This window comes from Panthera leo, chromosome A2 (assembly GCF_018350215.1).
Source record: "Panthera leo isolate Ple1 chromosome A2, P.leo_Ple1_pat1.1, whole genome shotgun sequence".
Taxonomy (NCBI): Eukaryota; Metazoa; Chordata; class Mammalia; order Carnivora; family Felidae; genus Panthera; species Panthera leo.
In genome coordinates this window covers 77684325-78638986 of record NC_056680.1, presented here as the reverse complement: position 1 = coordinate 78638986, position 954662 = coordinate 77684325, and the positions used below count along the sequence as shown (strand labels likewise).

General features: G+C 43.4%; 7 protein-coding genes, 2 non-coding genes and 4 pseudogenes across 51 annotated transcripts; 8 read left to right on the top strand and 5 right to left on the bottom strand.

Annotated features, from left to right (window-relative positions):
• Window positions 1–2296: 2296 nt before the first annotated feature.
• KMT2E (lysine methyltransferase 2E (inactive)) lies at window positions 2297–101613 on the top strand. Of its 7 annotated transcripts, XM_042915635.1 has the most exons (28): window positions 11073–11145; window positions 12677–12745; window positions 26506–26578; window positions 30183–30367; window positions 55950–56064; window positions 57340–57569; window positions 60427–60507; window positions 67059–67117; window positions 68125–68297; window positions 71271–71309; window positions 74137–74367; window positions 74485–74615; window positions 75605–75722; window positions 76670–76779; window positions 79833–80097; window positions 81016–81114; window positions 89292–89456; window positions 89766–90074; window positions 93218–93472; window positions 93632–93776; window positions 94465–94715; window positions 95084–95140; window positions 95280–95843; window positions 96827–97113; window positions 97979–98067; window positions 98171–98296; window positions 98479–98576; window positions 99342–101613. In XM_042915635.1, the coding sequence occupies exons 4-28, from the start codon at window positions 30297–30299 to the stop codon at window positions 100848–100850; spliced, it is 5577 nt and encodes a 1858-aa protein (XP_042771569.1). In that variant the 5' UTR covers window positions 11073–11145; window positions 12677–12745; window positions 26506–26578; window positions 30183–30296; the 3' UTR covers window positions 100851–101613. The 7 variants fall into 7 exon arrangements, with proteins under 7 accessions (XP_042771560.1, XP_042771595.1, XP_042771578.1 ...); XM_042915626.1 differs by lacking the exons at window positions 11073–11145; window positions 12677–12745 and adding an exon at window positions 2297–2665; XM_042915644.1 differs by lacking the exon at window positions 12677–12745 and having other exon boundaries at window positions 11055–11145.
• LOC122214736 lies at window positions 8040–8165 on the top strand (annotated as a pseudogene).
• On the bottom strand, window positions 45932–358263 carry SRPK2 (SRSF protein kinase 2). Of its 20 annotated transcripts, XR_006196478.1 has the most exons (20): window positions 358032–358262; window positions 179037–179188; window positions 148030–148138; window positions 147282–147369; window positions 146963–147050; window positions 144569–144675; window positions 132827–132992; window positions 131642–131667; window positions 129920–130166; window positions 128534–129016; window positions 122185–122285; window positions 121958–122065; window positions 116950–117019; window positions 116239–116331; window positions 115818–115910; window positions 105423–105738; window positions 82212–84242; window positions 79427–79461; window positions 49320–49414; window positions 45932–46171 (listed from the first exon to the last, which is right to left on the bottom strand). XR_006196478.1 is itself a non-coding variant. In XM_042915724.1 (18 exons), exons 3-18 carry the CDS (start codon window positions 258579–258581, stop codon window positions 105554–105556), a joined length of 2154 nt encoding a protein of 717 aa, XP_042771658.1. In that variant the 5' UTR covers window positions 258582–258607; window positions 349786–349840; window positions 358032–358262; the 3' UTR covers window positions 105299–105553. The 20 variants fall into 20 exon arrangements, 12 of the variants coding, with proteins under 12 accessions (XP_042771658.1, XP_042771623.1, XP_042771665.1 ...); XR_006196482.1 differs by lacking the exon at window positions 49320–49414; XR_006196484.1 differs by lacking the exons at window positions 49320–49414; window positions 79427–79461 and adding an exon at window positions 51034–51171.
• Window positions 246631–246737, top strand: LOC122214742. Its single transcript, XR_006200098.1, has one exon. It is a non-coding gene; the product is annotated as a U6 spliceosomal RNA (small nuclear RNA).
• On the top strand, window positions 317554–317708 carry LOC122213621 (annotated as a pseudogene).
• A 3654-nt stretch (window positions 358264–361917) lies between the features above and the next one.
• Window positions 361918–378794, top strand: LOC122213152 (annotated as a pseudogene).
• A 23048-nt stretch (window positions 378795–401842) lies between these two features.
• Window positions 401843–478573, bottom strand: PUS7 (pseudouridine synthase 7). Of its 8 annotated transcripts, none has more exons than XM_042915546.1 (20): window positions 478489–478573; window positions 465284–465372; window positions 462847–462920; window positions 461172–461359; window positions 459454–459821; window positions 445078–445510; window positions 443036–443120; window positions 442758–442859; window positions 440441–440585; window positions 433053–433164; window positions 431436–431513; window positions 420253–420381; window positions 419250–419375; window positions 410634–410695; window positions 409373–409533; window positions 408262–408388; window positions 406911–407012; window positions 404313–404442; window positions 402946–403037; window positions 401843–402401 (listed from the first exon to the last, which is right to left on the bottom strand). In XM_042915546.1, exons 6-20 carry the CDS (start codon window positions 445476–445478, stop codon window positions 402265–402267), a joined length of 1989 nt encoding a protein of 662 aa, XP_042771480.1. In that variant the 5' UTR covers window positions 445479–445510; window positions 459454–459821; window positions 461172–461359; window positions 462847–462920; window positions 465284–465372; window positions 478489–478573; the 3' UTR covers window positions 401843–402264. The 8 variants fall into 8 exon arrangements, with proteins under 8 accessions (XP_042771480.1, XP_042771472.1, XP_042771501.1 ...); XM_042915538.1 differs by having other exon boundaries at window positions 461172–461312; XM_042915567.1 differs by having other exon boundaries at window positions 462847–462875.
• RINT1 (RAD50 interactor 1) lies at window positions 461725–490983 on the top strand. The gene is made up of 15 exons (XM_042915517.1): window positions 461725–461909; window positions 462359–462404; window positions 466630–466814; window positions 470921–471162; window positions 474363–474536; window positions 474636–474785; window positions 475370–475526; window positions 478303–478413; window positions 478513–478738; window positions 479259–479396; window positions 481058–481257; window positions 485518–485732; window positions 489469–489649; window positions 489724–489842; window positions 490775–490983. The coding sequence occupies exons 1-15, from the start codon at window positions 461868–461870 to the stop codon at window positions 490965–490967; spliced, it is 2379 nt and encodes a 792-aa protein (XP_042771451.1). The 5' UTR covers window positions 461725–461867; the 3' UTR covers window positions 490968–490983.
• Window positions 490984–491069: 86 nt separating this feature from the next.
• Window positions 491070–501693, bottom strand: EFCAB10 (EF-hand calcium binding domain 10). 2 transcript variants are annotated; one of them, XM_042915602.1, is made up of 4 exons: window positions 501531–501684; window positions 492946–493110; window positions 492746–492833; window positions 491070–491149 (listed from the first exon to the last, which is right to left on the bottom strand). In XM_042915602.1, the coding sequence occupies exons 1-4, from the start codon at window positions 501637–501639 to the stop codon at window positions 491113–491115; spliced, it is 399 nt and encodes a 132-aa protein (XP_042771536.1). In that variant the 5' UTR covers window positions 501640–501684; the 3' UTR covers window positions 491070–491112. The 2 variants fall into 2 exon arrangements, with proteins under 2 accessions (XP_042771536.1, XP_042771546.1); XM_042915612.1 differs by lacking the exon at window positions 492946–493110 and having other exon boundaries at window positions 501531–501693.
• Window positions 501694–506206: 4513 nt separating this feature from the next.
• On the bottom strand, window positions 506207–506312 carry LOC122214642. The gene has a single exon (XR_006200022.1). It is a non-coding gene; the product is annotated as a U6 spliceosomal RNA (small nuclear RNA).
• A 13450-nt stretch (window positions 506313–519762) lies between these two features.
• On the bottom strand, window positions 519763–763975 carry ATXN7L1 (ataxin 7 like 1). Of its 10 annotated transcripts, none has more exons than XM_042915430.1 (13): window positions 763775–763975; window positions 763181–763249; window positions 677760–677864; window positions 573661–573883; window positions 550967–551250; window positions 547709–547791; window positions 546592–546848; window positions 534365–534557; window positions 530092–530213; window positions 528348–528653; window positions 524875–525814; window positions 521588–521662; window positions 519763–520019 (listed from the first exon to the last, which is right to left on the bottom strand). In XM_042915430.1, exons 1-13 carry the CDS (start codon window positions 763953–763955, stop codon window positions 519978–519980), a joined length of 2880 nt encoding a protein of 959 aa, XP_042771364.1. In that variant the 5' UTR covers window positions 763956–763975; the 3' UTR covers window positions 519763–519977. The 10 variants fall into 10 exon arrangements, with proteins under 10 accessions (XP_042771364.1, XP_042771370.1, XP_042771378.1 ...); XM_042915436.1 differs by having other exon boundaries at window positions 519763–520016; XM_042915444.1 differs by lacking the exon at window positions 528348–528653.
• Window positions 763976–842446: 78471 nt separating this feature from the next.
• On the top strand, window positions 842447–907551 carry CDHR3 (cadherin related family member 3). The gene is made up of 19 exons (XM_042915418.1): window positions 842447–842536; window positions 851463–851665; window positions 857400–857565; window positions 860614–860711; window positions 872879–872973; window positions 873770–873874; window positions 878967–879115; window positions 881346–881535; window positions 887639–887810; window positions 889337–889439; window positions 890336–890434; window positions 892331–892557; window positions 894498–894669; window positions 896207–896457; window positions 898553–898734; window positions 901460–901473; window positions 903118–903149; window positions 905531–905579; window positions 907025–907551. The coding sequence occupies exons 1-19, from the start codon at window positions 842491–842493 to the stop codon at window positions 907324–907326; spliced, it is 2655 nt and encodes an 884-aa protein (XP_042771352.1). The 5' UTR covers window positions 842447–842490; the 3' UTR covers window positions 907327–907551.
• On the top strand, window positions 864290–865358 carry LOC122213620 (annotated as a pseudogene).
• Window positions 907552–954662: the final 47111 nt, after the last annotated feature.

The window sequence follows — 954662 nt, the reverse complement described above, 5'->3', positions numbered from 1 at the left end:
ACTAAAGTTCATACTTCCAGAAAAGTGATTAAAGATGTAGGCTTCATAACGGTGCAGGCTTCTTAATGAGTAACATTTACCGAAAGTGAATTCATGTTTTATTTTTAAAAACCATAGTTAAGAGGGCGTCAGAAAGACGAAAGTACTGAAAACATCCTTACAACTTCATACAGATCACAACACTATCGCTTTTATTGTTATTACTGATCATGCCTAAATTTAGAAAGAAAAGCAAATCCGCTAAAATTACACATTCTTGTAGAATACACAGATAAGGAGGATACGAGAACAGAGTACACAGGAAAGGAACAGAAAGCCTGAAAAAGGTCCTCAAAATTCAGATGGCAAATTCCCTGTAACTTCGGAGATTTTAAGTGTTCCTGGGTGTTTACACCTTTTACCTTCGCTTCCAAATTTAGGAAACATTTTTCTACTAGGATCTGAGAAATTTTACGTCTTCTCAAAAAATAACTGATACCGCTTGTCGTCGTGGGCCAGGAGCTAGTCTGTCCCCTCTTTACTCAGTCCAGAGGCCCTCAGGGACTCATAGTAGATTCCCACATTAGGAACCTGCCACCTTACGTAAGTACTTTGCAAGGAGAGAGGTAGATAAGAAAATAGGGCACCAAACCTTCTCCTCCACCAACAGCCGTCACACCCAAAAGGAGTGTCCCTCCAGGGGCTTTCCCCTGGGAGCCGCAACTGTAAGCTGTATGGGGGAGGGGAAGCGCTCTCAAACAGTCATCTCTTCCTCTTCAGGCCGCCAACGCCGACCGCACCACAGTCTCCTCCGCCCAAGCCCTTTCCCCTCCCCCGCCCCAGCCTGGGTCGGAGCCAAACCCCACAGGAATGCAGCCCGGTCACATGCGCTGCGGCGGCGGTGGACGTGCCTCTCCCCCCGCGCCCCAAGGAGACCCAGCGCCATCTTGCCCTGACGCAGTTACAAAAGTCATGAGAGAAATGGTGTCTCCTCGTCCGCGCCAGCGCCCCAAGGTTTCGCAGGGGCCGAGCCGGGGCCCTCACCTCGCGCAGGGACAGGAGAAAATACTCAGGGAAGAGCCTTGAGATTCTCTTCGCCACTGCTTGGGTTCCATACCGGCCGCGGCAGCAACGATCACCATCGTCACTTCTCCCTCTCTGCCTTTGCAACAGCCTCCCCCGACGGCTCTGGCCCCACCCGCTGCTGCAGCATGAGGTCATCGCTAGCCAATCACTACTAGCCCGACAGGACACATCAGGCACTGATTGGCCGCATGGACCGCCTCTGCCTCTCCCCACTCCGCTTACCAAGCGCTCCGGGTCTCTGCGGAGCAAGAAGACGGAAACCGCCATTTCAGGGAAAGACCCCGAAAACAAGAACCGGAATCACAATGTTATTTTAGTGGGGAAACCCTTGTTTTATTCTTTGGCCTCCCCCTTTTTTCTTCGAGATAACCGTCTCTCTGTCCCTCCCTCGTTTAATCACCGCCACATAAAGGTTAACTCCTCCCCACCCCGCACATTGTCCCGCCGGCGGGGAAATCCTTCCCCGGGGCCAAGAGAAGTAGGAGGCAGCGACGGCAACTGCACCGACGGCAACGGCAGCTTTTTACCCCGATACACGGTGGCAGGGAAGCGGCGCTGACGGTGGCTGTATTTTTCCTGCTGCTTCTCCCCCCGACCTCTTCCGTTTCTCGCTCCTCCATCGAGACGGCGCTGGACGCTCCAGCTCCGCTTTTATCCGGTGCCCGGAGTCTGCGCACTGGAGCCTCCTCAGCCCCTAGTGGGCGTCGAGTGACACCCAAAACGAGTTCACCCAGCGCTGGAGGCCAGACTGGGGAGGGGGAGGGGAAGGGGAAGACGGAGACTGAGGTTGTTTGGGGAGTGGGAGAAAGTGCATCGCTTTCGGAGGGTGATGGGCGGGGGGGGGGGGGGGGGGGAAGGGGTGGGGAGTCGTTCCCAGGGCCTACAGTCTTGATCCTTCCACCCAGTAGTGGCGTGCCCATGCTCGCCGATATCCAGACTTGAGGGCTACTCAGGGAAAAGGGATAAAGAACCAATCCCATCAAATATCGAAACTATCCCAAACCTTCTGTGAATTGTTGAATGCATCTGTTCTGAAAAAAGACGGAGACTCTGCCCACCTCTCTGCCTCCAGTTGCCTGTCTTCAAGCCTCTGTGCCAAGAGGCAACAGCGGGCGGCAGCCCACAAGCAAAATGGCGGCAGGCAGCTTCGTCCCCTCCCCCTCTGCCCCTGCGGAGCGGGGCGGGCGGGCCCCGTGCACTTGCCGCCGCCGCCGCCGCCGCCGCCGTCGCCGCCGCCGCGGCCGCCGCCGCCGTCGCCGCCATTTTCCCAGAGCGAGAGGCAGTGACACTGAGCGGGCGCAGGGGGCCGAGTCGGAGACCGTGCCTGAGTTCGGGAGCGGCAACAGAGGGGGCATAGACACTCTGAGCAGCCTTGCCGTCGCCTCTGCGTTCCTGTTGACTATCTGGGTGCCCCCTCCCCTACTCCTTGATTGCTGGTGAAGAGGCTGCGCGCTGCTGTTTGGGGAGGGGGTGTGTGGAGCCGGGTCCTGTGTCCGCAGTGGCTGCTGTCGGGGGGTCGTCTGTTCGCGGAGGTGTGGAGAGACTCCTTGGGGGTCGAGCAGATAACGGGGTTCGGGTGTCTGTTGTGTGAACATCGCAGGTCAGTGCTTGTCGTCTCCTTGGGAGTTCTTGGGGTTTGCGGGGTGGAGGGACGCGTGTTTCAAGAGGGAGGGGGCTTTCTCATTTTTATCCTTCCGGGGGGTGTTGGGGGGAGTCGACGCTGACTCTCAGGTGTCTGGGCTGGGGCAAGACGTTGCTTGGTTGAATCGAATTTATCCTTTCTCTTCCCTGTCCCTGGAAAGGGAGCATTATGGCGGGTTTTAGGGTTGGGGAAAGGGGAAACTGGCAGTTAAACCCCCTTGAGAGTGGGAGTTAGGGAGGGGGCGCACTCCTCATTGGCAGCGGGTTAAGGCCGCTTGGGTGAGGAGGGAGGCTTGTGACTGTTAGCAGGGTTTGTGTCGAAGTGGTCCCAGGAGCTGCCAGCTCTCCGTTTCCTCGACCGCATCTTGTTCAGGTGCTCAGAAGCCGTATAGGCCCCATTTTCTTCTCCCATTTCTTGGCTGGCAGTCTCTGGCATAATTTTCAGGTAAATACGAAGGGGGTTAAAAGGACGCTCTGGGTCTCTATCTCCCTTTGTGGGAGAACGAGACAGCTCCTCATCCTCTCCGGGAGAGGGTAAACCCGCCCCTGAGGTGGTCACCCCAGTACCCAGCCTTCTCAGTCTCCTCCCCCACTCCTCTTGCATTATCGCCGTCCTTTACTGTACCGGAGGCTTAGAATCCACAATATGGCACATTTCAGAAAAGCTTATTTTGACCAAGGGATTGGCACAAACACTGTGGCAGCAGATACAGAAGAGAAACAAACGGCTCACTGTGCTAAACGGGGGAGGGGGAGAGAAAAAACAATCCGGAGTGCTCTCTTCCACTGGCCTCAGTTCCGTAGAGATCCGTTCTTGCTAAAGTCTGTCTTAAGAATGATAATTTAAAGTCGAAGAGAAATCGCTAGAGTTCGCTTTGGAGTAAATCCCGGGTTGGTTTTTTTTGTTTTTTGTTTTTTGGGTTTTTTTTGCCTATTTCCCCCCCTTTTAGAGATGTGAATAACGTAAGGTGTTGGAGTTCTGGAGACCTTGGAGAGAATTAAGTGAGGTGCATTCAACTCTAGGCTGGAGACATCAATACCTAATTGGAAAATAGTCCCGTTTTTTCCCTTATTTTCCGAGATGGGAAGTAAAAAGTGAAATTTCCCTCTTTTGTCCTTTACAGATTCTAAAAATGGCGGCCCCAGGCTGATGTTGTGGTAATCTAATCAGCTCGGGTCCTCCACACCCCATGCAGTGCGTTTGTCTGCAGCATATTACAGGCTTATTATGTTTACATGAAAAGACTGTGCTGCTTTTCTTTCCCGAATAGTTTACAAAAATGTGTTGATTTTACTGCAAATTACAACGCTGTGTTTTAGTTGATTAATTTTGTTGGTTTTTCCTGAGAGGCAAATGAAATGACACCACTTTCAAAAAAAATAATAAAAAACACTCAGGTAGCCTTAGAAATTTGAGTAGTGAGGATAGGTGCACTTAAATACTCAAAAAAAAATTACTTGGGACAAATATTAGTTTCTGCTCGTTTAATCCGAGTGTCTTTTATTCGCTGTGCTAAAGTAAGTTAAATGTTGAATAAGTGTGTAAGTGCAACATTTTGTGTGAGTAGATGTTTTAATTTAGAGTGTAATGTTTCCCATCCAACACTTGACCAATTTTATGAATTTTGGTTTTTGTACTCTTTCAGATTAATTTTTAGGGAGCTGTACAAACAAGCCTAAACCTGTTACTTCACTGGGTGTGGAGATGCTTGTTCTTCTCACTATTATATTTTGCATCCATGTTTCTCATATATTTAAGCATTCCTTATGCATTTTCTAAGTTTGTATATTTCACGAAGCTCCATGCTTTGCTGCCTTTTAAAATTGTTTTATAGCATGCAATCATAATTATGTAAGTAAAAAAGTAAGGCTTTAGTTCTTGATACCCCGCCCTGTACCCATTTACCTATTATGGGATGTGGAACTTAGTCTGTTTTAATAGACTAAATAAAAGCCATACCATAATATAGAGTCTTGAATCCATTTTATGCTAATTTCAGTATCTTATAGATGGAGGCAGAAAATTAAATGGTGTTACTTAACAATATTTTTAAAAGTGGGAATGATTAGAATTTATTTTTGGAGTGGAAGGGTGATCTTTTTGGCCTGGACTCAGCAGCGAGATATCAGTGGGCCATTAATGGCATTTAATGACCATTCTGATGTGGAATAACTGAAAGATGAGTAGTTATTGAAATCTAGTAGTTCTTGAAAAGGTTGGAGGGTACACACCCTTTCATGATTCTTTTATTCCACAGTAAATTCTGCTCCAATATTTACAACGGAATAAGGGAATCATGAAGTTCGTATATGAACTAGTTGTCTGTTGTACAAAATAATTGTAGCAATCACTGCCTTAGTTTCTTCATGGAAGACAGTGTACAACTGTACTTAGAATCTTTGGAATATTTTAGTATGAAATGAAATGTTGGTGGGTAGTGGGAGAGTTTATGTAGGGATTTGGGGTCAATACTCATTTGTATGTGCTCTGATCGTATAAGTCTAGATCCATAACTGCTGGGTAAGGATTGTGCATTTATTTTATGGACTACGTAGTTACAATCTGTGGTTCAGAAGGTTGGTACTTTAAACTTGCTATCTATGGTAGGAAATCAGTATACTCTTAAGGAAATTTAGTTTATGTAGCCATGGAAAGGAACACTGTATACACCCATTGTTTTTTCTTGATAGTGACCTTGATCAGCTCTAGACACACAAAGCATTTGGACTTATTTGGCTTCAAATAAACAATACCAAGTTAGAAATTATAAGAAAAGCTGCCTTGACTCTATTAGCTTTCTTCATACTAGCCTGCTTCATTGCTTTGTATTTTGTTTCTTTTGATATATTTTTTGAATGTATTGTACTCTTTTAAATGGTTACTTTATAAATAACATGGCTATAAGTGTTTGGTTTTTGTTAATGTGTATGTACCCCATTGACCATCTGTGTTTTAAATTAGAAATTGTAGGCGCAATTTTTTTTTTAAAAAGGTTAAGTGTCATTTTTTCTGAGTGAGTTTTGAAACATTCGGTCTCTTGAGGGAAAACTAGTCAAATAGTCTTTGTTCTTAGAGTAGCTAAGGTTGAGGGATTAGGTGTTTGTCTGTTTAAGTGGATTTGTAGAAAATCATAATGTAATTGGTGAGCAAATTTTATTTTTAGAGACTGTAGTTTGATCATACTTCCCTTTTGTTGTCAGTGTAAGTTATAGGATCCCTTTGATCTCAGTTTAAGTTAGAACCTTTACAGGGCTCCTGTATTTCCCTTCAACTCTTAAGATTTCTGATAACTCCCTCACAATTTTGCCTTGTTTGTCTTAGAGCTTCCAGCTGGAGAATTTTTCCATGTATATACTAAAGCAAGCTCTAGGACTTCTTGGATCTAAAATGAGGAAGTGAGGGGAAGAGCCAATTAATAAGTTAGGAGAAATTCTTCCTTTAACACATAACCTTAGTGGTCTTAGTGAAAGTCTAACTTCTTAAATTGGCTTTTTATTTCTAAGAATAATGTACCCATTTCATGCATCAAACTCTTAAACGTATGGTTTTATTTTTAAAAGTGTGTTATGTAAATCCTAACAGCTCTGCTTTTCTGGAAGTTACTGCTAGGACTTTAATGTGTACTGTCATTGTGTGTTTAAAATGGAGAAAACCAAAAGGACTTTGAAGAGCTATCACAAACTGCTAAAGAAATGTTAGTATGTAATTTTTACAAAAGATGCTGTTTATTTTTTTTTTTAAATATTTTAGTAATGTGTAATTAGCTTTTATCTCCAAAGGATTTATTCACAATAGAGAGTAGGTGCTCAATTATTTTTTGAGTTTAAAGCTTTCATTTGAGCAAACACATCTCAAATATTCAGGGTGATCAGGGACTTTTCTTTGTTACATCTTAGGAAAAGCGTTTAATACTTGTATTCAGGGAGACTTGTTAATATTGACTATAGAATTATTTTTATTTTGTGGTAAAATTTTTTTTTATATTGGTTGGCAAAATAACAAGGATACTATTTTAGGTGCTGCTGTATAAATGTTAGCTTTTAGGCTGGTTTGAAATTGGAGTGGCTCACAACTTTTTACTGTCTCTTGTACAAATGTTGGGAAGAGACTTATTTTTTTTTAATATTAAAAGGATAGTATATATTACCTAAAAACTTACTTAATGTGGAAGAGCAATATTTATGGTTGAAAATAGTTTTTTAGTGCACCAAATTTGAAGTAACCATATTTAACTAAAAATCTTGCTATTGCCATTAAACAGTATTTTACAGACAGGTAGGAATTAACCAAAAGAATTTTTTTGTTGTTATTGTGAGCATTTGTGATCAGTTCTACATAAAAAGTCAAAATGATGATGACTCAGGTTAACTTAATTAGATGTTGTTTGTATCTTTAAGAATATGAGAAGTATTTATTAACCGTTAGTAAATAGGATGCTTTTTACTTAAGTGAGAGTCAAGAAAATAGGTGGGTCTTATATTTCACTTGATAAATATTTTCACTTAATATGAAATCAGTTTTTTTTTCCTCAGAGGGGTCATAAATCAAATTTTATTTTTAAGACAGTTTGGGAAAGCTATTTTTATATTGTTAGGTGAATTTTACAACTTTATTGCAAAATCTGATTTGATTATTTACAAAAACTAGTTGAGCTGTTTGGGATCTTGAACTTTTCAATGCAACAGGTCAGTCAGAATTCTTTTTTGATGTGTTCAATTAAGATGCCATTGAAAACAGACATTATGACTTTTAATGCATAAATAGTATGTAATAATTCAATGAGTAATCAAGTCCATGTCTATTATTTTTAGTTAAAATATTTATTTTTGCATTTTAAAATTGTTTCACATGTGAAATTTGGATTTAAGACAGGACCTGAGAAACAAAATGATTTATGCAGCTTTCTTTGTTCTAGTTTTACAGTTGGAGAAGACAGAGAATTTTCTAGCAACTCTTAGATGTTTGCTTAGAGTTAATCCAAAGGAATAAACATCTTGGTCCTGAAGTTTATTATTGAGAAAGAACATTAAGTAATCACACCTGTGTTATAGCTAACTTGGTTGCATTTAAGGTCTGAGCCTGTGGCATAAAATTAAGTAATAGAACAGTGGGATTGAGGTAGTTTTGGTTTGTGGTACTCATAACATAAAGTTCAAGTTCACATAATTATATTATGTAACATTTTATCTGAGACGAGAAAAATTTTTATTAATTTTTAAATCTATTTTGGCTTTTGTTTTCAAAAGGTATTTAAAACATAATTTTTATTTAAAGACTTTTAACTGAATTTACCATAAATTATTTTAAACTTATTTAAGTTAAGTAAGTTTTTAGCTTTGCACAGTGGCAGTATTGTAGCCAGTGAAGTTTATCTGAGGCAGGATTATTGCTAATTGAGTTAAGTAAATTTAAAGATTAAATCTTTTCCCATTTGTCTTACTGGTCTAACAATCATGTAAAGCCTAGTATCAGTGGTTTTTAGCAAAAAGTGAGGAATGTGGTGAAAAGAATTAACTATTATCACTTAGGATGTTGTCGGAAAATAGATTTGTTTTTTCAAAATTTTACGTATTGGGACACTGTATATGAGAAAGATACACTTTCCTAATGTTTTTTCTTATTTCACCGACTAATAATGAAATATAATAGTTTCTAATTTTGATTTCACAGAGAGACCTCTTAAATTCCTCTTGTCCTGCTTTATATGTCATTCAAAGAAAGACAAGTTTCAGGAATTTGAAAACCCATTTTCTCTTTAAAGATGTTGCAAAGGATGGGAAGATTCTTGATGTGATTGATTTGAATGGTTGGGACTCTGCTTCATTAGCTGTAAATTGATGGGGGGTCTGAGGTTGGTCTGATACATAGTAGCTCTTCTTGAGAAAATAAGATTGTTCCTTTTGAATTATTTGCTTTTCTGCTGCTTCTCTTTAAATGAATCTGTGTAATTGGCTGAATTGACAGCCTTATTACATCTTTACCATTAAGCCCCCAGCAAAACCATATTTTTCAAGCACAGACAAAAGATGAATTTAAGTAGCTGCTATTTCCCTTGTACTGTTTATTTCTACTCCTTAAAAGCCTGCTGTTTCAGGGTTTGTTTGGATGCAGGGTACAGAAATCACCTCCAACCAGCTTAAGTAAAAGATTTGTTATAAGACTATAGGGAAATCTTAGAGAACTTTTTTGAAGAAAAGTACCGTTGGACCTCACAGGAATTGGCAAGGTGTCAGTGAGCCACTGTGCTCCATCTTGAGCCCTTTAATTAGCTGTGACTGGTTAAGGAGATGGTGGTAGGGTGGGTATTTGTGGTGTGGGGGAATTTGCTTGGATGGAGAGTAAGAGACGGACATCTAATTCATCGTGGAACAATTGCCTTTTTTCAGAGATGTTCAAATGTACTCGAGAGGGCCTCTATAACTAAATAATTAGTATCAAATTGATGATTCCACTTTTTAATTTAATTTATTTTAAATGTATTTTTTTTAATGTTTATTTTTGAGAGAGAGAGAGAAGGGGGAGGGCCAGAGAGAGGGAGACAGAGGATCCCAAGTGGCTCCGTGCTGACAGCAGAGAGCCCAGTGCGAGGCTTGAACTCACTAGCTGTGAGAGCACGGCCTGAGCCGAAGTTGGACGCTCACCTGTCTGAGCCACTCAGGCACCCCCTCCACTTTTTAATTTTAAAAATACAAGTATTACATATAAATATATGCATGTGTTTTGAGGAATACTCCCAATACCAGTTTAATTTTTTATTTTATTAAAACAATTCTTTAATATTTAATTTAATTGAGAGCAAGAGAGCAGGGGAGAGCAGAGAGAGAGGGAGACACAGAATCTAAAGCAGGCTCCAGGCTCTGATCTGTCAGCACAGAGCCCGATGTGCGGCTTGAACTCAGAACCATGAGATCGTGACCTGAGCTGAAGTCGGACGCCTAACCGACTGAGCCACCCAGGCGCCCCTTAATTTTTTATTTTAAAGTAATTTCAGGCTTACAGAAGTTACATGAATACTACAAAACTTCTTATACCCTTTATTCATATCCCCTGATTTTTAACATTTTGTCACCTTTGCTTTATTATTCTCTCTATGCATGTAAAAAAAAATTCTTAACTAGAGTAGATTGCATATAAGATGCTGTCTTATACTTAAATATGCATTTTTAAAGATCAAGCATCTTTTCTTAGGTAACCAGAGTGGTTAAACTTAGGAAGTTTGGCATTGATATAATTCTTTTTATCTAGTCTGTTGTCCATATTCCGTTTTCATCAGTTGTCCCAATTATGTCCTTGATTAGCACTTTTTTTTCTGGTGCAGTCGCCAATTCAGGATCACGGATTGCATTTAGTTCTCCGATCTCTTTGTCTTTCATGACATTGGCAAGCTAGCTATTTATACAGTGCCCCTCAATTGGGTTTATCTAAGGTTTCTTCATGATTAGATTCAGGTTTTGCATTTTTGGCTGGAATACTAGATAAGCAGTATGTGTTAAGGTGTTTAGTAGTTTTTCCATTGTATAGTTACTGTTTCTCATTTTGCCTTTATTAAGTAATTTGTGGGAAGATATTTTGAGATTGTGTAAATATTCTGGTCCCTGTCATACTTTCTTAGATTTAGTGTCTATAGGTGATTCTTGCTTAAATAAGTTTTTACTTTGCGTCTGTATATACACCGAAGTTCTTAGCAGTGATTTGTGACTGAGTAATTGGAATTGTGGGAGTTTTCTTTTCTCTTCTGATTTTTCTGAGACATATGGATAGCTTTTGTAATCAAAAACAGATGAAAAAAATTGAAGGAAAGTATAGATAATTTGGATAGTATCAGATATTATTCTTGCACAGTTTTCTACATAAATGTGGGTTTAAAATAACTTTCTGAATGCTGATCTAATTTGAAATTCAGAATATAGAAAATAAGTGCTTAGGTTGTTAAATTATTTTTAAAAAATTATGACGTTCCAATTCCTTATTTAGCTTTTAGAATTATTGCTAAATGAGCTTTGAATTACAGTTATGTTTAGGTTTATGATTTGCTACTAATGCTAGCACTTTGATTTCTAAGACTGAAAATACATATTTTAATTATGGTGTTACTCCCCTTCCTCCATTAAAAAAAAAATCCTTGAAGTAATTCTTTTGAAGAAAAGTATTTTTTTTCTGAAATTGAGATAAGTTCTTTTTGTTTTAACATACATGCAAGTTTGATGTTTTATTTATTTATTTTTTAAATATTTATTTTTGAAAGAGAGAATGCACACCTGCGTGAGCCGGGGAGGGCCAGAGAGAGAGGGACAGAGGATCCCAAGCGGCTCTGTGCTGACAGTGCAGAGCCTGATTCACGGCTCTAACTCAGGAACCTTGAGATCATGACTTGAGCCAAAGTTGGACACTCAACCGGCTGAGCCACCCAGGCGTCCCCAAGTTTGCTCTTTAAAAAGGTTAGTGAGATGGTACACTTTAACAAAGCAGAGCCTCAAACATCTATAACTCTTAGGACAAAGTGGTACGTGATTTTGGAATAAATACAATACTCATTCTGGAAAAGTTCAGAAGGACAAGAAAGGGACAAGAAACAGGAAAAACACTGATTCAAACTTTAATTACATTATAGTGATACTTTTATCAGTTTTGTATAGTGATAGCAAGATATTCATAGTGAACTTGGATGAATTTGAATATTTTACTGATGTGAATGAAAATTACTAATTTGATTGGAAATTTTCAGAGAGAATGGGAGAAGAAAATTTGAGACTTGTGAATACTTGTAGAGTGGAGGTTATATCTTTTAAAACTTAAAATTTCAGGGCACATGGGTGACTTTGTCAGTTAAGTGTCCAACTTTGGCTCAGGTCATGATCTCACAGTCTGTGAGTTTGAGCCCCACGTCAGGCTCTGTGCCAACAGCTCAGAGCCTGGAGCCTGCTTCAGATTCTGTGTCTCCCTCTCTCTCTGTCCCTACCCCACTCCCACTCTGTCTCTCTGAAGAATAAAATAAAAACATAAAAAAAAATTTCCTTGGGAGAAAATTAAGGTAATCATATTTCAAATAAGGAGGATTAATAAGATGATATAGTTGATTCTTAGTATTTTGCAGGTGCTTAATTAATTTAAAACTCATTTGAATCAACTGTATCTATCTGTGTCTTAAGAGAATGAAAGTTCAGTTTGTAAAACTACCAAATCTTACCCATTATCTTAACAAAGTACAGGGTGAAAGGTGCAAAAGCAAATCCTATGATAAACAGGATTTTCTTTTAGGCCACAACCCCCATCCTGGACATGTAAAATAGCACCCTATTAAAGTTAAAATGTTTTTTTTTCTTAGAGTTTATTCACTTATTTTTGACAGAGGGAGAGAGAATCCCAAGCAGGCTTAAATGCCAGGCTTGAACCCACAAATCATGAAATAATGACCTGAGCTAAAATCAAGAGTCAGACACTTAACTGACTGAGCTACCCAGACGTACCCTATTGACTGAAGTTAAGAAACCAGAGTTAGAATTGATTGGTGAGATCTTTTAGTGAGCTATTTTTCATTGTGGCCCAGGGACCCCATGTGTTATTTATGTAGAGTGCTTATTAAACATTCTTGGGCCCAATTCCAGACCTACTTAATTACATCTAGTGGAACCATGAATTTGCATTTTAGTTACTAGTCTCAGAAATTTTTATACTGTTCTAGTTCTTTCCTTTTATTTTACAACTAGACCAAATCCCAGGGAGGTTAAATAATTTTCTCTAGGTCATATAGTTAGATAGTGGTTGATCAAGGATTGAAATTTAGGTCATGATTCTTGATGCTTTAAACTTTTCCAAGAAACCATGCTGACTGCCCTCTTGAGAAGCCAGGCCACTATTTTTAGGTTCTCTGAATGAGGGAATACTTGTCTTTGTGCAATGTCATGTGACAGACTCTATATGTTTAGTGTTTCTGTACATCCTAATTCAAGATGATCTGTTGGTTTCCAGAACCCACGAGTTATTTGGATAAGAGTCTTGGATTGGAATTGTAGCAGTACAAATTGTGATCAAGTTACGGTGAGCCTTGAATGCCATGATAAAAGATTATGGCCTTTATGGGGAAGTTGCTGAAAAATTTGCTTTGGGGAGTGACATACTGGGACATGCTTATTTATCCCCTCCAATTCTTAAGATCATGCAAGTGTTATATGCTTATTAAAAGAGCTCAAACAATACTTCTTTAGAGGCAATATTGCACAGGGCTTAAGAGTAGATACTAGAACTACAACCAAACCAGGTTGTATTGCCTAGTGACCTGGGCAAGTTAGTTATCTTTTAGTGCATTAGTTGATCTGCAAAATTGAGGTAACAGTAGAGCTTATCTTATACAGTCGTTTTGAGAATTCAGTGTTAATATGTGTACAATTCTTAGTAGGCTCTCCAGCTGTTTGTGTTGTAGTTGTTTCTTGAAAAAACAGAACCATCCCTAGTGTCTCTTATATGCTGAGGTGATCACTATTTATAGCTTATATATTTTTCCTAAAGTGTTTTACATAGATACAGTAGAAAATTCTTACCTTCATTTAAAATATATTTTTTAAAAAATTAATGTTTTATTTATGTATTTATTTATTTTTGAGAGAAAAAGAGGCAGAGAGAGAGATACAGAATCCAAAGCAGGCTTCAGGCTCTGAGCTGTCAGTACAGAGCCCGATGCGGGGCACGAACTCACAAACTGTGAAATCGTGACCTGAGTCAAAGTTGGATGTGTAACCCACTGAGCCACCCAAGTGCCCTTCATTTAAAAAATATTAATGCTGGGGGTGCCTGGGTGGCTCAGTCAGTTACACGTCCGACTTCAGCTCAGGTCTTGTGGTTCATGAGTTCCAGCCCTGCATTGGGCTCTGTGCTGATAGCTCAGAGCATGGAGCCTGCTTCCAATTCTGTGTGTGTCTCTCTCTCTGGCCCTCTCCCTTGCTTGCACTCTGTCTCTCCCAAAGATAAGTAAACATTAAAAAAATACTTAAAAAATATTAATGCCAATTGAATGTTGAATGATGTAAACTTTGTGCTGCCTCCACTTGTTGAGTTCAGTGCTCATAAAAGTCATATGTTTGTTTCCAAATTGGCTAATCCTATTGTACTTGTATTGTGTTTATATTATTAGGTATAATTAAACCATTGATAAATGAATGTGAAAAGAGAGTTGTATTTTTTTTTAAGTTTATTTATTTTGAGAGAGTGAGAGCGCGCCCGCATGCGTAATCAGAGAGGGGCAAAGAGAAAGGAGAGAGAATCCCAGGCAGGCTCCCTTTATCACGAAGCCTGACAGAGGCTCACTTCCACAAACCGTGAGATCTTGACCTCAGCTGATATCAAGAGTCTGAACCTTAACTGACTGAGCCACCCAGGCATCCCTGAGAATTGACGCAAACTAAGTTAATTACTTTGGAAAACTTGTTAAAGATACATTAATTGTCAAAGAAAGTTGTTAGGTGTGGGTAAGATAACTAAAATAATACAAATCCAAATCTAGAAGGAGATCTGCATTCTCATTGCTCCACAGGTGTCTAAGTAATTTGTTACTTTGAAATAATCTAAAACCAAAAATTATAGACAATGCATTATAGATAGGGTTTATACAATAATGAGAACCCAAAATTCCAATTAGCAGAGCCATGTTCGGAGAGAACATTTGGGCTTGACATTAAAATATTGATGAATTATATTTTAAATTAAAAAGTTCAGTGTTTATAAGGTATATGTAACTTTTAAATGGTTCTCCAGGTTAATTGGCTTTGATGAACTAACCAATTTTGAGTTACGGTTTTATATATATATAAATCCAGATTTTTTTTTTCAGTCCAAAAGGAGATGAATCTTACTGTATTCTCGAGCATTTTTTTTTTTTTTCCATTTAGTATCTTAGAAATCTAAAAATGCTCTTTCATGCTGACATCTTGATTTCAGACTCTGGCCTCTAGAATTGTTTGTGGTCATGTGTTGCGGCATCCTTAGGAAACTAATACTCCCCTCAATTCCAGTTACTCTCAGTGAAGCCCACTGCTAGACAACACACACACACACACACACACATACACACCACGCACACACATACATACAAAAGAAAAAGAATTAAAATGCTGTTTCAGAGTCTGATTGTGCTTTGTCTACTTGGGTTTGTAGGATTCTGCCTAGATGAAATGACAGATTTCGCATGTCCATGGAATTGAACAGATTCATTGATGTATCAAGATCCAATAACCTTTATTATCTTGTGAGATTTAAATTCTACTCTTCTTTAGGACTCTTCTAACTGTTAATATTGTAAACTAGATTCATTCAGTAGTAAATAGTTGAATGCCCTCTATGTGAAAGCATTAGGGTGCTACTGATTTTGGCTTGCTGATCTTGCACATATTTCCTGAGGGAAGTAACTGATTGTGTTGGCTAATAACTCTGGGATCAGTTTGTGTGGTTTTCAAATTTTAGCTTGCAATAGTTTGGTATATTGTTAATGTGGTTGCTGTATGTTAGTAATTAACTTATTAATTATACACTAATGTAATAACTTTTTGATTTTTGAATTCCAAGTAAAAACTGGCAGATCTTATGGACACAGTATTGTGCCAAAAGACACAAGTTCTTTTATTGTGTAATTACTTTGAGAATATCTGAGAAACTAATATTTATCATTTAAATTTAATCTAGAGTGATGGTGGAGATTTAAAAAGAGATTCTGCTGGTATAGCCTGTAAGTTCACTTATAGGAAGTTTAAAGTTTATGCTTCTTGCCTCCTAAATTTAATGGCTCATTAAGGATTTGGAGAAAAGTATTTCTAGTTCAGTCCCCAACTTCACACAGCAATTTCTTTGTATACAAATGACTTTTATAAGGGTGGCCAATCAGCTCAGTACACGTTAATTATTATTTTTTTTTACCTATGTGTATACATGATGTTTTCTATCTGTAAAGACGGAAAGGTCTTTAAAAGTAATTTGGAAAGGGAACGTGGATGTAGCCTGTCTCATAGCAAATGTACTGGTTAGTAGTAGTACCTGCATCTACCAACTTCATTCTTGACATTTTATTTTTCCCTTTATTGTACAATTTTTCAGTGATTATATGCCTGTTCAAGACAAGCTACTTTAAAAGATCGTCTTGAACAAGACGTATAATAAGTTAATGAAGTTTGTATATCTGAGTAATTTTCCTAATGGAGGCTTAGATCTACTAATTCTGTATTTTATTCTTGAGAGTAAGATGCTTTTTCCCTAAGCTTCAACTCTCTACTTGTTATGCACTTGTCCTTTCATTTCTAGTTTTTTGTTTTTATTTTTCTATTTACATTAATGTATGAAGAGGAAGAACTTGATCGTTGAATTCTGTAAGTCTTGGGATTAAAAGGACTCTGGCAAATGCTGCAGAAACAAGTGGTTTAAACATGGAAAGTATTTTTTCTTATTCATTTTGCTAGTCTTTTGCAGATTTATAGGCTAATACTTAGAAATTAAAGTGCTCTTGTTTTAGACTTAAGGTTTTTATAGTAAATATTTTAAACATGTGGAATAGAAGATATCTTTTCAGGTATTTACAATAGTAGAGCTGTTTTTTCACTATTTTAGTGGCCTTAGTGGTCAACAGTTTTATGACTGTGGTTGATTAAATTATCATTGGATTGAGTAGTATGAACTTCATGCTTTTAATTCTAAAGAGGGAAGGCACGAACATACCAACTCTGCAAGGTAGAATTTTACCCATTTTTCATGAGAGGCCTAGAGAGACTGACGGTCACATAAGCTAAAGAGGGACTGATCAAGAATTTGAATTCAGATCATTTGAAAAAAATCATCATAGCGTTCTATTGATCCTTATAAAGGAATAATTTTTGGCTCAGTAATGAGGATACACAAATCGTTATCAAAGGCAGTTATTTAAAACTACTCTAAGATACCTTTGATTACATTAATTGCCCTAGCTCGATAAAAGGACTTTAAGGGCAGGGATGCCTGGGTGGCTCAGTGGGTTAAGTGTCTGACTTTGGCTCAGGTCATGATCTCATAGTTCATGAGTTTGAGCCCCACATTGTGCTCTATGCTGAAAGCTTGGAGCCTGGAGCCTGCCTCCCTCTCTCTGTGTCCCTCCCCTGCTCACACTCTGTCTCTCTCTCTCTCCCTCAAAATAAATAAACATTAAAAAAAGGGGGGGGTGCTTAAGGCCAACTTAATTTTGTTCACTGCTCATTCCCTAGCACATAGAGCAGTATCCAGAACATAGTATATGCTCAATAAATATGTTGAGTGGATGAATTTGAGTTTATTACATTTAAAATGACAGAATAGTCCTAATCTGGAGGATAAGTGCTTAAAAATACACAAGATTTCTTCCATTGTTTGGAGACAAGAAATTCAGAACTTGATGGTGATACGCTGGAAGGGTTGTTGATTATTGGAAATTATTCAGATGATGGAGATGATGGTGGGGGCCTTGGAAACTGAGGAAGAATGAATCTGAAACACTGAGGAGACACAAAAGGCAAGGTGAGCAGATATAATAGGAGACTAGAAAAAAGAAGGATTAAATAGGGAGCTGGGAGAATGGGGTACTGACAAGAAATGGAATGGAAAGCGTGTGGAAAAGATTCAGTTTGAAAGTTTTAATTTTTGCAATGATGGCAGATATTTAAATGGATACACATCCTATAGGTGGCTGGGAATAGGAAATCAAACAGGAATGAATGGTAAAATCTGAGATTGATGGAGATGATTAATGGGGAGGGTTGAGCCTTGAGGGACAGCCACATTTTAAAAATAATAACAGAAAGAAGCAATTATTAAAAATAAAGTTTCAGAAGAAAATCAATAATGTTCTTCTGTGGCACATTTTTTGTTTTGTTTTAAGATGTGTTCCTGTTCATCTAAAATGGGAGAAGGGGATTAAATGTGTTAGGGTGAGGAAAATTTGATATAATCAGGAATAATTTAGGTGGTGTTGTCACCACATTCTAGGCTTTGAGAGCTAAAATATAAATATCTCATTTCTTGGTAGGGTGAAGTAGATGATCCAGTTTTGGAAACTAAATGTCTAATAGCTATTTCAAAATAATAGGTCGAAATGTAAACCAGTACTTTAAAAAAGTTAAGTAATACAGGGGCACCTGGGTGGTTCAGTCGGTTGGGCATCCAACTTCGGACCAGGTCATGATCTCACGGTTTGTGGGTTCGAGCCCTGCGTCGGGCTCTATGCTGACAGCTCAGAGCCTGGAGCCTGCTTTGAATTCTGTGTCTCCCTCTCTCTCTGCCCCTTCCCTACTCACGCTCTGTCTCTCTCTGTCTCTCACAAATAAACATTGAAAAAAATTTTTTTTAAAAAGCAAGTAATGCGTTCTTTGGGAGGTTAACAAGGGAAGAGATTAGCATGGGACAAATTTTATGGCTCAAATAGTTTTTTGAGTTCAGCTAGTTAAATTTTTGTTTATTGAGAAAACAGTCCTCAGGAGGTTGATCTGCTAGAGACCTCAAAGCTAGTTTTGTATCACAGAAGTCTAAGTTGTGAAGTTGAGAATGCTTCAAGGAAGCATTAATACTTAAATGATCCCTGAAGGTTTAATCAGATTTTTGTTGGGTGGAATGGTTATATGTAAAGGAAAATTACTTTAGAAATTTTGAAGGGGAATGAGCAAAGATAACGCCAGCAATAGAAAAATACTGGCATAATCAGAGGATTTATATATTGGAATATTAGTGTGGAGCAAGGTAACCTGATAATGTCAAGATTAGGAATTTAATTGGAGTTACTGTGAGCTACTATGCTTTTTTTGAAGAGGGCAAGACTAGGAGACTTGTGGGCTTTGAAGTATAATCTGTTCAGAGTTTAAGCAGTTCTAGAATAAAGGGCTGGAGCAAATGCCTTTTTAAAAAATAAGACATCTAGGCCACATCTTAGACCTATTAAATCAGAATCTCTGGGGGTAAGGCCTAGGAATCCATAATTTTCAACTACTAACCCCCAGGTATATGAAAAGTAGCAGTTGGTGAGTTTATGTTTGAGAACGATTGGTTTAAAGGTCAAGTTAGAATAGGGAGAGAGACCACTTAGAAAATTATTCTGACAGCCCAAGTCTGAGATAATAAAATGTAGACAGTAGAGACAGAAAGATTTGTTTGAATCCTATTAATTAGCTTTGCTGCACATTGTTTTTAGATAGGGGAAGAAGAGAGGACTCACGTTCTCTAGTCTGAAATAAATGATTCAAAATAGTGATAGAAAGAATAATTAATTCTGGAGGGGACGTTGTTTTACTTGAGACTGGAATGAAGAATGAGAGAATAAAATTATTGCCAACTTTGATTGTTTCAGTCAAAAATTATGCCCTTACCTAATGGCATACTTATTTCAAGGCTGAAAAAGCAAGAATGAACCAGCCCAATAGTCTGTACGGGTTGACTAAAAGATAAATGCAGGGTTTTTTGTTGTTTTTGTTTGATTTTTTAATTATAACAGACTCTAACACTACTTTTTGGGAGCATATTTTTCCTTTTCTGCTTTAGGCAGATAGAGTATACCAATCAAGTAAGTTTTTCATGTCACATGATGAGTCTGTAAGTATTTTCTTTTAGCCAGTGATTTTTGAACTATTCTCCAGGAAGCCTTAGGCTTGTCATGTGGTAGGTGGGAGGATGTTCAGGCAGGGCCATTTCCGTGCCACCCTCTTTAACTATAGACATAGCAAATATGAGGTACAAATGCCTACTATATCTTTTAGCAGACGTTACTGATTACTTGAGGCCTTCTCCTGTTGTATTTGGCTGTGGCCTCCTTAACACAGTACTTCAAGTTGATATCAGCAATCGGAGAAAGCATAGTAGATTAAAGCTAATTTTCACTTTGGAATCAAAATACATGCTTAGATTATGGTTTAAGAGTTCATTTGTGGGGCGCCAGGGTGACTCAGTGGGTTGAGTGTCAGACTCTTGATTTCAGCTCAGGTCATGATCCCGGGGTCGTGGGATCAAGCCCTGCTTCAGGTTCCGTGCTGAGGATGGAGCCTGCTTAGGATTCTCTGTCTGTCTGTCTGTCTCTCTCTCCCCACCACACCTCTTTCTCTTCCTCCCTTTGCCCCCCCTCCCATGCGTGTGCTCACCCTTTCACTCGCTCTAAAAAAAATAAATAAAAGATTTCATTCATAAGAAAATTTCTGTCAATACTCAAAAAAACAGGTTTGAAGGCCACAATTTTAATGTAATTTTTTCAAATTAAATTTTAAGTTTTGAAGTAAGATTTACATGCATTTCTAAGAAATAATACAGAGAAATTCTTTTTCCTTTATCCAGTTTCCCTTAATTGTAACGTCTTGTAAAACTGTAGTACAGTGTCAAAACCAGAATATTGACATTGATACAATCTATCCATTTTGTCCAGCTTTCCCTAATTCTACTCCTGTGTGTGTGTGTGTGTGTTTAGTTTTCTGTATTTTTATTACATTTGTAAGGTTCCTGTATCTACTACCAGAGTTAAGATATAGAGCATTTCCATCTCCACAAGGTTCCCTGGACCTTACAAACACACTGATCTGTTCTCTATTTCTATAATATGTCATTCAAGACTCTTACATAAATGTAATTATACAGTATGTGATCTTTTTGGAATTGGATTTTTTATTTCACTCAACATAATGTCCTTAATATTCATTGGAGTTGTTGCATCTATCAGTAGTTCTTTAGGGGTGCCTGGGTGGTTCAGTCAGTTAAGCATCTGACTCTTGCTTTCGGCTCACATCATGATCTCAGTGTCATGAGATTGAGCCCTACGTTGGGCTCCATGATAAGTATGGAGCTTGCTTGGGATTCTCTTTCTCCTTCTCTCTCTGACCCTCCCCTGCTTGCGCTCTCTCTCTCTCTATCTCTCAAAATAAGTAAACATTTTAATAAAAAAAATAGTTCCTTTCAAAATATGTAAACATTTGAATAAAATAATTCCTTTATATTGCTAAGTAGTGTTCCATTTAATGTCATTTTCCCATTTGGTAGCTACCACATAGAACATGCCACTTCAGGGACACCTGGGTGACTCAGTCAGTTAAGTGTCCGACTTTGGCTCAGGTCATGATCTCATGCTTTGTGGGTTTGAGGCCTGCATCAGGCTGTCTGCTGTCAGCCCGGAGCCTGCTTTGGATCCTCTCTCTTTCTTTCTCTGTGTCCCTACCCTGGTTGCTCTTGCTCTCTCAAAAGTAAAACTTAAAAACAAACAAACAAACAAAACAGGCAGCTTCTGAGTTTAACTTTTAAATTTGTAGAACATGTTGTCTTTCATTGTCTTTTGTGAACTTCCCTGATTCTGTTTTCTCCTAATATCTCACTCCTCAACTACATTGAGGACTACTGGGAGCACAGTTTAAAAATTACTAATGTAGATAGCAATTTTTTTTTTTTTAACAGAAGGAAGTTTTAGAATCCATGAAGTATGTGGTATTACGCTTTACAGGTATTATGCTTCACACATGTGATATTTTACATTCACACGTGATATTACTGCTTTTGTACTTAAAAGTAAGCTTTTGAGGAATTTAGGAAGATGTGATTATTAGGTTTGAAGATTCTTTGTCTTCTGTGCTTGTATATTGAGCAGTATATTCTAAGGTACGTAGTTGTGGGCCATATGGCAAATAGAAAGTGGAAATAGGTAACTATTTTAGAAGGAAGTTGCTTTTATTCTATTCTCAGATGTGAATAAAGACTAACCTCATTCTAAGAATAGGTTTGTATGTATAGGAAACAGAAATTGTGTGTTTATGCCCAGAGACTCTAGTCTACCCTGTCAACTCTATTATCAGTCACTGAATTGCTATTTTATTTATTTTTTTAATTTGCAAACCACATACCTTTTTTTTTTTTTAACTTTTTATTTATTTTGAGAGAGAGAGAGAGCCAGGGGAGGGGCAGAGAGAGAGAATCTCAAGCAGGCTCAATCCCACAAACCATTGAAATCATGACCTGAGCTGAAATCAAGAGTTGGACGCTTCACCAATTGAGCCATCGAGGCACCCCCTGAATTGCTATTTTAAAACACCACACTTGGAGCACCCGTGGCTTGGTTAGTTAAATGTTTGACTTCAGCTGACGTTATGATCTTGGGGTTCATGGGTTCGAGCCCCACATTGGGCTCTGCGCTGACAGTGTAGAGCCTGCTTGGGATTCTCTCTCTCTCTGTCTCTGTCTCTGTCTCTGTCTCTGTCTCTGTCTCTCTGCCCCTACTCCACTCACACTTTTTCTCTCTCTCTCAAAATAAGGAAAGTTTAAAAAAGCCACATTTTACTAGATTTTATACTGTAGTTTGGTGATCTCTAACACTTCAGGGAATTACAAATAACTATTCAAAAATGCGTGGGGCATTAAAAAACTGATAGTATTGAACTTAATTCTTTTAACTTGTGGATGCTTTGGCATGGTAAAGGAGATTGAATGTACCAATACTTCTGTTGGTTGCAGAATTGATGTTTAAAAGTTTTCCCAAAACCCTGGTAGAAGGAAAGTTATCCCATTATATAATGCCAGACAATTCACTATATTCATACATGTATTTTTAAATTTAATGGACTTCATCTTTTAGAGAAATTTCAGGTTCACTCAAAGATGAAAGGAATGTATAGATTTCCCACATGCCTCCTCCCCACACAAGCACAACCTTCATCATCATCAGTGTTTCTCATTATTATGGTACATTTATAACATTCAATGAACCAGCATTGAAACATCATTATCCGGGCACCTGAGTGACTCTGTTAGTTAAACATCTGACTCTTCCGCTCAGGTCATGATCTTATGATTCAACGGTTCGAGCCCCTGCATTGGGCTCTGCACTGGCAGTGCGGAGCCTGCTTGGGATTTTCTCTCTACCTCTCCCTGATTCATGCTCTCTCTCTCTCTCTCTCAAAATAAATAAATGAACTTATTAAAAAAACAGAAAAGAAATACCATTATCATCCAAAGTGTATAGTTTACATTGGGGTTCACTCTGTCTTCGTGTATTTTTTTAAAAAGGTTATTCTTGACACTTTAATACTTGGATTCCAATGTCACATTACTAGTGAGCTAAAAGATAATGTAAACTGAGTTGTAAGCCAGTATGAAGTTCCAAAAAATACTGGCAGATTTGGGAAGGTACCTTAATCTTGACCCTGAAGGGATGAGGTGGTGCTCATTGGATAATATCACAAGGATTGCCATTGATTTGTTAAAGTCTTTTATTCAGAGCCAATTTCTGTTGTGACAAAAATTCTGTAAAAAGAATTTCAGGTCCAGCTTACCTATTGATTTTCACCATTACTGTGCACACAGATTTTTAGTTTAAGAAAATAATTGAAACTGTGTTTGGAGTTTATAATAAAGAGGTTTGTTGTTTTTTTGTTTTTTTTTTAAGTGAAACTACTTCTATCAGATTCTCTGAAATTGAAGTCCAATACAGAAGTATCCTCTCACCTTTCTTGGCAAGAATGGATTTTGGAAAAGATCATAGATTCTATTTTTTTTTTTTTCATTCAGATCGTATTTATTGAGCACCTACAGTGCATGACAAAAGTGCTTTTTATTTTTTATTTTTTTTCTAGTAAACTCTTCCTCCAATCTGGAGCTCAAAGTGTGAGATTAAGAGTCTCATGTTTCACTGACTGAGCCAGGCAGGCACCCAGATCAGAAATTCTTTTAAAAAAAATTTTTTTTAACATTTATTTATTTTTGAGACACAGAGAGAGCATGAACAGGGGAGGGTCAGAGAAAGGGAGACACAGAATCTGAAACAGGCTCCAGGCTCTGAGCTGTCAGCACAGAGCCCAACGCGGGGCTTGAACCCATGGACCGCGAAATCGTGACCTGAGCTGAAGTCGGACGCTTAACCGACTGAGCCACCCAGGCGCCCCAGAAATTCTTTTTTTTTTTTTTTTAATTATTAAAGTTTATTTATTTTTGAGAGAGAGAAAAAGAGGGAGAGCATGAGCAGGGGAGGGGTAGAGAGAGAGGGAGAGAATCCCAAGCAGGCTCTGTACTGTCAGCACAGAACCCAATGGGGGGGTTCAGTCTCACCAACCTGTGAGATCATGACCTGAGCCAAGATCAAGCGTTGGACATGTTTAACCAACTGAGCCACCCAAGCTCCCCCCCATCAAAAATTCTTAAATTACTTGAATTGTACAAGTATATAGTTGAGAGCTGTTCTCCAGTACTGATCTTTTAGGGACTTTTTATCTGGTCACCATAGCTAACACTAACTGAGTGCCACACACAATTCCTTGAAACAATTCAGGAAAACATGTTCTGTGATTATTCTTTTTTACAGATGAGGAGCTAAGGCTTCAAGAGAATAAGTAACCATTATTAGTTAAGTGGCAGAATGTGAAATCTGAAGCACTGTTACTTTGATACTGAATTTAGTTGTAACAGTTGGTTGGAATTGTTGTACTCAACAGGATCCAGTGAAACTCCATGAAACTCTTACAGAACCAGAAAATACACTTCTCGAAATATAGGTTTCCATTTTTCAAGCATTTCCATGAACTGACTCTGACTACAAGAATACAGATTTTTCTAAATAGAGATTTTATTTGCTATAAAAGTATTATAATGTAGGTTGGTGTAATTCTTTGTTTTTAGGAACCAAATGGTCATTAAAGAGAGACTCAAGTTAAAATTTAACTGATTAAATACGTGGTCTGTGCTTAACAAATCGTTTTGTATATGGAATTGAATATCCTTATACAAATTAGTAATCTCAGATTTGGAGCATGGTTCCTTTAACTTCAGTGTATTAGTGAAGTGTACTGGTGAATCATGTACTGAAAATAATAGAGTTTGAATATTCTTTGATTATGTGCTTTGCATCATCCCTGAAGTATTTTAAACCCAAATTTTAGACTTTGAGCCCATTCTTCTCTACTTCTGTAGTGTTCTAATGCATTTTTGTGGAATGGATGTGAATTAAGTAGATCAGGTTTGGGGGAGGAGCAAAGTGGGTTTCATTATTCTTTAAGTGTGCTAGAATAAATGGCGTCCAGATAAATGAGACATTTATGTATTTATCTAATTTCTTCTCTTTTTGAGCAAGGCAGTTGTCAGTATTTTCCTCTTAACTGTAAATTGTAGATTACTTTACCAATTATCTAGCAAATTTTAATTTCACACAAACTAATGGGTAGGTGCTGGAATCAGACTGTTAGGATTCAAATTGTTTTTTTTCCCCCAAAATGTTTGTTTATTTTGAGAGAGAGTGCGAGCACTTGAGCAGAGGAAGGGCAGAGAGGAGGAGAGAGAATCCCAGGCAGTCTCCACAGTGTCAGCACAGAGCCAGATACAGAGCTCAATTCCATGACCCTGAATTGTGACCTGAACTGAGATGTAGAGTCGGACGCTTAATTGACTGAGCCACCTAGGTGCCCCTAGGGTTCAATTATTGAGTCTGTGATTTATTAGCTATGGAACTTTGGACAAGTTTAATCTATCTTCTCTGTAAAATGGGGATAATAAGGCTACCTACACCATAGGTTCATTGTGAGGATTAAGCATTGTAAGCACTCAGTATTTGTTATCACTGTTATAACTTCTGTTTGGGGAGGCTTGAGTATCAGGTAAGCGCTTGTAGAGCACTGTCTGATACTAATATTAACCCAATTGGAAAAAAATCATTCTGTTGTCAGAGTTATTTTTTGTTGTTTTTTGGAATCTGATATTTATTCTGTTCTTTCGATTATTAGGAGTACTTGGTTAATATACTCGTGATTATAAGGTGTAAACTGTAATATCAAAAACCTAACCTTCCTGTTTATAGTTGAAGTCCACAGAGCAGTGAAATGACTTGTCCTAAGTTTCATAGGTAATAAGTTGGTAGTAGATCTTGATCAACCAGTATTTTTTAAATTATACCTTAGTCAACTGCTGTAGAGAAAGGAAATCTTAAGTGCATAATGAAGGCAGTTTAATTTCTAACTTATAAAGAAATGTTAGGTATGTAGTCCCTCACAGTTTCTTTGAAGTTGCTTTATTTCCGCTAGTAATATAGCTCAAAATTCACCTGCTTGTTAGTGATACGTATCTAAAACATAAACGTGTTGATTTAATTTTAATATTCATTGAACTCTGTGTAAGGTAGTTACGAAAGACAGAAAGATAATAAATGACCCTTTCTTCAGAGAGATTATGTCAGGAGTACCTGGGTGGCACTGAGAGTGCAGAACCTGCTTGGGATTCTCTCCCTCTTTCTCTGCCCCTCCCGTATTCACATGGGCTTGCTCCCTCACTCTCTCAAAAAACAAAAACACACATACGTTTTTAAAAAATATTATTTTAGAATACACTTTTATTTGTAATATTAGAAACAAATTTTCCTCCTGTTTCCATCCTTCTGCTTTTTTGGGTATGGTATTCATCTTCTCAATGGTATTTTTTGCTTTCTGAACTTTTTAACATGGTCTTAAAAGCAGCCTCAGTCTTAAACTGATAGACTATTTTGTAATTGCTTTTCCTAGCCTTTTATCTTGTTTTTCCTTCTTTAGGGTTTTATGTGTTTTCGTTTTGGGATTGTTGCCTTTGCTTTGCCAAGTCTGTTTTTAATACTGTATTTTCTCAGTTTCTCCTCAGTTTGATTTGATACTTAGCTTTAACCGTTGCCTTTACTGTGTTTACATTTATTTGCATACAGAAGCGAAGAATAAATTTATTTTTTTTAAGAATTAGCTGCTGTCATTGTGTGAGCCCCTTTGGTTTTTTAGGTGCCATGTTAGGTGCCAAGCATCGATAATTTTATGCCATTTAAAAACAGCTCAATACTCCTATGTTCACTTGGTTTCTAGGTCTATTCTGGATAGCAGGTTTTGTGAAGACATTTGTTCTTTCTTGGACCTCAGATTTACCAGACATCTCATGGTATTTCCTTTTATATTATTTCTTTAATGGCTGCCATTTGTTCTCAATGTACTTTGTATATATTTTACTTGCCAGTTGGATAACCAGTTTCTTGATTCACATATAAGATGTGAAGCTTTGTGTAATTGTTTGGATTGTGTTGAATTGTTTTTTCTCCAGTTATGCCTGTGTTATAAGCTCACACCTTTTCTGCCTACTGCATTGGCTTTCCCTTTCTTTTCTTCTTAATTTTCAAGACACAGCAATTTGACCCCAACGAATTTATGATGTTATTAAGTATCAACTGAATTTTTAAACAGTGTGAGTTTTCTGGTGATAGAGTTTTTGATATTAATGAATATAGCAAAATATTTGCCATTTTATGGTCTCAATAGATAGGACCTCTTGCCTTCTGGCCTCCTGTGAATAAATTCCTGAGATCCTCTTCCCTGTTGAATCAAATACAGAGTTTGTGGTTCTGTTTCAGATGTGATGATGTGTCTATCTTGGGGAATGAAGTTCTGTGTTCTTAGAGCGATGCATTTGTGCAGAGGGTGTCATGAAGTTGCTGTTATAGCACTTGATTGTATAGGTTGACCACTCATTTGGCTAATGAGGCCGGGGCTGCAGTTTCATTCTAGGTGCTCTGATTCATTCACCAGTCCCTTATAGAGTGCTCCAGGCACTGTGCAGGGTTTGAGAGACAGGCAGTAATCATACAAACACAGGCCATTGTCTGAAGTAGGTTAATGGCAAGCTCTTCACTGCTGCTTAAAAATAGCTCAAATGTAGTGTTTATTGAAGATTGTATATTTATATAAAAATGGAGCACACTATTAGATACGTACTCAAATAGATTCTTTTAGGTTGGAACTATTAATCAGTTAACTAAAAGAACACATAATGATTTGATTTCTGCTTTCTAGTTACCGGTCTGGTTAAAACAAAAAAATGCACTACTAAATATTTAACAACATATGTCTAAAATTTAAGACTTCTGTGAATCAAATGTAAAGATATGCTGAGCTAAAGAAAACATCTCCCAAGTAGATGCTACCAACAAGGAGGACGGTTTTTCTTCTTAAGTTTTAATTGTTATCTGTTGTTATATCTGTATCTTCAGCATTTTAAAGAAATATAGAATATTGTCACATTTGAATGGAACAAACTTATAGTTTTGTATATTGGTTGTGTTTTGTCAATTGTAAATTTTATAATTTTGTAGCTTTGTGTGGGTTAATGCAGCTTTTATGAAGCAACTCTAATAAGGTCACAGGGGCAGCAAAGAAGGTAGGGCAGTTTTTCCTTTTTCTCAGTCTGCTTTAATTTTTAGAGGATGATTTTAATTTGATGAGCACGTTATAAAAACATGGCAAGTTGAAAACCATAATTATTTTCAAAAACTATTAGAAGAATCACTTTAAATGAGGTCTAGACAGCTTTTCCATGAAGAGCAACTCTTCTTATGTGACTGCCACTTACTGATTGCTAAAAATGTGCAGTGCTGTGTATGAAAATGCTTTACATTCATTCATTTTCTTCATGGAAACCCTATGAGGATAAAATCTCATTTTATTATTATTTTTTTTAATTTTTTTTTTTTCAACGTTTTTTATTTATTTTTGGGACAGAGAGAGACAGAGCATGAACGGGGGAGGGGCAGAGAGAGAGGGAGACACAGAATCGGAAACAGGCTCCAGGCTCCGAGCCATCAGCCCAGAGCCTGACGCGGGGCTCGAACTCACGGACCGCGAGATCGTGACCTGGCTGAAGTCGGACGCTTAACCGACTGCGCCACCCAGGCGCCCCAAAAATCTCATTTTATAAGCAAGGAACCTGAAGCTTAGGTTAAATAACTTGCCTAGCTCATATATCTGGTGAGCATTAGAGATAGGCTCCGGAGCCTATGTTTTGAACTTTTAGGCACAAATGCCTATTATTGTATATTTTTATTATAATATCTTATAATCTAGTAGCTCCCTAAGTTATACATGGTTTAAAAGTAGAGGCTAGTTTTCTTGGAGAATTTAAACAACTGTTACCACTTTACTTCCCTATTTTGGTATTTGCTCCCATAAGGTATGAGGTCACAATCTTTATTACCTGTGAAATAGAAATTAACCTGAATAGTTATTCTCAAGGTTACTTGTAAAGATTAAAGATAAATATAAGAATTGCCATTTGAAGAAACCTTGCTCTTCAGTATTTCAGGTATAACACGGGAAAAACAATTTTGACTGTTGCCCTTTTCTGTTTATAGTATTATCTGTTTTGTTCCTAAGTTGTACTGTATTATTACTGAAAAGATTTTTTTTTTAATTTTTATTTTGAGAGAGCGAGTACCCAAGTGGGGATGGGGGAGAGGGAGTGAGGGAGGCAGAGAGAGAGAGAGAGAGAGAGAGAGAGAGAGAGTCCTGAGCATGCTCCACACTGCTAGCACAGAGGCTGATGTGGGGCTCAGACTCATGCACTGCACAATCATGACCTGAGCTGAAGTCAGACATTTAACTGACTCAGCCACCCAGGCACCCCTTACTACTGAAAAGATTTTGAGTAGATATTTCACAAAGAGTATCATATGCAAGTGTCATACAGTGAATTAGATTAGAAACATTGATGTTGAAGCTGAATACATTTTGTTATTTGGTAAATTTGTTTAAAAAACACTTCAAGTGTATTAGTTTTCTCTACTAATTACCTGTATTAGGAAATATTAGTTCTGGGGAGTTAATACTAACTGAAGAAATAAGAGAACTCCCTCAATATACATGTACTTATGTGGTATGGAAAATGACAGCCACTTTAAAACATTGGATTTTATCACAAATAAAATAGCTTTCCTTTAATAATACATAAATAACAGAGTAGAATTGGTTCAAATCCTGGTTTTAGTTTTTAAAAATGTTTGATTTTTGAGAGAGAGAAAGAGCAGGAGTGGGGGAGAGGCTGAGAGCAAGGGGGACAGAGGATCCAGAGTAGGCTCCACCCTGAAGTAGAGAGCCCCATGCTGGGCTTTAGCCATGAGATCATGACCTGAGCCAAAGTTGGATGTTCAACCCACTGAGCCACCCAGGTGCCTCTGCTGGTTTTATCTCTTAAACTGAGCAACCTTGGTTAAGTTATTTAACCTTTCTTGCTTTTGTTATCCTCAGTGGTAAAAGGGAGAGCCCTGTTTCAGAGTTGTAAGGATTAAATAGATCATCCATGTAAAAGCATAGTAAGTATTTGATATATGTTAGATCGCTTACTGAATCAAGAAGGCTTATTTTGGATACCAGTGCTGTAAGAAATTCCATTTTATCTTTGAAAATGAGTAATATTTGTTGGTTCTTCACTAAGCAAGACAGCTTAGTTCATCTTTCTTTTTGGCATTTTATATTCTTTCTCTAAGTGAGGTTATGATTCAGAAACGTCTTTTAATCACAGTCCCATAACTTAATTCCAAAATAAAATAAAATAAAATAAATAAACGAAGTAGAGACTCTCTTGAGCAAATTCCAGTTTATATGGATATTTTAATGAAGAATGCTTTTTCTTCATGTATTTTACTTACTGTCTTTATAGTATGAATGTGTTAGGAATATGAAATTATTTTTAATTTTTTGTTCCCTTTTCTTTTAAACAGGGTTTGTGGATGCACTTAGATGTTTGCAATGAGCACTGTGGCTGGCATGCCCCAGTGTTTTGGATACCAATGCATAGGACTCCATAGTAATCGAATTTACCAGAGGCGAACGTCATGAGCATAGTGATCCCTTTGGGGGTTGATACAGCAGAAACATCATACTTGGAAATGGCTGCAGGCTCAGAGTAAGTATTTAAATTAAAAGTGTTTGGGATAGGAAAGGCAAAATATTTTATATAGTTATTTTAGCATAACCAAGCAGTGCTTGGTTTGGATTTATATTTTTTCTCATTTAGGATTCTTGTTGAAAATAAAACATGAGAAGATTAAAGTCAAAAATTCCTTTAAAATTACTTTTTCAAACAACTTTTGAGCCAAAATGCTGTATCTTTTCCCACTTCTTTTTGTCTTTTCCATCTGCTAATTGTTGACCTCAAGATAGTAATTTTTTTTGATTGTAAGATTTGTCACGTCTTATTGAAAAAGTAATTTGATTTTAAATTTGATCTTAATTTTAAAAATATTCTAATAAGATCCATTTAAATGTGGGATTTGCTTTTTTTTTTAATTTTTTAATTTGTATTTTTTAAACATTTACTTATTTATTTTGAGAGAGGGAGAGAGTATGTGAGCAGAGGAGGGGCAGAGAGAGAGGATCCCAAGCAGGCCCCGCTCTGTCAATGCAGAGCCTCACACAAGGCTCCATCTCACAGATCCTGAGATCATGACCTGAGTTGAAACCAAGAGTTGGTTGCTCAACTGGCTGAGCTACCCAGGTGCTCTTGGTTTATTTTTTTTTAAGTTGAGTTGAAATAATTCAAGCCACTTTTAAATAAGAGAAAGGGATTATCTTCTGCTGGATGATTATTTTGATAACTTTTGCTTTTATGAGTGCCGTTTCTGACGGATTCAGTAAAACGTTCTTACCTTGCCTCTGGACTATTTGGTCTAGGCAATTGTGTGGATATATTTCATTATATTTTGTTTTTGAATGACCAGTCACTTTAACACTAGGTTATTGCTGTGACAATTGATTGATTATTTGTTTTTGGACATTTGCAAGGGATTCAAGTGGCAGTGTTGGAAGCTGAACGATGGAAAGATGCAACTGTTTATTCTTCGATTCGGTATATAGATATATTGGGCCTAGTGGGATTCTAATTGACCAGAAAGCTGAACTTACTAGAATAGAAATTTGAAAAAAGGAAATTTATTTTAGGCCTCTGAAACTGATACATGGAGAGGACAAAAATGCTGTTTATTATTCTGTTTTTGCTGGCATTTCAGGTGGTCTGAAATGTTTTCACCACTTCTGTTTGTGCCATTGGGAAAAACCCAGAGATGCTTTCTAATGTTTCAGATTAATATACGGTCTGTTTAACTGTATGATTATTGTGATGCAGTTTTTAAAAGCCATTATGTTTTTTTCACTATGTATAAGTTATTTTTGTTGTAAAGTAACAGATTCCTAACAAGGTACTCTTGAGACAGTTAATCAACTGTCTGCCCACTCATTCTGCCCAAATAGGGACACTACTGTGGAAGGAAAGAACCTGGAAGCAGTGCTTGGGAGACAAAGGGTTCCTAGGCTAAAGTACTAGTTTTTCTTAATGTTAGTCATCTGGTAGGTGCAAATCCATATCTGATAATAGTTGTAGGCATTTGTTGGTAAAGATTCTTTGCTTCCTAAAAATAATCACCTCCTTGGTTCTTTTTAAAAAAAATCAGTCTTTTAAGCAGTTAATACAAGATGTAATTTCTGAAATTTATATATTAGATAGGAATTTGTCTACCAAATGGCATGAGATACATCTGTGCTTTGTCATATCTAGTGTTTGTGCTATGAAGTAATTCACAGAATGGAAGATAGAGGGGCACCTGGGTGGCTCAGTCGGTTGAGCGACTGACTTGGGCTCAGGTCATGATCTCACGGTTTGTGAGTTTGAGCCCCGTGTCGGGCTCTGTGCTAACAGCTCAGAGCCTGGAGCCTGCTTCTGATTTGGTGTCTCCCTCTCCCTCTGCCCCTCCCCCACTCATGCTCTGTCTCTATCTCAGAAATAAATAGAAACATTAAAACAAAACAAAAAAAGAATGGAAGATACATTATTCTACAGTCAAAAGGGAATGAATAATATTGAAAGAGGGCAGTATGGGGATAACTTCCTATTTTCTTTATTAAATGCATGTATTAGAGTACTTATAGAATAAGTATGATTTATATTATGGAGCCAAATCTTTTTGGGTACACGTATGGCATTTTTATTATGCAAAAATGATCAATTTGTAGGTAATTACAAAATGACTATCTTTCTTTTTAGGAAATTATTTTTTTCTATTCCATGTACAGGTATGTGTCACTTGGGCATATCTTCCCCTATGCAGTGGACATAGAAAGTATAGCTGGTGCCAATTTTTATTATGGGACAGCCGTCAGAATTTTTGTGGCTTAATTTTCAAACTTTTAAATTCTCTTTTAAAATATAAAACCTGGAAGCTTAAAAAGACCATTAAATAACATTTTCCCCCCTTCCCTCAGAAACAAAACTTTTAGAGTTGTTTTATAAGAAACTTTAATGTAATTAATATGATGCTTCCTTTTTATTACAAATACATAATCAAAAGTTGTGTAAGACACAGGATGCTGGGAGAAGGGTGCATGGGGCTTCACTACTTCTTTGTTTACCTCCTGTGAAGCTACATAATTACTTCAAACTAAATTATTTTTAATGGAATTACATTCTGTTGTATTCATGTGGCTATATAATTCTAATTATACATGAGTTTTTTTTTTTTTAAAAAGATTGTACTGTTACAGTACAGTCTATCATTAATGAACTATTTTAAAATTTAGGAGATACTCAGTGATTGTTTATTCAGTGTGTTAGTGTACTGGACCAAATTTATGTTGACTTCTGAGGCTATAAAAGAGAATGTATTGGACTACTTGTTCTTCTAGACTATCTGTAGCATTTTATGGATAGGAAATTGCAGTTGAATATCCAGCTCAGGATCTGTGAAGAATGGGTTTGCAAAGCTCTACTCTAGTCCGTTATTTTCATACTTGGTAGCATTTGCTTCTGGATTATTGGGTCTCTAAAATAACTCCTTTTTCTCACCAGCTCCAGCTTCTTTATTGTATATTTGTGCTCTTCTCATCACTAAGTTTTAAAAAACCTTGGGTTTGTTTTGCCTTTCCTTCAGAGTTAAGGATCTTGTATTTTACTTCTTTCTGTTACCTATTGCCTTGGCAAGAGTTGACCCTCTACCTAAATGTTTGAACTAAAAAGAATAATTGTAAAATATTTTAGACGTAACCGAGTAGTGAAGATTGATAGACTATGGTTTAGGGATAATAAGAACAAACTTTTGTTTCATTAGCCTATGTATTTTTTAAAGAAGTTGTAAACATTCCACAGTCAAATTTAACTGAAGATGTTTTATTTAAAAATAATTTTTTACTATACATAGTATTAATAAAACAAATACATAGATTTTGGTGAATAGAAGTGGAATTGAAGCCAGCTGCTACAGGGGAGACTCAAGATACCTTAAAAAATTGCCTGTTAACTACTTAGATCTTAGCAGTAAATTTTTACCTGCATTGTGTTTGTCCTTTTATTTTAAAAAATACCCATTACAACACACAGGTTAACATAATGACTGATTTTCTCACTAGTGCCTGGAAGGATCTGGGTACAATAAAAAATGTGGAAATGTAATAATATATTTAAAGGGAATATTGAGCTGAGTGCAAAAACAATTTTTAAAAACTTGATTAGCAAAATGACCATAACTGGAGGAGACTGCTTTTCTTACCAGGAAGTTCTGTCTGTAAAATTTTTTTGATTAGCTGTGTGTCTGTAAATGTAGGCTGATAATAGAAGTAGATTTCTGGCTTTTAGCATAACTTCATAGGGTAAGACTGGTAGTCCAAGAGAAAGCACATTTTGGATCATCACTTGTAAGCATCAACTGTTTGGGGAGTGTTTTACTAGAGGCTCAGGTTATAAACGTAAGGTATAACCTTTTACCCCTACTCTTAAGGAAAGTATAATCAGTGGGGAAATCAGAACTCTAAATCAGAGCTGTCCAATTAAAAAAGTACACAAAAGCATGTCATGTGTACTTTAAAATTTTCTAGTGTCCATATTAAAAAAGTTTTTAAAAAAGGTTAATTTTGTTATGTATTTTTTAACTGAGTATGTCCAGAGTATTACCATTTTAATATATAATCACTATAAAAATATGAATGAGATATTTCATGTCTTTTTTTTCCCCATACTAAAAATATTTAAAATCTGGTATGTATTTTATACTTTCAGTACCTCTTAATTGAAACTAGCCACATTTCAAGTGCTCAGTGTATGTCCAGTGGCTACTGTATTGGATAAAGAAGCTCTGGACTAACAAAGTGGTAGGACCTCAGAGAAGAAGAAAATGGGGAAACTTAGGCTATAGGCTAGTTATGAAAGTTGTAAAAGTGAGATCTGAGAATCTCTTTCTGAATAAGGAAGATAAAGATATAAGGCACATACTGTTACTCTAAATTTATAGGTGAGGAAACTGAAGTCACAGAGCAGAAAAGTGGCAGAGGCAGAACTTAATAATGTGTTCATTTTAGGCCTTTTTGGTATTATAGCTCTTTTACTAATGTTACAGAGAATGATTTATGTAACATAACTGTGTTGACACATGGTTCATGTAAGTAATAGCTTTAGTTCTAGCAGTAGTAAATTCAGTATAATAAATGACTACATATAACAAAGATATTCACAGGTCTTTGCTCAAGGATAAGGAATGTTGAAGAAAACCTAGACTCCTTTATCGTTAGACAGGAAAGTTGACCCAGAAGTCAGCTGTATTAGAATTGTATGTTTTTTATTCTAATAGGTAGAATGTATCTCCTCACTTTCTTTTTACCTCTTCTACCTCTGGCATTCCAGCGATCTGAATTCCTAAATTGGTTAAATAAAAAAAAGACAGGAAACCCTTCTGGAGCTAGAAAGTGGGAAGACATATAAATGGGGAATGTTAAATTAAAAAAAAAACACATTTTTTTTAACATTTATTTTTGAGAGAGAGACAGAGCACAAGCGGGGGAGGGGCAGAGAGAGGGAGACAGAATCCAAAGCAGGCTCCAGGCTCTGAGCTGTCAGCACAGAGCCTGACGTGGGCTTGAACTCACGAGCTGTGAGATCATGACCTGAGCTGAAGTCGGACACAACCGACTGAGCCATCCAGGTGCCCCTAAATGGGGAATGTTAAATTTCGTCTTTCATAGCCTTTTTAAAAAAGAAATGCCAAGCTACTTTTCTCTCTCAGAGACTGGGAACAAGATTGCAAACGTTGTATTCCTTTTAATGTTACTATTAGTACCTTGGTACCATTAGAAATCATTAATGTGAGCTTTTATATAATTATGTGTTACTTTTGAATGAGGTGGACAAATGAGTAAATGTGACATGTGTAAATTAGAGGTGAATTATTTTGGAGGAGGGCTCCCAGTACTATGCCTGGCAACATAGTAAATGCTCATTTGTTGACTGAGAGTAGTAAAAAAGAGATATATAGGTTTTCAGTTTTGTTCTACCACTAACATACTAGTGAGCCCTTCAATATAACAATCATTGTAGACTTTGGTTATCTTAATTTGAAAAAGAGGGCTTGGATTGAGGTATTAACGTGACTCTTTTGACTTCAAATTGCTGAGAGTCAGTACATTTTTACCTCTTGTATTTTGCCAGTGTCTGATATTAAGTTATTTCAGTGTCACTAGAGCCACCTGCTGACAGAGTTCATTACTTGTTAAGTGTTTGGGTGCTTTTAGTCTGAATTTGTATGATTGAAGATGCTAAAATGTTTTGTGTATGATGAAATGTTTTCAGTAGCATATTACTTGTTCATTTTCTCTGATGCTTAACATTTTCACTTATGATTTCTTTACACATAATCCACTATCAAGAAACTAATACTTTCTATTGCTCTCAAAGTGTTGATTTGCTTATCCTAATTTGGAAGTGCTTTCATTTAAAAGTGGTTTTGTTTTAGTATTTAAAAGCCTATTTTACAGTACTGTGCTAGCAGTATTTAGAAGTGTTTTTCACATGATGCTGAATTTCTCATTTGTTTCATACTTAATCATAAACAATTTTTTTTCTAATTTTATTTCCACTTGTAATACTGAATACAAAGCTCAGTACATCCATACAGCTGTCTATAATGTAGTGTTTAATATCTCTTAATCATCCCAGCAGAAAGGCCAGTATTATTCCCATTTTGCAAAAAGTGGAGTTATGTTTGAACCCAGGGTTGCTTAGCTCCCGATCCATACTGCCACATAGGTCAGAAGAGCCAGATTTTGTTAATGGATGTGGATGAGTTAAATGAAGTAAAATGCCACATGAAATAAACTGAGGATAGTTGTCATACCAAACCTTTCCATTTTCAAAAGTTTCTTGTATATTATTATAATGTGTGTAATTTTCATATGTTATCTTTGGAAAATAATAGGTTATAACAAGGATGAAAGAAATTTACAAGTTTTGATCACAAATCTGAAGGAATATATTGAGAACTCATGGAGATCTTTTACACCCATTACTGTAATAATTAGGGAGTCAGTCTGTCCATGTGTCATTACTGATACCTAAGTGTGTATTACTGAATATCTTAACATTAAAAGGAAAACTAGAGGTTTTACCTAAAGCACTGATATAAACTTCTCATTAAAATCAAATGGAATTTTGAAGGTATAAACAGGGAAGAAATTAAATTTTTGTTGAAGAACAAGAAGGAAATCATAAAAGTCCTATTTCTGAGGAATCAGAGTTTGTTTTTTTTTAAAGGTTTATTTATTTTTGAGAGAGAGAGAGAGAGAGCGCACACAAGCGGGGAAGGGGCAGTGAGAGAGGGCGACAGAGGATCCTAACTAGGCTCTGTGTTGACAGCAGGGAGCCCGATAGCAGGGCTGGAACTCATGAACTGCGAGATCATAACCTGAGCCAAGGTCAGACACTGAACTGATTGAACTACTCAGGCGCCCCAGAATTAGAGCTTATTTATTCACTTATTCTAAGCTGTTCTTTTTCTCCCTTATTCATAAATAATTTCATGATTGGTACTTTCACTTTTTAGATCTTCAGTTCACCTAACTCAAATGTCTGCAGTAAGAGTGCATAATGTGCCGTGGATGGTAATTTATGATGCCTTTTTAAAGAGTAAGGATATTTTGGTATAAATAAGATTTTTAATTTGTAAAGTGGTTCCACAAACCACTTTTCATTTTTACAAATGGAAATACTACATAAAGGAATAATTTTACTTTTAATAAACAAAGATATCCTGCATATTTATGAAGTCTGAAGTAATGAAAATTAAACTGGCATAGATTCTGGATTTCTAGAACTCAGGCTTTGTGTAACTCTATGAAATGACACATACTGCCATTGTCTAATATAAAAACGAGGTAAAGCTGTTTATCCCATTAAGTCACTAATCCACAGGCATAACTAGCACGCTAGTAAATTTCATAGGCAGAGTGAGTACAGTGCTGTTTGGTGGGAAAAGTGTTAGACCAACTTAAGAGATCTGGACTTTAGTATTTTCTTTCTATTATAACACCACATGACTTGGAGTTAAGAGTTCATTTTACATATGTAGAAACTAAGACCCAAAGTGGTTATGTGACGTGTCCCAAGGATACACAGTGACTTTGTGGTAGAGTTGGTGCTTCAATCTAGAGTTTTTGAAACTAGGATCAGTCATCAGGTCTGTAAAGCTGGAGGTTGGACCATGTGATCTTCAGAATACCTTCTGGGACAGTGTCTGAATATCACTTTGGAGCAGCAGAGAGTTTTTCTCTGAACAGTTGCTGTCCTGTTGTACCCTGTCCCTAAGTAGGAACTCACAAGTAGGACTCAGCAACTGATCCTCCACCCCTGGCTTCATTGTAGCATTGTCTGAGGGTCCAGAAACTGCCCTTTACACTAAACCTGTCTAGACTGACCAGGAGGTCTACCTGCAGGTCTAGGCCAGAACAAATCTGCTTGTAGTCTGAGGGAAAGGAAACCAGACCTGAACACTCCTTTGGGGCCAGATGCCAACCAGGTCTACCACATCTTTGTTCTGTCTGCTCTACTTACCAGGTCTTAGCAACAGTATTTCATTTTTCTCCAGGCCACCAACATCACCTCAAGGAGTCAGAAGGAGGTCCTGAGAGTAGCTAATTCGGATTAAATTTTGACCCTTTCTAAAGTGTTATCTGTGGCTCTCACTTTGGTAATTCCTTGGGCATTTCTAAATTGTAGGTCCATTCATATGTTTGGATCCTTGCACTGTTCTCCCTTTTATTAATTCTTCCACCTGCTGTATACAATTTGGCTTTTGCTTTGACCATGCTATTGTGACATTGAGGCTAATGGGTTGTTTTCAGGCCTTATATTGCTTGCTCTCTCAGGATTTGATAATATGATTCTCAGTACCTTTGTTTTTAGTTTTTAGTGAACCAACTTTTTTGTAGTTTGGATTTTTTTTGTGACAAAGTATAAATAACATAAAATTTATAACTTTAGCCATTTTTAAGTGTGCAATTCAGTGACATTAAGTACATTCACAGTGCTGTGCAGTCATCTCACATCTGTTTCCAAACTTTTTCATCATCCCCAAAAGAAACTTTGTACTTATCTAATAATCCCCTCCAGGCCCCAGCGCCTGGTGACCTCTATTTTACTGTCTCTCTCTACCTGCTTCTTCTAGATACCTTATATAAATAGAATCATAAAATGTTTATCCGTCTTTGTCTGCCTTCTTTTACTTAGTGTAATGTTTTCAAAGTTCATACACGTTGTAGCAGGTATCAGAATTCCATTCTTCTTTATGGTTGAATAATATTCCGTTGTATGGATGTACTACATTTTGTTTATCCTTTCATCTGTTGACGGACACTTGGGATGTTTCCACCTTTTGGCTATTGTGAATAATGCTGCTGTGAACATTGGTGTAAAGTATCTATTTGAGTCTTTGATTTCAGTTTTTTGGGGGGATATATACTTAGGAGTGGAATTACTAGGTCTTAAGTTAATTCTATGTTTAACATTATAAGAAACCACCAAACTATTCTCCATCTGGTTTTCTTTTTATACCTTAATCTTTTTTTTTTTTTTTTTTAATGTTTCTTCTCCTAAGTGTTAAGTATTTATGCTTTCTAGTAAAGTGTCCTGGAGGTTTTACCCACTTCTATAGCTTTTCACCATTTCCTACATGCTCATGACTTCCAAATCTTGCTCAACCTAATTCTATCTCATGAGCTCTACCCATAACTATATGGGACTACCCCTGCATTACTAGACCTCTTAGGTATTTCGTGACTGTAAAATAGAGATGTGTGTCTCTACAATGTGTGTTGTAGAGAATCCTTCTTCACTTTACAGATTATTTTGGAATTTAAAATTAAATTAAATTTAGAACTATAGTCAACAGACTTTTTCTCGAAAGGGCCAAAGAGTAAATATTTAAGATTTGGAACAGTATGGTTTCTGTTGAAACTACTCAGCTCTGTTATAGCTGGAAAGCCAGATAGTATATATTAATGAATGGGCATGACTGAGTTCTAATAAAACTTTATTTCCAAAATCAGGCATTGTGCTGGCTTTGGTTCAGGGATCATAGTTTGCTGACTTCTTGTTTACAGAAAGTGAATCTTTCAGGTAAAGAGTTCCATTCTTCTCTGATTTCTTTGGCTTAAGCAAGCACTGTTCAGTGGTATGACTTTATTTTAAAATGTAAAAACAACTTGATAGGAATTTCTTATTAATATATACTTATTTAAGGGCTTATATTCTGCCATCCACTGTTTTAGATGCTGGGGACACAGCTCCACATCTAAAATCTTACATTCAAATTTTGTTTTTCTTCTTATAAAATGGAAAAATGTCACTTTTAATAGAGCATTGTTCTTTCACTTGCTCTCTGGATCTCATCCCCCCTCATCTTTCAGGATCTTTACATTTTACTCTCACCTGCCAGGTACCCTGTACTTCCTGCATCTTCAAATTTCTTTCTAATTAGATCATTCCCATCTCAGACAAATATCTTAAAACTGCTGCCCCTTTTTATTTCTTAATCCATTTTTCTGTTCCTCTTCATAGCAAACTCCTTGGGAGAGTTTGCACTCAGCGTTAAGCCACACAACACCACTATAAATATCTATATTGTCAAACTAATTAGTAGTTTCCTATAATTTATATAGATTTATCAACATTTGATATAAGTAACCATTTCCTCCTACTAGAAAGATTTAGTTCTGTTGGCTTCGTGGTTACCACACTTAACTGGCTACTCTTTTTCATTTTTCGCTTGATTTTCTTCCTCCAAATCTGTTTCCCTCTGTTCCAGTCTCATCTTTTTCTTCAAATAACTCCATCTCTATCCACTTGCTTAAGCCAAAGCCCGAAGGTGTCATTCTTGGTCACCCACCACATCTGATTCATTGGTTAATCCTTTGTCTCCCTCCAAAATACATTGAGAATCAGTACACTTCTCTCCATTTCTACGTTGTCCTAGTCTAAGCCCTGTTCATCTTGCACCTGGATACTACAGTAATCTCCGTATTTGTCTTTTGCTGTCTACAATTCATTCTCTTTATGGAACGTAATATGATTCTTCTGAAGCATAAACCAAATCGTAAATCTCTCCCACTTGAAAACCTTCCAGTGATTCTTTTGTTTTGTTTTGATTTGCTTAAAATCCTAACTTCTTTTGGCACCATAGACCCCACTTTATTAGTCTCTACTCAATATTCTCTCCTTAGCCTACTGTTGTTCCCATATGGATATTATTTTCCTTGTTATTTTAAACAGTCTAAACTTGTTACTGTCCCAGGGCCTTTGTACTTGTTCCAACTACCTGCAGCGTTCTTTTTTTGCTCTTAGCATAGTCTTAGCTGAGCTCAAATATAACTTTTCAGTGAGGCCTTTCCTCTGCACACTGTCTAAAATAGTATCTGAGAATCCCTCTGAAACAGTCTTGTTTTCTTTCATTATTTTGTCCTTTTTACTGAAATACAAGCTTCATGAGTTACAAACATCTGCTTTATTGTACATCACTCGATGTGCAGCACCTCCCACAGGGCCTGGCATATAAGGATTGGGTCATGAATGCTGTTGTTTGAAGGTAGGTCTCTTGGTTAACCCTGAAGCTTATTACGTAGAAATGATTGTTGAATATTCATATCTTAGCCGATTTTATTTCAGTTGTTTAGGAGAGACCGAACTAAAGCTGGAAATATTTTATAGCCTCTCCTTTGTAGAAAGATGTAAGGGGTTATAGAATTGAACAAAGTGTCTCTTGTATGTAAAAAAAATCTTATGCAATTGGTGTGCTTTCAGTGAGGTGAATGCTATAGTTCTTTAAAGTAGCTGTTCTGGATAGTACCTGTTTCAGGAAGCTGGGAAATAAAGGCATTAGGAAGCTAGCAGAAATAAAACAACAACTATGATATACTATGTATATCACCCAAGTGACTGTATATGACTGTAATAGAGTATGTTAGGACAGAATGTAGAAGCAGGAGGGATATAAAATTCTCCAGTATTAGAATTTTAACAAGTGATGGGATTTAAGTGATAGTATTTTGACTGGGAAATTTTAAGTCACATTTTCTTTAACTGATGACAGATTAAATGATGAAATTTCCCAGAGTGTGAAGTTAAAAGTAGGAGTTTAAAATATAATTTTGTGGTACCTGGGTGGCTCTATTGGTTGAGCATTAGACTTCTACCCAGGTCATGATCTTATGGGTTCCTGAGTTCGAACCCTGCATCAGGCTCACTGCTGTCAGTGCAGAGCCCACTTTGGATCCCCTGTCCCCCTCTTTCTCTGCCCCTTCCCTGCTTGCACTCTCTCTCTCAAAAATAAATAAACATTAAAATATATATATAATTTCATTTTCCTAACTCTAGAGTCTGTGTAAAGATCCCTTTTTGGAAGCTTGGTAGTAATATGCTGTACATCAAAGATGGGCACTTGAATCTGATTTAAGCTTTGTGTGGCTAATTAGCCAAACAAAAGATGCTCTTGTAAATAAAACAAACAAACAAAAAGCTTCTTTCAGAATTCAGAACAATCTGTTAAAGGGAAGGGAAGACGAAAAGAAGTTTGGCATGTCATGTAATAATTAGAAGTTAAGTGAATGAGGGGCACCTGGGTGGCTCAGTCGGTTAAGCATCCAACTCTTGGTTTTGGCTCAGGTCATGATCTCATGGTTCATGGGTTCGACCCCCATGTCACTCTGTGTGGTGGCAGCGTGGAGCCTGTTTGGGATTTTCTCTGTCTCTGTTTTGCCCCTTCCCTGCTTGTGTTCTCTCTCTCAAAATAAATAAATAAACGTTTAAAAAGCAAAGAAATTAAGTGGATGAAAAGATATTCTAAAACGTATTTGGCAAATGAGTGCCAACTTTGGTAAGATTTCAGAAGTAAGGAAGGCTGCTAGAGAATTAATAGGAACTTCTTGTTGATAGTGTAATTGAAGTGTAATTGACAAATTAAGAGATTACTAAGAGATAAGTCGTCTTTATGTAATGGAATATTTGTGAAAGTTTTATTCAACATGTCGTTGAAAGTAACTAAATACCACATGAATCTAATAGTGGTTAATGTGCTGTGTTCTGTACATAATAAAAATTAATGTAGGGGCACCTGGGTGGCTCAGTTGGTTGTCTGACTTAATCTCCCCTCAGGTCTTGATCTCAGGGTTGTGAGTTCAAGCCCCACATTGGGCTCTGAGCTGGACCTGAAGCCTACTTAAAAAAAAAAAATAATGTAGGGTAAATCACCGTGGTGAGTTGGTCCTGTACTTGAGAATTGAAGGAACTCAATTGCAGAAATTATTAGTTGAAATAGCAAGTTGCACATTTTAATATCTCTTTCTTAAATAAAAAAGTTACTAATTTGGACCCTGGGTACCATTTGCTCATGTGAATTACTTTGAAACTAGACAGAGTACTAAGTATTTTTCAGTGAAGAAAACTGAGTAAAGGTAACTTATTTGTAAGTAGGGATGGGGAAGGAGTCTTGGAGAGGAAGCACTCTTTACATCCTCTGATCAGGCTCAGATCTTTTCCTGAACCTACTGAATCTGGAAGAAGTATATACAGATTATTCAACCTCACCTCACATTTGAAGCCCTCAGCTTTATCTTGAAATGCTGCTTCTGTGATCACATTGTAACCTTGCTTGGTGGAGAAACAGCTATTAGTGGCTTAGCTAGATACCTAGGGTACTTTTTGAACTGGTCCTTGGCTGACTTACCTGCCTTCATCTCTGGCCCCTTCTCCATACCTTTAACTCTGTCTGCTCTGAATTTTACAAATTCTTTTCTCTCTGTCTTTTTATTGAAGTATAATTAACATACAGTGTTCTATTAATTTCAGGTGTACAGTATAGTGATTCAGCAGTTTTATACATTGCTCAGTGCTCATCATGATAAGTGTACACTTAATCTCTTTTATCTATTTCACCCATCCCTCCTGTCTGGCAATCACCAGTTCTCTGTATGTAAGAGTTTATTTTTGTCTCTTCTTTTTCTTTGTTCATTTGTTTTGTTTCTTAAATTCCACGAGTGAAATTGTTTTTGTCTTTTTCTCTTACTTAGCATTATACCTTCTGTGTCCATTCATGTTGTTACAAATAGCAAGATCTCATTCATTTTTATGGCTAAGTAATATTCCTGTGTGTGTGTGTGTGTGTGTGTGTGTGTGTACATATGTGTATGTATATGTACACACATACCACGTCTTCATCCATTCATTTGCTGATGGACACCTGGGTTGGTTCCATAACTTGGCTATTGTAAATAATGCTGCAGTAAACATAGGCATGCATATATCTTTTCAAATCAGTATTTTCATTTTCTTTGGGCATCTAGTAGTAGAATCACTGGATCATATGGTAATTCTATTTTTAATTTTTTGAGGATCCACCATACTATTTTCCAGAGTGCCTGCCCAAGTTTACATTCCCACCAACAGTGCATGAGCATTCCTTTTTCTCCACATCCATACCAATACTTATTTGTTGTCTTTTTGATTCTGGCCATTCTGACAGGTGTAAGGTGATACCCTCATTGTGGTTTTTATTTGCATTTCCCTCATGATTAGTGATGGTGAACATCTTTCCATGTGTCTGTTGGCCATCTGTATCTTCTTTGGAAAAATGTCTATTCAGGTCCTCTGCCCATTTTTAAACTGGATTACTTGGAATTTTGTGGTGTTGAGGTATATAACCAATTCTTAATCTGTGCTTCCTAAACTCCAGTGAACATAAGGTTGAAAGTGCTTATTAAAATGCAGATTTCTGAGCCTGATCTTTAGAATGTTTTATTCATTCGGTTAAGGAGAGTGTAAAACAATTATAACATGCATTACAGGTGATTATGATGCTGGTGTTCTGTCAGTCTTGTGTAGAGAAACATGCTTAAACATATCTTGATGTTTATACCTCTGACTGCATGTGTACTTTCTTTCTGGAATACCCTCTCCATTTCTTCCACCTCTCTTAGTTCTCAGGCTTGTTAACTTTTCATTCTTTAAAATTTGGTGAATGTGATTACTATTACGAAGAACCCCTATGCATACACCTCTGATGACACTACTGTAATCACTGATATACTTGTCTTCCCCATACATCACTTTCTTGAGAAGGACCACTTTTCCTTCTTTATTTTTTAATTTCCAGCATCTCAGTGTCTTCTACTTAATGTGTACCAAAATGTTTATTGAATGACTAAAACTATATTATTCTAAGTTCCTTGAAGATAGGGACAGTGTCTTGTCATTTTGTCTTTCATAGTCCCTGGTAAACACGAGGCCCTCAGTGTTTAATCTGTGTTAGTTATATTGAGATCTATGGATGTAATCCCCATGGTGCTCAATGAGCCTTATGAAGCTTTAATTTTTTGTTATTTTAATTTCGAGCTAGGTAGAGAATTTAAGTATGTTTAGAGTGATCCTGGATGACCACCACTTTATACTGAATACTACCATGAGATTTCAGTGCAAGTGTTTGTGTTGATGCCGTTGGTACACAGATGACCTAAAGACCTAGTTTAATGTAGTGTTTCTCTAAATCTAAATCTTACAAAGAAAAATGCCCCTCCATTGCAGGGTTTTGTGTGTTACGTAATTTTGACAAACAGCTAACTAAACAAACACTATTCTGAAGTCTAACTGACCTCTCTGTACTCCTTGAAGACTCCCCGTGCCATTTTTTTCCTCTTTTTGCGTATGCATGGGATATTGTCTTTCTCTACCATTACTGCTTTTTATTATTTTTTAAAAGATTTTATTTTTAAGTAATCTCTACACCAGCATGGGGCTTGAACTCATGACTCCAAGATAAGAATCATATGCCCTACCAACTGAGCCAGCCAGGTGCCCCCATTATTGCTTTTAAAAAATATATATTTTTTTCAATAGAAGAAATACTTGGTATTTCTTCATTTCTTCAACATTTCTTCAAATGTTCAAAGTCCTCTATATCTTTCAGAAGTAGTCTCACCTTTAGTGAAACCTCATGATGTTATTCCTTATCCTCCCTGTTACTCAAGTAGATACGTTTTTCTCTTGAATCCCCTTAAATCTGGAGACTTGTACTTTGAACTTCTGCAGCTTCTACAAGGAGGTCATGTTAGATTCAGCTAAACATACAGACTCACAAGACTGTCACAGGCCATACTTGACACTAGTCTCATGGTATACAGGACAGGAGCCACACTTTATCATAAAGTTAGCATCAGGTGTTCGTGTCTGAGACCATATAGGAAGGAGTACAGTCAGCCATCCAGGAGTTATTTTCTTTGGCTTCTTAGGTGGTGGTCATGTACAAAGAGTTGAGGTCCACCTTGGATGGTGTGAGAGTCTCCTGATTTAGAAGCCTTATATCCCTCAGAAGGCGGTATTTGTTGTTAACAAGCACAGGCAGAGTTTCCAGGTTCCCTGTGAGGGACATGTCAGTTAGAAGAGTCACTGCATCTTTAGGAAGTTCAAATCTATGGCATCCTCATCAAGTATTTATAGTTTTCTCAATCCAGACACAATTTACTTACCAATCAAGGGTCATTTTAATTTGCTTAGCAATATAGCAAATTAGCTTATCAGGCTTTAGGGTAACAGGTAGAAAGTTAGCTAAAGAGCAGAGCCTCACACAGGAGGAAAGAGTTTGGTTAAGCATTTGCCCATACTTCTCTTATGGCATTATCCTGTTTTGCCTTTATAGTGGTTTTTGTGTACCTGTCTCTTTTTTGTTAACCCTGCTTTTCCAAAACTCTTTGAGTGATAGGAGTATGTTTTATATATTTTTATCCTATCTCGAATCTAGCAAGGTACCTTAAATACACATAATGAACACCATCATAGAACTACTTGTTGAATTATAGTTTGTATGCTCCTTTGACTGGAAGGTTAATCCACCAAAAAAACTGAGAAAAATTTTTATGACTGGGTTTCATCATAGATGGAAACAGTGTAGGAATAAATTTTCTGGATGAAGTGGTATGAACAGCAGGGTCCTCCTGCATTACTAGGGTTGCTCTTATTTTAATGTATAAGACTGCTTTGGAGTAGGGGCTGCATAATGGTGTCTTCAGATTCATTCTTTTATATACTGAAAGCATATATAAGTGGTGATAAGATACAAATTTGAGAATACTGTGAGTCGGAAAATGGCAAATGTTTCACTATGGGCAAGGACAGAAATACTAAGATAAGATGATTTTTTTAACTTGGTATAGTAAACCATGTCAAAAGAATCCAGAAAATGATTGTCATGAGATCATCATCACTCTCTACAGAGTATATTATGCTCATGTCTGGAGTACCCTGCTTTTCTGTCTGCCACATCTTATTGAAGAAATAAATGGATCTGAAGAAAGAAGATCACTAGGGCTTAAGGGGCTGTGTTAAAAAGATGATTAATAAGGAGTGCCTGGCTGGCTCAGTTGGTGGATCATGTGACTCGATCTCAGGGACACAAGTTTGAGCCTCACGTTGAGTGTAGAGAAAAAAAAAGATAGTTAATAAGATTGAGATCTATGTATCAAGAAACAGGATAGTTCAGTGGACCCATCTATATGGACAGGTACTTAGATAATCACTTAACATTAAAATGTAAAAACTGGAGAGCACCTTGAGACTTTCAAAGAGAGACAATAAATTATTCCTTTGCAAAGGTTTTGAATAAAAGTTCTCTCCAAGGAGCTCACATATAGCTTCTTGGTTTAACATGTTGGATATTAGGTTGGTTGAACAATGAATCTAATGTATTGTGTCAGATTTTGTTAATCTACATTAACCTTACACGTGTATATTAAGTATTCCACAAAATCATGTTGGTTTTTTCATTGACATGCTTAAGCCGAACATACCTATGTATAGCCTCTTAAGAAACTTTCCCAACCAGAAACTTTTTAAAGTTATTAATTTAAAAACAAACATTTCAAAAATCCCTGTTGAAATAGAGATTTCCTTGCTTACTTAGCTCTTGTGTCAAAATTATGAATGACTAGAACTAAAATTAAAACATTAATCCCATTCTGTTGTTATATCATTTCCTATTTCTTATTTTGTTGATAGTAAATAACCTTTGTTACAGTAATAGGTCCTGGCCTCCTGGAGCTTAGCATGTTTAAAAAAGACAAGGAAGGTAAGTATAGAAAAGGGATATATGTATATTGGTGTGTTAGATTAGTGATATGTGTATATATATATATATATATATATATATATATATATATATATATATATAGTAGCAGTAAAATGTATTTTGTTTCACTGAATAATGCTCTGAATCCCTGACCTAGAATTTTAAAACCTTGTATTTTTTAAAAACCTTATTTTTTAAAAGGCTTATTTATTTTTTGAGAGAGCAAGTGAGCATGAGCAGAGGATGGGGGGCGGAGGGGGGGGGGGCGGAGAGAGAGAGCGCGCGCGAGAGAGAATATGAATGAGAATATCCCAAGCAGGCTCTGTGCTCACAGTGTAGAACCTGATGCAGGGCTCCATCCCATGAACCTGAGTTTAACTAAGCTACCCAGAAGCCCCTTCGAACCTTATTATATCAATGTTACAGACTCATGATTATACAGATTGCATTTTTTGATACAAAGTTTAGTCTTTTACTCTGTGAAGACTTTAAGAAAATATATTTTAAAAATCTGCTTTATAGAAAGATTACCAAGGAACCATTGTATTTTAAGGCACTTATTTCATTTCTTCTGACTCTGTGTCTCCCTCTGTCTCTGCCCCTCCCCTGCTCATGCTCTGTCTCCCTAACATTAAAAAAAAAAAAAAACATGAAAAGGGGTGCCTGGTTGGCTCAGTCGGTTGAGCATCTGACTTTGGCTCAGGCCATGATCTCACAGTTTGTGGGTCTGAGCCCTGCGTCAGGCTCTGTGCTGACAGCTTGGAGCCTGGAGCCTGCTTCTGATTCTCTGTCTCCCTCTCTTTCTGCCCCTCCCCAGCACATGCTCTGCCTCCCTCACTCTCTCAAAAATAAATAAGGATTAAAAAAAAAATTTAGAACGCACATATTTCAATATAATTTTAAGACTTAGGGGAGTATACTTTTAGAAGAATAAACTTTGTAGGGACTTTAACATATATTTAGTGCTCAATATTTACTAAATGATTTAAATATCAACAATGTTTTGATACCTTGCAAATTTAGTGATATATTTAAAACAGGTGTAGCTACTAGACCTTGTACTTAAAATCACTGTTGGAAGTTTGAATTATTGTGGAGTTAAGGTTTGAAAATAAAGTTGAAAAGCAACTTAAGACTGAATAGTTACACTTGAGAGACATTTCTGAAGAAATAAGTATTGTTACACATGTGTATAATGCATTATAGTTGAAAAAATGCATTTTAATATCCTATCATTTGAGTTTTATCCATATTGCTAGGAAGAAGGTGAAACAGGCATATTTACCCCACATTACAAATAAAAAGCACAATTTTAAAAAGGTGACTACTGAACTGTACCCATTGAATGGCCAGCCTTAGACATGTAAGTCCCAACTCCATTTTTTAAAATTTTTTTTAGTTTATTTAAGTAATCTCTGCACCCCATGTGGAGCTCAAACTCACAACTCCAAGATTAAGAGTCTCGTGCTCGTTCTGACTAAGCTAGCCAGGCATCCTCCATGTTCTTTTTTAATAGAGAAGTCTCCTTGTTAATTTTGCTGAAATTTGGGAGAAAAAAAAAATAAATGCATGTAAATAATATGGTTGATAGCATACAAAAATATTACATGAAAAGTAATAAATTAATGGTATGATAATAGTAATAGAGATCCATAGGATTTATAAAAATTGTGATGAGTTGAAGCAGTTAGGAAAGTGCTCCTTGAGCATTTGAAGTAATAAGCCTTGAGAAATGTGTTGAAATCAAGAAGTAAGGGTTGAGATTCCACAGAAGAGGCTTAGAAATAGAATTGCCTAGGTCTATGCCCATTCCACCTTGAACGTGCCCGATCTCGTCTGATCTTGGAAGCTAAGCAGGGTTGGGTCTGGTTAGTACTTGGATGGGAGAAATCAAAATGTCCAGGATATCTTCCTGAGTTGGGAGGAAAGGAGATAGTGTATCATTCTTACAGGTATCTATTGTGTAAAGGATATTCAATGTAAAATAAGAAGCTTGGGAGCTTAAAAAATTTTTTTAAATAAGGAAATAGAAAAATATATACAACAGTAGGGAGAACAGTATAATAATCCCAAGTGGCCGTTAGGCCATTACTCAGCTTCATCAGTATTTAGCGTTTTGCCAGTCTTATTTCATCTGTCTTATAGTTTTACTTAAGTATTTTAAAGCAAATTCTCCCATCATTTTACCTATATATTCTTCAGTATAATCACTTTACAGATAAGGATTTTTTTAACCACAATACTGTTATCGCATATGACAAAATTAATACCTTTTTTTTTTTTTTTTTTTTTTGAGAGAGAGAGTGTGAGTTGGGGAGGGGCAGAGAGAGACTCTTAAGCGGGCTCCACACTCAGTGTGGGATCTGACACAGAGCTCAATCTCACAACCCTGAGATCATACTTGAGCTGAAATCAAGAGTCAGATGCCCCAACACTTTTTTAATATAAAATACCCAATTTATCTTCAAATTTCCCTTACTTGTCTCAAAAATGTCTTTTTGTGATTGGTGTGTTCAAATTGGCATCCAGACAAGATCCACACATTGTTTTTGATTGAAGTATCTTTGAATCTCTTTTTCAAGGTTCTGAGGCAACCTTTAAAATTTTGTTGCCCTCATACCATATACTATTGAAGAAACTGAGTCATTCAGTATATAGAAGTTTGAACATTATGAATTTGGCCTATTGTTTCTTTTTTTGCTGTCATGTATTATTCTACTTAACCCCATATTTCTTTTTTTCTATTTTTTTTTATTTTTGAGGAGACAGTGTGAGCAGGGGAGGGGTAGAGAGAGAGGGAGACACAGAATCTGCAGCAGACTCCAGGCTCTGAGCTGTCAACACAGAGCCCAATGCAGGGCTTGAACTCACGAACGGTGAGATTATGACCTGAGCTGAAGTCGGACACTTAACTGACTGAGCCATCCAAGTGTCCCTAACCCCATATTTCTATAAACAGTATTTAGATCTAGAGATGTGATTAGCTTCAGATTTTTTTTTCCCCATTCTCATTTTCCTTCTGTTTTCTTTTCAGCATGATCCTTCATATGTGAGACTTTGTACTTTCTGTTGCATTTTATTAGGCACATAAAACTTGGTTGTCTAACTTTCAGTAATGATAAAAAGGATCAACAGGTTCAGGTATTGTTAGCCTTACCTGTTCATCAGGTTCCAACATTTCAAGGTTTTAGCATCCATGGGTATCTGTTGCCTAAATTCATTATCTCTAGAGGGTTGAAAATTCATGATTTTTCTAATTCGATCATTCCTTCTGCATTCATTAGCTATTAGGGAACTTTCAAAAGAAGCAGTTAGTATCTGAGTATTGGCTTAGTTAACAAGAGAGCATATTTCTTAATTCAGTGTTAGAGCCAAGTTGTATATTAGAAACTATTTATGCATTTCACATCCTCAATTTGTGGGAAACAGAATTCACAGTTTTGAAAAAGTGAGTTCATCTGCAAATTCTGTTTTGATCATTTGACCATACCTTACTGCTCATATATTATGAATACTTTAATTACATGTTGTTTTTTAACATTTTGAATTATCAGGCTGGACGATGATTATCTTTTGGGAAGTTTCCCATGGATAGAGATTATCTTTTTGACAATGGTCATTGTTTCAGTGATTTAAGAACATACACAAAAACCACGTCTGAATGAGTACAAATAATTTTCATACTATTTAAAAATTGACATCAAAATTATGTAAGTGAAATCTCATCTGTTTGTGGGATAAACACAGCACCATGGTTTATGTTTGGATATGTAATTATTTATAGAAAATACTATGCTAATGTAGTTTCTTTATGATAAATGTTATACCTTTACTTTGGTATTTGTGTGTGTGTGTGTGTGTGTGTTTGTGTGTGTGTGTGTGTGTGTGACACACACACACAAATTCGTTATTGTGTTTATTATCCCTTTAGCCCTGCCATTAAAAGTTTATTAAGGCTTTATGATAATGTTCCAGAAGATTTTGAGGAAAACTCCTATGACTTCAGTGTAGTGATTTTTGTTACTATGAGTTCCTGCCAAGGTGCTGTCCATATGTAAATACAGTAGATTTGTATAGATTTAATCTTTTTTTTTTTTTTTTTTTTTTTTTTTTTTTTTTTTTTTTAAGTAGGCTGCATGCCCAGCGTGGGGCTTGAACTCATGACCCTGAGATCAAGAGTCAGATGCTCTTCTGACTGAGTCAGCCAGGCGCCTCTAATTAATCATTTTGTGATTGGATATTTAAATGACTTCTCCTCTTATATATAGCTTTATGAATAGTATTACAGTAAATATCTCAAATCTACAAGTCTTAGTGGGAATTTCTTTCTTAGGATAAATTCCCCAAAATGGGTTTACTGGATCAAAGGATGCTTGACTTTTGGTATTTGTCACAAAGTTGTTTTCATGTTTACTATGTTGTGGAAGTGCAGAGCTCTGAGGATATTTAGCACCATGGTACTTTTAAAGAATATTTCTAAGTATATATGTTGTGTTATTTTTTTTTTTTTAATGCTCTCTTATAGTTCAGGAAAATCCTTAAAACAGGTCAACCAAATTTTTTATTTATTTTTATTTTTTTATTTTATTTTTTTTAACGTTTATTTATTTTTGAGACAGAGAGAGACAAAGCATGAATGGGGGAGGGTCAGAGAGAGGGAGACACAGAATCTGAAACAGGCTCCAGGCTCTGAGCTGTCAGCACAGAGCCCAATGCAGGGCTTGAACTCACGGACCACGAGATCATGACCTGAGCCGAAGTCGGCCGCTTAACCAACTGAGCCACGCAGGCGCCCCCAAATTTTTTTTAAAAAGTAACTGTTACCTTCTTTTTAAAATTACTTTTAGTATAAGCAGCATTAGAAATGAGGATCTTGATGAAGAATTTCTGCTTTCTATCAAAAAGAATGAAATCTTGCCATTTGCAACCACTTGGGTGGAACTAGAGGGTATTATGCTAAGCAAAAGTAGTCAGAGAAAGATAAATATTATATGAATTCACCCATATGAGGATTTTAAGATACAAAACAGATGAACATAAGGGAAGGGAAGCAAAAGTAATATAAAAACAGGGAGGGGGACAAAACAGAAGAGACTCTTAAATATGGAGAACCAACTCCAGAGGGTTGCTGGAGGGGTGGTGGGCTACAAGGGTAAGGGGCATTAAGGAATCCACGCCTGAAATCATTGTTGCACCATATGCTAACTAATTTGGATGTAAATTAAAAAATAATTATTAATACAAAAATTGCCAAATGATCATTGCCAGTAATCACTGCTGCAGCTTCAATTTGAATCATGAAGTTATGCATTTGTGACTTGCTTACATGCTTGAACTTACCTGCTTTTGTGCTGAAAGTTTTTTTTTTTTTTTTTATGCTTAACCATTAACTGCTCCAAAATAGCAAAGTTTTTACTATGCTCTTTAGCAGTATAGTCAGAGTTTACTCTAAATCTTTAAGTGGGAGTCTTTCTATTTTGGCCACAATATGTGCATATTACCTTAATAACAGTATTATAGATCAGGAGTTGCCAAAACTCCACTTCTTCCTTTCATGTAAGTTTTAAAGATTTTTTAAAGCAATTGATTTTGTAGAGCAGTCAAAGGCAGTTTGCTAATATCTATCCATTTTACATGCATTTACCCTTTTGTTGAGCATTTCTGTCTCCAGGGATGCATGCTGTAGAAATACTACCATGTATTTAGAGAGGATATATTGAAGGGTGTACAAGTGCAGTGATACCTTTAACAGTGAAAAATAGAAATAAATGTCCCCTGGGGCGCCTGGGTAGCTCAGTCAGTTGAGCATCTTGATTTTGGCTCAGGTTATGATCCCAGGGTCTTGGATTGAACCTCATGTCAGGCTCCCCACTGAGCGTGGAGCCTGCTTAAGGTATATATTCATTCTCTCTCTCTCTCTCTCTCTCTCTCTCTCTCTCTCTCTTTCTTTCTCTTCCTCTTTGCCCTTCTCTCTCTCTCTCTCTTTCTCTCTCTTCCTCTTTGCCCTTCTCTCTCTCTCTCTCTCTAAAATAAAAAATAAGTTAAAAAAAACCCCAAATATCCACAAATAGGGAAATTGTTAAATAAACCATATACATTTATATAATGAAGTAAGCAGTTATTATCAAAAATAGGGTAGATACACATTGTCACTGAAAGATGGACAAAGCAAATTGTGAAAAAACAAATGGTATATTAGAAACAATTTAGAGGGAGATACATGGCATCCTAAGGTTTGTGTTTGAGGTTTTAAGTTTGAAGGTTTGAGGTTCGAAGACATGGTCTTTCACTTTCTTACGTACTTACATATTTAAGTTTTATGCAGTGAGAATGTGTTGATTTTAAATTTAAAAGACGTTTCTTTTTTAAAAGAAGGAGGAAATTTTTAAAATAACACCATAGACATTAGGTGAGTATTGATTTTCAAAGTATTTGGAACATTTTGGAGGCTCTTCTTCTGTAATTTCCTCTAGAACCGTGGAACAACCTCAGTTTGTGCCTCCTTCTCTACTGGTTCTAGAATCCTGGATCTCACGGCAGCAGCCACTTAGAGCTAAATTGAGACTTTGTGCAGGGGAGTGAGTTGGGGGTGGGTGGGAAGAGTATGTCAAGAAGCTGTCAACTATAGAAATAAGACAACTAGAGTGTAACTGCATTAAGAAGTCTTTAAACCATGAAGAGTGCAAACAGTACTAACTTCTAAGGGCAAGTTTTGGATAAGAGGTAGGATAAGGGGTATCATGAAAAAATCATCTCAAATGGTGGCCACGGTAAGAATAAAGGCACAGAAACAAATCATGTTTTGTGTGTGCCAGGGAGAAATTAATTTCATTGTGAATTAGCCTCAGGAAGTAGTTTCACTGCTACATTGATCAATAAATAGGTATTACCAGGAATAAGGTTCAGGAGGATTGATATGAGTAAAGAAGTTGGCAAAGTGATATATGTAAAATGCTAGGCCAGAGAGCTCACAGGTCAATCACAGTGCATGAGTTGTTAGTCTCAGTTGTATCAGTTGTTGGTCAGGTTATCGTCACTTAACCATTATGGACCAGAACTGCTGATCTTACTCTACCACAGGTTGCTGCTTCTATTTTTTCATAAGTAAATCTTGGTTCATTGTGAGGTTTCTTATTTCTTAACTTTACTGATACTTTCCAAGGCTTCATTACATCTTGGCACACTAACACATACATACAGTTTTGAACATCGAAATGTATATTTCACATTCACATTCGGGGCCACATGGATTCATTGTGTTCTTGGTTCTGTTTAAATTATTTCTACTACTTTTCTCCACCCCTGTGCCCAGTGTTCCTGGTGCCATTGAGTATTCAAATAATGTTTACTCTCTGATAACCTTTTTAATGTTTGTTTATTTTTGAGAGAGAGAGAGACAGAGAGACAGAGTGAGAACGGGGGAGGGGCAGAGAGAGAGGGAGACACAGAATTTGAAGCAGGCTCCAGGCTATGAGCTGTCAGCACAGAGTCCAATGTGGGGCTCAAACCCACGAACTGTGAGATCATGACCCAAGTCAAAGTGGGATCCTTAACCACCTGAGCCACCCAGGTGCCCCTCTGATAATTTTTTTTTTTTTAATGATAGGGAAACTATTTGAATTTGGGAGGTGAGACATTTATGTATTTATGTATTTATTTAAGGATTATTTTAAATTTTTTTTTAATGTTTATTTATTTTTGGAGAAAGAGAGACAGAGCATGAGCAGGGGAGGGACAGAGAGAGAGGGAGACACAGAATCTGAAGCAGGCTCCAGGCTCTGAGCTGTCAGCACAGAGCCAGACGCGGGGCTCATCCTCACAGACATAGAGATCATGACCTGAGCTGAAGTCAGACGCTCAACCAACTGAGCCACTCAGGCGCCCGGAGACATTGATTTTTTAAAAAAGTCTGGTTAAGATACAGAACCTAGATAGGATAGATCTTATCCACAGGTGTCCACCTACTATAAAAAGACATTTGTATAGCAATAAAATAAATGCTTATAATTTTAAATTGATTGAACAGAACAAAAATTAATGGAATTCTCTTTGATGCAACTTTTCCCCCTCCAGACCAGAATCCGTAGAAGCTAGCCCTGTGGTAGTTGAGAAATCCAACAGTTATCCCCACCAGTTGTATACCAGCAGCTCGCATCATTCACACAGTTACATCGGTTTGCCCTATGCGGTAAGTGTCAAACGTTTCTCTGGAAGGGTATTTTTTATACCTAGAGACTGAAAGTAGATGTTTGTAGTAATTGTGCCTAAAAAGAAAACATTTAAAAATCCACACTTATATTATCTAAACAATTAGGTATATAATGTATAGTTTAATTTTTTATTGCTCTAACTATATTTATTCAAAGGATTAAAATTCTATTAGAGGTATTCCCTAGAAGTCTTGCTATTACTATTATTATTATTATTTTGCATTTTATGCTATTAATAGTGTGGTATTCTAATTCTTTACCTCCTCTATAAAAAAGCCAGAGATAGAACTGTATTGTACTACCTACTGTTGGTTCTAAATTATATAATAATTTTATTGTAAATTATATAATTACCATTTTTTGAGCACTTATGTGCCAGGCTTTGTGCTAAACTTTTTTTTTTTTTTTTTTTTTTTTTTTTTGCATGCTCATAGTGAGGGAGGGACAGAGAGAGAAAGGGAGGGAGAGAATCCCAAGCAGGCTCTGCACTGTCAGCACAGAACCATGAGATTATGACCTGAATCGAGATCAAGAGTCAGATGCTTGAACGACTGAGCTACCCAGGTCCCCCCTGCTAAACATTTTTACATATATTATCTCATTTGATCTTCAAAACCAACCTCATGAGATGGGCATAATTTTCATCCCCATTTCATAGCTGAGAAAATGAGGCTTACCTAAATTAACTTGTTCAGTGTTGCATAGCTAATAAGAGGCAGAGGTTACATTGAAACAGTTGAAGAACTGGACATATTGGTGATATTATCCAGATACAATTGTGAGGGATTTTTGCCACTGGGACCAGCATAAAAACCAATTCCTAAAAAATCTTCTGTTATATACTTAATAATGATAATATGTCTTTTGTGGTTGTTTTTGTTATTCTTTAGCCTCCACATTCCACATTCCTGAGGTTATTTTTTTTTTACCCTTCACATTGTGTGCCTGCCTCTATCTTGAAGGTGGAGCTCTATGTCCATAGGACTGTGAGGATGTCTTTTGATTAGGGAGGTGAGGGCATGGAGTTTAAGGGAAGTCATTGTGCAGGTGACTGAGGTAGACTGACATTTTCACTTACTAGTATGGTTTAATTTATAGCTTTACCAAGTTGTTATTTTAAAGGTATTAAGGAAGAAATAGGCCAACTTCATTATTTCTTGAATATTCAAATTAAGGACTGAATTTTATTTTACTTAGTTTATATTGTTGCTGAAATTATATATATTGTGCTGTATTTGTGTTCATTTATCCAGGACCATAATTATGGTGCTCGTCCTCCTCCAACACCTCCGGCTTCCCCTCCTCCATCAGTTCTTATTAGCAAAAATGAAGTAGGCATATTTACCACTCCTAACTTTGATGAAACTTCCAGTGCTACTACAATCAGCACATCTGAGGATGGAAGTTATGGTACTGATGTAACCAGGTGCATATGTGGTTTTACACATGATGATGGATACATGATCTGTTGTGACAAATGCAGGTAAAATATTTTACACCATTAGTTTACTTTTCTTGAATGCTGCTAACCTTTGATTGTTAACCTTGGAAAAGATAAAGTCACTTTTGAAGGAATTGATGAATGTGGTTTTTAAGTGAGACTTCTGCTGTTATCAGTGCAGTTTATTTTGTTCCTAGAAAAAGCCCCTATGGGAAAGAAGCTCTCTTAGAGTTTATCAGAAATCATTGTTAATTGCATAATAGGCATTCAGTTCTGAACTTTATTCATGTAGGATCACATCTCTGTTTTTGCTCATTCAGTAATAATACAACTACATACAGTGGTAGACAAGATAGAAAAATGAGCCCTGTGAATTTCCTTTGGAGTTATTTGTGCTGTGTAGTCACTGTGATTTTCCAGTTTGGGGGAATTATACATTTTGATTGATGTTTGTTTGACCTGACTCTCTCACCTCCTTTTGACTTGAACCTTGCAGCACTCTGGAGTCTCCTTGAACCAGAACCACAGTCTCCCCTCCCCCAACCCTGGTTCAACCACCAAGAAAGGCCTCCTCCCCTAGAGAAGGTGTGATTGGGACAGAAAGTGGGGTTTTATTTTTTTGTTTTTTTGGGGGGTGAGGGAGTTGGGGAGGATGGAGAGGGAATAGGATTTCAGCCTGAAAGTTACTGAGTCCGTCCCCTGCACAGAGTGGGAAGCAGAGTATTTAAGCAGTGCACTGTAGTGGGTAAGAAAGTTTGGTAGCTTTACACAATTTCCTGGGTCATATCTTTATGGCATAGCTTCATTATTTGATTTGAAATAGTATAGCATATACCCATATTTGAACGTGAGTGTAAAAATACATCTTAGAGCCAAATATAAATTACTTTGCATTATTTGTAATATTGTTCTCATTTATTAGGTGGTTAGGAGTTGGATGTTATTGATATAAACATGCATGTAGGGTTATATTTTAAAAAGATGATTTACCTTTGCCAAAAAGGGGGAAAATTAGTCTTAATTTGGAAGGTGAAATTTGATATTTTTATGTCAAAATGTGAAGTTTTGAGTAAATTTTTATAAAAATATATTGTGATACCTTTCACATTTAAAAATAAATACTCATTATCTGTGACATATCATTACTATGAACAATCACTTCAGTAAATTTACTCAGGAGGTAAATTAAAAAACTAAAAAAAAATCTTCATTGATAAATTCTTTTCTTTATTATTTTTTTAAATAACTACCTGATAGAAAATCTCAGTTCATATTTTAACTGATCACATAATATAGCTTTCTCTTAGCTGATCTTGTCTAATGTGATAAATTATATACATTTGGCAGCGTTTTCATTTTAATGCATAATATGAATATTGTTTTCTTTCTATTTAATTACAGTGATCTAGATATAATACAGAATTATCTCTGTTAGAAAATAGTGAAATAGTCCTTAGGATTTATACTATCTACAAATTCTTAAAGGACCAGTTCACAGTTTTTGGATTGTTCAAAGTGTTTGCTTCTCAGCAACTGCTGTTTATGAATCTATTTTTTGTGGTTTTATTTTTCTACTGCTTAATCTGTAAAATATTGTACAACGTAATGTTTTTTCCTTTCTTCTTGTTCTGTATTGCCTCTATGTATTTCCATGTACCTACTGCCTATAATCTCCTCTTTCAAGTTTGGCATCTAGATCCCTGATCATTTATTCATTTTCTAGTTTGGTCTCTTCTGTTGTCTGCATGACATTACTACTTACCACCCAAATTTAATTTAGTTTGTTATTCTAGCCCTCCTGTCTGGTGTTCTGCTTTTCTTACTTTTCTCCCCACATCTTTGATATATATTCCATTACCTTCCACTTTCTACCAGTTCTTTTCCCAACATCCTCAGTTAAGTGAAGAGCAATACAATAGCAGGTAAATCAGTAGGGATATATTAGAAGTTGCTGACTATTATGTAAAAAGTAATTAAGACTATTTTTAGGAACAGGTGTGTGTGTGTAGTGTGTGTGTGTGTGTGTGTGTGTGTACATGCACACATATATATATATCTGGACCAATTAAAATCTTGGCAACAAAATACAATAATAGTAATAAATTGAAAAGTTGCCTCATGCTGGTCCATGTATTCCATAAGAATAATTTGAGGACAGAATAGGTTTAATCCCTACCTTCATAGAATATATCTTGGATTCTTTATATCTTCCCTTCCACATTCTAGTTCTGTCCTTTAATGCAAGTTTGGAATGTTGGAAAATCCTCTTAATTGTTTTTTCTACTTTCATTTTCTTCTTTGAATTCAAACACTTTATATCATCAAAACACATCTAGTTTTACATGTTGCTAGTTGGGGGAAATCTACACACATCCTGATGTTCCAACTCCTATATAATCTGACTGTACCATACTAACCCAATTCTACCTCCTCTGTATTTCTCAAAGTGAAAATTCCCCTTCATATAGTTTAACTGTCTTCTGTCCATTGCTCGTCATATCTGTCTACTTGAGAAAAAACTGCTATGATGATATCTTTTCTTCCTAACTCTCAAATGAGGTTTTATTCAAGTCCATCATTCTCCAGGGTGCTTTTCCCCATTAACTTCAAGGAGTGTGGACATCTTCACTTTGTGACTTTTGATAATATTTGTAATGTATACCTTTCACATTTTAAAGTTACATTTGCTTCAGAAATATCTATATATCTATATTTTGTCCTCTTTGCATCTCAAAGTTTTATCTCCCCAAGGACATATTTCTGTGAATTCCTCACAGCACCTTTTACAGTGTTAAACACAAAGTGGGCACTTACTAAGTGATAGTCAAATAGAATATCAGGTCTTAATTTATGGATGATTCTATGAACATTTTATATTTTGCTTTTTTTTTTTTTTAAGCGTTTGGCAACATATTGACTGCATGGGGATTGACAGGCAGCATATTCCTGATACATACTTATGTGAACGTTGTCAGCCTAGGTAAGTTGTGCATACTTATAAGATTGCCAGTAAATACACTGAAATAATCTTTAGTTATTAGAAGTTTATGTATGAATTCTGGATTAAACAATTAATGGATTACTATGTTTCATCAATTCTAAGATATACTTTTAATTTTCATATTTATTTTATTTTATTTTTTTGTATTTTGACATCTCTAAAATCAGGAAGAATGTTTTCATTGATAATATGTCATGGTTTACTTTGTAGCATTTTTCTTTTACTTTATCAATAATGCATAAAATAATAGCGCATCTTTTAAGTGACGGCATTTTTTTTTTCACTGAAATGCACTATGTTCAACAGTTACTAGAAGAACATTTCCTTAGCTAATAAAGAATTTTGTAGGTCTATACAATCATTCCATCACCCTGCTTCAACAATTTTCAACAATCTTTTTCATTTATACTGTCATGTGTTTCTTTTCTCCTTCACATATTTTAATGCAAATTCCAGATATATTTCATTCATATATATCTCTGTGTATTTCAGTATACAGTACACTAAAACCTTGGATTGCAAGTAACTTGTTATGTGAGTGTTGTGCAAGACAAGTGAACATTTATTTCTAATAAATTTTAACTGGATAAACTAGTGATGTCTTGCAATGTGAGTAGTACATGATGTTGTATGTCACATGATCACAATTGAGCCAGTGGTTCTTGAAATTCCTTTTGATATACAAGTTCTCTGGATTACAAGCATGTTTCCAGAATGAATTATGCTCACAAACCAAGGTTTTACTATATATGTATATGTATTTAAACATGCATATACATGTATAAATATATACACATTTAAATACATATATAATTATGTATATTTATTAAATATATGTATAATTTGTAAAAGAATTAAAAAAAAAACCAAAACCATTATTGTATATGCAACAAAATGTATTATCCAGTCGCTGTTAGAATATTGATTGGTTAATATACATCTATTCAGTCTCTAGTCATCTAAACCTCCTTTCATTACTCCACTAACTTTGGCCTCTCCTTTGCAGTGTGTTTCTTTAAGGAACTGAATTGTTTATCCCGATTTGTTTGCTAATTGCATTATCATGATATAACAAGTTACTCTGTCCTTTGTATTTCTGTAAATATGTGTGTGTGATCAGATTACAGGTTCAGTTTTTGTTGAAGTTTATTTATTTTGAGAGAGATAGCAAGCGCCCAGAAAGAGCATGAGCAGGGGTAGGGGATTGGGGGTAGGGGGCAGAGAGAGAAGAAGAGAGAATCCCAAACAGGCTCCATGCTGACAGTGTGGGGCTTTGAACCTATCATGTGGAGCTTGAACCCATGAATCATGAGATCATGACCTAAGCTGAAATCAAGAATTGGATGCTTAACTGACTTAGCCACCTAGGCACTGGTCAAATTTTTTTTTTTTTTTTTTTTTTTTTTTTTTGGTAAGAATATTGTAAGAATATTTCATAGACTGCTTCATCAGGTGACACATCATATCTGGTTGTCTCTACGATAGGACCTATTGGTAGTCATTATTTAGACCCATTAATTTATTAGGGGTTGCAAGTTAGGGCCATGTTAATATATATTTTTTTAGTGCTTTTTTAATTTTTGGAAGAGTGTGAGTAGGGGAGCGACAGAGAGTGAGAAAAAGACTCCAAAGCAGGCTCTAGGCTCTGAGCTGTCAGCACAGAGCCCGATGCAGGGCTCGAACTCATGAACTCAATGCGAGATCATGATCTGAGCCGAAGTCAGACGCTTAACTGACTGAGCCACCTAAGTGCCCCAATGCTATGTTAATCTTATTGCTTATGAATTATTAGCTCAACTATGTCTATAGAAACAAACTTTCCCATATTAACTGTTTAGTTCTTTTAAGGTATATAGTTGACCCTTGAACAGCGTAGTTATGATCTGTGCAAGCCCACTTATATTTGGGTTTTTTTGATATAGTACTGTAAGTTAATTTTTTATGACTTTGTTTTTTTATTTTTTCAAAATGTTTACTTTTGAGAGAGAAAGAGAAAGAGAGAGACCACAAGTGGGGAAGGGGCAGAGAGAGAGGGAGACATGAAATCCGAAGTAGGCTCCAGGCTCTGCACTGTCAGCACAGAGCCTGACGTGGGGCTCAGAGTCATGAACCATGAGATCATAACCTGAGCCAAAGTTAGATGCTTAACTGACTAAGTTACCCAGATGCCCCTTTTTATGACTTTCTTAATTATGTTTTTCTGTGGCTCACTAATACATAATACATATGCACACATGTATCCACTAATACGTATGCATACCAAATATGTGTTAATCAACTGTTTATGTTATCCGTAGGCTTATAGTTTTAATTTTTTGGAAAGTCAAAAGTTATATGTGAATTTTTGGCTGCAAGTGTCATTATGAACTCAGCTATTTAAACATAATGGATGTCAGTCTGCTGCAGTTATTATTCGTATTGATATTTAAATTTTGTCTAGTTTTCGTCGGTGGAAACTTGACAACTTGACTCTTGAGCCCTTTTGACAGTATCCTAGTGGTACTTGATAAGTGTTCGTGCTGTCTGGTATAAGATGTCTCAAGCTTGTATTATACTTCTGTGCCCCTGAGGATTGGTTTTCAGGACTAGAATCTGAGCTAGCATGCTCTTTCTACTGGAATGGTTACTGTTCCTAGGTCTTTTTGGTAGACAAAGCTAGGAAATATGTTTTGTGTGTTTATTTTTAAGATAAAATACATGAGTTTATGCAGATAATTGCAGTTTAAATTTAGGAATACAAGGTTTTCATCTAGTCTTTTCTATATACTGTTTATATCTCCTTTGATCTTCGTTCTCAACAACAGACAGTAACATAATTAGAATTTTACCAGTTTACTCAGTTGCTTTATTTCATAGAAAAATGCAAGAATCTCAGAGTAACAATACCAACGACTAGTACCAACAATATGATTATGTAAAGGTTTATTTTTATTTATTTATTAAAAAAATTTTTTTAATGTTTTTATTTATTTTTGAGACAGAAAGGGACAGAACATGAGCAGGAGGTGGGCAGAGAGAGAGGGAGACACAGAATCTGAAGCAGGCTCCAGGCTCTGAGCGGTCAGCTCAGAGCCTGACACGGGGCTCAGACTCACAGACTGTGAGATCATGACCTGAGCCGAAGTCGGACGCCCAACTGACTGAGCCGCCCAGGCGCCCCTATTTATTTATTTTTAAAGTAATTTCTACACCCAACTTAGGGCTTGGACTCATGACCCTGAGATGAAGAGTCGCATGCTCTACTGACCGAGCCAAGCAGGTACCCCTATGTAAAACAGGTTAGAACTTTTTTTCCCCTTAAGATATGTTCCACAAGGAACGTATGGTTGTGTTTAAAGTCCCTTAAAAGAATTTCACTGTGTGGTTAAAACACCAGCTGGATGCACACTTACACACTTACGTTGATGAGATTCTTTTATTTTTGATTTTTTTTTAATATTTATTTTTGAGAGAGAGAGAGAGAGAGAGCAAGCTTGCAGGGGAAGGGCAGAGAGAGAGGGAGAGGGAGACAGAGAATCTCAAGGCTCTGTGCTGACAGAGTCGTGGGATTCAAACTTAGGAATTGCAAGATCATGACCTAAGCCAAAATCAAGAGTCAGACATTTCACTGACTGAGCCATCCAGGTACCCCTTATTTTTTAAAATTAAACTTTTAATTTTGAGTTAGAGTGTCACATAAATAGTTAGGAAATAATAAAGATTCTGTGTGTCTTTTACCCAGTTCCCCCCAGTGGTAACATGTTGCAAAACTATTAATGCAGTATTATAGCTAGAATATTTAGTTGGTCTAGTCTAGATACAAAACATTTCCATGGCCAGTATCCATCACATTGCTTTTTCAGCTGCATCCACCTCCCACCTTTTCCACCTCTCCCATCTCCCCCATTCCTGGCCTTTGGCAACTCTGTTGCTATAATCTGTACTCCATGACTATAATTTTCTCGTTTCAAGAATGTTATATAAATGGAATCATACAGTATGTGACCTTGGGGTGGGCTTTTTTTTACTCAGCATGATTCTCTGGAGAGCCAGCCAGTTTTTGCATATATCAGTCTTCCTTCCTTCCTTCCTCCCTTCCTCCCTTCCTCCCTTCCCTCCCTTCCCTCCCTTCCCTCCCTTCCCTCCCTTCCCTCCCTTCTTTCTTTCTATGCTTGTTTATTTTGAGAGAGAGAGAGAGTGGGGGAGGGGCAGAGAGAGGGGGACAGAGGATCCCAAGTGGGCTCTGTTCTGACAGCAGACAGTCCAATATGGGTCTTGAACTCACAAACTGTGAGATCATGACCTGAACAGAAGTTAGACGCCTAACCGACTGAGCTACCCAGGTGCCCCGATATTTCATTCTTTCTTATTGCTATGTAGTGTTCTATGACATATATGTATCACAGTTTATTTAACCATTCACTTGTTGGAGGACATTTTTTGGCTATTACAGAAAAGTTGCTATGAACATCTGTGTACAGGTTTTGGTATGAATGTAAGTTTATTTTCTTTGGGATAAATTCCCAAGAGTGCAATTGCTCAGTCACATGGTAGTTGTGTTTAGTTTTTTAAAAAAATTATCCAGCTATATTGCAGAGCAGTTGTACCATTTTATATTCCTACCAGAAATGTAGGAGGAATCTAGTTATTTTTAGGATTGCTTTTTATACTTTGTTTTTATAATTATATACTTACATGATTATGTAAGAAGTAGTCCCATTATTTTGAGGTTAAATTTTAAAACAAAGTATATTCAGATAAGTTGAACTTTCTATCCCTGGAGTAACATAAAAAATAGATTATTCTTTCCATTGTTTCCTTATTAGAAACAGGTGTGTATATACATCTTTGTATTCCTTTCTTATTTAGGTAAGCGATAGTATATTACAGAGTTTTGCCACATTTTCTTTTTTCTCTTAAAAATATCTGCTAAAGATCACTTCATAGAAGTATATAGAAATTGGCTCATTTTTTTCTGTTGCTTCAAGGTGCTTCATCTTTTTCATGGAATAGTTTATTCAACCAGTCCCATTAGAGTGGACATTGTTTCCAGTCTTTTGTAATTGCAAATAGAAGTAGGCGTGTTCAGTAAAAGGGTAAATGTATAATATATGCATAAAATTTTTGTCAGATATTGCTGAATTCTCCAATACGAGCTGTACAGTTTTGAATTCCTACCAGTGATGGATAAGCATGCCTGTTTCCCCAGGGCTTACAATAGTGTCTGACAGACTTGGATTTTTCCCAGTTTAACTAGATTCAAAATGGTAATCTGAATGTTACACTTTGCATTGCTTTTTTATGAGTGAGGTTTTACTATGTGATTTTGTTTTACTTTATGATAGTTACTAGCCTTTTGCCAGATAGTTTTTGCTGGGGTAAATATCTTTTGATAAATTCAGTTAAGAACTGGTTTAAAACTGGTCATTAGGGAGGGTAGTTTATTGAGTGATACCTACTTATTATTCTGTGATAATCAGTAATGTTAGTTATAGTTATATGTCCTAGTAGACATTAAGACAAGTCTGTTACTGAATTGTAGATATTTTAGTCTAGAGCCCTTATTCTCTCATCTAAGAAAAATAATCTAGTCTTATTTGACCTATAGGCTAATAGGTTTCAACAGTGAAAATGTTGGTGGGAAATATAAAACAGTTACTATGGATGATGTAGTTCATGTGTGGGCAGTTAATGAAATATTTTACTTTTTTCTTTAAGTTTTTATTTAAATTCCAGTTAAGATCCAGTGTTCTGTTCATTTCAGATATATTATGTATTTAACATGTCCATACAACACCCAGTGCTCATCACAAGTGCACTTTTTAGTCCCCATCCCCTATTTAATCCATCCCCCCACACCCACCTCCCCTCTAGTGTATTTTTAATTGTTAAAAGTTCAGTGTTTATTATTATTTCAAAAGTGGAAATAATTTTAGTCTGGTAATAATGCAAATAGATCCTAAATCAGTGGTGTGCTTTTAAGAAATTTATTTTGGTTACTGTAAACATTCTTTTTTTTTTTTTTTTTTTTTTCAGACTTTTTGCTCTAAAATTTTTAAATTTTTGATGTTTATTTTTGAGAGAGAGAGAGATACTGAGCATGAGTGGGGGAGGGGCAGAGAGTGAGGGAGACACAGAATCCGAAGCAGGCTCTGGGCTCTGAGCTGTCAGTATAGAGCCCAATGCGAGGCTTGAACTCACAAACTGTGAGATCATAATTTGAGCCCAAGTCCACTTATCCGACTGAGCCATCCAGGTGCCCCCAGACATTTTGCTTTAAACATTCAATTTGGAAAAAAAAAAAAAAGGTACTAGCTTCCTAAGTAAAAAGTTATTTTCTTAAAAGCACAACAGTGTCACTTACCTGGCATCTACTGCTAATTATGCTAGATCAAATCTAAAGCAAGGGAAAAAATACACATATTTTATACTGTTTGTTTTTCAGTAAGAACATTAGAGAAATTGTAAAGTTTATCACATTTAAAATCAGTCTGCTTTATATCTAAATTTATGAAAGTTTGATGAATAATCATGTTAATATTTTAATGCAGGAGTTTGGATAAAGAGAGGGCAGTGCTACTACAGCGCCGGAAAAGGGAAAATATGTCAGGTGGGTGAAGAGGATCTATGCTAAATTAAAATTAGTGTGATTGAGAAAATGAGTGGTCTGCATGTTTCAGTTGGATATAAACACCTTACCAGTCAATGTTGGTTGTACATACAACTTACAATCTCAGGTATAGATTTTAAGTAGTCTTTTTATAGAATGTACTTATTTTAGAAAATGTGGAAATTAAAAAAAAGAAAAAAGAAAAAAAAAGAAAATGTGGAAATTAGAGGAAAATAAAAATTTTAAATCCTCATTTTTGTACAAAGGTAACAGCTTTAAAGAAGTATTAAAATATGTTGGTTTTTCAGAGAGATGGTGATCCATTAATCATATGGAATAGCGTTTCATTTTGAGGAATAGATTTTAGCAGTATAACTGTGCTACAACTTTTATTTTGGCTTACGTTATGACAACACCAGTACAACTGGTTTTGAATAATCATAGTTTACTGAACTGTTTGATGAACATTTAGGTTGTTTCCAGTGTTTTTTGTTTTGTTTCGTTTCATTTTTGTTACTACAAATAGTACTGTTAATGAAACCCTCCCGGACAAGTTTTTTCGTGGTTTTTTTTTTTTGTATTTTTGTATTTTTGTTCATTTTATCTTTGGACACACACCTAGAAAAAAGTTTATTAGGTGAAAGAGTAAGTATATGTAGAATTTTGTTAGATATGGTTAAATTTCCCTTCATAGGGAATTCATAGGGAATTTTGAATTTTGAATTTTGAATTTTGAATTACCACTGGCTATTTATGCCCTTTTCCCATAGTCACACTACCTCAGTGTGTTGTCAGACTTTTGTATCCTTTCTAATTTAATGTATGAGAAAAGGTATTTGTAGTATGCATTTAAATGTATCTTATATGAGTGAACTGAGGAAGTAGAAAAAAGTTCATTCTTCAGAATGATGGGAGATACAGCAGCTTGTCTTGTAGAATGCTGTTTGATTTTTCATTTTGTTCAAGATAGTATTACAAGTATAGTAATTTTTATTTTGCCTTGGAAGATGGTGATACCAGTGCAACTGAGAGTGGTGATGAGGTTCCTGTGGAATTATATACTGCATTTCAGCATACCCCAACATCGATTACTTTAACTGCTTCAAGAGTTTCCAAGGTTAATGATAAAAGAAGGAAAAAAAGTGGGGAGAAAGAACAAAACATTTCAAAGTGTAAAAAAGTAAGTTTTTCCTTTTTTTAGATATGTAGATAGGAAGTTATGGGAACTGAGTTTTACAGGAAAGGCAGGTGAGTAATGGATGGTAGCTAGAAAAGGTTGCAGAATCTAAGTTTTTTAAAATTCATTTTACAATTTTAATATGTTTTAAAGATTGAAGCGTAATAGATAAATGTTGGCATACTGATTTGAAATCACTAATGAGACTAGTCATAGAAAGGCAAAAGCTAAAATAAAATAGAAAAAAATTGCTGTTTTAGACAAAAAATAACAATCCTAAATTTTTAATAGCTTATGAACAAGGTAAAAGAGCATATGATAATTGTGAATAATTGTTTATAGTTGTTCTTCTCTGAATCGTATGTAATCATTTTAATAAACCTCCATATTTAATGAATTTCTTATCACGTAGACTTCTTTTACTTAAGTCTTATGTGATGAATTATCCCAAGGATTTAATGGCACAAAACCATTTCTAAGCCACTTTTTCACTAAATTTATTATTATTGGTCCTGAAGATTTTTCTCTTATAAGGAAAAAAAAATACTTTTCACGAGAACTATATTGCTATTATAGAGTGAAATTATTCCTAGATATAAAATCAGGTTTTTCCAAAGAAAGCATTTTTTTTCCTTGAGTAATTCTTCAAGATATTATTTGGTTATTTAATAGGCAGCAGGGACTTTTCAGTTTCTCATTTCACCACCATTTAAGCTTGACTGTAGCAGTCTTCACAGATGAGGTCCCTCTCCAGTTCTGCTACACTTTTTCCTGTGTATTATCCATTCTTATAATCAAATTCTATCTGCACTTTCTGGGTGGTTTTTGTTTATTTATTTTTTTTAAAGTAAGCTCTGTATCCAACATGGGGTTTGAACTCATGACCCTGAGATCAAAAGTCATATGCCCTACCCACTGAGCCTGCCAAGTGTCCCACCAGGTGTCATCTTTGGTTATGCTGTTCTCTTCACCATTTAGGATATTCTCATCTCTGTCTTTTAAACCCTTATTATACTCTCAAGTACTGCTTCCTCCATGAAACTTGCTTTTCTCCTATCAAAATATGATCATCTTTCTTTGCATCTCATTATGGCACTTGAACCTTTTATTATAGCACTTGTAACAACATTTTGTCTTCTTTCATTGTTATGTCCCTTATTTCAGATTGTAATTTACACAAAGAGAGAGAGAGAGATTGTCTATTAAATGCCTTTTATAATTTAGGAATTCACATATTATAGGTATTGACATACCTTTTTCATATCATGCTTTCAAATTAGGCTTTCCTGTTTATTGTTACTTGGAAATTGTATCCTTGCATATTTGTTTTAGGTCATTTGGTTTAACAAATCTATTTTTTGAATAAAGCATAGATTTTGCACTTTTTCTGGGGGGAATTACTTGTCCCTATTTAAAATGAATCAGTTCTGGGTCTTGGAGTGTGACATAGTTTTTTCAGAATATTGCTGTGTGTTTAAAAAGAGATTTTTCTCTTATGTTGTTAGTAAAAATTGACAAGGATTAGAAAAAAAAATCAAGGAACTGGGTATAAAAGATATGGTTTTCCCACTTAGATCTTGCCCACTGTTAAGGTTTTACTATTATTTGAGGGGTGACATGTAGTATATATATAAAACAAAAGAATATATACAGTTCTGCCTTTTTTTTTTTTTTCAGCCTATTGTTATGGCTAATTGTTAAAAAGTTTGAAAGGAGGTTACAATAGATGTTCTGGGTAGAGGACAGTTTTTATTTTATTTTTATTTTTATTTTATTTGTTTATTTTTGAGACAGAAAGCGTGAGCAGGGGAGGGGCAGAGAGAGAGGGAGACACAGAATCCGAAACAGATTCCAGGCTCTGAGCTGTCAGCACAGAGCCTGACGTTGGGCTCAAACCCACGAACCGTGAGATCTTGACCTGAGCTGGAGTTAGATGCTTGCTTAACTGACTGAGCCACCCAGGCACTCCAGATTTTTTTTTTTTTTTTTTTTTTTTTTTTTTTTTTAAGTAATCTCTATACTCAGTGTGGGGCTCAAACCCACAACCCCGAGATCAAGAGTTGCATGCTCCACCGACTGAGCCAGCCAGGTGTCTCTTTCATGTTTCTTTAGTACCAGGATTGTATTCCTTTCAGTTGTTCATCTGTCTGGGTACATTCCTTCTCCAAAGTCCACCTAGCTCTTTGCCCATGTTTTATGTGACGTTTCACTGCCTTGTTTTTGCTGTTAGTAAATCTTGCTGACTTCCAACATATAGTCTACACAACAAACTTAACACATATATTTGGGTCTATGTTGCTTACTCTAGGTTTATGTTTGTTAGTCTCCCTGGAGACTTTTTGGGTGAAGTGGTGAGGAAGATAGGAATTAAATGTTAGATACCACTTTGGGACCTGGCAGAGTAGTGGGCTGTCACTAAATTATTTATTAAATAAATACAACTCTATTTGCCACAGTGCTTATTACTCAAATGCTCCTCTGTGCTCAAATATCACTTACTAGTTGACTACGAGAATTAAAGTAAATAACTTTATCACTCCCCAGACTTGTATCATGACTTAAATAAAATTACTGTAATATTGTTAATACCCTTCCAATTTTAATCAGATATTTTCCCATGGTTGTAATAATTGAGCACACAAAAAATTTGAGATTTTTTCTAGCAGTATCATATACATATTCTCTTGTTCTTACATAGCCTGCATTATGGTTTTTGTTGTTATTGTTGTTGTTAATTTGACTATCGTTGACATACATTGTTACTTTGGTTTTAGATATACAAAGTCTGCATTCTATTTTTAATAGTAAAATAGTATGCTAGTAGGTGACTTTCCTTACTTAAACATTCACCCGGTTCTGGCTATATTTGCCAAGTTTTTTATTATTATGAGACTTCAATAAAATGCTTTACTGAACTGATTGATTATATCCAGTTTAAAAGAAAAGAAAACTAACTCAAATTTCATGTTATTTTAGGCCTTTCGTGAAGGATCTCGGAAGTCATCAAGAGTTAAGGTAAACAGGGGCACCTGGGTGGCTCAGTTAAGCATCTGACTCTTGATTTTGGCTCGGGTCATGATCTCACAGTCATGAGATTGAGCCCTGTGTGGAGCTCTGTGCTAAGCATGGAGCCTACTTGGGATTCTTTCTCCCTCCTTCTCTCTCTCTCTCTCTGTACCTCCCTGCTTTCTCTCTCTCTCTCTCTCTCAAAATAAATAAACATTAAAAAAAAAATTTTTAAGAGTTAAGGTAAATACATTAATTTTTTTTTTTAAATACATTAAATTTAAGTCCTTGTTCCAACTATCAGTTTTTCAGGAGCTTACTAAGTGGTTGCTTGTCCAAAACCTTTACTTTATGTTCTCTTCATTGCGTATCATCTCATTGCTTATTATCTTTACCAAAAGTGACACCGTAGAGAATCCTAATTAGATTGCTATGCCTCTCTTGGAGTTTATTAACAATGTTAAATCATTAAGTAAAAGGAGGTATATAAGTAATTCCTATTATCAAAATTTTGGATAATCTGAATTTCAGTAGATTATTGCATTCCATATCTCCATACCACTTTGTATAGTGGATATATGAATGCAAAATCACATTTAGAATTTGAAATTTTTCTTTTTCTCTTTTTTTTTTTTTGCATAGTTGGGGTTCTAGTGATTTAGTCAAGTCAGTTGTTATAAAATACTATAAAATCACCATGGAGGTATACAAAGTAGTCACTTGTACCTTGAATTAGCCTATATCCTCAATTTTGTAGATGCCCTGATTTCTGAGAGAGGCAAGGCTCCTCAGCTCTGCCTCCTGCTAAAAGATAGGTATTGGATCACAGAGGTCAGCTGTATAGACTTACTACAGCTTTCTAGGCTGTGTGGTTAAAGGCTAATGGGTTTCTTAAGTTGTCAGATATTAAAATAGTACGTGGGAAGCATGTTACAGTGTATCTTTTGTGCATAACAATTATTCATTATTTCACATTCTTGGAAAACAAATAATTAAACAGCTGTCCAGTGATGATTACTGCATACGTTTGTAGTTCTTTCTCAAGAAAATATGTGGTGTCACTCAACACACAGCAAGCCCAGTTTCATAAAATGTTCTTTATATGTTAAAGTTGGGGATTATATACTTACTATATATTAAACTTGGATTTATGGGACATTATCTGACACAATACAATCTGAAAAAGGTTTTGGATTAAGCTGGTGGAAACTGTTGATACTCTAAAGTTTTCCTTTCTTCCTTATTTATCCAATCATTCCAATAGTAAGTTTAATGAAGAAGGAATAGTTTACTTAGGTGAAATATTTTCATTTATTTTGTAAAGAGATGAGGAAGTAAAATTTTAAAAATGCTTTGTGCATCTTTAAAGATATCTTTCCCTTAACTAAAAGATACCTCTTTAAGATTGTAACAGTTTCAGTTAGTAATTCAATAGTATTTATAGGTTAAAGAGATATGGAAGAACTATCAAATATATACCAGATCAGTAGAGGGCTTGGGTAGAGGAGGACAGAAAAGAAAGACAAATTTTTGAAAATGGATTTCTTTAATAAAGCTGAGGAAAGCCTTAATATGTAGTATTTCATATTTGTATAAAAATTTATTATCTCATGGTCATTATAATGTGGAATATGTAAGTACAGAAAATACCAGTTAATACAAATAAACCTACTCCTATCAAGTAGTTGAACAACTTACTACAGTTTGTTTCATTGTAGAAAAGAATGATACTTTTTGTAATAAAAATTATATGGCAGGTGGACAGATGGTAAATTTTAGTGTTACTGTACATGTATACATGTCTAACAGGATATATAAGGATCTTTATGAATTCTATATGTGATTTTCAAATTTTAGTTAGGTTATACATATAGAAATAATCTGTTTTCTCACCAGGGTATTCAGTGTTGTAGAAATTGGTAAATAGCATTTACAACAAATTGAAATGTCATGTGTTAAAACGAATTATAAACCTGAATTATGCTAATGAAACATGTTTTTGTTATCTGCATTACTTGATTTTCATCCTAAGATTGCAAATAAGAATTGTTGTGGGTGTCCACATTTTAATACATTTTTAAAATGTGTGGTCATTGTGCCTATCTGTAAATTGCATTCCAGCGAGAAAAGTGTTCCTTGTTTGTTCTGTAACAGATTGAGAGAGGCTGTAACTTTTTGTACTTGGCACTTAGCGTTCTTATCTTACAGGTTTTTAATAGGAGGTATGGATGAAGAGCAAGCATTTAAGTTTATAAGTCCTTGCTGTCATTATGATCCTTGAATTTAGGCTATGGACCATTTTGGGTCATTTCACATCCTATTAGACATTTTGTTCTCATGTCATATTTATCATGTGGACAATTATAGATCTTGGAATTATACTAAATTAAGATGTCAAAGTGTGTTTTTTAATAAAACATGTTAAAATTGCATTCTATCAGAACTGAGTATAAAGTAGATACTGGCAGTCTGTAAAATAAAAACATTTTCATATGCTATCTTTTTTTGAATCATTAGTTGACAATAACTCCGAAGTTTTGGGTGTTTGCAGTTTTGTCAGTGGCCTTAATTTGGCTACAGTGGTGTCAGTGAAGCTTGAATTTATGCTGTTCAACATAACTTGGCCTCTTTAGTTTTCTAACTCTTTATCTGGCGTGCAGTATAAAAATGTAGTATGCTGATCATTTATGGTCTGTTTTTTCCTAGGACCAACTTAGAAAGCCTAACATTATTGCTACTTTGTGTTATGTTCTTTTATATAGATTACTGTGTGTGTGTGTGTGTGTGTAAATACTTAGAAGTCCAGATATTAATGCTTAGTTTGCTATGATTTTAGGGTTCAGCTCCAGAGATTGATCCTTCATCTGATGGTTCAAATTTTGGATGGGAGACAAAAATCAAAGCGTGGATGGATCGATACGAAGAGGCAAATAGTAACCAATATAGTGAGGGTGTTCAGAGGGAGGCACAAAGAATAGCTCTGAGATTAGGCAATGGAAATGACAAAAAAGAGATAAATAAATCAGATTTGAATACCAACAATTTGCTCTTCAAACCTCCTGTAGAGGTAAATATATCATTTGCCTAAAAATTATGAAACAAAGACCTTTTTCTAATGTATATCTTAACTGGTTAGACTGAAAGCAGTTAGGTTTAACTAATCTGAACATTTCTCTTATTTTAGAGCCATATACAAAAAAATAAGAAAATTCTGAAATCCGCAAAAGATTTGCCTCCTGATGCACTTATCATTGAGTACAGAGGGAAGTTTATGCTAAGAGAACAGTTTGAAGCAAATGGATATTTCTTTAAGAGGTATATTCATTTATTTTACTAGTTACCTGTTGTTAAGTATTGATTTTTTGGCTGTTTGCCAAGATGCTGTGTGTTCATAAGCCTTTTGTTTTTCTAAGTTATCATTTTAATACTTTTAAAACTGTGGTACAGTTGAACAGTGACTAATGATAACTTTTGAACTATAGTAAAATATGACAAAAAGCAGATGTATTTCTGTCTCTTACCCATCTCTCTTACTGACATTTTTACAACAGTTTACTTCAAAGATAAACAGCAGTATATAGGTGGACGTTAATTTAAAACTATGATTACATAAGATTATAAGGAGTGAAGCCCTTTTGCATCCAGGACCTTACCTAGTTCCTTATAACATAATTGCTAGAACCTGAAAACACCATTGGTGATCACAGGCAAAACCCCTTCCTCTTTATAACAGATGTTGGATTTGGTCTTACATTATTGCTACCACTTTCACCTCCTCCTTTCTTGGTTCTAGAATGGCACTGGAGCCCTCTTCTATATATTTTTTGGGGGCATTTGATATGACCCCTTGCTTCCCGGAGGTCAGGAAATATGTTTGTATCTTTAGGGAGATAAGTCTATATGGTTATTAAAAGTATTTGTTGTTTATAACTTGAATTTTTAAGATTTGAAAGATATACAAATCTTGTACATAGCAAATTTGATCTGAAACAGTGCTAGAAATCAAAACTTAAATGTACTAGGCGATTAGGATTTTAAAGGTATCCAATTATGAATTCTCCTGTAAAGGCAGTAGTCACTCCCTTTTTATCTCATAAATTTGAATTTCTACCTTCAATTAATTACCTTTAACTTAGGTAAGGTTACTGGAGCAGGTAAAAATCTCATTAGCATGAACTAGCCCTTAACGAATGGGTTCTGGTATTAGACTGCCTATGTTCAAGTCTTGGCTTCACTATTTACTTTGAATCTTTTAGAAGTTTCTTAACATGTTAATGGTTTATAATGCATTTCTTTCTTTGTAGACCATATCCTTTTGTTTTATTTTATTCTAAATTTCACGGGCTAGAAATGTGTGTTGATGCAAGGACTTTTGGGAATGAGGCTCGGTTCATTAGGCGTTCTTGTACACCCAATGCAGAGGTAAGCTTCTAAAAATCTTTTCAGGAGGCAAGGGTTTCAGGGGATGCATGGAATTGAGTATTAAACACAAGTCTGGTAGCCTAAACTTTTTAACCATTGATGCGTTTTATATTCCTCAGCGTGTTTTCATTGCAAAAAATTAGGTGGTAATGGGCTGTGAGGTCTTAAAAATTGCTTTGCACACTGAAGAAATTGTGATGTTCTTTGTAAGAAGAAATATTAGATTTTTGTTTATTTCTGAAGCTCTACTTATGGGTCAAATATAAGATCTGATTGGATCAAGGTAGATGACAAAACTGAAAGCTAAAGTAGATTTTATATGTGCTACTACAAAATTTTTAATAAAACTGTGTTTTAATTTGGAGCATAAATTTTGGAGCATGTTTCCGGGTTTTTTTTACATGCCAAAATAAACATTTTTAATTTATAGCTATTATAGTTGAGTTTAGGTTTTGAAGCCAGACTTAATAGATTCATGTCTTCTTTTTGACTTACTAGCTTTGTAACCTGGTCTGTGTTCTATAAAAAGTGGTTATGAGGACTCAATGGAGTAAATACATATGAAGTACCTAGAACAGTGTGGTGTTAACTGTTCCATTACTGATTATTGTATTTCATCAAATCGAGGGTGTCATCATTTACAAAACTCCCAATTTCAGAGATACTCAGGGGTAAAAAAAAATAGGCATTGTAGAATTGATGAAGTGTCATGTTTTTTCTTCTTTTTTTAGTATTTGCTTTTTAATGCTACATGGTGGGCCGTAGAGTTTGCATCACTATGCTTCCGTCCAGTTGAAAACCACCGATTTATAGTTACAAGTCTTGAACTGCATATTTTCCATGTTGTACTTAGGAATTACTTTGAAAATTTTTCAAAATTGCAGGATGGGATACTTCTAAAGGTAGAAAAAGTTCATAAAAATATAAAATTATTTTTTAACTAACAGGTGAGGCATGAAATTGAAGATGGAACCATACATCTTTACATTTATTCTATACAGACTATTCCAAAAGGAACTGAAATTACTATTGCCTTTGATTTTGACTATGGGAATTGGTAAGTTCAAGTCTATGTATATGTTAATCTGTTTTGCAGTAGTTCCTTAATGTCCTCCTAAAAATTTATGTATTTGCATTACTTTCATAGCTTTTCATTTGTATTTATCATGAGGCAATTAAAAAATCATAGCCCTAATTCAGCCATACAACACTGACCTTGTTTATGTGAGAATTTTCTCTTTCTGGTATTTTAGGGGGTACAATGTTAGTGATATAATTAATTTGGCTGATCAGTGTGAATGGGTAATTGAACGTTTTGCCCCTCAAAACAAAGAAATTCAGGGTACATGGGTGGCTCTAACAGTTAAGCATCCAACTCTTGATTTGGGCTCAGGTCATGATCTCACGGTTCTGTTCTTGAGAGTGAGCCCCGTGTTGGGCTCTGCGCTGACAGTGCTGAGCGTGCTTGGGACTTCCTCTTTCTCTCTCAAAACAAATAAACTTAAAAAACAAAAAACAAAAGCAACAGAAATTGTGCCAAGTTTTCTTGCAGTAAAAGTGTTTGTTGGAGTACTGTAAGGAAGTTCTGAGAACTGCTGTTCTGAAACACTAGGGAAGAAAGTTAAAGTTAATTCTGACTATAAAAGCGTCCATTTAAATTTTATATATTTATACATAATACAAAATTATACAAATATAATACAAATATAATACAAAATTATAATCTGTATCATTTTGCATTCATCTTCTCTCATTCGTTACTTTGATATTTAGTTCTGTTGTTAGGTGTGGCTCTAGTTCATTTATTTTCACTGTTGATGGCATTTATCCATTCCACTATTGGTGGACCTTTAGATTTACCAAAAGTGCTCCTGTGGCTTTTTGAACATGTCTTTGTGGGTACATGTTCTCTCTGTGGTACGGAATTAGGGGTGTACTTGCTGGGTTGTAGAGTGTGCACAGCCTCAGTTTTCACCAGACATAGGTTAATTTTTAATTTGAGTATAATTGACATATAATGTTATATTAGAAAACACTAATTCTAAAAGATATGTGCACCCCTATGTTTATTGCAGTTTTACAATAACCAAGATATGGATAATGACCAGTTTCTATTCTTGCAGCTTTACTTCCTTGCTCCATCTCGTTATGACTTTAAAAATTGATGCTAATCCATGTGAAATGGTATCTTTTTATATTTTTAATTACCATTTTCTTTGGTTATTTTTTGACCCAAGGATCTTTTTATATATTAATTTATCATTTGGGTTTCCTCTCTGATGAATTGGTTAATCATCTTCCATTTTGCTCCTGGGCAGTCTTTTTCATACTGATTTTTGGGGGAATGGGGGATGGTTCCTTTTGTATCTTGTAGTGTATTCGGTTATAAGCATTTCAGTTCATTTCCTCCTATTCTGTATTTTATCTTTAAATTTTTCTATGGTAACCTATTTAAATGCCTAAGTTTTAAATATCCATTATGTTTTCTGTCAGTGAAATTCCTCTTCCTGCCCTGTGCATCTCTACTTAATTGTTGGGAGTCAGATTTATTATAACTTCAGCATTTCCTTGTTAGCCCTTTCTCCCCCCAGAAGGTGGAAAATTTAGCATAATGGCTCTTTGCTCATTGCTTTGAAAGACTGTATCCCATAAGTGGTTAAGAATATAAGCTTTTTATAATCTGGTTTCAAATCCTAGCTTGGTTGCTTATTATTAGCTATATAACCTTCTTATCCCTTTGTGCTTTGTTACAGCACAAGTAATATGAGAATAATAATACTCACCAAACAGGAATGTTTTGAAAATTCAGTGAGTTTAAGATATGTAAAGTGTTCAGGGATGCCTGGGTGGCTCAAATGGTTGAGCATCTGATTCTTGATTTCAGCTCAGGTCTTGATCTCAGGGTCATGAGATTGAGCCCCAGGTCTGGCTCTGCACTGGGTGTGAAGCCTGCTTAAGATTCTCTCTCTCCCTGTCTCTCATTCTTTCCCTCCCCCCCACCTCTGCCCCTTCCCCACTCGAGCTCCTGTGTATGCACACATTCTCAAAAAAAAAAAAAAAAAAGATATGTAAAGTGTTTAAAACAATTCCTGGCACAAAATAAGTGCTTGGTAAACATGAGCTATTGGCCATCATTATTTGGAGTTCTATTATCCTGAAATCAAAACATCTAGAAAGTTTCAACCTAGTTTCTAGCAATACCTGATTTGGGGAGATGGGGGAGTAGATCATAAATTTTTGAGTTCTATCCCTGATTCACAGATTTAGCAAGTTTGACTTATACTAGTCTTGAAAGTGAGCAAGTAGGAGTATTAGAAACTTTTTTATTGTGAACAAACACTGAACTAATTAAAACATGTAAAGTGGGAGGCTTCTACTGTTTAACTCCGATTTTGGCATGCTGCCTGTATCCTAGAGAGAAATTGAACGTTGGTGGTAGAGATATGGAGGGCAGAGTTAAGAAATATTGAAGAGATGAAAAGTGTGAGCTTTGGACTCCCCTAAACCTGTATCTGAATACTGTCCCAACCATTTAGATAGCATGTGACGTTGGACAAAATGCTGCCCCTCTCTGCCCATTAATCTTGTCTGTATGGTGGGAGTAATATATATCACTGCAGTGAAGATGAGAGTGTAATTATTTTTCAAGCTTCCATTTGAAAGAGAGAACATGTAAGGAGGGGCAAAAAGAAGCATAACTTTACCTTTTTTCAAAGACACTTGGTTATTGAAGTCATTCCTTAAAGTAAAATACAAACTAGTTAGGGTTTGGGACCACTGAAGTAAATACCGTTTTTGCCTTAATGTAAGCCACAGTATCATTTTACTTAAAAAGGCTCAGTTTTAATTTGAGTTGCTTCTCTAAACCATAACTGGTTATCCTTTTGATTGAAGGCCCAATCTCTGGTCAGAAATCAACTTCAAATGATTATGTTTTTTAAGTGAGGAAATAAAATCTCTTTTGTGATAGTTACCATAGGAATGCAAATTAGTGAAAAGGATTGCTCATAAATAGTAGTAGCATAGAATTTACAGAGTTGCAGCTTAAAATGGATAAGAAGATTTTAAAGTTTGCATCCTGAATAAATATTTAACCGGTTATCTTTCCAGTAAGTACAAGGTGGACTGCGCATGCCTCAAAGAAAATCCAGAGTGCCCTGTTCTAAAACGTAGTTCTGAATCCACGGAAAACATCAATAGCGGTTATGAGACCAGAAGGAAAAAAGGAAAAAAAGAAAAGGATATTTCAAAAGAAAAAGATACACAAAATCAGAATATTACTCTGGATTGTGAAGGAACAACCAACAAAATGAAGAGCCCAGAAACTAAACAAAGAAAGCTTTCTCCCCTGAGACTATCAGTATCAAATAATCAGGTACTGAACTATGCTCTTCTGATTGTCAGCCGAAGTCAACAAAAGAAAATAACTTGTCATATTTTAACCTCTTTTTTGCTTTATGTAAAATGGTTTAAATTTTTTAAGTTAAACCTACTGTTATTTAATGAAGTACTTAGAAACATAAAACACAGGTTCTACTAGAATTTGTGCATTGTTAGTAAATAACTCAGCCAGCATATCCTTGCAGAATTGAATGCAAGATATTTCTATAACTGGGTAATTAAAAACTTCTTCCAGATGGTATTGTCCTTATGTTAATAAAATTCTTATTTAAAGTCTTAATTTCCTTTTTTAAATATTTGAGGCATAATTAATTCTATAAGGATGAGAGATAAGATTGTTCAGAGAAAATTCTCTTAACATGTATGGTAATTTGGAGGAATGAGTTTGCCCTCTGTGTCTGCTTTGCCCTCTACACAAATGAAAGTTAGGAGGGACCATTTAAATGTGAAAATTAAGTACAGTTTTACTCATCTCCAGTACCCCATCTTCCTTAATTTAACAATAGTTTAATCAATTTAATAATTTCCCTTAAGTTTCAAATTGAACAAACATTTATTGGGCACTTGGTGTTTGTAGGCACTGGGTCTCATGAAGTAATTTTGTATGTTCATGTTTTGGGAAGACTATAAACAGAAGGCTGTGCTACCATATTTGACCTTGTGGGCTCTATTGATAACACTGACTCAAACTTTAAAAAGCAAAACTATTTGCATAATTTTGAAAGTGTTGAATTAAAACCAGTTTTAAAATTCTGAAATGTATTTAAGTAGGCTTATAATTTTCCTACGTTGAATTTGTTAGTTGTGGTTGAAAGGCATTTATAATAGTGCAGTGTCCCTAGTTTGTAGATGGAATAGTAGTATCTATAAAGCAGTCATTTCCATCTTTCAGGAACCAGATTTTATTGATGATATAGAAGAAAAAACTCCCATTAGCAATGAAGTAGAAATGGAATCAGAGGAGCAGATTGCAGAAAGGAAAAGGAAGATGGTAAGTTGGGAAGCCAGTAGCTGCTTCATGCTGTCACTTGCGCTTATGACAGCTGCTCTTCCCATAGTCATTGTCGCTGCCTTTAGGAGGCCTTTTACACTGTTGTTTGTTTCAAGTTAGCAAACAGGATGTGCCGCTGAGCATTTCTGTTTGGCTTTGTTGTTACCATTCAAGTAACTTGCACTAATCTTTTATATATTTACTGTGTGCTCATTAGACATTTTAGAATGTGACATTTAAGAAATTTTGAACATTTTTGAAGCTGAGAACTATCAATAAATTTTAATGCCAGAATCACTGTTCAAAATGTCTTTCATTAGCTAAATGTACCTTTCACTTCATAATTTAATGTAAAGCAAAAATGGAATTTTAAAGCTTATAATAGCACCAAATAAATGGCTTATGCAAAAAAAAAAAAAAACAAAAAAACCCCACTGTTTGGTAGCTACTATTTCTGTATCTCATACTGGTATCACAAGATTTTCATTAAAATACGTTTAGAATTTATATTCCTTGTTCCGCTTTTTATACATATATTTGCAAATAAATAATACAAGATATTTTCATAGAAGTCCATGGTAATTTGGCAGTGGATATAATATTTAGGCGAGTTAAGAAAGTTTTGTGATATAGTTTGCCCAAAGATTTGAAGATGATTTTACACACCAACTAATGATCTTACTATGGGTTTTCCCCACTCCCTTTTATTTTGTTTCATGTCTGTGATTTTCATGCTGAATTCCATGGAATTGCAGGTGTCATGTACTTAGGGAAGGGTAGGATCTTTGGAATTTGGTCATTGTAGGCCTACTTAATTTGTCTTTTTTATTGCCTGGATAGTCATTCCTCCAACATGGTTTTGTTGTTGATGTTCAGAATTGTGAAAGCAAAGCCCAACTTTTGCAGCCTGCAGGTTTCACAAACACTGCTGTGAGGGGACAGGGTAATGTTAGAGATCAGAGAGAAGAAAAACAACTAGGAGAAAATACTGGACGTGGTTGGTTATAAAGAAAGGAGGAGGGTTTTTTTCCTATACCTAAAGGAACTATCTTGAACCCTTTTCAAGATGTGGTTACATCTGAATTATCTGTACCTACCCAAATCACCTGTGGCCCTTTCTTGAGGAGATTTTCAGTATTGGCCTGTTCATTCCACGGTTGCCACAGCAGCATATTTGCGCTAATCTGCAAAACCAATTTGGAGTATCACTGGTTTTGGATGATGCATGTGTATGATAAGAAGGAACCTCTTTCATAAGTTAAGGGCTACAACAATCACTTTGAAAAATCATGAAATTTTTAAAAAACAGGTTATATGCCCTTAAAATAATTTTACTCAGGTTGCATTTTGTTTAAAAGTTTTTATGACTATGGGGCTACTTTTAAAATTTATCTATTAATGCTGAGAAAATCCATGAACTTTAGAACATCCTCATTTTCAGATCCCAGAAAATAGAAATACCCTTTTGCTGATCGAACTTTGGACAAACAAAAAGGCTTACTTGGGAATCCATTTTTGGTCAGGATTTTACTTGTTAGTATGCTATATTAATGTAGGCAAATGCTTTAAATTTTATATCCATTTTAGCATATTCATTTTAATATCTGCCTCTAAGGTAGCTGCTGTGCAGCTGGGTATTTTTCATACAAATAAAATGTGGAAAACTTGCAAAGTATTAGTGTTTAGAATTTGGTATTTTAAAGGGATATGAAATAAATATTTAAAAATCTTTGGCTCCTTGACCCTCAAAATCATTGCAATGTTATTTCTAATTGGTACATTTGCTTTGATATTTTAATTACAGAATTTTTGGGTATGGTCAAATAAGCAGAATGTAAAAGCACTGTTGGGATTCTTAAGCCAGTTGGCATGGTCTCTCCCCACCCCTTGCCACATACTGGTATTTTTGAGGACCAAAATATTTGGCTTTGAAAAGTTTAAATATTAATCAGCCTTTAGTGTCTGCCTTTTGTATTGGGTAGGTTAACAGTAGTAGTTAGAAACATTAAGGTCAGCTCCTGAGAAACTGACTGAAATTTCCTCCTGTGAGAGGAAAGACTTTAAATCATTATTGGGTACTAGTTCTCTTGTAGATTTACAAGATTGGGATACAAAAGGAGTTAGTCCTACTCTCCTCCCAGATAAATACCATGTAATGTCCAAATTCAAATATACTTTAGCCTATCCTTTTGTAGTATAGCTTGAGCCATATGAAATTGTTGATTTGACAGTGTTTACCTACACAAATGGAAGTTTCATACATGACCTAATATTTAGCATTTTGCTCAGTCTCCAAAAATTGCACTGGTGGAAGTATGTATTTTGGTTGCTTGTCTTTTTTTTTTTTTTTTTTTTGGTAAGAATGGAAGACCAATGTCTCTGCCTTTCAGGGCATTTATAGAAACTATTATGGTGCAGCAAGAAATGTGGTAAAGGAGCTATAAATATGGTAGGTAACTTACAGCTGTGGTTGGAGGTAGGGTCAAAGACCATTTCATGAAGTAGGTACTATTTAGGATGGACCTTAGGGGTGGGGTTTAAACAAGTACAGATTACCTTGTAACTAAATTGTATGGAGTACAATGTATGGAGTTACATGGAGTACAGAAATAGCCCTCCAGGGGAAAGAGCCTGGAGGTAATTATAAAAGTGATAAATCATATTTGGCTGGGATTATATAGGTGGTTTTTTGGGGTGGGGGAACAGGGAGATAAGTTTGGTTGATAGCAGATCACATTAAGTGTTGAATGATAAAGATTTCATGGAAGAATGTTTATTCAAATTACTATGTGGCCAGATAGAAAGCTATTCTTTTATTAAAAAATTTCTTTTTCCCTCTATTATTTTTCCCCCTTAGAAAGTTGTTACCTACTTACGAAAGCACACCTGTGTCTAAATGGTATAGAACTGAATAAATAGATGGTTTCCTTTTAGCTAGTAAGAGATACCTCTTTGGCGGTGGTTGGAACTGACTTTAGAGAATCTTAAAATCAACCCCATTAAGCTATGGCAGTTGAAATGCAAGTAGGCTGTTTATACTCACCTGATTCCAAAACCAGGGCACTACTGAGTGGATTCCCCCAGATGCACGGGAGGTGAAGTAAGGGGAGGTGAGGTGGCCATATAACCTTGTCAGAGGTAAAGAAAGTATGCAGAAAGGGGTTAGATTTTGGGAAGCTCATCGTATTTTGTTGAACTAACATGTGATCAATTAAAGTATAAAGCTTTTGAAAATTTTAAATAAACATGAGGCTTGCCCCACCCAGTGTATAATGACATGAAAAGACCCTCCTGAAGTATCTGCTGATACTAAGAATTGAAGATCACTAGAATATAAACTACATAAGGGTGAGAATTTATAATTTTATAAATTGTTACAGCCCCCAGTTCCTGTGGAAAAAAATTCCAGGTGTTTATAAAGTACATAAATGAGCCTACTAAATATTTGTGGCAGCCATTTAAGTAGAGATATAGGTAGGCCCATGAATGTGAATTAAGTGAAGCTTCCTTATAGCCCAGGTAGTGCCCTGGAGGCCCTGCCAGGATGCAGGATTCGCCATAATTTTCTTATCCCTCATCCTTCACATCAGAAATTATTCCACAGAACACTAAATGTTTTGTGGGGTAGGGGGCGGGGGAAGCTCTGGGGCCAGTTGAGTTTAGTAAACAGTGCTTTAGATCCCCAACTTTGAGTTCTTCAGTATATACGTGGTGGTGTGTTTAAAAATTTGAAAAATTCTGTTTATGAAGGCATTTTGTAAACTTTGACACCCTTCCAACTTGTTTGTGGTGATACCTTTGACATCCCACAGATTTTTATCTGATGGAACAAGCATCCTGTGGGAAAACACTACTGTTAATTCCTCTAGGAAGTAACTTGACTTAGAAGATAGCTTTAGAAAATGGCGAGGAAATTTTAATAGTAAGATATCAGGATAAATGCCTTACCAGGAAAGCCATCTGATGACATGTGAAATACATCCCCCATCTCACTTTTCTCTCCTTATAACATGATTAAGTTGATGTCGGTTACCAATTCTGATTTTCTTAGGTCCCATGTTCTCATCACAGAGTTTAGGAATTGTGTTTCTAAAGACGAGTAACTAATGACATTATGGTATTGAACAGCAAATGGGAACCCATTTATTTTTATTGGGGTTCTATTCAAACAAAATGAGGATATTCAGCTTTAGCTGCTTTGTAATAAATTCAAGATTTCCCAAATCTCATTTAAATACTTCACTCATGCTTTCATATAACAGTGACATATGCTTTATATAATGTATATACAGTTCTTATTCATTTAACAAAAATGAGTGTTTGCTATACACTGAGCACCATTGAAAGTACTGGGTGAAAAAGAAGGCAAGGTTCTGGAGAAGCTTTCATGGAACACAGGTGCATAGAATAAGAAACAAATATCAAAGAGGAAACAGTACTGTGCAGAGAAACTGAATCATTGTGTGGTAGAGAAGAAATGGGGGTACTCCACAAGCCATACTGACTATTTGCAATTATTTTATTGGTAATCAATAATCTTAACCATTTTTTAAAAGATTAATAAATTAATCTCTAAGTCTTGTTCGAGAGGATAAGCAAAGTCATTTGAGTAAGGAATCCCTTTTACTTTCTGTTTCAAGGCTATGGGTGGGGTAATTTAGCAGACTGGCCCTCCTGGTTCCCTTTCCTTTAAAAGGCAAGTTTTTTAAGAAGAACCACTTCTTATCTGTTAGCAAGGGAAAAAAGGAAACCTTGAGTCTCTAGATGTCTTCATTTTGTTTCCTTCTCAATTCTTTAACTCTACTACTAAGCACATTTCCCTTTAAAGCTAGTGTGGGGCACAGTTCATCAGCTTATTTTCACTCAGTTAAAAAGTACCAGTTATTGCTAATTGGGATGAATTATAACAATTTACTCAGTGGGGTTTATTTTTTCAGTTGCAATATTGTATCAAACTTTAAGCCATGTTCTTTAGTATGTACCCCTACAACTATATTGGACTTTACCTTTTCCGCATTTGTTGAATAGGAGTCTTAAACAAGTTCTCTATAGTCTCTTCCAAGCATATCAAGTTAGAGGATTTCAAGTCAGGTTTGTGCTCCAGTGTTTACATACGGAAGCACAAAATTAGAATAAAAATTTTCAAAATACCCACTCCTCAAGTGATAAAATGCTTTTAAGGGATAGTAAGCAGACTTTATTCTGCTTACAGGAATTACAGCACTCTATATTTGCTGCTGTAAAACCATAAACTAAGATACAGGTCATAAAAGCAATCTGTTGATCTCATCAGAGAGCCTTCATAGTTTCAGCTTAGCTCCCAATACTCCAGCGTTAACAGTGTGTCAGTTTCATTCCTGAAAGGCAAACCTGTTTAACTGTAATTCTGGATCAGGGTCAATAATTGCCCAGCTCACAGATAATACAGTGATCCTGAGGTCTGCTCATGGGCTTGGAATGAGTCCTGGTTATAGAACATGTCTTATGTGACAAGTATAATCTCAACTACATCAAGCACAGATGTTAGGGTCTGCTGAGGTTAATTAGGACTCCTAATTTCACTGATCCCCTACACAGGCTGTCACTACCCTAAGCCATATATAAAACTGGTTATTTTTCAGGTAGGTCTGTAAAATTGATGCTAAGTTTTCAGTCATTAACTAGATACTATACGTATGGTTATGTGTCAAAGAATGTATTGGATGCATTGGTGAAAATGCTGAATGACCTGGGAACCTTCAGGAATTTAAAATAAAATTAGATCAGTGTGCTAATGATTTTTTTCATGTAGAAAATCAAAGGCATGCTTACATTTCCAACATTTGTGTGTTTTTAAGATGAAGTTGGGTTAAAGGTATTAGGATATCTCTTTAGTGCTTTGGCTGACAGTTGTAGTAAATGTGAGAGGAGTTATGCTTTATTTTGCTTATGTAGTGTCACTGGTGGTTAAATGGAGAGAGTAAATTAGGAACCAGGAACCTTGGATAAGAATTATGGCTCTGCCTTTGAGTGAGTCACTTAATACACATGGGCTTTGGTTTCTTCAGCACAGGACTAGACTTTTTTTTTCCCCTAAGATCTTGACTAGCTCAAAACGATGGAGTCATCTCTAAAGGATTTTCCTTTAGAAAAATTTTTAAATGAATGAGTTTGGTCCTTGTATCAATCTCTGACTCTCATTCTGACCATCTAAAACCAGTGAATACTGGACTATGTCAAACTTATTTTGTCATAAATTCATATTACCTTAAATACTGGTAAGTTTTTTACACATAAAATCATTCTTGCCAAGTTTGTTTCTTCTGGAAAAATGTACTTTTCTCAGATCTATTTTAAAATTTTTTGAAGAGACAAAATAACCACAGTAATTAGCTCCTTCTCCTCTCTCCACACCCGGTCCCCTGTTCAACAGGTGAAGCAGTTATGAAAATTATCATTTTTTATTTATTTTTGAGAGAAAGAGAACATGAGCGGTGGAGGGGCAGAGAGAGAGGAGGACAGAGGAGGATCAGAAGAAGGCTCTGTGCTGACAGCAGCAAGCCTGATGTGGGGCATGAACCCATGAACCATGAGATAATGACCTGAACTGAAGCTGGACTGAGCCACCCAGGTGCCAGCCAAATTATTTTCTAATCACTCCAGATTTCTAAATTTAGGATTTTAGAAAAGCCCTAATATAGAGACAGGGTTTTAATTGAGAGCCATAAGATGCAAGGAGGTTGAGTAAAGTGATTAAAAGACCAGAGATAGAAATTAACTAAGGAAAGAATTCAGCTTTAAAACTTCCAGTTCCAGTGAAAAGACTACTTTCACCTCTGCCGTTTATTTTAGTGCCAGAGCAAGAGAAGGAAGATGCAGACATGTAACAAGCAATCTTACCTCCGTGGACCTCAGTTTTCTTACCTGTAATATAAAGAGACTGAGGATAACTTGTTTTGAAGACTGATTAATTAGAAAGTCACTATTGTCAGAGTAGTTCTGTTGACAGATGATTTTTGTCCCCTTATTGAGTGTAAAAAATGAAAAAAAAAAAATACAGGCAAGAGTAGTAAGCCAAAGTTTCCAGAGTATAGGTGTCTTAATGCTTGAAACTGCTAGTAATTACTGGAACTAAAACTCCCAAGTTGGAGAAGACTATGCATGCATCCCGACCTTGAGTTTCGAACCCTTCTCCCCCATGTCACTGACACAAGAGGAAAGCCAAACGGATCTGAGACTCAGGACTTGGTTCTTTTCATTTGGAGAACTGGACAGGTGATGAAAGTGCTTCTTCCTGTTTCTGGTTGAAAACTGAAGCATTTGCCAGGCCCACAGGCCAAGGCTCTGGGTCTTGCTTTTAATATTTTCTCTCCAAAGAGAACTGAAGATCAGAGGAACTCTTGTTGTTCCAGTCCCTGCCTTGAACTGTCAGCGGAAGACAGGTCAGAGGAAGAAGGATGCCTTAGAAGAATTGTAATTGAGGGCAAGAAAGCTAAAATACAAATAATAATCGACACCTAGGGGATGCCCACCATTTTCCAAGTGCTGTTGGCAAGCTGCACAGATACCTTCTATTTGAACTCAGTAACGTTTCAGTGAAGTGTAATTATTATTACATTTTGTAAAAAGCTCAAAAAGGTTAACTAGGTTGTGAAGTTGCCTAGGGTCACAAAGATAGCAAATGACTGGTAGAATCATAATTTGAACCCAGCACTTCAGCCTGTAATATCCTGGTACCACAATGTCAATAATATATTCGCTCCCTAAGTTTCTATGAATGTAATCTTTTCAACATTTGTTAACGTAGGAACTTTTCGAATCTTATTTGAAAAAATGACTAACTTCCTATAAAGAAAGAGATTTTCAGTTTGGTAGAGCAAGGTAGTTTTTGATGCTTTTGTTGTTGTTGTTGTTGTTGTTGTTGTTGTTTTGCTTTATCTGTATCGTGAACAGTGATCCAACAAGTATTCATTCCTTTCATGAGATATATTTGTAATGACAGGGTTTCTGGAGAGGTTTTGGACTCTGAGGTTCTCCAGTGTATATGGTCCCTCTCACTCCCCAAGTATCATCAATAGGAGGTTTTGCTAACAACATCCCAGAATTTATTTTTTACATTTGCCATGAACATTTGCAATTCTGAATTGTACTTCAGAGCAATGACATTTATTATGCCACTTGAAATTTAAATTTTGTAGACAAGAGAAGAAAGGAAAATGGAAGCAATTCTGCAAGCTTTTGCCAGACTTGAAAAAAGAGAGAAAAGAAGAGAACAAGCTTTGGAAAGAATCAGCACAGCCAAAACCGAAGTTAAAACAGAGTGTAAAGACGCGCAGGCTGTCAGTGACGCTGAAGCTACTCAGGTTTAGTTTTGTTTTCACCCCTTAAGCACTTTCCAGTGAGACTGTCACACCTGGTTTAGTTGCATCTGTAAGGAATTCTGTCTAATGCTGCTCAGTGGCATTTTTCAAATGCTAGGAGATTTTAGACTTGAGATACAAGATCCTATTTGCTTTGTTTTTCAATAAGAAAATGTAAATGTAGTATATATCAGAATTCAGAAAAACATTTAAGGAAATTAGCTCCTGAAATGAATTAATGCTTTTAGATTTCAGCTTCTCACTTACATAAACACAGTATCAAAAGTTCCACTCTGTTGTATTTTGAATTAGGAACAAGCAAAAGAAGAAACTGCTAGCAAGCCTGCCCCTGCCAAAGTGAATAGGACGAAACAGAGAAAAAGCTTTTCTCGGAGCAGGACTCACATTGGGCAGCAGCGGCGCAGACACAGAACTGTCAGCATGTGCTCAGATATCCAGCCGTCTTCTCCTGATCTAGAAGTTACTTCACAACAAAATGATATTGAAAATACTGTACTTGCAATAGAACCAGAAACTGAAACTGCACTAGCAGAAATAATTACTGAAACTGAAGTTCCAGCACTTAATAAATGTCCTACAAAGTACCCTAAAACAAAGAAGGTATGATTCTTAATGAATGTAGGAACTGTTTTTAAAAACAGTGTCTTATGATGTGAAATAGATTTGTGTTTTTAAGATACACTCTGTAAAACCTCATTAGGAAACAGAGTAACAGGCGTAGTTTTTACACCTAGCAAAGTTTTATTGTGTTTTTTTAATTTTTTTTTTTTTAATGTTTATTTATTTTTGAGACAGAGACAGAGCATGAACAGGGGAGGGGCAGAGAGAAAGGGAGACACAGAATCGGAAGCAGGCTCCAGGCTCTGAGCTGTTGGCACAGAGCCCGACGCGGGGCTCGAACTCACGGACCGTGAGATCATGACCTGAGCCGAAGTCGGACGCTTAACTGATTGAGCCACCCAGGCGCCCCTATTTTTTTTTTTTTTTTAATTTATTTATTATGAGAGAGACAGCGCAAGTGGGGGAGGGGCAAAGAGAGCTGGAGAGAGAGAATCCTAAGCAGGCTCTGCACTCTTAGTGCAGAGCCTGATGCAGGGCTCAGACTCACAAAACCATGAGATCATGACCTGAGCCAAAACCAAGAGTGGGACACATAACTGAGTAAGCCACCTGGGCAGCCCCACCTGACAAATTTTTTTAAACCAAGAATGAGAATCACAGAACTATAAAAATCAGTTAATAAAAATGCTTGCGTTATTGTTAATAAAGACAGTTATAATATTCAGTATATCAAGAAGACCTTTTCGTATTGTAAATCATAATGCAGTGATTTTAAGAATTTATCAAAATTGCTATTTTTGCATGCCCTATGTACTAAGTTTACACTTCTCAGAAACAACTGGTTTTACATGTTATCCTTTATTTTTTTGTATTTCTTACAAATTTCACAGTATAGGTAAATAATAAAAATTAAATGTGAAGGAATTACTGATTGCCGTAAGGGAAGGGCAGGTTTAGATCAATTTGTTCATCTTTGAAAAACTGTCAGATTGAATGAGGCAATTATGAAACTATTCATCAAGGTAAATCAACCTGAACTTTACAGCTCAGAAATAACATCCATATGAAGCCCCCATCCCCAGTGTAGAGTATGGTAGATTGGAGCAGAGATACCAAAGTGGTAATCCTTAGACTCTTTGGGGAGGGGTTAGATCATAAATAGTAATTCTTGCACACTTTTGTAACAAAATATTTTGAGACTTAATTTATCTTGTCTTTGTTTTTACCAAGTTCAGCACAGTTTGTAGGTAGTGTGAGGCCAGGAGAAATATATCAGTAAACAACCAGGATGAGCCCAGGAATGTACTTTCACAGTGAATCAGAGGGTTAGTTAGAGATAAGATCTAAATACAGTTCTAATTGGAAGTCTGTACTCTTCCTTACAGCCCCTCAGATCTTGAACAAGCCAACACTTGCCTTATTAATGAGCAGTTAAATGTATGCTAATTATACTGGAATTAAAAAAACAAAACCAAACAATTAAGTTATTCTTGCCCACTTTGGAAGGACAAAAAATAACTGCACCTTTTCTTTGTAATTTGGATTAGTGAAAAGAAAAACTCATGGTTAAAAGAGAAGATACAAATAGGACATAATTCCTGCCTTTTAATTTTAAAGTGACTAAATTATTGTGGTGTTATCAATTTACTTAAATTCCTGACCTGAGATGTAGACTCTTATATCGTATTTGATTCTCTAAAAAAGCCTCTCTTGCCACAGGTTTTGTTGATGGTATTCCCTTATTTAAAAAAATTTTTTTAGCATTTATTATTTTGGAGAGAGAGTGGGAGTGGGAGAGGGGCAGAGAGAGGGAAACACAGAATCTGAAGCAGGCTCTAGGCTCTGAGCTGTCAGCACAGAGCCCAGTGTGGTGCCCAAACTTGCAAACCACGTAATCATGAGCCTAAGTCTGATGCTTAACCGATTGAGCCACCCACCAGGTGCCCCTTCCCTTCTTTTAAACAGTATACTGTTTGAGTACCGAATTATCATGATTTCTCCTAATGTAAAGGCCTCATTCAATTTAATAATACATAGTACTTATTCTGTGCCAGATACTGTTTGAAGAACTTTATGTTACTTAGCTCTTTTAATCCTTGCAATAACCCTGTTTGTAGAGCTAGTTTCTATTTTGACCCTTCTTTGACAGATAAGGATTGAGATGTGGAAAGATTGCATAACTTGACCTATGGAAAGGTCACAGTGTAAGTGGCAAAGCCAGGATGCATAATCCAGGCATCTGGGTGCAGATTCCATGTGCTTTTCTGGTTTTTGTTCTGGACATAACCAATTGTATAGACACTGAGAAAAAAAAAGATACTAGAATGCTTATAATGATTATCTCTGGAAGACAGGATGTGGGTAGATCATTCTTTTAATGTGTGTTTATCTGCATGTGTAAGAATGTATTAACTACTTTTAGTACTTTTTTTTTTAACAAATTACACTTCCAGTAAAAATAAAAAGGATACATTTGATACCCACATAGAAAAGATCAGTGCCCACACAGCAGACAAAATGTGCTTGTGCTGATAAATGTAATCCTTATTTCCATGCCCATTACAATCAAACTTTATTAAATAACTAAAACTAGCCTACAAGAAAAGTGAGTAATCGTTATACTTTAGGGATCAGGCATATTCATGTTACCAGTAAAGTCTGAACTGCATGCACTGTCAATTAAAAAAATCAACAGAATTTTAAAAAGGATTGTGTAAAATTTTAAATATTGATTGTCAATGCCAACACCCCCCTCCCTTTTTTTTTTAATGTATATACACTGGTCTCATCATCTCCTAGGGATTCTGATAGTCAATCAGGGTAGAAAAGCACTGCATAAAATCAGATTTTTCTAACAAACAGGTCATAGAAGCAGTAGCAAATCTAAATTTAGTGTTTTTGTGTGTTTATAAGATGGTACTGAATCTCTTAGACTTGACTCTTTTACAGAAGGTACCATTATGTGATTTCTTCCTGCAAAGTACTATTGTATAAAAAATTTTAGGAGTAAGAGGAGGTACCCAAGGAAATGTAGAATGATGGATTGATTTTTTAGACATATGAATGATTTAAATATTTCATTTTGGGTAATATGTTTTCAGATTTGGGGTCAGAGTGTTCTATAGGAGCATCTGTATAACTGTAATTACATGTAGAATGATCCGGATTTCTCTTTTCTCTAGCACTTGGTCAGTGAATGGTTAAGTGAGAAGAATGAGAAGACTGGAAAACCTTCTGACAGCCTTTCAGAAAGGCCTCTGCGCATAACTACAGATCCTGAAGTGTTAGCCACACAGCTCAATTCTTTACCCGGCCTCACTTACAGCCCCCACGTATACTCTACTCCTAAGCACTATATCAGATTTACTTCACCATTCCTTTCAGAAAAAAGGAGAAGAAAAGAACCTAGTGAAAACATTTCTGGCTCATGCAAGAAGGTAAACTGTTCTTTGGCTATATAAATCTAGGATGAGCCAAGGCCAGTCTCCTTCCTTGCTATCATTCCTGGCAGTGAAATGCTTTTAGCATCAGCTTTACATTTACAGGCTGTATAAACAGCTACAAACTGACTTCTGTTCATTTATTATGTATTTCAGCGATGGTTGAAACAAGCTTTAGAAGAGGAAAACTCAGCAATTTTACATAGATTTAATTCACCCTGTCAAGAAAGATCCAGAAGTCCTACAGTCAATGGTGAAAGTAAAAGTCCACTGCTATTAAATGATAGCTGTTCTCTTCCAGGTAGAATTTCTTTTCAGTACTGTTTTAGTGTGAAGAATGTGGCAGGATGTAAATGGTTTTTACAGCAAACATATTCTAGTTATTATGTACTTTATAAAAGCAGCATTTTTTTTGAGAGAGAGCGAGTAAGCATGTGCAGGCAGGGGGGGACAGAGGGAGGGGGGGAAATCCCAAGCAGGCTCCATGTTACAACCCTGAGACCATGACCTGAGCCAAAAGCAAGAGTCAGACGCTTAACTGACTGAGCCACCCAGGGGCCCCAAGAAGCATATTGTTAACTTTTTTCTGTCCTCTAACCTTTTAGATGAAGATAAACATGAAAACCTTCATTTGTAGTACTATGTATGTTGGGGTTTAGGGGTGAAGTTACGGGCTGCTTCTCAGATTCAATAGAACTCTTAGAATAAATCGATTAAATTAACATCTGTACTTGTAAGACTTCTTAGAAACTCCTAGGCCTGTAAGTCATTTGGCAAGATAATGCATGTTGTAATAGTAAAATTAACGCAGGGAGGGGTGGGGAGAGATTGCTTCATGTTAGTAGTATCTTTAAAAACCCTGAAATTTAGTTTGGGGGTGAAAGTCATCATAATTACTATTGTTGATGTTTTGATCTTTCCCAGAATATATTACAGATTGTAGCACATACCAGCAATATAATGTCTGTGAATTATTATTGCATCAACAGATTTAACTACACCACTAAAAAAACGAAGACTTTATCAGTTGCTAGATTCTGCTTACTCAGAAACCTCCACACCTACTCCCTCACCATATGCTACACCAACCCACACAGATATTACTCCCACGGACCCATCATTTGCCACTCCTCCACGGATAAAATCAGATGATGAAGCTTGTAGAAATGGTTATAAGCCCATATATTCGCCAGTTACCCCAGTAACTCCTGGCACACCAGGAAATACCATGCACTTTGAGGTGAGAAATTTAAATGGGGGGGGGGGGGGGAACCCCTGTGGGATTGGTATTTAATAGCAACCCCCAGTGTATTGAGAGTAGAAAAAAAGATTTTAACAAACCAAATATGCAGATTTGGAACATTCACTTATGTGAATTTAAACTTTTACATTTTTATTAAAATGAGCATAATGTTCATCTTATTTTGATACTCAGCATCAGACTGAATGGCTGTGTATATCAAATTGAGGCAGGTATCTTATGTGGGGAATAGAAATAAAACAAAAGAAAGTTTAAAACCAAAGTCTGTGTAATAGTTTGTTCTCATTTCTATAAATATCATGGATTTAATTTTTATATTTTAACTTTCAATTCTTTCTTTTATATAGAATATTTCTTCCCCAGAAAGTTCTCCAGAAATTAAGAGACGCACTTATAATCAAGAGGTAAGGAGTTATTCAATAAGGTTATTGACATTAGTGACCTTTGCCTATTATTATTTTGTTTAAATTATGAGATTTTAAAATAAGTAGTCTCAAGGTGTGCTTATTTGTGTAATTTTTTTTGTTTTAATTCTGTAAACAGGGATATGACAGATCTTCGACCATGTTAACACTGGGGCCTTTTAGAAATTCTAATTTAACTGACCTGGGTCTGCAAGAAATAAAGACTATCGGTTATACCAGCCCCAGGAGTAGGACTGAGGTCAATAGGCAGTGCCCTGGAGAAAAGGATTCTGTGTCAGACCTTCAACTGGGACTCGATTCAATCGAGCAGACTGCCTTACTTAAAACCATGGAACCACCTACACATGACAGGACTGATCCTACCAGCCAACTGGAATCTACTCACTCTGGACGGGGCACAATGTATTCTTCCTGGGTAAAGAGTCCTGACAGAACAGGAGTTAACTTCTCTGTAAACTCTAACTTGAGGGACCTGACACCCTCACATCAGTTGGAGGTTGGAGGAGGCTTCCGAATAAGTGAGTCAAAGTGCCTGATGCAGGATGATACTAGAGGCATATTTATGGAAACACCTGTGTTTTGTACTTCAGAAGATGGGCTTGTTTCTGGTTTCGGACGGACTGTTAATGACAATTTGATCGACGGAAGTTGCACACCCCAGAATCCACCACAAAAGAAAAAGGTTACAAATTTAACGATTTTAGTCCTTTTAATAGTGTCTTTTTCATACTACTTCTGAGGGTTATTATAGTTATGGGAGGCATTCATACTTAGTTATTCAAGTTAAAGTTTTGATGTGTACATTTTAAACCTTTTCTAAATGCTCAATTAGAATATGTTTACAGACAAGTAAAACATTCTAGTGAACTGTGGGACATTCTTTAAGCATGGTTTCAGAGATTGAAACCTCTAGATGATTTATTTCACTGAAAGAATAACCACTTCCCAGCCAGAGAAGCAGAGTTGAATAATATTTGTGCTATTATCCTTATTTTACATGTTAGCAGGCAGCCCTGCTTCTTTCCTAATCCATAATATCGACAGTATTTAGACCACGGATATGAATATTTGGAAAGTATTCTATAGATACTACTTGAAGTTCCCTGATTTACCACCATTTGGTTGGCAGACATACTGAGACTGTTAGAATGCCTTATCTCAGAGGAATGGGATGGACTACAACACGTATTTTCTTTGTTAATAGGCTTATTGCTTTGCAAGTCAAAAGAATTTTAGTGATGTGTGCTTTTAATTTTTATAACAGAGTCCAGTTGGCAACTTTGTGGGAAGCAATGTAGTATAGTGGAAAGAGCACGGGCTTTCAAGTAAGACCTAGGTTCGAATCCCGGCTCCAACACTCACCAGCTGTGTGACCTTGAGTGAGTGAGTTACTCAATTTCCTCATCTGTAAAATGGGGATGATAATATACCTATTTCATAGGGTTGTTGTGAGGATTAAATGAGATAATGTATGTAAATCATCTAAATACAATGCCTGGCAATATAATAGCCATTGGTAATTGTTAATTATTATTATTTGTTCAAAAATTATTTTACATAATTTTCCTAATGTAAATACAGTAATTCTCTTTAGAAAAAAAGAATAGATTGATTCTGACATATAAAACAAGAAAAAAAGATTTGCTTTTCCTTTTCTTGCTTCAGGTCTCCCTGCTAGAATACCGTAAAAGACAGCGTGAAGCTAGGAAAAGCGGCTCCAAGGCAGACCACTTTCCCCTGGTTAGTGTGTCCCCTCATGCAAGTGGCAACTCGAGCAGCAGCGGTGACAGCTGTGGCGGCAGGACCGAGAGCGGGGAGCAGGCAGAGAGCACCACGGGCCTGCCGTTACCGGCGCCGCCTACGGTTTACAGCGCTGCTTCAGAAGACACCAGCAATAACTGTCCCGTTAAGGAAGCTTCCGCCAGCGAGAAGAATGAACCAGAAGTTCAGTGGTAAGCCTGTTTCAAAAAACCTAACTGGGAACTTTAGAACTCTGGGTAGTATGCATGCATATGTAATTAAAGCAGTCGGTGTTCTTTATCCTCCAGTCAGGACCCCTTACATAGCTGGTTTTGAACGCAGCCGTGTTTGTAAAGACCTGAAGTCTGCTGTTCTGAAAAGCACACGCTTTTGTTAAGGAACTCTCTTCCTGTCTGTCGTCGTTCCCCCAGTGCTGAGGAGATAGACGTCTGTGGTCCTACTTCAGAGAGATCCTTTTTGCTGATAGGCTTTTAAACCAGCTATGCATCTGCCTGTTAAGGGTCCACTGTGCTTCCTCTTTGATAATTTTCACGTTTTTCATACAAATACTCGTCTCCAAAGAACTTGTATCATAGTCAACATCCTGCAGTTTCCTTATACGCCCTTGTTACCAGTTACAGAGAAGAAGAACCAACTTTAGTACTTCTTCAGTAGGAATAGAGGCCAGATATAGGTGGGTCTTGGCAAAGGGCAGAAGGGCTCATTCACGTTGTTCCTCGGTCCCCTTACCCCCAAGAGCTTCCTGCTGTCAGACACAGGGTAATTTATAAAGGGTATGGGTCCCTGCAGTGACATTCTGGATGCTGATATGTCACCCTTCAACCCCCTGCTCCCTTCCACCAAGGAGTTGCCTTAAGACAAAGGAATGGAGTCTGACTGAGCTCTTTAAATATATGAGGATAAAGAAAAGACAGGCTGTTTTCAAAGCTTTACACCTAAGTATTCTCCCAGCAGAGCAAAAGCCTTGGTCTGAGAGGACATGTTGACCATCCAGGACAAAGAATAATCTAGCTGGCAGTACCTTCCTTGAATTGACGGTATGATTTTATGTTCAAGGACCGCTTCAACCTCAGTGGAGCAGGTGAGAGAAAGGAGTTACCAGCGAGCGCTACTCCTCAGCGATCACCGAAAAGACAGAGATAGTGGTAAGTGAGCCTGTGCCTCTGCCCAAAAGTGGAGCCAGCTGACCACAATGTACCCGCGTTCTTTGCGGTTCTAATGTTGTCTTTGGGTCTGCTTCACCTCCAGGGGCAGAGTCGCCATGTGTCCCATGCTCACCGGGTCATGTTCCGTCTTCACCTCCATCTCATTCAAATCACATTCCCCAGTTGCAGCCCCAGGGCCCAGTCCCTCCTTTCAGTGAACTTATGGAAGGTCAGTAAGCAGAGGACCCATCATGATTATTGTTTTAAGAACCTTTTTAAATCAGAAGGGAGAGTGCCTTTATAAAAAGTTGGTTTGAATAGAATTGACATTGCTTTGTACAAAGTGTTAGTTGCAAGACAATACTGTCACGCAATCTTACGTTTACTATATAGGTTTCTTCTGCTTTACAGATCCTGACCCTGAAAATCCAGAATCCGTGACTACAAATGAATGTCCATCCCCAGACACTTCTCAAAATACTTGTAAAAGCCCTTCAAAAATGAGCAAGGTAATAAAATTGACCTTTGAACAAGGCTGTTCAGAAAAGTGGATGGTAATATGCATACGGAGATTTTTCTGCTGTATCAAGTATCCGGTTGTCATTTTTGGATACTTTTTGACCAAATGGTCTAGTGTGCTCACTGTGCTTCAGTAATTTACATTTTCTCCTAGAATTCCACCTCCATACCCCAGGAAATTCAGTCTTTTCGTAGAATATCTGACCACTCAGTGAATGCTCAAAAAACAAAAGGTCAGGTGACACTCATTGAAAAGAAATGCTGTTACCACCCTGAATCATGACATGGGGGGGTGGTCTGACGTGGCAGTATCTTTGGAAACTAAAGATGAGGGATAGGAGATTGATTTTCTTTTTCCTCATACGTGACATCATACATATTTAAAACAGTTTGGGTTTATCATTAGGGTGTAGGAATTTCAGTTTATGGAATTGAAGGTTATCAGAAATCTTTCAAAATAAGCCTCAAAAGCAGGTTTCATCGCTTAAGAAAAAAAGGCAAATTAAATGTAAGGACCATTATTTCCTTAACCTGGTCTTAATAAAAATTAATCCAGGGAATTCAGTTTAACCTTAGTTATCAGAACTTGTTGTAGCCTCTGAAAAAGCTGGCTTTTCAATATCCCAAGCCTCTGTGATGGACTTCTCGACTCTATCTTCATTTATAAATGAACATGTAAATAACATTAAATACCACCGATAACAAACCTCAATGTACATAAAACGTTTCTTACATGATTTGTTTCCTTTTCATAGCCTGGTTCACCGGGACCTGTACTTCCTGTCCAAGCACATGGGAAAATACTCACAAAAGCAGAGTCCCATTGGGAGGCCACAGTTACTGTGTCAGAAGCTGAGAACGGTGTTCACCTGAAAACAGAGCTCCAACAGAAACAGCTATTAAATAACACCCAAGCGCTTTCGAAGAATCCTCCTCAGCCACTCGTTCGAAGCTCATCCGAGCAACTTCCACAAAAGCTGCCTTCTGCGCCAGTGAAGTTGCACTGTCCTCCGTCCCCTCACGTAGAAAATCCTCCCAAATCATCGACACCTCACCCGCCGGTACAGCACGGTTATCTCTCACCAAAGCCCCCCGCCCAGCAGTTAGGGTCTCCCTATAGGCCTCATCACGCACAGTCACCTCAGGTGGGAACCCCTCAGCGAGAGCCTCAGAGAAATTTCTACCCCGCGGCACAGACCCTGCAAGCCAGCACTCAGCAGGCGACCTCCGGAGCGTTATATACGCAGACCCCCTCGGGACAATCTTCAGCCACCTACACCCAGTTCAACCAACAGAGTCTGAACAGCGCAGCTCCACCCCCTCCACCCCCTCCGCCCCCTTCTTCCTCGTCTTATTATCAAAACCAGCAGCCCTCTGCAAACTTTCAGAATTATAATCAGCTTAAAGGTGGGCTTTCCCAACAGACTGTGTTTGCGTCGGGACCAAATCAAGCACTTCCTGGCTCCGCGAGCCAGCAAACCGTCCCAGGACACCATGTTACTCCAGGGCATTTCTTGCCTTCTCAGAACCCCCCGATCCACCATCAGACTGCTGCCGCCGTGGTCCCCCCACCGCCCCCCCCACCCCCTGCCCCAGGACCGCACCTCGTCCAGCAGCCGAGCTCCCATCAGCAACACTCAGTGGCTCACGTGGTGGGGCCCGTTCACGCCGTCACCCCCGGGTCGCACATTCATTCGCAAACTGCGGGCCACCATTTGCCACCCCCCCCTCCGCCTCCTGGTCCCGCCCCTCATCACCACCCACCGCCCCATCCTTCCACGGGACTCCAAGGTCTGCCAGCACAACACCAGCATGTTGTCAACTCGGCGCCGCCTCCGCCACCGCCACCGCCACCTTCCAGTGTTTTGGCTTCTGGGCACCACACCTCGTCCGCTCAGGCCTTACACCACCCGCCTCATCAAGGACCTCCACTGTTTCCTTCAAGTGCTCATCCAGCCGTACCACCGTATCCCTCCCAAGCCACACACCACACCACTCTGGGGCCGGGACCCCAACACCAGCCTTCTGGAACAGGGCCGCATTGTCCGTTACCAGTCGCAGGTCCTCATCTCCAGCCCCAAGGACCAAACAGTATTCCAACACCTACTGCTTCAGGGTTCTGTCCTCATCCTGGCTCTGTGGCCCTGCCACACGGGGTTCAAGGACCCCAGCAGGCATCTCCAGTGCCTGGACAAATCCCGATTCACAGAGCGCAGGTGCCACCGACATTTCAGAACAATTACCACGGTTCAGGGTGGCATTAAAATGGACCCCAAAAACATTTTTTAAAATGTTCTGTAAGATAAACTGTATATTTCATATGTACCTGTTAAGGTACTTTTTAAAGCTTGTACATGAAACTTTGTATAAAAAAAAAAAAAACACCAGTGCTCTTTCATTGTATTTTTCCCATTTTTGCTTTTTAAAATTCCTTAAAAGATGTGCTGTTAAGCCAGTATTAGGTATCTTTATTTTGTAAGTGAACATTCCAGCTGTTTTTCTGGCAGTAGATTTGATGCTACATGATCTTTCAATTTTATTGTTGCAGTTAAATTCATTTAGTGAATGTTTTCTATATTATTTCATACATACGCATTTAAGTACACAGCTAAGAAATGGCACTATGAGGATTTTCATTTTTCTTCCTGTCAGCAGTTCTGTGAGTGCATCTTAGATATAAAAAAAAAAAAAATGCAATACAGATTTTTATAGTTTGGTGTGGACATGGCTCATTTTGTTTTATCGGTTATTTGCGAGCAAAATGTAATTTAATGTATAGATGATTTTTAACGTCTCCCGACACACTGTAAATACTGCATTTCCTTTGCGTATATAACTGCTTACAGCTTTTCTCATTGGATATATAGCGTTGTACATATGACAGGTCTTTGCAAAACTGTGTGATCTTTGTGAGAGTAGTACAGTATATGGCCTTTAATTTCTTTTTTATTTTAAATATACTGTCACATTGAAGCACTGGTTGGGCATTTTAATTCATGTTAATAAATCACAATTATGTCAGTTTTACCAGATTGTCCTGTACAACTTCTGAGATTGGAGTCTGTTCAAACAAGGGTCTTTTACAAAAAGTTACAGTTTTTCAGATGTAGTTTGTAAGGAGCCTTCCATTTTCTTTAGCGACCACCACCTCAGCAGTCATCAGGAAGCAGTAAGGGGTTGTTCCTATGATGTCCCTACTTGTCACTGTCGCAGGAGCCAACTCACAGGAATCTACTCTGCTGTGGAGATGCTGTGCACATTTACTTCTATCTGACATCGTACAACGTGAGCCCGTATCATTAAAGCATCACACGTGATACAGTTAGAGCCCGTAAAATATGGAGTAGTTGACCTAAAAAACACACAAATATCTAACTTGTACACTTTAGAACATGCGTGACTGCAATGTCCTGATTAATCAAAATTATCTCTAAACCTTAAATTAACATTTATTATCTAGCTCTATAGTATTCAGGGAAAAAAAATACTTCGTTTTGGGTGTACAAAAGGAAAAGGAAGAAGGCGTTAGTTACCCTTAGAGTTCTCAAGTGAAATGAAAACAGCCTAGTGAACATTTTGCTGAAATAGGAAATGCTAGTTATTTTGGAAAAATAAATTCTGTCTTCTGCCTCTGAGGAGTATTAGTAATGACACGAACGCATTTTTCCAGTTTTCCCTAGTTGGCATAATTTGGCACAGCACAAAAATTCTGTGTGCTGGAGAAACAAGTGAACAGACTAAAAATGACTGGATAATATCTGGCAGTAATGAAAGTCACATTGCACACTTTTAACTCCCATTTCTTTTTGAAAATCAGCTAATAAGGGCACACTAAGAGAGCCACGTTTAGGGCTCAATTCTAATCAGCTTCAAGTTTTAAAAGAATTTAGGTCAACTTTGCCCTCCTTGACTTTAGCAAACAAAATTGTACTTCCCGTATTCACTAAAAAAACACTTGTCCAAGAAAAACATGGCTCTACATCACCCAGCCCAACGGTTTCCAAGAACAAAGGTTAACTATTAGCACAGCGAACAGCATTATTCAAACTCTTTAAAGGACTGTCCTCCTAAGGATTTAGGATTCCTCAGTTACAAATTGGCCTACTACACAAATCATGTATAGAGAAACTTTTCTATGAACTGTAGGATCTTACATAATTCCTCGACTTCTCGATGAAGAACACACATACTCCCAAATACTGTCCTCTACCAAAATTTCATTGAAGTCATAAAAAAAAAAAAAAATGGACAATTTAAAAGCAGAATTTAAGGAATAATCCCAGCTGTGGATACAAACTGAAGTTATCTGCCCAAGGACAGTGGTTTGTCCTGTTAACTGTTAAGTATAATCCAGGCACAGGAAGAAGTCAGTAAATCACTTTTCAGCTAAAAAGTCTAGGCTTTTCTGAAGCCCCTGTATCTGTTGTTTTTTTTTAAGCCTTTGGGCAGTTCTAATTTCCAGCCAGCCAGCCTCTCATCTGCTATCATCATGTATGTGGTCCACTGCTTGTCCTTCTCCATGAAGGCCTGATGTGGACCAGAGGGGAAAAGCAGGACGTTCACTGGAACGTCCGAGCCGGCTGCAGTGTTCTGTATAACCAGCGCTTCTCGCTCGGCTTGTATGTATTCTTTATCCTCAAGCCACCAGGTTCCCGCCAAAAAAAACATACTATACCTAATACAAACATCTATTCCTTCTAGAACATTTTTTTTTTTTTAACATTGTACACCAGTTAGGCTCTTATTAGGGACAGGTCTTTACAAAATTCGTAACAATCTAGTTTATTTTCTAACATGAGCTGCAATTGCATTAGACACATTTCATTCAAGTGTGCTATAACCCTGATACAAATTCTTCAGTTAGGGGAAGATGAAGACATACTTTGTGGTTCTTGTAAGAACGGATCCTACGGAAACTGTGTCTGCAGCAACCATCCGTCGTAGAACCTACGTGGTAACCTACAGCCTCCTCGGAAAACCTCAGCATGCACGTTTCATAAGTGGTTCTGTTGCACCTCACAGCGGTATGTGATTACCATGCTAACTCCTAAAGGACTGTGTCTTGTTCCCTCACAGTGAAAACTGGTAAAAAGAGAGAAGAAAATCTGCAATGCTCAAACACTATGTCATTAGTATGGATTTCATGGAACACGAAGAGGAATCACTGAAATTCTAGGCAGTGAATCTGTACTACAGCAGCTCTTCGAAAGCCATATTCTACTCTTACAACACAATGAATGATTTCCATGTACTAAATAAGCCTTAATGCATGTTGTGCGACTACATTTCCTGCAATAGGGATGTTGATACTTCCTTTAGTTTGGGTCACACTGCACTAAAAGGAGAGCACATGTTTGTTGATTCTATCACTTCAAATATAGGCCAATGACCAAGGCAATGTCTGGAAAAAAAAAAACCAAAACACTTTAATTTTTAAGACAACCGCAAGCACCTCAAACAATGGATTATTATTACAACACTTGTTATCTTTTCACAATCTAGTTATTGCAAAGGCATATGGATAAATGTTAATGGACAAAGTCAAGAAAAACGAGGCACCTTAATGAATGTAAAATTTTTTAAAAACCTGACATTCAACCCACTGACTTCTAAAAGAGGCTAAATACACCTCTGTAGATTACATTCTAAAATCGTATTGCCTACTATGGTTTGTGTCCTGGATTCTAAAACTTTAAGGAAATGCATAAACAAAATTGTGTGCAGCCTGCAAAGGGAAAATCATTTTCTCAACTTCAATACATGGGAAGACAATGAGAAAGCTCAGAAAATTGTTATAGCCACGCATATAACTGCCTATGGAATGAACGTGGTCCCTGTTACCTCTGAGACGTTAGGGTCGTGCCCACTGCACCGCTAACTGTACATACCACACCTTGGTTTTGGAGAAACACAAGTAAGCTTTTCCAAAAAAGAAAAACTATATATATATACATACGTATATATATATGTGTGTGTGTGTGTGTGTGTGTGTGTGTGTATACGTATGTATATACATACGTGTGTATGTGTGTGTATATATATATTTCTAATTCCACACACTGCACATGGTTTTTGTTGTCCGATTTAATCTATGTAGAGTTTAACTTACAGTGTTTGGAGGACGCAACACCACATGGTACCGGGCCATCACATTTTTAAAGGGAAATTGCTCTTTTTCCTTAAAAGTACTTTTAAAAATATGCAAAAATATGAATGAGAGTGCTAAAACTATAGTACGTATTTTCGAATGAAAGCATGTCTTTTCTTGCTTTAAAGTGCCATATAGGGAATGACATAACTCAGAGCCACTTTGTTTAAAATCCAATGTAAAAGGGCTGTTATGGAATGAAAAGTCTGCACAGCTCCTGGGAGCAGTTCAAGTCCGCTACATGCAACTCAGGCTACAAAGCACTCAAGACTTGGTAGCTTTTCTGAAATTTGAGTCCCCATCCCATATTTAATGGAAATTAACATTTACAGGGTGCATTTACATACACTATAATACAGGAATGATGTCCCTTTGCCAGAAGATAAAATTGTACATTTCCTTGCTATTTCTTGGTTCCAACTTGATAATTTCTTAAGATTGTAAATTATATAGTACTCAGCTAAAATATTTCTTCATAAATAGTTACAAAACCTGCCAAAACACAAGGGGGAAAGTATTTTTTGCTCAAAAAAAAAGACTGACATTTGAATGTCACACAAGAAACAATGCTTAGAGACATGTTATTGTTTCCAGAAGAAAGTGGGTCAGTAAACTACTAAGCTGAAGACAAAGACTACCTTTCCCCAGGATCACAGTGCACAAAAAGCAGAATGTCAAACAACAGTACCTCAAAGCAAAATAAAGGTCTGAGGATGAAGCCAGCTCGCTTGTAATCCCGTTAGAGAATGAGAGTCACCGTTTAGGTCCAATGTACTGGAAAACATTTGCTAGCTCAGAATGCTCTACTGGTAGGATCTGCTAAGAATTCAACCAAGGATGCCGAAGGCATTCGCCAGCCGAGGCTCGTTTTTCTGGAACCATTTCTAACATTGGGATCAGGAAATCTGTAAACTGTGCAGCATCTTCGTGGGGCCAGCCATACTTTTCCACAAGGACATCAAAGAGGCTCCAGGGCTTCAGCTTGGTGATATGCCGCAGTTCTCCTACGGGGAAGAAACAGGCAGTGTCAAGGAAGCTCCACACGCGAATTTCCCATTGGTGGTCCGGCCAGGTTTTCAGTGAAGCGGACACCTACCTGCCCAACACTAGGCAACACCAAAGGCCGGCTTCCCCCCAAGCAGTGACCATGAAAGGTCTTTGTGGCCGTGTTATTTTGCGTAAGCTTGACAAATGCAAACAAGGGGTTCACTGAAAGGGGAACAGTTCGTTCGAATCAGTTCCAGGTTTTTTTAAGTAAGTAGAGGTGCTGAGTCCCCCAGGGTGGTTTTTTTTTTTTTTTTTAAGTTTATTATTATTGAGTAAGCTCTATAACCCAACGTGGGGATTGAACTCAGGACCCTGATATCAAGAGTCACAGACTCCACCGGCTGAGCCAGCAGGGCACCACACCCGGAATGTTTTCATTTGCAAAGACTGACAAAGGCACTCTCCCTCCAATGTGGGATCTTCTGCAATTTGTAAATTTGCTTAGAAAAAGCTTTAAGAAACACACTACATAAACTCCTTGGATCATTATTTCTGCATGTGACCATGCAAAGAAAAAGGGAGTCCTTCCGTCTAGAAATGTGCTGTTGAAGAGAAGTTTCTTGGATGGCGCAGGTGTACTTTAGCTCACTAATCCAATATGGCAGCTGCTAGCTAGATGTGACTACCGAGCCCTGGAAATGTTACCAGTGCGACTGAGGAACTGAAGTTTTAATTTGTTTAAACAGCCACAATTAGCCACTGGCTCCTGTACCAGACAACACAGCTCTAGAGGCCAAGGTGAACCAAACACCACTCAATTCCACACACTGGCTGTAAAATCTAAGAGATCAGAACATCAAATCTTGAACATGTGCTAGTTGCACCACAGAAACCATAGGTTACGAGGAGCCCCGACCAACACAACAGAACAACCAACGATCTAGTAAATGGTCTGAAAACTAGGACAGCCTTTTTCATAATAGGAAAAAAAAGCTGATTTAAATCAAACTGCCAAAAGGTCAGGATACCTTTCATTAGGATTAATTCCTTTTCTCTTCCCGTTAGAAATGTTCACAGGATGCCCCTCCCCTGTAGGCAGAGAGGCCTCCCCTGCGGGTGGCAGAGACAAGGAAGGGCTGCCCGGGGCCCGCTCCCCGCTCCCCCCGCACAGGCACAGCTCTGGGCTCAGAGTGCTGGCCGGTCCTGCTGAGGCAGGCACCCCACATGTAGCCCCACACGAGGGCCAGCTGTCCTCTCCTCTTCCACTTGCTCTGTCCACCCACCAAGCCAGGTGTCTCACGGTGTGTATTAAGAGATGCTTCCTTACTAGGTCTTCTCAGGAGGCCTGGTCTGTTTCACCCGTTTACGCATCTCAATTTAGACCACTCTCCTCTTTCTTTAATCACAAAGAAAATAAAAGAACCTTACAGAAAAGTACAAAAACAGAAGGAGAAATGACCTGTAATCCCACCCACTAGGATTTTTTTCTCTCAGCCTCCACTCTCTCTTAATTATATTCCTGTGAACCGGTATGTCTACAGAGTTGCAATCGTCACACGCACCAGATCTGGGATAAACAGAACTTTACGGAATGTTTCTTGTTGGAGGGATGTTGTGCAAAGTAAACGGAGGACGGAGTTCAGCATGGCTTACAGACTGTAGGTCAGCTCTGTTTTGGGGAGGGGAGTAGAGAAAGGGCCATCTGAGAGGAGAAAGTGTTTCCTCCTGTAGAAGGAAGACTGTGTCCATGAGAACAGAGTCTGAGCAATGGCTCAAAGCTCATCCCCTTTAATCTGGAAATTCCAGCTCTGGAAATCCAGCCTAAGAAAATAAACCCTGGCACCACCCTCCCAATCCCCCCAGCCCCCACCCACCCACCACGCATACTTGCAAAATCACAGGTGCTCAGTGACAGGAGAACCGTAGTTACAGAAACAAACCATGATACGTCAACCTGATGAATACTATTTCATATTACTTGGGAACATGGAGGGAAATTATATGGCCCAGCGTCTGGTACTAAAAGAAGAATAGAAGAGAATGATCACAAGAGTAACCTTCAAAGCGCCCTTCAAGATGGAAAACAGGTACCCCCCCAAACAGCAGCTTTGTTAGAAGGTGGCTTCTCTCTCTGCATCTTCCGTAATACAGCTCTCCTTGGCTTACAGAGACCGTGGAGCTCACCAGAGCAAGGTTTGCAGGAAACTAAGAAAGTTCACATGGAACATTCCAAAACGTGTCCTCTGGAAGGGGGAGAGAACTTCACGGACCTTCATCTCTTCTGACCTGGAACGAACACTCCCCGAGGTTGCAAATGAACATAATAGCTGAGAAGCACAGTCCGATCAGAACATTGAGGGATCTATTTCGGAGGGGGCCAGTTTAAAATCCATCAACAGGCATGAAATTAGGTTCAATCTTCCATGAAAAGAGAGAAGCGTTACCACAACAGCTGCCTTAAAATCTGCATAGTAACAGTGATGAGAACAACACAAGCTGAAAGGCCCCGAAAATCTATTTATTCAGACCTAACTAGCTATAAACTGATAAAAACATTTGCAAAGAACCGACTGGAACACCTAACACACTTTGACCAGGTAATCAATCCCACACACAAAAAAACCTGTGGGCGAAGACGCTGTCTGTAACGCGAGCATATGCAGCAGGCACAGTAACCCTCAGCTCCGATCGGTACACGTGCCCGACACCGCTACCGTGACAACCCCGAAGTGCCACCTCGAAGAACAAGCATATGCCTTATGGAGACAGGTGGAAAAACTGATGCCAAGAAAAAACACAGGAAATAAACTTGCCTAGGCCCTATGATTCCATGTACAAACTCTTAGGCTCAATTCAATAAGAAACAAGTCTCACAAATGGTTGCTAAAGGCTCTTTAATAACAAGCCCTCAACTCCCAAACGTGCACATCCACCGCTAGGACAGGCTCGTCCCATGAGCAGGGACCCTGTCCCCTCCCCAGCTCCAGCCTCGTGAATGGCCACCTCTGCTACCACAACTCAGAATACAAAATGAAATAAGAAAACGCTTGAGAGACTGTTTTTCGCTATCTGCTCCTATTGTACAAGTGGCTCCTGGACAAGTTAACAAATTTTTACCTTGACAACTTCTTCTCTCTCAGGCAAGTATACCAAGATATGTTCCACTGCAACACATTCTGCAAATAACCAGACACTTAATAGTGAAAGACTTTACCGTTTAAACCGTCTCCTTCCTTTCCTTCCTAAAGAACGCTGAGTACCACTTTGTCTTTCCTCGGGAGCCCAGCAAGGCCAGATGGACGACCCTGCCCTCAGCAGCCCCTCATGCTCCTAATCCGCCCTGGAGGCAGAGTCACCTTGACAGAGCCCAGGAAAACAGACAGAAACAGGCCCCAAGGGAGGGCTCCTTCACCTGCCAAGTCAAGGCTTTGGGACCTGCTACTGTACTCGCCAGGCCCAGATTATCAGAGTGCTTTTTAAGGAAAAAAGTTAAGTACTTCCATCAGACTTCTCCTGAATATCATTTTAAGAGATCTGTGAGAAGGGAAATACTTTATTTTGTTCATTGAAATTGTAATATTCCAGAATTAAGCATATAAGCATATAGGAGTCTATGAGGGAAATCCTTGTACTGTATTTCAGGGAATACTGGTAACTAGAAAAGAAACCATGATATAAAATAGATTCAGATAAATTTCACGGCATATATAGATAGGAAACCTGTCCACAAATACTGGTACAAGCAAGACACAAAACTAGAAATTTGAAGAAATTCCTACAAATTTGTAGGTCAATATCTGAGTTCAGTATCTGTATAAGCCTTACCCCCAACAAATACAAAAATTAACTCAAAATGGATCACAGCCCAAAGCCTAAGAACTAAAACTAAATTCTTAGTAGAAAACAGAATAATCTCTGGGACTTAGAAGCAGGAAATGGTTTCTTAGATGTGACATCAAAAGCACAAATAACAAAAACAAGTAACAAAGGAAAAAGTAGAAGACTGGACTTCATCAAAATTTAAGTTTTATACTTCAACTATCACACGTGATTTAAGAGAAGTTAAAACAGGGGCACCTGGATGGCTCAGTCAGTTAAGCGTCCAGCTCTTATTTTCGGCTCAGGTCATGATCTCACAGGTTGGTGAGACTGAACCCCCCCACTGGGCTCTGTGCTGACAGTGCAGAGCCTGCCTGGGACTCTCTCTCCCTCTCTCTGCCCCTCCCCCACGCGGGCTCCCCCCGCCCCTCTCTTTTTTCCTCTCAAAATAAATAAATCAATAAATAAAGTTTAAAAAAAGAGAGAGAAGTAAAAACAGGTCCATCCACAAGTTTGTACAATAGTCACAGTAGCGTTCTTCATGAGCCAAAAAGCAGACACCCACATATCCATCAACTGGTGAGTGAAGCAACCAAACATGGTCTCTCCACACGTCAAAAGCAGAGTACAGACACATGCACCCAAGTGCATGAGCCCTGAAACACCGGAACACATGGAAGAAACCATCACAAAGTCCATACACTGTAGGATTCCATCCACATGGAATGTCCAGAACAGAGAAACCCAGAGAGAGAGAAGACCAGCAGCTGCCAGGGGTCAGGGGGAAAGAAACCAGAATGAGTGCTAATGGGCAAAGGATTGGTTTCTTGTCGAGAATAAAAATATTCTGAAATTAGACAGTGGTGACGGCTACATAATTCAGGAACATTCTAAAAACTACTCGATTGTACGCTTTAAAAGGGTGAATTGTACGGTATGTAGATTACATCTGAATAAAGCTGGAACAAAAGCTTAAAAAACTGGAACAAAGCTTAAAACAAAGTAATAGCTTTAAAAGAATCCCAACACTGCGTTAATGCACGCAGTAAAAACACACACTAATCATGATAAACGACAGGAATATGTGGGATGAACTAACTAGAACTGAACACCTGAGAGCAATAATTTCATTACTTTTTCTGCATCATATGCTCAAATTCAAAATGAAATGATTAAAATGCTAGTTTCAGACTTACGATCAGCTGTGGCCTGTGGTCTGTTATTTTCCAAAATGTCTCTGTGGTGTGCCCAGTGTCCCTCCGGTCTGCCTCCAGGGCACCGCACCATCCCTACCGTACCCTCCCACCTTGCACCCCGACCCTAGCAGGGGAGGGCCTTAGACCACGCAAGCCTTCAAACAGGGCCCTGTGTGCGGGCGTGCGGGTGCCACGAGGGCCGTCCTGGGCCAAGGGGGACACAGTGTCACCTGCTTCTGGCTCTCCAGAAAGGAGGACTCAACACAGCTTCATGTTTCTAGTCTGAAGTTATTTTCTGTGACTACAGGGCACTGGGCTGTGGGGAATCCCGCACCAAAAAGACAGACCGGGGTCCTGATCTCACAGAGGGTACTCACAACTCACAAGTGATGCTTAAAGTGAAACTGTATTAAAAAGTGTATTAAAGTACACGTTTTAAAAGTTTTAGACTCACTAGTGCGAAGAACCTTTTCTAGTCATTTGCACAGGGCCCGGCTCATGGGGAGGTCAGCCCCACGCATCCCCAAGGTGGCATCGTGCCAAGGCCTGGCACCTGCCACCTGCCTGTGCAGTCAGCAAACCGCGGCGACCGACGGGCTTCACCACCTGAGGCCTAGATGATGAACGGGACAGCGCCAGCCTACACGGGCCCAAAGCCCACAGCGGGCTTCGCTCTTCACACAAGTAAGAGAATCTGTTGATGTGGGGGATTCTGGAGGGGAGTTGAAATCGTTCTAACAAGTTTCATCTCAAACACTAAAAACGAAGACTGCAGAACAAAGCCCTATCACAGGGGGCGTGTCGGCATTGCACCGCAAATGCTCTGCATGGGTTTTCTTGTTTTTTTTTGTTTTTTTTGTTTTTTTTTAAGTTTATTTATTTTGAGAGAGAGAGAGAGCATGAGCAGGGGAAGGGCAGAGAGAAGGAGAGAAACCCAAGTAGGCTCATCAGTGTGGAGCCTTATGTGGGGCTCGATCCCACAAACTGTGAGACCGTGACCTGAGCTGAAACCTGGTGTTGGATGCTTCACTGACTGAGCCACCCAGGTGCCCTGTCTGCACAGGCTTCTTGCATGCTTTGAACTGCACTTAAGGTCTCTGGTCCAACACACAACAGATCACTCTCACACGTTCCAGCCCACGTGACGCCCTTCCCTAGAATCAAACCGTTTTTTTTAAAAAAATTACTCTGATATTTCCAACAGTAAGTTTTACTAAAACGATGGCCACTCATGTGTCAACAGAACGTCTGTTCAGCAATGTGGGACGGTGCACTCCTGCCTGCACTGTTTTTGCTACATCACCTGACAAGCACTGGGACACTTCCTGGGGACAAGTCGCACTCCATCCCGGTTGCTATCACAAAATACAACCAAAATGAGTGGCTTATAAATAAGAATGAATTTATTCCCCACAGTCGTGGAGGCTGGCAGTCTGAGATCCGGCTGCCAGCAGGGCTGGGTCCCAACACGAGGGCCCCCTTCCGGGTCACAGACCCTCTCGTGTCCTCTGTATGGGGTAAGGGAGTGGTCTGGGATCTGTTCTGTAAGGGCACTAATCCCAACCAGGAGGGCCCTACCCTCATGGCCTTATGTTCTCTCCAAAGGCCCCCACCTCCTAATACTAACACTTTTGGGGGTTAGGATTCCCACACATGAATTTGGGGGGGGCGGGGGACACACACACCTCAGACCCTAACAGGATAGAAGCAGGGGCAGAATGCACAGAGGTGCTTACTTCTAGTGGGGCACATCTTCATACACTGGTGAAGAGGATTTTTGTGAAAGACACTTGGTGGCTAATGTCCACACCCAGAGGAGTTAACCTGCTGGTTATCAAACTGTAGCAGGATGAGAACAGTAACTACCTTCCTTTGCCAAAACATCCAGCTCGCGTGGAAAATTCCCAGCTAAGGAATGACTGTTCAGACTAGTAACAATCATTTTACCCAGAGTTGTACGTTAAGAAGAGGTCACTTAGCTGTGCTTGGTTTTTAGCTTTAACACACAGACCCCATGCTCTTCCTCACAGGCATCAGGGTGAGGATGTGGCCTGGGTCTCCCGCAGGAGGACAAAGAGCAGGGTAGGGTGCTGCTCACTCCCTCTCAATCGTTGGCTATTTTCCAAGGGGATGCAAGCAAATTAATAACAGCTTCTGATTTTGCTTTTCTGTCAGTTCTGGCATGCAGGCACTTAAAAAATGTTAACGGATACATTTAAGATCTCCTTACTTCCAAATTGTATATCTGCACACATTCCTTAGGTGGGGCATGCCAAAACCCATCTTTTATGTAACAAATCATTCCTCTCATCCTGGGGGACATGGTAAAATCTATTTTCATGACACGCCCTCATTCATCAAAATATTATTTCTGTGACTTTTGTAAAAGCCCTAAATCCCTTCTGATCTCCACTTATTATAAATAAACAATGATCAGGAAAGGACTTGGGTCCCAATTCCCAATCACTTGCCTAGTCAGAAATTCTCCCTCATATCCAAATGAAGGGGAAAGGACTCTAGTTACCACAGTAACACTGAATCACAATGCGTCTGGTCTGTCTTTACCAAGGAGGCCAAATGTATTTCGACCCTGGTCACCTTCCAACAAGCTCCCTGGCGGAGCCCGTGCATGCAGGCCCTAAAGCGCATGTGCAGTAATAACGGGACGCTGCAGCAGCACGGTCCCAGGCAAGCACTCTGTACCCCCGTCGGGGAGCAGGCAGTGGTCACGCACAGACTCCGAGCGGCCCCAGGAGCAGGGCTGCTGACAGGAAGGCTGACAGGAACGCCGCCTTCCGGCCTGAAGGGCTACACGCAGGGAGCTCTGAGCAGAGCCACCTGCTATGCGGCATCAGTTCATCAGCATCGCTGGTCAGCCCCCCCCCCCACCCCGCTCAAAGACAGCACCTGCTGACGGGGTGAGGAGGGGCTTCGGGGCTGGTACCCAGCAGGTGCCATCCCTGGGAGCCACGCCCAACTGGCACCAAGAGCCTCAGAGCACTGCCTCTGGGAACGAACCTGATCCCAGGCCAGTGGACAAGCAGGACTTCACCTCCTCAGCATTCGGGTCCCCTCCTGCAGTGCGTGTCCCTCTTCCTCCCCGCTGTGCATAGATAGTAAGCGGTGCCCAACCCACAGACGCTGCGCCGGGAAAACTGCAGAGCCCAGGCCTTCTGAGAAGCTCCTCGCTGCAGAGGAAAAACTCCGTGTGGCTTTACTGGCTGTTGGTCCTCTGTGCCTGATGCCGGAACCTGTCCGTCGGCCTGTGGCGGATTCTCTGTTCGGCTGACAGAGCAGGTGCTGAGTAAGGTCCAGCGCCCTCCAGTGCCCATCCCCTCCCTAGAGCATCAGCAGGTCAGCCATGTCCCCTACTTCATGACAGACTAGGCTGCTAGCTCTTGGCCACCCTCCCCTCCAAGCCTCCACCTGACAGTGGTGATGGCTGCGGCTGGGGGTTCACTGCAAGTCCAGCCAAGTCCTCCCAGGGGCCAGGCCATCTCTCACAGGCCGTGAAAACACTCTGAAATGTGGAAGAAGGGCCCTGCCTTGATTAAAACAAGTCACGCTGAATCCCAAGCCACAGTAATCCAGAGCCTTCCCTTGCTTCAGCCCTTCAACCATTTTTAAGAAGTTTCCTACGGAAACTTAGCCCACTCTCTCAGCAATACTGCCGTCTAGAAGTCCGTCGTGTTTAGAGCAGTTCCTTTCCTGTTTACAACTCTGCCTCAGCAAATGTGACATGAGCTACTAGGGTGCCACGTGCTGCGTAGGAAATGGAAGGTGCAGAGATGACATGACAGGACGTGCCCAGCCTCACACCATGCTGTCACAGAACAGAGCTCAGTGGCAAAGCCATTCTATTAGCCTCAAGCCTACTTGGGCCCACGTGTGAGGGGAACCATAACCTTGCTCATGAGACCCAGACTCAAAGTCCAGGTGGGTCTTCAGAACCAAAATCGACACAGGTTGTCTGAACAGCAGTTTTTCCTGACCATCTTTTTTCCCTGTGATAAGCCTCTAAAGGTAGTAAGAAAATAACTGCATCTAGTTACACATTTCAGAGGCTGCCCATGGGGTGGTCCTAGGAAAGCCAGGAGCAGTGGTCGCTGTGCTCAGAGTAAGTGGAACAGGAAACTGCCGGCTTCGGCACAGCATGTTCTCGAGTCTTGCGCATTTAACGGGGATGTGTAATTTAAAGGAGGGAACAAGGACTGGGTGGCTGGACATCACCAAAGGGTATAATAAGGATTTATGACTCTAGAAGAATACCTTATCTCATAGGAAAATAAAAAGTCAAAGCCAGTTCTCCAAATCTGACTAAAGCAGAAAGCGATAGAGCATGTTGGACTTTCAGAAATTTCTAGAAACTCCACATCCTACTCAAACCAACTTTAAAAGTTCTTTATTAAAGGGGGTACAACTGCTCCCTCTCACTGCCAAAAAAAAACTCAAGCTGGAAAAACATAATTAAGAGGTCCAACATGCTCACACAAAACAATATGGTGCCGGGAAGGGGTTCTTTAAAAATAAATTCCTGGCGCCTTTTTACTAAAGTAAATCAACTATTAATGCAATGTGAATAGTGCAGGGGAGAAGAGAACGTCATTTCTCAGAGAAGGGGGCACAGGGTCTCAGCAGCCTGCGCCCACATCATAAGGAGCTCAGACACGCCCAGCAGGACACAGAGGGACGCTCACAAAGTCCTGTCCCCAGGCTGTCTCTACTCCATGGCAAAAACACTCAGGCTCCACGAACAACATGAGAAATGGAAAGAGAAGTCTAGCTGGTTTCTAAAAACCACTTAAACTCCTTTTCACAAATCCGTGAATACACAGACTGGGCTTAGATTAGGAGAGGAGAGGGCAGGGAGGAGACTGAGGGTTCCGGGAAGTGGTAGTCTTACAAAATCCGTACTCCACAGATGGGAGATGGTTCAAGCTTATTTCTCGAGAGCTTTCTTCGGCAGAATTCCCCAGCTGTAACAAGGTCCAGGTCTTTCTCCACTGCCCAAACGTGAATGCACAATTTCTCCCTTTGGGAGAGGATTATGCTGAAAATTAGTGTTGCATAAATACCGTTACCTTTTCTGGTGAAAAACTCCTTGGAATATTTTCCCAACATAGCGTATTTTCGAGGGACTTTCCCCAGCAGTTCAATGATCAATGCTATGTGATCTGCATTGGGAAACATTGCCAGCAAAACAGAAACACACGACAGTTTAATCAGTACACTGCATGCAGACACTGCTACCGCCCGCGCAGACAGAAACAGAGCGCGACCTGTATGATCCAAGCACAGGCTCTGCCAGTGCCGCCGGATGCACAGGGAGACCGTGGCAAGGTCAAGTGCAGTCTTCCCTGTCAACTTTTAAATCAGCACAGGAATTTTGCTAGGTTGCCTTTCCAATTTAGGAGAAATGTCTGCCATCATTCGCGCTACAATCAGTAGTGCTATCCCGTTTCTGTCTGCATCGTGGCGCTTTTCAAAAAGAAGAGGTACTACCTCTGCGATTGAAGAATTCCCGAGAATATTTTCCAGATAGAGCAAAGTGCCTTGGGATACTGCCTAGCAGCTCTATGATGTGGGCTATGTGGTCTATGGAGGAGAGAAAAACAGGACATGGGAATGGGAGGGGCAAAGGGAAGGATGGGATAAAAGAAGAGGGAAAAAAATTGAAATTAGTAAAAAATCAGAAATAGATTCAAATCAACAATGTCTGCAGCACATCCATGCAGAGGCTTCTGGGGCTGGCAGGCCTCAGGCACTATCTGGAACATCGGACGGTGACTGATGCCAGCTCACCCCTGGCCACCCCAGCACTGTAAGCAAATAAGCATGGAGATGGTCAGCTTTACAGATGGAATTCAGGCCAGAATTCCCAGGTTTTCAACTCAGCTCCCCGACAGGACAGTGAAATGGGCAGATCGGTGGACAAAAGGACCACAGAGAAGCCTCGGGGGTCGCAGAGCCTGTCCTTCCCTGGCTGCTGAGCACCAGGCCGAGGCCAGCAGGAAGGAGAGGCGGCCCCGGGCCAAGGGCAGAGCTGCCCGTCCACTGTGCCTGAGGGGGCTTCAAGCTCAGGGGAAAGCATCTCGACTAGGCGTTTGAAAACCAAAACACAGCTCTATTTCGGTAGGGAAACACAATACTCTCCAGAAGCTCAGGCCTCGCAGGAGGCCCCGCCTGAGGTATTTGGCAGGCGGCAATACTCACCTTCATCCCTGGAATAGTCTTCCCCAGAATGCGGTTCAAACAAATAATCTCCCGTTGCCAGCTCAAATGCCTAGGACACAACAGATGACATGCTAAGCACTTCAAAGACACTGGTCCCCGAGGCAGCAACTTTCTCTCCTTATACAAGAGACCCACGTTTTCCGAGGACCTGATCAAACCCAAGAGCCTTCTAAAAGAGCTCAACACCAACTTTTTTCTTTCAACTCTGAACTTCCTAAAAGTTCAAAGAAGCTTCAGAAATTTTCCTACATTCCCTTTACTGGAGGATGTAAAGGCTATGTCCTCTTCTCATTTTGTGAGAAGCACAGCGACAAGCAGCTGTGTGCAGGCCCGGGGGGAGGGGAACGTGTTCCAGCTCTGGATGGTGGGACCAGGACTCAGGCCTGCCCTCCCCCACGCAGGCTCATCGGGTCCCTGGAAAGCGGGCACTGCCGCTCTCTTGAAGCAAAGACCCTCGTGCCTTGGTAACCAGGAGCTATTTTCAGCATCTCATCAATTCTGCCACTTCTGACTCAAGCAAAGGAAAACCTCGAGCCAAACAGAAGGCTCTGAGCCCTGGGCCCGGAGGAGCCAGGTGAGGAGGGCAAGGAGGGCTGGCCTGCCTCTAGGGCTACCACTACCCCCAGCATGCCCTTTGTTTCCATTTCTGCCACACACTCTTCTCCCCTTGTTCTAAAAAAAAAGAACAAAAAAAAGCTCAGGACCATGGGTTTAATTTGCTAATGTTATAGAAAGATGGCAACTGCTATTGCTCTGCCGATGGAATACCACGTTTAAAAAAAATTTTTTTTTGTTTTTTAAAGGAAAAGGCTAAATCCTATTTTTGGTTTTTCTATACTTACTTCTATTTTGTATTGGATCTTGTGGTTCTGAAAGGTGCTCAGGGGCCTGGACCTCTGTCACAGATGCCTGCGGATCAGGGCCCTCCTCTGATGAACCCCACCCGATGAACCATCACCGCACCCACCCATTTCCTCCTTCTGTTCATGACCAGAGTGGGTCAGGAGGGGGTCTCCTAGCACTGTCTTTAACAAACCGAAGGTGGACGCACTCAGGCCAGGACCACATCTCTTCACCATTTTGTTTGTTTGTTTGTTTGTTTGTTTATTTAAAGAAAGGAGGGCAGTGGGGTGACAAGGTGGCTGTCAGCTGCCCCATGAGAGCATTGGTGCATGAACTCAGGATCCCGCAGGACACGGACATGCCCATCCCAGCCCATCCCAGCACCGAGTAAGCTGGTCAGGCAGGCGCAGCAGGGCCAGGGAAAGTCCTTACGGGGGGCCTCTCCTCTCTATCCAACCTCACATCTGGCCACAAATCCAAGGGGAAAATTGAACAGTCAGAAGGGTCTTCCCCGCCCAGGACACAACTAACATATATACATATATATATACATACATATATGTGTATGTATGTATATATACATACATACAACTAAGCAGCCTACAAGCCATGAGGAAAGGGTGAAACCCTAATGGAGAAGAAGCCACTGCGGATGCTCCATGGAGAGGGCCATGGCTACTCCTTAACCCTCCCCTGAGAACTCTCTCTCCTCACACATTCTCAAACACATTTCAATCAGGTTGAATTTATTTCTTACAGCCTAACACTAAGGTAGGTCAACTGAGTGTTCTTTGAAAGACGACTGTTTCGATTAGCACCCACGTGTTTCCAATGAAACACTCAAGTCAAAGAAGCCTACACAGAAATGGTTTAAAACAGAAAAGGAAGGGGCGCCTGGGTGGCTCAGTCGGTTAAGCGTCCGACTTCAGCTCAGGTCACGATCTCGCAGTCCGTGAGTTCAAGCCCCGCATCGGGCTCTGGGCTGATGGCTCAGAGCCTGGAGCCTGCTTCCGATTCTGTGTCTCCCTCTCTCTGCCCCTCCCCCGTTCATGCTCTGTCTCTCTCTGTCTCAAAAATGAATAAACGTTAAAAAAAAAAAAATTAAAAAATTAAAAATTAAAAAAAAAAAAAAAACAGAAAAGGAAGATGTGAGGGAAGATGGGGGCTCACATGTATGTCATCTGGTCCCAGTTCTCTGGGGAGTGACAAGACTTCCTTAACAGGAAGGCCACATGTGACAGAGAAATTCCGATGGAATTCCGATGGAAATGTGGGCCCTCATGCTTCATGACCTGCCTTCACGCCGGTTAAAGATTACCGCCTTCAACTCCGTAGGTTACTCCTGATATAATCTCTATTGTTACTGTTTTAATACTTGGGATTTTTCATGCTTGGGAATCTTGGATTCCTTCGTCTGTACTTGACCAGACCCCCTTGGGAGACGTTCCCCTGGAGCAAACTCTGTTCTCAGGTCCTGGGGAGACCAGACACCTCTTTCTTGAAATGCCCTCCCCCCCCACACCAAGTACCCGATTCTGAATAAATAAGGTCACCTATTCTTTCTGTGATGGGACAAGTGCTGAACAAGTGAACTTTGCCAGTCTGCCTTTTCTTATTTCTAGGGCACTGACTATGGCTTATCGCGGAGCCTGTAGACGTTACCTGCTCTGGGCCTGTGACACACAAGTGCACAGCAATCGATGCCTCGGCCCACGCAGAATTTTTAGATTACATACACTTACGTTGGGAGGGGCCCCAAGACTCAAGAAAAGGAAAAGAGGTTCAATGGGACACATATCTCAGTTTCTCTGCCTCATTCTGGTGCTTTCCTCCGGCTCTAAGAGCCCTCCTCCACGATGAGAGCAAAGACACCAGCTGACACGCAGGAGCTCGCGACCCCAGTAGGGCCTCTGCAAGTCTTCATGCCATTTATGCCATCAAAGGACTCCAGGCCTCACCACCAAGAACAACTAGAGCTTTAGTATAGACTGGAATTATGAATTTAATATAATATTATGTTTCTAAACTTCGACAAAAGGACAGGAGTGGAGAAACACCGCCTCGTGTTTACCAGGTTGTCTGAGAAGAACAGAAGGGGACCTCTCAGCCTTGGCCTTCAGGGATGGGAGGTGGGGGTGGGGAACGACGGCTTGCCCCCCATCCAGAACAATCACGCTTCCAACATCTGACTCATTAAAACAACAACAACCTGTAAGTGGCCTTTGAGGCAACGAGGGAGCTTATGCTTCCTCTGAGGGGAGCAGGAGGCAGGAGAAAGGAGATGGTCTCTAGCACTGTGCACAGCAGCAGGAGTGGCCAGGGTGTGAAGACTGTGTGGAGGGGCGAGTCCTAATCTAATGGAAGGCAAGACAGACAACCTGGTATAAAATCGCACTGAGCTCCACCATTATTCTCCTGTCTCTGTGATCTTGTCCTATTTTTCCGGTTATATCACCAAAATTTAACACCCCAAATTAGAAGCACAGGATTTCAGAGTTGAAAGAGCTCTTGGAGTCTAATTCAGGGCCCCTCCTGTGTTGCTGGGGACAAGTAAGGCCTGACCTCACCACATCCTGGAATGGAACATTTCTCCCCCGAAGCTCCAATTTTTGAAAGTGCTCCCTTCCTACTGACCTAACCTCTGCTTCCCACCGTGTCCGGGCCCTCCGCCCCCTCCTGCCCTCTGGACCTCACTCCTCTCTGCACAGCAGCCTCCAAATTCAAAGCAGCCATCACATGCCCACCAATCTTTTCAACTGTTCTTTTCCATGTCTCACACAGCAAAGACTGAAGTTTTTGATACTCACTGAAAAACTTAATTTTAAAAATTATCTGGTATTATTTGTCAGAGCAACGTGGGACCAGAAAGGCACGATGTTTCCAATCTGTTTGGCCACATCTGTTGCCTCAGATCTTGATAATTTTACACAAACAACTACTATTTTTCCATATTGTCCAGCACCATGCTTCTTGCTGTAGCACCAGGGGACATATGATACAGCAAACTCAGAAGAATTGTTAATCTTTGAATAACAGACAATTACATATATTGCCTGTTGCTCTTTTTAGTGAGAAGAAAAGTGCCAAGCTTTACACACACAGTCTTTCATTTTAAATATATCAGAGAATTTGGGGGGTGGGGGGGTGGAATAAGAAAAACATGAAATAGCACCCCCTTTTCCATACACACACACACACACACACACACACACACACACACACACACACACACACACATACACACACACCCTTCCAGCACGTGACCACAAAGCACAACCCACTTAGAGGAAAGTGCTGAACTGGCTAGGAAACAGGGCCAAGAAAGAGAAACTGAAATCGGCTTATGGAAGAGGGCCAGAGGGCCCACCGGTGCTCATCAATTCACAGGTCAGCAGCAAGTGAGAAAATGATGCGCTGGTGAGGGCCAGGGGAGGGTCCAGACACAAGTAAACCCGCGATGCAGCCCAAACCAGTATGACGCACAGTGGGGAGAGGCGTCCTGAGACCCCGAGAAAAAACATCTCCGTCTTCTCTATGGGAACAGACTCCATCAAAGGGACTATGGGCGGCGGCTGGTGTCTCAGAAATCAGTGGACAGCCCACAACAACAAGCCAGAATATTCTCGAGATTTGGCCTTATATATAAAGGAGGAGAGATTAAACACTGGTGTGTGGGGAAACCCTTTCCTTGTCAGTAAGGATAGAAGGTCTGTCAGAGGTCACTGAGAAGGGCTCCCGCCTTTCGACCTCAGACAATCTTTCCTGAAGACGCCGCTGTCTCATCCTCCTCCACGGCACGAGGGAAGGGTACAGCCCGCAATCTTTCAGAAACCAGACAGAATTACTTGAAGCCATTTTGCCACCGCAGAGGAGGCTGTGATTCCTAGGGGTGGTGGGCCGAAGAGGGCCTTGAGTAGAGGTCGTCTGTCCCAAGACCAAAGCAGGCTAAACCCTAGAACACGTCTGAGAAGAATTCTTCCAACTCTCAAGGCGCTCAAGACAGCAACCTTGCCCTCACTCATCCCACAGCAGACGTACTCCGCAGTCGGGAAAACTCAGACCACACGTACTGGTGAGACTGTCCCATGATAAGCGCTGCAGGATGGGCCTTTACGTGGAAGGAAATGGCCAAGGCCGTTCTTACCATGCATGCTGTGCTCCAAATGTCAGCAGGTGTGCTGTAACCTGCCCCTATTAAAACCTCTATGGATCTATACTGACGCGTCTGGATGTCTTCTGTGAAGTGTTTATGCTGGAAGGGAACACACTGTATTAGTACGGAGGAAAAAAGACATGCAAAAAGGAAAAAAAAAAAGCGTCTTCTAATCCATGATCATGACCAAAACGCTCTAGAAAGAAAACTTTACTTACCACCCAACAAGCATTTCCCAGGTCGGCAATTTTAACTCTAATTTTATCTGCGTTCCGTGGATCCAGGGGGTTCACCAACAAGTCGGCCGCCCGGGTTTTTGCTGGCATGAGCAAACAGCGAGACAGTTAGTACTTGGGAGGGGTGGCTTGCGTCTGTGCACACAGTGTCTGCCGGGCACAGTCTCCTTTTCTAGGAAAGTGATGGGAGGATCATTTAGGCCTGGAGCCCTGCAAGTTGAACTCAACAGAATTTGAAATTCTTGGTCTCCATCCCCGGAAGATATTTCACAAGAGAGAGCACACTGGGCTGCCCAGAGACCTCACCGGCTCCGCCTTGCCCTTTCTCCTTATATTGCTGATTCTGCCACCTCTAGGATGACCCTACTCTGCTCCCTTCTGCATCTTTCCAGCTGCTCCTCATCGCATCAGAGCCCATAGAGAACCACATCTATCTTGGTGTGTTACTACATGAAGTAGAGACAACATGTTCCCAGATGGCCAATCCCTTTCTAGGTGACACACACTTCACCTGGTAGCCACATCTCCTACCTCTCCTGCTTGGGCTGAGCACAGAGACCTCAAAGGTTAGATGATGGCTGGTTAACAAAGACAGATTACAGGCCAGGACTAATCAGTTTGGGTTTAGCTTTGGACAAGTAACGCTCCACAACAGAGGTCTCCTGAGGCCACCTGGGCCACAGGGCAAACCACTGAGGTCCCTCCCAAACTTATCAAATACTCAGGCCACTCTTAAGCCCAGTGACCCCGAGAGAATCTCAACAGTGGACACAGGGCTAGACTTCTCAGGGTTCCTGGGGCCAGAAGAGCTTTATGGACAAGCCTACATCATGCCCATATTGGGCAGGGTTAACCAGGGGGCAAGTGACAAAGAAAACTAACTTGGAGAGACCCAGACAGGAAATCCTGAAGTGACTGAGCATCTTCCTCAAACCTTAAAATGACTTATAAGCTCCAATTTCTGGAAGGGATGAGATGTAACCATGGTTCTTACTAATGGAGAAGTAATTCTGAGATGGTATTTACAGACTAAACAGAAAAGTCCACTCAATGCAGAACATCAAATACCCTTTCATCCGCTCAGAGCTGGGCACTGCTAAAACAAACCAAACCTCCTTTTGGGTACACCCACACCGTGGAGCCACAGTGCTCAGGGGGCTCTGATTTCTGGGCATCCCTCCCAGGAGCGGGGGCACCTACAGAACTCCCCAGGAGGGGCCAGAGGATGCAGAGAGAGCTCTGGCCAACATCTTAGCCCCCAAGCCCCACTCCTCCGGCTTGTGGGTTAATGTAGGTGGGCCAGCCTCACATGTCCCCTTTTTGCCATCTGCCCTATGACCACATTCCTCTTTTTAAGGATGCCGATCCACTGTGGACTTTGCCAAAGGCAGTCTGAGCTGGCAGAACAAAGACAGGAACTCGGAAACGACGAGACGGAAAGAAGCACAGAGACCCACACGAGGAGGCAAACTGGATACAGTGATTGAAGGATGGGAAGAAACAGAGCTTCAGGAGAAACAAAAACACTGACCCAGTGGACAGACAGCACCAGAAACGGCCAGATGAATCCCTCACGTCACTCAATCAAGGAGACTCAGCAGGCAAGAAAATGGAATTCGAGGTTTACAGAACCGGATTCAAGTGGACGTTTCAATACCAACAAAGTTGTGAGACTCTGGAAAGTGACCTAACTCCATGAGGCTCAGTGCTCAAGAAAGAAGCGGAAGGGGCCACGCCACACACCCCCTCCAAACTGACCAGCCAACCCAGTGGCCTGGGAGAGCGGGGGGCTCCACCAGTGCTGGGACCAGCCAGACTACACTCCCCGCCCCAGGCTGGGGCTGCCTCTGGCCAGAATCAAAGCTCCACCAGCAGAGAGCAGGCAGAGGGGGAGGGGAGGCCAAACACTTGAGATCAAAGGTCTAAGGAAGAAGAGGGTAAGCCTCCAGTTCTGACTGAGAGTAAGTGGTGCCCAGTGCCTGAGGGTGCGAGTGTAGGGAGGCATCTGGAAGTGCCACCAGTGTCCTAAAGACATTCCCCGGGAGCTGCACGAATCAATGAAGCCAGAGGAGATCTGGCCTCAAAAGACGCATCATCACACATGTTCAATACGGTTTCTTTGTATTTAACACCCCTCATTCTTGATCACTAAACAAGGTCTCTTTGGTGACAGGCTGTTACCCTCCTGGTTCAGGTCTGTAAACGGTGACCCCGCTCACAGCGCATCCCAAATGATACCAGGGAGTTCATCTCAGAACTTGAACTGTACAGGAACACAAACGAGGTAAAAGACAATCTACTTGGTATATCCGACTTCCTTTACTCAGTGTGATAATTACCTGACCGCAACCCTCAAAACAGCCCATTTAAACAACAGGCACTTGCCAGGGACTAACACCAACTCTGCTTTGCCTGGGACTCAAATCATCTCGGCTCGCTGAGTCATTATTGTGGTCACCTCTCACGGCTCTTCCTAATGCTCTGCCTCTTCCAACGAGGGAATGAAAAGTGGGGATACGTCACTTCACGAAGGATGGGGCTCTTAACTCGTCTCCGGTGGCCCGGGGTCTGAGCGACACTACTCATTCCATGTGAAGCTATCCTAGAAACTAGTAAGATAGCTGTGGGTGGTGCCTCCAAGGGACGAGACCGCCATCATCACTTAGGTGCAAGGCACTGTGCTAGGCTAGTGCAGACTCTCTATGGTTTGAGGCGTCCCTCCAATAAACACACGAATACCTTCTCTGCACCCAGAGATTCAACACCAGGCCCCGGGAGATCTAATACCTGAGCCTGGCCCGTTCATTCACCGAGTATTTACAGAGTCCCTTCTGTGTGCTGTCTCGGCACTGGGACCAGCATGAACAAGGCATGCAGGGTCCCCCCTCCACACCCCAAGTTAGGAAACTCATGCACTGGGGGGTGGGGTGGGGAGATGGGGAATATGGATAATAAAGTAAAAATGAAGGAGTCACACACCATGTCAGGTGGCTCTAAATGCAAAGAAGAAAAACAAAGCAAAGAAAGGAGGCGGACAATGATGAGGGTGTTGAGGGGAGGTCTTTTCTCAGAAGGTGACTCTGAGGAGAGGCCTGAACTAAGGGAGGCGTGGAGAGAGAGGGGCCCTCAGCAGAGGAGACAGCAAGTGCAAATGCAAAGTGCAAAGAGAGAGAAACAAACTTGCACTTTTGAGAAACTTAAGGAAGAAGCCAGCACGGAGGTACAGAATCAGCAAGGGGCGGGGGGGGGGGGGTGTGGGGGGAGAGACAAGGCCAGAGAGAGAGCTGCCAGGAAATGGCCTGCAGAGAGCTTGCAGGCTTTAGAGTGACGCCCCGCACTGTTATTCTGAGGGGAAATGCACTGCAGGTCCTTCTGGAGGGAAAGGGAGGGAAGAGGACAGGGTGTGCCCTAAGGAGGACAGGGTAGGCAGAAAGAGTCACAGCGAGGGCAGCGCGGGGCCCATATTACAGCAGCTGGTGCAAGGTCTGGCAGTGATCTGGGTCCCCACCAAGTGGCAGTGAGTACCTTGCAGGTAAAGCCAGCAAGACCAGATGGGACGGGCCAAGATACATGCTATGGCTCCAAAGCTAATAATCCCAGAGGAATCCTGCCTCCTCAGCCTTTAGTGGCTCCCCAGTCACTCCAGGGAATAGTCTGCATCCTTCAGCCTGGAGGGTGAGTTCTTCTGGCCTGACTTTTCCTTCTCCTAACGTGTGTGCCCTGGTCTAATGACAAGGATCTACACCAGCTCCAAACATGGCTTGTTTCTCTTGCCTCGTGTTCATGCAGTGGTAGATGGCCAACTACGAGCCTCTGGGCCCCACTCCTTCCACGCAGGAAATGAAGCCCTCCCGTCCAGGAGGCAGCCCACCGTTACCAAACGACCAAGCTGGAAACCAAAACTGAGTGCCTCCAAACAAATGAGTGGGTAAGGAGATCCTGACCCTGCTGCGTACCTAGAATTTCACAATACTGAAAAGGTCTGCTTGGTGAGAGACTTGGGTCAAAGTGAAAAATAGACCTGCTATTTCTCCCCAATGTGAGATGTTCGTACAAGAGAACTGGTGCTGGGAATGAATACAGTTTTGATGGTGAATGGAGACAGGTGGCACAAAGGTAAGTGGAGAAGGAAAAATACCCAGATTATCACTGATTTGATCGCTTGTTACTCAATAAATGTTTATCACAGCACTGAGTTGGATGCAAAGGATACAAGGATAAAAGCACACAGCGCTCCCAGTGATTTTACATCATGGCGAGGAAAAGATGATGGAAACAGTGAGCATGCAGTTAAGTAAAGCATGACCGGTAGGTAAAGGGGGGAAGGGAACAGGACCGCGTGGGAAGCGATGCAGGGTTAGCGTTTGTACCAGCCGGCAAAAGAATAAAAGTTGACCGAGAGAATGGGCAGTGGAGAAAGGGGAAGAGACACTCCCAGCAGGAAGAAAGGCAGACGCAAATGTACAGAAGAGCGAACATGCCATTTACACACAGACGCTCTTCGTCAGGTCTTGAAAATAAACCGGGAAATAGCTACGCTATACTTAACGACTGCAAAACCTTTTCATGGTTTACTCCTTCAATAAAAAGCGTCTGAACGTTCATCTCAGTAGACACCTATTCATCAATGTCACATATCTCTGTTCCTACATTACATACATGATAAAAGGTAAACAAACACTAATAACAGAAACTACCAGAAGACATGGTTGACTCCAGCCTGGGGCAGGGAAGGTATGAACTCGGGACATGGTTCCAGAAAGAGAGGAAGCAGCAAAGAGCAATGGGATTGTGATAAAAGGACAGAAGAGACCATTCGAAGAGGCTCATGTGGACCAAACTGAGGACAATTCCAGCATCAGGAAACAAGAAGCTGTGAATGATTACAAGACATAACCCAAAGCGGTAATTAAGAGCAAAGGAACCCATGAGCGCGCGATGTGAAGGCACGTGCGAGAGACTGTGGGGCAGGCGGCATGCCAGGGAGGAGTACCAAAGCCCGCCTTCTGGAAGCATCTTCTCTATCTGGCCGCTCCGGAGTTCTCTATCCATTTATAATAAACCAGTGATCCAGACAGAAAACGAGTTTCCTATGTTCTGTGAGCTGCTGGAACAAATTAAATGAACCTGAGGGGGGGGTCGTGGGAACCCCCGATTCATGGCTGATGGGTCAGAAGCACAGGTGACAATGTGGACTTGCCACTGGTGTATGAAGGGGGGCGGGGGTGTCTGGTGGGATTGAGCCCTTAACCTGTAGGATCTGGTTCTGTCTCCAGAGAGTGTCAGAAATGAGTTAAATCGCAGGACACGCAGCTGGTGTCAGAGAAGCTTTTGGGGCAGGGAAAACCCCCTACACACACATTTGGTCACCAAAGGTGACAGAAGTAGCGTGAAGGAGACAGACACAGGTGAGTTTTCCCTATGCGAACCTACCTTCCATGTGAAGGCATCTTATAAGCACCTTCAAAGAGTCCTTGATCGGGGTAAAAGTAAAAAGGAACAGAGTATGTTTACCCAAGTAAGATAAAGAAAGCACGAAATAGAACCCACATCCTTCAGGTGATTAGTTAGAGCTACTTGAGGGGACTCCGAGGGCTACTTGCAGGGCTGGGTCATCAACGGACTCATCGTGTGTTAAACACTCTTGCCAGCAGAGGGAGCAGAGGAGGATTCTGAGCTGCTCCTCCGCGGGCTAGAATGGAAACCATGAGTGATGCCCCGGGTTTGCTTACTGGAGTCCCTGAGCAGGTCACAGGCAGAGACAGGCTGTGGAGCACTCACTCTCAAAATACTTGATATAAGTCATCACATAAAATTCCATGCCACTTGCTTTAAATTGGCTTTGACATTTCAAGAGCTGAGTCCTACAACCAGAAACAACTATCAGAATAAAATCAGAGACTTCTTCCTTAACACAGACTAAGAGGAGGTATGTGTTTCCCTTGAATAGAAACAAGACAAAACAAAAACCAAAAGCAAGACTGTCAGATGGAAGTAAAAATATTAAACTATATATTCTGTAAAAGCCACAGGTGTAAGCTGCTGGATATGGAAGGTTTCTACAAATGCAGATGTCACTAACTAAACACAGAAAGAACAAGAAAAGCTCAGAAATGGAACCTGATAGTCAGAGAGCCAGAGAAAGCCCTGCTGGGACAGAAGACGATTTAAATCACATTACTTATTCAGGAGGACAAAAGGAATAAAGCGACAATGGGGAATTCATACATACATGACATGCCCACCTCTGGCCCATTCCCTTCACAGCATTTGTCAAGGCTCGGATACTCGGGCCACTGAAAGGACACACTTGGTGCGGAGGGACACTTACTTTTTGGCAAATCTCCAGTGCTGGAGGCTGAAACCGTCCGGCTTCTGTCATGGGATGGACTGCTTTCCTCAGGCTCGGTAAGCGGGGATCCCTCGGAAAGTGCAGAACCACAAGCCACAGGTTCTAGGGGCCCAGAGAACAAGGATGTGGAAAACTCTGGAAACTGTGACTCGGGAATTTTATGTCGTCCATTTGGCAATTCACCATTGAATTGTTCATAGGAGCTGCTATATGTGTAATCACTTTCTGCATTTGGCTCATCAAGGTTATATTCCTCAGGATTGGGACAATCTTCTTCATCATCATCTTCATCATCCAGCTGCTGCTCCAGTAAGAACGGGCCATTCTCAATATGGCCGTTGGTTCTGGGGGACTCTATCCACGCAGGGTCTGTGCTCGTCAGTTCTGGTTCCACATCATCTCCATCTTTCTCAGTGTTTTCTTTCTCAGTGTCTTCTTTCTCTTCCTGGTCCTCAGCCTCACCTTAAAAAGTTGATGGGTTGAGAATCAGAACATGTTACTCTTCTCAACACAGTGGCACTAGGTACATACTTCCTCCAACAAGAGATAATTTTGAACGTGTTTAGGTTTTTGTTCCCCCGTTGAGTAAGCTCTATACCCACCGTGGGGCTCAAACTTGTGACCCTGAGGATCAAGAGTCGCATGCTCTGGGCACCTGGGTGGCTCAGTTGGTTGAGCGTCTGACTTCGGCTCAGGTCATGATCTCACAGTTCATGAGTTCAAGCCCCACGTCAGGCTCTGTGCTAATAGCACAGAGCCTGGAGCCTGCTTTGGATTCTGTGTCTCCCTCTCTCTGCCCCTTCCCCACTCACACTCCGTCTTTCCCCGAAAAATAGATAAAACATTAAAAAAAAAAAAAAAAAAAAAGAGTCACATGCCCTGCCGACCGAGCCAGCCAGGCACCCCTGAATGTGCTTAATTTACATACTACACAGCAAAACACCTCTTGGCTCTCAAGGTAAAATCTTAGGTTTTCTCAATCTTATTTTTCATTTAGTAAATAACTGGCTTACTCTTATTAGAAGAAGTTAGATTTTGGGGCTGGAAAAGGGACTATTTCCACTTCTACCCTCTCTTCTACAATCTTTAGAAAATGTGGGTCCATTACTGTTAGGGTAAAAGTTAATTACAAAATAAAGAACATTCATTAGCATGCTCGAGATGTGGTGTCAGGTAGACATTTTCCATTTTTAAAAAAGTGTTTTGAAATACTAACGTATTCCTAGCATTCATTTTACAAATGAAGTGGCAGACAGATTCCCATGTTCCCCAATCCTCACATATGAAGCAGTGACACCAAGCCCACCAGGGTGGGGACCTGGTGGGTGCCCACTAATGAAGCACCAGGACCCCATGCAGACGGACCCTTGTCATTCGCAGGCTCGCCCTCGGCTGCATCCTCTAAGCCAGCAGTTTTGAGCTTCTCCTCTGGACGGTACTCCTCGTCTTGTTCATTGGAAGGTACAGCAGATGAGATGTTTTCTTCTATGATTTTCCTTTCTGCTTCTCGCTCCAATTCTTCTATTTCCTGCAGGCGCTTTTCCAGCAACTCAGCCTGCCTTTTCTGCTTCTTTTTCAGTTTTTTCTTTTTGTTCTTAGATATTTTTCCTATCTACAACATGTTAAGAAAACACCACAGGTCAGTTTGCTCCTTTTTAAAGCACTACACAAGAGTGCGAGTGTGAGTGGCATGGCAAGCCCCAACCAATCCTGTTTTCCAGGCCTGAGTTATATATTACAACCAAATATGCCCACAGAGGAGATCGATCTCGTGTGTAGGGTCGCAGTAAAACCAGAAAAAAGAAACCAGCGCCGCCTACCATCATGGAAGGGGACTGCCAGCAGGCCCTGCCCTCAGAGGACAGGGCTCCAATCCAGGAAGGCTATTTCATTTAAACGCTGAGCACAGCAGAATACGCTGAGGTACTCTGGCCTTTCGACAAGTAGCACCCCTTCCAAGTTTTACTGGCTGCTGCCCGTATACAAGCTAACAACATCCCCTGTCCTTCCGGTCTCGCCCAACTCTCAGCCATGAAAGAAAACCTTGCCAAAACAAGTGGGTTTCAGTCACTGTTGGTCAACAGCTGTTTGTGTTCGGGTCTCACACACGGAGCTGTTGTTATCAACAGCCGAGACAGCAGAAACTGTCAAAAACGAGTGTACGAAGTAAAGGGAAAAAAAGAAAAAGCCACAGTTTCAGTCTGCCTGCCATCAGGGCCACATGACTTGGAAAGTGCTGGCAACGACAGCCTCCAGTCTCTCCACGGAGTCAATAATCGAAACAAGCTGCTCGAGCCACAGGAGGGCTGCAGGCAGGGACCGGGCCGTGCAGCGAGCCAGGTGGCATCATCACTATAGTTCCCGCCTGCACTGGGACTTCCACTCCCAAGTGAGGGCTCCTGGCAGCGCATTTCCTTTCAAGTGCTTCTGGCTCGTAAAGTGCTTTCAAGACTTGCACATGACTCATCAACTCAAGACATACACACTCTATCCTCTACTGGAACTAAGAGGGTTTAGGGACAATGGGGTAAGACTGAATTCCAAGCACCTCGTTTCATTTGAATGGACCACAAAATACACAGTACTCTTTTATACATAACTACCAGCTGGAAAACACATTAGAGTACAAGCTTCAGAAAAACAGGGATCTTGGAGGCAAATCAGAAGTAATGTTAAGTGTTTTTGTAATAATCACACTTCAAGCCCGATCTCGACCACGTCACCCCTTTCACCAGACTCTGCCAACGGCACCCCAGAAAGTGCTCAGGGAAAATAAAGATCAAACGTGGAAGGGCTCTAACTATCCCAACTCTAAAAAATCCCTTCGACTTGTCAAAGCGGTACGTCTCATCTATTCAAGGATACACAGCATTTGTAAACATGCCCGCCCTTTACACTAACACGTATTAAACACCTACAGTTGAGAAGGGAACAAAGAAAGGTACGATCTGATTCCCAAACAACCTTAAATGAAAAAATCGTTGCAAAAAGCAGCAGAAACTAATGTTACAACTTGAAAAGCTCAATAAGGAACAGCTGCTTTTAACAAGAAGGTGAGTAGAAGTGTGTGTGGAATAAAGTACTTACAGGTTTTTGCTGTGGAGCCGTACTCACTAAAACAAAATGAAACAAAATGAATGTTTAGAGGAAAACAGACATTTATCTTTAGGTAGGTTATCTGAATTGTAAAACGAAAAGTAATTATTGTCTTTTAATTGCTATCCAGCTGGAAAACTGTTTAACCTCAGTGCTTCTTAATCATACAGATCTAAAGGAAGATTTTCCAACTCCAACGAATGACTGGCTCTTAAAAGGCACAGCAGTCGTTGTTCATATGGAGCCATTTTTCTTATTTGTCTAAAATTAAATACCCATTTATTTCAAATCCAAAGCACTGATACGAAAATGGAGAAGAGTTCACAAATGTCACACTGTCATCTAAATTTGTTCTACAGACAATGAACAATTTAGATTAGAGGATGTACATCTGTGTTTGACAACTATTTGGCAAGTGTATATAGCTGAAATAAATCAAATACTGCAGCAAGTATTCCAGAAATCGCATGACCAGCCTCTGTGAGCAGCCACAGCTTGACAGACTATGATTCCATGATCTCAAAAAACAGTAAAAAACAAGAGTAGGAGGTGGTGCATCTCCCAGAGCCCCGGGAGAGGCAGGACTTTAGCCCCTCAGCCAGCACGCTTGCCTGACAACACACTAGGGCGCAGACAATGTGCAGACATGGTCAAAGTGGTCAACACTTTGCTGCAGCCACTATACCCTGTAAAAACCCGATGTGAAACGCTACAGGCCAATAAAGACATTTGGTCTTCTCCCACCCTAGGGTCTTTTGTAACGCACTCCAAAGCTACCAGCTGGACTCAGGTTGATGTAGACTAACTGGAGACTGGGAAACGTTCTAACAAACCTGAAACTAGAAAAAAAATCTGATGACTACAGGCCGGCTACAAGTAACCCGTTACTATATATGCCTCTGCAGAGAAGCCTGCAGCGTAAGAAAACGTTCACGCATAGGTGAAGCAGCACGTAAGATTTCATATGATCTTTTAAGGGAAGACGAAGTTAGGTGTATGACAGCATAATAATTGGGGCACCTTCCTTTTCAAGAAAAAGGTCTCATCATTTCTAGCAATCAGGCTCTTATGAAAGTCCCTAATGTACGTGCTTGACTCAACTACCTTCAGTGTGCAATTCTGCAGGCTCTCAGTGCCTCCAAACAAAATGAAACAAAGCTGCTTCAGCTCCCTCACCTGCAGACCCCGAAGGAGGAGGAGCACCTGCTTTCTGCCACTCGGTGGCCTCAGCTGCCATTCTTCGCACATATGCATCATCCACACACATCAGGATGTTCTCCGGCTTTATGTCCGTATGAATGATCTTGCACTTACTGTGTAGATAATCTAACCCCTGAAGGACCTGGTCAGAGTAAAATCAAGAGAAGAGATGGGTTATTAATACCTTTCAACATTACTATTGAACAGTAATGTTCAACATTTCCTTGTAAATTATGTAACATAATCACAAGGCACAAAGGGTATCTAGTAAAAATCTCCCTCCTGCTCCGGGCCCCCAAAGGAGCCCAGAGCCCTCCCATAAGCAACCAATGTGTATCATTCTGGAGGTAAATTTATGCTCATGGAAGCAAATGCATCTATAAATATACTTTTGTATAACAACTTTACTGAGATGTAATTTACATACATACACCCTTTTAGGTGGACAATTCAATGGTTTGTAGATGTGCAACCATCACCACATGTTAATTAGAACATTTTTATCACGGAAAAAAGAAACACCATACCCACTGGCACTCATTCTCCATCTCTTCCAGCTCCTCCAGCCTTAGGCAACCACTAGTCTACTTTCTTTCGCCATACATTTGCTGGTTCTGGACATTTTATATAAATGGAATCATACAAAATGGTCTTGTGTAACTGGCATAATGTTTTGAGAGTCCATCCATGTGTATGTAGCATGTATTAAGTACTTCCTTTAATTGCCAAATAATGTTCTGCTGGTTATGCTATCCTTTGTTTAGCCATTCACCTGATGGATATTTGGGTTGTTTCCACTTTTTGGCTATTATAAATAATATTGCTATGAACATTCAGGCATGAGTTTCTGTGTGGACACGTTTTCATTTTTCTTGGATATATACCTGGGAGTGCAATTGTTAGGTTATATGGTGACTCTTCTGACAAACTGCTATGCTGTTTTATTCAGTGGTCACACCATTTCACATTCCCACTAGCAGTGTATAAGGGTTCCAACTCCCTCGTCATGGCCTACACTTTGCTGTATTTTTAATTTTAGTCACCCTACTGGGTATAAAGTGTGTATCTCACTGATAGGCACTTCCATGATGTCTAATGATGTGTATACATTTTTAATATTGCAGAAAAAGAGGATTAAATAGCCTTAGTATTCACTAAAACTGCTGAAACAAAGTATCAACAAAAACAAGACTCACAAAACTTAAAGAGCAGTGACCTAAATACAAAGCCAGTTTTTCTCAAATTATTTCAAGAGAGGAATTCTTTCAATTATTTCCATAAGCAAAAATATTTTTTAAAATATCCCCATTGTGTTCCTATACATTAGAAATTCTACCACTCAATAAACATTAGCATTTAATAAATACCATACACTTAAAAAATTTTTTTTCAACATTTATTTATTGAGAGACAGAGAGACAGAGCACGAGCAGGGGATGGGCAGAGAGAGAGGGAGACAAAGAATCCAAAGCAGGCTCCAGGTTCTGAGCTGTCAGCATAGAGCCCAACACAGGGCTTGAACCCACAAACCGTGAGATCATGACCTGAGCTGAAATCAGACACTTAACCAGAGCCACCCAGGAGCCCCAGTGTCATCATACACTTTAAATCATTTAGGGTATTTGTTCACAACAGAAGTGGGGAAAAAGACGAGAAGATACAAGGCTTTATCCAATTCTAGTAAGTTCTCAGCAAGAGCCCAATGCTTCTACTGTATCTGGCTAAACAACCTTAACAGATGACAGTATTAGGATATGAGGGGACAGAGGTTTCAAAAGGAAAATGAAAAAAGGAAGACCCATCTCTTAAACAGGATGAAAATCCCTATACTCATCAAAAGTAACTTTCCCTAGGAAGGATTCTTACATGACTTCGCTGACCAAGCATCAGTCAAATTCCTGGAACAGGTCATGTACCTGGTTTGAAGTGTCTGACAACAGCAATAAAGAAAGCCCCCTGTCTCCAAGGGGCTTACAGTCAGAGGGCTTACTGTCTTATGCCTGAAGGGAGAGGGACCAGCCAAAAAGAAACCAAGATGAACCATGGCTACAGCAAACAAAATTTAATGAGCTCTTGACAAGTGCCTAGTAAGTACCCAAACAGTAAACCAGATAGAACTAGAGTAAGAGAAGGAAAGACACTTGTCTTACCTTAAAAAGAATATTTAATGTTTCCAATTATACTGTAATTAGAACATTTAAATTATGTTTGAAATATCAAAGGACCAGTAAGAAAGACTCTTTAAAAAGAGTCTTTCCATAAAGAATAAAGTTATAATGCAGACAGGAGCACAATCCAATGGGCCTATATGCTCTTCACCGACATCCGTGCATCTTCTTTGTTCAAACTGAAATAATACAGGGAATTTTAATATCTGAATAATGAGAGATTCTGAGAAGTATAAGAAATTAATGGACAGGAACAGTGATGATTTCTAACCTATGGAGGGCAAACGAACAAGATTTTTTGAGAAAATTTAAACAGTTTAAAATTATCCCAACTGAAACTGCATTTCCATTATCAAATATAAACTCCAAGTAAAAATGTCCCCATCTCTCCACCTCCATTCCATGCTCAAGGCTCTCCTATTTCTCCACCTGAGCTCCTTCACGGAGATCAGGCTGTTTCACTGTGTGGGAGGCCACACAAGTAAGAGTTAACACGAGCCAGTATTCAAATGTGTTCCTAGGGGTTGCCAGTGACCAGGAGGCACTTGAGATGAACAAAGTGTTCCCAGCAAGAACTTAAGGTACCAGATTTTTTAAATATCTGCAGTTACACTCCTTTGGGTTATCCTTCCTTAAGAAGCAGAGCTTATAACGTCTGACAATGAACCCAGTGAAAGACTTGACCCCTAGGACAAATTAATTAACTAAGATAATGCAAATCTTCAAGGAAATAATTAAGGGACACAGTAAGTATGGTGTTAAAACACGACCTTGGGATTCACACCAGTCCTACACTGCTGCCAGATCATTCTCTCACTGGACAAAGTACTTAACCAGAACATTCTCTCACTGGGCAAAGTACTGTCTGAGCTTCCACTTCCATATTCATAAAAGGGGGAGAGGTGTGTGTATATATCTACTAAATAGAAATATGGTAGGAATTAGAAATAACCTATGGAAAACCTACAAAAAAACAAAGTTTAGCTCATAGGAAGCTCCAAATAAAGGACAGAACTGAACTAAGTCACAACACTTGTACTGGTATTGACTAAGTAACTATAACTTCGTTAAGTCACTTAATAAACTTCTCTGGGTCTCACTTCTCCCACTTGGAATGTGAATGGGCTATACCTGATACGTTCTGTGCTACATCCCAGCAGTGAAATTGTGGTTTAGTAATTTCCTTTAGTTCTGGACTACATATTTTTAAAAAGCCTTTAGCTATAGACTAAAAAGAATGGTGTTATTTTTAAAGATAGCATTTCTTTTCTTAATGAAGTTTTAAGCAATAAAGAGCCCCAGAATCACTGAAGTAATGATGGGCAATCTCCTAACCATTTAAGCAGAGCATCTATGATGATGCACAAAAAAGAGAAAAGCAGTGAATAAGCTACATGCCCATGGGTAGATCTTCTCTTGCAAAACCTGAAAAAAAAAAAAGAGTTCAGAAAAGGCTTTAGCAATTTCCCAAGTTTTCCTTCACTTGCCAGGCACAGTTTATTTGCCTTTCTTGCCTAAAAAGAAAAACACATACTTCGCCTCATCAGCAGGAGGCAGCAGAGGCTGCAGAGACACCCTCCGACTGCCATCTGCGAAAATCTACAGCCGCCATGAGAGCAGAGATAATCCAAACACAGACGGGCCAGGGACTGGGCAGGACCTCACACTCAGAGGAGCCAGATCACACCGCCCAGGAGCAGGGCCAGTTCTCTCCTTGTGAAGCCAGACCCGCAGGTGAGCGGCAGCACAGCCGTGAAGCAGAGACCAGGGCTGGGAGCCAGGAGCCCCCGGTTCCGGTTCAGAAACAGATTAGCTATGGCTCAGAGCGAGTCCCCTTCCCTGACCTCAGATTCATCCGTAAAATAAGACGCTTGTCAAGACCGTCTCCAGGGCTTCTTTCTCTACACCTGTGAGGATGGTGAGATCATCTATTACTGGCGTGAATGACATAAACCTACTTCTCCCTACCACGGCTTGCTACAATGGGTCCCGTAATCGTGCAGGGTACAAGAGGAGGAGTAGGTCAAGAGTAATGTGGGAACTTCTCTCAGGGCTGTGTCCCTCGCTCTGCTCATCACCCAGAAAGCACAGCTTCCCCCCAAATCCTAAATTGTGAAGACAAACAGAATGAGAGCAACTTCCCAAATTATTTTCTGACTCTGGTTACCACATGGGGACTTCCTTCCTCCCCCACCTGAACAAAGGACATGGGGCCAGGAGACTCGGCCTGCCCCTAATTCTGTGAGTAAGGCCTTGCTAATGCAGCACAGAGGGAAGCCCAAATGGTAGCCAGAGGGGCTGGCCCACGCAGGAGCCTTTCACCAAGACAGTAACCCCTCGTGATGTGCACAGAAACACCAGAAGGGCTCTCCTCAAGCCTAGAAACTTCCCCACTAGAAAAGCTAAGGTTCCCACTGGATTTCTCTTCCTCATTCAACAGATACGAGGTAAACTCTACAACCCGCTTCTGGCAATTGTGGTGTTCAACTGAATGGAGGACTGTGGGAATCCCAGCTCAACAGAGGGGGCAAGAACTGGATGCACATGCAGACAAAAGTCTCAGTGGGCACTGTCCTTGTTTGCTTTGTCCCGAACCAGCATTCTGCTCCGTGTTCTAACTCGCACTACTGAGAATTCATGAGAAAACCCTGCCGTGATGCCTCCGAACGTAGTTGGGACTAAAGAGCAAGCCAACGTGCCCAGCACGGAGACCACATGGAACAGAGCGAGCTGGGCACGAGGCTCACCGCTCTTCAAAGGGAGCGACTGCACCGCCTTCCTGAGTTGACGACCCAACATTCTGAGGAGAAGAGTCCCAAGTTAGGTCAGAATATGTATCACCATGAAGAATAAACCCAAGAACATGGAAGTGTTTACCAACTTAAAATTAGTCTTCTGTTCTATAATTGAAAACTGGCACAGTGATAATGAATTCGCTGATCACTAGGAGCAGCAGAATAAATGAAATGGCAAATAGATACTAAGTGTAGACCAAAGCAGTGATAAGAGGTGAGTCAGCTGGCCCAGGTAGGGCCAGGCTCTTCCTATGCCCCCAGGGCTCCTGCCCCACGGCAAGGGGGGCGGGGGGCGGCGGCTTTGGAAAAGCCCTGCATTTTATAAATCCCCTCAGCTTACACATGCCATGCCGATTACCAATTACTTTGTAAATAAAATCCAATGGTTCTACTTTTTAACAATCTGGCAGCTCTCCTATTAAGGCAAAGAGAACCATTTGCCATACAGAGACGTGAATGCACACTTTTCACAAAGACATGCTACAATTTAAATGCTCCCAGACCTTTCTACGTAGACACTTCAGAGCACCCTGCAGTTGAGAGAATGGGTTCTGGAATTACACTACCTGAATTCAAATCTTGCCCCCCGCCGCACGCCAGTAACTGTGGGGCTTAGGGAAGATTTTTACCCTCTCTGTGAAGTGCCCTCTATAGAGTGGAGGTGGGGACCTCTCTGGCCTCATCAGGGTGTGGTGGAGACTGGGCAGCATAATACAAACACAGCGCTTCAAACAGTGGGCGTCTAAAGAGCACAGGAACTGCCTGTGACAATCATGGCTACAGAAAAGAGTAAAATAATAGTTTTAAAACCCAGAGCTACAACCTGTAACTGCTAATTTTTCCAGTACTGTAGCAAAGTCACCAAAAACCAGGGCCTTGACCTTACCAAGAAGCCACTTCTTAACAGGGCTCCTGTAAAGGACAATGAATTAAACCATAAAGTTTACAAAAGTAGAACATCAGCTACCTTTTCAATATAGAAGAGAATCAAAGCCACATTCAAAGAGGAGCAACAGTTGGGCATCTGGGTGGCTCAGTGAGTTAAGCATCTGACTTCAGCTCAGGTCACGATCTTGAGGTTTGTGAGTTCAAGCCCCACGTCGGGCTCTGTACTCACAGCTGGAGCCTGGAGCCTGCTTTGGGTTCTGTGTCTCCCTCTCTCTCTGCCCCTCCCCTGCTTGTGCCCTGTTTCTCTCAAAAATAAAATAAAAAATAAACATTTAAAGAAGAGCAACAGCATTTGAAGAAGCCACATCACCTGCAGTAGACCTTTAATGCACCACAAATAAACACGGCCAACACTAGCATCCTTTTTCTTCTTCTGGATTCAGAAATAAAAGCGACACATGAAATAGACCTCAATAAAGCTGATTTAAAAAGAAGAAAGAAATGAAAGCTGGGGGGTGAACAGACACCCACAAGAGTCCACAACTGAGCCGGTGCAGCAGCCTGGGGGAAGGCAGGGGCTGCCCACGGCATCCCAGAAGCCACCAGCACGGCCCTTCTCCGACCCAGAACCAGGTCACCAGGGCTACCTGAGGACGGCTAAGAACTGACCAAAGGACTGGTAATAGTGTATCAGAAGCCCTGAAAAAGCAGATGATTCAACTATGTCATTAGTTTTAAAATGATCAACAGGTGGTAGTGTTGTCTACAAGCCCATCAAATCACAGCAAGTGAGCCATTTTGTAGAGTAAAAAGAGAAACGTACACTTCTCCCTTCATTTAAGGAAAGACAACCAGTCACAAACATCCTTTGACCACCTACTGCATGAAGAAGCAGCAAAGAGAACTCACACACGATGCGTCACTCTGAGAGCTCACAAGGCAGGTGGGAAGACACAGTGGCTACTTTGCGCCGGTCGCCGCGCTGGATGCTTTATCAGCAGTCCCTCCATAATAATCTCCACAATAAAGCCACAAGTTACGTACTATCATCCCAATTTTACAAATGCGAAAACAGGCTCACAGAGGCTACGTGGTCCGATCAGGGTCACAAAACAGTAAGTGCCCAAGTTATTATTTGAAGTGAAGTCTATTGGCAAGGCGTGTATCCACTGCACTTTCCCCTGTTCCAGGTTCTCAACAGGAGGGAATTCTGCCTCCTCGGGGACATGTGACAAAGCTTAGAGACGCTTTCAATGGTCACAGGTGCGGCGATGGCAGCTGATACAGGCATCTAGTCGGCTGGCAACACCCTACAATGCACAAGGCAGGTCCCCATGACAAAGAATTACCCAGTGCAAATGTCTTGTGCCAGGCCTGTCGAACTGTGGCTCGTGCTGTAAGACTCCACAATCATTAGGGAAGGACCCAATGCAGGCCGCAGGCATACTGAGGAGGGCAGAAATAGCATTTTGAACTGGGGAAGACTTTGTCACAGAAGCAAAATTTTGGTTGAGTCTTTAAAAACATGGGCAGAAAAGAAAAGATGGTATTTTCAGGAACCTAAGACAAAGGAAGTGATCAAAGATGTGCAGCTAAAAAGAAAACTGGCAAGGTGAATAACTTTCTCTAAAATACCTACAAAATGAAACTGGTAACCATTTATGAATAAAAATTCTGGTAAATCAACATGTATTTACAAACACCTGGACATTTTTGAATATTCATAAGAGATTGGTAACTTGGTTGGCTCTAGGAGAGAAACTGGGTATCTGAAGGACATACATTTTAGAACACTCACATGTATTACTTATTTTCTTTAAAAGATTACTTAATGGGGGCGCCTGGGTGGCTCAGTCGGTTGAGCGTCCGACTTCAGCTCAGGTCACGATCTCACGGTTCGTGAGTTCGAGCCCCGCGTCCGGCTCTGTGCTGACAGCTCAGAACCTGGAGCCTGCTTCCGATTCTGTCTCTCTCTCTCTCTCTCTCTCTCTCTCTCTGCCCCTCCCCCATTCATGCTCTGTCTCTCTCTGTCTCAAAAATAAATAAACATTAAAAAAAATTTTTTTTAAAGATTACTTAATGGGAAAAAAAAATCACCTGCTAGGAGACAAAAGCTGAATCAGGGTTTGCAAGGGGAAATACGGGGCGATACCAGATGGCAGAAACCCATAAATAGGTTCATTGGAAGAACAGTGATTTAAATGTTATCGGACATTACGCCAAATACAATTCCAATGGTGTATATGCTGCTGGGCAAAATGCTAAACACAAGACCTCCAGAGCCAGACCACCTGGGTATGAATTCCGGTTCCACAGCTTACTACTTTTTAAGTTAATTCCTAACTAGGAGTGAGTTACTTAACCTCTCAATGCCTCAGTTCCTCTCCCATAAAATCAGAAGGGTAAAAATACCTATTTTGCAGAGTTACTATGAATACTCAATGAATGAAAAATTGCAAAGTACTTACAACTATGCCTGGCACATACTAAGCCCTGAATAAAAATTTGTAATAATCAGGCCTTCTGGGTGGCTCAGCTGGGTAAGCGTCTGACTCTTGGTTTTGGTTCAGGTCATAATCTCACCATCTGTGGGTTCGAGCCCCACATCAGGCTTGCGCAGACAGCTTGGAGCCTGCTTGGGATAATCTCTCTCCCTCACTTCCTGCCCCTCTCCACTCATGCTCTCTCTCACTCTCTCCAGCACGCTCTTGGCATAAGTAAATAAACTTCAAAAAAATTTGTAATAATCAATAGTAGTATCCCTTTACGTTGTAACAATAATCTAGCAAGGAAGGTACCATTATTATTCTCACTTCATTCATGATGCAATTGTGGCGTAAGGAGGCTAAGGAACTAAGCTGAGGTCCCTTAGCATTGAGAAGGACACATCTGACACCAAAACCCAAGCTCTTTAATCACCCCACATGTTGCTTCCTGAGAGTGAACAACGAGCAGTTAGGCTTTAGTCAACAGGCAATGGAGAGGTACTAGAGGTTTCTAAATGCAAAGTGCGAATTACTGAAGCAAAGTTTCATTTTGGAAGGTAACTGCCAATGGAACGGAGAAAAACCTGGGACAGGGAAGCAGAACAGCCTCTGGGAGAGGAGAGAGAAGGAGAAGACTGGCTGGAGGTGATAAGGGCCTGAACTAAGGATGGTGGTGCTGGAAGCAGAAAGATTGGGAGTCAAAGACCCGATGCCTAGGTGACAACTGAAGCACGGCAAATGACAGTTGACAGGGGTGAGTCACACAGGGTTAGCCTGACTGAAGGCAGAGGAGGCCACACAGTGGAAGGGTATTAGAAAGCTGGTGTACCTAGTCTGGTTCTGGGAAGCAATGTAACTGTGAGGTCTATTAATAAAGGATTAAAATACTGAATCCACAGACTGAATCAAAGGGAATGAAGGGAAACTCAGATATATAGATTATTAACTGGGATATATATCAATTTACTGCTTTGAAAGTTACAAATTTAGGGGGGAAAATCCAGACTCCGTATTCTTCTTAAAAAAAAAAAAAAAAAAAAAAAAAAATATATATATATATATATATATATATATATATATATATATATATACACACACACACACACACATATATACACAAAACTTCTAATACTGCCTACAATAACTAAGTACAGAAAATGAAAACTGCATCTTGAAATTTTAGACCAGTGGAACACTCAAGTTCTCAGCCTGCAAAGCACAGTGTATGTGAATTACACTGAGGATAACACAGTCATTAAAATCATTTGTTTATTCAGCAAGTACCCACTAAAATTCCATTAAACCCCAAGGATTTCATCTTTAGATTTACAGACTCTTTCATTTGCTATGAAAGGCTACATTTTGTTTCCCTTTTCTGGAACACAAAATAAATACGAATGGTTCCTCTGGGAAGTCACCTTCCTTCACTGCCCAGCCTGAGTTGTGACATGGTCAGTCGCTGTGGCAACTGCACATGTCTTTCAAAGTACGGGGTTCAAGGGAAAGACAGACCCTACGTGAAATATATGCAAGGCGGTATTTCTCAAATTATTTACTTTTTGTTAGAATAAGTAAATCTTAGTATTTTCAGGGTTTATCAGAGATAATTAAGAAATTTTTTCAGAGTTTTAACAAGATGATTTTTTTCAGAGTTTAGAGTTGCCACTGATAGTTATAAATACTGAAGTGTTATTTAGGGATTGAAAAACTCCAACTGACGTTAATCACAACCCCCCTCCCACACCATGTTAAAGGGAAATTGTTTTTTCATTTGAGCTATTAACCATGTTAAAATACTAAAGTGCTACTATCTAAAGTCTAAAGGGGAACAGATATTATTAAACAAAATCTGGCCACAAGTCTGTATACCTAACATAATACTATGTACAAGTACAGCATTCCACTGTATAAGCCAAGGCAAAGAGCCCCTCTCCCTCCAGCCTCTCTTCCTGTGTAACATATATAATGTTAGAAGACAAGCTGCCAATTTGCACTGCAAAGAGACAAACGTAAATGGTGAACACTCAGGCTGACTCAACAATGCTACCTATACACAATTTCAAAAGTTAAAAACCTACTTATATGCATATGTGCAAATACTATCTATACTACAATTGTAAGGAAGGTTCTTTTGTAGGCTTCTCTTGAATTCACAATTCTTAATTGTAAACCATTCCCTGATTCTTTACCTATGTAAGAATTCTGAACTGAGGCCTGTATTTCAGGTCTGGAAACCCCTGAGCAGGTCTTGCTCAAGCTCTGGGCCCTGGGGACAAGAGAAGGGCACCAAATCACCTAATCCTCTTCTCAAGCAAACCAGGCAACAACCCCCGCCCCCTCCACCCACCCCCCCCATATTACTTCCTTTGCAGCATTATCCTGGGCAATTATCCATGATGTCAGAACAGATAATTCGGAGTAAGTCATATCTCCAACTTTCCTAATTTAGGCTAGCAAGGCAATGAGGAGCACAGACTGATATATCCCATACAGAAAACTGAATCTGGTAAACATTTCTCATTACCAGATCTCTGATATGTGTATATTTTCATTCTAGAAATATTTGCAGGAACATCATAACCGAACCAGACCCCAGCTAGAGGTTTTCTTTTGTCAAGGCAATTGAACAAAATACAAATCTAATACAATACTCCCTATACAACTTTTATTTTTAAAAATTTTTTAATGTTTTTATTTATTTTGACAGAGAGAGAGACAGAGCATAAGCGGGGGAGGGACAGAGAGAGAGGGAGACACAGAATCCGAAGCAGGCTCCAGGCTCTGAGCTGTCAGCACAGAGCCTGACGTCGGGCTCGAACTCACAGACCAAAAGATCATGCCCTGAGCCCAAGTCAGACGCTCAATCGACTAAGCCACCCAAGAGCCCCCTCCCTATACAACTTAAACATGCCTTGTATTATCTTTCATCTAGACTCTATCCAAAGATATGCAGAAATAGTAAACAAACACAAATTATCTATTTCTTCTGAACTATTTTCTAAGGAACTAAGTGGGACATTTTGTAGTAATGACATTAGATAAAACAATCTCTCAGTATATCATACCATTTACTTTAAATAAAAGATCAATACACCAAAAGAAATGCATGCCTGACATTTACAAATGTCTCTCTTTACAAGACAGGATGGCATATCATTAAATAAATATAAAATTGACATAACAAGTTCAAAATGTTATGCACTGTAATATACATGTATATATGTAAAATAAAAATTATATATATTTATACGTGTGTGTGTATAAATGTGTGTGTGTGTGTGTGCACATGTGTATGCTAAGCATATTTTTAAGAACAGGAATCCGTGTTGAAAGGCTAGCCAGTTAGGTAATGGAGGGCGGGGGCTGTTTTCATGTCCTCACCTGTCGAATGATACTCTTCACACAACGTACTGGGAGGCCTTGGTAGTTGGACTTGATGATCCACTTGAGGAGATGGTGGCCAAGCACTTCGAAGACCATGCAGACATCTGGGACACGGTTAAGGACCATCTGCAGATACATTTCCTGGAGTGATGCAATTACTCAAAGCAGCCATCGCTGTAGCACTTGGCATTTCTTTCTTTATGAAATGCAACATCACTAGTATCAATAATACCACAAGTGGTCACCTGCTGTTTCTCACCTGAATGAAGAAATCTAACACTAAGTACTCATATCCTATATGTTACTCAGTGCGTGCTCGTCACGTTCAAACAATGTGCTCACCACCATACACAGAAGTGACCACAGCGAACCCAGGAGCTGGAAGTGCTCTTTGGCATCACACGGTCCGGATGGACCACGACCCAACCCCACACCTCCCTGTGCTCTGGATCATTTCAACACCCTCCTTCCTGATAATCAGCCTTAATGAAAAGTGAACCAGGCTGAAACCTCATAAAAACTGATGAGAGGAAAACAACAACAACAACAAAAATGTCTTAGGTATCCTCCCTGACTGTCTAAATTTCCATCCCACAGGCCCTGGGTGGCTCAGTCAGTTAAGCGTCCGACTTCGGCTCAGGTCATGATCTCACAGTCCGTGAGTTCGAGCCCCGCGTCGGGCTCCGTGCTGACAGCTGAGAGCCTGGAGCCTGTTTCGGATTCTGTGTCTCCCTCTCTCTCTGACCCTCCCCCATTCATGCTCTGTCTCTCTCTGTCTGAAAAATAAACGTTAAAAAAATAAAAAAATAAATTTCCATTCCATAGAACACTTTATAAAATAGAAATTTAAAAAACATAATGAAGACATTTAATCTTTTCCTTCAGTACTATCTTTCACTGCGGAACTAGATCAACTTTAACACTATAGGCAGCTTTCAATAACACAAGATGACAATATAAGACATGGCACTAAGACCCACCTAAAATAATGAAATCTCAGGAATCTGGGTGTTTTTTTTCCCCCAATAGAAATTCTAGTCAATCACGGACTCTCCAGAACTATGATCCACCAGAGTCCATCATACAAATATATTCATATCATTCATACAGGAAAACTTCAACTGGCTCTGAAAGCCTTTGAGAATATACTGTTCATCCCTGCAAGCCGACAGATAGGTTATTAAAACAGGTTGGTTGATTTAATACTTTCTACAATACCTGGATCTACCACTCACATTACCACAATATTTGTCACTTTAAGTATTTTTTTTAAACAAAATATTTCTACAGTGTTCAAGAACATTACAGATTCATGCACAGATAATCTAAAGCCAGAAGTTTTATTTCCCAACTCATTATAAAAAATGGCAAACTAAGGACTAAAGTTAGTAAAAGACACAGAGCCAAAGGCCAATAGTTCTAAGCACTGACCAAATGGGACCATAATGGTTTCTGAGCAATTTATTTAAAGGTAAGAATAGCCACTGGAATGTATACTTGCCCATAAATCAGGTGGTTTCTCCAAAGAGACCCTGTCAGCTATCCCAGCAAACTGCCTTGCAGAACTGATACAGGAGGAGGGGCTGCCATGCCTGCTCACAGACAGGCTCACCTGGGGACAGAGCAGAGGACCAGCTCTATCTTCCTATCTACCAAGGGTGGAAATGCACTCAGCAGCTAGCAGAAATGATCTTGAGGCAAAGGGCAAGGTGACAGCAGCAGGCAATGGCACTTACTAGTACCCTCGAGTCCAATCTCTAGAAGAAATACAGAATCTCCTTCAAACATATGCAGGGAGTGCTTCCCTAGAAGATTAAGGCTTAGGAGATGCAGAAACAGGATGTCGATCTGGGCTGGGGGATGGCTTTGTCCTCAGGTTTCTGGAGCCTGAGCAGGTCAAATATCAAGATCTGTTCCAAACATGATATAAAGGAGGGAGCAAAAGATCAGTCAAGGGAAGACCCTGGCTCTTGACACAGCCGATCTTTTGCTCCTTGTAATGTGTAAAGATGACTGCGGCTAATCTTTCTCTGCTCTCTACTCTATACATATGTAAGGCACTCCCCAGCTTGATACTGAAGGTAGAACCCAGTGCTTGGACAAGAAGAATGTCAAAGAGCTAGCAGCATGTACCAGAAGGATGCTGAGTAATTGTACGGCCCCAGAGAGATTACCCAAGACACCAAAACAGATTGGCAGGAATTGGGGAATATTTTGGCATACCATTTTACAACACTCGATGATCATACTAGAGGCATTATATGGACAGTGATGGAGCACAGGAAACAGAAGTTTAAATGAGTTTGAAATACTGCCATGTTTTAAAAGTAAAAAGAAAAGCTACATTATAATTTAGCCATTAGGAAGCAGAAGAACTGTCAATAAGGATACGTATTCCATTCATGCCTGAAATCTTGAAGTCATCAATTAACTGTACTACCATGTCTTTATTTGGGTCAGTGGGATCACTTTCTCGAACCTATGGAAAGAAAAATGAATTCAAGAACAGGAAGCATTTAAGACTGAAAGTCATTTCCATTATACCAATCAAAAATGTCTTAGTAAAAGTAATGTTTTTAAAAATAAATGGTTCAGTATTTGAATTTATAAAAAATAAATTCAATTTTAATTAGTAAAACCTAAAAAAATTCCTCTATAAAATTTAAGTCATTAATTTTTCTTACATTATTCACATTTTTGCAGTACTTACACATTTGAGCAATTTTATTTCATCCAAGGCTGTCTCTGTATAATGCTGGGCACTTTTTACAACTTTCATTGCAACAAATCTTTTCCCCCTTTAAAAAAAAATGCATATTTTTTATATTATCAGAAGTGATCATTATAATAAGATCTATTCAATAAACAGAAACATTTAATAACCTTTCCTTTAAAATAGTACTTTTCAAACTGTGTGGCCATAATTAAGCAACAGTTTCATGGATCAAAATAATCTCTTTTTTGTTGTGTGTTTGTTTTTTCCTAATAAGAATAAGGTAGACTGGGAAAATGTCAGAGTTCATCATGTAGAGTCAGTATTACTCTGTTAACATTTCTGTTTTAGTACGTATGTATATGTACACTGGGCAGCGGTGCAGTTTTATACTATGGGCTCATGACTTTTTTAAAAAAGTCAGAACACTGATTTAAAGGCCTATACGTTATTATTTTACGTTTGAATATTTTTCTGCTACGCATGAATTACTAGAAGAACAGTATGTCCAATGTCATGCAGTATCACTGAATAAGCTGCAGATATATAAGCAGAAGGAAGTTAATACGTTAAGATAACCGACAAGAGAACTTCGGACTGGGGGGGGAATGTCTAGCTGGGTGGAGCAGGCCTGTGCTACGTCCTCTCAGGCCACCAAACAAACACCTCTGCTCCTCAGCCAGCCTGTCTTATAAAGGTTGAACTAGACCAGAAATGAAATGCACGAATGACAAAGAACACTTACTGCATATCCCAGCACAGCCAGACAGTTGAGAAGTGTCCCCATCCTAGCTTCCTAATGACATGGTAGCGGCCATTGAAGAGGTCTCCAATTTTCACCGGATGGTAGCCACCTTTGATTAAAAAAATTGTTTTTTAATTTCAGAGAAATAGTAATAAATTCTCTTCCTTTGTCAGTTTTTCTTCTTTTTTTTTTTTTTAAAGATTTTATTATTATTTTTTAAATGTTTATTTATATTTGAAAGAGAGAGACAGAGACAGAGCATGAGTAGGGCAGGGGCAGAGAGACAGAATCAGAAGCAGGTGCCAGGTTCCTGCCGCAAGCTGTCAGCACAGAGGCCACCGTGGGGCTCGAACTCACAAACCAGAGATCATGACCTGAGCAGAAGTCAGACACTCAACCGACTGTGCCACCCAGGCACCCCAAGACTTCATTTCTTTTTAAGTAATCTCTACACTTTGTGGGGCTTGAACTTAAAACCCTGAGATCAAGAGTCACATGTTCTACCAACTGAGCTTAATCCAAGCTCCCTCTTTTGTCAGTTCTTGATACCATGTAATCAAGCTCTAACTAATAAAATCAGATCAAAATATGTTTAACAATCTAACAGTTTTCTCAAAAATATCTTTCATCAAGAGAAAAATGTCCTTTGCCATTCTACTTGGCTTTTTGTTTGTTTGGATTTAACTTAGAAAGTAAACAAACCATCCAGTACTCCATTACAAGAATTTCAGATTTTTTATTTAAAAATTTTTTAAAGTTTATTTTTGAGAGGGAGAGGGAAACAGGGAGAGAGGAAGAGAGGAAGAGGGGGAGACAAGTGGAGAGGGGGGGAGGGGGAGGGAAGGCGGGAGGAGGAAAGAAGGGGGAAGGGGGGGAGGGGGGAGCGGGAGGGGAGGGAGAGGGAGACAGAATCCAAAGCAGGCTCCAGACTCTGAGTTGTCAGCAGAGCCCAACGCGGGGCTCAAACTCACGAACTCTGAGATCACGATCTGAGCTGAAATCGGATGCTCAAATGACTGAGCCACCAGGTGCCCGAAGAATTTCAGATTTATTATTAATTCTAGGTGTACATAATACGTACATGCCAGCTTTTGATCTTTCCAAACAACTTTTCTTCTTCTTCTAAGCAATAAATTCAATGCAAATCCTTTTGGATCAGTATAACATAACTCAGTGAAATAAAGGATGCGTACTCTGCCTAATTCTGCACACACCAATAGTTTACACACAGCCAATAAGGAATCATATAAGGTACAACAGTTTACCCTCCAAGACAGCTTGCTCCTCTCCTCACTCTTCTTCCAACCTCCAACTTCTGCTGAGAAACAGGCTGGAGAGTGAGAGAGGGCACGCTGTTAAGGCAGATACTCGGGAAAGATAAGGGTGCTTTCACAGATATCTGGCATAAAAAGCCCTTTACTTCACATGTGCAAGTAAAATAAGCCGGCTACAAAGCAGCGTGTATAAACATGGTACTATTTTTGTGGGCTACACAAGAAAAAATCTAGGAGGGTAAGATGTTAGCAACAAATATCTCTGGGCATAAAATTACTTTTATTCTTTTTATCTATCTTCATTTCTTACTAAAACAACAAAATACTCTCCTACTGTTTATTCTTTTAACATCCGCTTTTTTACTGCAAAGTTGTTATTTCTCACTTCTTAAATCTACAGAATTCTTACAAGTCACTCAAGAAAGACATGCATGGTTTCCACCTAGTGTTCAGAGGCTCAAAGTAGGTGCAGGAAGTATCTACGCCACATCTTTTACTACACCTAAGTATCTTTCAGAGTGCTAGGAGCAAACTTCCAAGAAATACTATGAATGTTTATGAATATTTAAAATGTTACTTAAATGAACTAGTGAAGCAGGAATTTAACCAGACACTGCGCTGCAAGATTCTTACTCTCCTACCAGTACACTGCATTTCTCGTATTTTAACATCAAAGTCTTTAACAACATTTTGGGTAAAAGATATGAACTAAAAGATAATAAATGAGGAATAAAATATAGCAAATTATTAAATGGATGGATGGGTGCTGACTAAACTCGCTGTGGTAATCATTTCACAATAGACACATATATCAAGTCATTATGCTGTACACCTTAAGTTTATACAGTGCTTATACAGTATTTATATATTATTAAATACATCTCAAAAAAAAACTGGAAGAAAAAAATGGCTGATTACTTACTGAGAAGGTTAGACTACAATTGAAGTAGGCTCTGAGTCTACAATTCAGTTTTGAACCATTAACATTAACACTGAAAAGAAGGAGGAAAAAACCTATAATTTACCCAGTACAAATTAGGGGCATTGTACTAGGCACTTTATTTTCAAAACCACGTTCCATGAAAAGAAACATAAACTACAATATGTTCCATAACGTTCCATGGCAAGGGTGGGGAGAAGAAGAGAGGAGAAGTCTGTTTGGGAAATGCAAAGTTCAACGAAGCAGAGAGGATTCTTGACCAAAAGGGTTCTAAAAGCCCAAAGTTTTCATGCATGAAGGGACCTCAAAGAGAAGGGAGCCTGCTGCAAATTCCAGACATATTTGCACAGGAAATGATTCCTTCAAAAAAACAAGTCACATTTCACAACACGAAGTATTTTTTTTTTTAATTGTGTTTTTAATGTTTATTTATTTTTGAGAAAGAGAGCAACAGAGACAAAGCGTGAGCAGGGGAAGGGCAGAGAGAGGGGGACACAGAATCCAAAGCAGGCTCCAGGTTCTGAACTGTCAGGACGGAGCCCAATGTGGGGCTCGAACCCACGAACTGTGAGATCACAACCTGAGCCAAAGTCGGACGCTTAACCGACTGAGCCACCCAGGCACCCCTCACAACACAAAGTATTTAGGAAACGCCGGTGTCTCTGAAATTTCTTACAACCACCCCACCAAGCAGATGGTACGGTTTCTCCACTGCTGAAACGGACACAAGTCTCAGACATAGTGCTTAGTAGGTTCAGGGCTGGAAACTGGGTCTGACTCCAAAGTCCACACTGTGTCCACCAGGAAGAAATGAGCTTCATTTTCAACAACTGTAGGACTATTTCCTGGACTTAGTATACAGGGAACACTTGATAGCTTAATTAAAAGCTCCTGACTACTTAATTGCATATTAGTGCCAACATTAAAGTCGCTAAGTTTAAAAATAATTTAATTATGCATAAAGAGAAGAAACTGGTATCACTATGCTATGTTTCAGATTTGAATTCTCAAACAGCCCAGAGTGCGTCCACATGGGCAAGAACAGAAGAGCGCGGTTTCCAATGTAATCACAGCAGAAGCCAGCTGCTCCTTTTCTCAATGGGACTTTGAAAGTTGAAGAAAGGAAATTACTAGTTTAGTCCATTTATCTCAGGAGCCCAGAGATGAGCTAAGAATAATGTAACCTAGCAGAGGATAAAAAAAAAAAAAAAAAAAAGAAGAAGAAGAAAAAGAAAGAATAACATACCTAAAAACAGGCCAACTAAACAAGAGAGGCAGAGAAGCAATTTTTGAATAAAAGTGCTAAAACATCTATCCTTTTATTTTGAACATTTGACATAAATTTGACAATTTCAAGTCTATATTCTACATATTCTCCTACCCTAACTCCCAGATTGCTACAGAAAATAAGTCTCTTCTGACCATTTCTCAATCTCTTTGTCACAGAAGGGTAACTAATACTCATGCTGCCAGAAAGGTTGAGCATGACTCCCCAGAGCAGAGCAACCACATCAACCTAACGAACACCCGCGGAATTAGAGAAAATGGACCCTTCAGGAACTCTGCCAAAAAAAATTCTCCAGTTCCCTGAGATCAGCTAACAGCATGCACCCATAATGACCATTAGCGATGGCCACTCCATGGCTCAGAACACCACCTAGCACACAAGGAATCTCACGACCAGTCACAGACTACACAAGAGCCTCTCCTATTGCTGCTGTACCACAGGCAGTACTGGAGTAGACCCTGCTCGTGGCATTGGGCAGAGTACCAGAAAGACTCAAGCACTTGACAACTACCATGGCTTTGGGGTTTGGCTGACATATTTGTATTTCACTACGTGTATTATTTAGTGTAAAGGTCATGCACTTAGCACTGAGAAGTTTTCCTCTGATTTTTAAAGAACGTTAGAACAAAAATATTAGATTTGATTACAAATACAAGAGAATAAAAATGGATTAAGTAATTACATTCATTCACTGATTTCTTCTCTGACTCCTGGTCCTCCAGCACATTCACAAAAAGTGTAACTCAGGTTCTATTTGTAGTATTAGGGATCCAAAGAAGACAATTCTAAAATGATGTTTCTTAGCTGTTCTGGAATTACTGGTCAAAGATAAAGAGGACTCCCTTTTCCTTGCTGAGCCCAAATTAATCAATTTGACTGAATCAAAAGTTCAGAATTCTGTCAGATACAATAGTCTGGAAGGATTTGCAGCAAAGTCTTTATTTTCCACTGAAGGTATATTATTACTTTTTTTTTTTTTTTATAGACACTAGTTTCTCAGTACTGTGATGGGGAGGTTTCTCTCACTAACCAATGAAGGCTTTCAAAAGTCATAGAAAATACTTGAGAATCACTTCCAACACAGTCTTAAAAAAGGAAGGGACGCTAAAAAGAAATCTGTTCACAGAACGATAATACAGACATATCTGGGGAATCACTGAAGATTTCTATGTTCCTTTCCTCAAAAGGTAATAGAACAAGTAGACAGAAAAGCACTAAGAATATGGAAGATTTGAATATACCATCAACCAACTTGATGTAATTGACATTTAGAGAACACTCAACAGCAAATATATATTTTTTAATACATGGAACACGTATCAACATTAACCAAATACTGGGCATAAAACAAGTTTCAACATCAATTAAAAGATGCATAAAGCATGCTCTCAGACCACAACAGAATTAAATTAGAAATGAGTAACAGAAAATACCACAAAATTGAGAAACTAACCCATTTCAAAATAACCGATGGGTTAAAGAAGAAATCAAAAGGAAATTATAAAGTATTCTACACTAAATGAAAGTGAAAACTTAAGATCAGAATTTGTGATGGGGCGTCTGGGTGGCTTAGTCGGTTAAGTGTTCAACTTCGGCTCAGATCATGATCTCATAGTTCATGAGTTCGAGTCCCGCGTCAGGCTCTGTGCTGACAGCTCAGAGCCTGGAGCCTGTATCAGGTTCTGTGTCTCCCTCTCTCTCTGCCCTTCCCCCACGCACGCTGTCTCTCAAAAATAAATGCTAAAAAAAAAAAAAAAAAAAAAGAAGATCAGAATCTGTGAAATGTTGCTAGAAACATTAACACTTAAGAGGAATATTTAGAGCTCTAAATGTCTACATCAGAAAAGAAAAAAAGATCTCAAATCAATAAGCTGTTTCCAGACTAAGAAAACAGAAACAGAACAAATGTAACCCAACGTAAGCAGAAGGAAAAAAGAATAAAAATAATAGCAAAATCTGTGAAATAAGCATAAAAAATAGAAAAACAAATCAGTGAAACCAAAAGCTGGCTCTATGAGAAAATTAAAATCATAAACTGGCTAAGTTGACCATGGACAAAAGTAAGAAAACACGAATTAGCAATATGAGTGAGGTGACACCACTACATACTTTTACAGCTATTAGAAGAATAATAAGAGAGTATTACAAACAATTTTATGCCTATAAATATGAAAACATAGATGAAATGGACACATACCGTGAAAGACACAAAATACCCAACCTCTAATCAAGAAATATATACCTAAATAACTTTATATTGGTTTTCTAAAAATCAGTTTGTAGTTTATTTTCCCATAAAAAAATGAATTGGTGAATAATCTCACACATTTACAGGAAAAATACTAACAATTCTACACACTTCAAAACTGAAAAGGAGGAAACACTCCCAATCCCATTCTATGAAGCCAGCATTACTTTCATTCCAAACGCTGGCAAAGGGTAAGAAACCTACAGACCAATTTTCCCCATGATGGCAATATAAAAACCGAAATGAAATTTTATCAAATCTAATTAAACAATATATAAAACAGTTAATACTCCATGACCAACTGGGGTTTATTCCAGGAATAAAAACTTAGAAAACATATGATCAGCTAGATAAACACAGAAAAAAAACATTTCCTGATGTCCAACATGAATTCCTGATCAAAATTCTTGACAAAGCAAGAACAGAAACGCCTCTGTGAAAAACCTACAGGCAGCACCAGACTTAAAGTTGCCAGGGAACTATAAGAAGAGGGGGCTCATTCCTAGATTAAAAGATTGAAAAGGGGGTGCCTGGGTGCCTTGGTTAAGCATCTGACTTCTGCTCAGGTCATGATCTCACGGTTTTTGAGTTCGAGCCCACATCGGGCTCCTTGCTGACAGGACAGAGCCTGCTTGGGATTCTCTTTCTGCCCCTTCCCCTCTCTCAAAATAAATAAATAAACTGAAAAAAAAAAAAAAACCCTCATGAATATAATCTCTGTCATTATACCAAATAGTCTCTGTAACACTAATGAATGGGAGAGAACGCTACAGGGAAACTCAGAGCAAAGGAAAATCCTTCAAAAGAGGGTTCCTATTTATTTATGACCAAAAGAAGTAACAACAAAACTCACTTGAGTATAAAATAAATGCAGAAACAATTTTTGCAGTAGAGCCAGAGATATAAGTATAACACATAGATTGAGAGACACTGAATATATGAAATGTTAATATAAAGTCCAACAAATAATTTTAAGCTCTTGCCTACTAGCAATTACTCATTCAGGTATGTGTTTCAAAAAGGATTATGATTTGAATCACACCAGCATTTACTAGCTAGTTAACACTGAGCAAATTGCTCTTTTTCTCTGGGTTACTCTTGCCCCTGTGGTCACTCGCTCAGAACCACACATGGGGACATATTAAGTGCCAGCTAAGTGTTTACTGTTGTTCTGCCATTATCCAAACCCACTACGACTAATGACACAGATTAATGAGTCAGCAGGCCAGGATTCAGGGTAGTGTCTAGAGCTACTTAAGATGGTAAAACGAACTGACCCAAAGTGTAATTGAATTCATTAACGTAGCCCAATCAGCAAAAGTTTTGTGACACTCCAGATATGATGATTTATAGCTGTCAAACGTCATAAAGAAAGAAAGTTACTTTTTTTAAGGTTTTTATTTTAATTCCAGTAGAGTTAACATACAGTGCTATATTAGTTTCAGGTATAAAATACAGGGATTCAGGGGCGCCTGAGTGGCTCAGTCCATTAAGCGTCCGACTTTGGCTCAGGTCATGATCTCACGGTTCGTGGGTTCGAGCCTCGCATCAGGCTCTGTGCTGACAGCTCAGAGCCTGGAGCCTGTTTCAGATTCTGTCTCCCTCTCTCTCTGCCCCTCCCCCGCTCACGCTCTGTCTCTGTTTCAAAAATAAACATCAAAAAAAAATTTAAATATAGTGATTCAACAATTCTATACATTACCCAATGCTCATCATAATAAGTGTATTCCTTAATCCCCATCACCTATTTCACTCCCCACCCCACACATACCCTACCTTCATTCTGAAAACCAGAACAGAAACAGTTAAGAGTCTGTTTCTAGTTTGGCCTTCTCTTTTTCCTTTGCTCACCTGTATCTTAAATTCCACAAATGAATGACATCATATGGTATTTGTTTTTCTCTGATTTATTCTTCTTTGCATTATACTCTCTATCCACATAGCTGCAAATGGCAAGATTTCATTCTTTTTACGGCTAGGTAATATTCCATTGTACATATACACATCTTGTTTATCTATTCAGCTACTGATGGACACTTGGGCTGCTTCCAGTTTGTCTATGGTAAATAACCTTGCAAAAAACATAAGGGTGTGTGTATCCATTTCAATTAGCGTTTTCATTTGGGGTAAATACCTAATAGTGCAATTACTGGATTGGAGGGTAGTTCTGTTTTTTGAGGAACCTCCATACTGTTTTCCACAGTGGCTGTACTAGCCTGCATTCCCGCCAAGCGTGCAAGAAGGTTTCTTTTTCTCTACATCCTACCCAACACATGTTGTTTCTTGTGTTTTTGATTTTAGCCATTCTGACAAGTGTGATGTGATATCTCATTATGGTTTTGATTTGCATTGCCCTGAGGATGAGTGATGCTGAGCACCTTTTCATGTGTCTGTTGGCCAGGTAGATGCCTTCTTTGGAGAAATGTCTGTTCATGTCTTCTGCCCATTTTTTAATTGGATTATTTGTTTTTTGGGTGTTGTATCAGTTCTTCATATATTTTGGATACCAACACTTCATCAGTTATGTCATTTGCAAATATCTTCAGGAGATTGTCTTTTGGTTTTGATTGTTTCCTTTGCTCTGTAGAAGCTCTTTATTTTGATGTAGTCCCTACCGTTTATTTTTGCTTTTATGTCCCTTGCCTCAGGAGGCATATCTAGAAAAATACTGCTATAGCCAATGTTAGAGAAATTACTGCCTGTGCTCTCTTCAAGGACTTTTATGGGTTCAGGTCTCAATTTAGGTCTCTATTCCATTTTGAGTTTATTTTTGTGTATGGTATAAGAAAGTGGTCCAGTTTCATTTTTCTGCATGTGGCTGTCCAGCCTTCCCAACACTATTTGTTGAAGAGACTTTTTCCTATTACATATTCTTTCCTGCTTTATCGGAAATTGACCATATAATTATGGGTTTATTCCTGGGTTTTCTACTCTGTTCCAGTGATCTATGTGTCTATTTTTGTGCCAGTACCATACTGTTTTGATTACTACAGCTTTGTAACATGACTTGAAGTCTGGAATTGTGTACCTCCAGCTTTGCTTTGCTTTGCTTTTTAAAGACTGCTTTGGCCATTTGGGGTTTTTTGCGGTTCCATACAAATTTTAGGATTGTTTGTTCTAGTTCTATGAAAAATGCTGTTGGTATTTTGATAGGGACTGCTTTAAACCTATGCTTTGGTTATTATAGACATGTTAACAGTGTTTTTCTTCTAACCCATAGCATGGAATATCGTTCCATTTCTTTCATCAATGTTTGTAGTTTTCAGAGTACAGGTCTTTCACCAGTTTGGTTAAATTCATTCCTAGGTATTTTATTATTTTTGGGTGCAACTGTAAATGGGACTGTTTTCTCAATTTCTCTTTCTGCTGCTTCATCATCGATGTACAGAAATGCAACAGATTTGTGTATATGACTTTGTATCCCGCAACTTTAGTGAAATCAGTTATCAGTTCTAGCAGGTTTTTTTGGTGGAATCTTTTGGGTCTTCTACATGTGGTATCAGGTCATCTTCAAACAGTCAAAGCTTTACTTCTTCCTTACTGATCTGGATGCCTATTATTTCTTCTTGTTGTCGACTGTTGTTGCTAGGACTTCCAGGATGAGAAAAAGTGGTGTGACTGGATATCCCTGTCTTGTTCCTGACCTTAGAGGAAAAGCTCTCAATTTTTCCCTGTTGAATATGATGTTCGCTGGGTTGTTTTTTTTTTTTCATATATGGCCTTTATTATGCTAAGGTACGTTCCCTCTAACTTACTTTGTTGAGGGTTTTTACCATGAATTAATGTTGTACTTTATCAAATGCTCTTTCTGCATCTATTGAAATGATCACATGCTTTTTATCCTTTCTTTTATTGACGTGATATATCAAGTTGATTGTAGAAACTTATCTTTTTATTAATGGTTTATCCAAACATTAAAATATAAAAGTACCAAGATTTCCAAAATTCAAGTTAAATGTAATTTCCCAAGAGATACGAGTATCAAAAAAAAAAAAAAAAAAAAAAGTGGGGCTTATCATTGTCTTATTAAAACGCTGGCTTCTATCATGGTTGCTCTCTCTCCCCTCTCTCTGCTAAGCTAGCTGCTTGTTGAGAGCAGCCCTGTAGAGAGGCTCGTGTGGCAAGTAACTGAAGCCTCTAGTCAAACAGCATGAGGAATTCAGACCTTCCAACAGCCAGTGAAATGATGAGAGAAGGAGATCCTTTGGGTCAGTCAAGCCTTCAGATTACTGCAGCCTCAGCATGACTGTAACACCTCATGAGAAAATCCTGTCCAGAACCAACCAGATTATCTGAACATCTTTTGAACAGAGACCTTGGTAGCCTTTGTTCCAGACTACCTTTCAAGGTTTTCCAAAGTGAGTAACTTTGGAAAACAGACATACCATCTCCTTCTGGAGAAGAGGGCGCAGTGGTTTCTGTCCAGTATGATAAGTATGTCCCCTCAGGAACAAAGGCGGGGAGGTGTGGCTGCATGCCCATAAAAGATTAGAGCTTCCTAAGCTTGGCGCTCCATGGTGTGCAAAGCATCCACCTGGGCCTGCCTCCACATGGCCCTGTGGGATTTGGAGGGTAAGGGGAACCAGTATGAACATGAGTACATGCTGCTTGTGGTGCTGTAAGTAATAAAATCCTTTATTTCTGACTCGGGAGTCTCATGTCTTCTGTAAGCACTATGAAAATGGCTGGCTAACTTGTTAGCTTGCAAGAAGAGTAAAATCTCAGAAATGTCTTGGTTCTTGTTAGATTTATCTTCAGCACCAAGAAGTTTAGAGTGACTAGTTTACTTTCCTCTTATGAAAACTGTCAGTCTCATAACCACTGCATTTCCTTCCTTGATGACCAAGAAACAGAGGAAAATGTGCAACATTTTTTAATTGTACATATATCTATTAATAAACCTTTATGTATCAACCTTAATGTAACTAATTATTTTTATTCTAGAATTTCCTCATCTATTTGTCTATTGTATTCTATGTATTTTATGTGTAAAATGTCTCCACTATGTGAAAGTGTTCGGATACAATCAACAGCTACTTATCTTTCAGGATAAGCTCAAACAAGGTCCTCTCCTAGAAAGTATTTCCTGATTTTCCTGGCTGAGGAGAAGTTTCTGTCCTGTGCTTGTCTTATGTACCTCCATAATGCCTCATCATGTTCTGTTACGGAGCAAAATATTTTAATTATTCTTTTTTTCATGTCTTCCTGGAAGATTTTAAACACTACCAGGGCAAGAGATAGTATCCTCACCACAGAGTACCTGGATCACAACAGGCAAATTAATAAACACATGAGAGAGAGAGAGAGAGCACAAAACACAAGAGACATGGATGGTTCTCTGTTCCTTGGTATGATGTGAGGGGGAAATGCGCAAGGCTTTGCCAGTTTAAGATGTGGGTTAAATTTAAATTCTGGGTTAATATTACACAGAAAAACAGAGGAAGGCCCAGAAGGAATAAGAGATAGCATGAGGAAAATTACAACAGCAGGAAGGCATGCTCATGATAAAATAAATACTTGTGTTTGATGCTAAGAAAGCAAGCAAGAAAAGCACACTGGCATCAGACTGTGAAGAGCCTTGAGAGTTGCTCAAGGGTAGACTTTCATTATTAATTGTGAACAAAATTTAGTAACACAGTATATCCTTAGAAGATTTCCCTTTATTTGTCTTCTGATCAGATAGGGAAAACAGGAAACTAACAATTTAAATATATCCCAAGTAATATCATATAAAAACACCACTAAGAGAATTGTATAGTGGAAAACTTGTATTTTTTTATACTGCAAAATTAAAATGTATAGTACTCAAAACAAACTGCTAAGATGGAAATCGAGTTGTGATAAGATTTATAAGATCCTGAACACAGCCATAATGGGATCTACAAACATTTAAGGGTTAAAGTCCGCTAACAGCTCCCAATGTTTACAAAATTAGAATGTGATTCTAAACAAAAACCAAATACAGTAAGGATTTTATCTGCTTTTATGATCAATAACTAGGTTTCCTGTCATTTTAGTGCTATAATTTTGTAGCTACAGCAAAATTTTTCTAAACTATAGTGATGTTGACACTTTCACTTTGCTAGAAAAGACCCTCAAGAATGACAGAGCCCACAGTGGACATGCAAATTGCATATTGGGGCAAGCCAGACTCTAAAAGCCTAATCTCTACATTCTGTAGTCTAGAACATTCTGAATCATCCAGCAAGAATGGTTTAGAACTCAGCATTCTAGGGATGCCTGGGTGGCTCAGTTGGTTGAGCATCTGACTTCGACTTTGGCTCAGGTCATGATCTCACGGTTGTTGAGTTCGAGCCCTGCACTGGGCTCGCTGCTGTCAGCGCAGAGCCAGCTTGGGATCCTCTATCCTCCTCTCTCTCTCTGTCCATCCCCGGCTTGCGCACTCACTCTCTCTCAAAAATGAACAACCATTAAAAAAAAAAAAAACAGTGCTTTTTTTAATTTTTTAAAATGTTTTATTTATTTTTGAGACAGAGACAGAGTACGAGAGGGGAAGAGGCAGAGAGAGCAGGAGACATAATCCACAAAGCAGGCTCCAGGCTCTGAGCTGTCAGCACAGAGCCCTACATGGGGCTCGAACCCATGAACCACGAGATCATGACCTGAGCCCAAGTTGGACGCTCAACTGACTGAGCCACCCAGGCTCCCCAAAACACACAGTATTCTATAAATGCACCTTGGAGGTTGTTGGTAGTCCTTAAAAATGCATAGGAGTAAACATCAGATCATAAATGGTTAATGGCTGTTTTTAAGAGACCAAGGGCAAAGATTCACTTGACTCTGTAATTTGGGTCACAAGCTTTTTTTCTCATACATACACATAGAACTAAGTGTGTAATTTCACTGAAAATATATTGTGCATACTAATAGCCTACCAATCTCAGAATTCACAGTTAAAGAGAGTTAAAAGACACATTTTATATTCATTATCAACAAGTTCTATTGTTTCTTAAATACACTATGCCAGGCATAGCCATTGGTCTTTTCATGTATCTTTGATAGGAGAATCTAAACCATTCCTCTACGAAATACATTGTTATAAAATTTGCCCTTATATTGAAAAACACAGTCAACAGAAACTAAACACAGATTCTTTAAAGTCCATTTGAGAATCTAGTTAATACATCTACTTAATAGGGGCATCTGGGTGGCTCAGTCGGTTGAGCATCCTACTTAGGCTCAGGTCATGATCTCACAGTTCGTGGGTTCAAGCCCTGCGTCAGGCTCTGTGCTGACAGCATAGAGCCTAGAGCCTGCTTCGAATTCTGTGTCTCCCTCTCTCTCTGCTCCTCCCCCGTTCATGCTCTGTCTCTCTCTCTCTCTCTCCTTCAAAAAAAAAAAAAAAAAAAAAAAAAAAAAACAACACAAAAAACATCTACTTAATAGTATGCTGTAAGATAAATACTCTGGAGGACTGATAGAGGTGTTAATTTTTCAGGTGTTAGTTTTGTCATTTCATGAAATCAGTCTTTATGTCCATGCTTCTGCATTAATTTTGATTATCTGCAGTTTTGAGGGGTTTTTTTGTAAACCAATTTCTCAGAGAAAAATATGTCCCCAGAATTTGCATGTAACCTAACAATTTACGTGGGTCCTCTATGAATGAAGGTCTATCTGACTGGATACAAAATCTTTGGCTCACCATTTCTTTTCTTGAGTATGTCAAATGCATTACTCTATTTTCTTTTGGCCTAAAGCGTTGATGTACAGAAGTGTGATAACAATCTGACATCCCCCCCACCATGACATGTGGTCTTTCTGCCTAAAAATTTTATCACTACATCAAGCAGGCAAAAGCTGTAATATTGATTGGGGTTTTATGATTTTTATAGATTTTACATCTTATTTCTTCTTCTTGGCCTTTTCCTTAGTTGTGTTGTGGGCAAAAGAAGAGTAAATAGATACTGACTCAAATTCTAAAAGGATACACTTTCTCCTTTTAGTAAACACGGGCTTTAGTACAGGAGCCTGGACATTGTTCATATATACTCAAAGATTCTGGGCTCACTTCTTGGTTATTAATTATGTTCTGGATAAGTTAAAATACAATATATTAAAATATGAATGGGGGGGAGGTGTTGCCTGGGTGGCTCAGCTGGTTAAGCATCCAAGTCCTGATTTCAGCTCAGGTCATAATCTCACAGTCGTGATATAGAGTCCCGCATCAGGCTCCACACTGATCATGGAGCCTGCTTAAGACTGTCCCTCTCTCTCTGCCCCTCCACCGCTCATGCACCCCACCCCACCCCAAAAGAACAAAAAATACGAACTAGGGAAACAACTGATTTTAGAATGAGAAAGTCTTAGGTAAAAGCAGAGTTTAGAAATCAGAAGACAGGTGAAAAGTACTGAGACTTCTTTCAGTAACTAAGACACTTTTAAAGTAAAAGAACCCTGAGAGCAGTTGCCTGGCTATTTAAAACCAAAGGTCATAATTATATGCACTCAGATATCAATATATAACTGAAAGATTAAGTTCCTTCAAGACGTCAAGGCCTATTGTTATTTTTGGCTCCTACTGACCATAAGAGCGCAAGGATGTACGAAAACACACGGCAATATCTGACTCAACCACACACCCGCAGGCATTTTCCCATCTATCTCTTGTAAAAAATGAAGAATAACATGTTGTGAATAATCCCAATTCTCAACTAAAGAAAATATAAAAACGGGAAAAAGAACATAGGTTTTAGATTCAAAGGACTACAAATGTGTAAGTCAAAGGTCTTTAACAAATATATGGAAAACAGAACTTATTTTTGAGGGGCACTTGGGTGGCTCAGTTGGTAAAGTGTCCAGCTCTTGATTTTGGCTCAGGTCACAATCTCGTAATTTGTGAGATCGAACTCTGCATTGGGCTCTGTGCTGACAGCATGGAGCCTGCTTGGGATTCTTTCTCCCTCTCTCTCTGCCCCTCTCCTGCTCACTCATGCTCTCTCTCTCTCTCCCTCTCAAAATAAATAAACATTTAAAAAAAATAACTTATTTTTGAGTCTCAATCTAAAGTCCCATCTAGTTTTATAATCCAAGAGTAATTCATGCTTTTTAGTTTAATCATTATGAGAAAGCCTAACTCATGTACCAACTTGTAAATTACTCCTATGTTAGGTACCCAACACAGCATTTACATATAGTTAGGACTTTAGGCTTGTGGCTTCAGACTTATGGCTTATAATCTATGCCAGACAAAAAGAGTATTAAATGAATTTATGCTCCAGGAAAAGCAGTTAAATGATTACACCCAAAACAGATACAGCTAAACATACTTGGGGAGTCAGCAACGTCCTTTAATTTCTTGTGACATTCTTCTGACAAACTGTATTCTCTAAAAAAGGATGCCAACAGTATCTTCCACACCACTTGCTCTTCTAGAACCCTGATGTTCTATTATCAAGAAAAGGAACTCTCTACTTCTCTTCTTTACAGGTCTGACTGGCTTCTGAGATACTTCCAAACAAAAGAATGTAGTACAAGTGACTGGGTGATTTCTGAGGCTAGGCTGTACAAGGCGATGAAACTGTCACTTTGTAAGGTAGGTATCTGCTTTTGGAACTCCGGCACCAAGTAAGAAGTCTGACTACTCTGAAGCCGTCATGCTATGAGGAAGCCAAGCCACATGGAGGTGTTCCAGCTGGCAGTTCTAATGGTCCAATCCTTCTGGTCCAGGGGCCAGATATGAGAGTAAGCTTTCAGATAATTCTAGGGCCCAACTATCAAGTCACTTCAAGCCTTTGAGATGTCTCAGCTGAAGCCACAGATATCATGAGGCAGAGACAAACCATCCTAGCTTTGCCCTTTCTAAATTCCTGATCCATAAAATCATGAGCAAAATTAAAAGTTGGCATAAGGCTGCAAGTTCTGGGATAATTCGTTATACAACAATAATAACCAGAAGAGTCATTACTCTGCTCACCACAACAGCTATGTTAAAAGCTCCTCTGTTCTGCAAGAAAGAGGTAACCTCAATCTTTCCAAGACTACTATCCTCCCAAATCACTCATTTAATTCTTTCCTTGCTGGTCCTTCAACCTCTCTTCAGACTGCTTCTCTTCTGCCTAGAAATATGCTCAAGGTATCCTGTCCCAAAATCAACTTTCCCTGGTTCATATCCGACCTCACCCCCCAACAAGCTATAAAATGTTCTCTTCATTTGATGGCTAAGTTTCATGCAAGAACCTGCTATGGTCTCTCCAGTATGCCTGGACATCTCCATGACCCATCACTGGCCCCAGTCATTGGTGTCACTGGGAACTCTCCCTGCAGGTAATTCTCACTGGCCTTGTCTTAGCTTTTACCCTCCTCAAAATGTGGCTCAACTGAATGCTGCTATTTATTATATCCTTCTGTCTTGAAAACTCATACTTTTATGCCTCAGACCTAATAGTCTTAGAACACTACCATCTCAGTTGTATTACTAACATAGGAAAAATTAGTATTCTCCTGGGAAGAGTTTGGGTCTGGAAGTCTGATGAGAGATTCAAGTTTGAACGTTCATGCTGAATAGGAGTGACATAGTGAAAAGAGCTGAGTAGGCTGAAAGGATCAATAAAAGTTGTAGAAAGAGGTAACATGATTTTAATTAGCATATAAAAGGACAAAAGAGTAAAGCATAATCAAGATATGATGAAGAAATTATAGTCTAAGAGTTAAATCTTCTTTAAAAAAATAAACACAGGGGCACCTGGGTGCCTCAGTCCAACTTCACCTCATAGTTCATGAGTTCAAGCCCCACGTCGAGTCCTGCACTGACAGTGTGGAGCCTGCTTCAGAGTCTGTGTCTCCCTCTTTCTCTGCCCCTCCAGGGCTCATGCTCTCTCTCTCTTTCTCTCAAAAATAAATAAAGTTTTAAAATAAAGTAAAATAAACACAACATCACATGACACAAAAAGAATAAAATAAAAATATGAAGGACATTATTAACATTAGAAATGTTAAATACAAATAGCCAGTCTTCCTAAAAATCAAATGAGTAAAATAAAAACAAAGAGATTATTGGTAATACCATGTAGTTAGTGGTGCCATGTGGAACCATACTCATGTACTTCCAACATATGTATAAATCAGTATAATCTTTTTGGAGGGCAACTGGTGACATTTTTTTTTAAGATTTTATTTTTACGTAATCTCTACACCTAATGTGGGGTTCGAACTCACGACCAGGAGATCAAGAGTCACATGCTCCAGTGCCTGAGCCATCCAAGCTCCACAACTGTTGACATTTTAAAATCAAAATATGCTGTGCTTAAAACTAGCTAATCCTCTCTACATATTTATGCTCAAAACAAATGCATAAGATGAATATACAAGCAGCTCCCAGTAGCATTATTTACAATAGTGAAAACTGAAAACCTTTAAATATCTGATCAATACACAGTTAAAGTAAGTAAATAAGAACACAACATTATACAGAAAACAATGATGCAGAACTATATTTAGATTCATGAAACTGATTCCATACATGTTGCTGGGGAAAAAATAGCATCATATGGATTATGCACAGATCAATTTCATTTATGGAAGTTATACACATATGGATGGATGTGCATATATACGTATTAATTTCTGGATAAACCCTTTCAATTCACCTTGGAGAAATGGGACTGTGAAAAAGCGTTGGAAGTAAAAGTGAGAATTTTAAGTTTTTGCTTACTTCCTACTTTGTTTGAATTTTTAACATTAAGCATATAAAACTTTCACAATAATTTTTTGAACTAGCAAATAAGAAGTAAACATATATTCCACAATATAAAGAGCTATACTGGGGTGCTTGGGTGGCTCAGTTGGTTAAACATCCAACTTCAGCTCAGGTCATGATCTCACAGTCTGTGAGTCAGAGCCCTGTGTTGGGTTCTGTGATGACAGCGCAGAGCCTGGAGCCTGCTTCGGATTCTGGGTCTCCCTCTCTCTCTGCCCCTCCACTGCTCATGCTCTATCTCTCTCTCTCAAAAATAAATAAACATTAAAAAAAAATTTAATAGTAAATAAAGAGCTATAGGAATATGCATATTTGGTCACTTTCCACCATGGGTGTGAACCTCAAGTTCTAACATCAAAAGCCGATAAGGAAATGGGGGCATCACAACAGTGTTAAAACCGTTAATAATAAATCAGGACATCTGGGGTAGCAGTATACTTTCCCATGTACTGGGAGTGGAGGAAAATTCTCATGGACTCTCTAGTGAAAACAACGTGTGTTACTATGAACCATGGCCTCAGCACATTCATGTGAGTACATATGCATGCACACACAAATAGAAACTCCAAAGAAGATATGTAAATGGCCAATAAGCATATGAAAGGATGGTCAATATCAATAGTCTTTTAAAAATGAAAATCAAAATCACAATGAGATACCACTTCCATAAGAACAGAATGGCCAAAACAAAAGTAAGTATTGGCAAGGATACAGAGAAATGATAATCCTCATATACTGCTGGTGGGGATGGGTATACAGTGACATGTGGCTGCTTTACAAATCCAGTCTGACAATTCCTCAAGATACTTAAACATGGAATTACAATATGACCCAACAATTCCACGCCTAGGGTTACCCAAGAAAAAGAAAACATGCCCACTTAAAAACTCATATACAAAGTGTATGTATATGTATGTGTATATATAGTAGCATATTTTTGATAGCCAAAGAGGAGAAACAACCAAATGTATACCAAATGATAAATGGATAAACAAAATATAATATATCTCGACCACAGAATATTATTCAGTATAAAAAGGGAGAAGGTACTAATACACGCGACATCAGGGACCAAAGTTAAAAAGATGCTGAGCCAGCCACAACAGGCTACACACTATAGTGCTCTCTTTACACCAAATGTCCAGAATAAACAAACTCATACACAAAGCAGATCAGTGGTTGCCAAGGACTGGGAAGAACAGGGAAGAGGACTGACAGCTAATGAACGTGATTCTTGTTTAGGGTGATGAAATGTTCTGGAATTAGACAGTGCTAACAGCTGCCCAGTCTGTAAATACACTGAAAACCAATAAATCGCAGCCTTTAAAGTGGGAAATTTTGTGTACAGTACTCCTCTCTTCCTAGCAGTTTCAATTAGCCATGGTCAACTGCAGTCTGGAAGCAGGTGACCCTCCTTCTGGCGTATCACCAGGGATCAACAGTAGCCTAATGCTAGGTCACAGTACCTACGTCATTCCCCTCCTATCACCAGGAGATCAACAGTAGCCGAACACTAGGTCCGTCATTCCCTCACTTCATGTCATCTAGCAGGCATTTTATCATCTCACATCACCACTACCACAAGGGTGAGTACAGAACAGTAAGACATTTTGAGAGAGAGAGAGAGAGAGAGAGACCGACCACATTTACACAATAACTTTTATTATAGTATACTGTAATAACTGTTCTATTTTATTATTGTTGTTGTTATCTCTTATTGTGCCTGATTTGTTTATAATTTAAACTTCATCACAAGCATGTACGTAAAGGAAAAAAACATAGTATGTATAGGGTTTGCTACTACCTGAAGCTTCAGGCATTCACTGGAAGGTCCTGGAAAATAAGCCCCATGGATTAGGGTTTGGGGGAAGTATTGTAATCAATACAGAAAACTGCAGGAAGAAAAAAATAGCAAGTTTTCAAGTACTGCTAGTCAATATAAAATAGGAAAAAGAAAAAAACAACAACAAAATCTAAAACTCTTTTACTTCATTTCAATATTCTGAATTCTAAGCCGACTCAGGATCCAATACAGACAGATAGGAAAATCATCATGATTCTGCCTAATCCAGAACATCAATGCTAAGGAGGAGAGAGACCTGGATATGGAACTCTTAAGAATACAGTTCTTTTTATCTACTAGCCTCAAGTGAGAAATAAAAACTACAGGCAACTCTATTATAAACTTCAAAGTTGCTAAGAGACTAGACTGTAATAATTCCCACCAAAAAAGGGAAATGATAATTACGTGACACGATGGAAATGTTATCTAGCACTAAGGAGGATAACCACGGTACAATATATAAATGTACCAAATCAACACCTTAACTCAGAAGACGTACACCCTACACTTACATAATGTTGTGTGCCTATTGTACCTCAGTAAAAACAAATTAAAAAAAAAGGGAGAAGATAAATTATTCCAAAACCTGTCCCATTACTAGGTTCTGTTTATAAAAAAGTGTTTTCACAATCCTTAGACCCCACATAAGAATCAAACATGCTTGGGCCCACCGAGATAATCGGTGGATGGTCCTGAGGAGCCACAGTGAAAGAAATGACGTGCAAGAGTGCTTCGGGTTTTGGCCAAAGAAGGAAGGTAAAGGAATTTATGTTCCAGTGAGTCCGTAAGGGGACTGGGAGAGGATGGGGCAGGAAAGCGAGCCATCACTGAGTGCACTCTTTCTGAAGCAGACTCCGGAGCCCAGCAGCGCAGGCCAGCAGAGAGAGGGCTGCGGGGTGGCTGCAGGAACCATATCCGCAAAGGGCACGTGGAGGTACACAGGTGCAGTGGCACAGGTGGTGCTGTGCACACCCCTGCTGGACTAAGTGGAGACAGAGGCAGCATCTGGACTGGGCTCTGTCACTGCTGCTGCACCACCCAGTCCCGCTCTGGCACTGAGCACGGCAGGGAAAGCCCCGGCAGCATGGCCAAAAGCATTCTCACAGTGGGTGTTGGCAGCGCCCGAAGCAGCAAGGAAGTCCATGACAGATGTCACAGTGGCTCCGGCCCAGGTCCCATGCCACCCACCTCTGGGGACATGCAGATCCCAAAGTGCCAACCGTGCAGGCAGCTAACAGGTAGGGACAAGAACCACTGACATTTAGAATGCAAGTAAGACCCCTCTATACCCAAAAACTGGAAAATTCCACTCACACAACTGAATATGTATAGGGATTTTTCACGGAGACTAACAGAGCTGCTGTGTGCTCAGTTCCCCAATCTGTTCCATGTCAAGCGGAACCCTCAGTCTCTGGCTGCTCTCCTACCTCCCTGGCTGCTCTGTTTCTTTCAACTCGTTCTTTCTCCTCCTAGATTCCACCGAATCTCTCAAAGGCCTGTCCCTGAACAGCCTTTCTGCATCTTTTTTATTCACTTAACACCTCCTGCATGATTTATTTTCCTACCAAATCTGCAGTACTTGTGTAAGGCTGGGGAGGAGGCCACAAGACCACGTCGACTTCGCACGGAACTGCGGGCTCTCTTGGCTGACACCAGCTGCGAGTCTGCAGCTCGGCTGTAATAGTTAATCATCTGTAAGAAGGGCTCGCAAAACTCCCTGAAGGGTGCTATGCTCGTGGTCACCTCTTAATACAACATAAGGGCCACAGATTAAAATCAATCAAGGGAAGAGATGTAGGGGGCAGAATCTAGGAGGGTCCCAAACACACAGCACGCAGGTGTCCCCCGCCAGTGGAGTTCTAGACAGAGCCGATTCCTCTGGGTAATGACAGGTGACCACACACAGAGTACTGCCAACCACAGAAGCTCATCTAGCCCTGGAGCCCAGAGTCTTTATTGGGGCTCTGCCAGTGCATGGCCTGAGGCCCCCAGGTAAACAGACACTTACGAGGCTGGACACTCCAAGAGCTTAGACATTATCACACAGAACTTAGGGAAAAGGCCAGACCTCTCTTTGGGCAATGTCAAATTCTTTACTACACCATTTGCTAGCTGCTCTTCCAAGCCCCAGACTCCTACTGCTAATTGTCTTTTTGATATCTACACCAGCTTCTTTAAACTAAAATGAATAAAGTCAAACTCAACAAAATTTCCCCAGACCAACTATGATTTCACTGTTCGTGTTAACAGTGCCAAATCTACTTTCCAAGAAGGAACTGAGGCAGTTTGTAAAACCACAATACAAGATACAAAATTAGAAGGAAATTGGGGCAAAGAAAAAAACAGCCCAGAAAAAAATCAAATAGAATAATGCTGCGGTGGAGTCAGGACACAGAACGCAGTGCTGGAAATTCCTGCTCACTTGGTAGAGCAAGGCTGCATGTTTATTTGGCTGGAAGTTTTTTTTTAATAGCCAAATAATATCCAATACCAAGAAGAAATAACAAGCAGATTGAAAATTCACAGGGTCCTTAAAAAAAAAAAAAAAATGATGCCCAGAAGGCACTGCTCTCCTTCCAGGCACATCAAGGTTCAAGACTTGGAATGTTTTCGTTGCTGTCCTCCATATTCAGTTGTTTGTCAAATGATCAAGATGCTTCCTCTGTGGTGCTGTTTGCTTTTTGACCTCGCCTTTCTATGTATCTTCTCTCTCTAGTCATTCAAGATTCACAGATTAATCTTCTTTAAATATAGCAATTCCCTGTGCAAAATCTACAATGGTTTCTACTCACTGCTGTGTTTTTCTTTTTAAAAACATTTTTTTCCTACTTACAAGGAAATACATGCTCAATACAGAAAACCAAGAAAAACAAACAAAGAGGTAACACACACACACACACACACACACACACACAAATCCTATAATCCACATGTAAGTAGGTATGGCAACCTTTACTTAGCAATTCTTTTTTTTAATGTTTATTTATTTTTGAGAAAGAGAGAGACAGAGCACGAGTGGAGGAAGGCTAAGAGAGAGGGAGACACAGAATCCGAACCAGGCCCCAGGCTCTAAGCTGTCAACACAGAGCCCGACACAGGGCTCGAACTCACAAACTACAAGATCATAACCTGAGCTGAAGTCATACGTTCAACAGACTGAGCTCAAAGGACTGAGCCACCCAGCCGTCCCTACCTTCTTTTAAATAGAGATAAAATTTACATGCAATGGAAATCAACTGTCTTATGCACACAATTCCCTGATTATTTGACAAATGTTTACACCCTAATCAACATGAAGAATATTTCTCCAAACCACAAGACTTCCTATGTTCTCTCTCCCAGTCATGTTCTTTGTCAGCTATCTATGTAGCCAATATTTCTCCTAGTCTGAGGCTGGTCTTTTTCATTTTTAAAAATGCCTTTTAATCTGCAAGTATTTTTTATTTTGATGAAATCCAATTTATTAATTCTTATTCTGTAGTTAATATGTCTTGCATATTCTCTAAGAAATCTTCCCTTACTCCAAGGCTGTGAAGATATCCTCCTACTTTTTTCTTTTTATAAGCTTTATACTTTTAGCTTTACATTTCAATCTATGATCCATCACAACCTGTAAAGAGACCTAAAAAATACCTACACATTTAACTGTAAAATCAGACACAATTAACAATGTCCACTCGTACCACTTCTATTCAACCTTATGCAGGAAGAAAGAGAAATAAAATGCATAAAGAATGTTAACAGGGGGCGGGGGGCGGGGAGTATCTGCAGTGAAAGGATAAATGACTGTATGTGCAGAAAATCCCAAGAAATTGACATAAACACACATGAATTGTTCTGTGTTCAACTTTGTATTTTTCACTATATATTCCTAACTGATGTTTTAATTTACTTCATGTACAAATTTCTTACCTTCATCTTCGTCCTCTACATCATGCTTCCAAACACCTCTTCAACCTAACCTACACATCAGCTTTTAGCTTGCTATTTGCTGGAAAAAAAGGTCACTTAGAGCTTTCCAGAGAACCTTCCCAGCCTGCAGGTGGGGTCAGAGAAGTGCCCTATGCTATCAACAAAGTCTAATAAATCCCAAGTGGCAAGGCCCCCTTTACATTTTCTATGAAGTCTTTTACCTCTAACCAAACAAACTTATTCCTCTAAAGGCAATCACAAATCTTTCATTTTTTTTTTCATCTTACACTTAACTACACAATAAAGATGAAAAGGGGTATTTAAAAAGTTTCTTGATCTGCTCTCTTCGGTCACTATTTAGCAAGCCACAGATTATTTTACTAGGTCCAGGGACAGACTGCGAACGCAAGACCAGCAGAGGTTCTGTCACTGACTAGTTTATATTCTAGCCCATGAAGTCTTAGAGAGTGGGGGCTGGTTTCTCACTCACCTTTATATTCCCTGTAGTAAAACACAACACTGTACACACAGTAAGCCTCAAAGAATTCAACTGTCATGCTAACTAAGGCTTAGGGATCAATACCCTGGTCAGCAGCAATTCACAGCACCAGGGTCTATCAGGCATCAGAATCTCCTCAGGCCCCATGAAAGAAATGTTAAGAAGGCCTATGTAATCAGTTCAAGAGCATCTATTATTCTGTTCATAGAGATAAAGAGAATTTCTTTTTAAGGCCTCAAGTGAGCCAAATTAAGCCAACTAATTTTAAAAACATAGACAACCATGGTGGGATTAAATATGTGCACAGCTTTAGTGATTTTAAGGAAAATAACTGTGAATGAATAAAGGTTATCATATATATTTATATGATATATATTTCTATATTTCTATATATATATATAGAGAGAGAGAGAGAGAGAGACTAAAGACTACACTTCTATAAAACACCAGCTGTATGATACTGGTTTCTAAGGCAACCCTATGTAAGGTATATTCCTTGCTTTCTTTAAAAGAAGCTAAAGCTATAAGTCATAAGTCACATACTCTGAGAAAGACAAGGCTGATGAGAACGTATAACTGCCATTAAACTTTGAGAGTTATTAAAATTCAGCCAGTCTAAACTTTTTACAAGTCATCTGACATTTTTCTAGTGTGTGAATATTTACATTTTTATGCTATGTTTTGAAGAAGATATTCCTAAGCCGCAAAAGAAACAAACTGAATGTCACTCAAATATGTATAATAAAGACCTCTGGAGCATTACGGATAATTTTAAGATCCAGGGAGGAAATGCAAGATGTGCATTCCGACTTGTGCGTCCTTCACGGTGCATCGACCTCCTCACTCCTGACATGCCTTCTGAGACACAGGTAACATCAGTACTGTCTGTCCCTTAGCTGGAGCCTAACACTAGAGACAATTCCTTCATCCAACCAAAAATATTTATTGCACTGTGGACAGTATACACGCAGTGGGGTTGACAAAATACACAGCCCTTGCCCACAGGCAATCTTCCAGACTGAGGAGAAGGAGATCACAGATGCATGCAAAAATACATGTGCAATTCTACACCATGACGACTACTGGGGGGTGGCAGGTTGTGACAGACACCATTGTGAGGGACACGGGGAGGGGCCTAATTAAGATGTGATTCGGGGTTCGATGAAGGCCTAAGGAAATGACACATGCTTACCAAGTCAGCCCATGAAAGTGCTGAAATCAGTATCTGCAGAAACAATACAGGTGATGAAACTGTACAAGGTGCCAACTTCCTGAAGGATGATTTAAGAGAGCCCAAACACAGGAGCTCCAAGGAGTCCATCAGTGCAGGCAGCAGGATGTTAACACAGCAAGGTGCCTAGGTCACCACGGACCAGTCCTTGTAGCAAATACATGCTGAGGGCCAGAAACATTTTGAAACATAAGGTAGGTCAAAGCAGTTAATTCCCCTTACACAGCAGGAAGTGAACGGAAGCCACTTCTTCGTGGTAGCCGTGGTGCTCTGGAGGCATAGCACATACCTTGGAGGAGCCTGCTGAGCCCGTGAAACATGTGCAGTGCGGGGCGTACTCCCAGGGGTCCCGACTCTGGATGTACAGTCCAGCCCGGGACCACGTACCAGGTGCCCCTAGCGGTTCCGATGCAGGTGGTACAAAGGTCACACTCTGAAAAGCCACTTTACACGGCAATCCCCCCTGAGCAGGGGGCTCTACCCCGTCCGTCGGAGAGACACTCACCAAATGAGCAGGATTGCACAAGGGCCTCCCGGAAGTGTCTGTTTATTGGCTCGCCCCGTGCCTGATCCGTGTTATCTCCTGGGCTTGGAAGTAAGAATCCAAACAAACTGCCCAGAAGCAACATCAAAACAAGATAGGAAGAGAGAAACCATGCTGACACAGCTCTCTCTCCAGAGGCCAGGGAAACAGGCCTAGCAGAGGGAGGCAGTGAGGCCACAAGGAGACCAGCACAAACACACACGCGGGAACAGTCCTGAGGGGAGAATGAATAAATGAAGACAGAGCAGAGGAAACTAAAATTCACATTTCCTAAGCACCTTCCCTGTACCAGGCAGTAAGGCACATACTTCATGTATTTGTCTCATTTTTATCCTCATAAAATCTTGAGTGGTACGATGTGGTTATATGTTATATTACGCGGAGAGAGGATATTATATCACAGATGAAAAAGCTGAAGCCTGGATGGAAAGGAGCTTGTCTGAGGACACAGGACTGGGAAGCCAGATTTTGACCCCAGGACTCTCAGACACCGAGGCCATAATCCTCCTGAGTTTGGCGGGAGAGCAAAAACTGAGATGAGTGGGCACAGGCTGGCTATGCAGAAAGAGAACGCACAGGCAAGCAGAAAGGAGCAAAGAAGAATGCTTTATCAATATGAGAACTTTACACAGTGGCCTTTGTGCTCAAGTGGCTGAGGTTTCCTGTGTGTTGAGTGGGGAAAGACCCGTAAAGAGGTAAAAAGAAGGTAGAATGTTGAGATGCAATTTGGTTGGTGATGAATGATCCAGAAGGGCAGACACCCAGTTGCTTACTGCAGCTACCGCAGGGTGCAGAGATGGTGGGGGACTTTCCACACTCCACCCCCAACATAACCTATTTCCTAAGGTGAACAAATAGTTCTTTTGTGAAGAGATAAAACAGGGTAGTGTGGTTTGTTGTTGATGATGTTCTTTCTAAAAAGTGGCTGGCAGATTCATTCTCCAGGAATGAAGTCAAAGAAAACAGAAGTGACCAGAAGACAGAAAAGACACCTCACCAGACTAAGGGAATCATATTCCTGAACTGCCAAAGCCACCCCTGCCCTTCCCCTTCCTCAACAATTCAGTCCACAGTCATCATTAGATAGGGTAGAGCAGCGAAGATATCTGAGCACAGGCTAAGTAAGGCCGGAAGGGGACAGATGCCCAAAACAGCAGTGAGGATGACTGGTGATTCATCACATACAAGGAAATTAATCAAGCAATTAAACATAACAAGGATAATGAGAACCCAGCCTCTTATTTATCGAAGAAAGAAACTCGGAAGTACAGAAAGGGAGAAAATTGGGCTGAATTCCCTGGTATTAGAGTGGAATTAGAGATATCTGATTAATTTATGTGTTTTAATATATACATAAGCAAAAATAGAAACAGATATAAATATAGAAATAGATATAAACATAAAGGAAGAGCGTACGGGTGTCCCTAGCTCTAGGCTAAGGTATCTGGAAGCACTGTTGCCTCAACAGCAATAACCACATCTGATGCCTAGATCTTGTTTCCTAAGCACTATTCTCCACTAAAAGGAACGAGGGCTCCTTGTAGAAAGAGTGGATTCCAGGGCTGGAGTAGGGAAAATACGAGACAAGCCTGGAACAGTGTACTATACTTGAAAGTTGGAAAGAATGGCAGGGACATCTCAAAAGGATACAGAATCAACCTGAAGGAGCTCCTTATGGACAAATTTGGGCCATCAAAATAAATAAGGAGAATAACTAATTAGAACTCACTGAACAAAAGGGAACTCCATGAATGAGCCCATCTGAGGTAACTAGAAAGAATGACCAGACACAGAGATGGATGGAAGGGACAGGTGGAGACAGGAAGAGGAAGGAAGAAGAGGGAGAAGGAAGCAAGTTAGTTGGCAGGGGGATATTTATAGTCTCAAAGTAACTCACAACAACATACAGTACTAACTAATTACCAGGAGGAAAGAGTAACTTCACAGGACAGATATCTGGCACACGCCATCTTAAACAAAATAACCAACACCAACTGTAATGGTGCAAACCAAACTCGCATACTACCTGACAAAACGCAGTAAGAACACTTCTCATAGAACAACGCTGTTTTGATATTCCAAATTAAGAAACCTGGGAGTGCCTGGCTGGCTGGGAGAGCATGCTACTCTTATTCTTGGGGTTGTGAGTTCGGGCCCCATCTTGGGCACAGAGATAACTTAAAAAAAAAAAAAAAACACCAAAAACAGCTACAAAATAAAGAAACAGTTTACCAAATTAAGAAGCCTTATACAAAATAATTGGCCTACAATCTTCAAAAATGTCAAAGTCAAGAAAAGACTAAGGAATTGTTCCAGATTAAAGAAACAAGTGTTAATAAAGAGAAAAACAAAACAAAACAAAACAAAAGTCCAAACTGGAATCATCCCCACCCCCCAACACAACAGCAAACCAAGACTTAATTCTAGTTTAAACCTAGCCCAGGAATGTGACCTTTTAAAAGTCAACCAGAAGTTTCCTGATAAGCACAAATGAGGTAATCTGCATGATAAAAATCCTGCTGCTCTCTACCCTCACCCCGCCCCAAAGGAAGATATTCTGTCAAGAAACAGTCCTTTCTTTTCTTCAGCTAGTAACTCCATGCCTCACCCTCAAAGTTCTCATTCTGTACAACTCCGGGAGCATCTCCACTTGCTAGATACAGGCGGGTGCTGCCCGGTTCATGAACTGCTTAATAAGGCCAGTTAGATCAGCTGCATTTTGTTTTTTAACCCAAGAAAACAAAATGTAGTATGAGTCTGGGAAGGACTGGTTTCATATAAAGGACGATATTGGCAACTGGCAAAACCTGAATGTTGTTTGAGGAATGAATAGTAGAGCTATAAACAATGTTAATGTCTTTTTTTTTTTCATTTATTTATTTATTTTGAGAGAGATAGAGCATGAGCAGGGGAGGGGCACAGAGAGAGAGGGAGACACAGAATCCGAAGCAGGCTCCAGGCTCTGAACTGTCAGCACAGAGCCCGATGTGGGGCTCAAACCCACAAACTGTGAGATCATGACCTGAGCCAAAACCAAGAGTCAGATGCCCAACGGACTGAGCCACCCAGGGGGCCCCACAAAGGTCACTTCTTGATTTTGATGGTTGTATTATAGTTACAAAGAATAATGTACCTGACTGTAGGCAAAATTTACTAAATAACTCAGATGTGAATAATTAGCAAGTTGGAAACTTAAACTCTATTTGTGGCTGGGGGCGGGGGGCAGGGGATGGGGCACAGTTCTTGCCCCAGACATTCCCAATCAGTTCCACTGACCCCTTGAATGCATTTATGTCCATTACCTTAGACAAAATGTTCTGATCTAGATCACAAAATTCACAGAGCAAGGCGTCTACTACATGTAATGCTGACTGGAAGCAGAAGTTACTTGCCAGAGTCAGGAATGAGACAGAGAGACAGAGAAGCTTACATCTCTCACATGTTTCAGTGAGGTTGACTTTAGTACTGGTTCGAGTTCAGCAAATGTTACCTAAAATCAGCCCTGACCGTGCAATCCTTCATTCACAGCCCTGTATTTCGGTCTGAGGTGTCTGTCCCCTCTGCTGCTCTACAGAGATGGTACAGGGATAAATGAGAGTACTGGTTACACCTCCTGACCCACACACTCAAGTGCCAGATGTGAGAACAAGAGCTCCCATTCCCGCACGGTAGAGCCCATGTGCTAAAAGAACTGTTCCTGCAGACCAAGCTAACAACACGCCTAAGCAGTGAGATCAAAGACAACTGTCCAAATCTCCTCTTCAAACAACTTCATTTGTGAACCAAGAAATGCAGATTTAGAGGGAGGATGTAAAACCTCTATCTTTTCACCTTTCCACAGGCTCTGTTATGTTCCATACCGGATGGCTTAGACCTTTGAGGTCATAATCACTACTCCTCCAAATGCTAAAGATCTACGTTCTTTTTTCTAAGGAAAACATTGATTCCATGTGTAGAAACCCACACCTATGGTGTGGAAACCCACTCTATGGTTAGAGTAGAAGATGAGTTCTTAAACTTTTACAACAGAACATAATTTTCTCTTCCTCTTAATGGAGACTTAAAAAGTTTCTAATGGTACTCCATAACCAACACCCAGATGGCCTGCAATCACTAGATAAATTCATACAAGACACTATGGAGTCAGGGATTCATTAATGCTCTATGGCCTGACCAGGTATCCATCTCCTGCCATCTATTATTTTTCTGTATAGAATCTGATCTACTTTGGGTGCCTCAGTGGCACAATCAGTTGAGTGTCCGACTCTTGGTCTCAGCTCAGGTCATTGTCTCACGGTTTGTGGGTTTAAACCCTGCATCAATCCCAAGCCCTGCTGGGGATTCTGTCTCCCTGTCTGTCTCTCAAAATAACTAATAAAAATAAAATTCTTTAAAAAAAAAAAAAGGGGGGGGGGGGAATCTGATTACATTGAACTTAATCAGTAGCAAGTCAGTGTCTCATCAATTGTTCAGAAGCTCAGAATTCCAGACTGTGATAATCTACTAAAGAGAATGAAAGTCCAAAAAAGAGAGAGAGAGAATATGAAAGTCCAAATGAGTAAATTAAGTAACAAAGAGGTGGTCAAATGGACACATCAACCTCCCTTTCTCCTACATTCTCAGAGTCCAGTCTACACAAAGTATACAGTCTGGATCACACTGTCCTCAATATTCATCACACAACATGCTTGCCTTTTAGGAGTTTAACTATATGCTCTTGATCTTTACAAAGCAATACAAGAACACTTCACCTGAGTAATTTCTATGTCTTCTGTGAAATCACAGCTAAAAACACAATCCACTGTGTCACACAATGGCAAAGCCCACAGAATGTCTTTTTCACTGAGTACAATGCCAGGAAAAAGTCTGTCTCTGTAAACAAATGAGCAGGCTTTCTTTCCACTGACAATGAATACTATGTAATTCAATGTTATACAGAGAAAAGGACTGGTTCCTTGTTACTCTTAGTCTGAAAACTTAAAGTCAATTGCCTTGCACAACCGTTACACTGGCTCCCCTCAGGAGCCTGGTACCTTCTAGTCTCTATGCTCTTCTTAGATAGCTGCTGCTGTTTTTATCCTTAACTGTCCTACTTACAGTATCTTTAATTCTATTAGCAGATTAAAATCCTCTTGAAAGTATGTATGTACATATGTATATACTGTCTATCTCTTACAGTTTTCCTTCTGCTGTCTCTTACCTTTTCTGGTACCACTCTATACTTAATGATCTAGAAATTAAAAATGAGGGGCACCTGGGTTGGTTACACATCTGACTCTTGGCTTTGGACCAGGTCACGATCTCACAGTTCGTGTGACGGAGCCCCAGGTCAGGCTCCACACTGACAGCACAGAGCCTGCTTGGAATTCTCTCTCTGCCCCTCCCCCGCTCACGCTCTCCCTCTCTCAAATAAATAAACATTTAAAAAAAAAAAAAAAAAGGGTGTTGACACCAAGAGGTGAATTTAACAAAGACCACACAGTCTGCGTCAGTGACAAGCAGGCACGATCACCTTTGCAGTAGTCGGCGGGGTCCTCCTGCTCTTCATCATCTGATCCCAGGATCTCCTCCTCTGGCTCCGGGGGCGTGGGGTCTGGCAGAGGCGGTGGCGGTGGTGGAGGCGGCGGTGGCGGAACTAAGGGAGCTTTCTGCTGAGGCTCCGGCCTGAAACGGGAGAAGGAGAATTCCTATTTACTCAGAAGCCAATCTTGCATTATCAACACACATGAGAGTTTCTTAACACAAGAAAAAAATAAACCTGTCACACACTAACTAGAAATGCTGGTTAATGCACCGCGTCCATTTTAGCTAAATTCAAGTAAGGTTTCAATATACAGGTCCAGAAGGAAAAAAAAAAAAATCACACTCTGCAGGCACATTTTCACTCAGAGCTTCAAAATTTCGTAAGTCCTGACAATATTATGAAATAAAGGGGAAACAGAAAGAGAACCCCCCCCACCCATGCTATATAGCCTTATTAAGTTAGAACACATCCCACAGAGATTATAAAAAGACAGATGAAAGCAGCTCTGAGCTTATAAAAGGACTTATTTTCCATTATTTTAAAATCAGAATTCCTTTTCCCATAGAAACAGTACAATGTGGTTAGGTTTCCAGGATAACTCGTAAAAGCTAATACATGCTATTAACTGATGTACAGTTATTTTCATTAAGGAATTCAGCCATCTATCTCCCTTGCTTATCAAGAATACTACCCCAAACTGGAAATTAAACAATGAAAACACCCACTGTCAGTCAAATACAAAAGCAGCACATACATTAATGCAAGGTTTCCAAGGTTTGCAAAATGCTAATTTCCAAATGTCACAAAAAGGCTAAATAATGGTTAGTCTGCTCTTTTATAAAAGATAATTAAACCCACAATACAAAAAAAATGTTTCTAAGCTTGAGAGATTACAGATGAGAGCCTTCTTTCAGGTATCTAGAGAAACTCGAGGAGAAACTCTTCCTGAGCCAGCACACAGAGTGCACGAACAGGCAAGGGAAATCGGGCTGACAGAGGTGTTCTCCAGAGAGGTTCACAGGGTAAGGAGGGGGTCTCTAGTCTGGGGAGCAAGGGGAACCCCATAAGCACTGATGTGTGCACAGCTGCTCTTCTTTTTGGACTGCCAGTAGTTGTGCCCCCCTTCGAAAAGCACCTTTTGAGACTGCTCCTCCCTACACAAGGGAAGGCTGGTTCTGATCCACTTTCTTCACTGTCGTACCGCTCAGAGCACAGACGGCTGAAGCTGACTCTACAGGCCTGGAACCTTCAGGCCGGCTGTCACAGGCAGCAAGCTCATCTGCAGTTGCCAGTAGAGGCAGGGCCAGCAGAGCCACCTGACCCCGGCCCCTCTCTAAGCCGGACCTCTAAATTCTTCCCAATCTGATAGCCCCCAAATAGCATTTACTGTATTGCTTTTAGCCTAAATTGGCTAAAGGTCACTTATGTGGTTTGCCACCAAAACTCAAAGTGCCACAGGCAACAAAGGGGGGTAGGGTGGAAGGCAGCAGAAACCCAGCAGTCACGAGGAAGGGGTGGGGACTGTGCCGCACAGGTAACCTGAAAGGCAAGCACTGGCAAGTTGAGTATCTTTGGCAGAGTGACTAAGGAACGCTTATGAGCTGAAAACGACCTGTATTGATTGCTATTTGCTACAATTTATGAAGACTCAAAGTTACAGCTCCCAGGGTGACAAACGTTAGGAACAGGGTGGTGATCACATCCTGAGTTAACCACTGCTCAAGATGGAGCCCTGGAAGGGGATAATCACAACCAAACACCCACATCACTGCCAGAATACATCCAAAAATACATCTAACAGACCTTATGGAAGTGTACTAATCTTTCTGGCAGCCTTGCAAATGCTCCTTTCCTTTTTAACATACATGTTCTTACTGAAAGTAGAATGGCAATGCACAAAAGAGAGGCTGGAAGAAGGGGAGGCAGGAGAGGGCTGCACCAGAGGGAAGGGGAGGGGAGCAAGATGAATGGTCTCACAAGAGCCATTCATTCATTCTTCGGGGCTGTGAGCAGAAACTACTGAGCTGACCAATGTGCTCAATCAGAAACGCTTAGAAATTTTACACGAAAAAATGAGGAGATTCTCCAAATTTAGAAGAAAACATGTTATATTCCCTATAGAAACTATGTAACAATTAATGAAAAGAACAGAACTGGAGAATCTTCTACCTGTGCTCCGCACTACAGACCCTTCGGCCAGGTAATTAATTCACTGTAGTGGGGACTGTTTTGTACACTGTAGAATGTTATAAGCATCCCTGGCCTCAAGACATTAATGTCAGTAACATCCACACCCCACCGCCAGTTGTGACCATCAAAAACTATGTCCAGAAATTAACAAATTCCCTGGGGACAAAATCATACCCATTTGAGAACCACTGCTCTAACAAGTGTTTTCTGTACTTAGCTTTATTCCTACAGAGTAGACTGTATCTGTAATAAGGGAAAACAAATTCTCATTTTCATGGGCCTATTTTCTCTCATTTGAGAGGCTCATCATAATGTGTTTCTCTTAATTATTGTCCCCCCCATTTGCTGAGCTGTCCACATCACTTAACAAAATTGTCAGACCCTCTGGTCTCAACGAGCAGGCAGGCACCTCGTCTCCCTCCAGTGAGGGCCACACTGAACAGGCAGGCAGAAAGCTCCCCCAAGGCCACTTATTTCTCTCAAGTTAAAGGAAGGAGTCAGGGTACCTTGAAGTAGAAAGGAAGTTGAGTAATGTTGAAGTAATATTTCAACTATCACATCCTAACACCTAGGGCTATGCTGTCTAATCAGTGGGCACTGGCCACATGCCTGTACTGAGCACTGGAAATGGGACGAGAGTACAAATCAAGACATGCTACATGCATAAAATACATACCGGATTTCTGAGATTTCATACAAAAAATGTAAAATATTTTATTAATAAGTTTACATTTATTATATGGTAAAATGTAGAACTACATTATAGTTCTACTGGACAGCACCACCCTAGGCTCTTCAGATAAAAACCAGAGGAGTACTTGGCCTAAAAAATCAGAGATTCCTGGTCATACCAATGATGGTGAATTTTTCTAAGGCTTCTCCTAGTAACATGCCTCACATCAATGATCACCAACTATTAAATCACTTAAATCGTCATAGTAAGGTTCAGAACAACGTAACTGCCAAATGTTATGGTGCTGATCATGATTCTTTTTCATATCATTCATCCTTGTTACTGCCTACCACATAGGAGAAACACAAGTAAATATGTCTTAGGGCAGGTATAGGCACAAGAGGAGGAGGCCACACCATCTTGAAGGCTGGATTCTTCAAAGTGGATTCTTGTGGCTTCCACGGTATTACTTTAATTAAGCCTGGTTAAATCTCAACTATTTAAAAGATCCAGAGGTAGCAGGCAGTTTATATCACCAAGTACATACTTAAAAAATATACCCACAGATTTTAAAAGTACCTTTTCATCAATCCTAATGAGAACCATCAAAAAGTTATTTCACAGAATAATTACTAGAAGCACTGGGGAGGAGTCAAGATGGCGGAGCGGCATGGAAACCTGAGCTTGTCTCCTCCCTGAAATGCAGCTACATCAGCACCAAATCACTTTGAACACCTAGGAAATTGATCTGAGGATTAACGCAACAATCTTCGTAACTTGAGCCGTAGAACTTGGCACATACGCAGTGCAGGCAGGTGAACCGGGGGAGACAAAGAAGCCGTGGAGGGTGGTGAGCTATTTTGGCAGAGAGAGAAAGAGAAAGGCAGAGAGAGCAGTGCATCGGGATCGTACAAGAAAAGCACTCCCCACCAAAGTAGCTGCAGAGAAAGAGAGAAAGAGAGAAAGAGTAAAAACCCTCGCAGGGGACTGAACAAGAAACCTGTTCCCCAAAACCACTGCCAGGGAGAAAGAAGAGGATTCAATACCACCAGGATTCTATAAACAGTGGAGCATAGACTCTGAAGTTCCTGAGCTCAGTGCCTGGCAGTGCTCTGGTGAGGAAGTAGGGCGAATCCCCAGGAGCAGGCTGCAGGGTCTGAGGGGTCTGTGTGCCACACAGGGAGAAGTGGTTGCCCTGCTTGGAGTGTATTTGGTAGAGGCCATATGGCCTCCCCTGGGGCAAAGGTCCCAGTGGACCCTGGAGAGCAGCACATATGCTGGTATAGGGACTCAAACGCCAGAGTGCCATGAAACCCGGCACTGGCTGGGTGTTGTGATTTGCCATAATCTCTGAATCACTGCCACTGCGATTGCATGAACATTTTTCTGGAGTAGGGTGGCACTCGGCCATCACTCAGTAAGACCCTCCCCAGAGAGTCAGCATAGGTCCAAGCCACCGGGGACTCTGAAGCGTGGAATTCTGAAACAAAACCCCATCTAAGATAAAACTCTAGAGGGAGGTGCCACCTGGCAGCAGACAGCTTGAACACGGACAGGGTAGAGACAGGGAGTAGACAGAGGGCTGACAAAGGAGGGGCTTGATCGCGGGTCAGTGAGAACTCAAAGTTCCTGTGCTAGATACTAGGGAGCTGGGTGAAGCCATTTCCACCTCCCCTGTGCACACACAGCACACAGGCACATGGATCCACCCCAGTAAGCTAAGCAGAGCCACCTAGTGGAGAATGGAGCAATTACATCAAGCTCCACCCATCTGCACCCTCCAAGCACAGGCACCAGAAGACCAACATAGATCACTCCACCAGCTTAGTGTATGGACTATAGAATCCTTCGTAGTTTCAGTTCTAAGGGACACTGGATGTAACTTCATTCAGGTTTCATTCTGTTTGCTGGTTCCTTTATGTGTTCGTTTTCTTTGCTTCAGTTTTTGCTTAAAATGTTCTTTTTTTCTTTGTTTTCTTTCTTTCTTAGATACAGAAAGAAAAACTTGTTTTTTACTTCATTTTTTATTTTTAAAAATTTTTTATTCTATTTCATTTTATTTTCTTTAATTCTATTTTATTATATATGAGTTTTTTACTTTTCAAAGTTCTTCTTACCTTTTTTTCCCCTTTCCTTTCCCTTTTTCCTGTATTCCATAAAACTTCTTTCAACAAGTAGAACAAAACTCACCTAGGATCTAGCTTCCTTTTTTTTGATATTTTGTTTTGTTTTTAATTTTTATTTTATTAATTTTTTTTCTTCCAAAATGACAAAACGAATGAATTCACCCCAAAAGAAAGAACAGGAAGAAATGAAAGCCAGGAACTAAATCAACATAGGTATAAGATGTGTGAACTAGAATTAGAACCATGATAATAAGAATACTAGTTGGGGTGAAAAAATCATAGAAGACATAAAAGAATCCCTTTCTGCAGAGACAAAAGAAATAAAATCTGGGGTGCCTAGGTGGCTCAGTCAGTTAAGCATCCAACTTTGACTCAGGTCATGATCTCGTAGTCTGTGAGATCGAATCCCACATTGGGCTCTGTGCTGACAGCTCAGAGCTTGGAGCACGCTTTGGATTCTGTCTCTCTATCTCCCCCTCTCCTGCGCATATTTTGTCTCTCTCAAAAATACATAAACATTAAAAAAAATTTTTTTTAAAGAAAGCTATAAAATACAGTAAGGCTGAAATTTAAAATGCTACAACTAAGATACAATCTCAAATAGATGGATGCCACAACACCAAGAATGGATCAAGCATTGAATTAGCATTATAGAGAATAATGAAGCAGGAAAAAAAAAGAGGGATACAAAGGCAAAAGATCATGATACAAGACTTAAAGAACTCAAGTGACTCATTAAAAGGTAGTAACACCCAAATCATAGGAGTCTCAGAAGATGAAGAGAGAGAAAAAGGGACAAAAGGTTTATGTGAGCAAATTATAGCAGAAAACTTTCCTTATCTGGGGAAGGACACAGACATCAAAAAACAAGAAGCACAGGGAACCATCATTAGATTCAACAAAAACCAACCATCACCAAGGCATATCATAGTCAAATTAGCAACATATACAGGCAGGAAAGAATTATGAAAGCAGCAAGAGGGAAAAAAAAAAGTCCTTAACCTGTAAGGGAAGACAGATAAGTTCACAGCAGACCTATCCACAGTAACTTGGCAGACTAGAAAGGAATGGCAGGATATATTCTGAATCAGAAAAATATGCAGTCAAGAATTCTTTATCCAGCAAGGCTGTCATTCAAAACAGAAGGCGAGATTAAAAGTTTCCCAAACAAAATCTAAAGGAGTTCACGATCACTAAACCAGCCGTGCAAGAAATTTTAAGGGGGTACTCTGGAGAAACAACAAAACAAAACAAAACCTCAAAAGGAACAAAAACTAGAAAGGATCAGAACATCACCAGAAACACCAACTCTACAGGCAACCCAATGACACTAAATTCCTATCTTTCAGTACTCACTCTAAATGTAAATAAACTAAATGCTTCAATCAAAAGACACAGGGTATCAGAATGGATAGGAAAACAAGACCCATCTGTATGCTGCTTACAAGAGACTCATTTTAGACCTAAAGACACCTGCAAATTGAAAGTAAGGGGATGGAGAATCATCTATCATACCAATGGTCATCAAAAGAAAGCTGGAATAGCCATACTTACATCAGACAAACTAGATTCTAGAATAAAGACTGTAACAAGAGATGAAGAAGGGCACTATATCATAATTAAAGGGTCTATCCACCAAGAAGATCTAACAATTGTGAATATTTATGCACGCAATGTGAATGCACCCGAATATATAAATCAAGAAACTCATTTATTATAATACCATAATAGTAGAGGACTTCAACACCCCACTTACAACAATGGACAGATCTTCTAAGCAGAAAATCAACAAGGAAACAATGGCTCTGAATAACACACTGGACTGGATGAACTTAACAGATATATTCAGAACGCTTCATCCTAAAAAGGAATACACATTCTTCTTGAGTGCACTGGAATATTCTCCAGAATAGATCCTGTACTGGGTCACAAATCAGCTCTCAACAAGTACAAGATCACACCTTGTATATTTTCAGATCACAATGCTATAAAACTTGAAATCAACCACAAGAAAAAATTTAGAAAGACCATGAATACTTGGACATTAAAGAACATCCTACTAAAGAATGAATGGGTTCACCAAGAAATTAAACAGGAAATTAACAAGTACATGGAAGCCAATGAAAATAACAACACGACAGTCTAAAACTTCTGGGATGCAGCAAACGCAGTCAGAAGAGGGCAGTATATAGCAATCCAGGCCTTCATAAAGAAGGAAGAAGGGTCTCAAATACCCAACCTAACCTTACACCTAAAAGAGCTCGAAAAAGAACAGCAAATAAAGCCCAAAACCAGCAGAAGAAGGGAAATAAAGATAAGAGCAGAAATCAATGATATCAAAGAAGAAAAAAAAAAAAAAAACAACCAAAAAAACAGAACAGATCAATGAAACCAGGAGCTGGTTCTTTGAAAGAATTAACAAAACTGATCACCCCCTAGCCAGATTGATCAAAAAGAAAAAGGAAAGGACCCAAATAAGTAAAATCACGAATGAAAGAGGAGGGATCACAACTAACACTGCAGAAATATGAACAATAATAACAGAATATTATGACCAATTATATGTCAACAAATTGGGCAATCTGGAAGAGACAGACAAATTCCTAGAGACATATAAACTACCAAAACTGAAACAGGAAGAAATAGAAAATTTGAACAGACCCATAACCAGTAAAGAAATTGAATCACTAATCAAAAATCTCCCAACAAGTAAGAATCCAGGGCCAGAAGGCTTTCCAGGGGAATTCTACCAAACATTTAAAGAACAGTTAACATGTATTCTTTTGAAGCTGTTCCAAGAAAAAGAAATGGAAGGAAAACTTCCAACCTCATTCCACAAGGCCAACATTACCTTGATTCAAACACCAAAGATCCCACTAAAAAGGAGAACTACAGACCAATTTCCCTAATGAACAGGGATGCAAAAATCATCAACAAGATACTAGCAAAATGGATCCAACAATACATTAAAAGAATTATTCACCACAATAAAGCGGGATTTATTTCTGGGATGCAGGGCTGGTTCAATATCCACAAATCAATCAATGTGATACATCACATTAATAGAAGAGAAGATAAGAACCACATGAGCCTCTCAATATATGCAGAAAAAGCATCTGACAAAATACAGCATCCTTTCTTGATAAAAACCCTCAAGAAAGTAGGGATAAAAGGATCATACCTCAAGATCATAAAGGCCACATATGAAAGACCCACCGCTAATATCATCCTCAATGGGGAAAAACTGAGCTTTCCCCATAGGGTCAGGAACATGACAGGGATGTCCACTCTCACCACTGTTGCTCAACATAGTGTTGGAAGTCCTAGCCTCAGCAATCAGACAGCAGAAAGAAACAAAAGGCACCCAAATCAGCAAGGAGGAAGTAAAACTTTCATTCTCTGCAGACGACATGATACTCTATGTGGAAAATCCAAAAGATTCCACCAAAAACTGCTAGAACTGATACATGAATTCAACAAAGTTGCAGTACATAAAATCAATGTACAGGAATAAGTTGCATTTCTATACACCAATAATGAAGCAGCAGAAAGAAATATCAAGGAATCAATCCTGTTTTCAATTGCACAAAAACCCATAAAACACCTAGGAATAAACCTAACAAAAACAGTGAAAAACATATATGCTGAGAACTATAGAAGGCTTATGAAAGGAATTGAAGACACAAAGAAATGGAAAAACATTCCAGGCTCATGGATTAGAAGAACAAACAGTGTCAAAATGTCGATACTACCCAAAGTAATCAACATACTCAATACAATCCCTATCAAAAAAACACCAGCATTCTTCACAGACCTAGAACAATTGTAAAATTTGTATGGAACCAGAAAAGACTCCAAATAGCCAAAGTAATGTTGAAAAAGAAATTCAAAGCTGGAGGCATCACAATTCTGGGCTTCAAGCTGTATTACAAAGCTGTACTCATCAAGACAGTATGGTGGCAGCACAGAAACAAGACACATAGATCAATGGAACAGAACACAGAACCCAGAAATGGACCCACAAATGTATGGCCAACTAATCTTTGCCAAAACAAGAAAGAATACCCAATGGAAAAAAGATGGTCTCCTCAGCAAATGGTGTTGGGAAAACTAGACAGCCACATGCAGAAGAATGAACCTGGACCACTTTCTTACACCATACACAAAAATAAACTCAAAATCAGTGAAAGTGTACTAAATGTACGACAGGAAGCATCAAAATCCTAGAAGAGAGAACAGGCCCTTCACCACAGCAACTTCTTACTTGACATGTCTCTGGAGGCAAGGAAAACAAAAGCAAAAACCAACTATTGGGACCTCATCAAGATAAAACAATCAGCAAAACTAAAAGGCAACCGATGGAATGGGAGAAAGTATTTGCAAATGACATTATCAGACAAAGGGCTAGTATCCAAAATACAAAGAACTTACAAACTCAACACCCAAAAAACAAATAATCCTGTGAAGAAATGGGCAAATGACATGAATAGACACTTTTCCAAAGACATCCAGGTGGCTAAGAGACACATGAACAAATGCTCATCACCCATCATCAAGGAAATACAAACCATAACCACAATGAGATTGATACCACCTCACCCCTGTCAGAATGGCTAAAATCAACAACTCAAGCAACAACAAGATGTTGGTAAGGATGCAGAAAAAGAGGAACCCTTTTGTACTGTTGGTGGGAATGCAAACTGGTGCAACCACTCTGGAAAACAGTATGGAGGTTCCTCAAAAAATTAAAAATAGAACTACCCAAACCCAGCAGTTGCACTACTAGGTATTTAACTAAAGGATACAAAAATTCTTATTCGAAGGGGCACATGCACCCCAATGTTTACAGCCGCACTATCAACAATAGCCAAAGTATGAAAAGAGCAAAATGTCCATCAACTGACAAATGGATAAAGAAGATGTGGTTTATATATACAATGGAATATTTATTACTCAGTGACCAAAAAGAATGAATTCTTGCCATTTCCAATAACATGGATGGAACTGGAGTGTATTAGGCTAAGCGAAGTCAGTCAGAGAAAAAGAAGTATCATATAATTTCACTCATATGTGGAATTTAAGAAACAAAACAGATGAATATAGGGGAAGGGAAGCAAAAGTAAGATAAAAACAGAGAGGGATTTAAAAAAAAATTTTACACAGGCAGGGGGGCGTGCCTGGGTGGCTCAGTTCATTAAACATCCAACTTGGGCTCAGTTCATGATCTTGAGGTTCATGAGTTCAAGCACTGCATCACGCTCTGAATGGAGCCTGCTTCGGCTTCTGTGTCTCCCTCTCTCTGTCCCTCCCCCGCTCATGCCACCCCCCTCAAAAATAAAAATAAACATTAAAAGAAAATTTAAAAACAGAGAGGAAGACAAACCATAAGAGACTCTTAAATACAGAGAACAAACAGAGGGTTGCTGGTGGGTATTGGATGGGGGGGATGGGCTAAATGGGTGATGGGCTTTAAGGAGGGCATTTGTCGGGATAAGCACTTGGTGTTACATGTAAGTGATGAATCACTAAACTCTACTGCTGAAATTGTTATGTTAACCAACTGGGATTTAAATTAAAAAATAATAATTAAAAAAGGGTTGTTAGAAGCCCTTAGCAAGCCATGCAGGGAACCCATAAATATTTTCAACAAGGGTGCCAACACAATTAAATGGTGAACGAATGGTCTTTCCAACAAATGGTACTGGGACAAATGGTTATCTGCATGCAATAAAATGAAGTCATAACCCTACCTCACACACACATAAAGATTAACTCAAAATGGATCAAAGACTTAAATAAAGGAGCTAAAACTCCAAAACTCACAGGAAAAAAATACAAGTAAATCTTCATGATCTTGGGCTCAACAATGTTTCTTAGATTTGACACTAAAAGCATATGCAAGTGGACTTGATCAAAATTAAGAGCTTTTGTGTTTCAAAGGGCACCACCAGAAAGTAAAGTCATCATGTAATGATGGAAGAAAGTATCTGGAAACCATACAAGATAAGGGTCTTGTATCTAGAATGTAAAAAGAACTCTTGCATAACTTGACAAAAAAAAATTTAATAGGAAAAAGATTAAAATAGACATTTCTCCAAAGATGACCTATAAATGACCAATAAATATATGAAAAAATGTTCAGCATCATTAGTTCTTTGGGAAATGGAAATCAAAACCACAATGACAAGTACTGTCGAGAATGAAGAAAGTAGAACCCTGAATTGTAACAGTAGTGTTCTATGGCCCAGCTGCTTTGCAAGCTGGCAGTTCCTAAAAACGTTGAATTCAGAGTTATCACATAACCCAGCAATTCCACTTCCGGGTATAATACCCAAAAGGAATGAAAACATATGTCCCCACAAAATCTTGTGCGAAAATATTCATAGGACATTATTCGTAGCAGACCAAAAATGTGCATCGAGTGATAAATGAATAAATAAATAAAATGTGGTTAAATAAAATGGTAACATTATTCAGCAATAAAAAGGAATGAAAGTACTGTCACACGCTACAACATGGGTGACCCTTGAAAACATTACGCTAAATGAAAAATGCTAGGCAGAAGAGACCACATGTTATAGGATTCCATTTTATATAAAAATGTCCACACTAGGCAAATGTATAGAGAACAGAGTAAATTAGTAGTTGCTGAGGGCTGAGGGTAGGGGAAAGAAAGAAGAAGGGGAATGGGGATTGATTGTTAACAGGTACAGAGCACCTGCAAAAAGCTGTTTTTTAAAAAACAAAAGGTTGCACAACTATATAATATCTTTTTCTTTTTAAGAGAGAGAGAGAGAGCATGTCTTGCAAGTGAGAGAGGGGCAGAAGGCAAGGGAGAGAGAGAATCTTAGGCAAGCTCCACACCCAGCGTGGAGTCCAATACGGGGCTCAATCTCACAATCTCATGAACTGTGAGATCATGACCTGAGCAGAAATCAAGAGTTGGGTGCTTAACCGACTGAGCCACCCAGGCACCCCATATACTATCTTTTAATGTCCACTCTCCAAGAAAAATTAGAAATAACTATCTTTAGATTTAGAAAACCTGCTACATATGGTCTCCTTCACAACTGCCCAGCCACATTTACAGTGAAAGGTAATAATACATAGTTCCGTAAAAACCAGACTGAGAGTCTACCTAAATGTCCAAGTTTACACGAGGCACGAATTTAAAGAACATGCTCTCATATGACATCAACAATGTACCACCCTTAGCAACTAGAGTAAAAAATTTAGAAACTAGTCATTTAGGTTTTTCACAAAGAATTACATTTATTTTGCCCTACATTAAACACAAGTAAATATTCCCGTTACTCCAAACATAAAAAATGCAGTTTAAGAAAAAACACAAAATATTTTCTTCAAATATTACAATACTAAGATGATTTTATCATGTTTATCTACTGCATACTGTATTTCTCAAGTACATTTGCTCTACCACAAAGGGGAGGAAAACCGAACCCTAGCAAAATGCATGCACGATCAGCTCTAAATTGCCATGGCAACCAGATGGGAGTTCCCACTTCCTTCCAGCTGCTATTTCTTTCGAGCAGAGAAAAGGACAAGTAAACTTCACATTTGGCAGAAAAAGAAGTCCTTTCCTTTATTATCAACCTAAATGGCAACTGACACAATTTAAGAAATTCATTTATTCAGTTTTAACCAAAATATAAAGAAAAAGAAGTTCCAAATGAATTTCTCCTAGGAACATTCACACAAAGGCAATTTTTTTCTTTCCTATGTCCACCACCTAATCTACAACTCACTCTCTTCCTCCCTCCCTCCTTCTTACTTTCCCATTCTTGATGGTAAATTGTTAGTCAGAGAAATATGCAATCTGCCATTTCTGCTTAAGGGTAGAATCAATCAATACATATTTTCTCTCAAAACAGCTTATCCAAAAAGGCTTGCTGTAACACTGGGTAAAGCTGCACAGCTAAGGAGAAAAACCCAGACTAGTTTTATGTGTTCCTCTATAATGAAAACGCTTCTAAACTTTATGTAACTTGAACCTGAATGTTAAGTGTCGGCTGTGGTAGGCCAACTTCTGAAAATGAGTCCCAATGACCCTCATCCTTGCAGAATTCCCAACTCCTCTGAATGCAGGTAGATCCTGTGAATAAGACATCACTCTCATCTTTATATTATGTTACATGGCAACTGGGCAGTGATGTTGGGTGGGTTTGACCTAATTACATGAGCCTTCTACAAGTAGAGAGTTTTTTCTCGCTGGTCTTAGAAGTTAAAGAGACGTGCTCTGGCTGGCTGAGAAGAAAGCAAATATCCACGGTGTGAACTGCCCATTAGGGCCACAGAGCAAGGAATTTCGAGTGACCTCTCAGAGTGAGCACGGTCCCCAGCCAACAGCTAGAAGGACTAACAAGGACTTCAATGCAAGGAAGTAAGTTCTGCCAATGACCAGTGATCTTGGAAGAGTGCTCTGAGTCCCAACAGAGAACTTTAGTCTTGGCCAACAGCTTGATTTCAGTCCAGTGAGAATCCAGCCATGCTGCGCGGCCCTAATTTCTGACCTACAGGACTGTGAGCTAATACACGCATATTGTTTTAAGCTGTTAAGTGTGTGGTAATTTGTTACACAGCAATAGAAAATGAGTACAGCTGCCAAGTTAGTTCTCAGTAAGTAACAGAGCAGTTCATATTAATTTATCAGATTTTGGCCTCAACAGTGAGGCCTGGGCATTTTTTTTTTTTTTTTTTTAATTAAAATGGCCAAAGGAATTAAGAAGCTGGGTATTCAAGAATGGGAGCCAATTCTTTTATGGGAAAAGACAGGTTAAAAAAAAAAAAAGTATGTCCCCCCAATGTTTTTAATGTTTATGTATTTATTTGCAGAGGGAGAGGGAGAGAGAATCTTAAGCAGCCTCAGCGTGGAGTGCGACCCAGAGATCTACCCCACCACTGTGGGATCGTGACCTGAGGCGAAATCAAGAGTCGGAAACTTAACCAACTGAGCCACCCAGGTGCCCCAGTATGCCCCAGATACTAATGGAAACAATCATAATTCCAAGCCAGAAAGTTTAGACCTTCTTATTTTCTAAGACTACGTTGTTTTTTAGAATATGGAACACAGCCAACTAATAGTTGATGAAGATGTAAGTAAACAAACCTGCTTCCCAACTAACCAACATTTTAGACCACAAAGAAGTTGACTGATCACCTAACAATATATATATGACAGGGCTACATAATTCATAGGCCACTGAAACTGTTAATATCTTACAGAACATTTGTGGGACCTGGGAAAAACAGTGCTACTGAAGTGGAATAAAGACTGTCAGAAAAGTTTAAATCAGAGTTCAAAGGCATGTAAAAAAGACATCCTTTGATTCTACAAATAGAATAGTGTGTGCCACATTCCAGGAAGTTTCCTGGGAGCCCAGCACTGAGGGATACACAGTCTACAGGGTGGGAGAAATGCCTTGTCACATGAACACGTGAACATAAATCGAATGCTCCCAGGTACTGTTATGGAAAAGGAGATGACAGAAGGCTGAGCCAGAAACATCTCATCCTGAGATCTTAAGATACTGACCAGAATGAGGTGTGGAGGGTAGGGGTGGGAGGTAGGGTGGAGGCCCAAGGCCCAAGTAACAGGGTGACCAGAAGCACAAAGGCCTAAAACAGCCTCTGGAGTGGTGTGGCTGGAGATAAGCAAGAGTTTCTGCAGCAATCAGCTCACAGAGGAATGACTCAGAGTTCTAAGGAGTTTGGACTCTATCCTTTTATTATTATTGTTTTTTTAATGTTTTTATTTATTTTTAAAATATTTTTTAAATGTTTATTTTTGAGAAAGAGAGAGAGTGAGAGTGGGGGAGGGGCAAAGAGACAGGGAGACACAGAATCCGAAGCACGCTCCAGGCTCCAAGAGCTGTCAGCACAGAGCCCGATGCAGGGCTAGAACTCACGAGCTGTGAAATCATGACCTGAGTTGAAGCCGGATGCTTAACCAACTGAGCCATCCAGGCACCCCTGGGCTCTATCCTTAAAGCAAGTAGGAGACACTGAAATGTAATTTTAGGTCAAGATTTGCTTTCTGCAAAGAACATAAGGAACTGGTACGTAGAATGGGTAGAAAGGATAAAAGCCAGAAGCAAGGAAACTAGTGAGGAGTCCAGAGAGGAGATGGTAAAAAACATAGCTCAGAACTTGGTCATTCCATTGCTGGAGGTGGGTCTTTGCTTCCTCAATTTCTGGTAGTAAGACAGCATTGAGAACAGAGACAGGAGAAGGAGGAAGGGTTTTCAGAGAAAACCTACTTCTGTTTTAAGTTCATTTCAGTTTGAGAGGCATATGGGATGCCCAGCAGTGTAGGAATACAGTGGATTGCTTGGTATATAGAATCCACAGTAAGAAATGAAGGTCTGGGCTGTAAACAGAAGTAGATGTCTGAGCAAACAGCTGGCAGCTGAAGCCTTTCCAAGCAGGTCAGAGTGCCAAGGATAAATGATGAATGAGAGGGTGAAGGGCAGAGCCTAGTTCACGAAGTACAAAGTTATAAAGGCACCAACAGATTCTTGACTTCCCAGCTCATCATCCACAGCAATGACCCATACTATAATCACCAATATAAATTCATAGATTTCAATACAGATTTTGAAGAATACACATGCATAAAAACCTCATGGAAGCCTACCTTTTACATTAGGATGAGATATACGCTAAAAAAAGAAAAAGAAAAAAAGAACTAGCAAACCTAGGACCTGCATGGGCTTCTATCTAAGAGCTCTGTTTGTAGGCAGTATGAAGTCAAATGGGTGTAGGGAGAACTGCTACAAATAAAGAACTGTTTACTGAGACCTGTATGTTGATGAAACTTACCATAACCACTCACAATTGCCTCACGCGGCTCCGGAAATAATGCAACATGTACCACTCTGGATGAGGCTTCTGCAAACTTCCCCAAGTTTTAAATCTAAAAGCAACTGTAATTATACAATTCAATAGCCACTAGCCAAATTAATTACAACTTAATAAAATGTAAAATTCATGTCTTTAGTGACTCTAGCCTCATTTCAAGTGCTCGACAGCCATGTACTCCTGGTGGCTATGGTATTAGGCAGTACGGATCCAGAACACTTCCATCAGCACAGAAGGCTCTATGAGACAACACTGCTATAGGCAATATTCTAGCAGCATGAACTTCTTCTAGCATATTATTTTAATAAGTAAATAAGATCAACTACAAGAGTTTGGAACATTTTCCTATACAGCCCACTACTGGAAGTTTGAAAAATAAGCTGTAAAATTATAAACAGAAAGGGTATATTCATTTTGAATTTGACACGTGAGTCCAAAATCTGAATACCCTTTGGCTCAGCACACCTTACCAGAATTCATCTTACTGATACACTCACGGTTACAATGTCTGCAAACAGCAATGTACTGGAACCTAAATGTGCATCAAGAGAGGCCTTATTAATAACATCTGATCGATCATGGTATGTGTATACAACACAACTCTGCTAAAAAGCACGAGGCAAATGAGACTAAGAAAATTCCATTCACAACAGCATCAAACAGAATAAAGTGCTTAGGAATAAATTTAACAAAATAGTGTCTAAACTTATACTATGAAAACCAAACAACATTATTGGAAGAATTTAAAGAAGGCCTAAATAAGCAGAAACACATCCCATGCTCATGGACAGTAGACTTAATACTGTTAAGATGACAATATGTCCCCAAATGATCTATACATGCAATTCAATCCCTACTGAAATAACAGCTGCCTTAGTGGCAGAAATTGACAAGCCATTCCTAAAATTCATATGGAAATGCAAGGGCCCGGAATAGCCAAAACAAACTTGAAAAAGAACAAAATTGGAAGACTCACACTTCTTGACTTCGAAACTCCCTACAAAGGTACAGTAATCAACACAGTGTGGTACAACACACATAGATAAACAGGAATTAAAGTTCTAGAAATAAACGCTCATATCACAGTCAACAGATTTTTCAACAAATGGTGATGGGACAATTGAATATCCACATGGAAAGGAAAAGTGGATTCCTAACTCACATCATACACACAAAAAAAACTCCTAATATCTCAAAGACCTAAATGTTAAGAGCTAAAACTATATAAATCTCCTAAAAAAGATGTTCATCATCAGCCATCAAAAAAATGAAAATCAAAACCACAATAATGCCACTTCATGACTATTAGGATAATAATCAAAAATCAGTAATAATCAACAGGACAGGTAATACCAAGTGATGACAAGGATGTGCTAAAAGTAGAACTCTCACACACTGCTTATGAGAAAGGAAAATGGTGCAGTCATCTGAAAAACGGGAGGCAACTTCTCAAAAAGTTCAAGAGTTACCATATGACACAGCAATTCCACCAGCAGGTATGTAACAAAGAGAAACTAAAACACGCATCGAAACAAAAACTTGCACGTAAATGTTCACAGCATCATTACTAATAATGGCCAAAAGGCGAAACGAGCCAAATGTCCATTAACAATAAAACAGTAATTAGGAATGAAGTACTGATAGATGGTACCATGTGGGTTATTGTAAGTCAAAGAAGCCAGAGTCACTACAGATCATACTGAATGATTCCATTTATATGCAATTCCCAGAACCGAGGGACAGAAGATCGGTAGCTGCTTATGGCGGAAGGGGGGATGGGGATGACTACTCAAGCCTAAGAACTTCTTTTTAGGGTGATGAAAATGTTCTAAAACTAGGTGGTTGGTTGGTGGTGGCTGCACAACTCTTTATACTGGAAACCCTTTGAACGTATAGTTTTCGCTTGCTACATAAATGACTTTTACTGGCTTAAATTTTACATATTTTGAGTATTGTTTATTAAAAACCAAGGAGGGGCGCCTGGGTGGCTCAGTCGGTTAAGCGGCCGACTTCGGCTCAGGTCATGATCTCACAGTCCATGAGTTCAAGCCCCGCGTCGGGCTCTGTGCTGACAGCTCAGAGCCTGGAGCCTGTTTTGGATTCTGTGTCTCCCTCTCTCTCTCTCTCTGACCCTCCCCCGTTCATCCTCTGTCTCTCTCTGTCTCAAAAATAAATAAACGTTAAAAAAAAAATTAAAAAACAAACAAACAAGGATTTATTTCAAGTTTTAAAATGTGCTAAGTAGTATGAGGCTGTACTAGTATATGAGAACCTGTTGATATACAATTATATTTTCTTGGAATGTTCTCTATACATACTTGATAGCAATCCAGCCCACCACCAGATGTGCATGGCCACCTAGACCTGTTCTCACAGAGCCTTTCCTGGCAAGGCGCAAAAGACCTTTTATTTTTCTTTTCTTTTTTAAAAAAAAAATGTTTTTTAACGTTTATTTATTTTTGAGAGAGAGACGGAGTGTGGGTGGGGGAGGGGCAGAGAGAGAGAGAGGGAGACACAGAATCCGAAACAGGCTCCAGGCTCCGAGCTGTCAGCACAGAGCCCGACACAGGGCTCAAACCCACAAACCACGCAGATCATGACCTGAGCCAAAGTCGGACGCTTAACCAGGCGCCCCAGACCTTTTATTTTTCAAAATGAAACTCCCACCAATGAAAACGCTGGGGCTCATGGCCAATCCCAGACCAATGTCAAAGTCGTATTTTCGATGCCCCTGGATCATTTTGTTTGTTACTGAAGTTCTTGTGAATCACGCTGATCACAAAACAGAGAAACTGCTGGTGCTGGAGGCAGGATTCTGCAGTCTTCAAATACGTAAGTTTAATACAGTCTCTCTTATGAAAAAAGGCTGGAAGAGGTTAGAGATGACTTATTCCCCCCTCTCATTTCCTTGTAAATAATACTCCTTATTCTCATTTTAAAGTTTCAAAGCCTAGCAGAGTAGCTCCGGCCCCAAGTGGAGGCCAGCCAGGCAGCCTCCTGTCCACCCTCTGGCCCGGTCACCTCCACTCACACAGCCACACAGGCCGCACACAGGCGCCTTGGTCACCACACAGTAGGAGGAGAGAGCGTCTGGGGCTGCAGCCCCACTTGCTGCCTGCTCCACCTGCTCCGTGGGGGAGCGCCAAGGGGAACCTGCCCGGGAAGACCTGCAACCTCCCCTGCCGCCTGGACCTAGGCCTGTGCTGAATCGTTCATCTTAAACGGATGAATTCTATTGTACGTCAATTCTCTCCCAATAATGTTGCTACACAAAAATACTGCGGCAGTTCAATATTTACCAACAGGGAGGATATGCCAGTGATGAACACAAAGGTGCAGGGCGTCTGTATAGGGCATGCATCATGTTTCAGAGACGGGAAGCATGTGCCTTGGCTTAATCTCTCTCTGGATGCAGCAATAAGACACTGGCAGTAACAGCTTTCTGCAGGGAAAGGAACTCAATGGCTGGTGATCAGAGAGAGCAATTAACTTTTTCAAAATTCCCCACACTCCTTTCCTACTTTTTCAATTTGGTACCATGTGCATGCCTACTGAAGTAATTTTTTTTCTTTTCTTTTCTTCTTTTAAGCAGACTCCACGCCCAGCACAGAGCCCAACCCAGGGCTTGAAGTCACCACCCTGAGATCAAGACCTGAGTGCAGATCAAGAGTCAGACACTCAACGGACGAAGCCACCCCCAGGGGCCCCTAAATTATTAACTTAAAGAGACAGGAAAGAGAAAACAGATGCTGGGAAAGGGGTTTCTATCTGTGATACCCCTGTCCCTCCAGCACCTAGGGAGAATTTACTAAAGAACAACAAAGTAAATGTGTCTAAGGCACAGGCAAGTCACACCTTACTCTACTTTAGAACTAGAGAGTTAGGATAAAGGTCAAAGTTCAAATGCCATGCAGCTTTCTGGTAGAAAGGCTGTGGGTTAGGTTTGAATACCAGTTCTATCATTTAAAAATCCAGACAACTCAAGCCAGTGACAAGTTCTCTGGGCCCCTAAGGAAAGTCAGAGGGTCATGATAATTAAAAGAGATGATACCTAAGTCACCTGGTATGTTAACTGTGCATGTGGTGGTAGGAAATCCTCTCCTCCCCACCCTCCTAGGCTGTGGGGGCTGTGATCATAGGTACACAAGGACACATCTCACCTAATATTGTCAGCTGACCTCTGGCCTTCTCTGTTCACCTGTGACTGTCCTAATGCACAGGCCAGCATCAGTCCCACCTCTTAACCCTTCTGTTTCTAAACGCATCTATTTTGTAGTCAAGATTAGCTAAAAGATTTAAGAAAGTTTCAACAAGGATCTCTCCTGTTAATTATTACATATTTCCACAAGGCAATAAGACAAATGACTACTGCTATTGTAATCATCTTAGAAGAGAGAGATGTCTAACATGAATTTTTAAAATTTAACGAGTAAGCAAATTGCTTCATAAAGCTTCTCCATTAACACATGACTTGTTCTAACTAGGTCTTTTTTGACAAGTACAAAGTTAAGCCCAGTCCTCAAAGACCTTGTGAACTAGGGTTCCACACAATGGCCTTTACGTATCAAACTGTTCCCATATTAAACTGTTTCCATGTTAAACTGTTCCCTAAAGGGGAAGAAATTCAGAACTGCTGGCACAGAAATTAAATCATCTGAAGATTTATTAGTGCTCTGCAATACATTCTACCTCTGAAACTTTAAAATTTCATTCATCCATGTTCTTAAATATATGTTTTCAGATAAATAGCTTTATTTCTGAAGGCAGTTGTTTCAGTTAGCACTAATGCCAACCTACTGTAGGAACTGTGTATATAGTTTTTCAAAGATGTTAAAGCACATAAATGTTATTCTTTAGGAGTGGCCATTCTCAGAGATTGATGGATATCTGATGAAGCCATCAGAAAAACATTTTCCAAGAAAACAAGACATACTGCAAGCACCAAATCCATTCCCAGAGGCTCCAGAATAAAGGGAGAGTAGGTTAGGATTCCAACAAAGTGACCTGGATCCAAGGACAGGCTCTAGGAGGAAATAAGACCAGAGAAGCGAAACAAGGCACCTAGGGTCAGCCAGTGAGATGGATGTGGGAGGCCATATAGCGCACTTCTCCAGATTCCAGTGGAAGGGGAAATCCTCCCTAAGAATCTGTGATCTCAAGCTTCCCCGCATGCATGGTGAGCATATGAATTTATTATAATACCTACCCAGTCCTGGAAACCTCCCAAGCCAAGAAATTTAGAGTGCTTCTGGGTCACTGCCCTCCTGGGCTCCTGGAAGAAGTAGAAACAAATCCTCTTGCGAGAAATGAACCCTCAATCGGGCCTCCTTGGGATTCCAAGTAACTAAGATTGTGGAAATGTAATTTAATATTTTTTTTTCAAATCATCAAATAAACAAGGAAACAATATTCTATGAGCAAGACAAAGAAATAATCAACAAAAATAGATTTCAGATACTAGTATTGTGGAATACAGAATATGAAATAAGTATGTCCATAGTGTTGACAGAAATAAAGGAAGGAAATTAAAGCATAAGCAGGAAAAAAAAAAAAGACTTAAAATTTGTTAAATTGATTAGACCACAAACAAACTGGAAGGCAGATCTGAAATCACCTAGAATGTATCACAGAAAGACAAAGACACTGAAAATACAAAAGAAAGGTTAAGACCTCGAGTAGAGACTGAGAAGGTCTAATTTATCTAATATTTGGAGTTCTTAAAAAGGAAGAAAATGGAGGAAAGGCACTATTAGAACAAATAACAGCTGAGAATTGTCCATCCAGAATTGATTTAAAAAACCATAAATTCTTGGATTCAGAAAGCACAAAGTGTGCTGAATAAAAATAAATCACAACAGAGTAAAACCAAAGAACACCAAAGCAAAGAGAAAAATGTAGGGGGACAAACAGCCAGATTTCCTACAGAGAATGACAATTACATGGTCACCAAGCATCTCAAAAGAAAAACTTCAAGTCAAACAAGTAGTGTGAGATCATTAAAGTGTTAAAGAGCCAATAACTGCATTCTTTTGTATTATATATATATATAGATATAGATATAGATATAGATATAGATATATATATGGAGCAAAGATATTTTCAAGTCAACAAAAACTGAGTATACCATTCACAGACCCTATTGTAAAGAAACTGCTAAAGAATGTATTTCAGAAAGGCAGAACATAACTAGGAAAGAAGGTCTAAATTACAAGAAAAAAATGGTGATTCTTAGCAAACTGGTACATATGTGAGTAAACCAAAATAAACACTTGAATGAGTATCTCCAGGTTGGTAACAAATTCATGGCTTAAAATATTTTTAAGAGGCCCCTGGGTGGCTCAGTCGACTAAGTGTCCGACTCTCGGTTTCAGCTCAGGTCATGATCTCTCGATTCATGGGTTGAAGCCCCTCATCAGGCTCTGCGCCTAACAGCAGGGAGCCTGCTTGGGATTCTGTGTCTCCCTCTCTCCCTGCCCCTCTCCTGCTCACTCTCTCACTCAAAATAAACAGACTTAAAGAAAATAAATAAATAAAATAAAGTATTTTTAAAAGCAAACTCTTAAACAACAGCACTATTCTGGAGCACTTCACTCAAATTAACTCACTTAATCCTTGAGCAACTCTGTAAGTACTACTTAGCCACCCCATTTTCACAAATGAGGATAATTAGGGACAGAGAGTAAATAAGGTATTCAAAGTCACAAAGCTTGGTGAGTGGAGAGCCAGAAATGGAGCTTGCCCCACTAGATCGCAACTGGAAGCAGTGACAGGTTTCTAGACCCAACTTTCTAGTGGGACTAAAGATCTCCTACAGCACCAGGAGACTCCATGGAGGGAAGGGTGGGTGGGTAGCGGCTGCCACTGGAGAGGAGTCTAAACAGGAAACATCCGAGCAGACACCTACTGGGATGAGTCCTCTCTAGTGCCGATGCCCACTTACCACATTCGAACTTCTCCAACCACAGAGCGTGACTCATAAGACGGAGATGAGGCCCAGGAATGTGCATGTTTGGTAAGAACCCCAGAAGACTGATGCAGTAGTTCAAGGGCCATACTTTAAGAAACACCACTCCAAGCACATGTAACCACTATAAACATTACATACAAGTCTGTTGGTCTCACTTTCTGTTTTACTTTAATGACCTTTTTAACAAGAAAAACCATGTTCATGTGCACTTTAGATACAGGCGTCAAGTAAATCCTTAGACAAATACTGTGCCAGTTTCACGCTCTCCTAAAAGATGATGGCAGAAAAGATAAACTGCGGCTGAACAATGGAACAACTACTCAGTAATAAGAAAATAATAATAAGGTCAAAAACATGAAGTCAAAAGCATGTGCTAGGTGAAAAAAGTGCTAAGTGACAAAGCCAAACACATGACTACATAGCATCTGACTCCGTTTTATTTGTTTTTAGTTCATTTGTTCATTTTTGAGAGAGAAAGAGAAAGCACAGGAGCTAGGGAGAGGCAGTGGAGGGGAGGGAGAGACAGAGAGAGAGAGACAGAGAGAGACAGAGAGGGAGAGAGGGAGGTAGAGAGAGGGAGGGAGGGAGGGAGAAAGAGACAGAAAGAGGGAGAAAGAGAGGGAGACTCCCAAGCAGGCTCTGTGGGCAAGGTAGAGCCCAATGTGGAGTTGGATCTCATGAACCGTGAGATCAGGACCTGACCCGAAGTTGGAGGATTAACCCACTGAGCCACCCAGGCACCCCATGACTCCATTTTAAAAAGGCAAAGCCAGAGGCACCTGGGTAGCTCAGTCAGTTAAGCGTCCAACTTCAATTCAGGTCATGATCTCACTATCAGTAGGTTCGAGCCCGGCATCGGGCTCTGTGCTGACAACTCAGAGCCCAGAGCCTGCTTCAGAGTCTGTGTCTCCCTCTTTCTGCCCTCCCTCACTCATGCTCTCTCTGTCTCTCAAAAATGAATAAACGTTAAAAAAAAAATTTTTTTAAGGCAAAGCTACAGTGATGGAAAGCAGATCAATGACTGTGAGGGGCTGGGGATAGGGGAAGGGCTGCCTCCAACAGGGTGCAAGGGAAACTTTTGATGCCAATGAATATTACATCATGATTGTGATCCTAATGACACCATGTATGTGTGCACTGGTCACAACTCACTGAATTGTACACCTCAAACTGGTCAATTCTGACTTCATGTAAATTACACATTAATAAAGTTGACTGAAAAAAAGACCATCATTGCTGCCAGTGAATTCTCCCTGGTGAAACGTTCTTACCAGAAGCCCCCATCATACTCCAGCTGGTTAAGGTCCAGGGCTTTTCACAACCAAATGTAAAATACTGCAAACGCTTCAGTCATTGACATGAACACACGGGGCACTCAGTCCCGACCTTCGCCACCTAGTTGGAGACTACTCTCTTCCTTGCAAGGGCAGTTACTTAACAGGGAAGAAAACAAAAGTTTCAGAGCCGAGCACAAGAAAAGCCCTACCTAAGGTGGAACAGATTCAAAACATAAAGCCATCATAGCAAATACTGCCGATGACTCTCCTGCAGTCACAGACGCCACAGTGTGAACCTACCTGACAGCTGAAGACGGTCCCGAAAAACATCAAACCCACAGCTCAGACAGGGCAGGGACTAAAGTACTCTACCAGCACAAGCATCTTACGAAGTCAGATCAAAGAGAACACAGGGCCTGGGATACTCTCTCCCCTTCCCTGGGTCATAAACTGCGCAACTGCACCCGCAGTGCCACGTTCGGCTGGATCCCCGCGTACTGCGAACATCCCTCATTTATGTGTTCAAGAAATTTTTACTCAACTCTCTTCAGTAACTCTCTTCCATGAATCTTCATTCATGGAACGAGGAGTCTAACACTGTAGCAGACAGGTACATAAATAATATAAAACAAGGCAATCACTGGTGTGAAAAGGTTATTTCCTTTATTAACTCAAAACATATTCAAGTTATACAGTTTCCAATACTGTTATAAGGTCCAGTGGATACAATGACAAGAACAAAGTACATAGAAAGACAACAATGTTCTCTCTGGCCAGGTGAGTCCCACAGAATGCTTAGAGAAAGGAGTGACAACTGAGGCTGACCTGTGAGGAAGAAAAAGTGGTAGCTAGGAAAGGACTTTCAGGGCAAGAGGACATGAATGGGCATTATATGGCAGCAGGAAAGGGCTCATCCAGTCATGCTGATGTACAAGCTATGGGAGAATACTGGCAGATATCCTGTTTTATTTATAATTTTTTTTGAAAGAGAGAGAGGGTGCAAGTGAGTGAGGGGCAGAGAGAGAGAGAGAGAGAGAGAATCCTAAGAGGGGCAAAGGGAGAGAGAGACAGAGGAAGAGAGAGAGAAAGGGAGAAAGGAAGAGAGACAGAAAGGAAGAGAGAGAGAAAGGGAGAAAGGAAGAGAGACAGAAAGGAGGAGAGAGAGAAAGGAAGAGGGGGAAAGAGAGAGAGAGAGGGAAAAAGAGGGAAAGAGAGAGATAGAGAGAGAGAGAGAGAGAGAGAGGGAAAGAAGGAAAGAAGGAAAGAGGGAAAGAGAGAGAAAGAGAGGAAGAGAGAGAGAGAGAGAAGCAGGGATCACCCAAAGCAAGGCTCATGCTTACCTGATGAGGGGTCCACTTGATGCGGGACACGAGCTCACCCGAAGCGGGGCTTGAGCTCACCTGTTATGGGACTGGAACTCACAAACCCCGAGACCTGACCTGAGCCAAAGTCAGATGCTTAACAACTGAGCCACCCAGGCGTCCCAGAAATTCTATAAAGAAAGTTTGGGACCAGATTTTGACACCCTTGAATGAAGAATTTGGAGTTTATTTCTGGTAGGATATAAATGCCATGCAAAATTTAATCTACTTTTATTTTAGAAGCTGTAATAGTTCTTAAAAAGGACTATACATCAAAATCATGGGAAGCTTTTTCAAAAAACAAAAGCCTAGAACCAGGAGACTGTGACGCAGTAGGTCTGGAATGTATCCTGGACACAAGTCACTAGGAGACTGGTACACACCCATGGTTAGGAATCACTGCTGTGAGGAGTCATTACCACCTCTAACAGATGTCTACCAGTAATGCACTCAAGGGTGTTTGTGATTCAAACACAGCTGAGCCCTGAACAATGTGGGGGTTAGGGGCACCAACCTCCATGCAGTCAAAAATCTGCATGTAATTTCTGACTCCCCAAAAACTTAATTACTGATAGCCTACTAATGACCGGAATGTCTTACTTACAACATAAACAGTCAATGAGCACAGATTTTCTATGTTATATGTATTATAGACCATATTCTTACAATACAGAAAGCTCGGACAAAAATATTTTTAAAATCATAAGGAAAATACATTTACAGTACTTTACTGTATCTATTTAACAAATCTGTGTAAGCGGATCTGTGCAATTCAAACCTGTGCTGTTCAAGGGTCAACTCTACAAGCAAACACACAAACAGACATAGATACAAATAAGAATTTCTAATGCTCCTGAAGACTTCAGGAAATGGACCTCCACTTTAATAGACACATATTTCTTAAAAGATACTCCCCTATTCCCACAGTCTGTTTTCAATCACCTACTTCAAGTAAAATCAACTTTTAGTTAATTCCATTAAAATATAAATAATTATATCCTTATGTATTAGAGTTCCATCAGAAAAGCACAGCTAAAGAACATCTAATTTATAGGGTTTTTTTTTAATGTTTATTTTTGAGAGAGAGAGAGAGAGAGAGAGAGAGAGCGAGCGCGAGCAAGCACACACATGAGCGGGGAAGGGGCAGAGGGAGACACAGAATCAGAACCAGGCTCCGAGCTGTTGACTCGGAGCTCAAACCCATGAACCCTGAGATCATGACCTGAGCCAAAGTCGGACGCTTAACCGACTGAGCCACCCAGGTGCCCCAAGAATGTCTAATTTAAACATGACTGATTAACAGCACACGTTTTTCTTCTGTTTTTCAAATAATAATAATAATAATAATAATAATAATAATAATAGTAAAGAAAACCCACGAGAACAAAGACAATAGGAAAGTAAAAACTGAGGAACAAGAAATTCAATGTTTTTAGAAAACAAAGTGAATGGAGGACATAACCACCAGGAAGAACATAAGCATATACAACCAACAGTCACTGCAGAAACAGACGCTGACCAGGAACTCGTCCACCCTGGAACCCCGAGAGCCTCAGCACTATGACCAGGGTGTGGGAAGAGGTTGGGGCAGGGGGAGAGTGTGCCGAACACACAGAGCTCAGCTGGATGAAGCCATGGCTCCCTCTCCACACACCCACTCACCCTCAGAGTAGGCAGATTACAACAGATCCTGGTAAAGACCAGACATTTTGGAAACATCAGGCACAGAGGATGTGGTAAGGTATTGGGATAAGAAACAGTTCTGATAGTGAACAGTGAGACTCTCAGACTCCTTACTCCACCCTGCTCCCAAAACACAAGCCCAGCTCCTCCCTCTTTCCCTGGGCAGGGGTTCTGAGAATTCTTTATTGAAGAAACTGCATAGTCCCACCCAGGCCAGAGCCATATATAATTCCAATAAAATTCTTTTCTTCTGGTCATCCTTCTCTTAATACTTTCCCTGTGATGTGTAAGAGCATTTAGGTGTCACCACTGGATTCTCCCCAGATGAAGATCAATCAGCTCCTCTACCCAGGTTCCTGTGAGGCTTTCCAGTGCTGGGTGTCAGTCACTCTTCACTAGGTATCATGTTGGATTGATGACCAAGGACAAGAGCTATGCCTTGGTGCCTACGTACCTCACACAGGTGCTTTACTAGGACAGACATTAAATAATACGTGCTGAATGAAAAATCGAAATGGAAAGGTGTATGAGGGGTGCCTGGGTGGCTCAGTCAGTTAAGCGTCTGACTTCAGCTCAGGTTGTGATATCCTGGTTTGTGAGCTCAAGCCCCAAGTTGGGCTCTCTCTTCTGTCAGCATGGAGCCCACTTCAGACCTTCTGTCCTCTCTCTCTACCCCTCCCTTGCTGGTTTTCTCTCTTTCTCTCAAAATAAATAAACTTAAAAAAAAAAAAAAAAAGTATATGTATACCCACTATTTTCTAAATCATTAAGCTTATAATACTCTGATGTCCTTATGTTACACTGGTTCTCAACTTCAACAGAGTAACAGAAATTTTCCGAATTAAAAAATGTATTTCCTAGTCCTTTCTTTCCCCCAAAGCAGTAAATAATGAGGTTTCATCTGAAAGTATAAGAAATTCTGTTGAGAGGCTCCTGGGTGGGTCAGTCAGTTGAGCATCCGACTCTTGATTTCAGCTCAGGTCATGATGATCCCAGGGTCGTGGAATGGAGTTCCAGACTGGACTCTGCGCTGAGTATGGAGCCCGCTTAAGATTCTCTCTCTCTTTGCAAACGACATATCAGATAAAGGGTTAGTACCCAAAATCTATAAAGAACTTATCAAACTCAACATCCAAAAAAAAAATAATCCAGTGAAGAAATGGGCAAAAGACATGAATAGACACTTCTCCAAGGAAGACATCCAGATGGCCAACCGACACATGAAAAAATGCTCAACTTCACTCATCATCAGGGAAATACAAATCAAAACCACAATGAGATACCACCTCACACCTGTCAGAATGGCTAACATCAACAACTCAGGCAACAACAGATGTTGGCGAGGATGTGGAGAAAGGATCTCTTTTGCACTGCTGGTGGGAATGCAAGCTGGTGCAGCTATTCTGGAAAACAGTATGGAGGTTCCTCAAAAAATTAAAAATAGAGCTACCCTACTATCCAGCAATTGCACTACTAGGTATTTGTCCAAGGGATATAGGTGTGCTGTTTCGAAGGGACACATGCACCCCCATGTTTATAGCAGCACTATCAACAATAGCCAAAGTATGGAAAGAGCCCAAATGTCCATCAATGGATGAATGGATACAGAAGATGTGGTTTATACATATACAATGGAGTATTCCTCAGCAATCAAAAAGAATAAAATCTTGCCATTTGCAACTATGTGGATGGAACTAGAGGGTATTATGCTAAGCGAAATTAGTCAGAGAAAGACAAATATCCTATGACTTCACTCATATGAGGACTTTAAGACACAGAACAGATGAACACAAGGGAAAGGAAGCAAAAATAATGTAAAAACAGGGAGGGGAACAAAACAGAAGAGACTCTTAAATATGGAGAACAAACAGAGGGTTACTGGAGGGGTTGTGGGAGGGAGGGATGGGCTAAATGGGAAAGGGGCATTAAAGAATCTACTCCTGAAATCACTGTTGCACTATATGCTAACTAATTTGGATGTAAATTTTAAAAATTAAATTAAAAAAAAAAAAAGATTCTCTCCCTCTGCCCCTCTCCCTGACTCACAACCATTCTCTCCAAAATAAAAACATTTAAAAAAAAAGAAATTCTATTGAATAGATAATATTTCAATATATTAGGAATTCATGAGTAAACAATCTTCCTAATAACTCAGTCACAAACCAGTGGCAAGAACAGGCCAAACTTTCCAACTAGTGTGCACTTGACCTAGAAGCATACATGCTAAATAGTCTATTCATTACTACTTATTAGGGAGAATTTTAGGAACTCAACATATGATTTAAATCGTGAAAAATGAAGCAAGATTTCATTTAAATGATTAATGTTGTCAAATCAGCAGACAAAAAACTAAATACACCCCTCCCCAAAAGATGGAGTCTAAATGTGACAATAAAATTAATATTTTAGGGGCACGTGGGTGACTCAGTTGGCTGAGTGTCTGAATCTTGATTTTGGCTCAGTTCATAAGACTGAGCTTGGTGTCCTTCACACTGAACATGGAGCCTGCTTAAGATTCTCTCTCTCTCCCTGCCCCTCCTCCCCTGCATGTGCACATGTTCTCTAAAAAAAAAAAAAATAAAAAAAAAAATAAAAATAATAATAATAATAATAATGTTTTGTATTCTAAATGCTTTAAGTGATCCTGTTTCTGCTAATTCTTGGATCAATTTATATTGTTGACAGTCTGGCTTGTGATACCTAGCTAAAATAATAGCACTGTCAATAGTTTGTTAGTGTATAAAACACATCACTAAAAGAATCCAAAACTAGCATATCTATATTCTAGTAGAATTTTAATACACTGTTTTCACTACAATTCACCTTAACCACTTGTGCCTATCAAGACACCCAGATTCCTAGCCCTAATTTTGTCATCCCAGGTTGTGGGTAATTCATTTCAGAGGGTATCCTGAATTGTTTAAAAGGTCTTAAAAGAGCACTGAAGAAGAAACAACAGCCACCACAAGTGCCAAATAATAACCTTTTGAAATATAAAGAGGAAAAAATAAAGAGTAGAAATTGATGCCATTTTAAATCATTAATTTAAAAATATTTGCAATATTGAGTTGAAAGAGTCAGAAATTGAATTTTACATGAGTGAATTAGTCTAAGAAGTTTACTAATCCCACTCACCACTTTTTGACCCCCCCAAGACACACGCAAATCTCTAAACCAGATTATATTGTTGCCTTTATAATATATGTCTTTACAAACTAAATTGGTATTTTACTCCTTTCAATAAAAGTTTAAAAGTACAAAGTGGTGGTTAAAAGCACAGTCTGGAAAGTTCACAGACCTCATTTAAGATGAGCTCTGTGGCCTTGAACAGGCAACGTCACCTTCTCTGGTCCGTACCTTTCTCACCACCATATTCATTCCCCCAGCTGCATCAGCTGTCATGTCCCACCCTGGATCCAGACAAGCATCTCCACTGGCCTGCTGAACCAGTGTGCAAAACCCCGTACGTCTCCTCTAGGATCTCAAACCACTATCATATCATTGCCCACTTTCACCGCAACCACAGCTGTTTGCCAGGCTCAACACCTCAAAGCATTCTTTGAGTGCTCTCTTGAATCTCGATGCTGCTGCTCCTGTGGCGTATCCCTTATTCATCCGTCTGCCTTAAACAACAGTCTTCACCACCTTCTCTGATGCCCGGGCTCCTCCCCCACTCAACCCACCTTCCTTCACCAGAGCTACCTGGCCAAGTCAGGCACACGACCTGTGTCTCCTTCTCAAAAAGTACTATTTATTTGTCTTCAGATTAACAACAACAAAAAATTCTTTTTCATTATGAGAAATGTGTAAAATCACAGAATTCTAAAGAAACTATTTATAGTCCTAGTGTACAGAAATAAACCAGAATATCTCCATATATGTCCTCCCAATTTTTACCCATATATATCTTACATAATATGAGGTCATTCTTTTCATGAGCATTTTCTCCTGTTATTAAAAACTCTCGAAATGTCATTTTAATAGGCATAGACTACTTCATGACACCTATCTACCAAAATTAGTTAACCATTCCTTTGTTTCCAGTCTAGGGAGACTGCATGTATACAATAATGTTAACATCTTTGGTCAAACACCTTTGCCTATATCTTATATATTCTTTTCTTGAGACACAGTCTCAGGAGTACACAGACTGATCAAAAATTATAGACATCTAAAAACCAAACATACTGCCAAACTGCTATACACATTTCACTCTCATCATCAGGAAACATCTTTCTTGGTAGCTTAGCTGCATAGGATGGGCCCCTGCACCCTCTCTAGTACAGACATCCCAGCAACAAGGCGGTTTCCTTACAGTGGTTTCTGATTCCAATAGTAACATTCCAGACTATATAAAAACAATAAAGGTACTATAATCAACAAAGTTTGAAACTCAATATTTGAAGTAATATCTAATCTAACAATAACTGAAGATAACAGTCTAACAATCTAATAAGCAGAAAACAGTTTTTCTTAACTACAAAATCACTGTTAAGTTTTAAAACCATCTTTTTTTTTTTTTTTTTTAAGCCTACTTCAGTATCTATTCGGAGTATTGCTAACTCTTTAAATACTATTCCCCCACATTCCCTATACGTTTTTCTTCATTAATTACATTTTTGAGAAAGAGCATTCTGGTGTAAATACAGAAGCTGAATCTATAATAGCATGAGTTTTAAAACACATTTCTGGAAGACTTTCACTTACATGAACTATAACCACACTAGCAATTTATTACATAGATCTGTGTTTGTTTCATCATGAGCAAGATTGATATGGCCCCTGGCCTCCTGGAGTATTTTGCTGGGATTACACTGGAATCAGAACAAGAAAGTTTGTATTTCTAATTTTAATGGTGGAAAAAGCCAGCTAAATTCTAGTTACTACTGTGAGACAGGCATTACCTAAATGCTTTCACATTTATTCAAATACATTTTTTTAAAGACTAATTTCGTAAAAAGCACAAACAGCACAGAAGAAACTTACTGCCCTTCGTGCAAAATGACCCAGGTGTAAGACCAAGTGGTTCAGTCTGCCACTAAATGCACACAGACACCCCGGAAGACCTGTCGCCTCAGCCCATGGCCTCTCAGCCCAGAAAAGGCATGAGACCGTGACACCTCACAACCTTAACTCCACTTGCCCAGAATGGGCTCAATCAAGGGCAGTAATTCCAAAAAGAGCTCTGTTCCTCTTCAGCTTAGAAACAAACAAATTGCAACAACTATTCTTTTTTTTTTTTTTTTTTTTTTTAATTTTTTTTTTCAACGTTTTTTATTTATTTTTGGGACAGAGAGAGACAGAGCATGAACGGGGGAGGGGCAGAGAGAGAGGGAGACACAGAATCAGAAACAGGCTCCAGGCTCCGAGCCATCAGCCCAGAGCCTGACGCGGGGCTCGAACTCACGGACCGCGAGATCGTGACCTGGCTGAAGTCGGACGCTTAACCGACTGCGCCACCCAGGCGCCCCGCAACAACTATTCTTTACCACTGCTTTCCAGATTCTTCCCCCAACATCACAAAAGTAAAAAAGTGTCTTCAGAAGAGGTTCCTTCTGTGCTGACCACTCACAGACTCTCCACGTTTCAGGAATCCAGGCACAAGATGGAACTAAAGGCCCTTCCTCTGCAATTCATCCTGCTACACGTCTGCACCAGAATACCAAAAGCGTAAGTATCTCCCACCTCTGTGCAACCTTCTGCCATTTTTCCTCACTCTTCTGTTGACAAATTATACTCTTCCTCCAACCATCAAGTCCGATTTGATCAACTCCCTGTGAAACTTGTATCCCCTGGAGATGTGAGGACAGTGCTTCCTGCCTCCCGCTGGCGTGTTAATTAAGTGCACACACATTCTGCTCTCCCACTTGCCACCTGCAGGTTTAAGTACCACCTCCGACCACTCTGTTCCTGGTTCCGTGCCCTGCACACTGCACATTTTCAAAACTCTGCATTCTTACTCTCACCTGTGTTTTAGATGGTTGAGATGGAGAACACAAGAACCCTGGATAACGAGTCCTTGCTTCATGGGAGTTCAGTAGACAGTAAGTGTTCAAAAATTTAACATTCTCTTCAATTTACAAACATGAAATTATTTCCTTGTTTTTTAAAGTATTTACTAAACCCTCTTCTAACCTTAATTTTCAAAAATATATCGAGGGGCACCTTGATCGCTCAGTTAGTTATGCATCCGACTCTTGAATTTGGCTCAGGTCATGATCTTACAGTTGGTAACTTCAAGCTGCATGGCGTGTCAGCAGAGTCTGCTTGAGATTCTCTGTCTCCCGCTCTCTGCCCCCACCCCCCCCCAAGCACTCATGCTTGCTCTCTTAAATAAATTTAAAAATAAACCTTATAAAAAATCAAATGTCCAAGCATGATAAGATTATTACCTTATAATTCTGGGTAATCTATATGGGAATTTAAACAAACAAAAAGTGTTACCTGGAAATCACATCAATGCTTTATTAAACCACCTGACCAGTGAATGGTTCAACACCAACAGGGCATACCACCACAAATTATTTTAAGGGAGCATTCCAAACCACTTAACTTAATCCTGCTTACTGAGAACCATTATTTGTTGTTGTTGTTTTTTCAAATTTTTTAAAGTTTATTTATTTTGATACAGAGACAGCATGGGGGAGGGGCAGAGACAGCATCCCAAGCAGGTTCCGCGATTTCATTGCAGAGCTTGACGCAGGGCTCGAACTCACAAACCATGAGGTCATGACCTAAGCAGAGATCAAGAGTCTGACGCTTAACGGACTGAGCCACCCAGGCGCCCCCATTATCTGTGTTCTTATTTGAAATTACGCTTTCAGAAGTGATATTTTATCTTCACAAAGTAGTAAGTCAACTTCAAAAGACATTAAAAACTGTAAAAGATTCAAATCCTCATTATACCATGTTGGCCATGGTATACTTTCATTCAACAAGTATTCATTAAAGACCAACAATGGGCCACACACCGCAGTAGGCACAATACTGATTTACAAACAACAGGAGAGAACCATGGCTGATGACAAGCACAAGCTCCACATCTGTCTGCACCGTCAGTGACTACTAACATGTCAGCTTTGAAGACTCTTAAGTAACAGCTCCAACTTATAAAGACAGATGCAGAGAAGCAAAGTGGGTTTCCATTCCACTAGCAGGTGCACCTCTAGCATGTTCCTACAGAAAAACGGTTTATAAGCAAGGTGTCGGTTGCAACTGTCAACTTTGGATTTTATCAAACTTCTTTCATGTGTAAAGGAGGACAATAAAGTAATAAAAGAATAAATGCAAAGCCGGCTTCTAGAAGCCAACTGCGACCAAAACAGAAGCTAAAATTATAGATGAAAGAAGGGCACCTTGGTGGCTCAATCAGTTAAGCGTCCAACTCCTGGTTTCGGCTCAGGTCATGATCTCAAGGTATCCTGAGTTCAAGCCCCGCATCAGGCTCTGTGCTGATGGCACAGAGCCTGGTTGAGATTCTCTCTCCCCACCCTCCTCTCTCTCTCTCTGCCCCTCCCCTGTTCACGCTGTCTCTGTCAAAAGTAAACTTGAATAAAAAAAATTATAGACCGAAGTCAGTGAATAACTAAAAATTCTTAAAATGTTTGAGAAAGCTAATTAATAAAACCAAAACAACCCAACAAATTAGCCCGATACCTAGTGGTCCATCTAAAAGTTCTGCAAAGATGTGTAAACTGTATCATGAGGCAAAACCAATTCTCTATTAGCATCATTTAAAGTATCTCTATTACTATTCAAACAGGTACTTTGTTAGATAACAGTACCTTTCGTTTTTCCATCTTTCATGTGAAAATCACCTTTTTAGTCAAAACCAAACTAAAAAGAAATACTCTGTAAACATAAAAACACTAATTATAAAATTTTAGTTTTAGTTTTTTGGAAATGAGATCAAGCAGAAATGATGAACACAATCATCTCCCCATAGGAAGCCTGACTTCTCATTTAGTTCTCTGCATTTGCCACTTACAACCTAATCCGTCCCTTGTGTTTCCCCTTGCGCAAAGAGCACCACCACTCATGCACCTCGGTGGTCAACAGGGAAGCCTGGAGTTACCCTCAGCGTCAGCCCTGCCGCCGTATCTCATCAGACACCAACACGCTGCCTGCCTCTTCCAGGTCTCCAGGCGCTCCCCTTCCCACTCCCTCACTGCCCTACTCTGTCCAAGCCACACACATCCCTCAACTGAATCATTACCACACTTCCCTCAACCTCTGTTCGTCCCACACGGTAATGAACGTGATCCTTCAAAAACACAAATCTGATCTCATCATTCTTTTCTTAAATCCTTCTGCCCTTGAGATAGAGCAAAATATGCTTAACATGATGAATACAGTTCTGACGGTCTGCATCCTGCTTACTAATCTAGCCTCACTTCCACACCTTCGCTCCTTTTTTCTCTGCCTCTTGTTTATTATATTCCATTATTTCAAAGGTACAGAACACGTGACCCGCCTACAAAGTTAACAAATTATAACATTTAGTCACATTTGCTTCATATGTTTTTAGATTAAGGACTAACTTACTATACACAGAACTTGACGACCCTCAGTTCCTTTCCCCTCCTTCCACAGGTTGGCAGTCATCCCCAAATGAAGAGTCATCATTCCTATCCACGTTTTCACTTTGTGCTCATGGGCATATCATTTTACATTGTTACAAACATGCTAAAATGTCCATGCACAAGAGTTTCTCAAAGGCAGCCCCTGTCAAGCTACACTGGGTGACTCATGAAATCAGTGTATTGGGTCATGGTAGTATTTTATTAAAAATGGAATAATGTAATAAAAAAAAGTGTGTTTCATTTAGTAGGAGTATTGCTTCTTTAAATAAATTTCAGTTATACATGGAAAGATCTGTGTACACAGTGGGTCACAGAAGAATAAAATGTGGAAGCCACTCCTTGAGAGTACATACCTAGAAGTAAAAACTCCAATCAACAGACGAGACACATCTTCAACTCTGACACACTGGTGATTTAGATAATCATCTACCTGGAAATTAAAGTGTGAGGTAGAGCTCTGGTTTTAGTTTCTCACATATGGATAACTAATTGTACCAGCAGAATTTACAGACTAATAACTTCCACACAATATTAAATCATCCTGCCCTCTCTCTTCATTTTACATTCCAGTGCCTTTTTTTTTTTTTTTTTTAAGTTTATTTTTCAAAGAGAGGAAACACAAGCAGGCTTGGAGGTGAAGAGAGAGGGAGGGGTGGAATCCGAAGCAGATTCCAGGCTCTGAGCTGTCAGTGCAGAGGCCGACATGGGGCTCAAACCCATGAACCATGAGATCATGACTTGAGCCGAAGGCAGATGCTTAACTGACTGAGCCACCCAGGCGCCACATTAGAGTGCTTTTATGTCCTCCATAATGTTCTGACATATTCTCCAAAAAGGCCACGCATAGCTTTTTTTTTTTTAGAGTTATTTCTAGTAATTCACAATCACTATCCTTTCCTAAAAAAAAAAAAAAAAAAAAAAGACCTTAACACGTTCTAACTACTCCATGAATACACCCCTCACTTGTCGGTCATTCAGTCAAGGCTGGCTCAAGTTTCAGCTTGCCACCATCTTCCATTTTGGAACATTCAGAATTCTAGAATTCTAAATCAAACTGCAAACTGCCAGTTAAAATGTATCTTGCCATTATCCCTGCCGTATTTCACGAATTTGGTATGTTAAGCTACTATTTAAAGTGAACTGGAGCGCTTGGGTGCCTCAGTTAAGCATCTGGTTCAGTGATTTCACGGTTCTTGAGACTGAGCCCCAAGTTGGGCTCTGCGCTGGCAGCATGGAGCCTTCTTGGGATTCTCTCTTTCTCTCTCTCTCTCTCTCTCTCTCTCTGCCCCTCCCCCATGCTCTCCCTCTTTCTCTCTCTCTCAAAATAAATAAACTTATAAACAAAGTGAAATAAATGTCCTCCGTGGCCTGAAAATTTTTCAAATGTTTTTCTTTTTTTTTTAATGTATTTTTGAGACAGAGAACTGCTGAGCTACCCAGGCACCCCTTAAATGTTTACTTGCTAACTCAAAGTTAAATGTTTCATGAGGGAACAAAAACTAATCTCAAGACACACATCAGCTTAAATGTAAGAAGGGGGTTAAGGTATCAAATCAAGTGATTCCCTTTCCTTTCTGAAGCTTTCACAATCATGTTAATGAGGTTGAATTTACCTAGAACGCTGCCACCATCCAAAAAGTGCCAATGCAATTTGGCTTGCTTTTCTACCTGCAACGACACTGGATAATTAATTTAAGACCAGCAGCTGGCACTTCTCCATTAGCAATGGGGACTCAGTGCCACTGTCACTGGAGCAGGCCACAGACATGCCAACCAGCAGTGCAGGTCATCTGCCCCGGAAGCTTTCTGTGTAAGATTCATACTTAGAGCACGAGCTGTTCCCATCTATCCCACGTTCTGGGTGAAAGGTGGCAAGGAGGGCCTCCCAGGGTCCGTCAGTCTCTCATAGGTAACGGCCACCATACTGCCCAAAGCCACTCTCTAGCATGACACACAGCCTATATTTTCACTCAGAACATCTCAAACCTTCCAAATTTGGTGAAAATTTACCCATCCATTTATCACATTTTAATTACAGATACAGACACAGAAATTTAATTTTGTTTATAAAGTTCAAAAGGCCCCACGTAGAAAACTAGGACTGGAGAAAATAGGGGCACCTGGGTGGCTCAGTCCGTTAAGTGTCTGACTTTGTCAGGTCATGATCTCAGTTCATGGGTTCTAGCCCCACATCAGGCTCTGTGCTGACAGCTCAGAGCCTGGAGCCTGCTTCGGATTCTGTGCTCCCTCTCTCTCTGCCCCTCCCCTGCTTTTTGCTCTGTGACTCTCCCAAAAACAAACAAACATTAAAAAAAAAACTATAAATAAAAAACACTGGAGAAAATAGAAAATAAATTCAGTAAAAATATTTGCCAAAAATATATTGTACTTATTTCTTACAATTCAACTCCTCCTTCTAAACCATGTGATAGATTAGTAAGGTTCTACAGTTGTGCTGTCTAGAACTTATGCAAGGTAGCCACTAGCCACATGTGGCTATTGACATTTTAGTTTTGGGGCGCCTGTTTGGCTCAGTCGGTTAAGCATCCGACTTCGGCCCAGGTCATGGTCTCACGGCTCATGAGTTCGAGCCCTGCGTCAGGCTCTGTACTACAGTTCAGAGCCTGGAGCCTGCTTCAGATTCTGTCTCCATCTCTCTGTACCCCTTCCCTGCTTGCACAGTCTCTCTCTCTCTCTCTTTCAAATATAAACACTGAAAGAAATTTTATATAAATAATTTAAAAATTAATTAAATTTTAGTTTTAATACTTTAAAATAAATGAACCTAAAGACTCAGCAGTCTTTTACCAGCCTATTTCAAGTGCGGTCACATGTAGGGCTGCTTTACCACACTGGGCAGTGTTTCCACTACAGACTCCTACCAGGCAGGCAATGTTGCCACAATGTTGCCACAATGTTGCCTACCAGGCAGGCAATGTTGTTCACAATGTTAAAATTTGTGAACTGTGCTAATCAAGTTAACTTTAAAATACAGTTTTACTACCACATACAAATTTCTGTTGAGTCTCAGAATCTAAAGATCTCTAAAATATGTTAATAACTATGTCAAAATATTATATCTGTCTATTTATTTATTTATTTTAGTAATCTTTACATCTAACATAGGACTCAAACTTACCACCCCGAAATCAAGAGTCACATGTTTTTTTTATCGAGCCAGCTTGGTGACCCTAAATCTACTTTAAAGAAATACAAAATCATATTTGCCTGAAAGTACTTAATGATTCTATTTATATATTTCCCAGGATACAAAGTAAGAGAAATATTTTTTGCTTGTTTTAAAAAAAAAAAAGAAAACACATTGTGTATGTGTTCAAGGAAGAAGCAAAATTCATGCTCTAAAAAGAATTCCACGTCACAAGTGGCAAAGACAGATCGCCTCCTCAAGTTTTGGGTTAAATCAAGTTTGATTTCCTTCCAAGTTTGGGTTAAATCAAAAGAATATACTGATTGGGATATAAGGATAAGAGAGCAGGGACTGCTTTCACCTGCACCAGGAGCAAATCCCCTATCCTCTCTCTCTTCCTCTCCGTTTCTGTGGAGACACCTTGGTGGTGAGAGGGGAGAGCTGGGACTATTAACTGCCTAGAATCAAAGGCACCGTAACAACTCCCAAACTCAATAACTGAAAGCAAATAAAGAAGTCTCACAACTCAGTAATAAAAAAGATAGATGACTCAATTTTAAATTGAGTAAAGGATCTTAACAGACATTTCTCCAAAGACGATAAACAAATGGCCAATAAGCACATGATGATAAGTAATGATGCTCAACATCATTAGCCATCAGGGACGTAAATATAAAAACCACAGTGAGATGCCATTTCACACCCAATAGGATGGCTATAATAACAATTAAATAAAAGCTAATAACAAGTGTTGGCAAAGATGTGGAAAAACTGGAAATCTCTTCCATTACAGGTAGAATCTAAATAAGTACAGCAGTGGGGCGACTGGGTGGCTCAGTTGGTCGAGCGTCTGACTGACTTCGGCTCAGGTCATGATCTCGCGGTCTGTGGGTTCGAGCCCCACATCAGGCTCTGTGCTGATAGCTCGGAGCCTAGAGCCTGCTTCAGATTCTGTGTCTCCCTCTCTCTCTGCCCCTCCCCCGTTCATGCTCTGTCTCTCTCTCTCTCTCTCTGTCAAAAATAAATAAACATTAAATAAGTCCAGCAGCTTTGGTAAACAGTCTGGCAGTTACTACAAAAACTTAAACATAAGCATTACCATTATGACCTAGCAATTTCACTTCTAAGTATACCCAATAGAAGAAAAACAAATACATGTCCACTCAAAAATTTGCAGAGGAATGTTCACAACAGCATTAGTCAAGAGTCAAAAAGTAGAAACCCAAATGTCCATCAACCGATGAAGGGATAAGCAAAATGTAGTATATATGTATACAACGGAGTATTATTTAGCAATAAAAAGGAATGAAGAACAAATATATGTTACAATATGGATGCACCTTGAAGCATTATGGTAAGAATGCTTCAAGAAGTCATTGACTAAAGACAACATATAGTATGGTTCTATTTGTACAAAATGCCAAAAATATGCAAGTTCATTGAGAAAAAAAAGCAGATCGATGATTGACTAGGGCTGGGGGGATGATGGGAAATGGGGCATGACTGCTAAAGGGTACAGGATTCTTTTGGGGGGTGATGAAAGTGTTCTAAAACTTATTGTGATGGTTACACAACTCTGTGAATATACCCAAACTACTGGCTTTATTTACTCTTTAAATGGGTGAACTATATGCTGTGTGAATTATAGCCTGATGTTTGTATATGTGTTTTTACGTAAAATTAAATACATAGCTTATAGGGCACTTGGGTGGCTCAGCTGGTTAAGTGTCTGACTCTGGATCTCAGCTCAAGTCTTAATCTCAAGGTCATGAGTTCAAGTCCCATGTTGGGCTCCACGCTGGGCATGAAGTCTGCTGAATGAATGAATGAATGAATGAATGAAAAATAAATGCATAGCTTATCACTTCCCTATTAAGCTTGAGTTGAGTAGGCTTTATAAGGGGAGAGATGAGGCTACCAGCCCAATGAAATCAGTCACACAGTGAGCCAGGGAGCCTGACAAAAATCAGAGGACAAATGTGAGCCCAGAATTTGAATGGGCATTATCCTAAGGCTTTACCAGGGGATGAGGTTTATGACTCCCAAAATCCATGTCCCTGAGTTTGAAGGCAATCCCCCAGCAATTCTCCCCTATACAGCCCCCATAGGAAAGCACCTGTTACTTTAAAACCTCATCCAGGGAAATTTCAAGGTACAAGGCATCAAGTCTACAAAGACTAAAGCACTGATACACGATCAGTAATCAGAATATAAGTCTGAGAGTTTCACTGGTTGAATGGACATTAGAAACATACAGTCCTTTGATCTTTTCTATGTTTCCTCCCTTGGGTTCCAAGTTCATACTCTGGCTTCAAAGACAAAAAAGGTTTTCAGAAATACCTCATTACAGATTTGGAAGAATTCAACTCACTCTCAGATTCCTCAATACCCCCCAAAGATCCTAAGGTCCCCTTTCAATGTTTAAAAATTCTCTTTCAACAATGCAACTACTCCTAGCCTTAGAACTTCAGAAGCCACATTATGCCTCAAACCCAGAATTTTTCACAACTCAGAACCTATTACACATCACAGATATTCTCCACTTCCCATCCAGATTCACCTCACTGCAGTGTTGAAATTCTCAAGACATTTATGTTTTTATCTACTAGTCAATTCCTAGGCATCTGCCAGAAAACCAAATAAAACACATTCCCCAATGTCTCCACTTCCTGTCCTAGGCAGGTCTCAGAAAGAACATGAACTCCTGTGGCCAAGCCAGCAGTATAAAAAAATCTAACAAAAGTATCATATGGAATAACTACTGAGATCAAATGACTGTTAAGTATCATCCTAAGCTCTTAACATATGTTTACTCACTCAACCCCCTTACAACACTCTTCGTGGATATGATTATTATTCTCCACTTTACAGAACAAAGAGCAATTTGATCTAAGCCTGGTAACTGGGGGACCCAGAATCATATGAAGGTTAATAATGAAGGAAAAGTCCAACAAGAGCATTTAACAAGCCTTAAACTATAATTAATTCTACCTACCCCACCCTCCTATAGCCACCTCTCCTTTGAATTCATTATCATACCCGTCTTTACCTCATCTGCTGCCAAACACATATGCCACAGACCACAAGAAATCCCTTGAAGGGAAAACTTCTTCCTAGATCCTTTATTGGCATTAACTGAACCAGTAATTCTCAACAGTGTTTCTTAAGTACAGAATATATTATTAAGGAAAACCATTTTAGATCTTAATGTATTTACTTTGCCACAGGTAAATGACTAAAGGCACCAAAAATATAGTAATGCATAACCCTCTTCCAGATTGTGCACTGAGTTGGGGGACAGGAGGTAAAAATTGAGTAGCTATAGCATACTTCATTTTACTTCATTATATAGAAAATGCAATGTCCTGTACTAATACAAAGCAGTTGAAGACAAAGAAGTACATTTTCTTTTCTCTTTCATTTTAAAAAATATTATTTAAAAACGCACAGTAAACATCTCACAACCTACCCTGATCCTCAGAGAAGTGAGGAAGGGGGAAATAATTGATACAGGCAAATCTCCATCCCTACAAGCTATTTTTACTATTTTTCATCTACCATTTTTAAAAAGGAAATATTTTGTATTTCATCTACTATTTTTAAAAAGGAAGTATTTTGGGGGCACCTGGGCTCAGTCTGGTGAGCGTCCAACTCTTGATTTTGGCTCAGGTTATGATCTCCTGGTTTGTGAGTTTGCACTCCGCACTGGGCTCTGCGCTGTCCGTGCAGAGCCTGCTTGGGATTCTCTCTCTGCCCTTTCCCCACTTGCATGTGTGTACACTCATTCTTTCTCTCTCTCTCAGAATAAACTTCATAAAAATAACAATGAAATTAAAAATTAAGAAAGGATGGGAACGCAAGCTGGCGCAGCCACTCTGGAAAACAGTATGGAAGTTCCTCAAAAAAACAAAAATAGAACTACCTCACGACCCAGCAATTGCACTACTAGGCATTTATGCAAGGGATACAGGTGTGCTGTTTCGAAGGGGCACATGCACCCCAATGTTTATAGCAGTGCTATTAACAATAGCCAAAGTATGGAAAGAGCCCAAGTGTCCATCAATGGATGAATGGATACAGAAGATGTGGTATATATATATTATGGAGTATTACTCGGCAATCCAAAAGAATGAAATCTTGCCATTTGCAACTATGTGGATGGAACTGGAGGGTATTATGCTAAATGAAATGAGTCAGTCAGAGAAAGACAAAAATCATATATGACTTCACTCATATGAGGACTTTAAGAAAACAGATGAACATAAGGGAAGGGAAGCAAAAATAATATAAAAACAGGGAGAGGGACAAAACAGAAGAGACTCATAAATACGGAGAACAAACTGAGGGTTGCTGGAGGGGTTGTGGGAGGGGGGATGGGCTAAATGGGTAAGGGGCACTCTGAGGAATCTACTCCTGAAATCGTTGTTGCACCATATGCTAACTAATGTGGATGTAAATTTTAAAAAATAAAATTTAAGAAAAAATTAAAAAAGGAAGTTTTTAACAACAAAAATGTAAATGATGGCCAAAACCACCATCCTAAGCTGGTATGGGAGAAGTGATACAAGGAATGGATAAAGCTCACTGTATGTGGAAAATTAACTTGCTAGGAGAACAGTACGGTGCCTGGATTTAGATCTTTTGATTAACACTTAGAAAATTTACATTTGAAGCTGCAAAGCGCGTCAACTCTCTGAAAATATCTCTCTTCAGAAATGTTTAAAACAGAAATTTGTGACACTCCAGTATCTGGGTACGAAAGGGAATAAGAAAGATGCAATACGAGTTCTTTAGAAAGGATAAGCAGCCCATAGAAAAGATACTCAAAGAGGATACCAAAACATCTTTTAATTTGCTTCCTTTCGAGTAAATTAATATACACAGTCATTTATCACTTTTATATAGAAACGTTTTGAGTATTAGGTAGAACTACTGCTAACAGAACCAACAGTGTCCTTGCTGCCTTTTTACTGTGGCCTCGAAGCTGAATGACACTGGCCAACCAACAGTTATTTAAAGATGTGGATGCCCACGAGAGCAAGAAAACTGCAGCAAAGCAAGAAAACTCAACCAAGCAAGCATGTAAAACCACATTTGATTCTCTCTCTTCCAGAGACTCTGCCCTCTCATGCTCTCTTGCTCTCAAAACAAACAAAAAACAAAAACAAAAACAAAAAACTAAATAAATGCACATTTAAAGATAACAGTAATAAAAAGTAAAGCCACCCTAAAATGCTGCTGCTTTAAAGGGCCTTCCTTTCTGCTCTAACCTATAAGAAAATCCAGGCATCTAGCAATCTCATCTTCTTAACATCAAACACACAGCCTTGAGCTTTGCAAAGACAGAGATGATTCTCTCTTCCCCACTGATCCCACACTCTGCCCTGCAGATGGAGAGGGAGTGCAGGAATAAAATTCTAGAGTCAAGATCCAGGATCACAGAATAGGAACAGATCTTGGTTAAATGAACATATGGCACTGAGGCCATGAGGTGATAAACAGAAACAACAACACAGAAACCAAAAGGTTCAGGTTTACTATCAAGAGTCGAAACAGAAGCAGCCAAGCAGAGTCATTGTCACAGGAATCTAGCCCAGGAGCCGAGGCGAAAACAGTTTTTAATTTAAGAACTAAACAGTACTGATGAACATCATAAGGACTTAGCGATCCAGGAAGGTTTCAAGGGGATGTGGAAGTGAACTAGGTCCTGACATACAGGTAGAATCCAGGCAGGAGCTGGGAGGGCATTTTCTAACAGGAGACAGCCCCTCTTCCAGAGCACGAGCAGAGTCTGGCTGCAGGACCATGCAGTGCTCAGTCTGAGCAAAGAGTACCTGAGGATGAAAGAGACCAAAACCACAGAACCCTTTAGTGGAAGAGAAAGGTACTCCTTCCACAAAGGATGAAGATACTTAAGATGGGACTTGAAGGATGTGTAAGACGGACAGAGATGGGAACTGGAGAGTGACTAGAGTCAAGCAAACGCGGCACTCCAACTGAGCGTCAGCACCGAGTCCATGGGACAGAACTCAGCGATAAGGTTGGTGGAGACACAGGCGAGAGACCACCACTGCTGGGCTCTAAAGTCGGTGGAAAAGCAAGTAAGCAGAAAATGGAGAAGAGGAAAATGACAAAAGCATGTGTGCCTTAGAACGGTTAACGTGACATACTTCAGCAGGATGAATCGGGGGGGACACGGGATGCTAACAAGATTCACCCAGAGACGGGTCTCCCTTGCCTATAGAAGGTCATATACCAATGAGATGCCCTTGATTTACCTTTCACATCTGTTCCAAGTTTTTAAAAACAACCGTACACACAGATAAATGTATACTGACATCAGCACTCACAAGCTGATCAACATAAACTGCTAAAATAACTAGCAGTATGTATCGGAAAACTTTAAATGGTCCTATCTTGTGATTTTTCCTTAGGAATTTGTCCACGGAAAACAATCCAGACGCTTTTCGGTTAAAAAACGTAAGGGCGCCTGGGTGGCGGAGTTGCTTAACCATCCTACTCTTGATTTCGGCTCAGGTCCTGACCCCACGGTTGTGGGATGGGGCCCCGCGTCAGGGTCTGTGCTGGCAGCAGAGCCTGCCTCCCCCTCTGCCCAATTACCCCACTCATGCACTTTCCCTCTAAAGTAAAAAAATAAAAGAAAAATTCAAAAGAAGCTTAAATGTATACAATGACTGTTTATAGTAGCAAACATATTATTGATCCCTATATATCCAATATTCTTGAATTTATTAAAAATAAAATTTATTTTTATTTTTTAAATCTTTTTGTTGTTATTGTTTATTTATTTTGAGGGGGTGCGGGAGAGAAAGAGAGAGCATGAGCAGGGAAGGGGCACAGAGAGTAAGACAGAGAGAGAATCCCAAGCAGATTCCGCACCATCAGCACAGAGTCCAATGAGGGGCTCAAAGTCACAAACCCTTGAGATCATGACCTGAGCCAACATCCAGAGTTGGACACTTTTATGACTGAGCCACCCAAGTGTCCCAAAAATAAAATTTATGTTTAAAATGAAGTTTAAAAAGAGTCTGTAGTACATTAAAGCAAAAACAGCAATATAAAAAATTGTTTTTATAAAACTATGCAAGCACTTGTAATCTGTCTCAGAAGTAATGAGGTTGCAAAAGAAAAAAAACAAAATATTCATGAGTAAACTGAGAATTCATAAAATTATGATCAAATCAAGTATCTCTCCATACTTTAAATAATGAAAAAAAAAAGACCTAAATCTGTTTAATGGAGGTCCAGATAAATTAGTCATTTGACAACAGACTGTGGATACAATTCAATAACAGCAGAAATCTCAAAAATATGGAAGATTTCATGGTGACAATAATAGATGTTGATATTAATAAGAGGCCAAGTTCCTGACAAAAGAAACCGGCAGACCAAGTAACAACTGGGGGACAAGACCAACAAAGAGAATGAATTCATTCATAGTCTCTTCAAAACAAATGTGAGCATAAAAGTATTAGGAGAGAGACCACCAGAAAAAGATCAAGTTCTCAACTACTCCCACCAAACAAGGTCCCTTCAATAATTCCTGCAAAGTTCAATTATGAAGTGAAAAATAAAGTGAGGGGTGGGGGTGGGGGGATATTATACCAGAAACAACACCTAAGTCATCCTTTGTTCATTCAGTGAACTAGCTTACAGATGAAACAAAGCGAAATTTTTATTATGTATAAGATAAAATTGATTTAATTTTAAGAAACTGTAATTATATCAAAATAAGGCCCAGTTAAACCTCTTTCACAATTTACATGAAATTTAGGTCCCTATTAAAATTAGGTGCACATTAAGCAGACTTCTCCTATTCCAGTTTTAATCAAATACGTGAGATTATATTTTAGTAAACTCAGTTATGTAAAAAGAAAAAACAGAAAAAGACCATAGATGTGTAAGACTAGTTGCCACTGGAATGTGAGATTATGGGTGATTTTTTTTTTTTAAGGAATAGAATTAAATACCATTTGAAGCAATGCAAACATGTTAGTCAGTAAATAAGATTTTGAAATATATGCTCATATTTCACGTATGGCTTTTTGATCTCTCCAGAGATAACTGGGGATAAATTAGATAGAACTCCTCTAACTCACTTAAGAAAAGATACCTTGGGTCCCTATGACACACTGAAGACAAAACTGAATAATAAGCATTACTGATGCTTAACTATGTGCTACTTCATTTAATCCTCAGTGTAACTCAACAAACTAATTATTACCTTCAATTTCTGGAGACTGAGAAAGACTAAGTAACTTGTGCCAGGTAATAAGCCTAAACAGTAGCTGAGCCATCGTTCAAACCAAGCATGTCTACAAAACCCATGCTCATTACACTTAGTTATGAATTACCCCAAAAAGAAAGCCTTCAAATTAATAGAAAAAATGAAGAAGCAACCAGAGAGCATTAGGGCAATGAAGACAGGTACACGGACATGCGGTATGCACCGGCTGCTACAGGAGGCAGAGAAAAGGTACGTACTCTTAGCCTCGACGGTGAGCAAGAAAAAATGTACAGTAAACATGGGGAGAAAATGGGAACAGACTTTCAAAGAGTGCAAGAAGCCCATGAAGAGAAAGGGGTGGTAGAGAGGGCAATGGAGGGTTTTTTCAAATTATAAATATTATTTGGCAATTACTCCCCCAAAATTTTTGGTAAATTCGTAGGTATAGAGGTGAAGCAAATGTGCACTTATAACATTTAATTTTTAATTTAAGCACATATAGTTAAATGTACACGTTACAGAATATTGTTTAGAACATTTTTCTTACTTTCATGAAGCAAGTTTATTCAGATGTTTCATATGCATTTTTGTCATCACTATTTTCAGCAGTAAAGCCAATTCCTTTTTTTTTTTTCAGTTCATTTATTTATTTTGAAAGAGAGAGACAGAGTGGGGAGGGGAAGAGAGAGGGAGAGAAAACCCCAAGCAGGCTCCACGCTAACTGGAGCTCATCGCGAGGCTCGAACCCACCAACCATGAGATCATGATCTAAGCCGAAACCAAGAGTTGAACGCTTCTCCAACTGAGCCACCCAGGTGCCCTTAAAGCCAATTCTTTAGTCTAAAGCTGGTTTTCAAGATAAAACCAGCTTTATTTGGAAATCTTTATTTCCAAGCCTTGTGAGATAGACTTTGGTTCTTTTTTTTATTTTAATGGATATGATACTGCCTCTAGAACTGTTATCCCAAGTCAGAAATAACCATTCATTTTTCCATTTTACACACACACACACACACACACACACACGATCTCCACATCACAACCACTTATTGTTTTGCTTTTTGTGTCATCTTTAAAAGGAGTCAGAAAGACAGTCAACACTTGCAACTGTGAGGAATTTTACAAAATCCGTGTTAAGAAAGCCTCTGCCTTTTTTACTACTTCCACTAGCAAATCTAAAAATATCTGAAACTAAGCATTGATTGAAATCATTTTGATTTATAATATGTCATCACAAAGAATTCTTTGCTATTCAAAATTAACTCCTTGAGACAGCCTGCCCTAACATGAGAGCTGTCTGCAGTGCTCTTCTCTGGGTGATAATTTCTTGGGAAGGGGAGTACTCACCTTACCTCCAAGCAGTCCCAGTACTTCTACATTAAATTCAATGCACATAAAAAGGAGGGGGAGGGGGGGAGAAACTTATTAAAGTAGGTTTGACCTAGATCGAAGTTCTGACACTTTCGCATATACCAGAATCCCCCAAAGAACTTGTTAAAAAGCTCTTGGATTTATCCCCAAGTTTCTTACTCCACAGGAACGGGAAAGGGTCTGAGAAGTCCCAATTCTAAAAAGTTCCCAGGTGCTGCTGATGCTGTAGGGCACCACACTCGAATCCAGATTACACTGGCCCTTTTCCATGACATTAAGGGTTTGGACTGTGTCTTTAGGTTATGGAGAATCATTGAGAAATTTCAAGCAGGGAAATGACATTGTAAGACTTGTGGTTTTTAAAATATCACTCTGACAGCAATATGAAGAATGGAGCTGTCTCATATAATACATTTCACTTATTTTAACATGTACATTTTTCACACTTATAATTTCCGATAGCAGGATGCATTTTGCAATCAACGCGGTGATTTTTCTTTCTTGGTGGCATGTAAAATAATGATGTGTATTATAATTTACAGGTGGATGGTTCACTGCAAAATAACATCTCTTCAGATACAGTGATGCTGTAAGAGGGAAAAACAGGTTTTGTTCCCATTTTACAGATCAGGAAACAGACTTTAGGGCAATCTAAGAGACACATTTCAGATCACAGAGCTAGTAAACGATAGGGCCGAGATTAGAAAACCCCAAAATCTTGACAACATCTTGCCTCTAATATGGTACTGGGGACAACAGTGACCTATACTTGCCAGAGAGGTGGAAAGGCGATGAAGTCAAGCCAACACAGCACAACATATCCACAAGGGGCACCAAGTGGGAAATACCAAATTAAAGCAATTAGGACGAACTGCCTCAAGATTTTTATTAAGAAACTATTTTTAAAAAATGAAAACAGCCAAATCAACCACCCCCACGAATGTAGAGATCGAATCAGAACGCCAGTTTGGGAACCGCTCCCCAAAGGGCTGCGTGATGCAGCACATGACATCATGTCCTGAGGAGACAGACAATGGTCTGAGGATTCACTTTAAATTACAGCAGGTGAGACCATCAAGTCAGGTGTGTGCTAAGACAGGCCTGAGGGCTAGAAGCCCGCCAGGACACGGTCCACCATCAGCTTCCTGAGCCTACCAGACAGAAACCCTAGACATTTCACAGCAACACACAGAACCAACTCTCAAACACAAAACAAAACAAAACAAAACAGAACACCACAAGTTGTATGCTTTTGATCAAACTTGGTTTGAAAAGGTGACTTTCTGAAATACCGTTCTGTCGGCTGCCAAAATGATTAATTCTAAAACTTAAAGGAAAAAATAAGACTAGAAAAGCTAACAAATACTATTTGTCATAACATTCTGCATACTCCCAACTCCCTACCGCAAGTCTACTAATAGAAGATCCACTAAGCTATGCAAACTACTCAGCACATTCTCAAAACACACTTACACCTTTACCTGGATCGATTAAATGTTGTAACTCCTAGGAGAAGAATGTGCAAATATTCGGGTTCATCAAACAAATCTTCCTTACTAAGACAACTACAAGTTCAGAGGGGCAAACCGTCTAAGCGAGTAATTCCTCTGGGGCCCAAATATTTTTCACTCCTGGAAGGAACTCTAAACACTACTTAAATCTCACATTCAATTTCTGATTAGAAAAATGTAAATCAGGCTTAACTCTGAGGCCATGAAGTTTTTGCTCTAATTACCATGTATGGTTAAATACCGTGACTCAGGGGGCACCTGGGTGGCTCAGTCGATTAAGCGTCCAACTTCGGCTCAGGTCATGATCTCACGGTCTTTGTGAGTTCGAGCCCCGCGTCGGGCTCTGTGCTGACAGCTCAGAGCCTGGTGCCCATTTCAGATTCTGTGTCTCCCTCTCTCTCTGCCCCTCCCCTGTTCATGCTCTGTCTCTCTCTGTCTCAAAAATAAATAAACGTTAAAAAAAAAATTTTTTTTTAATTAATAAATAAATACCGTGACTCAGGTAAGTCAAGTTCTTTCTCACACATGTGGCTCCTGCCACCAGACATGAAGCACGTGGCTGCTCTACTGAGGCCATAAACCAAACCTTAAGAACCGAAGAAAGCATATCCAGAGCAATTAACACAACAGAACTCTTATTTTTTCCTGCTTGGTTTTAAGTTCATTTTACACACACACACACACACACACACACACACACACACACACACGTCTTGGACTGATTTCGGGGAAAGCATTTAAATGTTTATAAACAGCCAATAACACCAGCAGTATACTCTGACAATTAAGGCACTAAAAAAGCTACAGTATTATTACGATTGAAACAACTCATGAGCAAAATAACCCAGAACTAAAGGCAAAGCATAGATCTAAATCAACCCCTCTGTCAAAATAACTATTCCATACTCCCCCAACCAGGCAAATGACAAGAGGTTCTAAGTAAGGGCTGAGTCATGCGGAGAAAACAACAGCCAAGGAACATGAGTCGGGACTTTCAACAAGTGGTAATTAATGATCATTTTCAAACCAAAGCAGATTTCTTTTAAAGACGCTGCATGCCTCCTTCAAATTCCTAATAGATGGGATATCAAGAAAACTAAACCATTATTACTACTATTATTCTTAGTCTCAACTCTTGGGTGTGAATAGATGATAAGAAAAGCTCATGCAGAGGTCACCATGAAACTCTGCCTCCCACTCCTGGAGTAGAAGAGGAGAAGTGTCCCTGCTCCTTGAAGGCCAAAGCACAGGCCCGTGGCCCAGGAAGCAAAATGACAGCACAAGGCGTCCAGCTACAGTGGTGGCCAGCAGCCATCATGACCCAAGACTGCCACAGCGCTGTGGCAGTGGCTGCTGTCTCTCCACCAGTCCCTCAGCTTTTCTGTTGTTCCATCACCTACACCTGACCCTTCAACAACACAGGTTTGAACTGTGCAAGTCCACTTATACAGGGATTTTTTTTCAATAAACACAATGGAAAGTTTTTTGGAGATTTTTGACAATTTGAATAAACTCACAAACTACATGGCCTAGAAATGTAAAAAAAAATTTTAAGAAAAAATTAGGTATGTCACGGATGCATAAAATATATGTAGGTACTACACTATTTTATCACTTACTACCATAAAATATACACGAATCTATTATAAAAAGTTAAAATTTATCAAAACTTATACACTTACAAACTGTACATGGTGCCATGTGTAGTCAAGAGAAAGATTCATTAAACATAACTGCATAAAATGAACTGTAATACACACTGCACTCCTGTAAACATTTCATAGCCACCTCCTGTTGCTACTGTGGAGAGCTCAGGTGGTGAGAGTGTGCACTTCAAGTGCAAGGTGACCCTAATCACTGAACGCGCAGTTTGTGTCTCCAGTAAACTCCGTATCTCAGTAAAGGCGACCTCTCACAACTCTTGTGTATTTCTCAGTGTGTTTCGTGCAATACTGGTAACCCTGAATCACACCAGGGGACCCATAAGAAGTGCCACTAGTGAGGCTGGAAGTGCTCCCAAGAAGCGTGACCTTACAAGAAAAAGTTAAATGGCGTGGCATGTACATGGATTGAGGTCTGCAGCTGCAGTTGTCCGCCATTTCAAGATAAATGAATCCAGCACAAGGACCACTGTAGAAATAAGAAAAGGAAGTTAATGAATCTGTCACTGCTGCTATGCCAGCAGGCACAAAAACCTTGGACTTTTTGCAAAATACATTTTTACCCCGTATTGAAAATGCAGCTTTAATGTGGGTGCGGATTGCTAAAAGAAAGGCGTATCTCTAAAGACTGGTACGATTCGAGAAACAGCGAAGTCATTATATGACAACTTCAAGTAAAAGGAAAGTGAACGATCTAAAGCTGGAAAATGTAATGCCAGCAAAGGATGGTTCGGTAATTTTAGAAAGAGATTTCGCTTAAAAAAAAAAGTTAAGATAACAGGAGAAGCCGCTTCTGCCAACCAGGAGATAGCAGATGACTTCCCAGACGCCATTAAGAACATTACTGAAGAGAAAGGATATTTGCTTGAACAGGTTTTTAATGCAGACGAACGTGCCCTGTTCGGGGAAAAAAGTGCCACAAAGGACATTGATAAAAAAGGAAGAGAAGCGAGCACCAGGACTTAGGGCAGGAAGGAATAGTCTATCTCTACTGTTTCGTGCAAATGCAGTCCGGTTTATGATGAGGACTGCCCTTGTCTGTAAAGCTGCTAACCTCCTAGCCTGAAAGGGCAAAGATAAACATCAGCTGCCAGTGCCTGGTTGTACAGCAAATAGGCCTGGACAGTGAGAACCCTTTTTCTGGATGGGTTCCCTCAAGCTTTGTCCCCGATCAGCAAGTGCCTTGGGGGCTGCCTTTTCAAGTTCTTTTAAGGGGTGCCAGTGTGGCTGAGTCGGTTGAGCATCCAACTTCAGTTCAGGTCGTGATCTCACAGTTCGAAGGTTCGAGACCCGCACTGGGCTCTATGAGCCTGGAGTCTGCTTTGGATTCTGTATCTCCATCTCTCTCTCTGTCTCCACCCCCGCACCCCCGCCCCCACTTCTCTCTCTCTCAAAAAATAATAAACATTAAAAAGAATTTTTTTAATAAAGTTCTTTTAATACTGGACAATGCCCTTGGCCAACCAGAATCCCATGAGTTCAACACCAAAGGTATCAAAATAGTCTACTTGCCCCCAAACACAATGACTCTGACTCAGCCTCTAGATCAGGGGGTCATAAGGAACTTTATGGCTCGTTACACACAGTGATGTCTGGAAAGCATTGTGAACACTACGGAAGAGAACCCTGATAGTACATGATGAGAGTATGGAAGGCTTACACCATTGAAGATGCCACTGTTCTAGAAAAAGCCATGAAAGCCATCAAGACTGAAAGAATATTCCTACTGGAGAAAACTGTGTCCAGATGTTATGCATGACTTCACAGGATTTACGAAAGAGTCAATCAAGGAAATCATGAAAGAGACTGTTGATGTGGCAGAAATGGTGGGTGGGTGAAGGGTTTCAAGGCATGGATCTTAGAAACATTTTTAGAGAAGTGAAAAAGCAAAAAAAAAAAAAGTCCGAAATTATGAGGTATCCCCGTAAGGTTACATGTACCAGAGTGCCTGCTGCGCCCCCAGCCTCCCCTTCTGCCTCTGCCACTCCTAAGACAGTAAGACCAACCCCTCCTCTTCTGTTTCTTCCCCCTCAGACTACACAACCCAAAGATGACAAGACTTTGTGATGATCGATGTCCACTCACTGAAGAGTAAACACTCATCGTGCCATACAGTTAATAAACTTAACTGTTGTGAGGGGCACCTGGGTGGCTCAGTTGGTTAAGCAACTGACTTTGGCTCAGGTCATGATCTCGTGGTTTGTGAGTTTGAGCCCCACGTTAGGCTCTGTGCTGACAGCTCGGAGCCTGGAGCCCGCTTCAGATTGATTGATTGATTGATTGATTCATTCATTCATTCATTCATATTCTATCTCTCTCTCTGCCCCTCCCCCACTCACACTCTGTGTCTATCAAAAATAAACATTAAAAAAATTCTTTTAAATAAACTTAACTGTTGTGTATGTGTGTGTCTTTGTGTGAGTATCTAATAACTGCATGACAAGCAATGTATGGGACATTTCTGTGTCATCACCATCATCGCCTACATATTCACCACAAGGAACACTGTGTCTAAGACTTGCATGGAAAGGGACAGCCCACCCTTATGTAGGCATAAGGCGAGTGAGAGTTAATATAAAATACTGTTAATTTTCTGTTTTATAACTGTGCTTTCAAAGAATTAAATTACTGTACACTATGCCTCCCTCTCTCATAACTGGAGGCACTGCCTATCACCCTATCATCACAGATAAGTAATTTTTTTAATGCAACAATGTTTCCAATACTTTATTATGAATAGGACTGTAATACTGTAAAGCACAAAAGTTTTATAACGATTCATTCACTGGTATAGAAGCTAGGCTCCCGTGAAACAATCATATCGATTATAGTAGGCTACCATAAAACAACCATATTGTTGCTACTTCATTATCACTGTATGACTCATACCCTATAAATAAACATACATTTCTTTTCCACATTTTCTTTTGGTTACTCTTTTGTTTTTTGTTTGCTTTCATTCAAAAAATTTTTTTAACATTTATTTATTTTTGAGGGGTGGAGAGAACAAGTCGGGAAGAGGCAGAGAGAGAGGGAAATATAGAACCCAAAGCTCCAGGCTCCAGGGCTCCAGACTGTCAGCACAGAGCCTGAAGTAGGGCTCGAACTCATGACCCATGAGATCATGACCTGAGCCTAAGTCAGACACTTAACCGACTGAGCCACCCAGGCACCCCAAGTTTGTTTTCATTTCTGATATCTAGTGTTAGAAATATGTGTAACAGCTATAGTGTTTTGTATCAGGTAAGACATTAATGCAGGTACTGATAGACAATTCATCTTGTAAACAGACGACATAAACTGATGGTACTGACAAATACAGTACAATACTACAAATGTATTTTCTCTGCCTTATGATTTTTATAACATTTTCCTTTGTCTAGCTTACTTCATTGTAACAATATAGTACATGTAACATACAAAATACGTGCTGATCAATATCAATATCAGTAAGGGTTCCAGTCAACAGTAGGCTATTAGTAGTTATGTTTTCAGGAGTCAAAAGTTACATACAGGATTGTTTTAGTAATCTCCTCATTGTTTGAGAGTCACCTATACTTCAGTCATTCCAATAAACTGTATTACTAGTTAAAATACACAAAATCAGCTTGTACTGCTTGGAATGCAAAAGCCTGATTGACAGGCTTCACCATTACACAGTCTCCATTTTATATTTGTTAAACATAAACAATTTCTGAAATATAGTTCTTTTGGTTTTAATAACAAAATTATTTTGTTTAGTAGAAAGTTGGAAACTAGAGCAAGCTCACTGAAGAATGTAACATCATTTATAATCCCACTAACTAGACAGACACAACCACAATCATTTTGAAACACACCTTTCCAAGTTTTCTGCCCAAATGGACATTTTGACCCCCGAGAAGAAAGTGTGGACACATTAACCACACTAGAAACCTATGGAGACATGAAGCAAGGCTGACCACATAATTCATCGTTCCATAAGGGCTTCTTTCTTTCCTTCCCTTATTAATAATCCAAGAAAACATCCTTAAATTGGGGCTATCCTTGGCAAACCCAGCTGTAGGGTTGCCCTACATACCTGAATAGCTCAGCCTACTGATTAGAAACCTCCACTTTAGAAATAGTACCATTCATCAGAAGAGGCTACGAATTATAAATTATCCTTCCCTAGCACAATTTATTTTTACCAACTGGCAAACAGGGGAACAAGAAGATAAATCTAAGTCCTAACAAATCCAAAATTTTAATGAAATAAGTTTTTTAAAAACTGCAATAGAATTAGCATCAGAAGATGCAAAATATAGATACCACCCCTTCCTTCTTAGGTCAGAAAAAATGTTGACCCAATTTGTCCTTGCACAGGAAGTCATTCAATAAAAAACAGAGAGAACAAAGGACTTTTTCCTGAATTATCAAGGCATCAATGAAACAGTACGCCCAGTTCTCCACACCCAAAATAGTGTATCATTTGGGGTTTTCTTCCCCCCTTTAAGTAGGTCAGAGCCCTAAAAAGGCTGGAGGGGAAAATCAAAATACATGGTTTCAAATATACTCCTAGAAGCTGACATGATGAGGTGGGATGAGAGCAAAATAAATAAATAAATATAACTTAATTAACAGATTCTAATTCGACAGACCCAGATATAGGAACAGTGCTCTACAATACAAAGCAACAACAGAAAAACCAACTGGGGGAAATCAGAGCATAGATTCAAAAAGAGCGATACGTAATTGATAACAGTAAGAAAGCCAGAATCCCTTGAGCTTATTTCTTTCCTCCTCTTTTTAAACAAGATCTTGCTTTGTAGCAGCTTTCGCTTTTGGTTTTCTGCCTTGTCAGCAACCGTTCCTTACCTACAGTCTATTTCCTTTCCTCCCTCCGAGTACTCTTTTCTGAAGATGAATTCTGCTCACATTCCCCACCTCTACTGATGATATTTTACCTACAGGAGAGGGAAGTCAGTTTCCAAATCACATACGCTGGGCTCAGCCTAAAAGGTCATAGGTAATTTTTTTTATAAACGTACTTTTATCCTTTCACGGAGTGATAGTGAAACAATTTTATCTGGAAGCAGGGGAGAACAAACACATTTTAAAACATTTCTTTAAACGGAGTCCCAAGAATACAGAAAGGGTATAAAAAATCACATGAGGCATTACATATTATGTCTGGTTTGTAAAGTTCTCTACATATAAATCCCAGACAGAAATTACAAACAGGCCAGGATGAAGGGAGAGGGAGAGAGGGAGGGGAAAAAGGAACAAAAACCTTCTTAACGTTAACAGCCTCAACACAGATTGTAGTTTCAGAAAAGCACAGGGTGAACTAACAGCTGACCTTTGAACCTCATTTGTCTCTAAAAATGGCAAGATGGCTGAAGAAAGAGGAAGCATACTGCCTTGAAACATTTTGTAAAGTGTTTTTTCTCATATGTTGTATTTTCAACATGCTCTTGATTTATTGGAGGGCTTTATTTGCCACAAATGAAAATATTTACCGGATATTTTATTTTGTTTATCCAAAAAAAAAAAAAAAAAAAAAAAAAAAAAAAAAAATATATATATATATATATATATATATATATATATATATATATATATAAATTTTTAATGAATATTTGCCAGTTTAAGATGCTTAATTTAAGTAATCTTTGGCAGCACAATTCCAGTGCACAATCTGCAATGCTTTATTATTTTGTTTAATAGTTTGGCAGATAATCTTTTGCCTTTTTTTTTTTTTTTTTTTTTTAAAGAGAGTGAGAGAGCATCTTAAGCTGACTCCACGCTGGCACAGAGCCTGGAACAGGGCTTGATTCCACGACCTGAGCTGAAACCAAGAGTCAGACATGTAACCAGCTGAGTCACCCAGGAACCCCTGCAATGCTTTGTTTTTATTGTTTTGTTTGTTTGCCTTTTAAAGAATGATCAAGAACCATTTTACCAAACTGATGGAAAGAATATAGAGGCAAAAAGATACAAGGACTCCAAGTGAAAACACTGAAATGGTGTCAGAATACAAAATAACTTTTTAAAAAGAGACTATATGGTAGGGAAAGAATGTAAACTTCTTTTTGAAATTCTGCTTCTAAAGAACTTTAACTCTAGGGGCACCTGGGTGGCTCAGTAGTTTAAGTGTCCAACTCCTTGATTTCGGCTCAGGGCATGATCTCACAGTTTGTGAGTTCAAGCCCCACGTCAGGCTCTGCGCTGACAATGCGGAACTTGCTTGGATTCTCTCTCCCTCTCTCTCTGCCCCTCCTCCACTTGCACATCCTCTCTCTCAAAATAAATAAACTTTTAAAAACTCTAATTCTGACACCAAAATTAGATGGTAACAACCTAAGGTACAGAACAGGACCATCAAGCTAAATTTAAACATTCCCTCTCTGTGGCATCTAAGCCATTTATTGAATGGTTAAATTCATAATTTCCCAACTGGTATGCATTATTTTATTTGCTTTATACACATACAGAAACTGAGGCCCAGAGAAGGTTATCTACTTGCCCAAGGTAAACAAAGCAATCTGGTGTCTGAGCACATTAGAAAATCTGGCCTGATTCCAGAGCATGTGATCAGAAAACAATACCACCCACTACCTCTTAAACATCCGTTTTATAAACATTATCTCTTTAAATCCTCACAATTCCATGTGAGGTGGGCATTATCATCTTTATTTTGAAGATCAAGAAAACCTAAGACTTAAGTTAGGTAGCTTGCCAAGATTTAGTTTCTGGTCCATGGCTCCAAAGCCCATACTCTCTCTTCCAATATATCATGCTGCTTTCGGTACTAATATTCTATAAATCTATCACCACAAAGTGTTCCCTTCCCTTACAGGAAACGATTCCATGCAGGATGGAGATGAAGTAGGACTTGGTCTTTTGTTGCCACAGCCTCTCCTGTTCCCCCCTTCTCACACCCCTATTGCCTCTCCCAGTGAAGTACTGAGACAATTCTCAAGGACTTACATTACGATCAGTAACTCCCTCTACGACCACCCACCACCCTTCTCAAACAGACAACTGGAAAAGCTTAAAGCTATTAGAAGGAAATCTTCCCCGAGAAAAGGTCACCAGGGCAGGGCCACTGTCAAGAGTCTGCCATTCTCTGCATGATAACCTTACTCCAAGTCCAAAGACCAAATCATAAACTGATACGTATTTTTCAATAAAAAAATCAAATATTTCCCCCTGCTGCCATTTCTATCTTGTGCGATTATCATCTGATTCATGATGGGCAACATTTCTAGGTCTGCTACCTCATCTATAACGCAAGCAACACCATCTCAAATGCCCCTGTCGCTTCAGAGCTCTAAGTTATCTGATAGGATCCCTCTTCCTCTGCCTGTTCGTGAGGAAGAGGCTGATAGTTTATGGGGGGTGGCGGGGGGGGATGGGCTGTAGACAAAGCCCCACAGTAAGTACAGCAGAGTATTATCAGGTTCTACTGTATACACAAAGATCCACTCACAAGCACACACACAAAGTCCAGTCTGAAACAAGCAACGAAAACCACCCAGAGCCTGGGCTTTGCCAACCCAAAATGAATCCTCTATTTTTAGCTCACATCCACACAAGACAGGGCCTAGCCTGGCCTGCGGCAGCCAAATGCGCGGCCAGCTGGGCTCACCAATGAATCTTAAGGCAAGCCGGATCTCTAATCCTTAGGAGTAACCTTTGGCTTGACTACAGCCAAAACCTGAATATAAGAACAGAAAGCTACAAAGGCTCAAAGCCTACCAAGGAAGCAGTATCTCAAATATGTAAGGCTACTTCCTGTATTTTATTTATTCTGGTAGATGGCGTGGACAAAGTTCAAAAAGCCTGGACATCTTTACATTGTAATCTCAATTTTCCAAGTCTGTATGTCATTTTACAGTTGAAGAACATGAGAAGGAGCAGAGGTGACCAAGATTAAATTCAAAATCCCAAAGTCACTTGCCAAACAACCTTAAATAGTAACTAGTGAGTTTAGTAAGGGCTGTGAACCAAGTTGAGAATTTTAATAAACTCTGAATTTGAGAAGAAGTACAGAATTTTAAATTTCAGTTGTCCAGATTATAATATCCATAAATCAGAGTAGACTGATACACAGCGGCAGTTCAGCCGAACACCTAAGATTGAAATGTGAAAAAGGGCATCAACAAAACTTCCCCAGTCCAATCTAGGGAGTTGCACCTAGTGTCCTCGCTGCTGGCATCAGACAGAGGCAAGGGAAAGAGCACTAGACAGACAGGAAGCAGTTAAGCTCAGGTCCCAATTCTGCCATTAATTAACTGGTATGCCTCCAAGGCTCCTGGCGCGCGGGCAATTCAAACATCAGGTAGGTGTTTCCGGGAGAAAAGAGTTCTAGCAGAAAGATGCCACTGGAGTCCCCACGGAAGATAGTGGGAGTCCTTTAAGGTTTCCGAGCACAGGGAGGTTGGGTGAAACAGCTACAGAAACAAACATCTAACAGAGCTTTTCAGGAGAGAGCAAATTAAGAGAATATTGCCCAACAATACTGTCTGATTAAAAAGAAAAAAAAATTTTTTTCTCAGTGTAAACCTCCTTACTAATTGGGAAAGAAATTAAAAATATTTTATGCAAATAAAATTTGTGTCTACTATATGGGCTACAAGATGTGCCAGGAACGCCACCAAGATGGACGAAACTCTCTCACCATCTAATGGGGTGACGGGTAGCTTCTCAGATGTATCAACGGCTTTCTGGGAGACACAAACAGAGAAGGACCCTCTGCAGGGGCACAGGAGGGGCCATTCAAAGTGGGGACAGCGTCTGAATGGTGAGGTCTATGCAGAGGGAAGAGCACTTATGAAGAAGGCGAGGAGTGAAGAGCCAAGGGCAGCAGGAACTGCAGGTGGGGGGCACCCAACAGTGAAAAGACCTTCTCAAGCCTGACCAGGAAGTCTCTCGTAGGAATGAGATCCTGGAGGTGACACAATGGGCAAAGGGGAGGGGCTGGTGACAGGCAGCAAAGAGACTGAGCAGCACTGGAGGCCAGAAGCAGGAAGGCTGAATAAAAGCAGTGCACTAAAGTCACAGAGAAGCACAGGGTTTGGGAAGGATGCTTGCAAGGGAATTAACAGGACCCGGTGACCAACCAGATGTAGACTCTGAGGAAAAATGAGGAGGTCACATAATGCTGAGGATTTTGAGTCTATACAAAGCTATAAATATTCACTCTTTAAATTCAAATGAGCAGTGTGACAAAATTTTAGAGATAGAAGGACCATTCCTGGTCACAGAGGCCCCACACTGTGCTTGACAGTTAAGAAGTAACATAAGCGGGGCACCTGGGTGGCTCCACGGGTTAAGCATCCGACTCTTGATTTCAGCTCAGATCAAGATCCCAGGGTTGTGGGATCGAGCCCCGAGTTGGGCTCCACACTGAACGTGGGGCTTGCTTGAGATTCTTTCCCTCTCTCCCCTCTACTCATACTCTCTTTCTCTGAAGGAGAAGGAGGAGGAGGAGAAGTCGTCACATGAGCAAGAAGTCTGGCAGAGAGATGACAGCGGCTCCAGTAGCTGCTACAAAGAAAACCTTGAAAGTTACATACACAGTTGACCTCTGAACAATCTGAGGGTTAGGGGCACTGACCACTATACAGTGGAAAAGCCACATACATATAACTTCAGACTCCCCAAAAGCTTAACTACTAATAGCCTACTGTTGACAGGAACCCTTACTGATACCATAATGAACACATATTTTGTATATTATATACTGTATTCGCACAATAAGGTAAAAGGAGAGAAAAGAAAATGTTAAGAAAATTATAAGGAAAAAAATACACTTATAGAAGTGTAAAAAAAAAAAAAAAAAGGTGGGTGGGGGACACCTGGATGGCTCAGCTGGTTGAACCTCTGACTTCGGCTCAGGTCACGATCTCACGGCTCATGAGTTTGAGCTTCCTATTGGGCTCTGTGCTGACAGTTCAGAGCCTGAAGCCTGCTTCTGAATCTGTATCTCCCTCTCTCTCTGCCTTCCCCCTCTCACATTGTCTCTCTCTCTCTCTCTCTCTCTCTCTCTCTCTCAAAAATAAATAAACATTAAAAAATTAATTAAAAAAAAGAAATGTAAAAAAAAAAATAGCTGTGTATAAGTGGGACCCACACAGTTCAAACTCATGTTCTTCAAAGGTCAACCGTCCACATCAGCAAAAATCCTCACTATTTGCTGGGCCAAGATTAGGGAACTTCTTTCTATCCTTTTATAGACCTTATAAAATTTCCTGTTGCCTTCTGCTTTCTTTCAAAGATATTTATAATGTTCATTTAAACCCACAGAGGCAGGGTAAAACTTTAACATTTAAACATACAGGGTAATTTTTGTCCTTGATCCTAGAGCCCCTGAGGGCAGCCATATAGCAAAAGAATTATTTAGTCCCTCTCCTTCCCCTACAAGTACATTTTATGAGACAGAAAAGTGAAGCACAGAGTGGCCATGTAACCTGTCTGTCAGCACAGTCAAGAAGGATTAAACAAGATAAAGAGTTTGATTCATGGCCAGTTACATTTTAGGTTTCAAAAGGCATTTAGGTAGTGATGTAAAGTAGGCAGGTGGATATATATGTCTGCAGCTCAGAATGGAGAGCTGAGATATAAATTTGGGAGTCATCAGCACACAGATGGTACTCAACACCATGGAAACAGATGAGATCATCTTCAGAGGGAATGTAGGCAAGAGCAACAGGCCTAGGACAGAGACCCTGTGGAAGGGCCAACGTTTGGATAAGGGAAACCAAAGAAACTGAGGAGGATGGCTTGTAGTTTATCTTCTACCCCAACTTCTTTACAAACCAACAACAGAAACCTTTTGTGTTCAGCGTATCTATGTACTTCAGTGCCAGATATTTTAAATACCGAAGACTACCACAAATTTTACCAATTTCAGTTAGTAACAGTAATCTAGAACTGTCGGGAGAAGAGGGACTGTACGAGTTAAATCTGCTGATGAGTGGTATTTCCAGATAAAGGAAGATTTCTCTTTATGTGACTAGTTCATGGCTTAAATGTCTGCAAGAATCAGGTAGGTGAAGGGGCCTGGCTGGCTCAGTCAATAGAGCATGCAACTCTTGATCTCCGGGTTCTAAGTTCGAGCCCCACGTGGGGTGTAGGGATTAATTAAAAAATAAAACCGTAAAAAAAAAAAAATTCAGGTAGGTGAGTGTGAAGCACTAAGAAACACAACAGTAAATGGTGGGTCCTGTGCTACTGGCAGGGGCTGGGCCTCTCCTACTGGCATTCAAATTTGGTGGATTACGGAGAAAAATGGAGGGTCCTGGTCCTTACAGTACCATGCGAACTGGGAATCAAAACCACGTCTCTACGGGTTCACAATTACAGCACAAGGCTGCATGTTAACAGAAGTCTTTCCTCCTGCCATTAACCGTTTTTCTCTAGAGGTGAAGTGTGAATACATTCAGTGTTGTAAAATGGAAGCACTTCTTAAAACTCATCAGCTCTGTGGCTCTGGGTGTTATCTACAATCCATCTGTGAAACAGAGATAATAATGCTATGAGGACTAACTGAAAGCATGTCTGGAGGAAGTCCCTAACTCGATGACCATTAGGCATTAATAAATGAGGAAGAGCAGGAGGAGAATGGGATGGACAAATGATGATGAGCTTTCCAAACTATTATCACTCATCATCAAAGTGCAATAATACCTGTGCAGCTATTAAAAATCACTCGAGTACTTGGGGCGCCTGGGTGGTTCAGGCAGTTGTTAAGCATGTGACTTTGGCTCAGGTCATGATCTCCCGGTTCACGGGTTTGAGCCCTGCATCGGGCTCTGTGCAGACAGCTCAGAGCCTGGAGCCTGCATCAGATTCTGTGTCTCCCTCTCTCTCTGCCCCTCTGCTGCTCACGCTGTCTCTCAACAATAAATAAATGTAAAAAAATAATTTTTTTTTTAAATCACTTAAGTACCATATATATCCCCCTCCCCCCCCAAAAGGAGCTACACCTTTTACAGGGTTCTCATTTTATTGTTTGAAGTTTTTAACCATTTTTTAATGTTTATTTTTGAGAGGGGGGAGGGGGGTAGGGAGAGAGAGAGGGAGGGAGGGAGGGAGAGAGCATGAACAGGGGAGGAGCAGAGAGTGAAGGAGACACAGAATCTGAAGCAGGCTCCAGGCTCTGAGCTGTCAGTACAGAGCTTGATGCAGGGCTCGGACTCACAAACCACGAGACCATGACCTGAGCAGAAGACAGACGCTTAACCGACTGAGCCACCCAAGTGCCCCAAAATATGACAATTAAATGGTGCCTAACAAAATGTATTAGACAGTAGCTAAAATGAAGGGTTATTTTTTTAATTTTAAAAAAATGTTTTGATGTTTTATTTTTGAGAGAGAGATAGAGCGCGAGCAGGGGAGGGGCAGAGAGAGAGGGAGACACAGAATCCGAAGCAGGTTCCAGGCTCTGAGCTATGAGCACAGAGCCTAACAGCAGGCCTCCAACTCAAGAACCGTGAAATCCTGACCTGAGCCAAAATTGGACACTCAACCAACTGAGCCACTCAGGTACCCCCTAAAATGAAGTTTAATTCTTGGTATGAAAATTGATTGTATTGATGATCTTTTTTACCTTCCCCTTAAAAGGCTGTCACTACTTAAAGGAGGCAGATCCTATGATTCCAGGTCGGAGTCACTGCTCCTCTTGCCTAAGAAATTGCATAATTCTCTTCACATAGAACAGATTTGGGGTTAAAGACTTCTATGTAAAGCCAGGATGGGAAATAAAGAGAAAAGGATAGCAAAAACGTGAATTCTGTCCAGGTGTGCCGGTCATCTTTGCTTTGTTTCACGGACAAGATTGGCACCCCTAGTCTCTCTGCCTTCTTGGTGCTTAGACACTCAAGTTGCTGGAGAAGGACCTGAGGGGTGCATATTCTTACTAAACGCATGCAACCTGACTCAGGACACCTCGTACATAGAAACACTGGAAATCTTTGTCAGTCGGTTGTACCCCTGAGGTGCAGAGGTTGGAACCGCAAGGTTGGCTGTGCAGTACCTCGACCACCAACTGGAGCGTGACACTGTGAAATCATAAACACACTGGTTTTCTTACCTAGAAAGTGAAGAGAGAGCCATCCACACTATACATCTACAAGAACTGTTGAAAGAATTAAATTAACAGTGAACAGGAGAATGCACCGTAAGGCACTGAGGTTATTACTCTCTTCTCTGGCTAGAGCAGAGAATTAAAGAATTCTAATTCTACCAACACTAGTATAATTTAGCATAACCAATCTCGGTTTTCTTAAAGAAAAAGTAAACTGGTCAATTTCTTTGTACAATGTTCCAAGACTCTACATTCCTTCACTTTAAGTACTGAAAGTAACTGGTTACAAGAGTACGATGTGGAACCTGAGATGAATCACTTCACCATTTTGGGCATCAGTTTTCCTCATGCAGAAAACAAGCGTGGAGGACGAGCGGGATCTCCAAGCTCTTTTCTGGCTAGGACTTTTTTGTTCCCCCATTATATTCATCTGTACATGTCTGGTCACAAGAACTAGTGAAATGCTTTTGATTAGTTAATAAAAACGAGTCATTCTAACTGAGTTACATCATTCGTAAGTGAACTTTTACATTCCACCATCCCGACTGTATTAAAGTTAGAGGGAAAATGACAATTTTCATAGTGTGGTGATCACTCCCAACACGAAGGACAGGAAACATGAAGTGTAAGTCTGGTATTTCTTCGCATGAGCCCTTGTTGCCCACATGCCTCTCAAAGCACAACTGTTGCTCTCAAAGCAACAAACAGTGCAAAGGGACACTGATGTGTTGCCCCAGTGGAGAAAAGGCTGGCTGTGCCTTTTCTGGTGTGAGGCGGGACACACCATCATTTCACATTCAGAAACACACAGGATTCACTTTATGCACATGCAGGGTGTGACACCACTGAACTCTTAGTGGGAATTCTCAAGTTCAAAACTACAAAAAGTATCAAATCATATGAGGTAACTAGACAGAGCCTCAACTTTAGAAAAAGTTAACTTTAGGGTGCCTGGGTGGCTCAGTGAGTTGAGCATCTGACTTTGGTTCGGGTCATGATCTCATGGTTCATGAGTTCAAGCCCAACATCGAGCTTTGCACCTGCTTGGTTCCACACTGTCGGTGCAAAGTCTGATTGGGATTCTCTCTCTCTCTCTCTCTCTCTCTCTCTCAGAATGAGTAAATAAACTTAAAAAAAAATTTTTAAGTAAACTTCAGTAGATGTACTTTAAAACATTAGATTGAAAGAACTTTCTTGGGAAATGCCTCACTTGAGTTTATTTAAATTATCACTACAGGGGCACCCGGGTGGCTCAGTCAGTTAAGCGTCTGACTTCAGCTCAGGTCATGATCTTACTGTCTGTGAGTTCAAGCTGCATCGGGCTCTGTGCTGACAGCTCAGAGCCTGGAGCCTGCTTTGGATTCTGCGTCTCCCTCTCTTTCTGCCCCTCCCCTGTCCTCCCTCCCTCTCACACACACACACACACATACAAATAAACATTAACATTTTTTTGAGCTATCACTACAAACAAATCCATCATAATATCTAGTCCTAAGAATCAGAAGGCCTGTCATATTCTCCATAAAATGTGTGATTCCATCCAACTACCAGAAGGGTGAACCACAGATAAGCAGTTCATTTTTGTCGCTGGCTGTTAAATATTTTACAGCACCTCTGAGAGAAGCAGGGGTAATAACTGTCTTCTTTTTCTCCAGGAGCCAGGTGGACTGCCATGCCAAGCCCAAGCTACCGCTGAGAACATGACTGGCCTTAGGGCAGCGAGAGCAGCAGGAGCTACTCAGGAGTGATGGCCGTGGAGGGACAACATGACGATGGGCCGGACACTGCACAGCTCATTACACCCAAACACGATTTCTGGATTTGCTCACTTTGCAATGAATACTTGCATCGACGCTGAAACAGAAAGCACTACAGCAATAAATCCATCATCGATACAATCTCAATGCAATCTTGCTTCAACTACAAAAGCTCAGGAAAAAAAGGTGTCAATTTATTAACCACAAAAATCCTGTAATCATGACTAACCATACATAACACAGGAAAAAAATACTTAAGGTTTGACAGGCCGACCGACCACCTGTCTTTAGGACATCTCCATCCATCCAAAAAAATAAGGAACCGTCCTCTTTATAAAATCTTGGAGAGGAATACACTTCATAGCCTCTCTTGGTAATCCATTTCAGTGCTTAACACTCAAGGCATCAAGGCATTCATCCACCCTCTGTCTTTCAAATGGTAAATTCTGCCATAATGTTTCCACCCTTTTCCAGAGCAAATGAATAACATTTTGCCATCAACTCTGCAACGTATCTTGCAACCTTTGATTCTTACAGGGGAAAACGCGTTTCTTAAGACTTTCCTAACTTTATGCTCGCAGGAGTGTGTGCATGTTCTAAACATGGGCGGAACGTCTCCCTTGCTAAATCCTGTCAATCAATGACTCTTGGTAAACTTCAGCATTAAAATTCAAAAGGCTTACCACTGCACAGAAGAATCCTCTCCCCTCTTTTCCCACCCTTTCCTTCACCTCTTTCCCAGCCTTACATTATCATCTCAAGTTCCCATGTGGCACCACCATGTTTCACTTCACTCTGATTTCTCACATGCTATTTCCCCAGCGTGCAACGCTAACCTGAGGACTGGGACTTCACATTCCGTCCTCCCGCTCTACAAAGTACACACACCCCTACCCCTCCCCCACCCTCCACCCCCCAAAAACACAAATTCTAGCGAGAAAAATGCAGTTGGCCAAAAAGAAGATCTTGCCTAAAAAGGTGATTCAGTTTTACAACAGAGTCAGTGAATGCTTACCGAACATCCACAAGGCCCTAGTTTGACAAGGAGGGTTAGAGAATCTTAATTCCTGTACATCTTTTTAAAAATAAAAAAGGGTGCTTGCTTCGGCAGCACATATACTAAAATTGGAACGATACGGAGAAGATTAGCATGGCCCCTGCACAAGGATGACACGTAAATTCGTGAAGTGTTCCATATTTTTTGGGTGATGGGTATTGAGGAGGGCACCTTTTGGGATGAGCACTGGGTGTTGTATGGAAACCAATTTGACAATAAATTTCATATATTGAAAAAAATAAAAATAAAAAAGGAAAGTCTGCCATGTTTTGTCATCTGTCTGGGGTGAGAAGCTTCTACGATACAACTTCTTGAAATCCCTTACAAAATTAAAAGTCATTAACAAAGGCACTAAGTATACCTTAAGCATTTCATGAATGCTTGACTGAATAAAGAATCTACTGCCTCAGAGTTTGTTAAAGTTGACTGTATGGACTTGGCTTTCATTTATGCACACCCAGCGGAACGCTGAAGGTGTCACGGTAACAGGTGGCTTTACGAGAGAGAAGAGCTAAGAAGCAGAGGGGACTGCTGTCAACAGTGTCTAGTATACTGTCAACCATCATCTATAGAACACTCGAAAAGAAACAACTGAGACTCCAAAATGAGAGTGTAAGCAAAAAGGTCCTTTACACGCTGCCAGTAAGAGTGTAAAGCTCCAGCTTTGCAGAGGCAATTTAACACTCCCGACCGAGAGCCTTACAAGCTGGCTTTTCTAAGTGATTCCATTTCTAAGACCAAGACTCAATAAAAAGAATTATGGTATAGCTATCCATATCATGGACTCAGTCCTATGCAGTCTTTAAAAATGATACCATAAAAAAATGCCCACAGAAGATTACTTAATAACCTAAGAAAGACCGCATATGATAACGTAAAAAGCCAATTCCAGAGTAATGTGCCAGTGTGATGTTGGGTTTTCTTGTTGATGATGGTAATGCTGTGAAAGTATGTCTGCTTGATTTTTATAGATCTACTTACACTAAAACATAATATTAAACTTAAAAAATTAATACTAGAGACTGACCTTTTATGATGAAAGTATGGTGCTTTTTGTGTTCTCCTTTTTATCTGAATTTTCAAAAACAAATAAACATATCTTCTGAAAAGGATTATGTTAAATAATACGTAACATAATTAAGTTAGAGAAAAGGTTTACTTCTTCTGTAGGAACTAGTAGATTTTCTCCTTATAGAGAGTAAGCAACACTATTTTTTTCCTTAGTTGGGCTGCCAGGAGACTCAAAGCCAAATTTGCCGGTCACCATCAGCAGGTGCACAGCAAATGCCACATAACTGGCGGCGTGTGCTTCTGACTATCCGCCATCGTAACCTTCCAGTCTGACCTGCATTTTCTCTGGCCCTTTTTCTACTGCATTGTAGATCTTCTTCTAACTAGCCTCCAAATCTTTTTGTGGGGGGAGTGTGGGTGGAGGGGGGAAAAGAAAGACGGAAAAAGAAGGAAAAGGGGAAAGGAGAAAAAGGATGAGGTGGCATTTGCAGCAGCAGGATATTGTTCTAGCTCTGTAATTTTCAGGTTAATTTATTGAAGGTTAGATCCCAACACAGTGGGTACTGTACTACGTGTAGAATGAATGAATGGACAGAACACCTTCCCAGCTTGAGAAATGCATGTCTCTCAGGGGCCCTTCCTACTCCAAACAGTTGAAATCTTCTTGAATTCTGGTACCTTAGCATATGGTTATTAGAACAGTGCTCACCAGTATTTATGCAGATTTGAAACATCAGAAAAACCCAGAGATACAGTTCTTAGTACAACAACAGTTTGATGTGCATGCCTTCAATCTACAGATAATGAATGCTTATAGTACTCACAGGACTTGAAAATCCTTTCCTATAAATCTGCACAGGTCTGTGGCTCACAGATTGTAAATCAATGTGCTATACAGCACAGAAGAAAACTGTTTACCATGAGCTGAATTTAGATGGCAGACATTCTTTTCTTTTGAGGCTGGCACGAGTTTTTGTTTTGTTTTTTAATTTGTGCCATCATTTAAAAGGAGAGATCTGGGGCTCCCGGCTGGCTCGGTCAGTGGGGGAAACAACTCTTGATCTCAGGGTTGTGAGTTCAAGCCCCACGGGTAGAGATTACTTCTAAGTAAAAATATTTAACTAACTAAATAAATAAATAAATAAGACTAAAATGAGAGCTCTGACAGAAAAAAATAGTCAACTTCTCACAAAAATCACAAAGGCTGGCAAAATTTGGCCTGGATTTCCACATGGCAGTAGCCAGCAAGAGCTGATCCACAACCACCTCTTTATTTACTTATTTATTTTGGAGGAACATGGGTTCTTTACAAACATGTGATCTCAAAAACACAGCATGTCATTATAAAAACTGCACCACATACCTACAAGCAAAAGGACAGATGTGTAACCGTACCAGGCATCATAGCTTCATGTGGTGTGTCTTTGCAAACCATGTTATTTGTGTGCACAGGCTCTTTTTATACGTACACACATACACACACAGCCTCACACACTCTGGGCTTACAGAAGTGGGAATACCTTTAGTAGTTTTTTATCGCCTGTTTTTCACCTTTCTTGCTTTTTTTTCTACAATGCCTTTTAATAACACTGTTATTAAATCTTCTACATCATGTTTTAATCTCTGTATCATATTCCTTACACTGGATAAACTATAACAAATTTAATACTCTCATACTGCAAACCATTTATTTCCAATAGCTTTGCTACCATAAATGTGCAGAGTAATTTAGAAAGACAATTTTGTTTTATTTTTAATGTCTGTATTTGAGAGAGATGGCGGGGGGGGGGGGGAGGGGTGCTGCAGAGAGAGAGAGGGAGGCACAGAATCTGAAGCTGGCTCCAGGCTCTGAGCTGTCAGCACAGAGCCCAACGCAGGCCTTGAACCCATGAACCTTGAGATCATGACCTGAGCTGAAGTCTGACGCTTAACCGACTGAGCTACCCAGGTGCCCTGTGTTTTATTTTAGACTTTGAAGAAGAATATGAAAGGATGGGAGTTCTCTGGCCTCCTTCTCCCCAGTTTTCAGTCTCTTTTCCCCTCGTTTTAATTCAGTATAGCAGCAGCTAGCTCTTTACATGGGTTTGTGGTCTCTAGTGTTCTAGAGTCTGCATCTGGCCCTTGGTCCTCACTCATCTCAAAGGCATCACTATTTGCCTTTGGCAAATGTCTGTAACCCTTACACTGTATACAGCTCTAGCCTCAATGTAAGTTCACCCAAAATGCAATTATTGGTTATTTGTAATTCTTTCAACAAATGCCAAGAGCTTCCCGCTGGTGTGGTCCATGACTAGATGCCCACGAAACTGCCCAAGTTAGGTGAGGGGGAGGCCACCCACCAAAGCCTCTTCTACACAGAGCCTAGGCTTCTGTGCTGCCTTTGCTGGCCCCTGATTTCCCAATCACTGAGTGGGCAGTGCACAGCCGCTGCTGATAAATGCTGGATGGACGCACAGAAGATGGATGGATGACAAATGTAAGCTACACTAAAATCAGTCTTTAATTTCTTCCAGCTATTGGCACATAAGGAATTCTGCTCCAAAGGGAATCTGCAATATGACTGTTAGAAGGAGAGTTATTATTGTTGTCATTGTTATTCTTACAAGAGCAGTGCACATTTGTTCAAAACTTCCCTGATCTACCATCTGGGGGGGAGGGCAGATCCCACAGGGAAAAGGAAGTGCTGCTCCTGGGGTACAAACCCACGTTAGGTAATACGGTACCTGGGACTTGGGACTGAATTACAACGAACCGCACACTGAGAAAGTGACGCTTTTCCCAACTTCTTTCAGTCTGTCTGAGTATATCCAACAGCATGTCTCACTTTGGTGCTAACACATACACTTAAGCTCCTTTATGACACTTGCCAATTTAATTTCCCTTGTAAACAGAGGGAGCATATGGCACAGGCCTAAGCCTTTATCAGACAACAGAATCTGGACAGGATTTAACAGTAATTGTTTTTAAAGGTTCTGGTAGGGACACAGAGATTTCCTTTTAAAGAAAATTAACTTTTAAAAAACATTATACGAATTTTATGTTCTGTGCATCTTACCACGACTAAACACAAACAAAGAACATGATATTAAGTAACAGTAAAGGATGGAGTACAACCACGACAAAGAGCACTGAGGTGATATACACAATACTGACATTTGGGAGATGAAGGGCTCTGGTTTGATGTTACCAGTTTGGCAAAGAGATGGGAAGCGTTCGGATTTACTTTAATGTCCATTTTACATTGTAACAAACGTAAAAAATATATATGTAATAACAAACTGTGCATTTTTATGGTGATAGAAAAACCTAAGATTTGTAACCTTGACACTTCAAGTTAAATTAGCTCATGACTACAATTGACAACATAGGATTATATATAACTATTTGTGACCACGTACAGCTATACTTTATTAATCTAAAACAATACCATAAAAATAAATGACTCTCTCTATACCAAAAAAGGTCTTCCCATAAGGTTCCTAATTTGCAAGCTGCAAATGATGATATAAAAATATTCTCTAATGAAAACACTTCTACATTTAAGATCGTAAGTCAGGGCTAATACTACACCAGTAAGTAGACCAAATGTCATTGATACTCCCCTCTGTCAAACAGCAGCTGTGACAAATGCTACAAAGGAGAGGTACATGGTTCTGGAAGGGCTTATAACAAGTGTAATTTGACCTAGGCAGGGCTTCCTTGAGATGGGAAGGATAGGAGCAGCGAAAGAGCAAAGCAAGAGAGACAGGACTGGAGTCAGAGGAGTCTGCGGTTGGGATGGAGAATGTGGGTGCTCGCTGACCCAGATACAGAGTTTTCCTTTATGCCAAGAACAGTGGGAAGAGGGCTGAAGGGTATGTAAAGTGGAGAGTGACCTGGCCTGAGCAGACTGGTGTTCTGAAAGGTCTGTGCGGGCTGTGATGTGGCAACCCTCCAAAGAAGTGTCAGAATCAAAGTTTAAATTGGTAACAAACAAAATAACCTAGAAATTACTGCATCTAGACCACATAAGTAATGACCAACAGGAAGGAAGCTCAGCTAATTGTCCAGGTTTGTTTTGTTTTCCTAACAGAAATTAAAAGACACTAGTACAATTTTATTCAGACATAGGATACTGAAATTTTAGAGACTATGAACAATATGAAATGTAACACTCTACAAATTTAACACTATAAAAAGTTGATATAAGATTGGAACATATAGGGGTGCCTGGGTGGCTCAGTTAAGCATTCGACCTCGGTTCAGGTCATGATCTCACTGTTTGAGAGTTCAAGCGCCACATCGGGCTCTGTGCTGACAGCTCAGAGCCTGGAGCCTGCTTCAGATTCTGGGTCTCCCTCTCTCTAGGCCCCTCCCCTGCTCACACTCTGTCTCCTCTCTCTCTCTCAAAAATAAATAAACATTAAAAAAAATTTATTTTTGATTGGGACATATCAAAAATGTCATAATTTCCTGGTCAGACCCAAGGTGGCCCACCTGAAGGGTTTAAGAAGACTGGAGGTCGACGGAAGGGCTCTCAAGGATGGGATGGCTGAGCACCAAAACTGAGGCCCAGATTACTTCCCTGGTTCTCACCCCAAGCTTTTCTTTTCTGTTTTGCATGACAGGCTTCTAATAAGGCTTAAATAAAGAAATAATTTTGGTATTCAAACCAAGTCTGAAAACTAATGGTAACAGCTGTGGCCTCTCGGATCCAGTTCCAAATCAGTCAGTGGGAGGGCAGTACCTCAGATGACTGACTACACTTCGTGGCTGGTTCCCATTTGGTCTCAACTTTTAACTCTGATTTCCTTCATGAAAGCTGGTACTCAGAAACAGTCCCTTATCTGCATCTACTTCTCCTCAAAAATTCTGCCCTTATCTGCATCTAATTCTGCCCGTTCACACTGGCACACTTATCAGAATTCTTCTTTTTTAAGTTTATTGTATTTATTTTCAGAGACAGAGAGGGGAGGGGAGGGGCAGAGAGAGAAGGAGAGAATCCCAAGCAGGCTCTGTGGAGCTGCATTTGATGCGGGGCTTGAACTCACGAACTGTGAGATCATGACCTGTGCCGAAATCCAGAGTCAAATGCTGAACTGACTGAGCCACCCAGGCCCCTGACCCATCAGTATTCTAACAGAGAGAAAGAAAAGGGGAAGGGAAAAGACATGGGAAGGCAGAGGTAAAGGATATGCGCCGTACCAAGCGAACAAGGACCTGGGGCAGGCTGGTGTGAGTGCAGACTAGCACATTCACTTTGGAAAACTGGCAGTGTCCGCTAACACTTAGCAACTGTGCTCCCAGGTACACACACGGCAGAAGTGCAGGCATAGATCCACTCCCCAGAAGACAGGTGTACAAATGCTCACAGGAGCAGCAATCCTAACAAACTGCAGACGTCCCGGACGCATGCCCATCAGTAGTAGAATAGATACATAAAGCGAGGCACATTCAAGTGAATACCGCACAGCAAGGAGACGGAACTAACTGCCGCTGCTGCACACAAACACGAACGTAGCGCAACGTAACGCATGTACGGAGGGTTTCTATTTGCATGTAACGCTCAAGGGCAGATATAATTGAACAGTCAGATGTGGAAATAACCTCATCTTTATCTTAATACTAAGTAAGACCCAAGATAGGGGCGCCTGGGTGGCTCAGTCGGTTAAGCACCCGATTTGGGCTCAGGTCATGAACTCACGGTTCACGAGTTCAAGCCCCGCATCGGACTGTGCTGACAGTGCAGATCCTGTTTGGGATCCTCTCTCTCTCTCTCTCTCTCTCTCTCTCTCTCTCTGCCCCTCTCCCGTTCAAGTGTGCACACACTCTCTCTCTAAATAAACAAATAAAATTTAAAAAGACCCAAAATGAATCAAAGTCTTAAAATATTAAAAGTCAAAAACTTTTTTTAGGTAAGCCTAGCAGAAAATCATAGTGACCTTGGGCTTAGCAAGGGTTTCTTAGATACAACACATAAAACATAAACAACAAAAGAGAAAAAAATAATTGGATTTCATAATGATCTATGATCTGTGCACTTTCCCATATATATCTTCCATAAACATATTACTAAAAATTAAATGAAAACAGCAGAAAGCGTAAGGACTGAGCGGAGGGAGAAAACACAACCAGCCACGGTCATCTCTTCTAACCCCTCAGAGAAAGTAGTTCTCAAGTACACCCGCAAACACAGACGGAGGCAGAGGTGAGCATGAGCACGGGAGAAGCCGTCACCACTAACTACCTCTGCCTCTTCACTACAATAAAGAGGAATTTTTTTTTAAAGATTTGTTTATTTTTAAGTAATCGCTACACCCAACAATGGAGTTCAAACTTACAACCCTGAGATCAAAGTCGCATCTTGACCTACTGAGTGAGCCAGCCAGGCGCCCCAGAAGAGGGAATTTTAGTAAAATGTGGCTATCCTCCATGACTGTTCTTAGTTCACACCATAGAGACATGGAGGAAAATACGTTCAACATAAGAGCAAATAAAAGACGCCTTGGTCCTGGATCCTTTTCCACCAAATATCCTACACTTACTTCTTTCTCCAGGTGGTCCCATCCTGATGTTTTTGTTTTCCCTCCCATTCCCCTTATTCTTCCAGGCTTCTCTTTTTGCTTTCTGCAACCACGCACCATTATCATATGCCCTTTTTTCTTTCACTTAAGAGGCTCCAAAATAAGAAAATGAATTAAAATACACACACAAAAATAGCACAGGTTCTTTATGTGTTTCAAATGCCCCTCTTCTACTAGGGTAGGGGCAACAATCTCTAACCTTTCTTACCAATCCTGTTTATACAGCATTGGCAGGATATAGGCCATAGCATAAATATTTTTATGATACTTTCTCCCTCTTCCTTTCTCTCTCCTCCTGAAAAAAAGGCAGCTAGCAATTTCTAAATTCAAGTGGGATGCTAATGATCCAGGCTTGCACTTCCTATCTCTTCCAGGATAAAGACCCCTTTAATCACCAAAATATCTCTTTCTCTCTCAACCTCTCTCTCTCTCTCTCATGCACGTGTGAAATTATCCTTTTATTATCTGTTACCTGAGAAAGTACAATAGTAGGCACTGCTACTTAGTTAACTTTTGACTGACTGTGAACTTTATTAATTACAACAACTTTTGACTGACTGTGAACTTTATTAATTACAACAACATTTACATTTCACAAGAGCAAATGTGGCCAAAGCTTTGTGTGAACATAGGTTCCCCAGCTTCTCAAGACCTTCCTTCCCCTCACAAACTCCACAGGCCTCCCTGGAGTCAGCCTGGAAACACTGGGAATCCTCTCTCTGAGCACTCTGGGCTCAACTCTTCTCACTGATAAAGAATTGTCCAATTTTGTTCATGAGTTCACTGAAGAAGTAGCAATACAGTTTGTCCAAAATTTTAATAGAGCAAAGTGCCTTCTGCTCACTCAGGATCTTTTGAGGTTGATTTGCCAGAGTCTTCCCCACAGCAGACACACACACACACACACACACACACACACACACACACACACACACACACACTCTCTCTCTCTCTCTCTCTCTCCTCACTTAAAACTTGTATGTGGAAATGTTTAAGAAATGATTATCTTTTTTCTAGATATTATCATGATTACTACTCCTTTTCCTCCTCTTTCCCACCTACTCCACTCCATAAATTTCCAAATCCCAGAAGTGTTATGGCTAAGTCAAGAAGAAACAAAAACTTGAAAACCTAGTTTTTATATCAAATAAATGTTCACAGCTTTCTTTTTTTCATTAAATGGGGGTAGGTGAGGAAGTAAAACTGTGCCTGGCCCTGTCACTACCATGTTTAAGATGAATACATTCATTCATTCAACAGGCAGCAATTAAAAAGCAAATACTCATAGTAGGATGTGCTCCTAAAATCTGCAGAAGGGGGCTCTCTTGCAACGGATACGTGTTCCTCTTAGCTGGTAATAACATACAAATCAGGCATCATTTGTTTTTGTCTTTTTAATTCATTCAGTAATATTCTCTGTCCTTAATTTAATAATTAAGTTGACATTTTTCCCTTTCTCTGAAATATAAAACCAAAAAATAGAATTATAACTTTCTGTCACCCCACTGGATTTTGTCCCCTGAGTCAGCCATTCTGAACAGTACTCCCCACCTCCCCTACAAAAGAACATTTAGATGGACCCCCACTCTTCTTTTAAAGGTAAAAATACAATCTTAAATCTCAAGGTGGTATTGAGATCCATTAAGAAAACATGTTTTCTAATTTAGGTTCCAAAACAATTTTCAAAATTCCATATACTGCTTCAAATCATATTCGTATTTTTCAATGAAGAACCCTAAGTCTACAGAAATAAATTTATTTTTTGTTTTGTTTCTCCCATTTTACAAAACTGTCTGAGCAAGAATTAATTCAACCAATACTAGCTGTCACACAGGACTAGCAATTCTCACTAAGCGGGTTAAAAATAGGAGATGGAAGAATTATTAGGAACATCACATTGCTGTTTACAGTTATTATATTTTTACTTATAAAAATGTTGCATTTCCACTCCACTCAGTGGTCTGAAATATCAAAAGATCATTCTATCCTGCAGACAGTGAACGAAATCATTTGTGCCAAATGGTAAGTTTTGGTTTCTTGCAAAGCAGCTTCTCCCCTCTTTTAAAGAAGCAGGGTTTCTTCATCATTTCTACCCAAAAAACCATGTGGAATACTGACCATATGTAAATTCCAAATAGCTGAATTCAGGCCTTGACTCAAACAGCTAAATTAAAAAAAAAAAAAAAAAAAAAAAAAAAGGTCAAAGACTTTTAAAATTAAGTAACCGGTGAACAAGGAATTGAATGAAGAATGTGATGGTAATGTTACATGATATGATAAACTATGAAATGCGTGAGCAGGATATAGCACTACTAGGCTATGAATTTTTTTTAACTTTACATTCTTGCTTTTCAAATTCTTTGAAACACATTGAAAAGACAAATCATTTGACTACTCGTCACTGTATGCCTTTTACAAAGAGGAGAAAAAAGAAGTAACTTCTATTTTTAATGTATTTCCATTAATGAAACAACTTCTATGTTTGCAAAGTGTTGGCTGACCCATAAAATAGATTTATCACCCATTAAGTCAGCATATCACAACTGCCATATACATGTCTAAGCACCCCCAAAAGAATAACAAACAAAGCAAGCAAGCTCTGGTAAAACTGTGTATAAAGCTGTCACAAGCATAGTGGCTGGTTTCTGAACTTTAAAACCATGACCACATGCATCCTCTGTTTCCATCAAATTTAACTACAGGAGCTTAGGTATAAGGATTTAAAAAATAATAAATTATTATTGTTATAATAGTAAGTAAATGTAATCACCAAAATATTTTAGAATCTTTCCTTTAACTAGAGAAACCTCATCCATTCCTAACTTGTTTCTCACTAATATTCTTCCATTCTGTTCAACATCCAGTTTATCAATAGAGAATTCATGCTACTCAAAAAAGCTAACATAATTATTGCTGCCATCCCATTGAGAATGCTCTTCCCTGGTAACAGAACTCCAACATCACAGTTGGCGCCCGGACCGCTCACTATTTACACCACCACCCTCTCCCCTTCCCAACACCACCATTTTACTGGCTGAACCACAAGGCTGAAGATTGTTTTTCATCTCAGCAAACAGAATGTTTAAAAACTCGGATGGCTAGCCACAAACCAGGAGTTAGAAGCTACGTGAAAATAAACAGAAATGTGAAGAAATTTTTCTATTTTCAATTTCTGAAGAAAGCAGTTAACATCTTATTTGTAATGCCCTAAATTATAGCCAGAAGTCTTTCCCCTAATTACACTAATAAATCGATTTAATGTCATCATTTTGCCATCAGATCATGTCCTCCATACACTAGTGTACTTTAATTAAATCCATTTTACCATGGTAGGCTGTTCACCTCATTTTTTTCCCCAGTGCTTTTCCTCTATCTTCCTCAAGTACTAAATCATGTCTCCATAATATTTTCCTAAATATTAAATCTATGAAAAAGATAACCTCAAAACTAATCACGGATGAGACAAATCAACACACCTTCAATATAAAATATCAACATAAAATATAAACTATTAGGTAACCAAGAGAAGGGTAAGCATCAACTGTATGCCCAAGAACCTCCATTTAAAACATTATGTAGTATACACAATTTTGGCAAAGAGAAGTGAACACAGTATTTACATACCAATATAGGCAACTATATTATTAGCCTCATTTCTGGCTTGAGATAAAAATACCTTTATTCCACTTATTAAGTAAAATAGCCATTTTAAGGAAATATCTCCTTACAGGTATAATCATTTGATTGACAGACAAAATAATTGCTTTAAAAATACTTCTGAGTCATTTTGTCCTTACCTGCAGGCATGAACCATTACTGCATGCAGTGACTGTTCCATTTCCTAGCACAGACTTGAAGAAGCATCATATCTCTCTTTCAGAATGTGACTAATCTGTGGGTTTGCAATTCCTAAGCTATTTACAAATGGCACTCCCTTTCCATATAAGAAAATATTTATTACACCAAAAGCCAAGTATTTTTAACCTAGATCTTACAAATAATGTGATTTTGTGTAGCAACCATCTCCAAACATAGGAAGAAAATCTAATACTAATATTTCCTTAAGAAAGCAAGATTTTTGTTTTGTAGCAAAGTAAATTATTTTTTAAAGCCTTCAACAGCTGTCACACATGAACTAGCGCTCTGCTGTGCGATGGTGTGCATGCTGCAGCTGATTAAGCTTCACTATTTTTTAAAAAATCAATTACCCTTTGTAAAAGCAGAACAGCCTGCCCAAATACACATCTTCGACACAGCACAATGACCGGCATGCAGTACGATACGTTATACAGCAAACTTGACAAGAAAAAAATACGTCCTGCTTGTTTCTTAGCAATGCTACACCATTAATTGTTCATGCAAGAGATGTAGCTGTACCTTTCTGAAGAGGACGACTTCTCAGAGTTAACTGACATCAGCAGCTCAATCTTCTGCTTGATTTCTGGAAAAATCAGAAAATATTCACAACCAAGATTGCCTGCTCTTGCTTTCAAGCTTTATATCAACAGATTTTTCGTCTCTGATCCCTTTTGTTCAAAAAGAGGCCACAAGATTCGCAGTACTTCTGTTAGGACTGGGATTCGATGGTGCTATAAAGGGAAAAGCTCCAGAGGCACCAGGCCTTGCTAAACTATGCACATGACTGTTTATGAAAGCAGGAAGTACCATTTCTTTTAAGCGGAGGGGTGTTTTCTTTTTTAAGGTAGAACCAGCATGGCTCTGCAAGAAGATTTCAAATGCAGCAAATTAAAATACAAACAAGAAATGCTCACAACTGGACTGGATACACTGGATAATCTGAGAAGCCTGGATAATAAAGTTACAGGCTGTAAAGAACAGATGTGCAACCCTGGGCTACTTCTATTTCACCAGCCCTGAAAAATATGGCTCAGTGAATCATTTTTGTCACTTAAGAATGAAATATTAAACCAGAACCCCAATTTATAGATCAAAATTTTTTTAACCTTTCTTAGAATTTCTTGACCGTCTTTAGTTAAAGAATGTGTTTAACATCTTGTCCTTAACTCCTTCAGAAAAAGACTTGTATTTTACACCTTAATTCTCCCCTCCTCCTTCGCAGTACAGCACAAGTGAACAGCAACACCCAGTTACCGAGCAGATAATATACTTGTCCTTTTAGGAAAGGACTGACAATGCCATCTGCAACAGAAATGTAAGCGCCAATTCAATTTAATTAAAAGATAATTGCTGATACTGATTTGGAGGAAAAGAAAAAAAAAAGAGAGACAGAGATAACAGACCAAAAGGAAAGAAGAGGTAAAAATAAAAGGGAGAAGGAAAAGAGAAGGAAAATAAAACCTAACACATTTCCTTTAAAAATACTAATGACTGACCGAAAAGCACGTAATTTTACGTGAATAAAACTGACATGGTCCCATTACCCAAACTATTTCACACGCAAAGCCGTTTTCCCACTCCTATTCCCATGCATAATAAAAAGTTCACATACCAAAAATAAAACACCTGGCCACTGACATATTGCTATAGGCAGTCTCAGGATATCAAAGTAGAGCTAACAGTTTCAGGGTATTTTTTTTCTTAGGGGTAAAACACATTTTAATTTGTAAGACTCTTGACTACAGAAATCAAAGGAATAGGAAAAGGGAATAAAAATTAGTTGCATAAGATACAATAGACCTGTTCAGAAATATCTTTTTCAATGTTGTTAAAATAAGGGATTTCCGAATTGTTTAAGCTTACAACTTCATCCAACGGGCACTATAAAGCTGGCATGAATGTCCGTTTAGAGAACAGAATCTACCACAGCTCTGGCCAAACTACCTAACCACTGGGGAGAGCACACAGCACAGTGGTTAAGACGAGATGATGATACTGAAACTTACCTCGAGGATTCTTACGTGGATTACAGAGTCTGGCACCGGGTGCCACAGAGAATGCTCAGCAATGCCCCTCCCGCCGGTTTAAAAAGAGCAGTGTTTAAGAAGAGCTCAGCCTTGGCCACCAGCAGCCCTGGATCTGAAGGCAGGCTCCTCCAGCATTTTTAACAGCCCTATGACCTTGGGGAAATTAACGAGACTCTCTAAAAGCCTCTATCTCCTCTCCTATAAAATGGGGATAGCAACTGCTCGTAAAGGGCTGTTGTGAGCCGTGTGAAATACGGTAATCCATGAAAGTCATGTAGATGTAGTGTTGTGCCTGCCATATAGTAAGCCCTGTGTCTGCTGCTAAGTAGTGCCTAGCAAAGGACAGTAATCCTAAACAAATATTTGTTGAAAGAGTTAATGAGGTATACTAGGTCTGTCCTATTTTAAAGAGCTTGTCCACAGTTTTGATCTACTTTCTCCTTACTATCAACATCAACATGCAGCTTTTTATCACTATAGTTTGATTTTATGTGGAAATTTAACTTTAATCTGTATCTCAGTCTCCCTGTGTAATTCTCAGTTTATCAACTAGCCATGTCAGAAATGAGGTTACATTTGAATCCTTCTTCATCATGGTAATTGTTCATTCCAAAAAGACAAAAGATTCACCCTTCAGTATGCAGATCATCTGTGCACATAAGCTGAAAGACACCCAATTTAAACCACACAGTTCTCAGGAAGTGTATGCCCATCTTACAAACATTAGAAAGAAAAGTTAAAGCTTTGAGAGCTCCAAGCCAAAAGGGTTTCCAGTAATACATGGACAGGTTTCTAACATGTTTTTCACATTTTCTTCAAACCTTCAGATATGTTTCTAGTTCCTGAAGGACTAAAACATTCAGGAATGTTTACAAATACAATATGAATATTGTATCCTCTGAGGCCCATAAGGTCCATTTCTTTTTTTTTTTTTTTTTTTAATGTTTGTTTATTTTTGAGAGAGAGAGAGACAGACAGACAGACAGACAGAGTGCAAGTGGGGGAGGAGCAGAGAGAGGGAGACACAGAATCTGAAGCAGGCTCCAGGCTCTGGGCTGTCAGCTCAGAGCCTGATGCGGAGCTCAAACTCACAAACCGTGAGATCATGACCTGAGCTGAAGTCAGAAGCTCAACCAACTGAGCCACCCAGGCGCCCCCCAAAAGGTCCATTTCTAGTCTACTACCTACTCCTCCTTACCAATACCATCCGTGGTCTAATTACTCCCCGCATCCATTGAGAACCCCAGAAGCCATGTCATTATACCTGCCATAATACCGGGGGGCTTCGATGTTCACGTTTGTAGGACTTCCACAAACCCTTGGCTAAGGACCTCAGCCTTCTGAACCTCTGATCACTTGCGTCATCTACCGTGACCACACTCTCTTACACACACACTACAAACATTCCCCCAAAATTAGTTTCTGTGTTTTATTCACAGTATCTATGACTCTATCCTTCATTTTTTTGCAGTTAAGTCCACTGGTCTTTCTCTTTATGAATGATGGTCTTTCTTCACATTTAGACTATCCCCACACCGATTTTTTAAAATCGTCCCATTTTCCACAAATTACGCTTTATAATTCACTTTGCATGTAAATCTTGGACCCTTCTAGAACATATTTCAGTCTATGAACGGATGTAGAGATCCAGTCTGCTTTTATAGTTACACTTTAAAATGCTACACCCCCATCAACCCCTACCAATTCTGAATTACTCTCTTCACTACCACTCCTCAGATTCTTCCGAAGCGGCCATCGTAACAACCCCATAAATACATATTTATTCAACCATCTAGGGTCTCCCCTTTATTCATTCAGGCCAGTGAGTATTAAGGCCACACTTCTTTATTTCACCAAGAAAATAAACGAGTGGTACTTGTGTAGTTTAAATAAGCATATTTAAAATTATGGTTGATTTTTTTTTTGTCATCATGTTCTTTTAATTTCTAAATAACATTATGGGACAATGTTAAGTTTTTCTTTGTTTTTCTAATGTTTTTGTGTTCTGATTCTCCTCCTAACTCTAGGTTCTTTGCTGGATCATCTTTTTTCACCCAGACCTTAAATGTAGGAGATACTTATCTCACGTGACCCTCTTTTCACTCACCGACTCTTCCAATCTGCTCCCCTGACATCCACAACCAAAGGACACTGATGGTGACCAAACCTGAACTTCGAGCCCAATACTCTCTCCTGCAACTCAGCACTGTGCATCCTTCCACCCTTTCTAGATATCTTCACCTACATGGTCCCTAGATGCCTTGAACCCACCATCTAAACCTAAACTCCTCAACTTCCCGGTCTAAGATCTCCTATGTAGAACCTTCACATCTCCCCAAACAGCAGCAGCATTGCCCTTCTGAGTCTGGAATGTTTGAAGGATTCCAGACTAGCACCCCTGTCTCATTTGGGGTATCATTACCACCACTCTCCCCTTCCAACCTATTTTATGTTCCAGGACTGCTGAGCGCTACTCTGTGATTCCCTAAACACACCATGCTTTCTCACACCACCAAGTGTTTTCTTAGAATGCAGTTTCCCTCCCTGGGATGCCACTGCCCAGTGTGCTTCCCTTGCACACCCAACTCACTTTTCTAATCTCAGCCCACGCGCCACCTCCCCTCTGACTGCACCCCAGACAGAACACAGCTCACCTCCGCTGTCCTTCTATATATCACATACACCGGCAGGACAAAATTACTGAAATATATACACTACTTGTCTGACTCCCCGAGACCAGGGCTTCTTTAGGAATGGAGACCTGAAGTTTCATTTCAATTTACACTTACTTGTTGATTCTTTCATGGTCCTCTTAGCCTATCCTAGTCAACGTTACAATCTAGCTAACTTCATGTCCTTATTCTTAAATATACATTTCCAGACACAATTACTCAATCAGAGATTCAAACAACTACAGAGATAGAAGAGTCCTCAGAGGTCATCACTTAGCTGAACCACATTAATTTATGAAGAAGAAATTTGAGGGCTAAAAAGATAAACAACTGGTGGCAATAACACTTTTCACCTTCGCCAAGACTACCATTTCTGAGACCTACAGCTAAATTTCCAAGGACCTAGCAACCCAAGCAGAACATTCAGCATCCTTTAAAACCTGCTTTTAGGGGCACCTGGGTGGCTCAGACGGTTAAGCATCAAACTCTCAGTTGCAGCTCAGGTCATGATCTCGCATTCATGAGTTCAAGCCCCGCACTGGGCTCTGTGTTCACACTTTGGGGCCTGCTTGAGATTCTCACTCCCTCTCTGCCCCTCCCCTGCTCGTGCTATCTCTCAAAATAAATAAATAAACTTAAAAAAAATTTTTTAAACCAGCTTCTAAATCTATTTACTCATATTTCCAATCAATTAAAATCATCACTATTAGTCAGCTTTCTTGATTAAAACAACTGGTCAGTCTTGGGGCACCTGGGTGGCCCTGTCAGTTAAGCGTCCAACTTCTGCTCAGGTCATGATCTCACGGTTCATGAGTTCAAGCCCCACATCAGGTTCTGTGCTGACAGCTCACAGCCTGGGAGCCTCCTTCGGATTCTATGTCTCCCTCTCTCTCTGCTCCTCCCCTGTTCACGCTCTGTCTCTGTCTCTGTCTCTCTCTCAAAAATAAATAAACATTAAAATTTAAAAACCAACTGGTCAGTCTGTGACATCATACTCTTCCTATTCATCACATTATACACCAAAAAGGAAAAACCAATTCACCAGGATCTCCCACTCATTCTCTTTCATCCAACCTACAGATCCAGAATAAAATGAAAACCTTTTACTCTGATTGTACCCACACTTTAAAAGATACTCAAATCCCTCGCAAAGATGAACACTTTTAGCTCTTCGGTTAATGGCCTACTATGTCTAATATTTAGTTTTCTACTCAATAACGTGAGTTTGAAGACTCATGGAACACTTAGGGCTATGAGTCCAGAGCTGAGACCATCCCTGAGAACCCAGACCAGGAAGAGTGGTTACTCTCCCTTTCTCTCTGCCCCTCCCCTGTTCACATGTGCATTCTCATTCTCTCTCTCAAAATAAACAAACAATTTAAAAAACAACCAAGTCCAATAAAGGATATGCTTCAAAGATCAGACAGTGTGGGAGAAAAGGTGCACAGCCCTGAATCCACCTGGATCCTAAGAGCAACAGTAGTGTGAGACTCACACAGGATGCTGTGGAGAGGACATGTTCCCATGTCCTTTACATCACTACCTGCCCAACACAAGCTCACATGGGACCCTTCCTTTTAAGACATGGAAATTAAGATATAATAACTGGGCAGACAGTTCTACCTAAATTCTTAAACCTACATCCTTTCTCCATGGATGCTATTCCAACAGATTTACTAAACTTAATTTCTCTTGCCAAATTGCTTTTTTTTTTTTAATGTTTATTTTTATTTCTGAGAGAGAGATAGAGTGCTAGCGAGGGAGGGGCAGAGAGACAGACAGACAGACACGGAATCCAAAGCAGGCTCCAGGCTCTGAGCTGCCAGCACAGAGTCCGACGCAATGCCCAAACCCACGGACCACAAGAGCCAAAGTCAGACACTCAACCAACTGAGCCACCCCAAGCACTCCTCTCTTGTCAAATTCTTTACATGACCATTCACAAAGCTGATTTTATTTCAGGTATAAAGAGGATTATTTTTTTTTTAATGTTTATTTTTGAGAGACAAAGAAAAACAGAGTGCGAGTAGGGGAGGGGCAGAGAGAGAGGGAGACAAAGAATCTGAAGCAGGCTCCCAGGCTGCAAGCCCTCAGCACAGAGCCGGATGTGGGGCTTGAACTCACGAACCGTGAGATCATGACCTAAGCCAGAGTCAGACCTTAACCGACTGAGCCACCCAGGCGCCCTGAAAGAGGATATTTTAAATTAATGCTTTATCTGTATATTTGGAGCCATTTCAGGCTGCAAGAAACAGGTATGTGCTCAGTTTACCTCAGGGGATAAGACAGTACTGTCAGAAAACATCTAAAAGTTAAGAACAGAACAAGATTCTGGCTGTGAGGCCTGTGGAGGCATTTATCTGTTCTTAACAGCTCTTGATACTCAGTTCATGTTACCAAGTGTTCAGAGGGATTGCTCTCCACCTTAATGCTTCACCATTCTGGGGACTCAACACCTCTCTGACCCTAATTCCATTTCTCCTGTCACTACCAATTAACTGCTTCTCTCTGTTTCTCATGTTCACAGATCCTACTGCCTCAACCATGCATGCTTACGGCCTTCTCTCTTGGTGTCTCCAACTTAAGCCTGCAAGTATCTCTACGGGGCTCCCATGTAAATGCAAACCAGGGGCTGCAGCAGCTTTTCTGGCCCAAGTGTCAATCCCTGATAATACCCTCTGGGACCAAGTATTGAGTTCCTGACGCAAAATTCAAGAGACGGGCACATAAGAGACCCTTCATAAAGGAGCAGGAGTAAAGCAAGCGCTCTGAGACGTCTAGGAAGGTCAGTGATGAACTGACCAACACCATGAAGACAGTCGGGTGTAAAAATGAGTCCTTGCCATCCCAGCATTCATTATTCAAGCCTTCTGTTAAAGGAACACAGAGAAAAGCAAAAACTGTGCAAACAAAAGCAATCATTAACGAAATGGCCATTCAAAAAACTGTCCCTGGTTATTCCCAGTCTCCATCTCCATCCATCAAACCCCTTCTTTCTCTCTCTCACACTGATGGTCATACAGTCCAACAACAATTCAAATAAGATGTAAACCCAAAACAAAGTGAAAACTGAAAATACGTTCCAAAACATGCAACATTTGACAAGGCTGGCTGAAGACACTCACGAAATGTTAGAATCCCAAATGAGGCTACAAAAGGAGTCAGGAAGGTCAGTAATTGATGAGAAAAATCAACAAGGACAATAATATGCTAAGTGTCTCAAGAATGACAATTATTTGATTATCAGTGACTAACAGGGAAGATAATAAAACTCTTTGAAGAGTCTGCAAAAATGTCCTTCGTTATAACTGCATTATAAATTATAAGATATCCAATCATGTTATTACACAAAATGTAGTACAAAAATATATGCCAAAACAATCAACACTTGATGCATTCTTTGTTCATTCTAATACTCAGTACTTATTTTTCATTAGAATTCAAATTTTGATAAATAAAATAAGCTTACTTTCAGAATCATTTTATTTTTCAAGATAAAAGTCCCAATTTCACCCCTTCCTTAAAAGGAGACTTTTTCCAGTATCCTGCCTTCTGAACAGGGTGATGGGCCAGCGGACTACACTGTGTTCACTCCAAACTCCACAAAGGGATGGGGGTGGGAGGGGGCGGGGACAAGGAGGGGAAGGAGGTGGTCTCCAGCTGGCTAGGTTTCGATTTGAACTTTCAAGGTAGCTGCTGCTGCCACTAATCAGAAATTTCATTTACTAGAGGCAATACTTTTCCTTCTGTTACTTCTTAAACTAATTACCCTGAGTGCAACTGATAACGCAAAAGGAACATTAGTTTAAAAGGAAAAGTTTGTTCCCGATTTTCAAGTTCTAGAAAGAAAAGCAGGTCAATCCCCTCAAACTGGGATTCCCATCCTCACTTACCCCCATAAGCCTGCAACTGCAAGCAAGAGGCAAGGAGAAGAGGAACCAGGTGCCCTGGCTGTGTCTGCAGCACCAGCCTAGACCCCAGACCACCCAACTGGACACGGCAGGGGTGCGCTCAGACCTCAGAGGCCTCCAGACAGTATCTGTTACCAGTGCTTTTGTTATTTTGATATTGAGGAATTCCAGGACAACTTAATACAAAAATGTATTAAAAAAGAAAAGATGAATGTTTAAATAAATTCTTAATTTTATTACCATCACCATCATTGTCTTCTATCAGCAAGGAAATGTAATGAAACTAATTCCTGAAAACTGTCTACAGGTTTCTCACCACAGCACAGTATCATTAATAGTTAATCCAGGCTGCTAAACAGAACAAAGACACTCTTACCCTGACTCTGTTGGGGAGACCTAAGAAGTAACACAAGTTCTTAGATAACTGAGCTGTTACACTCAGGGTGAGATCCAACCTCCCCCTTCACCATGAGATCAAGTTTAAAGCTTTCTCTGTTTTACGCTTATAAAATAAATACCATTTGTACAATTTTCTGATACATGAATTTTAGAATTTACAACACAGGATACTACTCGGAAAAAGAAGTATTTTTATAATCCTAACTAAAAGACAGTTTTTCATACTAGATATTAATATACAAGTGAAACTACTCGGTTCTCTAATACTGTGGCTTACAATGTCATAAATTAAGACATTTTAATTTCATTTACAATTTTGGCACATAAAGGACTGTGAGTTCACCAAGGCAATAAATGCTTGCTTTTATTGACTCCTGTAGTAAACCAAGGCCGTTCAACCATCTTCAAAAGTAATTTCACTTTGTTAAGAGGAGGTAAAATTATTGTACAAGGCTTATTTACATGTATAAGAAAACAAGCCATATCAAAATATGAGGTATAAGGAGGAATTAGAGTCCCTAACTCCCAATCCACATTAACTTTCAAACTTTAGAACTGCAATTCTGAAATTGATGTGATGCAGTCCAATCTGTCCACCCTTCCACATTCCCTCATCACCAACAGGTGCTGCACTAGATGCCACATGAGCAGAGGGAGGAAGAATGTCTCAAAAATATGCAGGGCAGGGACACCAGAGTGGCTCAGTTGGTTAAGCATCAGAATTTGGCTCAGGTCATAATCTCACAGTTTGTGAGTTCAAGCCCTGCATCGAGCTGCCTGCTGTCAGTGCAAAGCCTGCTTCAGATCCTTTATCCTCCTACCTCTCTGCCCCTCCACTCCCAAAAATAAACACCTAAACTTAAATATATATATATATTGTTGGTTAATTGTCCAACTTCAGCTCAGGTCATGATCTCATGGTTTGTAAGTCTGAAGCCTGCATTGGGATCTGTGCTGACAGCGCCTCTCTGTCTCCCTCCCTCCCTCTCTCTCTCTCTCTCTCAAAAATAAACAAACATTTAAAAATTATTTTAAAAATAAGAAAAATTATAAGAAATAAAAATAAAAAAATATGTAGGGCAAAACTCCTCCCTTCAGGGAGTTCACAGCCTAATATTTAGCATTTAGCTTGAACCATCTGGCCTACCTGAGCCCTTTACATGAATGAACTCACAAAAACTGGAGAGGTAGGTACTTAACATATTTTCCATTTTACATGCATGGAAACTGAAGCTTTGGACGTTTATAAATTTCCAAAACAGAGTGCCTGGGTGGCTCGGTCAGTTGATCATCCAACCCTTGATTTTGGCTCATGATCTCACAGTTCATGGGATAGAGTCCCGTGTCAGGCTCTGCACTGACAGCACAGAGCCTATTTGGGATTCTCTCTTTCTCTGCCCCTCCCCTGCGGGTGCGTGTGTGTGTGTATGCATGCTCTCTCTCTCTCTCCTCTCTCAAAATAAACAAACATTAAAAAAATAGTAATATAAAAAATTTTTCTAAAACCTCCAGACCTAAACAATTCCATTTACAATAGCATCAAAAAGTATGCAATACTTAGGAATAAATTTAACAAAGGAAACCAGAGACTTGTGCACTGAAAAACACAAAACATTGTTGATAGAAATTAAAGACTTAAATGAGAAGACATCCTGTGTTCGTGAGTTGGAAGACTTATTATTATTAAAATGACAGTATTCCCCCAAATTGATCTACAGATTCACACAATTCCTATAAAAATTCTCAATACCTTTTTTTTCCAGAAATGGGCAAACTGACCCTTAAATTCATTTAGACATTCAAGGGACCCTGAATAGCCAAAACAATCTTGAAAAAAGAAGAACAAAGTTGGAGGACTCACACATCTTGATTTCAAAACTTATTATGAAGCTACAGTAATCAAAACAGTGTGATTAAGGAGAACCCAGGTGTCTCAGTCAATTAAGTGTCCAACTTGGGCTCAAGGTCATGATCTCATGGCATGTGGGTTTGAGCCCCAAGTCAGGCTCTGTGCTGACAGCTAGGAGCTGGAAGCCTGCTTGAGATTCAGACTCCCTCTCTTTCTGCCCCTCCCCCCACGCATGCTCGCTTGTGCACTCTCTGAAAAACACATTAACATTTAAAAAATTAAATTTAGGGGCGCCTGGGTGGCTCAGTCGGTTAAGCGTCCGACTTCGGCTCAGGTCATGATCTTGCGGTCCGTGAGTTCGAGCCACGCGTTGGGCTCTGTGCTGACAGCTCAGAGCCTGGAGCCTGTTTCGGATTCTGTGTCTCCCTCTCTCTCTGACCACCCCCCCCCCCCATTCATGCTCTGTCTCTCTCTGTCTCAAAAATAAATAAATGTTAAAAAAAATTTTTTTAATTAAATTAAAAAAAAACACTGTGAAACTGGCATAAAGATAAGACATATAGATCAATGGAATAGAATCAGAGTCCAGAAATAAACCCTCACATGACAGCCAACTGATTTCCAACAGTGTCAAGGCCACTAGGGGAGAAAAGAATGGCCTCCAAAAACATGGTCCAGACAACTGGACGTCCACATGCGAAAGAATAATATTGGACTCCTAACTCACAGTACATACAAAAGTTAGCCCTAAATGGATCAAAAATCTAAATATAAAGGCTAAAACTTGACTCTTAAAAGGAAATACAGATGTATATCTTCATTATTTTGGATTAGGCTCGTTTCTTAAATATGACACAGAAAGTACAAAAAACAGAAGAACATCATAAGAATTAAAAACTTTGGTGAATCAAAAAACACTTATTGAGAAAAAAAGACAATCCACAGAATGGGAGTAAATATTTGCACATCACATATCCAATAAAGAACCAGAAACCAGAATATATAAAAAACTCTTAAAACTCAGCAATTTAAAAAAAAAACAACACCCAATTTAAAAAATGGGCAAAGGATCTAATAGACATTTCTCCAAAGAAAACACACAAATGGCCAAGAAGCACATGAGAAACTGCTCAACATCATCTGTCATCAGAGAAACACAAATTACAACAAAAATGAAATATCATTTTATACCCACACCAGGATGGCTGTAATCAGAAAGACGGCAACAAGGATTGACAAGGATGTGGAGAATTTGGGAACTTCACATACAGTTGGTGGGAATGTTAAATGGCAGAGCTACTTTGGAAAACAATCTGGCAATTCTTCAAAAAGTTCAACAAAGGGTTACCATATGACCCAACAATTCCACTCCTCAGTATATACCCAAGAGAACTGAAAACGTATGTTCATACTGTTCACAAAAAAACCTGCACACAAGTGGTATTTGTAATATCCCCAAAGTAACAACCCAAATATCTATCAGCTGATGAATAAACAAAATGTGGTATATCCATATATAAGAAAAATGGAGTAATGATACATGCTAACACATGGATAAATCCTGAAAACATTATGGACAGTGAAACAAGCCAGAGACAAAACACATATTGTATCATTTCATTTACATGAAATGTCCAGAACAGGGACATGTAGAGAGACAGAAAGTAGATCTAGGGGCTAGGGAAGGAGGGAAAATGGGGAGTGTCTGCTAATGCACAAAGAGTTTCTTTTTAGAATGATAAAAATGGTCTGGAATTGGGAAATGGCGAGGTCTTTACAATAGTATAAATATGCTAAAAGCCACTGACTTGTAAACTTTAAACTGGTGAAAAGGGGAACGTGAATTTTATTTTAATTAAAAAAAAAAAAAAAAAAAAAGATTCCAGAGCTGGTAGGTCACTGAGCCAGGATGAGAACCTGGCGGCCTAGCTCTGTAGTCTAGATCCCCAGGTGCGTGCGTGCTGTGCTGCACAGCCTCCAGGGAGGAAATGATCAGTGTGGGGAAAGGGAATGGCCAAAGAAGGCATCTGTCACTAGCGTCAGGAGGACTTTGCCAGGTGAAGAGAAGCCCACTCCCAACAGGAAAATGGCACAAACAAAGCTATGGAGACTCCTGTCGTGTGGGCCATCCAAGTTGTTTTGGTGGCTGGCAGGAGCCAAGTAGAGACTGGTAGGAAAATAGAGATACTGGCGGGGTCTGTCCCTAGAGCATCTTACACGCCATACAAAGAAGTCCGTCTTACATAGGGTAGAATATAACCAACTATACAGTGAAAACTAAAATAAGAGATTCAACAGGTGGGTTAGAATTAAGAGCAAATTTTTCAAATCTTATGTCATGCCAGGGAGAAAGTATTTGACTTCATGGAACTATTTATGAGACTTGTCGACTCTCCACAATTCATCCCGTGTCTGCACACCCACACAGTGCCCCCCAGGAACTCTGCCAATTATCACCTCTCTCATTTGTAAATCCTCAAATTCTCACCTCAAGCCTCAACAGTGCCTTATTTCTATAAAAATCTTTAACAACAGCAAGCAATAGTAAAGTCTACTTCCAAGGCTTTGTTGCTTTACACAATGTTCTAAAGTACCATAAACACTGTAGCAAATCAAACACAGGCTACTTTATTCTTGTCTTGCTGTCTGTGGGATTTCCCACCAATTGCATAAACAGAAAACCTCAATTAGTTCTCCATTTTAATACGCAAAAATCAATAAACAGGGCCTTAAACGTATCAAGGACACAGAACACTTCAACTCTGTTTTATCAAAATGACGCTGAATCAGTATTCCAGAGTACAAGTTCTTCATCCTTATCATCTCTGGCCACGTATTGCGTTGCTGGTTTCTAGCCACGTGGAAAAATATTTTAAGCATGCAATAATGCCTAAATATAAAGACACCAGGATTCATAATTATATGTGTAACAAAGAGCAGCAACAATACCAACAGTAACATCTAACATTTCATACCAATTACAATGCCAGGAACTCTTCTTTCTGCTTTATATAGTGACTCTGAAAACTCTCATATCCCTGTAAGATAAACATGATCATTATCCTCATTTTACAGACAGGGAAATGGAGGTACAGAAAGGCTCAGTAACTTGCTGCCATTTACAGGGCTAGTGCAGTAGAGGGGACTCAGAGCCCCAGCAGCCCCTGTACAGGCTCTGGGCCCTCAACCACCATACATTACGTGTGGCCGATTTAGAATGCACTCACATTTTTCCATAGTAAAACACCTAAACATTCACTTATGTTCACAATACTTATGAAAGTTACAACACAATCCTATAAATTCAGTCCTATTCAGACTTCATGTTTATAATCTTGCCGTCCCCTCCCCCTTAAAAAAATCTGTCAGCCTTAAAACAATCATTTATTACACCTACAACTATGGTAAGTGTGGGGGTAACGTTACTAACTCGCATTAAGAGTTTAAAGAAAATCAAATTTTAGGGCCATATTTTGACTGCATTTTATGGGGTGAGCTAGGTACTGAACTAGTACTGGGCAATTTAGGCACTCTGTATCTTGCATTTAAGTTTCCTCTTCATGCCAAGGGCCATTCGTACTGATCTGCAGACCTACTAAATCACTCTCTTGGGGTGATGATGCCGAAAAAGTCTTAAGAGGTAATTCTGACGCGCAGCCAGTGTTGAGAATCACTGGCTTTACACTTGGCGCCTGTCCTCCTTATCTAACTGACACGACAGTGTTACAAACACACAATTCATTTCACAAACACAATTAGCCAATCATGCCAAACAATATTCTATTTATTGGGACTTCGACATAGGGAATGCTAGATAGTGACAATCCAGCAATTCCACTTCTTCCAAATCCAAGCTACGAGAACACTCACGCGTGTCCTCGGAGGGTCACATAAACATGCTCCTCATAATGCTGTGTGCCACAGCAAGTAATGGAGAACAACCCGACTGTTAACTGAACTCTGCTACATTCATCATACACAGCCTTTGAAAAGAGTGAGGTAGCCCTGCAGGTACTGAATGACCTACAAAACTGACACTAAGCGTGTGCAGAATACGCAGTATACTACTTTTGTTACAAACGCGTGTTTTCACAGGTGTGTATGTGCGTGCGTATATGTACATGTAAATGAAAAGTAAAGTTGAGGAAGAGTATACTCCAAACTGATTAGGAGGAGATCTTCCTTGCTTTTGCAGACAAAATGAGGAGGGGTGCCTGCGTGCGTGGCTCAGTCAGCTGGGTGTCTGACTTCAGCTCAGGTCATGATCTCCCGGTCTGTGAGTTCAAGCCCTGTGTCGGGCTCTCGTGCTGACAGCTCGGAGCCTGGAGCTTGCTTTGGATTCTGTGTCTCCCTCCCTCTTTCTGTCTCCCCCCCACTCGCATTCTCTCTCTCTCTCTCTCTCTCTCTCTCAAAAGTAAATAAAACATTAAAAAAAAAAAAAGGAATGAGGGAATGGTCAGAGAATTTCACCTTTACGGCACTTAAATTTTTTATAGATGTTATTTGTGTAATTAAAAATAATTTTCTCAAATAATGTTGAGTGTTGCCAAAGGATACCCCATTTAAAATAAACCCCTTTTGTGGTTACCCAGCTTTCAAACGGACAGTCTGCAAAAAGATTGCCATCACACCATTATAAATAGCCTCCAAATGCCAATTTTCACTTTCAAATAAAATTCACAGTTTAATCAAGATCAAAGCAATGTTCCATTGGAATCCTGAGAGTGTTATACTGAATGGGGGGGAAAAACCAGCTCAATTCTTCAGACACTGTTCTATCATAAGAAAGGGAGTCTTGTGGAGGTTGTAAAAATGGCATTTAAAACTAGCTTTAAAAACTAAATTCGGTCTGTTCCAATTCTATCATGAGCAGGCTCTTATAATGAAATAAAATTGCTGAAACAAATTGGTCAACTAAAAAAAAGTATTTAAAAATACAGGTATTAATTTCGCAGTCCAAAAGTGACCAAGTCTCAGCGAATGGAGTGTGCCTATGAAAGGTATACTACTGCATAGAAGAAACACAGAGAATCCCACAGACGAAAGTTAAGATAAAAACTAAATTTTGTACCTAGAGCCATGAATATTTGGGTTCTTTGTTAGATGGTGCAGAGGAGAAAGAAAGGCATGTGCTTGAGAAACTAGAGTCAATTGCCAGGGCAGTTAACGTAGCAAGAAACACTTCCCACAAAAGAAGCAATGCAATAAAGAGTAAGTATAAAATGGCTCAAGACCAGAACCTTAAGAAATTCCAATGTTGCTTTTTAAAAAAAATGTAACTTTCTTCCAGTCATATCATCTACTTTAATAACAAAATGGTTCCTCAATTTATACTGAAATATACTGGCCAATGTATTATAAGACATCTGAGGTACCCAGCTTTTTCCTTTTTCTAAAGCCTAATAACTCTCTGAAATCTGGACCAACTACAAAGATAGGAGGAAGGGGGAAAATATTTCTATTTCTTGAGTTGGGCGAGGTGGGTATTCAGGTGCCTATCTCATTTTTCAAATTTACATTCACATTTCAGGTTTTATATGCATGAAACATTGCATAATTTTAAAATATGTTTTTTGGAGTACCTGAGTGGCTCAGTCGGTTAACCGTCCAACTCTTGATTTCGGCTGAGGTCGTGATCTCATGTTCGAGGAGTTTGAACCCCACAGTGGGCTCTGTGCTGACAGCACAGAGCCTGCTTAAGATGCTCTCTCTCTGCCCCTCCTCCCACCTACTTGCAACGGGTGTGCACGCATGTGTGCACGGCTCGCTCTCTCTCTCTCTCAGAATAAACATTTAAAAAATTTCTTATTAAAATATGATTTTAACTTTTCACCAGTGTTTAACCAGTTTCCACTGCTTTCTCAGCATGGTCTCTTCCTTATCTCCTCCTCTGAACATAGGTATACCCCCAGCTACCATGCCTCCAAGGAATGCGTGAATTCTGGACAGCCACGTGTTCTTGACAGCTGAAAGATTATCTATCTTATTTAAGCCGCTCTGGACTGAAACATTCACATATGCCTAATATAAAGTTTCTTGGCTGCCTCAGAGTGTCTGTCATGAGCAGGACTCCCACACCCTCGGGGCCTCTGGAAGGAGGCTGAAGGTCTGCTTCCGCACCAAGAGCTCCAGGTTAGGGCAGTGGATTTGGCTTGTTACTGTTTTCTTTTTGTCCCTTCCAGTGACCACATGTGTGCCCTTCCAACTGGCCCATTCCAACCTGCTGAGTAAAGTATAAATAGATAGTTTCCCACACCATACATGAAGTTTTCTTCAAAACGTCGGTAACACTCCTAGGTTGAGGAGGGCTACAAATCCAAGGCTCATATAAAAACAGCTATGGCCCCTCTCTCTTTTGGGATCCCACTGCCACAGTACATCTGCTTCTCTTTAAGCATCCCTTTCATTCTCTCCCAAGTGGTCAGCTCTATAAATGCAGCTTGCACACGGCATATAAAAGTATGCCAGGCTCCTCTATATTACGATGGCAACAATAACTCTTGTTTTGTATGACGGTGACAAGGATAACTCTTGAGTTTGTCAAGGATTACAGATACTTATCTTCATAAAAATACTAGGAGGCAGACACAATCACCATCTCTATTGTGTAGATGAGGGAGGGAAGGAGGGAGGGGAGGAGGGAAGGTAACATGTCTAAAGTCACTCAGTCACTGGGGCAGCTAGGTGGCTCAGTCAGTTGAGCACCTGACTCTTGATTTCAGTTCAGGTCATGATCCCAGGGTCGTTGGATCAAGCCCTGCTTCAGGCTCCATGCTGAATGTGGAGCCTGCTTAAGATTCTCATATTCATTCTCTCTCTCTCTCTCTCTCTCTCTCTCTCTCTCTCTCCCTCTCCCTCTCCCTCTCCCTCTTTGAAATAAACAAGCAAATAATAATAATGAAGTCATCCAGCCATTAAGTGACAGACACAGAAATTGGCCCCAGATCAATCAAACTCTGAAGTCAATGCTACTACCATCTACAATGATGCACTGGCCGGATCAAGGTGGCCTAAGCTCTCCACTTCAGAAATCCAAATTCCTGAGGCAGAGACTGCATTATTCCAATTCACTTTTTCCAGCCAGGCTACCATGCGCACAAGACGCCAGCTGCCATGTGGCCTGTCCGCGCTGGAGCCGTGGTGCACACCCAACCCAGTCCCTCTGGAGGAGCTGGCACACAGCGGAGCCACACGGGAGGGGTCGCCACGGGACACCTCTGGTCTACACCCCTACCTAGGTACTCCTAGTGCTGAAACCCACACTTAAGTGTGCCTGACGTAAATCAGGTATAATCCCCACAGTTCGAGGTATGGGAATGGAAAGGAAAAATTCCAGAGTTTGGACAAGAGCTTTTCATCAAGCCTCACAGCAGCCACTGCAAATTTCTGTTCCACTTTTACTCCATATTCACATTTTTCTACTTAAAATATGAATTGCCTATGGTTTACCAGCACTGTAGTTAGGACAGTGTGAATCAAAAACCCTGTCAGGGGTTCCTTATGCCTTCTCATCAGAGGTTCTGGCAAAAAGAAATTCAGTAAATACTTCTTCCCCTAAGGGTTCCTATCCCTTGTGAAGTCTGGAGCAAAGGAAAAACTATGCCTGGGTCTTTGTCATTTTTTAAGTTTATTTATCTATTTTGAGAGGGAGGGGGAGAAAGAGAGAGACAGAGACAGAGAGAATATCCCAAGCAGACTCCACACTGTCAGCACAGAGCCTGATGCAGGGCTCGAACTCATGAACCATGAGATCACGCCCTGAACCAAAATCAAGAGTCAGATGTTTAACCGACTGAGCCACCCAGGTGCCCCTTTTTGTCATTTTATAAGTCCTTTTTTCTATAGTTGAAGACTACAATCTTCTCTAATGTCTTTCAGCAAATATTTTTCTTTTTTAAAAAGTTTGTGCTGCTTAATAATTTTAAGTAATCATTCCCTTATTCTAGGTCTACACTGTCCAATACAGAAATCACTTGCCACATAGGCCTACTGCACACCCGAAAGATGGCTACTCTGAACAGAGACATGCTTAGCACACAAACAGAATGAAAAATATCCCGTTACTATTTTTATACAGATTACACCTTGATATGTTACACTGTTTTGGAGACACTGGGTTAAATGTATTATTTAATTAATTATTGGTTTTGTAGAATAATATTCAGCTGTAAAAAAAAGAATGAAATTCTGACACGTGCTACGACACAGATGAATCGTGAAAACATGCTAAGTGAAATAAGCCAGATACAAAAGGACAGATATAATCTTAGTTTTACACAGAAAAACACTGCATGAGAAAAAGTACAAAAGGTATACCTCTATAGATGCACACAGTGCCTTGAAGAAGCCTTTAATAAGTAGAAGTATGATAGAATATAGAATCGAAAGGAATTTATAATCAGGATATATATTTTTTTACAGTCAAGTAGTAATTTTGTATCTGGCTTATTTCACTTAGCATGTTTTCACGATTCATCTGTGTTGTAGCACGTGTCAGAATTTCATTCTTTTTTTTACAGCTGAATATTATTCTACAAAACCAATAATTAATTAAATAATACATTTAACCCACTTACATGAAGCATCCAGAATAAGCAAATTAATAGAGAAAATAAAACAGGCTCAGGGGCTGAGAAGGGGATAATGGCGCATCGTGGTTCAGGCCGCGAAAGTCGAAAGTCGCGTCAGACCCTCAGTACAGAGGATGGACTCACTGTCAGCAACCCAGCGGGTGGCTTGAGTACCTCTAAGGAATACTGTCCAATTTAACCCCACAAGAAGAAAAGTCCTGTAAATTGGTTTGCTACCATCACGCTTAAAAGACAAATTTTATTTTTTTCCTACAAAGAATGGACCTGAGGAGGGCAAGAACACTCTCAAACCAGAGCCATTTCCACAAACCATTCCACCAGTGCCCTTTAACGAGCGCCTTCAAAACACTCTGACAAACACAATCCACTTTGTGCTGAGAGCACCTCTCCATATAAAAGACACAATTTTACAAAATTAACATACTACACAAGGAAGCAAACAAGTTGTTCTTTTGATTTATAGCATTCAGTCCTCTAAATTTACCAGGTTTCCAAATCTCAATTTATAACTGCATTCCCTAGCTCCCCATTTAAGAGATACATTTAGTTCTGTCTCTTATTTCTTAAGGCAATGAATCTTTAGAAGACAGATTTGAAATGTAACATACGTACTAAAAATCAAATATGCAATGTTCAGAGAAAGGAGAGGGAAAAAAAGAGGGCCTAAGTCCACTGGCTTTATAAGAACTAAAGAAATCCAGTGTCAGGAAGCCAAAGGGGAAATGGCATCATTGCCATTCTTGTATTTAAACATTTAAGGAAGGCTTATGACCAACAGTAACCAACAGCAGCGGCTAAAAGTGATACTGAGCTCTAGGTTACCTGTCTGGGGGGCTTCCCATTTATTACTTCAGTTAATCTACACAACCCCTCCACAGAGCTGGTCTTGTAATTTTCACCCTCTTCTCACTTACTGATGAGGAAACAGAGGCATAGAGAAATTATAAATAATTGTGCCCAAGGTCACATAGCTAATAAATGGGAGAGCTGGAGACAGACCCAGGTAACCTGGCTCCAGAAGCCACTACTACAAAGCGCCTCTCACAATCTTTATGGCAGGTTCGTGATAACATTTACGGTGGGGTTCAAGAGTCATAAACTAAAAGAACGTACAGAGTAAGAACACTTACTGAACCCCGTCACACACTCACCCGACAACACTCTGGGGAATCTTCAGTAACAGTAACTCACAGGTGTGATAAAATTGTCAAGATGAAATAAATGTTATTTTAGAAATAAAAATGAAAACCAATAGACTGTTCAAAATAGCAAACCAATTGCCAATCACAGATCTTTAGTTTTACGTGGAGTTCAATGATGTACTGACAGAATGAAGCGACAAAGACCTGTGCTCCTTAAACCACAAGAGTCACAACTGTTGAATGCAAGGCAGGACGCAGCACATCCATTGTGTCTTGCCACATTGTCCTTTACCAACTACACTTAACATTGTCTTGTTCAACATTTGCAAATGTTTCAAACCACACTGGCTTTCCCTGATAAAAGGGCCGTCTCATCCGTAACATGTGGCCTCCTTGGTTGTGCACTTGGACAAAAGATCAGGCATACAGAGGTCCTCACTACCATCACCTGAAAGGCCTTCGGAGATGATCACATTTGGGCAAATTGTCTCCCCCAAACCTGCCAAGTTTTATCAAGCTTTAACAGAGTTAACAAAACCTTTGGTAATCACCGTATCAATCACTTTTGTTTTGTTTTCATTTTTTATTACAGTATAATTCACACTCTGCAAAATCCACCCTCGAGTGTTCAGTTTTGTAAGTGTTCTGTATGTAACAAACACAGACCGTTGTTACTCGCAGCCCTTAGCACCACCGATCTGTTCTCTGTCCCTATCCTCTTACCTTTTCCCATACAAATGGAATTGTGCAGTCTACGTGCTTTGTAGTCTGACTTCTTTCAGGAAGCGTAACATCGTCAGATTCGTTCATTTGCTGCAATGGTATCAATAGTTCACTTCTTTCTATTGCTGAACAGTATTCCATTGTACTGATATATCACCATTTGGTGCCTGGGTGGCTCAGTGGGTTAAGCGTCCAACTCCTGATTTTGGCTCAGGTCATGATCTCGTGATTTGTGAGTTCAAGCCCCACCTCGGGCTCTGTGCTGACAGTTCTCAGAGCCTGCTTGGGATTCTCTCTCTCCTTCTCTCTACCCCTCCCCACCCCCCACTCATGAGTGTGCACGTGCTTGTTCGCTCTCTCTCTCTCAGATCTCCCTCTCAAAAATAAATAAATAAACTTAAAAAAAAGAATGTCTTTCAAGAAGGGTAAGACTTTGATATAAGTCCAATTTATTTTTTTAATGGATCAGGTTTTTGGTTTATTTAAGAAATCTTTGCCTAACTCAAGTCACAAAGATTTTTCTCGAATGTTTTCTTCTAGTTTGTAGCTTTAGATTTAAGCCAATAATCCATTCTGAGTTAATTTTTGTATGTTATGCAAGGTATCAATTACTTTTTTTAATTTTTACTGCTTGATCCAAAGTTCTGGTCCTTATCACAGTATTTATTTGACAAATGTTTTCTGGGCACCTATATTTGGCCTAGGGATGTAAGAGTAGTAAATAAGAGGGCACAGACTAACACAGGCAACAACATGATCAACTCACTAAATCCAAGGTGAGCAGTGTGGACACAGACCAAGTCCAAATATGATAGTAGCAGGCACTCAGGAGCTTCCAGGAGGGCTGGTGTGATGCTAAGCAAACAGGGCAGGCAGAGAGTAACATTCCAGGAAGGGGAAATATCGCAAGCAATATACAAAGATTGAAAGAGCAAGGCTTGTTTAGGAAATGGCTGGGGGGGATTCTTCTCAACCACTTTGTATTCATGGCAGGCACTTACTTCTGCATGCTAGCATTTCTGGCAAGCCATTTTAGGGGACTCAAAAACTAAAAAACCCCACTAAACAAGCAAGCAACAAAATTCAATCACAACTATAGTATAATAGTATTTCTGTGTCTATAAAAGCAAACAAAATTATCAAATAAAGAGGCCTTCAGGATAGTGTGGCTCAGTATAAGCTGCCAACGCCCAGCCTAGAACAGCTTGCCCTTGGCCTTCCCCCAGGCGTGACCGTGACTGCACAGCGAACCCAGCAGGGGGCACAGGACGAGTCCCACCCCCAACAGAGCTTGCCCCCCAGGAGGCTTTCACTTGGCCTTCAATCCCATCCCTCTTATCACCACCCAGAGAACCAGCAACAGCACCCATTCAGCTTGACCAGCTGACCCACCTTCCCAGATGCCGCTTGGTTCCGTCAGCCCAAGTGACCCACATCACCAGCATCACTGATGTGCTCTGATTTCCCCCCACTCCCCCCACTGCCCAATGGAAGCATCAGCAAGTCTCCACAACCTCTACCCCAGATGTAAGAGGACTGCTTGCCCTAACCCAACTGAGGACCGGACTTGTTCAGCAGGCCCGGGAACAGAGGCCCTTGTTTCTCCCAAGTCCCCATCTGCAGGGCCTGGTGGGGGCAGGGCTGCCATTGTCACCACAGTCTCTTTCCCACTCTTCAGGTGGAGAGCCTCCAACTCCCTACAATCCTTTCAACTAAGGCCTTTTCCCATCTCAACATTGTCAACAGCCTTTCTTCCATCTACGTAATTTTTTTAATGAAATATTTTTCAGATAGCCCATAGACAGGATGAACAATAGAACTTCTGTTCTGAAATTTTCACATTTTATTAACCTTTCTGAAAAAGATATTGGTGAACTAACTTTTCAAAAATTAAGACTAAAGAATAACAATGAACCTTGTAAAGATAAGGCCAAATGCTGTCTGGATAAAACCGTATCTATACTCAGAACAGTAAAGCCTTACATTTGTTAATCTGCAGAACAAGTTAACACTTTCTTTTGTTTTTAAATTAATTTTATTTATTTATTTTTGAGAGAGAGAGAGAATGAATATGAATGAATGAATCCCAAGCAGGCTCCATGGGGTTTCATCTCAGGACCCTGAGATGGTGACCTGAGCCAAAATCAAGAGTCTGATGTTTAACCAACTCAGTCTACCCAGGCACCCCAACACTTTCTTTAACTGGAACACTAACACCTCCTTCCATCCTATCCCTAACTTTGAGTAAAACCTCACCATCCTACATGGCTCACACTGCAAAACCCACCAGCAGAGTTTCTACCAGTGGGCAGGAGGGGGCGGGGGGTGGGGGCGGTGGTTCACCCAGTGACTGGCTTCCTAAAGGATCAGAAATTCCTGGAGTTGAAAGAGACCTCCTCAGAGGCCACCTGATCAAGTCTATCACTTCTCACGTTTGCAAAAGGCTCATTTTCCCTTACCCTTCATCATGGCCATAAGCCCTTGATGGCAACGGTCTCCCTGTCTCAACTCCTAAGTCAAACACAACACCTTTGATACCCTTGACAGAGCAAGCATTCAACAAAAGTTGCTAATACAAAATTCACAGGTAATTCTCAGTTGTCGTTCTTCCCAGTGTGTGCTGCCTGACAAGGAGCACACCCTCCCACAACCAGCACGGCCCTTGGGAGTAAGACCTGGGTCAGTCCCAGCCCTAATTCACTCTGTAAACTGTGGAAAGACTTAGCTGAAAACATGTTGATCCTCAACATTCACATCTTTAAAATTCGCATCTACATACAAAATGTCTAAAAACACACACAACCTCCTGGAGGCTGAGAGGTAGAAGGCCTCCTCACTTCCTAGTTCACATCAAGTATGTGGAGAAGTTCAGGGCTACCGTCTTCTCTCAAGGTCTCTTCTGGACCCTAAATTTCATGAGTTTTCTTTGTTTGAATTAGATAACCCCTATCTTCCCCTCAATCTCAGCTTTTCTTCTTCTGTCTTGATACTCTAAACATTGTTATTTGCCTATAGTTAGGTACTGTATGAGATTTGGTACTATCATATTCCGTAATCTTTTCAATTTAATTAAATCACTATCAATGCTTCTTTTGATAATTATCTTCTTTTTTTTTTTTTAACAATTAGGGTTTTTTTTAACTATTTATTTTGAGAGATAGAGCACTTATGCAGGGGAGGAGGAGGAGGAAGAGGAGGGGGAGGAGGAGAGAGAGAAAAGGAGGGAGGGAGGGAAGGAGGGAGGGAGGGAAGAAGGGAGGGAGGGAATCCCAAGCGGGCTCCACGCTGTCAGCACAGAGCCCGATGTGGGGCCAGAATTCACAAACTATGAGATCATGACCTGAGCCGAAAACAAGAGTTGGATGCTGAACCGACTGAGCCACCCAGGCGCCCCTAAGTGTGACTTTTATAAATCATAACTAAGACAAACTAATGTTTCGATACAACACTAAAATGTAATGATTTTCTGGCATGATTTATGGAAATAAAGAAACAGGCACAGGAGGGATGTACTGTAATTTTTTCATATGCAACAACTATTTCCAAGGCCAAAATACAATCTGTTGAGGTAAATGCATGTGCAGGCTTCATGTTGATATACAATGAAAAATGACCTCATGGAGAAAAAAATTAACATTTAATTTTGTATGACATTAAATCCACAAGTGAAATATAGGGGAATAAAAGGAGAAACCTCTTAATTTTCATACTATTAAAAATTAAAGAAAATATGACCTGATTCCATCATGACAGCATTAAGTACTGAAACAATCCTCAATTAGAGTCAGAAAACTGGGATTTAAATTTTTTCTCTTCAAGTATCTCTGATTCCTAATTTAAAAGTAAGTTTCATCTTCCCGAAGTCTTTTTCTTCATCTACAAGATGCTATCCAAGTAGTAACTTAATTCATCCAATTAAACGATTACACAGAAAAATCAGAACACAAGAAAATTTGTTGGTTCGGGGAGAGGGGTGAGTCAGGGTGGCCAATAAATAATGAGAAGTTGGGTGGAAAATGTTCCAAACATTTTCACTAAGTGATAAAAAGCAGCTAGAAACCTATTCTTTGTTTTGGATCTTTCATCAACAGCTAAAGAAAGCAACATTTTGAGAAAACTAGTAGAGCTAATGATAAAAGGGTTTCATAGTAACCTGAAAACATAAAATTTACAATGGAAAACTCTGTTGCAGTCCAACCAAACTCCAAAATACTCCGCATCAAAATCACAAGTGAGAACAATGCTAACTCGTCTGTTTGATCCCCAGTGCGGCTGCTGCAGGAACAGCCCACAGAGACCAAGAGTCAATCGGACCCATTGTTCAAGTCTGCTGAAGTAACAAGGAGTTAACTGTGGCTCCGAAACTGGTTTCATCATCCTGAAAACGTTCTGGCTCATAGTCTGTGAGTCAAAAACAATAAGCCAAAAACTCTAACAACCCAGCACTGCCTATCCAAGTTATTGACCAGACTTGGCACTCGGTGATTTTTTGGCCAATGCCAAAAATGGATTCTTACATCAAAGGACAAAGACTTGGGACCAGTGAACACAATCAAATCCTAAAGGTGAAACAAGACCTTGAGATACAATGGCAGCATTGTTGGAGTGAGTACACGGCATTTGGAAGCCAGATTCATTTCAGCTTGGGCCTGGTAAGTGCGTTTATAAATAAGTCTTACTCAGACCATAAAAACTGCCGAGAAGTGCCACCTTACATCCGTTTTGGAACAAGGCAGAACAGGCACATATGCATACTAAGGTCAACAGAAATGTCCTGCCCAAAGACTAGACACGGAGTTTTGCCTTAACCCTTTGTTTCCCATCAGGTAACATCCTACGCCTTAATTAGATGACTAATGGTAAGAAAAACTGAGAGAAAAACCAAACTATTTGATCCATCTTTTCATTTCAGTATTCATTTATTATTGTCTCCAGAGACTAATGATACACAGACAGCAACCCACTCTGGGTGCCTCAGCACTGCCCTGGCCCCAGCCTGCTATTAGTAACTGCTATACAATGCCTACAGACCCCTTCAGACAAGGGACATCTCCTTGCAAAAAAAAAAAAAACTAAAAGCCTCCCTAGACTAGAGATAAATCAAAAAGTATATGGTTTTAAAATCAAACTACCATATAGTTAAAGAAGATTCCTGATCTAATTGAAAAATATACACCATCACTCTAGAAACATCCAGACCATGCCAATAAATATTGTTCAAAATGCTTTATATCAAGTACCTATTTTTAAAACTTTTATTAATGTTTATTTATCTTTGAGAGAGAGAGAACGCAAGCAGGGGAGGGGCAAAGAGAGAGAGACAAAGAATCCAAAGCAGGCTCCAGGCTCTGAGCTGTCAGCACAGAGCCCAACGCGGGGCTCGAACCCACGGATGGTGAGATCATAACCTGAGCCAAAATCAGACGCTTAACTGAATGAGCCACCCAGCTCCCCTCAAGTACCTATTTTAATGGGTTTCTGTGTTCTCTGGATTCTAAAGCTCCGGATGGAGAGAATAAAGGATGTTTACTTAAAAATCCTGCTTTATCACAGCAGTATACAAAAAAGGAACGAATACTTATTCTAGAGTAATAACTTTAAAAAAACAAAAAGCTTCCACCAGATAAACTATGCTCTCTTCCTCTCTTCCAGTATTATTCTGATTGCCTTTGGTACAATTTGGGGGAGAGTCAGAGCTGCATTGCCCAAAAGGAAGCCATGTAGAGGGGGTGAAAAAACTCCGCTACCCTCCGAGGATCACCAACAAATCAAAGTGATTAAAGACAAATTAACAGGAGGAAAGAAACTCACTTATTTACACATTTAAAGCTCATGCACACAGGAAAACTCTGTGATGAGCAACTCAAAGGATGGATGGAATGCAGGACTTAACAAACGGTGCTGGAAGGAAAAGGTTGGGAGCAGCTGTGAGAAGGGGACGAAGGTAAGTGCTGTAAGACAGGGCTGTCTATTAGTAAGATTGGTACACAGAGAAGATTCTTCCACTCCTGGTGTGGGAAAGGGGAACACTTTTACAAATGGAAACTTATATCCTGCTTTTAGATAGAAAGTAAGAGGGCAGAGAGCTGCCTGCGGTTCAAAACAATCTTTTTGCCAAAGTGGCATGTTTTGAGGTGGCAAACTTTGTTCCCCCTTCAGCATGTTTGGGGAATACCACCAAAAAAATAAATGAATAAAAGAATTTTTTTAATATTGATATTTTACGTACTTCTTCAACTACAGGTAACAATAGGAATTCTTTAGTTTACATTTTGGTATTGCCTTTCATTTTAGAGGGAGAGAAAGTGGCACAGTGCTTTAGGCTTTTAAAGGACTCAATCGGGCCCTGGAGGGTCCATCGATCATTGTACTCACTTCATGCCTTTCAATATATTTACCAAAAAAACCCCAAACAAACCATAGTTTCATAACATTAATGAAAGTCACAATAACTATGAATTGTTATTGCAAAGGACAGATCCCAAGAACCAAACCATAAAGTAGAAATATTTCAACTTAAGAGACCACACCACAGTCAACTTCTAGTCAACCCTTTTAAACCAGGCAAACAACATTCTTTTCAAATCCCATAAAGAGGAGAGGAGTCTTCAGCCATTAAAGTAGCAGGATGTTACTCTGCCTGAACAAAGAAAAAAAAGTCATGTAGAAAGATGTGTTGGCTAACTACCGCCCTCTCACTGGCAAGAGGCCACCTTCGGTTGGAAAAGCGTTTAACCAAAACATTCATTTACAAATGTATTTATTGGCAACCACTTTAATGTTGTATACACCTCTAACTTAAGTAGAGAATAAATTCTAATGGAAAACAAAAGGCATAAATTTCTCAGAATTAGAATTAAAACACTACCACGGGAACATTTACATAAAAGAAAGTGATCCCAGGAAAGAGAGGAAAAGGACTCTAACACCGAAAAAAGACATGTTCGTACACAAACTTACAACCTCATTATGGAAATACAAATTCACATTTAGGGCCGGGCGTCAAATCATCATGCTGCCCAGTCCTGAAAAGGGCAAACAGTCCTTGCCTCTTATTTCACAGTTCTGCCTAGTGGAGGAAGGCACTGAGTATCAGGCAGGTGCAAGTGAACATGGCCTGAAACACAAAGGCCTCAGCTCGTAAAGAGCTTTTAGTTGAAGGGTCAGAGTTTATCATGCAAAACCAAGGCTTCCCCAACAGGGATGGGGGAGAGGGCGAGTGTCAATCAAAGTAATTCACTTTTAGTGCTATTTTAGGCGGTCTTACTACTAAAAAATTTAGAAGTACAAATGCTGTTCCATCTGCTGTGGTAAATACAAAGGGGCTTTTCTTCACGTAAGAAAGGCTTACTGTTAAAATAAGAATTCCTCCATCTTTTAAAAAGGATAAACAAATGATAAAACCAAAAGAGGACATACAGGATCAAATAATTTCCAACATGTACTAAGTAGGTGTTTTAGTCCAGAACGGAGTCTGTGAAGTTGGTGACCTAGAATTCTGTTGAAGAGCAAAGAAGACAGGCAGGTGAGAGAAGCTTCCTACCCTCTTCACCGCACCCTGGCAGGTCGTCCATTTGGTCACTGACATATGCTGATTTCTTATTCTGTTACTTGCCAGTATTATCTAAATCTTACTTTTACAGGGGCACCTAGGTGGCTCAGTCAGTTGAGTGTCCGACTTTGGCTCAGGTCAGGATCTCGCAGTTTGTGAGTTCGAGCCCCGCGTCGGGCTCTGTGCGGACAGCTCAGAGCCTGCAGCCTGTTTCAGATTCTGTTTCTCCCTCTCTCTGCCCCTTCCCCTCTCATGCTCTGTCTCTCAAAAATGAATAAACGTTAAAAAAAATTTTTTTTAGGGGCGCCTGGGTGGCACAGTCGGTTAAGCGTCCGACTTCAGCCAGGTCACGATCTCGTGGTCCATGAGTTCAAGCCCCGCGTCAGGCTCTGGGCTGATGGCTCGGAGCCTGGAGCCTGTTTCCGACTCTGTGTCTTCCTCTCTCTCTGCCCCTCCCCCGTTCATGCTCTGTCTCTCTCTGTCCCAAAAATAAATAAAAAACGTTGGAAAAAAAAATTTTTTTTTTAAATTAAAAAAAAAATTTTTTAATCTTAGTTTTACACAGAAAAACACTGCATGAGAAAAAGTACAAAAGGTATACCTCTATAGATGCACACAGTGCCTTGAAGAAGCCTTTAATAAGTAGAAGTATGATAGAATATAGAATCGAAAGGAATTTATAATCAGGATATATATTTTTTTACAGTCAAGTAGTATTTTTACAATTAGGTGGGACATACCATGATGTCTTTGAGTATGGGCTCTGGCTGACTCCCTAGTCATGCAAGACAGCTCCTAAAATTCCAATGATTTACGTCCCTGACCATCAACCACGAAAATAAGAATTTTATAAAAATATCTGTGTCATGGGACTGCAGTGAGGATGACACGGGATGCGCAGACGTACTTAGCAAAATGGGAGGCCTTCATAAATATTACGGCTTCACTACTACAGTTGTGGGCTCGTTACCCAAGTATGTCCAAAGTAAGAAGTTTGGGGTGACAGCTTTTGTGGCTCCACCCGGAGGCCTAACAGTTCATGATACTGCTTCCATAGAAAATCAGGTCTGCACCATGGAGAATAAAAAAAAAAAAAAAACAAACCCACAGGAAACAAACCCTGTCCCCCTTTTGCCAACAACCTATCTTGCAGCAGACTGAGATAGCACCTGAGCATTTCTTTTGCTTCCCCCCTTCTCCCATCTCACCTCCCAAGCACTGGCAGGATTATGCTTTCGGGGAGCTCTAGAAAATGCCAGGTGCATGCTGTTTTTAACGTGTAAAAATGTTCATACAGCTTACACGGAAAGTACTGCATACTAGGATTTCTCTTTAGGACAAGAAGCAGAGCAGGAGGTCACCTTAAGGAATGGTGGACACGTATGGACTTTCACTCACTTCTACGTACTTTATAATTTAGTCTTCGTTCTGATGATCACCTAGAAGGCTATAAGGCAAAGTTCTTATTGTGGTTTGGAGCCAAACAGTATTGTTTTTGATATTTTCTACTACAATCTCTCTACTTTGAATAATTATACAAAATGTAATAGAAATTTCACTCCAAAGAGTTATTTGTGGATCTATCCATTAATAAAAATAGTAACAGCAACGGTAGGAGCAATATGTTCTAAGTGCTTATTAATACGTGACACTATTGTAAACATCTGACATATAATAATTTATTTACTCTTTGCAACACCACTGGGAGGTAAGTAAACACCTGCAGGGCCCCAGGGGACAGCTGAGGACACCTAAGCACACAAAGGGGAAGTGGTATATCTCATGACTGAAAGGCAGACAACAGCTCTTGCTTTTAACCAGCAGGCAGTACGTCCAGTGGCTGGTGTGGCTTCTTCTATGGGCAGGCCCGCTGCTTCATAGTGCCTGAAGCACCTGACCCCTCTATGTGGAACGTACTGGAGGACAGAAAGGAGTAATTGTGAGTTTCTGGTTACCCACCTAAAAGATTCTTTTCCCCCAGAGAGCCATGAGACTCTTTCTCCTTTCCCAATCAGCGTAATAGCCTGAAAAGAGGATACTGTGGACTACAGTATTCTCAGGATTCATTCACTCTTACCTGAAAGGAGTTTCATAATTAACCTAAGTACTTAGATGATATAACTTCCCCCCAAATAATCAGAATTTCTCCCTCCCTCATCATTTATTCTAATCGGAGCCCTCACCATCTCTGCTCCAGGTATCTCCACACTTCTCTAGCCCATGGCCCACAGTGCAGTGGAGTCAAGTTTCAAAAACAGAAAACTGATCGCGTTACTGCCCTGTCTCCAGCCCTTCCAGGCTGCCCCATTTCCTAAGACTGCAGCACTTTGCTTGGGCTTGGGATCAGCCCCCTGTGAATTTATGCACCATGGCCCAAAAAAAAAAAAAAAAAAGTGAACATGAAGTTTGCATACAGCCACACCAAGAACACAATTTACGTAATGCCTTCAAATTCCAAACATAAGTAACAAAACTCAACCTTTAATTTCATAAAGGAATTAAAGATTTCTCTAGGCAAGTCCATACATATTTGCTAAAGGTAAGAGATGTTTATTTTAACCAAAAACCATACATCGACATACAAATTACACGTCAAAAACTCCAAAAAGGAATTTAGGAACTTCAGAATGATAAACTTTCAGGGTGCCTGGGTGGCTCAGTCGGTTGAGCGTCCGACTTCTGCTCAGGTCATGATCTCACGGTTCATGGATTCGAGCCCCGCATAGGGCTCACTGCTGTCAGTGAGGAGCTCACTTTGGGTCTTCTGTCTCCCTTTCTCTCTGTCCTTTCCCTGCTTGCGCTCTCTCTCAAAAATAAATAAATCTTTAAGGAAAAAAATAAAAAAGAATGATAGACTTTCCCATAACTAAACATGTCATTTGATTTGAACTTGTGTTATTAGGATAGTCACTCTGCTAATGTCTTTGGAAAGTCAACTCACTAGCACTTTGTGTATGTATACACGAAAGTTTAAAGCTCTGTCCGTAACCACCCTCACATAAAGACAGAACTGCAGAAATACACCAGAAACCAAAACCTCTGCCTGCTGCCCACCTTCTCCCAAAAGACCGACAGGAGACAGACAGATCTGGTTATAAGGCATGCAATCCATCCTTCCTCTGGATTCCACCTAATCCCAAGTGTCTCAAAGGGACAGCAGGTGACATGAGTAGAGCAGGTCTCCTGTGAGATGAAGGGGATGGAAGGGGCCACAACCACAACCGGGGTTAGTGAACAGCCAAGGCAGAGGGATGCTGATGCAGGGGGCCAGATACTCTCGTATTTTCAGAACACGGAGGTAGGGATTTTTATGTGAAATATCCTAAGTTTCCAAGCACGGGGAGGTACACAAACACAGCCACAGGTATGATCCAGGCCACATCCACCAGTTTGCACTCATGATAGAAAAACCTGATTTATTAATTTAATAGCCAGGTGTTGGGCCACCTCTGCATCATACACTCTGCTAGGCATGGGGACAAACACTGAAGAAGTCTATGACCTCATCCAGGGGAGGATAAAAGTGCACAGACACAGTGCCATAAACACAGTGGTGAGCATGACAGAGCCAGGTAGAGGCCACCCAAGAGTGAGAGAAGGATCCCAAGTCAGCACAGAAAGAGTGCAAGAATTCAAGGGAATCCCTGGCCCTGCACCCACCCCCATCCCAGCGCGGGGGGCGGGGGCGGGGGGGGGGGTGCTCATCTGGGATGACTGCCGGTAGCAATGAGCCCTGAGCCGAACAGAAAGGAAAAGGCAGAGAGAGAAATCATGCAAAGTGTGTGGCTGGGGAGCCCAGGCTGGAAGGTGCCCTTCTGGGTCCCAGACCCAGACAGGATGGGGGGCGGTGCACACTGGGCAGCAGGAGCACCTGAAATTCAGGGAAGAAGGACAGGTTGAACACAAGTGCCATAGCAGATAAAACCGTGAGAATGGATGATGTATCAGTGTGGATAAAGCAGCAACTCTGACAGATACGTTCAGAATTTTAATACTCTAGTAAAATTTTCTCCTTACTAAAGCAATATATGTTAGATGTTGAAAAAAATGAAGTCATATACAAAGAAGAAAATATTGTATCACCCATAATCCTACACCAACTGCTATACATTTCCTCTCCATCTAGCAATGTTCAATGATGTTCTTCTCCCCGGTCTAGTTAATTTTCCTTTGATCCTAATTTTTCTCTTTTACTTAGACTTCTTCATTTTAGCACATCTACCATGAAACCTCCTCAAACCTTAGTGAAATGAAATGGAGCATAAAAAACTAAGTTAAGTCTCTGTTTAAAAAGCCAAATCTAGGGGCGCCTGGGTGGCTCAGTCGGTTAAGCGGCCGACTTCGGCTCAGGTCACGATCTCGCGGTCCGTGAGTTCGAGCCCCGTGTCGGGCTCTGTGCTGACAGCTCAGGGCCTGAAGCCTGTTTCGGATTCTGTGTCTCCCTCTCTCTGACCCTCCCCCGTTCATGCTCTGTCTCTCTCTGTCTCAAAAATAAATAAAAAACGTAAAAAAAAAAAAAAAAAAGCCAAATCTACCTTTCCACAATACACATTATTTATGCCAACCACTTCAGCCTTTTCACACAGCACAGGTCAGAGAGACAGAGAGATTCTTTACTCTTTTTCATCATAGAACCCACACTCTAGGAGGGGCTTGGCTCTGCACATGGTTATGACCCTGCTTAACTGCTGTAGTGAACTAAAAGCTTAAACATTTTTCCAAAGATATAAAAATGACCACCAGGCACATGAAAATCTGTTTAACATCATTAGTTACTGGAGAATGCAAATAAAGGTCACAAGACATTCCTTCACATCCATTAGGCTGGGTCATCCAAAATATGAAAAGTGTTATAAAGAATATAGAGAAACTGGAACGCTGTGTATTGCTGGTGGGAATGTAAAATGGTTTAGTCACTGTGAAAAACAGCTTGGCAGTTCCCCAAAAAGTTACAAAGGGAACTGCCCCATGACCCAGAAACTCCACTCCTAGGTATACAGCCCAAAGAACTGAAAACAGGTACTTAAATCTGAGTGCATGAATGTTCAGAGTAGCACTATTCACAGTAGCCAAAAAGGAGAACCAAGCTTAATGTGCATCAGTGGGTGAATAAACTGTGGTATGTATGTGCAATGGAATGTTATTCAGCCATAAAAAGGAATGAAGTCTGACACACACTTCAACACGGAACCTGGAAGACATTATGCTAAGTGAAATAAGCCAGTCACAAAAAGACAAACACTGTCGGGCTCCACCTCTATCTGGTATCTGGAGTAGTCAAATTCATAAAGACCGAAGGCAGAGTGGTGGTTGCCAGGGTCTGCAGAGAGAAGGGAATGAGTGAACTTTATGGTGTGTGAATGACAGCTCAATAAAATTATTCTGAGTAAGAAGCTGCTGGTTTAGAGCTATAGCGCCATATAAAACAATGAAACCAAAGCTGTACTGGGTCAAATGATACTTTCCCATATTTCCACCTTTGTAAGTTACCTAGAGATACCAGTTTACTTCTCTCCACCCTTTTCCAAAGGAAAAACAGCAAGGGGCAAATCGGTGTGGGAGTCGCTGGCTTGCGTGTGCACCCTGGTGCTCCCTCAACTACTGAGAGGCACACACACGTTCGCTCGCTCATCTCTCCTGGGCCCTGCACCCCCCACCCCACCCATAGTGGGCACACAGCTGCCCCACCATCTCTTCAATGGCCACAGACTTACCTCACTGCTTCTACTTATCAACTTTCTGTTTTTCTCCTCCGCTGTCAAGTTTCCTCTTCATTCTGCTGGTAACTACTACGCTGCAGCTGGGGCGAACCTGAAATTGTGCCCTAACTACAATATGTCCCAAGTACAACCTCTGCCTTTTTGATTTCCCTTGGTTATTGACAAGTTTTATGAGCTCTGGTATTAGAAGAGGGGGTTAAAAAAAAACAAAAGGGAAAAAATGCTCTGAAGGCAAGGGAGGGAGAGGAAGAAGAAACTGTTTGAAGTCACCACAAAAAAAGAATCAAAAGCCCAAAGATTAGGGGACACTCTGTTCAGCCAGCCAAGTCAGAGGAAGAGTATTCTAACTGACTAAGGAATATAAAAGGCCGGGCTATAGGGTATGAGAGTCAAGAAGCTCAAAGAGGAGCATCAAGTAACAGAAAAAGGGGGAGAAGTGAAAAAACGCCCAGGAAAAGGCAAACGCTAAGGAAGCAAGTCCTCAGGGTCACAACAATTCCTCCCAGCGCCCACATCCCACATCTAGTTACAGAGACAGAGCAGCAGAGGTGGAATATCACCAAGGCCCAGCAGGAGTCATGAAGAAAATTCTCAAGCGAGAGAGAGACACACAAGGTATTTGAGAGGGTTTCCAATCACTAAAAATGTCATAGTCCGATGTTCCAGTTAGGACTACTTATGTTACTGTGGGTAAGTCAAAGTCTTTATATTATCACTATGATAACGCCTTACATTTATACAGTTCTTTACATTCTACAAAGTACATCTAATTTCAGCCTCACAGTTATCCCAGGCAAATGAGCGTATCCACCTTCAATGTGCAAATGGCATATCTTCTGACTTTACTAATCTCTCCGCAACATAATACTGCGTGACTCCTCCTCTGACTGATGTCAAGAGAAACATACACAGAAAGTCCATATATTATGAAGAAATAGAGGAAAAACTGGAGTTAAAAGCAGGCGAAGCAAGTGAGAAATGAACATGGAGAATATAAACAAAGAGATTATTCTCTAGAAAAGACATAGTATCTGCTATATACACAAAAGAATATGTGTAGCATATATATACAAGTTAAACCAGCACAATTAGAAAGCAAATAGTAGACCCATCACCCAATATAAGAACAATGAAGAAAAACAATGAAAGGAAGCAGAATAAGGCCAGAAGGAAAGTAAGAGTCGTGGGTTTTGTGTTCCATTTATTTATTTATTTATTTATTTATTTATTTATTTATTTATAAGAAATCTTTTTTTAAAAATAATCTCTACACCTAATGTGGGGCTTCAACTTAAACCCTGAGATCAAGAGTCGCATGCTCTATGGGGCACCTGGGTGGCGCAGTCGGTTAAGCGTCCGACTTCAGCCGGGTCACGATCTCGCGGTCCGTGAGTTCGAGCCCCGCGTCAGGCTCTGGGCTGATGGCTCGGAGCCTGGAGCCTGTTTCCGATTCTGTGTCTCCCTCTCTCTCTGCCCCTCCCCCGTTCATGCTCTGTCTCTCTCTGTCCCAAAAATATACAAAAAACGTTGAAAAAAAAAAAAAAAGAGTCGCATGCTCTGAGCCAGCCAGGCACCGCTGTTTTCCTTTTAAATGGGGCAAAACAGGAAAAATGCCAGTGAAAAGAGAAAGGCTGTGGTGAACTTCAACTGTGAACTTCACTGTGAAATGTGAACTTCAACATCCACTTCGGCAAAGTTAAAGTAATTGCATAAGAACCATTACTGAGCCCTGGCCCATTCAGCCAGGTACTGTCCAATGTACTGATAATGATCTTGCGACAACTCTCTAATCTTGAAGAGTTGAAATCCTTATAGAAGTGGCATGGACCCAAGTTCCATGCCGTGAATTTCAGCGTGGATTTTAAAAGCTGAGTGACACTTCCATTAAAACGGTGACATGCCCAAATTTGTAAAAGACATATTTTTCTTTTCCAAAGGAGGTGCCACTGAGTTCCTCTCCCTGCTGCCTGTAAATTCTAACAGCCATCACCCCCAGAAAGAAAGCCAGAGGGGTTACTTCTTCAAAGACCACAAACCCCTGAGACTGAAAATGCCTTGAGATTTCTTTCTGGCAGGCTGCACTGTTGCACAGGTGGCCATTTTAGAATTATCAGAATTATTTTCAGCTGTCTGTCTCTCTCTCTCTCCCTCTGCTCCTCCCCTACTCATACTGCCCCCCCCCAATCAAAAATAAATAAACTTAAAAGAAAAAAAAAAGAGTCTCAGGGCCCCTGGGTGTCTCAGTCAGTTGAGCATCCAACTTTGGGTCAGGTCATGATCTCACAGCTCGTGAGTTCAAGCCCCGCGTTGGGCTCTGTGCTGACAGCTCAGAGCCTGGAGCCTGCTTCGGATTCTGTGTCTCCCTCTCTCTAAGACCCTTCCCCACTTGCACTTCGTCCCTCTCTCTCTCTCAAATAAACATAATAATAAAAAAAAAAATTTAAATAAGAGTCTCTCATGATTTTTGTTTCCTTCTCTCTCCCCCCCCCCCATATGTTCCTGTTTTGTTTCTTAAATTCTACATATGAATGGATATGGTATTTGTCTTTCTCTGCATGACTTATCTCACTTAGCATAATACACTCTAGCTTCATTCACATCCTTGCAAATGGCAAGATTTCATTCTTTTTGATGGCTGAGTAATATTCCAGTGTGTGGGGGGTGTGTGTGTGTCCACAAGCACATGTGCACATCTTCTTTATCCATTTATCAGTCGATGGACATTTTCCATAGCTTGGCTATTGTTGATAATGCTGCTATAAACATTGGAGTGCACGTACCCCCTTAAATCTGTATTTTTGTAGCTTCTGGGTAAATACCTAATAGCACAATTGCTGGATTGGAGGGTAGTTCTATTTTTAACTTTCTGAGGAATCTCCATTCTGCTTTCCAAACTGGTTGTATCAGTTTGCATTCCCACCAACAGTGCAAGAAGGTTCTCCTTTCTCTGCATCCTCACCAAAACTTGTTGTTTCTTGTATTTGGTAACTTTAGCCATTCTGACAGGAGTGAGGTGGTACCTCGCTGTGGTTTTAATTTGTATTTCCCTGATGATGAGTGATATTGAGCATCTTTTCATGTCTGTTAGCCATCTGAATGTCTTCTTTGGAAAACCGTCTATGCATGTGTTCTGCCCATTCCTTAACTGGATTATTTGTTTTTTGGGTACCGAATTTGATGATACTAACTAACCCTTTATCAGATGTGTCATTTGCAAATATCTTCTCCCATTCCATAGGCTGCCTTTTAGTTTTGTTGACTGTTCCCTTAGTTGTGCAGAAGCTTTGTATCTTGATGAAATCCCAATAATTCCTTTTTGCTTTTGTTTCCCTTGCTTCTGACAACGTATCTAGTAAGAAGCTGCTACTGTCAAGGTCAAAGAGGTTGTTGCCTGTATTCTCCTCGAGGATTTTGATGTTTATCCATCTCACATTTAAGTCTTCCATCAGTTTTGGATTTATTTTTGTGAATGGTGTAAGAAAGTGGTCCAGTTTCATTCTTCTGCATGTTGCTGTCCGATCTTCCCAACATCATCTGTGAAGAGACTGTCCTTTTTCCACTGGATATTCTTTCCTGTTTTGTCACAAATGAGTTGACCATATAGTTGTGGGTCCATTTCTGCGTTTTCTATTCTGTTCTGTTGATCTATGTGGCTGTTTCTGTGCCACTACCATACTGTTTTGATGACTACAGCTTTGTGGTATAGCTTGAAGTCCAGAATTGTGATGCCTCCAGCTTTGCTTTGCTTTTCCAGGATTGCTCTGGCTACTCAGGGTCTTTTGTGATTTATACAAATTGTAAGATTGTTTGTTCTAGCTCTGTGAAAAATGCTGGCAGTATTTTGATAGGGATTGTATTAAATGTGTAGACACTTTGAGTATTAGATATTTTAACAATGTTTGTTCTTCCAAAGCCATTAGTGTGGAATGTTTTTCCATTTCTTTGTGCCTTCCTCAATTTTTTTCATAAGCTTTCTATAGGTTTTAGTGTACAGATTTTTTACCTTTTCAGTTAGGTTTATTCCCAGGTGTCTTATGGTTTTTGGTGCAACTGTAAATGGGATCCTTTTCTGGTGCTTTATTATTTCCTTTTCTGGTGCTTTATTATTGGTGTATAGAAATGCAACAAATTTCTGTACACTGATTTTACATACTGCAATTTTGCTGAATTCAGGTATTCTAGCAATTTTTTGGTGGAGCCTTTTGGATTTTCTACATAGGGTATATCATGTTGTCTGCAAATAGTGAAGATCTGACTTCTTCCTTGCCAATATGGATGCCTTTTTTTTTTTTTTTTAAATGTCTATTCATTTATTATGAGAGAGAGGGAGACAGAATTCCAAGACAGAGAATTCCTGTGCTGTCTGCACAGAGCCCAACTCAGGGCTTGATCCCACAAACCAAGAGTTTACATCCTGAGCTAAAACCAAGAGTCAGATGCTTAACCAACTGAGCCACCCAGGCATGTCCTGATAGATGCATTTTCTTTCTTTTTGTTGTATGATTGCTGAGGCTCAGACTTCCAGTACTACGTTAAATAGTAATAGTGAGAGCAGACATCCTTGTTTTGTTCCTGACCATAGAGGAAAAGCTCTCAAATTTTCCCCACTGGGGATAATATTAGCTGTGGGTCTTTCGTATATGGCCTTTATGATGTGGAGGTATGTTCCATCCATCCCTACTTTCTTGAGGATTTTTATCCAGAATGAATGCTGCATTTTTTTTTTAAGTTTATTTCTTTTGTGAGAGAAAGTGAGGCAGAGAGAGACTCCCAAGCAGGCTCCAGGCCCCAAGCTGTCAGCACAGAACCCGACACGGGGTTCAAACCCATGAACTATAAGATCATGACCTGAGCCGAAGTCAGACACTTAACCAACTGAGTCAACCCAGGTGCCCATTTTTTATTATTTTAGAGAGAGAAAGAGCACAAGCAGGGGAGAGGGGGAGAGGGGGAGAGGGAAGGGGAGGGAGGGAGGGAGGGAGGGAGGGAGGGGGAGGGGGAGAGAGGGAGAGGGAGAGGGAGAGGGAGAGAGAGAGAGAGGGAGAGAGAGAGAGAGGGAGAGAGAGAGGGAGGGAGTCAGTCTTATGCAGGCTTCACATATGGCTCACAGCTAGACACAGGGCTCAATCCCACAACTCTGGGATCATGACCTGAGTCAATATCAAGAGTTTGAGTCTCAGCCAACTGAGCCACCCAGGCTCCCCTCTTTTCTTTTACTAATGTGGTGTATTATGTTAATTGATTTGCAAATACTCAACCACCCTTGCAGCCCAGGAATAAATTCCATGATCATGGTGAATAATTATTTTAATGTACTGTTGGATGTTATTTGCTAATATCTTGTTGAGAATTTTTGCCTCCATTTAACTCTTATTTTTTACTTTTTAAATTTTTTTAAATTGAGAGCAAATCAAGTTTCCCTTTATTTTTTTGAAGTTTGAGAGAGAGCGTGCGCACAAGCAAGTGGGGCAGGGGCAGAGAAAGAGAGAAGCCCAGGCAGGCAGAGATCAATGTGGGGCTCGAACTCAGGAACCTCGAGATCATGACCTAAGTTGAAGTCAGATGCTTATTAACCAACTGAGCCACCCAAGCGCCCCAAACTCTTATTTTTTAAAAAGAGAAAAAACATCCAAATAGAAAAGCTGGCAAAGTAAAAAAAAAAAAAAAAAAAAAAAAAAAACTAGAAATTTACAAATGAAACACTAGAAACACCTAATAAATATAAAGGGTTGAAAGCTTAACCTCATTTATACTCAACTGCAAATTAAAATAATGACTTATCCATTTGTTTTAGCTGCACTGTTGAGAACTCACAAGAGTTTAATTACATGACTGTAAAAGCATAAATTGGCAAAAACCTTCCAAACATCAGTTAGGAAATATGCATCAAAACATATATATGTTTTTTTAAGTTTATTTATTGGGCGGGGGCAAGAAAGAAAGAGAGCGAGGGATGGAGGGACAGAAAGGGGGAGAGGGAATCCCAAGCAGGCTCCACACTGTCAGCACAGAGCAGATGCAGGGCTCAATCTCACAAATGTGAGATAGTGACCTTAGCCAAAATAAACAGTTTCCTACTTAACTGACTGAACCACCCAAGTGCCCCCAAAATATATTTTTAAGATCTACTAATTTGAAATCTATAAGCTCATGTTCCAGAAATTTTATGCTCATTAAATGTTCCTTACAGCATTAAATACAACAGAAAAAAGAAAAACCCTGCAAACATCATAAATGTCCAACAATGGGAAACATTAAATAAACTGTTCAATTTAATAAAATTTCATTAAATAATCATTCTCATAAAGAACTTTCAGGGAAAAAGGAACATGCTTTAGAATGTATTATTAACCTTAAGATTCCTAATGAAATGGTATGGTACATATATCAATTTTCCAATAAATATTTAAGAAGGCTACAAAGATCGGCACCAAAATCTGATCAATCCATAATTAGTGAAGCTAAGTGTTCTTTCCCTTTTGCTCTTTTCTGAAGGCAAAAATTTTGGCAATGAACACATATGACTTTTCGTATCTGGAAAAATAACACACCACATACACACACCATTTGCTAAACTGACTGAAGAATTTCAGTAACACTAACTCTACAAAAAACCCTGGGCAACTCATGTGAGCTAGTAAGCTCTCTGTGCCTGCTTCTTCAGAGATAAACTCACAAGCTGAACTAGATGAGTGGCTTTCAAACCGTGAAATCATGCATGTAAAGTGCTTTAGTATCTGGCCCAGAATGAACACTTGATACATGTTAATGTTGTTTATTACTATTAACCAAAGGCTCCCAGCAGTGGCAAACAGAACCTGCCAAGAAGCATAAGGATTCCAGACCCACGACTCTCCTTTCAACCATTTGGCTTTTATGCTTTAAATACTGGACTCCTGGGAGCGCCTGAGTGGCTGAGTCAGTTGGGCATTCGACTTAGGCTCAGGTCATGATCTCATGGTCTGTGGGTTCGGGCCCCGCATAGGGCTCTGTGCTGACAGCTCGGAACCTGGAGCCTGCTTCTCTCTCTGCCTCTCTCTCTGTCCCTTCCCTGCTCGTGCTCTGTCTCTTGCTCAAAAATAAACAAACATTAAAAAGAACTTTAAAAAATAAATAAATACTGGACTCCTGGACACGATTTGAAATAAAGAAAAAGTTCCACCATTTTAAAGTTCTAAAACCACTTAAGTAGATAATCTGTAAAGTCCCTTGGAGTATTATTATTCATTCTAAATCTTACATACACATCTGTATTCTCATCCCTTTGGCAAATCTGGAAATATTCTTGGTGAAGAAAATTCCAGCTTAAATATATTTGGCATGATTCTAATATACTGCAAAATAACTTTTTGCTAATTCTGAGGGTCTATGATAGTATTCCTCCTAATGCATATTCATATTAAAGATATCAGTTACTAAAAATTTTCTGAAATTGCTTCTTAGTTGATACCATGAAACTCCCAGCATTCTTACACAACACAAAATGGTGTATTAACGAAAAAGGTATCTTTCAGGTAATCTTAAAAGTGCGCCTCTTGACTTGAAGAGAAGAATCCTTTAAGCAGTGGAAACTACCTCTCAAATGACTGGAAAGGACTGGAAAGCAGCATTAACTTCTGTAGTCTGCCCGCTACTCCATGAAGACATACTCAAAGACTAGCTAAAGCACGGTACTCTATGCACTTGGACGACACTCCCTCCGTGTTAAGTCAGTGCTTCACAGCAAACTGGTACAAATAATTCTAAAAATCAGAGAAAGAAAAACCACCAGATTAACTACATTCCCTTCTAGCTTGACAATATTTTATTCCTTGACCTTATTCCAATTTTACAAATGAGATCAAAGATCAAGTAAATATCAGTGGTTTCCATAAGCATCTTTCTAATCAGGATTCCTAGGATTCTAAATGAAAAAGGTTAATGACAAGATAAGGAGAAAATGGCTGTAACGACACAGGCGGTTCAAGGATAGGGCACCAGTCTTTCGAATGAGACTCTCCTAAATCCAGGATCCGTTACATCTACCTACAGGCACGTGTGGACGTGTCGTCTTTGATTTCACCCCATTTTAGCTCCAGCCCACGAGCCCCCATTTACTACTTCTGTGACCTTAGTTAAGTTAGGCAAGGTATGCTGCCTCTCAGGGTGTTTACCTCATCTGCAAGTTCAATACCTAGTCTACTGGGCAGTTCAGAGGCTTACATAAGAATGACAAACAGGAAAATGAGAAATATTATTGACATCACCTGCCCTCCATTATACCTGAAAATTAGACTCTGGTTTGATTCTGTATTTTTCTTGACGGGAGGAAGAGCTGCCACAGTAATTCATAGTACAGGTGCAAATCCCCCAACAACCCTCAAAAGTAGTTCACAAATCCCAAGAAGTCCACACGATCCAAGCTATTTCCATAATGGTAACAAGATGCCATCTGCCCTTTTCCCTGTGCTGACATGTACTGACACATGAATCAACGGTAACAGGGCAAGCACCTCACATTCACCGGCTCCAAGCTGCACCCGTCAGCAATCACTGCACTCTTCACTTAACTTGCACTTAAGATCATGTCCATCTCATTTAAGAGTGTTTTTCACCAAGGAGTAAAACATATTATTACATCTCAACCCTGAGCACACGTTCAGTCCAATGAAGCAGGAAACAATTCTGCTGCATACATATGTCTCAGGGAAAACACCTGTGGGAGTATGCTGGTTGCAAAGAAAAGTGGTCTCTTTTCCCAGGGGACACCTTTCTCACCTGGCTAACAGAGGAGCCATGGTTATTCAAACTGGGGAACCCGGCAGACACAGTCTTAAAAATTGATGAAATTGGGGCGCCTGGGTGGCCCAGTCGGTTGGGCGTCCGACTTCAGCTCAGGTCATGATCTCACGGCTCGTGACTTCGAGCCCCGCGTCGGGCTCTGTGCTGACAGCTCAGAGCCTGGAGCCTGTTTCAGATTCTGTGTCTCCCTCTCTCTCTCTGACCCTCTCCCGTTCACCCTCTGTCTCTCTCTGTCTCAAAAGTAAATAAACGTTAAAAAAAAAAAAAATTTTTTTTTTAAATTGATGAAATGAAGTTCCTGCTTTAATACAAACAGCTGATGCCAAGGACAGAGGATGAATTTAAGGATTTTTTTTTTCATATATTTCAGTCAAAATAACATTCTGTGACAGACTGAAGGCAGAAGCATATACACACACACACACACACACACACACACACACACACACATATATGTATATATATATATATATGAATCTAGCTTCAGGGAGCCTGGGTGGCCCAGTCAGTTGAGCGTCTGACTTGATTTCGGCTCAGGTCATGATCTCACAATTCATGGGATGTAGTCCCGCATCGGGCCCTGTGCTGACAGTGCAGAGCCTGCTTGTAATTTTCTCTCTCCCTCTCTCTCTACCCCTTCCCTGCTTGCACATGTGCACACATCTGCACTCTATCAAAATAAATAAACTCTATAAAACAACAGAGTCTAGATTTTATTAAGCCAGACATTAATGAGATTGACAAAAATGTAGAACAATGTAATTCTTCAAATGTTTTATTTTTTTTAATTTTCATTTTAAATTTTTTTCATTTAAAAATATGCTATTTTATGTTAATACTCAATGGTTTACTACTGTTCTTTTAACTTTCAAAATTTCTCAATTTTAATTTCTAACAGTATTAATCAATATAAACCACATTTTAAAAAGCTCTTTAGTTTCCTCAATAATTTTTAAGAGTCTAAAAGAGTCCTGAGAGTAAAACATTTAAGAATCACTGTCTATACAAGTATCAAGTTCCTTCATTCATGCTATTTGAATAATCAGAAATGTCACTCAGCACCTGAGCCTTTTATGTTCTTTCTGTCACATCCTCAATATCAAAGAACTTTACTAATCTTATTTTTAGTTTACCCTTCAGCTACCAATATGCTACCTTAATTAACCTTTTAACTTCTTTTTTAACTTTTTTTTTAAGACATGCTTCTCCCACCTCCTTTGAGAATGTGAGTAAAAGCTCTTAACTCTCTAGAAAACAGAATTCAAGCACTACAGAATGCATGCAACTTCTAGGTCCAAGCACAGGGTCCTGCAGTCTGAGCCACTAAACACCAGTACAGAACCCTGGCACTGGAGGGCAGTGAGGAGTCGGTATTTCACACCCCCAGCGTTCCATTACTGTACTCCCAAGACAGTCACAAATCAAATGATCACAAGCCAACTTATAAAACAGGAATTTACATGCATGAGTAAAATTCATGTTTTAAAACAAAACCTAGGCAATATTTTCAAGTAAACCAGTCACATCTTTTTTTCCTTTTTTTTTTTTTTTTAATACAGAGAGTGCACGCATGCATGAGCTAGGGAGGGGGGCAGAGGGAGAGAGAGAATCTTAAGCAGGCTCCACATTGAGCCCCGAGCCCAATGCAGTGCTTGATCCCACAACCCTGGTATCATGACCTGAGCCAAAATCAAGACACTCAACAGAGCCACCCAGGCACCCCCAAGGAGTCACATCTTAAAACTAAAATAAACACAAATCCAAGGGAGTAAAGATGAAATCTATCATATATTTAAAAACAACTTCATTTACTCAATATTTCAAAACTGACTGGAAGTCACAGTTAAGAAAACGTTATGTTCACAAAGCACCCTTTTACCCTTTAGAAATCTCTAAGTTCTGTGAAAATGTAACTCAATACTATTTTAAAATTCTATACATATTAATTGAAGATTCAAAATTGTTCACACTGCAAATGTCTTTTTCAACATAGCTAAGAGTTACAATCAAAATAGGATTATCTACTATTGAACATTATCACTCAGAATATAGAATATAGGGGTTTAAGTACAACAGCCTCCAGGTATTTATGGTTTCATGAACTTTTTTAAACATTCATTTGTAGTATTATTAAGGCTTAAAATTATCTTCTTCTCTCTTCTACATTCTTGAAATTTTTTTAACTTTTTTTTTTTTTTTTTGAGCGAGACAGAGAACAAGCAGGGGAGAGGCAGAGAGAAGGGGGAGACACAGAATCCGAAGCAGGGTCCAGGCTCTGAGCCGTCACCACAGAGCCTGATGCAGGGGCTCAAACTTGCAAACCATGAGATCATGACCTGAGCCGAAGTCAGACACTTAACCAACTGAGCCACCCAGAGGCACCTCTTCCACATTCTTAAATGCTTATTCAAGAAACACATTAATGATTAACTTTAACAAGCTTTAGTTTTTACTGTCAACATCCGAAGCAGACTCCAGGCTCCAAACTGTCAGCACAGAGCCTGACATGGGGGTTCAAACTCGTGAACTGCGAGATCATGACCTGAGCCGAAGTCGGATGCTGAACGGACTGAGCCACCCAGGTGCCCCTCTTCCACATTCTTAAACACTTTTTCAAGAAACACATTAATGATTAACTTTAACAAACTTTAGTTTTTATTGTCAACATCCACCATTAAATTTAACCCAGGAAGAGGAAAAAATTACATAATCAGCTTTTTAAATTTTTTGCAAATACTCAAGTGGTTTTTTCCTAGTAATCCAGGTCATCAAATCTTTAAATAGTTACCATTTTTTAGTTACAGTGTTGTCCTTATGTTGGTTTTTGCTATATATTTAAGACAAGATTCAAAGAAGCAAAGCAACATCTATGCTTTAAAACACACACAAGGGACACCTGGGTGGCTCAGTTGGTTGAGCATTCGACTCTCCATTTCAGCTCAGGTCTTGATCTCACTCATGGTCTTTGAGATCGAGCCCCCTCTCGGGCTGCACTGACAGTGGGAAGCCTGCTTGGGATTCTCTCTCCCTTTCCCTCTGCCCCTCCCCAACTTGCACTCTCTCCCCCTCTCTAAAATAATTTTTTTTTTTAATCTAAAACACCCACACGTATGAACACATAGTCCCTACACACTGCCACATCCACTCCCTCAAAAGACAGAGGGATGAAACGGAAGCTAACGTTCCTCACTGGCTCAGCACCTCTCATCTTCAGTCCCTTAATGTGTCTACTGCAAAACTGCTACCAATTTAATCATGTGGAAGAGGGGAAAAGAGGAGCTGCATATGCAAAATGTTTACATTAAACAAACTTAAAGTTTATCAGTATAATTTCTTTAGGGAATTATTTTTTCGTCTTTTTTTTAATGTTTGTTTTTGAGACAGAGCACCAGCAGGGGAGAGGCAGAGAGGCTCTGTCAGCACAGAGCCTGATGCAGGGCTTGGAACCCACGAACCATGAGATCATGACCTGAGCCAAAGCCGAATGCTTAACCAACTGAGCCACCCAGGCACCCCATCATTTTCTTTTTAATGTTTATTCATTTTCAGAGAGAGAGAGAGAGAGAGAGAGAGAGAGAGAGAACGAACACGAGTGGGGATGGACAGAAAGACAGGGAAAGAGAGAATCCCAACTAGGCTCCTTGCTGCCAGCACAGAGCCCATGTGGGGCTCAATCTCACAAACCTCAAGATCATGACCTGAGCCAAAATGAAGAGTCAGATACCCAAATGAGCCACCCTCGTGCCCCTAGAGATTCTCATTTTATTTTTTTATTATTATTTTTTTTTTGAGATTCTCATTTTAAAATGGGGACACCTAGGGGTGCCTGGGTGGCTCAGTCGGTTGGGCGTCCGACTTCGGCTCAGGTCATGATCTCACGGTCCGTGAGTTCAAGCCCCGCGTCGGGCTCTGTGCTGACAGCTCAGAGCCTGGAGCCTGCTTCGGATTCTGTGTCTCCCTCTCTCTCTGACCCTCCCCCGTTCATGCTCTGTCTCTCTCTGTCTCAAAAATAAATAAACATTAAAAAAATTTTTTTTAAATAAAATGGGGACACCTAGCTGGCTCAGTCAGTATAGTATGCAACTCCTGATCTTGAGGTCATGAATTTGAGCCCCATGATGGGCACAGAGATTACTTTTAAAAAATTTAATTGAGGGGCGCCTGGGTGGCTCAGTCGGTTGAGCGTCCGACTTCGGCTCAGGTCACGATCTCACGGTTCGTGAGTTCGAGCCCCGTGTCAGGCTCTGGGCTGATGGCTCAGAGCCTGGAGCCTGCTTCCGATTCTGTGTCTCCCTCTCTCTCTGCCCCTCCCCCATTCATGCTCTGTCTCTCTGTCTCAAAAATAAAAAAACATTTAAAAATAATAAAAAAATAAAAAAATTTAATTGAAAAAATAAAAAATACATTAATAATTACCTTGAGAATAAATTGCAAAACAAACTATAAGTTTTCAGAAAAGGAAACCAGTAAGCCCACTTCACAGTACTGAACTACAATAGGCAAACTAAATAGATCCTATAAGGGGACTCAAAAGCCAAAATAAAATCAGCCCTAATTTAATCGTTTGGTCATCAGGTCATGATATCGCTGTTTGTGAGTTCGAGTCCCACATCAGGCTCACTGTTGTAAGCACGAAGGCTGCTTCAGATCCTCTGTGCCCCTCTCCCTCTCTCTGCCCCTTCCCCTCTGGCACTCTCTCTCAAAATTAATTAAAATTCTTTTTAAATAATAAAATAAAGTTATACTTATAAAGCTAATTTTGCATTCAAGTGACAAATCCCTATTTACCACCACAGCCAGACTGTGGCCCCCAAAGACCCTCCCATACAAAGCTCCTCCTCACGGCACAAAAACAGACACTCAGATCAATAGAACAGAGAACCCAGAAATGGACCCACAAATGTATGGCCAACTAATCTTTAACAAAGCAGGAAAGAATATCCAATGGAATAAAGACAGTCTCTTCAGCAAGTGGTGCGGGGAAAACTGGACGGCGACATGCAGAAGAATGAACGTGGACCACTTTCTTACACCATACACAACATAAATGCAAAATGGATGAAAGACCTCAATGTAAGACAGGAAGCTATCAAAATCCTTAAGGAGAAGGCAGGCGAAAACCTCTTTGATCTTGGCCGCAGCAACTTCTTACTCAACACATCTCCGGAGGCAAGGGAAACAAACACAAAAATGAACTACTGGGACCTCGTCAAAATAAAAGCTTCTGCACAGCGAAGGAAACAATCAGCAAAACTAAAAGACAACCGACAGAACGGAAGAAGATATTTGCAAATGACATATCAGGTAAAGGGTTAGTATCCAAAATCTATAAAGAACTTATCAAACTCAACACCTAAAAAACAAATAATCCAGTGAAAAAATGGGCGAAAGACATGAATAGACACTTCCCCAAGGAAGACATCCAGATGGCCAACACATGAAAAAATGCTCATCACCACTCGTCATCAGGGAAATATAAATCAAAACCACAATGGGATATCACCTCACACGTGTCAGAATGGCTAACATTAACAACTCAGGCAATAACAGGTGTGGGCGAGGATGCAGAGAAAGGCAATATCTTTTGCACCGTTGGTAGGAATGCAAACTGGTGCAGCCATTCTAGAAAACAGTATGGAGATTCCTCAAAAACTTAAAAATACAACTACCCTTCGCCCAGGAATTGCACTACTAGGTATTTATCCAAAGGATACAGATGTGTTGTTTCGAAGGGGCACATGCGCCCCAATGTTTATAGCAGCTCTATCAACAATAACCAAAGTATGAAAAGAGCCCAAATGTCCATCGATGGATGAATGGATAAAGAAGATGTGGTGTGTGTGTATATATATATGTATGTATGTATGTATGTATACATATACATATACACACACATATATATACATACATATATATATACACACACACATATATATGTATATGTGTATATATATATACACATACATACAATGGAGTAGTACTCAGCAATCAAAAAGAATGCAATCTTGCCATTTGCAACTACATGGATGGAATTAGAGGATATTATGCTAAGCAAAATTAGAGAAAGACAAATATCATATGACTTCACTCATATGAGGACTTTAAGATACAAAACAGATGAACATAAGGGAAGGGAAGCAAAAATAATATAAAAACAGGGAGGAGGACAAAACATAAGAGACTCTTAAATATGGAGAACAAACAGCGTTAATGGAGGGGTAGTGGGAGAGAGGATTGGCTAAATGGGTAAGGGGCATTAAGGAATCTACTCCTGAAATCACTGTTGCACTATATAACTAACTTGAATGTAAATTTAAAAAAATAAATAACAAACTAATAATAATAAAAAAAAAAAACTCTTCCTCAGAAATAAATTCTAGATAGACCCATATACTTATAAACAGAAGGAAAAGTTTGTACAGCAAGACCCATTCAGTGGAGAAAGAATGGTCTCATTGGTAAATGGTGCTGGCACAAATGGAGATCTACAATCCAAAGAACTTAAGTTGGACTCCTACTTCCCACTACATACAAAAGTTAACTCCAAATGGATCAAGAGCCTAAATATAAAAGCTAAAACCATAAAACTCTTAGAAGAAAACATAGGAATAAAGATTCAGGACCTTGAATCTGGCAATAGATTCCTAGATTATACAAACAGAAGCGTGTGCAACAAAAGAAAAAAATAGATCCATTGGACTATCAAAATTAAAAACCCTTTTGCATCAAAAGGCATTATCAACGGGCGCCTGGGTGGCTCAGTCAGTTAAGCGTCCGACTTCGGCTCAGGTCATGATCTCATGGTCCGTGAGTTCGAGCCCCGCGTCGGGCTCTGTGCTGACAGCTCAGAGCCTGGAGCCTGCTTCAGATTCTGTGTCTCCCTCTCTCTCTGCCCCTCTCCCATTTATGCTCTGTCTCTCTCTGTCTCAAAAATAAATAAACATTAAAAAAAATAAATAAATAAAATAATTTTAAAAAGGCATTATCAAGAAAGCAAAAAATTGGGGCACTTGACTGGCTCAGTCAGTAGATCATACAACTCTTAATCTCAGAGTCATCAGTTCAAGTCCCACGTGGGGCATAGAGCCTAAATAAAATTTAAAAAAGAAGAAGAAAGCAAAAGACAACCTACAGAAGAGAGAATATTAACAAATCATACATCCAATAAAGGTCTAGTATCTAAAATAAATAACAAGCACAACTCAATAACAACAACAAAAATGTCAATAGACATTTCTCCAAAGATCTACAAGTCACCAACAAGTACATGATAAGATACTCAATGTCATTAATCATTTAGAGAATGCAAAAACCACAATGAGAGACCACTTCGAACCAAAAAGGATGGCTATAATTTAAAAAGGATGGCTCGGGACACCTAGGTGGTACTCAGTTGGTTAAGTGTCCCAACACTTGCTTTTGGCTCAGGTCATGATTGTGAGATCAAGCCCTTCACTGGGCTCCGTGCTGGGCATGAAGCCTACTTAAGATTCTCTCTTTTCCTCTTCTTCCCCCACTTTCACATGCACACACACTCTCTCCCCCAATAAAAAAATAAGAAAAATAAGAAAAATAAGAAAAAGGATGGCTATAATTTAGAAAGGAAGGTAGGAAAGAAGGAAGGAGGAAGGAAGCAAGAAAGGAGAAACTAACAAATGTTAGCAAAGATGTGGAGAAACCCTTATACATTGCTGGAGGGAATATCAAGAAGTGGAACCTCTAGAGGAAAGAGTGGTGATAAACATAGAATTATAATACAACCACCTAGCAGTCCCCTCCCTAAGTATATAACCAAAAGAAGTGAAAACTGGTACTCAAATACACACATACACACATTCATCCATCAGTGATGAATGGATAAACTGTGGCATATACATGTAATGGAATATTATTTGGCCATAAAATGGAATGAAATACTGATTCACGCTACAACTGGACGAACCTCAGACGCATTATATGAAATGAAAGCAGCCAGATACAAAAAGGTACATACTGCATGATTCCACTATATAAAATACTCAGAATAGGTCAATCCAAAGGGACAAAGTGCAGACTGGTAGTGGCTAGGAGCTGGCAGAAGGAGCAGTGGGGTATAAGTGTTTAAAGGGCACAGGTTTCTTTTTTCAGGAGATGAAACATTTTGGAACTGGTGGCTGCAACACTGTGAATATCCTAAGTGACACTGAACCGTTCACTTTAGAATGGTTAATTTTATGTTGTGTGAATTTCACCTCAGTTTTTTAAGTTTGTGTGGATATCTCATTTGCTAGTCTATACATCTCCACCTCAGCCAGGAATGCTCTCCCCAGCTCAGTGTTCCCCTCTCAATACCTTAGGTCTCCCTGGTACACGGCCCAGATGCAGCTGGAGAGAAAACACTGGGTCAAAAATGATCTGTGAAAACAAACTTTAAGAACGTATATTTACATAAAGACTGAAACTGTATGCTGGGGGGAAAAAAGCATTAGAGAAATGTATACACTAAAACTTCCTTAATAAAATCCAAACACAAATGGAAGGTGAGGCCTTCCATGAACACAGACAGTGACCAACGCTCAAGTCTGCATTACCACCACCAATGTTTGAAAATGTCAGGCAGCAACTTCCTCCTAAGTTTCAAACTTCAAACCACAAGGCAGAACAGCACAGAAATTTCTCTGCAACACCTACCCGTATTTCATGTTTGAGACACTGCAGGCAGTCTAGCACTTTCTCAAGAGCTGATTCTTAAAGCAAATAAGATTATAATACTGGCACTGTTCAGAAATGTTAGGAACAATAAAGTCTTTCTTCTCAATTACTTACTATGTAACTTACTCAGCACCAAAGTGTACAAGATACTACATACTAACAAAGAACACAGGGGAACAGTGTTTGGTGCTTTAGAGTTATTTTAAGGATAAAGTGGGAACAGTACATTAATTTCTAAGAAGTGAAAAAGTATCTGTATTGTGTACTATATTATATAAATATATAAATATATATAAATATATATAAATATAAATATATATTTTAATATATATTAATATAAAATATTTTATATTATATTATATATACAATATTATATATTATATTATATTTTATATTAATATAATTTATATAATTAATTTTATATTAATATAAAATATATATTATATATTATATTATATATATTATATTATCTATATTATATTAATATAAATTTTAATATATATTATTATAAATAAATATATTTATTTATATACATTTATATTTATATATATATCTTTAACACTATAGCAATGATCTGGGGACATATCACTCACACTTTTCCCTTAGCGGAGCCAAGCAAACTGGCTGAAAACTTCACCTACGGAAGCTTTTTTCAAGGTAAGAAATACCACCTCAAGTATACACAGTACAAACAAATTTTTGGAAGGATTCAAACGGTCTTTCCTTAACAGTACTCTGACCAAATGATTCATAACCAAAAAGTTAACAAACATGAAGCATGGATAAGTAAGGCTTGTATACCCTTTGACTAAGAAGGAATGCTACTGACATCTACAGGGTACGTCCAGCATGCCTGGGGTTTTCCATCTATTATCATTTAATGCCCAATAACCCTGTCATTCCTATTCAAAATCCACGTATGCACACTGAAGTAGGTACATGATGAAGTTAACCGAAGCTGTTCATCAGTAATTATCATGGTGGTTTCACTGAACCAAGATTTTTATGATTCCCAGCTGTAACCCCCCAAAAAGGTGCTCTCAACATCCCTACCTATATACTAATTTGATAAACATGTAATTCAAGCCATCCAAGGCACTGATAAAAACATTTAGCAAAACAGGATCAAAGACAAAGTATTTCATCTCACCATTTAATGAACTCTTTGAAAGTAAAGTTAGTGATTAAATCATTAACACTTTTGGAGAGCAGGTGTTAAACTATCAAGGTGTGCAATTATATAAACTGCATTTCTCCAGCCCTTCAACAAAGTATCACGAGAGATTACCACATGCCTTGCTGAAATGAAGACCGGGTTTAGCTTAGGCGTGGCTTGTTTGGTCCTACTACAGTAGATTCTACACCATTCTGTCCACATGAATAAACCAAGAGCCAAAAATGTCAAGGCAAGTTCACACACCATCTCCGTGGGTGAGCTAAGACTGGAAACCAGGTCTTTTGACAAACAACTATTTTTTCTTTAAACTCAATTTTCAAAAAATGAATTCATGGCATTATTTAATGACATCATCTTTCCCCAGTTCCCAAAGCCTTAAAAAACCAAGAGGCTATCCTTGACTCTTGTCTTCTCTCACACCCACCAGTAAATCCAATCAGCTCTCACTTCAAATTAAGTCCCCAATCTGACCATTCTCACCTCCTCCACTAAGACCACCTACTCACACCACCAGCACAACCCACCCAGACTAGAGGCCGCTGCAGCCTCCTGCCTGAGACCCTGCCACTCTACAATCCATTATCATACAGTGGCCACAGTGACACTGTTGGTTTTTCTTTTCCAGTTTTGAAACAACAAACTTGTAGAAAAGCACAATACAAAGACTTTCTTCCCCAAACCACCTGAGAGTCAGCTGCCAACCTGAGGCTCCAACATCCTCAAAAGCTAAAAACAAGGATGGTCTACAAACTACAACAAAATCATCAAGATCAGAAAACGAAGACTGCTACATTACTATGCTTTAATCCTCAAAGCCTGCTCCAGGCCACCCCTTACACATGGTGGGGACAGCATGGGCCCTGACTCTCCGTGCAGTCTACTCTCCCCTCTGGACACTCTCCCCACCCTGATCAAGCCCTAGCATCCCACACTAGGTGACGCCATCAGAAAGACCCTGTCTTCACCCTGCTTAGGCTCTGACTCTGGTGACATCTGCCATGCCCTCCCAACATGGATCCTCTGTCCCAGGCCACCATCCCCATCCCACGAGGGCCAACATGCTGCTTTGTGCCACAACAGCTCCACACACTCCTCCTCAAATGGTATGTGCCTACCTTGCTCTGTCCCACCTAATGGTTTCAGGACAGAACTGTTCAGAATAAAGAAAGGGAGAGTGATCACTTCTCACTCTTTGGCTTAAAACCCTCCAATCGCTTTTTCATCTTTCCCAGAATAAAATCCAAACTCTTTCCCATAGTCCCAACAGGTCCTATAAATCTTTCCCCTACCTCTCTACATCTATGCAGTAAAAAAAGCACTCTATATTTGCTGGCCTTTATTCAAACATACTAAAAACTCTTTTTTGGGCATCTGAATGGCTCAGTCAGTTAAGCATCTGACTTCAGCTCAGGTCATTCCTGGGTTCAAGCCCCACATCAGGCTCTGTGCTGACAGCTCAGAGCCTGGAGCCTGCTTCAGATTCTGTCTCTCTCTCTCTCTCTCTCTCTCTCTGCCCCTCCCCTCATGCTCTCTCTCAAAAATGAATAAATGTTAAAAAAAAAAATTTTTTTAAATCTTTCTTACCTCAGGGCCTTTACATTGTGTTCTCTGTCTCTCCAAAAGCTCTCCCGCCTCTCCAAACCTTAGTAAGTTCAAACCTGATGTCCTAAGAGGCTTTCCCCAGTTTGCTCCCCATCCACCATTCCCAGACCTCCATGTACCCCCCCTTACCTTTATTTTCTTTATAGTATGTATGACCACCTCACAGTATAATACATACTTATTTATATCCCACAAGAACAGAACAATTTCTTCTTTACTGTTGTATCCCCATATTTAGAATGTCCTTAAGATACAGTAGACACATGAATGTCTGCATGATGGCTGAATTCCCCAAGAATCCATCTTGGTGACAAAAACTAAGCAAACATGATGCCATTTTACATCTATAGGATATATGTAAAGATGCTAGAAACGGCGGTGTAACTTAAAATATTAGTACTGACACTTACGTGGTGCTTTAAAGTATACGATTACCTGCGATAATTCCGAGCAGTATCTGTACTGAGTTCACCTTCTCTTCTTCACAGATAGACAAAGCTCAGAAAAGTGCCATGATGTGCATAGGCAGTAACTGACAAGTTCATGACTGGAACTTGGGCCTTCTAAGTACTATTAATGACACCATGCAAGTCCCTCTGTATGTGCACCACTAGTCAATCACTCTCTTAATTCCCAACAGCCTTCCCTTTAACTTCCAGAATTACTGGAATGTTTCAAAAGAACAGCTAGAGGTGCGGAAATACTGTAATTTTCAACCCTACCTATATATTTATGTCTTACTGAAAGCACAATGCACGCTCTGACTACAGGTCTATTGTACGATAGCTCTGTTTTTATAAAGAGTTCAGGCAAAAGACCCTTGATAATGGGCATTTTATTTTAGCGCCATGTTCCAGGAGTCAGCAAACTATAGCTCACCACCTGTTTCTGTAACAACGTATAAGAAAAAAAACGGTTTTTACATTTTTAAATGATTGGGGGGGAAATAATCAAAATAATATTTCATGACAGCTGAAAATTTTAAAGTAATTCTGAGTTCACTGTCCATAAGTAAAGTCTGACTGAGACACCCTCACATTCATGTGTTTATTGATTTCCCACGGCTGCTTCTGCACTACGGTGGCAAGTTAGGGAGCTACGACAGATATCATGTGGCCTGAAAAGCAATCCTTTCCAGATCCTTTGTCAACCACTCCCACAGTCTCCTGGTTTTGCACCCCTCCCCAACATAGTGACCCCCAAAAAACATCCCCTGGCCTCCTCCCTGCCAAGATTGGCTAAGGTTTTTCTGTGGCACCGGATTTTTCTCCCATCACTTCACATCCATGTGACATGTGTACTGTCTGTATACAGCTGCCTCCCCAACTAGATTACAACATGGGAGACCCACATCAGCTTGTTCATTATTAGATCCCACTGCCCAGCAATACTGTCCACAGTAGGCACCCAATACCTGCTGAATGAATGAAAGGGCAGAAGATACTATATTCAGATGAGCTGATCTAAAACACCTTCAAATTTACAAGAAATTTCTGCCAGAAGATACCAGAAATACATTTTATCAGGGTTACAAAGGACTCATATGAATGACTCTAACCCCTGGTTCATTCTAGTCATAAACCCCAACAACGCACAAAATGGATCAGGGCAGGACAGGGAACTGGGGGGGGGGGGGGGGGGGGGGGGGGGTAGCGGGGAGAGGTTAAACTAAAATGCAGCCCAGTAGTAAAAGGTATTAACAACAACAACAACAACAACAACAACAACAACAAAAACAGGAACAACCCAAGTTTGCAGGCTCAGATCTGAGTCCGCAGAACTCATATATAGCAGAGGCTGCTTGCTCCTCAGTTTCAACCACAACCTCCAAAAAAATCTTCCTCCCACATTGCCTTTACATATTTCACCATGTCACACTGCCTATTAGTCATCTAATTTATTCACTCACCTTACAAGAAATCTCTTTTTTAAGAGATTTTTTTAAAACACAAACAGATCTAAAAAGCTAAAGAAACAAATAGCTAAAGAAAGCTAAATAACAAAAATTTTCATGCGTTAACATGGACCACACAAAGCAGTTTTGATCATGAGACAGGAGGGGGAAACAAAAAAAAAGTAGGTAGTTTAAGGAAATGAAGCCCTCATGGGCTGCGGCATGAGGTTCCAAGCCCGGAAGCTTCGGGAAAACTGAAACCAGGAGAAAACAGACCCAAAGGGCAAAACTGATGGAAAAGGTACAGAAAGGGAAATGGGAGGTGTCTAATATAAAGACACTTCAATTTTCCCTAGGTCAGACAAGCATCTATCGGAAAAAGGGAAAAGAGGGCTCATCTCTACAATGTGGTTTAAGAACTCTGTTGGAGTAGGAAAATATCTTCTCTTCAAAGGAATGACAACTAATCAACGAAAAAGATACTAAGAGAATTAGACAATTCTCATTTGCAACCCACGGTTGCAAAATACTGATTCAGGCAAGAAACACCAAGGGATGTTAAAACCACTGCATAATTATAAGAACAGATACTCACACAGTCTGAAAATATCTTATTTAAAAAGGGAAAAGAAATCTCCACAATCAAAAAACCTGGAAGACACATTTTAACCAAATGATACTTAACATTAGCAATAATGATGTGTCTCATGTGGACGCACTGAGAAGGGGACACCATGACCTATGATGTATTCCTGTCAAAAGTATTTAATCTGATTCTTAATCATGACAAATCAGACAAATCCAAATTAAGAGACGCATCTATAAAACAACTGGTCTGGGCTCTTTAAAACTCTCATGGCCATTAAAAAAATAAATTAGCCTGGGGGAACCATTCCAGATCAGCGTTACTTAATTCTCAGATCACTAAAAGCCCTCAAAATGTTTGCTATTGATCCATGATAAGAGAAGTACACAAGTTAGAGTTCAGAAATTTTTATAGCAACTTGATCATAGAATCTAATTTTTAAATGAGCCTTAATTTTATGTCTTCATTTCTACCATTTTACTTTTCTAGTAATTTATTATTATTGTATTTTAAAAAATTATTGGTCCACAGCAGAATGGAAATGAAAGAAAAAAAAAAATGATCCTTCTCCAATAGAGTTTCAGAAGGAGAACTAAGAGACATGACATCTAAATGTAATGTGTGCTCCTGGATTTAAATTATATATGTGTAGTGTGTGTGTGTGTGTGTGTGTGTGTGTGTGTGTCTGTATACATATATATAATTTAACATATATTCACACAATATTCTACCAATGTTAAATTTATGCACACACACACACACACACACACAATATTCTATCAATGTTAAATTCCCTACGAGTGATAATAACACTGTGGTTGTATTGTAGGAAAACAACCCTTTTCTTAAGAGACATGCTTAATTATTCAGGGGTGAAGTTAATATGTCAGCAGCTCTCAATGTCTACTCCCAAATCACTTAGCAAAGAATAAGTTGTAGGACTGATGGGATGGGGTAGTGTGGATGGTAGGATAAAATATAAATCATTTAGTTTAAAAATTACGAAACTTATCCAAGTATAAATATGACAATAATATAAATTTAGAGATTAAGTGAAATACCAAGTAGAAACCACACAAAATATTTTCTATAACCTGGTCCTTTGATAGTAAAATTCACATGGGTTTGACAAAAATTAAATAATTTAAGTGATAATTATATATTCATGGGTACCATAAATAATTTAAATTATAATTATATTTTCATGGGGACCAGGTTTTCAAAATATAATAGTTTAAAACTAAGAGAAGGCATTAATCAATGGACTAAAACATAAAACAGTATTTCTACAGACATTTTTAAATTTTTAACTATAAATACAACAAATGACTCAATACATGAGAATGCAGTTTAAAACAAAAGGAATTACTTTGAATATACCACACACTACTATATTCTACAATAAATTTCAGATGTGTCAAAGAGTTAAATATAAAGAATAACCCATAAAAACAAATACTGATCCTAAAAGCATATCCTACCTTTGGAGAAGAGAAAATTCATTACTAAAGAATGAACAGAGAGACGAGAGATGAAGAGAGAAAAGTTAAATGAGTTCTGACACGTAAACCGTAAATCCTTAAAGTTCATTCGTTCAGCAATTCATTTGACTTACTACAAGTTCATAGAACATTCCAAGCGTGGATGTAAGCCCTGAATTTTCAGAGTTTGAGTAAAATACACATGGCCCCTGACCTCACAGAGCTTAAGTCTAGTAGGAACTGAGCAAACAGCACAAAAAGCAATGGGATGTTCTGGAAAGCACCACAGAGGAAAAGAGACTGCTCCAAGTAAAGACCTACTGAGGAGGCACTGTATACAGGATGGTCACGAAACAATTCTCTAAGAAACAACATCAAAGCTGATACCAGAAGAAAGAACAAGAAACCAGCAAAGCGAAGAGGGAAAACAGCAGCTCAAAAAGGCCAGAGGCAGGAAAGGGCCCAAGAGATCATGAACAATACCAGTGGACAAGGGCAAGTGATAAAGATGACATTCTAAAGTACCAAGAAAAACACAAGTTCCTACACAACACATCACTGCAAGGGAAGTGTGTACATTCCTGACAGCCACCTGCATTTATCCACCTAACAAAGCTGAATGAAATACAACGACAAAAGTTGGAGAGGATGAGGAAAGAGACAGAACTGTATGCTGGAGTGTTATTTAACCTAAAGACAATCTAGGAGCCAACACTGACACACCTACTCTCATGACATCTTGGTGGCGAGAGGCTGGACCCAGCTACATCCCATACTCCCAGATCTGTGCAAAAGCAGTGAGAGATGTGCTAAGACAGAATTCAAAGCAAATGCTGAGAAGATTTCTGGCAGCACGGTAAAAAGTGTGAAAGTGAAAAAGGGGTAATCTACCCTGACTAAAGCTTGAAATGCTACATTTTCAAGGTGAAGAAGATGTGTGGGTACATGTTACAGCAGAGTGAAAACTATCTCACTTCATGGGGGGAAATGCCTGGCTTGTTCTAGACTGACATTGTCAATAAAGTATGGCTCAAAAAATTAAGAAAAATATAGAAAATCTAAAAATAAATGACAGAAACTATAACACTGCTCGTATCTTTGGATTTCACATAAGCTTCTATTTCCCAAAAATATTACTCTTCCTCCCCCTAAAACCAAGTGCACAAAATCTAGTCACAAGAAATGATCCTTCCAAAATAAAAAAGAAACCACCAAAAAGCCTAAATGTGTGAAAGTACGTAAATTGTAATGGGTTAATTTAAATTAGAAATGTACATGAGCGTAGATTAAAAAGTACCCAAAATACATCAAGTAGTAAATAATGACATTTAGTTTGTATATATGGACAAAACATAAAATGTTTATACACTTTTTAAATGTTTGTATTTGAAGAGACAAATAACATTTTGTAACCATGGACTGCTCTGCTCAAGACTATGTTCAGTTGTATCTTTTTTAAATCAACAGATTAAAGAATTAAAGTATTACAATGACACTCCTATTCCCACTCTTTAGAATTAACAACTGCTAACATTATTTTAAAATAGCTTTTTTTTTTTTTTTAAAGCTAAGCTAACCCTTTAAAATAAACCCTGAGTCCTAACCTCTTCTCCTGGCTCCTAGCGGCAGTTACGTTCTGATGGAAGTCCAAGTGTCCACCTCTGGATACTTTTATGAGAGACAGAGAATCCAAGGGACAGCGCACGGAGAAGAGAATACAGACACACATCCATCAACAATACACGGTACTGGAAATCTTTTATAAATGGCATTATACTTTTCTATCATTTGTCAAACTTGATGCAAGTTTTTCTACAAATAAATATTTTGTACTTATGTCCTTTATACATGCTTTTTAATTCGAAAAATAGGTGTATTTTTCTAGCTGATATAAGTAACGATAAATCTAATGCATTTACAACATTACAACATATGAATACACTCCCCACTGATTTTTCCCAAGTGTTTTATCACACAGCGTTATAAAATTTCCGGGGTTTTTGTGGGTTTTTAATTTTAATAGAAGCTTATTTTTAGCAAATTAAACAATACTACTTATTAACCAGATTAAGTTTCTAATTAAGCAAAGCAAAAACAAAAATATAACTCAAATTATGATTATTTGTATCCACCAGGTAATAAATCAAATACCTTCATTATCAGTTGTTAAGTACAACTATAAATTAATCATCCAACTATTAAAAACCAATCACAGGGGCGCCTGGGTGGCTCAGTCGGTTAAGCATCCGACTTCAGCTCAGGTCACGATCTCACGGTCCGTGAGTTCGAGCCCCGCGTCGGGCTCTGGGCTGATGGCTCAGAGCCTGGAGCCTGCTTCTGATTCTGTGTCTCCCTCTCTCTCTGCCCCTCCCCTGTTCATGCTGTCTCTCTCTGTCTCAAAAATAAAATAAACGTTAAAAAAAAAAAATTAAAAAAAAAAAAAACAATCACAGGTTTAAAAAGAACTATGCGTATCATACAAAAATAAAATCTGTACATTTTTTTTTCAAATTAAAAAGCATGTATAAAGGACATAAGTACAAAATATTTATTTGTAGAAAAATATCAAATGTGCCTTATTTATGACTTATACTGTTTTTTCTGAAATTTTCTTAAAAATAAATTCAGATATTGATTTGTTGCCACCTACTGGTTAAATTCATACTTGAATATCATTGCACATTAAAAATTCACTATAGTTAGTATAAAACACTATGTCAAAAATATCATAGTAATGATCTTTATAAAATTTTACTAAGCTGATCTGATAAATTTAGCTTTGGAGAAGTTGGTTTTTTTGGAGGGGAGAAGTTTTTAAAGCTACACCATGAGTTAATAATACCTTGACTTTTAAAAATATTCTAACAAAATTTTCATTAGTGTGTTGGGAATGTTTAAAAGTTAAAATACTATTATAATTTGTGAAAAATATAAAATCCTTATTTAATTAAAATACTTTCAGAATGTTATTCTTATTTTATTTACAACGCAAATGTTTATATGTGTCAGTTTTCCAGAATATTGGAGTTATAGAACCTAAGACACTGTCATCTTTTTTACAGTTAATATGTCAGAATCAGGACCCCCTTCCAAAAAAAAAAAAGCCCACATGTTACATTTGTTCATTTTGCATTTTAAATATCTTTTCCTCTACAGTAGTCCTTCACCCTCCTTTTTTTTTTTTTTTTTTTTTTTTTTAAATACAACCACTGGATGAAAAATCAGTGGTCCCACTGCACTGTTTTTTAAAACCACTCTTTCACTTAACCATAAAACAGAACACATGGAGTTATTTTTGGATCCCAATTCTAAAAAATCAACTATAAGAAGTAATTGTGGAAATGTGAATACAAGACTGGGTTTAGATGACCACAATCTAAAGGGGCAGACAGAGAGGGAGACAATCCTGAGCAGGTTCCATGTTGTCAACACCAGTAAGACACTCACCCACCTGAGCCACCCAGGTACCCCAATGTCTCTTCTTATAAGGGCACTAATCCGATCCTAAGGGCTTCACCCTTATGACCTTATCTAAATCTAACTACTTGCCAAAGGCCCCATCTCCAAACACCATCACTTTGGGGGTTAGGGCTTCAATATCGGAACTTGGGGGGACACAAATCAGTCCACAGCAGTCACTAAAAGACTTGTACGTTTTCTTACATAGTCACAAATCATTAGCATATCTAACAAAGTAACAAAACTGAATTTAAGTGACAAGTACTTGCATTTAATATGCTATTAACTCAACTTCTAAGTTTGAAATTTCTCATAATTAAAAAAAAGCTTTAAAAAAGAATGTATGAAACTACTTTTCAATGTAATTCCTATAACCAAAACCGGAATTAAAATGTCTTAAGATAAACAAAATACTAATCTTAAATTATTACAAGGCAAAAAAAGAAGCTGACTTGAAAATTTATCTTTGAATAAATTTGGTAAGAACTGTTACAGGATTTTTAAAATAATTTGTCTCACCTAAGAGTGTCAAGCTAAAAATGCTGACCTTACATACTCAATGTTCTAGTTAATTTGTCAAAATTATTTATCTACTTAAATGTCCTCAATTATGAAAAAGATGTTATTTTTGGATCCTACTGTAAAGAGAGTATCTTTCCATTATATATCCAATAGGTTATTACTGAAATATTTTTAAATTATTTTTTGTTTGGAATACTTCACTTGCCTTAACTCTTCTTAATTATAATTTTCACAATGGTCTCTGATCTTTCAAATAGACTTTGTCATCTGAAAATAATAAGCTTCACTTCTAGTTTGTGTATGTATGTTTTTCTTGTATGACTGCACTGACATTTCTTTTATTTTTTTTTAAATTTTTTTTTTTAAACATTTATTTATTTTTGAGACAGAGAGAGACAGAGCATGAACAGGGGAGGGGCAGAGAGAGAGGGAGACACAGAATCTGAAACAGGCTCCAGGCTCTGAGCTGTCAGCACAGAGCCCGATGCGGGGCTCGAACTCACAGACCGTGAGATCATGACCTGAGCTGAAGTCGGACGCTTAACCAACCAAGCCACCCAGGTGCCCCTACACTGACATTTCTAAAATAACACTAAGCAGGATGCCTGGGTGGCTCAGTTGGCTAAGCATCCAACTCCTGATCTCTGCTCAGGTCATGATCTCACAGTTCATGAGTTCAAGCCCCGCCTCAGGCTCTGTGACAGCACAGAGCCTGCTTGAGATTCTATCTGCCCCTCCCCCACTCACATACTTGCATGTGCACACACGCACACTCTCTCTTTCAAATAAACTTTAAATGTTTATTCATTTATTTATTTTTAAGAGAGAGAGAGAGTCTATAAACAGAGAGGTGCCGAGGGACAAAGGATCCGAAGCAAGCTCTATGCTGACAGCAGAGAGCCCGATGTGGGGCTCACACTCACAAACCATGAGATCATGACCTGAGCCAAAGTCAGATGTTCAACTGACTGAGCCACCCAGGAGCTCCGAAAATAAGCTTCAAAAAAAAAAAAAAAAAAAGTATCTACTTAAAATTCTGTGTGACAAAGTGGGAAATGTGCATAAAGAACTGGTACGCACCAAAATACGATGGCTATCTCAAGAAAAAGCACTTGGGTAACTGAATTATAGGCGGAATTAGCCACTTTCTTTCACAGAACATCATCTTTACTTGAAAAAACAACACAAACTATGCTTATTCAGACTTGGCTACATGAAAGACCTTTCTATAAAAAAAATAAATAAATAAGCAAGCCTAGCATTTAAAGAAAAACAAATGAAAGACTATTTGTTGCCAGTGATAAAATTCAAGCTTTCAAGACAATAGTCTGTAAAACTTCCGTGTGCCACCAGAAGCAGGACAGGTCTCAACGCTTAAAACTCTTCTGATCAGATATTAATGAGCATTACTTTGGGATACAGTTTAATGACATGTGTCAACATCTGAAGTACTGCATGACTCATTTTCCAGAAGACTGACGCATGATGTTACAAAACCATGTATGGGGCAAAGAGTCATGTAAAGTACGAGAAAATCAACGGATTTTAATGTGACAGTACGAAAAGCTCATCAATATGGGTTTAGATTCCACAACACCACCTTTCTTCCAACACCTGCCCACTTGCCAAGTGTCAGTGTAGTCACAATGAATACCTATGATTATCTAAAAAGTCTATTAAAACTAACTCTTCCAACTACCTATCTGTCCACGGCCACATCTTCTTCATATGCTTACTTCAAATATATCACAACAGACTGAATGAAGAAGTATACGTGAGAATCCGTCTTCTACTAAGTCAGACGTTAAAGGCCACTTCTCTCAATGTTTTGAAAGTTAGTTTTCATTTTTAAAAAAAATGTTATTGGGGCGCCTGGATGGCTCAGTCGGTTAAGCGTCCGACTTCGGCTCAGGTCACGATCTCGCGGTATGTGAGTTCGAGCCCTGCGTCGGGCTCTGTGCTGACTGCTCAGAGCCTGGAGCCTGTTTCAGATTCTGTGTCTCCCTCTCTCTCTGACCCTCCCCCGTTCATGCTCTGTCTCTCTCTGTCTCAAAAATAAATAAACGTTAAAAAAAAAAAATTCTTTTTTTAAATGTTATTTATGTGACCTTTTTTTATTTTTGTTTTTTTAATGCTTATTTATTTACTTTGAGAGAGTGAGACAGAGGGAAGGGCAGAAAGAGAGGGGGAGAGAGAACCAAAGCAGGCTCCACACTGTCCGCAGAGCCTGACGCAAGTGTCCATCTCCAGGAACCACAAGAGTTCGCGATCTGAGCCGAAATTAAAAGTCAAAAGCTCAACCGAGACACCCAGGCATCCCTGTTTGTTTGTTTGTTTAATGGCAAATGTTTCACTTCCTACTCTGTGGCCTATCAGTGTTAAAATTACTTTACTCCGTCAATCACAGACGTGTACAACAACAAATACAAAATGAGAGAACTTCCACAAAAAGGATGGCCATTCTCAAACGAGATTTTTTACAGATTTCTACTAACAAAACAGTCCTCCACTGGAAAGAAAATCGTATCATCAGAAGAAATACATTAAAACCAGACAAAATAATATGTAAGAAAAGTACATATGTTTACATATCGATTTTCAAAGCAATTCTGGACCCTTCACACATTTTACCTCAGCTGTATGGGAGAAAGGTTAAGCATCAATTTGTCACAGACAACTCCATTCAGAAACAGAGGGGGAGGGTTGTGAGACAGTCACAGGGGTGCACACAGGGCCAAAGGGAAGGCCAACGGTGCAGAGAAGGGTCAGGATGGAGACAGCCCCGGATGCTCTTGACCACATCGTCTGGGTCCTACTCCAAAAGGGCAGGATCTCCAGTCACTGGGCACAGGGTTCAAATTCTAGGGAGGAAGCTCCAGGTCTGGATCAAGTCAGGTGCCTGCGGGAGGACAGAGGTTACCCTCCACCCCTCTACCCGCACTTCTCCCAGCACTCTCAATACTGAATGATCCAGCAAAATGAAAAAAGGGTGTCCTTTTCACAAGGTGATGAAATGACCAACAGCAAAGAAACAACATATGCCCGCCAGGCAAGGTGAAGTTACTGTGGTTTTGAAACACACTTGAGTTTTGTCACTGACATTCTAGAAATCCATTACATTTGACATAAACATAAAACCACACGAGAAGATGAGACACAAGAAAATAGATAGCAGTCCAGTTTCTTATTAATCCTCCACATCCTCATTTCTTCCTGGTCACCACATAGATATGTAATTACATACACCTCCTCAAACTAGTCTAATAAAGCACCCATACTCAATTACTTACCAAATGTTCCCTGGACTCTAAGACATAATTAAATGATTTCTTCCAAAGACTACCCTCCCTGAGCTTATACTTAAGAGTAAACAAAGTAACTTAAAGTGCCAAAACAACTGAAGAACATACGATACAGTATCAACCAATTTGTCTTCCATAGACAAGTACTGCAAGTAAGTTCTTCCCATGCAATCAAATTAACCCTCACAGCAATCTCACAAAGCAAAAACAATGGCTCTCGCTCAGGAGTGATTTTGATATGCCCCCCACGCAATGCTCAGAGACCTCCGGCAACGACTGGAGACGTTTTCCATCATCAGGCTGATTAGCTGCGACGGGCATCTGCAGTGCCAAGGCTGAAAAATGCTGTCGGTAATCATTCTCCATTTCACTGACAAAACAAGTTCAGAAAAAGTGATTTTTTTGCCCAATCCATGACACCTAAGAAGTAGTAAAGCTGCAGTTTAAACCTAGGTCTAATTCCAGAATCCACAATCATAACCATGATTTATGTAGGCTCAAATTATAATAAAATAAAAAGCTGAAATTAAGAAATATATACTAATAACAGCATCAAAAAATATTAAATACTTAGGAATAAATCTGACCAAAGATGTGTAACACCTGTACACTGAAAACTACAAAATATTACTGAAAAGAATTAAAGACAACCTAAATAAAGGTAGAAACATATGCTTATGGACCACAGATTCAGTACTGCTAAGATGTTACTTCTCCCCCAAATTTATCTATAGATTCAATGCAACCGCAATCTAAATAAGCACTTTTTGGTAGAAACTGACAAGCTGATCCTACAACTCATGGAGAAATACAAAGGATCCAGAATAACCGAAAAAAAAAAAAAAAAACACTTTGAAAAACAACAAATATGGAGGACTTAAACCACCAGACTTCAAGAATTATTATTAAAGCTACAGTAATCAAGACAGTAAAATATCAACATAGATGAAAAGGTCTATAATCAATAGGACAGATTCAAGTCCGGAAAGAGAACACACATGTGTGGTCAATTAATGTTCAACAAAAAAACAAAGGCAATTCAGGGAAGAAAGAATAGTCTTTTCTACAAAAAGTGCTGGAGGGGCGCCTAGCTGGCTAGGTCAGTACAGCACGGAACCCTTGATCTCAAGGTTGTGGGTTCAAGCCCCACACTGGGTATAGAGATTAATTAAAAATAAAATCTTCACCCACATTTGTACTTAAAAAAAAAAAATTTGCTTATCTAGTTTCTGATTTAAAATACTGAAAGTAAGGGTGCCTGGGTGGTTCAGTCAGTTAAACATCCAACTCTTGGTGTCAGCTCAGGTAACAATCTCACCATCCGTAAGTCTGAGCCCCGCGTCAGGCTCCACACTGACAGTGCAGAGCTTGCTTGGGATTCTCTCCATCTCCCTCTCTCTCTCTGTCCCTCCCCCGCTAGCTTTCTCTTTCTCTCTCTCTCTCTCAAAATAAACATTTTTTTAAATCATAAAAATGAATAAAATACTGAAAGGAAGAGGAGGGGATTTTAACTGTACAAAGGGAACAAAGAACAATGACAGCTCTTACATTGATGTGCAGTGTTCAGAGTCCGTTAGGATGTATCTCAATTCAGTCAAGTTTCTCTCCTACAGAATCAAAAACTAAAAACTAAACAGTAGCTTTCAGGTTGGTGAGATAATCCAAATTCATTTGCACATTTTAAAGAAATGCACAAGACCAGACTAGAGAAATGAATAATATGACCAAATACACCGCAGGAAATCAAAAAATACTATATTAAAAAGAAGGAAAAGACGTTATGTAACAATTAGAAGTTACAAAAGAGAATAAGGTTAAAAAAAAACACAACTGAAACACCATATCATCTGAAGAACAAAAACTTTTCATTTATTCATTCATAAATATTTATTTTATACACGAAGAAATGTGTTTGGAATGTATAGCTGGGCAAGAAACAAGTGTCCAAAATGAACATGGCCAATGACCACAAAGGCGTATGTTCTATATCTGTTCTATATCTGCTCTGACCAATATCATAGCCACTAGCCACATGTGACTAGTTACATTTAAACTAACTTACGTTAGGTGCGCCTGGGTGGCTCAGTCGGTTAAGTATCCAACTTCGGCTCCAGTCATGATCTCACAGTTCATGAGCTTGAGCCCATCAGGCTCTGTGCTGACAGCTTAGAGCCTGGAGCCTGCTTCAGGTTCTGTGTCTCCCTCTCTCTCTGCCCCTCCCCCACTAGCACTCTGTCTCTGTGTGTGTCTCCCTCTCTCAAAAATAAACCTTAAAAAAATGTAAACTAACTTACGTTAAATAAAATTAGAACTTCAGTCCCTCAGTCACAACAGCCGTACTTCAAGTGATCTAGAACACGCTCCAGGCTGCCATATTGGGCAGCACAGATACAGAACATCTCCATCATCACACAAAGAGCTGTTGGACAGCACTGGTTTAAAATATTGTCATACACTTCCCTGTCTCTGTTGACTCAACAAAAAAATGGAATCTTAACTTCTTCCCTTCTTCAAAAGGAAAGTGTAAAATGTTAACCACTTGTCTCCTGGAAAGTACCATGTAACAGTTTTCCTACAGGAGTATTTACTGTATTAAAAGCTGAAAAAAGTCTTCCTAGGTTAACTCATACAGGAAAATAATCATTTTGAATGCTTTCACCATGGCTTTAAAATCTTTACAACATTTATCATTTGAGTATTTCAGGGGCACCTGGGTGGCTCAGTCAGTTAAGCATCTGACTCTTGGTTTCAGCTCAGATCTCACGGTTCTTGAGTTCAAGCCCTGCATCAGGCTCTGTGCTGACAGCTCAGAGTCTGGAGCCTGCTTTGGATTCTGTGTCTCCCTCTCTCTCTGTCCCTTCCCGGCTCGTGCTCTGTCTCTCTCTCAAAAAATAAATAACATTAAAAATTTTTTTAAATAAAAATAAAATATTTTAAAAAGAGACAAACAAAGGAAATGGTGGTCGCCAGGGGTCAGGTAAGGGGGAAGAAGGAAGGTGTTGTTTGATGGGTCCAAGAATTGTGGTTCTTTAAGACAGTCCTAGCGTTGTGTTACACAACAGTGGGTACATATGCCGCTGTACTGGACACAAAATTGTTAAGATGGTAAATTTTATGTTATGGGTTTTTTACAATAAGAGAAATGAATATGCATATATTATTTCTTATAAATGACAAAAAAAAAACTGGCTCTAATGCAAACCTGATATGAACTTTTCTAAAGAAAACTTAAGCTGTTACATAATAAATTATTTATATTGATCTCCAAAGGCGTATCCATAATAAGTGGCTGCCTTTAAAATGTTCTTTTCAATATTTTAGTAAATAGGCTATCTGGGAAGCTTCACAAAGATATTTACCATAAATGTATTTTAATGATACTGTATGTAGGAAGTGCCCATTTGTATTTCTCTACTGTAGCAAACAGCAGTGCAATAAATCTCCTGTCAGTCTTTTAAAAATAAAAGTAAATAAAAATAAGGGCACCTGGGTGCTTAGTTGATTAAGCACCTGGCTCTCAATTTCAGCTCAGGTCGTGATCTTGTGGTTTGTGAGTTCAAGCCCCAGGTCAAGCTCTGAACTCACAATGTGGAGCCTGCTTGGGATTCTCTCTGTCCTTCCCTCCCTCCCTCTCTGCTCCTCTCCCACTGGTGCTTTCACTCTCCTAAAATGAATAAATAAACTTAAAAAGGAAAAGAAAAAAAATCAAATGTTTTTCATAAATAGTACCCAGTGAAAACAAGTTTAATGAAACCCTGATTTCTTTTTAAGTAGGCTTCACACATAGCACAAGCCCAATGTGGGGCTTGAACTCACAACCTTGAGATCAAGACCTGAGCTAAGATAAAGAGTCAGATGCTTAACCGACTGAGCCACCCATGCGCCCCTAAAGATTTTAAGTTATTTCTACACCCAATGCAGGGCTCAAACCCACAACCTTGAGATCGGGAGTCACGTGCTCCACCAACTAAGCCAGTCAGGTGCCCTTGAAACTCTGGTCTCTAATACATACAGAGAGTCTGAATATGGGATGATGAAAAAAGTCCAGAGATGGACATGTGGTGATGGCTGCAAGACCATGTAAACATACTTAACGCCACTGAACTGTATGTATACTTACAAAACATTAAAATGATGAATTTTATGTTATGTATATTTTACCATAATAAAAACAAACTGAGCTTCAATAAGAATTAGAAACTTTTATGTGAGTCATTTGCAATAATTTATGAACCATTAAGTCATATGTGGTCTTTTGCACAATTCTCAACTACCACTAAGATATCTCAAGGGCCTTAGTTATTCATAAAATGATATCACAATTGGAAACTTTCCTTGAAAACAGAAGTTTAGAAAAACAAAACATTTTCAAACTGATCCACAAATGACTTATATTAATATTAATGACACTGTAACTGCTTGGCAAACTTAATAAGTCACTATTTGGTACAGAAAAGTGAAATATTTTCTAACCAAACTAGTTCAGTACAATCAGGTAGTATGTTTTTAAAAATAAAACGTTTTATTTAAACATTTGACCTTGGATCAAGGATCCTTCATAAATACCCATGTGAAAGTCCTGGGGCCAAGTACTGGCTGAAGCCCAAGAAAGAGATACTAGAATGGAAACCAGCAGAAAGAAGAGAGTCTTCGAGTTACTGCTTATTCAGTAACACCTGGCCCTAACATGTGCAGGCATTATGCTAAATATGTCCTATGAACTCTTATTTAATCTTCACAGTAACCCCATGAGATGGACACCTGAATTAATCCTGACTCACACACGAGGAAACTGAGGCACAAGAGAGGTCACACGACATGCTCCAGATTACACAGCACACAGGACTGGAACAAGCAGTCACGTCCGTCAGCAAAGCCCGTTCCGCTGTAAGGGGGGGTGGGGGTGGGGGTGGGGGGGGGGGTCCCAGAGCCCATCACAGGTGTTATCTCTTTGCTGTCACCTTTATGACTCACTGTGAAGTGGCCCACACTTTTATGACCCCTATTTTCAAAGAGGAAACGAGGTTCGGGGAGGATAAACCACATCCTCCAGAGCCTCAGGGAGCAGGCTGCAGAGCTGGGTCTGAAACCCCAGTCTTCTGACTCCTCCCCCGGGAGCCCTTCCTCCTCGCTGTGCCTGACCCGGGTGCTGGCTTTAAAAATATGTTCACCAAGTGGGGCGCCTGGGTGGCTTGGTCGGTTGAGTGTCCGACTTCGGCTCAGGTCATGATCTCACGGTCCGTGAGTTTGAGCCCCGCGTCGGGCTCTGTGCTGACAGCTCAGAGCCTGGAGCCTGTTTCAGATTCTGTGTCTCCCTCTCTCTCTGCCCCTCCCCTGTTCATGCTCTGTCTCTCTCTGTCTCAAAAATAAATAAACGTTAAAAAAAAAAAATTAAAAAAAAAATATGTTCACCAAGTATTTAGTATGCCTCTCTTCAAAGGGGGGAGACAGCCTCCACTGTCCTCCCAGTAGCTCACTTCTAACCAGTAAAATGTGGCAGAGGTGACAGGTGTGAGACTTCCCAGAGCAGGTCATGAAAAGCACTGTGGCTTCCTCCTTGCTCTCTCGGATCATCACTCTGGGCAAAGCCAGCTGACGTGTCGTGAGGACGCTCAAGGAGAGGTCCACATGGCAAGGAACTGAAGTCTCCTGCCAAGAGCCATGTCAGTAAGCCAGCTTGGAAGGAGCTCCTCCAGCCCCAGCCAAGCCTTCCAATGTCTGCAACCCAGCGCCAGAACCGCCCAGCTGCACGGCTCCCGAATTCCTAACCTCGGGAACTATGCAGTGATAAATGCCTGTTGTATGAAGCCACTGTGGTTTTTGTCCGAGTTTACTGATGCATAACTGACGTTTTGTAAGTTTAGATTAAGTCACTATGTTTTAAGATAATCTGTTACAAAGTGATAAGCAAGTAATACAACTGGGAAAGAAAACACACACATCTCACATGTGACCAACACCCTACAATCCAGAGCACAGGCTCTGCAGGTCATGTCTTAAAAGCAGCTGTACGTATGACCTGGACTAAGGGGCCGTTCCTCAGAATCAGTTTTGCCATGTGTACTAGGACAGATACAAACCTCATTTTAAATACCCTCTTCATTTTACAATCATCTTTCCATTTTCTGTACCTCTCAGTCACCACGAGGACTACACAGAAGAACATGGCCAGCACTCGGCATGGTGCATACACTGAAGGTTTACAAATGTTCACTGTTACTAATCTTACTTCCTTACTCTCCCTTCACTAGCAGCCACCCCAGTCTTATAACCATGCTTTAAATATTCCCAATTCTCGGGGCGCCTGGGTGGCTCAGTCGGTTGAGCATCCGACTTCGGCTCAGGTCATGATCTCACGGTTCGTGAGTTCAAGCCTCACACTGGGCTCTGCTGACAGCTCAGAGCCTGGAGCCTGCTTCAGATTCTGTCTCCCTCTCTCTGCCCCCCCCCCTCAAAAAATGAATAACCATTTTTTTAAAAACATTTAAAAAAATTCCCAATTCTCAACAGGGAGCACCTCCTTTGGCCACCAAAACAGCCCATTAGCCATTTTTACTGGTCTTCATTTACTAACTCTGATGCACAGGACGCTCATTCAAATGGTGCCCATCCCTTGGTCTCCAGAGAATAAACTACTACCACTAACACAGTCCTCTTCAGGTCTCTGCTACTGCTGTTACTCCCCATCCTGCCCCTTCAAAATGTAGGTTATCTTCAACATTCTCTTAATTCTTACACAGCCTCAATTATGACCTTTTTGGGGATGACCCTCTGACTCCTAGATATATTACAGCCTCTCTCTCTTATCTGAGTAGATGAGATCCCAATTCATCCAGCTCAACAGCCACATATGAATGTCTCGTATCTCAAACTCCAACAAAATCTCAATCTTTTGCCTCCACCTCAATCCTCATATTTTTCCCCTTCATCCCCAGGCCCAACCCTGCTCTTCCCCCTGTGTTCACTAACGGACCAAAATCTTCCAAGTCAGAAGATGACATATCCAAAGTCACATCAAAATCCTCTCCCTTCTGAAAAAGGTGCCAGGCACTGCGCTGGGCACCAGGGAAACACGGCAGGCGGGACCCAGCTGCCCCGAGAAGCTCACCATCTAGCGGCTTCCAGTCTGCTGCCAAGTCCTAATGATTCCACCTGTGCAGACATACATTCCATCCCTCCGTCCCACTCCTCCCACCACCACCCAGCCTCACACCTGGATCACTGCGAGAACATGCAAGTGTCTCTCCAGATCTTCAATCTCTGCCACGGGCCTCAGCCCTCCTCCACGTAGCTGCCCATCCGTTATCTTAAGCAGGTGAGCATGCTATTCCTCAAAAATCCGCCACTGCTTCCAGACAAACTCAGAATTTCCTACTCCCACCTTCTGCATCCTGCTGTGACCCCCTGTATGCGCTGAGATGCTCAGGACCTCTCACTCTCTCCTTCACACTCACCCTGTTTGTCACCTATTCCCTCAGAATGTCACAGCCTGAGTGAAAATTCATTTGGGCAGTCAGTCATCAGAACTCTCGGAGCCCTCCCTTAATTCTACAAAGCACAATGTACCTCTATTTGCTCTCCACCCTTTCCACTTTTGATCAGTGCTTACTTGTTTACTTGCCTGCCTCTCTGAGTAGGTCACAAATCCCTGGCTGCCACTAATTAACTTGGCAATCTCGAGTAAGTCACTGCATTATGTGAGGTTCAATTTTCTCATCAGTAAAATGAAGGAGTTAGATTAAGTAATTGCTAAGGAACTCCCGACTCCACAAAGTTCCATAAGGATCAGTCTTATGAAAAAAGGCAGCACAGTACAACAGTAAGCTTGGACACGGTGTCAGATAAGTGGTCTGAACCCCAGCTCTCCAAGCCCCCAGCACTCAACAATGATGGGCCAGATGCTCAGCATCTCTGTGCCCCAGCTCCTCATCTATAAAATGAGAATAACAACAGTGTAATCCAGGAGCACCTGGGTGGCTCAGTAGGTTAAGTGTCCGACTCTTGATTTTGGCTTAGGGCATGATCTCACGGTTTGTGAGTTCAAGTCCCACATCAGGACACTCTCTCTCTCTCCTTCTCTCTCTCTCTCATTCTGCCCACTCACACATGCACACTCTCTCTCAAAAAATAAATAAATTTTTTAAAAAATAGTAATTTAGAATTCTTTCAGTGTTTTTTTTTTTTTTGGTAACATCTTTCAGTTTTTGGTTGTTTTTCTTTTAATAATAGCTTTAGTCAGATACAATTCACATATCATACAATTCATGCATTTAAAGTATAGAATTCCATGACTTTTAGTATATTCAAAGTTGTATAAGCATCACCATAATTAATTTTAGTATATCTTCATCACCCCCAAAAGAAACTCATACTATCAACAATAGCTCCCCATTCCCCGCCACCACCCACCACCCCCCCCCCCCAGCCCCGAGCCTTAAGCAACCACTTCTTTATTTTCCATCTCCAGGGATCTGCATGTTCTAAAATCTCATGTCAATATAATATCTGGTCACTCATGACTGGCTTCCTTCATTTAACATACTGATTTCAAGGTACACCTACGATGTAGTAATTGACAGTAATCCATTGTCTTATTGCCAAATGAAATTCCACTGTGGATATACTACAATTTCTTTATCCATTCATCAGTTGATGCACATTTGGGTTATTCCCACCTGCCATTATGAATAACACTGCTCTTTGAGTGTAAGTAATGGAAACCCCAACTCAACCTGGCTTACGGAACTGGAAATCCATCAGGTAGCCCCTGTTTCAGACAGAGTTTCAATATCATTTTCAGGACTGAGTCTCTCCCCACCTCTCGGCTAGGCTCAGTTCTCTGTTTGCAGGGTCTGCCTGGTGACAAAATGGCACCATAACTTCATTTCACAACCTCTCACAGTCAAGCCAAACAAAGCAAAAGCCCCTTCCAGATCCTCCAACAAAAGCCCTGTGATGAGCTCTAGGTGGACTCTAACTGTGGCCAGTGAGCAGAAAACACTGACTGAAACAGGACACACACTATCCCTGGAGTGTGAGGAGAAACAGGAAGAGACTGAATTACCTGAACCAAAAATAGATAAGGCCTAATCCCCACACAAAAACTGAGGCCTCTTTTCAGTAGGATAAATGGATTCTGGACAGCTGAAAATTTAAAGAGCCCAATTTCAGGTTGTTAGAATTAAACATGAGAAGTACACACTAAGCATTTAGTAGGATGCCCAAGACACAAGAGCTTAATAAATAGAAGCTGCCGTATTAGCTATTTATGTATATGAGATGAACCATAAGGGAGCTGATAGAATCTGACATTTAGGGAAAACAAGCCAATTTCATATAGCTCAATGTCATATATACCCAGCTTAAAATTAAGGCATGTTCAACCACATGTGCTTTTTCACAGTGACATGCAAGACTACATCTTTATCAAAAAAAAAAAAGAAGAAGAAGAAGAAGAAGAACAAGACCTATTTTCAAAATCTTTAAAACCTTCAGGTTACAGAGTTAAGAATCTCTACTTTAGGAGGGATTTCTCTGGTCTTGTGGAAAAAACGAGTCAAAGCTCGGGAAAGCAAAGTCTCCGAGATGGGCGGTGCCACAAAGTAGTTCCTACCCGAATAGTAACACCCAGTTCAGGCCTGATGTCCACCTGAACCCCTGTCAGTCAGAGTTCTCAACTCTATTAAGAATTCTTTTCAGGGGCGCCTGGGTGGCTCAGTGGGTTAAACGTCCAACTTCGGCTCAGGTCATGATCTCACGGTCTGTGAGTTCGAGCCCCGCGTCGGGCTCTGTGCTGACAGCTCAGAGCCTGGAGCGTGCTTCAGATTCTGTGTCTCCCTCTCTCTCTGACCCTCCCCCATTCATGCTCTGTCTCTCTCTGTCTCAAAAATAAATAAACATTAAAAAAAAAAAAAAAAAAGAATTCTTTTCATGGGAAAACATCACTTGATGCCTCAATACTAGCTAACAAGAAACTAGAATTCCCTTTACAAAAAAACCGGTTTTTTCAATCTTACCCAAAGTACATTTACCACACGAAACAAGGGATGGGATAACAAATGTTTATTTCCCTCTTAGATTCTGCCTGAACGTAATTTAAAAATAAAAAATAGATCTAAAAATGACTACAAGGACCACCCATTCCTTTTATCACATGCCTTTGTCTCCTCCTCCCCATCCCCATATTCTAGTTTCAAATTACAGACCTAGACTATCTCTTTCATGATTTCTAGACGTAACTTCATGAGGACCTGTGCTTCAACATTATGTCTCCTATAAATAAGTTATAGGGGCTGGTATAGAAAGATTTAAGCTGGCGAACAGGTACATGAAAAGATGCTCAACATCACCAGCCATCAGAGGAAACGTAAATCAAAACCACAATGAGGTATCACCTTACACCTGTCAGAATGGCTAACCTCAAAAAGACAAAGGGGCCCCTGGCTGGCCTAGTCTATAAAGTATTTGACTCTTAATCTCAGGGTCCCAGATTCTCGTGAGTTCGAGCCCCACGTTGGGGGTGGGGTTTACTTAAAAAACAAAACAAAACAAACACCTGGTTTTGGGTCAATTCAAGAGCATGAGACTTTTGATCTCAAGGTTGTGAGTTTGAGCCCCATGTCAAGTGTAGAGATTACTAACAAAAATATATTAAAAACTTTTAAAAAAAATGAAAAAAGCAGTAACAAGTGTTGGTGGGGATATGGAGAAAAATAAACCCTCATGCACTATTGGTAAGGATGTAAATTGGTGCAGACACTATGGAAAACAATATGAAGGTTCCTCAAAAAATTAAAAATATAAATACTATATGATTCACTAATTCCACTAATGGGTATTTACCCAAAGAAAACACACCATTTCAAAGAGATATATGCACTCCTACGCTGTCAGCAGCATTATTTTTTTTAATGTTTATTTATTTATTTTGAGACAGAGAGAGTGTGATGGGGGAGGGGCAGGGAGGGAGGAAGAGAGAGAATCTGAAGCAGGCTCCACACTGGCAGTGCAGAGCCCAATGTGGGGCTCAATCTCACAAACCATGAGATCATGACCTTAGCCAAGTTCAAGAGTCAGACGCTTAATCAATGAGCCACCCAGGCACCCTGTAGCATTATTCACAATAGCCAAGATATGGAAGCAACCCAAGTCAAGGGTCCATCAGTGGATGAAGAAAGCAAAAAGATATGGTGTACACACACACACACACACACACACACACAATGGAGTATCACTCAGCCATAAAAAAAGAATGAGATCTTGCCATTTGTGACAACATGGATGGACCTACAGGGTGTTATGCTAAGGGAAGACAGAGAAAGACATATACCACATGACTTCACTTATACATGGAATCTAAAAAACAAAACATATGAACAAACAAAAAGCAGAAACAGACTCATAAATACAGAAAATAAGGCTGCCAGTGGAGAGGGAGAATAGGGACAAGGGACAAACTGAGTGAAGGGGAGAGGGAGGCACAGGCTTCAGGTTATGGAATGAGTAAGTCATGGGGATGAGAGAACAGCATACAGAATATAACCAATGGTATTGTAATAGAGCTGTTGAATCACTATACTGTACACCTGAAACTAATGTAACATTGTGTGTCAACTACACTGCAATTTTAAAAAATGTGAGATAGCTAAAATAAAGGCATCTGCATGTTTAGATACTTAAGAAAATTTTATCACAATTCCATAGCTTGTCTTTTCCCCGTTATAAAAACCTCTAAAACACAACTGAAACATAAAACTAATACCCTCCACTTACTGAACATTTAGTATGCGCCACACAGAATAAGAGCGTGTGTGTGTAAATCCCATTTAATCCTCACATTTACTCTCTGAGAGGTAAGTATTCTTAGCTCTACTTTAGGATGAAGAAGTTGAGCTTCAGAAAATCACTGAATAACTTATCTACCACTGAGAAAAGGGATGCCTTCAAAACTCGAACCCTGGTCAGCTACCTCTGATAGCAAGATCAACCTCAGTCAAGAATATTCAAAGAAAAATCCGACTTTGGGGAAGTGGGAAACCATCACATCTTCTAGGTAATTGGGGAAGTGAGACAGCCTTTGCCTTACACCAGGTAAGGGGACTCCAACTTTAAGAGCATAAAGTTACAAAGCCCAGGATCCCCCAAAAGTACACTTTTATCTCCAAGTGTCTCTTGATCGCAATGACGACACTGCAGGTAGGAGGCAGGAGTGGAGCCAAGGGACACAGAACAGCTCTGCTACTGTTATGCCTACAGGACATTGGTTGCTATAGAAATACTGAAAACCTCAGCCTTGTAGCTACTAAAAAACAAAACAAAAAACAAGTTTTCAAAGCTAAGACAGCAAACAAAGTGACATCTTTAAAAAAAAAAAAATCTTACTGTACACTAAAGTTTTCTACCTAAAGTAACTTCCATCCCACTCCTGTATGCATGTGACAGAACAGCCCAGCGCCATGTGGCATGTTAATAGTCCTTTCCATTCAGGGAAAGAGAATATACGTTTTTTGTTGGGTTTTTTTTTGTTTTTTTTTTTTTTTTGACAGTAAAAGGAAGAATTAAAAAATACGGTTCATGCAGTGCACCTGGCTGGCTCAGTAGGTACAGTGTGCAACTCTTGATGTTGGGGTTGTGGGTTCTAGCCCCACATTGTGTAGAGATTACCTTAAAAAAAGAAATAAAAGCTATATAAAAAAAAAAAAAAGGTCTTTACAATAATCTCTCTTTAGGGGGTTAGAAACTTTATCTTCTGTATCAGGCCCAGAACTGCTTTGTCTTTCTGCAGATCAAATGGTGGTTTCAAAGACCCACTGTATAGAGTCCAGGGCTCTAGGTCTACACTCAAACTGGCTCAGCCACTAAACAGGGTAAGTGACTTTAATCAAGTAACTTCTGTTCTTTAGGCCCTCGTGTCTCCTTCACTGAAGAAAAGAAGGAGACATGCAGGCCTAGAAAATATGAAACTCTGTCCACAAAACTGGCTTGGGGAGCATCGCAGGGGATGAGGGAGAAGGCCAGGTAAGCAGGACCCCTCACATGTCAACCTGCCTAGAACTTCTTCCACTTTACATAATAGAATTTTCCATAAAATTTTACTTATTTTTTTCTAATGTTTATCTATTCTTGAGAGACAGAGACAGAGCATGAGTAGGAGAGGGGCAGAGAGACAGGGAAACCCAGAATCCAAAGCAGGCTCCAGGATCTGAGCTGTCAGCACAGAGCCCAACAAGGGCTCGAACCCACAGATCGTGAGATTATGACCTGAGCCGAAGTCGGCACCTCGCCGTAAAACTTTATTTAAAAAGCATTCTGCTACTACAAAGTAAGGGTGAAAAACACTTGTCCAGGTTCTTTCTCTAAAGTCCTGCCCCTCGCTGCATCCACTGCCTTATACAACGGGTTTCATCTGTGACAGAGTCAATGCCACATGAATGCTGCAATTAACATTCAGTTACATCCAATTTGAGATAAAACACATCGTGCCTCCCCCTCAAAAAAAATCTTTCAGTGAGATACTCTAGAAATAAATAATCTAGGGCGCCTGGGTGGCTCAGTTGGTTAAGCATCTGACTTCGGCTCAGGTCATGATCTCGCAGTTGACCAGTTCAAGCCCCACTCATGGTCTCTCTCTCTCTCTCTCTCTCTCTCTCTCTCTCTCTCTCTCAAGAATAAACATTAAAATTTTTTTTAATTTTAAAAAATAAACAAACAGTAGGATAAGATTCCCTGTAGAAGCAGCAGCAGTAGCCAGCTGGCAGCCGAAGCAGCAGAGGTGACCTCTGTTCCCCAGATGCCAGAAAAACGGCACACCTGGGGACCGATGCAAGCACCCAACACTGAACTCCCCTGAGCCAGGATTCCCACATCTAAGTGGATCATCCATCTTAACTCTTCTACAACTTCAGCTTCGGTCATAAGGTACCCCTGGGTTGAATTATTTCTTTACTCCTTCCGCACCCTACTAGTTAACCTGCACCTTTCACACAGTCCAGCCAAGGGCACATTTACAAAATGTCAGTGCTACAGGGGATATAGGCACCCACACTCAGTGCCCAACTAGAGTAACAGTCATGTGTCACAACATTTCAAAGTTTAAAGCATCCAACAACCTCACCCAGATGATTCCTCTCATCCCTATCTTTTTAGGCACCACATTTTAAGACCCTGACTTTGCAATTATAATGTCTAAAAATATTTACATTAATAATTGTCCAAGAGCTGAAATAAATACACCATGGAATTGATATATCAATCATTAATTTGATTGTTAGCAAAGCAGTCTGACTACAAAGACATTCAATGTGGAACTGAATTCAAATATCAGGGGCAAAACATTACCTAATACGTTTTGCAGGACTTATCTACTAAGGCTCAGAACTTGGCATCAAGTATCATATGTGTCCATATATATAAAACATGGTCTTTTCCCAAAAATTATCCCTCAAAAAAGGAGACAGTTTCCTTACACTCCAGTCCTTACAAAACCTTTATTTCGACAGACGGCTCTCTCACTTATCCTATCTTTAACATAATAAGAGGAAAAATCTTCAAGACAAGAGGAAATGAACAATCAGGATTACAGTAATGCTAAACTTGATGGCAGGGGATAGAAGATCATTCCCAGAGGAGCTGGTCAGACAGGATGGGGGAGGAGGGGTAAAAGCTGCTCTTCACTGACCTAGAACCTTCTGGGGGAAATGGCTGAAATCACTGTAATCAATACTAATTTGGGAGGCTTAGAGACTTCAGCCCAAAAAAATCAATTTAAAAGGGGGCAAGTAAATTCAACACATTTTTAGAATTATTCCTTAAGCTATATAACCTTATTAATGCTGTACACGAGCCTATTTTTAAAAATTGTTTTAAAAAGCAAGTAAATCATTACATTGTGATAACAAATGTAATTCCATAAAACAAATGAGGAAAAACTAAACAAATGTCTCACTGTTCAGCAAACAGTTACAACCTGGATTAAGTATCTGCTGTGAATGAACTGATAAATAGGAACTGACAGTTCAGGTACAGATTCAAGAATGACGCAGCTCAGTCTAGACAGAGATAAATATCACGGGCTCTCCCTGTCCTATCTTCACAGCTTGTCCATAAACTTAAGAGTTGCTCTAAAAAATAAAGTTTTGGGGGCGCCTGGGTGGCTCAGTCGGTTAAGTATCCAACTCTTGACTTTGGCTCAGGTCATGATCTCACAGTTCTTGAGACAGAGCCCTGTGCTGGGCTCTGAGCTGACAGCATGGAGCCTGCTTGGGATTCATTCTCGTTCTCTCTGTCCCCGCCCCTGCCCCCCCCCCCCCCCCCCGCCAACATAAATAAACTTAAAAAAATGATTAAAAGAAGATTTTTAAAGAGATAGGACTTGTGGTTACTAGACGCAGGGGGTGGAGGAAGGGAGAAGTAGAGGGAGGTGGTCAAATGCACAAACTTCCAGTTATAAAATGAGTAAGTCCCGGGGATGTAACATGGTGTAGCAGGATGACTGTAGTTAACACTGCTGTTCAGTACACAGGAACATTAATTAGTTTTCAGCGAAGGAGAAATTACGGATTTTCTTTTCTTTCTCATGGTATCTACACAAGAAGATGGATGTTAGCTGAGCCTCTTTTGGTCATATTTCACAACATATGTAAATCACACCATCATGCTGTATGCCTTAAAGTTACACAGTGATGTGTGTCGATTATTTCTCAGTAAGACCAGGGAAGAAATTCAGTTTTTAAAAATACAGATCATGTGCTCTGGAAAACTACTATCAGATTCAAAAAGCATTTTTTAACATGTTTTAAAACCTTTTTTTGTAAACAGGCAAAATGAAGGAGATACTAATAAATCCCCAAAACCAAGTTCTCGAATACGGCAATTTCAAGATTCTTATAACTTTTTTTTAACAGCTTTATCGTGGTGTAACTGACAAATAAAATTGTATATATTCTTTGAAGCATATATCATGATGATTTGACGTACATATTTTTGTAAAATAATTACCACAATCAGGTTAATTAACACATCCTTCACCTTACATATTTACCATTTTTGTGTGTGTGGTCAATCAAAAAGTATTTTTTTTTTTTTAAAGCTTATTTATTTTGAGAAAGAGAAAGTGTGAGCAGGGGAGGGGCAAAGAGAGAGAGGGAGACAAGGAAGCAGGCTCTGTGCTAACAGCTCAGACAAGGGGCTCAACTCACAGACCGTGAGATCATGACCTGAGCTGAAGTCAGATGCTTAACCGACTGAGCCACCCCAAAAAAAGGTGTTTCTAATCCAAAACTTGTCAGGTCTCTCTAAATGAATCTACAGAGTCAATTACCTTAAACAAAACAGCAAACACAAACTGAAGGAGGGACTTGGAAATATGATCTTAATGAATAAATACGCAAGAATTGCCAAAATAATTCTGAAAATGTGAGTAATGAGGTGTTTATGGGAGAAGTAGGAGGGCTTCTGGCCTAGCAAAAAACTGTAAAATGTATTCAAAACTACAGCAATTAAAACAACATGGAACTACATCAGAAACAGAGAAGTCAACACACTCGTGTGGAAATGCAAGAGAACAAGTGCATTCGTCATGGAGGAAAAATTAAACCAGCAACACCAGAAGTCTCATGGCAGCCAACCTTTACTGCACTTAACCAAAGGTCCACAACCCTTGGGGCCACATACTACTGTGTTCCAGTTTTTTTAATTTTCCAAAGATAATATGGCACTTATATCATGTATTACATAACATTCCAGCAAGGTCTGGGAACATGTTTTTTTAAAACATGCAGTCTAGGGGTGCCTGGGTGGCTGTCAGTTGGGTGTTTGGTTCAAGTCATGATCTCATGGTTCCTGAGTTCAAGGCCCTCGTCAGGCTCTGTACTGACAGCTCGAGCCTGCTTGGGATCCTTTCTCTCCCTCACTCTTTCTTTCTCTGTCCCTCCCCTGCTCATTCTCCCTCCCTCTCTCTAAATAAACTTTAAAAAAACAAAACATAATATCAACCTACAGCCTTCCTCATATCAGAGAAAGCCACCGACTTCTGTCCAAAGCAAACCTGCGCTCTGATCCCACCCCCTTCTGTCAACTCAGGGCTTTTGCACCCAAATCCCCCTTGCCAGTAGTTTCAACCTCTACACTTCTACTATCTCCTTGCTATACCCTTCCATGGGGGAAGGGGAAGATGACCCACTTCTCAAGAACCTCCCTCTCCACCTTCTCTCTTTTACACAAAGAAAGCTTACTCAGAGAGTAATCTTTTAAAAAGAAAAAAAGGACTCTGCTGTCACGTCATCTCATTCACTCATGCAAATTTGCTCCTCTGAAAGCACTGGTCTCTAAGGACTCCCTATGTGCCAAAATCAAAGGCCAAGGACTGGGGCTCATCTGACTTGAACTTTTTTGCGAACTGTGATTCTGTTGATGATTCCCTCAGGCTCTGGGAATCACTGTCCGCAGGTTCTCCCCTCTGGCTCCTCCTTTACCACCTGTGGCTTTCCTCTGTTCACACGCAGCACCTTCAACCAATAGCCACCAACAGCTATTCCCAACAACTTCCAGTTCACATCCCCTAACCAGAGCTCTTCCCAGTGCTCTAGCTGCAAACACTGACCAGTATCTCTAACTGGACTCACCCAGACACCCCTAACGGCCTCACCAGAGCCATCATCAGCTTTTCCCAAACCCGCTCTGCATTCTCTATCTTGAGGAATGACAACACCATCCACAAATTTTGCTAATTCAGAAATCTGGGATTCATCCTAAACCCCTCCCAGCCTGCTCCCACATTAAATTGGACACTAAGTCCAATGAATTCTAATTCCTTAATACTCATCAGTCTCCTCCAATAGCCTCCTAATGGATCTCCTAGTCCACACAGCAGTTAGGGTAATCTTTCTAAAAATCTCAACCTGTGCCTTTTAACAGCTCCCCAGTCCCTTGTTAACTTCCTCAAGACACGTGAGCCCCATTCCTAGCTCACAACAGCCTGCACCCTAGCCTTTTCTACCTGCTTCGCATTCCCGAAATACAAGCATACCATTTACACCTCCACAGGTTTCTACCAACTGCAATGCTGCTTCTACCAGGAAGGTCCTCGCCCCGCCCCCTCTTAGCTTCTGCCTGGAAGGTCCTCACCCCGCCCCCTCTTACCAACTTGGCAAATTACTACTGGCTCTTCAAGATCCAGTTTAACATAACTCTGTGAATCTACTAAAAACTACTGAATTGTACACTTTACGTAGACAAATTGTAAGGAATGTAAATTACATCTCAATAAAAGTGTCTTGATTTTCTGTAAGAAAAAGAACTCAATTTTTTTTTAAAGGGCAAAAAACAACAAAGGCACTTCACAAAATAGGAAATTCAAATGACCAATAAGCATGTGAAGAGATGTTCAACACCATCACTCGGAAAAACACAAAAGAGAACCACAGTGAGATATCAATATATACCCATAATAGCCAAAATTAAAAAGAATGACTCTATCAAGTGTACCAAAGATGTAGAGCAACCTAAACTGTCACACAGTGGGAGAGGAAAGCAGTTCAATCCAACCTATTTCATAAAACGGGAACCTGGGTGGCTCAGTCAGTTGAGCATCCGACTTCAGCTCAGGTCATGATCTCACAGTGAGTTTGAGCCCTGGCTCAGGCTCACTGCTGTCAGCAGAGCCTGCTTCAGGTTCTCTGTCCCTCTCTCTCTGCCCCTCCCCCACTCATGCTCCCTCTCGCTCGTGCTCTACCTCTCAAAAATGAATAAACATTAAAAAAAAAAAAAACCGATCTCATAATAAAGCTGGGGGAAAATATTTTTGCCATTACTACTAACACTAAGCATATAGCTATTGTGTAACCTAGCAATCCCACTGCTAGGGTCTATCTCCAGGAGGAATGAATGCAAATGTCCACAAAAGGACATGTGCAAGAATGTTTATAGCTGCTTTATTCATAATGACTAAAAACTGAACAAACAACACTCATCAACAGAATAGACAAGTAACTCGTGGAATATTCATCCAAAGGAACACTTCAGAGCAGTAACAGTGAACCACTGGTACCTGCAACAACATGGACAAATCTCACAGATGTGTTAAGTGAAAATAAGCCAGACATAAGAGAATATTCTATATGATTTCATTTCAAGAATATATTCTATATGAAGTTCAAGAACAGGCAACTAATCAATAACGATAGAGATCAGCAAAGCGGTTACCTGTGGGTGGCAGGGTATAGACTGGGGAGAGGCTTGAGAAACGTTATGAGGTAAGTATTGGAAGGGTCTGTATCTTGATCTGGGTGGTGGTTATTAGGTATAAAAATACATGTAAAACACACATAAAAATACATGTAAAAATCATCAAGCTGTACACGTGGGACTAGTGCACTTTACTACACACACACATACATGTTATAATTCAATTTTTTTAACTAACAAAAAATGCACAAGTAGACTATAATTAATAGTACTGTATTACATACTTGGAAGAGACTAGAGCATGAATGTTATTGCAACAAAAAAAAAATTTCACAATTTTCCATGTACCAAATATTCATGCACTTCAATTTACAGGCTATATGGCAAGAATATCTCAATAATATTGGTGAAAAAGTATGCATAAGTAAAAGGATAATACAGCAACATAATTGCTGGATATACAACTGATGTTTATTTCTTTAAATTTTTCTATACTGTCTTAATTTTCCACCAAGACCATATTACTACTTACTTTTAATCATTTAAAAAAAAAAAAGCTATTTCAGGGCACCTGGGTGGCTCAGTTAGTTAAGCATCCGACTCAATTTTGGCTCAGGTCATGATCTCATGGTTCACGATGTGAGATCAAACAGAGCCTGCTTGAGATTCTCTCTCTCCCTCTCTCTGCCCCTTCCCTGCTCACGTACTTTCTCTCAAAAATAAATATTTTTTTAAGAAAGCTCTTTCATTAGAATAACAGTAATGCTAAAAGTAAACAAGATTTCTTCTTAATACCTTCCTTTACCAATCAATCAAAGCACCAGCACCTACTGGTTATCTGTCCCACAACAGCCTACTGACCATGAGACACAGACATCTCTCCTACTTGCCAGTAAGAATGGGGCTTTATTTATCTTACTCTTCCTAGCATACAACACACTGCCCAGCTCTAGGAATCTGGTCTTATATGTTTGTTACATTGAAGTGTATTGTGGTAAGCAGAAATATTTGATGAATAAACAATAGGTAACAAAACAAGAACTCAAAAATAAGTGATCACCTTCCCTAGAAGGTATTCCAAGGTCATGGGCTTGTGAGCTCGCATTTATAACACAGGGAAGAGTTGAGGCTTACCTAAGAAAGATATCAACTTGCATGACAGCATTCCTGAATTGTCTCACCTGTGATTTGCTGACCCAGGGCCACCAATCCCATGCTTATCATTTTCGGTGGCAGCCAGAACCCTTACTACGGAGAACAGACAAGCAATAACCGACAGGATTCACCCACCAACAGAAAGTCAAAAGCCTAAAAGATACAGGGCAGAATCCCACCACCAACAGCACACACACAGATCACAGACATGGTGCAGAGGAAAAAAAGACAGAGGGAAAGATATACACAGAGAAAGGGAGAGACCAAGCTGCTAACCTGCTACAAAGTCCAAGTACAACAATAAGTTCTCCAGCAATCATTCTCTTAGGTATTTATCCTACAGTAATGGACACACGCTCACATAAAAACCTATGCATGAATGTTCGGCAGCTTTACTTTTAAGAATCAAAAACTAAAACTATCCAAACATCCTTAACAGAAGAATGGATAAACTGGTACATTCATGCCATGAAATACTACTAAGCATTAAAAAAGAATGAGCTACTGATACACCCAACAACATGGATGAGTATCAAGGGCACCATGCCAAGTGAATAAAGTGAATCTCAAACAGTTACGTACTATATAATCCCACGTATACAACAATCTCAAACTGGCAAAAACTCTTGCCAGGGGTTAGGGCTAAGGGCAGGGAACAGGAGGGAGTTTCCTTGTGGTAATAAAACACTTCTGCATCCTAATCCTGATGATGACTACACTAATCCACCCAAGTGATCCATCTGAGAGAACAACACACAGAGAATACAAGTAAAAACCGGTGAAATCTTACTTCAGTTAATAGCACTGTGGCAATGTCAAGTCCCTGGGTTTGACAATGTTCTATGATCATGTAAGATATCACCACCAGGGGGAAGCCGGATGAAGGGTACACAGGGAACTCTGCACTATTTCTGCAGCTTCCTGGGAGTCTTAGGATTTCAAAATGAAAAATTTTAATTTAAAAATAAAGGAGTCAAGGGGTGCCTGGCTGGCTTAGTTGGTAGAGCATGTGACTCATGATCTCAGGGATGTAAGTTCAAGCTCCATCCACATTGGGTATAGAGATTAAAAAAACAAAATAAATGAAATGAAGTGAAATGAAATGAAAAATAAATAAAATAAAAATAAAATAAAAATGTTTAAGGGAATTAAAAGATAATTTATAGCCAAAACGTGGAAAGAATCTGAATGTCCATCAACAGATGAAGGGATAAATAAAATGTGGTTTATCAATAAAATTAAACAGTATTTAGCAGTATAAAAATATGAAGTACCAATACATGCCTCAACATGGATGAACCTTGAAAACATTATAGTAAGTTAAAAAAAAAAAAAAATCAGACACAAGACTCATATATTGTATGACTCCATTTATATGAAATATCTAGAATAGGTAAGTTCAGAGAGACAGAAAACAAAGTAGGAGCAGGGGAGAATGAATTGTGACTGCTAAATAAAGTAAGGGGTTTATTTGGGGGGTGGGGCAGTGCAAATGTTCTGGAATTAATCATTGTGACCACTGCACAACTTTGTGAATATACTAAAAAGCACCAAATTATATATTTTGAAAGATAAACCTTATAGTATGTGAATTATGTATCAATGAAAAAGTTACATGCTTGGGGCACCTGGGTGGCTCAGTAGGTTAAGCTTCTGACTCTTGATTTCAGCTCAGGTCATGATCTTGGGGTTGGTAAGTTCAAGACCCACGTTGGGCTCTGTGCTGACAGTGCGAAGCCTGCCTGGGATTCTCTCTCTCTCCCCCTCTCTCTGCACCCCCTACCCCTCAAAAATAAGCATTAAAAAAAAAAAAAAAAAAAAAAAAGTTACATGCAGGAAAAAAAAATACATCCTTAAAAATTTTAGACATACATTCATGCCCCAAAGCAACACTATCCCAAGCCACGTGATTTAGCTAATTCTTGAGATTCATGACTGAATGACACTATGATCCTTCCCTGCTGCCTGTTACTCACAAAGCAGCACAATTAATATTCCACAAACTAAACTCACTGGAACAATCTGACGAGATTAAAATTCTGACTCAGCTAAGTAGAGAAATCTTAATGGTATTCCTGACAACCACAAACTCCAGTTTACTAAAAAGTAGCCTATAGGAACTGGCTCAATTCATAAATGCTCACAGAATTAAACTGAATGAAAATGAATGAAAAGCCAGCTTGCATATACAGGGAGATAATAACAAAAGTAGATCATATTACATCAAGCCAGGCCCATACTGTCACATAATTTAGGTCTGCCAATCATTATATTTATACAGTTTGAAATTAGACCTATTACTCCTTCTCCTCTGGAGAAGCAATCAAAAAGCAAAAACAGTGGGCATCAGGAGACCTGGACTGTGGTCCAAACTATGCTAATTGCAGGACTTTAACCTGTCAGGGCTGAATGTAACATGAGGACTTCTTCTCAGACCAGCAGCCTCCTACAGTTCCTTCCATCACTTCTCTCCAGCACCACTGCTGCCACCCTGAACCAAGTCACCCGGGTTTCCCAGCTGGACAGGTCAGCTTCCAGTTTCTGCTTCTCCCTGACCCCTAACAATCCGTCCTCCAAACCGACAGCCAGTGCTTTATTTTAAAACAGGAACCAGATCTTGTCACTCCCATCTGTAAGCCTCTCAATGGCCTACAGGACAAGGCCCTACCCACTCTCATCCCCCGCCATCAGCTACCATCTTCTTCCGTGGCACTCCGGTCACCCTGACCCTCAGGTTCCTCCAACATTCCTAGCCCATATATAGAACGGGCTCCCCCCACTCCCCTCCACTCCTCCTCATTCCACTTTCTGTTCAAATGTCGCCTCCTCAGAGACTGAAGAGTGGATTCTAGTCCCCGGCTGCCTGTATTCAACTTACCAACGGGGCATGATACTTGTTCATCTGTAAAATGGCAATTAATAACAAGCACCCACCGTATAGTGGCGTCACAAGGAAGAAAAGGCCATAAAGCTATCAGCACAGTGACTGGCGGTGTTCAAATGTCATATATCACTATTACTTGAGGCACCCTATCTTATTTTTGTCCCTATCTCTTAGCACTATCTGCAACTGTAATCTTGATTTGTTATCCTCTTTGGGGTTCTCCCCCAACGCCCACTGGTTGTGACCTTCAAGAGCAGCTTTGTCTTATTCAAAGTTCTACCACCATCTCCAAGGAAAGGCATGCAAATACTTGCTGAATATATGAGTGAATAAATCATATCAAGCATTCCTTTAAAATAATGTCTTAATTCAAAGAATTAGGCCAAAAATATGGCATTTCATTAATCAGTTATGTAATTGGGCTGGTCTCCTCTTGTTAATTACCTTGCAGACCAACCAATTCACTTAGCGATGCCTGGGGGCTTCTCCCTCAAATCTTATCACATGGACACAATGGACAATGGAAAGCGCTGGAAGATTAATTCGTGAGAGTGACAACTGAATACTGTGGCTATACACTAACTCTTTATAAAGGTATCACATAAATCCAAACTGCAGCACACCAAAAAAGGCTCTTGGCCATTAGGAAAGTCATACCCTGAAATATGAAAATATGAAACACATGTTGACTTACCTAAAACTGCTTTTCTACATGTATGCCCACACATAACATACACATGTATGTTACATACATATGTACACACACACAGCCATTCCCAAAACTGGGGACATGATTTTTTCAATTCCTTTTTACCTTTCTAGACATAATGCACTCTGCGATAAATGCTTTAAATTTAAAGTTGGTTTTAAAACCCAATACTCAAGTTCCTAAAATTAGTTCTCCTTACTCATAGGCTAATCTTCTGTCATTCCAAGGAAATCCCAAATTTAAGGCTGACTTGAAAGCGAGCATTAATCTTTTTAAAGCATCTCGAAACTACCGTATCCACCCCGATTTAATATCTTAAGAATCTACTATCCGATTTAACCCACCAGTTTCTCAAGTCCTTAAGAAGTACTTTTCCTGTCACTCTAGTTTTTTTTATTTTTGTGATTTTTTTTTTTTTAATGAAAGGCACTATTATATCAAGATCCACATTTTGAGAAACCCTGAAAATACTTTTCAAGTTATATTCCATCTGGAGTGAACGAAAATCGTGTCCTGATATACCAACCACCGCGTTCAGAGCGCCTCAGGCAGTTTTTATAGATGCCACCAAAGGGTATGAAATTCACTAGGCTGAGACCCAGGCGGGGCGGGAAGGGGGGAGGCCCAAGAATGCTGCAAGGTAGTCCCCCAAAGGAAACAAAAACAAGAAATGTCTCGTGATGTTCAAGAAGGATCACGGTCTACCATTCCCTACAGTAGGGCAAAAATACCAGAGAGCCTTGCTTGCTCAAAAGGAAGAGTGAAGCCACAAATCTAGAAGGAGTAAAGCTGTGGAACGCTGCTAGGTTCTGAGGATTAAGAAACGGGAAGGAGCGACGCCGCGGCGCTCTGCGGTCTCGGAGCAGCTCTCCAGGAAAGGCTCATCTCGGGGCGCCGGCCGCTCCCACTCCGGTCCGCGGCCAGGCTGGAGGTGGCCGCCGGCTGGCACGTTTTAAATACCACCACCCCATTCATCAACGCCCCGGCACAATGAGGGCCGGGGAGCCGCGCCCGGGACCGCCCGCGCACACGCCCACCGGCCCCCGCGCAGCCCGCGACCCGGGCGCAGCCGCCGCGAAGCAAAGTGACGCTCGGCCCAAGCAGAAAGTTTCGAATAAAAAACCCGAGCGCCGAAACGCACAGGTCTCGGGGCTGAACTCGCGCCAGGAACACGCCCCAGGCAAACCACTTGACAACCAGCTCGGGTTTTCGGCAGAAAAGGCCGAGAGGCGGGGGCCGGGGAGGAAGAGAAGGCCGGCCACACACACAAACACACACACGCACACTCACTTTCTCGCACACTCGGCTCCTCTTCCTCGTGGGCCGCCGCGTCCAGGTGCGAGCCACGCAGCAGCCTCACGCCCGCACACGGCGCGGCGGGGCCAGGGAGGCGGACGCCAGCGCCCCTCCCGGGAAGCGCCCGCGACCCCCGGGCCAGCGCGGCGCGCAGGGAGGGTGCGCACGCTCACCGCCCCCCCCACCCCACCCCACCCCGCCCACGGCCACCCCGGGCCCGGGGGTCCGGGGATGCTCGGCGGGCCGGCCGCGGGCTCGCACGCGCCCCTCCCCCGCCCGCCCGCCCGCCCCTCCCCCCGGGCCGCCCGCAGGGCGCGCAGGAGGCGAGCGCCGGCGTCCCGGGGGATCAGCCCTCGGCCCGGGGGGGATCGGGGCAACTTTCCCCTCCGTGGTCGCGGGCTGCCCTGGACCGTACGGGGGCAGGGGCCCCGGGTCTAGCGCGACGTGGACTCACTTTTTCGGATGTTTCTCTCTTTTCGGCCTCCGCTTTCGGGCCTGAATGGCCAGCACTGGGGAAAGAGAAGACACACATTAACGGTCGGGCCGGTCGGCCTGCGGGGTCGCGTGGCGGGGAGGAGGGGACGCCGCGGGCCACTCACCTTTCCGGGAGCTCATCCCGACGCGGCGGAAGGGGGGCGGGGGGCTTCGCGGCGGCGGCGGCGGCGACGCGGGAGCAGAGCAGAGCCGAGCCGAGCCGAGCCGGGCTGCAGCCTCCACTCGCTCCGCCAGCCGGGAGGAGGCGGGAACCGCGCCTGCGCCGCCGCCGCAGCCGCCGCTCCCGCGGGGGGCCCAGCGAGACCCGCCCCCGGCCGGCCCCGCCCCCGCCCCGCCCCCACCCGCCCGGTGGGGTCCGGACCCCCACGCCGAGCCCTCCTGCGCACCCCGCACCCACCCGCCTGCCCCACCTGTGCAGCAGTGACCCCCCCCGCGACCACCGCCACTCCCGCCCACGGCGTCCCCCGCCCCAGCCTGCGGCCGGGGCCTCCGCCTCTTGAGCCCCCGCAGCCGGCCCAGGCCTCCCGCCTCTCTCGGGTACCCGGCCCGCGCGACCCTCCCTCTCCAGCCACAGCCTCTCTCCTACGCACCCCGGCCGGTCGCGCCACCCGCCTCTCCATGCGCCCTTCCTTGGCCGGCGCCTCCGCGGGTCTCACACCACCTCTCTTCGCGCGGCCTCTTCTCCCCCTTTGCACCTCTACATCCTTGCATCCCCATGAGCGCCGCTTCCTCGTCTCTGGCGGGTGTGGAAAGGGCACAGGACCAAGAACGGAGAGACCTGGGTCCTTCACCAGCTGTGTGACCTTGGAGAAGTCATCTTATCTCTCACCTTTACTTACCCCCCAGGATTGTTTGAGTTTAATGAGGGAAAAGATGCAAATTGCATGGAAAGTAGGACGAAGTTTTTGCACCTGAATTAAAGCCCAGCTCAGAAAACACCAAGTGTCTAACAATTTAACACAACAATCCCACCAGTTATTGTCTACATCTTACAACGAGGAAATTGACCCCTAAAGAAGTTGAAGAGTTTGCCCAGCGATGATGATTCAAATGTAGGCCTAGCTGACTGCAAAGACTTTCCAAAGTCTTATTAGGGAGCTATCATGCTCCCTAATAAAGATAGGAATCAAGGTGATAGCAGGACAGAATGATAACTGCAGTGTTCCTTTGTTTGTTTATATAATTATAATGTTTTGGAAAGGTATCCATCCCGACCATTTACTCTCTTTGGTTGTCCAACCGTACTCGTAACTCATAAAAGGATCTAGTCTTATTCTGAAGATGGTAAACTCAACAGAACCCGGACAGCGCTGCTTAGACACCACGAACCTTCCACTTTCTCAACTTTTTTTTGTTTTTATTTTAATCACGTGGTGCTCATCGCCACAAGTGCACCTGTTAATCCTAACCCCCATCACCTACTTCAGCCATCCTCCCACCCACCTCCTTCTGCTGACCATCAGTTTGTCCTCTATAGATAAGTACTTTCTCAACTTTTATTTCTGAAACTATCAACCCTACACAAAAGTTAAGAGAAAAATATAACGAACACCCATATTAACCCACATTCGCCAATTTTTAACACTTCATCACATTTGCGTTCCCTGTATGTATGCATGTGTAGTTTTCTTTGTTTTGTTTTTGCGGAATCACTCAAGTTTTCGCAAAGAATGTTACCCTCTACCCTTGGAATTTCAATAAGTATTTACTAAGAACAAAGATATTTTACATCAACGAAATTCCATGATCTTAACAAGAAAATTTAATATTAATATAATCCTAGTATCTGCAATATACAGAGGCCATATTCAAATTTTCAAAATGTCCCTTTTAGCAGGCTTTCTTCCAATGCAAGATACAATCAAAAATCATGCATTACATTTAATTGTCATGTCTTTTTAAACTCCTTTAGTCTAGAATAATCCCTGGTTGTTGGGTTGTTGTTGTTTTTTTTCTTTTATAGCATTGACTTTTTTTTTTTTAAGAATCCAATTCTACTTTTCTACAGGACATTTCTCTGTTTCCACTCTGTTCCCTATTAGATTCAAATGAAATAATTTTGTCAGGTACACTATATGGATGATATTGTGTCCATCCTCAGTATGTTGGAGCAGAAGGGAAATGATGTCCGTTTGTTCCATTATTAGTGATGCTACATGTAATCATTTTTCTATGGTAAAGGTAGCTTTTTTTCTTTTCTACCTAGAAAAGTAGTCTATGGGGGCGCCTGGGCACCCAGTCAGTTGAGCATCAGTCTCAATTTGGGCTCAGGTCATGATCCTAGGGTCTTGGGATCAAGCCCTGTGTCAGGCTTTGCACTGAGCAGGAAGCCTGCTTGGAATTCTCCTCTCTCTCTCTCTCTCTCTCTACCTCTACCTCTACCTCTACCTCTATCTCTATCTCTATCTCTTCCCCCCTCTGCTGTCCCTCCCCCCTCTCAAAAATAAAAAAAAGAAAGAAAAGCAGTCTATGTAAAAAATGGGTAAAGGACTTAAATATACGTTTCTCCAAAGATACACAAAATGGCCAACAAGTACATGAAAAGAAGCTCAACAACATTAGAGAAATGCAAAGCAAAGTCACAATAAGATACCACTTCGCACGTACTAGAATGACCATATTCCTTTTTTAAATGGCACATAAATGTTGGCAAAGATATAGAGATACTGGAACGCTTGTACATTGCTGGTGGGAATGTAAAATGGTGCAATCATTGTGGAAAACAGCCCCACAGTTCCTCAAAAAGCTAAACATAGAATTATCACCCCTAGGTAGACATCCAAAATAAATACAAACAGGTACTCCAATTCTTGTACACAAATGTACGTGGCAGTACTAATCACAGTAGCCAAAAGGTTAGAAACAACCCAAATACCCATCAGCATATGAATGGATAAACCAATTGTGTTTCAGACATACAATGAAATATTTTTCAGCCCATTAAAAGAACGAGGAAGAAAAAGAAGGAAAGAATGAAAACGAATGATACATGCTACAATGTAGATGAACCTCAAAACATTATGCCAAGTGAAAGAAGCCAGACACAAATGGTCTGTTTCATATTGTATAATGCCATTTATATGAAAACATCCAGCATAAGCAAATCCAAAGAAAGCAGATTGGTGGTGGCTAGTGGCAGGGTGGAGGAGGGGAAATGAGGAACAACCAGCTACATGGGTACAGGTTTTCTTTTGTAGTGATGAAAACGTTTTGGAGCTGGAAAGAGGTGTATTGCACAATTACAATATTGTAAACATGCTAAATGAATTGTGCACTCTAAAATTGTTAAGATCGTGGGGCACCTGGATGGCTCAGTCAGTTAAGCGTCCGGCTTTGGCTCAGGTCACGATCTCACTGTTCACGGGTTCGAGTCCTGCATCAGGGTCTGCTGACGGCTCAGAGCCTGGAGCCTGCTTTGGATTCTGTGTCTCCCTCTCTCTTTGCCTCTCCCCCACTCGTGCTCTCTCTCTCTCTCTCTCTCTCTCTCTCAAAAATAAACATTAACAAGATTTAAAAAACTTAAAAAATAAAATTGTTAACTTCATGCTATGTGAATTTCATCTCAATTAAAAAAAAAAAAAATTCTGTAGCACCTGGGTGGCTCAGTTGGTTAAGCATCCGACTTCAGCTCAGGTCACAGATTCATGGGTTTGAGCCTCACTTTGGGCTCTGTGCTGACAGCTTGGGACCTGCTTCAGATTCTGTGTCTCCCTCTCTCTTTCTACCCCTCCCTCACTCATGTATGCACACGCTCTCTCTCTCTCTCTCTCTCAAAAATAAATAAAAATAAACATTAAAAACAAAATTCTGTGAGGGTAATACTTTGAGACTGAGTGTTCTTCCTCAAGAATCTTTCACACTGTGGGTTAGCATCCAGTGATGATGCTTGCCTGGATCAATTATTATTATAGTGGTGGTAGAATATTGATATTATAATCCTAACATTCCATCTGTTCCATCTATATTAATTAGGTGACAGTCTTCTCTAAGGAAGACCTTTCATTTCTCCTGCCACTCCTTTGTTCTCTGTTTTCAGCTTGTTTTCTTTGTTTTGTCAACTGACAGTTGACAGTAATTACTGTCACTTTGATTTTTGATCTTGAATTGTTCCATATTTGACCACAAAAGACACTTCCAACTTGCAGTGTCCTTTGGACATGTCCCCATGGGTTTTTGAGCACCTCTTTACTTTCTGGCATGTTCCAGGAAACCTTGTCCTTTCCCTCACCTAATCTCAGAAACATCATGAGTCCAGTCTTAGCTCCTTCTAGAAGGTGATTAAAAGCTTTGAAGCCAAAGAAATGTGAGTTTGAAACCAGTTTCTTCTATTATTTTCCACAGCTTTATTGAGATATAATTCACATACCATACAATTCACCCACTTAAAGTGAAAAATTTAATAGTTTTTAATACATTCACATGCACAACTAATTTTAAACATTTAAAATTAACAATCTAATTTTAAAATATTTTTGTCACCCCTAAAAGAAACGCCATACCCATTAGCAGTCACTCCCCGTTTCCCCCAACCTTCCCTGCCCAAGCCTTGGACAAAGCACTAATCTCCTTTCTCTCTCTATAGACTTGCCTGTTCCAAGCAGATCATATAAATGAAATCATATAATATGTGTCCTTTTGTGACTGGCTTTTTTCACTTACCTCAATGTTGAAACCAATTTCTGCTACTTAATTTCTGCATAACCTGGGACAAGTTACCTAATTACAACATCTGGAAAATGGTAATCATATTAATACCAATCCTCCTGGGTCAATATGATAATCAACTAACATAAGTAACTATTCAGTACACGGTAATTATCATTAACATTACATGGGAGGCACATACCCAATCTCTTTGCTAGATCTTTTGCATTCATTTGTTCAACAAATAATTACCAAATACCTATTATGTAGCATTGTTCTAGGTACTGAATCTACAGCAGTGAACAAAGCACACAAAGATCTCCCTGCCCACATGGAGCTCACATTCTATTGCCAGAAGCAGAAAATAAACAAAATAAACATGGGAATTGTAGATTATGATTACTAGATGGCCATACCATCTATGAAAAGAAAAAAAAAAAACTGAAAAACAAACACCAACCTTTTGAGACTTAAGAAAAGTCTCACTGAAAAGCTAAGAATGAAAGGCCTCAAGGTGATCTGGTCAATCTTTTTACTTCTATAAATTAGGAGAGAAGTATATTTGCCACCTAGAATATTTGTGAATTGCTTTGAATTTATTGAATTAAAATACACCAACCAAATTATCAATAAACAATTTACACATCCTATATTAGGTGCTTACAGAAAGAATGATAGATTATAAACCTAGTCTCTGCAAATTTAAAAATGAAACATTTCAGGGCGCATGGCTGGTGCAGTGCGTACAGAGCATGTGAGAATCTCAGGGTCAGTGGCAAGTTCAAGCCCCACAGTGGGTACAGAGCCTACTGAAAAAAAAATTAAAACAACTAAAATTTTATTTGATATGCATCATAGTTTCAAATAACATTTTAAAGGAAATCAGGGGCACCTGGGTGGCTCAGTCGGTTGAGCGTCCGACTCTTGATTTTGGCTCAGGTCGTGATCCAAGGGTCATGGAATGGAGCCCCACATCAGGCTCCATGCCGAAGATTCTCTCTCACTCCCTCTGCCCCTCTCCCCTGCTCACTCTCTCCCCCAAAAATACAAAAAAAAATTTTTTTTTAATTTAAAAATAAATAATTTTAAAGGAAAAAAAGAAACAGAATAAAAGTTTTTTGTATATGTTTTATTCTGAGTTTTCTTTTTTTAAAATTTTTTAAGTGTTTATTATTTTTGAGAGAGAGAGACAGAGACAGAGCACAAGGAGGAGATGGGCAGAAAGTGAGGGAGATACAGAATCCGAAGCAGGCTCCAGGTTCTGAGCTGTCAGCACAGAGCCGGACGCAGGGCTCGAACCCACGAACCGTGAGATCTTGACTTGAGCTGAAGTTGGACGCTTAACTGACTGAGCCACACAGGCGCCCCAGTTTTTTTTTTTTTTTTTTTTTTCAAGTAAGCTCTACACCTAACATGGGTCTCAAACTCACAATCCTGGGAGTATAAATTTAATTATTTTATTCTACCAATATTTATTGCTAATAAAAATAATCATAAGGATATTATAATTAAGAAGGGGAAGTATTAGAACTGGATATATCTTAGGGGCATCTGGGTGGCTCAGTCAGTTTAACAACCTTTTTTTTTTTTTAACTTTTTTTAACATTTTATTTATTTTTGAGACAAAGAGAGACAGAGCATGAAGGGGGAGGGGCAGAGAGGGAGACACAGAATCAGAATCAGGCTCCAGGCTCTGAGCCATCAGCCCAGAGCCCAACGCGGGGCTCAAACTCACGGACCGCGAGATCGTTACCTGAGCTGAAGTCAGACGCTTAACCGACTGAGCCACCCAGGTGCCTCAAGAAACCAACTCTTAATTTCCACTAAGTTCATGATCCCAGGGTCATTGGATGAGACCCCCATGTCCGGCTCTGCACTGGAAGTGGACCGTACTTAAGATTCTCCCTCTCCTGGGTGCCTGGGTGGCTCAGTCGGTTGGGCGGCGGACTTCAGCTCAGGTCATGATGTCACTGCTCGTGAATTCGAGCTCCGCTTCGGGCTCTGTGCTGACAGCTCGGAGCCTGGAAGCTGCTTCGGATTCTGTGTCTCCGATCTCTCTCTGCCCCTCCCCTGCTCGAAGCTCTGTCTCTCTCTGTCTCCCAAATATAAAAAATGAAAAACATTAAAAAATAAAATAAAATAGATTCTCCCTCCCCCTATGGGGTGCCTGGGTGGCTCAGTCAGTTAAGCGTCTGACTTCAGCTCAGGTCAAGATCTCAGCTTACGGGTTTGAGCCCTGCATCAGGCCCTGTGCTGACAGCTCGGAGCATGGAGCCTGCTTCAGATTCTGTGTCTCCTTCTCTCTCTACCCCTCCCCTTCTCGTGCTGTGTCTCTCTTAAAAATAAAGAAACATTTTTTTTTTTTTTAATTTTAAAAAAGATTCTCCCTCTCCCTCTCTCTGCCTCTGCCCTGCTAGCGTGCACACACACACATACACACACACACACACACACACACACACACACACTCTCTCTCTCTCTCTCTCTCAAAGAGAAAAAGGAAAAAAAAAAAAAAAAACAACTGGATATATTTTTTTCTCTGTGCTGTCCAAAAGTAGTGAAAAGGAAAATACATATGCATTTTTCCCCAGCCAAGTACAACAGAATTCAAGATGAACATATCATATTAATTTTTACTAAATATAAGAGAAAATTACAGAACGCTGTAAACCCAATTACACACTAATGTTTCCAAGTAGAGCTACCAAATCCTACTGTATCTTAGAAGGTATATTTAGTATGTCATAGAATTGGAAACAGACTTGAGAGCTCATATAATCCACCTTCCTTCAGGCCTTTAGTAGATGAGAACCTAGCCTTTTTCCAAAGGCTTTCTAACGCTTTTACATTTCTAGGAAAGTTTCCTTGTATCTAATTTATACTTTCTAGTATGAAGCTTAAGCATGTCTCTTTTTTTTATGTGTCCTTTCTTTTTTTTTTTTATGTTTTTTTTTTTTTTTTATTTTTGAGACAGAAACAGAGCACGAGTGGGGGAGGGGCAGAGAGAGAGAGGGGGAGACACAGAATCAGAAGCAGGCTCCAGGCTCTGAGCTGTCAGCACAAAGCCCGACATGGGGCTTGAACCCACGAACCGTGAGATCATGACCTGAGCTGAAGTTGGACACTTAACCAACTGAGCCACCCAGGCGCCCCAAGCCTGTCTCTTATTATTTCATTACAGCATATTTCTCAGTGACATTAGTACCACTAAAGCAGCGATTTCACCCAGAAGTTAGTGCAGAGTAATAGAGCCAGACTGGCACGGTTGAAACCCTAGTTTTATCATTCACTATCTTGGTAACATTGGGCAAGTTACTCACATTCTCTGTGCCTCAGCTTCCTGATCCGAAAAATGGGGATAGTGTTAACTACCTTATATATTTGTTGTGAGGATTCAATGAGTTATTTCACATAAAATGTTTAGAGAAGGATCTAATTGTTCAATAAATATTAGCTGTAATTATATATATGCACATTAAGACATGCATTGCTAATCTATTGCTGCATGACAAATTTCTCCCAAATTTAGCAACTGAAAACAACAAACGTTTATTATCTCACGATTTCTGTGGTCCAGGACTTTGGGAGCAGTTCAGCTGGAAAGTGAAGTTGTCACTGGAGGCCGCTGTCATCTGGAGGCTGGAGGAAGGCTGAGAGATCTGTTACCAAGATGGCTCACTCACATGGCTGTTAGCAGGGGGCCTCAGATCCTCACTGGCTGTTTCAGGGAGACCTCACTTCCTCCCCCTGATCTTTCCATAGGGCTGGCTTGAGTGTCTGGCTTCCCCTGGAGAGCAAGGAAGAAACTTGACTGCCTTTTGTGACCTACCCTCAGAAGTCACAATTCATCATTTTCACTACATTCTATTCCTGAAATGCAAGTACAGCACATGCTTAGAGGAGGGGCCCGGAGAGCATTTCTTGAAGGGAAGCCGAACGGACTATGTGGACATATTCTTTAAACCACCACCAGGGGTCATTCCGTCTTTCTTTTACTGCCTCTGATTTGCAAGTGAGCATCCTTATAGACCCCTCATTTGGCCATTGTCTGAAGAGTAGAAATGAAAGAGAATTCTCAGTCCAACACTCAGACTAAAGAAAAGGGAAGGTTGACTAGATTATCTACAGAACGTCATCAATAGTAATAAATTTGTCATAAATGAAATGCCTACTGTATATAAGACTCTTACATAAGCCAGTGAAAAATGACGCCTGGGGGCGCCTGGGTGGCTCAGTCGGTTAAGCAACTGACTTCGGCTCAGGTCATGATCTCGCAGTCCGTGGGTTCGAGCCCAGTGTCGGGTTCTGTGCTGACAGCTCGGAGCCTGAAGCCTGCTTCAGATTCTGCATCTTCCTCTCTCTGTTCCTCCCCTGCTCATTCTCTGTCTCTCTCTGTCTCTCAAAAATAAACATTAAAAAAAAAATTTAAAAAAAAAAAAAAAAGAAAAATGACTCCTGAAGATCTGCCAGGGCTGTGTTAGTAGAGATTTAGAATATTGACCAAAATGGGGGCGCCTGGGTGGCTCAGTCGGTTAAGCATCTGACTCTTGATTTCGGCTCAGGTCATGATCTCAAGGTTCATGAGACTGAGCCCTGTGTCTGACTCCAAAATGACAACACAGAGCCTACTTGGGATTCTCCCTCCCTCTCTCTCTGACCCTCCCCTGTTCACACTCTGTCTCTCAAAAATAAATAAACATCAAAAAGAAAAAGAAAAAGAATATTGACCAATATGCCAGCACATATATAAACAGATTCAATGGTCTGGCCATAATAAACTATGCTGAACTCTCCCACCACGGACTCCACTCCTTTCAAGCATTTGTACATGAATACAGCCATGATCGAATACTTGTTTGTCAAATACATGAACTCTCTGACTGTAAGAATTTTGTTTTCCATTTTATTGTAACTGATTTAAAAATCCAATATAAAATCTAATGTAAAAACAAATAATTTTTCTCACAGTTCAACATGAATTCTGTTCTAGCATAATTCACATTCAGTTCTTCAAGAATGTGTGACTCTGAGTATGAGTACAGAGATAAAATACACTTTATCAATAAAAAACGGCTTTATAGTCAGTGCGCCTGGCTGACTCAGTCAGTGGAACATGTGACTCTTGATCTCTGGGTCAAGAGTTCAAGTCCCATGTTGGGAGTAGAGACTACTTAAAAATAAAATCTTTTTAAAAATCCCTTTTTAAAAAAAAATTATTTTGAGAGAGAGAAAGAGAATGCAAGCAGGGGAGGGCCAGAGAGAGGGTTAGAGAGAGAAATCCAAGCAAGCTCTGCACTGTCAGGGCAGAGCCCAACATGGGGCTTGAACTCCCAAACTGTGAGATCATGACTGAGCGGAAATCAAGAGTCCAATGCTTAACTGACTGAGCCACCCAGGTGCCCCAAAAATAAAATCTTAAAAAAAAAACACAAACAAACACAGCTTGATAGGTCTTCATGATTATAGTATTCAGTTGTATTGGTTTTTCAAACTTTTTATTGTTACATTATATACATGTAGAAATATGCATAAATCACAAGGGTACAATAAAAACACCTGTGTTTTAGGGGCGCCTGGGTGGCTCAGCTGGCTAAGCATCTGACTTTGGTTTAGGTCATGACCTTTTGGTTGGGGTTCAAGCCCTGCATTGGGCTCTCTGCTGTCGGCGTGGGGCCTGGCTCCCTCTCTCTCTCTGCCCCTCCCCCCACTCATGTTTTCTATCTGCCTCAAAAATACATAAAAACATCAAAAAAATTTTTTTAATGTTGAACATTCCCATTACCTCATGAAAGCTCCCCTCATTCCTCTTCAGTCACCACTCCCATCCAGGTAACCTCTATTCTAACTTCTAACATTGCCAATTAATGCTGCCTGGTTTTTAGGTTTATGGCAATAAAATCAGACACTAGGCCTTTGCATCTGGTTTCTTTTGCTTAGCATGATGTTTGTGAGACCGAGCTGTGTGTTGTATGTAATACTTTCATTGCTGTATAGTGTGCCATTGTGTGAATATACCACTTGTTTTTTTATATCCACTGGCACCATTATTTTTTTATTTTGATTTTTTTAATGTTTTATTTATTTTTAAGACAGAGACAGAGCATGAGAGAGGGCGGGGCAGAGAGACAGGGAGACACAGAATCCGAAACAGGATCCAGGTTCTGAGCCGTCAGGCAGCACAGACCCGCCCGATGCGGGGCTGGAACCCACAAACTGTGAGACCATGACCTGTGCGGAAGTCGGACTCTTAACCAACTGAGCCACCCAGGCGCCCCGTTTTTTAAAGATTTTATTTTTAAGTAATCTCTGCAGCCAACATGGGGCTTGAACTCACAACGTCAAGATCACAAGTCGCATGCTCTACGGACTGAGCCAGCCAGGCGCCCCCACTGGTGACATTTATTAAACTATGTGTCTTGGGGCGCCTTGGTGGTTCAGTTGGTTAAGCATCCAACTGTTGATTTCCGCTCAGGTCATGATCTCACTGTTTGTGGGTTGGAGCCCCATGTGGGGCTATTGAGCTGACAGCCCAGAGCCTCCTTGCGATTCTCTCTCCCTCTCTCTCTCTCTGCTCCTCCTCTTCGCATGTGCCCTCTTTCTCAAAATAAATAAACATTAAACAACAACAACAACAACAAAACTACTGTGTCTTAACCCCAAACCTGCCCTTCTACCCTCAGGCGTGTAATGAGGCAGTTCTGACTCAGCCAAGGGGCTACAATTAGTTCTGCCTGTTGGGGGCGCTAGAGGGAGGCTGGAGGCTGGAGGCCTTGCTCCTTCCTGTTGGCTGGCGGTCCCGTCAGCATCACCTCTTCACAGCAGGAGTTGTTTCCAGTGTCAGGTTTTATGTTACTCCTCAGACCAGCCTGTCCTGGTAGAATGAACAACACCAGACAGTTCCCTCTCCTCAGACCTCTGGGTCCCAGCTCCCTCCTCTGAGCTTCTGAGGCACCCCAGCTCTGCACTGTGTTCCCTAACCGCCCCCCCACCCCCACCCGGGGAGATGGGGAACATGCATTATTACTGTTACCACCATGTCCCCTTTGTCCTTTGTTATTCTCCAGCACCTGTTCAACCTAACAATGCCTTACATGTTTTTGTGAAAGTAACTCATCTAACTGCAATAAAAAAGTAATTTTCAGGGTGTCTGGGTCTGTTAAGCATCTGACTTTGGCTCAATTAGTGATCTCATGGTTTGTGAGTTCGCGCCCCACATCAGGCTCTGTGCTGACAGCAAGGAGCCTACTTGGGATTCTCTCTCTCTCTCCCTCTGTCTCTGCCCCTCCCCTGCCCATTCTTTCTCTCAAAATAAATAAGCTTTAAAAAAAAAAAAAAAAAAAAGGTAATTTTCTGTTTTTCCTCTATACTCTAATGGACACATGATTCTACCAGTAACAGGTGTTTGGACTGTCTCCTGTTTGGGCTATTATGAGTAACACTACTATGAATGTCCTTGTCTCTGTCTGTTGGTAAATATGTCAAGATCTACGGAACTGCTAAGTCACAGGGAATGTGTGCGCTCACTTTTAGCAGGTACTGCCCAAACATTTCCCAAAGTGCTTGTAGAAATGACTGCATTGATTCTAAGGCATTCCCTGGATCTCACAGCTGATTCTCAGAACTTTTAAAAGTCAATAAGCCCCACACCGTTGTAATTTAATCTCTACCTCAGGATTTTTATGTTGCAATGCTAAAGCAAACTAGACTTCATGTTGCATAAAGATAGACTGTATGTCCTTAATTCCTCTGTGAGTGTCTGGCACATAGTACGTGATGTTGAATAAATAATACGAATAATAAAAGGAAGTTTAAATCTGTCCTTTCGTACAGTTGAACTAATGTGCAACAGTAACGTAAATTGAGGTCAGTTCTACCCTATCCTAAGACACACTCAGTAACCGGAGAGCACGTTGCACTGGGTAGTTGTAGATAAAAAGGCCTCAATTTCCACGGGCTGGTTCTATTGCCCCGCGAGACCCATTTTGCTTCTCACGGTCTGCTTAAATGTTTGATACAGGAGCAGACACAACACAACAGTGGCAGGGGGAGCTGCTTTTGGGTTGGGGCAGCCTTGTCTGGAACATCAACCTCGTCGTTTAAACCCTCTCACTGAACGCCTTGGTGGCTCGGTCGGTTGAATGTCGGACTCTTGATTTCGGCTCAGGTCACGATCCCAGGGTCATGGGATCGAGTCCCGCGTTGAGCACTGCAGTGAGCTTGGAACCTGCACTCAGCGAGATTCTCTCACTCACTTCCCCTGTCCCGCATAAAATAAGATATAAAATAAAATAAAAAATAAAATAAAATAAAATAAAGTAAAAAATTTAAAAAAGGGCGTACCTGGGTGGCTCAGTCGGTTAAACGTCTGACTCTTGACTTCGGCTCAGGTCATGATCTCACGGTTCTTGAGTTCAAGCCCCACATTGGGTTATCTGCTGTCAGCACAGAGCCCACTTCAGATCCTCTGTGCCCTCTTCTCTCTGCCCTACTCACACTCTCTCAAAAATAAAAACATTAAAAAAAATAAAATAAGCTCTCTCTCAAGAACCTTTTTTTTAAGTAAGCTCTACACCCAAAATGGGGGCTTGAACTCACAACCCCAAGATCAAGAGTCACATATTCTACCAACTGAGCCACCTAGGCACCCCCTTTTTCAAAAATCTTTAATGGAAATCCCCAAATGAAAGGAATCCCCTAGGATTTATTCTCAGAGTGACTCAGACTTCAGGGTGCTCCTCTCAAACCTCTGTGAGGTCTTTTTTTTTTCTTTTAAATATGTATATTTTGAAAAAGAGAGAGAGGGTAAGCAGAGGTGGAGCAGAGAGAAAGGGAGAGAGAATCCCAGGGAGCCTCCATGCTGCCACCACAGAGCTTAGGGCTCAAGCCCAAAAACTGTGAGATCGTGACCTGAACCAAAATCAAGAGTCAGGCATTTAACCGACTGAGCCACCCCCGCGCCTCTGCAAGGTCTTAAGAATCATGGGGCGCCTGGGTGGCGCAGTCGGTTGAGCGGCCGACTTCAGCCAGGTCACGATCTCACGGTCCGTGAGTTCGAGCCCCGCGTCGGGCTCTGGGCTGATGGCTCAGAGCCTGGAGCCTGTTTCCGATTCTGTGTCTCCCTCTTTCTCTGTCCCTCCCCCGTTCATGCTCTGTCTCTCTCTGTCCCAAAAATAAATAAATTAAAAAAAAAAATTTAAAAAAAAGAATCAACCTACACAAGCCCCAGGGCAAACAACCCACATCTGCTGACCCCACCTGGAACCCTTCACAAACCAAACTTTGAGGAACCAATGGGTTTCTAACACCTGCTGGGAACTCAGGGCTCCTGACTTCAGCTGACCATGGAGAAGTAGCAGCTTGCTAGAAGCTCCTAACGTAGGAGGCTGACCACCACCTAGCACGTCAAACTGCTCAACAAAAATTAGGGCAGGGAAAGGAGGAGGAGGAGTGACGGCGACATATACATGTGTTTATAAAATAAATCTTTTTAAGTTTTATTTATTTAACTGATCACTACACCCCATGTAGGGGTCGAACTCACAACTCCAAGATCAAGACTCAGATGTTCCAACAACTGAGCCAGGCAGGCGCCCCTATAGAATAATCTTTATTTGTTGTAGAACAACACAATTTCCAATTGCATATACCTGTTTTTATATAATGTAGGCTTACCAGGGCAATATTTTCTGACTTTACAAGTAATGCAACCTCACTGAGGTTCCATTAATAATAGAGTCAAAACAATCCAGAAAGTGGGGACTTTTTTTGTTTGATGAAATGGTGAGGAAGCAGATATACCTAACTCTGAATTAAAGACAACGGTATTTTTTAATCGCTGGGTACGGAAGGCATGTTTTTGTGGCCTGTCACAGCCGGTGATGTACAGCAAACGGATGTCTCTTCTCATGCACTATTTGTCACCAGACAGGAAGTCAGCGTGTTCTGTTGTCGTAGTGCAAGGTGATATAAGAGCCTCCTGTTTTTGAGTCCTCAGACACTTCTTCAGTTCTCTCCCCTCCCCTTCTCGTCTAATGCTAGATTCACAGCCATGTAACACCTAAAGAACCTAGTCATCACAAGTTGGGTATTGCCTCATTTGTCTATTGCTGCATAGAAAGACAACCTAAAATTCGTAGCTTAAAACAACAATGATCTATTATTTCTCCCAATGCTGTGGGTTCACTAGGCAGTTCTTCTGATCTCATCTGGGCTCACTCAGGCTATTGCATCCATCTGGTGGGTGAGCTAGACCCAGAGGGCCCAAGATGACCCCATCCCTATATCTGAGACAGTGAAGGGACTGGAAGGCTGGGACCTCTCTCTCTCTCCATGCAGTCTTTTGTCATTAGCTAGTCTATCTGAGCTTTTTACATGGCAAGTCTCAAGAGAGCGAAGACACAAGCTGTGGAGGCTCCAGAAAACTCAGACGATGACACTTCCACAATATTCTATTGCTTTAAGCAAATCCTAAGGCCAGATTTATTGCAAGACTCAATGATACCAAGCGCGTGATTTTAGGGAGATGTGATTCATCAGGGCCACTTTATAGCAATCTACCATAGGGTGTGTGTGTGTGTGTGTGTGTGTGTGTGTGTAAAATCCAGTTGGACTTCATTAGTAGCATGCTTGCCAATGTACCTAAACCTCTGTAAGTTCAATCTGTCAACAGTTTTGTTTTGTTTTGTTTAGCAACCACAGGAACAAAATAATAAGCTAGGAATATACATTATATTTATGTTGCAATTTCTGGCTAAAAGAATGCTTTCAGATCAATTAAAAAAATTTTTTTTTTCAAATCTACCCTGTGAAATAGGTAATGTGCATGGGGTATAATAAGACATACACTTGGTATTTGATCTCAGTTCCTGGCACAGAGCTTTTAACACCTTTGAGACTTTCTCGGTATTAGAAAGGTCTTTATTTTTCCATGATGAGCCCCTTTTGGTCACACCTGGCCAACTTAGGGTAATGCTTCTGGTAAGCCTCAAGATGAGGCTGGTCACCAGAAAGACCAAGTGAAGAGAGGATTGAAAGTTTCAGCCCTACCCCTGACCTCCTTTGAAGGAAGGATTGCTAAAGGATTTCGCAGTTAAAGATAAAAACTTTTTTAAAGTTTATTTAATTATTTTGAGAGGGAGAGAGAGAGAGTGTGGGCACACACATGCACATGAGCGGGGCAGGGGCAGAGAGGGAGGGAGAGAGAGAATCCCAAGCAGGCTCCGCACTGTCAGCGCCGAGCCCAACTTGGGGCTCAAACCCACAAACCATGAGATCAGATCATGACCTGAGCCAAAACCAAGAGTCGAATACTCAGCTGACTGAGCCACCCAGGTGCCCCGAAGATAAAAACTCTTGGATGACATTTGAACTTCCCAGCTGTTGAAGCATCAAAGTGCTGCAAGGGTGATGTGCCCCAAGAGGGTGTGGAAGCCCTGTGCACCCCGCCACCCAAACCTTGCCCTACACATCACCTCTGTTTGGCTGCTCCTCTGTAGCTTTTATAATAAACCAATAAAATGCCCTCCTGAGTTCTACGAGCCTTTCTAGCAAATTATCGATAACCTGAGTTATCGAACCTGATAATTTGTTGTGGCAACCCCTGCTTTTTTATCGCCAGTCAGAATAAGTCTGGGTGGTCTCTCCGAGACTTGAAACTGGTCCTGAAGCAGGAAGGGAGGCAGCTTTGTAGGGTCCGTGCTAACTCCAGACAGTTATTGTCAAAACTGAAGTGAATTGTGTGTTTTTTGTTTGTTTTTAAATTAAAAAAAATTTTTTTAATGTTTATTTATTTTTGAGAGAGAGAGAGAGAGAGAGAGAGAGAGAAACAGAGCACAAGCAGGGGAGGAGCAGAGAGAGAGGGAGACACAGGATCTGAAGCAGGCTCTAGGCTCTGACCTGTCAGCGTAGAGCCCCACACAGGGCTCAAACTCACAAGCTGTGAGATCATGACCTGAGCAGACGTCAGATGCTTAACGGACTGAGCCACCCAAGCGCCCCTAGAAATGAATTGTTGAATACCCAGTTGGTGTCCTGAGCATTAGAGAATTGGTTGTGGGCTTTGGAAAACATTCCAGAGGTCCCATTTTTGCAGTAGGTAGGAGAGCTAGGACACACACAACATTTTCACTCAACATACACTTTTTCCCCACATTGGTTCCTCCTCTTTAGGAGTCAAAGATTAGTTCACGGGCACCTGGGTGGCTCAGTCAGTTGACCTCCAACTTCAGCTCAGGTCATGATCTCCTGGTTCATGAGTTCAAGCCCCACATCAGGGTTGCTGCTGTCAGTGCAGAGCCCACTGTGGATCCTCTGTCCCCTCTCTTTGCTCCTCCCCCACTTGCACTCCCTCAAAAATAAATTTTTGACATTTTGACATTAAAAAGAAATAAAAATAAGACATTATTTCATAAGTCATAAGACATTACCCAATACTCCCTCTGTATGTGTGAAAGACTAGAGACCATTACACCTAAAACCAAAAGAGAAAAAAAATGAAGAGGAAAAGTTCTCTTAACTGAAAGTTCTGCCACACAATAGGCAGACTCTCCTGCTGCAGCCAAAATTTCCAGAAGGAATCAAAGCTCTTATAACCCAATCCAAAGTTCCAAGGAGAAAATTGAGTTGACAGTCATATATTGATATGCATGTACATATAGCACCACTAGAAATGAGGTATCTAAGTTCTCTGAAAACAAATAAACTGAATACCATGAGAGCAAACTTATCTGCTAATAGTTCCTGGCAAGCATTAAAATAAATTTAGAGGAGCTAGTGATGCTGGACGTGTCCAGAAAATGAATTACACTGAGATTTATAAAACAAAACAAAAGCTTACTAGACGTTTTCAGTGGGATAAAGTCTGAAAAATCGGCCAGTATCTTCTGAAAAATAGAAATAGGTAGTTCTGTAATGACAAGCTACAGTTAGAATATCGTCCTGCATGTTAACCTCTAAAGGCAGTTTGAGAGCCCCTGTCACTTGCAGCACCTTGGACAGAGGATTCGGTGGTTTCATTAGCCTCAGTAGCCTTCTGGGGGCTCTTGTTTAGGAAGGATTCTATCTCCTGATCTATGAACATGCTCCACCTCTTCCTCTTGGAGTAAAACCATCTTCTAAATAGTTTTTCCCCTACATTGTTTTGTTCAATTACAATGAATGACAATGAATTGTTTTGTTCAATTACAATGAATTGCAATTTTGTTCAATTACATAAAATTGTGGTATTTCAAATGTAAATGTGTAAACCAGGGAAAAAAGGTAAAAATATTTCCATACTTAAGGCACACGATTACTACAGTATCTTTCACTAACTGGTCTGCTAGCATAGCCTTTCATGCTACAAATATCTTATGTTACTAGCACTATAGCATCCCCTGCTTTCCCTCATCCCTTACTTCAGATTTGTCACTGCTAATCAGTCTTCTAGAAACTTCCTTCCCATAACCCAAAGGGAAGAAAAAGCTTACTTGTTCTTATTTCCCTTGAGCACACTTACACTTTCTCTCTTCTTTAGTCACATACCAGATCCAAACCATCTTCCTCAGGTAACAGTCATCATTGGACACCTACCAACTGGCAGAGCTCTATTTTTGTTTGTTTCTGTGTCCACCATCCTTCTGTTATTTGACTATATTTTGATTGATCTAAGCCAGTGGTTCTCAAACTTTTCAGTCTCAGAATCTCTTGACACTCTCAGAAATGATTGAGAACCTCAGAGAACTTTTGTGTTATATATCACTACTTAACATAATAGAAATTAAAACCATAGGGTGCCTGGGTGGCTCAGTCGATTAAGTGTCAGACTTCAACTTAGGTCATGATCTCATGGTTCGTGAGTTTAAATCCTGCGTCAGGCTCTGTGCTGACAGCTTAGAACCTGGAGACTCCTTCGGGTTCTGTGTCTCCCTCTTTTTCTGCCCTTCTCCTGCTCATACTCTCTCTCTCTCTCTCTCAAAAATAAATAAACATTAAAAAGTTAAAAAAAACAGAAATTGAAACCAGGATTAAGAATTTATATTAAAGTAATAATATGCCTACAATGTTAATTTAAAGAACATATTTTAATGAAAAGTAACTATATTTTCCAAAATAAAATATTTAGTTAGAAGAGTGGCACTGTTTTACATTTTTGCAAATGTCTCTAATGTCTGGCTTAAGAGAAGACAGAATCTCATATCTGCATGTGCATTTAACTCACGGCCATCCCATGCCACGCAGCCTCTAGGGGACTCCACTGTCCACTCCTGAGACAATATAAAGGAAAAGGGAAAAAATTTGAAACTATCAAAAAGGATCTCCCATGCTTCCCAGACCAATGTTAGGAGTCACTGGTTTAAACAAATCATGGAGGTACCTCAGGGATGAGCATGTGACTCAGTTCTCCTCAATGAGGCATAGGACCCAGTTCTCAATGAGACAAGAAGGGGTGTCTTCTAGATGTTTTGGGGAAAGGTTTCTTTCCCCTTTAAAAAGAAAAAGAGGGGCGCCTGGCTGGCTCAGTTGGTGGAGCGCATGACTCTTGATCCCTGGGTTCAAGTCCCACAGTTGGGTGTAGAGATTACTTAAAAAAATAAAATCTTTAGGGGCGCCTGGGTGGCTCAGTCAGTTAAGCGTCCAACTCTTGGTTTTGGCACAGGTCATGGTCTCGTGGTTTGTGGCTTTGTCAGCTCCATGCTGACAGTGCAGACCCTGCTTGGGATTCTCTCTCTCTCCTTCTCACTCTGCCCCTCCCCCGCTTATGCTCTCTCTTTCTCAAAATACATAAAAACTTAAAAAAATAATAAACATAAAAGAAAATATTTTAAGAAAAAAAAGAAAAAGGTGTTTATCAGCCAGTGATTGGTTTAAGAATAGAAAGGACTCTAAATACATCAAATAAAAAGGGATTTGATACAGGGAATAAGGTGATTAGAAAGTCATTGAAAGCCTGGAAAAGCAGACATCTGGAGGCTGCCCACGGGACTCTGGTTCAAGGTCACGTCAATGTAGCTGCAATTCAAAGATTAAGAAACTGCTATAACTGGGGTGCCTGGGTGGCTCCATCCATTGAGCGTCAGATTCGTTTTGAGAAAGAGAGAGCACTCTGTGCACGAGTGGGAGAGGGGCAGAGAGAGAGGGAGACAGAATCCCAACAGGTCCCTGCACTGTGAGCACAGAGCCCGACTCGGGGCTTAAACTCCTGAAACCGGTGAGATCATAACCTGAGCTGCTATCAAGAGTCAGATGCTTAACTGACTGAGCCCCCCAGGCACCCAAGCATCAGACTCTTGATTTCAGGTCATAATCCCAGGATTGTGAGATGGAGCCATGCTGGGTGTAAAGCATGCTTGAGCCAGTCTCTCTCTCTCTCTCTCTCTCTCTCTCCCTCCCTCCCACCCCCCCCCCCCCATCTGCTGGCACTCTCCTGCTCTCTCTCTCTCTCTCTCTAAAATAAAATAAAATAAAGTAAAATAAAATAAAATAAAAAGAAGCTGCTACAACTTCCTTCCACTCACGACAGTGGCGACTGGACTCAGGAGTCCCCTGGAAGCAGTTGCCACCTCAGCCACAACAAAACCCATCTCATTTCCACCTTGTACCTCTCTCTCCTACATCCAGTTGGCAGGACCTGATTCATAGTCTGAATTCTAGCTGCCAAGGAACCTGGAAAATACCGTGTTTAGCTTTCTAGATTCTCAAAATAGATGACAAATAAAATGGATATTGAGAGAATCAATCCAAGACTCCACCACAAGAGGGGAAAAAGGATCCCTTTCTTTCTGCAGGATTCCATGCTACCTGGTCACCAGGAGGGGAATTAAGAGGCAGTTCATGAAAAGAGGACGTGCTGAGGATGGCAGAGAGGAAATGGGAAAGGATAACATGGTTGAACTATTGAATTAATCAACTTGAAACTGCTTACTTCTAGATTTCTTATATATAATATAATAAATCTCATTATTTAAACCATTTAAGTTACATTTTAACCCAATCTCTTCTTTTTCCTCCTCCAGTCTTCTGCCTTCAAGTCCTTGCCTTCAGGTTCTCATAATGTATGAAATTAACAACCTCTCTTCTCCCCTTTCAGTCTCAGCTACAATCCATCTACAATATACTTTCTCTGAAGTACCCAACTTACTATCATATCTGTAGAGAGCTGAGTCAGTTACTTAAATGGTAAAAATGTAGAGGTCCATTAAAGGCTCCTAGTTCAAATATCTTCCCTTCAATTGCACGCAGAGACTTCACCATTAGAGAGTCATTTCCTTGAGGGGTTCTTGGCATGTAATTCTTGATTTCAGGGTCATGAATTTGAGCCCCACATTGAGCATAGAGTTTACTTAAAAAAAAAAAAGTCATTTCTTTGAGTTTGAGCTTGGACTTTTTAATCTCAAAAAGTAATTTTTAGGGGCGCCTGGGTGGCTCAGTCGGTTGAGCGTCCGACTTCAGCTCAGGTCATGATCTCGCAATCTGTGAGTTCAAGCCCCGCGTTGGGCCCTGTGCTGACAGATCAGAGCCTAGAGCCTGTTTCAGATTCTGTGTCTCCCTCTCTCTCTGCCCCCTTCCCGCTCATGCTCTGTCTCTCTCACTCTCAAAAATGAATAAATGTTAAAAAAATTTTTTTAAAGTAATTTTTAATTTCTGGATGAAATTATGTAATGTATAGAATTTGCTTAAAACTTATGTAGTGATGGGCATGAGGAAAAGCAGACATATGGATAAAATCAACTTGACCAAGAGTGGTTAAGACTGTTGAAGCATGAACCTACCTAGGAGTAACAACAACCACAACAATAACCACCACAACTTCTTCTGTACATGTCTAAAATTTGAAACTTTTCATCTTCTTAGCCCACTTAAAGAAGTCATCTTGAAAATTATAAATACTCGGGGTGCCTGGGTGGCTCAGTCTGTTGAGCGTCTGACTTCGGCTCAGGTCATGATCTCATGGTTCATGAGTTCGAGCCCCGCGTTGGGCTCTGTACTGATAGCTCAGAGCCTGGAGCCTTCTTCTGCTTCTGTGTCTCCTTCTCTCTCTGCCCCTAACCCACTCACGTTCTGTCTCTGTCTCTCTCAAAAATAAATAAAAGTTAAAAAAAAATTTTTTTTAAAGAAAATTTTAAATACTCCACCTGAGGGTTATACAGTAAGAGATGATCAGATATTAAGACTTAAAGAGGCATTACATGCTCAAATTAAGCTGCATTGCTACAACTAGGCTGGAGCCTATGGATGTGAGCTTCGTTGGAAGGAAAAAATGGATGAGGCAGATGTTGTACGTGGCAGCCCAATGACCATATCCAGCTATCGTATGTTTTGTTGGTTCACAAAAAGCATAGTGAAGCATGGTTAAAATAATTTCACTACCTGCATTACCTATATTAAAAGATTTTATGTAAATGAATGCAGATTTTCCTATATTTTATTTTAGAGAGAGGGCACAAGTGAGCAAGTGGCAGAGAGAGAGAGAGAGAGAGAGAGAGAGAGAGAGAGAAATGGGGCTCACCTGAAGCTGGGCTCAAACTCCCTGATGCGGGGCTCCAACTCATGAACCTTTTGACCATGACCTGAGCCCAAGTCAGATGCTTAACCAACTGAGCCACCCAGGCGCCCTAGATTTTCATATTCTATTAAATGCATGAGATCTGTCCAAACTGGATCTTCATTCCCACAAGCAACATACATTCTCTGCTTTGCCAGAATCCTCACCAAGCCTGCTTCCCACGACATTCGTTATAGATAGCAGAGCCAGACTGCTCTGGGTTTGAATACTGGCTCCACTACTTTGTGCTCTTGGACAATAATTTATTCTCTCTGTGCCACTATTTCCTCAAGTTAAATGGGGATTATAATAGTATCTTTATCAGTGGGTTATTGAGAGGAATAAATGAGTCAAAATATATCAAGTGCTTAGAATAGTGCTGGGCACATAGTAAGAGCAAATAAGCATTTGTCATCAACATTGTCATCATTATCATTTTCTTAGCTCTATAAGCATTTGAGTTTACCATCCCCGGCTCCAATACTCAAACTTTAACATATATTAGAAACACATGGGGTTTGGCTTTAAATGCAACTTATCAGGGGGTGCCTGTCTGGCTCCATCAGTAGAGCATGTGATTCTTGATCTCAAGGTCATAAGTTCAAAACCCACATTAGGCGTGGAGCCTCATTAACTAAAAAATGATAATAATAAATACCACTTATCAGATTCCAACCCAATCTTGTTTACTAGGTTCAATTTGGAGACCAAGGGATGTGCATTTTAACAAGCAGCCAGATGATCAAATGTTTTTTTGATATTGTACCCCATCAGTAAACATTTCAAGAAAGCACCCTCAATATGATATTTACTTATTTTTATGAATTACTACATCAGTCACAAAACCAACATATTACCTGCATTATAAAATTGTACAAAAACATTTTAGAAAGACAAAATAAAGATAACTAAAAATAATTCTATAATTTACAAAATCAAGACTTTTTGTTCTTACTAAAAATGTTGCCAGTACTAACTTTGTAGTGAGAGAAAAATGACTAATTATGGTCCTTTCAAATTTTTAAATCTTGGTTTGACACTTTATGACATAGCAATTCATAAAAACACTTCTAAGTTCAGTTTATTTTTGTACTTGATCTTAATGGCTATCAAAGCAAAGAAGATATTTCATAAAGGTTTGATATATAATAAACACTTAGGGCAAAGTTTATCAGTAATGATAAGTGCCTGAGTGGCTTAGTCAGTTCAGCATCTGACTTGGGCTCAGGTCATGATCTTGTGGTTTGTGGGTTAGAGACCCACGCTGGGCTCGCTGCTGTCAGCATGGAGCCCGCTTGGGATCCTCTGTCCCCCTCTTTCTCTGCCCCTCCCCCACTTGCACACACACTCTCTCTCTCTCTCAAAAATAAATACTAAAAAAATGTTAAGGGATAGAAAATAATGATAAGAATAAAAATTTTTATTTCAAGTAGTCCTCATAATTTTTTTTTCTTTTCTTTCTTTCTTTCTTTCTTTCTCTTTCTTTTTTTTTAATTGGCTTTATGCCCAATGCAGATCCCAAGGCAGGGCTTGAATTCATGACCCTTAGATCAAGACCTGAGCTGAGATCAAGAGTTTGGGGGTGCCTGGGTGGCTCAGTTAGTTAAGTGTCTGACTTCAGTCTGGTGATGATCTCACAGTTCATGGGTTCGAACCCCACATCGGGCTCTGTGCTGACAGCTTGGAGCCTGGAGCCTGCATTGGATTCTGTGTCTCCCTCTCTTTCTGACCTTCCCCTGCTCACGCTCTGTCTCTCTCTCTCTCAAAAAATAAATAAACATTAAAAAAGTGAAAAAAATTATAGACCTCAGAGACATGTTTTTCTTTTTTTAATTTTTTAAAGTTTATTTTGAGAGACAGAGCGAACAGGGGAAGGGAAGAGAGAAGAGAGAGAGAATTCCAAGCAGCCTCTGCGCCGTCAGTGCTCAGCCCGACATGGGGCCGAACTCACCAACCATGAGATCATGACCTGAGCCGAAATCAAGAGTCAGACGCTTAACTGACAGAGTCACTGAGGTGCCCCTCAAAGAGATGTTTTTCGATGTGGTCATGTATCTGTTGATATTTATCATATTGGAAATTAAAACAGAAAAAATTTAAAAAACAAGAATCCTTAAGTGCACATTCCATTTGCAGCAGAATGATGATGGCATCCATGTCACGGAGCCTATAGAAAACCCCACTGCATACTTAGGAGAGTTTGAGAGTGGAAAAAGGCACAAACGTCTTAGTGCTATGAATTTGGGGCTCACAGAACTCCTGTGGGTTCCCAGACCTCACTTTGAGAATCAATGCTCTAGGGAACTTTTTTTTTAAATTTTTTTTTAACGTTTATTTATTTTTGAGACAGAGAGAGACAGAGCATGAACGGGGGAGGGTCAGAGAGAGGGAGACACAGAATCTGAAACAGGCTCCAGGCTCCGAGCTGTCAGCACAGAGCCCGACGCGGGGCTCGAACTCACGGACCGAGAGATCATGACCTGAACCGAAGTCGGCCACTCAACCGACTGAGCCACCCAGGTGCCCCGGGAACTTTTTTTTTTTTTTTAAGTAGGCTCCACGCCCAATGTGGGGCTTGATCTTACCACTCAGAGATCAAGTGTTGCATATTCCACGGACTGAGCCATCCAGGCACCCCTCCAGGGGAATCTTTTTAAAGCCATAGGTTAATTTTGTGAGGGTTGGTTTCATTAAACTAGATAATACAACCTACAAATCTAGTAACTAGGCTTGGGTAATCTGCAAATGGCCCCGTATTCTGGAGTGTGATGATGCCTCCATGTCAGGAACCCCCAGTCTTTCCTCAGAATAACATATTTGATATTGAGTGACTGATATATGAATGACAGGGTACCAGAGTGAAAAATCCACATACTAAATACTGATTGAGCTTAATTTCACATTTGCACAAAAATAAACACAAATGCAAGGTATAATACTTATTCCAACATTCCAAGTAGTCTACACCCCACTTTAGACCAGTCGGTTTAGTTATGCGGGGTATTGCCTAAAGAGAAGAGCTGAGGAGAGGACCCTAGTATAGGTTGAACTGTGTCCGCTAAAAAGAGATTTTGAAGTTTTAACACACCCACTCTTCACCACCATCCCTGTGAATGTAACCTTATTTAGAAATAGTCTTTGGAGATGTCATCAAGTTAAAAAGAGGTCACACTGGATTAGGGTGGGTCCTAATCCAATGACTGGTGACCTTGTAAGAAGAGGGAAATTTGGATACAAAGATACAGAAGATACAGAGACAGAGGGAAGAAGGCCACGTGACCTCAGAGGCAGAGACTGAAGTAGTACATCTACAAGGCAAGGAATGCTGAGAGCGTGGGCAGCTACCAAAAGCTAGGAAGAAACCAGGAAGCGTTCTTCCCTAGACCTGCACAGGGAGTATGGCCCTACTGAGGCCTGGATTTCAGACTCCCAGCTTCCAGCCATGAGGAGAGAAGACATTTCTGGATTTTTGTTTTGTTTTAAGTAATCTCTACACCCAATGAGGGGCTTGAACTCATGACCCAGAGGTCAAAAGTCACATGCTCTTCTGACTGAGCCAACCAGTTGCCCCAACATTTCTGTTACTTTAAGCCAGTTTGTTATAGCAACCCTAGGGAACTAATGAAGGGGCCCATGTTTGGAGAGGCTTTTTGGGTCTTTGAGAAAAAGGTCTGAGGGCAGGGCTGGGAAAGACAAACTCTAGCTGCTGTTCTGCAGTTCTATCTTTCGATAATGTACTAGCATTTCTCCTAACTCTATCACATTCTGAGCTATTAATGATCTATTCTCTTTATCCTATTTATTATCTATTTACTGAGTAGATATTTCCTTTCTTTATCCTACTTCTATTTGTCAGCGCTTTGACAATCAAAGCAAAAATCTATTTAAAAAAAATTTTTTTTTAACGTTCATTCATTCTTTAAAAATTTTTATTTTTTATTTATTTTTTTTTAATTTTGAGACAGGGAGAGACAGAGCATGAACGGGGGAGGGTCAGAGAGAGGGAGACACAGAATCTGAAACAGGCTCCAGGCTCTGAGCTGTCAGCACAGAGCCTGACGCGGGGCTCGAACCCACAGACCGCGAGATCACGACCCGAGCCGAAGTCGGCCACTTAACCGACTGAGCCACCCAGGTGCCCCATGTTCATTCATTCTTGAGACAGAGAGAGACAGAGCATGAGCAGGGGAGGGGCAGAGAGAGAGGGAGACATGGAATTAGAAGCAGGCTCCAGGCTCCAAGCTGTCAGCACAGAGCCCGATTCGGCGCTCGAACCCACGCACCACGAGACCATGACCTGAGCCGAAGTCGGATGCTCAACCAACTGAGCCACCCAGGTGCACCCCCCTTTTTTTTTTAATAGGCTCCACACCCAATGTGGGGCTTGAGCTCATGACCCTGAGATCAAGAGTCATGTGTTCTACCAACTGAGCCAGCCAGATGCCCCAAAAGTCTATTTTTTGTTGTGTATTTCAATATGTTGGTTTGACTCTACAACTGGGAGGCCTCAGTAAATATTTGTTTACTAATGTAAGAGATAGGAAAGGTCTTCTAAAGGTTATGTGTTGTAGAGAGATTGAAATTTCTGCAACTTAGAATTCACTTATAAGAAGTTCTCTTTTACACTGAATATGTGTTATTTAATGTTTTTTACCTATAAATTTGAGTAGAAGCACTCTGTAGCTGATAATAACTTGTACCTATTCCTTTTTTTTTTTTTTTTGCTTAGGGTATTTCAGAATCGCTGATGTGTTTAGATGACTTTGTTGTTTATATCTATCTGTCATTTTTTTAATGGCATAAAACATTTAAACACATTTCGTCAATATGACGCCAAAAATACAGACTTGTCCTTTTCCCTTACTTTCATGTGTGACATTTGAAGACATTGTTTAACATGTCCACCAAAGTATTATTTAATTATCTAGGACCTAGGGGTCAGCAAACTGTTTCTGGAAAAAAAAAAAAAAGAATCAGTCAATTATTCAGGTTTTTGGATTTTACAATCCTTGAAAAACGTAAAGGCCATTCTTAACTCATGGGCTGTGCCAAAACATCCACTGGCTACATTTGGCCTGCTGAGGACAGTTTGCTGATTCTAGAAGTCCCTTTGTTTCACTTGTTTGTTTCCCTATTCGCCATTGATTAAAAGTCTAGATCTTATGAATTCACATGTTAAGATGTATTTTTCTCCAGTAAGGGTAATATTAATCTGTCTGACAGAAATATAACATCAAAGGTTATGGGAAAAGAATTTTATGGTTTATTATCAAAAGATATTAACTAACCAGTTTTGTATCTAACAGAGCAATTCTTTTTTTTTTTTAAAGTTAAACTTTAGGGGCACCTGGGTGGCTCAGTTGGTTAAGTGTCCGACTCTTGATTTCGGCTCAAGTCATGAACTCCCAGTTTGTGAGTTTGAGTCCCAAGTTGAGCTCTGCACTGGTGGTGTGTGGCCTGCTTGGGATTCTTTCTCTCTCCCTCTCTCTCTGCCCTTCCCCTTCTAGTGGATGCGTGTGCTCTCTCTCAAAACAAGTGAATAAACCTAAAAATAAATAAATATATAAAAATTTAAAATTCAAGATTTTTGTAGATTTACTTTCAGTTGTAAGAGATAATACAGAGAGATGCTGTGTACTCTCTACCCAGTTTCCACAACAGGAACATCTTGCAGGACTATAGTACAGTATACAGTCAGGATACTGATGAATAGAGTCAAGACAGAGCATTTCCATCACCTCAAGGATCCCTCATGTAGCCATTTTTTTTTAAGTTTATTTATTTTGAGAGAGAGAGAGAGAGGAGAGGGAGAGAGGAGAGAGGGAATCCCAAACAGGCTCCGCACTGTCAGTGAGGAGCCCAATGTAGGGCTCGATACCAGGAACCTTGAGATCATGATCTGAGCCAGAATCAAGACTTGGATGCTTGCTTTTCCATGCTACCCAGGGAGGGGTCCATACGGCATTGTCCTGTGTTCCTGTCATAACTTAAAGGGAAATTTTCACGATATCCTGAGCCCTTGATGTCCTACAAATGCAAGGAGGAGGATGTCCTTAAATTCCCCGCAGCAGGAACCCACCTAGGTGGCATCAACCTTGACTTCCAAATGGAACAGTTCATATACAAGAGGAAAAGTGGTGGCAGCTACATGATAAATCTGAAGAGAACCTGGGAGAAGCTTCTGCTGGCAGCTCGTGCCATTGCTGCCATTGAAACCCCAGCTGATGTCAGTGTCACATCATCTAGGAGTACTGGCCAGTGAGCTGTGCTGAGGTTTGCTGCTGCGGCTGCTGCTGGAGCCACTCCTATTGTTGGCCACTTCACTTCTGGAACCTTCTTCACTAACCCAGATCGAGGCAGCCTTCCGGGAGCCGAGACTTCTGATGGTAACTGATCCCAGAGCTGACCGCCAGCCTCTCACGGAGGCGTCTTCCTTTCACCTGCGTCCATCGCTCTGTGTCACAGACTCGCCTCTGCCCTCTGTGGGCGCTGCCAGCCGTTGCAACAACGGGGGAGCTCGCTCGGTGGGTCCCACGTGGCTGCTGGCCCGGGAAGTTCTGCGCACTCGCGCGCGCGTCTCCCTTTCCGTGAACACCCACGGGAGGTCCTGCCCGATCTCTGCTTCTACAGAGATCCTGAAGCATCGAAAAGGAAGAGCAGGCCGCTGCTGAAAAGGCCGTGCGTGACCAAAGAGGAATTTCAGGGTGAATGGACTGCTCCCGCTCCTGAGTTCAAGTACTGTCGCGGGCCGGTCTGCAGGCGTGCGGGGCCCTCGGGGCCCAATTCAGCAGTCCCCCCACTGAAGACAGGATGTACACAACTCACTGATGAGTTGAAAAAAACCTTCTCCGTGTGTTCCTTCTCTATTTGTATGAGTCATCTACATGCCATCAGTAAGTATATGTGTTGTCAAAGTACATTGTTATGTACAATGTTACATTAGTTTCAGGTGTACAACATGGTGATTCAGCAAGGACATTCTGCTGTGCTCACCACAAGTGTGGCTGCCGTCTGCCACCACACAACACTACGACAGCACCACTGACTATTTCCCTAGGCTGTATCTTTCATCCCCATGACTTAGTCCATAACTGAGCCTGTACCTCCCACTCCCTTGCACCCATTTTGCCCTCCTCCTCCCCCTAGTACCCTCCAGAGAACCACCAGTTTGTCTCTGTATTTATGGGTCTGTTTCTGCATGAGTCACATTTTAAACTTTTTGCAAATAATACTTTGATATAATTACTTATCCCATGCTTGCCCCCTAAAGAGAGTTTCCAGTTGGCTCAGTTTTTTTTTGTTTTTTTGTTTTTTTTTAATTTAGAAAACTTGTATCTAGTCAGAAAAGCTCAGGTCACCTTTTCTCTCCTCCAGCCAGAATAAAAATATAATTTACTTTGAGTTTCAAAGTAATGAAACCTTCAGTGACAGGTTATTTCTGTGACATTTGGGGGTGAGTTAAGAAGAAAGAAATTTTAAAATAGCATTCTTATCCTATGCCACTGGCTCACTTTTCATTTTTTAAGCAATGATTCCAACAGCATATCAGTATAGGGATTTATGATTAATTGGTCAAAAAACCCCATGTGTCTTTCAGACTTCAATTTTTTGCTTCTAGTGAGAAGCAGATAGTTCATGATAGAGATTATTACTTAATAGAAAAGGTATGTTTTCTCAGATGAGAAGATTAGAGGCCACTTAGTCTACTCCACTGTTTCAGAGCATGACTAAAATAATAATTTTTTTTTCAATTTTAAGTAGGCTTCACACCCTGCATGGAACCCAACGTGGGGCTCGAACTCATGACCCTGAGATCATGACCTGAGCTGAGATCAAGAGTCAGACCTGGGTGGTTCAGCTAGTTGAGTGTCTGATTCTCAACCTCAGCTCAGGTCGTGATCCCTGGGTCATAGGATCGAGCCCCACATTGGGCTCCATGCTGAGCATGGAGCCTGCTTAAGATTCTCTCTCTCCCTCAGCCCCTGCTGCACTTGTGCCCACGCTCTCTCTCTTCCTGCCCCGCTGAAAAGTCAGACACTTAACTGAGCCACCTAGGCTACCCTAAAATGATCATTTTATAAAAAACCCAACAACAACAAAAACTTATCTTGGGAAATCTCAAAAAGCACATAAGTAGAAAGAATAGTATAACAAACCTCTATGTGACCATTTTAAATTCAATATTAGTAATATTTGGCCAAATTTATTTCATCCATACCCATCATTTCCTCCAATTCAGTAAATCCCAGACATATAATCTCATCTATAAATACTACAGTATGTATCTGTAGGAGATAAGACACATTGCATTTATTCATTTATTTATTTTAAAATTTTATTTATTTATTTTGAGAAAGAGAGAGATAGAAATGAGAGGGGCAGAGAGAGAGAGCAGAGAGAGAAAATCCCAAGCAGGCTCCCCACAGTCAGCACAGAGCCCTATGTGGTGCTTGAACTCATGAACCGTGAGATCATGACCTGAGCCAAGGTCAAGAGTCAGATGGTTAACCCACTGAGCCACCCAGGTGCCCCAATTTGATAACTTTTGACATATTATTCGCCTGAGAAATTATCACCACAATCAAGATGAATATAGCCATCATCCCAGGTTTCCTCATGCTCCTTGGTAATCTCTCCATCCCAATGTACCCGCGTACTCCCATCCCTAAGTAACCACTGATCTACTTAGCATAGTTTGCATTTTCTAACATTTCTTAAAAATGGAACCACACAGGGGTGCCTGGGTGACTCAGCCGCTTAAATGTCCCACTTTGATTCAAGTAATGATCTCGAAGTTCATGAGTTCGAACCCACGTTGGGCTCTGTGCTGACAGCTCAGAACCTGAAGCCTGTTTCAGATTCTGTGTCTCCCTCTCTCTGCCCCTCTCCCACTGGTTCTCTCTCTCAAAAATAAATAAACATTAAAAAAACCCTGTTTTTAAATGCTAAGGGGCCAGTACTGTCCCTTTCAGAATCCAAGTATAGAGGAAAGAACACTGCATTAGGAGTCAGAGATGAGGAGGTGCTCACTCTGGCCCAAGTAGGTTTGCTGCTCTGGGTCCCATTTTCCTCATCTGAAAAATGGCCTGCATGATCTCAAAGACCTGTTTGATGATTCCTTGTAGGCTGACAGCATCCTTCTTACTGCTAGTTGAAAAAGGCTATTTGCTAACAGCTGTACAGCCATGTCCCCCTCTGCTGGCTGATTAACATGTCATAAATGTCAATAAAAGATTTGCATCTTTCCAGTGTGTAAGTTCTTTAAAAAAATTTGTTTTTTAAATGTTTATTTATTTTGAGAGAGAGAGCATGGGGGAAGGGCAGAGAAGGAGACAGAAGATCTGATAACAGCAAGCCCAATGTGGGGCTTGAACTCATGAACCGTGAGATCATGACCTGGGCCAAAGTCAGATGCTTAACTGACTGAGCGACCTAGATGCCTCTCTCTCTCTCTCTCTCTCTCTCTCTCTTTTTAAAAAATGTTCTAAAGTTTTTTTTTTTTTTTTTTATGTAAGTAATCTTTACACCCAATGTGGGGCTCGAACTCACAACCCTGAGATCAAGAGTCACATGCTCCTCTGACTGAGCCAGCCAGGATGCCTTTTAGAATTTATAAACCACACACAAAATGTTGACCAATTACAAAACTCTGTGTTTCAAGTCTTGGTTACCATGTTCATTTCTCCAGGTCCCTTATTGGTATATCACAAGGAACTATCTGTGTTATCATCATCTAAATTAAATTTAGAAAAGCAGGTCAGATTTCAAATGAAACTGACATAGTGTGTTGGTCAAGGACTTCTGGCTGGAATGATGTAGCTCATTCCCTTAGATCACTCCAGTGGATCATTATCTCCAAAAAGAGAATTTACTGTTGGAGTTAGTATTGTGAGAAATTTCAAGAAACATTCAATACAGCAAAGCCGTGAGAAATCTGTCACGTATACCTTAAATAGTTAAAAAAAAATTTTTTTTTTACATGTACTTATTGTTGAGAGACAGAGAGAGACAGAGCACAAGCAGGGAGGGGCAGAGAGAGAGGGAGACACAGAATCTGAAGCAGGCTCCAGGCTCCGAGCTATCAGCACAGACATTGAAGCAGGGCTCAAACCCACGAACCATGAGATCATGACCTGAGCCGAAGTCAGATGCTAACCGCCTGAGCCACCTGAGTATTTAATAATTTTTAATAACCGCCTGAGTATTTAATAATTTTTAAATACTAAATATCACCTTAGCTTAAAACTTCCTATAATGATTTTCCTTCCTTCTTGAATGCATCTCATTATTACAATTATTATTGTTTGCATGTTTGTAAGTTACTTTAAGTGCTTTTGGTACCAAAAACAGTTTCTATATTATTTTAAAGCTATTTTTATTTTTTTAATGTCTATTTACTTTTGAGGGAGGGGGAGGGGCAGAGAGAGAGAGAGAGAGAGAGGGAGACACAGAATCTGAAGCCAGATCCAGGCTCTCAGCTGTCAGCACAGAGCCTGACGAGGGGCTCAGACTCATGAACCTCAAGATTCTGACCTGAGCGGAAATCAGGTGTGTAACTTATTGAGCCCCCCATGTGCCCCTGAAGCTACTTTTAGAATATAGCTATGCAGGCAAAGTCAAAAGAACAGGCAGAAAGAACTAAAGTAGAACAGAAGGGGAGGAAATGAAAAAATGAAAGTGGCTCCTTCCTCATTCCCAGGTCCACATACGCAGACAATTTCTGTTTACAGTTTCTCGTTTTCATTCGTTAGTTCATTATCCTTCTGATATGAAATAAAATCCTTTCATGTTTTTTCCTGACTTATCAACTTTAGGCTATATTTTCCACTTTCTGGTATATAAGTGATTTATATAACACTCTCATTTACTCCCAGTGGTTCCAGTTGGCTTTTATTCCTACTTCTCCTACTGGCTTGCTGTCTTTAAAAATATCATATAAAATCATCAGCTTCTTAAATTAGAAATGTCACATTATATCTACTGATTTCTCTCTATGAATATGAGCAAATTAATGCATTTATTCTTTTAATCTCTTCTCAATTTTTGCTAGTTACACTATCGTACTTTGTCAAGATGAATATTTATATACTGTTTACCTACTTAAATATGAACTTGAATTTCCTCTTTGCTGTAGCAAACCATGTGTTTCTGCCTCAGGGCCTTTGTATTTGCTCTTCATGGCTCACTCCCTCACTTGGTTCAGATTTCAGCTCAGATCTCAGCCACCTCCCCAAAGATGTGTCTCCCCAGTTCTGAGAAAATAAGTCTATGCAAAGAGTTGTGTCGTGTTCGCTGAATGTTCCCAGTGCCAGGAACAGTTCCTGGCTAATAGGTGCTCAATAAACATCTACTGAATGAATACATCCTAAAAGAGTAAGACCAAAGAAGTAGTGTCATAAAAGCTGTGAATGTGCAAATACTATTAAAGAATGAAATAGTGTATTGGAACCCCCCCACCCCCCACCCCCCAAAAAAAAGGAAGGGGAGCCTGAGTGGCTCAATTGGTTAGGCATCGGACTCTTGACTTTGGCTCAGGTCACAATCTCTCAGTTGGTGAGTCGAGCTCTGAGCTCTGATAGCTCAGAGCCTGCTTGTGATTCTCTTTCTCTCCCTCTCTGCCCCTCCCCAGCTCATACTTTCTCTCTTTCAAAATAAACAAACAAACAAACAAAAAAGGAAAATGCAACCATATGTCTTTGGCAATCAAAGGAGAATCTTGTGAATATTTGCCTTTCTATTTCTAATATTAACTGTGTTGTACTTTGGTCAATTTATGTTTATTTATTTAAGCACTCTCTACACCCAACATGGGGCTTGAACTCACAACTTCAAGATCAAGAGCCACATGCTCCTTAGAGTGAGCCAGCCTGGTGCCCCTCTGTTTCAGTTTCTAACTGCTAGGACCACATCATTTTCCTATTTTTGGATTGATTGGTTGATTATTACTAGTTTTCAGTAATCTCTATACCCAATGTGGGTCTCAAACTCACATTCCTGAGATCAAGAGTCGCATGCTCTATGGACTAAGCCAGACAGGCACTCCTTTTTTTTTTTTTTTTTTAATGTTTGTTTATTTTTGAAAGAGACAGAGTGAGCAGGAGAGGGACAGATTGAGAGGAGAGAGAATCTTAAGCTGTCAGCGCAAAGCCTGATGGGGGGCTTGAATCCACAAACTGTGAGATCATGAGCTGCGCTGAATTCAAGAGTCAGACACTGAACTGACTGAGCCACCCAGGTGCACTTTTTTTTTTTTTTGCTGGAGAATATCTTCAAAAAATTCCTCACGCAGGGTCTATCTTTACATGTGAAAGTATCTTTATTTTGCCTTCACTTTTGATTGATGCCTCAGCTAGGTATAAAATTTTAGGTTCTAAGACTTTTATCCTCCATCTTTGAAGACATCACTCCAACATCCTCCAGCATTTGGTGAAGAGAAATCTGAAGTCAGTCTCATTTGGATATTCTGCAAGTGCCATGGCTTTTTACCCTGCTCTTGGGAAGATTTTTGGATTTCTGAAATCTCATCTAAATGTGTGGGCCTTTCCAATTAGTCCTGACACTTGGCGAGTGGCATTTTTCTATGATTTATTTCCCCACTCTGGTCTTTGTTCTCCATCTTTACCTTGACATAGCCTCCAAGTGCTATCTTTTTGATTTCTATTCTGAGAGGCTTCCTCTACTTTGTCCTCCCAATTACGCAGCTTTCCATGAGTCCCCTTTATCATTCTTCCAATCCATTACGTTACTTCGGCAATCACTCTTCCAGTTGTCCAGTCAATCTCCCTTCCCTGCAGACTGTTTGTTTGATTGATGCACTACCCTCTGAGTATACTAAATAGGACAATTTTAAATCTCTTCTGTTTCTGGAGTTATTTGTGTCTCCTGTGGGGTCTGTTATTCAGTTTGTTTCTCTTGGTCCTTCTCTTCCATGCTGCTGCCGCCTCTCTTCCTGTCTGGTGAGCTCTGACATTCTCGGACCCACAGGTAGGAGCAAAGGCCTCCACTGGGTAGCCGAGGGTGTGGTGGGTGGGGTTCTTCAGTACTGATGTTCTCTGTTCTCCAGCCGGCCCCTCCTGAAGGGGAGACTGAGCTGCTTCTGAGTAAGTGGCACAGCTGGCCTTCCAGCATGCCTCACTGCAAGATGTGTGGGTGAGGAGCCAGCAGGCAGGCTGGGGAACCCCACAATCCCCAAATTAAAAAGGGCTGTACTTTAGATGGAACAGGTTGAGTGTGTTTTTCTCCTAGGCAGCACTGCCTTTCCCTGCTCCCCACCCACATCTGCTATGGGGCTCTGAAGTCAGTTCAGGCACTGTTCTCCTTCGCCCAGGCTTGGAACACTACACTGGGTGCCCTCCTTGGGCTACCTGCCCACTTGCTTTAGAGAACGGTACACTGGCTTTATCCCAAGGGCAAAGGCACTGGGAGCAGAGCCTAGTGCTTTACAAAGTGCCCAACAAATATTTGTGTAACAAATAAGTGAAAGAAGCCGAGAGGGGAGGGAACCGACCGTCCCCGTAATTCCAAGCATGCTTCTTTAATGAATTACTCTAAATATGGCTTCCGGGCCCAGCCCTGCTCTTTGTATTCGTTGACCTCAAGCTTTCCAATTGCCAGGATTCCTTCATTACATGCGGTGTATTGGGCTAAGGGCAATTTCCTCTTCTTTTTCTCTACCCATGTGATCCCACCTGTTCACTCTCCTATAATTTCTTAATTAAGCAAGAAAGAGTAAGATGGGTATGTTCAATCTGCCATATTAAACCAGAAATATATCTGAAAGTATAGCTACTAAAAAAGTTGTACTTTTCCACATCCATTGAACCCTCACAGGATGGAAAGTGGAAAAAACTAGGAGAGCTTTTTCAATTTATTATATATTGATATTTTATTTGGAGATTAGGGAAATAATACAAGTTAAGGGAACACCTGCACAAAAATTAGTGGGAAATGAGTTAAAAAGTTTTTGCCTAAAGGCACACCTGGGTGGCTCAGCTGGTTAACTATCTGACTTTGGCTCAGGTCATGATCTCACAGTCCGTGAGTTCGAGCCCCACGTTGGGCTCTGTGCTGACAGCTCAGAGCCTGGAGCCTGCTTTGGATTCTGTGTCTCCCTCTCTCTCTCTGCCCTTCCCCCACTCACACTCTGTCCCTTTTTCTCTCTCTCAAAAATAAACATTAAAAAAAAAGTTTTTGCCTTTGTTTTTAATAGAATTACAAAATATTTGCTTAAGTTTATTTTGAGAGAGAGACAGAAAGAGTGAGCCAGAGAGGGGCAGAGAGAAGGAGAGAGAATCCCAAACAGTCTCTGTGCTGTCAACATGGAGACTGATATGGGGCTTGAGCTCATGAACCGTGAGACCATGAGCCGAGACCAAGTTGGACTCTCAACCAACTGAGCCACCCAGGTGCCCCTAGAATTATAAAATTTTAACATAGCACCTACTTAATACATGTTTATACATAAAATGAGTGATAATAAATAATAGGAAATTTCAGGAATAAGTGAAATTTCAGGAAAAATACAGTTTTGTCAGTTGAGTATACACTTCATTTGAAATAAATTTAGCTTTTAAAGAAAAAGGAAGTAAAGTAAAGAATATTACATGGAGAAAGAAAGTTGCAGCATAGAGTATACACACATTCATGCACATTAGAAATGTGTATATATGGGGCACCTGGGTGACTCAGTTGGTTAAGTATCCAACTTGGGCTCAGGTCATGATCTCACGGTTCATGAATTTTTTTTTTTAATATTTATTTATTTATTTATTTATTTATTTATTTTTGTAGTTCTATTTTTTAAAAAAAAATTTTAATGTTTTATTTTTGAGACAGAAAGAGACAGAACATGAACGGGGGAGGGTCAGAGAGAGAGGGAGACACACAATCCAAAGCAGGCTCCAGGCTCTGAGCTGTCAGCACAGAGCCCGATGCAGGGCTTGAACTCACAGACCGTGAGATCATGACCTGAGCCGAAGTCGGGGGCTCAGCCGACTGAGCCACCCAGGCGCCCCTGTAGTTCTATTTTTTTTAATATAATTTAATGTCAAATTGGTTTCCATACAACACCCAGTGCTCATCCCTACAAGTGCCCTCCTCAATGCCCATCACCCACTTTCCTCTCTCCCCCACCCCCATCAGCCCTCAGTTTATTCTCAGTATTTAAGAGTCTATTATGGTTTGCCTCCCTCCCTCTCTGTAATCCCCCCCTTATTTATTTATTTATTTATTTAAATGTTTATTTTTGGAAGAGAGATACAGACAGAGCATGAGCAGGGGAGGGGCAGAGAGAGAGGAAGACACAGAATCTGAAGCAGGCTCCTCTCTGCACAGAGCCTGACGCGGGGCTCGAACTTACGAACCAGGAGATCATGACCTGAACCAAAGTCGGATGCTTGACTGACTGAGTCAGCCAGGCGCCCCATCTTGGTTCATGAATTTGAGCACCCATTCTGGTGAGTTGGAGCCCTGCTACTAGTGCTCTCTCACTTGGGGGATTCTCTCTCTGCCCCTCACTCACTTGTGCTCTCTTTCTCTCTCTCTCATAAAATAAAATATGTATATACGTGTGTATGTGTGTGTCTATCTCTGTGCACACACCATACATTTAGATCTGGATATACCCACCTGTATAAACACAGAGGAAATAATTAGAAATAACAGCAAACTGTTAACAACAGTCATTGTAGGAGGTTTAGGATTAATACAGTGGTGACTGAGAAGCACTAGAATCATGACATTTATTCCAAGTAAGAGGGACTCTTTATATACAGTAATAATGTAATATGTTTGACTTGAAAAAATACATACAGGGGGGCCTCCAGTTTGTTCTGATATATAAAGAGTTTGGAAGTTGTCACTCATGTTCTTGTAAGAAAAAACCTGAACAAAGTGAAAGTCAATGATTTGAATGAGTTTTCTTGGAGCCATCAGAGAATGAAGGCTGCAGGGCAAGTTGTCACCTCAGAATCTGGAGACAGGTAGGAAGTGTTAGGGGCTGGGTGTGGATTAGCAGGAAGCTCCTAGGGGCTGTGGTCTTAGAGAGGCCTCCACATTTCAGTAGATTTTACTTCCAGAAACCCCACTAGGTTTTCATTATGAAGAGCCACGCAGAAACACTTGGGTTTCTGGCAGGGGGAGGGGGGGAAAGAAACCATTTTGAAATCTGCCCAGAATGTTCCCCATGACAAAGTCCTCTTCAGCAGGTGATGTAGACTTTATCAGAGCCTTATCTGACTTTGGGGGAGGCAAATTACCCAAATCCAGCCCCCTCTAGCCTTCCTGTCTCACCTAAGGGGGAAGACTGCTGAGAGACACTAGTGAACATTATAGCCTCAGCACACTCCTACTGAAAGACTGAGGTTTAGTACAGCCTTCCAGAACACTTTCTCTCTCCCTTCCCAACAGGGCTACAGAATATTAACAGTGGATCACAGTTGAAAGAGCGGCAAAGTTGCAGATCCTGTTTAAGGGGGAGTTTCAGGGAATCACAGACACAACAGGAGAGACAAAAACAAGGACGTGAGAGGAAATGAAATCCCTTGACACCTACAGCTACAGCGAACGTGAACCACAGTCCAATTCCTAGCCAGATTAACATTAAACCGTATGCTGAACGCCTACTTATCTCAGTCCCTATTTCCCAATACATGATGTCTGGCTTTCAACAGAAATTTGTAAGGCACACTAAGTTTCAAAGCAAGAAAAAACATAGTCTGAAGAGGCAAAGCAAACATCAGAACCAGATTCAGCTAAGATTCAGACTTTTGAGTTTATTTTTGTATTTTTAAAAATTTTTTTAAATTTTTATTTATTTTTGAGAGAGACAGAGACAGAATGTGAGTGGGTTGGGGGCAGAGAGAGAGGGAGACACAGAAGCAGAAGCAGGCTCCAGGCTCTGAGCTGTCAGCACAGAGCCCGACGCAGGGCTTGAACTCACGAGCTGTGAGATCATGACCTGAGCCGAAGTCGGACGCTCAACCGACTGAGCCACTCAGGCGCCCCCAGACTTTTGAGTTTAAAGTAACTAGGACTGGGGCACCTGGGTGGCTCCATTGGTTAAACGTCTGAATCTTGATTTTGGCTCATGGGTCATGAGATCGAGCTCTCCACACTGGGCTCTCTGTGTTGACAGCACGGAGCTTGCTTGGGATTCTCTGTCCTTCTCTCTGCCCCTCTCCAGCTCGTGCCCTCTCTCTCAAAAATAAGTAAAACATTAAAACAAAACAAAAAACAAAACAAAACAAAAAAACCCCCACCACCACAGAACTGAATGAATGCCGTGAAGGGCTCATTAACAGACTGGCCACAATCAAGGAAAGACTCAGTGAGCCAAAAGATGTGTTAATAGAAACTCCCCAAACTGAAATGCAGAGAAAAAATAATGAAAGGACAACAAAACAAAACAAAACAAAACAAAACCCCAGAACAGAATATCCAAGAAGTGCAGAACAATTTCAAAAAGTGCAACATATATGTAATTGGAATACCAGAAGAAAGCGAGAACAGAGCAAAAGAAATAATTTGAAGTAATAACGGCCAAGAATTTTCCAAAATTAATGATACCAAATCACACATCTAGGGAATTCAGAGAAGGACACCAAGCTGGATAAATACCATAAAAACTACAACTAAGCATACAGTATTCAAATTGCAGGAAACTAAAGACAAAGAGAAAATCATCAAAGAAGTCAGAGGGGAAAATGTCTTACCTAGAAAGGAGTAAGGACAGGAATTATCTGGCCTTTTCATCAGAACCCGTGAAAGCAAGAAGAAAGTGGAGTGAAATGTTTTAAATGTTGAGAGAAAAATCCACCAACTTAGAATTCTACATCCAGTGAAAACATCCCACAAAAGTGAAGGAGGAATAAAGACTTTCTCAGACAAACAAAAACTGAGAGAATTCTTACCAGAAGACTTGTCTTTCAAGATGTATTAAAAGAAGTTACACAGGAAGAGGACAAATTATACAGGCGGAGAACTTTGGAGTACATAAAGAGAGCAATGCAGATGGAATAAATTAAAATAAAATTAAGAAATTACATTTCTTCTTTAAAAAAAATTTTTTTTTTAATGTTTTATTTATTTTTGAGACAGACACAGACAAGAGCATGAGCAGGGGAGGCGCAGAGAGAGAACGAGACACAGAATCCAAAGCAGGCTCCAGGCTCTGAGCTGTCAGCATAGAGCCCGACGCGGGGCTTGCACTCACAGACCGTGAGATCATGACCCAAGCCGAAGTCAGACGCTCATCTGACTGAGCCACCCAGGTGCCCCCATTTCTTCTTTTTTTTAAGTATATATATTTTGAGAGACAGAGAAAGAGAGAGAGAGAGAGAGAGAGGAGAAAACGAGTGAGGGAGGGGCAGAAAGTGAGGGACAGAGAGAGAATCCCAAGCAGGCTCCATGATGTTAACACAGAGACCAATATGGGGCTCAAACTTACGAACTGCTACGTCATGACATCAGCAGACAGCAATGCTTAACTGGAGTCAGATGCTTAACTGACTGAGCCACTCAGATGTCCCACTATTTTTTTTTTTTAAGATTTTTTATTTGTAAGTAATCTCTACACCCAATGTGGGGCTCAAACTCACAATCTCAAGATCGAGAGTTGCATGCTCCACTGATGAAGCTAGCCAGGCACCCCTACATTTTTTATTCTTAATCAAGCGAATAGATAACTCTGTCCAAAATAATAATAGTAACAGCGAATTGGGTGATTATAGCATATGGAAAAGTGAAATGAATAAAAGCAATGTTATAAGGCACAGTACAAAGGAATTGGAGAAACTATTATATGGCACCTGTACTATCCACAAAGTACCTGTACTTTAAATCAGTATATTGAATCAATATAGTAGTGTTGAGAGTGGATCATATTACTTATAAATGTATATTGTAAATTTTAGGATAGTCACTAAAATTTTTTGAAAAGTAATAAATTGATACACTGAGAAGTGAGAAAATGGAATCATAATACAATGCTCATTTAAAATCAGAGGAAGCAAAGAGGGGAGGAAAAAAAAGTACAAAGAATTAGTACAACAAACAGAAAACAGATATTAATCCTATTATATTAGCTATCAATTTAAGTGTGAGTGATCCAAATATACCAATTAAATACCAGATATTGTCAGAGTGGATCAAAAAAAACCAAGACCCAAGTATACGTTGTCTACAAGAAGTGCACTTTAGGGACGCCTGGGTGGCTCAGTCCATTAAGCATCCGACTCTTGATTTTGGCTCAGGTCACGCTCTCATGGTTCGAGAGATCAAGTCCCTTGAGCTCTGTGCTGACAGCACAGAGCCTGCTTGGGATCTTTTCTCTCTCACTCTCTTTCTGTTCCTCCCCTGCTCACATTTTCTCCCTCTCAAAATAAATAAATAAATTAAAAAAAAAAAAAAGAAATGCAAGGAGAAATAGACAAACTCACTATTGCTACTAGAGACTCTAACACTCCTCTTTCAGTGATGAATAGATCCAGAAGGCAGAACATCAGTAAGGACATAGTTGACCTGAACAGTACCATCAAGCAACTTGGTCTGATGGACATTTATAGAGTATTTAATCCAACAACTGCAGAATATACATTCTTCTCAAGCTCATGTGGACCACTCACCAAGATAAACCATATACTGGGCCATAAAACATACTTGAAGGAAGTTAGAAAAGAAATATATACAAAGTAATATTCTCATATCAGAGGAATTTAAACTAGAAATCAATGTAGATATCTTAAAACTCCAAATATTCGGAAATTACACAAGACTCTCTAAATCACATATTAGTCAAAAAAAGAGGTTGCAAGAAAAACAAACATATTTTGAGCTAAATGAAAGTATAGCTTATTAAAATTTGTGGAATGCAGTAAAATCAGTGCTTAGCAGGACATTTATAACATTAAATGTATACACCTAAAGTCAACAATCTAAGCTTCCGTTTTAGGAAACTAGAGAAAGAAGAACAATTTATGCTGAAAGCAAGCGAAGAAAAAATAATAATTAGAGCAGAAATCAGTGAAATCAAAAACAGGAAAACAACCAAGAAAAAGCAATGAAATCAAAAGCTGGGTCTTTGAAAAGATAAAATATATTTTGAATTCTTAAAAAAAATTTTTTTTTAAACGTTTATTTATTTTTGAGACAGAGAGAGACAGAGCATGAACGGGGTAGGGTCAGAGAGAGGGAGACACAGAATCTGAAGCAGGCTCCAGGCCCAACATGGGGCTCGAACTCACGGACTGTGAGATCATGACCTGGGCTGAAGTCGGATGCTTAACCGACTGAGCCACCCAGGCGTCCCCATTTTGAATTCTTAAACATTAGCTTTGGTGAAGCTATTTCTAGCTGTTTTGGCTAGAAATACATATGAGAAACCCCTTTAGAAAGTGGGGCACCTGGGTGGCTCAGTGGTTAAGTGTCAGAATCTTGGTTTGGGCTCAAGTCATTAATTATTTCGAGGTTTCATCAGCTCTAGCCCAGTTTCCAGCTCTGTGCTAGCAGCCTGAAGCCTGCTTGAGATTCTCTCTCTCCCTCTCTCTGCCCTTCCTTCCCTTGCTCCCAATGTCTCTGTCTCTCTCAAAATAAATAAACTTAAAAAAAAAAAAAAAGTATTATGAGCTAGGGGCGCCTGGTGGCTCAGTCGTTTAGGCATCGGACTTTGGCTCAGGTCATGATCTTGTGGTTCATGAGTTTGAGCCCCACTGGACTCTCTGCTGTCAGCACAGAACTTGCTTCATATCCTTTGCCCCTCCCTTGCTCGCTCTTTCAAAAATGAACATTAAAGAAAAAAGTAATATGAGCTGTAAGAGAAAATCATTTAGTTTCTTGCTTTAACATTTTATTTTGCCGTTAATATTTTATTGGACCGTAAATGGATATTCTCTGGTTATTAATTTTTTTTTTTTCATTTTTTAAACTAAGCTGTATGCCCACTGTGGGGCTTGAACTCATGACCCCAAGATCAAGAACTGCATGCTCTAGCCACTAAGCCAGCCAGGAGCCCCTCTCTGGTTTTAGAAGTATAGCTGGTCAGCGTAATTATGTCTATTTAATTTTTAAACTTGAGTGTTATTGTCAATGTTACGTTCGTTTCAGGTATACAACACAGTGGTTCCACTTCTCTGTATGTTATGCTACGCCCACAAGTGTTAGCTACCCTCTGTCACTGTACAACACTATTGCAACATCAGTTATGTCTTTATCTGTCTTTGCTGAGCCTAAAATTAGGAAATTACAGGTCTCAGAACAAATATATCACTCATGTCTTAAGTGTTATGAACTCCTCAAAGTTTTGTGAAAAACAACTCTCTCCACTATCTTGACTATCCACTTAACAAAGCTCCCACTTTGTGATTTATTTTCCACAGTTTCATTATACTGCTGGGTTTTTCCCTTTCCCACCATACTTTTGGACTGTTTTTCTCTTAAAAAAATTCTTTTTAATATTTATTTATTTTTGACAGAGAGACAGAGCACGAGCAGGGGAGGGGCAGAGAGAGAGGGAGACACAGAGTCCAAAGCAGACTCCAGGCCCTGAGCTGTCACCATAGAGCCCGACGTGGGGCTCGAACCCACGAGCCATGAGATCACGACCTGAGCTGAAGTTGGAGGCTTAACCAACTGAGCCAGCCCAGGCACCCCGGGAATGTTCTTCTCTTGACACTAGTTGGTATATGCACACGAACTCCTGGACACACGGACTCAGGAGCTCCTTCAAGGCAAGGTCTACTTAAAGATAGCAACACAGTGCTCTTTTTTTTTTTTTTTTTTTTTTTTAAGTTTAGTTATTTTGAGAGACAGAGAGAGGGTGAGCAGGACAGAGAGGGAGGGGGAGTCACAGAATCCCAAGCAGACTCCACACTCAGAGTGGAGCCCGATGCGGGACTTGATCTTACCAGCAGGAGATCATGACCTCAGCTGAAATCGAGAGTTGGCCACTTAACCAATGGAGCCACCCAGGCACCGCAACGCAGTGCTTTTCATATACTAGGGATGCAATAAACATTTGTGGAATGGATGCAGCATGTTTTTCCTACATAATAGCTAATTAGAGACATCAATAAGCTGGGCATAAGCAATAAGCGTGGGGGTGGGCAAAAGGGAAGAGGATTAAAAGGTACAAAATTCTAGTTATAAAATAAGACATGGGGATACAATGAACACCATAGGGAAGCTATGTAACAACTTTGTATGGTGACAGATGGGAGCTAGACTTATCAATGTGACCACTTTGTAATATATATAAAAATACATAAATGAATCACTGGTTTACACTTGAAACTAGTAATGCAGGTCAACTACACTTTGGTTAAAAAAAATTAAACTGTATCTAATTTTGGATTTTCACCTTTTGGAGTTATCCACATTATGACTTCCTCCTAATTAGTGCACAGAGGCCCTGCCCTAAGTAGCCAGGATGGCCCAGTAAGGAAACAGACTTTTAACTCCACAAAGCTATTAATACAAACAAAAACAAGGGGGAGTCAAAAGAACGTGCAACTTGTGATCTCAGGGTCATGACTTTGAGCCCCATGTTGAGTGTAGAGATTACTTAAAAAAACAAAACAAAAAAAACAAAACAAAACAAAAAACCAAGTTAGACAAAAATCTCAGCTCTGCCTGAACTGCCTTACTATTCCCACACATCCTGAGTTCTCAGTTAATGTTATCCAGTCACATAATCCTCATTCTCATCCCCAAAATCTCAATTTATATTCGACAGATTTGAAATTTAGAATGTAAATCAAGGCTGCACTAAGGATTAGCTTCCGCATGATTTAGAGAAAACTCCGGAGTGTCACTGGAACTGCTTAAGGAAAATTTCAAGCATTATGAAATATTTCAGAATCCATTAAGGAGCATAGATTTGTTATGTGCTCCCAAAGCAAAAATATTTATTCCAATCCTTATAAAACTTAATAATCAATTAAGCATTTTAAAATCATATTTAACTGGCTTTCCCATAAAACTTAATAATCTATTAAGCGTTTCAAAATCACACTTAACTAGCCTTACTCCCAACCTACATACTCCAACTTTAACACTCAAGACAAATGTACCATTATACCGGTGACATGCAATAAAGGGGTCTTTCTAGAACTTCACTATCCAATAGGGTAGTCACTGTTCACACTGGAGCTAGTCCACATTGAGGCCTGTTGTAAGTGTCAAAGACACAAGTCTTCTGTACTAAAGACTTAGTACAAAAAGGAGAATATATGTAGCTCTAAGATTTTTAAGTAATCTCTATACCCAATGTGGTCTAGAACTCTCAACCCTGAGATCAAGAGTCGCATACTCTACTGAGCCAGCCAGGTCCCATGTATTTAGCTTTTATTTATTTATATTTTAAAGTTTATTTTTAAATTTTTTATATTGAGAGAGCAAGAGAGCGTACAAGTGGGGGAGGAAGAGAGGGAGGGAAAGAGAATCTGAAGCAGATTCTGCACTGTCAGCACAGAGCCTTATGCAGGGCTCAAACCCTGCTCAGATGACCTGAGCCAAAGTCGGACACTTAGCCAACTGAGCCACCCAGGCGATCCTAAAAAAATACATAATTAAAGTTAACCTCCTTGTCTCTCTTAAAGTTAAAAAAATTTTTTGGGGGGAGGGAAACAAAAATAATATAAGATCAGGGAGGGGGACAAAACAGAAGAGACTCAAATATGGAGACCAAAAAGGGTTGCTGAAGAGGTTGTAGGAGGGAGGATGGGTTAAATGCGTAGGAGGCATTAAGGAATCTACTCCCGAAATCATTGTTTCACTATATGCAAACTAATTTGGATGTAAATTTTAAAAAATAAAAAATAAATTAAAAAAAAAATTGATACCACTTAAAAAAACATTTTTTTTTAAAGTAATCTCCATACCTAATGTAGGGCATGAACCCATGACCCTGAGATCAAGAGTTACATGCTCTACTGACTGAGCCAGCCAGGTGTCCCTCTTTTTACTTTTTAAAAATTATAGTACAGTTGACACACAATGTTACTTTAGTGTCGGGCGTACAACATAGTGAGTGAGTCAATACATTATGCTTTGCTCACAAGTGTAGCTACCGTGTTATCATACAATGCTATTATAGTATCACTGACTATATTTCCTAAATTGTGCCTTTTATTCCCATGACTTATTCCTTCCCTAACACTGGAAACTTGTACCTCCCACACTCCTTCATTCCTTCTGCCCATCCCTCCTCCACTGGTAGCTGTCAGTTTATTCTCTGAATTTATGGATCTGCTTCTGCTTTTCAGATTCCACATGTAAGTGAAATCATATAGTATTTGTCTTCGTCTGACACATTTCACTTTAGCATAATACCCTCTAGGTCCATCCATGTTGTTGTAAATGGCAAGATCTCATTCTAAAGCTGAGCAATACTCCATTGTATGTGTCTTTTTTTTTTTTTTAATGTTTATTAATTTATATTGAGAGAGAGAGAGAGAACGTAGGGGAGGGGCAGAGAGGGGGAGAGAATCCCAAGCAGGCTCCGCACTGTCTGTGCAGAGCCTGACACAGGGCTCAATCTTACAAACCGTGAGATTGTGACCTGAGCTGAAACCAAAAGTTGGATGCTTAACCGACTGAGCCACCCAGGTGCCCCTGTAGGTGTGTCTTTACCCCTTCATCTATCAATGGATCTTTTTACTATCTTAATGTGGCTACTAGAAAATTTTAAATAACATATTAGCACACATTATATTTCTATTGGGCAGCATGGCTCTGGAGAAACATTTGGAGCTTCTGACCAGATAGATAGTATGCATTAGAAGACGAAGGCCTTGAATAACTTCTCCCACCACCGTTCCCTGGTGCCACCTCTTTTACCTGCTGGCCACTTGCCAGTCTTCAGCACAGGTGGAAACGCCGTGTTACTGTACTCCTGTTACACATCAAAACCACATGGATTCTAGCCATCCTTGCTTTTTAGTGTTCTGCTTCCGTTAGAAGCTACAGTGTGTGCCAGTCAAGAAGGAACATTTTGAAAAAAATTTTAAAGTTATTTATTTTGAAAGAGACAGCATGAAGGAGGGGCAGAGAGACGGAGAGAGGGAGGGAGGGAGGGAGGGAGGGAGGGAGAGGGAGGGAGAGAGAGAGAGAGAGAGAGAGAGAGAGAGAGAGAGAGAGAGAATTCTAAGCAGGCTCTGTGCTGTCAGCATAGAGCCCAACGTGGGGCTTGAACCCATGAAACCATGAGATCATGACCTGAGCTGGTATCGAGTCAGACGCTTAACCGACTGAGGAACCCAGGCGCCCCAGGAACATTTTTAATTACAGCAGTTAAGACTCTTTTGGGGATAATTTTCCCGTATAGAGCAACAAGGCCATAGAGCCTTAGGACAGGTTGAAGGAAACCTTTGGACAAGGTGTTTGGATGCAATCAAGGGCAGAAAAGGAGAAAACAGGATCACAGGTGGTCCTGGAGAAAGCCAGGAAATGGAAGCAAATTTCAGGAACACTCCTGGGGTGATCTATGTCAAGTGGGAACTCTTCAGTCATCAACAGGGGCCCCGGATCTAACTGCAAGGTCATCCCACTTGCACATGCTCATCATGGTGCCCTTGGTCATTAGGGTCGCTGGTGTCACACCTGACCAACATGGATTCCTGTGTCTGGATGACAGACTGGTTACCTAAGTGCCATCCAGCACAGCAGCTGCCACCCACACACACAGCAATGGAGCAGCTGGACTACGGCTAGTGCGACCGGAAAGCTGAATTTTACATGTTAGTTAGCTCACATTTAAATTAAGCATGTGTGGCTGGTGGCTGCCGCACCGGCCACTGCAGGTGTGAGCCTTGCTTCCCCAAGGGTGGTGTGCAGACGAGCAGCATAGGACCCTTTGCGAGCTTGTTAGAAATGCAAAGTATTTCTGACTTCACCTGGAGTTCCTGAAGTACGTTCCACAGCATAACAAGACCGCCAGGGGATTCCCATGCACATTAAAGTTTGGACAGCACTAACTTAGAGTAGGGGGGGGGTCTCATTTGAAAACACTAGAGCCCATAAAATTGTATAAAAAGTTAGCATACCTAGGAGTGCCTGGGTGGCTCAGGCAAGTCTCCAACTTCATTCGGGTCATGACCTCACAGTTTGTGAGTTCGAGCCCTGCGTTGGGCTCTGTGCTGACAGCTTCAGATCCTTTGTCCCCCTCCCCTGCTTGCACACGGCACTCTCTCAAAAATGAACAAGACATTGGGGCGCCTGGGTGGCGCAGTCGGTTAAGCGTCCGACTTCAGCCAGGTCACGATCTCGCGGTCCGTGAGTTCGAGCCCCGCGTCAGGCTCTGGGCTGATGGCTCGGAGCCTGGAGCCTGTTTCCGATTCTGTGTCTCCCTCTCTCTCTGCCCCTCCCCCGTTCATGCTCTGTCTCTCTCTGTCCCAAAAATAAGTAAAAAACGTTGAAAAAAAAAAAAATTTAAAAAAAAAAAAAAAAAAAAAAAAATGAACAAGACATTAAAAAGAAAAGTTATCGGGGCACCTGGGTGGCTCAGTTGGTTAAGTGTCTCTTGATTTTGGCTCAGGTCATGGTCTCACGGTTCCTGAGATCGAGCCCCGTGTCGGGCTCTGCGCTGACAGTGCAGAGCCTTCTTGGGATTCTCTTTCTCCATCTCTGGCCCTCCCCTGCTTACACACGCTCTCTCTCTCAAAAAAAGAAAACAAAACAAAACACAAATATTAAAATAAAAAAGTTATTTACGTATTTTATGTATGTGTAGGGGTGTGTGTATGTGTATACACTTGTCTTCTTCCCTTCCCCTGGAAACAACATCCATACTTTTTCCTCAGATTTTGCAAGTTCCCAAACTGAGAAGTTTTAGCCTACAGGAATATGACCCCATTAAGTAGGAGAGCAGATTTCACCAAACAAAGAAAACTATGAAGTTATCCTCTGCTATGTACTCTTCAGTTAATGAAAGGCAAAACCCGGCCATTCCTAGCTCTGAGTTCTTCCATTGAGCTCTCGTCATGTGTGGTAATGACACGGATACACTGTTTTTATTTCAAAATACGACATATACACACATCAGTAGAGGCTGCGCACACACACGTGCGCATACACACACACATATAAATATTCTATTGTGTACCACAAAGATCCTTATTTTTTTAGTGCAAAATTGGCCACAAAGAGCATTCCAGGACAAAGACCAGTTTGTGCTAATATGTGTTGCTGGCACAACTGGTAAAGGTTTAAAAATTTTTTTCTTTTAATGTTTATTTATTTTTTTTTTTTTTAAATTTTTTTTCAACGTTTTTTATTTATTTTTGGGACAGAGAGAGACAGAGCATGAACAGGGGAGGGGCAGAGAGAGAGGGAGACAGAATCGGAAACAGGCTCCAGGCTCCGAGCCATCAGCCCAGAGCCTGACGCGGGGCTCGAACTCACGGACCGCGAGATCGTGACCTGGCTGAAGTCGGACGCTTAACCGACTGCGCCACCCAGGTGCCCCTGTGTTTATTTATTTTTGAGAGAGAGAGAGAGAAAGAAAGAGAGAGAGAGAGACAGCATGAATGGGGGAGGGTCAGAGAGAGAGGGAGACACAGAATCCGAAGCAGGCTCCGGGCTCTGAGCTGTCAGCACAGAGCCCGACACGGGGCTCGAACTCACAGACTGTGAGATCGTGACCTGAGCCGAAGTCAGAGGCTCAACTGACTCAGCCACCCAGGAGCCCCACAACTGGCAAAGGTTGAAGTACCAATGTGCTACTGTAGGTGCTGCTCATTTTTTGGTTGGACTCAACCAGGAAATATTTTTTTCAATTTGTGTAATGACTGTCTAGTTATCCTCTACAACATAAAACCATGAATAAAATCAGTTGATAGTATGACTATTTAGCTTACTTTTCCATTACTAAATAGTGCTGAGTTTATATCATAATAAAAAAAATAACGGTCTTTTGTTACTTCTTTTAGCCAAAAACTTACAAACGAAGGTGTAGTTAGGGATGAGGCTGTTTTCAGGCTTGTAAACTTGCCTCAGAGAAATATCCCCCCCTTTGTTAACAATAAAATGTCCTGACATCTCTGCTAAGGCAATGATTGATTCCTGGAGTTAGATAGTATCCTAGAGTCTCAAAACAGCTCTAAGAGGGGCACCTGGGTGGCTCAGTCGGTTGAGTGTCTGACCGGCTCAGGTCATGTTCTCACAGTTTGTGAGTTCGAGCCCCACATCAGGCTCGCTGCTGTCAGCACAGAGCCCACTTGAGATCCTCTGTACCCTCCTCCCTGCTTGCATGCTCCCAAAACTAAAACATTAAAAAAAAAAAAAAAAAAAGGCTCTAAGACTCTGCCTGATTCACTATCTTCCAGCTGGTATTTAAGAGGAAACATGCACAAACTGTTAGTTGGCTAATGCCAGGGGAAAATGAACTCAACCTATACAGCTCTAAGTATTCTCAGGTGAAGAGAACATTTCTGAGTTTGGACTTTTTTTTTTTCCTGGTAACGTAAATTTATAATGGCAGAACTACTGATTGTACTTGCATTAGGCAGAGTTAGGTCTCCTTAATAAGCATGTTCACTAATCAGTCTGATGAAGGAAAATAACTCGGGAGCACTGGAAACTACAAACAGTCCAATACACATTTAATATATTTGGCTTTTGTAGGTAAGAGATTCTTTAGAAACCAGCCAGCTAAAAGGGCTATTTACCATGACATTTCTAATATTTTTCCACCTCTGTAGTGTGATGGATGCCATTAAAACACAAGGGCTGAAAAACAGTCCTCAACTGTCCAGTACCAGATACGGGACAAATGTCACCCACACAGCTATGGCGTGATGCTCCCTGGTACAGAAGATCTTCTCCATTCTTCTCTCCAGAAAGCACACTGGAAAGCAAGTGAGGGGTGTTATTGTAAGAATAACCTTGAATCCAGTCCATCATTGTCCAAGAGTCGTACAGTCGGACACTCAACTGTATGATTTTCATGACATCTCACACCTGATCATGACACACACCTTTGTGTCGACACCATCTCTGAGGATCCCTCAATCACTTATTGCCTTGCCCTCAGTCTGGGCCAAGGTTCTCATCTGCACTCAGTTTTAGATAACTTATTTAACTTATTAACATAACTAATACAGGGAGCGCCTCGGTGGCTCAGTCGGTTAAGCATCCGACTTTGGCTCAGGTCATGATCTCACAGTTCATGAGTTTGAGCCCTGCGTTGGGCTCTGTGCTGACAGTGTGGAGCCTGCTCAGAATTCTTTCTCTCTCTCTGCCCCTCACCTGCTTGTGCTTTCTCTCTCTCAAAATAAATAAATAAACTTAAAAAAAAAACCACCCATAACTAGAAAGGAGTTTTAAAAAATATTTATTATATTTTGTTCTAGAAATGGTAGAAAATAAAAACTGGTGCAATTATGTCACACATCCTTGGCAAGGCATAGTCAGCCTTTCACACCAGAGAAAAGTTTTGCACAATGCCAGAAACGGAAATACCCAAGCCGAAGGTGACAAAGGGTGAGGCTGCTGATCGGAGGAGCCCTTTTGTAAAGGTTTAAAGTTTTCTTCTCTGCTGTCATTTACTTGTGGACAAATACCAGTCCAGTGGAAAGCATTCTGAACATAAAAGGCACCTAGAGTAAAAATCACACCTTGACTAATAAAAATAGCGACACATGTTTACACTGAGAAAAAAGATCCTATCACGCAACTGTCCTACAAGGCAACGATAATATAAATGCAAAAGCTACTGCAACTAAAAGATCTATCCACACTTACCTAAACCTGGCATGGGAGTTAGATGATGACAGCCACTTTTGCATCTATAACCTGGACATGTTTTATCATCATTTAAATAAGCATGAGTACTGTACTTATAGGCGGGGTGGGGCAGTCTATTTATCCATAGTCAAGATTTGCTTTGCTGCATTCTCTCTTAAAATGCATTGCTGCATACTCCATTCATGGCTACATGAAAAATTCATGTCGTCCTTTAAGAATGAAGCGAAACTTAAAATTGCAAGTTTAAACCGAAAGTCCTTTTAAATTATCATAAAGCCAAATAAAGCTGATGTTTTACTATGATTTAAGCACCTGAAATATATTCTGATCAATTTATATTCTCTGAGCTAGAATTAGGATCCTCAGGATTTGTATTATGTGTACAAATATTGCAAATTAAGCTAATAAAAACTTGAAAAAATACAAATAATCTTTAGCTACAAAGATCTAAAATACACCTATGGTCTGTACTAAGACAAAAATGAACAAGAAGCCAGCAAACACCCGTCTGCATGTTCTCGTCTGGGGAAAAAGGACTCAGCGGAGCCAGGTGGTGTTCAGCTGGGTCTGGTTCTTGATGCTGGTATCCATTTTTAGCACTTCGCGAATGGCCATGGTAGCGTAGGTAGAAGGAGGAAGAGAAAAATCCATCTTCAGAGCTCTGTATTTGCCTTCTGCCAGGCAAGAAAGAAGAGAACGGTCAGAAAAGGAAGGCAGCTGCAGAGAGACTGGGGCGAGTCATATAATCGCTACAGAGAGGAAAGAACTGGGCTCTTCTGCAGGCACCACCTCCCGTGGGGCCTCAGAGAATAAAATGTAGAAGTGAGATCAGAAGTATATGATCCAGCTGAATCCCGACAGTAATTCTACTTGGAACCTTCAAGAAGGGCACAGGGTGGAAACAGACGAGGGAATGGCAGCCAGAAGTTGACAATGACAATGCAGATTTCATGTTTTAGACTCTGTTCCTGGATATTCCCTCACCTTTGTTCACTCAGTGGGGGAGGAAATATTCAACCACCTAATACCATAATGTTCATTCATTTTCAGTGAAATCTGTTGTTCTAATCACCTGACATCAAGCTATAACCACGAAACCAAGATGACAAAACACAAAATAGCAATCACTGGGCAGGTGGAAGGTGGCGGTTTAATTTATGTTTTCGTCTGAGAAAACATTTCAAAGTTGACACAGGGCTGACGGCTGAGTAAACTTACCAGAAGCAAACACCGGTGGTGGTTTCCCTTCTAGGTTGTCCACATCTGTGTTGAAGAGTGGAATTTTGGGATCATCATATGCAACGACTTCCCTTCAAAACACACAAATAAAGTGTGAATGCAAACTTCTATGAAAGGAACTAAAACTGCTCATCACCATTTTCTTAGAAAGGAAAAAACACACAGGCCTGTGTAAGGAATTCTAAGGGGAAGTTGTTCAATAACAGAACAGGGCCAGATTTTACATGTAAGTATTGCTTTTGTATGATCATACAACAAGATGAGAAATGATGCCAGACTACGTTAAAAAAAATATAAAATGCTTCCTTAGGATGGAAATTCTTTTTCTATGTAGGTGGAAACTTCACTTGGTGAAGATGTGAATTAGTAATGGCATTTGTATCTTCTCCACGGTGGTTATCACTTCTAACAGCACCGTGTTACTCACCAGAAACAGCTCTCTGGGGTGGGGAAGACGAAATCCAACCTGGCCAACCTCATCCCACAACCCAGAGATGGAGACAGGGAAGAGAGAGAATCTCCCGGCAATGGACAACTAATTCAGGATTTAGTTTTTAAAATTATCAAACAGAATTGAGTTTTAGAAAATTATCAAATAAATATACTGAAATATTTTAAATGAGTTAATACATGTATGTTTTTTTCTTCAGAACATATTAAAACAAACAGATCAGTGTTTGAAACTCACAGCTAATTCGGAATAAAGGTAGCTTGCTCAGGGATAGCTTTATAAGCAATTCTTAGTTTTTTCAAAGTAGGGAAAAAGTTTAAATGTTTCTTCCTTTTTTTTTTTTTTAAAGCCTGACGCGGGCTCAGACTCACGAACCATGAGATCATGACCTGAGCTGAAGTCAGACACTTAATTGACTGAGCCACCCAGGTGCCCCTTCTTCCTTATTAACGTTTATTTTTATTTTTGAGAGAGAGAGAGAGAGAGAGATCTCACAAGCGCGTGCATGTGTGCAAGCAGGGGAGGGGCAGAGAGAGAGGGAGACATAGAATCTGAAGCAGGCTCTAGGCTCTGAGCCTGACGCCGGGTTTAAACCCACGGAACGCGTGATCATGACCTGAGCCAAGGTCAAACACTTAACCCACTGAGCCACCCAGGCGCCCCACTCTGCATAGATCTTCAATAATTTAGCGAGGTCTATAAAATGTAAACTTAACCACTTACACTCGTTTGTTTCCTGATGATCGAAAAATGCAAGTAGAAGTAATAATGATAATAGTAACAACAAGTAATGCTTCTATGCCAGGTTGTCAACACTGGACAATAAACATGTGATGCAAAAGCTTTAAATCTCACATTCTAATTCAGTTCTACTTCCTTCCAGACTATCACTCACCAACTGACATTCTGAGGACGAATAATGATCTTTCGGTAGGCTCCTGATAAGGAATAATCTCGAATTTTGTGTCTCATGTTGTCAATATCCAGATTGTCTGCTGTGAGCATTTCCCTGTAGGCTTCGCTAACTGTAAGATACAAAAAGTTAGCTGGAATGCAGCATGTGAGCAAGCCACCTTCTGCCAGACCACAAATAAATTCATAGCATCCTAACAAAATTAGTCCCTCTCATTTATAATCCAGCCTGTTCTCTAGAATCAAAATTTAGGGATTAACTACTAGGACTAGATGTCTCCAGCTTAGATTTGAGCAACTTGTAAGTTATCTCTCATAAGCAGCCACAGTATCTGGGGTGTCAGGTTCTCAAGCTAACTATAAAAGGCCATTTCAAGAAAAGTTATTAACCTATAATTTATACATGCTCAGAGTTGGAAGAGAGCATGTACAGAGGCCTCCAATTCCTGAAGAAGGCAGTTATAAATAAATGTATAAAAATAAGAGACCTGGGAAAACAATCTGGCTCACCCTCGCCCCTGATGTGGAATCTTTTTTATAACACCTGAGAGAGACAGTCACCCGGCCTTTGCTTGCAGGTTGCCATTTACGGTAACGTCTTTGTGAGGCTCCCCAATTGTTAGAAAGTTCCTTATTCCAAGCTGAAATCTGTCTTTTTATAACTTCTGTTCACTGCTTTGCAACACAGCAGGTTAACTGCCCTTTTTCACATGTTCACACAAGTGCTGGACCTTTAAGCCGTATCTTCTTTAGGCCACACACACGTTCTTTCAACTGTCCCTCTTCTGACATTGCTGTATTCTCCACAAAACCCTTCATCTGCCTCAGGGTAGCAGAATGATGTTCAATAAGAACTCCAGATACTTTTTATATAGACTACTATCAAGCTGGACCTTTACAGAAGTAAGAATTTATATTTAACTCTATTAAATGCCTTCTGTAGTTCTTTTAAAAAATTTACTTTTTATACAATTAGTATTAACAGTTTTGGGTAACATAACTTGCAAACATGATAAGCAGATTTTTAAAAAATGTTTATTTATATTTGAGACAGAGAGAGAGAGAGTGCACGAGCAGGGAAGGGGCAGAGAGAGAGGGAGACACAGAACCTGAAGCAGCCTATAGGCTCTGAGCTGTCAGCACAGAGCCCGACGCGGGGCTCGAACCCATGAACCGTGAGATCATGATCTGAGTTGAAGTTGGACACTTAACCTACCGAGCCACCCAGGCACCCTGCAGATTTCTTATTCAAGTTATTCATAAAAAATATTGGGTAGACCAGGGTCAAGGAAAGACTCCCTCACAACATATCTATAAGACAAGAGGGATCCCTAAATTGAGCACTGCTGGATGCCAAGCGCGCATATGTAACCGATCCACATGCCCATCCAGTCTACGAGCCCCTGTCTTCGCCACAAGGATTCCAGGAACAGACTTTGTCAAAAGCTGTATTGAATTTATGGCTTAAATGGCATTACCCTGTGCCATAGGGTAGGCAGACTGTTCCCCTCCCCCTCCCCCCTCCTATTCATTCCCCCCTCCTTTTCTCTGCTTTCTCTCAGTGAAGTCAACCTCACATAAGAATTAGAAGCGCAGCAATCTGATTATATTAATATGTAAGTGGCAGATGACTAACTTTTGTCAGTATTTGGAGTATCAAAGAAGGGTGTTAATTCCTAAGCATTCTGTAACTTGTATGGTTACAAGGAATATAACATTGATAAGCAAAATAATCATTCTGACCCCTCGAGAGAAAAGATGTCTTTTTTTTTTGTTTTTTTAAGTTTTTACTCATTTGAAAGAGACAAAGGCAGTGTGAGTAGGGAGGGGCAGAGAGAGAGAGAGGTTGGGGGGGTGGAGAGAGAGAATCACAAGCAGGCTGCGTGCTGCCAGCACACAGAGTCTGACACGGAGCTCTAACTCCCAAAACCTCAAGATAATAACCTGAGCAGAAGTCAGCCCCTTAGCTGAAGGAGCCACCCAGGAGCCCCTCCACCATTTTGTTTCTTAATTTAAATTACCCAGGGGCGCCTGACTGACTTAGTGGAACACACAACTCTTGAACTTGGGGTACTTAAGTTCGAACCCTATGTTGGGTGTAGAGATTACCTAAAAATAAAAATTTTTTAAAGATTATCCATTTGAGAGGCACCTGCCTGGGTGGCTCAGTCGGTTAAGCGTCCGACTTCGGGTCAGGTCATGATCTCATGGTTCGTGGGTTTGAGCCCCGCATCAGGTTCTGTGCTGACAGCTCAGAGCCTGGAGCCTGCTTCGGATTCTGTGTCTCCCTCTGTCTCTGCCCCTCCCCCACTCGTGCTCTGTCTCCCTCTGTCTCAAAAATAAACATTAAAAAAAATTAAAAAAAATTATCCACTTGAATACCTTTCAGGGAGACTTTATATATGTAAACATAGTTTATAAATGTTTGAAATCTAAACATTTTCAAGTCTGACAGAAATGAAAGTTCTAAAATTATATTTACAGTACTGATTTTTTCCCCTCTCTCTATTCTTGGTGGCTGGTAAGTGGTTTAAACATGTCAGGCTTTGTTTTATCTACTTTCCCCTGACAGGGAACTTACTTTTATGCTTTGGGTAGATAACATCAAAACCGGGCAAAGGCATTACTACATCATGGATGGAGTAATTATTAACATCTTCTTCATCAACATAGGTGGCTGTAGCTGCAAATTGACACACAGATAAATTGAGAAAAACTACGAAAATAGGTGATATTTTCATGAGCTTGATCTTCAAAAATTATATGCAAGCTGACACAGGATGAGTGGCCTACAAAATTTAAGGAAATTAAGTTAGGTACCTTTCTGTCTTTTCTGCTCTACCCAAGAAATAAAATCATGGATTCATAACAAGTGGAAAGTCAAAAAAACAAAAAACAAAAAAACAAACAACATTTATTTCTCAGCTGCACCCTTATGTTTTTAGAATGCTTTAAAAAAACAAGCTGCTTTCTCCTTTTTAAACAACCCTACAAAATACTATCTAGAAAGCTATCGCCATTGGATGCATTTTAATAAAAGAATAATTTTAAATCAGTCTGCGTTTAGAGGATGAACTGTGATGGCATATGGGACATTAAAACACACTGGATGTAATCAACATTGGAGGAGATTAAAAACTATTAATCCAGGATAATCAAAATTTCTCAACAGGACCCTTAGTGGATTTATTGGGTATACATGTAGATGAACAGGCTATGTCTTCAGACAGGAGAAGGGCGGCTGGGTGTGCCAGAAGAACATTGACTTTGGAAACAGGCCGACTTTGATTCTGAATCTCTGCCTTTTCTTTTTTTAACCAGATGTGGAATCTTGTGAATCTTGTCTGAAGAACACAGGGAACACTTCACAGAATACTGTGAGCTTTAAACCAGAAGAGGTAGGCAAAGGGCTTAACACAGGCCTGACACAAGGTGGGGGCTCAGCATCAGAGGGGATCAGCTGTGTGTTTTATGAACACTGCCGGCACAGAGTACGCACTAAGTGTCTGTTACGTCACGGCCCGCGTGTGAAGTGAGCTCTGGTCGAGCGCTGACTTACAGAAACTCTTTAAAACTGGCGGAAAACAGCTGAGGCGCCAAGGCAAGTCCAGAAGTGTAGAGGAGTATTTGCTGGACCCAGATTAAAGTTTAGAAAAAGACTTAAAGACAACATCTCATTCAAATCTTCTTCTAGCCAAGAAAATGAAGGCCCAGAGACCCAGAAGAGAGTCAGGCGCTTACTCAAATCGTATGCATATTTTGACTAGAGATACAGATGCAAAGTGTTCCGTCTGAGCTTACAATGCCTTTCCATTTAACCTTACTAGACACCCCCCACCCTCCCCAAGCAGTGGCCAGGCTGGATTTTAAGCACTAGTGTCAAATGGCTGAACCCTAGTTTGGTGGAGTCAGGAGGATATCTGCCTTTTTACCTCCTTTGAGAACGAGGTCCCCCGGGACGGGTCTCAGTCCGTACTCCTCTATCCTCTTGCTTACCATGTTATTCCACACATAGCTTTGGTAGCTATGAATATACATTAAGCGATTATTTCTTGGTATCTGGAGGGAAGGATAAAAAACAGGCAAGGAAAAAAATACATATTCTGAATATTAAAAGTACTGTACTTTCCCAGGCCTCCCACTTGCTCAGTGGTGACCCTAGAACAAGAAGCTCGTAGCTCAAATCTCATCTCTCTAAAGGCTTATAGCAACAGCGACTGATGCACGGCAACCAATTTTAGAGACAGAACTCCTCCGACTACGGGGTGCTCATGGTCAGCTTCCATGGCGGCAGCTCCCACATGTTCATGCAAATAAAGCAAGTCCTGTGGAGCTCACACCCTAAACCAAAGACACCGCCCTCAAACTCTAGAAATTCACACATTGGTTAGTTACACAGCAAACAGTGCTTCCTTCCTGCTAATGGCCGTGGAGGGAGAAAATCTGAATGACGGAACTGATAACTGACTTCATGCAGTAAAAATTCTTTCTTGTTTACCAGGGGAAGAGTAAATGAGACGTTAAGTTTAAGAGTTAACCTTTAGTCCACTAGGGATCACAGCCATCTGAACACTGGCAGAGGCCACACTTGCCAAGATGGTACCCACTCCTGAACAACCACGAAGAAACCAAACTAAAATGTAATCACTGGGCGCTTCCCGTGCAACCTCTTACTGAGGCAGGTTACAGTCCCGATGCTGGACAATGATCAAGAAGTGCACTCTAAGATGGATTCTGAATTTCTCAAGTAGCAAGATACTGGATTTAAATTAAATTTCCTTGTAGGCAGTATTTACCACTTTCATGCTTTTCTCAGCCCTCCATGTGAATAACTGTTGCCAACGCCACCCACACCCACCACCCTCCCTCGTCACCATTCAGGGTACACACAAGGATCACTCAGGTAACACACGTCTCCGAGATCACCAAAGGATCCTTATTTACCTTCCGCTCTTCTAAAATTTAGTAAAATATTTAAAGGTAAAATTTAAAAAGCATTAAGCCACCTCAAGTCATTTGCCTGACTTCACAAATAGCACTCACTATGCCAAATGCAGAGACTATATTCTTCATTCCATATTTTGAAAGTCCTCGCAGCAGCTGCCCTTCCACACACCTTTTGACAGGTAGTTTTCTGAGGGCAGCAGCTGGGTCTTTGGTCTTCGCCCACTCTTCCCTGCACTTAACCAAGTAGCCCTTTTCAGCTGGGGGGAAAAAAAAGTTGTGTTAAAACAATTTATGAAATGGACGCATTTCCGTAACTTTAACGCGCTTCCTAGAGAACACAAAATTAGAAAATGCTCTTTGTAACACAGGTACTCTGAACAGATTCTGCTCATTGAGAATACCTGTCAGGAGGTGAGAAGGTGGGACGGGGAGATTGTACAGAACGAAACAGCTTCGTTGATATTAGCCCCCCCACCACCTCCAGTATTGAAAGTCCATTACTGTCCCCTTATCACGGCTGATTTAACAGAAGACAAAACCCAGGGAGCCTTTTCTCCTTTCTCTTTTTCTACTGTGTTGGCAAATTTGATAGGAACTCTCCTTAAAAGTAGGCAACTTTATCTCTTTAATTTGGAAATGAATAATTACCCAAAGGGACTAAATATTTTGATAATTTGTAAAGTAGTATTTAAATCATTTTTTAGATGATATGAATTTAGACGTACTTTCTGGAAAGTAACTAACAAACTAAAATCTTCAACACTTTTTGCCCAGTTTTTAATTTCTACTACACTATGCTTTAACAAATTAACCACAAGTGAGATGTGTTTGGATTCCTGCATGTTCAGGGATTTAGTAGTGTATGGGGCAAAAGAAATACATTTGTTTATGAATTAATATATTAGATGAACTAAAGAGCTAAATAAACACAGGATACAAATTATAAATCTCAAATATATACATAAAATTTGTGAAAAAATAAACTATCCTTTTAATTTTACTGTAAAAACAATTAAAAAAAAATTTTTAACGTTTATTTATTTTTGAGACAGAGAGAGACAGAGCATGAATGGGGGAGGGACAGAGAGAGAGGGAGACACAGAATCTGAAGCAGGCTCCAGGCTCTGAGCTGTCAGCACAGAGCCTGACGCGGGGCTGGAACTCACAGAGTGGGAGATCATGACCTGAGCTCAGGTCAGACGCCCAACCGACTGAGCCACCCAGGCGCCCCAAAAACAATTTTTAAAATTTCTGAAATACCTACCTAATATACACAGATATTTTTTATTCAAAGCAATTCCACAAATACCTAACAAGATATTCTATTTTTTTTCATTAACATGAATTTTATTCTTACCTCCAGAACGGGGTTTCAATATTAAATCCATGACTTCAGTCCAGGAATTCTGTAATATAGCTCTAAAATTAAACAGCATTTATTTTACTTTAATTTTTTTTTACTTAATTTTACATTACTTTAATTTTGCATTAAGATAAATTTTATATGCTGAAATTTGTGGAGTAAAAAATTGTGTTAATTCTATATATTTTATTAAACTTAAAAATAAGCTGAAAAACTAATGATATAGGTTTCAAATGTAAATGAGAAAAGAACTCAAGAGAAGAAAATTAAGAATGTTTACTTATTAACATTTAACATCACATCAACTTTTATTTTTATTTATTTATTTAAATGTTTATTTATTTTGAGGGAGCGAGAGAGAGGGAGGGTGGGTGCAGAGAGAGGGTGGGGAGAGAATCCCAAGCAGTCTCCACACTGTCATCACACAGCCTGATGCGGGGCTCGATCCCATGAACCACAAGATCATGATTTGAGCCAAAACCAAGAGTTGGTCGCTTAACCAGTTGAGCCACCCAGATGCCCCTTATGTCACAGGTTTTAAAAGCTATAATAGTAAATACTACCAAGTCATTAAGCGTTAAACATGGTATCTGTACAAATCTATACTAAAACTTATTTGAAGCCTCTCAAGAAATTTCTCCCCTGTGTTAAATACCTTCTTGCCTAGACAAAGAGTAACACTTTATCCTTCCCTATTATTCTGGCCCAAATGGAAACATCTTTACTTTTGTTGATTATAAGTTATACATGCTTCTTAAAAATTAAACAGTACATAAGAAAGGTTACCTGTAATCTAATTTAACACTTTATTATTTTTAAATGTTCATTTATTTTTAGAGATAGAGTGTGAGTGGGGGAGGGGAAGAGAGAGAGGGAGATACAGGATCAGAAGCAGGCTCCAGGCTCCTAGCTGTCAGCACAGAGCCTGACGCGGGGCTTGAACTCACAGACCGCGAGATCATGATCTGAGCCGAAGTCGGACACTTAACTGACTGAGCCACTCAGGTGCCCCTAAATTAACACTTTAGAATGTATTTTTCATGACTTTTTAAAAAAAGATTTTTAAGTAATCTCTATATCCAACATGAGGACTGAACTCACAACCCTGAAATTTAAGAGTCATGTGCTACACCGACTGAGCCAGCCAGACACCCCCATGACTTTTCTTGATACATCTATAAATGTACACAATTTTTTCTTTAACTTTTATTGTACTATCTTTTGCCTTGCAAAATCTATTTTGCCTATCATATCTGCAATTTTTTTCTGTTAAGATATTTGGTCTTGGGAGTTATGCTTAGAGAGGCCTTCCTGACCATAAGAATATAGAAATACCTATTAATTTTAGTTTTAGTTAACTAGGGTTTTAATTTTTCATATTTAAGTTAACCTATACAGGATACTTTTGTATATTAAAGTGTATAAAATGCTGTTTGGTATCCAATGATGTGCTCACATGGATTACTTATCCACTAATGTGATTAATTACATAACAGATTTTCTACTACTGGCCATCCTTGCATTCCTGGAACAAGCCATGCTCTATCAGTCTTTAAAGATTCTCCTGGGTGACACATGTAGCTGGCTAGGCTATCTGCAACACCTCCCAAGAGAAGAGAGTTCTAACTCAGGACTAGGCATTGGTCTGCCAGGTATCATAGAAGGAGCTGTCTTTATTCAAAAACCTTTGTTATCTGGCTGGCCACTTGATTTTGTAAATACTTTTATTGTAAAACAGCTGCGCTCAGCCATTTACACACTGTGTATGACTGGTTCACACTGTTTTAACAGTGGAGGTGAGTCGTTCTATGAACGCTCCACGGCCCACAAAGCCTAAAACATTTACTATGTGGCCCTTGGCAGAACAAGTCTGCCAACAAGTGGTACAATATATGGCAAAGTTTAAGATGCCACCATATACATGCAAGTTCCATATACACTGCCATATTAAATATTCGCAGATTTGGTTACAATAGGCCATTCTATCTGGCCCACTACACATTAAGATGTTTTCTACTTTTCCTATGTTCTCTTTCTTTACCTTCCTTTTTTTAAAAATTTTTAAATCTTTATTATTTTTGAGAGAGAGAAACAGCACGAGCAGGGGAAGAACGGAGAGAGAGGGAAACACAGAATCCGAAGCAAGCTCCAGGGGCTCAAACCTATGAACCGTGAGATCATGACCTGAGCCGAAGTTGGACACTTAACCGACTGAGCTACCCAGCCGCCCTATTATTTACCTTCCTTTTTTAAAAAATTGTATAAAATACATATAACATCGAACTCGTCATTTTAGCCACTTTGAAGTGTACAGTTCTATGGCACGAAGTACGTTCATATTGCCGTGAACAGGACTACCTGCCTCCAGAACTTTTACATCTTCCTCAACTGAAACTCTGCACACATTAAACATTATTCCCATCTCTTCCTCCTCCCAGCTCCTGGCAACCAGCACTCCACCTTGCGTATACGTCTAACCATTCTAGGTCCTCATGTAAGAGGAATTAGTTATTTGTCCTTTTGTGACTGGCTAATTTAGCATAAAGGTCTTATAATCTTGTAGCATGTGTCACAAATTCCTTCCTGTCAAGGCTGAATGATATTCCATTGTATCTATGTACCATGTTTTGTTTATGCATTCACTTGTTAATGGAAAGTTGGTTGCTTCCTTCTTCTGACTATTGTGAACAGTGCTCAAAAACATAGGCATATAAATATCTGTTGAGTGTTTGCTTTCACTTCTTTTGGGTATATACTCATAAATGGAATTTATGGACCATACGCTAATTCTACATTTAATTTTTGAAGAGACACCGTATCATTTTCCATAGAGACTGTACCACTTATATTCCTACCAGCAGCGCACAAGGGTTCCCATTTCCCCACATGTTCAACACTTGTTTTATTGTCTTTTTTTTTAACTAATGGCATTTCTAATGGGTATATAGTATCTCATTGTGATTTTGATTTGCATTTCCTTAATGATTGGTAATACTGAGCATCTTTTCATTATTAGCTTATTAGTCATTAATGTATCTTCTTGGAAGAGGGGCGCCTGGGTGGCTCGGTTGGGTGTCTCGCTTCAGCTCAGGTCATGATCTCACGGTCTGTGAGTTCAAGTCCCCCGTCAGTCTCTCTGCTGACAGCTCAGAGTCTGGAGCCTGCTTCGGATTTTCTGTCTCCCTCTCTATCTGCCTCTCCCCTGCTCACATTGTCTCTCTCAAAAATAAACGTTACAAAAATTTAAAAAAATATATCTTCTTAGAAGAAAGGTCAAGTTCTTTGCCCATTTTAAATCAGGTTATTTTGTTGTTGTGTTGTAGGAACTCTATATATTTTGGATATTAACCCCTCTTCAGATATATAATTTGCAAACATTTTCTCCCCTTCTGTGGGGTTGCTTTTTCATTCTGTTGATAGTGTCCTTTGGACACAAAAACTTTTTATTTTCTTAAATTTAAGTTTTATTTAAGTTCTAGTTAACATACTGTGAAATACTGGTTTAAGGAGAATTCAGTGATTCATCACTTCCATACAACACCCAGTGCTCATCACAAGTGCTCTCCTTAGAACCCATCACCCATCTATCTCATCTCCCACGGAGCTCCCTCGATCAACCCTGTTTGTTCTCTATCATTAAGAGTTTCTTGTGGTTTATTTGCCTCTCTTCCCTTCCCCCCACCCCTTCCATACATTCATCTATTTTGTTTCTTAAATTTCACATATGTGTGAAATCATATAGTATTTGTCTTTCTCTGACTTATTTTGCTTAGCATGATATGTGCTAGCTTCATCCACATCATTGCAAATGGTGAGATTTCATTCTTTGTGAAGGCTGAATAATATTCCATTGTACATATATACACACCACATCTTCTTTATCCATTCATCAGTCAATGGACATTTGGGCTCTCTCCATAGTTTGGCTATTGTTGATAATGCTGCTATGAACACTGGGGTGCAGGTACCCCTTTGAATTTTATTTTTGTATTCCTTGGGGAAATACCTAATAGTGCAATTGCTGGATCATAGGGTAGTTCTTTTTTTTTTTTTTTTTTTTAATTTTTTTAAATGTTTATTTATTTTTGAGACAGAGAGAGACACAGCATGAACGGGGGAGGGGCAGAGAGAGAGGGAGACACAGAATCGGAAGCAAGCTCCAGGCTCTGAGCTGTCAGCCCAGAGCCCGACGCGGGGCTCGAACTCGCGGACCGCAAGATCGTGACCTGAGCTGAAGTCGGACGCTTAACCGACTGAGCCACCCAGGCGCCCCAGGGTAGTTCTATTTTTAGTTTTAAGAAACCTCCATACTGTTCTCCAGAGTGGCTGCACCAGTTTTCATTCCCACCAACGATGCAAGAGGGTTCCTGTTTTTCTTCACACCCTTGCCAATATCTGTTGCTTCTTGTGTAATTCTAGCCATTCTGGTAGGTGTGAGGTGGTATCCCATCATGTTTTTGATTTGTATTTCTGTCTGTATTTTGATTTGTATTTTGATGATGAGTGATGTTGAGCATCTTTTCATGTGTCTGTTAGCCATCTGGATATTATACACAAATATCTTAAATTTTATGGAGTCCAACCTATTTTTTTCTTTTGGTGTTATAACCAAGAAATTGGCAACCAAATGTCATGAGGTTTTCCCCTGTTTTCTTCTAATTTTATAGTTGTAGCTCTTATGTTTAGGTCTTTGATCTATATTAATTCTGGTAAATGGTGTATGATAAGGGTCCAACTTCATTTTTTAATGTTTATACCCAATTTCCCCGACACAACTTATTGAAAAGACAGTCCTTTACCATTGAATGGTCTTGTCATCCTTGTTATTTGACCATATATGCAAAGATTTATTACACCTTTAAAGAAAAATGTTTTACTTAGGTGTAATTCATGTATCCATATAATTCATCCATTTAAGTACACAATATAATGGCTTATGGTATACTCACAGAATTGTGCAACGTTACACAATCAATTCTGGAACATTGTTATCACCCAAAAAGAAATCCTGCACCCATGAGCAGTCACTATTACTCCTCCCCCAGACCTAGGCACCATTAATCAACCTCCTTTCTCTATGGATTTGTGTAATCTGGATAACTCATATAAATGCATCCTACAGTATTTTGCCTTTTGTGACTAGCTTCTTTCACTTAGCATGTTTTCAAGGTTTATCCATGTCGTAGCAAGTATCAGTACTCCATTCTCTTATTGTCCCTTTGTTTTAAGGGGGGTGGGGGAGGGATAGAGGAGGAGAGAGAGAATCTTAAGCAGGCTCCATAGCCAGCCTGGAGCCCAGCTCAGGGCTCGATCTCACGAATCATGAGATCATGACCTGAGCCAAAATCAAGAGTCAGAGGCTTGGGGCACCTGGGTGGCTCAGTCAGCTGAACTTCTGACTCTTGGTTTTGGCTCAGGTCATGGTCTCACAGTTGGTGGATTTGAGTCCCATGTGGTGGTCACAGTATAGAGCCTGCTTGGGATTCTCTCTCCCTTTGCAAATAAATAAAACTTAAAAAAAAAAAAAAAAGAGCTGGAGGCTTAACCAACTGAGCCACCCAGGTGCTCATCGTTTATTTTTATTGTTGAATAATATTCCATTGTATGGATACATCACATTTTGTTTATCCATTTATCAGTTGATGGACATCTGGGTCGTTTCCCTTTTTTTGGCTGCTATAAACATTGGTGTAAACTTTTGTATGACGCACGTTTTCAAATTCTTGAGTATATACCTAGAAGTGCAATAGCTGAGTTATATGGTACTTGGTGTAGAGGACTAGCCAGGCTGTTATCCAAAATAGGTGTACTATTTTACATTTTTACCAGCAGGGCATGCAGGTTCCAATTTCTTCACATCCTCACCAACACTTTTTATTGTAAGTCTTTTTGACTTTAGCCATCATAGTGGATGTGAAGTGATAGCTCATTGGGGTTTTAAATTGCTTTTCCCTAATGATTAGTGATTCCCTAATGATGTTGAACATCTTTCCGTATGCTTTCTGGCCATTAATCTATGTTCTTTGGAGAAATGTCTACTCAGATCACCTGTTTTTATTTTAGTTATTTTTTTTTTTTTTGAGACAGAGTGTGCACGTGTATGTGAGTGGGGGAGGGGCAAAAGCAGAGAGAGAGAGAGAGAGAGAGAGAGAGAGAGAGAGAGAGAGAGAGAGAATATCTTAAGCAGGCTCCATGTGGGCTTGTCACAGACCCTGGGATCATGACCTGAGCCGAAATCAAGAGTCAGACACTCAAAAGACTGAGCCACCGAGGTGCCTCTCACTTGCCCGTTTTTAGACTGTCATTTGTCCTTGTGTCTTTGCTTTGTAAGAGTTCTTTAAAAATCCTGGATGGAAGTCACCCTTCCAAAACTCGAAACTAAGGGTTTTGTTTTTTGTTTTTGTTTTCCTATGATGGTAACAGTGGGCTTCTTTGAAGCTAGGAAATATTCTTATGTTGTGGAAGCTGTTGATTTGGGATTCTAAATGCACTGTATACTCATACTGTATACTTAAGGCATGCAATGCAATTTTTGCTCCTTTATATTTTTGATAAATCTGACCTCATTTTCATTAATCATTTTACACTACCTTTGGAGTACAAAATTTGCAGGGTCCCACCGCTGTTCTTCTGCCAAATTCATTACAAATTCAAAAGTTGATACAGTTTTTCCTTAAATATTCTGTCCCATAATACAATTAACATCTTCACTATCTTTATCAATGTCCTTTGGCCATTTAGCAAGATTGAAAACATCATCATTTATTATCTAATAATAATGATTACCAGTTACTTTAGTTTTCTTCTTGGCAAAAATTCTTTCTGTGCTTAGGATGCTTTAGTTTTAAAATATTACTTTCTGGGGATGCTTGGATGGCTCAGTTGTTTGAGCTTTTGACTTCTGATTTTGACTCAGGTCATGATCCCAGGGTCATGGGATGGAGCCCTGCATCAGACTCCACGGTGAGCATGGAGCCTGCTCAAGATTCTCTCTCTCTCTCTCTCTCTCTCTCTCAAATAAAATATTATTTCTGCTTATTGAGCACTTACTGTATTTAAGGCATAGAAATAGATGCTGCATAGACACCATGTCATTTCCATTTCACCACCCTGTGGGGTTAGTATTATGACCTCCATTTTACAGATGAGTAGTCTGAGGCTCAAAACCCAAGTCTGACTTTACTGCCTGAGCTTTTAACTTCTACAACACTGCCTAGAGGTAGAGGAATACTACATCACAGATTTTTATCATGTTGTGTTTTTAAAAACACATGAACAGATGCAACTTCGTGTAGTCGGCTGCTGCAACCATGCACTGGAAGTCCAGAAAAGTCCTCTGTTCCTAGGACTACGGAGGAAAACTGGTGAGCTCCAGCAAACCCCAAGCCTAAATTTCACCTTTGCTACAACAGGGGTTTGAAACCCAAGGAAGAATGCAAACTATGTAAGCTCTCAGATTACCACCAACTCATAACCTCTACAATCCTAACTCCCATGAGAATGATTACTTTATGTAACACAGTCTACAGGACAGCAGGGCAGCATATACAGGTTTAGGTTTATGAAACCAAGTATTTAGTTATTTTTCAGGTTAATTTACTTACTTATTAAGTAACCTCTACACCCAACATGGAGCTCGAATAACGCCGAGAGTCTAAGTGTTTATTGATGGGATCCCCACCCTACCTTACCCTAGAGGGATTCCCTATTTACTGCCTAAAAGAGAATCAGATTTCTTTTTAATTTTTAAATATTTATTTTTGAGATAAGGAGTATAACCAGGGGAGGGGCAGAGAGAGAAGGGGACAGAGGATCTGGAGCGGGCTCTGCGCTGACAGCAGTGAGCCTGATGTGGGCTCGACCTCATGAACAGTGAGATCATGACCTATGCTCAAATGACTGAGCCACCCAGGCGCCCCAAGAGAATCAGATTTCTTAAAATAAATTTTACCACGCAATTTATATCCTATGCCACCGTCTTTAAAGGTGGGAGAGTGGAGATGTAAGTTTAATAAACTGGGAAGTGCTTGTTAACAGAGATCACAAACTACACCATCTCTGTCAGGCTACTCTGGGTCGCAGTCACCCAACTGCTTATTGTACTGAGCCAAGATTTACCTATAAAAAAAAACTAAAAACAGAATCCCCAATGGGAGAAAAACTTACTTTTTGGGTTATACCCTTCTGAACACTGATGTATTTTTATTTTTTCCATGTACATGTATTATCTTAAAACACAAAAAAATTAGAAGGATATTATGGATCAGTTGATGAGATACACTGGTTCATTTGACCCAGACATGAATAGTTATAAATGACAGCAACAGGGCACCTGGGTGGCTCAGTTGGTTAAGTGTGACTTCAGCTCAGGTCATCATCTCATGGTTTATAAGTTTGAGTCCTGTGTCGGGCTCTGTGCTGACAGTTCAGAGCCTGGAGCCTGCTTCGGATCCTGTGTTTCCCCTCTCTCTCTGCCCCTACCCTACTCACGGTCTCTCTCTCAAAAATAAATAAACATTAAAATAAATTTAAAAATCACAGCAACAAAAAATCTTTCTTCTTTTTTTATGAGAGCTCTTTCAGACAAAAGTTAAGGAATGAAATACAAACCTTCCAACTTGATATGTGGGGACAGCGGTAGTTCCAAATCTTTGCATTCCATAGTAGTTAATAAATCCAATCTCCTTGAGAGAGTTCATGGCTTGCTGAACTTGTTCATCAGTTCCTGTTATATTTCTGTTAAGGGCCCAAATTTCCCAGAAAAAAATTTAGTGAAACACATTCATGGATACATATCATAAATGATATGGCTTAGCTTCCATGCCTTTCCCCTTTTTTTAAAAAAGGTTTTAGGGCTGCCCTGGGTGGCTCAGTCGGTTAAGCGTCTGACTTCAGCTCAGGTCATGATCTCCCGGTTCACAGGTTCAAGCCTGGCATCAAGCTCTATGCTGACAGAACCTAGAGCCTGCTTCAGATTTTATGTCCCTCTCTCTCTCTGCCCCTCCCCCATTCAAACTGTCACTCAAAAATAAAGAAACATTAAAAAAATTTTTTTAAGTTTTATTTAAGTAATCTCTACACCCCACGTGGAGCTCGAACTCATGACTCCGATATCAAGAGTCACATGCTCTTCCTACTGAGCCAGCCAGGTGCTCCTCCCTGCCTTTCCCTTATCCCCGGTAGCCTTTTCTCTACCTCCTGAGGACTCTTCTTTTTTTAAATTGTAAATGGAAGCTCTGTACCCACTAAACAATAGCTCTCCTTTCCCCCTCCTACGCCAGGCCCCAGGTAACCTCTACTCTATTTCTTGTGTCTGTGAGTGCGCCCATCCAGGTACTGCATGTAGGTGGAAGCACAGCCTCTTGATCTTTAAACCCTGTGTTGGAAGCAGACAGCTTCTCTCCAAAGGAAGGGCTGAGTTCTGAGAGGTGAGGGGGCGTTGGTACAAATACTCCAGCAGTACTTGCTCTCCCGGCCCTATGGGGCTCTGCTCTGCCTTCCTTTCCTGCCACACCTGTTAGTGCCAGCTCACCTGGGTTGATCACTGGTGCAAACAGACGTGAGGTGCTCCAGCAAGACCCTCTAGTCTGCATTCCTACCTGCAGTTCTTTACCTGAGGACAACAGTGAAGTGGTTCCCTTGAAGCTCTCCCAATTTCAGAGGGTTTTTCTGATAGCTGAAATTCCCTAGCTTAAAGTTCATCAAGCACTTGTTCAAGTGGGCAAGTCTTTGAGCAGTTATTCTAAAAAATATAAAATAAAAAAAGGAACACAAAGAGATCATGAAATACTGCCTCACTGAAAAATAGTCCAGGACGCTTGTTACTTGTTTCTACTTGAAACCAGACTGCAGCACGCTATGAAGAGTGAAAAAGGCACCCCAGCAGCTAGGGTGAGCGTTACTTTCCATTTTTCTCTGGACTGTTCCTCCAGCAAAACGATACTGGTTCATTCTTATTGGACAGATGTAACCTGGGCCATATTTATACTCATAAAGCCTCAAGTTATTTATAATGAGTAATGGGACAATCATATAGGCGCAATCTGCTACTTTTTGTGACGGGGGAAGGGTGCGGCAAGGGGATAAGAGCAGAGAGCAATCCCATACAACTACAGAGATTGTTATTAAACATTTTAAAGAGTCAGTCCCATTTTCAGAAAAATATTGTAATCTTGCTACAGGAAACTTGGAAAAGTACAAAGAAAGGCAATTTATAGTTTCATTACCTGAAAACAATGTTAATATCTAACTTTGTAATTCCTCCCATTCTTTTTTTTTCATTCTTTTTCTTTTTTTTAAAGTTTGAGAGAGAGAGGGAGAGAGAAGGGGAGGGGCAGAGAGAGAGAGAGAGAGAGTGAGAGAGAATCTGAAGCATGCTTTTTCACTGTAAGCGCTGAGCCTGATGTGGGGCTCAAACCCACAAACCATGAGATCATGACCTGAGCTGAAATCAAGAGTCAGACACTTAACCAACTGAACCACCCAGGTACCCCTCCAGTCTTTTCTTCTTAAACACATGATAGATATAGACAGACAGATAGATAGACAGATAGAGATGGAATCTTACCACGAATGTGTACCTTGCTATAATTTAAAAGGTATTAGAAAGTGTTCATGAAAAATCCCTAAGTAGTAATACATGTAGAAAAACAAATAGAGGACTGAAAAACTTTTGTCCTTTCTCCAGCCCTTAACAACTCTCCCCACCAGTAGCCAATGTTAATAGCTTCTCATGTTTCCTTCCAGAAACACTTTCTGTATATAGAAGCATGTAAGTACCTACTGTCTCCTCTCTTTTAAGTATTTTTTGGGACGCTTTTAACATAAATGTCATATATATGGAAAAATACACAACTCATAAGTGTTCTGCTTGATGAATTTTCACAAAGTAAACACGACCATGTAACTAATACCCAGATCCTCCCTTTTAGAAAACAAATTTCATTACATTATAAATTGTTCAGCATCTTGCTTTTTTCACTTAAAAATGAATATCTGATGGGGTGCCTGAATGGCTCAGTCGGTTAATCGTCTGACTTTGGCTCAGGTCATGATCTCGTAGCTTGTGGGTCTGAGCCCTGTGTTGGAATCTGCACTGATAGCCTACTTGGAATGCTCTCTCCTTTTCTCTGCCCCTCCCCCCCTGCACTTTCTCTCTCAAAATAAACTTCAAAAAAAACAATGAAAATCCGAGGTTTACTTTATTCACGCAGTACTTCTGAAGCTGCCTCGTTCTTTGGCCAGCGGCACAAGGATGGCTGCTGTCCTACATGGATATTCAATCCTTTACGTGACCAGTCTCCTTTGAAGGGCATTTAAATTGCTACCTATCTTTTGCTATCACACACAATTCTATAGCAAATAACCTTACACATACTTCTTTGTGCGTCTATATAGGTACATGACTGGAATAAATCCCTAGATGTGGATTTAAAATTTTAATCCCTATTGCCCTCCAAAAATGTTTTATTGGGGCGCCTGGGTGGCTCAGTCGGTTAAGCGTCCGACTTCAGCTCAGGTCATGATCTCATGGTCCGTGAGTTCGAGCCCTGTGTCGGGCTCTGTGCTGACTGCTCAGAGCCTGGAGCCTGTTTCGGATTCTGTGTCTCCCTCTCTCTCTGACCCTCCCCCATTCATGCTCTGTCTCTCTCTCTGTCTCAAAAATAAACGGTAAAAAAAAAAAATTTTTTTTTAATTAAAAAAAAAAATGTTTTATCAATTTATGTTCCCACTATTAATATGTAAGTGCTTGCTGCTGCCTCATCCCTGTGTCTCCTCCCATAGCATATTATAAACCTTTTTGAGCTCTGCCAGTCTGTTAAGAATGGTATTTTATCTTGGTTTTTACCTACATACTTCCTACTGCAAGGGACATTTAAACATTTCTACATATGTTGACTGCGAACTGCCTGTTTGTTCTGTTACCTATTTTTTTAACCTATTTCTAAGATGTGTTTACTTATTTAGAGAGAGCGAGAGCTCAAGCGTGTACATGAACAAGGGGTGGGCAGAGAGGAAAGATACAGAATCTCAAGCAGGGTCTGCGCTGTTAGCACAGAGCCTGATGCCGGGCTTGATCTCATGAACCACGAGACCGTGACCTGAGCCGAAATCAAGAGCTAGGATGCTCAACCAAGTAAGTCATCCAGGTGCCGCTGCCACCCGCCCCCCCCCCCCACCCCGCCGCCTCTGCCTTTTTTAAACCTATTTTTGATATTATTTTTCTTGCTGTTTTTATATAGTAAGGTAATCTCTTTACCACACGTTTTGCAAATAGTAACTCCCATTTTGTGAATTTAGAGTAGTTTATACTTCAGAAAATTTCCTGATTGTTAAATTATAAAAATTCAAATGACAGAAAAGTGGCAACAATGTAATGAACCTTATACTTTGCAGGGAGATTGACCAAATGTTAACTTTTCCCAAGATTTACTTTACATCTCTTTCTAGATCTATAAACACCCACAAAGTAAATGCTTGACTGACCCATGTGAGTTAGTTGCAGACATCACACCTTACTCCTAGAGAGCTGTGTGTGTGTCTCCTAGAACAGGCAGTTGCCTGCCTAACCAAGCAGGTCACGCTCAGGAAGCCTAACATGAAATTCCACACTACCAACAAGCAATCCATATCCAAACTCACTCAATTACCCAGTAACACAATTTCGATTTTTTTTAAGCTCCTAAAATTCAAGATCTAACCGAGGACCACATACTCCCATTGGGACATCCAGTTATTCACCATTAAGGTATCTGGATCTGCCCAGCCTTTTGCATTACGTTGGTATCGGGCTTTTAGCAGAATCCAGGCCAGCTGTTTTACACCATGCCTTTACATTTGGATTTGCCTGATTGACGCCTCGTGATTAGACTTAGGTACACATATTACATAGGTGATACTGTGGTTTTGGTGTATCACAGCAAAAGGCAATGATGTTCAGTCTGTCCATCACTGATGGTATAAACTTAATCACTGGGTTATGATGGTACTTGCTAGGTTTTTCTACTGTAATGGGACCTTTCTCTCTTTTCCCCTACCATCCATCCATCCATCCATCCATTCATCCATCCATCCATCCACTTAAAAATGTTTATTAGTTTTGAGAGAAAGAAAGAGAACATCAGCAGGAGAGAGGCAGAGAGAGGGGGACAGAGGATTAAAGCGGGCTCTACAGTGACAGCAGAGAGCCTGATGTGGGGATCAAACTCAGGAACTGTGAGATCCTGACCTGAACTGAGATGCTTAACCGACTGAACCACCCCAGGCGCCCCTTTCTTTCTTTGTAATTAGTAAACTGAAGGGTGGTATTTTAAAAACTGGGCAACTACCCTGTTCTCCCACAGTCTTGCATCAGCTTGTTCAGGTATCTGAGAATTCATATTGCCTGAAGCAAATACTACTGGATTGATGTGTTTTTCTGTACTACCACTCCTGCTTTAGCTGGCATTCTTCCGTAAATAAGGACTATATAGTAAAACTGTAGTTATGTTCATGAATATTTTTTTAGTAGGTCTGGGATTTAAGTCATCCTTAGAAAGAGTATTCCTAGTTGGAGATTATTAAAGTACGTTAAGTAGAGTACATTTACAGTTGTTTTCCTAGTAAGAAGGGCACTTCTGTTTTGTTTTAGCTTAGAGTAGTGATTACATTTTATCATGGCTCATTTAGAGCAGAGTCGGCCTCCATGGGTTCACTAACCCACTAATTTTCACTACTGGGTTTTTACAAGTTTCCACTGGTTGTGGAGAAAAACAGAACTCTGGGCACTGTTGTTCCAGGGGCTGAGGGGGAGCTTCCGTTTCTCGCTCCCCAGCCCACCTCTGATGCAAAAAGTGGATGGTTTAGGAAGGAGCAGGATAGGTGATGCTCACTCAGGTTTTCCTGTTCTCGCCACCTGCTTTACACCATGCAGCTCGTCGTGCTAAGCAACAAGGAGGTCAAGGGAAGAAAAGGGCAAGTGTTTTTCACACACAGACTGGCAACCAGGTCAGCTGCAGCTCAGTGGCTTGGACTCCACATTTTAAAATAACAGCATCACATGTGCCATTTTGATTTATATCCTTTTAAAAAGGTACATTGTGGGGCTACCTGTGTGGCTCAGTCAGCTAAGTGTCCAACTTTGGTTCAGTTAATGATCTCACAATTCACGGGTTCGGGCTCCGCATTGGGCTCTGTGCTGACAGCTCAGAGCCTGGAGCCTGCTTCGGATTCTGGGTCTCCTTCTTTCTCTGCCCCTCCCCTGCTTGCACTGTCTCTCTCCCTCTCAAAAATAAACAAACATCAAAAAACTTTTTTTTAAATAATAAAAATAAATTTTTTAAATGTTTATTTTTGAGAGAAAGAGAAAGAACGGGAGCAGGGGAGGGGCAGAGAGAGAGGGAGATACAGAATCTAGAGCAGGCTCCAGGCTCTGACCTCTGAGCACACAGCCTGATGTGGGGCTCAAACTCAAGAACTGTGAGATCATGACCTGAGTTGAAGTCGGACACTCAACCAACTGAGCCACCAAGGTGCCCCAGGGATCTGACTCATGATCCTGGCTCAGGTCATGACCTTACCATTTGTGGGATTGAGCCCTGAGTCAGGCTCTGTGCTGACAGTGTGGAACCTGTGTGGGATTCTCTTTGCCCCTCCCGCGCTCTCTCAAGCAGAAAATAAACTTTAAAAAAATAAGACAATGGCTTTTCATTTGAAATTGATTAATGTTTATTCATTTTTGAGAGACAGAGCACAAGTGGGAGTAGGGCAGAGAGAGAGAAACACACACATGCAGAATCTGAAGCAGGCTCCAGGCTCTGAGCCATCAGCACAGAGCCCGATGCGGGGCTCAAACCCATGAACTGTGAGATCATGACCTGAGTTAAAGTTGGACAGTCAACCAACTGAGCCACCCAGGAGCCCCTCATTTGAGATTTTCAAATTTTGTCATGTTAAAATATTTTTATATTGTTATGACAACATTCATCTCTACTTTGGTAAAGAGGTTTTTTAAAATTAGAAATAATCTGGCGTGCCTAGGTGTTTTAGTCGGTTAATTGTACAACATGGGCTCAGGTCACGATCTCTTGGTTCACAAGTTCGAGCCCCACGTCAGGCCCTGTGCTGACAGCTCAGAGCGTGGAGCCTGCTTTGGATTCTGTATCCGTCTCTCTCTGCGCCTCTCCTGCTTGTGCTGTCTCTGTCTCTCAAAAATAAACATTAAAAAAGAAAATTAAAATAAATAAAATAAAATTAGGAATAATCCAATATGCTTGAAAATAATTCATCAATTGAAATTTACTTTTTTACTTAAGATTCCCCAATTTGTGCCATTTGGGTTGTTCACAAGTTCTCAAAATTATAAATAATGCTGCATAGTATATCATTGCACATAAGAAAACAGTTTTAAGTTTTTCTAAATTCAGATTTCCTCTGAAAAGATAGCTACTCTGAGAACTACTAGAATGAAGAGCGTTTGTGCTTCACTTTGTTGAATAATATACTTTACGCTCTAGACTGGTTTTCAGCACTGGTCCCTGAGCTCATTCCTGCTAGCGGGAGACATGGTCCAGCTGTGGCCTGAAATACAAGAGTTGGAAGTGTGGGTGTGTGTCTGAAAGTGGATTCTGGGCCTCGGGCCTGTATAAAAGGCTGAGCTCTGCCCCAAAGTGCCTGGTCTATACACCCAAAGTAGCAGATCGTGGACGCAGCCCCACAAAGGAGTGAACTGTGCCCTGCAGTGTCTGAAGTCCCAGTGTTACGTGAAAAATTCTTGGGTAAGTTTTATCTTACTCCTTAGTTAAAAATATGCTGCTACTGAGTTAAATAAATTGCTTAAAATGCACCTATATAACCCTACCTTGCCATTTCATCTCACAGAATTCTTTTTCTTTGCTGAAAATTTCCCTATACTTTCTGAGGACAATCAATTCTTTGATGCATATCAATCAGCTTATTTGTTTCCTAGTTCAATATGTGCAGAAGCAGGCTGACCAAATTTGAGAAAAAAAATCTGTCATTGCCCCATTAATTAACACAAAATGTAGGAAGCTAACCAGAAGTTGGGAAACGGGCAGAGCTCATACTCCATCCCCTCCCCACCACCAACCCCTTGTCCAACCTGAGAACCACATAGCACAGAGCAGGTCAGGTCCAGCCTTGGACCAGCTGCTCAGAGCAGCTCCATGAGCAAAGGGGCACCAGGCATTGACTGCATATAGAGGGGGACACTGGCGGAACCAACAAGGCATAAATTCATCCAGGAACTATATCCCAAAGAATTCAGGAGGCAGAGGGATTATGATGCACAGAGTGAGGAAGACGAGGACAGAACTCCTCTTTGGTCAGTAACAACTACACAGAAACAAAATATTTAAGGCAACCTGGCAGCTCTGGGGAGATCCTGGAGGGTACTCTGAGAGAGCCATGGAGGTGCCTGCTCTGTTGTTTTCCTTCTTTTTAAAGCTGAGATAGAATTAACATAACCTAAAATTGGTAATTTTAACTGTTACAAAGTTCAGTGCTTTTAGTATATTCACAATGTTGTGCAACAGTTATGGCTATCTAATCCCAGAACGTTTCCATGATCCCAAAAAACCCTACACCTACTTACCCCTTTCCCGCTGGCTGCAGCCCCTGGCAAGCACTCACCTACTCTCTGTCTCTACACATTTCCCTGCTGTGGACATTGCATATAAATGTAATCAGATCATATGTGGCCTTTGGTGCCTGACTTCTTTTACTCCGCATCACATTTTAAAGATTCACCCATGCTGTAGTATGCATCAATACTCCATTCCTTCTTATGGATGGATCACATTCTGTTGCCAATCCCTTTATTTTAAAGTTTTTTAATTCTTTATTTCTTTTTGAGAGAGAGAGAGAGAGAGAGAGAGAGAGAGAGAGAGAGAGAGAGAGAGAAAGTCACAGAATCCGAAGCAGGCTCCAGGCTCTGAGCTGTCAACACAGAGCCTGATGCAGGGCTTGAACACACGAATCATGAGATCATGACCTGAGCCGAAGTCAGACATTTAACCAACTGAGCCACCCAGGTGCCCCTCTATTGTCTATTCTTGAACATACAACAGACACGTATTTCTGAATCCCACTGGCACAGGAGAAAGCAGGAGCTATATTCATTCTGAAGGATGGGTATTCCCTGATAAGAGATGAAGTGGTATAGACAGTATCTTCATGATACTGTTCACAGTTGTAATTTTGACGACCTCAGATGGAGCTCTCTGGTTTGTAAATTCATAGTGAATTCTGTGAATAACTTGGGAATACTAAAAATCTCACTCTCAAACATAAGGAGCCAACGTAAGCAACAGGTTGCATAACAGCCCTTATTAACAAAGGCACTGAAACTGGCCCAGGTTCAAAAAGGAGACTGGCAGGAAGAGGCAAGAAAAGAAACAAATCGTTCTGAATGAGGCTGTTCCTGCCTGAGATCCTGTGAAAATGACGAGGTGGCTGGAGAGTTACATGAAGCTGGAAAGCAATGCTGCTTACCCCTAGGATTGAGCGATTCAGCAATAATTAAAACGCCTGTGTGGCAGAGAGGGTTTATCCTGTCTACCAGTTCTCACGGGAAAGGCCGCCTGCCTGGCCCCGGGTATCCATTAAGCAAACGAAGGGTGTAGCCTGCATCCGCGAGATAAGTGCTATGTGCTTTCCAAAGGCCAACGCTGAGGTGTCTAATATGGTTTCTTACTAAGTCAACAGGAAGATGATAAAAGCAGCAAAGGGCTATGGAGACAGAGCGCAGTGTGATCAAGTAGGACACCTGGTGGCTGACCAAGAAGAGAGATAAATATCTTCATTCCAAATATTCAAAGATTTCACATCATATAATGCAATCTAAAATAAGGAGATGCCATGTTCTGACCTCAAATTAGCAAATGATTTATTTTATTAAAAAACAATTTTAACATTTATTTATTGTTGAGCGACAGAGTGTGAGCAGGGAAGGGGCAGAGAGAGAGGGAGACACAGAATCTGAAGCAAGTTCCAGGCTCTGGGCTGTCAGCATAGAGCCTGATGTGGGGCTCGAACCCACAAACCGTGAGATCATGACCTGACCTGAAGTCAGACGCTTAACCGACTGAGCCACCCAGACATCCCTGATTTTTTTCTTTTTTTTTTTTTTAAATCACAAGCTGTGTTAGGGAGGATTCTGGGGAAGCAGAATAGAGGTGGTAAGTTGGTACTGCCTTTCCATAGGGTAATTAGGCCTTGGTATCAAAAACCCAAAACCTGAGTTTCACATTCTCTTTAAGTCAGAATTCCACTGCTAAGTTTATCTTAATGGAGTTTTCACAGATGTGCCCAAGATTTAGCTACCGATATGTCTATCATGGAATTGCTTATAATAGCAAGAAATGGGAAACAATGTCAACATCCCCAAATAGAGTAACAGTTCATAAATTAGGATTCGCCATATATCTAAATATCTTTTGCTATGTACTAAAAGGGAAAGAGGTACACCATTTACTGTTCACGAGAACACATTCTATATAAATATTTTGGTTCAAAGGAAAAGAGTCGCTCACAAAAAACACACCGAGCTGTGCATAAGGCAACTAGGAGGAAGGACAATTATGGCTAAATTTCACTTTCTACCTCGTTCTTTCTGTGATGAAAACAAAACTAACTTATTTTTTAAAAGATTTTGTTTTTAAGTCACCTCCACACCCAACATCTCACAATCCTGAGATCAAGAGTTGCATGCTCCACTGACTGCCAGCCAGGCGATGAATTTACTTTTTTTTTTTTTTTTTTTTTTTTTACTTATTTTTTAATTTATGTGAAAAAAATTCACAGAGCCAGCCAGAAAGCACAGGAATTGTCTACAATGATATTTTAGCTCCCAAAGGGAAGGCAAGAACCTTCTGTGTCCCACATCCATGGAGGATGGAAAACCTGAGCCCTCAAATCACTGCTGTTCCCCACTTCTGACTAGCCCCCACCGGCCCACTCCCCCTGGAGGCTATTTCAAATCCTCACACTCTTTTCAAGTTCCCCTCCCCACTCCTGCCCCCTCCACTCTCAGCAGAGGACTCCACATTCTATGTGTCATGGGAAGAAAAGGAACAGGCCACCAAGTAGAACTTCTTCAGGTATCTTGTGCTGCTCTCTTTCAAACACATCAGCATTTGCACACACAGTAAAGTCACGGAGAGCAGACATTCTTACTCTGCTTTCACTACTACATCCTGCCTCCATCCCAAGGTCAAGGAGGAAAAGGACTGGAAAATGCAGCAGGGTGCAACCGGACGCTTAACCCCAACACCACTGCAAGTGAATCCAAACAGTGGGAAAGCAGCAGACTACAGGGGATTGTGGGGCAGAGGAGATGCCACCTCAACTCTATGAAAAAATATGGGAATTACAAATAAATATATGTATTTACTTTAAGCGAGAACAGCAAGTATAAATGACTTTTCATGACAGCATAATTAACCTGTGGTAAGCTGTACATATTCAAAACGTACACGTTTTATCGTGTGAATAGGCCCAGGAAACCATCGCCACATTCAAGGTAACGAACATACACAGAACCCTCAGAAGTTTCCTCCTGTCCCTTTATTTCTCCCTCCCACCACTCCTTACCTTGGGGGGAGGAGGGGGCATAGACGAAAGCCTAAATTTGACATCACAGAGCTACAAATACATCTTTTCCCCTTCCTTTCACTAAGCTGGCTGGGTTCAGAGCTCCGTTCTCCCACCCCCAGGACATTGCAATGGCCCTGATCTCCAGGGTTACCCACCTGCTCCAGTCACAACCCCTACTCCTGCCCCTACACACAATCCCTCTGTTTATTATATCACGGTCAAGTCCAAGATCCTCACCGAGTCCTATGGCCCCTCAGGATCTGGATCCTGCCATTCCCTTGAGCCTTATTTTTGCTAGCTCCCCAAGACTCAAATGCCTTCCAGGTACCCCACGTGCTGCGCTCCCCAACTCGTTTCCAGCGTCTTTTCACAAGCTGTTTTCTTGATTCAAACCAGCAACCCCAGACCCTCACGGCCCCAGGAAACTCCAACTTGTCCTTCTAGAATCTGGACCAGTGGTTCTCAACCAAGGCGATTTTGCCCTTTAGGGAACATTTGGCAAAATCTGGAGACATTTTTGGTTGTCACAGCTGGGGAGCAGGGGAATGGGTTGGGGGAGAATGCTGCTGGCATCTAGTGGGTAGTGACAAGGGCCACTGTTAAACGTGCACAGGACGGCCCCCAGCAAAGAATTACCCACTTCAAAAGGTGATGGCACAGGCCAAGAAGCCCTGATTAGATGAAAACTCGCACATCCCAATTTCTGTGCAAGCCTCCCTGGCCTGCCCCCCAAAGCAAGCCCCACGCTTTGTTGTCAGGTCTGTCCCAACAACCCCCCATTTTAGCTTTTATCGAACTGTGTGATAAGTTCTGATTTACTTGTCTGCCTGCTCCATTAAATTATAATTGCTTCTAATGCAGAGACCATCTTTTCATCTGTATATCCCTGGTGTGTAACAAAAGAGCTCATTCACTGTTTTGTAATTAAATTTTAAATAACTCGTATTAATAATGAATGAACAACAGAGAGGAAGGAGAGAAAGAAGCACTTATTCTCCTGGCTCTACCACAAAAATCCTTTAAAAACCACACAAATAATACCTGTTTGCTGTAAAAATGTTACAAAATACAGATAAGAAGAAAAAAAAGAAAAATGTGTTTTTGAATAGGCAGAAGCAACCGTTTCAAGGGGGGAGCGGAGGACTCTGGAAGGTGGTGCTAGGGTTTCTGCAGAACGAGTCCCAGTATGTACTCTATACTTACTTGAGAACAGCAATCTCTTGAACGGTTATGGCCCGTTTATCTTTGGTTCCCATGTAGGAGAATATGTTTGGTTTGACTCTGGTAAAACAAAAACAAACGTATGAACTTGCACACCATTAGGAAACTGTATTTCTCGTAATTTAAGATTCAAAATAAATATAAGAAAGTAAACGCCACCCAAATAACTCCTTTCTTAGCAGGGCCCGACTTAGAACATTTGTGGTGAGTGAGTAGCATGTCATTCAAAGACTGGCTAGCCAGTAACCACAAAGGAAACAATGCATTTCCTACTGATTGCAGGCTGTTCATTAGATTACACACCTGTGAAGGTAAAGAGAAACTCATTTCTGACAACATACCACTCTGAAAATTTTACATCTTCAGTTTTTAAAAAGTTAATAATAATGTGAAGTTTCCAAAAACACATGGTATTTCTTTGCATTAAGAAAGCCAAATGCTAAAATAGGGGTAGGAATAGTTTTGATGTAAAAGTGTAAGTAACTACGTTAACTAAGAAGTATTCTACAGAAACCGTTCCACGTGAGAAGGAAAACCACAGGAAAAATTTCTTGAAATCTGTGCACTCCCCAACTGCAGATCTGAGAGGAACTCCCTCCCCAGTGGTCTATTCTCCCAGGCTCAGGTACAGACAGGTACCACTGACTCTCTCCCAGACAGCTAACAACTGGAGTAAAATAAAATGTTACTTACAGAGCACTGCGTCCTACAGGCTGAATGATCTTTTCCCCCAAATCCATATGTGGAAGCCCTGACCCCCACTACCTTAGAACAGTAACTGTATTTGGAGATAGGGCCTTTCAAGAGGGGGTTAAGTTAAAATGAGGCCAGTTTAGGGTGGGCCTTCCGAGCTGACTGGTGTTCTAAAAAGAAGGGAAAATTTGACCACATAGACGCCAGGGACACATGCACACAGAGGGAAGACCATGGCAGGACATGGAGAGCCGGTGGCCATCTGTAGGCCAAGAAGAGGCCTCAGAAAAAAAACAAGTCTTGGGACTTCTAGTCTCCAGAGCTGTGAGAAAATTTGTTTGTTACTTAAGCCACCAGTCTGTGATATTTTGTTATGGCAGCCACAGCAAAGTATCACACTGTGTACCATGTTTAAACTGGGTTTACTATATATCAGAAAGTAAATTTCCATTGCACACAGATTTGCTGCAGTATCTGTATCCATGACGGAAGAAAAATTCTTCGGCACCGGGCCCATCCTCAGAGACTCCATCTCTGCTATATTTGCACTCCTATGAGAAAATCTGACTGGTCTCAGGTTTTCAATCTAGTCAATCTCCAAGAATTAAGAGTTTACAGTCTAGTAAAGCAAATCCCAGCAAACACATTGAAGCATGGGCTTCCGGGGGAGCAGGTTAATTTTTACTTTCAGCTGGACAGACTGGTAACTCTCAGCTCTACGTGAACTACTTAAAGAATTTCCACCTCGGATCATTGGCAATAAGCAAGGAAGTTAGAAGAATTCACCTACTATCTAAGGAAACTATAATTGGGAGACACATTTGCTATCCATTTGCCTGTTTTCCCACTCCTTTTTCATTAGCGTGCAAAGAGGATTTTGTATGGGCACAAGAACAAGATACTAACCGTAAATATTTAGACAGTACGTTAATAGCATCCATGGTGTCTTTGTTTTCCTTGTAGAGTACAAAGTGGCAGTAACTTCCCCTAGATTTTGGCCAAGAATGTTTTCTTGGATCTTAAAAACAAAAAAATTAAATGTTATATATACCATAATAAAAGCGATCAAGCTCATTTTTCACCAGAGAACCTCTGAGTGAGAAATCAGATCTAGTCTGACAAGAAATACAGGTTAAATGGTTACAGTTGTGCAGACTATAGGAATTATACTTCCTGTGATTGGGTACGCAACATTGTCCATATTTACACTCAAAAGCTGAAATGCAGGTTGTGTGATAAATGAGTGAGACTAAACAGCGGTCCTCACACAGGGAAACAGAGAGGTCCACTGTTCCCCCGATGGCTTCTGGATGGGTACTGGCCTTCTAGAACACACACAGTCCAGAGGGAAACAGCACTCCAGTTGGCATCTATACACCTTGCTTTGTATCCTCGGCCAGGTGTTCACACACCCCGGTTGGATGCCTCCACAGGGACGGGGATAAAGTTTGTGAAAGTTGCCACAGTGACGGGTTTGAATTTTCCAAAGGCTACTTCGGTCACAAAAGTTTAGTTAATACTAGTTGGTTTACAAATGTTTACCTGACAGAGCAAGCAGCTGCCATTCAAAACAAAATGGGTCATTATTCTTGGGGAAAAGGAAACTAAAAATTAAGCCAAGTTAAACGTTAACTTCTGAACTACAGTTAGTTTGATTGTTTAACTTTCTGAACACTGGCAAATCTGTCCAGACTTTGGAGAACTTTTAAAAGCATTCTTTTAAACGAACATTTTAACTATACTGTAATGTAGAGACAGATTTTTAAAAAAATATTAGGATTTAAACTTTGATTTTGAAAAATCAACACATTTGGGAGAAAATATGTAAGCCACAATCACACTTTCAGACGCTGTACAATAAGACTCATGGGTCTGGAGCAACACACAGCTGCCACTGTTACTTGAACACATCTAATTCACTTGATTTCTGTAGCTCCATGAAAGAACAACTGTGGAAAAATACTTCATACAATCCTTAAGAGTCGTCTTCTCTTAAAAATGTTCCCTTGTCTTTGTCCCTAAAATAATCCTTTAGCATGAACTCATGAATCCTTCCTCTTCACAGAGATAAGAAACTCCTGGCACTGAAGTTGCTAAGACACCTGGCTTTGTCAAGGCAAAAAGCATTCTCGATAGGCCAGTGATTTATGCTACAATGTAAAGAACAAATGAACCAATAAATCATCTCGGAAAACTGCCACAGCACGTATGCTCGGCAATTGGCTTTTCCTTTCTGATAAATATGAACACGAGTCTTTTCTGTCTTGGAGAAAAAAAGTATTTCTTTGGCTCTTGGTGTGAATTCCTCACAACTCATCCTCAGAAGATTGTGAATAAGAGTATTATTTTTGGCTTTCCTTCCAGCTCACTACAGTGAAATAAAACTGTCTATACTTAGCACTTGGGAGAAAAATCATTGGCATTTCATTTTATCTACATGAAACACCAACCGCTCTTACCTGCTGCAGTTCTGACCTCTGTCCAAATGCACAGCATAAAGAGCACAAGAGAGCAATGTTTAATTCAGAATAACGTTAAAGTGCTTAAGAGGTGAACATGCAAATGATCGCATGGACAGGTTACCGAGGACTGCTACGGCACCTGCTAGTCATGTGGTGGGTTAACAGCCATTCAGACACGAACAATGGAATGTCTCAGAGGCACATGGTGAACGAGGAGAAAACTCACCTACAGGGACAAGCCTCCCTGTCTCAACCTCCTCACAATGACATGTCAGTGCGTCCTCAAAGTTGCATGGGTACACTGTCTGTACCCGCGGGATGTAGCAAAAGGTTTAAGACTGAATACAATATACCATACACCTGAAACTAGTATTACACTCTTATGTCAACACACTGCAATTTAAATAAGAACTTAAAAAAAGACTGAATACAAAATGCTTCCACATTTAGAGACTTGTTTTCACAGAGTACTACCTAAGATTATTTTTAAGATTACCTACGTAATTACTGCTTTGTGTTTTTCTGGGTTTTATGAGTTTCCTGCAGTCAGGTACAACAACTTTACTTGAAAAAAATCATTACAGTTCTCCAGAACTGATAAATTAAAAGGGATTTGAGATGACTTAAGAGACTTATCTATTGAATGAAATGTTCGGAACTTGTTTCTATCATTATTTGACAAGTAATCTGTATGTAAAAGACATTTTTGAGACAGGGAAAAACTGTGCCCTGAGTATTAGATATTAAGAAATTATTGTTCCTTATGTTGGATGTGATACTGGTATGGGGTTTTAGGCCTTAGCTGCTAAATACATACTGAAATACTGATAAGTGAAATGAAGTGCTATGTAGAATTTTCTTTAAAACATTCCACAAGAAAAAATAAGCGGGAGGAGATCACAGAAAAACAACAGAATGTCAATCCTGAAGATGGGTGATGGGAGTACAGTGGTTCAATACTACTTTGTGCACCCGTCTGAAAATGTCCATAATAAAAAGTTAGTAAAAACTTGTGATAAAAATTGATGAAGTGCAAGCTATACTTTCCTTTAATAACCCCTTCAGAGCATTCACAACCAACTATAATGGTGAGAAATAAATGAAGCCACAAGGTGAAAAAACTAAACGCTATTACACCTTGAGGGAGAACATGACAACTGAGTATGAGTTTTGGCTCACACACATGCATCTTTTATTAGCGAAACCAAGCACTGAGCATGCATACAATTATCTCCTCTGTCTAAAGCAGATACAAAGGTTCTTTTTCTAAGTGTACCCAGGATACAAAATAGCAAGCATATGTATTAATTAACTGGGAATATTTTGAATAACAGAAAAATCAACGAGTCTCAACTTATTTTGAGCAATTTGACTTTCTCAACTCTGAATCCTTAGAACTCTAAGTAGGATATGAGTAGCTTTGTAATTGAAGAGAATTTAAAATAACTTTGAGACTTTTTTTCAAGACATTCTGATTTAAAATGTGAATGCAAAAAATTCTCAGGCTGAGATCACTGGAAGCAACCTTCTGATGGTCTGATACAGCAGCATCAGTACAGCAGAAATAGAAACCAACAGCAGAAGAAACCATATTCAGGAAGATTCATGTACTGAGCTGAGATCCTCATGAATAAGGAAGGAAAAAATGTAGTTTGAAAAAGATGACCGTATGGGGTAGCCTGCAGAACATTCTTTCCTCCTTATTCGAGGCCATTTCCACGACTGCACCCCTGCTCACTGACCTTGCCAGCACCCTCAGGACCCTGCTCCACCCACTACTACTCTCCTAACATAATTTCTGCCTGCCCACTCCCCCCTGGCTCTATCCCTTCAGGATACCAATATGCCCACAGCTCTTCCATTTTAAAAGTCAAACCTGGGTGCTTGGGTGGCTCAGTCGGTAAGCATCTGACTTCGGCTCAGGTAATGATCTCACTCACAGTTCATGAGTTCAAGTCCTGCATCAGGTGAGCACAAGTCCTGCCTGCCTCTTTCTCTTTCTCTTTCTCTCTCTCTCTCTCTCTCTCTCTCTCTGCCCTTCATGGGATTCTCTCTCTCTGCCCTCGCTCACTTGCGCCCTCTCTCAAAAAAAAAAAAAAAAAAAAGTCAAACCGATGCCTCCCTTTCAACCATGATGCTTTCCTTTCTTCTTTTCCTTACAGCCTTTTAAAAAATTATGTATCTATGTATGTAATCTCTGCACCCAACGTGGGGCTCAAACTCACAACCCCAAGATCGGGAGCTGCATACTCCTCTGACTGAGCCAGACAGGTGTCTCTCTTTACAGCTTATTTTATTAAAAAAAAAAAAAAAATGTTTTTAAAGTTTATTTTTGAGAGAGAGACAGAGCACGACAGAGGAGGGGCAGAGAGGGAGGGAGACAGAATCCAAAGCAGGTTCCAGGCTCTGAGTTGTCAGCACAGAGCCAGAAGAGGGGCCCGAACCCATAAGCCACAAGATCATGACCTGAGCTGAAGTCAGACACTTAACCAACTGAGCCACCCAGGAGCCCCTGCTGATAGCTTATTTTAAAAAGCAGTCTGGGGGCGCCTGGGTGACTCAGTCAGTTAAGTGTCCAATTCTTGGTTTTGGCTCAGGTCATGATCTCACAATTCACAAGTTCAAGCCCCACATCGGGCTCCATGCTGAACTCAGAGTCTGCTTGGGATTCTCTCTCTCCTCTCTGCCCCTCCCCTGCTCATGCACACTCTCGCTCTCTCAAAATAAATAAGTAAACTTTAAAAAATAAATAAAAATAAAAAGCAATCTGTATTTATTGCCTTCTATCTCAACCCACTATGCAACCTGGTTTCCAATCTTACTCCACTAGAGCTGCTACGGTCAACACACCAATGATTTCTATGTTGCTAAAAACCAATGGATATATTTCAGAAGTCTTATCTCGCTGAACCCATCCATAATATTTTCCACTGCTCATCACTTTGGTTATTGGCAGTCACTCTTCTTGGGGATTCCATAACACCAGTCTCCCAGACAGTTTCCTTTTTATCTGTCTGGCTCTTCCTCCCGCTGGTCTCTGTGGATTCCCTGATCCAGTATCCCTGCTGGGAACCATTCATTTCCCTAAGTATGGAGAACCTCTATATATCATGTGGCGGATTTTTCCTTTTTCTTTTACTTAAGCCTTTGAAAAGAAGTTCTTAGAGGCATCTGGAATATATACTATGCTTCTCAAAATATAAATTAATTTCCCTGATTAATGATTTATAATAATTATACTTTCAGAAAAATACCATAAGTATGCTTTGGTAGGTGAATCAAACTATACTTAGATAGGGCCCTATCTATCTGACTGGATTAACAAACAAAATAACATCTGAGTTAAAACAGCTGGTAATTTGTAGTGTTTGCGCACCATGATTTAGAATCCACCATGCCCATGTTTTAGGATGCATGGCTCTAGAGGAGAAGAGTTTAGGTAATATTGCAAATCTGCTAGATAATGCATGTAACAATTTATATCAGGGTGTGGTAGGAAAGGAGTGCTAAAAACACTATAAACTTATCTTTGCAATGAAGCTTTAAAAGCTAATTCACTCAGGGGCACCTGGGTGGCTCAGTCGGTTAAGCATCCAACCCCCGATTTTGGTTCAGGTCATGACCTCATGAACCTCAAACCCCACATTGGGATTCTCTCTCTCCTTCTCTCTCTGCCCCTCCTCTGTTAGCGTTCTCTTTCTCAAAATAAAAAAATAAATTTATAAAAATAAGTAAAAGGTAATCGTTCAAATGCTAGGCAAGGCAGCCCAAGAAGACAAGCTGTCATTGGCACTGGATTCTGTCTACAGAAGCAAGAACAGTCTCTGGATCCTAGCTCTCTCTACTTTTCCAATGGTATTTAACTAACAAGGTACTCTCGCTGGGAGGGAGCTGGAGCTAGAGCTGCAAGAGGTGAACGCAGGCTCTCCAGTGCCTGGGTCTAGGAGGGGGTGGGAGACAACAGTTCAGACATCTAGTCTATCTTTGACCAAATGCCACATCTCAAGCCCAAAAGGTTTAGATCTCTTTGCAAGTGACGATCCAATGTGACCTGGTTTTGTGATTCTTTTTAAACTGGGAAATTCATATTTTACTGAAGATGTGTAAGGGCAATGGAGAAGGGTGGTTTGCGTCATACATGCTCAGCAGCTCACCTGAAAAATCTGAAGGAAATTTTTTTCTTTGGGAAAGAAAAAAGAAGGTGGGTGTGGCATAAGCTTAGAAAATGTGGATACAGACAAAACGTGAGAGGTCTGGCACCAGTCACTTGAGGGGAAAGGGTGGGAAAACTGAAAGGCCACCGTGACCTGCAAATGCCCTAACATCCCTCCCTGCCGATCACAAAGCCTAGCATCTTCTAAGAAACAAAGATCATTTCCAAGAAGTAGGAGTCTGCAGAGCAAGATTTTGCCTTTTCTTCTCGCCTTTGAAAGAGGGTGGCTGACCGATGGGGACTGCCTTTCTACAAGGGCATTTCCCTAGCAGCCGTTCTCAGCCTGGGCTCCTTGAGACAATGAAGACTGAATGCTGCAGTAGTTAAGTCACCCACTCTCCTCCAGATCTAGAATAGTTACTAGCTATCTGCCAAGCTTGGGAGAATGCAAAAAGAGGCACTCGAATCATTCTCCATGGGGTTTAATTCTGCTGAAGAACCCTGGCTGGAAGAAAGCATGCTAAGGTACTATCTTATATTGTGACTCAGACATCAGAGAAACACACAGTAGCCAAGCCATTTGTCTGTGGTTTGAGAGGTGATTAGCAACCTGTGCCCTCAGTTGTTCCAGAACACATCATCTCATTTTCTTTTTGGTATCTCCGGGGAAGTGACCTCCAATGTCTGCCTTCTCTTCCCCAGCTGCTCAAGATTTCTGATTCCTGTGTCACTATCCAGACTGACCGAATTGACTACATAGTTTTTGCAGGCACAGCTAACTAAACTTATCTCTGCTCCCATTTTTTATATACCCTCCCCCATTTCACTAAAATCATACTTATAAACAATTAAGGCTTCATCCATTCACAGCATTAGCCTGAGAGAATACTCACAAAGCACTAACCACACGAAGTCTTTTCTTATGTAGTCTTGGAATTCCTCTAACAAATTTATCTAGAAACGACTCTTTACTAATAGAAGCCATCATTGGTAGGAAATGAGGGTGAGGAACTATCTTTTTCCCATTCTAATTTTCATTAGAATTATGTCTGCTGATTTGGCAGAAAAATTCTTCTTAAGATTATATGCAAGCATATATGGCTGTAGAAATTCTTTTAGAGCATAAATATCAAAGAAATTCACTGACAACACACCCATTTCAAATGAATTATATACAATGAAAGATGAGCTTGGGTGGAGGGCCGCTTTGCCATGTATTCCATGTTTTTTATGTGTGAGTGAAGAAGAGACTCAGGGTTGTAAAGCAACAGCTCTTGCAATGTGCCACAGGGACTTTTTGTTCATCTGAAAGCTTTCTCTCTTCCATTAAGAATACAGAATGAGCAACATCCTTCCATTTTCTTCTTGAATTGCCGCTGAGCCCACTCTGCTCTTCAGGGAACATATCAAATTGCTACGACTATCGCTCAGGCACCACTGTAAATGTAGCAAATCTTCACTCACATAAGAGACCTAATGCCCCTAACCAGACAGTCTGCAGGATGGTGCTGGCATCTGAAGTGATATTATTCACCTTCTTTGAAGGAATGACATGATTGATATCCTTTTCTGCATAACAGCAAAGTAGCCCTTGAACACGAACAGGCAAGGAACACGAGAAGCAGGATGCCACCCGTGACCAACAGACAGATGAAATGCCAGGTCATGCACACACTTACTTGCCAGAGCCTTTTTTCCAGCTGCATGGTAGGCTACAATATATTTCTTCCCCTCTCTATCCTCTGTTTTTGTCTCTAATCCTGGAAACAGAGATTTAATCGCTTGATGGATGATGGTTCTTTTCTCTTTGGTGTCCTCAATAACCTATTAAAAACAAATCATGCTACTACTGATTGAAGAAACATTAAATGGGGAAATAACACTAATGAAGTAGTAAAATCACTAGTCAGGTTATCAGCTGTGCAAAGTAACAGAGGTACATGGGTATGATTTCAACAATCCTTTTTTTTTTTAAATTATTTTTTAACATTTATTTATTTTTGAGAGATACACATAGAGTGCAAGGTGGGGAGGGCTGAGAGAGAAAGGGAGACACAGAATCCGAAGTAGGCTCCAGGCTCCTAGCAGTCAGCACAGAGCCGGATGCTGGGCTCGAACTCACGAACCAAGAGATCATGACCTGAGCTGAAGTCGGATGCTTAACCGACTGAGCCACCCAGGCGCCCCTTCAACAATCTTTTAGAGCTTCATCATACCGCACATCTTAAGAGCCTGTTTATGGGGCATGACTCTCTGCCAGGCACTATACCAGGAACTTCAGAGTCACTGTCTTAGTTAATCCTTATCATCTCCCTACCATGCTACCGGTATACCCACTTGGAGATCAGGAAAACGAGGTTAAGAGAAGGACCTAAGGTCGTACAGCTGAAGGGCAGCAGAGCCACGTGTACAGTCCAGGCTGTGACTCCAGAGCCACCCATCACACATACCCCTGCTCAGGGACTCTGCTGGGCGAACACCTCAGGGCTCACAGATGGAAATGGAGGCAAGCTGTGCCTTTCAGGATATCAGAAACTCAACTCCCTTGAATAGTCCAATCTACACTGCCTCACAATGAATCCTATTCCATACTGGATTATTTTATAATGGTGTTCTCATATATTTGTTCGTAATAAAAAAAAAATCAACATCAAAAAATGTAAACTTATTATGTAAGGAACTGTTGCTCAATTTTTGAATGTGTCTCACACTAAGAAATACATTTCACATCTGGAGTCAACAGTCAGAAATATATACATGCACCTGCCTTACTAAAAATCTAGAGGGGTACCGGGGTGGCTCAGTCATTACGCATCTGACTCTTCATTCTGGCTCAGGTCATGATCTCACAGTTCATGAGTTTGAGCCCTGCATCAGGCTACGTGCTGACAGCACAGAGCCTGCTTCAGATCCTCTCTTTGCCCCTCCCCTGCTCATGCTCTCGATCTCAAAATAATACATTTTTTAAAAATCTAAAAAATCTTACAAAATAATATTTATCCTTAATGCGTATAATACACAGTTATTTTCTATTTAATTTATTGCACTTAAACAAATGTCGGGGGACACCTGGATGGCTCAGTTAGTTAAGCATCTGACTCTCGATGTCGCCTCAGGTCATGATCTCACAGTTGGTGGGACTGAACCACCCTTAGTCGCTTCTAATTTCACCTGTTTCTGCACCTGTTTAAGTTTCTACAAGATTTAAAATTACAAACATGGCTCACATAATTCTACTGGACATCACTCAGAAGAATAAAATTTTCCTAACAAAAGCTTTTGAAAAAACATCTACTAGCCCATTTAGTAGCTGAGCTCTCCTTTTCTTCAATAGCAGAAGCTGAGTCAAGTTGAGCAAAGAAATGTTCCCTTACTTCTTTCCCAACTCCTCTCCCTCCAAGACCCACTTGACAGCCAGAGGCTGCTAGAGGGAGGGCCAGGGCCAGGGCCTCCCTATTAGGCCACACATCTGTTAGATGGTGGCAGTCCTTTGGCTACAGACACTGTGACAGAATAGTCACTTTGTGGTCTGAACAACACATTTCTTTCTTTCTTTCTTTTTTTTTTTTAATATTTATTTTTGAGAGAGAAAAAGACAGACAGACAGTCAAAGAATCTGAAGCAGGCTCCAGGCTCTGAGCTGTTGGCACAGAGCCCAACACGGGGCTTGAACTCATGGACCGCAAGATCATGACCTGAGCTGAAGTTGCACACTTAACTGACTGAGCCACCCAGGTGCCCTGTGGAACAACGCATTTCTTTGTTGACTTGTGGTCATATAAAATTTTCTTACGACATAATATTTTTTTGCTATAGTATGTCTGGATACTGGTTATTTGCCACTGATCAAAACATTTTTAGGGTAATGCTCTTTTACATCAAACAGGGCAAAGTCTTCATTTCGTCAACTACTGTAATTTTTCTAATAGATGCTTATAGACTTTACTCAAAAAGAAGCAATGAAAATCCTGAAATGTATGTTTTTGTGCTATTTACCTCGATGGCAACACTAGTTTCCTTATTTTTAAAAAGCTGGAGCTCTTCTAAACGCTGCTTTTCTTCAGCTGTCAAAACCGTAAATACGTCTTCCGATGGATCCTTGAAAATAACAATGAAACTCCCAGTGAGTCACACACAGAACTCAAAGCTGTTACAGCTCTATAGTTCTGGATCTCTCGGAAATGCTAAGTCAATGCTGTTAGAGTTCTATAGTTCTGGATCTTTTGGAAGTGCTATTTTATAGGCAAAGTGGCTTGTCAGAGAACTGCTCTTACCTCCTCATCCACGGGGACAGACAAGTCATCCAAATGGCTGATGCGTCCGTCTTTTCCTATTTCATGAACAACAAAGTCGGAGTATCTGATGAAAAGAAAACACAAACTTTCAAAGCATTAACATTTTGCTTCCGATTAATTTTAGGAGGAAGTTTATCAACATTAAGCTTCATGGTTATATGAAAATTTTTTTTTAAATTTTGGGGTTTTTTTTTGAGACAGCATACTTGCGAGCAGGGGAGGGGGCAGATGGGGGTGGGGGGGAGAGGTAGAGGGAAGGAGGGGGGGGAGAGAGAGAGAGAGAGAGAGAGAGAGAGAGAATTGCTACGTGGAGCTTGACCCCACAACCCTGGGATCATGACCTGAACTGAAACCAAGGGTCAGATGCTTAAGTGACTAAGCCATCCAGGAGCCCCAAAACAGGAATTTTTTTTTTTTTTTTTAATTCTTCATTACTAAGTTCATATGCAGTTTTTTTTTTTTCTGGTTTCTTAAAGAATGCTACGCCACAGCTTGCATTCTTCACACAGAACGTAAAGACCCTCTGAGCTTTAGAATGTTCTTTCAGAGAATTGCATAAATCAAAGCTTATTACCCTATTGATTATATAAACAGTCCATACTAAGGTGAATCATAAACTACGGCATGGTTAATTGAATCAGAACCCCGTTGGGGTGCCTGGGTGACTCAGTCAAGTCAGTTGAGAAGCAGACTTTGGCTCAGGTTTGTGAGTTCAAGCCTGGTGCTTTGCACTGACAGTACAGGGTTGCTTCGGATTATCTGCCCACCCTCTCCCTGCCCCTCCCCCCCAATATAAACATTAAAAAATATATATCACAACCCAGTATATCTACTATGAACCAACCTGAAGCTTGCCTTTATGCTAAATATTCTACACACATTATTTAAAACCTTCTCAAAAACCACAAGGTAGTATTAGGAACCATTTTTTGAAAAAGGATACTATGTAACTAGTCTAGATTCATACTCAGATCCTTCTGGCTCCAAAGACTACCTTCTTTCTACTGTAGATGTGGCACATTCAGGTGGAAGAGTTAAGGATTTAAGATTTTAAGACCAATTCAAGAGAAAACTTAAAACCATTTAAAATAATTTATTTTAAAGAAGTGAACAGCACTCATTTACATATTAGCAAGGCTTGACACAAAAATTATTTTTTATTTACTCATTTGATCTTGAAATGGCTTCATCTGCTCATTTAGACAGCTCTCCTCCATCCTATTCCTTTGTGATCGTCAATAAACCATTCTTAGGGACAGAAAGTTAAATAGAACATATTGGTGATGGAGACGCGGGGGGCAGGAGAGGGGGGGTAGAGACACAGAATCCGAAGCAGGTTCTAGGCTCCGAGCTGTCAGCACAGAGCCCGATGCGGGGCTCAAACCCACAAACTGTGAGATCATGACCTGAGCCAAAGTCAGACACTTAACCAAGTGAGCCACCCAGGCGCCCCCCTTGCTAATTTCTTTCTAAAGAACAAATAGAATGCCAAATTATGGAGAGAGCCCAATGTCCATTGACTGAAGAACATTTACAGAAGATGTGGTAGATATACACAAGAGAATATTACTTAGCCATCAAAAAGAATGAAATCTTGCCATTTCCAATGACAATACACTGTGGATGGAGCTACAATGTATTACACTAAGCAAAATAAATCAACCAGAGAAAGGCAAATACCATATGATTTCACTCCTATGTGGAATTTAAGACACAAAACAGAAGAACAAAAGAGTGGGGGGAGAGAAGAGAGGGAAACAAACCACAAGAGACTCTTCATGATAGAGAACTGAGGACTGATGGAGGGAGGTGGGTGGAGGGGTGGGCTAGATGGGTGAAGGGTACTAAGGAGGGCACTTGTTACAATGAGCACTGGGTGTTGTATGTAAGTGATGAATCACTGAATTCTACTCCTGAAACCAATACCGTACTGTATGTTAACTATAATTTAAGTAAATAAAAAACAAAAAACCAGAAAAACAAATAGAACAAAAATAACTTTACATGTAAGTGAAACATACCTTTCTTTCAAGATGCCTGAGAATCCCTGATGAGAACTTACAAACTTGGTGATGCCAACGTCAAGTTCAGTGAGGCCGTGCTTCATCATGTCTGCAAAACTCTCAGCTTCCTCCTCCTCCTCACCCTCCTCAGAGAGGCCATCTTCCTCCTCCTCTTCCTCTTCTTCCAACTGTACATCAGAATTCTTTGTACCCTCTCTGGCACTCACAGCCTCAGGTGGCTCAGGCACGTTGACCCCACTGGGTGGAGAGACATGCTCCAGCTCACTCGGACTTTTGGTCAGACAATGGTCCAAGATCTTCTGTCTTTTTGCCTCCTCAGCTGGGGCCACCCTGTCATTGTCTTCAACAGCAACAGACCCACGTTTCAGCGACACACCAGTCACTTCTGTCATCTCCATGTTTAAGGCTCCAAGAAAACATTTAAGAGAACCTTTTAGGAAGGAAGAGAGCGTAGGAAGTAACAATCACTTCCTTAAAGTGGGTTTCAGCAAACAGAGGCACAGTTAACTTCGTTCCTAGGGTTCTAAAACTCATCTATTAAAATAATTTTTCCTGATGCTGGTGTATATATTTGGTGGCATAGAAAAATGGCACAACACTTCTGCATAGAATTTGAGAGTATGCCTCAAAAAAAAACTTTAAAAAATGTATGCCCTTTGACCCAGAAATACTACTTTCAGGGTGTATCTTTTATTTATTTATTTATTTTTAACGTTTTATTTATTCTTGAGACAGAGAGAGACAGAGCATGAATGGGGGGGGGGGGGCAGAGAGAGAGGGAGACACAGAATCGGAAGCAGGCTCCAGGCTCTGAGCCATCAGCCCAGAGCCCGACGCGGGGCTCGAACTCGTGGACCGCGAGATCGTGACCTGAGCTGAAGTCGGACGCCCAACCGACTGAGCCACCCAGGCGCCCCCAGGGTGTATCTTAAAATAACTGAAGTGCTTACAATTTTAGGTTTAAGGATACTCATTTCAGTACTTTTACATTAACAAAAAACAGAAAAATGATGCCTGCGTCTGTAAATTAAATACAATGAAACAATACGAACAGAAGCTGGGAAGGATGGTTTCTTCTAGCACAGAATATGGGTGGCTGGGCACAGCAGGGAGACGTGCTGGTTTTAGTGAATACCGTAGTTGATCACTTGAACTTTGTTTCATGTAGATTATTCTTTAAAAAAAAAAAAAACCTGATTAAATAAAAATAGTGCAGGGGCGCCTGGGTGGCTCAGTCGGTTAAGCAGCCGACTTCGGCTCAGGTCACGATCTCACAGTCTGTGAGTTCGGGCCCCACGTCGGGCTCTGTGCTGACCGCTCAGAGCCTGGAGCCTGTTTCAGATTCTGTGTCTCCCTCTCTCTCTGACCCTCCCCCATTCATGCTCTGTCTCTGTCTCAAAAATAAACGTTTAAAAAAAAAAATAGTGCATAAATACACTTATTGACAGGAACGCATACTAGTATCATATTAAAAAAAAAAAAGCAAGGGGGATGTGAAGTTGCTTAATGGGTTATAAAGTTTCAGTTTTGCAAGATTAGAAAGAGTTCTGCATATTGGTTCCACTACAGTATGAATGTACTTAACGCTACTGAACTGTATGCTTAAAAGTGGAGATGATGCCACATGTTATGTGCATTTTGCCACAATTTAAACAATACAGACTATCATGTAAGCAACCCACACACAATGTAATGAGGGAAAGTCTAAGAAGCCATACACACCTCCCAGGACTGGGCGGCTTGCCAGAGGGGTAACATGTGGCAGTCAAAATAAATACATCTATCTAATTTGACCTTACTTGGTGCTCTTGGTAAATTAAGGATAAAAGTTTTCCTACATTAATTATATACGGAGGTGCTATAATTAAAATGCTAATGAACTTACTAAGCATACTCATAAAGAACATAAATGAGCAGAAAACTAACATTCTAAGGTTCTCCGAAGCCTAGTTAACAAGAAACCCAACTACAGAAGCATCTACAACAGAAGAATAACAACAATGAGCTAAAGTTTAAGAATCCACATTTGAAGGGTGCCTGGCTGGCTCAGTCAGTGGAGCACGTGACTCTCTTGATCTTGGGGTCATCAGTTTCAGGCCCATCTAGAGATGACTTAAAAAAAAAAAATCCACATTTGATCTTGGCTCACTGTCAACAATCTAGAATGGAAAGAAAAAGTAAAGAAGAATGCAAATACATGCACAAAATGAAAGAAACAGGAATGATGACTACAAAAAAAATGGGAGAAAAGGTACAGAAAGATGCCAGTAAAACCAATTTCCTTTGAAAGACAAAAAAATTAAAGAAAATGGAAGAAACCAAGAATCTGGAACAGAAGTAGACCACAACTATACAAAAATTACCTCTAATTCAATTAGGAAAGCATTTATTCCCTATTTGTTCTAAGCAAGGTCAAGTAAGAAAAAGAATGGTTTATGAAATGCTGGTGCTATTCATGCTCACTTTCTATCAACAAGGCTGCCCTCACAGAGCCTGCGCGCCAATGTGGGAGACACAAAGGGCACAGGTCACTCAGGGACTACAGGAACAAAGACCTCAGAGGGCACTGCCGGTGAGGGTGTCAGAGAAGACACCTTTCCTTATGGCAGACCAGAAACGAACACCTGAGCCCGGCTGTGAGAAGCGGGTGAGGTCGCGGAACGCGGGGAGGAGGCTGTTTGGGGGGATGGTCGGGCATGTGCAGAGGCGTGGGAGCCCAAATAGGGTAAAACACACAACGAGCGAGTCTGGAGGTAAAGCTAGCGAGTGGGCAGATGCTAGACCAGCAGAATGGAGGGGATTCCATCCTGAAAACCAAAGCACCTCTAGACTCGTGAGTTAGAAAGGTGTCGCAGTGCCTCTTTGAAGAGAAACAGGGGTTAGATAGAAGATTCGCTGAGAGGGTATAGCTGAGGGTCACTTGGCTGTCTCAGTTGGAAGAGTGCACGACTCTTGATCTCGGGGCTGTGAATTTGAACCCCACATTGGGTGTAGAGATCACTAAAAAAAATAAAACTTAAAAAAGAGGGTATGACCGAAATTGAGTCAAGAAATTAGTATAACATGATCTAAGACTGAGACAAGGGTGACAGAAACAAAGTTTGGATTCAGGGACATTTAGGAGGTGGTGGGAACAGGACTGGATGACAAATGTGGGCAAAAAGAGGAAATACCCTAGGATGACTCAGGTGTTCTGCCTTAGGGATCTCAGAGGACAGGGGAGCTCTTCCTGACACGGAACCCCAGAAGAGAAGCAGGGAGTAGGAAGACAAGCCCACTTATGGTCCTGAGGTGTCACAGATACCTGGGAACATCCGGAAGCCAGTCACTACATTGTGTTACACATACTCTCAACCCCAAACGTGCAATGGCGTCCCAGCTGGCATGCCAGGGTCCACTAGGAGATCCTGATACCTTTCCACGCCTGAACTCTCAGCAGGGAGGAAAGCAGAGCCAATGACAACCACATCAGTATCGTGGCTCAGGGACTTTGCTGTCAGCACATGTCTACCTCCTTCCCAGAATGCAGAGAATTCATCAAGCTCCTTTTTAACAACTGATGGTCATAAGCCACATCAATTACTTCCTCTGCAGAAATGTCTGCTCCATCCTGCTTTGACACTGCCCATCATCCAGCAACCTGTACCATTATCTTCCACACACCTGCAACAACTCAGGCCCAGTCCCAATGAGTTCCTGCTTCCAGTCTGACTGCTCATGAGCTCTCTCCAATGGGAAGTCCTCCACACCTGTCTAAGATCACCCCTGGCCTCATCAGTCCTTCAAGGCTCATCTGAAGGCCATGAGTCCTGACTGCTGTGCCTTCCTCTCTACTAACTCCGTCTTCCCATTTTACCTCCCTTCATCTGCACTACCATGTGGGCACCTGGGTACCATACTTTTCTCCTGCCATTTTCTAGCTGTCCGTCGAAGTAAATTAATTTCTCCAAGCCCCTGTTCTTCATCTGTAGAATGGGAATGACATGTGTATCACAAGACTGCCGCGAAGATTAAATGAAATGATAAACACTACATCCTGGTTAGATATAGTAGGAACAAAATAAGCTAGTCCCCTTTCCCCCCTCAAGAAGTCTGCAGATTTTTTGAGGACATTATTTCTTTTATACATGCCGCAGAATTCAGAGTGGTATAACAGCTTTCTATAGACATTTTGTAGATTTCTTGGAACAGGTGCTGAAACTGTTCCCCACCTGTAGAGATCAAAGTCACACTAAGTAGCAAATGCCTAATGAAATAGTGGACCTGGACAAGCACCACGAATGGCCCACTAACATACATGACAGGCAGACACTGCACGTCCCTGAAAGCACATGCTGTGAAGTATTCTGACTGAAACTCTATGTCTAATTGGTAGTTTCAACAGCACACAGACAGAAGATGTTAACCACCACCATGGGGAAGCAATCAGCAACATTCTGAATGTGGGAAACTCTACCAGGACAAAGACAGTTCCCTCAACTAATAAAAAGCAAGGGGAAAAAGAGGGAGGGGAACTTACATATAAACCTACAAAGAAATGCAACGAGTGGATCCTTCTTCAAACAAGTCAACTATTTAAAAAAAGCATTTAGAGGGGCTCCTGGGTGGCTCAGTCGGTTGAGCGTCCGACTTCGGCTCAGGTCACGATCTCATGGTCCGTGAGTTCGAGCCCCGCGTCAGGCTCTGGGCTGATGGCTCAGAGCCTGGAGCCTGCTTCCGATTCTGTCTCCCTCTCTCTCTGCCCCTCCCCCGTTCATGCTCTGTCTCTCTCTGTCTTAAAAATAAATAAATGTTAAAAAAAAAAAAATTAAAAAAAAAAAAGAAAGAAAAACAAAAATAAAAAAAGCATTTAGAAAAGTATTTGATGGCTGTAGCAACTTCTTACTCCACATGTCTCCGGAGGCAAGGGAAACAAAAGCAAAAATGAACTATTGGGACCTCATCAAAATAAAAAGCTTTTGCACAATGAAGGAAATAATCAGTAAAACTAAAAGGCAACCGACGGAATGGGAGAAGATATTTGCAAATGACATATCACAAAAAGGATTAGCATCCAAAATCTATAAAGAACTTATCAAACTCAATACCTAAAAAACAAGTAATCCAGTGAAGAAATGGGCAAAAGACATGAATAGACACTTCTCCAAAGAAGACATCCAGATGGCCAACTGACACATGAAAAAATGCTCAACATCACTCATCATCAGGGAAATACAAATCAAAACCACAATGAGAGGGGTGCCTGGGTGACTCAGTGGGTTAAGCGTCTGACTTCAGCTCAGGTCATGATCTCATGGTTTGTGAGTTCAAGCCCCGCTTTGGGCTCTGTGCTGTCAATTCAGAGCCTGGAGCTTGCTTCAGATTCTGTCTCCCTCTCTCTCTGCTCCTCCCCCGCTCACACTCTGTTTCTCAAAAAATGAATAAACGTTAAAAAAAATTAAAAATAAATTTAAAAAACCACAATGAGCTACCACTTCACACCTGTCAGAATGGCTAATATTAACAACTCAGGCAACAACAGATGTTTGTGAGGATGCACAGAAAGAGGATCTCTTGTATACTGTTGGTGGGAATGCAAACTGGTGCAGCCACTCTAGAAAACAGTGTGGAGGTTCCTCAAAAAATTGAAAATGGAACTACCCTACGACCCAGCAATTGCACTACTAGGTATTTATCCAAGGGATACAGGTGTGCTGTTTCTAAGGGGCACATGCACCCCAATGCTTATAGCAGCACTATTGACAATAGCCCAAGTATGGAAAGAGCCCAAATGTCCCTCGATGGATGAATGGACAAAGAAGATGTGGTATATATATACAATGGAGTATTACTCAGCAATCAAAAAGAATGAAATCTTGCCATTTGCAACTACGTGGATGGAACCAGAGGGTATTATGCTAAGTGAAATTTGTTAGTCAGTGAAAGACAAATATATGACTTCACTCATATGAGGACTTTAAGATACAAAACAGATGAACATAAGGGAAGGGAAGCAAAAATAATATAAAAAACAGGGAGCGGGACAAAACGTAAGAGACTTCTAAATATGGAGTACACAAAGGGTTGCTGGAAGTGTTGTAGGAGGGGGGATGGGCTACATGGTCAGGGGCATTAAGGAATCTATGCCTGAAATCATTGTTGCACTCACTACACGCTAACTTGGATGTAAATTTTAAAAAACAAATAAGTAAGCATTTGAGATGATGAGGGATGCAAAATACTGGGAATATTTGATGACATCAAGGTAGTACTGTTAACTTTTAAAGGTGCAATTATGTTACTGTGGTTACATTTAAAAACAGAATCCTTATGTTTTAGACACACTAACAAATATTTATGGTTGAAAAGTTACGAAGTCTGGAATTTGGCTTCAAAATAATTTACCAGTGGTGAATGGAAGTGGAGGGGGTACAGATTTGAAACCAGGTTCATAATTATTGAAACTGAGTGATGGGAACATGGGGAGGTTATCACATCTTCTACGGTAAGCTTTTTATTACAAAAAATTTCAAACATATGAAGTATAAAAAGATACACAAACTATTGTGTTCTGATCAACCACTATTTTACCCTTTTTTCTGTTCTGCTCTCTCTCATCACGTGTTCTTCAAACAGGTCCCAAGATACCGTCTCTCCACTGTCACTTTTTTTTAATAATTAAAAAAAAATCTGATGTGCAGGCCTGATGCGGGGCTCAAACTCACAAACCATGAAATCATGACCTGAGCCAGTCATTTAACTGACTGAGCCACCCAGGTGCCCCTCTCCACCTTCACTTCTTCAAGTGCCCCAAACCTCCACATCTGTTAGCCACCACTCAACACTTGCTCACTGGTGCTGCTTCGTGATCCGTGCTAAACCCCAACCAAGTATCAAACCTACTGTCTAGGTCTGTGCTCCTGGATGCTGCTGGAGAAAACCACAGCAGGTGAGGGGGTTTCCCCTCTTAAACAGCCATCCCTACTCTCATGGCCATGCCTGGTCAGTACAGTCTTCTTCAAGTCCTGCTTGCGGGCCTCCTCTGACAGATGTCTACCCCTCTTTCCAGCATATGCACTAGACCACTTATTATAACCATTCCCTTAAATAAGACAACCCTCCTAAAAGTCCAGTCATTCTAACACTCAATCCTAAGCGCTGCACTTCATCCCCTCAACAAATACCTACTGTGCACCCTGCGCTAGGTGGTATTCCAGGTACTGCGAAAAGACACTGCAGCAAATCAAATCAACGCCCCGCCAGTGTGCAGCTGACGTTTAGTGAAAGATTTGGCTTCTGCCTCCCACACACCAATGAAGTGTTTTTTGTTTTTTTGTTTTTTTAAAGTTCAGCGATGGCTTCCTTGTGCCAAAACCACAGTCATTCAAGCCTGGCTCTAATTGACATCTTTTCCCAACTGGACACGGTTTGCCACTTTCCTTCCTTGAAACTCTTTCTACCCCTTTTTTCCTGCCTCTTGAGGTACTCTTTTCCCCTCCTTCTCTGCTGCTGCTTAAATTTGGGCATCTCTAGGTTCCTACCCCAGTCTTGTTCCCTTCTCACTCTCACATTTTTCTAGCCAAGACCCATCTCTGACTTCCCAGTTTGCTTGGGAAGTCCAAAGCAATAGCTGTCAAGCTGAGCAATTGCAGAGTGCACCCAGTGAGCTCATTCAAGCCTCTCCTCCACCCTATGGCTCCGGGTTCATTAGCATTGCCAGATATCCGTGTCTTACTCCAGCTGACCCAGCTAGGAAGAGCTGAATCAAATGCTCAAATTCAACATGCCCTAAATTGATCTCATCATCTCCCACCACCAACACACATTACACCTCCCAGCTCAGGGAACGTTGCCACCAACTACCAGTCACCTAAGTCAGGACATGGTCATCACCCAACTCCTTGCTCTCCGCTGCGCCCACATCAGTGATTTCGTGAATAAAATCCTGGAAAGTTTCAAACAGCACTGTTATGCGTAACATCCTGGGCATGAGAATATTAGCAGATCACACATATGAATATCACACACTGGTTTCAACCCGATCTAGGTTCTGCCGTTTACTGAGTGGGCCACTTACCCTCTCTAAGCTGAGGTTTCTTTCTCTGCAAAGCTGAAAAATGATGAGTTGCTCAAAGGTCTGTAATAGCTGTTCCTATTCAACTACTGGTCATTAATATTTATTATGGATGGTCTGTACAGCAGAACTGTATTGCTGAGTCTGGGGAAAAAACAAAGCTTCTTAGGCTTCTTTTGTTCTCTGGGCTAATGATTAAACATGGGTTTCCTCCTTCAAATACCATTTAATTTTAAGAGTCCCTCAAAGCACTGCCAACAGCACCAAATAAACAGGCCTTTAATATTTTTGGGCAGTCTTTTTCTCGATACTTGTGGACACTTGCCTAATCTCTTTTCCTTGTTATATTTAACTTACAAGACAAGCTCATTAACTAATCTCACTTTTGTGTTTCAAATGAAATTACAAATACTTTTCATTTGTTTGAACTAATAACCCTATCATACACATTAATTATTAAAATATACATGGTACCAATGATTATAAGTCACTTAATATGTATTTTGCTAAGTTCTCTCAGTGGGCCTAGAAGCTGAGAACATATTTACTAGAACAGCTGTTCAAACTTCTGGACTAGGAGACAGAGCTGAAATTAGTATTGTTTTCATGAGCAAGAATTATATAAAAGGGAAGACTAAAATGCAGCATGATTTTTTTAAGGTTTATTTATTAGAGAAAGACAGAGACAGAGCAAGTGGGGAAGGGGCACAGACAGAGGGAAAGAGAATCCCAAGCAGGCTCTGCACTGCCAGCGCAGAGCCTGATGTGGGGCTTGAACTCACGAAACCAGGAGATCGTGACCTGAGCCGAAACCATGAGTCAGACATTTAACTGACTGAGCCACCCAGGTGCTCCTGCAATATAATTTTTAAATGAGGGGAGGGAGCGAGCAGATCCTGTGAACATTGAAGTTGCTGGGAAGAATTCAATCAGAAAAATAAACCACTCAGGCTGCCCGGGAGTGATTTCCCTAAGAAAAAGTTTTGCATTCAGGAAAATCCAAATATACATACTCAAGCATGCTACCTCAAAGCTGAAATGACTGGCTTTTTAAAAAGGGGAGGAAGGGTAGAGAGTACAACTTTATGAGTTTTTTTAAATGTTATTTTAAAAAAAAGTTTTTAAAGAGATGCTATGCTGCACAAATACACTATTCAAAATAGTAATCAGTCAAGTAATATAGACCACACCACCACCAAGAAGAGAATCTACTAATACTTACCTGTGAACTTCAAAGTCCTACGCAATTTTTTGAAAGGAATACTAAAAAAATGGGTTTTGTTTCTTTTATACTCCAAGTGACCCAACTGACATTAGGAATATTACAATTTTATCAATATTTTAAAATCTTTTTCATTAAGATACTAAATTCACCAATAAGCTCTCTTTACATCCACAACAACAAAAGTTTAACATTTTCAAAACTGTAATACAACACCGATAATCCCTTAACATTATTTCTGTAAAATGAACATCTAAAGCCATATTAGTCTTAGTCTTATCTATATTTCAAAATACAACTTCCACTTTTTTTTAAATTTTTTTTAATGTTTTATTTATTTTTGAGACAGAGAGAGACAGAGCATGAACAGGGGAGGGGCAGAGAGAGAGAGGGAGACACAGAATCTGAAACAGGCTCCAGGCTGAGCTGTCAGCACAGAGCCTGATGCGGGGCTTGAACTCACAGACCACGAGATCATGACCTGAGCCGAAGTCAGACGCTCAACCGACTGAGCCACCCAGGCGCCCCTTTAAATACTTCTATCCTCCAGCCTCTGCAAACTGTCAACAACCCCTCTAGCTCACTACAAAGAGCACTTTCTGGGGCGCCTGGGTGGCTCAGTTGGTTGAGCGTCTGACTTCGATAGGCTCAGGTCATGATCTCACAGTCTGTGAGTTTGAGCCCGGCATCCAGCTGTGTGCTGACAGGTCAGATCCTGGAGCCTGCTTCAGATTCTGTGTCTCCCCCTCTCTCTGCCCCTCTCCTGCTTGTGCTCTGTCTCTCAAAAAATAAAATAAACGTTAAAAAAAAAATACACACACACACACACACACACACATATAATAAAGAGCACTTTCTTCAGGGCAGAGCACACTCTACATTCTAATATGCAAAATCATTAAGTCCATTAGATTCGTTCATCCCACAAATATGTGAGTACCCCTTATGAGTCTGGCACTATCTTAGGCACTGGGGAAAAGGGGCAATTTCTTGTCCTCTTTGAGTTTATATTTATTTAAGGATATATCAACGAAAACAATAATAATCTCAGAAACATACACCCGTAAGAGCTACAAATAAAGCAGAGTAAAGGGAAGGGGAGAAAGAACTATAGACATGAAAAGATGTGTATGGGGAGAGTTCCAGGCAGCAGGACCAGCACAGGTAAAGGACCTGAAACAGGAGAAAACTTAAGTCAATGGACCAGCTGGACTGCAGTATCTCTCTCCTACTTGAGGTCAATATACCTTTTATTAATACTTGCATCGCCTCAGCCTCTACCAAAAGATGTTCAAAAGGAGCTGTTAAATGATTAAACAAAATTATCGCCTATTCATCCTCTTTTCACTATGACTGTACCGGCCTATTCTTGACAGATCCCTCAATTGCCAAGGTATCCCCAAGGGAACGGAATATGACTGCACAGACGACTGGAGACTTGAAACAAAAGCCCTTGGTAATCCAAGATTTTTGAAATGAAAAAAAAAAAAAAAAAAAAAAGTGGCCTGACAACGGGATTAAATTTCTGGCAAACGAAACTCTCTCCAAACCCTACTTCTTGGCAGGCACTAATAACCCAGGCAATTAGGATGTACTTCTAAACCTCTCAGTGCAGGGCTGGCGGTAAGGACTCGGCGTAGATGAGTTTCAACATGCACAGCAGCACCTCCAAACATCCACTCATTAAACACGGACCCGGTGGAGAGCTGGAGAAAACACTCCTGGTGCCCAACCTGTTGGCTCCTACTCTGGGAAACGTGTACAAAAATAAGCATTCAGCTGGGTGCTTGCCTGGCTTGCAGTAGCCTCGCAGTTAAGTAGTGATGGGTGAAAACGAGGACGAGAGAAAGCACGTGGGCTTTACCCTGCAGAAGACCGGCCCCGCGATATACCGAGGCTGTAAGGGCCCCGGGATAGAGGCCGGTTTTCTCTTTGGCGTGGAGAGGAGTTTAGGGAGCTCCGGGGCAAAGAAAGGGAGGAGAGGGGCTGGGAACGGAGGGCGGCCAGCGCCACAGGGAGGCGGGAGGGCACGGCGCCCCCTGCCGATCGGCCCCGGAAGGGGGGGCGGGGCTGGTACCGCGGGAGGAGGACCGCCAGGCTCCAGCCGCGCTTCCGCGGGCACGGCCAGCAATGGAGGCGCCGTGGGCAAGCCGTGCGCTCACGCCGCGGCCGGGACGCCTTCCCAGGCCGCACTGCCCCTCCAGGCGGGGCCCTGAGGCCGGGCCGTGGAGCCCGGGTGGCTGCGGCGAGGCCGCGCACTTACCCGGGGCCTGGGAGCGCGGGCGCGGCCCGTGCCGGGCGGCGAGGGGGCGGGCGCGCTGCTCTGGGCGCAGGAAGGCGGCGGCGACGAGGGCCACTCGGAAGAACCAGCTGCGAGGGCGCCCCGGCATAGGCAACGCCGTCAGCGCCTTCAGCCCCTGGGGCCCGGAGCGCGCGGGTGCACTCGCCGGCCGCGGAGCTCTCACACGTGCTGCGCAGCGACGCGCCGCCGCTAATCTGCCCCACCCTCGGGGCGGGGCCCGCCCTCCGCCGCCGGCCCCGCCTCCGCGCGGGCCCGGAGCGACGAGGCCCCGCCCCTCTCCGCCGCCCAGTGACCCAGTGGCCTCTGCCTGGAGGAAGCTCGTTGGTTCACTGCGGCTTTGCCAGCTCACGGCGGCGGGAGCCTGTCCAGGCCCTGGGCAAACAGTGATTTCTCCAGGGCCCGGGCAAACAGGGATTTCATCGTGCACCAGAGTCCTTCAGACAGTCTTTAGGACTTCTAAAGTGGCCGTGGCCATGGCCTTAACGAATGCTTTACGTATTTTAATAAAGGTTTCTTCCACATGGTTATGGCCGTTTTGTGTTGCCCCCCTCATGCGGCTAGTTTAAGGAAAAGAATAACTTTAGGGAATATATTGTTCTATATATTATTCCTTCAAGTGCAGGGGATCCGAGAGAAGCATTTTCCCACTTCTTCCATTTACCCCTCCTGCTTGACGGCTCCTCAATAGGATAGGCTCCAGAAAAAAACTAATCATAGCAAGTTTGTGCTTCTGTGTGAAGAAAAATAAAATCCATACTCCTTCCATGCTCTTCAAGTAGCACACGTTTCGCGACCAAATTCTGGCCTCTAATAGTTTTTGCACTATTTTGCCAAATTTCAATCCTCAGTGAAACACCTATATATTATTTCAAGTCCTTTAATTTCTATTAGACTTGGTTTTTTAAATTGTGGTAAAGTACATGCAACATAAAATTTATCACTTTAATCATTTTGAAGTGTACATTCAGTGGCATTAAGTACATTCACAACGTTGTACAACCATCACCAACATCCATCTCCAGAAGGCTTTTCACCTTGCAAAGCTGAAATTCTATCCAGGAAATAGCAAATTTCCAGTCTCCCCACCTCCTAGCCCTGGGAACCACTATTCTACTCTTCTCTCTATGAATTTTACAGTTGTAGGTAACTCCTTTAAGTGGAATCATATAGCCATATGTCCCTTTGTGACTGCCTTATTTCCTTAATGTTCATCCATTAAGGATACAACACGTGTTGCAGCATGTGGCAGAATTTCCTTCCTATCTAAGGCTGAATAATATTCCATTACATGTATATAGCACGTTTTGTTCCGCTATTATCAGTTGAGTTGCTTCGGCCTTTGGGCTATTGTGAATAATGCTGCTATGAACACGGGTGCTCCAATATCTATTTGAGACCTTGCTTTCAATTTCTTGGGGTATATACCCAGAAGTGGTATTGTTGTATATTAATTCTATTTTCAATTTTTTGAACAACCCCACTTTGTTTCCTATAGTAGTGGTAGACTTGTTTTTAAAATCTGGGTTTACATTATCCATACTCAGTATGGATAATTCACTCAGACTGCTAGGATTCTATACTGTGAGATTCTATACTCTGAGATCAGTCACCTCAGTTGAGGACAGTTTTCTGTCCCTAATCCATGTATAATCACATGTCCTGGGCTATGGCTAATTCATAGGTTAATGTCCCAATGACAGCAACTGCACATATGTTTACCACGGACACAGTAAAAATTCAATCCTAAACTTTAAATTTTTGTATACTTTAAAAATTATCTTCTCTGAGGCTGAACGCCTCGTAAATGCATATGGAAGGAAAGAACATTCACATTCCTTTGGCTGTTAGCTAGCTAGATCCATGATCAAAACTTACTGCATTTTATCCTGAACCGCCTCAGACAAGGTCCAAGTGAAACATGCATTTTTAGTTTTCTGTTTTGCAAAATGACAGCCCTTTATTGGCTTTTATAGTTAAAATAATACAGAAGTGTTCAAAGCCTGTCCCAAATTCCAACTCCCTCTAATAATCATTTAACAATTTAATGTTCTCCTTGACTTTCAAATTACATCCTAACATGTACGTTATGTATAATATTCGGGATCCTGCTTTTAATCCACACCAGCACTATGGACTGCTAAGGGCCCAAAACATACAATGTATCTCTTGTTTCATCCTTATTATTGCCTACTATTCTGTCCATCTAAGATTGCCTCTTTACACTCCCCAGATAGTAGTCAATTGTTTTCTGTGCTCCCTCAGTCATTGCAAACATTTCCGTTGTTGAGCCTACTGCATTCAATCTTAATTTATTTTCATTTCTGTTTCCCTTACCAGAAGTGAATTCCCCAGAAGCAAAAATCTGGGTTTAGAGCAATCTTTTTTTCCCTTTAATGTTATTTTTAATTTTTATCAGAGTATGCATGTCTGTGATTTAGAGCCAAATAATTCTGTAGAAATCTTATAAATTGCAATGAAAAAGCAGAGACTGTACCCCCCCTTACCAATTTCCCCCTCCTTAAAGGCAGTCACTTTTGTCTTTTAACTGGTTATTTTGATATTTACTTTCAGTTCTCTATATAAAATGTTTGCATTGCTATTTCTCGATTTCTCACTTCTAGGCATTATCTGTTGATTTCACTTAGTGGGAAATGAGGATTTAGTTCTTCTTTCTTTCCCTATCCTTTTCCCCACCGCCACCACACTTTTCATCCTTTGATCTGCTCAATCTAGTTATATTGTCCTTTTTTAATAGGTTTTTGTTTACTTCATTATGATTAGGTAAACATTACTTACATCTTGGGCCAAGCAGTATATACTATGATCACTTTTCTTCTCCTGCTCAGCTTTTTGTTTTTCCTGCAGTTATTATCTTATTTTGGTTTACTATCCATCACCAAGCCAAGCCCAAACTTTTTAACGATTGTTTCAATCTCTGCTTCCCAAGACTTAGATAGATGAGGTGTTCTATCAGTTTCATCTGAAAATGGAGTCTCTTCTGGGCCTTCTGGACCTGTACCAATCCATGTCTAGTGAAGAATTGTTGTCAGGGCCTCTCAAATCATTTTTCTCCTGCATTATATCTTCTGTTTCCTATATCCTATATCTTCTTTTTTTCTTTGTTTAGTTCCTCATTTTAGTAGAGCACAACCTCCAGAAGCATCCTGAGGAAGGAAAAGTAAATGAAAGGGAAATTTTTTGAGATCTTTGAATGTTTGGACATACCTTTATCGTTTACCCACACTTGATTGGTATTTGACTCATCAGGTGTAGAATACTAGTTTGAAATAAATCTCCTTTTGAAATTTGATAGAATTTGCTCCTATGGGGTACCTGGGTGGCTCAGTTGGTTGGCTCAGTCGGTTAAGTGTCAGACTTTGGCTCAGGTCATGATCTCACGGTTTATTGAGTTCAAGCCCTGAATCAGGCTGGCTGCTGTCAGCACAGAGCCTGCTTTGGATCCTCTGCCCCCTCTCTCTCTGCTCCTCCCTCGCTCACGCTCTCTCTCAAAAATGAATAAACATTAAAAAAAAAAGGAATTTGCTCCTATGTCTTCTAGCTTTCTTTGTGACTGTTGAGAAATTTAAAGTTATGTTCACTCTTGACTCTTTAAGTGATCTGTTTTTCTCTCTAGAAGCTTAGGATTGTCTGTTCCCCCCCTCACCCCCCCCCCCACCCCCATGTCCTACAATTTCACAATGATGATTTGGGATGAGTCATCTTTTATCCATTGTGCTGGGCACTCAGTGGGCCCTTTTAATCTGGAAACTCGTGACTTTTAGTTTGGAGACATTGTCTTGAATTTTTTGGTGATGATCATTCCTTCCCTAAGGAGTGATTGGTTTTTCTTTTGGAACTCTTATTTTTCAGATTTTGGATCTCCTGCAGTGGTCCTCTAATTTCTTTTTTTTTTTCTTTCTTTCTTATTTTTCATTTCTTTGTCCTTTTGCTCCCTCCCCCTCAGATATTTCCCAACATTTATCTTCCAACTCTTTTATTGAACTTTCCATTTCTGCAATCATATTTGTCTCTGAATACTCTTTTTATTTATTTTAATGTTTATTTCTTTTGAGAGAGAGAGAGAACGAGAGCAAGTGAGCAGGTGAGGGGCAGAGAGAGAAGGGGATAATCCCAAGCAGACTCTGTGCTGAGCCCCACCCGGGGCTCAAACTCATGAATGGTGAGCTCATGACCTGTGCCGAGATCAAGTCCAACACTCAACCGGCTAAGCCACCCAGGCGCCCCTCTAAATACTCTTTTAAAAATAGTATCCTGTTATTTATTGTTTTATGGTTGCAGTGGTACCTCACATCTCAAGATATTGATTATATATATTCTATGTACAATGTATATAGACAATGTATACAGAATATATATTTTTTAAAATTTTCTTCTCACTAAATGGTTTCTGTTTCCTCTATGGGTTGTTCCCTCCCACCCTCCTTTGTTTTAGTCTTTTTGGTACCACCTCCCATGTTTGTTTTTGAAGTCGAATCCCTGCGTCCTCTACCTACTTCTTGCTTCCAGATCCCTCATGTTCCTCCTTCTTGTCAAAGGCCACGTTTTTTGGGCCTCTGCACAGGGTAAAGTGCATATTTGATGCTGAGTCCTCTTCTGCCATTCAGCTCCCAGTCGTTTACAACCAGATCTGCACCCTACAGGCAGGAAAGTGGAGGGTCATCTCTAGCTGGGTCTGATCAGCCTTAAAAGAAAGATCCCAAGATAATGACATTGGAATTTCCCCCAACTAAACAGGCCGACCAAATTACATTAAAGTTAGCCAACAAGCCCCCTCACACTCCGAGAACATCTGGGGTCTCATCTAAAGGATAAGATGAACACAAGGAATTTACACAAGTTCACAAGGAATTTATGGTGTAGAGAGGGTGGGGTACCTTCAAGCTCCATCCGCAAGGACCCCCGCGAGGTGGAGGTGTGGCAGAGGTTGAGAAGGCCCGCCCCCCTTTCTCCCGAGAGCCTGGGGGGCTGGCCCCCTGCCAGCAGAGGGCGCCACCGCGCATGGCTGGCGGCTGCACGGGCAGGGCCTCTCTGGGAGGAGAGGAAGAAATCAGAGAGACGGCGAGGGGAAGTAGAGGTGGCGCCCAGCCCCACGGTCTCCCAGGGAGAACCGGTGTCTGGTCGCTGGCCTCAGCGGAACTCTACAAGCCACGCTGGCTGCTCATGGAGCCGAGGACTCGCGCGGAGACGGGATGCTCCCGGCCGCCGAGATCGGCAAGGCGCCGGCAGCCCCGGTGAGGCGGCCCTGGTGGCCCGGGGAGGGGACGCTGGTAGCCCGGGGAGGTGGCACAGATCTCCCAAAGGAGATTGCGTCGGTGAGGTGGCCCTGGCGGCCTGGGGACGTGGTTTCCGTGGCCCGGGGAGACAGGCCTTCCAATCTGGCGAGGTGGCACGGACCTCCCAGAGAAGGTGGTCCCAGTGCGGTGGCTCTGGCGACCCTGATGAGATGACACAGATAGTTGTCTCTAGGGACGTAGAGACATGCCCTGAAGGCTGGGCAAGGTAACTCCAGCGGTTCTGGGGAGGTGGCAGTGGTGGTCCTCAGGGCCACCTGCGTCAGATGGCCCTGATCCCTCAGGAAGACCCCAGGGGAGGGAGTCTGGGACCTCGCGCCCTCTGGGAATCCTGAGGAGTTCCACCTATCACTCCAGTCTTAATGTGTTTGTTACACCTATTCTTCTAGTGCTGCCCTGAAAGTGGTAACGAAAGGAAGGACATCGAGGAGAAAAGTAAGCAGACTCGAAATACCTTACCATTCTTTACCCAGCCATCTCTCCTAAACTCAGCCCTCCAGGGTCTGCGGAGCAGAAGAGTCGTAGCCTGTTGTCTTTAAGATGAATCTCTCCTTTTTTTTTTTTTTTTTTTTTTGGTACAATATACTTGCATTGTATTAAGTGCTGGTTATCATCATGCACCTATCTTTCTTTCTAAAATTGTAAAATGTGGGATAATTTGAAGATAAGCACTCCCTGACCCGGACTTAGTGCAGGGACTGGTGTAGTTTCACTGGAGTCCGCCCCTCACAACAATTCAGAATAATTGGGGCCTGCCTGTTATTTTAATGAAGCAACAACTTATCAAGCATTAGGAATTTGGAGGGGCTAATGATCTAGGAGAGATGACCACCGCCTTAATTGGAGTCAAAATGGTACTTGTTTAGTGGTACTTTACCTTCAGTGAATTTGCCAGTAAAAGTTGATCTGGGAAGAAAAATACAAGGGATAACTTGTTTCCTGAATCTTGGTCTGGACAAGGAAGAGGGAAAAGATCAGCATCTCCACTTCCTATCGAGGACAGGAGCACATGTCAGGGATGTGGACATTTGTCATTTTACTGTAATGAGCTAAGCATGGCAGGCTTCTGGAAATCAGGGAATCTTCAGTGGCTTTTGAAGTGAAGTTTATTGGGGGAGGAAGGGGAAAGGCATGTAACAGCTTTTCCATCAGAGGGTTTTTGGTTCTTCTGACCATGGCAAATAGTCTAGGAATGAGTAGTGGTAGGAGGAAGGGTGCCCACATTACCATAATGCCTTCAGGAATTAGGCTTGCCCTTACCATGCCTGCGGATACATTCTGCCTCGGAAGGAAAGCTCTAAGTAGCCCATAGCACTTGACGGTCATAGCTCAGCTCCTTTTTTAAAAGATTGGAGAGTACCCTCTATCTTTTAGTTAAACCATTCCCTTTCCCACCTTTGCCCATTCAGATGCCTGAGAAGTTGATGCCTACTGAGATGTCATTTAGTAGAATGATAGACACAGACTATAGACTTTGTCCTTATCCCTCCTTTGGTGGCTTGGTCAACTTGTTTGCAATTAGGGGTGCTTATTACAAGAAACAGAAAAGGAGAGTCATAAAAACCTCCCAAATAACCAGTGTGTCATCTTAAAGAACGTCATTTGACCAAGAATGTACTTACTGCATTTAAATGGTGATGTCAAAAGAATAGAATTTAAAACTAGGTGCAAAAAAAAAAAAATAAAAAAATAAAAAAAATAAATTTTAATGTTTATGTATTTATTTTGAGAGAGAAAGAGAGAAAGTATCTCAAGCAGGCTCCACAAGCCAGCCGATGTGGGGCTCGATCCCACAAACCATGAAATCAGGACCTGAGGTGAAATCAAGAGTCCAAGGCTCAACCGACTGAGCCACGCAGGTGCCCCCCGCAAAAAAATTTTTTAAATAAAAAAAACAGTAAGTAAAAGTAAATGAAGATAGAATTTGCTCCCTAACCTACAGGAAAACATTCCCTCCACAAAGCCCTGCCTCTAGGTGTCTGCAGATGCAATGTTCAATGTACTTGTTTTATTCAAGATTAAACTAGAAAAAGAGGACACCGTGACTCTTGTCCATAACTGTAGATGGATTCTGCATTAATGAAGTTTGATGCAAACCAGCCTATTCTCATATTTGAAGGAGAAAAAAAGTAAGAAACTTCGGTTGAGGGTCAGGAAACATGGATTTTAATGCCATGTATAACCTTTAGGTGTCAGCTGGGCAAATGGTACAATTTATAGTTGGGATGTCAAGGCATAGATTTATGCTAGTTTTGCTCCTAGTTACTGGTGGGCTACTGCTTCTCATAGCACATGACGCACTTTGAATACTCATAAGTTGAATAGAATAAAGGAAAATTAGGGTTTGGGGGCTGGGGGAGGAACATAACCTAGTACTAAACACATTGGTATGTATTCTCTTAATCCTAAACGAGCAAAATCTGACAGTTACATTTTGCATTTAGGCATCTCTCTCTCTCTCTTTTCATATTTTCATTTGATCAGAAGTAACAGTTGTTTCGTAATGAGGCTGATCATAATCTCTTGTCTAACCTCTTGCCTTCTCTCATTGCTGCTTTCTTAAAACTTCATTTTTGGTGAAGAGCCAACTTCTACAAGGGCAGCTCCAGGAAGAACAGAGGCAAAGTTCAACCAGTATTGCTCCCCAGGAGGCTCCGTATTGTTTCCCCAGCTTTCTCTCTCACACACACACTTTTTTTTTGTTTTTCTTTTTTCTTTTTTTTTTTTAGAAATTGCTGTAGTCTTTGTAACTAAACATACACTAGTACAATCAAGCTTTTCATTTGTTTACAAACAAACACCGTGAATGGTTTGTTTAGGGAGGACCACATCCTTTAGTTAAACCTGAGGTAGAGAAATGCACTGCGTGTTCAGGTTTATTCTAAGGTTTGGTTTCCAGGAAGTCTGCTTTTTCTCTGGGGCCTTATTTTATAGCACTTACTTTCATCTGGAAATCAATTGCTGTTCCTCTTACACTTCTAAATTATCTTTTTTTTTTTTTTTTTTTTTTTTTGTAATCTGTAGGTGCTACTCAAACCTAGGGAGATTAAGCCCTGTCTGCGGAATAATTCACACTGTGGACTGAGTGGAGTCAAGCATGTTGGGCAGCAGGGAGCCTAGGGACCCCACAGTGGCACGCTCGCAGCTACCATTATACCGAGTTTCCTAACCTTCTGCTGGAAGGATTCCATGAGTTACCAAAAGGGAATAGCCTGCACATGGAAACAGATACTACAGAGGAAACAGTGTATCTCAGCACACCAGGGTGGTGTGGAAAGAGACGCGGCAGCCATTGCGAATCTTGTCACTCTTACCTTCTTTGTCAGGAAGCTGCTGTGGCCTTCCGCTTTCTCTGGCGCTTAGGGCACATCTGCCCTGGAACAGATATAGAGCTGGAGATACTCTGGAAGAGAGGAGCAGTGCTGTCGGTCCAGAAATTTAGGACAGTGGAAGATCACTTAATTGCCTTTGAAGTGAATCAAGCATTTACTAGAAGTTTGTTTCTTTAAATAAAAATTGAACATTTTTTATTTATGTATCTGAATCTTGCCTCTTTCCACAAAGAATTAGAGGCAGCTTAAATTGCTTAATTTTGCCTTAAACATTGTGGATACTGGAAGAAGGTATAGACGCTTGCAGAGTGAAAAACTGACGTGGAAACGATAGGCAATGCTAGGTTTCAGGCAGAGAGTAAGGAACGGGCTCTTAGGGAAATCTGCCCACATGCTAAATGGGATGGGAGCAAAGCTACCCAGGAGCTCCTGGTTTCACTGCACATTGTTTGCTCAGCCACCGTCCATGTTTCCTCTGCTCCCACTCTTCCCGAGAAATGGCTCAGGGCTCCAAATCACCTGTTTTTGTCACATTTAATAAGTACACTGTGGATTGGTGTGAGTCTAGTTTATTTGCCACAGAAGGATCCTCACGTCGGACTGTGCAATTTAGTGGTTGCATCAGTCATTTTGAATTTTCCTTAGTAATTTGTGTTTTCTCTCAAGCTCCCTTTTTTCCTTTTTCTGACATGGAAAGTTTTCTATAATGGCATTTGAAGCTTTTAAAACTTTTTTACTCGGGGCTCCTGGGTGGCTCAGTCAGTTAGGCGTCTGACTTTGATGTCAGCTGAGGTCATGATTCACGGTTTGTGAAATCCACATCGGGCTCTGCATTGATAGCATGAGCCTGCTTGGGATTCTCTCTCCCTCTCTCTCTCTACTCCTCCTCCATGCATGCTCTCTCTCGCTCTCTCTCTCAAATAAATAAACATTTTTTAAAACCCAACTTTTTTACTCTTATGTAAGGAAGAGTTTTTACTTGGTCACCTTTTCAATTTTTTTCATAGACTCAAAATCTTTCAATACTATTTTTTCTTTTTTTAAGGCATTTTTAAAAAGAATTCCTTTTTTAAAAAAATGTTTATTTTTGAGAGAAAGAGAGCATGCAAGCAGAGAGAGAGAGGGACAGAGGATCTGAAGCAGGCTTTATGCTGACAGCAGAGAACCTGATGTGGGTCTCAAACTCACACTCTGAGATCATGACCTGAGCTGAAGTCGGACACTTAACTGACTGAGCCACTCAGGTGCCCCCCTTTGTATATCTTTTGTATTTCCTTTAATCCTGTGGTGCTTGGTAATGTTAAATAATTGTTATTCTTTCATTTTAGATGACATAAATATTGCAGCTCTTTTTGGAAATGAACAAGTCAGTGAAGATACAGATAATGGTGATCTCACTTCCTACGTGTCTGCATTTATAGAAAAAGAAGTTGGAAATGACCTTAAATCTTTAAAGAAACTTGATAAACTCATAGAACAGATGACAGAAAATAAAATGCAGTTAGAAGAACAGGCAAGTATTAAAACTCATTGAAATAATACCAGAATTGTTCAATGACATAATATAGACATCACCATTATTATATATCACTGTTGTTCTAGGGAATTTTGAAGATACAGATTATGACAAATAGTCTAGTCATTTAAAACTGTTTAATAGGTTTTAAGGACCTACAATGTGCTAGGTACTTTACAAATTATGTAAAAGACAAAGTTCCTGCTGATCTGATTTAGGTCTTAAAAACATAATGACAGCTAACATGAAAAAAATGGTTTTTTAATGTTTATTTAAGAGAGAGAGAGAGAGAGAGAGAGGGAGAGAGAGAGGGAGAGAGAGGGAGGGAGTGGGGGAGGGGCAGAGAGATAGAGACAGAATTCAAAGCAGGCTCCAGGCTCTGAGCTGTCAGCACAGAGCCCGACTTGGGGCTTGAACTCACAAACCGTGAGATCATGACCTGAGCTGAAGTTGGCCACTTAACCAACTGAGCCACCCAGGCACCCCTGACAGCTAACATTTTAAGGAGTTTTTCATACAGTGACTTTTAAAGTCAAGGAAGTAATTCATGGTGTACAAAAATGTCATAACACCATCATTCCAAACTTTTTATATGTGCGCTCATGAGGAGAAAACCTGAAAATAAGTATGACATAATAATGGTTATTTCTGAGTGGTTGGTTAACAGGTGATTCATATTCTTTACATCTTTCTGTATTTTCAGGTGTTTTCTTTTTACAGTGAAATTATTACTTAAAATGGTGTTTAAAAAACCTAATGAATGTAATCTTAAAAAAATAAGTGGATCCAAGTACTTGCAACAGTGTGTCAAGGATAAAAGATTTATATCATGTAACTGCTACATTGGGTTAAGTGTGTGGGTATGTTCGTGTGTTAGCCCTGGGTTGATAGCCATCCTGTGTTCCCCCATCCCCACCCCCTCAGCCCTCACCTTTCCGGTTTTTCCACCATGTCTGCCCTATTCTCCTAAGCATGGCCCAGCCCCACCCCCTCTGTCCACGCCTGCGGCCAAGTTGTAGTGGGCTCTCTGAGGAAGTCACGGGCTGAGCGGATGGATGCCAGCCCTGATATGTGGTCTCCAGGGCTCCTTCCTTTGGAAGGTCGGCTCCTCTGCCACTCCCCTCATTTGTTCTTACAAATTCTCCCCAGGATACCTACCCCATCTGGCCATTCTGTCTTCCCAAATAGAAAAGATGAAGGCCGCTTAGCATGACTCTATTGAACAGTCTACCCCACATTCCACAAACTTCTTTGCAGCCATGTCTACTTCCTCATTCAGCCGAAGATCAGTCTACGGCTGTCCTCGTGCCTCAGATTCTACCTGCCACCGGAGTGATGTTGCTTTGTGGTTTTATAGTTTCCTCCTCTGCTCCTCAGCCAGTCCTGTCCCCTCAGCGTAGGGACACGCCCACGGCTCTTCCTGAAAACAGAACACTCCCCCCTCATCTCTTAGCCAGTGCTAGCCTCAAGAAGTCCCTTTCTTTGTGTCTGTCTCCACTTCCCAACCAGGCTTGTTTCTCCGATGACCCCAGAAGCTGCTGCCAAAGCCCCTAACTGAACCTTAAATTCAGCATGTCCCAAACTGTACTGCTCTGTGTCTTCACATGCTTCCCTTTCTTGGAAAATGGCGCCACTATCTGCCTGTCACCCGGGCCTGAAGCCTGGGAACCTTACTAAGATCGTCATCCTGCCTCCTCTATCCCATCTCCAGAACATCTGACCTTTGCCCCCTTCCTGTCTCTGCCGCCACCCAGTTCACCCAGTTTAGGGCTGCAGCCTCTCACACACTGGATGGCAGTTTGCCCGTCTTCTGCTTCCTTCCCATCCCGCAGTAACCATCTCTCATTTTTATCCATTACAGAAATGGTATCATGTGTGAATAAGCAAATATATATAAAATATAGTTACAGTCTTTTCTGTATTGTGTAAGCGCGTGTATACTTAAAATATTCATGGCTTAACTTTTTATAATTAATGTAATACATGACTTGCTTTCCTATCAATGTATATAGATCTCTCTTTTTGAATGGTTTTATGGTATTCAACTATGGTTGTACGTAATTTAACTAGGCCCTTACTAGTGGACATTTTTGCTGTTTCCACTTTTTAGTACTACAAATAATATGAGAATAAACATAATTGTTTATCACATTACCTTTTTTTTTTTAGATTTTTTATTTTAAGTAATCTCTATACCCAACACAGGGCTCAAACTTACAACCCCTACATCAGGAGTCTCGTGCTCCCCCAACTACGCCAGCCAGCCGTCCCTGACTTTCCAAATCATAAATCTAACTGAATGATTCCCTTATTAAAAACTCTTAATGGTGAGGCGCCTGGGTGGCTCAGTCGGTTGAGCGTCCGACTTCAGCTCAGGTCATGATCCTACGGTCTTGTGAGTGAGTTCGAGCCCTGTGTCAGGCTCTGTGCTGACAGCTCAGAGCTTGGAGCCTGCTTCAGATTCTGTGACTCCCTCTCTCTCTCTGCCTCTCCCTTGCTCATGCTCAGTCTCTCAAAAAATGAATAAACGTTAACAAAAATTTTTTTTAAACTCTTAATGGATTCCCATTGCCTGTTGGAAAAAGCCCATATCCTTCTAAGGCACAAGATGCTTCTCTGATCTCGCCTCTCCCTACCAATCTAGGCTTGTCTCTTCTTTTTTTTTTTTTTTTTTCTTTTAACATTATTTATTTATTTTTGAGAGACAGAGAGAGACAGAGGATGAGCAGGGGAGGGGCATAGAGACAAGGAGACACAGAATCCAAAGCAGTCTCCAGGCTCTGAGCTGACATCACAGATGTGGGGCTCGAACCCATGAACCTCAAGATATGACCTGAGCTGTAGTCCGACCCGACTGAGCCACCCAGGTGCCCCTAGGGTCGTCTCTTCTTTCTATGTGTTCTTGAACTGTATTCTGTGCCTTACTCAGCTTTGCTGGTCTCTCATTATGACTGAGCCGTTCCTTTTGTCTGGAATGTCCTTTCCTTCCAAAGCTCCCCAGAAAATTCCCACCGGCACTGTAGAGGTCTTTGCAGGAGCCATGTAAGCCCAGTTGCCTTGCATCTCAACACCTCATTATCCAAAGCATGGGAGCTTGTTGGAAACGCAGAATGTCAGTCCCTACTTCAGACTTAACAACTCGCACCAGCTGTCTAGGCAATTCCTGTGTACATTCAGGTTTGGGAGGCACTACCTTCGGACACCATTGTACCTAGCATCTATCTTTTATTGCATCAGTCCCATAATACAGTAGTTATTTGCTTCCATTTCTCTCCCATATGAACTGAGCTTAAGGGCAGACACCATGTCTTATTTATCCGTTCCTAGCACAGTGCCTCGCACAAAGTGTCTAATCAGTCTAGATTCAATTGCAATTCCTCTAGAATAGTCTTTATGTTGTATTGATACCTAATACTTGTATATGTTTTTCCATGTGCTAGAAGAAGAATTAGTAAATACCACATCTAAAGGCGTTACCTGTATATTATCTTCCCAAGTCAATGGTTCTTGCCGTAGACGTGAATCAGAATCACCAGGGTCACTTTTGCAACAAACATGTACTCAGACTTTTAGAATAGAACTTCATTTTTTTTTGAAGGAAAGTGTTTGGTAGATAAAGCATAAGAAAATTCTCTGTCTGGACCCTCTGAAAGTGCTGAGCTTCATGAAAGATGCAGAGGTGCTTACAGGGGCATCTGCTGCTGCCCACACATCCCCACGTACGGCATTTTGTGTTTAGGTTTGGTTGGTGCAGGAGGCAGAAATCGCACCTTTCTTTTGAAGCTTATAATTGACAATTTTCAATTCTTTTAGAACAAACATGTATTTTGAAGATGATAATCTAATTAAAACATTACAAGGGGGCTCCTGGGTGGCTCAGTCAGTTAAGCGTCTGACTTCTGCTCAGGTCATGATCTTGTGGGTCTTGAGTTTGAGCCCTGCATCGGGCTCTGTGCTCAGAACCCACTTTCCGATCCTCTGTCTCCCTTTCTCTCTATCCCTCCCCCAGTGGTGCTTTTTCTCTCTCAAAAATAAACATTAAAAAAAAAAAAGTGTGAAAATTTTATCTGATTGCTGCTGTTTTTTGTTTTTGTTACAATCAGGTACTTACAATTTCATCAGAAATCCCTAAAAGAATTCAGAGTGCCTTAAAAAATGCAGAAGAATCAAAGCAATTTCTTAATCAGTTTCTGGAGCAAGAAACTCATCTCTTCAGTTCCATTAACAGCCATTTGCTGACCGCACAGCCCTGGATGGAAGATCTGGGGGCCATGATTAACCAAATTGAAGAGATTGAGCGCCATCTTGCTTACCTTAAATGGATTTCACAAATTGAAGAACTAAGGTAAAAAGGGCTTCTTTGTTCTCATAATTATTATTTTCCTTTGAGGCTCTGTCTTAGCAGTGCATGCATGCCATTAAATAATTGAGTTAATTAAAGATTATAATAATGTAATTTTCCTGGTTGTTATGAAAATAGTATTATAATGATTCTTTTCCTTTTTTGTGAATGAACATAAACTTTTCAGGGAGCTTAATTTGCATTTGAAAGAAAGTGATCTAAGTAAAAATTTTAAGTCCTGTAGTTGTATTGTGAACACAAAATAAAAACTATTATTTGTAATACCAAATTAATAAACAACTCTTCAATGTGGTAATATTACTTTTTAGACACGATCACTTAATAAAATGGATTGCTTTCTCTAAAATTTGAATTTCTTTCAATGGGAATCCTCTAATAAGAGATGTACAGTATTCTTAAGTAACAGTTTTGCTACCTGTGGGTAGAGGGAAAAAAAGTACACACTTCTTTCTGAATTTAATTCTGAATTGAATCACTAGTGTTAACTGAGAGTGTCTGGTATTGTCTTTCAAACAAGCTAAATTAACATTTCTGTCTAGATTGGCAAAATTATTTGGTTTTTGATATAGTCCCCCAGCCCCTCCATACTGCATGGTTCCATCGTGCTTTGTTTTAGCTACTCTTGCTCAAAGCTGTCAGCAACCATTAATATTGTCTGGAAGACTTGAAGAAGAAAAGTCATCCAAGAGTCTTAGTGTCCCATTGTGTATCGGAGTTAATATATTTTATGTTACGTCTTCCAAAGAGTAATGCAGTATCACTTTGTCCTGTGTATTTCCCGAGATTTTAAAGAATTTTACCTCTCAGCATGGTGTGAAGTCTTTGTTTTGCATATATAAGTTTAACATTTACAGAAAAAATGATACACCTAAGATTGTAGTGTTACCAGTGATTCCAGAAATCAATTTAAACTTTTTAGATCATCTCCTTGTTGGGATAAATTATTTGGGGTGAACAGATTTTAAATCTTGCTACTTTTTACTTCATTTTTCTTTGCTCCTCTGGAGGAAAACACCAATAAGGAGCAATGTTAATAACCTTATTATTAAGTAGAGTAAGTTGTTTAAAAGCCTCACTCTTGTAGTAGCCAAAGCAATAGGTTAATTAACATAGGACTATGGTTATGGATAGCCTTTTTCTGGTGTTGGGATTGTTTAAGACAAGTTTGCCCTGGGCATCATATTAGAAATAGGAATCAAGTTCATAATCAAATAGAGCATAGCTACTTCTCCTTAACAACATGTTCTTTGCTCTCGAGGTGATAAATCTCTATTTCTGTCTTCCTTTGGGTTTTTAAGGTTTTCCTCATCTAATTTCTCTCTAACATTAACCTGCTTTTTATTCTGTAGCACTTTCTCTTTTTTAAAAAATTAGTTTTTTCCTTAGAACTAGCATCTTTTATTAGCTCTGCTTCTTGAATACCACAGTATCGCAGTGTCATTATGCACAAACCCTGTTTCCCTAGCTTTTTCTGTGCTCTGAATGCCATTCATGATGCTGTGTTGTGTGGAAAGCTACTTCACTGTGTCCTGGAAAGGAGTCCTCCCTTACTCTGTGCTTTTGTGTACATTTTACATTGTTTTGTAACATTTGTACATTTCTTAAACACAGCAGTCTTCCTTTTAACATAATGCAACATTTACTTTGGATTTATGTTTCTTTGAAGTGGGAAATCAGCAAGAAGGTTTTAATTTGCCATGATGCACAGGGAAGAACCTTGCAGGGGAGCAGGCTCCGTGCATGCTGACCATCAGAACAAGCCCATAAATGGGTATCCTGGTGGCTCAGTCACTGGAGCGTCCGACTCTTGATTTCAGCTCAGGTCATGAGCTCACAGTTCGTGGGTTCCAATCCTGTGTCGGGCTCTGAGCTGACAGCGTGGAGCCTGCTTAGGATTCTCTCTCTCCCTCACTCTCTGCCCTTCCACCTCCCTCACACACATGCACTCTCTCAAGATAAATAAATAAACTTTAAAAACAACAAGAAAAGAACAAGTCCATAAAAAAAAAAAAACAAAAAAAAAAACTACTGGTGCTTTAAATGCAGAAATGATGGGTTTCTTGACACCCAATGGGACAAAAGAGTGCTTTCAATTCTGGTAGTAGCTATAAAAGACAAAACTGGTTGGAAATCTTAATAAAAATGATTAGAGAAAGAGAAGAAAGAAAAATGAGAGAATGGGAGTGAGGGATGGCCACAAGAGCTGACAGGAATAAATAGAATAATACAAAAACACGAGCTAAGTATTCTTGCTGAGGCCTGAAGCAGTGACCGTGAAAAACACAAGCAGCTCTCAGAGGAGAGGAAAAAATGCTAGCGCATAGTGGAGCTCGGCAGGAAATACACATTCCTGTTCCTAAGGAGGATGCCGTGTGTGCCCCAGGAACATACACCAAACGGGGGACTGGAGTCCCAGCACTTTGGCGGCCGGCAGAGGATGCCTGGAGGTACACTCCTGCCTCAGGTTTCTTACAGGGGGCGGCTCCTGAACCAAGGTCAGTTATTGACAAGGTCACATTTTGTTCCTTATTCTTAGCTGTTTAAGCTATGAGATGTTGTTTTTATCCAAAGAAACATCTCATTTTCATTTTTCCTCATTTTAATTTTTTAAATTATTTTTTTCAACATTTATTTATTTTTTGAGAGACAGAGAGAGAGCATGAGCAGGGGAGGTGCAGAGAGAGGGAGACACAGAATCAGAAGCAGAGTCCAGGCTCTGAGCTGTCAGCACAGAGCCCGATGCAGGGCTCAAACTCATGAACCGTGAGATCGTGACCTGGGCCAAAGCCAGTCACCTAACGGACTGAGCCCCCCAGGCTCCCCTTTAATTTTTTACTCAAGTATAGTTGACACACAACATCTCATTTTTAAATAAAATGTTTTGCTCTATGAAGTCAAATAAGCCAAAATGGTGGCTCACGGGATAAATTTGTCCTGAAGACATCTTTTATTTGGCTTGTTTCAAAGGATTTGATTAATTGATTTTGCATGAAAGTCTTGATTTCTGGCTTTCCTAGAAAAAAATGTTAAGCTTTGGCCACATTGGTAAAAAGAAAGCCACTTCTGGCTGCCTCCTTCTTCCTTGCATGGAACCTTATATACCACAGGAGGGAGATGTCATTTTTGCTGCACTTGGAATTTTGACAGACTATCTTTGAAGTTTGCTTTGCCTCATTTTGCAGTGATAACATTCAGCAATATCTGATGACCAATAACGTCCCAGAGGCAGCCTCTACTCTGGTGTCTATGGTGGAACTTGACATCAAGCTTCAGGAATCATCTTGTGCTCATCTTCTTGCTTTCACGAGAGCCACTGTTAAATTCTGGCATAAGATCCTCAAGGACAAACTTACAAGGTAAGGAATTCACCTGTTATTTCATGGTAGTGCTTTCACATGGATATTCGGTGACCATTGTATTTTACTGAGATACGTGTGTTGCTTTTTCTGTTACAGTGATTTTGAGGAAGTTTTAGCCCAGCTTCACTGGCCATTCATCACACCCCCCCAGTCTCAGACTGTTGGCTTGAGTCGCCCAGCAGGTGCCCCTGAGATATACAGTAACCTGGAGACACTGTTTTGCCAGCTTCTGAAACTGCAAACCTCGTATCTTTGTTGGAGATAAAACTTACTAAAATTGCTTTTTTTTTCGAGAGTGGATTTGTGGCTAGAGAGTAAAACTTTTTGAAAGGGACCAAGAAGCCAAACAGTAGTACTAGGTTTGGACTTGATCTGTATATACCCGCAGAGTGGTGGATTGTGCCCTTCAGAGTGAATAGCGTTGGGGGGAGCGGGGTCAGTCTGAAATATATGACTGACCCAGGTTTATATCACACGTAAGTCTCTTGGGACGACAGAAAAAAAAAATGGGCAATAGGGAGGAAAGTTTAGTAATCTAGTGTTAATAAAGGAATTCTTGATTGTGTTTCCTTCCTCACTACTGTTTTTTATGTTAGGAAAGACAGGGTAATTCTAATAACATATTTCATGCACTTTTTACGAAATCATATGCAATGTAAAATTATGTCTTATAATTAATTTTACTTAGTATCTTATATATTTGTTAGAAAAGTATATTGTGTATCTGTACATACATACACGTGTGTGTGTATATATGTGTATATATCCATATATCCATGCATATATATTTTTTTGTATCCTTGTCTTTTTCCTTGACTTGACTATGTCAGAGATGAATTACTTACTGAGCCAAAACAACTTCCAGAAAAATACTGTCTTCCTGCATCCCCGTCTGTCATCCTGCCCATCCAGATTATGCTGACTCCCCTTCAGAAAAGGTTCAGGTATCACTTCCGAGGGAACCGACAGACTAATGTTATAAGCAAGGTGTGCTTTGCCAACTCTTGTCCTTTGTTGTTATTAATAGCAGTTGTTAAGCATCCCGATCCTCTTTCTGGTTTAAGTTAAAATCCGATCCCATTCACATTTCTGTTTTTTCTCTGAAGAGCTAAATTCCTGTTTTGTCCTTGCCTTAATAGATCTATTTTGGGACTTGTGTTGATATGCCACTTGTGAGTGATACGCTCACTCATTAGCACGTCATCTCACCAGTGTCTCAAGTTGCCCCTTGGGTGTACTGTGACATTTGTTGGGGGCACTTGTGACAACTGGCTCCACGTGTTTCACTGTGCGAATTGCTCCTTCAGGCTTATATATATATATCAGAGAGAGATGTGAAAGTCCACAGATAGTCGAGTATTCGCTTTTGAACAGAGTGCTGATGCTACCATGATTTATGGCTGAGGTGCCTGGGTGGCTCAGTTGGTTGGGCATCTGACACTTGGTTGGGGCTCAGATCACGATCTCACAGTTCAAGCCCTGCATCAGGCTCTGTGCTAATGGTGTGGAGCCTGCTTGGGATTCTCTGTCTCCCTCTCTGCCCCTTCCCCACTCGCTCTCTCTCTCTCTGTCTCTCTCCCCTCCTCCCTCCCTCCCTCTCTCTCTCTCAAAAATGGATAACCATTTAAAAAATAAGTGAAAAGCTTAAAAAAATTTTAAAACATTAAATGATTTGTGTGTGTACAAGAAAGTAAGGAATGATGGGGATGGCTTTGAGGAAATTCTCACCATCTCACCAGCATTTTAGCTGAGGGATTACAGCCATGTATATTGGAGATACTCTGTTTTTTGTTTGTTTCTTTGTTTTTTTTTTTTTTAGAGAAAGAGGTGAGTGAGTGAGGAGGAACAGAGGGACAGGGGGGCAGGGGAGAGAGAGAGAGAGAGAGAGAGAGGAAGGAAGGAAGGAAGGAAGGAAGGAAGGAAGGAAGGAAGAAGGAAGGAAGAAGGAAGGAAGGAGGAAGGAAGGAAGAAGGAAGGAAGGAGGGAGGGAGGAAGGAGGGAGGAAGGAAGGAGGGAGGAAGGAAGGAGGAAGGAAGGAGGGAGGAAGGAAGGAAGGAGGGAGGAAGGAAGGAAGGAGGGAGGAAGAAAGGAAGGAAGGAAGGAGGGAGGAAGGAAGGAAGAAGGAGGAAGGAAGGAAGAAGGAAGGGAGGAAGAAGGAAGAAGGAAGGGAAGGAGGGAGGGAGGGAGGGAGGAAGGGAGGAGGAAGGAAGGAAGGAAGAAAGAATCTTAAGCAGCTCCATGCTCAGTGCGGAGCCCAATGCGGGGCTCGATCCCAGGACTCTGGATGACCTGACCCAAAATCAAGAGTCGGACGCTCAAATGACTGAGCCACCAGGTGCCCCTATATTGGAGATATTCTTGAAATTTTTCTTTAACTTGACTGGAAAAACAATCAGGCATTTGTTTTTAATGAAATTTGATTGAATTTATTGAGAATTAGAACTCTGTTGCCAGGGGGTGGAGACTACCTTATTTATCCTTAAGTTTTGCTACATTTAATGCAGTGCAAGTAGCAGAGTGGTTCATTTCAGTGTTTTGAATTATATGTTATTGCACCAGGCTTACCCCAGGCATTGTATGTGGCATTTATAAATGAGTTTATAGGCTTTATAGAATTTTAAAGGGGTCAAGGGATAGGGAGTTATGTTTGCACGGGAAGGAGTTGAGTGGCAATTGGATTTCTGGGTCTTAAATTCAGTTTATTCTGTTGTACTTTATGGATCTCCTCCTTTTTTTGGATGAGGTGTTGGTAGAAAGAAGAATAGAACCAATTAGTAAGTAGCGAGACAAGGCAATAAACCTACAGATGTAGAGAGGCAGTAAGAATTTGAGGTTAGAAAATTGTGAGTTATGTTGATTCCTTTCTTTTTTTTAAATTATTTTAATTTTTTTTTAAATATTTATATTTGAGAAAGAGAGAGAGGGAAGGAGAGGCAGAGTATGAGCGAGGGAGGGGCAGAGAGAGAGGGAGACACAGAATCTGAAGCAGGCTCCAGGCTCCGAGCTGTCAGCACAGAGCCTGACATGGGGCTCGAACCTACGAACCCCAAGATCATGACCTGAGGCGAAGTTGGACACTTAACTAACTGAGCCACCCAGGCGCCCCATGTTGATTCCTTTCTAAAGTACATTTCCACTCTGTCATCAAGCCTAAACTACACAGCCCCTGAGATTAGGGATGCCCCTTACTCACTTTTGTATTTCCAGCATCTAGCACATAACAGGGATTTACCACTCAGTAAATGTTTTTGAATGCCTGTCCAACAAAACTTGGAAGGTTTGTAGAATCATCTCTAGGGACAATTTAAAAAGCTGCCTATTTACATTTACTTTTCTATGATTTTACCTGTTTTAAGGCATATTTTTTTCTTACTTTACCTTTTGGAAAGACAAACCAGAAGAAAATCAGGTTTAAAAGTTATTTTGGAACGTAATTTACAAAAAAACCGAACACAAAACAAAATTAAAGGCCATCGGTTCTTTGTAATGCTCATCATTTTACATATCTCCAAAGTGCTATGTTTTCAACACATACAGTATTGTAAATTTATGAGTTTACTGACTTATGCCACCTTTGGGAATTTGTTGGGAGTACATTGGGAAACATCTGATTAAAGTTCAGAGCAGAAATTGTGTTCTTTTATAAGAATCTTCACCTAATTTGTGTAAGTGCTATGTGTATACAATTAACTAGAACCATTTAATTGTAACTTTCTGGTCAGAATGACTTAAGAATTCAGACTATTTTAACTTCCTTCCTTAGCCTGAATGGTACTTGGCTCAGGTACTTATGTGGATTGGGAATCACACTCAGTTTCTGGATGAGAAGATTCAGCCAATATTAGACAAAGTAGGCCCTTCGGTAAATGCAAGGGTAAGAAACTGTGTTCTTAAATTGTTCCAGTTTTAGAGTTGTGTGTGTCCGCGAATAATCTGTCATTTACCTTACCTCCTGCTTACATGTTTCTTTCAGCTTGAATTTTCCCGGGGCCTCATGATGCTCGTTCTTGAGAAGTTAGCTGCAGACATCCCATGTCTGCTCTATGATGACAATCTCTTCTGTCATCTGGTGGATGAGGTGCTTTTGTTCGAAAGGGAGCTGCACAGTCTTTATGGCTATCCCAGCACTTTTGCCAACTGTATGCATATTCTGTCAGAGGACACCTGTTTTCAGAGGTGGTTGACTGTGGAGAGAAAATGTAAGTGTTCAGTAGCCATCAAGTGGACAGCATATTATCTCCTTTTGTGTGTATTAACTTTTGGTGTTTTTCTCCACCAGCTCTGGGTAGAAATTAGAGGCATCTGAATTTTTCTTGGTTAAGGTTTACCAAGTTGCCTTTTCTTCCCATCAAACCAGTTTTTCTTGTACTTGCACCATCCACATTTCTAGAGTGGAAGAGTCAAGCCAGTATAGGATACAGCTGTTTTATAGATTGTACCATAGTACTTCCTGTTCTTTGTAGTGTCTGTTGGATGTAGCTTGTCTAATCAGTTTAACTATTTTGAAGATTTGGGGTAGGGGTGGCGGAGAGAAGTAGGCAATCTTGTTCAACCCTAACACAGAGCGTATTAAATATAGTGCAACCGGTGGGAGGTTGTAGATTTGGTTTTTTGTTTGTTTGTTTTTTACAGAAAAACCATTACTCCTAAAAACCTGTGCTGAAAATTAAGAATGACTGTAACTACTTAATTGACCTGTTCCCTTTTTCTGCATATCAGTTGCTCTTCAAAAAATGGACTCAATGCTTTCATCAGAAGCTGCTTGGATATCCCAATATAAGGATATCACTGATGTGGACGAGATGAAAGTTCCAGACTGTGCAGAAACTTTTATGACACTACTCTTGGTTATAACTGGTAAGTATAAGTCTTTCAAGATACAGCTTTCTTTTAGGTAAGCTTTTTTTTTTTCTTTTGAGAGAGAGAATGAAAGAGAGAGCGAGCGCATGCGTGCACACAAGTGGGGGAGGAGCAGAGACAGATAGGGACAGAGGATCCAAAGTCCGGGGCTCGAACTCACAAACTGTGAGATCATGACCTGAGCTGAGGTCAGACGTTCAACTGAATGTGCCACTCAGGCGCCCTGAAGAACTCGTGCTTTTTAAAACACGAGTCATCTGACGAGACGTGTCAAAACAACACGAGACGTTTCGTTTTAAAACACGTGTCATCTGACACGAGACTTCTATGACAGTCTTCTAACCTGTCATAGTTTCTCCTTCCTTTAAAAAAGAAGTCATTTTTTTGTTGAAGAAATGGGGTGATTTTTAAAAAAGTTTTATTTTTATTTATTTGGAGGGGGAGGGGCAGAGAGAGAGAGAGAGAGAGAGAGAGAGAGAGAAATCCCAAGCAGTCTTCGCACCGTCAGCACAGAGACTGACACAGGGCTCCATCTTACGAGCCGTGATATCATGACCTGAGCTGAAATCAAGAGTCAGGTGGACACAACCAACTGAGCCACCCAGGTGCCCTGAAATGGGGTGGTTATTATATATACATGATGAGGTTTTGGGGTGATGGTGGGGTTCGGAGCTGACGGCCAAGAAAGAATTCTTGAAGACGTCTTTGGTGCAAAAAGGTGATTTTATTAAAGCATGGGGGCAGGACCCACCTCCAAACCCCACCATTACCCCAAAACCTTATCATACAGATCTGTGACTTACAGTGGGGCTACATCCTGATGAAGGTATCCTAAGTTAAACATTTTAAGTCAAAAATGCATTTCGTACACCTAACCTACTTTATAATAAAATGTTGAATATCTCATGTAATTTATTAAATACTGTACTGACAGTGAAAAAAAGAATGGTTGTGTGAGGACAAAATGGCTGTAAGTGCATTGGTTGTTGACCCTCATGATCCCATGGCTGATGGAGATATGCCGCTCTCCCGCTGCCCAGGATCATGAGAGGGTTGTATCCCATATTGCCAGCCTGGGAAGAGATCCAAATAAAATATTCAAAGTAATTTCTATAAATGTGTATAGCTTTTGTACCATTGTAAACTTGAAAAATCTTAAGTTGAACCATAATAAATCAGGGCCCATCTATAATTTCCTCATGCCTTTAAAAAATTAAACTGTGAGGCGCCTGGGCAGCTCTGTTGGTTAAGCATCTGACTTTGGCTCAGGTCACGGTTTGTGGATTTAAGCCCCACATCTGGCTCTGTACTGACAGCTTGGAGCCTGGAGCCTGCTTCAGATTCTGTGTCTCCCTCTCTCTCTGCCCCTTCCCTGCTTGAGCTGTCTCTCTCTCTCTCTCTCTCTCTCTCTGTCTCTGTCTCTCTCTCCCCCCCTCAAAAATAAACATTTAAAAAAATTGAGCTGTAATTTATATACAATGGAGAAATCTGAAGTATACAGTTCAGTGAGTTTTGACAAGTACATATACTTGTGAAACCTGCAACCTTGTAAAGTTTAGAAATAGATCCGTACTTGGATGGTTGATTATAGGGAAAACCTATAACTGTGTCCTGGGCAGAACCAAAACTTTCACATGTCTTGTTAACTTTCTCCACAGACAGATATAAAAATCTTCCCACAGCTTCCAGAAAACTACAGTTCCTTGAGTTACAGAAGGACTTAGTAGATGATTTCAGGATACGGTTAACTCAGGTGATGAAAGAAGAGACTAGAGCTTCCCTTGGCTTTCGATACTGCGCAATTCTCAATGCTGTGAACTATATCTCAACAGTACTGGCAGACTGGGCTGACAATGTTGTAAGTTAATGTGCTTTTATTTATTTATTTATTTATTTATTTATTTATTTATTTATTTTAACATATATATTTTTTAGTTTATTTACTATTTTTTAAAATTAATCTCTACACACAATGTGAGGCTTGAACTCACGACTGGAGATCAAGAGTCGCATGCTCTTCCGACTGAGCCGGCCAGGTGCCCCGCTAATGTGCTTTTTATATTAAATCGTAGATTTTTCACAGTTTTAGTTAAACAGTTTTTTGTTAGTAGTATTAACAGTTTTACCTTTTCAAATTTTGAATTTACAGCAAGCAGAAATTACACATTAGTAGAATAACAATTAGGCCAAACCTAGGGGGTGTAATTAAATTACATGTTTTTCTCAATTCGCAAATAGTTACATAATCCCAATAGTTTAATCATTGGAAAAGAAAGCCAACGTCTCATAAAATAGTGGTCTATAGAATGAACCTTTTTCCTCTTAATTAGACTTTATACTTGGGAAATATTCATGTATGGTAATTGCCATCTCAGAAAAAGCTAGGATTGAGAAATGGTGTCAAAATCCATAAAATCCTGGACTTTAAGGAAGATAAAATAACACCATCTGAGGGGCACCTGGCTCACTCAGTCGGTAGAGCCTGCGCCTGTTGGTCTCAGGATCGTGAGTTCAAGCCCACATTGGGGTAAAGATTACATAACAAAGTAAAATAAAAGTAATAAAAATAACATTTGATACCCTTTGAATGCCTTTAGAACATGAGTAAGTAGAATAATAAAATAAACTCCTATGTTCCTGTCATCCAGCTTCTTGTACCAATTTTGTTTTATTTAAGCCTCTTCTCCACCTCCCACACTTGATTATTTTGAAGATTTTAAGGTATATTTCATGATAAATATTTCAAAATGTATCTCTAAAATAATTCCTTAAAAAAAACCCAAAAACACCCATAACCACAATACCATTATCACATCATCCAAGAAAGTTAATTTCTTATAGTGGGAGGTGTCTTAAATAAATCTAAAAATCAAAACCTTGGGTCCGGTTAGCAAGTACTGTAAGGCCTTTTGCCTCCAAGAATTTTATTTATCCTTCCTTTCTCCACACACATTCATTTGGTCTGCCTAAATACAATTATTAAATAATTTCTGTTTCTGTTTACTCTTTTTATTAATCCAAGGACTATACTGGTTTTCAAGGCTTTTGCTAACCAGATTTTCCAATATGTATTTCTAGCCAAAAATGAAGAAACTTAATTAGCCTTTAAAACTTTAACATAGATTAATTCCTTTGATGATGTTTAGATATTAGAATGACCTCAGAGGAGCTCCAGGAACTTCTTGGACAGGGTGCTCTTGGGTTTGGAATCACTATTCCCTGATCATGTGTATAGATACAGAAATCAGCTTGGGTTTTCACCACTGTGTCCCATGAAGTAGGTTTCATGACAGAAAGTATTAACAGAGAATTTGCATGACCATAAAACAGTGAAGTATACATTAAATGGAAAAAAAAAAACAAACTGTACTAAGGTACATTGTAAATGTAAAGTATTATATGATTGTGTCATGAAATGAAAATAGGAAAGTAAAACAACAAAACAACTATAATGTCAACTAAAGACTTAATAATACCACTTTTTAAATGTGGTAGATAAAGTGGGAATTGAAAAATTCCAGGGTAGAATAATTCGAAAGCTTGATTAACTGAGGATTGGTGATAAGTTCATAGTATACTAGAAAACATAATTTTTGAGTGTGTTCACATGAGTCACAGAGGTGGACAAGGTAAATTAAAATGTCTGTATATTGTCAAGTCTTAATGTAATAAAAAAAAGCAGAAATGAAATACAATCAAACATAGGCATTTAAAAATACTCAATGTCCAGGTTAAGGACAGAGTCTTGAAAACATAATAAGAATAGATATATGTTTGTTTTTTTAAGTTTTTATTAAAAATAATATATTTTACATTATGAATTTCTAACGAAAAGCATATACTGCTAACGCATTATATAGAAAATGTATTCCTTTACTGTGAAAGAATAAACAAAACAGAAAAGTCTTTATCTTAATTACATACAGGGTAATTAATTAAAAAAATAGGAAACAAAAATAAATGTAATAACAGACATAAATAAGATAAAAACCTGATAAACATAGTTTATATTCTGGACTCTGGCTGGGACTTAAAAGCCTTTTTCAACAAAAATGTTAACTGAGATCCACATTCATAGTATCATTCTGCTAAGCAAGGAAGATAAGACACAAAATAATTATTTCATAAAATGAATATAGAGTGTACTGACTAATGGCATTTGTTTATAAAGTCACCTAATTAGAACACATGGGCTGTATTCTATTGCGTATGCTACACAATTCTCATTGTGTACTTTTATGTGTTGTTTTCCTCATTTTAGTAAGTACTTTTTTCACTCAGCCCCCACACTGCTCCATTTTCTGCTAAGCTTTGTCATAAAACAAATTGTCATTCCTGATTCTCGTGCCAGATGATCTAATAAGAGACTCATTCGAAGCCAGATTTTTAGCTTCAACGAATTATTTGTGGAACATCATTAACTACTTTTACTTGGTGCCATAGTCTGTTAACGAAGATGAATTGGCCATCATCCCTGTCCTTAGGAAATTTGTAATGCGCTGCTGAATTAACTGGGTCCTTCTGTCAACAGAAGAATAACCAAATTTAGAGTAGCTCCTCAAATCATGAATGAATTTTTTGTCCTTGTATGTTATGATTTTACAAATTCTGTTTAATATAAGAAGTTATTTACCCATTTTCATGGTCTTTCAGCCTGTGAACGCTTAAAATAAAAATCACTAATGCTCTTGTATTGCCTAGATAGAAAAAAGGAAGAGTGGACAGAGCTCACCTTCCATTAATTTCGATTCTGTACTAATAGCTGTCTGTCCATTGCCAGATTGCGCCAAGCCAGACATACCCAGCCATTCAGAGTCAGGAATTTTTCAGTTGTAGGTGACAGAAGCTGGATTGGTGCTGGCCTGAGTGGGGAGGGGGAGTGGGGTGAGTCGGTGAGGAATCTGTTTGTGTAACTGAAAGCAGTAGGCATGGCTGCCCTGGACTTGTTCCCTTCTGGCTTCATTGTCAGGCAGGCTCTGGGAGTGTGGCCACAGGTGGCTCCAGGCTCCCACTGTCCAGGCACTGAGAGGACCAGTGCCTCTTCTCTGATAGGTTCAGCAGAAAATACCAGTGTGGCCTCTCTCATGTCCATCCCTGAACAATCACTTATTGTGGCCATATCCTGTCCCCTACTAATGGGCATTTAGGTTGCCTTTAATCTTTTGCTAAATATCCACAGCGTTATTTTTCTGTAGGGCAGAAAAAAATAATACATATTCTACCTAAAATGCCACTGTAAAAGTGACATTTTAATTCTCTTAACTCTCATAAATCTGCTTACTACAACTCTCAGTCTGTGTTCGGAGAAAATGAGTACTTAAAGAAATCAGCCATCAGGGAAACGCAAATTAAAATCATAGTGAGACATCACTAAATATAAACTAAGATGGCTATAATAAAAAAGACATAATAACAATTACTAGTGCAGAGGTAGAGAAGTTGGAACCCTCACACACAGCTGGTAGGAACGTAAGATAGTACAGCCACTGTGGAAGATAGTCTGCAGGTCCTCAAATAGCTAAACACAGAATTGCCGTATGACCCAGCAGCTCTACTCCCAGTATACCCAAGAGAATTGAAGACATTTGTCCACACAAAACCATACACACAAATGTTCACTGCAGTATTGTTCATAATAGATGAGAAAGAACCCAGCTGTCTGTCATCTGATGAATAGCTAAATACAATGTGGTACGGCCGTATAATGGAATATTAAGCAATTAAAAGAAATTAAGTACTGATACATCTTACAACATAGATGAACCTTGAAAACATACTAAGTGAAAGAAGCCAGTCAGAAAGAGCCAGAAATTATAGGATTCCATTTATATGAAACATCCAGAAGAGGCAAATCGATAGAGACAGAAAGATGAGTGGTTGCCTAGGGTGGGAGGGTGCACGGAGGGGACTGGGAGATGATGGTTAAGTGTGGGGTATCTTTTTGGAGTAAAGAAAACATTCTAAAATTGACACTGGCGTTAGATGCACAATTCTGAATATACACTAAAAGCCAATATATTGTACACTTTAAACAAGTGAGTTGTAGTACATGAATTATATTTCATGCTGTTAAAAAGGAAGCATCTTAATAACCATGTTAATACATTTTTGCTTTCAGTTCTTCCTGCAACTTCAGCAGGCAGCACTGGAGGTCTTTGCAGAGAATAACACCCTCAGTAAATTGCAGCTGGGACAGCTGGCCTCTATGGAGAGTTCTGTCTTTGATGATATGATTAACCTACTGGAGCGTTTAAAGCATGACATGTTGACCCGCCAAGTAGACCATGTTTTTAGAGAAGTTAAAGATGCTGCAAAATTGTATAAAAAAGAAAGGTAAGTCCTTCATATTTTCTTATTACTCAACTCTCAAATCCAGTTTGCTCAAAGTTGAAAGATGATAAATACCTATATTTCTCAGACTATTCCAAAACATAGAAGAGGAAGGAAAACTTCCAAATTCATTCTGAGGCCAGCATGACCCTGATTTCAAAACTAGACCAAGACTCCACAACAAAAGAGAACTGCAGGCCAATATCCCTGATGAACATGGGTACAGAAATCCTCAACAAGATACTAGCAAACCAAATCCAACAATACATTAAAAGAATCATTCACCATGATCAAGTGAGATTTATTCCTGGATTGCAAAGGTGGTTCAGTATCACAAATCAATCAGTATGATACATCACATCAACATAAGAGAAAGGAGAAGGATAATGTGATTATTTCAATAGATGGCAGAAAAAGCATTTGACAAAGTACAACATTCATTCATGACAGCAAATCCTCGACAAAGTAGGTTTAAAGGGAACATATCTCAACATAATAAAGGCCATGTGTGAAAAACACACAGCTGATATCATCCTCAGTGGGAAAAGCTGAGTGCCTGTCCCTTAAGGTCAGGAACAGGACAAGGTTGTCCACTCTCACCATCACATTCAACACAGTACTGAAGTCCTAGCTACAGCAATCAGGTAACAAAAAGAAAGAAAAGGCATCCAGATTGGTAAGGAGGAAGTCAAACTTTCACTGTTTGCAGATGACATGATACCATATATAGAAAATCCAAAAGACTCCACCAAAAAACTGCTAGAACTGATGAATGAATTCAGCAAAGTCACAGTGTACACAATGTACAGAAATCTGTTACATCTCAGCCGAAAGAGAAATTAAGAAAACAGTCCCATTTACAACTGCACCAAAAACAGTAAGATACCCAGGAATAAAACTAACCAAAGAAGTGAAAGAACTATACTCAGAAAACTACAAAACACTGATGAAAGAAACTGAAGACGACACAGAGAAATGGGAAGACATTCCATGCTCATGGACTGGGAGAAAAAATATTGTTAATATGCCTACACTACCCAAAGCAACCTACACATTTAATGCAATCCCTATCAAAATACCAGCAACATGTTTTACAGAAGTAGGACAAACATTTCTCGAATGTGGATGAAACTACAAAAGATCCCAAATAGCCAAAGCGATCTTGAAAAAGAAAAGCAAGCTGAGGCATCACAATTCTGGACTTCCAAGTTCTATTACAAGTCTGTAGGATCAAAACAGTATGGTACTGGCACAAAAATAGACACATAGATCAAAAGAACAGAATAGAAAACCCAGAATAAACCTACAACTATTTGGTCAATTAATCTCTGACAAAGCAGGAAAGAGTATCTAAAGGGAAAAGGACTGTCTCTTCAACAAATGGTGCTGGGAAAACCGGACAGCTGCATGCAAAAGAATGAGACTGGACCACTTTCTTACACCATACACAAAAATAAATTCATAATAGATTAAGGACCTAAATGTGAGACCCGAAACCATAAAAATCTTAGAAAAGAATATAGGCAGTAATTTCTCTAACAGTGATCATAGCAACTTTTTTCTAGATAGGTCCCCTGAGGCAAGGGAAACAAAAGCAAACAACAACAAAAAACAAAAACTATTGGGACTACATAAAATAAAAAGCTTCTGCACAGCAAAGAAAACAATCAACAAAACTAAAAGGCAACTACTGAATGGGAGAAGATGTTTGCAAATGACATATTTGATGAAGGGTTAGTATCCAAAATAGATCAAGAACTGGTACAACACCCCCAAAACAATCCAATCAAAAATGAGAAGACACGAACAGACATTTCTGCAAAGAAGATATCCAGATGGCCAACAGACACATGAAAAGATGCTGATCGTCACTTAACACCAGGAAAATGCAAATCAGAACCACAGTCAGCTATCACCTCATAGTTGTCCGAATGGCTAAAAATCAAAACCACGAGAAACACGTGGCACCTGGTGGCTCAGTCGGTTAAGCGTCTGACTCTTGGTTTCAGCTCAGGTCCTGGTATCACGGTTTCATGAGTTCAGGCCCCGTGTCAGGCTCTGCACTGACGGTGCGGGGCCTGCTTGGGATTCCCTCTCTCCCTCTCTTTCTGCCCCTCCTGCTCACTCGCTCAAAATAAATAAATAAACTTAAAACACACACACAAGAAACAACAGGTGTTGGTGGGCGTGTGGAGTAAAAGGAACCCTTGTGCACTGTTGGTGGGAATGCAAACTGGTGCAGCCGCTCTAGAAAGCAGTATGGAGTTTCCTCAAAAAGTTACCCCATGATTAAGGAATCACACTACTGTGTATTTACCCAAAGAATATGAAAACACTAATTCAAAGGAATACATGCATTCCTATGTTTATGGCAGCATTATTTACAAGAGCCAAGATATGGAAGCAGCCCAAGTGTCCACTGATAGATGAATGAATAAAAAAAAAAAAAAAATGTGGTGTATATCTACAATGGAATATTATTCGGCCATAAAAAAATTTTGAAACCTTGCTATTTGCAACAACTGGGATGGAGCTAGAGAGTATTATGCTAAGCAAAATAAGTCAATCAGAGAAAGACAAATACCATATGATGTCACTCATATGTGGAATTTAAGAGACATAACAAATGAACAAAGGAAAAAAAGAGGGAGGCAAACCAAGAAACAGACTCTTAACTACAGAGAACCAAATGATGGTTACCAGAGGGGAGGTGGGTGGAGGGATGGGTAAAATAGGTGATGGGGATTAAGGCGCGCACTTGGTGATGAATATCAGTGATTAAAATAAAAACTTTAAAAAAGATTGAAAGATGATATATGCAAATTTCCAAGGTGTCTAGATAGCAGAGTTTGGCCTTTTGCTCTACAAACTTTTAACCATTTTTGATAGAAAGCTTTCTAAAATATATTCAGACATTTATTCAGTTTATTTATTTATTCATCCTGAGAGAGAGAGAGAGAGAGAGAGAGAGAGAGAGAATCCCAAGCAGGCTCTGCACTGTCAGCACAGAGCCTGACATGGGGCTCAAAGCCATGAACCGGGAGATCACGACCTGAGCTGAAATCAAGAGTCAGAGACACTCAACCAACTGAGCCACGCAGGGGGCCCTGTTCAGACATTCTTAATCAGAATAAACTGATCCTAATTTAACCCTCAGATGTAGTTGTGACTACAGAGATAGTCACAACTGGTCTGGGATGTGGGGCTGAGTGGCCTGGTGCCCCAACAGTACTCTGCATGCATGCCTGCAGGGTACTCTGTATCCACTGTCGTGATTCTGTGGTCTCTGTCCCTTTCCCCACACTGCGTACTCTGTGAGAACAGGCAGGGTCTGTCTTCTCCAGCACAGTCCCCGTCACACCGAGCATTTGTAATCTGTTTGCAAGTGTGCTTAGTCCCTGTTATTCTGCCGAAAACCAGAGCATAAAATTACCTGATGTCTTTAATGCTAATACATGTTAATTATTTCAGTAAGTCACATTAAGGAAATGATGTGTCATCCTCATTAAATAAGGGAGTATTTAATGGAGAACCAGTGTATCAATATAGTTATATTTATTTTCTGAGACGGCTTTTAATGTTGGGCTGTACATTTTGCTCTTATCCAACCAAGATGCCCCAGGACAGTGCACTTCCCCACATGTAAAATGATTGGTCACATCTCTAAAAGTACAAGGTTTTGAAGATTCCGTAGTAAAATGTAACGCGCTGCAGGCGGTGCGGTCTTGGTCCCTCGCAGGTGGCTGTCGTTGCCGTCGCAGTCGGAGCAGGCGGTGATGTCCCTGTCCAGCTCGGCCTGCCCGCTGCTGCTCACCGTGAGAGACCGCTTACTCCAGCTGGAGGAGCAGCTTTGCTTCTCCTTGTTCACAGTCTTCTGGCAGGTGCTTGTGGAGAAGCTGGATGTGTACATCTACCAAGAAGTAAGCAAGAGCGGGCGGCGTTCCGGGGCCCTGATGGCAAAGGCACGTGTGACGCGAACTGCTCTTTGTTTCAGATCGTTCTTGCCAATCATTTCAACGAGGGAGGGGCAGCTCAGCTCCAGTTTGATATGACTCGGAACCTGTTCCCCCTGTTCTCCCGCTATTGCAAGAGGCCAGAAAATTACTTCAAACAGTAAGCTCAGAACTTAACAATGACTGTTGATGGCATCAAGCTTTACAGGATGTTGATTCCTCTTTTCACAGCCCTAGGGGCCCCGTGATGTGTGGTGGGATAAATACAGCATCAGCTAAAAATTGAAAACATTCATCATGTACCCAGCTACTCTAAGGTGTGACCCATGACCCCCGTCCCCCCCAAATTTATCAGAACTGGATCTGAGTTATGGGCTGGGCTTTGTTCCCACCATTGGTTTCATGCTTCTATTTGCCCGTTACTGGAGAGACAAGTAGAAAATAAAGGCAAGTGCAGTTGTACCATAGTCAATAAATAGAAGAAATTAAAAATATGCCTGGTACCTAATAGTAGGCCAGGCATGAAGAAAGTGGTTTTCTTACATATTTATGTTGATTTTGGTTCTAAGCGTAACTATAAATGAATGTCAGAAAAATTCTTCAAACCATTTTTAGAATTATTGGTTTGAAATTTAAATTATTGGGGAGAGGGAGTTTGAGATTATAAAGTAGTCCCTTTAAAGTTATTATAAAATGAAAAAATGATTTTTATTTTAGTAAGAGATCTGAATTTTTTTTTTCTTTTTTATTAGTTTCTCTTCCCATATTGTAATCTACCTAAAGTCTTAGCCACATTTAATAGGCTATTATGTTAGTGTCAGTATTACCTTTTGGAGAGTAATACACACATATGGAAAACAATGATCCTATCACATTATAGTAATCTAATGAAATAGAAACACTGTACACATACATTGTCCTTACATGTTAAAAGAGCCAAATAATAAATCCATAAATACTTTCTAGAGAGGGATGTGGATTAGCAGTGCAGGGAAGCTGTTTAGTTTCTGAAAATGAAAATATTATGGAATAACGTGATGATACAGATAATGGATATCTCATTTCCCTCCTGCTTTTTTTTTTCTTAAACAGTGTCAAAGAAGCGTGTATTGTTTTGAATCTGAACATTGGCTCTGCCCTCCTTCTGAAAGACGTCCTGCAGTCAGCCTCAGGGCAGCCTCCTGCCACCGAGGCCTTAAATGAAGTTGGAATTTACAAACTGGCTCAACAAGATGTTGAGATTCTACTTAATTTGAGGACAAACTGGCCTAACACGGGAAAATAAAGCATCTTTTCTTGTTTTGGAGTTTTGGTTTTTAACAAAGAGGAGGCCAACTGGATGTCAAGTTATGTGACGAAGTTCTGAGTTAATGAAACTGGACAGTTGAAAACTTTATGGAATCATTTATTATCTTGGACTGATGGCATTATTAAAACGCTGCCCATATTTCCTCCATCCTCTTGTTCCTAAGAAAACAAAACCAGAAAACTCAGAAGTCATGAAAACTCCGAGTAATTCCATTTACAAATGTAAATGCTAAGCATGTCTGTTGAACAAGATACAAGAGCAGAGATAATAAATTACAAGTAATTTTCAATTTCCTGTGCTAATTAAGGGAGACTGTTGTAGATAATCAAACACAGCAAATACATTAAAAAAAAATCACTTTAGAATGTATGTTCATAATTGAAGTTCCTGTATTTGGTTTGGAAATTCACTGTCTTTCCTCTAAGAAAACATTATGAGGTGGTGACCAAAATAGAATTGCTCTCATATTCCACAAATGTCCTTACATTTAAAATCCTTCCTAATTCCATTCCAGGACAGTGGGCAGGCAGCCTTTTCTTTTGGATGAAACATTTCAGGCCAGGGCACTGTGTTTCAGTCTCTCCCCGGGGCAAGGATGGGAATTAAACAGTTTTTGTTTAATATTTATGTAACTGATAATGAGACGGGAATCTTAAACTTTCTTTTTTCTTTGACTTTTCCTTGGCTTTTTGGACTATGTTACATACCAATTTCTTGATTAATAAATCCTTAGAGAACAAAACATTTAAACAAATTGAATTACATTGGTTAGAGGCCTTCTACAACTATCAAATGCTATTCCAATTTTTTTGTTTTCTGATTCAGCATTTAGTTAGTACTTTTAAAGCTGTAATATAACTTGCATCTAAAATTGTCCTAGGGCCCCTGGATGGCTCAGGTGGTAGAGCATGCAACTCTTGATCTCAGGGTGGTGGGTTTGAGCCCCATACTGGGCATGGGGCCTGCTTAAATAAGTAAGTAAATAAATAAAACTGTCAGGCTGGCATGCAACCTATCCTATTTCTTTATTATTATTTTTTTACTTATGTGGGGAGGAATGGCAGAGAGGGAGGGAGGGAGAGAATCCCAAGCAGACTCCACTCTTTTGGCATGGAGCGGATGTGGGGCTCGATCCTATGAACCGCAAGATCCGTGACATGAGCTGAAATCAAGAGTCGGACGCTCAACTGACTGAGCTACGTAGTCTCCCGTACTGTTTTTTGTTTGTTTGTTTGTTTTTAAATAAGCTCTACACCCAACGGGGGCTTGGACTCCTGATCCCAAGATCAAGAGTCACATGCTCTACTGACTGAGTCAGCCAGGGGCCTCACAACATATACTGACAGTAAATACTTACCTGGTGATAAATAATTTTGAGGAAATGCTTTGAGAGAAATTCTATTACTCCATATTTTATACAGAAGTTTCCCAACTAGGGATTTGGGCTCAGAACTTTTCTGTTAGTTCCAGAACACTGGGGCTTCTCCACCTCATTTTCTGAGAACTGCTGGGCTTTCCCACTGAGAAAAGAATGGAAGTGCCCCAGAAACTTCCTAATTCCAGCACCTTCTCCCTCTGCCGCCTGCCCCCAGGCTTGACATTTTGCTGTCACTCCTCGCTTTCTAGACAGCTGAAAGTTTCAAGGGACTGAAATGTTTCTGTCAAAAGGTAGGAACTTACGTTTTAAATTGTTTTCATTGTACTTTAAGTCATGCCGTATTATTTAAATACCAGTCACATAAAAATAAACTTACACTTCACGTCTGAATTTATCCAGAGTTACTGCATGTCCATCATCTTTTAAAACTTCATCTGCAGTCAACAGACCCAGGGTTTTTAAGGCTGTAAAATCAGAATGAGAAGAAAGGAAAATTTACGAAGCGAGAATTCTTTTCAGCTAGGGAAAGTTATGGAATGGCCACAAACTATTGCTTTAATTGAGATGATAACTGACCTTCTCTGTACTGCACGAACGATATGGTGCCTTTATTCGAAGTGTCCATCATCTCAAACATAGACACAATGTTAGAATGATCCATAAAGAAAGGAAAAGCCAAGCCTGTCATTTTGGCAATTCTCAGTCGTTCCAATACAGATATTAAATACTCTCTTGGTTTTTCTGCAAAAGAATAGTTCCAATTCTTTCCAATATAAAATTAAGATATATCACAAGTAGAAACAGTCATTTAACAATTATTAAATAACTATGTTCAAGGTATTGTAATAGGCACTGGGGACACAGGCCTTGCTTACAAGAAAAGCAAGACATCGAACAATTAATTATGTATATAAGTGTTCTGCAGAGATGGGACCTGGGCTTTTTTTTTTCCCCAACTTCTCAGGTGATTCTAATTTGCAGATAAGCGTGGAAAAGCAACAAAAAGGAAGAGCATGATGCAGGGAAGAAGGCAGCCAGCTAAAAGAAGGGATAAAATATAAATAAAAACAGGGACTCTTGGATTAATTAATACCCTCTTCCAATTAGGAAGCATGAATGTTCTTTTTTTTTTTATTTTAAACTTTTTTTTAATGTTTATTTATTTTTAAGAGAGAGAGAGAAGGAGATAGAGCATGAGCAGGGGAGGGGCAGAGAGAGAGGGAGACACAGTCTCTGAAGCAGGCTCCAGGATCTGAGCTGTCAGCACAGAGCCTGATGCGGGGCTTGAACTCATGAGCTGTGAGATCATGACCTGAGCTGAAGTCGGACGCTTAACCGACTGAGCCACCCAGGTGCCCCATCTTTTTTTTTTTTTTTTTTTTGAGAGAGAGAGGGTGCAAGCAAGCAAGGGGCAGAGAGAGAGAGAGAGAGAGAGAGAGAGAGAGAGAGAGAGGGAGAGAGAGAGAGAGAGACGTGCACAGAAGTGGCTCACCCAAAACAGGACTCAAACTCACGAACTGTGAGATCATGACCCGAGGTGAAGTCAGATGCTTAACCGGCTGAGCCAGCCAGGCGCCCATGAATGTTCATTTCTAACATAAAAGCAGTATTTTGGATAAGCAGGCCATCTTTCATTTAAGCAATATGAAAGATAAAAAATGAAGATCCACTTTACAGAAATAATGCAGGTCAGTTATGATGAAAAGAAGCCAAAAGAAGGTACAGCAGCTTAGGTGAGTGCCACTCACTACACACACTATGCACACACAACACACAGTAGTGTGTGTATATATGTATGTTTGTATATATATAAACATGTATATATACAAAATTCTTTAAATTTGTTTTTCTCATTGAGAATTTCATAAATATACAAAAGCAGGAAAGTAAAATGAACCTGTCACCAACTTTTAACTGTTAAAATTTGTGGCCAGTCTAGGGGCACCTGGGTGGCTCAGTCAGTTGAGTGTCAGACTCTTGATTTCAGCTCAGGTCATGATCTCACGGTTCAGGAGTTCGAGCCCTGCATTCGGCTCTGCACGGACCGTGCGGAGCCTGCTTGGGATTCTCTCTCTCCCTCTCTCTCTGACCCTTCTTGTCTCTCTCTCTCTCTCACAAAATAAATAAACTTAAAATAAATTTTAAAAAATTGTGGCCAGTCTTATTTCACCATCATCTCATCCAGGTCCCCTTTTCCTGTATTATTCTGCAGTAAATCACAGTGATCGTATTTCATTAATAAATATTTGAGCGTACATCTCTGAAAGAGAAGGACTTCTTTTGAGATACAACTGACATGTAACATTGTGTAAGTTTATATAACATGTTGATTTGATACATTTATATTTCGTAATATGATTGCCATTGCAGCATTAGCTAACACCTTCATCACATCACATAACTATTATTTCTTTTTAGGGGTGGGAATAATCAAGATAGAGTCTCTTGGCAAGTTTGATATTTATGATACAGTAATATTGTCTGTCAGCACTATGCTGTGCATTAGGTTTCTAAGACTTCTTTACAGCTGCAAGTCTGTACCCTTCCACAACATCTCTCCTACTCCCACCCCCACTCATTGTTCTACTCTGTTTTTACAACTTCGGCTTTTTCAGATTCCACATACAAGTGATAGCATGCAGTGTTTGTCTGACTTAGCTCACTTAGCATATCCTCAAGGGACGTCCATGTTGCACATGGCAGGATTTCTTTCTTTCTCACGGCTGAATAATATTCCATTGTATAAACATAGCACATCTTCATCATCCATCCATCTGTAGACAGACACTTAGGCTGTTTCCATATCTTGGCTCCTGTGAATAATGCTACATAAACATGAGAGTGCAGGTATCTCTTTGAGATCCTGTGTTCATTGTCTTTGGATATATACCCAGAAGTGGAATTGCTGGAGCATATGGTAGTTCTGTTTTCCTTTTTTTTGAGGAACCCCCATGTTTTCCACAGTAGCTATACCAATTTACATTCCTACCAACAGTGCACAAGAGTTCATTTTTCTCCACATTCTCACCTGTTATCTTTGCCTCTTGGATAATAGCCATTCTGACAGGTGTGAGGTGATATTTATTTGCATTTCCCTGATGATTAGTGACGTTAAGCATCATTTTATGTACCTGCTGGCCTTTTGTGTGTCTTCCTTGGGAAAATGTCTAGTTCCTCTGCCCATTTTTAAAGATGTTTATTTATTTTAGTAATGGCTACACCCAATGTGGGGCTCAAACTCATAACCCTGAGATCAGGAGCAGGATGCTCTTCTGACTGAGCCAGCCAGGCAGCTCCCACTGCCCATTTTTTAATTAGATTTGTTTTCTTTGTTATTGAGTTGTAGGAGTTCTTTCTATATTTCAGATATTATCTGACACATAGTTTGCAAATACTTTCTCCCATTCTGTAGGCTGCGTTTTCATTTTGTTGATTCTTTCTTTGTGGTGCAGAAGCTTGTAAGTTTGATGTGGTCCCAGTTGTTGATTTTTCATCTTGCTGTTTGTGCTTTTGCTGTCATATCCAAAAAATAATTGCCAAGACTTGTGTCAAGGAGCTTCTCCCTAGGTTTTCTTCTAGGAGTTTTATGGTATCAGGTTTTATGTTTAAGTCTTTGATCCATTTTGAGTTTGTTTTTGTGGGTGGTATAAGATAGGGATCCAATTTTATTTTTCTGCATGTGGTTACCCAGTTTTCCCAATATCCTTTGTTGAAGAGGGAACTTTTTTCTTTTTCTATTACCGTAATGCCATTACCACAATACCATTCATTCATACATTAAAAAAATTTTTTTAATACCTCCATATAGCCAGGCAGTAATATTTCCAGTTGTCTCACAAATTTTATGAATTGTGAACGCTTCTTAAAAATAAAAAAAAAAAAAGCAGTGGCTCATTCGGTTAAGCCTCCAACTCTTGATCTCAGCTCAGGTCATGATCTCATGGTTCCGGGATCAAGCCCTGCATCAGGTTCTGCACTAACAGTGCAGAGCCTGCTTGGGATTCTCTCTCTCCCTCTCTCTGCCCCTCCCCTGCACGTGCTCTCTCTCTCTCTCTCAAAATAAGTAAGTAAATAAATAAATCTTTTAAAACATTTTAAAAAGTAAAAGTAAAAACACTTTTATTCAAATAGTATTCACATATTGCGATTATGTTTTTAAATCTCTCTTGTGCCTTTTCGTACAAATTTTAGTAGACTCCAGAAACAAATGGGTCACTAAAGGCAATCACATCATGTATGTAGTCTTCGGTTGCTTCTCCCTGAGCTGTCTATCAAATTCAGAAAGAGAAAAAAGGCCAATTCCAAATTTCAATTCACTGCATTTCTTTCTAAGGATAGAGTAAGTAAATAATTCTAAGGGAACTAGGTGTGTTATTACCGTATATCCCTTAGACTCCACGAGATGCTATAATGTTTAGGTCTGGAGTCTATAATTAATACTCTGCCTGCTTCTACAAATGTTTTGGGGTCGCCCGGGTGGCTCAGTCAGTTAAGCGTCCAACTTTGGCTCAGGTCATGATTTCGTGGTTTGTGGGTTCGAGCCCCATGTCGGGCTCTGTGCTGGAAGCTTGGAGCCTGGAGCCTGCTTCGGATTCTGTGTCTCCTTCCCTCTCTGTTCCTCCCCTGTTCGCACTGTGTCTTTCTCTCTCTCTCTCTCTCAAAAATAAATATTTTCTAAAAATTAAAAAAAAATGTTTTGAAAGTGCTTACAACAGAAATAATAGATATAACTTTTTAAAAGATTTTTATTATTTTTATTTCTTAAATGGTTTATTTATTTATTTTGAAAGAGAGAGCGAGCTCATGCACAATCAGGGAGGGGCAGGGGGTGGGGCGGGCAGAAAGAATCCCAAGCAGGCTCTGCACTGTCAGTACAGAGCCTGACAAGGGGTTTTGATCCCACAAACCATAAAATCATGACCTGAGCCAAAATCAAGACTCGGATGCTTAACCAACTGAGCCACCCAAAGCACCCCTAAAGATTTTATTTTTAAGTAATCTCTCCACCCAACATGGGGCTTGAACTCACACCCCCAAGATCAAGCGTCGCAGGCTCCACCAACTCAGCCAGGCAGGTGGCCCTAAAGAAATAACTTTAAAACATGAAGGGAAGATCCAAAGGTTACTAACCACCTAAGTTACATCAATGTCAGCTGATAAGAACAATCAGTTCTTCAAGGGGGACAAACCTCAAGTTCCACATCTTAATAATCGCAGCTAACATTTATCGAGCCCTCTCTACGTGCCTAGTGTTCCTCATAACAGTCCCTTGCCAAGGCCCAGAGCTAGGATGAATCCAGGCAATGTGCCTCCCAAAGCTGTGGGCTTTACCGCGCTCCACTGACTTAAATATACGAAGCATCTGGAACACCCAAACCTAGTCCACCATGACGGTTTCTACTGAACTTTCCTTCTCCATCACTCTCAGATATATCTTATCCTCACTTATGATTCCACAGCAGCATCTCTCATCTGGGTTACTACACCTGCCTCCTGTTTAAAAATGAAATTCTAATTTTATTAAAGGCACCCCCTAAGCATGTATACTCACTCCTTCCATAGCACAGAATGGTCACTGCAAAGTGGCTGTGCAGCCAGGGGCTCTGTTTCCCAATACAGTCTAGGCGATGCCACGTTTTCCTACCACATAACTTCAGGTTATGCTAGGTTTTGGCGTTAAATGAGTTATGAAAATCTTCAGGTTTCCAGGGCTTTTAGAATTTTGGAGTTGAGGGGCGCCTGGGTGGCTTGGTCGGTTAAGCATCCGACTTCGGCTCAGGTCATGATCTCATGGTCCGTGAGTTCGAGCCCCATGTCGGGCTCTGTGCTGACAGCTCAGAGCCTGGAGCCTGTTTCAGATTCTGTGTCTCCCTCTCTCTCTGCTCCTCCCCTGTTCATGCTCTGTCTCTCTCTGTCTCAAAAATAAATAAATGTTAAAAAAAAAATTAAAAAAAAAAGAATTTTGGAGTTGAGGATGTGGGATTGTGGACCTGCTCCCTTGATATAACAACCCAATCAAACTGTCTAGTCTTATTTTCCATAAATCCCTTACAATCCAGGATTTTGACACTGGGATATCTGTCATTGTGCTAGAGGCTTCATAAGGACCCGAGACAAATACAGTATTTCTTCCTGAGAATCAATCCTACTCTGATAATATGAAATATTTACATTAAGAAACAGATATGTCTTGGGGCACCTGGGTGGCTCAGTCGGTTGGGCGTCTGACTTCGGCTCAGGTCATGATCTCACCACTTGTGAGTTCAAGCCCCACGGTCGGGCTCTGTGCTGACAGCTCAGAGCCTGGGGCCTTTTCCGATTGTGTCTCTCTCTCTCTCTCTCTCTCTCTCCCTCCCTCTCTCTCTCTCTCTCTCTCTGCCCCTCCCCCACTCACAGTCTCTCCCTGTCTCTCAAAAATAAACATTAAAAAAAATAAAAAAATAATAATAATAAAAAGAAACAAATATATCTGTAGAAAAATGAAACTTGGACATTTTTAGGGTAAAACAAGTGACTCCAAAGAAATGTGTTATTCAGCATCAGGCTAAGGTCTCAGACACCAAAGGTACAAGTCCCCTCTCCTCTGCCATTAGGGGGCCTTGTGCAGGGAACTTTAAAGGGCACTGATATGCATTCTGAACGCCAGCCAAACTCTCCTTAGCTTTTCCTCAGTGTTTCTTCACCTGTCCTTTTCTCCGCCCTGCCTCACCCCCTTTGGCATTTGTAGAGATGTTTCAAGAAGTTCATATTGTTACAGTGGATAACAGCATCTCAGTTTCTTACACTGATCATTATTTAAATTATGATTATATGGGGCACCGGGGTGGCTCAGTCAGTTTAAGCATCTGACTTCAACTCAGGTCATGATCTCTCAGTCCGTGGGTTCCAGTCCCACATCGGGCTCTGTGCTGACAGCTCAGAGCCTGGAGCCTGCTTCAGATTCTGTGTCCCCCTCTTCCTCTCCGCTCCCCAGCTCATGCTCTTTCCCTGTCTCTAATAAATAAATAAACGTTAAAAAAATTTAAATTGTGATTGTAATGGGGATTATGGTATTAATGTGTAACTACTCCCAGACTCCCCCTTCCTTATCCTCTGCTGCTAAGAGAATTTGTCTTTATCTGAGATTCTCTTCCCCCCACCCTGCCTTCCACAGAATTCTGTTTTTGCCAGATGGGTTCAAAGCCTTTTAAATTAAAGGAGAAAAATCAATCCTTGAGATACTCTACTGGTTGACACAATAAAGAGCTAGAGAGAAAAAGGACAGGAAAGAAGGAGGAGACAGAAAAAAATCTACAAATTAAAAAAGACCACAAAGCACCTAGTACAGTGAATTAGAAACAAACAAAACAACCCCCCTTTAAGGCATATAAACATTTAGAACACCAGGGATAAAGTAAAAAGACAAACCTAAAGACTTCCAGATGAAGAAAACATGCCTTATATTAAACAGATCAAGAATCTGATGACATCATGATATCAGACTCTTCAGAGCAACAGTGGCAATTAGAAGACAATGGACAATGCCCTCCAAGTTCTGAGGGCAGTATTTTCTAACCAAGAATTGTATCCACCCTGGTTATCATCATGTTTGAGAATAGGATGAGACATTTTCATATATGCTCCAACAAAGCACAGCCTCTTAGAGAGCCGCTCACTAGAGGATGTTCCCCTAGAGAAAGGGGAAAAAAGCAAAAAAAAAAAAAAAAAAAAAAAAAAAAAAAGGAGGAGCCCCAAGCACCACAAAACAGCCTTTAGGGGCACCTGGGTGGCTCAGTCGACTAAGCATCAGACTTCGGCTCACGTCATGATCTCACAGTTCATGGGTTAGAGCCCCATGTGGGCTCTGTTCTGACAGCTCAGAGCCTGACGCCTGCTTTGGACTCTGTGTCTCCTTCTCTCTCTCTGCCCCTCCCCTGCTGGCGCTCTCTCTCTCTCAAAAATAAATTTTTTTTTTTTTAAATTAAAAAAAAAAAAAAAAAGAAAGCAGGCTTTAAGTGCAGGAGACAGGTGAAGTGGATTAGGATCAAAGTGAGGGAAAACCCTGAATCACAGCTGAACAGCAGGGCAGTTGAGCGATCATCCAGACTGGAGCAGGCAGAGGGCTGGGGGAGGCCCTGGGGGTGTGGACTGCTGGATGAACGTAAATGTACTGGGAGGACATCCATGCTTGTGACAGCAAGGGGATGTCGATGAATTGGCGACAATTGCAAAGACAATTTAAGTAAACATTTAAAATGTAGTATTATTAATTTCAGGGACAACAAAGGAAATACAATCATAGCATACTACGTGGATTAGCTGTGGATATTTGCCTAATAATAATAATGTGATACTGGTCACACCAAAATTGAATTCTAACTTTCTTGGGAAATTGGAGATGAGTGGGAACAGGTGTGAGTGCGTGTGTGTGCGCGAGCGTGCACACGTGGGTGCAGGTGTGTAAGAGTTAAAGTTTCATCTTCCATAGTATAAAGCTAAAGCTAAACCTAAACCTAGGGTGCGGGGGCACACTAGTAAGTAGCAGTGCAAGTCTGTTAGAAATATCAAGGTAAATAGCTAAACGAATGGGAAATCATTTCGTCTGTAGAATGGGAATCTGGGACATGGAGGGAAATGCCATTATTCATGATAAGCCTTGGAGTGGCTTTTGATTTTTAAACCCCATACGTATACTTTTATAAAAACCAAAATGAAACATATGTTGGTTGCCAGGCATAGGGCTAATTTGTATACTACTCATTTAATCTCTCCCACGTGTCCATAAAATGGGTACTATTATCCCCATTTTCCAGAAGAGGAGACTCAAGGGCAGGCTTGCGCCCACACGCACGTAGTACTAAGTAGGCCCCTCCTCGAAGCCTCTCTCCCACCGGCCACGAGCCTCCACCTGTGTGAGCCCCGCGCACCTGGCTAGTGGTGGGCACACAGAAGCCGTTCAGGAAGTACTTGTTTGAGGACCACAGCGTTAGTTGGCAGAACGGCTCAAGTCGCCGAGATATAGGGGAGAGTGTGCGCGTGGAGGTGGGGGTACTGGAGAGGGGAGCCGGCCGGTGGCCGCGCGGGCGCGGAGGGATGGCTGTACTGGGAATTTCTGGCAACCGCTCCGGGCCGGGAGGCGGAGGCGGTGGGACAGAAAGCCGAGCGGTGGGAAAGACTCTTACCTGGCCGGAAAAAGAGCAGGGTGCTGGTGAGATAGTTCAGCAACTCCATAATCCGATGTTTTTCCAAATAATCCCTGGCCTCCTGCTCTCTGCTGCCGCGGGCCTGCATGGCTCTGCGTGGCGCCGTTGCTAGGCGACCCGGCAGCGCCTGGCCGTTCGGCCCCGCCCCCTGCGCCCGACGCGGTCACGTGACGCGCCTCTCTTGAAGGCGACCTGGACCGGGAGTTCTACACTTCACCACCAGGAGGAAGCTGGGGGCACCGATGGGGTGGGGCCTATGCGGAGGCTGAGGGTGACCCGTGCACAGCCCCTTGTGGGCCGATGGTCCGCTTCTCCCGCCCCCCTCCCCCGGGGCTGAGGGCGGGCCTGATTGTCTTTTCCTGTTTTTGTCTGGTGCTCAGTACTTGTTGATCCAATGAATGAGACCTCACGTGGTAATTAACAGAGGATGAACTAATAACAGAAGGAACTTGTGCGATTCTGGAGGCTACGGTGGAGTTTGTTTTTTTTTAAGTTTATTATTTTGAGACAGTGCATGCAAGTGGGGGAGGGGCAGAGAGAGAATGATCGAGAATCCCAAGCAGGCTCCGCACCACCACACCACCAGCGTAGAGCTCCTCCAGCGGCCAGAACTCACAAACAGGGAGATCTCGATGAGCCCAAGTCTGACAGTCCGAGGCTTAACCCACTGAGCCCCACCAAGCGCACCCGCCCCCCACCCGCGGAGAGTTCTAAGTACCATCTTTGGTGTGAGCAGCTTGTAGCACAGCGTTGGCAATGGGGCAGGAAGGTAGCCCGTTTTCTCCACTGGATCGTCGGTCAGGACACATGCTGGGATCCTGAGCTCCAACATCTTTGCTGCTTAACTAGGCTGCGTGGAGTTGGTCTTATCTGAGACCATCTGACAGTAGTTTTGAGGGAGGGTCACTGAGTAAGATGGGATGCAGGTACCTAGGAGGTCCTCTACTCAATCATCACTGCACCTTCGAAACTGAACTCTAGGCTGGGACGTTGGTCCTTGAGGGCCGGGCTCTGAAGCCTGTGCCCTTACCCTTCAACAGAGAGCCCATTGCAGGTACTTCAAGGAGAGAAAAGACAAATGGCCAATAAACATATGAAAATACTCTTAGCGTCTTCAGCAATCCCGTAAACAAATTAAAACTACAAGAAAATGCCATTTACATCTACCAGACTAGTAAAAATTAGGAAGTTGGACCATATCGAGGGCTGGCAAGGATACAGTACCACAAAACAGTGATGATGGGAGCGTAAATTGGAACATCCATGTTGGAAAAATGATTTGCAATTACCTTGGTAATAGAGACATGTTTCTGCACTATGACCTAGAAATTCCACTCCAAGAGCAACTCTTGTCCAGGTATATCAGGATATATGTACAAGAATGTTCATAGCACTGTTCATAATAGCAAGCACTGACAGCAGCCCCAAAGTTTACCAACAATACAACTGATTTGGTCGCCTGGCTGGCTCAGTCGGTTGAGCAGGTAACTTCTGCTCAGGTCATGATCCCATGGTTCGAGAGTTCAAGACCTGCATTAGGCTCTCTGCTGTCAGAGCAGAGCCTGCTTCAGATCCTCTATCCCTGTCTCTGCACCTTCCTCGCTCATGATCTCTCTCTTTCTCTTTCTACAAAATAAATGAACATTAAAAAAAGAGAATACAATGGGATTTTAAAAAGCTGTGGTATGTTACACAATGGAATGCTATAAAGCACTGCAACAATGCATTGTAGCTACTTGCAAACATATGGGTGGATCTCAAAAGTGTCTTATTGTCTATTGTCTCAGAATATGTAGTATAAAAATCAATTTATATAAAGTTAAAAAAGCATACAGAACTAAACAATACATTGTTTACAGATTATAACATATGTAGGAAATCTATTAAGAAATGCAAGGGAATTGTACACAAAATTCAGCATAGTGTTTGCCTTGGAGGGGAGAGGAAAGGGAATGGGTTTTTGGAGGAATATCCTGGGGATTTCAGGGGTAATGGTAATGTGATTTTTCTTTGCCTGAATGGACTAAGCTTCTTTATACTTAATATGTATTTTATAGGTTTTAAAATCTACTCAGCATTTAGGGGCTCCTGGGTGGCTCAGTCGGTTAAGCATCTGACTTCAGCTCAGGTCATGATCTCATGGTTTGTGGGTTTGAGCCCTGCATCAGTCTCTGTACTGACAGCTCAGAGCCTGGAACCTGCTTTGGATTCTGTCTCCCTCCTTCTCTGCCCCTCCCCTGCTTTCACTCTGCCTCTCTCTCTCAAAAATAATAAACATCAACAAAAAAATTTTAAATCAGCATTTAATAACAATAATTTTTAAGCAGTTGAAAAACAGAGAGTAGAACAAGGAACCAGAAAGTCAATGCCAGGAGACTGAACCAAGTCTGAAACAGAAGGTAGCCAAGGTGCTGGGGATGTGGGAGATTGAATCTTCAGAGGTCGGGCCTACCTTGAGAATTCTGTGCCCTGAGCATCTGGGAGGACTAGGGAAAGAGACTTTATAGCTAGTGGTTGGGAGATTGGCACAACCTTGAGCAAAGTGGAAGGACAATGCTCTTTGTCTTCAAGGTCTGGAGGAGGAGTTCCAAGAAGGAGGAGGAGTCATTTCTCTGAAATGGCTTGAAAACTGTGTGCCCTAATCTGCAACACAGCTTTGGTCTCTAAGAAGGAGAATATTTCAGGATGATGTAGGCGAGTGCTTTTCTAACTCTTTAGCAGCAGAATCCTTTGAAGACATCGTGCGTGGAATCCCCACATGTAGAACAGATTCAGGTGAGCACCACATTGGGATTCACACACATGACAGGGCTCCGTTATCTAAGCTCCCTTAGTTGTATTTTTCTCACAGAGACATGGCTGGCAGCCTGAGTGATCCCGGTGGCGGAATGCACTGGAGCCTGGAGAGCCTTTACAGAACTAAGCTGACAGAGCAGATGCATTACTCTGGAGCCTGTGGACCCGAGGGCTGCCTGGGACCCCTGGTTCTTGATGGATTCTGGGGAGAATTTGAAACTACTGATGTGGTCTCTCTTATTCTTCAGTACATTTTGATACTTCCTTTGGGGACTTGCTTTATGTTCCTTGTTGGAGGTGACAGTGAGGCACAAATGGCAAAGCCCAATTTATGCACCCCCCCCCCTCCAAAATAATGACCACCTAAGTGCTTGACCCTTCAGGGTTGACCAAAAGATGTGTGGTCACTTAAGAGAGTGACTCTGGCTCAGAACAACAGAGGCCGGACAATGGCTGGGGACTAAAACAGAGAGGGTCCCCTGTGGGAGGGGATAAGGGTTATGGAAAGCAGAAGACAGAGGGGGCTGGTCATGGTATCTTTTGACTGACTGGCCAAAGGCCCCATTGCGGGGAGGGGCCTCCATTAACGTTCCTTAATGGAGGGAGAGAAGATTGTGTGGTGGTCCACTGGAGACCGTGATTTCTGCTTATTGCTCTAAGCTCCAGACATTTGGTCTTCTCCTTAGGAACTTCATTTACTTTCCACAAGTTACTCAGTCCCTGAATAACTAGCTCTGCTCTTTGAACCTCAGATGATACCAGCACCTTGACATTGAAATGCAGCGATCTGATTCCCAGTTGCCTATGGCGTCAGGCTGGGAGCTCATGGGACCGCGCTGATGTCTTCCGGCCTCACTGATTGTTTTCTGTGCCAACAAGCCCGACTACCTTTGTGGGCACCATGCTCCCTCTCACAACACACCTCGGGCAGCCAAGGCCTGGGATCTACAATTCCCGAGGAAGTCATGCTAAAGAGAAGTGTCCAGATGCCCCCTAGTGGAGTCAGCTATTCTCTGCTGATGCCATCTCTTAGGCCATTTTGGGCTTAATTAATCACCATCATCAATATTTCATTCCTTGCTAGGTAATGAAATGCTGAGCAAGATTCCGGGGATGGATGTACCTCAATTTGTTTATCCATTCACCCGCGGAAAGACATTTGGGTTGTTTTCAGGTTGGAGCTATTGCAAATAGAACTGCTGTGAACACTGGGGTATGGATCTCTGGGTGGACATGTGATTTCATTTCTCTTAGGTAAATAGCGAGGGCCGTGGAATTGTCTGGATCATACGGTAAGTGCAATTTTTGGAGAAACTGCCAAACTCTTTTCCAAAGTGGCTGTACCATTTTACATTCCTGAATTGGTAGCTGTTAAAGGCCTCCCAGGTGATCCTGGTGGACAGCCAGGACTGAGACCCCGCCTTAGGGCAGCCTGTGAGGCTGGAGCTGAAGGTCTGAGAAACGTTGTTCAGGAGGCCCGAGAGTCTTGGAGCTCCCAGCTCGTGTTTGGTGTGGTCCCACAACACTCAACCCAGGGCACACACTGGAATCTCCTGGAGAGCCTTTTACAAACACAGTGTCTGTCCTTTTACCCACAGGAAGTCTGATATAATTGCTCTGGGGATGGGGCAGGGTGGAGGGAGGTCAAGGGCAGCACAACTTTTAAACAGCTTCCTGGGTGCTGGTTCTAGAGCTCAGAGTGACCAACTTTCCTTGTTTGCCCAGGACTGCTAGGGGTCCAGTTCTGGGAAGCTTTCTCCTTCTTCTCCTTTTCCCCCTCCTTCTCCCCCTCCCCCTCCTTTTCCCCCTCCTCCTCCCCCTCCTCTCCCTCCCCTTCTTCCTCCTCCTCCCCCTCCCCCTCCAATATGGGAAGCTTCATGAATTTGTATGTCATCCTTGCGCAGGGGCCATCCTAACCTTTCTGTATCCTTCCAATTTAAGTAGATGTGCTGCCGAAGGGAGCACAATTCTGGGAAACTTTCAGTGCTAAAACTAGGAAAGTCCCAGGTCAGCTTAACACTTGGTCACGCTATTTGTGGACTGCTAGCATAAGGAGCCCTGCTTTGGCATCAGACTCCCCAGTCCTCCTGTCAACCCGGGATTCATAGCTCAGGGTCGTGTGCATGTTTGGGAAGCATGTATAAAAGGGAAGTGGAGGGGACAGGAGTGGCCAGAAGAGACTGTGGGGTGATACCCTCTCTGTTTTCTGTTTCAGACAGGGATAAGTCAGAGATGCCTCAGCTGGGAGTTTTGCTTGCTGTTAAAAAGAGGGGGAAATATATAAAGCGTAATTGTTCTGAGAAAATATAGGTGAGGCAGTGTACTGTAATGGCCTCTGCAGCCAGACCGCCTCTCTTTAAAATCCATTGTTACCACTGACCATTAATAACTACGTGATCTTGGGCAAAACACCTAAATTCTCTGCCTCAGCTTCTTTCATGGATATAATGGGGATAATTTATCTACCTTACAGGGGAAGTCTTGAGGACCAAATGAGTCACTTATGTAAAGCTATTTTAAAAAGTGGTGCCTGGGGGTGCCTGGGTGGCTCAGTCAGTTGAGCGTCCGACTTCAACTCAGGTCATGATCTCATGGTCTGTGGGTTCGAGCCCCACGTCGGGCTCTGTGCTGACGGCTCACAGCCTGGAGCCTGCTTCTGATCCTGTGTCTCCCTCTCTCTCTGCCTCTCCCCCATTCTCACTTTGTCTCACTCTGTCTCTCAAAAATAAATAAATGTAAAAAAAAAATTTTTTTTTAAATAAAATAAAATAAAAAGTGGTGCCTAGGGGTGCCTGGGTGGCTCAGTCGGTTGAGCGACTTCGGCTCAGGTCATGATCCCAGGGTCATGAGATTGAGCCTGGGTTCAGGCTCTCGGCTGACTGTGGAGCCTGCTTGGGATTCTCTCTCTCTCTCTCTCTCTCTCTCTCTCTCTCTCTCCCCCTCTCCCCTGCTCATGCTTTCTTTCTCTCTCTAAAAAAAATTTATTGACTTTTATTCAGTACTGAGAGACAGAGTGTGAGCAGGGGAGGGGCAGAGAGATTAGGGGACACAGAATCCAAAGCAGGCTCCAGGCTCTGAGCTGTCAGCACAGTCTGACGCGGGGCTGGAACTCACAAACCGTGAGATCATGACCTGAGCCGAAGTCAGTCGCTTAAACCGACTGAGCCACCCAGGTGCCCCTCTTTCTCTCTAAAATTAAAAAAATAAAATAAAAACGTGGTGCCTGTACTCAACATGGTATGTACTAAGTGTTACATAAGTATTTACTATTATTATCTTAACAGCCTTTTTAAAACGAGAAAGGGAAATTATGGGGCGCCTGGGTGGCTTAGTCGGTTGAGTGTATGACTTCGGCTCAGCTCATGATCTTATGGTTTGTGGGTTCGAACTGCACATAGTGCTCTCTGCTGTTAGTGAGGAGCCTGCTTCAGATCCTCTCTCTCTCTCGCAGCCCCTCCCCCTCTCATGCTCTCTCTCTCTCTCTCTCAAAAATAAATATTTAAAAATTAAGAAAAAAAAGAAGAAGGGGGAAATCTTGACCAAGCACAGTAGTCCCATAACGTATGTCCCCCGGCTGTCCTCCTAGTTTCCTATTGGAGGATTTTTTGGGGTAACATTTCAGATTTTGTATTGCAGCTTTAAGAAACTATAGCCTCTTGGTTCTGTGTGGCAATGTAGGAGGAGCTAAAAGTGTATTTGCTATACACTTAAAGTTCTTGTGCAAATCCTAAGACAGATGTAAGTTTTGGAACCTGATGAATTTATTTTCACCAGGTTGTTTCACCGGTGAGATGATGCATCTTAAGAGGGTTTGTTTTTTGTTTTTTGTTTTTTTAAGTTTATTTTGAGTGAGAGAGAGAGAGAGAGAGAGAGAGTATGAGCAGGTGAGGGGAAGAGAGAGAGGGAGAGAGAGAGACTACAAAAGCAGGCTCCTCACTGTCAGCACAGAGACTGATGCAGGCTTTGAACTCGCTAACCATGAGATCATGACCTGAGCCGAAATCAAAATGTGGGTGCTTAACTGACTGAGCCACCCAGATGTCCTTCTAAATTAAAAAAAAAAAAAAAAAAAAAAAAAGAACACAGTCTAAAAGTGACACCATATTAGTCTTTGTGTTAGGGAGGGCTAGCCCGGGAGCCCGTTTTAACTGTGCACCTGTCATTTAGCAGGGACACGGGGTGCTGTGGAGCTCAGGTCTCAGAAGTTACATGTCAGTCTTTGTCAAATGGTGACATTCAGTCATCTGAGACAGTGCTCCATCTACTCAGAGGCCATATCCAGCCCTTCCTCACTCTTCATTGACCTAAAAAAGCTAAAATGCTAAGGAATGTTTGAAAACATTTTTCCAGCACATATTTAAATCGATTTTACAAAACATGCAAGTGTAGACACTCTCAAAGGCTGCCTGCTCACTGGCTGTGCGATCTTCGCCAAATTTCTTGACCTCCATAAAGTTTGGTTTCCTCATCTGTAAAATGGGGGGAATAATCTCACCTATCTGATAGGATTATCACAAAGATGAAATGAGAAAAGATGGGAAACAGATAATCATGTTATAGTTTACGCCTATTACTACCACCATCACCACCAGGGTCATTGCTACCACCACCAGGGGGAATCCCTGTTCTTTTATATTAAAAAATTTTTTTAAGTTAATTTATTTTTTTGAGGCAGAGAGAGGGAGAGAGAGAATCCCAAGCAGACCCCATGCTGCCAGCACAGAGCCTGATGTGGGGCTCAAACCCGTGAAACCGTGAGATTGTGACCTGAGCCAAAACCAAGGGTCAGATGCTTAACCAACTGAGCCAAAACCAAGGGTCAGATGCTTAACCAACTGAGCTACCCAGGCACCCTGGGCATCCCTGTTCTTTTAGCCATTTTCTTTTTGCTAGAGTAACAGAGGTATGGCCTAGAGCTGGGAGTCTGCTCAGGTGCAGGCTGGAAGTCTTTACGCTCCTGGCAGCTGGTAGCTAGTAGGGTCGAACAAAGGGTGTGGTCTCTCATGACTGCGACAGGCTCAGGTGGCCTACAGTCCTGTCTTCCCTGGCTGAAACTGAGAAAGCATTTCCCCAAATAATCCTACCGCACTGATGGCAGGCTTCAAGTACATCTGTGGATCTATGGGCTTTTGTAGGTTGTCCTGCAACCTAATCACCCTTGATATTACATTTAAATGGAAGAATTTTTTAGGTTCCAAATGAAGCACTTGGAGCACAGCCCATAGACTGGGGCTGGCTTTTACAACAAAGATAGAGAATTGCTTTGTATGTCATTTTTGAAATTGAGATACCCATTTTACGCCATGCAGTTTTTTTTTAATTTATTTTTTTATTAAAATTAAAAACAAATGTTTTCATTTATTTTCGGGAGGGGGAGGGGCAGAGAGAGGGAGACACAGAACCTGAAGCAGGCTCCACGATCTGAGCTGTCAGCACAGAGTCCGACTTGGGGCTTGAACTCGTGAACGGTGGGATCATGACCTGAGCAGATGTTGGATACTTAATCGACTGAGCCGCCCAGGCGCCCTTTGCTTAATTTTTTAATACAACATCTATTGTATGCCTGTCATTATTTTAGGAACCATGTGGCATTGAACAAGACAGCTCCTTGGGACTGTAAGGGGATCCCTTAAGGTAAACTTGAAGTCCAAGCAAACATGAAACCTACATGGTTTGAAAGAAGAAGCCCCGGAGTGCCGGTGCACCCCACATGCATTACCAACACAAAATCTCCATGGGGAAGTCCCCTATGAGGGAGGATTGCCTTTAAAACCACCCCAAGCGTTCCATTTTTAACCACCTCCAGAAAGTGGAGTCGTAATTAATTATATATGCTCACTTTTAGTTTCTCGCTGCTCCTATTTCCAGACTTTTTAAGTTTCCAAGCCCACAGCCAAACACTGCACTCTGGTCAACACAAATGTGAGATTGCCTAATGGCTCCCATATATTTCATCATTGCTTAGGTCTCTGATATTATACTTACCTAAATTTTAAAAATAGCAAAGCAGGGGCATCTGGGTGGCTCGGGCGGTCAAGCGTCCCACTCTTGATTTTGGCTCAGGTCACGATCTCACGGTTCACGGGTTCGAGTCCTGACAGCTCAGAGCCTGCTTGGGATTCTCTCTCTTGCCCTCCTTCTCTGCCCCGTCCCCACTTGTGCCAGCTCTCTCAAAATAAATAAACTTTATAAAACAACAACAACAACAACAACAACTAAACCACACAGCACAGCAATGCACGCAAAATGTAACAAATTAAAATTCTACAGTTAAGAATGAGAAGAGAGGATTTCATGCTTTGTCCTAGCCCCGATTCCACCCCGAGCTAACTTTCTCTGCTGAGCCTGGTAACCCTGATTCCCGAATCTCAGTATCCCATTCCATTTTCCTAGAAAATAACCTTTCAGTTTCCAGTTGAGGGGCAGAGAAAGAGCAGTCACTTGGTGGCATGTGGAAGGTGAGGGGGGCTCCAGGAGCCCAGCAATCTCCTGTGAGATCTTCAAACCCTTTTTGCCATTTTCACCCCATAGCTGCACCCTCTCCTCTATGGCTCCTACTGGCCTGGGGGATTTGGGGAGAAAATGGGCTTCTCATTAGTATTCTCCTTAAATCACTTTGTAACTTTCTTCTTTCTGCTGACACAATTATCCCTCCAAGTCTGCCATTTACTTTTTTGTCTGTGTGTAAACTTTTAAACTTCAAAGTGCCCAGTGAAATGAACAAATCTTAAGCACACAACCTGATAAATATTTCGCCAATGATTATATTCATTTAACAAGTTCCCAGGTCAAGATATAGAACATATCCTGCACTGGAAACCTCCCTTATGCCCCCCAAAGGTAACAGCTATTCTATAAATCCGTCTGTTGGTATTCATGGCTTTAATTCACCAAGGTTACTTTGAATGCCAATTCATTAATTAAAATGTTGAACAGTGCTGGGCTCAGCGTAGACCTGGCGGGAACATCCTCTAAGTGCTTGAAGGTGAGTGCCTCTGGAGGCACCCTCTCTGTACTCAATGTGCATCTAGCCCATGTCAAATTTTTCTCAATTTATTGAGTTGGACAGACTTGCAAAAATTGTAAACCCAAAAACATGCATCTGATTTTTTTCCAAAAGAAAAGCTCCAGAATCATGGTTTCCTTTCCATTTACTTCCCTTCACTGTATGGGCTCTGCCTTTACCCCATTCCAATAATGTATCAGAATTGCTATCCTCTCCCTGTCAGCCCCCACCTCGGGGTCTGGATTATTCAGGCAAGTGGGGAGATGTGTATGTGGGGGCGGGGGGAGGGTGAGTGATAAGACCAGCTAGGAAATCAGATAGGGAAGTGAAGGGAGTTGAGAGAAACTGAAAATCCTAATACAGGCTGCACAAGCTCCTATTTTTCTAGCAGCTTCCACAGTGCCTGCTCAGGCCTCAGAGGAAGCAAATGCTTTTGTGATGATGTTTGTTTGGATTAGACATTTACTGAAATATTTGAAGGTGAAAGTGAATTCCAGAAAAGTTCCAAAAATTTCTTAAATTGAGAGAATTTTTCCCATATTAATGACCTTAGATCAGATCTGTGTTTTGAAATGTCACAATAAATGCAACACCGCCGAGCTGTTGGCAAGCTTCCCAAGTGATTCCGTACTGACTCAGACTTTTGTGGGACTGATTTAGTTTTGAGGCATTCAGCTTCTTTGTGCTTTCTCCATTTACTTTTCTAGGTGAATGGCTTATGAGGATGTAATGAATAGAAAACACACTTATTAAAATACATTCCTGGGAACTTCGCTCAGAAACATGAATGTGTAATGAATATATAAAGCCTGCTGCTGGGGACTAATCCCAACCCGATCAGAAAGCAAGAAATAATCCATCGGGCAAGTAGTTATTGCCTAGTGGGAAAAATCAAAAAGGAGGAAAATATTTTAGTGAAATAAATTCCAGAGACCTGAATAAGCCAATGAAGAGACACACAGAATTTTAAAACACCGTTCTGGAAAAGTCTGTACGTGGAGTTTATTTCTATAGGAAGCAGTGAGATACCATGGAAAGAACAGTAGGCAGAAAGAACAGGCTTACCCATCAACCAGCTGTGTGGTTTTTGTACCTCCTTTGACCTCTCTGTGTCTCAATTCCTCACCTGTAGAAGAGGGTCTTTAAGATCACTTCCGGCTTCCATATTGATTCTCCAGGCCTGTGACTGGTATTGAAGCAGTCTTCTCAAAAGTCTGGGTTTGGAAAACACAGAATGTATAGGCTCATTTCAAAATGGAGTTGTTAAAGGGGCACTTGGCTGGCTCAATCAGTGGAGCGTGTGGCTCTTGATCTTGGGGTTGTGAGTTCGAGAGCCCCATGTTGGGTGTGGAGATGGCTTAAAAATAAAATCTTAAAGAAAAAAAAAAAAGGAATTAAAAGTCACCCAGGCCAATGTATTGATGGGTGGCCAGTCATGGGCAGAGCTCAGAACAAATGGAGATATAATGTCCTTGGTGAAGCCACACACTGAGGTTTTATAACTGTGGATAATCGAATTGTACAAACATTGATTTGCAAGGTGCTTACTATGTGCCAAGTTTCAAATCTGCTTCCCTGGCTTTCTTCTCTGCACAACAGTGAAAACATTCACTTGGGCCTGAGGCAGAATCCTAAGAAATTTGCCTTAGTTTGCTTTGGAGCTCCAATGGCCCTGCCCTGCCCTTAGTGTGCTCAAACCACTCTCCAAGACTGTCTTCTCCAGGCCAGGACTCTGCTTTGATAATGAATCTCAAATGTACTCTCAACACTGGGGCATTCTGCTTTCACTAGTCATTACTTAATTCTTTCTTCACACGTGTCCCAAGCTCTCACACACACTCACCTTGCCCCATGGTCACTGAGAAAATGGAAGCCGTTAGATGTTTCCTGTCTTCCCAACAGCCAATCTACAAGGTGACTTCTTCCCCACTGCCCTGGAGGGAGTGCCCCTCTACCTAACGTTCTGTTAATTAAACAAAGAGGCCCTTAGACTGAGGTGGCTCTAAGGCCCTGGTGGCCTAGGTAGTAAGCAACCCAAAATATGGGCCTGTAAATGCCACTAAGGACAACCAATCAACAAAACTTCCTTCCCTTCCACCTTTTCCCTGTTAAGTCTCTTCTTGAGCTCCTGTTGGTAGAGTGCTCCCAGCTCCTTTCTGTCTGGTACTGCCTCATTCAAATCCATTTTTGCTCATATAAACTCTTAAAGTTAAAAAAAATTTTTTTTTCTTAATGTTGATTCATTTTTTTTTGAGAGAGAGAGACAGAGACAGAGAGACACGAAAAGAGGGAGACACAGAATCTGAAGCAGGCTCCAGGCTCTGAGCTGTCAGCACAGAGCCTGCTGCAGGGCTCGAACCCATAGACTGTGAGACCATGACCTGAGCCGAAGTTGGATGCTTAACAGCCTGAGCCACCCAGGTGCCCCTAAACCCTTAAAGTTTTTAAATAGGTCTCAGTTTCTCTTTTAACACTACAAACACATGTGTTGGGTTCACTTCCCTCTTGCCTTCTCAAAGCTTCCCCCCCTTAAAAAAATGTTTATTTTTGAGAGAGCGAGAGAGTGGGGGAGGGGCAGAGAGAGAGAAAGAGGATCTGAAGTGGGCTTTGCACTGACAGGAGAGAGCCCGATGTGGGGCTTCTACTCACAAACTGGAGATCATGACCTAAGCCGCTCAACTGACTGAGCTTCCCAGGCATCCCCCACCCCCACTTATTTTTTTAAAGTTTATTTATTTTGAGAGAGAGAGTGTGAACACAAGTGGGGGAGAGGGAGAGGAAGAGAGAGAGAGAGAGAGAGAGAGAGAGAGACAGAGAGAGAGAGAATCCCAAGCATGCTCCCCGATGTCAGCACAGGGCCCAATGCTAGGCTCGATCTCATGACCCTGAGATCATGATCTGAGTCAAAGTCAAGAGTCAAATGATTAACCGTCTGAGCCACCCAGGTGCCCCTGCTCTCTTTTTTAATCACCCCCTGTTTCTTCAGCTTTTCCCCTCCCCTACTGTCCCAGTCTTACCAGCATATGAATCATAATCTTGTCTTTTCTCCTTTAAAAATTAAAATGAACAAAAAGAAACACAATCCAAACACTCTGTTGAGCCTTCTAAATCTCCTTAAGATTTGCCTACATATCTGAATTTCCTTCAAACCACTCCAGGCTGGCCGTGGCCCCTACCCCCCCATCACACTTGCTTTGCTAAGGTCACAGTACTGGGTTGAATGGTAACCCCCCAAAAGATATTCGAGTCCTAACCCCTGAAACTGTGAATGTGAACCTATTTGGAAAAAGATGTAGTTAAGTTAAGGATCTGGAGATGAGATCATCCAGGACTTAGGGTGGGCCCCAAGTCCAATGACAAATGCCCTTACAAGAGAAAGGCAGGGGGAGATTTGGGACATGGGAGAGACCTAGGAGATAAGGCCGTGTGAAAATGGAGGTGGAGAGGAGACTGATGTGTTTATAAGCCAAGGAATGCCACAGACTACTAGCAGTCAACAGAATCTGGAAGAAGCCTGGAAAGATTCCCCTCTAGAGCTTTCAAAGGAAAGGCAGCTTTGCTTGATTTGGGACTTCCGGTCTCCAGAACTCTGAGAATAAATTTATGCTGCCTTAAACCACCACGTGGTGGTAATTTGTAATGGCGGCCCTAGGAAACTAATGACCAATGAACTCCATGTTGCAGAATTCCAAACACCATACCATCTCCATCTTCCATTTTGCAGCAGTATTTGGCTCAGCTGACGGTTCCTTCTTGGAGCATCTTATGGTCCTGGCTTCCAGAGAACCACTTCTTGTTGGGTTCTCTCTTCTCTTTGTGAATGCTTTACCTCAGGGTTCTTTGCTAGTTTTCTGCTTCCACTTAACCTCTAAATGTGTACTCGCCCTGCTCTACATTCTCTCAAGTAAATCCCACTCACACCTGTGGCTCTAAATATCATCCACATACTGAAGGTTCTCGAACTGGTGCCTCCAACGTGGAGCTGCTGAGAGTTTCAGTCATGTGTATCCCATGCCTCCTTGACACAGCAGCCTCAGTGTTCCGGTGACACCATTTATGAGCCAACACGCATGCACAAAACAGGACTTCTGAGCTTCACCAAACACTCCTCCTGCCTGCCCCCCAGAAAACTCCTCTGGTTTCCACATCTGAAGAAATGGCAGCCCTCTCCACCCAACACGATTGCTCTACCACCAACCTGGGAGTCATTTTTCCCTACTCTCAGATCCAGTTCCTAAGCAAATCTTGTCAATTTAATATGCAAGCTATATCTCGATTCCATTCACTTCTCTTTATCTCTACTGTCACCATCCTGGGACCACACGACATATCTACCTGGTCTCTTGAAATAGCTTCTGAGTGATTCTCCATACAGCAGCCAGTACTCTTAGCAGATTCTGCTGTGCCTCTACTTAAAGCCCTTCAAAGGATTCCCATTGAACTGAGCATGAAATCCAGACTGTGTGTGACCTTGCCCTGCCTTCTGTCCATCTTTCTCCCTCTGCTCCATCCACAGTGGATCTTCCTTAGGCTCCTTAAGATTCCTCAAGAACTTACGGTTCCTTAAGAACTTGCAAGTTTTTCCTAACCTTGGACCATCTCTGCCTGGGATTCTGTCTCCCACACTCTGTGCCTTCAGCTCACTTCCTCAGGGAGGACTCCCTGATAGCACCCCCCTACCCATTTTACATCGGCTTCTCACAGAACTCAATCTTTTCCACCACGGCATTTGCCACAATCTGTAATTACACATTTGATCATGTGTTTATTTATTTACTGTCTTCCCCACTGGGTTGCTTCCAGAAAGCAGCTGGGACTGTGTCTGTTTCTCTTCGCTGTACACAGAGCGCCTAGCTCAGGGGCAGCCATGACAAGATGCTCCATAAACATGTGTTGAATGAATTCCCTCTCTTCTAGCAAATGTGTATTTTAGCAGGAACGCTCATCAGGTGGGAGCACTTTCATCCAAAAGAAAAAAGAGATGACAAACATCTAAATTTTATGAAAACCCGAAGACTTTGTTTTACAAACATATAAATTATTTTATTTACAAAGCCATGTTACAAAAAAAAAAAAAAAAAGCAAAAAAAAAAAAAATTACAATCGCTCACTGGAGAATGTCTCCAGGCCTGGTGCTGAAACCATGGCAGTATCAATAGATACGTGTTTGTTCTTTCTTTTTAAAACTGTAAGCCATAGAATTTACTATTTACACCTACTTTAGACATTTATTCTGCTTACAATATCACAGGCATAGAATGAATTCTATCTGGTAGTGCTAATATGTAAAGGTATGGGACAAAGAAGGAAAATACTTAGTGTTACAAAATATGGATCGTAGAAAAGAAACCCACTCCACAAGTGTGGCATTTGTTTAGAATGTTTGGACATGCTTTCTCCAAAATTCTTCTGGAAAAGGTTCTAAAAATCGGTAGTAGGAAAGGACAAATGAGCAGGTGCAAATTCTTGTCTGTGCAACAACAGTTATTGAATATACCCCATGACTGACCAGCTACGTGAAACCCACAGAGTTTTGTTAAAGTGCCATGGGCCGACGGCATAACAAAATATAAGGTGTAAATAGAAAATTTCTTTTTTTCCTTTTTGAAAACAAGAGTTCACTGAGAATCAGCAATAATAGAATATGCTGTAGAAACTATTCTCTACAAAGGTTGATCAGCATTATTTACAATTGGTACATTGATACAAAAGAAGGCATACAAGTTATCCAAGTCGCTTTTTTTTTATGGCTGACAGGTCTATGCATTGTGTTATGCTTAACAACCAGAGCTTTCGAGCCTCTATGGCTGGCGACAAGTCACGAGATCTTCAGGTAGATGGGGGGTGGGGTGGAGGTGGTGGTGATGTGTGTGTGTGTGTGTGTGTGTGTGCAGTCAAGGGGCTGGGAAGGGAGGGGTTGGGGGGATGAGCAGAAGTACCCAAAGGAGATCACCCTAATAATGCTTAATAGGCTGGTCCAGTTGAACTCCATTAAAACAAACCCAAAGAAAACCTTTTATTTGCATTCCACTTTTCAAGCTGCAAGTTTTTAATACATCGTTATAAAGTAAACCTGTGGTTGATTGTGAAGGAAGAAACACCGTGGGTTTTCCCTTTTTTGCTCAGTTTTCCAGCAATGTCCTCACCTTGGTCAGAGCCAGTCTTTCACCAAGTAAGCAGCATCGGTGGGGGGCCTCTTTATTCCAGCTTGCAATTCCAGATGGAGACAGCTCACACATCGAAACCTATTGAATTGCTCCGTTAGTCCCTGTCGAGACATTATTTCTCAGAAGCAGCCACTTAATCTCTCAACCTTTGTTTTCCCTCTTCGAGTGTAAGAGTTTATAACTCAGAGGGTTATTTTGTTGCTGAGATTTTTTTTGTTTTTTGTTACTCCTGCAAGTTTTTACAACTTAAAATAAATTATAAACAAAACAAAAAAAACCGACAGACTTCTTAAAACCGAACAAGACAAAAGTTGTGCAAAAATAACAAAGATATGTACATACTTTTCAGTTGGAATAAATGTACAATAAAAACATAATTCAAAGAACATTTTAAAAATATAAACATTGCTTAAACTTTCCTACGTTTCATATTGTTTCTGAAACTATTCTGGTCAGTTAGCTCTGTAATATAGTAAAACATAAATTATTACAAAATTAACACTATAAAAATTTACTTTAAGAATATCTTCTAAACTTTTTTCCAAAGGGTCTAACCTGTTTATAATTTCTTAAACATTTATAAGTCTTAAAATCTGCCTTAACTTTTTTTTTTTAAAAAAGAAAGAGTAACCATCTTCCCTTCAATTTGCAGTCTCTTTTTCCCAAGACGTAAATAAACCAGCATATAAGTGCACTTTTAACACTGTAGAAATAAAAATGAAATCGTCTGAACTAATGTCCTGGTACCTAATATCAACTCCTGATTTTTAAAAAAATCTTCATTTTATATTAAAAATTTTAGGAATCCTATAAGAAACACTGTCAGTGCAATTCCATTGATACAAATCACTCCGTTTGCTTCCCGTCTTCCCAAAATCTAATGTGGTGAAACTTAACAGTAGTCTGATCTTTGGGTTGAGGGGATGGGGAAGAAAAGGGAAACTTGAGGGCCGGGATGAGGGTTTGGGTCCAGCTGTAAAACTGGCATTCATTTCTGATTTAGGGATGAAGCAAAACTTCCTAGGATCTCTTGCTATTATCTCGTCCGCAAAGTTTCATGATTAATAGCGCAGGATGCCTATGTCATATTGTGAATTCCTGATTATGATTCCCTCTTAGAGCTAATCGTATTGCTACTTCTTTCAAAACTCCAGTGTGAACAGTTTTGTAGCTGCAGGGCTCTGGCTTTTTTCTTCCCTCTCTTCCAAATGGCTCTTCCTCATTAGGCGGTGGCTGGGCTTACTATGCCTTTCTCGGGGTGGGGGTGCTGTGAGTCGGGGCTTGTGATAACCTAGTATAAGCTGATCTATGGGAATGCTGATTGCACGGGACCCTGGGGCCCAGGGCACGGAGGGGCGCGGGCAGTGCTAGTATTTATTCTCACCAGGCGTTGGATATTTAACCCTCCACGGCTTTCCCTCAGACCCTTCCTGCACCCCCACCCTTGCGTTTTCTCCTCTTGCCTGGCCCCGGAGGGCAGCTTAGGAACTTCCATCGCTGTGGGCACTGGGGTCTCGTGCCCCTTTCCCTGGGATTCCTCCTTCTCTGGCTCACCCAGCTTTGGGGCCCTTGTGCACGGCAACCGGGAAGGGATTTGGCAGCGTGGATTCCTAACAAGCTCCGATGATCAGTCACCCAGTTTCCTCGGTCTTTTGAGGGATATCTTCCCCTACCCATATGCTCTGCTTCCTGTCACCTTCCAGGCCCATTCCAGCCCCTGTTCCTGACCCAGTATATCCTCTCTAAGCTGCACAGCTGGACAGTGGTATTGGGTAAACGACATAGTTCAGTGGCCACTTTTCTCCAACTTGCCCACAGCGTCGGGCTCCTACGGTGCTGGTGCAGCGCAGGAACCTGCTGGGGGCGCTCAGCCCGACCCCGCAGCTCTCCGCTCTCGGCAGAGACACAGGCTGTTTCCCAGCAAAGCCCCTCCCCCAGCACGCTGTCCAGAGGGGAGCTCGTGAGAGCCAACCCCTTCCCGAAGGCCAGTGGGGACCCCGTGAGCGGCAGGTGGGAGGGGATGGAAGGGACAGGTGGGAGAGGTCGAGGGAAGGAGCACGGCGTGTGCTCAAGTTCAAGAGTTTCAGACAACGCCAACCAGGAACTGACACTTGCAGCGTCTGCTCTCCTGGCTGGAGCAAAAGGATGGTGCGGTAGCAGCATCGGAAGCTATAGAGGGCCGACCCCGAACTTGGAAGAACGCGTACACGTGGCAAATGAAGGAACCGAAACAAAACACTGGTACTGTTTTCTGTGAATCTTAAATTCACGTTCTTTTGCCTTTTGCTTTCTCTTCGGAACTAAAAACCGGTCAATTAAAAAAGGAAGAAGAAAGGCCAGAGCCACCCGCTGGCACAGGAAACAGACTCTCTCCCCAGCTGCGCACACCCCTCCCTCCTCCTCCTGCCTCAGCCCCGGGTGGCCAGGCATTGGTTTGGAAGTGGCTTCACAGTCTTGTTACGGAAGAGTCCTGATCCTGCCCGTTCTGTTGGTGGTCTTCTAGGAAAGAAAAGAAAAGCTTGTGTAGAAACCACACACTGGGGATTACCCACAAGAACTCAAGAACGGAGCCTCCGCTTTCTCCATCTGGCGTGACCCTTAAGGCTACCGTCCCATCTCTTGCCTTGGGCAAAGAAACGAGGCAAATGAGCAAAGGAGGGGCATGTGAGGTGGCCACAAAGATCCTAGCTTGGGGGAAAACACGGGGGCAAACCCTGTGGACATGCATGTGGTGGGGTGGGGGTGTGGTTCCCTTCCCAGAGAGAGAACTGCAATAATTAACCACTTTTTTTTTTTTTTTTTTGGCCTCTATTCATTTACCTTTTCCTACCTAACCTGTGCACCACACGGAGAATTATCTAAGGAAGAAGTGTAGTGTTGGATTAACATAGAGGCTTTGGGTTCAAGTTACTTAGCCTCTTCGCCCGGGTATCTCCAATCTGTAACATGAGGCTCATCACTGGTCCTTCACAGGGTTGCTAACAGGTCTATATGTATGTAAAGGGCTCAGTGCGGCACCTGCAGAAAAAGCCACCACAAATGGTGGCTATTTGATTATTACATTTGTTAAGGGTGACCGTGTGGCCTCTGGGTGGACCCAGCAACCGGTGCAGGAGGCTTGTCAAGATCAGAGGCAGGTTGCCAGGGCCCAGACCCCTGCCCCCACCTACCCCCCACAGAGGATAGGCTTCAGGTGCTCAGGCACAAAATGACCCAAAATGATGGAGACGCGCTCCTTGATCTAGGGATACAAAAACGGTTTTCCTATAATCTTCACCCACGCACCACCCTGACATCTGTGGGGAGACCTCAAAGGCCAAAATGCAGACAAACACATTGCAATTTGTTCTCTACAAAACCTGTAGCACGTTGAAGACAACGTAACATCACCATACATTTATTTTTTCCAGTCACATGTAACCTACAAACCCCATCCCCTACCCTCCCTGGCTTCCCCCAGGGGCACGCACAGTCCCTCGTAGCAAATAATTTGTACACTGACTACTCTCACACCTCGAATTTGTAAAAACTGCTGCATCTACCCTGGATGTTCCCACCAGGAAACCACATCTTGAACAGTAGCTACAGCTCACCAGAGGCCTTGAGAGAGGACTGACTGATTGGTGTCCCTAGCGAGGCCCTGCAGTCAAAACCATTAATTTTCTCAACAACGTTAGGAGGTAGGCATCACCTTTGCTATTTAACAGATGGAAACACTGAGACCCAGAGAAGTTACTCTGCCTAATATCACACAGCTGCTAATAAAAATCAGGGCTCATACTTGTGTGCTATGTGTTAGGCATTTTCTAGAGGCTTTAGGTGAATAGATTAATCTTCACAAAAGCCACAGGAGGTGGGGGCCATTATGATCCCCTTATGGGTGAGGAAACTAAAGCACAGAGAAGTTAAGTGACTCGACCAAGGGCACACAGCTACTAACCAGAAGGCCTAGCTTTGGAAGCCAGGAAGCTTTGTTCTTAGCTGGAGCAGAGATTCGAGCTAGGGTCTGCCCCACTGCCCATGCCTCTGCATTGGTGACCCTGTGCACATCCCCCTCAGTACCTTACCTGTCGGCTGTGTCCTGGGCTGGATATGCTTGAAGGACTGGACTGTGACAAAGGTAGGCTGCTATTTTTCCCAACCTGAAAGACACCAGCGAGGCCCACTCAGATCCGCCAGCCTGTGAAAGACTCCTGGGACCCTGCGCCGCCCGGAGTACAAGAGCGCCATCCCTCCCTCCGAGCGGTGCATGGCTAGTGTTTCCATCTCAGATGGCAGAGGAGATGAAAATGCCTCGGGGGCATCTTGCTGACACCCTTCCCGTCCCAGAGAGAAAGCAGAATGGAGGGGAACTCTTCATTCTGCTTCCCAGATGTAGACCGTGACTTTCAGGGGGTGAGGATAAAGGCATCTGGCAAGAGGCCCGGCCCCTCCTGGCGGGGCATTTAACCCTGCAGAGGCCCCAGCTTTTCCATCCCTGACCTCGCAGAGCAGTCCCAGACCCATCTGGTTTCCGGCTCAGAGTCCCTTGGACTAGCTCAGGATAAAAGCCTGCATCTTTTTCTGGGTCAGTTTTCTTGGCCAGAAGACATAGCCAACACCTTGCTATTCTTCAGAAAACAAGGCAAACGGCGCTGGGGGCAGGTGGGTGTGGCTATGGGGCTCCTTCCCTTTCTCTGTGACCGTCCTGGGCACCTGGGGAGCTGGTTCCTCAGGTGATTACCCTTCTGGCAGGCAGCTCCTTCTGGAGCCTATAGAGACCTATAGAGAGCATCGTCCTCTACGTTAACTCACCTTTGCATAAAGACGTTTGCCTTACATTGGCAGTCTTGTTTTGGTTCAATTTAATATCTCTGTGGCAATTCTGGTCTTATGCTTCCCAGATACAATTTAAGAGAGCCCCATTTGGTTCCCAAAGCCCATACCTTGAATTTTTCAACCTATGTTATGCTTCTCCAGTCTCCTAACGGGATCAACACTGATTGCAAAGGCCTTTCCCCAACACTTGGAAATCACCAGTGGCGACCCTGGACAAAGCCTTTTCTTTCTTTCTTAAAAAAAATTTTTTTTTTTTTTTAACATTTATTTATTTTTGAGAGACAGAGAGACAAACCATGAGCAGGGGAGGGGCAGAGAGAGAGGGAGACACAGAATTTGAAGCAGGCTCCAGGCTCTGAGCTGTCAGGACAGAGCCTGATGCGGGGCTTGAACTCACAAAACATGGGATCATGACCTGAGCTGAAGTCAGATGCTTAACCGACTGAGCCACCCAGGTGCCCCTGGACAGAGCCTTTTCTTAATGGCCTGGTGACAAGCACCCAGGCAAGTATTGCCTGCATTAGGGAGCCAGTGCTGGCTAGAGCAAGGCAGCTGTTCAAGTAATCTGCTGTTTTGATTTCCCTCCTGATAAATACTCTGCTGGAGGCTCGTCTGCTCCTTTCAGGACTAATGCATTGTGTTTACTAAACTTTTTCATTCATTCATTTTTGACTAATTCATTGTGTTTACTAAATATTTCAGAGTCCTGCTGACCCAAGAACAAACAGGGCAACATTAACACAGAGGCATGGGGGTTAAGAGCCTAGACTCCAGAGTCAAATTGCCTAGGTTTAAATCTCAGCCCTACTATTTCCTTGCTGTGTGACTTTGGGCACATTGTTTAACCTTCCTGTGCCTCGGTTTACTCATTTGTAAAATGGGGGTAATAACAGGTAACAATGAAAGGAATTAATATATCTGAAGTGCTTGGAACAGAGCCCATCCCAGAAGTAAGTGTTAGCGTCTAGAACTTTATATAAAGTGGGTGACACTAGGTGCACCTGGGTGGCTCAGTTGGTTAAGTGCCTGACGTTTGATTTTGGTTCGGGTCGTGATCTCACGGTTCATGAGTTTGAGTCTCACACTGGGCGTTGCACTAACAGCACGGAGCCTCCTTGGGATTCTCTCTTCCTCTCTCACTGACCCTCCCCTGCTCTCTCTTTCAAAATAAATATATAAATAAATAAAAACTTTAAAAAATAAAATGGGTGACACTACAGCCTTGTTGCTCAGGGTGTGGCCTGTAAGCCAGAGAGTGGCACCCCAGACCTGTTGACAAAGAGGCTGCAGGTTCATAAGACCCCCAGGGGCTGCCTGTGCAAGTTCAAGTTTAGAAGGCCCTGGTTCTGCCCTTCATCCTGAGGCCTGGAGGTGGCCCGGACCAGCAGCTTAGTCTGTGGGTGCCAGCCCCTTTCCTCTGCACCCCTGGAATTGGGGGTGGGGGGGGTCAGATGGTGGTGCATCTGCTGCAGCCACAGGGCTCTAGTGGGAGGACCTACATCTCCCCCTATCTCCCCTTGGGCTCAGTGTGCAGACTTTGCAGCCCCCGAGATCTAAACGTGCGGTTTCTCAGGTGTTTGCCTGTGATTTGTGAACCCCCCCCCCCCAGATGTTCTCTTCGTGAGGTTGTAACCAGTCTCATATAAAGATGACATAAAAATTAAAACATCTGTTTAACTGCCTCTCATCCCTCCAGAGTCCTCTTCCCTAGACAGGGCTGGCCTTAGGGTCCGGCCCACTTCATTCTAAATGTGGGCAGCTGTAGCCCCCTGTTCGCCCTGCTGCCCCGGTGGGGCTCAGGCTCGGGGCCGGGCCCTCCCACCACCTCTGCCCTCTCCCAGCAGAGTCTGGAGGGGGTGGGCCTTTGCTAAGTAGCTCTCCCGCCTGGGGGAAAAGATCAGATTTGAGGATGGCTGGTCTTGGGCTCTTCTCAGACCACGCCCCACTTTCCCAGACTTCCTCACAACACACCCTCCTATTTGCAGGTGGCATCGGACCCTTCTGTGCCTATAGGTGTGAGATGCAGTTTTATCATAGGAGGAGGTGGGGCCGAGGTTGCCTGGAAGAGTGGGGACAGCCAGTCACCCCAGGAGGCAGTAGCACCGCCTACCATAGCCCAGGTGGCCCGGGTCATCACTGGACCTGCCTGGGCCTCGGGCTCTCACAGAGGGGATTCCCATAGACCAGATGTAATGAAATTGTGCTCAAAACTCAAGATCCAAAAGCGACAGAAGAGGAGGGGGAGCTCAGACTCTCCCTGTGCCTCAGCGTCCCCATCTGTAGAGTGGTGCTGACAATTGCACTGACTGCGCTGGGTGGTGAGGTTTAAAGTAAGTGACATGCGCGCAGCGCTCGCTCGCAACAGCTTACTTAGCACGCAGCGGCAAAGTACTCGTCAACTACTCGGTTCTCGGAACGGAGGCTGCTCTGTTACCTGAGCTACCTGGCTGAGCAGGGGCGCTACCCAGCTCCCTCTGCCCCCCCCAGAGCCCGTGAAGGCAGCGCCGGGAGGCCCCTGGAAACACGGGTCCCTTACCTGCCGAGAGGAGGTGCTGTTAACGGGATCGGGCACCGGTGCGAGAAGGCCGGGTGGGTTCTTTTTGTGAACGCTATTCATACCAGGCATTTTAGTGATTTTACAGGCTTTGCTACTAGAACTCGAGTTCTTACGCTTTTTTCCTTCTGATTTGTCAAAAGAGAGGGGCAGCGAAGACACGGCATTGTGTGAGGCCAGAGAGAGGTCCCCTGCAAGGGAGGGCACAGAGAGGGGACAGGAGTCACTGCTGCCGCCCACCGAGCCCACGTGTCTCACTATGTCCGCGGGGCCACTGGGCAGCGAGGTCCGTCCTGAGGGCTCCAGTTTGGCACTGAGTGGGCTCACCCCATTGTTGGAGTTGTGCACAGACAGACTGTTATAGGGAGGGGCCGCCTGATAGGAGTTCAAAGCTGAACTGGCATTCAAAACACAGTTCTTTTTGTGGGGCCCTGATAATGGAGACGAGAGGGATGTCTGCAAGGATAATGAGGAGGAGGAGGAGGAAGTCGAAGGCTGCGGCTTCCTCTTTTTGTTACTTGGAGACTCGTCGCTACGGGCGGACAGGTCTTTGACTTTTGAGGATTTGCTGGTTTTGGTTTTGGATGGCTTGTGGGATGGGGAAGGGATGGCGGCTGGTATCGGGGACACGGCGGATGGGGCCTTGAAGGTTGAGTCCATGATGCTGAGGGTTGCAGCCACATGGGGGAAAGCTGTGGTGTGTGACATGAGGGCGCTCGGGTCCGGCGACGCCACAAAAGCTGCGTTTGAGAGCATGGCTGATGTCATTATGTAAGAAGAGGTGAGTCTCGAGCTGATGGGGGCTGAAGGAAGATACACAGCACTGGGGTTGCTGAAAGGCTGTAAAACGGATGCTGGAACGGGGGTGGAGGTGTGGGCTGCTGGCGAGGGCATGGGGCTATCTGCCGCAGGAGGGATCTTCCTAAACATGAGAGAAGAGTGAGAGAGAAACCGTGAGAAACAGGCTTGGCACTGCTCCAGAGGCTCGAGTAAGCATGAGCCTCAGGGCTACAGAGGAACCCCAGTAGAACCAGACTATGGAGGATGAAGCCTTGGAGGATGGCGGACTCTGAATTATGGCCCTTCCCTGTGGCTCCCCCCATTGCAACATCCAGCAACCTATATTGAATGCTTTCAGGTTTTCACATCCTTGTCTCCACGCTTGGCTACTGGATAATGGCTGATTTGGCTTCGTGAATAAAGGCGAATGTTATTTAGAATAGAAATTTCCCCAACAGTGTTCTCGCTCTCTTTTTTTTTTTTTTTCTGGCAGTGATGAAGGTGGTTTTTAATGAGCAGTAGTCATTTCACAGTTAGGTCCTGGCTTGAAGTAAGAGGTGTGAGGACAGGGCTTTGCCACCGGCACCCCGGGGTCACCCCTGCACACTGCCGCTCAGGGCTTCGCAGCCCCTCCTGTGCCCTGCCTCCCCCCTGCTCCCAGGCCAGCATTCCCGGGCCTTTGCTGCCTGCAGGCTCCGGTTTACTCCAGAGAGGCGTGTCCACGTGAGCCTGGGGCTGCTGTTGCCGATTTATTTCTATTCACCTCACCCAACCTTGGCTCTCGCTCTGGGGAGCTACGGTGGGGGTGTGGCTGCCCTCCCACAGGCCTCCCCATCTCTGTGTCAGGGTGAGGTGAGAAGATAGGGACCCGCATGTATCCAGACAAGGGGATCGGGACTTTCTACTTTGTTCTGAAGACAGATGCAGGATGTGGGCACAGGAGAACACAAGGTCGGGGGGAGAGGGGTCTTCCAGGAGGTTGGGGGTCCCTGGGAACAAACTCCCTGTCTCCTGTACTCTGTGGAACCAAGGGCAGCACCCAGTGGCGGGTCACTCTTGGGGCCTGCCTATAAACTCTGTCTTTTGACTCCCATGTCCAAACCATGGCCTGGGTCAATATTGCTGCTACTCTGGGAACCAGGAGGAGGAGCATAGGGGCTTTGGGGGTCACCGTTCGTTCCTGATTTTATTCTGCAGGAAGGGATACTGACCTCAGGAGCCAGGTGAGTATTTTCAAATAGGCTCTTTCCTAGTCCTCCCCTTGCTCCCCGCCCCCCACCCCCCGCTTTTGCCTGGAAATCATTTTCAGTGTAGCTGAGTCCCCCACCCCCACCCCAGCAGTTAGGAACTAGCTCTCTTTCTTTGAAAGTGGTACTGGAAGGTGGGCAGGCTTGGGGCCTGCACCCCCATAGCTTCGAGCAAGACGTGAGACGAGGCCTCTTGAAAGCCTTTCTGTCCTTGGAGGCCACTCTCTTGGCTGCAGCAGCAGGACGAGGCCCCACTGTGAAGGAAATGCCTCTCCTAGCGCTGCCCTGAAGATTCAGTGTCCTGCCTGCAATTTGGTGGAGCCTATGGTTTCCATCTTTAGGGTGGAATCCAGAGGAGTCCTTGAATACAGAAGCACAGTGTCCTTGAAAACATCAGATCAAACAGATCAAATATAAGAGAAAAATGTTGCCAAATCCACTGTGGCCACGATGACGTTCGAAAATCTACTTTTTCTTAGGCCTAAAGAACGTAAAAGAGCCTGTCCACACTAAATCAGTGCTCCGTTAGTTCTTGTTGCAATGAACTAATGAGTGAATGGATGGATGGATGGATGGGTGGGTGGGTGGGTGGCTGGATGGGTGGGCAGGTGAATTCTCAGCAGCAACATAACTAAGCATGCTGGGCAAGGACTCCCATGATATCAGACCGGAAAGGTCTAGACACGCCCTTAAAACTGTCTGGCACTGCACAACCCCTTCCTGACGCTTTAGGGGTGATTCCTTGGAACGTGTGGCATGAGCACACTCTCCCTGCTGTCTCTGTTCCTGGCTGTGGTGCCACAGGCAATCCACTCCATCTTTCCCTGACTCAAGTTTCTTACTAGCTAAAATGTGGATAGAAATACATGTGGGCAGAGGTTTGCAGTTACTTGTAATAAATGTTATTTTCTGAATACCAGATGGCTCATTTAGAGAGGACCCCAATCAGTGCCCTTCAGTGGGATCTACTCTGAACGTCCCAATTTGTAACTTTCCCGTTCAATAGTATAAATGTGTGCTTCAACTTGTGTGGACAAGCAGGGCTGAAGTCCCCAGTCTTGCCCAGCTGGCACTCAGGACTGGGATGGATGCTACTTTTTAGCCTACTCTCTATCCCTTTCCTTCTTTCCCCCCACTAATCATAAGTGGATAGCAGAGGCAGAGGGGAGAGAGGGCAGGGGAGTGAGGGGCATGTGGAGGCTCACTGTCCCGGGGGGCCCCTCCCCCTCCCCCCCCATCCCGTGCTAAATAGTTTATATGTTTTTCTAGGTGCCAAATGGCAGCGGATTTCAGCTTTGCGGACTGTGCCCTGGTTTAAACTTTGCACGCTGGCCTAGGGAAGTCCCGTACAAAAGCCCACAGATGCGCATAAATTACTGACAGTGCCCATCCTCCCCTGCCAGCTGGCATGGAGATCCAGATGCTGACCTGGCTGAAAGAGAATACTGTGTTGGCGTCTCCTGATGCAGAGTTAAATGCTTGTTAAAGAAAAAAGAGTCTTGGCCGTTCCTTTTCTTCCTAATGTCTTCCACGCCCCCATCGGCTGCCATCCCTCCAGGTTCGGGCCCGTCGGGGCCTGGGGTTTGGGCAGCGAGGTTGAGAGGGCAGCGGGGTGCTACGCTTTCCAGAGTTGACACCCAGGCAGCCCCAATGTTGCTCAGTGACAGCAGATTGGTTAGGCAAGTCCTGAAAAGGGGGGAGGGACCTGACGCCCTGTGGCTCGGGTTTCTGTGCCTGAGGAGGAAAGGAATATGGAGCTTGAGCTGACAGGACACCAGGTAGCGAAATACAGATCAACACATTCCTTCCACGTGTCCGGGATTTACACTTCCACAACACAGGAGAGCAAAGAGCGGAAAGAATCACCGGGGTGGGCTGCCATCTTGGGGGAACAAGTGCAGAAGGATAAACAACCAAATAACTGAGAACACGGTAACCCCGCATGCAGCGCCCGTGTGTTGGCGTTTAGAATGGACACAGGCAGAAACCAAGGGTGCCTTTTAGACACACTGAGCAGTCGCTTCAGTGGGAAGAAACGATAAGCTTCTCTTGTGGCCCTTTCCTACTTTGTGACAAGTGTCAACGTTGAGTCCACTAGGCCAGTTTACGGCACACACCGTGGGGCTTGTTTTTGCTACGAGCTTGGGTCCGGAAGCTCTTTGGGTGTCGTGGTGAAAAGGGGCTGCCTGGGAGAGAGGAGGGAAGCTGGGGGAGGGGCGAGCTCTGAATTCTGTTCCCAGGCCCACCACCCACAGCACCCTCCCGTGTCTCAGGAAAGCCTTCCTGCCCTTCCTGGGCTTCCCTGGGCAGGCAGGGCAAGGGGTTTGGCGTTGGCCTTTCCCAGGCCTAGACCTGAGGGATCCATGACTCTAATGGGTTGTGAGGTCTTAAGAGCTCACCTGGGTAGGAGTGGGGGTGGGGGCTGCCAGTGGGCTCGAGTGGCCGGCACTGGTGCTCCTTATGTGCCGTGGTTGGAGAGGGTCTAGCTTGTCATTCTCTCATAGTGGCATTTGCCTAAGTCAGGAAGTTTTCTTCCCTTTTTATGACTCTCCTATTGGGAGGCATTGGAGAACAAAGGGGGCTCAGAGAGATGGAATAGAAGCTGGGGTTTAGGGTGGAGAGAAACACAGGGAGAGGCGAGGAGAGAGATCTAGCTAGGTGGGAAGGGCCAAAGACAAGCTTAACCAACTTCAAACATCACCTGGGCTCTGCCTTGTTGGCCGCTGTACATATTTTTTCCACAGGACATTAAACAATTAGAAATTGGTCCATAACCATAGTGAAGTTTTTAGCATCAACACTGTAGCATTGACATTACAAACAGAGGCATATTCTTAGTATCCTTAGATGTTCTCAGTCATAGCATAAAGGCCCTTTAACACTCTTGCATACACGAGATCTTATCTACTACTCTTTTCACCTAGTTTAGAAGATTACCAACAGAAAAATGATCTCCAAAGAAAGACAAAGCATACCATATATCCTACGCATCTCTGAAAAATTGGGGGCAAGGCATTAAGAAGAGCTGACATTAAAGAATTAATCATGGATCCTGTTCTCAGAATCATTTTGCTCTACGAAAAGCCAACTACCAACATTGATCTCGAAAGCTGGGGTTCAGACCATCGTGGGGCAGCTGTGAGCACATACAGCATGAAAACTGCGCACTTACTTCCACATCTGGGAATTCAAGTGTTTTTCTACCATGGAGTTTAGTGCGAATCGAAAACGATCCCATCTTCTATCAAACACATAGTACCCTCGTCCCATGAGGCGACTCCCGAATGAGCAAAACTGTGAGGAAAAAAAAAAAAACATTTAAATTTTGATTACAGGTTAATAAGCTAATATAGACCATGCAGAGAAAAATAACATTTGCACAAAAACACACAGGGGTACAATTTTACTCAAAATAAAGAAGCAAATAGTTCCGAAGCCAAAAATACTTCTGCGGTGCTTTCGTTTGTGTTTTAGATTTTCTGCAGAACTTGTTGTTATGACTCAACAATAGTGACATTCAGTTTTCTGTGGCACAGAGGGCTACCTTCTCTACACCTGGACCAAACCAGCATTTTAGGGTAAAAAATCCCCCCAAAAAACAGAAAAACCCCAAAACAGCAACAAACCAAACCAAACTGAGAACAACCAGCAGCCAGGGTGATTTTTCAGCACCGCCCGCTTACGGTGTCATCCATCCATCTTCTCCGGGGACTCGGCGGTTCCCTGCCTCTCATTACTGTCACAGAAGCTGCTTGTCCTGATGCAATCTGCCATCTGGTTGGAGCTTTCCTATCTGTTGTCAACAGAGCCACTTGACTTCCAACTAGGCTGAAATCCTTCCTTCCCTAGTCCTGACCTCACGTCCGCCTCTCAGCACTTCTAGGCAACATGTCACCACCACCAAGCTTCCGTTCGTGCTGTTCCCTCCGCTGGCCACCCCTTCCCTCTTCTCTCGCAGTCCCAATTCTCCCCTCCCCCAGTGCCGTAATTGTGACTCTCATTCCCAATGGCCCTTATCTGACCAACCTCGCCCCTTTGAGCTCTCACGGCACACCTACTACATACTTTACTACATTTCACCGTGGAATCACTACATGGCTGTTTTGTGTTTTTTTTGTTTTAATGTTTATTTTTGAGAGAGTGAGAGACAGAGCACGAGCAGGGGAATGGCAGAGAGAGAGGGAGACACAGAATGTGAAGCAGGCTCCAGGCTCTGAGCTGTCAGCACAGAGCCTGCTGTGGGGCTTGAACTCACGAGCTGTGAGATCATGACCTGAGCTGAAGTCGGACGCCAACCAACTAAGCCACCCAGGTGCCCCGGCTGTTTAACGTTCTATGTAAATAATGCCTATGCACCTGGCTTGATTATAAAGGTATCAAGACTGAAAACCTCATTCTCCTCTTCCTCCTCAGTATGAGATTGGTAGGGAAGGGATTTGGGCTAAAGAATGGATTGGAGAGACAAGGTCCCACACAATGTTTATAGCAAATCATCACACTTAAAGCACAGGGCTGAAACATGAGTGGTAAAGATGTTTAATGAACGTCACTGGATTATGATGTTAGGGCAGGCAGAAGGCCGGTAGACAGAAACGCAAGTGGACTCTGAGAAGGTGGCATGTGGCTGGTCTAGAGCTCAGGCGAGTCTGCATACGACTCTATAACTCAAACACAGCTTCTCCTCTTTCCCCCAGACCTCCCAGCAGCTCCCTGGCCTCCGTCCCAGACACAGTGCTGGGTTTGGACTCATTCCACAAACCCTTCCTGGAACCAGCCTTTGGAACAGTTCTTAGGAGGAAATGCAAGACCTTCCCTTTGTTTTGTTTCTGCTTATGTTTTGGGGGTTTTGCATTAGAATTTTGCCACCCATCAAATCTGGTACTCCTGATGAAAAACTCTTTTCTGCACTCTGATTATCAAGTGCTTACTGATTGAGCAAGAAAATATACAAAGGGGATTCTCCAATGTGGAAGCTGGTCCCCAGCAGCATGTGGGACCTGTTCCAGGTCTAGGCATCTTTTCTTCCTGCATCCCAGTTGCTAAAGACACCCTGAATGACTGTTTCGTTACAAAAAATGATTTAATGTATCAATTGACCATGAGAGAAAGGACAAAGCATAGAAACAATCCACGTCCTTTCCATTTAAATCAGCAGAACATTAAGGGCACACAAATCTGCCCTGCCCAGAGTTGAGCTAATCCACTGTAGCCTGGCAGTTTGTCATTTGGACAAATATCCTGCGCTCTGGAGTCTGGCCTTCTGGTAGAGCCCAATCTCTTTTTTAGACTTGGAAGCTGGAGGCCCTCTATGTCTCTCATGCAATATAGCTGCAAGGTTAAATGCCCCAAGAGGCTCCTGTTCTCGGTCGCACACTGTGCCCTCAGCGGAGCTATAGGTCTTCACTGCACAGGTCACCATGGCAGACTCCACTGGTAGCCGGTCTCATCAACCGCCATCCCACCCCCGCTTCTCCCCACCCTTTCCTTGCTAATGGATCTGCACTTTTGTTCTGATATCTGACATAGAACAGGCAGCACGGAAACGGGGGGGGGGGGGTCTCTTCCCAGAACCTTGAGAAGAATCATGGCTACTTTCATCCCGTGTCACTGCAATCCCATCCACCAACTGGTGTAGGAGTGGGCATGTGACCCGTTTCTGCTAGATGTGAATGGAAGCCTGCTGGGGGAGCTCATTGGAAGATTTTCTTCCCTGAGAAATGACAGAAGCTGGCTTCTTAGAAAGACTCCCTTTCCATTCGTCCCTTTCCACTCTTTGGAGAATGCTACTGGGTGAGGATGTGACCAGAGCTGTTGCAGACACAGTGAGATCATGTAGGACAGGCAGAAAGGGTTGAAGGGATTCTCCCTCAGAAACACCATATTGCAGGGGCGCCTGGGTGGCTCGGTCGGTTAAGCGTCCGACTTTGGCTCAGGTCATGATCTCACAGTTCATAAGTTCAAGCCCCTCATCAGGCTTTCTGCTGTCAGCACAGAGCCCACTTCAGATCCTCTGTCCTCCCCTCTCTCTGTCCCTCCCCAGCTCTTTCTCTCAAAAATACATAGACACAGGAAGGAAGGAAGGAAGGAAGGAAGGAAGGAAGGAAGGAAGGAAACACCATATTGCAGAGATGCTGAGCCAAGCTTGGAACCACCTATCTCTGGACATCCTGTTAGGTGAGAGGAATAAACAACCATAGTGTATATATACTGTATGGGTTCAATTTTTTATTCCTGGCAGTCAAAGGCATTCCTCATTGTCCCTATTTCTGTACTGGCCAAGCAGCAAAGTCTTAGGCTGCTTGTGAACCACAGGTCAACATCATTCCCAGAAATAGGAAGTGAATTGGCCTTCATTCATCACACAGATAGAAGGGAGGAGGAACTCACTCCATCTTGATGCATGATTGATTTTTTTTTTTTTTTTTAAAGATCTTCTTTATTTAAATAACCTCTCCACCCCACACGGGGCTTGAGCTCACAATCCCGAGATGAAAAGTCGCGTGTCTCACTGACTGAGCCAGCCAGGTGCCCGATTCAGGATTGGTTTTATCTACACAGCCCATGACATTGAGGGACAGTCGAAGCTAACCTTGCAGGGCTCAAGCTGGGAGCAGAGCAACCCGGCCGTGGGGTCCCACGTTCCAGGACCCCCTGCCTTTAGCTCTGTGATGGTAGCACCAGGCAGTCCCTTCTTAAGTGTTTGGAGGGCAAACATAAACAAGCCTTCAGCTCATGCCTCCTTACATTTCCCACCTTGATTTCAATGACCTTCTGAATTGTCAAAAGTGGACTCTTTCAAGGAATTGGGAAGGAATTGTACCTTAATGTTAATCGCCAATCATGCTGACATGAAATGCTTCCTCCCCTCCCCTCCCCTCCCCTCCCCTCCCCTCCCCTCCTCTCCTATCCTCTCCTTTCCTCTATACTCTCTCTCTCTCTCTCTCTCTCTCTCTCTCTCTCTCTCTCTCTCTCTCTCTCTCAGTTTTGGTGCCATATGGTCACACTTACTAATAACAATAAAACTCCAAATCAACAGGGGAGAAAGGCGGCTAGGGCTGGCACCTGGCACACCGCTAAGACAGACGGTTTCCAAAGCAGGCGAGGCAGACGAACTCTGGAAAACCAGAGGCTCCATATTCCGATGCGCAAGGCCACAAGGCCAGCTCCCCAGTGGGCTTATATAAACACCGTTTCTCAAGCATCCTTGGCCCACAGATACTCAGGTGTTTAAAGGATTATAACCAGTAGGGAGCCCTGCCCTTTCCTTCTGTGATTTTCAAGGGTATTTTGAAGGCAATCATTCAACGTCAGGGTGTACCTTTCCATAAAACACTGTGTTGGCAGCCTCTCCTTGGGAGTGCGTGCTGTCTGACATGATGACCTAAATGCCCGCAGAGCACTGGGGGAGGGGGGAGGAATGCATGGATGGAAACAAGGTGGCCTACCGCAAGAGGTCTGGGGTGGTGGGTAGAGAAATGACAGTCTAACTTCTCGGGTTCGTCGGCTCCGTCCATCTCCCCTTCATCACTTGACAGTCGGCTGGTGAGGTCACCTCCAGCTGGGGGTAGCGGGGGTTCCGGAGTGCAGCCACTGTGATTTGAAGATGTGTTGCTACTGATGCTATTTGCAGATGATGGTCTAAGGGCAAGGAGAGAAACGGACAGAATAAACTTTTCTGAGGCAGCAAGACCCATTCAGCTGAAGGGAGCTCGGAAGGAGACCCATCGGCTTTCTCGACGTACCGAGGAAGGCAGGTCAATGGCAGATTGACACAAGGCAAAAATTCAGGCTGAGAGCAGGTTAGCTCTCAGTTAGAGAGCCGACCAGCTCTCTAAAATGATCCCATGGAAGTTAGGCCCTGCCGGGCTTTAATTCAGGCACCAGGGAAAACTCCCATAGTCTAAGTGGAACATAAAATACAGTACTGTAACAGAGAGTTAACTTCAAACCAGTCTTCTAATGAATGCAGTCACAATTACTCATCTCTTTGCACATAAGTAATTTGCACTTGCCAGATAGTTGCTTCTCTCTGAAAGTAGACCCTGACAGGAAGTTCAACAGAATAAACAACTTCGAACCAATTAACAGACCATGGGTGATGATGAAGATAGCCCCATACTTGTTGTTACTCTTAAATTATAGCTTTATGCAACTGTTACCCTACTGGCATGAAAAAAGGTTTTGTCCCAATGATGGGGCACAAGTCTCTTACTCCACAGCCAGATTTGTTTCTTTTTTTTTTCTTTTCTCTCTCTCTCTCTCTCTCTTTTTTTTTTTTTATAAGTAAGCTCTATACCCAACGTGGGGCTTGAACTTACGACCCTGAGATCAAGAGTCTCATGCTTTGCTGACTGTGCCAGCCAGGTGCCCCCAGATCTGTTTCTTAATATCAAGTCACATGTAGTTCAATTTTATCTTCTGAGGATGGATGTGTCCATTTAATTTTTGACAAGCCACCAGAACCACAGGCTGGCATGACTGGCTTCTAGTGGGTTCTGAAGAAATAGGTTTCTTAATGAAGGCATGAATGAGTTCCTTGTGTATGAACAAAACCTAGCAGATCTCATCTCAATGACGGCTGAGCTTATAGAAAAGCAGTGTCATAGTCAGAAGCACTACATGCTTCACAAGCAGCAAAAAACAAAACAAAACAAAACAAAGCAAAACCAAAATCAAAAACAACACATTCATGTTGGTAAAAGGGTTAGAAGAGGAATAGTCAACGTTAGCTGTCAGTTGTTTTTCCTGCTTTTTCACTTTCATCAGGTGATTGACCAAGGAGAAATAAAGGGAGAAAAAGAAGTTTTGGAGAAAAAATATTAGTTTTCTGTATTCTTCTCTGAAAGCTGCCCCTTCAAGCAGTGTGAAACAGCACCGTTGATTTTCTCCCTATTCCCTCAACTTCCCTCGGAATTCTTTGTTGCTCTGAAATCTTTCCAGCTGTCAAATACCTGAGTTCAAACCAGATCCCCAAAGCACAGTCATTTAACTTAATTATTTATTAATGTTTATTTATTTTTTGAGAGAGCGTAAGTGTGGGAGGGGCAGAAAGAGGGGAACAGAGGATCCGAAGTGGGTTCTGTGCTGACAGCAGTGAGCCTGATGTGGGGCCTCAACTCACGAACCGTGAGATCATCAGTTGAGCCGGAGTCGGACGCTCAACGGACTGAACCACCCAGGTGTCCCAAACACAGTCATTTAAAGCAAAGCCGCAAAAGTCCCAAATGTCCATCAACAGATGAATGGATAAAATGGTATATCCATACAATGGAATGTTAAACCTTAAAAAAGAAGGAAATTCTGTCACGTGCTACAACATGGATGAATCTTGAAGACATTATGCTAAGTGAAATAAGCCAGTGACAAAGGACAAATATTGTATGATTCCACTTATATGAGGCACCTAGAATAGTCAAGTTCATAGAGATAGACAGTAGGACAGTGGTTACAGGTGATGGTGGATGGGGAATGGGGAGTTAGTGTTTAATGGGTACAGAGCTTCAAAATGAGATGATAGAAAGTTCTGGAGAGGGATGGTGGTGATGGTTGCACCACAATGTGAACGTACTTATGCCACATACTGTACACGTAGAAATGGTTAAAATGGTAAATTTTACATTATGTATATTTTACCATAGTAACGAAGCCCATAAGAAACCAAACCCAAGGCCCCAGGTAGTTTTTTTAGTGTTACTACGAGAACTCTGTTGCTGTGACACTTTGTTCCTGACTATCACCTTCCCATATTTATGAAAACAAAAATGCCATTCATTCTGCATGTTCAAAGTGTATGGTCCGGAGGACACATCTCCCCAGGTGCATTCCCACATACCTACTCCCTTGTACCAGAAGGGGCAACGTTATTGCCTATTTACGGCTGAAGACACATACAGGAAAACAATGTTTCTAATGCTGAAACATATAAAGAAAGAAAGCAGCATCCATAATCCTGCCACTCCAGATCAAGTGCTATTACCATTCTGATTTATATCCTTCCAGATTTCTCTACTGTGCATACACGGGCACATGCATTTTTAAGCAAGAACTGGCTCACACTGTATATACTATTTTCAGACATGCTTTTTTTTTTGCCTAGTGATGTTATAGAAATCATTCCGTGGGTAGAATTAGATCGTTTTTAATATCCCCAATATTCCATAGTATGGATAGATCATAATTGACTGAATTATTACTTAACTATGTCTATTGATGGACATTTATGTTGTTTCCAAAATTTCTAGCAGCCTCTTTTTGAGGCCTTTCCCACTGTGTTAGGACCTCCTTGTCCTACAGGAGATAAAAGTGAGCTGGATTTTATTTAGTGTGATTAATAGCATCACAGTTATATAGGAAAATATCTTTACATTTATTATTATTATTTTAAATATTTTTTAAACTCTATTTACTTATTTAGAGAGAGGGAGAAGAGAAGTCACCTCCCAAGCAGGCTCCGTAAGAGCCTGATGCAGGGCTCAATCTCACGAATGGTGAGATTATGACCTGATCCGAAATTGAGAGTCCATTTAACCCCTAAACCAAGAACAGGAATTTCACTTATCTTGCTAATGATTGATTTGTTAAAGGGTGTGAAAAATACATAAATTTTTTTTTTTCCTCTGGGGAGGTTGCAAATTTTCCTCACTTTTAAAAAGAGACACAAGGAAGTGGTCTCCACCTTCATCTGGAAGTACCAAGTACCACAGCCATCTTGCTATAAAACTTTGAACATGAAGGCCGAAGACTGAAGAGGGTGGAATAAAAGAAAGGCAGGGAATGTGAGCCAATTCCGCATCTTTGGGGACTGGTGCCCTGTCGCCTCTGGACTTCTTGTCACATGTGGTAACAATTTTTTTTTAAATTTTTTAATGTTTATATATTTTTGACAGAGAGACAGAGCCTGAGTGGGGGAGGGGCAGAGAGAGAGGGAGACAGAATCCGAAGCAGGCTTCAGGCTCTGAGCTGTCAGCTCAGAGCCCGACGCGGGGCTCGAACCCACAGACTGTGAGATCATGACCTGAGCCGAAGTCGGACGCTCAGCTGACTGAGCCACCCAGGCGCCCCAACGATTTGTTTTTTAATTTTAATTTTTAGAGAGAGAGAGACAGAGTGAGACAGAGAGTGAGAGAGAGAGAGCACATGAGTGGGAGAGAAGGGCAGAGGGAGAGAAAGAGAGAATCCCAAGCAGTCTCCCCCATCAGTGCTCAGTAAGGACCCTGACATGGAGATCGATCCCACGGCCCTGGGATCATGACCTGAGCCAAAATCAAGAGTGGGGTGCTCAACTGACTGAGCCACCCAGGCGCCCTGCATGTGATAAAATGTTTAATTATTGAAGCGATCAGGAAGACTAGGTTTTCTGCTACTTGCACTTGAAGCATCCCAATGGATACAGAGTGAACATGAGATTTTAACATACTTTGAGAAGACAGAAGGTGTCTGGAGAAGTGTTAACTGCAGAGCCAGGAGCTGGCTGACCGCAGAGCCTGGAGCTACCTAGGGCTGCAAAAGTCATGGGTGAGGTGTGGGCTAAGTCTCGAGGGAGAGCTGAAGGTCTTTCCATGTGGTAGCTGGACCTACAGGTCAACACCACCACCTCACATGGCCAGATGATGCACCACTGCCCCTGCCAGGTCCCATCCTCTCCAACCAGCTCTCCAACAAGAGAACAAAGGTTTACTCTGCAGAGAAACTGAACTGGAGAGACCCTAGACAAGGGGCTGCCGGGCTCGGCAGAGATCAGGAGAGAAGCACAGGGCTGGAAACAAGGTGACTGGGGGCTATCTCTAGTTAGTGGGCACTTCCGGAATGCCTATCACCATGAAGGATTCACTCCCTGAGAAACTGAATGGCCTTGAAAAAGCTTCCAGATCTTGCCTTTCAGAATCCTTTTTGCTGACACACCCACACAAAGACTTCCAATCAGCCTGTTAGTGCTTCTCTTTTAAATGTGAATGGTTAGGCACCCCACCCCCCCTTCAGCTCAGGTCAGATCTCGAGGTTCATGAGTTCCAGCCCCACGTCAGGTTCTGTGCTGACAGCTCAGAGCCTGGAGCCTGCTTCAGATTCTGTGTCTTCCTCTCTCTCTGCCCCTCCCCTGCTTGTGCTCGCTCTCTCTCTCTCTCTCTCTCTCTCAAAAATAAATAAACATTAAAAAAATTTAAATGTGAATGCTTAGGGATCACCAAACATTCCTGGAACATCTCCATTATGAGACCGACTAGCCAAACATCAAATGCACAGCATGAAAGAAATCAAGATAGCAAAGGAAAGAGGAAACAACTAAAAAAAAACACCTGTCTTCAAAGATATTAGAATGGTATTACCTCTGCAAAATGATAGTATCTTGTATGATATTATGAGAAGCAATTAGAAGTTCTTTTTATCTAAGAACCAGATCCTAGAATTTTAAAAAGTGAATCATAAGTGGATTATTTCACATACACTTTTGAAGGTAAAATAAAAGAAAATCTTTCAGAAAGTAGAACAAGAGATGAAGAGAAACAGGGGAAAAGAGGTAAAAGAATGAAAACGTCAGAGCAAAAGGTCCAACATCCAGCTAATGGGAAGTCAATAGAGAGAATAAAGACAATAGTGGGGAGAAAATTAGCCAAGATGTAGCATAGGAAAATATCCCAGAAACAGGGGTTTCCAGACGAAAAAGATCCACTGAGTACCCAGTACAATGAAAGAAAACAGACCCATATCCAGTGATATCTGAAATTTTAAAGCCCCAGGCTTCAGAGATTAAAAACTGATCACGCACAAAGAAATGAGAATCTGAATGATACCAAACTTCTCAATAAAATTTTTTGATGCTAGAAGCCAATAAAAAAATGCCTTCATAATTCTGTAGGGAAATGATTTTCTTTCTTTCTTTCTTTCTTTCTTTCTTTCTTTCTTTCTTTCTTTTTTTAATGTTTATTTATTTTTGAGAGAAAGAGAGCACAAGTTGAGGAGAGGCAGAGAAAGAGGGAGACACAGAACTCGAAGCAGGCTCCAGGCTCTGAACTGTCAGCACAGAGCTGGACACGGGGCTCAAACCCACAAACCATGAGATCATGACCTGAGCCAAAGCTGGACGCTTAAGTGACAGCCACCCAGGTGCTCCATGCAAGGAAATGATTTTCAATCCAGTTACATACTCATAGAGATTATCAGTTAAGTGTGAGGGTAGAATAAAAACATTCAGGGGTGCCTGACATCAGGTCATAATCTTGCAGTTCTCGAGTTTGAGCCCTGCATTGAGCTCTGTGCTGAAAGCTCAGAGCCTGGAGCCTGCTTCGGATTCTGTGTCTCCCTCTCTCTCTGCCCCTCCCCGACTTGCACACATGTGCTCTTTCTCTCTCTCTCTCAAAAATAAATAAAAACATTAAAAAAATTTTTCTCAGGCGTGTAAGGGTTCTAAAAATTGACCCCCTTTGAACCTTTTCACAGGAAACTGATGGAGGAGATACTCTACCAAAATCAAGGAGCAAGCCAAGAGAGAGGAAGGCAATGGGATCCAGGAAACAGGTGCTCTGACACAGAGTGGGTGGAGAGACTTCCAGCATGGCATGAACTCTATTTTTCATTCTAAGTCTTTTGGTTCTATTTGACTTTTGAGCTATGTGACCATTTTACTTGGATTTAAAAAAATAAAGTTTCATTAAGGAAAAAAAGAAAACAAATGGTTGAAACACTTAAGAGTAAATTCTGCTTGCCAGATAAAAGAGCGATGAGGGGAGGAGAATTCTGGAGAGTGAAGCTGAGCATGGAAATCCGTGTCCAGAGCAGAATTGGCTCCGAGAGCGGAGCCAGAATCACGAGTGATGATGGTGTGCAAGGCACCAGTGAAGAAGGAGCTCTGAATGTGTTCCTTTCCAGGCTTGTTTCACTCGAGATGTATCCACCCTCCTGGCGATGATGGGAGACGCTTCCAAGACGTTCCAGCAGAGCCTGGGGAGGGAAGGAGTGTGCTGGAACCAACCTGTGTCTCAGGAAAAACAAGGCTTGGCAAGGAGTGATGGGGAATGGGACAACCAGTCATGGGAAGGTGTTGAAAACATTGCTCAAGTTTGATAAGCTGCCATCCCCCTCAGCACGACATCACCCTCCGCTCTCCAGTTACCAGTCTGGTCTAAAGACAATGTACGTGATAAAGGTCCGTGCCCAGTTCCACTCAGGGAACCTTACAGGAAGTCCCCTCCCCCACCCCTTGGATGAGGCGTGAGCCTCAGGCTGTCTGAGTGCTTTGGGGAAGAGAACACAAGGCAACTGACCTTAACTGGGTCCTACTATGTGCGAGGCATGCAACGTACGTTTTCTTGTGCGAGTGACCCACTGCTTTAGGTGGGTATAAGTGCTATCTACACTTCTCAGATGAGGAAATGGGTGGCAAAGCTACTAACAAGTGGACATGAGACTTGATATGGTCTGCTTGACTTCAAAGCCCCCCATATTGAGAAACAGATGTAGAAAAAGCAGAGGGACAAATATTCAGCCGAGGCTTACAGTGTAGCCATAATATTTGTCCTAATGAGGCACAAGCTGGAGTCGCTTTCACTCCAGAAGCATCTTTGCCCTTTTTTAGGTATCCAGAACCTTCTGCCTGTCTCCTCACTACCCTTGTCAGTCTAAGAGTCATTGGATTTTGCCATTTTTATACTTTAACATTAGATGTGCGAGCGTCTACAAGACAGAAGGGAATGTGCCTAGATTTTGTCAGTCTTGGCTTCCACAGCCTATCTTTTCCTCCCTCCCTCCCTCCTGGGGGCCAGAGACTGGCTTGTCAGAGCCTGGCTTAACCCTCTGCTCTTCTCCCCCTTTCCTAAAGAATCCTCATGGTTTTGGTTAGGCTGGTCATCCATAGCTCTTGGGATGTTCCCTTAGAGTCGGGATGAAGAAACAGAGCACAGTAGCATGTTATTCAAGGGCCCCCAGGTTGGTAAGCAGTGGCCAAAAGGATGGGCAACTGGAAATTAGGTGGCACCAAGGCCTTTATTACTCACACTGCTTTCCCATGAAATGCTACTACCACTGACTACCAGTTTCCATTAATTGAGTGTTTATTAGGAGCTTAGTACTTATCACTTAATTCTTCTTAGCTCTGCTTTACAGATGAGCTGCTTGAAGCTGGAGAAACCCAGAAACAGGATGGTGCTCATCTTGTTAGTAAGCATGGAGCTGACGTTTGCACTTCCAACCTTGTTCCAATGCTTGTTATCTGACTTAAACTTGTCCAGCTCTAGAGCTAAGTTCTTTTCTCAGGAACCCTTGACAAGAATGGGTTGCAGTTCAAGAATATGAGAAGTGAAATATTTTCAAAGTTGCCAAACAATATGTAAGAAATAAATTCACACAGGGCACCTGGGGGGGCTCAGTTGGTTAAGCATGTGACTCTTGATTTTTGGCTCAGGTCACCATATCACATTCCGGATTGTGAGTTTGGGCCCCACATTGGGCTCTGTGCTGACAGTGCAGAACCTGCTTAAGATTCTCTCTCTTTGCCCCTCTCCGGCTTGTGCACACGGGCGTGTGCTCTCTCTTTCTCTCTCAAAATAAACAAACAAACAAAAAAAAGAAATTCACACGTGGTAGCATTTCCTACAAAAGGAATTCATGATTGGGAAGGGATTACAATATTTCCATTTACATGTGATAATTTTTTTGCCAATTAGCAATAATTACTGTGACTGAAATATTAAATTTTTTTTTAACGTTTATTTTTGAGACAGAGAGAGAGACAGAGCATGAACGGGGGAGGGTCAGAGAGAGGGAGACACAGCATCCGAAACAGGCTCCAGGCTCTGAGCTGTCAGCACAGAGCCCGACATGGGGCTCAAACTCACCGACCGCGAGATCATGACCTGAGCCGAAGTCGGCCGCTTAACCGACTGAGCCACCCAGGCGCCCCGTGACTGAAATATTATATGTATTGTATATCATGAATATGAGGAAACAATGTTTTATGTTTTAGGTGAGGACATTAAAATTCTTTTTTTTTATTTAAGATTTTAGTTTTTTTTTTTTATGTTTATTTATTTTTTACAGAGAAAGACAGAGTGTGAGAGCAGAGGAGGGGCACAGAGAGAGGGAAACACAGAATCTGAAGCAAGCCTCAGGCTCTGAGCTGTCAGCACAGAGCCCAACATGGGGCCTAAACTCACGAACTGTGAGATCATGACCTCAGCTGAAGTTGGGTGCTTAACCGACTGAGCCACCCAGGCGCCCCTAAAGATTTTAGTTTTAAGTGATCTCTATACCGAACATGGGGCTTGAACTTACAACCATGAGATCAAGAATCACATGCTCTACTGACTGAGACAGCCAGACGCCCCAAGGAGGGCATTAAATTCTGATCATGCTTTTTCAATCCCTGATTGTATGGCATTTCATCCTAAGTAAAACCAAGTGAAAAAGAACATTATTTCCCACAAAGTTTGAGCAGAGTTCATCCCTGAGTTTTCTGGTGTCTACCTCAACCTTGAAAAACATCTTTAACAATTATTGTTAGCCAACATTTATAATGCACCTCCTTTGCCTCTTCCATTCAGAGACATTTTTTTTGCTGATTGACCTCATTCTTTCTCTTTCTTCTGCTTCCTTATGAGAACATAAACACTTGGCATTTCTCTATTGACAAACATTCCCTGGAAAATTAAGTAAAAAAGGAACATTAAGAAGCAGCTCTTAAACCTCCACTGCCTGTTTTTGCTTTTTTAACAGCTGCCCCATGGCTTCTCTGTTACACCAGGTACTCTGTCTGCTAGGGTGAAAAATGCTTCCATCTTGATGGTGAACCTGAACCATACAATAAAGGAGGGTTTTCAAACTGGGTTCCCCAGAGCCCTTGGGACTTGACAGGGATCCCTCGGGTGGGCTGGGGGGACAGCAGGCTGGGAGTTATATGTGTGATGGAAGCAGAGCTGAGCTGGAGTTAGGTGGAGGCAGGTCTGCTTTTTTTTTTTTTTTTTTTTTTTTAACGTTTATTGTTGAGAAACAGAGAGACAGAGCATGAGCAGGGGAGGGGCAGAGAATGGGAGACACAGAATCTGAAGCAGGTTCCAGCCTCTGAACTGTCAGCACAGAGCCCGGCGTGGGGCTCGAACTCACGAACTGTGAGATCATGATCTGAGCTGAAGTCAGATGTTTAACCGACTGAGCCACCTAGGCGCTCCAAGATCTGCTTTTATATTGGGTACCATGTACGGTTTTGTAGGAATAAAAAAGTTCTACAGCCACAAAAAAGTTTGAAAGCCGCTGTACATAGGCTTGAATCCCCTCCCAGAAATTTGGAACAGAACCATCTGCTGAACTCCAAAGCTAAGGAAAGGTAATATCCTTCACCAACATCTGGCGTGACAGTAAGAAGTAGTTGTAAAATGATCCTGCAAAATGGTGGGAAACGTAAGTTGGTAGTAACAACACAGCAATGGTTATGATGCAGGAAACGTGTGTGTGTGGGGCCATTCCATCTACTGTGTCCTCCTGAACCTGAAGCCAAGGTCGGCGGTTCTGACAGAGGGACTCTGGCTATCAAACTGGATCTGGCTTGTGCCAGTGGAAGGCATGAAGGTGAGAACCCAGTAGATCAGTAACAACTGTCATCAAATATTTGCTTTTGCTTTAAAAATCAACTCCATCCCCTTCTTTTATAACTATGTTCTCTTTAATCTTCAAAAAAATTTTTTAAAAAGCTTATTCATTTTGAGAGAGAGAGAAAGAGAGACAGAGAGTGAGTATGCGAGCAGGGAAGGGGCAGGGAGAGAAGAAGAGAGAGAATCCCAAGTAGGCTCCCAACAGTAGGCTCATGAACTGTGAGATCATGACCTGAGCCGAAATAAAGAGTCGGACATTTAATCGGCTGAGCCACCCAGGCGCCCACAACTGTGTTCTCTTCATGCTTACTTGCTGACTAAACAATTACCCCTTGAGATTCATACTGTACGCATTAAAAATGATCTGAAGGGGCGCCTGGGTGGCTCAGTCGGTTGGGCGGCCGACTTCAGCTCAGGTCATGATCTCACGGTCCCTGAGTTCGAGCCCCGCGTCGGGCTCTGTGCTGACGGCTCAGAGCCTGGAGCCTGTTTCAGATTTCTGTGTCTCCCTCTCTCTGACACTCCCCCGTTCATGCTCTGTCTCTCTCTGTCTCAAAAATAAATAAACGTTAAAAAAAAAATTTTTTTTTAAAAAAATGATCTGAAAATACCACTATCTGCAAGTCTCATATTTTGTTATTAATGTTTCCTTTTCATGAAGTTCTGGATATTTGAGTCTTCTAAACTCTAGATTCTTTTTTTTTTTTTTTAATTTTTAATTTTTATTTTTGAAAGAAAGAGAGAGAGAGACAGAGACGGAGTGTTAGTGGGGGAGGAGCAGAGAGAGAGGGAGACACAGAATCCAAAGCAGGCTCCAGGTTCTGAGCTGTCAGCACAGAGTCCGACATGGGGCTTGAACCCATGAACCTCGAGATCATAACCTGAGCTGAAGTTGGACGTTGAACTGACTGAGCCACCTGGGCACCCCTAAACTCTAGATTCTTAAAAAGCAGGCTCTAATTTCGTTCATCTCTGTACTACTGCTTGGAAGTACCTAACATAGTACAGGCATACCTCAGAGACATCACGGGTTTGGTTCCACCCCGCTGCCATAAAGCCAATATTGCAATAAAGCGAATCGAATTCATTTTGGGGGGGGGGGTTTCCCAGTGCATAGAAAAAATTATGTTTACATTATACTATAGTCTATTAAGTGTGCAATGGCATTATATCTAATTTACATACTCTAACAAACACTTCGTTGACACAGAGACATAGTGCGCGATTGCTGTTGGGAAAATGGCACCGACAGACTTCCTCGATGCAGGGTTGCCCCACACCTTCAATTTGTAACAAATTGCAGTATCTGTGAAGCGCAATAAAACGAGGTCTGTCTGTACCTTGCTTATGAAGCAAGCACTAGATAAATATTTGGGAATGAAGGGCTCCCTGTTTTATTACCTGGAAATCGGTCGGCTGCTTAGTACCCCACGGCCCATCAAAACAGACACGCATAGATTTTAAATCGTTCTTAATCCAAATGGGTTTTAATTCTGTTTTCTGTTCTTTCCTTTCTGTCCAGGACAACCAAATAAAACCCCAAACAGATGGCTCAGCTTTCTTGGTGTGGAGGGAAATGTAAGGACAAACAGCCTCTGTGATGCCAATTTTCCTTTCGCCCCGATCAGAGGAGACTCGTGGAAAAAAAGTCACAAGATATCGTGGCAAATGGGCTCCTAAGGTGTGAGGACTACCCCACTCTGTGTCGGGAGCGTCCAACTAATCTAAAAACCCAGGCCACCAGAAAGTTGCCCGGTGGCTGACATAGCTCAGCCTTCCCAGGTATTAACTTCCAGATTACTCTTGCTCTGTAAAAACACATACTGTCTGAAATAGGTCTGCTATGGTGATGATGATGATGGTGATGATGGTGATGACGGTGATGAGGATGACGACAGCAGGAACACCCACTGAACACTATACAGTGGGCACTGGCCGAGCCCCTTATGCCCGTGATCTCACTTACACTTCACAACCGCCTTACGAGGTAGGGCTCTTACGACTTCCAGATGCCACGTGATCAGCCCACACACGACCCAGCAAGGCAGAGCCACTTGACCAAGGACTCAGGGCTTCTACTGCCGAATGGGACTTACCTAGGAAGCACAGAGTTAGGCGGCCTGGATTTTGCAGGGGATGCGACTTTCGGTTCTGGCCCAGAGCTCCCCGAAGGTCCTGGCAGAGAGTCCTGCGCTGGCCCCGGTTGGTTTGGAAGTACTTCCCTCGCCGAAGTCAGGAGATGCTCTTTATCTTTAACTTCTTTTTCGCGGGACTTGGCTTTGTGTTCTGCCAGAAGGAGGTCAAATTGCTTTTTCCGGCCTGGGACTGCCCTCCGATGGCTTAGCGAATGTGTCTAAGGAGAAGAGAGATGAAAAGCACAGCCTCTTTGATCAGCACATAAACCTGCTTCCCCAGGCCCTCCATTTCAGAAACAGCAATTCATGGGAATTTGGAGGTGCTTGAAAAGTCAACTTCAAGGCAACGGCTCCTGTTCTGTGGCTGGGAAGAGGCAGACACCACACAAACGCAACCATGCCCTACACTCCTGGCGTTAAGAAGCCAAAGCTTCCTCCAGAAAATGGCTTAGGATGACCAGCTTCCGCGCAGAGCCCACGGAAACCTCTCTGGATGAAAGGCAACGGTGAGGGCGCGCTAGAGTTAATCCAGGTGCAGGTGGGAGGCTGGCTTTGGCCCAGACACACACGGCCGGCCACCGGGCAGAGGGGGCCACGGCCTCGAGCCCGGGGAGCACTAGCACTTCAGTGTGAAATACGGGGGCCGGGGGCTACCCGATGGCGGCCGCCTCGCGTCGGCTGTCCCCGTGGCCACCCGGCGTGGCCGGATCAGGGGCGCGGCCGCTCGTCCTCCCCTCCGGGGCTGCCTTTCAGGCGCTGCCGCCGTTGCCGCCGCTCCCGCATACATTAAAACGTAGCAGGGTTTAGAACCGCCTGTGAGTGCCTATAAATACAATTTACTGTCTGGCCTCACAAGTAACAGGGGAAGCCTATTTTTTTTTTTTTCCTTCTTAAAAAGCCAGCCAGCTTGAGGCAGGCACTCTGCTACCATGGAAGAGAAGAAAGCATTTCCCTTACAAAGAACAGCTGGGGGTCATGTCGAGGTTCCACACCCTGCCGTGTGCAGAGAGTGGCATGCAAACATTTCGACAAAGGCCCCAGCGAGAGCAGGAAGTATTTTTTATGGAAAGAGAAATACCTTGCAGGTGAGGGATCTTGTGCAAGGTTTCTTTGTCTCGGGATCCAATACTCCACAGTGTTTATTTGGGTCAAATTCTCTCTCTGGTTTAAGAAACAAACAAAAAATATAAGAAAAAAGGAGACTAAATAGGATTTGGCATTAAGACTACATTTAAAAAAAAATGCACATTTGCACCAACAAGTGAGACATTGTCAGGCAATCTGGGTTTTTTGTTTGTTTGTTTTGTTTTTCTTTTCCTTTCTTTCTTTTTCTTTTTCTTTCTTTTTTTTTTTTTTCCCCCAACCGGCCGCTAAAATGCTTCAAGAACCGCTCAGGGGAAAATGGCGCTCCCCTTTGACCCCTGAGTTCCAGGTCCAGCTTCGGGAGGGATGTAAATGCAGCACAAGGCGCCGAGGGGAGGGTGGGGGCAGGCACCAGAGGGCGAGGAGCCCTGACGCTGTCACATTTTATGTCACTTGAAGAGTTCCCCAGGTACTTGGCACTTTGGGCATAGCTGGCTGCAGACCAGGAAGAGGGCCTGAGGCCCAAGGGCCACTGTGTCCTGGGCGGCTCCCCCCACCTTGCCTTCCTGCTGGTTTTTAGCCATTTAAGTGGGAGATTATTCCTTGACAGGTCAGTGTGACCTGCCTCTCTTGTGCTTTGCCACGTCTTCAGCACCAGGCTTTCCCTGCAGCCGCGTTGACCAGAAATGTCGTTTACCTGATTCGGGAATGTTCTGGCCGTGTCTTAGGCAGGGGCAGGGGGAAAGTTCGGGTGTGTGCTCTATGTGTGTCTGCATAGTTGTAAGTTGCCTGGAGGGCAGGGCCTGCTAGTCTCCCAGCTTGCTTTGCACCCAGCACGGGCCCTGTTGCTCCAAATGGGAATGAGCCAGGGCTAGCCAGCCCGTTGGGGCTGAAGGGCGGCTGTAGAGAGGCTAGGCTTTCTCCAGTTCCCGCCTTCTCCCTGGACTGTGGATGGCTCATGGTGAGGTTACTTCTAAGGACGCTGAACTTTTTATGCCCACTTATGGATCCTTTGCTCCTTCTGGATTACAGCAATGCTCCCTCCCCCTGGAGAAAGAGGGGAAGTGAGGCAATCCCTTAAGGACCCTTTAGGCTTCAAAGGTCCCCCTCTCAGATGGTCTGTGCTGTTTCTGGAAGGCACCCAGCAGACACCTGAGTCCTGCAGCACAGGGATGACACAGCTCTTCTGGGCATTCAGGGAGGCCGGCAGCCGTGTTGGTGGGTGGGTGTGCAGGTGGGGGTTGTATATAAATTTGGGAATGTCTCCTTAAGAGGTCTGAATAGCTGCAAACTAAAAGGAAGTTACTCCGAGCACAATAACTGAATGTGTTCTGTTTTTAAAAGAGGGTTTGGGGGTTGTGCTGGTGGCTGCATCGGTGGTGATGATGATGGTTCGATAAAAAAACATTCTGACGTCCAAGACAGATTTCCTGGTTGGCTATCAAAATGCCTCCCACCTCTTTCTTTTTGTTTTTGTCATTGTCATCATCATCTTCTTCTCTTTCAAAGACTTGATTTTTAAGTAATCTCTACGCCCAATGTGGGGCTCAAACTCCCAACCTCGAGATCAAGAGTTGCATGTTCCACCGAATAAGCCAGCCAGGCACCATCCCCCCCGTCCCCCCGCCCCGCCTTTTTCTAGCTTCACTTTTAGGACTAGAAAACTGTGAGGCCTGGAGACGCCTGTTTCCTGTGTGCCCTCGCTGCCCACCAAGGAGGGCCTGGGCGCCGGGCCCCAGGCTGCCTGCCATGGAGTTCTTTCCCTCAGGCCTGTCGGAGTCAGACCGGGGCCCGGATCCACACCAGCTCTCACACTGGCCTGCAACTGAGCAGGTTGCTTGGCTGGGCAATAGGAGCTGGCCGCCAAATGTCAAAGTGAGATAGAAACAAGCGAGATAGAAACAAAAGACCCAATGAGACAAAACAACCAACAAAATGCAAAACCAACAGACACCAAGAACCCCCCCCCCCCCCCCCCCCATATAACTTCAGGTCAGGGTGCAGGCTGGCAGCCATGGTCACGCTTCTGCCTCTGGACACTGCCCAGCCGGGACTACTGGTTTTTCCAGGGATGTTACCACCCAGTTCTGCAGAGTGAAATTGAACTTTCCATTCAGGAAGAGAGCCAGGAGTAGGGGGCTCCTGTCTACACAGGGAGGCCCTGCAAGGCTCCAAGAGACTGCCAGGCTCTATCTTCCTTCCTTGATAGTGGGTGAATAGTACATAGAGACATTTTTAGGGTAAAGATTTTCTGAATGCTTTGGGGCCAAAATACTTTTAAGAAATAATTTTTTTTTTTTTTTTTAAGTTACAGATGTAAGACAGGAAAACCAAAATACACATTAACACAAAGTACAAAATAAAAATGACCCACAATTCTTAGGTTGATTAAGAATTATGCTCCTACTAGAGGGCCCAGTTTCTCTCTCACAGGGTGGTTTTCATTGTATTTTCTTTTTTCTAGTCAACATTTGATAAATGCCCATGGTGTGTGAAGACGTTATAAAGTTTATAGCTTTTCTTGGTCTTTTGGAGGAAGCAGAACTGCCAGATTTAGTTCTACAACAAATCCAAAGCCAATATCATCCCTATGGGGGCCTCTAAGGGCAGCCATTGCCTCAAAGACTGGCCAAGTGCACCTTTCCAGGCATCCTGAGTGTCTACGCAGACAACCAAGAAGTAGATCTGGGAGAAATCCCTCAACGCCTCACCTGCTGTGCTAGTCCAAGCATTCCTGAAGGGCAATTCCAACCTGATTATGTGGGAAAGGCAGTGGTAGCTCCAGACCACAGAATCAACATGGCAACCAACTAGACCAAAGGACAGAGTGGGGTAGATGGGACTGTCCCGAGCCCGCCCTGAGGTACTGTGGGGTATCACTGTGGTTGTCCACCTTCCCTGCACTGAGGCTTCCACGGAAACCCAGGGGGGGGGGTGGGGCAGGCCAGCCTGTCAGCACACGGTAAGACCATCACAATGCATGGGCTGTTGTGGTTGGTGGAAAGCATCCTGCCTCCCGGGTCAAGAGGATCAACTCCCACTGAGTTGAGCCAGAGACCTCGTCCGACCCGGAAATAAGAGAACCATTTCTCCCTCGCATTTTTAGGCAGGGGTCCTGTTTGCACATAAATTCCGTGTCCCCCTTAAAATGAAACAGACCTGCTTAATTGTAAGAACACACCGCTCCTTGGTTACGAATATGACCCAGAGGCGCTCTAATCATGAGCCCGACTCTAACGACACAGACACATACCTGAAAGTCTCCTGTAAGGCTTGTTGTTGTTTTTGGTGCCATTTTGGTGTTTCTTGTCTATTGTGGCGGGCAAAATTCCTTTGCCATTTAAGATCTTCTCTGGGGAGGGTGGCACTGACTTAGACATCAAGACTGGCTTAATTAAAGGTGGGGTGGAGACGGCAGAGGACGAGGTGGAGCAGGAGGTGACCGCAGTAGTGGTTGTTGAGTTCATTTTGACATTGGCACCATCTGCCTTCACTAGATTAGGGATTTTCTCTAAACTGACTACAGGAACCGGAACGCTGAAAAATAAATGAATAGACACACACAATTGCCTTCTTTGATACATCTGGTCCGCTGAGAAGCTATACCCGCTTACCCTCATCAGAACACTTCCTTATCACTTATTTATACTCCTCTTACAAGCGAGCAGCGCGATCCCTTGATGGGAGGGAGATTTGTGCCTTGGAAAGGGCCAACGGGGGGTTTGAGGCTGGCGCAGCGCCAGGGATGGCATCGGAGCTGACTGATTACCTCCTGTACCGGCTGTCCTCATAGACCCTGCAGCTCCCCCTTCTCAGCCCCGACATGTCGGCGGTCTCTGAGACAGCACCTTGGGCAGAACAAGGTGCCCGCTGTGAAGCTCAGAAGAGATGCTGTTTGTCCCCTGAAGAGGGTGTGCCACCGTGCCACTTGCTGACTCACATCCCCTCCCCCTGCTGCTCGCTGGTCTCCCACCTCGGCGATCAGGCCTGACATCTGCTTAGCTCGGGAGCGCTGACAGGCTCACACCGCACGAAGGCATCGCTGCGGGCCAGCGAGCCATGCTACCTGCTGTTGGAGGACTTCTGGATCACTCCTGTCCTGGGGATGGGCTCAGACTGAGAGAGGCACCATGTAACATTATCTAACATGCCATTTTAGGCAGCTAGTTATGTAAATAGGCAATTCTCAAGGCTGGCAGGTGAGAGGATGAATTTTAAGAAGACAGAGCACAAAGGTGCATGTTTGCTCTTCAAAATCTGTCACCATAGCCCCACTTCCCTGCGATTTCTCCGATAATGGATATGTGTTTGATTTCTGTGCATGTAATGCTGGGGGACCCTGTGTCTGGGGGGGCTGTGGAGGATTCTGTCTCAGGGTCTTGAAAGATGAGATGAGATGAATAAGCTTTTCTCTGGTTCCTGAACTGTTCTCTTTCCTCCTTGTAGGAGGGCAGAACGCTAACACTTCAGCTCCCCAATCGTCTCTGAGCTGAGAGGAGCCGACTTAGCTATTTGAATGCCAAATGATCTAGAATATAGCTTATACATACGTGCAGACAATGTAGGGCATGAGAGAGAGGCTGATTCTGCAGGGGAGGAGTCTCATCTGTCCACATGGCTGGCTGGCTCCTCTCAGATTTAGTCACAGATCGTTTTTTGGAACAATTTGTTCATGAAATTATTTTAGCGACCCCTCAGCCCTTGCCTCTTTGCTGACTTTGAAACAGGATCACAGGTGTTATTTATAGGTCTTTGCCAGTGAGAAGGGCACTCAGTGGTTAAGCAGATTGTCGCTGGACTTCACCCACTTTACCCTCGGACTACATGCTTTCTTGACCTGGGGAAAGATGGTGTGGGATTTCAAGTCCTACGTGAAGGGAAAGTGGAACAGTGGGTTTCAGTAATACACTAAGTCCCTGATAATTTCGTCTTTGATCAGTGTCTCAATCACTGAGTTATGTCCCGACTGCTGCTACCTTCTATTTAATGGCAATTCGCAAAGCACTCACAAAGCACTGAAGCACAAGAAGCCCTTGAAAAGTCAGCACGGTAAGAAGCTGGAAAGAGGTTACCTGGTGAAATTAGTGCTGCATTCCTGATTTTTTTTTTTCTGAATGGTAAAAAAATATAAAACCATGGGACATGGGATTCTTCTAGGCTCCTTCCCTCACTCAATTTTAAAAGACACAAACCATACAAATTAGGGTCTTGAAGAGATAGACGTGCACCCATGTTCACAGCAGCATAATTCACAACAACCAAAAGGTGAAAGCAACCCAAACGACAATTAACGGCTGGCTGGATACACAAACTGTGGTATATCCATTCAGTGGAATATTATTCAGCCTTAAAAAGGAAGGAAATTCTGACATATGGATGAACATTGATAACATTATGCTAAGTGAAGCAAGCCAGTCAGAAAAAGATGAGTATCGGAAGATTCCACTTTTGTGAGGTACCTAGAGTGGTCATATTCATACGGACACAAAGGAGAAATATGGTTGCCAAGGGCTGGGGTTGGGGGAGAACAGGGAGCTGTTATTTCATGGGTATAAAGTTGCTGTTTTGCAAGATGAAGAGTTCTGGAGATTGGTTGTACAACGTGAATGTACGTAACACTATACATTAAAAGTGGTTAGAATGGCACATTTTCTTATGCTTATTTTATCACAAGTAAAAATACAAACCATTCCCTCCCCCCAACAAATCACAAAATTCATGGAACTTAAATTACTTAATACTTAAATATCCTGGCTTTAAAAACACATATTCTAAAAGCCTGCTTAAAAAGTTCCTGTTGAGGGGCGCCTGGGTGACTCCATCACTTAAGTGTCTGACTCTTGATTTTGGTTCAGGTCATGTTCTTACCGCTGTGAGATGGAGCCTGATGCCCTGGGCATGGAGCCTGCTTAGGATTCTCTATCTCTGCCCCTCCCCCACCCACGCGGGTGCTCCCTCTCCCCCTCTCGAAAAATGAAATGAAATGAAATAAAATAAAATAAAGCTCTTATTGATTTAGTCACCTTTGTCCTGATCTGTTGATTTCTGTTTTTTTTAGAATAAAAAGTTCAACTTTGGGTGGGAGGATTCTCTAGTGCCTGAGTGGCCTTCTCTGATATCCTTCTTTGTGAAGCCCAGTAAATTCAGGAAAGGAAATTAGGGCCCTGGGGTTTCAGGCTATTGTTGCATGAGTTGGTATGAGTAAAGGGAAGGCCTCTAGTTTCTGTGGAAAATGACCGGGGCATACGCTGAGTACCCATGAGTTCAGCCGACAAAGATATAATGTTGGGCTGGAATAATCTAGAGCAATCGTAAGAACTGAAATAAATGTAAACACCAAGCCAAATGGTCCTCAAATGCTCATGGTACAGTTTGTGTTTCTCCCCTAAAGTCAACGTCCAACTCCAACATGCTCCTTAATTCAGCCACGAGAGCACAGGTCCACTTGGTCCAGCCATCTGGAACAGTGCCAGCTGACTCATCTCTTTGGTAATGCTTCTTTCCAACTGTGTGTTAGTGAGTGAGCTTGAGCCAGGTGAGCTAATATCTGTGACTGATCTCCCAACTTGGAATTTTCTCCACTATATAACAAGTGTGGTGCAGTCACACCCTCTACTGCCAATGCTTCCAGAACTCCAGACTTCAATCCCAACGCCCATAGGCAGGATGTGGAATTGGAGCCCATCAGAAATGAGAAGAGAAGGCTACTGTGAAGTTCCCTGGGATTGAGTTTTCTTGCATTGGAATGGGAGGCGTTAGGGAAAAAAGTCTGATCAAGAGTGTTTCAAAGGGTTCCAAAGACCAGATGAATTGTAAGGAGCTGAGCCACTGAGTAAACGTCTCTGATGCCAAGTAATTGGGACCCATCTTGGCAGTGGGAGGGGATAGGAGACCCAGTTGTTTTAGGTTGGAATTCTAAGGGTGTCCAGTAACTAAATGGAGAAGGGCTGTAGATAGAGTGAAGGAGGAGAACCTGGGAACTGACCTGGATACTTTTTTTTTTTTTTTAAGACTTTATGTTAAGTAATCTCTACCCGAAATGTAGGGCTTAAACTCACAACCCCGGGATCAAGAATTGCATGCCATTCTGACTAAGCCAACCAGGCACCACTGACGCGGATACTTTTATCTTTGGTTGTCCCTCTGCCCCTAAGGTTTTGGGCTTCCCCTCTAAGGTAACCTGCCTCTGGTCTGAGTTGAGAAGGTACTTCTGCTGGGAGTTAAAGCAGGGAAGCAGGCAGCTCAGTGGTGGTGGGCAGGGTCAAACACATCCTTAGAAGAAACGAGAATCAGAGAGAGAGAGAGAGGTGAAAAGCCTTCCTGTTTGCTCTTGCCAACCTGATTCCCCAAGATAAATGTCAGCCATCAGTCCACTGGAATATTTAGTCTCTTTTCTCCACTACTGTTGGCATCAGCTCTCAGATCATAAACTAACGAACAAAGGAGGAAATGATTCCAAGATGGTGCCACACAATTTGGAAAACCGATCCCAGACATTCCATCTCGTTTCAGCTGAGAGCCCTGGTCCCTGCTTCACTTACACACACATCCCGCGTGTGTCTACACTCCAGGGTGTGAGGGTGCGGCTGTCTGGAAACCATCATCTCACGACTGCCTCCTGCTTTCTCCCATGGTGCCCTTTCTCACTGTCCCACTTCCCCTACCATCACCGCTGGCCAGTACAGTGTCCCAGCCCTGGGCAGTGGACCCTGAATAACAGGTTTAATTTTTTCCATTGGAAAGAAGCCAAAAGATTCTGACCGCTGCTTTCTCAGTGTGGGTATCTCCCCCGCATAGAATCGCACTAACTCAAACATCTCCACGTGGGGTTGGGGGGCTGGGAGGGGTGGGTAGTTGGAAACACCCAGATGACTAAGCAGTTTATCACTCTGTTTGCTCAGGTGATAAACAAGCCTGGCAGTTACCGCCTCCCTCCCCAGGAAAGCCCAAGCCCCTCAAGTTTCAAGTTCCCTTTCTGTCTTAAGGGATGCAACTCACACACTTCCTGAGTCCCACAATCAGTTGCATTTATCACCTCGCTATTGTCCTTTCTTGGAGGAGCAGAGTTTGAAAGGGAAAGGTGAGTCCGGCTCTGTCCCTGTTGCTTTCATAATGCCTGTTTTGTTGGCTGCCAGGGAGCCCAGGGCTGCAGCTTGTTCCCCTGCTGTGTCTAATATACTGGGAGTAGTTATCTCCTTGTTAGCCCTGTACCTCTGTCTCTGGTCCGGGGAAGGGATCCTGGGAAGTCCTCCCTCACCCTCCTGGCTATGTGGGGGAGACATCTACCTTGCTTCTTTTCTGCCGCTTTGGCTGCCATGTCTTCTTCCTGAGTGCCTGTCTGAATTTATCATTCAGGACCAAGGAGGCTGCTCTGGCTTTAAGAAAAATGGCTCTCCCGGCACCAAGTGGATTCCTGCCCGGGGTGATGTCTGCAAAAGAGCAGAGGTGGAAGAATCTCACGGTGCCGTTTCAAGGGCCACCCGTGTCTTTCGGGACCAGCTGCTCTCCTGCCAGCTACATGGTCCTGTGGATCTGATTTATTCTTTCATCATCAACAGATAAGTCTTAAAAGAACGGTTCAGAAAATCTGGAGGCCTGCAGAAATCGTTGCCAGCTCTGCTCTACTTACCGGCGCAGGGTAAAGATGGATTTGACAGGCAAGAGCCCGAAGACATATGGTATTTGTGCTGTGGGTTATGTGTCTGATGAGAGTTCTCAGCTGTCTGATTTCTTCCCACCAATTCTTTCGACAAAGGCCCATGTGCCTGTGCTACTGGCCTGGCAGAATTTTGAGGATCTCTGAGTCACTGCCAGATCCTTGAACAGGCCACCTCACCCAGCCTCCTGCCTTCTAAGCAGTGACAGTATTTAAGTCATCCCAAATAAAAGGGGGGATTTACTCTATTTTAAAAGATCCTCAGAGAAGGAATTAAATTTGGCTCATTTGGATGCATTCTGGGAGCAGCTATCAGGACATTATTTACATCAAGTTTAAATTCTTCAAGTGGAAGAAATACCTGGGACATTCTTAAAGCCTGAGGGTCAGACAATTGCTAAGAATCAGCCTCAGTAACAGAGCTACAAAGTCCTCAATGGATAGAGGAGGCACTATGTAAATCCCGATGAATGAATCAATGTTTTTTTTTTTTTTTTTTTAATCTGGAAAAACATATTGGGAAAAACTTTTAGAAAGCCAATTTGTAAACACCTTAAGCAAACAGAAAACAGGGTAATCAACCACAGAGCACATAAATTAAAAAAAAAAAAAAACCTGCCAGATTAATCTAATATTATTTTGTGGCAGAGGGTCAGGTCCGGTGGTCAGGGAGAAAGCACTGTGTTTACTCTCTCCTGGCCTTTGCACAGCTTTGGATTCACTCCCATATAACCCACCCTCAATAAACTGGGAAAACATGGTCAGACCACAGAGCTATTGGGGGTGAGAGGCCCTGGCAGCAGAGGCAAAAAAGATTGGGTAGCGGGGTCTCGTGCCAGCCCAGAGCGGTACCCAGCAGAGCGCACAGGGGCCTGTCGCCGGCCAGGAAGGTTAGAGCATCTCCGTCAGTGACTTGGGTGATGGGCCAACATCTCCATCAACTCGGAGGAGAGGTGGTTAGCCACTGAGAAGATGTGGGACTTTCCCTTCAGCCCATTATGAATGGGGGAGAGATGAACCTGGGGACTTTGAGGAATTATAAAAGTGGCCAGGAGCAAGTGAAACAAGGAGGGTTGGATGTCATTGCTCTACGGGGCGTTGCAAGATAGTTTAGGATAAAATCGTTAGGAATATAGGCTTCAAATCAGACAAATCTAGATGCGAATCATGCCAGTTGCCTTATGGTAGAAAAGCCATCAGACTTCCCGAGTCCAGGGCCTCGGCAAGCCCGTAAGGACTTCTGTGAGAATTAGAAGAGGGTGGCTGACCTGGAAAGTGGAAATGTGCCGGTTTCAGTTCCTCCCTGCCTCCTCGGCGGGGACAGACTCGTATAGGCATATGGGGGCTGCCCTCCCTACCTTATTTCAGGAACTTACCACTCTGGGCCTCAGTTTCCCTATCAGTAAAATGAAGATCATGGTAGAGATTTGAGGTGATTACATGAGATCATACAAACGGAGTGCTTAGCAAAGTGCTGGGCACACAGTTGGCCTTCAACAACTTGGAGCTAAAATAAAAAGGGGAGAGAAGATTGTGCTGTCCCCTCTCCCTACTGCCCCTGAGTCTTGTGGGGTATACCTCTGGGGTGCAACTCATCAGAAACTTGTGTCCTCTTTGCCTTCTGGTCCGACAATGGAGGGAGGGCCACACAAGGCGGGAGGAGGAAGGGGCTGGTGGCCTTCCATATTTACCATATTCACCCAGGGGAGGATCACTTTTGGGGGGGTGTAGTGAAGAGGAAAAACAGAACTAGGTAGGACATCTTCCCTTCCCCATTGCTTCTCAATCCCTGATCTTATATGCACGGCCCAAGCCTGGACGAGAGGTTAGAGATCCCAGCTGGAGAACGCATTCTGGAGGAAAAGTGAGCAGGAGGTAACAGGGGTCCTTCTGGCTCTAAGACATCTTCTGTAAGACTGACTGCATGGGTTCTCAGCTGCTCCAGATTTCCTGGAGGCAGAAGGCCCCAGCACCAGCCTCTGTTAAGTCTCTCCAGCACTTTGGTTAATCAGGGTTTTGCAAGGCCCGGAGCTCAGAAGGTGGTTCCCAAACCCGCTGGGAGATCGACAGGCACTAAATGCCATTCCTGGTGAGTCGTAATGCCCTAAGACTGTGGGAAAAAATCAGCAAGCTACAGGAAAGGAAGATGAAGAAGGGAAAACAGAGTCCTGGCACAGCAGGGTAAGTCGTGCAGGACAGGCTGTCTCTAGAGTGCACTTGGACCAGCTTGCCTGCTGTGCTGCTGCCTTGGGTGGCACATCCAGGAGGAGTGTGAGACCAACCCTAGGCCAGACCAATTGCACCTGCTCTGACAACTAAAAGTGTCAGTTAAAATGAATACTGAGTGAAATTCACATCAAGGCATAAATGGTATCAGAGCCTCTGAGGGCAGGACTTGAGACGTCAGTGACTAGGAAGCAAGTGGATCCTGGGGGGAGCGCTGGTGCAGAGCAGAACAGAGCCCCAACCAGCTCCCCCCAAACCCCCCCCACCCCCGGCCCAGGACAGGCTCAGGAGAAGCAAGCAGGAGCGCTCCCCTCTGTAGCCACCAGAGGTCATTGGCTCCCGCTACCAGAGCTGCAGGCGGCTCCCGTCTGCCCGGCCTGTTCCTTGCCTTCCAGACCCAGCACAGCCAAGACATTCACTGTCTCTCTCCGGCCCAGGAGCCAACACTGACTGGGGGGCGGTGGGGAGGGGAGAGGACTCCTCACAGAACATCCTCCCTCACCCCCTGCCAGGGGAGGCCCGGAGCCAAGCCCTGGGCTCAGGTCCTCAGCTTTTGCTTTCAGGAAGCTTGTTCTGAGCAGACTGGGGATGCACAAATGGCACGGTGTCCCTGGATGCCTGTGGGTGCCCCAGCCTCTGCTCCCCACCGTCCTTCACACATGAAGAGCCCCAGGGAGCGTCTTCCCTCACAAGTGGCCTGGGAGCCAGGGTGTCACTCACTCTGCTCTTTCCTTCTCCACACGGAATCCTGGGCAGGCAGCCCTGCACCCCAAACACCTCCATCCAGAACACTGAGCACACTGTTTAAACCATCAAGAGCTGGAGACTTGACATGGACCTACAGCAGACTCAGGAAATTCTTTGTCCCAAACTAAATACTTTGTATTAAAACAAAAAACAAAAAACAAAAAACAAACTCTTCTGGTTCACAACATCACCATCCAGTCAGAGACTTTTGCTCTTTCCTGACATTCGGTCACTCACAGGTCTACCTGCTGGTCATCGTTGCTCGCCTGAACACTGATGAAAATCCCTACCACTAGTCTTTCCGTCCCAGCCTCTTCTCAGCCTCCACTCAGCTCCCGTGCAAATCTGACCCCGCAGTCCTGCTGTTCCAAAGGCTTGGCGGGCTCCCCGCTGTCCAGAGTCCAACCTCACAGCCCAGCCCCCCACAGCCCGCTCCCTGGGGAACCTTCCCCCACAGCCTGGTGGGGCTCTTACCGCTCCTTAAACACCCAGCTCTCAGCTTGGCTCCCGGCCTTTATGTGGGCTGGGCGGTTCCTTCTGTGGCGGTGCCCTCCTCCCTCCTCCGGGTGAATACTCCCCCATCTGCCCAGATCCAGATGAAATGTCCTCTTCTCTCTCAGGGCTGGCTGTTCCTTCCTAGGTGTTTGTGCCACATTTATCATGTCAAATGGCAAGGTCTCAGTTCTATGTTAATGTGGCCTGACCAGAAAATGGGCTACCTGAGGACAAGGACCTTGACCAAGTGTCCATGTTGCTCTGGAGTTACCTCAGTGACATATGCATTATTTGGCACTGAGGAAGGGCTCGGTGAATGGTCGATGAGTGAATTAATGTTCTCAGTGAAGGTTAAGTCACATAACACGATAAAACCAACCAGTGCTCCGCCAGAACAAACGCTGGAGGTAAGTGGCAGCCTGCAGCTGTCTCCCTTCCTGGTGGAGGAGCCAGAGTGATTACAAAGGAGGCGGGTGGGGGGGGGGGGCGGCTTGTCGATCCCCACCCCCCATCCACTACTCCTCTCATTGTCTCTTGACACTCATATACTGAGCACTTGCCACTGCTGGCCAGGAGGCTATGGAAGATCGTACCTAACCTTCACCCCCAGTTTATAGAGGAGGAACCTGGGGTTTAGAAAGGTTGCCTCAGGGCATTCAATCAGCAAAGTGAAGGGCAGCAATGGGGCTTGACTTCAAGCAGCTCTCAGGACGGTGCACCTGATCTTAGCACTGGCAGTGAGAAGTCCTGGGGTAGAGTCCCAGCTCCACCATCGTCCAGCTGTAATCTCGGACCATTCTCTTCATCAGTGTGGGCTGCTTCCTCATCTTGCCACCGAGCAGACGTGAGGCTCTGGAGGCGTCTAATAAGTACCATGTGCAGTGCGAGCACAGAGGACGGTGACTACTAATCTTTGTGGCTCCTCCTCCCTTTCTCGGTCATGTCATTTGTTTCCTTCCCCAGCTGTCCTAGACTGTATGTTCCTTCCCTAGACTCTAGTCCCTATTTCTGAGCACTTTTGGGACTTGACAAGGTCAGCTGAGTTTCTACACAAGGAGCTGTCCATTGTCCTTATCTTGATCATCTGGAAACCCAGTGAGCCTGCAGCACTCAAGTGTTTCAGTTCCTATGCCTCTGTGTCCTGGAAGGGACATGGTCCCCCCGGATGCTCTAACATTCTGGCCTGTTCCTCCCATCCTCTCATGACTGCCCTTTCCATTCCCTCCCTCTGGGGCTCATCACAGTAACCTCCATCTACTTCCCTTCCTCTACCTGCCTTTCCCCCCCTCACCCTCTGCCCCACTGCTCCCTTAACACCCAAACCTGCACCACTAGGGGTAAAAACCGGCCCCAGAATGCCCCCCTCATGTCTTGTGTGAGGGGCTGCATTTGTAAGTGGGGTCTAGGGAGGGACTTCTGTGGGATGCTATACCGACTCCTTGGTTCCCTTCTGATTAGGGTTTTCCTCGCAGTCAAGTGCGTCCTGGGACATGGGTGCAAATGCAGGCAGAGGCCATGGTACAAGGATGCGCTGAACTCGCCTCTTCCTTAATTTAAGGGAAAATAGCTTCCCCTTCTTGCCAGAGCACAAAGGTTTTTTCCTTTTTATCATCCAGGACCATACTTCTCCCTTCCCAACTCTCATAATTGTGATAGGGACAACAGTCCCATGATGGGAGCCTGGCAGTCTGATTTCTCACCCAGAACTCAAAAGATAGCTATTTATACCTGTCGTTTCCTTTAGCATCAGAAAAACCGCATGAGGAGGGGGAAAGGAGCAGTTCTATTTCACAGGCTCCTTCATTCATTCACTCATTATTCATTCACTTAGCAAATATTTGCTGGGATGCTGGATTCCATGCTACACCACAGGAGGCCAGGGAGCTAAAGGTCCAGATGGAGGCAGGGGAGGATAAAGATGCAAATGAGTATAATAGACAACGAAGGCTCTTACAGCAGTAGCTTGAGTACTAGTGGGAGCTTAGAGGAAGAAGCATAAAAGTCTGGGAAGGGGCACCTGGGTGGCTCAGTTGGTTAAGCATCTGACTTCGACTCAGGTTCTGATCTTGTGGTTCATGAGTTCGAGCCCCGTGTCAGGCTCTGTGCTGACAGCTCAGAGCCTGGAGCCTGTTTCGGATTCTGTGTCTCCCTCTCTCTCTCTGCCCCTCCCCCACCCACGCTCTGTCTCTGTCTCTCTCAAAAAGAAACAAACATTAAAAAAAAAAGTTGGGGCGCCTGGGTGGCTCAGTTGGTTGAGAGGCCGACTTCGGCTCAGGTCACGATCTTGCGGTCCATGAGTTATAGCCCTGCGTCGGGCTCTGTGCTGACAGCTTGGAGCCTGGAGCCTGTTTCGGATTCTGTGTCTCCCTCTCTCTGACCCTCCCGTTTATGCTCTGTCTCTCTCTGTCTCAAAAATAAATAAACGTTAAAAAAAAATTAAAAAAAAAAAGTTAAAAAAAGAAAGTCTGGGGAGACTTCATGGAGGAAGTGACACACATGCAGAGAGGTTGCTTCTGGTAAGGGAAACAGCACATGCCAGCACATGGAGGCACGTCTGAGGAGCTACAAATAGACTGGGACGGCTGGAATATGAAATGAAGGAGTTAAAGTGTTGGTGGCAGCAGTTGGACAAGTGGGAAATGCCAGATCATATGTCCACCTCCGAAGAGGTTAAGCCTCTGCTCTGTAGGCAAACAACTGAGAGACCCTGGAGAGTTGTGAGCAGGGCAGGGGCATGATGCACTCAGGTGGGGGGTGTGGACGGCAGACTGGGGAAGGGCACGGTGAGGGGTAGGGAGACCAGGCAGAGGCCGCCGCAAGAATCCTAAGAATCTGGGTGATCAGAGGGTAAGTTGGGTCACCTGGAGGGTCTGCAGCACTTCGGATCTCTGAGATTTCCCCAAGTGGGAGCCCGGAGAAGACTCTCTACATCCTCTGGGAGCCATTAATATGGAGCTGTGGTCTTGCCCCCACTTCATGGCAACACCAGGCAAGAACCGATAAGCCAGCCTTGTTTCTCCCAAGGCACTCAGCCAGGGCCTCTCAGCTCTTCCCCCTCTGCAGAGAGTGCTGGGAAAGACTTCCACACCACTCCTACTCCCCAAACCTCCACTGCTCCAGGGGGACACAGCCCTTGTTCTAAGCATCCAGAGGAGCCCTGCCTGAGGAAGGAGAGGGACACCCTCCCCCACCTCACTGTCGGGCACACGCAGGAGGCCAGGGAGCCTGCTGATTTTTCTTTTGCTCTGGCTCATTTTCCTTCTGGAGCAGCGGGCTCATCTCCTGCATTTTTAATAGCTGAGCGTATTTAGCATTCAGCACACACGTGTGGGTTGATAAGGCCCAAAGAGAAGGCAACAAGCCATGCAGGGAGGAAAGCCTCCTCCCTGCTCCCGCCCACATCAACGGGTTTGCAGGTTTCATTTCCCTATGGCTCCCTTCCTGGACTAGGATAGCCGAAGTGACAGCAGGTGGGAAAGTCAGACTGGCTGACTTAGTCCCTATGCGGGGCTAGTCCCCTGGCTGAGTAGGAAATCAGAAGTAAAGGCTGAAATGTTCATTTTAGCTCAAAAGGGCTGAATAGCCATAAATCCCTTTTGACTTCCACCTAGAGACAGACTCATCTTGTGCCCCTCCCTCCACCTTTATGGGCTCCATGGACACCTGGATGGCAAGACCACGGGCAGGGTATTCTCTGGCCTGATCCCCTGCAGGACCATGCACCAGTGGAGAGGGGCTCTGACTGGGGGCTGGGGGGGGGGGGGCGGCGCTGGGAGTGCTGCTGGGGAGACCCGCACGGGACAAATTTGGTAGCACAAGGATGCCCTCTCTGTTTCTCCCTTTCTTCTAACGCGGAATTATTTTTTAACCTCCCCATCCACAGAAGGGAGCAAATAACAAACCCACGGGCCATTTCACCTTGCATGAGATGCCAGGAGGTCAGCCTCAACTCAGGAGTGGCGTTTTTATTTCTGTACATGGGAGTTTGAGCTACTTGGAAAAGGGCGCCCCTAACCTGATGTTAAGTTGAGCTACTTGGAAAAGGCCGCCCCTAACCTGATGTTAAGTCTGATCTGAAGGCCACAGTCCACCACCTGCACCCAAGACTTATGCTTTTCTGACCTCTAGGGGCTGCTACAGAGCTCCTCTGGGGCAGGGGAGTCTCTGCACCGCCCGACTGGGACCTCTAGGCTGGTTCCCACCTCACACCCAACAGTGGCAGGCTAATGTGGGAGAAGAGCAAACGTTCCTTCCACCCTAGAATCTATCAGTTCCAGGGGGAGCATAACATCCCAGAGATGCCAGGAGCCACATTCATACACCTGTGAATCAAAGAACCAGAGGGGCTTACCAAGGGTCACCTGGCCAAGGTGTCCAGGTTTGTGCGGTCCGACACGGAAGCCACTAGCCATTTGTGGCTATTGAGCATTTAAAATTTAAGTGGTTGAGGAACTGAATTTTGAATTTTATGTAATTTGAATAAGTTTGATTCAGTTATTAGAAAATGTTTAGGGGCGCCTGGGTGGTTAAGTGTCCGACTTCGGCTCAGGTCATGATCTTGTGGGCTTGAGACCTGTGTTGGACTCCACACTGTCAGCACAGAGCCCACTTCAGATCCTCTGTCTCCCTCTCTCTCTCTGCCCCTTCCCCACTTGCATGCTGTCTCTCTCTCTAAGATAAATAAACATAAAAAAAAAAAAAAAGAAAGAAAGAAAGAAAGAAAGAAAAAGAAAAAGAAAATGTTTAAGTGTGTCTGGAACAACTTGGGTTTGCGAATTCATTTTATGATCTCTAGTTGTTTATGAAACCTAAAAATGGATAAAATATTTCTGATGAAAATTTGGTGTCCAAATTGACGGGTGCTGTAGGTGTAAAACACACAGGATTTCGAAGACTTGGTAGAACAAAAAAACAAAAATTATCTCGCTGCTTATATGTTGAAATTATAAGATGGTGGATATATTAGGAAAAAAGTAAAAATTATCTCACTGATTATATGTTGGAATTATAAGATAGTGGATATATTAGGGAAAAAAACCAGAAAATTATCTCACCGATTTATGTTGAAATTATAAAATAGTGGGTATATTAGGTTAAATAAACTATATTATTAAAAATTGTTTCCTTTCCCTTTTTCCAACGTGGCTGCTAGAAAATTTACATTTCCACGCGTGTCACACATTACATTTCCATTGGATGGCACCAGCCCAAACACGTGTAGATAAAAGGTTAACTGTCCCAAGAATAGAAATCTTACAATCCTTTTCAATGGTCAGATCAATTTCACTCAATTCGACAAATATTTACTGACAAGGGGACCATGTTTGCGGAGCGTGAGGCCCCACCATGCAGGAGATTCCGCAATTACTTCTGAGCAGAAGGAATGACATGAGGTCTCACCTGTGGCAGACCATGGACAGAGTCATGGGAAAGGTAAAAATGAAGGGTCCTGGGAATTAAAAGGGAGATGCCAGCATACCAGTGGCCTGCAAGGAGGGAATGCGTGAATGGCAGGTAGAGGAAGGTGGCCAGTGGGATAGGCAGTGAGGGCAGTGGGGGATTTGGACCAGGAAAGAGGGCCAGGATGCTGTGGGAAGAATCTCGACTTTGCAGTCCCTGCCTCCTCAGGGCTGTCTTCCCCGGGGCCCCCGACTCTCCTCGGCCCTGCCCTCGGCCCCTGCTTCCTGCTTCTCTCAAGCCACGTACCTTCCCCAGAGGGTGCATCTGTACCTACGGTCTCAAGGCCTGTGTCTCCACTGATGACTGTCAAAGCTCCATTCCCAGCCCACACCTCTCTCCTGACCTCTGGGTCCAAACGTGCAATGCCACCAACCGAACATCTCTATGTGGACCTTCCTCGGATACAGGGATGCCTAGTTTTACTGCATTTCCCTTTGTTGAACTTTGCACAAACTGTGCTTTTTTTTTTTTTTTTTACAAACTGAGGCTCTGTGGCAACGCTGTGGTGAACAAGGCCATTGGCACCATTTTTCCAATGGCACGTGTTTACTTCATGCCTCTGGGTCACATTTTGGTAATTCTTGCAATATTTCAATCTTTTCATTATTATTATATTTGTTGTCAGCGATCTTTGATGTTACTATTGTAATAATTGTTTTGGGGTGCCACGAACCGCCATACGAGATCGCAAACTAGGTGATAAACACGTGTATTGATTGCTCCACTGACCAGCTGTTCCCTGGTTCTCTCCCTCTCCTCGGGACTCCCTATTCCCTGAAACACGACAATTATTGAAATCAAGGGACACCTGGGGGGCTAAGTTGTTTAGGTATCTGACTCTTTGTTTCAGCTCAGGTCATGATCTCACGGTTTGTGAGATCGAGCCCCATGTTGGGCTCTGTGCTGACAGTGTGGAGCCTGCTTGGGATTCTCTCTCTCTTTCTCTCCCTCTCTCTCTGCTCCTCCTGCATGCTCTCTCTCACTCTCAAAAATAAATAAATAAACTTAAAAAAAAATATCGAAATCAGGCCAGTGAATAACCCTACAATAGCCTGTAAGTGTTCAAGGGAAAAAAAAGTCACACGTCTTTCATTTGAAACCAAAAGCTAGAAACGATTAAACTTAGTGAGGAAGGCCTGTGGAAAGCCAAGACAGGCCAAAAGCTAGGCCCCTCGCACCACACAGTTAGCCAGGTTGTGAACGCAAAGGAAAAGTTCTTGAAGGAAATTAAAGTGCTACTCCAGTTGAACACGTGAATGATGAGAAAGCAAAACAGCCTTGTTGCTGCTAAGGAGAAAGTTTGAGTGGTCTTGGACAGAAGATCAAACCAGCCACGACATTCCTTTAAGCAAAGCCTAATCCAGAGCAAGGCCCAACTCTCTTCAATTCTATGTAGGCTGAGAGAGGCGAGGAAGTGACAGAAAAAAACATTTGAAGCTAGCAGAGGTTGGTTCATGAGGTTTAAGGAATCTCCATAACATAAAAGTGCAGGGTGAAGCAGAAGGTGCTGATGTAGAAGCTGGAGTAACTCTCCGGAAGATCTAGCTGAGATCATTAATGAAGGTGGCTACACTAAACAACAGATTTTCAGTGCAGGTGAAGCAGCCTTCTCCTGGAAGAAGATGCCATCTGGGACTTTCATAGCGAGAGGGAAGTCAATGCCCGGCTTTAAAGCTTTGAAGGACTGGCTGACTCTCCTGTTAAGGCAGCTGGTGACTTTAAGTTAAAGCTAATGCTCATCTATGATTCCGAAAATCCTAGCGTCCTTAAGAATCACACTAAATCTACTCTGCCTGTGCTCTCTAACCAATACAACAAAACCTGGATGACGGCACTCTGTTTACAACATAGTTTTCTGAGTATTTGAAGCCCACTGTTGAGACCTACTACTCAGAAAAGATGCCTTCCAAAATATGACTGCTTACTTAAAAATTTTTTTTTAATGTTTATTTTTGAGAGAGAGAGAGAGACAAACACAGAATCTGAAGCAGGTTCCAGGCTCCAAGCTGTCAGCACAGAGCCTGATGCGGGCTCAAACTCATGGACTGTGAGATCATGACCAGAGCTGAAGTCGGATGCTTAACCGACTGAGTGCCCCAGGTGCCCCAGAATAGGATTGCTTATTGACAATGAATCTGGTCACCCCAGAGCTTTGATGTAGGTACAATGAGGTTCATGTTGTTCTTATGACTGCTAACACAACATACATTCTGTAGCCTATGGATCAAGGAATCATTGTGTCTTTCAGGTCTTATTATTTAAGAAATAGACTTCATAAGGCTATAGCTGCCATAGATTGTAATTCCTCTGATGGATCTGGGCAAAGTTAACTGAAAACCATTTGGAAAGAATTCACTATTAAGTGAATTAAGAGGGGTTCGAGACTGTAGTGGAGGAAGTAACTGCAGACAGGTGGAAACAGCAGAACTAGGATGAGAAGATGGAATGAGATGAGAATGAGGAGCCTGAGGACGGGGCTGCATGGCCACGATCTCATGATGGAACTTTAATGGATGAGGAGTTGCTTCTGATGCATGAACAGAGAAAGTGGTTTCCTGAGATGGAATCTACTCCTGGGGAAGATGCCCAGAAAATAGTTGAAATGATGACAGAGGATTTAGAATATTGTATAAACTGGGGCGGCTGGGTGGCTCAGTCAGTTTAGCATCCAACTTCAGCTCAGGTCATGATCTCACAGTTCATGAGTTCGAGCCATGCATTGGGCTTGCTGCTGTCAGCACAGAGCCTGCTTCGGATCCTCTGTCCCCCCTCTCTCTGCCCCACCCCCGCTCACGCTGTCTCTCTCACACAAATAAATAAACGTTAAAAAAAAGAGAGAACATTACATAAATTTAGTGGCAGGGTTTGAGAGGGCTGATTCCAATTCTGAAGTGGGTAAAATGCTATCAAACAGCATGGGAAGCTGCAGAGAAATCGTTTTTGAAGAATCCATCAATGTGGTAAACTTTGTTTGTTGTTGTCTTACTTTAAAAATTGCCACATGGCACAAAAACAGACACTCAGATCAACGGAACAGAATAGAGAACCCAGAAATGGACCCACAGTGTATGGCCAACTAATCTTTGACAAAGCAGGAAAGAATATCCAATGGAATAAAGACAGTCTCTTCAGCAAGCGGTGCTGGGAAAACTGGACAGCGACATGCAGAAGAATGAACCTGGACCACTTTCTTACACCATACACAAAAATAAACTCAAAATGGATGGAAGGAAGCCATCAAATCCTAGAGGCAAAAACTCTTTGACCATGAAGTTGCTTCATGGCAACTTCTTACTCAACACGTCTGCAGAAGCAAGGGAAGCAAAAGCAAAAATGAGCTATTGGGACCTCATCAAAGTAAAAAGCTTCTGCACAGCAAAGGAAACAATCAGCAAAACTAAAAGGCAACTGACAGAATGGGAGAAGATATTTGCAAACAACATATCAGATAAAGGGTTAGTATCCAAAATCTATAAAGAACTTACCAAACTCAACACCCAAAAAACAAATAATCCAGTGAAGAAATGGGCCAAAGACACGAATAGACACTTTTCCAAAAGAGACATCCAGATGGCCAACCGACACATGAAAAAATGCTTAACATCACTCATCATCAGGGAAATACAAATCAAAACCACAATGAGATACCACCTCACACCTGTCAGAATGGCTAAAATTAACAACTCAGGCAACAACAGATGTTGGCGAGGATGCAGAGAAAGAGGATCTCTTTTGCATTGTTGGTGGGAATGCAAGCTGGTGCAGCCACTCTGGAAAACAGTGTGGAGGGTCCTCAAAAAATTAAAAATAGAACTATCCTGCGACCCAGCAATTGCACTACTAGGTTATTTACCCAAGGGATACAGGTGTGCTGTTTCGAAGGGGCACATGCACCCCCATGTTTATAGTAGCACTATCAACAACAGCCAAAGTCTGGAAAGAGCCCAATGTCCACTGATGGATGAATGGATACAGAAGATGTGGTGTGTTATATATATATATATATATATATATATACACACACACACACACACACACACACACACACAATGGGGTATTACTCGGCAATCAAAAAGAATGCAATCTTGCCATTTGCAACTATGTGGATGGAACTGGAGGGTATTATGCTAAGCGAAATTAGTCAGAAAAAGACAAATATCATATGACTTCACTCATATGAGGACTTTAAGAGACAAAACAGATGAACATAAGGGAAAGGAAATAAAAATAATATAAAAACAGGGAGGGGGACAAAGCAGAAGAGACTCATAAATATGGAGAACAAACTGAGGGTTACTGAAGGGGTTGTGGGAGGGGGGTGTGCTAAATGGGTAAGGGGCACTAAGGAATCTACTCCTGAAATCACTGTTGCACTATATGCTAATTTGGATGCAAATTAAAAAAATTAAATTTAAAAAAACTTGCCAGTCACCCAACCTTCAGTAACCATCAACTCGAGGCAAGACCCTCCACCAGCAGAAAGATTATGTCTCATTGAAAGCTCAGATTGAAAAAAAAAAAAAAAAGAAAGCTCAGATGATGATTAGCACATTTTATAGCAATAAAGTATTTTTAAATTAAGGTGTATACATTGTTTTCTTTAGACACAATGCTATTACACACTTCACAGACTACAGTGTAGTGTGTACATAACTTTTATATGCATTGGGAAACCAAAAAATTCACGTGACTTGCTTTATCGTGATATTTGCTTCATTGTGGCAGGACCTGAACCTTCAATATGTTTGAGGCATGCCTGTACTTCATACTCCAATGACTTCCCAGTTTAATTCATCCTCTCCTCCCCACCCTAAACTCTGGCCCTTTCTATCCTCCTCTTGAGAAAGTGAGAGGACCGGTCAACATCCAGTTGTCCAAGTCTGGACCAGTCTTCTCTTGCATTGCAAGCTGTATGTGCAATGAACACTAGAGTCCTGTGGTGTGTTCCTCCCTAGTATTTGTCCCCACTGGCTCTTTCTGCACATGTCCACGACTGCTGCCTGGGTACAGGACGTCACCACAGCTCACCTGAATTATGCAAAAACACCCTCAATGCTTCCTGAGTGGCCCCTCAAGCCATCCTTTACACTGGGGGCAGCTCAAAGCTGCTCCTTTAACAGCCCCATGGGGCTTTCAGGATGGACTCCCAGTCCCTACACTTAGCACACCCAGTGGAACTTTCTAATATGGCCCTGCCCGCCTCTCCCCGCATGCAAATACGATTGCACATTCTGGTCCCTTCGCCTGGGACCCTCTTCCCACACTCAAAATGTTAAAAAAACAATTGTGTTAAAATATATATAACATTTACCATTGTAATCAAGTTTTCTTTGTCTAGATTATTCCTACTTATCCCTCAAATTCAGCTCACGTGTGACCCCTTCTGAAAAACCTTTTCTGAGTTCTCAGGCTGAGGTAGGTGCCTGTCTTTTGTGCTACAAATATCTTGGCTCTTATCCCATTGCATTCTGTGTTAGCTTATGTCTCTTTTTACAGACTCCCTAAGAGTCTGTGTCTTATTTAATCTTGCATCCCCAAGGCTTCAGTGTACGGTTGTACAGGTTATGCACTGCACTAGGATGTCTGATTGAGGAAGTAGGTGACGAAGACCATTAGCCAATTGTGCACTCTAGGATGGGGCTGTATCCAGGCCTTTTTCTATCTTGCACAGGGATGCCATAGGAGACATCAGAGGGCCCTATGTATCCTCAGGCCTTGTTATCGAATTGGCACATAGTATTATAGTAGGTGCTAATTAAATGTTAAATTGAGTGCAGACAGGTGGATGGATGTTCTATGCAAAGGTACCAGAGGAAGACACGGTGGGTAAGCTGGGATAATGGCATGGTACTGGACGATTGGTTTAGGGGGTTTGGAGCCAGTTTGTAGAGGGTCTCTTATGTTGGGCTAGGGGCCTAACTCTTAATCCAGTAGGCAATGAGGAACCTTTGAGAATTTTTGAGAGGACTGTGACTTAGAATCACAAAATACTCAGGCTTGAAAATGGGACTCAGAGAAGTGAAGTGACTTGTTCAGGTCACACAGAAAGTTTGTGGCCAAGTCCGGGCTTGAACTGGCTTTTTTTTTTGCTCCTGGCTCAGTGCTGGCTCTTCTATACTGCTCCCAGAGAAGTCTGCCTGAACAGAAGTGGAGCCCTCCCAGCCTCCAAGAAAAGTCTTCACAGCCTTCCTGAAACACACCCCTGGCGACAGAGGGCAGGGGGACGACGGCCCGGCTGGCTGGAGGTGAGAAAGGAGGACGAGGCTGCAGTGAGCCTCCTTCTGGCCCACCCCTTGTCCGCCTTCAGATCTGTCTGCTTGAAGGTGGGCACATCACCCATTAGCTTTCTGCTCTTCACACAAGGCAAGCGTTCTGGTTTTTTGAGCCCTTTTTGTTTTGTTTTCTCCGTAAGAAGGATTTCCCTCCTTGCGACACTTTTGGTTGCTCTTCTTTGGGCCCTGGCTAATTTTTTTCAGACTCTTTCAGAACCACCTTCTGCCCTATAGCAGGTCTTAATGAGCACGTGTGGAGTCGGCTTCCACGGAGTGTGGACGCTGATCTAACCCGGGGTCTCCCCAAAGGCTGGCCTCCCGCGAGAATGCTTGGTGCCGTGTCTCACCCTGCCGGGACCACGTGTATCATCGGACATCTGTGGTGTTCATGCTAGGATCTTCTGTAACTCCTGATTCTCCTTCTGGCTTATTCCTCACGAGCCCCTTGTCCAGCTCTCCTCATCCGGTTTCTCGGTACCTCCGTTCTGGACTCTGAAGCAGTGACTTTATCCTTGTCCTTTTTCAACTTCATTTCTCTAGTGTTTCAGAGAGATTGGACATCTCGGCCTTTATTGCCAGTTATAAGGGCTCCGTCCTTTGGCGCACACAACAATGACATGATCGTCACATATGTATCGAATGCGTGCTCTGCTCCAGACATTGTGCTTGCTGCTTTGTAGCGCTCTTAACCCTCACACGATGCCACAGGGTGGAGCTATTATCAGCTCCGTTTTATAGATGTGGAAAATTGAGACACACTAGATCAAGCAACTTGCCCAAAGCCACCCAGCTGAGATCTGTAGGCAGGTGGGGATCCCACAGCTTGTGCTTCTGTTGAGACACCTGGTGCTGCCTCTGCAAACAAGCTTGGAGGCACTCTGCGAGGTCACTGATAAAATAGAGACTCACACTCCGTGCGAGCAGGTCCAGGGGCCACCAACCGTCACTCTCCGGCTGGATCTTCCCTAACCTGCTCCGTCCCTAACAATTCGAGAGAACACAGCTTGCCCACAAGGCCCACCTGTTTGACAGGTAACTCCCCTCCTTGACACCTGTGTCTAAAGCTTTCTAGTGTATCGCGAGAGGCTCTTTTCATTGATCTGGCATAATGAGCTCTGTACAAAGTCATCATAATTTCCAGAGAGCAGTGACAAATTAAATTGATGGATGATGTCAGTCCACAGCTTTACTAGGGATGAACTTAAGTGTAATTAACGATCATTAATTAACAGAACACTTTTTCCCTTTAAATATATAAATGAGGCAGGCTCCACACTTATCCCCTGTCTGCCTTCACGATGCCCGACCGAGAAGGCTACAGGCTCTGTCATAAGCCCGTCCTAGGTGTTCCAAGTAGAGGCTGTCAGCATTTGAAGATATTTGCCTTCTGCTTCCTGTCCTCCTTTCCAGTTTGGTCCCTGAGCTGTCCAGACCATGGGTAACCTTTTCTGACTCTTGGGTAAAGACTGAGATTAAAACAAAAAAAATGAACCAAAAGATTCTGATGCTTCACGGGCCCCCTGCAGCTAGCTCTCCCCCACCCCATCAAAGGGGTGCCATTCTCTTTGGATTTCCTCTTTTCCTCCAGTGGTCAGCTCCCAATGACCTCTGTGCCTCTGTGAGCAGCTATTCCCTGAGCCGAGGCCTGGCTGTTTGAGGCAGGGAGGTTCACCGGGGGCCTGCCTCCCAGGGCCGAGGGGCTGGCCTGGGGCCTCACACCCCCTGGGCAAACTATTTGAGCTTTTGATGATTTACCTCAATGCTTCTCTTCACTGGGGTGGAAAATTGAGAGATGACCGCATAACTGAGGAATATTTCCCTGTTACCTTTTCCTGAGACCCAACTTGGCTCAGCTCTCAGGGACAGCAAAGTGTCCCCTGTCAGGCATATGTAGTGCTTTCAGGTCCTGGGTTCCCTCTTGGAGTTTGGGTTTCTCACCCCATCATTCCACTTCTCTGTCCCATTCCCCCCTCATTCCCCAAATTCCCAGACTCGATGCCCAGGAACAAAGCCAGAGAGTAAACATGGTTTCCTGTGGTGACGGGGGCGGGGGGGACAGGCAGCTGCCGGCTGCCAGTGCCCGACACTCACCATGCTTTGTCCCTTGATCCCTTCGCAGAAAAGACCGTGTGCTGTTTGCTGCTGGAGGTAAGTAGATTGTCTTTGGGCGTTTTGAATGGCTTTGAGATGCTGTTGGCAGAGTTCTGGCCGCTGAGACAGGCTTTTGTTTTCACCTGTCCTAATGATGTCCTGGAATTGGAGGGTGGAGATGCTGGAGAGGGAGAAGGTCTACACATTGAACCGTGTCTTCTCTCTACAGAGGAAGAAAGAATAGAACTCAGCACAAAGAGAAAAATGCTTATCTGGCCGGGTCGGCACCCCCGAAGCCCCAGTCCTGACTCCGATTTGTCTTGACATTCGCTCCTCTCTCCCCAACAAGCAGCAATGTCATTCTGAATGTCTGTATCAAATGACACGTGAAACTAATATACCAAGGTTCTCGCAGGAGGCATTTACCAGGCTATCCTCCTGCGAAACCACTTCCATAGGATGAGCAGAGGGGACACCAGCTGTCATCAGAACACAGTGGGATAACCACACAGCCAATCCCCAGACAGCTACTCAGAGGCCACAAGGTCCCTCAGGGCAGTGAGTAGGGCAGGACTCCCAAGAGAACAAACAGGAAATTCTTGAACCTGAACCCCTCCCACCACGCCCCCGCCCCTCTCTGCAGAAGCAGAAAGGTCTGAAGGACCAGCAGGGCTGAATAAAAGGGTCTTTGAGTGCCAGAAAGTGGCTTGGCATCTGTCCATGGGACACTGTGGCCTCTCCAGGGCTCACCAAGGTCCAGGGCCACCGCTGTTGGGCCAGGACCTGAGGGAGGGCATCAGTGCTTGAGGGAGAAGTCACAGATGTGCGCCTGGGTTTAGGTGGACAGGCACAGCCTCTTGAGGTTCCACAGAAAATCCCAGAGCTCCAGATGAACATCCTCACTTGTTCTCACTTGCTCAGCCCCTGAGATCTCAACTCAATGGGCAGGATGAGGACACTGACCAAGAAAACAGGTGCATGGGGTAAAGTTCTTAACTGTTATAGGTCTACAGATTTGATACAAGCTAAGGACCCCCTCTCAAGAAAAATGCATAATTATAGGAAAGAATCCTGGACCCCCAAAAGATGAAGGCTCTGAAATCCTAAGTCCCCTCTCGCTTTCTGGTGCCTACGATAGGGCCCCACATTATCATTAGTGCTTCATTCATGTGTTGAATAAATAAATGAAATTATAACAGATGTCCTGTGCCTGGCCGGCTAGGTTGGTAGAACATGCGACTCTTGATCTCAGGGTTGTAAGTTTGAGCCCGAGAGTGGGTGAAGAGATTACTTAAAAATAAAATCTTTAAAAAAAAAAAAATGTCCTGATGGGAAGAACAAGAGATCAGAAATCTGGAAATCCGTGTTGAACGTGATAATGAACAAGGTAGAAGGCAAAGATGGCAGTCCACAGTGTCCTTCCATCTCCAAGCTGGGGATCAGCCTTTTCTCATTACTGAGACCTTTCTGGCAGTTATTCCAGGCACCTTGACCTGGGAGAAGAAACCAAGACCAACCTGACCATCAGGAATGGGACTCTGGGGTTCCTCTGTGTTCCCTCATACCAATGGGCTGCCAGGTTGTCTCAAAGCAGATTGACTCTAGTCCTCTGATTAAGTGGGAATTGGGGGGAAAGTGGATTTTTGAGCATCATCTGGTTGTTTGGTTCTTTGGCCTGACCAGTGCCTGTAGGTTGCCTACACTGAATAACTTTACTGGGTAAGTTTTCTTCATTGAATCAGAGCTGACCTTGCATACATGTTCAGTCCCTAGCACCATCCTGCAAGTCTTGAAAACCAAGAGCTGATCCCAGGGCATCTTCTGTGATGTAGTGGGAGAACCCTGGGCTGTGAGCCAGAGATCTAGGCTCCGACTGCAACCACACCACATTATTAAGCTTATGATCTGGACTTCACCACTTACACATTCTCAGTTTCCATGTCTTTATCTGTAAATGAAGTGGGTCCCTAGGTGGCCACTAAGGTCTCTTTCTTCTCCATTACCATAAATACAAGACATACTTACACCAGCGCCTTCTCTTCTCATCCCTCATGATTCCTGAATATCATGGCAATAATTACAGCTGAAGTATTGAAATATTTTACTCAGGCAGGATCTTCCTTGGAGGAATTCATCCTTTGTGAAGTTGTACTGGCCTTTACGACTCCTGTGAGACAGGCAGGAAGCTGCTAGACGTCTCCACCCTCCTCACGGGTGACTGGCCAAAGAAGACCCAGAGGGGCGAAGTGACTCGCCAAGGTCAGGGCCAATGGCTAAGCGAGGAATGGGCCTCCGTGCTGTGTGCAGGGGCCTAGCCAGTTCTCAGGAAGGCAGGAAATGGGGTGTACTGTGACCAAGATTTGAAGCCAGGAAACTAGGAAGTGCGGGACTTAGCATCACGGAAGGTTAGGACTGGATCGAAAGTCACCTGGTCTGATCTCCTTGCTGATGGGGGAGGTCAGAGAGGTTATCAGTCGGGAGCCTGCAGGGCAGAGCTAGTTGGGGGCAACATAACTCTGTCTGTCCTTGGGAAGTGTCCTGCTTAGCAATTTGTTTTTTGGCAGGGGTTTCCAAAATTAAAATATGACTTTGATTTTTACCACTACTGTTTGGGAACTTTCTTCATTTACTCACTTGCTTATCACTCGCTCAAGCTGACCAAGTGGGTAGGGGGAAAGGATGTGCAGAAACAAATATTCCTCAGCTCTGGTGGAAGAAAAGCTTTGAAAATGAGAAATTTTGTTTTGCTGAACTAAGAGTTAAAAATAATACTAGTAAATGGAGAGAGACAAATACCATATGATTTCACTCATATGTGGAGTTTAGGAAAAAAAACAGACGAGCAAAGAAAAAAAGAGACAACCCAAAAAACAGACGCTTAACTACGGAAAACAAACTAATGGTTACCAGAGGTTGGGGGCGGGGTGCAGGGAGTGGGTGAAAGAGGTGATGGGGATTAAGGAGTGCACCTGTCGTGATGAGAACTGAGTGATGTATAGAATTGTTGAATCACTATATGTACACCTGAAACTAATATAACACTGTATGTTAACTATACTGGAATTATAATTTTAAAATACCACTACCATTACTTACTACTACTAATGCATGTAAACAAAGACCAATCACAAGGAAGGGTGCCATTATGGACAAAATGAATGAGCCAGACCAGTGATTCTAAAGTCGTCCTCTCTGTTTAGTGACCCAGTCAGCACATTCTACTGCTAAATTCACAGAAAAAAGGAAATCAACGGATATGCTTTTATCTTGGTTTTATATTTTAGTTCCATAAATTTTTCGCAGATGACCAATTGGAGAACAAATTGTATATGAGAGAATGTTCATCAAAACTTGAAAATAGCCTTTCACCCTTAATTTTTTTTTCATGTGTGATTTTGTATTGTAATAAACAGATTAAAGCAGTATTTCCTACTTGACCCGTTCCTTATTGTTCATACCAAAGTAAATCCATCACTATTTCAAGGTATTCCACAAAGAGACCCGTACTTCTGTCCCCTGAGCTTCGAGAACAAGCTTGCCAGCCGCTGGTGCAGGCGAGAAAGGCTGTGTACGAATTTCAAGTGGGGAACTAGGGTCACCGTGATCAGAGCTTCCCCTAGGAGGCGAGTTTCACACTTCACTTGCCGAAGCTTTTGAAAATGGTAGAGCTGGTGTCCTGGGTAGCGCAGAGTGAGCGGATGTTTCAGAAAGACCCAATTCCCATTCAATCTGTGTTTCTCTAGTCTGTGAATACCCGCCTGTGGATAACTTACATGGTTTTGTCTTTTGGTGGAGAGGCAGTGGGCTGGCGATAGGAACGGTGTCTTGCCTTCTTGTAAAAATATATTTCTGTGCAGGTGCAATGTCCCGGGTAAAGTGTTCCAGATTTATATCACAATCATTCTGATACAAGTCCTCACCTGCCCTGGGATTACTTATTTTTTTCTGTTTTGGTCAAGGGAGGGCCTAAGGTAGATCCTTATAATTTTTCTAATTCCACTTGCCCTGCCCAGTAAGAGTTTATAGGACATTGTATTTTTTATTCACTATTAAAATATTTTATAGACTTTTTTTTTTAATTAGAGAGGTTGAGAGAGAGAGAGAGAGCGTGCGCACATGAGCAGGGGAGAGCGACAGAGGGGGAAAGAGAAAGAATCTCAAGCAGGCTCCATTCACGCTTAGCCCCAATGCAGGGCTTGATCCCATGATCCTGGGATCATGACCTGAGCCAAAAACAAGAGTCAGATGCTCAACCGACTGAGCCACCCAGGTGCCCTTAAAATATTTTATAGACTTGAAAAAAAATTTTTTACAGAAAAAGAGGCTTTTTCTCTAATTTTTCTCATTCTTTGTTAATGTACATAGATATATTAGCAAAACTGTAATTAATTGATATTTTGGAGTATTCTTTTTTTAACAAACATTATTCTGTTTATACATTACTAATTCCCATATACCGGTCATTTTAAATGGTGAAGTAATATTCAATCATTGCTCTACATTATTTAGGCCCTCTCTTATTATCTATTTACCATCTGGCTTTGTTTTTTTTTTAAAACAATTTATTTAAAAAGTGTTTTAGGATTATTTCTTTGAGGTATAGTTCCCAAAGTGAAAGACTGCAATAGCTGATAGCTCTTGCAACACATTCTTTCCAGACAGAAAGACCAAACCAATCTGTTGTGCTAATGCTAATATGAGTACCACTTACCTGCTAAAGTGGAAACAGAAAATCACTGTGAGAACACACCTGTAGAATTAAGTGCCCACTACACCAAGAACAACCTCGGTGACTGATCTTGAATCAGCAACCTCTGGTCTCACCCCTCTGTCCTCTGGCCAACACTACTAATAATTTACTAAGAACTTCCAATATACCAGGCACTCTACTAAACTCTTGATTTATCTTATAGCATTTAATTCTTACAGTACCCTAAGAGAGATATTATTATTTCGATTCTACAGATGAAAAAAACAGCTTCAGAGACGCGAGTGTTGCCCAAGGTTACAGAACTAGAAAACATCAGAGCCTGTGATCTGATCTCTACCACCCTGAAATCTTGGAAGATGTGGCAGTGGATGGGGAGAGCCTCAGGACACCCCCTGCCCTCCCACCCACTGTGCATGGGAATTTCAGCGGGGCATCCCCGCTCCCCTAGAGAAAGGAAAAGAGACACCTGTCAGCAGTCAGCAACTCTACTCCACAACCTGAGACCTCAGCCTCAGGGTGTTGGGGACCCCAGGCCCAAAGAAATGAAAAACCAAACCCTTTTACTTTTTTTGCCTATCTACCAAAAGAAGTCCAGACCATGGCCTCGGCAGCTGGCCACCTGCTTCACCATACATGCCTTAAGCATCCAGGTGGGACTCCAGGGCACACGGCTGTGTGGAGGGCTCGTAGACACTGCCTCCCAGCATTCTGGAAATCTCTGGTAGGTGTGGGAAGCTTGGAGTCTCCACAATCCTCTCCCCTTCCTTCCTGCGGGCCAAATCCACCAGGTTCTCAGGCAATTCTGTTTCAGAAAAAATTTGGACCTCCCCCACCTCGTGCTTATTCACGGAGGTATTTTCATACTCACAACATCAATATCCTGCGTTGAAAACGTCAGCCCAGATGCCTCAGGAATGGCTGAGCCAGCCACCAACACCCGGTGCGGCTCCCTGTACCAGCCTTAGAAAGAACTTGTCGGGAATTTTCCAATACGGTTTTTAGGGGACCAATCCCCTCCCAACAGACTTTGAGCACCACCGACACCTGTGGCCCGCCACGGTTGTATAAACTCACCCGGGCTTAGGCTAGCACCTGACCTTCTCATTTGACAGTATACACTCTCTTTCAGCCCCCACCTCTGAGGGCAGGAACTTGGCCAATCATTAGCTGGGCTCTATTTTATCAATGGATTCTATCTGCATTCGCAACCGCAGTCAGGATGCCTTCCATAAAGGACAACTCTGAATTCCAAGGGACCTTCTTCCAAAAGCAAACGAGCTGGCAGGTGAGGCACACGGCATAGCCCTCGGCATGGGGGAAACCACATAGGAACTGTGCTAGTTGTATCCTGCGGCCACTTAGGGAGGGAGCTAGTCCCCAGTTCACAGCTGTGGATACTGAGGCAGACTGCCTTTGAGAAGCTCTGAAGTCACAAGGCTATTAAGTGGAAGTGTGGGGGCTAGAATCTGAGCTTGTGGTCTCATTTGCCACAATTGTACTGAAACACTAAATATAGTGCTATGGTGGTTAGAGGAGGCATATTGAATCAGCCTTCCTCAGCAGGGGAGGAAATGAAGACACAGCAAAGTCAAGTGACTGGCAGGCAGAGCCGTGCCAAGCAGTTCCTATGCCAGGAGTGCTGTGAGCTCCTCTGGAGTGCCTCCTCCTTCTCAGGCCAGAGTACCTATCTCTTTAAAAGACTGCAGGGTCTGAGTGGCTGGGGAAGTGCTCCTTAAGGCATGGGTGCCTGCCTCCAATTAGCTTATACAAGGTCTTTACCCTCTTCACTTCCTACGCACAACCAGGCAACAGGCACTGTCCAGAGCACTTTGATAAATGCCACTGTGGGTCGGTGGCTCATGCCAGCTCGGTGCTCAAATCGCTCCAGGCTCTGTGTTGGTTTCTCAGTCATCTGGTCACCCTGTGCCCATTCATTCAGGAGGAGAAGAGCATTCTTGAGTGCCTGTGTGTCAGGCACCTTGCAAGCTCCTTTTACCCTTTCCAGCTCATGTAACCTACCCCACAACCCCGCAAAGTGGATGCTGTTCACCTCCTTGTTATAGACGGGGGAAATTAAAGCTTAGCGAGATTATGAAACAAGACCAAGGCCATGCAGACCTCAGCATTTGGAAGGAGAGCCCAGGTCTGGCCGGCCCAAGTGAATGCTCTTCCCATCATGCCACCCTGCTCGGATATCCTCCTCCCTCTACACCTTCAGGCAATGCAGGTTCTGCCACGATTCTCGACAAAGCACTTCCCCAATTTCAGAGCTGGCCTGAGACACAACCCTGAACACAACCCTGAGACACAACCTGGCCTGAGACACAACCCTGAGACACAATCTGAATTTAGATAACTTGAGATTCTCTTCATCTTCCCGTCTACAAGTATTCCCCCCTCACCTATTCTTTTGTTGGTTATTTATATTAAGGTGCAAAATCCTGGCATCATCCACTGCTAGGCATGATGTGGGGAGTCCCAGGGACTTTCCAGGGCCCTGAAATATTTCCATCAGCCCTCAGGGATGAGCCCCCAGTCCTTACTCGGCACTGAATCTAGCTCGAAGAAAAAAACCACAGCAAATAGAGACCTCGGGGGATATAAGCACATGTACACACACTGCTGGGGTACTTTCAAGGGATGACATTTCTCTGGAGACCAACCTGGTGATAATGACAAAAACTAAAAAGGAATTCACAGCCTTTAATCTGGTAATCTGATAGTTGTAGTCTGAAAAGTCCACCTCAAGAAAATAATCCCCTACCCCCCAAAAGTTCAAAGATATTCTCAGTGATGCTGTTTACAATAATAAAAAAATATCACAATTGACCTGAATGATCTAAAATAAAACAATTTAAAATGACAGGAATGACGGTTATCTCTACCTAAGGAAAGGTGTGCATGAGATAGTATGCCCAAATCCACAAGGAAATTATAAATATAACAAATAATATGTAAACATGGATCATTATAAAAACAAAAATGGAATATATATGTGTGTATATATATATATATATATATATATATATATATATATATTAATACGTGATGTAGATAGATGAGAAAAAAAAGGGAAGGATGTGGGTGGACTGCTTAATAGGCTCTGTTTGGTTAAAGCTCTTTAAATCCATATAAGAAAAAGATAAAACAAGTAAACAATAACAACTACGGCAACACTAATCCATCCTTAACCAGAGAGGGCAAAGGAGAGAACACAGGTGCAGATACAAAGGTAGGAAGGAGTAAAACATGTTCAAGTCAACTTCATTCATTCATTCATTCATTCATTCATATTTAAAGTATTTCCTTGACACATAACTGTGTGCCAGGCCCTGGGATATGATGGTGGAGATAAGACACTGTCACTGCCAGAGGGTTCCCTCAGGGTGGGGACACACTCTCCAAATCTTGGGCTGGCCACCACTTGAGCACCCTGGGTGGTGGAGGAAGGCTCCCCCTCAGAGGCCGGCTTCTGGCTGAAGGGCCTGAGGTAAGTGAATTGCACTCCAGCTTCACGGGACTCTGCCTACAGCCAGAGACCCGATTCTCTTAATAATATCAGGCCTTTTGGGGAGCCTGGGTGGCTCAGTCGGTTGAGTGTCCGACTTTTGATTTTGGCTCAGGTCATGATCCCAGGCTCATGGGATCGAGCCCTGTGTTGGGCTCCACGCTGAGCGTGCTTGAGATTCTCTCTGTCTCTGTCTCTGACTCTCTTCCTCCACCTCCTCCCCTGCTGGTGTGCGTACTCTCTCTAAAATAAAAAAAATAATAATATCAGGCCTTTGATTGTCCTAGCTGTTTCCATGTGCCCAGAGCCAACGTGATAGCAGAGGGGGTGAGAAGGGACCCCCCGCATGGTATTAACTTCTCCATCAGAGTAACTGCCCAACATACCCACCGCACAAGCCACGTGAGTTCAAACACAAGAGCCACCGAAGCTTGGGTGGAAACTGGTGGCTTCCAGCTTTAGGATATGCTTGTTGGATTCTACCTTAAGATGGCACAGCTGACATCCTCCCCACCCTTGGGGGTACCAAAGGGACAGGTGTGACAGGCAGCCGGAAGTTGGGTGAAGCAGGAGGCAGAGGCTGGTGTGTCTTTGGGGAGAGGATTCACAAGCAGGGATTCCCAGTGTCTCAAACACCTGAACAGCCGGACCAAATCTTCCCAATACTGTCTTGCGGCAACATCAGGAAGCTTTCCCCGGATGCCTTGGGCTAAGCATATAAAAAAATCCTTGTACACACCACAAGCCAGGGAGGGAGGATCCTCATGCACAAGGTAGAAAATGTGTCCGGGCCGTACCTATATCTCAGAGACCACTTGGTGCCGCAGAGTGCTCTTCAGTCTTGGGACAGCAGGGCCAAGGCCCCCAAATCTGTACTTTTTAAAAGGTCCCGAGGGGATTCCATGCTCTGGGCCAGCTTTGGGAGTCACAGGAAGTGCGGACCCAACACCGCTGTCTTTGGAATCAGAGAGATCTGGGCTCAAATCCCAGCTCTGTCACTCATTAGCTCTGTGACTAGGCAGATAAAATGACCCCCTGAGCCCCAGTGTCCTTACCTGTAAACGGGGGGGACAGCAATGTCCACGTTATAGGATTATAAGTGGGCAGGTGCTCCCACAGCACACCGAAGCGCCCTATCTGAGCAACATCACATGTCATTACTGGTTTACCGGCCTGGGCGTCTGTCATTGGACGTACCTCGAGGGCAGGTGTCTTATTCACTCTTATCCCTGGCAGTTGGCCCTGGGTCTCGCCCTAACTGTGTTCAGTGTTGAAACGAGTGCTGTGAGGATTGGTGGTAACACACAGGAGGCAGTTACCACAGAGCCAACTCGCTTATTAGAAGTTCCCCCCAACACATGAAAATGTAGATTTTTTACAAATGCAAGTAGTGGTTTTACTAAGTGGGTAGTTCTCTGCCTTCTCCCGGCCCCTGAATTAAAACCATTCCATTTACAAGAATCCTACGGGAGCGCACTGTTCAAAAAACAGAGGCTGAGCAAGGAGAGGCCACGGCTGCTCGGTTTCTATCTGTCCCGGCTTCCAATTTCCACAGTGCAGGCCACAGCCTCCCACAACAGAAGGTGCAAAGTCTCCACTCCCTGCTAAGCTCTCAGCGTCACTCAGAACCACTCACCCCACAGGCTGTCGGGGTCCCGCAGCAGCCACTAATAACGGAACCGTTTCTGTTCTCCTTGGAGTGACAGTTGGCAGTGCAAACAGGAAGTTGTCTTGAAACAGGGTGTGGCTGTGCCCTGTCAATATGTGAGTACAGAGACACATTTTCCCCCCCTCTCTCCCCAGCCCCCTTCTGTTTCCCTCTGCCTCCTTCTTTGGGAGCAAAAGGTCTGAATTATTTCGGTGAACACAAAGCCTTTCACACGATTTAAGATCGACCATCACCCCCGTACAAACAAAAATCTAGGGGAGAGAGGAGTCTAAAATATAGGAAGGGTCTGTTTTCCTACCGTCAGTCACTCACTCGGGGCACTGAGTTGGGAACTGTGGGCGTGAGCGTGTGTGAGCTTCCCCCTCGATTTCTCCATGGGCACACAGGAAACAAAACCAGAGCTGGAAACCAGGCCAGGTACCCTGCCAATCATCTGAGTGAGTGAGCCAGCCAGTCTGCCTGGGCGGGGTGGGGGGTGGGGGGAGGGTGGGGGGGGGAGGGGGGCGGTGCTGGCCACCGACCTTCGCCCAGGGCCCACTGTGTGCATACACGGGACTGAGGAGCATCTGCAACTAGGAAACAAGGAAAATCACAGGTCGCGAGTGTCAAGCAATTTTAAAAGTTTGAGTGCAAAAAACCTGAAATATTTCTCAACACAAATTACAGCCTAACAATGACAGAAATAATTGCTGAGTAGATATATGCAAGAAGTGTCATCGGGGCTGCACATAAATGCAGAGAATTGGGGGGGGGGGTGGTGGTGACGGGTGGGTGAGGTTCCCAGCGCCAGGAGAGGTGTGTGCTACAAAATTTTCCACTGCGCTCCTACCCGGGCCCCGAGGCTTGTGTCTGCAGAAAGGCTGTCCAAAATAGACTGGTCCCCAACCCAGCCTCCTACTCCTGACCTCCTTCTGAGGCAGCTCCTCTCCCCACTGCACGCCTCAGCCCTGCCTCGGCTCCGGTGCCAGCCCACAGCCCCACAGTGCTGTCTACGCTACACCTCGGATTTGCTAAGTGGATGGTGGGTTGACAGCACGCTCCGCCTGCCAGGCTTTCTCTTCCGTGACCTGGGCCCAGCCCCACGCCATCCTGTGTGGCCAACGTGCCCTGCGCTCACACTTACACATCCTGGGGAGGCAGCCTTGCAGTTTGGATAAGGAGGCTGAGCCAGTGACACGCTGGGCAACGCGACTCGTGGGAGCTGTTTCCTGGCTCCTGGCTGAGGGCCCTGGCCAGTCAGAACGCACCACTTCCCCTTTAAGAGAGCCCGCCCAGATGCGATTAGGGAAAGGCAGAAAGAAAAGCCCGGAACAGTCAGGGCTGTATTCTGAATTTGGCAGATGAACTTGGGTCTTCCTGAACTGCACACACACAAGGTGTGGTCAGAGGCACCAGACTCCTCCGAGGCTGATTTGAGCAGAGTCCGTGTTTGGGAAGGGCAGGGGCCTTGCCGCAGCCCCCGGGCTTGATGGCCTGGCCATGTGCAAGCTGCATGGGGGACCGGTTCCTGGAGCCATTGTCCCCTTGGGCCTGGTCCCGGCAGTGCGTGGGAGCTCAGGCCTTTCCACTCCTCCTTCCCCCAGGGCCGACCGGCCAGATGCACAGAGTCCACTGCAAAGCGTGGCCCTCCGCTTTGGAGAGTAGAGACATCATTATAAAGGTTGAACTTCTGTGGGACAGTTTAATTACCAATCCCAGCAGGGAGTTTTCATTTATTCAAGATATTTGTAAAGTTGATTCCTTGGGGCGCCTGGGTGGCTCAGGTAGTTAAGCGGCCAACTTCAGCTCAGGTTCACGATCTTGCAGTCTGTGAGTTTGACCCCCGCGTCAAGCTCTGTGCGGACAGCTCAGAGCCTGGAGTCTGCTTCTGATTCTGTGTCTCCCTCTCTCTGCCCCTCCCCTACTTGCTCTGTCTCTCTCTCTCTGTCTCTCTCTCTCTCTCAAAAATAATAAACATTAAAAAAAAATTTAGAAAGTTGATTCCTTGATCTTGGCAAGGAGACTGGGGGAGAGGGATGGTTCCCAAAAATACCCCAATAGTTCACAAAAGGCAACATGGTGTATGACTCCACTGAGATGAAATATCCAGAGTAGGTAAATCCATACAGACAGAAAACAGGTCAGTGAGTGCCAGGGTCTGGGGACGAAGGCAGTGGGGAGTGACTGTTTAATGGTTATAATGTCTCTTTTGGGGTTGATGAAAATGTTTTGGAACTAGGTGGAGGTGATGATGACCCAGCACCGGGAATGGACTCAGTGCCACTGAACTGTATGCTTGAAAATAATTAATTTTGTGGGGCGCCTGGCTGCCTCAGTCAGTTACAGGTCTGACTCTCGATTTCCACTCAGGTGATGATCTTACAGTTTGTGAGATAGAGCCCCATGTTGGGCTCTGCACTGAGCATGTAGCCTGCTTGGGATTTTGTCTCTCTCTCTCCTTCTGTCCCTCCCCAGTTCATGCTCTCTGTCTTTCTCAAAATAAGTAAAACATTTAAAATGATCAATTTTGTTATGTGAATTTCACCTCAATCAAAAACACCCAGTGGCAAAGTGCATTTGGGCAACTTTATCTTCTCCTGAGATCTCTCCCGTGTTTCATCCAACATTTCTTTGCAAAACCTGGCTATTACCTGATAAACCTTAAGTCAGTCCTGGCTAAGGAGTATATGCCTTCTCCTAAGGAAAAATAAAAACAAGCTTTTAAGAGACAAAAGCTTTACAAGGGTCAGAGGTATGGCTCCTATGGAGAACTTCAGACCATGGGGACATTGAATCATCTAGAGACATGTCACACAACCTGGGCAGGGCCTACCTGCCTTTGTAAGATGGTCCCATGATGGGACCATCCCTCTGGAACCGTAAGAGCATAAGAAAGAGGGAGAGGGAGGCTCCCGGGGAGAATAATTCAAGAGAACATGACTTTGGGCTTCTGGGTTCTTGGCTTCCTTTCCCCTCCTGTAGAGAGTTTCTTCCCAGAATGAAGGAGAATTAATCCATTTCTGACTGGGAGGGGGCTGTGCCGGATAGCAAAGTAGCACTGGTTTCCACAGTTGCATGTCTTTGGAATGGGGCCCCTGGGAATGAGGTGGCATAACCCGACCACCTGCTGGACCCAGCTTTGCTGGACGGGGCATTAAGCCCCCTTTTCCCCATCGCTTCCAGCTTTCCCTGGGGATAGTCTGCTCCCAGGGGTAAGGCTGTGAGCCTTCTCCTCCAGACCCGAGCGAGGCCAGTGGGTCAAGGGCTCATGGGTACACTGACCCCGCTCAGGGGACTGTCAGGAGGAGGCCAGCTGGATGTTGCAATGTTGCACAGATGAAAGGGCAGGCTCTATGGCTTGCGAGCCAAAGTCATTCCAGAGACAAATGTCAACAGCTTTCCTAGTCTCTGCTGAGCTCCAGGATGACCTGGAGGACAGAGATGTGAACAGCTTCTACCGGCCAACTCTCTCAGAGCCCTTCGATCCTTCCGGAGCACCTTCCCTTGCCTCTTTCACCCTGTTCTCTCCTGTTACCTCAGGTGCCCAGTAGTAAGTTGGTGGCCTAAGTTCTCAGCAAACAGGTGGTTTAAGATAAAAAGATGCAATTTTTACTACTACTGTTCTAGCATCTGAGGAATAGGAAGTTTAGAACCTTAATTCTAAATACAGAAACAGGCAGGTTAAACCCAATTAAAAAATGGACAAAGGACTTAGACAGACATTTCTTCAAAGAAGATATGCATATGGCCAACAAACACATGAAAAGATGCTCAACATTGTTAGTCATTAGGGAGCAAATCAAAACCACGATGAGATACAACTCCACACCCACTAGATTGGCTATATATAGAACAATAACCAAAAACAACCAAAAACGTAAAATAAAAAATGTTGGCAAGGATGTGGAGAAATTGGAACCCTTAGGCATTGTCAGTAGGAATGTAAAATGGTACAGCTTCTATGGGAAACAGCATGGTAGTGCCTTAAAAAATTAAACATAGAATTACCACACAATCCAACAATTCTATTCCTGAGGTACATACCCAAAAGAACTGAAAACACGTACTCAAATCCTTGTATACAAATGCTCATAGCATCACTATAAACAGTCTGCTTCAGGATAACTCAAGAGTTCCCTTAAAAACCCTTCTTGGGGGGTGCCTGGGTGGCTTAGTTGGTTGGGAGACCGACTGTTGATTTTGGCTCAGGTCATGATCTCACAGTTCATGAAATCAACATGGGGCCTGCTTTGGATTCTCTCTCTCCCTTTCTCTCTCTCAAAATAAATAAACACTTAAAAAAAAAAAAACCTTTCTTGGAATCACTTAAAGGAGGTAATTTTTAAGTTAAGGAGTCAGCTCACAGGCACTCTAAGATAGTAGTTCTCAAACAAGGCCAACTCAGGTGTATGAAGAAGTGTGATTGTTTTAAACAATGTCACACACACACACACACACACACCAGGTACTAAGGCACAGCCCCCTCCGCCAGCCCCTCGTCTCTCATACAGCTGTTGTTTCCATCAAGGGGATCACCATTCCTGTGATGGAATCATCATTGCCATGAAAGGCACCCAGCTCTTAGAGCTTGAGGTTGGGACAGAGTAACAGACTCCCAACAGGCCAGAAGAAGCCCCACACTTCCCTGATCCCTGCCAGACCCTTTCTGGGGTTGTTATGGCCTCCTCAGCACTCTGATCATGGGGCCACCCAGGCTTGCTTCTCCCCTGCAGACCCCACTGCCAATGGGACCTTCCAGGCGTGCACCAGGTGAGACAGCATGGTGGTTCCATGGCTGTTGGAGTGTCTCCCCTACTTAAGCTGCTTTGCAATGCCACACATGAATCCCATTTCTGCTCTGTGGGGGTCACCTTGAACCGGTCTTATTTCCCTTCCAGGGGACATCTTGCCAAATATTTGCTCCTTGAAATCTTTCTCCAGGCAAAACACCCAGAGGTCTTTTTAAACCCTTCCTCACAAAACATCGTTTTCACTATTCTGTTCTCTGGGTCCTCTTTGGCTCTACCATCTGTCCTTCATAGCCTGTGGAACTCAGATGAAAGAATGTTACAGATGGGGTCCAAGCAGCTCCTAGCTGTCTTTCCTGGACATTATCCTCCTATTAATGTAGCTAGAGATCCAACCTACATTTTTTTAGCTGTTTATTTATTTTGAAAGAGAGAGGGTGCAAATGCATGCACGTGCGAGTAGGGGAGGGGCAGAGAGAGAGGGAGAGAGAGAATCCCAAGCAGGCTCTGCACTGTCAGCGCAGAGCCCAGTGCGGAGCTTAATCTCATGAACTGTGAGATCACGACCTGAGCAGAAATCAGGAGTCGAATGCTTAAAAGACTGAGCCACTCAGGTGCCCCACCCCCAGCCTAGATTTTTTATTTTTGACAATTGAACCACCCCTAAGTCTTATTTCACACATTTTTCTGCCAAGCCGCGTACCCACAGGTGTCCTTTAAAAGTGTCATCCAGGGGCGCCTAGGTGGCTCAGTCAGTTAAGCATCTAACTTCAGCTCAGGTCATGATCTCACAGCCCGTGAGTTCGAGCCCCACATCAGGCTCTGTGCTGACAGCTCAGAGCCTGGAGCCTGCTTCAGATTCTGTGTCTCCCCCTCTCTCTGCCCCTCCCCTGCTCATACTCTGTCTCTCTCTGTCTCAAAAAAATAAATAAATAAAAACATTAAAAAAAATGTGTCATCTGGTTGGATGTAGTCTACTGCTCTACCCGCTCATGTATCCATTCACCCTCCCAAATCTGGCCCCTGAAAACTTGATAGACCTGCCACCAACACCATTCCTCTTCCAAACCCTTGCTTATAATGTGGAAAAAGACACAGCCAAGCAGTGTGCAACATCCCCCTCCGTGGCAGTGACCTGTGAACAGCACTCTTGACCATTCAGGGCAGGTGTGTCACATAGCCCACACTTCCTCCTCTTCCCTAGTAAGGATCTCAGTGACAACTGACAAGTGGGGCTACCAACAGCCCTCCTCTTACCAGTGGTGGTAATGATTAAGCGTAAGGGTCTTAGAGCGAGGCATTGCACATATGAGCAATCGAATGTGGCTTTGATAACTGACAAGAAATACAATGAAAAAACACACAAACCAGGTTTTCTGATTTGCAAACTACCTCCTTACTGGCAACCAAATACAGACATTAGGCAGCTGAAATCAATACAAGGAGCACTGGTGTCCAGGAGCTGGAGTCTCAACCCGGGCTCTCCTTCCAGAATTTCCATGCTCTGGGGTTAACAATACCTGCCTCTCCAAGGCTATAAGGAGGAGCCAATGAGATCAGGCATGTAAAAGAGGTCTAAAAGTTGAGTCAGGCCATGCATACAAAAAAGAGCAGTTTTATGATTATTACCGTTACAAATAACCCAGATCCCACCTCCTCTGGCACTCAGGCTGCCAGCACGGAGCAGCTGATTCCTGACCTCCTCTCCCTACAGCGACCACCTTCTCTTTTGTCTCAGACCAAAATCCAGGCTGCCTCACAAAGGGTAATAGATCCTCCACTAGCCTGCAGGAACACACTATCTCTCCATGGTCCCCTCGTGGAGACCAGAACCTGAGTCATCTGCAGCAGGAACCTGGCAGGTGATGAAGAGCCGGGATCCCCTGTAGCTTGACCACAACTCATCCTTGGGTTTCTGTCCCCATTGGTAGTTTCTAAGAACACCAGGCTTTGGTGGCTGCCATTCTCAGGATGGGGCCCTAGAAACTCTGCTCTGGTCTTGGCTGAGAGTGGCTGCATCCTCAGGGAACAAATGTTCTTTACTAAGAAAAGATCTTGGGGGAAAATTCTTGGAAAGGGCTACCAGAGGTCAACCTGCTGGCCCCTAGCATCTCCAGGTCAAAGATATCCTATAGCAAGGGAAGAGGGAGGGAAGATCAATGGCCAACCACAAGTCCCTGGGGAAAGAGCAGCCATTGAAATGGGAAATGATAACTGGCTAACTTCTCCTCTCCTAGTCCATGGAAGGCTGGTTTCCCAACTTCCACAGGGAATGAACACTGAGGGCAGATTTAAATATATATACATAGTTGTTGGCAAGACCCAGAGAAGATCATGCAAACGAATCTATTCACATATCAGGGAGTTTGCCCAGAATGGCACCAGGAGGAAGAGGCTCAGAAGGGAAGGTAACACTTTCTGTCAGATGACTTCTGGGGCCCCCTGGTCTGAGAGCTACCTTTGCTCAACCCACCCTTCCAACAGCCTTCCTCGAGACGGGTGGGCTGCTGAAGTCATCTAAAGATCATAATAGAACACACTGAAAGCTAACTCAGACTTTTCACAGCCACTGGTGACTTCATCTTGTGACTAGGAACATGTTTTGTCTTTTTCTCATTGTGTTCCCTTTGACTGTGCACCCACACAGAGAGATGGTGCCTGATTCTACACACTCACATGTGCAGGAACAAGTCACAGATGAACCTCTACATCATGGCGGTTACTGCAGTGTTCTGATGCTGCTAATGAGTGGGGCTGAGGTGGGACCAGGCTTAGTTGGCTGGTGTTATGGCCTGAATTATGTTGCCCCCAAATTCATACGTTGAAGTCCCAATTGCCAATACCTCAGAATGTAACTGTATTGGCAGATAAGGCCTTTAAAGAGGTGATTAAGTTCAAATGAGGCCAGCGAGGGTGGGACTTGATCCAATATGACTGGAGTCCTTTCATAAGAAGAGAAAGAGACACTAGGTGTGTGCATGGAAGGGGTGAGGGTGAGGGCGGGGGAACAACCTGATGAAGGGACAGCAAGAAGATGGCCGTCTAGAAGCCAAGGAGGGAGGCCTCCGGAGAAACCAACGTGGCTGGCACCTTGATCTCGGGACTTCTAACCTCCACAGCTGTGAAGAATTAAATTTCTGTTGTTCAAGCTGCCCAGGCTGTGGTATTTTGTTATAATAGCCCTAGCAAATTAATACAGTTGATTTACCTAAAAGCCCTTCCTGTTCACCAGATTGGAGAGAAAAAGTATAGTATGGAGGACAGGGGACAAGGGACTCCTACCCTCTGACATGGCGTAGATCAAATATATCTCCCTCCTTAGTCTGGGATGTGCCACTTCGATGGCAAACTGTAACAAGGTCAAAGTGGGGGCAATCTACTGGTCCTTGACAACTGGCAAATCCTGCCTGCCTTGGTGGACTGAGGCTGAGTTGGTCAGCAGGTGCACAAGGGGCTGGTTGGAAACAGGGTGACGAAGCCACAGCCAAGGAGTAACCAACTCCTTCCATTGGCTTATTTTCTTGTTCGGCCTCTTACTTTTGGGGGTTCTGCCTAATCTATATGTTATTGCTGCTGTTCCAGAAAAGCTTAAGACCTTGGGGATGAGTGGGCCAATAGCAGAGTGAGGTAGCCACCAGAGTGTGGAGGGCCACCAAACCCTCACAGGTTTGACAAACCAACTCAGACCATCTGGCCCAAATTTGCCTCTGGCCAGGGACCCACCCAATCTCCAAGTTCTGCCCCGGATGCCTTGGCCTTCCAGCAGACTGCAGGACCCTGACAGATCCTGGGTTTCCCACTGAGTGTGGGGCCCAGCAGAACCACTCCCTGGGGGCCAGGAGAGAAGATGGACCCACAAATGCTAATGCTGCCAAGAGGCCCAGACACAGATCAATTATCAGTCCAACCACAGCTCTCTCCAGACCGGCAGAGGCAACCAAAGCGTGGAAGGAGGGTATTTGAAAGCTGTGGGCGGGCAGCTGGGAGGGCCTGGGAGGGGCAACAAAGTCTAGGAGTCTGGCAAATAGCAGTGCCTTCATTTTCTCTAGGATCCTGAAGTGGGCGGGTCTGGCTAATTCAAATGCAAAAGCCCCAGGGCAGGATGACTGGGAAACCTTTCTGTCATCACTGCCATCCTGCTTCAACACTGTCGTAAAGGTAGGTAGGTTCCTTCATGTCTCTAAAGTCACTCTGGCCATGAGTTTACCCAGCAGGGCAGGAGCCCCCTTAATCACTGCTGGCTGACATGCACACAAACCAACACACACCTCAAACCCGGGGCCTCCAAAAGGTGAGCCTCAAATCCTAGCTCAACCTTAATACAGGAGGAGGAAAAGGGAAGTGTCGTAGGGGCCGCATCCTTGGGGGCAGATTGGAATCACATTAGAACAAAAGGTCTCCTGCATCAGCAGTGCCGTTCGCGGGTTTGGATGGGGCAGCGAGAAGGCCAAAGTCTGATGGTAAATGTCTGGGCCTGAGTGCCAGCTCCTCAGCCCCGCTGTACGAGTCTTTTTCTGCTGGGACAAAAGGGCTTAACTTGTTCTTCACCAGAGCGGCAGGGCTACCGTGAGGAAGCAGAGGGCACACTCCACACTCAAGGACCAAAAGCAAGACAGCCTCATCGCCATTCTCTGCAAGGTTAGTGGAGGCCAAAAACCAAACCAAATCAAACCAAAAACAACGCCAAAAAAGAACCCACTCTCCCATCGACGAGAGAAACATGGAAGAGAGAGAAGAAAATCGGCTCTTGGTAGCACTTAGCAGTTACAACTATGTCACTTTCACTACCTCGGAAATTTCTGGCTCAACCATCCATTTTCATTTGCGGGTGTGATTCGGTGATGGTGGGGGTGAGAGGAGATGTGGACCTGTCTGTGAGGGGCCCAAGGACCCCAGTCAGGGCGGACTCCCCAATTAGAAGGCCTTTCACGCGGCCCAAACGATGTTTCCCGTTTTCTCCCTCCTTCCCGATTTGTTTGGTTTAAAATATTTAACCCGAGGCGCAATGAAGTGTCTCAATTACGGCGTTCTCCTGGACCATTAGACTGGGGACTCCACACTCATTATGCTGATGAACGTGCTACTTACCCATGCAAATTCTGGCGGCAGCCGGCGCAGAGATGGGAGGGCTCAAGGTACGCTATCAAGGGGTGATTTAATCACACAGCCATTCAGTGGGCAAAGCAAGGCAATTTTTAGCCAACTGTTCTAGTAAATATTATAGGAAACCCTTTCACACAGTGTTCATCCTGGTGTAGTGGTTTCGAACGTGCCCAGATTTCCTTCCATTCATACACACCCCCCGCCAAAGGTGCTACCAGAAGGTGCTACCCCCAGGCTAGAAGATCAAACCGATAATGCATTAGCCACTAAGCCATCCTGCAGTCGATGACTTTTTTTTTTTTAAATGTTACAAACACCTGAGTATCACTGTCATTTAGATGAGGACAAACTTGAATAGCCACTAACTTCCCGACGGCTGTCCTTCCTCTGCCCCTCCCCCAGGCTCTCGGTGGGTCCCGCCAACCGGCTTCTGGGCAGGCTGCTGCGGTGGCCAGCGGACACAGTGCCCGAGGGTGGGATGAAACAACCCCCGCAAACCCACTTCGGACGTTTGAAACAATACCCAATCACTGCATCCACCCTCCCAGAGCGCCCCAGAGGAAATGGCATCATGACTTTCATTTTGCTCCATTTCTGACCGACTAAAAGGAAAACAACACGTCCCAAGACAATCATCAGGGTATCTGATGTCAGTGGCTTGGAGTGTAGGCTCCGGAATGTTATCAAGTGACCTCGAGGAGAAATTAATTTTCAAGAGCTAAAATAACCCTCTGCTGAACATGCCCGGCCGCCTTCCCTCCTCACTGCAGAAACGGATTTCACTTTCCACAGTTAGAACAGAAAACTCTCATGCATCCCCGTTTCTTCAAAAAAGTCTATAAATAACCCAGGATCAGCAAAATTATGCAAAACATCCTGCTAGCAGAAGAAATGTAAACTAAAACCACTTACAGAGAGACTCAGGCTGCCAACTTAATCTGATTCTACGTCGACTGTAAACATGTTGTACTTTTGGAACCTGAAGAGATCCAGATTAGCACGGATGCCATCACAAAAAAGAGGAAAAAAAAAAAAGGAAAAAAAGAAAACAACAAAAAACAAACCCAACAGCGAAACAACAAAAGCCCAGCCCCAAAACGCAGCAACGTGATTCGGTGTTCTGCACAGTCCAGGACCGGGCTGACCAGCCGCAGCAGTACCAGCGGCCCGAGCTTGCACACGCCAACTGTTTTGACTACAGGCACTTGTTAAACACAGAGTTTCAGGTCCTACCAGTTGGACACCAGAAGTTCATAGAACTGACCCGGTGCCAAGAACAACAAGCACAGAAAGCGAAACGGCTGCCTCGTGCGCCGTGTTTTTGTTAACTGTTTATGCAGGCTCCAAAGCTATGGGGTAACAATTAAGAATCAAGCAGAACTTCAATAACAAAAGCAAAAGATTACCACCTTGAAGGAAATGTAGATGTTGGCAGATAAAGGACAGACGTCAACCTAGTTTATTGGTGGGGTGGGTGGGGGTTTTCAGAGAGAATTGGTGGGGGGGGGGCAGGTGTCACATGACAAACTGCAGTTATTAGGCAGAAGGAACTGGGTGCTTCCTTGAAGCATCTTTTACTTAGAGATTGACTTGAGAGACTTTGCAAATGCTGAGGCCTTGGTGCACATCTGGGGGTGACGGCAGGAGCATCGGAATTTGAAAGTTGGCAAATGCCACAGGAGAAAAAAAAAAGGGGCGTGCTGAATGGAGATTTCAGGACACAGGAAAGGGACTTCCAAGTTCCCTGCTCTGTGCCTTGAGATCACTGAGCCACACAGGAAGCAAACAGAGGGGGCAGTGTCCCTGGGCTGTTTCTTGACCTGGTCCTGAGAAAGGTTTCCCTGTCCCCTTGGAGTCTAGGGTTGATTGGGTCAATCTTTCTCCTTCATCGGGGCTGCAGCCTGTGTTCTTTTGGTGACAGTGAATAAACTATTTTCTTCTGGCAAAATAAAAAGGAATGCTTGAATCGCTTATTTAACAAGGTTTTCCATTTCTTTCCCAGAATGCATTATGCATGGTTTCATTTTAGGACCAAGACAATTAACCAGATAAAATTTTAGAGTTATGCGAGGATTCGAGAGAACTGAATTCGAAGAGAACTGGGGCGTAGATGTAAGAGTGAGAAATTTTTACATTACTTTGACTTTAAGTTAAGAAGAAATTCATTTAAGTAGTCTCTGCACCCCACTTGGGGCTCGAACTCACAATCCCAAGATCAAGAGTCACATGTTCTTCTGACTGAGCCAGCCAAACGCCCCAGAGTGAAAAATTTTAAATTGCTGAGTGGGCTCAAGCCCTCCTCCCATTATCTATCTATCATCTATCTATCTATCTATCTATCTATCTACCCATCCATCCATCCATCCATCCATCCATCCATCTATGTTATCTATCTACCTCTCTGTCAAAGGAGATTTCAAAACGCAGCAAGCAAGCCTAACTAAGCAAGTCTCTTTTTAAAATGGGGTCAGGAGGCCATAAGGGAGGAGGAATTTGTGCACGTCCTTCTCGCAGGAACCGTGAACTTTTTAAAAACCTTTCAGCCAGCTGCAAGCCCTCAGCTGGGACTTAACTTCCCCCTCATCATGGCACCAGAATCATCCTCACTCTTCACTTCCAAAAGAGCCCTTGCTACAAACAAGTTTCCATCCCTTATTTGCATATGAACCCAACCAATCCCAGTTAATCTAGTTTCAATCCCTGTTTTGCATAGAGGATCTGAATGAGAACTCTACTCGCAGCCTTGAGTATACAGCCCTGCCCTCTCTTTGTTGTCCTCAGATCATGGTCCAGATTCTACTTGAATCTGTCTCTTCAATTGCAATTCTAATTGCCCAAATAAATGCCTGTTTGCTTAAATTTTCAGGGAATTCTTTCTTGGTCCACTCTATCTATTTATCTATCTATCATCCCTGTCTATCACCTGTCTTTGATTTGAAGAATAAAATGTTGCCACTTCCCCACTCCAGGAGTTTAGAGAAAAGCAGTAAGTAGTAACAGGTTGTTTATACAAGCTACTGTAACCTTGGGCCATACTCATGTTTATTCTGGAGAGTAAATGTTGTGTCTCCGGTTCTGGGGGTCACCAGTATAATGGTGGTGGACGTGAACGCACATGGTAGCTCCCACTTTCCTCCCAAAGGAAACCACATTTTTTTACAAGCTATATATAGACAGGGTTTCTCTGGGATCTGAAATGGAGCCCCCCTGGAGTGAGACAGGGCAGTTGCCAGACAGATCAAAAGGGAAGAGCAAAGGTAATTTAAAGCTTACCAGACAAAGGAAGGAGCTGGGGAGGAAGAAGGCTGGGGTGGGGGAGGGGGGAGCGGGAAGGGCTGACCCATTCAGGTTGGGCAAAGTGAGTCTTAAACCAGCCCTGGCCTCTGGGTTGGCAACTGACCCCACAAAGTGACACCAGAATTTTTGTGAGCTGTGTCCTTCACATAGAACTCCATGGTTTACATGCACGTTATATGATTTGATCCTCAGAAACACCCTGAATGGGCAGGGCCCATTCAACCAAGGAGGAAAACTGAGGCTCAGAGAGTGCTGGTGTGGTGTTTTATATTCACAAAGCATTTTCAAAGTGGCGGGCTTTATTATTTCCATTTTCAGACAAGTGCACTGAGATTCTGGAGAGACTACAAACCACGTCCAAGGCCACACTGCAAATTATAAGCAACACTGGGTCTCCTAATTCCCAACCTGGCCTTTCTTCCTTGCCTCTATCATGTCTCCAGAACACATAATGATCGAACTAAAAAGGCCACAAAAGTGGTTGTATTATAAAAGCACATCATCTCACTACATTTCCCCAGAAATCCCTGTCTTTGTGGTTTTTCTGTAGCAGGCTCAGATTGCAACTCTCAAACACAGCAGGGTTTCCCTCCACACCTGGGAGCTTCAGACATCTGTAGTCCAGAGCTACTATCCCAATAGGAAGCAACGACCTCCACCCTGTCCTTCTTTGATTTGATTAGTTTACCGGCATGGTAACCCCTGGCTCTTCATCTAATCCCAGTCCAAGGAGGAGACCAAGTGGAATGTCCCAGCAGGTCTGCTACCCTGGGCGTCATGTCATGTACATTTGTAAGGTGTGCTGTCTGTGCTGTGTTGCATTGTAGGAGGGATTTGGCTTAGCACACTATTTGGTGGATATCTTCTTCAACAGTTGTGTTTCCGAGTCATGCTTCTGTTGAGTTCTCTGGTAGCAGAGGCCACTGAAAACACTGGACCAAACGAAGGGTCCTGCTGTCCTGTTCCTTGCGTGTGGCAAGTGGACACTCATGGCTTGACAGAAAATGATATTACTATTGTGTGGTACATTGTGAACTAGTTCATTGCAGGTTTGGGGCACTTCCTCCGAGGGGACGTGGTAGTGAGTTCCTGCAGATGGCCACAGGGCTTGTAAGGGTGAATGGGAACATTGGTCGGGATCCCTGGTCTCAGGGCCATGACCAGAGATGCCGAATGGGGAGGGCAGGAGGGGTGACAGTCAGGAAGTGAAGATTACAAAGTTCTCGAGTGTTCAGTCACTGCCTTATGAATCTCTCTCCCCCTCCTTCCTCCCTGAAAACACAACACTACAAAACACAGAACCAAAGGCCAGGGAAGCTGGGTGTCGAGGTGGACTTTACGTTCAAAGTGTCTAAAGCAGCCTAGAGATGGTGAGGACCAACCAAATCCACAAGCTCTTGGTGACTGGAGAGGCTCTTGGTTGGGGGGATGCCAGGTGGCCCCTCTGACTGGTTTAGTTGAAGTTGTTTTGGTGACCACATGACATTTGCATCCATGCTGCTTAAAAAGAATACGGGGACTGGGTAAATGTGAACAGTCTCAGCAAGAAAACTCGACTGCTTACAAGATACAAGATGCGTAGAATATTTCCACATAACTTGTGACTTCTTGGAGCATAGAGTCCGTTTTTTCGTAAGCCAAAAAGTAGAACACGTGGTTTGACAGGCACTGGTATACTTAGGGAAGACAGATTTAAAATCAGAACTTGTGAAAATCCATGAGGCATGACCACTGAATCTGTGATAACGAATTAGCAAAAGTATCAAATTAATCAAAATTAAATTATCCAATTAGTAGAAGAGAGGGATATGGGATATTAACAGAAACTTGTAGTTAGTATTGGTGTGCTTAACAGAGGTAGTTCTACCCTAGACCAGCCAAGTAGTACTGTGTTGATGGGTACAGTGGTTTTGGGAAGGCAGGTGAGGACAGTACATCCAGGAGGAAGATGGCGTGGACGGAGACAAAGTTAGGACCCTGGGCCCACACTCTGGGCATCTGGACTCCCCCTAGCGAAGGGAGCTGCATCTGAGTACATACACAGAGGAGGAAGCTGGTCCGGGACCAGTAAGGTCTTCAAAACATGGCCCGGATATATGGAAAGCTGGTCAGGAAAAGGATAGAGCCAAAAAAAGACAGAGGCCTGAGGTGACAGGAGACAGAAAGCAAGATAAGCATGCCAGCAGCTGGGTTCTTGCCCCTGACGTTGCCCTGCACACTTTCAGGTCAGGACCTGCGACCCAGCTCAGGGCTCTTCACTTTTGCCTGGATTTACAGGGACTGTGCCAGCCTTCCTGACTGGATCTGGGACTGGCTTTTGGCTTAATCCTTCTTGATGTGGATTCAGGACCAAAGCCACGGGGCTGGCTGTACACATTCGGAGGCCACATACCCTAGGGTTTTAGGAGAGTATCAATTTCAACCAGCCTTAGCCGTATTGTACACAATTTGCAAAATGGCTTTACATGTGGGTTGACTGGAACTGGACTACTGGACTGTAAGTTCCTTGAGGGACAATCCCAAGTCTCCTTTATCTTGGAGGCTGATGCCTAGCCAAGCATAGAAACCCTGCTGTGAGTTTTCACTACACGTTTTGAATGAATGAGTGAAATTCCTCTTAACGCCCATCACAAAGATATATGCATACCTTATTAGGTGTACCTGGAAGGTGAATGCCTTCACCTTAAAAAAAAATTTTTTTTTTTTTAACATTTATTTTTGAGACACAGAGAGACAGAGCATGAATGGGGGAGGGGCAGAGAGAGAGGGAGACACAGAATCAGAAGAGGCTCCAGGCTCTGAGCCATCAGCCCAGAGCCTGACGCGGGGCTCGAACTCACGGACCGCGAGATCGTGACCTGAGCCGAAGTCGGACGCTTAACCGACTGAGCCATCCAGGCGCCCCTGCCTTCACCTTAAATGTATCTCAGACCTGGTGTTTTAATTAAAATTCTATTTTAATTAATTATTTTAATTTTTCAGGTTTCTCTTTTTCTTCCCCTCCAGTCAAATTTTGTTTTTATTTTATTTAAGTTTACTTATTGAGAGAGGGGGGAAAGAGACAGAGAGAGAGAGAGAGGGAGGGAGAGAACAAGTGGAGGAGGGGGAGAGAGAGAGGGAGACAGAGAATCTCAAGCAGGCTCTATGCTGCCAGCACAGAGCCTGATGTAGGGCTCGAACTCAGGAACCGTGAGATCATGACCTGAGCCAAAATCAAGGGTCAGACACTTAACCGAATGAGCCACCCAGGCACCTCAGATTTTGTGTTTTTAAAAGTTATGTTTGTGACTCAAGTTAGGGAGAAGGTAGAAAGGCTTTCCATTTAAAATTTAAAACACTAAATCTTCAAAAAAATTGGAGGCACTTTGTAACAAATCTTTCCAAAAGATCTTCATCTCACTGTACTTTGTCCTCTTAAATGGTAGACTTTGAACATTATTTGATCCTTTTTTTTTTTTTTTTTTTTATAACTCAAGATCACTGTTCAGGGCATTCTGTTCTAAACTTTGCTGTAAAGTGGTGATGACTTCAGAGTCCTACATCTGTAGCCTTCAAACTTCCTGACCCTGATCCACCTGAAGTCACAAATTTTACGCTTTGCCCTAACATGAGCACCCGGATGTGACCAGAGTTTCAAAAGATAACATTTATCTTCACTAAGTAAAAGACACTCTGACACTTTCTCTTGTATTCCGCCATTTAAAATGTTGGTCAATGGGGAGCCGGGGTGGCTCAGTCAGTTAAGCATCTTGATTTCAGCTCAGGTCATGATCTTATGGTTCGTGAGTTCAAGCCCCAGTCTGACTCTGTGCTGACAGTGCAGAACCTGCCTGGAATTCTGTCTGTCTGTCTCTCTCTGCCCTCCTCCACTCACACTCACCTGTGCTCTCTCTGTCTCTCTCAAAATAAAGAAAAAAAAAATGTTGGTCTCCCTGAACTAAGTGCCTCGTCATCACGGGTAGTACCTGCAGTTTGCAGCAGGGTGATTTGCCCTTGCACAAGAGGGGCCTCGGCTTCCCCACGTTGTGCCTTTTCCCTTTTTCTGCACTCTGGTGTCACTTCTCTCTACTGGCAGGGCCTGCCTCCGTAGTCCTGCCCAGAGTGCTAATTTGCCAAACTTGGACATCAGACCATCAAGTGTGCTAGGTTCCTGTACAAGCTAAGTGTAAGCTGTTTCTCAGGGAAAGCCCAGAGGCTGCTCCCCTGGATGCCCCATGGCACTTGGTGCTCTTCAAGCGCTCCTGGACACGTTCCCAAGGAGCTTCACTCGGTGGCAGAGCTCGTGATACTGAGTTGTTACTGGCTGCGCCACATGCAAACGCCTGCATGGCACGTCTTTCTTTTTTGAAAGGAGTATTCTGATGATTAGGCCCTTTCGCAGCTGAAGGGCTATGAAAGGACAGAAGCTCCCGGCAGCAGCGCTGTTCGGTGAATGAGCAGATCTGGGCTCTGGGGTATGAGGAGGTTACTGGGCAAGTAACTGAGCCTGCTCCAGGCTCTTTGCGATGCAGCGGCCTGGCTTCCCACCTTGAGCTGCCCTGTGTCCTGTTGCTGACCGGCTCCCCCTGCCCTATGCTTCAACTAGCAGAAGTCTTTCCACCTAAATGCAAAGGCCACCAGCTAATAAATAAATGAATCATCCCCTGGTGGAATTCTGAGAAGCGTGTGTGTGTGTGTGTGTGTGTGTGTGCGCGCGCGCACGTGCGTGTGTTAGGAGTAGATATCTTGTATTGATTTTTAAAAAATTACACCGAAAGGGGTAGATACTGTGCCCCTAACCAGACCTAAATAACAAGCAATCAGGCACTGGTGAAGTAAATTGCTGACACATCTATTCCATGGAATGCTAGGAAGCTATAAAAACGATGATGTAGATCTATATTTAGTGAAATGTGTCCACACCAATTTTAAACGAAAAAAAAAAAAAGGCAGATTTCAAAGCAATGTCTATAATAGGATTCCACTTTTATTTTTTAACATATAAGATATATGCATACAGATACACATGTACAACACATAGACAAACACATACACATAGAAACATGATTATAAAGTTTTACACCAAAATATTTACTTTCTTATATTTCCTGAAATTTGGGCAGTGTTTACAATGTATTACTTTCATAATAAGAAAAAAATCAATTTTCATTTTGAAGAAACAAAATTCTACATTATTAAGCAAAACAGTATTTCTGCTGGGGAGGGGCACCCCACCCTATCCCCACCTTGGTTGTGACTGTTGCCATGGGAACCTTTGTCCCGGCTAGGCATCAACAAGGTGGTATACTCATGTGGGGCCTTTCACCTTTGGCTCTCACTAGTTACGATAGCTTCTCAAACTTTCAAGAGTTCTACACATATAAAGAAGGGTACATTGAATCTTTACTGGAAATTTTTTACATTAATGCACTTTAAGGCCAAAGAAGGGCTTATGGTTTTACTTGTAAGGCTCATGTTCTCTTCTCTGATGGAATTAAGGGGAAAAGTAAATGCCCAAGCAGTAAGGGGATGGCTCTTGCTTTGCTGGAAGAAACAGGCTACACACGGGTCTCTCCATTCTATAGGAAGGCAAGTGTAAGAGCAGACATGATCTATATTCCAAAGCTAATTTTCCCCCAAGCCAGAGTCAAATCAAAGCATAAACCAATGTTGGCTTTAAGGACAGGAATAACCCCTAACTCTTGTTAGTGCCGTTCTCTCCACCAAGTTTATTCACATCCATGGGATAACTGGTATCTCTCTTAAAAATGGACTACGGGGACGCATGGGTGGCTCGGCTGGTTAAGTGTCCGACTCCTGATTTCAGCTCAGGTCATGATCTCACGGTTCGTGGGTTGGAACCCCACGTTGGGCTTTATACTAGTGGCATGGAGTCTGCTCCGGATTCTCTCCCCCCGCCTCTCTGTCTGCCCCTACCCTGCATGCATACTCTCTCTCTCTCTCTCAAAATAAATAAATAAACTTAAGAAAAATGACTATGGATGGAGAGCAAGCAAGTGTATTACTCTCAGTTTACTAATGAGGAAAGTAAGATTTATCAGGGTGAGGCAATTTGCCTGAGGCCTGCCTACTGGGGAGTGGTAGAGACAGGAATCAAACCCTATTCTCCTGGGTATGTTCTCTTTGTTGTGTGCTACTGCATTTTCTATAAATAGAGTAACCATATACTTCATTATCCTAACTGGACACCTCTGAAAGTGAAAGGGAGTGCTAAATTGATGGGCCCAGAGCAACAGGTATACATTGTGTGACTTCCCTGAACAATCCAGGATTTATAGTCACTTTGGATATAATCCAGCCCCCCTGCCCGGCTCAGCACTGGGAATCATGCCTTTCGAATAGGAGAGAGAAATGGAGCATCGTTAACACTGTCTATAATTTGCTTTAAAGTACTTGAGTAAAAATAAATAGAAAAAAATAGTACTTGAGAATAACTGGTATTCTCTTGTGCATGAGCCAGTTAGTCTAGGTTTTACCTCTAGGGGTAATCAGCTCACACGCTACCAAGAATACAAAGTCCAGGGGCACCCGGGTGGCTCAGCCGGTTGTGCAGCCGACTCGATTTCAGCTCAGGTCATGATCTTGTGGTTTGTGGGATCGATCCCCATGTCAGGCTCTGCACTGACTGTGGAGGCTGCTTGGGATTCTCTTTCTCAGCCCCTCCCCCTCTTGCATACACTCTCTCTCAAAATAAATAAATAAACATTAAAAAAAAAAAGAATACAAAGTCCAGATTGGGCAACTAGTATTAATCTGAGAGGTCACACTCCAAAAGTGACTACTTTCAGGGGAGGTGGATGAAATAGATGATGGGGAGTATACTTATCATGATGAGCACTGAGTAATGTACAGAAGTATTGAATCACTATCCTGTACACCTGAAACTAACATAACACTGCATATTAACTATACTGGAATTATGGTAAAAAACATAATAAAACAACAACAACAACAACAAACCCCAAAGGTGGTTACTGTGAGTCCTTTTGCTATCCATATTTTGATCAACATTTTGAACATAAGAAATGGGTGAATTCTGTTAGTGAAACTTGGGACTTACTATCATGGAGGCTAGAAATGGATTCTCTTTGGTGAAGTTAGAGGTATTCAAGATACGTGGCTGGCCAAAGACCTTTAGAGACCACCCCCCCAACCTTGAATAAACAGGGTGTTTGAATACAGCAAGGCCTGTCCCTTCACCCTTAGGGACGGCACTCGAGGCTGCCTTGTGCAGCCAGGGGAAGTAGGAGGCTTGATGACAGAATGATGCTGATTCAGGGAAACAGAGACCTGTGTTTAGAATATTCTTGCAACTGCCTTGAGTGAACCTTCTGTGTAAGGTAAGGTTGGAATACCTCAAAGGAGAGGAGGCTGGGACTTCATCAAGGTTACTGAGCAGGTTAAGTCAATTGTTTTCTTCCTACTGGTTGGTTGATACACGTTTATTTGACAAATGCTGTATCTGTGGCAGCCTTCGGTGTGACACTAGAATTCGCTACAACCTGGTAGGGGGGTTATGGGGGAGAAGCAGTCCTCAGTGCCTCAACCTTCGACAACCTTCTACAGTGGCAACTATTGCCTACCAAAAAGAACCTATGAGTTTTGTGTGGCCAAACCAGCTCGAGGTCAGTCCACAGTGAGCATGCCTCTGGGTGAGTCTGAAATGGGTAGATTTCAGGAAGGGATCCCATAACACATATTCTTTTTCACACCGGATTATGAGCCTCATGAGAGCAGAGACCTGGTCTGTCTGGTTTCCTCTTCTAGTCCCTGAGCCTCACACAGTGCCTTGCCTGACCATGAAAAAGTGGGTGATAGACATCTGTCCAATGAATAACATAAATGAATAGGAATTCTTTTATTTCTAGGATCTACTGTATTAACTAGCCTGTGATTTGTCTTTATTCCACTAATGATAACTGAGGCTCATATACTATAATACATATAAACTGAGGCTCATATGCTTGCCCTGGATTAAGTCAGTATCTTAAAAAGCAACAAATAACAAGCTGGTAATAAAAACCATTGGGATGGCATGGTTTAATCCTCACAAGCACAGGATGAGATTGGTATTATCACCCCCAATGTCTAGAGGAAATCGAAGTCTAGAGAGGTTAAAACTTAAGTTAGTAAAGGCAGAACCTGAATTTAGGACTTGAACTTTGTCAGACTCTGAACCCAGGTAATGCTCTGCTATCCAGAGTTAGCAATCACTCGGTTTTGCAGGGATTGAGTTTTTTAACATTTTATTTTATTTTTATTACTTTCTCTCTACTCTCTTCATGTCCTGCTATTGAACACACACATCTTTTGGTGCTTCATCTTATTTTATCAAAAGCTTTTTTTGGGGGGAGGAAAGCTAGATGGATGTTGGAATATATGAACCAGCTTTCCACTTCTTTTGCTTTTAATTATTTTGATTGACATGTGGCATTGAGGGATGTCTAATGGCCTCTCGTGTCTTTGAGCTGCAGAAGAATCAGCCCCTAGGAATCTGTCACAGCGCTTGTCTCCAGGGCACCGGGCGCTCTGGCTTATTCTGGTACCCCCCCTCCCCTCCCCCGCCAGCATCTTCCCTCCTGCCACACTGGACTACTGAGAGTCTTTTGTTTCATGCCTCTGTGACTTGGTGCACAGTGTTCTCTCCCTGGAATCCACCCTTTCATTCTTCACCTTGGTTAACTCTTTATTTTCTTTCAAGACCCAGTTCAAATGTTACCACATCTGGGATATAGGAGATCCTGTCACCTTGCACCTCTGCCAGGTTGCACTCAAGTCCCCTTCTCGGTGCTCCCAGGACACGCCAAGCACGTGTCCACTTAGTGTGTCGTACAGGGCTCTGCACTGACCCTGGGCCTGCCCCCGCTCCCCACCCCCCTTCCACTACACCCTCAAGAGCTGAAGTCAAAGACCTTGTCTTAGCCCTGGCACATCACAGGCACTCAAAGCATGTTAGATAATGCATGGAGAGATCAGGAAATAATTAGCCAGTCCACAGCAAAGCCAAAGAATGCAGGGATCAGCAGGCCAGCAGTTTTTAGTGGTCTGAGGGCTAGCGAACTTGTCTTAGACAGTGTGCTCAAAAATTATTATTATTATTTAAGTTTATTTTGAGAGAGAGAGAGAGAGAGAAAGCGAGAGCATGAGGGGGAGACGGCAGCGAGAGAGGGAAAGAATCCTTGCACTGCCAGCGTAGAGACCAATGTGGGGCTCGCACCCATGAACCGTGAAATCATGACCTGAGCTGAAATCAAGAGTTGGTCACTTAGCTGACTGAGCCACGCAGGTGCTCCTCAAAAATTATTTTTTAGGCCTAAGAGCACGACAGTGGGTTTTGAAGACAGGCAATAGGCTATTTAATTTTGAGTGCTCTGTTCTTTTGCCTGTTGCAGAAAAAAACGTCTGGAGAGATTTTCCCAGTGCAACCAGTTACAACTCACGGGTGCTGTGCCAGCCACCAGCACCACCTCGGGAGCCTGGGGTGATCTGATGGCACCATGTGACAGGCCGTGCTGGTGATTCATGGAGCCCTCACCAACCCTGGGGTGCCCATCTAGCCTGAGAAGTTACCAGCTCCCAGACGCAGGGCAACACGTGACCCGAGTAGAGCCACAGCTTGATCCGGCCGACCATGCGACTTCGGCCTAACGAAATAAACAATTCCCAGCAGGGCCTGACCCTTCAGAATGTAATTCTTTCTAACCACAGTGTGTAGATAAAAATAATTTAGTGATTTCCTCCCACTAAACTCTTGGCACAAACCAAGAAATCTGCAGTGTGGCTGTTCTGATGCTACCGTATGACTGTAAACATTCAGGCGTTTCTGAGTTCTTATCGGTGTTTACCAGCAGGGATGCACCTGGCATTTCTGGTGGGATAATTTTTCCCTGGGCGGAACTGTCCTAGGCTTTGCAGACCACTTAGCACCTCTGATCCAATCAACGCCGGTTCCCACAACAGCCACAAAATGCACGTTTCCAAACATGTCGAGGGATGGGAGCGGTTATGGGTCCTGGGCTTTCTGCCGGGGTTCGCTTTGATTCACTCTGCAGCACCAGGATCTTGAGAGAGACCAAAGAAGACACCCAAACCAGCGGTGGGTCGGGACAAGGCCCAGGGAGTCCGGGAGAGTGCACGTGAGGCAAAGCCTGTCTGTCTGTAGGGGGAAGCGGAGCTCCACAGAGCAGGGAGGACGCCTGGGTCCCTTGAACAAAGAAGTCAAGGCAGCCAGGGAGCTGGTCTGCCCAAACAGAGAGATCAGAGCTTGAGCAGAAGTCAGCATGGTGCAAAAGGGATAAAAGATGATCAGGGGGTGGTGAGAAGTCAAGGCAATGGCCGTGAATTCTGGCTACACTCAGCAGCCTCCTCCCAGCCTGCAGGGATGTAACAAAGGGGCCAAGAAGGACACTGGTTTGGGACAGCTCGAAGGGTCTGAAGGGTCTGAGTAACAACGAACGCTTCTCTCTCGCCTGGCCTTAACAACAACCCTACCACCGCCACCATCACCACTGTGATCAATCCTACAAATGTCACCCACTAAAGAGAATTTCCAAGTCCCTCCAAGTGACCTTCAAGGGCATCTTGACCACAAAGGGAGAGAGGGGCTAAAGCCAGCCAGGGAGAAAAGCCTGCCAAAGTGCTGAGTTAGAGGGGCTGTGGGCACAGGCCTCATGGACGTCACCCGGACTTCATGGCTGGGCGCTCAACAGCCCTAGCAGGATGGTACCAGGCAAAGGTGCTGTGAAGCTACTTACTCCTTTGTCTCATCTTTCTCACTTATTTGAAATTTATTTTACCTTGCTCTGTTGTTTGCGATTTTACAAGCGGCCTTAAATCCTTTTGCAACAAGGCTGGGTATAAATACATAAAGCAAAGAAATAAAATGCACGGCTGTAGCATCAGCACTGCCAGACTGGGCATGAAGTGTCTGGCTCCCATCTAAGAGAAGGAGGCGCTCTGCTGAGAGGGGGAGGGGGAGGGGGAGAAAATGACTCCACAGTGTGGAGAACAGCGAAGGCTGGCCCCGGGCCTGGAGCCTGCGTCCTGCCCTGTCTCTGCATCAAGGAGTCACAGGGCCTCATGCAAGTTACTAACATCTTGGGCCTCGGTGTTCTCATCTTTAAAACGAGAGATTGCACTGGATGGATTCAAAGGTCCCTTTATGTCCAAGCGCTGTGATTCTAAGCGACACCCACTCTTGGCTCTGGCTCCTCTCCCTCTCTATTCTTTCTCAATATACTGCCTCTTCTCCAAGTGGAGTGGGCCGGTCGAGGCTCCTTCTAGAGGAGTTTCTGTGTGTTGGTGACAAATGGAAATTGTGCCGGTCACCCAAAGAGATAACTGGTCACACGGAAGAGATTAATGTCCCATTACAAGAAATTGAAGCACTACTCATTTGAGAGTACAGAAAACCTGGGTTTTATTGGATAATTTATTGACCAATTTTTCCATTGTAAACTGGGGTGAAAACACTGGCTTTTCTCTCCATTCACTGATGAGGTGGTAAGTTCCCTACTTTTAAATAAGTTCTGTTACAGCAATGAGTACCACATTTGTTTCTGCAGCATCTATGACTGGTGCACGAATCATTACTAACAGTCAAAAGAACGGGGCGCCTGGGTAGTTCAGTTGGTTACATGTCCGACTCTTGATCTTGGCTCAGGTCGTGATCTCAGGGTTCATGGTATCGAGCCCTGCAGAGCCTGCTTAGGATTCTCTCTCTCCCTGTCTCTCAAAATAAATAAATAAACTTAAAAAAATATTTTAAAAAAATATGATGCGGCACCTGGATGGCTCAGTCAGTTAAGCGTCCAACTTCGGCTCAGGTCATGATCTCACAGTTTGTGGGTTTGAGCCCCGCGTCGGGCTCTGTGCTAACAGCTCAGAGCCTGGAGCCTGCTTCTGATTCTGTGTCTCCCTATCTCTCTGCTCCTCCCCTGTTCATGCTCTGTCTCCCTCAAAGAGAAATAAACATTAAAAAAAATATTATTAGCATATGCCCAGGAAACGAAAGGCATTGTCAATGTTCTGGGACATTCTTCTGTTAGCTCTCCCCTTAAGATTTCAATGTACCCCGTCTCCCAAGCCGTAGCAGTCACTATCCCTGTTTGCACACAGCATGGCTTAGGGCATCTGTTGCTTTTAGCAGGATCCAATTCAAAATATCAGAGAAGAACCCTTCTCAGACTTTCATGTACTCATTAGTTACCTGCAGATCTAGTGAAAATGCAGATTCTGATTCCATATGTCATTTTTATTTTTCTGCATTTCTTTTTTTTAATGCTTATTTATTTATCTTGAGAGAGAGAGAGAGACAGTGTGTATGAGCAGGGGAGAAGGAGAGAGAGAGAGAGAGAGAGAGAGAATCCGAAGCACTATCAGCACAGAGCCTGACTTGGGGTTCAGACTCACAAACTGTGAGATCATGACCTGAGCCGAGATCAAGAGTCAGATGCTTAACCGACGGAGCCACCCAGGCGCCCCTTTCTGTATTTCTGATACTTTGACATCTTAGGGCCTTGCTGACCCTAGGTAGCCAATTCCCAGAGATAGTGAAGGACGCACCTGCAAGTGTATCTTTCATATGCAAATCAACCGATCTAAAGCCCATACCCCACTACCTCCTTTACTGTCTAGGCCACTCTTCCCTCATCCCAGTCACCCCAGGTTCAGAGACAGATGACCAGAGACAGCCTGTTCACCTAGAGCCTGCTGCAATCTCCCACTAGTCAATCCTGTGGCAGCTGCCTGCGCCTCACCTGGTCCTTCCCGTGGAAACCACAGTGAAGGCTCTTGCCTAGGCTTTCCCCATTTTCTCTGCCTCCTGACAGACCCAGGTGCCTCCTCGGGTAGCCCTGCATGGCACAGCATGCCCCCTTCTCTTCGGAACTGTCAGTGACAAAGTATCTTGTCGTTCTTAACCATCTCCGGATCTGTTGCCCTCACCACATCTAAATAATAATAAAACCTACCTCTTCAAACAGCCAGTGAGGGGGCCTGGCAGTGTGGATGCTGCTGATCTGGGAAGTGGCCTTTGTGCATGAAGGCTCTAAGTCACAAGGCTCTGTCACAGAGCAGTGTGCCGCAGCCGGGCTCGGAGGGGAATGACCGTACCATGGACATGCTGACCGGCACTGGAGCCCGATGTGCTCCAGGAAAGAAACAGGTGAAATGGCCCAGGCTGCTGCAGAGAGGGTCCGGAGGATAACCTGCATTTCCGCATGTGGGTTCAGACAGAAATTAAATTGCCAGACAGAAATTAAATTGCCCTTGCCAGACAGAAATTAAATTAAAAGCTGCACGGAAGGGGAAGCAGGGCCCGAGCCCCTTCGACTCTATCAGGCAGAGTGGCGATGTGACCCAAGGCCCAAGGGCGAAAGGTTAAGACTGGCAGGACAGCTGGCACAAGACACTTGTTGCACGTTCCCTACCTGAGCCACGTCACTGGAAGCCATGTGTGCATCTGTGGGACACCGCAGTCAGGAGGCTCCAGGGGACTTGCAGGGTGTAAGCCTCAGGATCCAAGCACCTTACTGGTCCCCAGAGCAAGAGGCTATGCAGGTACCCCTTGGCCCTTCTGCCGGGAGGTATCTAAGGGCTCGGTGGGGCCTCCCACCCCCAGTGAGACTCAGGGCTTACAAAGTGGTCTAGACGGGATCTCAAACTTTCCGACTCAGAGGCTAGAGCACTTTCCTCTACACCAGGGCAGTGTGGCTCCATGTGTTACTAATAAAAGCAAATCCTGATTGAGAACTATCAATTGTAAGTACTTCACATGGCTTATCTCATCTAATCCTCATAACTCTGAGAAGTGGCTGCTATTTAAATCCTTATTTTCAAGATGAGTAAGCAAGTCCAGAGAGGTTAAATAGCTTGCCCAAGCCACCCACTAATTGGCACAGTCAGAATTTAAATCCATAGTCTGCATAACACAGCCTTCGCCTGCTGAGTGCTGCCTCCGTACCTAGGGCGGCGTTATTCCCGGAGGAGGCCTCTGGGTCTGCGGCATCAGCATCGGTACCCGGGCCGCCCACCCCAGACCTGCTGAATTGGAATCTGCGCTTCTCCAGCTAGCTCTCCAGGCCAGTGTGCTGCATGCCAAAGGTGGAGAAGCCCTGTACCCAGAAACCAGATGGAAGTTCATTTCCTAGGCCAGACCGATAGTAACGGCACCGGTACGACTTTATAGATTTCACTGCTTAGGTGAAGGTTCTGGGTGGCAGCCTGGTACGCCAGAAAGAATCAGGCGTCGGTTCAAAACCCAGCTCTGGCAGCAGTTACCAGCTCAGAAACTTTGGGCAAAGAAGTTAACTTGTCCGAACCTCTTTCTCCTCCTCTAAGAATGGGAATGTAATACCACCTCCTGGAGTTCACGCGAGCAGTAAGAGAGATAACTATATAAAGTCCTGTGCCCTGTATCTAGCAGCTCAGGAAGTGCTCGGGATTGGGCACACCTAGCACCCCAATTTTCTAAAAGTCATCTTCTTTTGGATCATGCTTTACAACAGTATGGATCCTGAATTCCTTTCGTGCCAAATTGAGAGTAGCTTCCAAAAAAAAATAAGGAAGCTAAAATCTTGAATAACTGGAGCGGTGAGCTATGTAAATAATGCCTGAAGGCATTACTGTTATCACCTGTGGGGTGCATGTCCCCAGTACTGTCAAAGATTGTAACCCCAAGGGCTGGGAGGAGTGCTTACTTGCAAAAGGCGGAAATTCACATTTCAAGCAATAGCTTTGCTGCCAACGATTTCCCTACCACACCTGGTAAAATTGTTACCAGGTGCATATTAATCAAAAAATGTACCCAATCCCATAGCCCAGAAGTAGAGCGGGGATAAAGGTATGGAAAATCAGCTCCAAGCACACACCAAATATCACGACGCAGATTCCAGTCCTTTCTGAGCCAAACCAATCCTTTGGTCTCCAGTCCTACAGACACTTGGAGGAAGCAGTGTCAGGACGATTATGGCCGGCGCATCCCCATCAGGCAGCAGCAGGCTTAAGGTATAAGCAAAGAAAAGGGACCCTTCCAAAAGGGGGGTAAGGGGAAAGAAAGAAAGAAAGGATGTGGGAGAGCAGGAAGGGCGTCTCAGGGGGCATTTATGTCATCCCTATCTAAGCCAGCTGCCACCAAGTCTGCTTTTCACTTGGGAGAAGGGGGTGCCTGTAGAATTGAAAACGTTTTTTAAACGATAAGAAAAAATGTAATACTAGCTCCATTATAGAAATTAAAATCCCACTGGGACACATCAGTAGTTACTCTTCATATCTGTAAGGAAAAATTTCAATGACAGGGTGTAGGTGGTAAAATGAAAACCTGAGGAGACCTCATCTTTTCATTATTCCCTTCAGGATTTGAAAATCTCCACAAAAATAGTAGATACTTTGTATGAGGAGCCCACTTGTTTCCTGATGCTTTTAGATTCTTACCCAGAAACAAACAAACAAACAAACAAACAAACAAACACCTAACAAGCTCCCAAACCAAAGTGCTTCTCATACACCTCGACTTTGGCACGGTTATCATGTTGTTTGTTTGTTATAATTAAAAAAAAAAATTGAATCACATGGAGGCCTGGCTGGCTCATGCGGTAGAGCTTGTGACTCTTGATCTCAGGGTTGTGAGTTCAAGTCCCATGCTGGGTGTAGAGATTACTTAAAAAGAAAAGTCTTAAAGGGGTGCCTGGGTGGCTCAGTTAAGTGTCCGACTCTTGATTTCATCTCAGGTCATGATCTCAAGGTTCATGAGATTGACCCTGAGTTGGGCTCTGTGTTGACAGTGTGGAGCCTGCTTGGGATTCTCTCCCTTCCTCTCTGCCCCTCCCCCGCCTGTGTGTGTGTGTGTGCTCTCTTTCCGTCTCAAAATAAACAAACATAAAAAATGTTTAAAAATCTTAAAAAAATCGAATCATATAAATAATATGTGTGTAATAAAGAATTTAGAAAATTCAGATATGAATGAAGAAGAAAAAAATTACCCATGGTTACCACACCTTTTTATATAAAATTCAAATGTGTGCACATTTTCAAAAATGAGATTGTATTGAATGCTCAGTATTAAATGTATTGAGTGTGGGGTGCCTAGGTGGCTCAGTCTGTTGAACATCTGTCTTTGGCTCAGGACATGAACTTGCCGCTCGTGAGTTCGAGCTCCATGTAGGGCTCTGTGAGGACCGTGTGAAGCCTTCGGATCCTCTGCCCCTCCTCTGCTTGTGCTCTCTCTCTGTCTCCCTCAAAAATAAATAAATAAACTTAAAAAATTTAAAAATGTACTGAGTGTTATTTTTCCTATCATGGACGATTCTCCATGTTCTGAAAAAAAGTTTTTAACTGTTTTGAGGGGCGCCTGCATGGTTGAGTCAGTTGAGCATCTGACTCTTTAAAAAAATTTTTTTAATGTTTACTTATTTTTGAGAGAGAGAGAGGGAGAGAGACAGAGTGCACAGGGGAAGAGAGAGAGGGAGACACAGAATCTGAAGCAGGCTCCAGGCTCTGAGCTGTCAGCACAGAGCCTGACGTGGGGCTCGAACTCACAAACCGTGAGATCATGGCCTGGGCCGAGGTCAGACACACAACTGGCTGAGCCACCCAGGTGCCCCAAGCAACCAACTCTTGATTTTAGCTCAGGTCATGATCTCACAGTTTGTGGGATCTAACCCTGCATTAGGGTCTGCACTGACGGTATGTAGCCTGCTTGGAATTCTCTGTCTCTCCTCTACCTCTCCCACGCTCCTCGCCTCAAAATAAATAAACTTTATTAAAAAAGACAAACAAACAATTTTGAGAGGTCTACTTAGTATTCTAAAAGCCCTGTTTGGCATTCAGATTTGGTTCCAGTTTTTTTGCTATTATAGATAATTTTGTAGTGAATGTCTTCAAGTAAATTCTTGCACACATTACAATTTACTTTCTTATATAAATTCCTAGAAGCAGAATTTTTGGTTCCAGGCCCTTGATACATGTAGTCAAATGCCTGGCAGAAAGGCCCCCCCCCCCCCCCCCCCCCGCCCATTTACAGGTCCATCAGCTGGGAAGAGGGATGTTTTCCCTCCCTTTCACTAGCATGTGGTACTGTTGATTTCTAAACATTTGCCATTTGGGTAAGTTTTTGTTTTAGTTTTAGTTTTTGCTTACCATTGAGGTTGAACATTTTCATGTTCATTGATTACTTGAATTTCTTCTCTTATGAACTGCCTATTCATATCCATTCTTGAATTAGTATGTTTTCTTTTTGTCATTAATTTGCAAGAATTTTTATAATAGTATGAATATTCATATTTTAAAATCAGAGGTTGAAAATGATAATTGCTTCTTTTTTAAAAAAATGTTTCTTTTATTTAGTTTTGAGAGAGAGAGAGAGAGAGAGAGAAAGAGAGCAGGGGAGGGGCAGAGAGAGAGGAGGACAGAGGATCCGAAGCAGGCTCCATGCTAACAGCAGGAAGCCCAAAGCAGGGCATGAGCTCACCCAATGTGGGACCTGAACTCACGAACCAGTGAGACCATGACCTGAGCCAAAGCCAGATGCTTAACTGACTGAGCCATCCAGGAACCCCTATAATTGCTTCTTAACAAGACTGGGAAATGGTTAATATCCAGCATTAAAAGGTTGTGTGTGTGTGTGTGTGTGTGTGTGTGTGTGTGTGTGTGTTTTGTGGAGGGGGTGGAGGGAGAAGAAATGGGGGCAGGTGAAATTTAAATCAGATTAAAAAAATATTTGTCACCAAATGTGATCCTAGAATTCTTGTTTAAAAAAAACTTTTTTAATGTTTTTATTTATTTTTGAAGGAGAGAGAGAGAGACAGAGTACGAGCTGGGGGAGGAGCAGACGGAGAGGGAGACCCAGAATTTGAAGCAGGCTCCAGTCTAAGCTGTCAGCACAGAGCCCGATGCGGGGCTCGAACCCACAAACTGTGAGATCATGCCCTGAGCCGAAGCCGGATGCTCAACCGACTGAGACACCCAGGCGCCCCCTAGAATTCTTGTTTTAAAACTGCTCCCCTTTGGGGCGCCTGGGTGGCTCCGTCGGCTGAGTGTCGGCTTTGGCTCAGGTCATGATCCCACAGTTTGTGGGTTCGAGCCCCGTGTTGGGCTCTGTGCTGACAGCTCAGAGCCTAGAGCCTGCTTCGGATTCTGTGTCTGCCTCTCTCTCTCTGCCCCACCCCTGCTTGTACTCTGTCTCTGTCTCTCAAAAATAAATAAAATGTAAAAAAAAAAAAAATTTAAAGCTACTCCCCTTTTAAAACAACAACAAAAATACCGAAGCACCAGACGTAAAAATAATGACAGGGTGGCCTCTTAGGTTGAGTCCTGTGCCTTCCCAGTAGCCCTGGTACCTTCCCAGTTATCTGCTGCAGGACACCTGAGTGGGAAAGAGCGTTTGTGTGGGCACCTACCCATGTGAGTCCAGCCCCAGTGGCCACAGGGAGGGTAGGGCATTTTGTAGAGGTTGTTGTTTGGATTAGAACCAGCAAGTCAGTGGTCCAAATTCTGAGTTCCGTAAGCTGAGGGATCAGAAGAACCCATATGAATGTGATCCGCCTCCATCCTCAGGGTGGACAGGACTGAAGGTTTACGGAAACTACAACACTGTTTGCTTGACCCACTGTTCCAAAGACACAGGGCCACATCCGCCTACTGGGTGTGGATGCCCGAGGGCTCCCTGGAGAGGGGGGGCACCGATCAGTATGAACTCTGGAATCTCCCAGGCGAGGAAACACCTCTTCACACACAGTTCTTGTTAAACAGTTGATGGCAGGAGGAGAAAGTGTGGCCAGCCAGGGTGGGAGGGTGAAGGACGAAGACTGCCAGGAGGCGGGCAGCCACCTTGCACTTGGGGCAAACCCAGGTCATTAACTGCAGAGCAGGTATTCAGGTTGGATGCGAACCACTCACATGGGCTCTGTGTCTGCCAAGGTGTGTCCAAGCTACAACTGTTCAAAAATATAACAGGAAGTCTAGAACAAAACAAAAGCCTAGAGAAGGCTACAGCACCGAACGCAGGTCAAGTGCAGGCTGGGGAGAGAGGATTTATCTTGCGGGGAAGGGCTGAGCAGGGAGGCACCTGTTCCAGGTGTAGAAAGACAGCACAAACTGGTGATGAACAGAAGTCAGGTATCACATGAGCGGCTACATTTCCATGTTACATCCAGATCCCAAATGAACAAGACTGGGTCACAGACCCTCTACAATGGTCATCAGACCCACAGACCTCGCCCACTACAACAGAGATTTTTACCTCTCTTTTTGCAATCAGTAAGGGAAGGGTAGGGAAGGAAAGAGACAAGGGAGCGGATGGGTAAGGAGAATGAACATTCAGTACTTAGGCCTTCTGGGCATTCATTCCTCTTGTTTCTTTTTCTAATAACAGACCTTAGTCTTCCTCTGGGGAACACCCTTCTCTCACACTCAGTCCAAGAGGCCCCCGTGGGGTAGGCTCCACCCCACTTCTTGGAGGCTTGGGAGGCCCTCTCTAGGGAACATGGGTAAGTTGACAAAACCATTATCCCTGGCATTTGTGTAAGGCTTTCCAGGTTAAAGAGCTTCCACATGCGTAATTGCTACCTGGGGCTTTGGGGCTTTGTGGTTTCCTAAATTCATGCATGATTCCGTGTCTTAGTTCAGACTGTAGGTTAGGATTCCCAAGACCCTCGTGGCACTGACCAAATTCTGGAGAGGTACCCCGGAGCTTCCTGTTAAGCTGGAGCAGGAGCAAATTCAGAAGATACAGGTCAGGAGTGGAAACTTCCTCAGAAAGGAGGGATTAGATTACTTTTGGGGCGAATCTGACACCTATTTATTTTTATTTTTAAATTAAAAAAAATTTTTTTGAGAGAGTGAGAGAGAGAGAGCACACAAGGGGAGAGAGAGGGAGAGAGAGAGAGAATACCAATTGCACTATGACAGTGTGAAGCCTGATGCGGAGCTCGAACTCATGAACCAGGAGACCAAGTATCAGTCACTAAACCTACTGAGCCACCCAGGTGGCCCTTTTTATTTTTTATATGTGTATTTATTTTGAGAGAGAGAGAGAGAGAGAGAGAGAGAGAGAGAATCCTAAGCAGGTTCTGTGCTGTCAGTACAGAGTCCTACGTGGGGCTCGAATTCACAAACCATGAGATCATGACCCAAGCTGTGATCATAGTCGGACGCTCAACTGCCTGAGCCACCCAGGAGCCCACAGTGGAGACAGAAAGTTAGGATTTGGCAGCTCCATAGACAGAGGACAGACTAAAACCCACCACTTACAGAAAAAGCAACCGCACAGGGAGTGAGCACTGCTTCTGAAGTAGATTTCTGCCATTCCGCAAACAGCAGGGGACAGAAAGAGCCATTGTGAAAGGCCTGGCCAGGAATGCATTCAAAGACTGTGCTGCCAGAGAGCCTAGGAAAGGAGACTCTCTTCATCTTGCTCCAAACTTTGCATTCTTCCCAAGCCCAGGGTGACTGTATAATCCCTTAAACGTCTTCTGACCTTGTAACCGCCAAAGCCAAATTATATCTTAGGCCATGGGGAGCTTGGGGGCGTGGGCTGGAATCTGGGACCTAGACTCTGCTTCTTGCTTCTTTCAATAGTCTGAACACCTTTTAGGAAGGCTGAAATCCTGCCCTTGTTGCCGCCCTTGGACCACAGTTGTTTCTCTGGGTCGTTATCCTTAGTGCAGGTGGTACAGTCATTAGTACCTGCAGAGCGCAGACTGGAACGGGCGAGGCTAAGCCTGGCTCTTTTCTGATTCAGTAGTAACCCAGGTACCTTGTCTTTACCTCAGAGGAGTTGTGTCTTTTGGGCGTCCCCTGGAAAATCCCAGGGTGCTCTCCGCCTGTCTGGCAGAGCCAGAGCCAAACTTTGGTAAGCGCCAATCAGGCTTCCAGGGGCAGCCCTGTCTCCCTCCACTTTGGCAAAGCCCCGCGTTCAAGTTCCCTTCCGCGGCCTTTCCATTCTTTTCAGGCCTGGGGCTGCAGGAACTTTAACTCAGCTCCACACACATGGCTTTTCTATCTGTGCTTTGAGCCCACAGAAATTCTGGCAAGACGACCCTTAATTCACCCAACAGTCTGGGCAGCAACGGTCACAAACACCTGACACCAGATGCTGGTGACACCAGGGTGCCGAACAGCAGGGCCAGGACGGTGGCTTCAGATGGTAGGGGCCTTCCTGCCCCATCTCTCGCACTCTCCAGCCAGTGGGCTGTCGGTGGGAACAAGGGAGAGAGGACACACACAGAGAATCAGTGTGGCGAGGCCTGGAAGTCAACCCGTATCTTGGACTCCGGTGATGTTCACCAAGGCCTCCAGCATCCCATGACGGAAGCAGAAGAAGAGGGACTGAAGGCCGACTCAGGCAGAAGTACAGCGATGGGCAGGGGGCAATCAGGCACCGCATTCAGCAGCTGGAATGATTCCTGGATCATTCGGCACAGCTTGCCGTCAAGCGGCTCATCATTAATAACCGTGCTCCGAAGCCACCACACGGATCTGCTGCAGGCCAGCCGGAGTGCAAGTCTGTGTCCCTGTTAGCATCCTGTTCTCCCGTACGTACCACAGCTTATCACAGCCACACCTGGGGGCCTCGCCACGTGGGGAAGGAGATGGGCAGCTATGGGGGCAGAACGGACACCGGCGCTGACTTGGGTGTCATTCCTTTGTGACCTCATTTTGCAAAAACAGCGAACTTCCTAGACCAGAGGGGAGGACTATCCTGGAGGAAAACCTGGAAGAATTCCTAGGGGCTGGTGTGGCGGCCTCAGCCCACTGCTCTGCCCAGCAGGACATGGCCCACAGGCTTCTGTGTTCCCTTTCGCCGGCTCCTCATCCTGAGACGACATGGCTGGCTGTGGCCTTCCTGTGACACCCGCCTTCCCCCCACCCCGATCCAGCTCTGATTAGTGCATTTTGGGAGGGGAAATGCTCAGGCAAAACTCATTTTGGAGAAAGTTTTTACATTAATGGGAACTGGGTAGCTTAACTGATAACACAGTTGGGTCTTTCTCCTAAGGCCCTCTCTCTAAGCTTGTGTTCTCTTGGGAGTGACTGGTGGTCCCTCTTTTTAAGAAGGGTGTGGGGGCATCTGGGTGGCTCAGTCGGTTAAGCGTCTGACTTCAGCTCAGGTCATGATCTCACAGTTCCTGAGCTCAAGCCCCACGTCAGGCTCTGTGCTGACAGCTCAGAGCCTGGAGCCTGCTTCAGATTCTGTGTCTCCCTCTCTCTCTGCCCCTCCCCTGCTCATGCTGTCTTTCCCTCAAATATAAAAAATATTAAAAAAATTAAAAAAGAGGTGTGTGTGTGTGTGTGTGTGTGTGTGTGTGTGTGTGTGTGTGTTGTGTGTGTGTGAGTGTGTGTGTCTGTGTGCACGGGCATGCATATGTCTCCACATGTACTTGTGCATACAGCTGGGTCTATATTAAGAAGACAAAGTCCCAGGGCACCGGGGTGGTTTAGTCAGTTAAGCGTCTGACTCTTGATCTTGGCTCAGGTCATGATCTCACAGTTTGTGAGTTTGAGCCCTACATGGGGTTCTGCCCTGGCAGTGCAGAGCCTGCTTGGGATCCTCTGTTTCCTTCTCTCTCTGCTCCTCTCCCCTGGTCAGGTGTATTCTTTCTCTCTCTCCAAATAAATGAACAAACTAAAAAAAAAAAAAACCAAGAAGAAGATATAGTCCCAACTTCTGGTTTTCAGGTACTGTGGTTCCAGATCTTGATGCTCTAGCTCTTTGGATAGGTGAAGTAAGGCATATCGCGTTGAATCTCTGCAGAGTGGGGGGCTCAGACCGCTAGGGGTGAGGCAAATGTGATTCTGCCATCTGTGAGCTGTTGCTCTCTGCACAGGTTCTTTTTCTCTCTGTACCTCAGTTTCCTCATCTACAGGCTGGGCAGAATGACAGTCCCTATGGCAAAGTGTTATTGTAATGATTAAATAAGTTAATATACACAGAGCGCTCAGAAAATTTCTGGCACACAGTATGTATTCAGTAAGTACTTGGTATTATTTGTATTGTTATTCAACAAATAGCAGATGGTATTATTATAAATAAAACGGGCTGGAAAGTTGGATTGAATCATACCCCAGGTCTTTTACAGCTCTAAGATTTTATGATATTATGGAAGATTCAGTGGATCCTGAATGGATCCGTTGAAGGAAAACGCCAGCCATAGAGAACCAAGACTAGGTTGCCGGCCCACTCCTGGCTCCAGTGCATGCATTCTGTGATCAAGCCCTGTGTTTCGGGTTGGTACAAACCAGGATGGTCTAGGGCCCTGTAGTCTCTTCCGTGTGAATGCTGTAGGTCGAGGAGGTCAAAACCCTTCCGGTTTGGCCTGTTTCTGGACTGTAGTCCCGCCCCCAGGCCTCGGCTCTGCCCCCAGGCCACTGCTACGCTAGGCTGGGCGGCTGACCTGGGTCAACAGACTTCACAGTGGGGAGTACATAGTCAGAGCCAACAGACTTCCAAATGTCCACGCAGCCACCGAAATACTCGATGGGCACTTGATTTTGCTGCAAAACTGGGAGAACGGGAGAAGGCTAGATTTTGGAACTGAAAGTCCATTGCTAGATGTGGGCCTGAATCTGTCTTTGTTGGAAACAGGATATTTGGGCTCAAAGCCTCCTTTTTCAAGAGAACCAAAAGACGGGTTGTAAGAGTTTCCAGGGCTGCTTGCAACAAAGTACCAGCAACCTGGTGTCTTACAACAACAGAAATTTATCTTTTCACAGTTCAGGAGGCCAGAATTCTGGAATCAAGGTGTTGGCAGGGTGGGTCTCTTCTGGAGGCTATGAGGGACCTCCTAGCTGGTGGTCACCCTCACACCTGGTGTCACCAGGAATCCCTGCCATCCCTGGGCTTAGGGCTGTATCACTCCAATCTCTGCCTCTAGGTTCACATGGCCTTCTTCCCTGTGTGTCTCTGTGTCCCAACCTTTCTCTCCTTTCTCTTTCTTAGTTTATTTTGACAGGAGAGAGTGTGAGCAGGGGAGGGGCAGAGGGGGGGGGGAGAGAGAGAGAGAATCCAAAGCAGGTTCCACACTGTCAGCTTGGAGCCCGACGTGGGGCTCGAAACCACTGACCACGAGATCATGACCTGAGCCGAAATCAAGAGTTGGATGCTTAACCGACTGAGCCACCCAGGTGCCCTACTCTCCTTTCTCTCCTAAAGACACCAGTAGTTGGATTTAGGGCCCACCCTAATCCAGTACAACCTCATCTTACCCTGATTGTGTCTGCAGATCCTATTTCCAAATAAGGTCACATTCACAGGTGGGGGTGGTGGGATTTGAGCATGTCCTTTTTTTAGGGGGCATAGTTCAACCCCTTAGGCAGGATGAACAAACAAGTTCCAGAATACAGAGTTGAGGAGAGAAGAGGGAGAATGTACTGTGTGACCAGTGATGAAACCAGAGAAATTGCCTCTGCTCTGAGAAAAGCTATAAAACAGTAAATGGAAACAACCAGTCTCCCTCCGTTTCTGCAATCCCCACTCTGAAGCCAGTTGTGGCAAATTAGAGGACCACTGGGAGAATAAACCCCCAATGATTAGTGTTCTAATGAAAGATCCTCCGCAAACCTTAAAAAAAAATCTGTCTGAATCCTTCCCTGCCTCCTCCTCAGAGGGCACCATCTATGATTTCCCACAGTTGACAGGTTGTGTGAGTAGAGCCTGCTTTGTAGGGAATCTGCTCTTTGAATGTGAAGCATATACCCGATTCTGATTAATCAGAACAGGGACACTGTGAGCAACTTTAATTTTTCCACATCTGATCAAATAGCAGCACAGCAAGTTATTAGCTTTCACACATCCATCCAAACTCCCACTCACCTAGGAAATCATTCTGGGAGCACAAGGAGGGCTGAGAGAGTGAAGTTGGAAACGGTGCACATCCAGAACATGTGAGAGGATCGAATCCCCCGTTCACATTCTTTAAGGATGTTTAACATATCTCCCGTCTCAGTGCCTCCTCAGAAGTCCCTTAGTATGAGCAAACCAAGACTGAGACGAGAGTCCGAGGTGATAGCTGGCTGAGCCAGGGGTGAGCAAACTCAGGCCAGCTGTTACCCTCACTTCTGTCTCTCCAGTGCTGGGCTTCCTGCCCGGCACCCAACAGACACTCAACGAATGGGAAATGAGGGTGCAAAAATGCAGAGGCTGCCTCTGTCGATGCAGATCCCAGATGTGGCTTCTGGGAATTTCCAGCCTGTCAATAACTGGGTAACACAAGGCCATCCCAGGGGCCAGCCCTTAGTAGAGGATGAAGCATGATCATCTGAATGAACTCATGAGCTTCCTCCTCATCAAGAGCACGAGAGAAGCCATGAAGAATCTCTCCTTGTGTCTCCCATCTTGGTCCTTCTGTGCCCGTGGTGTCCCCAGGCCCCTGTCAAGCAGATAAGGAGTTCGGGAAGAGTCATACAATTGCTGAAACATCTACTTAGAATCAGAGACCGAGAGCACGCCCAGTAGACCTCTGTACCACACTGTCCCTCTTCTAATAATTTAACTATTAACATTTTAAAAGCACTGGAAATCATCACAGCATGAGGTTCTTTTAAATAACACACAGTGAATCTTACCCCCTAGTTACTATTCTCTGGAGAGAAACATTAGAGACAAATTAGAAATTGGCAATCTGATTCTCTTCTCTGTCCCACTCACCCACATAATATGGAACATGATTTTTTTCTCTAGCTTGAGTATGCTGACAGGCAGTTTGACAGGAGCTGTTACAGAAAATGTGTATTTCTATGACCCAGCAGTTCCTAGAGAAGGGCCTGTACATGTACAAGAGTGTCACCACAGTGTTTGAGACTATAGTAGGGGAAGACCGCACAGTTGTAACCAACATGTCCATCGTATGCAGTGGCACTCACAGGGCACCCAGACACACACAGACACGAAAGATATCGAAGCTGAATGGTCTGAAGAAAAGAGCTGCAGCAGTTATGTGTGATGCCATTCATGTTAGAACAAACACAGCAATACTGCACATTTTCTATGGGTACATATGTGAGTATATGTACAAGAAAAAAGTGAGCATAGACATATGCCAGATGAACAGCACGAAGGAGGCGAACAGGGCTTGGAGTAGTATTAAAGTAGTATTAAGGAGTTCACTTTAACTTTTTTTTTTTAAGTTTATTTATTTTGAGGTAGAGATAGAGAGAGAGTGAGCAGGGGAGGAGCAGAGAGAGAAGGAGAGAGAAAATCCCAAGCAGGCTCCATGCTGTCAGCACAGGGCCAGACGGAGGGCTTGAACTCACAAAACGGTGAGATCATGACCTGAGCCAAAATCAAGAGTTGGATGCTTAACCAACTGAGCCACCCAGGCGCCCTGAGCTAACTTTAACTTATAATGAAAGTATTACTTGTGTAATGTGGGAATTACTTTTTTTTTTTTTCAAACCAAGGCAATGAAAAACAGGTATGATTGTACCACTTTGTTTCTTATGGTAGTTGTTCTCTGTGAATTTATTATCCTAGCTAAAGATAAAACATTAAAAAAAAAGTGTCCCCTGGGGCACCTGGCTGGCTCAGTCAGTAGAGCATGCAACTCTTTTTCTTTTAAAATTATTTATTTATTAAGTAATCTCTACCCCCAACATGGGTCTTGAGATCGAGAGTTGCAAGCTCTACCAACTAAGCCAGCCAGGCACCCGAGCATGCGACTCTTGATCTTGGGGTTGAAAGTTTAAGCCCCATGTTGGATGTAGAGATTACTCACAAAAATAAAATCTTAAAAGAAAAGTGTCCCTTAGGGGGACCTGGCTGGCTCAGTTGGTAGAGCATGCGACTCTTGATCTTGGGGTCATGAGCTCAAGCCCCACATTGGGTGTAGAGTTTACTTAAAAAAAAAAAGTGTCCCGTTAGATCTCAGGGAGGGATGCAGACTGTGATAAGAGAGTCTAACCCGTATTACAAATGTATGAAACCACCTCATTGAAGAGGGCTGGGGAAATGTATTGATCTAAGTAACCTTGGAAAGGAGTGGGGTGTGTAAGACTAAAGACAAAAGAAACTACACTATATTCTAGTAGATAAAGTTGTTTCCCATGGGGGCAACTGGTTAACAATTCTGATACTGCTGGAGATGCAGACTGGACTTGAACAGTTATATAGACAGCATATGGTGAAAGCCAGGTTTTCTACTGTTGGGAGTGGACATTTACAGGTAAGTCACAATGATCCATGTGGTAACAGACAGGAGTTGGAGACGTCAGGGGTGTCTGGGTGGCTCAGTTAATCAGTCAACTCTTGATTTTGGCTCAGGTCATGATCTCATGGTTCATGAGTTTGTGCCCACATGGGGCTCTGCACTAACAGCAAGGAGCCTGCTTCGGATCCTCTACTTCCCTCTCTCTGCCCCTTCCCTGCTCATGCATGCGCGTGCCCTCTCTCTCTCTCTAAGATGGATGTTAAAAATTTTTTTTAAAAGAGTTGGAGACATCAGCATGAACTCTTGTTTACCTTACAGATGGTTATACATAGAAATATTTATAAATATGTATATATACACAAGTTAGTATACACACATATTTTCTCGTGCTGTCAGCTGAGAGGGCCTAGAAGCAACAACATCCTAGTAGCAGTGAGCACACCTTGGACCCAGATCTTGGTTTCTAATACCATTCTTCAGTAAAAGGAACCAGGACTCCTTGGAGAAATGGTTGATTCCAAGACAGGGGCAAGATAGACAAGATGACGCCTGGAGTATCTGGTAGGGCCAAAAAGTAAGGAAGAGCTCACCACCTCCCCAAACAAACAGAAAAACCCTCCAAATCCCTACAATGATGGGTGCCTGGCAAAAGAACACAGGAGTCAATGAAAAGAGCTCCCAGTGGCCAAAACTGGAGCAATTTGAGCAAAAAATAAAGTAGCATTGTGTTGGAACCCAAAATATGATGATCTGTGAGTCCATACTGATATAAATAAGTGATTGAATAATTAATTAATTAATTAATGGGGAAGAAGACAGAGATTTCCTTTTCAAAAGAATTCTAAATAATATATGTAGACACTCCATCCTTAAGGAGGGGGAGCACAACTTCCCACTTCCTAAGTGTTGGCTGTGCATAGTGACTTCCTTCCAAACACTACAGTATGGAAAAGGTGGGGGGAATAACTTTGCAGTGGAGAAAGTCGACCAATGCTACCTCAGGCAAGTGATCCAGGTCAACATCAACAGTGATAAACCATGCTGAGGTATATCACCCTTGACATGATGTGATGAAATGGCATTCTCTGTGGTCTTTACCCTCAAGCCCCACAACCCCTGTCTGGTTATGAGAAAAAAAGATTAGACAAATTTCAATAGAGTGCGTGCCTACAAACTTCCTTGACCAGAACTCCACAAAGCTGTCAGGGTCACAAAAAACAAGAAAAATCTGGGAAACTGGCAGAGCTGAGGGAAGCTTAAGGAGATGTGATAACCAAACATAATGTGATATCCCCAATGAGATCCTGGAACATGAAGACATTAGGTAAAAAACTAAAGAAATTGGAAAAAACATGGACTTTAGTTAATAAGAATGTACCAGTAAGGTTCAGTAATTGTAACAAATGTACCATACATATTGTGTATTAGTGTAAGATGTAATCATAGGGGAAACTGGGTGTGGGGTATACGGGAACTTTCTGTATTATTTTCCCAATGTTTCCGTAAATCTACTACCCTAAAAAATAAAGTCTATTATAAAAGTGTTCTTTTTAATTTTTTTTTTTTAAGTTTATTTATTTTCAGAGAGAGAAAGAGAGCACAAGTGGAGTAAGGGCAGAGAGAGGGAGAGAGAGAGAATCCCAAGCAGGCTGACAGCACAGAGCCCATCTCAGGGCTGGAATTCGCAAACCATGAGATCGTGACCTGAGCTGAAATCAAGAGTAGAACGTTTAACTGACTGAGTCACCCAGGCGCCCCCAAAAAAGTGTTCTTTTAACTTATACATTACTTCCTGTTCCTTCTAAAAACAACCCAAAATCTAAGTACAGATTTCAAATTTACAAGGATAGATCATGAAATTTTCTTCCTTGAGAGAGATTTTAGGACTAGGAGGCCAACTACTTGAGATGACAGCTGAAATGAATTTGTAGTTGGGATGTAGCTGCATGGGGCAGTTCATCGCCAAGGCCTTGTAGCACCCAGTGATGGCTGCTGAGGCCTTGGCAAGTCAAGTGTGCAGAGGCCCATATGGGCATATTTGTAGGTCAATACTAAGCAAGCTGGAGCCTATATTGGGTGGGGTAGGGTCTTTGTGTGCCTTGTGTGTAACTCACAGTTTACCCCGTCAGCCCCAGACTCATCCCACTAGCTACTGGTTTAGATGTGGGCAATAGCTGGTGAGAGCCAGAGCAGGGAAGGCCTGGGGAGATTCCATCACTCTTCTGTTCAAGATCCTTTAATCTCCTGTAACTATCTGCTTCGTTTCTTCCCCTCCCATCACACTGGGGTCACAGCTGTTCCTCAAATCCACCAAGCACACTCCTGCCTCAGTGCCTTTGCACCTCCTGTTCCTCTTCCTGGAATGCTCTTCCTTTGAAAATCCTCATGACTTGTCCTCACCACTTCTTTTGTGTCTCTGCTTAGATGTCACAGTACCAGAAAGGCCTTGTGGCTAAAATAGCAACCCCTACATCAACGCTATGTTCCCCTCACTGGCTTAGTTTTTCCTTTCTCTGTATTAACAATGCTGTCTAGTTAGTTGCTTATTATCTGGTATCCCCAAATAGAAGGTGATTTCTGTGACAGCAGAGACTACTTTTTTTGTGTGTGCACTGTTTATTATCAGTACCTAGGCTGGAACTTAGTACTTAGCAGATAGTAATATCTCTGGAATGAATACGTGAATGCATGGGAGGTTTTCTACATTGCAGTATGGTAAATAATATGTGCTGATAAATAGTAATAATTACACTCACGTTGTATTACGCAGTCCCTTCTATTCTTTAAAGCTCAAAACGTTACCTTCTCCACAAACTCTTACTTGTCTTTGTACAAAAGTATACACATCATAAGTGGATTATTCATTCAACAAATATTTACGAAGTGTCAAAGCACTGTGGTGGGCACCAAGGGTTCAAAGGTGAATATAAAACCCACTTCCCAGTATCTGGGAGTTCTGTTCATTCATCCATCCATCCATGTGTCCATCCATCCATCCATCCATTTATCCATTTGATCCTTCTGAGGCCCTGCTAAGTGCCTGAGACTGCATGTTTAAGTAGTATTTGGTACATCGCTTTGTCTTTCTCTCTAATGGCAGAGAGCTGAAGAATTCAGTTGTAGTCCTTTTTTTTTTTTTAAAGGCAATCTTTTTTTTTTTTTTAGTTTATTTATTTATTTTGAGAGGGGGGGGGGAGACCACCAGCAGGGGAGGGGCAGAGACCGAGAGGGGGACGGAGAGAATGCCAAGCAGGTTCTGCACTGTCAGCGAAGTGCCTGATGTGGGGATCGAACCTATGAACCGTGAGATCATGCCCTGAGCCGAAGTCAAGAGTCAGACACTTAACCGACTGAGCCACCCAGGTGCCTCAATTTAGTTGTAGTTCTGCTGCTGACTAGTTTTTTGACCCTGAAAAATCATTAAACACTGAGCGTTAGTTTTCTCACTTGTAAACAAAGGTTTGAGACCCGTGGACAGCCTGCCATATAGTGCTGCTGGGAGCATCCAAGGAGGTGACCCCAAAATAAATGTGCTCGTGACACGGCAAAATCCTAAATACAGATGCGGGATTCTCAAGCAGCAAGTGCTAAAAACAAAAACACCCCCTCCCCCCCCCCCCCCAAAACAGACAGACAGACAAACAAAACAAAAACCCAAACTTGATCTTTTCCTCAGCCTGCTTCTCAGTAGGCCTCACAGCCCGAGGCAGCTGCTGCTGCTGGCGGGGCTGAGCTGCCATCACTCAAAAATTCTACGGTTGGACAAAAATCAGGAGAGGCAGCCCAATTCCTGTCAAGGTAATCCTTTGCAGATTAAGTAGACCATCAATAATCTTTGGTTAACATTTGATTCAAGCATGCACCAGCTCTTCCCACCCTGGCCTCCCCTCCAGCTGAGGGTCTGTTGGCTATTGTGTACTATTCTAAAGCTTTCACAGCCCTCAGAGTCTCCTTTTATATTTTTTTAAAAACCTTGACTTGGCCAGCTCTGGAGTTTCTTATAAGATGGAGCTTGCTAGTAAATGAAAGTGATTCCTGAATGTTGACACATAAACATCATTGACCAGGCGAGGCCTTCTTCAAAGGGAAGATATTGTAAGCCTTCCAAAGTCTAATCAAAGTGAATAATTGGGGGTGGGATGGAGGGAAGAAGGGAAGAGAGAGAAAGGGGAGAGAGAGAAAGAAGGGGAGAGAGAGAGAGAAAAGAAGAGAATATGAGACAGAGCAAGAGGCCGAGGGAGCAAGTGAAGACAGAATACATATGAGAATATCCTTTCTAGAGCCATGACTGGATTTCTCCATAAGCTCTGGAATTTCCTAGCTGCTATATTTATGCTCTCACTTCCTGATGGGGTGCATGAAATTGTCAGCCTTAACTGAAAAGGTGGAAGCTTCCAGACGGAGCTGGCAAATTTATTCTATGGAGACAAAGACTCGTCCCTCTTCTGGGTGTTCTCCCATATAAGGGCTAAACGATTTCAGATTAAATACCTAGGAGAGCTTCTTTTTTCCTCAGCCTCTTTCACATTGGATCCCCATGTCCTGGGCCACGTAATAGCAACATCTGTAACAGTAATGCTGCTATCTGGGGGTTACCTTGTATAGAGCACCTGCTGTGAGCCAGGGAGACCCTGAGCGTCAAAACAGGCACTGCCGACAGCATGCAGCCTGAGAAGCTTATCTGCACAGAGACACCAGTCCCTTTCTGGGGACTTTCCCTCATGTATTTCAGGGTCCAGCCTCTTCTGTCCGTTAGGCGCGGATGGAAGCTCATCCCTACCAACATGTTGACTCTTCCTGTATTATTTTCTTTTTTCTTATGGGAAAATTTCAAACATACACAAAAGGAGAAAAGCACAACAAATGTACGTGGACCCACCACCCGGTTTCAAGAATTAATATTTTGCCATTCCTATTTTATCTACTCCCACCCCAAAGTGCATTTTTGGGATTATTATAAAGCAAACCCCAGACACTGTGCCATTCACCACCGCTCCTTGGAATTTTTTGTGTGTCCTTTACTTTGTTTAATGATGCAGTGACTCTGAGAACCCGGTAAGATTTCCTGCTGGTTATTTTACTTGGATGCAAGTGGTATGACACACACAGGAATATAGTTTGCGTTTCTCCTCTGTTAATTAATCAAACCTGAGCCAACAACCTATTCATTTTTTTATATTGTCTTACGGTAAAAATTGTTCAAGTTGCCTCATTGTTATTATTTAATGAAACAAAGGACAGAAAGTAGATTTACACCTGACACTGGGACTGAAGACAGATATAAAACTAGCATCTGAGAGGATGGGTGGTTGAAAGGGGTTCCAGGGTCCCTGGTCAGGGACCCCAAATACTAGAAAACAGATCTAGGACATCCCTCCCTCTTCTTTGGAGCTGACGGGACTGTCTGAGGAGGCTTCAGCCTGGGTGGTCACAGTGCTGTTCATGCTGGTTCTCATCACAGGAACTGGGGGACGGATGAAGGAGGAGAAGCCAGAAGCGTGGATTGAGCGTGTGCACATTGTGAATTGATTATTTACGGAACTGCTTACCACGTGTGCTTAATTACCTTGCAGCATCATAATGAACAGGTCTATCATTACAATCCCCTTGGATTCCAGAGATTAAAACCCTCTGTGGGCTTTCCTGGCCTTCCTTTGCAGCTGGCAGGGTTGCTGGCTCAGAACTCACCAATACAGGTGGCCTTGTTGCTGGCTAGGTCTTTGGTCTTCAAGCCACAGCACTTGGAGCTTTGTGGACTCCTTTAGGCTCTGATGGGAGGCTTGGCATGTCCACGGCCAATGGCTGCCTCTTCTGGCCCTGATCATGTCAAAGGTTTGGCTAAAAGTCTCTCCCTGAACTGCTGCTGTGCTGAGATAGTTTGGAACCATAAACCAGGCTTTGTGGACTTATGTAATTTCCAGTAACCTTAAAGCAGCAGTTCTGGGGAGCTTGAAAAGCATATCCATGGCCCAGCGCTTCCCTAGACGAATGAAATCAGTATCTCTGGGAGTGGGGCCTGGCGTGCCCCAGTGATTCTTACACGCCTTCCGCTGCCAACTTGCTGCTGTAGGCCAAGTGCTCTGGTGCACACCGAGTCTTGCTTTCTTGCCCATCTTTCTTTGTTAGGGTCATCTTTTCCCTCAAAGCTTTTGAGATAGAAGAGGCATGTGCCTTTCATGTTTAAATACTGAGTTCATGCTGGCTTCATAAAACGAATCGAGGGAAATTTTTGCCTTATTCTATGACCTGAAACAGTTTGAATAACAAAGAATATTCCTGGTTTTTGAAGACGAGATAGTATCCAGTTATAAGACAATGAAGGCCTTTAAAAAAGCATCTCTTTAATAAGCTTCCTGAAGTATCCCATGATTATTGGTCAAGTCAGGTGTTCTACCTCTTTGGGGGCAATAGTTTGATCATTTATATTTTGCTAGGAAATTCTGCATTTCCTCCAGAGTTTCACATTTATTGCCATAGAATGTCACATATGATGCTTTTACAATTCTTTTGTTCTTTTCCCAATTGGTAATTACATTTTCTTTCTCGTTCTAATGCTGCAGACCATGAGCTTTTCATATTTCCTGTATTGTAATGATAAGAGCTCATGCTTATTGGTCACTGACCATGTGATCGGCACAGGGTTCTAACTGCTTTATTTGCACTAACTCATCTAACCCTCATGACAATTCAGTGAAAGAGGTACTCTTATGACCCTCACGTTACAGACAAATTCCTTACATCTAGAGATGTGCAGAGAAGTTACACAACTTGCCAGCAGCCCTATATGCTGCCTACTGACCTGTGTGTGAGCTTAGAGTTAGCCTACCACTTGAGTATATTATTCTAGGGTTAAGAATTCAGGGGAGGGGAAAGGAAGACCAACAGTGTTCCTGCTCAAAGCTCTTAACTAGAGTGAATAATCTTCTAAGAGTTCTGTGGCCGGGAGGTGACAAGATCCCACCGGCAGAGAGTGGCCAAAGACTCGGGGCTGTGAGTTCCAAGGTTAGATGGATTCCATGCTATGTGACTGTGTTCATGACCTGGCTCCAGGTCACTTAACTGCCTTGAGTGTTCACTCAATGACAGAAGCTTGTGTCAACCCCGCAAGGCAGACGTGAAGAGAGATGAAGAAAATAACCACAATTACCCGAAAGAGGTGAGTGGTTTTTCCATTCTACTCAGAGCAACAACACACTTCTATATGAAAAGATATATTTAAAAGATCTCCCAGGATTAGCCCTGCTACAAGAATAAAATCTGGATGTTTCAGTATGGCCTTTGAGGATTTTCCACCACCTGACATCAACGGGCATTCTGAGCCCACCAGCCTCTGTTGCCTTCAGGCACCACGGTGGTACCTGTCAAGCTAAACTCCAGGCTCCCTGTGTCCTTGAATGTCAGCCCCTGTACCTCTGCTCATGCTTTTCCCACCACTGTGAATGCCTTTTCTCCAACTCTGGAACCCTTCAAGCTCTAGCATGTCATAACGCTGTTGTCAATTCTCGCCTCCTGTAATTAAATAATAGTAGCACTGACATACGGCTTACACTGTGTACCAGCACTTTATATCTGTTAGTTCATCTACTCTTCAAAACAATCCTGTGGATTATATACTATTCTTGTCCCTATTTTAGAATCAGGAAAACTGAGGCTCAGTCATTTGTCCAAGGCCACATGGCTACTAGCAGGGTTGGGATTCAAACCCAGGCCATCTGGCTCCACACTCTTAACCTCTACACACAGTACCTGTGCCTCTCTGCAGGCATGAGTTACAGTGACTTTTACACGTGTTACCTTCCCCATCAGACAGCAAGCTCCTCCAGGAAGGGCTGTAGGTATGGTTCTGGTATACCTTTGCACCTACTTAGGAATGGGGTGCCTGGCAGGCTCAGTCGATAGAGCAAATTACTCTTGATCTTGAGGTTGTGAGTTCAAGCCCCCTCAAGTTGGGCATGGAGATTACTTAAAAAAAAAAAAAAAAGAAATGATTTTCCCTACTTAGCAGACGTGCCGTTAACTATTTGCTGATAGAGCTCAGCTAGAGAAGAACATGGTATTTGGTAGACGGGTTGAGGAGGGCAAGGGTGAAGAATTTGGAACCAAGGTCCCTGGGGTCAAGATACATTAAAGTGTGGGTAGGGAGGCCAACTCTGATAAATGATACAGTGGAAAAGCACTGCTGAAGAGTAAGCAAATGCAAATCCAGTGAGTATAAACTGAGGCAGGCAAGGGAGAGACTGGCAGATGTGTGAAGGTCTGCAGACTCTTGGGGACCTGGGACCACACTTAAGGTCTTTCTGCACCAAGTATGGTCCCTGGACCAGCATCAGTGGAGCCCATTTTGAAATGCAGAATCCTAGACCTTACCTTAGACCACAGAAGCAGAATCTGCATTTTAGTAAGACCCTCATGGGACTCATATGCACACTAAAGTTTGTAAAAGGCTCCCATATGGCCAGACATTCAGGTCCACCCCCAGGGGTTGTAACTTAACTGGTCTGGGGTGGGGCCAGGGCACCCATTTTGAAACAAAACCATTTTCAGGTAACTGTACCATGTATTCCGGGTTACGCCTTCCCTAGAGACCTGTGGAATAGAATGATGGGGGAGTGCTGGGGGTGGAGAATCCCAGCTCTGCCACTCATGAGCTGTGTGACCTTGGGCACGGCACTCAATGTCAAATGAAGAAAGTAGATTAGATCAGTGGTTCATGAAACTCAGAATAAAAAAATATACTTTCTTGGATCAAGTGAATTTTAATTCACAGGGCTGGGCCTGAGGATTCGGCATTTTTAACAAGTTTTCTAGAAGACCCTCATGCAGCTGGCTGGCAGCAGTTTTGGGGATCCGTGGAATAGGTGACCTCTAGATCTCTTGTTCTAACATTCTATGCACTTGAGGAGAAGCATTTTCTTCCCTTTTTCTGAAAGCAATGGTAAGTATATGTCAGTATAGGGCAGTTCAAACATTTTTGTCTGCACTGTAACTCACTAAGTACTAAGTACTAAGACCTATCTATATCTATATCTATATCTATATCTATATCTATATCTATAATCATCTATATACCTGTCTATATTTATATCTATCTCCAAAACACCTTACTATGTTATCTACTCTATTTTCTCTTTTCTTCTCTATTTTATTTAGTTATTTAATAATACTGATTTTTAAAAAGGATTTAATGTTTATTATTTTTGTGAAAGAGAGAGAGAGAGAGCACAGACACACATGCACGTGCATTGGGGAGGGGCAGAGAGAGGGGGACAGACCATCCGAAGCAGGCTCTGTGCTATTGCACAGAGCAGACACAGGGCTCGAACCCATGAACCGTGAGATCATGACCTGAGCTGAAATCAAGGGTTAGTTGCTTAAGTGACTGAGCCACCCAGTGCCCCTTCTCTATTTTTAACTGTATTGCCTTATTGTTTTCATGATCCGCTAGTGGGCTCAGAAGACAATTTGAAAAGCCTAGGTACACAATCGCTGATGACTTTGTCAGGGCTAGAAAGCCAGAATCTGGAAGCACTGTCTGGTAGAGGCCATAAAGCTCTGTAATGACCAATCTCCTGGAAGGGTCCAAGGGGCAGTGGATGACAAGGTGTGAAACCACAAGAAAGGGGTTTTGGTTGGGGAAGTTGAACATGAGAAAAGAGGTCAGTGGGCGGCCCAAGACTCCAGGCTGAGGAGTTTAGCAACAACTTCAGAGGCAATGCGCACTCATATAGCTTACAGACCAGGGGAGATTCGTAGAACATTTAAAGCCGTGGTTCTCAACACTGGAAACACATCAGAATTACCTGGAGAGTTCTTGAAAAGTACCAGTACCAAGGCCCTACTCTGAGACATGCTAGGCTTCTAACCCAAAGTTCTCCCAAGTAATTAGACTACACAGTGGGATGGAAAACTACGGACCTAGGAGCTGAAGATGTGGAGGTCACCTAACACCAAAAAATGTGGGCCTTTAATTTCTTTGAGGTTTCCTAACTATGAAATGGGGTTAACAACACCCATTTTAGCGGCTTGCTGTGAGGATTAAATACGATAAAGCCACATATACCTTTGACCTCAGTCAAAAGTCACTTCATTGTGAATCCAGCTTCCTCGGTAGACTAGTGAGAACACTAAGCTCCAGAGAGCCAGGTCCAAGTTCACACAGCTGGGAAGGAGCAGAGCAGACATGACGCGCCAATCCAAATGCTAATTCTGCCGCACCGTGTGGCCTCCTCCGGATACAGGAAAAGAGCCCACAGAAAACTCAAACGACCCCAGTTGGCCACTCTGAACTTCAGCCAGAGCACTGGGCCAATGGAGAGTCCCTCACACAAAACAGAGCCTTAGTTTTCCTTACCCAAGAACCAGGTCATCCCCTCTCCCTACAACCTTGTATGGGCTTGGCTTTCAACATGCTGCTGATGGCATTCGATTATGACCCAACAGGGCTTGATGTTCTTTTCTGATCACAGTATCAGGAATGAAGTAAGTGCCTCCGTGGGGAAAATGCAGCGGGGGAATGATTCTTTACCCACCGTGTGGGAGGTGAGTGGGAATGATGGATCCGCCAGCTGGAAGGCACTTTCATCAATTCAGATGTGAAGGGTTGAGGGACTGGGAGAACTACAGGTTGAATTATATTCCCCTAAAAGATGTTAGAAGTCCTAGCCCACAGTACCTGTGCCTGTGACCTTTCTTGTAAATAGGTCAAATTACAGATGAGGTCCTGAGGGTGGGCCTTAATTTAATATGACTATGTACTCAGGGCACCTGAGTGGCTCAGTCAGTTGAGGGTCTGACTCTTGATTTCAACTCAGGTCATGATCCCAGGGTCGTGGGATCGAGCTGTGCCTTGGGCTCTGTGCTGTATATGGATCCTGCTTAAAATTCTCTCTCTCTCTCTGTCTCTTCTTTTGCCCCTCCCCTGCTCATGCACATGCTGTCTCTCTCTTTCAAAAAAAAAAAAAAAATGACTGTGTCCTCAGAAAAGGGAAATCTGGACACTGAGACAGATACACACAGGGAGAACACCATGTGAAAATAAAGGCAAAGATTGGGGTGAGGCATCTACAAGTCAAGGAAGGTCTAAGATGGCCACCGAACTACCGGAAGCTAGGAAGAGGTATGGAACAGATTCTCCCCCCAGCCCTCAGAAGGAAGGGACCCTGCGGACACCTTGATCTCAGATGTCTAGCTTCTAGAATTGTAAGACAATAAATTTCTATTGTGGTATTTTGTTATAGCAGACCTGAGAAACTGATGCAGTGTCAGATCCTTGTTCAAAGAACACATTGTTATGCAACAAGGCAAAGTGACCCAAATGTCTTCCCTGAAGAACTAGAACTTTCAGGAGAGTAAGAGCATTCTGTCTCTTGTGTGATGTACCACACGGTGGAGAAGCCCTGCTTTATCTGGTGCAGGGACCTAGCCTTGAAATATAGCTTGTGTTCTAAGTTCAAGATCACCAGTCTCTTTGTTGATGGTCTCATATATGTCTGGATATGAGCAAAATCCAGGGGTGAGCTTCTCACTGACCAGTACAGCAGGTAATAACTCTTGCATGGTTGTTTAATCCATGCCTTAAGTGCCTTATAGACAAGAATTCATTTGATTTTCATGAATGTTTACAACAACCCTCTCATAGGTACTGTTGAGTCATATCCATTTTACAGATAGAGAAACTGAGACACAGGCATAAAGGAGCTTCCCCAAGGCTGCACAACTAGAAATGTTAGAGCTGGAATGTGGACCCAGGCAACCTGGCTGGAGAATACATGCCCTTAACCACCACACACACACAAAAATGGTTACCACTTGCCTGAAGGCTTATCCTGGGGCATCTGTTGTTCTAAATACTTCCATTCTTAACCCATTTCACATTCTGAACCATTTATCTAAGATCGGTTTAATTGTTCCATATTTACACTTCCAGGAAAGCTATTTCAAATTTGAATTTTAAAAGGCCCCCCAGTTCCCATAACACACACACACACACACACACACACACACACACACACACACAATCTGGTCCCTCCTGCAGAGCTGGTCGCTGGCTGGTGATCCCACAGCTACCCCTAGTGGATATCTTCCCATGGCCAGTTGCTTGCCCTTCCCCCTCTCAACACACCACACCCCTACCCCAACTTCCAGCCCTGGTCCTCCAGCGGAAATGAAGAAGTGAACACTTCTCTGGGGAAAGCAAGGCATCCTAAGGCCAAAGTCATTGGTTTCCAAACTAGGATCTGATGGATCTTCTTTCCTGGTCGGAGGCGCATGGGACTCGGCCTCCCCATTCTCTGTCTGTGATTTTGGTACAAAATAATAGCTACTGCTTTTACTAAGAGAGTCAGGGAGAGGATAGGAGGAGCAGGAGAGCAACATGGAAGAGGAGAAGGAGGGCAGACAGAAAATAAAGGATGGAGAAGAGGAAAAACCAAAGATGATCACATAACTGGGCCAGGAACGGGGCCTAGGTACTCAGCACATGGCTCCCACTGCCAGAAACCCCGAGAGGTTAGGTAGAGTGCTGCACAGAGCAGACTCAGATCCAGTACTCCAATTGCTGCCCCCAAGAGCTGGGGTTGGGGTGCAGAGTGGGGGAGCAGCCTTGTTCTTGACAAGAAGGAAGTCTTCTCAATGAGGCTTTTCCATTAAGGAAGTGATGGCCATTGCGTCTGTAAAGGCCACAAGGACATTTCTCCAAGGTTCCACGTGCCCCTCAGGACGACACTGAAAAGGCAGCTATGATCACTGAGAGGTTTTTTCACCTTAGAGACTGATGAGTGTCACAGCGATACGGGGCCGTGGCCCAGGAGGTGCCCCCACGCGTGCCCTTGGGCCTCTGGCTCTCAGCCTTCTGACCCACCCACCATAAAAGCTAAGAATGCCAGATGAGGCACAGCTTCCTTTCAGAATTAGCCAGTGAGACGCCCCAGCGGTTACGGGTTCCCTCCAAATCTGTCTGATCACTTAGGAGGAAATAGATCTTTCCGCCCCAGCAACAACAAAATTGGTCTTTGCGTCTGTGAAAATTACGCTCTAGCTGACAGCAATCCTGAAGATTCATCAAGTAGCAATCACTGACGTGAGTGGAAAATAGAGCCGGAGCCTTCACTCGAGCCTTGTTGTGAGCAGAGCAAAGTGAGGGCGGGCTGGGGAGAAGACCCCTTCCCGGGTTTGAAACAACACAGTGGAGTGGAAAGGGCCCGGGCCGGAGGCCTAGGCCTGACTCCACCCTCAAGTGCAGGAGCTCCCTAGGTCTCAGCTTTTCCACTTGTAAAACAAGAGAAACACTTTGGGCCCTCAGGTCACTGAGACTAAGTGACAGCAGGCAAGGGAAGCGTGTCTCCCAAGCAGGCCTTACACCGGAGCAGTGATTTTTTTTAATTGCTCAGAATAATTGGGGGAATAAACCTCCTGGAGAGGGTCCCTTTTCTTGCCAAATTACTAGCTCAGGAAGTATTTATTTATTTATTTTAATTTTTTTTTTTTAACGTTTATTTATTTTTGAGACAGAGAGAGACAGAGCATGAACGGGGGAGGGTCAGAGAGAGACAGAGACACAGAATCTGAAACAGGCTCCAGGCTCTGAGCGGTCAGCACAGAGCCCCACGCGGGGCTCGAACTCAAGGACCGCGAGATCACGACCTGAGCCGAAGTCGGACGCTTAACCGACTGAGCCACTCAGGCGCCCCTAGCTCAGGAAGTATTTAACATGTGCTGCGTCCACACCAGGTGAACATTCTCTTTCTGTTTCCCCTCCCGTTTCTGAGCTGTCTGGTCCCCACCAGAAGGGTTCCTCCTCACACGAGTGGCACTGCCCTGCTCTCTCTCTGTCCTTGTCCCAACATCTCAGACTCAGAACTTACCCCCTTGAAAGCACCTTCTGCCCCAAATACAAAACCCAAATGTAACTATGAGGCCAGCCACACTGAGGGGCATTCTACTAGATAATAGCTTGTCATACTCACAAGGGTCAAGGGCTGTGAAAATGGCAGGTTGAAGGACAGTCCCCAATTCACGGAGACTAAAGGGACAGGCACTAAACCCAACACCTAATCCTGGATGTTTAACTTTTTCTTGGCTATTCAAGGTAATTGGCCACCTTTGAATAAGGTCTCCATTAGCGATGTTAGTTCCCTGATTTTGATAACTGTACTATGGTTATGTAAGAGAGTCCCCCCCTTTTTTTTTTTGGAAATGCTCACTGAAATTTAGGGGTAAAGGGACATGGTATTTGCACGTTACTCTCACACAGTTCAAAAAAAAATCTATAAAATATAATATATAAAAACATGAAAATGTATATACACACACATATATATGGGGGAGGTTGAACTGTTTTTTGCAACTTTCCTGTGAGTTTGCAATTACCTTCTTTCCCCTCCAGAAAAGCACTCCACAGTCAACCACACCATCTCCCTTTCACTTTGTTTTTTTTTTTTTTTTTTTAATTTATTTTTGGGACAGAGAGAGACAGAGCATGAACGGGGGAGGGGCAGAGAGAGAGGGAGACACAGAATCGGAAACAGGCTCCAGGCTCCGAGCCATCAGCCCAGAGCCTGATGCGGGGCTCGAACTCACGGACCGCGAGATTGTGACCCGGCTGAAGTCGGACGCTTAACCGACTGCGCCACCCAGGCGCCCCTCCCTTTCACTTTGTGACTGTCCTTTGAATGTGGTTTTTCACATGGCTGGTGTGTAAGGATATCGTTTGGATGCCTCAGGCCACTCGACTCCTAGGCAAACATTAGAGTGGGAGGGTCCTCAGAGACCACCCAATTCCAACCCTTCCAGGTGATGTGACCGGGTGCAGAGGGGCCTCTGGCTCGTGGTCCCACAGCTGACACGTGCCTGAGCCGGCCCTGGGTTCCGGGTCCTGACCCCCCAACACGGTGCTTTCTTGGACTCCACGCCGCGTGACCATACGATGCATTCGGCTGCAAAGGAGTGACAGCTCTGACAGGACACTGATCCCTTCAGCCTTTGCGGCAATGGATGGGGACCTGTTTGAAGGGGGCAGAGGCCCCGGTGTCAGGGTCCTTCCCTCCCTTTTCTCCTGAGGAACCATGGTAAGAAATACGTAGGGCAGCTGTTCTAATCTCGTCTGTTCCCAGGGCTCTAAGTGACACCTATATGCTAATAAGTCTCAAATTTGTCTCCCCGACCCTGACCTCTGTCTGAAGCTCATACTCCTCATCCAACCTCCAGCTCTTGCAAAAAAGTCTACCTGCAATTAAATCCACATTTCCTCCCATAAAATGTTATAAGGTACACTTTCACCAATATGAAGACACATGTGTTAGAGATCTAAAATCATGATATACAGATTTGAACATAACTTTTTTTTAAGTGTGCAGTGTGTAACGTTTTTAAAAGTTTATTCGTTTTGAGAGAGAGAGAGAGAGAGAAGAGGGGAGGGGCAGAAAGAGAGAGAGAGAGAGAGAGAGAGAGAGAGAGAATCCCAAGGGATTCTCAATCCCACAAACCTCAAGATCATGACTTGAGCTGAGATCAAGAGCTGGATGTTCAATTGACTGAGCCACCCAGGCACCCCCATAACTTCTTTTGTTTAACTATAAAACCATTCGGTAAAGTTTATCATAATCGAAGTTAAGAGACTTATCTTGTGCCTATAGTCAGAGTTCCCAGAAACATCCCACATATGCAAAGTCCCCTAGAGACCTGAATAAAAAGTAACTGAAAGGAAGACGGAGAAAGAAGAAACAAAGGCAAATTAGCTTTAAGGATTATTTGTGTTTAAAAAAAAAAAAAAAAAAAAAAAAGTGCACCCAACCCCAAGGCCCAGCCTGGGTGGGAGCCACGACTCTTCCAGGTCTGAGGGTCTTGTGACTGCTGGACCTGTTAATGTCCTGGCCATCCACAGTCCTGATAAGAATTACCAGGAGACACTGTATTTGTGAAAAGGGGCAAGGGGCAGTGGTGGAATGCTGGACTTTGACACCTGGGGAGCGGCCCAGCTCTCTCTCCACCTGAGGGACTCTGGGCAAATCACCCACATGGCCTCAGCAGGTCTCGGGTCCTTCTACTGTATCAGGGGGTGCAGAGGTTGGATCTGTCATCTTGGAGGGAGGGTTCTTTCTATCATTCCGCAGTCCTGTTGCAAGTAGACATTGCCTGTTGGACCACACAAACGGACAGGTGCTATGCCTTTGAGATCCATGCAGATGTTACACGGACATCACAGGAATCCTCCTGCCAGACAGTGACCCAGCTGGGCGTCCTCCTGGCTACCTGACTCTGGGCATGCCTGAGCCAGAAAGCTAAGGCTCACCTTTCCTGCTTCTAGAGGCTTCCTCCTCAAGCCCGGGGCTGGGGACTTTTGTGCCGTGTATCTCTGCCAACTTTTATTAGCCAAGTAAAGTGCTCTGGAGAGCTGCTACACATGATCTGAGCAAAACAACCCAGAGCCAAGTGTGGACAGGGCTGCCTCTGTGCCCTCGGAGGTGGGCCCACCCCAGAGAGCAAGGAGAAGGTCAGGTGGTTTTAGGAGCCAGCAGGGCAGACTATTAAAGTAAACTTCCCTTTCCTGAAAGATGCTGGCAAGTAAAAACCACAAAAGGCCCTGAGTTGGGGAGGGGTGCAGGCAGTGGGAGAGAGAATTCTCAAACTCTCTGCAGGAGACAGAAGGAAATGGCAGGGATGCAGCCAGGAACTGGCCTTTCACTTTGGAATCCACCCCCCCCCCCCATTATCGTGTTCATTATTACAGTTGTCTTGCTAATTATTTTAGAGGGAAGCTAACAGTTAAGATTGGTTTGCATTCCCTCTAAACATGCCAGTGCACTGGTGGAGAGATGTTTGGAGGTGTTGGGCTCCAGAGGGAATTTCCCGGGGGAATCAAAAGAGTTCTCTGTGGATAATCCTCAAAATCGAGTTTAGGGTGTGGTTACAGCTTGGGGAGTAAGAAAGGGTGAAATGAAAATACTCCATAAATCAATCAAGAATGAGAAAGAAAAGTCCATCTCTCAAAAAAAGTTGGATGATGCCTGTGGTTTGATTTTCTTTTCTTTTCTTTTTTTTAAGTTTTATTTAAGTAACCTCTACACCCCAGGTGGGGCTCAAACTCACAACTCTGAGATCAAGAGTCACGATTCTCCGACTGAGCCAGCCAGGTGCCCTGGTTTGATTTTCTTAAATAACGCGTTTAAGCCTAATTCTGCCCTTATTTTGAAAGCTCAGGAGTTGTAGTCTTTGGAGGTGTTTTTGGGGGAGTTGGGGGAAAGAGGTGCATAGAGTTGTCACATCCAGAAAAGGGCCACTAAAAGAGGCTGTAAGGGGCGCCTGGGTGGTTCAGTTGGTTAAGCATCTGACTTAGGTTAGGTCATGATCTCACAGAGCCTGCATTGGGCTCTGTGCCGACAGCTCAGAGCCTGGAGTCTGCTTCGGATTCTATGTCTCCCTCTCTCTCTGCCCTTCCCCTGCTTATGCTCTGTCTGTCTCTCTCAAAAATAAATAAACATTAAAAAAGAGAAAAGAAAAAAAAGGGGCTGTGAAAACTCCATCCCTGGGTATTAAAGTGATTCAAGACGGCATTTAGGCTGGCGGATTTCAACTGAAGGAAGCTTCAGAATCCTTCTGGGGTAAGGGCCTGTTCTTTATTTCAAAAGCCCCAGAAACAACTGTAATTCAACTTGATTCTCTATTGTCGTCCCCAAACCTGCTGCTACCCGGGTTCAAGTGCCCTGTTGAGAACGACTGTTGGACCTGTTCTGGACACTTATGGCCTGAAAAATGAATCAGCCTGTGAAATTTCTCCCTGCACTATGATTAAAAATTCTTAATGTACTTGTGACAGCTGTGCCTCATAGGAAGCTCCTGGGCCTTCAATTCGGAGAATTGGGGCTTTACCCCTCTTTGTTTTTTTCTATTTAAGAGCATTCCAAGAACAGTATATATAGACTGCAAGCACTTCAGAAAGAAGTGTAGATTGAAAAGTCAGTCTTGACACCACAGGAGGGTCATGTCCCTATTTCTAGGGCCAGGACCCACTCTCTGCTCTGTCATTCACCAGTTTGCAATTCAAACAAGATATTTGGTGAGCAGGTAAACGTGATGGATAATATAATGTTACACTTGCAACTGCACTTTTTACCTTTCTTTTTTTATTTTTTATTTTAGAGAGAGAAAGAGAGACAGCATGAGTGGGGGAGGGGCGGGGGGGGGGTGGAGAGAGAGAGAGAGAGAGAGGGAATCCCAAGCAGGTTCCATGGTCAGCATGGAGCCCAACTCGGGGCTCGATCTCATGACCCTGGGATCATGACCTGAGCCGAAATAAAGAGTTGGACACTCAACCAACTGAGCCAGCCAGGTGCCCCTACGATTGCACTTTTTAAAATGTCACTTTTGTCAATCACTGCTTAAAATTTGTAAGCACTTCCCGCTTCCCCCACCAGCCACCGTTCCTCAAAATAGAGCCTTAACTCTTTGAAAGTGGCTTTTCCTTTTTCTCAGTTTGTCATTCAAAGCCTTCCATGGTCTGGCTCCAATGTGATCTTCCAAACTGCCCCCTCTCATTCCCCTTGTAACCCATCCCTACCGCTAGAAGCTGGCTGGCTGCCTCACTGTTTCATATTCTTCTCTAGAGCTATAATAACTGCATAGGAGGAGCACCTGGGTGGTTCAGTCAATTGGACTGCTGACTCTTGGTTATCGCTCAGGTCATAATCTCATGGTTCGTGGGTTCGAGTCCCACATCTGGCTCTGGGCTGACAGTGCAGAGCCTGCTTGGGATTCTCTCTCTCCCTCTCTCTCTGCTTCTCCCCCACTAGCACATGCATGCTTTCTCTCTCTCTCTCTCTCTCTAAATAAATAAACTTAAAAAAAAAATAATGCATAGGATTGTAGCATTGGGATTATGGATGCGCCTTAACTATTCCCAATTGCTGGACATTTTTCTGTTCATCTTCTCTGAATTTTGCTAGAAGGCATACAAGGAATCATCTAGACCACGGCTATCAACTTTGGCCAGTCCCTGGAATATGGGATTATGGGCAGTAGGAGAGTGGGAGGTGGTGCATTTATTTTTTTTATTGAGGTATGATAGGCATACAGGAAAAGGCACAAAGCACAAGTATGCCACCTTTTAACTTTGGATGTACAAAACAGCCTCATGTAACCAGCACCCAGATCAAGAAACAGAACAGTACCAACAATGCAGAAAGGCTGGGGTAAAGGAGGCTTTTAAAAAACTTGCACTTTGGACCCAATCCTTTAAGATTCTTAATCCTAGATGTGAAATGAAGCCTAGGGATTTGCATATTTAAGATTCTCCCCAGAGAAGTCTGGTTTCCCATGCACCTCCAGACTTGGAGACCATGAATCTACCAAAGGTTTTCAAATTGCACCTCGTGTGTCATCTCGGGGGGTGGCAGTTGAGACAGGAAAGCGTCAGACTTGCCTTCTCCTCCAGTCAGAGCCACTTGTGTCTCTTTCTTTCTTTTTAATGTTTACTTATTTATTTTGAGAAAGAGAGCATGCACACAAGTGGGGGAGGGGCAGAGAGGGAGAGAGACAATCCCAGGCAGGCTCCACGCTGTCAGTGCAGAGCCCGACGCGGGGCTTGAACTCACAAACCGCAAGATCATGACCTGAGCCGAAATCAAGAGGTGGACGCTCATCACACTGAACCACCCCAGTGCCCCTTGTATCTCTTTCTTAAATGGAACCTCCAGTTTAAGGAGGGCCTCCCTCTGTGGATAAAAACAATTCCTTAATCCACAATTCTGCAAACGACCTCTATCAGTCAGGGTTCAGTTGAAGAAGCAGAGCTACAAGGGTGGATACGGATGTATATGTCTATGGATCTATAACAGGTATTTCACCTTTCACAACAGGAATTGCCGGTTAAGCAGCCCTGAGAAGTCTATTGCTTTTGTGTCTGATGCTGGAGCGTGAAGTCCACAGGGCAGGCGGTTGGGAAGGAAAAACCTTGGCAGACCAAAACCAATCTGGAATGCACAGCTTTAACTGGAACCTCAGGAGGATGGACTGAAACTCGTGTTCTTGTTGTTTTTGACCTTGAGGGGATGGATGTCTCCCAGGAGCCAGGACCCTTCACCATGGAACTAAGCTCTCACAGCTGGCCCAGGGGTCAGAGAAGCTGAAGGGGGATCCAGGGAAAGGTAGAGTAATTACAGGCCTAGCCACTGCCATATGGCGATGGGGTGAGCCAGCGTGCAGGCGACGATACGTGTCCTGCAAAATAGCTGCCACTTCCCTTTCATCCTCCAGCCCTCCCAAGAATCCCTCTGTGGCCCAACCCAATTAGGAACCCATGGGACAGGGCATTCTGGGAGATGTAGTTCAGCCTAGCTAGGCATATGCATGACAAAGCCATCACTACCCATCTGATTACTGGTTCTCAAGCTCAGACACACACCAGACTTGTGTGGTGGTGTTTTATTTTTTGTTTTGTTTTGTTTTTTAATGTTTCTATTTGAGAGAGAGAAAGAGAAAGGGAAGGGCAGAGAGGGGGTGGGGAATAGAGGATCCTAAGCAGGCTCTGCGCTGACAGCAGAGAGCTCGAAGTGGGCTCAAATCTGCAAACTGTGGGATCATAACCTGAGCCAAAGTCGGCATGCTCAACTGACTGAGCCACCCAGGCGCCCTGGAATCCTGTGGAGTTTTAAAAACCCAGATGCCAGGCCTATTATCAGGATATGGGAAAGCTTCCCAGGTCACCCTAATGTACAGTTGTGGCTAAGAAACACTGGCTGTCAACCTGAGTACCAGCCTCAACCTGCAGCTCAAGAAGATAAATCCTCTCTTCTTGCCCCAGGAGGAGCATAAAAAGATCTGCTTATTTTTTTGAAGGTCTTCTCATTATTCTGCCTTCCTGCATCTGTCTGTCCTCTCTTTGTGAGACCAGCCACAACCCTCCCGCAGTCCTCAGCACATTAGCTGCCCCTTAGATGAAGCCACCTGATTATCCTCCTCTGCTCAGAAGAGGAGCACAGTGGGCGGAGCCTGAGATCATCCCAAGGCCAGCAAGCTGATAGTGACCTGAAGACTGGGAAGTTTTCCCTCGGAAGCTTCTAAATAAAGCATCTCTTCCTCCTAGGCATAGATGAATTAAATGATTATAGCGCAGCGAAGTGGTCAGTGAGCACTTAACCAACGTAATATGAGCAAGAGTTGCTGAGAGTCAGTGCCGTGGGTTCGCGGGTCGGGGAGAGGCCACTGCTGGGTCTTTTTCAAGGACGGCTGGAAGAGGAGGACAACAGGGGCCACTGTGGGGAGAAAGCGAGAAAAGAGGTGGGGGCCAGAAAGAGCTCAGGTTCAAGTTCCAGCACTGCCACCGACAAGCCACGGGGCCTTGGGTAACGTTTCCAAGCACCAGCCCTGCTGCCTGCATGGGGTCACAGAGAGCATCAGAAGACAGAGATGTGAAGCAGCTTGTTGGGGGAAGTAGGTCCAAAAGCAAGGGCATCTCTGTGTGCTGGGCAGTAACCCTTACAGGGAACGGTGATCTCGATTATGGATTAGACCCTTTGCTTTCTTTTTCTTATGCACAACGTGGTTGCTCTAACGAGGTTTGCTGAGGGTGAGATCGAAACAGTTGGTCCAAACAGGGTCTTTGGGATTTCCTGTGGGTTTCTGTTTCTTAGGCTCCCCGTGGCCTCCGCGTTACAGCGCACAGCTGAAGACTGCTGAGCCACCCCATTCCATGCTGTGTAAAATAAACTTACAGAGAGAAACCTTCTGAGAAACACTAGGAATCTTTCATAGCATCTCTGTGAAGTAAAGCCGGGGAAGGATCAGGCAGTGCTCCAGTATATTAAGTGGCTGTGTTTATTGTGTAGGGTGTTTTCTGTGCTCAGACTGGATTGTAAGCTTCTTGACGGCAAGGCTGACTCTTGATCCCCCTTTATTTGGATCTCAGCACCTAAGACAGGGCAGCAGAAGGATACTGGACCCAGGGATCCAAAGTTCCGGGTTCTAGGGGCGCTTGGGTGGCTCAGTCAGTTAAGCATCCGACTTGGGCTCAGGTCATGATCTCACAGTTCGTGTGTTTGAGCGCTGACAGCCGGGAGCCTGGAGCCTGCAGCCTGCTTCGGACTCTGTCTCCCTCTCTCTCTGCCCCTCCCCATCTCATGCTCGGTCTTTCAAAAATAAATAAATGTTAAAAAAAATTCAAAGTTCCAGGTTCTAGTTACAGCTCTGCCCTTCAGAAGTGACTTCAGTCCTTCTCGGTCTCAGTTTCCTCCTCTATTAAGTGGGAATTACCTACTTCATGGGGTTACTGTGTTGTGCAGATTAGACAGTGTGTGGAGGAAATACCCCCATGACCCCAGCAGGGATGTCAAGTGGGAGACGATGTGGTAAGAGCCAGTACTTCTCAAGAACTAGGTACTGGCTGACTCCCTTGTGGAGGACAGGGAGGCACAGAAGTGGCTGATCCTACCTACCTGGGCTGCTGCTGAGGAAATGCCCAGCAGCAGAGGTGAGGGGGCAGGTGACCCTGAAAGCCTGCAGAGCGACAGCAGTCTCTTTCTCACTGCTCCTCTTGAGAGATCTCTGCATGCTCTTTCTTGCTACAAGCTGGTTGTGGGCCTGGTCCTGTGTTTATTCATACATTATTTTATCTTGTTTACTGAACACCTGCTACGTGCCAAGCACTGTGCCAGGGGTTGAGAACTGAATGATGACCAAAACCAGATGAGGTCCCTGCCCTTCCTTCCCAAACCGGTTTGGACTCAGGCTTGTGCACCGAGAGAGCTGGAGAACTAGCTTCATGCAGCCCCAGGGACAGAGGCAAATGTTTTGTTTTAGTGGGATCCTAGAGTTAGCCGAAAAATATCAACATGTTGAGGCCAGGTCTAATGAGAAGAAGAAAAGGTAAACTCTCACCAACTCCGCCTTGGGTCTTCCTTACTGTGCCCGACCTCAGGTTTCAGGATCCTATTCTTCACGACTTACCCACTATTGAAACTAGCTCTCACCTAATTTATTCATGGTAAGGGGCTTGGGGCGCTGGTGGAGCTACACTTAACAGGGGTGAAAGCCTCCAGGTAAAGGATGATGCCCCTGCTGGAGGGAGAGATGTCAGAGGTCACCCTCAAATCACCTAAAATGTACCTAAAATCACACCACAAGGGTGGTCACTTCAGACTGGCATTTCCAGGGACAACGAGGGGCAGTAAGTAGGGGCTCATGGCAGGGGTGAGTTCCCCTAAACAAACCTTTGTGGCCTTTAAAGATGACTAAAGATCAGGGAGGAGGAAGGGCAGGAGCGGATGCTTTCATCAGGGTCCTGGCTTTTGTTTAGGGAAGGTGGGTTTGCAGGTGCTTATTCCGTCACTAAAAGCAATTGACTAGAAAATTAGCTACATAAACAAAAAGCAGGGAAAAAAGAGCAGATGATTTCAGTAGCCAGAACCCAGAAAAGCTCCACCCCCAGGCCCACAGTTCTGACCAAGCTGCCAGACAACCCCACTGGGGAATTTCCAGCTGGATCTACAATTTTCCTCCCACTGAGAAAACGAAGACGTAGTTTGTTATAGACAATTCCCCGCCAAAGCTGAATTCCGGCAAGACTATAGGTAATATGAACCCCGAGTGGACTCATTAAAATAGAAGTTTCTATTGTAAAATAGATACTCAAAGCCATACAAAACAAATGGATCGCACCGGGATTGATGCAAATGGGCAAACGCCCTAGGAAGCACCCGCCAGGTGAAGGGAGAGGACTTTGCTGGCCACCCCAGAAGCCCCTCCATGCATCTGTCCCAACTGCAGCCCCCCCCCCCCCAAAACAACCACACTCCTAACTTCCAGTCTTCAGTTCCTTGTGTTTACTTATGGTTTCATCACCCAATGTCCTTAGCCACTGTAAGTCTTGCCCATATTTTAGATGTCTTGTAAGCTTCTTTTAAGCTTCTCCATCTCTGCCTTTTCCTTACAAATTATCTGTTGGAGACTCAGGCCACCTAACATGCCATTCTCTACCATCTGGATTTTGCCTTGGTACATGCCAACATGTCCAAATGCACTCATTCTTAAATTTTCCTTTTAATTTTTGAGAGAGAGAGAGAGAGAGAGAGAGAGCGAGCTTAAGCGAGGTAGGGACAGAGAAGAGGGAGACATAGAATCTGAAGTAGGCTCCAGGCTCTGAGCTGTCAGCACAGAGCCCGACACGGCGCTCGAACCCACAAACAGTGAGATCGTGACCTGAGCCGAGGTCGGACACTCAACCGACTGAGCCACCCAGGTGCCCCAAATGCACTCCTTAAAGCAAGTAATCACTTGCTTGAGAAAAACCCTGTATGCAAGCCATGTTCTTAAGGAGGGCACACCCCACCACACTCACTTTCCCACAAGAATGGTGATGAGATAGGAAGAGAATGTGATCTGGGGGAGCTTTCTGTGGAACTAGTGATTTATGACATTTTTTTTTCTTTCTGCAATTGGAAGTCACTGGGGAATCCTTCTCTTTAATGCCTTTCAATATAGTTTGCTTTAGTAGGAAACACATTTGGAATGGGGTTTGGCATCGCGCTATCCTTCAAGGCCTGGGGTTGTATACTGTTAAGTTTTATCAAAGATGATTGTATAATAGGATCCTGGATGTAGCAAAACCCTAAGGAATGTAGACCACTAACCAGACTCCCCAAATATAATAAATATAAATGATGGATGAAGGGAAGATTAGATCTGGCCATTTACTTATGGTTTGGAGCAAGAAAAGTTACACTTACAAAGTTTTTCCTTTCTCTAATCTCAGCTGACCGTCCCACAAACATAATCATTAGCATTTTCAAAGCTTTATTAAATATTGACTTAATAAAGAGCTCATGCACTTAATGGTGACCTCCAGATGTCCCCAGTAAGTCCAGGACCTTAAATTGCTTACTCCAGGGCTATGGGACCCACAAAATAGACAATAGAAATGAGCAGTGTTGTTGTACTAGGAGATGAGAGGCTTTTTTAACACTTAAAATTAAGGGCGCCTGGGTGGCTGAATTGGTTAAATGTCTGACTTCAGGTCATGATCTTGTAGTTCGTGGGTTCAAGCCCCATACTGAGCTCTGTGCTGACAGCTCAGAGCCTGGAGGCTGCTTAGGATTCTGTGTCTCCTCTCTCTGCTCCTCCCCAGAGATGCTCTGTTTCTCTCTCTCTCTCTCTCTCTCTCTCTCTCTCTCTCTCTCTCACACACACACACACACACACAAATAAACATTAAAAAAATTTTTTTTAAATCAAATACATGTGGGGTCTGTTTTGGTTTGCACAGAAAGAAAAAGCTCCCAAACTGATGGATACAAGAAAAACTTCAAAACTCAAGGCACCCTTCAAACTCAACAGGCTCCCCACCCTACCTTCAGAACTTTATCACTGCTGTATAGAGCCACGGAAGGGCCCTGAGAGACATCAGAAGGGAACACAAGAAATTAAGCAGAGGCCCAAACTGATCACATTCTGATTCTCTGTCCGTATTTCTTTCCTTGGTTCTCCCAGGGGTTTTATTTGTGAAGGAAATCAGGATGGTGTGTCCTCCTCTCTGGTAACAGTAGGGAGAATGCAGGAACGGGAAGGAGGGGGGAGAATAGGGAGAACTTAATACACATTCGACAGACAGAATGTTTTCTTTCCCGAGCTCAGGAGTTTTCTTTTCTTTTCTTTTTTTTAAGTTTATTTATTTATTTTGAGATAGAGCACGAAAGAGAGAGCAAGAAAGAGCACATATGTGAATGGGGGAGAGGGGCGGGCAGAGAGAGAGAGAGAGAGAGAGAGAGAGAGAGAGAGAAAGAGAATGCCAAGCAGGCTCTGTCAGCACAGAGCTCGGCGTGGGGCTGGATGTCACAAAATGTGAGATCATGACCTGAGCCAAATCAAGAGTCACAGGCTTTACCGACTGAGCCACCCAGGCAACCCAGGAGTTTTTCAAATCTGCTTGCAAGATTGGGTTCCTGTTCTTAGAGTGTAGATGGTAATTGAGTTCCAATTTGGTAAGTTTTCACAACGCTCTAGGGTACAATGATGACAATGGGTGCGTTAAAAATTCGAAAACCAAATTAATTTGAATTCACTTTCACTGAAAAGGCAAATATGATTCAAAACCTTTTTTTCTTCCCAGGCCAACTTTCTGAAAGATCTGATACTCCTTGGCACTCCTTCCTGCCCGGGCTCTGTGACACTGTCCTGTTGGGTCTGAGCCCGGGTCTTCCCGGCTGCTCCTCTGCGCCCATCTCTGGAGCACTAGGACTTCCACAGAGCTCTTCCTCGAACCCTTTTCTTGTCCTTGTCCACTACTCCAGACCCACCATGGGATCCTCTCTTCCTAACTTTCCCAACTTCAGCCTTGAAGAGCCACCCAGCGTCTGACCTTCAGTGTAAGCATGTCATGTGCATCATGGCATTTCATCTTCACACCTCCTCTCTGAGAAAGCATTTTCTACATTTTCTATACAGGAGATGTCAGCCAGGAGAGGACAGGAGCCAGGCGAGGCAGAGCGGAGCTGCGAGCCCATTTCCAGGCCCAGGTCTAAAGCACCACGTTCTTCTGTCTGAAGTGGGAGATTTTGCCCTCGTGTTTTTGGACATCAGAAGGACTCCAGAGCTTTGGGGTTTAATTCTTTGGTGGGCCAGAGGGAGGACAGATCAGTGGTCACAGGTTCCAGCTCTGTTGCCCTGGCCATGCAGCCGTGGGAGAGGGTCCTGCCCTGTCTGTAACAGCCCCACCTCCCCCACTGACCACCCAGCTTCCCCACGAGGGGCTACACCCGAAAGCGGGTGTGAGGTCTCTGCTCAGTACCTCTCACCTTTCCCAGGCTGGAATGTAATGGGACTTCCGGGGACGGCGCCATTTACACATGGACCAGGGCCTGGGCATTTCTCCTGGGCAAACTGTGTGCATCAGTTCATAGGAAACCACTTTACTGACTAAACGTTTGAATCACAGAAAGTTCTGGATCTGGGATATGTGGGGAAGAGGCAGAGACATACACGGACCCGTCTTTAGATGGGCAACACGCTCTTGAGCCATTGTGCTGAACAGGCACTAGAGAGGGGATTGCCAAACCCTCCCTGAGCCATTTTAAAGTTTTCTTGAATAACACCTCCTTACTCCACAGATCCATGTTCCACACCACGAACTACTACATGGAAATGAAATAATCGGTGGCTTTTTCTTCTAGTTTGTTCTGAACTTTGTCAGCCAGGTTTGGAGCATGGGGGCCGGGGTGAAGAGGAATGTGGAAGTAGCCATTGGACTTTCATGTACTCCTCACGTCTTTCTTTAGTAATCTCTACACCCAATGTGGGCTCGAACTCATGAGATCAAGGGTCGCATGTTCTTCTAACTGAGCCAGCCAGGCGTCCCTCATCATGTTTCTTAACTTATTGAGAGTCAGCCCTAAGATGGTAAGTGTGGGGCTCAGGTTCAGCCTGGGCTGCTCCCTCCCAGGGGCCGCACACAGACAGACTGGCTGGATCAGGGCCTGGCAGGGTGAGGCCTAAGCCGCCATGTTGGAGGAGCAGCCACTCCAAAGCACCACGTGCTCAGCTAGTGTGCGTGCGTGTGTGTATGTGTGAGTGTGTGCGTGTGTGTTAGAATGACTTACCCTGTGTGGATGGTCGTGGTAGAAAGTGAGACGTAATCAAAGAGACCCCAAAAAGCTAACAGCAGTGAAACTGCCCTTGGATGGATCTCACACAGGTTCCTGCCCACACATCCAGCCCTGTTCCTCCTACTGGAACACAGGGAGTTAAAAATGAAACAACCCTGGAAACCGAAACCTAATTATCCATGGCAATTTAATAAATAACTAAGGTTTACTAGGGCTTATTAAAATAAATGTTTAGTGTATTTTCTTATGCTCTGACATTCACTTCTGTACTTGTCAGCACCTGCTGGCAGCAGCTGGAGTAATCTCACCAATTTTGTTGCATGTGCAAATCAATTTGATTTTCCCCAAAAAGATAAAAATCAGTAATGTGATTAAGTTACAATTAAGGCATGTCATTGAAAGCACAGACAACATGAAAAGGCTGAGGAGGATCTGTCCTGAGGTCACCAATGACTTCTTTCTGTCCGAGTTAAAAGGACCCATGCCTTCCCCCCACCCCCCCCCCCCCCCCCCCCCCCCCGCCTCATTCTCCTGGCCTGTTCTGCTCTATGTGATGTTGTGGTCCATCAACAAGCCTCCTCCTACTTCTTGAAATTTCCTCCTCTTTTGGCTTTCATCATGCTACTCATGTGCCTGGTTCCCCTCATGGCTCTCACAGTGGCTCCCTAACTGTTCATCTAGCCATTTGTTCATCCAACCATCTGTCTGTCCATCCATCCTTCCATCCATGCATCTGTTTGGCCATCCATCCGTTTGTCCTTCCTTCCTTCCTTCCTTCCTTCCTTCCTTCCTTCCTTCCTTCCTTCCTTCCTTCCTTCTATCCATCCCTCCAACCTTCCATCCATTCATCCGTTTGTCCATCCATCCTTCCATCCTTCCAACCATCCCTCCATCAATCCAATAGTGACAAACACTGGAAAAAATGACAAAGTCTATTTACATCTGCTTTTACAGTTAAAAAAATACTTATAAGTATTATTTCATTAATTTTTCATCACAACCATGTGAGGTGGCTGTTGGTACCCCCATGTTAGAGATGAGGAAACAGGCCCTGAGAAGATCTGTGATTTATTTACAACAGCACGACCAGCAGGTGGCAGAGTCTGAACATGAATTCCGGTTTTCATCCCAGTAAGAATTCACAATGGCACTCTCCTACATACTGGTCAAACATAATTTCTCCACTAGTCACACTGTTCCTAATTAAATGTCATGATCCAGTCAATATATATTTATTGAGACTGTGCTAGGCTCTGGGGGATGCAAAGACTGGGTCCCTTCCCTCTCACAGTATGTGGCCTGGTGGGGGAGATAAATATTAATCATATGGTCACACAATGAACATTTGTTTTTGAGGTAGAAGAGAGTGCTGACTTAGCTATGAAAACCAGACAACTCTTCCAGGAGGAAGTAATCATTAAGATGCATTCTGAAGAATGAGTCAGAGTTAGCTTCAAGAAGATGGGAAGAAAAAAAATCAGAGGAGGAAAAGCATGTGCAAAGGCCCTGTGGCAGCAGGACCCAATGTGTGCTGACATGCTGAAGGTCAGCTTGATTGGCATATAGAGTGAAAGGGGGCCTAGCAGAGGATGTGGTTCAGACCATGCAAAACTTTATAGCCATGATAATCATTTACTTTTAGCTTAAAAGCAATGGGAAGCCATAAGTCAAGAGAATACGATTAACTTTACTTTTTGATTCTGACTTTTGTGCATGGAATGGACTATAGAGGAGCAAGAGTGGAAGCAGGGAAGACAGCTGAAACGCTTTTGTACTTTTCCAGGTGAGAAGTGATGGCAGCTTGGACCAGGGTGGTGGTGGTGGAAATGGAGAGAAGAATCCCACAGATGCCCTCTGCTCCGCTCAAGCCCATTTTCTCCCTAAACTCTGTCACCAGAGTGTGCTCACGAATTTGCAGTACATGGGAGCTTGTCCATACTGCGGGGCTCTGCTGGAGTCTCCTCTTCCAAGAAGCCTTCTCCAGACAATGCCAGTCCTCCAAGAGCTTTCAGATGTTGTGTCTACCTTCCGCACTGCCCATTCTCACATCTGATTCTTCTCTATGGCTTGGCTGCTCTCTGGTCCATTTCTGGAGATGCCTCCATTTGTCTTGTTGTCTTGCTTTCTCCCTTTGGAAAGTAAATGCTTTGTTGGCATTTGCTGAATGGTATCAACAGGGCTCCTTTGGAAATTACATTTGTAAATGATTACTCACGCCAATTGCCTTATCTCTTTTTCCTAAATTAAACACTGGTTGCTTAAATCTGTCTTCATGATCTTGTTCTATCAAAACGCATGTCTCAATTTTTCTATAATTTCCTCTAAACTCTTTCCCACATTCCTCGTAGCAGAAAGCAGTTTCAGAGGGAACCGAGTGAGAGGGCGGGGTGGGGGCCGGAGTGTAATTAAACCGGGGCTGTCTGACCAGAATTCCCATACCTTTTAATGGGGTATTTGATTAATCCTTTCCACAGGCACCATTATTCATGCCTTGATGGAATCTCATTTTATAGCCCTTAATACATGGGCCCAATTTATCCACATCACATTGTATTCTAATACTTGTCATCCAAGTTATTAGCTATCTCCTTCTTGGTGTAAAATCATCAGCAGGTTTGATTAGCTTATTCCCTGGGGATGATAGGGGAGATAAGAACAGACACAGTACAATATGACCACCAACGGTCTGCAGCTTAAGACTGCTAAACAGGATCCATTCACGAAGCCCGGGTGGCCAAAATAAACATGTACCCCCATGTGTGGTCTCTGTGTGGGACCCAGGAGCCAAAGCCACGAGGGGTTGACTGCTGCTGTGCCTAGCGGTACTGAGCCATCATCCCAACTGGGGTTGATTTAATAAAAAAGAGTGGGGCTCCCCTCTCCTGCTTCCTAACATGCCCCACCCCCAATTTATCCTTCCTGGAAGGCACAGCCCAGAAGCTCCCCTTTATTGCAGGACACCGTGTCTGCCTGGAATTGCTCTTCTTTGCCTAGGGGGACCCGGGCAGGCCAGACGACCTAGACGATGCCAGTGCTGTCAATGGCTCCTTCTCCAGCAGGAGCCCCTGCTTCCTCTTCTCTGGAACCAAACCTGATCCTTGGGACTCACAGGTGACTTCAGTCCCTTGTAAGCAAAGTAGTCCTGGGCCTGAAGAGACCCCTAAAGGAGAGTGGGCTCAAAGCCCACAGAGCTTCCAGTGCCCCTTCCTCTCCACAACCACCTCTCCTCAGTCCGATCAGGCAAATTTGCCACAGCGCCCTTCGGAGTCCTTTTTAAAGCTCCTGTCATCCTTTCCCAAAAGGCCCTTTATCAGTTATTCTTGTGCTTTTCTGGGCCTGGCAAGAGGAGGATGAAAGGGACGTGCTCTGTGGCGGCATACCTCCTTCAAGAGGTGACGCCTCACTCCCTTCCCCTTGAGTGGGGGCCAGCTGGAGGGACTTGTTTCAGCATTCTGACTTCCTCCCTCTCAGGTTGTTGGCTCTGGGGGAAGTTAATTGCTAGGTTGCGAGCAGCCCTGTGGAGAGGCCTACTACGGCCAGGTGAGGGCGCCATCTTGGTAGAGCCAAGCTTCGGCCCCAGCCAAGCCTTCAGATGACAGCGGCTCACAGATGACAGTTTGACTGCAACCTCATGAGAGTCCCTGAGCCAGAACCACCCAGCTACACCACTCCAGGTCCGTGACCCACGGAAACTGCGGAAACTGTGTAAGACAAAACATAGTTGTGGTTTTAAGCTGCTGGATGTTGGGGTCATTTGTTACATAGCAATAGGTTACTTGTGCATTCTCGTCAGAGGAAGGTCTTGGTCCCCTCTTACCCTTCAATTGCCTTCTTAGGTTCCATTTTGATCTCTTCTCTTTGTTCAGGGAGTCTTGTATCCCTGGGGCACCCTCTACTGACCTGTCCCTGGCCTCTTCTGAGGGTCCTCACAGTCTCAAGGACTCTTTCCTGAAAAGAGGGGGGATGCATGGCTGCGGGGAGTGCGGGAGCTTCCCAGTGGCCTGGGTTTGGGAAGTCTAGCTCTTTGCCTGCCGTCCAAAGTAACATCTGGACTTAGCACAACTTTTTTGCAGAAAGCAGCCTTCCTCAACCCATGAAACTCCCTCTGTGTTTCTGAATCCTGTGGGCCTAATGACTTCAGTCAGGCCGACAGCCAGCATGAAAAGACTTCGCAAGGAACTTGTTCCCTTTTGTATCATATGCTCATCTCCTGTACCCTTTTTGCTCATCTGCAGTTTCTGGAAAAGATCATGTCTCGTTTCAGCTTTGCAGTTAAGCACCTCTGACACCAAGTAGAGATTTCCAAAGTGGATGGAGGTACAATCTGGCTTAAGTGTTGGAAGAGTACCACCCTCCCCCACCCTCCTGGAGTGGGTGCGTCCTGCCAGCAGAGACCATAATTAAGAAGAAGGTGGTGATCTGATTCTCACATCTCTCATAATTATACAAGGAACAAAATGTAGTTTTCTTTTTCTTTCTTTTCCTTTTAATGTTTATTTATTGTTGAGAGAGAGAGACGGAGTGCAAGTGGGCAGGGAAGGGGCAGAGAGTGAGGGAGACACAGAATCTAAAGCGGGCTCCAGGCTCTGAGCTGTCAGTACAGAGCTCGAACTCAGGATGCCAGCCTCGAACTCAGGAACTGCAAGATCATGACCTGAGCTGAAGTCGGACGCTTAACCAACTGAGCCACCCAGGCGCCCCCAAAATGTAGTTTTCAATTAAAAAAAAATGTAGGTTGCTTTTCTATCTGATCAAATCCTGGTAATTTTTACAAAATCTATCTTAGTTACCCAGGGCAAGGTCAGACAACTACAGATGTTAGTCTCTTGGAAGTCTTGAAACAGGTGAAAGTACAGCCCTGGGCCAACAGCACCAGCATCATCCAGAGGCTTTGTGAAAATGCACATTCTCAGGTCCCACTCCAGACCCATCGAATCAGAAACTCTGAGGGTGGGACCCAGCAGTCTGTGTTTTAACAAGCCCCGGAACAATTCTGATGCATGGCTCAAGGTTGAGTATCACTGGCATAAAGGATTAAATATCTAAATTATTGATTCCTTCATTCATAAGACATTGACTGAGTGACTATTTGCCAGACACTCTGGGAAAACAAAGAGGATTTATAAGGAACTCCTTCCTTAAGCAGCTCACAGTCTTCCCTTCTCTTGCTATATGACCACACTTGAAAAGAAAGCAGGAATTTGAAGACACCAATCCAAGGAATGGAAATCATTCTTTACACGTAACTCTTTTCAATGGGCAAGAGGTATATGAAAATTGTCCCTGTCGCGCCCCCCCCCCCCCAGGAATGATCATACTCTCAAAATCGTAACTTTTCCGAAGTAAGTAAATGTGTGTATTTAATATATCATGCACAGCTGGCTCAGCCTTTTAAGCTTAAAAAAAAAAAAAGATGATGTGATTTCGCCATGAATGAAATACAGAATTACCTTAAAGATTCACTTAGATTCGCACCTGTCTTTTATAAACAAACTCATCTGTCGTTTCGTCCTCTTGATGAAGTAAGAGTTTCTGTAAATCTACATAAGTCATAACAGCTAAGATGTTCTGTGTGCTTCCTCTGGCTAGGCTTGGGGATATTTCTACATTTGATCTTCTCCTGACCTTATAAAGTAGATGCAGCAAACAAACGCAGTCAGTAGAAGAACAGAGGCCGAACGAGGCAGGAAATAGGCCTGGACCCATCCCTTAACCTCACGCCAATTACCTTCCTGTGCTGTACTCCCAGCCCCGTTAGGTCATTTTGTTGCTCATTAAAACTACTGGTTAAATGGGAAAACATAAAAGGAAATACCACCTTCCCCTAATAGATTTCTAGTATGAAACCACTGGGTCAAGTTCAATAGAGGGATTTATTTTTAAATGTGAAAGGTCATGCTAGATTTCTCCTTCAGTACCATAGATAATTAGGAGCTGGCCATAAAGCCTTTATGGTGGCCTGCGAGAAATCTGCTGCATGCTCAATAGATCCAGCTTTGAGAAAATGCTCCACATTTGCTCTTTTCTCAGGGTGCCCCAGTGATGCTCAATGACTCACTGCAACACTATCAGGGCAGATGATTTTCCTGTGGTTAGCGATGAACTTGAGTTAATCCAGCCAAGCCCGGGCTCTTGTGACTGTAGCTGCCCAGTTAATCTGGCAGCCACGGGGGTGAAGGGGGTGACTGATGACCATAGACGACATCAAAGCTGTCTGGCAGGACCAACAACACACTCAGACCCTGGCATGGGCACCAGGCCTGCCCTGGCTAGCAGAGCTCATCCGCCACATAGGACTATCCTTCATTTACACGGGCATCACGGGTCACCCACGTTTTGGCAAGCGAGAGGCATCAGGAGGTCACATCCGCTTACTGCATCCTTGCAAATCACCTGGTGACTTCAGTTATACACCACCAGGGAAATGGAAAGTCCACGTGGGCCGTGTCAAAGGGTATCTTTCAAGCCATATACAGAGCATGCAACTTGAGGTGACCTGAAATGCATCCGCCTTTCCCACTGGCCTTCTGTCATCAAGGCTTTTTAGAACACAGAGCCCAACCCCTATCTATTTCTAATTCAGGGGTGCTTGCTGGCTTCTGCCGAGACACCGATTTGATTGGTGGCATTCTGTGGAGCTAGAGACATAAGAAGGTGAGCTCACAAATGTATGATTCATTTCAGGATTCTGAAATGAGAAACGCACCTATCAGTGGCACACCGGGGGCTGGGAGATTCTGAGAAAGCATTTCATGCATATAAATGGGACACGTGATGAAAAAATTTGCTCGTGGTGACAATCCCGGAGCCAGGGACCACCCCACTGTGCTCTCCACCCTCGTGGAGTGACGGCTCTGCGGGAAACCGCGGGGATTAGACGTTCCCGCGTTTGGACACCCATATGCCGCCTCATTTATCTACCTGTGACAGGGACAGTGCTGGAAGAGAATCAAAAGATGACAAATTGCTTCTGGTTTTAAAGGAGCTGTTCAGGCTGGGTGTATGCCCAGGGGGAACCGGTTCTCATGCCAGGAGCCATCACTCCATCCCGTCATAAGGCCACATTTTGGCAAACACCAGCCAGCAGATGACTGCTGTCTCCTTTCACCGGTGGATTTAAAGACACTTGCTCTGAAAGCCTGAAATCCAGTCATTCTGAAGCATGTGCAGCAGAGAGCGGTCCTGCCCACACACTGCAGTGAGGCAGGACGGCAGGCATTAGACAGGAATTCCAGATGAGAGGGATTTTTCCCATGTTGAGGCAGACAGATAACAGGGGAAGGATTCTGTAGGATTCCAGAGCAGAGATACAGTATCAGTAAATGACGCTGGGAAAGACAGACTTGTGTGAGATAAAGGGACAAAAATTTCTAGGATGCCGGCCACTGGAATCTGCTTTTGTGGATACAGCCGGTGGTCCAGCCAACGCTGGCTCTCGTCTGGCTGTGACTCTTCTTCCTTCCAGCCGATGCTGCCTCTCTGGGAATGACCATGTAATCCATGGCCAACACACTCAGTCCTCTGGAGGTGAACTTTCCTCAGCCAATCCAGGTTGTGTTTCTTCTCTGCCATAGGCTGGCGTTCGCAGGGCTGGAGAAGCCCTCACTGCTTATGTAGAGAGATGTCGGGTGCTCTTGTCAGCGTTACACTCGTGTTTACTCATTTTAGCTTCCTGACCACCTCTAAGACAGGTATCGATATCATCCTCATCTTGTAGATGAGAAAACTGAGGCATGGAGAGCTTGAGGGATGGGCTGATGGGGAGCAGAGCCATAAGTACACCAAGGCAGCTTGGCTCCAGGGTCTGGCTTGTGCCTAACCCTGTGATGCTTCCCTAATCCAGTCCTCTTTCAAATATAGCAGCTGAACCTCACCACATGGGCACTGATTTGCCTAGGTCCTCCTCTTGCCCCAGGCCCAACCCTCTAGAAGTCAGCGGACGGCCGGAGCTGGAGCACAGAGCCTGCAATGTGAAGAGACAGAGGCTCATCTCCAGTCCCTTATTTGTTGCTAAATTCAGGCCAGACGTTCCAACGTTTATTTTGTGCGTGTCGGTTTTGAACATTCCACCATGTTGCCCCAGACTGCTTCAGAGATGGTCTCTGTGTTCTCCTCTCTCAGACAAGCACCTGGCCCTCTCCCTCATACCTCTCCTGTCTCGGGCAAGGCGCCTGCTGCCAGGGACTGACGTTCCCTGCCTCGCCTCATCATGCATTTCAGCTAAAAACTCCTTTTTCCACATGGCAGCAAGGCATATTTATAGCACAAGTCACATGCCAAGGCGTGTTCAAGTTATTCATTTCTAAGAATAACCATGGAGCAGAACCACCATGGCCATTCCACAGAGGGGCAAAGAGAGGTGGGAGGTCACAGCAAGGTTGCAAAGGAGTCCTAAATTGCCAGGTCTCTTGAGCCACTTATATACAATTCTCTTTCCAGATTGCTTCCTCCCCTCTTCCTGTTTAACAGACTTATCTGAGGCCTGGGAATGAGAGATGTTATCAAGATCAAATTGTATTGTATCTGCGTCTATAATCCAGCTCTCAGAATACTAACAAGCAACTCTAAGCTCTGGTGGCAGGAACGTCAATGCTCAGCTTTCTGCCAAACCCCATTCTCATTAGTAGGTTTACACGCATGAAACACATACTTGGAGTTTCTGGCCCGCACAATTCTCTCAGCACTGGTTGTCACTAATCAGAATGCTGAACGGATTTATTCTCATGCAGAACACAACCAAACGCCTACGGCGGCTGCTAAAATGACCGTAACTTTGTCCTGATGGAATCTGCTGGCCAGGAAATGAAAGGGTGGATCATGACCCAGAAGCCGACTGAATACTATTCCTTCAGAATCAGAACTGGTAAGACTGTGTTTCAAATGGTTATTACAGAAAGCTTGGACCCCATGTGAGGCAGACACAACAAAGCCGGACGATGTGCTGGTTGCCTCTAGGTCTGGGATTAGAGACGGTAAAGGTTAGAAGTTGCATAAAAGTACACCTGCCTCCAATATTTTGCTGCTGCTGTGCATTACCGCCCCCCCCCCCCCACCCCGGGGTCTCTGTTCATGGAGAATGTACTGAGCTCACATTCAGGAGTCCTGAGTACTAATCCCAGCTCTGCCCCTATCCATCAGCGACCTTAGGAAAGTCGCCGAACTTCTCTGAGCTTCCAAATCTGGGAAGCCAGCCTCTATCAATCGTTATCATGGTGAAAATGAACAAGCTACTAGTGAGTGCTTCGTAAAGGGCAAGATGCCGTAGAAATCGAAGATATTTCTATAGATATACGATCACCCTCAAAAGGCTGGAGTGAGAACAGAAGCCTCTAATCTCTGTATTCAAAGGAAACATCTTAGAGAGATGCTGCTGATAAGTGGCATTTGGAGTGGCCACAGAAGGCGGTCTATGTGACATCACTCAAAAGGAGGCCAAGGGGTGCTCTTCTCCTTGTTCGCCCTCCTCCTTATGTTCTCCTCTGAGTCCTGTCTCACCATTCAATGTAAAGCTTGACACATAGTGGGTACTCATAACCGTGAGACAAATCAAGGAATGCCACTCTAAGGATTTTAATCCCTAATGCAGAAAATTCCCATGGGGGAAGGAAAGGGGCTCAGGGGGTAGTTTCTGGAAGCCTGACTCTACGGTGACCAGCCGACTCAGACCCAGGGGACTTCCCAAGACAAGCTGTTCACTCTACCAAGTGTCATACTTGAGTATCCATTTTGCCTCCTCCCAGAGGGCAGGGAATAAGGTATCTGAACTAAAGGAAGTCTGCAGGGAGGCATGTGTGTCTCTGAGTTCCTAAAGAGTAGATGCCTAGAGATTTATCGTCTTAACATTCCCCCAGCCCCCCCTTTGCCCCCATTAGCTGCAATTTCCCTAGCTGACACCACCTTCTCGTTGTCAGGAATCCGACAGAATCACATCCCTTCTATTTTTCCGGCATCAGATTATCACCTTTAAGATATTTCCCTGAGTCCTGTCAGTGGCTTCCTGCCACCAGCTAAATCTACCAAACAACCCGAGGCATGTGGTACAAATCGGTAGGATGAGAACTTGGAATTGTCCGAAGTGCTCTGTGCAGGATTCACCAGGATACACGTGGATTGAGGGCTGACTGGTGTGCAGAGCAGGGAAATTGTACTTGGGGCTAGTGAGGAGTTGCGTTCAGTGGGGATTTCCCCTTTAAAAACTTATAGCGAACGTCTGCCCGAGACCATTCAATATTCATAAATGGAAAGCAGAGATGGTGTTTCTGTTCCGCCAAGAGCAATAGCTATTTATCACAGCAAATGACTGAAATGGTTGTACGTACAATGCTTTACTCGGTGCTGTAAATTATGGTATATACAGAAGATTAAACTTAAGCCTAATGCTACCCTTGAGCCTCAACAGCTGAGTCCTATAAATGGCTACCCGTTAAGAAGAGAGAATCTTTTTCCTGGTTACTATTTAAAAGTGTATCTCTATTAAAAGCTTGTCTTAAACATAAATTACCAGGAAACCTGCCCCTGGCCCCAGGCAGGCTCCTTCTCGGGCACTGACTCATGGTGTCACATCTACATGACACAGTGACAGGCCTGAGACTTGAAGCATGTGCCGTGCCGACCTCCAGAGGGAAGGCAGAGCCGACAGAGGCAAGAGGGACTCACAGTGCACAGAATGAGCGTTCATTCTGGGCTCTGCCAGACCTTAAAGCCGTAAGGAGACTTTCCGAATTCGAATGATCCTGAATCCCAAACCACTGCAAAGAGAGTATTTCTTCTGCTATCTGCCGTTCTGTGAGGTATCATGGAACCCTGACCGAGGGCTGAGGCCCCTATCTTCCTAGCTAAATTTTATTCTCCAAGCACTTGTTACTCCAATGTGGTCTGTGTGCCAAAAGCACCAGCATATTACCCAGAGGCATATCAGAAATATAGACATACTTGAATCCAGAATCTGCATTTTAGCAATTTAGCATTTTGCAAACCCCTGGGGGATTCATATGCACATTAAAGTTCGAGAATCAAGGGATAAGTAAGCAGGTGTCAGCAGGGAGAAGCCCCTTCATTTTCTCACTGAAAATCATTACACATGACGAACAGGATTTATGGGAACAGGCCCTAGCAGTAGAGCACGGGATTCTGCATTCTCTTTTATCCAATGCCACTTCAGAACATTTTCAGGAACTTGAGAGACAGATTCTTTCTTTCTTTTCTTTTCCTCCTTTTTCTTTTCTTTTCTTTTTTTTTTTTTTGAGATTTTAGAGGGATTTGTACAAAAATAGTTAAACTACAATTCAAAAGAATTTGTTTTTGAGATATATTTTTACAAACTGGAAATGAACATGTCACTCTGAACTTGACAGATGTCCAAAAACACCCCAGGGTGTAAAATAGAGTGAATTAGCAAAAAGTTCATGCTTCATAAATCAATCGGGGTACCTCTAATCCCCCTGTGAGTCAGTAGGCTGAGAATGCATGGCAACGTTGTGGGCCACAATTTCAACTCTTTATTGTCATTACCAGTTGACTTAAGAGAAAAGTGTGCAAAAGTGTTTGTGCTGCTTGAGGACACAGCAATACTGGAAAACCATAGACTTTCTTGGAAAAGAAATTACTGTTTAGTATGCATATTAAAAACTTAATGGCAATCGCCAAATAAGATTAAAAAATAGATTTATATATAGATAGATGTAGAAATAAAATAAAATCTATTGTGGTCAAACTAGCAAATGAAAAATGGAGAGAAGGTTAAGAAAACTTTGTCAATTTAATGGAGGACAGGTAAAGAGAACAAATAAGCAAACAAAAATCAAGGCAATCAGAAACTCAAAAGATAGAAATAAGTCCAAATATATAAAGTAATCACAATAAACGTAAATGGATAAAACTCACCTATTAAAAGACACTATCAGATTGGACTTTTACAAAAGCTAGCTATATACTGTTTACAAGAGAGCTGTCCAAGACAAGATGACAAAGAAAAGTTGAAAATAAAAGACTGGAGAGATAAGGTAAATACATATTGACCAAAAGAAAACTGGGTAGGAGAGTTAATCAGATACAATAGGACCTAAGGGAAAAGTTAATAGGATGAAGATTCCACCACAAAAAAGCCATGTGTCATAAACCTATAGGTATCCAACAGTGAAGCCTCAATACTGTAGATCAAAAGCCGTCTAAGTTCCAAGAGAGACTGACACACTTACAACCATCATAGGAGACTTAAAACCCCTTTCTCAGAAATTACAGACCAAACAGACAAAAATGGCAAGGATACACAAGATCTGAACAACAAAATAATAAATATGTGGAACCTTGCACACAAAAGAGAGATTAAATAAATCTTCTAATCACCTAGGAAACATTTTTAAAAAATGGTCACATGCTAACTAGTTACGAAGGAAATATCGTTAAGTTATAAAATGGGTAACTGATAGCTAATGTTCTCTGGCCATCATAAACTAAGCCAAAAATCAAAAAATAAAACAATGGTAAGGCCTCCCCTACTACTCTTTGCATCTGAAAACTAAAGCCGTACTCCTAAACTGTGGCTGTGTGATTTTTTTTTTTTTTTTTTTCCTATGTGTGGCCTAGGTGCTATGGGACCAGGTTAACTTACATAACATTTGTCAAGGGCTATCACCAGACACAGGAAACTCCCTAAGCCATGATAGCTTCATTGTTTTGTGCTTGGAACTAAATTATAAACCAAAGGGAAGGTGAGGTACCTGAGTCCCAGGAGAAACGAAAGAGGGATGTGCATGGGTCCGTTATGACCCCGTGGTGCAGCACCAGGAGCGGCTACTGGCTCGTTCCCCAGGCCGTGCCCTGCTGGCCGCACCATACACCCATCTCTTTCTGCTCACTGATGCTGGCTGGCTGGAGACTGGCCTGGACATGCTGCTGGCACCTGGGCAGGGGTGCTATTCTGCTGACGTGGAGTCTTACAATCAATAGTGTTCTGGAATAAACACTGCAGGTGACAGTTTGTACGAGGCCTTCTGGTTGCTTTTTCACAGGGCCAACCACTTCTGAAAAATGGTCAGGGAATGCTGCCTAGGAGATACACAGGAAAAAATACAGGTCCATTTATCCTGTGGGGAGGAACGCACTTCCCCCCCAGGAATCCCTCAAAATAAAACCCAAACCAGACAGATGGTCCTCCCCCTGGACTGTGCTGCCAACCCAATACGATTCCAGTGCTGGTTGACTAATGAAACAAATATTAGAGAGAAAAACACCAAACAACAGAAAATGGATGGAATGCAGGATCAGGGTAATGTGGGTCAAATCGAATTAATGACAGGTCTGTAAGCTCTGCGGGGGAGTGGGGGTGGGAGGCAGAAAGAGAGACGAGAAAAGAGAGGAGACGTGGCTCTTCTGCCTGTGTCGGGGGCACCTGTGGCGGTTGAAGCAGCACGGTGGTTTCCTGGCTCACAAACATTAGGGCAGCTCTCAGGGGCATCCCCCCCCCCCCACCTCTGGACCTCCCTGCTGGTCTCCCAGACCCTTGTGGCAAACACCACCTCCCTTCAGAGAGTAGCAGAGGCAAAGGTCTGTCAGAGGGATGGAGGTGCCCCACCTACAAAACCCCAGAGGGTCGCAGCGGTGAGGATCTGACAGGGCAGCTGGGAAAGCAGAATAAGAATTTGGAGGTGCTGCCGTTCTTCTTCTTCTTCTTTTTAAATGTTTTTATTTATTTTTGAGAGAGACAGAGAGAGAGAGCGTGAGCAGGGGAGGGGCAGAGAGAGGGAGACACAGAATCCGAAGCAGGCTCCAGGCTCTGAGCTGAGAGCACAGCTGTCATGAGGAGCTCGAACCCACGAACCACAAGATCATGACCGAAGCTGAAGCTGGATGCTCAACCGACTGAGCCACCCCGGCGCCCTTAAGAGCTGCCATTCTTAAACACACTGGTAACCTGACTCCTATGTACCTGCAGATAGTGCCGTCAAGATGACACCCAGAGCTGACGGTAATGCGGGTCACTGAGGGAGGGGGCCAGTCTGGGCTGGCGTCAGCGCGACCCTACCGATGGCAGGGGTGCAGCGTGCTCCTGCTGGAGGCAGGCACTTGTTGCACAGGGTAACGCGTGGGGTGGGGAAGGCCACTTAGGGCGATGAGCAGGAACCATAGGCACAACCCGAACGAAGCCACAGGCACCTCTGTAGGAGACTCAGGAATCTGAAGAACTAATTCCTGGGGGAGAAAAGCAAAGCATCTGTGATGCTAGTAAGCAAACCTGTCCCAGGGTCAGTCAGAAACCAAACCTGGGACAGAAATCTGTAGTTGCGGTTTTGTAAAACAAAGGCTATGGTTGCTTTCTCTGGGAAGAAAGGTTCTTCATTCCATGTGCAGCAGGATTCATCCCAGTGAAGTTGCTGGCTCAGCCTCTCATCATTCATTACCCCCAGTCTACATGCTCCCCCAGACCCATTTATTTCCCACGCGGCTCCTGCACTGCCTAACTGGCATACTTTTCCAAACAGCCCGGCTCTGTGCAAGAGCACGGGGAAAGTCCGACACAAACCATCCGCTGCAGCAGTTCCTCTGTTCCAGGACACCGTTAATTGTTAAGAAGTCAAATCAGTTTAACAGCACTTTTTTTCCAGAGGAGGGGAGAAGAAATCTGCCATAGTAAATGTGCACACGATGGGGAGAACCACTTTGATTTTAGAAGCAATAGGGCTGGGGGCGCCTGGGTGGCTCAGTCAGTTAAGCATCAGACTTTGGCTCAGGTCATGATGTCATGGTCCGTGAGTTCAAGCCCCGTGTTGGGCCCTGTGCTGACATCTCAGAGCCTGGCGCCTGCTTCGGATTCTGTGTCTCTTTCTCTCTCTGCCCCTCCTCTGCTCACGCTCTGTCTCTCAAAAATAAATAAGCGTTAAAATAAGTAAATCAATGTTTAAATAAATAAATAAACATTTTAAGAAAAGCAATAGAGTTTGGAACCTTCTTTAAAGTCCCTGAGGTGAACCTATACATGGGCTCCTCGTATGGGATGCTCTGGGAGGTAACTGACTCTCAGTGACCCCAGCAAAACACTAAGGAGAATCAACTCCTTGAGAGAGGAGGCCCTTCTGAAAGGACAACTGTTCAGCAGGGGTCCAGCTTAGACAGGAGCTGGGCCCCAGCACCAGGGTGTGAGATGAAAATTATGTATAATCACCACACCCTTGAATGCCCTTCTGTTCATAAAGTACAGTGCACATGGCTGTGTGTGTGTGTGTGTGTGTGTGTGTGTGTGTGTGTAGGGGGGCGGGGAGTGGACTCTCTCTCTGTGGCCAGTTTTTCCTCCAGGTTTCTCTGCTCCAGCTCGGGATGAAGTGGAATTGTGTCTAGGGCCACATTTTTTGAAACAAAAGTGCATGATGATGATGATTACTACCCAGTGCCTGTGGCTGACTTCTGATAAATTAAGAGTGATGAGACTCCACAATGAAAGAGATGCTTCTGGTTTTTACTCCAAGACCTCAGAGCACATTAATCCGCTAACAGCTGCTGTGAACTTCCGGAGGGGATCTGGGCGCCGTGCTGCCCGTGCATACGCGGTCACCCCAAACTCTAGCGCTCGGAGTACTGGTTCTCTGCTCCGGGGAGGAAATGCTGCTTGGGAAATCCTGCTCTCCTCATGGCTCAGGACGGGGAGAATTGCAAAGCGACCTTTTGAATCACTGCTGGCAACATTCTTTCCTTGGATTTAAATAAAGCGATGACTGTTCCCCTAATTTTCCTCGGTTGATACAGCTCTCAGGAATGGAATGGTGTAGCCAGTGATGAGTCAGAAGCCGGGGTCACGTTACAGGGACAGCCCTCCAGAAATCAGCTGTGGTCAGGGATCAAAGCGGCAGCCTCCCAAGCGCTCAACGAGGAAGGTCGTTTCCCCCGTTGCAGCCTCTCCAACTGTATCTGAACAGAGACAGTCTTTCTCTTTCAAGGAGTGGAATCTGCTACATGAATATACTCGTTTACAGGTGGGATTTGGCTTCTTCACAAACAGCAAGCCAATTTTCCTTCATTGTTTGCTTCCTCCCTCCTTTCTCACAAGAGTCATTTTTTAAGAGGTATACTGAGGGGCGTGTAGGTGGCTCAGTCGGTCAAGTGCCTCACTTTGGCTCAGGTCATGGCCTTGCGGTTCATGGGTTCGAGCCCCTCATCAGGCTCTGTGTTGACAGCTCGGAACCTGGAGCCTGCTTCAGATTCTCTGTCTCCCCCTCTCTCTCTGTCCCTGCCCTGCTCACGCTCTGTCTCTCTCAAAAATAAACATTAAAAAAAAGTACATTGAGCACCAACTGTATATTCAGCGCTCATTATTAACACAGAGATGTGAGAGTGACAATAGGGTTCCTGGCTTCTTGAAACTACCTCTAGTCTGGGGTGTGTGTGTGTGTGTGTGTATGTATGTAAGAGAGAGAGAGAGAGAAATGGGACAGACAAGTCAACAAGCATTTGTAGCAGCCATCACGTATGCTAATATTGGTGAAGTGGAGGGTGCACTCCTTCCTTCTACCTGACTGTGTAGCAAGTCAGGAAATGTGCTCTGTGCTGGGACTCAGGGATGCAGAAGACTCGACATCTAGTGTTCGCAGGTGACCCTGATGCACAGTGATCAGTCCCACAGAACGCAGGGCTGCCGGGGACAGAGGGACCAGCTGACGTTTTGGGTGGGAGGCAGCTGAGCTCAGCACAAGTGTAGATGAAACACTTAGGGCACCGTCAGCCTAAAAAGAGGTCTATCAGTGATGTAAAAACGAAGTCACCTGCACTTGGAAAAAAATCTCAAGACATAACTAAGATGGCTATTGTCAAGGTCACTAACAGCCTATGATGGCAAATCTAGCAGCTGCTTCTCTTTTCTCCGCTCACTCAACCTCTTGGCATTTGAAAGAAACGCTACGAAACGCTTTCTTGTCTTGACTTCCATGTCGTCATCCTCTGCTGCTTTTCTGGCCAGATCACTGGCCAAATCCCCTGCTAACTAATCCTAAATGTTGACCTCTCTCTTTTCTAATTCAGCCCATCATCAAACTCTGTTAGCTCCATTTCCAGAACGGACCTCAAGTTTATCCTTTTCTGTCTATCTGCACAGCTCTGCATTTGTCCCTAGGAGGTTTCCCAGGCTCCAAGCAGCCAAAGTGATCTTCTAAAAATACCAACCAGATTATGTCTTTCGCTCACTCAGTGCCCTCAGTGTCTTCTCACAGAACCCAAAATAAAACCCGCACTCTGCACTCTGGCTTCCAAGGCCCCATCGTTCTGTCCCCACTCACCTCTCCTGCTGTGCTCTCTGCTGGGACATGCTTCATATGACTTGATTGCATTGTTGTTTATGTCATTTAACCTAGCAGAACGTAAGCTTCTGGAAAGCCATGCCCTCATTTGTGCTGGCCACCACTGCACCTGCAGCACCAGAACAATGCCTGCCATGTTGTAGGTGCTTCCAAACAAATGAATGAGTCAAAGCCACGGGGCTCTGAAGAAGGGAATCCATAAGACTCAGCCTTCAAGAAACAGGCTTCGATGAGATTGCAAGTAGAAGGGCTTTTTTTTTTTTTTTTTTTTCAATTAAAGATGAATTCAATAATCCCAAGGTTATGAAGATCCTATTGATTTAGCTTGAAATTTGAGCTGAACCATTACATCTGCTGTTCTAAAAAAAATTTTTTTTTAATGTTTATCATTTATTTTTGAGAGGGAGAGACAGAGTATGAGCAGGGGAGGGGCAGACAGAGAGGGAGACACAGAATCTGAAGCAGGCTCCAGGCTCTGAGCTGTCAGCACAGAGCCTGACACAGGGCTTGAACTCATGAGCCATGAGATCATGACCTGAGCTGAAGTTGGACGCTTAACCGACTGAGCCACCCAGGTGCCCCACATCTGCTGTTTATTTATTCACATTTCTACTTAATTCACAGAAACATGCAAAAAGGGAATTTCAGTGGATTTAGATGAAATCACCTGTTGGTGCATCTTGTGGATCTGCTCACGTGTTGGAGATAAAGGAGAACCTAGCAGGCAGAACTGATGGGGATACCCTCTCCACCTCTTCCACAAGCTCCCTCCTTTTCACTTGTTGATATGTAAAGGTCTATTCAAATGTTGCAGCTGAGGCTCTAAACACACTCACCATAGCTGATTTATTTCTCCCTTCTTTGGTCCCTCAATACTGTGCCCAAGTTCTTCACCTATGCCTGTAAGCAGACAAGGTCAGCAGCGTACGTGAGAAAGATGGGGCTCAGCTGCCCGAGAGCACCTGCCATTTTGTGTGTAGTGTCCCACAGGGGACAACAACGACCTTTCTGTATCCCGGTCTAGTTACAGGGTTGCGGGGAGTTCGAGACCCAAAACATTCAATCCCTACAGTGGTTAAAGTGACTTGAGTCAGACAGAGGTTGGAACCCTGGTTCTGCCACTTACATCAGGCTGATCTTAGGCAAATGTCTCAAATCCTCTGAATTTCCCTTTCCTTTGGTGTATGATGGGGATAATATGACCACGGACCTTAGGGTGGTGGGAGGATTAACTAACACATAATAAGGCTCAGCACGATAATAAGGCTAGCTCATAATAAGTGTTTACTATGTGTATTAGCTCTGTTATCATTGTTGTTACTGGTACTGTTGTTTTCCACTGGCAAAGGACCAAGAAAAGTCGGGGTTTGGGACCAGGTCAATCTGCTCTGTTCCAGACCTGGCATTAACTGTAACTTGAGCAGTTGCAAGTGGAAAATATAAACATCTGAAGTGGTGCAAAACGTAGTCCTACTTTGTTGTAGATTCTCTCAGATGTAATGCTTAAGGTATAACCCATTTGTTAATCAGTCCGTCTGTCATTCTTTCCATGGGGATCTCTGTAGGATCTATTATAGGGATTTCCTCAGGACCTGTTGCACGATCCACACTTTACCAGGGATGACGGAAAGATGAAATAAGAAGAAACAATGACAGATACTGTTTCTGATCATAAGGAGCCCAAAAGACGTATCAGTCTAGGAGTTAATTCTGGATCAGGGGTACAGTCATCAAATTAAAGTTAAAAAAGGATCCTACTAACAAAGTTTGCACAGATTCACATGCTCTAGCCAAACCTTATTGATTAGTGCTGTCAGACTCGGCAAAGAAGATGTTCGACGACAACCATTTCCTTTAATTATTTCATACTTCTCTGGTGTAAATAATCCACTCTCATAAAAGGCAACGAACAATAATAACAAACGGAAATTTAATCTCCACAAACAAATCCGAGTGAATTGACACCGAAACCCAAACAGCTGTGTAGGGGCAATTGACACCTTCAGAAAGGAAGTCCTGCAGGATAATTAGCTGGAGATGATCCCCCAGGAGCCCAGGGGGCACTGACACTCAGAGGGACTGGCCTTCTCTATGGCTCAGAAGCACAAATGGTTTGTTTCCTCCTCAACTAGGGGTCACCTGGAGATAGACAAAATAAAAACGATTGCAGGAAACCCTGGAACCTCATTAATGAGGCTCCCACGTGTCGTGCTGCCGGGCTGTGCTGCTCTCGGTACCCAACTGACACTGGCATCTGGATGCGTGTGGAAGGAATGGAGGTGAGTCGCTGTCACTCATTCATTTTCCTGCTCAGCCTCTCTGCTTTGGCTCACAGTTCATTAAATTCTACTGCATCACCATCAACATGCAAAACAGCGACTTGAAGGGCATTCAAAAATATAATCAGGAAAGGGAATAAAAAGCCCTCTCTGAGAAAGAGGGGAAAAATTAATCCTCTTCTATTGAATGACATCTAGGTTCTTTGGTTCTAATACACTTTTTTTTAAAGTGGCGGCGACATCCAGGGATTATCTCTGTCTGATGAATGGAGTGTGGGGCTGCATGGCTCTCTGCTTGGAGAACAAGCACCAAATGTGGCCAAGAGAATTTGAAGGATCTGTGTGTATCACGAACATGCTATTTCTTTTGCCTTTTTTCTCTTTTCTGATTTTGAGGTGGGAAAAACTGCAGCTTATGGGTCTATAAGATAGCTTGTTTTATGCTTTGCATATGAACGTGATGGGAAATTATCCTGGTGACCAGCTCCGTGGAAGCTGAAATAGTAAACTTTCTACATGCTGCCGTGTGTGTGCTTTCACAGTAGTTATTTCTGGGCTTCATGTGTGTGTGCGCACACACTCATTTTAATGTGGAGAAGAATTTAAATATAGAAAAGCACAGAATACGCTATGACACATGGAGGTGTTATCTTTTATGGCAGTAGTTTTCGACTGGGGGCAATTTTGCCCCTCAGGGGACACCGGCAATGGTTGGAGACAGTTTTGGTTGTCATGACCGAGGGCAGGGGCAGCTACTGGCATCTAGGAAGATCGAGGCCAGGAGAACGGTTCAGCACCCTGCACAGCACAGCACAGAGCATTATCCAGGCCCCGACGGGAACAGTGTTGCTGGACAGTAGGACATTATGCAACCATATTAGGACATAAGGAGAGAAAATAAATCATCCTCCTTTCATTTGGACAAATCCTACAACTTCCTAAATGTTCAACCCAATTGCAAAACTACAACTTAAACCTATTATTCTTCTCTTTGATTGCAATATTCCTAATTGTTAGGGGTGTGCAACTACTAAATGTGATAAAAATATTTTTTCCATGGGAGGCACCTTGTACCTCGTTTTGAGCTTATATACAGGCCTGTGCACACTGATGAGACCCCTACACACACACGCACACCTGCACGCATATACCACACACACAGAATGGTCTTTCTGGAAAAATGGCAGCAGTGCTCTCTCTGGGATGAGGGTGGGACCCACAGCAGCACTGACATAAGAGGAAGAGTCACACGCATCACCTTCCCACTTTGCTTTCATCACAAGTGAGGACCCTTGGGACAAGATTTCATTACAAAGCTCTGCAGCTCATCATTTGGTTAATGACAGCATAACTTTTTTCTTTTTTCTTTTTTAAAAAAATGCTTATTTATTTTGAGAGAGAGAGAGAGACACAGCATGTGCGCATGTTCGAGCAGGGGAGGGGCAGAGAGACAGAGAGAGAGAGACAGAGACAGAGACAGAGAATCCCAAGAAGGCTCTGCACTGGGCTTGATCCCACGGACCATAAGATCATGACCTGAGTTGAAATCAAGAGTTAGATGCTTAACCATCTGAGCCACCCAGGTGTCCCAGCTTTTTTCTTTTTCTCTTTTTCTTATTATTTTTTAAATGTTCATTTATTTTTGAGAGAGTACAAGTGGGGGAGGGGCAGAGAAAGAGGGAGACAGAAGATCTGAAGTGGGCTCTGTGCTGACAGCAGAGAGCCCAACATGAGGCTCAAATTCAAGAACGGCGAGATCAGGACCTGAGCCGTGGTCAGACGCATAACTCCCTGAGCCACTCAGGTGCCCCCCAACTTTTCTCTTTGTAACCAAACTTTGTTTCACAATTGTACTAAGTATTTTCCAAATGCAAATTCTTTTCATCATTACAACAACCTTGTGAGGTAAACCACTCTACCCATTTTAAGAATAAGGAAACTGAAGCACAGTTTGGGAAGGGCAAAGTAACCTGCCCAGGTCACACAGTTAATAAACGGTTGTGCTGGAACTTGATTCCAAGCAGACTTATTCCAGAGAGGCTATTCCCAACCATGAGGCAGTCACATCATGGCAGCATATTAAGCTACACCTTGGGCTGGACAGCTGTGAGGATAGGGATGCCTGCTGAGTGGGATCAGGGCTCCCAAGGTGAGGCTTTTTGTTTCCATTTCCCCCTTTCTGTGACTATCCCTAAATAACCTCATCAACTCACCTAAGGGGCTTCAGAAACAAAGCTATCCCTCAACATCCTAGATCTTCTGAGCAGGGGGTTAAAAAGCATCTAAAGGACACTTGCATGGACTCAGGAAGTAGACCTCAGGGGGCCACACAGGTGGGGTGGCTCAGAAGGTGGCCCCCAAAGAGCCTCCGCCTCCAGGCCAAGCACAGGTCCTTTTATACCTGGGACATCAGCGTGGGGCCCAAAGTGAGGAGCGACGGGAATGCAGAGAGTCCTGGCAGTGGGGATTCTGTACAGCCACGTGACCAGAGCAGGATGGACTCTGGCAGGGGCCCCAGAGAGGTACTGGGAGCTTCGCGGCATTTCCAAAGGAGCTGACACTGGGGCCTCATGTGCATGTAAACCATATCTATAAAGCCAGACCCTTGGGACTCCTGGCAATGTAATCATCTTCAGGCTGACAATTCTTGTCTTCAAGAGTATGTGAAGCTGAAGATGAATCACAGGCCAGCAACTGTAGGCTGACCTCAGCGTGCACGCCCCCAGAGACGGGGCAAGACATGAAGACAGGACGCATCTGACCGAATCGGTTTTCCCATTTTTCATAAGAAACATTCAACTTAATAAGAAATAGCCATACTTTATTGACGATAATAGCTCCCCTTTCTTTGTTTCCTTCCCATGTGCCAGAAAACTCTACTATATCTCTGTTCCTCATGGTAAATCTGCGAGGCAGGAACTGTCACCTTCATTTTAGAGGAAAATGATGCTCAGAAAGGTCATGCAATTAGCCCAAGGTTACACAGAGAGTAAATGTTAGTCAAGATTCTAACCCGGGTCTGTTTGACTACAAAATTCATGATTTTTCCACTATGGCTTTCAATGTTTCACATTACCATCAACCTTCAAAGTCCCCCAGAGCCAAATGCCTAAATACACGTGTGTATTTTTTCAATTTCACTTAAAATACCCAGGGCACTGAGACCTTGCATATTGCCATTCACCCATCTCCCTGTATATGCCAGGATCCATAAAACCCAGGAGCTGAATCACACGTACTGAGAATGAGTAAGTTTCTAAGAGAACATATCGTCCAGTCCTGTGTCATTTAAAACGTGACAAGTCCAGGGTCTCAGGGCCAGGCAGGGCTGAACTGGGCTTTGTTCCCGGGCATACTGGCCCCAGGGTTATGTCTCTCCCTGCACCATAGCTCTGCTTCCTGGGGTCAGGCCGGTGATGATGAACTCATTTCTGGGGGCTGGCTGGGAACACAGGGCTAAAAATGCACGTCCCTGGTCCTGGAAGGATCCGAGAAGCCAGCAGATGTGCTGACACAGTCCACAGATAACTGAAGTGCGCGGCAGAAGGTGAGACGTGGCACAGGGCAACAGAAGTCTATGGATACTAAGAGGGATGAATCACGTCCAACTGGGGGCAATGGGGAACGAGGCCATGCAGGAAGAGGGAGGAAATGAACCCGGGCTCTAGGTGTATTTGCAAACCAGTTATTCTGCACCAGTGACTCCGGTGAGGCAGACAAGGTGGAAAGACAGAGGCAACCTGCCCAAGGTCACACAGTTAACATGAATTGCTTTGTCTGCCTCCCACCCCACGTCCTCTCCATCACAACAAACTGCAAAGGCTGTTCTATGGAAGCCCTGGCAGGTTGGGAGTCAGGAGAGGCCAGGTAGGTGGGGTTAGAGCCCCTATACAAAGTTCAACCCCAGTGGTCTGCTTTGCATATATATTTATAGATCAGGGGTTCTTCATGAGATTCCTTTTGGAAAAAAAAAACAAAACTCTGCTGCTAATAAAATAGAGTTTGAAGACCCGTACTCTCATGCGCCACGTGGTGATTGAATGGGGTGGGTCTTGGAGGGGGAAGGGCAGGGAGGGCATGCAGACAGGCAGTGAGGGACGATGGCTAAGCCAGCAGACTATGTACCTCTCTCCCTCTGGAGTGATGCTGCCTGCATTCCTAATCAGGCTCTACACCTGCCTAGCTCTGAGACCTCAGGCAGGGTGCTCCTGAGCCTTGGCATCCTCACGTTCGAAACAGGGATCATACTGGTACCTCTTCGTAGGGCCGTTGAGAGGATTACATACTCAAAGATAGGGAAAGTGCACAGCACAGTACCTGGCATTTAGCACAGTGTCATTCTTATTAACTTGTTGAAGAGAGCAAGGCTAGTCCATAGGAGATAAAACAGCACGAAAAGAAATATCATTAAAGCACAGAAAGAATTCTCAGGGAAACTAAGAAATCCTCACTGCCCCCAAAGAATTGCTGTGGTTCTGAGCTCTGCCTTGCATTCTCTTGGTCGTGATAAATATGGGCTGTGAATCAACAGGACACACACCTGAAAGACAAGGGAGGTTTTGAGGCCTCCATCTGCTGAGTTGTGGTTGTGTTCCCATCACTGCTTGTCAGCTGGTTCAGCAAGAAGCCCAATGGAGTCTGGGCTTCGAGTGATGGGGTCAGTCACCCCAAACCCCCAGACTAATTTATTGTCACTGCTCAGAGGAAATAGCCACAAAACCGTTGGCCATCCCCCTAAGCTCGACTTGGCTCCTTAACCCAAAGGCCTAGCACAGAGGGAGGCACGTGGGTGAGCAGAGCCAAGCCCTAGAGGCTGCCTTCACTGGCTAGTTGAGGCCTTCCTTGCCTTGGGCAGAATTCTGCAGGGCATAGTGGGGTCCGGGGTCCCTTTCTGGTTCCTTCCATCAAAGACTCTGCCAGTGGATTAAGTTCCCAGGGAAGGTTTTGATGGCTTATGGGATTTTTGTCTGTCTTGTTCGCAGGCATATCCCAGTGCCCAGAACAGCAGCACATCCCTGTGAATGAAGGAATGCCCATCACATTCGGGGTGATCTAGCCTCTGCATCATCCGTCATGAGACCAACAGAAGCAATCGGCCACACAGATTCCATGGTGATTCACTGAGCCACTAGCTGTGTGGGATCTTCCTGCCGCTGCTCTGCTTTCGATTCCCCCACCTGTCACCTTAGCTGGTGGCACCACCTCTCGGTCTCTGACAGTTTCCTGTCGGAAAGGTTTGACCTTTTCTCTCTCTTCTTGGAGGAAGGGAGGGTCATTTGCTACAGAGCACTGAGCAAGAAGGTCAGCTCGTGCCGAGCACACAACTTGTTCCTTTCATGCTCACTCAGCCAGAAATGAAAATGTTAGAGTTAGAAGCACCAGTGGAAATCACTCCTCATGGAAGAGAAGAGGAAATCCAAGCCCCAAGACCTTCAGCAAGTAGCTCAAGCTCACAGAGCTGGCTGCAGGCATGTCAGGAGACTTGGCCTCTGAAAACAGAGCTCTCTGTATGGCACTTTAAGTAGGGGACTCTCTCTGCCTTGTATAGGTAAGAAAGTCTTGCAGAGGGCCCCTAAATCCTGGATTCTCTTTGTGTATTAACAACAGAAAATATGGCCACTATATATACACACACACTGATAGAGTATATGTATTTAGACATGTATATATCATATACATGTATACATATTCATAGATTATATTGGAATACATAAAAGCTATTCTAAAGGCCCAAATACATATACTGAAGAGCTCAGACAAGCAACTCCCTTTATTTTAAACCTATTTATTACAGAATAGTGATAACTGAAGGGGTGGGGGAAAGTCAGAAATTCTGAGTGTGAGAAAGGGGGAGACGTCTCATTTACAAAAGCATGCTCAATAGTATTACTGCTTTGATTTTTTTTTTTTTTTTTTAAGGCACAACATGTAACGTGCTTTGAGATGTAACAGTAAAAGAGGGCACTGAGACATTACGTTCATCAAAAGGGAGTCTGGCTTAAATAAAAAGATTGGGAAATAACCGTTCTGGAATTCACAGCATATCACAGCTTTGGAAATCATCTGGTCCAACATCCCATGTAAATTAAAGATAAGGAAACTTCCATCCAGAGAGGTTAAGTAATTGCCTGCCTAAGGTCAGCAGCTGCTTGTGCGTTCCTGAGGGGGTGGGCAGGCAGACTTTTCTCTGCTGTAGGCACCCACACGGAAGGGGGTCTAGGGTTTGCTGCTGACATACTGAAGGGAATTTGTGAGACCAAGGATGTAATGATACAGAGGGGAAAGCAGGTTCCCACACACAAACAGAGAGCATTCTTGGAGAAAGAGAAACTAAACCTGAGGCTTTAAGTGCCAGGCGTTTATTTCCCTGGGGCAGGGCCCCGACAGCCCCACACTGGGCTGCCCTTGGCTCCAGCCCCTCCTTGCGTGAACCCCGGGAGACCCGGTCTGGCCCTCTCTGCCAGTGGGACACGGTGTCAGGCTGCAGGAGCAATTCCTCAAGGCCCCGCTCCTCCCTTCCTTTGGTCACCTTCGGAGGCCACCGAAAGGCTGGGCGGATGGCTCCCGCGGGCTTCCATTTCCCTAAACGGGTTGCAGGGTTTCTCTCACTTGGTCTGACAGGCCTGAGCGTTTCCGAAGAAGGACGGAGGCTCCTAAGACAGCTCCCCTGTGAGCAGAGGCAGGGCCGCAGGAAGAGCTTACCCGGCGCCGCGGCCTAAAGCAGACACGGGGCCAACCCCGCGTGGGAGCCGCAGGGGCGCGGCCGCGAACGCGTCGCGGGGCGCGGGGGTCCACTTACCGCAGTGCGCCTGGAAAACCTGCGGCTTGACGGCCTGATTGCAGGCGCCGCACACTACGAGATAGAAGTCGTCATGTGCTGGATAATGGCCAAATAAGTGCATATCTGTGGGGGAAATGAAAACAGGGTTTTTTTGAAAAAGCAATTAAGTCTCAGAGGGTGCACAGTTTCCTCTTGCAATTTCCTCCGGGGCAGCTTTTCAAAGGAGACGCGCAGCAAGGCGATGATCTTTACGGAAGGGAACGGGGTTAGTCCTGACGCAGCTCCCGGCGCCCGCAGGAGCTGCCGCCTCGCGGACTCCCTGCTCATCGTAGCCCGGGGGTCGGACCGCGATAACCCCGCATGTTAGAGGTGCTGCGAGGCTGCGAGTCCCATCTGCGGGGGGTTACCTTGTCCTGACGAAGGGGCCAAGTGTTAGCCGGCCCCCGATGGGGCGCTAGTTATTTTAGGATGGGGGGCTCCCCCAGATCCATTCCTGCCGAAGCAGAGGTCACTTGGGTGAGGTGCCTGTTTTCCCATCACCTTTGACCCCAAGGCAAAAGGAAGCCTGAAAACAAGGGCCATCATTATCTGTTACTCATCCGACCGATATCTACCAAAGGCCTACGTGTGCCAGGCACTGTGCCACGGGCGTGGGTAGTTGATGAACACCAATGAGCCCTGCTCTCCCGGAGCTTATGTGGCAGAAGAGAGAAATGTAAAGCAGATAATCACACGAGCCATCATTTGGTTATAACTGAGGGACTAAGATGTAGGGAGGAGTCCCATGAGAGCATGGGGGCCCAACCTGGTCAGAGGCATTGCAGAGGCTTCCCTGAGGAGGTGGGGGGGGGGTATTTTGGCTGAGAGCTCAGGTTGGGGGTAAACAAAGGGCCAGAGGAGGGGGGGGGGGGGCGGGGGTAAAGTCCCAGTCAGTCAAGGCAGGAAGTTCTGTGTGTCTAAGGAGCCTCTCAGCTGAACAGGAGGACAAGGGGGAGAGCCCAGAAGCTGTAAGCCTTATGGACCGAGTAAGGGTTTTGAACCTGATTTTAAAAACAAGGGAAGCTGAGGCGCCTGACTGGCTCAGTCAGTTAAGTGTCAGACTTCAGCTCAGGTCATAATCTCATGGTTGGTGGGTTTGAGCCCCACATCAGTCTCTGTGCTGACAGTTCAGAGCCTGGAGCCTCCTTCAGAGTCTGTGTGTGTCTCTCTCTCTCTGCCCCTCCCCTGCTCATCCTGTTTCTCTCTCTCTCAAAAAATAAACATTAAAAAAAAACCCAAACAAATGAGGGAAGCTACTGAAGGTTTTTTTAATTATGTTTTTTAATGTTTATTTATTTTTGAGAGAGAGAGAGAGAGAGAGAGAGAGACAGAATGTGAGTGGGGAGGGGCAGACAGAGAGAAACACACACAGAATCCAAAGCAGGTACCAGGCTCCAAGCTGTCAGCACAGAGCCCAATGTGGGGCTTGAACTCATGGACCATGAGATCATGACCTGAGCTGAAGTCAGATGCTTAACTGAGCCACCCAGGCACCTACCTACTTACTTTCTTTCTTTCTTTCTTTCTTTCTTTCTTTCTTTCTTTCTTTCCCAGAGAGAGAGAGAGAGAGGGAGAAAAAGCTCGAGCAGGGAATGGGCAAAGAGAGAGACAGAGACTCCCAAGCAGGCTTCAGGCTTCATGCTCAGCATGAAGCCTGACATGGGGCTCGATCCCACAACCCTGGGATCATGACCTGAGTTGTGACCTGAAATCAAGAGCTGGATGCTTAACTGAATTGAGCCACCCAAGTGCCCCAGCCACTGAAGGTTTTTTTTAAGCAAAAAAGTGACACGATCTGCTATTCAGTGTTAAAAAATCAGTTATGTGGCCTAAGAGACATGAACGTGTATGACCACACAAAAACTTGTACACATATGTTCGTAGTAGCATTATTCATTAACAGCCCCAAAGTGGAAATGACCCAGATATCCATCAACTGGTGAATAAACAAAATTTATTATAACCAGGTAATGGAATACTATTCAGCCATGAAAAGGAACAGAATACTGACACCTGTACAACATAGATGAACCCTGAAGACGTTATATTGAGTGAAAGAAGCCAGACACAAATGGCCACATATTGTATGGTTCCATTTGTCCAGATCAGGGAAATTTATCGGAGACAACAATTAGATTTGTGCCTGCCTTGGGCTGGGGTGCCTGGAGGAGGCTGGGGGGTGCTGCTAAGGGGTGCAGGGCTTCCTTTCGGGGTGACAAAAATGTTCTAAGATTGACAGTGGTGATGGTTGTATAATCTTGTGAATGCACTACAAAGCACTGCCTTGTAGACTTTAAATGGGTAAATTGTGCAGTATGTGAATAAAAGTCCAAAAAGAAAAAAATGAAAGAAAGTTAGTTAGGTTCTGCGGAAACATGGTCACATCTCCTCGTGTACCACAGGGTGCAAAGAGAACCCTGGGGGCACCTGGGCTTGCCTCTTCTTAGCCCACCAGATCTAGAATAGTTCTAGAATCACAGAGCAGGAGGCTCAGAACCACTGACACGGTTGATGGAGGAATGAAGAGACTGTGTACACACGAGTATGCTTTCTGTCACAAACCTCCTGAACTTCCTCTCCCCACATACCCAAAACCCCTCATTTTCTAGATTCCACCTAGGTCTTTAACACAGAATGGGCAAAAGCACAATGGTGCCCCCAGCTGCAGAGCTGGGTCACTGGGAAGAGTCGGGTTCCTCCTGATGTGGGGACGGCTCATTTATAACCCAGCAAATGCCTCCACAGAGGCACCCTCAGCTCTGTGTTCTTAGAACAGCCCTGCAGGTCAGAGAGCAGTGGAATCCACACATTTGTCACTCAGCAAGGAGCGGAGTCCCGCACTGCCTTGGAGGAGGCGTGTGGCTGCAAGGGGGACACCGGCTCTTGCCGCAGGTGCCCGAGGGCCCACTTGCCTCCACCGCAGGGACAGGGTGGGGCTGGGGATGCAGGCCTCTGAACTTCTCACTTGTCGGTGGCCCTGGGTGCGGCCCGCTATTTCCTCTCTCCAGAACTTGCCTCTGTTTCCACTTCTGACTAAGACTTGTTACCAGAGGGGAACGTTATTAGTCAGTGCCTGGTGGGCGGGAGGCCTGTGGAAAGAGACGCAGAGAGAGAACCCAGCTGTGACAGGAGACCCGAAGTGTGAGGAGGCCCGTGCTGGGCCCGCCCAATGTGTCCAGGGCCCCTGGTTCAGGCACCACAGGGTGGAGAGGACAGCTGTTGGTCTTTCACTGTTGATACCACTCTCTAGTATAGGTTATTTATTTTTATAATATAGGTCCTTTTTTTAAAAAAAATAACAGAAGTGATCCATCAATCTATGTCTTTGAAGATACATTTGAAAAATGCAAAAAAACTAGAAGACATTGAAAAAATCACTAGCAACTTTTATAAACACTGTGCATCTCATTTAGATTTAGTTACATTTTATGTTCAGGTACACGTGAAACCAGGAGCTGGAGAGGGCTGAGACTTACTTATTTATTCAACAAGCATTTACCGAGGTGCCTTATATCCTGTGTGCAAGAGATCAGGCTATAAAGGAGCAGCAGAAACTTACTAATTAAAGAAACCAGGGGCGCCTGGGTAGCTCAGTCAGTTAAGCATCCAACTCTTGATTTCTGCTCAGGTCATGATCTCAGGGTTCATGAATTTGAGCCCTCCATCAGACTCTGCCCTGACAGCTCAGAGCCTGCTTGGGATTCTCTCTCTTCACCCCTCTCTCTGCTCCTCCCCCGATCATGCTCTTTCTCTCAAAATAAGTAAGTAAACTAAAAAAAAAAAAAAGAAAAAAAATTCATTCTTTAAAAAAAAAAACAATGATTAACAAAAATTTCTTGAGTGCCTACTCTGTGCGGGAAGCTATACTGAGTCCGGCAGGCCCAGATCGCAGGCGTGGGGAGTTGTGCCTCTGCACCTGCTGATCCGGCCGAGGCCTGTCAGGACTCCTACTTCTTCCGTAATCCTTCAGAGATCTGCAGAACTCCCACCTCCCTGCCCCACCCAGGTCCCTCTCAGGTCACAAGTTAGGCTAGCCAGAGACTGGCTGGCCGTGTGTGTGTGTGTGTGTGTGTGTGTGTGTGCATGCACGCACTCCCCTCCAGACCCTCCGCTCCACTGAGACCCTTCTTGGTTTCCTCTAGGGCGGTTTCAACCTTGCACGTGTCTGCTGAGAGCGTGTCTCCTGTGGAAAGTGAGGGTGTCTCCCCTGCTAGGCTGCCTGATTATTCCTCAGTCGGCTGACCTTAGAATCTCCTCTACAGGCCCAGGTTCTGAGAGCCTGGCGGGTGGGGAGCAAGATAAGGGCACTCGGCCTCTCGGAAGACCATCCCCTCACGTGGCCAGGTGATGGTGGGCCATGCGCTGTTTGCTTGGAGATGGAGGAGGAAGGACAGGCGGAACTGAAAACTCTCATGCCTGGCACATGTTAGGTATTCTATTCATCAATCCCCATCTCTCTCAATTTACTGCCCAAAGAACACATTCTGTGCGCAGTTTAAAACAACGGCAGTGTGTGCTGAGGTGGGCTTACAGCATGTCTCTCCCCAACTCGTTCCGTGGTGTCAGGGCGGTAGCTTGAAATCAGCCATCGTGGGAGTATTTACACCCTGGAAAGGGGCAAAGACTACAAATCGGGTCTGGACTTCTCTTCTGGAGAGAAGCACCAGAATAAAGATGAGAAAAGGGGAAAAGTGAAACCACCTGCAACAAGACCACCCACCACTGTTGATGTGTTAATATGGGTCCTTCTAGACCTTCTGATGTGGTAACGTTATCTTAGTTAATCCTCATAATTAATCTAGAAAGTTGCCATCATCTCCATTTTCCAGGCAAGGAAACAAAGATAATTTGGTTGAGATCCCAGGGCGTGATTTGTAAGTGCAGATGAGATGCTGGGACTCTGACTCTAAAGGGCAAGGCTCCCTCCTCAGCAAAAGGCTGCTTTTTTCATTAATAGAGCAAAGTCCCATTTCACAGATGCAGAAACCAGTTTGGAAGGGTTGCCTGGATGACTAATAGGCTGTCCCAAGGCTTGGAGGAGGTCACTGGCATGAGTGCAGGCCTGGGCTCAGAAGGAGGGATTAGAGTACAGTGCTCCTTGCTGGGCAACCTCCGGGAAGGTGCCCAACCTTTCTCAGTGACAGTTTCCTCATCCATAAAATGAGGCTTACAGTTCATGGGGTTGCTGTGATGGCTCGTAAAAGCCTGTGTTTTCTTCCACCAGGGATTCGGGAGAGAGTGTGGAGAACCAAGGTCATCTCTCCCATCTTTCAGAACTAACTAGCTCTCTCTCCAGTGGGACAGTCTTTGCTCCAGGCAACACATCTTTTGCCTCTCCCTCATGGCCACTCACAGCAGACCTCCTGGGGAGCCTGGAGGTCCCTCTGATCCGCAGAACTTGAATGTGTGTGTGGACCGAGGAAGGCTGGAAGCTTTCGGGAAGGCTCTCTCTCTGGCTGTGGCTGGATTCCAGGAAAACATGGAATGATGAGACTTTGTCCAGTTTCAAACACAGTTCAACCATCTCACAAACACAGAAAGGCAAACTTCTCCATTTCCCCCCATTTTGCTCCAGCAAATAGACCAACTGTAGGTCAGATAGGGAGCTACCACCACCACGACACTCACAGAGATGACCTTAAGTCATACTCCTGGACTGAAAACATGTGAGGAGGGAGCACGCTTCATTAACTCCATTTTGCAGATGGGAGAAACAGAGGTACACTTATTTCTAGGTATTTTTTTGGTTTTTGACCTCAGCCCACTATATACCTTATCTATCTATCTATCTATCTATCTATCTATCTATCTATCTATCGTCTATCATCTGTCTATCCATCCACTTACCTACCTATCCATCCATCCATCCATCCATCCATCCATCGAACCATCCATCCATCTATCCATATAACCAACCATCTATCTATCCATCCATCTTCTCTCATTGGGACATGTACATTACACTCTGATATGTTCTGTTCTCATTTCTTTTGGTTTTACTCTATTCTAGTTCATTTAAAAATTAAAAAAAAATTTTTTTTTGAAAGAGAGTGTGAGCGGGGTAGGAGCAGAGAGAGGGAGGGAGACAGAATCCAAAACAGGCTCTAGGCTCTGAGGATGTGGAGGCTCAAACTCACAAACTGTGACATCATGACCTGAGTCAAAGTCGGACACTTAACCGACAGAGCCACCCAGGTGCCCCATATTCTAGTTCATTTAGAAAATGCTCACTGAGTTTTCAAAATTTCAGGACTCTTTCATAGGTCACAACTCAAAGTCTGAAAAACATTTCTCAAGGCAGTCCAGTGAGTCAGGGTCTGAGCCGGTTCTCGGTGGTCACCTGGGAATCTGAAGCCTGAACTGAATCATTAGCGCCAGTTTGATGCCGGAGCCCCCCGAACAGCTCACAGGAGTTGACTGCATCCTCCTAGTTCAGCACTCAGTGAGGCATATTGGTAGGTTAAATCACCACGGTGGGAATATTCACACCGTGTGAGTCAGTGTCCACTATAACCTCTCGGAGGACTGTTGTTTGAACATCTGCCAGCATACCACTGACCTGCACCCATTGTGGCATCATCCTTCCCGCATCAATTTCCCTAATTACAAAAATGGAGAAAATGATATTCATCATCTACCACAGTGGGATACAGAAAGTCTTTTGTTAACTTGGGAGGAAAGCATCATATTAATATAAAATTACAGTTGGGGTACCGATTATTAACCCAAGAACTTATGCACAACAGAGCCAGGTAAACGTGTTGATTGCTTTCTGTATCATCAGATCAGCACATCGAGCTAGAACTTGCCCACGGTCTGGTGCAGAGAAGGGGGTGGGGGTTGGTGGTGTGGGGGTAGCGGGGAGTAGAGAATTAAGTTCCTGGAGTTCTTCCCAATGTCTGTCAACTTATTAAAGGTTGTTCACAGAGGTTACTCACAGATCAGGCTCATGGTATTAACCTTATGCTGTTTATAAATTTATCACACACAGGCTAGTCTCGGTGCCCCTATTTGAAAGCAGGCACTTCTTGTCTTACCTCTGCTAAAATTCTCATTTGTGGCAGAGTCGACTGTCAATTGCATTCATGTTATCAACGGAGGCTGGCATACTCAGCATGCTTTTGGACAGTCCCCGAGGTTCCCACAGCCTCACCTTCCCTAAATGCACCCCACCCCCAGACAGCGGAGGAGGGAGGAAGGGGACAGAGCTCAGCTGTGATGGAAGGAGAGACAAAGTTCAGGACAGCAGAAGGTTTCTATGAAAGTGAAACCGTAACTCCGATGTCCTGGTGTGGCTGGTTAACTGTCTCTTAAGTCAATACTGAAATGAAATTGGCCGGATGGGAGTAGCATTTTATTCAAGACATACAGTTTTTTTCAAAAAACTTTTTTTTTTAATTTATTTTTGAGAGCAAGAAAGTGAAAGTGGGGGAGGGGCAGGGAGAGACGGGACAGAGGATCCGAAGCGGGCTATGAGCTGACAGCGGAGAGCCCGACACGGGGTTCAAACTCCCAAACTGTGAGGTCATGACCTGAGCCAAAGTCAAAGTCAGACGCTCAAATGACTGAGCCACGCAGGCGCCTCATCAAGACACACAGCTTTTTGAGGGGAACAGTTTTGACACGCAAAGCCATGTGTCTATATGAACTTTTGCTGCATCCGGTCTTCGCATTCGGAAAATGGCTGCAGTTAAGGAAAAGGCAGGGTGACATCTCCAATCCCCTGTTTGTACGGGGTATGTTTCTAAGATGGGAAGACGGCTGGTTTGGTAGATTTGGATCAAACTAGAGGCTGTGAGCCTTTGAATTTGCCCCTGGACACCTTCCAGAGCCTGAAACTCTGACATTATGAAGCAACAACTGGTGAGAGCTCAGAAGATGAAAAAGTTAAGAAGGCGTGAGTAAGGGCTGATGCCTTCCCTCTGCAAGTGGGATGTAGAGCGGAGCGGAGCGCAGGCTGAACAGGGAAGCTGCAAGAATGAGGCTGGCTTTGAAGGCAGGGGAACAGCTTATCAGCAATCCGTGATACCTATGCTGTCGATAGAAAATCCCACAGCAGGGGAATGGGAAGACAGCAAAACAGACAACTTTGAATTTCAGTTTCCTGAAAAAAAAAAAAAAAGCCCCAGAAAATGTCCTTCAGTTTCCCCAGAAGTCTTGTCCAGTGTTGGGAAATCACCCCACTGTCTATCGGAATTACAAAAATGTCAAGGGAGCAATCCCTATGATACTCTTAGTATAACAACAGTTTCATATAATTTAAAAATTATGCTTCCCTTTTAACTCACTCCAAAAAACGACTGGTAGTGAAAAACACTGAGATTGTATTTATGTAAAACACCAAGCCCTTTCCAGGAAGGTGAACGTGAGCCCTGCCTGAAAGGGGAGCCTCTGCCTGTGGGAGATAACAGGACACATAGACCTTGGTAGGAGCTGATGGTGTGACAAGCCTGTGACGGGTGATGGCTGGAGAGCCAGGTGCCACTGGACTTCCTTGGAAAACTGTCAAAAAGATGAGCAGGCGGCTGGCGGTGGCTGTGATCTGTGGGTTTCCACTTACATAAACTCAAACTGGGGAAATGACGGGGGAGAACAGTCACTGTGGTTCAAAGACACATATGACTGCCTCCAAGCAGATTCAGATCAGGACACAGAAAGGCACCTACAAGAACGACGCGTGCCACTTTGGGAGGGGCACTTCTCACACCGGGAGAGGCTGGTCCTGAGAGCTTTCCTCTCCCCCATTAATCTTAATATGCTCATTACACAGTTTTTATTAATTCGTCTTTTCTCTCTGCCGGTGGAGTTTTGAGCTGCATTTTAATCACTCGTGTCAAATGGAAAGCTTGAGGGGATATAAAAAACGTTTCTCCTTTGCTCTGACAGCATGATTCTATTTGTTCCCCAACTCCAAAATCTCCTTAAATTCAGAGATCAAAACAGCGTGGGGTCTTCAAAGCAATGACCTCAGACCCAATACCTCCCACTTTCCCGGGCAGAATGTTGTTGAATTCCCCTCTAGGAAAATGCAAAAAAAAAAAAAAAAAAAAAAAAAAAGCGGTCACTCTCCATCTTTCAGATCTCTGCAAACCCAGGGCCTGAATGTGAGGGCTTCAAAAACAATGAAATCTGGAAATGGCACTGTTAACAGGAGGACCAGAAAGCAAGCAGCAGTGGTGAGCTCCGAGGCATCAATGAGGGCAGGCGGGCGAGCGTGTGCGGGCGGCAGGCACAGAGCCTTTCTTCTCGGACAGACCGGGACTAAGGGGGCCCCCGGCCTCTTCTTGCTGCAGCTGGGCCAGAAGGAGCCCCCCTGCAAGGCTGCAGCTGGGAGCCAGGCCTGGTAGCAGGAGGATGCTCCCGTGTTAGGCTGCATGAACCGACCCCACCCCAACCAACCCACAAGCCCAGCCAACCAACACAGCCACGGCCACGGCCACATGAGACGGTCTAATCCCTGCCTCCTCAGAAGGGCCTTTACACACAAGCATTCACGCTGTGTGGAGGCCGGGGCGGGGGGTGGGGGGGTTGCTCCCTGGGCAGACTCTCCTATGGCTTGTCCTCAGACCCAGAACTCCCGTCCTGCAGCACAAGGAAGGAAGGGTGATGGGATGGCAGCTGGACCCAGGAGGTGATTGTACTCTAGGGTTTAGAACAAAACCTGTGAGACGTGGGCCTGGTAAAACGTGTCGCTCCAGAGCTGGGCCCCAGAGTCAGGCGGCCTCAAGTTCAAATCCTGACTCTGCCATTTGGCATACAACCCCCTCTAAACTGTTTCCCCATCTGGAGCTAAAGGACTCATTTGTGAAGGGCACACCGTAAGGATATAAAAGAAACAATATTATTATCTATGGCCTTCTTCCTGTCTCTCCACTTCCCCAGTCCCGTCCTCCGGGAAGCCTTCTCTGCCTCACCCAGAGGCAAGGCAGAGTCCACCAACCTCCCTCCTGGTGTGTGCCCTCCACGATGTGACCACAGCTCCCAGGCTGTACCAGGGCACTTGGTTTACACCTCTCTCTCCAGACTGGGATCTCCTTGAAGACAGGACTTGTGACTCAGTACCCTTTATATGTCCACAGCCTATCAGTCTGGCACATTAGGTAGCTGCCTAATAAATGTCAATTAGTTAATGAGGCTGAAGGTTCCAAGAAGTTGATTTACTTTTTGTGCTCCTTAATTTTCTCTTCCCTCAAAGGGGGAAGTTGTACATGGTAACAAACTGCCCCAATACCCATGCTGCTATCTACAATTATGAGGTCAATAACTATGTCTATTTATTTGTTCTTAGAGCTCCTTGGGAGATAAGTGCGGGCTGTCTGACTTTAGGGAGGAGGCAAAGCCCACACGGGCCATTGGGCCATCGTAGTGAAGAAGTGGTTACTTCCTGTCCCCTCCCCCCTCCACCCCCAACCCCTGTGCCCAACTCAGGAAGGCTGGGCCCTTCCTCATCTGGCAAACATGGCTATTCCCCATCCCACTCCCAGTGATGGCCCCCTCAGAACCAGTATTTGGGGTGCGCTTAGGGGTGTTTTCTGGATGCTCCCCCTGGTCTCATTTTCCATTTCCTCATGCTGGGGCAGTCAGGTGTCTTGTACATCAAGACAGTGATCCAGGGCCCGGAAGATCAAGACTTCCCTCAGTCCTTCTGGCGTCAGCTCTGTCCTGTCTGATGCTGGACCAACACAGCAGCCAGGCTCAGCCCAGGGCACACTGAGCAACCTGAGCCCAACCAGGCAGAGGATCTACCAGTCAGCAGTGACCCTGGTAGCTAAGAAAAGCATTTTGCAAAGGGCTCCCCTTTGCTTATGTGTGGCTTAAGCTGTGATGCCAACAATATGCCCCTAAAAATGTTCCCAGGGATATAAACCCAGTCCTGACTCCCTTTCCAGCAGCTGCAGGGACACCCGGGCTCCTTCCCATCCAGTCACACACAGCCTTGTCCACCATTCCATCCAGGTCAGCCGGTGGCTTCTGGCCCCTCTGGACAGGTGAAGAACATATAACCCCACTTTGGCTGGTTGTGGAGTCCTGATAAGGGTCCTAGCTAAAGCTTCGCTTACAGCAAGCTTGGGTTCAGGGATCAGCTACATGGACAGGACAGCCTCCAACCCCCCTCACCACGTCAGCCTAAGTGCCCTGGGCCCAGGGAGAGAAAAGTTCTGTGGAGAGGACAAGGGTGGGTGTAGCATGTTCAACCAAAGGCCTATTATGTAAAAATTGTATAGTTCACTATGACTCAACTAGAGAGAGAAGCATCAACCTATTGGGGGAAATTCTAGTCCCTTCCTCTGGCTTTAGGTGAGTAGAGGGGCCTATGAATGCTGTGGAATATGGCTGAAAATTGTCACCAGCCTCCCTTCCCTCTCAGGTGCTCCCACCTGTGTCATTTAAACATTTAAATGTTCACCTAAATCTTTATGCCCACGTTCCCTTCAAAGTGAGGACTACAGTAGAGATAATAGTTGTTTTCACAAAATCAGTAGGTCTCCCTGGGCATTTTTTCTCATTCTTCGTCAGTAGGTCTTGCTTTGCTTCTTTGTTTGGAATAGGCTTTTCCTACCTTGAGCCTCCCTCAGGACAGGAAATTTAAGAGCTGTTCTGTGTGAGGCCTGTTTCCAATTCATTCTGGGGTGACTCCTTCCACCTCCATCCTGGGGCATCTCTTGAGTCCACGTTGGGTCTCCTGGCACAGTCTGTGACACCTCTGTCCACCTCCCACCCAAGAGAGATCTTTGAGAGGTGGAGGCAGGCGCCATATTTCAAGGAAGAGGACAGTGGGTTTGAGGACAAGGAGGTGATGATCCCTTTCCTCACAAGACAGGTTACGGGCAAAAATAATTTCCAGACTGAACAGAGCACTGCAATCAAGAACTACCTAAATAGGTCAAGGGGAAATCAATGGAAACATCTCCTTTGGTGCCTTTTCATATAGTACAGTCTACCTTCTTGTTGTGGCACTCTGACTGAGTCTGGAGGATGAACTAACTGGTCTCTTAAATCCTTTCTGGCTCTTCAGTTATACGATGACTGGTCCAGTAAGGAGTATGTCAGGAGAAGAACAGTGGAGGAAGAGGGGAGGACGACACATTCATGTTACAAAGGAAATCCCTAGAAAAGGTAAATAAGGCACAAAATCTAAGTGGCTTATTCTTAAGAGGAGTTAGTGAGGGCCATCTGTCTGTCTGTCTTTATCTCATTTACCCTTTCTCATCAACCATCTGTCTATGTCTATCAATCATCTATCTTGATATATTGATCATATCTACTCTACCTACCTACCTACCTACCTACCTACCTACCTACCTATTTACCTATCTTCTATGTCTATCTTTTTTTTTTTCTTTCTTGCTTGCTTTCTGTCATCTATCATCTCATTCTCTCTCTTTCTATCTTAGGAAGCATTATTTGAGCGATGTGGTTTTGAGGTGGAATTAATTCAGTCCCAGCCTGTTTCACTGCTACACCAAATGTTACAGTTTTGGGTGACAAGAGTGAGCTGGCTTTAATAAAAACAAATAAAAATTAAAAAAAGAAGAAAACAAGATAACAAGAAACTTAGGCAACACCAAAAGAGTAGCAGTTGGTTTTCAAGAGTGGCATTAGAAACTACATGAGAGCATGGACCAAGCCTCAGGAACAGTTTCATCTTCCCCACCCCAGCACGTTCTGTTCACACAGTAGGAGCCAGAATCAAAGTTCTCTTCATAGGCAACTGAATCAGCCTTCTCCCTGAACCTTGAATAGATGTTAAGCTTAAAAAAGGCTGCTTTGAGGCACACTGGAGGACTTGATACCCACCATTTTGCTTCTCGAAAGTTGCATGCCAAGAGGCTTTCGTTCCACCTTGATGAAAATGAGACCGAGAGCCCCAGTCAAAAGAATGGGATGGGGTTGGGGCACCCAGCTGTCTGTGGGGGCCAAACCATGCCATATTGAAGGTTTTCATAGCCCTGCTAAGATCAGGGCAATTAAGTAAGAGGAATGTCTCACTAGGCCTTCCATCACTGTGTAGAGATTTTAATTTAGAAATGGACTGGAGAGGCCAGGCAGCATTTACCACAGAGATGCTCTACTGCTTCAGCACAGAAATTTGGGAGGTTTCTTGAATGACAAGAAAGCAGGTTGCTGGAACCTGCTGAAAGCAGAGCTCCTGAAGAAGTCAGTCCTCCAGTGGTGCCTCGTGAATGCCGGAAATGTGACATTTTAAAGACACTAGACGGTGCCTTCATGAGTGTATCATGGCAGGCTTCAGCTATCAAATTATTGTTACCGATGCTATCCAGAACATGCCACGGAGACCACAGGGCCAAGAAAACACCCACCCCAGAAAATGCGCCCATCATTTCAGACACGCTGACCCACTGCTCCGTGATGAGGAGTTACATCGGTATGTTTGCAGATGCTCAGAATCCATGAGACAAATGGCCGGGAATGATGGGGGGGCCCTAGGGCCTGGTGGTCTTGATGAGTCTTGTCTTCTGGTAGTGGTAAGCTCATTCCTATTCAGAGGGTCTCTTAGACCCCCAGATCCCATGGCACTTGTCAGTGGCTCTGAGCGCAAAGCAGAGCTGGTTCTGGCTGTAACTGGCAAAGAGACAGTGGCATTTTTTTCCCCAGAGGGCCATTTGTGAAGGCTATGAAGCCCCACAAGTGCCCTTCAAGACTCCAATGATCACCCAAACGATGCTGCCAAGCTCAGAGGAAAATGTGCCATTTGGCTCTGTCATGAGAAACATGCACTTGGCATAAACAGAGGACAGTGGCAAGAACTGCTTAATGTCCCTGGGAATCAGTGTTCGAAGCACTCAAGCCATGGGGATGGCCAGCCCGCAGGAAGCTGTGGACAGATACCCCAAGGCCCCCTGGGAACACGGTGCTTACCGGGGCGGGTGGGGGGGGCAGCACGCAGAGCCACCCCAGCTCCACCTGCTGCTGCATCCAAGTACAGAAAGGCACTTCTGCTCTAGGAGAACAGAAAAGGAGCATCTCCTCACACACAGGCTCCCCAAACCAGCCACACACTGATGGGCAGGTGCTTAAAGCCAGCAACCTTCTGAGCAGAGACTCAGAAAGAAAAAATCCAGCATAGAGAGGATTACAGAAAGCTGTTTTAAGGTACTAATGGAAAATGAGATCGATCAGCTGGAGGAGAAAAATCACGATGTCTTCGATCACAAATCAAGCATGAAGTGAGTTATGCATCCAAGGAGAAAGGGGAGACTCTTAGTGGGGCTCATGAGACTCTGGGATCCAGCGCTGCCTCTGGGTCCTGTGGTCGGCTTCTGCCATGTACCCCTCCCCTGGAGCCCTTCCTCTGCCCCTCCTCCACACTCACTGCGGTCCTGTACATCCTTCCAGGTCAGCGTTAGCGCGACCTCCTTCAGGGAGCCCTCCAGACACAACTAGCTCTTCCTTTGTATTTATCGCACTTATTGCCACACTTAGTCCTATGCACCTGGTGTTTACAGAGTGCTGGACAGGCCTATCTTCCCCGTTTGTACACTGATTTTTTTTTTTTTAAACGTTTATTTATTTTTGACAGAGAGACAGAGCATGAACGGGAGAGGGGCAGAGAGAGAGAGAGGGAGACACAGAATCCAAAGCAGGTTCCAGGCTCTGAGCCGTCAGCACAGAGCCCAACACGGGGCTCGAACTCACAGACCGCGAGATCATGACCTGAGCCGAAGTCGGCCGCTCAACCGACTGAGCCACCCAGGTGCCCCTGTACACTGATGTTTTACACATAGACTCAGACAAGTAACAGTAAAAAATCAAGGGTGCCGGACACACGCTCAAATGCTTAACAGAGCACCAATGCGACAAAGCTGCCTTACTTTAGACTAAGGAAGCACCCAGGGGACTTAGCCTGGACAGCTGTCGGGTAGTACAGGATGAGCGACAAATTCCTACTTGGCCTCTAGCTGGCTGTGCAACACGGGGCAAGCCGAGGAACCTCTTCTGGAAAATAGTAGTCATGGCTTCACCGTAAGGTTGTTGGGAGAATTAAAGGAGAGAACTTATGCTATTGCCAGTGCCTTACAGGCACTCAATTAAATGCCCATGAAATTGCATGGAACTAGCTAAACCAAAAGCCACCACCTCAGAGGAACACTAGTTCACAGAGGCAGCTCAGTGTCATGCTTAAAATGTGGGCTCTGGAGTCAGACTGGATTTGAATCCTTAGGAAATTTCTCTGGGCCTTGGTTTCCTCATCCACAAAATGGGAACGATAACAATAGGGCAGTTGTCAGGATGAGATGGGAGTAACAGCCTTTGATGTCTGGTGCTTGCAAAGCTCTCAATAAGTGTTAGCTATTATGATGATTTGGAATCTGATTTTGCATGGTGGGACTTTAAGAAAATAATCCTGGGACACCTGGATGGCTCAGTCGGTTGAGAGTCCGACTTCAGCTCAGGTCACGATCTCATGGTTCATGGGTTCGAACCCAATGTCAGGCTCTGTGCTGACAGCTCAGAGCCTGGAGACTGCTTCAGATTCTGTGTCTCCCTCTCTCTCTGTCCCTCCCCTGCTCTCTCTCTCTCTCTCTCAAAAATAAATAAACAAACAAACAAAAGAAAACAATCCTGTTTCACTGTGGGAAAACAGTGAATGTGGAGAATGAAATCATTATGCTAAAAGCCACCAGACCTTGAACTTGTAGTCACTGAAGCCACTGGGTGAGTAACCAGTAGATGAGGGCTTCTCAAAGTGTGAATACTACCTGCGATTCGGTGGCCAATGTCAGTGTCTGGCCTCTTTCCCAGGTCTGTGGAATGAGATTCTCTGGGGATGGAGTCCAGGAGGATAGACTTTTAACCAGCTCCTCATGGGATGTGATAACCCCTAAACTTGTCCAATCACTGTCGTATCATGGAAACTACTAACATGGAGACACATAGCGTGACACACGAGTGTCAGTTTGGCGATATGGAACCTCTCATTGGTTCAGAGACTGTGCTAGCCAAGGGGAAGGCGTGTTCTGTACATGTGAGGGTGTCACTGTGGGTACCCTTGGCATGTGGTTTTGTAGGCCCCTCTTACTTATCTCTCCTTGTAAATGCTTTGGATCTACGGGTTAGAGAGTCGGTGGTATGCTGGAGCCTCTCTTCCCAGCTCTACATTTAGCGGCTTCACATTGGCTCTTTGAAATTCACCACAGTGGGAGTACCTACGCCTCGAAAATCAGCAAACGATACGCTCAGGGCTCTTAAATTTGTTCAGAGGGCCGGTATGCTAGCACTCCACTGGTTCTCTTCCATAAGAAAGTTCTCTTCTAGAACCCAAACTCTATGGAACGTGGTCCTGGGCACCATACTTAGGTCCCTGGATGGTTTGGGGCCATTTAAAACCTGGTTTCTGAAAACCTACCTGCTAGATGGTGCTAATGATAATAATGCTGTTCTGGTGTTTAAGTCTCCATGGGGTGGCTCAGGAGAAAACCTCCCTTGCGCTCTGTGGTCACAGGGTAAACTCCAGCACGAGGCTGGCCATCTGGCAAACTGCAGTGTTGATACCCAAGTGGAATATAGAGTAGGATATGGATGCTTCAGGGCCAATCCCTCATTGCCACTAGAAAAACAACCCCAATCCCCTGAGGGCTGTCTCCTGGCTTTCACACCTGCAGGAAACCAATCTGTAATGCCCAGACAGGGCAGAGGCTCTACGATAAATCTCTCTCTCGTCCCAGGGAGTGGAAAGTTCAGGTGTAGGGGTGGCCCAGCTAAGCTTCAGCCCAATCTCCAGCCTGCTGTTCAGACACCCCCAGCTGCTTTTTAAAAGGTCACCCATTAAGAGCGGCAAGCCATGCAGTCGGCACTTTTTGGGCAGATAGGTGGTGGGAGACACATACTTTTCCCCTGAATTCCTCCATTCAGCAGTAAGGTGAGTCAGGGGGAATTCAATCCAATTTCTCAGTAAATCCTCCTATGCTCTGGAAGGACACGGTTTGAAAAATCTATTTTTGTGCTTTTATTTACTTAAGGTCTGCATGCCTGGGGAAGCTTTCTCACAGTGCCATCAGACGTCCTCTCACTTACCAGGGGAAAAAAAAAGATCCCACCTTCCGGGAATACCATCAGCAACGGTCAGGCCACGTATCCTCTCTTCCCGTCCCTGTAGGCCTCCCTCGCGCAAATGCCATCCAAGGCCCGAGGGGGGAGGGCGTGTTCAGGAAGACACTTTCGCAAGGGGACTGCAGCTCTGGACCCTCAATTCTCTGTGGCAGGAGGCTCCCTCTAGCACCCTGCACAGCTTTCCCCTTCCAGGGCTGTCCAGAGCTCCAGGATTTTTGTTTTCCTGGTTTAAATGCTGTTTTTTTTTTTTTTTTTTTAAGTTTATGTATTTGAGAGAGAGAGAGAGAGAGAAAGGGAGCACAGGGAGGGCTAGGGAGAGGGAGACAGAGAAAGAGAGAGAGAGAGAGAGAGAGAGAGAGAGAGAGAGAGAATCCCAAGCAGACTCTATGCTGTCAGCAAAGAATCTGACATGGGAACTCACGAACTGTGAAATCATGATCCAAAACCAAGAGTCAGATGCTTAACTGACTGAGCCACCCAGGTGCCCCTCAATGCTGTTTTTGATTCAGATGCAAATCCTGTCTCTGTGGAGTTTCCACCTGTTATGCTAGAGGTTTCTCAGTGTGAACTGCTGGGGAGTGGGGCTGGGTATCTTTGGACAGTCTCCTCTTTCAAGAAGGGCCCAATGCTCAGATCAGAAGACAAATGTACTCAATGCACTTGGGGGCCTGGGGTCATCTGTACTGGTGAACTTCTACTTCCCCCTCCGTGTCAAATCCACCCAGCTGGGACACTGTCCAGACCCTTAAGGGCTCCAATGCCAGCAACGGTGGGTTTTGAGGTGCTGTGCACATGGCCACTGGTGGCTGTGGAGGGCTGAGAGTGCAAGCACAGGTTCTGTAAGGACTGGTCAAAGAGCTCCTCTCCTCTGCCCTTCCCCGGGACTATGGATGAATGGGGGCCCCCGAGTCCGTGCCCTACGGCTGGCCCTCACCCAGTCACCCAGGTCCTATCCATCTGGCCGTGGTGGTTGTGAGAAGGCAGGGCTGGACCATAATCCATGGCGCTTTGGGCCTCCGTCCCTAACTTGTCAACATACGAGGCCTCTCTGGGTCCCTAGAGCACACTTGCCCTTGCTGGTGAAAAGAGGCCATGGGACCAGGCCTGTGGTTCCACACCAAGCTGGGCAGCAAAATCTCTTAGGAGCTTTTAAGGTACAAATTCCTAGCTCCTATCCAGACTAAGTGAATTAGGAATTCTGGGAGTGAGTCCCAGGAATCTGTATTTTGGAACAAAGTTTCCCAGGTGATTTTGATGTAGCTGTGAATTCAACCCAGTGCTGGGCTAGACTCCCCCGTAAAAACTTCCCATTAAAACTTTCCCATGGAAACAGTCTATGATTTTATATACTTTCACCCAGTTATGAACGGAGACGGGGAAGGGAGAGCATGGTGGTGAGAATCCTATGCACGATCTGCTTTGCTAGCAAACAGAGATGGGGCTAGAATAGTGTCCCCTCAGGTGCTACCACAGGTGAAGGACAGGTAATGCCTTTGTTAAGGCTACAGCCCCCCCTCCCACGTTGCGTGGACAGGACGCCATTGGTAAGAGGACGATGAAGAGGGAGAGGGCTTCCCTTAGACACAGCATCGGTCCAGATGCCCCGGCACTGGACAGGTGTGGCCCAAGATGCCCTGTGAGGTCCCACAGGCTGCCTCCCCCTCCTTGATGTGTCAAGAAAAGTCCTTCAAGACACGTGACAGCCAGGCCGAGATCGACTCAATCCAGGGAAAGTAAAACCTAACTTCCTGTTGTGAATGGATGGAAGGGCCTGGCTGATTATCTCTCAAAAAGCCTGATTAAAGGAGGATTCCTGTGGCTGGCTGTCCCAGGTGCTTGCACGTACGGGTAAGGAGCCAGCACACCTCACCCTGTGCCAAGATCAGATTCAGAACTGTTAGGTTTGCAGAGAAGGAGGTCTGGCTGCAGATGAATGGAACTTGCCCCCACCTTCCCCTCCCATCGCAGAGGAAATCAGCCATGCATTCCAACGAATGAGTAAGGGGTAGAGTTTCAGGGACGGCCCTTGAAACCGTCTGCATGCTAGCCTGACATGTCTACTAACACTGATTCCACATGTTCGCCGTGGGACAGGGACTGGTCTATGCTACATCCTTATGGGGAAGATGTATTGATAAAATAACACGGCAAGCAACATCCATCACGGCAGCCAATATTTATTGAGTATTTACTCCTTGCTAGGCACCGTGCTAAGCGCTTGACATCGACTGTTTCATTTAATCCCGATAGCCCTGCAGGGGTGACAGCATCTCCATTTTACTGGCGAGGAAGGAAAAGCTCACAGTGGGAAGCTCCTGGCTCCCAGTCTCACAGCTTGGGAATGGTGGAGGCATTTACAGTGGAGGTGCTGACTTTCAACTCCCAGGCCATTCTGCCTTTCCAAAGAGGATGGCAGGTCAGAGAAAAGGAAACCAGTGGGGAAATGACTGGAAGTCTGGGCTCAGTTATGAATAAAGAACTGTGCAGTGGCCTTTACTGACTATCCAAGGACCCAGGAAGTACAGAAGCATACACGGAAGCCCCTGCCCACGAGGGCAGCTAGGACAACACTCACACTTACAACAATGAATGAGCCAGACGGTAGAAGGTACTGACTGGGTGAAGGGGAAACTGGTGCAGACAGCTAGACAACAGGAGAGCCCACAGTGGTGTCACAAATGAGCAGGACCGGCAGAAGAGGCCAAGGGGGCTGCAGCAGGGAGCAGTGAACTTGGGCAGAGGCGGCAAGGGGACAACCCACCCTCCCGGGGCTTGGTAGATCCTGGGCATGGGCTGGCAGCCAATGGTACCTGTGCCAATGAGGCATCTGAAGTGATTCAGTGCAGGAAAGAGGAGGTTGCTGGGTTCCCATGAGTGCCCTCATGCACTCACTCACCATCTTCATTCAACACTTCTTTACTGTCACTGACTGTATGTTAGGCACTGAGGTGCACAGAAATGACTGAGATAATTCCTGCCCTTGAGAACCCATGGGCCATTAAGGGACACGGGGCCACAATACTCTCTGGCATGTGATAAACGGGGTCTGTACAGAGTAGAAAGGAGGGCGAGCCTGTGCAGTGGCAGAGGGTGGGGAAGGCTTGGCCAGGTTGACCCCAGTGTTGCATCCTGGCAGGTGAGCGGGAGAGTTGGGCAGCATAGTGTGGAGCACCTCCCAGGTAAGGGAACAGCACAGGAGGGGGTGGCTTGCTCAGGGCACTGCAGGTAGCTGAGGGCAGCAGAGAACAAGGATGGCAGGAAGAAGGGAGGAGATGGGGCCAGAGAGGCGGGTGGTGGGATTTTACAGTGTGTATGTGTAGGAGAGGGAGTGTGGAGAATAGTGATGGGGGCCTGTTCTGGTGGCAACAGCAGGAGCTCTGGGACAAGTTCGGAGCTGAGACGGCTGCTGCCTTCCGCAGGGAGGGCAGGGAAATCTGGGGAAGAGGCTACAAGGAAGGAGAGGAGGGAGGACCCAAGACACAGGCAGCACAGACCCACTGTGGGAAATGACTTAGAGCCTCCTGGCTTGGGTTGCTGGAAAGAGAGGCAGGTGGATGGGAACACAGCAGGAGACCAGGAGGTGTTATGGGTTGGATCGTGTCCCCCCAAATTCATATGCTGAAGCCTTAACTCCCAGTGTGATGGGACCTGGAGATACCCTCCCCAGGAACCAAGTACGCTGACATTCTGATCCCAAACTTCCAGCCTCTAGAACTGAGAGGTGTAAATTTCTGTGGTTCAAGCTACCCAGTCCCTGGTATTCTGTATGGCTGCCCAAGTGAACTCAGACAGATGGGGCAGGTATATTTTTTTTGCAACCTACTGAGTTTGAATAACGGATCTGCAGTTCAAGAGGCAAGCTGAGGCCAGAGAAAGATCAGGACGATCATGAGCATGTAGATGGTCCCTGAGTCGGGAATGTGGTGGGGGGTCAGCTGGTGAAAGGACATTGGTAACAAGAATTTGGTCAAGGACGGAAATGGGGAAACACCAACCAGGAAAGGACAGGAAGAGGAAAGGGGCGAGTGCAGGAAGCTGAGAAGAAACACCCGGAGAGGAAGGTGAGTCACCGGCTGGCTCCAAGAACAACACAGGCAATCGAGTCCAGTGCACAGAGACATCAGGAAAGAAAACGCTGCAGAGTGCCCAGTGCCTCTGAGAACAAGGAGCAAAGGCTACTTTGGGGACAAGGTGGGTCATGGAAGGCAAGTGGCCACTGCTAGGACATGAGCAACTAAGAAAGGGTGATCCGTTTGACTTGATTTAAACAACAAATATTTGAACAGGGTTTTCGTCTCCAAGAAGCCAGAAGAGCCTTGTTTTCCAGGGCCTTTGCCTGGCCTCAAGGCCTAAAAGCACTTCAGCCCAGGACTCAGGCAAGCCTCCTGGGCACGGGAGACCCCCACCACCCTCTCTGCCCCCAACCTGCCACCGTGAGTGCCCCTCAGTGGACCCCCACTGTGGCCCCCCTCAGTGGTCCCCCAGTGGCCCCCCACTGCCCCCCCTCAGTGGCCCAGTGAAAGCAGCTGGTGCTGCGTGCCGACCTAGTGCCACACACCAGGCTGCTTCGCAAATATCATCTCGCCCAGTCTTCTGAAGAACCATGAGAGGGAAGCTTGCACGGTGCAGTTTAGAGGTGAAGAAACTTTCTGGGGAAGCAAGGTCACCTGCCTGAAGTCTCATGGATAGTAAATGGGGTATGGAATTTAAATCCACATGTATCAAACGCCACTGTACTCTCCCACCTCAAGAGAACATGTCCCATTACTGTCTTCCTGGAAAGAGCCACCCTGTACTGACCCTGCACACTGCCATACAGGGATTGAACAGGACATACCTACGACTTGCCACTCCTGGGCAGGTGTGGCAGGAATGACCCCAATTTGCCCGCACAGCCATACCCTTGGGTGTTCCCCACCCACACTGAATCTGCGCTTGGTCATGTGACTGGTTTTGGCCAATAGAACAATAGCAAATATGACAGAAACAGAGACACAGAAAGTACTTGTGTATTGGGGGTTGTCTGCCCTCTCTTGTTGCTCTTTGGGATGCATTGTCTCATGTGAAGAAGCTCAGGCTGGCCTCCCATAAAAGGGGACAAGCCATTTCTGTCAAGGCCGCTCCAGATCAACCAGCCTCCAACCCCCAGATAGATGAGTGCGGCCACCCCAGACTATGGGGCCCCCACTGAGCTGTCCACACCAGAAGAAGCACCCTGATGAACTACAGAATCATGATAAATGATGCTTATTGTCTTAAGATGCCATCAAATTTTGGGGTGCTTCATTTTGCAGCAAAAGCTGATTGATATGAGTCCTGAAAAAAAGCCCAGATGAGCTTCTCCTTCGAGCTCTGAAAAGTGGAGGTGACATCTTGGCTCTCTGGTGTCCATAGGTTCCTTCAGCAATGGAAGCACCGCCCTGAGAATGCACCACCGTCCCTGGCCTGGAGGGTCGCTGTGCTCCTGGAGGGAGCAGGAAAAGGGACAGTCTTCTTTGTACCTTCCCTCCGGAATGCATGGTGGGCCTGCTCCCAGCCAGCAGGCAGTCCCTGGTGGGTGCCAAGTTATCTGGGGACAAGGTGACACAGGAATATGCTTCTGCCATATTGTCCCCAGCCTAGTGTTTTTCCACTGATGAGAAAGGAAGGAGATGATCTCTTTAGTGAGCATTACTGCAAAGGCTTCAAGGCAGCATTTCATCAAAGGGTGCTGGAAGAGCTCTTTCAGGAGGCTCTGCAAAACCCAGCAATCTCCAGCTTTGCTTAGCAAGGAGCCTGCTGCTTCCGTTTCCAGAGAGGCATAAAAATGAATGAGTACCCAAGAAAGCTAACCTGATCAGTGGCACTTTGATAAGGTGACAAAATTGCTCCCTCCTCCAGTCCAAACCCACTCTCTGTGGTGAACTATTATGGAAAGGAAACATCGACTAATTAGAAGCATCTCTAGGACATGAGAAAAATCAGCACCTAAAAATGCCTAAGCAAAGAGAATTCCTTGTTAGGAAGGGAGAAAACAACAACAACAAAATGCTAGGATGTCACTTTCCCCAAGCATATTTAAAAAGGGAGGAGGAGATAAGAATTAATTAGGACAGGAGCTTCTACCCAAGTGACACAGAAGACACAATTATTTCTGCTGCTTTAATAGACCAAGTACCCCTTGCAGGTGGGGACAGATGCCTGACATCACCCGCCATTTTGAAAAATGACTTTTAGTCGTCGCTAGTTCTAATGAAGCTTGAAATGAAGATGGTTCTTTTGTTTACTCCCCCTGTTTGCGAAGCCTTAGCCTCCCATCAATAACACCAATGTCTGGATTATTTATTTCTCATTGCCCAACCTATGGGGCATAGAAGAATTCTATGGAGCCAAAATGTGTGGCATTTCTCCTGAGGGCGTGTGGACACGCCCCTCCGGGACTGCAGAGCATGGCCCCTCGGTAATCTGGATTCTGATGGACAGGACCGATGCCCCAAGAGTCAGAGGCTCCCGTGTTGCTGCCCCCTGCCATTTACTAGCTTTAACCCTGAGAAAATTCAGTAGAACGAAGGGGTGAGTGGCTAAAACTATTTCTTTTTTTTTTTTTTATTGTGGCAAAACCGAAATGAAACAAAACAAAAAAACCATGAGATCTAACCTCTCAATATATTTTTAAGAATACAGTACAGTATTGTTAGCTATATGCAGAATGCTGTAGGACACATCTCTAGAACGTTCTCATCTTGCATAACTGAAACTCTACACCCAAGAACAACTACGACAGCAACCACCATGTGACTCTCTGTTTCTGCGAGTCTGACTCTTTACAGATCCCTCATATAAACGGAACACGTGGCATTTGTCCTTCTGTGGCTTATTTCACATGGCAGGATGGCCTCAAGGTTCAAACATACGACATTCTTGCAGTAACACTCACACGGTACATGATACTCACTGCTTGTATGGTAAGTAGTTACATCTATGAACTTACTGAATCCTCACAAACACCCTTTGAAGTGCAATATCGTTAGTATCTGTTTTTGAGGCACAGGGAGGTGAAGTGATGTGCCCAAGCTCACCTGTTACGAACGTAACAAAAATGAAGTGGTTTCAGTTTCATAAGTTTTAGTTCAGGCACGTATGTTTAATAGAGATACCGCAGTCACTGAGGATGGAGGCAAGAGATGCGGGGAGGGAATAAGCGGGAGGGGGTGCCTGCGGGATTCATCTTTGCGTAGCTGCAAGTGGTCCTTCACAGTAGAAAGCCTGGAGCCGGGGAAGCCTAGGTTCGCTTTTGGCTCTACCCCTGCCCCAGGCACTTGGGAAACAAAAATGAACAAAATCAACAAGAGCCCTGCCTCCTAGAGACTGCATTCTGGTAGGAACGGCAGAGAATAAACAATAAATACTTCAAATAATGTATAGTGTGTAGAAAGGGAAAGGATTCTGGAAAACACACTTAAACAAATAGGGGTTTGGGAACACTAGGTGGGAAGGCTACCTGGAATTTTAAAAAGGGTGTCTTTGAGAAGATGGCATTTGAGAAAAGACTGGAAGAAGGTGAGGGCATCAATCATGAGGTAGAAGGGTATCTAGGGAATCTTACTCTAGGCAGAGGGGAGAGTTAGTGCAAAGGTCCTGAGGTAGGCAAAACTAGGACGCATGAAGAAGAGCAGGTAGGCCAGTGTGAGGAGCAAACAAGGGCCAGAGTAGAAGAAAATGATGGGGGGGAGGCGTGGGTACAACATGAAGATGCCAGTGGTGATTCTGAGTGACAGAGGAGTGACATGACCTGATGTTTGGCTTCTGTAGTACTTTGGGTGATGGTAGCTCCGATCAGGGCATCAGAAATGGAGTAGGAGAAGTGGTTGGACTCTGGACCTAACCCCAAGATGAAGTCAGCAGTGTTTCCTGGCAGACTGGATGCGGGGTGAGAGAAGAAGATGGGAGTCAAGGATGACCCCAAGGTTTTGCCCAGAGCACCCACAAGAGTGGAGCGGCTATTAGCTGAGATGGGAGGGCTATAGATGAAGCAAGGTAGGGGTCAAGATGTGTAGAAACCCTACCCCAGCACATGTGAATATGACCTTGTTTGGAAATCAGGTCTTTGCAGAAGTAATCAAGCTAAGATGAGGTCATTGGGGTGGGCCCTCACCCAATATGACTGGTATCTTTATGAGGAAAAGAGACACAGACATGCCCAGAGGCGAGATGATGTGAAGGCACACGGGGACAGCAAGCACCATGCGACCAAGGAGGCAGGAGTTGGAGAGACGTACCTACAAGCCAAAGAAAGCCAAGGATTGGTAGCAATGCTGGAGGCTCAGGAAGGCACAGGACAGAATCCTCCCTAGGGCCTTTGGAGGGAGCACGGCCCTGCCAATGTCTCCACTTCAGACTTCTACCCTCCAGAACTGTGAGAGAAGAGATTTCTGTTGCTTGAAGCCCCCCTCCCCACCCCAGTTGCTGTTGTTTTATCATGTGGCCCTAGCAAATTAATACAGGGCGGGGGGGGGGGGAGACTAAAGTTCAGTTTTCTACACGTCAAATGTGACGTGGAGATGGGCAGTGGGATATATATATGAGTCTTGAGTGCAGGAGAAAAGCTCAGGTGTTGACAGAAATTTGGGAAATGTCTGCAAATAGAATGTGTTTAAAGCAACAACTCTGGGTGACATCAGTAAGGGATAAAAGCAAATGGAGAAGAGAAGAGGCACAAGCAACCGAGCCTGGGGTGATCCGAAGTTGAGGGACTGGAGAGAAGTGCAAACAAGGAAATGAGTCAGGATGGTGCGGAACTAAGGGAAGAGGAAAAGCGAGGGCTGGCATTCTGGAAGCCTGCATCCTGTCAGTGGCTCCCAGGGCTCCCGGCGGGCCAACGTCTCCCTGCTGACCTACTCGCAGTTTCCTCCTCTCTCCCCAACACACCCTAAGCTCCAGCTGGGCCACTGAGCCCATCATGACTGTCTCCTCTGCCAGCTGCCCCTTCCCTCCCTTGCTCGCAGGTCCCAGCCTAAGACAGCCCCCTGCCCCCCACCTCCACTGCCCTGTGATGGCCCGGGACCTCCCCAATACTCCCTTCTTAAGTCCCCCACCCTGATACTACCCTTAACTGCTATTCATCTCTTATTATGGGGTTTGTGGGGATGTCGGTCTCTGCATGTAGCCTGCTCCTTGCCATAGCACTGGACCCAGAACAGACATTCGATAGACAGTTGCTGAAATTAGTGAATACATAAATGGCTGACTGAAATGGGCCTTTTCTAGCAGCGATGACATGACCTATGTTAACCCCAAGTTTAGAGTCAGTTAAAACATATGAACTTTTTAATACGTTTAAGGTACCTCTCCCTCTTCTTGTACCTATTCAGCTGATCTGTAAGTCTCACAAATAGGATTTTACCTATAGTCCTCTTGAACTTTTATCTCGATAGATTCGACGCAGATTAGTGAATACTTAGGAGTTTGGTTTTGTCAGTTTAGATACTGGTTTTCACAGAGAACAGGCTGGTGGTTGTGGAAGGTGGAGGGTGGGGGGTGAAGGCGGAGGGAAATGGGTGAAGGTGGTCAAAAGGTCCAAACTTCCAGTTATAAGATAAACGTAAGCTCTAGGAATATAATGTAGTGACTATAGTTAAGAATACTGTCTTGTGTATTTGAAAGTCGCTAAGAGAGGAGGTCTTCTAAGTTCTTATCACAAGAAAAAAATATTTGTAACTACTGAGGTGATAGATGTTAACCAAACTTATTGTGGTAATTCTGCAACATATACATGTATCAGATCAATCAGCCTATTGTACACCTTAAACGAATGCAAAGTTATAAGTGAATTATATCTCAGTAAAACTGGGAAAAAATACCAGTTTTCAAGCCTCATTTTTTCTTCTCTACAAACTTTAATGAGCAGATCATCGATGTTTCTACTCAAGTCATTAATACAACACTAAGTAAGATGGGGCAGGAAGGAATCCTGTAACGTTGCCCTAAAATTGTCTCTCTGGCTTAGTAATGGCCCGTTCATTCAGCAGGTGTTTATTTATTAAGCACCTGCTATGTGCCTGGCATTGTTCTAGGTTATTGGTGAACAGAACAGAGATCCCTGCCCTCACCAACTTACAGTCAGATACAGCCTTTCACTCAGCTAAAAATCTATCCACTTGTATGATTTTTTCAGAACGAGATTGTCCTCTAATCCACACACACTTTATGAGAGACGTTTGTCAAATGCCTTGTTAAAATCAGGGACACTCTGTCTCAGTGTTTCTTGACCTCTCAGTCCAGCAGCTTCTCAGAAGAGAAAACGGTGTTTCTCCAGGGTGTGTAATTTCTTTAAAGATTTTTTTGTTTTTAATTTTAGAGAGAGAGAGAGCACGAGTGTGGGAGGGAGGGGGGGAAGGGGGAAGGGGAGAGAGACAATCTTTTTTTTTTTTAATGTTTATTAATTTTTGAGAAAGAGAGAGAGCGCAAGCAGGGGAGGAGCAGAGAGAGAGGGAAACAGAATCTGAAGCCAGCTCCAGGCTCCAAGCTGTCAGTACACAGCCCGACACGGGGCTCGAACTCATGAACCGCGAGATCACGACCTGAGCCGAAGTCAGACGCTTAACACCCAGGTGCTCCTGGGTGTGTGTAATTTCCAGTAAACCCGGGCTGGCTTCTGGGACTTCTTCTTTTTTTCTCTGTGACTCTGCCCAGCTCACCAAAAGCAATTCCATCTCCTTTTCCCCCATTATCCTAGAATATCATTATCTGGTCCTGAAATCTGAACTTACAATAACTGGTCTTCTTGGATGATTTCTCCATCTCTCCTGAACTGCCATTTCCTCTTACTAGTTAGGAGTCCCACCCTGCACAGTCTGCAAATCTTTCTTCTTCTTTTTCTTTTCTTTTCTTTCTTTCTTTTTTTTTTTTTTTTTGTTTTTTGGAAAAACTGCGATTACATTAATGCAGCACATATTTACGTAATAAAAGCTTTTCTATGAGAATTCTTACCAAGTTCTTTAAAGTTGACATATATTTACAGGCCATGGGCAAAATGTCCTGCAATGCCATACAGATACCATTAAGTCCAATTTAACTTGGTTGACATTAATTTTGATCCAAGGACTGAGCATTTAAAGCCCAAACTGATGCAGATATTCATAAATAACCCATTTAGAAAATCTTTCTTCTTTCTTCTTCTTCTTTTTTTTTTTAAAGATTTTATTTTCGGGGCACCTGGGTGGCTCAGTCAGTTCTGACTCTTGATTTCAGCTCTGGTCATGATCTCACGGTTTGTGGGATGGGAGGCCCACAGCGGGCTCTATGCTGACAGCACAGGGTTCTCTCTTTCTCTCCTCCTCACACCTGCCCCACTTGTGCACACATGCATGCACGCTCTCTCTCCCAAAATAAACTTAAAAAAAAAGATTTTATTTTTAATTAATCTCTATACCCAGCATGGGGCTTGAACTCATGACCCCAGGATCAAGAGACACATACTCTACCACCTGAGCCAGCCAGGTGCCCCCCAAATCTTTCTTCTTAGTAGGTTTCTGTAGCCTCACCCTTCTCTTCACCTATTCCTCCATTTCACTGTCTCACCCAGAGAATATGGCGTCCTCAGGACAATTCCTAATAACGACCAACTTTGCTGCTCTCCCCATACCCTATAGCCTCCTATAACACCAGCTGTCAGATCCTGACCTTGAGGTTATGCTGTCTCTGCCAGGGGCCTTTTCTGTCTGTCCAGTGTTCATTCTCTCACCCAGCTTCCAACCACTGTCCCCAGCAAGGCCAACAACCATGTGGTCCTGAAACTGATCTCAGGCCAGAAAACTTTTTAGGAAACTCTATTAAACTTATCCCTGCCCCTGCTCTAACCCCCCCACCATACTTGAGGTTTTAATGATGATGATGTTGAAGAAGGGGTGGGGTGGGGGAGAAGAAACTCTCAATTCAGTGTTTTCCACTAAGATTTTTCCAGGGCCTATGTCTGAGGAATACAAAAGCTAGGATACCCATATGCATTTGGCTATTTGATTATATTTACATATATTTATAGGTTATTAATAGGTATTGGATTATTACTTGACTTTTAGGTGGTGTTTTTTTTTTTTTTTTTCCCTCCCTCACTGCTTCTCAATTCCTCCCTCATTTCAGAGACTCATTGACTCCAATGCTCAAGAATTCTTTACAGTACATGTAAGGAAGGATAAGAAGGAAGGCAGAAGAAGAAAAGGACCCGGAGGGGGACGGACAGAGTTGCAAAATACTTGCATAGTTTAAAAGATAACATTTTACTTTGTCTCTCACCTCCTCGTGGCTAGACATTCAGAGAAGATACAGAAAGTTTGATGTAAAAATACATTCTTCCTTAAATAAGAAGAGAATGTTCTGAACGGCTTCTTCCTGGGGCTTTGTATTTATTACTGTTTCACAGAAATTGCCAGTCTAGAACAATCAGTTCACAGGGCTGTTAGAAAAGAACATTTACTGGGAGCATATAAGGATCAGGATTGCTGTTGAGAAGGGGTGGGAAGGCTGTGGAGGGGGCTGGTCTCCCACCCCTTGGCCCCCACCTCACTTTTGTCTTTTCAGGGGAAAGAGAAGAAATTATACTTAAACTCAAGTAGGGGTGCTCATTCTCTGTCTCTCAGACGCTTTGAGGACTGCTCATTGGTGTCTGGAGAGCCCGGGATTACGGAGTGAGGGGGGAGAAGTGTCAGGTGCAAGACCATCTGAGATCAGAAACCAGAGAAATCGCACATTTGCACTTCAAAGGTGGCTCTAGGAAGAGGTACCCACACTGCAGACTGACTTTTGACCTTATTAAGAGTGGTGCCATTTCCTTCTAAATGGTATATGTTGGGATAATTAAAAGAACAGTTTCCTTGAAACATGGCTGATTCAACCACGTTACTGTGTTTTATGTTTCCTTTCCCTCATAAGTCCCTGGAAGAATATGTTAAAGATATGAAAGCGGGTTGGACGCTGAGGATGGAGAGGTGCAAAGAGCCCTTGGTTTGCCCTTCTGCAGGCACACAGCCTACAGCTTCCTCTGTGGGCCTGCAGTTCATCAACTCGGGAAGGCTCAGGGCTGGAGACGCTCAGACCTTGGAGGCAGGGGAGAGGGGAAGGGAAGGGTTATGGTCAGGGCTGAACAGAAACAGGCTGGAGCCCAGACTCTCCCTTAGGGGTTCCCTCTACCCTTACCCCACCCCTGACCACTGCCATCGAGGAAGTGAGAGCCTTATTCTGCGAGAAATTACTCCAGGCAGACTCCTGTCGGGGCACAACGATGGTGCTGGACGAAAACAGGGAATGAGGTGAAAGTCTACATTCTAAACAGCAAACTGAGCACCAGCCACTGCCCTCGATGGTTTAGGCCTCTCGGGCAGGAGAACAGAATCACTCCATGTCCTTCAGGGGGAGATGAACCCTCCTGTTGATCAGAGACGACAGACATTTGAAGAAAGTCGCCAGAAGTGAAAAAGGTGAGCTCCAAATCACAAGGAAAATGGAACTCAAAGGAAACAGCCAATTCAGGAAGAATAAGAAAACCTAGAGAGAAGTAGAGAAGTAAAAAAACAAAAACAAACCTGTAATCAATATCATTAGTGATATAAGACATTACATGTCAGAAACAACGGTGTTCTGAAAAAGAATCAGAATAGAAAGTGCTTCTAGAAATTAAAAATATGTCAACTCAATGGAAGATACTGGAGAATAAAGTCAAGGAAATAGCCCAGAAAGTAGAACAGACTCATAAAAGGATAGGGGATGAGGAGAGGAGGCAAAGTACTTTGAGGCCAGTCCAGTATGGCCAACATCTAACTAACAGGTAGTTCCATAAAGAAAGAATAGGGAAACAAAGGAATCATGTGAAATATGAACATATTCCAGAATCAAAGAAAGGCATCTTTAGGTTGAAACTTTCCAGTGCATAACGAACTTAAGGAGTAGATCAAAAAGAAAGGCAGGGATGGAAGGGAGGAAAAACATAACTATCTGATGCATATTATTCTGAATGATAAAGAGGAGATTTCATAAACTTCCAGAGAGAAAACAGGTCACGTTAAAAATTCAGAATGGCATTAGACTCTTCCAGAAGCTGGAAGGCAGCAGAGCATTGCTTTCAAAATTTGGAGGGGAAATGATTTTCAACCAAAAGTTCCATAACCAGTTAACCATCATTCAGGCTAAGGGGGGACCCTGGCATTTTCAGACCTATGTGGCCTCTCAGACTTTGCTTCCCGTGTATTATTTCTCAGTTGCTGGGGGGATGTACTCCCCCCAAGTGAAAGGTTAAAGTCAAAAAAGAGAAAGCCATGGGGTCCAAGAAAAATGAGGATCTAAGACACAGAGGTGCAGTGAAGGGAGGTCCCCAGATGATGCACGGGGCAGAAAGATGAAGGATTTGGGAGGTGGGAGGCAAGGCTGAATTGACAGATTATCTGATGTTTGTGAGCGTCCAGGAAGTGGCATTGGTAGGCATTTGATAGGTCTACAGGCGTGTCTGGGAAGAATGTGCAACAGGTATGTAGTCAACTAAGCACTCTTTTAAAGGCAACCATTAAGTCTGAGAAAAACAAAAAGTTGCATGAGAAAAGATACAGAGCTCCGGTACAATAGTTGGTTCTCCAGTGAATAATATTTAAATCAGCACTGCACTGGAAACAATGACCACAGGTTTTGTCCCACTTTGTAGGTAACTCTACTGGGCAGATGGGGGAGGAGAAGTCAGGGACGGAGGTATGAGGGGGTCAAATTTTCCTCACAGGAATGTTTGAAACCTACACATCAGGAAATGCACTGTAAGCATCTAATTTATGACGGTCAATGCCAGAAGAAACAGCTAAAAGATTTTAAAGAGGTTGCTCTGGGGGAAGGAGTCTGGGGGGCTGGGAGGGGCTGAGAAGGGTATTGCTGTTGGCTTTTACTCTATGTTTTTGCAATACTCTGATAAAATAAAACTTAATTTAAAAAGTAATGCATTCATTTGACATTTTTATATAAAAAAGCTTTTCATAGGGAAAATGCAGTGACAAAGAAACTCAGAATGGGGGAGATTAAGGTGGAGGAGGACAAAAGGGAAATAGTATAAAATTCTTAGCGTGAAATGGTTTGGATTCAGAACCCATAAATGCGATTTTCCTGCTGCCGGAAACTTCCAAGTGCAGCACTCCTGTAACGCTGTTCTCCTTGTCCCCACACCTGGAGCACAGGGACATTCTATGTCCCTCAGGGAGGGGTGCAGCCACTGAGCGATTTCCCCCAAATCATTGTCACTCCCACCACATCTGTTATGGGCCCAAGAGGACGCCTCCAATTAGGAAATATGTCTGCTGAGACGTGCCTCCAGCTGTGAGCTGGAATGTTCAGGAATGTTCTGGAATGTTTGCTTTCGAGGCAGGAGAAGCCAAGAACTCTAGGAAACCCGCAGGGTGTGGGGAGCAGGGTGAGAGGCAGCTGATGACAGGTGTCACAAACAGTGACCTCAGGGTTTAGAAAACAATCCAGGGAGAACAGGCATGGGTCACTTATCAGTATTTTACCCTAGCTGACAGATTTGATGGTGAAAGTCAGTCAGCAAGAGGAAGCTGGGCAAAGAGGGTGTGAAGGATATTTAACTGAGAGCTCCCTCCTTAAGGGCTGGAGACATAAAAAGGCAACACGTTCCCACTGGACTAGGAAAGCGTTAAATCATACTGGTGTTTACTCTTTCATTTCTAAGGCTTGGGAGTGGGGTGGGGTATTTATTTTTACTCTCTCTCTGGTGTATTTAGGGACCCTAATGAGGGCAGAGAGTAAACAAACATTTGATTGAAAACAGAAATGTCAATATGCACCCTCTACCTATTGTGGATACAGGAGAAGGCGATTTTAATAAGATTGAAACAATTAGACTCGAAGACTGCTGTATGCAAACCACATGAAAATGGAAACCTATTGCTCTGTGTGCAGAAGAAAATAAACCACTGCTGGTTGGTGGTTTCTTCTGATTGCATTAAATGCTTGGCTGTTACAGGCTGTGAAGCTGATAACTGTACTGAGGTTATGGAAGAGAATGGCCCTTTTAGACACACACACTAAAGTCATTGGTAAACTGCCATGAAAAACATAACTTGCCCTCAAATGGTTCAGAATAATATTATGTGTGACTATTAAAAAGCATATATGGATAAGTATCTATAGATCTCTATCCTCATGTATGCATGTATTTATCCATCTAAAGAGATACTGATAAAATGAATTGGGCAAAATGTTATCAAATTGGGCAAGACCTATAGGGTGCTACTATTCTCATTCTTGAGACTTTTTTGTAAATTTGAAGTTATTTCCAGGTAACAAGCTTAAAATCCTATAAAATAGAATGGATAACATCCCAGGTGAAACCATAAGAAAATGACTGATGCCTTCACAAATATTCCAAAAGCATCTTGGGTGAGTGCCAGATACCAGGCGCTAACTCTAACAAGCTGCCTGAGCTAAAATCCTTGTCTTTTGGAATAGCTTTAGGATTCTTAGCAGCAAAAGCAGCAAAGCAGTCTTAGAATGTTTGAGGTGAAAGAAAACTAGTCTTTCAGGCTTTGTTTGACTCTGTAATGGCCCAAATGCAAGGCTGACTGATCAGCTGCACAACACAGCTCTGGTTTGAAACAAAGGAACCATCCATTGTCTTACCAACTTCAAGATAATTCCAGAAAGGGGGAGGAGGGCCTCCAAAAGTTTGGTCACTCTTTGGTAAGTCAGCAGCAGGCATTGAGGTCAATACGCATTAGGATAATTCATAACTGTACCCTGGTGGAAATACTTTACCAAAAAACCAGGGTATTGAAGCCAAGTGAGACCCCAAGACTTGCAGCCAGAAAAGACTATGCCCATATTTATCCCTTATTGCTGAACACATGGGTGGCTAATTTTCACATTAAATTTAACTTCGTTTTAAAAATTCAGGATGGAGGTTGCTCTGGGGGTGGGAGGGAAATGGTAAATGAAAGGGGGGACGTGGATGTGTCTAAATGACTACAAAGGTCCTTTCTCTCTCTTTCTTTCTTTCTTTCTTTCTTTCTTTCTTTCTTTCTTTCTTTCTTTCTTTCTTTCTTATTTATTTTTGAGAGAGAGACAGACACAATGCAAGCGGGGGAGGGGCAGAGACAGAGGGAGACACAGAATCCAAAGCAGGGTCCTGGCTCTGAGCTGTCAGCACAGAGCCCGATGCGGGGCTCCAACTAATGGACCGCGAGATCATGACCTGAGCCGAAGTCAGACACTCAACCAACTGAGCTACCCAGGTGCCCCCAAAGGTCCTTTCTTGACTTGCATGGGTGGTGGTTACAACAGGGTTGGCCTCATATAAACTTGTGCATTTGTTTTATGAAGTTTTCTGCATTTGTGTTGGATATTTAACAAAAAAAAATGTTTAAAATCAGAGAAAGGTAAAAAGCATTAACTTTGTTTTTGGATTTTTCTTTTCTTTTTTTCGTTTTTTCCAAGCAAGGCTCGCATTTTAATTTTTTAACATTTATTCATTTTTGAGAGACGGAGTGTGAGTGGGGGAGGGGCAGAAAGAGAGGGAGACACAGAATCTAAAGCAGACTCCAGGCTCTGAGCTGTCAGCACAGAGCCCGATGCAGGGCTCAAACCCACAGACTGCGAGATCAGGACCTGAGTCGAAGTCGGAGGCTTAACGGACTGAGCCACCCAGGCGCCCCTGGATTTTTCTTCTTTAAATAGTTGTTTCCCATTCAAATGTCCTCCACTCCAACTAGTATTGATGTTTGTAGGTCACAGATATAGAAGCCAAGCCATGCAAACTAATATTCAAGAAAACAGTTAAAAGGTACATATTATCAGGAAGTAGCATATCAACCTAAAATTTATATTGGGGTATGGATGACTGCTGGGTGAGTGTTCTTCCAGAGAGCAAGCTTTTTTGGAAAGAAGGAAGAAAGGATGGGTCCGAGGTGGGGGAAGGAGTTGGCATTGAGAATGGGGCCTGCAAGGCTCACCTGGCCCCTCGGTGAAGCTGGAGCCCCCACCTGAATGGACAGACAGCTGTGGTTCTCACCACTGGAAGGCTCAGACACGCAGCTGTCTTCTCCAGCGTGGTCAGGCTGAAAGGCCATCACTTTCCCACTTCTACTCCAGCTGTGGGTAAAAGGGAAGCAGGGCTTTTTCCACTGCAAACTTCCCTCCATGTCCTCAGAAGACTTGTCTGTGATAAGCCAACACATTACCTGCTGCTGCTCTAAGACCCCATGGCAGGCAGTGGGGGCTGGGTTCTACCCCAGCTTGGCCTCAGGGAAGTAGCTGGCCTGGGAGATCTGTAGGCTTCTTCCAGTTTTGGGTCCCCTTATAACTCCATGAAAGATCAGTTATACAGATATCCAAGAGAGGTGAGTTGTCATCAAAGGTGAAAATCAAGACGTCATTTTACAGGCAGAAGGGTAGAGTAGTTAGGCACATGGGTTCTGGACACAGAGGGACCTGGGTTGGAATGGTGGCTCCACCAGGACCATGCACAAGCCTTCCAGCCCCTCTTACCTGTAGTCTCCTCCTCTGCAAAATGCAAACGAAAGCAAGCAGGGTGAAATGAGATGACGCACATACAGGTGGCAAGAGCGAAGTCAGTGTTCGGTATGGTAAACTGGCATTGTTGCTGTAGTTCTCCAGCACTTATATTAGCTGGCTGGTACTTGCAACATTTTATTTTCCCCTTGCATAATTAATCCTGTACTTTGATGCCGGAGATGCAGTTTTGCTACACTGTAGCACTGCACACACTCAGAATGTGTAAGCCCCAGACCTCTTCCAGGGACCAGCTGGAGGGTACAGACACTTGCTGCCAGGCGGCTCATGATTGTTTGCCCAGGGCCATGGAGCCCTTTCCTTACACTTGTTCTGGACACACTGAAACTCTCCGAGTCTCACGGACACTGCCACTGCTTCTCAACAACAGATTTTCCTTTCAATATTTATGGTGTCTATGCAAGCAGAGCGTAAGACCCTTGGGGCCGCAGGGAGAAATACGCACTTCTGCGAATGGAGAAGAGACACTGTTGACTCATTAGCTGCAAGATTTGGCCCTGGTGTTGCTTTGGGTGTTTGTCTCCTTAAGTCAGGGTGGGAGACTTTCACTACGTCACTTGTCCACTTTCACCCCATTACCTCTCAGGACTAGCAGGCCGGATTTCTGGATGGCGAGAAAGAACAGCTGGCCGGGGACATGAGGTGGCTAACTAGTCACAGGACTGAGTTTGTGTGTTGACTGCCTATAGTCTATAAAGCACCCTCAGCTATGTCAGCCCAGCCACTCTCACAGACACCCTCTGAGGAAGGCAGGGAAACTACAGTATTTTTATTCTGACTTCACAGATGAGGAAACAGAGGCCCAGAATCCCGTGGCTTGCCCAGCAGCCCATGGCTGAGTAACGGTGGGATCTATGACCAAGTCCTCATTCCCATTCTCCCAGCAAATGGCTCTAAGTGAGGCTCAGACGGCCAACATGATCCACTAGGGAGGGGAAACACATTGAAACTTCTAGTTATTTCTTCTTCTTCTTTGTTGTTAATTATACTTTATTTTTTAGTGCACTTTCAGTCATTCCAGTTGTTCTTAGCTCACCATTATAACTTTTTAAATCTTGTATCTGTTTCATAATACTCCCAATATATTATGAATTATAATTATAATTATAGAACAGTGTCTTAAATCCACATATGTTGGGGTACCAGCTCCAAAGATTTTAACTGATAGGGCTGCACGATGAAAATAGCTTGGAGATCTCCTCTCGGAGGAGGAATCTTACTACTCCTGAAAATTAACAGACTGTTCTGCTCCTTTCCCTTCCTTTTGCTATCATTTGTGACTTTTGGTCAAGAAATCTTAAGAAGGGGTAGTTTTCGGATTGCACCACAGCCTGGTGAAGCGATAACCTTGGTTTTATAAAGACTCACAGAAGGCGTTTTCTCCTACAGGGTCTAAGGTTGATATGAATCATCTTTCTTTGTAAAAGGATTCTAGTGATAAGCAAACATGGTGGTTCCCAGCTCACACAGCAGAGCCACCCTAAATCCCAGCATCATTTGTATCCACTTATAAGCAGCAAAGGTTCAAGCAAGTATAGGGGTACCCAGGCGGTTGCACATTGGTTCTTGATCCATAACAAGCCCAAGCTCCTTCTTTCCTTTTCTTTTTTAAAAATGTTTATTTATTTTTGAGAGAGTGTGAGCAGGGAGGGGCAGAGAGAGAGAGAGGGAGACACAGAATCCAAAGTAGGCACCAGGTTCTGAGCTGTCAGCACAGAGCCTGACGCGAAGCTTGAACTCCCCATCAGTGAGATCATGACCTGAGCTGAAGTCAGACTCTTAACTGACTTAGCCACCCAGGTGCCTCCCCAAGCTCCTTCTTATAGTTGGTCATACGATTGCCATTTTGCGGCATTTAAGAGCATGGAACTTCTAGTAAACGTGATATTGAAAGTTTTAAGAAGGAAGGAATTGCAGGATTTGTTCACTGCTCTGTCTCCAGCATTGCCTAGAACCCAATGGGAACCCGATCGCAGTCTGCTGACTGGCTGAATGAATGGTGGCTAGACTATCCCTCACTCTCTTTTCTTGTCTCACCAAAGGCACTCTCAATGTGACAGTACAGAAAATGGGGTGAACGCAAAAAGAGTGGAAATGGCAGAGATCAACAAACAAATAATATTTTTGGAAAAGTGATCACTGAATGGGCAGGTGGGAGGGAACAGTGGCCTACATATGTCCCCAGAAAAGGGTATGGATGCAAGGGGAGTGTATTTGTCTGGGACATAACCTTGGTGGGCTTGGGAGCAGGAGACAGCGCACCCTTCAGATGAGCAGGGCAATCTGATGGGGGACTATTTGAAGGTCTGACGGTTTGTTTTCTAGGGAAATGAATCGGAAGAGTCTCCAGACTAGGTGACAGGAGGCGTGGTGGAGGGTCAGGGTGACAGGCAGGCTGAAAACAGTGGGATGGAGTGAGAATAGCCACACTAAAATACATGATGTTCTCGGTCCTCAGCTTCCATCTCCAGTGAGGCCACCCTCCTGGCAGGAAGGGGGGAAGATTAGTCTCTGAAACAAAACAAAACAAAACAAAACAAAACAACAAAACAAAACAGGACAGCCTCAAGAACAGGCCTCCACAAGCTGATAAATGAAAATTCTCCAGAACCTCCAAGCCACTTGTGCTTTTTCTTGTTTTTTAATCTTTACTTATTTTTGACAGAGAGAGAGACAGAGTGTGAGAAGGGGAGGAACAGAGAGAGAGGAGATACAGAATCTGAAGCAGGCTCCAGGCTCTGAGCTGTCAGCACAGAGCCTGACACGGGGCTTGAACTGATGAACTGGGAGATCATGACCTGAGCCAAAGTCGGACACCCAACCGACTGCTCTGTCACTTGTGCTTCTTAGAAAAAATTTAGAGGTGCCCAGGGTGGCTTTGTCTGGTTGAGTGGATGGAGAGTGAGTGTTTGGAGAGTGAGGACCACCTGTAATGTTTACTGTAGAACCAAGGAGCATTCACCTCCTTTTTTATGTAAAAATATGTGTATGGGGCACCTGGGTGGCTCAGTCAGTTGCGTATCAGACTCTTGACCTCAGCTCAGGTCATGATCTCATGGTTTGTGGGATCGAGCCCCACATCAGGCTCTTTGCTGACAGCAAGGAGCCTGTTGGGAATCTCTCTTTTTCTCTCTCTTTGCCCCTCCCCAACTGGCATGTGTTCTCTCTCTCTCTCTCAAAATAAATAAACATTAAAAAACAAGTATGTGTACTGACTACATCTTCATTTAGCAAATTTAGACATTGGGGTTTACGCTTCCTCACATGTGCTAACTTTTTGCTTGTCCTAAAATCAACGACTACTTCGTGGCTTCTACTTGCTGCCTCCTATAATCAAAAACATTAATATTTCTACAATGCAACATAGGACTAACCATACTAATTCGGATAAAGAGTATAGTAAATGGCACATGTCAGTTCTGGTCAGATTTTGATGCCAGATAAGTGTGCTTCAAACTCAGGAAGAAAAACCTTTCAGTATTCGGTGTATTTGAGTTTCAGACATGCAGATCCCTAATAATACAGCAGCACTATTATCCCTGTTTGATAGATGAGGAAGCTGAGGCCCCCCAAAATTCCGGAGCTTGTCCAAAATCACACAGCTGGTAAGTGGTGAGCTCAGGAGGTGACCCGAGGCAGTTTGGCCTCAAACCTAGGCTCTTAACTCCACTGCCCCATTGCTTCCTTGGGCATGGCTTATGGTTTAGGACTGGGGTTGGGGGAGGGCATTAATTACACTGTCATCATACAAGCAGGCAAGGAACCCGGTATCCACACCCAAGCAGAACCCTGCTGATAGGTAAGAGAGCCAGGTAACATCAATGCTTCCTGTCCTTGGAAAGCAAGGGCTGCTGGTTTGTTAGAAGACCAGGGCTTGGAGTTATATGCAGCTGGCCATGAGCCAAAAAGACCCTGGGCACACAGCACCTTGGAGAGAGCTGTGCCTGCTCCGAATTCCACAGAGGGTGGGATGAGGGGAACACAGAAAAGTCCAGGTGGAACCAGGTGAAACCAGGTGAACCAGTCTCAGTAACAAGGGAGACGGATACTATGGATGTGAGAAGTGAAAAGACAATGAGGAGAAATATCAGCAACAGCTGCTTATCCAGCACATACTATAGGCCAAATACCACGATAAGCGTTTTATGCGCCAAATCACGCTTTATCCATTCAATAGCCTCTTGAGGGAGGAGCCGTTAGTCCCATTTCCCAGAGGAGGCGGCTGAGGCCGGACTCACCCCGTTCAGTTTATCAGAAGCAGAGCCCAAATGGAAGAAGGAGTTGATAAGAGGGAAAACACAGGGTTTAGAAGCTATCCCACTTGCGGAGGGAGACAAGAGGCTGTGAACCTCACTGATCTCTACAGGACAGACCCATGAGCACCGCCGGCAAAGGTATTCACGGCTTATGCGACGGGAGCTATCTTCTATGAAGCTACTTTCCAAATTATGTCTTCATGGGACAAGGCCTTTGACAGAGTAAATGAAAGGAGAATTTAAATACCAGACAAGCAGTCTTATTTGCTTTTTTCACAAGAGAAGATGAGCAAATATATAGCCTCCGATCTCCAACTCGGAGAAGGCAATCAATCCTTTTGACAGGCTCAGCTCTCCAACAGCAAAGTGAAAATACAGCCACTGCCCACACAGACAAAGCTCCCGTAGGCCAACGTGCAGGAGAGAGGAGACACAGTCGCGCAATTTTATGATAACGTAATTCATTTAATTAACGGCAACAAAACACCCACAAACACACACTCACTGAGGAGCTCTGCACAACCGTCAGCTTCCCCATCTTCAGGGCTGACCATTTGCAGACTTCGGTGCAAATGATGGAAATGCACTTACCAAAGGAAAGCTATGTCCGCGAGAGAGGAAAACATTTAAACTTCCTTTCAGACTGGGGCCAAAGACAGAACATCGTCGTTTACATTCCAAGCAAAATCGCAAGCACTTAACGACCGATGTTACAATGACCTTACAAGGACCTTCTCTGGAAAGAAGGGATTACGAAGAAAACAGTGAGCTGTTACGTGCTGCTAAGGTTGGGGTACAGTGAGGCTTTCTCAAACATTCCAATGTGAAGCTCCCCCGTAAAGCTGCTTAGGGTTCTAAGTGGGAGGTCATGAGAAGGGTCTGTGTCTGCGGGCCGGCAAGCCCCTCGCCCAGAGCTGGCAGCTGTGTGCCCGCTTTACAGATGAGGACAAAGGAGGCGCTGGGAGGCTGAGTGACTCACCCCAGGTCACACCAAGCACAGGAAGTGGAACCAGAAGTGACACCAGGTGTGCCCCCACAACCGGGGACTCTCTGGCAGAGCTGGGGAGGGGGCTGGTGGGATGGGCAGGGGTCTTCAGCCCTCCTCACCCCACCCCTCAACCTGAGCTGGGGGTCCCATTGTATCTGATTGATCAGGCTTCTGCTTATTAAGATTTTTGGAGGGGGCGGAAATGGTCCTTTTCTGCAACATCATCATCAACAACGAAGACGGTGACTTTGAAAAGCACAGCCCCACGCCCCTGGCATGCCTTGTTTTGTGACTGGAAGTGTTTTTGTACCTCCTTTCCCTCTCCCTGTCGCGGGGGTGCGGGGTGCAGCCAGTGGCGACTGTGGAAGAGGATGAGATGTCGCTGTGTGGGAAATGCTATACATACCTAACACGTGATTTGGCAACGGAAGATAACATCTGACTCAGAAAGCAGCCTACATCAAAACAGTAAATCAAAAGCAAACAATGTGGGAAAACAAATTCCTGTTTCTTGCGGAGCCCGTGATGGGAGGATTCCCGTCCCAGGGCTCTTAACCCATAAATCAACAAATCCACCCCTTCTAGAAGAAGGCAGAACTAACATTCTCGCCTCCACGTGGGGCAGGGAGATTAGGACAGCCGTGCTGTGCCCGACAAGTCCAGGGGCCCTGGCGACAGACGGGGGCTGCGTGTCCTGGGACCCTGCTTGCAAACAGCCTTTTATCACAGACTGACTGCAGGGCAATGAACATTGCTAAGAGCAAGATTCACAGGGCTGTCCTACTGAGAGTTTAGAGACGTCTTGAAGTCCAGCGCTTCTCAATCCCGGTTCCTAGGAGCCTTGGGGTGCCTCAGAAGTATCTCAGGGTTCACCTCAGGGCCATCTGCCCCTCCTCCTTCAACCAGAAGTTCCCCTTTGTGTGTGTGTGTGTGTGTGTGTGTGTGTGTGTGTGTGTTTTATCGAGGGCTCTGAGCAAGGTTTCGGTAACAAATGAGGTGCTCTAGTCCACCTCTGCCATGTCATAGATGAGGCGACTGAGGCCCAGAGAGGGAGAGTAAGTTGTGCACTGTCACACAGATGGTGAGGGGCCAAGCTCCAGCCTGCCTGCTCATCACTCTGCCCCTCTCACCAGCCCCTGGCTGCAGGAAGGGTTCTGCTTCAAAACAGCCAAACGGACGTGAATGCCCCGTAGTCCCATCACTATAGTACGAAGGCACATGAGACCCACTCAGGAGGTCTCTCAGACTGCTCTGGGAAAATCACGACAGATTTAAAATGCCTGGAAAGCAACTGGCTGTGATGACAGCACTTCCCAACTCCCTATTTCCAACTCTGCAGGCTGAGGTGGGCAACAGGTGGTAAAAATCATTAAGTAAGGAACATCTGCCGACATCCATTATGAAAAGGTTGTGGGCCAGAAAGCATGAAAAAATGCTCTGGGAGACTTTTTGGCTAAATGTGGCAGATGGATCATGACATTTATCTCTACTGTCTCCTGAAGCCGCACTAAAATGACAGCAAGTCTCATTTATTTATTTATTTATTTATTTAATGTTTATTTATTTTTGAGAGAGAGACAGAGAGCAAGTGAGGGAGGGGCAGAGACAGAGGGAGACACAGAATCTGAAGCAGGCTCCAGGCACAAACTGTCAGCACAGAGCCCGATGCAGAACCCACAAACCGTGAGATCATGACCTGAGCTGAAGTCAGATGCTCAACCGACTGAGCCACCCAGGCGCCCCAAGTCTTATTTTTTTTAAGTTTTTATTTATTTTGAGAGAGAGAGAGAAAGAGAGAGCATGTGCACGAATTGGGGAGGGGGTAGAGAGAGAGAGAGGGAGAGAGAACCCCAAGCAGGCTCCGCACTGTCAGTGCAGAGCCCGATGTGGGGCTTGATTTCATGAACCATGAAATCATGATCTGAGCTGAAACCAAGAGTTGGACGCTTAACCGACTGAGCCACCCAGGAGCCCCATTAAGAACAGCGTGAACGAGAGGAGATGAGTGGAGATCTAAGATGTCAACAAAAATTTGGATGCTACTGGAAAGCAGCTGGACAAACGGTAAAGGACTAAGTAAACACCAGCCTGGGGGCAGGTGGGTGGGAGGTGGGCTCAGGCTGATTTGAACCCCAAGAGCTCAGGAAGGCCCAGGAGCATGAGGAGCATGAGGTGGGGGTGGCGAGGGGAAGTGGAGGAGGGGACTAACCACAGGAAGCTCCCCGGAAAGTTCATAGAATCTTACACCCTCCCACTCTCTGCCTCACCGTGGCAAAAGGCAGTGGGAATCAGAGTTGTTTAAGACAGGACATGCAATAATAGTGCACTAGCTGCTTCAGCTGTGAATAATACTTACATGGTCATAAGGATACGAGCCCCACAGTAGTTATTTAGTGAAAAACTGCCATGCAGCTATCATGGAGGGATGCATGGAGGCAGAGTGCTGTGTGTGGAGGGTCTATCAAAGAAATAAACTCCCATCTCTCATGGCAGGACGTTGTTAGAGAATATCAAACTTTTTAAAAATCCAGAAGCGGCAGAAAAAGCCAGTTACTGTAAATTACAGAAGCCAAGAATAAAAAAGGATGGTGAAAAGTGTTTTGGAAGTATTTGCATCTGGGAGTAGGAATTGAGCGAAGGGCGGGGCCTGGTGATTTTTCTTACAAGACTTACAGTATGGTCTGATTTTTAAAAACTATGTACATGTACGAATTTGATAAAAATAATAAAAACTTGTAATGCCGGGGCACAGACTCACTCACCAAAGAAGGAATTTTTACTGACAACACAAATTGGTTATTCCCCCCACCCAACTGCCTTCCACAATCATCTCTTAGCTGGCTCCCCCTGCCTCCGAGGCCAACTTCCTAGCATTTTTTGCACATGCTTCGCCAGAGTCATTTTCCAGCAGATCTCTGATCACACTGCCCTCTGCTCCAGGCCTGTGTGCTAGAAGATGAAACTCATAGCCCGGGCCTAAGAGCACATCCACAGCTTTCGCCCTGATCTTCCAGCCTGGCCTTCTGCCCTTCCCAGGCCGGTGTCCTCTGTCCAGCTCGGCCTGCTCCCTACTTTCCCTGCTGAGGGACACCTGCAGGACTCCCCTTCTCCTCAAGGGACTCCCCCCTGCAGTAGAAAATGCATGTATAACTTCTGACTCACCTAAAACAGAACTACTAATAGCCTACTGTTGACCGGAAGCCTTATGGATAATGTAAGCAGTCGATTAACACACATTTTGTATGTTACATGTATGAAATACTGTCTTCTCAAAATCAAGTAAGTTAGAGAAAAGAAAATATTGTTAAGAAAATCATAAGGAGGAGAAAATATGTTTAGAAAGGACCGTACTGTATTGAAAAAAAAAAAAACAACTGTATAAGTGGACCCATGCAGTTCAAACCTGTGTCATTTTACTTCTTACGACCTGGATTGTCTTATTTATGGATTGTCTTTCCCTCCTATATGGGGCAAGGGACTTTCTTGCTCACCCTTGTATCTTAGAGCTCTGCCTGGGACCTAGTAGGTACTCAATAAATATCTGCTGATGAATGAATCAGTGAACAAGTGAATGAAGGACTTTTAAAAAATGCACCCTCTGGTCCTTCTCAGACATCACAGCAACCATGCTCCTTCTCAGCTCACTCCACCCAGAAATTCGCTCCCACTGCTTCTCTCTCCTGTCAAAGTCGCTCATGACCTGGGGTTTGTCGATCCTCCTGAAGACAGGGTCTGTCACTTCTTCTGGAAACGCCATGAGGCCCCACCCTCTGGCTTCTCCTTCCTTACTGCCCCTGAATCTGACCTGACCTCTCTCCTCTCTATTTGACCCCACCCCTGGGTTGTCTTGTCCAAACTCACAACTTTCAATACTGGCCCACTCTACCTTTTCTGCGGTTCTGAAATCCAAAAGCTCTAAAATCAAGTTTTTAGATAACTTTGGTACCAAAACTTATTTCATGACAACACTGGATCTTACTTTATGTGAAGCTATATCTAGTCTTTATTTATCTACTGAAGTGTGAAGTATTACAGTTTGCTGAAGAAATACTTGTGTGCTTTATTACAGAGGACGCCCAGACCCGCCGGGAACGTTAGTTGATTGCCTTTTCTAAAACCTGAATAATGCTGAATTCTGAAACCTGTCTGTCCCTAAGGGGGTCGTACATGGACCTGCTCCATCTGCACACGGACACCTCCCACTGAGGCAGCTCCAGCTTCCCCTTTTGATAAAATTAATGCTGGGGCACAGACATGCTCATCCAGCCTTCTCCACTGAAGGGTGTGGAAGGTGAAGCTTGCAATTTGCACTCAGCATGTAACAAACAGAACTCCTGACTTCTCTACAGGTTCACCTGCTTCAGTTATACCATGAGCATTCATGCCAGTTGCTTGGACCTAGAAACTAAGCATCATTCTTGACACCTCTCCCCCTGCCCTGTCCCATCCCACCTTTAATCCCTCAGGAAGTAGGGTCAGTTCTATCTTCACAAGCTGTCCACTGTTAATCACATTCACTGCTACCCCCATTGCAAGCCTCCCTTCCTGGCTTCTCTCCTTCTATCTTTACCCCATGAGAGCTAGTACTCCACAGAGCAGATAGGGCTCTTAAAAACAAAGGTCAGATCAAAGTCACTCCCCTGATGAAAACCCTCTAATGGCTTCTCTCAACACCAGAATAAAATCCTAACTGTTCATGTAACCTACAAAGCCCCATGTAGCTCGTTCCTGCCTCCCACTCTGGCCTCACCTCCTATCATACACTGCCTTACTCAGTTTCCTCCAGCCATGGCAGCTGTCCTCCCTTCCTGCCCCAGGACCTTTGCACCTGCCAATCCCTTTTTCCTAGACTCTCCTGGCTCTCACTTTGCTTTCTCCTCACATCATTCAGTTCTCTGGTCAAATATCATCTTCTTACAAAGGACTTCTGTGCCACGTACAGTCCATTCCTTACTCCCTATTTCTTTGCTGCATTTATCTTTGACTCTTTTACCTAGTAGACTATAAGCTCCATAAAAGTAAGAAGTTTTGTGGTTTTATTAACCACTGAATCCCCCAGGGGAGCCTGGCTGGCTCAGTACAGCATGCGACTCTTGATCATGGAGTTATGAGTCTGAGCTCCACACTGGGTGTACAGATTACTTAAAGAAAATCTTAAGGGGTACGTGGGTGGCTTAGTTATTAAGCATCAGACTTTGGCTCAGTTCATAATCTCACAGTTGGTGAACATGAGCCCTGTTTCAGGTGAGCTTGAGCCCCACACTGGGGGAGCTCCGGTACTGCTTCAGGTAAAAACACAAGCCCCAGGTGAGCCGCGGTTCTCTCTTTCTCTCTGCCCCTCGTGGGATTCTCTCTCTCTCTCTCTCTCTCTCTCTCTCTGCTCCTCGCTCACTTGTGCCCCCCCTCTAAAAATAAGTAAATAAATAAATAAACATAATCTTAAAACAAACAAACCACTGAATCCCTGGTATTTAGGGTATAGCCTGAAACACAGCACATGACCAATGAATACCTGTTGAATAAGAAAATGAATAGATGTACTCATTGTATACCATTTGGAAAATATCATTTAAAAAATGATCCCTAGATACAGATATACCCTGAATACAAACTTACATTCAAATAAGTATGTGTGTTTAATGAAAAAAATAATAAACATAATTTGTAATGATCTATGTCTTTTTAAAAATTTTGAGTATAGTTCACACACAATGATACATTAGTTTCAGGTGGCAAGGTTCATATCTTGATAGGGATTTGAACTTTCTAAGAGTATGCATTTGTTAAAACTCAGAGATTGTATAAGGTTTGTATATTTCATTGTATACAAATTTTCCCTCAAATAAAAGAAAATACAAATATTCAATACTAGTTAATGACACGCATGCTGAAGTATTTACAGGAAAGTGTACTGATGTCTGCAACTTGAAATGCATCAAAAAAAACAAGGTGGTGTATTGGATGAATAGAAGGAAGACAGATGGATGGATACATATCATATATATATGACAATATAAATATAATAAAATGTGAATGTTAGACCTAGTGGTAGTTATAAGAGAGAGTTCACCACAAAATTTTTTCAATTATGCTGTATGTTTGAAAATTTTTGATAAATTAGAATGTTAGAAAAATGTTAGAAAAAACAATTTGTGGACACCTTGACTATAATTTTGTAGCCCACATGGTTTGCTGAATATTTTATTGTATTTTTCCATGTCATCACTATCTTTGAAAATATGGGTTCAGGGGCGCCTGGGTGGTTCAGTCGGTTGAGTGTCCGACTTCAGCTCAGGTCATGATCTCAGTTTGTGGGTTCGAGCCCCACGTCAGGCTCTGTGCTGACAGCTTGGGGCCTGGAGCCTGCTTCGGATTCTGTGTCTCCCTCTCTCTCTGCTCCTTCCCTGCTCACACTCTGTCTCTCTCTCAAAAATAAATAAAGATTAAAAAAAAGAGAAAAAAAGAAATTATGGATTCAAGTGGCTATATGCTGTGCCACTGAATGGATGTACCACAACTTATTTTAACTGTTCTCCTATCTTTGGACACCTAGGCCATCTTCAATTTTTCACTTTTATCAACAATAGAGTAATGAAAATCCCATACATAGGTCTGTGTGCACAAGTATGTTTATTTACTCAGTTTACCCTCTCAGAAGTGTAATCACTAGGGTCAAATGTCACAGCATTTTGGAATCCAGATGCATACATACTGCCAACTTCTTTCTTCAAAAAAATTTTTTTAGACATTTATTTCTTTTTGAGAGAGAGAGAGGGAGCACATGCATGCATGAGAGGGGGAGGGGCAGAGAGAGGGAGATAGAGGATCTGAAGCAGACTCTGAGCTGTGAGCACAGAACCCAATGCAGGGCTCGAACTCATGAACTGTGACATCATGACCTGAGCCCAAATCAAGAGTCGGACGCTTAACTGACTGAGCCACCCAGGTGCCCCCATACTGTCAACTTCCTTCTTGAGGCAGCCATTGAATGGGTATATTCTTATTAACAGGAGAGTCTGCAGATTTCTTGAAGGAAAGCAGCTGTTTTCCTCTGCCTCCGTCTCTGGGTTTAGTGTCCTGCCATGCACAGGAAAGTGTCTTGCATTATGTGAAAAGACCATATAACCAGAACCAATCCTGCCGTATCTTGGAGGAAAAAAGTGAGAGGCACTTTTCTTCATGGGAAATTTGAGGTTGCCTCTTTGTGACCTGTGTTGAGGAGAGGCCTTCAGACTGAAGGCAAACACCGAGGTCTCCCCGAGACCCGCTGGACCACTGGGAACCAGCTTTTCCCAGGGTTAAAGGTGGTCTCTGGGACTCACTAAAGAAATTAGGGTTCACCAAGCAATGGAACATTCTGGTGGCCTTTCCACAGAGTGAGGTCAGGCCATATGAAGTCTGGTGGGAAGATGACTGGGATGGATGCCAAGGGAAGCAGCAAGCAGGATGCAGAACGGGGCGGGGTGGGGTGGGGGGACAGCATCCTCAGACCGTGCTGGTGGAGGGGGGTTGCCTTCTTTACTCCATGCCTCTCTGGACTGTGGGTCGTTGTTTTTAAAACAATTTTATAATTAAAACAACAACGAAACCCCCCAAAAGGCAAAGTTAGCTCCCAGAGGAAAAGGAGACAAGTTTGGTGGGGCTGACTCTTTGGGATTACTATTTGGATTTAGTACCTCAGTATTTTGGTTTAGACCTTAGTGTGCTAGGATTTCAGCTCTGAAAGCCACTGGAGAGGGGCGCCTGGGTGGCTCAGTCGGTTAAGCATCTGACTCTTGATTTCAGCTCAGGTCATGATCCCAGGGTTGTGGGGTCCACACTGAGTATGGAGCCTGCTTAAGATTCTCTCCCTCTGCCCCTACCCCCACTTTTGTGCTTTCTCTCTTTCTTAAAAAAAATTTTTTTTAGTCACTGGAGCAGTAGGCCGCATCTACAAACTGGTTTTGTACCAAAGGTTTATTTGTAAGTTGTTGTGTGGGACTTGGAATATACTTCCCTATAAAATGGAAGCAATTTCTACTCTGGCTGGGAAGAGCTTTTCTGATCCTTCGTGAAACTAAACTAGATCGGCTTTCCATAGAGGACAGTAGAACCCGACCAATGGAGACCCTGAAGGGACCTTCGTAGGACTGGTGGCACAGGCTGTAATTTTTCTTAAAAAAAAAACCTTTCTAGGGAAGTCTGGCTAGTGGCACCCTTATTTTTCATCTGTTTGTTTTTTTTTCTTTTTTTCCAGAGGGAAGAAGAACAGAGAAAAAAACCTGTCAGAACTTTGCGTAAAGGGTGGAGGGATGAAAGTGAAAGGCGAGGGGTCTTCAGTAAATGTGTGAGAACAAGCTCCTTCAGAGGTGGAAATGGTCTGACTTATCCCTGGTGAGAGGGGGCGGGGAAGAAGGAACAGGCACTCCTGCATCCCCGAATAAGTTCAAAGGAGGGCAGTGCTCCAAGGGCAGTGCTCCAGACCTGGGGGGGCTCGAGGAGGAGGAGAGTGGGATGCAGGATCAGAAATGAAACCCACTGGAAACCGGAACTCTCCCAGTGAAGGGAATGACTTTAATGCACAGACTTTGGAGGCAGCAAACAGACTCTTGAGCCTCACCAACAGCAATAGAAATGAGGCGCTTCCAATGGTCCAGGATTTCAGCAGGCCCAATCACCAGAGAGCGGCCCTCGGATCATTGATTCATTTGCAGATGACACTGACCACACAGGCAAATAATTGCCAGTAAACAATGTATGTTTCCGCCATGTGGAAGAGGTAATATCTACTTAGCTGAACGTCTTATTACACCTTGAGAATCTAAGTCCCTGAGTCACACAAGTTATGCAGGGTCACCCAAACAAACAAAATGATCCAAGGACCAGAAAACAATTTAAGAAATGAGATGATCAAACCATAGTACCAAGCTATAGTAATCAAAGCAGTACGGTATTGGCATAAGAACAGACCCACAGGTCAAGCAACAAAAGAGACAGCTCAGAAATAAACCCACATGTATGTGGTCAATTAATTTACAGCAAAGGAGCCAATGGCAAAAGGATAGCCTCTTAATAAATGGTGTTGGGACAACTGGACAGCTACATGCAAAAGAATGAAACTGGACCACTATCTTACACCATACACAAAAATTTACTCAAAATAAAGACTTGAATATAAGAACTAAAGCCATAAAACTTCTAGAAGAAAACATAGGCAGGAAGTCCCTTGACATTGGTCTTGGTGATGACTTTTTGAATTTGACACCAAAAGAAAAGGGAACAAAAGCAAAAATAAACAAGCAGGACTATATCAAATCAACAAGCTTCTGCAGAGCAAAGGAAACCATTAATAAAACAAAAAGACAACCTAATGGATGTCAGGAAATATTTATAAATCACACGTCTGATATGGCATTAATATCCAAAATATATAAAGAATTCTACAACTCAACAGCAATCCCCCCCCACCCATCCAATTAAACAATGGCTACAATTAAACAATGGCTAGAAGTGGCCTGGGTGGCTCAGTCAGTTAAACGTCTGACTCCTGATTTTGGCTCAGGTCATGATCTCACTGTGAGACTGAGCCCTGCATCAGAGCCTGCTTGGGATTCTCTCCCTTTCTCTCTACCCCTACCCCACTTGCATGCACACATGCTCTATCTCAAAATAAATAAATAAACATTTTTAAAACATGGGCAGAGGACCTGAATTTTTCCAAAGAAGACATACTGATAGCTAACAGATTCATGAAAAGGTGCTCAACATCATTAACCACGAGGGAAATGCAAATTCAAACCACCATATCACCTCAAACCTGTCAGAATGGCTATTATAAAAAGATAAGCAATAATAAATGTTGGTGAGGATGTGAGAACCTTTGTGCACTATTAGCGGGAACGTAAATTGGTGCAGCCACTACAATATGGTGGCACCTCGAAAAATTCAAAATAGAATGACCATACGTTCCAGCAATTCTACTTCTGGGTATTTATCTGAAGAAAACAAAACACTAATTCAAAGAGATACATGCACCCCCATGATCAATGCATCATTATTTATAATAGCCAAGATATGGAAACAACCTAAGTGTCCATCGATAGATGAATGGATAAAGAAAATGTAGTACGTACACACGTACACACACACACACACACACAAAAATATTATTAAGCAATAAAAAAAAGAATAAAATCTTGCCATTTGTACTAATATGGATGGACCTTGAGGGCATTTTACTAAATGAAATGAGTCAGACAGAGACAGACAAATACTGTTTGATCTCACTTACATGTGGAATCTAAAAATGAAACAAGAAAACGAGCCAAAAATCCCAAGCTTATAGAGAACGATTGATGGCTGTCTGGGTGGGGGTGGGTGGGGTGAAATGGGGGAAGGGGGTCAAAAGGTGCAAACTTCCAGTTATAAAATAAATAAAGCATGGGGATATAATGTACAGTATTGATGACTATAGTTAATAATACTCTATTGCATATTTGAAAGTCACTAAGACAGTAGATTTGAAAGTTCTCATCACAAGAAAAAAAATTCTGTAACTACGTGTGGTGATGGGTGTTAACCAGATGTATTGTGATCATTTTGCAACATATACAAATACTGAATCATTATGTTGTACATCTGAAACTAATATAATGTATGTCGATGTACCTCAATCAAAAATTAAAAAAAAAAACACAAAAGAAATGAGATGAACATGGTAACATCCCAGGAGAGAGCGATTAGGGAGAACACAGGAAGCCAGCATTTAAAGGGTAGGGCAATGCGGTCCCCTGTGCACAGTACAGAGTGATGCTTCTAGAGAGGAGATGAAGGGGAAGTGAATTACTAGGGACAGATGGCAAACATGATCAGGTGGCATAAGGCCCCCCCCCAAAAAAAGTGCTGGGACAGGGAGACACTAAGGGCAGGGGCTGCCCTCCACAGCACGGGCTCTGAACAGATACTGGAAGAATATCAGTGATTTGAGGTTATCCTGAGGCAGCTGTCAGACCACTCACTGGTTTTTTGCTTCTCCCTATTTCTTCAGATCTAAGAAGAATCTTCCATATTTCGCGTACTGGTAAGAAAGAAAAAAACCAACAGACCAGTTAAACCAGGATACAGCATCGATTTTAAGATCCATTTCAACTCTGGAGACGCTACCGTGTGAAAATAGAAGCATCTTAGAAGCAAGGAAATACGGTAGATTGATAGGATGCTACCTGTTTGGGGAGGGGTGTGTGGAACTGTAAGACTGCCTCACCCCTCCTCCCCAGCACCAACGAAAGTGGGCACAGGTGTCCAGAATCTACACATGATAGGGGAAAAGCCGAATGTGGGTGAATGTATGACAAAGGATCCAGGGAAGAAAACAGGCCTGGGGACTGCAGGACTCCCCGTGGATCTGATTCATGGTGTCTGTGGAAGGTGGCTTCGCCATGGGGCACAGGTCTCTGGCCACCCTTCTCTGCTCACATAGCGAGTCTAGCCGATGCCAAGCTCACAGCCTCCCGCAGGTGCGCCAGGCCTTAGGGAACGTCTGCCAAGTGCTCGCCTCCCTCGTGAATGAACACCGCGCCCATGCGTTCTCTCTCTCTATGGCGCAGGTCCTAAAAGCAGGAGCTGGGCTGCACAGGAAATGTTTTTGCAGAGAATGAACCAAGTCTTCTCTCTCAGAAAAGAGCTTCCCTCCAACCTCCTTCACAGGAGCTGGAAAGGAATGCTGCCCATTTGCAAATCAATAACTTACATTGGCTGTGTAGACAATAAAGCGCAAGATGTGATCCTAGAGACCCATAATGGCTCAGTGTTCTAACATAATCCTGCCCTCCACGAAGCAGACAAGAAAACGACACAAGCCTCCTGGCTGTGTCTGCCCAGTGCCACACCGAGGGCTGGTGGTCTGTCTGCTTTTCTTTCTTCCTTCCTTCCTTTTTTTTTTTTTTTTTTGGTGGAAAATCAGAAGGCTTCAGCTGAGAACACTGCCAGGAGCTGAAGACACTCGACATTTTACCACTTCCTACTTTTCACAGCTATTTGCATAAGGGTTGTTAGGAAAATACCTATACCAGAAGGGAGACGGCTTAATGGAAAAAGCATTTCAATCATTCACTTTCAGCCAGAATTTCACACACTCGGAGGCACTTGACATTATCCTTGGAAATCAGGAGAGAAACAGCTGCCGAGCAGGCCACACCCCCAGGGAGTTCACAGCCTTTTGATACGAGGGGAGTCACCCGTGCAGAGATTTGCTGGATTCTGTGAAATCCCAGCCAGGAGCAGGAGCTGGGAGATCAGGTAATAAAAGTGATCTCCATCCCACCTGGATCAGCCCCCTGCTCAACCTGCAGAGACAATAAAAAGGGGCCGTGATTGGCAATCTTAATTTTCCCCTGAATGGTTCACTCCCTTCTAATTACTGTCGGAGTCTGGCACCAGGGCGAGAGCCCTAGGCAAGTAGAAATGACCCCAAGTCTTGGATCCCTGGGAACCAAGCCAGCCAGGTGTTCTGGGAATCTAGGAGGGAGCTGTTCTCTACCCACCTGCCCCATCTGAAGGCTTGGCCGAAGCACACCTCTGCTTCCTGTCCATTCAAGAGCCTCTTGGGAACCTCTCCCACCCCAGCAGAAAAAGCAAAGGAATCCATTCCTTCATGAAGGGTAATTCGTGCTCAGACATGCAGTCTGCAGTTCAGACTCAATTGCTGAAAAACTCTTGGAGTTGCCCACTCAACTTTAGGGAGGCCAGCCCTAGCGGGAGGCACAAGAACCGACCAAAGGATCCAACAACATCTGACCCACTCGGCTGTGGGTGTTCTAGATACAAATGCAGAGGTGTTGCCTTTTATAAAGGCCAAATGGCATGCTGTTTGGGCAGCAGCTCAGCTGAGAGATGTGTTAGGAAGCTGTTGCTGCTGAATGCAGGAATTAAAAAAAAAAAAAAAAAAAGCTTGTGTAATTTGTGCACTTTCGACCAATATCAAAACTTGAACCTGGAAGATGGTTGCCTGATGGTCTGGCAACTCTCCCTGGCCTAAGCACTCTAAATCCAACATGGGGATTTCCATGCCGCAGCCCAACGCTACTTTACTGGACCTCACTCCCAATTTGCTGGGCACACGGGTGTAACTGCTGGCAGCTTCCCCATTTGGACTGGGTTCCAGATGGTACCTGATTAGCACGTATGAGTCTGTTTTGGCCACTTGGCCTATATTGGACAGTCCATCTGGGCCATCTGAACAGCAGCTGTTCATCAGTTTGTGCACAGGGCAGAACGAGATGTATCTTCTTTCCCTTCTCCTGTATCTCGGTGTACCCAAAAGACAGGGAAGAGCTTCAACGCCCCGTGAAGACCGGTAGTCTTAGGCCCAGCCCTGCATTGCAGGACAGAGAACGGTGGTGAGTTTACTCCTCAAACTCAGGCCATGAACGCTGATAGGAAAATATACCTATAAAGTACCTACTATGCTCCAGGCATGGGAAAAAGGGATATATACGAGACATGGGCCCTGTCTTAAAGGAACTCAGAGCCCACAAGGAAGAGATGATATAAGAAACAAAAAGATATGATAGATGCCATAACAGAGCCACCTGAACTATGACAAGAAATAGGTGAGGACTTGGTAAACTGTGCATGGGGCTGGGTGGGGGGGATGGGGTCAGGGAAACTTCATTTGAACGTGGGAAATGGCCAGGTGGACCAAGCCAGAAGTGAGAAGCAGAGGATTAAGAGGGGAAGGTGAATGGGGGCAGGGGATGTGCGAGGGGACATTTGCCCACTTCACTCAGTAGACCCTAGGGGGCCACTAGTGTGATTTAAGAAGCAGAGTAACCATCAAAACCCGAGTTTTGGAAAAATCCCTCTGGAGATGGTAAGACTAGATTAGAGAGGCAGTAACTAGGAGAGAGGTCAGTGAGGAGGCTGCTATGAAGGTTCTGGAGAATGAGAATGTGTACAAAGGCTGCCACTGTGGGGGAGAAGGGGAGGAGCGAGAGCAGAAATGCTTTGGGACTGCAGGCAGGAGGGGAGAGAGGCCCACCTGGGGCCAGGCTGTGCACTGCTAGGTTAAAAAGCTGGTGCATTTTATATTTCAATCCAGCTTCCCAACGTACCAGCTCTCTGGACCACATTTTCTGAACCTTCCTGATCCCCAGATTCACCCCTGCCAGACTCCAAGCAACATTCTGGCTTCTATTGCTACCTTGTATATCTTCTCCAGATCATGTATCCCACCTCCCACAGCTTCCAAACGTCTTACCCACCTAACTGTCAAATGCTGCGCCATGAAGCCCTTCACGTCCTCCCCTGCATCTCCACTGGCTCCCAGACCAGAAGTACCAAGAAGAAATGGGGTGCACACCCTGCTGGATCCTATGCATGGGCCCCTTTCCAAATACAAACCACAAGTAACTTACTGGAGGTGAGGTCACCCTTCCAGGTTTACTTGCCCCAGCTGGTATCAGGAATTCCAGGATCCATCTGGTCTACCCATACCCCTAAGTCCTGACCCCACGGAATAAGGCAATCTTGAGAGTCTTCCCAGAAGCCCTTCTGGGATATTTTTCTGGCCAAAGAATCATGCACATAAAATGACAATTCTAATTTCCTTGGTGAAGTCCACAAGACATACGTTTAGGGTGGGACCAGGACAGATCACTGGGGTACATGAGTCCCAGGTGTTTTTCCTGTAAATCTAGTTGCTAGTTCCAAAGGCAGGAGTAACAGTGGACCCTGTGTACACGGCACAGTATTTATGTTTAGAAGAGGGTTTTGCGATGTAGAATTGCATTGGATTCCTGCAACACGGGAGGTAGGGGAGTTACAAACTCCTGCAAGGAGAACTTGAGAACACATATCCTGTGGCCAGAGTGCCTGGGTTAGAACCCTGCTCTGCCTTTCACTGGCTGGCTGACCTTGGACGAGTACTCGACTTCCTTATGTCTCAGTCTCTCCAGCTGGAAAATGGGACTGATACTAATGCCTAGCACATAATGAGCACTTTGTAAGTGTTCGTTAAAGGAAGACCTCCAATTCGGAGATGACTTTAACATGGTGCTGGTGTGCTGAGGGACTTGCTTGAGGCTGTCTGGCTGGAATATGAGACAGAGAACTAGAATTCCTTGCTCTTAGAGACACGTCAAGCTCCTCTGGGAAGCACCTATTCTCTGGCAAGTTCCTCACTCTTCCTTGGCGAGAGCCTTTTTGGGGAAAACAATGTACATCATCATCCCACAGCAAAAATTGTTAAAGCAGAACACATCTTTTTAGGAAAACTTTTAAGATAAAATTTATATAAATATCAAGTTTATATTTAGCCATTTTAAAGCGTACAGTTCAGTGGTTCTTAGTCTGTTTGCAATATTATGCAGCCATTACCAATATCTAATTGCAGAATATTCACCATCCCCAAAGGAAAATCCAGTTCTTCCCAACTCCCCTCCTTCCTCAGCCCATGGCAACCACTATCTACTTTCTCTATGCCTATTCTGGACATTTCACATAAATGGAGCCATATAAATAGCGGGTCCTTTTTTCTAGCTTCTTTCACTCAGCATGATGTTTTCAAGGTTCATCTGTGTTCTAAAAAGTATCAGTACTCCGTTCCTTTTTATGGCTGAATAGCATTCCATTGTGTAGATATACTACATTCTGTGTCTCCATTCATCAGTTGATGGGACGTTGGATTATTTCCACCTTTTGGCTCTAGTAAGCAATGCTTACATAGCAATGCTATGAATATTGGTATACAGGTTTTTGTGAGAACTTGGATATATACCTAGGCGTACCTATGAGTGGAATGGCTGGATCATACAGTAACTTTTTGTCTAACCTTTTAAGGAACTGTCAAACTGCTTTCCACAGTGGCTATGCCATTTTTCATTCCTACCAAAAACGGAGAAGTGTTTCAATTTCTCTACATCCTCACCAACACTTGTAATTATCCCCTTTTCAAACCCTAAATACATATATTATAGACATCTTAGTAGATGTGAAACACTATCTCATTGCAGATTTGATTTGCATTTCCTTAATGATTCATGATTTTGAACATTTTTTCATGTGCAGTACAGCTTTATGTTCTTGATAATATGGAAGTTGAGATAAAAGAGGTGTCAGGCCCTTTTTCTGAGATGAAGAAGTATGCTTGGTATACGTGTACAAAACTAACCCCCACACAGACGGCAGCGGGAAACATTATGCCCAACAGACAGGTACATTTGGTCAGTTCCCATGTGTAGCAAGCAAACGGTGGCCTCTAGGGGTAAGGTGGGATTTGGAAAGGCTGCACAGGCCCACGAAAGCTTCCATGTCCATCTGGGGCCCAGCCTGCTCTGTTCCTCTTGCTGGTTATTAGGGCACATCTGTTTTTGCGGGCCTTCTTGGCCACCTCCACCTTTAGGATGGCAGCCCAACTTTGTCCAAGGGCTTGAAATTAGCAAGAGGCTCTGAGACGCTCAGCTGGTAAACCAATTGCAGACCTGAGAAAAGCTGGGGAGCTAAGGATAAATGCCACATGACAGATCCATCTCGTAAGCTAAGGGAGCAGATGGCCTGAAATGCCAGCCAATGTCAGGGCTGGGCACTCACTGAAGCAAAACCTTCCTATAGTAAAGGGGCAGCAAAGTGGCCCTGAGATGACTAGTGCATGAGCACTGTGAGTTTTGAGCTGCTCTGCCAAAAGCAAAGGCAGAGTGTGACTGGGCAAGTGCCTTTCCCAAAAGAGACCGCTGGCTACCATGGTGAAGAATGATTACCCCAAGTATGGGTGTCCCAGGCCCCATGCTGCCTCTTCTTTTCATTGCTGCCTTTTGGCTATGTTGTCACTTTTCAGGGCCTTCCCCAGAAACAGAAGAAAGAAAAACACCACTGTGTGCTCCCACAATTCTTGTAGAAAGGTACTGCTGGGAGAGTCAGGCAGAAGCAATGGATTCCTGATCTATTATTGTGCCATAAATTACTCCCCAAATCTGTGGCTGAACACCACGATTTGTTATTATCTCTCACGGTTCTGTAGATTGACCAGACTCATCTGGGCAGTATTTGCTTAGGATTAGATGTCAACTGAAGCTACAGTCATATGAAGATCCACTGGGCTGCATGTCTAAGACGGTCATTCACGTGGCTGGTGTTTGATGCTGCTGTCAGCTAGAAGTTCAGCAGGGGATGTCCACTGGAGTACCTCATCCCAAGGGGCTTGGGCTTCTTATAGCATGGCAGCCGGGTTCCAAAAGGGAGCATCCCAACAGTGAACGTTCCCCAAGATGCAGGCAGAAATCACAAGGCTCCTATGACTTAGCCACAGATGTCACACGATGTCACTTCTGTCATCTTCCGTTGGTCAAAAGTGAATCACAGGGAAACCTTCCTGACTCTATGAGGCCATTATTACCCTACCATACAAGGATATCATAAGAAAAGAAAACTACAGGGTGGTTGGGGTGCGTGGGTGGCTCGGTCGGTTAAGCGACTGACTTCGGCTCAGGTCACGATCTTACGGTTTGTGGGTTCGAGACCCGTGTTGGGCTCTGTGCTGACAGCTCAGAGCCTGGAGCCTGCTTCAGATTCTGTGTCTCCTTCTCTCTCTGCCCCTCCTCCAGTTGTGCTCTCTCTCTCTCTCAAAAGTACATAAACATTAAAAAAAAAAAAAGAAAACTACAGCTCAAATCCCTTTTTAATATAGATGTAAAAATCCTCAATAAAATACCAGCAAACTAAATTCAGCAACATATAAAAAGGATTATTTATCTTAAACAAGTGGAATTTATCCTAGGAATATAAGAGTCGTTCAACATATGAAAATTAATCCATGTAATACACCATATTAACAGAGTAAAGTATAAAACCGCATGATCATCTCAATGGATGCAGAAAAAGCGTCTGGCAAAATCCAACACCCTTTCATGACAAAAGCTCTCAACAAATTCGGAGTAAAAGGAAACTTCCTCAACTTGTTAAGGGGTGTTTATGAAAAGTCCACCACCTAATGTCATACTTAATAATGAAAGTCTGAATGTTTTCTCCCAAAGATCAGGAACAAGACATGATGTCCAATCTTGTCACTTCTATCCAATATTATACTAGAGGTTCTGGCCAGGGGCACTTAGGAAAAAAAAAAGACAAGGAAAGGAAATAAAAGCCATCCAGATTGGAAAGGAAAAGTAAAACTATCTCCATCTGCAGATGGCATAGTCTTATATATAGAAATTCCTAAAGAACACACACACACACACACACACACGCACACTATTAGAAGTAACAAACACATTTAGCAAGTTGCAGGATAAAAGCCCCATGTACAAGAATCAGTAGCAATGAACAATCTGAAAATGAAATTAAGAGAACAATTCCATTTGTAATTGAATTGAAAAAAATAAAATATAAATCAATTTAGCCAAGAGGTACAAAACTTTTACACTGAAAACTACAAACAACATAGTTGACAGAAATTAAGAAATATTTAGAAAGATGGAGGGACACCTCATGTTCACTACTGGAATACTTAACACTGTAAAGACAGCCATACTCCCTAAAATGACCTACAGATTCAACACAGTCTCCATAATAATTCTAGCTATGTTTTTTTGTTTTGTTTTGTTTGCAGAAATTGACAAGCTGAACCTAAAATTTACATGGAAATTCAAGGGGCCCGTATTGTTTCAAGTAGAAACAATTTAAAAAAAGAGCAAAGCTGAAGGACTCCTATTTCCTGGTTTCAAAACATACTACAAAGCTACAGTAATCAAGACAGTGTGGTACTGACATAAGGATACACATATGTATCAATGGGATAGAAATGAGAGTCCAGAAATAAGCCCTACATCTATGGCCTGCTGATTTTCAATAGAAGTCCCGTGACAATTCAGTGGGAAAAAGAATGGTCTTTTCAACAAATGGTGTGGGGACCACTGGATAACCACAAAAAAAGAATGAATGTGGGCCCCTACTTCACATCATATACAAAAAATACATCAGAATAGATCAGAGATCTCAATATAGGAGCTAAAACTATAAAACTCTTCAAAGAAAGCACAGGAGTAAATCTTTGTGACCTGAGATGAGATAATGGTCTCTTAGATGTGTCACCAAAAGCACAAGCATCAAAAGAAATAATCGATAAAGAGTGATAAAAATTAAAAGCTATTGTGCTCCAAAGGATACCATTAAGAAAGCAAAAAGACAACTCATAGAATGGGAAAAAATATTTGCAAATCATGTATCTGATAAGAGACTTCTATCCAGACTAAATAAAGAACTCTCACAACTTACTAAAACAAACTAAAACAAAAACAAAAAAACCGAATTAAAAACTGGGCAAAGAACTTTAAACACGTTTCTCCAAAAAAGACTGCTGTATGTGCCAAAAAGCACATTAAACGATGCTCAAAATTATTAGTCGTCAGAGAAATGCAAATCAAAACCACAATGCGATACTGCTCCATACCCACTACCATGGGTATAATCAAAAAGATGGACAATAACAAGTGTAAGCAAGGATGTGAAGAAATGGAATCCTCAGACATTGCTGGTGGGAAGAGAAATTGATGCAGTTGCTTTGGAAAATAGTTTGGTAGCTCCTCAAGAAGTTCAGCACTGAGACACCATACAATCTACCAACTCCACTCCAAAAACTTGTACACAAATGTTCATAGCAGCACAATTCACAACAGCCGAAAGGTGAAAACAACCCTAATGTCAACTGATGAATGGATAAACAGAATGTGATATATTCATACAATGGAATACTATCCAGCCATAAGAGGAATGAAGGACTGATTCATGCTACAACATGAATGAACCTTGAAAACGTTATGCGAAGTGAAGAAAGCCAGATGGAAAGGCCACATATTGTATGATTTCATGTATATGTAATGTCCAGAAAAGGCAAATCTATAGAGACAGAAAGTGGATTAGTGGTTGCCAAGGACTGGGGAGGAGGGAATGTGAGTGACTACTAATGGATATGAAGTTTCTTTTTGGGGCAATTAAAATGTCCTAGAATTACATTGTTGTGTTGTTTGCACAATTTTGTGAATACGCCAAGGAAATGGAATTACATGCTTTAAAGGAGTGAATTTTATGCTATATGAATTACATTTTAATAAAGCTATTATAAAACATACCCATACACACACATGTGAATTACAGGGTCACCTCAGTGTCCCAGAGAGGGGACTATGTTGGGAGGCATGTTCATTCACTGCAAGAGCATCTGTGAAGATCAGTTATCACGTGCTCTCTAACTTGCTGTTCTCACCGTGGAAGCAGCTGAGGAAGGCTTGACTTGTAAGACTATGATTCACCCTAAGAATTAAAGTCAGCTTGGTAGAGTAGAGAGCATGTGTGTAGTAGAGAGGGGCAGATTCAAGTTCGAATCCTGACCCTGCCACTTATTAGCCATGTGAGCTCACGCGAAGTACTTCATTGTTCTCTGCCCCAGTTTGTTCTTCACAGGGTCATAGGATTAAAAGACTAGTATATATGAAATGTCTGGTAAGTAAGAGTTGTTCAGTAAACAACAACAACAAGTGAAATTCTTACACTTCATTCTGTCTTGTCAGCATAATTAATACCAGTGGCCCTTCCCAGCATGCAGTAACACCTACCACACAGCTTTGGAGTTATCTGGGAATTTCTATTTTCCTAGCTACTTTGGTCTTTCAAGCTAGATCAAAGAGTCACGGAATTTTTGAGCTATAAGATTTCCTAAAAATCTGCGATCCACATACAAATACAGGCGTGGCAGATTAGCCTTAATATAGAGGGAGCTTTTACAAATCAATGAGAAAAACATTAGGAGACCAATAGAAAACAAAGCCAAAACCATGAAAAAAGCAACTCACACAAAACATACACAAGTAGGTAATAAATATATACAAAATGGTCACCTTCATTAGTAATCAGGAGACTGCTAATTAAAGCAAGGTAACAATTTAAACTTCTTAAGTCATCAAGTATTTGAAAATCTTTAGTGAGGTATTGGCCAAAGTTCAAGAAAACAACCATTCTCGGGGCGCCTGGGTGACTCAGTTGGTTAAGCATACAACTCTTAAGGTTTTGGCTCAGGTCATGATCTTACAGTTTCCTGAGTTTGAGCCCTGTGTCTGGCTCTGTGCTGACAGGACGGAGCCTGCTTGGGATTCTCTCTCTCTGCACACACCTCTCCCGCCCCTGCTCATGCTGTCTCTGTCTCTCTTAAAGTAAGTAATAAAAAAAAAAAAAAAAGAGAGCCATTCTCATATACTCTAATGGGAGTGTTAATTGGTACAATACTTCCAGAGGACAATTTAGCAATGACTATCAAAAGCCTCAAATATATCATATTCCTGGACTCAGGATTCCTCTTCTAAAAATATATCCTATGGAAATAATCAAGAACAAGTGCAAAAAATTTAGCTTCAAGGACATTCATTTATTAATGGTCGTATTTTCAGTAATGAAAAACTGAAAACAACCAATATATCCAGTGATAGGGAACTGGTTAAATAAATTAAGGAACACATATACAATGGAATACTTAATAACCTGAAAAGATGCTCATCATAATCAATACAAGATTATCTCACTTTTGTAAATTATTAAAAAAAAAAGCCAGCACTTGTTAATTCTAGGTGACAGGATGAGGCTACTTTTTCTTTTCTTCTTTTGTTGATGTATATTTCCCACAGTGATTGTGTATCACTTTTGTATTAAGAAAAAACCCACATTTATTAAATTTATTTATTTTGAGAGCAGGGAGAGGGGCAGAGAGAGAGAGAGAGAGAGAGAGAGAATCCCAAGCAGCCTCCAGGCTCTATGCTGTCAACTGTAGAGCCCAACTCGGGGCTCAATCTCACCAACTGTGAGATCACGACCTGAGCGGGATGCTTAACTGGCTGATCTTAATGCCTCTCTCCTCCTGAAAGTGCTGTACGTAGATTTTCCTTCTACGCAAAGTTAATGCAAATGATGGCTCCCTGAGGACGTACAGGCCTCAAGATGACTTTGAGCATTCTAGAGTCTGGAGTCACTTCCTCGACCTCCCCCCCCCCCCCCCCCCCACTTCCCATCTAAACTTACAGAGAGATAAAACCTAGCCTCTCCTTCTTCCCGCTCAACCCTTGAAACAGAGTCACCCTGAAAATGGAGGCAAATTCACACATGCTTTCACAGTCTGGGGCTATATCAAGAGCTTTCAGTGTTTCTTAAACTTTCATGCTTTATGTTAAAAATTAATGTAAATTTTGCTTTACACTCTATTTTTGCCCTACTCTATTTCATTAATTCTAAGCTGTACCCCCACCCCCACCCCTCACTGTAACATCTTTAAAATCCGAATGGATTCTTAGAATGGATAGTGGCTGTAGTTCAATTGGCAGTATTTTTTCCCTATGAAATACAATGATGAAAAAAATAATCCTTTCCCCTAGAAGTGTTGGCGGAGACCCGAAAGATGTCCTGGTTTGCATGCTGCCAGGCCCCTGCTTTGGGCCCCAGTTTATGGGCCATTTCTCGATGATGTTTCCTCATGAGCTGTTAAGTCCAGCGGCATCCAGAGTACAGCCCTAGCCAAGGCACTGTGCCTTGTTCCGGACAACGCTCCCCGGTCTCCCCTTCCGGGGATGCCCAAGGGCAGTGAAAGGAAATGACTGAAGAGTGTTGATGAAGGGCTCTGCATTATGCTAGGGGCTATATGCTCCCTTTATTTAATCTTCCCAACAAGCCTATGAGGTACCTGTGATTATCCCATTTTGCAGATGGGAAAAATGAAGCTGGGTGGGGTGAGAGGCCTAGCACAGAACAAACATAGGGCTTCTGCTCTCAAACATCCCGGCTCCCTCGCTGTTCACAGAACAGGGGTCCGTGAGCCAGGTGACCTGTTTGTTTGGAAAGTAACCCTCACTGGCCCACAGGAGGCCCGCTTGCTTGGGAGCTCTGGTCTCCCTGCCTGGCTCCTCATGCCCTGTGCATGTTCTCACTGGGGGCCCGCTGTGCAGGGTAAGCTGTAGGGCCAGCTCAAGTGGGAGCCCCCAGAGAGTGAGAGTCGATCCCAAAGTGGGCAGAAGGCCAGTCTCTGCCCCCAAAACACTTCAGGTCTTACTCCTTCCAGTTGCCCCCTCCCTTCTGACCCACCCTTCACCTGGAGCTTCCAAACCCACCTTCCTCTACAACACTCTGGTCCTTTGCTCTCAAATTCTCGCCTACTTTTTGCTCATCTTATAATTTACACAGACCCAGCCGGCGGTTAACCTGTGGAAGCCCCTGGACTTCTCAGACCTGTGCCCTCTGCCAGGCAATAAGAGCAGCCGTCTCCTCGCCGTCAACAGGGCGCCCGCTCACGAGTGAGCCCCAACCCTCCCTGTGACCGGTTGCTGTGGTCAGGACGAACAAGCGGAGGCCCAGAGAAGTGAGGTCGCTTGCCCAAAGTCACACAGCCTTCAGGCAGCAGGGCCAAGATGTCAGTTAAGCTCCGACTGCAAGGCCTGTGTTTTTCCTTCTCTACCAACAATCTCCTCCACTGGCAACCAGACACAGGGATGAGAGTCAAAGGTGGCTTCTTCACCTACTTTCCTGTCTCTTTATCTCTGTCTTCAGATAAACAGCTTGAATAGAAATCACGTCAGCAGAGCTAGATTTTAACGTGGTTTCACTACCCAGGCTTCTCTCCAGCTCTCTACCCCGATCCAGGGAAGAGTCTTCCTCAAAGGAGATTTAAAGGTGTCATGAAACCTTAACTCCAAAATTCAACCCCTAAAGCAACTCACACATTCCCTGCTTGCTTGGATCCCCATTCCACGAAGCTTGCGCCGCGGCTATATCTGGGCACATGTGTGTCTCTCCCCTGTGAGTGGGAAATTTCTTTAAACGCCATGTTTTTTTCAAAGGGGGAGGGAATGCCGTGCCTTTGAAGATCTCAGGAAAGCCACATAACTGCTCCCCAGAAAACGTGTGCACGCACAAAACGTGCCCTCCAAGAGTCTTCGCGCAGTTGGACGGCTTCACAAGCCAAGCGTCCCTACTCTGTGTCCCTCCTGCGCCCTGGCACAGAGCTCTGTATCCGAGGTGCCAAATAATTTTATTTATTTATTTACCCCTCTGCCACCATCCCTGGTCAGAAAGAATGTAGTCACTCACTTTCCCCGTTTCTCCCTCCTGAGGTCTTGTACCATCTTCTCTTGTCCTCCGTGAAGCTCTACCACCATCTTGTTCTAGCCCCTGAGCCTTCGAGCCTGCTCTCTGGACTCATGCCACCCCCACCCCCCACCCCCACCCCCAGAGGCCTGCCTGCTCTGGTCTGAGTGTTTGTGTCCCCTTAAATGCACATGTTGGAATCCTAATGCCCAACGTGATGGTGTCAGGAGGTGGGGCCTAAGAGAGCAGGTCTGGTCATGAGGGAGGAGCCCTCATGAATGGGATTAGGGCTCTTATAAAAATGACCCCCCCCCCCCCCGAGCTCCCTCACCCCCTGCCACATGGGGACACAATGAGAGGTCTGTGACCTGGAAGAGCCCGGCCATGCTGGTGCCCTGCCCTCAGACTTCTGGCCTCCAGAACGGTGAGAAACGTATGTTTGTTGTTTACAAGCCTGGCAGTCTGTAATATTTCATTACAGAACCCAAATGCACCCAGACACTGCCTTGGATGTCTCCTTTCTCTGACACTTTGCCGGCTCTGTGCAGCGGGGACCTTACGGCTCTTCTCTCTCACAGATGAAGCTCTGTGGACCCTGCCCCCGTAACTGCCCAAGGTGGCCTTGATTTCTGGCAGAGGGACGTCCAGCACCAGGAGCCCTGATACAGGTAGTTCAGCCCTCCACACCGGCCTCTGCCCAGCAAGCACTCCCCCTCACCCAGGAAGCAAAAGCACCAGGTGCACTCTGGCCTCTCAGCTTTCCAGGCGCAGGAGGGCTCCTCTAGGTAGTAAAACATCCTTGCGCAAATTAGGAAAAGGTGCCCCCACTGAGCAGATGCAGGCCAGGGGGTGCTCAGCCCCTCCGACCCCTTGGCTGGCGTGCCTCGAACAGCATCCTCTTGCACATGTGTCCCCGGCAGCTTTGACAGAGAGATGCACCTGCGCTGAGTGACCTCGGAAGAGCTGAGAAGTCATCCCAGACAAACTGACTTCTCCATCTGACTCCATCTAACACCCAGGGCCATAGCAGCAACGATTCACAATGGCCGAAAGGGGCAAACAGCCCAAGTGTCCATCAATGGAAAAGTGGACAAACAAAATGAGGTAGATATTATTCATTCATCAAAAGGAAGGAGATTCTGATACATACCACAATATGGATGAACTTTGAGAACATTATAGTACAGAAAATAAGCCAGTCACAAAAGGATAAATACTGTATGAGTCCACTTTCCTAGATTAAGAAAATTCAGAGAGTAGAGGTTACCAGGGCTAAGGGGAGGGAAGAATGGGGAGTTATTGTTCAATGGGTGTAAGAGTTTCTGTCTGGGATGATGGAAAATTTCTGGAGATGGCTAGTGGTAATAGTTACACAACACTGTCCACTGAATTGAACCCTTTAAAATGGTTAAAATAGTATGGGGCACCTGGGTGACTCAGTTGGTTAAACACCAGACTCTTTGTTTTGGCTCAGGTCATGATCTTGTGGTTCATGAGTTTGAGCCCCGTGTGGGGCTCTGTGCTGACCATGCGGACCCTGCTTGGGATTCTCTCTCTCTCTACTTGCCCCTCCCTTGCCTGCTCTCTATCTCTCTCAAAATAAATAAAAATAAAATTAAAAAAATGGTTAAAATAGTAAATATAATGTATATCTTTAAAAACTTAACAGTTAAATGTGCTCTATACTGTGGCTTAAAAAAAAAAAAAGGAAATAGCACACCTTCCTTTCCCTCACTTTGAAAAGAAATGAGGATTTATTATACTTCCCCAAAGAGCTTGACACATCCAGAACATTACCTCAATATCTAATTCCCAGGTGCTCACATCTCCATAGGAGCCCAACCCCTTTGGACACGGAACAGTTTGAGACCCCACTGGATGAGAGGTGCCACACAGATGTAAACATCCCCTTCCCCCTGCCCACCCCCTCCACCCACAGACCCCATCCCCACAGGCAGCTGGTTTTTTCAGTAAGGCCTCGGCAGCCAGGCCCGTTCTGGGTAGGCATGAACCGCCATCCTGTTATAAATCCTTCCCCACAAAGCACTGGAGACTGGTCCCCTCGCTGTGCCAAGAAGTCTTTCTCTGACCATCTGTAATCCATTCAAAGGCAACTGGCAGGAAATGGCAGCAAGGAAAACCCCTGCTCCATGCAACTGGTGGGACCACCTCTCCTCTCACTCCTGGCCGGCAACAGGAAGTCGGCCCTTCTCGGGACACAGAACATCTGTGGGAGTTCTGGAAGCTGCTGGGCGTCTGTCAGGGGCTAAATGGGCTCGAGACAGATGCTCACAAAATTTGGTAAGGAACGCATGCTGTATTGAGTTTTTAAATTAGCTCTGAAGAAAACTCATTTGAAAAACCAAAACAAACCCAGACCCTAAGAGGAAAAAAAAATTATATGAAAACTAACCTCAAAAATGCTTTCTTCTGATTTCTACGGACAATTAGACCACAATTTCAAGTAGTTCAAATCCTCTTGCTGTGGCTCCCCCTCCAATCTGGTATTGTCAGCTGCTTCTTCCTATTAGTGACAGTTTCCTTTTTTGGCACTAAAAGCGGAGGCCCTCAAAGCGTTGCAGTGGTGAGCTGAATCCAGCCTGTATAGGCGTGCTAGAGCTCATTATTAAATTTTCAGGAATATGGTGAGCCAATTATTAAATTGTTAAAAATTATATGATAACAGCTTACAACTAAATGTGTTATAGATCTTAAAAATAATACTCAAAATTTATCAGTTCTTATTTATCTTGCTACATTTTGCTATCTCTAGGCTTTCAGCACGAGTTGACTACTTTTTTTAGAAAGGGCCAGGTAGTAAATATTTTAGGTCTTCAGCATCTGTCTCAGCCACTCCATTTTGTCACTAAAAGGCAAACGTAACCAGAACAATATGTAATTTAATGAATGTGGCTGTGTTCCAATAAAACTTTATTTATAAAAAACAGTGGCAGGCTAGATCTCCACGATGGGCCATAGGTTGCTAACTGCTGTTATTAAAGTTGTTTACATCTACTGTATCTGTGTGGTGGAAATCCTATGTAAAAGTGTTATGATGCACATCTCTTCCCAACTCAGAGTTCAGCAATAGCTTGAAATGTTGGGAATTTACAGCATGGAAATTATCAAATGCTACCAAATCAGGGCTTGATTCATTATTATTATTATTATTATTTTGGTTATCTAAATTTAAGAAAGTGATGGAGAAAATATTAGTAATGCAGATTGAAAAGTCTACCATGTCTATAGCTGTGTTGCGCATAGCACAAAAAATGAGGACATATTTTCTCAGTTACTTGAAAACTATTATCCAATTCAGCAAGGAAGTCACTCTCGTCACCAACAATCAAGTGAAGTTCCAACATACGTCTTTGTTCTTTCACTTTCATCTTACCCACTGACTTACACAAAAATACCAACCAACACTTATGTCGGAGGTACACTTGTTTGTCAATTTCAATCTCAGGTTAGCCAGGGATCCAAGAGTTTGGCAAAAATCAACAAAAGCATTCTGTGAGAATCAACTGACTGTGAAATTTATAATAAAGAGTACCAAATTGTTTACTCTTTGTAAGTTGTATGGTAAACAGCCTCTCATCAGCAAAATGTATAATAAACATATGTCTACATGCAAATTTCTTTACAGAGTAAGTTGTAAAACATTTACTAGAACAACACTGATTATGATAGGAAAGAACTTACAGGTTAATTGGGCAGCAGGACCTAAAGGTGTGTGAGTGTGTGTGTGTGTGTGTGTGAGCGTGTGTTTATGAAAGAGAGAACAACCCTCCCCCAGTACACTGAATTTTCCATTCAGTGTACTGAGCAAAACATGACCAAACCAAAAAGGACCCTGTTTCCTGAAAATTCTACATCATAAAAAACTGAACTGTGTTGGGTATGGAGTAGGTGTACAACTGGAATAGATTATGAACTGTTTCTCCGTAGTATTAATGGCAGACTCAGGGCTCTCCATAACTCCTTTCCCTAAAAGTGACTTTTTGGGGAACTCATAATCCTGACCAGGGCTTTACTTGTGCTGTTCTGTCCCTGTAGAGTGCTCCAATGTCTACATCCTATCCGTGATGAAGCATTCATTCATTCATTCATTCACTCATCCTTCAAACATTAACTTGACTCCTATTACACACCCTTCACAGTACTCCAGATAGAACCACAAACCAAACAGCCCCTGCAGGTCAAAGGTTGTGCAGACAGCAGACTGGAATCTTCCTTCCTTGAGTTCCTGGGCACTCAGGCCACATTTCACACTCACTCTCTAGGTGGTGTTTCCAGCCCACTGCATAGCAAGGTCCAGTGTTCCTGGAAGGCAGGTACCAAGGCTTTCCCACTGTTACATCCTGCACAGAGCCCAACCCAGTGCCAACTGGGCACCTGGTCACTTTCTAGTGAATCGGTGATAGAGGATGCACTGCTCTAGCTTCATAACCTACAGACTGTCATTCATCCTGAATTATAATTTAACTTCAGCAGTTTGCCAGACCCAGGTTAAATTCTGGGTTCTAGCTGAAAGGTGGGAGAAGGATTCTTTTTTTTTTTTTTTTTAAGTTTTTATGTCTTTATTTTGAGAGAGACAGAGACAGTAGGGAGGGGCAGAGAGAGGGAGACAGAATCCCAAGTAGGCACCACACCGCCGGCGCAGAGCCTGACATGGGGCTCGAACTCATGAACCATGAGACCATGACCTGAGCTGAAATCAGGAGTCGGACGCTTAGCCTACTGAGCCACCCAGAAGCCGCGGGAGAAGGATTATTTTAAGTGTAATTATCTCCTTCCTCAAATCAAAGAAGAGGGTCACTTTGAGTGTGTGGGATAATGTTACTCAATGTTTTAAAACTCATGCTCTACCAACCAAGATGTGGTCACACTTTACATTTGATGTAAAGCTCGCTATATCTAGAATTTCCTATCGGTGATAGGTTTTCACACTACACATGCATCCTATTGAAATGCTGGTGCGCCCAGGCTTGTTCTTGTTCCTTCTTAGCTTAGATCATGGGTGCTCAACTCCTTACTCTGAAAATCGGTAATGAGAGGGGAAAACTTGGCCTTTTTAGGAGGAATTTAAAATTTCACCTTTGCTGATAAGTAACAAACAGACCTTCTTTATAAAAAAATGTCAGCCAATAAATGTAGATCCAAATGAGAGAATTTGAAAATGATCATTCTACAACAAGGAAGCAAGTGATTCAGGTAAGGATTATCAATGGATGCCAAGCCAATTCCAAGAAATTTCTTACTGGGGAACTGGGCATTCACTTGGTACCAAAGCACCACCTACAGAATGACATGCCAATTGAAGAAGGTAAACAGCTTTGCAATGGAGAGAGGTGGGCACCCCCTTACCAAGTGACCAATACCTAATAATGGGGTGCCCTGACATTGTGTCCCTGGGAGATGCTTAATGAAGTACTCAGAATCACCTGGGATGTATTCTTGCCAAAATGTTGAGCTAAATGTGAGACTTCAGCTCTAACTTCCATGATAAGGGAAAAATAAGGCACAGAGAAACAAGATAAATGACCCCGTGGAAGGGTTCTGACAGAATGTGAAGCATTTTAAGTGGCAACGTTTTATAGATGTATAAACAAAAATATATACCTATAAACATACATACGGGTGTACACACACACATTTGGGGGGGGCGCTGTTCTAGATTAAAACTGATGAAAGAGACATAACAACCGAATATAATGCATGAACCTTGATAGAATATGGCTGTATACATTAAAAAAAAAAAAAAGCAGCTAAGAGAAAAGTAGTTATAAACCTTTTTGGGAGGACAACAGTGCAGGTATGCATATGAACTGGAGATTAGGTGCCATTAGGGGATTACCATTAGTTTTCTGAATGTGACACCGGTATTATGATCATGTAGGAGAATGCTTTCACTTTTAGGAGGTACCCACTGCAGTATTGACGGGTAAAGTGTCATGCTGTCTGTGACATACTTCCAGATGGTTCAGCAAAAACACACATACATATTTACAATAACATGAGGCTCTGAGAATGTAAGTGAGTAGCCCAAGGTTACACAATCAAGGTATGTCAACATGATAAATATTTTGAGGGGAAGTGTCACAGTGTCTACAACTCATTTTCAAATCGTATAGAAATACATATCTTTATAAGAAAGCACGATAAAACGTGCAATAATTTTTAACTCTATGTGGTGTTCATACGCATGACCATAGCACTATTATGTCAGCTTTTTTTTTTTTAAGTTTACTTATTTTATTTTAAAAGAGAAAGGGTATGAGCAGGGGAGGAGCAGAGAGAGAGGGAGAGAGAGAATCCCAAGCAGGCCCTGGGCTGTCAGTGTGGAGCCTGATCCAGGGGCTCGAACCCACTAGCCCATGAGATCATGACCCGAGCCGAAACCAAGTCGGATGCTTGACTGCTGAGCCACCCAGACGCCCCTCAACTTTTTTATACATGTGAAAATTTGACTATTAACATAAGATTGAGGGGTAAAAAAGAAAGAAGGGTGCAGGTTAGGGTTACATCAAATCTGAACTGAGACACAGAGGTGTCTGTGACTTTGGGCCACAATTCTCGCACTTTTCCATCTGAATTCTCACTGTTGGTGGAGAGACCCACGGGGGACCCTGAGGCTGCAGCACCCCAAGCTGGGCTGAGCTAAGCTGACCTTTCTGCATTGTCGCTCCAAATATCCACTGGAAGAGAAACTTCAGGAGGCCAGCCAATTCTTAGAATCGTAACAACTTTAAAATATCAGGTGAAAATCAAAGAAACTCATAAGTCATCTCCAGACTACTTTTTTTTTTTTAATATTTTTTTTAACGTTTATTTTTATTTTTGAGACAGAGAGAGACAGAGCATGAACGGGGGAGGGGCAGAGAGAGGGAGACACAGAATCTGAAACAGGCTCCAGGCTCTGAGCCATCAGCCCAGAGCCCGACGTGGGGCTCGAACTCATGGACCGCGAGATCGTGACCTGAGCTGAAGTCAGATGCTTAACCGACTGCGCCACCCAGGCGCCCCTCCAGACTACTTTTAAAACTGCAAACCTAGGTGGAGCGTCATTTAAAGGATATAGAGCTTCAGTTTTATAAGATGACAAGCGCTCTGGACAGTGGTTGTACAATGTGAATGTACTTAACACCATCCTTAAAAATGGTTCAGAGGATTCAATTTTATGTTATTTGTATTTAACTGCAGTTTAAAAAAAAATGAAAAAGAAAGGGGGTATCTGGGTGGCTCATTGGTTAAGTGCCCGACTCTTACTTTCTGCTCAGGTCATGAACTCATGGCTTCATGGGGTTGAGCCCCACATCGGGCTCTGCACTGGCAGTGTGGAGCCTGCTTGGGATTCTCTCTCCCTCTCTCTGCCCCTCCCCACTCGTTCTGTCTCTGTCTTTCCCAAAATAAATAAATAAAAACTTAAAAAAAAATGAAAATACAGGTACATCAAGACACGTCCCTGTAAAACAAACTGGATGCATAGCCAAAACGCAGCACTCTATTGGTTGAAAATATCCGAGGGAAAAAAGGGGAAGGTCTCTCCCCACCTCATCTGGCAACAATGGAATGCTCTAGTAGACAATGGAATGGCCATGAAGTGAAAGACTTTGAGGCCAAAGTACATGGTGAGTACAGCCAGTGGAGGTCTGGGCTGAGCAGCCTGAGAGGCTGGGGAAGGCTTCCTCAGAGAGAGAATGTGGCCTGGGCCATGCACAATGAGAAGCATTCACATGAGGGGAAGGATCTAGAAGTGGAGGACCCCACAGAGTCAGAGACTGGGACTAGGAAGGAGCATGGCTTGTCTAAGGCTGTGAGGGGCAAGCCCCCTGTGGCATTTGGAGGGGTGAGGCACAGAGGGCCTGGAATACTGCATTAGCTATAGTCGCCGGAGAAATGATGAAAGGTTTTCACTTGAGGAACAACCTGATAAAATGAGACTTTTCAGGAGATTAATTTTGAAGTGATATGCAGGAGGATGGAGTCAGGGAGACCAATTAAGCAGCTATTATAAAAAATCTAGGTAAGCGATGAGGCAGGCTAGCCTAGGATGGGGGCAGGGAGAGTGGAAAGAAATGGAGAGGTGTAGAGAATCACTCTTCAGACGAGAGAGGGAAGGGAGGAGGAAGGGAAGGGGGTTTTTCTGAAGACAATGGAGAAGGGAAGATACAAAGAAGGTCTGCGCTTGCCTAGGGGAGTCTTGGGGTGCAGTGAGGACACCTGTGGGAGGCCGTCCAGTGTGGCACACTAGGGGAGTGAGCTGGGCACTCTGTGGAGAAGAGGCCAGGACTGGAGGCAGGCACGCCAGAGTCGCCACACAGAGGGAACCTCTGTGGTGTGAGTAGGGAGCCGGGTTAGGCTGACCCTGGAGGGAGCAGACAGGACACAGAGCCGGCAGAAGATGCATTAAAATGGGTGTCACCAAAACTTTGGCAAAGAAAGTATAATTTCCAAAATGCTCTAGGGTAGTCTACTATTTAATGAAATCTCCAATAATTCCATTTGGAAAGAAAATAGCTCCCTAGTCTATTTAAGGCTGGGTTACTATTTATTGGGTTTACATAAAACTGAAGGTATCTCTATTTTCTTTCTTTTTTTTTTTTTAATTTTTTTTTTCAACGTTTTTTTATTCATTTTTGGGACAGAGAGAGACAGAGCATGAACGGGGGAGGGGCAGAGAGAGAGGGAGACACAGAATCGGAAACAGGCTCCAGGCTCCGAGCCATCAGCCCAGAGCCTGACGCGGGGCTCGAACTCACGGACCGCGAGATCGTGACCTGGCTGAAGTCGGACGCTTAACCGACTGCGCCACCCAGGCGCCCCGGTATCTCTATTTTCAATTGTCTTCTGCCATTAAGTATTTGGCCTGAGCCTCTGAAGGTGGCAGGACTCATCTGAATGAGTCCTGAAGAGAACATGGCTGTTCTCTCAGTCTTGCCCTGCTTCTCAAAAGATGGTGAGGAAGGCCCCAATGGTCAAGGTCAAGGACAAAGTGGAAGGGAACAGAAGCCTGGGGTCTAGGGATGTGGCTAATGGGACCATCACTGGTGAGTAGGCCAAATGGAGTCAACCTCACCCAAATGTGACCAGTTTCACTTTCTGGTGTTTCTCTTTCTTCCAGCCAGTCTGGGCAGGTTCTGTCACATGAGGAAGGTGCTTCATCCCATGCGCTCTTGGCCCCTGCCAGAAGGATCAAACCACTGGCTGGCAGACCAAGGGGTCTGGGGCCTGTCAAAGGTCACCTGAAACCCCACACTATGAGGTGACTGAGCAGGAGAGGGGACAGCACTGAAGAAGAAACACATATCAAGAGTTCTTCCGGTATCTGAAACCACTGACAGAGAGAGAGAGAGAGTGTGTGTGTGAGAGAGACAGAGACAGAGACAGAGAGAGGCAGAAACAACAGGTCGTCTAGGACGAGCCAGGTCATCACGTCTAAAAGGTTAACTGCTGTGGTTAATGAAGAGTAGGTGAAATCCAAAGTCATGGAACCAAACATGATCACATGGCCCTGGCCTCATGTGGGAGATGCATTCTGTGCCTTTCTCAGCTGCTCCAGTCCCTTCAGAGCCAGTGACAACTAGGGTTTCAGTGTGGCTAAGGAAGCAAAGGTCTTTCACACCCACTTAGCAGGCACATCACCCATCAAAAGGACACCTCTAAGGTGGCAGGTACTGAAAAGCTATCTCTGTTCCATCATCCAAAGGAGTGCACCCTTCATGAAAACACTCACAATAGAGAAACCGAAAAGCAGCCTAGAAGATGTTCAAAAGGGGGGAAAAAGAGAGAAATCACCACGGTAGATAGATGGCCCTGGGGTTGCCTGGCAACCATTTTTGCTAACACCTTCTCCCAAAAGAGAACAGTTTGAGTCAGCTCCTGAGATTTCCCTGAGGCCAGGGCTCCGACCACAGAGGCCCTAAAGCTGGGGCCCTGGGATAGGAAAGCAGTTCACTACAGGGGAGCCCTGGGGCCCTTTCGGCAGGCTTACCACTTACCCACAAGAGGGGGCAGGAAATGGGAACCATTCTGCTTAAAGGGACATGTTCTCCCTAGCAGGGCTGGTCCTAGGGTGAGAAGTGCCTCCTTAAATGTGTGTCCTGGGTGCCTGCCTGCCTCTTAGTCCTAACCTAGCTCCTGGGGCGATATTGTGACCCAATGCTTAAGAATGTGATCTCTGGAATAAGCCTGTCTCTGGGTTCAAATCCCAGTTCTATGACTTCCCAGCTGTATCACCTTGGGTAAATCACTTACTCTCTCTGAGCCTGTTTCCAGTCTTTAAAATGGGGTTGATACTGGTAATTGCCTCATAGGGTCGTCATGAGGATTACGTGAAAAAATGCACATTGAGCTCCGTGCCTGGCACCTGGTCAATGCCCAATAAATGGCAGCTAGGATGGTTATTTTTAAAGACACATAAGCAGCTTCCTAGAACCCCTTAAACCAGACCTATGGAGTCAGAATCTCTGGGAGTGGTCTTGGTGGTTTTGTTTTTAAAGAGCTCCTCAAGGGATTCTCAAGGTGGATAGGATTGAGAACCACTTTTCATAGCCAATAAACAGTGGTTCAGAAAGTTTGAGAAACAGCAAAGCCACCTGGGGAGCCTGTTTAAAATGCTGGGGCACCTGGGCGGCTCAGCCGATCAAGCGTCTGACTTTGGCTCAGGCCATGATCTCACAGTTCGTAGGTTTTAGCTCTGCATTGGGTTCTGTGCTGACAGGTCAGAGCCTGGAGCCTGCTTTGGATTCTGTGTCTTCCTCTCTCTCTCTCTCTCTCTCTCTCTCTGCCTCTCCCCTGCTTGCACTCTCTCTCTCTCTCTCTCAAAAATGAATAAACGTTAAAAAAATTTTTTTAATGCATTTCTTTGCTCTACTCCTAGTCCTTCTGATTCAGTATGACCACAGCCTGGAATGCTAAGGAACTAGAGATCTCAATGCAGGGTCCCCAGAATGACCACACTGATTTACTGAAACGGATTCACTCTCGAAAACTAATAGCACAGGGACATCGGTTCCACTCCTTTTGATTTTGTTCCCGGCGTCCTCAAAGAACCAGGGACGAACTGTTGACCAAGGGTGCCTACTGAACCCCAGGCACTCTGCTGGAGCAGTAAGGATGCTGCCTGGTGCCTAGAAGTGGACGCAAAGAGGACCCAAATGCCTGGTCAAAGCAGCAATCATCATAACAAAAGCTTACATTATTAAGTACCTACTGGATGCCAGATAGCACCTCATTTATTTTCTGCAAATGAGAAAACTGAGGTTCAGAGAAGCATCTCACCACCCAGCTAGTAAGCAGCAGGGGCAAGATCTACAAAACGCTCCGTGAAACTCGCCACTCTGCAACGCCAGGGCACTTCTGTGCTAACATATACATAACATAAAATTTGCCACTTTAACCATTTTTTAAGTGTACAGTTCAGAGGCATGAAGTATAGCCACACTGTCTTGTAACTGTCACCACCATCCATCTCCAGAACTTATTCATCTTTCCCAATAGGAACTCTGTGCCCATTCCACACTAACTCTCCTGTTCCCCACCTCCCGGCCCCCGGCAACCACCATTCTACCATGTCTCTCTGAATGTAACTACTCTAGGAACCTCATGTAAGTGAAATACACAATATCTGCCCTTTCATGCCCAACATACTCTTAAAAAGGGCCAGATTCCACCTTGGTCTGATGGGACCAAGCTACGAATGTGTCTCAGCCATCTTTATAATCTGGCTAGTGTCATCAGTTTGGGTGTCCTGTCTCTCCACGCCCACCCCAGGTACCCATGACCTACTGGCATGTTGAAGCAGGGCAGCTCCCCCACTCCGGCCAGAGAATCCCATGTAGCTCCAGAGACTGGATGCGCTGGTAACTGCTTTCATGCTCAAAGAACCTGTCCCTGAGTCACTTTTATCTTCCCCACTATGGTGACCTGGTACCACTTTGTCCTGCTCTAGTGAGTACTTAATTAGCTTCCTTCTTTTTCTTTAAGCACCTGATCCTTTAAAATTGGCAAGTGGCATTGTGTTATGAAACCACAGGTACAAGGATAAAGCATCTACATAAAAACAAAAGCTTTCCTCACAGTGGGATTCCAGCTTTACTTAGAGGCAACTGGGCAAGCCAAGTCTAGCCCCTGAATGATAAGGATCCTCAGCCTTAGCCCACTTGCAGGAAGGGATTTCCCAGACTGTCATCATTAGTTCAAGCGCCTCAGGGTCCCAAGGCAGGTCCGTTTGGCTGAAGTGGCCAATCGGAGTTCTGCCACGGGAGAGAATGAGAGAGAGCCAGCCAAACAGCATCAGCCAGAGCGCACCATCGACACAACATTGCACCAAGAGTTTTAGGACAGAGAGACACGGAAGTCAGTCCTTGACATTGGGTTTCCACAATCTGGAGAAAAGGCCAACCCGCCGGCTGAGCTTCTCCCTCTCCATGATGGCTGCATTTGATTACTGCAGTCACATTTGGACTCCCAGTGGTCAGGCCCCACAGATTTGCCCTGTTGAGGTGAGACTGCAGTGGGGACCCCCCGGAGCTGGATGTCCCCATCACCCAGGGCTCTCTTCTCCCTGGTGGAGCCTTGGCTCAAGGCAATCTGTCCATGCGGTGCTGCATCGGCCTGGCGGAGAGGGAGGGGGCAATGCGGTCAGGGAGCAGGGCTCCTCTGACCCTCCACGGGGGTCTGTCTTGGTCTGTGTGGTGCCGGGGGTGCGTCAGCTCACCCCCATGTTCTGGGATTCTCCCAGTGGTGCCTTGTCCACGGATAGTTGTTAGTTGCTCTTGTGAGGAGGAGTGAGGTCAGGAACGACCCATGTCACCATCTTGGTGGCATCGCTCCTATTGCAGTCACTAAATGATCCTGGTTTGCAGTGTAAACGGTGGGCTACCTCAGAGCATGGGGTCCCTGGGTAAAAGGGAGTTGACTGGGACAGGGTCTCACTGCGTCTGCCTCTACTGTTTTATGTCATAAATGAAACGGAGTGTCACGAATGGAAGGTTGGCCCAAAGGATATAAACACAACGTCCACAGAACACCATGCAGAAACCGAATCTGCCTCACTTTTCTAAATCAATTCTGACCAGAGACAGCCAGCCCCTGACAACCACTGGCTGGAGTGAGCATGCCCTTATGGTCCTAAATAATGCCACAGACCACTTGGAGCACAGCTCAGCAGCCCTCAGGAATCAGACTTCCTCTCCCTTTCCTATTTTCTAGTCCTTAACACGGAAATCCTGAAACCAGCTGCTTTGCTCTCCATCATGTTCATCCCCATTGCAGACAAATCCCATGGGTAATCAAACTGCACAGAACGCCAGTTGTATTTCCAGCCTGACTTTAAATATAAATATAAACTGAAATCCTTAATGCTTCATCATGGTGCTTTTGACATCAGGGGCCACCATATAATAAACGCCGTCATTATCAGAATCAGCACCTCAGGGTCTCCTCTACCCACAGTGAGGGAGGGTGGGCCACCCAGAATTAGAACTTGAACTCACTACTGTCACTATTTAGGACAGATTGGAACTGAAGATTTGAAGGAGTCATCTTGGAAACCTTGGGAGGAGAGCTTCTTGAGGGAGGGATGGGGTCTTCTCTCTTTAGACCCTCCTAAGTGTAGCCCATTGCTGGGGGATAGTCACAGGTCTGTATACGCCTGCTGAGTATTCAGTTTGGTCGACTCACCTGGAATGTAGGCCTAAGACACAGACAGAGGGTAGCAGAGTATTTCTGTGAATACCTCAGTCTACGTTTCTTGTGTTCTTACTTTTCCAGCCTCACCTTACACCAGTAATTCTCTATCAGGGTGATTTTGCCCCAGCCCAGGGAAACTTTGGCAATGTCTAGAGATGTTTTTGGGAGAGGAGCCTCTGGACTCTACTTGTAGAGGCCAGGGATGCTGCTAAACACCCTGCAATGCACGCGACAGTCCCCACCATGAAGAAGCAGTACTGCAGCTGAGAAACTTTGTTCTTATTCTCTGCTTTGCTAGTTTCCGTCTAGTGCCAGCCTTTTTTCTTTCTAGAACATTCTATACACTCTCACACTTTGGGCCTTCACGCATGTTGCTTCCTTTAACTCCACCCTGGCCAGCCCTGGAAGCACATGGAAACTTCCATTCATCCTCTAGGTTTTAGTGCAAATAAAATTTCCTCGGGGAGGCCTTCACTGAGCCCCTAATGTAAGCTAGGTCCTTCCAACATGGCTTTCAATGGCACCCTGATTTTCCCTATCAGAGCACTCACCACGGTCACCATGACTTCTCACACTTGCCTTTGCCACTAGGTTGGAAGAGCCATAAGGCAGGGGCTGTGCTTTTCCACTGCCGTATCCCCAGGCCTTGTCTGGTGCCGGCACACTGTGACAGCACACTCGGTCTCAAATGCACGACACAGACCAAGCTAAGCAGGACACTCAGAGGCTTAAGTTATGATCCCATCACATGGGCACACCCAAAAGAGAATGCGGTAGCTCTGTATGCACTGATAAGGACCGCTCTGTAAGATGAATGGATATGGCAAGACACCAGGCAGTACCTATAGTATGCTAGCATCTGTGTTGGGTAAGTGAGAAGGAAAAACGTATGCGTATCTACTGGAAGCAACTGGGGACAGGGGGAGGAGGGAGGCTTCCTTTTCACTGCACACCTTCTTGAATTTCGTAACCCACAAACATTATTAAAGAAAACAAGAAGCGTTTAAATGAGTGTGGGTATGTATAAAAGTCTACATCTTCTTGAAACTAAAAAAAAAAGTTATTCATGTAGAATGATATCCGATGAGAACCCAGCACAGGGAACTGTGTGTAGAAGCCAAATTCACATACAGCATTTCAAAGTGTGCCCACCCTGTCTGACTTCCTGTTTTGGAAGGAGCCAGAGTCCACATGAAGACACAGGCACATGGAAATGCTTGTATGTGTAATGGATACTCATTTTATGAGGCGCCTGGGTGGCTCCCAGTCAGTTAAACGTCTGACTCTTGATTTCGGCTCACGGCCGTGGAATCAAGCCCTGTGTCGGGCTCTGTGCTGGGCGTGGAGCCTGCTTAAGATTCTTTCCCTCTCCCTCTGCCCCTCTCCCCTGCTTGCACGCACTCTTTCTCTCTCTCTAATAAAAAATAAAAAATAAAAAATAAAAAAATAAAGAGGTACTCATTTTAGAAGCTTTATATTTTCAGAACTAGATGGCTTTGGAAACACGTTCTCTCTGCTTCGCGGTCTTGGTCCTGGAACCCCCTCTACCCCATCAGCTGGGGGCAACTCCAAAGCTAATTCACTCTCCAAGCCCTTCTTCTCCTTCCCAGCTTTCCTCCCTACCACCTGGAGGCCCCTCTGTCTCTCCTGTCCTTTCATCCCAAATGCTGGGGCTGGGCAAGATGAGAGAAATGATAATGAAATGCCAAAGCCAACAAATTATTGCTGCTTGTTAGCAAAAGAGGAGGCAGGTAGGCTTAATGGAGAAGGAAGTTGAAATTAATGGCAAAAATGAGGTTTATCTGTGTAATCTGTGGACTTGGTCTCTCCCCATCTCCTATTAGCATAGATACGGAGGTGTCTGTATAATGACAAAGGGGAGCTGTCCACACTTTCCCATAAATCTCCACCACCTGTCGCTGGGTCCCTGGCTCGGTGTCTAGGAACACTTCACTCTTACCAGGTCACTTGCCATCCTTCCCTCCAATTTGCCACAACGGCAAGACTCCTAAACCTGAACTGAACATGTTCCCATGCTCCCTGCTTCTGCTGTGTTCCCCCCAACTCTGCCAGCATCTCAGGAGAGCAGCAAAGTCTCACTATCACGGCAAGGTCTTACAGGACCCTGAGCACTTTTCACATTGGAAGCATTCCACAAGTGTACCTCCATCAAAGCAAAACATCTGGGAACATGAAAACACAAATGCCCAAAGTAATGAGCATAGGTTTCCAAAAGGCCCAAACAAGGATCTATTGAGGACTTTCTTGTCTCAGTGACCAGATAAAACAACTTATCGATCATTTTCTAAATTATTGTTTACATCTCACCTGTCCTCAGAACTCTGTAAACACTTCTTAGCCTCAGGCCCGAACCTGCCTAAATATTTTTTCTACCTCTTGATAAAAACTTATCAAACTACGTATCCACTGTGCACCATTAAATACATGGATGTCACAGAAATCTTTTTTTTTTTTTAAATCACTAGCTTTATAAAATTATGATAACCTGGTTTACGATGAAAATGAAACTTCTGATACAGTAATCTCTCTTCCATTTGTCGCTGGTTAGTTAAAAATCCAAGTTAACCATAACAATAAAGTTTTCTACAAATAGCTTCATTAATAAATGATAAGCATAATCATTATAACAGTTAAAAAAAAAAAGGACAAAGGTAAACAGTAAGCGCTTACTATGTGCTGGGTCCTTTTGTAATATCTCAGTCAATCCTCACAACCCTGTTACTGTCTCCATTGTATAGAGTTCGGGGCACTTATGCACCACATGCACCCCGTTCCTTAGTTAGGAATTGACAAGCTTAAAAAAAGTTCAGGTGAGACAATGAGAAAAGAAGACCATCCTTCTCCATCACAGCGCTTTTCCCCAATTAGCTGGAAAAAAAAAGTCTTCAGATAAATCTCCGAAGCTAGAGAGAAGATTATTTTAAAAGGTTAACTAGATGAATAGCCTTCCTTGGAATTTTCTATCCTAGCTGAATTTCACATCTTAGATTAGGCTAATAAGATTCCTGGGACCCCTCCTCTTAAGGAATCTCAGTGCCTCATTGGTCCACACTGATTGAAGCCAACTTACTCTCCCCTCTAGGCAACACACATCCCTGAGTTTTGAACTCAGACCCTCAGTTTTCTCAGAGTCCTCAAGACCACATGGCATTTACAATCTATTCACAGAATATGCTTGTTTATGAAAGACAGTGATGTTTACCACCAGGAGAAGATACAATGAGAAGACAGACCCACGGTGTAGTAGTTTCAGATATTTTTAACGGGAAGGCTTCGTTTTATTGTTGTTTCTTAAAAAACAGCCTGTCTGGCATGCCTCCATTTCAAATAGAAGTACATTCAGTAGGAAAAGTCAGGTTCAGCAGTCTCAAAGGGATCTTGGGCGAATGTTTAATCCCACTCCCTTACTTTGTAAGTGAGAGAAGGGGCCCAGGAAAGGGAAGGTCATATATGACCTATGTTCCCAAGGTCATATAGGGGAACTGTAGGAAGATGACCCAAAGCCCTCTCTCGGGCTCCTTTGGCGCTCTGGCTGCCCTCCGCATAACCCCATGCAACCATGTTCAAGCACGGGTCAGCACACCTTCCAAACCCAGGTGTTGATCTGGCAAGGTGGAAAAATGTTTGCCAAATTCCTGTCAACTGTGCTTTTAGCTAACTTTAGATGAAATAACATTAATGTAAAGAATTCCTTACAGAAATTCTGAAGCGTTAACATTTCACACTGATACAGGTGAATGGAAGCCAAAAAAGGCGAAAGAGGAATGAAGAAGGAAGTATATTCCAATAATCAGGTTATTCAAAACCACTGCAAGCCCTTCCTGGGTCTTCTGAAGCTGTGGCCAGACACAAGCAGAAGGCGATACTATGTTTCTTCTTTTGCATTTCCAGGCTAACTCTCCTGGCTGAGCTTAGTCTACAAAACATATCACATGGTGACAATATTCACAGCAGCATTATTCACTACAGCTAAAAGGTGGAAACGAGCCTAACGTCCATCAACAGGTGGCTGGATAAATAAAAACATGCACAGGATGGAATATTATTTAGCCCTAAAAAGGAATGAAATTCCAACACATGCTACGGCATGGATGAACGATGAAAATGTTATGCTAAGTGAAATGAGAGATAGGGAGGGAGAGATAGAGGGGTGGGAGAGGGAGAGAGAGAGAATCTAAGATAGGCAACTTCATAATAGAGACAGAAGATAGACCAGAGGTTACCAGAGGGCGGAGGGAGAGCTATTGTATAATGGGTACAGGGTATCTGGTTGGGATGATGAAAAATTCAGAAAATGTCCAGTGATGATGGTTGTACAACATTGTAAATGTAGTTGGTATCCCCAGATTGTACTTTTGGAAGTGGGTTAAAATGGTAAATTTTATGTTAAAATTTTTTACCACAATTTAAAACATCACATTAAAAAGTGGATCATGCCCCTTCATTTCTCAGTTAGAATTCCTACCCTTTCTTTTATTCACTCACGGCCATTAAAGCCCAAACTTCTTTTCAAGACTTGCTTCCTACCAATAGTGTCATGGTCAATGTGTGTGTTTCACACACATGGATAGACACGATCACATCGAAGCCCCTTTGTGTCCTGGAGACCCATCCACAAACACGTGTCCACCTTGAAGCCACCCACGTGGGGACTCCAACAAGAAGGCCCATGGCAAGACTAATGCAACCAGTGTTTCTGGAGATCCCTGCAACCAAATATCCCGACACGAGTCCCAGCTCGACCCTTAAATTCCTCACCACGGGGGGAACAGGTATTTAGTGCTGTATACTCTCCCTGTAAAGAAAACTATATGCACATACCGGGGAGACCTTCAGGGATTGCTAACCCAAGCCTGCTCCTCCAGGCCCACGAACAAAGAGATTTCAGCCCATACATGGCTATTCGGTGAACTCAGCAATTGCACGTTACACTGAACAGTGGGTGCCCTTAATGCAAACGCATATAATTAGGAGCTAAATCTTTGTACCTTTACAGGACAAAGGCTATAATAACCAGGATGTACCACTTGTGACTTCTGAGGAGAGTAGAGCTTTTCATTTTTCCTTTAAAAAATCTATTTCTCACAAGGCGAAGAGCATCTGAGAGCAAGAGTCTTTTGAAAACAGAAGCAGGGAGGAGGGTGCAGAATATGAGTTTTCTGTGTTATGGTCACAATCTATCACCCAGGCCTGAGAGGTGCCAATGGGTGCCCTACCACGACCTCTGTTCAACTTTAAGGTTTCACAACCTCGTCTTCTGCGAAAACCTTGGCATTGCCAGGGGCCTGAACACCGAGTCCCATAAGCTCTTAAAGATTTCCAGAGTTCATAAAGAAAAACAATCCCTAGTGATACTTTCCATTGTCAACATACATGGGCGTTTAGCACAAATAAGCTGCCACTTGTAAGAAGTCCACTCCACATCACTCCCTTGCATGTCCTAAAGACACATGGCAAGATCACACTAAGATATTTAGAGGCAAGCATCTTTTGAATAAGGTTTCGTTCCCAAAGTGCTTAATTAGCAGGAACACTATGCTAAAGAACTGTCCTTGAATATGCATGCATTTTAACCTCCATGCTATTTTTTCTAAAGCACAAATTTTCCTCTCCCTGGATGGTCAGGAGATCACTGGGCACAGAAAACCGACTGTCTTAGGTGTTGATCCACAAAATGAGGTCTGTCTTTCCAAGTAGGTTTTAACTGCCTTACAGGGCGATATCCTGGTTTATGAGGGAGACCATTCTTTGGAGTCTTTCCTCCATTCGTTTTGGATGAGCAATGCTCCCACGGCCTAGTTATGGCTGAACTCCTTCCACACTTCCCACCAACCTCTTCTGCCCCCTCACGCCTTCCTCCCACCCCAATTCCAGCCAACCATGTTTACAAGACACCCAGTTAGTAAATCACAATTCAAATGAACCCATCCATTTGTTCGGCAGAAAGTGGCCTCTGGAGTCGCTCCATGTGAATAGGCCAGAGTTACATATGGCAGGCCCGCAAACGCGAACAGGATATGATTTATTTATGACGACCATGTGTGTTTGATGCCCAGTTCCAGCAGGCTGTGGCTCCCCTCCCCTGCCTCAGTCTGGGATGACCTATCTACTCACTGTGTCCCATTTCAGGTACTGTATTTCCACGCCGGGGACACAGAGATGGGCGACCGGCTGGGGGCTGCACACACAGATGTCCCGAACCCTGCTGGCCACGTAACAATCTGTGACCACACACAAAGTGGGCCAAACATAACTTGGTGCAAAGGTTTGCCGTGTACAATGGTTTCCAGTGGAAAGTGGAGAAGTGGCGGCTGGAACCACTGACCATGTGGGGCTCATTAAATTGTTCTGTATTTACCTATAAGGAAGGCTGGGATGCCGGCGAGGGGAGCCCTGCTCCTCATTTCAGAGATTTCAACACCCCCCCCCGCCCCCCATCATTTGGCAGTGATGCTCCAAAGGTGAATGGCAGATCTGCATCAGAAGGTCCAAACGTGGACCTCAACTAAACTGCTGTAAACTTCTGCCTTCCACAGTCTCCCCCCTCCCCCCCCCCCAGTTGTATTTATACTTTGAAAGAAGTTAACATGAAGCAGTAGTCACCTGGGCGTGCTCGATTTTTGACAAGCCTTAGTCACTCTGTACCCAGCAGAACAATTCACATTATAGTCGAAATCCTGTGAAGATTGTGCCACACATGCTAACACTAAAATGCCAGTAGCTCCACTTACCTTCTTTATTAAGCCTCATAACCTCCCTGCTTTTTCCACCCTCTTTTCCAGCCTCTTCTAAATCTACATCTGCAGATGAAAAAGAAAAGGAAAAAAAAGAGAATGAGGAAAGAAAAAAAAAAAAAGATCAAAAAGGGGGGAAAAAGCCAAAGTCAAGGGGGGCAGGGAGAGTGTTTATTTGCAAACAGATCGATATAAATACTGTACATGAAAATCTTTCAAAAACTGACAATGCAACATTTTCTCCCAAGTCCGGATTGCCATCTACCTGGCCCAGATAGGTACCAAAAAAAACTATGCAACCAGCAACAGAGTAGCCTTTTAAACAGATACACCGTGGGGCTGTGAAAGCCCACCCCGCGGGCTGCCACGGGGAGCCGGGCACAGACAGACAGACAGACAGCCCTGGCAGCAGGGCCTCTCTCTGTGCATTGATGATCTGTCTCTGTGTGTATTTATTTAGAGAGAGAGGGAGAAGCATGGAGGACACCGGGGGCCACTCTCTCTCTCACACACACACTTTTTCCCAGTGGCTCTAGGTGAATGGAAAGGTTACAGGATAATAAAAGGAGGAGGAGGCGGTGGGGTTCTTACTGTCGGAGCAGTGTAATTTGGCGGCGTCGATCCAGGAGGACCAGGGTTTGCCCAGAAACGCCTCCGGACTGGGCACTTTGCGATCCAGTGTCGCCATTGCTCTTCCTTCTTGTTGCTTTTTCCCTGTTCCTTCGGCAGCAGCAGCCGAGAGACACGGGATTCGAGAACGCTCCGACGTCATCTTCGGAACGTTCCGACATTGAGTGCTCTGAAAGGGGGAGGGAGGGAGGGACGGGAGGAGGGAGCGGAGAGGCGGCGGAGGAGGGGAGAGCGAGCGAGGGGGAGGAGCCGGAGCCGGCGCTCGGCGCCCGGGGCCGGCAGGGCTCGGCCCGGCGGTGCGCTGCCGCCAGAGGCAGCAGAGAGGCGCCTGCAGCTCGCCGCGCGCCCGCCCGCCCGCCGCCTGCCGGCCCGCCCGCCGGGGGAGGGGCCGCGCGCCGGGCCAGCGCCGCGTGCCGGGGCCCGAGGCTGCGGCGCGCCCGGGCGCCGAGCTGCTGCGGCGCCGCCGCCGCCGCCACCGCCTGCGCCCGGAGCCTGGATCGGAGGGGCCGGGGCGAGCGGGGCGAGCGGGGCGGGGGTGCGAGCCGGGAGAGGCACGACCCGGGGCCGTAGGCGGGGTGGTCTTTCCCGCGGAGTGGCCGCCAGAAGACGGAAAGTTTTTGCATTCAGTCCTTCCAGCGTGTCCTTCCCTCGCCGGCTCCCTGTGGTCCACCGTGAGGCGCCCCCGCGACCGAGAGGGGAGGAGCCGCGCAGGTGTTCCCCCCTGCCCCCCGATGAGCATCCCAATCCAGGGAGGGGACCCTGGTGACCTCTCCTCCCAGCCACCGCTCCCTTCACCCTTTCTTCTCTGTCTCGGTGGACCTTGGACCGTGGAGGATTCCGGGGATGCCTTTGGGAGCTGACATCAATGGGTAGATGGAAGTGGTTCTAAAAAGCAGGTGAGTTTGGGGCGAGGGCAGTTGCCTACCCATCTCAGTGAGGCTGCGGGACGTGCAAAGCTCAAAACTCAGGGCCGCGGTGCCCCCAGTTTCCCTGCGCGATGCGTGTCTCGGGCACCCGGGGAAACCACTGCGTAGACCTTGCTCCAGGATCAGGATAGCGGGAGAGCACATTCACTTCTCTCGGAAAATGATGCTTCCAGGGCCAAGCCCCTGGAGCAATTTCCAGCGCTCCCCACGGTGGTGGTTCCAGGGTGGCCCGGATTAGCGCCTGCAATCTATGGCCAGGAACCCGACTCCTGGGAGAATTCAGTCCGGGCTTAACTCTGGCCAGCTAGAAAGGAAGCGTTAGATTTATTTCCTCTGGATTTGGGATGTTTGATGCTTTAATTGAGATTTCCCCTTTCCCCCTAGGGGTAGGCAACAAAGGCCTTAAAAGGTCTTCTGGTATCTCTCTCTCTCTCTTTGAATCCTTTCATTTACTAGGACTTACCTAAAATAGATGGACACTCCCTCACAATTGTCATATTTTTCATTTTCCCCAGTACCCTTTTAGTTCTTACTACTCTGCTTCTGCCTCATGGGGGAGGCACACTTATTGGAAGTTGCTCTGCACAGATGGAGTTCTGCCCTGGCTATGCCATCCAGTGCCCCTGCACTTGGCAAAGCCAGGGTTAGGATGGGCCATGAAGGAGGAGCTGTGGATTGGTCTCCAGTTGTGATATTTGTATGAATGGGCTTATGTTTTGTCAGATCCAGACAAGTTTGATTTTCCTCTGCTGTCTTTGGAAGGGTTTCTACATAGGAACCACTAAATGGCGAAGATGCCAATGAGTGGAGAATTCTCTTTGTAAGGGTTTGTACTATTAAGAAATATTTATTAATTACTGACCTAGTATATGCTAGACACTGTGGCATATCCTTCCAAATATCCATCCATCCATCCATCCATCCATCCATCCATCCATCCATCCACCCATCCACCTTTTCAACAAATATTGCCTGTCATGGACTAGTGTTTTCAACAGGGGAAGACAAATGAGACCTAGCCCAGTGTGGAGATGCAGTCTGGTGGTCTCTGTGGAAGAAGGAAGGTGTGAAACTTATCAGCCACTTGGAAAAAAACAAGTACAGTGACAGGCACCCAGGCAGTGAATGTGTGCTCTCTGAGAGCTATGCCTGTTCATAGGAGGAACTAAGATCTAGTTTGGAATGACCAGAAAATGTGTCACGGAGAAGATAGGATCTGCTGTGCATCTTGGACATTGGGGAGGATTTATCATGGTATAGGTGAAGACTTGTCTTGCCGAGGGAAGGAGAGCGATGGTCACAGATGTTTCAAGCCAAGCACAAGCTTGGTGTGTTTGGGGTTGAAGGTAGTTTACCTGGGATGGTGGGTTATTGTTGGGGGTTTGGGATTATTGTCAGGCCTGGTCAAACTATGGAAGGCACTGAATGGTGGCCTAAGGAGTTTGGGGGTTTTTTTTTGTTTGTTTGTTGTTTTGTTTTTTGACAATGGGAAGCCCCTTCAGTGGGGCTTACTCTGCAGTGTAAAGGTAAGTAGAAAGTGTGACTTAGAAAGGCCGTGGTGTCCCGGATATATTGGATAGGGAAGCAGGTTAGAAGCAGTGCTACAATATTCATGGTGTGGGGAACTTTGGTGGTCCCATGCAGGTGGAGAAGAGGGCACCTCATTCAAGGGTATGTTGTATGGCTGGATTTGGGGAGGGAGAGAGCACAGAGGCATAAGTAATTAGATCCTGGAACATTTTTCCTTTCCCCTACTGCCTTCTGATTTTCCTTCCATTTTTGTATTTATTCCTCTATTCTGCTTGCAAGGGAAGATGTAGTAGGCAGCATCTAAGATGACCACAGTGATCCCCACATCCTGGTATCTATACCCTCATGTGAGCCCCTCCCCTTCCACATGGGCCGGACCTAGTAACTTGCAGCTAAACAAATAGGTATAGCGTGACACTTCCAAGGCTAGGTTACAAAAACGACTGTGGCTTCTGTCTTATTCACTCCTGCTGTCACTGGCTGGCTCCAAGGAAGACCACTGCCATCTTGTGAGGTGCCCTGGGGGAGGCACATGTGGCAGGGAACTGAAGGAGGCCTCTGGCCAACAGTCAGTGAGGAACTGAGGCTCGTGGTCCAACAAGCCCATGAGGTACTAAATCCTGTCAATAGCCATGTCGAGTGAATTTGGGAACACATTTTTCTCTAGTCAAGCCTTGAGATGAGACCACAGCCCTGCGCACGCATGAGAGACCTTGGGGCAGAGGCCCCCAGTCAAGTCTGTGTTCCTGTGTTCTTGTGTTCCTGACTGCCTTAAACTATGAGATAATTGATGTTTGTTGTTTTAAGTTGTTAAGTTCTGGGGTAACTTGTTACATAGCAATACATAACTCATACACAACGGTTTGGGTATAAAGTGTTTTTAGTGTTATCCTTGCCAGCTTAGTGGGACTGGTTTACTCTAGTATCTCCTATGCTGAGTTTTGTAATTTACCTTTATCTCCGGGTATTCAAGTTTTGGCTCTTTATTTTCATTTTATTTATTTACTTATTTTTAATTTGAGAGAGAGCATGCATGAGCAGGGGAGGGACGGGGGTGGGGGGGTAGGAAGAGAGGGAGAATCTTAAGCAGGCTCCACACTCAGTGCAGAGCCTGATGCAGGGCTCAATTCCAAGACCCTGGGATCATGACCTGAGCCAAAATAAGAGTCGGGCGCTCCACCAGCTGAGCCACCCAGGCACCCCAAGTTTTTCTTATTTAAACTCAATCACTAGTTTATGGAAAGAATTGTACAATGACAACAAGGTCATGATGTAACTGTTGGAAACAAATCTTCACTGAGAGCAATGCTACCACACTGATGGCCATTACAACCCTGCCGTCCATCCTTGAGGTGTGTGGAGAGTAAATTGATGAAGGGACTCAAGCCCAATGGTTGGGGGCTTCCAGAAAATTCTTTCTCCCCTCCCAGGAACCATTTTAAACCACTCAAAAACCCAAAGGTGGCTTATCATAGGAGGAGTCAGGGCACCTCAGTCTAAGAAGAAATAAGGCAGTGCTTTGATATTTTAACATTAGTTTACTCCCACCCCCACCCCCACCCTCAGCTGAGCCTCTCAAGTAGAAATTACTTCTACACAGAACCCTGAAGCTGGTGTGACAGCCTAAATATCATCCCCTTCTAGCAGGGAGCATTTTCATTTGTAACACAGGAAAGTATGGTCTGGAATCTAAAAGTGGTTTAGCAGCTCTACAAAATAGATATTGGATACATTGCTTATTTAACTGATCATCAGAATGGGTATACATTATTGCAGTTAGACTTCCAGAGCATAATTGCGGTTTCCACTCTCAGCCTTGCGCAGTCTCTCCGCTGACTATAGAGATAATAATACCAACTTTGTGAAACTCTAACCCACCTATGACTTTGTAACTGGATAACATGGCTGTCAATTAAATTATACCACTGGGAGCCAGAGAATGAAGGAAGCGTTGCTCATGAAACCACTGGACTTTTACACTTGGCTTTAGATGAAAATTGAGGTCAGTCGGGAGTAGTATTTGGGTCAGCGTGGTGCATATATAGTATTATATACATGTCTATACTTATGTATCAACTATATGTATGGCAAAGTTATTGCAGACTTGTATTCCTTTCGGTGGTAAAGAGTTACAAATCGTGTTAGTGGCAACAAGAATCTTACACATTCTTCACACTGACCTGCAGAAGTCATTTAAAGCACATCAGTGTAACATCTGTGTGATAAAACCGTCTAGCAAAGGTGTAACCACCTTCCTCCCTTCATGGGTAATGTTTGGGAAGATAAAAGGGGTGTAAATATTTTTATTGTTTTATTATCTTTCTTAGAAAAATAACAGGGGCGGGTTTAATTGAAAAAGAGACTCTTCCATAGACCAGATAAAGAAATCAGTTCAACAGAGATGACAGTGGAAAATACCTATTTAATTTGAATAACACCTGGTTCTGGAGAGATGTGCATCTAATACGCAGCCTGCATTCACTTAGTCTGATTCATGGGCTGCTTTCCCTCATTACTGAAAAGAAGAGAAGGGGTAATATTAGCTCTCTCATTTGAGGATATTAAACTCCTGCTGGGGTCGAGGCGCTGTGCGTGCACCCTACTTCCTACCTAGACCGATGTTGGGAGCTCCCTGGAGGCGACGAGGGGAGAATGACATTCCATTAAAATGAGGCATCCCTGGAATTGTTTGATGTTCTTTGTCTTAATTGAATCCATCTATCCCATCTGCCACTCTTCTCCCTAAATTTATTTCCCTCACCCACTCTCTCTCTGCGAATTGTAATTGGGGGGAAATTTGTTACATACGTTGTTACCTTTTATAAGAGCTCCAGGCTGCATCTGGAGGGCAGGTGTGCTGACTCCCTGGCCTTGTTAGACAAGGCTGCCTGCCTCTTCCCTGCCCCTCACATGTTGCTAGATCAAAGAGGACTGGGATAAAAGACCCCCAGTAGCAACGGGAGTGGGAAAGAAAATAGGCATTCCAGGCTTTGGGTTATTGGTTTCACTCTAAGGCCCTAGCCATGCGTCTGCTCTGAATAAACACGGACTCCATTAATAAACAGAACTACAAAAACATGCAACTTGCATTCTGACTTTGGCGGAAAGGCCAAAAGGGGAATGTGTTATGGGGAGGTAAAGCTGCCTTGCCACCCCAGGCAGATTCATCTGTGACTTTGATCTCCTTGGGCTTCCTGAAGCACTCTGATGTTGCAGGGTGAGGAGGCCTCTCTGCTCCCCGCAGTGTGGCAGAACCCGCCCCATCTCTCTCCGTTTCTCTTTCTCAGGGGTTAGACAGGAGGAGAGAGAGCATCTCTTTAGCACTCCTGTACAATTCACTTTTGGCCCTTAACCTAAATAGAAATACATAAAAATTTAAGACACATGTCCACCCCTCCAAACTCACCAGCTAATATAGTGGGGGAGGCAGTGCAGGGTGGAGGCCAGAGCACTGGCTTCAGTTGGGCAGGTATGCATTAGAATTGCCCTTCAGTCATTTGCTTGAGAACCTTTCTTAATCCATCCCAACCTCAGTTTCCTCATCTATTAAATGGGTACCAAGGCTCTTCTCTTCAGAGTGTCGTGAGGACTCTCGTGAGATGCCAGGTCTTGAGCCCCCCCGTGGGGGCCTGGCACACAAAGGACAATTGTAAATGTTTGCTACGGTTATTACTTCAGTTGCAATATGACATTATTGCAATTAATGCAATTATTGCATTATTACATCGTGCAGACAACAGCTGCCAGTCAGAAACAGGCTGACCCTCTGATGCCAGGAGGGCTCCTGGTGCTAGGAGGGCTTCTGACCATCCTTCTACTTAGAAAGGAAACTCCACAGCCACCTTGAAAAAGAAACGCAAAGCTGGAGGCATCAGGATTTTGGACTACAAACTCTATTACAAAGCTGTAGTCATCAAGACAGCATACAAACAGACACATAGATCAATGGAACAGAATAGAGAACCCAGAAATGGACCCACAACTATATGGTCAACTCATCTTTGACAAAGCAGGAGAGAATATCTGATGGAAAAACGACAGTCTCTTCAACAACATGCAGAAGAATGAAACTGGACCAGTTTCTTACACCATATGCAAAAATAAATTCAAAATGGATGAAAGACCTGAATGTGAGACAGGAAACCATCAAAATCCTAGAGAAGAACACAGACAGCAACCTGTCTGACCTCGGCAGTAGCAACTTCTTACTAAACACGTCTCCGGAGGCAAGGGAAACAAAAGCAAAAATGAACTATGGGGACCTCACCAAGATAAAAAGCTTCTGCACAGAGAAGGAAACAATCAACAAAACTAAAAGGCAGCCTACGGAATGGGAGAAGATATTTGCAAATGACATATGGGGTAAAAGGGTTAGTATCCAAAATCTATAAAGAATCTTTCAAACTCAACACCCAAAAAACAAATAATCCAGTGAAGAAATAGGCAGAAGACATAGACATTTTTCCAAAGAAGGCATCCAGATGGCTAACAGACACATAAAAAGATGTTCAATATCACTCGTCATCAAGGAAATACAAATCAAAACCATGATGAGATACCTCCTCACACCTGTCAGAATGGCTAAAGTTAACAGTGCAGGAAACAACAGATGTTGGCGAGGTTGTGGAGAAAGGAGAACCCTCTTACACTGTTTGTGGGAATGTGAGCTGGTGCAGCCACTCTGAAAACAGTATGGAGGTTCTTCAGGAGGTTAAAAACAGAATTACCCTATGACCCAGCAATTGCACTACAAGGTGTTTACCCAAAGAATACAAAAATACAGATTCAAAGGGTTATATGCACCCCAATGTTTATAGCAGCATTATCAACAACAGCCAAACTATGGAAAGAGCCCAAATGTCCATCAACTGATGAATGGTTAAAGGAGATGTGGTATAGGGGCGCCTGGTTGGCTCAGTCAGTTAAGCGTCCAACTTCACCTCAGGTCATGATCTCGCGGTCTGTGAGTTCAAGCCCCGCGTCGGGCTCTGTGCTGACAGCTCAGAGGCTGCTGGAGCCTGCTTCGGATTCTGTGTCTCCCTCTCTCTCTGCCCCTCCCCCGCTAATGCTCTATCTCTCTCTCTGTCAAAAATCAATAAACATTAAAAAATTAAAAAAAAAAAAGATGTGGTATAGATATACAATGGACTATTGCTCAGCAATCAAAAAGAATGAAATCTTGCCATTTGCAGTGATGTGGACAGATCTAGAGTGTATTATGCTAAGTGAAATAAGTCAGAGAAAGACAAATACCATATGAGGCAAATACTCATATGTGGCATTTGGGAAGGAAAAAAAAGAGGGAAGCAAACCACAAGAGACTCTTAACTATAGAGAATAAACTGCAGGTTGATGGAGGGAGGGAGGTGGGGGAAGAGCTAGATGGGTGATGGGCATTAAGGAGGGCACTTGTTGTGATGAGTACTAGGTATTATATGTAAGTGATGAATCACTAAATTCTATTGCTGAAACCACTATTACACTATATGTTAACTAACTAGAATTTAAATTAAAATTGGGGGAAAAAAAGGAAATTAAAGCTCCTTTTCCTTTGTATGGGGCTACTGTCCTGCATCACCTGATGGAGACTTCTGTCAGAAACTTCTGCCTGAAACTTCACTGGACAGGGACTTCAGGGCAAGATGCATGTCCCTGTTGTTCTGGGGAGGGCCCTACAAGACTTTTCTGTTATTCCGAGAAACAGCAAAATCCAAAGTGTGGTTGCAGGCAAAACTGTTTTTGCATGACAGTGTAAATACTTGTCTTAATAGTAAGCAGAGTGGGGTCTCTGCAAATTATCCCCCCCCAATTTATTTGTCTTTTATAAAAAAAATTAATACTGGATCCTAAAAATCACACATGAATGAGTGTGTTCCCAGGAGACAGTAAAACAGTAGTGATGAGGGGGAAATGCCCTTTGAGTATTTGCTTCAAATGTGGTCCCTACCCTGCCCCCAGATCACTCCCTTACCCCCAAATCTGAGGGCAGCTTTTCATACCATTTTCTAAACACTTACCTATGTATATATTTATCATTACAGGCATAGATGATATTGCTGCATGTATATTCTAATTTTCTTTTAAACATGAACAACATCATTTGGTAGAAATACGTATTTTATCCTTGGTTGAGAAAGAAGCCTTGCATAAACAAGATTGACAGGGGCAACAGACCGTTTTGTGGATATTTTTCTGCAATTTTCTTTTTTCACATATGCGACTGCATGTTATTATGTATGGAAATACCTCATTCTTTTAAATTGCTGCATAATATTCCACAAAATGTTCCAGAGCCTGCCTGTCGTCCTAGTGATAGACATTGAGGTTTCTGGTTTTAAAAACATAGGGTGGTCAACATCTTTATTTTTATAGCTGCTTCCTGGGCACATGAAGAAGTCTTTCTACCCAAAAGTACAATCACTGGGTATGTGCATTTTAAATTTTCACAGTTTGGCCAAATTGTCTTCTGAAGTAGCTGATCGATTCACGCTCTGACTAGCAGCATAGGAATGCCCCATTTCCTCACGCCCTAACTCATACCCAACGTTTTCAAACACTTTAATTTTGCCAAGATTAGGATTGAAAAAATCTTATTTAATTTCTATTTCCCTCATGTCTGGTATATTTTTTGAGCATTCGTTCTTATGTCCACTGTGTTTTCACACTGTAAATTGCCGTTAGTATCTTTTGATGATTTGTTATTGGTATTTTTAGATCCTTTTATTGATTTGTAGGAATTCTGTCTACATTCTAGATTTAGAGATTTTGTTCGTTTGAAAATAATGTAATTTTCCAGCTTGATGCTTTTCTTCTTTTAACCTCATGTGGGGCATCTTTTCTATGCACATTTTTTTTTTTCCATTTGTTTGTAGTCAGATGTATTGGACTTTTCCTTCAGGCCTTTTGCATTTTATGTCTTGCTTAAGAAGACCTTCTCTTCCCCTAAGGCCATAAAATATTTTCTTGTATTTTTTCTTTCTGCTTTACAGGTCTTTGTTTTCACTTTTAGCTCTTAGATATTTTTGGTTAATGATGTGAGGTAAACATTTTTATTTTTGAGCTTTTTCCAAACAGCTACCAGTTTTCTCCAGGCGTATATTGAATAGTTTAGACTTTCCATAGAGATCAGTCATATACTCGCTTCCCAAATACATGAGTCTGTTTCTGAGCTCCCTTTTCTGTTCCATTGTTTGGCCTGAATTTTCCGTACCAGCTCCACAGTTTTCATTGCTCTTGTTTTACACGTTTTGCTGTGTGTTAGAAAAAAAAAAAAAAATGTTTCTTTCCTACTATGGATTGAGAATACTCTGTCTTGGTCTGTTCGAGTTGCTGTAACAAATTCCCCCGGACCGAATGGCTCATAAACAACAGAAATGTATTTCTCACAGTTCTGAAGGTTGGAAGTCCAGGACCATCGTACTGGAAAGTTCAGAGTTCAGTCACAGTTTCTTGGTTTGTAGATGGCACCTTTTACCATGTGCCCTCATGGTGGTGGAGGGGTGAGGGAGTTCTTTAGGGTCTCTTTTATAAGGGTCCCCCCTGCACGACCTGATTAATCTTCCTTCAAGCCCCAAAGGCCTTACCTCCTGACACCATTAGCTTCAGGAGTAGGATTTCAACATATGAATTTGTGAGGGGAACACAATCATTCAGACCATAACACTCTATCCCTTAAAAAGGATTTTTTTATTCCTGAGAAGTATGTTACGGGTGTCATTGTTCACCATTTGTCATAGGACATCTCATGATGGAGACTGGGCCATGTTAGGAAGTTCATTGGAAACCTGACCTCATGCCTACTTCATGGGTACCATAGAGGTGGGCCCAATGGCTATTGCCAGCTTGGACTCCTGGTGAAAGCTTCCCCTAAGGTGATTTTCCAAACCAAATATCTAGACTCAGGAAAATGAATTGTTGAGAGATTATTCTTCCTACTAGAAAGGGGTGAAAAGGCCAACCCCTGTGGTTAGTGGTTGAGACTCTCTGGGGATATTCCCATCTGTCAGTCATCCCAAGGCAAGAAGAAGGAGCCATGGGCACAGAAGGCTGGAGCAGAGGGAGGGAACAGACCTGCGACCAGGGCTGAGCTCCCCAGGTTTGGGGAGCAGGCAGGTGGGAGCCTCTTGCTGGCTGGGAGCTGGGCCAGGCAGTGTCCAGCAGGGGAACCTCTCTGGGATGATCTAGCTATGAGTCTGGAATCCTTCAGTAACCAGTCATAAGGTTTTCTGTGTTGTCTTTTCTTTTGCTTCCCTCAAGGTTTTAAATGACCTGGTCTTAGGTAGCTGTGTTGTGAGAAATCTAGTTAGGGGCTTACACTTATATGGGAGCCATAGACGTAGGGTTGAAAGTGGCTAGCTTGGGGCATATGGGTGGCTCAGTCTGTTGAGCATCCAACTTCAGCTCAGGTCATGATCTCGTGGTTGGTGAGTTCAAGCCCCACATCCAGCTTGCTGACAGCTGGTCAGTGCAGAGCCTGGTTTGGATCTTCTGTCCCCCTCTCTCTGCCCCTTCCCCACTTGCACTCTCTCAAAAAATAAATAAGCATTAAAAAAAAAAAAGTTGCTAGCTCTACTTCCTGCCAGCCCTGTGTGGTAGCAGCACCATTATTCAAGAGAAGATGGCAGTCCTGTAGCCCCAAGAGGCGGCTGGGCACCAAGTGAGCAGGGGATACCTAAGCTTGTGAGCAGCCCCCAATAGCCCCTAACACCTTTCTCTCAGTCCCAGCCCAATACCTTCAAAAGGAGGAAATCCTGAAAATGTGAGGCCAGAGTTTGGGATATATATATATGGAAAGAGAGAGAGAGAGAGAGAGAGAGAGAGAGAGAGAGAGAGAGAGAGAGAGAGATTATTTATTTTGAGAGACAGAGACAGCACAAGTGGGGAAGAGACATAGAGAGAGGGAGAGAGAGGTTACCAAGCAGGCTCCTCACTGTCAGCTTGGAGCCCAATGTGGGGCTCGATCTCATGGATGGTGAGCCATGACCTGAGCCATATCCAAGAGTTGGGACGCTTAACTGAACTACCCAGGTGCCCTTGGGTTATATTTATATGACAGGAAATAGAAGACTGGTATCTTTAAGGCCATAAGACAATCACTGAAGAATGTAGAGTAGAGCCCGGGTGTCTCTTGCTTGGGGGCCATCTTGTTCATAGATTAATACTTCCCAAGAAGGATACTAAGGCTATAAATTTAAATTTCCCTGTAGGCCAGTTTTCTCATCCAGGGATGGTCTTGCTGCCTCCCCTCCAAACTCCAAGGATATTTGGCAATGTCTGGAGACCTTTTTGGTTGTCATGATGGGGTGGGGGTGTACTCCTGGCATCTGGTGGGTAGAGGCCTGGGATGCTGTAAATTCCTGCCATTAGATGCATGGGAAGAATTTATCTAGCCCAAAATGACAGTGATAGAATCCAGAAGCCCTGATGTAGGACAACTAATTTCCAGTTTCCTTTTTTTCCTTCTTCATTTCCAGAGAATGAACACCTAACCCTCAGCAACCTCTTTGTCATCATGGGCTTTTTTCCTCACACAGGCATCCAGTCAGAGTGTGGCAGGGCTGTGAGACCTGTCATCCATCGCTATGAAGAAAAAGGGTCTTTTTCCTTCCAATGGATGAAAGCCAAATTATGTTATTGGAGGAATACTATTTGTAGAATCAAAGGAAATAGCTATGGTTGTTACACAATAATCAAGTAATACGGTCACCTCTTTCTTACTCTCTGAATCCTTTTACAGACCATTGCTTACCTACTCTAATGGGAAAGTTGATCAGTGCCGAGCCACCCGTGCTAGATAGCCTTTATTATTCCCAACTTACAGATGATGAAATTGAAGTGGAGAGCAGAAGTAAAATGAAACCTGGTTCCCTCCTTCTGGTTTCTTAAATTCCAGAGTTATCAAACACCTGGCCATGGCCATTGCATAGGTTGTGCACTGTAAAACTGTGCCGCAGTTAAGGGAGTGCCATTCACAGCACAGACACCATAGATTTATTGTGACAACTTTCTAGGCAGATGGCATGAACGTGGCTTGTTCTAACAAAATCAGGACCATAAGACTATTTTGTAAATAGAAGTAAAGTTTCTTGAAGAAAGTGGGCCTTCCCCTAATGCCCACGAAGGCACTAAATGGACTAGGAGAAAAGAAGGAGAGTTATTGATAACTCTTTATACACGTTAGCAGTTTCAGCTGGGAGTTGTATGGGAAACACGGTGCCTTGTGTGATGGAATAAATAAAACGATCTTGCTGTGTAAATTTGGTTGTTCATACTACTGTTCTGGTGTCAGTCATCCTGAGCTTGGCTTGGAGGAGGAGACATTGACATGTTATATCACTTTATAAATTTGGCAGCAGGAGGTACAAAGAGTGTCGTTTCAATTATGGATTGACCTATGATTGATTTAGCAACGTATGTTGCCTAGTTTGTGATCGATGCCACGGAATGGCAGGTGCTGGACTCTTAGGAAGACGAGGGCAGATGTTGGAGCATTGATCAGCTGATGAGCTCTGCGTAGGCCCCACACAGGGCAGATCAAATCTAAGTAAAGTATTGGAAGGTGGGAGTGATAGTGTCCCATGTGTTAACAGAGCCTGTCTGAGCTTTTGTCCTTTGTAGCTGTGGAACCATCTTTCACACAGACACTACTCTCCAGCAGAATTGTTCTAACTTTGTTCTGAATCTTTAGTGTGTACCATTGATGGTGCTTTTAGGGGGAAAAGGCCTCACCAGTCGCCTCAATTGAGAAGGCTGTAATTTTTTCCATCTATGCAAATACCTTGGCATTCAGAGACTCTGGCTGATCAAGAAAAAAAAAAATTGTCTCTTATGATGCCTAGTAATTACTCAAGCTTGGGTAGGAGGTGGGGCATTTGAAGGAATCACAACCCTCATTTTCTGATTTGAATAAGAGAGGTTGACAGCCTGGCCTTGCCTGGCCCCGTGCCAGGTGGCATAGACTGTGAGTGGTAGCTTTTGCGAGGAGCTTAGTCTAGTTTGAGGGAGACATGTGTGCAACCAATGATCGGAGAACAGGATAGCCTGTGAGAAGGTGCTATTCTGATGTGCAGATGATAGATGTTGCAGGTGTCAGAGCAGGACAGGTTACTTGTGGCCGCGAAAGCTTGGGACAGAGCAGAAATTTGAGCTGGCCCTGGGAAAGACGGTGGGGGTGGGGGGGCGGGGAGGAAGGACAGGAATAGTTAGTGCAGAGTATGCGTGGGGGACAGTAGCCTTAAGTGAGAGCCTCAGGTCACATAGACAATAATTCCGTAAAACAAAGCCCTCAGTGGAAAACAGGCAAGTCACAAGGGGATTTGGAATCAGGAAGGGCTTAAAAGTGTTACACAATGTTTCCAAGATTAAAATCTACAGTATGAGATAACATGAGTATAATACTGTATGTTCTGAGGCAAGTGGCATATTTCTTTGAGAAATGCTTTTTATCAAGAGCAAATCTCCAAAATTAGGGCTCTGTTGATCTGAATGAGCTCATCAGGTGAGAAACTTGAACTTTTCAAGATTCTTCAGCCATCTGGTCGGCATGTTTAGAAATTGCACCCAACTGTACTGATAAAAAGGAACTCTCTGTGTTTGGGGTTTACCCTAATCCTCCAACTGCGGGTTGTTTTCAAAGGCAAGTTAAACAGACTTTTTATTCTAAGTTTCTGTCTAAGCCTTGACCACATGGCTGCGTTTGCCTGGGGAGTCCTGGATTATACAAAATTATTAATAGCTTCTCCTTTCAGATTCAAAAGTGCCCTGGTTTTGGTGATAAATTATATGGCTATCCTAATTCTAAGTGATTCACCATGGACTCCTTTTGCTTACTCTGTGAATCCTCAGGGACCAAAAGGAATGCTTCTAGCTCAAGGGTATTTGCCCACAAGTGCAATCTGTCTTTTTGAAATGGTTGTATTTTTTTTTCCCTTTGCATACAAAGCAATTTTTACAAAACATTCAGAAGAAAAACAATCAGCATAAATGAGTTATCACAAATATAGAAATAAATTTTAATATTTTGATATATATATAACTATATATCTGTTTATCTGTCATAAGTATATATATACATATATATAAATAAATGTATATATATAAATAAATATATATATATTTTTAAGTTTATTTATTTTGAGAGAAAGAATGAGAGAGACAGAAACCCAAGCAGGCTGCATGCTGTCAGTGCAGAGCCCGACACAGGGATTGAACTCATGAACCATGAGATCATGACCTGAGCCAAAATCTAGAGTTGGGCACTCAACTGACTGAGGCACCCAGGTGCCCCTGTCATATATTTATGTACTTTTAAATCTCAGTCTCCAAACTGACTTTACTCAGAGTAGCATTCCATATATACAGATATAGATATGGATGCCACATAAAATTATATGTTGAGAACTATATAATAACAGTCAACAAATAGATGAAATCACCCTTTTTAAATAATCACTTTTAAAGACTATGTTGTAGGGGTACCTGGGTGGCTCAGTCAGTTAAGGGTTGGACTTTTGATTTCGGTCGTGATCTCATGGTTCATGAGTTCAATCCCTGTGTCGGGCTCTGCACTGACAGGGTGGAGCCTGCTTGGTTCTCTCTGTCCCTCCCCCTCCCCCACTTATGCTCTCCCTCCCTCCCTCCCTCCCTCCCTCCCTCCTTTCCTCCCTCCCTCCCTCCCTCCCTCCCTCTCTCTCTCTCTCAAAGTAAATAAATAAACCTTAAAAAAGAAAAAGACTGCATTGTATCCTGGTAAATGGCTGTTCTTAAACTGTATTTAAATCCATAATTTGGGGAAATTAGGTTCTTTTGTATATATATTATTAGCAATGTTGTAATGAATGTTTTCTGTAGCTAAATCTTTTCTCATACTCATGGCTATTTGGGATGCTTTCTTATAAATGAAATTAATATGTTAAAGGGGATATGCATTTAAAATTTTGAAATTGTCAAACTTGGCCAGCATGTGTGAAAATTCCCACTCATGGCCTCATCTGTGGTGTATCTTTTCTTGTTTTTCATCTTTCAGCCTGATAGGAAAGAACTTCATCTCTTATTTATTTCAGTTGCATCTCTGATTATTGATGATTCTTATTTCTTTTTTAGTAAATTGCTCATTTTTCTATCAGAGTGTTCACCTTTCTCTTATTGAATTGTGAAATCTCTTTATATATTAAATAAAGTAAACCTTTGTGTTATAAGTTGCAAGATGTTTTCCTGATTTAGTGTTTGTCCTTTAACTTTATTTCTGGCAGATTTGTGTGTGTGCATGTGTATGCATGGATTCAGAAGTTTTTACTTTTTATACAGTTATACTTATCAGCCTTTTCCTTTGTGGGGGTATGTACTTTTTTTAAACGACCAAGTTTTCAACAAAACTAACCTGAGAAATTTTCATAATCTAATCTGATGCTCTCAAACCCCTTGAGCTCCTTGTTTTAAACTTACCAGTGCAGACACTGTATTAGATGAGGCATACTTTTATTTCCATTTCTCCAGTTCAGTCTATCTCCCAAAAAGGGGTTTAATCACTTCACAGACCTCACAGATAAGTTACTGCAAGTAAGAACTGGCGATATGCATTCTTTTCCTCAACCACAAAACAAGTTATGCCTCCTTTCATGAAAAGCTGTGCTGGAAATTAGAAAGGACTAGTTTGTTTAGATTCTTTGCAGAGTGAATCACTGCCCCACTGATAGGCTTTATAATTGCACTGATGTGTTCTCAAGAAAACCGTGGCATCCACCCCAGGTTCTGATTACAACAGAGACAGGAAAGGTCATGGCCTGTCATCGCTCCCCTGAAGCAAGCAGATTCCGTGGAATGATGTCCCTGGGCTCCACGGCAGTGTTACTACTCTGTGATAAGGAGGGTCCTCCCGGCAAACGCACATCTTGTTCTCGATGGGACTGTTGTGGGTGAGCTTGTATCTGGGCTTCTATGCTGGTGTGCTGGGCTGAACCACATTTGAGCCTCAACCCCTTCTTCATCTTACAAGTTAGACCCATGCATTCTGCTCTCTCCTTGGCCCTCTCCCATGCCCATGTGGCCCTCTCAGTGTTTATTCTAGGGAGCAGGGAGAGAAGAGAATCCTCTTCCACTTACAGACCTCATGGAAGCCCACTTGATGGTCCTCAACCCCTCTCCGCTTTCATCCAAGGTCCTTCCTGCAGGCTGAGGGAGAGTCAGTCCTGAGCACCAGCGAGGGTTGAACGTCAGTTGGATGGTCAGCACCTCCATGATGATGAGATGGGGCGACCTTCGTTCTCAGCTGTCAGAGCTTTTCCCCCGCTGCTGAGCAGTGGGGACTTCAGGGGCCAGCCCAGATGCAATCTCAGGATACCAAACCCCACCAACTGACAGCTTCTCAAGAGAACCCCATCATGGTGGGAGTGTGGGGGTGGGGACCAAGGCCCTACATCAGTAGGCCTTTGCTCTCTGGTTTTGCCAAAGAATTATTAACAAGTAACACGTGCAGTAACTCAGATAACTTGCTCCTATCAGCGGGGAACCAGGCTTTCAAGGCCACTCTGGGAGCCAGACCGGGGATTTGAAGACAGTTTTTACTATGGAATGACCCTATTATGGATTGGAGTGGCCCCTTCTCCAGAGACTAAACTTTTATATGAAGTACATCAAGGGAAGACAAACTAATTTCGCTTCTGCCTAATCAGTGCCCTTTGGTCTCTCCCTATTTTCTTATCCAGTATTGCAAAGGCCAAAGGACGAATTTGGCACAACCATCCTCAGAGTGCTGGAGAGGAGAGAAATCAAATGTGAGCAAAGCCCAAACCCTCTTCAGGGGGCAAGGCTTGTTTGTAAATAATTTTAGTCTTGTTACCCATTCACTAATCATATATCCTTCCCGACGGGTATTGGCAGCATGTCAGATGGAGATCACTCATGAAAAGATGCCACAGTTCCCAAGCCCCTTCTGGCTTCTCGCGAATCTGAGACTTGGGGAAGCCAGCTATACTAACGGAACTATAGGCCCATTCCCCCCCCCCCCCCTTTTGGCAGCTGGGGCGGGGAGTGGCAGAGCAGAACAACTTCCATTTACTGAGCTTTCCTCTGTGGCAGGTGCCACCGGAGAATTAGACACGTGATGGGTCTCCATTCTGCAAAGGCACTTCTCAGAGTCACAAATGACACCTGCAGGGGGCTGAGCGGTGGCCTCCAAGGACACTAGGTGCTAATCTCTGACCCCCATGACAGCACTACCTACGTTAGTATATGCCAGAGTCTTGCAGGTGTGATTAAGTTAAGCATCTTGAGTTGGAGAGATTATCCTGGATCATCCAGCTGGGCCCCAAACACCATCACATGCATCCTTTTAAGAGGGAGGCAGAGAGAGATTTTACAATGACACAAAAAGGGAAGAATATGATGTACAGATGGAGCAGATGGGGATTTGAAGGTGCTGGCTTCGAAGGCTAGAGTGGTGCAGCCCAGAGCCGAGGGACACCAACAGCCACCAAAGGCTAGAAGACACAAGCAACAGATCGTCTCCCAGAGCCTCCTGAGGGTGCTGCCTTTTTTCACACCTTGATTTTGGACTTCTGGCCCCTGGGATTATGAGAGAATAAATTGTGGTTGGTTTTTTAAAATTTTTTTAATGTTTATTTTTAAGAGAGAGAGAGAGAGCAGGAGAGGGGCAGAGAGAGGGAGACACAGGATCCAAAGCAGGCTCCAGACTCTGAGCTGCCAGCATAGAGCCTGATGTGGAGCTTGAACCCACGAACCATGGGATCATGCCTTGAGCTGAAGTCAGACGCTTAACCAACTGAGCCACCCAGGCACCCCAAATTGTGGTTGTTTTAAGCCCCCAAACTTGTGGCAATTTGTTACAGCAGCCCCAGAAAGCTAATGAAACATCCTTGCAGATAAAATGGGGACAAGGATCTAGAGGACAGTTTTCACATAGGCAGAGTCACAGGTATCTGACCACGTTGGTTTATTCATTCCCTTGGCATGTATTTATTGAGGAACTACAGTGTTCCAGGCACAGGAGACAGAGCATGAATAAGACGGACGGTGTCCCCACTGACACTAGGTTGGAGGGAGGGAGCAGGTAATAAAAAGGTAAGTAAGAAATATAAACCAGGTAAGCATCCGACTTTGGCTCAGGTCATTATCTCATGGCTCATGAGTTAGAGCCCCACATCGGCCTCTGTGCTGACAGCTCAGAGTCTGGAACCTGCTTCAGATTCTATGTCTTCCTCTCTCTCTGCCTCTCCCCCACTCACACTCAGTCTCTCTCAAAAAAATACTAAATTAAAAAAAACAGTAAAAAAATATAAACCAGGTAACTTGAGTTATTGATAAGAGCTTTAAAGAAAACAAAACAAAACAAGGCCATCTGGAGTTGGGGAGAGAATTATTTTAGAGTGGGCAGTAGGAGGGCCCTTCTGATTAATGAGATAAAGCTGAGTCCTGGATATCAAGAAGGAATTACCATCTGGACAAACTTTCCAAATGGAGAGAGTTGTAAGTGCAAAGGCCCTGAGGTAGGAATGAGCTTCAGGTGCTTGAGTTTAATCGTGCATAGAAAGACCAGATTCCTCCAAGGCAATGTGGAGAGCCACCTCTCACAGAGGGCTACAGGTTGCAGACCCCGTCCTGTGCAGTTTTCTTTGTTGATAACTAAATTGGAAGTTAACATACAAATCGTATTAATCAGGTGTTAGTAACATAAAGCTGGTAGGACTTATATTTGGCTAAATGTCAGGGATTGGGTTTTAAAACATTTTGGCAGGTGTGAACAAAACTCTGAGGATCAAATTTGACAGGGACAAAATGTGAACCCCTGACATGAGGCTCAAGAAACTTATTTGCCTAAATCAGTACTTGTGTGAAGGCCCTAGAGCTCAATATCAGCAAACGACCTGACGGAACAGCTGTAAAAAGGTGAAACACCTTAACAACTTTTTAAAGCATGGAGTACAGCTCAAGAAAGGAGGTAGCCATGGTCTGTTTCTGGAGTACTCAGTGGTACCACATTTTACGGGGGCCACAGAAACCGTTCATTCATTCATTCAATTAATAAATGTTTAGTGAACACCTTCTATGTATCTGGCACTGGCTAAGCTGTGGGGAAACGACACTGAATAGGACAAAGCATTTGCTGATCTCAGAGAGAAGAGAGATCCTACAGATTTAATTATGTAACTATGATCTTTTTCTCTGAATTAATTTTTTTTCATATTTTTTAAATCTTTAATGTTTATTTTTGAGAAAGAGAGAGAGAGCACGCATGTGCTGGGGAGGGGCAGAGAGAGAGGGGGACAGAAAATCTGAAGCAGGCTCCGCGCTGACAACAGAGAGTCCGATGTGGGGCTTGAACCCACGAACCGTGAGATCATGACCTGAGCTGAAGTCAGACGCTTAACCAACTGAGCCACCCAAGCACCCCAATTTTTTCTCAGGTTATAAACTGTGGTAATAAAATAGCAAAATCAAATTTTACCGATATATATAACAAAATAAAAATGCCCTGTTAACTCATCTTCCTTCTCCAGAGATAGCCACTGTCAACAGATTGGTGCATTTTCTCCAACTTTTAAAAAATATACCTGTCATATATTTTAAAAACATAAAAATGGAACCATACTTTTTAATTTTTTTCAGCTTGATCTATCTTAGACATCTTTCCACATGAATACAAAGAGATCTACCCTGTTCTTTTAAATGGCTGAGTAATACTCCATTTCATGAATATTTCACAGTTTCACCAGCGTCTTATTGATAGGTAGGGGTACTATTTCCACTTTTCACTGTTATAAACAATGTTGCCATAACATTTGTTCCACATAAGCTTTTACATGAACTGGTGGGAGTATTTCTTTCTGAAGGATATATTCATGGAAGTAGAAATGCTGGGGCAAAGAGTATGAAACATTTAAGTGATAGCTGTTGCCGTATTTGCTACCATTCGGGTGGTACTTGAATGAATGCAAATCAGAGTACACGTGTTCTTATGGCCTCAGCACAGGATTTTATCAATGATCACAATCTTTGCCTGTCTGATAGGCAGAAGACCATACTATCTTGTTGTCTGCATGAACCATTTTTGGCCCACGACTGAGATAGTGGGTCTGCGGGGACATGTAGATCATCCGTGTCTGTCAGAGAGGCCCGAACTGCTGAGGTGTGAAATCCCCCAGGCAGGGTGTGGTGTGGGATGACCACAGCACGCCAGGTGGTTCGGGTAGCAAGTGCAAAGGCCCTGTGGGGAGATTGTGCCTGGCCTAGCAATGGGACTGGAAGGCTTCCCAGGGGAGCAAAGAGCAGGAAGCAAGGGGGAGAGTGAAGAGGAGGGAAGGGCCAAACTTTGCAGGGCCTTGGGGTTCATCTTATGGCTTTTGGTATTTATGCCAAGAGAAATGCAAGCCAGTGGAAAGTTTTGAACGATCCGACATGATCGGGCAAGCATTTTGAACAGATCTCTGTGGCTGCTGTGTGGAGAACAGATTAGGAGGCTGAGAGAAGGTGAGGTAGCTCTTGGCTTCCGGGTAGGCTTGGTGGTAGTCTGCCCCGGGGTGGAAGCTGGGTGGAGGCTCCAGGGGGGCTGTCCTGGAGTGAGTGGGTAGGCTTCAGAGTGACTTGGGCCCGTTAGGATTTGCCATGAATTGATGGGAACTGAGGCCAGGCAGGGCTTAGGTGGCATCCTGGAAGACTCCCAGGTGTGTGGGACACACTGATTGGCAGTTGTCATGGGGATGATAAGATGTCAGAGGAGCTGGCGAGGATCAGCCCGAGAAGTGAAAATCCGGAGAAGACAGCTGCTTTGTGGAGGGGTCCCTCTACCCCGACCTTCTCCCATGCCCGCGGCTCCACCTGAGGCCGGCTGACCCCGCGATTCCGCCACATTGGCCACAGCCAGCTGGCCGGGGAGAGTGCCTGAGTCCCGGCCACAGTGTGGTCCGCAGTGCAGCCCACCCCTGACGGGGACAGTGCCACACGGAACTGACGACCTCCTTCTGGGAGTCGGAAGGACCCCAGCGAGTGAAGCATTTGGAACCGGGGTCATTGGAAAGGCCACACAACGAGAGGGCAGAAAGCCGAAGCCACGAGGAAGGAAGAAGAGCGAGGAGGGAAGCTGGGGCAGAGCAGCAGAGGGAGCGCGAAGCCTGGGGAGGTCTGGAGGGGCGCCCCCGCGTGGCCTGGGGGACCAGCCAGGCTGCAAGGTGGGCCGAATGAGGCTTGCTTTCCCAGCTCTGAGGCTAATTAGCAGGCTGACCCCCCAACAAGGCGCTGGCCGTCCCATGGCTCCATTCTGTCTCCTCAACTATGAAATAGATGCCATCACATTATCTTCTTTGGCTCGTTGTGAGGATGAAAGATGCACACGAGAGAGGGAAAGAAGGTATTTGCAACACATAAAACCACTAAAGAACCAGTATCTAGGATTAAATTGGAAAAAATCTCCTACGAATCAATACAGAAAAGACAGCCTTGGACAAACAAGCAAAAGACTTGAACAAGCGCCTACAGAAAGAACAGCCCATGGCAAAAAATATGAAAATACAATCAACCTCATTAATAGGGGAAATGCAGCGAGATTCCATATGCAACAACACAGATGAATCCTACAAACGCAATGTTGAGCAAACGCAGAAAGACGGAGATGAATGTATGGAGTAGGAATCAACGTATTTGAAGTTTTTAAAAAACTAGGCATTAAAACTACAATTCAATCCTACACACGAATATCAGACTGGCAAAATCTGAACAATCTGATGATACAAGTGCTGATGAGGAAGATGTGGGTGGAGACCCAGAAATCTAAATGCCGCTGGTGGGAATGTAGGTTAGTATAGCCATTTTGGAAAAACAGCATCATCTAGTAACCTGAACACATGCATATTGCACCACCCATCGATTCTATTCTTGGATATATGTATCTCAGAAGAACCTCTCATATACACTGGAACATATATACAAGCTTGTCTGTAACTTTCCTCATAGCTTCATGCTGGAAATGTCACAAAGATCCATCAAGTATGGAATGAATAGATAGGTTGTGATATAGTCACACAATGGAGTACTATACAGCACCAAAAATGAACTATGCTATAAGGAACAACATGAATCTTACAAACACAATACTGAACAAAAGAGATAACACACTGTATTTGATTTTACTTTAAAATTTAAAAATTGGTAACCCTGAACTATATATAATGGAGTTTATATTGTGTAGCATATATTGTTGAGCAAACTACAAAGAGAAGGAGGGAAGCAATAATCACAAAAGGGACAGGAAGGTTCTGGGACAGACAGCAATGATACTTGGGGCAGAGGGATTCTGCAGTGCTTGAAGGTATTCTATTTCTTGACCCAGGAGGTAGTTATGTGAGTTTGCTTTGTGATTGTTCATTATACTGTACATTTGTTTTGAACACTTTAAGAGTATTTTATTTCACAATTTAAACAGGTCTAAAAAAAAAAGATAACTAACGCTTATAAAATGCTTGGCATGGTGCCTGGCCCATATTAAGAGCTCAACAGATGGCAATTTTATTTACTGTTATAACCCAGTTGTTAGAGCGCATTGTATCCTAAGCAACCTTCCAGCTCCTGGATTGAGCAGTAATCTCCATGAAGCCTGGCTTTGAGGCAGAGATTCTGGACTCCTCTATTTCCCAGGGTGGCCTCCAAATAAATCTCGTTGCTTAAGACAGCACTTCTCAATTGGCGCGTGACGGCTTACTTCATTGCCTCGAACTCTACCAAAGCGTGCTGCCACATTTTGGCAAGATGTAAAACTTATTTATCTATTTTTTAGTGTCTCTGTTGTTATGCAATTCCAGAAAGTGAGATTGCTTAACTGAGCACTACGTGATGTATACAGTCAGAGTCCAGCCTCCCGCTGGTCACAAGTCAGAGGTCACAGGTGGAACCTGATGGCAAGCTGGTACCAAAGAAATGAGAACACATGAGAACTTGTCTCGCTGAGAGTCTATCAGGGAAGTACAGTCACACCCAAACAGGTGAATCCCAGGATAGCTGTGGATGCCATTTAAATCCTTCAAATGTATGGCCCCCCAAACCCAGTATTCCATAGAAGGTTGACAATCACTGGTTTAAAGGAATCTGAGGATGTCTCCTCGCAAGCCTAATAATGGAATCACCATTCCACAGTTATTGGAAGGGTTATTGTGTCTAATAGCTAATTATAATAACAGCTAGTTTATGGGGTGCTAATCATAATCCAGGCATTGTGCTAACATTTCATCCTCATTTCCACCCTGGGAGGTAGGTGCTATCATCATATGCATATAGCTGAGGCACAGAGGAACTCAGTAACTTGCTGAAGGACACACAGCTGCTAAGGGCTAGAGCCAGGAAGGAGGATCATTCATATTCTCCAGTTCTAGAAGGAGGGCATAGCACAATATTTAGACGTTAGGTGGAGGCAGGTGTTGCTACCGATGAGCAAAAATGTCCTAACAGTGAAATAGGGAATTTTAGGGCACAACAAATTCTCTCCCTGTAAGCCCGAGGCAGCAAGATGGTTTATCGAATATGGTTTAGAAGAGATTTCTGCATTGGTGGGCAGATTGGACTAAATGCCTCCCAGGGTCCTTTCGAAGAAACCAGAACTGTAAGTTTGGGTCTTAGTAGAGCTTCCAATAGGGAGCTGCACTCCATGCTTATTTTCGTCTAAAATATGAACCTCCTGAGTTCAGTGCACACCCTGATGTGTAAGCTATGTGACCACACTTTCATGTGGATGTTCATGAACTTCCTCAGAACTGTTGAGGCACAGTAAAATGATTTTCCCTATGGGGTTGTTTTCTTTGAGTCTTTTCGCTGACAGTAGTTGTAAAGACGCTTTCTGACTGGCAACGAAATAGCTTTCTTAGCTTTAGAAGAGAAAGGGTTTGCATTCAATGTTCTCCCACACTTATTTCTTTAATTTCAGACCAGAGGTGCTGATCTTTACATACGGACTTTCCTGCCTCACCTCCTACGATCGGCATGTGTAGTGTGGGGACTACGTGTGTGGCATTCACAATGGCGTTGGATAGCATTAGGGCTGTTTAGAATCAGCCCTTTAGACTGAAATGATATGTCTGGCTTTGTTTCCAGGGTTACAGAAACTTCTTCTATTTCCATGACTGTGTCCAGTGGAAACGCATTACTTTGTGCTGTTCAGACTGTGCTACCACCCTCCAGGATAATGAAGGCATACAGTGGCGTCTCTAGCTGGAGTTGGCTTTGGTTGAGCCTTTGTGATTACCTGGCAAAACCAACTTTATTGTTTCAAGCAGTTTTAAGTTCAGAAAAATGTAGGAGCAAGTACAGAGTTCCCAGGGACCCCCTGCCCCATACGTGGACAGCCTGTCCCACAGCCAACATCCCCTACCAGAGTGCTACATTTGTTACAATTCATGAATCTTTGCTGACACATTATTGTCATCCAAAATCCATAGCTTTCATTGTGGTTCAGTCGCTGGGTTGTACATTCTGTGGGTTTGGACAAAGGTGTAATGAAATGTATCCACCATTACGATATGATGCAGAATAATTTCATTGGCCTGAAAATCACCCCTGGTGAACCACAAATCTTTTAACTGTCTTTGCACTTTTGCCTTTTCTACAGCGTCACATAGTTGGAACCATATGGTATGTAACCTTTTCAGATTAACCTCTTTCACTCAGTAATAGGCACTTAAGTTTCCTTCATGTCTTTCTGTGTCTTAATAACTCCTTTCTTTTTAGCACCAAATAATACCCCACAGTTTATGTATCCATTCATCTACTGAAGGACATTTTGGTGGTTTCCAAGTTTTGGCAATTGTGAATAAAGCTACTGTAAACACCCATGTGCAGGTTTCTGTAGAAATAAGTTTTCAATTCATTTGGGTAAACACCGAAGAGCGTGATTGCTGGATATATGGAAAGGGTATATTTTGTTCTGTAAGGGAGTGCCATGCTGTCATTCAAAGCGGCTATACCATTTTGTGTTCCCATCAGCAATGTATGAGATTTGCTGTTGCCCTACATCTTTGCCAGGATTTGGTGATGTCATGTTCTGGATTTTGGCGATTCTAATAGGTATAGAGTAGTTTCTCATTATTGTTTTATTTTGTAATTCTCTATTGATAGAAGATATGGAGAATCTTTTCATATGCTTATTTACCATTTGTGTAACTTCTTTGGTAAGAGGTCTGTTCCCATCTTTTGCCTATTTAAGAAATTGGGTTGTTTGATTTCTTATTGTTGAATTTTAGGAGTTTTTGTATATTTTGGTTAACAGTCTTAAAAAAATTTTTTTAATGTTTATTTATTTTTGAGAGCAAGAGAGAGTGTGAGCAGGGAAGGGGCAGAGAGAAAGGGAGATACAGAATCTGAAACAGGCTCCAGGCTCCAAATTGTCAGCACAGAACCTGACACGGGGCCCGAACCCATGAACTGTGAGATCATGACCTGAGCCGAAGTCAGATACTCAACCAACTGAGCCACCCAGATGCCCCTAGGTTAGCAGTCTTTTATCTGATGTGTCTTTCACTAGTACTTTCTCCCAGTCTGTGGCTTGTCTTCTCGTGCTCTTGAATATACACTATTTAAACTGTGCTCTGCTAGATGTTGTATAAGCATATAAAATATATTTAACATAGAATTTCATGCTTTTAAGTTGCTTATTGGGAAGTACCTATTTCCTGGATGCAGAAGGATCCCCATTGCTTCTTTTACTGGCTACTAGTGAAGCTCTTAAGTGTTTCATGGGAGTGGTAAGCATTCCAGAGAATCAGTATATTTGGGAAACTTGCTTGGGTATTATTTTTTTAATGTTTTATTTATTTTTGAGACAGAGAGAGACAAAGCATGAGCAAGGGAGGGGCAGAGAGAGAGGGAGACACAGAATCCAAAGCAGGCTCCAGGCTCTGAGCTGTGAGCACAGAGCCCGACGCAGGGCTCGAACTCACAAACCGCAAGATCATGACCTGAGCCGAAGTCGGACGCTTAACCGACTGAGCCACCCAGGTGCGCCGCTTGGATATTATTTTATGTACTGAGAGTTCCACAATAAAGTACACTGTGGTGGCTTATGTATAGAAAGGCTTGAGACTCTGACTTGTCTGATGTTATGAGCATTCTAAGAAATATTAGTGACTGATATTTATATATTCCTGTACATGCTACTTTCACTGATATTACCTCATTTGATAATTGCAAAGTGACTTATCTAAGGAAGCAACATGGCAACTGGGCCAACGGAAAGAAATTTTATTTTATTTAGCTGGCTTTTTTTTTTTTTTTTTTTTTTTTTTACTTTGAAATACCTGAAAATATTTAAAGAAGGGGATCATTTCTACACAGTGTAGAGTCACAGGTAGTACAGATCACATGACATCACCTCTGGAGCTGGCGTTCACTTTATACTGAACTATGTAATGTCAGCAAATGAACGTGACATGCTTTAACTTCAGTATATATTATACAAAACTCTTCAGTGTACCCAGTCACAGGCAGAAAACAAACAAACAAACACAAAACAAAATAGGGCCCGAAAACCCGGTGTGAATTGGATGATGTTGGATATGCTTAGTCTAGATGCACTAAATCAGCCCTATTTACCTGGTGCCAAGGCCATTTGGGATCATAACGTTCAACTGTAAATCTTAAACGAAAAGGAAATATTCAAACATTTAGCAGAGGAGTGGAACAAACACTAGGGAGACAGAGTAATGTGTTAAGACAGACAACGAGCTGGATTCAATATCCAGGACATATGCTCTCAACAACTGGTCCAGTCCTAAAGAGGAAGAGATAGTCCAAGTGTCCAAATGTGCCATTCCTCCAAGAAGGCCAGAGAGTGGGAGAAGGCAAGACAAGGTAAGAAAGAGAGCGGACGATTGTATCTTTGACCAGGAAGATATGCTGGGTCACCCAACTGCAGACCCCTCTTCCTAGTCTGATACAAATGTTCTTCAAAATTGCCCAGGCTGCAAGGTTCCCAAAGGCAAAGATTAAAACAACAGGAGCTATGGGGTGCCTGGGTGGCTCAGTCGGTTGAGGTCATGATCTGTGGTTCATGGGTTCGAGCCCCTCATCAGGCTCTGTGCTCACAGCTCAGAGCCTGGAGCCTGCTTTGGATACTATGTCTCCCTCTCTCTGCCCCTCCCCTGCTCATGCTGTCTCTCTCTCTCTTAAAAATAAATAAACATTAAAAATTTTTTTTTAAACAACAGGAGCTGCAGAATCCTTGAGCAACTTATTTAAACCTCTGGGCCTTGATTTCACCATTTGTAAAACTAGAATAAGAATTTCTGCCAATCGGTACCATTGCAAGGATGAACAATAATTTACATCAAATACCTGGCCCATAGCAGGGACTCAATAAATGTTAGGTGATTAAAAAAAAATTATCCAGGTATTATTCATGTGTTTAATGAGTCCACTGTAAAGAGAGCCCAGGTGCACTTTATTTATTTATTTTTTTAATGTTTATTTATTTTTGACAGATAGAAAGAGACAGAGTGCAAGCAGGGGAGGAACAGAGAGAGGGGGAGACACAGAATCCGAAGCGGGCTCCAGGCTCTGAGCTGTCAGCACAGAGCCTGTTGTGGGGCTCGAACCCACAAACCATGAGATCATGACCTGAGCCAAAGTCGAACACTTAACTGACTGAGCCATCCAGGCACCCCCAGATGCACTTTAAATACACTTCTGCTTATACTGCTTCCTGTGGAAATGAAATACGGTGTCCCAATGTACACCTTCTGAAGAGTATTGGTAAGTATATAGCTACTAAGATGCTTTTGGCTGCAAGTAGCAAAACTCTCAATTTAAATAAGCTTCAAGAATAAAGCAATTGTATTTGTTCGTGTATGATACAAAGTCCTATGATGAACATCAGATTTAGGAGAAGCTTGATCCAGCAGCTCCATGATCTATTGAAAGAACTAGTTTCTTTTGTTTCTGCTCTGCTACCCTGGTACCAGCCCTGTTCCATGTTTGCTTCCCTTTGTAGCTACAAGATGGTTGTAAGCAGAAGTGTGGGTCCATCTATCAGAATTGGGTCTACTCTATGAAATGGAAAATCCACTGTTACAGTGGCTATAACAAGAGAGATGTATATTTCTCCCCCATGTAAGTGAATTCCAGAGACAGGCAGTCCACGGCAGGCATGGTGGCTCCATCGTGTCGTGGGCACAGGTGTCTAACTTGATGTTGCACATCTTAGGGCATGGCTCCCTTTCTCAAGGTCACCTCAAGGTCCAAAATGACTGCTAGAACTGCCATCATTCATTACCTCTGAATTCTAGGCAAGAGGAAGGAACGTAAGAAAGCCTTGCCTCCTCTCACTTGTAAAGAGACTAATTGGAAGTACCATACAACCCTTTTGCTTACATTTCATTGGCTGGAATGGAGCCACATAAGGCAGTTGCAAGGGAGACTGGGAAATAGAATCTTCTGCTGGACTCAAGGGTGCCTAGTCAGAAATTGAATCAATCATTCTTATATCCAAGAAGAAAGGGAGAATGGATATTTGAAAGCAACTGTTAGTTGTTGCCACTCAGGGCCACATGCTTCCTTATTCCGCCCCGGTGGATACAGTTATTTTTGGGGGGAGGGGTGAAGAGAGGAGCTTCCATCAAAGGGAATGGATGCTTTTTTCTCAGAAGACCCCAGGAAACATACCTCTTATCGGTACAAAGTGGGTCTTCCACTCACCCCTGCACCACTCACTGTGGGAGAGCTGGTGGGAGAGATGGTCAGTGCTGACTGGCTTAAGCACATTAGCGCCCTCTCCTGGAACTGAAGGTGGGGCAAATTCCCCCAGCCATGTCCCTGGGACACTCAAGGACCCATTACGAAAAGGGAAAGGGAACGATGGATATCACTACAAAGTTTTCCTCCCCTTTATACCCTCTCCCCAGCCCTCTTTCACTGTGCTAAATGGTTCTAGGATTTCAAGCCTCTTGATGAAAGCTGTGCATCTCAGATCCCTCTTTGTCTTCATGGATCTTTTCTTTTCTTTTTTTTAAATTTTTTTTTTATTTTTTTATTGTTAACGATTATTTATTTTTGAGACAGAGAGAGACAGAGCATGAACGGTGGAGGGTCAGAGAGAGGGAGACACAGACTCTGAAACAGGCTCCAGGCTCTGAGATGTCAGTACAGAGCCCGACGCAGGGCTTGAACTCACCGACTGTGAGATCATGACCTGAGCTGAAGTCGGCCGCTTAACCGACTGAGCCACCCAGGCACCCCTTCATGGATCTTTTCTGAATCTTCCCCAATCTTTCCTGATTCACACTGGGCACAGTGATGAGCAGGCAAATCTCCCAGCCTGTCTAACCCTCAATTTCCCCATCTATAAAGTGATGAGGATCATAGCATCTATCTTCCTTCAAAGATCAAATGGGATGCTGCGTGTATGCTTCATGCACAGTGAGCATTTAATAAGGGTTAAATAATAAACATAACAATACATCCTGACTCTTGCATCCTATTCTCCTATGTTTTTCTCTATCATGCTTGTTTCTTTACCTGAAGCCTTAAAATTCTCTTCTTGCTCAACTCCAGCTTCTGTTTCTGTAGATGTTTTTCTCTCCTTAGAAATTCTTCTAACACCCCTGTGTCTATTTCTGACCTCGTCTGTAATTTGCCAAGGTAGCTGGAGGTATGGCAGTAAGAGAAAGTGATTCAGGAGGGCAGAGAGGAGAACAGGAGCCATGAGGAGCAGGTGGTGGGAGGCCTGGTATGGACCCCACCTGGGCCACAGCCTCACCCCTGCTTAACCAGATGATGCCTTCTTGTTCCCAGGCTGAGTTATTTAGAAAAGGAAGAAGAATGCATTCTATTTGTTCATGTGAATTTGCATAAGAAATACATCCTCAGTGGTCAGGCTCTGGAGCTCCTTTGTGCACATACTGCTTAAGCGTTGAGCTTCTGGGTTTATTGAGTTTGGAAATTCAAAGGTCGAGGCTCTGTCTGCCTTGAGGAGCTGAGAAAGCTTCCTCTAGGTGCATCCAAGATGGTTTGTCCTCCCCTCTGCCCTCCTTCCAGGCTTCCCTCCTTGCTTTGGCAGGGCCAGAGGGCTTGGGAGGATTCACACTCAAGCTTCCCATGCAGACTGTGCCCTTGCCCACACTGGAGGAGACCAAAGTTTCCGAGTGCTACTTGGGGGGATGCTAGCAAGCAGCATTTGCCAACCACTCGAAGCACCTTGCAGGTATCATAATAGCAATCATAATAGCTAACAGTTAACATGGTGCTTACTGTTTGCCAAGCGTAGTTTAAATTATTCGAGTGTACATTGATTTGTGTTATTTCTCCTCTGAAGGAGTAGCTACCAGCACCCTCATTCTGTAGATGAAGATCTAGGCTCATAAAGCTTAAAAAACTTGCTCAGGGTCATTCAGCTAGTGTCAGAGTCTGGATTCGAAGACCGCTGGGCTCTGTGTTCTTAACTAGTATACTACACTACCTCCCCACGAACAGGTTTTGCTATTTTTATCATACCCGTTTTATAGATAAGGAAACTGAGGCACAGTGAGAAGAAGCAGTCCTGGATTCAAATTTGAGCAAGAGACTTCACAGCCTGGGTCTTAACTGCTATGTCATGCTGCCTCGTCCAGAGGCACGTGGGAACATATCCCAATCCCACCTTTCACGTGGGAAGTAACCTGATGACATAACTAGGCTGGAGCGAGTAGTGGATGACACAGAATACGCAAACCCCATCAGTCCTGGTATTGGAGTCAGGAAGACACCCCCTGTGATAGACAAATCATATCCCTGGCACCAGGAGCAGAATTCACTTGTGCTCTTGCACCAGGGCTATGGGTCAGGAACTTAGAAGCATCCAACACCACAATCATAGTGCCAGTAGTTAAATAAGGGAACTAGCAAGAGAAAGCATCATTTAAAATGTGATTCATTGAGCCTCCTGGGTAGCTCAGTCAGTTATGCGACTGACTCTTGTTTTCAGCTCAGGTCCTGATCTCATGGTTCCTGAGATCGAGCCCCACGTTGAGCTCTGTGCTGACAGTGTGGAGCCTGCTTGGGATATTCTCTTTCTCTCTCTCTCTCTCTCTCTCTCTCTCTCTCTCTCTCTGTCTCTCTCTCTCTCTCCCTGTCTCTGTCTGCCTCTCCCCTGCTCTCTCTCTCTGTCCCCCAAAAATAAACTGCAAAAATAAAAATTTTTAAAAATGTGATTCATTGATTTGTACCATGCCTTGTTCCCTAAGGGACTGTGACAGAACACAGAACTGTCTCCCATTGTAGGAAAGAACATCAGTTAGGCATGTGCGACAGTGTGGCTGGAATCCCGGGGCACCCATTCCCCTCCCCATGGACCTGGATGGATCTTATCATGTTCCTGCCCAGGGTCTCTTTATGTAGACATTGGAAATGATGTCTTCCTAGTGGAATTTGGCAAACATCAATGGCAGATCACGTAAAGCTCCTAGCCCCTGCCTGACCTACAGAAGGCATCAGTGGATTATTTTTCTTTTAATTTTTTTAATGTTTATTTATTTTTGAAAGAGAGAGAGATAGAGCATGAGTGGAGGAGGGGCAGAGACAGAGGGAGACACAGAATCTGAAGCATGTTCCAGGCTCTGAGCTGTCAGCACAGCCCGATGTGGGGCTCGAACTCACAAGCTATGAGATCACGACCTGAGCCGAAGTCGGACACTCAATGGACTGAGCCACCCAGCTGCCCCTATTATTATTATTATTATTATTATTATTAATTATTAATTATTATTATTCCCAGGCAAGGAACGATGCCTCATAAGGAAAACAAGGGACAGGGTCATAAAATGGAACCAGCTGTGAAGCCAGTATACAAATACTTACTGCAAAGTTGCACTTGCCTTCCCAGGGCCACTGTGAGGACAGAACCTGATGTTAAATCATTCACAGCACTCATAAGAAGAAAAGAGTGCTCAGGAGAGGCAACTTCCTAGACTAAGATGGAAAGAAAGATTCTCTAGAGTCCTTCTAAGGAGGACACTGCAATGTTATAAACAGTGTCCCCACCAACTTCTTTAGAGTAAACCCAGTAACAAGTGCCACTGGCTGTCCCTTAATAGAGGCGAATGGCAACAAGCCACAGCATAATCCAATGGAAAGCATTCCACTGAGAGCAAACGTAATAGAGTCCTTGGCTGCTGTGACTTAACCAGGGGCGATAATAGCTAATGCTTACTGAGCATTTCGAGATGCCACTGGGAGCTCTGAGCCCGCCAACTGTTTGAGATTGGTAATATGATATCCCTATTTTGCAGATGAGTAAACTGAGACCCAGAACAAACATTAAGAGAGCTACCCAGGGTCACAGAGCTCATGATCCCTAGCCTTCCCTACACTAGGCAGGCAGGCTCCGGGACCCGTGCCAACGCCCCTCTGTTGCTCTGGAAAACTGGTTAGACTCAACATCCTTGTAACAGTCCTTGTCAGCTGAGCCTTTGACAGGTCTTGCATAGCGGTGAGTTCAAGAAAATGTCTAGGGGCACCTGGGTGGCTCACTTGGTTGAGCGTACGAGTCTTGATTTCAGCTCATACTCCCAAGGTCGTGGGATCGAGCCCCACATTGGGCTCTGTGCTGAGCATGGAGTCTGCTTAAGATTCTCTCTTCCTCTCCGTCTTCTCTTCCCCTGCTCGTGCACTCGTGCACGTGTGCTCTTTCTCAAATTAATAAAAGAAAGAAAATGTCTAAATCCTGAGAAGTTCCTGAGGGGCAGATGTTCCGTGCATTCAGTTAGTGTGGTGCAGTGTGGTTTCTCCATTAGCCAGGATGAGATAGAACCAACAGATTATCAGATTATGGAAGGGCTTGAACTGAAGGTGTTCACGACCTTGGCTCAGAAAAGGGGAGGGCAAACAGAGGAATAGGTCTAAGATCCACCTTAGAAAGGGATCTTCCGTCCACTTGAATGCACAGACATACGGATGACTAAGGATTCAAAAGTCTCTTATCATGGCTGTAGTAATTTTAGTCTGCAAAAGTATCAAGGCACTTAATTTCCTGTTTGGACTATTTCAAAAAACATGAATGGCACCCATTAGATCCACAATACACATTCCTTTTATTGTGTTTTGCCTAATGTATTAGACCCCCTAAACCACCTGGCAGGAAACACAGCTAAAGCCCCCTCCTCCTCTGCACACCCTCCCCCCCAGTCTGCCAACTTAACCACCATCACAGCAGAATGATCCAGAAAGGTCCAGCCTTCTGGGCTCCTCCTCTTCTTGTGATCCAGATTAATTGGCCGAGTCCTGTCTCCCCTTCTGTGAGAGCTGGGCCCTCATCAGGATTTCCAAAGAACTGTCTCTGATGGCCAGCGGTCTCCTGCTTAGCCCACCAGGCTTGTCAGGCCCAGGTGTGACTGCTTTTTCCCCTGCCATTGTAACCCTCAGCTGTACAGAGCCCCAGTTCCCTTATCCTTTGTGCCTTAGGCTTTGTGTTTGGTCTGAGCAGAGGCTTGGGGCACAGCATAGCATAGGCAGTAGCAGAAAAACCAAATGTCCTGTCCTTATCAGCATCCCTGGCCATGTTCCCTTAAGGCCCTGGCTTGGCAGGACCTTCATAGGCTTGCTCTTTCTGGGGAGCTGCTGTCTGCTCAGCTCACTACTTGCTCCAATTCTCAAATTCCAGTTCCTTCCTTAACAGAACAGAATCTAGTTCACTCTTCATCTTCCCCTTTACTTCCCAGGCCATGCCCAGAGCTTGATTTTCTCAGCCATAAAGCCTCATCAAGGCTCACATAGCGTGCTTCTCTCCTGTAAGATAGTTTATGTCCTACTGTGTGGGAGTGGCCACAGTCATGGTTTTAAACGGCATCTCCCCCCTGCTGTGTTGTATATATCAGAGCTTACAGGATAGCTGGGAATTAAAATCTCACAAACTAAGGACAAAATAGTAATATGATAAAAGTGATCAGAAATGAGCTTTCAAGCTATGAAAGGACATGGAAGAAACTTAAATGCATATTACTATGTGAAAGAATTCAACCTGAAAAGACTATGTACTGTGTGTACCTTATGGTTCCAACTATGTGACATCCTGGAAAAGATAAAACTACAGAGACAGTAAAAGGATCTGTCCTTGCCGAGGGTTGTGGGGAGGGAGAAATGAGTAGGTGGGGATTTTTAGGCCAGTGAAACTATTCTATGTGATCCTGTGATGGTGGATACGTGTCATTGTACATTTGTCTAAACTCATGAAATGTACAAGAGTGAGCCCTAATGTAAAGGATGGACTCTGGGTGATAATGATGTGTCACTGTGTGTTCACCAACAAAGGTACCACTCTGGTGGGGAAGGTTGATGATGGGGGTGGCTGTGTGTGTGAGGGGGGCAAGTATAGAGGAGAAACCTCCATACTGTCTGTTCAAGTTTGCTGTGAACTTAAAACTGCTCTAAAAAAGTGTCTATTGGGGCACCTGGGTAGCTCAGTCGGTTAAGTGTCCAACTCTTGGTTTGGGCTCAGGTCATGATCTCATGGTTCATAAGTTCAAGCCCCTCATCAGACTCTACACTGGCAGTGTGGAGCCTGCTTGGGATTCTCTATCTCTGCCCCTCCCCTGCTCATGCTCTCTCTCAAAATGGATAAACTTAAAAAAAATTGAGTCTATTTTTTTTAATGACCCCAAATGAAAGATGGCCATACAATATGATAAATAAGGAATGAGGCACCAAAACCAGGGGAGGAGATGGCTATTGGCTGGGATGCCCCCCCCCCCCCGCCTTGGCTTTCAGGAGAGAAAGTGGAAGTCAGATGAATAATGAAGGATGGATGGGGTTTGATGAGTGGGGAGTGAGGAGGAGGGTGTCACAAGGAGGAGAAACAGCCTGAGCAAAGGTGTGGACATGGTGTGACACATGGCCCACGGGACGGACAGGTGAGCAGGGAAGAGCAGGGATCCTCGAAGGCAGGAAGGAGAAGCAGAAAGCCCACGACTCTGGAGACCCTGCCAATTGTTTTCTGGTAGCTTCTCTGAAGTGAGCGTGTTGATTGCGGTTCCCTGTGTAAGAGACACTCAGCGACGAAAACTGCTAGGATACAGCTACGTCTCTTTTCTTACAACATGTGTTTGTTTATTACAGAGAGCTGTGATAACACAAGGGAGTCGTGTCAACCTTGTCTCACACACCGCTGAACTCCAGTGACACCAGCAGCTTGCAACCCGACAGATGGGGTGTTATTACTGCACCGCCAGGGAGGCTGCCCAGGGCTGGATGGCGCTGCCCCAAAGGTGCTTTGCTCGCAGCGTGGGGCAGCTTGACCTGAGTGAAGGCAGCAAACACGCATCAAGTTGGACCTCCCAGCCAGTGTCAGTGACACAGTGGTTCTCAAAGGCCAGCCTGTGTCTGAGTCACCTGGAGGGCTTGTTGAAACATAGAGTTTCAACCCCCCTGAGACTCTGGTTCAGTAAATTTGGGGGGGCAGGGATGGTGATTTTGCACTTCTGGCAAGTTCCTAGGTGCTGCTGGTTGGGAGATCACACTTTGATGTTTTATTTTTTTATTTATTTTTGAGAGAGACAGAGTGTGAGTGGGGAAGGGGCAGAGAGAGAGAGAGAGAGAATCTGAAGCAGGCTCCAGACCCTGAGCTGTCGGCACAGAGCCTGATGTGGGGCATGAACTCATGAACCGTGAGATCGCCACCTGAGCCGAAGTCAGGTACTTAACCAACTGAGCCACCCAGGCATCCCAGGAGATCACTCTTTGAAAACTACACGTCTACTCCAAGCCTTGGCTCTCCCAAGCTCTTCCTCTCCAGGTCTTCTGTGCCCTAAAGGACTTCAGATTTGGGGAGAAGAGTGAATGGAAGCCAGAAGATGGAGACAACCCAAATATCCATCAACAGATGAATGGATAAGCAAAATGTGGTATATCTGTACAGTGGAATACTATTCAGCCATAGAAAGAATAACAAGTATTTTTTACATGTTACACATGTTACATGTATGTTATACATGTTACAATATGGATGAACCTTCTTTCATTATGCTAAATGAAAGAAGCCAGGACCACACTCTGCATGATTCCATTTATATAAGATGCCCAGAATAAGCAAATTCATAGAGACAGAAGGCGAATTGGTGGTTGCCAACAGGTGGGAGGGAATGGGGGGTTGACTGCTTATTGGGTTTCCGTTTGGGATGATGCAAACGCTCTGGAACTAGACAGTGGTGATGGTTCTACAACACTGTGAATGTACTAAATACAATTGACCGCACACTTTACAATGATTAAAATGGTCCATTTTATGTCAGGTGTACTTCACTACAATAAAAGAATTTAAAAAGTGAATGGAGTGCTATTCTAATTCACATTGTGGAGCCAGTTGAAAGGCTTCCAGGAGAAAGTCTGGAAATGCAAAGGGACTAAGCCAGTGGTTCTCAGCCCTCATTCTGTGGAGAATCTGGGGAGTTCTTATAGCACACCCTTGTCTTAGCTATGCTCAAGACCAATTAAATCGAAATCTCTGGAGGTGAGGTCCAGGCACCAAAATTTTTTAAATTTACCCCCAGACGATTCGAATGTACCACCAGGATTGAGAGCACTGGCCTAAAATCTCAGGGGCCAAGTGGGCTGACATCCTACGTGCACACTGGCTAGGGCTTTGTCACAGACAATGCACCTTCGTCTTCTGAGCTGGCTGGCAAGTGGTTGCGAGAACAGAATGAGGAGGCCTTGGAGTCCATTCCACAATCCGTTCCACAATCCGTTCCACTACCAACTTGCCGTGTGACCTTGGGCAAACCATATAACCTCTCTGAGATTTGTTTTTGCCTGTGGAAAGCCAGACTCTGTTTCCTCCTTTGGAAAGAACACGTTTCATAGGGTTTTTGTGAGACTTGCATGAGACAGGCTGGTTTCCCGGTTACAAGAGTCGGACACTGTGGCGTACCTACTTCTGGACTGGAAGGGAGACGCAGTGCCTTATTGGTGTGACAAACCTATCACTGCAGTGCCTTGTACTGTAAGTTCAATTTTCTCTCTCCACCTAAGGGGAGGGACATTTTAGATTGAGAATTAGTGATAATGGCCTCTCGAATCCATCATATGTAAGTGGAGGAGACTGTGAGCCTGGGGGACATCCTCTCTGTGCTCACGCTCAGATTTGCTTTTGTGTACTAAGCTTTATAATGATGTAAATATACTCTAAGATAAAAACAGATAAATTCACACATGAATTCCTAACAATAAAATCATTTGTATTTCTTCATGTCTCCATTTAGCCATTATTTGTAGGTAACATAGGTAATATATTTTTATTCCACCATAATTATGGCATCGGTACAATTTTACATTCTGCTTTTTTTCATTCAGTACTCTACCTTCTGCATTTGTGTCTGTATAGTTCTTTATTGTTGACGTTTTAATAGCTACATAGTATTTCATTGAGTAGCCTTGCTATGATTTACTTTAATATTCCTCTATTGTTAAGCCTTTTGATTTCTTCCAAATTTTCAATATTAGAAATTGTGCTCCATGAAATTATTTCTGCGTATAACTTTAACTTCCTTTGGCTTGTTTACTCAAAATAAAATTCCCATAAATTACTGGACCAAGGGACCTGAACATTTTCAGGCTCTTGAATGCACCATTAAATTGGTTTGGTAAAGGACTCTATCAATTTACGGGGCCACCACAGGGGGTGGATGTATCATTTTCCACAACGTGCCAGCACCGAATTGCATAATTTGAAAAAGGTTTATAAATCGTACAGCTATCATCTAATTTAATAGAAGGTAATAAGTTACTGGGTCCAACGTTTTGGCATGCATGACATTTCTTCCTCATTCCTTTTCTGGTGGCATCCCCTCTATTTTGTAAACTCCTGGAGGGCGGCTTACAAACCTTGCACATGGTAGAAAAATCAATGATTACTTTCTGAAGCAATGAATAATTCAGGCAATCCTCTTCCCAATAATCCTTCAGCTTTCTAATAGCAGAGTCTTTTTTAAATAAATGAAATTACACTTTATTTCACTTATGTTGGTAGCCTCGGCAAGCTGCTTGCTGGAGAAATATAGGAAGATTTTCACGTGGTGGAAGCAGCCTTCCCACCACAAAAGGAAGGCTCCCGTTTCCCGACACCTGAAGAGCCAGCTCCACGCAAACCAACAGAAAGCTATTTGCAGAGTGTATGGGAGGAAAATGTACACGAATGGGCCCCTCCTAAACCATGGAGCTCAGTTTTCACTCTTGCAAGCAGGGGAGGTCTGTGCATGCCCAGATGTTAGTATTTGTACTTCGGTCCCCACTGATCTGGATAATTTTAGGGATGAAAAGCTGCTGTGAGTTCAGTCATGTTTTTACGTGTATACATGTGTGCTTTATTAATTCCAGTGCTATACACATAAATTTCAAAAATAGGGGGCGCCTTGTGCCTCAGCTGGTTAAGCGTCTGACTCTTGATTTTGGCTCTGGTCATGATGAGATCGAACCCCACTTTGGGCTCCACACTCAGGGTGCTCTCTCTCCTGCTCCCTCTGCTTCCCCAGCTTGCGCTCGCTCTCCCTCTCTCTCTCTCAAAATAAATAAATAAATACAATTTAAAATTTTCAAAAATAGTAGTGAAAATATGCAGGGGACCGATTATGCAGCTACAAACCATGTTTGGTGCACATTTGCATATTCTGGAGTTCTTTAGATGTCACTGGCCCAAAGTTGGGAAGTCCTGCTCTGAGAATAAGCTAGTATCTCAACATGATATTATTATCCACATAATTATAATATTATCCATATCCATATCCATATATCCACATAATTATAATACGATTATCTCAATAGTATAACTGGAGGTGCTTACCGAGCTAGGATAACTAGGGAAGGGCTTATCACCGTAACCAGTAACTGACTCGTATTTAATACTCTAACCTACACCCCCTAGGCCTGCGAGCTCCTCCTTACTTTTTGAAGATGGCTCATTTTAAAAAGTCCATTCCCTGCCTGTCCACCTTCTTCTCATCAGTGACAGCAATAAACAATTAATGGCATTTCTTAAATGTCTCATCGCCTAAAATAACATCTTCTTCCAATTAAAAAGTAACAAAGCCTGCACCTCTCCTCCGTTCCCTTCATTAGCCACAGCATGTTGACATCTCCCTTTCTCTCCCTTTTTGTCTAAGACCTAGTTCGCCTCTCAAAACAGAATACTTCGTACGATTCTGCTGGGGAGGGATTGTTTGTGACCATGGTTTTCAAGCAAAATGTATGCTGGTGGTTTGTAGGAAGTTGACATCTACCTAAGCATCCCCTCGTCAGAGGGCGGCAGGGCCACCTTGGATCCTGGCCGTGTGCGCCTTGTTGCAGGAACGGGGTGAGCCTCTTGGTCCTTTCTCCATTTCCTACAAAGACAGTCTGGCCTTCATTTACACTAGCTTCCCTCTTCAAAATTCAACTCAGCATGTATCATCTCACAGGTTCTCAAACTCAAGGAAACAGGTCATAATCCAGAGGTTTCCAGGCCTGGCTTTTCATCAGTCTCTTGGCAAACTTTTCTAAAATGCATATCCTTGCCCCCTGACCAGTTGAGACCCATCCGGACTGCATGTGGACATGAAACCTTGTGCCTCTGATGATCAGCCTGGTTTCAGAACCACTAACCCACCCAAACTCCCAGGGCGAGGCTCCCTTGAACATCATCTCCAGCAGGTGGTTGTGCAACTGGCCCTGGGTCACCTCCAGCCCCCGGCATGCTCACTGCTTTTCACAGGTGGTCTGAGTGGAAAGAGTTCTTCCTTAGGGCGAATTGAAAGGCATTGCCACCACAAGAGTTTCTACCTATAGGTCTCAGTGGTCCTTTTTAGAGCAACACAGAAAAATGTTTCTCCTGTTTCTCTCCCAAACACTTAAAGAGAGCCACTGTTTCCTTCTCAAGATCTCTCTTCTCATTTCTGGGCTCTAAGTCCGGGTGGTTCCTTCCTGAATATGGTTAAAGTGAGTTCAGGTATGTCTTTTACATGATCTTGCATGAGAACTTGATGCAGTAGGTATCTTTACAGTATTAAGAGATGACTGAGGGCCAGGGGTGCCTGAGTGGCTCAGTCGGTTAAGCCACCGACTTCGGCTCAGGTCATGATCTCACGGTTCGTGAGTTCGAGCCCTGCATTGGGTTCTGTGCTGACAGCCCAGAGCCTGGAGCCTGCTTCAGATTCTGTGTCTCCCTCTGTCTCCGCCCCTCCCTGCTCATGCTCTGACTCTCTCTCTCAAAAATAAATACACATAAAAAAAAGACAGAGAGAGAGATGACTGAGGGTCAGTCAGGTTAAGTGTCCTGTCTGGTTCCCACAAGTAATAAGTAGCTGAATTGAAATTTGAACAACCTGACTCCAAATTCTTCACTCTTAACTAACACTCTATGCTCCCAATTTTTCTTTCTTTTTTTAAAAAATGCAAATAGATGCTGAGTATTAAATTCAAGTGTATAATAGCACCCCACCCCATCCTACTGCCTAGAGGGAGTCAAATTTTCAAAGTCCCTATTAAGCATGCTACTAAAAGCTGGATGTTATGTGCAGAGCAGAGGAGAACTCTGTCTCCTTTGCTCTGGCTTCTGACTGCCTTGTGGGCTTGGAGGAACCAGGGGGAATGAAGAGGTCTTTTCTCATTTTGATTTTGGTGTCAAGAAAGCCCTCAGTTTTTTGTTCATTTTACTCAACTGTTGTCAATTCACTCATTTTGTATCCTTGCAAATGGAATTCTTTTTCTTCAAAGAGGCACTTCATATCATATCTATCTCCATTATTTTTCTTGTTGGTTGTGCCCTATCATCCCAACTTATATATATATCCTTTAGACTCCCAATTTGATAGCCCATTAAACTATCTGGCTCAATGTCATTCTCATATTTTAATAGTTATAATGTCTCTTTTTGTCCAAATCACTGATAAAAGTTTTGTTGAAGATAACACCAAGGACAGAGTCTTTGAGCACCTGCAGGGGGGATTAATCAATCATTTAATTAATAAATTAATCCATATTCCCAGGCTACAGTTATCCAGTCAAAGGCAAACACACTTCATTGTATGAGCATTCAGTCTTATCTGTAAGGACAAGGGAAATTTGGTAGAATGCTTTTCCGTCCGTAGCGTTTTCCTGATTAATTAATCTAGTAAGCCTATCTGAAAAGGGAAGTATTTAATTCTATTCTTAGCAAACCCTATGAGTTCCTAGTTATCATCACCTTTCCTCTTTAAAGTTCACAAAATATCTCTTTTATAGTCTAGTCTAGAGTTTTGCTGTGGATTGATATCAACTCGCTTTTTTATTGGGCTCTGAGTGGCTCTGAAAGGGGACTGGTTCAGACTGGAGTGTGTCGCCATGGAGCCTGGAGTGGAAGGCGGGACCGAGGCCAACAGGGTGATGAAGGAAGGCAGTTTCAGTGACAATGTGGGTGGGTTGGTTGAATGCATAAGTCGGGCTGGTTAATTACAGTGGAGACGTGACTAGCGGTCACTTAGGATCCACTCTAAGGATGCATCAAGGGGCCAGGGAAGATCAAGGATGGGACAAAGGCAGAAGTTCCTTCATGGAGCAAAATAGCAGAGCAGGGGAAGACTGGGGGCTGATGTTCGATTGAAACTAAGAAACCAAGAGAGCCCAAGAGTCAGGAAGGTGATGCTGACATGAGGATGGGTCTTGTAATGGAACAACTTCATTCCCTGTCTCAGCAAATGGTACCAACTACCCAATTGGCCAGGCCAGAAATGTGGGGGTTCTCCTAGAGTGCCTGTGATCCCTCAGCTTCCCCATGGCCAGTTTAATCACTAAGCTCTATCCTTTATACCTCTAATATTTCCCCAAACTGCCTGTTTCTCTCTGTTGCTCTGTCCCCATCCTGGCCACTGTCATCCTACTTGTGTGTGTATGTGTGTGTCTTAAGTAATCTCTGTGCCCAATGTGGAGCTTGAACTCATGACCTTAAGACCAAGAGTCGCGTGCTCTACTGACTGAGCCATCCAGGTGCCCCTGTCATCTTACTCTTGAGAATCACTATGTAGCCACCTCATCCATCCTCTTGCCTCCGGATTTGGCTTCCCATTCAGTCTCCACACTATGGATTCGGTCCTTATTTTGAAACACAAACTTGATCATATCTCTCCCCTGCTTAAAAAGCCTTCAGTAGTTTTCCTATGACCTTCAGAATAAAATCAAGCTCATTAGCGGGAGGTAACTGCTCCTCCTTAAGAATGCCTCACTTCCCACTGCCTCGCCCCCCAGCCCCACCCCACCTTACTTTGCCTGCCTCAGGCTCTGGTAGTCTGTGTTCTGGGTGGTCATTTCATGGATGCTCTCTTTTATGCTACCGAATATATTCCTTCTGCTGCCAGAAATACCTGTCCCAGCCTTACCCCCATCTACCTAATTGCTATTCCACTCAGCATGTCTCCCCTGCCTACCACCTGCTCCCCCTCCCCATTATAAAGAATGTGACCTTCTCCGAGTGCCCTTATCTTATTTCTTTCATGGGATATAATTACTCTGTATTGTAATAATTGATATATTTGCTTGCCTCTCCTCTAGAATGTGAGCTTCTTGAGGGCCAGAGAATATCCTGGAATCCCTAGTGCTTGGCATAGAGCGTGGCACATTGAGGTAAACAAAAAATATTTATTGACTCCATCTCTTCATACACTCAATATTAATGAGAAAACAGCCCCTTTTAAAGACCAGCCCTTTACATGGTCTCTACCTTGAGACATTATTTTCCCCTATCCAAGTTCAGTCTTTTGGGTCATGATACTTACTGGCAGAAGGGCATTGTTATTTAGAGGTTATGTACGTAGGAGGTATAATACTAGGTCACATCTCCTAGTTCATCAGGAACTGAAACTTTTTTGAATCCTTTCATATCCTTTACCGGAAGAGGAGGCAGCCAGGTGCTATGGTCATGACTCAGAATCAAGCTTGGTTGCCAAGAAGAGGGGATAATGAAGAAAGGGGTGGATTTGGGGCTCAGGGGAGGTCTATGGCTGCAGTCCCCCAGAATGTATGACCTATGCAATGGGAAATAGAGGTGTTACTCATCTTCTTAGAGTTTTGGGTACATGGAAGAATTGGCAGAATTGGGGCATTTTGGTGAGTATCTGTACTAAGTTTCTAACACGGAGAATTTCTGCAGGGAGACAGTTTGTTCAACTTAATCTTATAGACAGGCCTGATCTGGTGTAAGATTACATATAAATTGACCTATCAATGGGACATTTGTACTGGTAGTTATTTTTATCATGATAGCTTTAAGAGATTTGGGGGCTGGCAGGAACTGGTGTAAATGTAGCAGAACAAATGGGTATTAGAGGGAAAATTTAACTGTGAGGAGAAGTGATAGCTTGGTGGTGGTGGTAGTAGAGCATAGAGAAAAAGTCATCTTTAATTTTTGCTTTGCAAAAATTGACTTACAAACTGAGGCTCCAAGACCCAGGCAACCCAACTGGGAGGATCCATAAAAACAAAATGAGTTTCATACATGTAGCCACCATGAGTTTCTTGCAGGCCTACTAGAAAATGAACTGTGTTAGCAAATGCATTAGCCAATCTGATGAATTGTAGTGACAGGCTCTACCCTGGGGAGCTCAGGATAACACCAGTTACACCCACAACTAGTTACTGGGTTAAATTACTGGGAATGTGTCAGAGTCTAGATGAAGAGCTGACCCAAGAACACTCCTTGAATATGTTCATTTTGTGGCATCGAGAAGGCATCTCCTAGAATGGCTAGAAGTTCCAATTTGTAAAATGTAATGGTGGATGCCAACTGAGAGATAAGGTGCAGCCACCGTGTCTGGGTGTTAGAAAGTGTACCCTGAAGTTGTCTTGGTGGCCAAGCAGTGGCCACGGTCTGGGCCTTTTGCTGCTGCTCTCTGCTGAGAGATGCAAAGATAGCAAGGCTGAGTTGTGGCAAATTTCTGGGCTTCCTGTGCATTGAGCCTACTGTCATGAACTGGCAAGGTCCTCTGGGCCAGCACAGAAAATCTATGGTTCTGGATACTCAGGATGCTGTGTGTGTTGATGTTGAAACAGTGGGTTTGAGGCTTGGTCTCAGCATCTCAGACTCTGGAAATGCTCGGGTTTGCAGTGATCCATGCATGGTATGATAGAGTGCCTGATTCCTATCCCTCTAGATGGCATCTACAGGATCAAAATGTGACCTTGATGGCCAAGTTTTCCTTCTTCCCAGATGGTCTAGATCTGCCCTGTCCAATATGGTAGCCATTAGCCACATGTGACTGTTTATATTAAATTTAAGTGGATTAATCAAGGGATACCTGGGTGGCTCAGTTGGTTGAGCATCTGACTTTGGCTCAGGTCATGGTCTCATGGTTTGTGAGTTTAAGCCCCACATCAGGCCCTCTGCTATTAGCACAGAGTCTGCTTCAGATCCTCTGTCCCCATCTCTGCCCCTCCCCTGCTTGCACTCTCTCAAAACTAAATAAAAATTAAAAAAGCAAATGATTAATCAAAATTAATTAGTGCTTAGTTGCACTGGCTACATTTTTAATGCTTTGTAGCCACATGTAGCTAGTGGATACTGTATTTATCAGTGCTGATTACAGAACATTTTCATCATTGAAGAAATTCTGTCGGACAGCACTGGTAGATCTCCTTGAAGGAGAAGAATTTGTAGAAAGTTTTTCTCCTGCAAGGTCACCATGCTGGTGGTTTTTAAACCAGGTGAGGATAGGAGAGGGTTAGTTGTGATGATAAAGGCGTTCTCCTTCTCCCAGGGAAGTTTGCTGAGCCAGAACAGAGGTAAATCATTTCTTCAGGTCTTTAAAGATCCAGGAGATGACTCCTCAAAGGTTTTCATTTTTGATATCTGTTTTGTTTATGGGAGGGCCTCAAAGCATAAACACTGATCATCTTGGAGCTGAGTGAGGAAGAGGTGTAGGGGATGGTGTTGATCCATCTGGATGCCATGCTTGAAGGTGATACTATCCAGAAATTTGACTTCCACCAGCTAAAAAAATGTACTTCTATTAGTTTTGTGTTTAACCTGTAAATCCAGAGGCATGTCAGGGCCTTTTAGATAAGAGGCAAGAAATTAATAAATACTGAAATCTTTTCCCTAAAAGATCATGCACTGCTTTGCCTTAGATGATAATCCCACCTCATATTGCGGGCCTCAGCAAATACTCTTTGACAAACAATTTGTTCTGTGATGCTATTAAGTCTAATAAATGAAAGGTGGACCTCTCCTCTAAAAATTGAGATACACGATACCAATCTCAGAAACTCGAATTCACAAATCTTAGGATTATGAGAGGCACTGAAAGTATGAATGGCATTAAGATTGCTCTTTATCTTTGTGGTAGGCAGAACAGTTCTGTGAATGTGTTACTTTACCTGGGACAGGGGACTTTGCAGATGTGATTAAGGATCTTGAGATGGGGAGGTTTTCCTGGATTATCAGGGTGGGCTCAGTGTAATCACATGAGTCTTTAAAAGTGGAGAAGCTTTCCTAGTTGCAGTCCATAAAGAAACGTGACCAACACAGGAGAGGTCAGAGAGATGTAATACTGCTGGTTTTGAAGATAGAGGAAGGGGCCATGGGTCAAGGAATGCAGGTGGCCTCTAGAAGCTGGAAAAGGCAAGAGAATAGATTGTCCCATTGAGCCACTGGGAAAATACAGCCCTGCATACCTGGAGTTTAGATTTCTGACCTGTGGAACTCTAAGATGATAAGTTTGTATTGTTGAACTTGCTCTATTTGTGGTAATCGTTAATACTGGTAATGGGAAACAAATTCACTTTTTATAGAGTGCAGAATGATTAAATAACTTATTTTGAAAACTGTAACTGTTAAGAAGATAGAATATTCATGTTCACTAATTAGTGCATCCTTAGCTTGCAACAATGCTGTATGAAGGCAAATTATAATAAAATCATTGCTTGGTGAGCATAGAAATCTTACTTAGTGATCAGGCTGAGCCCAGAGGCTATGATGTCTGATTCTACCCGTTACCTATCTGGGTAGGCCTCTGAGAGTGTAATCTAGTAGAGAACCTGCCTGCCAAAAACTGGCCTGGTGAACTGGGCAGCAGACATGTAAGACTGTGGCATCGAAAGCCTCCTAGCCATTTTATAGCCTTAGCTCCTTGGTGCTATTTTTTCACAAAGATGAGCAAAGAAGATAGATGGAAAAACTTGGTTTTGATGAACTCTTTGTGAGGGCAGGAGGTGGCTACCAAGGGATCTGTATCCCAGTGCACACCAGTCTGAGCTCAGTAGTAATGTTCATCATGGGCAAAGAAGTCAGGATCACAGTTTCCGAGGACTGAACATGTTTTAATTCTCAAACACAAAATCCTTAGTGGAGTTGACATTCATCATTAGCCTTGGCTCAGAGGAGAATACCTTTGACATTCACAGGCTCTCCAAGTTCCCTCAGTAGACCATAGCTACGACACATGGAGATGGAACTCAGTTAATGATCCCTGATTTTGCTATGGCATAGCACCTGCTTGACTTCCAGAAGGCATTGCTTCACCTTTGTGGAGAAAAGATGTAACGGCTGCCACCAGGGACTCGGGAATTCCGCCCACCAATTCTAACTCCTACTGGCTGGCTGACCCTTTGTTCACTTTTCCCCCTATTATAACAGCTTTATTATGAACTTGACTTCACATACAAAGTTAGAATGGCAATTATACTTAAAATGAACTCATTGAAAAGTTGAAACATCATATTATAGGTATGTGCTCTCCAAAATTCCAAACGGTATTTAAACAGGTAACAGATATTTGCTACCCATCTTGGACAAATAGAATAAACATTATTGAAACTGGCTCCTGGACAAGTATGGATCATCTGCTGCCTTGTCTTAGGAAAGAGAAGAGGTCATGATACAGGCGTTGTTGATGCTGTAATTCATGGATGGTTGTTTTTTATAATAATGCCAAAATAGGGCTCACATTTTTTTTTTTTTACTTTGCAAGGCAGCTGATGACTGTTGTCCCTCTCCTGTTCCTTAAGAGCTACCACTCAAGATATTGACATTATAGCCATTTATTCCAAAAGGCATCAGAGACAGATGGAAATGAATATAAGCTTCTTCACAAAGCAAAGCACCTCAGATTCATAGATGGTATCCAACGTTAGTCCATAACTGATATTGGATATTATGACAACATCACTTCTTGAGAGTGACGGAGACCTGGTCCCATTAGTTAAGCTGGAGTCCTGCCATTCCATGGCTCAATCTGTGCCTTGGATCTATGACTGTGCCTCGAACCAGGACCGGGCCCTGATTCCTGCTGTGGGGCTGGGCTGCGAGAGGCATTGGCTGGGCATACAGGTGAGAGTAAGTGTAGAATCCAAGTTGGAGGTAGGAGAGGTGCTGGTTAAGGGGCTGGCGAGCTTCGAATGAAGTTGGCGAGCATTTGGTCGGCAGGATTGGGAATTAAGACTGAGGACTGGACTGAGGGCAGATCAGGGGTCCTGGCAGCAACACGGTTGGGATGAAGGAAGAAGCATGCAAACACAGGTAGGCTGAGAAGGGTCTGAGAGGGAGCTGAAGCCAGGCAGGTAAGTCAAGGCGGCAGGGGGAGACAGGGGGGTGCCATGGTCCAGAGAGTGGATTTTTCATTTCTATGGAAGACTCAAGTTTAATCCTGTCCTGCCAGATACCAGCAACGTGATTTGGGTCAACTTACTTAAATCTGTCCCAGTTAAATCATCTCTAAAATTAGAAGAATAACATGCATGCTGCTGGTGATTGTAAGAATTAGGAATAACGCTTATGAAGCCCCTTATACACTATCTCTTCAACTGGGTTCACAGCTGTACTTTCAGGAGTCCAGATGTTCTCTACAAAACTTTTATTCCCTGTTGTTATTTTTTAAACATAGACTTCGGTTGTTAGAGGACTTTTAGGCTCATGGCAAAATTGAGCAAAAAATAAGAGTTTCCATATACCCCATCCACCACATGTGCACACCTTCCCCCACTGTCAACACCCCCTCCACCAGGGCGGTACCTTTGTTACCGTTGGTGGGCCTACACTGACATCACTATCATCCAAGGTCCCTAGCTTACACTGGGGCTCACTCTTGGGGACATTCTGTGGGTTCAGACAAATGTTCAGTGACATGTATCCACCTCTGAAGTATCATACAGAGTAACTACACTCCCCTAAAAATCCACTGTGCTCTTCCTCTTCATCCCTCCTTTCCCCACCCTGCGTCTGCCAACCACTGATCTTTTTACAATCTCTATAGTTTTGCCTTTTCCAGAATGTCGTGTAGTTGGAATCATAGAGTATCTAGCCTTTTCAGACCGGCCTCTTTTACTTAGTAACATGCATTTAAGATTCCTCTATTTTTTTTTTTTTTTTTTTTTTTTGTGTGTGTGTGTCTTGATAGCTCATTTCATTTCAGTGCTGAATAATATTCTGCTGTCCGGGGGTACCATAGTTTATTTATGCAGCCTCCAGTTCTTTTTTTTAAGTTTATTCATTTATTTTGAGAGAGACGGAGACAGCATGAGTGGGGGAGAGACAGAGAGAGAGGGAGAGAGGGAGAATCCCAAGCAGGCTCCGTGCTGCCAGCACAGAGCCCCATGCGGGGCTTGAACCCATGAAGCCATGAGATCATGACCTGAGCTGAAACTAAGAGTCAGACACTTACCCAACTGAGCCACCCAGGCTCCCCGCTCTCCATTCACTACCTCTTATTCTCAACTCAGTGCTTTTCAAACAGGGATCCTGGGATCTCTGTCTGGGCTGAATGTGTATTCTTGAGGACTCAAGAATTTAGAATTTGAGAAACACTAGCCTAGCATATGATAGGTACTCAATAAATGCAAATAATTCATAATAGGATCATTATACCTATAAGAGAAGCTAAAAGTGTAGTGGGGCAGGGCTAGGTCAAGGCCCATGCTCATAAGATTCATCCCAGTGAGGAGAGCCTTGTCAACCGTATTTGTAGTCAAACCTGCTTTACTGTGGGCAGGGTGAGTTCGGGCTTCCCGGACAGCTGCCCGGGGCTGCCTGGGGTTCGAGGGCACATCCTGGGGGTGGATGCTGGACACTGCCATGAACTGACAGTCTCTGACAGCCCTCATTCTGAAACGGGGAGCATTTTCTCCTCTTGGGTTTTCTGTCACTGCTCCCTTAGTCCATGATTTTCAGAGATCACAGCGTGATTCCTCAATTACCTCTGAGAGGTCTCCCAGTTCCCCAGACTGTAACTCATGGGGCCCGAAGACCGTGACTCTATCAGAGCTACTTGGGGCTCCCTCTCCACATCCCCATTCTCTTCAGCTCCTGTTCCCTCCTAACCATCCGTGTTCTGTTTTCCTGGGGCTGTAGGTTCTGTTTCTAGATGGCAGGGACAGCAGTTCCACCACAGCTGGGTAAGGTCCTCATCCACTCTGAGCCCTTGCCCTCTTGTTCGTTTTCTTGTCCCAGACACAATTTTTTGAGGTCCATGTTTTGTTCTCTGAGTGTTTCCCAGGCCTGAGGCCGGAGCTGCACGAGCATCACCACTGTCTTCTGCCCTGCTCTGTGTTCCTCTCCCAACCCCCTCATCGAAAGGGCCCCCATGCTGACATAGAGGTGTTTTTGGGTGCCTCCTCAAAGTTCATTTGGATTATGCCTTGTTATACTTCTAGAATTTCATTTTTTAGAGCTCTCTATATTTCAAGTCAAATTTCCTCTTAGTGCTGGGGTTGTCAACCCTGGTTGCACGTTGGAAGGATTCAAGCAACCTTTAAAAATACCAATGCCTGGGATGCCTGGGGCACCTGGGTGGCTCAGTTGGTTAGGCGTCCAAATCTTGATTTCACCTCAGGCCACGATCTCATTGGTTCATGGGTTCGAGCCCTGCATTGGGCTCTGCACTGACAGCACGGAGCCTACTTGGGATTCTGTCTCCTTCTCTTTCTGCCCCTCCCCCACGCACTCTCTATCTCTCTCCCACAAAATAAATAAAAATAAATGTAAAAAAAAAAAGCACCAATGCTTGGCCCCAACACAGACCAGTTGAACCAAATCTCTGGGGCAGGGCCCAGGCATGGGTATTTTTTATTTTAAGTTTTTCCAAATAGTCATAAAAGGGAAAAAAATGTAAAAATGGACTTCATCAAAGTTAAAAATTTCTACTCATCAAAAGAGACTGTTAAGTAAAAGAAGAAATAAGTCAGGGCGCCTGGGTGGCTCAGTTAAATGTCCAACTCTTGTTTTCGTCTCAGATCATGATCTCATGGTTTATGAGTTTGAGCCCTGCATCAGGCTCTGAGCTGCTGATGTGGAGCCTGCTTGGGATTCTCTGTCTCTGTACCTCCCCCACTTGTACTCTCTCTCTTTCTCTTTCTCAAAATAAATAAATAAACATCAAGAAGAAGAAGAAGAAGAAGAAGAAGAAGAAGAAGAAGAAGAAGAAGAAGAAGAAGAAAAAAATAATAAGTCACGGACTGGGAGAGAGTATTTGCCACACGGTGTATCTGAGAAAGGACTTTATGCAGCATATGTTAGCAATTCTTATAAAAAGACAAACAGACCCATTAAAATTTTGGCCACAAAGCTTGCAGAGGCACCTTACAAAGGAAAATATGTAAGTGGCCAATAAGCATGTGAAAACACCACTGGGCATCAGAGAAAGGTGAAGTGAGATCGAAATGAGATGCCCACTGATGGCCAAAGAAGAAATGAAAACCAGACAACATAAGGATGCAAAGTGCTAGTGTCACAGGTCATGCCAGGAGACCAGCATGGTGTGACCACTTTGGAAACTGGTCTGGCAGGTTCGCACAAAGTGAAACATACACACACCCACCTAATGACAAAAACGCTGCATCTGGTTTTATCCAAGAGAAATGAAAACATACATACACTCAGAGACGTCACAGCTACGTTCATAATATCCCCAAACTGGAAACGACCCGCATGCCTCTCAAAAACGGACGGCATGAACAACCTGTGGTATATCCATACAATAAGATACCGCTCACTTACAGAAAAGAGGTCCTGATTCGTGTGACAACATAGATGGGCCTCAAAAACATGATGCCAAGTGGAGGAATCCACACACAGAAGAGCGCCTGCTCTGTGATTCCATTTATACGAAATTCAACAACAGTTGAAACCAAGATAAGGAGAAACGAATCAGAAGAGAGGTTGCCTGGAGGAAGGCACAGCCTATGAGTGACCAGGAAGTGCATGAGGGATCTTTCTGAGAGGACAGATACGTCCTACACCTTGATAAAAGGGTGGGTGACAAAGCATATACATTTGTCCAAATTCCTATGCAGTGCGGGGGTGGGGGTGGGTCTTAAATGTTGTACATTTACTATCTGTACATTCAGTTTATTTAAATTATACCTCAACCAGAGAAATTCAATGAATGAATGTTCCCCAGACAATTGTGCTGCACAGGAAAGGCTGAGAGTCACTGCTATAAGGCCTCAGTTCATAAAATGTCTTCTGTCTTCCCTGCAGTTTGACAACCTTCTTTCTAACATCCAGGCCCCTTGTTTGCCAGCACCTTTCATTCCAATCTCTTGTCCTGAGGAACCCCGGAACACCGTGAGCATCTGACCTGAGATGTCTCTCATGTCTGACACATCGACTACACTTTGTCGTTGGTCAAAATGAAATGGGAAACAAGGTCTCCTTGCTGAGAGAGGGGGAACTGTCAGCAGGGTAACAGGAAAAGGGACCACCTGCTTTTCATGTGGGTGACTGACCCTTGTCATGGATGTCTGGGGTGGGGGGCCTTGCTCTCAGTCTTTATGCAAAGGTTCATACTATGTTTTGGGAAAGTGTCTTTCATTCACTTCATGGACGAGCATCTTTTCCCTCTCAGACTTACAGATATATTTTTTTGACTCACTGAATTTTGATATAGTTGAATGTGTTCTTATTTAAAGTTAAGTTCTGTGTCTCTTTGGGTTACGTATACTTCTTTAGAATAAGACATGCTTTTAAAAATTACTATGTCCATTCAAAACTCTTTCCCACCGAGATCCTGGGATTTCTAGGAGGATGTTTTTACCATGCTATGCTATATTTTCAGGCTACTTATTGCCTTGCCACATTTTCTGATCTCCAGAAAATGCTGAGATCTGATTTAGGTTCTTTTTTTGGTCTTGTATCAAACAGCTATGAGCAATGCAGAAGTAATATATCACCTACTCAGCAGCCTTAACTGCCCAGGACTCAGCTACTAACTAACAAGGAAGCCACAAGGAGGCTCTGAAAATGCAAAATAGATGGCAGAAAACCCACGCACTTGACTCAGAGGTGAGCCCTTTGGATTCTCACAGCCAATTTACTCTTACCTGCGACCCAGGTGTAGCAATCTTCAGAAGCCCCAAGTCAGAAGCAGAACAGAGGTTCCTTGATAGCTGTAAAAGGTACAGCTGATGGGAGAAGATTTTCTTCCACTTCCATCTAATCCTGTTAAAACAAAAAAAGATAGAAAAATCTAGTGGCTGTTTGGCCTAGGAGCATACATGCAAAATCATTCTCAAGTCTCTGGAGGCATGACCATATTTGAGTTCAACACAAAACTGTCCTTGATGACCTTTAAGTCCTTGAGAAAAGGCTGAATATTCCCTGCAATTTCTCTCCTTGAGGAGGCGGAGAAGTGTGTATTACCATTACGGAAGTTTCTATCACATGGGGTGGAAACAAACATTTTGATAGTTCAAGTGAACAAATTTCAGTATCCCAAACCTTGCCTGTCCCAGCGCGACACCCTCCCTGGCCGCTCTGATGTGTTGGCATCACACTTCCCAAGTGGCGAGCATAGAGGTAGGACCGGGGTTACCCTACTCTCCTCCATAATGAGCCCTTCCCTGCTCTGGACATCAGAGGGGAGAGTCCCCTCCCTGACACTGCAGCCCCCAGGTATGGCTCTGAGCCTCTGATCTGCCCTTCTCGGTGTTTACTCGGCACCTGCTGCCTTTCTTCATCGAAACCTCCCCCAGCTGCCAGCCCCTGTCTCCTCGTGCCTCCAAATCCACAAGACTATCTCCGGGTATCTCTGGGCGGACCCTACATTCTACAAATCAATCTGAGGCTTGTCTGTTAATCCCATGAATCTGAGATAAAAATAAGTGATGCATACAGAAGTTCTACAAATGAAATGATAATGATGCTTGGAATTTTTTGATTGTTTTTTATTTGAATTCCAGCTAACATACAGTGTTCTATTAGTTTCAGGTATACAAAACAGTGAGCGATTCAGCAATTCTATACATCACCTCGTACTCATCATGATAAGTGTTGGAATTTGCTTTTAAATAATCCACCGGGTGTGGGGGACGGAAAGGAACAGATGAAACAAGGTGGCTATTGACACTGCCGGAGTCGGATGTCATGGGAGCAGGTCACATAATGTACTCTCTTAGTGTATCTTAGAAAATGCCCATCAAAAAAGTTAGAAAAGAAAACGTGATGACATACAACGTAATTTAAAGTTCTTTTCGGGGCGCCTGGGTGGCTCAGTCGGTTAAGTATCGACTTCAGCTCAGGTCATGATCTCGTGGTCCGTGAGTTCGAGCCCCGCGTCAGGCTCTGTGCTGACAGCTCGGAGCCTGGAGCCTGTTTCAGATTCTGTGTCTCCCTCTCTCTGACCCTCCCCCGTTCATGCTCTGTCTCTCTCTGTCTCAAAAATAAGTAAAGTTCTTTTCTTGGGGCGCCTGGGTGGCTCAGTCAGCTGGGTGTCTGACTTTAGCTCAGGTCACGATCTCATGATTCATGGGTTCGAGCCCCACATCAGGCCCTGTACTGACAACTCAGAGCCTGGAGCCCGCTTCGGATTTTATGTCTCCCCCTCTCTCTGCCCCTCCCCTGCTCATGCTCTGTCTGTCTCTCTCAGAAATAAATAAACATTAAACAAATATATATTAAAGTTTTTATTCTCATTTTCATGTGATGCCAGAGAGGCAGCATACATTCACTTTACTGTTAGCCTGAGATCACTCAAAATTGTTTTCTCAATAACTTCATCCAGGAAGCAAAATACAGGAATTATTTTTTTTAAAGACTCTTATCATAATTATAGTAACTTTTAAAAATTTTATTGTGGGCACTTTCAAACATATGTGTGCCTGTCTAATGTAAGGAATCCCTTGTGCCATCACTCAGCCTCAATGGATGTTCACACATGGCCAGTGTCCTTTTGTCTGCCGCCCCCCACATTCCACATTATGTTAAAACAACTTTACAGCTTTGGGGGCACCTGGGTGGCTCAGTTGGTTAAGTGTCCGACTCTTGACTTCTGCTCAGGTCACGATCCCACGGTTCATGAGATTGAATCCCGTGTCAGGCTCTGTGCTGACAGCATGGAGCCTACTTAGGATTCTCTCTCTCCCTCTCTCTCTGCCCCTCCCCTGCTTGTACTCTGTCTCTCTCTCTCTCTCTCTCAAAATAAATAAAATAAAGCTTTAAAAATAAATAAATAAAACAAACTTAAGGCATAATATTGTTTCATCTGTAAACAGCCTATCTTTTCTTTTTTAAACATAATCACAATACCATTATCACATCCAAAAAGTCACTATTTGTTAATATAAAATATCCAGGGAGTGCTCAAATTTCCCCGATTATCTTGTGATTTCTTTTTATTCTTAGTTTGTTCAAGTCAAGATCCAAGTAAGATCTACACACCAAATTCAGTTGAAACGTCTTGTCTTTTTGCATTTAGTTGAAACGTCTTGTTTTTTTTTGAATCTATAGACTTCCTTGATCTTGTTTCTTTTTTCTTTGCTATTTCTTTACTGAAGACCCTGGGCCGTCTGCCTTGCGGCGTTTTCAACATTCTGGGTCTTGAGACTGCATTCGCATGGTGTTGGTTAACATGTTCCTCTATTATCTATAATTCCTGTAAGCTGATAGTTCTACCCGGAGCCTCGTCTTCATTATTAGCAACATCGAAAACTTCACTTACAAGACTGACAATTTCCGTGATATGTCACTTATATGACATCTCACCGCAGTGAGTAAGGCAGGTTTTAAATTCTCCTGAGGCAACAGAAAAGAGGATAACTATTTTGCGGCAATGTCAAGTCTAGTCCCTGTTGACTTTACAAAACACATCTGGTCAGAATCCCTCATTAGCTCTATGATACCTGTCAACTGGAGCGTGTTAGGCTTCCCCTCGGTGCATGAACGTGAGCCTGCACAGGTGGAAGGAACGTGCACTTGGGAGTCAGCCCTAGATTTGAATTCTGACTTTGCCTTTTAGGAAGCACACGCCTTTTCTAGTTACTTAATATTTTTTAGTCTCAGATTCCTTACATACGAGGATAATGTCTATCTCACCAGGCTGCTGAGATGCACTCATTGTGTGGTATGTGTTCAATAATTGCTTGTTTCTTTTACGGTGTAGGTTAAAAATGAGAATTTGTGTTCAAAACTACAAATGTATGGTTCATTTAGAATCCAAATGTGAATATGGTATTTACCAGCTTTATAAATAATAGAGGTTTTCAAGTTAGCCTCAAGGAAGGACATACAGGGGCACCTGGGTGGCTCGGTTGATGAAGTGCCTGACTTTGGCCCAGGTCATGATCTCTCAGTTCGTGAGTTTGAGCCCCACGTCGGGCTCTGTGCTGACAGCTCGGAACCTGGAGCTGCTTCGGATTCTGTGTCTCCCTCTCTCTCTGCCCCTCCCCTGCTTACACTGTCTCTCTCAAAAAATGAATAAAACATTTAAAAAAATTTTTAAAGGAATTCATACAGAAAGAGGAGGGAATATGAGAACAGGAAATATTCCTCTCTTCCATCCTTCTTATACTGAGAAAATTTAGGAGGTTCTTCCCAAAGAAAGCATGACCCATTTCAGCCTAAAACTTTTGCTATTCTCTGAACTGTGCTGGCTTGAGAACATATTTCTTTTACCAAAAGATGAGTTCACAGCAAATGACTCAGAAACATATGGATGAAATTTCCCTTAAGCCACTCAGGGGATTTGAAATTAAGGGAAAGAGTACTTGGCAGAATGCATTTGGGGTTTTGCCAAACCCAAACCAACTGAGAAACAGTGAAGACACAAGGCAGATCTCGAATGCTGCCAAGTTTACCCATCATAGCAGGACAGGGATTTATAATCAGAGCTGCTCAGAAAAGCACTGCCTCACGGGTGGCAAAGGACAGAAAAGCCTTTGTCCTCACGTCTCCACGTGGCTGCTATGTCCCAAATGTGTGCTCACCATGTTCATCATCAGGACCCTCAAAGCCACCTCTGTGGCTGCAGGTTCCTTTCTGCACTGAACCCCTGACGTCTCTCCAGGCTGCTTTTGTTTCCAGGCCAGCCTGGATGCTTCTTACTGTGAATTCCTGAAGGAGAGAAAACAAGTCTTGGTGAGCGTTCTGGAGTGACGGTGAAGAGCTGTAAGGGGTGAAGTATGACAGAGCAATTCCCTTCTCTGACAGACACTAGGGTTTTTTTGTTTTGTTTTGTTTGTTTTTTTCAGTCACCTTTCCCCATTTCTCTGCTTTCCACGGGGTTTCTTTGTCTGTAAGATGAAGGGACCGGATGAATGAGCTGTTTTCACACTGTGCTGCCTTGAGCCTTTTCAAGGCTTGCCTGGGCCCAGGGGACGACAGGGTGAGGAGACAGAGAAAGGGACCTTCTTTGCAACGGGAAAGGGGCTCTAGGGCTCTGGGGAAACAATTGGGCAGTCATGACACTAGACAGTGTCCTTTCCGACTAGATGGCCCCAGTGTCTTATGCCATTCTTCTCAGTCTCCACCCCCTGCACCAAATATCACTAAAGACGGGCACCAGTTTTTTTTTTTTTTTTCCAGCATTCTTCAGAGGACTCCAGTGAGCTGGGCACAGTGAGCCGGGCATTTAGCAGTGAACAAAACACACCTGGTCCCCACGCCCATGGAGCCAACAGACTAGATGGGGAGGTTGACATCGAGCAAACAAATGCCTATGTACATCTAAATCAAGATATATCCACCACGAGGGACGGCTGGGTGGCTCAGTCGGTTAAGTGTCTGGCTCTTGGTTTCAGCTCAGGTCATGATCTCACGGCTTGTGAGTTCGAGCCCCACATCGGGCTCTGAGCTGACTATGCTGAGCCTGCCTGGGATTCTCTGTCTCCCTCTCTTTCTCTCTGCCCCTCCCCTGCTCGCTCTCTATCTCTCTCCAAAAAAGATATATCCACCATGAAAGATAGGATCATGGTTGAAATTTGAGCAGGACTGGGGTTTGAGAGAAACTACAGAAAGCTTCCTGATCAAAGCCGCTTCCCTACCAGCCTGGCTTGCCACTTGCCTCTCTACAGAAATGCTAATCATTGTGAAGTCATTGAGGGTTTCCATGAAAAATATCCCTCTTGCACCTGACAAGGGAGGTCAAGGAACCCAGAATGCAGTGTAGCTGATGGATGTACTAGCTGTTACTGCAGAAAGCCAAGAGGATGAACTTGAGAGAATAGACTGGGGCTTTAGGGGGGCAAGGATGGGAAGGTTTAGAGCTTGGTGGGCCCAAAGGGATATGAGGGATTCAGAAAGGAGGTGATCCAGAGTGCAAGAGAAGTCCATGCGAAGACTCCCTTCATGTAGTTCACTGTAGTGTCTAGAACTCTCGATGTCTTTTCCCCATTCCTCACTGAGTTTAATATGCTATGCGCAATAAGTGTTGACTCGTGACTACATCTTAATTCTATTACTGTTCTTTCTCTATCTAGCTCTTTCTCTTTATGCATTTTGTAAAGAGAAAAGGGATTAAAAAAATTTCTGGAGACATTTCCACGGTTCCTACTGTAGGTAAGGGGGCAGTGCTCACCAGTACTGGCCTGTGATGTGTCTGACCTCTGGTCTAGGAGAGGAGCAGCCAAGCGGGGGGAGTGGGGCATGGGGGGAGGCTGGTTTCTCATCTGAAAGAGTGAAGGCTCCTGTGGGGCACTAGATGGCAACATTTCTCCAAATCTAAGCTCAGCAAAGGCAAGGACCTGTTGACAGAAGGTCAACCCTGCACAACTGCCAGTCCCAATGCGTTCTGTGAAACCTGAACTTCTGGAGATGAGAGGTCTGAAGCCAGATCTGGTGGAAGGGGGGTCCCCAACAGCGCATCTCTCAGGCACGGTCCATACAGGGGTTCAGAGGTGCTAGCTATTATTTCTCCTACCGTTTTGCACCCACCATCTCCTCCACCATCACCACCACTACTTAGTCACACAAGCTGCTATTAAATCTGTAGGTGCTGAAAATTAAAACTTCACGTCAACCGATTCTAGGAGAGATCTACCGAGAGATGCATTTCTTTTCATTTCCTTTTTTGCGTCTACATGCTACAAGTATATTAACAAACTGGTACCCGGCTTAGAAACGTAGGAGAGTTGCTTTAACGAAGAACAATTTGTATTTGACATACTAGTTTTTTGGTAGATAAGTAGTTGCTTCTTATCTACTTAACCAATTTTGAAAACAGGGCGTCCTTCTATGTGGACTTAAGGTACCCTCTGGAGTTTCATTTGCTGTATCAGTTTCTTTAGCACACTCTTTCTGCTTAGCGGCCCTGCCCCCACTCCCTAGGTCTTGTCCTGGCAACCTGTCACTGTATTTCAGTGTTTGTGTTGATAAACACCAGCTGACCCATGAAGAGTCAAAACAGACCACCCGACATAGAACAACATTTACTAAAGTTCTCATGCAATGGGCTGGTCAGATGAACCGTTCCTTGGGGACCGGAAATTGAACCTAGGTGAGCTTATGTGGAAGACCGGGAATCAAGGTGTTCAAGAGGATGAGGATGGCAAGGGGAAAGGGTGGCAATCCAGAGTTACAGAACCAAAAGTTGACAGTGGACCACTTGGTTTAAAGCACATCTTTTGTGCCGTCAAGCCCCAGTGCATCATAGCTACAACCTGACAGGTGCAGATTTTCCGCATAGGTCCGTTCATGGGTTCAATCAATACGTAATGATTAACTTCTAACATATGCCCAGTCTGGTTCCATGTTCCAGGGAGAGAGTTATGAGCAGGGCATGTGCCTTAAGGACACTCACACACCGGCAGAGGAGAAAAACAAAACAAATAAATTGCTAAATATAGTTCAGGTTTGATAAGTGCCGATTTCTTTTTGGCAAGTTCAGGAAGAAGGAAGCAGGATTTGCACAGAGTGACAGATAATGGCATATGTGTGTACAGCTGTGTGCACATGTCCAATGGCTATTGTAGTTAGATTCATCAAGGAAGGCTGCTCAGAAAGGGTGACATTTGAACAGTAAGACCTGAAAGAAATGAGAAGGTAAGTCATGTGAGAGTCTCTGAGCTAACGTGAAGCTACACATTATTGTCATTATGAGCTATTATTATGAGCTCACTTTATTGTTATTGTAAGTCAGTTTGGTCACGATGCTCTTAGGTTCCTGGTGGTGATGATAGCTATTGAAAGAGATTGACGTAAATAAGGGTGAACTGCTACCCTACAACTTTGCTCCCAGTTTGTTTTTTGTTTTGTTTTATTTTTAATATTTTATTTATTTATTTTGAGAGAGAGAGAGAGAGAGAGCGCGCAGGGGACAGGCAGAGAAAGAGAGAGAGAATACTAAGCAGGCTCCACACCAGCAGCGCTGAGGCTGACACAGGGCTTGAACTCATGAACTGTGAAATCATGACCTGAGTTGAAACCAAGAGTCAGACACTTAATGGACTAAGCTACCCAGGCACCCCTCACTTTGCTCCCAATTTGTAAAGAGACCAATCTTCTACCAGATTTGGTAATGTATTACAGAAATTTATTAATAGGTGTTTGTTTGTTTTTTATTAATGGGTTCAAATAGTTTACATGAACTTTTGGTAAGCTCAATGGAGACTCAGATTTCTATTCTTTCAGGAGCTCTTACTACTGCCTTGCATGAGAGGGTCACTTGAAGTGGGGCAACAGCACCCCAGAGGCAGGATTCTGTTATACTGGGACTCAGCAACAGGTGGCCAGAGCTCCCCCTAACTAATGCACAGACACTGGACTGTACAGGACCAAGCCTCAGGGGCCATCCCTAAGCGTGCATATTTGTAATGGTTAATTTTGTGTCCACTTGGCTAGGCTATGATGCCCAGCTGCTTGGGAAAACACCAGTCTAGATGTTACTGTGAAGGCATGTTTGAGATGTGACTAACACTTAGATTAGTAAACTCTGAGTAAAGTAGATTACCCTCCATAATGTAGGTGGGCCTCGTCCAATCAGTTGAAGGACCTAACAGCGAAGACTGAGATACCCCAAAGAGGAAGAAATTCTGACTCCAGATGGCAAATAGAGATTCTGTCTGAGTTTCCAGCCTTCAGACTCATCAGTTGACTCCAGAGTTACAACAATAACTCATTTCAATCGCCAGTCTCCCAGCCTGCCCTTTGAATTTTAGATTTACTACTCTCCACAATCATGAGAGCCAGTTTCTTAAAATAAATCTCAATCTACCTATATCTATATCTTCATCTCGTATTGGTTCTATTTCTTTGGAGAACACTGACTAATACAGATTCTGGTATTGGGGAAGTGGAATGCAGGTGTGACAGATGCCTTAAAATGTGAAAGTAGGGCACCTGGGTGGCTCAGTCAGTTGAGCATTCGACTCTTGATTTTGGCTCAGGTCATGATCCCAGGATCGTGGATCGTGCCCTTTATTGGGCTCCATGCTGAGCGTGGAGCCTGCTTAATATTTTCTCTCTCTCTCTCTCTCTCTCTCTCTCTCTGCCCTCTCCCCCGCTCATATGAGCACTCTCCCTCTCTCAAATAAAAAATAATACATAAATAAATAAATAAAATGTGAAAGTGGCTTTAGAATGGGTAAGGGTAGGGGGTGGACAAATTTAAAGCACAGGACAGAAAAAGCCTAGATCGCCTTGAGGAGGTTGTTGGTGGCGATGCGAATGTTAAAGGGGTTCTGGTGGGAGCTCAGGAAGAAAAGGGCCAGAGAGCCAGTTTCTATCATCCTAGAGAACACGCATATCATTGTGAGCAGAATGCTGCTAGAAATAGGATTGTTAATGGTGCTTCTGCTGAGATCTCAGACAGAATTTTGGACACAGACGCAGACACGCATAGAGGGAAGATGTCATGGAGACATGGAGAGGAGACAGCCATCGACAAGCCAAGGAGAGAGGCCGGGGACAGATGCTTTCCCTGCAGTCCTTAGAAGGAAACCACTCTGCCAACATGTTGATTTGGTATGAACCGAATGACAGTGAATATGTGCACACTAATACAGGGCTGTAAGCCTCAGGGGCTCCCTATGCCATTTGTCACCAGTCTGGGTCTCTGGGAGAAGGTGCCGAGACAGAGGTGGGGGTGGAAAATGTTTGTCATGGACCAAACCCTGTAAAAGCAGGGGAAGGAGCCAGCATCAGAAACAAACGCAAATGACATGAAACCAGTGAACAAATATGGCCAGTTAGTTCTGCTTCTTAAAAAAAGCTCAAAATCAAATATCAAAGAGTATAGATGATCTTTAAACATCATTTATACTTACTGTTTTAATGTTTATTTATATCTGAGAGAGAGTGCACGCACACACACAAGTGGGGGAGGGGCAAGAGGGGGGGGAAAAAGCAGGTTCTGCGCTGACAGCAGAGAGCCCAATGTGGGGCTTGAACCCACAGACTGTGACACCAGGACCTGAGCTGAAGTTGGATGCTCAACTGACTGAGCCACCCAGGCACCCCTTCATTTATACTTATTATACTTGTTTCCCCTTACTAGTTTATCAAGAGTATGATGTCATTTGGTGTTTATCTACGTTCATATTAATGGAGCTCTATAGTCCACAAATTGAAGAGAATTATTAATGCTAATAACTTCATGTATTATTATGAATGCTAATTATTATGCTAATAATTCATAAATTATTATGAATGCTAATCAAATAATAGTTATTATTAACTAATTAATAATAACTGCTTTATTTGAATCTTCTTCAGTTAGAAGGATTTCAATTCAGTACAATTTAAGGTAAATTCTTTAGAAAGGTGGGGGGAAGGAATCGAGACTGGGCAGAGGGAAAATATGCATGATGATGTATATCCAAGGAGGCATCAGGCATCCCAATGTTGAGCGCTGGACTGAATGCTGCCTTCAGGGTTGTCTTGCATTGTGTCTAAATGGCTGGGACTTTATCCCTACTGGGCTCAGTCACTGGGTAAGGGCTGCTCCCAGTAGAGTGGCCGTGGGCAAGGAGTTTCTCTACAGCTGAAGCTGACCCTGGAGGAGTGGGCGGCTGGAGATGCCCTCTGACCACACTCCTTACAGTGAGCCCTTCCTGGAAGGGGGACCTGGGCTACACATCTCCATGTCTCTACCATGCCGCTCATGGAACAGTGAAGGATGGTACAAGACCCAAATGTTATAGACAATCCACAGGTATCTTGAATACCTTTAATTTCACCAACAAGAATCCATTTCTTTTTTGTTTTTAAGTTTATTTACTTATTTTGAGAGAGAGAGAGCGTGCACCTACAAGCACAAGTGGGGGAGGGGTAGAGAGAGAGGGGAGAGAAAGAATCCCAACCAGGCTCTGTCTGCACTATCAATGCAGAGTCCCATGCAGGGCTTGAACTCACAAACCGTGGGGTCATGACCTGAACCGAAATCAACAGTCGGACGCTTAACTGAGCCACCCTGGTGCCCAGAGAGTCCATTTCTAATATTCATTGTACCTCTTACCAATGCACTAATTTAAACAATAAAGCTCCATTTCTGACATTCACTATGCTAATTAACAAAGCCTCAGGTATTCAGTGAGACATCGATCACAAAAGCACTTGAGGTGACTATTTCTGGAGTGTGACTTTTCTGATAAAATATTAGCTGACTGCCCTAGAGTGGAATTTTCCATTAGAGCAACTGACGGCCCTTAGAGTAAAAGCTCAAACTTAAATGAAGCGGCACACACATCACATGACCGACTCTACCCTGTCAAAATCACAGACATCCTAACAATTCCCCCTTTCAATACGCTTGTCTTCGTGGTCTTGGACACCGACCCATTTTGTCCAATCATACTGCTTTAGGGATTACTTTCTTACAAGAAACAGAAACACCTCAAACTGGTTTGAGTATAATGGGGGTTAAAGGATTGGACACTGAGATTCGCAGGGAAGTCTCTTTGGGTCACTCCGAGCAGAACTGGGGTGTTGGGATCTCAAGCTTTCCCTGCCTCTCTCATGGGTGCACAGACTCTTCTCTCTGCTTTCATCTGAGTGTCTGCCTCTGTCTCCTGCTTCTCTTTCCCTTTCTACTTACTGATCAGCACACTTCCCCAATCCTTTTTAAAAAAGATTTTTATTTTTAAGGAATCTCTACACCCAACGTGGGGCTCGAACTTACAACCCTGAGATCAAGAGTCGCGTGCTCTACCGACAGAGTCAGCCAGGTGCCTCACACTTCCCCCATCTTGATTCTATGTAACCACCATCACCTGACCATCTCCACGTCTCTTAGGTCAATGCCTTTAAAGGAAAGAGAAAATATAACTGGCACAGTCCTGTCTATGGCCTGGGGGCCTGTTCCAGACATCTGTGGCCAGGGGTGCTACGAGAGGGGGAAATGAAACTTCTTCCAGGGATCCTGGGAGGACGAATTCCTCCAAGAAGAGGATGAAGGTGCAAAGGCTCTGACCTTGGGGTGTCTCTGCCAAGCCCACCAACTGGTAGTGCAGTATCTTGCCAAAAAATCCCCTTATCTGCATGCTGTGTGTACACACGCACATGTGCACATGTACACACACAGGTACGTGCATGCATACCACATACATACACGTAATTGACTAAGCCAATCCACCAGTTACTGCCAAAGGCCATACATTCAAATGGTAATATTCGAACGCACACAGAATATGTCTCCATGATTAGGTCAATGAAGCAATGTCTTGTTCTCACTCTCTAAAACCTCACCTGCTGCAAATACCACCTTCTCCGTTGTAATCCACATTCTGAGTCGAAACTTCCTCAGTCATGGCCACTTCCACCACCTCTGGGCACCGCTCTGTCTGGAATGGTGGTGTCTCTCCCTCCTCACAGACCACCCATTGTCAAGGCTGTGAGTCATAGAACCCCGTTCTAGGTGGACTCTCCAGGGACACGTTGGCCTCCATCCCGGCTGTAACAATTAAACGTCAGCATAAGCTATCAACCCAGGGATTTGATTCATGAAAGCAGAGCTGTCCTTCAGCCTGAGTACATAGAAACCTCAGACTGTTCTCAGTGTTTCCTTTCGTGCTTGTTTGCATCGCCTGGGGGTTCCCAGGGACACTGGTGTGTCAACCAACGTTATCAGCCAGGCACCCTTAAGCAGGCACAGTGATGAGGCGAAGAGAGTCCTGTGTCCAGCCTCCCGGAGCTGCTTACTTCTGCCGAGGGCAGAGATGGGCAGCCCCTGCCCAGGCCCGACAGACGCTCTCATTCCCCATGCCCTTTCCCCCTCTCCCTGTACCCCTTTAACAGGGGTAGAGAAAATGCAGAAAAAAGTGGAGACATCTCAGGCAGAAAGGACCTTGCCAAATCGAAGACCTCAGAAACGCCAAAGAGAAAAGGCCTATTGTTCCTTCACAGACTCTCCCTTGTCAGGGTAGGAAGAGGGGAGATCTGAGTGAAAACCTATATTTACCTGACACTCTCCTCCCCACCTCCCCTCTCAAGTTCACATGCCTAGAGAACTTATAGACTGCCATGAATAATTAGTTAAGTGTTTGCTAGAATATTCTCTCATGAAAGCCTGTTGGAGAGGTGTCCCTAATGGAGGACACTGAATAAAAAATTTCTTCTTTTCAGTTTTGCCTCAATCCACCTGCTCTGGTGAATACCATGAAGTGCCAAGGGGTCCAGGCCTCTGTGATTAGGCTGGTAAGACTGCCCTTCCCACACAGCCAGGAGCCCTCCACCTATGGTAGGGCAGGGCCAGGGGGCTCTCTGGCTGCTGCCCTTTGCTGTCCCCAGGTGTCTGTCTAGGTTTCTGGGTGATTCCACTGCCAACTTGGCCATAGAGCCCACACCCTTAAGAAGGGGCCCCGTGGCCCTCAGATCAGCCATTGCCCTTTAAGGGTCCCCTCGCTCGCTGCAGTGGCACCCGTCTGGCTGACCCCACGTCTGCTTTCACAGCCCCCTTTCTGAGCCTTTGTCCTGGGAACCACCAGGGCTTGGGGCTCTTCTAATGTCCCCAGACAAAGCCCACAGCAAGCATTCATTTATCTTGCCTCTTTTCCCCAGGGTCAAGCTGGTAAGTGCCAGGTGGTCCATTCAGGAGATCCTTGAGCTTAAGACACTAAGCAGCCTGTCTCCTCACCCTTTGAGTCAGGAGCACCCAGACCCCAGAAACCTCTTCCATGCATTCCTTCTTGGTGATTGAACCCCAGCTGCTCAGTGATTGGCAGGGGGACTTCCTGTCAGAGCAGCAAACAACAAACAGAAAAAAAACAAACCAAACAAAACCAGATTTAATATCCATTCTCTTCCCCTACACCCCTCCCCACCACAAACACTGTTTGCAGTCACTTTTCTTTCCAGTGAATCTAGCGGGGAGGGTTGTGGGAGAGGTGGTAGGAGAGGGAGACACTGTTTTATCTGAGAGGCCCCATGTGTTATTTACGTATGTGGTTTATCCTTGGAGTTCAATACTTAGGACACACGGGCTGTTCGTGCAGTGATTTGAAACCCAGGCTGTAAGCCCAAACTGCTCCCGTTTGAATCCTGGCTCCATCACTTTCTAGATTTGTATCCTTGGACTAGTTCCTGAACTTCCCCGCGGCCTGCTTTTCCCCAACTAGCAAAGTACGACAGCATAGCATTCGTACGACAGTCTTATAGTGTTGATGTGAGGACTAAGTGACTTAATATATATTAAGCACGTAGGACAGGGTCTGGTACACAGAAGACACTGTATAAATGCTTGCTTTTCTTATTATAGATCACGTGATATAATATTTCTGTTTCCATCACTATGAATTCGGTTATCACGGCTTATGAGTGTGGAGCAAATTTAACATATAACTTATTTATAATAAATACCTAACTACTTCCAGAGAAGATTTAAAGTGTCTGAACAGGGGCGCCTGGGTGGCTCAGTCGGTTAAGTGTCTGACTTCAGCTCAGGTCACGATCTCGCGGTCCGCGGGTTCGAGCCCCGTGTTGGGCTCTGGGCTGATGGCTCAGAGCCTGGAGCCTGCTTCCGATTCTGTGCCTCCCTCTCTCTCTGCCCCTCCCCTGTTCATGCTCTGTCTCTCTCTGTCTCAAAAATAAATAAAACATTAAAAAAAAAAATTAAAAAAAATAAAGTGTCTGAACAATGACAGTAACTAGAAAATCCATCCATGAGGGTCTTGTTTGTAGTTCTTTTGTAAAGGTTAAATAATTTTTTTAAGTTTATTTATTTTGAGAGAGAGAGAGAGCATGTGCACATGCATGACCACAAATAGGAGAGGGGCAGAGAATGAGGGAGAGCGAGAATCCCAAGCACGCTGTCAGTGCAGAGCCCAATGCGGGGCGCGAACTCATGAACTGTGAGATCATGACCTGAGCCCAAACCAAGAGCCAGACACTTAACTGACTGATCCACCCAGGTGCCCCAAGGTTAAATAATTTTTCATCTGAGGGGGAAAGTGCCTTCTTTTTTGTTTATTTATGATTGCGGGGTGTGTGACGAAAAGCATCCCAACCCATGAAGCAGGAGATCTTAAGAAAGCTAATGGGAGCCGGGTGGTGCTCTGTGACTCACTGTGGAAGACAGGAATACCCTTTCTGAGTGGCTACGACTGCCAGGACTAGTCCCTTTCCATGGATGGTTCCTTTGATTCTCACACTCAGCTCTGCAAAGGGGAAGGCACTGTTGTCCCCACTGTGCAGACGAGGAAGCAGGGTCAGGGGGGCTTAAGTCACCTGCCCAATCACACAGCAAGTAAGTGGGGGAGCAGGGTTCAAAGCCAGTTCCAATGCCAAAGCCGCTGGGCTGCCGGCTCTGCCCCCACCTACTTTGTGATTGAATAAGACACAGCTTCTTCAGGTTCTACTGAGGGAAAATGAGAGGAACTGTTACTGCCTGTCCCTTCACATCCGGTGAGGAAGGTAGGCCCCTTGCCTGGGCATCGAGCAGTTTAAGCTTGTGGAATTCATATCAACTTTTGACGTGCAATAGAGGCTGTAAACAGAGAACCTGACTTTAATTCAAACATTCATTAAGTGATTATTAACATTAAATTTAACAAATAAATGTAAACAGGGCTTTAATTGATTCCTGTGCTTATAATTGGTGGTTCATTTAGAACTGTCTTCTGCGTGAGAACCTCTGTCTGGGATCTAGGGATGACGGGTTTACACAGTCTCACCCCTGGTTTGAGCTCAGGTCCATCGTTTCTCTGCAGACACTCTCATTTGGTTAAGAAGTTAATGGTGCCGTGACACACACTGGCTCCAGTCGTGAACCAAGCAGATGTGGGCCCTGCTTCATGGCACTTGTGGTCTAATGGGCTGTCAGCAAATGACATCATGAAGAAATACACAGTGAAGTGTGGTAAGAACCATCAGTATAAGGACTCAAGGTGCTTGGAGGGAGGGTGACTAAGGAAGCTCTCTCTGAAGAGAGGCACTTAATTGGAGATCTGCAATTTTAAAGTGGACAGAAAAGTTCCAAACAGAGGAAACAGCATATGCAAAGGCCCTGGGCCAGGAAGTGCTTGGTATTCTTGAAGAGATACAAAGCCAGTGTGGCTGGAGGGAATAGAGGGAGGGGTTGTGTTGCTTGAGATGGGGGAGATAACAGGAAATATAGGGATGATGGAAATATTTGAAACAATACATGTGAATATAATCATTAAAATAGAGACTGAGGGAATACCGACAGGAAAAAAACGGTCTAGTTTGGCAAATAACAAATAGTTTCCAAGGGAAAAAATGGTAGAAGGGCACCTATGGATTAAGAGAGTTAAAAGACATACCAAGGATATGGAGAAACTGAACACTCACACATTGCTGGTGGGACTGGAAAATGGTGCTGTTGACAGTGACAGCATTCCTGGAGGGTGAGACATGCATGGCATTAGGGAAATGCTTGCCCCCATTCTCACACACATCATTCACTTGCACCCTGAATGGTTTCTGTTATGGGTTGAATTTCCCCAAAATATATATTGAAGTTCTAACCTCCCATACGTTAGAATACAATTACATTAGTAGTAGTCAGGGTTCTTTAGAGAAACGGAACCAACAGAATATCTTTCTATCCGTACCTCTCTCTCTTTCTCTATGAAATTGATTGATTTTGAAGAATTGGCTCAGGTCATTGTGCAGGTGTGGCAAGTCCAAAATCTGCAAAGAAGGCTGGCAAGCTGGGGACCCAAGGAGGAGTTGCAGTTTGAGTCCAAAGGCAGGGTGCTGCTCTAACTTCTTCTTGCCTGGGGGAGGTCAGCCTTCTTTTTTTTTAATTAAAAAAAATTTTTTTTAATGTTTATTTTTGAGAGAGAGGTAGACAGACAGAGTGTGAGCTGTGGAAGGGCAGAGAGAGAGGGTGGCAGAATCCAAAGCAGGCTCCAGGCTCCGAGCTGTCAGCACAGAGCCCGGTGCGGGGCTCGAACCCACAAACCGTGAGATGATGACCTAAGCTAAAGTAGGACGCTCAACCAACTGAGCCACCCAGGCACCCTAGGAGGTCAGTCTTCTGTGAAGGCTTTCAAATGATTGGATTTACCCCCTACACACATTATGGAGAGGAGTCTGCCTTACTCAAAGCCTACTGATTTAAATATTAATCTCAAGTAAAAAATACCTTCAGAGAAACATCTAGACTAATGTTTGACCAAATATTTGGATGCCATGGTCTAGTTCAGTCGACACATAAAATTAACTATCACGGTGACCTTATTTGCAGATGTAATTAAGCTAAAGAGCAGTCTAGCATAGGCCCTGATCCAATATGATTGGTGTCCTTATAAGAGGGGAAATCTGGACACAAGGACAGACATGCACACGGGGTGAATGTGATGTGAGGATGAAGGCACCAATGGGGGTGATGCCAGTAAACCCCCAGAAGCTAGGAGGGAAGCACAGAACAGATTTTTCCTCACTGCCTTCAAGAGGACCCAATCCAGTTGATAACCTTGATCTCAGACTTCCAGCCTCCAGAACGGTAGGATAATAAATTTCTGTTGTTGAAGCCCCCTAGTCTGTGGTTCGTGGTGGCATCAGCCTTAGCTTCCCATAAAGTATTCTTTGACCATAGGCAGAAGAATCTGAAAGAAGATGTGAGCAAGCAGCACCCATTTTTCCCTGTCTTATCTCCACCCACACACCCCCCTACTTCTGGGCTAACAGATGAAACCCTTACCCTGAGTGGAGAGAGGAGAGCTGAAGGGGAAATGAGGCTATTGGATGCAGTGTGGAAGCTGTGCCTCTTCCCAGTGCCTCCACACTAGCCACTTCAGAGATGTGGGTGTGTCTGTTGGAGGCACACAGGAGCTCCTGTTGAGTTTGGAGATCTGAGAATGGAGAGGACCTGTTCCCCGGATGAAGTCCAGGGAGACCATAAGGGGCTTCATTGTTGTGTAGCAACAGTAGGGTAGAAACGGCAGCATGACATACAGGTCTAGAAGCTAGCCTGAGCTTCCTGTATGTCTGACAGGGTGTGGATGGCCATCTGAATACACCCAGGGCTCCTGAGTGAGACACAAAAAATATCTAGAAAGGAGCAAGCCCATGGGGCCTTGAGCCCAGAAGGAGGGAACACTATGTCAGAAGGCTACAGCCCATGGACAGGAGTGCAGGAAACCTGGGAAGAGGTCTCGGAGACCAGGCAGGATGGGGGTACATCTGAAGCAGCAGGGCAGCAAAGCACCAAGAAGTAGGTGCCCAGCCACCACCCTGATCCCAAGCCTTTGCCGCCATGTTGGCAAATGTGAAAGGAGCTGGATATAAGTGTTAGTCTCAGGGATAAAGAGAAAGAGAGGGGACAAGGAGACAGAGGGGGAATAAAATGTTGATTGTGACTTAGCTATGAAATCAGAATGGCTAGGAAGTCACTGAAGCTGGTTAGGTTTAACTGAAAATAGTTGGGTGAGGTTTTCTATATCAGTTCAAATGAGAATTCAAGATGAAAAGTCTCATTTCATGGCGACACCTCCACACGTGCAGATTCATGCATATATACATTTGAAGGGCCCTTTAAGCACATATTGGCAGAACTTTCTCTTCCTTCTTGACCACTACCTTCTCAGTCAGAGCTCCCCAAAGCTGGAGACCTCAGGTGTGCTGGCCCCAGCAAATTCTGTGATGACAGTGATAATCATGTCCAAATAGCCAGTGACTGACCATCCGTTCCTGCTCTTCAGGCCCTTCCTCAGAACCGTGTCCAGCCACGGTTCTTTGCTTATTAGGCAGCCACTGTTCTGCAAGCCCGACTTCTGTGGCAGAATGTCTATATTCTCACATTATATGTTGAGGGAGAGAGGCAGCAGCTTGGAACACTTAACTGGCACGTTCTAAGCATTGGTCAATGAAGTAGTCACAGCAGAAGGCATTATCTGCGCATGAAAGTGTTTTCTATGAAGTAACACACACATCAGTCACTTACTGCTGCTGGTGTTCTCTTCCTACTATTATTAACAACATTTTTAGAGTGGGAGAAAGGCAGCAGGACTCAGAACGCAGAGGCTTGGCATCCGTCCATTCCTGGTCCTCTGCTAACGGCTCATGAGCTAGGGCAAACCATTTGAACTGTTTTCTTACCTAGAAAATGCAAGGCTTGTATAGTACTCAACTAGAAGATCTCTGTGGCTCTTTCAGCCTCTAAAATTCTATAGTTCTAACACAGTTTTTACATTTTCTAGTTGTTTGAGGCAAATATTGGAAAAAGATGTTCAACCTCACTCATGAGATGGGAAATGCAAATTGAAATAACACACTGGTTTTTTTACTTAACAGAACGGCAAAAAATAAAATGTCTGATAACACTGTGCAGGCAAGGGTTTGGGGGAACTCTCCCACATGCTCCCATGTTATTAGTAGGAGCACAAAATTAAACAGCCCTTTTGAGGAATATTTTGGTAATATCCATCAAGAGGTTAAAATCACATTTCCTTCAATTCAGCAATTCCATTTTTTGGAATTTAATCTACCGACATACCTTCACAGGTGTGATGTTAGGTATGTTCAAGGATATTTATTGCAGCATTATTTGTAGTAGAAAAGGATTGGAAACAAAGCAAACAACCATCAAAAGGGACATCCAGGGGCGCCTGGGTGGCTCAGTCGGCTAAGCGTCCGACTTCGGCTCAGGTCACGATCTCACTGTCCGTGGGTTCGAGCCCCGCGTCGGGCTCTGTGCTGACGGCTCAGAGCCTGGAGCCTGTTTCAGATTCTGTGTCTCCCTCTCTCTGACCCTCCCCCATTCATGCTCTGTCTCTCTCTGTCGCAAAAATAAATAAAAGTTAAAAAAAAAATTAAAAAAAAAAGGGACATCCATATAACAGACAAGTATGCGGTTATTAAAAAGAATGAGGCTGCTCTACATGTACTGATATGTTAGAATTTCCACGATATAGGGGCGCCTGGGTGCCTCAGTCAGTTAAGTGTCCAACTTCAGCTCAGGTCATGATCTTGTGGTTCACAAGTTCAAGCCCCGCGTCAGGCTCTGTGCTGACAGCTCAGAGCCTGGAACCTGCTTTGGATTCTGTGTCTCCCTCTCTCTCTGCCTCTCCCCAACTCATCCTCTGTCTCTCTCTCAAAAATAAATAAACATTTAAAAAAATGTTAGAATTTCCACAATACAGTAAGATAAAAAAAACTAGGCCAAGTCCAGAGTATGTCATATGCTTTAATTTGTACTAAAGCATAGAGTACATAGATGAGTATATGTTTGCATATGCACAGACTGCCTCTAGAAAGATCACAAGATTCTGACAATAATGATTGCCTCTGAGGAGAGAAACAGTTTCTGGGGAACAGGAGTGGTCAGGAAGATTTACTTTTCATTAATTACTTTTACTTTTTTGAGCACTTGGAGTAACTAAGTAAGAGGAGGACTATAGCTTGGGAAAGGGACTCTAAGAAGGCCAACAAAGGACAGTGGAGAAGGAGCTGGCTTCAAGGCAAAATTAGCTATTTGTCCACAAGAATGATCTGGCAGGCCAAGATGGCCGCTAGATGCACAGCCTTCTTCAAGAATGTCTGGGCCAAGAGCCAGCGTGGGTCATGTCCTTCACCATCAGGGGCCTTGCTATAATTCTTCCCCGTTTCAGCTCCCACAATAATCACACCATCATGATCAACCAAGCCACCTAGTGCTCCTCTGAAATGATGGGCATGAACCCCATGTGCCAGACATCCCAGGATCCCCTGGGTCCAAGCTTAGAGTGGCTGAAGAAACTGTTGAGTGTCTCTGTTGCTAGGGAAGAGGCCCCCTTACCTGGGGCCCCCAGTAAAAACTGGTTGGTTTTTTCCCAACCACAGGAGAAAAAAAAAGAGAAAGATCTGGCAGAGTTACCATATGACCCACCAATGATATACTCCTGGGTATTTATCTAAGAGCAATGAAAACATATGTCCCTGCAAAAATTTATACGAGTGTTCATAACAGCATTATTCATAATAGCCAAAAAGTAGAAAAAAACCCAAATGTCCACCACTGATGAATGGACAAAGTAAATGTGGGATGTCCATACCATGGAATATTATTCAGCAATAAGACAAAATGAAGTAAAGGATTCATGCTACAGTAGGGATGAATCTTGAAAACATTTTGCAAGGTGAAAGAAGCCTGTCAAAAAGGCCACATAGCATGTGATTCCATTCATATGAAATGTCCAGAATAGGAAAATCTAGAGGCAGAGTCTATAGAGGTCAATGGAGCTGTGGGAGGGAGCTGGTGGGTCATGGGGAGTGGGTGCTACGGGGGTTGGGGTGATGGAAACGCTCTCAAGTTTATTATGGTGATAGCCACGCAACTCTGTGAATATACTTAAAAACCACTAAATTGTACATTTTATTTTATTTTTAAAGTTTATTTATTTTGAAAGAGAAAGAGCACACGTGTGTTCATGCACACGCACAAGCCAGTAAGGGGCAGAGAGAGGGAGAGAGAGAGAATCCCAAGCAGGCTCCCCACTGTTAGCACAGAGCCAGATGTGGGGCTCAATCCCATGAACCATGAGGTCATGACCTGAGCTGAGATCAAGAGTTGGACACTTAACTGACTGAGCCACCCAGGTGCCCCTGAATTGTACATTTGTAATGAGTTCACTGTGTGGTATATGAATTGTATCTCAGTAAAGCTATTATAGAAAATAAGAATGATCTGGAGTTTCCTGGAAGTGAGAGCTGAGCCCAGGCCCATGGTGACCAGAGTTCTGTTCCCTAGAGTCAGGTGGGGCTAAGCTAAGGGAAGTCATGCTCATTCACTCCTCTACCCCAGGGCCAGGGCAGAGGCCCCACCAGTGGGCCCTGAGGGCTTCAGGGTGGCAGAATATGTCACCCCAACATATGACTGTAGGATTTCAGGACACGCCATCCCTGGAAATGCAGCTTCGGCATATTGATCATTTTGATCTGAGGGCACTTTGAAAAACAACAAATGCAGGGCAAGGATTTCTTTGAATTCTCCTCATCTGCCTAAAGACAGATCCTCTAAAGCATCCCAAATGTCATAAATCACCTCCACGGGAGTCCCATCAACTCCATCAAGTTCGACTCTTATCACAGGGGAGGAGACTAGAAGTCAACACTATACCACACAAAGTCGGTCACCAACTATCATACCTCTCATTCATTCTTCTAAGGAAGGGCCCATTCATCTTTCTGAAAAATCTATTTCTCTTCCCTACGATCACGTACATCCCCCTTCCTCTTTCCTTATTAAGATGGTATTTAATCCTGAATTCTAAGCACCCTTGGGGACTTACCCATTTCCGCCTGGTTATCTCCCATGTATCCAGGAGGTATATACATTAATAAACTTCTGTTTGTTTTTCTCTTGTCAATCTTTTATTACAGGGGTCTCAGCCAAGGGCTCACAAGGGTCGAGGGAAATTATTCTTCCTTTTCTGCAGGGCCTCGGCCTCAGATGAGCCCCTCCCATGCTGTTCAGGGCCGGGAGGGAGTGTTCCGGGGCTTCTGGAATGAGGAGGGCTGTGGCACTTCTTTGTTGCCTCCTCCGAAGGCTGAGGGGCTCTCACGCGTCTGGGGTGGGGGAGTGAAGGGCACAGCGCAAGGGAATAGAAAGCAAATCCAGTAATTTCACCATTTCTGAGCACATCTGGCACAGTGCTACATGCAAAGCAGTTGGGAAGCAATGAGACTGAAGACCTTCTCTGGCCCCGGAAAGCTTGCCAGGGCCGACTGGACAGCGATGGTGAGAGCACTGGGGAGCGTGGTGTAAAAGAGAGGTGCCCGTCGCCATGGTGGCCCCACACGGAAGACACGGGAGGGCTGGTGTCCACACCTACAAGGAGCCGCAGGCCATCGGCATGGCCACCGTCGCTGCGAATGTGTACTCGGCCTCGAAGGCTCTCTTCCTAAGGGGGACCTGCCATTCAGGGGTGCTTCAGTGGGGGAGCCTGGGTGCCATGTCCCTGAACCTGGCTCCCAGAAGCCAACAGTTCCAGTCCTGGATGAACATGAGTCATGGACAGAAACCCCCCCTCCAGTGATAGAAAGGTGACCAGTGGTCACTGGCCGCCTCCCGCCCCGCCCCGTGCCCATGGAACTGCTGAGGGAGCTCATCTGTTAAAAATGCCTCTCTGCCTCACCTCATCTATGTTTCAATGGCTGATGTAAGGGTTTCTGGGCTGCGAACAATTAATCTGTGGGAAAGCATGCTCCAAATTCTAAGTCAACAAATCTTTGGAACACAACTTCCTTGCCGGCAAATTAGACTCTCGCAGTAACTGGGTCCCAGAAGAGTTGCTTTAAATACCTGAAGGGCCCAAACCACTGCTAGGCCAGACACAACGTGGGAGAAGGCTCTGAAGGTCTTTCATGCAGGGGAGCCTGCCCCAAGTGTTCCAGACCCATCCAGGAACTTCTTTCACATCACCTGACTCAGACCCTGGTGGGACCAGGAGGACTCAGGCACAGGAGAGCAAGGGGACTCGGGGTCCTGCCTCCAGGGGATTCTGGCCCAGCTGCGTCCCTGGGACCAGACCGCGTGCTTCCAGAAGAAGACATGAGCTTACAAACAGATCACAGAACACCCTAGTGGCAGAAACAACCTCAGGACTGAAAACAGAAGCTGTGATCACAGAACAAACCCACAACAAGTTCCAAAATCCGAGGGGTGCCTGGGTGACTCAGACAGTTAGGTGTCCAACTCTTGATCTCGGCTCAGGTCACCATCTCACGGTTTGTAAGCTCGAGCTCTGTGCCGGGCTCTGTGCTGAAAGGCCTGCTTGGGATTCTTCCCCTCCTACCCACCCCCCCGCCCCTCCCCTGCGCGCTCTCTCTCTCTCTCTCTCTCTCTCTCTCTCTTAAAATAAATAAATAAACTTAAATTTTTTTTCCCCAAAACCTGACCCTTATGATCCCTGGACCAGGAAGGAAGTGGAGATTCTCCATATCCTGGTGAGAACGGCAACATGAGGAACGCTGTGCAGTCAGGCTGAAAATTAAACAGATGTGAGTTTCTTTAATTCAAAGGCTTAATTATTCTGACGTTTTCCATAACTTCATCTGAGCCATCACTTCAGCTTTAATTATGCATAATGAAATGGATTATTTACAGTAACTAATATGACAGGAAAAACTGAGAGGTGAGAATTGGTAACTTGGCAACTACTAACTCATATGTTTTCAACCCATGTTTATTGAGTACCTACTATGTTTTAGCCTTTGCCGCTGTCCTGGAGATGTCCTATTAGGAAAAAAATAGTATAGCTGGAGCACATCCACGGGCCAGTGTCTTTCCCTTCATTATCTCACGTGTGGCTTGCAAGAATGCTGCACGGCAGGGATTATTCTCCCTGATTTATACGGGTGCAACTGAGATTCTGGAAGGAAGGTAATTTGCCTAAGGTCACATAGAAAAACCTATGGTGTTATTTTGTTTTTTGCCATCTACCTATTTCAGACGGGAACTTACATGCTGACATTCTGAATCTTACTGCCTTGTACAGGAAAAGTCAACTTTTCCTAAGGGAAAAGTTACTTGTTGTGTTAAGCAGGACAGCGGGAGCAGGGGTACTTTTGGGAAATTAACCTGACAGTTTCCTATAGGACGCACTGGCTGCTATTGAGATGGTCCAGGTCAGAGGCCAGGACCTTAAACCAAAGCGGTGGCAGCAAAATTGGGAAAAGAGTCTGCAGGCGGCACTGTGGGGGCTGGAAGGGGCTTGACGAAGGCTTGCATATGGTGGAAAGGAAGGATGCCAGCCTCGCTGCCCTGGGTTTGGGAAGCAGAAGAGGCGAATGCCAGCCTGACCACTGACTGGCAGCTTGACCAGGGGCAGGTCACTTAGCCTTATGAGTCCTCGTCTCCTTGTGCCCAGAAGAGGCTGCAAGCAGTTCATAGAGCAACCTCAGTTCAGAGGCGTATGAACTAACACGTCTACCAGCCTCCATTAAATCTCCCTTTAAGGTCTTCCTTCCAGGTCACTTCTAATTATTCCCAGTCCATCATAGATTTTACTTCCATCTCAAACTTGACTTAAGTTTCTTTTTTTTTTTTAAATGTCTATTTATTTGACAGAGAGAAAGAGAGAGACAATGTGAGTGGGGGAGGGGCAAAGAGAGCGAGGGAAACACAGACTCCGAAGCTGGCTCCAGGCTCTGAGTTGTCAGCACAGAGCCCCATGTGGGGCTCAAACCCATGAGCTGAGATCCTGACCTGAGCTGAAGTCGGACGCTTAACTGACTGAGCGCCCCAGGAGCCCCAACTTGACTCAAGTTTCATTTCACGGTTGTTGAAGCCGGAGCTGGGATTCTGAGAGTTTGGGGCCTGGACGTGAGGTGTGGTCAGGCCTCCTCCCTTTATGCTGGGGCAGGATTCCGAGGAGGTGGAGGGAAAGGGATGTGTGAATCCCCCTAGCTGGTCTCGTTCTGTCTCTCTCGATTGGTTGTGGCCTTCCTCGGGCTCATACTGACTAAATGGCCAGGGGTGACCTCCGAGTAGCCAGATGCTGGTTCACTTGTAGGGAATGCCACCCCTACTGGGGCCACCAACCTTGGGCTGCTGGGCCCCCTCCTGCCACAGGCAGTTCTCGGATGTGAGGAGCAGGAGGGAGGGTCTAAGTCTGGCTTCCTTTCGCTATGTCAACTACTGTTCTCACTGTACCACACCGAGAGGTCAGGCCGTGCCAGCCCTACCCTTGTCCTGCCACTGCTCCTTCTCTGAACTTCTCTGGACTCCAGCCCGACTGTGTTTTGCTCACCACGCCTTGGAGCTTAGCATGGGGCCACATGGGGCATGAAAGCACCATATAGGGCAGCACCTGGCCACAAGGGATGGGCCACATCACTCCCAGTGGGCGGAAGTCTGCCTCACTACTCCAGTAATCTTCGTCCACAAACCACGTTGAGGGCTAGAGGGACGGTGGTTATGGATGCAGTCAAAGGGCCGGGTCTATTGCAGCCAGTCTGCCTTGAGAAGGGTCTGGTCCCATCTCAGAGCCCTACTCATCAATTCAGGGCAGGAGAAAAAGTCCCACTTCACTACCTTGCCTCCAAGGATGACAAGATGCCCTGGGAGCTTGGGTGGCTCAATTAAGTGTCTGACTTTGGCTCAGGTCGTGATCTCGTGGTTTGTGAATTTGATGAGTTGGAGCCCCATGTCGGGCTCTGCACTGACAGCAAGGAGCCTGCTTGGGATTCTCTCTTCCTCTCTCTCTGTACCTCCCCTGCTTGCCCTCTCTCTCAAAAGAAAAAGAAAAATTTAAAAATTTTTAAAATTAAAAAAGAAAAAGAATGATAAGACATCTGGTTATAGGGCGGCTGAGACTATCATGGATGTCTATGCTTATGCCCAGCTTTTAGCATCATCTCTATGTCTCTGCTTTCTTTGCTCTTTCCACTTCTCTTTTGGGCTCTCTGTCAAGACACACGGTGGGTGTAGAATTTTAAGAGGGACTCTGAGCTCACCAGGGCCGGCTGGTTGGCCTCTTGGGTAACCATGCGGTCACAGAAGCAGGTAATCAAAGAACAAACAGTCCTGTGCTGTTTAGTCTCCCCAAGCTACCACCAAAGCCTGTTTGCTTTCTCACATGGCAACAAAGCCAGGAAGAGAAGATGAGTGGCATTTGGAATAAATGTTGGGTCTCGGGCGGGATTCAGCTACTGGGTAATATCCTGGAAGTGCATACAGAAGTGAACTATCCAGTATGCAGGGGGCAGTTTTTCTCCTGGTTCTCCTGGATGCCATGTCAGGTAGGAACTCCATTTTGTCCCTTGTTTGGGCTGCTCTCTGTTTGCATGATACCACTGAGTGATAACGTCCCCGAGGAGGAAATTGCATCTGGGAGGTCTTGCTCAATGGTGGGCTCATTGGCACTGGTGAACGAGATAATGCAATGACGGGGAGCCCGAGGAGGCTGGGCAGGTGCTCTGGGAAGGGGGCGCACCAAAAGAAGCTACAGTCTAGTCTCCAGTCTAGACTAAAGTCTAGTCTCTGTGCAGACTTCATTTTCTCCCCTTGGTAACTGGCCTGTGCCTGTCCTTCCAGGGTGTAAGGTTGGAAGAATGGTTTTCACTGCAGAGCTTTGTGCGTATGTCAAGTCAGTCTTTGTGGAGACTCTGGCCTTTCTCTGGAGTCTTGTGGGGGCAACTTGAAGTTGGCAGATCATCCTATGGGAAAACTGAGGTATCAAGGGGCCATTGTCTTAGTCTTGAGCAAAGACAATGTCTTCGGATGAAGCACGAAGGATTGAACCTACTGCTTCTTGTAGTCCCTCTTCCTTATTCAAGAGCTTCAAGAATCCCGGGTGATCTCTTTAATGTTGTCAGCTTGGATTATGGAAATTGAGCTTTTTAAATTAAATCTTATTTTTGAATAGGTAGTATATGCAGAATGTGTGGAATTCAATCATGTGAAATTTGCAGATTAATTTAGGGATAATTTACATATTTGATGAGTTATGCAGGAACACACTGAGAGGAGTGGCAAATGCTTAGTAAATGGTAGTGCTTATTACGTATGACGTGAGCCTTCCTGTTCAACTGTTCTAGACACTTGTTTAAGTCTTTGTTTTCCTCCAGATTATTTTAAGATTTCCTTCACAGGGATCTTGCACATTCTGATTATGATTATGTTTCCTTCTAGTTCTTCTTTTCCTTCTCCTTTTTCTGTATTTGTGGAAGGAATCTTATCTTCCCTTGTATGTTTTAACTGATTGTTGTACAATGGATCGAACCCTACTAATGACGTATCTCATTATTTGTAATGGTTTTCCAGGTGACTCTCACGCATTTTCTAGGTTTTGAAAATAATCAACAGTTATATTCTTCCTTGCCTATTTTTCTATTTTGTATTTATTTCTCTTATCTAATTACCAGGCCTGTACCTTCAGGCTGTTGTTAAACAATGATAAGTGGGGTGCTTGGGTGGTTCAGTCAGTTAAGTGTCTGACTCTTGATTTCAGCTCAGGTCATGATCTCATCACACTGGACACCACATCAGGCTCTGCACCGACAGCTCGGGGCCTACTTGGGATTCTCTCTCTCTCTCTCTCTCTCTCTCCCTCTTTCTCTGCCCTTCCCTGCTTGTGCTCTCTCTCTCTCTCAAAATAAATAAACTTAAAAAAAAAGAGTGTACATTCTTGTCTTATTCCCCATTAAGGATGATGTTAACTTTCGGCGTGAAACAGAAATGTTTTACATGTTAAGGAGATAACTTTTATTCTTTTTTCAGGTATTTATTTCTAAATCAAAATAGTTTTTAAATCAAATGCTTTTTCCAGATTTATGGAAATGACCATTTACCTTTCCTTTTTGGTCTTTTAATAACATAAATAAATGACTGGGTTTCCTCTAATTGAACCCTCTTGAATCTTGGGCTTTTCTACTTGGTAGAGGGACTGTGAGGCTGGATCTTGAGCAGCTCAGACTCTCACTTGAAGTAAACATTTGAGATTTTCCCAGAAATATAGGCTTCTAGGACCACAATCATTTGAGTTAAGAGGTGACATTGCCATTGAGGAAAGAGTGAATTTAGTAAGAACCCAATGTCTCATAGTGGATATGATCATTTGGAACCTTATTATTGGATGTGTGAAAGGGACAGATCACAAAGGTTTGCAATAAATACTTGAAATTTCTTATCAAAACCACACTCAACCCCCACCCCACCCCCATCTCCAAAAGACCATGCACTGTACCACGCTTTTGCTTCCAAAGGGAAAATCTTGGTTTTTGGAAGGTCTGCTGTGATGCAGACTATTTCCCTCTCACCTTCTTTTGTGAGTCTGAGAACCCGATTCTTATCCTCCCTCTCAAACACTAGAGTCACATGGGGGGGGGCAGCCACACTGGCACCTGCTTTCAGGGTGTTGGAAGCAGGCATCACCATAATAATCTCAAACAATATCCTCTTTCCTCTCATTTGGTCTAACTTCTCTGCATCCTCTAACACCCAAGTCAAGCTCCACCTCCTCCAGAGAGCCCACCTGGATTACCCCGACTCCTGGTGGGTACTCTTCCCACTGTACCGTGGAGCTCCTCTTGCCCACACGTGGGATGTATGCCAAGGTTTGAACACAGTGCCCCACACGAAATGAGTGCTTAACAAAAGGTAGTATGAGTTATTCTAGAATTCATCCGTTATGTTTCTGTCGTGTTTCCTCAAGGGGAATGTCAGCCCTGCAATAACAGGTTTTGTATCTTACTGCTCTGTTGTCCCCGCATGTCACATACATATATAAGGGATCCAATAAATATTTGTTGTTTTCATGGATCATCATCCCTTTCTGGGTCTTCCCCCCCCCCCACCCCACACACACATTTACTGATACCTTCCCCTACAACACAGAAATTTAGATCAGATGCCTGCTTGTACTGTCATTTAAATTAGCTTCTGTCCTTCCCACCCCCTGTTAAGATGAGAGAAATCAAACAGTTTCTCTTCAGGATGCTACAGATGTTACAGTGTCACACTCCCGCAATGGCTTACAGAGGAAAGCCCCACGAGAACATAAAGCAGACAAACCTCCCAAGCACGCCGGTGGAAAAGAGTTGAGATGAAACAGTCTTCGGGTTCTATCAGTACCAAAGGACCACACGCCATTCCTGAAGCTGGAGGACTTAGCAAGGGTTCCTCTGTGTATTCAAATCCACTGCCCGCTGAAAGTTGTCTACATTTGAGAAAGTTCTTCAAGGGAAGTAATATTTGTATTACTCTCTTGGGGATTAAAAATTCCAGGGTGTTTAATGAAAGAAGGGTTCCTTGGTAGCTGGAAGATCCACATGAACATGAAAAAGGTAACAGTGCCATTGACTTGATTCTTCTCTGCAGAGCACCAGGCATGAGGCTAGCTCATGTCTCTCTAGGAAGACCCCCCAGGCTGGCCATTGCTCCTGATCTTGTGCTAGGCAGTGCTGGGAAGTCAAAAAGAGGACCAAGGCTCACTGTCTCAGGATCCTTGAGGAACTGGGTGCAACCTTTCGTTATTAATGCTCTCATCATTTCAAAAGGCAGGAACATGGAGCCCATCCCCTGAAAGTCTTTCTGTTGGCTGATCAATCTGATATATGGGAACCAACAAACATTGTAAAAGGCTTCTACTTCTTCTGTAACATCACTTTCCTGTGTAGAGTCAACCTCAGAGGAACAAAAGGTGTTCCTCCTCTCGGCACTCCCCCTACCTCCTTCCCATGGCAATCTGGTTGTCTTCATCTCTCAAGTTCAAGAACTTAGTCTCTGGAATCCATCTGTATTTCCACCCCCATGGAATTGGAAGAGGTTTGCCAGAAACCAGCCCTTCTCGGGCCAGCACCAGAGGGTTGCTCTGAGACACACACATCTTTCTCCTGCTACTTATGGCCCAGTGTAATTTCCAGAATCGCGAGTAGAGTCACCATCTTTTCTTCTGTGTCTTATTCAGGGCTCCCTGCTATTATTAGCCTTGCTTGGCATGGATCAGCTCCCCAAAGAAGACAGGTGAGAATCCCACCTAGGGAGGTATACATCTTGGAAATTAAAGGCACAGGAAGACATTGCATATACTGAAACAATATTCTATAATGCTTGATGGTTTGGCGAGTATATGCATTTTCAGTGTATGATATCTTTGCTGTGAGAGTGAAATCTAGTAGGCCTGGAATTATCCTGAGTTGCTTCACTGAAGTTCCTGCACAAAACTGACCTCTGCTCAAGGCAAGAAGCACACTGATTAATGGTGCCGCTCCCACAGGTCCTGGGAGTTTCCGAATTATTTGTATGGGCCTGCAAGCATTGTTTATTGACAACAGTAAGATTGATGATTTGCACCTGGCTTGGAAGGCCCTGTTGTGGAAGCTGGTTATATAACAAGATGGTGCCTACATGACCAACAGAATAGAAAAATGTCCAGTGGAGACTCTATTTGGGGTTCCCAGGTTGTGAGGTATCATTAGATACGTCAGTGGTCTCTGATCTGAGCAAGTGCATTCTGTTATGACCCTTAGGGAAAACAGGATGAAAAAAACTGGTGCCTGGCCTCTCTGATCCTCAAGACATGAGGCCACCTTTAGTCCTGGTGCAGATATTCACTTAATGTTGTTGCTATACTGCCTCTTTTTTCTGTAATCAACTGTAGATTTGCAAGTGTTCTCTCTCGGGTTCTATGAGTCTTGTTTAGCAATTGAACTCTGTTTAATGGCTACCATTAGTGCAGCACCATAGCCCTGAGAGATAGAAGCGGACAGAGGGCCCCAGAGAAGTTAAGGGACCAGCCCAAGGTCACACGTTAAGTAGTGGCAAAGCTCAAACTTGAAGCAAGAGCTCCGATTCCAAATCTCATTCTTTTTTCACAACACTCCTTGATCTCTCTCCCTACCATTTTGATTAGCTAGTGGAGAGAAAGAAAAGGTACTTACTGAGTGACGGTCTCAGGCAAGGACTGCCCTGTATTGAAATCACACTGTGAGAGCAGCTGCGTTCCTGGAGGGAGAAGATGGCATCACCCATGCTTCCTGAACCACACGGTTACTTTGGTGTCGGAGGCCCAGGGTGGCCAGCTTCTTCCCCCACAACTGAGGCTGCAGAGGCCTTAATTATTCCAACACGGCTTCCAGGAGGAGGCCTTGTTGGTCCATATCTGGCAAGGCAGCGCTTTCGCTCATTTCGAAACAAGTGAGCACATCATCCATCCAGATCCCAACCCCAAGCAAGATGTTTCAGTGGGCTCGGTGACTGATAATAAATCTTCTGTGTGTTCTTTCTTTTTCAAAGTGTACGCTTCAAGCAATTCTAATTTGATCCTTAATTAAGATGCATGTGTAAGTCAAATTCCATTAAAGCCTCTTTCTTGCTCAGACCGCCAGAGAAAGTTTGGAAGACCAGTTTCAGAAGGCAAGCGCGTGGTGTCTTAGGGAGAGCCTTTCCTTGGCTTCTAACCTTCCCTCTGTCCTTCCCCCTTCAAAATATCTCCCTCACTACCTTGTAAAATATGACCATTCACGGAGGAGTATGAAAGCTCTACAAATAGGAGGGGGCAGTGTGCGGCTGTGCAAAGAGCCTTGTGCTTGGAGTCAGGTGCCTGGGATTAGAAGGCTGGTTCTTTCATGGAATTAGTTTCCAGAACCCAGGGCTTATCAAAGTTAAAATGAACACAACAAGATCAGTGGAAACACTCTCTGCAAAGCAAACTAAATGATATCAGTGGGAGATATTTGAAGAGCATGGCTTGACCGGCCTTCTCAGTTCATCAAAGGAGTCGCGCCAAGGTTGGTGGCCATGGTAAGCTGCCTGTTCAGGGCAAGGCTGTGGAAAGCCCTGAGTGGCACCTAGCAAGCCTCTCACACCCTGAGCCCATGTCAAGCTAATACCCCAGCACGATTCCTTATGCTGTTCCCCCAAACAGCCTCTTACAGATTGCATCGCCACATCTAACATCTGGGTGGAGGGGCCAATTTCTTACCAGGCCCCAGCACCATCATGATGCATGGTGCCTTATGTGCATGGTCACCCGATGGGCACGTGACAGACGGTCTGTAGTTGGTATGTACCATCTGTCATCTAGAAGATCCAGAGGCAGTGATCCAGGCCTGCCACAGCCCCTTACTGAGTGCGATCACAGATGTGCAGAATGGTGATGGTAATACCTACATGGCAGGATTGTGTTTAGAACAGCTGAGATCAGGCAGGAAAGCCTACACAATGCCTGATGAGTAGGAGCTTAGAAAAAGCAAGTGGTTACTTGTTTTCAGTCTATTCATTTGGGCACACCCTAACTGCAGGCTGCTCTGGAGAAAAACCGAGGGAGTTCTAGCTTTGCTTAAATACGAGCAGAAGCTTCCTTCCTCTTGACTGGAGAGGCCCAGGTTACTGGGGTGAGTGGGAAGGAGCAGGCGAAGGTGGGGGGTGGGGTCCCTTGAAATTGGCAACCTTTCATTTTACTTATTAGGACTACCCTTGTCTTGCTGAACAGAGGAAACACTGGTGAACAGCTGGGGATGGGGAGTGGGGCCCTGGTGATTTTCCACTGTGGGAAAAGAGAGCAAGAGGGAATTATGCCTAAAATAACTTAAGCACCAAAGCAATTGATTAATTTGCTCATTTAAAAAAACTATTTTTGGGGGCGCCTGGGTGGCTCAGTCGGTTAAGCGTCCGACTTCAGCTCAGGTCATGATCTCGCGGTTCATGAGTTCAAGCCCCGCGTCAGGCATCTGTGCTGATGGCTCAGAGCCTGGAGCCTGTTTCAGATTCTGTGTCTCCCCCTCTCTCTCTGACCCTCCCCCGTTCATACTCTGTCTCTCTCTGTCTCAAAAATAAATAAACGTTAAAAAAAATTTTTTTTTAAATAAAAAAACTATTTTTGGGAACTCTTTGCCTCTAAATATTCCAAGCTTACTATTTTGCTCTCCATTTTTAAGAGGAGGGGAGGGGCAGAGAGAGAGAGAGAGAGAGAGAGAGAATCTCAAGCAGGCTCCATGACCTGACCCTGACCCCTGACCCCTGGGGTCATGACCTGAGCCTAAACCAAGAGTTGGGACGCTCAAGGAACTGAGCCATTTAGGTACTCCTTGCTCCGAATTTTTATTACAAGAATGCTATAATATTAAAGTCATTTTGACAGATTTTAAAAAAATCTATCCATAACCATGTTACCCTAAACCTCAGCTGTTTTTTCTGAGCCTTTGCACAGTCCTTGTCCATAAAACTGGCTAATCCTGCAATCAAAAATAACTTGTGTACAATGTATTTTAGTCTCTAAACTAAGATGATTTTAGATTTATTTTTTAATTTTTTTAATGTTTATTTATTTTTGAGAGAGAGAGAGAGAGAGAGAGAGAGAGAAAGAGAGAGAGAGACAGTGTGAGTGGGGAAGAAAGAGAGAGGGAGACACAGAATCCAAAGCAGGCTCCAGGTTCTGAGCTGTCAGCACAGAGTCTGACACGGGGCTCGAACTCACAAACCGTGAGATCATGACCTGAGCCAAAGTCGGACACTTAACCGACTGAGCCACCCAGGCACCCCAATGATTTTAGATTTATGAAAGCTTGTATCAGTATGTTTATATTTCCATTTTTCCTACATTTGCATCTACTTCTCTGAAGCCCCGCCCCCAATTTTGAAATAAAAACATTCTCTTACAAAAGCCAGCATTTTTCCATGGCTGGTTTGTTTCTAGAACTTGTACACCTTTTGGTAGGACTGATCCTCTTACTGCCCCCTGTACTTCTTCCCAGAATTCCAGGTGGTTCGTCTCCCAGGGCTAAAGGTGGCCACGATCAGGAAGCTGGCTAACAAGTAGGGCTTCAGCATAAAGTTTGGTTCTGTTACTTGTTATTATTCAGCTCAGTTTCCTCATCTGTAAAATGGTGACATTAATGCCTATGCGAGAGGATTGTTTCGAGGAGTAAATGAGAGAAAGGATTTTACCTTATGCACTTATTTGGCAACTGGAGAAGTGTACTGAGTTCCTAGAGCTGTCACAGTAAACTACCACACAGTGGATGGCTTAGAACAACAGGAACTGAAATGCCGATGGTTCAGGAGGTCAGAGGTCTGAGGTCAAGGTGGGGACAGGGTTGGTTCCTTCTAGAAACTCTGAAGAAGATCTGTTCCATGTGTGCTTCCTAGCTTTTGGTGCTTGCTTGCTTCTCCTTGGCTTGTAGATGCATTAGTTCAATTCCTGCCTCTAGCATAACATGCTTTTCTTCCTCCTGTGTCTCTGTGTTCTGTCCTCTTCTTATAAGGACATCATTTGGTGGGTCAGGGCCCTCCCTAATCTGGAATGATCTCCTCTTAACCAGTTAATCTGCAAAGACTCTATTTCCAAATCAGGTACATCCTGAGGTTCTGAGTGAACGTGGGTTTTTTTGGGGCAGGACAATTTTCACCTCCCCCCCCCCCCCCCCCCCCCCCCGCCTCACACACACACCCTGAGTAAGCATCACCATGGAAGCATGAAAGAGCAGGAGCTGCTGGTCTCCTCTATATTGGCAAGATCTTGCAGAGTATCGAGGAGACCTAAGAATGTCCCAGGATTTTCCTGGAAGAAGCATACTTTCTCTTAAATTGTCAAAGTCCCTGTCTGACGTGCAGTCCAAGGCAATGCATGCGCCTTCACCGAGTCTCATGTTTTCTTGTCTGTGAAATGGGAGTTAATGTATCAATCAAGATGTACTCATTGACCCTCTCTGCATGATGCCCCCAGCATCCAACAATAACAAACAATTGTCCTGGAGATTACTTACAGATGTAAGGAGATCTAACATGATTTTGGGGCTTGCCAATCATGATCGCCCCATTTTTGATGACCTCTGAATCAAACACTGACACAGACGAGGCAAATAAACTCTTATAAACTACCTGAGTCATGATGGGACTAGGTCCTTCAAGTGAATGTCCGTCTCCAAAGGCATCATGTTTCTGTTTCTCTAGCCCTTCACAAAGAAAAGAGAAGGGGTGTGGGGAGACAAGAGAAATGCGGCAGCTTTATTTACAGAATGACAAAAGCAGATTTCATGGTTGTTTTGTGGTGGTTTTCTTGGCTCCCAGAAGATCTCACATTTCCATTTCCAGTCCTGGCAAGAGTGACCAGGTTCCATCGTTGCCCCAAGCTACGAGTTGAAACCATAGAGCTAGCTGTTAAGTCCTTTTTCCCAGCACAAGGCTTTATGTTCATGTTGTTTTGCATCCTTCTTAAACCCACAGGGAGAGAAGCACTACGCCTAATCCATTTGCCTGCTACAAGCAACGTGGCTGAGAATTCTCCACCTGAGACTTCAGTACACAAGTTTTCTGTGAATTTATCAGCATCGCTGGCACCTGTGACCCCAGGGTTTCCCCTGATCATCAACTCAAGCCCCCTCACTGATGCCTTCAAAGTGAACTGGCTGTCAGGCACCGACTTTGAGGCAAGCACATCTCACTCCCAGGGGGAGTTGTCCACAAAGAGGGGTCCTGAAGCTGAGAGTGGATGGGATTCCAGATCAGTGATCATTTCCTCCACTTTCCCTGGTTCAATCTCTCCTCTAGTAAGATCCACAAGGGCTGTTTGGGGCACCGTAAAGCCCTCTGTGCTAGATGCCCCAGAGCACTTGGGACCTTCTTTCTTCACTCAATCCAGTGCAGTGACCAAATGCCCAATTTATTACAAATAAAAGTCTTGTTTCTTATTGCCAACCGCCCTTACTTGATATCAGGTGTTAGAAGTGTACTGACAGTAACTAAATTCTTTGGGTGGCATAGTTTGGGTATTCGTCTCCTCAAAAGCCAGGCGTTGATGAACTTGTGTCCGGTGATGCTGCTTTTCTCGAATTCTGTGATTTTTCAGAAGGAAATCTATGAGGAGACTTATTTAATATGGAAGAACACACCCTTCATAGAAATCCAAGTCTAAATGGGCAGCTGTGCTATGTGACTGTTTCCTTGTGGATAATTTAGACTCAGTAATTCACATTCAAGAGCCATGACTTGAGGGCCAGAGTGCAGGAATACGGTATTCTCAGCACCCCATTCAGGAAGTTTTCACCTCAGTATCCAGTATACATTCCCGGGCCCCAGATGCTGGTTCTGTGACTCACCTGCCCTGTCTACCTGGCCCTTGACATCTGGTTCATCTTCCACAGCTGCTGTTCATCTGTTCCTATAAGCCCTGCCAATTGCTTGCACTTACACAGCATGCGGTATTGGCTGGACACTGTGGAACCTGTTCTACATGTGTTTACTCTTGTAATCTTCCAACAACCCAATGATTTTATTTATATTACTAGCCCTTTTTACAGATGCAGGAAACCGAAGCAAAATTTAACAGAGATATGAGATACCTTGCCCTGGGTTGCACAGCTCTCAGGTAGCTGAGCCAAAGCTAGAACCCAGGTAGCCTGACTTTATATCTCTGACTAGTCTTATAAACAGCTTCATTGAGATATAATGTGTACATCATAGAAGTCACCCATTTAAAATGTACAATTCAGGGGGCACCTGGGTGGCTCAGTGGGTTAAGTGGTTGACTTTGGCTCAGGTTATGATTTCATGGTTCGTGAGATCGAGACCCGCATTGGGCTCTGTGCTGACAGCTCGGAGCCTGGAGCCTGCTTTGGATTCTGTGTCTTCCTCTCTCTCTGCCCCTCCCCCGCTCTGTCTCTCAAAAATAAATGTTTAAAAAAATAAAAATAAAAAATAAAATGTACAATTCGGTGGTTTTTAGCATTTCACAGACCACCACCACAATCTAATTTCAGAACATCCCATCACGCCCAATTGAACCCCTAGTCTATCGGCAGTCACTCCCCTTTTTCCTATTTCCCCCAGTCGCTGGCACCCACTAATCCCTTTCTGTCTTAACAGATTTGCCTATTCTGCACATTGTCTCTGAGTAGATTTGCATTGTACGTGGTCTTTAATGACCAGCCAGTTTCCCTGAAGCAAAAAAGTTTCATGGGTCACCCATGTTGTATTGTGTGTCAGTACTTCATTCCTTTTCATGACTGAATCATATTCTACCATCTGGACAGACCACATTTTGCCCATCTGTTCATCAACTGACAGACATCTGGGTTGTTCCCACTAAGAGCTCCCTCCCTTAGCCTCGATAGTCTATTGCCTTTAATGATGATGGTGACTGTGCTGCTTCAGATATGCATCCTGATCTCTTGATGTTACTACTCACACTGATATTATCACTGTTTAAAGTGCTTTATTGCTGGGGCACTTGGGTGACTCAGTTGGTTGAGCATCCAACTCTTAATTTCAGCTCAGGACATGATCTGAGGGTGGTGGGATCGAGCCCTGCATTGAGCTCTCTGCTGAGTGTGGAGCCTTAAATCCCCCCTGCTTGCATTCTCTCTTTAAAAAAAACATCAAACAAATAAAAGTAAAATGTTTTATTCCAGTTCAGAACTAAGATCATAAAGAGACGGCAAGTTTAACTGAATTGTCTGAGATGACATAGCCATTAAAGATGAAATAAGCACTTAACTCAGGTCACCTGACCACCAATCTTAGGCTTTTTTTCTTACATTGCCATGCACATTGTTGCTGTTTTGGCAAGCCCCCAAATCAGGTGGAAATACCTACCTTTTCCATGTTTGATGGGATTCACACAGGGCTACCAGTCAAGGAAGAATTCCATCCTATTCCTGAACTCTAGAAATGGCAATTTTATTAGCACCTCAACTGATGTGGGCTCCAATGTTCAGGGGACTGCCCCAGCCCTGGTGCCCTCCTGGACTCTGTGCCAGCACTAGGACCGGCCACGCATTCATAAGTCCTGAAGCTATTCTTAAGAATTGGTTGCTTCTCCCCAGAAACCACCCAATGGCATCAACTATCCCCTCCAAAAAGATCTTATTCTCAGGGTGCCTAGGTGGCTCCGTCAGTTAAGTGTCTGACTCTTGACTTTGGCTCAGGTCATGATCTCACGGCTCATGAGATCCAGCCCTGTGTCGGGCTCTGTGCTGACAGTATGGAGCCTGCTTGGGATTCTTTTCCTCCCCATCTCTCTGCCTTTCCCCCATGCATGCTCTCTTTCTCTCAAAATAAATAAACATTAAAAAAAATCCTTTTCTCCTACCCGAAATGTTCATAAGAGCTACCACCACAGTAGAACCTGACTCCTCCTTGGGCTGACTGGACAGTCTGCAGGAGAAGTCCAATGGTGAGGTTTTTGGGTCTCTGGTCCAGAGGTCTGGTTACCGTTGGCCTTGGGACTTCATTGTACAGGGCTTTCGGAGGGTGACCTCTGAATCACACCAGAGCTCAGGCCTCTCTACTTTCAAACACAGCTGCTGAGACTTCTGGGGACAGGGGACAGGCAAGGAGGATTTGTGACAATGCTCTAATGATAACAACTCATGTGTATGGTGCATTTATCATATACCAGGAATCCCCCTAAATTTTTTGTGAATTCATTGCTGTAATACTCACAATAGGACCATAAGTGCTGTACTACCATTATTTGCATGTTAGAGGTGGGGCACGGAGGCATGGAGAGGCCAAGCAGTGTGCCCAGGTTCACTTAGCTAGTTGGTGGCCAACTTGAGACTTGGGATCTGGCAAGCTGGCCCAAGAACCCTAGCTCGCAGTCCCTACTCTGCGCTGGCCCACTATTGCCCAGCAAGAGAGATGTCAGAGCCCCATTTGGCCACATGTGGCCAATTGTTAGTCATGGAGTTTTCTCCCATAACAGCAGCAAGAAGGATAACTCTGAGAGGCGCCTGGGTGGCTCAGTTAGTTAAGAGTCCGACTTCGGCTCAAGTCATCATCTCACGGTTCATGAGTTCGAGCTCCACGTTGGGGTCTGTGCTGATGGCTCAGAGCCTGGAGCCTGCTTTGGATTCTGTGTCTCCCTCTCTTTCTACTCTTTCCCCACTTGTTCTCTCTCTCTGTCTCTCTCTCACCTCTCTCTCAAAAATAAATAAACATTAAAAAGAAGAAGAAGAAGGATAGTTCTGAGAAGCCGGGCAGGCATGCAAGCATTGTTCTGAGGTCGTGTGGAGGCCTGCACCTGCCCCTCTTTCTCTCTCAGCCAGACTCTCCTATTTCCTCACCCACTGTCACCAGCAAATTTGTTGAGCTTTGACCAGAATGACCTCAGACTTAACATACCTGAGACCAAACATTGTCTTTCATCCTAACTCGGCAGCCAGATTGTCTGCAACCAAATGGAGGCTCCACTGCTCCCAGCAATGACCTTTGGAGCACCTTCCCCTCCCTGGCCTAGTCTCCTTACCCGTGAAACACGGGGAACCTTCACCAACCTGCGGTTGTTGCCACGACTTAATAAGATACTCGGCAAAATGGCTTGGCAAGAGCCCGGCATGTAAACACTTAATAAATGCTGGTAGCAACAGCAAAAACAACTCCCCTATTTGTGTTGGTAGCAACCCAGTTCCTCTGACTCCAAAATGTAGTATTTTGGACTCTTTCTTTGACTGTATTGTTTCCTTCCTCTGGGGAATCAGAGCTAGTTCCCAAGGACACGGAGCTGTCAGTAGGTAATATTGTGGTAAAGGATCTGCTCAAGCTTGGGGTTCAGGAGAGGCCTCCGGGCTTAGCAGGAAGCTCGGGTCTAAATCAAGGAAACAGAATGGGTCATGACAGAGGGAGCTGCTCTGGGGGACAAATGCTCACCGCACGGTTTCTGGCTCTCATTTGCTGGGTGCTTGCTCAGTGTTAAACAGTGATCTAAGTGTTCCGTGGCTTCACTCATTTCATCCTTACAACAACCCTCTAAAGTAGATGCTCTTAATGTCCCCATTTTACAGATCGGGAAATGGAGGCACAGATGGGTTAAGGAATGGGAAGACTGGGCTTTAAAGCCAGTCAGCCTGGCTCCAGAGTCTATGCTCTGGACGCCTCGCTTATGCTGCCTCTCTCCTTACAGGCATCAGACGCAGAGACAGGTCATCTCTACATACGTGGGCACCAGGCTGACCCCTGCTCACAGTAGTGACAAGACTACATCTTTGTCTCTCTCAGCCCTCCTCCACACTTTCTCCCTCCACTGCATGTACTCATTCCCATCTGTGGCTGTCTTCACTCAACCAGCCCAGATCTGCAGCCCAGATCTTGCAAAGTCAAACATGAAACCCATAGCCGCCTTCATGAAGCCTTCCCTGGCTAAACACGGCTCACAATGAACTCTGCCCCCTATTCTTTGTTATAATATCCTGTCTTATACCTCACCTGTTTAACTAGGGCGAGGATTATTTACCTACTTATAATCATGTGGAAGCAAAATCAGGGAAAGGTACAGGACTTCCCCAAGGTCACACCAAAGTTCAGCCATGAAAGCGAGATTGGAACTAAGTGCTCTCCTCACGACAGGATACTGAATGCCTGCCTGGCCCCATTCGTATTAACAACCAAAAGGTTCCATTAGGATAATTAAGACATTTATGAAATGTCCGAAAGGACTCTGGGCACTCCGTGGTCTGAGCTGGTGGCAGGAGTGTGCATGTAGACATGAGAGGTCACCAGCTGGCCTCCAGTTAGCCTCAGCAGAACCCTCCCATCATGGACTTCCCGGGTTCCTGCTGATGATTCTGGTGATGTCTCTCTATCCCTGGTTCTTGGTATCCCTCCCACATTTCCAAAACATAATTCAGAGGACAAGTTTCCAATAGTGGAAGGATGTGTGGAAATGTACAAAAACACTAACAGGGTGTTGATATAAGTATATATTGTTCCTTATTTCTGCAGATGTATCCTTCCCTTGTTTACTCTTGGACATGGCCTTGGGAAAGTTAGCATGGCATGCTACGCCAAGATGCAACTTAACAGCAATCACAGGAAAGTACAGTGTCAGAAAACCTAACTACATTCAGAGTAGACTTGTCTAGGCGCCAACCCCAAGTAGTGACAGGCAGGGTTTTAACTCCTGGCTTTCCATCTCCAGTGGATGGAACCAGGATGTCACCTAAATATTTTTCTTTCCCAGGAAGAGTGGCATCACATGCAGGAGCCCCTTTAGTGGAGTGTCATGGGGCTTCTGTTGGACGGACTAAGGAAAAACAACCCCTTCCTTTGACAGTGAGGGAAAGGATGCTGGTTGTTTCCTTCCTAGTAACATCCCTTTGCAAAATGCATGCATACCAAACATATCTTCTTCCACAGGGTTACTAAGAATTCTGCATTTGCTTTTAGGTTGTCACCAGTGGGAAGGAACAACTAGACTTTGAAATGGAACCAAACATATTTGAGTTGCAGATTTATGTTAAGGATGACGTTGGTGTCACTGACCTACAGATCCTGACCGTCCAGGTAACAGATGTGAACGAGCCGCCTGAGTTTCAAGGCAACTTGGCAAAAGGTAAGATACACTGGGGTGTGCGGTACGGCCAGACGGTGGCACAGGGGAGGACCCTGGGGGGGCTGAGCAAAGCAGACAAGTAAGTAAACAAGCAGCTGTTTCCCTGGAAAAGGCATCTGCTTAATGAGCAGGGAATAAATGAAATGTCCTCCAGCACAGGACTCCCAATAATGATGCCCAACGATTTACAAAGCCCCTCACCTCTGTCGCTTCTCTTGGGAATCTCTCAGACCTGGGGAGGAAACTGATACTCTGAGACCTCAAGTGGATCATTCTGGAGGAAGCTGGTTCGAGCCCATCAGAGACTCATCACCGTGTGCTGCGGTCATTGACTCGCTTGTTAATTCTCCCCATGGAGGCCTGGAGGGCAGTGTGTGACTGTCTGCTACAGAGCAGGGACAATATAAAGGACTGGAGCATAGGGTAACTTCCTGCATAATCTTGCCCATGCTCATGCCTTTGAATGCCATCCATACTGACAACCTCCATTTTAGTCCAGTCTTCTCCTCTGAACCCCTGACTCAAACATCTAGCCATCTTACCTGATATCTCCATCTGCCATGTCTAGTAGGCATCTGGGATACTGTGAGGTGACTTTTGGAATGTCCCCAGGTCACCCAAACCTAAGTAGGTTGGCCAGTGGAGCCAACCATGTGATTAGAAGGTTGCAACTCTGACTCCCATCCTCCACTTTGTCCCCACCTCTGTGGAGGGAAGGGGGGTGGAGACTGAGCTCAATCACCAATGGCCAATGATGTAATCAGCCATGCCTTTGTAATCAAGCCTCCATAAAACCACAAAAGGGTGGGGTTGGCAAAGCTTCCAGGTTGGTGAACAAACTCTCTCTTCCTGGAGAGTGGTGTACCCAGAGAGCATAGACGCTCTGTGCCCTTTTCCACATATCATACCCTATGCATCTCTTATATCTATCTGTTCTTGAGTTATAGCCTTTTGCAATAAGCCAGTAATCTAGTAAGTAAAATATTTCCGAGTCATGTGATCCCCTCTAGCAAATTCACCAAACCCCAAGAGGGGATGGTGGGAAACTCAGACTTACAGCTTGTGGGTCAGAAGAACAGATGACAACCTGAACTGGAAATTGACATCTGAAGTGGCGGGGATGGGGTGGGGGTGGTGGTGGACATGTCTCGTGGGACTGAGTTCTTGGCCTGTGGAATCTGAATGCTGTCTCTGGGTAGATAGTATCAGAATTGAGTCGAATTGTAGAACTGCCAGCTAGTGTCAGAGGATTGCTTGGTGGTATACAAAATCTGCCCCACATTGGAATCAGTGTCATAACGTGACATTTACAACTTGACATGCCCCCAAACCAAACCCTCAGCTCCCACTCCACTCCTGACCCCCCCCACCCCCCACCCCCCAAAATCTGCTTCTCCTGTCTTTCCCCTCTTAGCTAATGGCACCTCCAGCATTCCAGTTGCTTGGACCAAAACTTCAAAGTCAGCCATGACTCCTCTCTCCTTCATACCCAACATCAAAACCATTGGGAAATCTTGCCACTTCCAAGTCCATGCAGTCTGACCGCTGCCTGGCATCCTGTCACTACCACCATGGCACAAGGCACCGGTCAAGTGTCACCATACATGACTGCATGGCTTATTGCAGTGGCCGGCTAACTGGTCTCCCTGCTCTGCCCTAGCCCCTGCCAATCTGTTCTCCGCATAGCAGCCAGAAGGATCTTGGGAAATATCAGTTAAATCAAGGCACCCCTCTGCTTAAAAACCTACAGGAACTTCTCATCTCCCTTAAAATGAGAGCCAGAGACTCCTTAAGGCAATCCAAACTGGCAAGATTGCTCCAGCCTCCACCATGTCCTCTCCCACACATTTCCTGCTACTCCTCTGCTATGGCAGTCCCGGCCTCCTCACCGGACTGTCAGTGCCCCAGGCACCACCTGTCAGAGTCAGCGTCTGCATTTACTCTCTGCCCCTCCCCCATATTTATGGCAGCACCTCATTTCTTTAAGAATCTTGACTCAAGTGTCCATGAACCTTCCACAACCACTCCATTTCACGTTGGAACCCAACCCACAACACGCCATTCCCTGATTTTCCCCGTGACGTCTCTCCGTAACATTCACATATTTTGCTCATTTCCTTTGTCTGGATCTTTCCACTATAATGGAAGCCCGGTGAGAGCAGGGCTTTGGGTTTGGGGAACTGCTGCCTTCCCAATGCATAGATGGATATGTGTCTGTTGCAGTAGTGAGAACTCAGTAAATACTGACTTGAAGGGAAGCACGAGCAGTGACGAAGGTGAATGGGAGCTGGAGCTCCGATGGAAGGTGGACTGGGTTTGAATTTTTATGCCCTCACCTCCTTCCTAGCTGAGACAGCCCCATCACTTCCCGGAGCCCGTTCCCTCATTTGTAAAGTAGAGATAATTACAATACCTCCTTACAGAGTGTTATGAAGATAAGGGAGAAAACATAAGTCCTCACCACGATACCTCCAAAGAGTGAGTGGATGTGCGCGTTCTCAGCCCTTTCTCAGAAGGACGGGTTCTCAGAGAGAGAGATACCCCTAGGCAAGGCTGGCGGGGCCAAGGGGCTGGTTCCCCCTGGCTGCGAAAACTCTGAAGTACATGAAACCAATTTCTGGTCCCCTCCCTGAGCTTCCGCAGCCCTCTCCCTCCCTTATTCCTTCTGCACATCATTCATTTCAGCTGACATGCTAAGTTCACTTCAGGAGGTGACCTTGGTTAGGTTTCAGAGGAATTTGCACGTGAGAGTGGATCAGGAACCAGCCTCTTGCAGGAGGCTCCTCCCCAAGGTCACCTCTCAGCAAAGGAAAGGTGGGGAGAGGTGCTGCCAGCTTGGCCACCAAGCACATTATAAATTCCCATAAGCGGTCCGCTCGTGCCCGCCGGCCGGTGGGCTTACTCACCGCCTCCGTCACCGCGTCCGCCTTTCCCACGATGCAGGTGCACTCGGTTCCCTTCGGCCATGTACGGCTGTCCCGGTTTCATAATTCCTCATTTGCTTTGTCTAATACAATGTGTCTTCTTCCACTCTGGACGCCAATATAGGTCTAGACCTGTACATAGTGGAAGGAGCAAATCCTGGATTCGTTTATCAGGTGGAGGCCTTCGATCCAGAAGACACAAACCGAAGCATACCCCTCAGTGTAAGTCTCCTTGTTAAACAAGAAGGGCTTCTCCAAGCTGCCTTTGACCCAGGAGCCTGGAGCCTCGGCCTGCGGTGGGGGGCCGTTGGGGCAGTGATATGGGAGGACTGTGCTGTTCATAGCATAGAGTACAGGGGGTGTTGGAATGGATGAGGGAGCTCTGGATACCCCGGATAAGATTCATGGCCCTGTGTGATCTTAGACGAGTTCTTAACCTCTCTGAGCTTCCATTTCTTCCTCTATAAAAATGGAAGAACAATAGCACCTTCCACAGCTGGGGGACTGTAAGTATTAAATCATGCACATAAAGCCACTTAGCACAAGTGCCTGGCATATTAAAACTGCTCAGTATTTTTAAATTCTAAGTTAATACAAATCCAGCCATATTCTTTAAACATTTTTTTAATGTTTATTTATTTTTGAGGGAGACAGAGTGTGAGGGGCAGAGACAGAGAGGGAGACACAGAATCTGAAGCAGGCTCCAGGCTCTGAGCTGTCAGCACAGAGCCCGATGCGGGGCTTGAACCCACGAACGGTGAGATCATGACATGAGCCAAAGTCGGATGCCCAACTGACTGAGCCACCCAGGCACTCCCCCCACACTCCCAGCTATATTCTTTTAAAAGTAAGTGGAAAATGTGTATCCCAAAGGTCGGCATTAACACTTGTTTTCAAGAGATGAGGTCAAGCTGTTTGGAGCCAAGTTAAAAAAAAAAAAAAAGAAAAAAGAGTCCCAGAAATTCCAAAGAACAGGAGGAATCCCACAGAGAAAAACCAGAGTCTAGGCCCTGGAACCTTCCCTCACGGTTCAGTCTGAGATCTTGCTTCTCTCCCTTTTAAATCCACTCCCTTAAAGACAGCTGCCGGTGGAGCTCTTGTAAATGCTAACCTTTGGGCGAAGGAGCTTCTCAGCGTGTCCCCGGGACAGGGATGCTTTGGCTCCCAGCTCTGTCCCCTGAAGTAGCTTGTGCGCCCTGCAGCTGGGCAGCCCAGGTCGGAAAAAAAAGAACCAGAGCCAGCCAGCCAGCCAGCTAACCTTGGAGCAGGCATTGCTCTGGCAAATCCCACCTTACAGAGAAGCGAGCGCTTGAAATATGACACTCGGGGAACTGGTAACACCGGGAGGCTGTTTCGGCTGTTTGCTACGTGATTTGCAGCCTCAACAGGGCTACTTTTTCTAACACGAGGAAGCGAGGAAGCAAGCCTTGGGTATAACCTCAAGCACTAATATGATACAGTCGGCAGGGTCTGAAACAAAGCTGTTTTAAGATTAGTGGGCACATCTTAAGTTACAGAATAGACTGTTATTATCAGAAGATGACCCTTCTGTCCCCCCAAAATAATTTATTCAAGATTCTATTTGCATGAATACCTGGAATATGCAAACACTTAATGGATCCCTACTATGTGCTAAGAGCCACACTAGGTGCTTTAAATGCATACTTATGAGTAACATACTTGCTATGTAAGTTATAAATGTGTTGGTCTGAAAACAACAGAAAACTTAATCACAGTGGTGGATGTGGGATTTTGTTTTTCCTCCCATAAGAAGCCCAGAGGCAGGCAGGCAGTCCAGGGCTGGCTCATCTACTGCCATCAGAAACCTGGGCTCTTTCTATCTTTCTATCTTTCTGTTCTTTCACCCAGAGTATGTTGGTTTTGTCCTCTTTCTATTTGCCTCATGATTACAAGATGGCTGCTGTACCTCCAGGCTTTACCTTTAAGTTCCAGGCAGGAAGAAGAAAAAAAAAGCAGGAAGGGGTACAGGGTGAAGGGAGCAGGCCAGCCCAGCCTGTACCTTTTTTGGTAGGAAAACAAAGACGCTTCTGGAGCCCCTAACCAGAGGACTTCTGTTTACTCCTCACTGGCCAGAGCTGTGTCCTACGGGCACTGTGGCTTGATGGTGACCAAGGGAAAAAGGATTTCAGATGGGTCGGCAACCCAAATTATAGTACCTCATTTATACATTTAATTCATTTCAACATTTACCAAGAATCCACTATGTGCCCGGCTTTCTATTAGATACTATGGACTCAAAGATGAGTAACACACATCTTTGTACCTCAAGAAGTTTAGAGTCTGGGTGGGAGACATTCGTGCACACACCAAATCATTATAATTCAACAAGATAATTGCTATAAAGATGCAGTGGGGGCAAAGTGGAAGGACTCTCCGACTGCCAAGAAAAGGGTTTATTTTTAAATCCCCATCCTTAATAGATCTTTCCAAATTATACAGAGGGAATAAGGCCATAGCAGTCCCTTTAAAAACACCTCCTGGGGCACCTGGGTAGGCTCATTTCAGCTCAGGTCATGATCTCACAGTTTGTGGGTTCGAGCCCCACGTCAGGCTCTGTGCTGACCACTTGGAGCCTGGAGCCTGCTTCAGATTCTGTGTCTCCCTCTCTCTCTGCCCCTCCCCTGCTTATGCTCTGTCTCTGTCTCTGTCTCTCTCTCTCAAAATAAATAAATAAACATTAAAAAAATAAAGTAAAAACCCCTCCTGGATCAGGTTGTTATGCTTTCAGAGCAAGGGAAGCAGCCAGGTGGGTAACAAATGCAGCAGGCGTTGTTCCCTTAAAAGAATATGTAGTGCCATCCAAAGAGGTCTGAGCTCAGCCGCAGGGGCTGGGGGCCTGGAACTAGCTGCACCCATAGCTTCCACAGTGTGCTTAGGAGTTATTTGCGGGAGGGGGCCCTTCAAGTGCAGCAGAAAGTGTTAGTGAAGTATTTAACACCTGCACTAGAACTAACAGCTGCGCAGAATGTTCCAGCCTGCAGAAGCAGTGAGCATGATGTAGAAAGAACCCTTTCTCAGATTGGAAAGGAATAGCAGTTCAAGAAGTGACACAGCACGGCCTTTGTACTTAGACTTTTTATTCTGGACGCTCTGGAGGTACTAAACGACATATTTGCTCTATATAAGGAGAAAGGAGATGGGTTAATTTACTATTCACCGAACCTGTGCCTCTTAACTTTGGCTGTAAATTAAAACCAGAAGAGGAACCTAAAAAAACAACAGATATCTGGGTCCCACTCTGCCGAGAGTCAGATGTGACTGTCCTGGGGTGTGATCCAGGCATCAGGCTTTGCAAGCCCCCAGGTGAATCTCTTGAACAGCCAGGGCTGAAAACCATGGGCATGTTTTCCCAAATTTCCCAAGTATCTCTCCAAGTTTCCCATCCTGTGGGTCTGGGATGGGCCTGGGAATCTGCAACTTTGCCAAATACCCCAGGGGGAGTCTTCTGGTTAGAGAGGCTGGGATGGTTTCTCAGAAGGCGTTCCGGTCCCTGCGTGAGAATATTTGCAGGCTGCTTTTAAAAAACCATGGACTGGGGCGCCTGGGTGGCTCAGTCGGTTGAGCGTCCGACTTCAGCTCAGGTCACGATCTCGCGGTCCGTGAGTTCGAGCCCCGCGTCGGGCTCTGGGCTGATGGCTCAGAGCCTGGAGCCTGTTTCTGATTCTGTGTCTCCCTCTCTCTCTGCCCCTCCCCCGTTCATGCGCTGTCTCTCTCTGTCCCAAAAATAAATAAATGTTAAAAAAAAAAAAAAAAAAAAAAAAAAAAACCATGGACTCCTGGAATACAAACCGCTCAGGTGATTCTGACATTGTACTCTTTGAGGACCACAGAACTGAAGAAGCAAGCACGGGCTTTAATGGAACACCAAAGTAGAGCCGGGAGCTCTGGCACTGTCCGGGCTGCGGCTGTGACTGCTGCTGCCCATGCTGCCAGGAGGGGGGGGGTGACATCGGGGGGAGGGAGGCACGCTGGCCTGGCCCCACTTCAGTTGGTCGGGAGCTGCCACCAACCCCCGCAGAGGGACCAGCTGTCCAAGCCGGGGCGCAGGACACAGCCTTGGCCTCATGAGCACCTGTCCTTGTCAGATCTACCCAAGAGCTGGGACTGGAGCAACGTGGATAGGGTCAACTATGCCAGTGTCCCCAGGGGGCCGGACCATCCCCCCATACTGTGGTGCCTGCCAGGTGCATGGCAGCACCACAGCCAGGATGGCGGGTAGGATCCACAGCAAGAGGAAGGGGGCGTGCTCCCTGCACCACCCCCCACCGTCCCCATGCTGGCAGCACAGCCTGTAAAGGACCCTTGCAAGGACGCTTGCAACCTGGGTTCCTGCGCAGGGGTGACGACCTGCAGGTGTGGGGGTACGCCCACCGGCAAGGCATCCCTGACGAGGCCTGCAACAGCTACCAGGCCAAGGACTGGGAGTATGACAATGACCAGGAGCTTAACCAATGTGGAACCTGCACGGAACTCAAAGACAGCCATGCCGTCCAGAACTACACCCTCAAATAGGTTGGCGACTATGGCTCCCTCTCCAGAAGAGAGATGTTGGCAGAAATCTACACCAAAGGCCAATCGGCTGCAGTACAAGGGCGACAGAGAAGACGGCTAACTACATAGGCAGCATCTATGTCGAGAACCCAGACAGGGCCTACGTAAACTGTGTCATTTTCTTGGCCGGCTGGGATGTCAACCATGACACTGAGTACTGGACGGTCCAGCGTTCATGGGGAGAACCATGCAGTGGGCAAGACTGGATGGATAGTGACCGGCACCTATAAAGATGGGAAGGGTGCCAATTACAACCTTGCTGTCCAGGAGTCCTGTGCATTTGGGAACCCATCCTAAAACAGGTCTCCAGAAGGGCATGTTTTAAGAAACGGTATCATGTAGAGCCTGGGTGGCTTAAGCATCTGACCCTTGATTTCGGCTCAGGTCAATCTCACAGTTCCTGGGATGGAGCCCTGCGTGGGCTCTGTACTTACAGCTTGGAGCCTGCTTCCTCTGCCCCCCTTCATTGCCCCTCTCCTGCTTGTGCCCTCTCTCTCTCTCAAAAGAAATAAATTAAGAAAAAAAAAGAAAGAAAGAAATGGTATCATGAACCATAATCAGAGGGGATCCTGTTGTTAGGGGCACTGGGTCGGTACTGCAATGGTCTGAACGAACTAGGGGTTGATATTTCAAAGTACCTGATGGCTGGTCATTGCACTGAGCACCTAGAAGATGTGCCTCACATGCAGACTGCTGTGGTGCTGGCTGGAAGGGCACTTCAGAGGGAAGAGTCTAAAAGGGGATGGCTGAGACCCCTCCGCCCCCCTGCCCCCAAACTGGCCACTCCCCTGCCATCATCACGCAGCAAACCATCTACCTGGCGAAGATGTGATCCGCAAGACAATTATGTGACCTCCACTCCCTTCAATACATGATGTGGTATTTTCTGTTTGGTGACTGTGGTCTATAATGTGATCAAAAGGTAAAAGAGGTCAGACTTATCAGTGGTGAATAATCAATGGTAGGGGCTCAGGGAGAAGGGGGCCATTTCAGATTGCCCGAGTGATGACTAAAATACACGACTTCCCACAAGAAACAAAACAAAAACAAAAACAAGATACCCAAGCATGTGCATGAAGCCACCCTGGGTTGGTTTGTGCCTATCATCTTACCTGATGGGTTCCAAGGAGTTGCCTTGCTGGTGGGAACTCCTGAGGAGGAAGAACGGATTAAAAAATAGCTCTAGGACAGCTCCGGAACCCCAACTCCCTTAAAATGACAAATCCTGCAACCTCTATGCAGCTTAATGAACTGAAAGTGTATCACAGGTAACATACAAGTGCAGGCTAGTGCAGAGACCTCTGGCATTTGCTCCTGCCTTTTTAAGGAAATTTTAATAGCATGTTGTACATTGTTTGGGCCAGCACCGCCCAATACAGCTGGCATGTGGGCCAGAAATGACTGTGGTGTGTGTCATTTTAAATGTTCTAGTAGCCACATTGAAAAGGTAGAACAAAATAGGTGAAATTAATTTTAATATACTTCTTACATTTTAAATACTCATACACAAACTACTATCGTTTCTAACCCATAATCAACATAAAAACGATTCATGAGATATCTTTTAATGTTTTTGTAATTTATTTTTGAGACAGAGAGAGACAGAGCATGAGCAGGGGAGGGGCAGAGAGAGAGGGAGACACAGAACCCGAAGCAGGCTCCAGGCTCTGAGCTATCAGCACAGAGCCCGACGTGGGGCTCGAACTCACGGACCGTGAGATCGTGACCTGAGCCGAAGTCGGACGCCTAACCAACTGAGCCACCCAGGCGCCCCAATTCATGAGATATTTTACATCCTTTGCTTATAGTGGGTCTTTGGACTCATTGTGTCCTTTATACTTACAGCTCACCTCCTTTCAGACCAGCCACATTGAAAATGCTCAATAGTCGCAGGTGCCGGTGGCTGGTGGCTTGTGTTGTTTGGCACAGGCCTGGATCCAGCTTCAGCTCCCCCTCCCCATGCACCTTCTGTGTCGTGATGGGGTACAGGTGGAGCACGCTCAGAGGCACGCGTTAATACTGGGCTCAGAGTGGTGTGTATGTGAATAACTCCATTTCCTGGCATTTCTCCTCTGGGCCCCCTCCCCCAGCCCTGTCTCTACTTCTTGAAGGAGGTTCAATGAGATCCAACCCCCTCCCACCCAACTCCCACGCTCCACCTCCCCCTCTGCTCGGAAATGGCCACCGTGACTGCAGCAAAGCCTCCTCGGAGACTCTGAGGACGTTAATCAGTTTCGCAGCTGGAGGCAAAGTGATGTAGAGCAGCAATTCCTCCATTAAGGAGCTTTCTCTTGGCCTTTCCATTAGGGAAGGACTTTTGCATAAAGTGAAATGTGCTTTGTCTTCACCAGGGCAGACAAAGGATTAAATTAAAAGAGCAATAACCTTGCTACTGGCTGGGCCACCAGGAGGGCAACAGAGGAAGTAATTCTCTCCCCGCCTCCATCTTGCACATGGCTCTGAGAAGTGGCAGCAAGCTGTGTCTTTCCATCTTCCTGGGAATAAAGTGGTCGTTTATGCCAGGGCCCTCTGGCTGGGACTTTTCAGGTGCTTCGAGCGGCCCCTTGTTTCTGGACGAGCTGAGACCTTTGCCTGGGCCCCGTAACTCTAGTGAGAACTGAGATCTCCCGGCCCAACTCCTGCCCATTCCCTTCTATATCGTTCTGGCAAATTCTGCCCTTGATGTCCTGTCCCTTGATGTCCCGAGTGACAGTGCCCTTCCTGCTTCCCACATGTCTCCACTCCTACCACACAGACACACAGACACACACACACACACACACACACACACACACACACACACAGATACACACACAGACACACACACACCGCTTTGCTCAGTGCCCCCCTGGCAACTGCCTGCTAACTCAGGAGTCACTGCCAGAAGTCTTTGCAAAATGAGTTGTACTCCAGGTTCTTGTTAAAATGCTCCAGAAAGGAAAAAAACAAACAAACAGTGGTATTGGACTATTCCCCTTCCAAATACATCACCACTGGTGACTGTTCATATGTTGAGAGAGACACTTCCTTGAGCGGACGGGGACTGTTGTCCTTAAGATCAGTGAAGCCTGAACCAGAGAGTACGACCCAGGCTGATTACGGAAAAAGAAAGACGGAATATGAGAGGATAGATCGCTGGCAGCTTTACCAGTAAAGGATTACACATCTATAGCATTCTGAATTTGTAAATATGGCTCTTCTTAAGAACATTCCAATATTTGCCTATAACCCACTTAGCTCACCCTCCTAACAATACCACACAAGCCAAGACATGTTAAAGGCTTGCAGTAGGATTTTTATGGTGTTTTTTTCCCCCTCCTAGGTACCCTTCCCTCCCACTCCTGCCCCCCACCTCCCACCTCTGAGCTGGGATGGGGGGGAACAGGGATCAAGCCTTTTTATACGATATTCATCTTACACTGAAAAATACCACAGGCACGCAGCATCACATTTATAACTCGCCACAGCCCACTTGGAAGATGGTGTCACACGCCCTTGGTCCTCCGGGTGGGTCTGGGGGCGTGTGGCTTGCTGAGCTACTGGACTTGGGAGGGATAGGGCTCCTTCCTTCCCTCTGGAGACTTGGCCCCTGGAGGTTGACTGCTCTGTTCTTGGGAGACTAGAGGCTGAATGCTCGCCCACTTGATTCCACTGCAGGCCTGAAAGCAACTGAGGGCCGCAAACCAGCACAGGTTGGATCCCGATCTGCCTCCGGCTCCAGCTGTAGCGAGGGAGCCCAGGCGGAGGTGGTGAGCTCTCCCTAGGGAGCCTGACATTTCAGGAAACTGGGCCAGCTTCCTCCCGCCCTCCTTTCTCCTGATGCTAGTGGCACAATAAAGGGGGAATGGGGCAGGAAGCTCGGGCTCTGTTGTCTTCCACACTGAAGCCTTTGTGTCCCAGAGCAAACGGTAGCTGCCAAGGGGCTGCAAATAGAGAAGCCTGGGGTGGTGGTAAAGGAATATTCCCAGCGGGGACACTGAAGCGCTTGTCTGACAAGCATTTGTTAACCGAATTGATCTGATTACTCAGGACTTTTCTTAGCCAGTAGTGGAGCAGAGAGGGGGTGCAATCGGTCCTCATTCTATTTAATTTCTGTTTTCCAAGAATGAATATCAAGGGAGCAGCTTTGATTAAACAAGCCTTTAAAAAGGGGAGAGAATGCCAGGTTTTACAGAAAGCTTTGCTGAGTTGCTGGCAAATGGCCACATGACACAATATTTTTAGTCTATGGATATTATCTCCCTTCTAAGTACAAGCCTGCTATTCCCATTAACACAAGCTCGTAGGTTCAAGGATAAAGGAAATTAGCCTGGTGCTAAAAGAAAAAAAAAATCAGGATTCCAGGAAATCAAACTCTTAATAAAAATGAAAAAGTAATTCCCTACGTTCCTGATCCTACAGTCGTCACCGCTTTCTGTCTGCTGCTGGGTTTTTCCTCCTCGCCCAGACATGGGCAGGACTGGGGAAGATTTCATACTCCAGCCTAGCATTACCCAAGTAAAACAGATTTTTTTTTTTTGAAGTTTGGCAAGATTTTTGTCATTGTTGTCGCCTGCTTTAAAAATTTTTTAGGGTGGGAATGCTGGTCTTAGATGGGAAATAAGAAAGAGGAAAACCCCAATATTTAACATTTAACAAATATTTATTTTTATTTTTTAAAGTTTATTTATTTATTTTGAGAGAGAGACACCCAGAGAGAGAGAGACAGCATGAGGGGAGGAGGGGCAGAGAGAGAAAGAGAGAGCGAATCCCAAGTAGGCTCTGTGCTGTCAGCACAGAGCCTGATGTGGGGCTTGATCCCATGAACTGTGAGATCATGAACTGAGCTGAAATCAAGGATTGGATGCTTAACCGACTGAGCCACCCAGGCACCCGTTAACAAATATTTATTGATTGAAAAAAATTTATTGAGCATCTATTATGTGTCAGACACTAGAGATAGTAATGAATAAAATGAAGCCCTTCCCCTCATGGACCTTACATTCTTTTTTTTTTTTTTTTAATTTTTTAACGTTTATTTATTTTTGAGACAGAGAGAGACAGAGCATGAACGGGGGAGGGGCAGAGAGAGAGGGAGACACAGAATCTGAAACAGGCTCCAGGCTCTGAGCTGTCAGCACAGAGCCCGACGCGGGGCTCGAACTCACGGACTACGAGACCATGACCTGAGCCGAAGTCAGACGCCCAACCAACTGAGCCACCCAGGCGCCCCAATGGACCTTACATTCTAACCAACAGTAGTAGTTTACCTATATTGGGCGCTTACCATGTATCAGGCACTGTTCTAGAACTTTACATGATAGCCTGTTGGACATGCCCTATTATTATTACTCTCTGTTGCATAAGCTCTTGCAGCTGGAAAGTAGTAGAACCAGGAATCCAACTCAGCAGTCTGGCTCCAGAGCCACCGCACTTGACTCTTATGTTCTAAATGGGTCTGGGTCCCCCTTGTCTGTTCCCATATCGTATCCTATATTTATCTCCCTGTGAGCATGTCTCTCACATCTTCTTTTATGTTCCCCCCCATTGACCATCGGCTTTTGGAGAGTAGGATGTGTGTATCATCTCTGTATCCTGAGAATTTCTGCTATTGGAGACTCACCAGAATGGGAGACCTATCTTCCAGAGCATTAAACACATTGGAAAGGCATTTTGAATCAGGTGCACATAGTAAACACCCCCCATGGCTCTATAAATCCTGCCATCCCGTCACGTACAGCTTGAGCCTCTGATCTATGGGTATGTGAGGATTCTCTGCAGGGAAGGCTCTGCTCAAAGACACAGAACTGCTCTGTGTGTACAGACAGCTGCAGGGCTAGGCAACTGCTGCCCAGGCTATGAGCTGGAGAGACGGTGGGGGCTTGGGATTTAAACATCATACCTTTGAGTGCTGCCAAGCTGCTTATACAATTTTGGGGACTGGAAGAAGGGCGTTCCTCAGTGCTGCCCAAATATTTCCCCTTAAAGATGGGTAAGAACCAGCAAGAAAGCCTTAGTAAAATAAGCCCTACAGTAGAATGCTGTGCCATCATTAACCAATCAGGCTGTAAGATAAGATTTAAGAATATGGGGAAGCGCTCAAGACACAAATGAAAAGAACGAGAGAATGTAATTTTGACTAGAGCATCATCTCAATGTTCTGGAGGGTATAAGTTTGCATAAAAAAAGAATTGGGCCACCTGGGTGGCTCAATTTGTTAGGCGTCTGACTCTTGATCTCAGCTCAGGTCTTGATCTCACAGTCATGAGTTCAAGCCCTGTGCTGGCCCCTGTGCTGGGTTCCATTCTGGGCATGGAGCCTACTTACAAAACAAAACAAAACAAAACAAAACAACCCAGAAGGCTATTTGTGAAAATGATGGGACTTTACAGGTGACTAATATTGGGTATTTTTTAAATACTTTTCTTTCTTTCCTAATTTGTGTGTAAAAAATATGTTTTATTGCAGTCAGGGAAGTGGTTAAAAACCTTCTATTGGCCCCTGATGAGACCTTTAATCTGTTTTCTGTGCATTCTCTCTCCTACGGGGAGCTTAGCTGTGATCACACGACACAGCAAATCGCCAGGTTGGAAACCTTGGCTGTGTTTCCTTTGATTCTAGACTTCAGGGGCTGTGGCTCTGATTGCAAAATCTCCACTGATTATTTGATCCAGAGACCTAAGGCCTTTAGGATAGATCATGTCTCATCCTACTAGGAAATAATGAAAGCTTCAGACCTTAAAGCCCTTTGGAACAAATGGCTATAAACACGTAAGCCTCGAGTGTTGCTGTGGATCTTCACATTTTCAAGTGTTCATTCTGATTTAACCCTCACAATAACATGGAGGAGCACTTGGTGGTCTTCTCCATATATTATAGGCAAGGAACGGACTTGTCCCAGATCCTGTGGTGAGGACCAGAACTTGGACTCAGCTCTTCTGATCCAGGTCCTTTGTCTGCTTTGTTGACTCCATGATGGGAGCATAGAAGCAGTCTTGATGAGCACCCATGGGTAGCACGGAGGTGGTCCTCCCATGGGCTGGCCCTTAATGGGCTGTGTAGTTAGTCCTGCAGATGGTTCCCATATAGAAAGAGTGGTGGTAGGCAGGGAGTCACCAAGAGAGCTGGGCTGGGCACTGGGAGCCATAAAAGATGAGACTCTTAACTCCCCAAGATGTGCAAGGACTTGACCAGTGGCCATAAACCTGAGATCAGATTCTAAAATAGCCCTTCTATAGCTCCAAACCACCTTTCAGTTAGGACTTGAGGCCCTGTTAACTTTCTTTTTTCTCTCCCACCTGTCCCTTCCCTTTTCCCTTCCATCATTTCAGTGAACAAGGTTTGTGAGCATTTTTGCACCCCACTATATCATAATTTCTTTTAAGGGTAGAGACCAGATCGTGTTTACTTCAGTCTTGTCCTATTACCTAATGCATGGTAGCTGTGTTTAAACAGTGTTGGCTAAAGCCAAGACCTAGACTGAAAGCCAGACATCATCCTGAGAAGCAAACATGAGAACATGGCAACAGGGATAGGGAGACTAGACTCAGAAGCAGAGGGCATAGACAGGACACCCTTACACTCGTCTGTAATTGAGGCAGGACCTGGGGACCAGCTCCTCAGGGTGTGGTTTCTCAGGTCAGAGGCTCAGACCAGCAGATCCAGAGCTTTCTTGAGTCAGGAACCAGTAAGTCCAAGAACTATACATTGGGCTGCCTCCCAATGCATCAGGAATGTTCCGTGGGCCAAGAATATAAAATGAGATTTGAACAAACTAGTCTCCAGGGGAAAGATGAATAGGTACTCTTAGTTACATTCTTTGCTTCCTTGTTTTTCAGTATTTCCTGATATCCCCCTCAGTGAACTTCAGACTGTCTGCTAGTGGGACCCTCTTCTCCACAACAGAATTTGACTTTGAAGCAGGACACAGAAGGTAGCCTTTGCCAATGACCTTGCTTGAAGGACTATTTATCTGAGGGTCCAGGAGCATGCATCGTGCAGCTTGAGGGCAGTGAGGGAGGCCCTGAGCGGTTTGCTGCTTTCCTGCTGAGTTCAGAGGGTAGTGAGCCCCCAAAAGAAAGAAGGAATAAAATTCTCTGGAAAGCCTCCTCCCCGCTCCCAAATCTTCATCTCCAGATAACAAGAATGGAGGTGTGGGAGATGTGTCTCCAAGAATCTGGAGGCTTGCCTCAGGTGCCTTTCTGGCTTGGGAGAGGTTGCCATCAGAGCTGTTTTCTGACATCACAGCAGCAGGGTGGAGGCAAGCAGGCAGCTGAAGAAAGAGGTGAGGAGAGACCAGGGTTTGAGGATGCAAACACACAGGGTGACACGGGTCCAACCCAGGTTTGGCTCTTGGCTCCTTGCCTGGTCTGAGAACCAGGCCAGTTACTTAATCCATGGGAACTTCGGTTTCCGCACATGGACATGATACCTGTTTGCAGGGATATTGTGAGGAACAGCAGAGATCCAGTGTGCAACATGGCAGACGTGAGCAGCCCCCAGGGAATAAGGACTATGGGGTGAGAGAAAAGTGGAGGCGTGGGTTTTAGAGGCGAGGAAAGAAGGGTGGGCGTGGCATTTCGGACTCTGTGTGAGCATGTGAAGGAAGGTGGCCAGAAAGAAGCAGACTTCTTTCCCCCTCCTTCCCTCCCCATTCCCCCCCCCCCCACTCCGTTTTAAGGTAATGTCAGCAAAGCTTGATTCGCTGACACGCAATGTTTCCCTGCCAGTTTCTACCTCACTGCTGGAGTGAGAGATAGCCAAGGGCTCCAAGCTTCCACGACGCTCCACGTGAATATTGTGAACATCAACGATGAAGTCCCTCGCTTTACCAGGTAGGCCTGAGGGCGTGCAGGGCTCCATGGGCCACAGCCATCATCTCTCCCAGGCGGCCCAGCTCTCTCAGACGCATTTCATACAAGACAGAGGGATAGTTCCCCGATAGGAAGCCTCCCGGGCCTCCCCGGCCCGGAGGAGACACAAGAGACCTGAGAGCTTCAGTGTCCTCTCTCCCTGAGCCTCTGGACTGACATCTTCCACCTTGGCTCCTCTTTCCTCCACACCAGGGATTGTGGGTGTGCTGGGGAGGGAGGAGGGGCTGGACACGGTGCTGCTGGAGTGCAGCTGGCCACTGGGCACGTGTAAAAGGTACTTTTATAATCGACTGTTCAGCATGAATAATAGCAAAATCCTAGGGCACGCGTCACCAGTCAAGACTCTATAAAGACCACTGGTAGAACGTTATCCTCTCTGACCGAGGAGAGGTCTCTTTCGATGATACTTAGGAGGCCTGCCCACTGTGGGGTGCTCTAAGTGTCTTCCGCCACGGGCTGGGGGGATCCAGAAAAGAGATGTGGCTGTATCTGGCAACTCCTACACCCGGCAGAGGTGAGGTGAGTCTGGTGCAGGGAGCCTGTGGGAATGGGCCTGCACCAGCCCAGGCATAAAGGGGAGCCCCAAGCCTGTCATAGGTAGGGGTTTAGGAGGGGAAGGTGGCATTCTGAGCTAGCATACGACCCTGCAAACAGCTTGGCTTGCTGGTTACCAGACTCTTCCTGCCCCGGTTGCTGAGGCGGGTTCCGGAGCCAGCCACGAGGAAACTGACAGAACCACCGGCCTGCTAAGTGCTAATAACTGATTTAATGGCTGTGAATAAATTCAGCTCAGGAGACTCCACCAACGGAAAGCCACTGGGCCCCAGAACTACACGGAATGCTTACAGAAATGTTCTGAGACTGGGAGGTATTAAGGCCACCCCATTCGCAGGCCAACCTGCTACCATTTGGCAAAACACACCACAGTTGTGAAACTTCTGGATGCTAACTGTCTGCAGCCCTGTTGCCGGATGTCAACGTGGAGGGAGCGACAGCAGATACACTCCCACATAACGCTTCCCATCAACGTCTGTTGCCAGGTTAAGCTCAGAAGGATGATGCAATGCATTTCTGCTGATGGGTTCCTCCAGGAGCACAGTACAGGCAGTTTATAAATAGCTGTGACATCCCAGCCTGGATTCAGACTCAAGTATTAGCCAACACAGCAATGCGGATTTATCAGGAACCCCCAGAGGCAGGTGACGGCCGCAGGGCCAGAGCCAATGTTGCCCTGTCGTTCTGCAATGTCGCCCCACCTTCCCATCTGTGAGGTGGGGGAGCAGGCTAAGGGAATCGCAATGGGGAAAACGAGAAGTTCTCCCAACGTGCAGAACTATCTGGTTTGGACTGTGTCTTCCAAAATAAAGCAAGTGGCCTCAGCAGAAAGAGAACATGACCTTGGCTGGTTACAGGGACCCCCAGAAATAGGTCTGGAACTCTGGTTCTCATTTTTGGAAATGCACCTGGTAGGCCCCATTCCAGACAGATAGCGTGCTCTTTGTGACCATTTAAGCATTTTGTAACAAATCATTTCACTCCGTTTCAAATGGCGATCCATGGGTGTGGGTAGGGATGGGTCTGTGAGAGCCTGTCCCTGGAAGCACGGGGGCAGAGTGGCTGTCCTGACTCTGGTTCCCGTGAGCCATGACCCTTCTTTCCCCCCAAAACCAGTGCTAGGACCACCCATTAAGTTACTTAATTTGGAATTAACGCAATTCAATCCTCGAACTGACTCAAGTACACGGAATTGGAATGTGACGTAGGACTGTGGAATGTGGAAACAAGTCTTCTATCTTTACCCTTTGGTGAGGTCCTACAATCAATACAGCCAAAGCAGGTACTGTTTGTGTTGCTGAAAGCGGCTCACCATTGTCTCCCTGGGTGGTGACAAACATCTGAATGCTTTGTGGACTCCAGATGTGTACTCTAGGATTCTGCTATTATTACAGTCGAGCACGTTATTATAAAAGTCCTTGACTTCTATTTACTCTCTACATAGCAAGCACAATGCTTGTTGTTTTTTGCAGAGCACTTTACCTTAGACTTGGGCAGTCTGTCCCCTGCTGCCCATTTCTTTTGTATTTACCCACTGTCCTTTTCAACCTAGGGTCTCGCAGTGCACACATACTCTATGCACTTACCGCAAAGTCATTTGTAACGATGAAGCCGTCTGAGGCCATCCAGGATTCATGCCCTTCCCTGTGAGTGTGGCCATTGGCCCTTGTCTCCCCCTCGTCCAGGTCCTGGTGATCTGGTGTTATGGCAGAGGAGGGTGCGGGAATGTAAGTGATATCAGAGCTTAACCCTGTCAGTGGCTGCGGGACACCTGGCTTTGCTGCTCTTGAATAGATCTCAGCTGTGGGCTAAGGGTAACACCTCCATGTTCAATGATATTTTATACCTACTTGGGTCATGGGTGCCCAGACCAAATAAACCAAAGATTTTGCCTTCTGCCAGCCTCAATATCAGGTCAGCAAAGGAGAGAATGGTGTGCCTGAGGAGCTCTGCACTCACCAATAGCCTGACTGGTCCCCTTCACAGGGACCGGATTTCCTGGAGTGCCCAGCATGGACCAGACGGGGCTGCAGAACAGGGTGTCTTAAACAACTGCGCTGTTGACATTTTGAGCTGGATGCTTCCTGGGGGGCTGTCCTGTGTGCTGTGGTATTCAGCAACATCGCTGGCCTCTACTCCCTAGATGCCAATAGCAGCCCCTCCCCCTAGTTGTGACAACCAACGTAATCACCCCCAGCTGAGATCCACTGTCTTAGAAGGAAGAAGGGAGGGTAGGAGGAAGAAGATTCTCCTCCCAAGGTGTCCTCTGTCCTATGACAGATTGTCTATCTGTGGTTGTCACCTCTGCTGTTTCCTTACGACAATTCTTTCTCAAACTTTTAAAAAAAAATTTTTTTAACGTTTATTTATTTTTGAGACAGAGACAGAGCACGAACGGGGGAGGGTCAGAGAGAGGGAGACACAGAATCTGAAACAGGCTCCAGGCTCTGAGCCGTCAGCACAGAGCACGATGCGGGGCTCGAACTCATGGACCGCGAGATCATGACCTGAGCTGAAGTCGGCCGCTTAACCGACTGAGCCACCCCGGGGGCCCCAGAATTCTTTCTCAAACTTTAAAGTGCATACAAATCCCTGGGCATCTTGTGAAAATGCAGATCTCGATTCAGTGGTCTGCAGCTGGCCTGAGTTCTGCATTCAGATCCAGAATCCCCAGGGAGCCTGTGGACCATGCAGTGACCACACGTGGAGAAGGAGAGGCAAGGTACACGGAGGTCCTCGCAATCTCTTTGTTGGAAGTTAACGGAACCCACTCAGAGTAACCAAAGAAAAAAACAGAACACCTTAGAAACAGGGACTCTCACATAACGGATGTAGGGGCTTTGGGAGCTGGGGCTACCTCCTTCTCCCCTCTGGCTCCGGTTTTGTTTCCTGCCCCTTGCCCCTCACACCCCACTTAGCTATTCCTGACCCATCAGTAGGCCACCCCCAGATTCACTGAGAAGGGGGTCAGGCAAGTAAATGGATCAATGGGCAGCCTCCATGAGGCATTGGGAGGGGAGAGGTGGAGAGCACTGGGGTGGCCTCTTGGCCTAAACAAGATTACTGTCCCCCCAACAATGGGGAGCACCAACAGGAGGTCACCTTGGGAATGTTGGGGGGGCAGGCTCAGGACTCAGGCAGAAGCCCCGGTGAGGGAGAGCCTGGTTGCAGCCTCTCTCTGCCTGCCTCTGATGCTGGCTGAAGGATCCCTCTCCTTCCTCTTCCCTCTGGTCCCATCTACCCTACAGAGAGGATGAGACAGAACCGAAGAAAAATTCTGAGCTCATGAAATGAATGCGATCATTTAAACCTGAGATATAGAGTTCCCCTCTAAAGGAAGATCCCACGTGGGAAAATCCTAACTTACAAAACTGGTAAATCAGAGGTGATTATTTGCCCCACTGAAATGATTTCCCTTGGCAAAAAGATTTCCTGCAGGGTTATTCCAAACAATAAACCTTCCTTGGTGCATTCAAAATTACTCAATGTACCCAAGTTGTGTAGTTAAAACCTTGAACCTCTCTGTCTTATTATCAGCCTTTTCCAAAGGCAGTGGAGGTCTGAGGAAGATGGGTGGGTTGGTGGGTTGGTGGTTTGGTGGTATCTTGTAAGAAGTCATCCATGGAGGACAAGTGCACTGACCTTGGCTTCTGCCAGAGGGGGGCTCATTCCTGCATTCAGAGACCTGACCTTAAGATAAATACAACTCAGAAAGGTGCACAAGTTCTGTGTGTAAATTCTGCCTCCTCAGGCAAAAAAAGGTGGGGTGGGGGGGCGCCTGGGTGGCTCAGTAGGTTAAGTGTCCGACTTCGGCTCAGGTCATGATCTCACAGTTCATGAGTTGGAGCCACGTGTAGGGCTCTGTGCTGACCGCTCGGAGCCTGGAGCCTGCTTCGGATTCTGTGTCTCCCTCTCTCTCTGCCCCTCCCCTGCTTTCACTCTGTCTCTCTCCCTCTCTCAAAAATAAACACTAAAAAAAAATTATTTAAAAAAATAACCAAAAAGACAAAGAAAAAATAAAAAACGTTTGCAGTTTATTATCACAGCTTCCTGTGCCAGCCATAGGGTGGGAGTCAGGAATCTGTTAGCTGTGGACATTGTGTCCAGATGGATTTCGTAAAATAATTCAGGGAGCTTTTGCACAAGAATTGCAGAAGGAGAGAAGATGGCTGGATAGGCCAACTATCCTTATTGCAAAAGATGTTAATGCCCCGGCTGATCTGAAAAGGCATCAAGCGTGTGAGGAGTCAGAGGCCGAGGCCACTGTAAATGGTTGCAGTAACAGCGTGGCACTTTCTTCGCATCCACAGGGACGCGAGCTCTGGAAATACAAAAGCCGGCCACCCCTCCTTTCAGCTGCTGAGTTCTCTTTCTGAGCGAGCAGATGCAAGTTCAAAAGCTCAGTGCTATATTTAGCACTAACCAAAATACCCACCTCCCAGACTCCTCCCTCCCGTGCCCCTGAAAATTAGCTGTGTCTGCTGTACTTCTGCTCCAGCCCAGCACGAGTATACTCGATTCCCGAGGAGCTGGATGCGGGCACCATTGTGGCCAATATCACAGCTGAGGACCCTGATGATAAAGGTTCTACCGGCTTCCTTCTCTACAGCATCACCACTGCTAACAGCTATTTCGTGATCAACCAGTGTAAGTCACACACACACACACACACACACTCATTCACCTTTCTGTGCATCTTTAATCTAGCCATTTGGATTGTTTTACAAATATTTTATCTGTCTTTTGGTCTGGGGCATGCCTTTCTGTCTGGAGTATTATAACTTACCAGGGTAATAGGTGTATTAAAAGCAGCTGGCAGAGGGGTCGGGGACTCTGAATGGGGGCCCCAGGGTGGCCGGCTATATCACATCACTACTTCACCGTTGAAGCAGGTGGGTATCTAACAATGGATGAGTGCACTCTCCTGAGGGTACCTTGAAGTCTTCTGAAAAGAGAATCCACACCAGCAATGTCCAAAATAAATAGAGTGGAAGCCCACGTATGTAATTTTTTTAATGTTTATCTTTTGAGAAAAAGAGAGAGACAGAGTGCAAGCAAGGGAGGGGCAGAGAGGGGGGGACAGAGAGAGGATCCCAAGCAGGCTCCGAGTCATCAGTACAGAGCTTGATGCAGGGCTCGCACTCATGAACTGTGACATCATAACCTGAGCCAAAACCAGGAGTTGGATGCTTAACTGACTGAGCCACCCAGGTGCCCCTGCCCACATATGTAATTTTAAAGTTCAGTAGCCACATGTTTAAAAAGCAAAAATAAACAGGCGAAACGAACTTTCATAAGGCATTTTATGGAACCCAACACATCCAAAATATTGTCATTAACATGTAACTAATATTTTAGAGTTACTTGTGGCATATTTAACATGATCATTTGTTGTACCGAGTCTTTAAAGCATTTTGTACTTACCACACATTGCAATTTGGACTAGCCACATTTCAAGTGCTAAAGAGCCACATGTGGCTAGTGGTTACCATGTTGGACTGCATCAATCTAGATCAATCTCCTGGGTTGCTGGGAGTTACTTTCCCATCTAAACATGTCAGTGTGGAGAAGGAGAGTTTCCCCCTCCTGTGTTAGCCATCTTTTATTGGGATCTTAGCATACACCAGGTGCTATATACTAGGTGATGTACATGTATTCCATCTTAAGAACTCAACACAGCAAGCCAATACGCTATCATAATCCACACTTCGTAGATGAGGAAAATAAAGCTTAGAGAGAGATTTGGACAGGGTAAGTGACTTGTCCAAGGCCTCACAGCTTGTGGGTTGTGAAGCAGAGATACAGACAGACCAAAGGCTGTGGCTCCAGAGCCCCCTTCCTAGGCTACACTACCTCTTAAGCTTCTATCACATCCTTCCAAAGGACTTCACTTTACATGATTTTGTGGAGCCCAGCATCAGACAATCCCAGAAACACAATGTGCTATTTGCCACATAGGCTTTACAGCAAAGGATGTCTGGTCCTAGAAGAGGCAGGCCAAGGCAATAATTGTGCCCTATCTCTGAAAACTTTCTAGTGTCCTGTCATCAAGGACCTCACTTGTCTGATGGTATAGTGATGAACAACCATGGCTTAGAATTCTATTCACTCTAGTATTGCAAATGCAATGTTTAACAAACACAGTGGGTTTTTGGAGTGTATTTATTAAGACTCTGAAAAAAAAATTAAAAAAAAAAAAAGTCCGTGAGTTCGAGCCCCGCATCAGGCTCTGTGCTGATGGCTCAGAGCCTGGAGCCTGTTTCAGATTCTGTGTCTCCCTCTCTCTGACCCTCCCCCCATTCATGCTGTGTCTCTCTCTGTCTCAAAAATAAACGTTAAAAAAAAAAGTAAAAAAAAAAAAAAGACTCTGGTCGCAAGTAACAGAAATGAAAGCAAGCCAAACCAAGCTCGAGGAAAAAAAAAAAAAAAAAAAAAGGTAGGGGACACATATCAGCAGGACCCTGGGTAGCTCATGAAGCACAGGAAAGGTGTGAACCGACTCTGCCCCGACCACCCTCGCAGCTAGAGTTCTGGTCTCTGACCTGTAACTCCCCTGTTAGCCTGACTTATGTCTCTCTGTTACACATTCCCCAGTAAGAGAACTAGTGGGTCAAACTGGAGTCAGCTGTCTACCAGTCTGGTCAACTATAGGTAAGGAACAGCTGCCAGGGGCCCAACCCTGAAGTTAGAGGTGAAAAGTTCTAGAAGGGTCAGGCTAAGCACCCCGATCAATGTCTAATCCAGGAACTTACATGAGTTTGTAAACACGTGTTTGTACAAAGGGTATTCTCCATGCAAGCCAGTCCTCCTATCACAATGATCATTCCAATCGCCTTCAAGTCTCCAAAGAGTGATGTCCTTGCATTTGCCTCCTTAGTGACCGGTACGATCCAAGTGGCCCACAGGCTAGACCGAGATGCAGGTCAATTAAGACAAAATCCCACCATTTCTCTGGAAGTTCTGGTGAAGGACAGACCCTCGGGGGGTCAAGAGAATCGCATGCAGATAACCTTCATTGTGGAAGACATTAATGACAACGCTCCTACGTGCACCAAGTTCACCTTCAGGTAGTCACGTGCGGGGCGGCTCCCCTCTTTGGTGGTCCTCAAACTTGTGGCTTCTCTGACAGGAATCAAAGAATCATGGGCACCTGGGACAGGTCTCAAGAACGTAAGCCAACATACTTGAGGTGTCTGATTTAGTTGATAGGTTTTTCTTTCTTGATCCTTTTTTTCTTCCTTCTCTTTATTTTCTTTCTTTTTCATTGATTCCTTCTTCCACATTTGTACTCTGGCAAAAAAAAAAAAAAAAAAAAATTCTTGCTCTCTTCTATAGCGTGTTCACCTTCTTTGGTGAAAAGTACCACGGGGATTTGTGAGACCCTCTCTGGAGTGTGCCTTTTCTTTATTTATTGCCTCCAGTGGCAAGACGGTGCTGTTAGCAGTTATAATAGATACTTGACGCTTAGGATCAGTAGCCGGGAGCTCCCAGAGAAACACACCACCAGGAATAGGAATAAATCAAACCAAGTATTTACTTAAAACAAAACAAAGCATCTAATTCACCTTACACAACTTATTGCCCATACACAAAAGGCAACCAAAAGGGGGGAAATGCAGAAACAAGTGATTTTGCACATTTTGACCTATTCTTTGTGTCACAATCTATTCAGTGTTAGTTAAAAATAAGGTCCCTTGGGGCTCCTGGGTGGCTCCGTCGGTTGAGTGTCCGACTTCAGCTCAGGTCATGATCTCATAGTTTGTGAGTTCGAGCCCCACACCGGGCTCCGTGAGGATAGCTCAGAGCCTGGAGCCTGCTTTGGATTCTGTGTGTCTCTCTCTCTGCTCCTCCCCCACTTGCGCTCTGTCTCTCTCAAAAGTAAATAAACATTAAACAAAATTTTTTAATTAAAAATAAGGTCCCTTGTGTCTGGTTCAATACGCCTTTTTGAAAATGGCACTATCTCCCTACTAAGTATTTTGTCTAAATGCCATATCAGTATTCCCGGGGTTACTTGCTTCTCTGTGGCTTCTTACTTGCTAGTCTCCAGTCTTTTGGAACGATGAAGGTGGCTCCTTATGGGGGCGGGAGGGCACCTCCACAGTGACACTGGTATCTGGAGAGTGCCCTACATCTGGAGCAAGGTTCAATCACGTCCAAGCAGGTCCCCTTTTCAGAGGTCCCCACGGTGATAGTCCTCCTCTGAGTTCATTTTGACAGGTTTTGCAAGGTCACTTTTTAAGCTCCAGGTGACTTTGGACACAGATCCAATCTATAGTGTGGCCATGCAAAGGACAAAGGACCCTAGGACAAAGGACAAAGATTGTCGAGGGTTAGCAATAGAAATATAAATAAATTCCTTTATTATGGGTATGAACATCTCCCTGTTTTCTCCGTTGGCATGCCCAGCATGATGCTAAAATTCAGTGTGGCCTAGAGTCTGGTATCAGAACAATTAAACCCAGTTTTGGACACATCCTACTTGCCTCTTCAGATCCAGCCTCCATACTACACCACCCTGCTCTGTGGGGGGCTGACCCATGTGGTTAGCGCTTGGCCCCTGTCCTGCAGCTTCTGGTTGGCCAATGGGAAGCCCTGGAATAAGGGGCAGAGTAAAGTCGGGGTATTTACCCATCTGGCTCCATGCCTGTTAGCTGGAGATGTCCCCCCACCTCCTGAAATCTCCATATCCTGTAAGCCAGTCCTCTGTACAGCCATCTGTCTCTTTCCAGCTTCAGGAACTGCTCCCTCCACAGGCTCCTCTGGGCCAAAAGGTGGTAAAGGAGCTCCACTCTTACCAGCCCTGAGAGTCCTGCTCTTCCCTTGGGATTTCCATAAACCCAGTGTGTGCACCTTTGTAATAGTCCCTTTACCAAACCCTCCTAGAATTATCCTAATTTGCCATCTGCTGCCTGCTGAGGCCCCCATCAAGTCAATAATAGCCTTGACCAGGTGATAGGTTTCTATCCCAACCCTAACCTAAGAGTCTGTTTGATGGGTGGGAATGGTTGCCTTGGGTAGTTAGGGTTGTGACTTCCACACTCTCACATGCAGAAATGGAACCCACCTCTGGTAACCGAGTCTGGGCCTGGGGGATGGAGCAGAGATGACATGTGGGGTCACACTTTCTTTGAAAATTGAAATCTATGCTAGCACTCTTGGGTGGCTCTGTGCACCCGGGGGCGGGAGGATTTCCTCTCCTAATGCCCTGCCCCTGCTGGGTCCTCCCTGCTCTTCTTTGCTCCGCTACCCTGAGAAGTGGAGGGTGTGGGTTGAGGCGTCAGAACTCTGAGAAGCAATGACTGCAGAGGACCACGCTGTCTCCAACCTTCCTTGTGCACTTCCTCCCCTCCTGGTGCACTTCTGCAAGCGCGTCCTGTGGCTTCCTGCAATCCAGACTCCCCGGGCATGTGGAATGACGGTTTGCAGACTGCATTCCATAGCAGCTGGCAAAACCACAATGTGAATATTCTCGACTGTCCGGGCAAGCCCATGAAGAGCTCTGTTCTTGATAATCTTCTCTCCAAATTAGCCCTGAAGGTCAATGCCAGGGAGTAACCGGACTAATGGTATTGATGACTGAAGTAGCTGTAAGCAATGTCGCTCCTCAGGGCTTGTCCAACCTGCAGGTAGCCTGTGAAAGCCGAGATGTGAGGAGGGGCCACAAAAGGGCTCCTTCTGCAGTCCTGGAGGTGGAAGTCTCTATTCCAAAAACCTGGCCCCATTTGCAAACTCCAGGGGCATCACCCACCACCTACCCTTACCACCTTCTCCACTCCCACCATGCCAGAGCACCCGGGCGGGTCAAAACCACACAGAACAGGACGGTGCAGCCACCAGCTCTGACAACACACGTCCCTGAAGATTTATTCCTTCTTCAGGGCTCTTGGCATGGTCCCGGCAGGGGAGTCTGGGAGAGCAGGTAGAAGAGAGTGGGAGGGCGCCAGCATGCAGTGGGTCCGAGGTAGGTGGCTGTGTGCCCAGCCCCCGGCCGACCCCCTGGGTCACAGGGTTCCTGCAGGCTCTCTGGGAGGCCTAGAGATGGAGATAGCCCTTAGCGCTGAGGCCCCTGCGGCTTTCCCAGGCTGGTGATGAATGAGCCCTGGGCCGGGAGGAGGCATCAAAGGCGCCGTGACAGCCCCCCCCCCCCCCCCCCCCCCCCCCCCCCGCTCTGGTTGTAAATTGTCCTGCGCTTGGCTGAAGGCGCTTCGCAAGCGGTTTGTGAGCCAGAGGAGGAGAAGGTCAGCACACTCTGACTGCGGCTGGGCCAGTCACCTTTGCGTGGGGAGGGAACGTGGTCAGATGGCTGGGAGCGAGGGCAGCCGGCCTTTGAGGCAGGGCTTGATGAATGAGGGGGAAGCAGCTTTCCAAGTCACGCGTTTTGGGGAAAAATTCCGTCAGGGAAGAATGAAAACACGCTAGGCAGCCCTGAGAGGCGGAGAGCGTGACAGGTCTGGCTTCGGGATCCTGGATTCCTTGGATGATGCATCACCTTGGCTTCCAGAGAGTTGGAGTCGAGGTCCAGATCCCCAAACTGTCTGTGGGCCTGGAGATTCACTGATGGGCTTTAAATAGAATTTACTAACACAGACAATAGAGAAGCATGCCTGCCTGGACCAGCTTTGTTGGACAGGTCTTGAAACCACTCTGAACCACTCTTTCTCCACCTGTAAAATGGAGAGAAGAATCCAAAGCCCTTAAAGATAAGAGAATGAGAGATAGTGTTTTTTTGTTTGTTTTTTCAGTTTTGGTTTTTGGGTTTTTTAAAAAAACCTTTTTTTAATGTTTATTTGTTTTGAGAGAGAGAGAGACAGAGAGAGAGAGACAGAGAAAGAGACAGAGAGAGAGAGAGAGACAGAGAGAGAGAGACAGAGAGAGAGAGAGAGAGCATGAGCAGGGGAGGGGCAGAGAGAGAGGGAGACAGAATTCCAAGCAGCACAGAGCCTTATGTGGGGCTCGAGCTCACGAACTGCAAGATCATGACTTGAGCCGAAACCAAGAGTTGAACACTTAACCAACTGAGCCACCCAAGGTGCCCCTTGAGTTTTTTGTTCATTTGTTTGTTTGTTTTGAGAGAGAAAAAGAGAAAGAGAGAATCTTAAGCAGGCTCTGCACCCAGCATGGAGCTCCACACAGGGCTAGATCTCACCACTCTGAGATCATGACCTGAGCTGAAATCAAGAGTCCAATGCTTAACTGACTGAGCCCTTCAGGCATCCCTAGAGATTCTGTTTTTAAATTGCTTGTTATGATACAGTATATAGTTGGTGTTTAATAAGTGATACCTATTCTAAGCACTTATGAATAAAACTATGACTTTGTACAGTCAAGACAGGAATGAAAATATTTGGACCCCGATTCTGCTCTGCAAAGAGGTTGTCTTTGCCAGAGATGCACCTGTCAGAAAAAATGCTTTCCAGGAAATAAGCCCAGTTATCCTCAACAGCCCCAAACCATCCTTGCTGTCAGATGTTTCTCTTCAGATGTCTGTTGAGCCCAGATCCCACATTAGATGCCATTAAGAGATGATGTGGGGGAGCCTGGGTGGCTCAGTCGGTTGAGCATCCGGCCTCGGCTCAGGTCATGATCTCTCAGTTTGTGAATTTGAGCCCCATGTTGGGCTCTGTGCTGACAGCTCAGAGCCGGAATCTGTTTCAGATTCTGTGTCTCCCTCTCTCTCTGTCCCTCCCCACTCATTCTCTCTCTCTCAAATAAATAAATAAAAACTTCAATTAAAAAACACCCCTAGGGGTCTGGGTGGCTCAGTCGGTTAAGCACCTGACTTTGGCTCAGGTCATGATCTCACCACTCATGAGTTCGAGCCCCGTGTTGGGCTCTGTGCTGAAAGCTCAGAGCCTGGAGCCTGCTCCCAGTTCTGTGTCTCCCTCTCTCTCTGCCCCTCTCCCACTCATGCTCTGTCTCTTTCTCTCAAAAATAAATGAACGTTAAAAAAAAAATTAAAAAAAAAAAAAGAACACTTCTAGGGGCACCTGGGTGCCTCAGTCAGTTAAGTGTCTGACTTCTGCTCAGGTCATGATCTTGCGGTCTGTGAGTTCGAGCCCCGTGTCAGGCTCTGTGCTGATAGCTCAGAGGCTGGAGCCTGCTTTGGATTCTGTGTCTCATCTCTCTCTGTCCCCACCCCTGATCATGCTCTGTCTCTCTCTCTCTCAAAAATAACTAAACATTAAAAAAAAAAACAACACACTTCTATTGGGTGAATGATACTAAGGTGTTAGGAGATGCTTTTATGACATCAGAGGTATTAGAACACAGGTGGCAGAATACCCAATTTTCAAATCGTGGGAAGTGAGGCGTGCAGGGGCCCAGGATTCTCCCTAACCAGGTCATAAACCCCTGGCAGGCAGGACAGAATTTCTATTTCCCTCTTATTCTTCTTCACAGCTGCGCTAGTCTCCTGGGTCAACATTCATTCATCCAACAAACATTAGTGAGCATGCCAAGAACAAAGCAGACAGAGGTCCCTGTCCTCATGGAGCTTACTTTCCAGGAGGGGAAATAGGAGATAAACAGGATAAATAAATAACCATGTAGTGTATTGGAAAACGGTCACGCTAAGGACGAAAAATGAAGGAGGGGAACAGGAGAGGGAGCAAGGGGCGGGAGAGGCTGACATTTCAGAGAGGGTCGCGCCAGGGTGGCCTCCTGAGAAGGTGACACTGATTGGAGACTAAAGGAAGTGCACGTGTGAGCCATTTGGACATGTGGGAAGGGCATTGTGAAGCTAGTGGGATGGCCTGAGGCCAGAGCCTGGGGAGAGTTCGAGGAGTACCAGGAGGCCCAAGGTGGGAGCAGACAAGGAGCCTTTGAGCAGATGAGCTCAGACAGGTAAGGCAAGGCAGGGGCGCACATCGGGAAGAGACCCCTAGATCAAAGTGAGGACTTGGAGTGAAATGAGAAGCCGTGTGGGATTTAGGAGCAGAGGAGTGGGATGACCTGACATTTTAACAGGATCCCTCCAGCTGCTGTGTTAAGAATAGTCTGAAAGGAGGGAAGGGCAGAGCAGGGAACCCATTAGGCAGTAACCGCAATGACTGCAAACTGGCTGTGAACAGAAATTAAAGCAGAGGTGTCTAGCCCAGGGCCCCTGTCAGGAGCAACACTCAATCACCATTTGTTGGGGGAAAATATTGAATCGTGTCTTTTCGCCAGCATTATGGTGCCTGAAAGAGCAGCCAAGGGGACGTCGCTCCTGGACCTGAACAAGTTCTGCTCTGACGATGACAGCAAAGCACCAAACAACCGATTCAACTTCAGCTCGCCATCTGGAGTGGGGGTTAGCGGCAGATTTTCACAGGATCCAGCTGGCTCTGGGAAAATCGTGGTCAGTTCATGGTCGTTGCCTCATTGAAAGGGCATCGGGGGAGCTGGTGTGACATGCCTAGTGCTTTTGCTGCCCCGTAGAGAGCAATTTCCAAGGTAACTCCCTCTCGAAGCGACGGTAACCGGTAACCGACAAACTTAATAGTGACTCTGGTTTCCCCATTCGCTCTTTATTTTACCCAAGTTCCGGGAATCATTTGTTATGCATAGTTGTGCCTGGGGTGCTAAGGACTGGATTCTTTCCTGAGATTGCAATTTGGCATGTCTGTTCAGTGCGGTGCTTGCAGTCACATTAGAGCCCTCTGGGCTCGTGCACTTTTGTTTCCTTGAGTGCCCGTCTCTGGCCCAGAGAGGTGTGAGGGGACAGAAAGCCAGCCCAAGGCCCTGAGTGTATCTTGCCAAATTCAGCATCGTGCAACCACTGGACATCCAACAGAGAATGAGGAAATGGGGGTGCGTAGGTGCCCCAATCCACAGCGTCTCCACAGGGGCAGAAGCAGAATTGGAAGACAGACGGCCGGCCGTAAAAAGCGGGTCTCAATGAGCTGTGCACCTTTCCCTACAGGGCTCCTGCCAGAGGGTGACGGGGAAGGAGAGGAAAGTGGAAGGCAGAAGAAGGTGGGGGCGTGGTCTGGGAGTAGGGGGAGGTCTTTGCCTCAGAGATAGAGCCTCAGGGAGGAGAACAGGCAGCTCCCAGGCATCCTGTCTCCACCTCTCATCCCAAGCCCTTATTCCACCCCCAAGAAAGTCTTACCAATTTAATGCACACGTGTCAGCTGAAAGATAATTTCTACTTTTTTCTGTTTAGGAAATTAATACATCTTCACTGTAGAATGTAGAAAACACAAATGGCATTACCATTCAGTGATAGCCACTACTAACATTTTGATATATTACCCTCTTGTCTTCTCCGTGCATAGATTTTATGTATATTCCATAAACATTTCATTTCATTTATTTATTTGTTTAGTTTATTTATTTACTTTGAGAGAGAAAGAGCACACACACACGCAGAAAAGGGGCAGAGAGAGAGAGAGAGAGAGAGAGAACGAGAGACTCCCAAGCAGGCTCCACACTGTCAGCACAGAGCCCCATGTGGGGCTCAAACCCGCGAACCATGAGATCATGACCTGAGCTGAAATCAAGAGTCGGACGCTTAACCTGCTGAAGCCACCCAGGCGCCCCAGCTGCATAAATATTTCAAATGATGGAAACATCCCTGCATATGGGATTCTATATTGTGTTTCTCTTCAACTAAGCTGAGACATTGAGCCCCCCTACTGTTGGACAGTAGTGCTTGATGAATGTCTTGAAACATAGATCCTCTCCTGGTAAATTCTTCTGAATCAATTCCCCAGCAGTGAGCAAAGCTATAGATGTAACTCATTAAAGCTCCTCTAATAGGCAACCTGCTTTCCAGAAAGGTTTTACATATCCAGTAACAGCGTATGAAAATGTCTTCTCTGTCGGTTGAATTAAAAGGATTGTTTTTACTCTGTGCAATGTGCTATCTCTGTTTTAATCTAGCTGACTGGTGACCTAGATTATGAAAATACAAGCAATCTAGCAGCTGACAATACGTATGCTGTGATAATCCAGGTTCAGGATGTTGCCCCTCCTTACCACAAAAGCAAGTATCATTTTTATCGACTTCATGAAGTTTTATTTCAGGTAGCAACAACTAAACTGTGCTAGGCAGTACTCGGTATTGGGGTAGGCATTTGTGTTCAAAAGGAGACCTCAGAAACCCAAACACTTGGGAATCAGCCCAGCCTCCTCCTGTCCTTTGCCAGGCACGTGTAACCGGTCTCCAGGTCCTTTCTCCTGCCCTGCCCCCATCTGCTAGCAGTGCTAGAATGCAGAACCTCTTCTTTCTTGGCTCAGTTATAACACTAAGAGTCTTTGAAGGATCTTTCTGTCTGGCTTTTGTCTTGCCCTTTTCCGGGGCACACTCCGCATTCTGACAGTGATTTTCAGGAAATGCAAATACCATCATATCACTTCTTCGCTGAAAGCCCTCCAAGTGTCTCCCGGTAGCTGTCAAGTTCAAATTCAAAGTCTCTGGCTTGGCACACAAGGACCTTCATCTCTGGCCCCTGCCTGACTCTCTGGTTTCAGCTCTGGTTGCCCAGCCCTAAGCTCCCCCTTTTTCCAACGAGGCCACCAGCTTGCAGTTTTCCTGCAAGAGTCGTGCAGTTCTATACTTCGGTATCCACACGCATGCCCAGAACCACCCCCCCCCCCACTTACCCCCACTCCACCCTGGCCCCATTTGTGTAACTCTGAATATCCCCGTGAGCCAGCCTGCCCTTCCTCTGGTGTCCACAGTGACCTGTACATGTATTTAGTAAAGGGCCACTGCCCTATGCATCGTGAAGGCAGGACCCACCAGGTCTCATTCACCTTGCACCCCCTTTATTTTGCTCAGAGCCTGGTACACAGCAGGTGCTTTAAACATGGTGAATAAACATATGAGTGAGAATGGGGTATTACAATTAAATTTTTTTTTTCTATCTCTGCTTTTAGATAACATCTACATTTACATCCTCACGGAGCCAGAAAATGAGTTTCCTCTTGTCTTTGATAGCCCGTCCTACGTATTTGATGTGTCAGAATTAAGGCCAGGTAAGTAGCAGACAAGACCCAGACCCCAGTGCTCTTGATAGACTCCTCCTTCCAGACACGCCCTCAGCAGAGGGGAAGTTCCCTCCAGCACAAGGGCCCCGCGTGGTGTTGTGCACAGCAACTCACAGCTCATCCGTGTTTATTGCACCTCTTATTCCTTTTTAAATTGTCCTTACTGCTGAGGAGCCCTTCAGGTGAAACCTAGATTTTGAAAACTATTGTTTAAACTGCATTTCTCCAAACCCCTGATTGCTTCCTTGTCTGCGTGCCTGATTCTGCTAATCTTCCCTTTTTTGTAGCCTAAGTTTTCCCTTGGTCTCCACTGTGATTTTTATCCAGCTCGCTCAGAGAATAGAAATTTAAAAATAGAGAAAAGATTTCCCACTTGTAGGTTTCCTTCATTTAAAAACAAAATAAAGACATTTTATCTCCCATAATAGGATTCCCTGTTTTTGCCCTTTGTTGACACCTTGATTTCTCTCTTTTTTTTAAAGAAAATTTACTTTTTAAAAAGTTTATTTGTTTTGTTTTTAATTTTTTAAATGTTTTTATTTATTTATTTATTTATTTTTGAGACAGAGAGAGACAGAGAATGAACAGGGGAGGGGCAGAGAGAGAGGGAGACACAGAATCCGAAGCAGGCTCCAGGCTCCGAGCCGTCAGCACAGAGCCCGACACGGGGCTCGAACTCATGGACCATGAGATCATGACCTGCGCCGAAGTCGGATGCTCAACCGACTGAGCAACCCAGGAGCCCCTAAAAGTTTATTTATGTGTTTTGAGAGACAGAATCCCGAATCCCTGCGGAGCCCGTCTTGAGGTTAGAACTCATGAACCGTGAGATCCTGACCTGAGGTGAAACCAAGAGTCAGACTCTCAACCGACTGAGCCACCCGGGCGCCCCTCCTGACATTAAGTTTTAAACAAAGCATAAAAAGAGGGTCTGAAGAAAACCTTTTAATTCCTTATACCTTATCCAGTGACCAACAAATGCAGTGGTAATAGTCTTCTTATAAATTCACAGATCTTATTACAATTATGGATTACCTCCTTTGGGTCAAGCACTTAGTGCTGGGGCCATATAGTTAAATAAGGGGTGTCAGCCCTTGAGGAGTGCAATATATGAGAAAAATCTTCTACAAAACAAGCAAGCCAGAACTCCAGCAGCCCCACCAACAAGCTTTGTAAAATAAGCAAAATGGAACAGTATTTAAAATTCTCTACTCCAATCATCATCAATTGCTAAACCCTTCTAAAAATTGTTTCTTTTCCGGGGTGCCCGGGTGGCTTGGTTGAGCATCAGACTTCGGCTTAGGTCATGATCTCGTGGTTTGTGAGTTCGAGCCCCACATCGGGCTCTGTGCTGACAGCTCAGAGCCTGGAGCCTGCTTCGGATTCTGTGTCTCCCTCGCTCTCTGCCCCTGCCCCGCTCACACTCTGTGTGTGTCTCTCTCTCTCTCAGAAATAAATAAACATTAAAAAATAAAAATTGTTTATTTTTTATCTTGTTTATTATAAGAGCAATTCATGCTCAACACAGAAAATTTGAAAGATGCAGAAGACATTTAGACAACAGGGAGGCAAAGTGAGTACCTATGAAAATGGTCTTTGCTGTGTTGCTTATGATCACATCATAACTGGCAGACTTGGAGTCTATATAAAGGCATGGATTGTCTTTTACACCTTACTCTACTGCTTGGATCTTAGGGCCAGTTACCCAGTGGGTGTTCATTAGCGTGATTTAGTTTTAATAGAATAGAAGACATAAAACATACAGAGTTTGAACAGCAAAGAGACCTCCAAAAGTCTTTCTGCCCATGGCAGTGAGAATGTGTGCTCATGGAGCCTCCCCTCACCCCCAAAGCAGTACTAATCTCAGGTGCTTTATTCTTCCAGCTCGAACCCGGGTTGGACAAGTGCACGCCACTGATAAAGACCTCCCCCCCAGCCCTGTCGTGTACTCCATCTCCGCCGGAGGGGCCAGCTTCCAGTCCCCAAACATATTTTGGATCAATCCCCGGACAGGAGAACTCCAGCTGGTGACTAAAGCTGACTACGAAACAACCCCCGTCTATATTCTCAGAATCCAGGCCACCAGCAGTGAGGACACAAGCTCAGTCACGGTGAGTGGGGCTGTTGGTGTGTTCATAGCAGCCCGACTGGCTAACGTGGGCTCTCTCTGGCACCTTCCGTGGCTGTAGCAATGAGGAATCTTAATGGAGCCCATCCTGCAGGTGTAACAGGACATGTCTAGTGGTTTCCAGGACGGCACACACGGACACACCTAGCAGAACCCGGGAAATAAAGATTGGCATCCGTAGACCCAAGGTTGTAACATCCGTAGACCTCTTGGGAGGTCACCAAGATTGATTAGCGCTGTGTAGGGCAAGCTTCCGTCTGCGGATCTCTCTTCGCTTTTGCAGTGGGCATAGGCTAGCGGTGGGATGCATACACCCAGAAGTGGGATGTGGTACTGTAGCCCTGTGTTTCCCCCCCTCCTCTGTAGTTTTGTCATGTTCCTACCCCACCTGCATTGCATCAGATAGGGTAGACCTTAAAATGATGCGTCTTGCCCAGGGCCATGCTGGTTCTCAACTTTTGGTGTTGAGCATCTGGTTAAATGCAGATTCTGAGTCCGCAGGTCTGAGTAGGCCTCAGAATCTGCATTTCTAACACGCTTCACGTGATGCTGATGTAGTCGGTCCGTGGCTGCCCTTTGAGTAGCTAGGGTTGAAGAGGTCTGTGCTGTCTGTGGTTCGGATTATCCGAAGGTAATATGACGGCCACGAAGATGCAACTATTTCTTGGTCTTTCCCATCAGTAAAGTGAGGAAACATAAGGCAACATAGACTCGTAGCTAGCGGCAGGCAGCCCCGTGTGACACAGGGAACAACTGGTTCAGTCAGGAGACGGAGTTCATTTCTCAACTTTGATTCCAAGTTTCCAAGGGGGTCTGAACAACGCTTATCTTTGTGTCCCAATTTCTCTCTCTCTTAAATGGAGAGCCACCTGATAACCCATCGCCTGAATAGTCCAGTCCCTCTGATGAGTGGCTTTGAATTAACGGGACACGTTTTTAATGATGTGTGAGGCTCGGCATTGCTAGCTGAGCAAAAGACGGGCCAAGTTGAAGATAATTGTAGTGTTTGTTAGGCTGGGTTTTTGAGAAAAAATGAATGGACTCCACTTTGGGAGCTAACTAGAGTGAACATTTCAATTTATTCCCGGGCTCAGAAATAGCTGAAATCCCCAAATTTCAAAGGTAGAATGAACACGATTCAAAATTCATAAGCCTTTAAAAAGGGTGATGATCACATACGTCCCTTTCAGGGCTGACGTCCTGTGATTCTGTGCTGGCAGGCGTCCCAGGCCGTATTCCAATTCACCAAGCATAAAAGGCGACGATGAAGGAGAATAGGCTGGCTCCTGCTTGTGACAGGTTAGGGCCACCAGCTTCGCGCGGTGCTAATAGCCCAGGTTACATATGAGATCCTGGCTTAGCCCGGTTGACTCCTTCTATCCCAGTGGTCCTCAATCCCGGCTGCATATTAGAATCAGCTGGAGAACATTTAAAAAAGTGCCTGGGCCCCACCCTCCAGAGAGTCCAGTTCGTTTGGTCTGGAGAGGTCCCATGAAAGTGGAGCCAGGGCCAAGAACTATTGCTCTATGATCCAAAGTTAAAGACAGAACCTCCCATTCACAAGGGTGATGGGCAAGGAAGTATAGAGCATCACCGTAAATTTACAATCATTACTGGGAAAACCACTCAGCATCATCTGGGGATGAGCCCATGAGTCTGGATGCATTTGTTGGGGGCGGGGGACAGACCTGAGTTCAAATTGCCTGAACTGCACCACTCACCAAACTGAATGGCCTGAAGTTCCCCTCCTTAATCTCTCTAAGCCTCAGTTTCCTCATCTGTAGAATGGGAATAACCATATTTTTTATCTCAGGCGAGGTTCAATGAGCTGGCTCACCAAAAGTGCATAGCCCGGTGCCTGACACACAGAAAGCTCTCAGTAAATTTTAGCTGTTAACCACGGCCGCCTTCTTGCTGCTCTAGGTAACTGTGAACATCCTTGAAGAAAATGATGAAAAGCCAATTTGTACCCCAAACTCTTATTTCCTGGCCATCCCAGTGGGTTTGAGAGTTGGCACAAACATTCAGAATTTCAAGCTGACGTGTACTGACCTTGATTCCAGTCCCAGGTCTTTTCGTTACTCCATTGGCTCAGGTATGCTGTTTCCAAGGGTCCTGGTGTTGGAGGCCTCAGCAGCTGTTGAGGGAGAAGGGGGTCTGTGCTCACACACGGATTTGGGCACAGTGTGTGTGGGTGGGGGTGTTTTAAGTGAGACAAGCAGGGATGAGGGGCGTCATGGTCGTGTGCCTCATAACTCCTTACTCAGGCTTCCCTGTCTCACCTACCTCTTCCCAGGCTCCCATCCGTGGTTGCCCAAAGGCCAGAGGAAGAGTGAACCCCATTGATGGCACCCCCATCCTCTACAATTCCCAGCCCATCATGATTCATGACTCATATTAATGTAGTTTTAAAAAAATTGTGTTTTTGGTCCATCTCCTCAACCACTTCTTTTCCTGCAAGCTAGTAGTGGGGGCAGGGAATCCCAGTCCTCTCTCTGGATAATAATAGATTAAATAGATTAAATGCATTTTGAAACGTGTCCTCAGGAATTCTCTTCTACTCCATTCATTTTCTCTCTTTAAAAATATACCACTGTGGGGGAAAAAAAAAAAGAGCACCCCTCAATGGAAATTAGACAAAAATAGCTCATCTAATGAAATGCTGGGGCCAGAGACTTAAACCCAAACAGGCAGAGCAATTCCAGGTGAGAGAGTAAAAATCCATCTCGGCTGCTGGCTGAGCCCTGGCAGAGCAGAAACTCCAACAGCAAGAAGCCTCTCGAGCAGGCCGTGTCACAAAACCCAGGGGCAGAGACTGCCTGGAGACTGCTGTTGCCGAAGATGGAAATAATCCATACTGAGAACCCTCAGGCCTTGATGGAGCTCTTCACTGCTAAGGGAGTAAAAATTGCATCATCTCCTGCTCCATTTACTGGTTTTCAGTCGGTAATGAGTCTGGAGCCACCAGAGGAATGAGCAAGGACTGCTCGGTGGCAGCCTTTCCGCCCTGGGCACTCAAAGCTGTGAGCCTTGAGCCCCAGCCGAGCTGTGGGGGAGGCGGTTGTGGGGTAGATTCAGGAGGACCCGGGACTGCAACCCTTGCCAAGCTGGGAGGTACCTTCCTTTGGGGGATCCGTGGACATCTGCCACCAGTGTGGCTAGCCAGGTTCCACGAAAGGCCACGGAGTGAACTTGGCTCATGGCTGGAGACGTGGCCCCCTCTAGCCTCTTCCTGCCCACCCAATGGTCTGAGTGTGAGTTACACAGCGTTACCAAATAAAGGCTGACAGCAAGAACTGGCTAGAGAGGCTGCCCCAGGATTATTAAATCTCCGCCTGGTGTGCAGGAAGATGGCGGCCATTCTCCTGGAACAGGTGTGGTGCTGTTCTTTTCTGCTTCGTTCCTGTCACAGCCACACTGTTTGTGAGCAAGAGTTTCCCTGTACCTGTGAGGTCTCTGGTGTGGTTAAAGTCCATGTCCTATCACTGACCTGACTCTGGTGCATCAGAAACACCAGTCTACACCTGAGGTGTGCGTGTTTGAGGAAACGATAGAATGCGGTGTTCTTCTAAGCCCTTGTTTTTCTCCCTTTTCTTCCTTTCCCCCCAATCCTTGTCTCACATCTCATTTAGGCAATGTCAACAGTCACTTCACCTTCTCTCCCAGCGCTGGGTCCAACGTGACAAGCCTGCTCCTTGCGACACGCTTTGACTATGCCAGTGGGCTTGACAAAATCTGGGACTACAAACTACTCGTCCACATAACTGATGGCAACTTGCTGTCTGGCAGGAGGAAGGCTAAGGCTCGTGTTGAAACAGGGACAGTGACGCTGAGTATTAGCATCATTCCTGACCCAACCACAATTGCCACCACAACCTCCAGGGTAAGGGCTTTGGAACCTGGACTCCCCACATACATCCCTTGTGATTTACATAGATGGAGCCCCGGGACCCAGAAGAAATATGGGAGGGGCCAAAAAGAGTTGAGGTGTTAGGATGTTGCCAGGAATGCCAACCATGGGAGAGAGAGAGAGAGAGAGAGAGAGAGAGGTAGAGATGGGCTGGATTGGAGTCATCACTGGGTGGTAAACAAAAGATCTGAGTGGGGCACCTGGGTGACTCAGTCAGTTGAGCGTCTGACTTTGGCTCAGGTCATGATCTCACGGTTCGTGAGTTCCAGCCCCACATCGGGCTCTGTGCTGACAGCTTAGAGCCTGGAGCCCGCTTCAAATTCTGTGTCTCCCTCTCTCTCTGCTCCTCCCCCGCTCATGCTGTCTCTCTCTCCTTCAAAAATAAAAAAATAAAAAATAAAACATTTAAGATCTGAGTGAGACCTTGGACTTGTAGAACCTATGTTGGGAAAGAAGGATGTGCATTTATGCACTGATTTATGATAGGTCAGGTATTGACCACCTATGGTGCTTGTGGCACAGGAGCCAACTTTCATGGGCCTGCAGCCAGCAGCTCCCTTTACAACCCCTTCTGTGCTTGCTCTTAAGAGCCATTGCAAGTCAGTGTCCATAAAGGCAGGTAACTGCCAGGTATATTCTTCTCCACTTATTTTGAAGAGTCCCTGTGTGCCAATCTGTACCCTACTCCCCACCTCTATTCTAAAAGAAGTCATTGGTTCGATCTACAAATATTGACTGAATACTTATAATATGCCAAGCGCTTTGATGAACAAGCCGAAAATGATCTCTGCTGTCATGGAGCTTATAATATAGGTCAGTGGTCCCCAGACCATCAGCAACAGCATCACCTGGAAACCTGTTAGAAATGCCTGTTAGAAATCATCACCATGACCTCCAGGGAAAGATGTTGGGCGCTGGAGTCCCCAACCACATCCCCAGAACTACTGGATCAGAAGCTCTGGGAGTGGAGCCCAGTGATCTGTGTTTTTAATAAGCCTCCAAGAGGATTCGATGTGCACTAAAGTTTGAGAGCCACCGATCTTGAGAGGGAGACAGATTACGAGCAGGTATTGAAACGAGCACATTAAGTACAGATTGCAGTAGATGGTAACAAGAAACAAGCAGGCACCATAATCAGACCAGGGTGTGAAGGAAAGGAGAGGCTTGGAATCTGACAATAGGATTATCTCCCCCTGCTCCTGGGAGGGACTGGCTTATATTTATGCTGACTCTTTTGTCCCCTTTCCTCCTGCTCCTAGTGAAGTTGTGCCCCTTAGTCAGCGGCCCCACACTTGCAGTATCCTAGAAGACAAGTAATCAGAACCTTAGACAGCTACCTGTGACAGGCGGTCAAATTCTGCTTGTCCGAGCCCCACCAGGAGCTGGTCAGTGCCAATTTCCCATGTGCCGGAGTCAATCTTACCCCAACGGATGGAGGCATAAGAAAGTCTTAAGGGCTTTCTGGTGTGGTAGGAGCCAGTGACTCCCCTGAGTAAGGAGTTTCCACCTTTTGGGGACTTACAACCTGACCCAACTGTGACATCTCCAGCCCCGAAATCTCCATAATTTATTTGTTATCTATCTCCCTCTCTAGGAAGCCAATGCCAAACTTGGGGTTTCACTGTGATGTCGGCCCCCTCATCTGGCAGTGTAGCTTGTAGTGAGTGAGCACTGAAAAGCCTACAAAGTGTTAAAAAGAACAGCTTTTGTGGCACATGCCTTCCCAGTGAGAGACAATGGCTGTATCAGTCCTGGGGTGAGGCCATGATTTGGCAGGAAAAAAAGCCAATGGGATCTTTAGTGTTTGGGAAGAGGGGAAAGAGAATAAAAATAGGCTTGGAGCTGTTTTTCAGTTTCCTAAATTTTCTGGGTTTTGATCTCATGGGTGCTTGGAAAGACTATAAATAAGGTGATGGGTTGGTTGCAGCAAGAAGTCTGAGCACACAGATGCCTGGTGTAGACAGCAGGAACAAATAGCAGAATCAACACTCAGCATGAGACAGTGCTGATGTCAAAAATGTCTCCCGAAACCACACTCCACTCACTGTCCCCCACTCTGTCATTCAAGCCGCAGATCATCCGCCAGGTCCTGAGAAAAAACGTTTATTCTTCATCAGCATGGTATGTGCCTTTCGTCATCACTTTGGGCTCCATGTTGCTTCTGGGCCTCCTGGTGTTCCTGTTCGTCCAGTTGGCCAAAGCCATCCACAGACACTGTCCCTGTAAGGCTGGGAAGCACCAGAAAACTCTGTAAGTTGCCAGCGGGCTGGGCCCTTTCCACCACTTCCTTTAGGACATTGTTTCTGGGGCTGTGGGGAGAGGGAAAGGTGAGAATTAGGCTTTCTCCACGGGACAGAGAGGGGCAGAGAGGGCAGCTGGCATGAAGGAAGGAAAAGTGGATGGGGGGAGGGGATCTCAGCCCCCCCCCCCCCGCCTCAGTCCTGGTACCCTCTTCATCACCTGTGGGGCCAGGAAACACCTGCTTTGGTTTTCCTGGGCACTTGCTCTGTCCTTGATGTGTTCTCAATGAAATTGGGGCTTCAACCCCTTGGTGACCTTGCCCTGGATAAAAGCTTCAGGAAAAAAAAAAACAAAAACAAAAACCTGGTTGTGAATAGTGAAGGAATATGCTGTGTTGTTATTTGTAGAATATTTAAAGGATGGGATGGAATTAGAGGAAGCGCAGAAAACTGATAAGGGAATTAAGCTCTTGGCTCCAGTGACTCACTGGGCTTTTGTGTGACTAAATAATCATTGTTCTTTCGCATGTGACCCCAATCTCTCACTCTCAAGGGCTGTCAGTGGAGGCCTGTTTCCCCTCCCTCCTGTTCGCTCCTGTTCCCTCCTGCTCCCTCCTGCTCCCTTCTGCTCACTAACCCGCCTCTTACCCTGTACTCCGTGGAGTGTCTCTTACTGGCTGAAGTGAGACATCAGAGAGAGCACTCAGTTGTCCCACGCTTCTCCAGACCCAGTTTCTTGAGTCTCAGAGGCTCCTGCAATGACAGCATGATGGTTCTGAGCCCGGGATTTGGAGAGAGACACGGCCTGGTTTGGATCTGGGCTTTAGACAAGTGACAACCTCTGTGAATCTCAATTCCTTATTTGAGGACTAAACAATGAAATGAGCAAAATCAAAGAAAGCACTTAGCACCGTTCCTATACTTAATATAGTATTTTTTAAAAAGTCTTGTTGCATCATTTTTTTGTGGCTGAGTCCCAGTGAGCTCAGGATTCCAGATTCCAAGTTCAGCTCCATGTTCAACTACCTCAGGGGGTCAGAATCTGAGTTTTGGCAAAATGGGGGGATGATAAGATCTCACATGCCTTTTAAAGGTATTTTGAAGATTCACTAGTACTGTCAAATCGTGTAAAACCTACGGATGAAAAGACTGTACCAAAGCATAAGGCATCAGCATAAAGATGTGCACTGTATCTTGCCATATTTATCGGGGAAGTTTGTTGCTATTGGCAACCTTGACTTCAAGGTAAGAAATCCTTGAGCAACTGCTGAAATTAAAAGAGGCATTTTTGTTTGGGCTCTACTCACAAATTGATTTGGAAGAAGAAAATAACTCCAAAAGAGTGACACTTAAGCTTGTGAGGATGGTGGTATTCCGTAATGGGATTTGGGCGGAAGTTCTTAAAGGGAGTCATCCAGTAGACACTGCAACTCTCAAGCAATTTATGGTTAAGTGTACCTGGAACCTGGTTGCCCTCACTTACATTCTAAATGGGAATTGTTTTCAACATGGTTGACTCAAAAAGGAAAAACTAGCTCGTAACACAGACCCAGGCCTGGCCTCTCTGGAAATTCGTTGCACCCTGTGGCTGCCAACGTTTATCCAACAGCAAAGAACAAAATTAGAGTCACAGACCCAGCAATAGCACTACTAGGAATTTATCCAAGGGATACAGGAGTGCTGATGCATAGGGGCACATGCACCCCACTGTTTATAGCAGCGCTTTCAACAATAGCCAAATCATGGAAAGAGCCCAAATGTCCATCAACTGATGAATGGATAAAGGATATGTGGTTTATATATACAATGGAATACTACTTGGCAATGAGAAAGAATGAAATCCTGCCATTTGTAGCAACGTGGATGGAACTGGAGGGTATTATGCTGAGTGAAATAAGTCAGTCAGAGAAGGACAGATATCATATGTTTTCACACATTTGTGGAACTTGAGAAGCTTAACAGAAGACCATGGGAGAGGGAAGGGGAAAAATAGTTATAAATAGAGAGGGAGGGAGGCAAACCATAAGAGACTCTTAAATACAGAGAACAAACTGAGGGTTGATGGGGGGGGGGCGTGCAGGGAGAGGGGAAATGGGTGATGGGCACTGAGGAGGGCACTTGCTGGGATGAGCACTGGGTGTTGTATGTAAGCGATGAATCGTGGGAATCCACCCCCAAAACCGAGAGCACACTGTAGACACTGTATGTTAGCCAACTTGACAATAAATTATATTAAAAAAAACTAGAGTCACAGAATCATGGAACCCAAGGTTATCATGGGAAGGGGCTCAGCATCCACCCCCATGTCTTCATGTTATAGGAAAACAGGGTTTAACTGCCAGCCCTTGAAGCTTCCTGCTGTGAGCCAAGCCTTCTGCTCCAGCTGGCTGCTGGGGAGAGACAGGAGGCAGGAGAATTGCCAGGCAGGCTGGTCATGCCCTCACCTGTGCTGTCAGAGAAAATGTATCCCCTGATGTTCTATAAAGCAATAGTTTTCAAACTTTGATTGAACTCCCAGAACCTCTTTAGTACCAAACCAACGGCAACAGAACTGCTCTGTTTGGAGCAGGGGTAGGAGCCCAGTCTTCATTTTAGTGCCCATGGCTGGCCCCTCTTTTAATCAGTCCCTGAATCCCAAGGAATACAGTTGCCCAGAGGCCCCAGGTTATCACATGTGTGCCAGTGCAGGTTACTCTTAGGTTAATTCTTGTCCATCCCTTTTCTTCCCTCTGCAGGGTGAAGAAAGGAGGTATGTACCAGGCCTATTCTCTTTGTTTGTGTCTCTTGCTATTGTTGATTTTTGCTTGCTCTGTTGTCCTAAATAAAAGGTTCCAACGTGGCAGAGAATCAGGGTGCAGTTCTGTCTTGGTGAGTTTTCAGCCACATCATCTGTGGGTGAAAGAAACAGAGGTCAGAAGTAGCTGCAGAAAGGGAAGGGCGGGGTGCATGGTGCCATCAGTGTTTCAGATCTCTCCTGTCATTTTATTTTTTATTTTTTAAATTTTTATGTATTTTGAGAGAGAGAGAGAGCACACAAGCAGGGGAGGGGCAGAGAGAGAGAGGGAGAGAGAGAATCCGAAGCAGGTTCTGTGCTGTCAGCTCAGAGTCCAACAAGGGGTTCCATCTCGTGAACCATAAGATCATGACCTGAGCCAAGACTAAGAGTCAGATGCTTAACCGACCAAGACACCCAGGCGTCCCTCATATCTCTCATTTTAGTCCTGCCTGTTCCCTACCCAGAGTTGCCTCCACTCAGCTGAACTTCAGCACCTAAAGGTCTGTTCCCCTCCAGCGGGACAGGAGTGAAGAATTGTCTGTGAGTTAAACACAGCGTCTACTGTGCTGCTGCACGTGGATGCGTGTGGCTCCTCTTAAGGACAGCCGATGCTCTGTATTGGACAGATGCCTCTTTTTCAAGAACAAATGACACTTTATGCTCAGACTGTAATGGATTTGGTCATTTCCACAAGTTATTTGGATCAGGCTTGTCAGAAAGGGGGCTGGGTGCAGTCGGATGGGCAGGAAGAGCTGGGACTTTGGATGAGTTGAGCGAGGTCCATCTGGATAACTCCAAGCCTGAGGGGATGTCCGCACCCAGCCCCGAAAGTTGCTGCCTCAAGGGGAATCCAGGCTATGGGAAGAGACAGGACAGAGAACTGGAAAGTGTGTATGTTGTTGTTGTTGTTGTTGTTTTAGAGAAAGAGGGAAAGGGGGAGAGAGAAAGACTCTGAAGCAGGCTCAACGCAGGGCTCGATCCCACAACCCTGAGATCATGACCTGAGCTGAAATCAAGAGTCAGATGCTTAACCAACTGAGCCACCCAGGCACCCCAGGAAAGTGGATTTTTTAAAAAAGATTGCTTTAATCACTCACCCCATAGGCAGGTGCCTCTGACAAGCACAAGGCACGTCTAAGCAGGGTTAGAAATCTGATTATAATGTTTATTGATCATATCAAATGAAATGATTTTAATGAGATCTTCACAAACTGTCACCCACCACCCTAGCTACTTTTTTTTTAAAGGGCATAGAGAATGGATGCAAAGAATCCCCACATTATGAACAAATGTATCAACCAGATCTTTCTGATCTTTCATTAAAAGGCTAATTTCCCAGGTCCAGGAATAGCAGTAAGTAGGAAAAGAGTAAAATCGTTTTTAAAATTCTGTGTATTATTATTGTTGTGTGTGTGTGTGTGTGTGTGTGTGTGTGTGTGTATTTTTCTGAGAAGGTAGAAAGCTGTAAATAAACATGTCTACAGAGAACTAGCTCCTTGTCATGTCTGCAATACTAAGTTCAAAGCCTGTTTAAGAGAAATCCCATTGTGGAGGTAGAATTTTAAGGTCAATTTAGTGTCCAAGAAGCTTCACTCCTGTCTGTTCTATTCCCTGCAGAAATGAAGAATACAAAGAGAGGGGTTTTGGTGGTAAGTGTGCTGGCCATGGGGCAACAGGCTTGGGTGATGTGTGGTGGGGCACTCCCATCCCCTCTCAGGCAGACCCTGCCACAGCCCCATGGGGGTGGGGTGGGGGGAGGTGGTATTTATCATTCAGAGAGACGCTTGTATTTGGCCACTGGAACAGATTGCTGTGTGACGAGCTCCTGATAGAATTTGTTCCCTCCACTGAACATGTCTGCTGATATATTTGCAGAAGAACTGGATTTCATAAATATGGAATAGTGGTGTTTATTATCTACACCAGCTCTCTGGGAGACTGAGCTGGGGGAGAAGAGCTGAAGACCACAACTGGAACTTCAGCCTTCAGTGGGATTTATTTTTTCCTTGCTGTTCCACAACCTTGAGGAAAAGTGATGGAGACAGAACATTGCTTGGGCCGGGGGTCGGCTCTGCACACTTGTCTGTATGATCTTGCAGACTCCCTTGGCCTCTTTAAGCTTTAAATTCCTCATCTGTAAAATGGGAGCAACACCTGCCCTGAGCTTGCAGGTGGGGAAATATTTTGAAAGTTGTTAGAGTCACATAAATGCAAAGTGATACAAGATAGTTGGAGAGTCTCCCCCCACCCTTACCTCCTTGTTTTTCTTTCTTTCTTTCTTTCTTTCTTTCTTTCTTTCCTTTCTTTCTTTTCTTTCTTTCTTTCTTTCTTTCTTTCTTTCTTTCTTTCTTTCTTTTCTTTCTCTTTCTTTCTCCTTTTCTTTCTTTCTTTCCTTTTCTTTCTTTCTTTCTTTCTTTCTTTCTTTCTTTATTACTAAAATTTTTTAAATTTATTTTTAATTAAAAAGATTTTTAATGTTTATTTATTTTTGAGAGAGAGAGAGAGAGCGTGAACAGGGGAAGGGCAGAGAGAGAGGGAGACATGGAATCCGAAGCAGGCTCCAGGGTCTGAGCTGTCAGCACAGAGCCCGATGTAGGGCTTGAACCCATGAACTGCGAGATCGTAACCTGAGCTGAAGTTGGATGCTTAACCGACTGAGCCACACAGGCACTCCTATTTTTATTTTTTTTTAAGATTTTTAATTATTTTGAGAGAGAGAGAGAGAGAGAGAGAGAGAATATTCCAAGCAGGCTCCACACCAGCAGTGCTGAACCCAGTGTGGGGCTCCAGCCCACAAACTGCAAGATCATGACCTGAGCTGAAATCGAGAGTCGGATGCTTAACTGACTGAGCCACCCAGGTGCCCCCCTCCTTGTTTTTCTTTACTGAACCTGATCTGCCCACTGAGAAGTGACAGAACTTGAAGGTGACTCCCCAAATCTCCCTCAGCGCCTGATAATAAGATTTTGTTGTGATCCCGGACCCATACATTTGGGGAATGACATGCACAACGAAGAAGACAGTCCAGGGCACCAGAATCTTTGCCTCAGGTCCATCACCTAAGTGTTTACATATATGGGCCTGTCTACGAGCGTGAGAAAGAGCTGATCTCTTATCTCCTTAGCCTCATTGTCTAAGGCAATATCCCTGGTGATGCCACTCAGAGAGCACCTTAGAAATATGTAACATTAAATCAATCAATTAAATAAGTAGTTCCCATGGCCATAGAAGTGCAGCTGCTGAATTGTTTGAATGGATAAAACCCAGATGGTCTCCACTTCCTCTGTTTTTGGAGTGGAGTAGCCATGGGCCAGCGTGCAGATAATGGTCTGTGTGATGCAAACTGGTGCTGGAAAGGCCACAAGACTCTGAACACAGTCCTCATCAGCGTGCTAAAGAAGGGCATCACTGGAGGGCACCTTGGGAGGGAAGGGGGTGTTTCCGTGCCGACAGAGGTCAGGTCCTGGAGGGAGGCACAGAGAACAGGGGAAGAAAGAGATAAGGAGCACAAGGCCTCGGTAAGGGGGGGCACGCCCAGCAGTAACATTGTATCAGCTGAGGAAAGGGGTCGCAGCCATAGCCCAACGCTGGGAGCATGTGAGTGCTCTCCTGTGCCCAACTTGCCCATCTGCCTGACAGATCCCGCTCAGGCAAAGTAGATCTCAGCCAGGGTTGTATGGCATCTCTGCTCCACTTTCCGTGAAGCTGTAGCCTATCATTCACTCAGGGCAGGATGAATGTCCTCCCGCCCTCCCGGGCCCCCAGGGTGTGCCATATTCCTGCTCATGACCTTATCACTCTATATCGTCCACCTGTTGTCAATGGCGCCCACTGATTGCAAGCGTTGTGCAGGCAGTAACCACACCCGTCGTGTTCACTGCTGCGTCCTCGGCCTTTAGCACAGCGCCTATCAAATAGGCTAGTGTCAAGAAGGCCCTGGGTAAGGTACGCGGGCTGTGAATATGAGTGGCCTGGCCCTGGGGGGAGGAGTGTAGGGTTGTGCTTGAAGCTGTCTCTTTCTTCTCCATAGGAAACGATCCAGATGAACTCTGTCTTTGATGGAGAAGCCATCGACCCAGGTAATTAACTGGCAATGCCATCCGAAAGGTGTTTTTCACATTCCAGGTTGGTGGAGTCATGGAGGACCCCATCCAATCTCCTGCCCTCAACTCAGTTGGTCCATCATTCGGTTATGTCGCCTGACCTTTCCCGCTGCAACACAGCATGAGATCACCTCTGAGCAGAGCTGGCTGGCACATGCTCCAGCACATGACCATGTGTGAGGCCTCAGAGGATTTCCACCTGACGCCTCCTGCCCTCTCTCGCCTCCCTTCCCAAATCACAAACCAATTCAGCGGACTGGTGAATTCTGCCTGCTCTTTGGAGCTCAACCTCCTCCCCCGGTCCTTTCTGAATGCTCCTCACACCATCCTATTGGTAGTGAGAGATAGGGAGAAATGGCAGGCTTGGCTCCTTTTCCCCCTAGATCAGGGCCAAGAATTTCTTCTTGGTCGGCAAGATGAACATAAGGTAAAGCTGGCCTCCAGAGCTCCCGTCACCCCCATGAAATCAGCTCCAAATTTAGCTCCTTTACACACATCCCTCCACTTACAAAGGCTCAATTATAGATGTGAATAAAGGGAAGGAAACCAAACTCGGGAGGCAAGCGTGCTGGCTCCCTGCCACCCTCACATGCTAGCGGCTCGGTCCTTCTCGGAAGGATGGCTCCTCTCCAGGAGAGGCTGCTGCTGCTGCTGGAATTAAATTTCCCTCTATTATTAGGTACTTGTTACCATAATGTGCCCACATTAGCATAAGTGCTGGTGGGATCCCCTGCCGAGAGGCCACTCTTGCCGCAGGGAAATGGCAAGAGCCGGGGATCGCCTGAAACTCCAGCTTCTGGGGCAAAAGCCAGGGAGGGCCAAGGCTGCTACCTACATTTGTGGGTTGACAGAAGGAAAAAAAAAAGGCGGGGGCGGGGGGGGGGATGAGCAAATTGAACTAATGTGAATAAACACACCAATTAGTGTCTGCCACGCTGACACAATAAAAATGGCTCCCTTGCACCATCTCAACAGAGGCCAGACTCAGTGTCCGCGTCTACCAATCTCTGCTAACCTAACATAAAAAAGCCCTTTCCTCCTTATGTGGTGACTTCCTTTCTCTATCTGGGATTCCGGGGGCTCTCAAAACAAACCCTTCAGAACATGATGGGTAACCCCATTAAAAACGGAACTGAATTTATCCAGAACTGACACGGAATTCAAGATTTATGTGGCTTTCTAATCTCGCAGCCGAGAGCCTGTCCTGAGCCTCCTCACCCAGGGAGGCATGATATTTGCTATCTGTGGGGTTGGAGCCCTGTAGCTCGCGGAAAGGGCGGGCTGGCAAAGTTTGTGCCATGATTGTGCCTAGTGCCTTTCAGCTTTCCCTCGGGGTAAGAACTGAGCGGGCTGGAGATGGAGGAAGAGAGCATCCTGAATTCCCTCGTTTATATGGTGGTTGCGTATTTTTTTCCCTCTAGTTACTGGGGCAGTATATGAATTCAACTCAAAAACTGGAGCCAGAAAGTGGAAAGATCCCTCAACCCAAATGCCAAGATGGCAAGAGCCCAGCCCCCACGGAGCTGCTCCAAGTAGACCTGTCGCAGGGGAAGGGGCCGGGCCACCCGGGAGCACCGGCGAGAAAGATGGGCTGAGCGGCAAAGCACAGGTTGAGGATGCAAACCCCAGTTCCAGAAACCAGGATGGCAAGCTCGGCACCCCCAAGAGCAGAAACACAGCCCTCACGAGCAGGGCTTCCCCCAAACTGCACCCAGGAAAGTAATGGGTACCTGGTTGTGGGGCCCACAGTGCAGCACAGCGGAGGGACCTTGATGGCCCTGGGATGCTGCTTCTCCCTAAATTCCATGAGGGCAGGTGTGGGAGTGCCTTAGGGGTGAAAACATGGTCTGAAGGGACTGGGAGATCCAGGGTCCCAAATGGAATGTTTAAAACAGACAGGGGTGGGGCGCCCGGGTGGCTCAGTCGGTTAAGCACCCGACTTCGGCTCAGGTCATGGTCTCACAGTTCATGGGTTTGAGCCCCACGTCGAGCTCTGTGCTGACAGCTCAGAGCCTGGAGCCTGCTTCTGATTCTGTGTCTCCTTCTCTCTCTGCCCACCCCCAGTCACACTCCGTCTGTCTCAAAAATAAATAAACATTAAAAAAAATTTAAACAGACAGGGGCTTGATTATCTAGTTGCCTTTTTCTGAGACAGCACAGGTGAAATTTCTCTCGGGTCTCTGTCCTCTGATCAGATGAACCGTTAGCTATTGGAGGAGGAACCGTGTTTCTTCTTCGTGGTGACTACTGGGAAGCTTCATTCGGTTCACCCCCTAGGAAGTGCTTAGGACTTCCGACATGAATGCTGAGGGCTCCCCTCACACCTGGTTTCATCTCGATTACCTGCCCTTTGTGTAGTATCACTCAGATTGCCTCCCTGATAAATACACTCAAAGCCACACGCCTTTGTAGTCACCTCCGATCTTTTTTGAAAGAAGCAGGCCAGAGGGAAAAAAAAATGGATGAATATATAATGAGTTATTCATCCAGGAAGAAGAACACACAACGCACACCTGTTTTTATTCTTCTTTTTTTATGGAGGTGTAACTTATATTCAATAAAGTGCACAGATCTAAGGTATTCCACTCATAATAGGCTCCCCTCAGAGATAACCACTATTCTGATCTTTATCATCATAGATTAGTATCGCCTTTTCGGAATTTCGCAGGAATGCAATCACACGAAACATGCGCTTTTGTGCCCTGCTTGTTGTACCCAGCATCACGTCTGTGAGATTCATCCGTGCTGCGCTGCGGATTAGTAATCCAGTTCTCCTCCACTGTGCGTCCTCCTCATTTGCAGGAGTATGCCTCAGTTTCTTTATCCATTCTGCACTTGGGCGGCCGCTTCCAGTATTTTACTATGATAAATCCCATCACTATGAACTTTCTTGTGCAGGTGTTTTGGTGAGCATAAACACTCGTGTCTTCTGAGCATGTGCCCACGAGGGGAATTGTTAGAGCCACTGCTGGGATCTGCGAAGAATTCCAAAGTTGGTGGCTCGGATTTACACTTCCACCAGCAACGCCCAAGAGTTCCAATCGCTTTGGAATTGGTGTTGTCGGCCCTTTTAATCTTAGCCATCGGGTTAAAATTTCTCCGGAAACGCAATCACTCTTTCTCAAAGCTGAAACAACACCCCCACCCCCACCTCCAGCTGTTGTGTTCCCAGTCCAACCACAAGAAAGGACCAGGCGAGAGTCTATTAGAGCAGCACCCCTCTCCCCTCTCCCAGTTGGGGAGCCAGATGAGAACTCCCAATTCTGCAAATGCAGAACTTCGAGGGAGCAGCTGTGTATTTACTGTGTGCCTCTGCACCCGTGTGACTTCTCAAGAGAAAGAAACATTAAAAAAAAAAAAAAAATGTCCCGTCCTGGCCTAGAGCAGGCGTGATTTATTAATAAGGGTTGGTTGCCGGGGAACTCCCTTGAATAGATTTAAATTTTGCAAAAGGAGGCAGAGCTGTTCATTTGTGGAGGTTAAAGTGGGTGAAGTGGCTGATTACCCATTTAAGACTCCACAAGTCTGTGCAGCCCTGAGTAAAATGCCTTCCTCAGAAGCTCTCAGCCTCAATGCAAGTAAAATGAGGCTCAGAGAAGGCTGAAGGGGGACCTAATAACTGTTTATGAGCCCATTAAGGATGATTAAAAGGAGAGCAGCAAGCATCTGTTCCCCCTTCTCCAGCGATGACAGGCCAAGAGGGAATCAGGCTTCTCGGCCAGAAGAAGGGATTTAAGTCGGGCACAGGGAGGGACCTCCTGAAGGCTGGGGTCTGTTTGAGGAGCTCAGAGTCTCCCCTGGTGATGGGCGGGAAGGGCCGTTTGTCTTCCAAAGCCCAAGATGTGAGCCCCAAGGAAGCCAAGACACAGGGTCAGCAGAGGCACTGGGTAAAATGTTCTTCGGCCAAGAGAAAATCTGCTCTTTCCCTTTGCATATTTGACTACCAGATTAAGAAAATCAGAAGTCTGAGGCCCAGGACTGAGGCCATTTGTTTTCTAACATTTACCAGGTTTGACGGGGCAAAAAAAAAAAAAAAATTATCTGAATAAAAGCCGGGGAGTCCTATGAATCTTGTGCAGATTTTCTCACATTTCCCTTTCGAGGGGCTTAAACACATATGGACTTATTGTAGCTAATGTTGAGTTGCCCCAGATTCTGAGTCATAAAATGGAGACAGAGATGTTCAGGGATTAGACCACAAAGGGACCCATAACTGTTGAGGGATCTGAAACCACGTGGCGAATGACGGAGTTCCAGTGGGGGGCACGGTGTTACAAGCACGCATGGCTCACGAAGAGAAACTGGGCAATGACACTTTTGCTCCTCAGAGCCCTCTTTCACATCGATACTTCTGTCACTTGCCTTTTAATGCAGTGTGCTTTGTGATGGCTCAGGAGACTGAAGCAACGAGATGAGTGAACATTGAAAATGGTCTCTATTGAAACTTGGCGTTTCTCATTCCAAACTTAATGTGCATGTTTATAACTCCCATTTGTCCAATAAATATTTATGGGGCATCTACTGTGAGTCAGGTGTTGATTCATTAGTAAACAGCTGCCCCGAATCCCTGCCCGTAAGAAGCTTGCATTCTGTCTGCCACGACTGACCTTGGCCTCTGCTGATAAGCCATCCCCAGAAGTTCTGTTCCCAATCCCATCCTGGCCTGTTTGTTTTTTGGTTCCTTGAGTGTTCTAGCCGAAAGATAGATGAACCCAAACTTTCCTGGAAGAACATATAACTCAGAACCATTTAAATATTTTTTTGTAAAAGACTTCACGCAGAGCCCTTTGTCAGAAAAGAGTTGAGGGGTGCCTGGGTGGCTCAGGTGGTTAAGCATCCGACTTTGGCTCAGGTCGTGATCTCACAGTTCATGAGTTCAAGCTCTATGTCAGGCTCTGTGCTGACAGCTCAGGGCCTGGAACCTGCTTCAGATTCATATCTTCCTCTCTCTCTGCCCCTCCCTCACTCATGCTCTGTCTCCTGCTCTCTCAAAAATAAACATAAAAAAAAAAAAAACAGTTGAGATACCTGAGTAGGGGGCCCCCAGCCTGGCATACATCTCCAAATGGCAGCACCGAGCCAGCTGGAACTTCCGTGTGTAGAGAATAGATGTATCCTGAGGCCAGTGAGACATCTGATGTGGGAACTCAGGGAAAAGGTCAAACACAGGAGGGATGGGGAGAGACTCAGACCCCCGAGACCTTCTTGTGTGTCACCTGCATTGGGGGCGAGATGTGGCTCCTGCCCTAAAAGGGCAAAATCCAACCAAAAAGATAACCACCTCATGGAGAAGACAGCCAGCTACCACACAGGTGCTTTGCGACGACTAAAGGAGCTGCCGAGGTCCTAAGTGCTGGAGAGAGCAGGTGTGGGCCACCGCAGCCTCTGAGTATAATGGAAGACCTGGAGCCTGAGGGGCTTAAAGGTAGAGATGAGTTCCAGGTGGGAGAAAAGAAAAATTTTGAGCAAAGGCCAAAGCATTCGGAGTCTCAGACTTCAATCAATTTTCTACCGGTGTTTGTCCTGTGTAACCCGAGTGAATAACCCCATAGATAGCCCACTGGATACCAGCAAGCACTCAACAAACATTTGTAGAGTTGGATTGAATCATGCAAGCTTGCCTTTAGTTTTCTACCCAGGTCACGTGGCAGAGTCACAGCATTTCTCACTAGATCTGGACAAACATGATAATCAACAGCAAACAGTCGCTGAGTGCCTACTAGGTACCAGACACTATTTCAGGCTCTGGGGAGATAGCAGTAAATAAAACAATGTTCTCACCGGTCCATATCCTGGCAAAGGATGAGAGACTGACGATGCAAATGAACAGTCGCCAGACCATATATAAAAACAGAACTCTGACCCACAACCTGCGGGAAACTGCCCCCCCCCCCCCCCATCTACAACAAGGGCACAGGAAGCCAGCCTTTTGTAAGTCAGACTTGCAGGAAGCCACATTGTGAGCTCTAGTAACAATCTAGGAAGGTAAATGATAACTTCTGTAACAATCTGCCCACAATGGCCAGGACTTGATTAATAACTGACACCTTCCCTCATTTTTATATCCACTTCCAATTTAGGACCAACCACAGAAAGCCAAATATCCACTCCTCACCAATCACCCTTCCAGTTAGCTCACCCGCGGCCTCCCCATGCCAACAGCCTCCAATCAGGGCACCTTTGGTCCAGTATTAAGCTTCCCTGCCTTAGTGACTCTGCTAAAATTCAAGTGATGGAGCTGAATCCCTTGCTACAGTGAGCTATGAATAAGTAGTAGCCTTTGCTTTTCTCATATGGTTGGTCTTCATTTATTTCCACAGGAATGATAGACAAGTGGATTATATATACACTATATATAATATATATAGATATTGTACATTATATACACTATATAATATGTGAGTATATATATATGGTGTGGGTATATACATATACATATATGTATATGTGTGTGTGTATGTGTGTGTGTATATATATATATACACACCTCCATGCACAGTGTTAATGGTGGTAAATGCCATTGAAAAAAATGAATGGGGTCAGGGTTATGGAGGGTGGGGATAGCCACTCTAATGAGGGTGCTCAAGGAACGCCCCCATGATAAGATGAGAATCTATTGCTGGAAGTGGGGAAAGAGCCATGCAGGTAACTGGGAAGAGGCTCCAGGCTGGAAATACAAAGGCAAGGGCAAGCCAAGGATCAGTAGGAGGAACAGAGTGATGAGCATGAGGCCCAGAAGTGACTTCAGAGGGAGGCTTGTGGGGAAGTGGGCAATACATCTGTGGGGAAAGATTGGGAATGTGTCACCTGTGGGGCGTGTATGGTGAGGGGGTGGGGAATTGTGTGATCATCACGTAGGACTTCGTGGGCCCTTGTAAGGAATTTGGCTTTTACTCCAAGTATGATGGGAGCCTTTGCAGGGTTTTGAGGAGCAATAGAATTTATGGTTTTTTTAAGTTTATTTACTTGTTTTGAGAGAGGGAGAGAGAAAGCAGGTGAGGGACAGGGAAAAAGAAAGATAAAGAATCCCCAGCAGTCTTCGTACTACGTGCTGAGCCCAATGGGGAGCTCAGTCTCACAAACTGTCAGATCATGACCTGAGCCAAAATCAAGAGTTGGATGTTTAACCTACTGAGCCACCCAGGTGCCCCGATGTAATTTATTTTTTCATTATTTATTTATTTAAAAAAATTTAATGTTTATTTATTTTTGAGAGTGAGACAGACAGAGAGAGAAGGAGACACAGAATCTGAAGACAGGCTCCAGGCTCTGAGCTGTCAGCACAAAGCCCGACACAGGGCTCGAACTCACAAACCATGAGATCATGACCTGAGCCGGAGATGGACGCTTAACCGACCAAGCCACCCAGGCGCCTCATTATTTATTTTTTTTAAAGCATCTTTCTGATTGCTGACTTGAGAATAGACTTCTGGGAGGCAGGGAACAGGGCTGGAAGTAGAGAGACCAATTAAGTGGCTATTGGATTAATCCAGATATGAATGTCGGTGGGTTGGTCCAGGATGGCAGAGATGGAGGTGGTGGGTATGTGGAAATTTTACAGAACGTTTTTGAAGGAGTGTCTCATAAGTGAAAAAGTCCTGAGTTCTCTCAGGCCCTATTCCGTATTAGATAAAGGTGCCCCAGGAGGCTGTAGCCACTCCCTCAACGGAAGCTACCAGATACAGTTATTTCAGATAACACTGAACAGTTCCTCCTGAATGCGACTGTCCCCATGCCTACTCTGAGATCTGTTGCTTTCCGAGGATGGTGGTCATGTGTATGTTGGGCAAGAAAAGAGAACCCCTCAGTGTGTCTGTTGCACTGAACTCCCTGTCAACATTCCAAACGGGCTTCGATGAAACAGAGGAAACAGGCATAGACTTTCTAGGTCTGGAGTCTGTGCCCTGCCTTGGGAAACGTTGCAGGCACCTCATTCAACCTGAGCACTGCATGACATTTGTTCTCAGTCTGAAAAGGACAGTCATCCCCCTTACCCATGGGGAATATGTTCCAAGTCCCACCCATGGATGCCTGAAATGGCGGATAGTGCCTAACACTGTATGTAATACTTTTTCCAATACATACATAAAGTTTCTGATAAAGTTTAATTTATAGAATAGGCATAATAAGAGACTAATAACAATAACTAATAGTAAAATACAACAATTATATCAATATACACACATCAATAAAAGTTATGTGAATATGGTCTCTCTCTCTCTCTCTCTCAAAATATTTTATTCTCCTATAAAAAAAATCTTACTGTCCTGTCCTCCTTCTTGTGATGACATGAGATGAAGTCACGTGAATGTGGGCATTGTGACACTGGGCTACCACCAAAACTTCTGACGATAAACCAGAAGGAGAATCATTGCTTCTGGACCACAGTCCACCACAGGTAACCAAAATCTCAAAAAACAAAGTCGCAGACAAGGGCTGACTATTGTACAGTTCTTCTTCTTCTTCTTTTTAAATGTTTATTTATTTTTGGAGAGAGAGAGCACGAGTGGGGCAGGGACAGAGAGAGAGGAGGGCAGAGGATCCGAAGCAGGCTCTGTGCTGACAGCAGCAAGCCCGATGCGGGGCTCGAACTCATGAACTGTGAGATAATGACCTGAGCCGAAATCGAAGGCTCAACCAACTGAGCTACCCAGGCGCCCCATGATCAAATACCTTTCACCTGGAGACCTGGGTTGTAGGAAAAAATTGATCCCTGTGACTCCCCAGAGCGTCTAAGTTCTTAGGAAACTTGTCTGCTTAGAGGGAAAAAGGGAGATGAGTATGTCTGGCAAAAACTGGAGCTTTACTTGTGATTAGATTTTTAGAGACAGTTCTAACTCCACATGGTATATCCTACTATCCTCATGAGCACAAACCATAATTATCAGCCCTGATTTTTGGTTTGGGAAACATGATCCCTGTAAACCTTAAGACCAAGGCAAAGCATGCTTGTGAACTTTGCATCTGAGGCTGGCCCGGTGCCGGAGGCGAGCATTCAGGCTGAGCCCCAGCGTCCTCAGCAGCCCTTTGATTTCCGTGGCACCGAGAAAACTCTGCAGCTGCCGTAGCCCCTTCAGAACCAGGCACAGCTGAGGGAGGGAAGCTGGTTAAGATGATTTATAGGCGAGGCTCACGAGAGCTCCACTCCCGCACTGCCCATCTCGTTTATCCGTCCGCGGTCAAAGCATACTCCAGCTGGCATGCTAAGCGGTCCTTTTTTGTGCGTGTGACAATTTCATTATTCATATTGTGATTTAATTCACGTACCATAAAACTCAGTGGTTTTCAGTGTCTTCACAAAGTTGTGCAACCATTACCACTATCTAATTCTAAAATATTTTCATCTCCCTCCAAATAAACCCAATCCCATAAATAGTCATTCCCCAGTTCCAGGCCCTGGTACCTCCTAATTCATCGCTATGGATTTGTCTACTCTGGACATTTTGCATAAATAGAATCATAGAATATTTGTCCTTTTGTGTCTTGGCTTATTTCACTTAGCATAATGTTATCAAGATCCATTTCTGTTGCAGCAGACAGCCGTAGTTCGTTCCCTATAGTGGCTGAGTGATGTTCTACTGGATAAGCATACCACATCCAGTCAGCAGTTGGTGGATATTTGAGTTGTTTCTACCTCTCAGCTGTTACGAATAATGTTGCAATTAACGTTCATGTACAAGTTCTTACGCAGACACATGTTCTGATTGCACAAATTAAAAAAATTTTTTTAACGTTTGTTTGTTTTCAAGGCAGAGGGAGACAGTGCATGAGCAGGGAAGGGGCAGAGAGAGAGGGAGACACAGAATCTAAAGCAGACTCCAGGCTCTGACCTGTCAGCACAGAGCCCGACACGGGGCTCAAACTCGTCAACTGTGAGATCTTGACCTGAGCTGAAGTCAGATGCTCAACCGACTGAGCCACCCAGGCGCCCCTGATTGCACAAATTTTTAAAGAAAGTGAGACAGCCCTCGCCCCATCCAGGTTGTGGTATGGGGCATTCAGCCCTTCCCAGATCCTATCTACTGTGGCATGAGGAGTCTGGGGGTGGTCTGGAGTGTGGGTTGACCTCACTGAGCTTCTTGATGGCAGCTTCCTCTGCACGTGAGTGGTCTGCAGACTATGTGTCCACCAACCTCAGGATGGCAGGTATGTGTCTAACATGTGTTGGGCAAGCTGCCTACACGAATTCCAATCCTCCCAGCATTCCGTTGAGGATGGTCCCATCACCTGCATTTTACAGATGAGAAAGCTGAGGGCTGGAGCGATGAGGAAACTTGCCCAGAGGTCAAGGAGCCAGGACACCAGCTTCTAAGTGGGAAGGGTTCAGCGATTTGCCTGCCGGTGGGAAAAGGTGTCAGATGACTCAACATGAAGGTGGATCCACGGAGTGACTCTCTTCCCTTGAAGTCCAAGCCTTCTCTGGGCTGCAGAAATCAATACCAGTGCACGGGTACAGTGTCAATACCAGCTTTTGGACCAGCAGGTGTGATCCAAGAGTGTCATCTCCCACCTGGCTTGGGTTGGCCTGGCTTGGGATGGGATCTGAAATGGCCCCTGGCCTCCGAGAGTCCTGCCAAGCCCAGAGCATGAGCCTTTGGGCTGCTAAAAGGCAGTCTATTCTTTCCTCTGTTCTGTACACATTCCCTACCTGTCTGCTGCTCAACAAAAGCAGTCTCGTCTTGGCTATGAGTATTCTAGTGCCTTCCAAAGACAGTAAATCAAGATCTGGGTCACTCAGCAACAGTCCCCTTCTTCCAAAGGCAGATGGGACTGCAGTTACTAATCTGGACCAGCAGGGGCTCTTTTTACCATTTAGCTTCTTCCCACAGAGTGGTCTAGAAATGCCTCTGGTAACAGACCGGATCTGCCTTCTTTCCACCTTTCCCCAAGCTTTCCAGGGTATGTGGCCTCAGGGCCTGCACAGCAGCCGCAGGGTACCCACAGTCAGGATTCTGCCCTGTGGTCACCCACGAAAACCCACAGTAGCAGTGTGGTAGCTGGAAACCAGGGAGTGGTGTACCAAACCTTCTCGAGGGGGGAGTGAGTCTCCACCCACAAGTGGCCTTTTCCCAGAAGGCCCCAGGACAGCTATCGGGGCATTTTGCCAAGCAAGCTATTGCTATTGACCAAGACAGCTCCCAGCTGGGCTCAGAACAACTTCATCACTGTTGACGTGAGTAGAGAGGGTTAGAATCAGCGGTAGTGGCTGGCATCTCTGACTAAATGCCCTCAGATTTTGTTTCCTTAAGACACCATCTTGCCATGGATTCAGGAGATGAGGGCCTAAGTTCTATACCTTTGGCTGAGTGTGTGGGTTTTTTTTTTGTTTTTTGTGTTAATTTTATTGATAATTTATTTTTATTTTATTTATTTATTTATTTATTTATTTATTTATTTATTTATTTATTTAGAGAACAGGGAGACACAGACAGAGAGAGGGAGACAGAGAACCCCAAGCAGGCTCTGCACTGTCCGATACGGGGCTTGAATTCATGAACCGTGAGATCACGACCAGAACCGAAATCAACAGTCAGACCCTTAACTGACGGAGACACCCAGGCGCCCCTGGCTGAGTGTGTGTTAATGTGTCTGTGTAAGTGTCCATGTAATAATAATTAAAATCACTTTGCATTTATAGAATGCTTGCAATGTGCAAGGTCCCTTGGGGTCCCTACTCATGGTTTTATTTAATATATGCATCTGGAGGTACTATCAAATTTACTTATGAAGAACTGAGGCTCAGAAAGCTCTCACAGCGAAGTAAGGCCAAAGGTCTCAGAGCCAGTAAGTAGCAGAGGGAGGTGGGGTCTGAAAACAGGTGCAGCTTCTAACCCCTTTATGCCGGAACTAGGGTCAGGAATTCCTGGGAAGATAGCTTAGCCTCTTGTTGCTCCCTCTGCAACACCGCCTTAATTTCGTGACTGCTTTGGAAGGAGGGGGCAAGGTCAGGGCTCGAATCAGAAGGGGAAGGGGGAGGTGTAAGGTGAGGATGGCATCTGGAAGCTAGTTTATGTGGGAGCTGGTTTGGGTGCCTTGAAATTCACCAGGACAAGGCTTCTAGGATGGTACCCTCTCTGCACAGAGCCCCCGAGGGCTCATTAGTGTCACCAGGCACTGGGAGAGAAAGATAAAAAGGGGGATGAAGAGGCAAAAAGGGAGGGGGAGAGCAGGCAGAGGCCAGGGTTGCTCCCAGGAGGAAAGAAAGAGGTGGCATTGTAGCTGGCGGTCCAGAGACCCCTTCCCTTGGAACCTCCTGCCTGGGGGCTGGTAGAGCAAGCGCGGTCTTCATTCTTTCAAGCAGGGCCAACAAAGGACAGCTGAATCACAGGATTTCTCAAGAAATAAAAATTCCTAGCACACCCCTGGGGCCTCGGGGAGGAAAACTGACAACGTGTTGATTGAAAACAGACCGGGCTGATGTGGCCCGCAGCGCGGGGCCAGGCTCTCGCGGGTTCACAGCGACACCTAGTGGTTTTCCTGAGCACCTGCCACCGCATGGAAACGGCCAGACCTGTGGTAGGTCGCGAGAGAGTATTTGGGGTCTAGACCAGACATTTCCTCTTTTCCCTTGCTGTCAAATCCCATATTTTTCTTTGTGGAACATTTCTGTACTCTGAGGAGAATTCCACACATCCCCAACGTGGAAGGCCAGTTATGTACATCCAACTGACTGCCCTGGCTGGATTTTCGGAGGTGGTCATAATTTCCTCCGAATTTATCATTTTCATTTGTTAAATATAATTAAACGTATATAATGGTGATACCTTTAAAAGACTTTTACACAGATGAGTGATCTGATCAGAGACCTTTCTTTACCAGACTACATGTTTGGAAAATATAATGACTATACTCCTGTATTAACTCAAAGACCTCAGCTTCCAAAGTGACCCTGATCAGTAAGCCTGTAAAAATGAAAACTATGCATCTCTTTCTGGATAATGGTGCTTGGACATTTTCATTCCTGTCCTTGCATCATGTTGCTGCAGTTAATCTTTGGCTAATATACTTGTCTGAAGGCTCCCTGGGGCAGAGTATGTCCAGTGTTAGTACAATAGTACAATGCATGGGACATAGTTGATACTCAAAATCTATTTCTTTTGTTTGGTTTTGGTTTTGTTTGTTTGTTTGTTTGTTTGTTTTCAGAGAGTGCACATATGCGAATGGTGGAAAGGGGCAGAGAGAGAATCCCAAACAGGCTCCACACTGTCAGTACAGAGCCTGACACGGGGCTCAATCCCATAAATCATAAAGTCATACCTGAGCAAGATCAAGAGTCAGATGCTCAACCAACTAAGCCCCTCAGGCACCCCTCTTTTTTTTTTTTAAGTTCATTTATTTAAGTAATCTCCACACCCAACGTGGGGCTTGAACTCACAACCCTGAGATCAAAAGTCCCATGTTCCCCCAACTGACCCAGCCAGGTGCCCCTCAAAATCTATTTCTTAACTGAATAACTTGAGCTCCTGAGAGCAGTGGGGAGCCACAGGAGGGAAGTCTCCTGGAAAGTGCTGCTTTAGGATTCCAAACTCTGAAGGAAATTTATCACATGGGGAAGCTTCTTGTCAATGGCTGGGGATGGTCTGTGGTTAAACAGTAGCCGGATGTGGCATTTGTAAAGACTGTAAAAAGGCCCGTTAAATGTCTGTGGGTTGGCAGTCCTAGGAGGGCTCCGCGTGACCATGCTTTATGGGCACCTTCAAAATCCTCCCTGAAGACTTTCCTTCTGAAGAAGAAATCTCAAGCTTCTGTGATCCAATCTGGCTGGGAAGGAAACACTACCCCACACTGCATTTTATCCAGACTGTGATGGCCAAATTACTTGTGTTAACTGCCTTCCATTGGTTGCAAAAATCAGAGACGCACCGATTTTACTGGCAGGACGCACGTGGCAGTAAAGAGTCTTGGCCCCATGGCTTGATTTCTCTGGAACCCAGAAGACACAGAAGACCTGACTGTCTGAAGTGTGGTGTAGTGGATGTGGCTCATACTGGTGCCAGCCCAGCATTGCTTGAATAGCCTTTCTAAGTTAGGAAAGTAGGCCATGTTTCAGGCATTACTTCACCAGGGTGGAGATCAGAACTCAGTTTCCCAGACTAACTCTGCAGCTGCAACAGAGGCATGTGTCCCAGGCTCTGCAAATTGGAAGTAACAACACGAACCTTCAATACGGAAGAATGAAAAGCAAGGAAGCAGCTGCTGCATGGGGTTGCATCTTGATGGGGGGTGGAGCACAGCAGGGGACATGGAGACCCCTGGAGGCAGCAGGGGCAGAGATGCTCCCCGTAGGAAGAGGCCAGGGCAGCGGGCTCAAGCCTGTCCCTGGACAGACTGGGTGGGGACCAGGGTATTATTCATGGCTGCAGAGTCTCATGCCCCATTCTCTGATTCTGCCAGAGATTCCAGGAGCTACTAATATCCTTTAAGACATTCTTTTTCTGTTGAGACTAGAGTGCATTTTATTGTTTGTAGATAAAAACTCTCATTAATAAACCCGTTACTGGGGCGCCTGGGTGGCTCAGTCGGTTAAGCGTTCGACTTCGGCTCAGGTCATGATCTCATGATTCATGGGTTCGAGCCCTACATCTGGCTCTGTGCAGACAGCTCAGAGCCTGGAGCCTGCTTGGGATTTCGTGTCTCCCTCTCTCTCTGCCCCTACCCCGCTCATGCTCTGTCTCTCTCTCTCAAAAATAAATAAACATTAAAATAAATAAATAACCCATTATTAATAAATCAAAAATATAGTTAGTCCTCTCTCATGGAGCTGGGATCAGAAAATTATTCAACATTAGCTATAGGAGGTTAACGTCAGGAGTTCAAGGATCACTACTCCAGAGAGATTGTACTCAGATGTTTTGTTTGGGGTTAAGGTGGATATCTGTTGTTAGTGCCTGTTCAACATCCCTCCAGTAACAGCCATTTTCTATATTAGGCTCTGTGTCCTGGTGGGGCTGACATCATGCTGAACACATGATCTAGGCCAGGCCAATCAGATTGCAGCTTCTCCCTGGTCCCAGTGATTGGTTCAGAAGTTGATACATGTCCCATGGCAGACCAATGACAGCTGTCCCTGGGACTTGTGCAATACTTCTAGGAATTACTCTTTGCCTGCTGAGGCTGCTAAGCCATAAGGAGGGAAGCGTGAAGCATGAAGCTGATGCTGACCACCTTGTCAAGTGTGGGAAGAGCCTGCCAACCAAAGCATAAAGCCACCTGGAGGAAAGCAGAGTAAGAGAGAAGGGCTAACTCCTAATGCTATTGTACATTTGGATGCAGCCATGACTAAAGTCAGTTCTGTGAGCCATTATGTGAGCCATCTAGTTCCTTCATAAGTTCCTTTGAGTTGAGTTTCTGTCACTTGAAACCAAGAGGGTCCTAATACAGTGGTGCACATTCATATCCTAGAATTTGGGGCAAGTCTTTAAAGGGATTAAATGACATCCCTGCTTGTCATCCCATTCACTTGGTTACTCTTCAAGCCCTCAAATATCCCTTATTTGAGGATAAGTGCTATGGCCCCAACTGCTGTCTTCTATACTCACGGGACCAAACTTGCACACATTCTATGAAACCTGGGGCTCCTTTGCACACTTTGTCATTATGCTCTAGCTCTCCCCTCCCGTGTGGCCACTTGGGATTCTCCCATTCTGCCTGAGGCACTCCTTTCAACATTCTGTCTGACAAACACTGTTTAGCAATACACATCTTCGGTTGCAAAAAAAGGTACATCCTCCATCCTGTGCACAATGTGGTACCCACCTGTGAGGGTACATTGCCAACCCGCGTGCAGGGATACTTGCTCTGGCATCAGTGTGACTTAGTGACTGCACTCCTCATGCACCTCTTCTAAGGGTTCTTGTCCTGCTACCAGCTGGCTCATTTTCTCTTTATTTCCAAAATCAATTCCCTAAGAGGGAAAGATATAATTTGACTGATCTACTTTTGCTGATTCTAATTCTCATTTGGGCAGGGCTGGTTGACCTGGGCTTCATCAGACAGTACCAGCCAGTCTGTGGGTAGCACATCCTGGGCGAGACATCACTCTTGTCCAATCACACGTGGCCAAGAGAGGGTCACGTGGCAAAAGCACTCAAACACTGGATGAGAAACAGCTGGAAGCACTTCCCTCCTTGGGGGCTGTGACTGGGGCAGTTTTTCTTAGCTAGGAATCATGGGTATGATAGCTTCCATGATCCACGTGTCTGATACCTTCTCCTATCCTAAAATTATGATGGCGAAAGGAGTGGGGACATTCATAATCATTGTAAAGGGTTGGCTTCACCTTCAACACCTCTGTTCTTTCTGCATCACACATTTTATTTTCCTATAAGCCAAAGGCTGCCCAGGTTTATGCTCTCTGGAGGACTCTGGGGAGAGAGGGGTTGCTGAGCATCATTTTAATACTCCTTTTCCCTGACACAGAGCACCCAGCTGCCACCTGGTTTATTCTGTAGTGTTCCACCAACCCTCTAAAGGCCAACTCCAGAGGCTCCAGCTTCAAGCCAAAGTGCTTTCAAAATCACCAGGAGGGGGCATGTGGCTGGCTCAGTCAGTGAAGCGTACAACTCTTGATCTCGTGGCTGTAAGTTCGAGCCCCATGTTGGGTAAAGATTACTTAACGTCTTTTAAAAAATAACAACAACGAAATACACACACACACACACACACACACACACACACACAAAACCACAAAAAAACCCAGGAGGTTCATACCTTGGAGGCCTATCTCAGGCCATATCAACTTGGAGTTTCCCTTGGCCTGGCACTGTCCCTGGTTGGGCTGGAGTGTTATACTGGGAAAGCGGCTTCTCTGCCTGGACCTCTCTGCCTGCACTGACTTCTGTCCAGGCCTAGAATGCTGTCCCAATAGTCTAATTCCTCCTTGTATTTGAAGGCTCCTAGAATCCTAGAGACATGACTTCTCAAACCTCAGTAGCTCATTTCTCTAACACTTCCAGATCTTTGTTCAAACTTTATTTATTTAATCCACCAAATTCTGAAGACTCTTTTCAGTTTGCTGCCAAACACTGTCTCAAGAGAAAAAAATGGTCTCTAGTCAATGTGAATGCCACCAAACTGACCTGTCCCCACTGTGGAGAAGACATAGCTTAGTGATAAAGAATGTCGGCTCTGATACTAGATAGACTTGGTGTCACAATGAGATACCACCTCACACCTGTCAGAATGGCTAACATTAACAACTCAGGCAACAACAGATGTTGGCAAGGATGCAGAGAAAGAAGAACCCTTTTGCACTGCTGGTGGGAATGCAAACTGGTGCAGCCACTCTGGAAAACAGTATGGGAGGTTCCTCAAAAAATTAAAAATGAAGGGTACTATGGGTACTATGACCCAGCAATTGCACTACTGGGTATTTATCCAAGGGATACAGGTGTGCTGTTTCTAAGGGGCACATGCACCCCAGTGTTTATAGCAGCACTGTCAACAATAGCGAAAGTATGGAAGGAGCCCAAATGTCCATCGATGGATGAATGGATAAAGAAGATGTGGTGTATATATATATATATATATATATATATATATATATATATATAGTGGAATATTACTCAGCGATCAGAAAGAATGATATCTTGCCATTTGCAACAACATGGGTGGAACTAGAGTGTATTATGCTAAGTGAAATAAGTCAGTAAGAGAAAGACAGATATCACATGATTTCACTCATATGTGGAATTTAAGAAACAAAACAGATGAACACAGGGGAAGGGAAGCAAAAATAAGATAAAAAAACAGAGAGGGAGGCAAACCATAAGAGACTCTTAAATACAGAGAACAAACTGAGGGTTGCTGGCGGGGGGCAAGGGCTAGATGGGTGACGGGCATTAAGGAGAGCACTTGTTGGGATGAGCACTGGGTGTTACACATAAGAATCACTAAATTCCGGGGCGCCTGGGTGGCTCAGTCGGTTAAGCGTCCGACTTCGGCTCAGGTCACGATCTCGTGGTCCGTGAGTTCGAGCCCCGCGTCGGGCTCTGGGTTGATGGCTCAGAGACTGGAGCCTGCTTCGGATTCTGTGTCTCCCTCTCTCTCTGCCCCTCCCCCGTTCATGCTCTGTCTCTCTCTGTCTCAAAAATAAATAAACGTTTAAAAAAAAAATTTAAGAATCACTAAATTCCATTCCTGAAATCAAATCATTATTACACTATATGTTAACTAACTTGGATTTAAATATTAAATAAATAAATAAGTGAATGAATAAATAAATAAATAAAACTTCCTCTAAGTAAAAAAAAAAAAGATACAGTTGTGGTCAAATATTGGCTCTTTGTGACCTTGAGTAAGTTATTTAACACCTTTGTGCTTCCATTTTGATGATGATGATGATGATGATGATGACGACGATAGCAAAAGTCTGCCCCCTACTGGTGTGTGTATATTAAATGAGATCATGTACACAATAAGCAGTAAAAATTCACTGTTTTTTCTAGTTAGGTGGGATTTCCCTGGGTAGCATCATCCCTTTTTCCTAGAGACCTGCTGGGACTTGCACACTTTGGGGCCCTTCCAGTGAAGGTGACAGAAACTTCACAGCCGGTGCTATGGGATCCTCCTCTGGACTCTATTCTTCCTGCCTTTACAGGGGCCTCAGGCCAAACGTCACTGGTTCCAGAGAAGAAGGCCAAGACAATGGCCAACTTGGAACATGCAAATCTGGACTTGGACATTCACCCACTTGAAAGTGTGCACTGAGTGACCCACCACTATTCACTTTGGGGTTTTCTTTTAGTGCATATTGATTGCTGCTTGATGTCACTGGGCACAGGACTTTCAGTACAGGGATGGACGTCAGGGAGGAGCCCCCACTGCTTCTGTCCACCCTGGTCTGTGAATGTTTCCTGGCTGTGCAAAAGTGGTTCAACAGAACAAGCCCCAAGTCCACTCTCCAAAAAACCTAATCTGGGCTCAGCCAGGCTTTTGTTAAATCTCAGATCTAAGGAGCTGGCAAATCCATTAAGAACAGTATCTGCGAGGTGATGGCCCAGGCGATCCTGGGCTCACGGACCTGTCATCATTAGAAGTGCTGACGTGCACCGTGCTTTTCGGCTTGTCTGGGGCTTTCACACACCTCATGACAATCTCGGAACAATACCATGCATTGGGCAGAGTTCAGAGACAGAAAACTGTCCATGGAGTTTTAAATCTGCAAAAAGTTTTGAGGTCCTCTACGTGAGCCCCTTTGTTATGCAAATAGAGGGAGGAAATCCCAGAGACCACAAGGTGACCCAGCCCATTAGGAGCAGTGCTAGGCTCAGCCCTGGAACCTCTGTCCTTCTACCACTTTACTCTGTACCTGATGCAGGGGAGATCTGTGCTTGGTGAGAAGACAAGTGCCCGAAAAGCCCATAGGAACATTTGGGCCACACCCTTGTCCTTGCAGGGGGAATATGGGGGCTGAGGATAAAGCCAGTTTGCTCCAGCTTTCAGCTGCCCTAAGAAATCCCTTTGGGTCTATGCAAATTCCAAACTGGGAATGTCAGACCTCAGGCAAAAATTCTTCAACCCTGAGGATGAGTCAGTCCAGACTGCGTGAGCATTCCTTGGCCTGTCCTGCTTTTCCCAGAATTCCCTAAAAGTGCTGGAACTTCATGTGGATGGAACTTATCCATGGATATCCATGTTTATCCATGGATAAACAAGATTTATCCCTTGTTTTAATCCATCAAAATTGTTGAGCACAGGCTGTTTTCCCAACCCTGGACTGGCACGTGCCACTCGAGGTCAGGGGCTGTCCTTAGCACCTTGAGGAAGGGAGGGAGATGCGGGGCATTCGCACATTCAGTTCCCTAGGAGAGCCTCCTCTGGGGCACCTTCCAAGGTTGGCTGTGCCTGTGGTTTGTCTTGGGGGCCCAATGGGCGGCAGGGCACTGCCTGGATGTGCCTTTCGGGTGATGCTGCCTGTATAAGCACGTCTCCTCAGACACACATCTGCTCCACCACATAAAACAGCATCTTTGCTGACTTACTTAGCGTCCATTAAGTTCATATTCAAATGAACACACCAGATAGGACGGGGGGAGGGGTCACAACACCCACAGGAGGTGGGAGAGGTGTTTAAAATGAAGACCTGTGCACCAGAAGCTTGTTTCACGTAATGAAAATAAAATAATAAAACAAGACAACAAAATACTGCATCCGAACACTGGCTCTAAAAGCAGGAAGGGGGGGCGCCTGGGTGGCTCAGTCGGTTGGGCGTCCAACTTCAGCTCAGGTCACGATCTCGCGGTCCTTGAGTTCGAGCCCCGTGTCGGGCTCTGGGCTGATGGCTCAGAGCCTGGAGCCTACTTCCGATTCTGTGTCTCCTTCTCTCTCTGCCCCTCCCCCGTTCATGCTCTGTCTCTCTCTGTCTCAAAAATAAATAAATGTTAAAAAAAATTTAAAAAAAAATAAAAAATTAAAGCAGGAAGGGAAAATTTGGGTCTCCACATCTTGCCTCCTCGGGGTCCACTGCAAGTGTACGTTGGGGGGCCACCAGCCTGGTGGCCTCTAGACAGTCATAAGTCCCATTAATTTGTGTGACCTGACTGTGGCTGAGGCCATCAGCACACACACAACAGCCTCTCCAAAATCCTGAAGGACTCAGGAGGCCCTGGCAAATGGAGGGTCTCAATGGACAGGCTGTCTGGGCAGGAGGCAACTCAGATGCCAAGGAGCACGGTTTCCTGGGACCTTGCGGAACGGGGTGGGGAAGGAACAGAGCAAAAGGCAAGGGCATCAGAGGGAGCCTCTGGGAGATCTCTCTGCATGCTTGGGTGGGAGCTAGCTGGGACCAGTCTCCCTCACCCAGCCAAAGTGGCTGGGTGAGGGCTCCCCCAACGAGGATGCTTCCTGTCTGCCCATCAAGGTGCCCAGGGAGCAGTGGGGACCCTGAGACAATGCCAGTACCTCCCTCTGCCTGAAGCCAGGTAGCCTGTGTACTGGCCCAGACGCCCCTGGGTGAATGGCCCTCCGCTCGGACCCAGGACGCAGACCCAGCCTGTAGCCCCAGCTCACCCTCCCTGCCGACCCCCAGGAAGGATGGCACAATGGCGGGTATGTGCCTGCTTGTTCCTGCTTGCTCTCCTTTGGCCTTGTGATTTCCCCTCTCCCTTCCCAAAGCCTATTCCCTCCTCTCTGCTGTGTGATGTGATGGAATTGTCCCAAACCTGGTGCCTGAAGGGAGGAAACCCAGATAGTGGCAGTCACTCTCTGGGGCCTCCTGCAGTCCCTGCACTTACAAGTGACTGTGAACAGCACCTTCAAGGCTGTCACCAGGCCTGGAGGCACAAAGCCAGAGGAAGGGTAGGGATCTGGAAGGGGCTCAGGAAGAGGACTTCTGCAAGCTGTAAGGGCAAGAGCTGTGGCTGCTTCTGCCAGTGCTTCTGGAACAGACTTCCTCAGTCTCCTGCCCCGCCAAGCTCACCCCTGCCTGTGCCCATCACGGCCTGCCTTACACCTCTCAAACTCTCCGGGAAACAGAGAATTCTGTTGGGTTGCTGGGATACACTTCTACATCTTTCTGAGCCTTTGTGATAGCTGGCATTTCTCACTGAGGGATGCAGATGGCCCTCTCCTTGTGCCAAGGTGAGCTTTTCCAAACGTTTGCATGGACCTCATGTTCCTTGGAAAAGAAGCGTTGCTTCCTGTCAAAGGAGAGGAGGAGTGCACTCTGCCTCAGACCCCACTGAGCCCTAATGAGCTGTCTGTGTAAGCTCAGGCGGTGGGGTACCTGGGAAGACAGCTCCTAAGGTCTCTCGCAGTGAGTTTCTTTGGGTTCCACGATTGCACTGTGCTCGCGTAAGCCGCAGAGCCTTTGCGCCCGTAACACTGCTGTCTGGGATGCATCCAACACACATCTGCCAAGCTTCCCTTAAGCACCAGGCACTCTGTCTCCAAGGTGCTGAGCGAACAACGCTCAGTGTGGCGGTGCAGTGCAGAGAATGGCAGTGAGGTGTGGCCTGTGCCTTTGTCTCTGGTACCCCCTGTGCCAGAGCATCATGGTGAGGACATCTGACCAGTGGTTCTCAGGGTTGATCAGCGAAGAAACGCACAGGGATGCAGGGGGAGAGAGAGAGAAATGTCAGACTCGGAGAGCTGGAAATTGAACCTCTTTCCCAGTATTCATCAGAGCACTGGCTTTGACCATGATCCGCTATCAGAAATATGTCTGACACTACAATCTGGCTCACACGTAGGCATCTAAGTGTATATATGCGAATGTACACACGGCTGGCAACATTTTGTAAGATATAAGCTTTGCTACGTGTGATGGACTCTGATATATTTTTTGTTCTATCCTATGTTTTCCAAAATGCTGTTCATGAATTTTGCATCCCACTAATGGATGGCAAATGTCGGTTTGAGAAACATCAAGGTACGTAAAGGAAGAAGGGTAACCAACACTGTGTGTGGCAGGAAGAAGTTGCCATCGAATCTTATTTTAAGTGCATTCAAGACATCCTCTGCTTAGATTCTTCTAGAAATCTTATCAACCTCCTCTTAATTTGCATTGATGAAGACCCAACCTTCTGCTTTGGGGTTTGCTCAAAGCAAAGTACGGCCTCTCAGCCAAATCCAGCCCTCTGCCTGTTTTTCGTAGGCCTGTGAGCTAAGAATGATTTTAAATGGGGGGAGAAAATAAAAATAAGAATATAATTTCACAACATTTGAGAAGTATATGCAATTCAAATCTCCCTGTCTCTAATGATTGGCTCACGGCCACACTCGTTTGTCTGCGTGCTGTCCGTGGCCTGCTTTTACACTGCAATGCAGACCTGGGCACGGCCTGCAAAGCCTAAAGTACTTGCTATGGGGCCCTTTCCAGCAAGGGTTTGTCGGCCTTGGGCTTAAAGCATGGCATTTCTTATGCTAGGGATGGGGTGACTCCCCAAAGAAATGGTTTTGCTGCCGTGGGACCTTTTGAAGACCAGCTAATTCGAACATCTGGTTCTGCCATGGTCTCCTCTGAGCCCCCCGTTAGGCCAGCAGGAGCATCAGGCTGGTGTGGTGGAGGAACCGGAACCACATGACAGCCTGGGCAGCTGCTCAGAGACTCCTGACTCTCAGGCACTGCGTGGTCTGGCCTGGAGGCTGGGGCTGGACTGGGGCTCAGAGAGAGCGGCCTTTGAAAAATTAGCCAGCACTGGACTCTGATTTCTCCACTTGACCTTTCTCTTCCCTCTCATCTTTAAAAAAAATTTATTTTTGATGTTTTTATTTATTCTTGAGACAGAGGCAGAGCGTGAACAGGGGAGGGGCAGAGAGTGAACAGGGGAGGGGCAGAGAGAGAGGAAGACACAGAATCCGAAACAGGCTCCAGGCTCTGAGGTGTCAGCACAGAGACTGATGCAGGGCTCGAACCCATGAACTGTGAGATCATGACCTGAGCCGAAGTCAGACGCCCAACTGACTGAGCCACCCAGGCACCCCTCTCTTCCCTCTCATCTTGCTGGCAACTCTTTTCTCTAGTCTTGTTCTATTTGACTTTGAGCTTGTAAGGCCTCTAGGTCACAACTTCCTAACAAAGTATGGTGCGGAATCGTTTGAAATATTCATAAATGCCTTTTATTTTTTTGGAAAACCCCTCCCACTCCTCAAACTCAAGGCCAAAGCCTCCGGGAGACAGCCCCACCCTTGTCCCCCACGGCCAGGCTGTTCTGTGTTCCTGTCTCAAGAGAATTGGGGGTTGAGGGGACAGGGACTCTCTCTGGCTTTAGCCTCAAGGATGGGGAAGCATTGAAAACTCTCAGCAAAAACTGTTTCGGGGAGCAGTACAGGAAGGAGCAAGGCTCCCTCACCTCCATTCCCTGGGCTTAAGAGGGTGGGAACTAGAAAGGGATCCTCTGTGCAGAGAAATCAGTAGGCTGAGGGAGGGAGACACAGCCCCTGACGACACAGGGTCCAGCACTGGGGACTTGGAATGGAAGTCCACCTTGACCTTCAGCCTGCACATAAGCAAGCACCACTCAGGACCAGTGGAGGGCCTTTGTTCATGGGAACATCTTGTGCAGCTGTAACATCCCTATGGTGTATGACACCATCCTGGCCTCCACTGTGGCTGTCTCCATCTGACCTGCCCTAAGGAGTCACTGCCTGGATCTATTTACTACCAGACACAGAGAGAGGGGCCTGGACATTTGGTGGGCCAGGTCCTGTCTGACCTGGGAAAATCTGGGTGTGCTGAGGGGATTGCACGTCCTCGGGTTCCATGGCACCCATTGCCAGATTTGGGACTGGGTGTGTGTGTGTGTGTGTGTGTGTGTGTGTGTGTGAGGGTTCCTGTGCGTGCACATACGTTTGTGCGTCTATGAGGGCATGTGGTGGAATTTGGCATGGGTGAGGATGAGAATGAATGGATGGAGAGACAAGCAGCCAGACACGTGTCAGGGAGGCCTAGAAGTGACGTCCGCTCTCCATACAGGCGTCCAGTCTGCTGGGCCCGGACGTGCTGGGCCCAAAGCCCATCACCCCGGCTTCAGGACAGAGTCCCTACTTTTTTCTACTCCATTCCTAATTTTGGTTCTTCCCAAAGAAGAAGTTGAATTTCCTCAGGTTACCACTTCTCTGGCCCCACCTGAGGTAACTTTTTCTAATTTCAGAAGCAGAGAGGTTCCTCCAGCCCCCTCCCCACTAACGGACAACAGGCAAGCTTCCTTCCTCATCCGCCAGGGTTTAAACGCTTGGCCCACATTTCACAGAAGTCTCCTTGAGTTCAATTACAGTAGATCGCCCCATCTCCTAGATTTTTCTCCCTTATACTTGAAGTGAGGACAGCTTTAATTTGAAATGGAAATTTATGCAAATACTATGTAAATTAGGTCATTCCCAGATTAACTGGGGGAAAAAATCTGGTCGCCTTAGCAGGCACCATCTGTTTCCTCCTCATTCTTTCCATATCTGTACCCCACCCCCCTTTCCCAATCCACTTTGAAACTTGTTTTCCCGTGGCTGAGCAAAGAGATCTTTCAAGGGAAGGAGAAACAAATCACTCCATGCTTTTCTAGCTCTAATGCCCATTCATTCCCCGTGGGAGGAGGCTCAGGTGAAGGCTAGGCAGAGGTTTAGGGGTAACCGCAGGCTGCTGGCACTTGCTTTAAGAAGAGAGCTTCTGGGGCTCTCTGTGCTGGCCCCACTTGTTCTGAGCTGAAGAAGCCTGGATTCTCAGAGTGCACGTGTGCTATGACCCCCTCTTTCCCTTTCTTCCTGGCCTCTGTTTCCCTTACCATTCTTCCTGCCCTTCCTCCTCTTTGCCTTTGCCCAAAACCTTCTAATCACATCCAGGAGCCATCTTTGGGCAGTTGAGGCAGAAAGGCTCCCCTCCCCGATGGCCACAGCCCACTCCTGCTTTGGGGCAGTGACCGTTTCAGTCTTGCTGTGTAGGACAGAGCCTAGTATCCTGATAGCTGGAGGAAGTTTCTAACCCACAACCCTTCGGACTTCCTTTCCTCTTAAAGGTCATTAATGGGAAGGAAGTGGGGGGCTCCTTGGCTCCTTTGTTCAGTGTCACTCTCTCCTTGAAGGGAGTAAATGAGACACTGAGCAGCAGCTCATTAGCCCCTCATCCTGCAATGAAGAAGTGTCTGGAGCAGAGCCACAGCTGATTCACGATGAATAAATAACTTGGGGGTAAAAACTTTTGTTGTTGTTAGCCGCTGAGATTGTGAAGTTGTTCGTTATTGCAGCAAAACGTGATGAGAGCTGACTAATATACTCTCTATTATCTTCACTAACTTTATCTTAAAGCTGCCTCAAATGTCAAAAAATTCTTTAAAAAAAATTTTTTTTAGTGTTTATTTATTTTTGTGAGAGAGACAGAGAGTGAGTGGGGGAGGGGCAGAGAGAAAGGCAGACACAGAATCCAAAGCAGGCTCCAGGCTCTGAGCTGTCAGCACAGAGCCTGACGTGGGCTGGAACTCACAAACTGTGAGATAATGACCTGAGCTGAAGTCGGACACTCAACCGACTGAGCCACCCAGGCGCCCCTCAAAAAATTATTTTATGTACTCATGTGATATTTTCTCAATCTAAGGCCAAATGAAAATAAAAGCATCTTCATAGGGGCGCCTCAGTGGCTCCGTTGGTTAAGTGTCTCACTCTTGATCTCGGGTCAGGTCTTGATCCCACGGTGGAGAGTTTAAAACTCACATTGGGATCCACACCAGGTGTGAAGCCTACTTGAAAAAAAAAATCTTCATAAAAATGTGTCCTAATATGACAGTACAAACTGAACTTGCACAAATGGCTTCGAAATCAGACCTCCAGGCAGTGGGACCAGTTACTGCAAAGGCCCTGAGGCAGGAAGGTAAAGAGACCCGTGTGGTTGAATCAGAGCAAGCAAGTGGGAGAGTAGTAAGAAATGAAGTCAGAACAGCAGACAGGGTCGCTCTATGCCCCTCCTCACAGTCACCGTTGTCCCAGCGTGCCAAAAGTAGAGGAGGAGGCAAAGACCAAAGCCACCACTCAAAGCATTCTTCCAGGGAATCAAAGTCCAGCAGGCACTAAGCAAATCATAAACCACAGACTCTTAGAACTGGAACTTCTGAGATCTCTCAATCTAATTGATTGCCACGTGGGGTCCTTAACGTCCACAAGATTCTGGGAATCCCTTGAATTGGAAAATGCACTTTACAGAGAAAATCTCCAAAGTTTCACTCCAGGAAGTCTATGTCCCCTCTCTCCCCCCCTCCAAAAAACAAACAAACAAACTAACAAACAAAGAAAACAAACAAACAAAAAACCAGCAAAGAACTTCCGGTCCAACTGGTTCTCCACCCAAGGCCAGATGGTGGCAGGCAGCCTGGATTGTATCCATAGCCTTGGAGACCTGGGTCTGTATGCCCTGTCCTCTCGGGTGGAGGAGCCCAGGGAGTGCCCTGAACTTCTAGGCCTGGGGACACTGGGGTTCCCTTCAAGAAACTAGAGCTTTTGTGAGCATCTGCAAACTCACAGGCACGCTCCCGGCTGTCCTTAGACCGAACAGACCACAAATCTTGCACGTATTTTACTGCTGCTTTTCAAAGGTGCCCGGATGCTCCTTTGATAAGGAAAATGTTGTTGCGCTTAATGGGGTTACTGAATTCACGGCCCCTTTCATCAGTATATGGTTTCTCACCCATTGGATGCTCTGTATAAGTCTAACATATAATTAGTCTAACATATATTAGATTCCATATAAGTCCATTACAATGCGGTGGGGAAGTGTAGGTCAAATATTTTTGCACTAAACGGGAAACTATATTCAAAATGGTCAGAACCATGGTCTGTGGTCAGAGAGAGGAGGCGTGGAGAAGTCTGATACATGTGGGTCGTGCAGGGGATGGCCCCAGGGCAGCAGCCCCTGTGGGCAGCAGCAAAGCGAGAAGGCAGAAGTGAGACCAGGCCCGGGACTGCTCAGGTGGGGCCATAGACGGAGACAAGGCTCCCTCCTCGCTCCTTGGACAGGAAAGATGCAAATTTTCAATTCTGCATCTTTCAAAAAAAAAAAAAAAAAAACCAAACAAACAACCCTGCGACTACTCTATTTGCTATTGGTGTTTTAAAAATACCAATTAAATACCCCATTAACCAGTGTCACCTCTGGAAGCCTGACTTCCCCATCCTGCCCTGAGAGCAGGGGCTCAGAGAACCCCAGCACCAAACTCAGGTGGTCAGACCTGCAGGTGGGTGGTTCCCCCAGGAGGCTTTCAAATCAAACCATGAGCAGAAAGGAGAGGTTGAGGGCTGGCGTTCCTTTCCGGGCCTCTGCTCAGCTTCTCCTCACTTCACTGCCTAAGCATGTCCTCCAGGAGAGGGCCCGGGGTCGAAGACACTGAATATTTAAAGGGCTTCCTGCTGGACGTGGGAAACTCAGAACAGGAAAGTCAGGCCCAGGCGGGTGTCTGTGGAGTCTGCCTGGGTGCTGAGCAGACTTTCAAGACACAGGTCACCCCATTTACGCTGGGGAATCATGCTCTGCCTGCCACCCCGCTCGGGAGGCGTGGGTGGACCTGGCCTCTGCTGGCGAGCTTGCTTCTGGTTGCCATTCTCCACACTGACTGGCGTTGCCAGCGCTGACCCGACTGTGGCTCCATTGTCCACCGTGGCCTGGGCTGACCAGCCCCGCCTGGAGCCCTGCCCTGGGAGGACGCAGGCTACCACGGCCATCACAAAGCGCTGCTTTGTGGCCCTGACAGGAGGGCTTGTCATTAGCTGTGAGATGGTCCCTGGCAGATCCTGGCATGTGGTGAGCAGACAGCTCTGTGCTGGCCACAGTATTTCGAGTACCCCCATTTGGATGCTGGATCCAAACCATCCAGGATGCGTTGCCGCTTCCTCCCCATGGATCCCTATGGACTCAAATTCACTGGCGCCTTTGTGCTGACCCAGAACAGGAGTAGGGATGGCACAGGGGCAGAAGTCTGTGCCCAGTGCCCATCGTTGTGCAGGCTGATGGCCATGGCGCCATTAAAGTTGTGCGGGACCCTTATATGGTGGTGTTCCTGGTGTCAAGGCAGTTGAGAGCCTACCCATCCCCCGCTTGGGGCACGGGGACGGGTCCCTATACGGCAGCAGCTTCCTGAGGGGATATCTGACCAGAAAAAAAATGGAACGACACACACACACGAAATCACAAGCCATAAGGATTCATGATTTCAACTACACTGAGAACCTCAGTTTATCACAGGTGCTTTAAAGAATTTCGGAAGAAAAGCCACAAACTGGGGAAAGACCTGTATAACATCTAAGTGACAAAGGATTAGACTCAAGAATAGATCAAGTGTCTGGGGACAACAGGCGGGGATGGAGGGAGTAGGAAAGAGACCAGCAGTTCAATAGAAAAATGGGCAAAAATGACACGCAGGTATTTCACAGAAGTCAAAATACGGAGGGCTAAGGACACATATGGAAATGTCAGCCATGGCAGTGTCCGGGAAATGCGATCCCAGACCACGATGAGATGCGTTTTTCTAGTGCAGGCATCCTTTTCAGTGACCCTGGGACTTTCCCTGGGAGGCCTGGCCTGCTGGGCTCTGCAGGGCCTCTGCTAAATCGTCCCCCGAAGCACCCTCTCCCCCAGAGCCTGAGTGGGACCCCTGCCCTTTCCCTTCCTCTCACCGTGTTGGGGGGTGGGCAGCAGATCCTTCCCCCACCCCCACTCTCAGTACCTTCTGGTGGCTCTTCTCTCAGGTTTCAGCCTGGCCAATGGGGCCGTAAGGACATCTTTTCAAACAGAAACTCAGTCTGCTTCACCCCGCAAGCCCATGGGGAACTCAGGGCAGACTATGACAAAGTAAATCTGCTGACAGCACTTTCCAGATCAAGTCCAGGTGAAAGAGGGACTCCCCCCAGCTGACCCCAAGCTCCCCCTCCTCCCCTGGGGCAGTGGCGACGTACCACTGGCTGCTGTGGATGCCCCGTGTGACGAGGAGCACGTGCAGACCGTGGCGGCACTGAGGGGCCCCCCTCCCACAGACTGCCCCCTTGGTCTGCCCTGCCCGCTCAGAATCTGGCTTGCACTTTTCCTGTGGGACTCACCTGGTTCACAGCCTTGAAGAACTAAACAGGCAGCTAAAAGAATATTCTGAAATGACTGACCCCACACTTGGAACGAGAACTAGATGCAGCTTGGCCTGTAGGGAATGTCTGCATAATTAGGTGTCCAACAAATAAACACTAAGCAGTGGGGTCTGGACACCGCTTCCAAACTCGCTGCCCTTAGGAGGTGGTGAGACTGAGGGGGCGCCATGGTCGCTGTCGGCTTCCCTTGCTGCTCCGCTCTCAGGAACCTGGATCATGGCTCCTTTTTCCATCCCCCTCATCTCCCACCACATGTGGATTCCGAGCCAGCTCAGGCCAGCACGGTTGCCATGGTCTCTGTAAATATAAACAGCAGGCAGGGGAGTCTTGGGGATGGTGAATGCATAGAGATACGGAGATTCGGGGGGAGAGACACACCTGGAAGGTATGGAAGAGGGGGGGTACCCTCTCTCTGTACCTTGTCCTTCCCTCTGGCATCTCCTGAGTGCATCTCTTCCCTCTGGCCCCTCCTGAGTTTTATCCTCTTATAATAACTCGGTGATCCAGGAGGCAGCTAAAAGAACACCAGCTATAGTTCAGCAGCGGGAACACAGCACTAATGACCGCGCACTTTGGCCTGGCTCTGATGGCCGAGGCAAGCCTCTTACAGAATGACACCACAGAACACCTCTTACAGAAGATGTCATATTGACAGTGACAGAGTCAACATCCAGGAGTGAAGAGGAAGTGATAGGACCTTCAGCCTCAAGCAGAAAGAGCAAAAAATCTAGAACCTGACAACTTCATCCAATGGAAGTTTTTCTGTTTGTTTGTTTTTTACCAGCTCATCTCAACGGAGCCACAGGCAGCAGATCACCTCCTGATTCTTATTCCAGCTGCAAATGTTTCTCAATACATCATGAGTTCTAATAATCATGATTTTTTTTTAAAGCCAAATTAAAAAAGAAAAAACAGAAACAAAACAAACAGAAAACAAAAGCAGCAGGCAGGGTAGCTCTTTGGTCTGCAGTGGCTCCATGGACCATTCTTGTCAACTGCATTCCAAAGAGATTTTACTTCTTTCTTTCACAGGATCTCTCTCTTTTCTCTGGTCTTTCTTTCAGCCAACAAATCAAGCTTTCACCTTGCACCAGATGGTCTTCTAGGCACTGAGGACACATCTGTGGACAGTCACAAACCCTGCCCTCATGGAAATGCTATTCCAGCTGGGGAGACTAGACATAAACAAAATAACAGGTGAAACCTATGACATAGAATGTGATGAGCAGCTCTGAGGACAGCTTCTACCTGCCTGGCAGGGAGCAGTGAAAAGAGATAACTTCACTGACCATTGAGTGACAATGAACGTGGACGGAGCAATCAGCATAAGCAGGCATTGTGTCCAGTGACTTAGGCGTGTTATCTCATCTGAATCACCTAAAATCCCATGTGGTAGGTGCTATTATGACTCCCCAGGTTCCAAATATGGAAACTGCCAAAGAGGGAGATTCTATGACTTCCCAAGATTGACCCACTGCTAAGAAAGGGGGTCAGGATTTGAATCTGAAACCAGGGGACTCTGATGTCTTTGTTTTTATGTCCCTTGACTCCGCCCTGACCCTCCTCCACAGTCACTCCGCAGCCCCTGGGCTGTACCACACCGCAGTGAGCGGGTGTGTAGCCCCTGAACATATGGGTGACGAGAGGAGTTCAGTGGGTCTGAAATGACCACTATCCCCCTTTTGTGCAGACGGCCTCACCTGCCCTGCACACCACAGCCTGGCACTGGCAGTGGCTGCCTGGTGGCGTCTTTCAGCCCCTACCCTGGGCGTGGCTTGGCCCCTGGCAGGCACCAGCCTGAGATAGAGCACCTGTGGCTCCACTGCCCAGGTGAGACCCCAGCTCTGTGGGGACAGCCTGAACGTGCCTGGGGCAAGATTCAAGGCAGTCTCAGGTTCTAGAGAAGCCACCACTGCCGCAGCCCCTGTGTACTGTTTTCCCAAAGTGTGGTGTGCAGTATGGGGGAGGGTACTCTCCATGTCCCTTCCCTGCCCATAGTGACAGGAAGCCGAACCTGGGAAGAAACAGAGCATGTGTATGTCCATGTGTGTGTGTTTGCAAAATGTCTTATCAGTGCTCAGGGCACGAGGCTGAACAAAGACGCTCCCGCCTCCCTGCCTGTAGTGGGTCAACTCTGCACAGGGGAATGCCTTCCAGTCCTTCCAGCAGTAAGCCATGTGACCTCTCTGGGACTCAATGCCTTAGTCTGTAAAAAGGGGAGAACTCTTTTCCTGCCTGCCCCCCTGGTTTATAGAGAGGATCACAGGAATGGTGTACTGAGTGTGCTTTGTAATCTTTAAAGTGACATGCACATCCATCAACCCTGCAGGGACTGCCACATGGAGTTCCACCAGCAGGAATCACCAGGAGGCTTGTTTAGACAAGACAATCAGGGGTGAAAATTCCCTCTCCCTGAAAGGACACATGTATTGAAAATCCTCCACTCTGTTCCAAAAAAAATTATATAAGATCTGTCCCGGGGCGCCTGGGTGGCTCAGTCGGTTAAGTGTCCGATTTTGGCTCAGGTCATGATCTCACAGTTTGTGAGTTCGAGCCCCACGTTGGAATCTGTGCTGACAACTCAGAGCCTGGAGCCTGTTTCGGATTCTGTGTCTTCCTCTCTCTCTGCCCCTCCCCAGCTGACACTCTGTCTCTTTCTCTCTTAAAAATAAATAAACATAAAAAAAAAAAAAGATATTCAAAAGACCTATCCCTCTCCTCCCCCCACTCCCACCAACAGATGAGAAGTTCAGAGAAGGCACATGTCTTCAGGATTGGGGTGCAGGAGGCCCTTCCACAGGGTAAGGGCTCACACTGTGCTGTGTTTACACAGGGCCTGGTGACACACGCCTCCCCAGCGGGGAAACAGCCTCAGCACCAGTCCCCTCTCCGAGCTAAGCGGGCACCAGGCAGATGGGCCATGGGCTCCCCAGACTGACAGATGACCCTAAAACCAGTGAGGGCTTTCCCCCCACGGGCTCAACTGGCTTCTCACCCTCTTTTTAGGAGGATTCCAGTTGCCTGGAAAATGAACTCTCATTTATTTATCGGGTCCCCTCCTGCTCGCCATAGGTTACTTGGTTTAACCCACCCATCAGCTCCATGAAGTATTAGCCGCATTTTATGTCCAAGGAAGCCTGAGCCTGAGAGAGGAGGAGGCTTTTAACTCAGCTTCTCAGCTCCAACTGGAACCCGGATGCGCTGGGCCTCAAATCATGGGCTCTGACAGGGCTCATTATTAACCAGGCAGTAAATACCTCCATGTACCTGTGGGTCTGGGAAGCGCTGGGGGTATGAACTTTGCAGGAGGCCCTCACAGGGGTGGGGTGGGGAGGGCAAGCCGACCGCCGGGCCGAACCACACAGAGGACCAGAGGGTCCTCCGGGGACCTAAGCTCCCAGCCCAGGGCTGTGAGCCGTGTCTTGAAGACGTGGGGTGGGCGTGGTGGTGGCAAGTGAGGGACAGGGGCCAGCCACCAGAGCCTGGGCTCCGCCTCTGGCTCTGGCGGCAGTGCTGACCTGCGCTGGCCAAGCCCACTGGCCCGGGTGAGCAGCTGTTTCCACTCTGGCAGCAGCCTGGGTTCTGGGAGCCAGGCCAGCGTTCGCAGCCTTTCCCCTCCTTTTCCTTCTCTAAAAGGGAAAACTGCTCAGGGCCGCCAGAGCCAGCGGCTTGCTCCCAGGTACACTGCCCACCACTCGGCTGGACTGGAGGGTGAGGCCTCTTGGGACACTTCTTCTCTCTGGGTCTGGCCATTCTGGGGCTCTTCCCCTCCTACAGCAGCTGGAATTCACTTTGTTGTAGCCCCTCTTCCTCACAGGGGCTCCCTCTTCCCAGTCCCAACCCGCGTCCTTTGTCTCTTAGAGCAAGCAGGCCGACACCTCCAGTGGACAGGGGGCCTCCTGGTAGACTGTCCCCAGACAGGGCCCTGCCGCCCATGGTGACGTGAGTGACTTTGCCTAAGATACTCTCAAGTACATCTGAGGTCCAAGTCTGAAGCACCCTCTTCCTCTCTCTCCAGGGCTCACTGTTCCTATTTGAACTCCAGGGTCCTGGGGTTCCTACCTAGAATGATCTGGGGCGTGTTTGTTCCCTCCTCTGGAAGGCCTCTCACAACCTTAGCGTGCCCCGTGCAGACTACTCGTGTTTACAAGTCTCTTGTTTTCTTAAGTGATTTTCTATGACTTTCCCTGGAGGCTTTAATCTACGTAAGCTCTTCTTCTAGGCAAACAGGAGGGGAAATGGATTCACTACCCTCAGAAAGGAGGAAGCATGAAATTATATGACAGCTTTGCTACTGAAGGACAATGCGCAGGGCTCCTGGGAGCAGGGCGGCCCTGATCACAGCCCTGTGGGGCTGTCAGCAGTCAGTGGGGTCAGGCCCGAGCTGGGCTGTGCCCTTCCGCACCGTCCTGGCAGCTGGGAAGATGACCGGAAGCTGCCCCCACCCACCCGGAGGATGCAGTTTTCCCTTGTGGTGAAGGGGCACTAAGTCTTGTTCCCAGGCCTCTCTGAGGGGGACGTAGTGTGAGAGAAAGGCCACAGAAGCCAGCTCTGGAGATGTCTATGCTTTGAGTAGAATGTTCTACGCTTTGAGAGAGTTCCCCCAAAGGGAATCCCCTTTGACCTGCAGATTTGTAGAAGTCCCCATCACACCCTGGTGTCACATTAAGCTTTTTAACATTGGGCCCACATGTGATTCATGTGGCATTGGGCCACATGTGATCCTGGGTTCTCAAGACCTATGATTATTTTCCATGTTATAAAGTTATAAAAGAACAGTAGAATTCCACATAGTCATTTGAGAGAACAGCACTTTTTTTTGGAGGGGGGACCCAGAGATAGTATGAGTCAGGCTAGGGGGTCTGGCCAGACACACACAGTCTCTAAGGGGTGTGTGTTGGACAAGAAAGAGTCCAATGTATCTGAGCTCAATCCTGGCTCTGGTGTGTGACTTTGGACAAGTTAATTAACCTCTCGGCACTTGTGTTTCCTCATCTGTCAAAGGGGAAAGATAACGCTCCATCTCACTATGTTGCTGTGAAAATTAAATAAGAAAAGCAATATAAACTCCCTCACACAATAGCCAGGGCTTAATCAAGGAGAATTCCCTTTCTCTTCTAAAATCTGGGCTGCCAGGGGCGCCTGGGTAGCTCGGTCGAGTAAGCTTCTGACCCTTGATTTTGGCTCAGCTCACGATCTCATGGCTTGAGAGTTCGAGCCCTGTATCGGGCTCTGCATTGACAGCACAAAACCTGCTCGGGATTCTCTCTCTCTCTCTCTCTTTCCTTCTCTCCTCCCCCACCCCCCGCTGGCTTGCTCTTTTTCTCTCTCTCTCTCAAAATAAATTAATAAACTTTAAAAAAAATCTGCAATGCCTGAGAAGGAACCTAGCATTAGGAATCTCTCCGCATTTACTGGTGGACTTGTCTGAGAGATCAGAAGTGTTTGGGAAGGGGCTTACAAGGGAAATGGAGTCTATGAGAATGTCATGTTGTTACCAGGAATCAGGGGTGTGAGAAGTCCTTTAACATAAATGAGGAGATTACCTCTTTCAGCTGAAGCCTTGTCATGGGTCCACTGTGAGTGTGATTCCACAAAAGTGAAAATATTTTCTATATACAGGAAAACCATCTCCTCGACTTAGGGCCACAGGCTGTGGGTAGCTCGGTGACACTCTCTGGGTCCATAGGGCCCATCCTATAACCTGGTTTCATCTCCTTTCCCCACTCTGGTCCTTGGGAAGTATGTACAAGTTTCCTAAGTGCATGAAAATAGTTGCTCGAGATCACTAGTGTGTTTTGCCCAAATCCTCTTGATCTTTGATAAAACAGAAACAATTAAGATGACATTAGCCTTGGTCATGAAGAACTGAGTTCCTGTCCAGTGCTCCTTGGACCCTAAGGCTACTACCTCAGGCAGAGACCCACAGCAAGTGCAAGGCCTTGTCAGGAAGGGTTTCCTTTAATAACCCCCATTCATACACGGGAAACACAGGCATCCCTGAAACTGTCAAATGAGAACGGACACAAAAGACTTGAACAAGAAAAGTTCTTGTAGCTTTATTCCAAATAACCCAAATGCCTACCAACAGGAGAATGGAAAATAAATCGTGGTATATTTCTATAATGGAATATGACACAGCTATAAAAAGAGCAAATTTCTGAAACATGTAATAACATGAACCTCACAGTCATACTGACAGAAAGAAGCTATACACAAGGAAGTAAATACCATCTGATTCTATTTACTTGAGGTTCCAGTGTCATCAAAAATAATCTAAGATAATAGAAATCAGAACAGTGGTGACCTCGGGGTTACCTTGGGGCACAGAGAACTTTCTGGGGAGATGGGATGTTCTGCATCTTGGTCTGAGTGGTGGCTCTATGAGTGTATGAATAGCTAACGATTCATAGAGGTGTGTACTCGAGAACCCATTCTACGGCATGTGAACAAAAGTTGAACATTTTTATTATGTCAATAACAGTATCGAAAAAGAAAAGAGAAATCGAAGAAGGTGTGAAAAGGTCAAGCTAAATGGGGACTGTCCAACCTGGTGCTGGCCCGAGGCCTCAGAAATCCCCGTAACCTGCTTCTCCTTGGCGTCTTCCCTGCTGAGCCATATTCTGACTTGCATCAGCAACAAACCACTTGCCATTGGATTTATGTCAAGCAATGTTTCCAGGCTTTCCCCACAGTTTTGCAGATAATATTAAGCAAAAATTCTGCCATTTTGAGGGGCGTCTGGGTGGCTCAGTCGGTTAAGCGGCCGACTTTGGCTCAGGTCATGATCTCGCGGTCCGTGAGTTCGAGCCCCGCGTTGGACTCTGTGCTGACAGCTCAGAGCCTGGAGCCTGTTTCAGATTCTGTGTCTCCCTCTCTCTGACCCTCCCCTGTTCATGCTCTGTCTCTCCGTGTCTCAAAAATAAATAAAACGTTAAAAAAATTTTTTTAAAAAATTCTGCCATTTTGAAACTCTCCCCCGAAGCGTGGCCCTTCCTCCCGGCACCCCACCTCCAGTTAATCACCCAGTCCTGTCAATTTGACATCCTTAAGAGCTTTAACACTCATCCATTTCTCTCCACTTCTAACATCCTAAATCCAGACCAGCATCCTCCTCCTAGATTATGCAACAATCTCCTTCCTGGTTTTCCAGCCTCCCATGGTCTTACTCTCTTTCAGTGAATTCCTCGCACTGCGAAAGGGATCATTGCCCTGAAAGGTAAACACAAAATACTTTAAAGGCTCTCTATAGCTCCCAGATGAACAGGATGGCCATAGGATAGTCAAGAAAGATCACCTCTAATGAGGTGATATTTGAGCAGAAGCTTGAAGGAAGAAATTCCTTGCCCCAAGTGTATGCCATAGTCATTCTGATCTGGCAATTCCTAGAACAGACTGTGCTCCCTCCGGCCTCAGGGGCTTTGCTTCTTCTACCTGCAATGCCCAGTGCTGTCAAGAACTGTGAAGGGGGGCGCCTGGGTGGCTCAGTCGGTTAAGCGTCCGACTTCGGCTCAGGTCACGATCTTGCGGTCCGTGAGTTCGAGCCCCGCCATCAGCCCAGAGCCTGGAGCCTGCTTCCGATTCTGTGTCTCCCTCTCTCTGCCCCTCCCCCGTTCATGCTCTGTCTCCCTCTGTCTCAAAAATAAATAAGTGTTAAAAAAAAAAAATTTAAAGAACTGTGAAGGGCCTGGGATTCTGCCTTACTTCTAGGCCAATAAATTAGCCTGCCACAATTTCATGGGTGTTGGTGGAAGAAATGAGACTCTGGGGCCAGAGAAAGACAGTTTGTTACTCCTAGAAACAGTAGTAGCCAGAGCCTCAGCATTTTTCTCCTGACTTTCTCACTCCAGATGACCCAACACCACCGTTATCATTAATAAGACAGATGAGGTCTAAATAAGTAAAGTACACTGCTGTGGAAGGAACTGAGACCATAAAAAGTAATATGAGACTAGTTGAGAACAGAGTGCTTGGAATTGATTGCAACATTCCCAGTACTTGGGTATTGGTAGAGGCCTCGGTATTAGCTGATAGATGCCCTGCACTGAACCCTTGAGAACCTGCTCAGGGCCTGGTAGGGAGAAACATCCACAGACAAACCGCAAGGCGGTGCTCTTAAGCTCAGTGGAGATGTGTACATGGGATTAGGGAAGCCCACGTGTTGGACAGGAGGAGGCCACTGAGGCTAAATCTTGACAGAGGGGCAGGAATTCCTTAGGAAGTAAATATAGGCCTTGAAAATGGCCTGGAGGAGACAGACAGGTGCACTTCTGAAGCAGGAGCCCCTCAAGTTTCACCTTTACACAAAATGGTGTGTGTGCTTTGGTGGGGGAGGGGATGTGACATTTCCTACAGATGTGCCCACCCCTAGCTGCCCAGATGAGGTGAAATTCCTCTCAGGTACTGCCTAGCAAGGAATGGGAAGAGAGGGCTGAGGGGCTGGGGGGCGGTGGGCGCATGCTCTCTAGGGTGGGGTTGGCTGGGGAACAAATCTTCAGCACCTTTGCCACAGAGAATCCACTCTGGTTTTTCTGGCGAGAACATGCCCTGAATTCCACCAGGCCTGCTCATCAGCCGGGTTGGCAGGATTTCAGAATCAATGCTGCCAACAGACTTCCTCCCCCACCCCCAAGGCAGTTTGGGACCCCCTGGGGCCAGCATGGCTGTTTTTGCTTCCTAGAGAGTCAGGACAGAGCCCAGCTCATCTCACCTCTACCACATACCACCTGGACTGCCCCGGGGCTGGGCTCTGTCTTCTGAGAGCCAACAGCCCTGCAGAGGTGCAGGTGAAAGGAGCCACAGATCAAGCCAGCAAAGGCTTAGAGTCCAGAGATCCCCAGAGCCTCTACCTCCTTAACCCCGCAGGTGAAGAAATAGAGGCCCGGGGAACAGCAGGGGGCCTGACCAGGGTAGCCTAACTGCTTAGTAGCGAGCTCTCTCCTGACCTGACCCTGTGCTCTGCCTCCTCTTTCTAGCTCTCCCTGAGGTCCCTGACCCCCTGAAGATCCTGTCAGAGCCCCAGCCTTTCACACTGAAGGACGCTGTGATCTTGTCTCCTCCTAGCTACACTTGGAGCTCTCTGAGTGGAGAATGGCACCTTCCCCACCTGGCACACAGTGGGAGCTCCGTGAGAATGGGTGTTTAGCCAGCTGCATGCCACAAGATGGGGCACGAATGGCCAGCTCCGTTATTGGGTCACTTCTTCTTCTTCTTCTTCTTCTTCTTCTTCTTCTTCTTCTTCTTCTTCTTCTTCTTCTTCTTCTTCTTTTTAAGTTTATTTATTTTGAGAGAAAGAACGGGCCTGGGAGGGGCAGAGAGGGAGGGAGAGAGACAGAATCCCAAGCAGGCTCCTCACTATCAGCGAGGAACCCGATGTGGGGCTCAAACCCATGAGATCATGACCTGAGCAGAAATCAAGAGTCCCGTGCTTAACCGACTGAGCCACCCAGGCACCTCTGGGTCATTGACTCTTAAATACAAATGATGGGGGACTTAGCTGGACCCACAATCAGAAAAAAAAAAGTGTCATTAAAAAGCAACATTACAGGTTTAAAAACTCAATCTTCCCCCTTTCTGAATCTTTGAGTAGACCTGAGATCATGCCATTTCATCCTTCCAACCCCAATATGATAGGAAAAGATAGGACAAAATAGGCAGAGAGGGAAAAGTTAGGACCTGAGGTGCTGGAAATGTCTGACTACAGCAAACCCCCTCGGGCGTAAGGTCCCTCTTAAGAATGTAATAGACACGGGCTGCCTGGGTGGCTCAGTTGGTTAGGCATCCAACTTCGGCTCAGTTCATGATCCATGGTTTGTGGGTTCAAGCCCCATGTTGGGCTCTGTGCTGACGGCTTGGAGCCTGGAGCCTGCCTCAGATTCTGTGTTTCCTCCTCTCTCTGCCCCTCCCCTGCTCATGCTCTGTCTCTCTCTCAAAAATAAATCAACGTTGGGGCGCCTGGGTGGCTCAGTCGGCTGAGTGTCCGACTTCGGCTCAGGTCATGATCTCCCAGTCCGTGAGTTCGAGCCCCGCGTCGGGCTCTGTGCTGATGGCTCAGAGCCTGGAGCCTGTTTCAGATTCTGTGTCTCCCTCTCTTTGACCCTCCCCCATTCATGCTCTGTCTCAAAAATAAATAAAGGTTAAAAAAAATTAAAAAAAAATAAATAACGTTAAAAAAACATATTAAAAAAAAATAATGTAACAGACACCACCTACTCCCCCTCAGGTATCCCTCTGGAATTTGACAATCAAAATACCTAGTTAAACCATAATACCTAGCTAAATCATGGGACAGTATGACCAGTCTGACTCTTCACACAGTGGAGTGGAGCCAATCAGTAATGGACAACCCGGGGGTGCCTGGGTGACTCAGTCCGTTAAGTGTCCACTCTTGATCTCAGCTCAGGTCATGATCTCGTGGTTTCGTGAGTTCCAGCCCCACACCCGGCTCTGTGCTGACAGCGTAGAGCCTGCCTGGGATTCTCTCTCTCTCCTCTTTCTCTGCCCCTACCCCACTCGCACTCTCTCGCTCTCTCTCAAAATTAAAAAAAATTAATATATACATATATAAAAAGGAATGACAATCCAGTACCTAGAGTGATCCAGCCAGCAAAGGTAGAATCTGAGAATGAACGAGGGGGAAGGGATGGGGGTGCTGACCAGAACCTTATATAACAAGGACCTTGCCTATAGCCTTGAGCATTCACTCTCGAATGTCCCCTCTTGGTAAAGAGGGCTTTCTTACTATTCCTCCTTTCTGATCTTATACTCTAATAAACTTTTGCCTGCTGCTCATTTCGTGTCCACCTCTTCATTCTTTGAAGCAGCGAGACAACGAACTCTGGGTATTAGGTAAAAAAGTCCTCCAGCCCCACAGTCTGTCCTCTCAGATACTCAGTAGCCCAGCTTGAGAAGCAGGGTCTGGGGGAGCTGGGCTGAGCAGGTGACCTATTCATTCTGTCTTTCTTTCAAAGGGCCTGTCGGTCAGAGCCTCTCTCTCTCTCTCTTTCAGTTCTCTGCCAGGGTGGTCCACTTGGTCTTCAAGGGCAGGAGTAAGAAGCTCAGGGCCTGGGTGGGGAACAGGAGGCAGGGAACCCCACCCTTGCCTGGTCTGCGAAAGGAGAACTTGCCTTGAGCAGTTCTCCAAGGATCTAGGAGCCCCCTGCCTTTCCACCCCAGCTTTCCAGGGGAGGGAGGGAGGGTGACGAGAAGAGGGAGGGGTCAAGCCCCTGCCGTGTGGTCAATACTATCTCTTGTTCACGCCTCCAACCCTCTACTCCTAGCTGACACCTTCCTCACTGCTGTGGTTAAGTTCTAGAGGAAACAGGAAACATGGTTTAGCAGACATCCCCTCAAGACCCGGCCGTAGCCCTGAGCTGGATGGCTCCAATTAGCTACAGGCTAGAATGAGGTTTTGCATAATGAATGAATGTCAGATTCCACCCGAGAGTTCTTGCCCCAGAGACTCTGTGGTTGGCAGCCACTGGTACCTTGTAGGTGTATATACATTCTTCTGACCCCTTAGGAAATGACCTTTGCGGGCATTAAAAAAGCAGGAGTGCTTCAAGTTCTCTTTCTGAGCCTCTTAGCACGAGAAACTAAATACCAACCCCAGGAACGGGTGCTGGTTTGGTTTCACCCCACAAAATGTGGGCCCTGCTACACTGGCCCACCTGCAGGACATGAAGAAAAGGGTCCCCTCTGAGCAGCTCTAGGCCTGCGGCAGGCATGGTGTTCATGTTCAAGCACAAAGGTAAACGGAGCATAGCAGTGGGTTAAAGGGATCGTTTATCTTCCTGCCGATGACAGACATGAGCTTTGGCCTGGGGCCCAAACTTCTTATCCTTGAAAAACACATTTTACAGATTGCTGGCAAAAACAGCCAACCCAGATTAAGCTGCCAGACCTAACTATTTTCGATCTTCCTCCTACTCCTCTTGAAAAAACAAGAGATAAAGATTTTCTAGGATGCTTCTTCCCTCGTCTTTCCTGAAAGACAATGAGGTCCACTGAAAGAAAGCCCTGGGCTCCACGAGGTGGTTGCTGCCCAGGAAAGCCCCGGAAAGCCCCGTGGAAAACTTGAGGCCAGTTCAATAACAAGGAAGGTATTTGCATTTCAGAAGGATTCTTCAGTTTCTAATAGGATTCCTTCAAATGGCAGCTTCCTGAGGATATTTAAGGATTTATTTACTGATCGTTAACTTGCTTGTCAGAGGAACTGGCTGAAGGGCAGAGAGATTTTGAACTGACATTTCAGGAGTACCATCCTCAAAGGGTGATCAAGCGGAAAGGAAGATGAAGTGCTTTTGAAATGATAATGTGAAGTAATGGGGACAAGTATTTGTTTCTTCCCATCCTACCATCTACTGTATAAAGTGAAGCCCAGATGTGTTGCTCTACATTGACTATGTAATTAATATTTCCTTGATAGGCAATCCTTGGTTGTTGCCATAACATTTTTCTAGAAGCCACCACGTAAACTGGATATCATAAAACAGGTTTCTGCAAAGTGGATTTTATATATATATATATATATATACACATATATATATATATGTGTGTGTGTATACATACATATATATACACATATACATATATATACATATATATGTATATATGTATGTGTATATGTAAAAAATATATATGTATATATGTACGTATATATGTATATGTATATATGTGTGTATATATATATATATATATATATATATATATTTTTTTTTTTTTTTTTTTTTTTTTATACCATGGGACCAAGGTTATAAGCTTGGAGTTACATTCCTGATTAGGGACCGGGCCTCAAACACATTAGATATGATTTGATTACTTCTATCCGAAATGCAAAAATAGGGGCACATGTGTGGCTCAGTTGGTTAAGTGTCCGACTTTGGGTCAGGTCATGATCTCACGGTTTGTGAATTCAAGCCCCACATTGGGCTCTCTGCTGTCAGTGCAGAGCCTGCTTTGGATCCTCTGTCTCCCTCTGCCTCCCCCCACCCACCCGCGCTCGCATGTGCTCTCTTTCAAAACTAAATAAACATTAAAAAATAAATACATAAAAAGAAATGCAAAAATAAATGCACTTTGAACTCCATGGTCATTATCCATAGTAAAATCATGCTCCTATAAAGTGGGTGTAAAGGGACTGTGTGCGTCCCAGGGGGTCTCCTTTTACTCCTCCTGACCTGATGTGTCTGTCTTGACTACTGACTGTTGACATGTATTATGTCATCAGCCTAACTGTGAGGTAGGGAAGGCAGGTGTTGGTCTCTGAGTTCAACAGATGGGGAAATAGGTTTCTAAATGCATAGCTGGTTGGAACCACAGCAGGGATGTATGGTATGGGTTTCCTTTCTCTTCCTAAGTCCATTCACTTTGAACCATAGCATAGTGTTCCCACAAGATGGTGGACATCATGGTTTTGCTTCTCTGGCCTCTTGGGTGGGAGGGGGTGCTGCTTTAAATGCACATATATTCCCTGCTCCCCCCAAACTCCTTTTTTGGTTGCTACTTCTAATTTTTTTTAAGTGAGCTCTATTCCCAATGTGGGGCTCGAACTCATGACCCTGAGATCAAGAGCTGCATACTTTACCGACTGAAGCAGCCAGGTGTTCCTGGTTGCTACCTTTTTTTTTAAAGTTTATTTTTATTTATTTATTTTTATTTTATTAATCCTAAGCAGAATCCGCACTGCCGGCGCAGAGCCTGATGCAGAACTCGAACTCATGAACTGTGAGATCATGACCTGGGCTGAAGTCAAGAATCTGACGCTTAACTGATTGAGCCACCCAGGCGCCCCAACCTGGTTGCTACTTCTAAATCAAAATGCCTTTCTGTGTTTTTATGGGGAAACTGAGGGCTATACAAAGTTTTAAAGAAAATGTTAATAATGAATCACAGAGAAGAAAAGTGCAAGGCATGGTACAACATAAATGTGACCTAAAACTCTGATATTTAAAATAAACATTTACTTTGCAATACTCCTATTTTTTTTTCCTAGAATTTAAATGAGACTTTTGGAACCAGATTTTTAAAAATAAACTGCAAACTGTCCCTAGGGAGACCTAGCTGACACCTTTTTTGTTTCTTTCCTAAAGTTCCCAGCCAAGGTTTTCAAAATCATTCCTCTGACCTTAGAGTTGCTGGAAGTGCAGCTTGACAGTTTGTTGACAAGAACAGTGACACTTCACACTTCATTGGAAAGCCATAAAAGCATGTTCCAGGTCATTAACTGTGACTTTTAAGAGGAGCTGCTTGCAGCTTTTGGGTAGTGGGATTAAGGAAAATTTCTTTTACAGCTTTCATAGCCTTAAAAAAAAATTGCTTAAAAAATGGGTTTCAAATGCACAGAATGCTATTAAAACTCTTGATTCACGGCACACTCACATTGTTGGGGCATGCACGGCCATATTTTACTTCGTATTGTTTTTCTTTGTAAATCAATGTCTGCTGAAAGCAATGCCCAACCAAGAACTAGCATATCCCCAATGTTTTCTCTTGACCCACCACCTCTGCCCTCTGTGTCCTGCAGTCCTCTCCTAAATTCGGTGTTGGTCATTCCTTTGCCTTTTGAAAGTGAATTTTTCCAAACATGCTTGTACACCTAAATAAAGACAAAATTGGTTGCTTGGTTAATAAAATTAGGACCACACCGTATTTAGTCTTCTGCGCTTTTTTACGCAACATTGATTCTGAGACATCTATGTGGTTAGTAAAACTGTAGTTCGTTAATTTTCACCTCTGTGTTATAGTCCACTGTGTGATTCTACCAAATTTTATTTCTCTTTTCTCCTGCCAATAGATATTTGGTTGTTTCTATTGCTTTTTCTGTTGTTTTTTTAAGTTTTATTTATTTAAGAGAGAGAAAGGGAGAGAGAGAGAGCGTAAACAAGCGTGCAAGCATGAGTGGTGGAGGGGCAGAGAGAGAGGGAGAGACGGAATCCCAAGCAGGCTCGGAGCTGGCGGTGCAGAGTCAGACTCGGGGCTTAAACCCACTCACCATGAGATCACCACCTGGAGTCAAAACCAAGAGTCAAATGCTCAACCCACTGAGCCACTCAGGCACCCCTTTATTTCTTTTTCTAATGCAAACATTTTGGTTATGAACATTATTCCATCTACTTTATAGATCACACAGGTGCCTAATTTGGGGGGAGGGGAACTAGATGTGGAATTACTGGGTCTTTAAAGATTTTATTTTTAAGCAATCTGTACCCAATGTGTGGCTCAAACCCACAACCCTGATATCAAGATTCGCACACTCCAGCCACTGAGCCAGCAAGGCACCCCTGGAATTACTGGGTCTTAAAGTCTGAAACAACTTTCAGATGACAAATCATTTTTCAAAGTGGTTATATTAATTTACACCTCTACCAGCAATGTGATCACATTGATTCACACTCCCTTCAAACTTGATGTTGCCAGACTTTGTCACTTTTATTAATAGTTGTACAATGATATCTCTGTGTGGTTTTGATTTACATTTTTCCAATAATGAGGTTGAGCTGTGTTTTATATTAATTAGCTGTATCTATTTCCTCTTCTGTAAAAGACCTTGTTTGAATCTTTGGCACAGTTTTCTATTAGGTTACTTTTCTGTTTATTTGTTGGTAGGAATCTTTATGCATTCCGCATGCTAATTCTTTGTGTTGTCATAACTTCTCCCACTTGTAAGTTTTAGTTTCTTTACAGTATGTTGATGACATGTTTTGATGACGCATTTTAATGTCTCTGAATTTGTTAATAACACCTTTTATGATTAGTGTATTTTTGTATCTTGTTTAGAAAACTTCCCGATCTTAAGATCAGAAAGATTTTCACTTAACATTTTTTTCTAAAAGGCTAAGGTTTGCTTTTGACATTTAAGTTTTTAATGCTTCTTGGTATGATGTTTGTATATGATGTGAAGTAAATTCAGATTTCTTTTTTTCAGCCCCATTGGTTATTCAGTGTTTCTTTTCTCCACTTTCTAACTTCCAACGTGTCTTAAAAATTCAAATATGCACAGGTCTGATTTTGGGCTCTCTATTTTACCCATTGGTGAGTTTTTTTGTTCCACACCATTACCACACTGCCTTCATTACTATAACTTTATAATAAATCGTTATATCTGCTAGGATAATTCCCCTCATTATTTTTCTTCTTCTTTTTCTTCTTTTTTCTTTAAATTTTAGTTAGTTAACATTCAGTGCAGTATTGGTTTCAGGAGTAGAATTCAGTGATTCATCACTTACATACAACACCCAGTGCTCATCCCAACAAGTGCCCTCCTTAGTACCCATCACCATGTAGCCCATCTCCCATCCACCTCCCTCTGTCAACCTATAGTTTGTTCTCTGTCATTAAGAGTCTCTTGTGGTTTGTTTTCCTCTCCTCTTTTTCCCTTCTGCCCCTATATTCGCCTGTTTTGTTTCTTAAATTCCACATATAAGTGAAATCATATGGTATTTTTCTTTCTCTGACTGACTTATTTCACTCAGCATAATACTTTCTAGCTCCATCCACGTCATTGCAAATGGCAAGATTTCATTCTTTTTGATGGCTGAGTAATATTCCATTGTATATACACTACATCTCCTTTATCCATTCATCAGTTGATGGACATTTGGGCTCTCTCCATAGTTTGGCTATTGTTGATAATGCTGCTTTGAACATTGGGGTGCATGTACCCCTTTGAATCTGTATTTTTGTATCCTTTGGGTAAATATCTAATAGTGTAATTGCTGGAATGTAGGCTAGTTCTATTTTTAATTTTTTTGAGGAACCTCCCTACTGTTCTACAGAGTGGCTGTACCAGTTTGCATTCCCACCAACAGTGCAAGATGGTTCCCTTTTCTCAGAATCCTCACCAACCCCTGTTGTTTCTTGTGTTGATTCTAGGCATACCACCACAAGTGTGAGGTGGTATCTCATTGTGGTTTTGATTTGTATTTCTCTGATGATTCTTTTCATGTTTGTTAGCCATCTGTATGTCTTCTTTGGAAAAGTGTCTATTTATGTCTTCTGCTCACTTCTTTACTGGGTTATTTGTTGTTTTGTTTTGTTTTTATAGATTTTAGATACTAACCCTGTATCAGATATGTCATTTGCAAATATCTTCTCCCATTCCGTAGGCTGCCTTTTAGTTTTGTTGATTGTTTCCTTCACTGTGCAGAAGTCTTCTGTCTTGATGAAGTCCCAATAGTTCATGTTTGCTTTTGTTTTCCTTGCCTTTGGTGATGTGTCTAGTAAGAAGTTGCTCTGGCTAAGGTCAAATAGGCTGCTGCCTGTGTTCTCCTCTAGGATTTTGATGGTTTCCTGTCTTACATTTAGATCTTTCCATATAGTTATGGGTCCATTTCTGGGCTTCTATTCTGTTCCATTGATCTATATGTCTGTTTCTGTGCCAGCACCATACTGTCCTGATGACTACAGCTTTGTAATATAGCTTGAAATCCAGAATCATGATGCCTCCAGTTTTTGTTTTTCTTTTTCAGGATTGCTTTGGCTATTCAGGGTCTTTTGTGGTTCCATACAAATTTTAGGATTGTTCTAGCTCTGTGGAAAATGCTGGCGGTATTTTGGTAGGGATTGTATTATATATATAGATTGCTTTGGGTAGTATGGGCATTTTAATAATGTTTGGTTTTTTAAGAAATTTTTCAAAGTTTTTATTTTATTATTTTATTTTTAAGAGAGAGAGTGTGAGCGAGCAAGGGAGGGGCAGAGAGAGAGGGAGAGGTAGAATCTTAAGCAGGTTCCTTGTGAACCTGGTGAGAGGCTTGAACTCATGAACTGTGAGATCATGACCTGAGCTGAAATCAAGAGTCGGATGCTTAGTGGACTGAGCCACCCAGGCACACTTGTTGGGGGATTTTTCATTCCTGATTCAATTTCTTTGGTGGTTATGGGTCTGTTCAAATTTTCTATTTCTTCCCATTTCAGTTTTGGTAGTTTGTGAGTTTCTAGGAATTTTTCCATTTCTTCCAGATTGCCCAGTTTGTGGCATATAATTTTTCATAATATTCTCTTATAATTGCTTGTATTTCTGTGGTGTTGGTTGTGTTATCTCCTCTTTCATTTCTGATTTTACCTATTTGGGTCGGTTTTCTTTTCTTTTCGATAAGTCTGGCTAGGGATTTATTAATATTGTTAATTTTTTCAAAGAGCCAGCTCTTAGTTTCATTGCTCTGTTCTGCTCGTTTTTTGTTTGCTTGTTTATTTCTATATTGTTTATTTTTGCTCTAATCTGTATTATTTCCCTTCTTCTGTTGGCTTTAAGCTTTATTTGTTCATATTTTTCTAGCTCCTTTAGGTGTAAGGTTAGGTTGTGTATTTGGGACCTTTCTTGCTTCATGAGATAGACCTGAATTGTAATATACTTTCCTCTTACGACTGCCTTTGCTGCATCCCAAAGGGTTTGGACTCTTGTGTTTTCACCTTCATTTGCTTCCATGTATTTTTTTTAATTTCTTATTTGAATTTACTGGTTAACCTCATTCATTCTTTAGTAGGATGTTCTTTAACCTCCATGTATTTGAGGACTGTCCAAATTTTTTTCTTGTGGCTCACTTCAAGTTTCATAGTGTTGTGATCCAAAAATATGCATGGTATGATCTCAATCTTTTTGTACTTGTTGAGTGCTCATTTGTGACCCAGTATGTGATCTATTCTGAAGAACGTTCCATAGGCACTACAAAAGAATGTGTATTCTTCTGCTTTAGGATGAAATGTTCTGAATATATGTTAAGTCCATCCAGTCCAGTGTGTCATTCAAAGCCATTGTTTCCTTGTTGATTTTCTGCTTAGAGATTCTGTCCATTGTGGTACGTGTGGTGTTAAAGTCCCCTACTATTATTGTATTATTATCAAAGATTTTCTTTATGTTTGTTATTAATTGATTTATATATTTGGGTGTTCCAAGTTGAGGGCATAAATATTTACAATTATTAGATCTTCCTGATGGATAGGTCCCTTAATTATGATATAATGCCCTTCTTCATCTCTTGTTACAATCTTTGGTTTAATATCTAATTTGTCTGATATAAGTATGGCTACTCTGGCTTTCTTTTGATATCCATTAGCATGATAGATGGTTCTCCAGCTGCTTACTCTCAATCTGCCTATGTCTTTAGGTCTAAAATGAATCTCTTGTAGGTAGCATACAGATGGATCTTGTTTGTTTTTTTTTTTAATCCATTCTGATACCCTATGTCTTTTCATAGGAGTGTTTAGTCCATTTACATTCAGAGCAATTGTTGAAAGGCATGAATTTAGTGCCATTGTGTTGCCTGTAGAGTTAATGTTTCTGGTGATGTTCTCTGGCACTTTCTAGTCTTTGTTGATTTTGGTCTTGTTTTTTTTTTCTCCACACAGAGAGTCCCCCTTAAAATTTCTTGCAGGGCTGGTTTAGTGGTCACCAACTCCTTTAGTTTTTATTTGTCTGGGAAACTCTTTATCTTCCTTCTATTCTGAATGACAGCCTTGCTTGCTAGAGTATCCTTGGCTGCATGGTTTTCCCATTCATCATATTGAATA

Bases quoted from the DNA above. Each gene is read 5' to 3' on its own strand.
- KMT2E (XM_042915661.1), top strand. From the start codon at position 30,297: ATGAGCATAGTGATCCCTTTGGGGGTTGATACAGCAGAAACATCATAC. The intron at 68,298-71,270 runs GTAAGTTTTTCC...ATGTTATTTTAG, and splicing joins ACATTTCAAAGTGTAAAAAA to GCCTTTCGTGAAGGATCTCG. The intron at 74,368-74,484 runs GTAAATATATCA...CTCTTATTTTAG, and splicing joins TCTTCAAACCTCCTGTAGAG to AGCCATATACAAAAAAATAA.
- SRPK2 (XM_042915682.1), bottom strand. From the start codon at position 358,102: ATGACAGCGGCCTCCAGTGACAACTTCACTTTCCAGCTGAACTGCTCC. The intron at 147,370-148,029 runs GTAAGTGTTCTT...TTTTTTTTAAAG, and splicing joins TGGCTGTGCTGGGATATGCA to GGGGAAAAGATTTGTTGCAA. The intron at 116,332-116,949 runs GTGAGTATTGCC...TCTCCTCCATAG, and splicing joins AGACTATTCCAGGGATGAAG to ACCACATAGCCCACATCATA.
- PUS7 (XM_042915528.1), bottom strand. From the start codon at position 456,745: ATGCCGGGGCGCCCTCGCAGCTGGTTCTTCCGAGTGGCCCTCGTCGCC. The intron at 410,696-419,249 runs GTTTGTATTTCA...GTTTAATTTTAG, and splicing joins CCCACATATCAAGTTGGAAG to AGCTATATTACAGAATTCCT. The intron at 409,534-410,633 runs GTAAGAATAAAA...TTTTCCCCCCAG, and splicing joins ATTGAAACCCCGTTCTGGAG to CTGAAAAGGGCTACTTGGTT.
- RINT1 (XM_042915517.1), top strand. From the start codon at position 461,868: ATGCTCCCGGCCGCCGAGATCGGCAAGGCGCCGGCAGCCCCG. The intron at 462,405-466,629 runs GTAAGCAGACTC...CTTTCATTTTAG, and splicing joins GAAGGACATCGAGGAGAAAA to ATGACATAAATATTGCAGCT. The intron at 479,397-481,057 runs GTAAGTATAAGT...CTTTCTCCACAG, and splicing joins ACTACTCTTGGTTATAACTG to ACAGATATAAAAATCTTCCC.
- EFCAB10 (XM_042915602.1), bottom strand. From the start codon at position 501,639: ATGCAGGCCCGCGGCAGCAGAGAGCAGGAGGCCAGGGATTATTTGGAA. The intron at 492,834-492,945 runs GTCAGTTATCAT...CTGATTTTACAG, and splicing joins GTTCGTGCAGTACAGAGAAG to CCTTAAAAACCCTGGGTCTG. The intron at 491,150-492,745 runs GTAAGTTTATTT...TTGTTTTCTTAG, and splicing joins GATAAATTCAGACGTGAAGT to GAACAAGAGGATGGAGGAAA.
- ATXN7L1 (XM_042915430.1), bottom strand. From the start codon at position 763,955: ATGACGTCGGAGCGTTCTCGAATCCCGTGTCTCTCGGCTGCTGCTGCC. The intron at 573,884-677,759 runs GTAAGTGGACCC...CTTCCTCTGTAG, and splicing joins GGTTTTCCAGGCGCACTGCG to AGAGAAGACACGGTTCAATG. The intron at 534,558-546,591 runs GTAAGTCCCATT...CCTTGCCCTTAG, and splicing joins CCTAACTCTGTGCTTCCTAG to ACCATCATCTGCAAATAGCA.
- CDHR3 (XM_042915418.1), top strand. From the start codon at position 842,491: ATGCAGGGGGCAGTTTTTCTCCTGGTTCTCCTGGATGCCATGTCAG. The intron at 842,537-851,462 runs GTAGGAACTCCA...TTAAACCCACAG, and splicing joins TCTCCTGGATGCCATGTCAG to GGAGAGAAGCACTACGCCTA. The intron at 881,536-887,638 runs GTAGTCACGTGC...TCTTTTCGCCAG, and splicing joins TGCACCAAGTTCACCTTCAG to CATTATGGTGCCTGAAAGAG.